General features: G+C 43.6%; 6 protein-coding genes, 5 long non-coding RNA genes and 2 other non-coding genes across 31 annotated transcripts; 4 read left to right on the top strand and 9 right to left on the bottom strand.

Moving 5' to 3' along the window:
- Positions 1–81,480: 81,480 nt before the first annotated feature.
- LOC147580292 (uncharacterized) lies at positions 81,481–97,117 on the bottom strand. The gene is made up of 3 exons (XR_015252739.1): positions 96,550–97,117; positions 90,765–90,844; positions 81,481–86,048 (listed from the first exon to the last, which is right to left on the bottom strand). It is a non-coding gene; the product is annotated as an uncharacterized LOC147580292 (long non-coding RNA).
- Positions 97,118–99,093: 1,976 nt separating this feature from the next.
- On the bottom strand, positions 99,094–157,176 carry LOC147580291 (uncharacterized). Its single transcript, XR_015252738.1, has 3 exons — positions 155,935–157,176; positions 101,904–102,023; positions 99,094–99,184 (listed from the first exon to the last, which is right to left on the bottom strand). It is a non-coding gene; the product is annotated as an uncharacterized LOC147580291 (long non-coding RNA).
- A 113-nt stretch (positions 157,177–157,289) lies between these two features.
- Positions 157,290–157,396, top strand: LOC112856524 (U6 spliceosomal RNA). Its single transcript, XR_003223099.1, has one exon. It is a non-coding gene; the product is annotated as a U6 spliceosomal RNA (small nuclear RNA).
- Positions 157,397–162,431: 5,035 nt separating this feature from the next.
- Positions 162,432–173,287, bottom strand: SKOR1 (SKI family transcriptional corepressor 1). Of its 3 annotated transcripts, none has more exons than XM_086711033.1 (9): positions 173,202–173,287; positions 168,685–170,887; positions 167,477–167,567; positions 166,435–166,542; positions 165,842–165,913; positions 164,406–164,480; positions 164,092–164,166; positions 163,513–163,578; positions 162,432–162,991 (listed from the first exon to the last, which is right to left on the bottom strand). In XM_086711033.1, the coding sequence occupies exons 2-9, from the start codon at positions 170,875–170,877 to the stop codon at positions 162,897–162,899; spliced, it is 2,775 nt and encodes a 924-aa protein (XP_086567159.1). In that variant the 5' UTR covers positions 170,878–170,887; positions 173,202–173,287; the 3' UTR covers positions 162,432–162,896. The 3 variants fall into 3 exon arrangements, with proteins under 3 accessions (XP_086567159.1, XP_086567161.1, XP_086567160.1); XM_086711035.1 differs by lacking the exon at positions 173,202–173,287 and adding an exon at positions 171,109–171,268; XM_086711034.1 differs by lacking the exon at positions 163,513–163,578.
- Positions 173,288–189,633: 16,346 nt separating this feature from the next.
- Positions 189,634–468,458, bottom strand: MAP2K5 (mitogen-activated protein kinase kinase 5). Of its 6 annotated transcripts, XM_025918659.2 has the most exons (22): positions 467,765–468,449; positions 460,569–460,617; positions 445,340–445,407; positions 428,633–428,702; positions 423,851–423,891; positions 422,808–422,875; positions 416,063–416,111; positions 408,492–408,556; positions 371,427–371,466; positions 360,498–360,566; positions 360,297–360,378; positions 340,477–340,538; positions 333,470–333,518; positions 308,764–308,837; positions 307,749–307,799; positions 297,443–297,514; positions 275,185–275,214; positions 253,847–253,873; positions 253,502–253,534; positions 230,260–230,321; positions 227,299–227,344; positions 189,634–190,074 (listed from the first exon to the last, which is right to left on the bottom strand). In XM_025918659.2, exons 1-22 carry the CDS (start codon positions 467,897–467,899, stop codon positions 189,970–189,972), a joined length of 1,347 nt encoding a protein of 448 aa, XP_025774444.1. In that variant the 5' UTR covers positions 467,900–468,449; the 3' UTR covers positions 189,634–189,969. The 6 variants fall into 6 exon arrangements, with proteins under 6 accessions (XP_025774444.1, XP_086567157.1, XP_025774445.1 ...); XM_086711031.1 differs by lacking the exon at positions 230,260–230,321 and having other exon boundaries at positions 467,765–468,456; XM_025918660.2 differs by lacking the exon at positions 275,185–275,214 and having other exon boundaries at positions 467,765–468,451.
- LOC147580289 (uncharacterized) lies at positions 194,892–200,778 on the bottom strand. The gene is made up of 2 exons (XR_015252737.1): positions 197,328–200,778; positions 194,892–197,088 (listed from the first exon to the last, which is right to left on the bottom strand). It is a non-coding gene; the product is annotated as an uncharacterized LOC147580289 (long non-coding RNA).
- A 3,713-nt stretch (positions 468,459–472,171) lies between the features above and the next one.
- LOC147580288 (uncharacterized) lies at positions 472,172–484,473 on the top strand. Its single transcript, XR_015252736.1, has 2 exons — positions 472,172–472,434; positions 482,476–484,473. It is a non-coding gene; the product is annotated as an uncharacterized LOC147580288 (long non-coding RNA).
- On the bottom strand, positions 481,210–486,182 carry CB3H15orf61 (chromosome B3 C15orf61 homolog). Its single transcript, XM_086711028.1, has 2 exons — positions 485,784–486,182; positions 481,210–481,434 (listed from the first exon to the last, which is right to left on the bottom strand). Exons 1-2 carry the CDS (start codon positions 486,127–486,129, stop codon positions 481,307–481,309), a joined length of 474 nt encoding a protein of 157 aa, XP_086567154.1. The 5' UTR covers positions 486,130–486,182; the 3' UTR covers positions 481,210–481,306.
- On the top strand, positions 486,137–621,446 carry LOC147580286 (uncharacterized). The gene is made up of 6 exons (XR_015252735.1): positions 486,137–486,407; positions 489,620–489,776; positions 589,347–589,677; positions 594,349–595,078; positions 613,482–613,726; positions 616,884–621,446. It is a non-coding gene; the product is annotated as an uncharacterized LOC147580286 (long non-coding RNA).
- Positions 506,041–724,626, bottom strand: IQCH (IQ motif containing H). Of its 4 annotated transcripts, XM_025918865.2 has the most exons (22): positions 724,439–724,622; positions 715,028–715,150; positions 713,481–713,575; positions 702,315–702,432; positions 686,571–686,687; positions 658,272–658,392; positions 651,121–651,249; positions 629,450–629,529; positions 627,607–627,645; positions 613,431–613,982; positions 612,659–612,725; positions 600,473–600,556; positions 596,204–596,379; positions 589,432–589,704; positions 585,044–585,235; positions 568,462–568,582; positions 563,899–564,185; positions 538,474–538,644; positions 528,886–529,008; positions 515,663–515,724; positions 510,761–510,869; positions 506,041–506,375 (listed from the first exon to the last, which is right to left on the bottom strand). In XM_025918865.2, exons 1-22 carry the CDS (start codon positions 724,487–724,489, stop codon positions 506,259–506,261), a joined length of 3,207 nt encoding a protein of 1,068 aa, XP_025774650.2. In that variant the 5' UTR covers positions 724,490–724,622; the 3' UTR covers positions 506,041–506,258. The 4 variants fall into 4 exon arrangements, with proteins under 4 accessions (XP_025774650.2, XP_025774651.2, XP_086567144.1 ...); XM_025918866.2 differs by lacking the exon at positions 686,571–686,687 and having other exon boundaries at positions 724,439–724,626; XM_086711018.1 differs by lacking the exon at positions 585,044–585,235 and having other exon boundaries at positions 724,439–724,624.
- LOC112856526 (U6 spliceosomal RNA) lies at positions 566,143–566,249 on the bottom strand. The gene has a single exon (XR_003223101.1). It is a non-coding gene; the product is annotated as a U6 spliceosomal RNA (small nuclear RNA).
- On the top strand, positions 628,641–780,991 carry AAGAB (alpha and gamma adaptin binding protein). Of its 6 annotated transcripts, none has more exons than XM_086711026.1 (12): positions 628,641–628,717; positions 656,580–656,706; positions 715,874–715,995; positions 745,676–745,866; positions 746,003–746,099; positions 746,652–746,741; positions 749,897–749,980; positions 772,233–772,315; positions 773,174–773,270; positions 777,948–778,052; positions 778,519–778,568; positions 779,235–780,991. In XM_086711026.1, the coding sequence occupies exons 5-12, from the start codon at positions 746,066–746,068 to the stop codon at positions 779,310–779,312; spliced, it is 621 nt and encodes a 206-aa protein (XP_086567152.1). In that variant the 5' UTR covers positions 628,641–628,717; positions 656,580–656,706; positions 715,874–715,995; positions 745,676–745,866; positions 746,003–746,065; the 3' UTR covers positions 779,313–780,991. The 6 variants fall into 6 exon arrangements, with proteins under 6 accessions (XP_086567152.1, XP_086567151.1, XP_025775530.1 ...); XM_086711025.1 differs by lacking the exons at positions 628,641–628,717; positions 656,580–656,706 and adding exons at positions 664,787–665,028; positions 665,510–665,683; XM_025919745.2 differs by lacking the exons at positions 628,641–628,717; positions 656,580–656,706; positions 715,874–715,995 and adding an exon at positions 724,682–724,830.
- A 5,387-nt stretch (positions 780,992–786,378) lies between these two features.
- On the bottom strand, positions 786,379–905,677 carry SMAD3 (SMAD family member 3). 4 transcript variants are annotated; one of them, XM_025918920.2, is made up of 9 exons: positions 905,472–905,677; positions 813,059–813,252; positions 812,751–812,882; positions 811,327–811,401; positions 808,520–808,570; positions 798,830–799,042; positions 796,447–796,584; positions 793,388–793,532; positions 786,379–790,753 (listed from the first exon to the last, which is right to left on the bottom strand). In XM_025918920.2, the coding sequence occupies exons 1-9, from the start codon at positions 905,675–905,677 to the stop codon at positions 790,630–790,632; spliced, it is 1,278 nt and encodes a 425-aa protein (XP_025774705.1). In that variant the 3' UTR covers positions 786,379–790,629. The 4 variants fall into 4 exon arrangements, with proteins under 4 accessions (XP_025774705.1, XP_086567147.1, XP_086567145.1 ...); XM_086711021.1 differs by lacking the exon at positions 905,472–905,677 and adding an exon at positions 874,671–874,691; XM_086711019.1 differs by lacking the exon at positions 905,472–905,677 and adding an exon at positions 820,569–821,496.
- Between the last annotated feature and the right edge of the window lie 70,930 nt (positions 905,678–976,607).

Genomic DNA, 976,607 nt, shown 5'->3' with positions numbered 1-976,607 from the left:
TCATGGAAAAACTTAAAAGATAACAGACATGAACTCCCTTCTCCCCATCCAAACTATTCTTACAGGCAGTTACATTTGGGTTACTATGAATGAAGTGTCCCTGTGCCTATGAAGGCCAGTCCCTCTACCAGTGACCTGGATTCCTTTCCCTCCCACATTCCTAAGAATTTTACTCCTACAATCACCTCGCCCTTCCAACATCATTACTTTTTCCCCTATTAGATTACTCCTATCAGCATATAAACATACTGAAATTCCTCCCATCTAAAACAAACCTCCATTGGCTCCAAAATCTCCCAACTGCCCTATTTCTCTCTCTTCACTGCATAAATTCTCCGAGAGGTTTTTCAAGATCTCTCTACAGCGCTTGTTCCCACTTCCTCATGTCACATTCCCTTCTCAGCCCCTCTGATCCAGCTTTGACTTCTCTCAAGATCCCTTATCAAGATTATTAACAACCTCTGTGTTTCCAAAACCAATTGTCAATTCTCTATTCTTATCTAAAATGACCCTCTCAGCAGAATTACAAACAGTTGACAAGACTCCTTTCTCCTGAAACACTTTTCCCCCTGAACTTCCTTCGACATCTCACTGTCCTGATTTTCCTGTTCCTTCACTGAGCCTCCTTTTCAAACTCTTCTGCTGATTTCTCTTCTTTGGCTCAATCTTTAACTGTTGTAGTGCTCCAGGGCTCAGTCCTTACGTGTCACCTCCATTTAACTCTCCCCAGGTGAACTCATCCAACTCTTTGACATTCAAATTTTTGTCCAGCCCAGACCACCCCACCCAAATCCAGGTTCATAAATCCAACTGGCTACTTAATATCTCTACTTCATGACTCCTAGTCATCTTGAGCTTACCATGTCAAATAGAGCTTGGATTTTATCCCCCGATCCTGTTCCTTTCCCAGTACTCTCAGTGGATGGCACCATCATCCACCCAGATGTCCAAACCAAAAATCTGGAAATCATCCTTGCTTCCTCTCTTTCAGTCACCTCTCACATCCAATCCATCAGCCGGTCCAGCTGACTCTGCCTCTAAACCATATCCCAAGCCTATACATTTCACTGGCTGCACACTACTATCACCCTATTCCAAGATGGCATAATTTTACAACTGGATTGCTAAGAAGGCTATTCAACTGACAGAACTACATGATGACTTTCGTGCCCCTACGCACTTTTGCCTTCTGGGGGCTGTGGTATAATAAAAATACCACTTGACTTTGTCCCTGGTTCCTGTCACAGAGCTCCTAAAACCTCAGAAATTTCCTGAGAGATAGGATTGTGTTTTGTTATTCAAAATGAGCCCCTTTCCACCGCACCCGCACCCAAGTTTATACTAATGAGATGAGAGGGCGTGGCTCCCGGGGAGCTTCAGGTTGGGAGCTGGTCACTACAAAGACTCAACACATGATTAGAGGGATGTTAGTAAATACAAGGAAGTACTAGGAAGTGGGTGGCCAGAGAGGGCAGGGAATCTCTGCATCCCCTCCCTTCATGCATTGCCCTATGCATTTCTTTCATTTGGCTGTTCCTGAGTTCTTTCCTTTATAATAAACTGGTAAATGTAAGTAAAGTGTTTCCTTGAGTTTTATGAGTCCACTCTAATGAATTATCAAACCTGAGGAGGAATTCTAGGAATCCTCAAATTTGTTCAGACAGAACTACAAGTGGCCCATAGGACTGGCAACTAGCATCTGAAGTAGGGACAGGCTTGTGGGACTCAGCCCTAAAGGTGTGGGCTCAGAGCTTACCCCTGGAGTTGATGTCAAAACTGAATTGTTGGGGGCACCTGGGTGGCTCAGTCCGTGAGCCTCCAACTTCGGCTCAGGTCATGATCTCACAGTTCATGAGGCTTAGGTCATGATCTCACAGTTTGTGAGTTCGAGCCCCGTGTCAGGCGACAGCTCGGAGCCTGGAGCCTGCTTCACATTCTGTGTCTCCCTCTCTCTCTGCTCCTCCCTGTTCACATGCTATCTCCATCTCAAAAATAAATAAAGATTAAAAAAAAATTTTTTTCAAACTGAATTGTTGGATGCTTAGTTGGTGTTGGAGAATTAGTGTGGAAAGATATCACATATTTGGTGTCAGAAAGAACCTCAGAGGCCCTTTCTTCCATTATATATATATATATATACACACATACACACACACACACACACACATACCCCTGGAGTTATATGAAAAAAATTACATTTAAAATTACATCTTAAAAATTACATTTTAGGGGTGCCTGGGTGGTGCAGTCGGTTAAGTGACCAACTTCAGCCAGGTCACGATCTCGCGGTCCGTGAGTTCGAGCCCCACGTCGGGCTCTGTGCTGACAGCTCGGAGCCTGGAGCCTGCTTCGGATTCTGTGTCTCCCTCTCTCTCTGCCCCTCCCCCGTTCATGCTCTGTCTCTCTCTGTCCCAAAAAAAAATAAATAAACGTTGAAAAAAAAATTTTTAAAAAAAATTACATTTTAAAAAATGTATATTATAAAATTACATTTAAAAATTACATTTAAAAAAACTACATCTTACATTTGTATTCGTATAAAGACTAATGCAATCCAAGCAGAGTATACTTATTTTTTCTTCCAATAATAAAGATTTAAAACATTTTGTGGGCCCTAAAATTATCGTGGTCCCACAGAACACATAAAAATTAACTCAAAATTATTCGTAGACCTAAATATGACTTAAAACTATAAAACTCTTAAGAGTAAATCTCTATAACCTTGAGTGAGATAAAGCTTTCTTAGATGTGGACCACACATACATTTTTGGTAGGAATAGTACAGCCATTTTGGAAAATAGTTTGGCAGTTCTTTGAAAACTGGAAATGTACTCACCATACAACTCAACAATTCTTGGACATTTATCCCAGAGAAACAAAGACTTCTTTTCATGTAGAAAGTTGTACAAGAATGTTCATAGCAGATTGATTGATTGATTGATTGATTGATTGATTTAAAGTTACCTATTTATTTTGAGAGAGAGAGAGAATGTGTGCATAAGTGGGAAAGGAGCAGAGGGCGAGAGATTGAGAATCCCAGTCTCCACTGACAGCATGGGGTCCAACCTCACCAACTGTGAGATCATAACCTGAGCTGAAATCAAGAGTCAGACACTTAACTGTCCACTAAACTACCCAGGCCCCAATAGAAGCTTTATTTTTAAGAGCCCCAAACTAGAAACTATCCAAATCTCCTTTAATGGATAAACGACTAAACCAACTGTGATACCATGGAATACTGTACTCAGCAGTCTAAAAACAAAACCAAAAAAACTATTGATACACACAACAAGTTGGATAAACCTCATGAAAATTATACTGACTGAAAAAAAAAAAAAAACTAATCCCAAAAGGATTCTTATTGTCTGATTCTATTTCTGTAACATGAATGAAATAACATAATTACAGAGGTAGAGAATAGACTAGTGGTTGTCAGGGAGTTAGGGATGGGGCAGGGGCAGGGGAAGGGTGGTTCTTACCAATGTCAATTTCTTGATTTTGATATTATACTATAGTTCCATAGAATAGTAACTTTGTGGAGACGGGGGGGGGGGGGGGGGGGGGGGGCGGAGGATGCATGAGACTTCCCTGTACATTTCTTTGCAATCTCCTACGAATCTACAATTACTTCAAAATAAGAGTACACATTTTTTCCAGATGTATATGAACATGTATATCTGAAAAGTATACATATGTGTATATAAATATTGAAGATATACTGTATCTTCAATGAAGATTGTTGTATCTTCAATGAGGATACAGTGTATCCTCAATGTGGGGAGAAGGACATGATCAAAGTGGCAGAGTAGGCAGTTACAAACTCCCATACCTCCATATAAACTTAAAAAAAAAAAAAAAACAAATAAACAGCAACTTGGGGCACCTGGGTGGCTCAGTCAGTTAAGCAACTGACTTTGGCTCAGATCATGATCTCACCCTCAGTGAGTTGGAGCCCCGTGTCAGACTTTGTGCTGACAGCTCAGAGCCTGGAACCTGCTTCAGATTCTGTGTCTCCCTCTCTCTCTGTCCCCTCCCTACTTGTGCTCTGTCTCTTACAAAAATAAACATTTTTTAAAATTTATTTTTAAAAAAACCCAGCAACTGTCAGACTAACTTGGTCAGACCTCTGGAAAACAGTCAAAGGTTTACAGCATTCAAGCAAATGCTTAGTCCAAAAAGGAAGCTTTAAATTTTATGATACTTTCACTTACATCTGCCCTACTCCCTCCCTGACTTGGTAGCAGTCTTCCACAACACCCCACCTTCCCGGGATGGAGCCCTGGTCCCTGGAAATCATTCGTCTGTTCTAATCTTCCTGGGGGCTAGCTAAAGGACTAATGCAAGGCCTGTTCTCTGTTGTGTTTAACGTGGAATCCGCCACAGAAAAGCAGCAGGTGTTGCTTGAAAACACTGTAATGCAAACAAACAACCTGAAACTGCCCCGGGCCAAAGATTACAGTTGGTACCTAAATAGACCACCTAAAGCCTGGGAGTAGAAACTGGGGAGAGAAATTTACTGGGAAATTAGGTCATTCAAATTAGAAAGTGCTCAAGAACACAGGGGCATTCAGAAAGCCACACGAATGTGCCTGAGACAAGATGCATCTCAGGAGAGACCTAAGAAAGCCCTCAGATTCCACCATTGGCTGACATACATGCTCAGTGTAACCAGAAAGGGAGATTGAGGAAGGATTTCAAATGGTCTAGGTACGTGTTAAAGAAATAAGACCCAATCCACAAAGACGGGGAAAGGTGTTACGTTTGTTTGTTTGCTTGTTTGTTTAAGTTCCCAGTATTGAAGGGAATCTCAGTAAAAACACTGGCTGAACACAAGCTGAGGCTCCAACAATCAAGAACAGCAAATCCTGGGGAAGGGAGAGCATTTGATTCCCAGAGATAACACAATATAATATACAAATGCTTAGTTTTTTATGACGACAACAAAGAAACACAAAACATAATAAGTAACAGGAAAATATTGCCCAGTCTAGTGAAAAAAAAAATTTGACAAAAACTGTTCTTGAGGAAGCTCAGACATTAGACTTACACAAAGACTTGAAAGCCACTGTCTTAAGGGGTGCCTGGGTGGCTCAGTCGGTTAAGTGTCATGATCTCATGGGTTCTTGTGAGTTCGAGCCCCGCCTGGGGTTCTGTGCTGACAGCTCAGAGCCTGGAGCCTACTTCAGATTCTGGGTCTCTCTCTCTCTCTCTCTCTCTCTCTGCCCCTCCCCGACTCACACTCTGTCTCTTTCTCTCACATTTTTTTTTTTAATTTAAAGCCACTGTCTTAAATATTCTCAAATTGCTAAAGGAAACTAGGTAAATAATGTATGAACAAAAAAGAGATAAAGAGATAGAAATTACTAAAAGGAATAAAGTAGAACTTCTGAAGCTGAAAAGTACAATAAAATGAAAAATTCGCTAGAGGTGTTTAAGAACATATTTAAGCAGTCAGAGGAAAGCAGGGGACATCTTGAAAGCAGGAAGAATAAAATAATTTATCACATACAAGTATTCTCAATCAGACTAAAAGCCAATTTCTCATCAGAAACAAAAGACTCTAGAGAGCAATGGGATGCCATATTTAAAGTGCTGAAAGGAAGAAACCCCGTAAATAGGAACTGTACCCAGCAAATCTATCCTTCAAGAATGAAGGGGAATATAAGACATTCCAAGATAAATGAAAGCTAAGAGAGTTTATTACTAATAAACCTGCCATAGAAATAATGCTAAGGGTATCTTTTAGGTTAAAAGGAAAGAACAGTGAACAGTAACTCAAAGCCATGTGAGGAAATAAAGAACACTGGTAAAGGTAACTACATAGGTAAATGAAAGTCAGTAGCATTGTACTTTTTATTTATTTACATATTTTTATCAAGTAAGCTCTATGCCCAACGTGGGCTTGAACTCACAACCCCGAAATCAACAGCCATATGCCCCATGGACCAAACCAGCCAGTTGCTCAAGATTATTGTACTTTTGGTCTGTAATGCTTTCTTTTCTTTCTTTCTTTCTTTCTTTCTTTCTTTCTTTCTTTCTTTCTTTCTTTCTTTTTTTTGTTCTATATGACTTAAAATATAAGTGCACAAAATAATAACTATAAGTCTATGTTAATGAGCACATAATGTAAAAGGTTCAATCTGTGACCATAAAAGGGGAGGAACAGAAATGTATGAGAGTAGAGTGCTTGGATATTTTCGAAATTTAGTTGGTACTATTCAAAATCACTAAGACATGTACGGAAAAGTTAAAAACAGAATCAGAACACTACAAAAAAAAAATCAACCAGATTAAAAAAAAAAAAAAGACAGTAAAGGAGGATTGAGGAATAAAAAGTATATAAATCTTAGGGTCCCTGGGTGGCTCAGTTGGTTAAACATCCGACTTGATTTCGGCTCAGGTCTTGATCTCAGTGTCATGAATTTGAGCCCCACACTGGGCTCCATGCTGGGTGTGGAGCCTACTTAAAAAAAAAAAAAAGAAGAAGAAGAAAAGAAAAAGAAATAGTTAAATGGCAGAAAGAAGTCCTTTCTTATAAGTAATCACTTTAAGTGAAAACAGATTAAACCCTCAAATTAAGAGAGATATTGTCAGAACAGGTTAAAAATATGATCCATTTGTATGCTACAAGAGACACCTTTTAGATACAAAAGCACAAATAGACTGAGAGTAAAAAGATGAGGAAAATATATTCCATGCAAATAGTAACTAAAAGAAAGTGGTTATCTTATTAGCAGACAAAATAGATTTTATTGTTTTTAGACAAAATAGATTTTAAATTACAAATGGATATAAGAGACATAGAAGGACAAAAACAAAACAAAAAACAAAAAGACATAGGACATTATATATCGATAAAAGTTTTTTAAATTCATACTGACAATCTGTCTTTTAATTGGAGAGTCTAATCCATTTACATTTATATTAACAAAGATTTAGTACATAAAGAAGATATAACACATTAAACATATATGTACATATTCACAGAGCCCCAAAATATATGAAGCAAGTGCACATGAAACATTCTCCAGGATAGACTATATGTTAGGCCACAAAACAAGTCTTAATAAATTAAAAAACATTGAAATCATACAAAATATCTTTTCCAACCACAATGGAATGAAACTAGAAATTAATAACTGAAGGAAACTGGAAAAGACACAAATATATAGATATAGTAAACAATATAATCGTAAATAGCCACTGGATCAAGATAAATGAAAAAATACATTGTGACAAATGTAAACAAAGCACAATTTCTAGGGTGCAATGAGAGTAATGCTCAGAGGGAAATTTATAGCTGTAAAGGCCTACATTAAAAAAAGGTGAGGGGCGCTGGAGTGGCTCAGTCAGTTAAGCGTGCGACTTTGGCTCAAGTCATGATCTCACGGTTCATGAGTTTGAGCCCCACGTCGGGCTCTGTGCTGACAGCTCAGAGCCTGGAGCCTGCTTCAGATTCTTTGTCTCCCTCTCTCTCTCTGCCCCTCCTCTGCTCATACTCTGTCTCTCTCTCTCAAAAATAAATACACATTTAAAAACATTTTTAAAAAGATCTCAAATCAATAATATAATTGTATACCTTAAGGAACTAGAAAAAGAATACCAAATGAAACACAAAGATAGATGAAAGAAGGAAATAAAAGATTAGAGTGAAGGTAAATTAAATAGAGTAGAAAAAGAATAGAGAAAATCAACAAAACCCAAACTTGGCTCTTTGAGAAGATCAACATGATTGACCAATCTTTAGCTAAATTCACTAAGGGAAAAAGGAGAAAAGATTCAAATCAGAAATGAAAGAGTAGGCATTACTATCAACTAAAAGAACTGCAAGAGAATACTGTAAAAAATGTACTCCAACAAATTGGATAACCTAGATAAAATGGACAAATTCCTAGAAATACACAATCTATCAAAATGACTCATGGAGAAATAGAAAATCTGAATAGACTTATAACAAGTAAGGAGATTGAATATATAATTTAAAAAAATCCTCCCGGGGCGCCTGGGTGGCGCAGTCGGTTAAGCGTCTGACTTCAGCCAGGTCACGATCTCGCGGTCCGTGAGTTCGAGCCCCGCGTCGGGCTCTGGGCTGATGGCTCAGAGCCTGGAGCCTGTTTCCGATTCTGTGTCTCCCTCTCTCTCTGCCCCTCCCCCGTTCATGCTCTGTCTCTCTCTGTCCCAAAAATAAATAAAAAACGTTGAAAAAAAAAATACTTTAAAAAAATCCTCCCAACAAAGAAATCCCAGGACCAGATGGCTTCACTGGTGATTTCTACCAAACATTTACAGATGAATTAACTATTCCCCCAAAACAAAGAGAACATACTACTTACTAATTTATTCTGTAAAACCTGCATTAGCCTGATACTCAAATCAGACAAAGATATTACAAGGAAAGAAAACTATAGACTAATATCCCTTTCAAATCCTTTGGTTAAACTTACTCCTTAGAATTTTATTCTTTTTGATACTATTATAAATGAAGTTATTTTCTTAATTTCCTTTTCAAAATGTTCATTGCTAGTATATAGAAATACAACTGATTTTTGTGTGTTGGCTTTATATTTGACACCTTTGCTGAATTTGTTTAATTTGCCACTTGCAAGTGGCAAATTTTGTTTTGTATCATTTACTATAATTTTTTTTTTAATTTTTCAAGTTTATTTATTTATTTTGAGAGAGAGTGCACAAATGGGGGAGGGCCAGAGAGAGACATAGAGGATTAGAAGCGGGATCTGCACTGACAACAGAGAGCCCAATGCAGGGCTTGAACTCACTAACTGTGAGATCATGACCTGAGCGGAGGTCAGACGCTTAACCAACTAAGCCACCCAGGTGCCCTTACCACAAGTTTTAAAATAGTGTAACAAACAAACTTAGAGAGAAATTTGTAGTCAAATACGCCTATATTAGAAAATGTTTTCGGTTGAAAATCAGTTATGTAAGTTTCCATCTCAGAAAGATATTAGGAGAACAGCAAATCAAATTCAGACTAGCAGTGAGGAAATAATAAAAATGGCAGCAGAAATAAAATTTATAACAAATACGAAATACAAAAGGTCAACAAAGCTGAAAGTTGGCAATTTAACATTTTTTAAAAATGCTTTTAATGTTTATTTATTTTTGAGAGAGAGAGATAGAGCATCAGTGAGGGAGGGGTAGAGAGAGAGGGACACACAGAATTCAAAGCAGGCTCCAGGCTCTGAGCGGTCAGCACATAGTCCCACATGGGTCTTGAACCCATGAACTGCGAGATCATGACCTGAACTGAAGTTGGACACTTAACCCACTGAACCACACAGGCACCCCAGCTATTTAACGTTTTTAATAAAATTGGTTACCCTTAATAAGACTGATCAGGAAGCAAAAAAGCGAGGGACATCTGGGTGGCTCAGTCGGTTAAGTGTCCAACTCTTGATTTCGGCTAAGGTCATGATCTCATGGTTTGTAGGTTTGAGCCCCACATCAGGCTCTGTGCTGACAGCTCAGAGCCTGCTTGGGATTCTCTGTCTTCCTCTCTCTCTGCCCCTCCCCCACTCATGTTGCTCTCTCTCTCTCTCTCTCTCTCTCTCTCTCAACAATAAATAAACTTAAAAAAAAAGAAGAAAAAGAGAAATTATCACTACCACGTATGAACAAATGATCACTAAAGATACTGTAGACACTAAAAAAGATTATAAGAGAATACTATGAACAGCCTGCTGCAATACAGCTGATGATTTAAATAAAATAAACAAATTCTATAAAACATATAACTCAGAAAACTGACTCAAGAAGAAATAGAAAATAAGAATAGTCCTACATCTATCAAAGATATTGAATCCATTATTTAAAACCTTCTTACAAAGAAAACTCCAGACACAGATGATTTCACCAGTGAATTTTCCAGACAATTAAGGAAGAAACAATAATCAATCTTACACAAAATCTACCCAAGGATAGGAAAAGATAGACTCAACTCTTTGGGTCCAGGACCTTGAAAACAAAACCTGACAGGGATACTGTGAGAAAGAAAAAATATAGACAATTCTCTCTCATTCCCATAGGAGCAAGACTCTTAAGCAAAATATTAGCCAATTGAATCCAGCAATATATAAAAGCAAAATAGAATATAACCAAGGAGCACTTGTTCTAGGAACACAAAAAGTTGTTTACCATTTAAAAACCAGCCATTTTAATTGCCTTCTTAGCGCAGTGGGCAATGTGTCAGTCTCATAAAAACCAGCCATTTTAATCGACCACATTAATAGACACAAAAAGTGAAAGTGCATACGATCATGTCGATAGACGCAGAAAAAGCATTAAAAAAAAAATTTAACACCCATTCATCATATCAGCTGTAATGAACTAGTCATAGAAGAGAGCTCCATTATATGATTACAAGTATCTACCAAAAATGTACAGAAAACATAGTTAATGGTAAAATATTGAAAATAGCCCTTTTGATAATGGGAATGATAAAGGTGATAAGGTAAGTGGATGAAAATATCAGGATTAGAAAGAAGTAATTAAATTGTCATGTACAGGGAAAATGACTGTGCCTGAAGAACATCTAAAAGATTCTAAGAAAAACTATTAGATATTAGAATTAGTAAGTGAATTTGTCAACTCACTTGATACAAGGTGAATTAAAAAAAAATCAATTCTATTTCTAAATATCAGCAGTAAACAATATATAATACAATTCTTGAAAAGATACCAATTGTAATAACACTCTTATTTTTATTTTTTTTTCAAGTAAGCTACATACTTAATGTGGGGCTTAAAATCATGCCCCAAGATCAAGAGTTGCATGCTTTACCGACTGAGCCAGCCAGGCATCCCTATAATAATATTTTTAGAATAACAAAAGATATCTTGGAATACGCCTTCAAAAAAAGGCCTCTACAGGGTGCCTAGCTTGCTCAGTCAGTGGAGCACGTGACTCTTGATCTCAGACTTGCAAATTCAAGCCTCACAATGGGTGTGGAGCCCACTTAAAATAAAATTAAAAAAATAAATAAAAATAAAAAGGCCTCTATACTGAAAACTATTAAAATGCCACTGAAATCAAAGACCCAAATAACTAGAAGGATTATATTCTTTTCATAGATTTGACTACTCAACATTGTAAAGATGTCAGTTTGCTCCCAGTTGATACATATTTCATTGGAATATATTCAGCGCAATTGCAATCAGAACCCTAGCATATTTGTTGTAAATACTAATAAACTGATTTCAATACAACAGGAATGCAATGATTCAGAAATAGCAAACACAATCTCAAAGGAAACAACCTAAATGGATGTCTCATAGTACCAGAAATTAAAACATGCTATCAACCTAAAGTGACTGAATCATGAGTATTAGCACGAGGATAGATAAGTAGAGCAAAGAACAGATGCTATAGTTCACAGACACTTGGGGAAAGCATGATCTTTTCAATAAAAGATGCAGGTCAATTGGACATCACTTAGCAAAAAATGAATCTTGACCCCTATCTCCAATCACACATAGAAAGCAATTCCAGATAGATTATAAATCTAAATATGAAATGTAAAAACATAAATAAATCTTTTATAAGTTAACACATATATCTTTATGACCATAAGGTAGGCAGAAATCTCTTAAATAGGATACAAAAAGTGCTAACCACAAAGGAAAACATTAATAAATTAGAGCATGTTCATATTTAAAACTTTCTCTTCATCATAAGACACTATTAAGAGAGAGAAAAAGTGAGCCAGTAGTGGGAGAATATATTTGAAATACATGTATCCAACAAAAGAGATCACCAGGGGTATTATACTAGAAGTTTATAAAACTTCACAGCAATTTAACAAAATACAAAGCATGCAGTCCAATAAAGCAAATAGACAAGAGACTTGAATTGGCACTTCACTCAAGAGCATATTCCAAATGGCCAATAGATACGTGAAAAGATGTTCAACTTCATCAGTCACCAGGGAAACACTCATTAAAACCATGGTGTGACAAATTTGGGAAGAAGAAAGGAACAGGCTTGGCTCAGCTTAAATGTTACTTTCTCTGGGATGCCTTCTTATCTAAAGAAGGTAGGTGGTAGATTTTATTTCAACCAGAGTCGCCATTTGCCCTATTTCTGGCTGACCTACATCTAAGTCACCTCCACTAGAATAGACCTCACAGAGGAAATTCCCCACTGTGGGAGTTTGGTGGGAGGAGAATGCGGAGAGCCAGCCACCCAGCCTGGAGGCCAGAAGCTGAGAGAGAACAGCTTCATGGTTCAGCTAAGGGACAGGTGTGTGAGCCAAGCCTCAATGCAGGTGCCCCGATTCTCTGTGGAGACACAGGGACACCAGGGCAGAGATGCAGCAAACAGCTTATAACATGACCTTCTCAGGGTTCCTGCTGCCTGGCCCCCAATCTCTCAGGGTTCTAGTTTACTTTCCAAGTCTACCCGTTTAGGATCCCTTTGATCCTAAAAGTTCCCGATTTTCTTCCTTTTTTTTCCTTTGCTTTTTTTTTTTTTTTTTAATTTAGTAATCTCTATGCCCCACATGGGGCTCAAACTCACCACTTGAGGGTCAAGAGTCACATGTTCTACCAACTGAGCCAGCCAGGCCCCCTCTTTTTTCTTTTCTTTTTTTTTCTTTTTTCTTTTCTTTTCTTTTCTTCTTTTTTTTTTTTTTTTTTTTTTTACCTTCAATGGATTTCCCTGTTTGTAATCAAGAATCCTGACTGATGCATCATTTTCTTGTTCACTTTTTCATTGCATTTATCACAGTGTATAATTATTTAATTCATTTGTTTGTCTCCTTGGTGCTGACCCATACCTAAGAGTAAGTTCCAGAAGGTCAGAATTCCTACCTGTGTTGTTTTCCACGGTACCTCCTGCACTCAGAATAAGGCCTGACCCAAGGACTCAATGAATGCTGGTTGAAAGGATGTCTCTTTTTTTTTTTTTTTTTTTTTTTTTTTACTACCTTGCATCCTTGTGTGCTTATTCACAGAAAAGGGTTTTCAGCAGCCATCTTTACCAAAATGTTTAACTTGACATATTTTCTGTCAGGGCATTTTCAGCCAATGGTTTGAGAGCCACTATTCAGTAAGACTAGCTTCAAGACAGGCCTGGGATCTAATTTCAGGATGAAAGATTAGAAAGCTGCCTCATGTTGCTACTGAAGTTCTCAAATATGCCTAGATATTTATATTAGTTGCTAAACAACGGCTCTATTTTCTTTCTCACTAACATTCTTCCATTCAGCAAAGTAGATAATCATAACCTTAAGAATATCCATCATCTTAGAACCAAGGCATTTTAAAAATTTTGACTAAAAACAAAAACAAAACCTTCATTTTGAATAAAAACAAGCATTTGTAATTTTTCTGCATTGACCCTCTTGCAAAAAAAATTATTATTTTTTGGTTTTCAGTCTCTGACAGAATTGCAGAGTGGAATTATCAGGTAAGGAAGGGAGGACAGAATAAGGAAATATCTGAATTATAACTTATGTTGAGTGAGTGTGACTTAAGTGGCTGTGGAAGGAATTCAGATTTTTTTTTTTTTTTTTAGAGAGAGAGTGAGCTGGGGAGAGGGGCCGAGAGAGGGGGGGAGGGGAGAGAGATAGAGAATCCCAAGCAGCTGCATGCTTAGCACAGAACCCAATGAGTGGCTTGATCCCACAACCATGAGATCATGACCTGAGCTGAAATCAAGACTTGGATGCTCAACCAACTGAGCCACCCTGGTGCCCCATGAAAGAACTGTCTTAAGGATCAGGTATTTTTATTCAGGTTTAAAGCAAAATTAAATTGTACTTGAAGGTAGACTAGGAATATGATGGCCTACCATCACAACCACAAAAATAGAGTAGCAGAGTTACAAAACTAGACCCAGGTATATGGAAAATGAAAGGCTGTTATTGTTACCTACAGTTTATTTCACTGCAATAAACTCTCAACACAAAATCCCTGTGATAGCCATTAAGATTGTTCACAAACCCACAGGTTCTGTTTTCCGTGAACCTGAGAAGATGGACACTTTTCTGAACCTTTTGAAGATAGGCATACTTGGGTGATTTGCTTTGAATGAGGCAGTATTAGGAGAAGGAAGATGTGTCAATTCTAGGCAGCACCGTGGATCTGTGACATGTCCCCCTTTCTCCCTTTTGAGATGATTGTGGAAGCATACGATGAAGTGGGGCTCCCATCAGCTAAGGCTTCTGAGTGGCCACCATGAGCAGATGTCCCTGCTGATCCATGCTGGATATGTACCTAGGCAAGAAATAAACTTGTACCATTTTCAGTGATTGAGATTTTGGAGTTTGTTACTACACCACAGCCTATCTTATCATGATTGATCCCTAATACGAGATGCAGTCAGAACAAAAACCTGAAAAAGTGTTACTGGCAGCGATAAGGATGGTGAGCCATATTACACAATAGTGAAACATTTGATAAAGGTATTGCCCAAAGTTACTTGGAAGGTAGGTTATGTACCTAATGAACCTGTAGCTCTAGAAGAAACAATTAGAAAACATAGTATACTAATACTGAGCCAGTACCGGCTGGGGCTCAGTCGGTAGAGCATGGGACTCTCAATATCAGAGTTGTGAGTTCGAGCCCCACGTTGTGTGTAGAGATTACTTAAAAATAAAAAAAGAAAACATGGTATTAATGGTGTGCCTTGGCTGTATTTGACAAGATATCAGAGAGAGATAGAAATATAAAGATAGAGGGAAAGAGAAAGAGATGGGGGGAGGGGAGGAAGAGGAACTGGCTTGTTTGCAAGCAGAAATGAAAAGCAAAAGAAAGAGTCCACAAATTCAGAGATTTGCAGAGTTGGAAGACAGACTGCTTCTCATTACAAATTAGCTACAAGATAAAACAGTGAGGGGTGCCTGGGGGGCTTAGTCAGTTAAGGGTCTGATTTAGGTTCAGGTCATGATCTCATGGCTCGTGGGTTTGAGCCCTGTGTTGGGCTCTGTGCTGACAGCTCAGAGCCTGGAGCCTGCTTCAGATTCTCTGTCTCTCTCTCTCTCTTTCCCTCCCCTTTCTTGCCCGCCCCCCCTCTCTCTCAAGAATACATTAATAAAAAAATGTTTAAAAAAAACAGAAAACAGTGAAAACTCAGCATTGCAACAAGGATTTAATAAAAAGTATTGCCCTTACATCCATGTTTGAAATTTGAGAGGGGCACCTGCCTGGCTCAGTTGGTAGAGCGTGTGACCCTTGATCTCAGGGTTGTGAGTTCAAGCCCCACATTGGGCATGGAGCCTATTTTTAAAATAAATAAATGAATGAATGAATAATTAAACTTCTGACTGGATTAAGTGTCAGACTAAAGGTTCAACTAGAATGAGACTTTGAGGTTAACTGCCTCAGAAAGGGTGAGTGAGAGTATTTGGTTTGTGGGGAAAGCGTTTGGTGGTCAGAAATGTGGATTATAGATGGTTTCTGACTTAATGGTTGGACTTAATGATTTTCTGACTTTATTATGGTGCAAAAGCATTCAATAGAAACTGTACTTCCAGTTATGAATTTCATTTTTTTTAAAAGTTTACTTATTTATTTTGAGAGAGAGTATGTGTATGAGCAGGGGAGGGGCAGAAAGAGAGGGAGAGAGAGAATCCTAAACTGGGGAGCCCTACCTGGGGCTCAAACTCATGAACTCTGAAATTGTGACCTGAGCAGAATTCAAGAGTCAGACGCTTAACCACCTGAGCCCAGCTGCCCCTCAATTATGAATTTGGATCTTTTCCCGGGCTAGCGATGTGTGGTGCGATCCTTTCTGGTGACACCGGGCAGGGGCAGGGGCCCGCAGCTCCCAGGTAGCCACGCCATCATGAGGGTAAACGACCAGTGCATTTACAACCATCCCATACTCGGACATCCATTCTAGACCTTTCACTTTCAGGACAGGATTCAACAAGTTACATGAGGTACTCAGCACTATCTTGTAAAATAGGCTTTGTGTTAGAGGATGCCACTTAGATAGGCTAATCTAAGTGTTCTGAGCAAGTGAAAGGTAGGCTAGGCTGAGCTATGATGTCTAGTATGTTAGGGTTGGTATATGCATTTTTGATTTATGATGTTTTAAAATTTTTTTTTCAACATTTATTTATTTTTGGGACAGAGAGAGACAGAGCATGAACGGGGGAGGGGCAGAGAGAGAGGGAGACACAGAATCGGAAACAGGCTCCAGGCTCTGAGCCATCAGCCCAGAGCCTGACGCGGATTTATGATGTTTTAAACTTAGGATGGGTTTATCAGGAGGTAACCTCATCACAAGGTGAGGAAAATCTGTATACTAGTCCTTAATGTCACCTGAAACTGGGTTTGCCTCTTGGTAGGTGTCGAACAAAAGACCCAATCAAGCCAAAGAATAGGAAAAGGAAGGAGAACAACAAGTAAAGGAGAACACCGGGGAAATTTCCCGAACAGCAAAATTGGGGGGAGTTTCAAGCTGAGAGTGCATACATATTCATGAAGGGGCTTGCACAATGAGGAATACAGCACAGAATTGAAGCACAAGTCACCTTTAGGTGACTAAGTCCAGGTTAAAGTCACAAGGCTGGCAGGGGTCAGCATCAACAGTTCTTGGGCTCCAGCTGGTCGGGTATCTGAATGCTCAAGGGGGTTTAGATCCTGCAAAGATAAGTCAAGAATGTGTGTCAGGTCAATCTTTACTTTTGAATCAGCACTGGGAATTTTACCACTGATTTATTGTCCCTGATATGATTAGGCTACCGCCTGGCCTGATAGTGGCTGTTTGTTCGTACATTCTTTCAGAAGATAGCCAGGGTCCTAAAATGATTTTTCTTATGTCGAGAAAGCTGTGCCTGTCTTTCTTTTTCCAGGGAACCCTAACTCTTTCTGTTTACATGGTGGCTGTTCACAGATATTTTGATTCTCTTCTCCTACCCAATGGTAGGACTGTACTTCCCCAATCCTTTTGAAGTTAATTCTGACCATGTGACTAAATTTTTTCAATAAAATGTGAAAGGAAATCATGTATATCATTTTTGGGGTAGAAACTTTTTTATTTAATTTTGTTTTTAATGTTTATTTATTTTTGAGAGAGAGACAATGACAGAGAATGAGAGGGGAAGGGGCAGGCAGAGAGAGGAAGACAGAATCCAAAGCAGGCCCCAGGCTCTGAGCCATCCGCACAGAGCCTGACGTGGGGCTCGAACTCATGAACCGCGAGATCATGACCTGAGCCAAAGTCAGATGCTTAACCGACTGAGCGACCCAGGTGCCCCTGGGGCAGAAACTTTAAGAGCTAGTGCTTACCAATCATTTCTTGGGCTGGAGCCTCCCCTTTATCAGCCTGGGTCCCTGAGTGACTGTAACCAGTAGAGAGCTTTCTTCTAACCTACCATGCAGTGTGAGCAAGAAATACTTGATTTGAGTTGCTCCACTGAAATTTTAGAGTGTTTTTCTTTCTTCCCACAGCATCCTTAACCTATCCTGACCAATCTAGTGACCAAATGTGCTTATCTTTGTAGGAGGAAACCATTATGAAGCAAGAAAGGAAATCCACAAGCCAGAAAGAGAAAGAAAGTTACATCAGACAATATTCTAATTTTAACTTTCACATGGTCAAAGACACTATAAAGAAAGTATATGCTGGGAAAAACATTTGCCATACATACACAAAGGGTTAACATGAGCTACATTCAAAGGCCATCCATAAACTGATAACAAAACAAGCCAATGGAAACAATAGGGCAAAGGATATGAGGAAGTTGTGGACATTTGCTGTTTCCTTCTCCAGCTGTGTCTTTCTCCTGCCAAAAGCACCTAGATTTTCTTTGGGGGAACTGCCCCTCTCCCGTTCTCAGGCATGTGATTTGAGGAGCTTGATCACACCCACAGTTGCAGGGGTCCAGAGTGCCAAGACTGGCAAACCTGAGTCACATGCCAAACCCTGAGCCAATCATTGAGCTTCGGAATGATTGGGTCGATTTTGGCATTTCCATGAGATATTGCTGAGCAGTATGTATGTATGTATCTATGTATGTATGCATTCATTCATTCATTTTACTGAGCCGTTTTTAAAAATGAGATACTCTACTATGCTTGCATGAAAAGACGTGCATCATATATATTGCTGAATGAAACAGGCAAGTTTCTGGGTAATGTGTATAACAGGACCACATTTTTTTTTCTAAATAGGAAAGAGGGGAAGAGCCTCTAATTAAATGTGACTGTATCTTTGCATGAGCATAGAGAAAAGTGCATAATGCTACGCACCGAATTGTTAACACCGTGTGTTTGTGATTGGGCTCTTGTCTCAGGTCCAAACCAATGCTTTAATTCTCTTTCGTGAGGCTAGGGCTGAGACTCCACAAACTACACTTCAGCGTTGGGTGCTCTGCTTCACTCTGGTGACAGAACAGTAATAAGGGGCTCCAAAAGGCTGGAGGAGGAACTTCCTGTTTGCTTCCTATTCCTCTTTTTTTTCCCTAAAGTTTATTCATTTATTTTGAGAGAGAGGGGAGTGGAGAGCAAGCGTGAGTGGGGGAGGGGCAGAGAGAGAGGGAGAGAGAGAATTCCAAGCAGGCTCCGTGTTTGTAAGATCATGACCTGAGCTGAAATCAAGAGTTGGATGCTTAACTGACTGAGCCACCCAGGCGCCCCCTTCCAGTTCTTATCAGAGTATCCCCACTAATTTTTCACCCTGGCAGCAACACCTGGTTCCAGTTTCCAGTATTTTCCACATGCCCAGAATGAGCTTAGGAGTGCCCACTCCTCAGAGGTCTTGGGTACCAGCTCCACAAGCCCCTTCTCCAAGTTTCTGGGTTCAAATAACTCAGCCAGTTCCCTTTGTTCCCCAGACGTAGAGGTGGGAACCACCTCCTGTAGCTACTCTCTTACCTCAGTGGCCCCTTTATCCCTCAGTCCTCCACTACCTGTTCAGTCAATTATCAAGTTTGTTATTGCTGCTGTAACAGATCATTACAAACATAGGGGTTTAAAACAACATAAATGTATTATCTTACACACTTCTGGACATCAGAATCCAAAGTGGGTCTCATCGGGTTAAAATCAAAGGGTCAACAAAGCTTTATTCCTTCTGGAAGCCCTGGAGAAATCTACTTCTTTGTCTTTTCCACTCAAGAAACTGCCTGCATTCTTTGGTTCATGGCCCCTTCCTCCACCTTCGAAGCCAGCCATGTAGCACCTTCAAATCTTTCTCTGACTTTCTTGCCTCCTCTATCCCTTATAAGGACCCTGTGATTATATTGGACTCACACAGATGATCTACGATAATCTCCCATTCTCAAGACCATTAATGTAATCACATCGGCAAAGTCCCTTTCACCATGTCAAGTAACATGGTGACCAAGTTCTGGAGACTAGGAGATGGACATCTTTAGGGACTATTATTCTGTCTACTCTCCCAAACCCCTAGATCAGAATTTCGTAAACTTTTACTGTAAAAGACTAGACAGTAAATATTCTAAGCTATGCAGACCATATGGTGTCTGTCACAGCTATTCACCTCTGCTATCATAGAATGAAAGCAGCCATAGATGGGGCAGCAAGGGATGAACTTGGCTGTGTTCCAGTAAGACTTTATTTACAAATATGAGCTGGGAAGGATTTGGCCTGTGGGCCTCAATGTGCCCAGTCCATCCTAGATAAAACTTTTGTCTGTTAAAATACTGATGTATTTTCTGTTTTTCTGACTGATTCACTTTCATTACCTCAAGAGGGTGAAATTGAAGAGGGTAGTGAGGAGACTATTACATTTTCTGTATATATCTCTATACTGTTTGGCTCGTCACGATTACAATATATTACTTTTATGACTAAAATACCAAGTATCTGGGGCGCCTGGGTGGCTCAGTTGGTTAAGCGTCTGACTTCAGCTCAGGTCATGATCTCACAGTTCGAGTTCAAGCCCCGCGTCAGTCTCTGTGCTGGCAGCTGGAGGCCTGGAGCCCGCTTTGGATTCTGTGTCTCCCTCTCTCTCTGCCCCACCCCCGCTCACACTTTGCCTCTGTCCCTCTCAAAAATAAATAAACATTAAAAATAATAATAATAATTAAATAAAATACCAAATATCCAATAAACAAAAATGTATGGACTGTATGATCTTATCTATATATAAAAATGTTCTTTACAATACCAAAATATTGGAAATCAACTAAATGTCTAACCAACGCCTGCAGTGGTTGGATGAATGACATATTTACACATTGGCCAGTGCAGTGGTTCCCCATTTCACTCACACTAAAAATAAAAATCCTTACAATAGCCTATAAGGCCCTACGTTTATCTATTACCTCTTTTTTTAAATGTCTATCTCCTCCTGCTAAAATGTAAGTCACACGAGGATGAGGATTTTTCTCATTTTTGTGAACTGATGTATCCTAAGAGCTCAGGACAATACCTCTCACGTAGTAGTGCTCAATCATTATTTACTGAGTAAGTGAATAATGGAATACTTTGCAACGATTAAAAATGATTTTATAGAATTAACTTTCCACGTTTAATCATGTGGAAAAATGTTCAAGATATATTAAGTGAAAAGAATCCCACGATAAGGTAATATATACCCTATAATTTAATTTTCAAAAGTTGTGTTTATACATGGAAAAAATAGGGACAGATATACTCTGATATACATATATATTTTTGGGGGGTATACTTTGGTATATTAAACAGTGGTTATCTCAGAGTATGAGATTTTTGAGTAAGTTTTTATTTTAAAATTTAATTTTCTTTTATTTTTAAAGATTAAAAATTAGAATATCTATCTTTGTGGGGCGCCTGGGTGGCTCAGTCAGTTAAGTGTCCGACTTCGGCTCAGGTCACGATCTTGCGGTTCACGAGTTTGAGCCCCGCATCGAGGTCTGTTCTGACAGCTCAGAGCCTGGAGCCTGCTTCCGATTCTGTGTCTCCCTCTCTCTCTGACCCTCCCCCATTCATGCTCTGTCTCTCTCTGTCTCAAAGATAAATAAACGTTAAAAAAAAAATTTAGAATATCTATCTTTGAGATATTCTTGAGGGGTTCCACTGCTTTTTCTCATGTGACTCTTCAGCTACAGAAAAATGATACAATTCCTAAGTTACTACATTCCTTCATTCCAACAAACAAAATAGTTCTCAGAAGAACCAACCAGCAGTCCTGATCTTAGTAAGAATTTCCCAAGAGCAAGCTAGCTATTCTTTAAGGTCTAAATGGCAGACAGCAGGGGTGCCTGGGTGGCCAGTCAGTTACACATCCGACTCTTGATTTCGGCTCCGGTGACATTGAGCCCTGGGATCCAGCCAGCAATCCAGCCCCGCACAGGGCTCAGCACGGAACACGGAGCGTGTTTGGGATTCTCTCTCTGTCTCACTCAAAATAAATAAATAAACTAAAGAAAAAAAAAAAAGGAAAATAGCAAACCTTCTGTCAGTCTTCTGTCACTTCAAGCGAATGGCCTGTTGCCTCCTCTGAAAGCACTAGGCACTTTAGAGGCACTCATTATGAAAGAATTGTGCCCACCTACAACAGAAGCACCTCCTGGACAGGAGTCCCATTTTAGGTTGAGAATTAGTCTAGGTTAGTAATAAGAATAGTAGTTAGGAGTCATTAAGACCTACATGATCTTGGGCAAGTTTCTTGCCCCCTCGGACTCTCAGTATTCTCATCTGCAATTTGGGATAATAAGGTCCATGTGACATGACTGTAGAGGTGTGGTCATGAAGAATAAGGGCCTTGGGGGATGCGCCTGGGTGGCTCAGTTGGTTAAGCTTCCGATTTTGGCTCAGGTCCTGATCTCACAGTTCTCGAGTTCAAGCCCCACGTGGGGCTCACTACATGGATCTCTCTCCTCCTTCCTTTCCCTTTATATCTCTTACAGCACTTAGGACAGGTGCCTCACATGTACAAGCACTCTCCTCTCTCACCTCCACGCCCTTCCCTGTCATAAGGAGCACTGTTCACAGTGGCAAGCCAAATACTGGGTCTCTGATGCTTACCCCTCTCCACCCCCGACAACATTCAGCTCTGTGACTCTGGGTCTCTGTGACTAGGGGGAGAGTATGCACGTGATTAAGGTGATGCTAATGGCCTCACCTTACCAGATCTGGCTGAACTGCTATGGGCTGTTCTGTGAAGGACTCCAGCTCTGCTGTCAACCTTTGAAAGGCTATTCAAATGCAAAAGACTCAGAAGGTAAGGATGCTTGGCCCTAAAATAAAATTGTTATAAAGCCTCCAAGGGTTGGAAAAAACCTGGCTGTGTAATCACCATAGCTGGGCTTTGTTTAAATAAGAGTGTTTGAGGAATGTGTTCAGGATTATTTAAACTCAGACCATGTAAACTCTAAAGAATTCAAAAAGTAAGGGTAAACACTTAAATGACTTTAAAGATTTGCAAGATAAGAGGTTATATAAGTTGTATAGTCATATATAATTTATGTAACCTCCTTCCTTCATCCTGAGGATCAAGTCATTCTATACAGCATGTCTGGCGGGAACAAATGTGGGGAGGGGAGATGGAATCCATGTGTAGGTATAAAATGAGATCATACATCCTGGGTTTTCTAGGGTCAGGTTCAATATAAAATACTGTTTTGGGGGCACCTGGGTGGCTCAGTAGGTTAAGTGACTGACTCTTGATCTCGGCTCAGGTCATAATTTCGGTTTGTAGGATTGAGCCCCGCATTGGGCTCTGTGCTGACCGTATGGAGACTCCTTGGGATTTTTCTCTCTCCCTTTCCCCTGCTCACACACACACACTCTCTCTCTCACACACACAAAATAAATAAACATTTTTTATTATTAAAAAATCCTTTAAAAAATAGTCTGGCTTGGCAGACAGTGTGTTTTGGGGTTTTGTTTCTGAAAATATGGCCACCATTTTACTTCACTGGGATCATCTATTCCCATACCCTTATTTTGCAAAGAAGAAGATGAGACCCAGAGAGGGACTTACCAGTGCTAAGTACAATTCCTGGCATATAGGTGCTAGCTAAATATTTGCCAACTGATGCAATTTGGGCCGATGGCTTGCTTAAAATTAGCGAGTTGTGGGGTTGGAACTCTTCCTCTGGCCTTCTCAGCTAGAGACCATCCAGCCTCCTGTGTGCGGGAACCAGGCCAATACTGACCATGGAAGAGAGAGTGTTAGCAGCCACAGATCCTTCAAGCAAGTGGGTTTGGGATTAAGTGAGCCCCTTCAACTTTGTTGGGACCTCTGGGCACCAGTTACACACTTCCCCAACACCTGTCTTACTGGCCGTACATGACGCCATTTTTATAGGCCCTTCTGGGAAAGTTGTCTTGGTCTAAGTCAGGTCTCCAACCTACCCCCCAACTGATTATATGGAGGATCAGGTCCAACTCAATTGTGGCCATCTTTATAAACTGGAAAGAACACTGACAGACAGGCAGTGGACCCACCAGAACTACCCTTAGGGGACAGATAGAAGATGTAGGGGATGCTGTGATGGGCCACCACACTCCCCTTCGGTACTGAGGCACTCATGTCTTCTGCTGCTGGCTTTATTGGCTGTTGGCAACCCACTGCTGAGTCCCTCTTCTAGAACTGCCTTCAGCCAAGTGGTACTCCTTTCCCAAGAGCGGCCAGCATCCAATACGTAGTGAGAATACAAAGGCCTGACCCCACCATCTCAATTTGGAGAAACTCTGAAAGGCCACCCCAGCTCCAGAATTCCCCAAGGGGTTGGCTGAGGCCTTTGTATTGACTACATCAAAGTCCAACTTCTCCCTCAGCCCTCACTCCTCACAGATGTTGATCCTGAGAGTTCTCCCCAATTAACTTCCTTCCTACCAATATCCACCTCAAGAGCCTTTTTGCTACAGAATCCATCCTAAGACAGAACGAGAAGTGTGCCTACAGACCATGAGAGAAGACTGTGAACAAAAGCCATGAGGTAGCAGACACCACAGCCTTACAGAAACTTTTCGTAAGTCAGGTGCCATAATTAAAAAGAGAGAAGAAAAGTAGAGAGAGATCAAATCACTTTCTCAATGCATCCTTAAAATCAGCTGAAGTAACTTAAGTTGTCTCCCTTCCAACCAAAAAAGAATCTCTCAGGACCGTACTCAGCTGAGCATCTGCCTTGCGTCCTTCTCGTCTTTCCACTTCCTGCCGTGATCCTGGGACCACATGACTGGAACACGCTGCCCACATTTGTCAGCCTCTCCCTTTGAGGAACTGGCCAGTGTTCTCTAACCCCCAACTTGTGGCTGCAGTCTCGTTCCGAATCAACTGATGACCCAGAACAAAGGTGCTACCGCCCGTCTGATTCTGAGTACGGCATGTCCCTCTGGATGCTGCCTTGGACCGCTGCCGGCTCCCCTGGGGGCTAGTCTGACGGCAGGATCATTTTCTCTAGCTCTATCCCCTCTGGCTCTGGCTCTTCTTCTCCCTCCATTAACCCATGATGTTGAGGGTACAGCCAAGTACATTCATGTTCTAATGATCTCCATTACTTTTTGGCTTTAGTTTCCCCTCTAAGAAAGTGCAGACAGGGCTCCTTGCAATTTTAGGCTTTTTCCCCTCGTTTCTTGTTCTCTTGGTTTGCACGTTTCACTCTTCAGCAAGAGACGTCTTTAAGCTTTAAGAATTCATTAGGTCAGGGGCCCCTGGGTGGCTCAGTCGGTTAACTGTCTGACTTCGGCTCAGGTCATAGTCTCTTGGTTCGTGGGTTTGGGCCCCGAGTCGGGTTCTGTGCTTACAGCTCAGAGCCTGAAGCCCGCTTCGGATTCTGTGTCTCCCTTTCTCTCTGCCCTCCCCTGCTCATGATCTGTCTTTCTCTCTTTCTCTCTCAAAACTAAATAAGCATTAAAAAAATTTTTTTAAAGAATTCATTAGGTCAGAAAGAAGACATCCGGATGGCCAACAGGCACATGAAAAGATGTTCAGCGTCGCTCCTTATCAGGGAAATACAAATCAAAACCACACTCAGGTATCACCTCACGCCAGTCAGAGTGGCCAAAATGAACAAATCAGGAGACTATAGATGCTGGAAAGGATGTGGAGAAACGGGAACCCTCTTGCACTGTTGGTGGGAATGCAAATTGGTGCAGCCGCTCTGGAAAGCAGTGTGGAGGTTCCTCAGAAAATTAAAAATAGACCTACCCTATGACCCAGCAGTAGCACTGGTAGGAATTTATCCAAGGGACACAGGAGTACTGATGCATAGGGGCACTTGTACCCCAATGTTCATAGCAGCACTCTCAACAATAGCCAAATTATGGAAAGAGCCTAAATGTCCATCAACTGATGAATGGATAAAGAAATTGTGGTTTATATACACAATGGAATACTACGTGGCAATGAGAAAAAATGAAATATGGCCTTTTGTAGCAACGTGGATGGAACTGGAGAGTGTGATGCTAAGTGAAATAAGCCATACAGAGAAAGACAGATACCATATGGTTTCACTCTTATGTGGATCCTGAGAAACTTAACAGGAACCCATGGGGGAGGGGAAGGAAAAAAAAAAAAAAAGGTTAGAGTGGGAGAGAGCCAAAGCATAAGAGACTGTTGAGAACTGAGAACAAACTAAGGGTTGATGGGGGGTGGGAGGGAGGAGAGGGTGGGTGATGGGTATTGAGGAGGGCACCTTTTGGGATGAGCACTGGGTGTTGTACGGAAACCAATTTGACAATAAATTTCATATATAAATAAAAAAAATAATAAAGAATTCATTAGGTCAGAACTAAGGTTTGTGGAGAACATCTAACTAGTAGAATGAAGTTTTCACATTGAGGCTGAAATATGAGTTCAACTATTTCTTGTAATAATATACAAGGTGATGGATCATAAAAAGTTACTTTTCAAATGGGTTCATGTACTTATTTTCAGAAAAATGTTAGTATGTAAACTTTTAAACATACACAAAGAAATCATATGATGAACCCTCACATACCCATTATCCAGTCTAATCTATATAATTTTTTTTAACGTTTATTCATTTTTGAGAGACAGAGACAGAGCGTGAGCAGGGGAGGGGCAGAGAGAGAGGAAGACACAGAATCTGAAGCAGGCCCCAGGCTCTGAGCCGTCAGCACAGAGCCTGACGAGGGGCTTGAACCCAACTGTGAGATCATGACCTGAGCTGAAGTCGGACGCTTAACCGACCGAGCCACACAGGCGCCCCCAGCCTAAGTGATCTAAAATGTACATGTTTATTTCTACTGTGCTCAGCTGAAATGAGTGCAATCCATAGATAATGAATCAACAAATTTACCTGCAGGTAACTGAAGGTCACCTTAAAATGACAACTACTGATCACATTGTTTGATTGACCTGAGTCATTGTGCTCCTTCAGACATGCATTCCCATGACTCCTACAGTGAATTGGCAGGCAAAAATGAATGGTTTTTTCTATAGATCTGTTTTTTAAAAATTTTTAAATGTTTGTTTATTTTTGAGAGAGAGAGTGAAACAGAGAGTGAGTGGGGGAAGGAGGGAGGGGCAGAGAGAGAGGGAGACACAGACTCCGAAGCAGGTTCTAGGCTCTGAGCTGTCAGCACAGGGCCTAATGCGGGACTTGAATTCACAAACTGTGAGATCATGACCTGAGCCGAAGTCAGCTGCTTAACCGACTAAACCACCCAGGCAGCCCTATAAACCTCTGGAATTGTTCCTTTCTACCTCCATCCTACTTTTTAAAAAATATTTCTTTTTTTAATGTTTATTTATCTTTGAGAGAGAGAGAGAGAGAGAGCAGGGGAGGGGCAGAGAGAGAGGGAGAGACAGAGAATCCCAAGCACGCTCCTCACTGTCAGTAAAGAGCCCGATGGGGGCTCGAGCTCAGGAACCTTGAGATCATGGCCTGAGCTGAAACCAAGAGTTGGACGCTCAACCGACTGACCCACCCAGGCGCCCCTATCCTACTTTTATGGTTTTGGATCCTCACTAGTCTCTTGTCTGTGTAACTAGATTTTACATTTTCAGATTTTAATCTGTCGTCTGCCCCACACCCCACCCCGTATTTGCTTCTCTCCATCCCTCCCATTCAAGCAGATGGTGAACTCTGAACGATGAGACCTTGAGAAGGTCTGAAGCAAAACAGGAGGCAGAAGCAGGCAAAACTCTCTGGCTTTTGTTTTCCCCAAACCCAAGGAGCTTGAGGGAAAATTAGAGGGTTTGCAAAGGAGAGAAGGGAAGAAGGCTATTTGCAGGTGTAGATAGTGTTTAGAGGCAAAAATAGAATTTCTTGGTGGGGGGAGTCCCTGTCAAGGGGGAGCCTGGTTCTGCTTCCTGCAAGGCAGCAAGTTCCCACAGAGGCATGGCTGCTGGCTACATCTAGGTTGGGTGACCATAAACAGACTCGCAAGAGATGCCCCGATCCCCAATGTGGCACAAAGGTTACGGAGAGCGGCTGGGCCCGGAGGGAAGAGAGCCAGTGGTTTTCTCAGTGGTACCAAACGTCTGATGAAGAGCACACTGCTGTCCACCCCCATCTTGACACTGGGTGAGACTCTGGGCCTGTGTGGCACCACCCTTGCCGGTGAGGTGGGGAAGATCTCAGGTCAAGTCTCCGGGGGATTGTCTTGGAGTCACTTTCGTAACTTGTCTAAGTTCACACACCTGCTAACCCGTGGCACAACTGGTTTGGACAGCTCGGAGCCTGGAGCCCGCTTCGGGTTCTGTGTCTCCTCTCTCTGCCCCTCCCCTGCTCGCACTCTGTCTCTCTGTCTCTCTCAAAAATAAAAAACAAAGAAAGAAAGAAAAGGAAAAAGAAAGAAAGAAATTGGAGATGAAATAAACTGTACTATACGAGGGGCACCCGGGTGGCTGAGTCAGTTAAGCATCCGACTTCGGCTTGGGTCATGATCTCAGGGTTGGTGAGTTCAAGCCCCACATCGGGCTCAGCACTGTCAGCGCAGAGCCCGCTTGAGATGCTCTGTCTCCCCCTTTCTCTGCCCCTCCCTGGCTCCCTTCCAGCTCCCCCTCTCTCTCCCTCTCTCTGCCTCTTTCTCTCTCTCTCAAAAATAAATAAATAAACATTAAAAAAAAAACTGTACTATGCAAACGTCTGGTTTAGGGATAATATTGGGAAGAACACTAACAAAGGGCACTTTCATATGTAATAATCCAGCCCTGAGGCCCTACTGGGACTTCAAGGACAGTTCTGCTCCTGAAGGCTGAGCTCGCTGGTGTCTCAGCCTGGGCACAGCCTGTTCCCCTCTCCTGAAACACATTGCCCAACTCTTCCCCCCACCTCCCCACCTTCCATTTGCAAACTCCTATCGATCTTCTGGTCTCAAAGGAAGATGCCACCTCCTCTGGAGACTCTTTCTGGAACACACCTCACCCAAACATTTGGGTGACACATTCCTTCTCTGGGCAATCTCAATAAGCATGCTCTGGCCCTTTAGTGCTAAAATGCAACTCCCCCCCCCCCCCCCCATTCACCAACCCATCAGCCTACTCCTCCTTCCCTACAGCCCCTACCTCTAACTAAGCTAGCAAGCTCCTGGAGAGTAGGGGCTGTGTCTTGCTTATCATTGTATTTCTAAGGTCTAGAACAGGGCCTCACACACAATAGATACTCAGTATTTGAATATCTGTTAAATAAAGCGAGGTACAAATATGCCCTCTGAGTCATCAAAGACAGATTCATTTACGGCCCCGAGAATTTCAGTGCCAAGCATGTCTTATTATAATTGAATTTCTTGAAAATTGGCAATCCAAATACAGCTCGAATATAACATAGCTGGTCACCACCCACCCACAAGCAGATCGTCATTCCTCCTTGAAGGGCTCGATAATTCTTTGGCTTGTCTCATTGCCCCTAAGTAAATTCTTGAAAAACATTAGCTGAGTAATTGGTAAACATAATACATCTCTCCCTGACTACTGTGGGGACAGAATTAACTGCATAAATTCCTATTGTTTACCATGACTCAGAGCTGAGGGGTGTTCTATGTTTCATAAATTATAGGAGCTGGAACAGGTCTTTTCCTCCTAAAAACATACCAGAACCCAGTATATACGTGAGGCCGGATGCAGCAACTGCAAGACAGCTGTGAGCATCTAGAGCCTGGATTCTAGACAGCCCTGCCTTCAGTTGTTTACAGTCTAATACTAGAAGATGATGAGCAGCACACCATTCCCAAACTTAACCGGGGCTTCTGCTCAAGTTCACAGATTTGTATTCTGCTCTCCCTGTACCTCAAGCTGGTTAATGAGAAGTTAATGAACTCAGGCGTCAGCCAAGCCCTAAACGAACAACTGTCCTAAACATTGACTAGACTGATCAGCCACAGACGTTTCACAATGAATGATGGGGGGAAAATCAGTCTTACTTACAGCAAACCGTGCTAGATTAAAATGTCTCCCACAATACCATGACAAGCAGTTGGGCCATTAAAATTACAAATGGCCACTTAAGCTAATGTATTTTGTTTGCCTGATGCCCTCTGGAGCTGTACATCTCTCTGCCAGAGATGACACAGATATGTGATTATCTCGGTGTTTATCTTAGACTGGATTAAGAACAATGAGGTCTCCTATAAAGTTTTGGATGGCTGGTCTTAGGACACAGCTGTCATTTTTCACAGCACCCAGTGGACTCTGGGTACAAATGATGTATTTCCTCATAAGGAGGTGTAGACTTTTTTTTTCCTGTCTGGCTTTCATATCTCCCTCAGCCTTATTTTATAGAAGATGAGACTTTGACTGATGGGTCCAGACCTGGAGATTGGAGCACGCTGAGCCAATAAGTTTCTTCCCTGGGAATCTACAATCCAGGCTAAGAGATTCCATTTTCAGTGTGACTGGTTTACAGACAGCACGTATAAATGCAGAACTGGGAGGGGTGATTTCTGCCACATTTATTTGGTCTGTGGAACAAATAAAGCCAGAATGCAGTTAGAAAAAATTACCAGTTTGAAAGAGGACTTCAGCTGCCTCCATTTAGACCGCGAACATCCTACTTGGGTTCTTCTTTCCAGCTTGTCTCTGGGCTCAGGTGAAAGACCCTGAGAGTGTAAAGATCCCCTGATGGGAACAGAAACTACCCCCTCCACCGACAAGGGCTGCGCTGAGCCAACAAAACCCCACCCACGACTGACTCCAAGACAATGATGGATTTGACCACGTTTTCCTTACATCAACCTGGAAATATTTTTGGTGCTTTGGGGATAGTCTTTGAGACGCTAGTCCACTAGTCCGCCGTCTTCTCAGTGTTGGCCTCACTGAAATAAATATATTTCTTGTTTCCAACATCTCCACTCATTTCTCTGCCTTTGGATTTTGTCAGCGGCCAGGGGCCGGACCCGGTCTGTTTGGGACCCCTGGAGCGAGGTGCTCCTGCACCCCTGTGTGCTAGCTACCAATTTTTTCTACTACCAATCTGCTTTAATCTAGTAGTCAAAAGATGCATAACTAATACAGTGGCCGCGTTGTGGCAAATATAAACTGCAATAGGAATTTGGAAAGAGGAGGCATTATTAACACCACTGGTCAGCACTAGAACCCAGGTACAGCGGGGCCTACAGGTGTGTCGTTCAACGATTCTCCCACCTCACTGCTACATTTAACCCTACACTTCTTTGATTTTGTCCAGAGGATACCACGGTCTAGGATGTTGTCAAGAAATACTTGTGGGATGAATTAAGATAGGTGATATGCTGGTACATGTTTAACTCTTGGCCTTGTTGGGGGGGTCGAGGCACAGGGAGGTGAGCCCTGATTTGCAGCCTTTGCCAATTTCCAAGGTGTAGATACTCTATCCATGGCCAATTTCAAGCTATCACTGTGAAGTCGACAAATGCATAGTTAGAAAAAGGCACACAGTTTGGGGCGCCTGGGTGGCTCAGTCGGTTGAGTGTCGGACTTCGGCTCAGGTCACAATCTCGCGGTCCGTGAGTTCGAGCCCCGCGTCGGGCTCTGTGCTGGCAGCTCAGAGCCTGGAGCCTACTTCCGATTCTGTGTCTCCCTCTCTCTCTGCCCCTCCCCCGTTCATGCTCTGTCTCTCTCTGTCTCAAAAATAAATAAACATTAAAAAAAAAAATTTTTTTTTTTAAAAAAAGAAAAAGACTCACAGTAACACAACATCCTACAGTATTTCTACCATATACACACGACAGGTGTAAGTCACCTCCAGAGCATGGATAATAGTAGCATGCAGTCAAAGTATTAGGAAATGGTGAGTACTGAATGAATATTTATTAGTCTTGTTTTCATGTAATTTATTTAAGATATTCAAATGCTAATGTTAATAATGGCCGTGTTTAATAACTGGCAAAGCTCCTGTAAATGTGGTTATCTACTTTTGCAAACTGGCACCAGTTGGTTTCAGCGCACTACTAATTGGGATGAATGTTTGTTGGTCAAATTCAAAAACAGGTTTATTATCTGATTAATACGATAGCTAATACAGAGTAACCTCACCTAAACCCCCAATGCTAGGGCCTGGCACGTGCATTCTTGTGTTGTTGTTCTTCCTAACTCAGAACCTTCTCATTTCCCGTGGAAGCTGTTCTAAATCTTTACCCACCCTTCTTCCGGAGGAAGTAATGTCCCACCCTCTCCAAGGCTCCCCACCCCCACCCCACGCTCCTGCTCTCCCACACCTCCTCTGGGACATCAGGCCATTAATTGCAGTCAGCACATCCCAAACCAAACTCATTAGTTTCTGCCTGAACTTGCTGTTCCTCCCCCTTCTCCACCTATTTTACACCCTAACCACAAAGAACTATTTGTCCCTATCTCATTTAACGCCACCCCAATTCATTCTGCCTACCGAGCTGCAAATCAGTATGGTGGTTCTCCACCTTGGCCGTATTCTAAGATACCTGTGCCCAGGCACTAGAGCCACAGTTCTAGACTTCGTTAGTCTGAGGTGTGGCCTGAGCACCGGGGGAGGAGGGGGGCTTACAAGATCCCCACATGATTCTGATGTGCAGCCAAGTGCAAACCACGGCACTGTAGTCCCATCCTTACCCGATCTCTCAGCATGTATTTATTTATTTATTTTGACTGGCTGCCAAAGACCAGTCAATTCTGCCTCCAAAATGTTTCCTAAACCTATTGCGCATCTCCACTTCTACTGTCCTTGCTCCATCACCACCTCACATGGATTACCACCGTGGCATCTTGACCTCTCCTCCCACAATCTCTGTTTTAGTACATCCTCTTGCAATCACCCGAGTGATTTTTCCAAACTGCAGGTCTGGTCGTGTCTCAACACCCACTGAAAAGCCATTAGAGTGACAAGCATTTGCACCACAATATCTGGATGCCAGAAATGTAGCATCTCATTCTCTTTCTGAATCAAATTAAAGTCACTCTGAGCATCCATTTTCCAGGGGAGCGGCTTATTAGTGAGAGTTTTCTTTCCTAGAATTGGACAAGACTCCCAGGAGTCTTAAAGGGCCAGGGAGTGTGGGGAAAACCCTTCTAGCTCCATTTTTGTCACTGCTGGGACGTCCTTTGTCCATCTTGTGAGGTACAGTTCCATTCCTTTCCATTCAAGCAGGTCACAAAGGTCTTTCCTCTAGACTTCCACGCCATAGGGTCTGGGTCTGGCTTCCCTGGACATAGCAAACAGCCATTTGCAATCTGGGGCGCTGAGTGCCCCTGGGTGCCTAGGGGTTGAACCACCCATGGGCCTCCTACCTCTGAACACTTAGTCCCTTCCCTGTCTTGGGGAAACAGACTACCTCCTCAACCCTGGAAGTCTTCCTTCTCCCAAAGGAACCTGTTTCAGAGTTCAACACAAAATCCTGCCTGCTGCAGGGCACCTGGCTCGACAGCCTGGAGCATTTCATCTGGCATAGAGGAGAATCCTGGCCCTGGCCTGGTCTGAGCAGGTCACCTCCCTGGGCTGGGTCTCCCTTTTCCTCAGTGCCTGCAGGTAGCTATGACTCTCCCTGTTCTAGCCTTTTGTTATAGACTTGGTCCTGTCTACACGTTCCTCCTTTCCTTAACCCCGTGGAGTCACACAACATAGAAGGATGGAGTGGTGTGGTCAGTGATTAAACAACCTTATTGTTAGGTGGCCAGGTGCTTGCAGAATGCAGCATCAAGGCAAAAAGAACTCCTAGGAGCTGAGTTTGGGACTGGTCCCTCAGCATCCTTCTTGGCCTCTTCTAGCTGTGTCTCCGGGTATGCAGGGAACATAATGAGCTGCCTGTAGTTCCCCAGCCATAACCCTTCTGTGGCCTCCATAACCTTGCTCATGCTGATCTCTCTGGCTTTAACACCTCCCCCCCGTTAACGTTCACTTACATGTCACCTCTCTAAAAACAACTTCCCAAATCATCTCTCAAACATTTGATCCACGCCTTCATTTTAGACCTTATCATGTTACTATTTTTAATATTCTACATGGTATTAAAATTTTTTTTTGATGTTTATTTATTTTTGGGAGAGAGAGAGAGAGAGAGAGCCAGAGAGTGAGCAGGGAGGGGCAGAGAGAGAGAGAGAGAGAGAGAGAGACAGAATCCGAAGCAGGCTCCAGGCTCAGCTGGCAGCACAGAGCCTGGTTCAGGGCTTGAACTCACGAACTGGGAGATCATGACCTGAGCTGAGATTGGATGCTTAATCCACTGAGCCACGCAGGCCCCCCTATGTGGTATTTTTTAAAAAATGTTTATTTATTTTTGAGAGAGAGAGAGAGCATGAGAGGGAGAAGGGCAGAAAGAAAGAGGGACAGAGGCTTCAAACAGGCTCTGCACTGACAGCAGTGAGCCCAATGAGGAGCTCAAACACACGAACCGTGAGTCCGATGGTCAACTGACTGAGCCACCCAGGCACCCCTGTACGTGGCATTTTACACACACCCTCAGCTGCATACTCACATGCACACGTTATACTGGTGAATTTCTTACAGATAGGAATTGGACAGTTTTGAGGGGCTGGTTTCGGGCTTTGTTTTTGTTTTTAAGTAGGCTCTATGCTCAACCTGGAGCTTAAACTCACGACCCTGAGATCAAGTCACATGCTCTCGTCACTGAGCCAGCCAGCGCCTCTAGGGTTTTTCTTTTTAATCTTTGTGTCTTCATCACCTTTCACCAGTCAGGCACATGTTGGCTGGATTTCTAGAAAGTTAGAGCCAAAAGGGACAATTGAGATCATCTCATCCAGCGGTTTTCCAACTCTGCTTTAGTCATACGATCCCTTTATTTCAAACAAAATCTTACACAGAAGACCCAATATTTAAATAGGTGAGAGCAGAGAGGCTGTAGTTAAAGCAGAGGAGACGCGGGTGCTGAGAGAGGTCCATAGACCCGCCTGCACAAGTCAAAATCAAAAACCACAGATTTTGCCCAATGCCTTCATTTTGCCGATGAGGCAACCATGGCCAGATTTCTATTTTGCATAAATCTACTCCATCCCACATCTTTGGAACATTGTTGCTTTATTCTAGTCTAGAATCATCACCATCATCTTCTAGAATCATCACAGGCTCACAAGAGGCATCAATGACCAATTTTTAAAGCCTTTCTGGAATAAACGATTTCCTTTGCCATGTATTATATATCCTATTAACCAATTCTTCAAGGAAGGTGTTTACAGGCAAGTTATTACTGTGTCAGGATTGCAGAAACATGTATTCCAATTATACTGTGGTTCATTTTATTGCTTAAAAATTTTTTTGCCCTATAATATTGTGTGGGTGTTTGTGAAATTAAACTGCTTGTGTCGGTGCCGCAGAGCTCTGCCAACGGTCCTCAAGACTCTTCCATGCTGAAGATCCTCAGGAAGTATCTGTAGTCTCTTGTTATAAGGTCCAATTTGGCTTTTGTTGTTTTTAAACAATCCAGGAAGCTGACCAAAGCACTCCCTTCCTTTAAAAGCCACAGTGCACTGAGATGCAACTCTCTTTGAGGTTGGAGGTATTTGCTTATACTTACCAGGCCTTGGGTTTTTTTGTTTTGTTTTTTTTTTTTTACATATTTTTAAAGTTTTATTTATTTAAGTAATCTTTACACCCAATGTGGGACTTGAACTCACGACCTTGAGATCAAGGGTCAGAGGCCCTTCTGACGAGCCAGCCAGGTGCCCCAGGCCTTGGGTACTTTTAAATGAGAAGGCAAGCCATTGGAAATTCTCAAGGTCAGCTCGCTCCATGCATATTGTGAATTCCCGCAGAGAGGGCGTTGTCAATTCTATCACACTCACTGCCCTTCTAGTCTGACCCCTCCTCTCCTTTTCCACCATCACCATTGTGAGTCAGGCCTCACCATTTCTAGAGATTGCTTCCTGACAAATTTCACTGCCTTCAGTTTCAATTCCCCTGACCCACCTTTCCAGCTGCAGTTAGAGAGGGCCTTTGCAAATGCATCTGTGTTCCATGGAAGGGGTGGTGACCAAAAGGGACTTCTGGGATGCCAATCTTGTTCTGTTTCTTGATTTAGGTTCTTGGTTACATGGATGTGCTCACTTTGTGAAAATTCATCAAGATAGGTATTTATGATTTGTGTGTCTTTGTGCATCACTCTACCATAGCTGCTTTAATTGTCCTGTTAGAAAATAATAATAATAATTGTCCTGTTAGATTGTAACCTAGGGACAGGACTCCTTCATTATCTTTGTATTCCAGTATCTATTTTTTTTAATGTTTATTTATTTTGAGAGAGAGAGAGAGAGAGAGAGAGAGAGAGAGAGCGCATGTATGAGCAGGGGTAGGGCAGTGAGAAAGACAGGGAGAGATAGAATCCCAAGCAGGCTCCACACTACCAGCACAGAGCAGGACTCGGAGCTTGAGCCTATGAACCATGAGATCATGACCTGAGCCAAAATCAAGAGTCTGATGCTTAACCGACTGAGCCACCTAGGTGCCCCTGTATTCCCGAATCTAGAACACAGTGGCCATTCTAAAAATTCTGGTTGAAATGTTTATAGGAATAAATGATTAAATAAATGAATGAACAGAATTGAAGTCTCAGGTTACAGGGACTGAGGGATCTTTGGGCTGAATGATTAGATATAGACGAATGGAATTATTAAATTTTGCCGGGGCATGGGGCTGGAGAGTGGAGTAGGGAGCACACCCTTGTTCTGGAGGGAGGAAGGTTGTTTAGAAGCACTGGATTCCAGGGGCACCTGGAAGGCTCAGTCAGTTAAGTGTCTGACTTCAGCTCAGGTCATAATCTCACGGTACATGGGTTTGAGCCCTGCGATGGGCTCTGTGCCGACAGCTGGGATCCTGGAGCCTGCTTCGGATTCTGGGTCTCCCTCTCTCTCTGCCCCTCCCCCACTCACCCTCTGTCTGTCTGTCTGTCTCTCTCTCTCTCTCTCAAAAATAAACATTAAAAGAAAGAAGAAGAAGAAGAAGCATTGAGTTCTGACGGGAGGAAGGCCTGAAAGAAGCCAGGGGCTCTGGGAGCACCTGCCAGCACAAGGCACACTGGAGTCACCATACCTGCCCCACGTCCAGTCCGGCCCCTCTTCTTGACTTTCTCTTTTGCCTCCTGGGACTCACATCCTCCCACTCACAAAAGCACCCACACTCCTCCTTTTCTCTCTCTCTCTCTCTCTCTCTTTTTTTTTTTTTTTTTTGCCCCCTCCACATTCCATTGGCCACCAAAGTAAATGCTTCTCAAATCAATTCTTCTTCCATTCCCCTTACTGGTCCCTTTCTTAAGACTCCCGTGGTTTCTTAGTCTGATAGCTCCCAACTGCTCTCCCAATTAAGACTCTTTGTGAAATGGAGCCAATAATGGATATGGACTGATTTTTTTCATTTTAATTTTTTAATTTTTTTTTTAATGTTTACTTTTGAGAGAGAGAGCGTGCGCACACGAGCATGCACACACAAGCAGGGGAGGGGCAGAGAGAAGGGGACAGAGAATCTGAAGCAGGCTCTGTGCTTACAGCAGTGAGCCCTGATGTGGGGCTTGAACTCATGAACCGTGAGATCATGATCCGAGCTGAACTCGGACACTCAACCGACTGAGCCACCCAGGCGCCCCTGTTTAATTTTTATTTTTAAGTAATCTGTACACCCAACACGGGGCTCAAACTCACAACCCCAAGATCAAGAGTGGCACCATCTACCGACTGAGACCTCCAGGCGCCCCTAGGACTCTCTTGGTCCTCAGACGTGGCCTGCCAGCATCACTAGCTACTTCTGTATTCAGTATGTTATGATATGTTGTTTTGGTCAAAGTACATGTAGAAAACCCAGCCTCACACAGATATATGGTTGGACAAAAGAGTTTTTTTTTTTTTTTTTTTTTTTTTTTCAGTACGTAAACTCTGTGTCCAACGTGGGGCTTGACATCGTGACTCCGAGATCAAGAATCGATGGCCACCAATGGGGCCACGGCCAGGTGTCCCAGGAGGAGTATTTTAATAGCCTTTTCAGATAATTGTGAATGTTCCTCTTGCTACCGCTGTAAAACTCATTAGTGATAGTTTCTTAAAGGTTAGTTGCAAATTTGACTATGGAACCACATTGGTGAACTTTTCCCACTCTGTTATGTTAAAATCCATGTGCTTTGAACAGATTGTTTTACTCATGTATGGTTATTGTAACATTATGCTTTGGTCCTTCGGAAAATAGTGGCTCACGGAGTTATACACACCTTCCAGATGTGGACATCGTTCGTTACAGAATATCAAAAAGTCACATTTATTAATATCGCTGTAGTCTGGGCGCAGGGGTCCCAAACAGACCAGGTCTGTCTGCTAGACAAAATCCAGAGGCCAAGAGATGTGTGGTGGCCGAACAGGAAAGGAATTTACTTCAGCGAGGCCAACACCCAGAAGACGGGGGCTAGCCCCTCAAGACTGTTTCCAAAGTTCTGAAAACACTTCCAGGTTTATAGGAGGAAAATGTGGGGCTAAGGTGGGTGTGTACTCGCAGGAGAGCAGTGAAGGTCAAATCCATAGTCGTCTTGGAGTCCATTGTGGGCGGGCTCTTGCTGGCTCAGGGTGGTCTTTGTTTTTCGAGGTGGGAGTTTCTGTTTCCATCAGGGGATGCTTTGCCTGTGAGGGCTTCAGCCTGAGCCCAGAGACAATCCGTAAAGAAGAACCCAACCCAAAAGTCTGAGGTCAAAATGGAGGCAGCAAAGTCCTTTTTCTTCACCACCAAACTCATCAGAAAGTCTTTAAGTATGGGAAAGCTGCCAAGTTCCCAATGGCAAATAGAAGTTTTCCAAAGTCCTGGTTTTCAATTAAACATTTGAATTTTATCATTGGCAAAAATTACTATCAGTTGTGTTCCTTAAAGCGAACGGCTCACTTTGTTTATATTTAAGAGAATATCTGCCAAATATTCAAGTCTGAATCACCACGCTTTGTGAGTCTTCAGTTCTTTCAAGTAAAAACGGCATTTCAGGAAACGGGGATTTCACTTTGCAACGCAAAACAATTTCAGAAAAGCTTCCCAAGATAACCATCGCTATTCCTCAGCATTCAGTAGAAGTGCATTACTTAGAGTTTCCATTTCATCCTACAGGATAGTTTAAAAAGACGTGTACTGAAGAGTCAAAATCTAATAAATGGATACTTTTATGGCTTCATTAGGGACATTCTTTTTTTTTTTTTTTAACTTTATTTATTTATTTATTTTTTATTTTTTTTTCAACGTTTATTTATTTTTGGGACAGAGAGAGACAGAGCATGAACAGGGGAGGGGCAGAGAGAGAGAGGGAGACACAGAATCGGAAACAGGCTCCAGGCTCTGAGCCATCAGCCCAGAGCCCGACTCGGGGCTCAAACTCACGGACCGCGAGATCGTGACCTGGCTGAAGTCGGACGCTTAACCGACTGCGCCACCCAGGTGCCCCATAACTTTTATTTATTTTTGAGAGAGAGAGAGAGAGTGCAAGCAGGGGAGAGACAGAGAGAGAGGGAGACATAGAATCTGAAGCAGGCTCCAGGCTCGGAGCTGTCAGCACAGAGCCCAGCTCGGGCCTTGAACCCACAAACCTGAGCTGAAGTCGGAGACTTAACCGGCTGAGCCACCCAGGCGCCCCTCATTAGAGACATTCTTATGGGAATCTGGCTTTTTTTCTGCGAGTACATAATGGTACCACACTTTGGAACAGCTGGACCAGAGGAAAGAGATTGAGAAAAAAATAAGAGACGTCATAACTCAAAGGGTTATGGCCTAGAGGGAGAATTTAGGGAGCCACAAAGGAGGCATGAGGACAGAGGAGGAAGAGACTACAGAAGACCCCCTAGGGTTGGCTGATTTCAAAACTAAGGATGTGATACATCTTTGATGTACCCGGCGTATTTGACTCTGGAGGTGATCCTTTAGTTTTTTTAGCAAGCTTTTAATTTCTTTCTTTTTTTTTTTTTTTTTGGAAAGGTTTACGTGTCTTTTTTTTAATGTTTATTTATTTTTGAGACAGAGACAGAGAGAGAGAGCAGGGGAGGGGCAGAGAGAGAGGAAGACACAGAATCGGAGGCACAGAAGTCGGACGCTTCACAGATTGAGCCACTCAGGTGCCCCGGTAAGCTTTTAAATTCAAAACTGTTTTAGGTGCACAGAAATTGAGAGTTCCCATATGCTCCAAATCCAGTTTAACATTTGACATTACTATAGTATACTTGTTACAAATAATGAACCTATATTGATACATTATTATTAAAGTCTCTTCTTTACTGGGATTTCCTTAGTTCTTACCTACCATCTTGTTGCTGTTCTTGTTCCAAGATCCCATCCAGGGGACCACTTTAGATTTAGTTGTCACCTCTCCTTAGGCTCCTCTGGGCTGTGACCCTTCTGATCATTTTTTAAAGATTTTTTTTAAGTATATTTATTTATTTTGAGAGAGACAGGGATCAAGCAGGGTAGGAGCAGAGAGAGAGGGAGACAGAGAATCTGAAGCTGTCAGCACAGAGCCTGACGGGAGGCTCACACTCACCAACCATGAGATCACGACCTGAGCCAAAGTCAAGACACTTAACTGACTGAGCCACCCAGGCACCCTTGATCATTTTAACACTCTCCTCCTCTATATGACAAAAATCTTTTCAGTAATAGTAATCAAGTAAAGCAAACAATATTAGTGGCCAGAAAAAAAAGCAGTCAGTAAAAGCTTTCCTTTATTGAATTTCATACGGACACTCATATCAGGGAAAAATAAATAAATATCACGATACAAAAAAGGAAAAAAACTAACAAGCAATGCTTCTTTTTTAAAAAATACTTTATTTTTTATTTTTTAGAGAGACAGAATGCGAGTGGGGGAGGGGCAGACAGAGAGGGAGACAACAGAATCCAAAGCAGGCTCCAGGCTCTGAGCTGTCAGCACAGAGCCTGATGCGGGGCTCGAACTCTTGAACCGTGAAATCATGACCTGAGCCAAAGTGGGACGCTTAACCGACTGAGCCACCCAGGTACCCCAAGCAATGCTTCTTAATTACATTAATGTGTCATTTAAAAAAATTTGTTTAAAACGTTTATTTATTTTTGAGAGAAAGAGACAGACAGACAGACAGACAGACAGAGTGTGAGCAGGTAAGGGGTAGAGAGAGAGGGAGATCCAGAATCCAAAGCAGGCTCCAGGCTCTGAGCTGTCAGCACAGAGCCCAATGCCGGGCTTGACCCCACGAATCATGAGATCGTGACCTGAGCCGAAGTCGCACGTTTAACTGACTGAGCCACCCGGGTGCCCCAAGAATCTATGATTTTCAAGAGAATCCCTAAATTCTGGGTTTTATGGATATTTTATGATATTTAAACATTGGCAATTTCAACATCACATAGGACAAATTGGAAGGGTCTAAGGTTGGCTTTGGCCCAGCAGGCAGCCAGTGTGCAGCCTCTGCTTTCATGTGACCATGGAAGTAATGGCCCTTGGCCTTGAGAAAAAGGCCCTCACACTGGGCTTCTAGGACTACCCTTTCTGCTGGAGCTTCTTCAGGCTACAGACTCAAGGAAGGGGAAGAAAGGCAACATTTAGAGATGCATCCTGCATCACACACCCACTATCTCCTTCAAGTCCTACAGCAGCGTTGTGAGGTAGATGCTATCATCGTCCCCATCTTGACAGAAACAGAAGCTCCGAGGGTATTACACAACTCGCTAAAATTCCTCTTTGCTACTAAGTTACAGAACTAGGACTTGAACTGAGGGCTACCTGATTAGCCTGTTAATTCATAAAGAGAAGGAAGAAACAGTGCCTTATTCCTCTCTGGATCCTTCCAAACACAGGCCTGGGCATGCAGTCGGGGCTCAGTAAATACTGTCGATTGATGATACATTGACTGACTTGAGTAAAGACATGCTTATGGCTGTATCTTTTCAACACTTAAACATGAATTTGAAATTCAGTTGGTCTATGCCAGAGAGACAAAGTCTTCCACCAAATAAGAAAAACACACACATGTTCAAATAAATTGACGATCGGCATTGAGTCATTATCTGAATGGGCATCTAAGAGAGAGTAAATATACAAATGAAGAGAGTTGTGATTACCTACCAGCTTTTCATAAGCTCTTTCCATTGTCTCTGCTTCAAATCCCCCCAGAAAAGAACATTTTCATGGTTTAAAAAAAAAAGTCTCCAATTGTTCTTCCACGAGCACATCCTGAACAGGTTTCCATACACTATAAACCTTCCGTTAACGTGAGTGGCTGGTGCTGATGACAATTATATCTCAACTATGCACAATGATTCATATCTCTGTGTCAGTATTTCACAATCTGGAGCTCAAGTTACACGCTTAATCCAATGAAAAACCATGAGAGGCATTTATAGCCAAAGTATTCGTTGAAAGATTCCCCACCTATAGAAACATACAGAATAGCTCCAGGGAAGAGTATCATCATTTTCCTAGAATTTTGGCAAGAAACTGTTAAGGAGTCCCAATAAAGCAAGAACATTTCCTCCTCTTGATGGCACCCAGCCAGCTTCTGACAGCCTGGTGCCAGCTTCCCAGAGCTACAAATGGCTTGGGGTGATTTTATCTGGACTCGATTATCCTAACTCACAACCTATAGAAGTAGGAAAAGAAGAAACACAACGGTGAGATGTGAAGCAATAGCAATGAGCCATGACCAATTTAGAGATGAAGTTCAAAGTAGAAAACTGAGCCACAGGCTTCATCTAAATTCAAACTGTAGGGATGCGGGTGGGGACATGGAGAAGCGGGAACCCTCTTGTGCTGCTGGTGGGAATACAAACTGGTACAGCCTCTCTGGAAAACAGGGTGGAGTTTCCTCAAAAAATTAAAAATAGATCTACCCTATGACCCAGCAATAGCACTGCTAGGAATTTACCCAAGGGACACAGGAGTGCTGATGCATGGGGGCACTTGTACCCCAATGTTCATAGCAGCACTCTCAACAATAGCCAAATTATGGAAAGAGCCTACATGTCCATCAACTGATGAATGGATAAAGAAGTTGTGGTTTATATACACAATGGAATACTACTTGGCAATGAGAAAGAATGAAATCATGCCATTTGCCTCAACGTGGATGGAACTGGAAGGTATTATGTTGAGTGAAATAAGTCAGTCAGAGGACAGATATCATATGTTTTCACTCATATACGGATCTTGAGAAACTTAACAAGATCATGGGGGAAGGGAAGGGGAAAAAGTAGTTACAATCAGAGAGGGAGGGAGGCAAACCATAAGAGACTCTTAAATACAGAGAACAAACTGAGGGGGGATTGGAGGTGGGGGAGAGGGGAGAATGGGTGATAGGCACTGAGGAGGACACTTGTTGGGATGAGCACTGGGTGCTGTATGTAAGTCAATTTGACAATGAATCATATTCATAAAAAAAAAAAAAGAAGTTTTGCTTTCAAAGAGTGAGAAGAAAGGGAAGAAACAATTCCCATTTTTTCCTGGCTCACAGTATCTAGTGTTAAAGTCAAATTTTAATCTTGTAGATAATGAAAAAAATTACAGTATCAGTTTTTCCCTCATATCTTAAGAAAATATGTTGTAAAAACTAAAAAAAAAATGTCAAACTGTAGGTACGAAGGTAGACAAGCCTCAAAGAAAGTAGTGGTTTTAGAGAAATACAAGGAAAAAAACCTAAAATATTTCTTTGACTCCAAGTGGGGCCAGAGAGGCAGAGATTATTTTTCCTCCCTCTTGAGAGGGCTTGAAATGGAAGTCATGGACAATAAAAATGATTTCTATAGAATTTGTTGTACTAAAATATCATTTGTAGTAATATCACACAAATATTAAAATACAAGAGAGTGACCATAACTTATTCATGCATTCATTTACAAAGTATGTTTAGACACCCACGGTCCCATATTTCTGCCCTCAAATCACTCACAGACCAGGGAGGGGCTCAGTCACAAAGACAAATAGTTACAAGACAAACTGATAAGTTACAGAACAAGAGGATGGGGAGCACTGGCGAAGGAGCAGCCTGACTCCTCCTTTAGGGTTGGAAAGCTGGGTGAGGACCTGAGAATCCGGGGCTGGGGCAGGGAGTTTCCTGTCATAGGTATAGTTGGGCCACCAGACCGACCATCATACACAGTTTGAGCCAAGGCCAGGATCCACGCACAAAGCCAAAGCCCAGAGCCAGAAAGTCATAGGGTGGACAAGACAAAAATAGGCTGGACAGGACAAAGGGCTCAGAGGCAACTCTCACTGTTGGAGCACAGAGCCCCAGGTCTGGGAAGCCAGAGATGGCCCACCAGGAGCCCCCAGAATGGAGCTGCACACTCAGTCTGCTTCTGTTTTTTTTTTTAAGTTTACTTATTTATTTTGAGAGGGGAGGTGGGAAAGGAGCAGAGAGAGAGGGAGAATCCCAAGCAGGTGCCACACTGTCAGTGTGGAGCCCGTTGCGGGACTTGAACTCGTGAACTGTGAAATCATGACCTGAGGTGAGGTTGGACACTTAACCAATTGAGCCACCCAGGCGCTCCAGCCTCCTTCTGTTTTGATTTTTATGTACTTGTTGGGGGCATTGATATGTGGATGGATCAGTCAAGTTTGAAGGTTAAGGGTGTGATAAAAGGAGTACATTACTCTTTTGGGGGGCATGGGGGAGGGAAGTTTTCTTAGAGACATGGATAAATAGAAAGGTGTTGAGCTGGTGGAGACAGGGAGTGAGGGAGACATGTGGGCAAAGGCAGGAAGCGTGTTTTGGGCTGGGCAATGGGATAGAGGGTCATGGCTGCCGTGACCATGAGCCTGGGCCATTAGGGGAAGCCTTGGGTGCAGGCTCCAGGGCTTTAACTTTATCCCATAAGCAAAGAGGAGACCTTCTCTTCAAATGAGGAGGGGTGGTGCCAAACCCTCAGGTTCCCAGGTAGGCCTGAATGGTGACGGTCACTAGGCTCTTGTCTACATCCCAGAGATTAAGCTACTGGAGAACAGACGTCACCACCTTGGGCCAAGTAGGGCTGCAGGTGTTCCAGTCACAGGAAAGCTTTGCGTGCCAAAGGGGTGCAGACGTCAGCAGCATCCGGGGACCACATCAAGGGTGCCTGGGGAGGGTAAGCCGTCCCATTGCCCCAATCCTGGGATGCAGCCATTTATCTGGGCCTTGACCTTTGACCTCTCAGGCACTCGAGGGCAGCAGAGCCTATAACTGCCCTCGTGGGTATTCTCCCAGGGCCCTGTGCCACAGGCAAACACTACATCCTCATAGTGAAAGAATGTTATCTTATTAGGGACACAGCTCATTTGTCCCTGGTCTGTCCCTGGGGGAAAGAGCTGGATTATATCCAAAGTGTAAACATCAACTGAGAATCTAACAGATCTTCTTTTCTTCCCATCCATGTATAAATTCACCTGTTACACCATTTTATGTTGCTCAAAGTTTCAAGGACTCAAAGACGATTCCCCCCAAGGGCACCTGGGTGGCTGAGTCAGTTGAGCGTCTGACTTCGGCTCAGGTCATGATCTCATAATTCGTGGGTTCAAGCTCCGTGTCAGGCTCTGTGCTGACAGCTCAGAGCCTGGAGCCTGTTTCACGTTCTGTGTCTCCTTCTCCCTCTGCCCCTGCCCTGTTTGCTCTCTTTCTCCCTTTCTCTCAAAACAAACATTAAAAAAAAAAAGATGATCCCCACCCTCCCAGCCTCACAGCATTCCAGTGTCAGTCATCATCACCTCCTCCCACAGGTGAGGAAACTGAGGCTCAAGGAGGGTAAGTCCTACCAGTCATGAAGCTGAGATTCAAGCCCAGACTTGCCAGAAGCCCCATGCCATGCACTTCTCACTGGCCCACATTCTCTCTCTCCAAGGGAAGAGAGGCAAGACCAGTGCAAGGGCTGCTATCTCCAGGGACCTGGAGTTTCTGCAGATGCTCGCTTGTGAGGCCAGGGGCATTTAATAATCTTATTTTTTTTAACTTTATTTATTTTGAGAGAAAGCGTGTGCAAGCAGGGGGAGGGCAGAGAGAATGGGAGAGGATCCCAAGCAGTTTCTGCTTTGTCACGTGGAGCCTGACATGGGGCTCGAACCCACAAACGGTGAGGTCATGACCTGAGCTGAAATTAAGAGTCTGATGCTCAATTGACTGAGACACCCAGGCGTCCCCAGTTTAATAATCTTATAATTCAACTCATTCTTACTGGGCCTTAAAAACATCTCGTGAAGCTGAAAAGTGTGTGGGGAGGAAGGGTGCATGATAATATTTTGCATTTATAGGACTCTCTGTTTTCCCAAGCCTTTTACAGTTTCCGCCACACTGAGTCACACGGGCCTCCAGTGAGGGAGGAAAATGCCTAAACATTCATTACCACCTGCTCCTTCCAAGGTTTGGGCAGAGACCAGGCAGGTGCTTGAACTTCAGCAGCTTCTCTCTTTGGGGGGTTACAGTCTTTCACTGTGTACTAGAGAGGAGAGGGTTTCTGTGGCAGAGCCTTCCAGCACCACCCATTCCTTCCCGACAGCTCACTGGGGCTTCCTGGAAGCTTCCTCGTGGCCCCCTTGACAGCAAGACGCTTCCTCCAAACAGGAGGAGCAGGCCTTCTCTCTTTCTCCCACCATCGTCCTATGAGGCTAAACCAGGGAGGCGGGTAGGCTGAGTGGGGGGAATCTCCATGAAGCAATGGAAACATTTTTAAGCATGCATACTAAATATGGGTTTTTTCCCCCATAGACTGAGAGACAGCGCCGAGAAGTTAAGCCCTTCATCCCAGGCATGTCTGTGGGAACCACAAGCCCTCAAGATTGCTGCATTGAGCAGCTCAGCCCTACCTGGGCCCTGACCAGTTCCTAACCCCGCACCCCCCCCCCCAACCCCTGCTTTTCCGAGAAAGTTTCCTTCTTTTTACTTCTATTTTGCAGATCTGACTTGCAAATCTTTCCACCCTGCCTTACAAATCTGCTCCCACTTTTTAGGAAATCCCAACCCCAACCCTCAGGGTTCAACCTCACCCCCATGGCATTCCCTCCCCCAGCAGTGCAATTCCTTAAGTCCCAGTTCTTTAGTTTGATCTGGAATGATACCTACATGGTCCTTAGGACAGACCACAGAGGGTCGTGGCGCACAGTTCCACAAAATAGAGAGATTGGGGGCACTTCACCGGTCATCTCTAGAACACCACCCCGCCCCCCCCCCCCCCAACCCTGCTTCTCTATTTTTCCGATTGACCAGTGGTTAACTGTTAGGTCAGATGCACACACATCTCCAGAGAACAGTTTTCAATCTAAAGCCCTAAAGCTAAGTGAAACCCACAAACATCTTCTAATGTGGTCAGTGCTGTGTTTTCAAAAATGTTTGCGAATTTGAACTCCTTTGGCTAGGGTATGTGTGGCTTCTCAATTAGTTACAGTCCCCACTGTTCCCCACTGTCCTACACACCAGGCTGATTCGCTCACTCATGTTGTGTGTGGCCCCACGGGCCTGTGTGCCCACAACTGTTCTCCCAAGCCCACAAGGAAGAAGAGGAACATTTTCCTGATTGTCCCCTAATTTGCAAACCCGCGTCTCTCTCAGTGGAGTCGGCGCTGCACATCATCACTGGCATCATCCTTGACCTTTTCCTGAAGCCCCCCCTTCCTCCTTCCTAACAGGCTTCCTCGGCTCTGTTGGAATGCAAAAATCCCATTACTGAGTGGCTTGTCTCTTAAGCGTTGCTCTTCTGATTACACAAACACAGTCAAAGCTTTGGAGCTGTCTCTGGGGTTGGGACAAGATGGTGGGGAAGGGCGGGCAATACCACCATATCTCAGCTGTGAAGCTGAGCAGGAGAGAAGTCCTCACTTGGTCCTGGGACTGGCCTTCGGACTGCACCGCTCTTTTCAGTGTGAGCAGACTGGAGTTGCCCTGAGTCAACTCATCACTTCGCTAAGCCTTGGAGACACCCCGGCTGCAGTGGACGCCCCTGGTCAGGTTCAGTGCAGTCCCCTGATGCTGCAAGGTGAGCCCTTGACTGTCCCACACGCTCCTCCTTCTCCCCCTCTCCTGCCGGGCAGACATGACTAAACAATCACAGCACTCTTCCTCACCAAGCCAGGCTACTCCCACACAGGCCTGCTCAGTCCACCTCTCTGGGCAGCCGCCACAGCTCGAGCAGAACAATTGTGATGAAACCTATTTCCTATCCTTGGTGTGATGGCAAGTGTGTTGGACAGCTAGTCCAAGGACCTGGGTTCTGGTTTCAACCCTGCTCTTGATTCACCGGAAGATCGGGGGCTTGGGCAAGGCCGTTCACCCCCATAGACCTGTTTCTTCATCTGTTAAATGAAGTGGTTGGACAGGTGATTAATTGGTTTCCAACTTCCGGTCAAGGCTGAATGGAGGGATGGTTTGGGTGGGGAGGGCTGGAACAGTAGGAAAAAGGAAGGGGACCCCTGAGAGGGTCCCGAAGTTAGCAGGATTCATGCCAAAGCTGATGGCCAGGCTGAGATATGCAGGAGGGTGTTCCAAGCAGGCCTAATCAGTAAAGGCAAGGAGGGGAGAATGGACTGAACGGGGCGGGGGTGGGGGTGTAGGACCCATGAATGAATAATAGTCTCATCGCTTCTGTGCTGGATGCACGCGTTCACTCTCTCAATAAACACTCCCTGCATCTGCCCATGTGTCGGGCATCGTTGTAGGTGCTGAGATCCTGCTGTGAATAGAAGACGCAGGCAGAGCTGTAGGGCTGTAAGCTGGCCGTCTCCCCAAACCGAAGCAGAGAGAGGACTGGAGGCGGCTTGCCCCGTGGCCCCTCGGAGGGCTGAGGACACGCATTTTGATGAGTGAGTGAGTGCAGCCAAGTCACCTGACCGCTCGCAGCATTTGTGGAGAAGGTAAGCGAGGCACTTCACGCAAAAGGCATTTTGTAAGCTGTAAAATCCTCCGTAGATGTTGTCTATCGATCACGATTGTAACGACAAGAGCAACAGGATGGGTGGAATTGCAGGCGACAGTCCGCAAGTGGCAGAAAGTACTGAAAGCCTCTGGAAACCGGCTCATGAGAGGAAAGCCAACACTGACCCTTGCTCCCTGACCTTCCCACCTTCAATGTTTCGACCCAGTTTAGGCTTCTCTTTTAAAAGCTCATAGATACATTTCCTCACTGTAATTATAGGCGAGGCGCAGGCTCTGTGTCGTAAGAAGAGCTGGTAGAAAAGGGACAATTAACCAAGGCACATAATTGAAGGGTAGATAAATATATCCGGTGGCAGATGAAACCCCTTCCTATTGGATACTATTCCCAGTACCCAAGAGCAAAGATAGGAACGTGCTTCATTTAGACCAGAGATGTCGAGCACTTTGTTATTAAAGGCTCCTGTCAAGAAGAGAGGTGCATATGAACGTGGGCAATGAGGACTTCCGGTGCCTCCTGCATGGACCGAGTCACCATGCTCCCGTCCCTACCCGGAGGCTTTCCGTGTTGCCAGCGGTGGCTCCATTTAAACAGTCTGCTAATCATGAGATTGGAGGGAACATTTGGAGCAGAGACAGTGTGACTCCTGTCACTGAGCGGGACAATGAAAAGTTCAAAAATAGTAGTATCCACTGGTGGAAAAACCAATAAACATATAATTTCCAGGTAATTACTATCATATAATTAGCTTTCTGCTTTTATATGCCCCAGCGGAAACTGGGTCGCGGAGCAACTGAAATGCAGTTTAATAATCACAGTACGTTCCACAGCAAAAAAGACTTTGTTCCCAAGAAAAATTGAGGGCCAGAGAGCACCGAGACTGGCTGTGTCTAGGGCCAATTCATACCGACTGGTGAGCCAGGTTCTTGGGCGATGTAACATAGACCCCGGACTATGCATCAGAAGAACTGGTTTTCATTCCAGTTGGGCCTGATCCCATCATGTGACCTCCTCTAGATGTCCTTCCAATCTGTACAATGATGGCGTCAGTCTAACTCATGCATTCTCATGACATCTAGAAGGGTGGAGACTGGTTTGAGGAGAGGTAAAGAAATCTAGATACGACAAGGGTTTGGGCACCCACCCCCCCAAAAGCGCAGTCCTATCAGGCAAAATTTCATCCCTTAGCGTTCAATTGATTTATCTCATCGGATTTTCTTTGGTATCAAATGAGCGGCACTGACATTAAGTTCAGGGAAGATGCACAAAATGCATGCAAGATCGGTGCGGCAAAAGTACGGCGAACAGATGGCTGTGATTGGGGGGCTTTCTGTCTGTCACCTGCCCCATCAGAAAGTGCTGTCATAAGAGATGGTCTGTGTGTGCTTACCGGCTGCCATTAGCTGCCTTGTGGGTATTGATTGTGCTCATTTCAGAGCTTTTGTGTATGACTTAGGCTTTGAGATTTAAATAAAAATAGTTTATTTTTTACTGTTTCATTCTACCAAATTATTCAGTCCATCAATAATTATGTCAGGTGCTGAAAAGAAAAAAATGTCAACAATATCAGAAAGAATCTTTAGCCCGGTGCGCGCGCGCACACACACACACACACACACACACACACACACACTGCATAAATGGATATACAATATATCTGTGGTATTAAAATTCCATGGGGGCAGTCATTAGCAAAAAAAAAAGTCCGAAAAGACTTTTGGAAGAGTAATAACACGTTGGAAATACTGCACTAGATGATCCTAAGAGTCTTTGCAGCTATGAGATTGTGCGAGGCCATGATGGAGAATTGTCCTGTGAGTTGGTATTCACCAAGCATAGTGATGGCATTTATGTCTTGTGAATTTAGGAAGCCTCCTTAACCACTCTGAGCCCTAAGTTTCTCATCTGGAGGGAAGGAATGCACACATGTGTGAATAAATAGAGACATCTTCCTTCCAGGGGAGAAGAAGTGAGCCAGTTTAACCAGTGTCTTAATTTGTATTCTCCCAAAAGCAGAGCCTGAGATAAGGAGCTGAGTGGAGGTAGTTTTGGGGGGAGATGATTCCAGGAAGCAGGAGTAAGGGAATGAGCAGAGCGAGACAGGGAAGGGGGGAAAGCCATTAAAGGGTGGTAGTCGGTTACTGCGGTGAGCTTCGATCCTGCTAGCAAATGTCTGAGAAATCATATAGGATGCAGTTCAGAATTGCTCCTTTGAAGGATGGGAGGCTGGGGGCATTTAAGCCCCGATTTTCATCCTTTGTGGCAAAGGATTACCCCTCACGATGTTGACTCCTATGCACTTTGAGACTGCCCTGCAATTAGGTTGAATGAGTTTCTGCAGCTTTGGAGGAAGAGTTTTGGCAGAAAGAGCGGTGAGATGTCTGAGCATTGTAGATGTGCATGGAAATATTCATTGTGGCTGCAGTGGTGGCACAGGATACCCAGAGCTGCGGCCACAAGCACGACAGAGTATGTATGAAAGAGTAGTCTTTCCCGTAACACCCACCTGTGCATCTGTGCATGCATCCATGCACCCATTTATTTCTCCATCCACCCATTCATGTGATCCTATTATAAAAAAGGATTCGAGGTGAGTCACCAACACGTGCTAAGACCCTGGGCAAGTCATTCCCTCTTGCTAGCAAATGCCTTCTTCTCTGGAAAAAAAAAGGCAGGGGAGAAAGAATGGGGAATGGCTGGCCTTATAGACCCCTGCCAGCCTTGGGTTCCGAACTCTAATAAGAGCAAGGGTTGAAAGGGCAGGTGGAGTTTTCACTGTCAGCAGCCCACCATGGCTGCAGGACTGAACTAAAGATGAGCTCTCGTGAGGCTGGCTGGTTGTCCAGAGATGCAAGGCCCGAGGGCAGGTCCAGAATCTGGACCTCGGCACCAGAGCTTTGGACACCTGGCTATTGAATCTGGGTGTGACTGGGCCCTGGAAATAGAGAGGAAGGTGTGTGGGGAGACGTGGAAGGGGCCCTGAAGCAGAATCCCCAAGTGCATCAGATACACCAGAGGCTAATTTGTTCATTTACAACGAGCTGTCATTGTCCTCTTCATGGGCTGATCAGCACATTCTCTCTGTACAGGTAGGCTCTATGGGAAGTCAAATGCTAAACACAGGGCTGTTTGGGGAGTCTGGATACAGAGCCCTGGGAGGGAGCCGGTGGCCTTCTTGGCAGGGGTCACGGAGCCATGAGAGTCGGATGTATCCATTCCCTTTGGGGGGCAGGCTCACAGGGAGATTTAGGGTGAGCCTACTTTCTCTCCTGACCAGTATTGAGACACATGGCCAAATTCTGTTCTCTGAGTTTTCTCACCCCTGGCTGTCCGTACCCCAAGAGGGAGTTCTTACAACTCCAAGATTGAGTAGGATGCAATCAATTTTCAATTAAGTCCCTTAACTGAAATCGCATTCCAGCTCTGCTCCCTGGGAATGACATAAAGGCACTGTGGCTGGAGTCCTGGGGACACTCAACCCTTTCCATCACCTACCAAGGCTTTCCTGAGAGTGGCCGATGGCATCCATCATGTGTAGGGTTTTCTAGTTTGGCTCTGAGGGAGTGTGTTGGCTTGCTACCCCCTGATCCCTGACAACTGCACATACCCCACCCACATCTATTCTCTGCCCTGCTCCATGCCCTAAAGCCTTCCTCTGTGGATGTACCTCCCAGCCTCTTTTGCCAGTTCGCTTCTGGTTGGCAGGACACTGGGGACAGGAAGAGATATGGGTCAGATCTTTTTCTTTCCCTGGATTTCCCTGAAGTGATGGCCTGTCTTTGGCAGTGGCTGTTTCCCTCCATGGCTCCTTTTGGGCAGTCCCTTCTTTCAGGTTGAGCCAATGCTGGGCTTCAGTGACACCACTTACTTCTCTTGTCCCTCCAGGCCTAAAGGTCGTAACAGCTTCCCTCCCTCCTCGGATGATAGCCTCTGAGTGCCTCAGTATCCCTTGTTGTTCCCTAAACTCTGCTGGTCTCTCTGTAAGTATCTCCTTCTGTCTAGTGTTTTCATTGGAATTCTCTGGGGGTGAATTCTACTTCCTGCTATGACCCTGGCCATTCCACAGGCTACCTTATTCTCAAAGTCTTGGCAGGCACCCCTAATCACTTCCGTCACCTTCACGAGAAGGGCTACATGTTTTCATGTGACAACATGTGTTAGTGTAAAAGCAAAAGCAACTGACATTGACAGGCCTAGAAACCCCAGACAAGTACAGTGTTTCAGGAAGTGTCTCAGTTGGACAATAGCACGTTAAAGAGGAGAGAATTACGACCATGGTGACTTTCTCAATGACAAGCCGAGGGTGTGCCTGTCCTGCAAGTAATCCCATCACATTTCACTTCATGAGAAAATAAAGGTATCAGGTTTAGAAATTAAATAGCTTATCAAATTTTAACTCTCAATCATAGCTATTAAAGTTATTAATTATTAAAATTCTAATCATGCATTAAGGTACTTTAAACATTTAAAAATACACTGAGCTTCTAACAAATTAAATTTTACATAAAGGACATTGGTCGAAATGAACGGAAGCTAATTTTCTCTGGGCCTCCCTTCCCCCTCTGGTTCAGGAGAACAATTTTTCTTATCCTTCTTACCAGTCAGAAAAAGTCTAAGATGCCAGGATCCCATGAAGATTCATTCTACCCATCAAAGTATCAAAGACTCAGCCTCTCTTCAACTTGTTTGACAAGCAACACTGTTGCATAAAACATATTGTGGAACCCACCATTCGGGTCCCTAAAGCCTCCTCTGGCATCCCCTGACCACAAGGATCTCACCCCTCTTTTCCTTGTCAACGCTCAGAATTTAAACCACACAGTTTGGCATCTGACTGCATATATTTTGTTCTCTAAATTGAACGTTGCTGGTAAGGCTGAAGTCCTTTCGGAGCTCCTGAACTCAGTACCCTCTTCACCTCCCGAGGGGAAATCATTATTATCGCTTTGGTGTGTCAGTCTCTCTGATCATACATGTGTGTACGCATGTGTGTATGAGTATGTGAAGTAATTTATGAAACCTAAGAGAGAAAAGGTATCACATGGGAAATATACTTAAAATGCACAGCCTTGGGGCGCCTGGGTGGTTCAATCGGTTAAGCATCTGACTCTTGATTTCAACTTAGGTCATGATCTCATGGTTTGTGGGATAAAGCCCTGCGTCAGACTCCACACTGACACACTGTGGAGCCTGCCTGGGATTCTCTCTCTCTCTGCCCCTCCCCCATGCTCTCTCTCTCTCTCAAGATAAATAAATAAACTTTATAAAAACTGCACAGCCTTTAAGCAAATAGAGAGCTCATAGTTCCCAAATAGCTTCCAGCTACTTTCTCTTTTCTAGTTAAGTCTCTGAGTACCAAGGGCTTTCAGGATCTGCCAGGGCAGTCGACGCGCTTTGTGCCAGAAGGGTGAATGTGCAAAAAGGAAAAATCCTTGGAGATCACTCCCAACTGCCATTTTACTGATGGGTATATCAAGGCCCAGAGAGGAAGAAATTAAATTCTCTTTTTTTTTAATTTTTTGATGTTTATTTATTTATTTTGAGAGAGAGAGAGAGAGAGAGCACAAGTGGGGAAGGGGCAGAGAGAGAGAGAGGGAGAGAGAGAATCCCAAGCAGTGTAGAGCCCAATTTGGGGCTTAAACTCACGACCATGAGATCATGACCTAAGCCAAAACCAAGAGTTGAATGCTTAACCAACTGAGCCACCCAGCCCCAGAAATGAACTTCTAATATCACACAACTCAGTAGTGGTAGAGACCCAGGCTTCCGGATTGCCAGTCCAGTGCCCTAGCCACACTCATGCCCAGTTCCTGCTTTCCCTTTAGGAACTTGCCCACAGACGGACCTATGTGCAATCTCTCAGAAGTGATAACTTGAAAGTCCACTCCTGTACACACACTGCCCATTGCAGCTGACATGGGAAACTGTGAAATTGAAGGATTTTCTGTGGATGTGTTCATTCATTCACTTATCCCAATGTTCACAGAGCACCTTCCCTATGCCAAGAGCTGTGATAGGTGACATTGGGGTACAGAGATGTGCCAGAGCTGGTCCTGTCCTTCAGGAGCTCACAGCCTGATCGAGGACATATGACAAGTACAATAATAGCTGAAGTGTCACATCTTAAGTGCCAAGTGCCAAGTGCCACGGGAGAGGTGGAGAATGCAGAGAGAGCTCAGATGCCATTGCATCTGAGAGTGGGGAATCCAAGAAGGCCTCTTGGAGGAGGTGGCATCTGAGTGGGCCTTGAAGGCTGGTTATGTTCAATGAGGGCAATAAGTGAAAGAAACTGTAGGCGTAGCAAAATACTGAGAAAGAAGGACATGGAGGTTTTCTTTTCTCCTTTTTTTTTTAGAAAAAAATTTTAAGTTTATTTATTTATTTTGAGAGAGAGAGAGAAAGAGAGAGCATGAACAGGGGAGGAGAGAGGATCCCAAGCAGGCTCCGTACTGTCAGTGTGGAGCCCGACATGGGACTTAAAGCCCACGAACCGTGAGATCATGACCTGGGCAGAAACCAAGAGTCAGACGCTTAACTGACTGAGCCACCCAGGCATCCCAGCACGGAGGTTTTCAAGGAAAAGGCAGAGCTCAGGGTGCTGGGCAGTGTGAGGATTCTTCTAAAGGGTGCTGGGGCTTAAGTTGATCTCCCCTCCCTTGGAATCATGAGGCACATATCTTGTTGCCTTCATGCGAGTAGGTGCCCCCAGAGGAAAGACAGCTGGTCTCCTATCTCTGAATCCTTTTGATGCCCGGCAAAGTCATGCATACATTATATTATGATGGATTATATTATATTACATTAATAATGAGAATATACCCCGTTACATTAAATGTATACATTATATGTATATATATACACACGCCATGTATTATATATGCATACATATATAATATATATACATACATATATATAATATATATATACATATATATTATACACACACACACACACACACTTAGAAGGGAGAGAGGAGGGAGACGTGAGGAGGGAAAGCAGGGAGTAAGCAAACAAACAGGCCAGGAAATTCCCTCCTCCTGTCATCCACTCTTTACCCTTCCCTGGGGACATTGCGTTTCTTCCTTCTAGGAGTCTAAATAAATTGTCGATTCAATCTTGTATGGTAATGTGCTTGTGTCACAAGTGATTTGACTGCGTGCTCTAGTATGGTAATCACTATTTATTACTTCTTAGAAGTTACAAACAGCTTTGCTATTCTCACCCCCAAGAGGAATGTGTGACTGTCACAAATCCCCTCAGGCACCAGGAACAAACACAAAAATCACTATTCATAATGGGGAGAAAACATCCTGTCTAATGCTTAATGACAATTAGAACAATATGAAATATCCCTCTTCTCTCTCAAATTAGCACAACTTTTAAATGAATGAGAATATGCATGAACATGATTGAGTTGTTCCAATTCCTATGAAACAAACGTGCTTTAAGAATCGTGGGGCACCTGGGTGGCTCAGTTGGCTAAGTGTCCGACTTCAGCTTAGGTCATGATCTTGCGGTCTGTGAATTCGAGCCCTGCTTAGGGCTCTGTGCTGACAGCTCAGAGCCTGGAGCCTGCTTCAGATTCTGTGTCTCCCTCTCTCTCTGTCCCTCCCCCGCTCACACCTCTGTCTCTCTCTTTCTCTCAAAAGTAAATAAACATTAAAAAAGATTTTTTTTAAAAGGATCTTAAAATGCTCAGACCCCTGGACAGTGATCAACACTTCTATGGACTTATCCAAAGGAAGAAATCTGTAAAGTAGACAGAGGACTAAATAGAAGGGTGTTTAGTTCAGTATTATTTATCACTGGGGAAAATTAGAACTAATAGAAATGTCTGACTTGAAGTCTATGATAAAGTAAAATACAATGTACCCGGCTGGCAGAGTATCATACAGGCCTTACATCGGATGTCTTCGCGGAAGAGTGGCATAAAAATACAAGTATGTGCATAATGAAATACCTGTGTTTTTTTCCCTAAAAACAAAGACTTTTTTCCATAACGATAATCAAAATCAGGAAATTAATAATGATATGATGCCATTACTTAATCCACAGACATAAATATTTCTCTCTTGTCCCAGTAAAATCCCTTAGAGCAAAAGGGAAGAATGTTTCTTCTGGTCTAGGACGTCGTCCAGGATCACACATGGCATTTGATTGTCCCATCTCTTTAGTCAGCTTCAGCCTGGAACTGTTACCTCACTCTTTTCTTGTCTTTTATGATTCTGGTAACTTCGAACAGTACAGCTCAGTAGAATGTCCCTCAGTGTGGGTTTGTCTGATGTTTCCTCATGATTAGATTCTGGTTATGCATTTTGTCGGCAACATGACAGGGATAATGGTGTGTCCTTATCAAATCAAGAGGTACGTGGTGTCTCTTTTTCCCTTTATAATTAATCAGCATCTTGTGGGGAGGTGCTTTGGGACAATGTAAGTACCCTGTTTCTTGTTAAATTTTTACCCACTGGTTTAGCCTCTGTTGGTGACTCTTGTTTGACAACTATTACTATGGTGGTTGCTGAATGGTGGTTTACTAATTTTTTTAATTTTACTAGTTGTTTATTTATTTATTTATTTATTTATTTTTCAGAAAGAGAAAGCATGAAGGGGAAGGGCAGAGGGAGAAGAAGGGGGAGTATCTCAAGCAGGCTCCACACTCATTGCAGAGCCGATGAGGGGCTCAGTCTCAACGAATATGAAATCTCGACCTGAGCTGAAATCAAGAGTCAGATGCTTAACCGACTGGGCCACCAAGGTGCCCCAGTGAACAGTGGTTTTCTGATCCCATCAATCCTTCCTTCCCTTCTCCACCTCTTATTTATTTGTTCATTTTTCATATCAGCATCAATTCTTATTTTATTTTTATGAGTTATTATTTGTTATATAATTATTTATTTGCATGCTCAAATTGTCCCAGATTAGGCCAGTGGAAGCCCCTTCAACTGACTCCTATGTCCTTTTGATATAACCCCATTGGGTTTTTTTATTTTTTGTTGTTTTGTTTTGTTTTGTTTTTGGCACTTCCATACTGTTTTGTGCAATAGTATGTTCCAGGCTTATCTTGTACTGTCCATGCTTCAGTCCTGGAGTCAGTCATTTCTCCAAAGCAGTTTTGGTTCCTTTTAGTGGATAATAGTATTCAGAAACCAAGATTTGGGCCATAAGTGTATTCTCTGCTGATAAAGCATCATTGCCTTTAGGCCCTGTTACAGCCAGGAAACACACACACACACACATGCACACACTTATACTCAAAAATATGAAAAAATATTTTTAATACAATATCAAGTGGAAAAACACAGAATTATATGTCTGTGGCAGACTGAGTCCACACCCAATCTTAGAAAAGTCAGTGGGACAAGACATGTATGTTCAACAATGAGTAGGGGCTTTCTTCATGGTCCAAAAGTGTGAGGAATCTGTGCAAGACTGAAAGCGGACAGGATTGGACTTGAAGGGGGTACAGCAAGAGCCACAGTGGAAGTGAACCTCCCAGAAGAAGGGAGAAATATCAAGACATCCCACGTCCAGAGGTGATGGGAGAGAGCTGTAAACAAGAGGGTGTCTAGGGAAAGTTGATAGGGGTATTATTTGCAGAACTGCAGCAGGAGCAGCCAGGCCCTACCAACTCACATTTCTCCACGTAGCCTGTGTGTATGAACTTGGGGGTAAGTATTTGGATTAAGGAGAAAAGACCATGCACTGAGTGGCTGTCAAAGTCTGGAAGGAATGAGAAACATCCAAGCCTAGAAGACCAGCTGCCGAGGTTCCCACCCAGCAGCAGGCCCTGCCCGTCAAAATAGTATACAGGACAAGTTCCAGCAGCTGTTTTGTCACTCCCTATAAGCAAACTGTTCAACCAGAGGCAGCCATCGGCCTTCTGAGGTGCCACAACTGCAAGAATGCACACGTAGTCAAGAATCACTAAATGCTTGAGGTGTGCGATATTACAAACAACAGATCGTAGAGGTAATAAGCAGATAAATACACATCTGAAGAAAGAGAGTTAATATGGTAACCAGAATGAGACTGAAAAATAAATGTAATTTGGGGCGTGTGGATGGCTCAGTTGGCAGAGCACATGACTCTTGATCTTGGCATTGTAAGTTCAAGCCCCACATTGAGTGTAGAGATTACATAAATATAAAATCTTAAAAAAAATAGAAAAATGTAATTCTAAATGCTCAGAGGGATAAGGAAGAGTATTTCATTCATGCAACAGGCATGGCTGGTTGTAAAAAAAGAAACAATTAGAGTTCTTGTAATAAAAGAAAGACTTATTGAAACCAAAAGATAGAGGGGCTGATAGCATGATAAACACAGTTAAAGAATGAATCAGGGAACCTGAAGATGAGGTCTAGGAATTCTTTTATAGAATACAGCCCGAAGTAATAGAGGTGGATGGTAAAAAGAAAAGTTAAAAATAACGGGAATAGACTTAGAAGCACCAATATTGCCTAATAAGAGTTCCAGAAGTCGGTGGCAGAGATAATAGGATATAGTATTTAAAGAAATAATAAACAGTGATTTCCCAGAATTAAAAAAAAAAAAAGTATATCTTCATAACAAAAGGGTCCACCAGGTACAATAAGATAATTTTTTAATCCACATCTACTCATTATAGTGAAATTTCAGAATATCAAGGATAAAGAAAAAATTAAATGCTCATAAAAAAAATTACCTACTACAAAAAAATAAAAATGGCTATTGAGATCCGGCTGACAGTCATAGTAAGAGACAGAACGGAGAATCACATGTGAGCCGGTTCTGGAAGTGACTGACACTTATGATTTCTGCTCACATTCGACCGGCCAAAGCTCTGTCATAGGGCCATGTCTAATGGCTACAAAGACCAAGAAATGTAGCCTTGTTATGTACCCAGGAGTAAGGCAGAAACTGGTCTGTTTATCAGTCTTTCACACAGAAATTAACAAACTGTGAATTTAATGGATACATGTAGAACTTTGAACCCGGCAGAGAATGTACATTTTTTTCAGACACGATAGAACATTTACAAAAATTGTCTTAAGTATTAGGCTTCACAGCGAGTCTCCAAAATTTTTAAAAGTTAGTGTAATACAAAACATTTATTGATGACCCAGAAATGAAATTAGATGTATAAAGATGGTAGAAACTTACATACATCTGGAAATTCAAAACAGAGGTCTAAATAAGAATGGATGGAAGAAAAATCACAACAAAGTGAGAATTATTTTTTTAATTTTTTTTTCAACGTTTATTTTATTTTTGGGACAGAGAGAGACAGAGCATGAACAGGGGAGGGGCAGAGAGAGAGGGAGACACAGAATCAGAAACAGGCTCCAGGCTCTGAGCCATCAGCCCAGAGCCTGACGCGGGGCTCGAACTCCCGGACCGCGAGATCGTGACCTGGCTGAAGTCAGACACTTAACCGACTGCGCCACCCAGGCGCCCCAACAAAGTGAGAATTAAATGAAGTACTACTTTGGGAAGCAAAGTGGTTTTCAGGGAAATATATAGACTTACATGTAGTTATTGTTATTATTATTTTTTAAGATTTTAGTTTTATTTATTTATTTATTTATTTATTTATTTATTTTTTAACGTTCATTTATTTTTGAGACAGAGAGAGACAGCATGAACGGGGGAGGGTCAGGGAGAGAGGGAGACACAGAATCCGAAACAGGCTCCAGGCTCTGAGCCATCAGCACAGAGCCCGACGCGGGGCTTGAAGCCACGAACTGTGAGATCATGACCTGAGCCCAAGTCAGACGCTTAACCTACTGAGCCACCCAGGCGCCCCTAAGATTTTAGTTTTAAATAATCTCTACAATCAACGTGAAGATGGAACTCAAAGTCCCGAGATCCTGAGTTTTATGTTCCACTGACTGAGCCAGCCAGGTGCTGCTCATGTAGTTATTATAAAATAAGAAAGACTAATGATGACTGAACCCAGCTTTTGTAGTAGGGCAGCCATAACAAATTACCTCAAACAGACTGGCTTAAACAGTAATTTATTGTCTCATAGTTCCAGAGGATAGAAGATGGAAATAAAGGTGTTGGCAGGGCTATGGTCTCTCTGAAGGCCCCAGCAGAGAATCCTCCCTTGCCTCTTGCTAACCTTTAGTAATTGCAGGCAATCGTTAACACTCCTTGGCTTGTAGTCACATCACTCCACTCTATGCCTCCATTATCACATGGACTTCTCCCTGTGTGTCTGCCTCTGGGTCCAAGTTTCTTTTTTCTTGTAGGACACCAGTCATATTAGATTTAGGGCCCATCCTAATCCAGTATGACTCATCTTAACTTGATTACAACTGCTAAGATACTTTTTTCTTTTTTGAGAGAGAGAGAGAGAGAGAGAGAGAGAAAGCACAAGCACTCATGAGCATAACCAGGGGAGGGGCCAAGGAAGAGAAAGAATCTTAAGCAGTTTCCATGCCTAGCGCTTGGGGCTCAATCCCACGACTGTGAGATCGCTACCTGAGCTGAAATCAAGGGTCGGGTGCTTAACTGACTGAGCCACCCAGGTGCCCCAGAAATTATTTCTAAATAAGGTCACATTTATAGGCTGGACATCAGTTTTGCAGGGACACTATTGAACCCTGTCCAGCTTCCAAAAAAATAAATAAACTGAGGGGCTCCTGGCTGGCTCAGTGGGAACAGCATGGGTCTCTTGATCGTGGAGTTGTGAGCGCAAGCCCCATATTGGGTGTAGAGATTACTTAGATAAATAAACTTCTGGGGCTCCTGGGTGGCTCAGTTGGTTGGGCTTTGGACTCTTGATCTCAGCTCAGGTCATGATCTCCCGTGTTTATAGGATCAAGCCCCACCTCGGGCTCTGCACTGATAATGGGGAGCCTGTTTGGGATTCTCTGTCTCCCATTCTCTCTCTGCCCCTCCCTTGCTTGTGCTCAACCATGCACAGGCATGTATGGGTGTGTGCGCTCTTTCTCTCAAATAAATAAACTTTTAAATAAACAAACAAACTTTAAAAAACAAATAAATAGAAAAAAACCCTACAAAATATAAAGAAAGTAGACTAAAGAAGAATGGTAAAGACTGAAGTAAAAAGCAATAAAATAGAAAAAATGTTAATTAATAAATTAAAAAATGATTCCATGAAAACACTTAAAGAAATAGGTAAGCTTTTCCAAAGTATATCAAGTGAAGCACAGGGAGGGAAAATTAACATTATACAGATTGACAAAATGGAAAAACTACAGACTTCTAACTCATAAGAGATTTTACATTTATAAAAAACAACATGATTCAAAAAAAATAATAAAACCCAGATGAAAGAGAAACAGGAAAACATAAATTCTCAACCCTAAAAGAAATGGAAACAATTAGTCAAAAATCTATCTGCTAAGAAGATACGTGGTCCAGGTAGTTCTACGGGAGAGTTTTTTTTTTTTTTTTTTTTTTTTTTAAATTTTTTTTTTTCAACGTTTATTTATTTTTGGGACAGAGAGAGACAGAGCATGAACGGGGGAAGGGCAGAGAGAGAGGGAGACACAGAATCGGAAACAGGCTCCAGGCTCTGAGCCATCAGCCCAGAGCCCGATGCGGGGCTCGAACTCACGGACCGCGAGATCGTGACCTGGCTGAAGTCGGACGCTTAACCGACTGCGCCACCCAGGCGCCCCGGGGAGAGTTTCACCATAAGTGAACTTTTCTAAATAACAGAGGGAATTCCTATCTTCTATAAACTCTTTCAGAGACAAGAAAAATAAGGAAAGCTACTCCTCTTATCTTCTTGGTGAATGTTCTGTGTGGACTTGAGAAAAATGTTATTCTGCTGTTTGTTGGATGAAGTCGTTTACAGATGTCAATTGTACCCAATTGATGGATGGTGTTGTTGAGTTCCGGTGTGTCCTTATTGATTTTCTGCCTGCTGAATCTGTCCATTTCTGACAGAGGAGTGTTGAAATACCTATGACAATGGATTCATCTATTTCTCCTTGCAGTTCTCTCAGTTTCTGCGTCCTGTAACTTGATGCTGTATTGTTAGACACATACATGTCAGGAACTGTTATGTCTTCTTGGAGAATTGACCATTTCATCATTACATAACGCCCCTCTTTATCTCTGATAACCTTCTTACTTTGAAGTCAGCTCTGTCTGAAATTTATGTAGATACTCTTGCTTTCTTTTGATAAGTGTTAGCATGGTATATTTTCCCTCTATCCATTGACTTTTTTTTTAATTATTTTTTTAATGTTTATTTATTTTTGAGACAGAGAGAGACAGAGCATGAACAGGGGAGGGGCAGAGAGAGAGGGAGACACAGAATCTGAAACAGGCTCCAGGCTCTGAGCTGTCAGCACAGAGCCCGATGCGGGGCTCGAACTCACGGACCGTGAGATCATGACCTGAGCCGAGGTCGGACACTTAACCGACCAAGCCACCCAGGCACCCCTCTATCCATTGACTTTTAAACTGTATGTGTCTTTATGTTTAAAGTGGGTTCCTTGTGACAACATGTAATTGGATTATGTTTTTTTGATCTACTCTGACACTATCTGGCTTCTAATTGGTATATTTCAACCATTGACATTCAAAGTGATTATTGACATAGTTGGGTTAATTACTACCACATTTGTCACTGTTTTCTATTTGTTGTCGTTGTTCTTTATACCTATTTTCATCTTCCACTGTCTCTGCCTTTTGTGGTTTCAGTTGAACACTTTATATGCTTCCATTTTCTCTCCTTTCTTAACATATCAGTTATACTTCTTCTTAGTGGCTTGCCCTAGAGGTTGCAATATAAATTTATAACTAATCCAAATTCACTTTTGAATAACACTCTATTACTTTCTAGGTCGTGTGTGTGCCTTGTAATAACAAAAGAATTCTAATTCCTTCATCTTGTCCCTTGTATCATTTCCGTCATTCATTTCACTTACATGTAAGCATACATAAGAAAATATGCATATGTGGTATATACATACACATACATAATTAAATACATTGTTGCTGTTATTATTTTGAGTAAACTATTATCTGTTTCATTAATTAAGAATAAGGAAGGTAAGTTTTATTTTACCTTCATTTACTCCTTCTTCAACACTCTTATTTTCCTTATGCAGATCTGAGTTTTTGGCCCATATGATTTTCCTTCTCTCTAGAGAACTTCTAAAAACATATTTTGGAAGGCAGGGGCACCCGGCAGTCTCATGAGGTAGAGCACGTGACTCTTGATCTCGGGGTCGAGAGTTCAAGCCCAATGTTGGGGGTAGAGATTACTTAAAAATAAATAAACAAACAAGTAAACTTAAAAAAATTTTTTTTCTTTCTGCAAGGCTGTTCTACTGGCAACAAATTCCCTCAATTTTTGTTATCTGAGAAAGTCTTTATTTCTCCTTCACTTTTGAAGGATAAGCTTGCAGGGTACAGAATTGTAGGTGGCTAGGGTTTTTCATGTTTTTTTTTTTTTTTCTCTCTCAACACTTTAAATATTTTACTCCACTCTCTTCTTGATTTCATGGTTTCTGAGAAGTCAGATGTAATTTTTATCTCTGTTCATCTATTGGCGAGGTGTTTTGTCCTTTGGCTTCTTCTGGGATTTCTTAATCTTTGATTTTTTTTTTTTATTTTTTAAAAGTTTATTTTTGAGAGAGAGAGACTTTATTTTTGCACAAATTGGGGAGGGATGGAGAGAGCAGGACAGAGGATCCAAAGAGGGCTCTGTGCTGACAGGAGAGAGCCCAAGGAGGGGCTCATACTCACAAACCATGAGATCATGACCTGTGACAAAGTTGGGAGCTTAACCCACTGGGCCACCCAGGTGTCCCATGCAGTTTTGGTTTTTTTCCTTTATAATTGAAAGTGATATGCTGAGGTAGTTTTTTGGCATGGTGTTCTTTGAGCTTCCTGAGTCTATGGCCTGGTGCCTGACATTAGTTTAGGGAAATCCTCAGTCACTATCATTTCAAATATCTCCTCTGTTTCTCTCTTTCTTCTCCTTCTGATATTCCCATTATAAGTATGTTATACTTTATGTAATTGGCCCACAGTCCTTAGATACTCTGGTTTTTTTTTTCCTTTTTTCTCCTCGCTTTTTAGGTTTCAAGGATTCTCCTGATATATCCTCTACCTCAGAGATTCTTTCTTCGGCCATGCCTGGTCTCCTAATGATCCCATTAAAGATATTTTTTATGTCTGTTACAGTGGTTTGTTTGTTTGTTTTTGTTATTATTATTTTTTTTATCTCTAGCATTTCTGTTTGGTTCTTTCTTAGGATTTCCATTTCTCTGCTTACACTGCCCATCTGTTCTTGCAGGCTGTCTCCTTTATCTATTAGAGCCCTTAGCATATTAATCATAGTTGTTTTAAATTCCCAGTCTGATAATTCCAACACCCCTGCCATGTCTGATTCTGAAGCTTGCTTTGTCTCTTCAGAGTGTGTTTTTTGCCTTTTGGTGTGCTTCGTAATGTTTTCTTAATAGCTGGACATGATATACCGGGTGAAAGGCAGGGTTTTATTAATCCTTAAACAAAATTAGTTTTTAAATTTTAATGTGATATACTCTGTACAAGGAAAAAAAGGTATAGAAAAAAGACTGAAAGGAAATATGTACAATGCTATTGAACAATGGTTGCTCTGAGTGATGTGTTTATGGGTGATTTTATTTTCAGCTTTTTTTTCATTTTCTGTACTTTACACATTTTCTGGAAATGCCATGTGTTACTTTATAATTAGCCATGAAAAATGGAAAAGAGATATAAAGGTCCTTTTAAAAACCCACTGTCAGATTCAATCTTTAAAGAACAATGTGCCTACTCCTCTCTTGCCTGACGTTTAGAAACAATATAAAACACTCTGAAGCACCATTTAATCCTATTACTTTCCTGGACCTCTCACAAACCAGGGGATGATCCTTTTGGCTCTTTAAAATAAATCTCCCAAGGTCATGGGGCTTGTCTGTAACAGAGGGGGATGAAACTCCCAGGCCAGTGCTCCTCCCCCTACACCATCTGGCACCTCGGAATTTCATTAAAGACTGCACGAGCTAGCCAAAAAGCCAAATGTTCAAATTCATCTTCTTTCTAAGGGAATATTACTCCCTTTTAGAATCACTCCACTAACAAGGTACTGCCCCCTCTCCGGGCCTCAGTTTCCTCCTCTGTGAAAGGAGGGCACTGGGTTGTCCCAGCAGATTCTGGGTTCTTAAGACACCTGTGGTCCCTGTTCTTCTCCCTACCACCTCAAGGGTCTGCTTCTTTCTGTTATGGCCCTAGGGAGGCCAGTGCCCATCCCGGTTCTGCCGTGAACTCATCTGTTGGGTGTCCTTAAGCAAGTCAGTGCTGTCTGGGGATCTGTTTTCCCATGTGTACAATGAGGGTTTGGGCCCAGACCACAGATTTTCACATTCTGGGTGATGCGGCCCTAGAGTCCTGGGGAGGGGAGGGTGAGCAGCTCTCCACGTGTCTGTTTTGCATATTGGGGTTCTGGGTAAGACTTCTTCTGAAACAAGGATGTGTTGCTACAAGCCTATTTGAAAACCACTGGACCAGGAGACTCTGCAATTCCTTTTCCAGGACTGATTCTATTTCTCCAAGAAATAGAGCAGCAGAACCCTGGGTACCAGGGTAAAAGAGTGGGGAAGAGTCCCCTGGGCTCTGGCAGCCCTGCTTCCCCAGCAGGGGCTGAGCTACTGGGAGCAGGAGAAGCAAAGATGGATACTTCTAGATGGTGTTAAGATCGAGATGCTCAAATAACTCAGCCTACCCGGCCACTTCTCCACACACACCCCCCCCCCCCACCAACTTCTCTTTCCGTCACCTAGGCAACCAGGCGGGGCACTGGGCCTGCAGTTCCTCCTTCCCCCTCCCTCTCACCCACTCAATCTGCAGGCCGCATTCCCACCCCACTGTCTCTGCCCACAGATTCTCTGGGTCTGGAGAGGAAAGTTCCACCTCTAGGGCTGCCTTTTGTGAGCATGGAAACCAGATTCCAAGCAGGAGGCCCCTAACTCCTAAAATAATCCTGGTTTGCATGCTGAATTTGACTGCTTTCCTGGCAGGCATCTTGCAGGCAAAGGGTCTGACCTTGCCAAGGCAGCCTGCGCAGAGCTCTGGGAGGTCTGAGACAAGGGCTCATTGGGACAGGGTGAGGGGTGGGGTGGGGTGGGGTGGGGGGAGACCAGGCCCAGGGAGTGGGGGCGGAACAGAGGGGTTGCCCCTGGTGCTTCTCTGCTCCAGGTGGGAGGTCAGGGACAAAGGGTCCTGGGGTTTAACTTACCCCAAGTTATCTTTGCCTCCAACCTGCCAGAACTGGGGCTGGGTCGGGGTGGGAGTCCAGCCCAGCTCAAGATAATAGTTAAATGGGAGCAAATGGGGTGGGGGGGAAGATTGGGGAGTTGGAAGGGAGAGACAGAGACAGGAGGCTTTGTAGAGGCGTCTTGATGAGATTTGTGCCTGTAAATTACCCAGAAAAGTCCGGGGTTCAATTCTGGGAGTGAGCTGGTGTTCTGAATACTAAAGGGAAAGCACTAAGCTGGGCCAAAGCTCAGGTATAAAGGGCAGCAGGACCCTAGCAAATCCCAGCTACTGAGTGTCATCAACAGTTAAATGTGGAGAAAGTGTGTGGACTAGGGCAAAGGTCAAGTATCACTAGGAATTGGAGCTAAAAAATTCAGCAAGTTGCAGGGTACAAGATCAATGCCCCAAAATCAGTTTTATTTCTTTTTTTTTTTTAATGTTTTTCAATGTTTATTTGTTTTTGAGAGACAGAGACAGAGCATGAGTGGGGGAGGGGCAGAGAGAGAGACACACACAGAATCCGAAGCAGGCTCCAGGCTCTGAGCTGTTGGCACAGAGCCCGACGTGGGGCTCGAACCCACGAACCATGAGATCATGACCTGAGCCAAAGTCGGACACTTAACCAACTGAGCCACTCAGGCGCCCCTAAAAATCAGTTTTGTTTCTATACACTAGCAATTAACAACACCAAAAGGAAATTTTAAAAAAAAACCCCAATTCCATTTATAATAGCATCAAAGAAAAAAAATTAGAGAGTATGTTGGAACTCTCTGTACCTTCTGCTCAATTTTTCCATAAAACTAAAACTGCCCCACAAAACAGTTCATTAATTTAAAACTTTTCAGGAATAAATTATAACCAAGGAGATGCAAGGCACACACTGTAAACATTGCTGAAAGAAAATAAAGATCTAAATAAACGGAAAAACATTTCAGCTTCATGAATCTGAAGACTTAATATTGTTAAGATAGCAATACTATGCAAAGCAATCTATGGATCCCACGTCATCCCTATAAAAATCCGAAAGGCTGTTTTGCAGAAATGGACCAGGCTATCCAAAAATTCACATGGAATTGTAAAGGACTGAAAGTAGCCAAAACAATCTTGAAAAAGAACCAGGGGCACCTGGGTGGCTCAGTCAGTTAAGCATTTGACTTTTGATTTTGGCTCAGGTCATGATCTCACGGTTGGTGAGTTTGAGCCCCACATCGAGCTCTGCACTAACAGTGCAGGGCCTGCTTGGGATTCTCTGTCCCTCTGTCTCTCAAAATAAATAAACATTTAAAAACAAAAAGAAAAAGAACTGAATCGGAGGACTCACCCTTCGTGATTTCAAAACTTACATAAAGCTACAGTAATCAAAATAGTGGGACTGGGACACCTGGCTAGCTCAGTTGGTAGAGCATACAATGCTTGATCTCGGGGTCATGAGTTCAAGCCTCACGTTGGGCATAGAGCTTACTTAAGGAAAAAAAAAGAAAAGAAAGAAAACTGTGGAACTGACATAAGGGTAGACATATAAATTAGTGGAATAGATTTGTGAGTCCAGGACAAAATGCATACATCTAGGGTCAATTGATTTTTAAAAGATGTGAATTGCATTCAATGGGAAAATTGTGGTGGGAAAACCAAATATCCACATGCAAAAGAATGAAGTTTGAATCCTACCTCACACCATATTAAAGAATTAGCTCAAAATGAATCAAAGACCTAAATGTGAGAGCTAAAACATAAAACTCTTAGGAGAACATATGGGTAAATATCCATGACCTCAGATTCAGGAGTGTTGTTTTTTTTTTTTTTTAATGACACCAAAGACACAAGGAATAAAAGAAGAAAGTGATAAATTGGATTTTGTGAACATTAAAAACTTACGTGCATCAAAAGATACTATAAAGAGAATGCAACGACAACGCATAGAAGGAGACAAAATATTTGCAAATCATATATCTGAGAAGGGACTCATATCCAGAATATATTAAAAACTCCTACAACTCATCAGCAAAAAGCCAAGCAACCCAATTGAAAAATGGACAAAGGATTTGAATAGACATTTCTCTAAAGAAAATATACAGTGGCCAATAAACACATGAAAAGATACTCAAGATGGTTAGTCATTTGGGAATGCAAATCAAAACCACAGTAAGATACCACTTTATACCCTATAGGGTAGCTCTAATTTTTTAAAAATAAAAAATAAGTATTGACAAGGATGTGGAAAAATCGGAACCCTCTTGTCCATTGCTGGTGGGCAGGAAAATGGAGCAGCCACTATAGAAAAAACACTTTGGCAGTTTCTCAATAACTTGTGACTCAACCATTCCTCTGTTGGGTGTTTACTCAAAAGAATTGAAAAGAGGTGTTCAAACAGAAACTTTGTACACAATTGCCCACAGCGGTATTATTCACAATAGCAGAAAGGTTCAAATAGCTCAAATAGCCATCCACTGATAAATGGATAAACAAATTGTGGCATATCCACACATGAAATATTATTCATCCGTAAAAAGGAATGAAGCACTGATATTATGCTACCTCAAGACTGAACCTTGAAAACATTATGCTAAGTGAAAGAAGCCAGCCACAAAAGACAATGCATTGTATGATTTCATTTTTAGGAAATATCCAGAATATGCAAATCCACTGACACAGAAAGTAGATTGGTGGTTGCCAAGGGCTTGGGAAATAGGGTAATAAGTGATTGTTTAGTGGACATGAAGTCTCCTGTTGGGGTGATGAGAACATTCTGGCACTATATAGTGGTGAGTATTGCACAACATTGTGAATGTACTCAACGTCACTAATGGTAAATTTTACGCTGTATGTATTTTACCATAATAATAAACCGTTCAATGAATTAGTTTCCAAAAGAAAACCAACTCCCTAAAATTTTTGCTCACCTCTCCGAAAACCAACAATTTGTTTTAATAGCAAGCTATTTTGTTCAAGTATGAGCTTATGCAGAAACTCCACATCTAAAACAGACAAAAGTGGAGGCCTGGGGCGGAGGGAAGCCTGTGCCCCTTTTATCTCATATGAAAGTCCCTCAGCAAAAGGACAGTTTCGGAGATGCCTTCCAGCCTCGATCTTCTCAGCTGGAGGGACTTGGTAAATGTGTATTGAAAGAACACTCTGCTGAAGCCACCAGGATTAAAGGCTCCTGGATTGGTGACCATTCCGGGGTCTCAGCTCTGGTCTAAGTCCACTGTGGGGTTCTGGCCAGAGCCTGCTGAACTCAGCACTGGATGGCATGCTTTGAAAAGATGGCAAAATGAACTGGTAGTGAAATCCCAGAGAAGGTCTGGGTAGGGAGTAGGTAGGTGTGATGCTTTAAGAGTCAGGGGCTCTGGAACCAATGGGCTTTGATTCCTCCATCAACACTTATCAGCCATTTCCAGGAGGTTAAGTTCCCAAACTGTCCATCAGAAATAAATAATACTACGAACGGCATGATGGTGGTATGAAAATTAAGTACGTTAATTGGAGTAAAGTGCTTAGAACAATGTCCAGCACATAGAAAGCTCTCAGTAATTAATCTTGTTTTCATTCTAGAACTGTAGTGGTCCGTTTCACCATCTGACTCAACACAGTCAAGCCAATGGTGACTGAGAATGTCTCACCCAGAAGGGCCTGAGAGATGGCCTTGGACCACAACTCGCCCTCCGTCCGGGTTTCTCCTATAGTACACGTGGCTGAGGCAAACTGACGGATTCTCTCCAAAGTGTCTGCATAATTCCATTGTTTTGATTGTGTTTCAAACTGCTGGTCTTAACTCACTGGTCTTGAAATTAACGGAGAGTGTTGTGAGCAGTTACAAACATTTCAAAAACCGAAGAAAGGAAAGAATAGAACGGAAAACAATCTAAGTGCACCATGGATAATTAGGGTTAAGTATTAAGTATTGTTTGTTGAAGTTTGCCGCTGTGTGCGTGTGTGCACGTGCTAGTGAGCACTTGTGTACTAGGTTGCAATGTGTATTTCTTACTAAGGGTTGCAGTTTAAAAAGTTTGAAGGCTGTGGTCTAATAACCCCCAAGGACTTTCTGAAAGCCCCTGAGCTGAGCCAAGGGCTTCCTATTCTTCTTGGGGCAGTAGATCTGATTCGGTGGACAGAACCAGGCAATCTGCCCATCCCCCAGGAAGCTGGAACTGTGACCTGCGCTGCCGACTGCAGTCAGGAAAGAGGGAAGATTCTTTAACTGAAAGGTGGGGAGATTCCAAGGGCAGGAAAGGTGGCCTGATACTTGAATTAAGTCATCAGAACTTGGGAAGACTCCCACATCGCTCACTCCCACCCCCCAAACACACACTGGGATCATTTAAGCACAGACCAAGGTGTTCACCTGTCTCTTTTCTTTTTCTTTTTTTTTTCTTTTATTTTGAGCGAGAGAGACAGAGAGCATGAGCAGGGGAGGGGCAGGGAGAGGGAGAGAGAATCCCAAGCAAGCTCCGCCCTGTCAGCACTGAGCCTGATGTGGGGCTCAGATTCATGAACCATGAGATCATGACCTGATCTGAAATCAAAAGTCAGACACTTAACCCACGGAGCCACCCAGGTGCCCCTAGCTGTCTCTTTCATAACATTTTGTATTTTCCAGGCTACCGTATTCCCCAGAACTGTTTTGTGGCCACAGAAGTACCCCCCACCTCCCACTTTTTAAATGACCCATGCAGACTCACTCCAGAACCACTGGCTTTCCTGCTCTCCTTACTCCCTCCCCTCCCAGGTATGAACTGCTCCACTGGCTCCAGTTCCTCCTGGCAGCTTTGACCCCTCTGCAGCCTCCCCTCCCCCACACCTCCTACCCCCCACTCCAGCATGGACGACTAGCACCGCCTCTCTACATACTAATTTAGGAGAGGGGGTTTAGACTCTTCAGAGGCCTGGAATCATCGCCATAGTCCTGGCCAAGAGCTGCCAGCTTTGTGGAAGGGGGCTTCTGGAGACTTCACAGCTGGGGATGTATCCTGAGAAAGGGGTGGAGGAAGAGTTGGAAGTGTTGTTGAAAATGTGGGCACATGATACACCTAGACTCCCATTTAGCATCGGTTAATCCAGGATTAAATGAGCGGGGGTGAAGCTGCCTTCTAGCGCTTGGGGCTGCAAACCTCTGCCCTCACTCCACCCTCACTCGGGTCCCTGGCTGGAGCCCCGCAATTCTACGAAGCCAGGACATCAAAAGTCAAAAGGAAGGAGACTTGACCTCAGCTGGGGAAGGGTATTATTTGAGACTCAGTTTTTAAAGATCATCCATGTGCCTCATAGAGGGTTCATCAAATCGGAGGCTTTAAATTCTGTCTTTATAACGACATGAGTGTCACCCACGTTGACTGCAACTTTGCTTTCAACTGCCTGTAAGGCATGACTGCGGCCAAAGTCTGTGGACCAGGCACTTTGGCTACTCAAGTTCCATCTTCTTCACCTGCAAAATGGTTCTAATCGTGTCTTTCGCTGGGGATTGCAAGGATAAAATAAACTAACATGTAGAAACACCCTAGTACAGTGACTGAAGCAAAATCAGCATGCCGCATGACCAGCTACCACAAACATCCTTACGATATCACAGTTTATAATTGGGTTGAAATATCGGTGAAAACACGCAAAGTGAAACCACCCATAAACCAACTATGCTTAAAAAGGAAACTACACTAAGACTTACAAGACCCCACTTTCCACTTCCCAGATTAACAGTTTGCTGTGTATTTATTTTTTTCCTTCAAGTTTAAAGGGACCCACCCACTGATCATTCTCTCTCTCCATGCTTTTTAAGAACATTTTGTAAATGCTTATTTATTTTTGAGAGAGAGAAAGAGAGGGAGAAAGACAGAATGAGCAGGGGAGGGTCAGAGAGAGAGGGAGACACAGAATCCGAAGCAGACTCCAGGCTCTGAGCTGTCAGCCCAGAGCCCGACGCAGGGCTTGAACTCATGGACGGCAACATCATAAGCTGACTGAAGTTGGACACTTAACCAACTGAGCCACCTAGGCGCCGCTTAATTATCTCCTACTTATTTAAAAAATTTTTTTAATGTTTTTTTATTATTTTTTGAGAGAGACAGAGCATGAGCAGGGAAGGGGTAGAGAGAGAGGAAGACACAGAATCCGAAGCAGGCTCCAGGCTCTGAGTTGTCAGCACAGAGCCCGACGCGGGGCTCAAACCCACAAACCATGAGATCATGACCTGAGTCGAAGTCAGACACTAAACGAACTGAGCCACCCAGGCACCCTGTCTCCATGGTTTTCTTAGAATACAGAAACTGATTCATGCTATCTATTTGTCTAAATTTTCAACTTGCTTTTTTCACTTAATATGTCATGAACAGTGTTTGGGTGCAGCATTTCCTTACTCTGCACATCTTTTTTGTTTTTTCCCAATCTGATGGGCAAAAGATAGCATGTCATTATTATATGTTGCATTTCTCTGACTAAAAGAAAGGTCAAGCATCATCTTATGTCTTTTGGAGGTTTGTGTTTTCTCCTTTGTGAATTGCCTATTCACACCTTAACCTATTTTTTCTATTGGGCTTTTCATATTTTTCCTTATTCAGTTGTAGAGTGTTCTTTGTATAGGAAGGACATTTACCTTTTGTCTGTCACATGTATTATTTTCCCTACTCTATCATGTGCTCGCTGACTTTACTGATGGTGTCTTTTACCACTGCATAATTTTAGATATATATTTTTTAATGTTTATTTATTCTCGAGAGGAAGAAAGGCAGAGTGTGACCGGGGGTGGAGAGTGGGGGAGCAGAGAGAGAGAGACACACACAGAATCCAAAGCAGGCTCCAGGCTCTGAGCTGTCAGCACAGAGCCTGATGTGGGGCTCAAACTCATGGACGGCAAGATCATGACCTGAGCCAAAGTTGGATGCCCAACCGACTGAGCCACCCAGGCGCCCCTCACAATTTAAAATATTTTGTGTAAAGCATAAGAGACTGTTAAAAACTGAGAACAGACTGAGGGTTGATGGGGGGTGGGAGGGAGGGGAGGGTGGGTGACGGGTATTGAGGAGGGCACCTTTTGGGATGAGCACTGGGTGTTGTATGGAAACCAATTTGACAATAAATTTCATATATTAAAAAAAATATTTTGTGTAGTTGGATAGATTCATTTTTCCTTTATGGTTTCTGGATTTCTTTGGGGGCTGTTTAGAAAGCCCTCCTTTTTTGGCTTTCCTGGGCCCACAGCTATGTTCTCCATCCATTCCCCAGCGACAGCTGGCAATGACTGCCCTCACTGAGCCCTGTTCCTCCCTCATGCCAGCCCTTTGGGCTCCTTATCTATCAACACGGTGTCATAATGTCTGGTGCCGGGAAGTATTACATCGTGCCAGAAGAACAGGGAGAAAGGAAAGAGTGGAGGAGCCAAGACAGGCTGAGAAGGCAGTGAGAGAAGTAGGAAGGGAGATGGTGGAACTGAATGTTTGAGGAGCAGAAATGAGCAGGAATCCCATAACCGTGGCCCGAGCACCTGAGTCATGCTAGCTGATACCCTGAGAAGGAATTTTAGAGCCAACAGCATCCTGGAAAGGAATTTCGTTTAACTTTTTTTTTTTTTTTTTTTTTCCCAAAAGCTATTCCATTCTTTACAAGCACCACGGAGTGGCTGGTCCCCACACCTGAGAGGCAATATAAAAACCTCCTGCCAGACCCGAAGTGAAAGGAAAAGAAATTGGAAAACAGGACCTCAGTTCAAAAATATGTCTCCTCTTCCATGAATTTTAATGTATATTCCAGGCTCCGTAGATCAAATGCTTACATTTTAAAAAGATCAAGGTCAAAAAAGTCAGGATACTTTGGTGAAGGCGAGCCTGAGTTCCTTACCTCCCCACAGTTCACCTTGCTAAATAAGCAAACAGAAACAGGCTAGGCAGCCACTTACACGAGAGCACTATTGTCTCCCCTTTTTGAAAAAAAAAATTTTTTTTTAACGTTTATTTATTTTTGAGAGAGACAGAGCATGGATGGGGGAGGGGCAGACAGAGAGGGAGACACAGAATCTGAAACAGGCTCCAGGCTCTGAGCTGTCGGCACAGAGCCCAATGTGGGGCTCAAACCCACGAACCACGAGATCATGACCTGAGCTGCAGTTGGACGCATAACCGACTGATCCACCCAGGCGCCCCCTACTCTCTCTCCTTAAAAAGCCCTGGAGGTAAACGGGGCTTGGTTTAGGGGATCATGCAGCTCTGATGCCTGGAGCCCTGCCAAATGGCCCCTGGCATCTGTTGCTCAGACTCGCGACAAAGCTAATCTCTGCTTCTGCCATTACCATTCCTACAGCCTTGCTCTGTAGCAACTGGGCTTCTGCCCCCCACCCTCTCTCAGCACCTCTGTAGGCTTCTGCCTCCTCCCCTGCTTCATCCGCAGAAGGAGCCCTCTTGAGACTCACATTCGAATACTCCGAGAGAGAGAGAGAGAGAGAGAGAGAGAGAGAGAGAGAGAGAGAGGCTGAAGGGTTCAGTTAGTTACAGGTGTCCTTCTGGGGCTGCTGGTCAACCCACAGCTGGCTGTCCTTGGGTTTGCTACCCGCTTTTCCTCCATAGTGGCGGGCTCAAGTAGCCAGCTTTCCCCAAAAGGAGCCCCACATGGGCATTAAAGCCTCAAGAATAAAAGTAAGCTGCTTCCCCAGACTGACTCCTAGCAGCACGCCCCGCTGCAAGCCTTGACCTCTGGCCGCCCAGTGTACAGCAGACGAGCAGCAGTTAATAGTGAAGGGAAATGGAAGACGAGAAATCACTCACGATCACTAGCCAAACATAATTTATATTTATTATTGTGTTGGCAGCTCGATTTTATTGCAGGGAAGCTAGGGAGGAACAGAGCCAGTGAGGGTTTCCACACGAACTCCCACCGCTGAGCAGGGCTACTGGGCTTCCCGTTGCTCCGGAAGCCAGGAGAGGACCAGCATCCTGGCCCCTTCGGTCCATCCTGCGGGCTGGGACCCAGGCCTCCACTAAGGTCAAGGTAGGAATGGCCTTTCCTGTTTTCCCCAGTGGCTCCAGCAGCGGCTCCCCTGTGCTCAGAGTCAATTCAGACCTTCTTGTTGGGCAGGTCAGTGTCAAACTGAGCCCCTCCCAGCTTGCTGAGGAAGTGAGTGACCAAATTAGACCAGTCTTCACAGCCACGTCCACTGGAGAACTGGTTCTTCTCGAAAATCCTGATTCTTGAGCTACAGGGTTGTCCCAGGACCACCAATAATTCTGATGGGGGTGGGGCCCACTGGAGTCAACGTTACTAATCAACCAATATTTATTAACATTTTGACACATTTCGGCAACATCGATCACTTGCCACCACTACTCATCAGAAACAAGTCACAAGGCAGAAGGTGGGGGGGGGGGGGGCGATGCAAATCCATCTCTTAAAGAGAACATTACTCAAACATTGGGGGACGTATTTTACACCCGCTGTTCATCACAATAACAACATCCAAGATACTGTGGTTATATAATGGAAGAACCTGAGGAGGACTCGACCACCAAACATGGTGAAATCTCCCAAGCATGCTGTGCTCTGTCTGAAGACAGCGTGTTAACAGAAGGGAGCTTGTTTCCAAGGCATCTATGAAAAGATAGCTCAGAGGGGTGAATACTGTGCAGAGAATGGTAAAGCCAGTGGACGCAAGTTATCTGATAAAAGGAGAGACATACTTGGTTGGGGGAAAGGGAACGATCAGGTCTGGATGAAACACCTGTCAGCATTATCTCTTTCCCCTGGGTACGAAATGCCTTCTGGGAAAGCAGTATCCCAGCTAGTTGTATTTCAGTATATGTAAAGAATCACTTCCTTTTTTTTTTTCCCTTCACATTTTTATTTAAATTCTAGTTAGTTAACATACATTATGTTGTAATACTGTTTTCAGGAGAAGAATTTAGTGATTCATTACTTACATATAACACCCAGTGCTCAACATAAGTGCCCTCCTTAATACCCATCACCCATTTGCCTACCCCCCATCCACCTCCCTCCACCAACCCTCAATCTGTTTTTGTTTTTAAATATTTTTTTAAATTTTTTTTTTAACGTTTATTTATTTTTGAGACAGAGAGAGACAGAGCATGAACAGGAGAGGGGCAGAAGAGAGAGGGAGACACAGAGTCTGAAACGGGCTCCAGGCTCTGAGCCATCAGCCCAGAGCCTGACGCGGGGCTCGAACTCACGGATCATGAGATAGTGAGCTGAGCCGAAGTCGGCCGCTTAACCGACTGCGCCACCCAGGCGCCCCTGTTTTTAAATATTTTTAATGTTTATTCATTTTTGAGAGACAGAGACAGAGTGTGAGCAGGGATGGGGCAGAGAAGGGGAGACACAGAATGTGAAGCAGGCTCCAGGCTCTGAGCGGGCAGCACAGAGCCCAATGTGGGGCTCGAACCCACGAACCACGAGATCATGACCTGAGCTGAAGTCAGACAGTCAACTAACTGAGTCACCCAGGTGCCCCAACCCTCAACTTGTTCTCTATCGTAAAGAGCCTCTTATGGTTTGTTTCCCTCTCTTTCTCTTCTATTGCCCCCTCCCATAGGTTTATCTGTTTTGTTTCTTAAATTCCACATATGAGTGAAATCATATTAGTATTTGTCTTTCTCTAACTGACCTATTTCACTTAGCATAATACACTCTAGCTCCATCCACATCATTGCAAATGGCAAGATTTCATTCCTTTTGATGGCTGAGTAATATTCCATTATATATATACCACATCTTCTTTATCAGTTGATGGACATTTGGGCTCTTTCCAAGGTTTGGCAATTGTTGGTAATGCTGCTATAAATATCAGGGTATATGTACCCCTTTGAATCTGCATTTCTGTATCCTTTGGGTAAATACCTAGTAGTGCAATTGCTGGATCATAGGGTAGTTCTATTTTAACTTTTTGAGGAACTTCTGTACTGTTCTCCAGGCAGCTGCACCAGTTTGCATTCCCCAAAAGTACAAGAGGGTTCCCCTTTCTCCGCATCCTCACCAACAGTTGTTTCTTGTGTTGTTAATTTAGCCAGGTGTGAGTGGTATCTCATCATGGTTTTGATTTGTATTTCCCTGATGATGAGTGACGTTAAGCATCGTTTCATGTCTGCTAGCCATCGGGATGTCTTCTTTGGAAAAACGTCTATTCATGTTTTCTGCCTATTTCTTAACTGGATTACTTGTTTTTGGGGTGTTGAGTTTGATAAGTTCTTTACAGGTTTTGGATACTAACCCTTTATTAGATATGTCTTTTGCAAACATCTTCTCCCATTCCACAGGCTGCCTTTTAGTTTTGTTGATTGTCTCCTTCACTGTGCAGAAGTTTTTATCTTGATGAGGTTCCAAGAATTCATTTTTGGTTTTGTTTCCCTTGCCTCTGGTGATGTGTCTAGTAAGATGTTGCTGTGGCCAAGGTCAAAGAGGTTACTGTGTGTGTTCTCCTCTAGGATTTTGGCAGCTTCCTGTCTCACAGTTAGGTCTTTCATCTGTTTTGAATTTATTTTTGTGTGTGGTGTAAGAAAGTGGGCCCGTGTCATTCTTCTGCATGTTGCTGTCCAGTCTCCCCAACACCATTTGTCCAAGAGACTTTCTTCCATAGGATGTTTTTTCCTGCTTTGTCGAAGATTAGTCGACCATATAATTGTGGGTCCAAGAATCGCTTTCATTTAATGTCAATTAATTGCTAATTTTGGATGCCCATCAGTGTCCTCTGAGAGTGGCTAACGTGAGATGGGCCTGGGCATTTCCAGACCTGCAAAACTGAGGACTAAATAGACCCATGAAAGGAGAGATCCATGCTGCAGGGTAATCACTGCCTTGCATGACACCCATATCTCGCCTTGCTTTTGTTCTTGCAGGGACCCTTCTATAAAAATTCATGTCCCTTTTGCTTCCTTGCACCCCTGAAAGCAAGATGATCACCAGTAGCGTTACTGGAGCCACGTGTGAAAATTCAGCCGGAGTTCTTGCTCGTGTGGCATCTGCTCAAACCAGCACGGTCTGATCTGGAAATACAACCTCAATAGGCACCGCGAGTGTTTCTGTCAGTACACGGAGGGTATAGACTGTCAATTTGGACTAAATGATCTTCCTTAGGGAGAAAACAAGATGCAGGACATGTAGACGGGTGTATCAAGTATGTTATTTCTTGTGATTGAAAGAGAATGAAAAAACGTGCATGAATTTACAGAAAACTAGTGAAACGATAAATAAACACGGGTACTTCTTGGTTAAGGGGGAAAGGGTGGATGGGGATGGAATGAAAGTAACACTTTGCAGTGTGTACTTTTTTATATCATTTAGATTTTCGAGCCATACAAATGTACTGTCTACCCAATAAAATAGAATAAACCAAAGCAAAACAAAACTTTAAGGATGAAAAAGGGAAAACAACATCCCTATGAAGAAATATTCAGCATTGAGCACTGAGAATAGATATGTCTCTTTGGGTACTCATTGACTTCCTGCTATTGGATAAGGCAAGATGTATAAATTACTATGTTTCTTTTTTGTCCCAGTTGCCTGATAGAGCAGGGCAAAACTTAGTGCTTTGCTACAGTGTCTTTCTCTTATATAGATTTCTAGTATAAATCCACCCCTGTCTTCTACTCAGTCCAGGGCCACTGCTTGCCTAGCTTTTGTTTAATTTATTCTTCTTTCTGGCTTTCAGTGTAGGCCCACTCTAATCCCTTCTGAGGCAGAAATAGTAAAAAAAGAAGGGAATGTGGGGCCCCTGGCTGGCTCAGTTGGTAGAGCATGTGACTCTTGATCTCTGGGTCACGAGTTCAAGTCCCACGTTGGGTGTAAAGATTACTTAAATAAATAACACTTAAAAAAAAAAAGAAGAGAAGGAATAAACATAAGAAGAGAAGGAATAAACATAAAAGAAGAGAAGGAATAAAATACTTGAGATTTAAGACAAGAAAGGGGACTTGCATGTTTTTGATAAAAGTTTAAAATTCTTTTCAGAATATAATTTGTTCAGTGTCTACTAATCTTGTACATGTCTTGGATTCAACACATTCTAGGAACTTGACTTATAAAAATACCTTCAAACATGTGTAAGATATAAGTACAAAAGGAATTCATTGTTCACTACAAATACTGGTGAAAATTTGTAATCAATATAAATGTCCATCAACAGTGCAGTGGGTTAAGTGAATTACAAGAAAACATGCAATTGCTTTTCTTTTTAATGTGTATTTATTTCTGAGACAGAGAGAGAGTATGAGTTGGTGGGGGGTGGGGGGGGGGATGCAGAGAGAGAGGGAGCCACAGAATCCGAAGCAGGCTCCAGGCTCCAAGCTGTCAGCACAGAGCCCAGCGCAGGGCTCAAACTCACGGACCATGACATCGTGACCTGAGCTGAAGTTGGTTGCTCAACCGACTGAGCCACCCAGGCGCCCCAAACATGCAATTGTTAAAAGGAGTGAGGCAGACCTGTGCTTACTGATGTGCAAGAAAGATCAAGTATGGAGCAATCTGTACAGCGACAGTTCTCAAACTTTTTGGCCTCCGGGCTTTTTTATATTCTTATAAATTAACGAGGATATCCCAAAGAATTTTCGTTATGTAGCTCTGTCTATTGGTATTTACCATACTAGAAAATTAAAACTGAGACATTAAAAAAATGTGCTTAATAATTTAAAGTAATAACAATGAGGGGAGCCTGGCTGGCTCAGTGGGGAGAGCATATGACTCTTGATTTCGGGGTCATGAGTTCCAGTCCCACATTGGGTGTAGAGATTCCTTAAATAAATAAAAACTTAAAAAGAAATAAAGTAACAATAATGAACTCATTACATGTTTACAAGAGTCATATCCTCTTTATGAAAATGAACTATATCGAAACATAATTTAGTGAGAAGGCTGGCATTGTCTCACACTTCTGCACGTGTGTTTAATCTGTGCCTTACAGAAAGAAGACGGCTGTATTCTCAGATCTGCTTCTTCTGCATTTAATCTGTGTGATGTGTTGTCTTGGTTGAAGTACAAGAAGAAAATCCAGCCTCATATACATGTGTAATTGGAAAAGGGAAGATTATTTTAATAGCCTTTTCAGATCATCGTGGATATTTTCCTTGGATAATTCACCAAAATATAACAAGGGGTGATTTCTCAATGGTTAGTTGTAATGTGGATTCTGAAACACCATCAGTGAGATTCTCCTATTCTGTTGCATTAAAATCCATTGGTTTGAGGGTGCCTGGATGGCTCAGGGGGTTAAGCACAGGACTCTTGATTTTGGCTCAGGTCATGATCTCATGGTTGTGAGATCAAGTCCAATGTAGGGCTCTGTGCTGGGTGTGGAACCTGCTTAAGATTCTCCTTGCTCTCTCCCTCTGCCCCTTCCCCTCTGTCACATGCACTCTCTCTCTCTCAAAAAATAAAATAAAATAAAATCCATTGGTCTGTCTTCCACTTTTTTTTTTAATGTTTATTTATTCTTGAGACAGACAGACAGACAGAGAGAGAGAGATCAGGGGAGGGGCAGAGAAAGAGGGAGACACAGAATCTGAAGCAGCTCCAGGCTCTGAGCTGTCAGCACAGAGCCCGACATGGGGCTCGAACTCATGAGCTGTGAGACCAGAGCCAAAATCAAATGCCCAACCAACTGAGCCACCCAGGCGCCCCTATCTTCTACTCTGAATGACTATTTTACCCACACATGATTTTGTAACATTGGTCATTTGGAAAATGTCAGCTCATGGAGTTATGCAGATCTCTCTAATATTGACCATGTTATTAACAATACCAAAAATCACACTTGTTAATATCACCACCCATCTCACCACTCAAGTCTTTAAGTGTTGGCAAGTTGTCCAGGTCATGACATAAGCCATAGTGCACCCTTTGAGAACTGCTGATGTCATGAACAATCCCTTTTATGTGTAATAACAAAAGGCTGCTGCTCAAATTTGCACCGAGCTTTTATTTTTTATTTTAAAAATGTTAATTTATTTATTTTGAAAGAGAGGGAGAGTGAGAGAGTGTGAGCAGGGAGGGGCAGAGAGAGAGAGGGAGGGAGAGAACCCCAGCAGGCTCCACACTGTTGGCTCAGGGCCCTATACAGGGCTTCAACTCAAGAACTGAGAGATCACGATCTGTGCTGAAATCAGGAGTTGGACACTTAGCCGACTGAGCCACCCAGTGCCCCTTGTGTAAAAAATTCTCATTTTTGCCTGAAAGCTTGAATGTCATCATTAGTTATAAACACTGCCGGTTTTCAGGATCTTTTCATTCCGTTTTGAGAAAATGTCTGAAAAATTCCCAAATCTGAATCACCAAAGATCACCATTTAGTCATCACCTCGAGTAAGAATGGTGTTCCGTGAAAAAACCAGTGGAATTCAGTTTTCAAGTCCAACAATTCATTGCAAACGCCCTTCTCCCCAGACGGCCTGCGGAATGCAGTGAAAGGGCTCCATGGGTGCTTCTCATGGCATTCTACAGGACCTTAAAAAGACAGGTACTCCAAGGCTGAAATTTAACAAAATGAATCATCTCTACGGCTTTCAAAGACATTCTTAAAGAAACTGGTGTTTCCGTTATTTCGAGTGTGTGGGGGTGACGGGTTACAATGACCGTTAGGAGAGTGTGGGGCTGTCACCTCTTGATCTAACACACGAGCAGTTCTACTCAACTTTTGCTTTTTGTAACATCAATGCCAATGTCAACACTGTGGGGGGAGAAACACACACACACACACAAAGCTGGGGCGCCTGGGTGGCTCAGTCGCTTAAGCCTCAGACTTTGCCGAACAGGTCATGATCTCGAGGTTCGTGAGTGTGAGCCCCGCGTCGGGCTCTGGGCTGACAGCTCAGAGTCGGGAGCCTGCTTCGGATTCTGTGTCTCCCTCTCTCTCTGCCCCTCCCCTACTCGTGTTCTGTCTCTCTCTGTCTCAAAAATCAATAAACACTAAAAAAAAAAAAAAAGAAAAAATTGTAAAAAAGCAAATAATGCCTTAGTATTATCATTAAACATTGTTTTGGCATTGTGGATCCTCTGTAATGGTCTCAGGGACCTTCAGGAATTCATAAGACCACCCTTTGAGAACGACTGATGGAGTATATAATCCCTCTTCTGTTAAACGAGAAAAAGAAACCAACGAGATACACACAGAAGTGCTGTGTCTACCTCTAGCAATTGGAAGTGATAAAGTGATGTTTACTTTTTACTTTATATACTTTTCTATTTTTTGAAGCCTTTACGATGAGTATGTATTTCTTAAGTAATGAAAAACACTAAAGAAAAAGAATAAATGAAATTGAAATTATAAACAACCATTACCACACACTCCGAGAACGTAAAATGCCGGTAGAACTATTCTCATATTGAAAATATGAAGAGATTAGATACATAAAGCAGGGGGCTTAAATTATTAAAAAAAAAAAACAAAAAACAAAACAAGACAAAACGGGAAAGCTCGCCCTGAGAAATACCTCATTTCCCACAGGGCTGGAGGAAGGAAGTGCTGCTGTGTATGAATGCTCGAGGCACCCACCAAACCCAGGTAGCCGAAATGAATAACCCTGCTGATGCCTTTAGATGCAGTTTGAAAATAAATCTAAAACACATTCTCTCCAGAAGACAACAGGGTTAGCCTCGAAGAGTGATTTGACACTTTGGAAAGCTCGCGGCTTCCTTCCCAGAGGAAGGAGAAAATCAGACACCCGACCCAGGGCTTACATACAAAGCAGCTGCCATGGTTTTCTTCAGGGCCTTCCGCCTCCCAGCCCTGTGCCCTCCTCCTTCCAGACGGAGCCCCAGTCACCTTGACTGGAAGGATCCAGTGCCCTTCTGATCTCCCCTCCTCTGCCCCCACTACCTAAGCCTCTTTCTTGGTGTCAGAACACCATGATATCAGTCATCCACGCCCTAGCATAAATGAATCTCCATTACCACCCTCGCTCCCTCGGCGCATTTGCTGGTTAAGCTGATCTGCAAAGCTGCTCCTTTCTGCTGTGTGACATCAAAGAAGCTACTGCCCCTTTCTGGGGTCTGTAACCTGAGTGGGTTGGACTAGCGACCTCCAAGGTGGCCAGTGCTCTGGAGCTCTGTGACTGAGCTCCTTTAACGCAGGGTGGTGTTAACTCAGGAGGCTTTGGGAACCGGCATCTTGTTTTCAGTTCCCGAATTAAAAGAAGATTCAGAGGAAGCTCCACACACACTCCCTGCAGCGTGCCCCCTCCCCCTTCTCTTCCTCATGACCTGTGTCTCCAGGGGGAAGATCAAACAAAGAGGTTGCAGAGGGTGGTGGAATGCTGTGTTTGGTTAAATCCCAGGCTGGTTATGATTACAAAGTTCCTGCGACTGGGGAGACGCAATGGGGAATGTGGTGGGAGGGATTCAGACCTTCGAGAACGCGCTCTGGCACACCCCCCACACCCGTGCACACTCTGCGTGCACTCGAGACCCTCAACACAACCGTGAGTTGCTAAAGCCTGTGTTCCAACGCCCACCGCATGTGTGCCCCCCCCACCCCCTTGTTTTTTCCACAAGGGCTGTTGCAACAGTAAGAAACTTCCACAAATTAAAGGGGCAGCTGAGGGACTTTCTGCTCTGGTTGTGTCTCAGTGTCTGTCTTCCTACACCTGTGAATTTGTCGAGGGCAAGCGTCATGGGTGGTTCCTCTCTTTACCCCCAACCCATCTCATCGCACCGGGCACATACCTGATGCCTCACAAAATGTTCTTCCATGAATAAATGAATGAATGGAGAAATGAATGCTACCACTAAGGTTGAAAGACATGTTTTTAAAGGTAATGGATTATTCCCCATCAGGTGTCATTACGTCATTCAACACGTGATGCTGTCTCTATTTTCTTCACCATAATTTGCAAAGGACGGACCCTGGGGGACTGTTCATGTTAGCTACGGAAGAGCAAAATAAAGAGCTTGTGCTGGCACGTTTAGCTGTGCTATCCTAAGATCACACTAGCCCTCTCTAGACCTCAAATTCAACTCAAAAAGAAGGTTAAAAATACCAGCCTTGGGGCCAGGTGGCTCAGTCGGTTAAGCACCCAACTCTTGATTTCAGCTCAGGTCATGATCTCACGGCCATGAGATCGAGCCCCGCGTTGGGGTCCTTGCTGGGTGTGGAGACTGCTTAGGATTCTCTCTCTCTCTCTCTCTCTCTCTCTCTCTCTGCACCCCCCCCCCCACCTGCATGCACTTTCTCTCTCAAAATAAATAAATAAACATTAAAAAAGATTACCAACCTTGAGTCTATAGGGAAGCTATGAGACTCCCAAAGAATAAATACCATTTATAAACTGAGAAGCTCATTGAAGCCATAATGACTTTCAATTATTATTATTAGATAAGCCACCTAAGGCCCAGAGAGGCCAAGTGATTTGTTCAGGGTCACCCAGTGAGTTAGTGACAGACATCAACACCCAGTTGGTGCCTGACTTCCCCACCCCCTCGAGGACACATAAAAGGAGGAAGTCCTTTCTCATAATCATCCACCAGCCCCTTAGAGCACTTGGGACCATCAACTCAACAGGGCCTTCCGGAAACATTTGTAGGAAGATACCTGGCTAGGGTGAGGCCAGGGTCACAGGCTCAGGCTGTGCCCATCAGATAGCTTTGCTGCCTTCTGGGTACACTGCACCTGCAGACAGCCTGCATTGGCGGTGATGGGGTGGGCATGACCGTCCAGACACTCCTCCAGCAGGCACTGTCACTGTCCTGCCCAGATTCCCATGGCCCACCCTGGAGGTCACCGACAGCTGTGCTAGACCATTTTCTGCACTCCCAGCCTGCCTCTCTCTACCTGAGGGCTTTCCCTAATAGCAGGAGCATGGGGCAGGCTGAGAGTGTAGAAAATCAATAGCCCCAGGTTTAAACGTCAGTCACTAAGGAACAATTACTGATGGATAACAGATTCTTGGCCCCTCAGAAGGTCCCCAGTGGGACTGAGCCTCAGTTGCCCAGAAGGATAACCTGCTCAGCAAAATATCCCTTAAGAGAATATTCACCTTAAGAGGTGACTTACCTGCCTTCCCTGTCTTGCATACCCTCTCTCTCACCTTGAATTCCGTGGCTCATCTCCTAAACGAATAATTACCACCAAATCCTGCTTTAGGGAGATCCAGGTGAAGACAACTTCCCTTCATGCTCTCCAAGTGGAGAGATAGCCAGAAGGACAGAATATCTTATTCACACACCCACTCAACAAATCCATTCACTGGGCAACTTCCTCTGTGCATCTTCTCCGCAAAGGCAGACAATGTGAGATGATGAGGATGCCGAGGCGAAGCTGGTGAGGGGCTTAGCTGCCTGCTTGGCCCTTGGTTTGGCCTCAATCCCCAGTCAGAGCAGCTCTTTGAGAGGCAAGGCAAGGTCAAGGCCTTGCCTGAGAGGCAGGAGAACTGTCCCCAGGGTTTGGCTGGTCTGTTCATGCCTTCACCCATGCATTCATCACAAATTTTTGAGAGCCAACCATGTGCAAGGCCTTGTGCTGGGTGCAGATATGCAGCAGTGTGAAGCGGGGTCCCATCAGCTCAGGGCCTGCCGACCATGGGGTCTTGCACAAGCTCCTTTCCCTATCTGGGCTGAACTTGACGGTCGCTAAGGGCCTCTCTGGGCTCGAACATCCACACCTGTAAGGCAGAGCCCCTGCCCTCCAGTAGCAGAAACTCTAGTGGTCCCTCCAGGGCCTGAATATTCTTCAATGGGACTCTCTGCACAGCATAGAGTGGTCGATGTCACAGTGCACAATGGGATTTCTTCCCTTAAAAGAAACATATAATGAAAAGGAAGTTTCATAAAAATATTCAACTTGGCAATAAAGTAACCCACTCCAGAATCTTCATGTAGAAGCTTCCATGATCCCGGATCCCATGTTTAGGGTCAGAGTACTCAGGGCCTAGCTGCAAGGGACATCTGCCCCAGTGGCCTGAGCACAGTGTTATTAACCCCTGCAGCACAGGACATCCTGGGAAAGCGGAGAGCAAGAGACCACACTCCCACTGCCAAAGGGACCTGGGCAAGGAGCTGTCACTACCGTGGACTCCAACCCAGGAGTCAAGTAAGGGTGTCCTACAGTCCTGGCCCCACGCTGGGTTCCCAGGCCAAAGGTGACAGGGGAGAGAGAGGCAGGGGCACCTGCAGGGTAGACACTGTGGATCAGGATGGAATCATGAGAGTGAGGGGCCAGGCAGTAGGTTTGGCCAAGGCCAGGCTGCCAGGCCCGCCCGCAGCCCCTTGCCATCAGCTTCTCTGTAATTGGCAATGTTCGGCAGAATGCTTGGTCAGATGTCGTGGGAGGTAGCTGTTACCATTCCTCTTCGTAAAGACACTAGGAACAGAGTCGGTTTTGAGCCCAACTGTGGCTTGATGGTGGTGTGGTGGGCTTCCCTCCCTCTGTACTCCCCGTCCCATTCCTCTTATCTATACAATGAGTAGAACAATAGAATCTCAAATCCATCCCTACTTGTCCTCAAAGCCCATGATCTTAACCACTACCATACAGAGTCATTGGGAGAAATTATCTTCAGGGAGCCTTCTCTCTGTGCCTTTCTCCGGCTCCCCCAGCCCCAGCTGGCCAAGATCCTCTTGGTAGGCAGAGGCCTCCCGTTAGGAAGAAGGCAGCAGAAAATGAACCCATTCATACTGAAGTTTTGTGGATTTAACGTGTTCCCCATTCAGGCCATGAGCTCACTCTAGAAAGGGGAGACTGAACAGGAATGATATTTAAGAAAAATGGCCTAATTAGCTGTGTGACCTTGGGTTACTTACTCAGCCTCAGTAAGCCCCAGTATCTTCATCTACACCACGGGAATAATACTATCTTTGCCTTGTGGCTGTAATGATTAAATGTGGAAAATGCCCAGAATATAATAGGCATCTACATATTTAAAATTAGAATTATAAGCTTCCTGAATTTACTCATGAAAGGAGGGGCTATCTTTCTTTAATGAATGACTTAAAAAAATTTTTTTTTAATGTTTATTTTATTTTGAGAGACAAACAGAGTGCGAGCTGGGGAGGGGCAGAGAGAGAGGGATACACAGAATCCGAAGCAGACTCTAGGCTCCGAGATAGTCGGCACAGAGCCCAACGCAGGGTTTGAACTCCGGAACTGTGAGATCATGACCTGAGCTGAAGTCGGACACTTAACCAACCGAGCTGCCCAGGCACCCCACTTTAGTGAGTGATTTTTAACAGGGTTGTTAAAAATCCTACCCCCATTTGTAGCCCAAGCCTGAAAGGAATCTGAGGGTCGACAGAGATGGGGACCTGGACCAGAACAGCCTGTGTGGTTTAATCAAGGCTCCCAATACCATTAGCCTGTGTTTCTCTAAATTTCTACCAAGGAACTCTATAGTTGCAGAGAGGAATGTGTACTGCCAGGAGGTTTAGATAGGCATATGGAATTGGCTTTCTGCCAGTAGGAAATTTCTTAGAACACATTTGTGTTCTCATAAAAATTCCTGCAGATTCTTGTATTCTATGCCAAAATATATATATATTTAATTTAAATTTTTTTTTTTTTTAAAAACCATGTCTCCCCACTCCCATAAAATCTTCAAACTGGTACTTCCAGAAGATACAGCATGATCAGCCTGCGACTTCACGCTCTGCCTGTATCTGCCACAGGCCCTCCTTCCGTGGCTGTGCACACCCAGCTTGACAGCATGGCTCAGAAACTGGAGATGACTCTGGCTGACCCCACCGTCTCTCTTGGCGCCTCAGGCCCAATCTGGCCTGCTCAGCTGCTGCCCACACCACATCCACAGCATAAATAAAACACGGGCAGAGTTACCACGACCACACATACACAGAAACCAAGAGGCCCGAACCACTGTTTGGGGAGGAAATGGGGCTTGAGAGACCTGGGAGGCACGGGGGCCATATTAGCCAGGGGTCTTAGGTGGTAAGCAACAGAAATGGACTCTGGGTAATTTACTCAGCAACAGTGATTTACTTCACCAGAAGATGCGAGACAACAGAGATCCGAAGGAAAAGTTGCAGCCCCAGGCTCCCAGAGGAATCGACAGGAGGGCGGTTCTAGGAACCTGGGAAGCAGACCCCAGAGGGAAGTCACCAGGACTAGGATGAATTAGCCCCAAACACTTTCTGTATCTGTATCATTTGCTCAAGATCCAACTTCCTAGGAGGAGGATCTGGTGGCATAACGGAGTGACATGACTCATCTTCCAGCCAGGGGATGGTCAGTCCCACCCAAACTATATGAAATGCAAAAGGGGTCAATTGCTAAAGCAAAATTATGCTATCATCAGAAAAGTGGGCACTGAATGCTGGGCAGCAGCAATTCAAATTTTTTTTTTTTAATGTTTACTTTTGATCAGATGAGAGAGAGAGAGAGCAGATGAGGAGCAGAGAGGGAAACAGAATCTGAAGCAGGCTCCAGGCTCTGAGCTGTCAGCACAAAGCCCAACACAGGGCTCAAACCCATGAACCACGAGACCATAACCTGAGCCAAAGTTGGACGCTTAACCAACTGAACCACCCAGGTGCCCCTGAGCGGGACCAATTCATAGGTATTCACTGCAGATCCTCGTCCAACTTGACTCCAAAGCCAGCCTGGCTGTCCCGCGCCCCCCCCCCCCCCCCCAGGACTCATAGGTCATCTCTAGGGAGAGTGTGCCACCACCAGGTCACCACTGTCACCTGCTGAAGCTGACTCTTCCTTCCTCAGGACACAGAGCCTATCACCTTGGGCAAGAAGTTCCAGCATAAGGCACAAAGGCCATGGGGGATAGAAAGCCCATCTGGAAAGATCTTTGTCCTCAGCAGGATGACCCACAATCAGAAGCAGAAACATTCAAAGGAACAGGTTGCAGTGTGAGAGGGGAGGGGGACATGGCCACAAAAGGAGAACCCAGGAAGAGAGGCCTCTGTTCCTGTAGGCAGACTCACCACCCTCATGGTTTGGCCAAAAGCAGGTGTTGCCCTAGAAGTCTTTACTAGAGAATTCTTTTTTTTTTTTTTTTTTTTTTTTTAGAAAAGTATTTTGTTTTATTTTTATTATTTTTTTTAATGTTTGTTTTTGAGAGAGAGTGTGAGTGAGGAAGGGGCAGAGGATCCGAAGCAGGCTCTGTGCTGACAGCAGAGAGCCCCATGTGGGGCTCACAAACCCAAGAGATCACGACCTGAATGGAACACATTCAACCGACTGAGCCACCCAGTTGCCCCTAGAGAAGTCTTGAGCCAGGCCTGGTTTTTCAGGCAGAATCTTCTTCCTGCAATGTCAAGAAAGAAAAGAAAAGAAAAGAAAAGAAAAGAAAAGAAAAGAAAAGAAAAGAAAAGAAAAGAAAAGAAAAGAAAAGAAAAGAAAAGAAAAGAAAAGAAAAGAAAAGAAAAGAAAAGAAAAGAAAAGAAAAGAGAAGAAGGAAAAGAGGAAGGAAGGGAAGAAAGAAAGAGAGGAAGGGAAGAAAAAAGGAACAGCAACAGCTAGCATACCAATATTCAAATCACACGTGTTACAAAACATTCAAGGGGCGCCTGGGTGGCTCAGTCGGTTGAGCGTCCGACTTCAGCTCAGGTCACGATCTCACGGTTCGTGAGTTCGAGCCCCGAGTCGGGCTCTGGGCTGATGGCTCAGGGCCTGGAGCCTGTTTCCGATTCTGTGTCTCCCTCTCTCTCTGCCCCTCCCCCATTCATGCTCTGTCTCTGTCTCAAAAATAAATAAACATTAAAAAAAATTTTTTTAAACATTCAAGTAGTGCACAACTACGCAGTGTAAAAAATTAAAGTCTGTAGAAGGACTCTTTTTTACTCCCCCCCCAGACTCTGCAACTTGTGCCCACTGCATGGGATCTCCAAGTACCTGCTTCCCCCCTTCTCGTGGACAGCAAGAGGGGTCCCTGGAGTGGACGGAACAGAGGAGACAGGGCAGGGAAATTCCCACTGCTGTTCCAGACCTGAAGCCAGGGCTGAGCCGAGAGCTGGGGCTGTCTCAGACGCAGTCCTGCACACAGTAGCTGTCCCCTGGGCACACCCGGCAAAAAAGGAAGTGGTGGAAAGAGAGGGTGGGGGCAGGGCGCAGGAAGCAGGAAGGAAACGCAAGGAAATTAAAGTCCCCCTTCCTTCCCCATTCCACTTGTCTTACTCCCCCCAGAGGTAACAACTGTTACCAGCCCTTCCTTACTCAGTTACTTATATAAGGCAGGTAATCAGGTGAGAAATTAACTGAGTGTTATTTTCCCGTAGGCTCTTTATGAAATGATGAGAGAGTATTTTGCTTCTCCTCCTCTCAAGAAGGCCAGTCTGCTCGGTGCCCTGGAGAGACCAGGGCTCCCCCGTTGTCCTCTTCCATAGAAAGGAAGCCCTCCAGGGCAGGGGTTTTGTCCTGTTTCTCCAGCACTTAGAGCAGAGCTTGGGGAATGGTAATCACACAGTACATATTTTTGAATGAATGACGTCTTCTCTCTTATTTAACAACACCCCCTCCTTCAGCTCAGATCAAGTTTGAGTAGGTTACCTTTCTTTCCAATCAACAACCTCCAGCTGGAGCCCTTGGTCTTGCTCGTGCACTCTGAGATAAGGGAGAATGTTATAGACCTGGAAAAAAACAAGGCTAACCTTAGGTTTGGAGTCAGTGGACCCACCTTTGTGTTCCCGCCCAGCCACTAGCGGTGGGGGACCCAGAGAAGTGTAGCAGACGCCTTGATGTGGCACACAGAGCCCCCTTCAGGGCTGAAGAGGTGTTCCCCCTCCCAGCCCCCAGCAGCTGGAAGTGTTAAAGCCTGATGCCTCTCAGCTGAGTCCCCTGAAGTCCAAAAAGGACCACTTCTCAGAAGGTGACCTCCTTTTCCTGGGGCAGCCCAAAGCCTGCTCCACGCTGGAGTATAAAAGCTCGGTCCCCTCTCATCAGCAAGGACAACTCTGAAGAGCCACCCCAGCTCCAGAACAACCTGTGGGATTGTCTGACACCTTTGTAGTCCAAACTCCTTCTGTGTCCAGTCCTGCCTTCTTCGCTGCCCTGGGGTGCTGCTCCTGAGACCACTTCCCAGGGAACTTCCTGCATGCCAACTTGTCTCAGAGCCTGCTTCCCTGGGAACCCAAAACGCAGCAAGAGGCCACCTGATCTCTCTGTTCCCAGGCTCCTTAGCTATACAATGCATTAAAGAATGTGGGCTTTGAAGTCAGAGTTAGATTTTAATCCCAGATCCACCACTTGCCAGCTGTGTGTTGGGGGGAAATTTATTTTACCTGAGACTTATCTGCCTCATCTGTAAAATGGGAGACAGCAGACATCTTGGGTGCCCTGTGTCTCATCCCTTCAACTTGCCTGTGACATCAGCTGCAGCTGTGGGGGACAGTTTCATGCAAGCTCAGACTCACTTGTGCTGGCAAGGTGCCCACCAGTTGTCCTTTACATTCCTTGCTTTGGACAGGCTGTCCCTAGGCCACTGAACCTCTATATGCTTCACTGACATTTCTTTCTTTCTTTTTTTTTTAAATTTTTTTTTTAACGTTTATTTATTTTTTGGGGACAGAGAGAGACAGAGCATGAATGGGGGAGGGGCAGAGAGAGAGGGAGACACAGAATCGGAAACAGGCTCCAGGCTCTGAGCCATCAGCCCAGAGCCCGACGCGGGGCTCGAACTCACGGACCGTGAGATCGTGACCTGGCTGAAGTCGGACGCTTAACCGACTGCGCCACCCAGGCGCCCCTCTTTCTTTCTTTTTTTAATGTTTATTTATTTTTGAGAGAGAGAGACAGTGCAAATGGGGGAGGGACAGAGAGAGAGAGGGAGACAGGATCCGAAGTGGGCTCCAGGCTCTGAGCTGCCAGCAGAGAGCCTGACGTAGGGCTTAAACTCACAAACTGCAAGATCATGACCGGAGCTGAAGTCGGACGCTTAACCGACTGAGCCACCCAGGAGCCCCTTCACTGACGTTTCTTGGCCCCACATCTGGGTAGGATTTATTTCCCACCCTCAAAAGTGAATGCATCATACGTATTGCTTCTTGCCCATTCGGTCTCATTAACATGGCGTCATTGATATGGTACACTAATGTGATATTCTGCAGAATTGTCCAGATGGTCTAAGTCCCTTCAGACTACATTATGATAGAAGGCAGAGAATTAACATAGCCCTGATGCAAGACGCAAGCGGATCCTGTTCTCTGCTCCATGTGAATGTGAACTGCTTTTGATTCTTCTTTCTTCTAGAGATAGAAAGAAGGCAATAAACAGATCACAATCATGCACCATGTTCTGGAGGTTGTGTTGATCAGCTCCAGCAAAGATACCATACTTAGCACAATAGCAACAATTGGGGCTAGTACTTGGTTAAGTTTGTGGTAGTTTACCCTCCTCAGCCATTTTATACAGTTTTTGCAGGGGCTAGGCTGGTAAATTAAAAGGGAATATGACAGAGACCACCATCTCTGCTTCCTTTCTTCTTTGAGCGTGGCACCGATTCCTCCCATCTGCCCTGGGACATAGTCATGTATTTGATTTAGTATCCGGGCTGGGGGGGTGGGGGGTGCAGTTTTACAGACTTCCAACTGGACTTCCTTACTATATACTAGCTCTTATTCCATAGGTCAAAAAACCAATATCGGGGATCTACTAACTACCAAGTATGTCCATTCCAGTTATACACTCGGGCACAGGGAAATAAGCACAGGGCACCCAGGGACCCCACTGAATTCACTGAGACCTAGACCTAAGCCAGGGCTCCGTTACTACCTGGCTCCCATTCCGCTTGCTCTAATGGAGCAGGAGGTGGTGCATAACGGCACTTGGGTCACCACATATCAGTGCAGTGATAGTGCAGACCCTGTGGCCAACAATTCTTCAAATTCCTTGCCAGTTCCCCTTTCTCATGCTCAGTTACACAAGTAATAGCCATGGATTCTTTCTGAAAAGGACTGGGCATGGGGAAATACTACCAAATACATTCACCATAATGTTGCAGACCTTCGGTCCATGGCTCAGGTCTAGAAACAGGGTAGAGAATCGTGACCTTTTACTGGGGGCAGCTGCCTTGGCTCCCTGATCATTCATCCTTGATTTCTTTTGATTGTCTAAAGTAGACAACACACTGTGGGCCACCCATCTATCTTGCCTCTGGGAACACTGTATTCTATTATGGTCTCCATAGCCTCTGTGGGTCAGGCCCTTCTGACTGCTACTCTGATTTTGCTGCTCATTGCAATAATCGTGCCCACCCGGGTTCTAAAGTTTCGGCACCACCACCCGACCTCTATTATTTTGGGATCCCATAATCCCTGTGGGTATCGGGGAGCCCAGTTCTGCAACAGCGTCTCCTACTGTCCCCGAAAGGTGGTGCTCCCCTCACCAGCCCATTCCTTATTGCTTCGATAAGTAGACTGTTCTCCAGAACAACTGGCCGGTGGACTTTCTGAACTTGTGTGCTACAAACACTCAAGCTTGCCCACTTCTCTGAGCCTTTTGACTTCTCCCTCCACTGTCTGCCATGCCCATTCTTTTTTTTTGTTTATGTTCAGTTATTTATTTTGAGAGAGAGAGCATGTGTGAGTTGGGGAGGGGCAGAGAAAGAGGGAGAGAGAGAGAGAGTCCCAAGCAGGCTCCTTGCTGTCAGGACAGAGACCAATGCAGAGCTGGATCCCATGGACCGTGAGATCATGACGTGAGCCAAAACCAAGAGTCAGACGCTCAACCAACTGAGCCACCCAGGCACCCCTGCCATGGCTATTCTAACATTTCTACTTCACATGAAACCCTGCTTTTCCTAAGCTTCTAAAATCCATCTAAAAAGTATATTAGCACTGTCTCCTGGGTTTCTTGCCAGGAGTTAACTCCTGCATCATAGGAGGGTACTTTCATATCAACACCTGCTCTTGTCCAGCTTTATTTTCTTCTTCTATTTTTTTACTTAAAAAAATTTTTTAATTCATTTTTGAGAAAGAGAGAGACAGAATGTGAGTGGATGAGGGGCAGACAGAGAGGAAGGCACAGAGTCTGAAGCAGACTCCAGGCTCTGAGCCATCAGCACAGAGACTGATGCGGGGCTCAAACTCACGGATGTGAGATCGTGACCTGAGCTGAAGTTGGAGGCTTAACCTATTGAGCCGCCCAGGCATCCCTATTTTCTTCTTCTCTGGATCTGGTCCTTCAGGATTCAGTTCTGTGTATACATACCGCCCAGAAGTATCAGCCAGATCTGGTGGCTCCTTCAGTGAAGTGCCCCTCTCCTCCCTTAGCAGGCCCAACACAGTTGGGATCTGACTCTTGGTGTCCATCGGATAGTCAGAAAGGAGGTGAAGGCAGGTTCTGAGGGAGGTGAGCATTATCCTGTAGGGTACTGCCTCATTTTAAACTGCATTTAAATCTCCCATAAAGAGGGACCACTCGTTGTCAACAGGAAGTGGGCCCCTTCTGCGGGCCCAGTGGATTCAGAAAATCTGAGTTCAAGATTCTCAACTGCATCTACTCCTATATCCCCAACCCGAGTATTAGGATCCCACCTCTTTCCTAACAGGCTCTGATCTTGGCATACGAGACCTATCAGAACTGAGAAGTCCATCTTCCCTGGAGCTCTGCTACTTTTAGCACAAAGTCCTAAGCCTGGTCCTCCTTCTGCAGGAGGGATTTCCTTCCATGCTACCCCAGGGGCTGCCCTCTGGCTTTTGCTTTTGGCCTTGGTGATTTTTCCCTTTGACGCTGTCATTATCCCTCTCTAGCAAACCAGCGGGCTCTGCCACACTCATTCATTTCCGTGGTCCTTATACTCACGACTTCCCTCAATGTCCAGAGACGTTGCACCAGCCACCATGACTCCTTCCACTCGCATCTCATCCCAGGTCACGGGCAGGGAGGCCTGATAATCACGAAGTTACAGTGTGCAGGGGACCAGCCTTCCTTTCTAAACCGGCGATGCGGTCTTCACTGATGGCCAGATGGCAAATGACCCCTCTCCCAATTCCCACATCCGCTTCCTCGGACCACTTCTGGCACCAGCTGTCTTGGGTTAGGTTCCCTGAAAGCAGGCTCTGAGGTGGAGAACTGTCTGAAGAAGGTTAAGCAGGCAGTGCTCTTGGGAGACACACCGTAAGCGAGAGGACCGGCCTGGGAAGAAGAAAGCTGACCCTCAGTGGGGGTGCAGCTGGGTCCTCAGCTGATCCTACAGGGGGCTCTGAGCTGGGATGGCCCTTCAGCGGGTCCCAAAGTGAGGCGAGGAGGCCCAGCCTTTACACGCCCGCGTCAGCCAGTCATGGGCTGCCCTCTGAGGCCGGGCCACACCTTGGTGCAGGCAGCAGCTTGTGGCCGAGGACAATTCCCAGTGAGGGAAGGAGCTGTGGCCAGTATTTCCAGCAGCTGGGAATGGACGTGGGGCCCTGATGGGGGCCCTGGGAGGAACGCAGCTATAATCACCACAGTACCCATTTCACAGAGTTCTTGTGAGAACGAAATCAGATAAAACATGCTAAGAGTTTAGCAATATTCCAGGCACTTAAGAAAAAGCACCTATTATTGTAGTTACTTATTAATAATTTAAATTATGATGCATATAATACTGTTAGGCTGAACCATATACATTGTCAACATCTAACCTCCATTTGACCTGTAAATATGGAATTTCATATGGTTCATCCTCAGAATGAATAAGACCAGCTAATCTCATGCTTGTTCTACATACCTTACAGGATTATTTGAGGATCAACTAGAGATGGCACATGTAAAAATGCTTTGTAAAGTGAAAAGTTCCATTAAAATGTTGACGCACTGGATTATTCGTATTATCTGTTTTCCTACTACAACATCTAATAGAATGGCTGTGTTCAAGCTTCCCCAGCCAAGGATAATAAACTGTCTTACTCCATGAAATACTCAAATTACAATTCCTTTGAACCCTGCTGGCCCACATGGGAGCTCAGCCCCTGCAGAGTGTCCTGAGCTATTTTGGAGAGCTCCTCAGTGGTGGGCGACACCAGCCCCGGAGCTTGCCCTCCAGCCTCCTCAGCGGATCCCACACCCTCTATGACTCCCACCCTGGGGGACATGGCCGCCCTCTATGGGTAGCCACCAGCCCTGAGCCCACACTCTGGCCTCGTCTTAGCCACTCAACTCCAAGCATGGTTAGGCCCCTTTTCTCCATGTATCATACTTAACCAGAAACCAGGTCCAGCTTCTAGCAGGAGCTGACAAGACTTGGGGACCACAGAAGATGTGTAAAACAGAGCAATGCTCACAACCTTGATTCGTGTGGTTTTTCTCAGAGCTCACAGATCCCATGCTCGTGTCCAGGTAATCTCATAGGGTCACCTACCTCTCCAGGCCCAGCTTGCTTCACATGGCAGGGCCCAGCTCAGCTCCACTTCTAGAGCTGCATGGAGCATGTCTTCACTCGTAGGGCAGACTAAAATCAGGAGAGAGAGAGAGGGAGAGAACTTCTCTGTCATCCCAAAGGCCCACATCCTGAGTCCTCAGTTTCTGCCCCAGGATAATCTTTCTTCCAAGATGACTGGCAATGGGAACTTGCCTTTGGTGGAATTTACCAAGGCCATGGTCTTGCAGTGTGTGGACGGCAGGACAACTACAGAAATACAGAATGGCCCAAGATCAGTCCAGTTCAGGATATTGCGTATACACGATGCGTGTCCAGCCCAGTCTGGTCCAGGCCCTTTTCATGGTTTCTCTTCTGGGAGACAATCACGTCTGAATGTGCTTTCTGCAGTCCTCTAGATGGAGTCCTCCAAATCTTCCAAAACCTCCGTTCAAATCACTCACGGTTCCCTAAAGAACAAGCAACAGTTTATTACCCAGTGCGCTCTTGACTAAGACAGAACTGAGAAGCCTTTCTCTACCCTCCACACAGGCAAAGGAGCACAGTGTTAGCTGAGTGCCAGCCACATGCACCATGTACACAAGACCCCTGCTGCCGTGAGCTTCCCGACCAGTGGGAGTGAAAGACTACCTCGTCAACCCATCAGCAGAGTCCCGGTTAAAGGGACAAGGGCCCATCCATATGATGGGAGGTTGGGACATACAGAACATGCTTTTTATTAGAGACCGCTGGAGAATTGTGGCGGGCAGCTTTTGTAATAGATCCCAGTGATCCCCGCCTCCTGGCATTTACACCCTTGTGCAATCCCTCCTCGTGTGTGTGAATGTGTGCGCGTGTGCGTGGTGGCTAGGCTGAGGGTGAGGGGCAGCGAGACTTAATGCCTTCTCCTAACAACTAAATTATGCAAGATTCGGCTCTGAAAGCCCGGGACTTCTCACTTGCACACTGCCATGCTGGAGGGCCCACGTGGCCAGGACCTCAGAGGAAGGAAGCCACTGGGTCCAACAGCTCCCAAGGAACTGAATCTTGCCAACAATCTCACAAGTGAGCTTGGCGTCTGATGCCAGTGGAGCCTTGAGATGACTGTGAACCACACCGACCCCTTGATGACAACCTGTGAGGGGCCCTGAGCAGATGATCCAGGTTAACAGCACCCAGGTTCCTGACCCACTGAAACAGAGATAGGAGTGTGGCTGTGGGAAGCCACTAAGTTTGGGGGTAATTTGTTATATAATTAAGTCAGAGACAATTTTCAAGATACATATTTTTTTTCAGAGACAGAGAGAGCAAACAGGGCAGTGGCAGAGAGAGAAGGAGACATAGAATCTGAAGCAGGCTCAGGCTCCAAGCTGTCAGCACACAGCCTGACATGGGGCTCAAACTCACAAGTGGCAAGATCATGACCTGAGCCCAAGTTGGATGTTCAACCAACTGAGCTACCCAGGTGCCCCTATTTTTATTTTTATTTTTATTTTTATTTTTATTTTTATTTTTGAGAGAGTGAGTGGGGGAGGGGCCGAGAGAGAGGGAGAGAGAGAATGCCAAGCAGGCTCCTGGCTGTCAGCACAGAGCCCAATGCGGGGCTCCATCCCACAACCCTGGGATCATGAGCCAAAACCAAGAGTCATATGCTTAACCTACTGAGCCACCCAGGAGCCCCAAGATATATCCTTAAGTAGAAAAATCAGGGTGCAGAAAAATGTGTATAATACATCATTATTTGTGTAAAAAGGCAGAAATATATCTACATTTCTGTGTGTGTATGTCATCCATATATATGTGTATCCCTATATATTTATTTCCTTCTACATGCATAAAATACCCCTGGAATGATAATGTTACATTCAAAATTTGGGTTTCTTCCAGAGAGGGGACCTGGTGGTTGGCAGAGGGAGGATGCCCACTGTATATCTTTTATATCTTCACTTTAGATCATGTGAAAGGGTTGACTATTAAAAAATAAGCACAATATATTAAAAGAAGAAAAAAAGGGGCGACTGGGTGGCTCAGTCGGTTGAGTGTCTGACTTTGACTCAGGTCCTGGTCTCATGGTTCGTGGGTTCGAGCCCCTCATCCGTCTCTGTGCTGACAGCTCAGAGCCTGCTTTGAATTCTGTGTCTCCCTCTCTCTTTGTCCCTCCCCTGCTCTCTGTCTCTCAAAAATAAACTTTAAAAAAATTTTTTTAAAAAGCAGCCAAAAAATCTTGGGAAAAAGAAGCTGAAAATAATACATTTTTTAAATAATTAGGGAAGCCCCAAACTGAGGCACCTTATGGATTTGTGGGTGCCTTTTATTCCCCACAGCCAAATGCTGTCAGCTCTCCTTTCAGAGCGTCTCCAGTCTGACCCGCCTCTCCCCATCTCCACGGCTACTCCCCTGCACCAAGCCAGGAGCACCACGCACCTGGGCTATTGTAATGGCTCCGTAACCCTTCTCCCTGCTCCCACCCCTGCCTCCTTTCCTGACCCTGTGCCACCCAGCCTCCAGAGGGATCTTGAAACATTAAAAATTAGATCATGTCACTCGCCTTCTTCAAACTGGAGTTTTCAGGCCAAATTTTCACTTCCTCTATTAGCATGTTTGGTATAGGGGAGAGCTTCCAATTTCAGAAATGCTCCTGAAAAAAAAAAAAAAATGAAGGGAGACAGGAACTAATATGTATTAGGTGCTTACATAAAGCAGACTTTGCATATATTACGCTGTTTACTCTTCATGACAGCCCTGTAGGCTGGGCACAATTACTGTCCCCATTTTACAGATGAGGAGAGTCAAGGTTAAGGAGGCTGCAGTACATGTCCATGAGAATCGTCTGCTCGGCATCCCTGCTTCTGGAACTACCTCCCCTTGGCTCCATCTACTTGCATTATTGAAAGAGCTGCCATCACCTGCAATTGTCCTGCCTCCTGGCACAGCCGACTGCTTCAAGGGCAGGCGTCTGGCCCAATATGGACAGCTGAGCACTCCCTGTCCTGAGGGGTCCTGAGCACTCCCTGTCCCTTGGCTGCTAACGGCTGCAGGGAGACCCACTGAGTCAAAGCAGGAGAGGGGCCTTTGACGATCATCGCTCTCAGCTGGGAGATGCTGACCTATGGGGATCAAAACTGCCTGGGTTTGGACCAGGGAACCTGGCCACGCCTCTCCCTCCAGCCATGAAATCCAGTTTGTCACTCTCCCTGTGCCTCAGTATCCATGTCTGTCAAATAACAGGGTAGGGACCGGTGGTTTGGATTGAAGGAGATGATCTCGAAGGACCCTAACTGGCTGTGTGACCGTGGGGCCTCAGTTTCCACAAACTGTAAAGTGAGAGCTGGAGATGGTAGGGGGGAGGTAGGGCATGGGCGAGGCGCTCTCGCCTCCCCCCAAAACGATTTTCCAGTTCAAAAAAATCACAAGGTAAAAAAGTAATAATAACAACGTTTAAAAATCATAGGGTTAGCACGTCAGGGGTAAGAGGCTGCCTCCCTTCTTGGTAGGAGCTACATCTTCCCCCCCAAATCTTTTGGCTGAGCCCCTCTTTAATGAGGGGGTGGTAGACCTTCTAATCTGGGACTCCTGACTCGGAGCGGGCCCATCTCACCCAGGACGAATGAACCACAGAGACGAAAACCATCTGTGGTGTGGCGGAGACCCTGCCAGGGGCCCCGTAGCAGCCTGCCTCTTGCCAAGACCCAAGACCCCACCCCCAGCCCTCTCGGCACCCCTGCTCCCCCCACCCCCAGACTTTATTAAATGTTATGTTTCCCATCTTGCACTGGAGCCTACTGCTCGGAGGTTACTAGCTGCTCTTAAGGGTTCTTTATACAACTCCACTTGGGCTCCCAGCCACCAAATTCTTCCTGCTCATGCATTACTTAGATTAGCTAAGGATGTTGGCATTTAGAGCCAAACTCCAGCATGCATCTCAGAAGGCGGCCTCCTGACTGCCACAGCTGTTATTTCAATGCAGCACCCCTCTGTGGGGACTGTTCTCCATAACGTGAGGTGTCATACAGGCTCTCACTGTATCTATAATGCCGCCTATTTTTACAGTTAGTTGACTCAGAGCGCAGTCCGCTGATGACCTCTCGCATGCAATCGGTCTAGGCGGCCAGGCAGCATGTTCCAACCACTTCTGTTGCCTGGTTCCTCTTCAGATGACCCCACCTTGCCTCTCAGTGGAGACGGAGCCCCTGCTCCGGATGCCAAGAGACCCTCCCACTTGTATGACACATGGCAGTTTATGGAACTGTCACCAGAGCTCCTCGTTCCTCTGTGGCTTGCCATCGTAGGGATGAGGAAACCAGGTCTCACAGAGGAAACCTTTGTCAGATATAATGCAAAGCACATAATGTTAATTATTTTCACGACGCAAACTTCTTCACTTTGAGTCTAGGGCTTTTCCCACCCTGCCACGACTGCCTATTGTTTTTAAAAAGGAAACGAACTTTGAGAAATGGATGCCCTAGCCATGATGGCCCATGCCAGATGTCAGGGCAAGGCTCTGAGCTGCTGTAATGAAGAGGTCCGATAGAAGGATGGCCTAGGGAGCAAAAGGATGAACTTTCTCTCACACAGACTGTCAAGTCCCGGGTTCCTTCCAGGTTGTTGCTCTGCCATCTCCAGAGCCCGCTTATGGTCTCCCTGACTGTACCTGGGTGCCAGCTGGTGGGAAAGGAAAAGAGGAGGAGACAGACATTCCATGATCTTAAGGCCCGAGTCCCCGCACATCACGCATCATCACCACTCACACTCTTCTGTACAGAATCTGGTCACATGGCCACCCTTCACTGCAGGGGGGCAGTGGAAGGGGCTGGGAAATAGAATCTAGCCATGTGCCTGGGAAGGAAGGGAGCTGGACTTGGGTGGGTAACTGGCAGAACCTCCCACACAAAGCTTTGAAAACCTCCAACCTTCATACTCTCCTTGACCCCCCGCCCTAGAAAGTAGCTCTCTCTCTCTCTCTCTCTCTCTCTCTCTCTCACTAGCCTCTATTGTAGCCAAAAAACAACCATTTAAGGGTCACCTTTGGGTTTGGAAGGCACTTTGGTCTCCTACCAATCATTATTTGAATATTTTTTCATTCTTTCAATTGCCATTTCAATGCAGGGAGTCATCATAACTCTGGGCTAACATCCTTCCAGTTTTACAGTCTCAGTGCAATGGTGCCTGTGTTTCCCAACGGTTGCAACAAAAATCCCAGGCCTGGGTTGCTTGCATTTCCTTGAAACCGAGGATAAGATGAAGGGAAGGAAGATTCCTCAAGGGAAAATTCCATTCCTATCATCAGAAAAACAGGAGCAAATGTTGGGCAGAAACAAACAAACCATGAAAGCATATATCCACTCTATCTCTCTTACCTTCTCAGCTACATTGGCTTCATTGTCTTCTCTTTCTTTTATTCTCTGCCACTCCATCAGCACGGTGGAGGCCAAAAAGTGCTTGCTGAATGGGCAAGTCTTGCTCAGAGAAGGCCAGCTCTATGCAAAAAAAGATTGCCCCAATGGGAGTCAAGTTACTGAACAAATATTTATTAAATGCATCCTCATGCCCAGGCACTGCGGTAAGTGAGTGAGCGAACCAGGCAAAGCTCTTGCACCCGAGGACCATACCTCCTGCTGGAGAGTAGGAGGCGGACAACAACAACAGTAAGCAAATGAATAGACAAATACACAAAACAGCAGGAGCTGCAAATTTCTCACACAGGCTGCAACGTGGATGAACCTTAAAGATATGATGCTAAGTGAAATAAGCCAGACACAGAAGGACAAATATTGTATGATTCCACCTATGTGAGGTCTCTAAACTAGTCAAATTCATAGAGACAGAAAGCAGAATGGTGGTTGCCAGGGGCCAGGGGAAGGAGGAAGGGGGAACTAGTGTTTGATGTGCACAGAGTCTCAGCTGGAGGAGATGAAAACGTCCTGGAGATGGATGGTGGTGATGGTGCAGAGAGATGTGAATGCACTTAATGTCACCAAATTCTACACTTTAAAATTGTCAAAATGGCAAATTTCACATATGTACATTTTATCAGAATTTTCTTTTTAAGGCAGGTGATAGGGGTGCCTGGCTGGCTCAGTCAGTGGAGCACGTGACTCTTGATCTTGGGGTCATGAGTTTGAGCCCCATGTGGGGCATAGAGGTTACCTAAAAATAAAATGTTTTTTTTAAAAAAGGCAGGTGATAATAAATGCTATAAAGAAACAAAAGCAGGGAAAGGGGAATGGGAAATGGTGTGGAGAAGTGGGGGGGGGAGTGTCGTTTTTAGGTAAAGTGTCAGAAAAGGTCTTTCTGATCAGCTGATGTCAAAGCAGAATGCAGAACGAGGCAGGGGTTCCCCACTGACTATGGGGATACAGGGAGAACATGCCAGGCAGAGGCGAGAATCACAGTAATGACCCCAAGAGAGCAGTAATGGGCTTGGTAAGGACAAGGAGGAAGCTAGTGTGGTTGGGATCCTGGGAACAGGGCAAAGCAGCAGAGGTTGAGGTCCAGGGGCAGGTGGGGCCCAGACCTTGCAGGGCCTTGAAGGCCGCCTTAAGAGCTTTGGGTTCTACTTTAAGGAATTGAGAAGCCACAGAAAAGCTTAAGCAGCATATTACTCCCCCCTCACCTCTCTCCTTTAAAAACAAATTTCAAACATATGTAAAAGTAGGGAAAGTAGATAATGTATACCTATCACCCAGATTTAAACATTAACACTTAAACATTTACATTTAAACATTTTACCACGTTCGCTTTTTTTTTTGCTGAGTTTTTAAAAGCAAATTTTCAGACATCATGGTGCTTCATCATAATTAAATATGCATCTCTAGAAAATAAAGACATTTCCTGCACAACCATGATACCAGGCTTGTTCCTAACAAAATTAATGATTCTTTCATATCTATATTCAAATTTCACCAAGTGCTCCAAATGCCTTTTTTCTTTTTAAGTTTTTTATTTATTTTTGAGAGAGAGAGAAAGAATGTGAGCAGGGGAGGGGCAGAGAGGGAAACACAGAATCCGAAGCAGGCTCCAGGCTCGGAGCTGTCAGCACAGAGTTGGATGCAGGGTTCGAACCCATGAACCGTGAGATCATGACCTGAGCCGAAGTCGGACCCTCAACCGACTGAGTGACCCAGGCGCCCCCAAAATGCCTTTTTACAGCTGGTTTGTGTAACTCAGGAACACACATTGCATTTTGTTAGTATGTCTCGTAAATATTTTAAATCTAGGACCATCTCTCACCCTATCCCTGCTCACTTCTTCATCACACTTTGACTATTAAAGAGGTTAGAGTAGCATCCTATGGAATATCGACATGTTGGTATTGTGACTCACATTTTATTTAAAAAAATGTTTTTAATGTTTATTGATTTTTGAGAGAGAGAGGGAGAGAGAGAGAGACAGAGAGAGAGAGAGAGAGAGACAGAAAGAAAGAGAGAGAAAGCATTCGTGGGGGAGGGGCAGAGAGAGGGGGAGAGAGAGAATACCAAGCAGGCTCTGCGCTGACTCCCCATGCGAGGCTTGAACTCACAAACAGTGAGATCACAACCTGTGCTGAAATCAAGAGTCAGACCCTTAACCGACTGAGCCACCCACGCGCCCTTTGTGACTTACATTTTAAAGGACCACTCTTGCTTGTGTGCGGATAATAGACTTCCTTGGATGGGAGCCAAAAGGCCATTTTGGGGGGGGGGGTGGTATTGTACTAAGAACAAACTCTAAGCCCACAAAGACAAGAGCACAAGAATGGAAACAATAGGGGGAAAGGGTTGGTCAACATGCTGGGAGGATGAAAAGCTGATAGACAGCCCAGTCAGTCATATCAGAGTAGAAGCAGCTGACTCCAAAGAGATTATATACATCGGTGATACCACGAGAAGCAAGCCAGAGAGGCTCAGTGACTGGGGGACCTGGTAATGCAGAAGGCAAAGAGAAGGCTGAAAACAACAAGTTTGGTTGATAATGACACTTAGGCATCTCCTCCAGAAAATGCTCTGCCTGCTCCGTCTCCTTCAGTGAGGATCACCAGTTGGCAGCCCTCTCTATGACAACAGAACTTCCATAAAGCTTTTTGGTGACTCACTCTTTAATAAGAAGAGACAAAGATTCAATAAGTTGAAGAAAGCCTCCAACACTAAAGACAGAATAAAGCAAAAGGAAAACAAGAACTTGGGGGAGACAAGGACAATGCAGGGAGCAGAATAACACAAATAAAAATGTCCCATCCATACTTGATATTCTCAGAAGAGTAAGAGAGGAGAGTGTGAATGCATAAAAAGAAAACAATACTATAAAAAGCAACAGAGTGGGGCGCCTGGGTGGCTCAGTCGGTTAAGCGTCTGTCTTTAGCTCAGGTCATGATCTCCTGGTTCGTTAGTTCAAGCCCCACATCAGGTTTTCTGCTGTCAGCAGAGCCCGCTTCAGATCCTCTGTCTGCTTCTCTCTCTGCCCCTCCCCTGCCGGCTCTCTGTCTCCCTCAGAAGTAAATAAACATTAAAAAAAAAAAAAGGCAACAGAGAACAAGATGGAGCTTTGAGAAATCTAAAGTATGGTAGCTAGAATAAAAATAATTTAAATGGAAATACTGGAAGGAATAGTCTAGGAAATTCTCCCAAAAATAAAAAGATAAAGGCAGAAAACAGAACACTTTTTAAAAAATTTATTTATTTGTTTTGAGAGAGAGCATGTGCAGAAGGAGCCGAAAGAGAGGGAGAGAGAGAGAGAGAGAGAGAGAGAGAGAGAGAGAGAGAGAGAATCCCAAGCAGACTCCACACTGTCATCCCAAAGCCCGATGCAGGGATCAAACTTACAAACCATGAGATTGTCACCTGAGCTGAAATCAAGAGTCAGACACTTAACTGGCTGAGCCACCCAGACGCCCCACAAAGAACATTTTCAAATTAAGGGACAATCCAAGAGGTCTAAAAGCCAATGAATTGGAGTATCAGAAAGAAAGAAAAAATAAAATGGAGGGAAGGAAATTATGAAAGAAATATTACAAAGAAATTTCTCAGACCTGAAGGACATGAATGTCCAAATTGAAAGGGTCTATTGAGTGCCTGGCACAATGACTAGAAATTTTAGAACATTAGTAATAAAAAGAAGAACATAAAAACTTCTTGAGGGGAAAAAAGATTGCATGCAAAGAGTTAAGGATCAAAAATGTAGCAGACTTCTAACAACCTGTATCTCTCAAAATATTGAGACAAAGGTAATTTCTAGTCTAGAACTCTCCATTCTGCAAAATTATCATTCAACAGTGATGTTAAATTAAAGGCATTTTCAGATATACCAAACTTCACCATTTTATCTCCCATGTTCCCTTTCTCAGACAGCTACTAGAGGATGTGCTCCAGCAAAATGAGGAAGTAAGTCAAAGAAGAAGACATCACATCTGGGGAAAAGAGATCCAACACAGAAAAGAGATTAAGTGGAGAAAGGAAGCCCTGGGATAGGATCTGAGCCCAAGCTCAAGGGAGCAGTCCACAGTGGAGCAGGAGGCTAGAATGCTCTAGGAGACACTCTGGTAAAACAATGGCACTGAAAAAAAGAGACATTTGACACATTATCTGCTTACCCACGTAGAAAATTGTCCAACAGGGGCTGTTGAAGGTCAAAGAAACCATGCAAATAAAAAAAAAAGAATGAGAGCCTTATCAACTCCAGGTAAAAATAAAGCCTACATGAGAAAGGAAATGTCACATGGTACATTACTTGACTCAGTAAAGAACAGTATTTACTCAGTCATAATAAGCAAACATTGAATACTGATTTCACTGATAATTACAATATAATTCTATTAGCATGGCTTAGGAGCATAAACAACTACAGAAAGGGGAGCTGTTTAAGAAAGGTCAATTGTTATCTACCACAATAGAAAATGAACAGGTAATCCCTACACTTACACATCAAGAATATTGAGGAAGAGAAGTTTAAGCAATTGGAACAGGTGTCAGCAAATGATGTCCCACTGGCCAATTCTGGTTTTGTAAATAAGGTTGTACTGGGATATGTCTACACCCACTCATTTACCTACAGCTGCTTTGTAGCTACAAGAAGAGCTGAGCGGTTGCAACATACTGGCCCACAAAGCTGAAGATATTTCCTATGTGGCCCTTTATGGGAAAAGTTTGCATTCTTACAGAAAAAGTAAACCCCGGATTTATAATAATGGAGATAAATACATAAAAAAGTAGCCAGAAGGGTTAAAAGCGGTTGTTCTCTGATGCTTTTTGCTATAAGCCTTCAAATATTAGTTGGCTTTTTAAATATGTGCATTACTACTTTTGATAAAAAATTTAAAATGATTGTTTTTAAGGAGTTGTCCTGATGCCCAGGAGGGAGGCAGGGGGCTGACATCAGGGTTCGTGCCTGAGCCTTGCCCTGCTATCTCCTGCTCTTCGCCAGCTGTCCACCATCCCATCTAAATGGGGCTGAGTGAGTCAGAGCTGCCTGGCCAGAGCTTCACAGGAACTGGAACCAGTTCCTGATAGCAGACTTGGAAGGAACAGCTCTGGGACAGCCTCCTGCCTCAAGCCATCATTTGGTATTGTCAATATCATCAATGAGTGGCAGTGGAATATCACAGTGGTTCGAGTGGCTAAGAGCTCTACTGTTAGATTACCTAGCTTCATAAAATTCAGGTTCCTCCTCTAATTAGCTATGACCGGGACATGTTATTTAATTTCACTAGGTCTTGGTTTTGTCACTGATAAATGGGGCTGATGATGCCTCCTTACGCAGTTGTGGTGATCTTAATTCAACTAATACATATGGGAGCACTTGGCACGGTGGCAGGTACATATAAGCCAACCGAATGTTAGCTATTTGTATTCCCAGTTTCACAGATGACACAGATGAGGTCCAGAGAGGGAAAGTGGCATACACAATGTCACACAGCACATTGGAGACAGAAGCAGGACTAGGGCCTGGGACTCCTTTGTCTCAGTGCGATACTCTCCCCTGGCGCCACTCTAAGTTGCTTATATGCATAAAGCACCTCTGGAAAGATACACAAGAGATGAACAACACTGGCTACCTATGGGCAGGTGGAGACAGAGTGCAAGGGAGGGCTTTATTTTCACTTTAAAATTTGCAAACCACGTGACTGTATTAGTAACACAAAAAGAAGGAGACACATAGATTAACTTTATTTAGTCAATCTCATTTATTTATGAGATTAACAGTGCCTTTCTCATGGTGGAGATCAAATAAGATAACAAACATTTATCTATATTAAAGAGGTATCCAGAAGTAAGAGGTTATTACTAGCAATCATGGTGCTTTTTATTAAAAGGAAACTTTTCTCTAGATTTGTGGAACAAACTGTGGGAAGGGGCACAAATTTCACTAGCCAGGGTCTCCTCTTTGAAGGCAGAACGGGTTTCCTTAGCCACAGGTGGAGCCATCTTGGAATGCAATGGAAATTTCCACCTTGGCACCTTGCAAATGAAAGGTCCCCTTCCCCCCAAACTGGCTCTCCCAAACTCAACTCTTTGCACCCAGGCCTCAATTTGGACAACTCTTCTGGAAAACATGATTAAGCCTGAAAAACCTGGGGGTTTTATTGAGGATGACAGTGAGGGCCACAGTTTGTTTTTCAAGGGAGGGAACTAAGTCCCAGAAATAGCTGAGCCCGAGCTGGCAGGCGGCTGGCAAAGAGCAGGAGGCTCCAGGGCAACGCTTCCAGGCCATGTTGACTTTGGACGGGCTGCTTGAGCATTGTAAACAATTGCAGAAATGATTTCCTACCCTGGCAAAAGTCTTGTTTGGACAAGGGGTTCCCCCCCCCCTTCTTTAAAAGGCAGTTTTATCATTTGTTTGCAAAAATGCTCAATCCCCTCTTTCTTTTCTTGTTCCCTCTGTGGCTCTGGTCTCCCCCAGAGCCAGATGAAAAATCTTTGTGTTTCTTTAATGTTAACCAAACCCCCATTCCTCCTTTTTAAACTGTTCCAGGTCTGTTGGACAAATACTCCCCGGCAACAGGACTTACAAGGGTCTGTTAAGGATTTTGTTAGGCTGGAGTCTTTAGCCAGAGTGACTTAAAATATTTTTTTTCTCCTTGTTTATTACATTTTAAACTCCTAGCACAATAAAAGCTGCACACAAGGATTGGGAAAGCAATAAAAATGCAACTTATAATGTCTTGGCCTGAGCTAGCTAACGCTCCATCTAGACACTGATGTAACAGATTTGGTCTCACACACCCTCCCAAGATGTCAGACGAGGAAATAAAATGGGCTGTCTATAAGAAAGAAAGCATAGGGCAGGACTGGGAGCCTGTCTGACTGCTGGCCAGGGTGGGGCTTCTGAGAGGCTGGGAAATGGACTGCACGTTCTGAAAAAATCCACCAGAATCCTGAGCTGTTTCAAAAGAAGGAATACTGTGCTCTTGACCACCCAGGGACAAGGGCAACCACAGAGTGCATGAAGAGTGTGATATGCTAACCTACATACCGCCTGTCACCTAGCTTCAAATGGGAGAGGACAAAAAGAGGAAGAAAGAATGGGGAGGGGGAGGGGGTTGAAAGAGAGAAAAGGGACAGGAGGTACGGGGTGCTTGGGGGAGAGGTTGCATCACCCAGCCAGAACAGAAGCTGGCTCAAACTGGGTAATTGAGGGAAATTTCATGAAGAGACAATTGACAAGGTTTAGGCAAGAAGTGAGGGAAACCAAAAGGGACAGAGCTGCACCGGAACTAACAATAGCAGGGAGCTGTCCCATCCCCAGGCTGGAAGCCCCCCCCCCCAAAGGTGTCACACAGGAAGTGAAATCCTTCTCATTCATTCCATCAACAGGAAATCTACCACTCTATTTGAAGACATGAGAAAAACAGCCAAAAGATGAATCCAAATTAAGAATTTACATAGGAGGAAACTGAGGTATAAAAAGACTCGTGGTAAGCATTACATCTATTTAAACATACAGGTAAACACTCTTTTTATTTATTTTTGAGAGAGAGACAAGAGTTCTAGCAGGGGAGGGACACAGAATCTGAAGCAGGCTCCAGGCTCTGAGCTGTCAGCACAAGAGCCCAAAGCGGGGCTCCAACTCATGAACCTCGAGATCATAACCTGAGCTAAAGTTGGTGCTTAACCAACAGAGCCACCCACGCACCCCTGAACATTCTTAACTGTAATAATTATGTTGACCAGGAAAATAATACAAGTGTTAGAATTATCATTTAAAAAAAAAAGGGGGCACCCGGGTGGCTCAGTCGGTTGGGCATCCGACTTCGGCTCAGGTCATGATCTCACGGTCCGTGAGTTCGAGACCCGCATCGGGCTCTGTGCTGACAGCTCAGAGCCTGGAGCCTGTTTCAGGTTCTGTGTCTCCCTCTCTCTCTGACCTTCCCCCGTTCATGTTCTGTCTCTCTCTGTCTCAAAAATGAATAAATGTTAAAAAAAAAAATAAAAAAAAAAACCTTGAAAATGCTTTTTGTTATTGTGTTTATTGTTGTTGATTAAAAAAATCCCAAAATTGTCACAAAAAAGGAGGTGGGGGGGAATAGAAGAAAAAGAAACAGATATTTGCTTGTTTGTTTGCTTGTTTGTTTTTATTGTGGTAAAATATCCATAACATAAAATCTACCATTGTAATGATTTTTAAGTGTATGGTTCCTTGATATTAAGCACATTGACACTGCTGTGCACCCATCACCACCATCCATCTCCAGGACCTTCCCATCTACCCCAGCTGAAACTTTCTATCTGTTAAACACTAGCTCCCCATGCCCCCTCCTCCCAGCCCTGCAACCACCATTCTGTCTCTATGTATTTGACTACTTTAGCAACCTCATGTAAGAGGAATCCTACAGTATATTTTTCTTTCTTTTTCTTTTTCTTTCTTTCTTTCTTTCTTTCTTTCTTTCTTTCTTTCTTTCTTTTCTTTCTGAGAGAGAGAGGGTGTGGCAGAGAGAGAGAGAGAATCCCAGGAGGGGCAGAGAGAGAGAGAGAGAGAGAGAGAGGCAGAGAGAGGGAGAGAGAGGAAGAGAGAGAGAGGAGAGAGAGGGAAGCAGGGCTCACCCGAAGCAGGGCTCCTGTTCACCCTAAGCAGGGCTTAAGCTCACCCAGAGCGGGCCATGAGTTCACCCAGAGTGGGGCTTGAGCTCACCCGATGCAGGACTTGAACTCACAAACCATGAGATCATGACCTGAGCTTGTCAGATCCTTAACGACTGAGCCCCCCAGGTGCCCACATTTCTCCTTTTCTGACTGGCTTCTTTCACTTGGCATAATGTCTTTGGGTTTATCCCTGTTGTGGCGTGTCTCAGAACTTCCTTAGTTTTAGGGCTAAGTAATATCCGTTACATGCATGGCCCGCATTTTGCTTATTTCTTCATCTGTTGATGGACACTTGGGTTGCTTCTGTCATTTGGCTACTGTGTACGACGACACTGCCATGAAAATGGGTGTACAAATATCTGTTCAAGTCCCTGCTTTCACTCACTTCTTTTGGATACACAACCGGAATTGGGATTACTGGATCATATGGCAATGCTTTATTCAATTTTTTGAAGAAATGGCCATCCCATTTCCATAGCAGCTGCGAGAGAGATTGTTTAAGTCACTAATAACTCCATTTTTCTTAGGAGAGAGAAAATGACATCGTTTCCTTTCTGAAAATGACGAATTGAGAAATGTTAGTTAAACATGATTTAAAATGACAAGGATGACCACCAGGAGAACTAAAAATAGTCTGACTACTTTCCAAATCGCCCGAAAGCGACACACAAAAACAGACCACACAGAGGATAAAACAGAGAACACAAAATGTTACAGAAGTGGACTAAACCTACGTGTTATAGGGATGAATAAAACTAATATAAAACTAACAAAACTTGGAAGAAAACTTAGAAAGTCATCTCTTAACTGACTTCTGAATTAAAGAAGAAATCAAAACAGTAACTGAAGAATATTTAGAAAACACTGTATATAAAGGTCTATGACCTTGAAAACGTGCCCAGTGATAGATGCCAGACACAAAAGGCCACATATTATACAATTCCATTTACATAAAATATCCAGAACAGGCAAATCCCTAGGGACAGAAAATAGATGAGTGGTTGCCAGGGACTGGGGGAGACAGAATGGGGAGTGGCTTTTTAATGGACATGGGGCTTCCTTTTGGGGGTGATGAAAATGTTCTGGAACTAGTGCTGATGATTGCACAACATTGAAAATGTACTCAATGCCACTGAATTGTACACTCTAAAATGGCTTAAGTGGTAAATTTCCTGTCGATGTATATTTACCCACAATGGAAAAAAAAAAATCTATGGAAAGAGGGACTTATGTTTCCATGGATGGTAGACTGGATAACGCCTACCAGACTGAGGACAATTAGAGACTTTGGACAGAATATGAAACGCATCTGATTGGAGGACCGAAGATCCAACAGGCAATGAAAAATTATAGGGTCAACATTCAGAAAAAGGAAATGTGGAGTTCGTCTTTCCACAGTGGGCATCAGACAAGTCCACAAGAGGCAGCTGAGAGGTGGAGAAGCCGAATGGAATATCTAACAGCCTTCTGGGGCTGGGGATAAAAACTGGAGTCTGTTCTGACATCAGTTGGCGTACTGCAATCAGTTGACCACCTGGAATTTGCATCAAAGTTCCCAAATCCACTGAAAAAGCAGAGGAGTCTACCTAGTAGGGACCCTGCCTTGGCACCCCTGCGTTGAGTATGAGCACACACTCATGAGGGCCTTCCGCCAGCGCTTCATGCTGGTGTCTGCTCCCATTTTAGACAACCACCATTTTAAGCACCCATTCCAGTTCTCTATCAAACTGTAACTCCGAGGACTCTTCACATAGAAAACAAACTAAGAGTTGATGGAGGAAGGTGGAGGCGGGGAGGGGGGGAGGGTCAGATGGGTGATGGGTACTAAGGAAGGCACTTGCTGTGACAAGCACTGGAGGTCGTAGATAAGTGATGAATCATTGAATTCTACTCCTGAAACCAATATTGCACTGTATGTGCACTGTATAGAATTTAAATAAAAATTTTTAAAAAACGAAAACAACTATGACCCTGAGGAGGAGATCTCTCTGCCCATTGTTGGACATCATGGGCTATAGAGCACGTTCCTTGGTCTGAAGACATGTGACTTGGAGGCCCAGACTGGTGGAGTGTCTTCAGTTCCAGTTTTTCTATTTTTTTTTTTTTAACGTTTTATTTATTTTTGAGACAGAGAGAGACAGAGCATGAACGGGGGAGGGGCAGAGAGAGAGGGAGACACAGAATCAGAAGCAGGCTCCAGGCTCTGAGCCATCAGCCCAGAGCCCGACGCGGGGCTCGAACTCACGGACCGCGAGATCGTGACCTGAGCTGAAGTTGGACGCTCAACCGACTGAGCCACCCAGGCACCCCTAGTTCCGGTTTTTCTACAGCACTCTGAGCGTTTCTCTCTATTGCTTGGTAGGCAAAGCCCGGGCGGAGTGAGTATTTGCTCTTGCCAGGACCCATTTGCAGCTGCCCAGGGCCACCAGTACCAGGCCCACTTAGCAGCTACATTCAGGGCCTTCTCCCCAGGAAATCTTCCCCAGCGCCATCTGCAATCTCTGCCTCTCTTGTTGGCAGATGGAACTGTTCTTATTGGCACTCCATGCCTCAGAGGGTACGAAAGGAATATGGCTAAATTCAGCCCGCATCTGCATTGTTGCAGCCCCGGATGTCTATTTATTTCACGGACCTACGTGGCTGCCTCAGATGAGCACACCAGGATATCTATTCACTGGCTCCAGTGACCTGCTGATCCTGAAAGGGAGTTCTTCTAATGCTGTTCTAACTGTATTTTCTTACACTCCGTATTTGTCTGTCTGGCACCCATTCATCTCAGGGCCAAACTAACAGCCCCAGTTGTTTACAGCTCGCCTGCCACCTGTAGCCCATACTCTGAACACCTCTTTTTCTTACTCTCACACACCACACAACATCCCCTGCCCTGAACCACCCAGGGCCAGGGACCAGACAACTGGGAACAGCCCCTGTGCCCTGGAGCCCGCCTGAACTGTTCAAACTAGCCAACCCTAAGCTAGTCACCCTGTCCTGCCTTGCCTTGCCTTCCCCATGGAAACCCTAATAAAGGCGGTGGCCTGTGTCTTCCCTTCACTCCTTTCTGCTCCCCCCCCCCAACACTGGTGCTTCTCCATGTGTTACACCCTGTGAGGCGTAACACACCCCCTCTTGGGAAATGTAAGTAATAAAAATATTCCATTGGCATTAGCCTCTAAGTGTCATCACTCAGTCACCTTTACAAATCACAACTGAGCACAAGTAAGATGGACATCAACATGTTCCACTTTAATGCACCCCTCAAATTCCCATGGTGGTTTTCACAGGGCTGTGCCCCCTATGGGCATCCCTTTATTTTATTTTTTTTTAAGACTTTATTTTTTTATTTGTTTTCCAAATGTTTACGTATTTTTTTTTTAATTTTTTTTTCAACGTTTTTTATTTATTTTTGGGACAGAGAGAGACAGAGCATGAACGGGGGAGGGGCAGAGAGAGAGGGAGACACAGAATCGGAAACAGGCTACAGGCTCTGAGCCATCAGCCCAGAGCCTGACGCGGGGCTCGAACTCACGGACTGCGAGATCGTGACCTAGCTGAAGTCGGACGCCCAACCGACTGCGCCACCCAGGCGCCCCTGTTTACACGTATTTTTGAAAGAGAGAGAGAGGGAGGCAGAGAGAGACAGAGACAAAGGATCCGAAGCAGTCTCTGTGCTGATGGCAGAGAGCCGGATTCAGGGCTTGAACCCATGAACTATGAGATCGTGACCTGAGCCAAAGTCAGACACTTAACCGACTGAGCCTCCCAAGTGCCCCAAATATTTAATTTTTTTTAAGTAATCTCTACACCCAACATGGGGCTCAAACTTACAGCCCCGAGGTCAAGAGTTGCATGCTCTACTGACTGAGCCAACCAGATCCTCTATGCATCCCTTTAATAGGCCAGTTTTCCATTGCCCTTCTGCTTGACCATATGGCCAAGCCATTGACCACTGCCCCAATGAGTCAGTAAAAATTCAAAAAGGGGCAAATAGCATGTAACTCAGTCCACTGAGCTGATTTGTTTTTAACCATTTTTCAATCAGAATGGCAGCCTTCCAAGCAGGATGCTGTTCCATGCACCTTAGAACTTCCATCCATAAACCAAGAAGCTCTTTGTTGGTTAGCAGAGAGCTGTTCACCACCTGGGCACAGTCCATGTAGCAATAGGTTCCGGCAGCTTCTCAGATGATTCCAAAGTCAGTCTTAGGGCAAGAGTCTACCTGCTTGTGAATATGCCAAGTAACTCTTTTATTCCCTCAGAACTTCATCAAAGAACTAGAAACCATAAAAAAGGACCAAATGGAAGTTCTAGATATTAAGAATACCATAACCAACAAATAAGAACTGAGTATGTGGAATTAATGGCAGAGGAGACAAAGCTGAGGAGAGAATTAATGTACTAAAAAATAGAACTGAAGAAATATCCAGATTGTATGGAGAGTCAAATTCGATGCAATATAGAAGTAAAACAAGCAATATACTAAAAAGCCTTAACATACATGTAATTAGAGTCCTATACATGAAGAAGAAGAAAGTCACACAGAAACATATGTGAAGAGACAATTGCTCAGGAGGTTCCAGACCTGATGAAAGATATCAAGTCACAGATGTAAGAATTACTACAAACTAGCAAAGAAGATATGAAACAGAAAGCCACACCTAGACAAATCACAAACTCGGGCACAAAGAAAATCTTTTATTTTTCAATTTTTTTAAACATTTATTTATTTTTTGAGAGAGAGAGAGACAGAGTGTGAGAGGGAGAGGGGCAGAGAAAAGGGAGTCAGATTCTGAAGCAGGCTCCAGGCTCTGAGCTGTCAGTACAGAGCCTGACGCGGGGCTCAAACTCATGAACCATGAGATCATGACCTGAGCCAAAGTCGGATGCTTAACCAACTGAGCCGCCCAGGCACCCCCAAAGAAAATCTTAGAACAGAAAAGAGACAGCTTTCCTTTGAAGGAGCAATAATTAGAATGACATAAAAAATCTCAACAAACCAATGAAATCCAAGATACAATTATGATGCGATCATCAGAGAGCTGAAATACTACACCCAACAGAAACACTCATCAAGATTGAATGAAGGCAAAGTAAACATTTTCAGACAAATACAAATTCAAAGACTTCATCACCAACAGATTCGATTCAAAGGGAACCCGAAAGGGTGTTCCTTAGGCAAATGGAAAAAAGATATCAGATGGATATACTGAGATGCAGGAAGAAATGAAGAGCAACAAAATAAGCAGGAAAATAGATAAATCTAACTGACTACTGATTGGCAAGAAAAAGGAGGAGGAGGAGAAAGACAAGGAGAGAAGCAGAAGGAGATCTTGTGAAGTCTGAAATATATTTGGAGTGGTCTAAATAAAGCGGTAAAACTACCAAATAACACTAGACTTTGGTAAGTCACTGATTCATTTGTAATCATTGGGGTGACTGCTAACAGAAAAATTAAAAAGTATATAATTTTCAAGCTAATAGAAGGTATACGTAGAATGATAAAATATATCATTCTAACATAGACAAATAAGCCAATAAATAGAATCAGAATCACATTTATTTGGTCACCTATCTAACGGCAAAGGTACCATGGCAGTACACTAGGGAAAGAAAATATTTTAATATACAGCGTCAGGCTAATTGAACGTTTATATGGAAAAAAGAATTTTGTTCTCTATCTCAGGTCACACATGAAAAATAATTCCAACTGACTGCAGATCTAAATATAAATGGGGGCGGGGGGAAGCTCCTTTTAGAAAGAAACATAAGAGAACATCTTCACAATCTTGTAGTATGTAAAGATTTTTTAAAACGGGACCAAAATAATGAGCTGACTATCTAGGGAGAAAGGATAGACTGGTCTATATTAAGCATGAAAGTGGCTTCTAGATGAAAGTTAGTCAAATGGCAAACCATGGTATGTAAGAAGATATTTTCAATAAGAGAGGATGTTTTTATCTGGCCAGAATACATTTAAAAGCCCTACAAAGCAATAACAAAATAACAGAAAATGAATAGCCACTTCACAATAAATTATATTCCAGTGGCCAACAGACACAGAAGAGGTACTTAACTCCACTAGTCATGAAGGAAATACAGATTAACATCATTAGATATTTCACACTATCTCCAGAATTGACTAAAAAAAAAAAAAAAAAAAAAGGAAAAAAATCAGATAATACCAAGTGTTGCCAAAAATGTGGAACAAACAGAACTCTCAGAAATTGCTGGTAAGAGTGTAAACTATCTATGGGAAAAATGTTCATCAGTATCTTGTAAGGCTGAAAATAAGGACCCAGTAATTCTTAGGTATATATATATATATATATATATATATATATATATATATATATATACATCCAACAGAAATGTTTAATGTTTACCTAAAAGGTACAGAATGTTCACAGAAGCACTATTCATATATCCTCAAACTGGAAACTAACCAAATGCCCGTTACCTGTAGCACAGATAAATCAAACATGGCATATTCACACAGAATTTCTCTACAGCGATGAGAACTGACAGACGTGCGACAAGATCGCTATGAACAGAATTGTGCCCCCCGCAAATTCATATGTTGAGGTCCTAACCCCCAATGTTACTATATACAAAGTTAGTAACATCTTTTAAGAGCTCCGTGAGGTCATAAAGGTATGGGGTCCTCATCTAACAGAACTGGTGTCCTTCTAAGAAGAGGAAGAGTTGCCAAGGATGCACATGAACAGAGAAAAAGCCATGTGAGGACACAGTGAGACAATGTCATCTGCAAGTCAAGGACAGGTACCTCAGGAGAAATCAAACCTGAAAATCTCAATCTTGACCTTCTAGCCTCCAGAACCATGAGAGGATAAATTTCCATTGTCTAAGTCCCCCAGAATGTAGTATTTTGTCATGGCGGCCCTAGCAAACTAATATGGTATGGATACAACACATTTTGTTTTCCATTACCAGTTGGTGGCATTTGGGTTGTTTCCACTTTGGGGCTATGGGAACAATGTCGCTATGAACATTCAGGTACAAGTTCTTGTGTGAACATGTTTCCATCTCTCTCTTTTTTTTTATATATATATGAAATTTATTGTCAAATTGGTTTCCATACAACACCCAGTGCTCATCCCAAAAGGTGCCCTCCTCAATACCCATCACCCACCCTCTCCTTCCTCCCACCCCCCATCAACCCTCAGTTTGTTCTCAGTTTTTAACAGTCTCTTATGCTTTGGCTGTCTCCCACTCTAGCCTCTTTTTTTTTTTTTTTTCCTTCCCCTCCCCCATGGGTTCCTGTTAAGTTTCTCAGGATCCACATAAGAGTGAAACCATATGGTATCTGTCTTTCTCTGTATGGCTTATTTCACTTAGCATCACACTCTCCAGTTTCATCCACGTTGCTACAAAAGGCCATATTTCATTTTTTTCTCATTGCCACGTAGTATTCCATTGTGTATATAAACCACAATTTCTTTATCCATTCATCAGTTGATGGACATTTAGGCTCTTTCCATAATTTGGCTATTGTTGAGAGTGCTGCTATGAACATTGGGGTACAAGTGCCCCTATGCATCAGTACTCCTGTATCCCTTGGATAAATTCCTAGCAGTGCTATTGCTGGGTCATAGGGTAGGTCTATTTTTAATTTTCTGAGGAACCTCCACCCTGTTTTCCAGAGCGGCTGCACCAATTTGCATTCCCACCAACAGTGCAAGAGGGTTCCCGTTTCTCCACATCCTCTCCAGCATCCATCTCTCTTGAATATATTTTGAAGTGTAATCTTCGGTCATATGGTAGCTCTGTGTTTCAACAAGTCAAATGTTTAAAAATCCATAAAGATAAGAGCAGGAACTCTTGCAGCAAAAATAATAATAATAAACTTAAGATACATAGGATGATCAAAATCTAGAAGACTGTTCTGTGAAAACATTGATAACATGTAAAAGCCCCTGGGAAAACTGATAAAAGAGAGAAGGCATTAATTACGAATATTAAGAATGAGAAAAAGACATAGCTATAGATCCTATAGACATTATAAAGATAAGACGATGAACAACTTGTGTCTTCAAATACATTAAAAATTTGAGTTTGAGACAGCAGCTACAAAACTACCACTTACAAAAACCAACAAAAGGAATAGAACATCTAAATATACTATATCTATTAAACAAGTGGAATTCATAATTTGAATCTTCCAACAAAGAAAACTCCAGTCCCAGATGGCTTCACTGGCAAATTCTAATAAATATTTAAGAAGGAAAATTGTCGTGATTGATTACACATACTGTTTCAGAAAATAGAAGAGAGGAAACATACCCCAAACTCAAAGTATGAGGCCAGCATCACCTTGTTACTGAAACCTACCAAGGATACTAGAAGAAAGGAAAAGTATAAATCAATCTTGTTAATAAACACAGATGCAAAAAAGTCCTAAACAAAATAACAGCAAAGTGAAGAATTCAACAATATATTAAAAAGATAATATATCCTGTGAGCTTGTGTTATCCTAAGGATGAAGGGTTGGTATAAATTTGAAATTAATCAGGGGCACCTGGGTGGCGCAGTCGGTTAAGCGTCCGGCTTCAGCCAGGTCACGATCTCGCACTCCGTGAGTTCGAGCCCCGCATCAGGCTCTGGGCTGATGGCTCAGAGCCTGGAGCCTGTTTCCGATTCTGTGTCTCCCTCTCTCTCTGCCCCTCCCCCATTCATGCTCTGTCTCTCTCTGTCCCAAAAAAAAATAAATAAACGTTGAAAAAAAAAATTAAAAAAACAATTTGAAATTAATCATTAAAACTTGGGGGCCTGGATGGCTCAGTTGGGTAAGCATCCGACTCTTGATTCCCGCTCGGGTCACGATCTCACGGTTCATGAGTTCGAGCCCCTCCTCCGGCTCTGCACTGATGGTATGGAGCTTGCTTGGGATTCTGTCTCCCTCTCTCTGCCCCTCCCCTACTTGATCTCTTATCTCTTTCTCAAAATAACCATTTTTTTTTAAATCATTAAAATTTATGGTATGAATGGAATATAAGAGAAGAGTCCTATAATAATGTGATAGATTTTTTAATCTAAAAAATAAATTCAAAATTAAAAAGTTTTAAAAAATAGTAAAACTCAACATCCATTGATGGTCATCCACCCTCATACAGACTCTTATGCTTATTAATTTCATGCCCGCTCTTCCTAAGTTCCCCATTCTTCCACTGCGACCTCAACCTCCGGTCCACCCTCAGCAATATCCCCTAAATCCTCAGTCTCCTCTCCAAACATTCATTTCCTCTTCTTGCCTTCATTGAAATCTGGTTCTCCCTGAGAACATTGCTTTTCTTACAGCCCTCTCATGTAGCCGCTGGGTGTTCTCCTTTACCCCACAGATCACAGGCCCAGGGGTGGGGGAGGGGTCCTCCTTGCTTTCCTTTGGCTTTTCTAGACTACTGATCCTTCTTTTTTCTCTACGAAATCACTATTCCCTTGAAGTTCGTGTCCTTAGACTAAACCAGCCCCTATCCTTCTTGTTGAAGCCTTCTCGGCCTGCCGGCTACTGCCCCTCACTCGCTGAAGTACCTTCACCATGAGTATCTCACCATTCTTTGTGATTTCACCCAACGTCTATCAAAGACTATACAACACCCTGGCTTTTTAGGTTCTGTATTACTTGTCTGTTATAAGAGCTACGTTTTATTATGGGTTAACACGTGCCAGGTTCTAAACTGTGCTAAATACTCTACGTGTATAAGCTCCGTTAATCTTCACAATAAGCACAATTATTATTTCCATTTCACAGATGAGGAACCAAATCATAGGGAATTAAGAACTTCATCCCGGGGTCACCCAGTAAGTAAGTGGGGTGTCTGGGATTCGAACACAAGACTCAGGCAGCCAAGCCTGAACTACAAGATACTGTCAAGTGTAGACCAACCAGTTGGGGTAGGCTTAGGAGGTCAGAATCCAGGACAACAATCTATTTGCTTAACAATAGAGGCTGGTTAAATAAACTGTGATAGAATCTTAGGTAGCCATTAAAATGATGATCTGTATCTGTGTTTACAATACCGAAACCCATTCATAATGTGATTGAAAAAAAGCAAGCTGGAAAATAGTGCAATAAACCTGCACATGAACGTTGATAGCAGCCTGTTCACAACTGCCCAAAACTGGAAGCGACCAAGATGTCCTTCCAAAGGTGAATGGATAAACAAACAGTGGTACATTCATACAATGCAATATTATTCAACATTAAAAAGAAATGAGCTATTAATCCATGAAAAGACATGGAGGAAACTTAGAAGCATACTGTTTCGCCAAAGAAGCCAGCCTGCCACAGGGAAGGACAGCTAAGTACTTACTGTATGACTAACTATGTGACATTCTGGAAAGGCAAAACTAGAGACTGTAAAAAGATCAGTGGTTGCACCAGGTCCCAAAGGGAGGGATGACTAGGTAGAGCCCAGGGGATTTTTTAGGGTGGGGGAAACTATTCTGTATGACACTGTAATGGGGGACACAGACATTATGCATTTATCTGAACTTTGAACTTCACAGCACCAAAAGGAAAGCTTAATTAAGCTATGGGCTTAATGAATAATAGTGTACCAACACTGGTCCATCAGTTGTGATGAATGTGCCACCCGAATGCAAGATGCTAATAAGAGGACAAACTGAGAAGATGGGGACAGCAGGTACATGGGGACAAGAGGTGCATGGGAACTCTGCACGATCTCAATTTTCTGTAAACCTAAAACTGCTCTGAAAACTAAAGTCCGTTCATTTAAAAACAACGGTATAATTGCATGCTCCCTTTCCACCTTAATATACGTCTGTGTGTTTTGTGCACAGGGAAGTCTGGAAGGACGTAATCAAAATTAATAGCAGTTGTCTCCGAGGGGTAGGATGCACGGAGATCTTTCTCCTAGTTCTACTTGTCCTATTTTCTTAACAAAAGCATGCATTAATTTCTTATGAAGGAGTAAAGTGAGGCCGTGGGGCCAGCCGGGCCAGGGCCCAGCGCGCCCGGGAGCCGGCGCTGCCAAGGCAGGGCGCCGCGGGGAATGCAGCTTAGCTCCGAGCCCGCCGGGGCCGACGCCAGCCTCTGCATCTGCTCCGCCCCCCGCGTCCCTCGGCCTTTTGAGAGTCGGGTCGGGGAGGTTAAGAAAGGGAAGAGCGAATTCCTCCGGTGCAATCGCGTCTGCACGCGCGCTGGGCAGGAAGGCCGGAGGGGCGGGGGGGGGGGGGGGGGGGGGGGGCGGAGGGGCCGGAGGGGCTCCGCGGGGCTCGGCCGGGGGCCCGCAGACGCGCTGCGCAGCTCCGGGGGCGCGGCCGGCCTTCAGTGGGCTGGAATGTTCCCGCCGCGCAGTGTACTTTGTTCTGAGGCTGGGGGAGGGTGCAGCGGGGGCAGGGCTCCAGGGCCCCTGGGACTTGGAGGGAGGCCAGCTTTCCGTTCCCAGGGCGCCTTCCCGGGGGGGTGGGGAGTGGAGGGAGAGGAGCTGTCTAGTTCCCAGGCTGGGCAGCTGCGGGGCACTGACGGAACCCCTGGATTCCAGTGCCGGCCCTACCACCCACTAATGGCATGCTTCTGGGGTCGGGGTTCAACGCCTCTGGGCCTCAATTTCCTCATCTACAAAATGGAGATAATAATAATAGTACATAGTTATTGTCTGGCATTGTTGTAAAGCGCTGTGCATGTGCTCATGCCTCATAACTACCCTTTGAGATAGGTAGTACTGTTACTAGAATAACATCATTATCCTATTAGAATAATACTCCCTCGGGGCGCCTGGGTGGCGCAGTCGGTTAAGCGTCCGGCTTCAGCCAGGTCACGATCTCGCGGTCCGTGAGTTCGAGCCCCGCGTCAGGCTCTGGGCTGATGGCTCAGAGCCTGGAGCCTGTTTCCGATTCTGTGTCTCCCTCTCTCTGCCCCTCCCCTGTTCATGCTCTGTCTCTCTCTGTCCCAAAAATAAATAAACGTTGAAAAAAAAAATTAAAAAAAAAAAGAATAATACTCCCTCATTTTCCAGGCCCTTTGGACAGCTCAGATGCTCTGGCTGTAGAAAGCCTAGCTCAGCCTCTTCCTACCAGGTAGTGAAATGCGCGTTGTTACTACTTTCGCTTTAAAAATGAGAAAAGAGCGGTGCCTGAGTGGATCAGTCGGTTGAGCATCCGACTTCGGTTCAGGTCATGATGTTACAGTTCCTGAGTTGGCTCCCTACGTGGGGCTCTGTGCTGACAGCTCAGAGCCTGGAGCCTGCTTAGGATTCTGTGTCTCCCTCTCTCTCTGCCGCTCTCCTGCTCCCACTCTGTCTCTGTCTGTTTCTCTCTCTCTCTCTCTCAAAAATAAACATTAAAAAAAATAATAATAATAAGGAAAGAAATGCTCGGGGAGGTTAAGCAACTTGCCCAAGGCACACAGCTCCTCAGTGGCCATCCTGGATACAAACGCTGCTGGTAGTCTGGCAGAAAGCCTCCACTCTTAAATGCTGCCTCCCTACTGCCAGTCTCAGGAAGCCCTTAAAATCTGTTTATTTGCACATACTGCAATCCATGCAACAATCTGGAGGAAGTATTACTAATAATAATTACTACTAAGTAATGATAATGATCATCAACTGAGGGCTGTAATTCTCACAACACCCCATGAGGTAAGCACCACTATTACTATTCTTATTTTAGAGATGAAGAAATTGAGGCAGAGCTCACCAAAGCTTAGCTGTTGGCTACTTTCAAAATATTTTAGAGGGAGGCAGACCCTTCCAGACTCTGAGCACAGAGGCTAGCTTGGAATGACAGTGCTTCCTTCTGCAAATGTGAGAGGCAACCTTGCCTGGTAATCCGAGGAGCTCTGGAGAGTGTGATGAGTCTCAGATGATACCTAATGCCAGCTAAGCTCCTCTCTCCTGGGTGGGCTACTTCCGGGAGCCCAGCTGCCTAGTGCCTGAAACCACCGCCCCCCCCCCACCCCCAATCTCCGCAGAAGGCAGGTCAGGTCTGTGACTTAACCACGAAGTTCAATTTGTTTGAAGTTTGCTACGTAATGTTTTAAACCAAATAATTTTCAGCATTTTTGATAAGTGACATTTCATATTTGCTAATGGGGGTCAGCATGTGAACTGTTTTATTTTTTAATGATGACTATGTTTTCTCATTAAATGAAACAGAAAATTCCAGGGGCGCCTGGGTGGCGCAGTCGGTTAAGCGTCCGACTTCAGCCAGGTCACGATCTCGAGGTCGGTGAGTTCGAGCCCCGCGTCAGGCTCTGGGCTGATGGCTCGGAGCCTGGAGCCTGCTTCCGATTCTGTGTCTCCCTCTCTCTCTGCCCCTCCCCCGTTCATGCTCTGTCTCTCTCTGTCCCAAAAATAAATAAACGTTGAAAAAAAATTTTTTTTAATGAAACAGAAAATTCCATACCCTATGTTTCTGCCATAATCTGCATCCGTGGTTTTCTGTTTATTAAGAGGGATTTTCAAAAGTTTGTTTAAGTGGCCTTACTGAGAGAGAGAGAGGAAGTGTTTGAGTCTCACTCCTGGGAGGTGAATAAAATCTGCTGGAATTTTTTTTGGTAGTCGCCCCACCTCACCCTAAGCCCTAGAGAATAAGGGGAATACACAGCTACGGATGACCCTTACTTTTAGAGCATCACAAATGACTACTGAAAACACCAAACTTGCCCTTCCTGTCTCCCAGGCTCGGCTGTGCTCTGGACTGTCACACCCTGACTCAGAAGAGGGAGGGATTGCTTGAAAAAGAAAAAAAAGTAGTCAATGTATCATTTTTATTATGTAGGAAAATCTAAAAATCTGCCCAAAGAAGCATGTATTATGTGATTTGGATCTGAAATCTCATTATATTGCATGTGTGTGATGATCTTGGCATCCGTTAAAATTGTGGCTAAAAAGTGCACTCTGATCAGCTTGATTCTGAGAAAAATACATCAGCATGGGTTCTATATAACTCTCTGCCAAAAATCACTGCAGGGTCCTCGTGAGCTGTGTAGGAGAGAGGGATGGCTGAGGGCAAGAATGAGTGGGTGGATGATAGATAAATCCATCTATGGATGGGTGTGAACGGCTGAGGGCTGGGGAGATGGCAGGCCATTGCATTTGCTGGGCTCCAAAGGTCCTTGACCCACCACAGCACTGGCCATATGACTTCAGAGTGATTTGTCTACCTGTTGGTCTTCTCCATGAGATTTGGAGCTCCTTGAAGGCAAGGAGACAATTCTATCCGTTTTTGCTTCCTGGCTCCCTATCAGCACATCCATGGAGGTATTAGTTAGGATGTAGACGTGGCTGCTGTTGCATGTAACACCCCCCACCCACCCCTGCATGAGGGGCACCATGAAGTCCGCAGTGCAGCCCACAGAAGGGAAAGAGAGGAAGGGGCAGGCACACATGTCCTCTTCAAAGGCAGGACCTGGTAGTTTTACATACCACCCTCACTCTCATCACAGAGGCCAGAACTTAATCATATGGCCACACCTTGCTGAAAGGATGCCTAGAAATTTTGTCTTATCCTGGTGGCCTTGTGTCCACTTAAACTTTTTTTTTTTTTTTAGTATTTTTATTTATTTTTGAGAGAGAGAGAGAGAGCGCACACAAGTTGGGGAGGGGCAGAGAGAGAGGGAGACACAGAATCTGAGCTATCAGCACAGAGCCGATGCGGGGCTCGAACTCACCAACCGCAAGATCACGACCTGAGCCGAAGTCAGACGCTTAACTGACTGAGCCACCCAGGTGCCCCAGCCTGGTGTCCATTTAAAAATCAGAGGTTTTCAAAATAGCAGAAACGGATAGTGGAAGGCAATTAATCTCCCTCTGCTACCTAAGTGAGCAACACATTCTTATTTGTTAAATGAATAAAAAGACGGAAATGAATCTGACACTGCAAGTCTATTCTGAGAAGAAAGAGCATGTGGAATCACATAGTTAAGTGGAAAAAAAAGCAAGCGGGGTTGGCAGATACAGTTATTGCTGTCCTTCTTTACCAAGAGACATTTTGAGGAGAGCGACAGTAGGCCCAGATTAGCTATTCCGCTTCCCAGATTCCCTCCAAGTGGCCACGTGACACCATGTGGCCACTGAGATATCAATGGAAGACAGCTGGAGATTTCTGAGAACGTTTTGCTTTAACACAAGCATACTTTTCCCTCGTTCTCCCTACTTCTTGGTTTCTGAAGTGCAGTCAACTCGTGACTGTGACTCAATGAACTGCACATTAAGTGTGAGGCAGCAGAAAGCAGGGACATGGCCGGACATTGACACTATTGTGACAATGCTGCCCGACCCTGCCTGCTTGCCTCCAGACTTCCCGCTCACGAGAAGTGGAAACTCCTATTTGGTTAAGTCAAGACAGTGGCCTTTCTGTTGTATGCAACCTAACCAATCCATAGATCCTATCTTGAAAATTCACTGACCGCGTAGAATATCCCTGGAAGGACACACAAGAACCCATAGCCATAGATGCACCTTTGGAAGAAATCATGAGCTGAAGGACAGGGGACAAGAAACCTACTTTTCCTCCCTCCCTCCCTCCCTCCCTCCCTCCCTTCCTTCCTTCCTTGATTTTATTTTTAAGTAATCTACACCCAGCATGGGGCTTGAACTCACAACCCCAAATCAAGAGTTGCGCTCTACACCAACTGAGCCAGCCAGGTACCCCAAGAAACTTACTTTTCCTTTACAGGCTTATAATTTTGAATGTTGAATTGTTGGCATTTATATATTCAACCAGAAAGAGTTGAAATAACAACTTATGATGAGGAAAGTTGAAGGACACTGTTCATTCATGAATTTGATCTGCAGTCATATTACTGCATCACCTCATGACATTGTCACTGGTGGCACAGTTGTCCCAAGAAATTCATCTCATGGGGTGAATTTTGAAAATTATTTTTTAAAAATAAATTAGATGTATGCTATACTTCAGTTAAAGTGGGGTTTTGTGGGGGGACTTCTTTTGGCTTGTTTTATTTAAATCAGAGAGACCTAATGGTCTTTAAACTCAATCGTATCTCTATTGTTGTATCTCTTTTTTTTTTTTAATTTTTTTAATGTTTATTTATTTTTGAGAGAGAGAGAAAGAGGCTAGCCATGGTGGGGCAGAGAGGGAGGGAGACACAGAATCTGAAGCAGGCTCCAGGTTGTCAACACAGAGCCCAATGCAGGGCTCAAACCCACAAACCATAAGATCATGACCTGAGCCGAAGTCATACGCTCAACCCACTGAGCCACCCAGGTGGCATCTCTTAAACTAGGTGGAGAGTATACTATTGTCTTATTATTCACTATATTTCTTTGATTGGAATATTTCCTATTTTGAAATTAATTAATTGTGAAAACTCAGAATGCATTCAAATATAATCAAGCTCTCTCAGTCGCTTGAATTACAATGCACTTTCTTGAGAAGCAGAAACAGGGCTGATACAGAGAACTACCAAAACTGCACATGACCCACAATTTATCTTATCCTGGCCTCAGCTAGTGGCGATTACCCTTGCCAGGGGCACCACAAATAGCGGTGAGGATTATGAATGATCTTGGTGCCTGGTAGTCATGATTCACAGACTTACTTTCATTTTCTTCTTAATTTTACCTATAGATAAATTCTTAATAGGGAAGGAGGCAGGGACGATGAATCAAACCCGAAGATTACATCCACATCTAGAAGGCACAGGAAAGAGCATGACCTGACGATCATTTCTATTAGGAGCCAGGTGGCAGTGACGATTACCAAATCAAAACCAAACAGATGGTACAAGGGCAACTTGTCGTATTCATAGTCACATAGATAGAGATGATGGACTTCTGTGATCATTTTTTAAAAAATGTTTAATGTTTATGTATTCTTGAGAGAGAGACAGAGAAAGACAGAGAGAGAATAAGCAAGGGAGGGGCAGAGAGAGAGAGACACAGAATCTGAAGCAGGCTCCAGGCTCTGAGCTGTCAGCACAGAGCCTGAGGCAGGGCTCGAACTCAGGAACCTCGAGATCATGACCTGAGCCAAGTCCGACGCTTAACCAACTGAGCCACCCAGGCACCCCTTCTGTGATCATTTTAAACAGTAGGAGATTAACTCAGGTTTATTCTGCAACAGTACATATGTGTTCCTTTCCTAATATTATCTATGCTGTGAAGACGGGAAAAATAAAATTTATTGAAAGATATATTTTAATTTAAATAAAGCTTCATATTTTAGAAATTGATTTGCTTATAGTTATGTACTTTCTCATATAGAATGTTGTTTACATGTCCTTAAGGGCTGATTTTACCACTCATATGTTTATAAAACACTTTTATAGGGGCATCGTAAGCATCTGACTGGCTCAGGTCATGATTTTGTGATTCGTGAGTTCAAACCCTGCATGGGGCTTTCTACTCTCAGTGCAGAGCCTGCTTTAGATCCTCTGTCCCCTTCTCCCTTTGCCCCTTCCCCACTCACACTCTCTCTCCCTCTCTCTCTCCCAAAAATAAATAAACATTTTAAAAAATGCTGTTATAAATATCATGCCAAAGAAAGTATGAGAGGCTATTTATTTAACTTCTCTACTAAATGTTTAGTATTTCTCAGAGAGGTTATGTCCATGAGACTGTACCTTGTATGTGAATGTCATTCATTATGTATGTCATTGGAATAAAATAGGTTGAAAACAAAAAGAAAGTCCCACATTATCAATAAATTGTGTTTTTTTTAATGTTTATTTATTTTTGAGAAAGAGACAGAGACAGAGAGGTGAGCAGGGTAGGGGCAGAGAGAGAGGGAATCTGAAGCAGGCTCCAGGCTCTGAGCTGTCAGCACAGAGTCCAACATGGGGCTTGAACTCGTGAACCACGAGATCATGACCTGAGCTGAAGCCAAACACTTAACCGACTGAGCCACCCAGGTGTCCCAATAAATTCTAATAAAACTAATAATAGGATCAGCTGTAATTCAAAAGGGTCACTGAAGAAGATCAAAGCTGGCCTTCTGAGTATCAGTATGTGTGATAAATTATATATTTATTTTGTGCCAAGTCCAAGATCTTTACCATGCTACCCCTAAACCTAAATAAATAAACAAACAAACAAACAAACAAACAAATAATAAGGTAAAATTTCTGTTCTCATCTCATTGGGAGGTGACTTACTAAGGGACAGATACAAAGAAATAAATTTTTTAGAAGAACGCTGATATTTTGTTAGGCTATATTTGGACTTGATAATTAAGATGTGGGGGTCTTTTTGAAATAATTTTTTTTTATTTACAATAAACTGTAGAATTAAAAAACAGGATATCTATCTTCCAAATCACAGCAAGATAAAAGCAAGCAAAACACAGTCTGCATAATAGAAGACATGAAAAAGGTAATTAGAATGATAAACAAGTATGACTCATAAGCAAGATTACCAAAAACAAAATACATAATCTAAACAATACATGTAAATGAGTTAAATCTTCTATTAGAAGACAAAGACCCAAGTGCCTGGGTGGCTCAGTCGGGTAAGCATCCAACTCTTGATTTCAGCTGAGGTCATGATCTCATGGTTTGTTGGATTGAGCCCCACATTGGACTCTGTGCTGATGGTGCAGAGCCTGCTTGGCATTCTCTCTCTCTCCCTCTCTCTCTGCCCCTCCCCTGCTCATGCTCTCCCTGTCAAAACAAGTAAATAAACATTTAAAAAAAAGAATATGAAATTAGAATTGTAGTCACATCCTCTCGCATCCCATTCAGATGAAAACTTGCCCACAAGGTCATAAGTAAGTGAGGTATATAGGGGGCTGGGAAATGTAGTTTCTACATGAGTTGCCCAAGGTCCCGGAAGAGTCAATATTATTGAAGTAAAATTTACATTCAATAATAGTCAACTGATCTTTGACAAAGGAGAAACAACAACTCAATGGATAAAGGATAACCTTTTCAACAAATGGTGCTGGAACCACTGGATGTCCATATGTTAAGAAAAAAAAAAAAGGAATCTAAACACAGACTTTCTATCTTTCACAAAAATTAACTCAAAATTGGTCATAGACCTAAATGTAAACTGCAAAACTATAAAACTTCTAGAAGGAGACAGGAGAAAATCCAGATAACTTTGGGTTTAGCAATGAATTTTTAGATATAACACCAAAAACATGATTAAAGAAAAAAATGTAAACTGCAAAACTATAAAACTTCTAGAAGGAGACAGGAAAAATCCAGATAACTTTGGGTTTAGCAATGAATTTTTAGATACAACACCAAAAACATGATTTATTAAAGCAAAAAAATGGTTGGACTTTATTAAAATTAAAAACTTTTGCTCCGCACAAGACACTGTTAAAATAATGAAAAAAAATCACAGACTGAGAGAATATATTTTAAAAACATATATCTGACAAAGGACTTGTATCCAAAATACACAAAGAACTCTTAAAACTGAACAGTAAAAAAACAACCCCATTTAAAAATGGGCAAAATATCTGAACAGACACCTCACTAAGAAGATAAACAGATGGCAAACAAGCATACAAAAAAATGCTCAACATCATTTGTCATTAAGGAGTTGCAGATTAAAACAATGAGATATATTCATCAGTATATAAGAAACTGTCAAACTGTATTCCAAAGTGATGAACGATTTTCCTTTCTCACCAGCAAGGTATAAAACTTCCAGTTGCTTTGCATTGTCAACAGTTGTTGGTATTGTCAGATTTTTTGATTTGAATCATTTTGTGATGTAGCAGAATGTCATTGTGGTTTTCATTTGCAATTCTTTTTTTTCTGCTTATTTGCATGTATAATTATTTCTTTTTTTAATTTTATTTTTTATTTTTTAAGACTTACATCCAAATTAGTTTTGATTTGTATTTCCCCGATGATGAGTGATGTTGAGCATTTTTTCATGTGTCAGTTGGCCATCTGGATGTCTTTTTTGGAGAAGTGTCTATTCATGTCTTTTGCCCATTTCTTCACTGGATTATTTGTTTTTTGGGTGTTGAGTTTGATAAGTTCTTTATAGATTTTGGATACTAACCCTTCATCTGATACGTCACTTGCAAATATCTTCTCCCATTCTGTTGGTTGCCTTTTAAGTTTGCTGATTGTTTCCTTCACTGTACAGAAGCTTTTTATTTTGATGAGGTCCCAGTAGTTCATTTTTGCTTCTGTTTCCCTTGCCTCCAGAGATGTGTTGAGTAAGAAGTTGGTGTGGCCAAGATCAAAGAGGTTTTTGCCTACTTTCTCCTTGAGGATTTTGATGGCTCCCTGTCTTACATTTAGGTCTTTCATCCATTTTGAGCTTAGTTTTGTGTATGGTGTAAGAAAGTGGTCCAGATTCATTCTTCTGCATGTCGCTGTCCAGTTTTCCCAGCACCACTTGAAGAGATTCATTTGCAATTCTTAATGACTAACCATACTGAGACTCTTGTTATGTGCTTATTTGGTGAAGTATCTGTTTAAATCTTTTGTTCATTTTTTAAGTGTGTTGTTCATTTTATTTATTATGGAGTTGTGAGGTTTCTTTAGACATTCTGGATAGAAGTATCAGGGTCCAATCAAGAAAACTATTAATAGGAGATTGATGTAATGGGGAATTGACTTGTAAGGGTCAAAGAGAACTCTGGTGAATACAGGAATAGCAAATACAGGGTCAGCCACTAGCAGGGCTGAGATCTAGTTCTCTGAGAAGGGCCTCCAGACCTGTTGGAAAGAGCATAGCATGGATCACTGGATGGTGAAGGAGACACTGAGGTGGGTCATTGATGGAAACTGGAAATCTGCCCTTTGGGGGTTGGGGATGTTGTCCACAGGGAGGTGTTATACAATGGAACTTGATACAAAGTCCCCCAAAGAGTACTGGGGGAAGTGGCTCAGAGTCAGGTTCCCTTGCCAGTGGCATACCACTTTGAGAAGGTGTTGAGAGAAGCTTCTAGCAGGTGGGCACTGCTGGTTGCCCTATGCTATCAGAACTGGGAGCTAGGGAAGCTGCCCTCTGCAGGAGCCCAGTGCAAGAAAGCCTGCACTTTGCAGGACACTGGAAAGAGGAAGAGAAAATTCCCTCCTCGTCAGTGTCCCTCCAGCACCCCATACTGGCACAACATCACTCCAAATGTCATAGATGAAATCTCTACACAGCCCACCTCCAGGACCACAGAGCAGGCAAAGAAGGGTGGATTTGGAAATGAGAGGCAATAAACTGTTGCCTGGCACAAAAGCCTTTATCATATGTGTGTTTCTCCAGGCCGTGGCTTGCCTTTTCATTTTTTAACAGTGTCTTTTGAAAAGCAAAGGTTTTTAATTTTCATGATGCTCAATGTGTCCATTTTTTTTCCTGCCATTCATGCTTTCTTCAGCCAAAAAAATTTTTGCCTAACCCCAAATCAAAGATTTTCTCCTATGTTTTCTTCCAAAAACTGAACAGTTTGAGCTCCTAGATTTAGGTTTATGATTCATTTCAAGTACTGTGTATGTGTGTTTAAAATTTACTTTAAAAAATATTTTTTAAGATTTTATTTTTTTCTTTGAGCAGTTTGAGGCTCACAACAAAATGAAGTGGAAGGTACAGAGAGGTCCTGTCCTCCCCCATCCCCCTCACATACGTAGCCTTCCCCATTTAAAACACCCCCCACCAGAGGGTATCTTTGTTACGAATGCTGAACCAACACTGGCACATCATAATCACCTAAAGTCTGTATTTACATTACGGTTCACTGTTGGTGGTGTACATTCTATGGGTTTGGACAGACACATTATGACATGTATCCAACCATTATGGGCTCACAGAGAGTATTTTCACCGCCGTAAACATCCTCTGTGCTCTGCTTACTCATCCCTCCCCTGCTCCGTATGCATTTTAAAAATTGACAAAAAGCATATATACAGTAACTTACAAAAATATGTACATGTACTGTCATTTATATGAATGGTTTGGAGTCATTTATCTCATTTTTCTTCTTTTGTCAACTTAGCACTGTTTTTAAGGTCTATTCATGTTCCTACGTATGCATCCAATCCCTTGTGTCTCTAACGGCTGTGTAGTAAGTACTGTTACCATGTGCACCTTCCACACTTCCCGCATCTACTCCTCTGCAGATGGATGACTGTGATTGCCCACAATCAGAACGGATGCAGCAGTGGACATTCTAATGCAAATCCCCTGCTGGACCTGTGCGATCATTTGTTTGGTATACCCACCCAGGACTTACTTTGCTGGGTCCTAGGCTCTGCATGTGCCTAATTTGTCTATGTTGTGCCAGACTGCTCTCCAGAAGGGACAACTGTTCCGCATCCCCACCAGCAGCAGGTATAGGAGACTGTATCTCCATATACCTGCCAACGCTTGGCATTTTCCAGCTTTCCAAGTTTTGCTTGTGTAGTAGATGGAAGGTGATATTTCCCTGTTGTCTTAAGTTGAACCTCTCTGATTACTGATGATTTTCTTTTTTTTTAATTTTTTAATTGTTTTTTATTTAGTTTTTGAGAGAGATACAGAGAGAGAGAGTGAGCTGGGGAGGGGCAGAGAGAGAGAGGGAGACACAGAATCTGAAGCAGGCTCCAGGCTCTGAGCTGTCAGCACAGAGCCTGACATGGGGCTTGAACTCAAGAACCGCAAGATCATGACCTTAGCCAAAGTCGGATGCTTAACCGACTGAGCCACCCAGGCGCCCCTGATGATTTTAATTCTTAATAATCCTCTTCATATGCCTGTTTGGGTTACCATTTTTCTAAATTGCCCATTGATAAACTTTGTGCATTTTCCCATAGGGCCTGTTACCTTTTGCTTACGTTGGATTTAACCTCCTCTTCTTTTTTTCGTTTCCTAAGATGGAAGCTTAGATCATTGATTTTAGATCTTTTCTACTACACGCATCGACGCTGTAAATTTCTAAGCACTGCTTTCACTGCACCGTATAATTTTTGATGAGTTGTATTTTCATTTCTAACTAGTTTAAATACTTCAAAATTTCTCTCAAGACTTCTTCTTTGATCCAGGTGTCATTTATAAGTATGTTGTTTAATGTCCAAGTATCTTGGGATTTTCTAGCCATCTCTGTTATGGATTTCTCCTATCATTCCATTGTGGTCTGAGGGCAAACATTGTATGATTTCTATTTTTCAGTTTGTTAAAGGTGTGTTTTATGGCCCAGAGTGTGGTCTGTCTTGGTGAATGTTCCACGTGGGCTTGAGAAGAATGTGTATTCTGCAGTTGGATGAAGTAATCCATAGACATCAATTATATCCACTTGATTGATGATATGGCATTCCACCGTATCCTTACTGATTTTTGGCCTGGTAGATCTGTCCATTTCTGATAGAGGAATGTTGAAGTCTCTAACTCGGTGAGTGAATTCATCTGTTTCTTCTTGCAGTTCTATCCATTTTGCCCCATATATATTGACTCTCTATTGTGAGGCACATACATACTAAGAATTAATCTGCCTTCCTGGAGAATTGATCCTTTTATCATTATATAATGCCTCTATTTATCCCTGAAAACTTTTCTTGCTCTTTGGTCTTATCGGCTTGAAACTAATATAGCCACTCCAGCTTTTTCTTGGTTAGTGTTATCGTGATGTATCTTTCTCCGTTCCCTTACTTTTAATGTACATATGTCTTTTTATTGAAAGTGGGTTTTTTCATAGAGCACATAATTTGTCATGTTTTTTCATCTACTCTGGTAATCTCTGTCTTCTAGTTGGTATATTTAGACCATTGACATTTAAAATGACTATGACATACTATAGTTGGATTCATATCTACCCTATGTGTTACTGTTTTCTATAGGCTACCCCCATCCTTTGTTCCTTTTTTTGTCCTGTACTCTTCTCCTGCCTTTTGTGGTTTCACTGAGCATTCTCTATGATGATTCTCCTTTCTCTCCTTTTTAGTGTATCAGTTACACTTTTTTTTTTTTTTTACCTTTTTTAGTTGTTTCCCTAGAGTTTGCAATGGATGTTTATAACTAATCCAAGTTCACTTTCAAAAAAAACTATGGTTTCACAGGAACTACAAGTACTTTACAGTAACCAAGTATTCCTAATTCCTTCCTCCCATGCCTTGTGTTACTGCTGCCATTTCATTTTACTTACACATAAACTATAATTATAAAACACACTATTATTATTTTGAACAAACTGTTACATAGTAGGCTAATTAAGAATAAGAAAAATCAAAGTGTTTATTTTACCTTCACTTATTCCTTCACTAACACTCTTCCTTTCTTTATGTGGATCCACCTTTCTGACTGAGATCATTTTCCTTCCTCTCTCTGTAAGGCAGGTTTACTGGCAACAAATTCCCTTATTTTTTGTCTGAGAAAGTATTTGTCCTTCACTTTTTTACCCTTTATTTTTTTTTAATTTTAGAGTGAGAGAGAGTGTGTGTGAGTGGGGGCGAGGGGCAGAGGGGGAAAGAAAGAGAGGGAGAGAGAGAGTGTGTGAGAGAAAGAGAGAGAGAGAGACAGAATCCCAAGAGAGACAGAGTGTGGAGCCCAACTCAGGACTGGATCCCACGACCTGGGATCATGACCTGAGCCGAAATCAAGAGTTGGATGCTCAACTGACTGAGCCACCCAGGTGCCCCATTTCTCCTTCACTTTTGAAGGATAATTTCCCAGGATACAGAATTCTAAGTTGGTGCGATCTTTTTTTTCTCTCAACACTTGAAATATTTCACTGCACGCTCTTCTTACTTGCACAGTTTCTGAGAAGTCAGATGTAATTCTTATTTTTGCTCCATTATAGATAAGGTGTTTCCCCTCACCCCCAGCTTCTTTTAAGACTTTGTCATTGATTTTATGCAGTTTAAATATGATATGCCTAGGTATAGGTTTTGAGGGAGGGGGGTGGTGCATTTAACCTGCTTGGTTCTCTCTGAGCTTCCTGGATCTGTGTTTTGATGTCTGACATTAATTTTGGGAACTTTTCAGTCATTATTACTTCAAGTATTTCTTTTGCTCCTTTCTGTCATTCTTTTTTTTTTTTAATTTTTAAAAAATGTTTACTTATTTTCAGCCCTTGGATATCCCATTCTGTTTTTGCTGTCATTTTTCTCTTAGTTTTTCAGTTTTGGAAGTTTCTATTGGCATATCCTCCAGCTCGGAGATTCCTTCCTCAGACCTGCCCAGTCTATGAATGGGCATACCAAAGGCATTCTTCATTTCTGCTGCGATGTTTTTTATCTCATTTCTTTTTGATTCTTAGAATTTCCATCTCTCTGCTTGTATTATCTTTCTGTTCTTGCATGTTGTCTACTTTATCCATCCGTGCTCTTAGCATGTTCCTCATAGTTATTTCAAAATCCTAGTCTGACCCTTCAAGCATCTCTGCCAGATCTGAATCTCGTTCTGGTGCTTGTTCTGTCTCTTCTGACTGTGTTTTTGCCTTTGAGTATGCATTGTAATTTCCTATTGAAAGCCAGACATGATGTGGATAAAAACAACTGTAGTAATGGGCCTTTAGTGATGTGGTGTAAGGTCCATGGCGGGAGGGGGAGCCAAGAGACCTACGATGAGCTGTCAGTCTTTCAGTGAGCCTAGACCTTTGGACTGTGAACTTCACAAGTGCTTCCCAGTTTTCCCCCCTTAAGTGGGACAGGATGGCTAGAGCTGGCTGGAGCTGGGTAGTTTCCTTCCTCCAGGTTGGTTAGGTTCTGATACAAGCAAGACTCAGATAAAATAGTTTCTCCTGAGGGCAGGTGTTACGAAGAACAAAGTCCACCAGCACATTTCAAAATGGTTACTTTTCCCTCCCCCTCCTAGAAGTGTGAACAGATTGTTCTCTGCTGTTTGCTGTGAGAACCTGGTAGAGCTTCTGGAGGTAAATCTCACCCTCTACAACGGGCACCCTTAGGGCTCCTAAATCTCAGAATTGTCCACATGGAGCCTCTAGAAATCCAACAATTGCAGTTCCGGTTTTCCTGTCTAGCACGGTTCCCAGGATTTCTGCTCTGCTAAGTTGTGAGCATTCATGCGTTTGTATCTTCAACTTTTGGAGAAGTGGTTTGCCCTGTGTGCTCAGTTCTCTGGCAGATGTAAAAAGAGCTGTTTATTTTCAGTTTGTTCCATGTTTTACTTGTTAGGAGAGAATGTAGACTTCCAAGGTCCTTACTTGCTGGACCGGAAACTAGAAGTCTCTCTTTTGCTTATTGGTTTGCATGAGCTACTTGTATATTCTATTTTTTTTTTTTTTATATTCTATGTATTGACTCCGTATCAGTTTTAGATTTACAAATATTTTCTCCCATTCTATCATATATTGCCCATGGTATCCTCGCTTGAACAGAAATCCTTCATTTTGATATCATCAAATGAATCGTTTTCCTTCTGGTTTGAGAAGGCTTTTGAAGTTTTACATAGAGTCCTTCTTAGGACCCAAGTGCCAAAGATACTTTCTTATATTTTCTTCTACAAATTTAGAGTTTTAGTTTTACACTGAGGTCTTTTGTAATTTACAGTGTACCTTTAAAAAATATTTTTAGTTTATTTATTTATTTTGAGAGGGAGAGAGAGAGAGAGAGAGAGAAGGAGTGGGGGTGGGGGGGAGGGCAGAGAGAGAGGGAGAGGGAGAGGTAGAGGGGGAGAGAGAGGGAGAGAGAGAGAGAGAGAGAGAATCCCAAGCAGGCTCTGCACTGTCAGCACAGAGCCCAATGCTGGGCTCGAACCCACAAACCGTGAGATCATGACCCGAGCTGCAACCAAGAGTCGGATGCTCAACAAACTAAGCCACCCAGGCACTTCTAGAGTATACCTTTTTATTTGATGTCAGGCAGGAATCCTGTTTATTTTGTCCACACAGTAAGCTGATTTAATCTGTCCCTTCTTTATTGATTTGTGATGCCTCCCACACATACACTCCTGGTCTGATTTTGAGTTTTTCATTCTGTTCCATGACCTATTGGTCTGTTTTTGTGCCAAAACAATGTTGTTTTGCTTTGTAATGTGTTGCTCTTTGCTCTCCTTTTGCAAGATTGACTTAGTTCTGTTTGTCCATATACATTAAAAAAATTTTTTTACTGTTTATTTATTTTTGAGAGAGAGAGGGAGAGATTATGAGTATGGGAGAGGCAGGGAGAGACAGAGACAGAGAATCTGAAGCAGGCTCCAGCCTCTGGGCTGTCAGCACAGAGCCCGACGCGGGGCTTGAACTCACGAACTGAGAGATCATGACCTGAGCCCACGTCAGATGTTGGACACTTAACCGACTGAGCCACCCAGTTGCCCCTGTCTGTACACATTTTAGAATGAGTTTGTCAAGTTCCAGAAAACACACCTGAAATCTTTATTAGGATTTCATTGCACGTGTAGATTAACTCAGAAGTAAGTGACAGCTGTGTAGCATTAGGCCATTTTATCCAAGAGCATATTTCCCTCCATTTACTCAGGTTAGTTTCTCCATCCTTTATTAAAGTTTAAAGTTCTCTCTGTAGATTTCTTGCATATTCTTAGTCAAGTTCATTCCTAGATACTGTACATGCTGTTTTGATTTTGTGAACAGAAATTGGTTACTGCTGGTGAAGAGAAATGCCATGGATTTCTTTTTTTAGGTTAATCTTGCATCTAGTGATTTGACTGGATTCTTTAAACAGTTTTAACAATCTATCTGTTGATTCTCTTTGTTTTCCAAGGAAAATGAAAATATTACCTTTACATAGTAATCGTTTTTATCTCAGTATAGTTGGATTCCATATTTCATTCCAGATCTTAAAGAGAATGCACTTAAAGTCTCTTCATTAAGTGAAAGCTTGCCTTAAGTTTTTGCTCTATAGCCTTTACCAAGTTAAAGATGTCTCTCCATACCCATAAACAAGTGAGAAACATTATTAAGTGTTTTTTTCTTCATCAATTGAGATAACCATATGGTCTTTGTCCTTTATTAATGGGGTGATTTCTGATGTGGAACTTGAAATTCCTGGAATAAATCCTACTTGATCAAAATGTATTCAAAAAAATTTTTTTTTCTTTCATTTTTTTTTTTTTTTTGAGAGAGAGACAGTGTGAACAGGGGAAGGGCAGAGAGAGAGAGAGAGAGAGAGAGAGAGAGAGAGAGAGAGACACACACACAGAATCCGAAGCAGGCTCCAGGCTCTGAGCTGACAGCACAGAGCCCGACGCGGGGCTCAAATCCACGAACCGTGAGATCATGACCTGAGCGGAACTTGGACGCTTAACCAACTGAGCCACCCAGGCATCCCGATATCATTGGATTAGCACACTGATATTTTATTTGGGACTTTATTTATATTTACATCGTAGGGGAAAGGGGCCTATGCTTTTCACCTATTGCTTTGTCTTTTACATGGAGATTATACTGGTTTCATAAAAAGATCTGGGCAGCATTTGTTCTTTTCTAACTCTCTGGAGAAACTTACATAAGATAGGAATTAACTGTTCCTTGAGAGTTTGGTACAACTCCAGAAATTCATAAACTTTTATTACCATGACTCCCCCAGCCCCGTTGTTTTCTAGTGTTTACCACATATTTTGAAGGACTTGGTTTAAATTATCGAACCCAAGTCTTACTTTCCCCAGGTGGCTGCACACTGTAGAGCAAGTACACACAGCACTTAAGAATAGTGGCACCACAGGGGCGCCTGGGTGGTTCAGTCGGTTCAGCGTCCGACTCTTGATTTCGGCTCAGGTCATGGTCTCAAGGTGAGCCGAGCATTGCACTCTGCACTGAACGTGGAGCCTGCTTCAGATTCTCTGTTCCTCTCTCTCTCTTCTGTCCCCCCCTCCACTTGCGTGTGCACGTGCTCTCTCTCACTCTCTCTCTAAACAACAACAACAACAAAAGAGTAGTGGCACCACAGGCCAGGTCGCACACCTCAACCCAACTGTCAACTCTCTTAGTCTCTGTAGGTAAAAGGGCTACATCTTCTCCTCCAGTCCCTCCTTCCTCAGCCCTCATCATGTACCTTTGAACTCAGCCTCCTACTTTATTGAGAAAAGGAGACCCCTCAGGTCCCTTGACTCTCATCTACCTACTTACGGCGACTGCCTATCCACACCCAGTCACACTGTCCCCCTCTCCACCCCCCGAGTCTCAGAACATGAGGTGAGTCCGAGGCAATCCCTACGGAACGTGCCCCCAAGCCCCCTCCCTTTCCCCCAGAGACCTCACTCCTCTAGCCTCCCCTCTGTCTCCTGAAATTCAAACTCTCCCTCTCTACAGGGCTTCTTCTCCTCAATCGAATCTCACCCATCCCCAAAAAAATCCCTCCTTTGTGTGCTGTGGGACGGGCATTCTCACACGCTGCAGGTGGGATTGTAAATTGGCAAGATCTTTCTGGGAAGCAATTTGGTAACCCGAATCAAAAGCCTGAAAAATATTTGCACCCTTTGTCCCAGTAATCCTGCCTCTAGAAATCCATCTAAGGAAGTAATCAGAAATGCTGACAAGGGGAGATGTTTAAAGATGTTAATCTCAGTGTTATTTTAACAGCAAAAACTGGAAACAATCTAAAGATTCAACAACAGGGGACAGGTCCAACACACTGTACGTAAATATAATGCAATTTTGTACAGTCACTAAAAATATAATTTTTAAAGACTGGTTGACATGAGAAACTGTCCATGAAAAATAAGTGAAAACAGCAGCATATGAACAACATATAGAGGACGGTGCCGAGTTTGTTATATATAGAAATAGCTAACACTTCTGGAATGTTCGCTATTATATACATTCTCTCAATCTTCACAGTGTTCCTGTAAGGTTAAGACTGTTATCCATGTTTTGTAGAGAAAGAAACCAACCAGAAAGAAAAATATCAATATCTTGGGGACAGGGGGAACGGGGGCCAAAATTACTGATGAATTTTTTTTTCATCCCCTCCCGTATTTTCCAATTCTTTAACAAGGAGGTATGACTTTTTGTCAGAGATACTGAGTCATTATTCTTCTTTCTGTGTTCTATATGCTTTATACATATAGTGAATCATTTGAATGATACAAACAAAACAAAAATCCACCTCCCCCTCCTGCTATTCCAACCACCAGAGATGGCCACTGTGGACTGTCATGCTTTCTTTCTTTCTTTCTTTTTTTGAGAGAGAGCGTGCGATCACGCACACATAAGTGGGGGAGAGGGGCAAAGGGAGAGAGAGAATCTCAAGCAGATTCCATGCTCAACATTGAGCTGGATACGGGGCTCAACCCCACCACCTTGGGTTCATGACCTGAGCTGAAATCAAGAGTCAGTGGCTCAACCAACTGAGCCACCCAGGCGCCCCATATGTGCTTTTAAAACGTGTATGTAGCCACATGTACTAAAAAAAAGCAAACGTGATCATCTTACCATGTCAATTCAGAAAATTGCACAAATGGAGTCCTTTCAGTGGCTGCATTTTGGTCTCTGGCCCCATACATGTTGAGGGCCCCTTCCTGCAGGAGGCTCACGTATAATTTTGCCAAGTGGCAATCTATCTCTTGACTGTTTGGCACCCTCGCTAAGGGCTCCAGGTTTGGGGCCTGGAGAACGGAGTTCCTGTCCTAATCCTGCCATATGCTAGCTATGCGAGCAGAGGCGAATCACCCTTTCTCTCTGTGAGCCTGTTTCCCCATCTCTCCGAGGGATTAGCAGTTCTTGCTTTGCCCACTGGAAGGGGACGTTGTGAGGTTCCAAAGTGCTGATGGTTAAGTCCTCTTAGGGCTGCCCCTGCTGCCTCTCCTATCTCCCAGCTGTAGAGATTCTTCAACTTGTCTCCAGTGGAGACAAGGGCCAGAGGGCCAGGAGAGGGAAAGAGAGAGACCTTGTTACCAGACAAGCACTGGAGGCCTAGAGGCTGGCTTTTGAAAACTCACTCCAGCTCACACGAGTCTTGTGAGGGGCATCAGCGGAGAAGGAGGACTCTCTGGGTGCTGGAACACAAAGGGGGCGCCTGGAGTGCCACAAGGGGTTGAGGGGAGGAGGAAGCAGTAGAAGAAACTAGGGAAAGCGCTGGAAGGCTGAAAACGCTGCGTGGCGTCCACTTCAAAGCACATTTTAAAGGCTCTGCAGGAGCCAGCGGGTGCAGAAGCCAAGGCCCTCCTCCGCGGAGCAGCCGCCCTCTGGTGGCAGCGTGCAAAAGTTACAGCTGCTCCCTCTGCCCCGCCTCCCAGTGCCAGACTTGAGAGCTGAGTTGCCACTCATGCATCCTGCAAGCATGGGTCCCTTAGCGAGCTTCCAACAGAGACCTGAAACCTGCCAAAGGGGAAGTCAGACTTGGGCGATCCCGGACTGGAACCTGGGACTCTGGATAGGCGGCCCAACTGATGCTGCCAGCAACCTCTAGTAATTGTAAAAGCAAAAGGCACCAGATAATGAAGATTTTATTCGGGCTATTGCACTAGACAGAATATTCCTTAACAAGGACCATCTCAAAGAAAAGGGAGGTGCCTGGGGTCTTAGAGAGGCAGGTAAACAAGGGAGTCATCAGTGCGTCTTCTGGGAGTAGTAAGAAAGAATGGAGATGGGTTTTTCCTGGAATGGGCAGAGCAGGGGGGGTCCTGTGTGGTTCGCTTTCTCCCTGGAACTTAAACGGGTAGGGCAATTTCTTAATCATTGCAGCCCGGATTAGATAAACTTCCACATTGCCATAATGCTGCAGGATGGCCATTTAAGAGCTGAGGGAAGTGAGGCCCCGGTCATCCATCAGTGAGTTTTAGTGGCTGAGGTAAGATTCCAACGTGCAGAGAGGGACCAAGACAGCAAGGTGACCCCAGCCTGAAGTTTGACGTTCCCTCAAAGAGTAAAACCAGAAAATCATAGAGGGAGGGATGAGCCCAGCCAGCAGCAGAAGTGACCAGCTCCAGCCATGGCTTTCCGTTCGGTGGGCTGTAGCAGAGAAGTGTAGGACCACCCAGGCTGCCCCAGGAAAGAGGGGGGAATGGCATGAAGGCACAGTAAAGACCCTCGTCAAGCCCCAGGAAGGGCCAGAAACCGGGCAGTTCTGCGATGTGACTACTGTGTCTGCTTCTCAGCTAGCCTGTGTGTGTGTGTCTGACTACAGGGCACCCGTGCAGTTACTTTTCCCACCCAGCTTCCTTTCTCTACTCCCCTGCAACTTCAACTGGCACCTGGCGCCTTGCAGCCACCCCAGCCTCCGAGCCTAATCCGCCTCCAGCCATAGAGCCCACCATTGGCTGCAGCTTCCTCTGAATCTTTTAAGACACTCTCAGAAGACAGCCCATGCTTTCAAGCCAGACCGTGAGTCATCAACTGCAGCCGGCCTGTGCCCTGCCTGGCCCCTGGCAGGGAGCCCACCCTGGCCCATCAGTTATAGCCGGGAGGCTTAAACGATCTGCCTGTCACAGGGGCTGGGGCAGGACAGCTGCCTTGGAGTGTCAAGAGCACTGCATCGAGCTAAAGGAAACGAGAAAGGAGTTAAAAAGACTCAGCACGTGTCATGGAACCCCATGCCGGGCATACCGCTGGACCTCAAGGACGTGTAGACCCATTGCTCAGACCTCCCACAGCCTGCTCTTCTCACTCTCCCAGAACCTTCTGCACACCACTGCCATGACTGGCTCCAGGCTGGATCTTAGGCCACTAGGCTTTGGGGAGGGACAACGTGACCCAAGTCCAAATATCCTGGAGAAGCAGGCTCTGATCGGCACGTTCAGGTACCCACCCAACAGTAACTGTGCCCACCTTCCCACTGAGCAAAGTGGCTTTCTGGTAACCGGGGATGGAGACAGGTGGGGCACTGGACACAGGGGGAGGGCGATGCTAGAATGAATGGCCTTAGTCTGGTGTTTCATTTTCACCCCGCAGCTCAGGCCATTCTTCTGTCCTGACTGCCCCTACCACACCCACAACCCCTTTGGCAGGCCAGCTCCTCCCCTCCTTTTGAGATTCCAGGTGGCCGGCACCTCCACCTGGGAGCACCTCCCGGCCCTCCCTTCCCCCACAGCACCCCTCCTTTCTTGCTTCCATCCCTGCCGGCTCATCGCAGCTCCTGAGTTACTTGAAAGACTCAGACTGTCTTTTTCTCAGGGCTGGGACATGGAGGGCTCGGTAACTGTTTCCCGGATGCACTGATTTTGAGGGCTTGGATTCAGCACTGGGGTTGATTTTTCAGAAGGGGATCCCAGGACTTCCAGTGTTTCTCACGCGATGCAGGGTAGCAAGGGAGTTGGCCTGAGTGTCAGTTCGCACTTCACCACGTGCTTGTTGGACAAGACCCCTAACCTCCTGGTTTCCTAACCTCTTCAATTTCCTCATCTGTAAAATGGGAATACTGGTGGTACCTACTTCAAAGAGCTGTTGTGAGGGTCCAGTTAGACACCGCTTACCACAATTCCTGGGACATCGTATGTGTTCATTATCTTATTATTGTTACTATTACTATCATCATATGCCCCTTCCCCCTCCCTCCCCCTTGCACAGAACTTGACGCTGACCACAGTGGCTGTGCAGAGGACAGGATGCCCCTCTCGAGCCCTTCGAGATCCCATAAGACAATCATCACTCCATCAAAAAAACAAAGGCTTAGACTTTAACATCACTGGGCTTCTGTAACAAAAGTACATATTTTAAATATATCAAGCAGTCTAACACACTTTGATATACCTTTTCCACTCTTTTCTTTCTTTTTTTAATTAAAAAAATGTTTAATGTTTATTTTTGAGACAGAGAGAGAGAGAGAGACAGAGCACGAGCAGCTCAGGGGCATAGAGACAGGGAGACACAGAATCCAAAGCAGGCTTCAGGCTCTGAGCTGTCAGCACAGAGCCCAACGTGGGGCCCGAGCCCACGAGCTGCAAGATCATGACCTGACCCAAAGTCAGACACTCAACTGAATGAACCACCCAGGCTCCCCCAGTCTTTTTTCTTTACAACGTTAATGCAGTTCTAATCATACTATACCTACATAGTTGAAGTCTATTGTCCATAAGTATCATTATATCATGCCTGCTATGTTGTTATAGGTAATGTTCAAATATTTTTCAATGTTTAAGAGAAGGACAGTTAAAGGATATTTTTTTTAAAAGGTAAAACCATTACACTTGTACAGATACAAAATGAATATGTTAAAGATTTTATTTAACTCATTATAAACCAGGGACCCAGGAAGATGACAACCAGTTTAAAGGAGAATGCAAGGGCACCTGGCTGGTTCAGTCAGTAGAGCATGTGACTCTTGATCTCAGGGTCATGAGGTCAAGCCCCACGTTGGGAGTGCAGCCTACTTAATTGGGAAAAAAATAAATGAATCTGACTTCAGTTCAGGTCATAATCTCGTGATTCGTGATTCTGAGCTCCGTGTTGGGCTCTGTGCTGACAGCTCAGAGCCTGGAGCCTGCTTCGGATTCGGTGTCTCTGTCTCTCTTTGCCCCTTCCCTGCTCATGCTCTCTCTCTCTCTCTCAAAAATAAATAAAATAAAACATGAAAAAAACAAAGATGACCACACCAACATAAAAATGCACGTATGAGGGGCGCCTGGGTGGATCAGTCGGTTAAACATCCAACTTTGGCTCAGGCCATGATCTCACGGTTCATGGGTTTGAGCCCTGCATCAGGCTCTGTGCTGATAGCTCAGAGCCTGGAACCTGTTTCAGATTCTGTGTCTCCCTCTCTCTCTGCCCTTCCCACCCGCTCTCTGTCTCCATCTCAAAAATAAACATTCAAAAATAATTTTAAAAATGCACATATGTACATGTACACGTGTGTATATGTGTGAGCATCCCACATACTCATCTTACAGAGCGATACTGACACGCTTCTGTTGAATTTAGGTGGATGTTAGTAATGGCCCCAACCAACAGGATGCAGCAGAAGTGACTGGATGATTTCTGAAGTTTGGTCATGAAGGGCAAATGGCTTCCCCTTGGTGTTCTCTCTCTCTGTCTCTGTCTCTGTCTCTCTCTCTCGGGACACTGGCCCTTGGAACTCAGCCCCTATATCGTGAGGAAGGTCAGACTACACGAGAGGCCATGTGTAGGAGTTGTGACAAATAGCCCCAGCCAGGACCCCAGCTGGGTGACAGCCAGCACCAACCACAGGTGAATTAGCCCTCCGATGATTAAGCCAAGCTAGTGACTCGAGCTTTTGAGTCTTCCTGCTGAGGCCTCAGACATTGCAGAGGAGAAACAAGCCTCCCTTGCTGTGCTCTGTCTAAATTCCTGATGCACAGAAACTGCAAGAGATTAATAATAGGGATTTCTGTTTGAAGCCATTAAGTTTTGGGGTAATCTGTGTTGCCATAGTACCTGGAACATGCAGTATAGGTGAAGACCACTTCAATATACACAATTCAATGTAAACGTTATAAGCACCGCTAAAATTTGAACATCAGCTTCAAAACCAATGTTTGAAAAAAGAAGACCTGGGTAGTTTTTGAAATGGGAGATAGAACGGAGAGGCATGCAAGTGGGGAGCCGGAAAAGTCTTCAGCTCACCACGAAAGGGAGGCAAAAATGATGGATTTATCTGGAATCTGACAGTCAGAGAAATGTACATGGAAGGAAGTTCACAGTCTTAACGGCGTCAAAGAATTAAAACAACAGGCTGGGGGGCGCCTGGGGGGCTCAGTCCCTTAAGTGTCTGACTTCAGCTCAGGTCATGATTTCATAGCTGGTGGGTTCGAGCCCCACATCAGGCTCTGTGCAGACAGCTCAGAGCCCGGATGGAGACTGCTTCAGATTCTGTGTCTCCCTCTTTCTCTGCCCCTCCCCTGCTCTCGCTCTCTATCAAAAATGAATAAACATTAAAACGATTTTTTTAAATAAATAAAAAATAAAACAACAGGCTGTATGCTTCGTACAAATTTCCAAATTACAGAAGACGAAAACAAATAAATCATTGTGCATTTCACAGAAGGCCAAAAAACAAAAGAAACATAAAAAAGAGAAGGCCAAAATCCGCAAACAAAGCCCCAACATGAAAATAAGACCCAACATGCCAGAATGCATACAAATGTCTTACACTCTCCTACTGGAAGCTGCAGACCCTCTAACTGGATTAATACAATTTAATGACCACAACACATCTGTACAGCTCACGACACACGCACGTACTCAGCGTCTGTAGCAATGGTGATGCCCCCTCACCGGTTACACCCTGCTCCCTGCCTTTTGGTGGTATCGGTCTCCAGATGGACGTGGGCAGACACATCTAACGGAAAGGCCCAGGGAGGACAGTGATGGCCTCAGAAACACTGGACGGCCTCAGGACACTGACGGCCTGCACCCGTGGGACAGGAGGCGCTGCCGGGCCATCTGGCAGAAGCAACCCCACCCAGTGAGTGAGGGTCAAACCTTCCCCCTACGTGCTTTCCTTCCGGAGGTTCTGGGGCACTGTAGAAGGCAAGACATGCCAATCAACCTTGCCGCTTTGCCCGGCCCCACCGGCACGTCATCAGGGAAAATCCATCCCAGACGCCTGCCAAGAATTTGGCACTTTTTCTGAAAGATTCTAACTTTTTTTTTTTCTTTTTCTGTGTCTTAATTAGCTTTTAAATTGGGCAGATTGGAGATGGTATATCAAGGAAGATTGGTCTAATGCCATCTACATCAACTCTAAAATCCTATTATCTGTCATTTGTAACAGCAGAAGCTTTTCTTTTTTTTCTCTTCGATAAACGTGGCTGTTAACATCAGGTGCTCTGCTACATGCCAGGAGTACAATAACCAGGGAGGTCTGGCCCCTTGTCGTGGGCAGGCCCTCCTGGACTGGGGAGGAGGGGCAGTAGGCAAGCAAGCAAACAGCCACCTCTAATACAAGGCAGGAGAGAATAAGCGCTAAATATAGGAACCGAGCAGCAAGAACAGGGGGAGAGAGCAATTAATGCTGATGGAGGAATGGGGAGGAGGCTTTCTGCCGTGTTTGCAGGGCCCCACACTGCACTGCAACAGTAAACTCTAAAGGGAAGAAACTACCCACACACTCAAAGTGCTGTCAGCCTGCAGAGCCTGGTTCATCGGGGGCAGCTGAGCCATGCTGAGGGGAAGCTGTGTCCCTCGGCAAGGGTATGGGGAGAGGCCAAATGAAGTGGGTCACATTTTTTTTAAAGTTTATTTATTTTGAGAGACAGAGAGACAGAGAGAGAGCGCACGCAGGAGCAGGGGAGGGGCAGAGACAGAGGGTGAGAGGGAATCCCAAGCCAGCTCCATGCTGTCAGCGCAGAGCCAGAGGTGGGGCAAAATGGGTCACATTGGGTCCAAGGGAAAGCAGTGGCCCAGGATGAGGTGTCATCACACAGGAGACCCTAGCCCTGGGGACCGCCTCTGATGTTAGCTACGGTAAAATGTTGCTAATGACCAGAGGGGTGAGTTGTGGGCATTTTCTCAGTCCCAAGTTGCCGGGGAGGGTGGCGGGGGCGGGGTTCAGTTAAGCATCTGACTTCGGCTGGGGTCCTGATCTTGCCATTTGTGAGTTCGAGCCCTGCATCGGGCTCTGCCAACAGCTCGGATCCTGGAGCCTGTTTTGGATTGTGTGTGTGTGTGTGTGTGTGTGTGTGTGTGTGTGTGTGTGTGTGTCTGCCCCTCCCCCCTATTTGTGTGGGTGTGTATGCGAGCGCACAACCCCCTCTCTCACTCTTTCAAAAATAAACTTAAAAATAAAACGAAAATCCTGCTCTGCTTGCGCAAATAAACAAATATTTGACATGATTTCAGTGATAAATACCTATCACCAATATTAAGTACTTAAAAAAAAAAAGGAAACAGAAAGAAAGGAGGTGCTATCATCAAGAAGTGGTCAGGGAAGACTTCCTGGAGGAGATGACATTGAGCAGAAACCTAGTTAATGACAGAAAGAGCCTTAGGACGTGTAGTGATGTCCCCAGTCTAGCCTTCCCCAGTCTAAAGATGGAGAAACCAACCTCAGAGAGGGGCGGTGGCTTTCCCTAGATTACAAAGGTCTGAAGGCTTCTCTAGGGGAGGGAGTTCTTCCTGAGATTCTGGGCTCAGGTGATGTGCTCAGAGGCAACACCACCTTCAGACCCTCCAGTTACATATAGCTGTGGTTGCTGTGGGCTCACAGATCCTTAGACCAATCCACTTGGTACCGGGTTAGCCCATGAGTTCCTTCCCTACCCTCTTCTCTTTCTTCTCCTCTCCAAGCCCCCTCTTCTCTGTCTCTCCCACCTCCTTCTCCTTCTTGTTTTTACATTTGACTGCAAATAAACAATGAAAAGTCCCTAAACATAAAGGTTCAGATTAATGAATAACTAGAGGCAGAATGCCTAAGTGACCAGGACCCAAATGAAGAAATGAGAGTGTTGGGGCACCTGGGTGGCTTAGTGGGTTAAATGTCTGACTCCTGATTTTGGCTCAGGTCATGATCTCGTGGTTGGCAAGTTCGAGCCCCATGTTGGGCCCTGCGCTGGGCTCTGCGCTGATGGCACAGAGCCTGCTTGGGATTCTCTCCCTCTCTCCCTGCCCCTCCCCCCCCAAATAAATAGTATGTTGCTACCACCCCAGAAGCCTTCATGTGTTCCTTCCCATTTCCCTGTCATTTATGCCAATCCCTGCCTTGTTTTTGTTACCATTTTACCATCTCTATATGTGTCCCTAAACAATATAGGTTTGCCTCCATAACTCTGAACTTTATATAAATGGTATAATTCTGTAATGCCTATTGTGCCTTACTTCTTTCACTCAGCGTCAAGTATACAAGATTCATCCCTGTTGTTGGCTGTACTGGTTTGCTAGGGCTAAGTATAACAGACTGGCGGCTTAACGGGAACATCGTTTCTCACAGACCTGGAGGTTAGAAGTCCAAGGTCAAGACACCAGGAGGGATGCCTCCATCTGTTCCAGGGCTCTTTCCTTTGTTTGTGAATGGCTGTTCTCACATTGGCTACCCACCCCTCTCCACCGCCCCCGCACGTGTCTATGTCTGAATTTCCTCTTTGTATAAGGACTTCATGTTGGCTTAGGAACCACCCATATGACTTCATTTTAACGTAATTACCTGTGTGAAGACCACAGAGTGTGGTCACACTCTGAAGTATGGGGGTTAGGACTTTCACATATGAATGGAGGAGGGATACATTTCAGCCCGTGACACTGAATGTAACTATAGTTCACTCATTTTCACGAGCATCTCGTTTTCAGTACTGTCTAGCGTCCTATTGCCTGAGTGCACGACCATATATTTATCCATTCTCCTGTGGATCGTCCCTTGAGTTGTTTCCAGTTTGTGGCCATTACAAATAATGCCGCTTTGAACCTTCTTTTTTTTTTTTTTTTTTTTTTGCGTGTAATCTGCTGCACATGCACATGAGTTTCTGTAGGGTTTATAACTAGAAATGGAACAACTGAGTCATAGGGGTCAGTTTATCCCCGATGTTAGAAGGCCTGCAAACAGTTTTCTAAAGTGGCTGCACTGATTTCTCCTCACTCCAGCCACATATTCTCTTATCTTCACGGCTCTGCTTCTTCAGCAATATTTGGCATTCTCAGACTTGTCAGTGGTAACCGGGAGGTAGTCGATTTTGCATTTCCCTGAGGGCTGATGGGGTTGAGTGCACTTTCACAGGGGATGTCTGATGCTCCCATTCTGTGAAATGCCCGCTCAAGTCTTTTGCCGGTTTTAAGTTATTTTTTTAATTTTGTAATCTCTTCACTTTCTCTGCTCATGGCAACTTTATTTTAAGGGCATAGTTAACACTTTCCTGCCGCTGGGTTTCGGTCCTCACCATCTGATTCACCCCGCAAACTTATAATAACTTGACTGTAGGAGAGCAAGGACAGAAGCATCACCTTTCCTTCTCAGGAATCCCTGGGCTTCTCATGCAAACATTCCAACTTTCCCCTCCAAATTCTCACCTCTACCTGTGGACAGAGCTTCACCCCAGATGGCAGCCTCTTCTCTTACCTGGCCTGTTGCTCTGCTGCCCACACAGGGTTATGATAACTGAATGAGATCACGTGCAGATGTCCAGCATGGTCCCTGGACTCCTACATGCTCTTAGCAAATATTACTTCCCTTCCCCTTTCTTGATGCTCTGCAGAAAAGAAGTAGAGTAACATTCATCGACTGCTACCTGAGTGCCAGGAGGTATGCCAAGGGCCACCCATTATCATTCGAGCTGCCTATCCATTACCGTTCTCTCTCTCTCTCTCTTTTAATGTTTATTTATTTTTGACAGAGCGTGAGCAGGGGAGGGGCAGAGAGAGAGAGAGAAGGAGACACAGAACTTGAAGCTGGCTCCAGGCTCTGAGCATCAGCACCAGAGCTCGACGCGGGGCTCGAACTCCCAAACAGCGAGATCGTGACCTGAGCCGAAGTCGGAAGCTTAACTGACTGAGCCATCCAGGCTCCCCTGGTTGTTATCTTCTTTCTTAGTTACAGATTTTATTCAGAGCATTAATATGCATCCTCTGCTTTTCTTGCCTTCCTTATTCCTGGTGCCTGGAGCTTGGAGCTCCAGCAGCCATTTGGGGCCACAAGTTGTTATCCTAAAGAGCCAGCTCTGTGACACAGTGGAGCCATCAGACCAGACCTTGAAAGACAACTTGTCTCATGCAAGAGAGAAATTAACCTCTGTCATCTTAAAGCAATAGTTATTTGGTTTTCTATTATTTGAGGCAGAACCTTATCCTGATACTCATGAAAAGTACGTTTTTGGTCAATTATAAACATGTGTTTCCTTGAGCTAAGTTTTCCTGCCTCCATTAAAATTAGTTTTGCTGGTGAGTAAATGATAATATATTTAAGTCTCTACAGTCAAATTTATATTTTTCAAACAACCCATTGGATCAGTATTTTCACACGGATATGAGTAAATTGAGACAGGGCATCTTAAGTAGCCAAGAAATTAGTATTCCCTATGATAAAAAAGTGTTGCTTACTCTTTATAAGAAGTTGTCTTGTTTATGACAGCTACCCATAGGTATTATGTCAGGATACTCAGAGGGTAATGAATCCATTCTTTTTTAATTGAATTAGCAGCAAATACAGAGAGCTGTGTAAGTTAGGTAGGCTACAATCTATTCAAAGTGAGACTCTCAAGTCATGGTCCCCACCCTGCTTGTGAAAAATCCATTGGTTGTAAGTCACTGCCAGAGAGCAGGTTAATGTGTTTGGTTACCGAACCACTATTAAAATAGGAAGCAGCGTAAGGTGTGCCATGCACACGCACATGCACACGCTAATGAGGAAGCTACGTGTGATGTAGGGGTGAACACTATGGATTCTGATTGCAGGGCCTTGGACTTGGATGATTCACTTAATCTTTCCGAGCCTCAGTTTCCTCATCTGAAAACAGTGGTTTACAACATGCACATATTGTGAGGATTACGTGAGAAAAAATCCATTAAAAAACACCCGGAAGGAAGGGAGGAAGGAAGGAAGGATGGAAGGAAGGAAGGAAGGAAGGAAGGAAGGAAGGAAGGAAGGACGGACTCACAAAATGTTAAATAAGGTGGGTTTGTTTCTATTTTGTGACAAGAGGCTAATTTGGGGCAAAGAAGAGTGATTTGCCCCTTCAGCAGGAGGCCTTACTCCAGATTCAAGCCACTTGAGTCACCAACCCCCAGACAGGCCCCAGGGGAAGAGGCCCCTGAAGACCGGATCCTGACGCCCTGCCCTGGGGTGGGTGCGAGGCCCCTCACTCTGCATCAGCCAAGCCCAGAGGAGCTGGGTGTAAGCACAGATTAGGTTGCAGTTTTTATTTAAAGATCTTAATTTCTGGCACTTATTTTGGGGATTACAGTGGTGGCTTAAGATCCTTTAAAGACATTCTAAGTTGAAGTCTTTCCTTCACTTGGCTGCTAAAGTTTAATTCAGTCTAATTATTTCATATGGCACCGACTATAATAGTTTCATAATTTCTAGTATATTAAGCACTTAATATGTTGTGTCATTTGGAATCACATATTAAATTCAGCAAAGTACATTTTAATGAGAGTTAAGTGGTGTGAAAATATTAACACAATGTGATGGTTCATCTTGTTGTTCATATTTTGTAGGTCTGTTCCTGATGCACAAATGCCTCGCTCACCAGGTATGGGAAGGATTTAACTGCCTGAGGCTAGAAAGGGGGTCTGGGGAGACCATATGCCTACCTTTTCCCCCACAGCACTTTACAGTCGGATTTCCCATGGGGCCTCGCGACCCTATAAAAGTAGGGAAATTGTTATTTCCATCTTAGAGATGAGGAAACTGAGGTTCACTGCTGACTCTAATAAACGTGGTCTTTCTTGGTTCAAAGCCATTGTAGTTTTTCCCTGTACCACAGCTGTCGTCGGTGTGACCCTGGTGGGGGTGAGTGCTGTCTGGACTCAGGAGAGGGCCGGGAGTATCTGGAGGGGGTGTCACCTCACCTCTCACCTTGCAACCCCACAGAGAAAAACTAACAGAACCACCGAGAAGTTGGCAGACTTTCTACTTGGACTTGGGATTCTTTTTGCACCCTCACAGAGTGTCCCTTCCATGCCCTAAACTGAAGTGCCTGTGCTCTTAGGCTAGCCTGGGATTGCCAGAGAAAATGGTCTTGGACTAAATCACAGTGAACCCATCAGATAAAAATAGCTCGGGCTAAGGAGGCTTCAAAGGCAGGAGTTAAGGCAACAGAGCGAGAGATTTTAGAGAGATCCTCCCAGAACCCTCAAATGGGACTCCTTTATTCCAACTAGGTGCAAAAGTTAGCTCTTGGAGCCAGAAAGATTTGGCAGCAAATTCCAGTGTCCCTGATTAGCTCTGTCACTTTCCTCTCCAGGCCTAGCTTTTCCCCATCAGTAAAAGTGCTTATCTCTCAGACATGAAAATGAAACAGAACATCAGAAGAAAGGGAAGGATTCAGACTAAGCTCAGTGAACAGGAGTGAGTGGGTCTATGAGCCTGTGTGCTCAGACCCAAAGCCTTGAAGCCCTCTGGGTGAAAACAGTCCTCATCACAGCTAAGAAAAGGAGGGGCAGGGGAGAAGGAGATAACTCAGAAAAAGGAGCTACTACGACAAAAAGTTTATAGTAGCTAAGAAACAGTCCCGGTAGTCACTTTAAAAAGAGGAGCTATTTTCACTTTTTAAAAAGTGTGTTTCATCCAGGTAGCTGCAAGATTAAGGAAAGAAGACCAAAGAAGAATAAGGAGTGGTTATGCATCGAGTATATTTATACCTTCCATGTACCTCCCCCATGCCCAGGGCCTAAACACTTTACAGAAGCAGCTCATCTAAAGTGCTCGGGCTGTTCACATCAAAACTGAAGTCAGTGTTCAAACTGCTGTGCTGGGCACTCAGCAGAGTCACCGTCCTACAGGTGGGGAAATAGCCAGATATTCACAAAGTTCCAGGCACAAAAAAGAGATCACAGGGAGGGTCAAAAAGTACCGCCTGGGCTGAGGTCCCAACCCCCCCCCCCCCCCCCCCCGCTCCAAATGCAAGCTGGGGAAGGGGCAGGATTATAGGGTACCACTGAGGTCAGGCATCTGGGATGGATTAGAACTGCTCTAACCACAGCAGGGGCCAAACCAGAAAAGCAAGGGCTGTGAGCACAGGGGGATTAAGGAAGCTTGGGAGGAGCAACTCCCTCTGGCCACAGCTGACCCTGCCTCAGGCCTCCCTCTGAGCTGTCGGCACACAGATCTTCTTCTACTTGCCCCTCCCCCCACCCCTGGTTTTCTTCACTGGGAGGCAAAGAAGGAAACTTGGAAAAACTCATATACACTGGGGTGATTAGGTGGGAGAGTATACTTCAAAAGAGAGCTTACAAAAACAAGGTTTAAGTCAGAGCACGTGCTGCTCAAAGGGATTTCTAGGACCTGAGTGGTGGGTCCTCTTCCATGCCCAGGCTCCCCGCAGCCCTGCTCTGTGTCTGGGGCCTTAGGACCTTCCGGGCCAGGCCTGTGAACTCGGCACATCCCCGCCCTACGACTGGGTAAAGCCTCCTGATGCCCCCAACGCCATTCATCCCCAGGGTTCCCAGCACAGAGGAGGCCACGGCTACATCTCCACATCCCTGCTTCTTCTTCCCTCTGGTGCGGTTGATGGGAATCCCTGGCCCTTCTTCCTTCAAATGAATGACATATGGAAACACTCAGTGCTCCCAGGCTGCAGGGGAAACACTACAATGTTAGAGGATGCTGAGATCTCATGTCTTCACTGACGTGTTTTCAATATGAAACAGGCCGTTTCTCCATTGATCAAAATGTAATTAAAGTTGCTCTGATCTCTCGCACTCAGAGTGGCGGGAAGCTCCAGCTCAGACCGGACGGGGCGATGGGGGGCGGGGGGAACCACTCTGCCTTTCTTGAAGTTCTGCAGCCCATGGCACTCAGGGAAGGCTGTCGGGACTCAGGCCACCTCAGGTCTCAGAGTGGAGGGGGGGACACCAGCTCCGAGGGCCAGCAGGAGCCGGGAGCTCCCACTGCAGCTCTGAGACCGTGCAGTTCTCTCTGGCACCCACGTTCTCCTCCCTGCTTTCAGTGTCCGTCTCCTTGGGTCTCTCCTTACCGACTCCCTCCATACATCTGTCCTCCGGCTTCATGCCACATCCAATCTGCCTCCTCTCCTCTCATCCCGGCCCTCCCCCTCCCTCCACGCTGGGCCTTTGGGGCTCAGGGGCGAGTGTCACAAGGTTCAGCAGGTCCCAGACCCTAGCCTGCCCTGTGAACTGTTCCCGGGATATTCTATGCCCCAAGGATGACTGGCATGCTCCACCCTTCTAAAATAGAAAACAAAAAGTGTTCAATTTTTACACGTTGCTAATTGGAGTCTCAAAAAAAGTCCTTCAGTTACCCAATTACAAAAAAAAAAAAGTCACAGCATGTCAAAGCTGAAAGAGAGGTTATCTTCTCTAGGGCGGTTTCCTCACTTGGCAGAGAAGTCCAGGGAGTTGGGCAAGGTCACAAAGGCAGATGCAGGAAGGAATGGAAACTAGAACTCAAACGTCCCTCTGTAACACAACTGCTCAAAACAGACAAAAACAAAAAACAAAATAAAACAGAACAAAAAAACACCCAAGCTCCACCTCTGGCTCAAAATAACACCTACTTGTGTAGCCAGAAATGGTGAACAACCTGGTCCATCTCCTGCTGGTTTTCGCAATAAGGCAGTTATGAACCCACGAGATGTACCTGTCACCATGACACGTGTGCGCATTGACTGTGACGAAAAGGCTCTTCTTGTAAATAAATGAATAAAAACATGGTTGCTAATTGAAGATTAGCATCATCTCCCATCAATGCTAATACGCTTTTTGGTTATTTGCAATTCCCTTTTGCAAATCTGAGGGAAACATCATTGCCCAAATTAGCTCTTTTCCCTCAGTGAAGGCCGTATTAGCATTGAGGTTTGTGTTTGCTTACTGCTTATTTAGACAGAGGTCAGGTGAGAAGCTGGGCAGCCTGCACCTGATTTCCATTTCACTGAAGACAGGTGGGGGGAGGGACTCCAAAGTACCCAGAGGCCAGGCCAGGTGCTCCCTGGCTGTGGTCTGAGTCAGGCTCACAACGCCGAGCCACAGCATGACCGGGAGCACCACCTACCTCCACAGTGGCTTCTCCTGCCTGAAGGACTTGCCCAGATGGGTGACATTGACTCAGGTAGCTCCCAGGTCATCTTCTGCCTGGCACTGTCTGTCAGGTCCTCTCAGGGTTGCATCTGTATGGAGCGACAGTTCAAATGTCCCCTTCCCTCCTGCCCACCTTCATTCCCCAGTCACTGTCTAAACCCCATGTTCTTCCCTTCTAGTCCATCTCAGCACTGAGAATGCTCTTCCACGTTTGCTTGGCTCCCTCGCTGGAACCGAACGGCCACAGCAACACAAACCACTTCTTGTTGGCCCTGCAGCCCCGGCGCTGACGTCACAGATGCTTGCTGTGTGGTGAGGGAACTAGGGCAGGAAGGAAAGTCTGAGCCGATAAGGCCTTGGGAGCATTGTCCAAAAGGGGAGGCCGCACTCCTGGTCCCAAATCTTTCCTCGCTCGAGTTCCACTGTGAAGAGGAAAAGATCGGTTTTTGAAACCAGACTTGCCTGCAAATCCCAACTTCTTTCACGACTGGCAGGCTAATTTTGGCCTTGATTAACCAACTAGAGCTTGTTTTCTAACGTGGAAATTGAGGGGAAGGACACGGGTCAGCTAAGGGGCCCGGCCCAGTGCTGGACCAAAGCCTGGCGACCTTTCCCGGTCTGCCACACCTCGAGTCACACTACGGAAAGCGTTGGCCCCAAGCGGACGCTCACCCCCTTGCCCTTGGCTTCAAGCACGGGGCGCAGGGCCCGACCACCCCAGGGGAAGCAGCGGCGCACCGTGAACCACTCCTCCGCGCTGCGGCCCCGGGCCACCCTGCCCGGCCCCTTCCGGTGCACGACCGGCGTTTCCAGCTCTCGCCAGGGTCACGGGTCCTGCCGCGGGGACGGCCCGGCCTGATTTCTGTGGGGCCCCCGTGCGCATCACCGCCTCTTGTCCCCCAAAATGTGCTGGCGCCGCGCACGCGCCGCCCCGCGTAGTTTCGAGGACACCGTGCCGCCCGGTTTTCGGTGGAACCCCGCGTGCGACCCCTGGGGGCCCAGCTGGGACGGCTGGGGAGAGGAGCGCGGCCGCGCGCGCCACGTGACCGAGTGTGAGGCTCGCGCCCTCCGGGGGCGCGCAGAGGTCGCGCTGGCCGAGGGCCAATTTCCCATGGTCCCTTAATTTGCATATACAACGTTGGAGGGTTAGAGAAATAATTAGAGTTCATTTCGCTGTAATCACAAAGATACAATTACCGTGTGTACGAGATACACAAAGTCATACGTCTTCAAAATTTAGTTTTTTCTAAGTAGTGCAGTATGGTCACCATAACTGTAAAAGTCTTCTCATTCTCTGCTTTATATACCCTCAGAGCGCACCCGCGTACCGTGCTCGCTTCGGCAGCACATATACTAAAATTGGAACGATACAGAGAAGATTAGCATGGCCCCTGCGCAAGGATGACACGCAAATTCGTGAAGCGTTCCATATTTTGTACCTGAGTTTATCCCTCCCTTGCAAACACTTTTCACTTACAGGTTGTTTTGTTTCACACAAAGGAAACTGTAGTCCCAGGAGATGGAATAAGAGAAAGTGGGGCACAGTCAGAATCTCTCTTTGTCATGCTTTTTATGTCTGGCCCCAGTCTTCGATCTTTTCCATCTTGCCTCTGCTTCCCCTTGCACTATCCTGAGTCCCACGGTACCTTAACACTTAAAGAAAAGGTCTTGCCAGAGTGGACCCACTTCAGGTCCAAAACAGAACAGGAACTCAGGGCTGTGATAGACAAGGTGACTCTAACAGGAACGCGCAACAAGACTCACCATGCTGCCTCTGAATCAAAAAAATAATGCCCGCTCCTTAAGGTCTACCGTGTGCCAGGGGCCTCACCAATATCCGGGTTTCGTATTCCTGACAGCCCTGCCTTGTGAGTATTATTGTCACCATTTTACAGGAGTCACTGAGAGGCAAAGCAACCTGGGCATGATCATGTAACCAGTAAGTGGCTGCGGCAAGGCCTGCTAAGACCTTTGGAGGCACAGGCCCTGAAAAGATCGGGACCCTGCCCCCGCGCAATGAATGCAAGAACCACAGTCCTAATTAGTAAGATTAGTAAGAAAAGTCCAATAAATTTCAGATTTCCTGCGATGACTTTATCAGTGGTTTTGAAATATCTCCCCCCCCCCCCAGGAGAAAAATGTTGGTGCACATGTTTTGCTGATGCCTGAGCACACACGTAGTCGGCCCAGCGGTCTCTGCAGCCGCTGGGAAAGCAGCGCACAGATCCCAGGCTCTGTGCTCCCCACAGATAGGGCAGGCTGCAGACTCCAAGCCCCTGAGCCGCCCCAGGGCAGAGGCGGGTCCTCTCCCGGTGGGCGCTCAGAGCTGCGAAGCAGCGTTCCATCAGGGATCCATTTCTGTTCCCTTCAGTGGAGGTGAAATGATCCTTTCCAGGTAACAGCCGAGAATAGCGGTCTGTGGGACCTCTCACTGCACCTTCTCCTCGGCTCACAGCCTCCAGTGCATGGAGTTGGAGGGCAAGCTTTGGTTTTCCTTTCTTTCCTCAAACATGCCTGGTTCTTAGGAAGAACTTGGGCAATTGGGTGAGTAGTTTTCAATGTCTCCTTCTGGGATGCCAAACAAGGAAAGGACCAATGTTGGTGTGACTCTTCTTCTAAAGAAACTATTCCTCTTGGTCTGACCCGTTGTGTTGGAGCAGAAAAGAGGCTTTCCTCTTTTCCAGGAAAAGGAGGAACACCTTTAGTCCTGGAAAAGTCAGACACCTGGCTGACTTTCCTGGCTCCGCACCGTTCTATGAAGTAAAACTTTTACTCCTGTTACACATGAGGAAGTTGAGGCACAGAGACATTCAACAACTTGCCCAATGTCACACGACTAGTAAATGGCAGAGAAGGGCTTGAAGCCCAGGAAATCTGGCTATAGAGCTTGTGCTCTTAACCAAACACTATGTCACCTTTGAAGATAGAGAGGGAGAGATAAAGCTGTTTAGAATCAATGGAAAGAGAACACGGGTCCAGTTCTGCTTTTGTCGGTGTTCTGAATTCAAGGACAGGAGTTGTATTTTTGCAAAGGATCAAGGCTCTACCTTAGATCCAAGGAGGTGGAGTAGTGGACAGTGGGGGAACTGCACCCTCTTTGGGACACAGCTGAAAAAGGAAGAAAGTTTTCCTAGGCCGACAATCTCTTACCAGACACCTGCCCCCCTCCCCAAATAATCCTCCTGAGGAAGGATCATCTGACCACTAAACGTGTGCTTAATTAATATTAGGCAAGTGAACTTAATCGTCTCCCAAGAGCTGTAGTCCAGAAGCACCTAGGGACTCCTCCCCTCAGACATATCCAGCATCCTGATAAACCGCAAAGTTGGAACCGCTTCATTTAGACATCTGTTGAGCTACTTTGGGGCACTGGGTGCCGTGTTGGAGATCACAAGGAAAAGCAAGATGTGGCCCCTGTTGCCAGGGTACTTACAGTCCTATGGGGAGCACACACACACAACCAAGGATAACTCAGAGAGGGGAGCACACGCTTAGCTTCAGGAACCAAGTGTCACAGGAATGCAGAAGTCAGTCTAAGGAATCCGGGGGTCTGCCAGCTGTTTTTTTGCAGACAGGTTACCAGATTTGCAGGATGCATGGAGGCAGGATTTCTCCGGGGGGGAGGGGGGGGACTCTCCACCAGGGCCTACAGCTTAATCCTGGATTTTCTGGGAAAGGTGAGGATAGAGACTGTAAACAGCATCTCCTTATGAGTATTGGAAGTTCCTTCGCCGAAAAAAGGTGGTCTGAGGTCGAGGGGGCATCTTTACCTGGTACTTTATCCACAGACCCAGGACTCCGGAGCCAGACCCCCTGTGGGCACCTCCCGGAGTCACGGGTGTGAAACCAGACACCTCGGAAGAACACCCAGGTGGAAGTTCTGTGCTCCATAGCCCGCTGGCAATTCCCAAAACCCCACTTTTTCTCCCTAAGACAACGCTCCCTAGTCTAGGCCCTTCGGAGGTTGGCTGCAATGCCTAAAATGTGTCGCAAGGTGGCAACGTTGTGGCGAGAAATAGACTTTTTAAAAATCCTGGGTTTTTGTTTTTTTTTTCAAAGCATATTTTCCCTATTAATGTTTCATTTAACTTAATTAGAATCTGGTAAACTAATTAAAGCAGCTACGAGCCCCGCAATCAGCAATAATTCGTATAATTATTGATAATTACATCCATACCAATCGTTTGGTTATTAACATTTGGGGGAGAACAAACCACTTCCGAAGGGACGAGGAACCCAAGAGGGTTTTTTGCGACAAAGCTTTCTGGGTCGGATCCGCCTACACCTCCAGTCTGCAGAGATTCCGGCCCAGATGGGGCGCCCTTTGGCGAACCCCTGCTGCCTACGGCTTTTTTCTCTACTTTGGGGAATTCGTTAAGGGAAGGTGAAAAGGAGTATTTGCTAGGCTTCTCTGCGTGGGCCGCGGCCACGGAACTTCCTGCCTGGGTAGCAACTGTAATTCCCACTTTATAGAGCAGGCCGTGCCGCTTCCAAAGGCGTGGTCACGCCAAGGGGGTGCAGTCTCGTGCTCTCCCCAACACCTGCACTGTTCTGCGCGTCCCAGCACCGCTCGGCCCTGGACTCAGTCACTTGCTCACTTCCTCTCGCGACCTGTTTCGCCGTTGGTGCAGCGGAGAACTGATCGTGTTGGTTCCACCCAAAGGAAACCTTCCCGATCCCCGGAGGGTCCCTGCTAGGAGATCTCACGTCCCGAGGTGACTTCTTCCCTCGACGACACCTCACAGTTTAGCCGCTGCCCTCACCGCTGTTATCTCTCTCATGTCCTGTGTCTAACCCTCCGAATGTCTCGGGACTGGGGTCCTGAGAGCCCTAGCGCAGGGGGCTCCGGGGACCGGCTTCCTGCCTCCGCAGCGCGCCGGGGGGTGGGGGGGCCTCCTCTCCTACGCCCCTTCCAGGCGGCGGGCAGCGCGCTCCCTGCTCACCGGCCCGCCACGGGCCCTCCAGACGACCCGCTACCAAACTTCCCGACCCGCGCATCGCAGGGCTCCCAGGCCCGAGGGGCTAGCCCGGCGGCGGGGGACCGGAGGAGTGCACTGAGACTCCAGGGATGTCGGAGGGCGGAGTCCGCGGGGCGCTGGACCCGGCTGGGGACCCGCGGCCCTGCGCCCCGCTTCCCTCCCAGAGCTCTTCCGCGCGCGCCGGGGTGAGAGGCCTGAATATTATTTTACGCGGGCCAAAACGGAGGCCTAGAAGGATGAAGGGAGCGACACAGAGCCCTTAGTCCTCAGCCGAGGTGGTGAAACTGGAAGCCAGGGCTGAATGAGCCCCAGGACGGTGCGCTTTCCCTCTCCAGGCACACTCTTCTCCCCCTCAAAAAAAGTGCGGGGCAGTTTCCATCCTTTATCTGTAGCCTAACCAGCAGGTGCGCTGTGGAAACTGAGGCCCACGGGAGGCGTGCGGCAAGTGAGGCCTCATCAACAGCGGCCAGGAAGCAACCCACCGCCGTCACACGCACCCTGACACCGCCCCATCCCCCAGTCGAGATCACCTGACTCCAGCGCAGGCGGGCGTCGCCTGGCTCCTTGGGCTCCTCCACGTCCGCGCACCCTCTCGGGCCCAAATGGACAGAACATTAAAAACCGCCAGGGCTCCCTCCGTTAGGGTAGCGGAGGGGCAGTCAGGAGGATATCTGTGTGCTTCCAGGCTTGCCCAGACGAAGTCTATCCTAGGTACCTCGCTCCCCGCCCCGCCCCGCCTAGCCCCAGCGCTCCAGGGCCAGGCCTGCGGTGTCCGCGCCTCCTGGCAGTTCTGAAGGAACCTGGGCTTCCGGGCAGGGTGCCGGGCAAACTCCCAGGAAGTGTCCGGTCTCTTACCGCGCTGGAAAGGACTTCCTCGTTGGGGCAGGTGTGGAAGTGGGCGCGAGTAAACCCTCGGCCCTTGAGGGAGCTCCAGGGAAGAGTCTGAGACCCCGGCACCCAGGAGCCTCCTGTAGTCCTCTCACCCCTGCTCGAAAGGCTCCAGGGAGGGTCCCAAACCTGGGGAGAGGGTGGCCTGTGGGGCAACCTGGGTGTATCTGAAGGACTGGTAAAGAGATCGGGGAGCTCGCTGCTGCCTACCTGAGCCGTGCGATTCTCAGCCCCCGCGCTCCACGACTCGCGCCGCCGGCGGTCTTCAAGCCCCACCTGTTGCCCACCACTCAGCCCGCCTCCGCCCACCCTCCCCACCCGGTACTCCCACCTCCACAACCCCAGGAAGTGACAGATTTCTTTTTTTTTTTTTATTAAAAACAAAACAAAAGTCACGGATACAGGGTGGTCTCCCCACACAGGCTCAAGGTGGTCTCCATCTCGTGAGTCAGTTGTCGCCCTTTTTAAAGTGCTGTTACATCAAGAGGTTACAAGAAAAAATAGACAAAACAAAACCCAAAGGGGAATGCAAAACGGGACTGGAAGCAGGTCCAGGAGAAGGAAGCAAAGTAACTTACAGCATAAATAAAACCGAACCCAATACTGAACCAAGAGAGACTCACAGTACATTTATATCCATTGCACATAGCCACTTTGTCATTAGGAACAAGTTTCAGAAGTGGACGGGACGGGGGGCGGGGGGGGGGGGGGGATGGGGGGAGCGCGGGGCCAGCGCCAGCGAAGTTGCTACATTGTGTACACAACTGGGGGTCCGAGGCTGTATGAGGTGGGGGGAGGCCCCCTTACCCCTTTCTTACCCCCTTCGGTCCATTTAACCCCATGAGGTCCGATGCCCTGGAGTTCAACCGTGGGGCGAGGTGGTATTTACACTTGGAAACGGAGAAGGGGCCCTGGGCCGAGGCGCCCGGGAGGAGGGCGGGCGGGCGGGAGGCTGTATTTACATCGGTCGTGTCCAAATGGCTTGTTCCTCGCTCTCGGCCGCCGCGGCCGCGGGTATTTACAAGAGAGCAGCATGGCTTGAGGGCGCGTGGGCGCGGCCGGGCCGGCCCTAGGGCAACAGCGGGGGCTTGAAGGAGCAGTTGCCAGTGCAATGGCGGGGCGTCAGCATCTTGCAGGAGAAGTGGTGCAGGGCGTCGTGGGCTTCTGGAGAGACAGTCAGGCGGGCAAAGCTGGGCACCTCTCCTGCCTAGCCTCGCCGGGGAGGCCTACCTTCTTAGTCCACTCGCCTCCTCCCCTGCCCGCCCAGGTCTCACCCACCCCCTCCCGGCTCAGGGGTTATCAAGTGAGCGGATCAGAAAAAGGTAGGAGGCTAGGAGTGAGAACCTGCGGTGGTTTAGAACCACTGCTCGGGTTCAACAGCCCCATTATACAGAAGAGGAAACTGAGGCACAGAAAGAGGGAAGTCAATCTGCCCACGGCCAGATTTGGATCCCTCGGCAGATTTCCCAATGCCCAGGGCTCAAGGGGCTCTTTCTCCCTATTCTATCGTTCTAGAATTATTTCCGCATTAAAAAAAAAAAAATCCCATTTCCCTCCTTTCAGGTAGACCTGGCCTTCCCCTCTCACTAGCCCCGCCATTTACTTTTTCATTCATTCACTCACTCATTCATTCACTGGCACAGCCAGAGCCTGGCAACCCTATCTTTGTTCCCCGGCTTCCGCACCTTTTAATTTCTGCTGGATAGCATAGCGCGCCTTCCGCTCTTGATCGAGTTCGTTACACAGAGTGTCTGGAAGACATGGGGAGGGGCCAGTGAAGAAATGAGACCACCCTCCAGCCGGCCGGGGTCACAGCCTGGGCCTCACCCTCTCCCCAGCGCTCAGCCCCCTCGAAAAAACAAATCCGGGGGACCGAGGGAGGGAGCATCAGTGCTCCAAACTGCAGCCTGGCGGAGGGAGGAAATGGCCTGGGATGGCGCTTAAAGGCAGACGGATCTAACCAAAATTAAAGCAAACTTAGGCATTACTTCCCAGGTAATTTTACGCCTCGATTTTTAATTTAGAAACCATGGAAATTGCCGCGATAAGAAGTTCAATCACTCCATGTAATGATGCCTGCAAGCCGTTTGCTGGGCTCGCTTGCCATTCTGAGGCTAATCAGAGTATACAAAGGATATTAAATAAAAAAAATAATTGTTAAATTACCTTCAATTTAAATCCAAATGACTGAGCCAACATTGCGGCTCCTGCCAGACGAGAGGCAGTTACGGCCCGTGCGCGCGCTCACCTGACTCCCGTCTTACCTCTGACAATTTGCAGCTGTTGTACCATTTCTTCTCGATAAGCCAATTCCCTCTTCATTTGATCCTGAAAATTATCTGTGCAAATTGATTAAGTGAGAGCTGTTAGGCACAGCCCCCTCCCTCGGCCCCATTTCCCCACTCCCCTCCCCCACCCCCACCCCTTCGGTCTGCGGCCTAGCGGGAAACCCTGGAAAAGGAGGGTTCCGCGGCTCAGGCAGGGCGCGCAGCCGCAGCTGCCAGTCCTGGGGTCCGGGGGCGTGCGGGAAGAAAGCTCTCGCGCTGAGGTGGGGTGAGGTGGGCCAGGAAGGGGGTACCTTTGAGACTCTGAAATTCTCGCTCCAGCTTCTTGCGGAGCTCCATTTGCTCCAGGAGCAGTTTTTGCAATTCGTCTGCGAAGGGCCGAGAGTGTGAGGTAAAGGAGGGTGTGCGGGACTCAGGCCCCCCTCCCCAAGGCGCTGCAGGTCCCGCCCTGGCCAAGAGCCCTGAGATGGGAGTGGCGGAGTGGTGGGGCCTGGAGGCACAGGCCCTCCGCACTGTTTTCCCATTTGCTTCCAGAGAATCTGGACGAGGAAAAAGGGCCAGGAGCTAGGTTGCCCAGGAGAATTAAATTCAGGTTTTGGGCTTCTAGGCTCATGCTAACCAGCATGGCATCTGCTTTAAGTTGTTCCAAACTCCCAAACCTTAGAAGCTGGCCCAGGACTTGATTTACCCCTCCAAATGACACACCCCATTCCTCCCTTCAACAATACAGAGCTGGGTGAATCTTGTCAAGGACTTGGTCCCCTGCCCTGGAAAAATACATATTTTCACAACAGTTTGTTCACAATTTCAGGGGGTCTCAGGACCCCAAATCCATACTAAGGGCCCTCATATAAAGCACCAATGATTTGAAAGTAATTGCATAGCCTGTTAAATGTGTAACCAGGAAGAGTGGAAGACCACCACTGCTTCCCCCCCCTTCCTACATCAGTTTCCAAGGCCATCCCTGGACCGTTTGAGGGCAGGGTGGTGGATAGCGGGTGGATGTGGAAGGCACCGTTAGTGCCCTCAGAACTAGCTACAGAGGAATGGCAGGGGCTGCCCTGACCAAGGAGCTATTGGTATCCAAGTCCTCCCTGTGGGGGAGGCTCTCTGAGAAATCCCACCCCTAGCAGGTGCTGAGGAAACACAAAAGTGGGAGGTAGCGGAGCAAAGTGGGGTTAGAGGCTCCCATCCTCTGTGCCTCAAGCCACATGCTCCCCCATTGCAGATGAAGCAGCTACCCCAGGATCCCATTCCAAAAACATGCTCCATCGCCACCCCATTTAGGGTGTATTGAGGTGGGGCCAGAACGCCTTAATTCCAGGAAAAAATTAACCTCTCAGACTCCTAAAATAAATGCCTCTTTGCAATCTTGCTTTTCAGAAAAAGTCCTGTGTTCCAGTGAGGTTGGGAGACCCACATTGCCCTATCTGATTGTCATATGCATCAAGTTCTGAGAATTATTACTCATTTCTCTTTTTTGCTGGGTTCTTCAGACAGGCTAGCCTCAGGAACCCAAACTTCTGATGAAACTCTAGGGGTTTGGTTCACTCTCCCCACCCCACCCCCTCCCCATACCTCTGTGCCAGGATAATGTGTCCAGAGGATTATCCTTTGCACTCAATGAAAACGGATTTCCCAAGAGCCCTGCCTTCCCATGCACTCCCTTACAAGAAGGGTTCATCTCCCCGAAGCACAGCGTACCCCCATTTCACAGATTTAACCTCACCTCTGGCCAGGTTCTCGATATCTTTCTCCACTAGCTGAGTTCCTGTGACATCCAAGGTGAGCCCATCTTCACCTGGGATACAAGGGCAGGTAAGAGGGGTTCTCTCCTGGGAGAGGCCTTGGGAGGGGAAGGATGAGCTTTCCCGGAACCGAGCTAAGTCAGGGAGCTACTACAGACCTTCTACCTTTAGAAGAGTCAGTTACAGGCATCCAGTATTACCTACCTTCCAAGCTATCATTTTAGAGGGTGACCCACTGAAGGAGAGTGCACCCAGGGAAGGTAGGCTATCTTAGGGCAGGAAGTATATACCCTTTGACCTGCTTCATGTGGGTGACGGTGTCTCTCATTTCCTTTTAGGACACCCCCTTCGCTTCCCCCAGAAGAGCCCCAAACCCACTAAGGAGGAAAGCCCTGGCCTGCACCTCGCGGGCGCGCTGTTTAAATATGTATCTGCCAGTCGCACAAGGGGACCAGCAGCCGCTTGCGTTTGATCGAAAGCCTTCCTCAAAAGCCAAGCCCAAACCTGTGTAAACCTGGGAGACGTGGGCCCCGGCTTCCGGGTGGGGTTGGTGCGTGAGGGTCCTAGGGCTCACCTCGGTCTGTATTTGCGGGACTTGGCTGGGAGATACTCCTTTGGTCTGGATAGGATTTCCTCGTTTCCAAATCGTCGGCGGTCGAGTGATTGTCTTCCTTATCTGGTTCTTAAAGGCAATAAACCGAGTTTCAAGGAGAAGCAAAGAAACCGTGACCCCGATACGGCCAGAGCTGCTACGGTCGGGGCGCCCGAGCCCTAATTAAAAGCGTCGTGGCCGCCGCTGCTTCCCGGCTGTGCGCCTGGGCTTGCACCCTCAGGCTTTGGGCCGGGCACCCCCTCCCCCGCGCGCGGTCTGCTCATCCCGCGCTCCACGCCCCCTCCCCAGCCCCTCGGAAAAGAACAAGACGAGCAGCCGAGCCCACCAGGGACGAGCGACCTACATCGCGCGCAGATACTGGGGCACCGCGAGCGCGCGTGGCCGCCGGGTCTGCCCGCGCCGCCCCCGCCGAGAACGCGGCCCAGGCTGCGAGCCGCGCGGGGTGGCGGCGGGGGAGACATCCTTTCGGTTCGGCCTGCCGGGATTTCCGAGGCCCTCAGCCCCTCCTCTTCGAGCCACGGGGGCCCGGCGCACTTGCAGGTCTCCCCCCGGGTTGGGTCGCAGCCACCGCGGGCTCTTCTCAGGTATCCAAGCGCGCAGCCAAGCTCCCGCACCCTCCGCCCTAACCTGGCTTGACCACAGAGGACCTCGAGGCCCCAAAAACTTGGCGAATAAATGAGAGGACTGGAAAGAGGTGCCAGGCGTGGTTTTAAGAAGGATTTTATGAGGTGTATGTGAGCGTGTGTTGTGTGGTGGACAGGGAGGTTTGTTGTTAAGTGACCAAACGATGGAAGTTGTTAGTTCTCTCGCTTAGCTTCCTTTCCCTTTCTTTTTCTTTCCCTCTCCCTGTTTTTCTCGCTTCCTCTGCCTCTCTTTTTCTCCTCTCATCTTCCCTCGCAGCAGCACCCCCCCCCCACACACACACACACAGCCCTGTCCCTCCGCCCGCGGTCCCCGCGTCACATTGGCCAGCGACCTCGGCAGGGGGGCTGAGGGGCGTTACCGTGGGCCTCGGGGGTGCAGAGGTAGGAGGCCGCGGGCCCCAGCGCCGCTGCCGCGCTCTTCACGTGCTCGTCCCGCTCTGGCGCGTACACCTGCGGCGGCCGAAAATGACAGGCGGTTAGGGGTGTGCTTGTAGCGGCTCAGGGTCCCCCAGCCCTGGCCGCGGCCGAGGGGGAGCCCTGAGAGGGAGGCGGAGGTCAGCTAGCCCGTGGGCCCCGAGGGCCCTGGGCGGCTGTGACGCACGCGGCGCAGCCTGGCTCCCTCGGAGGCCACAGCAACGTTGTAGTTTCAGGGTAATTATTAGCGCCCTCGAGAAAATTATCAGAAAGACAAAGCGGCTCTCAAGACAAGAGCTGTCCAAAGCCGCCGCCCCCCCTTTGCCCACCTCCTTTTCGGCATCTTCCCACCAGCCCACGCCCAGTCCCCGCATAAATGACGCTTTTTGCATCCAGCTAATGATTTGTGTTTTAATAGACCCAATGGAAATAAATGTACAGGTGTGTGCACCCACTTTCAAAAGGCCAACGACTTCGGCTTAGTTGCACAGCTTCGACCCGAACCCGTGGTTCAGACAACTTGAGAGCCCCTCTCCCGCCCTGCACGCCATCTCGACAGCTGCTACCAAATGAACCCTGTGGTTCCCCAGGCCGGAGTTCAAAGGGACTCAGAAAACTACAAGTTGAGGTAGAGGAAGATTCCGGAACCCCGCACTGCTGGGGCCCGGCTTGAGGGAGAGGCGGTTCTCTCCTCTCCTCACCAGCCCCTTCGTCCCCGGGACTCTGATCTCCATCTGGGCGAGTGTGCCACGGGCCCGGCCTCGCAAGCGCTTTTCTCTGGCTTTGGGTCCCTTTTTCTGCTCCCCGTTCTTTCCCCAGATCCCTTTTATTTCTGTGTTACTGAGGTCCCGGCCTGTCTCTGCGCCCGCCCCCCCCCCCCGCCCCCGCTCCCAATCAACAAAAACACTGCACACTCGTTTCTCAGGCCTGTCTCCCCCACCTCCGGATTTTCTGAAACCCTCACTCACCGGGGCGAGGGGGTCCCAACAAGTTCCACAGCGCTGGGCCTACTCAGAGCGGCTGGGGCCTACCGCTTGCACGCCTGCTCAGAACATAATCCCCGTCCCTAACTTGTCCAGTGCCTGCCCCACATCCCGAAGGTGCCGAGGGGTAAGCGGGGAGGCGCCACCAGCAAGGCGGGCGCGGGGCTCACCTTGGCCGGCGCGGGGCCCCCCAGCGGCCCGCAAGGCTCTCGCAGCTCATAGCCGCCGCTCGGCGGGCTCCTCTCAGGTCTCCGCACCACGTCGTCGGCAGCCAGGTCCCCAAATGTTGACCTGCTGGCTGCGGGCAGCCCCGGGCGGCGCCGGGAGCGGGGGCTGCCGCCATCTGGGGAGTCTGTGGGACCGTCGGCGCCCGAGGAGGTGGTAGACGGGGGCCCTACAGGCTGGTCCGCGTCCTGGCCGCCTGCCGTGCTGGGCGCACTGGGTGCTCCGGGATCCGCCTCGTCCAGAGCGCCCTCATCCTCGGGGAAGCGGTTGGACTCCACGTCCACCTCGGGCTCGTCAGCAGTGTCCACGTCGGGCGAGGCGGAGTGGTAGCTGGAGCTGCCCTCGCTCAGAAAGTCTGGGCTCACGTAACCGCCGCCGGACCCTGCGCCCGGCCCTGGCCCACGAGCCGGCCCGGCTCCATACGCGTCGCGGGCGCTACCGTAGAGCTTGGCGATGCTCTCGGCGTCTTTGACCACCGGTCGGAAGGCCGACACGTAGGAGCCTTTGCGTGCAGGCGGAGGAGGCGGGGGCAGTGGGGCCAGGGGCGGCGGCAGCGCCTCGTCCGCGCCGTCCTCGTCCAGCGGCCCGCGGGACAGCGCGCTCGGGCAGCGCTCCTCTGAGCCCAGGCCGCCCTCCTTGGCCGGCTCGGCACCGTCCAGGGACTCGGGGCCGCCGCCGCCGGCAGCCGCCGCCGCCGCCGCGGCCGCCGCCGCTACAGCGGCCGCCACCGCCTTGGCTTGGCTCTGCGCGGCTGGATAGGGCGGTACCGGGAGGCTGCCTGCCGCCGGCCAGAACATGGGAAACGTCGGGTACACGGTGGCTGCGGCGGCCGCTGCAGCCACGGCCGCTGCGTCCTTGGCTGCCCCAGAGGGCTGGTGACCCCAGAACATGGCGCCGCCACCAGGGCCAGGGCCTGCCCCCGGGGGCAAATGGCCGGATCCTGGCCCGCCCGCGCCTCCGCCAGTGCCCGCGCCTGCGCCGCTCCCGGTGCCTGGGCCGCCCTTGGGCTCGCCTGCACCTAGCACCGGGTCGTCTTTTTTGGGGCAGAGGCCGAAGGCCGTGGGGAAGCCATAGGGGTGAGGGAAAAGCGGCGGGGGCAGTTTCTGCAAGAGGCCAAAGCCCTTGCTGGGCACTGGGATCACTGGGTAGCTGCGAACGCCGGCGCCGCCACCAGGCCCTCCAGGGCCCGCCGGGCCGCCGGCTCCCGCCGCTAGACCAAGTCCCCGCTGCGGATGGGGAGGAGGCGGCCCAGGAGGTCCGGTAGCCTCGTCTTCGCCGCAGCGCAGGCTTTTGTGGGGCGGCGGGCCTGGGGCCATCTCTGCGCCACACCCGGGGCCGCCCCCGCCGCCAGCACCGCCCTTCCCCTGCCCACCCGACCCGCCATTAGCACCGCCGCTGCCGCCTCCTTGCAGCGAGAAAGTCCGCTTGCGCGTGCCGCCATTGAACATGGCCTTGACGTCCTCCCAAGCGTGGCTCAGTTCATCTGTGGCCGACTTGTCACTGAGTTTGAGGTGACGGCGCCACGAGTTGAAGTTAGCGGCGTCGGGCTGCGTATACTTGGCGTCGGGTGTGCGGTGCGAGTGGAAGATGAACTTGTTAGGCGAGAAATACATGCTGCAGTAGCCGCACTTGATGCACTTGGCACGCGAGCTGTTGTAACGCGCAGGGATGAAGCTGCCACGCGAGCCCCACGCGCACTCGTGCACCACATCGAAGGCGAAGTTCTCGGGCAGCTTGGGTGGCTTGTGCTCGCCCAGGAACGACTTGCACAGACGTTCGGCCTCGCGCTTCGTGATCATACCGCAGCGGCGCGAGGAGATCGGCATGGCCCCAGCCCGACGCAGAATCTCCAGTTGCACGGGCGTGCACTGCACGCACGTGATGCCCAGGGCCACACGGCGGTTGTGGATCTCATTGTAGCTGTAGTTCTTGAGGAGAGTGTTGGAGATCTGTGCCAGGCACAGGCGTTCCTGGCCGTCGATGACCAGAGACACGATAGGCACCCCGTACAGCGACGTCTCGCCCACCTGGTTGGGTTTGAGAGCGCTGGAGCCTGAGTAGGGTTGCAGCTCCTGCTTCGAGTTGGGTGAGGAGTTGCCCTCGCGCCCCGGCCCCAGCTGAGTGGTGAGAGCCTCCATGCCGCCGCTCCTATGAAACAGAGAAAGTAGAGAGCAGTTGAGCCATTTTCAGCACCACCATGGCTCGGGCCCGCCCAGCTGGGCGCACCGAGTTGGGCGCGCCGACAAACTTAGCCACGGGGAGTCCAAGCTCATTCTCCCCTGGACGGGAGCCTTTTGTTATTCAGACACGCGCTGGCGCCACAACAAAAGCCCCTGGGGTTTGGGGGGAGAAGAAGGGGTAATTGAGACCTCAGGATTGCCCCGGCAGCTCGGAAACCAATTTTGTTTTCGGATTGTGCAGGAAGTGGGGCCCAGAGACGGAGAGTGACTTGCCCAAGGCCACACAGCAAAGCCATTGCCTAACCCAGGGTTCGTAACGTCCAGATCCTTGAGCCTTTGGCTACCCTTGATGCCTGCCCTACCCGCCCGGGTCCTGAAGCCTGGACTTCGGGGACAGGCTGCCCCTCTGCTCAGTCGCGCATGCACGCGGGCGGGCGGGGAAGACGCAGGGAGGGGTACGGACCGGGGGAGGGGCGGTCACTGCCCATCTCCAGACAGCAGGGGGCGGGGGGGGGGTGGGCAAGGAGAAGGAGGAGGGTCTCGAGGCCGTGGCGGGGGCGGGGGGTGGGGAGGGAGAAGAGGCTGAGGCGACCGCTGTTCGCGGTGCTGAACCCGACTCTCAAAAGCATGCTGTGCGCGCCCAGCCCCAGGGCTGCCCCCACCGCACCCAGTTCCGTGCGGAGCAGGCTCCCTGGGATAACAGCACTGGTTTCCACAAACCCGAGCTTCTTCTCTCACGCCCGGAGCCTCGCCTTCGTTGAGCAGAAAGGTTCCGGTTGGATATACACACCGTTTTCTTTCCAGCCATCAGTGGGACCAGGGTCACGCAGTTCCTATCCATATTTTCTGCATTTTTAGCTGCGTTCCAGACCAAAGCTGGTTTCCATCCGGGTCAGCGCGTGGGGACAGAGAGGTTCTCAGGGAACTTTCTCAGGAGCCACTTCGCTTCTAACCGCCCACTCCCTAAGTTTTCCTCCTTCAGATTTGCCTTTTCTGCTCAGGCCAAATGCAGTCTCTTCTGGCTCTGGGCTTCCTCTGGGGGGGGGGGGGTGTCGTCTCCTCTCTGAGTATACTTCAAGCCGGGCTGTCCGGGTTCATATGGGTTGAATGGGAATCCTTGCTGGTGTCCGAAGCCACAAAGCTTCAGGTCAAAAGTTGCTGCCGGTCCTGCGCTTTGATCTCTGGCCCAGGAAGGGAGGCAGAGCCTCCCCCGTGGACCTCAGAAGCGAGAGGACCCACGGATTGATGCTTGGGGCCCTCTATGTCGCCTGGCCCAGCCACGTGTGCTCAGACACCGAAGTCTCCCATCCGGCCCATGGCTGCAGGCACTCCTGAGGCCCAGGCAGCCCACCCCCGAGGGCTCCTCCCCTAAACTCGTCAGGAAAGGCAAATCCATTTTCAGAGGGGCAGCTCCAGGCAGACTGGGGATCCGAGTTCAAAAGCCTTCATCGAAGACACTGGGATCTTCTGTCTGTGTCTCTCCCTCTGTTTGTTTAGGTGTCCCTCATCTGTCGATCTTATCTGTCCCTGAGCTGTCTGTCTCTCCCAGCTCGCTCCTCTTTCTCCCATCTGTCTTCATACCTTCTTCAAGTATCAAGCTATTTATCTGCTATCTGTCTGTTTCATCCTTATCTCCGCGTATCGAATTGAAACAAGTTGACCCTCCTTTCGCCTTGAAGTGCCTTGTAACATCTTAGGAGGTAAAAAGACTGTCCTAACTCCCCGACTGAGGGGTCTGCAAGGCAAGCCCAATAACCCCCTGAGCAGCTCTCAGGCGGGCTGGGGAGGTGACTAGGGCTCCGCGACTCTGGGAAATGACGATGTCTTCTCGGTTTCCCGAAATCGGCAAGTGTGTCCTGCCCGCATGCAGTGAACGGAGCGCCTCAGAGCAGAGCGCGTCCTCCCCAAGCTGAGGGTCTGGGGGCCCCGCGAGGTTTTCCGAGTGGAGGGGGCTCTGGGCCCCAGAACCAGAGGAAGGGGGAGTCTTAGGAAAGGAACCGAATTTCGAGGGCCAGAGCGGAAAGCCCGGGCAATGAGCTGTACGCAGCGACAAGGAGCAGCCGCCAGGGCTGCTTGCGGAGCCCTCTACGGCTCCTGGGGCTTGAAGGGGTGAGCTTGGAGAGGGCGACGAGGCGGGAGGCGGACAGCAGTGGGAGTGAGGCGATGGAGTCTTTAGGTATAATAATAAAAACAACATCCACAAGAACCCAAATACGAACTAAACGAAAAAAGCTGTAGGGGTAGGGCGCGGGGGCGGCGGGCGACCGGACGCTGGTACTCACCGTGCGGCGGCGGCTGGAGCCGGGCGAGCGGTGAGAGGAGGTGCGCGGCGGGCGGAGCGGCGGGCGGGAGTCCGGGATCCGCCGGGCTCTCCGGGTGACGGCGCGGCCCCTCCCCGCGCGCGCGCACAGCCGCGCTCCCGGGCTCCTCGCGCTCACACCCGCGGCCCCGCTGGCCCCTCCCGCGCGGCGCCCGCTCTCAGCAGGCGCGGGACGCCAGGGCCCCGGGCGCGAAGATGTGTGCCCTGCGCCGCTGCCCCCGAGGCCCCGGACGGGCCCGGAGCGGAGGCCGAAGCCTGGAGCGCATGGCGCGGCGACGGGCACGGCGCGGTCACAGCCTGAGGAGCGAGGCCGGCGCGGGGCGGGCGCGCCTGACAGCTGCGAGCCGAGGCGCCACACCCACCGCCCGCGCAGTCTCTCGCGCCCTCCCGGGGTCCTCTAGCCCGCGGGCCACGCGCCGCGCCCGCCGCCTCCTGCAGCTCCCGGGCCTGCGCGCCCCAGGTAAGCGGCCGCACACCTGCGCCCTGCGCCCGGCACCTGCGGCCCACGCTCGCCAAAGGGGACAGGATGGAGGAAGGGCCCGCAAAGTTTGCCTCCAAGGATGAAGTGGGAAGGGCCCAGCACTCCTCGCCTAGGGACCAGGAGCTCTCTGGGCCAAGGCCGGATGATGGGGCTAAGGAAGGCTCTGAAGGAAGGGGCGCGGGGAAGGGCATCACTTTTGGGCCAAAGCAGTGGAGCCCGAGATTGGCCCTGGGGAGCCAGTTGGGTAACCAGCGGCCAGTTGGGGAAGAGGTAAGGGTGTAGGCTATGGAGGGGGCAGAGGGGGAAACCAACTTCCCCACCGCCTCTGACTTGGTTGGAAGGCGTCAGGACAGCTCCAGCCTGGGAAGGAACGACTCCTTCAATGAGCAGTGGACTAGGGAATTGGATTTGCCCCCTCCCCGCCCCTGCCTTGATTGCCTCCACCAAAAGCGACCTGCCCAGGGCAGGAACTAAGTCATAGCTTGGAGTTACCTGGGGTAAACTATTTTCTAGGTGGCTGCTAGAATACTCTCTAGCTCTCCTGCTAACTCAGTTTCCCGGTGGTAGGGGTTTAGCTCCCCGACGCTACAGATGCCCCTTGGCATCTTCTTTCTTTCTAAAGCTCCATTTATCTCCACCCCTCTCTCCCTCTGCCTGTCGGTTTCTGTCTTCACTATTCTTTCCCCCCACTACCCGTTTGGGTCACCGTATTCTCCCTTTCAATCTCTGTCTCTACTTCATTTGAGTTACCAGTCTCACTCCTTCCCTGTTTGTTCATACCCGGGCGCCCCCTCACCGCCCCCCCATGGCATTAACTGTCTTTAATGGACACGTTAATTAAACTGTAATTAATCATACTGTCCAGCCTAAGTTTGAACAATTACCCTAATCAAACAGAAGTTAATAATGGCAGCGATGGCCCGGGGCGGGGCGGGCCGCCCGGGCAGGGGGCGCAGCGGCCACTGCGGCTACCGACGTTGGCAGCAGCGGCTAACGCAGCCCGTCCTTGGAATCCAAACGGCGCCATAAATCTTCCGCGGCCAGCGGCGCGGGGTCGCCCTCTCCCCCGCCCACTCGTTTTCCTTTTCGCTCAGGGTTATGGGCCCTCTCCCCTCCTGCAGTCCGCCTCCTCCGGGGTTCGTCACTCCTTCTCCACTTCTCGAGCTTTTTTCTTCTCCCCTGTCTCGCAGGGACCCTAGGAGAGTCCTCTGGGGGTGCGAGCGGATTGTCCAGGCCTCGCCCTTGGAGAGAGGGGTCGGCTAGGCCCAGCCTGATTCGTCTGTCACCTCCTCCACTTGGCTAACATGTTCTCTGAAGCCTCAAAAACTGCCCCCAAGTTTGAGGGTTCTGTCTCCTTCGCGGGGTCCCTTGCTCTTTCACCTCCCTCAGTTGCCATCTTTCTCTCTCTTGGATCTCCTTGCCTTTCTCTCTTTTCTCTCAGAGCCGGCTCAGCCCTTTTCTCTGCCTCTGGCCCCTCTGTTAGTGCGTCTTTCTCAGGCTTCGCCTCTGTCCTGCTCTAACCCTCCTCCCCCCACCCCGCCCCCCATGACACTTCCCTCCGAGGAAAAAAGGAACCTATTTTCCGTCCCAGTCTGAGAGCCACCCCCAGCCTCCACCTGCTCATCCCCCCTCCCTCCGCCCGGCCTCCCCCACCCCATAATTACAATCCCGTTCGGTAATTATTCTTAGGCTCCTAATGATTTTTTAAAAGGCATCTTAGAATTCGGTGTGTAGTGACAACGATCGCTGAGCCAGGACGCCCCGGGGTGGTGGTGGGGGGTGGAAGTGGAAAGAGGAGGGGCAAGGCCTTCCTGTCCGGCCTCTATTGTATTGGGAGGACCAACAATGCCTCTAGGGCTGGTCTCTAGGGCGTTTCCAGCAGCCGGCCCCAGGGCCCGCCGGGGACTTCTCAGACAAAAGTTGTTTCCCCAGGTTATGGCACTAAGGGCGTGCAGGGTCGCCCTTGCATCTCTGTTCAGCACCAAACCGCGGACAGCTCCCTGCACCTGAGACCAGCTCCGTGGACCCACGCAACGCTCCCTCCAGGGTCTGAGCTGGAGAAAGACTGGAGGCGCGTGGAGACAGGCTGGGGAGGCGACATCGCTCGCTTGAGGGGTAGTGGTCTCCGGGGAGCGGGTCTCGGGGATCGGGCCTGGCTCTGCTCAGGACCAGCGTCTAGTTGGTTAGTATGACCGCGAACCGCATTTTACAGTTTGCAGAGCCAGTTCTCACAGAGCCAGTTCTACAAGGGAGTAGGTAGGGATTACTTATTCCCATTTTACAGGCAGAAACTGAGGGCCAGGCAGTGAAACCCAACCCACCCAGGTTCCTCGGTCAACGAGGGACGCAGGCTGATCTCCCAGACGCCAAAAGGTGCCTTGCACGCTGCTGGGAGAACCTCGCTTAGTGAGGGGAAAATAAGTGCAGGGCGGCGCAGGTCACCGGGAGCTTTTATTATCATGCAACACTTCGTGCGGAGGAAACAGGCCTACCAATGCCAGGTCACTTGCTCAGGGTCAGGCAGCCAGTGCAGGGCAGCGCTGGGACTTGAACTCAGGCTCAGACGCGAGAGCAGGGGACCCGTCTTCCTCCGAGTGGGCTCTGGATCCCGCCGCCCAGTGCAGAGCCTGGGGATCCCGCGGCACTCCGTGCCCTTGGTCTTTCTGACCCCCGTTAGCGCGGATTCTCTCTTTTCTCCACTGCCGGGTGGCACGAAGGTCAGAGAGCCGGAGTCAGGATCACGTGCTCCCCCCACCCCCTGCCCGGTCCGCTCTGCCTCCGCGTCCCAGGCGTCGCGTCCACCCCGCCCGGCGCCCGGCGCCCATTCCGGCTCCGGCATGGGCTGGGGCTAGGCGGCCGCGCCTTCTCCGCAAGCACATATCTTTTACCAGTTGAATTAACGGCAGTTTTCGTCAGTTAATTAGGTTTAATTTACATAATTAGTACAGTATAAAGAGGATTGGGGATAATCATGGGGTACGTAGCGCTTACTGTGTAAACACGTATTCTGAATTAAAAATCAGATGTAATTAAGGCGCGCAGGCCCTGTTTAGGCAGGGTTTTAATTGTAATGAATTTCTAATTAACACTCAATGATTGCCAAATGCAAAGGGCTGTAAAATTTTCTTGTAGTTTTGCTAATTTATTGTTTACTTAATATCTGGATATTAATCCGACGGCCAGATAGACCCGAACCCCGTGCGGCGGCCTCGGCCAGAGCGAGTGAAGGTGGCTGGGCGGGGCCTGCTGGGCCGCAGCCTGAGAGCAGAGGTGTGGTCGAGGGGGAGGCAGGGGCCACCGAGCAGGCGCGAAGGTGCTCAGAGCTCCCGGCCCAGTTCCCTCTGGGTGCAGCCAGGAAGCCTGAGGCTCTGGCAGCGCCAGGACTTGCCTGAGGCTGCGCACTCTCCCCCTCGCTCAGACAGAGGCCAGACCGGCACTCCCTACCGGGCGGAAGACTCCTAGCTCAGAAGGCGCAAGGAAGTTGAGGCCCAGATCCAGTTCTACTCACAGCTTGAGTGAGGTGGACCTTGACTTGGGCTCAATATCTGCCTACATCTGTAGGAAGGGCACACTGACCAGCATCTTTTGAGAGTGAAGGATTGGCCGATTTAGGAGGCTCAAGAGCCCTTCAGGTGAACATCTTTTTTTCTGGAGCCCTAGGGAATTAGTTGGGAGTGGGGGCTGAGGGCCACTGCTTGAATGTAGTATCCCAGAGCCAGGCAGACTTGGGAAAGGTTTAAAGGTCATGGGGCCTGGTTCTGCTCATCCTGGGGGTTGCTCTGCACTTGGGGAAGCAAGTTAGGCTGGGAGGGCCTAAATGGGGAGCCCAGGACCAGATTTATTTGTCCCAACCAGACATAGAAGCCCTCAAGACCTGAGCAGAGGTATATGGAAAGAGGGTGGGTGAGTAGCTCAGCTGACCCCAGGACTCCCTCTCTCCCAAGATCTCTAGTTTGGGTCCCTGCTCATATCCCAGATGTCCTCCCCTGCAAGGGCTTCCCTCTGATCAGCCCTAACTTAGCTACAAGTCTCTTTCCAAGGTCCTTAGCACAGGGGAGACTCTGTGGGCATGTAGACATTTCCCACCAACCCAAGGAAACACACCAAGAACATTCAACGGCACCTAGGGACTTCTGACCCACAAAGTAGGCTGCGTTCACTTGTTTCCAGTGTCTGCCCTTCAGAAGCCTCTGAGCCGTCTCCTGAACACTACATAGGGTCTCCTCTAAACCTGCCTGCTTGCCTGGGCCTCATCCCTCTGTCTCGTAGTGTTCTATTTTCACCCTTAGATTGCTCACTTGTTAATATATCCTGATTAGTTCTTTGTGAGTGTTTTCTGAATCTCGTATGGGAACGTTTTGTTTTGGTATTGTATTCCCAGGGCCTAAAACGGGGTCTAGCACATAGTAGGTGCTCAACATGTTTGTTGAATGATTGAACAGCGTTTGAGCGTAAAGGCTGAGAGCCCCAGCCCAGGTCCCAGTTGAGTTGCTGGCCAAAGTGATTGAATGGTATCCTTGGTGTCTAGAGGCCAAATGATTCTTCAAGAGTAAAAGGTTCTGTGCTCCCTGGTGATTAGATCTAGGAGGTCCTGGGGTTCCTCAAGGTTCAGGCACAGCTACTCAGGTAGAGTCCCCCAAGGCTTGTTCTCTTAGAAGGTGGGGTTAGGCCCTGGCAGGTGGGAGGTGGGACAGCTGGCTGAACTCTCCCTGGTTGTAAGGGGCTTCCTTCCCAGGGCCTCTTTCACTCTGCATGGTGGGGGAGGGCTGGAAAGAGGACAGACTCTGGAGCCAGCAAGACCTGGGTTCAAATCCCAGTTCTGCTCTGAGTCTTTCAACCTTCATCTGTAGAGTAGTCATCTGGGTGTTACAGAGATGTCATAACGATTAAACAAGTGGCTGGGTGTGTGGCACATAGCCAGGTCTGGGACTAGAGTGAAGTACCTAGGGTGCAAGATTTAAGAAGACATTCTCTTTCTGGGTCCTGGAAATCCTTTCCCTACTCCCAGCCCTGCACAAAGCACAGGGTGCAGAGAGGGTGCCCAGCACACACGAGTCTTCCTCTCCCAGATAGCCTCAGATCACTTCCAGACAGCTGCCTGAATATTGGTGGAGTCCAGTCTGCTTCCTGGGACAGGTCAAGCTTTGTTGAGGTATAATTCACATACTATATAGTTCACCTATTTAAAGCCTACGATTCCATGGTTTTTGTATACTCAAAGAATTGTGCAAACATCACTTTTAGAACAGTTTTACCACCTCAAAGAAAAACCTTGTACCCATTAGTTATCACCCTACAGCTCCCCACCTTCCCCAGCCCTAAGCTACTGCTACTTTCTGCCTCTATATATTTGCAATTCTGGACATTTCATTTAAATGGAAACACATAATATGTGGTCTTTCGTGACCGACTTCTTTTGCTTAGCATGTTTTTAAGGTGCATCCATGTTGAGGCACAAATCAGTGCTTTATCCTTTATCATTGCCAAATAATATTCCATTGTATGGGAATCCCATATTTTGCTTATCTGTTCATCTATTGATGAACATTTGGGTTGTTTCCGCTTCTTGGCTGTATTGAATGAGGTTGGTATGAACATTCATGTGCAGGTTCTTGTGTGGTTGTATGTTTTAATTCTCTTGGATATCATCTAGGTGTGGAATTCCTGGGTCACGTGATAACTCTAGGTTTAACTGTTTAAGAAACCATCAGACTTTTTCCAATGTACTGTACCATTTTACATTCCTACCCACAATATATGAGGGTTCTGGTTTCTCTGCATCCTTGACAACACTTATTATTGTCTTTTTTATTACAGCTATCTTAGTGGGTGTGCTATAGTGTCTCAATGTGGTTTTGACTTGTATTTCTCTCGTGACTAATGATACTGAGCATCTTTTCATGTGCTTATTAGACATTTACACATCTTTTTTGGAGAAATGTTTGTTCAGGTCCTTTCCCCACTTTTCCAATTGGGTTATTTCTACTTTCATTATTGAATTGAAAGAGTTCTGTGTATATTCTAGGCACAAGGCTCTTGTCAGATACAAGTTTGGCAAATATCTTCTCTTCTATAATTTGTCTTTTAAGGGTGTCCTTTAAAAGCAGAAAAGTTTTTACTTTTGATGACATGATTTATTGGTTTTATTTTTTTGCCATTTTGGGCTTTTGGTGTCATATCTAAGAACTCTGCTAAGCCCAAAGTCATAAGATTTACACCCACATTTTCTTCTAAGCTTTATAGTTTTAGCTCTTACGTTGAGGGCTATGATCGATTTAGAGGTAATTTTGGGGCACGATGTAAGGTAGGGATCTAAATTCATCCTTTTGCATGTGGAGATCCAGTTGCCCCAGCACCATTTGTCGAAAAGACGAGTCTCTCCCCATTAAATTCTCTCAGCAACCTACTGGCTTTTCGGGTCTGGCGAAATGGTTATCCTTCTTTCCCCAGGAGAGATGGGGTCTTCCCAGAGAAGAGCTGCTCCCCCTCCCCCGGCCTCCTCCTTCTGCAGCTGTAAATGGGAGTTCTCCACAACCTCACAGGAATCAGGAACCAGTCTCCAGCTAATAGTGTTGAGGCTTTTCCCCTTTCCCCATTGATGATTAACTTCTTCCATCTGGCTCCTGATGTGTGTGGCCTGTGCCTCTTTTACTACGTCGGCCTGGGCTGGAGTGACTATGGGGTGTTCTGTCTCTCTTACCGAGGAGTCCTCAGAGAACATAGCCTGCATCTGACAGGGAGGAAGCAGCCTTCACCTCAGGGCAGGTATGGATTTAAATCTTAGGGTTACTGCTTCCTGGTTGTGCGGCTTTGGGCAAATCACTTCACCTCTCTGTGCCCCCGCTTTCTCCATTGTGAAATGGCATGCTGGCATCATAGGGTTGTTGGGAGAACTAACTGAGATATGCCAAGGGCCCAGCACAGTGCCAGGCACACGGAGGGGGGACTCGTTTCCTTAGTGGTATCACTGGAAACGGTAAGGGGATCTTACTCCCAACACCACCGCTGCCACCCCAGCCCTCGTCCTCTCTGTCCCTTTACCCTGCTTGATTTCTTCACAGCAGCCGTCCTCACCTGAAGTTATGGCATTCTTTTTTGTCTGTCTCCCCTGCTGGAACATGAGCTCCTCGCTCCCAGCCGTGTCTCCAGCCCGTGGCACACAGGAGGTGCTGAGGAAGTATTTGATGAATAAACAGTGTCTCCAGTGCCTGCAGTGGGTCCTGCTGGGGGATCAGAGAGGCCCCGGTGCCCAGATGGGTGAAGCCCCGTAAGGGCCCAGCCTCCAGGGCTCAAGGAGGGGAGTGGAGCTAGAGGTCTGAGGGAACCTGCCTCTTGAAGAATAAGAGGTGGCGGTGCCGGCTGCCTGGCACCGGGAGAGAGTGTGGGGGTGTGGGCTGGTCAGTGGGGAGGGCTGCTAAGGGTGGCAGCCTAGAACGTGTGCGTTGGAAACTGTGAAGGGATGTACCCACGGGAGGGTTCGTCCCAAAGGCATTTGGGCAGCCTGGGCTGGAAGACGAAGAGGAGACATCGTTTCAGTTTCCTAATGCTGCTCTAACAAATGACCACAGCGTTTTAAAAACAGCACGGATTTATTATTTTACAATCCTGGAGGGCAGAAGTTGGAAGCGGGTTTCACTGGGCTACAAGCAAGGCATTAGCAGAGCTGCGTTCCTACTGGAGGCTCTAGGGAGAATCCGTTTCCTTGCCTTTTCCAGCTTCTAGAGGCCACTTCTATCCCTCGGCTCCCGGTTCCTTCCTCCATCTTCAAAGCCAGTAGTAGCCTGGCATCTTCAAATCTGACTCTGCTGCTCCACTCCTGCCAGTCTCTTCTACTTTGAGCAACCCTTGTGATCACACTGGACTGACCTGGATAATCCAGGATAATCTGGGGCGCCTGGGTGGCTCGGTCAGTTAAGCGTCCGACTCTTGGTTTTGGCTCAGGTCATGATCTCACAGTTTCATGGGTTGGGGCCCCGCATCAGGCTCTGCGCTGGTAGTGTGGAGCCTGCTTGGGATTCTCTCTCCCTCTCTGTTCCTCCCCCACTTGCACTGTCTCTCTCTCAAATAAATAAACTTAAAAATAATCCAGGATAATCTTAAGATTATTTAAAGGTTAGTTGGTTGGCAACCTTAATTCCCCTTAGCCATGTTAACATAATCTATTCATAGTTTCTGGGTATTGGGAAGTGAATTTCCTTGGAGGGGGGCTCTCATATTTTGCCTACTACTGAGGGAGGGAGGCAGGCAAAAAAGTGGGAGGCCACAGGGACTGGGGAGTGGGTGTGTGGGGCTGTATGTGTAAGTGGGGCAGGGGTGCCTGGGAGGAGGAAGCCAGCCCTTTTGTGCATGTCCTGGTCAGCATCAAAGATGACTTAATAATGACACCAACAACCCATGAGGTGAGTGTCATTATCCCATTTGACCAATGAGGGAACTGAGGCTCAGAGAGGTTAGGTATCCTGCCCAGGGTCACACAGACAGCTAGGATATGGGCCCAGGTCTGTGTGACTTCAAGCCCATGCCTTTCATTGCCACATTCCACCACCTCCCCCCTAGGACTGCCAAAAAAGGGCCCTGGAGGCCATGGGGTGGAGGAGAAGGGCGCCATTTGCATGTCAGAAGACTCACATTGAAGGCTGCCTCTCTCACTGCCTTCCTGACCAAGGTATTTAAAATATTTTTAGGGGCGCCTGGGGTGGCTCAGTCCGTTAAGCGTCTGACTTTGGCTCAGGTCACCATCTTGCAGTTCGTGGGTTCAAGCCCCGCATCCGGCTCTATGCTGACAGCTCAGAATCTGGAGCCTGCTTCGGATTCTGTGTCTCCCTCTCTCTCTGCCCCTCCCCCACTTGCGCTCTGTCTTTCTCTCTCAAAAATAAATATTAAAAAATACAACTAAATATCTTTAAAACAAATTATGATTACAAAAATAAGGAATCTGAGGAGTACCTATACCCCGTCACAGTGCAGCATCTATTGGGATCTTGTTCCCAGGAGGCAGGAGGGCAAGGCCACCTCACTGAGTTGGCTGTAGCCCTGCCCTTCCCCCTCCATTTATTTAACTGCTATTTCCCCTGAATCACCTGAATGCCCGGTGCTTTTACCACCCCCCACCCCCCGCCCCCCTCCCTGCTCCTGCCTTCCTGGGCTCTCACTGGAAGGAGGCTGATGGGTGGGGTAAGAAAACAGATAAGGATAGCACAGCGAGGCCAGGCACTGATGGGGGCTCTGGGGCCACAGGGGAACAAGTCTGTCCACCCCCTTACCCCTCCCTCCTTGGAACTGCATTTCAGCCCAGCCTTGGAGGATGAGTAGGAGTTAGTTCAGAGACAAAGGGGTCATTGGGAAAGGTGTCGGGGCTAAGGGAAGAGCCTGTACAATGGCTGGGAGGCAGAGAAGACTGGGTTCATTCGGGAAGCAGAGCATCACCTCCTGTGATGGAAACATGGAGCGGGAGACAGAGGCGGGGTGATCATGCTCCACCCTTGCAGGGGTGCTGAGAGGACCAGATGAGGCAAGGAGAGGCTGAAAGCAGTATGCCGTGCTCAGCTATGCTGTAACAAAGTGTTATTTCTTTTTTCTCAGAACTGAAGTGATCTGGACCAGGGGACTCTGGGTACCCCCGTACCCTCTTTTTCCATCCTGCTGCCCTCACTGCTTTTCCCAGCGTGCACCCCCACTGCTTTCCCTACTATGGTCCCTCACCCCCGCCAAAGTTGGGGGAGGATAAAGAGCACATCCTTGGGAAGAACCTTCGGCGCAGCCAGACTTCCCCCGACTGGATGCCTTTAACTAAGTCTGTGGGCAGGAGAGACTTTTTATCCCTTGCAAGTTAATGCAAACTGTTAGGGAGATAAATAAATGACAGGGCTGCCGATGGACTGTTGGGCTCAAAGGAGGGAAATTTGTCTCACTTTAGAAGAAGGACCTGGAGGGCTCAGCCCCATCGACTCGTTCATTGTGCTGTTATCTGCCAGAGAGGTGGTGACACCACAGCAATTAAGACAAACTTTAGTCTATAAGTTCGCGCCTGCAATCTCTGGCTTCAAAACAAGACAAATGATACCGCCAAGGGAGGAAACAAAGTCTTTTTCAGACTCTGTCCAAAGTCACAGCAAATATTTGTAGCTGTTCAGCAGAAAATTTGTCATTACGAGGCCTGGGCTCTGCCACCCCTACCCCTGCCCCACGTTAAAAGGCATCTCGGTGGCTTGCTTCAACCCAGGCTGCCTCCAGGACTCCGTCTGGCCTCCCCCTGAGGGGCCTCGCCCAGCCAGCCCTGCCCCACCACACCCACCTGCTCCCCAGTTCATGAGCACCCCTGGTGGATCAGGGACACAATGTCTGCCGGCCCAGCCTCACCACTGAAGGCTGGCTGACTTCCTCCCGCTTCCCGTCTGCTCCTCCCGCTCCATGCTGGCAGCTCACGCCCACGGAGGACCCGGCTCGGGGACCAGGCCCTGCTTCTGAGCACCTGGGCTCCCCTGCCAGCCCCTCCCCACATCCCCACACCTGCTGGCCTTGGCCACACGCACCTCAGCGCCGAGGCCGGCTGCTTCCCACCTGCTCGTAGTGGAAACACCCTGACCCTCAGTACAGAAGTTAGGACATGGTCCAGGTACAGTCCTGGGAGTCCACCCGCCCCAGTGCAGTGTCAGGAACCGCTGGCCGCCTGGGCTGTGGAGAGCTGTCAGCGCTGGCTCCCGCCTTGTCCTCCAGTTCCCACTGCTGCACAGCCTCTTCCCAGCTTGCCCGGCACTGCCCTCCCCCTCCTCCCTCCTCCACCCCACGCCCACAGGACTCCTGTCCCCTGTTCTCTCTCCCATCCTCCCTCTGCACCGAGAACAGAGGCTCCCAACTTGATAGGGCCCAGACTTAGCTAAAGGATGAAGCTCTAATGGGGAATCTGAGCAGTCAGTGGGACAGACCTCTTTGAGGTGGCATCATGGCTCTCTCTGGGCTCCCCCAGCCAATGTGGAGGCAGCTGTCCATCCCCTTCTTTTATTATTTTATTCTATTAATTTTATTTTATTAAAAAATTTTTCATGTTTATTTTGAGAGAGAGAGAGAGAGAGAGAGAGGGAGAGAGAGAGAATGGAAAGAGAGAGAATCCCAAGCAGGTTCCATGCAATCAGCACAGACCCGATGTAGGGCTTGATCTAATGAACCGTGAGATCATGACCTGAGCCAAGATCAAGAGTCGAATGCTTAACCCGCTGAGCCACCACCCAGGTGTGTCTGCTCATCCCCTTCTGACCAACCTGTGTGATGGACAGGGTCCGGGAGAGCTGCCAGCCTGCCTACCCATCACTCCTGGGATGTCGCTTTGAGGTCATTCTCCAGCCTTCAGTCGAGGGTACACAGACCTGGAAGCATATGCCTTCCTGAAAAGGTGCGGGCATGGTCAGCTGGAACACAAGGTCCTAGGTCCTTGGCCTCCAGACAGGGCCCCTGCAGCCATCCTTAGCCAGGTTATTCAGCCCACCTTGCACTTGCCTGCCCATCCCCGACTGAGGTGGGTTCCTGGCTGGAGGCTCTGGGTCATACTGCTCTGGGCCACAAGGCATTGTCTAAGCACATCTGGGAAGCAAGGATCCCACGTTCCTCCCTCTGTCCCCTTTGCTTTTTTGGAGGATCTCTAAAGTTCTGGGATTTTGTAACCTTTATTTCACAGTTGGGAAAACTGAAGGACAGAACCAGGAAGGGACAGTGGGCTGAGTGCCAAAGGGCCTCCTTACCTCCAAGCCAGGGCGGCAGCACCTGCTTCCCAGGGTGACCTGGGGACCCTGCAAAGATGCTTCTGTCCTAGAAACACTCCCCTTCAGGCTCCCCTGAGGGTCTGAGAGGACGGAGGCTGCATCTAATGGGGTTCTGGTCTCCAGGAGGCTCTGGTTAGAAGGCAGATGGACTTTACTGAGGGTTGGAGCAAGAGGCCAGAACAGGACAGTGACAAGTCCTGGGGAGAGGGGGCTGCCCCAAGGGCCTGGGACCTGAATACCCCCTCCTTCCATTCTTCCAGCCTTCCCTCCCACACCTTGGAGCACCTTCCCCCTGCCAGCCCTGGCCAAGCCCCGGGGAGAGAGGAGTCAGACTCATCCCTGCCCTGGAGGGGCTCACAGTCTGTACCCAGAGAAGGCTTTAAATAAAGAAGCTTCCAAGAAAAGGTGCCATTTGAGAGGCCTGATGGGAGGCATGGGAGTTGGCCACATGGAGGAGGGAGGGGGAGATGGTTGGGGTGACATTCTGGGCAGAGGGAAGAGGGGATCTGCAAAGATCCCCCTCCAGCCAGGGGGAACGTTGCAGGAAAACCCCCCAGTAACTGCCCAGTTCCCCATCTTCCCAAGGCTTTGAACAGAAGGAAACTGAGACCTTGGGGGCTGCCCCAAGGCAAGGGCTTTCATCATGGGGTCCAGGAGTGAGAAGGCTCCAGGGGGTCCAAACCTTGGTTGTGAACAAAACCTGTGTGTGTGCATGTGAGTGCACATAATTCTGGGACAGAGTGTGTTACTTGCTTGGGATGCTTGTGGGGGTAACCCAGGCTCCAGAATATCAGGGCTGGGAGAAGCTCCAGGATTCAGTGAAATCAACACCTGCATCTACTGAGGAGGAAACGGACACTCAGATGGAGACGTACTCTGTCCGAGTAGCCAGAGCTTCAGTATGCCCTCCAGAGCAGTGTCTCCCAGCGCCATTGGGGGGTGCTCTGCCTGTGCGACCTGCGGGCTGGTCACAGAGCAGATCCCTGGGCCCCATTCCCCCAGGTACTCTGTGCACCAGTGTGTGTGTGTGTGTGTGTGTGTGTGTGTGTGTGTGCAGTCTCTGTGCTAGATGGAGGATGGAGCACATGTGTGTGTGGGAAGCTGACTTCCGGAGCTGTGGCTAAGGGTGGGGTTGTGAGTTCCAAACCATGCTTTGCTACTGACTTGCTAGGAGACCTCAGGCCATGTCTCTTGGCCCCTCTGTACTTGTTTCCCCATCTGTAAAATGGGCAGATTAATGTTACCACCTACCTCACAGGACTGTCGTGAAGATGACCGTCGCAGTAAGCCCTCAGCATGGGGCTGGCATGGAAGGCCTGCTCGTTTTCTCTACCTCCCCTGGCTTCCGATTTAGGCAGGACAGGCTTGCTCGGTGCATCTTCTCAAAGCAAGGATGAGCGTTAAGCCTGGGTGGTGGCTGGTTCACGTTCTGGGGTGGTTAGACCCCTCTGGGGAACCCCCGAGCTTTCCCCACTCCCTGAGCACCTCTTCCTTGGAAAGGACCTGGGGCCTGAATGCCCCTCCTTCCATTCCATGCAGCCCTCCCTGCCCTGAGCACTGACTCAGGGAGCAGCAGCCTTGATGGCCTGGGCCTCATCCAATTCTGTGACCTTCCTAGCCCCAGGCAACAGCAGGTGCTCAGTAAGAAGATGGGCGCTCAGTTTGAGGCTGAGGGGCAGCTGGAGGCCGTCACCACCTTGAAAAGCGTTACTAAAAGTACGACTCTGATCCTGCAGGAGAAAACAAAATGATGCCTCATGTAGGGTGGCTCCTTCACGGGCGACAGACTGAGCATGGGCTGGAAATCACAGGCCAGCCACTTCAGCCATTCGGCCAACAAACATTCACTGGGCACCTGCCAGGCTGGGCTCTGTTCTTGGCACTGGGAATACCGTGTGAAGGGAACAGATCTGAATCTCCGCCCTTGTGGAGTGTACATAGGGGGCAGGAAGCGAGGAGATGGCAGATAAATTGTAAAAGCAGTGGTTTATCACACAGTCACAAATGCAGTGGAGGAAGATGTGTAGGGAAAGGGAACAGGAGTCCCAAAGAGGTTCGGAGGGCTGCAATGATATATTTAAGTTTATTTTGAGAGAGAGCGCGCAGTGGGGAAGGGCAGAGAGAGACGAAGACAGAGAATCCTAAGCAGGCTCTGCACTGTCAGCGTGAAGCCTGATGCGGGGCTCAATCTCGTGAACCGTAAGATGATGACCTGGGCCAAAACCAAGAGTTGGACGCTTAACGGACTGAGCCTCCCAAGCACCCTGGAGGGCAGCAATTTTCAATAGGGTGGTCAGGCAACTCAATGAGATGCCATCTGAACATAGCCCTGATGGGTGTAGAGGTGAGCCACGTGGTTATGTGGGTGAGAGTTGTTCTCACGCCAAGTACAAAGGCCTGTGTTCCCTGGCATACCAGTTTCCTGTACCTTATCAACAAAATAATTGTGTTCTGGCTCAATGCAGCATGAGCTGCGCTCCCGCACGTGGTGATACAAGGATTCTGGCTCCTTCCACGTGTGGCTCAGCCCCTCCCACCACAGCCATTTCCGACTGAGCAGGAGAGAGAAAGTGTAGTGGAGAAGGCACCTTGGCACCTACCTTAAACTTCTTGGCCCTGAGGCAACATACACTCTGTTCTCTCATTCTACTGACAAGCACTGGTCACGTGGCTCTCTTAAACGCAAGGGGTACTGGGTGACGTCCTCCTGGGCTGGGCAGGGACTTCCCAGCAACAGCCCTTCACTGTGGAGGGAGCGTGAACCTCCCAGGGTCTGCTAGATGTCTCTGCCACAGCCCTGAGTGGGGAGTGTGCCTGGATGTCCAAGGATCAGGGAGGACACCAGGTGGCTAGAGTACGCTGGGGGTGACCGGAGTTGAGGTCAGAAATAACGGGGGCAGGGGCCCCTGGGTGGCTCAGTCGGTTAAGCATCCGAGTGGGCTCGTGTCATTATCTCATGGTTTGTGAGTTCGAGCCCAGTGTCGGGCTCTGTGCTGACACCTCAGAGCCCGGAGCTTGTCTTTGGATTCTGTCTCCCTCTCTCTCTGCCCCTCCCCTGCTTGTGTGTGCGCTCTCTCTCAAAAATAAATAAAACATTAAAAAAAAAAAAAGGAAATTAATAGGGGCAGACTGTAGGGTCACACAGGCCATTGCTGGGTCTTTGGCTTGTCCTGTGGGCAAGCTGAGCTCTGCTGGAGGTTTGGAGCAGGAGAGGGCAGCGGTCCCCCTTGTTTTCACTGACTCCCTCCAGTGGCCGTGTGGCGAACAGACTGCAGGGGCAGGTGGGAGTGGGGAGCATGGTAGGAGGCTGTTGCAGGGGTCCAGGTGTGGGGCCTGGGGTAAGGACAGGAGTGGTGGAATTGATACATTTTGAAGGTAAAGACAACAGTCTTCCAGGTGGGCTGGATGTGGGGTGTGAAGGAGAAAGGAGTCAAGGCCAAGTGCCAGCATGTTAGCTTGGGTGCTGGGAGTACAGAGATGCCATTTACTGGGATGGGAAAGTGGTGGAGGTGGGTCTGAATGTGTGTGTGGCGTCAGGAATCTGCTTTTGCGTGTGGGAGATGCCACTTTGACCTGCAAGTGGAAACCCAAGCCTCTCTGAGCCTCAGTTCCTTGCCTGTAAAATGGGGGTAACCACACTTACCTGGGCAGGAAGATTCCCGGAGAGGATGGCTGTGAATGGCCCGAGATGAGTGAGGTTCGCAGGGTGTGGGGTCAGAGGCAGTGATGGGCAGCTTGCTGGGGGAGCCAGAGGTGGGGCGTGGGAGAGGGAGATGGGAGAAGGGCCTCTCGGAGCCACTCAGGGCCTTTTTCTGACTCCTGGTCTCCTGCTCCCTCCTCACCCACTGCCCCAGGACAGATCACGGTGTTGAAGCCGGTGGGATAGAGAGTAGGACAAAAGCCAGTCTAGCAAGGAGCCCACCACGGGGGTCCTGGGGGTCTGGATCTATTGCTGGCTCAGCTGCTCCTTCCACGGGACTTGGTCTGGGGACCCCCATGCCTCAGTCTTTTGTCTGTCAAATGGGCTGGGCTGTGGGCCTCCTCACAGAACATCTGGAAGCACTTGGGGTGCCTGCAGGTGCCTGGGGAAGGGCAGCTGAGTGGAGGACCCTCCCCCACCCCCCACAGTACCACCCGCATGTGGGGAGGCAACCACAAAGCAGTAATATCTTTATTCCCATCAGTGACGCTGACAGGGCCTGACCCTTTACAAAGAAAAAGGTTAGGAAAAAGAGGGGCAGGGGCACAGGAGCCTCCATTCTTGATGCCCCCACCCCTCTGCCCACCCCCAGTCAGTGCCTCCAGACCAGGAAGGGCAAGGGCTGGCCACTCTTGAGGGCTCCCTATGCTAGCCCATCTGCCGGCGGAGTTGAAGGTGAGAGCAGGGAGGCCGGGCCCAGCAAAGCTCTTCCGGTGCAGACAGCAAACGGGGCGCAACAGGTAGGCTGTCCCCTTGGTGACCAGTCCTGGGCTTTCAGCGCCCCTCTGTGGCGTCATGGGGGCCCCTGTTGATTCCGCCTCTCTTCCAGTGCCCTGCACACCCACATGGACACCACGGTGGCATTTCCGTCATTGAACTGCATGATGAACGGGTGGCCCTGTGGAGGGGAGGAGAGGCTGTGACACGCATTCCCCAGACTGTGCTTCATTACACTCAGCAAGGCCTGTTCTCAGCCTAGACCGTTTTCTTCTCCGCACTAGCCCTGTGAGATAAGGAGGACAGCTACGAACCCATTTCTCAGCTCGCTGACTGAGGCCGGTGGTGGGGAGGTGACATGTCTGTCTGCAGCACTCGCTCACTGCGCGGCTCAGATTCTGCCTGGTGCTCGCCTACTTTCTCCTGAAAGCTGCCCTCGGGTGAGGGCCTGTCCCATGTCCACACTGCCTGGCCCCACATCACCCACACCACTCCAACAGCTGGCCGGCCAACGCCTGGCTCCCGGGTTTCCAGTGTCCCAGTCCAGCTGCTGCCCACAGATCAGAGGATCCTCTCGTCTGAAGCTACGCCAATCCCTTCTAGTGTTCTTTGTCTAAGGCTCTCTGAACAAGTCCCAGTGCGCGAGTGGAGGGAAGGCCAATGTACCAGGGCAAGGAGCAATATGCTGGTGGGTGCAGATCACTCTGCTTCCTGGTGACAAGTTGGGGGCTTGACTTTGGAGGGGCCGGTACTGTCTCTGCATGGCCTGTCTGGGGCTCTAACCTACTTAGCCCACAGGCAGGCCAGGTTATATTTAGCCAGTCCCTTCCCGTGCGGTCCTGAGGAATCAAGATTCACACTCACAATCTTATGGCCTCCTAGGAGTTCCCAGGGAAGGTCAGAAAAAAGTAGTGGCAGTCAAAGAGTCACCTTGATCACAGGCCAAAGGTGAAAGGAAAACTGAAAGGCATGCTCCTCCTTACCAACTGGCTTCTTTGCTAAAGAACACACATAGGCAGCTTCCTCCTCTACCAAAAACGTAGCCAGAGACCCAGGGAGCCACAGTGGGTGGGCAGAGGTAGGGGGAGGCTCCTTGCTTCCTTCCCTGCCCCCCACCTCCTCCTCTCCCTCCCCTGCAGTCTTCCAGATCCAGCTCCCCTGCACCCTCTAGCTTTCTGAGTCCTTCTTGGGTTCCCCTCACCTCCCCACTGGTGTGAGCTGGGCTCCCAGCACTGCTTTCCCAATATACCCCAGTCCTGACCTGCAGCCCTGGGGGTAGCCAGCCGCTGGCCACACGTTTGAAGCTCCAAGCTGCCTTCAAATGAGCTCATCATGTGGCCAGGACGGATGTGGGCCCAGGGCGCGATGCCCTGGGTGTCCAGACCCCAGTGTCTGCAGGAGTGACCCAAGACCAGGCCAGGGGAGGGAATGGGGCTGCCTGGTCAGACCTGAGATGTCTCTGGGGACAGGAAGGAAGATCATCGAGGCTTCCTTACCCTGGACTGATGTCACATCCCCTTTGCTGGCTTTCCCAATTCAGGCAAGGAAAACCGTCCCCAGGAGCATCCTTCATGGCCTGGCTCAGAGACATACAGAACACCGGTGGGGGTGCAGGGAGGGAAGACACTCAGCTTAGAGGGTGCCAAGGACCCCCACCCCAGGGCAGGGACTCACCCAGGCCATCACGGAGTGCGGCCTGGAGCCCAGTCAGGCGCCTCCTGTGATCTGCTTGAGACATTCCATGGGGCTCCCAACACACCTGTGGGGCGGCCGAGGGAGCAGGTGCCCCTTGTGGGCTGCTGCTGGGTAAAAAGAGTGGGAGGCCAGCTTGGCTTGGTGTCCCGCAGGCAGCGCAGACCTGGGTTGGGGGCTGAGGCAGGAGAGGCCCAGGAGGGCCTCTATCTTGGCCCCCATTCGGAGTTCTCCCCCCTGCATATACGCCTACCCCACACCCGCCTTCCTAAATCGCTGACAAAATAGACGGAATTCTTCCTGAAGTCCGAGTGTCCACATTTCCTTTTCTGGAGGCTCAGGAGCGACGACCTTGCGCCCTTGTGAAGAACAAAGGGAGAAGCTGTGCTCAGGAGCCGATGGGCCCCCTCCCCCCAAGCCCGGGGTAGCACAGTGTCACTTTCCCAGAATGCCCGGTGACTTTGGGGCCCATATGCTCCATCTCTGTTATCATCTGTTCGGGAACAAGCAGAGCGGAACTGCAGGAGGGGAGAGTGGAGGCATTCCTTCAGTTGCGGGCAGGCTGATGGCCGCACTGCAGGGAAGCATTTGACCAAGTGCCCTGGGAGGCGCAAGGGGGAGGCGGTGGCTCTGGCAGAGACTTTGCCCCTTTCCCGCCCTCCTCGGCTGGGAGGTGACTCTTGCGTCCTGCGGATCCCTGATGCTTTACCCCAGCCTGAAGGGAGTGACCTGGACAAGTGGTCTTGTCCCCAGCTGCTGCTGACTGGCTGTGGGGGAGATGAGTGGAGGAATCACAGAGGGAGGCAGAGAGGACAGAGACAGATGGACACGGAAGGGGAGACCCCGGCCTGTCCAGGCATCCGGGCCTGCGATGTGTGAACTCGGGAGCTGTTGGCAGTGTGGGCCACCGTAGGAGTGAACGTACCAAGAGAGCCGGGGTGCGGGGAATGAGAGCACAGAGAGCAGCAGTGGACCGGGGGGCCACGTTCCTGGGGGCCTGGAGGCAGCTCTGCTCGCAGGGCCCGTGAGCACCTCACGGTTCACGCGAGAGGCACTGAGTCATAGGTGGGCGCTATGATCTCCACTGTACAGATGAGGCAATGGAGGCCGCTGGCTCGTGGCCGACATGCCTGGGCTCCCGGAGCTGGGGCTGGACCACAAGTCTCTGTAACCCAGGCCCATCATCTGGGGTTCTCCTAGGCTGACCTGGGGTGTACAGAAGTGGGAGAATCAACACCCAGATCGCGATCCCCCTCACCTCATCTCTGTCATGATTCAGCCCCTCCTAGACAAAGGTGGGCCTCAGGCTGCGAGCCTGAACTGCCCCAGGTCCTGACCTCCGTCAGCACTGCCCCTTGGACGCCCTGGGAGAGTGCTTGCTCTGCCATAGTGGCAGGTCACTCTCACTCGACTCCCCCTATCCCCATCAGCCTGTGTGGGGAAGCAGGGAATACCATCATCCCATTTTACAGAAGAGGAAACTGAGGCCCAGGGAGGGAAGTGGCTGGTTAAGTGCTGGCACTGAACTCCAGTCTTCTGGTTTCTGTGCTGGTGTGTCTCAGGGCTGGACTATGTCCCCTGTGACCCGGGTACTTCCTCTTTATAATACAGCGACCCTCCTCCAGCCCCATGACATGTGTGATGCAGGAACTCCTCATGAGTTTAACGAGCAAACAAAATTCGATGGACAGTTCTGGGAAAAGCATGAGAATCACTCAGCCACTGAAGTGCCTGGTTCCCAGGTGGCTCTGGACAGGCCTGGGCAGATGCTGGCATAGCCAGATGCTCTAGGAGTCCAGGCAAGGCCAGACGCTGGAGCTGGATGGAAGCTACACCCTAAATAACACTGAGTCCAGCACCGTGGATAAGTGCTCTGTGCCGGGCACTCACCAAGGGCTTTGGTCCTGATTTTCCTACAAAAATCATGCTCACTCTGGAGGTGCACACAGCTATGTGCACCCACCTTCCAGATGAAGCAACAGACACTCGGGGACCTGTCCGAGGTCAGCAAAGCGACCTGCACGCAGCTTGTCGGGGGCATCCTGCCCCGTCCCCACCAAGGTGGCCGGCCCAGGCACCCGGACCTCTGTCCTCCAGCCAGAAAGTATGTTAGCAGCCACTCTGCAGGGGCTGGCAGGGCGCGTGCCAGGCGGGGACTGCGGCTGGTCTTGCTGGCCTTGTCACCAGCGGTGGGAGCCACTCTCATTTCCTGGATTCTCTCAGGGCCAATTGCAACAATTACACTGGTGAGCGTTGAAGTATTATGGTCCACAAACTTCGCCACAGAAAATGGAGGCACAATGAAGGCAAAAGGATGGGACTGCAAGAGGTAGGATGACCCCAAAAGTGGGACGTGGCGGGGGGAGTGAGAGGGACGAGCCAATGGCAGCCAAAGACGGCTGGTGTTGCCTGGTGCAGACACGGCCGCGTGGGGCTGAGAAGGGATCGTGCTGGTGCAGCTCGGGGAGCAGGTGGAAACTAACAGCTCAGGAAGAGGAACTGTAGTTGTTCCTGCTCCTTCAACTCGGCAGAGTGACCGGTGTTTCACCAGAGTGTAACTCTCTGCCTCTGTAACGATGTCCCTGCTTTTTTCCCATCGGTTTCATTGTGATGAGATGCCTTCCTGACAGCGGGGCGCTTCAGAGACCCTCCCACGTGGGCAGCACTCTGCCCTCTGCCAAGGGGGAAGGGAGACGGTGGGTGGCAGGGAGCCAGGAGGTGGTTAGTGTGCCCACTGTGTGGGCGGGAAATGGAGGCCCTGAGCCTGCAGTGGGGGTAAATCCTGCCTGAGGCTCAGGCATCTGGACTTCTCACGCTCTGCCCTTAGCTGGGTTTTGACTTTCTGCCCAAATGGGAATTTACCCATTTGAATCTTCACACTTTGTTCTCTTGTGTAATTTCCTAAAGAGCATCGTGCATTTGAATCCTTTAATAATATGCAGGTGTGGCTGCAATGCCGGCATATAGTAGGCCCTCAATTAGTAGCAGGCCTGTGGCACGACAAAGTCACTGCGTATTGTGTATGTGTGCATCTACTCGTCAAGCACTTGCTATGCGCCTTCTGGCTGCCTTACATCTGCACATGGCCTTGAACCCTCCCAACACCCTCATTTACAGACAAAAGAAACTGAGGTGCCAAGAAATGTGACATGGGTCAAGGTCATAGAACTAGAAAGTAGCAGACTTGGGATCTGCATCTAAGACTCTCTTCTGTCATAGAGGACACCAACTTCTGTGCTCGTAGAGGTCAGGCACAGTGAGTTCTAAATTTCTACTTTTTAAAAAGGGTATCTTGTACTTCATAGGTGCTCGACAGGTGATTTATTTTTTATTTATTTTTATTTTACAGAGAGAGAAAGGGGGAGAGGGGCAGAGGGAGAGAGAATCTTAAGCAGGAGCCCGATGGGGGTCGATCCCATGACCCTGAGATCATGACCTGAACTGAAATCAAGGGTGCCTGGGTGGCTTAGTCAGCTAAATGTCGGACTTTAGCTCAGGTCATGATCTCGCAGTTTGTGAGTTCGAGCCCTGCATTGGGCTCTGTGCTGACAGCTTGAAGCCCGGAGCCTGCTTCAGATTCTGTGTCTCCCTCTCTGTCTGCCCCTCCCCTGCTCATGCTCTCTCTCTCAAAAATAAATAAACATTAAAAAAAAAAAAAATCAGACACTCAGCTGACTGAACCACCCAGGCGCCCCTCAATAAGTGGTTTTTAACTGGTAACTGCAGTTAGGGTGCCAAAAAGGCATATGTGTCCCTCCCCTGTTCAAAGTCCAATGTGTTAGGCACTTCTATTCAAATAGTTTACTTAATAATCAGCAACTCTAAGCATTAATAGTATCTCCACTTTATAGATGAGGAAACTAAAGCACAGAGAGATTGAGGAACCTGCCCAAGGCCATACAGCTTCAATACAGTGTTGTCTCCAGAGCCCATGCCCTCAGCCATTGTGTTGTCCTTTGTTATCAGTGCCAGAGCTGGAAGATGGTGGCATCCACCCTATAGGCCAGCCTGCCCTCAGAGCAGAAGCTGGATGGTCTATTTGATAACCCCAGCTTCCCTGCTTCTCCATTCCTTCTCCTTGGGTCTAGGCTCCAGAGAAGCAGGAAAACTAAGGTCCAGTGTCTGGAAACTTTCCAGGGCTACAGAGACCAGACCCTAGAGGTAAACAGAAAGAACAATCAAAAACAGGATGTCCAACAGCAGGCTGGACTCCAAACTGGAGATCTCACTCTATGGGGCCTTTGTGTCTCCTCTCAAAAAATGCCACCTCTCCCAGACAGAACTGTGCAAACACCTTCGTCCTGACCTCTCTAGAGAACACACTTGCTCTGCTATGTGTTACCATCATTTGAACCCACTTTATCCTAACACTAGACTGTTAGGATAGTCTAGGATAGACTGTTAGGATAGAAACCACTCAAAAGCAAGGCAATACTAATCGCACAGCAGCCGCCAAGAAAAGGGAGTTGGATTGACTGGTAAGTTATGGCATCTCCCCAGGAACCTGATGCCAGGCTGAGACGCATCACAGGCTGGGGTGGGAAGGCCTAGCGAGAAGGCTCCACAAGCCGAGGCTGCTCTAGACTCTAGGGGGGGCCTCTCTGGACCACAGGACTCCCCTCCCACAGGGTGAGCCCCCGACCACCAGGCACTCCTCTCCCAAGGAAGCTGCATGGAAGAGAATTCCAGGGACCCATGAGCCTGCTGAAACAAGCAGGCCCAGCCCAGTTACACTTGAGCCAAGTCTAAACCAAGTAAAGGCTGCTTGGGTGGGCTGGCAGGGGCAGTCTTGGGATTAGGTGGGGCCTGTAAGGGGTGACCTGAGAGGCTTCAGGGGCCCCAACGTCAACACACTGCCCAGCACTCCACCTTTCTTTGCTGGGCCCGCAAGCCTTGCCTGAAGGCTCTCTGCACGTGCCTTCACGGTTCCAGCCCTAACGGCAGGGCTAACGCTTTAGTCTCTTCTCAGCAATAGTGGAGGAGTGGTAGACGGGACCTCAGAGACCAGTGGGGCCGCAGGATGTGAGGTGTGTTGGGGCTTCTACATGTTTCATTCAAGTTGTTAAGAAATATTTTCACTATATTCGTAATTAAAAAATAACATACGCAGTCAGATGCTTAAGTCAACGTGTCACACTGAATACTGGCAATCCATCACCACGGACTGTGCTGTTAGCTTTTTTTTTTTTGCAGCTCTTGGAGGAAAGTCAGTCTGCTTGTTAGATCGGTGCATATTACTTAACTTCTTATCTGTGGGTTGACAACTAGGAGGGGCTGTTCTGGTGCACTGGCCTTGGAACACACTCAGGGCTGTGATGTCCACTCACACTGTAATGATCCATTGGGCTGTGTGAGTGGCACACGGGAGCCAGGTGCACTGAGCCCATGAAGTATGTCTGCCCAGAGACTGCCACGCAAGGCCCAGCAAGGGGGAGAGGGTCAAGGCTGCTCTGAGTTTCTGATGGTGTCGGTTCCAGTAAGTTCTGAGTACCTCTTGTCTGACCTACAGATTTTTTTTTTTTAATTTTTTTTTTTCAACGTTTATTTATTTTTGGGACAGAGAGAGACAGAGCATGAACGGGGGAGGGTCAGAGAGAGAGGGAGACACAGAATCGGAAACAGGCTCCAGGCTCTGAGCCATCAGCCCAGAGCCTGACGCGGGGCTCGAACTCACGGACCGCGAGATCGTGACCTGGCTGAAGTCGGACGCTTAACCGACTGCGCCACCCAGGCGCCCCTGACCTACAGATTTTGAAAAGCAACTCATATGAACAGTTGCTGGTTACTCGCAATGACTAAGGTTCGAAATAAAAGTTTTCTGCTACTCCTTTTTTAAAGCTTCTCTATGGGTTTAACTGATGCCTAAGTTGAGCAGGCAGCCGGGGAAATCAGGGTTTCCGTGATTCCGTGCTACTGAGACAAGAGCAGAGAGAAACTGAAAGCTGATGGCAATAAAATCGTAACTGTCACCTACGAGCCCAGCTCTCAGATTTTTGTGTTCTTCAAGAGAGGTCTCATAAATGACTTTATAAAGAAGTGTCAACAATGAATACTAATACATTCATGCTGGAAAAACCACCCTCTTTTCTATATTGAGATCCTCCATTAATTTTACATCATAAAAAGCATTCCACTGCTAAAGGTTCAAAACTACATATCGAATCCCTACTTACTGAGGAGAGAAGTTCAGCTTAGAGAGGGGAATGACTTATAAAAGGATGCACAGATGTCTGATGTCTGTGCACCTGCTGACAAGTGGCAGGGCAGCGGGCAGACTTTATACTATTAATTACATGACATAATAAGTCATAATCACCCCTGGGGTCAACTCCGCCTTTCAGGCCGGGCATGCCAGGCTGGTCACCGGGGGGAGCTGGGGAGAGAGGTGGCTGGAGGGGAGACCCATGAGGGACTCAGCAGGGAAGAGCTGAGGTACCTCAATAGAAATCCTCTCTGTCCCTGTGTGGGGTAGCGCAAGGAGCCCTGTACAAAGAGTCAGCAAACCTTCTCTTGTTGTCCCAGAGTGATGGCTTGGGAAGGGCCACGATCGCCTGACTGTAGAGGAGAGACTAATATGGGGGGGGGGGGGGGGACTCCATTCCTCAGGCTTCATCATTCCACCAGAAGGACTTCTGTTGTTACTACTTTCCTGAGCCTTGCCCCCACGGAGAAGGAATGGCGACACTGGGAGGAAGGACTGAGCGTGATGAGCTCAGGGGTCTCCTGCCCACCGGAAGGGTGTGTTCTGGTCTGACCTCTTATTGGAGAGGCCTGAGGTTGCTCACCCCTGGGACTCAGTAAATTCCCAGCACGGCCACTGGGGCCACAAGGTAATAAGCACATCCTTTAATCCAGGTCTTCATAGAAGTAAAGCTGATACTTGCTTTCCACCATTTCCTGAGTCCTGTTTCCCAGCTGGTTTTGAAGATAAGGACCATGTTTGCTGACCTCCTCACTCCCGCCCAATACCACTGCACTCTCTTCTTCTTGGGGTGGGTTAAAATAAGAACCAAACAAGATCGCCAGCCCACAGACACAGGCAGGCAGTGTGAGGGGTGGTTATTACTCCTCTGCATAGAACACTTTGGGGGTACAGCTGCAAGATGAGGGTGTGAGCCTGGTTTCTGTACAGCTAGTGTGGAATCCACCTGTTTACCTAGCCTGACTTTCTAGAATGTGCTTTCTCAGCCTCTAATTTCTAAAGCTTCTCCCTGGGTGGGGGTGAGAGGGGACCCTTCCAGCCCTTCATTTTCGTTTAAGACCTAAGAAACAGTTTGCAGCTGTGACATGCCATTTCAATCAACCTTCCTGAGTTTATTCTTCACAATTGCTACAGAAATAGATGTTCCTCCCCAAATATTCAATTATTAGCAGCAAATTGCTTACCTCTAGCCATCCTACACTATACACAAACAGCTAAGGGGGTCAAGGAGCTCTCCACCTTTCATCTGAGCAGATCTATGTGCTCCTACACAGAGTAATTGGTCAGAAAATGGCCCATCGAGAGAACAAGATGTTTCCAGAGGTCTCCATGAGTCATTCTAGGGCCTGTACGGTGTGGTACAGGGACAGGGCACAGGGTGACTTCAGAGGGCCATGGTGAGGGGGGTAAACATGCAGGATGCCAGCACTCCTGAGTCTGTGTCAGAGGAAGCTGGCCCATGTGAGTGGCAGAATGGTGCCTCTGGCCCATTTGAGGGGGGCTGTGGTGGCTGTCTGGTAGGGAACTCAGATAGGGCTGGGGATAGGATGCTGGCTCCCCAGGCAGTTTCAGGGTGGGCAGATGCCCAGAGGAGTCGGGATCAGAGGGTACCAGAGGGAGATTGGGGGTCTTGCTCCAATAATGCTGAGGACTCTTGCCTGAGAGGCTGAATGCGTAACAGGTCCAAGCAGTGAATATGGGACCATTTACTGATTTCTTGATGTTTAAGGTTTGTCTTTTGGGATGACAGCTGTGTGGTGGTGGAGGTTGAAAGCCTCAATGCTCAGAAGGTTGGATTTTCTCCCACCCCTTTTTTTTCTTACCTCTTGAGATTCAATGTTTGTTTGGGGACCTTTGATGGGTGTGTGCATGTGCTCATGTGTGTATGTGTGATGTAGCTTGTGAGTGTACAAAAGGCAGGAGGTAGGCAATGAGAACCAGCACAATTTCTGGTACACAGGGGGAGCTCAGTATGTTTGGAGTGATTCTAACAGTCAATGAAGAGACGATGAGAGACAAAGACAGCCTTAAAGCCTTCCTTTTACGTGGCCCTCACCCTGGCAGATAAAATGGAACAGTTTTAAAAGGCACAGCTTAACTCATAAGAAAAAAAGGGAATCCACAAATGCTAACAATGAAGAGGGAACTGAAAACCAGAATTTTAAGTGAGTGGAAGTCTCGTGGCTTTACGGGGGCTACTGGTTCCAGGAATGTTGTCCTGGCAAGTGTGAAAAACTAAGCAGAAACAGGAGACAAGGTCCCCCAGAGGGCTGGCCCAGAGACCCTGAACAAAGCTGAGACTACAGAAGGGGTGAGCTATAAAAAGTCTACACATCAGCATAGGGGACCATAAGGTGGCTCTGAGTAGAGTCACCCAAGAAATATAAAAATGGGGTGGAGCCTTGTGTAGTTGGGGCCCAATATACTACCTCTGTAGTCTGAGAACCCCAGGTTGATAAACTAACAGAATGTTGATCTTGATCTAGTGATACTCTGGAATGTCTGTCAGAAGCATATGAAAAAACCATTCTTGGGCAATCATTCTGAAATTCAAGAATATCCACAGTAACAAACTCCACTCACTATGAGCTTACAGTAAAAATTCCAAAGCATGTGAGGCATTAATTCACCGTGGACCAAAATGAGAAGACAAAACACACACGGGAAGATGAGAGTTCTCAGAACTGAGGTAATAGAAAAATAATTGGGAAATGTAATGAAAAGCATACATTTGGAAAGACTAAAGACATACAAAAAGAAATTGAAGTACTAAGAAAAGAACAAGATATTATGAGAAAGAGAACAGAGATTTAAAAAAGAATTAAATGTAACTTATAGAAATAAAACATATAGTCACTGGAAAAAAAAAAGAAACTGTGTATAGATGAGCCAGACAGCAGACTGGATACAGCTGAAGAGAGACTTAGTAAGCTAGAAGGATGGTCTGAGAAAATTACAGACAGCACAGTGTGTGTGTGTGTGTGTGTGTGTGTGTGTGTGTGTGTATGCCTATATATGTATGTGTATATATATATATATATATATATATATATATAGGCTATTTATATATATATATATATTTATAGGCTACACACACACACACACACACACACACAGATGTATATATATATATATATATATATATATATATATATATATATATAGGCTACTTTTTAACGTGAAAGAGAAAGGCCCAGAAAACAGACCAAGACAAGACGAGACTGGACATGTGGGGTTGGAGCAATATCCAGAGACAGCTGAAAAATTTGGGGAACCAATGAAAGACAGGAATTCTCAGATTAAAAAAAAAAAAATCACAATGATCTCCAAGTAGGATAAATATAAGGAAATCTACACCTAGACAAATTGTAGGGAAACTGCAGAATACCAAGAACAGAGATGTTAAAAGCAACCAGGGATAGAGACGTATTGCCTACAAAAGGTGGCAATTAGGCAGTCAGCAGATTCTGCCAGCAAGACTAGAAGCCAGGGGACAACAGAGGATCTTTAAGGTCATGGGAAAAATGGTCAAATCCGATTAAACTAACAATCAAAAATTAGGCAAAGTGAAGGCAATCCTAAACAAAAACTCAATAGTTTTAACACTCCCAGACACTCTTGGACAGAGCTCCTAATGGAGGGAGCACAATGCAATAGGAACAAGGAACAAAGAACTGGTGAACACAGGGATAAATCTAAATAAGCACTGATTATATATAAAATGACAATGATAGTGATGGCTGGTCTTAAGGATCTGAAAACAAGATGACAATGAAATCCTGGACTGTGGTGACATGTAAGAAGGAACTGATGAGACACCTGTAAGGTCCTTATATCTGGGGGGAGAAGGGCTATGGCAGAGAGTGCTGGCTGTCTCTCAATAGCCCTTCTCTCTTCCTCCTTCACGATACAAACCCTGATTTTAATGAGGAACACTGATACCCGGCAAAGCAACTGCACGCCCTGCCTCCTTCGCAGCTACTTTTGGCCAATGCCCTGTGAGCACGTGTGCTGTGTGCCAATTCCTAGGACTGTCCTGAAAAGAAGGGGCAAGCTTTTCTACCACCCCTCTCACTCCTGCTGGCTGGAGCTCAAATTCCCCTTGGCTAGTAAAAGAGAGACAGAGCAATGAATGGGGGAGGGTCAGAGAGAGAGGGAGACACAGAATCCAAAACAGGCTCCAGGCTCTGAGCAGTCAGCACAGAGCCCAACGTGGGGCTCGAACTCACATACTGCGAGATCGTGACCTGAGCCGAAGTCGGACACCCAACCGACTGAGCCACCCAGGCGCCCCCTTCCTGCCTTCTTTTACGTGAGGGAGAATACCCTGTGGTCTTCTTTAAGCTGCTGTTTTTTTGTTTTTTTTGTTTTTTTTTTTTTAATCATATGCAACTGAAACTAATTCTACCTATTATAAAGGCATTGAGCCTAAAGCTGAATACCCTTGTTTGGGAGTGTATATTTAGTAACTAACCTTAGGCTTTGCTAAATTAGATAAAAAATTTAGGGATAATCAATGAGAGGCTAGAAATGGAATGTAATTTCTAAACAAATGGAAAGAGTAAGAGGAAAAGAAACAAAACCCCCAACAGAATGGGGAAAAATAAGTCAAAAAAAGTACTGTAGAAAGTACAAAATAGGATATTGGAAAAAAATTCAAGCATACCAATAAGCAATACATATAAACGATTAATTAAGAAAGTAGGATGATATTAAACACACCAACAACAAAACGCAGAGATTCATTTACAACACCAGAGCACAGAAATGAGAACAAAGGCAGAGAAAAACACACAGCAGACAAACACAAACCAAAAGAAGAAAGCATAGGTTTATAAATAGCAGACAAAAAGAAAACTTAAAGCAAAATATATTTGAGACCTTTCACATAAAGGTAAAAGAAACACTCTGAAATGATGATATGGTATTTTGGCATAGGTACCCTACCGTCACTGCCTTAAAGCAAACACTGATAGAACTGCAGGGAGAAACTGACAAAGCCCAAGAACAGAGGAAGATTTTAGCAAAGCTCTCCTAGTAACTGAGAGAGAAAACAGGTAGAAAATTAGGCCACGAGGTATTTGAGTCACACAATTCACACATTTGATCTACAGGATGTAAAGAGGACATTGCATTCAAGAATGAGAGGATACACATTGCTTTCAAGCAAAGAGGGAACATAGGGAGAAAAATCGACCATGTAATAAGGGAGTCTCAACAAATATAGGTCTGATATTACACCAACTATGTACGCTGACTGGTGGTGCATGAAAAGTAGGTAACAATCAAAAGAGAGCAAAACACCTGAGTATTTGCAAATAAAAAAAAATACTTCTAAATAATTCATGGGTCAAAATTTTCCTAATTGAAATTAGAAATTACTTAGAACTGAGTGACAGTAGAAACACTACACATAAATTTTTGTGGGATACACCTAAAATAATTATTAGAAGGCAATTGACAGCATTATATGGGTGGATTGGGGGGAAAAGATTGGAAATTTATGAACTAGGTGTCAAAAGAATATAAAATTATAAACAGAACAAAAAGTAAATCCAAAGAAAACATAAGACAGCAAATAATAAGAACACAAAGGGACTAAATAGAAAGCTATCAAAGAGATGATTAATTCAGTAAAGTACTGGTCCTTTAAAAAACTAGTAAAACAGGGGGCCTGGGTGGCTCAGTTAAGCATCCAACTCTTGATTTCAGCTCAGGTCATGATCTCATGGTTTGTGAGTTCAAGCCCCACGTTGGGCTCTGTGCTGACCGTGTGGAACCTGCTTAGGATTCCATCTCTCCCTCCCTCTCTCCCACCCTCAAAATTAAATAAATAAACATTAAAAAATAACATATTAAGAAATTAGTACAGCAGACTAACCTCTGATGAAATTGATAAAGGCACAAACAAACATCATCAGGAATGAAAAGAGGATACATAACCACAAATCCAGAAAAAAAAATAAGGACATTATATATGAAGGATATGAGGCCAACATATTTGAAAATGCAGAGTGAAGATGACCCAGTAGCAGACAGAGGGGGCGGGGATATGGGTGGATATATGGGGGGGAGAAGGTGGGAAGAGTGATAATGGTGGTGACTGGGAGGTGCCAAAGAACCCTGGCAAAGCATCACCCTCGCAGGTGGGTCATGGGTTCTGAGACCTGGTATCACACTTTTAACTTTTAAAAGAAATTCCTGGGGTGCCTGGGCGGCTCAGTCAGTTAAGCGTCCAACTCTTAGTTTCGGCTCAGGTCATGATTTCACGGTTTGTGAGACTGATCCCCGAGTTGGGCTCCATGCTGACAGTGTGGAGCCTGATTAGGAGTCTCTCTCTCTCTCTCTCTCTCTCTCTCTCTGTCCCTCCCCCATCAAAATAAATAAACTTAAAAAAAAAAAGAACTTCCTATCCATTGTCTCATCTTATTTCAAGTAGCATCCAATGAAGTCAGGGCTGCTATTTCCTGAAATCCATCTTACTTGCAGCTTTTCTAACTTCTTAATCAGGATAAACAACCATTTACGTGAAGCCTGGGCCTAAAGTGGAACATTTCTGATGCTACCAAATCAACAAAAAACATAGCGGCAGGAAAAGTGCTGAAGACACTGGTTGTCAAAAATGTGGGTATAGAACTTTAACGGAAGCGCCATCATTTTTAGTGTTTTCAGCTGCGATGCCCTCGCGTTAACTGAGCCTCGCTCAATTCAATGGAACGGGTTACTACTGGGGTGAGTGTGGGGGAGCCCAGGGGACTGGCTGGGGCAACCCTTTTGGAAAATTTGAAGTAAGAGCACGACAAAGGCCAAAGCTATCAGGCCTAGCCTATAAAATACAGGATTGAAAATGACCAGTTACTCTATAGTTTCTGCTATCAGCAACCGATGTTTTTCCATTTGAAACTGCACCTCTTTTTTTTCCCGCCTCTTTTTCGTTTTTAAAGGAAAGCCACAAAAAAAAGGAGCAAGCCATTTGAAAATTCTGATCATTCTGTGTCCCAGCAGCAAATAAAAATCATCAATAGAACCCACTTTTAGCCTTGGGCAATATTTTCTAGAACAAAACACAAAGAACCTGTGGTACTTAACTATTCTGTTATTGATTTACTGTGGTTTGCAAGGTAATGTTGAAGAAAATTAAATGTACGGAAGCCTGAAATGCGTTTTCTGTGGCGGTGAACGGTGTGGCCTGTGTTTTCTGAGGCAGTGTCGTTGGTCATGCTCACAATGAATGACTAAGGGAGCGCACTTCATCTGTTTACAAATAAGCTGGCGGCCTTCACTGCAGAGTCTTATGAAACCAGGTCTATTTTCACTGTTAAGAAGGACAAAGTTGTTTAGTGACCAGCTTGCTTCTCCTGGCACTTACGCTCCAGTTCCAGTTTACGAGGAGACTTTCATTCAATCAAATTCCATATAGATGTACTGAAAGGCTTCTAGGCACCTGACATTAAATACGGTTTTAAGAACACAGCCCTTCCTTGGGCAACACCATGGCTTATTTGGTCCCTTCAGAAAATAACAAAACTTCAACAGTTTGAAGTCTACCCTAATTATTGATTCAAGAGTGAGGTGGTCATATTGTTTCAATCATGGACATTTATATGCAACATTGTCGAGCGGTAGACTTCCTACTTACTGAAACAGCCTGTTTTCAAACCTAAAAGCACTTTACATATCGACAGGTCGTGGCTATTGGACACCCTTATCTAAAACAAAGAATTGGGAAGTTCAACTACAACTTGATCACATTTAGCTGGTCACTCAAACCTCTGGTCAAGCCAATTTTTTTATACTTTGGACTTAATGCTAACAAGCTTAGTATCTGGTTTTCCAATCTGAAGCACAAAAGAAATAGCCAAATGGCAGAGAAAGAGGGGAGGGCTGCTGGAGGGAAGAACAAGGACAGGAGTAAGAAGTGACATCAATTAGCAACACTACACAACAAAAACAGAAAACCAGCTTGAGGTCGCTCAGGGCACGGACAAATGGCCCTACACGTGTTAGGAGACACTGACACAGCAGCACACAGTGAATAGACGATGGTCACAACAACGACCTACAGAAATTCTTTTAAAAAGAGAAATCCTGATGTGCATAATCTGCTTAAGAGGATAAGGAAGTGCAGAATACATTTAGGAAGACCTCTTATGCATAATCTTTTTTTAAAGCTTTGATTTTATAAAGAAAAAGCTTTGGTTGTCTGGATAGTTTCCTTATACTGAGCAGCTCATTCACCAATTGATGTGGTGCTGACCTCTGAGCTTTAGAACGTCAGTATTGAACACGGGGAAAGCACTCCCTCTGCCCAGCACCTTTCTGCAGCAACCTGTGATGTCATGGGGGCAGGTAAGCTGTCAGATCATCTGAATTCAGTAAAGGCATATGGGGCCACTCAGGGCCCAAGTTTATCTCAGCTTCCTTCGCAGAGAGTTTGATTACTTCTAAGATTTATGGTCATAGCGGAGGGGAAAAAGGAAATACTTCACGAGAGCAGATTTATAACCTCATCCTGTTTTTTTAATAACATTAGGGATGACATCCTATGACAGAATCTTGGAATGACTGCAGGACAACTTGGAAACTCAGTGGGAAGTTTTATATTTGGGGGGTGTGGAGCATTTTGTACTTGGAAAGGTCAGGTAGGAAAGGACCAGGGAAATGAGCCAGGGAGATGGTCAGAGAGTGAGTGTCAGCTGGTTTAATTTTCTGTGTCAACTCTGAAAATTAGATAAACAATGACAAACCAGGCTTTTTAAATGAACTTGTCACTTCTGGTTTTCATGATACACAGTAACATTTTTCAAGTCTTGGTAGCCCTAAAGACAGATTTAACCCCTGAGAGGTTGATGTAAGTGTTCCAAAGTCCCCACATCTGAAAACAAAGGTTCAGTCCAACTCTACAGCCCTTAAAAAGAAAAACTAATTATCTTTGAAACTTAAATACTCTTCTCCTAACAATTAAGGGGACTTTGCCTACAGCCAAAAGGTTCAGCCTTTTGCAGAATGGTCTCAGCAACGTCAGATTTTTTTCTCTCCATCATCTTCTTGACTTTCCGGACCAACTCAACCCATTCAACATGGTCCCTTGATCTTCCAACCACTGTTCCTAAGCAGTATTGTCTACCTTGAGCCCATGCTGGTTTCTCCTCTCACTAACTCAGGGGAGCACAGACACTGCCCGTCCCGCTGCTCCATTGTCATGAAGACGTGGGACAGAATAATTGCCCTTTCTTGTGCTTTGTGCTCTTGTAAGTCTACGTTTCTGTGGTGACATGCTCCCTCGTGCTGAGGGGGAGAGAGCAGTGAGGCCTTTTAATAGCTGCCCTTACTAGTTCTGCTATAAGGATATTTATTCAAAGATAACCCAGTCTGAATATGTTGATTTAGACAGAGAAATACATATATTTACAGATACCAGCATTTGAGTAGGGTTTTTTCATTCCACAAAGTGCTTTCAAACTCATTATCTGAATTCCAGTGTCACAACCACCCCCAGGAGGGAGCTGGATGGCATTACTGTTTTTACCTCCAATTTGTGGATTCAAAAGTTTCAGAGTTAAGTGATTTGACTGACTTAGTGGAGATATAAACTGGACGTCAGCTCCAAAGCCTGTCCCTTTTGTTAGAATATGGGAATAGAAGCAATGTAATCGGGACCATTGTGAGTGCTTACCCTGTACCAGGCCCTAATTAGGTGCTTTCCTGCACATTATTTCATACCATCTCTCGCTGGAGAAGTAGATGTCAGCCTGTTTATAAGTAAGGACAACGGAGCTCTGAGGCAGTAAGGACTTCTGGCGGCTGAAGTCTCAGGGATGGCTGGAACCCAGGTGCTCAGACCTCCCATGTCACCCCACACCTGACCGCTGGTAGAACCCACAGCCCGCAACAAAAGCGCGCACCCTATGGTCTGCCCTGGATAAAAGTATGCAATAGGTGATTTCGAGCCCTCTGATCCCAGTCTTGGCCTCATCCCTAAATTCTGATGTCCTTTCCCTTTCCGATGTGGAAGAGTCTCCTTTTCCAGGGTCCCAAGTTCAAAATTGCCTCTGCTGCCAGCTAACTGCTGAGAAGAAAACCACCTGATTAAACCAACTCACAGGAAGGTATGGATGCCTAGAGCTCTGGGATTATGTGTGTTTGAAAAGACGGTGCTTGCCCGGCCCAAATGCAAACTCTGAGGTCTCAGGTGGTGACAGTGCTGGTGTCTGTGCCCACAGGTCATTTACCTGTGGCTCTTAGGAGACTGCAAGTCTCATGCTCCACAGTGCAGCTCCCCCCACTCCCCCCAGTTGTGTGAGCCTTGTCTTCTATAAAATAAGGAGAAGAGCAGCGACCTCAGAGGAAGGCTGTGTGTGACCTTCCTAGCACAGAGGCCATCATGGAAAAGGGTGTGTGGTCACAGTGATCTACGACCTCAACTTGTCAGTACTTATCACACTTCTTTTCTAAGGAAAGTTTTATAACACCTAACGTATGCTCAGTGCTAAGTGTGGAAGACACTAGACCAGCTCTCCTGACAGCTGCACACCTTGTGGATGGACGGGCAAGGGAGAATTGTGGACCTTGCTAATTCTCCAGTAAGGAAGAATGTATTAAGGACCCTCACCACTCACTGAGCAGCCCCTCCCATGAGCCTCAGGCCTAAAGTCCTGACTCACTTCCTCGTTTAAACCAAGAATGAGCAGACTTCCCTGGGTTCAGAATTCCGTGTAACTAAAATACAAAATAGAAAAAAGGCATCCCAACTGTTGCACTCGTGCACAGCCTATAGACAAGACGGCAGTGCCCTCAGACAGCATTTCAAATACAGTTTATTAGTGTGTGATATGAAAAGGGTATTTTTATTGCATGATATAATGCAATGGGACCTTGGGCGCTCTGTGGAAAGACCTCACACTCAGAAGTGTAATGAACCCGTAGTCCCAAAAACATTATACTGTACATTAACCTATCATTAATGGCACATTAGGGCTAGGGGCATTGCACGCTTGCTGGTCAGGGCTCCATCAGGACAGTGTTGAGAAAACCACACAGTCTTCCCAGGCTTAAAACAAATAGAGAAAATAAATATTCCTGATGTCTACAGGCAGCTTTAAAGGAAGTTCAATCCTAGCTCTGCCTTGTAATTTCCAAGTCTGCTTTTTTAAGAGAGGAAGACACACAACTAAACAAAAGAAGGAAACGACCCTCTTGAAGTTCACCCCTCAGCGCTGGCTCGGCAAGGTCATGATCAGATGGGCACCTTTGTTAGCATAAAAGCTGCCCAAAGGACAGCCTGGATCCTGGATCCCACACTAGGGAGGCAGAAAGGGGCCCAGAGACAGTATGTCTATCTTCCTTGCTTTTCAGATGGGGCGATCAAGGCTCAAAAACATGATGAAGAGACAACCTATCCAACAGGAAAATGGGGTGAAGTATGTGAAAAATATCACAGATGGCCAATAAATGCAAGGGAAAAAAGTGTTCAATTTCATACTTAATAAAAGAATGCAAAGTAAAACAACTGTTTACCACTGATCAGATTGGCAATGATTAAAGTCTGATAATTTCAGCATCAGCACAGGTGAGGGGAACTGGCATTCCCATACCCCCTATACAAAGATGTGTATGGAGACAGTCACCATCCTAACAGCAAAGATCCGGAAATGGTCAAAATGTTCTATGACAGGGTCCTGGTTAAAGAAATATGGTACATCCGTATTATGGAATACCACGCAGCCATTAAAAAGAACGAGGTAAGGGGCCTCTGGTTGGCTCAATCGGTTGAGCTTCCGACTTCAGCTCAGGTCATGATCTCGCGGTTTGTGAGTTCAAGCCCCGCATCGGGCTCTGTGCTGACAGCTCAGAGTCTGGAGCCTGCTTCGGATTCTGTGTCTCCCTTTCTCTGACCATCCCCCGCTTGAGCTCTGTCTCCCAAAAGTAAATAAATAAACATTAAAAAAAAACAGAACGAGGTAGACTTTTATATGATATGGAAAGATTCTAAAGATAGATATATTAAGTGAAAATGCAAGGTGTGGAACAGTAACAAGAGAAACTACTATTAACACTGTTTAACCCTGGAGAGTGAGGCTGGGGACCCTGCTAGGGGCTGGAAGAGGACAGACTTCTTACTATATATTCTCCTGTGCTACTGGAAATTTTAAGCGTCATTTAAACTTTTAAGCATTAACTAGTTTTAGAAAATAAATGATGAGGGTAGGACCAAACACATTGGGGAGCCTCTTTACTATGTTATCTGCTCTATGTGCTTCATTTTGTCCGGATTTTCACAAAAACCGAAACGGTAAGTTAGTCACTATTACCCCCTTTCCGCGAAGCGGGGACTGGCATTTTGAGGGTGTGTGATGATTTGTTCAAGGTGGCCCTCTTCCTGTTTATTTTTAGTAGAGACAGAGAATATTTGTAAAATAGAGACTGATGCAGCCCACAGCCACCTTCCTGAGGGGGGACAGTTTGCCTAACCCAGCAGGGATCGAGGATGTTGGTGGGGGTGGGGGGGGAAGGGGAGAGAAGGCAAGGCAAAGAGGCTACTGACTCTGGCCAAGGCCCAATCAAATGTCAGGAAGTATCTTCTCTCCATACCATAAAAGGGGGTGTGCATAGGGACCCTAGGGCTACACAGGGTTCAAGTAAATAATGCTTGGCAACTGGGGCTCAAACACACGGAGGGAAGTATTTCCCTAATTAAACGTGAATCAACTTCAAAGGAAACCCAGCTGCAGATCCGTGGAGAGGCAGCCTCCTCAGACCAGCAGAGCCGCGAGGTGAGAGTTGGGGCCCGGAAAGTAGCCGGGCAGCCCCACGCCCTAGGACTGTCTGTGGCAAGTCTCCCCATTGCCCCAGAAAGTTTGCTCTCTGGTTTCTCACTCCTCCATTCTTCCCAGTAACAGTCTTGTGATTTTTGGATAACAGACTTTGTGGCAAGATTTTAAAATGCGAGATTTTATTTGTCCTAGGGTCTGCCAGCTCACACTATAATTAAAATGTTGATTAGTAAACAGTTTAAATATATGACAGACAATGCAGTTAAAGCCTACAGTTAGGTCAATATGTGATTTAGATTTGCCATTTAAAAAATCTCATTTAAATTTTGCATACATTAATCACTACCATACTTCAAGGTTCTGATATCCACCTGACTACAATATTAAAATAAAACTTGCTGCCCCAGGGAAATCCTACTTATTCTTAATTGTTTCGAGGCTTTGATGGGCTTTTAATCTAAGATTAATTTATGCAATTTTAAATAACTCTTCTTATGATTAATAAGCTTGAAAATTAAAAGGAGTCTAAAGCAATTATAATGAGCATTTGGTCATAACCTCATTAGAAGAAGGAGTGAAGGATACAGCTCTGGAATTCTTACAAGACTACGATTTAAGGTTACTTTTAGAGAAGTCAAACATAGTTCCCGAAATTGCAAAGGCAGGTTAGCAAAGGTCAGTGTTAAAATGACGGCTAGCCAGATTAGCATACTAATGATTTTCCCTGATGGTGACAGAAAGGACACTGAAAAGAAGATGCAGAAAGAGAGACAAATGCCACACTGCCAAGAAGCTACAGGCTCTGAAGTCAGTTTTCTGTTCTTCTGGCTGGAGACCTTCTTGGAATCTGAGAGAGAACCAGAGAGTTAGGAATCCCTATTCACAAGTCAGGTCCAGCCGGAGTCTGGTCCATGTGGAGCGGCAGAGATCAGCACTGGGTGGCCCATCTGCCTGCTCAGGTGTGTAGAGCCTCAGCTAGCCTCTGCCCTGCTAGGGAACCAACAAAAGCTTCCTGCAGCTACTCGGTGTGCAAAGCCCTTCTAGATCAGACCCTCCCGACCCTGCCCAGCTAACTCCACTCCCTCCTGTCCCAGAGGTCTTCTTTGCCTTGGCCAGAAAGCAAAGGGTTCCTCACTGTCCCATGCTTCCTCTGGTCTCAGCTTGTGCTATTCCTTCTTCCTGAAACACTTTCCCTCTTGTTATTAGCAGCAGTGATGAAAATAATGGCTACCATTCATTGAGCACTAATTTTATGCCAGACACTGTGCTGAGCATGTAACTTACTTTTTTGGTTTTTAGAAAGATGGTTTTATTACTTTTTAAATGTTTATTTATTTTTGAGAGAGAGAGAGAGAGAGAGAGAGAGAGAGAGAGAGAGAGCAAGCGGAAGCAGGGGAGGGGCAGGGAGAGGGGAACAGAGGATCCGAAGAGGGCTCTGTGCCGAAAGCAGCGAGGCCGATGTGGGGCTCGAACTCACAAACTGCAAGACCATGACCTGAGCCGAAGTCAGACGCTCAACCGAGCCACCCAGGTGTCCCGTGTATAACTTACTTTTCCCTCACTTAAATCTCCTGCTTTGTGGGACTCCACTTCTGTGGATAAGGAATGTGAGGCTCAGAGAGGGCCATGTATGAAGTCTGGCAGCCAGCGAAGGAGGGGTGGAGGATTGGGAGGAGCTGGCTCTTGGCTGGACCACCACTTTCTAATTCTCATACTGAGACAAATTCCAACAATCCTACAGGTCCAGCTGGAGTCGAGCTGCCTCCCTGATCACGAAGCCCCTCAGCCATCCTCCCTGAGCTCTCACACCACGTAAGTCAGTGGCACACAGACCATCCTGCCTTCTTTGAATGTCTCCTGTGGGCATGTCTAGTCTGCTGCTCGAGGACACAAATGCTTCTTATATATATATATATATATTTTTAATGTTTATTTATTTTGAGAGAGAGGGAGCGAGAGCGAGCATGAGCCAGGGAGGGGCACTGAGAGGGAGACATAGAATTTGAAGCAGGCCCTAGGCTCTGAGCTGTCAGCACAGAGCCTGACGCAGGGCTCGAACCCATTGACCATGAGATCATGACCTGAGCCAAAGTCGGATGCTTAACTGACTGAGCCACCCAGGCACCCCTCGTATATTCTTTTTGAACCCATCACAGCACCTCAGAGACACAGACAACACATACTTGATTGTTTCACAGTAATTCCCTCCAACAAGATGCTCATTACATTTTACCAATGATAGAGGACAAAAAGTTAAGCTTTCCAAGGGCTGGGAAGGAAAATGCACAGGGGTCCATCCACCCCTGCAAAAAAAATGACCAATTCACGGGACACTTGCTGCGAACATCCAAAATACATTTACTTTGTTCTAAATCACATTCAGCTCCACTGAAAACACTTGACTTCCAAGAAGCTTAGTAGCTTAGGCCTAGGGACATCAGACACACGAGAAAATCATGAACCAAAGAGGCTGAATGATTTAGTGTTCCACGTGTGTCTAGCACTTTACAGTTTACACGCACACTTTTACAAATTCTTATTTAAATAAAAACAACACTTTGAGATTGGTATCACCACCCTCATTTTACAGATGAAGAAGCTGAGGCTCAGATAAGCTACATTACTGTTGACTCCCTAGTTACGTAGTGGCAGAACCTGAACTTGAAGTTGTATCTTCTGATACCCTTCTGATTTTTTTTTTTAACGTTTATTTATTTTTGAGACACAAAGCATGAGCGGGGCAGGGGCAGAGAGAGAGAGAGGGAAGGAGAAGACACAGAATCTGAAGCAGGCTCCACGCTCTGAGCTGTTAGCACAGAGCCCGACATGGGGCTCGAACCCGTGAACCACGAGATCATGGCCTGAGCCGAAGTCCAACGCTTAATGGACTGAGCCACCCAGGTGGCCAAGGATCTGAAGTAGACTCCAGTCCCTGAGCTGCCAGCACAAAGCCCAATGTGGGGCTTGAACTCACGAGCTGTGAGATCATGACCTGAGCTAAGTCGGACGCTTAATAACTGACTGAGCCATCCAGGTGCCCCCTGATCTGATCAATGCTCTTTCCAGTTTACCATGCTGTTTCTTGTCTCATGTTCATGACAGACTCATTTCAAGATCTAGGGCCCATCTTCGGCCTCTTCAGACTTCACATACAGAGGACAGAGTATGTCCTGCCAGTTGTCTGGCCACAAATCTTTCCAGCTTTCCAATTCTACCATAATGCTTATAGAAACAAGCAAGGTCAGGGGCGCCTGGGTGGCCCAGTAGATTAAGCGTCCAACTTCGGTTCAGGTCATGATCTCATGGTTCATGAGTTTGAGCCCTGTGTCAGGCTCTGTGCTGACAGCTCAGAGCCTGGAGCCTGCTTCAGATTCTGTGTGTGTGTGTCTCCCTCTGCCCCTCCCCTGGATGTGCTCTTTCTCTCGAAAATAAATATTAAAAAAAAACAAAAACAAGCAAGGTCATGGCTCCATGCCTTTGCTCCTGCTGCTTCCTTGAATGCCTGTGTTGGACAGACACTCATGGGCCATCTTCCCAGCCTCACTCTCCCTTCTGCCTTCCTGATGGACCCTGATCTCTGGCTCCCTGTTCTGTGTGACCTAACTACTTTGTTCACGTGTCTCTCAAGGCACTCACCAGTTTGGCTTCTATTTCATTTAGTCCTACCCACTCCCCAACCAGTTTTATTGAGATATAACAGACACACAGCAGTTATAAGTTTCAGGTATACTGCATACTGATTTGACATATATATTCTGAAATGATTACCACAGTAAGTTCACATCCATCATCTTATATAAATGAAAAGAAGAAAACGGTTTTTCCCTTGTGATGAGAACTCTTAGAATTTACCCCCCTTAGCAACTTTCAAATATACCATACAGTAGCATGAAGAATCTGCAGACTGTTTTCCATAGTGGCTACACCCGTTTACATTCCCACCAACAGCACGAGGGCTCCCTTTTCTCCACATCCTTGCCAATACTTGTTATCTCTTATCATTTTGGTGAAAGCCATTCTGACAGGCGTGATGTGGTATCTCATTGTGGTTTTGATTTGCATTTCCCTGATGATGAGTGATGCTGAGCATCTTTTCACATACCTGTTGGCCATTAGTATATCTCCTCTGGAAAAAAAATGTCTATTCAGGTCCTTTGTCCATTTTAATTGGACTATTTGTTTTGTTTTTGCTACTGAATTGAAGGAGTTCTTTATATATGTTGGATATTAACCCCTTATCAGATAGATGGTTTACCAATATTTTCCCCATTCTGTATGTTGTCTTTCATTTAGTTCTTTTTTATTTTCATTTCATTTAGTTATTTTTGACCACCTGTAAACAGAGATTACTAAACAGCTACTTGGTGTCCTGTAAACAGAGATTACTAAACAGCTACTTTTGCCACACTCCTGCAATGGTTAGATCAGTGCCTCACTTTCACACAGCACTGTAAGCTCCTCTGTATTCCCTGCAGCTCTGCAATTCAAGTGGTTGGTCTGGGAATTGCTTGCTACTGGTCTATGACAAGGTAAGAACTATGCCATGTCAATCAGCCCGCAGCTTCCTTCACTGACAAAGTTTTGCTGCAAACAAATGACGGCTAAATTAAACAGAGGCTTTGAGTCATGCTTGATTTATGTTCTGGCACAAGCTCCTTATCTTGTGGTCAAGAAACAGTTCCGATGCTGCTACCAGTCCACGGTCCATGTGTGAATAGCACTAGAAATGGCACCTGGCAACTCACTCTGCACGTAGAATGTGCTCAGTGAATTTGCTGAGTTAAAAGAAATTTCCCACAAACTCAAGGAACAGTATCTCTTGGAAGTTGCGTACTTCTACAACCATGACGGTAGAACTGAAAAGGAGAAAAGGTTTGAGGCCCTGAGTTTCTGCTGCAGGTTGACAAAACCAAAAACCAATAATAACTCACAAAATCTTACAGCTTCCCTTCAGCCAACTAACAGACCAAGTGCAAACTGCTGGTGATCATCTTCTCTCCTCCCGTTTGGCCTCTTCGCGCTGAGGTTCAATCTTTGGCCAGGCGCCTGCTGCTGTGTGCGGCCACCAGTTCCCCGCCTCAACCATGGCCCTGCAGCTGCGGGATGAGGTCAAGGTGGAGGGGACCATATGGAGTGAGGTGAGCAGAGGAATAGTTTTGGCTTCACAAGCAAACTGCTGAAATCCTACATGTTTCTTTGCAGGCTATTTGTGTTTAGTTTTATTTTTGATTGCGAGGAATCGTTGGACTTAGCTGAAATTCTCACAACCATAATCCCCGCCCACTCTAGAACCAGTAGATATAGCTTTGTTTAAGGCCAAATGGTCCAATGTCCATCCTGACTGCATGGTTCCAGGCAAGCCAGTTAACCTTTCTAAAGCCCCAGTTTAACACATCAGTAAAATGGGAATAAGAATGACCCTTGTAGTGTTTGTGTGAAGGTCAAATGAGTAATTTATATGAAAGAACTCTGTAAACTCAGGTGTTCAAAAAATGTTATGTTTAGATGAATTTCGCTCTCTACAAGAAATCTTTTTTATTTTAATGTTAAAGGGTGGAAGCCTTTCTGCATTATCTGCAGCTCCGAGACGCACGCAATCCTCACTCCCACTGCTTTCAAGTAAGTTCAGAGAAAATAAGTTGTAGTATGGGTTTTGGCTACTTTCCCTTATGACCCAAGCTGTGTCCCATGCAGGAGGTAATACACTCACATAAATAAATGTTCTGCAAGGCCTGGCTTACTTGTCACCCATTCACAAAGCCATCCTGGAAAACCCTGGCTGGAAGAAATCACGCCTTCTGCAGAAGACGTTTTTTACCTGTTAAATTCATATCATTCCAGTTCGATAACTATTTAGCGCGCATTCTACTTGGGGCTAGGGACCGGGCAGGAGGCTAAGGATACACAGGTAGGTAAGACATGGTGTCCTCCAGAGACTTGTGGTCTTGTTTATGGATGGTTACGAGTTATGTGAACAAGTTACCGCCACAAAGTGTGAGAAGTGTGCCAGCAGAGGCACTTGCCGGGAGGGAGGGTGTCGTAAAACAGGAAGTCATGCCCTCCCGAAGCAGGCCTGGGAGGCTTCTCAGAGGCTGTGCGAGTGAATACTCATTTTCTATCTAAGTCTACTTCTAATCCTCGACAAGCGCTGGGGGCTCTTAAAGTTACTGAAACGGCAGGATTTCACCACGTGGACGTGAGGAAATAGTACAAAGCAAAGACACAACCATGTGAGAATGCCTCATGTGTGCAGGCACCGTGAGGGCGTCGGGGCACCACGCGGGCACAGCGTGCATGTGGGGGAGCACCGGAGGGGTGAAGGGGCACTGAAGGTGGGCAGGGGTAGGTGAGGCAGGGCCTCTGGCGGGTCTCCCGTTCTGTCCAGTGCTTGGTTGTTTCTATCCTCCTGTTCCTTGCTAGACCGTAAGCTGGCTGAGGTCAGGATTCAGGGCTGACATACAGCTTTCCTGGCATTTCCAGGCTGCTCTGCAGAGCGGACACTCGACAAATAAAAATGGTGAGAGAACACTTGTGATGCCCAAAGTGTGTCCCCTCCTATCTCACGAGAGTAGAATATCTGTACCAGACGTGCGGCGGGTTATAATTCAGCCAGCCCTCTAAATCTACCCTTACGCCTTTCTTTGGTGCTTAACCCACTTTCCAGATGACGCGGCATTGCTGCCTGCACAGGAGAGCTGGGCTATTTCCGAAGGTGGGAAGGATGGCGTGCCCAGCCCCGGCTCAGCTGACCTCCCTGACAAGCGGAGGAAATGCCTGCCTCGGGGAAAGAACTTTCCAGCCCGGGAGCTGGTGCCTCAGGCCCTGCACACACCAGCATTCCAGGGTTGCCGACGTGCCTTCCGAGAGTTAGAGCCGGAGTATTCCAGAGGCAAGGCTGTGGCTTAAAAAAAAAAAATCATGTTTAATTTAAAAATTAGAAACTGGAGCAGGCTGTGAGCACAGGGGTTGATTGAAACAAAATTTAAATTCCTGTCAAGCCCATTTAAACACGGGGGCCCTTCATAGACAATTAGCTGCTCCCTGTGAATGCTGAATAAACTCAGGCCTGGTCACTGCGAGAAGACAGGCGCCTACTGTGAGGCACTGAAAAAAAAATTAACTAAAATCAGGCTGTATGAAATATTTCGCCTTTCAGTATATCACAGGGGTTTGAAAGTGTAAACAAGACAAAAATCGATTCCTTGGTGCCCTCAAATCAATCCCCCAAAATGGTTAGGGCATCTGTTTCTGCTAAATTTTGTTTACATCGGCAGATTTGCCTTAATTGCGGCTGTTTGTCTCCTAGTGTCCCTGGGGCCCTAATCTCCCGATTACTAATACTTAACACTCATTTCACATCTAAAGCTACTTCTAATCCTCAACAGGTTTTGGGGGCTCTTAAAATTATTGAAGCCACAGAGGCGGGAGACACAGCCTCTTTGTGAAAGGGACATTTTCTTATCTACTACCAGCTGGGCCCAATCATCACCAGGGATGGTGACAACAAAGGTGCTAAAAGGCTCTTCCACAATGACTGCTGCTCCACTGGGGATTCAGAGGATAAAAAAGAGCTTTGATGGAAAAATCTGAACAAGAGGCTAGAGCAGTCCAGCCAAATAAAGTTACTGTCATAATCAAATGCTGTCAATCACCATGAAAATCCAATTAAAAATGTTTCAGCACAGCCCTCTTAAGTGGAAAAATGTACCCTATTTATACAAATTTTTGTCAACGCCACACCAATCCCACAATTAGAAAGTCCTGCTATTAATTGAACGCACCTCCCCCCCCCCCAAGTTTAAAAACAGACGCAGGCCATTCTGAAGCTTTCCGAGGGAGGTGAGACACACGTAAGCTATTGGCATACAATTAAGAGTTAATCGGGTTACATCTGAAAATTCCATTTTTATTTGTGTCAAGGGAACCTTTGCACAAATAAACGAATGCTACCTAGCCTCCTACTTCAGAATCAGTGACCATTTATATTAAGAGAACAGAGAAACGGTAAACCAGGATACTGGAAAGAAACTAGTCCATGCTCCGGCAAATGTCTCTCGGTAGACCAAGACCTAATGTTTAATTCTAATCTTGAAAATTAAATAGAGGACAGAAGGCCCAAATGTCTCCACTGCCTTTAGGCAGTCTCTAAATGGCCAAGCGAACCTCAAATTATCTGCAGGCAGATTTGGCCCCCCAAATAACCGTGTATCTACAAAGGCCCCACTGAAACCACAAGACTCCGGATCCCCAAAGGTCTCTCTCAAAACTGCTACAAATTAAAAAGCAAACAACCCATTAAACAAATCCAGCTGGTTTCAACTGTAAATACGAGGATTCTAATATTTTTCCAGCCCTTGAAATTCCTGGTTAGACTCATTAATTATTGATAAGAATCGCATCTATTTATTGGAGTGTACTCACAGGAAAACAAGTTTGCTGCCTTCAACAGCAATTCCCAAATCACAGAGCTAGGCTTCAGATCCTTTTATATTCCCCCCTTCCCCCTCCAAATGGCTAAATGTCTCCGGTCTTTTTCAACTTGGTCCATTATTCCCGAGAGCTAGGGGCTGGGGTGGCATGCATCTGCTATGCTGATAGATAAAGACCTTGAAGTCCCCCTGCCATCAATCTAACCAAGCAAAGATGGTGCTGGCCAGGTGGTCTCCTCTAGGGTCTTGGCTCTCTGACGACCTCTTGATTTGGAATTAACTGTCGGGAGCGAATTCTCAAGCAGTCGGAATGCACGCCCACGATCACAGGTGCTGAGCAACAACTACCTAACACTGTGGTATTCCTCCCATACTTCAAGGTGGGCTGGCCGGACCCTGGTGCCTGTCCTGATTGGTCACACCCATGCTGAACTGGTTGGTAAATGCTTCGAATAGCATCCCTGCAAACACTGTGACATCTTAAAAACTCCTTTATTTTGACACCACGTTATTTTACCCAGATGACCTCTGAGCAAGTCAAACAAAGACCTCTGATCAGACCATGCATCCTAGTGTGGTCACCCTAACTCATACTGTACGTTACAATGTCCAGAGATTGCTTGTTCTTGGGTCAGTCTCCTCAGCTTTATTGTGTGAGCTCTTGGAGATCAACGGACCTATCTTGTGTGTCTATCTATCCGATGTCTAGTACAGTGTTTTACTACACTGGACGAGAGAGGCTGGCATGTGCAAAGAGTAAGTGATGGTGATTTCTCTTCCTGCGAGTAGATTAAAGACCTCGCCCAAATGGCAGTAGCATAGATCCGTGCTAGGCACTGAATTATGAGAGCAGGACCCTCCTTCAAGGCACTTACAATCTAGTTGGAGAAAAAAGACATCTAACTAGTGAGTTTCACCTCTGGCTGCTCCTTGTAATCACTTGGAGAGCTTTAAAAAATAAAACAGTACCTGCTCCGTGGCCCAAATGCCAGAGATTCTTTGATCTGGGCTGGGATCCAGGCATTGTTTTTTTCCCTCTGATTTTTAACCCACTTGGATGATTCTGAAGAGTTGCCAGCTTTAGGAACCACTGTACTACATGGACCAACTTGTGAATGTAAGATGAATATGTAATTTGTGTAATTAAGTGCTGTTCCAAGCGAGAGACAATAAATTCTGGAGTGCTTCAGAGCAGGGAGTGCTCCACTCACCGGGACGGGGAGGAGGATGGAGACCTTCAGGCACAGGGGAGAGGAGGGCATTCCAAACTGAGGCCGCCACCCTAATCAAAGAAGCTGCCAACAGGCTGAGTGGTGTCACATGAGGACCTAGTGACAACATACTCCCAAGACCCGGCTTAGCTCGCTGTGAATGTGGCAGAGCGCTGAAGGGCAGCCCAGGCGATCGACTTTCCGGCATCCAGGATAACCAAACTCTTTTTGCGGTCAAGGCCCCACAGCCTCATTGTGCCATGGAACGTGATGCCGGGAAGATGACAGTTGGCCCAGTAGAACAAGAAAGAAGCCTTGCAGGCAGGAGTTCAAAAAACTGCAATCTTAAACAGGCAAATCATCACCATATTAAGAGATCTGACCTGACTGATGGAGGAAAAAAGTTATCCTTAACTGGGAAATTAAAATTGTTAGATCCCCCATGATCAAGGAGTGACAGATTTTATCTATCTGTATCTCTCTTGCTACATGCATGTATATAAATACACACACACACACACACACACACACATTTATCTGCTAAAGTCTCGTGAAAAGATTAAGCAGTCACGTCTGTGGAAAAACAAAGCTTGTTTTCTGGGGTTATAATCTCTCTGTTCTTGCTGAAGTGCTAACGTGTCATCAAAAATTCAAATTAAAGCTGTCTGATTTAGTGCGATCTCAAGCATCCAGACAGTGATTCTGCCGTTGTAATTATGTGCAATTAAAAAGCTAAAATCAACTTCTTACCAGTGGATTCCTATTTATAAGCAGACACAAACAGATGATTTTAATGGCCTTCAGAACTTGAAAAAAAAAGTCGTTACCTGGTGGTCAACTGGACCTTGTGTGGAGCCCCCCAGGCTTCTGTGATGCTATTTGCGCTTGAAGGAAATACTTAGCTGAAGTTACAATCCCAGCCAGGGTTTCTCCCTACAAATTCTGGGGGCCTTAGCTAATGAGCTGATTTGCACCTCCAGATGAATAACTGAAAATGATGTCTGCAAGAATGGGCGGCCAGACACACACAAGTCTGGCCCTAAGGGTCTGTTTTAAAATATGAACTTTAAGACACAGGTGATGTGGTAGATGTAGTAAGATACTAGATGTAGTAAATGTTACCCAAGTTTAGAATTGCTTGTGAAATCATCATTAGCATCTTGCAAAATTTAGATTGCAAGCAGAGTGGTCCATAATCACTATGCAAGGAGGCTGATGAAATGTGCTTTTCCTCCTATCTGTACTTAGGAGACATGTAAACTCTAGATCAAGATAAACCAAAGCTCATCTTGGAGCTCAGTGGAATGTGGTGGTAATGTTGAACTTTATCTGAGCCCTGTGCTCCCAGAAAGAAATACAGATGAGAAGTCTCCCCCACTCTTTTGTTAGCTACAAAGGACCAACCTGCTTTCACAGACCCTTTTCCACCCTTCCTCCTGACTTCCATAAGACTGGCTGATGACTTCCTGTTTACCTGCGTCCGTAACCTTGGCCCCCTCCCTTTCCTCTGAGACGGTCCCCATTAGTAAACATTCTCCATATTGCAACAGCCTGAACAAAATCATCTTCTTGACTGTCCAGTGCATTCTGACTATTGCGGTGGCCAAAAGGTTTGGGGCTAACAATGGTGAACAAAGCCATCTGGTGTAAATCCAAAAGTTACACTGGAATTGAAGTGCTGGACAGATGAAAATCTGACATGGTGCTTTCTCCAGTTTCTGAAAGGGACTGTGCAGATGTCCAGTTTATCACACCCATTGATTAACTGAGAGACCAAGCAACAAACTATCTGAAAATGTAATTACAATCAGGTTTGGATAAGCAGAGAAGCTACCGGTGACAATTTAATTTAGAGGAGTTAAGCAAGTTAACATGTCTTTGCAAGTAATTAAATGTTTAAACAGATTTTTCTGGAGCAGTTTGGTGTTTATTAGCCCCCAAACAATACCACCTCTTATACATAAAGCCTTTTCTGAGAAATGAGATGCCTTCAAGTTTGCAGCTGCTGGGATTTAGATGAAGCAGGGAAAAAAAAAATCTAAAAGCACTATTTTGATTGTAACTGACATCCCTCCCTCAAGATCCCACACCTGCTTTTTATATTTCCAGTCCCACGATTTACTTGCTTTCTAAGCAAAATGCCAAATTTCAATTGCAAACTGTATTCTGTGTTTCTGAATCGAAAACCAAAAAAACCCAAACCTGAGGAAATGCTAAAGGAGGAAGCCCTGCTCTGGAATGTACCAGGAAATGCACAAAATAACAGACATTATTGGAGCCTAAGGAGAAAACCCGTGTTTTTAAACAATTACTAGAGCAGTATAGTAATAGCATAAAGACAATTTCTGCGCCAGCTTGTTTCTCTGAAATTCTCTCTGCCACTGAACAGCTAGAACAGATAATAACTATTAGTAAATCAAACTCCTCTGCAATATCCAGCTGTGCCTCACGCATTTACATACAGATAGAATGGGTATATGTTTTTAATATGTATGTGATCCGTACTTTTACCACAGCCGAAGTGCATGCTACAAAGAAGGAGGAGAATGGGAATCGGATCAGCATGAGATAATAAAGTGGCCTAGATAAAGTATTAGCCAGCGATTGATCTCAAACCGGGATGCTGCTTCTTCTGACCTGATTACTTACTATGCATAGATTCCATTAAATAGAGCTTAGACATGGAAAGCTTCTGGAAATACTCTAAATGCATAGAAGGCTCTACAGCACTCCGAACCCAAATTGTAACTGCAGACCCTCCCTCCCTGAGTCAAGGCCCACATTCAGGATAGGCTGGGGAGGTTAAAGGGCCACCTGACAGCTGGTGGGAAGCCCTGCTGAGTCCCACAGGGAGGGCTTTTCCCTTCTCTCCCCTATGCCAGGCCAGCACCCTCCGAGTCGATGCCTCCCTCCTGAGCTGCTTCTCTGGTCCTGGCGGCACAGCGCTAACTAACAGAACGAAAGGCAGCGAGGGAGCTTAACAATCATTCAGGGTCACGGTCCCGTTTGAAAAACTGATGACAGCCATGAATTTTGCTTTTCAGGAAAGAATGCAAATCCCCACATGCATACACGATGTTGGATGCAATTTCAGGGGCTCTAACAGACTTCCTGAAGTCACAGACCCTAGGTCAAGGACTGGTGATCTTGTCCATCCCCTCTGTTTTGCAGATGAAGACACGAAAGCAGGGAGGGAATGGGGAGCTGCTGACAAGGGAAGGGAAGGGAAGGGAAGGGAAGGGAAGGGAAGGGAAGGGAAGGGAAGGGAAGGGAAGTGTGGAGGCTTTCCTGCTAAATCACAGCCTGACCTTACCTACCAAAGAACCCCAAAGGAAGACTAACTCAGCAGAAGGAATTCTCGTGGCTTACCTGAGCAAGGCTCTATTCAATAATGCCTCTCACCAGATCCCTTTTAGTCACAAATACTTAAACCCACAATCTGAAGAGCAAACCAGACCTGAACCTCTCCATCTCAACATGCTCCCACCTCAAGCTGTCTCTCTGTTTCTGAACCTAGAGGTCTGGTTTTTATTTTGTGTTCTTCAACCTGATCATTGACATTTGGGGAAAACGTCTCCATCACCCTTGCGTTATGGTCTTCTCCCTTCTTGCTGCGTTCTTGCCAACCTGTCCCAGTGGGCAACAGCTGTCCCTCACTCCACATGAGCTGCAACATCCCTGCCTGGTTGTCTGAAGCCTGGCGAACATTCTGTCTGCCATCTCCATAGTTTCTACAGCTTGGAAACTTATCTTCTAAGTTTGCAGGTCCTACGTCACAGAACTGGCATAGCGCTGACACAGGTCTTTCCTGCAATTTATACCCAGGTGATTTAAAAGTGGGTTCTTTAATAAGGGCATCATTTTCTCAGGAGCAGAAAGAGTGTGTTGGGGGGTGGGGGTCAGCATGTTGAACTTTCTTGGCTGCCTCCATGGCTGGTTTTCCTTTTTTGGGTATAACCCTGACTCCTGATTTATGCAATAGGTCTTAAAAGACTAAAGGATGAAGGAGTTCCCTATTCTTGAATAGAAGTCCACTCACAAAGAAAGGTATGGGTTGGTGGGTGGGTGGGTGTGTGGCTTTTATGTGAAGTCAAAGTTTTCAGACTTGGACTAGGGTATCTTCTACAAGAGGGGGAATTTCTTAACAGATCACCCAGTGGGTGAACGTGTTGCCTATGTGAATTCCACCTTTGTGGCTTTGGGACTCCCCGAGGCCAATGTCAAAATGATTTCTGTTCCAAAAGGCACCAGAGGTTTCACAATGCTCTGAAAAAGTCTGGCCGTCTACACACTCATGCTTTGCGGAGCCTGTTTCCTTTGCCTGGAATGTCCCCTTAAAAACGCTCTACTAAAGTTCAGTTCATCCTCCAAAGGCCCTTTTCTTTAACAAAAAAAAATTTTTTTTTTAACCTTTATTTATTATTATTGAGAGACACAGAGACACAGAGCGTGAGCAGCGGAGGGGTAGAGAGAGGGGGAGAACAGAATCTGAAGTAGGTTCCAGGCTCTGAGCTGTCAGCACAGAGCCCGACGCGGGGCTCGAACTCACAAACTGCGAGATCATGACCCGAGCCGAAGTCAGTCGCCCAACCAAACGAGCCACCCAGGTGCCCCTAACAGCCCTTTTCAAAGGCTGCCTTCTCCATGTAGCTTTTCCCCACTTCCCCAAATGGATCCTCACAGGACTCTGCTGTTCTTTTATGGCAGTTACTTTATTCTAGTGATTCCTCAAGCCAGGTAACAAGCCACTTTCTCTCCCATTCCCTATTTGGCTCAATATTCCAGTCAGAGGCAAGCAGGGCCCAGCCCTCTTGACCACAGGAGCCACACACACATTGCAAGTTTCCTGCCTCCTCACTGAACCCTTTCTAAGCCAGGGGGCCTCACCGGTGTGGCACCTAAGGGAATACGTCCACTTAATTCAAACTGAGGACAGTCCTAAAAATGTTACATTAAGTATAGGATGATGCTTCCTCTGACTACATTTTTCATTGTATTTTATGGATTTTATTTATTTAATGTATATTTTAAACTAATCTAAGTCTATTTTTTTTTTTTCAACGTTTATTTATTTTTGGGACAGAGAGAGACAGAGCATGAACGGGGGAGGAGCAGAGAGAGAGGGAGACACAGAATCGGAAACAGGCTCCAGGCTCTGAGCCATCAGCCCAGAGCCTGATGCGGGGCTCGAACTCACGGACCGCGAGATCGTGACCCGGCTGAAGTCGGATGCTTAACGGACTGCGCCACCCAGGCGCCCGTAAGTCTATTTTTTTTAATGCTTATTTATTTTTGAGAGAGAGAGAACGAGCACGAGCGGGGTAGGGGCAGAGAGAGAGGGAGACAGAGCACGAGCAGGGGAGGGGCAGAGAGAGGGAGACACAGAATCTGAAGCAGGCTCCAGGCTCCGAGCTGTCAGCACAGAGCCCATTGTGGGGCTTGAACCCACAGAACGCAAGATCATGAACCGAGCTGAAGTCAGATGTTTAACCGATGGAGCCACCCAGGCACCCCGTATTTTATGGATTTACTGTTATTTACTAATTAAAACCATGGGACAGCACACACCAGCGTGCACAGTTGTAGAGAGAGCTACCGGAATATGTATTCCTTGTCTCTCTCTCTACACACACACACACACACACACACACACACACACACACACACGCACACACATCTTTACATACACTTGCTTCTAAGGCACTGAAAGTACTCAGCCTTTAGCCTTGTCTTTATGACTTGTCGCCCTGGAGTTGTATTCCTTACCAAGACATACATCCATATGCATTTATGGGCGTACGTACAATCTGCAGTGTTTTATTTATAAGTGGCCAGCTCATTGCAGCACTGAAACATGCATTTACAAACAGATATCTGTTTTATGAAACCCTATTCCTTTGTTTTAATAGCTGAGCTATCCAGCCATAGCATAATAATGTACAAGGTAAATGGGTCTCCATCTCTAGAACCTGTTCCAAGTTTTCTCAAATGTGACTAACTGCAAGAATTTCCCGACCATCAAAGAGACGCCACCACCAAAAGACCAGTTTATTCTAGACATGAAACCTGCACAGTTATAAATTGCAGAGGTTTTAGGGGTGAACTTTAACTTGAAACTACCCTGAAATAGAAGATTTGCTTCAGGGGTAACACGAAGGAGAAAACTACCTTCCTCGAAAGCACTCATGATGCAAAAGGGAAACATGCTGTTATTGTATATTCCAGGATGAAATATGTATTATATAGAAGAAGTCTGGGCACTTGGGGTGTTTATTAGGATGGCATACAATGGATGAAAACCTCTGAACTGGTATCTGTAAAATGCTTATTGTTAAAGTGGTGACAGAACATTGGCCGGAATTTGCTGAGTGCAATAATGTAAAGATAGGGAATGGTTTAAGCAAAACGTAAGAAAGAGCAGACTATAATTATTACTTACTAATGCTCGATGCTAGCGTTATTCTAACAGCTTGTGCACTGTCAAATCAACAATCTGCACTAAATAAATGACCATTTGGGAATTGCTAGGGAGCGTCTCTGTTCCTCTCCCTGCTCGACTAAAAACTGTCATTTGCAATCAAAGAAAGCGGCCTTGGAGCTGAGAACACAGCACCCGCAGCCTTAGAGTTGTCTCTTTCTGAGTAAAGACCAAAGATTCACATTAACTTGATCTTTTGCAGCCAATCTAATTTCATCCTACATGAATCCAAGAGGACTCCACGCCACGATGAGAATTTCCTGTAGGACTGCGCTAAAAACTTAATATGCTGACTCTCTTTTCTGTTACCAATCCTCTAGATTCTGAGAGGCTGTAACAGCAAATGAGGACAAGGAAGTAACCCAGATTAACTTGTGATCCTTGAGTGTGAGGCGAAGGAAGACAGTTGAGCCTTGTGTCGAAAAAGTGGTAGGTTTTTAAAAAGTAGAAAATGACTATCTGAGGCTATGAGCTTCACAAACACCTACCCAAATGGAGTAAGTAATGTGGCCTCTCCAGAGCCTGTGGATGTTTTAAATTCCATTCTGGTTCTTTTAGCAGAATATTAAGCACAGCCATATAAGTAGAGAATTCTAATGTAACTAAAAATATGTACTTACCATCAGGTCCTCAGGTGCTGGTCTTTCTTTTGGTTGTTTTCGCATGCTGTAAAAGGGGGGGAAAACCTCATTGTTATCTGTATCGCTTACAAATTTGTGCTGTATTTCCCACCGTTGACTCTATCTCCTGGAATCTGAATGTTTTCAAATTTACGAGTTCAATTCCTGGCCAAAGTATTAGCATAGATTCCTATCTTTTATTTTGGCCTTTAATTATCAGATTTTGGGAGACTCTCATGAATCAGAAACACCAAGATTTCTGAGAGAGAGTTATGCTTGCAATACAGATGAAGAATGAATTTAAAAATGTGAAAAAAACCCTGGCAATATTTCTTCCTGGCTCAGTTTTCGATGTATTTCCAACTTAAATCTAGGGAACAATGTAATTCCTTTTTGGTAACTGGGATAAAGTAATAAGAAAAGAAACATGACTACCAGGTCAAATGAAAAAACATCTTATTCCTTTCATTATTTCTCTGAATGACAAATAATATATAAAGACGTCAGGAATCTAGATGATGCTATAAAATTACAAATGGGCTGTTACATTATCTCCACTTTCTTTTATTCTGGCTACATAATGCAAGTTGATATCCATTAAATAGCTGTGGGAGAAGTTAAGTTTGTTTAAGCTGCTTAAAGAATCCCATTCCTCATACAAAATATTTCTTGTCTCACATGTAGTACGTATAATCAGTAGCTGTATCATGTACGCAGCTACATGATGAAGCACTCATACGTGGCACTGGCGTGACTGTGGGTAACTACCTATTTGGTGGCCGTATCTGTACTAAATTCAGAGTGTCTGTGGCAGGAAGTCATGAAAAGATGACTGCTTCTTCTATTACTTCAAAATCACACAGATGCTTCTCTTTACATAAGGCGACCTCTAACAAGCTAGAAGAAAACCCATCATATAATCCCTGCATTTGCTGACTATTTTTTTTTTTTAAGTAGAAAGACTTAATGATCATTTGGTAAATAAGAACCATAGTTATGAACCATTAATGACATCGAGGACATTTGCCTTCCCTATAAATAACCATATGCACCTCTCAAATACTGCATCCATTAGCAAGTAATTCAAGCTGTCTCGCCGGTGGAGTTGGTAACAGTCCTAATCTGACATTCCAAAGTAGCTGTATCTCTTGGGAAAACAAGGCTATTACCCACTATCATTTCTGTTTCGGCTTGACATCTGTGGAAATTTCAACACAGGTTATCCCTCCCCCTGTCTCCATAAAACTTCTACACAGCAGCTGATTAATTTTTTGGGCAGAAGGAAGGTAAAGTCTTATCTGCTTTTCCCCATCTGCCCAGAACCAGCTACACCCCCAAGTAGGTCTCAGGCCACACAGTGAGATGCACAGCCGTCTGATCACAAACCCCACATCTCCGGGGCAGGTGATGCCCAAACCAGCACCCCGGGCAGTTTAGGAATGGCACGGTTTATGTTTCAATTTCTGCATTTCAAAATGGGGCCTTCCCATGATGTGCTTCTGAGTGTTTCTAAGAATTCCATGTAAAGGAAATTAAGAGAGATTAATCCACATTTCTGGATAATGGCTCTATATTATCAATGAGCCCAGGAGTCCAGTGTTCAGCCAATATATGTGCTTTTTCCGACATGGCATGCTTTGGAAATAAAATGACTGCAGGGTAAAAACAGTTTTTAAAAGCTACAGAATATTATATTAGTATTTTAAATAAATAGAAACAGTGTTAATAAAATTTTTAAAGTCGGGGGGGGAATCTCTTCCTCACATATTTGTCTATGGAATATAAACTGTATGAGACATTTTTATTAAGAGGTAACATATTACACTTAGTCAAAAAGGTGATAAAGCTTGACATTTATATTAAGGAATATTTCTTGGTTTCACTTTAGTGTAATCATCAGATGGATCATGGGGGTGGGGAGGGGAAGGGGACAGTGTACAACCATTTCAGTTTAGCAAGGACTCCTGACTGCACCATTTCGTGGCACTGCAGGAATGAAAGGTTCATTTTCCACCACTGAACAGGACTCTGAAGGGGTGATGGAATGGAATTCAGTGAATGAGAGGAAGAAATGTAGAGGCAGTTATGAGAAAGTTCCAGAATGTCCAGAACAGTTTCTAGTTCGTTCTGTCTCCTGCTTTGGGGTGGTCACTGCTATGCTCCCAGTTTCCTTCTCTCTCTGTCTCTGTCTCTCTCCATGCAGAGGTGAGGGAGAAGACAGAAGGAGGGCAGTGGAGCGACGGGGCCTGGGCCACTGACTGGGGAAGAGGCAGGTGGAGGAGACCTCGTTCTACTGAGGGGAAAAAGGCAGAGGGTGCAAAAGGAACCCTTCCTCAAGTGTCAAATGTCGAGGGGCTGCCCAGAGGCTCTGAGGGCCCCTTTGACCAAAATCCTGCGGTTCCTCCCAGGTCTCCAACTGTTCAAGTGGGCCTAATGGAACCATGTTTTCATAGTCTTTCAAACATCAAAATTCACTGAAATGGGACACCAGTACTCTGTCTAAAATATATCCAAGGATAAAAGTTATTTACTGACAATCCGATGAATTAATAAACTATGCTGTTTCCACTAAGTGACAGACAGTTTTATGGGTAACTTGAGGTTACATTAATAAAAATAAGCTTCATATGTCTGTTCAATAGGGGCTATAAAATTGTGTGTTTCTTAAAAAAAAAAAAAAATTGGGTAGCAACAGTATCTGTGCTCCAAGAAGTAGCCTGATTCTCAGCAGTTTATTAAGACAGGAAAAAGCCTCTAAAGTACATTTACGACCCTTTGTGTAAATAACGTTTACATAATTTAAACAATTTCTTCAGCTTTGCTGCCCCATCTGCCCAAGGCCCCAAAGTCCCTCCCGTCTCCAAAAGGAAGCAGGGAGAGCCATAAGGTCTCACGGAGCCGCAGAGTTAATGGCATGTATCATTTACATTGAGGGCATGGCATGTTTGCAAACGGGCTCACCACTGAGTGATGAAATGTACAAATGGCTCGGAGAACTCTCCAACCGGAAGGACGGGCGAATCCTGGGATGGAGGAGAAACAAGTCACCAAAAGTCACAACAATTCCTCTTCTTCCTTTATATCCACCCCCACCTCCCCCCAAGGAACAGCAGAATATATAACAGGGATTCACCAACATGTGGAAAGGAAAATAAGGCCTCGTCCAATTAAAAAGACTGTCGACACCCTCTCCCACATGTTTATGTAAAAACGCCAAATTTAAAGCCACACACATTTTACAATAGTGAGAAACATGAGAGCAAAGAGGGAGGGGAGGTGAAAAAAGGACAATGATAGCCACAGGGTAGGAAAGAAGGTACGAAAGTGTAAATGAGAAATTAATGATTATTTAAGTAACACACAAATGGTCTTGTAATTAACAAAGAGCTGTGAAATTATTCTTGTGCTGACCTCTGTTTCTTTTACTGGATTTGCTATTTATTTACACTTTCCCTTTTATTTACATTTATTTGTATATTCAACCGATCTTAACTGCCTGCCGAATCATGTGGGTCAGTTTGCTTTTGTTTTTGTTTCTGTTTTTTACTTGAATAGAAAGGCTTTTATGGGAGAAGCTGTTTCTTGAAAAGGAATTTCAGCCTATTTGCCAGTCCAGGCAAACTCGTCATAGGAGAAAACCAGTGAATTAAGGACACAATGAAAACCTCCCACCTTGACCACCAAACAGAACCGGGGTGGAGGTGGGAGTCACTCAAATGAGCAGGAAACAACACAGCAACAAACGACAACCACCGGGTAACACAGGGAGCAGACCCCATTACCATTTGCAAAGGAAGGCTTTAAGAATTTAGGAGTTTTTCCAAGAATGACAGAGAGCGCCACTGTGTTTATAGTGTAACGGCTCAGGATGTAATGAAATTACACTGCAGAGTACTTTAACAGTCATCTCATTAGACCTACAGTTGGAACAAGAGAGCCACATAAAGTAGGCAGCTGCAAATGACTCCATTCCCATCTATTCTCATTTGCTATTAAAAATACCTTTCGGCGGCTTTTTTCCTCTCTGACATCCCTACACAAAGTGCCCTGCAAAGTATGATACATGCACCTATTTAAATTAACAAAGGAATGACTTATTTTAATCTCACTGTGCTTTGGAGTGCTTTGGCCATTTGGATGAGCAATATATCATTACATACAACCTTCCAGCGCTGCAGGCAAGAAACTCAGAGCATGCAGCATTTGGTGGGAGCCAAACAATTTCTCTAGCACACAACTGTGTCAAATGCATGCATGTATTCATTATTGAGAACGAGAGGAAATAGCTTTGATGTAGTGGAAAAAAGAAGATGATAAAAGCACCTCTGCAATATGCGTGTCATTATCAATGGTGGCAGATAGATACAATTGCACAGCCTCCTATGTGATTAGTAAATATACATATAATTGCTGTGGCCAATTATCAGAAAAATGAGATCGGTAATTACAAGACAGAAAATTAACTAGAACTCTTATTAAGGCTTTGTTTCCAATTCAAACAATTGGAAACTGCTGGAAAATACAATTAAATCAAAAGGAACTGAGGGGGTCAGAGCAGCCAAAAAAACAAAAACAAAAACAAAAACCAAAAACAAAAAAACCAAAAACCAAAAAACAACAAACCCCAAAAACCCAAAGAGGTTAAAAGAAAAGGAATGTGAACAAAATGATTCTTCGATTTTGCATATCTGTTCTCTTTGAATTTACTCTGTTCATCCAGAGCAGGGGAAGGTTAGTGATCATAAACTTAAAATTCTCATCAGTAGAGAAAGGTTTCCAAGAAGAAAGGAAAACAAAGGAAAACGGGAGTGAAATAAAATCTTGCCAAGTTCAAAGGATTACATGCAGGCATTACACAGAGACGACATGAAAAACGGGGGGCTGATGAAACAGTCCGCTCAAAAGAAACAAGGCACGCAATAACATGACAAGTCTTCGATAAAGGTACTATAAAATGGTCACAGAAGTCCCATCGGTTTGAAGAGCAAAAATAAAACATGATATCAATTTCAGCCTGGCCTGTTTTAGGAAAGCCATATATATCACCATGCCTGCAAGACCCTACGAGGCCCAGTTCAAGAAATGACATTTCACTGTCTCAAAAACTATTAGTAAAAAAATGGTTCAAAGTCTGAGGTACAAAAACTATGGGCTCTGATCAGGCAGTTAGTCCCCTCAGTCATCATTTCGGAGATTCTTTTGAAGGCTGTGGTACTGGAAGTGTCTGAGTAGTAGCTGATTTAAAATGCAATGTTTAGGAAGAGAAAAGCCTACTGCCTTAATGTGGCTGAATATTTACCAAGATGGTTAAAATTCTGGTCCGGTTTTCTACGAAGATCCTGGTATAAAATGATGTCATTGTGGACCTCATTTCAAAGTATGATACCAAGAGTAAATTAATGAATTATAGACTAGGCAACTTGATGAAGATGTCATTTTAACAGGGATGAGAAACAAGACGAGGAAATGTGACATCTTTGCATGGGTAGTTAATTTTATTTAAGACCTGATATTGTAGACTGTTAAGTTCCTCATAACATAAAACTAAGGAACACTGGGTGGTACCCATGAATAATTTATTTCACTTGTGAAAATGCCAGCCCAAGTCGACTTTACAGAACCAGAGAGAGTGGATTCTCCTCTCAGGGGTGCCTGGAAAGAATCAGTCATCAGAGATGCAGGGGGGCGGTTGGGGGGGGGGAGGAATTCTAATCTCACATGCATAATGCCAGGTATTTCTTTTCCTTTTAAAAATCCATGTCTCTTGCATATATCAAAGGAGAATTTTCTGAGATACAGAAGACTGAATGGCAGGCAGGGGGCGGGGCAGTCAGAATGCCATGACCAACATGGGGGTGGAGGGGGAGCAAAGGAGTCCTCTGAGAGCCCCACCACTCCACAAAAGCACACAGGCTGTTAACACTCTGAAGGAAAGCAAATGATAGTGTTTACCACACTGGAGGATTTTCAAGTATACTTTTCTCATATTTAAGCAAGTAAAATCAGAAGTTTCTTTAGATCAGCATGTAAAACACCTCTAAGAACCTGCCTATTTCATTATCTAATTCAAATGTGTGCGAAGGAGGGAGGGAGGCTCAGCTCAGAGTGGAGCTGTCCCAGTTTCCCTGCAGCTCCCAGGGAGGGAGAGCATCCAGTCACCGCCAGGTTAGAGGGAGACTGAGAACCATGCCAGGGGGTTCAGGGATCTAGTGAAGTACTTGCTGCTACTTATCAAAAATGTCCTCTGCCAAATATGGGTTTAGGGAAGATGAACAAATACATTTCGAAAATATAAGCGCGAATTGGAGAAGCAGTTACACTAATAACTCTCAGGACTGGCTGAAACTGACTCTAAATTGTTAATAAAAGTCACTCTTTTTTAAGACCCTGGGTGCCATACTTCACCTTAAGGGCTTTTTTGGGGGGTTAGCTCTTCTGTTGAACTTCTAAGTGTAGAGGTATGGAATGAAGCAGTGGACACAACCTTAACCAGAAGCCTTAACCTGAGATTCTAGTCCCAAATCAACTTTAGAGTCCTGCTAAAGGGACACAGGCTGAATCTTGTTATCGAGCCGGCAACTGTTATATAAAAACAGCTGCCATAAACCATTTCAGTAAGCAATTCTGGTCATCAAGGAGGACAGTCTCCAAGTCTCAGAGGTTTCTGTAACTACCTGGTCAGCCCCCTTTGCTAAACAACTGGAACACAAGCACGTGGCAGGCTAGAGAGCAGCGAAGGACAACGGGAAAAAAGTTTGAGTGATGCCTTTGCCTTGTGAATAATGAACAGTTCAGGAAGGTCAACCCATTACAACTGAAACTGTTTAATTATTAATTATGCACAATCTATGAGCAAAAGGACAAGTTCAGAATGTTTAATGTATGCTAACTTCAACTGGACTCTCTCTGGGTATTTTGTTATTAGCACTTGTCAGCAAGGTACTCAGGCATAAAAAAAGGCAAGCAGCAGAAAATCTGAGTTGGTGTGTGTGTGTGTGTGTGTGTGTACCTGCACAGTCAAAGAGTGGGGGAGGGGGGAGGGAGAAGGAGGTCTCATTCCAGTCACTGCTGCTGCTAGTTCACTTGCAGGCTAAGTATGTCAATAAGCACACTTTATGACTTGAAAGCAGGCAGATAGGTTGGGTACTCGACACACAGAAAACACAGATGAGGCTTTTGGAATCACTTACTTAAAAGAGAGATCATCATTTTAAATGTAGAGTTTTTATTTTTTTTTTAACTATGATGTTTCTTGGCTTTGAAAAGATCCATGACGACATTTGTGCACACATGTGTGCACACACATACGCTTGAGTACATAGAAAACTGGTAGAATCTGAATAAACTGAGTGAATTCTATCCATGTCAATATCCCGGTTGTGGCATTGTACTGTGTTTATGAGCTGCTACCACTGGGGGAAACCGGGTGAAGGGTGAACAGGCCCTCTCCATGTTATTTCTTACAGCTGCGTATGAATCTAAAATGATGTTGAAACAGAAAGTTTAGAAAGAAAAAGGTAGGGACCTATTTTTTTTTTTTTTAATTTTTTTTTTTTTCAACGTTTATTTATTTTTGGGACAGAGAGAGAGACAGAGCATGAACGGGAGAGAGGCAGAGAGAGAGAGGGAGACACAGAATCGGAAACAGGCTCCAGGCTCTGAGCCATCAGCCCAGAGCCCGACGCGGGGCTCGACCCCACGGACCGCGAGATCGTGACCTGGCTGAAGTCGGACGCTTAACCGACTGCGCCACCCAGGCGCCCCAGGGACCTATTTTTAAAAACTCTGATGAGGTCCGGATTCTTGGGAGAGCTTAGCTTTATGTAAGGGGAAAGGCTGGCCTAACTACTCAAATGGAAAGCAGTTAAGGGAACTTGGCTTAAAAAAATAACCTGAGGATTTAATTTTTCCCTTTAACTCATAATTAATATGACAATGAAACCTGACAAGGATATGGTAGTTAATTCAGACACTGATAAGGCACAGACATGAAATACTGTATAAAAATGATAGTCTGAGGCGTCTGGGTGGCTTAGTTGGTTAAGTGTCTGACTCTTGATTTCGGCTCAGGTCATGATCTCATGGTCCTGCGATCGAGCCCCATGTTGGGCTCTGCGCTGAATGTGGAGTGTGCTTAAGATTCACCCAGTCTCTCTCTCTCTCTTTCTCCCTCTGCCCCTCCCCCACTTGACATGCACGCACTCTCTCTCTGAAAAAAAAAATGATAGTCATTCATTACTTATTTATTGGTTCATTCAGTCAATAGTTTTCTTGACCACCTACCATGTGAAAGGCTCTGAGCCTGGCATTGTGGGATGTCTGATATTTAATCCATAACCTTAAAGAACTGGTATATTATTCAGGGGGATAAGGTGTGCACCCCTAATATATAGCCCTGCAGGATGGAGGAAATGGCCAAGTAAGGGCTTGGCATTCATTTTAATCTGTGTCCTGTTCCCTTCTCTTTGTGCAAAACAGACATTCCTTCAAACCAAGATTTTATACTTACTGGCAGTAAGAGAAGGAAGACAGAAGGGCAACTTCTCAAAATATCAAGGTGTTGGCCAACTGGTGAATTCTATGATCAGTTGGGATGTGGTTAGATTAAACCAGCCTGGCAAGTTAAACAGAATATGGCAAGCCTTCCAACATTTTTAAGAGCCCATTTCTAGACCTCAAGTCATCAAGCCAGTAGGTAGTTAACAGCATGTGGAGTCTGATCAGTAGTGAGTTATGCACTAATACTTAAAAAATAAATTTTCTTATTGAAGCCTGATGTTCCTTTGGCTTGGCCCAAAGATTTCTGTTCCTACACACTGGGACTCACACTAATTGCCACGGCTCTCTTAGACTGCTCCACTTTTGTCCACAGTGTTGGGGTCAAAGGCTGTTTGTAATTCCAGTGGCTTCACGTCAGGCAGAACAGAATTTTGCCTTGTTAGACCCCAAATTGGTTTTTGAGTCTCCGCTGTTTACTGCCTTAAAACAGCATTTTCACAAGACACCTGCAGGATCCATAGGATAAATCTCCTCTGGACTGAAGAGGAAACCTGGTTTGTTTGAAAACAAGAGAAAAAAAAAGACACAAAAAAAGCACCCTCACCTTTAAAGATCTCCACAGAAGCTTATCTACAAACCAAAAAATCTATGTGCCCAAAGTATAACCCAATGGTAGATTTTGGGAAATTAGCTCAGTTTTAGTATTTTGAAGGTCCTCAGTGTTTGCATCTGTAAGTTGCTGCTACAACAGACTGTGGCAGGGGTGGGGATAGGCGGGGAGAAGACAGTCACATCTTGTCAGAGAAAGAAAGGTGGGACATAGATGGATAGGTGCTCCTGGTCAGTCAGAGAATGAGGCAGCCCAGTTTAAGATATGAGTGAACCATTAATTACACATTGGAGTTTACAAAGTCAGTCAATGCTTACAAACAGCACTCAGTTTACTTAAAAACATGGCCACTCTGTGAGGAAACAATCGATATTTTGCCATTATGTGTATTTTTGATTTCACAATGCAGGCACAACCAACCTAATCTTTGGGGTGTTATGAGGGACAGCGGCTGGGAATGGGGCTTTGAATTTAGGAAGGCTTGCAGATGGACATCATCAGAAAAGAGTGTCTGTGACCCTCCTCAGCTGGAGACCAGAAAGCCCTTTTACTCCCCACTCCACATCAAGCCTTGAGCAGAGAAAGTGAAAGATGACTCAATTTCCACACCGGGTCACCCCATGCTCCGGGTTGCCAGATGTGACAAATTACACATGTGGGCATCTTGGTGTGAAGTTCTGTCCACTGGGTCTGGGCTGACAGTAGCAGCTCATTTAACTTGTCTCAGAAGGACCTGGCACCAGGGGCAAAAGGCCTGAATTTCTGCTATTGAAACGTCCACCTGACCTATAAGCCCTTAAAGCAAGGGACACCCAGCTGTTAGCCAAGGAAACATCACAACCTGATGGCTTATAAAAACCACAAAATAGAAATGAATAGGTCTAAAGGAATCTGTCTGTAGGTAACTGAACTTTGAGATCATAAAGATTTTCCCTATTTTTTTTCTTGTAAACATGTTCCAGAAGTTATCAAGGTAAAAAGAGAAGAGGAAAACACGTCGTCATTAATATCAAAAGTAACCCATCATTTACTCTACAATTTTTGTCACGTAAAAGATTTGTATTTACCTAGAGATTTTCTAAACCTATGGCAGAGATCTTGATGTTTTATAAAATTCCTTGAAAATAGTAGAGAACTGGAAAATGGATTAATCTTTTAAACCATATTTACAGTTGCTTTCTCTCCAAAGCTAATAAACACTGTTTTTTCTCTTTTTATTTTAGGTCACTTGTTGGTCATAGGCTATAGTGCACAGTAATATTTACAGGTGTCTGTATGAATAGCACACCCACGCACTTACACACATACTTGCACACTAACATCCACATATACCTCCCTTTTCCATGGCGTAGGCAGAACAGCAAAAAACATGCTTGTCTCATACCAAAGGGGTTTCATTTACAAAAGTAAAACCCGTTATTGTCCTCTCTGTCTGTAGCCTCCCAATGCATTTCTATTGCTTTTCCATAAAACACTACTGCAAATAATCAAGCATGACCATTGACATCCACAAGATTGAGTTTTAGGAACCATTAAATGAGCTCACCCTCGTGGGAAGCTTCCTGCTCAGGCTGGTCTAAAGGTAATTATTCAGCAATTCCTACCTGTGGTTTTACCTTGTCCCTATATAGTGTTTGAATTTCATATGCTGGTAAGGTCAATTTTTTTTCCTCAGGAAAAGTCCAGCTACACATGTTTGATCCCGGACTTAAATTATAATGTTAATATACACACTTCACCAGGTTCTATGTACAGAAGTGCTGATTAAAAGAAATCTTAGATTACAGGTAGATCATCAACTATATTAAACAAAAGCAAAAGAGGAAAATCTATGGGAGAATAATAACGCTTAACAGATTCCGAAATGAAAGGAATTATTCCTCTTTTCATAGGTAAGGGGTTGGCACGGAGACACCTGAACTACATCCACACACCGTTCAAGGGCAAGAACCTGGCAGGTCCGTGTCCTGAAAAATCAACAAGCCATAACACCATCAAGTCAGACTCCGAGAACTCACTGAAATCCAAAGACCACATCGTCACACTGTATGTCCTCCTGATGTTCACTCGACTGTTAGTTAGAATAATCACCGCCATTTGCCACCTGTGCTGCAAGCTACGGATAAGGGGAAAGCCGAACTTCCAGGGGCTCCGTGGAGGAGGAGTGCTGGTGGTAGCTGCTCACACATTTTGATAAACAAATTCAAAGGCTGTGTGAGCTGTGACTCAAAGGCTGAAAACTACATGCGAAATTGTGCTGTACCTGGTTCCAAACAATAAACTCGGGGAGAAGGGAATTTAAAGCTGGGTAAAGAAGATAGCACGTCGGTTTAAAATTAGTCAATATGAGAGGAACAAAGACAGGGAGAGAGGGAGACAGGGAGGGAAGAAGGGGGTGGAAGTGAAAAAAAAATAGAACTACATACTGTGAAATGAACAAGTTCAGTTAGAATGTTCATCAGGATTTGGAAAATCATAATGCCATCTGCTACTCTGGACCTCAGAACATCAGGGATCTTGGGGGCCCAGACGCTTCCATTTCCAGGAGGAAGGAAGGAACTTATACTCCCTGGAACGCTGCCTCCATTCTGGAATGGAGGCAACACCCCAGCCGATCGGTTTGGAATCTCTTTTGAGAACATTTGCACTGTTCACATACGCGTTTTCCCTGGTTTAGGGAAAATGAACGGCAGGCAAAATGATTACATCAACTCGGCAGTGAGGCGGAGCAGTGCCCCAGCCTGAGCTGCTGGGTAACTGACCCTGGCATCCAACTTGGGCTCAGGGTGTGTAGGTCCCATCATGGTGGATTAAATGAGCATTGTCCTACGGCTGGATAAGACTTCACAATAGAGCAACACATGTTAAATGACAGCAGCCAAAACTGGCCCCACCAGGCAACTGCCCATTCACAGAACGCTATTCATACGCCTCCACCACCAAGAAATTAATTCATTAATAATACATCAGGCTTCATGGACAATTCAAAGAAAACAACACAAGGCTACTTGTTCAATGACTGCCTAAAGATGCAGAATTTTTCCTGGTTAAAAACAAACAAACAAAACCCAAATCTAATTGACTTACTGAAATCTAAATCATAGGGACGTTTATGCTAATATTTCAGTTAGTGAAAAAGAAGAAATGGTGAAAGTCTATCCACTGAATTCGCTCAGTGCCACTAGGAAATACTAAAAATACAGATTTTTTTTCAGCAGTAGCTAATAAAATCTGAATTTATATAACTGTGTCTTTGGAAATTATTTTTTTCCATTTAGGTGACTTTGTACATCCTTCAGACTATCAGGAAAAATTTTGCTTTTAACTTGTTTCTTCTGTTACATTTTTTAAACTCACTTCTTTCTTTCTCCTCCCTCCCGACAACTCATAAATATGAATTAAATATAATTATAAATGAACAGAACATTAACTTTTGGATTACTGCTGTGTTTTGGTAGAATGTTAATGTCATTTCTAAAGAAACAGTTATTACCAATAGAAAAAGTAATTACTAAAGGAATCATGGCCTTAATGCTAACCTATTTTCAATCTTCAAACCAGCCAAACTGCATTAATTTAAGCATACTGGACTTTTCAAAGGAGGTATTAGATTTCTAAAGGCTGCCTTACATAAAAGAGGAGTATCAGTTTTCAGGGTCCCAATTATATATTCCCAACTCTATGGGATACAGGTCTAGTTAGCAATATCGCTGGAGGACAAGACTATTGTGTATCCCCTTGTATTAACTTACCAAGTTTCTAATGCCTCAGTCACTAATTCATACAAGTTATAAACATCATGGAATTGCATATCAACACCCATTTACTGGAGTGGTCAGAGTGTTAGCTATGTGGGAAGAAGCTCAGGGCCTGCATAGGACGTCAGAAAGCTCAGGCCAGCAATTCTTGTCTCACTGTAAACCACATGCAGTTACATATTGTAAAAGGAACAGGCCAGCCTTTGGAGGCTGGGAGCTGAGGGGATGAGGATTCCTTTTACTTTTTACTAACTTCAGAAGCCAGAATGATGGCAAAGTCCCCTAGGCAAAAAAGTGAATGCATATTATTTCCTCTGGGATTGGTTAATACCACTTTTTGAATTCCAGGGAGATTTTCTCAGGCAACCATTTTCACCCCAACCCTCTGCCCCCAGAGAGCACCTGCTGTGTTCATAGCCCAGCAGCTCCTCAGTTAACCAGCCCTCAGTAACCTGTCTGGGAATGAGTGATTCTCCATGAATGAATCTTTTTAAGACAACCGGAGGGTTTAGGAGTTAAACCTTTGGTATATATAAATCTTTCTAAAAGGAGTCAAGCTCCTTCCTGCCGATTTAAACAGATATGCAGAATAGAATTCAATTCTTTCTTAAAGACCTGGAGTCATTCTTATAGACAGCGAAACCGAACTGTGTTGTAATAGATCTATGCCCTTGGGGCATGTCTGCAATGTTTCTAAGTTGTTTTTTTCTATAGCTTTTAAAATAATCTCTCTTTGTGATGTCAGAATGTTCAGCTGCCACTTTTTCCTTCTGGCAAGGTCAGTTATAGTGTAGTAAAGTGGAAAGAGCCATATCCTTTGACTGTCACTCAGTTTCCTCATCTGTAAAATGGAGTGTTATGGGAAAGCAACATGTTTCCCTGGGGAAACATTCTGCAAACCATAGAGGTTAAGGCTAGACTTTAGAATTTTGATAAAGGACCACATATATTAGTTAAATGCCTTTTCATCATATACTCTCTTACTTTTTGGACTGGTTCTTCTGAAGTCTTGAAAAGACAGGTAGTAAGTTCTTATAATTACGTATACATTTCATTCAACAAATATTCATAAGTGACCCCTGTACTTTAGTTGCAGCAGTATAAAGCTAGAAATGAAAAGCCTAGGTACTTAGAGTCTAGTTGATAAAACTACTTATAATTGGGTCTAGAACAGGAATTAATAGCATCTTGAATGAGGCACGTGGTGCCATCTTATGAACAGAATGCTAATCGTCTTCTTCCCGTGAACATGTCTTTCTCTCTGTGGGACTCATGCCCGTGAGGGCCTAGCTGCCCAAGCTGCATGCTTCATCCCTGACCCCACCTCTCCACTCTCCCCTACATCCAATTACTTGCCAAAGTCTGTTTATTCTATCTCCTAAATACTCTTCAAACATGCTAAGGCTAATGAAAGCCCTCATAATCTCTGATCAGAACTACAGCTTCCTAAGGGCCTTTCCCAAACCACCTTCCACAACCCTGTCAGTGATTTTTCTGAAACACAAATTTGGTTCCACCGATCCAGTTTGAAGCTTTCGGTATGCCCCGCCCCCCGAAAATGCCTTTAGGCACAGTGTAAAGATCCTTTGAAATGTGGCCCTTGTTTCATCTGTTAAAACTCTGCCAAGCACTGTAGCCATGATGAACTCCTGGTGGGGGCTTCAGGTATCTCTGAGCCTAACTCCCCCTTGCTCTTTGGGGTCCCATTCTCTGTAGAGACCTCTGGTACGTTATCATCCTCTCTATCATCAGCCCTCTTGTCTGTGTTTCCCAGCACCTTGTCCACACTTTTTAGTATAGAAGTTCTATAGCTGCAAACATCATTAAAAACCTTGTCGTAAATACCCATTTATGTGTGGTTAAAAAAAGAGCCAGTGTGCTCCTGAGAACCCAGGCCATCAAGTCTCCCATGACTTACACTACCGGCAGTTTAAAGTGATCTATTTAGATATGACTGTTACTGGTCTGCTTCCCTGACTAGAGTAGAAAAATTTTAATGGTAGCAACTGCATCCCTAACCCCAATACCTAGCTCTGGGATTAATACAGGTTTACGGAATGACTGTTCAGGATACAATCAATGGTTTTCATACTATAATTAATGGAACTCCAAGAACTTTTATGTGGGTGCCAAGGGTGGGTACAGATAGGGTGGAGATTTAAGCCTGCCCACCCTCTGATCAAACCAGAATGGTTTCAAGTTCCAAAAAAATAAAATTAAAACTTCCGTGTGTCACAGAACACCAAGAAAGTGAAAAGAAAATCCACAAAATGGGGGAAAACATTTAGACTCTCATATCTAGAATATATAAAGAACGGTTACAACTCAATAATAAGACAAATAACCCAATTTAAAAACGGACAATGGAATTGAACAGACTTTTCTCCAAAGAAGTTATTCAAATGGCCAATAAACATATGAAAATATTCCCAGCATCATCAATTACAAGGGGAACACAAATCAGAACCATAAGAGAGGCTACTTCACATCTACCAGGAAGACTATAATTAAAAACAAAAACAAAAGCAAAAACAAAAAACAGAAAATAGCAAGTGCTGGCAAGAATGTAGAGAAATTTGAGCCCTCATAAATTGCTGGTGGGAATATAACATAGGGCAGCTGTTGTGAAATATAGTTTGGAAGTTCATCAGAAAGTTAAATAGAATTTTCATATGATCCAGCAATTCCACTTCTAGGTATATATCTAAGAGAGTTGAAAACATATGTCCACATAAAAACTTGCACACAGATGTTCATAACATCGTTACTCATAATAGCCAAACAGCAGAAACAGCCCAAATGTTCAATTGATAAATAAACGGTATGTGGTATACCCATACAACGGGATATTATTCAGTCATAAATAGGAATGAATTACTGATAAATGCCACAGCATGGAAGTACCTTGAAAACATCATGTTAAATGAAAGAAACCAAACATACAAAAACCAGATATTATACGGCCCAATTTACATGAAATGTCCACAATAGGGAAATCCACAGGGACAGAAAATAGATTAATTAGTGGTTGCCACAGATTGGAGGGGACGGAGGAATTATGAGTGACTGCTAACAGGTACTAGGTTTCTTTGTGGAGTGACGGAAATGTTCTGGGACTGAGTTGTATACTTTAAAAGGGTGAATTTTGTTAAGTAATTTATTATTTCAATAAAAAGATTTTCAAAGAAAAAAAATAAGAAATGAGTTTCTCTATGATGGCCTCTGTACTTAGCTGCTGTGTTATAGATCAGAGGCCCTTCTCTGCTGGATAGGATGGACCTCAGTAGTTTTCTGTAGGAAAACTCTGCCGGGGGAAAAAAAAAAAAAAAAATATATATATATATATATATATATATATTTTTTTTTTTTTTTTTTAATTTACTCCAAGGAGCATTTACTGAGCTCCTGCTTGGGCCATTCTCTCTACCAGGTGTTGGGATAAATTCCTGGGCTGGATGACTTCATGATCTAGTAGAAGACAAACTCATGAACTAAATTTGATTCCGTATGATAAAAACTGTAACAAAGCTTTTGTAACCAATGCTATGCTGAATTGCACCTAGCATTGGGCAGGAGTGTGGCAGGATGAAGAGGTAGGAAGGTAACAGGGACAGCTTCAAAGAGGAGGAGACATGTGAGCTGGGCTTTGGAGGATGCTTAGGCATGAGCAAGGTGAAGAGGCTGAAGAGGTCATTCCAAGCAGGGGGAGGGGCACCAGCACAGGTGTGAAAGCGTGCAGCAAGTCTGAAGACCACTGACTGACCCAAAGTGAGGCTGAAATAAATACGGGTGAGAGACTCAAATGCCTTGCTAAGAAGTTGAGATACTATCTAATGGATAGGGTGATCCCCGGAAGGTTTGAGAGGTTGAGACCTGTATTTTTAAAAATACAGACACACTGTGGAGGTCGAGCAGTAGGAGAAACAAGGCAGAGAGAAAAACTTAGAAGCTTTTTAATAATGTGCTTTCAACGTAGACTCTTCCCTCTTTTCCTCCCCCTTTCCCGGTCCTCAATCTTCTCGTCCCCGTCTTCACACGTCACCCTCTGCTAGAACAGAGATGTTAGCTGCCTCTTGGTTCTCCTGGTTCATGTCAAAGCGTCTAGCCGCGTGATTAACCTCCACCCTCTTCTGCCAGGTGGGCACCGCCATCAAACACTGCTTTCTTCCAGCATGGGACATATTTGCTGGCATTTCTAGAAAATGTCAGAGGAGCTGCGTCCATGTGAAGAGTTCTTGTGAGTTCAGGTGTTTGGTGAGGTGGACGACTGTCCCCATTCATAAGGGCTGTTTTTAATGCCACTGTAATGATGTGCATATGCCCATCAGGCAGCTAATAGTGGAGGCTTTCGTATGTCTTCATTAAAATTTATGGTTAGAGTCATAAGGACTCAATGAAGGTACAGACTTCTTATAAAGGGAGGCTTGTAATGATGGGTTATTAGCTATGATGATGATGATGGTGGTGGTGGTGGTGATGCCAAGAGGGTCTGTTCCCATCCTAAGCTTTACTTTATTCATCGTCAAGGACCCCAGGCCAGGCCCTACAGCAACACCCCCCACCCCACCCACTTCCTTCAGTTTTTGTCTATCACTCAGCTGGCCACTTTCATTCCATCTTCCTTCCCTTGTCCCCACTGTGGCCTTCCTGTCAAGCCCCCTTTCCCGGCCACAAGACTTTATAGGGAAAGCCATCACTTCCCCCACTTCTGGCCCTGAGGCACAAAAGACCCGTGGTTGGCCTGGAACCCTGGTGTGATCGCAGTGACTCCACTTTCGATGCCACCTTTTGACACACAAACATTCTACATTTTGATGAAGAACCATGTTTTTTCCCTCACTTATGCTCTTGGGTGTCACATCCATGTTGCCTTTTAGGAGTTTCATGGTTTTAGTGCTTACATTTGGGTCTTTCACCTCTTTTGAATTAATTTTTGTATATATATCACTAGGGGTCCAAATTCATGCTTTTGCATGTGAACATCCAACTGTCCCAGCATCGTTCGTCAAAAAAATGATTCTTTCACCACTGAATGGTCTTGGCGTCTTCGCTGGAAAACAACTGAGCATGGATATGTGGGTTTATCTCTGGATTCTCCATTCTATTCCATATGCCTGCCCTTATGCCAACACCATACCATCTTGAGTACAGTAATTTTGGAGTTATGAAATCAGGAAGTATGAATCCTCCAACTTTCTCTTTTTTTTTTTCAAGATTGTTTTGGCTATTCCGAGTTCCTTGCATTTCCTTATGCATTTTGGGGATCAGCTCATCCATTTCTGCAAGAGCCCACTGGGATTGTGACAGACACTGCACTATATCTGTAGATCAATTTGGGGAGTACTGCCATGTTAACAATATTAAGTCTTCCATTCCCTGCACATGGGTGTCTTCCCATGTATTTAGGTCTTAAATTTCTTTCAATAATGTTTTGTGGTTTTCCAAGTCTTTTATTATTTTTGATTCTTTTGATGATAATGTTTACCTATTTTTGAGAGCATGAGCAGAGAAGGGGCAGAGAGAGAGGGAGACCCAGAATCCGAAGCAGGCTCCGGACTCTGAGCTGTCAGCACAGAGCCTGACATGGGGCTCAAACCCACAAACCGCGAGATCATGACCCAAGCCCAAGTTGGATGTCCAACCAACTGAGCCACCTAGGCGCCCCCTTTTTTAAATTTATTGTTTTTTTAATGTTTATCTATTTTTGAGAGAGTAACTTGAATTGTTTTCATTTCATTTTTGGATAGTTCATTTTGGATTACATGTGTATAGAAATACAATTGATTTTTGTGTGTTCTTGTATCCTACAACCCTGCTGAACTCATTTATCAACTGTCTTTTTGTGTGTATTTTCTAGTGTTTTCTATACAAAATATCATGTCATCTATTAAATATAGTTTTACATCTTCCTCTTCAACCTGGATGCCTTTTCTTTTTCTTCAAAAAAAATTTTTTTAATGTTTATTTATTTTTGAGACAGAGAGAGACAGAGCATGAATGGGGGAGGGGCAGAGAGAGAGGGAGACACAGAATCGGAAACAGGCTCCAGGCTCCGAGCCATCAGCCCAGAGCCCGACGCGGGGCTCGAACTCACGGACCGCGAGATCATGACCTGAGCTGAAGTCGGACGCTTAACCGACTGAGCCACCCAGGTGCCCCACCTTTTCTTTTTCTTGACTAATTTTCCTGGGTAGAATCTCTAGAACAAAGTTGAACAGAAGTGGTGAGAGTGAACATCCTGGTCTTTTCCTGATCTTAGGGTGGGAAGCTTTCAGTCTTTTACCATGAAATAAGATGTTAGCTGTGGGGCATTAGATGTTCTTTATCAGGCTGTTGAAGTCCCCTTCTCCTTCAACTTCGTTTTGTGTGTGTGTGTGTGTGTGTGTGTGTGTGTGTGTGTGTGTGTGTGTGTTTTATCAAGAAAGGGTGGTGGATTTTTGTTAAATGCTTTTTCTGTATCTGCTGAGATGATCATGGGATTTTCGTTCTTTATTCTACTTATCTAGTATATTATATTGACTGATTTTCATTGGGCCAACCTTGTATTTTGAGGATAAATCCCACTTGGTCATGATGTATAATTTCTTTTATATGCTGCTGGATTCAGTTTACTGGTATTTTCTTGAGCATTTTTGCATTTATATTCATAAGTTTTCTTGTGAAGTCTGGCTTTGGTATCAGGATACTACTGGTATCATAGAAGAAGATAGGGAGTGTTCTCTTCTATTTTTTGGAGAGTTTGAGAAGGATTGGTGTTAAATCTTCTTTAAACATTTGTTACAATTCATGACAAACTCATGAAACCATATGGTCCTGGGCCTTCCTTTGTGGGAAGTTTTAAAAAAATCTTATTTACTGCTATAATTCTATTCAGATTCTGTATTTCTTGAGTCAGTATTGGCAGTTTGTGTTTTTCTAGGAATTTGTCCATTTCATTTAGGTTATCCAATTTGCTGGCATATGATTGTTCATGTCATTTTATTTTTTTATTTGAGATAGAGAAAGACAGAAAGAGAGAGAGAGAAGAGAGAGGAAGGGAAGGGGGGGAGAACACGAACAAATGGGGAGAAGGGGCAGAGAGACAAAGAATCTTAAGCAGGCTCCACACTCAGCGTAGAGTTCAATGCAGGGCTTGATCTCATGGCCCTGGGATTATGACCTGAGCTGAAATTAAGAGTCAGACATTCAACTGACTGAGCCACCCAGGTGCCCCTTTTCATTTTCTTACAGACCTTTTTAATTCTGTAAGGTTGGTAGTAAGGAGCCTCCTTACATTCTCGATTTGGACACTTGAGTCTTTCTTTCTCTCTCTCTCTGTCTCTCTCTTTGGTCAGTCTAGCTAAAAGTTTGTCAATTTATCTTTGCAAAGAAGCAACTTCTGGTTTCATTGATTTTCTCTATTTTTTATTATCTATTTTGTTTATTTTCACTCTAATTTTATTTCCTTCCTCTTGCTTGCTTTGTGTGTAGTTTGCTCTTCTTTTTCTACTTTCTTACAGTACAAGGTTAAGTTATTGATTTGAGATCTTTCTTCCTTTCTAGTACAGGCATTGATAGCTAAAAATTTCCCTCCAAACACTGCAGACCCACCCAGATGTTCTACGTAGAGTGCTATGCCATGTCATTCCTAAGACCAAATCCTTTTTCCTTTCTATTCACATTAGGGAAGAACAATTGGTTTATCTCAGAATTACTCAGCTAGCACCTTCAACAATCAAGCCTATTGTTTGTCTTCATACCTGGTCCAATTATAGCCCAGTAATGAACACTGAAAGTCTGTACTTCTATTTCAGAATACAAATTGTGGAATTTCACAAATCTTGTAGTTCTTAATTTTTTTTTTATTTGAATATAGTTGACACACACAATGTTATGTTAGTTTCAGGTGTACAACACGGTGATCTGACAACTCTCTCTGTTATGCTGTGTTCACCACAAGCGTGGCTACCATCTGTCACCATACAATGCGATCACCGTCACAGAGATATATATTCATAGGGAATATATTCCCTATGCCATAGCTTCCATTTCTGACACTTATTCATTCCATATCTGGAGGCCTGTACCTCCCACTGTTCTTCACCCATTTTGCCTGCTCCCCCCTCAACCTCTGGCAACCAGTTTGTTCTCTGTATTGATGAGTCTGTCTCTGCTTTTCTTTGTTTTTGTTTTTTTTAGATTCCATATATAAGTGAAACCATATAGTATTTGTCTTTCTTTGCCTGACTTATTTCACTTAGCATGACACCCTCTAGGTCCATCCATGATGTCACAAATGGCAAGATCTCATTCTTTTTTATGGCTGAGTAATATTCCATTGTGTGTGTGTGTGTGTGTGTGTGTGTGTGTACACACATCTTTACCTATTTATCTATCAGTGGACACTTGGGTTCTTCCATATCTTTGCTATAATAAATAATGCTGCAATGAACATAGAGGCGCACATATCTTTTCAAATTAGTGTTTCTGTTTTCTTTGGGTAAATACCCAGTAGTGGAACTAGTGGATCGTATTGTATTTCTATTTTTAAATTTCTGACGAACCTCCATACAGTTTTCGACAGTGGCTGCACCAAGTTACATTCCCACCAACAGTGCACGAGGGTTCCTTTTTCTCCACATCCTCGCCAACACTTGTTATTTCTAGTCTTTTTGATTCCAGCCATTCTGACAGGTGTGAGGTGAAAACTCATTGTGGTTTTGGTTTGTATTTCCCTGACGATTAGTGATGTTGAGCATCTTTTCGTGTGTCTGTTGGCCTTGCAGTTCTAAAAAAAATCAACATTTTAAGGTAGAAGATATTTCTGACTGGGTATAAAGATGACTTAAAAGAATTCACTTTTTCCTAGTAAAGTAAATAAACAGAAGTCTAAATTAGGGATTTGCTAATTGTCTTCCTGAGTACCTACAGATGTTAGGTAGAAATTTATTTTTAGTTGTAATATGTTTGAAACATATATATACTGAAAGTAATAATCCATTTTTCTGGTTGTCATATTTTAGACAGCCTGAACATTCTGAAACACATATGTGAACTTAAAAATGATTCACGAAAAGGATTTCTGCCTAACATTTACTTTTCTCTTTTCTTGACCTGGGAAGCTCCTACTCATTCTTTTTAAGACCTAGCTTAAATGCCACCTACCCTGGGGAGGGCCTCTCCTTATCACCCCCAGGACAAACTCTCCTGTCTCTGGGTTCTACAGACGCACCCTACACTGAGCCATACTATTCATTTCTGTGTCCACAGACATCTTTTTCATGTCTGTGAATTACTTAGGGGCAGGCTCAAGAGTGACGTCCTTGCCTCCATCTTTGCAGTTCCCAGCACCTCAATCCACTGATGGCCTCCACTAGTGGGCTCCAGCTAGCGTGGGATTTGGTGACCCAGAAATCATTGCTGTATTCATACCTGCCGCATCACCATTGTGGCCAGTCCTTTGTTGCCAGCCAAGCTAGAACCCTAGGCACCAGGGAGAGTGTTGGATGGATAAGTAGCTTCCTGAGTCCCAGCACATCGTATTGGCTCTGGACGCGGGACTGTGCTTCTGCCTTTCTACCGTGACTTACACAGCTAGTCTACAGCTGGCCTGGAAGCCCTGTGCTCTCTAGGCTTGGAGGCTGTCCCCACCATGGTCTGCTCAACTTGGGCTATCAAACAGCAGGAACTTTTGATAACTATTTGCTGAATGAATGCATGCGAGCCCACCCATTTTACTTCATTAAAGAGAGGCACAAGCCTCTATCTTCCTTCTCAGATGAGCTCTGACCTTACACATACCACTTGGGTTTCTGACTTCATTTGGCACCTGCTAGTTTTACTAGGGTCACTATCAGGAGTGCAAAGACTGAAGACAGATGGTCAGATCACGGGGGCAGCAGGTGGTCACTGTCGAGAATGAAGAGTGACCAAAGAAAGCAGGGATGATCACAAGACAGAGCACAGGAGAGTACCAAGCAGAGCAGCACAGCCATGTAGGGCTATTTAGCCTGGGAATAAACGGCTCTACACACCTCAAGAGGCCCAGACATATTATTGAGTGCCAAGGCCAAACACAGGCAAAAGGGTTGGTAAAATTCAGTGGAAGAATAAGGTAAGCCCCACACAATTTTATAACCCCAGAGGGCATCAATACATCAAAGTTTAGCTCAGTATCATGTTCAAAACAAGGACCTGAGTCATCAAGAAAAGGTTAAATGATATTCATTACACACTGTCAACAGGCTGCCAAGAGCAAATACATTTTAGAAACACTTCTTTCTAAAAATGAAAATTTCTCATTGATGTCAGAGCTTCAAGTGGTAAATCTCAGTTATCTGGACAATAGGGGCCATCTTATTCCCCAAAGATATCGGATGGCTAAGGCACCGTGGCATACCCAGAGACACTTATCACTTAACAATTAATCAAGCACTTCACACCACAGGTATTCAGGAACTGGAGAGGGCCCAATTACATAAGAATTTTAAAGGAAGAAGTTCTTTTGAGAGAAGCAAGTCTGAGGCATCAACACTATCATTAGGATATCAGGCATATCCTGAGTTAGCCAGTTCCAAGCCACGTAAACTCTACCCACCAAAATTAAACTGGATTGCCCTGATTTCTGACTGGAGCTGGATTCTCTCGTTGCCTTGATTATCTATCCTTCCAGGTCCTGATCCACAGTCCAGATTTCACATTCAGGATTCTTACTCCTGTTTAACTTTTGGTGTCTTCCATTTGGACATCTGGTAGCTAGCTGTGGCTTTGTTCCACGATTCTACTTCCTGACTCCCGGACTGGCTCTGACATTCATTGCTGGCCGTTCTAGGGCTGGCTTCTGCCCACCTGGTCTTGTCTTATTACTTCTTCACTGTTTACCAGGTTATGCTGGGAGGGCAAGCTATATCTACACAATAATGAAGTATGGTACACTGGGCTTTACTCAGCTCTTTTGTATACGACTCTGAATACATCCATCCATCTTGTCCTAACTAGGCTCCTTTAGGGGTGGTGCCCCTAACTCTGACCCGACTTTTCTCTAACAGCAACAGTACACACTTCATTGGACACACACCTCACAACGGGGCATATCCCACACGCAAGGAGTAAAACGGCTCAAATCCTAGCTGGTTATTTTCACGCAGGAATAGAAGGCCTAAAAGTCAGGTACAAATGAAGATAGATAGTTAATAGCCCTCTGGGATCTAAAAGGGCAGATTTAGTCCTGAAAGACATTATGGAAGAGGTTTTCAAACCTTAATGTGCAGAGTGACCTGGGAAGCTGGTCAAATGTAGATTCCTGGGCTCCACCCCTAGAAAGTCTAATCCAGTGACCTGAGTCCAAGAATCTGCATTTTTAACCAAAGCCTCAGGTAATTCTGATGCAGTTAGTCCTGAGACTACCCTTTGAGAAACACTGTATCACTGCAATGGGAAATGTGACAAACATGGGACAAGCACAGTAATTAACACCTCCTCCCCAGTCCCACCATCCTTTCTTTCTTAGAAGCCAGGATGCACTTTGCATAAGGCAGGTCAATTGGCCAATTGTTTCCTAATACTCATCATGGAACATCAGCTCAGTTCCAAGATCAATTTATGTTTGTTCTAGTAAATTCAATGTAAATTTAGCAAGTTTCCTTGAAGAAGATATTTTTAATATGTCTTTTGCATAAACGGGAACAGGTGTCTACATTATATTTTTCTCTAAACTGAGGAAGAACTGCTATAAAGAAAAACATACCATTTAAGTCACATGCTACTATCCTTCCCACATACCATCCTGCCTTAGAACATCTCTTTAGGATAATTTCAAAAGTCTCAGGATTTGCCCAAATCAAGCAAGTGGAAATATTTTACATTTAACAGCGATCATTACTACTTTAAATAAGGAATGAAAGTATCTGTTTGATTCAGAAAAACTTCAAATTAGCTCACCAGCAATGCATGTATTGCTGGTGAGGGGTATCTGTACCTGAATGTTCTAATGCTCAGGAGCCCGGCCAGGCAAGATCAGTGGAGTCCAGGGAGCCCAGCAGTCTGTGCATCTGACTGGGTAGCCAAGTTTCCCTGGGAATGTCCCTGAGCAACCCTGGAGGGGGAACCTCAGGAAAACCAGTTTAATTGGGAGGATTCTGATGGGGATAGGACGCTTTTGGAATCTAAGATGACAGAAGATATTGATGAGCTATTAGATCCAGGGGGCCTGTCTGATATTTGAGATAATGGGACCTCCATTTGTTTCAGGACAATGCCTTCATTTTTGCACTAACATGGTTTATGGCTTGCAGGGGATATATGGACTGACGGATGCAACCATTAAGGATGTTAGAGCCCCATTCTTACTATTATTGTGATATGTGTGCGCGTTTGTTTTTTTCCTAGGAGGATCTTTATTTTTTCCCCTAAATCTCATAACTGGTTATACAGATGTTTAATTGAGAGGAATAATTATGAATTACGATTTGTTTTTTTTCTTTCAAACTTTCCTATCTGAATCATTTATCGCCTTCATTACAAGTGTTTTAAATATTGTAAAATTAAAGTTTAAAAAATAAACATTGCCTGTAGGCAAGCCCAAGCCCAGAAAGTCAGTTTTTAAAAAACATTAGTGTTTTCTTAATTGGGAGCATTGTGTACTATAAGCCTTGTGTTCTGCTAATTTACAGAAAAAAAGACTTTAAATTCAGAAGAAGGAGTAAAAAAGTAGACTGAGAAAGAAATGCCAGTAGATTAACTCCATGAAGGCAAAGGGACAATGGAACTCGATGGATAAGGATTATCAGAGGTAGAAGGACTTAAAATGTGCGGGTTCTAGTTAAAAGCAGAAGAAGTTAGGAATGTATTCTGGGGAAAATGCCTATTTAGGAAGTTAAGGCTGAACTGTTGACCCAGAGCTTTGGAACATTTTCATCACCCGCTATGCTTTGGGTAAATAAAGCAAGGGAGACAAATTTTATCCAGCTTATGTTTGCTGTTCGACTCTGACCCTTGCCTACTGGAATGACTTTAAATATCTGCTATGGAAAAAAAAATGATACCACTTTAATTTCCGGCTCTATCCCCATCTGGCCAGGGAGAAGAGGATGAATTGATATCATCCTGTTTTGTCTTTAGGGCTTCTGATACCCCTGAGGACCAGCCCGTGGGACAATCTGTTTGGGCAGGGATTCTGGGCCAGAATCAGGAGAGTGGGACTCCGGACAAGGCCGGTCCACGTAACACAGCTCAGAGCCATACAACACAACTTGCTCCGAGGATGTTGGGCACTGTGCTTCATTAGGAAACAAAATATAAGCTTTCCACACCATTAGGAATGACTTTAGGAGTGAAAGCACATAAGACGATGCCTCACCTCATCAACAATGCACTGCAGAAGCTGGAGAGGCTGCAACGGGAAAGAAGAGAGGAAAAAGTATTAGCCTCTGTGCAATGTCTTTACAGTGGAGTGGAAAGAAAAAAATCATTAATGCAATAAAATATAGCAAGATTAATCAACAACAGCAAACTCTTATAAAAACATTGATGCTCAGGATGTTCTATTATTTCTAATGGTACCTAATCTAATACAGGCAGTTAAAGGTTTGCATTTTCTTCAAAATGCAATTTGCTAAGTTTAAAACAAGGCATTCAAGCATGCAAAGGAAGCAGCCATCAGGAAAAAGAAAAGTGAATTTTTTTCTGAACTCATAAAGCTTACCATTAAAGATCCCTGGTTTTTCTGAATCTGAAAAAAGGCAATATGTAATTAGCATGTCATAATCAAAATGACTCACTTGGACACATTATGATCACTGAGAGAAAATTATTGCATTGCTGGTGGCAATTTGTGGGCATGTGTTAACACAATTTACATAATGAAAATACACAAATGTTAATAGCTCGCTTCTCATTTATAGGCGAAAGTCAGCAGAATGTTAATTTCACACAACACTTTTTAGTACCCTCCAGGTTGTATTAGAATAGGGAGAAAAACCATAATCCATTTCAAAAGGCTGTTTACGATTCAGATATAAATAATGTTTTATATTGCTAGATTGTGAACACTGGGCTTAATGTTGCAATCATTGCTAATGTTATGAAGCTCACTCTTTTTAAATTAAAAACCGATTTATTTAAAATTGAAATTAAATCATAGTCAGAAATTAGAATTTTGGATTCCTGCCAGTGTCTGTTCACAATCCCCTATTTTTTGAAGAAAACTTTAATTATGTGGTTGAAGTATTTGTCTTTAACTCAGGAGTGGGGTGAAGACACCACCTTTTCCAAAGTTCCTTCAGCCTGTTTCCTGGGAAGCAGTGCTCTCTGGGAAAATCAAATTCATGCAAGTTTTACACTGTTTTCCAGGGAACAAAAAGCAGAGGCAAGTAAATGTCTGCTCCTAACCAACATTCTGAAGGCAGGCTGTTCACACATCTAACACCGATAAGCCGCGTCTCTTAGAAAATGACTAAAATGTGACACCAAATTAATAACACATCCAGTTACTAACTGAAATACTAAACACTTCAATCCCCCACCCCCACACAAATGACTGCAGTTATTACTAACTCAATGCAAATAAAGTCCCAGGCACTAAGTTTCCTAAGAAGGAAAATTTCAGGAATCAAGTATGATATTGATGGGTCAGTTGTTTGCTGAGATAACTGAGCTCCAACCAGCTAGTAAGATACAGGGATAATTGTAAAAGGACATTTAATCACTGAACAACACAGGGGTTAGGGATGCTGACCCCTGTGCAGTTGAAAATCCATATATAACTTTTGACTCCCCAGATACAATCAGCCTACTGTTGACCAAAAGTGTTACCAATAACAAGTAATAATAAAGAGTCGATTAACACATATTTTGCATGGTAGATGTATTATATGCTATATTCTTATAAGAACGTAACCTAGAGAAAAGAGAGTTAAGGAAATTATTAAGAAAATCGTAAGGAAGGGGTGCCTGGGTGGCTCAGTCAGCTGGGTGTCCGACTCAGCTTCAGCTCCAATCTTGATCTCAGGTTTGTGAGTTCAAGTCCTGCACTTGGCTCCATGCTGGGAGTGGAGCCTAGTTTAAGAAATAAATCATAAGGAAGAGAAAATACATTTACAGTTCTGCTCTGTATTTATAAAAAAAAAAAACCTGCATATAAGTGGACTCATGCAGCTCAAACCCATGGTTGTTTAAGAGCCAGGTGTATTTTTTAAGTAAAAAAACCTGTTAATGGTGTTTTAAGAAGTTCTTCCCTGTATATTTGATCTGCATAAGTACCCTGAGGTCGGCAAGGATGGTCATTTCTATCCTCTGGGAAAACTGGGCCTCCCAGTGGACAGGGCAGGGGCAGGGACAGGGTGAAGGCCACGGGGACAGGCTGTGGTACTGTGGCTTCTCCTGTGCTCTTTTCTTCCCCCATATCTACCTATGGTCACAGCACGATTTCAAAACAACTGGATTTGTGTAGATATACTTGTAGATATATTTGTAGAAATATTCTTGGCATGGTAAAGTGGGTAAATAATCAATTTGGGCAGGTGGGTTCCTTTCAACTAGAATGCATGCTTCTTAAGGGCAGAAACTATGTTTTTGCATTTCTTTTGCATCTATGAGGCTTCTCAGCAGACCCTTCTTTCACCAGTGCTTGAGTGTTTTAGAAAGCACTTTCCTGTGTATTATCCCAACTAAACATGGCACCCACTCATCCCTGCTCTACTCAGTCACCACTCCCTGAAACCTCTGTCCCAGGCTGACTGGCTCGTAGTCTCCTCGGGTAGTTCCCACTTAACGTTATGCCGAATTACTGCTCCTTCCTCTAGTCACTGAGTATTTCTGCATAATGCTCTGATGGGAAAGATTTACTTTAAAAAGGGAGAGAGAGACACCTGGGTGGCTCAGTCGGTTAAGACTCTGACTTCTGCTCAGATAATGATCTCATGGTTCATGAGTTCGAGCCTCACATCGGGCTCTGCGCTGACAGCTCAGAGCCTGGAGCCTGCTTCAGATTTTGTGTTGTGCTCTCTCTCTGCTCCTCTCTCACACTCTCTCTCTGTCTCTCTGTCTCTCTCTGCCTCTCTCAAAAATAAATAAACATAAAATTTTTTTTAAAAACGGGGTGCCTGGGTGGCTCAGTCAGTTGAGCGTCCGACTTCGGCTCAGGTCATGATCTCGCAGTTTGTGAGTTCGAGCCCCATGTCGGGCTCTGCGTTGACATCTCAGAGCCTGGAGCCTGCTTCGGATCTGTGTCTCCCTCTCTCTCTGCCCCTCTCCCATTCACTCTTTCTCTATCAAAAATGGATAAATGTTAAAAAAGTTAAAAAAAAAAAAAAAAAAAAAGGAAGAGAGAGGGTTAACTACCACCCTGGAGAGGCTAAGGATTTTAGTAAGAAGCCATACTCCTTTTCAAAACTCATGAAAGGCCCAGGTAACTTCCCAACAGGAGATTGGCTTTTATTTATTTATTTTTCAAGTACACATGGATCTTCTCCCCCCTACCCTCCATTCTTAGTAAGATATATCTACTTCAACAGGAGGGCTACTTGTAATGAACAAATTAGAAATCCATTTTTGGCAAAGAGAGTGTTTTTCACAAATTTCCAACAGTCAGGGGGGATCACAACATTCTCTGAGGAAAACATGTGGCAAACATTCTAAGTGAGATGTTTCAAAATAAATTCAGGAATAAACTGTGCGTCACTGTTCCCAGCAATACATAAGTTGTATGAGATGAGTTCAGGGGAGATACATTTTTCCTCATGAACTAAACTCTTAAGAGGTCTCCACCTTGCCCTATTCTGTGGGTTAAAGAAACCATGGTTAAAGACAAAATTTTACTATTTTAATGCTTTCTCCTTACAACGAGGAAGAGGGAAACAGCAGTATCAGAGTCTTTTTTATGATCTTCTAACTATACCATTTTGCCCAGGTTTTTAAAGAGAGATGTTGTTACCAGGTTTTATTACACAGCTTTGATAGCTACATATTATATGAAATCATCTTCATAAATTTTGTATTAAGGTAGCAGTGCCAGTACCTGAAATTGATTCAAAATGCTTAAGATACTCAATTACTTTTTAACACTGTTACACAATGCGGTGACTTATATCTTCTATTTCGCGAGAACTTGAGGACACAACATCATTGTAATTGATTCATTTTCTCAATTAAATAAAGCTACTGTGCTTTTCTTTATATGAATGCCACACAGACCATAGAGTTAGATATATTCTTTCCTTTCTTGGTCTCAGATATATTGCCTTAAAGGTTATATTCTGTTCCTCTGTTTAATTCCACCAGAAAATTTAATGCCACGGTCATATTTTTCAAATTCTGAATTGCCATGTACCCGACTGTATTTATATTAGGCTTATTTTTCACTGCTAAACTCTTTGTTGTTTACCTTTTTCAAGATCACATTACCGTAAGGGCACAGCAACCATAAAACAGACTGAAACAAAGTCAACCTCCAGTCACTGCCTCTGCTTTTACACACAGTTCATGAAAAAGTGAAGCCCCTAGTTTTATAGCACATTAAAAGTGGTACTAAGGGTGCTTGATATAAAATGTTAGCTTTGTGAATGCCTCTCTTTATTCTAGGTCTGCCTTCCAAATGCTGAGCTGTGAGAGCAGAGTTCAGAGGAACACAATAATATTGTTAGGGCTGATGAACTGCCTGTACCTCACAACACAGGAAATGCTGTTTGTAACTAACTCGTCCAAGTCCAGATTCCTGTTTGCACATTTTGCTGGTGTTGAGTAGTCTACATCTAACTAGTACTTTGGGACAATGAACAGAACAATAATTGCTCCAGCCGTTACACTTTGCTAATCAGTCTCCAGAACTAGCAGCATTTTGATAGAGGCTAATTAGTTGAACCTCTTTTCTCTTCTGGGCATAGCCGTTTTTCCCCCCTTTTGCCAGCCCTTAGCTATAAGGCTTTAAGGCACACTAACAGGGGACACCTCAGTCTGATGTAAGACAGATCCTTGTGTGTTTAAATGGGGAGGAAAGACTTCATAACGGGCGGGCCTAAGTATCAGTTGTGGGGTGTTACTGCAGTAACATTTGTCACATATTTCCTTGCAAGGACTGTATAGCTGGCAATTAGAAGAGCTCCCATAGCATGACTAATGGCTTTGGAAAATGATCCCGGAAAGGAAGCTCCTGATGCAAAAGTTTACTTGTGGGGCCTCAACTATCTAGTCAACGGCTCTGGTGATAAACAGCAACTCTGGGGACCCCGCATTACACGCCCACCTCTGCAGAGGTACAGCGGGAAAGCAGGCTTGGCCACCAGCCCTTTTACATTATGTGCAGAAGCACAGTCAGGAAACTAAAATGATCCACCTATGTAACTTCGAGAAGACACCAGCAATAGCTTTCATTTTCTCTTTTACTCTCTGGAATGATGGCTTGCCCTGCAGCCCTTGTCGCAGAGATTTATGTGTGACCAAGGTCAGATCTTCCAATATCAGTTGACAAATTTTCTCTTTACATATTTACTGCTTTCCTAGCTTGTGTTATTTTCTCTTAAGTAGAAGAAGGAAATATGAAATTAAATGATACGGTGAGCATTTTTAAAGAATACCAGGAGTGTGTGTGTGTGTGTGTGTGTGTGTGTGTGTGTGGTGTTCCTGGCACTACACTTGAGCCTGCAATGTTCAACTCTATTCTTTTTTTTTTTTTTAATTTTTTTAAATGTTTATTTATTTTTGAGACAGAGAGAGACAGAGCATGAACGGTGGGGGGGTGGGGGCAGAGAGAGAGGAAGACACAGAATTGGAAGCAGGCTCCAGGCTCCGAGCCATCAGCCCAGAGCCTGACACGGGGCTTGAACTCACGGACTGCGAGATCATGACCTGAGTTGAAGTCGGACGCTTAACCGACTGAGCCACCCAAGTGCCCCTGTTCAACTCTATTCTTATTTCACACACATTTTAGGAACGGTAGCTATTTTGCAGACTCTCTTTTCAAATCAGATGCATTAAGCTTAACCCTGACTAACATAAGCCAGGATTATGGTAAATTGGGACTTTTATATTGTAAATGAAGAATAATGACCTAAAACTTTTTTTCTTTAATGAAAGTAGCTGCAGAGATGATCTACTTCAATCTACTCATTTTGCTGTTAGGGAAACTGAGGCTTTGAGGGGCATAGTGCCCAAGATACAGCCCGGGCTAGACCATAGTGCTGACTCAGGCAGCTGCTTGGTGTGGAGAAAATGCATATGCACTGGAGTCAAAAAGCCCCCCCTGGCAGTCAGACCCCCATGGTCTCAGAAGCTCCCTCCCTTCACTGGGTTCAGGGCTCTTGATTACAAAGTGAGGGGATGAGCCAGAGGATAATCCAAAGAGTCCTCCCAGGCAGAGCTTCCCATTCAGGTGCCGTATTTTTTCCTACCCACGGGAGAGCTGGTACTGGCAGTCAATCTTATTTTATCTGGCACCGTGTGGAGTGCTAAAACTTAGGTACACACCACCTCCAATCTGCTACAACTTTGCAAAAACAAAGTGCCCAAATCTCAAAAAGGCTTCAACAAGAGAACAGAAAAATCATTTCCACATGACCACAAGCTAAACACATATTGCTTAGTACCACTAACTTAAAATAAGACTTCCTAGGGGTGCCTGGGTGGTTCAGTCGGTTCAGTGTCTGACTTCGGCTCAGGTCATGATCTCACAGTTCGTGAGTTCGAGCCCCATATCCAGCTCTGTGCTGACAGCTCAGAGCCTAGAGCCTGCTTCAGATTCTGTGTCTCCCTCTCTCTCTCTGCCCTTCCTCCACTCATGTTCTGTCTCTGTCTCTCTCAAAAATAAACATTAAACAAATGTTTCATAGAAAAAAGGTACGATTTCCTAAACAAAGGACTGGGTTTTGTTTTTTGTTTTGTTTTTGAAAAAAAAAAGAGAGGGAGAGAACAGGGGCATCTGGGTGGCTCAGTCGGTTAAGCATCCAACTTTGGCTCAGGTCATGATCTCACGGTTCGTGAGTTCAAGCCCCACATGGGGCGCTCTGTTGTCAGCACAGAGCCTGCCTTGGATCCTCTGTCCCACCCTCTCTCTTTCTCTGCCCTTCCTCTTCTGGTTGTCTCTCTCATTCTTTCTCAAAATAAATAAATAAACTTTAAAAAGTATTAAAAAAGAAGAATAAAATGTACTCTAGTGAACCATAAATGGGAATTCTGACAAACTGATATTTTTAGATATTGAATGAATGCACGAGACAAAATAAATGAGTAATATATGTTATTACTAATAATACAAAATTAACAAGTATAATTCACTTGTGCCATATCTCTCTTGTTTATCAGCCTCTGTCCTTGTTCAAGTTCTTATCATGCCTGGAAATCTATTAGCATATCTTACATAGAACAAAACAAAAACAAAAAATAAGTCATGGGTCTTATTTAAACGACAATTAATGACTTAAAACAAAAATAAGTTGTCAGATGATTTAACAAGGAGCTACTCGGTGGGATACGAGAAAGTCAGTAGGATTCCCAGCTTCTAAAATCCACTCCCTGGCACTTTCTCTCTGCTGCCTTCAGGAGGGACCAGTTTTGAAAAGCTCAGACTAGATACCCCTGAATTTCACAAATAGCTGGGTGGGACAGAAAGGCTGTAAGATGCCTAGAGGAGGGCTCAGCTCAGATGGGACCAGACAGAAAATCATCACGGCCATAAATTAGATCACTTGGCTCTCACTGCTTCCCGAGTATCAAGGACGATGCATTTTCACACAAAACACAGCAGCTGGAGCGTCAAGGTAGAGTGTAACATTATTCATTTGCTGGGTCTGCCAGTCAGTGAGCAGGAAAGAAAGGACCTGACTGCCAGTCTACACTCTTTTATCCCTTGTGTATTTAAAACTGACATAGCTCATGTCCTACTTCACATAGGGGTATAGGAACCCTAGTAAATCATCCTCTGGGCACATGTAAATTTTAATATTCAGGCCTGAATTTTGTAAGAAAAGCAGGGGCTCACAAACACATTTTAATATGAAACACGGGAGTTATAAAATGAATCTTCTCCCTTAGCCTTGCCAAGATGTCCATTGAGCACTTTCCTCACAGAGAAGATTTTTCCTTTCAAAGAAAATACACTGGCTGTACCAAACTTTTCTTTCTTCCCCCCAAAAGGGTGGTCTTATTCTAGAATCTAGTTTAGAGTATCAGTTATGTATGTGGGGGGCAGGGAGTGGGAGGGGATGTGGCCTTTTTGAGAAAGGCCTATTGACCATTCCATTGTTTATGGTCAAATAAATGTGCTGTAACAAAAGATTTTTAAAGTGTCAAAAAGTCTCAAAGGGTTTTTCTGGAGCTATCATTTAGTCTGCATCTCTATTTAAACTTCAATCCTCCACAAGCGAAAGAATCCAGAACGATGTTAGAGGTCACCTGGTCTGACTCCTTGCTTCTGACTCTGGAAGAAGATTTCCAGGAATGGGATTCCAATGATCCATCCTGGGTGGCTTAAATTGTCAGAAAGTTCTTTCTTATTACGAGTTCAAATATGTCTCCCTAGGAGATATACCCATGGTCTGGAGCTGTAGTGATTTAGTGGCAGCAACTCACATATTTGAAGATGGCTGTTTCTTCACGAAGTTTTCTTTCCCGAGTGAGCATCCTGTTTTCTCCTTGAGATCATCTGCTATGATTGATTGCCCTCTGTTCTTCCCCCTTCTATTAGTAATGACACTCTGATAACATTCCCCTAGCCTTAAATAGCCCATGTACTTCACATCCTCACCTACTTCATCACCAGCTTTATGGGCAGGACATGTGGTTCAGGCTTAAACTAGTCCGCAACAGTTAAGTCCCCTGGGCTTGGGGAAGTTAACTGATCCAATCAAACTGAAGCCTATGGCCTCTTGCTGCCTGTGGGGAAGGAAGGCTTGTTACTCCTTTCTAACTGGGAAGCAGGTGGCCCGGGAACCCCAAAAGCCATTCTTGGTCTGTGAAGGAAGAAGCCTACCAGAAACAGAGCCAAAAGTGACCTGTTGAATCTAGTTCTACCAAAAAACCCAGGAATACTTGGCTTTTTGGCCGTGGATTTCAATTAAGTCCCCTTGTGGTTGAGGCAACCTGAGTTGGGTGTTCTGTTACCTGCACCATAAAGCTGCCTGGCGGAGGTGAACATGGTTTCACATTCTCCACCACTGTGACCACGTTTCTCGGAATGTGGTGCCATGTGTGTGTGTTCCTCATAAAGTGTGACACCCACACCTGAACACATGCCTCGGAAAGACTGGCTCAGTTGCCTTGTCCTGGACATTATACGCTATTCAGGAGGAGAAACTCCTGGCAGCTACACGTGCCTTCAGCTTTTGATAGATAGCCATATCACACAGTTGGCTCAGTGGAGAGGAACAGACGTGTATAAATCTTGGGCTGAAAAAGAATTACTTCTTTCCTGTACTCTTCCATTTGGGTTTCATACTGACAAGGTATTCGAGAGTCAAAATGAGTACACGATTAAAGCAATTACAGAATCTAGACAAGTCTGATGGAAGTTTCTACCTGTTGCCTCTCCCCTGCACCAGACAGGAAATACATTAGCCTTGTATTTGTTTGGTTGAGGAGAGGCCTGTCCAACACTCAAGTAGAATCACAGACTCTCGGGTCTGAAAGAATCTTAAAGGTTTTTTAATCTGACCCACCTCTGTGTGATCCCTGAATCCCTCCTTCATTACACTCCTGGCTCACAGGGCTTCTGTCTGGATGCATACAGTGATGGGGACTTTATGTCTTCTGACTGTCTATTCTCTCTCTTGTTCCAGCTCTACTTTCCTGACAGTGCAAATCCACGTCTTTTCTTACATGAGAACCCTCAAGTATCTTAAGACAACTATCACATCTCTTTGGAAGCTTTGATCCTTCAGGTATTAATGCTGGCAGGACAGAGGGGAAATATGGACACAGAAGAAAAGGGGACAAAATTACAAACTGAAAGCTTAAAAATGTGTATTGATTCTTAGTTCTTTCTGATTCTAAAATCTGTTAGGTCAACATGTAAAAAAAGTGAAGTCAGGCTAAATCACTAATTCATTGATTCACATCCTTTTTTTTTTTTAAGTTTACTTATTTTTAGAAAGACAGAGAGAGGGAGCATGAGTGGGACAGTGGCAGAGAGAGAGAGGGAGAGAGAGGATCCCAAGTAGGCTCTCTACTGACAGCAAACCGTAAGATCATGACCTGAGTTGAAATCAAGAGCTGAACACTTCACCGACTGAGATACCCAGGCACCCCAGTTCATGTATCTTTATCAAGAACTTACTCTACGCCAGGCACTGTACTGGAGTCTAGGATCCAGTGGATGGATAAGCTGCAAATGCTGGTCCACAAAAATGAGTGACTTCTTTAAGGTCCCTGAAAGTTAGTGACAGAGCTAAGACTTAAATCACAGGGTTTGCATTCTCCTTAAAATGCCACTTAATTTTTGGATAAAATACAATTTGCTAGATTCAAGGTGCTGTAGATTTCTAAGACAGTGTCCCCCAAAAAGGGATGTTTTCAGGCATTTCACAGAATGCTTTCTTTGTGGGCTAAGACTCTATATATTGCTGCCTTTTTTTTTTTTTTTTTACCATGATGCCATTTGACAACATTGTTTGGCCTGCTGATATTTTGAGATAAGCTGCAACTGTAGCAAATACATGCTTTATTTCGCATTAGATCATGACCTGAGCCAAAGTCGGACACTCAACCGACTGAGCCACTCAGGCGCCCCCTGCATTATTTGGCATTAGAAGGGAAAGAATCTTGAAATAGAGTCACACATAACCATGCTAATTAACATGTGTCTTACTGGTTTGGCTGTAAACGAGATTCAAAACAGGATTTAAAGAAAAGAAGTCATGGATTTAGAATGAACCAAACGGGGCACCTGGGTGGCTCAGTCGGTGAAGTGTCTGACTTTTGATTTCGGCTCAGGTCATGATCTCACAGTTTCGTGAGTTTGAGCCCCATGTCTGCCTCTGTGCTGATGGTGCGGAGCCTGCTTGGAATTCTCTGTCTACCTCTCTCTCTGCCCCTCCTCCACTTGGGCTGTTTCTGTCTCAAAATAAATCAATACACTTAAACAAAAAAAAATTTAATTTTCTTTTTTCAACGTTTATTTATTTTTGGGACAGAGAGAGACAGAGCATGAACAGGGGAGGGGCAGAGAGAGAGGGAGACACAGAATCGGAAACAGGCTCCAGGCTCTGAGCCATCAGCCCAGAGCCTGACGCGGGGCTCGAACTCACGGACCGCGAAATCGTGACCTGGCTGAAGTCGGACGCCTAACTGACTGCGCCACCCAGGCGCCCCTAAACAAAAAAAAATTTAGAATGAACTAAACAAAAAGTTTGATTCCTGTTTCAGAGATGTGGTTCATACCTCTCATAGTTTGATTTGGGTGAAATCCAGTTCAATAAAGTCCAAGAGTGTACTTGGGAGATGGTGATGAGAAAGGTAGCTGAAGGTGTGGACAAGAGGGGAAAATTGCTCATACAAGATGAAAGGAGACCACAGAAGTATCTAGCTCAGCATTTTTCAGACCCTGGTTACCAAATAACTCAAGGTTTATGTAAGGTATTACTTAGACACATTAACAAAAATTAACAGACAAAAACAGAACTGCGTGGTATTTGTGTGTGCATGCATGTATGTAGGTGTCTGGGAGTGAATTCCCATCTATTTGCTGCCCTGTCTTCCCATGTAATTCTGCAAATCACTGACCTAGGACACCTCTATCATTTTCCAGATGAGGTAACTGAGGTCTGAAAAGAACTAAGGTGAAACAACTAGCAAGAAAAGCCAGGAACAGAACTCAGGTTAGCTCTGTGTGTGTAGAATGGGGGGAAGGGGGACAGAAACCATATTCTTTTTTGAGAGGTAGAGAGAGAGAGAGAGTAAGCAGGGGAGGGGCAGAGAGAGACAGAGAAAGAGAATCCCAAGCAGGCTCTGCGTTGTCAGTGCAGAGTCCGATGTGGTGCTCGATCCCACAGACCGTGAGATCATGACCTGAGCCAAAATCAAGCATCAGATGCTTAACCAACTGACTCACCCAGATGCCCCCCAGAAACCTCATTCTGACAATGATTTAACTTGTCACTTGATGGGTGTCTCACTTGCTGCCTCCTGGTCCTCTCTGCCCCGAGTCATCGAGCGTTTGCAGGTGCCTGGCTATGGAGGCAAAGGGGTGGAGGAAGGCCTTTCACTGGAAAAGTTTCTTTTGTTTACTGTATTTTGCCCAACTAGAACTAGGACTATAGTCAAGGTCTCCCCATGCCCTGAATAGTGCTCTTTGCAATCTGTTTCTGAACAGAAAACAAGACAAGCTTCATTAGCCATTTTGGTCTTTCTTTCCTCCTCTGACCTCCTTTCCTCCTAAGACTAGCGTATTCTCCAGCTTTTCTTTCCCTCTCTGCATGGCGGTCATTATCTGTAGACTTTGACAGGGTATGGCATAACAGAGTCCACGCTTGGTTCTAATTGGTTGCCTCAGTTTCCCACAATTCCTTGGAGCTGACACCCTGGCTGTAGACATAAACAGACAACTGCCTCCTTTCCTAGCTCCTAGCAGCCCTTGGGACCCTCTTCCCACCTGGGGTGTCCTGGGCAATCTCCAATCCTAAATCGAATCAGCTCTTTGCTCCTTTTAGGCAACGCATTGATTTTTCAATGAACTTAGCTTGTCCACTTTATTGCCACTAAAGAGGGTCGGGTTCTTAGCATCATTAACATTTTAGTTGAGGAAGAATTCCCAAGCCCCCCAGGCATTAATCCAGAACTGTTAAAACATCTGAAAAGTAATCTGTGCTCAAACAAAACCTGGCCACGTCCGCCTCCTTTTTAAGTTGGATGCCAATGAATCCTGAGCCTCTGGATTTTCTATACTGAATAGTTTTCTATACTGAATAGTATAAGTAAAACACTGAATAGTATAAGTAAAACACTGGTATATGATAAAAGTTGATGTCTTTGTTGCTGTTGGTATTACTGCTGTTGAGGACCACCTTCCCCTGAGGGATCTGTACCCATCAGCAATTACCTGGTAGACATGTAGCATCCTGGGACAGTAATTTCTATCTCTGCAGACACACCAGTTAAATGCAGCACTTCAGTGGATGGTCGTGTACCATAAAAATGGCCATTTGGGGGGCGCCTGGGTGGCGCAGTCGGTTAAGCGTCCGACTTCAGCCAGGTCACGATCTCGCAGTCCGTGAGTTCGAGCCCCGCGTCAGGCTCTGGGCTGATGGCTCGGAGCCTGGAGCCTGTTTCCGATTCTGTGTCTCCCTCTCTCTCTGCCCCTCCCCCGTTCATGCTCTGTCTCTCTCTGTCCCAAAAATAAATAAAAACGTTGAAAAGAAAAAAAAAATTAAAAAAAAAAAATGGCCATTTGGGCTCAAAGCCTCTGGGTGTCTTTCTCCCTGCACCATCCCTCTAGAGTGGGAACCAGTCTGACCCGGTAAGTTGTCAAACACCTGCTCATCCTGAGTGAGTCGCTGAATGGCTATCGGAATCTCATCTCCTCCTTTATAAAGTGAAAGAGTTGGAACAGGTCACTGTAAGATCTCGTCACCTTCTGAAATTCTATGATCCCACGAAGTAGCAGACAGCACTCAGAAAAACCAAAGGGGGAAAAGTGGAAGGGCTCTCAGACCACAGAGCCCAAGAGGGAGGGGAGACGGCAAAGTTGCCACCTGAAAGCCAGACTGGGCGCTCGGTTCCTTACTTCAAACTTCAATTCTGTTTCTGGGCTAAGCTGATTATTTAAAAATCATAGAAGAATCAGGGTCCCTAGTTACTGACATAACAATCACTGGGTTCTGTATATAGTTCTATATATTATGATTGTGATCGTGAATGATAAATTATAACTCAAAAAAGAAAGACTGTAAAGGAAGGCTCTTGTGGGATCAGAAAAGTAATTCATTTTAGCCCTACCTGGTGTGAGACGTGAGACACGGTCATATATTTTCAGAGTTACATAGGTAAATCCCTAAAGTACTTCCCAGAAATATAAATAATACTAATATTACCTAGCTCTTGTTGATCTTCTTATATTTTTCAAAGTGTCCTCTTAGGCATTAGCTCATCTGATCATGACAACCCCCCCTCCCTAGAAAATGTCCTATGATGTGCCAAGGCCCTCAGAGGCATGTGCCAGCTGACCTCAGGGGCAGAGATCTTAAAACGTAAGGATTTCCAACCTCAGGCTGGCTCCCAGTCATCTCAGAGGGATTCACGAAATTCTCAATCCCAGTTTCATTACCTGGTTTTTGCTGCACGTGCCATCTCTGTCCTGACACACCCCTCTCTCCTCCACCACTCTGCCCTCCCGTCTCTTACTGCCCTCCCAGTGCTGCTGTGAAAATTACCCAGGGAAATTCCTAAGCAGGTAGGGAAATGAGAGTAACAGTAGTAGTAGTACCCTAGTGAATTAAAGTACTAGAAGGATACCTCATACAACATGCTGCTTTAGACCTTTATCTTTTACCGGATGAATCTCCTGCTGACGAGAATGCCTGGAAAGTTCTTTCCCTTCTTTTTAGCCTCACAGCCTCAGCTCAGGCATCACCTTCTCCGTGAAGCCTTCACAGCTTTCTGAACTGAGCTGACCTCTTCTTCTGGAGGGCAGAGCACACCACCTCCTGTCTGGTTCCTTTTGCATCAACTGTCATTTGTTTGTTTTATATTTTTCTCTCCACTAGACTAGACTCTTTGAGAGCAGGGACCACATCTGTTTCCTTGCTGGACTTGCGGCGCGTAGCACAGTGCCAGGGCAGAGTAGGTGCTTGGTGACAAATACATGTTGAATTGAATTGAGATCTATGTCATAGAGTAGTTTAGAAGGTGCTATAAAAATCAAACCAACATGGGGTTAGTGTTTCAAAAAGGCCAGGGTTCACCAGCCTAGCTGGCTAACTGCATATACTTCAATCGAGGTATTAACAAGTAATGTATCTTTAGGGAAAAATGTCATGTTTCTAGGCTACCCACTCTTTCGGGATTTTCTTTATTCCATTTCTGCTCTATTTTAAAGACACACTAGGAACCTACTTCCTATCTTTGCAATAGGCTAAGCCAAGAACATTGGGAGATCTCTTGATAAGCATGAGATAGATAATGGGAGAAGAATCCGGCACGGCCACTTTCAAAATTCCTGGGAAGCAGCATATGTATGTAAGGGAGCATCTTCCTATCACTTAGATTTCACCTCTGCCTTTTGTGGAACACGAAATCAGACTTTGTATGGCTTTAAGTAACGCTCTATTTTAAATGTCTATATCCTAAATAACAAGAATGAAAATAATGAATTAAAACATGTAGGCTAGAAACCTGTTTAGCAAAAAATTGCACGCACATTGCTTTTGGACTCTTGCCAACTAAAGGTGAGTACTTGAAGTCTGGGGTAATTACCCATTGTTTGTTTTTTTGTTCTTTGACTACAGACCTCACACAAAAAAATGGATATTTATGATTTTATAGAATCCTTGATGTTCTAAACTTCAAAAAGTTCATGTAACAAGGGATAAACTCCAAATCCCTTTTTTTCAAAGAAGGTCAACTTTCTAGGTATTATTTTGCAATTCTACATTGTTCTAGTCATGATCAGTACATTAGTACATAAATAATAAAATCGATGGTCTGAATTTAACATTGAATATAAAACAACATTCAATTATCAAAATTAGGATTAGTAATAGCACAGTAAAAGGCTTTTAAAACATGAATAAAATTAGGTATAAAACTCAGAATTCCAGCATTATCTTTTGAAAAGTGTTTAATATTTTAAAATAGTTTTAAGAACATACGCTTTCTACTCCATTATGAGACAAATGCTCTATCCAGAGCACAATTTATTACTACAGAATAAATGAATGTTTAAAAGACAGTCTGTCAATTGAAAAAAAAAAAACACATTAAAATAGCAGGTTTCCAAGCCAAGTTAAACAAAATATTTTCTCCTTGACAAGCTGCTTACATTTAAATGAAAACAGGGCAAATTTGGTCAATAGTATGGATTGCATATAATAAAAAGGACCTTAGATCATGTTAATACAAGGATCAGAAAGCAGTAACTTCAATTAAAACCACCCAATTATTTAGCAAACTTTCAGATACAGCAAATAAATTAATCTGTTTTAAATGAAAGTGCTCAGATAAGTAGCTTTCTGACCTATGAGCAAGTTTCACTAGCAGCAATCACAGCAAAGCAAGAATCTGCTGAAGCAAGGCAAAGCCCCCAAATCAAACAAATGGTATTAGTAATCAAAAAGCATTTGCACAACATATTTCCTTGGTTAGTAGCAGGGGGTTCTGAGCAAACGCCACCTACAGCTCCCCTCATACTTTGATATGTAGTGTGTACGGGATAAAAACACACACATTCCTTTCACCCACACAAACAACCAGGGTATATACTGCTTTTAAAAACAGGGCATTTCATTTCTGTACTATCCTATGAAAAAAGCCAGTCGTTATACTATTAAGAATGCATGTCTTTCACTTAAAATCCTCTATCATCCACTTATGTTTAACTTGTACTGGGATTTAAGAATGTCTCTTTATTGAGACAAGTAATATGTCATCATTTTGTTCAGCTAACAGGCCTGACAGACCCTGTCTCCTTGAGTTAAGAACAGTAGATCTCTATTTCGTACATTGGTGGTAAAAGCTGGCAGAATAAATGAGAATTAGCCAATTGGTAGTAAAGGTTTTTAATCCCAAAGATCTAGATTTTCCTTCTACCTTTGCCTTAATTATTCTATCTGGCCAGATGATGGTATATATTTTTTTTTTCAAGAAAAATGATCTCTATATATTGCAATAATTTATCTGAATGCCATTCTTATGTATTTTTAACAAATAACATCGCTATTCACTTTATCTCTTATGTTTTTGATCCTTTTTACTACTTATCATCTTCTTTATTTGAAACAGATTTTTAACAGATAATCTTGATCGTTACAACAATATCTTGCTTGCATTTTATTCAAATAATTCTTAAAAACAGCTTAAAAAGCCGTTTGGAATAACATCAAGCTTGCCATCAATCAAACGAAAAAATTCCGCTGGCGGTTGTATAAACATCAGATCAAGTCTGATGTCTTCAAGGATTTCAGAGTGAACCATAAAAAACTCCATTAACTTCTGACAAAGAATGCAAATTAATCACAACATGGGGTGAAATGAAATTAAAGGCTCTTTTCTAATCAATGACAAGGCAGGATGAAATATTTGTTACTCTCTCTGCACTCAGACTGCCTGGGATGTTTGCACTTCCCTTGCAAAGCCCCAAATGTAAGGTGTGAGTACAGATTCACCCACAGTCGCTGTTTAGCCCTCCCACCCCCCCCAGAGCTATCTGCTTACAAGTCGTGGAGATTCACAAAACACACTAATCATCTGAATCTCAGGTGCATCCAATTTGTTATTCACACTCTCCCATGCCAGTGAAAAGCCTGGCGCAGACAGATGCACCAGGAACCCTAAATGACAGTTTTGGCCTCCGGAAGTACGATCACTACAACAAAATCTAGTACAGCCTCCAGGTGAAATGTCTGGAGCTCCATATGGAGCAGGGAAAATTAACAACAAGATGAAAATCACTGCAGCAGCGGGGAGTCGGAATTTTTGAAAAAAAAAATGAAATTTAAAGATGAAGAAAGAGAAGTAATAAATTAATGGGGTGTGAAAACATTCAAAGCTTTACAATACCAGGGGCACTATTTGCTCAGATTTTTTTCCTTTTTTTAACTTCAGGTCATTTTGATGTAATTTATTAACCAAGATCAGGAATTGTAGCCAAAAGAACAACAACATTTTTATACATATAAAAGTACTTTAAATACATTTGTATCTATCTGTATTTTCTTCAATTTCCTGTGGCATCCTGCTTACCAAATCTCCAAAATGTCAGAGCTAGAACACCCTCCTGAGAAGTCTCCTTAATGGATTTACTATCGTCTCAATGCAGGGCACTACTGTAAAGTTTGAATGAAGGGTGACAATTTTTAGCAGGCAATCTTTTTCAGTTCTCCTCAATTATGGTGTCATTAAACAAACCATTGCCCACCATGATGTTTTTTAAGTCAACTGAATTTGGATCTACACGATTAGCTCTACACAGCTCCAGTCCTTGTCCAGACCTGCACATCTTTCCAGACTACTATTAATGCTAAAGCGTTCAAGAAATGGATATGCTACGTTTGTGAGATGTTTAAAAACACAATTTTTCATGATCCCGTTGCTTCACAGGCACCCAGAATTTAATGGCACTGGGGTCAGGGAGAGCTCTGGAGCCCTCTGGATCCTGCTGTGACTCTGCTAATCACATGGTAAGAAAAGCAAAAGGCCTCTAGGGAATGGTCTTGTCATCATCTACCACGGCATGGCCCCCGACGTGCAGCATTTCTCACCTACACACGAGGCCTCCTAAGGTGGAGAAGGCAAATCAGGAAAAGGACTTGGAGGGGCTCAGCGGGAAGAAGAGTAGTATAAACAGCCAACCAAATTCGGAGTACACAGAGCCCACTCATTTGGTTTAGTTGTCTGTAAGTCCTACATCTATCTGACTATACCCATTCATCCCTGAGGCAAGGTGCCTCACCTCGCCAAGCCTCAGTCTGCTCCCCTGGAGGTTGGGAAGAATAGCCCCTGTAGGTGGGATGGGCAGCCCGAGTCAGATAACAGGACGTGACCTGGAGCTCGATGGCAGAAAAGAGTTACGCGAATCCACGACATCGTTGTTCTTCCTATTATAAGGTGTAGTAACATTAACACGCCTGAGCATTCAGAGTGGCTCCTAAACTTTTTTTCTGTAGAGTCCTAAACTGCATGCCAATGAGGCTCTCCACCTTAAAGGCCTAAAGGAAACGAAACTAGAGAGTGCTTCCAAATAACAGATAAAAACTCAAGCACAAAACAATGAAGTCTATATAGAATAATTATCTCAACAAAAATCCAGTCCTTTAATTTTTATGTTGGTCCCAGGCCAGAGAGTCTCCCTAACGTCTTCCTGACACCCTTCCCTCATCTGCATCCCCACTGGAAACACACACGGTGTCACCGGCAGGAAGAGGCAATGCTAACGACACTGTCAGCAAGCAGCACTGAGGCCGGGTTGGTAGAAGTCTCAAAGCTAGACTCTCCTCTCCGCTTTCCTCTCTACTCATTTTATGCTCTGCTCCAGTTGTGGCTGGCAGTTGCCGAGCACATCCTTTCGCGACCTTTGATCGACTATTAGAAATTCCATTGTGTGCTACAGCCCAACATTAGGGCCAGTGGGATGGCCCTCTGTACTTCTGCAAGTGGTTTCCTTATCCATAAGCCCATTACATCTGCATACTTGCTCTCATCAGATAGAAAAGACAAGTATCAGGATCCTCATCCTAGAGTTAGGAAAATGAAGCCCCAAGGAGTCACAAAGCAAGAATTAAGGCCTGTGGTGACTACAGTTTGTGGTGGAGCTGGGTTCTAATTCTCATCCTTTGGTCCAGAGGTCTCTCCAACAGGCCCATCTTCTCAACTTGCCACTAGTGATGAGCTCGGATTTGATGCCCTGATCTGACTTTGAGTTCAGAGTAGTGATGTCCTGGTCCCGTCTCTGGCCCTGACAGAAGGGATGCCAAACTATGTGATCATGAGAATATATGAAAGGTTTTCATGTGTTCAAGGACCAGATCAGTGGGCAACTATTAGGATGAAGCAGTTAGTCCTCGGCTTGGTAAACAGAACACTGCTTTGACTGGATGGCTGTTTATAAAGTAAGGAGTTTCCTATCCCCCGAGGTGTTCAAGCAGAGTGTGGATGTCTGCTTTCCAGAGATACGGTACAGAGGTTTGATTCGATGATGTCTGAGATCCCTCCCAATCCCGATGTCTGTGATTCACTCCTGCCTACTGCAACCCTGCTGCAATTCAACAGTGCACATATCAACCATTCTGTTTGCCCAATGTAAGGGGACACCATCTCACGGAGTGGCTGGGGGTTCAAATGAGATACTATGGGCCAAAGAGAAGGTGTTATTCATAATCCAGTGTCAGAATACTATGAAAATAAACATTGTTATCCACGTGCTTTGAGGGCAAAGGGAAGGGCAGGTATCGTGTGGCTACAGCACCCTTTCCCAGTCTGAAGTCTCCAGGGCCAAGCCTGTGAAATAGATGCCAACTCCACCTGACGTCATTGCTGATTTTAGCAATGAAGCACACCAACTTCTGATGAAAGACGTGGGAAACAGGCCTGATGGCATCAAAGCTGCTTCTATTATTTCAAATGAAAGTCCCAATTCGGTGACAATATCCGATCACGATTCAAGGAATACGGTTTTCCCTCTGACTCTGGCATAAAGGTTATTGCTAACAAGGGAGCCCAGCACATTAGAATTTTCCAGCTTCCACTTGACTGATCAAGTACACACACATATACTTAAACAGTTCAAAAAAACAGAATTGCAAAGGTGTACAGCCTCTTCCCAAATCTGACCAGAGCATTCAAATGCTTCATTCGTTAAACGCAATAGCAATCTGTTTCTTACACTCATCACTTACCAAATCTCACTGGTTAATTACTCGACACATTAGGAATCTCAAGAACATAGCTACGTTCTCAATCTCTGGCACTTTTACGAGATGGCTCACAGGTTTTTCTACTAAGACTTCTCTGAGAGATATACTGTAACAGGGTCTCTTCATTTACAGAATTTTAGGGGATTGTATAAATTGGCCAAACAGTGAATTGTTTAAAAATTACCGACAGGATAAGAGACTTACCAAGATAAATATTCTAATGAGCTATAAATCCTGAAAATGTGATTTTAATTTGATGGGCTACCTAGAGCTAAGCAGCAAGCCTGTATCCACTAAAATCTGACTAAATGCTAGCATGCATGCCAAGCGATTACATTTTAGATTTCCTCTTTAAGGAAAAGATTATGTTTAAACAAAGAAGCCTGCAGATTTGAAAAGTGAGTCTAACACTCTTGAACCTAATAACTTAGGCGATGTCTCCCCCACTTATCTGACGGCTTTAACAGTAAAAGAAAGAGGATACAAAAGAGACATTTCAGCAAGTGAAGGGTCTTTAAATGTCCACATGGGTACCAGGAGAATTCGCTTAAAACAGCTTATAAAGATGGCAGAGTGAATGAGCCCCATCCTATTATTCAATAACCATGTTTGTGATGCATCTGCATAATCTAACCATGCATAAATTAGTATGTGTAATACAACACTTATTTGCATAATAATAGCAAGTTAATAGATGCTTAAAGAGCAGAGACCAACACCACCTTTAAATCAGACATGCCTCCAGGCGCTTTGGCCTGTACAGACCAAGATGCCAGAAAAACAGTGAGCACCAACCAGAGGAAAACAGTCAAACCATTCATTTTTCATCCCTCTAGACATTTCACTTATTTCCCCCCACATACACGGGGGAATCATTTTCAAACCACAAAACACCTTTATAGTTTAAGTGCCAGCACCCTTCCAAATAAGAATCTTAAAGAAATTATAAAGATGATCATCAGTAACGGTAACATAACGGACAGTTTGCTTTCTTACAAGTGTGGACAGCAAGAGGCAAATTTTTTAAAAAACAGTATGTTCAGAATCACACCCACATAAAGCTGGGGGCCTATCTGCTTAGCAAAAATAATGATCCAGATCACATATTTCACCCTTCATCTCAACCTTTTAATTGAAATAATTTTAATTGGATCTAAAGGCTCAAACAGTATATCAAGAAAAGGCTGTGCCTCTCCTCTAACCTCAGTATGAGCACATGGCACTGGGCTAGGATAAGGAAAAACACCACCAATGTCACACAAAGGAAGAGCGCGATGATGCCTTTCAACCTTTAACAAAGAGGAGAAAAAAATCTGGTGTTTAAAAAAAATCAAAAATCAATAGAGACTTCTAAATGACTCCTTTAAGATATCACTTTTCAATTTAACAGGACAGATTTATTTGTATGTGGCTCAAATGTTCACAATTGCTCCCTGCACCTTCATACATAGGAATGAATGTCACAGTGGCAAACGGCAGTAATGAACAATCTTACCTGGGGATATGGAAACCTCCCAAGAGCAAGCTGGGAAAGGAAATAATATTTGTCTAGTTATAGATTTGCATGCAGGGCAGATCTCCTTAAGACAGACAAGCACTAAATTTCAGAACTGTACCCAGCAAATATAAAAAGCTCACAACCTTGGATGCAGGAACTAAACTATTGCTGTAATTACCTTAAGAGTTGTATTTAGAATGGACGTTTTCAATGGGCAATGTTGCATCCCTGATAAAATATTCCAATTTTAACAACTAAACATTACCATTATGTGGTTTCTCTTAGGAATGTTCTCAGCTCTATGGGCATGATTCACATTCACATGTGTGCGACAATATTCATTGAGACAGAGATGTAAAACTAGAGGAGACTGTTGGTTTCTCCTCCTGTAAGATGGAGACACCTTCTTGTTTCCCAGCCCTTAGTTGTGTAGAGTTTTTAGTCACAAGTACACACGCAGTGTTATAGGATATGGGGAATGGGCCACATGAAATAGAAATTTTTGCCATTATTTTCATCAATTTATTAGTTTTTTCATTCACTTTCTATCTACTGTTAGGAATAAAGAGCTACCATTAGTAGGAAAGGGCCGATTCAAGGCTGGGAATTCAACACTATAGGTCAAAGTCTGAAATTGGGGACACGAATCTTTAGAGACCTTCCAATTTTGCTTGATTTGTAAATTGCCATGTGTTTCTAGGCCAGTCACTTAATTTTGGTCTTGGAATTCTCACCTGTAAAAACCAAATGATTCCACCAGCAACAGGGTTGATATAAAGTAATAAGATCAAATTTACCAAATACGCCATAACATATTTAAAGAAAATAGTAGCAAAACTTTGCAACTTCATAATGTGGCCCATTCTCAGGCCTGAAATCTTCTCTGTATATTTGTAACTACTTTCGAAGTGGAATCGCTGTATCAGGGAACTGTGAAGCTGGAATGAACCCATGACAGTATCAATCCATTTCACAGATTAGAACCCAAGAGCCCCACTGAAAAAGTTTCTACACAGTTAATGAGAAGCTAGAGCCTGACCCTAGGCTTGCAACTTAATCCAGGTTCTTTCTGGCATTTTATATTGCTCTTCTACATCTTGAGAAGTTGTGTATTTATTTAAAAAACACAGACACCACGGAAACATTTTTGAACTCTTTTGGAATTGTGTTTAGAATCATTTCAAGTAACAAGAGAACATCTACTTCATTTTGCTAGAATTGCATTTTATCTTGGACTTAAAATTCTGCTCCCTGCGCTTTTTGAAAATGTAAATTATTTGTTGACTAAAGTCTGAATATTACCAAACCCCAAAGCCACTTCTGAAAAATAAATAAAAATAAATAAACAAGATACCCTTACTAAGGATAGACATGAAAATGCTGAAGTTAATTTTCAAAGATCTAAAACCAGTCTGAGCAAGAGCAATGTAACAGGAATAAACCATATGACTTAAAAGGTGACTACTTTGAAAAGGCCAACACTCATTTGGATGTATATTTTTATATGTGTATGTGCGTGTGTTTTGCAATGCCTAGGAAGTTTCATGACCTTATACTCATTTCTTAGAGCTCACGGATTTTCAAGATATAAAGTTATACTACCATTATTCACTTAGTAATATCATTAATCAAGAGATTAGTATAAAGTATGGACAGCAAAAACAACACAAGAAGGTATGATGGAAAGAGAGTGTGGATGTGAAACTCCCTTTCACAGTTTTGTGTGATTATGTTTGTTGTCTATACACTGGCGTTTTCGGGGAGGCATCTGGATGGCTCAGTTGGTTAAGCGTCTGACTCGGCTCAGGTCCTGATCTCGCAGTTTGTGAGTCTGAGCCCCATGCTGGTCTCTGTGACAGCTCAGAACCTGGAACCTGCTTGGGATTCTTGTCTCCCTCTCTCTCTGCCCCTTCCCCCACTTGTGATCTGTCTTTCTCTCAAAAATATAAATAAACATAAAAAAATAAACTTTTTTTAAAGTTTATTTTTTTAATTTATTTTGAGAGAGAGAGAGAGAAGCAGGGGAGGTGCAGAGAGAGGGGGGGAGGCGGAATCCCAAGCAGGCTCCATGCTGCCAGCACAGAGCCCAATGCGGGGCTTAAATTCACAAACCGTGAGATTGTGACCTGAGCTGAAGTCAAGGGTCAGACGCTTAATCAACCGAGGCACCCACGGGCCCCACTATATACTGTTTTTAACTGGGAAGGGAAGAGACTCCGTTTTCCACTCCCCCCTACACCAATCTTACCCAATACAGGCCATGCATGTGCCTGGCCAAGGAGAGTGTGCACAATGATCTTGGAGGAGTCACTATGGTCTACTGCAGCAGAGATGGTAGGCCAGGCGTTTGTACCATTCTGTATTGACCTGACAGGCAGTGACCGCTCAAAAAAAGCTGTCATCTATCATCGCACTCATCTGTCGATTACAAGGTTTGCATGTCCTTCCATTTGGAATTAGAAAACTACTAAGAGGAGGAGCTCTCATCTAAAAAAGCTAACAATAAGTAGTAGACAACATTTAGAATATTTTATCTCAAGTCTTTCTACAGGCACCGTGCCACTCACTCGGGTAAACGTCCAACATGTCACTGAGGACTATGGAAGAACTCTGTCCTCTGTCCACATGGCTTACTGGCAGAAGAACTTGCCCACTAACATGTGGTTAAAATCTAAATTAGCTGACTGGTACCAACACTGGACAGTGCCTCTTGTGGTTGGAAGAACTAATAAGCAATGAGAAATGAAACACTTAAAAAAAGTGGCATAAAATGAAAAATATGAATTCTTTCCACTTCAACACAAAACTTCAAATTCTCAAATCATTATTGTTCTATGGAGAGGCCAGGTCACGGTCAACTTGGGACCGTGCACTCATCTACTTGGTGGCCTCTGTCATGACTGGTACAATATAATGAGGATGGCTGCTAGCATTCATTTACCCTATAAGATAGCACCATGCAAGAGAACAGAGAGAAAATTCAGTGCACGCTGGTCAGCTGGGAGCCCCTGGGTACCAGTCTGCTTGGAAACAGGTGGCAGTGCTTGAACTGGGGAACTCATCATTCTTGGGACTGGCTTTGCCTTGTGGGTACTTTCCTGACATCCTACAAAATCTCAGTCCTGTCAACTACATTCCTGGGAGAACTGCATCTAAGATATCTTGCAGCTCTGACCTCTTTGGAGCCAGAAGACTGAGAATGATTCCTTGCCCTTGACCAGAGCAGAACGATCGTGTCCTCTCTTGCCTACTGTCACTCCTGGGCTGCTCCAGCAGCGGGCCCAGGATTCCAATTCTGCACCAGTGAAAACTGGCAGTGGCACTATTAGGCTGGTGCCAAAAGCAGTCATTTTAAGGCCCCGGGAGAGGCAGCTGCCCTCCATGTATGTCCCTGTCCTTCTAGGTTTAATGCAACTGCAGTGCTTTTGCTCCACACTATTTGTCTTGTGGCAAAATAGAAGGAAATATATAGCCAGGTCCTAGAACCCTTTTATCAAGTTCAATTAGGAGAAGGTAAAAAAGGAAAAGGGCTGTTAGCAGATATGGCTGCATGAAGAACAGGTTCTTCATGAGGCTGTCAAAAGTCAAAATAAACACTGAAGCCTTATGGGGAAGAGGGAACACATATGCTATGAGTGAATGTTTCAGAGACAGACGGACCTGGGGCCATTCTCTATCTTTTACCCCTACCGGTCTATTAATCTACTTGCATTTCCCCAGTTTTTATTGTCAAGGTATTATAAATTAGGAAACTTACAAAAGAGAGTATGTAATCTTCTCTGAAATGGCCTGCAGATATGTCACTGTACTAAATGTGTTTCAGATTTAATGAAGCTTTAATGTCCTTTTTAATTTTGCCTGTTTCTGTATCACCAGGGGTCGGGCAAGGCAATCAGCACTCAAGAGGGTGGTTTGGTTTAAAACTAGGAAAAAACTCATTTGCTTATGAGTTGCACTGTATTTTCTTAATTAAATTTACTGAGTAAAATGGTTTAAGTTCAGCCAACCAATGACCTTTGTATGTAGATTTAGATTTATAAATAGGTTAACAGTTAAAGGAAAGGAAAAAAAAAAAAAAGAATCACAACAAAGCAAACAGATTAGGACTAAGCCAATAGAAATCTTTGCTCTCTTCATCATCTTTACAAAAGCAGCATTTAAATATAGGCAGCTTAAGTCCAGTTTAAAAAAAAAGCATATTGAAAAATGTGGATGCACTTAAGCGCCAGCAATTCATCAAATGACTCTCACATCCTTTTCATTCCCAGGAGGGGAGCGCCTTGTATTGTAAAAGATTTGGAAAAGCTTTATTTATTTTTGGAGGGTGGAGGTAGAGATGGGGGAGGGACAGGATTCTATTTAATGTTAAATTAAAAAAGTGCATTTTAATTCCAAATACTTAAGATTCAGCAAACTGCTAAATACTCTGTTCGTTGTGGGAAATGCACTATATAAAAGGTAGAAAAAGAATGCTCTGAAAACACCTACCACTGGGAATACATTTAAATATCAGCAAACCACTAACACTTCGCTGTAAAACTAAAACCTCCTTAGTGTCATCTTATTGATCTTTGATATGTCCAATCAAAATCTATGGAATACTCACTCGAGTTAGCAGCATTTTAATATGTTGGATTTTATAATTTAAACAACAAATATGTAGGTGTGATCATAACGACTGCCAAACTGCAGAGCAATTGCATGATAGAAACATCTGTATTTTAACAAAAAGGTAGAAGATACTTATTTACAAAGCAACAAAAATGGCTTCTGTTGATAACAAGAATAATTATGGCCACGGAGTCATAAACGATAGAGAGCAAAAACATATTGTGGCAAGAATGCAAAAGCAGGACACAAACTCAAAATGTTTTTGGTGAATCAAGTTTCTTACCTAGAATATCAACAACGTGGGATGGGTTTTAAATTTACACTTATACCGAAGAGCCCTGGAATTTTTTTTAATTCTTAATTTAGACGTCTCCTATGTTTCTTGGCATAACGGCAAATTGAAAATAAGCATTTTCAATATAGCCAGTGATCTAGCTGAAGGAGGACTTTATAGACTGAAATGTTCTAAAATTTGTTCTTAATTACCTTGTGCACATTTTACACAATTAAATTTCCATCTAAGGATCTTGCATTTAGATTGTGCACTGCAGTTAAACCTTCATTTTATAGAAATGCAGCAGCTACTGTGGAACATTCAGACACAGGAAAACTTTAAAAAAATCAGACTTAACTACTGGATTACATAAAATTCCCTAGGTGAGATTTCATCCCAAGACCAATTTACACAGTCCTAGAGAGAGAGTTTAAATCATCTGAAACTATGCTGGGAAAGAACCATAATAAATATTAAATACCTCAAAATCTACCCTAAGATTTTACTTTTCTTCCCATGTATCAATTTCACTATCCTCTTACTGAATGGTTTAGAAACAATCCAAAGGATATAACAGCAATTTACCAGTGTTAAAGTGCTTTGGAGGTTAAACTGACAACAAAGAACACAGAAACACAAAGCGTCTTGAAGTAGGGTTTCAATTAAATGTGGAGGATTTAGTAATGCAGGACCAAAAAAAAAAAAAAAAAAAAGAGTTACAAATTAATTTAATCTTCTGCCTATAGTTTGCAGCTGCACTCCAAAGTGTCTAGGGCTTAAGAACAAAGCCTTGAAAGGCCTCAGAGTGAGGAAAGCTTCAATTTTTAATGTATAACGCCATTAGCTGATAACTTGTGGAATCTGCGACCCCTGCGGAGGGGCATAAGTGCGAGTAACAGAGACTGATGAAGTGACATATTTGTTCATGTCTCCAACTATGAGGAAGAGGGTTATTACTAACACCATCAGGCCCAACAGAAATATGCCCTAATAACCTTAGGGACCTTCCACGTTATCAGTTCTCACTACATCAAATATATTAAAATCAAAACCTAATTCACTTTAATTAAAGACAATTAGTTTGTTTTTCTATTAGTGTTTTAACTTGTGTGATATTATAATACACTGCAAATTAAAGATGGGATAACAAATGTAACGAAAGCACCAAATGGTGTGTACCTTCCCACCCCTGCTTGGGGGAAATACACGCTTATCACGGGGGTCTATTTTAAGGAAATTGAAGGACACCATCATTAAAAGTGGTGTAGAAACATGGCACTTTGAAATGAATATAGTGGGACCGTGCATATCTTTTCCCTATTCAATTTATACTTTTCACATAACACTTTCCTATAAACTCTAAGGATTTCCTTAACACAAACAGAATTATGGCCCAATGGAGGCACCAGAAGCTTAATTAATTTGCCCAAGGTCATACTGCAGGTTGGTGGCAAAGCTTGTTAAATCACTAAGAACTGTGGGCTCTACAGATGTTTTTGGCAATGGCAAAGGACCCTGTCTGCAAAGGCCTCAGAGACTTCTAGTGCGGTGGGTGAAGCACGACAAATAACTCATTACGGCTGTACAGAAGTGCCAAGTGCTCCTGAGAGGTCGCAAATAACATGTTTTCTTTGTGTAGAGAGAACCTAAATGTGAGGTTCCCATCAGGAGTGCCTCTTAACATGTGCCAGTATTTAAAAAAGAACTACTCATCCTCACTAGAGTCCACGGATAAAAAGTAAATTTATTTTAACTTAAGGAGGCCAAACGTGGTAACACAAAGAAATAAATCAAGCACTTCTCCATCATTCAGAAGGTCCTGCCTTCTATCCCACAGATTACTAATAATAATGGAGAAAAGACAGCATTACAAATAAATGTTTCCAATACAGTGTGGGCTTTTTTTTTTTTTTTTAATTAGAAATGGGCTTATTACAGTGGACACTTAAATGGGGAGAGGGCAACAGTAATTCACAAGTACAATATCCTAATGCTGTTCCATTAATTGCTTTATTTGTTTCACGGTTAAAAATGATTGCTTGCTGTAGCCTAACCATGAATGCTGAAAAGCATGATACATTGAGGTCTCAACCTGGGCAAACTGTACCTAAACTTACACTTTATTGCAGCTTAGTTCACAATCTTCACCTAATATAGGGGTATATCCCAGTGCAGCAGGAGGATAAATCATCCTGGAATATTACTCCGGCAAAGTTTAGCTGTGACTGGAGCATATGTGCTTTCGAGCCACTGAAGCAAAGGCCCATAAAATACACTAATTACTGGAAGTTATGGTCACTGAGTGATTGATAGCGCTCTGCAAGGCAACTTCCTCATTTTCAGCTCTTCTGACGGGCTCATCCGCCACATAGCAATTATTAATTCATGACCCACCCCTCGGGCGCTAGTACCTTTACCTCTAATTCTCCTGCTACCAAACTACTGCTACAGCTGGACACTGTCTTTCTTCATTCTGATGGCCGGGTAAGGATGATAAAAAGTAGATTTCATGCTAAACGCTATTGTTTTGAATCTTTAAACGTTGTTCGGTCTTTCTCACCCTGCTGTCCCAACACATAAATTCTCCTTCCTCTCCCATAATGCTAGCTCACTTGCCTCATTTTCCTTTGGACTGTGCGTGTGTGTGTGTGTGTGTGTGTGTGTGTGTGTGTGTGTGTATCAATCTATCTGTCTATATTACTTTACACCAAAAACTCTGATGGAATTATTTTTTGTGTGAATACTATGGTTTAGATGCAATATATAATTTCACCAGGCCATAGTAAATATGAGGCGGCCGATTAAAAAAAAAGGAAAACAACCCCTCCTCTCTTTAAGGAGACCCACTTTTGTAGCTTTGAAAGACACTGTTGCAAGTTGATTTCCATCAGTACATTTACTCAGAGCGATGCTAATGAAAATATCTGGATACATAACTAAATCTCTAAAAGTCACTGAGAACTCGCAAAGGTCTCTTTTGTTGGTGTTCTGTGCACTGAAAGGAAATTCAGTGAGAAACTCTGAATTAAGAAGAGATAAAGCTCAGTCATGGTGGATGAAAGCAAACAATTTATTTTTCTAATAGAAAAAAAAATGAATGCTTTTCAAATGTTTGCACAACTCCAACTCAAAATGCAATACTGGGGGTAGTTGTCCTGCCTGGATTCTGAGATGGTGCAACAACAGATGAACAGATGGAATTCTAAGTTACTCATCCTTTCTGGGCTTGGTTCAAATTATTCCTCCGCTCCTGCAAGGAGTTACTCCCAGAAGACAACTTTGAAGACAAAATTCCCATCACTCCCTGTCCATACCATTTACTGGGCAGCCGAGCACATCCTCTACCTGGTGACATTTCCTACTGCTCTACATCTTCTTGTGTTTCTAATGCCTGGAAAGTTTTAAGTTTTGTTTAAGGGCAAACTTGAAGTCGTGTACGTTTATATGTTCTCCATGATGCCAGAAGTGGTATTTTGCAGTAGGTTGACAATAAGTGTTTGTTGATTATGATAAACCCCGATGGTGATGTCTTCTAGAGCCTAGCCGACCTGGAAGTGCTTGGATTAGTTGTTTCTACGCTGCAATTCTTTAATGAACATAGTATACAAGCTCTTTAGTATTATGGGCTGATAGTCTTAACTGACAAGGCCCTCTTACACATCACTGCTTAGAATAATCACTATCACGTATTTAAGCATTATGATTAATTTAAATGGCTTATTTCTTATTAAAGACTTAAGGGTTGAAAGAAGGGAAAAAGATTAGAGTTAACTGCCCCCTAATACATCTCATATACTTAATTCAATAACCATTTTAATCTTCACAGTGAGAATTAAGAAATGACACCCTTTCAACACGGTTGTAAAATGCTGACCTGTTGTCCTCTAATAGTACACAACTTCAATCATAATAGCCCCTAGAGAACTAGCTCTGGGTTTGGCGGGGGTGGGGGTAGGGTCCTTATTTCTAAACTGCTCACTGGAGTCTTGCAGCTGTGACTACCAGAGAGAACGTCAGTGCTGGGGTACAGTCTACAAAGTTCAACCAACTCTACACTTCTGTGTCTAGATGTTTCAAAGTCAAGGGAGTCATAATCACGTAGTATTTCCTAGTGTTTATATGCTGCTCCTGAGAGAGAGAGATGGAGTGGCCACTTCCACTGAGGTGCCACACAGGCAGGTGCAGTCATCTTGGATCTTCCATTCTTAATCACCATCTGGCTGCATCCTTACCAGAGGCCCCTGAGGGTACCACGTGGAATGGCAGAGCCCTAAGATTCCTGACCCACAGAATCCTGAGTAAATAAATGGTTGTTATGTTAGGCCACTAATTCGGGGTACTTTATGAAGAGTAAGAGATAAATGAGATGCTTTCCTTGACATTGATGGCAGCCTTCCCTCTTGTCTTCCCAGTCCCATGCACTTCCATCGCACTTCTATTTGTCTTTCTACCTACTGGTCAAGGAGCTCCTGAGGGCAAAGTTTGGGTCCTTTACTGCCAACACAGAACAGCGTGACATAAATATTTACTGATTAGATGGCATTCTCACCTGTCCGCTTCCCATTAGAGCAGACATATTGGAGATGAGGTTAATTTTTGTATTTCTTTAAAAATATAAACTAGGCTGTGGTTTCTGAAAAAGAATGGTAAATGTACACCTTAAAATATGGTAACACTCAACCAGCTACGGGGACAATGTAGGTAGTAGGCCTGTGTCAAGCAGTCTTGACTGACGAGCAGAATCCCAATAAACCAGCCTTTTCCTTTATCTAATTTCCTGCTCATTTACATGTACCATTTCTTTATCTCTTCTTTTCCCAGACTACTTCATCTACTTAATCTCTACAGTATAATGAAAGAAGCAGAGGCAGGACCCCTGACTGCTGCTCCTGGTCCAGTCACTTAACCTTTCTAAAAAAGTCTAATTTCTCTGGATCTCAGTTTCCTTACTTGCAAAACGGGAGCTTTGATGCTTATACAGTGGAACAATCTTGGGCGCCTCAAATTACTGATTTTTTTCAGTCATTTCCCATCACACTATGGAGGAGCTTAAATGCGGTGATGAATATCAAGTGGCTTTGTTAAGTGTTAGGTACATGTACAGGGTGGTTATGTCATCACCCTTCTTGCAAGAATGACACTGAGCAAGATGTCAACAGCAGAAAAAAAAGAGGACAGAGCGCTAGACTTGCCATCAGAAGTCCTCAATTCCAGTCCTCTTCTGCATAAGGCTGACTGTGTGCTGTCACTGAGGGCATGCTCCCTCCTTCCTCTGGGCCCCCGGGTTCCTCACTGGTCAGAGGAGGGATCTGATTTAACAAGTTCTATAGACACTCTTCTAGTTAAAAAAAATTCTCATCTCTAAGTGTAAGGTAAGGTATGTAAAAGAATTGTCTAAATAAATGCTATAAAAAATGTTAAAGTTACTATTAGCCAATTCAGAACCAAAGTATGTGATATGGTCTGCAGGATCTTCAGGAGGATTTTTTTTTTTGAAGTTTATTTATTTATATTGAGAGAGACAGAGAGCGTAAGCAGGGGCAGGGAGAGAGGGAGAATCCCAAGCAGACTCCATTCAATCAGTGCACAGAGCCCGACGTGGGGCCTTGAACTCACAAAACCATGAAATCATGACCTGAGCTAAAATCAAGAGTCATATGCTTAACCCACTGAGCCACCGAGGCGCCCCTTCAAGAGGATTTTTTTTTTTTAACTGAGTTGAATCCTCAGCAGCTTTTTTTTTTTTAAAAGTTTATTTATTTTTGAGACAGAGAGAGACAGAGCATGAACGGGGCATGGGCAGAGAGAGAGGGAGACACAGAATTGGAAGCAGGCTCCAGGCTCTGAGCCATCAGCCCTGAGCCCGACGCGGGGCTTGAACTCACGGACTGCGAGATCGTGACATGAGCTGAAGTCGGACGTTTAACCGACTGCGCCACCCAGGAGCCCCTCAAGAGGATTTTTAAAGCTAATTCCAGGTCACTGGATTTGAGTATTGACAGAATTCTAGGATCAGTGGTTCTGACCACTGGACATCTCAAGGGAGTGGCAGTGGTTCCCCCAAATCATCACTCAAAGAATTCAGAGTTGACAGATGTCACTAGAAGGTTGGCCCCTTATCTTTTAGCTCTCAAGTCAAAAGTAACCCCACACCACTCAGTTACTCGTACCATAGAATGCTGTTTGTTTCTGTCTAATGACTTGCTATTGTCACGCATCTTCTTTAAAACGTAGGTTCCGGGGCGCCTGGGTGGCGCAGTCGGTTAAGCGTCCGACTTCAGCCAGGTCACGATCTCGCGCTCCGTGAGTTCGAGCCCCGCATCGGGCTCTGGGCTGATGGCTCGGAGCCTGGAGCCTGTTTCCGATTCTGTGTCTCCCTCTCTCTCTGCTCCTCCCCCGTTCATGCTCTGTCTCTCTCTGTCCCAAAAATAAATAAACGTTGAAAAAAAAAAAAAAACAAAAACACAAAAAACAAAAAAAACGTAGGTTCCATGAAAGCAGGGATTTTGTCAGTTTCATTCGTAGCAATGTTCCCAATGACTACCACAGTGCCTGTCACACGTTAGACACTCACTAAAAAATTTCGGAGTGACTAATGAATGATTGCATTTTATCTAACCTTATCCCAGCTTCTTCCACAAAGCATTTCTTCTCAACAAACAAACAAACAAAAACAACCTGAGACATGTGGTCATTCAGTCACTATGGAAATGCCGGCATTTTTATCCCTAAAGGGGATTCCACTGTGGAGTAGGAAGGATGTAGGGATATCTATCCATTAGAACTTTGTTCTTTATATTGAATAGAAAACGATGGGATTTTTTTTTCCAGTTTTGTTTGTTTGCTTGTTATGTTAACTTCAGAAAGTTTGGCCTGCCAGTCATTGAGTGGCAGTATCTCTTCTCTATGACAATCCTTCAAACATCTGAATATGGGTTGTCAAATGCTTGCTTTGTCTTCCCTTTCTTTCTTTATTCTTCACATGAAGACTTTGTGGATTTAATGTTTTCTTAAAAGTCCAAATTGTGGGCGGTTTTGTGCATACAAACGCCCACAATTTGGACATGTGCTATTGGAAAAACTTTAAAATCAGTCTGAAATCCATCAAAATAATAAAATGCTTAGCTGCGACTGCCAGCACCTGTTCCATCTTGTTTTGTCAATCTCATGGTTGTTCAGATGGCTCTGAGCACAAAGCAAGCCCAACAATGCCTCTTTCAGTGGGAGACACTCACTTTGTCTGCCAGTTGCACATTCACTACGATCACTGACAACCTTGGAAAATGCACATTTAGGCATGGTAATCTGAGACAGCTGGATCCCTTCACAAACCTTGCAAAGGACTGAACTAGTCAATCCATCATCTCCCAAAGGTCATTTTAACAGCTCCTTTTTGCAATGGGTTACACAAAGTTTTAGATTAAAAAATGACAAGGGAAAAAAAATTAAAACAAAGTTAAAACAGAATTACAGAAAGTGGAGTAAGAGCAGGGGAATGAGTGAGAGAAACTGTTACATGCTCTTTTTCTCAACATTCTTGAATGGAAGGGAAGGAGGCCCATGACAAGGACTCCCCACCACACTCCTGCCCACTTTCCTATACAACCTTCCAATCATACACTGAAATTTCCTTGGTGTTTGGACCCTTCACTTTGATCCCTTTGGCTTCTGATGATTTTCAGCAAAAGCTTCTGATCAACAGGTAAGATGTTTCACTAGATGGAGCAGCAGACCAAACATACAATAAGATTCAACTTTCACTCATATTCTTGATGATAATTATAAAAACGGTGAGGAGAAAATATCCGTACTTAAGTGGAGCACACTGAATGCCAAGTTTTATGGTCTCAAGGAGCTGACAGCAGCTGCTCATAGGGTACCGAGCGCTATCAGTCACCTCTCAGACCAAGTTCATAATCACCAAGGGCTAGAAAAGCAAACAAAGCCGCAGCTGTAGACCACTAGAGACAGCTGTGTCTCTGGGTGTTTTTATGTAGGGGTGGGAGTTGGGGGTAGGGATAGGTTCTTCTGTATATTTAGGGGCAAGAACCAAGTCTAGATAATGCTCCATAATTCTTGTCACTTGGCAAAAACACCCAATATATAGATGAGATTGCTATTTCAAACAGAAGCCTACTCTCACAGTAACTTTATGGGGTTGTTATTATTAAATGAAAGTGTTTATAAGGGAGTCTAGAAAATTCAGAGCACCTGCTTTCAAAAAATGTGTTTACTATGATTGTTTATCGTCTGCCTCCCTCATTGTGTTGGAGGTTCAACAAGCAAAGGGAACATGCCTATTTAGTGTATCCTCAGCACTTAGTAAAGTGTTTGGAACATAAAAGATGCTCAGTAAATATTTGAGGAATGAATGAATTTTAAAGTTATCTTCACTTTACAGATAAGAGAGTGACACTTAGTGGCACACGACTTGGCCAAAATCACACTGATTGTAAGGGGTGGTGCCAACATATCTGGTTAATCCAAAGTCGGAACATTTTAAGACTTCAAGAATTAGGATGACAGCCCTTGAATCTGAAAATCTTATCACAGAAAGAAAATTGCCCACTTTTCATCAAATTTCTCCAGGGGCTCTGTCAAGGGTACTGGGCTGGGTGATCCATGCTTTTTTCAATACCTTTATTTTCATTTCACACACCTTTATGTGCTTGCTTGTAAATGCTGATTACACTTCGTTTTCTTGGTATCTTATGAGTCTTATCTAGCACCTATTAAAAATATATATATAAAGGCAAAAAATTTTTTAATGAGATGTGTTCACAGGTTTTAACATTTCCATAAGACAAGGTGGTTCCATCCAACTATATTTACTTTTTATGCTAAAATTTCCTTGGGAAAAATTCTATCGTAGATGTCTACAGAAAATTCAAAAATGTTACCATTCCTCAGTAAAAAGTCCCTTCCTCTAGGCAAAAGCATTGATAGATGTCCTTTAGAAAAAAAGTTAGGTTTTGTTTTTTGTTTTTGTTTTTTGCTATAGGTATAATAAAAAGGAAGGCAATCTCAAACAACATGTAAATATTTCTCTCATGCTATAAAATTAAAATGAAAACATGTGCTTTGGTGCTTTCTTCTCCTCTATTTCCTCTATTCTTTCTTCCTGAAACTTGTTTTTTACATTAGACTTCCTGACCTAGTTCTCTAATTTTCAACATCTGTTTGTTGTCATTGTTCTCAGAAAGTTCCTTTGTTACAGCAGCCTGTTCTTGTTTCCTGAATGTAACATTTTCTCTTTTCCCTCTGACAATACTAGAGGAGTTCATCTGAATTTTTCTTCACCTCACAGTTTCCAAGGCCCTCCAAGTTGTTTTCCAGTTATTTTAGGTCTCTGCCTTAAAGGCCTTCCTCACATGTCTTGCCAAGAGTAAGGCATTGAAAATCTGGCTGGAAACACTGTGCTCATTGGTGGAGCTTGCAGAATGATGTAAAGCGACATAACATGAACCCCCAATGTCTGGATCTTTAAGATTTCTTGGTCTGATTTCCTTTGAGAAAGTCTCTTCTGCCTGAAAGAGGAAGACACTTTGGCTGCTGGTGTCCTAGGAACAGGCTGGGAGGTCTCAACATTTACCATTCACTTAATGCCTCTGTACTTCAGTAGTGGGATGCACTCTTCTACAGTGCTAGGTGTCACTTATTTTACTCTTTCCAAAAAAGACTTCTACCCAGTCTTGTGTTGAGGGTGGGGAGTGGTGACTGTCCACACATGCTGAGTTAGGGGAAGAATCTGTGGGTCAAATGGCTTAAGTGCTTCTCAAACAGACTTTAAAATCATCCTCTTCTCTCTGGTCCCACTTTCATGCCTAGTTCCAGGTAACTGCTACCACCAATTCTTGGGCCTTTGGGGTGTTCCACAGGAATCAGAGTCTTTATCACTTTCTTTTTTAAAAAAATTTTTTTAATGTTATTTATTTTGGGGAGGGAGAGAGAGAGAGAGAGAGAGAGAGAGCGAGGGTGAGGGGCAGAGAGACAGAGAAGTAGACACAGGATCCAAAGCGGGCTTCAGGTTCCGAACTGTCAGCACAGAGGCCGATGCAGGGCTCAAACCCACAAACTGTGAGATCATGACCTGAGCCGAAGCTGGACGCTCAACTGACTGAGCCACCCAGGCGCTCCTGTCACTTCTTTACAGCTAGCTAAGGATTTCAGCATTCTCGGCTCTGCAGGTTGTTTGCCACTGTTCATCTGCTTTCCACATCCCGAAGTTGGTTGCTATAGTCTCCTTCCCTTTTTGTCTTCATGTAGTATGCCTTTTTAAAAAATTCCTTTATGGTTATTTTTAGTGGAGTTTGAGGTGCAAGGGGAAGCTACGGCAAGTGTTCCATGCTTTAATCAAATCAGTAGCTTTTTTGAACAGAAATATAAACATTTCAAGAAGTCATTCCTTTTAAAAAGAGGAGATAATGGCTTAATGTTCTCATTGTGACCTTTGTCCAGGAGCTCTGAAGAAAGCTTCCATCTAAAGATGAAGAAGCTGAGGCCCAGAGATTAAATGACTTATCCAAGGATCTACGGTTTAGACTGCTAGAGGTGAAATCTGATCTAGGTCTATACTCCAGCAAACAGAAAACCGTTCTCCACGTGCAAAACATTTGTGATCTCTTCAGCCAACATTTATGTGTGCTTATGTTAAAGGCTCCATCCAACTTCTGCTTCAGAGCTGTGACAAAAGTATGAAAAAACTGAGTCAAAAGATTTCCTGAGCACCCACTGAGGGGCAGTGGAATTGCACTAGGGAGTGTAGGTGGTGTTGAGAGTATCAGATTTGACTCCTATCATAAGGAAATCTGACATGCCTCTAAATTATTATGGTACAAAGTGGAAAAGGCAGATGACATGAGGGAGATGAAGATGAAGGTCAGAAGAAGATGCTATTTTTAGTCGGAGAGATCAGAGCAGGTGTCACAAAGGATGGGTATCTGGCCTGTATCTTGGGGAGATGAAGGAAAATGATACGCCACATAGAGTGAAGGGCAGAGTGTTCCACGGATTTGCTTTTAACCTGGAAAGGTGATTCTAAAACTCACCAGAAAAACTCTCTTGGCCAAAACAACAGAACTCATAAAAATCTTCAGAAGATGGCGTTACCGTGATGACAATGACCTTGTGTGGCTCCCTGAATATGTTCTTCGCCTTTCTAGAAACGTTTCTCTAAGCCATGGACCTTCCTTCCATCATTTAACACATCATTCAAACCACTTCAATAAAACAGGGATCACGCTGAAGAGGGGTCTCAGAGGACTAGATGACACTCCAATTAACCAAGCACATTGAGCCAGATTGTTCTATGACTCAGACTCAAGAGACTGGCGGAGAGAAGAGGCAAACAAAGGCAGAAAAAAGCGAGGACCCAAGTGAAAAGAGCAAAATGCATGTGTTAAAGATGGGCTTTCAGTCTGACTCCTGCAGAAAAGCCTGTCAGAAGATTATTCACCACCAACCTTAATAAGGTTTATAATAACCCGCCGGCTAGAATCACAAACCAGAACATGTACTTGTAGAGCATACTCAGTGAGAATAAGGGCAGTATAGGACTGGCCCGGTGCTTTTAAAATGTGTATGCGTTATTCTGGGTACTGCAAAATCAAGGCTGGAAGAAGGTGTGTGTTGACTTATATTTTGACCCAAGAAGGGCCAACTTAAAAATACAGCTTTTGCAAACATGTTGTGATTTAAATGACACAAGAATATGAGTGGAATGAGTAATTAGCAAAAAAAAAATAGAGGGGCTTCTCTTCTTGAGCCAGTCTGTGGGAAGAGAGATAGGTACTGAGCTGCTTGTGAAATTAAGACATTGTGCCCCAGGGCACCTGGGTGGCTGAGTCGGTTGAGCGACCAACTTCGGCTCAGGTCATGATCTCACGGTTCATGAGTTCGAGCCCCATGTTGGGCTCTGTGCTGACAGCTCAGAGCCTGGAGCCTGCTTCAGATTCTGTGTCCTCCTCTTCTCTGCCCCTCCCCCGCTCGTGCTCTGTCTCTCTCTCTCTCAAAAATAAATAAAAATATATATTAAAAAATTGGCTCTTATTATGTACCAATTGTCATTTTAAAGTTTAGCTCTAAAGTTTGAATGGCAACTACTAGGGTGAAGAGTCCTAAAAATCACCACCTAGTTGACTGGATCAGTGTGAGCTTTCTAGAAGAGTCAAACAAATATGCTGGGGAGCAGATTAATCCTCCTAGTTTATTCTAGGTCAGGAATTTTATGCCTTTGTTGGTGGCATACAATTCTTTTTTTTTGTTCTTTTTCTTTTTATTCATACTTCTTTTTTTATTCTTACTTCTTACTTTTATTCTTACTTCTTTTTTTTTTTTCTTTTGCATTTTCACACTGATTTCTGTCATGAAGGTACAAGGAAGAAGTGCAATTCTACATGGATTCTTTCTCCCACGACAAAGTCAGCCCATACAAACCCCTCATATGGCAGTGACCTTTATTTGGCTTCATAACTAATCCACATGAGGAGAACTACAACACATTCAGAGATCTGAGTTGAAAACCATAAGCAAAACATAGAGAAAGGGGCCAAATTCTTCTCATCTAGTGACAATGCCATGCTCTAGTGAAGCTGAATAATCTCCTTTTTTCCCCTCTTAAGGGTAATCTCCATGTTTATTTTGCTTCTGCCAACTCCAAATACTACATACAGCTGACAGAATCCTGGAAGAGACCCATTTTATCCCACAGGGATACTGAACTGAGAGGAGATGGGGCAGTTCTGTCCCTGGATAAAAGATAGTCTGATATTAAAGATTCTTTGCTTAAGGCACAAATGTACCTGTCTGTGACTTTTTTAATGGCACATTTTAGTGGCATGTAGCATCATCTTTTATGAACAAGTGTGCGAGAGGCCTTGTTATGACCCCCATGGGGAGTATGACAGCACATTAACAAGGGAAGGGCAGCATGGAGACGGCAAGCAAAGGTGAGCCTCGCTATTTTAGGAGTTTAAAACGATGAAGGGGCCTTCTGATTCCTGCCTCACCAAACCTCAGGGAGGGGTTGGGACTTTATGGAGTCTGGGGGAGGGGTGTACTAGTAGAGGTAGAAGGGATAGAAAACTCTAGTTTCCACGTAGTCTCTATTTGATTCTTGTGTGATCTCAGAACAATTCCCTTGCTCAGTTTCCTGTATTTTGATCCCATGTTTCTTTACCACCAGTACTCTAGGGGAATAAAATGACTCAAAACACTTTGAGGAAGGTGTCCACACAAATAGGTAGTAGAACAGCTTAGATGAGACCTTGCATGTTCTGACACTAGACCTCTCCTGAGGGGCTCACAGAGATCCACCTTAGGATGTGCGGGGCCATGGGGAGAGGCTCTTCCCTCTTTTCCTTCTTTCTCCCAGGGGCAAACTCTCTTCGAGACCAATTCCGTTGGTTAAGCATCTTATTAAGCATCTGACTTTGGCCCAGGTCATTATCTCATGGTTTGTGAGTTCGAGCCCTGCGTCAGGCTCTGTGCTGACAGCTAAGAGCCTGGAGCCTGCTTTGGATTCTGTGTCTCCCTCTCTCTCTGCCCCTTCCCCGTTCATTCATTTCTCTCTCTCTCTCTCTCTCTCTCAAAAATAAATAAACATTAAAGAAAAAAAAAAAGACCAATCCAGCTCAACTGTAACTCCTTTGGAGAAACCCCGTCTCTCCCCCAGGCTTGGGGCTCAGAGTATCTTGGAAGCACCTTTACTGAAGGTGCTAGCACACTGTTTTGTTTTGTTTCGGGCTTTAGTGGTTGGTCTTCTCTATCAGAAGTTTTGTGTGACCCAGTCTCTATGGCCTGGCACATGATAAGTGCTTAGATAGTCAGTATTGAATGAATGGAAGTTTTTACTCTTCACAGCATACCCCTAGAAAGGAAGTCTTGTTTTTAAAAGTGAGGATAAACAGAAGAGAAGCAATTCTTTGAAGATGGTGACTCTAATTTGTTATTCAGAATTTTAAAATGCATGGAGATTCACACTTCTCTCTATGACTTTAAACAGGATTTGCCACATTTATCCCAAGCAGACTGTGGGTGAAAATAAAGAATCTTTACTTCGTGCTTTACTTCAAGTGCTTCTTGTGGACTAACCTCCACATCTTTTCAGCTAATAGTCTCATCACATCTGCCCTTAAGGAAAAAAAGAAGCTTGGGGTTCTCTTCATCACTGAATAATTCACAATTTCTCATCTACGGGCTCAAAACCTCCGACTCCCCTTCCCTATCACTTACTTTGTGTTACCTTGTATCCCAGATGAATTTGGTATAAGACACACACCAGGGGCCTTACTCTACTCTCTAATGACTTACTGGTCTATCACTTGTGGTCAGTCACATGCTGTCACTTGCTTGTCTGGGAGGTTGTGGGCTCCTAGAAGGGCTACAATTACATAGTTCCCTCTGACAGCATTTGGTTAAGCATCAAACACAAAGAGGTGTTCAACAACCTCTCTCGATGATCATAATCCCACTGCACTTGACATCCTGTACCTACATTACCTCCTCCTTCTGATTTAACATCTGGCTCTTCACCAACCATTTGAAAACACTGGGAGCATTAGGACGCCTAACCCTTCCTGTCCTCCGCTCCTCCCCACTTTGAGCCAACATATTCCTTCTGGCATTCAGGTGTCCCACACTCAATGTGACAATTTGTTACACAATCCCTATACCTTAATCCTCCTCAATCTTATAAATTCAATGAGTCTGTTTCCTTCAGTCATCTGGAGACCATTCAACAGTCTACCTCCAGGATAAATGAACATGATTGACAAAACACCAAATACAACAATGGCAAATTCCCTCCTTATACTATAAAGACCCTCTTTTTAAATCTTTGCATCCCTAGCACCTAGCAGAATATTGGCAGAGATATGTTTCAATATGCAACATAAATATGTTCTACGTATTGGGCATCTATCTATCAATCTATCTGCCTAGCTACCTATCTTATCTCCGTGTTTCCATGCGTGTCCCTCTACAGTCTGTGCTCCACAGAACACCCAATAATCTTTTGCAAATATAATTCAGTCATTTACTCTCAGAGGAAAATCTAAAGTTCTTACCATGGCCTACAAGGCAATATATGATCTAACCCTTGGCTACCTCTCTGAATGTATTTTTTCCCATTTTTCCCTTGATAACTCCACTACAGTCACCTTGGTCCCTCTGCTTCCCTTGAACATGCCAAACACACTCCAGCTTAGTGCCCCTGTATTTGCTGTTGCCTGGTGGCTCCCTCCATTTACATCATCCAAGTCTCTGCTCAAAGGTACTTTATCAGAAAGGCTTGCTCCACTTTATTTTTCTCCATAGGACTTGCCACCACCTGACAATTTATATAGTTCATTACCCTGTTTTCTGTCCTCCTCATGCCGTACTCCATGAGAGTCAATACTAGAGTGTCCTTTCATTACCATGTCCCCATTGCCTATCTAACAGGCATAGCAAGAGCTCAATATATAAATGAAAAAATGAATGTGGAAGGAAAGAACAGCGAATATACGTGTTCTAAATCTTAAATCTATTAGCTATGTTCTCTCATGGTACTATGTGTCTCTGCACGTTATATCATGCTCGGGTGTATCACCATCCAAGTCACTCAGCTCTAGAGTTGATGCAGAAAGTTAAAGAAAGACAACAGACCACTTAGAGTCATAGAATGTTAGTCCGGAAAGGGGCTGCGAGAGCATTATTTTACAGATGAAGAGACAGAAGCCTGGGGAGGGATAGTGGCTTGCACAGGACACCTAGAAACCAGCAGCAAAGGTGAAACTGCTCTCTCTTTCATTCCCAATCTAGGTTCTTATCTGCACACCACGTACTTCTCCAGTGTTCTACACTCTATCTGGTTGTTTGTTAAACGCATTTGATGGCAATGGTTTAAACATGCAAAGGCATGGGGCGCCTGAGTAGCTCAGTTGGTTAAGTGTCCAACTTCAGCTCAGTCTCACGGTCCGTGAGTTCCAGCCCCTTGTCAGGCTCTGTGCTGACAGCTCAGAGCCTGGAGCCTGCTTCAGATTCTCTGTCTCTCCCTCTCTCTGCCCCTCCCCCCGACACATTCTATCTCTCTCAAAAATAAACTTAAAAAAAAAAATTTAAACATGCAAAGGGAATTTATATTAACAGTTAAGGCCTGAGCTCCACAAATCAAAAGTACAAGTTTCTCTCAAAACAGGTTAACTGAACAAGCCCTTCAGGCTTCTGCTGGGAAACTCGGTTCTGGGCTTCTGTCCGCCATTATTGCTAACTGCTCAGCTGATGCATACATACTGTATTTCCTCTTAGATTCTCTTTTGTGAAGAAGCAGAAGAATATAGTTTAACAAACACCGATTATTTTTCTTTTCTTTCTATAGTGCAGGTGAATTGAGTCTAAAGATACTTCCTTATAAATTCAATTGCATTCATGTATTACAAAAATCATAGAAAAAAGTATGTATTTGACCCCAAAAAAGGTGATAAAAATGTGACTGCAACTCTATCCATGATCTTATTTAAGGATAGTCCTTTCTACTTTTTAAAAAAAATCCTCCTTCCTCTGAATCAATGTAGGTGAGAAACAATTCTTGAAGTACTGGAGAGGATCCAGATTCTATCCTAGTGCAATTCAAATTGAGCCAGATGTCTTTCTAATAGAAATTGTACATACTTCCTTATAAATCAATTGTCATTATAAGAAACCTTAGCACAGAGTTCTTGTGGGGTTACATGTAGCACACTAAGATAAAGTCCATTCTAAATACAGCTATAAAGAGTAAAGACATTAAAATTGTGCTAAATACATACCCCTCTCCTCCCCCAGATCGTATCATGCCCCATCCCCCAACATGTGAAATGACTATATTGGAGCGATGTGACTTTTTTTCTTTCTAAACAAACATATAGAAGTTATACATCCAAATGAGTAGGACTGCACTCTTTAAAGTAATCACCGTTGGAAGTTACATATGCATTCCAACAAGGGTACCATTACCCAGAACTCTGGAATCTTTTATTATAATGCAGGCTCTAGTGTGCATAAGGATCACCAGGGAACATGTTAATAATACAGATTCTTAAAGATTTGGATTTAATTAGTCTTAGATGGGAGTCTGGGAACCTGTATTTTTAAGAAGCTGTCCAGGTAAGTTTTGTACAGGTGATGTGTGAGAAACAGCACCTCCGAATAATCCATTCACAAGCCACACAAGGATATCAAAATGAGGACTTTAGAGTTAAACTCTATGTGTACATACACATAACTAATAGAAATCGTACACATTTCTGTGTACACAGAAGTTTATTTTTAGTTTTTTCAAAATCTTCATTCTTCTTGATAGAAAATATTAGGACAGTTACACACAGAAGCATCTATTTGCAAACAACATACCTCCATGAAAGAGATTCCTAAACTCCAGACATCAGAATGGATTCCATACTGCTCCCCGGAAATTCTTTCAGGCTGTAAGATAACAGAAGGGAGCTTGTGAGTTGATGGAAGCTAGTCCAGGTTTGAAACACTAATATGGGTTTGGCTAAGGCAGGGTGCCATCAACATTTCATGACACTTTATGAAGAGCAAAACAATCTGATGTTGTATATGTGTGTATATATGTATATGCATACTAGATAGGTAACATATAGAAATTACATAGGTAATACAGAATTTCACTGAATCCTCACAAAGTCCCTGTGAAGAAAACTTTATTACCTCTATTTTAGAGATGAAGAAAATTAAGGCTCATATTGGTGAAATCATTTAGGCAAAGTCCTCAGCTAGTAAATGAGCTGAGATCTGAACCCAGGGTCCTCTCCCTCCAAATTCAGTGGTCTCAGCTGTGAAGTGAAAAACTACATAATATTATATAATGTTATCACTTATTTGCACTTTGAGAGATGGGTCTGTATCACTAGGGATATTTTTATTTTTATTTTTTTAACTTCTTACTTGGAAATAATTTCAAACTTACAAGAAAGTTGAAAAACTACGACTGGGGCGCCTGGGTGGCGCAGTCGGTTAAGCGTCCGACTTCAGCCAGGTCACGATCTCGTGGTCTGTGAGTTCGAGCCCCGCGTCGGGCTCTGGGCTGATGGCTCAGAGCCTGGAGCCTGTTTCCGATTCTGTGTCTCCCTCTCTCTCTGCCCCTTCCCCGTTCATGCTCTGTCTCTCTCTGTCCCAAAAATAAATAAACGTCGAAAAAAAAAATAAAAAAAAAAATAAAAAAAAAAAAAAGAAAAACTACGACTGATAAAAAAATCCATATTTCCTTTTACCCAGATTCACCTGCTGTTCAGCAATTTCATTCCAATTATCTGGGTTTCTTTTGATATGAACCAAGGAACAGTTTGAAAGGTCCATTTGGGACAACTCGTCCTCCATTTAAGACGTGTAGCAAATACCTGGTCCAGAAAGCCACTACATGTACTCTCTATACTTCAAAAGGAGTAGTTTCATAGTGAAGTGGGTGCTGCCTGGTCTTCTATCCTTCTAGGATCTAGCATTCAGTAAGGTACTTCACAGAAATCTTTTGAATGAACACAGGAACACACAAACAGAAGTCTCATGGAGGTAGAATGGTCAGTCAAGGTCACAGAGCTGGTCGTGGCAGGGCTAGGATCATAACCCACACCTCCCGGCCCTCAGGGCACCAGTCTGTTGTTTGTACCATCCCCGGGGGTCTTGATGGTCACCAATGGCATCAGCCTTCAGGAGCTTTCACGGGAGCCCTGAAGAGTACCTGGGGCCACACTCAGCCTGGTCCACTGCAGATGGAGGAGGTGAGCACCCACCAGCCATCAGCAGGGGATACACCAGGGGGGTAAAAGATGTGAGCAAGGTGCTTTCAGGTGAGTTGGCACAGTCCTACATCTCAAGGAGTTGGCTTAGCTGGGACCCAGAACTTCGCGACCTACTTTCTACTCATACCCATCAGGCTACCTCAATATACTTAACTGCCTTCTCCTGGGACCACTTGCCATAAAATTACATAAAGCCCTATCCTGAGGTAGCAGGTGGATTGTCTTATTTCCCTTCTTTTATTTATTTCTTTAATCTGTAAAACCCCTTTCCTACCAAGAACCATTCTTCCCAAGGGCCACGTGTCATGTGACCATTTCTCCCAGCTGATAATAGACGCATGCGGTCATCCCAATCCCCCAGTACTTTAACTTTCACATTCAAATCCCCCACACCATCATTTCTGAAGTTCCTTGTTCAGACATGAATGAACCCATTATCCAGTTCCAGCTAGTTCAATAGGGACTAGGATGAAAGCAGCCAGTTAGTTACAGGAATTACCATCACTATCATCATCATCATCAACACTACCGCATGCATTTATTGAAGAATTTCCATATGCCTGGCATTGTGTGCTAATGTATGTCTCATTTCGGATTCCTAAGGACCCATATTAGATTGGTACCGTTATCATCCTCTTTTAACAGATGAGGAGAAGGAGGTACAGAGACGTTTAGTTTGCACTCACTACATACGGACAGTAATAGCTATCATTTGATGACCAGCTAGTATATTGCAGACACTGGGCTACTTTGCATTCTCTACGTTTTTTAACAATCTTGCAAAGATTATTACTGCCCTCATTTCACAGATGTAAAAACTGAGGCTTAGTAAAATTAAGTGGCTTGCTGAAGTCTAGAGCTGTGGACCAACATCAGGCGTATTGTTTAGGAACACAGCCAGGATTCAAATCCTGGTATGCCTGACTGCAAAATCAGGGTTCTTTCTACTGTGTCACACTGCCCCCAGAACCAGGAGTCAGAAGAGCCACACACTAATCTTGATCTGATCAGTATTTCTCAAAATATGGTCTTCAGACGAGCCATCAGAGAAGTGACTGCCTGAGGTGCATATTGTAGATGAACCTCCTGAATCAGAATCTCTGGAAGTGGTTCAGGGGATCTACCTTCTAAAAAATAATTTATCTGGATGATTCCTTGGTGTATACTCAGCTTCAGTCACTAAACATTTCTATGTTCCCTGCAGAGGCAATGACCCATCTTCCTCTTCTCTGCTTCATGAACATTTTTTTTATAGACCCCTGTCATGGGCCACCTTTCTTTGGTGACACATTCCCGTACTTATCAGGAAGAATTACAAATTCTTGCCTCTGTCCTTCATGAAAATGTTGTTTGTATTTTTAATATTAATTGATTGCACGGTGTTATAATCATCCGATTACTAGCCTGTTTCTCCCAAGAGGCCAAGAGAGTGTCTTACTCATCTCATACCTAGTACCACGGCTGCCACGTAGCCAGTGCGTGGTCAAGGTATGCTGCCTTGAAGGAATGTAATACATGTTTAGTGCACATTTGGTTTTAAGCATGTGCCAATTATTAAGTCCCCTGAAGTGTTCTACTAATATAACTTCCCCAATATTACTGCTATTCATGCCCATGAAGAAACATCCAGCAAACATGAAAATCCTAAAATCCTCTAGAACTCTTTATTTTATAAAAACAAAACAAAACAAAACAAAACTTTTTAATGTTTATTTATTTTTGAGACAGAGAGAGAGAGAGAGAGAGTGTGAGTGGGGGAGGAGCAGAGAGAGACACACACAGAAGCTGAAGCAGGCTCCAGGCTCTGAGTTGTCAGCACAGAGTTTGACGTGGGGCTTGAACTCAGGAGCCGTGAGATCATGACCCGAGTCAAAGTTGGACGTTCAATCGACTGAGCCACTCAGCTGCCCCTAGAACTCTTAAAGAAATAACCAAATGTTGCCTTCCTGTCTGTGTCTTCTCTCCTTACTTTCTCCTTTTCTTCATCCCACTAGCTGACAGTTATCAAAATATAGCACTTCATTCAGCGTACAGAATAAGCAAACAAAAGTCGCGCCCACATACAAAATATTTTGACAGGACCAACGATAAGATTAAATACATTCGTAACATTTGCCCACTTAACTTTTTTTTTTAAGCTTATTTTCATTTATTTGAGAGAGAGACAGAGAGCATGTGGGGGAGGGCGGAGAGGAAGACAGAATCCCAAGCAGGCTCCATACTGCCAGCACAGAGCCAGACACAGAAACTCACAAACCGTGAGATCGTGACCTGAGCAGAAACCAAGAGCCAGATGCTTAACCGACTGAGCCACCCTGGTGCCCCTGCCCATTGCACCTTCAAAACAAATGCAAACAGGAAGCTGAAAATAAAGCATACAAAAAAATTAAATAAAAAAGAAAAAGAGAGGAAGTGATAATGGTCACAGATATCAGGTGGCCAATAGGAGAGCTCCTTAAGGAGTTCTCGCAATAAGCTAACAAAGCAAGATCACTGTTGTGGTGCTGTGCTCAAGCATGAATGCTTAGTGAGAGTCGGGAGCCAGCTCTACGGGTCTACCTGAAGAGCTGGTACAGTAGATACGGACTGGGAAATGCGCCCAGGCCCCTGAAACTGACACAGCAACAGCACAAGATAAGCCCCAATACATTTTGAATTTATGGAGCCAGGACTTGATGGCCTGAGGCTGCACGATTCAAATCTGTTCTTATACTTGAAGCCAAGGTGGTCTGCCCTGTTCTCTCCCCTCTAAAACAAAACAAAACCAACCACCAGGTACCACACTACTGACAGAAGATCTGTGATGGACATTTTGCAGTTAAAAATGGAAAGCTGGGTTACTTTCTGACACGGCAGCTGTCACCAGTGTGGAGAGCTAAATAATAGGAAAAACATGACTCCCTGTCTGAGGCACGTCTGTACTGAGGTTTAAGTGTAGGAGGAAAAGTCCTGGTCTATTCTTAACGAGAACAGTGGTGATGATATAAAAAGCAGATTTTATACAGGATCTGAAAGGGCAGTGGCTCCAAGCTGTACTCTCCACTCCTGCCAGCCACCCTCTGTGACTTGTTATTTACCCAGGACCCATATTTAGGTGACTCACTCTAGAACTATCTCTACACAATACCCCAGGACTTACTTGTCAAAATCAACAAGATATCAAGGTACATTCCTAATCTCTTCTGATAAAGAATTTCTGCTCAGGATTACACCACTCAGTAAATTAACAAAAGTATGCACAAATACTTTAGGTTAGTAAGCAATTGAAATACATATCACAAACAATAGGCATTTTTTAGATAATTTTTTTAATGTTTATTTAATTTTGAGAGAGAGAGAGACAGAGAGAGAGAGAGAGAGAGAGAGAGAGAGAGAGCGAGCATGAGCAGGGGAGGGACAGAGAGAGAGAGAGATACAGAATCTGAATCAGGCTCCAGACACTGAGCTGTCAGCACAGAGCCCGATGCGTGGCTCAAACTCGTAAACCGCAAGATCGTGACCTGAGCCAAAGTCAGATGCTTAACCGACTGAGACACCCAGGTGCCCCAGGGGGGATTGTTTTTTAAGCTGGCAAGATCCCTGTGAATAGTACAGCCTATTGGTTACCCAAGAGTCTGGAGTGGGACGGTTCTAACTCAGTCCTATCTTCCAGTTCATAAATTCTCTCTTCTGCTATATCCAATATACTAGCAAGTAGTGAGTTTTTAAATTTTAATCCAGAAGTTTTGAGATTTTATCCAATCTACCGTGTCACTTTTAAAACTTGTGATTTGAAGTCTGTATCTGTTGCTCCTGCTGGTTCTTTTTCATATTGCCTTGTTTCCTTGTGCACCTGGTTTTTTGTTCACTACTTGCTAGTTTTTGCTCTTGAAAAAATTTGAGAGATTCTCTGAGGCTTAAGGAAGATGTGCCCACCTGAAACCAAGTTCTTAGCATGAAGCTCCTTTTCCAACTCAAGTCATGAATACAAACAGTCAGACTGCAAATCTGTGTCAGTTAGTCTAAGGCCACAACTCTCCCCCTTCTCCTTTTCCCCCCGCTTTTCTGCTTGGCTCTGAGAAGCCTTGTCTTCTGGGGGAGGAGGAGCAGCTCTGGCTCTGGTTTGCTCTTACACTGAGAGTGAGCCCTTCAGGCTTCCAAGATGATATGGAGAAGATCTCCACGGAGACCTTCTGCGTTAGGAGGATGCCCACATCATTGATAGCGGTGGTATAGGCAGATGGCTATACCTACTTCGTCAGGAAGAATGAGCTTTGGTGTGCCAGATATTCCGCTTTCCTCTCTGTTGCAGGAGTCCACCTAAAAATTGTTCTAGGAGATTCCCATTGTCTTTTTAGCTCTTCAAAGCATTTGCGATGGTTTTTAAAGTATTTTACCTAGCATTTTTCAACAGAAGAGTTGGTGCGAATAACCTAACCTGCTGTCACTAGAAACTAGAAGCTGGTGTCCTAATTAAATCTTGACTCTCACTACTTGGCTAACTCTGAGATCCTGGGCTAAAGTTATTCCACCTTTGGTTACCTTATCTGTAAAACGAAGACAATGATAATATGTATGCTTCATGGGGTTGTGTGAAGATTAAATGAATCCATGCAATGTACTGGATTCGATACCTGTCACATGGTGAATGTGACTTCTACAAGTTCCACCTCTGAACATGCCTGTAAATTGTTAGCAGTATTATTTTTTAATGACTTAGGACCTTAAGAAAGCTGCCCTTTTTCCTAGTTATCATTTTCTTACACCATACACTTTAGATTATAGAAGAACGAACTGAGATTGCACATGCAGGGCTAGTTCTTTGAGTTATTTTCTTTTCAATATCTGAGCAGCCTCGCTGACTGTATTTGAGTAATCTGGGGGCCTTCTATGCCTTATAATGCACGTAGGACACTTAACCTAAGAAGTTAAACACTCTGTTTGTAATCAGCGAAAAGTCGTCTTTGGAAGGCAGCTTTCATGAATGAACTCATTCGTTTCGCAGGGTGTGAAGGCCTGGATACAGAGAATGAGCAGAATAAACACTGCCCCTCTGGAGATCGCAGTCTAGATCGGGAGAGACCGACATAATCTGGACAGAGTGAGGGGCACAGCAGTTAAAAGTACAGTCCCTGCAGACTTGAGTACTTAGGCTTGAACCCTGGTTCTGCCTCTCATTAAATGTATGAACTTGAGTAAGTTACTCAACTTCTCTATCCCTGTTTTTCACCTGTACAATGAGAATGATAATGATAATATTTACCTGATAGGGTTGTTGTAAGGATCTAAAGCATTAATAAAAGAGTGACTGGCACATGCAGCTAAATACTAGCTCTTACTATTTGTCATTACCACTGTATGAATATAAAGTAAGAAAAATGGATATAAGGGTATCATACTAGCTCATCTCTAACTGTATATTCTCACAACTTATTATTTGTCCTCTACCGCATTTCCTGTCCCCAACTATGTCCCCTTACCTTCTATTTCTAATGTCTCAGCTCAACCCTCCACCGTGATCTCTTCTGTAAGTACCCTTTCACATACTGCTTTACATCAAATTTGTACACTGTATGACTTCTTACTCTCTAAATGTATATTTGATACAACGTTAAGTCTTTATTACATCACACATCATGTGGCCACATATAATGCCACACTTCTATTCTTGCCCACATTGTAGGTGGATTTGAGTGGTTCCACCACAACCTGGCTGATGGCATGAAAGTGCTCAGTAAATACTGGTTGATTAACTCAAGGTACTCAGTTTCAGATACAGCTTTCGCTGGCATAGACCAGAGGCTGGCAAATTTTTCCTGTATGTGACCAGAGAGTAAATATCTCTCTCTCTGTGGGCCATATGGTCTCTGCTGCAACTGTCACAGGGACTCCACTCTGCCACTGCAGTGCTGAAGCAGCCACAGACAACCCCAAGCAAAAGGTCGTGGCCATGTCCCAATACAACTTTTGTTTCTTAGCCAATTTGTTTTAGTTTGAAATACTTATGGATTCACAAGTTGAAAAAATATATACAGGGAAGTTGTGCACACTCACCCAGGTTCCCCCAATAGTTTTATAGTACAGTATCATGGTGTATCAGGCAGGGATTAATACCCAGAACAGAATAACAAATGTTATTTCCATCTTTCCCCACTCCCAACCTCTAATCTCACACCAATTAGGTAAGTACGTGGTCAACGAGAGCCTCCTGAGTTATCAGGCTATCACTCTTTGCTTTCCAGGTATCTTATGCTTTTTACAGCTTGAACCATAAAGCTGATGACTAGAATTCACTCACCCAAGAAGCAAAGCAATTTTAGCTCTGCCAACCTTAGCTAACATTTCATAATTTTAATCCTCACATATTCAATTAATAGATGGATGCATCACACTCATCCATAAAGCAAGAGGAAAAAAGGTAATTTCTTTAATGTACACCTGGGAAAGACGACTGTAATCTAGATTTGTACATTCAAACATAACGCAATTTAATTATTAGAGCAATTTAAAGCTACTAAAAACATGACAGGTAGAAAACATGGTGCGTAGATGAGAAGTTGTTTCTTCTCTTTATTTTAGAAAGAGGGAGTGAGCGTGAGCAAGGGAGAAAAGCAGAGAGAGACAGAAGAGAGAATCATTAAAAAAATTTTTTTTATGTTTATTCATTTTTGAAAGACAGAGACAGAGCACAAGCAGGGGTGGGGTGGTGAGAAAGGGGGACACAGAATCTAAAGCGGGCTCCAGGCTCTGAGCTGTCAGCACCAGGGCCCGATGTGGGGCTTGAACTCATGAACCACGAGATCATGACCTGAGCCGAAGTCGGATGCTCAACCGACTGAGCCACCCAGGCGCCCCGAGAAAAGAGAATCTTAAGCAGGCTCCATGCTCAGTGTGGAGCCTGACAAAAGGCTCGATCCCACCACCGTGGGATCATGACCTGAGCTGAAACCAAGTCAGACACTCAACCGACTAAGCCACCCAGGTGCCCCAAAAAGTTGTTTCATTTATAATCTTATTCCTTAAAAAAAATTTTTTTTAACATTGATTCTTGAGAGACAGGGAGAGAACTGAGTAGGGGAAGAGCAAAGAGAAAGGGAGACAGAGACTCTGAAGTGGGCTCTGCAATGTCAGTGCAAAGCCTGACATGGGGCTTGAACCACAAACTGTGAGACCATGACCTGAGCCAAAGGTGGATGCTCAACCAACGGAGCCACCCAGGTGCCCCTATTCATTTTTTTTTTTTTTTTAACCACAGCATTCCATATTCTTTCAAAGACTGAAACTATGGGATCTGGTAGGGATTTATTAATGGTTTGGGTTTTTTTTTTTGAGTTTATTTATTTTGAGAGAGAGAGAGAGCGAGCACGAGCAGGGGAGGGGCAGAGAAAGAAGGGGTGGGGAGAGAAATCCCAAGCAGGCTCTGCACTGTCAACAGAGTCTGATGTGGGACTCGAATCCACGAACCGCATGATCAGGACCTGAGCTGAAATCAAGAGTCGGACACTTAACTGACTGAGCCACCCAGGTGCCCCAGGATTTATTAATTGTAAAGGTGGCTCACCAATCTCAGCTAACCTGGTAGAGCCAAGAGGGCGATTATGTTTTATGAAAACAGATACGATGACTTCAGGGGTTAATTTTTTTTTTTTTTCACATTACTTAGAAAAATGAGAAAGAATGAATTTTCTTTAAAAACCAGGCAGAACAAACATTAACTATTCTGGTATTTCAATATAAAAAAAATGGTTTGCACTGTTCTGAGAAGAAGATTCAGAGTGACATCTTTTTATTATCAAGATAATATATGAACTGAGAGTAAGATGCAGGTTTCCATCCAACTAATGTGTTTAACGTCATATAAAGACCATGGGGTTGGGGCACCTGGGTGGCTCAGTCGGTTAAGCGTCCGACTTCAGCTCAGGTCATCATCTCAAGGCTCGTGGATTCGAGCCCCGTCTCGGGCTCTGCACTGACAGCTTAGAGCCTGGAGCCTGCTTCAGATTCTGTGTCTTTCTCTCTCTCTCTGTTCCTCCCCCACTTGCATTCTGTCTCTCTCTCTCTCTCTCAAAAATAAACATTAAAAAAAAAAAAGACTATGGGAAGTAAAACAGACTAAATAAATCTAGAATCCTCATTAAAAAAATGACCTTAAGGTGTTAAAACAAAACTTGGCTCCAAAATGATATTAGATAACCTTCCTGCTTGTGTCTCCCAATCACCCACTCTTGAAATGATTGTGGAAATTAATTATAGCATTTGTGCCCCCCAAACTTCCCTTAGTTAAAAGGTAGGAAAAAGGAAAAGGTCTAAGTCAAGTCCAGCTTGGGTCTTTGAAACAGCTCTATGCTTCTAATTTTTATACTTGGTAAATTTATTTCAGAAGAGTTAATAAATTATCTTATGACAGGAATGAACCCAACAAGTAAACAGAATATAGGTGTATAAGTTCGAAAAAGAATTTCCTGCTAAACCTTTACATTCAGAGATCCATAAGTAAGAGCTGATCACATCAATAATTTAATTCTGATCCAGTGACAAAGCATGTTTGTATTTCTGGAAAAAACAGCCAATCTTATTGACTGACATTTTGGGATACTTGAGGGTTAATTAAATAAGCAATGTGGCAAAGCGGCCAATGTGCTGTAAGGTGCAATTTTTCTGTGGGATTAAACTTCAAAACTCAGCAATTTCACCCTCGAACCAACTAGTTAAGTCAACTAAGCAGATAAGTTGGTCGCTCCTGGATAAAATCTAATGCCTTTTAGAAAGACTTAAAAATCAGATCATGACTGGATTGACTTTGTAATTTATGATCTGTTAGGATAAAGCTGTGGAATTAATTCAAGAATTCTACATTACCAAGTACATAAAGATAAAGATGTTGGTTTTAAATGTTATTTTTGCATAAGTTTACTTACCGCCATATAAGCATTTGTTCCAACATACGTCTTGGCTATAGAATTCACCAGCTATGAGACAAAACAGTCTGTTAGAACAATATAAAGATAATGTGGAAATAAAATGGGCAATTATTCCTCATTTAACCTACAATCATCATTTCTATAAATCAACTAAAAATTATGTAAAAGGGAACAAATTTATCTACAAAGGCATTAAAAATGATTAAATCTCTCTTTTCTTTTGAATGTGATTTCCAATTTAAACAAGCACAGCATTACAGTTTATAGCAGATAACCTTAAACAATTCACTTAAGCAGGATGCTTATCGCTTTAGTACCCCAAACCCGCCTGATATAAAAAGTCAATTTGAAGTAGAATTTGAACACACTCATTTTTCAGTCAGATGGCTCAAGATGTGAATGGCGCCCATGCATTGCTAGAATGAAACGGGCACTAAATACGCTGGAGGGATAACAGACTTTGACAACTCATAATACAACGATGACCTTCGCTTTGGTCTTCGTGTTTGGCTGGGAGTAAAGGTGGCTGCAATTCAAATCAACATCACAGCACGCTCGTGGGTCACTATCACCGGGGTTCTCAGGGGAGGCCCAAAATGGAAATTAATTAAAATTTGTGCTGCACATTGTAATGGCCCTCCACCATTGTTCCTCCCAATATTAATTTTTATTGTGGGCCAGTTGGGCTCCCCAGGCACAGCTCCCACTCTGCCCTCCCTTTTGTCTGGTCAAAACGCTTTCATATCAAAGCTGCATCTCAATGAAGTTTGCTATTCGTAAGTAGTAATTACAATATCAGCAGTTTTTACTGTCATTAAACAATGAACAATCATATTCTGATGAAGGAAACTCGCTCGGAGATTAAAAATGAATAACACGCTCCCAGCCGAGGAGAAGATGCAGAGTTCTGTTTGTCTGGCAGCGAGGTGATTTTTCAATCCGAAGAGTGGACTGAAAATAAAAAGTGAATGTTGCAGACAGGAGAGCAGATTGGGAGGAAAAAGAGACCTACCTGAGTGCTAACTCCAAAATCACACAGCTTGACCTGTCCTCTTGTGTTTACTAGCATATTGGAGGGCTTCACATCTAGAAGGGGACCAAAAAAGTCCATATAACTAAGTCTGTATCTACAGTGCACGTTTAAAAAAAGCACACATGCACACCATACCATATTGCAGAAATGACATCATCTGTTCAACCTGGAATTCTAATCACAAATTTAATGCAAAGCATTTTATCTGGAGGCAAAATGTAAGGTCCTAACTTCTTCACTTCCAACCATTTCTGGTTTCTATGGAAGCAAGGGTTTATTTCAAGTGAAAGTCAAATAAAACCTTGGCTTCCAACAACAGTAAATACATCCATCATCCTATCCCCAGGCTTTCAGGAAAAGTAGGTAGATAAGAAAATGTAATCTTGCAAAGAATTTGCACAAAAAGGTTTGGCTTTGCTGTTGATGTGAAACTACTCCTCCCATCTAAGAAGCAGTAAGGCCAACGGGAAGCCAATGAGAAAAAAAATCATTCATATGTTGCTGGTAACAGGACATATCTATATGAAGCAATGACAAAATGAATGCACTATTGCTATCTCCTGGTTTTATGTGACAAATGCTACTTCAGATAACACTCAGAAATTGGTCTAAAGGCGAGGGTAGATGTGTGTGCATATATGCACTTACTGATCATGGTTTCATTTCTCCTTCTCTCCCCTTACATCACTTTTGACTGCTGTTATAGTTAACAAAAGAATTGACATAGCTTTTGCCAAGGCAGTCAGTTGCTAAATAATAACACAAAGGGTTTCTGTGAAGCATTGTCAGTGACAACAATGAGCCATTTCAGGAATTCCGGGAGCCCACAAAAACCATCCAAGCAGGATAAGAGCACACCACTGTTGACGGTACAGAAAAGCACCTGCTTCAACATTTCATCTTCAACTGCGAAAGTGGTCTGGAACAGACAACTTGTTATATTTAATACATTATACAACCTGCATTATTCCAAAACTGAACAAGAGACTCAACTTTTTATGTAACATTTTTATTTTTATTTATTTTTATTTTTTTTCAACGTTTATTTATTTTTGGGACAGAGAGAGACAGAGCATGAACGGGGGAGGGGCAGAGAGAGAGGGAGACACAGAATCAGAAACAGGCTCCAGGCTCTGAGCCATCAGCCCAGAGCCCGACGCAGGGCTCGAACTCACGGACCACGAGATCGTGACCTGGCTGAAGTCGGACGCTTAACCGACTGCGCCACCCAGGCGCCCCTATGTAACATTTTTAAAAGACATGTGAGTATTCTCACCCCAAGCCTTCACTTTCCAAAGAGTACCCTAACAAAGTATCCTGCCAACAGTAGGTACTTAATCCAAACTTCAAGTTCAAACTCAGTAAACAATTACTGAACTCTACTTCCTATGTGACAGGCAATGTGCCAGGCACTTTCTCATACATGTGCTCATTTGGTGTCACCTGGCTGACACTAGAATGTAAATGGCATGAAGGCAGGGACTTTGTTTCTTTTACTGACTACTGTATTCCCAGCCCCTAGAAGAGTTTCAGGCATATAGCAAGTGCTTAATAAATACTTGTTGAATGGATGAGAGAATAAACGAATGGAAACCATAAACACAAAGCATTATTTTATGCTGATGATTCTATTTCAGTGATCAGGGTTAGCTATAGAACATGTCTCTGTCGCATGACCTTCATACAAGACATACTATGTATTATCTTTAGGGGCACTCTCTCTATGAAAACAAGTTAGCATGCCTACGGCTGGTATAGGTTCTTTTCCCAACTAGTCTTTCTGCCTCCAACCTTCCTCAATTTGAACATAAATCTTATACACCATCGTATTAAATATCCACTTTTACTACCTCATTTCTCTTCTTGGTGAGGAAGTAAAATATTCCCTGGCCTCCCCCGCCAACCTGAATGTGAACTCCTAGTTAGCACAATACATACACATTACAGCACCATTAGACATTCAATAAATGTTTGGTGAACTGAAAGAAATGTTAGACTCCACATATGCGGGTCTTATTTTCCAAATCCAATTCTCATTACAGGCACTCAACTTAGAATATTTTTCTTTTGGACAACCTACTCTTTTATATATTGACATCTTTAAACCCCTCTTAAGCTGCCACATCAGATGGAGACAGTTAATGAACAAATATTTTGAGCTCCTGGAAGATGGAGCTGCCTGGAAATCATGAGGTATGCCAAAATTAACAAATCTTTAGCTTTAATCAGATACACTTTTGACTTAAGTGGATCAATAGAGAGAGAAACAATAAAACAAGAGAACTGCTAGATTATACTCTAAAAGGCAGGTGTAAATAAGAACTTCATTGCATTTTTCAGCTAAGGACATCATTTTAAACTTACATGCCAGCCTGCTCTATGACTTTTGCACATTCACCTCTCAGCCTAGTTCTCAGGAACACTTTATATGTGAAAGCAGTAAACACCAGTCATCCTCATGTCAAGCTTTGTACTCTACCTGACCAGTTTAATCATTATCTCGATAGAAACAAAACCCTCCATCACCAAGCCTTTGTTCATGCTGTGTGTTCCCCTCTCCCTTCTGCTCCGAAGTTGAGAAATGCTTCCTCGATATGTCCTGATTGAATCTTGCCCATATTTCAACTCAAGAACCCTCTCTCCCTGTTGCCTTAACTACTCAGGTCAACAAAGTCATGGCTTCCTCTGAACTGCTAACGCATTTACTGTCTGTGCCATTTGTTTGGAACTAAGCATGTGACACTGTTTGACTAGTAGTTATTTACCATATTTACTGGTGGAGGTGTCACCACCCCAAGTAATAAGTTCACAGGGTAGGAAAACGCTTCACACATCCTTGTGTGCATCCCTTCCGACAACAGTGTCTTGATCACTGGTTAATGGCTTGTTAAACAATATACTAAATTTGCTAAGTACTCCCCTCGCACTAATATCTGGAGACATCACTTGAACATAACAGGCTCCTTTAAACAAAACCAATGGATGTAGGCTAGGAGGCAGAGGATCTGTGTTTTGGTCTTTCTGGCCCTGCCACAAACTTGGCATGTGAATTTCACCAGGCAGGTGACGTTTTAATTTCTACCACTACAGGGAAATAGTAATAGCCATTCTGCCAATCTTAAAGAACTGTGGGGACTGGATGAGATAATAAATAAACTGCTCCCCCCACCCAAAGGAATGTAAAACTGCTTTTAAACTGTCAAATATTCCATAAATACAAGGTACTATTATCCATTGGTAATCAACCGAACTGTTATACAACAACGAGTGGGGTATTTTGACATATTTAGGAAATAGCTTGTTGTTACTGCAGCAAGTTTTACCTGTATTTGAGTAAATGCTAGCTGAAAGAAGGTAATTCCCAAAGTGTAGTAAGTAGAACTATAAAACCAATTTAATGTTTATGAGGATGCATTCTGGCCAGATCATGCGCACACATTCTTCAACAAGGCTACTGGTCTCTCTGTATTTGTGCTTGCCTATTACAGTCTGTGTTAAACACAGCAACTAAAGTGATACATTTATTATTTTTTTAATTAAAAAACAATTTTTAATGACACTTTTAAAACTAAATCACCCCATGTCACTTCTCTGCCTAAAACCTAAAAGGGCTTCCTACCTCAACACAAAACACGGCCCTACAATCCTCATGATAGTCTCTGAGGCTGTCTCTGAGCTGGTCCCCGCTAACCCTGTGCTCACACCCTTCCTATTCCTCTCTCTGCCCAAGCTGCTTCCTTTCACTGGCCTCCTTGCTAGACCTGTTCCTGCTTTGGGGCTCTATCTCCCTGGAATACTCTGATCCCATACATATATATGCGCAGAGCTTCCTCCTTCATTTCCTTTAGGTTTTTAACTCACATGTAAAGAAACCTTCCCCAGTCACCCGGTATGAACAGCAATCCCTTCCCACCCCAGACATATATGTAAATCTGTTTCTCAGTCCCTCCATCTCGAAGGGAACCTACACAAACACAGAGAGTAGATGTTTGATCACTACTATACCTAGGATGGTGTCTGGTACTGACAAGAAATGATCGTTGTTGAACAAATGGTGAATGAATGATATCGCTACTAAACAGATGGACAAACGTGCCCATCCAGAGAACTTGGCCTGAGAAGGAGCTAATCTTTTCCCACTTAATGGCATATACATTTCACTACTAATGAATACATTTTTAAATGACATTTTTCATTCTGGAAAGAATCCACAGTTGTTCAAAAACACTTATTCAACAAGTATTGACTGACACCTTAACAAGTGCCTGATATGGTAAATGATGTGGAGAGAAAATGAGTCAGACCCTATCTCTGCCCTTCAGGCCACTGCAGACTGAAGACCTGTTGGTATATTCTTTTACCAAAATAGAGCACATGAGATTTCAGGAAAACCACACTGCTTATGTATAATCTAAATGGGATTCTCCTCCTGAATAACTGGTGTGCTTCCTATAATAAAAACAATGAGAATTATATAACTAAAGAGCTCCCAAGCTTGGCTGTGCATAAAACCCCCCACAAAACTGAAAAAACAAACAAACCCACAAACAAACCACAAAATTCTAAAACCAACTTTTTTGAGTTTCACCTCAGATCTACTGAATCAGAAATCAATCTAACACAGCCTGGTCTTCAGACCAGCATTTAGAAAAGACTAACATAACCTGCTATATTGCTTCCAACTTATCTGCTATACAGTTAAGAATATCTGAAGAGAAATTTCTTCTCTACTTTTAAAAATCGATTTTATTCATTAAAAAAACAATTTTATTGCAATCATTTTGAACTCTGAGTGTGACAAATGTAAACATCCATGTATCCACACCACAATCAAGATATGAAACATTTATGTCACCCCAAAAAGTTCCCTGAGCCCCTTTAGAGTCAACTCCTCTCTGACCCCTGGCAACCATTGACTGGTTACTGTTGTTACAGTTTTGCCTTTTCTACATACATTATAAATCCCATAATATGTTGGTTACTGTTTAGATGGTATATCTGTCATTAGCATTCAAAGTTGATATGCTGCAGACAGTACACAGTTGGGTCTTGCTTTTTTTTTTTTATTTTTTATTTTATTTTATTTTTTTTTTAAATTTTTTTTCAACGTTTATTTATTTTTGGGACAGAGAGAGACAGAGCATGAACGGGGGAGGGGCAGAGAGAGAGGGAGACACAGAATCGGAAACAGGCTCCAGGCTCTGAGCCATCAGCCCAGAGCCTGACGTGGGGCTCGAACTCACGGACTGCGAGATCGTGACCTGGCTGAAGTCGGATGCCTAACCGACTGTGCCACCCAGGCGCCCCAGGTCTTGCTTTTTTAACTACGTGATAATTTGTGCTTTTAATTGGAAAATTTAGACCATTTACATTTAATGTAATTATTGATCTGGTTGAGTTCAACCTTACCATCTCACTATTTGTCCCATCTGTTCTTAGTTTCTTTTTTTCTTGTCTCCTTGCTTTTTTTTTGGATTGTGTGTGTGTGTGTGTGTGTAAAATGAATCCACTGATCTCTACCATGGGCTTATAAGCCAGAGGCTGGCAACCTTTTCTATAAAAAAACATATTTCAGGCTTTGAAGGCCATATGGTTTTTGTTATAACTACTCAATTTTGCTGTAGTGTAAAAGCAATCATAGGCAAAACATAAACTAATGGGCATGCCTGTGTTGCAATAAAATTTTGTTTATAAAAACAGGCAGTGAGCCAAATAGCCTGCAGGCTAAAGTTTGCCAGCCCCTGTTTGAAGCTTTTTTTTTTTTTTTACAGCTGCTCTAGAATTTGCAGAATGTTTAACTTCTCACAGTATACTTTCAAGTAATATTTGGATATTTCATTTATAATGTAAGAACTTACAACAATACACTTTCATTTTTTCCTTCCATCCTTTGTGTACTGTTACATATCTTTTTTCTACATATGTTATACGCTCCACAATATACTCTTTATTTTTGTTTTAATCTTTTAAAGACATTTAGAATTGATAAAAAAAAGTCTTTTATAATATCTACATGTTTACCATTTCTAATGCTATTTATTACTTTATGTAGGCCTAATCATGTATTTGATACCATTTTTGTTCTGCCTCAATAACTTCAACATTTTTTTATAATGTTGGTCTACTGGCAATAAATAAAAAATTTTCTCTTCTTTGTTTGCCTAGAGAAGTCTTATTTGTTAATTTTGAAATGTATATTTAGTAAACAGAACTCTGGATTGATAGGGTTCTCATCCCTAAACATTTTCAGGGTGTCCTTCCATTATCTTCTGGTTTGCATAGCTTCAGACAAGAAGTCTGCTGTCATTCTTATTTTATTTTATTTTTGTTCTACTTGTTTTCTCTGAATTATTTTAAAGATTTTTTAAATCACTGGTTTTTAAATTTTTTATTTTGTTGCATTTTGGTATGGTTTTGTGTTTATCCTGGTTAGGGTTTGTTGAACTTCTTAGATCTATGGGTTTATGGGTTTCATCAAATTTACAAAATCTGGAGTCTATTTTTTCAAATTATTTGTTGTTCCTTTTTCTCTCTCCTTTCCTTCTGAGACTTGAGACTCCGTTACACATATATCCTAGATTTCCTGATACTGTCACAAAGGTCACTGAGCCTATGCTAATTTTGTTTTGTTTTGTTTTGTTTTGTTTTTGGTCTCTTTTGCTCTTTTGTTTTTTTGTTTTTAGTAATTTTGGATAATTTCTGTATTTCTAACATCAAGATCACTGATTGCTTTTTTCTGTGTGTTTAATCCACTGTTAAGTCCATCAAGTGAAATTTCTATTTTAGATATTTATTTTTCATCTCTAGATGCTCCATTTGATTCTTTATGACTTCCATTTCTCTCCTCATAATGCTCATGTTTCCCTTGAGATCCTTGAAAATACTTATAACATTTATAGTAAATGTTCTAAAGTCCTTGTCTGCTCAGTCCATTATCTAAGTGTGTGGGGGTGAGGGGTGCTGTTTACATTAATTTTTTTCCCTCCTGGTTATGATCTTTCATCCATTATCAGAAAAATTCTTTGTTTACCTACTAATTCTTATTCAGATGCCAGATGTTGCGAATCTTATGTTATTAAGATCTGAATTTTGTTGTAGTCCTTTAAAGAGTGTTGGACTTGATAACAGCAGGTAGTTACCTTATTTGCAGATAGCCAGATCATGTTGAAGCTTATTTTAGACTCTTTATTCATGGAGGGTCTAGAGTAACCCCTACTGTAGGGTTAGTTTAGCCCCACTATGAAAGCATGACCCTTTTCAAAAGTCTCTCTTGAATGCTCCAATGTATTCAGCAATGTCTCCCCACTCTAGCTGATTCAGATTTAAAAAATTCTGAACCTTGTATAAGCTTTGGGAATTGTTTAGCTTATAGTTCCCCAGAAATACTCTTTCCAAGACAGTACTTTGTCTAGCTTTGTAACACTTCACCCTACAAATGCACAGAATATTTGGCTAACAACTTGAGGAGACCCTAATACAATTTCTTGAGTTCTTTTTCTGCATAATTCCTGCCTCTGTAGGGCTCTGCCCTGTAAATTCTAGCCATTTTGCTTTCTTGACCTCCAAACTTGGCCTCTTCAGCTCTTCAGACCTTTGGGCTCTGTCTAGGTGCCCTCTCCCTAAGCTCCACTCCAGAAACTGCCTCAAGCAGAAAGCTTGGGGGATTATAGAGCTCACTTCATCTGTTCACCTCTTCTCAGGGATCACAGTCCTGCAGTGCTTGTTATCTAATGTCTGAAAACAGATGTTTAATAAATTTTGTCCAGTTTCCTAGTTGTTTTTGGTGGACGGTTAAGTCCCATAGCAGTGATTCCTTCCTGGGCAGAAGTGGGAATATCTCTTTATTTAAAAATTCTTGTCTTTTCATCTTTTGTTCATTGTTTTGACCTGATGTTGTAAGTTGTCTCAATTTTTTTTTGTTTGTTTGTTTGAGACAGAGAGAGTGTGTGAGTGGGGGAGAGGGCAGTGGGAGAGAGAATCTTAAGCAAGCTCCACGCTCAGCACACAGCCCAACAGAGGGCTTGATCCCATAACCATGGGATCATGATCTGAGCCAAAAATCGAGTGTTGGACACTCAACTGACTGAGCCACCCAAGATCAAGAGTCACATGCTCTTCTGACTGACCCAGCCGGCTGTCCCTCAAAGCCGTTTTTGAAATAAGGAGGGTATAATATTAGGGCTTTATTCATTTAGGCTAAATCTTAATTCATGTGGCAGAATTTGAAACAAATGTAATCTCTTTTAAATGTTGGAATGAGGATCTCTCCTTCAATTTAAGTTTCACTTCAGCTGAATAAGATATTCCACCTTGTATCTGAGGTATCAACAATCCTAGTATACAGCCACTGAACATATTACTTCCACCCTAACACTTAAAACATATGAATTCAGCAACTCTCAAAAACAGCTCCTGGAATACTGAAGTGATGTTTTCAACCTTATTCCAAGCCATAAACATGACAGATTAGGTAGAGAGCTTCTTTTAAGTAGTTATATCTATGCTTATTAAACATTTTGTAATGTTTATTTTTGAGAGAGAGAAACAGAGCATGAGCAGGGGAGGGGCAGAGAGAGGGAGACACAGAATCCAAAGTAGTCTCCAGGTTCTAGCTACCCATCAGCACAGAGCCCAGCACAGGCTTGAACTCATGAACCATGAGATCATGACCTGAGCTGAAGTCAGACGCTTAACCGACTAAGTCATACAAGCACCCCTCTATGCATATTTTAATGTAGTCTCAAGTTATAAGAAACAAACAGCAATTGAAAGCATACAGTTTTTTATTCAGCTCACTTAAAAACACCACAGCCTTTCTTCTGTAAGCAAAGCACAGGAAAGACGAGTCATTAAAGTGAGTGATTATAAATGGCAATCATCAGGGCAGATGTAAGTCATTTTGGTTTAATCAGGCCATTAATTATTAGGGTTTATCAATTAGTTTTATTGAAGGCAAGGGAGCTTAAATGAATAGTAGAGCATTGATTTTAACTGAGACATTTTCTCAAAGAAAATACAAATGAAGTGTGTAAAATTACAGGTCCTTTTCATACCACTAAAAAGAAATAAGCTTCAGGGCACCTGCGTGGCTCAGTGGGTTAAGTGTCCAACTCTTAATTTCGTCTCAGGTCATGATCTCAGGGTTCATGGGTTTGAGCCCCACGTCAGGCTCTGTGCTGTCAGATTCTCCAATAGAGCATCTGGGATTCTTCTCTCCCTCTCTCTCTGCCCCTCCCCTGCTTCCACACTCACTCTCTCCCACAAATAAATAAATAAACATTAAAAAAAAGAGAGAGAAATAAGCTTCATCTATTGTAAAACAAAAGGCTTTGGTGAAAAACCAAATTAACTCTAATTCTCTTTGCTTTACATATAAAGTATGTTCCCTAACTTGCAGCAGTCTGATTTTATCTTGGCCAAGAGTTCAACAGTGTGTTGGGGAAATTGAGATAAAGGTACAATGCAGGGGCACCTGGGTAGCTCAGTCAGCTGAGTTTCCAACTCTTGGTTGCAGCTCAGGTCATGATCTCACAGTTTGTGGATTCAATCCCCATGTCGGGTTCCATGCTGTCAGCAAGGAGACTGCTTGGGATTCTCTCTCTCCTCTTTCTGCCCCTCCCCTACTCGCTTGCTCTCTCCCTCTCTAAAAATAAATCAGCTTAAAAAAAAAAGGTACAACGCAAAGTGACTCATTTTAAAAATCAGGTTATTTCTTATCTTCTTTCATTTTAGAAAAAAATTTAGTCATTTTATGCAGATAGACTTTTATGGGAATCAGAATAGATATCTGTTGGTCAGACCCTCTCAGAGAAGATGACATGGAAAGTGTGTGTGCGCACGTGCACATACATCCGCTCATGTGCGTATGATATACAAGATCATGGGTGATACATGATCTGCCTACACTGACAAGGTTGTTATGAAAACTGAGTGAGACCGTGGGCTTAGCAGTGCCCGTCGCAGAGCTGGAGCTCAACAAATTGCCAAATAAATGAAAAGAATGGGAGAAACATTTTGTAAACTTGAACGCACTTTGTATACCACTTTGTAGAGTTGGTAATGACAATGACTCTCACCCTAGAAAGTCAGGAAGTGGATTATCTAATACACTGAACCAGATGCAGTGCTAAATAAAGTTCACTCTCATTATACAAGCTCTACCTGAAGACAGGCTCCACCAGGATGGCCAGTGCTGTTCAGGGGAGATCACAGAAGAGTTAACAATCACAACACGTGTCTCCTGTCACAATATATGCCCACTCCTTCAGTGAGATTTCACAGTAAGCTGGGCTAGTTATTGATGATGTACTGAATATCTGAGCTGCAGCAGGGACATCCCACATAAATAATAGCCAGTTATGATGCAGTTCTTTTTTTTTTTTTTTTTTCTTCAACGTTTATTTATTTTTGGGACAGAGAGAGACAGAGCATGAACGGGGGAGGGGCAGAGAGAGAGGGAGACACAGAATCGGAAACAGGCTCCAGGCTCTGAGCCATCAGCCCAGAGCCTGACGCGGGGCTCGAACTCACGGACCGCGAGATCGTGACCTGGCTGAAGTCGGACGCTCAACCGACTGTGCCATCCAGGCGCCCCAACGTTTACTTATTTTTGAGACAGAGAGAGACAGAGCATGAACGGGGGAGGGGCAGAGAGAGAGGGAGACACAGAATCGGAAGCAGGCTCCAGGCTCTGAGCCATCAGCCCAGAGCCCGAAGCGGGGCTCAAACTCATGGACTGCGAGATTGTGACCTGAGCTGAAGTTGGACGCTTAACCGACTGAGCCACCCAGACGCCCCTCAAAAACATTATATTAACGGAAAGAAGTGAAATAGAAAAGATTCTTTTCTAATTGGGAGTTGTTTTTTTTTTTTTTTTAAGTTTATTTATTATTTATTTTGAGAGAGACAGAGAGTGTGAGTAGGGGAAGGGCAGAGAGAAAGGGAGACAGAGAATCCCAAGTAGGCTCCTCACTATCAGCCCAGAACCTGATGTGGGGCTCAAACTCACGAAACTGTGAGATCAGGACCTGAGCTGAAACCAAGAGTCAGACGCCTAACTGACTGAGCCACCCAGGCGCCCTGAGATAGAAAACATTTTTTATTGAGGTGTCTGGCTGGCTCATTCAATAGAGCATGCACTCTTGATCTCAGGGTTGTGACTTCAGGCCCCATGTTGGGGATAGAGTTTACTTAAAAAAAAAAAGAATGAGTGAATGAATGAATGAATGAATGAAAGGAAGGAAAGGAAGGAAAGAAAGAAAATATTTTATACTGTATGATTCTATTTATATAAAATGTCCAGAAAAGGCAAATCAATAAAGTGAGAAAATAGATTAGTAGCTCCCTGGGGATGGGAGCAGGGACTGCAAATGGGCATGAGGACTTTTTTGGGGGCGATGGAAATGTTCTAAAATGGATTATGGGAATAGCTGCACAATTCTGTAACTTCTTAAAAACCCCTGAATCATACACTTAAAATGGGTGCATTTTATGATATACAGGGTACCTACCAATAAAACTTAAAAAAATCAGCCTTAAAACACAATTTGACTTATTCTCCATAGTGTCTCAGGTGCTTTGTGGCCACCAGGGTCACTTTCCTACTCTACTTATAACTAGATATGAAACACATAGTTAGTTAAACCGACCATATGCTAAATACAAAATGGCAAAACTGATATGCACTAGAAGGCCTGACTGTGGCTATCAATATTTAAAGACACTCATTTTTAGGTGTCACTTCTGTGTGTTTAAGACTATTCCCCCCAAATGACTAAGGCTATGTATACAAAATGTGAAAACAACTGGTTCAAACATGAAAAATTTGGTCAACCAACCATAGTTGCCTCAATAACCTCCAGAAACTGCTTTGATTTTCAGGCTGGACTGGCTCATTTTTTTTTCCACTGAATTGACCAAACTGACTGTGGAAATTGGTATCATGTTGAGACAACCCATGTTGCCACCCATAACCGCCTCATGCAAGAAACTGTATCTTGACTCATGCTGCATCAATTAGCCATTAAACAATCCACACAAACAGCGTCAAGCTGAAGCCTGCTAATAAAGCTCGGAGCCCACAGGAGCATGGGCTTTCTGCGGCTCTTCACAAAAGCCCCCACCGCCCACAGCCCAGCCCCCGCTCGCAACACAATCAGGGGTCAGAGGGGGGAGGCTACCCTCCGTCAGGATATGGCTGGGTGACCAAGGGGCTGTTCAAAATAGATAAATAAGAGCGCTTTCACTAAACTACAGTTGGAGTTACCCAAGGAGCTTTGTACAGGGATCTACACGTCGATATCCTGGTAAGATTAGCTCCAAAGAAAATCTTGGCTTTGTCGATGCCACCACATGTTTTCTCTTGTCAGAAAAGGAAAGTCACGCAAATTGAGGATTCCCTTTTTGCTGTGATCTATTCATATCAAGGGCTGATGGTATTCTACTTCTGTTCCCTTTTGGACTCCATTTTGTTTGATGCTTAAAATATTTAACTTGCTCCGTGCTTTCCCGGGTAAGCCTCACTGGACGCTTCTAGAAATAGGCACGGGACAATTCTTAAAGGAACATGAGCTCAGTTTTAAAATGTGGCATGTGGCTCTGTGGTGGGATGACAATGAAAGCAGAAATAAACTTCCCTGCAACTTTTCCCTCTATAAAGCAATTACACGGTTTTGCCTGCATTCCAGGAAGCCGCTCTCAGTTTACCAGGAGCCAGAGGACACATTAGCAGGTCTCCCCTCCTGGTAAACTCTCCTAGCACTGTGGCAGGGTACTGCGGCAAAACCCTCTTACATTATGTTTCATTGTCTCATGAAAAGACAACAACTAATATATTTACCTCGTTATTTCTTGGGGACTACATTCTAATGAGAGAACAGCAGGTACAATTAGATATAGACTATGCTGACAGTCTGCATTACAAATTCATCTGTGCACAACGGGGACACACATAAGAGAAAACCACAATGCGATATAAAAGTTATTCTAATCACTCCATCATGTAATAAAGGGTAGGTCATCCAAATATTCTTGTAAAGCCTTAAATAAAATTAAGCAGCATAATTAGCTGCGCGAAACGACAGTTATCATCTAGAGTCTCGTGATTCAGTTCAGAAGGAGGCAACAAACCTGATTTTCTCCTTCACTTCCGAGAAAGGCAAAAGACAAACAGCTGATACAAGGCTGATACCAACGGCAAAATGGCTTCTGCCTTCCCTCAATCTTTTCACAGTAAGTAAAGGAGGCTCCCTTCCAGCAAAGTGGATTTTTTTTAATGTTTATTTATTTTTGAGAGACACAGAGAGAGAGGAAGAGAGAGAGGGGCTGAGCATGAGTGGGGGAGGGACAGAGAGAGAGAGAGAGAGGGAGACATAGCATGTGATGCAGGCGCCAGGCTCTGAGCTGTTAGCACAGAGCCTGAAGCAGGGCTTGAACCCATGAACCTTGAGATCATGACCTGAGCTGAAGTTGGACGCTTAACTGACTGAGCCACCCAGGTGCCCCCCAACATATATTTTAGATTCCTACCTGGCAATATGTACATATTCAGGTCAGTGTGTGGGAAACACCAGGTGTGGAGGAACAAGTTCCTGGGAGTCGGAAGGGACATATATTCTGCCCCAGCCCTGGAAGAACCTACTTGTCCAAGTCTAAGACACCACAAATTGTTAAGACTCCTACTAACTATGAAGACTTCTCAGTGAAAAAGGAAAATTACATTAAATGCATAAATAAAAGGTAAGATGCATTTTCATTGCAGATTTGGAGCAGCATGTCTATAAGATCAACTCTGGTAAACTGTTCAAAAGAAATAAAAATTCCAACAGCTAATACTTCTTTGGCACTTGCTGTATGCCCAGCACCGAGTTAAATGCATTATCATCATATGCATTATTAACTCATTTAGTTCTCATTATAACTGATGAGATAAATATCATTAGCCCCAATATATAGATGAGTAAATTGAGGCTCAAATTAATGAAATTACTTGCCCAAGGCCACACAATTAGAGTCTCCAATCCTAAGTCTTAAGCCTTAACAAACTGCACTATATTTACAAGATCAACCTCATTTGAATGTATAGGTTGGCCTATTATTCCAGCTTTGGCACTGAAGAGCTGACCAATCTTCAGAGGTTTTATTTCAGTCTTTTCCACTTCTTACAGAAAAGTAGATTAGGAGGAAAGTTTGGGGAAGTTTCTAACTATTCTCTCACATAACCTCTTGCTGTTTTCCTCGTGAAGCAGTTATTTGAACCATACAATAGCTGTTATGTCCCAGACATAAGGCTATGACCTCTTTGAGGAACTGACCCAAGGTCACGTAGCAAAGTTGAATGAAGAGGCAGAAGCAGAATTTAAACCCGGGTCTGACCCTAAAACTAGAGCTCTTCCATTAGACCACCAACTACTGATTGCCCTTTTTATGGCTAAATTATTTAGCCTTATGGAGCCTCAGTTTCCTCATCTAAAAATGGGGATACAATGATACTTTTCTTGCAAGGTTATCATGAAGCCTGAATGAAATAACATACACAAAAGATCTAACACAGTAGTGTATGGAAGGCATTCAATGAATGATAACAATTACTGTTGCATGCAGTCTAGAGGAAACTTAATACTCCAACAGCAAAATAATGGATTTGATTTCCATGGTGCTGATCACTTCAAACTATGTCTTGGAGCAAAGAACAGACGTGAAGAGGTCTTCTAACTGCTAAACATTCTGGCAGAATGTTCTATCTTAGGACAAATCTCTTACTTTAATAATAGAAAGGGCAACAAAGGATAACTTTCAATGAAATCCCATAAAACTGTAGTATAATTTTTTCTCTTAGAAAAAATTCTAGGAGAAAAACATTATTCCCAGAAAGATATGATTCAATTCATTCATCTAATAAACATGCACTGGCACACAATCAGTATCATAAATTAACTGTGGCCTCCAACCTCTAACCAAAGAAAGGACCATGACACAGGTGTTCTCCTTCTCCCTCTGATAAGCTCCTAAACTTCATGGTCTGCCTAGGAGACAAAGTGATGATCAGAGCTGAGGGGCTTGGTGAACCCAACATTCATCAACACCACATACAGAGTATCCTGCTGGGTGGTTGGACAGGGCTCACTGTAAAACCCAGGGGCTCACGTTAAGGTACTATAAAAACCTGTGAGTCAAAACACACAATGATCACATAATCTACTTTAAACCCCAACCCTCCAGCAGGGGAGAAGGATTTTAGGGGAGGTGACAGGGCATAACGACCCTCTCCCACTTGTATTCCTTCCCTGTGTGCCACATATCTCTTCTCTCTCCTCTAAGGCTTCCAAAGATACTCATTTCAGAACGGGAGGGCAAGGTGGCCTGCATGATTTCCCTGGGTTCTTCATCTTTTTTGATATGTCCTAAAAGGAATGACTATGCTATGATAAATCCTATCACAGATGTAGAGGAGAAAGAAAAACTAAGCCCTCTCAGATTAAGTAGACTACCCAAAAGACAGCTACAATTTTTTTTTCAAATTAAGCTTTTTATTTTGAGAAAATTATAAACTCACATGCAGTTCAAGACATAATAGAGACATCCTGTATTCCCTCTGTCCATGGTAACATCTTGTAAAACTACACTACAATATCATAAACAGGGTATTGACACTGATAGAGTCAAGAGAGACAACGTGCCCAACACCATACCCTTTTACAGCTACACCCACTTCCCTCTGGCTCCCGAACCCTCTCGTTAGCTCCTGGAAACCACTAATCTACTCTCCATTTCTATAATTTTGTCATTTAAAAAATATGAAAATAGAATCATATAGTATGCAATATTTTGTGCCTGGCTTTTTTTCACTCAGCATAATTCTATGGAAAGTCATCCAGGTTATATATACCAACAGCTCAGTCCTTCTCATTGCTGAGTAATATTATACTCAGTATAGTATAATGTAGTATAAATGTATAAATGTACCACAGGTTGTTTCATTATTCACTCACTAGAGGACACATGGGTTGTTTCCAGTTTGGGGCTACTATGAACAAAGCTGCTATCAACATTTGTGTACAGGTTTTTGTGTGAACCCAAGTCTTCATTTCTTTGGGACAAAGAGTCCCAAAAGGACTCAGGAGTGCAAATGCTGGGTTGTATGTAGTTGCATGCTTAAATTTTTAAGACATGCCAAACTGTTTTCCACTGGGCTATATCACTTTATATTCCTGTCAGCAATTTAAATTTTCTACATTTTGGTAGGTATGTAGTAATATTTCGTTGCGGTTTTAATTTGGCTAATGATGCTGAACATCCTTTCATGTGCTTATCTGCCATTTGTATATCCTCTGCAGTGGAATGTCTCTTCATGTCTTTTTACTGTTGAGTTTTCAGAGTTCTTTATATATTCTAGACACATACTCTTTTATAAGGACACTTTTAAGTAATGCCATGTGGGATTTCTTGTCTTTTGAAGATCGTTACCACAAATACAGAAATCCCCAGCGATTACTGGAGGCAAGGAGAATGAATGACCAACGTGGGGAAGGAGGCTGAATTTCTAGAAGCGTTCATTTGTGTGGATAGTAAGAGCTGGAGAAAAACCAACAACCCACAGTCATTAAACTAGTTTGTTTACCTCAGTTAATGGGCTAAGTCTATTTTTTTTTTTTCAAAAACAGAAATGTTTGTGAGTTATGATCTACTACAGCACTGGCATGTGATTAATGTTTACGTTTAAAGGACAGTATTCACAGGATTGAAAAACAGGAGCCACGGCAACTGTGCTTCTATCACTAGCACTTGCTTAACACAAATGCCCCTTCCAGACACATTTGACTGAAACAGTCACAGAGCTCAGGGCAAGAGCCGCCACACCTCAGTTCTCTCATTCTCTCATGTTGCAACATAAAACCAATGGAAGGACGATTCCTTTCTAAATGACTTGGGTTGCCCAAACACTAACCAACTCTTAAAACAAAAACAAAAACAAAAACAAAAACAAAAACAAAAACAAAAACTGTGGCTGCTCCTCCAGATGGCAAAAATATGGCTTAGATTAAAAACTCACTATAACCTATGGGTAAGTACACAATGAGTTACATCTCTACTAAAGAGGTTGTTATGAAAATTCTGTGCACATTTTTCATAAGTTACTTAAAATTAACCAGGTTCATTTTCTATTGAAGGCAATGCTTTCCAACAGTCCTTTCCCTAATCACTTTTTCCAGCAAATGATCGTTCCCTAATTAGTTTTTGCCAAAATCCCAACTTTTGATAGACACTAAGGTATTAACACTGCCACTTTGACAACAAAATTTATTTCCTGAGGGATTCAAGGGTCTTACTTCTATCATCCATTCCTCTTCTCTTGTTTAATAAACATAATAAAACAATTTTGGAACATAATACAAATACTACTGTAGCACTTTTTAAACCTTAAAATTTATACTGATCTCATTTAATAGGCATTCACAAATATATACAGCATTTACCTGCCTACACTCTTGGATTATCAGCCTGCAGTTCTCTTCCACGTTCCTTCCTTAAAAAAGAATGCCCTTGCACGAGACCTTCTTGTACCTTTTTTGGCAAGTTCCTATGGATCTACAATTATGTCAAAATAAAAAGATTTAAAAAAATGCCCTTGCTTTCCATCCAAGTTATGTATCAACATGTTCTTTTTATCATTCTTTGTTAATGAAAATACTTTATTTCGGTATACTTTATAGTTTAAAAACCCTTTCCCCTTAAAGATGTCTTTTGATTTTACCACACAAGTCTGTTTTAGAAAGCAACCATTGTCTTAGCTATGCCACATGTGTTAATTTTCAATTATTTGTTTGCATTTCAGTCTCTTATCTTCATTTCTAAAATACTTCATGTTTCCTAGAATTCCCCACTTTGAAGGAACACAAAACAGTTTATACATATCAAGCACTTCAGGCAGTATCTGGTACAGAGTAATGCTTAATAAATGTTCATTATTATATACTATCACTACTACTATTGTTATTTTCATAGCATAATCTACTCTTGGGGAATTACCAATCTTTTTCTTTCTTGTCCCATACACCTCTCTGATTTGCCTTGTTCCCTTACCTTGCTAGCATGTCATACTTCCGTCTTTCCTGGATTGCAGAATCCAAGATCCTAGTGCTTGAGGGAACTTGAGTGATCACCTAGCCATGCCCTCAACGTATATATGAGGAAACTGAGGCACAGAGAGACCTGCCTTTATAGGGTCACACAATGAGGCAGTCAATCAGTGTGACCGAATTGAAAATGCAAACAAAGCTTTTTACTCCTTCCTAGAAATTAAGCTTTTTACATTTTTTTTATGTTTATTTATTTTTGAGACAGAGAGAAACAGCACGGGTGGGGTAGGGGCAGAGAGAGAGGGAGACACAGAATCCGAAGCAGGCTCCAGGCTCTGAGCTGACAGCACAGAGCCCGACACGGGGCTCGAACCCACCAACTGCGAGATCATGACCTGTGCCAAAGTCGAACGCTCAACCGACTGAGCCACCCAGGCGCCCCTAGAAATTAAGCTTTTTAAATTGTCCAAGTCAGGCCAAGTCAGTTCTGCACCCTGTAGTTCTTTACTAATATCCAAGGGAATAAAATGGCTTAACTAACGAAAGGAAATTTTGTCCAATTTCCGGATGCTCTCAATTGCTGGCCAATGACAGCAAGAACTTTTACATTTCTCTCTCTCTTTCTGACATTGCAAATGTCCTTTAAATCATGAGGGATTTTTTTTTTGTCCAACTTACTGATTTCCTAGACCAAACCTAGGTAGGATTGTTCAAGAATGATGAGATATGGTAATAATGACAGAATCCCCAAGACCCTTTGAAAGAAAGGTTTGTCTTTTTGATAGGGGAAACTTCTTTCTCAAGTACAGCTTCTACCACACTGCTAAGAAGAGACTTCCTTCTTTCTCTCTTTTTTTTCTTTACAGCCTGAGATACTATGGTAAAATTCACTCTTTCTGGGCATATAGGTCTATGTGTTCTAACAAATGCTACAGTTGTGTAACCACCAGCGAAATCAAGATATAGAACATTTCTAACACTCCCCCAAATTCCCTCATAGCTTTATAGTCAACCCATGCGCTACCCCTCGGCAACCACCTATGTATTTTCTATCCATATAGTTTTGCCTTTTCCAAAATGTCATATAAGTGGACTACACAACAGGTAGCCGACTGAGTCTGGCTTCTTTCACTCAGCAGAAAGTATGGGATACCCATCCATGTTGCTGCATATATCAGTAGTTTGTTCCCTATAATTACTGGCTGGTATCCCACTGTCCGGATTAACTACAGCTTGTTTGTTCATTCACCGTCTAGAAGTCATCTGAGCTGTTTCCGTTTGGGGGGTCATGAATAAAAGCCACCAGGAGTGGGGCTGCTGGCTCATGTTGCAGGAGAGCGCCAAGCTGCTTCTCATTTCATAGTTCCACTGGCAACACAGGAGAGTTTCAGCTGCTTGCTGTATTCTTGTCAGCACTTATATTATCAGTTTTTTCTTTAATTTTAATGAAGGGCTCCTTTTTAGAAAAAAGTAGCAGGAAACATTTTTTAGCACTCTGAACAACCACTGAAACTTCAAGCAACCTTTCTTGACTCCTTTCTTTCTCTTAACACCGACAAGCAATCTGTTGGGAAATTCTGTTGATTCTACCCTTAGAATATATCCAGAATCTGACCACTTCTACCCATCTTCACAACTGTCTCCCTGGTCTAAGCCCCTGTGACTCACCTGGATTATGCAACTGTTCCTAACGGCTGCTTCTGCCCTCGGCCGCAGACACAATGGCTTCCTCGCTGTTCTGTGAACACTCCAGACACATCCCACCTGGTGTCTTATGCTCTAACTTCCTCCATCAACCTACTTGACTAGCTCCTCTCCTCCTTCAAGCCTCTGCTGCAGTCTCATCTTCTCTATGAGGCCTACCTGGTGAACACTGCAACCTACCCTTTGCCTGCCCCAAGCCTGATCTCCTTTTTCTTTTCTCCATGTTAGTAACCACCTTCTAACACTCTGTATTTTTTCTTACATTTATTTTTCATGGATTCTTTCCCAAGCCTGCCCCATCCCTGCTAGAATGCGTTCCACAAGTATAGAAATCTTTCATTTTTTTACATTGATGTATTCCAAGTACTTAGAGCAGTGCCTGGAGCATAGTAGGTATTAAATAAATAGTTGCTAGATGAACGAACTAACAACATGACATTGGCATCTGAGGTAGCACCAATTGGAAGATCTGTGTGAGGCCAGATTTATCAAAAGTAAAGACAGGGGTAGAAGAGAACATTTCTAACATGCACACTGGAAACACAAGACTTAGTTTCTCCAAATAAAAATCTATTCACATAGCATTTGCCTTCAGAATAACATTAAAAAATTAAAAAATATATAAGTAATATAAAAAATATTAAAAAGCTCTTCTACTAGAGAAAATAGTTCATATATACAAAAAATGTCTTGGGACATCAACAACCTAGGTTTTTTTTCTTTCTATAAACTTCCCCATCTGTATAAGATTGCCCCAGCCTGATTGCCAATTTTATTTTCTTAATCTAAGCTCTATTCTCATTACCCTTACGTTTCTATTTTTTATCCTCAGGGAAAGAGAGAGCAGTTACTGCCAGGGCATTCTCACATCTTCCAAAGAAATGGCATAGGTGTTAATCTTGTATTTATGTTTGATGTGGGTAATGATGGCTATGACTGGAGCTGCAGCTTTATTAATATGCAGGGCTCTCACCTCATTAGTGGCGATGTATGTTTTGAAGTTAAGCTGCAATGTTTGCTGTAATGTCAAATCTGGTCTACCAGACTTTCTCACTGTTCATTTTCTTTGTTTTTACCCAGTCAGTACACGTTATGCTTATGGGACTCACACATGTGCTATTTAATAAAGACAATTTTCCATAGTAGTTAATCTTGGTGGAACTTTCAAACATTTTTAATAATTATGTCCTCATGTGATATCACGTGTCTATCTTAGAGAAAAGATTTTCATAATGTTTGACCTGGTAATACAAAGAATAATAAACTCTATTCCTGGTTCGATCTGGAAGTGGTACATGCTTACTAACTTAAAGTGATTAATTCATAGTTATTATATAATAAAAACTTGCACTCATTATCAGGCTTTGATAGTTTATGAAGTACTTTCACATATATCTCAACCAAATCTTTAAAAGAACAAAATAAATAAAACTTTATTGAATATAATACTTGATAATCCATTATGAACAGTAACTGTTATACTTCAATTCCTAAAGAAAATTTCCAGTTGACATAATACACACAAAGAAACTAACCTGTACCAGACTAACAAGCCTCATGGGGTGGGTGGTCTGTCACTGTTGCTGCTCAGGTGTCCTTCCCTTCTACTGCTCAGGTGTCCTTCTCCTATGCACTGCAGAGAAGACTCTTAATGTTCACCAGCTTGTCTGGACGTCATTAACTGGGTTTTACTCATTCCAAAAGATACTATACATGTATGTGTGTGTGTGTGTGTGTGTGTGTGTGTGTGTGTGTGTATGTATACACATATATATGTATGTGTGTGTGTGTCTGTTTATGTATATGTATATGTATATGTATATGTATATGTATATGTATATGTATATGTATATGTATATGTATATGTATATGTATATCTATTTTTTTTTAAGCTAAAACTCCAGGACCACAGTATTCCAAGGAAGCTATTTAAATGTGAGATATCGTTTTTTGCCTCTTTTCTCATTAGGTAACTGAATAAACCTCTATTTCTTAATCTTTTAAAGTCTGTGTTCATGAGTACAAGACCCTGGCTCTAGGGGCAGCATTTGTGGGGAAGAAAATGACGATGGGAAGTGAACACAGGTATTTACATCAAGACAAAGAAGAAAGAAACTCAGACGGCTCATGAGTGTTTCTCGGTACCCTCTTGTTTTCATTCTGTTCTCAAAGTCCCTGTAACCACCCCTCACCCCCCGCAGAAGGACCACCGCCTTTGATTTGACAATGTGACACATATTCAGCTAGAATTCCCATCATCATTCATTTAGAGAAAGCAAAAATGAATATATGGGCTTTTAAGAAGGTACAGCAATGAGCTTATACAGCAAAAGTGTATAAACAAGTATATTACCTATTTAATTGCCTTAGTTGAACTTAGAAGCTCTGATCTTTAATTGCCTGATTGAACTGATCTAAAAGCTATAATTTTTTAATCAGGGAGAAAATTAAATAGCTTTCTGGTAAATAAAAAGGCATCTTTAATCTTATTTTTATGGAATCCAAGTTATTAAATATGGACAAAACCTCTAAAATATTAAGTTAACGACTCAATCTAGAGTAAATTTCTCATTACAATGCTTCACAAAAGTCTTCAGGGACACCTGGCTTCGTCCACTCTTCAATAAAAACACATGCTTTTAATCCAGAAGGTAAAAGTTCTCACGAATAACTAGGAAACTCAAAAGCAAAGTGTATAGAGATATTTAATGAGGTATATTACCACCGCATCTTATTTCTTTAGCTGAGTACCCATAATTACTGGGGAATAACTGTTCATCTGCACTGTAATTCATTAGTCCTTCCATCTACACAGATGCAGATGCACATTCACTCCCTGGTGTTTATTTATGACTGACATCCCTTGGGAGGGTTTCTTGGCCTATTACCAGTGCCCCCACTCAGCCCCTCACAGTATTGTCTTCCCTTAACTAGTAGCATTTTACAGTGGGTTACACCATAGGAACGGAGCTAGCCAGCAAAGACTGAAAAGAAAAGTTCAGGATTCTTTTTTGAAATCTTTATATCCTCCATCAGGAAAACCACCAAGATCACCTAGGTATGTGAAGCAATCTCTTAAGGAACAGGGTTTGATGATATCTGAAACATGAATAAGAGGAAGGGATGCAATTGTATAGAAAGTGAAGGTTTTGCATTAAGTGATCAAAGAACCTTTTCTTTGCTCAAGCTGCATCCGGAGCTGGGAAGAACCAACCGGCCTCTGAGAGGCTGTGGTCAACCACACTTGCCAAAGTGATTACAGATGGTTGTTCTGGGAATCTGACAGACACCTTAGACTTCACTTTTAGATCCCAGGCATAATCTTTCAAAGAAAAATTCAATTATTTTTCCAAAACAAAGGGTGAAATTAAAACCAATCATTGCAAAGAAGAAAAACCGATGACTGCAGAATAACCAAACAGTATTTCCCTATCCACTATATATAGTTCTTAGTGCCACTATGAACCCTTCTAGAGAAAGTTATGACTAGGGAGAATTCACTATAAGCCAGAAGTATGCTGTATGCCCACAGTGTAGGATGATCCTAAGGATCACTTTAATAGTAACATTTGCATTTCCATGGCAAGGTCCTTTTAATGAAGGTTTTGCTATGGAGAATTGATGACTTCCTTTACTTCCTTTGTCAAATGGATAGCAGATGTCCATAAAGATCAATACAATGACAAGAACTGACCACTGTGTTAACTTCTATTAAAATGGCCATAACCACTTTATGGGTTAATGAGTATAGGGAACAGAAGCAATACAGGTCATGTGATGTTAAATACCATTCTCTCTTAACCTTGGAGCTGAAAATGCTCCATTTCTTTTTTCTCACCCACCAGATGTGTTCACATGATGATTTCTTCCCAGGAAAAGTAACACTAACACAACTCAGCTCACTCTCCCTACATCTATCTACATTTTTTACCAACTACACCCTAGAGATAGACTGGACTGGCTTTAAGGGAAAATTTGGATCATGATTCCAGTTAATCTGCATAAACACCTTCAAGAACTGCAAGTTTTGCTTGTCAAAATTTACACACCCTCTTCATGAGGGGACGAGGGATTTAGGAAGAAATCTGAAATCACTAGGATAGTAAAACTGCCACAACAAAAAACAACCCTTAGTGACAGATGTGATAGCACAATTGAAGGCATCAGTTGTTTACTCACTCTCAAAGCTTATAACTTTTAAAAAAAAAAGTCCCTTTAATCACATGTAATGTGTATGCTGGTGCATTCCCCAAATGTGCATAAAGCAAGGCTGAGCAGATGTGTAAAACTAAACAGGACTGTTAGTAACATGAGGCCCGGAAGTGGCTTTACTATAGTCTGTTTCTCACTTAATAATTTGCTCCAAATGAATTCAGACATTTTGGAAATGTTGGAAAACACAACGGGAACTTGTTTTTGCAGCATTCATTTAATTGATCATTCTTCTCAAGTGTTCTGTCAATAGACCCAGAGACTAATTTCTGATGCATTCACCAACTCCTTGTTTAAGGTTTCCCTTTCAAGGTATGCGAAGCCATCTCTTAAGGAACTGTGTATGATGATATCTAAAATGTTAATAAGGGGAAGGGATGCAATTGTATAGAAAGTGAAGGTTTTGCATTAACTAGAGTTAAGATTAAAAATAAGATCCTGTCATTTTCAAATACTATGTTATGAAATACCTTTACGTGTTTGGTAAACATCTACAAAAATACCAAGTTTATAATCTAAATCAGAGTAGTTGAAGGAGAAGATAAGAAAAACATTTAGAAAGCAGCCATCTTTTGATTACCAAATATATCAGCTGGCTTAAATAGCAGATCATGTATTTTAAAATGAAGGTATCCTGGAGTGGTCCGCACTCAGTGTCAAATTAAGTTAGAGCTCGTAAGCTCAGTACATACCTCTATGTAAAATCTTTAAACTCCACAAATAGGTAAGGCCTTTAACAACCTAAATTTAAGAAAGAGAAACAGTACAATGATGATTTTTATCAGGAACTTTCCATATTTAAACATATAATCATATCAACCATAACTCTTTCTTTAAAACTCTAAAAACCAATAAACATTTATTGAACATCTCCCATTTCTGTGCCAGGTTCTTGGAGGATGCCAAATGTATAAGCTACAGGTTTCTTCTCTAATGGGCTTTCAATGTTCTGAAGATAAGGCATGATTAATGAAAAAAATAAGTGTATGTGCATGGAAAATGACCTAGAAGTACATCTACTAAGTTCTCAGTGGTGGAATGGATGGGGGAAAAAAAGGACAGGAAAAAGGGACAAAGATTTTCATTTTTTTTCCTATACTTTTATACACAGAATTTTTTAAAAAGTCATGACATTTAAGGGGTGCCTGGGTGGCTCAGTTGGTTAAGCGTCCAACTCTTGGTTTCAGCTCAGGTCACGATCTCATGGTTCATGGGTTCAAGCCCCACATCAGGCTTCGTGCTAACAGCATGGAGCCTGCTGGGATTGTCTCTCTCCCTCTCTCCCTCTCTCTCTCTCTGCTTCTCCTCTGCTCTGTCTCTCAAAATAAATAAACTAAAAAAAAAAAAAAAAAAGTCATGACATTTAAGACCAAGGAAAGATATTTTTAAAAAGTTGGCTAATGAAAGCAATCTCTGTCAGTAATCAGGATTGCTTTTCCTGTCAGTATTCAGGAAGGCTTTACTAAAGTTCTGGGCCCTAAGAAACAGATTCAACTGATGTGATGAAAAGAGAAGAAAGTGTTCAGGCCAGGATAAAAATATACAAAGTGTTGGGGCCATGTACTCTTCCAAAAAATCAAGGTCAGGAAAGACAAAGAAACACTGAGACTACTCCAAGTTAACAGAGACCAGAGACATGACAACTAAATGCAGTATATAATCCTAGACTGGATGCCGGACAAGAAATTTTTTTCTTTTGGTCTATAAAGGGTATTACTGGACAACTGTCAAAATCTAAGTCAGGACTGTTGATTATATAACAGTATTGTACCATTGCTAATTTCCTGATTTTGATCAGTATACAGCAAGAATGTGAGAGAATACCCTTATTCTCAAGAAATATACCCCTTAAGTATTTACGGGTAAAGGGTCATGACGTCTGCAACTTACTCTCAAATGTTACAGGGAAAAAAATACATACATACACACATATATATATGTATATGTATATATACACACATACACACACACATATACATATATATATATATATATATATATATATATATATATACATACAGTAAAACCTTAGATTGTGAGTAACTTGTCCTATGAATGTTCGACAAGACAAGCAAACATTTCTAATAAATTTTAACTCAATAAACGAGCAATGTCTTGCAATACGAGTAGTATCTGACACCGAACATCACATGATCACGACTGAGCCAAAGGCTCTCACTCTCTCCCACTGCAGGATCGTGGGTGATCGTCTCCCATGCTCAGATGCTTGGTCTCAGGCCACAGTGTTTGGCAGAAGTCAGTGATTTTTCAGAACATTGGAAGGTGCCCACAACTGGCACTTGTGTATTTTTGGTCATTTCAAAGCACCTATGGACAGTCCTTTGCTTTTCCGTACAAGAGTAAGTTTAGGGATGCTTTGCTTCATTCTAGGTCAGGCTGCCTGCAGATATAGACCCTTTCCTCTGCTGTTTTATTGCCAGTTACACTAAATACAGTGTCTGACAAGAGTTTTTTAACATTGTACTGTGGTCAACATCTGTGAGAGCATATACAATGGCCCCCATGCAGAAAAAGATTCCATTCAGCCAATAGATAGCACTGATTCCATTAGTGATAGTGAAAGTTGTCCTGCACAATAACCCTCCTCTCTCTTGTCTTCCTCATACCAGCCATGAAGGTTTTCAAAGGTACGTGCAGGTTAATTTATTTTTCTTTATATTTTGTATTTTCTTTAACATTTTGTATTACATTATAGTATTATAATCATTCTCTTTTTAATATAATTTTTTAATGCTTATTTAGTTTTGACAGAGAGAGAGAGACAGAGAGTGAGTGGGGGTGGGGCAGAGAGAGAGAGGGAGACACAGAATCTAAAGTGGGCTCCAGGCTCTGAGCTGGACACTTAACCAACTGTGAGGCACCCAGGTGCCCCTTGTAATCATTCTTATATGAATATTTTGGAGTTGTAGAACAAATCATCTGAGTTTACATTATTTCTTATGGGGAAATTCACTTTGATATACAAGTGCTTTGGATTACAAGCATGTTTCCAGAATGAATTACGCTCTCAAACCAAGGTGTGTGTGTGTGTGTGTGTGTGTGTGTGTGTGTGTGTGTGTGTGTGTGGTTGTGCGTATTTTTAAAACCAAACGTAGTTAACTGTTGACAACTGGGAAATCTGGAGGAAGCATCTTACAACTTTTCTGTAAGTTTAAAATAGTTTAAAAAAAGTTTCTAAAAAAATGTTTTAAATGATATTAGGGTAGGAAAGAACAAAGTATATCAAGATGATCAGCCTCACAAGCCAGTCTGGCAGGTGCAAGTGTAGACTCACCTAGAAAATACTGAAAGGGCAGGGCAAGAAAATAAAGTGAGAAAATAAAAACATTCACATTAGATTGGATTTTTGATTGAACAGCCTGTGTTAAGAATAGTCAAATAAGATTCTAAAAAAAAAAAATGTTTCTAAGACCCTAAGTATGTGGGTTACAAGTGCTACCTTCTATGTGGGAAGTTTAATCACTAATCTTTTGTAAAAATCTTTATATAGAAATTGTTATAAAAGGGGAAGCACATGTTTTTATTCACACCCACTGACCCTGTATGCAGATGAGCGTGAATTTAACAATTTCAAGGTTGACTATTCATAATTACATATCAGATACAATGCATGAACCACTATCACTCAAATTTTACTCAAGAATTTAAAAGTACTTATTGGGGCGCCTGGGTGGCGCAGTCGGTTGAGCGTCCGACTTCAGCCAGGTCACGATCTCGCGCTCCGTGAGTTCGAGCCCCGCGTCAGGCTCTGGGCTGATGGCTCGGAGCCTGGAGCCTGTTTCCGATTCTGTGTCTCCCTCTCTCTCTGCCCCTCCCCCGTTCATGCTCTGTCTCTCTCTGTCCCAAAAATAAATAAATGTTGAAAAAAAAAATTTAAAAGTACTTATCACAATAGAACATTTTAGGTGAGTCAGGAGTATAAGAACAAGGAAATCTACCATTATGAGGAGTAACTGAGTGATTTAAGTATTTTTGAAAATGATGAAAAGAAGCCTAGAGCTAAATACACAAGGATTTTAGTTGATCAAGAAAGACTATGAGCAATTCTAAAAACAGAAATGCACAGGAAGAAACCCAATTTCTAAATACTAAAGATCTAGAAGAAGGTAAAATCTACATCAATTAATGCTGAGCAGAAATTAACATATTTTCATTGTTTTCTTAGAGAGGGATGTACTCCTGAAAGATTTGCTAGCAAGGTATGATTATTTCCATGATAAGTTTGTCTGTTTTAAGAGAACAGAATATATATTTATAGCAAATCATTTCTTCCAGGATTTGGAAAAAGTGGCATTACAATAAAACACATATGTTCTGGACAGTAAGATAGTAAAAAAAAGAAAGAAAAAAAGAAAAAGAAACTACCAAAATAGTAAAATGGCAACCAATAGGAGGAGGAAATAAGACAAAAATATTTCCCTAAATGTTTATTAAAATAACATCAATAATGAAAACAATTTTCTCTTTGAGTAGTAGGATAAGGCTATCTTATTTGGCATGGAAATAATCACCTCTGAGTTGGGAAATAGGGTTAAGCTTTTCAACTTATAAGGTTAGTTGCATATTATAAAACCTTCCCATCAAAGATGGTTCACCACTAAAAATCAGTCCACAAAAAAAATGAATAACCAGAAAACACACAAGGGGAAGGCAAACCATTATATATTCAGATCAGGCAGGAAAAAAGTAAAACAAATACTGATTGTATGACACTTGCTAAAATTATAAATCTTGTTAGTGATTCAAAAGAATATGTCACTCTTCCAACTTTGTCAAAATACACGTTTTCCTTTAGAAGTATATGAAAAGCAGTATATGGAGAGCTAGAAATCTGTCCATTGAAAATGTAGAGGGTATTATTGGTATTCAGTAGGCTGGGTTTCACAACAATGACTTGACAAAGCCTTGACACTAAAAGTACTTATATCTGCTGTCAATCACTCACTCCTTGACATGTCAAGTGCACATCCTTTCAGGGACAACTTCCATCAACATTAGCACTCAAAATACAGTACACAGTGTCACTGCTTCAGAAATGAGAAGAAAAATAAAACGTGCAAGATGGCAGGGAATGGCAAGAAGGCATTCCTCTTTCTCGGAGACCACATTCAAATGGAAAACAGATAAAAATCACTGAGCAAGCTAGAAGCTGAAATCAGCCAGTTTATATTAATTTTTTTTTATATCCTCTTGCCATATATCCTACAAGAGAAAATTTGAACAACATATCATCAAGGCTGACAGGGGGCCATCCTATAATGAACCTTGGATCTTTGGACCTCCACAGCATGCCAGATTATTAGAACCTGGAAAATAAAGTTAATTGGGGGTGGGAGAGGTGCCTACATGTGGTTCTAAGACATGAAAAGAATCTGAAGCAATTGTATGTGTCACTCCATTACTGTCTTATGTACTTCTCCTTTTTTCCTTTTTCTTTTCTTTGTACCCTTGTTCTCCCTTTCAGTCCTTCCTCCCCTTTTTTCTCCTTCTCTTAGGAAAGCAGCGTGAAAAAGCATGGGGTCTGGAGTGAAACAGCCCTGGGTTCAAATTATTACTGATTAGTTGTAGGTAACTTTAACTTCTCTAAATCTCATCTTGCCATGTATAAAATCTGTTCAATAACCTACACGTTACAGAGTTTGCTATAAAGATTAAATGACATAAAATTTATACATAAAATATGTATCAACAATTGGCACAGGAGGTATTCAACATGCACCCATTTCCCTCTTCTCTCATCTGATTCTGTTGCTTCTGACTTGGCAAGAGCACACACGTGCTTCCTTGGCCTCACTGAGGGAACCCAAGGGAACAGAAGATGATGATCTGTCTTCACAATACTAGAGGAGAAACAACTAAGGATACCAGGAACCCAGTCAGGCTATGAGAGTATTTATTTACTTTTACAAACCATGACCTGGAAACCATCAATTTGCTAGTCTTATTTTAACTGGGAGAATGCTTCCACTTGTGTTTGTCAGCTGCAACACAGGATTAGTTGTTTGTAGCCTACTCAAATTACATGAAACAAAAAAAAAAATACACTTGGGAGGCATTATACAAGTTTAGGCCCCAGCAGAGTTTATAGAAAGTAGTAGATGAAGAGCAAAATTATCAAAAGCATTTCTTTTATTCTGGCCACAGGCAGTTTTCATTACTATGACCTGATGAGCCATAAAAGCTAAAGAAATTGGACACGTATTAGGGGAAAAAAACCCTAATTTTGAAAAATGTAAGGGCAAATGTAAACAATGCTTTGGGCTAGTGCTTATTTTGAGTGCCTTTCACTAAAATAATTTTTGCCGTATTTTCAATTACCCAATAGGTAAACCTGGTATTTGAAACCGAATTATTATTATTATTTTTGCTGACTCCATTCACTTCACAGGCTTCTCACGCCAGTAGAAATGAAAAGAACAACGGCCTTGTGTGGATGCCCTACACAAGAGGGAGGTAAGATTTATGAAGTCCAGGAAGAACATGCTTCTCTAACAGAAGAAAGCAGATTCCTATTTTAGCCAAGTTCAACACATAAGTGAGTATACAGAACTCATATACTTTTTTCCTTTTCATTTGGTATCTTTGCCTTTTTTTGCCCTTTATTATACGTGTTATTAAACTTTAGAGCCAAGAACTGCCAAAAGCCACAAAGCATTCATTCCCTTCTGAGATTAAAAGAGGAAATGAAACATTTTTATTTTCATCTGAAATAGTGATTTAAGTACTCAAATTTCATACTAAACTAATCTACCTAAACATGTAGATTAGAAGCTACTTAGCAATAGCATCAGAAAAGAAAGTTCTCATCACCCTGGGCAGTTCATACTAATAATTAGAAAGAAGAAAGGAAAGCTGTGAATTACAATGAACTAAGACTAAATAAGTGTCCGTGTTGGATTAAAGGATCTGAGTTGTCAGTCTGATGTATAATGAATGTGAAAATCAGCCATTTAATTAAATGGTACATGGTATAATTGCTTTGTTCTGCATTAAACTGCTTAAGTTATCAGAATGCCTTTAGATTAGCAACTGTTTACTATTCCACCACCTCGTGACTTCTCTTCGACACTGTGTAGTCTAGATTATTCCAAATTTGAAATCTGGAGTTTATATAGTAATGTTAGTTGAGTTGACACATTGTGTCAATTTATTTGTGTATTCAGAAAACAGAAATCTGCTTTTAATCACAAAGGGAATAAATTCCTAGATATACTTGGTAAAAAAAATTAAAAACCAAAAACAAAAAGTCTGCAAAAATCTTTAAGAATAAAGTCGTGTTTTTCTTATAAGTAGTTTTATTTTAATAATTTTGACTCTGAAAGTATTTTCTAATTATATGCCTGTAACTACGAAATGTCCCCTAAACAACTTTCTTGTTAAAGAACCTGGAAATTTTACTGGCTAACAAGTGTACTAAGGTCTCTGCAAACACAAGAAAGTACAATAGGTCACAACACCCATAAGCCTGAAGGATGTCCTGTGACTATGTTGTTATTGTGGTTTGGTCTATAAAAGAAGAAAACACAAAAATGACAAGAAAAGAAGAGTTAAGAAGGCCCTGCAAGTCAACAGGGATTGAAGAAAAAGAACACAATATTCTGAATATATAAGGAGAACAGGTTTGACATGAAAAATTAAATCATCCAAATTTCATAAGGCGGAAGCCATATATACTCACTGCTATTGCAATTCTTCCAAGGACATGCTCTGGAATTTTTCTATATACATCCAAAGATCCTCCTGTAGAGACAGATATGTTTCATTATTATAAATAAAACTACCAGAACATTGCATTGGGCCCCTCCTCTGTACATTCATTGGGAGAATATTTTTTTTCTTCTTATGTTAGGCATTGGATGTCTATGGTAGAATTGGTTTTTAGTCCAATTTTATTTATAACATAATAGCATACTTCCAGATGAAGCATAATTAGGTATCTCCATTTTATTTCTAAGTACAATCGCCTACATGTGAAAACTGAAAGAAACTAGTCAAGGGCAGCACAAGACTCTGCACTTTACATAAACTTAAATACATACTCAAAACTAAAGGTCAACAGCTCAACCACATTCAGGTATCTACCTTACTCTCAAATGTAAACCAGGATCATCTTAGAATTTTCACATTAACCAAACAAAAGGTGGTGAATATAAGGACCAAAATACACATAAAAACTAATAAAGTAGTAATACTGACATCTGTCTAATGAATACTGCCCTTCAAATTAAGTACCAAGACAAGCAATCAATCTATTCCAAAGATACTTGGTTCAAAATGGGTTTTGTTTGCTTTTTAAATTCTCTTTGATACCACTTTGAAAACCACTTTATGAAGTAAAAAAAAGAAAAACCAATCTCCTTGTATCCTATTTGTCACTGAAACGGTATTCACTACCATCCTTCATCTTTACCAAATCCAGCTTCTGGCAGTTCCAAAAACCAAAACCATTAGACTTTGCACATAGGAAATGAAGGGCCACATTATTTGCTGGTTTTAAATTTTCATCAACCTAGAAATTAGTACAACTAGAAGATAGCAGCTACTTGATAAATATCTATCAGATGAACATGCGGGTAAATTAAAATCACTGCGAACCTCACTAGATAGGTAGAACTGCTCTGAAAGCAGTTTCAAAAGAAGGGACCGCAGCCAACAATAACATCACTGAAATAACCGCACAACTTTCCTCGGCAAGTATTTTATTTATTTATTTATTTATTTATTTATTTATTTATTTATTATTTTTTAATATATGAAATTTATTGTCAAATTGTTTCCCATACAACACCCAGTGCTCATCCCAAAAGATGCCCTCTTCAATACCCATCACCCACCCTCCCATCAGCCCTCAGTTTGTTCTCAGTTTTTAAGAGTCTCTTATCCTCGGCAAGTATTTTAAAGGAAACAATATTCATTTGCAAGTATAAATTTGGGTACAATTGGGGCGCCTGGGTGGCGCAGTCGGTTAAGCGTCCGACTTCAGCCAGGTCACGATCTCGCGCTCCGTGAGTTCGAGCCCCGCGTCGGGCTCTGGGCTGACGGCTCAGAGCCTGGAGCCTGTTTCCGATTCTGTGTCTCCCTCTCTCTCTGCCCCTCCCCCGTTCATGCTGTGTCTCTCTCTGTCCCAAAAATAAATAAACGTTGAAAAAAAAAAAAAAATTAAAATTTGGGTACAATTGTTAAATTTCCAATCTCACAGATTTTCGGAAAGATATGCAAAGAACCACTACCTCGCTCATGTTAATAATATGATTGTATGAGACCTACTTAACAACAGGTAATAACCTTTCTTTGAGTCAAGTTGAGGTTTAGTCTTTCAGTTCTATAAAGGAATTATCCAGGATATTTGAAAAATAATTTCCATTTCAATCAAAGGCTAAAAATTCATATTTACCTACTTTACTACTGGATGATTTCTAAGTATGCCTCATATGATACTAAAATGGAGCATGTTACTGTTTTGAAATGCAGTTAAGTATATTTCACAGATATGAATATTTTTATATGTCAAATTTTCCTAAAGCTGAACATCAGAAAAAAATTTTTTTTCCTATGAAAACAAATTTTATATATATATATACATATATGTATATATACATATATATACATATATGTATATATACATATATACATATATGTGTATGTATACATATATGTATACACATATATACATATATATGTATATACATGTATATATATTTTTTGTATTTATATATATATATATATATATATAGATATACTTTGTATTTATTTGTATTTATTCTGTTTACAATAGAAAAACGATCACTTCCTTAGGTAACTGGCTTGTAGTTTCCAGATTCTTACAAGAAGCTGGAAAACCACAGTGTGACTAAACTTTATGCTTTGGCTATGAGTGTTCCCTGGAAGATAATGAAAAAAAAAAAAAAAGACACTTCTGCAATGAACTGAACCATCTTTATTTACTTAAATAGCATTTTTATGATAGATGCAATAGAAGTGAAAATATGTTAAGAAAACATTTCATGTTCTCATTGATCTTTCAGAAGAATTGGCAGTTGCAAGGAGCTTTACATGCTGGTATTTGGAAGACTGACAAATGCAGTTTACTAGACCAATCCCTTGTGAAGTGAACAGCTTGACTGGCTCAAAACTAGGAGGTGCAAATTCATTCACATAGACTAGTAAGAAGTCCTAACAGGAGATGCTTTTTTTAAAAATATATATATACATAAGATGCAAATCAGGATTTAATTGGCTAAACAGATAACAGACAACAGTCTAAACCAAAAAGCCAAAGATTACATTACTACTCTTATTGGCAGAACAAGCCAAAAAAGAATCTCATTTTGAAGTATTTCACTGGTTTTTGTAAATATCCATTTAATCTCAGTTATATCCCACTCTTCTTAGCCATCCACATGGGTAAATCTTTACATACTGGCTTTGTGTCATCACAGATTCATCCTGTCCTTGACATAATCATTAGAGATAACTGTCAGAGGCAAAAAAAAGGATCTGGCAGATCCACTCAGAATCAAGAGTTCCTATTAAGCTTTAGTAGTTCTCTTTGTGCAACTAAATAAGTCTTAGCCTAAAAATGACAGAGTTTACAGTTTAATTTTCACTGAGTTTTACTATCATCTCTATCCTTCAGGCCTATCCCAAAAAGGCAATTCTTAGACTCATCATATATCACCCAACATTAGTGCTAGAGGGACATTAAAGAACAGTCCAATGACTTTATTCGACAAATGGGAAAAAGTGACTCCCAGAAAGTAAGTTTTCTAGTCATGGCTGTGAGTCAGTTGATGGGAGAGCTCAGGAAAGGTCTTGGCCTTTGAACTCCCAGAACTGCAAACATTTAAAAGGTTTCCCTGTAACATCATTGAGCTTGAGAATCACATGTGAACTTTTTACAGTTTAATGTAATGTGATATTACCATGACACACTCAGACAGTTTAATCTTAGTTGAGACACTGGTATTCAAGGCATTTAGAAACTCATTTCTATGTTACACAGTTGGTTTAAACCTTTTATTCATGATTCCAAGGTGATGTCACTGGTTTGCTTTCTGTGACCTGTCACTTCTCTGTATTCTCTGGCCTCAGATCACCCCTAGCAAGTCATTTCATTTCATGCTACAATCCACCATAGGAACCAGGAGGAAGAGTGCTAACAAATTAGCAAAAGAACCCATCTCAACTACCAAACTATATGTTTCTCTTGATGAATTAGGGCCATCATTTTCATGCAACTAAGCAAAAAGGACTCATGGCTGTGAGGTCTGTGTTTAACCTAACACAGGACTAAACATAAAGTAGTGCCCTGAATGTAGGATAAAACGCAAATATGTAGTTAATGAATGAGAAGCAACAATACTGTCATATTAATCCCAAAATTTTCTTAAAATGACCATGATTATTATTAATACTAATAAAATTAAAATCTGGAGCCATAAGCAAAAATTTCAGAAGAAGCTCTCCTAGACTCTGCTACTTGTAAAAATAAAGAGCCCTTTGTTTCAAGGACTCAAAGGAGTACTTGATACTCCTTTTCTTTCTCTGCAACATGGGTTTTTGAGGAAAAAAATTTGTTCCAATGACAGTAATCCAAAAACATGGGCATATATTCTGAGAAGCTATATTTGAGCATTTCTGAGTAGATTTAGTTTTACTTAATGAGAAGGCATATCACATCAGTCCCCTACTTGAACACTTCCAGTGGCATCTTAATTCAGATGAAAACACAAATTCCTTACATGCTCTATAAGGCCTACACAATGTAGCTTCTACTTACTTCTTTGGCCCCCTCTCTGGTCCCAGGTCCTCCCATCAATACTCACTAGTCATTTTGGCCTTCCTGTGGGGCCATCATTATACCAAGCTTGCTCCTACCTTGGAGTATTTATAACAGATACTCTGTCTTCCTCAAAGATGTTCCCCATGACCTTCCGTGAATGGCTCATTGACATTAAAATCTGCTAAAATGTCACTCCCATAAAAAAGCCATCCCTGACCATCCTATCTAGCACCTCCTCTCCTATTAGTCATCATCTATACTGCTTTATGTTCCAATGAGACTTAACTCTCTCTGAGTATGTACTAGATGTCTCTTCTCAGGCTCCCCTTCTAGAATTTAAGTTCCATAATGACTGGAATTAAGTCCTATTTACTGTTTGTGTCCCCAGGTTGAGAACAGTGTCTGAAGGAAAGTGTTCAATAAATATCTGGATATAGATGACTAATATGAGATTAAAATAGAGAGTGAGAATCTACACTAAAGGAATAGTACTAGGGTTGGGAGAAAATTGTCAAGAAGCTTAATTGCAAGGGAAGGGAATAGAAGAAATGATAGAGTGTGGTACACAGCTTCTGGTCCAAATATTTTTTGGGTACATTTTGTTGTATTATAGAGAATGAAGATACAAAAGAAAGAGGTTGAGGGATGGAGAGAACTTCACTAAGTGTATGCACATGTGGAGGGACTGACCTTATGCAGCCCTTCATGTGCAGGGAGGATCATGTTGGCTTACTTGTGCTAAGCTACAGATGGATAATGGAAGAGCAAGGAATTGTGAGAGCTCATACCTGAAAGTCTTCATTATCTTTGAAGGAGAAAGGAGGTCAGATCTGGAAGAGGGTAATAAAATTTTAGGATAGTTGATGTGGGAAATAACAGAAAGATAAGAAATGGAGAGCTAAATGTAAAAAGTGGAAAATTTTAGTGTTCTGGGACTGATTAGCATGGAGTAAGGGAAGCCGTCAAGCAGCAGTAAGAGAGCGGCTTTAGGCAGCTCAAGTCTAGAAAGAAGTTGCCTCAAAACAGAGATTTAAATATAGGCAGCAAAGTGAATGTTTTAAGATAAGGACTTAATATATTAAAAATGTGTATCTTCAATTTTTTCATCAGTGTTTTACAGTTTTCACAATAGAGGTCTTTTACCTCTTTGGTTAGGTTTCTTCCTAGGTATCTTACTATTTTTGGTGCAATGTAAATGAGATTGTTTTCTTAATTTCTCTTTTGCTGCTCCATTAGTATATAGAAATGCACATTGATTTTGTATCCTGTGACTTTACTGAATTCATTTATCAGTTCTAGTAGTTTTTGGTGGTTTTCTATGTATAGTATCATGTCATCTGCAAATAGTGAAAGTTTTGCTTCTTCCTTGCTGATTTGGATGTCTTTTATTTCTTTTTCTTGTCTGATTGCTATGGCTATGACTTCCAGTGCTATGTTGAATAAAAGTGGTCAGAGTGGGCATCCCTGTCTTCCAGACTCTAGGGGAAAAGCATTCAGTTTTTCACCATTTAGTATAATGTTTGCTTTAGGTTTTTCATATATAGGCTTTATTATGTTGAGGTGTGTTCTCTCTAAACCTACTCTGTTGAGAGTTTTTACCATGAATGGATGTTGTACTTTGTCAAATGCTTTTTCTGTATCTACTGAAATCATCATATGGTTTTCATCCTTTCTCTTATTGATGTGATGTATCACTTTGATTTGCAAATACTGAATTCACCCTTACATACTGGGGATAAATCCCACTTGACTGTGGCAAACGATTTTTAAAATGTATTGTTGGATTCAGTTTGCCAGTATTTTCTCAAGGATTTTAGCATCTATGTTCATCAGAGATATTTGCCTGTAGTTCTGTTTTTTGTGTTGTCATTATCTGGTTTTGGTATCTGGGTAACACTGGCCTCATAGACTGAATTTTCCCATTCTCTTCTATATTTTTGGAATAGTTTGAGAAGGGTAGGTATTAACTCTTCTTTAAATGTTTGGTAGAATTCGCTTGAGAAACTGTCTGGTCCTGGACTTTTGTTCATTGGGAGTTTTTGATTACTGATTTAATCTCCCTGCTTGTAACTGGTCTACTCAATTTTTTTTTCTTCCTGCTGCAGCTTTGGTAGATTATATATTTCTAAAAATTTATCCATTTCCTCTAGGCTTTTCAGAGTATTCTCTTACAACTGTATTTCTGTAGTGTTGGTTGTTATTTCTCCTCTTTCATTTGTAATTTTATTTATTTGTGTCCTGTCTCTTTGTTTTTTTTTGATGAGACTGGCTAGAGGTTCATGAATTTTGTTTATATTTTCAAAGAACTAGCTCCTGGTTTCATTTATCTGTCCTATTGTTTTTGCTTTTTTAGTTTCTATATCATTTATTTCTGCTTTAATTTTATTATTTCTTTCCTTCTGCTAGTTTTGGGGTTTGTTTGTTGTTCTTTTTTCTAACTCCTTTAGGTGTAAGGTTAGGTTGTTTGAGATTTCTTTTTACTTCTTGAGGTGGGCCTGTACTGCTATAAACTTCCCTCTTAGAAACACTTTTGCTGCATCCCATTTGAACCACTGTGTTTTCATTTTCATTTGTTTCCATGTACTTTTAGATTTCTTCTTTGATTTCTCAGTTGATCAGTTCACTGTTTAGTAGCATGTTATTTAACCACCATGTATTTGCAGTCTTTCCAGATTTTTTCTTGTGGTTGATTTCTAGTTTCATAGCATTGTAGTCAGAAAACATGCAAGATCTTTTTTAATTTGTTAAGACTTGTTTTGTGGCCTAATACGTGATCTATTCTGGAGAATGTTCTGTGTGTAAGACATTCCATGCTCATGGACTGGAAGAACAAATATTATAAAAGTAATTAACAAAGCAATCTACAGATTTAATGCAATCCTTATCAAAATACCAACAAAGTTTTTCACAAAACTAGAGCAAAAAAAATCCTAAAATGTATATGCAACCACAAAAAACCCCAAATTGCCAAAGCAATTTTGACAAAAAAAAAAAAAAAAAAAAAAAGCTGGAGGTATCACAGTTCCAGACTTCCAGCTGTACTGCAAAGCTGTAGTAACCAAAGCAGTATGGTACTGGTATCAAAATAGAACAGAATAGAAAACCCAGAAATAAACCCACAATTATATGGTCACTTAATCTTTGACAAAGCAGGAAAGAATATCCAATGGGAAAAAGACAGTCTCTTCAACAAAACTGGACAGCAACATGCAAAAGAAACCGGACTACTTCCTTATACCATATACAAAAATAAATTCAAAATGAATTAAACACCTAAACGTGAGACCTGAAACCATAAAAGTTCCAGAACACAAGAAGTAGGGTCTCTGACACTGACCACGGCAACATTTTTCTACATATGTCCCCTGACGTAAGGGAAATAAAAGCAAAAATAAACTATTGGGACTCCATCAAAATAAAAAGTTTCTGCATAGCGAAGGAAATAATCAACAAAACTAGAAGGCAACCTACAGAAGATATTTGCAAATATTTGCAAATGACATACCCAAAAAAGGGTCAGTATCCAAAATATATAAAAAACTTATACAAATCAACACCTAAATAACAAATAAGCCAATTAAGAATGGGCAGAAGACATGAACAGACATTTCTGCAAAGAAGACATCCAGATGGCTAACAGACACATGAAAAGATGCTCAACATCACTCACAATCAGGGAAATGCAAACTAAAACTACAATGAGATAATACTTCACATCTGTCAGAACAGCTAAAATCAACAGCACAAGAAACACCAAGTGTTGGTGAGGATGTAGAGAAAAAGGAACCCTCTTGCACTGTTGGTGAGAATGCAAATAGGTAGAGCCACTGTAGAAAACAATGGAGTTTCCTCAAAAAAAAAAAAAAATTAAAAACAGAATTACCATATGAGCCAGTAATTCCACTACTGGGTATCTACCCAAACAATACAAAAATGCTAATTTGAAAAGATATAGGCACCCCTATGTTAATAGCAACATTATCAACAATAGCCAAATTATGGAAAGAGCCCAGATGTGTGTGTGTGTATATATATATATATGTGTGCGTGGACACACACACACACACACACACACACAGGAATATTATTCATCCATAAAAAAGAGTGAAATCTTGACATTCACAATGACATGGATGGAGCTAGAGAGTATAATGCTAAGTGAAATAAGTCAGAGAAAGACAAATACCAACTGATTTCACTCGTAGGTACAATTTAAGAAACAAAACAAATGAGCAAGGGGAAAAAGAGAGAGACAAATATGCCAAGAAACAATCTTAGCTGTAGAGAACAAACTGATGGTTACTAGAGGGGAGGTGGTTGGGGGATGGGTGAAGTAGGTGATGGGCATTAAGGAGTACTCTTGTTGTGAAGAGCACTAGGTAATGTATGGAATTGTTGAATCACTATATTGTACACCTGAAACCAATGTAACATGTATGTTAACTATACTGGAATTAAAATAAAATGAAACTTTTAAAAAAGCATTAAAAATGTAATTAAAAGGTGACATTAGCAAAAATGACAGAGTAAGGACCATTGAAAATTCTCTTCTCCACATAGGCAATAAAGAAATAGGCAAAAATTGTCAGACCAATCTTTGCAGAACTCTGGGAATGAGTAAAAGGACTACAGCAACCAAAAAATCATTTATCGAAGATTTGGGGCATTTTAACTTGCCCTGTTCCCAGTGCCTCCTCTCCAGCTTCACTGAAGCCTTGAAAAGCAGCAGCCTGCAATCCCAGGGAACACAGCAGCCAGGGGGGGCATTGTACAGGTAGAACTGAGTTGGTGCTCCCTCAAATACACTTTCTCAGAAAAGTTTTATTTTTGACCTGTCTGGTGGTTCCCTGGAAGACCTTCCTGGACATGTTGCCTTTATTCAACCTGACTTATAGGTTGCCTAGTACAAAAAGTCTTTTCCTTTGGGGCATTTGTTAAAAACAATTAGAAAGAACTGATTAACTTTGCAACTGACTGAGATGGTGGATAACAGCTGGGGTGAACTAGCTAAACAAAAATCTTAAAGAGGAAATCTAGGAAATGCAATGTCCATAGAAGCTTTGAAAAATTCTATCATATTCTTGGGAATCTAGGATGTGTGCATGCATATGGCAGTGTACATGCTTAGAAAGGCTCTGAGGAGGCTGTAAGCAGGTACTGGGGCTGACCAGGAACCTCTGCACAAGCAGGAAGCAAAACCTAAGACAAAGTTACCAACTGCCTGGGCGAGTGTTGAAGATGTGCCCCAAACACACATGGAACCCCCCTCAACAAAGACAAGGAGACTTAATAGCTCTAAGCATTTAAGGAAATCTCTGTCCAATCATTAGCTGACTTGGAAGCTCACTGAAAAGAGGCTTCAGTAGCCATACACCAAAGATGTAAACACGACAGAATACTTCAGAAAAGTCACTGAACAGCAGCAACAAACTCTGGGGATGAGAGAGAATCTGATTTCCAATGTTAACACAGTATTTACTTTAAAATGTCCAGTTTTCAGGACAGCTGGGTGGCTCAGTCATGACCTCGCAGTCTGCGAGTTTGAGCCCTGCATCAGGCTTTGTGCTAATAGCTTAGGGCCTGGGGCCTACCTTGGATTCTGTCTCCCTGTCTCTCTGTCCCTATCCCACTTGTGCTCAGTCTCTCTCTCTCTCTCTCTCAAAATTAAATAAAAATTAAAAAATAAATAAAAATAAAAAAGAATTATTTAAAAAATAAAATTGAATGTCCAGTTTTCAATAACAAAACCAAAAAAGTATGACCCATACAAAAGACTAAAAGCAATCAATAGAAACTATCCGTACAAAAGCTCAGATGTTGGACTTACTAGAAAAAAATCTTTAATGAGTTATTTAAGAAACACTCTGGGAAATCATGTAAGGAACTAAAGTATGAAGATAATGTCTCCCCTAATAAAGGATATTAATAAAGAGATAGAAAGTATACAACTACACACATATACATACATACACACATAGGTATGTGTGTGTGTGTATATATATATATATGTACACATATATATATACACATACATACATACGTAAAAATAATAAATTCTGGAGTTAAAAATAAATAAGACATTATTCACCAGAATATATCTACATAGGCTGAAAACAGAATCAGGGAATATAAAGATACGTCAATTGAGATTATCCAGTCTGAGGAACAGAAGGAAAAAAGAATAGAAAAATGAACACATTATCAGAGACCTGTAAGACATCATCAAGCATATCAACATATGCATTATAGGAGACCTAAAAGAGAAGGAAAGATGCAGAAAGAATATTTGAAGAAGTAACAGCCAAAAATTTCCCAAATTGGATGAAACCATTAATTTGCACATCGAAGACATGCAATAAACTCCAAGATAAATGAAGAGACTAACACCTAGATACATTATGAAACTGTCCAGAGACAAAGACAAAAGAAAATCTTGAAAGCCAAAAGAGAAGCAATACAAGAAATTCTCAAAAATATTAACAGAACCATGCAGATCAAAGGCAATGGATGGCATATTCAAATAGCTGAAAGAAAAAGACTGTTGACCAAAAACTTTATATCCAGCAAAACTATACTACAAAAGTGAAGGATAAGACACTCTGAAATCAACAAAAACTGAGGGAATTCATTACTAGCTGACCTATCCTACAAGAAATAAAAGGGAGTCCCTTCCAACTGAAGGAATTTCAGAGGAAAGTTACTAGATAGTAACTCAAATCCATACACAGAAATAAAGGGTACTGGTAATGGTTACTATATAGGTAAATATAAAAGGCAGGATAAATGTATTTTTGTTTGTAAGTCTTTTTCTCCTGTCTGACTGAAAGAGAACTGTAGGGGCGCCTGAGTGTCTCAGTTGGTTGAGTGTCCGACTCTTGATTTCAGCTCAGGACATGATTGCACAGTTTTTGGGGTCAAGTCCCGTGGCAGGCTCCATGCTGTCAGCACAGAGCCTGCTTGGGATTCATTCTCTCTATCCCCCTTTCTCTGCCCCTCTCTCTCTCTCAAAAAAACAAAAACAAAAACAAAACAAAACCAAACAAAAAAACAAAAGGAAATAAATTTAAAAAGAAACAGAACTTGGCACAAGAACAGATGCTCAGATCAATGGAACAGAACAGAGAACCCAGAAATGGACCCACAAACGTATGGCCAACTAATCTTTGACAAAGCAGGAAAGAATATCCAATGGAATAAAGACAGTCTCTTCAGCAAGTGGTGCTGGGAAAACTGGATGGCGACATGCAGAAGAATGAACCTGGACCACTTTCTTACACCAGACACAAAAATAAACTCAAAATGGATGAAAGACCTAAATGTAAGACAGGGAGCCATCAAAATCCTCGAGGAGAAAGCAGGCAAAAACCTCTTTGATCTTGCCCGCAGCAACTTCTTAGTCAACATGTCTCTGGAGGCAAGGGAAACAAAAGCAAAAATGAACTCATCAAAAATGACCTCATCAAAATAAAAAGCTTCTGCACAGCGAAGGAAACAATCAGCAAAACTAAAAGGCAACCGACAGAATGGGAAAAGATATTTGCAAAGGACATATCAGATAAAGGGTTAGTATCCAAAATCTGTAGAGAACTTATCAAACTCAACACCCAAAAAACAAATAACCCAGTGAAGAAGTGGGCAAAAGACATGAATAGACACTTCTCCAAAGAAGACATCCAGATGGCCAACTGACACATGAAAAAATACTCAACATCACTCATCATCAGGGAAATACAAATCAAAACCACAAGGAGGGGTGCCTGGGTGGCTCAGTCAGTTGAGTGTCTGACTTTGGCTCAGGTCATGATCTCACTGTCAGTGAGTTCAAGCCCCGCATCGGGCTCTGTGCTGACAGCTCAGAGCCTGGAGCCTGTTTCAGATTGTGTCTCCCTCTCTCTCTGCCCCTCCCCCACTCATGCTGAGTCTGTCTCTCTCTCTCTGTCAAAAGTAAATAAACATTAAAAAAAAATTAAAAAAAAAAAAACCACAAGGAGATACCACCTCACACCTGTCAGAATGGCTAACATGAACAACTCAGGCAACAACAGATGTTGGCGAGGACGCAGAGAAAGAGGATCTCTTTTGCATTGTTGGTGGGAATGCAAGCTGGTGCAGCCACTCTGGAAAACAGTATGGAGGTCCCTCAAAAAACTAAACATAGAACTACCCTATGACCCAGCAATTGCACTACTAGGCATTTATCCCCGGGATACAGGTGTGCTGTTTCAAAGGGACATATGCACCCCCATGTTTATAGCAGCACTATCAACAATAGCCAAAGTATGGAAAGAGCCCAAATGTCCATTGATGGATGAATGGATAAAGAAAATGTGGTATATATATATACAGTGGAGTATTACTCAGCAACCAAAAAGAATGAAATCTTGCCATTTGCAACTACGTGGATGGAACTGGAGGGTATTAAGTGAAATTAGTGAAATTAAGCTAAGTGAAATTAGTCAGAGAAAGACAAAAATCATATGACTTCACTCATATGAGGACTTTAAGAGATAAAACAGAGGAACATAAGGGAAGGGAAACAAAAATAATATAAAAACAGGGAGGGGGACAAAACAGAAGAGACTCATAAATATGGAGAACAAACTGAGGGTTACTGGAGGGGTTGTGGGAAGGGGGATGGCCTAAATGGGTAAGAGGCATTAAGGAATCTACTCCTGAAATCATTGTTTCACTATATGCTAACTAATTTGGATATAAATTTTAAAAAACAAAAAATAAAATAAAAAAAAACAGAACTGCACAAAGCAGTAAGTAAAAATCTGCATTAATAAGTACACAACTTATAAAGATGTAACTTCTATGACAGTAACAGCGCAAAGGAGGGGGATGGAATGGAGCTATTAGGAGCAACAATTTTATAGACTTGAAAAAAGTTGATATTAATATGAACTAAGTTGTCAGAAGTTAAGATGTTAATTGTAATCTCTAGGAAAATCAAAACTATAACTCAAAAAATATAGTAAAAGAAATCACGAGAATATAAACAATACATTAAAAATACCTATTTAACATAAAAGAAAGCAGTAATGAATAAATGCAACATAAAAGAATACAACTAAGGAAAACAAGTAGTAAAATGGCAGATATTGCTGGTAATTACATTAAATGTAAATGAATTAAACACTCACAGATTGGCAGAATGGATTTAAAAATGACCCAACTCTATGATGTCTATGAGAGATGCACTTTGGATTCAAAGACCCAAATAGGTTGAAGGCAAAACAGTGGCAAAAGATAGAACAAGCAAATAAGAATCAATGGGGGGGCTGGGATGACTACACTAAGATTAGACAAAATAGACTTTAGACAAATATAGTAACTAGAGACACATTTTATAATGACTGAAGAGTTGATCATAATAACTATAAACATATATGCACCTAACAACAATGCCAAAATATATGAAGCATAAATTAACAGAATTGAAGGAGAAATACACAAGCAAAAAATATTAGGTAGAGACTTCAATATCCCACTTTCTTTTTTTTTTTTTTTAATGTTTATTTACTTTTGAGAAAGAAAGAGAGAGCGCGAGCAGGGTGGGGGGCAGAGAGAGAGGGACACACAGAATCCGAAGCAGGCTCCAGGCTCTGAGCCGTCAGCACAGAGCCTGACATGGGGCTCGAATCCATGAACTACAAGATCATGACCTGAGCCAAAGTTGGCCGCTCAACTGACTGGGCCACCCAGGTGCCCCTTCAATATCCCCCTTTCAATAATAAATAGAACTAAACTGAAGATCAACAAGGAAATAAAATACTTAAACAACACTGTAAATCAACTAGACCTAACAGACATCTAAGGAAAATCTAACCTGTCAAGAGCAGAATACATTCTTCTCATGTATACATGAAACATTCTCCAGAACAGAATGTTAGGCATTAAAACAAACCTCAATAAATCTAAAAGAACTGAAGTCATACAAAGTATGTTCTCTGACCTCAAAAGAATATTAGAAATCAACAACAGAAGAACACTCAATGTGGAAAATGACACACTCCTAATGGAAAATGGGTCAAAAAAGAAATCGCAAGTGATTTCTCCTTTGGGGGGAATTAGAAAATACTTTAAACTAAATGAAAATGAAAACACAACATACCAAAACTTCTAGGATGCAGCTAAAGCAGTACTTAGAGGGAAATGTATAGCTGCAAATGGCTACATTAAGTAGGAAATATCTCAAATTAGTATCCTAACTTCGCACCTTAAAACACTAGAAAAAGAAGAGCAAACTAAACCCAAAGCTAGTAGAAGAAACAAATATTAAGGCAGAGAAAAACAGCAGAGAAAGTCAAAGAAACCAAAGTTGGTTCTTTGGAAAAGGCAAAGAAACTGACCAACTTTTAGCTACACTGATAAAAAAAAAAAAAAGAAAGAAAGAGAAAGAAAGAAAGAAAGAAAGGAAGGAAGGAAGGAAGGAAGGAAGAAAAAGAAAAAGACTCAAATTACTAAAATTTGCAATGAAAGAAGAAGGAAAATTAACACCAATTTTACAGAAATAAAAATGATTATGAAGGAATATTAGGAACAACTGTGTATCAACAAATTAGGTAATCTAAATGAAATGGATAAATTTCTAGAAAGCTACAAACTATCAAAATTGAAGAAGAAATACGTATCTGAATAAACCTATAAGCACATATAATTATTAAAGAGATTGGTAATCAAAAAACTCACAAATATTATTCAGTCTTAAAAAGGAAAAAAATTCTGACACACACCACAGCATGGATGAACCTTGAGGACATTATGCAAAGTAAAATAAGCCAGTCCCCAAAAAAGACAAATACTGTGTGACTGCACTGAAATGAGGTACCCAGAGTAGTCCAATTCATGCAGACAAAAACCCAGAATGTTAGTAGTCAGGGGCTGGGGTTAGGAGGCAATGGGTTACTGTTTAATGGGTACAGAGTCTCAGTTTTGCAAGATGCAAAGAGTTCTGGAGATTAATGGTGGCACTGGTTGCAGAGCAATGTGAATGTACTTACCAGTTATGAACTACACACTCAAAAATGGGTAGTACAGTAAATTATATGTTATCTGTGTAATATACTACAATTAAAAAACACTGTTGGGAAAGACGGTCTTATGTGCACTGTTCTTTGGACCTGATGTGGCCACATAAGAATGGGCCATGGGTCTGGAACACTTGTTTATCAGCAGATAAAGAGCCCAGGTAGCCTGTGCTGGGCTTACCTCTTTGTTTTGGACTGTTTTTCCCTGTTTCAAATTCAGTGTGTACTCCTTTGTCCTGCTTAAGCATGTGTGTCAATGACCTTCAGACATGTCCCCAGCCTTCGGTACTTCTGACACCACAGGAGTAGGGTGGGGTGGAGGATCCTTTTGCTGCAGCATGAGGGGTGTGTGTGGGCCAAGGGCCCTGTATGGGCTGCCAGGAAGGACTTACTGTTGGCCGCAGGGAACTGATACTCCCAAACTAATCTTGCTGTTTGTCTGTCTGTCTCTCTCTTTTTAATTTTATGTAAGGCACTGTTAAATCCAGCATTTCATTGCACTGTGTTTTCCTTGGCAACTCCATACTAAGATGCAGTGGGCAGAAGTGCTTGGATTTCTCCTGATAATAGGCAACAGATGCCACTTGACCATAAAAACTACTCACAAAGAAAACCCCAGGACCAGATGGCTTCACTGGTGAATTCTACCTAATGTTTAAAGAAAAATTAACATTAATCCATCATAAACTATTCCAAAAACTAGAGGAGGAAAAAATGCTTTCCAACTCCTTTGAGGCCACAATTATCCTGATACCACAACCAGACAATGACATTACAAGAAAAGAAAACTATAGGCCAATATTCTTTAAGAATATAAATCCAAAAATCCTCAACGAGATACTAGCAAACTGAATCCAGCAATTTATAAAAAGCATTATACATCATGACCAATTGGAATTATCTCAGGAATACAAAATTGGTTCAACATGCAAAAGTCAATTGATATAATACTATTATGGAATAATGGATTTAATTATGGAATTATAGAAAAATGGATTTAAAAATCATTATCATTTCAACAAACACAGAAAAACCAAAAATACTCAACAAACTTGGAAGACAAGGGGACTTTGACAACCTGATAAAGGACATCTACTAAAACCCAAAACTAATATCACACTTAATAGTGAAAGACTAAAAGCTTTCCATCTAAGATCAGGAGAAAAAGAAGATGCCTGTTCACACCACTTCTATTTGACATTCTACTGCAGGTTCTAGCCAGGGTAATTAAGCAAGGAAAAGAAATTAAAAGCACCCAGGTTGGTAAGAAAGAAGTAAAACTACGTCTATTTGCAGATGACATGTTTTATACAGACAATCTTAAGGAAGCTACAAAAATCTATTAGGATTGAGAAACAAATTTAATAAATTTATCCTACAAGGTAGCAGGATAGAGATCAATATACAAAAATCATTTATATTTATATACACTAGCAATGAATAATCCAAAATTGAAATAAAAGCCCAATTTATAATAGCATCAAAAAATATTTATGAATAAATTTAACAAAAGAACTGCAAAACTTGAATACCAAAAACTACAAAGTATCACTAAAAAAAATTAAAGAGGATCTAAATAAATGGAAAGATACTCTGTGTTCATGAAGTATAAGACTTCATATTGTTAAAGTGGCAGTACTCCCCAGACTGATGTACAGATTCACTGCAATCTGTATCAATAACTTAGTTGGACTTTTTGTGTGTGTGCAAATTTGGGAGGCTGACTGTAAAACTCATATGAAAATGCAAGGGACCCAGAATGGCTAAAACAATCTTGAAAAAGAATAAAGTTGGAGTACTCACACTTCTTAATTTCAAAACTTACTACAAAGCTAAAGTAACACAGAATAATAAAGTAAAAGTACAGGGTGCCTGGGTGGCTTAGTCGGTTAAGTGTCCAACTTTAGCTCATGTCATGATCTCATGGTTCGTTGAGTTCGAGCTCTGCTCTACGTCAGGCCCTGTGTTGACAGCTCAGAGCCTGGAGCCTGCTTTGGATTCTGTGTCTCCTCTCTCTCTCTATGCTCCTCCTCTGCTTGTGCTCTCTATCTCTCAAAAATAAATAAACATTTTTTTTAAAAAAGTAAGCAAGGACAGACAGTCTAGTACTGCCACAAGGATGGGCAAATAGATCAATGGAATAGAACTGAGAATCTAGAAATACATTTCATGGTCAATAAATTTTTGACAAGTGCCAAGAAAATTCAATGGGAAAGAATAATCTTTTCAACAAATGGTGCTAGGACAACTGGATATTCACATTAAAAAGAATGGATTTGGACTCTATATCACATACACAAATTAACTCAAAATAGATTTAAAAAACTTTAAGAATGAAAATTATAGAACTCTTAGAAGAAAACAGGTATAAACTTTCATGACTTTGGATTATACAATACTTTCTTACATATGACATCTAAAGTACAAGCCACCAAAGAAAAAAAATATGAACTGAACTTCATAAAATTTTAAAACTTTTATGCTTCACGGGACACTATCAAGAAAATGAAAAGACAACTCAGAATGGAAGAAAATATTTGCAAATCATACATCTGGTAAGATACTACTATCCAGAATACATACACAATTCTTACAACTCAACAATAAAAACACAAATAACCCATGTAAAAATAGACAAAAGATTTGAATACACATTTCTAAAGGAAGATATACAAATGGCCAACAAGTACATGGAAGTATTGTCAATGTCATTAGTCATTAGGAAATCTAAATCAAAACTAAAAAGATATCATTTCTCACAGGCTATACTAAAAAAGACACACAGTAACAAGTGTTGGCAAAGATGTGGAGAAATTGAAACCCACATCCATTGCAGCTGTGAATGCAAACGGGTGTGAAATAGATGGAATGGTTTGACAGTTCCTCAAAAAAATTACAAATACAGTTATCATACAACCAAGCAATTGAACTCCTAGATATATACTCAAGAGAACTGAAAACTTCTATCCACACGAAAAACCTGCATACAAACATACAGAGCAGCATTATTCGTAACAGCACAAAAGTGGAAACATCCCAAATGCTCACCAACTGCTAAATGAGTAGTTTATTATTCAGCCATAAAAAGGAATAAAGTACCGATACATGCTACAACATGGAAACCTTGATAACGTTATGCTAAGTAGAAGAAGCCACAGGGTGCCTGGGTGGCTCAGTTGGTTGAGTGTCCGACTTCAGCTCAGGTCATGATCTCACAGTTTATGGGTTTGAGCCCCATGTCAGGCTCTGTGCTGACAGTGCAGAGCCTGTTTCAGATTCTCTGTCTCCCTCTCTCTCTGCCCATTCCCTGCTTATGCTCTCTCTCTCAAAAATAATAAACAAAATTTAAAAAATTTTTTTCATAAAATAAAAAGCCAAACACAAAGGCCACATCCTGCATGATTCCATATACGTGAAGAGTACAAAATCTGGAGACAGAAAGTAGATTAGCAGTTGCCACGGACTAGAGGAATAGCGAGTGGCTGCTAATGGCTAAGGAGTTTGTTTCTGGGGTAATAAAAATGTTTTGGAATTAGTGATGATGAGCTTGCACAACCTTGTGAAAATACTCAAAACCAATGAATTGTATACATCAAAATGGTGAATTTTATTGTTATTAAATATGCTATCTCAATAAATGCATATTTTAATATGAAACAGAATTTAGAACACATTATCTACCTTATTATAGTATCAACCTACCAAAGATAACTTCTGAAAATGTCTTGCAAGGCATGAACTAGTTACTTTAGTTACACACTAAGAATCCACCAAATAAACTAAGTATAAGAAAAAATGCTGAAGGACACCTTGGTAGCTCAGTCAGTTAAGTATCTGACTCTTAATTTCGGCTTAGGTCACAATCTCAGAGTTGTGACTTCGAGCCCCACGGTGGGCTCCATGCTGACAGTGCAGAGCCAGCCTGGGATTCTCTCTCCTCCTCCCCTGTTCACATGTGCACACACACTCACTCTCTCAAAATAAATAAATAAACTTTAAAAAAATGTTGTGTTTTAATGGGCTAGAAACTGAAAAACTGAATATATAAAATCTAAAGACTGCTTTGATTTAAAATGGGTAAATAACAATGATGACATTATTTCAGGAACAGGGTACCAAGAAATCTACATTTTGCCATAATATTCAGACCAAGAAAGAGCTACCAAAATAGAAATGAATGAAAAATACAGATGAAAGGAAAGGGCTAGAGTCCAAAGAAAACTAAACACATCTTGGCTAAACAGCTGTGTTGAAAAACAATTTCTTATCTTGCAATTAAGAACCGATTTCTTTGTAAAAGACACAGGACATTGGGTTAATAGATTTCTTTAAAAGAAAATCTGTTTTGGCTATTGAAACATTAAAAGACAGAACATCTGTTTTGCAAGTAAAGACAGATTGTATGGAAGAATCAAATATCAAACCACCGATTAGGCCAGCATTTAATCTGTTCTATTTAAATTTTCAATAAAAGTAAATGAAATTACATTCTTGAAACTATAGCTCAGCTGTAAATATTTAACACCAGGAACCTCTAAAACTAGATGTTTTAGAGTATAAAGGAGGTCATTACTGGTATATTGTAATTATTTTTAATTCTACTTGACATCTATATCAGAACCAGGTTTTAAAGCACTCTGCCTCCCAAGTCATTTTAAAAGTAGTATAATAGGGAAAACTCACCATCCATGAATTCTGTACATATTGAAATCCTGTTTTCTACGAAAAATGCACCATAAAACCCTATGATATATGATGAATCACACTGTAATAAAAATAAGACAAAAATAGTTAAAAAAAAAAAAAAAACAAAAAAACAACCAAACCCTGCAAGTCAATACCATAAGCTGCTTTGTAAGAAAAAAATGACCAAGGAAAAATTACCTTATAAAGAATTTCCAATTCAGACATAATTTGCTTCTGAAGTTCCAGTGTAATATCTAACAGTATGACCTAAATACAGAAAGGAATCAACATTCACACATATATTCATCTTTAAATTAAATATAGCTATACTCACTATGAAATATAAAAAGAAAAAATATGGTGTTTCCTCTATTCATTGCCCCTTTCTCCTCTCCACCACTATAACCCTCAGGAATATAAACTGTATCCACATCTGCCTAACCTTTTGTATTGGGGGAGGTGGTATAGAAGTGATTGATGGGACCAAGGAGAAAGCCAGGTCTCAAAGGTCAGTATTAATGGCTTTAAAAGTCAGTTAAGTTATAACACCCTTAATTTATACACCCTATTTTGGCCACATTGGTTATTTCCAGAAGAGGAAGAAAGGAATGACCCTGAAACCATTTTAAAAAATTGTCTTGTAATTCAGACACAAGGCGATGAGCAGAGAGGATGATGAGTAAAAATGACATTTAAAGTAGGCTTTTTAGAGAGAAATAAGGAGTTTTTAAAATACATCATCTTTTTATATTCTTCAGTCACGTTTCTTTGCTAATACTGAAAAAAATGCTGGAGCTTGAAGGAACCACAGAAATGATTTCATCTAATTCTCTTCTTTTAAAGGAGGAAACCAAGGTTCTGAGAAGCCACAAAGCCTGGCAATGTCAAGGTCCCTCCCCGACTCTGAGGACTGTGTACTTTTTAGAACGTCCTGTGGTGGTTTATGGTTTTCCTTAACACATCAACCACTGAGTCAGATTCATGACACAGGAATGAAAAACAATTTACAAACTTACCTAGAATAAATTCTAGTTTATTTCAAACACTTATTTCCTAAGAAAGGAGACCATCAACTGTTCAAATTTTACTCAACAGTTCAGTGAAGCCAATTCAAGGGAAATTGTTTTTACTTAAAAAAGACAGTGCTGAGAATCAAATAGGTGAAAGGCAATTTTTAAGATTTGTGGCAGAGTTTCTGACTCTAGACATTTCTAGACAAAAACTTAACATTCACAATTACCATGATAGTGCAGTTATATACCATCCAATACTGAACTACATTTTGTGTTACAACTGCAGAATATATACACTCATACTGGGGAAAAAAACCATAAATTATGAATTGCAAACTGCTGACAGAGCAGGGAAAGAAAAGGATAATTCTAAAACACACATTTTATAGTACTGACATCCATTTGAGGAAGGGGAAAGGGAAGGGGAAAAAAAGGCATGGCCAGTTTCTATCAAGAGTTTGCTTTAGGGTTATTTATAAAAGCTCTCACTAAACCTGATTGTAAGTGTAATACAAAACTGCCAAGAAACATTTAAACGTTTCTCTCGATCAATAGTCATTTGCCAACAATATTCACTTACATTTTTGTTCCTATATAAAACTTAGTGACAAAATTAATTCATCGAGTGTTGTTTCAATTCCATGCCATAAAATATCAGAACTTTTCACACCACCATGTCAAGTACAGGGCATCTTTCACCCTCAAAAACTGCTAAAAGGAATGAACGTATTATTTACCTTAGAGCAGTGGTTCTCAACCCTGGCCTCAGGTTATCATTACTTTTATATAAAGGTATTTATATAAATACATGACGGCACTCTAAACAAGTCCTCACGCACAGAACTTACCCTAGAATAACGGAATCAATCTTGGGTTGGGCCCACATCTTAATATTTTTTAAAAACTCTCCAGCCGATTTCTACTACACAGTAAGGTTGAGAACCACTTATCTAAGGTTTCAAAAATGCCATTTATTCAGTATTCAGTATGACCACTAAGATATACCACATCTCCAGGCCCCCAACCCAGAAATGATTCACCACAACCAGCCAACACCTTACCGTTAACCCCAAACTACTGGCTATAAACATATCATTCCCTTGATCAAGAACCTTAATTAGGTTCCCATGTCCTAGCATAATGTTAGCATAACTCTAGCATGACATTCAAAGAATTCTTCCACAATCTGGTGATTCTAACTCCTTTTCCCACTACTCCCCACCACAAACCCAATCCTCATGTGAAACCAGATGATTTGGAAGGCAGCTATGCCCACCACCACACCACAAATGTAGAAACTAGGTGCTTTGTACTGGGGTCCACACACATGTCCTGTGCCTTCCTCACTTCCAGTCTTAATGATGCCTCCACTTGAGTTGTGCTTCCTCGCTCTACTCCACAGTTAGTAACTGTCTTTCTTTCTTTCTTTCTTTCTTTCTTTCTTTCTTTCTTTCTTTCTTTCTTTCTAGAGAGTGCATATGCACGTGAGCAAAGATGGGCAGAGGGAGAAGGAGAGAGAGAATCTTAAGCAGGCTCCACACTCAGTGCAGAGCCCTATGTGGGACTCGATCACATGAACCATGAGATCATGATCTGAGCCAAACTCGAGAGTTGGATGCTTAACCAACTGAGCCACCCAGGCGCCCCACTGTAAAACCTTTTCTATCTTTTAGATGAGCCTGAATGCTGCCACCACCTCTATGAAGCCATCCCCAAAGCCCTCTATCAGAATTTATTTCTAGCTCTGGCCCTTGATGTTTCTCCTTATCACATTCTGCCTTGGCACTCATGCCTCACCCCCTAAAACCATAAGCCTAGAGAGAAGAGTGGTTGTAAGCCCTGCAAGGGCAAGGACTGAATCATGGGCATCTTTCTCTGGTCCACCCCCACTCCCCACCCCCAGCACCCACCACAGGTCTTACTCACAGCAGTGCCCATTAAGTGATGTGGGATTTAATTAAAGTGCTCCTTATGACCATAATCCTCTAAATAAGAAGCTGTTTCTAGACAGGAAAGAAGTGGATTGCTTGGTTTCTACAAATGAATTTAAAACCAAAGACACAAACAGCAAAATAAATAAAAGTGCCACACTGACCTAAAATGTAGCAAGTAACACTGTATTTGTAGGGCCAATCCATTGCATTCTAATGGGTCTTGATCATTCACGGTATTTGTTATGGTCTGGAAGAGTGGCGATTCCGTAACGGTGCAAAAGTGAATAAAGTAATTTCTGGAACTTAAGAGGGAAAGCAAAATTCACCTCAAAATAACTCTACTGCAATGCTCTTCTATTTTCTGGGAGACTTGGCACTCTAGGTATAAGGTTAATTCTCCTTCCCCTGGGCATTCCTGTGAGTGAGCTTTTAAACTGCTAAAAATAAGTCCAATTCCTTATTTGAAAGCCATGGAAAAAAGCATGGCAAATACTAATTTTCTTTTTGAAGTGCAAGGGAAGTGTGGGCTCCCCGAGTCTTCATTATTTTTATTTTTTCTCCTTAGGAAGAGCTAAATTTCTTCAACTGTAGAGGATATGCACATGAAGCACTTCATGGAGAAAGGGTTAATGAGAGACTGAAATACCTGCGCACATTTCCGCTGCTCTCCACTACACCTCCAGGACAAATAAGGATGAGTTGTCAAGTTAAATCTAAGCAGTCAAGTGACTGAATTATAATTTACTCTGTGCTCAATTTAAATTAGTGTGAGGCTATTAAAATATACAGTATAAATACGGCAATTCATCACAAGCTGTCATGGATGACTTCATTTATTTGCTGGAGTGGCACACGCTCCACTAAAGGGAAGGAGAGCAAAATCACAGGTCAAATTAAGCCTCTATTCTGTTTTAATTCGCTTATTTAATCTGTGGCGACATAATTGTCTTTTACAGTATGTACAACTCAGAAAGGAAATTTGGGAGGATTACAGTCAGTATACAAATGATTAATCAAATGGTCCATTTAAATGCTAGTTTAAAAGCAGCAGAAACCCAAAGCAGTCAAAGAATGATAATCAGCACATGCTATATACAAGCTAAGAAATTTCCTGTTAGATGACTTTTTCCCAATCGGAATATAAAAAATATTAGGAAATACATTAAGCTGTACTCTTTGAAGGATTGTACCGAAACATTAATGATATAAAAAGGTTCCGTATGCAAGATAGCTAACTGTTTTTGTTTTCTGCTCTACTTGTTTGCGACTGTCTTGCGTATCTACACCCCTCCCCCTAAAATAAAGCTAGTTAGAAACACATTTCATGAGTTATAGTCATTATCAAACAGTTATCTTTAAAATACAATTAGCATTTTTCAAAATGGTCTCTTTAAGGTAGAAACTGTCTGAATTCAGTGGTGTAAAATAAAAATCCAAGGTATTTCTATTCCTCCGAAAGTTCAACTTGCTTTTTAAAATATCTGAATTAATGGCAGCTCTTCCTGCCCATGGGTACTTGTCCTCGTGCTTCAATAAAACCACCTTTTTGCACCACACGCACACACACAAAAATAATAAAATAAAATAAAATATCTGAAGTAATGATTTCCCACCTTTAAAGTCTGAAAGGGGAAACACTATGATATTCTTTTGTTGGTCTAAAACATAAGAAGATTTAAAAGTATAAAAAATACAAATATTTTGAGTAGGAAGAGAAAAGTAACAGATTTTCAAGGACTTTCCTCTGACTGTACCCACAGACATTCAAAGTGCTGGTCCAACTGACCACTTGGCTTGGGATATTAAATTTCCCACATCATTCTATGCAGGCATCAGAACCCTGCAGGTGATTCTGTTTAGACAAGGACTGTGATTTGCTGCTCTTCGCAATCCCTCTGTGACACAAGGCAGCCCCATCTTGCAGCTGAGGTCACAGAGAGGTTTAAGTGACATGCTTGAAGTCACACAAAAGTCAGCAGAGGGTCAGGAAAAGATCAAATGCACTTCTAACTCTTAACCTTTCATTTCACCCTTTAATATATATATATATATATATATATATATATATATATATATATATATATATATATATATATATATATAAATAAGCTAAGAACTACTCTGGGTGAGAGCAATGGTCCATACAAAGAACACTATGGGATATTTTGTATGTGAGCTGAACCTGCTTTCAAGATGCTACTTCAAAAGATGAATGAGTGAACTAAAGAACGAATGAAAGAACCAAATTTATCTATTCAGTCATTTAACAAATTATGTGTTGAATACCTCGTCATTACATGGAGTGCTCTATCTAGGCCCAAATGCAAAGTTCAGCATGATTCAATGAGTAAGACAAGAAGATAAATAAGTCTTTTCTTTACTTACAAAGAGATTTCTTTCAATGTAAGAGAGGGAAGGCACATGTATATTAACAGCCAAATACAAGGCAGTATGTGATAACATCCACAAGAGACACATACAGAGAATTCTAGAGAGTTTCAAAGGACAAAGTGAGTGAGTGAGAGATAGACCATACGTGACAGGATTTATCTAAGTAAGTTCAATAGAGGACCGGGCTTTGGAGCTGACCCTTGAAGGGTGTTAAGAATTTTGATAGGTAGAGACATGGGTGAAGGCATTCTAATTAGAGAAAAATACGTGAATCAAAGTGCTGAAGTGTGAAAGTACCTGGGTTCAGATAAAGCAAGGAGTTCAACTTAAAAGAAGCACAGCATTCAGACACATAAGATATGCTATAAAAGTAGGCTGATGACATATTGTGCAAGATCTTGAGTTTCACCCCATAGAGTTCTTAGTTTATTTGGGAGTTATATAGAGCCTTTCAAGCCTTCTGAGAGGGAAGACATGAGACCACAACTATGCTTTAGGAAGTCAAATCTGAGGGTAGCGAACAGCAATACAGTACACAGGTTGGAAGGAAGCATGAACCTGGGGAAGACTTGCCTGACTTCAAATCCTGGTTCTATTACTTATTAGTTACGGGACCTTAGGCAAGCTACTTATTTTTAAAGTTTATTATTTTGAGACAGACAGAGGGAGAGAGAGAGAACAAACATGTGCTCATGAATGGGGGAGGGGCAGAGAGAGAATCCCGACACGGGGCTTGAACCCATGAACCATGAGATCATGAGCTGGACGCTCAACCAACTGAGTCACCCCGGTGCCCATGGACAAGCTATTAATTAATTAATTAATTATTATATGAGAAAAACATGTAGAGTGCTCAGCACAGTATAAATGATCAATAAATGGTAGCCTCTATTTCTGTGAGAACAGTTTAAACATTGGTCAGTGTCTGACAAGAGACAAAACAAGCATCTGTACTGGAGAGGTGATGAGGAAGGAAGAGATCCAAAACCAAACCAAACCCAGAACAATTAACAGGCTTCCAAACATTGACAACAGCTACAACAGGACAGTGATCTTTGAGAGACAGAAAGCAAATGAGAGGAGCCCTATGATTGTCCAGCTTACTGACTAGAGAGTGTCCAGGCCCCTGTGCTGGGAGGGAAATCCAGGCAAAGCTCAGCCATCTCCCTAAGTTGAGGACATGGAAGTGGGGTGTGAGGAAGCCACAGCAGCTAGAGTTCCCTGACAGAACACCAAAGGGAGAGGGCTCCAGGGATGTGCTAAGGGACCCCCTGGAGTCTTCAGTGGATTAATGATCAATCAGCATCTGAAAGTCAGGGAACTAACACTGAGGCCAGGGAAAGAACTGCCAGAAAGACCAGAGAAACAATCCCCAGACCTCACACTAGGCAGAAAGAGTTTGCACTCCCACCAAGCAGTGTGGAAAATCCCGTAATGGTCGGGGCATTAGTGGAGTATTCAGAAGACTGTCACCTTAATTGTGTGGGGTTAAATAAGTTCCCAACTAACCACTGGGCTGGTCCCATCTAATAAAGCTTAAGAGTAAGTGTTGAAAGGATCAAACTTTCACAGTCACTAAATAGCATCTCAGAATAAGCTGAAAAGTATTTATAGCAATGCAAAAATATCTAGTATCTAGTATGAGACACAACTGGCATCCAATCAAAAATGATAAGATGTTTTAGGGGGCCTGGGTGGCTCAGTTGTTAAGCATCTGACTTCGGCTCAGGTGATGATCTCACAGTTGGTGAGTTTGAATTGCACATCCTGTGAGATTGTGCCCTGCTTTGGGTGAGCACAAGCCCCATATCAGGTGAGCACAAGCCCTGCATCAGGTGAGCACGAGTCCCACTTCGAGTGAGACTGAGACCCACTTTGGGTGAACATGAGCCCCGCATTGGGAGAGCTCAGGTCGGGTGAGCATGAGCCCCACTTCTCTGTCACTTGTGGGATTCTCTTCTCTCTCTCACTTGCACCCTCCTTCTCTCTTTCTCAAAAAGAAAAAAAAAAAAGAGGTTTTAAAAATAAGAAAATACAACCCAAAATGAGGAGAAAAAGTAATCAGTCAAAACTGACCCCAAATGACACATACCCTGGAATTAATAGACAAAACCATTAATAAAATTATATTCCACATATTCCATAACTACATTACATACATACAAGAAGGTAGAAGGAATACTGAGCATGTTAAGACACAGAAGATGTAAAAAAGACCCACATAAACTTCTAGGGATCAAAAGTACAATGCCTGAGATGAACAGTACACTGGACAAGAGTAATAGTAGATTAGACAGTGTAGATAAAAACTTGAGTACCTGAAACAGAAACTATCCAAAAATGAAACATTAGAGAGAAAAAAAAGACTAAAACAAATAACAGAGGATCATTTTAGTATGGGACAACATCAAGTAACCTAACACAGATGGAATTTAAGTTCCCAAAGTTGGGGGAGGAGGTGTAATTGCTAAAAATTTCCCAAATTTGATGAAGGCTAAAAATCCACAGAGCCAAGAATCTCAACAAATCCTAAACACAATAAAACCTTGGTTTGTAAGTAACTTGTTCTGTGAATGTTCTGCAACACGAGCAAACACTTCTAATAAATTTTAACTTGATAAATGAGTGATGGCTTGCAATATGAGTAGTACGTGATGCCGAATGTCACATGATCACAACTGAGCCAAAGGTTTTCTCTCCCTCTCTCTCTCTCTCATTGTAGGATTGCGGGTGATCATCTCCCATGCTTGGATGGTTGGTTTCAGGCCACACAGTTTGGCAGAAGTCAGTGATTTTTCAGAACATTGGAAGGTGCCCACAACTGGCACTTGTGTATTTTTTTGTCACTTCAGATCACTTATAGACAATCCTTTGCTTTTCCATACAAGAGTAAGCTTAGGAATGCTTTGCTTCATTCTAGGTCAGGCTGACTGCAGATATAGACCCCTTCCTCCGCTGCCTTATTGCCAGTTACATTAAATACAGTATATGACAAGAGTTTATTAACACTGTACCATAGTCAACATCCGTGTGAGTGTTTATATACAATGGCTCCCGTGCAGAAAAAGATTCCATTGAGCCAATAGATAGCAGTGATTCCATTAGTAATAGTGAAAGTCGTCCTACACAATAATCCTCCTCTCTCTTGTCTCCCTCATACCAGCCACAAAGGTTTTTTTGTTTATTTTTCTTTATATTTTATATTTTCTTTATTATTTTGTATTACATTACAGTATTATAATCATTCTTTTTTTATATAATTTTTTTTTACTTTTTTTTAGTTTTGAGACAGAGTGTGAGTGGGGGTGGAGCAGAGAGAGAGGGAGACACAGAATTCAAAGTGGGCTCCAGGCTCTGAGCTGTCAGCACAGAGCCTGACATGGGCTCGAACTCACAAACTGTAAGATCACGACCTGAGCCAAAGTCGGGTGCTTCAACTGTGAGGCACCCAGGCGCCACTTGTAATCATTCTTATGTGAATATTTTTGGGTTGTGGAACAAATCATCTGAGTTTACATTATTTCTTATGGGGAAATTCACTTTGATATACAAGTGCTTTAGATTACAAGCATGTTTCCAGAATGAATTACGCTCTCAAACCAAGGTGTGTGTGTGTATATATATTTTTTAAACCAAACGTAGTTAACTGTTGACAACTGAGGAATCTGGAGGAAGCATCTTATAACTTTTCTGTAAGTTTAAGTAATTTTTAAAAAAAGTTTCCAAAAAAAATGTTTTAAATGATATTAGGGTAGGAAAGAACAAAGTATATCAAGATGACCAGCCTCACAAGAAGCCATTCTGGCAGGTGCAATTAAAAAGCAGAAATTGTGAGAATGGACTAAAATACAAGACCCTTATACGCTGGCTATAAGAAATTTATCTCAAATAGAATGACATAACAGGTTAAAAATAAAAGGCTATAGCATGCTAACACTAGTCAAAATAAAGCTGCAGTAGCTATCTATGTTAATATCAGACAATGTAGATTTCAGAGCAAAGAATATTATCATGGCCAAAGAAGGGTCACTTTGTAATGAAATAATAAAGGGGCCAATTCATCAACAAGACATAACACTCCTAAATATGCCTAACAGATTTGCAAAAAACATTAAGTAAAAGATGAAAGAACTGCAAGGAAAAAAACAGACAAATCCACAATTATTGCTGGGAATTTCCACACCCATCTTTCAACAGTTGACAGAACAAATAGATAAAAAGCAGTAAAGCATACAGAAATTTTGAACACTGTCAGCCAATTTGATCTAATTGACATTTACACAACACCCTATAAAACAGACTATACATTTTTTTCAAGTGCACAGGAAACACTTAACCAAGATAATTCATATCCTGGGCCATAATACAAATCTCAGTAAACTTAAAATAATTCCAATTATAGACAGTATGTTCTCTGACCACAACAGACTTAAATTAGAAACCAATAATGGAAAGATATCTAGAAAATCTCTAAATATGTAGAAACTGGGGCGCCTGGGTGGCTCAGTCGGTTAAGCGGCCGACTTCGGCTCAGGTCATGATCTCACTGTCCGTGAGTTCGAGCCCCGCGTCGGGCTCTGTGCTGACAGCTCAGAGCCTGGAGCCTATTTCAGATTCTGTGTCTCCCTCTCTCTGACCCTCCCCCGTTCATGCTCTGTCTCTCTCTGTCTCAAAAATAAATAAACGTTAAAAAAAAAAATTAAAAAAAAAAAAAGAAACTAAATAACATACTGCTAAGATTTAATAAAAGAAACTCTGCCTGTTTTGAAGAAATAGCACATTTCTTTCTTTCAGAGTATGACTATTAAATAAGTTACTTGGATTTTGCATTGGCAGCCAAGAAGCTCAGGGCTAAACTAAAAGTTTAAATAGAGTAACTATATCTACTCTTAAATCATTCATTCATTCAACTCAGATGAAGTTTCAACACAACAATAATGTCTACTTTTTTTTTTTTTACTAGGCTTCACGCCCAGTGTGGAGTCCAACATGGGGCTTGAACTCACAACCCTGAGATCAAGACCTGAGCTGAGATCAAGAGTCTAATGCTTAACTAGCTGAGCCACCCAGAACCTCAATCATACCTACTCTTAAATGATTCATTCAATCAACTCAGCTTCAACATCTAGTATGTTTTATAAATTTTATAGAATCTAGGAATATACAGTGACAACAATATAGTCCTTGCTCTAAAGCTCAGTTTTATGGTCAGGTCTGGTAGACAGCATATTTGTAAACACCTGCTGTTTGCATTTATTCAAAGTCTCTAACAGCTCTGTTTTAAATGTGTCCTTTCTTTAAAATTGCTCTTAATCCTTTTCAGTAATAGCTATTAGCCCCTTGCCATACCTAACTAAATAATCATGCATGAGAATTTTAATATTAGCCAAGGTTAAGTGTAATTCAAAACGTATGAAATTATGAGAAATTATAATGCCCTTGCAAGGCCAAACAGTTGAGTTTTTTAGATGATTTATAGGGGTGCTCCCTTCTCTTGGACTGAATAACCTAAAGTTGACTGTCTTTAAATATATTATTGACAGCCATCTAAGGGTTCTGACATCTAAAGGAACAAATAACTCAACAGATAGGAAAACAGTGCTTGAGCTGGTGAAGGTATCCTGAGAGAAGGAGCTGATTATCACAGCAGGACCAAAGCTTCCATAACCTACCATCCAAATCTTTCATCTCCTCTTTCACAATAACTGTGACTCAAAGCTAACCGGAGAAGGACAAAGTAGTGAGCATTAAGAACTTCATGAATTTCATAAAACACATCCAGCACTTACCTTTACAGCTAATATTTTCCCACTTGGGACATGATATGCTCTATGGGAAGAAAAAAACATGACAAAATCACTTGGGATTCTAAACAACCTACAGAATGGTTAAGGATGTAAATATAAATTAGAACATATCTGCCAGCAATGGGATATGTGATACTTTCAAAGAACACTCATAACATGAGCAATAGATGTTTCTATCAAGCTTAATGGTTTATACAACGATTTACTATACATTACCTGAAAATAACCCTCTGAGGTAATGTGGATATTATTATCTTCCTTTTAGAGACTGAGATCTCCGAAGGGCAGAGAAGCTAAGCAGTTTTCCCAAGGGCACAGAGTCGGTAAGTGGCAGAACGACACCTCAAACCCAAGTCTTCTGCCTCCAGATCCTCACAACTGACCATGACTGTGTGCGTGGGAATCTTCTAAGTCTTCGGCTAAACACTGTGCGGAGCCATTTGTAAAGTGGGAGGTTTTCCTTTTGTGTACTTCAACTATATATACAGGTAAACTAAATCTCTACATTTCATCAAAATCCTCTCAAAACACATGGGATTAGCTATGGCTTAAGATATAAATTCATATAAGAAATCACAGACTTATCAGGCTCAAGTATGTGGTTCATCTTTTCCTAATTTTAGCATCTCTCAATATTAAAAAAGCTTTAAAAAAGAGACAAGCTCAAATGATCAGATACAGTGAAATGACAATTTAAATCAAGGAAAAGAAACACACTCATTTATGAAAAGGAATAAAAGAATCGGGTTTGCAGAAACAAAAACCCATTACTTCTCATCAAGACCTTTTGTGTTTAAGTGACATGTGGCCTTTCACACACGTTCTGCAAGGAAGGTACATTCTGACCATTATCCAGGGACAATCCGTCTTATATAAAAGTGTCTAAACAAACCACACAGTATAAACAAGCACTGTTCTTGCAAGTCCATAAAAGTATAAATAAACAATCGGTTTGCAAGAGTTAAAATCTTGCACTGTAGAGGATTTTGCAAATTGGCCAAAATCAGATTGTTCTTCTTCTCACCCAGCTGTGTTAAGGTGTTTGGGCAGGGAAGATGTGGGACAGTGGAAGTTAGCTTCCTAGGAATTCCCTGACTTTACCTGCCAAGTTGCAAAATATATTTACCAGGCTCCCAATAGTTTACTTGGCAATGACTCAGTAGAAAAAATTGCTCATTTCTTAAACAAAACATATATTCTGCTATTATCAAAATGAAAATATCAGTTTCTGTTGTTTCAGCAGAAATATCTGTGTGGCTGCTCTGACAAATTTTTTAACAGCTTTATTGAGGTGCAATTATATATGTAAAATTCACTTATTTGAAGTATGTAATTCAAATTTCAGAATTTTAGTAAGTTTACTGGCCTTTTGCAATCACTGACAAGTGTTTTTTAAGTGACTGACTCATAAAAATGGTTTCATTATTAAGAACCATCAAGTGTTTGTAAATTTTCACACATAAAATGTTACAAATTCAGGTAATACTAGAAAAAACATACATATATAGATATGTGTATATCTATATATGTATATATATGTGTGTGTGTATATGTAGATATACACATATCTATATATGTATATACCTATATATTAGTGTTACAAGAAATTTGTTCTGCTTTTCCTATTTGAGTGGACTACGGAAAGTAAACTTAGCCTTTAACAATTAATTGTAAAGAAACCCAAGTGTATCTCACTTAAAGAAAGGCAAGATTATAAAAATTAAGTGGCAACTATTTACCTTTCTTAAGAATTCTTTAACCTGTAACGTGTCTAAAGACTTTCTCTAAATATCAACCTCTCTAGTATACATAAATACTCTTGCATTTATAAAACTGAAATTTAAAAAATTTTACACTTTGCATCAAGTGGTATACATTTTATAAGAGGAACCCCTATAATATACTGGTTTTAGACAAATTACCATTTAATTTATTATCTATGTTAACATAAGACTTTCAGAATGTGAAGCTACATTTCAGGTCATGATTCGACTCATGATAGATCTGAACTCATACGATAGACTGGTATATAAAAACTAACATTGTGGTATTGTCACTGCCTGACAGAGAAGTTGTTAGATTATGCTAATCTGAAAGGTGATTTGAAGGAAGTTAATAACCTTATTCTGTGCGAATGTAGGTAATATAATATGTAAGATAACAATATATTATTTTCCCCTTGTATACTAGAAATTCTTCCAATTTCCACTTTAAGAAAAAAAAAGAGGTTAGAGAGGGAGAGAGCCAAAGCATAAGAGACTCTGAAAAACTGAAAACAAACTGAGGGTTGATGGGGGGTGGGAGGGAGGAGAGGGTGGGTGATGGGTACTGAGGAGGGCAGCTTTTGGGATGAGCACTGGGTATTGTATGGAAACCAATTTGACAATTTCATATTAAAATTTCATGTTAAAAAATAAATAAATAAACTTAAAAAAATGCTGCATATTAGAATTCCTAACGAAGGACTAAAATATGAAGATAGAACAGTTGAATGCAGGAGAGAGAAGGAAGATGGCGGCGTAGGAGGACGCTGGGCTCACCGCGCGTCCTGCTGATCACTTAGATTCCACCTACACCTGCCTAAAAAACCCAGAAAACCGCCAGAGGATTAGCAGAACGGAGTCGCCGGATCCAAGCGCAGACGAGAGGCCCACGGAAGAGGGTAGGAAGGGCGGCGAGGCGGTGCGCGCTCCACGGACCGGCGGGAGGGAGCCGGGGCGGAGGGGCGGCTCGCCGGCCAAGCAGAGCCCCCGAGTCTGGCTTGCAAAAAGCGGAGGGGCCTGACGGACTGTGTTCCTACAGCAAGCGCGACTTAGCGTCTGGGAGGTCATAAGTTAACAGCTCTGCTCAGAGAGCGGGAAGGCTTGAGGACAAAGGGAAGGAGAGCTGCTGAGCCCCCGGACGACAGAGCTCAGTTTGGTGGGGAACAAAGGCGCTCGCCAGCGCCATCTCCCCCGCCCATCCCCCAGCCAAAATCCCAAAGAGAACCAGTTCCTGCCAGGGAACTTGCTCGCTCCGCGCAAACACCCAACTCTGCGCTTCTGCGGAGCCAAACCTCCGGCAGCGGATCTGACTCCCTCCTGCTGCCACAGGGCCCCTCCTGAAGTGGATCACCTAAGGAGAAGCAAGCTAAGCCTGCCCCTCCTGCCCCTGTGCACCTTGCCTACCCACCCCAGCTAAGACGCCAGATCCCCAGCATCACAAGCCTGGGAGTGTGCAAGTAGCCCAGACAGGCCACCCCACCCCACAGTGAATCCCGCCCCTAGGAGAGGGGAAGAGAAGGCACGCACCAGTCTGACTGTGGCCCCAGCGGTGGGCTGGGGGCAGACATCAGGTCTGACTGCAGCTCCGCCCACCAACTCCAGTTATACACCACAGCACAGGGGAAGTGCCCTGCAGGTCCTCACCACGCCAGGGACTATCCAAAATGACCAAGCGGAAGAATTCCCCTCAGAAAAATCTCCAGGAAATAACAACAGCTAATGAGCTGATCAAAAAGGATTTAAATAATATAACAGAAAGTGAATTTAGAATAATAATCATAACATTAATCGCTGGGCTTGAAAACAGTATAGCTGACAGCAGAGAATCTCTTGCTACAGAGATCAAGGGACTAAGGAACAGTCACGAGGAGCTGAAAAACGCTTTAAACGAAATGCATAACAAAATGGAAACCACCACGGCTCGGATTGAAGAGGCAGAGGAGAGAATAGGTGAACTAGAAGATAAAGTTATGGAAAAAGAGGAAGCTGAGAAAAAGAGAGATAAAAAAATCCAGGAGTATGAGCGGAAAATTAGAGAACTAAGTGATACACTAAAAAGAAATAATCTACGCATAATTGGTATCCCAGAGGAGGAAGAGAGAGGGAAAGGCGCTGAAGGGGTACTTGAAGAAATAATAGCTGAGAACTTCCCTGAACTGGGGAAGGAAAAAGGCATTGAAATCCAAGAGGCACAGAGAACTCCCTTCAGACGTAACTTGAATCGATCTTCTGCACGACATATCATAGTGAAACTGGCAAAATACAAGGATAAAGAGAAAATTCTGAAAGCAGCAAGGGGTAAACGTGCCCTCACATATAAAGGGAGACCTATAAGACTCGTGACTGATCTCTCTTTTGAAACTTGGCAGGCCAGAAAGAATTGGCACGAGATTTTCAGTGTGCTAGACAGAAAAAATATGCAGCCGAGAATCCTTTATCCAGCAAGTCTGTCATTTAGAATAGAAGGAGAGATAAAGGTCTTCCCAAACAAAAACTGAAGGAATTTGTCACCACTAAACCAGCCCTACAAGAGATCCTAAGGGGGACCCTGTGAGACAAAGTACCAGAGACATCACTACAAGCATAAAACATACAGACATCACAATGACTCTAAACCCGTATCTTTCTATAATAACACTGAATGTAAATGGACTAAATGCGCCAACCAAAAGACATAGGGTATCAGAATGGATAAAAAAACAAGACCCATCTATTTGCTGTCTACAAGAGACTCATTTTAGACCTGAGGACACCTTTAGATTGAGAGTGAGGGGATGGAGAACTATTTATCATGCTACTGGAAACCAAAAGAAAGCTGGAGTAGCCATACTTATATCGGACAAACTAGACTTTAAATTAAAGGCTGTAACAAGAGATGAAGAAGGACATTATATAATAGTGACAGGGTCTATCCATCAGGAAGAGCTAACAATTATAAATGTCTATGCGCCGAATACCGGAGCGCCCAAATATATAAAACAATTACTCATAAACATAAGCAACCTTATTGAGAAGAATGTGGTAATTGCAGGGGACTTTAACACCCCACTTACAGAAATGGATAGATCATCTAGACACACGGTCAATAAAGAAACAAGGGCCCTGAATGAGACATTGGATCAGATGGACTTGATAGATATATTTAGAACTCTGCATCCCAAAGCAACAGAATATACTTTCTTCTCGAGTGCACATGGAACATTCTCCAAGATAGATCATATACTGGGTCACAAAACAGCCCTTCATAAGTTTACAAGAATTGAAATCATACCATGCATACTTTCAGACCACAATGCTATGAAGCTTGAAATCAACCACAGAAAAACGTCTGGAAAACCTCCAAAAGCATGGAGGTTAAAGAACACCCTACTAACAAATGAGTGGGTCAACCAGGCAATTAGAGAAGAAATTAAAAAAATATATGGAAACAAACGAAAATGAAAATACAACAATCCAAATGCTTTGGGACGCAGCGAAGGCAGTCCTGAGAGGAAAATACATTGCAATCCAGGCCTATCTCAAGAAACAAGAAAAATCCCAAATACAAAATCTAACAGCACACCTAAAGGAACTAGAAGCAGAACAGCAAAGGCAGCCTAAACCCAGCAGAAGAAGAGAAATAATAAAGATCAGAGCAGAAATAAACAATATAGAATCTAAAAAAACTGTAGAGCAGATCAACGAAACCAAGAGTTGGTTTTTTGAAAAAATAAACAAAATTGACAAACCTCTAGCCAGGCTTCTCAAAAAGAAAAGGGAGATGACCCAAATAGATAAAATCATGAATGAAAATGGAATGATTACAACCAATCCCTCAGAGATACAAACAATTATCAGGGAATACTATGAAAAATTATATGCCAACAAATTGGACAACCTGGAAGAAATGGACAAATTCCTGAACACCCACACTCTTCCAAAACTCAATCAGGAGGAAATAGAAAGCTTGAACAGACCCATAACCAGCGAAGAAATTGAATCGGTTATCAAAAATCTCCCAACAAATAAGAGTCCAGGACCAGATGGCTTCCCAGGGGAGTTCTACCAGACGTTTAAAGCAGAGATAATACCTATCCTTCTCAAGCTATTCCAAGAAATAGAAAGGGAAGGAAAACTTCCAGACTCATTCTATGAAGCCAGTATTACTTTGATTCCTAAACCAGACAGAGACCCAGTAAAAAAAGAGAACTACAGGCCAATATCCCTGATGAATATGGATGCAAAAATTCTCAATAAGATACTAGCAAATCGAATTCAACGGCATATAAAAGGAATTATTCACCATGATCAAGTGGGATTCATTCCTGGGATGCAGGGCTGGTTCAACATTCGCAAATCAATCAACGTGATACATCACATTAACAAAAAAAAAGAGAAGAACCATATGATCCTGTCAATCGATGCAGAAAAGGCCTTTGACAAAATCCAGCACCCTTTCTTAATAAAAACCCTTGAGAAAGTCGGGATAGAAGGAACATACTTAAAGATCATAAAAGCCATTTATGAAAAGCCCACAGCTAACATCATCCTCAACGGGGAAAAACTGAGAGCTTTTTCCCTGAGATCAGGAACACGACAGGGATGCCCACTCTCACCGCTGTTGTTTAACATAGTGCTGGAAGTTCTAGCATCAGCAATCAGACAACAAAAGGAAATCAAAGGCATCCAAATTGGCAAAGATGAAGTCAAGCTTTTGCTTTTTGCAGATGACATGATATTATACATGGAAAATCCGATAGACTCCACCAAAAATCTACTAGAACTGATACATGAATTCAGCAAAGTTGCAGGATACAAAATCAATGTACAGAAATCAGTTGCATTCTTATACACTAACAATGAAGCAACAGAAAGACAAGTAAAGAAACTGATCCCATTCACAATTGCACCAAGAAGCATAAAATACCTAGGAATAAATCTAACCAAAGATGTAAAGGATCTGTATGCTGAAAACTATAGAAAGCTTATGAAGGTAATTGAAGAAGATTTAAAGAAATGGAAAGACATTCCCTGCTCATGGATTGGAAGAATAAATATTGTCAAAATGTCAATACTACCCAAAGCTATCTACACATTCAATGCCATCCCAATCAAAATTGCACCAGCATTCTTCTCGAAACTAGAACAAGCAATCCTAAAATTCATATGGAACCACAAAAGGCCCCGAATAGCCAAAGTAATTTTGAAGAAGAAGACCAAAGCAGGAGGCATCACAACCCCAGACTTTAGCCTCTACTACAAAGCTGTCATCATCAAGACAGCATGGTATTGGCACAAAAACAGACACATAGACCAATGGAATAGAATAGAAACCCCAGAACTAGACCCACAAACGTATGGCCAACTCATCTTTGACAAAGCAGGAAAGAACATCCAATGGAAAAAAGACAGTCTCTTGAACAAATGGTGCTGGGAGAACTGGACAGCAACATGCAGAAGGTTGAAACTAGACCACTTTCTCACACCACTCACAAAAATAAACTCAAAATGGATAAAGGACCTGAATGTGAGACAGGAAACCATCAAAACCTTAGAGGAGAAAGCAGGAAAAGACCTCTCTGACCTCAGCCGTAGCAATCTCTTACTCGACACATCCCCAAAGGCAAGGGAATTCAAAGCAAAGTGAATTACTGGGACCTTATGAAGATAAAAAGCTTCTGCACAGCAAAGGAAACAACCAACAAAACTAAAAGGCAACCAACGGAATGGGAAAAGATATTTGCAAATGACATATCGGACAAAGGGCTAGTATCCAAAATCTATAAAGAGCTCACCAAACTCCACACCCGAAAAGCAAATAACCCAGTGAAGAAATGGGCAGAAAACATGAATAGACACTTCTCTAAAGAAGACATCCGGATGGCCAACAGGCACATGAAAAGATGTTCAGCGTCGCTCCTTATCAGGGAAATACAAATCAAAACCACACTCAGGTATCACCTCACGCCAGTCAGAGTGGCCAAAATGAACAAATCAGGAGACTATAGATGCTGGAGAGGATGTGGAGAAACGGGAACCCTCTTGCACTGTTGGTGGGAATGCAAATTGGTGCAGCCGCTCTGGAAAGCAGTGTGGAGGTTCCTCAGAAAATTAAAAATAGACCTACCCTATGACCCAGCAATAGCACTGTTAGGAATTTATCCAAGGGACACAGGAGTACTGATGCATAGGGGCACTTGTACCCCAATGTTCATAGCAGCACTCTCAACAATAGCCAAATTATGGAAAGAGCCTAAATGTCCATCAACTGATGAATGGATAAAGAAATTGTGGTTTATATACACTATGGAATACTACGTGGCAATGAGAAAAAATGAAATATGGCCTTTTGTAGCAACGTGGACGGAACTGGAGAGTGTGATGCTAAGTGAAATAAGCCATACAGAGAAAGACAGATACCATATGGTTTCACTCTTATGTGGATCCTGAGAAACTTGACAGGAACCCATGGGGGAGGGGAAGGAAAAAAAAAGAGGTTAGAGTGGGAGAGAGCCAAAGCATAAGAGACTGTTGAGAACTGAGAGCAAACTGAGGGTTGATGGGGGGTGGGAGGGAGGAGAGGGTGGGTGATGGGTATTGAGGAGGGCACCTTTTGGGATGAGCACTGGGTGTTGTATGGAAACCAATTTGACAATAAATTTCATATATAAAAAAAAAAAAAAGAAAATGCTAAATATCATGAAACTACATAGACCCATTTAAATAAAATATTATATAATTGCCTAAAAAAAAAAAAAAAAAAAAAAAAGAACAGTTGAATGCATACACAAGGATTCAAAAGTTGCAAAAAGAACCGCGGTGCTACTTTGGACAACAAGCAACACTTGGACGTTTGAGACCAACAGCAGTGATAAGGAGATGACTAGAAGATAGTCTAATGTATACACCGTACTGGACAGTTTGGCAACTTAATTAGCTTGTCAAGAAGGCCGATGTCTTTTCCAAAAGAAAGGTCTCCTATTTCCAAGTGAATTAAAAGGGGGAGGCTTGATGATTTAATTATGACGCACGCTAATTCATCCGTGGAAGTTTGGGTTCAATTTCGAGCAATAAAGATGCTGGGAGGTTTGGTTTACAGTGCAATGACAGTACCAGTTTAACATTTAATCATCAGGGAGAAGTGGATGACAAAGGCAAGGCCAGTCATGAGTTGAACGTGTCCCTTAACTTTGCAAATGGCATTCTACCTGGAGAAAAGGAAATTTGTTTACTTTCAACAGATACTGCATCTCAATTGTCTTGACCTTCCCCAACACATTAACTATAAAGTGATTAATGAAGTTTGAATGGAGGCTCTGGTTACACCAAAAGACAACTATACACCTCTGCATTGTTTTAATTAACAGCTAACACTTCAAATTAGTTTATTGTTGCTACAGTAATTACCTGTTCCAATGAGTGCATGAAGGAAGCATTTTTATGTTATATTTTGAGTGCTGAGTCCTTGAGTGTTCCAGTTTGTTTGTGACCAGCACAGACCTTCTGGGAATACTCCCAGCCCTTAAAATTGAGCACACAACAACATATACACTTTTGGAAGGCACAAACTAGTAGCCTGGCATAAATTTTTTGAGTATTTAAAATAACAAGGAGATGGGTAACAGAGGGCAACACTTACTATCTGTATTTTCTTACTTTCTTTTTTCATTTGGAACAATAGGTTTTAGATGACTAGACAAAAAGTTGGCATCAACTTTTAATTTTGGTACAGAATCAGATAATTTATTGAGATAGTAGGTAATATAAAGAATTGTCTAATCTAATCCTTTCCTTTTACATTGGCTACACCCAAAAGCCAGGGTGAAAAAACTTGTCCCAACTTAACAATCAACGTCAAGGCCAAGATTGGAACTGTGGCAGAATACACACATTTTAGGACCTAAAAGAAATATGTGGTGATGTGTAAGTTTTCTTAACGGCATTCTAGGGCAGGGAAGCTCATAATTCAAAACTTAAAAGGTGCGACCTATTTCAGTCAGGCTGAGGACCACCACATCTGAATGTCTCCAGACAAAGAAGCATTCTGCAAGCACTGTCAACCTACCATGAGAGGGAGAAGAGCGAAGGGTGTAGGCTCTTAGTCACTGTCCAGGTTTTGATCCCAGCTCTGCCATTTCTTTTGTTTTTGTTTTTGTTTTAGTTTTTATTTAAATTCTAGTTAGTTAAGATACAGTGTAATATTAGTTTCAGGTGTACAATATAGTGATTCCATACTTCCATACAACACCTGGTGCTCGTCACGGGTGCACTCCTTAATCCCCGTACCCACTTCCCCTCTGGTAACCTTCAGTTTGTTCTCTATAGTTAAGAGTCTGTTTCTTTGCCTCTATCTTTCTTCCCTTTGCTTCTTTGTTTTAAATCCCGCATATGAGTGAAATCATAAGGTATTTATCTTTCTCTGACTTATTTCACTTAGCATTATACTCTCTAGCTCCATCCATGTTGTTGCAAATGGCAAGATTTCATTCTTTATGGCTGAATAATAGTCTACAGTGTGTGTGTGTCTGTGTGTGTGTATATATACAGAGACATACTATATCTTCTTTATGCATTCAGTAGTCGATGACACTTGGTCTGTTTCCATAATTTGGCTACTGTAAATAAGACTGCTATAAACACCAGGGTGTATGTATCCCTTTGGATTAGTATTTTTGCATTCTTTGGGTAGATACCTAACAGTGCAACTGCTGGATTGTAGGGTAGTTCTATTTTTAATTTTTCAAGGAACCTCTGTACTGTCTCCCACTGTGGCTGCACCAGTTTGTGTTCCTACTGACAGTATAAGAGGGTTTCTTTCGCTCCAAATTCTTGCCAAAATGTGTTGTTTCTGGTGTTGTTAATTTTGGCCATTGTGACAGGCATGAAGTGATAGCTCACTGTGATTCTGATTTGCATTTCCCTGATGGAGAGTGATGTTGAGTTTTGTTTTGTTTTGTTGAGCATCTTTTCATGTGTCTGCTGGCTATCTGGATGTCTTCTTTGGAGAAATGTCTGTTCATGTCTTCTGCCCATCTTTAAATTGGATTATTTGTTTTGGGGGGTGTTGATTTGTATAAGTTCTTTATATATTTTGGATACTAACCCTTTGTCAGATGTCATTTACAAATATCTTCTCTCATTCTGTAGGTTGCTTTTTAGTTTTGTTGATTGTTTCCTTTGCTGTGCAGAAACTTTTTATTTTGATGTAGTCCCAATAGTTTATTTTTGCTTTTGTTTCCCTTGCTTCAGGAGACATATCTAGAAACGTGTTGCTATGGCCGATGTCAGAGAAATTACTGCCTGTGCTCTTCAAGGATTTTAGGTTTTTAATCCATTTTGCGGGGTTTTTTGTACATGGTGAAAGAGTAGGGTCTAGTTTCATTCTTTTGCATGTTCCAGCTCGGCCACTTCTTAATGTGAACTGAAATTGTTAGAAAACCTCACTGTGTCTCAAGTCTGGAAAGCGGAAATTGGTCCCCACCTACAGGGCTGTGAGGATTCAAGAAGATAAGTGCAGGTAAAGCACTGAGGACAAGGCCTGGCACATAGTAAGCATGCATTAAATGTCAGGATCCTGGGAAGTTTTCAGAGCAGCTAGGTGTTTTAAGAATAAAACCTGCTAAAACCGAAAGAGTAAGAGTTCTCTCTGTGCTTTAAGAGTCAGGCTGTGTGCTCTACAAAAGAAGGCTAATAAAGCTTTAGGAAAGAAGACTGGAAAAAGGCTGCAGTGTATCATTTTTAGTTAAGAAAAGCAAGTTGTATTATTTCATGTAGAACCAACTTGCTGAAGACAAAAGAATCAATCATCTAAAATGCTAGGACTATACCATGATTCAAGGTCTAGATTTCTTACCATGTTTATCTCTTGCCCGTTACCAAAGCCTATTTTCACTACAGATAGTACCACATTCGGTGTTCATCTCAGCAGAAACACCACCTGCCAATCATTGTTGCTAAATGAGAAGCCTAATTTTCATTCTTCTGTTAACAGGAAAGCTTTTGTTAATTACTGTTAATATAAGCTACCTTAAAAATTCACATACCTTCTTTTAATATACACCCTCATAGAAGATAAAATAAAAATTTGAGGCCTCTCCTAGTCTTCAGTCTTTAGTATCTGTTATAACACCTAGTACACTGCAGAAAATTGTTTCTATCTATCTCCCATACTGGGCAGGGAACACTACCATGTCCTAATCATCTTTGCTTTCTTTATACTTTGCATGAGTCCTGGCCCATGGGAGGTGCTCCGTACCTAATAAATGTTTGAAAAAATGAATACTACTTATGGGTGAAAAGAAAATCTGTCACTTGGATAGAATTCTACATGCATTTAATTAATTGATTCCATAGTCTTAGGAGTAGGAATTATTTTCCCCCAGCTTTACTGAGATATAGTTCGACATATAACAGGAGGAGAAGTTATTATCATCATCCCCACTTTAAGGGTAGATTTCCAACTGTTGAATCAAAAGTCTTAGAAGGACTCCTTGGTTACTCATTGAGCTCTGCTGCTGCCAATCTCCCTTATCTACACTACTCACTCTGCTCCTCCAAACATCCTCCTGCTTCAGGCCATTCGTACCTACTCCTTAGGCCTGGGACACTCTTCCTCCAATTTCCACCTGGCTTGCTCCATCACTTACTTCAGGTCCAAAGTTACTTTTTTGACTATCTGAGATTAAAAAGCTCATCTCCTTCTTTATTCTTCATAGAAATTTATCAACACCTAACATCGTTTATTAATTTATTATCTGTCTGCCACCGCTAGAAAGCAAGCTCCATGAAAACAGGTACTTCTGTTTTTTTGTTCCCTGCTGTATCTCCAGTGCCTAAAACTGTGCTGGGCGCATTTTATGAATATTTGTTGAATGAATAAATGAATACATTTCCTTAATTGCTACAGATCTATTTTTGTTTTTTATTTTTCTTAAGGCAGTTTAAAGTTTTTCTAGGAAACTGCTCAATTTCTGTTTTTAATTTTATCATAAAATTTTCATTGTATCCTCTTAAAAATCTCTGCTCTGTCTAGAATCATGTCTCCTTTTTTCACCCAAATTTTGTTATTTGTGCCTTCTTTCTGTAACACGTGCTCAATCTTTCCAAGGAACCAGCTGTTGGTTTTGAGTTGTTTCTTGAATTTTGATTTTTTTTCCTAAGTTTCTTTCCTTCCACTTTCTTTGGAATTAACCCCTGCCATCAAAAATTTTTTTCTTGAGGGGGCGCCTGGGTGGCTCAGTCGGTTGGGCGTCCGACTTAGGCTCAGGTCATGATCTCGCGGTCCGTGAGTTCGAGCCCCGCATCAGGCTCTGTGCTGACCGCTCAGAGCCTGGAGCCTGTTTCAGATTCTGTGTCTCCCTCTCTCTCTGACCTTCCCCCATTCATGCTCTGTCTCTCTCTGTCTCAAAAATGAATAAATGTTAAAAAAAAAATTTTTTTTTTAATTTTTTTCTTGAGTTAGATGTTAAGCCTATTAATATCTAGTTATTCTTCTCTAATGTTTATACAAAAAACTACCCTTTAGGTATGACTGTATCACATGAGCATTCATATATGGTTTTGATCAGTTGTGTTTTTATTCCATTATAATATATGACTTATAAGTTATTCAGATGTGTGCATTTTAATTTCCAAATGTAGGAGAAGGTTAACTTACTAATAATTTTTTTTTCAACTTTTTAAAATTTAAAGTGAGCTGTACACCCAATGTGGGGCTTGAACTCACGACCCCAAGATCAAGAGTCACGTGTTCTACTGACTAAGCCAGCCAGGCACCCCTTATTAATGATTTCTAAATTAACTACCATAGTCAGAAAAAGTGATCTATATGTTACAAACTTCAGTGAGACTTGCCTTGTGCCCTAGTATGGTTTTTAAAAATTAAATTTTCTGTACCTGAAAATAATTTATATTCTCATTTGATTGATGAAGGGTTTTTTTTTTAATGTTTATTTGTTTATGTTGAGAGAAGGCATGCATGCAAGAGCAGGGGAGGGGTAGTGAGAGAAGGAGAGAGAGAAATAAGTAGGGTCCACGCTGTCAGTGCAGAGCTCAACGTGGGGCTCAAAGTCACAAACTGCGAGATCATGACCTGAGCTGAATCAAGAGTCAGACGTTTAACCAAATGAGCCACCCAGGCACCCCAAATGATGAAGAGTTCTATATATGACTATGTAACTAACCTGTTAAATGTGATGTTAAAATCTTTTATATCCTTACTAATTTTGGTCTGATTAATCTACTGAATACTGAGAGGCATTATCCCACTATGACTGAATTTACCAAATTTTCCTTGTACTTCTGAATATTTCTGCTTTACATGTCTTAAGATTGTTATTAGTTACATGTAAGTTCTGGGCTGTTATGTAATCACAGTCCTCTTCTTCTATCATTATATAGTAGTTTTTCCTATCTCTAATAATACTTTTTGCCTTAAGGACTTTTTTTCTATTATATTAACGTAACCACAGCTTTCTTTTGATTAGTTTTTCCTGGTACCTTCTCCCCATCTTTCCCTTTCAACCTTTCTCTGCTTTTAAATTTATTTATTCGTTTGTTTGTTTTTAGAGAGAGAACCCAGATGAGAATGGAAGAGGGGCTGAGATAGAATCTTAAGGAGGTTCCATGCTCAGTGTGGAGCGTGACGTGGAGCTCCATCCCATGACTCTGGGATCATGACCTCAGCCAAAATCAAGAGTCGGATGCTCAACTGACTGAGCCACCCAGGAGCCCCCCAACCTTTCTCTGTCTTTGTTTTAGGAATGTATCCTAAAATAGTCTAAAATAGCACATGGCTTTATTTCTAAAAGTTCAACCTAACCAATCTATTAATTGGCAATATATTTATTGTAATTGCTGATATTTATTGTCTGTTTATATTTGCTGTAATTACTAATACATTTGGATCTATTCCTACCACAATTCATTTACTTTACACTTCTCTCTCTCTTCTTTACTGGATTATTACCCTTTTCTTCCTTCTATTTGTTTTGGAATTCTATATCCATTCTTTGCCTTTTAGTTATTACTTATACAATTTTTAATAATCACCCCTGATTTAACAAAATAGTAAGTTAATTGCTATCTTTATCCTTCTCTCAAACAATATAAAAATCTTAGAATATTTTAATTCCAACTAGCCCTTCTCACTTTATATTATTTTGTCCAGTCTTTTTGTTTGACTTCATTTTGACGTCCCTGAACTAATCACTACTATTGTTGTTTTGTATAGTCAGGTTTATCTGGGGCGCCTGAGTGGCTGTTGGTTAAGCATCCAAGTTTGGCTCAGGTCATGATCTGGCTGTTCATGGGTTCGAATCCAGTGTCGGGCTCCGTGCTGACAGCTCAGAGCCTGGAGCCTGCTTCGGATTCTGTGTTTCCCTCTCTCTCTCTCTCTCTCTCTCTGCCCCTCCTCTGCTTGTGCTCTGTCTCTCTCTCTCTCTCTCTCTGAAAAATAAACATTGAAAAAAAATTTATATAGTTAGGTTTATCTAAATAGTCACCATTCCTTCTTTCATTTTACTCCTTTTTGGATTCAGTTTCGTTCTAGCTAAAGTACTTCCCAGTAATAAACTAACACGTCCTCCTCCCCCTATTTATCTTTCTCTCTCTGCCTACACACGTGCGCGCGCGCACACACACACACATTCTTTTTATTAATTTCTGAAGGTGTATTTATTTTACCCTCACTCTTAAATGACACTATATATAACTGAGACAAATATTTTCTCATAGTCTTTTAAGGATACCATTGTCTTTCAGCTTTTGGTACTGTTGTTTAACTTTTGCTGTACCCAATTTGCTGACCAATACAAAGCCACTGAAGGTTTTCTTCTTCTTTTTTTTTTTTTTTTTAAATTTTTTTTTCAACGTTTATTTATTTTTGGGACAGAGAGAGACAGAGCATGAACGGGGGAGGGGCAGAGAGAGAGGGAGACACAGAATCGGAAACAGGCTCCAGGCTCTGAGCCATCAGCCCAGAGCCCGACGCGGGGCTCGAACTCACGGACCTCGAGATTGTGACCTGGCTGAAGTCGGACGCTTAACCGACTGCGCCACCCAGGCGCCCCTGAAGGTTTTTGGATAGATGAGTGATATGATCAGACTTTAACTTAAAAAAATTTTTTTTAATGTTTATTTATTATTGAGAGACAGAGAGAGACAGAGCATGAGCAGGGGAGGGGCAGAGAGAGGGGGAGACACAGAATCCTAAGCAGGCTCCAGGCTCTGAGCTGTCAGCACAGAGCCTGATGCAGGGCTCGAACCCACAAATGGCGAGATCATGACCTGAGCTGAAATTGGACGCTTAACTGACCGAGCCACCCAGGAGCACCATAAAATCCCTACTCTAGGGGGGCGCGTGGGTGGCTCAGCTGGTTAAGTGTCCGACTCTTGGTTTTGGCTCAAGTCACCTCATGGTTTCGTGGGTTTGAGCCCCATGTCAGGCTGATGCGGAGCCTGCTCGGAATTCTCTCTCTCCCTCTCTATCTGCTTCTCCTCCACTAACACTGTCTCTGTCATTCTCAAAAATAAATAAACTTAAAAAAATTTTTTAAACTTTACTGTGGCTGCAGATTACCACAATACTGTTAAAAAGGAGGAGAAACCAGAAAGGGCAAGGAGCATTTAGAAAGCTGCTACAGTAGTCTATGCAAGTAGTGGTATGAACTCGGGTAGTAACTGTGGATGTGGAAAGGGAGAAAAAAGATACAAAAGACTTCGGTCAGAGAGTATTTATAAAATGTGGGAAGGAGCAAAATAAACCTAAAATTTTAAGTTAAGATGACAGAGTTATGGTGTATTTATTAACAAAAACAGAGGAACTTTACCTAGTCAGCTTTAGACTATATAATCCTGTACTTTTTAGCTTCATGAAGGCAGAAACCACATTTACTTCATTCAATAATCCCTAGCATAACATGTAGCATACAGTAGCTACTCAAATATTTAGGAGTTAATAAATAAAGGGGTAGTCAGGAGAAGGCAGAAGGGGGGAAAACAGGGGGTATTGACAATTCCTAAGAGTCTACAGACATCTTCAAACTCCCCTATGATGTATCTAAGCCACTAAAGATAATAATAAAACCAGACTCTGGAATATTAAGGTATTAAGAAACTCATCCAGGGGTGCCTGGGTGGCTCAGTCGGTTAAGCGTCCGACTTCAGCTCAGGTCATGATCTCGCGGTCCGTGAGTTCAAGCCCCGCATCGGGCTCTGGGCTGATGGCTCAGAGCCTGGAGCCTGCTTCTGATTGTGTGTCTCCCTCTCTCTCTGCCCCTCCCCCATTCATGCTCTGTCTCTCTCTGTCTCAAAAATAAATAAAGGTTAAAAAATTAAAAAAAAAAAAAAAAAAAGAAACTCATCCAAGTTAATAAGAGTTCATGAGTGGCAAATACAGGATTCAAATTTGGGTCTACCTCAAGTCAGCCCTTGGGCTATTTCCAGTACAGACAGCATACACATAGAGAATAGTTTACAATAAGGTTAGTTCAGGATATGTGTGAATGTAGAAGGTGGGATTCAAGAAAAGAATACATTAAAATTCCACCTACCAGATTCTCTACCTTGTGGTTTGTGTGGTTGGATTTTTTGTATTTATTTATTTTGAGAGCGAGTGAGAGGAGCATGCACACACACAAGTGCGCAGGGGAGGGGAAAAGAGAATGCGGGGGGAGTGGGGGGAGAGAATCCCAAGCAAGATCCACACTCAGCACAAAGCCTGACGTGGAGCTGAATCCCATGACAGCAGGATCACAACCTGAGCCGATAGCAAGAGTTGGACACTTAACCAACTGGGCCACCCATGCACCTCTACATGGTTGAATTTATCCATTGGCATCAACTACTCTAATGCCTTACAATACTTCACATGTTGCTTTTTATTGTTTCTCTTCAAAGTCATTGTTTCACTTCACCAGTGTATGCTTTATTTAACTATGTTGTAAACTCGAATTACTAATTAAATACGATAGTAAATTCTTGGGGCGCCTGGGTGGCGCAATCGGTTAAGCGTCCGACTTCAGCCAGGTCACGATCTTGCGGTCCGTGAGTTCGAGCCCCGCATCAGGCTCTGGGCTGATGGCTCAGAGCCTGGAGCCTGTTTCCGATTCTGTGTCTCCCTCTCTCTCTGCCCCTCCCCCGTTCATGCTCTGTCTCTCTCTGTCCCAAAAATAAATAAACGTTGAAAAAAAAAAATTTAAAAAAAAAAAAAAAAAAAGAAAAACTTTCTTTAAAAAAATAAATAAATAAATAAATAAATACGATAGTAAATTCTTAATATAGGGTCTATGTCTTCTCCTACTTTAAGTTTCATGGGCAGTGTCAAGGTCTATTTTATTCATTTCTGTATCTCCAAATGCTACCACAGTATATGACACCCTTTCCTCCTAGAAACTTAGTTTATATGTTAACAAATACTTAAATGTATGTCTCCCAATTGCCAAGCACAATGAATGGGCATTGTGGATGGGACAGAGGACAAACCACAGTCCCTGCTCTAAGAGTTTACGTTCTAGAGGAAAGACTGACCATAGTCAAATAACTACACAATTATGTCAGGTAGGGGAAGTACAATTAAAAAGAATAAAAGTAAGGACCAGTGGCCAAGATTAGGAGCATTTTTTTTTTTTAGGGGTAGGAAGGACATCAGGGAATGTCTCTCATCAGGTTACATTTGAGCAGTAAGGGACCACACCAAAGTTAGACATCTGAAAGAAGAGGACTCAAGGCAGAGGAGATGCAAGTTCAAAGGCCATGAGGTAGAGGTGGAATAAACAACAGAGCTAGCTGTGCAAGACAAGGTCAGAAGGGTAATGGGAAGACAGACTGTGTAGTACCATTTAGGCCATGGTGAGAACTCCAACTATTATTCTGAGAGGCCATGGCAGGAGGGGAGAGAGCTTATATTTTAGATCGTTTTGGTTGCTGGATGGAGAGAACACATTGCAGGGAAACCAAGGATAGGGACTGGGAGACTTGATGGGAGGTTGCTGAAATAATCCTAGCAAGAGATAATAGTGGCTTAGACTTCGCTGGTAGAAAAGAGGGGTGAGAGGTGGCTGGTATCTTAAAGGAGTTTTGAGGAAGAGCCAACAGGATTTGTGAGTAAATTTGGTAGACGGTCTGAGAGAAAAATAAGGATCAAGAGTGCCTGCAAAGTTTCTATCATGAGCAACTTGTAGAATAGAGTTTCCATTTACTGAGACTGGAACAACTGCAGAAGGATCAGCTTTCAGGGGAAATCAAGAGTTCAATTTTGGGTAATTCTGACATGCGTAAAAGACGTCCAACTGGTAATGAGATAGGAGTTTGAAGTTTAGGGCAAAGGACTATGTAGGAGATGTGCTTTTGGGTTTCATCAACGAATGAATGATACGCAAAGCCATGGAACCACAAGAGCTCTCTTAGGAAATAAATTAATTAGAGACAAGGTCTGAGGACTGAACCCGAGGCACTCCAAATTCAGAAGTCGGAGAGATGAGAAGAAACCAGTAAAGAGATGAAACAGTGCACACAGTTAGCCAGCAACAGAACCCGGGAATGGTGTCCCTGAGGCCCTGAAGGTTGGGGTTACTCACCACACTGCCAAGTGCAGGAACTTGCCCAGAGTAGGGACTCAAAAAAAAATCACGTGACTGATTTCAAAGCCATACTTGGGGACAAATGCAATTAATTCTGTTATTGGTTTTTGAAATTTTAAAGAAGACATTTTAAAGAATTTATATAATACAATATATACAAGGCTAAAAAAGGTGGGCTCACTTTCATATAAATCCTAATGAGAATTTGTTAAAAGACACATCAGTCTGGTGAATAAACTGAATTTCTCTAAGAATCTTTAAAAGTGTGTAAGGAAAAGAAAATTTCAAAACAAACTGTTAAGAAGTCCTACATTCACACAGGACATAAGGGAGAAACAACCTGTGTTCATTTTCCAACATCTGGACTCCCACACAAATTTATGTCATGCCTAAGATCAACTGCATCTGTATTTTACAATGTTTACTGAAATTATTTACGCTTAGAATTTCAAGTTCTAGGAGAACCAAAAAAATATCAATCGTCCCAGCTGACTCCTGTTCATAAAATAAATAACCTAGAGCTGATCATATATTTTCTCATAAAGCTTGTACAATCTCATACAATTAAAGTAGGCAACTAATTTCTACAGCACTATTCTGCACATTAACTTCTATACACGCTCTAATCAAATTATTTTCAACTGTGAGCAGAAAAAAATTTATAACAGGGAGTATCTGTGCTTCTCTACCGATCGTGAGGTAGGATATAATTTCAGAACGGAGGGGCTGGCCTACAATATGACTGTAAATATTTCAAGGTTCAGTAAAACTGATATGTTAGAAATGCCAGTTTGTTAGCAAAATGGTCATTAAAATGAATAAGGAAACAAACACCTTTCCCTGTTTTTGCCCCTTGGAACAAGGATCTCAAGAGTAACTGCATGTGTGATAACTTTTAATCACAGTGGCAAAACCAGGGCTCCACGGTCCCTGTCCTGTGCAGGAGAGAGACCGTCTTTCATACACCATGTGGAGTAAACACCACTGACGTAAGTTCTACTTCTCACATAACATACTGCAGAGGTTAGTGAAAAGAGGAACACAATTACTCTGTGAATTATTTATAGAGGGCTATCATTGTTGGAAAATTCTCCAAATGAATGGGAAACCTAAGAAAGGAATCCAGTCACTAAAATGATGAAAACCATAGTTAGGATTTGGCTTCAGAAGTAACCAGTAATCAGAAAGGGATGGTCTTATTTTAGGTAAGCAAGAAAGAACATGATGTTTATCTATGCTGCTCCCTGGATCTCTCACAGGATACGTACAAGGCAAAAAAGAAACGGAGCACAGACTATTTTAAATAAATAAAAGTTACAAATGCATTTGCTGTTACTCGCTCGCTTCGGCCATAGTAATGGCTTTTCTATATGACAAAATCACGTTGTTTTTCAGGCAACGATTTCAAAGCTTCTGGGATATGCTGGATTCCTTGCTCCTCTGTTCTTTAAATGCCACAGAGATATGTCCAACATGTGAGTCAGAGGTAGGGCAGAATAAAGGAGACAAGGTGAAAGAGAAACCTCTCTGAGATCTAATTCATTAGGACAAAAAGTACGACTGGGAGGAGACAAATCACTATCTAAAATGAGATTTTTTTTTATTAGTTATCCATTTTAATTATCTATACAGCTCTTAATTCTCATTAGCATAGAAAGTTAGAGTTGACCATACTCAGATTTAATTATTTTTTTATTTATTTTGAGAGAAAGAGAGAGAGAGAGAGAGAGAGAGAGAGAGAGAGAGAGAGAGAGAGAGAAGGGGACAGAGACAGAATCCCAAGCAGGTTTCGCACTGTCAGTGTGGAGCCCAATGCGGGCCTCGAACTCACAAACCGGGAAATCATGACCTGAGCAGGAATCAAGAGTCAGATGCTTAACTGACAGCCACCCAGGTGCCCCTCAGATTTAATTATTAAATCTATTTCTTTATTTAAAAAATTAGTATCCATTAAGGCCAATACCATACATCATATACCTTATCCAATATAAGATCATCAGTTTCCATAATTATAGATGCTGTTTCCTATTTTATTTATTCACCAAAAAAAAAAAAAGTAACTCTGATTTTATGTAGATTTAGAATAACAAATAGAAGTCTTTTTCCAACTCAGAAGTTTTTCCACCTAAAGATTTTATAGCTTTGGCACAAAAGAAAAGACAGAACATGATGGAAATTAAAGGGTTAACAATACCACAAGGAGACCCTTGGCCTGAGGAGATGTCCTTTGAGTCTCCTCTTTAAAAATAAGAAGCCTGGGATGCCTGCGTGGCGCAGTTGGTTAAGCATCCGGCTCTTGACGTCAGCTCAGGTCATGATCCCACGGTTGTGGGAACAAGCCAAGCACCATGTCGGGCTTGTGCTAAGCATGGAGCCTGCTTGGGATTCTCTCTCTCTTTCTGCCTCTCTCCCCACTGGCACTCTGTCTCTCTCTCTCACTCTCAATAAAAAAAAAATTTTTTAATTAAATAAAATAAGGACCTGAGCCTTGATTCTATTAAATTATGCCAAAAGACTGTAAGGCTGAATGATTCTGAAGCCAACAGCAAACAAGTGAAAAGCAGTTCTTTGCCTTTATAAAGGTCAAGTGCATAAATGTGTGTGAATATATACATAAATACACAAACAAAAATCTTCTGTTATCTTGTGAGATTAACTTTTAATACCCCTGGATATCATCTTTTAATTCAGTGACACATTTTCAGTAACCACATGTAAATTAGCTGTGATTCAGTTCATGAAAATTTTATTTTATTCCTTGATCTTTTGAGAAATTTGTTCTCGTGGTACACTTCTTTGGGTGTGGATTTTACCAATATGTCACATACTAAAATAGCCATCCACAGGAAAAAAAATCAAATAGTTTCAGGGAAATCAACACTGACAGTTGTTGCCTTCCATAATAGATAAACACATTAGCCAGGCTTTAGCTGTTAAAATAGGAAATCCAAAGTAAATAGCAGTTGTAAAAAGAAGCTTTTTTATGTAAACTGTCCGAGTTCAAATAGCAGTCTATGCCAACCTTCATTCTGCCTAAAAACCTATTACAAATGCTTGACTACTGATTGTAAAATAATTTATGGTTAAGCAATAGAGCCTCCCCCCCTCACCCCCGCTGGCGATTGTTTAAGAATCGAATCAAACATGTTATTAGGTTACAGATATTAACAACTCTTTCAAGATGCTGATCATCCATAGGGTACTGGTTGCTAACCTATGATACATGGAATCTGGCAGGGTTAGAAAGAGTTCCAGTCAGAGAAAAGCTACTGTGGCCCTACATTCTGTCATTTCTGATTCTAATTACTCTGGTTACACACCCCTTTTTGCTCCCACACCTGCCTCAGTTAGTGTTGTCACCACTGCCTCCATATTTCTTCCGTAAGTTGATGTGGCCTGGTTCAAGCCTTTAACACTCCCCACATCAACTAGAGTAATGTCTTTTAATATATGGCCTAAATACCTTGGAGACCAAGGAAGCTACAATTACAGTGATCTCTTGATCAAAGGTTTGGAAAGAATGTGATGGACAAAACAGAGAGGCATGACATATAAAGCTGAATGGTGAGAATGAGAGAAATACATGATTTAGGCAATTCGTGTGGGGAAAAACAGGAACACACTGAGGATTAACGACCTGGGAAATTTCTCTCCTGAAATGATTTGATTACAATGAGGTATCTGCTTACAGTTTCTTTGTGGAAAGCTAACAATAAAACACTTTCTAAAATCAGACACAAAAATGGCTATTTCAGAAAACCTCCATAAACTAGTAACTAATATTCTATTATGCTTTTATAGCTTATATTTTTTATAGAGAGAAGCTATTTGATTTGCACAAACATTTCTTCTTATTATTCTTACTTTATAGGTAAGAAAACCAAAGTTTGATGAGATCAAGAACTGCTTCAAGATTCTGATCTGATAAGCACTGTTGCGGGATGTGGATTCCAGTCCTTTGAAGCCAAATCTAGTGTGTGCCTCAATGAGCCTGTGTGAACGTAAACTGGTTGCTTCTAGATCCTCTAACTCAAGTTGTCTTCAAGGTTCTCTGGATATGGTCCGTGTCGATGTTTAAAAAGCAATAGGGAAAATCGATTGAATGACTCACTTTTCAGAGTTGCATTAACTTTTTCAGGCCACTGGGGTACTATTTACTAAATTACCTCTCCTAGAACACTAAATAGCACCCTAGTGGGTCAAAGAGTAAATGCACCTCTGAAAAGTGAGCCATTTATTCCTTTCTTCCTTGTAGTACCAGATGTAATATGTCCCCTATGACAGAAATATGAACCCATTTCCATTAAAAACTCAAGAAATTGTCCCACACTAGAGAAAATGAGAATGGGTAATCTTTCCGAAGCAAAAATTTCTCTTCTATAACCCTGTCCACAATGTTGTTGAAAAGTCAACATGTACTTATATAACAACGTTTCGTTTTTATTCACTGGAGATTGATTTTTAATCAAGACCTCGAAACAAAATAAAAATATAAATTCAAAGCTGATGGTTTTCAGCACAGAGATGCATAGTGTATCATGATTGCTGGCTTTCTCCTGCATGGCAGAATTTAAAAACTCAGCTCAGGTGTCCATCTTGCTTATGAAATAAGATCTACATCACCAATAGCTGTTCTTTCACATACCTCATTACGTTACAGGTTATCCCTTTGCCTGAAAAACAAAATTCCTTGACTAACAAGTACGTACATTATTACTTGTAATCTCTATAACGGCCAAAGCCTCTGAATACATTTTTGAGTTGCCTTAGGAATAGCTACCATGTGACTGAACATTTGTGAGATACCTCAACAAAGCGAGACTTGAAGTTTTCAGCACTGTTAGTCTCTTACTCTTCTGGAAGATGGCTATGCAATGAAAACAAGACAACTTTAATTTAAGAATCATCCAGCTTCTAATTAAACTGCCATAGGCAGCTGGTTGGATAAGTTTTAATCAGTTTCAATCACCTATTGATTGGTATACTGAAGCCTAAAAAATTAAAAGTAAAAGATGATTGGGGAATTGTCCCATCTCAGAACAACAGTAGAGGCCTCTGTAAATAACTCCTCTTTTAACCATCAGCTAAATGAACACTTCAATACCGCAGTACAAAGTCTTCTGCAAAATTACTTTAACTAACAAGCAGAAATTTATCAGCTTCAGCCAAAATCAATGCTGAAATCAATTTGAACACTGGTTGTGTCTAAAGGGGCTCATTGGCAATTTAGGGAAATTACACCATGTAAATGCCTGTGCTTTAATTGAACAGTTTCATCAACTAGGCTGTGATTGCTGTCCATTCATTTATTTACTTTCACTGCAGCTACCATTCTGCAAAGGAATGGCTTTTGTCAGGCTGGAGAGAGGCACTTTATCTTCATTTTGTGCACTTTTGTGCATAGCAGACTTCCTGAAATGGGTGTATCATGACTAGGTCAAAACAAGCCAGAAAGGACTTTTCCTTTCACATAAAAATTGAGCAACACTCAAACCACCATCATACCTTCCACCATCTGGGGACAGTCATCTTTAAATCTATAACAAGAAGGAATCTGAGTGATTTGCCTGCACATAGCACTGGGCCTGTGTTGAGGAGCTACATTTTGGACAAAAGAAGAAAAAGCATTTGGACTCCAAATTCAATCCGACCACACTCTTTCTGAACTAGTGGCTTCCAAAACTATATAAAATGTATTAGATCGTGCTCTTCAAATACGAAGCGACATTGTGTTTATAAAGTCCCTTGAGATTAGTCAAGAGAAAGTGCTATTCTCAAATCCATTCAGAAGACTAAGGTTTAAAGATGTCACAAATACTTTTAAAGATTAAGGGGAGGAGAAAGGGATGGGGAGCTCAGTTCCTTGAGCGTCTGACTTTGTGTCCAACTTCGGCTCAGGTCACAATCTCACCGTTCGTGGGTTCGAGCCCCACATCGGGCTCTGTGCTGACGGCTCAGAGACTGGAGCCTGCTTCAGATTCTGTGTCTCCCTCTCTGCCCCTCCACCACTTGCACTCTGTCTCTCAAAAATAAATAAATGTTAAAAAAAAATTTTTTTTTAAAGCGGGGGGGGGAGGGAGAGAGAAAGGAGTCCATGTGGGAGGAGAAAAACAAACTTCTTTAAAAAGACCAGCAGCCAAAAACAGCAACAAGATCCCCCAAAATGATTTATTTAAACATTTTTTAACGTGTATTTATTTATTTTGAGCGAGCGAGAGAGGGTGTGTGTGTGTGTGTGTGTGTGTGAAGGGGAGGGGCAGAGAGAGAGGGAGAGAGAAAACCCCAAGTGGGTTCCACGTTGTCAACGCAAAGCCCACGGTGGGGTTTGATCTCACAACCATGAGATCACAACCTGAGGTGAAATTAGGAGTTGGACATTTAACTCAGGCACCCCACTTCTTTTTTTTTTTTTAACGTTCATTTATTTATTGTTGAGAGAGAGTGAGACAGAGAGAGCGTGCACGCTCAAGTGGGGGAGGGCAGAGAGAGAGGGAGGGAGAGAATCCAATGTAGGCTCTGTGCTGATAGGGTAGGCTTGAACTCATGAACAGGGAGATATTGACCGGAGTCAAGATCAAGAGTCAGATGCTTCACTGACTGAACACCCAAGCACTCCTCAAAAATGATTTTAATACACACATAAATGCACTCATAAAGTCATGGACAAGGGAAAAACCCAAAGATCTAATTTAAGAGAATCATATGCTGGAAAGCATTAACATTTTTAGCATTTGGTTAATCACCGTTACTTCCAAGATAACAAGTTCTAGGGAAGGAGGGAAGAAAGAAGACAGGGTTTGTTCATATGGGTCATCTGAACAGGTACATGTGCCTGATACAAAAAAATAAAAATAAAATTAAAAAGTACAACTGTAGGATATTTGGTTGAACAGGCCAGCAGAAATTCTTACAGTTGCACATACTTAGTTCCTCACAGAACCAAAAGTAACTATTCACCAGGAAGGGCACTACAAAGGGATAAATAAGAAAGTATGAGTTTCAGTGGTGGTTCGATCCTTGTCTTGCTTTGAATCCTCAGGGAAATCCATTAACTTTGGTGTTTCAGTCTCTTCACAGGGTCAAACAAGGACAGTGATACCCACCGTACCCAGCTATATTTCATTGCTGCTGGGGACAAACAGAAATGCGACCACCAGGATTTGAGCACCGCCTGTGCTTTGGGTAGAATGGAGGGAGGCAGGGCCCTGAAACTGTCCACCTGGGCTCCCAGGGATGCAGGGAAACTTCTCATTTGCCCTGACAGTCAGTTACTACAGCTCTTGTACCCTGCCACGCTCACTAGGAATTACCTTCAAAAAAAGTTAAAAGTGAAAAGAAATAAATGGCGCACCAAAACTTAGTACACGTGTTTGTGGTAAAAATCCATTCTGTAATTTAATTCCATATACGCTTTTCTCTGCCACTCTAAAGTTTCACTGGCCATACATTTTGTTGCTGAGCCAACGTAAAAATATATTTTATTCATAGTTTTTAGATAACTTTTCTAAAAATTTAATTATGGTTTAATCAGAGTTTTATGTTTATTGACTAAGTATATTGTTACATTTGCTGCTATAGTTAGCAGTCGTAATAGAATCAGAATGTTTGAGAATCTTATACAATATGTATTTTCTAAACACACTAAGCTTGTTAAAATGCTATATTGATTGTGCCCTAAAGCAAGTTCTAATTTTGTCTGAACATTTTTCACTTCATTATTTGAACTCACCAAACAAAAACCATGAACTCTACTTTTAGCAGTAGTATTGAACATTCTTTTTCTTTCTTTTGTTTGTAATACTGACAAGGAAAAGTATGAAAATTTTAGGGCCAAGGGGATAACACTTAAAACGCAAATCAATGCTTTAAGAAATTTTAGGCTTAATTCCCACAACCTAACTATCTATTGCTAGTTCCCATCTAATTCCATCATCTGCTCCTCTGATTTAGTGGTAGCGCACATATCAGAACCGAAACATATTTCACTCCAGTAAGGTGGCAATTTAACAGAAACAGAGGCTCTTATATCTAAGTAACCAATGATAGAGCAACGGAAAAAAAAAAAAAAAAACTGGCAGAAAGTTATACACACTAAATGCCTTTTGGACTTCCCAGTGAATTATTTTCAAAAAAGCAATTTAAGTAAATACCCTAGATGCTACGGTACACAAATATTTGCTTGTGCTATATGCCAACCAAGAGACTACATTTTTCTAACACACTGGAGACTATAAAATACCTAAAAAAAAAAAAAAAGAAGAAAGAAAGAAAAAAATTTAATGTGTCTTATAAATCAAGAAATGCACCACCTCCACTAGCATAACCATACAATTAATCTAGGGATTTGATTATTAAATTCTAAGTTTTTGATAAGGAAAGAGACCCAAAAGATACAGTAACAAGATATATTGCAATAACTCTGCCAAAAAATGGTTGTTTTCATGTCTATTAAAAAGCCTCTAAAACTAACTAGAGATGGTACATCACTGACTTGCAGAATTATATATTTATATCTTATATCCAGAATTAATTTGGGTTAAAGAGGAGGAAACTCAAGAGAGGGAATGTCAAATAGAAAACCCCTAGCTTGAGTAGTGGTCCCAAGTACTAATCTAAGTGTCAGAACACTTCTGTACAATTCTAAATTTCTGTACAATTCTGTACAATTTCTAAAAATTGTACATATTAAACGTGTATGACTCAATGCTTTGATACTGAGTTCTAATCTTGATTTGAACCTTGGGCATGCCCCTTAATTCTTCCAAGCTGTATCTTTCTCACTGGTGAAAAGGGGGTAACCTTCTGAGAAAGGATTCAGCACGGCCTGACAGATCCAGCATGATGAGGCCTCTGCCTGTCTCTCTGTTCTCCCCTGGGCTCACTCTGCTATAGCCACACTGGCCTGGACACAATATATTCATGCCTATCTTCAGGCTTTTGCCAGAGTGGCTCCTTCTACCTGGGAGGTTCTTCTCCCAGGTTTTCCCATGACTGGCTCCTTGCTATCCTTTAGGTCTGAGCTCAAACATCACCTCTTCAGAGAAGCCTTGCTGAGCAACTATTTTACATTCTTTACAGCACTTGCAAGGTCTGATATCATCTTACTTCAGTATTCATTTCCTTGATTATTGTCTGTTCGCCCCACTAGTGTGAACTCCGGAGCACAGGGGACCTGTCTTCTTCACTACTGGACCACAAATACACAGAACACTCCTTGGCATAGAATGACAGTAAGGACAGTAGACCCCAGAACAAGATGGGGGTTGGGGGCACTGACCCCTGTGCCCCCTGTGTAGTTGAAAATCGGCATGTAACTTTTGACTCCCTAAAAACTTAACTACTGATAGCCTACTGCTCACTGGAAGCCTCACAGATAACATAAAGTCGATTAACACATACTTTGTATGTCGCATGTTATATACCGTAAAAGAAATGTTATTAAGAAAATCATAAGAGAAAACACATTTACAGTGCTGTACTGTTTATTGAAAAAAATCCACATATAGGTGGATCCGTGCAAGTGAAACCTGTGTTGTTCAAGGGTCAACTGTATTTAGTCAATGAATAAGTGAGTAAACAATAAGATAAAATTTTAAAGAACAAAACCAAGCAAGACATGACATAATATTTTTATAGTAGCTGAATGCTGAATTAATTCTGCAACATCAGCCTCAGGAGTGACCTCTGTAGTCAACTCATGTCCAGGTCTAAGTGGGAATTCTTTTCTCAGTGGTTCTGAACACCAGCCATGCTGTTGTGCTTAAGGTAAGAGGGTTCACAGTCCCAGAGCCACCCAGCCACAGACCACACTGTGTGTTCCTCCTCAGACTGTGAAGAATCTGCCTCTGCAGGTTAATTCCTGAATCACTGCCCCAGTTCCTACGGTAGGTGAGGTGCAGTGCCTGGCCCTGAGGACGCCCACCCAGATTCACTGACACAGCTCTCCTCCGGGGAGGACCGTCTAGTGGGAAGAACGGTAGGAAGAGTGCATCACTCACTCTAACCGAAAGCAGGCTGGTCAAGAGACACTCCAGAGGAGCAATCTGAGGCTAGCCTTCAGAAACACACAGAACAAACCTGTTCTTCTGTCGACAGAGATGACTTTTTAAGTCAGAGGTCATGGAGACCCTTAGTCTTCAGACAAACGCTGGCCAATTCCTTCAACCACTTCTCAACTCAAATACCAGTTCTTCCATGAGACCTTTACTGATTCTTCCCGAGGAAAGAGCCAAAACTCATCATCCCTTCCTCAGCCCCAACCCGGGGCCTGGGTATTACACATACAGACATGCGCCCTAGACTGGGAAGTCTTCTCTTACTTCATCTATCTGGACAAGGTCAAATGAGAGCCAGGCCATCCCCAACAACCAGCAGGGTGCCATCCACACAGCAGGGACTTACAATGAGACTGTTCAGCAAGTGTGTAAAGGAGGATTGGAGAGGCCCAATTCCTGGGCCCCCTTATTATTCTCCCCATGCTTCTCTGGGTGGTCTCTGGACTGTCCATATCTCTGTAAAAACTCAGTACCCAGAACTAGACACGCAAGTCCCAAAGTGGCATGCTACAAGATGAAGCCAAACCCAGATGTTGTCCCCTCCTAATGCAGCCAGAGGATAGATTCCAAAGGAAAACTAGATCTCCCGCACCCTATAAAAACCCATGTGAGCTAATGTATATCTCTTCACAATCACTTCTGCTTGGGGACTTTAAATTTCTTTATAAAGTAAGCATTTTTACTAAAATAAAATAGTAGAAAGAAGTCCTGCCACTTTAAAACTATTTTTTCCCTGAAAGGAGATGGTGTTGAAATACTTAGATTCAGCAAATTCTCACTTGAAATATTACCATAATGTATTGATTTTTACCAGACTCAATTGACTGAAAAGTTGTTTGTATAGCAATATTGGCCAAACCAATACACTAGAACAATTTTGTTACCCATAGTAATCAAGTGCATTTCTGAAGTATAATTATACTGTCATAAAAATAAAGCCAAGATACCCTCTTCCAAGCAATAAAACAATAGGGGCTATAAAACAGGAAGAAGAAAAGGCTAAATAGATGAGATTTTTTAAAATTAAATTTAGTGTCTTTTAAGAACACCTCTGCCTCCTTTTCCTTCCCTTAAGCCAAGGTTAGCAGAAATGATCAATACTTCAATCTCAATAAACTATTTCAATAATAGTTAATTCGGGTGGAAACAGAGTCTGAAAATCTCTGCTCAGCGACCTGTAACATCCTGTCATGTTGGTTAGATGCCAATAATCCATCATTGCCATAATGGATATGAGCACGTGTGAACATGGAGTGGGGGAGGCAAAGGTGGGAAAGGTGTAGAGAATCACAAGCTCAGGTTCATTCTTTAGAGTCCAATCAATACAATACACATTATTGTATGAAACAAACCTATAACAGTGAATGCTGAGAGAGGGAGAGAGGGAAGCATACATAATTAATTTTACTTGACAAACAGTCATTGATTTTCTGGAAATATTAATATCCTTGTTTGTCACATGATACTTTAACACAACCCAGCCATATACAAGTATTTAATTTTGTATTAAGATGATACTTGTTTGCTTGTTTAAAATATGATCTTGGCTGCAAGGAAAAGGTTCTTCATTTGATTAGAAATTTAAAGTTAAAATAAATCAAACAATCACCCTAGCTCTTGGGTCAATATCAAAACCACTTAAAAATTACTCTTAATTTACAAGATGCACCTCAGGGAAAAAAATATAAAGGAGTGGGGTCACTGGTGCAGCCGGTAGAGAAGCTGGGGTCAGAACTACTGCTGATGTGGTTTGGCACGTTCAGGGTGGCCAGTGAAAGAGAAGTGAGAGCTTTCTGAGTACTATGTGGTTCCCAACATTTTCTTCAATGACTCCTTTTTATTATACTTTCCCCTCAGGAATCCCATATTTTGACAAGTTTGGTTTACTAAACAGCATTTAATTAGACAGCAATTCATGTGTTTTCTCATTTTATATAACTGACCACCAGAGCTTCTAATTTTCATTAAATACATCATGTTACTGTAATGAGTTGATCTAATTCCAGCTCCAAAAACATAAATGTAATGTTTTACATGGCCTCTACAGCCACGTAAAGGGCAGAATACAACTTAATAGTTAGTTCATATGATCTCAGTTACTATCTCCAAGGTCCATCCTTACCCTATTGCCTAACAAATATCTCATAAATGGATAAGACAAAAGAGAGAAGGACGGACCAACACCTTTGAGAATTATTATCCCTTCCCTCTTCATGTTGTCTCTAGATATAGTCAAATCAATTCTTAAATAATGGTATATATCCAATCTTAAAATACCATGTAGGCAGTACATATGCTACCCATTATATCACTGAGAAAATCCTACCCAAAATTCAGGTTAGACCCTTAATGTTAACTATAGGAAGCAAAGGGAGGCGGACATTTCATTACTCTTTTCAAACACCTACATATGTGACCAAAAAGCTGATAATCTTTTTGGAAAGGAAAAAATAAAATAAAAGATGATTCTTAAGTGCTTGTTAGCTAACTGACTTATTAGCATGACTTAAGTCCTAAGAGTTAAGTATTACTTTATTTCTGGACCCAAAGCTTAAGTGACTCCATCAAACAATGCCCTGGGGGAGCAAAGAACCTGAGTGACTGGCCTTCATTATCATAGAATGTTTCCAAAGTAAGTGGGCCTGTTAATTACTTTCATTGCAATGTGACATACTATGCAAAAAAACAGGGCAGTAACTAGTATGTTGGGTTAATTTATCATTCAAATATATGCCCTTAGTTTAGAAATTCCTATTCTTCTAGGTGAGTGTTGTAAAACAAGTATGCAGGCTCTAAAACTAGCTAGCCATGGGGAGAATCCAATTAAAGGGCCTTACTAAAACCTGCTTGGGAAAAAAACCCCACTTGCCTCATTCTCATTTCAGCCAACGTGTATAAAGCATCTATCCTATCCCTAGGACTGTGCGCAGTACACTAGGAAATACAAGGAAACACAATGGACTCTGCTTGACCTTGAGAAACAACACTGCCTGGGGGAAAAACACAGAGCAAAGAGGAGAGAGAGACAAAATTCTGGCTTTGCCACTGAATGGCCACAGGCCTGGGGGTCCTAGCTTTTTCCCGTGGTCAAATGGGCTTATTAACATTTACCGGCTGTCCTAGAGCAGGCTGAAAACAAAAAACTATGATAAAAGAGAAAATACTTTGAAACTTCTAAAAAATCATTGTAATGTAAGGTATAATAAATCATATTCATGAGACAACTAGAGAATAGCAGGAAACTCAGAAGCATACCATGTATCATAATATAATGCAGAATTTCTCAAAATTAATTAAACGCAACTCTAACACAATTCAACATCTGGGAGATGTCTGTAGATGTTCCTCAAAATAAGAGCCCTGCAGTCAAGTAAGCATAGGAAGCACAGGGGTCAACAATTTTTCCATTATTTGGTACTACCATTGCCAGTTAGCTAACATTTACTCCGTCGTAGTGGTAAGTTCCTTTTCTATGGAACATCTCATTTAACCTCACAACAACCTTATTAGAGGTCATTACCCCCTTTGACACATGGGGAAAATGAGGCAGAAGACATTATGTAACTCTCCGCCAGTCACACAGCTACTTAGGGGCAGATTCAAGGTACACTTACCCACAACACATCCTGTTCTCTACTTTCTCAAAGTTTTTAAAATTCACTGTGAATCTCATAGAGGGGAAGAGGATATGTGTCTTTCTTGAATGGGGGGGGGGGGTTGGAGAAACATGTAACATTTTGGGAAATAGAGCAATAATGAGAGTACATTCATTTTCTTTTCCTAAATTATTCTTCTTCCCAGGCATAAATAAAACTTTAGCCTAAGATATTTCCTTTATAGTCCATTTCACCCAAATTAGTAATCCAAGAAATACCAACTTAAAATTACCTAAGTCATTATCATAACACAGAGAATAACTCAGCAGAGGACTATGCACAGCACCCACAATACCACTTGGTTTCAATGTCTGGGCCCAGAATTTCACACTGTAGAACTGGGGGGAACATCCAAACTTAAAAGGCAAAAATGTGATCAACTATTAAACAATATATGTTGCAGTTACACACGATATCCTATCCTTTGAAATTCACAACATCCCATCAGTGGAGCAAATAAGAAAGAAATATTAAACTTTTGCTTTGCATTTATTAGCTTTATTGTACTTTATGAGAAAAAAAATTAAATAGGCCCATTAGCCAGTTTTGTTACCAATGAGTGGATTTTCCAATATTTTCTTCATCTAGTTTATGTAGCATAGCCTGTAATATAATCATTTTGTTTGAAAAATCACAATTTTTATAGTCAACACCATTAAGGTAAACTTAGTGTAGGAGAAAGTCAATCATAACACATCAAACAGTTTTATGGAGACTTTAGTAAAGTGAATTCTCATTTCTTGACAATTATACCATTTCTTTGTGCCGAACTAAAAGCCAGGGATATAAGAACAATACAACGGAAGCCCAGGCAGAAATGAAGACCAATGATCAATAACAAGTGGTTAAGCAATTTGGTATCTTTACCTTCTCTCCTCTTAAGGATCACCTAAGCAATAAGATAAATGGGATGTCTTCTTTGTATAGAAATATAGTGTGTAAAATAAAGCACTAAAATCATCATGTTACTGCCACTCACCCTCCATAAACAACCACTGTCAAAAATATATTAAATCCAGGGGTTGTTCAGTTCGTTAAGCGTCCGACTTTGGCTCAAGTCATGATCTTGTGGTTCATGGGTTTGAGCCCCGCGTTAGGCTCTGTGCTGACAACTTGGAGCCTGCTTCTGATTCTGTGTCTCCCTCTTTCTCTGCCTCTCTCCCACTCATGCTCTATCTCTCTCTCTCTCAAAAATAAAATAAAACAAAACAAAAAAAAACCATCTTAAATCTGGGGCCCCTGGGTGGCTCAGTCAGTTAAATGTCGACTTCTGCTCAGGTCATGATCTCACAGCTCATGAGTTTGAGCCCCACCTCAGGCTCTCTGCTGTCAGCGCAGTGCCTGCTTCAGATCCTCTGTCTCCCCTCTCTTTCTGCTCCTCCCCAACTCTCTCTCTCAAAAATAAACATTTAAAAAAATATATTACAACACACACATATTAAGCACTAGCCACAGTAGATAAGTAAACTCAGGGTACATTGCTAATATTAACATAGCATTCCAGCAGGTATAGAACTTGTGCTAAGGAGATGTAAGATAACGTGTTGTTGGGGCGCCTGGGTGGCTCAGTCAGTTAAGCGTCCGACTTCAGCTCAGGTCATGATCTCATGATTCATGGGTTTGGGCCCCGCATCAAGCTCTGTGTGGTCAGCCCAGAGCCTGGAACCTGCTCTTGATTCTGTTTCCCTCTCTCTCTGCCCCTCCCCTACTCATGCTCTGTCTCTGTCTCAGTTTCTCTCTCTCTCAAAAATAAACATTAAAAAATTAAAAAAAAAAAAAAAACATAATGTGTTCTTTTATCAGTTCTCCTAATAAAAGGAGATCTTGTGGCCATGCTTCTTGGCTACAAACATTAACAAAGCAAACAAGGAGTTACTGTGTAAGGGGTACAGGTTTCAGGTTTACAAGATGAAAACAGTTCTGGGATGGATGGTGTTGACGGTTGCACAACAGTATGAATGTGCCTAATGCCACTGAACTACTGTAGACTTAAAAATGGTTAAGACACTAAATTTTATGCTTCTCACCATAATTTAAAAAATAATAAAACATTAACATGATTCTATATTGTCATTTTTCCTTGGTAGATAGGCAGGTTATTTCCATTCCCCTGCCTCCCTCTCCCCTTTCTGTTGGTAACCTGTGTTGTAAAATAAAAGATTAAAATGTTAACATCTGGGATATTATTTCTAATAAAAATCATCTGCTGGAGTTTGGTAGTCTTACGTTTCCCCCCTTCTAGAATAAACCAGAACACTAAATTCACAATAGGGCTTCAATTTAAAACCACAACCATGCCTGAGCATTCAACATGTGGTTAAACAGAGCAAATAAATAGGTTAGGAGTCTAAAGAAATGTTTTGGGATTCCATTTGAAGCCATTAAAAGGAACCCAAAGAGTTGAAGAGTTGCTAGAAATCTTTCCTGTTTCTTTCCTGTTTTATTTTATCTGGCTATCAGCATAAAAGCATTAATAAAAAGAAAAGTTGAGGCTTTGAAAAGTGCTCTCTACAGTGAACTTAAGAGAAGCAAATCAGGGCATGCAGGTTCCTCCTTCTGTCCTTTCTAATGGTACCTGAACCCAAGAACGTTCAGAACAGGGTAAAAACTCCAGTCAGATTACGAGTAAGATGAAGAGATGCTGTTTATGCAGCACTGGGGGCTACTTGGAAAGGGATGTCAGTACGATCCAGGGAAGGACAAGAGTACCTCAAACTCTTCAGACACAGTAGGTAGCCATCAAACATTTGAAGGGCATGGCCTCAGGATCATGTTAGGGCTGCACTATTATTTAATTCTCTGAATTATTACAGTGGAAGCACTTAACTTGCAGACCAACTATCCACAGTACCCAGTCATCTGTAGGAAAAAAGAATCCAAATACATGAACATAAGTTCTTAAAGGACTAGATTCAAGAGAATGGACTCCAAGACTGAAGCCCTGAGTGAGTGAATAGGTCAGACGACTTTGAAGAAGCTTCTAACCCTGAGACACCTAATTCTATGCCAAGGCTGCATCTCTGTGTGGAGGATGTTCTGGGATTTTAAGATGTGACCCTTCACGGTCATAAGGCAATAGGGAAATTTTTATCTATAGTCACGTGGTTAGCAAACACTTAAAATTCCAAGAACATTAATAACCAATTATAAATTATTTCACAACTTTGAAAATATATATTAATATCAACATTAAAACATCTAAGGTAAAAACACAATCATAATGTGATACAGAGTTAGTGTATATATGGAAAACAGCTCTCTGGAGGAAAGCTTTATTACTCCCTCAGGGCTTTCATACAGAGTATGGATTTTTTAATTCCTAGTGGAATATTTTTCATACACCATTGCAGACTATTAAGTACTAGATATTACATTATGTAGTTTAAACTTTGCACTACTGCATGAGAAAGACTTCCCTGTCGAGAGAACTATTTTTTATGGTTAGCATTTTTTAATATGAAAATGAACACTCCTTTAGGGTAAGATCACTGCTACTGGAATTTGGGAGAATTTTATAACTTAACATATTCATCAATGTGTAGAAATTCTCTCGGGGGACTAGGGAGAGAAAGAAATACAACAGGAAGGCTTTTTAATAACTTACAGTGTCGACACAGGGCAAAGCAATGGTATTTATAAGGTTTGTCTTCCACTGGGCACAGCTGTAAAAAGGCAGGGGACTAGTACAGGGTGCTAGCAAGTTTAGAAAAAAATGGTGTTAAAGAGCAAAGGAAAAAAATGCATTAAACTTCAGGCCAGTTAAAGGTACACCTGTTAATGGTGGACTATTAACGTTCACCCAGGAGAGATGCAGACTCAGAAATATTAAAAAGGCAATATAAATGCACTTTTGCAAGCAATTCCTCAGAAAATAGATGCCTTGCAGAATTTTGGAGTCAAAAGTAGAAATAAAATCTAAGTGCCAGTGGTCATTTAAAAATCTTTGCCACGGAGAACTTGGATACTCACATTTGGCAAAAGTGGATAGAAAGTTTAAACAAAATCGACTACTCACTTGTAGACTGTGCCTCCGTTGCCATGACCAAGAGTGTCTCGATACCGTATGTCTTGTTCATTCATCTCCATGAGAAAGAAAGAAAAACAAAAAGGGTGTCATGCTGTGGATGGAAATGTCAAGGAAAAGCAACTCTGGGCCATAAACAACAAGCAGTCTGGGTCATTTCAAGTTCAGCTGCAAGAACGAGAAGATCAATACAACATTTGCTGTCCAATTTATAAAAGACGATACCAAGGGACAAAGTGATGGAAAGTTTAATGACAATTTGTTTGCCTGGGTCATTTCATTAAAGTTTGATAAAAGGTGTCAAAATGGAATGATATAACATAGCTCAAAAGGGTCAGGTCAGAGATACGGATAAGAACACAGTCTCTAGCACTACACATAACCAATGCCAAACAGCAGTGCACATAACCAAAATCAAACTTGGGAAGACAGCACACACACACAGACACATACCCAGTAATCTAATGCACAATCTGTAAATAAATCAGCCCCTGAAAACTCCTCAGGTGACCCCACAGTTAACATTAAACAAACTAACTGAATAATGTTAATGATTTTCCTGGAGTAGATACAGCTTTCCTTTGGAAACAATAAATTAGTATACAGCGGTAACTGGGTAGAAATCGTATTATGCCTATGGAAAAGTGCCAAATCGGTGCACTTAAAAATGCATACATAGACAAATACTGAAATCCATAAAGGGAAAACATATAATAATGTGATTCTTATAAACTCAAGTCATTTTCATCATTTAATATGCTAAATAGCATGCACATTTTCTCAGGTTCCATAAAACTACTACACCACAAAGACTACTCTCGTTTGTATCATGAATAGTAGTCAATTATTCTAGCGCCCACAAAATAATGTTTTGGAGTTGTAAAGAACTCCTTAAATTATTTATCAAATGACTTTGAGACTAGTCAGGTTATATTTGATGCATTCGGTAATTTTCTACACAGTGGTCCAGTTGCTTAAAAATTAACTGCCAACTTTATTCACTAAATGGATTCAATAAAAGTGTTATTTTCCATATAGCGAAAGCTTGGGAAAAGCCATAGTAAGCCCTGAAAAAAAAAAATCAATTTCCTGGGAATTGCACTGCCTTGCATGGGCAGATGGAGTTTTTAATTCAATATCACCTGGAAAAAAAAATAGTTTGCTTTCAGACCATTATAGTAAACCTTTAAATATTTTGCTCTAAACTTCTGCCAATTGAATAAAGCAAGGCTCCATTTATCAAGGGAAATATTTTTCTTCTATACATTTCTGAAGTTGAAGCTTCAGAGAGCTGTGATAATTAGCAGTATAGTGCAGGTAACAGAAACAGCTTCCTTTCCAAGCCGTTCTGCCAATCCCTAAAAGAATATTGACAGAGTAATGTGTAAAGGCCAATTCAACACCCAATTTAATTGTAGTACAACCTGATTGGTGCAATTTGCAATCAGCTAATTACTATATTTATGGTCAGAGACAAAATGATAGACAAGTCAGAAAAATTGGCAGCTATTTTCCTATTTGAGGGAAATTTTGCTCTTCATTACCTTTCTTGTATTACTAATACAGAAAAAAAGAAACCGTGTTTTAACCTGCATAAAAGATGGAACATGAAGAGAAGAGAAGAAAATTTCCTTCTTCCAGACCAAAAGAGAAATTGTAAAACAGCATGAAGGAGAGCGGCACATAAAGGAATTTGAGATGTTCAGTAGCACAGCTAGGACCAGGTGGGCTTTGATCAATGGCGACGAAGGATATACATGGAAACTGCGGGACCTACTGGCGAGTACAAACAGGCTAATTCCTTCCAAAACACTTCTCAAGGTAGTCTAAACAGCACTCTTAATCACCTCATTTGTACCATTAACTTGCCTAACAAGCTGCACCCTCATCAGGGCTCAAAGTAAATTTCCAAGAGAGCAAATTTCATGGACTACATAGGATCCAGGCTCCGCAGGGGCCACACTCTTAAGACTACATCCCCTCCACCACTCCGTCAGGACCTTCCAGATAAAAGGACCAGTAGTTTCCTCTCAGAAAAATATACAAGCCGAGACATATTGTCATTCCACATTCCAATGACACTCTGGGATGGACCTAGGACTTTGCAGGGGGCTGAATTTTGTGGCATTCTATTGAAGAGAAGGCAAATGGGAAGGTATGGCAAGTCTCTGAGCTGCTTGAATCATTATAGTCCTGACATCGTAGGGTTATTTTACCTCTCAAACTCAGGACCCTGAAAAGAGAAGTGGAGCAGCCGCCTGCCCCCCATACCCAGCTTTCTGACCTGACCAGGAGTGGTAGGCATCCACCAGGGGTTAGGCCGAGAGACGCTGTGTACTGTGGGTGTGGGTGTGTGTGCAGGTGTGTGTGCGTGTGCTAAGCAGCGTGTGAGCAAATTCAAGGATAGAAATTTGGAATCCCTCAGACAATAAGATGGTAAGAGCCTCATAAAGATAAAAGTGGTTTTGAAGCAAAAGTTCTAAAACCATCTCACTTAAAAAGACAGTATCCATAAAAAGGTAAAGTGTTTCTACAATGTTTTAAAGTTTTATAGACCTTTGCCTGGCCTATGAGCTGACTGATAGGTTTTTATATTTAAAAAATATCAGATTCTTTTTCTTTTGGCTTATTTGGATTTTCTAACTTTTATATAGTATGCAAATATTATTCATGTAAAAAATGTTTTAAAAGAAAACTGTTAGAGACAAGCTCATTAACTGATTACAAACAACCTTTTGAGAATCTCAAATCTCTGATTAAAATGGATTACTTCGGGGCACTTGGGTGGCTCAGTCGGTTAAGCATCCAACTCTTGATTTGGGCTCAGGTCATGATCTTATGGTTTGTGAGTTCGAGCCCTGCATTGAGCCTGATTGGAATTTTCTCTCTCTCTCTCTCTCTGTCTCTCAAAATAAAATAAACTTTAAAAAAACAGGTTACTTTAATTGATCTTGACTATGAAAAACATCATGAACAGGATCAACTAACAGCTAATAACATTTTTGCCTTTTTCCTTAGATAAGAATATTAATTGAACTTTTCAAATTGAAGCACAGGAACAGTGTTCATTTTGACACAAAGGTGGGATTTATATGCTTACAATGTACAGTATTTAAATATTACAGTTGGGATCAAGTATCAAAAAAAATCACAGAATTTTGCAGCATTTCAAGCACATAGCCCAATTCACTTAGGTCATAAAACTAGTCAATAGCAACTAGTCAAGGCTAGAACTTGGTCCTTCAGTATTTTCTGCTCAATGCCATATGTCAGCAGCTGATGTCCTGGCTAAGTATGGAGGGACGTCCTCTCCCATCAGTGGTCACTGGTCCACAGGAAGGAAAACAATCAACAGAAGGGCACCCACAAGTTAAAAGCAATTTCATCAGCTATGGTATTTGTTTTTAAGAAAAGAAATGTTTTAAAGATCACAGAGCTATATAGAAAAGAAGTGAAATAAAGTTTTTATTCAATAGAGATACTAAATTGTTTTAAAATATAACTCTGTTTTCTTGCTTTGACTAAAAAAAAGCAAATAAAAGGCAGAAACTATATGTGAGACTAGAGGAAGAAAAAGCCATTGGAGTTAAAATTACATGTCAACTGAAAGAGGGCAAATGACCTGGGAACAATGACAGGCATCGGGTTCTGCTCCTGCTGAAGGAGAGTCAGGGGCTGGAACGAAACGTGAACCAGACAGGACAACCTGCAGGGCGGCAAGGTTTTTCCTGTGTGGGCAGAGGATGGTGTCATGAAGTATGCACTTTTGTGTCTGTGCAGATAGAGGAGTGGTCATGCTGTGTGGACTTCCATACAGTCTCATTTATGTTTTGGTCTTGTCATAGGATCTAAGATGAACCATAAGAATCTAAAGAGTTTTATATAGTGGTGATTATACAGCTTTTAAAGCTTATTTTATAGTCGAATTCCTATTTTTCTTCCTTTTTAAAAAAAATTTTTTTTAATGTTTATTTTTGAGAGGGAGACAGAGCATGAGCGGGGGAGGAGCAGAGAGAGGGGGAGACACAGAATCCAAAGCAGGCTCCAGGCTCCAAGCTGTCAGCACAAAGCCCAACACAGGGCTTGAACTCACGAACCACAAGATCATGACCTGAGCTGAAGTCAGTTGCTTAACCTACTGAGCCACCCAGGCACCCCTGAGTATTTTTTTAATGTTTATTCATTTTTTAGAGAGAGAGACAGAGACAGAGCATGAGTGGGGGAGGGGCAGAGAGAGAGGGAGATACAGAATCTGAGGCAGGCTCCAGGCTCTGACCTGTCAGCACAGAGCCCAACACGGGACTCAAACCCACAAACCGTGAGATCATGACCTGAGCCGAAGTCAGACACTTAACTGACTGAGCCACCTAGTGCTCCCCTCCTTTTTATTTTCTAAACACAATAAGTATGCTTAAAGGCATCTGAAGTTCTCAAAATAGCCAAACATGCAGCAGGATCAGAATTAGTTCTAAGATCTGTGGCTTCTCAGTACAACTATACTTAATTTATCAGGAATAGGAAAATATTGTCACTTTCTCCTATAAAAGCTAAAACACAAAAAGAAGAGAAACAACTTTAGAGATGCAAAGGTCAAAGTTGTTCATCCTTGGAGTAACTAGACACTTTTTTAATCCTTTAAATTGACCCACTGGGCCATTTCTAATCAGTTTCACACCAAGGGCCAATGTTAAAGAGATGATACCGCACTGAAAAGCAAGTGGGAAAAACACATCATGAAATCACAGCAATGATACTGATCTATAGCTCTCAATGAAACGTGCCAAAAAAAAATCTTACAATCTGGCTTTTTTTAAGCTGGCAAAAAAAGGAATCCTCGGTCATTAAACGATAAAAGAAAAACGATGTCTCCATTCCAAAGACTAAATGTTAAACTCTTAAAAAGTGCTTGATTTAATACAATATTAATGAAATTAATGGGGAAAATGAAATGGAATTCAATTATGGATCAGCAAAGAAAATATTCTTTGTTTATTGTCTGCCTGTGTTAAGAAGAATCAGCACCTATCGCTTATAAATCATTAAAATAAAAATGCTCAATTAATCCTTATTTTATATGTAAAGGTCTGACAGAAACTAGACCCATCACTAGACCTTTGCTTCACAAATCGAAGCAATAATGGTTTCAGAAAGCAGTCACACTGTATGAGCAGACAATTGGAGAGATTTAGTAAATCCCACTTTATAGAGCAGAGACTAATCGGAAAACACAAGCCAGTCAAATGTTTCTTATGAACTGTTGACACTATATCAATGCTGAATCAATTGGTGGCATTTACTCTGAGTGACAGAAAAGAAATAAATATTTATATCACATAACCTATATCAATGAACCCAGGCAGAAAGCTATTTCTAACCTGTCAATATTTGATTATCTTGAAGAATCATGTCCCTTTCTTTTAATGATTAATATGAATTCCTTATTAAACCTAAGTGGAGGCTAGTGGAAAGGCAAATCATTATTAATGCTTGAGAGCATAAACCACTAAAATAAAAAACTATGCTCAAGTGTTAAAGTATCGTTAAATGTGACTTACATCTTCCATATCAAGTGGTGTCAGTGCTCAGCCCAGAAATTTATTGATGCCACAACTGGGCACATTACCTCACTGCGATGCAATCTAGCTCAGTCTTTAGTTACCCTATAGTACCAAGGAACTGAGAAATTAGCACAAGGAGGAGGTATTATGAGGACTTCCAAACGTGGGTTTTTCTGTTTTGTTCGTTGTGACTGAAAGCAAATAAAGGCTGTTCCTTAAAAGAAAGAAAACGCCAAACTGTTTAACGCGGGGTTAACACATTCTCAAGGGAAGGCAATAAACAATGTTTAAGTGTCAAAAATCATTCTTATGACAGTCTTCCACCACAGAGAACGTCATAACTGAAACCACTAAGATATTTATGGTACTAGGTTTGTTGTCAAAACATTAGGAACATTTCAGAATGCTTATTTTTTGCAGTGGAAATAAACTGTTTTTCATCTTTGAAAGAGGAATCTATGACAGGTTATTTTCCATTGCCTGAATTGAACAAATGTAGTTAAAGCTTCTTAATTTATGTCAATTTTGAAGTATATTTTCCAGCTGAAGAACGCATGTGACTCACACTTAAGTTACAATTAGTAACTAGACTTGCAAGCGTGTTAAGAGACACGGAAAAATCCCAAGCTCGCTATTTCTGCTTTTAGCCAGGTTTTGTTTCATACTGGGTCCGAACACATCCAGGGCACTAGGGGGACACATTTGCAGATATCAATCCAAACAAACCTCTGGCTGCTTAAAGTACTTTTAGGTACTAGATAAACACTATATAAAATTTTGAAACCATCACGATTACAGAGACAACACCAGATTCTCCTTGGCTGTACACAGAATATCTGAGGACTAGAATTCCCACACTCTGGATGACAACCAGATGTCAGAACCAGATCAACTTATTTTTTCTAACTGTATTCAAGGGACTGTGTGCTAAATAAGTAGGGCTTCCAGAAGCACTATCATACCGTCACTGTTTTAAGGCATGAGCATCCATCTATTAGGCCACAAAGTTACAGGTGATATTAAAGGACAAGCACAAGGACCCAGCTTTGTCTTCTTGACGTGCTCCACTACAAGTACTTGATTCATGAAATGCCAATGAGGCTTGGAGAGGTCAGCGTGTGAAGGCACTGAATAAGCATCTGAGATAATTAAGATTTCAGCCTTCGAAACATGGACGGGAAGTGAACAGCAGTTAAGAAAATCAATAAGAGTCTTTTATTTGCAGTGACACAGATGTCTCAGTCAATAGAGCCTAATAGGCAGGCTTGATCGCAATGGACAGGCGCCTGCCTCCAAGGCGATCAAAGGGCTTCTTCTATAACAAACATTAAAACGCATTTATGTTGCTATTGAAGAATCGAGGACCCTGTAGGTAGCTTAATTTGCCAGTGTATGTTTAAAAGCACTATACTATTTCAGATGTGTCCATTTACTGGAATCAAAATTAGTGAGAAATGACTGGCCCGCAGGCCTGTTTGTCCCTCACTGGCTGGGTTAGGTCACGCAGCTTTAGATGGCCAGTCCGCTAGGCCAACCAAACCAAGGGCTTCTCAGGCCCAGGATTTTAAACGCCAAAGGTCTGCTGTTACGGTGTTCCCCAAAAAGCCAGCGTTCCTTTCAGGACAAAAGAAGGAGCCAAGGTAAGAAAGTAACAGTTTTTCCTCTTCTCCTCAAAGATAATGAAAGTGGCAGCCACCTCCGGACGCTGGGCCATTTCAACAACCCATGGGTTGACACACTTGTTCAGAACTGATTAACTTTTTTTAGACTGAGATGGCAGCAGGGTGGGTGCCTGGTACTTCAATCTGCTGGGAGTGAAACCCATTAGTACAGTTTGAAAAACGTGCTGCAAATTGCTCTGCCAATCAAATTAAGCCACTGTAATTCATTTATGACAAGAAGACATTCACAGGCTCTTTATCTGTTTATTAAGTGTATGGATACAAAAACTGGACAGTAATAAGTTACTGCTACGTGAAAATCTTAATATGTAATGACACCTACCTGGCCATTGGCTAATATTTTTTTCAGTTCAGCAGAAGACTTCTTTAAGCTGAAAAGGGAAGACATAATTTTTAATGGCAAGATCACTGACCCCTCTGAACACTGTTCAGAATTCCAGACTACAATACGTCTTTGTTTTAGGTGAACACAGGGACTCCACACTTTGCATCCTTCTTCCTACATCAAACATTTACAAAAGTAACTGGCCATATGGCAAAGGTATTAATAAAAATCCTGAACCCCTAAAGCAAGATGGAAGCCTCCAATCCCAATGAAGCTAGATTACCTTACAGATTACTTCAGTGACCTTTCCTGGCTATTTAGTCCTGCTGCCTTTGGGTAGCCTTTCAGTGGCTATTTTATGTGGGCTCTGGCATCTGCTAAATACAAAGAACTTAACGATACACAAGAAAACAGAACTTCAAAAGATAAAATAGATAGCTTAGGTACGGATCTTTTACTACCATTAAGAGGTACAATTCAGCTTGCTGGGAAGCAAATGTGCAACAAACAAATTCTGGGGCTCACTGGTTGTGTCATCTGGCACAAGTCAGTTACTTATCCTCTCTGAACCTCAATTTCCTCTTTCTGTCAAATGGGGGAAATATCAACTTTATAGAGTAATCAAGAAAATTAAATATTACAAAAAGCCCACACACATTGTAGATATTAAGTAAATTTCAACTGCTTTCTCTTTGCTTTTCTGTTCTATAAGTGGGAGATTCTGCTTTCAGAGTTATTTAAGAAACATGAAAATATTCTTCTCTGGACACATATGACTTGTAAACACTTATAGGAATGAGTTTAGGGAAAGTGGCTAGGGAACACTCTGAAGTCCTTCTAGCTTTATTATGAGTTATGCCCACAGATCCCCACCCGGTAAGAGTGGTGTACAAAATAGCATCTCATCTCATCAATGTTCTAATTGGAAATGTAAAGCTTGTTAACTCTATTCTTTTTTTTTTATTTTTTTTAGCGTTTATTTATTTATTTTTTTTTTAATTTTTTTTTCAACGTTTTTATTTATTTTTTTGGGATAGAGAGAGACAGAGCATGAACGGGGAAGGGGCAGAGAGAGAGGGAGACACAGAATCGGAAACAGGCTCCAGGCTCTGAGCCATCAGCCCAGAGCCTGACGCGGGGCTCGAACTCACGGACCACGAGATCGTGACCTGGCTGAAGTCGGACGCTTAACCAACTGCGCCACCCAGGCGCCCCAACGTTTATTTATTTTTGAGAGAGAGAGAGACAGAGACAGAGACAGAGCATGAGCGGGGGAGGGGCAGAGAGAGGAGACACAGAATCCAAAGCAGGCTCCAGGCTCCGAGCTGTCAGCACAGAGCCCGACGCAGGGCTCAAAAGAACCCACAAGCTGTGAGATCATGACTTGAGCCGAAGTCAGACGCCCAACTGACCGAGCCACCCAGGGGCCCCTTGTAACTCTATTCTTTATCTATTCTAACCCTCTATCCATCTACCAAATTAACTCTCTTCCCTCGTGCTAGTTACCTATAGATGCCTTTCTTTCCACCACACACTCCCCAAGACTGGGAGATCCCTGAGAACATGGACCACATCTAGATCACCTCTTTTCCACTCCCTTCCCATCCTTGAACCCAGCCAGGGATGTGGCACGTGCTAAGAATTTGATAAATGGTGGCCTTGCTTCTGGTTGTGATTTATTATATGGCAGTCACAGACACACATACACACACATGCATTTGGTACCTTGAGTAAGTTATACTTGACAAAGATCTCAGGCTTCATGTCTGACCACACTTGCTCTTTCAAGTTATGACTACTCTTCTTTCTAAATACTTCTTAAACTTCTGCTATGGTCAAATGCAGACTATGGAGCAACAGTCCCTACTTTCTCCAGATTTTACAAAACATGTCCTCAACCAAGGATTCTAAACTTTAATAATGTCCTCCCAAGTCTAAGAATTCATATACTGAAGTGGCAGTTAAGAATTTTGTAGAATGATAGGGCGCCTGAGTGGCTCAGTCGGTTGGGCGTCCGACTCTTGGTTGCGGTTCAGGTCATAATCTCACACTTCGTGAGACTGAGCCCCATGCCAGGCTCTGCGCTGACAGCCTGGAGTCTGCTTGGGATTCCCTCTCTCTCCCTCACTCTCTGCCCCTCTCTTGCTCGTGTTCTCTCTCTCTCAGAAATAAAATAAATGTTAAAAATTTTTTAATAAAATAAAAAAAAAAGAACTTTGTAAAATGAGACTAAGGCAGAAATATGTATCAAACAATAAACTACCAAAATCAATCCAGTTAAGAAAATAATAATAGCAGCTCTCATTTACTGCATGATTACCATGTGCCAGGCATGGTGCTAAATGCCATTACTCATTATCCTGATTTAATCCTCACAATAACTATAGCCCTGTGGGAATAATTTATAAAGGAAACAAAGGTTCAGGCCTTGCTCATTCTGTCTCTCTCTCTCTCTCTCTCTCTCTCTCTCTCTCACACACACACACACACACACACACACACACACACACACACATATATATTTTTTTCCCCTGGGGAACACTTTAGACCCCTTGTATTCCCACAGATGACTCCCAATTTAACAGTTACAATTATTGTAAAAACAGAAATAACAAAACAATGTCTAGGCAATGTTTCTCCACAGATACTCCATTATGTCACACAACTTGAAATAATAACATTTTGATTCAATGCATTTACAAAGCACCTTTCATCCAAGAAACAAAATGGGATTCCTTAATACAGCTTCATCAGTCTTCCTAACGCTGGAGGTAGATAGATGAAAGTTTAAGCATCCCAATTTTATAGAAGGAGGGAGCCAAGATATTTAGGAAAGGCCTTGACTTGGCAGTGGAACCTGCATTCAGTAATTATGGCCAAGGAACACCATGTGGATTAGTAAGGTCATTTTAACGGTCACCCACCTAAGGCAAAGACCACTTCAAGCTTTGAAAGTAACTGAGGAGAATGCTGATTTCATCCATTATGCCAATGTCTGACTACCAACTTGGTCTCAATTAAAAAAAAAAAAATTTTTTTCTGGAAATTTCTTTGTGCCTCAGTTTACTCAGTATTTTGTTTATCTGTATAGTCACGGTGACTTAGATTATCCAAAAATCACTTTTCAAAACATCTTAAAATTTAAATGTGATGTTATTGCAACTTTAGTATGACACTTTAAGAGGGACACTGAGATATCTAAAGAAGAAGAAATGGGTGAGGAGACTAGAAATAAGGTATCAGAGAGGCTGAATGAGTTGGGAGAATTCAATTCAGAGACAAGACTTAGAGGGAATGTAAATCTGTTCATCCACTCATTCATTCAAGCATTGTTGACCGTCTCCTATGTGCCAAGCATCACACTGGGAATTGGGAATTCAATAATGAATATGCTGTAGTCACTGCCCTCCAAGAGTACAGAATTTACTGGGGGACAGAAGCGACCGTAAGACAATGTGCTAACTGCCACAGTAAAAGCAAGCACCAGGGGATTGGGGAAATTATAGAGTGGGTACCTGGTGTTGACTACGAGGTGGGCAATCACCAGGGATGGTTTCCAGAAGAAGGTAAAACTCTGTTCTTCAAATCGACCAAGGTTGGCCAGACTGAAGGTGAAGAAGGGGAGGAAAAGAGGAGGAAAGCAGGAAGGGCCAGGAGTGAGAGAAAACACGATCCATTGAGGGCTCCATGCATTCCTCAGCAAAGCTGGAATGTCAAGCAGGAAGGGGTCAAGTGGGCAGGGGACTTAAATGTGAGAGCTCATTGCTCACCTGTAGCCAAGGTTACACACTGTCCTGAAGGTTTTAAGGAGCAGCAGTCAGCTCTAAAGGGGGAATGATGGGCTCAGAATACATGTTGGCAAGATCACTGTGGCGGCAGTGTGGAGGAGGGACTGCACATGGCAAGACTGTGGCTGTGGCCGTGATCTACAGAGCCCAAACTGCCTTGGCAGCAATGGGGGTATTGGCCAGTGGACAGACTCCAGCATGACAGAAGGCAGGCCTACAGGTGTAGGGACTGACTACATGTGGCTCTGAAGGAGGCCCAGGAGGCAGTGAAAGATGACTGGCAAGTTAGCCACTGGGTGGGTGTGGGAGAATTTGCTGAGACAGGAAACCTACAAGTAGTATGTTTGGAGGGAAGACAATGGGAAGAGCTACCTAGAAGAGGGAACAGCCCTGCTCTGAGGGCCAAACGAAATCTTTACCAGTGGGTGCTAAAGGGAGACGGCTCATGACAAAGAATGTTCTAAGACAGAGCTATGTGAAAATGGAAGGGGCTGCCATGGCCAATAAAATGCATTCACGCTGCGAGGGTTATTCAGGAAGTGCCTGGATGACCATTTGGCAAGGGCTGGGGAATCAAGCATCGAAACAGAGCTGGATTAGATTGGTGCTCCTCTGACTCACACAGCACAGGCAGAGGGTCTTTTATAAACAGAGCCGGACATCTGATGCTTACCAATGACAATACAAAAACGAAAACTAAAACAGAGGGCCCTGCCGACGTGGCCCATCCTGTCCCCTTCTCTCTGATCACTCCAATGTTCTTCTCCCCTCTCTCCACACTCGCCCAATCAGTACCCCTCCCTGGGCTCCAGCCAGACTGGCCTACTTATGAACACACTGAACAGGCCTTCCACAGATGCTCTCCCCTCCCTGTGAAATGCCCTTTGCTGGCTCTTGATGTGGCTAGGCCCTTCCCATCCTCCAGGCCTCTCAGAATGTCACCCTCCTCCGGAGAGTCTTCCCTGAACATGCTGTCTAAATCTAAACATATTCCTGCCCAGTGCTCTCTCTCTCCAAAACCTGCCTGCTTCCTTCATAACACTAATTATAAAGTGTGATTGTCTGTATTTGTTTGGGTTTTTTTTCCCCCTGTATGTCCATTAGATAGCAAGCTCTAGAGGATAAGGACTACATTGTATTTCTCGTGCATAGGACAATACCTACTCAACAGGTGACACTCAATAAATACTTTTGATTAGTTGTCAACGTGGGACACAGAACATGGCCAATGCAGGGTGGCATATTAAAATCTATAGCAGGTCTCTTTCAAACTGCATTCCTCCCATGACAGAAGTCACTGCCGGAGGAGACCACCATCACTAGGTAGGAGGCTGTCACATCCCTAAGGAAAGATACTACAACAAAAGGCTGAGAACTACTAAATCAGATAGTCTCCAAAATTCTGTCCAATGTGAAAATTTTATGATACTCTGTGAATATACACTGTAGTTCTTTAAAAACCAAGCTAATTTACTCCTCTTGTTAGAGCCAAATCTCAGAGAACTTGAAAAGTTATCCTGCCCCTTCTCTGCCTTCCCATTTTTTTTTCAACTCTGTCTTGCTTTTTATACCATGATGAAATGGAACCCAAAACACCAGAGAAAGTCCTTGTTTTTCCTCAAGGCTCATGGTGGGTCTGTCTGAACAACAACTTTTCTGGAAATAGTGGTAAAATTAAATGCCCAGCCTTCTTTGACCTGAGCATAACAAGTGACCCTCAGCCCCAGGCCTCCACTAAGCTGCAGGTATCGCCTGGCAGGGCCAAGCGCTAGAATGAGAACTAAAGACCTACCCCTTGTGACCACAAGACAGAGGATCCACTAGTGGATAACGTGGTTGAGTGCATTTTAAGACAGAATGAATTGTTTAAGAAGAAAACACACTTTAAAAGTAGTGTGCTCACAGCAGGAAAGCTGGTAAGTAGATACACTGACACCATAATAAAGCAATCAAGGAAGCGACTTCTGAGGAGGAGACAGGAGGGTAAAAAGAGAGTCAGAAGGAGAGACTTTAAATTACCTACAGTTAAAGCCCTCTGGCAAAAGAACCAGGACTCCGGGTTAAGGAGACGGACAGAAGGAAGAGGAGAAACCTAAACCATACCTCAGCCAATAAACAGCTGTGCGATACTGGTGACAGCTCTACACTTAGAAAAGCCTGGGACAGAGTGGAAGGGTCTTCTGGCTCAATGCCGGCTTTCCAGTCACCAGCGTGAACAGGTACACCCAGAGAAATCGCCTCCACAGCATCATCCTCAAGTACAGTAATGTGAGGTGCTCTAGCTGAATAACTGAGTATATAACCAAAACGACCTAAAACTCTATCAGCATGAGCAGGTTGCTCCTTCCACTTGAGGACCGTGATGATCGGAAGCAACACTTTGAAAAGGCACTCAAGTCTTTGGTATCCCCACAGCAGTGTAGGGTGCTGTTAGCATGAATGAGTGAAAATTATCTTCCTTCTGCAATAGCTTCAATATTCTGTATGACCAAAGATACAAGAAGAGCAACATGGCTGGTCAGTTTAAGTTCCACCACTTCACTCTCTCCCTGCCTCTTTCTGGTGAAGAGGTCAGTGGACAACAATGCTGCCAAAAGACAGACAATCAAGAAAAAAATGGTAAGCGTTACACAATTTACCCAACCAGATCGTCAAGGCACGGAAGGCACTGAAGTCAAAGGCACTGAATTCTCTGTGAAATTTGAAGACTGAAGGCACACCATTCCACAGACCAAAATTATGAGTTTAAAATGCCTCATTCCATCTTCCTCAGTGAGGTCCTTTCTCTGTAGTCAACACGTAGCTACAGTTACCCAACCGGTCAAATTTCTTCTTAGCCACGTACACATTCGTATGGTCTTATAGAAGAGAGGTGTCATCCCATAAGCCTCATCCCCACCCCCAGCTCTGTAGATAAGCATGCTCATGGGCACACTTCACTTGCTTGCTCTCACCTATTGCTTGGAAGTGAATCCGGGACAGCTGGGCTGCCGTGTTGAGAGGGTCCAGCCCGGGTATTCACCTACAAGGAAAGAAAGAATCTCGATCAGTCTTGTGTTCCGAGGACACAGTTCCAATTAACCTATAATTTGCCACAAATTTCTCATTTCACTATGAAGGTTAATTAGCTTGTTGCTAGACAGACCCACGGTTGGAGTCTACTCGGTATATAGGTTACAGAACGGTACAACCCGTATGTTACATAATATACTTTTCCTGTTGTTATTCAAATACCTAAATGGTGTTGAAAAAAAGGAGAGATAAATGGGAAAATTGCAATTCACTCTCCAGAACTGAATTCAATTCACTGTTTTGTTTTGTTTCATATACAAAACAATATGTTCAAAAAAGAACATGAAGAATACATCCCGAGGTTAGTAGTGAACCTCACGTTTTCATACCCTTCCAGCTCTAAAACCAAACAGAACACTGCAGAATGTTTCCTATTCACTGAAAAACGAGGTCCAAATAATTAATTATAAAATGCTTGAATCTAATACAATAGCCAGCTTTTCTTTCAAATGTGAAGCTGTAAGCAGAAATCCAGAATTCAAAAGACAAAGAACAATGAAAAGACATCAAATAAATATATGTTTCTAGCATAAATATGTCAAAAGAAGAGGAGGGTATTCTGTGTGCAATATGCTTAGGTGCTTAATTAATCACTGAAATGAAGTCTGTATTTTCACGCAAATAAATCTTTGTGGACACCAGTGCTCAGAATCATCCTGAAGAAATGGATCCACAAAATGATTCGAAATAATAAAAAAAAAATGTGGCCCCCAAAAAGCCTTCTATCCAAATATGTACACATATTGAGCAAATACTACAGATGAATCCCCCTCCACATCCCCTTTGGAAAAAAAAAAAAAAAAAAAAAAAAAAAGGATCGCTTGTCAGAGCTTGAGAAAGTGCAGTTTTATTTGACATTTCAATAAGTGGAACACAGCATTACAAATCCATCTAACTTTACTGAAACAATTATTGAAATTCGTACCTTCAGGCCATGTATGTTCCGTTCCCCAGGAGGCTTGCAGGCTGAAACAGTAATTGACTAAATTGTAGAACACATCAGGGCCATTTACAAATTTGCTCAAAATGAATCGTTTAAAAAGAAATGAGGGTGACACCAAAATTAGCAGAGAGAAATGATTGAAAAGTGGCTCCCAAGACCCAAAGTGGGAATTATGAACCAAGGTTTTTAACTTGCAGGAGTGAGCATTTATAAATGCAAAGAGCTTTCTGACACCACCTCATATAAATTCCAATTTCTGCTTAAAACATATAAAAATCAAGTTAACTGAGCTAAAATGATTAGATTCCTTTCATAATTCAAATTTCTGCAATCTTTCCTCAACTCCATTACATTGTATATCTGCTATCACTTAAACTACTTTGAAAATAGCTAGGGTTTTTTCTTTGAGGGGGGATGGTGGGAGGTTGGAGAAGGGTCTTTTAATGCCAGGAAGATGTTCAGAGACTCTAAAATGGAATATTCAAGTTTGAATACCAGTTTGCACAGCAATAATTAGTCAAATTTGTTAAAATACAAGGATATCACTAATTTTACTGCATTTTTTTGCAAATCTTGACATCTTCTAATATTTAAGTCTAACGACAGAGCAGTGCCAGGAAAAATATTAATTTCCCGACACCACCAGGATGTACAGGTTAGTACTCTTCCAATTCAGCAAATGCTTCTTCATCAAATGTTAGAAATACAAAAGCGTCCTGCCCATTTTATAGGCTGCTTCCATCTGAAAGCTACGGGTGCCCTACATGTTGTATGTTGAGGGACTGTCAATTTTGATTGATTGTTTGGGAAGGATGAATTTGATTTTTTTTCCTCCTCCCTCAGATGTACATGTATTTCTCCTCTGTTTCTGACAACAAGAAATAAAACTGTTTAATAAGAAGATGTGGGTAATAATTACAAAGCATATCAATTGTTTTAATTGTGTATATTTTTAGTACATTCAAATTTATTATGTTACTCTCCTAGAAAATATATCTAAACCTTAATAAAGAATTTTTATTTTTCTAAAATACATTAAAATTAGGACTCCAAATCTTTTCTCCATAAAATGGAAATTAACTTTTTGAACAAAACAAAAGTCACATACATTTGATGCCTGATCCTCGAGGGAACATTAATACTTCCTAAGACAACACTTCAGAGTATTTCCACTTAAGAACCCAGTACATTCATAAATTTCATTTAATAAGAAAGTGGCTAAGGAATCAGATTGACAGGTGTCAATCTTACCTATTACCTAAACATGTGCCTCATTACTCAACTGGCTTCTCAAATCTTCATAACTGGAAATCTAAACAATATTCAAAAAAACCCAGTAACCTCGTATTTCCTAAAGTTATGGAGTCAGAAGTTGCATAAAGCTAGAAAGTTTTCATAGTTATCAATATTTAACATATTTTTTAACTACAGGGAGTATAGCAATGAGCTGGGAGTTACCATCCAAGGCAAATGTCTTACTTGGAATGAGAATACCTGAGGTTAGAACAAAATCGTTTTCTCCTATCTTTCTCACTTGTTCAGTCTAGAGATTCTTTGTAGCATGGGGCTTGACTGAAGAAACTAAGGTCTGGGAGGCCTCTAACCAACTAAGTATTAACCCAGTCAATCTGCCCAGTATGTCTATATCTTAATTGTCTAAATTTGTGTAATCACATTTACCTATATAAAATATAGGTAAGTCAGAGTAGAGTGCCTGGGTGGCTCGGTCAGTTAAGCATCTGACTCTTGGTTCAGGTCAGGTCATGATCCTGTGGTTTTGTGAGTTCAAGCCCCACACTGGACTCTGTGCTGGCAGCATGGAGCTTGCTCAGGATTCTCTCTCTCCTCTCTGCCCCACCCCCACTCACACTGTCTCTGTCTCTCTCAAAATAAATACATAAGCTTAAAAAAAATAAAAATAAAATATAGGTAAGCAAAAAGCAAGAATACAATAAACAGAGTCGTACAATAACATCCAAGAAACCATAGAGATAAGGAGACTGAATCTCATATTTAAAAAAATTTAAATATGGGGGCACCTGGGTGTAAGTTAAGTGTCTGACTCCCGGTTTCGGCTCAGGTCACGATCTCATGGTTTGTGAGTTCAAGCCCCACATCGGGCTCCATGCTGACACTGCGGAGCCTGCTTGATATTCTCTCTCTCCCGCTCTCTCTGCCCCTCCTCTGCTCACTCTCAGTTGCTCTCTCAAAAATAAATAAATAAACTAAAAAAAAAATTGTAATATGGCCTGGAAGAACTTTATTTAATAATTTATTAGAGCCTAATAGGTCTGTTCTAGGACTACATGCGACAATCATATCTCATATACTGTCTTCTTTTAAGTATCTTCTCCCTACAATGTACTATTCTCTACACTCTTACCAACCCCCTGCAGACTGCCTCCAAACACACTCCATGATTATTTTCATTTATATGCCCTTCCACTTTAAGCAAATTATAATTTAAACAAAATTCTTATTCAAAAGGTATACTAACCACTTAAAGCTGTTGTGGACTCTGAAATTATTTAATCTCTCTGAACCTACATATTCTCATCCATACAATGGAATCAGTAATACCTAATAGACAGAAATGTCAGAAAAATGAGAAATGATAACACTTAAAGGAATATTACTGCCTGAACAGAGCAGATGTCTAAAAAAAGGCTGTCACTGCCATGAGAGATGGCACAATGGTACAGACAAGAAGACTGAAAAGGACTGCTCATGAAAGAAAAGAAAAAAAAAAACTTTGAAAGATTTTGGATGAAGAAGAGTAAATCTTTTATTGGAGGGGGGAAAAAACAACAAAGACCCAGAGCATTGGTATGATTTTCCACATTACTGTACTAGAGTTTGCTATAACAAAAGAGTTATTATGTCAAGTAGGGAAACAATTAATGGAAATTTTCAGCTGGTAAAGTATTCTTGTGGAGAAACAATTGTGAAACTTGCCCAATTCTCCCATCGTTGAAAATAACAAGAAGCAATCTGCATCCTTGTCACTGGCCTAATGCACAGAAATGGCAACATTCCTTTTTCTTTTCTTTTTTTAATTCATTTTTAGTCTTCAGGCACAACAGAATTGGATTAATCTTAATTTTTGTTTCACAGACACTATCAATGGCCCCATTTTGTTTACTTACTTAGCTCTTTAATGCATTATCATTAATAATGTACTAAGTACTCCCAATCCCACTGCCCACCTTAACACTAGAAAAGCATTACCCTTGAACCCAGACCTTCTTGTGGGCTGGCCACATCAGCTGCCTTTGGAGACTTGATCAGTGTAAATTAGAGGCTACTGGTTAACTGAACCATTCAACTTCAGAGAGTTACAGGTAATGAAAGTCTAGAATGGTTAATTGAAAAACCCATACCATGATTATCTGTACAGTATCAGTTGACAAAGATATTATTTCTTTTTTTTTTAATTTTTAATTAAAAAAAAAAATTTTTAATATATGAAATTCATTGTCAAATTGGTTTCCATACAACACCCAGTGCTCATCCCAAAAGATGCCCTCTTCAATACCCATCACCTACCCTCCCCTCCCTCCCACCCCCCATCAACCCTCAGTTTGTTCTCAGTTTTTAAGAGTCTCTTATGCTTTGGCTCTCTCCCTCTCTAACCTCTTTTTTTTTTTTCCTTCCCTTCCCCCATGGCTTTCTGTTAAGTTTCTCAGGATCCACATAAGAGTGAAAACATATGGTATCTGTCTTTCTCTGTAAGGATTATTTCACTTAGCATTAAGTTATTTCTAAAAAAGTTGGAGCATTTCCTTATCTGCTCCATCAGTTAAAAAAATATGAATTCCAAGTGGGGCAAGGTATCATGCGTGAAAGACTTAATGGTTTACATAATTAAACTGTTCTTTTTTACTATTATTCAAAAACTTTTAAGTTTATTTATTTTGAGAGAGTGCATGCACATGAGCGTGCATGTGTGCAAGTGGGGGAGGGGCAGAGAGGGAAAGAAAGAGAATCCCAAGCAGGCTCCCCACCGTCAGCCCTGAGCCCCATCAATGTGGGGCTCAAACTCATGAACCGTGAGACCCGAGCCAAAGTTGGATGCTCAACCGGCTGAGCCACTGAGGCGCCCCTACTATTTTTCGAATTTTGAGGAAACATTAATATACAGTTGATCAATCATATCAGATAGGCGGCTAATACTGCCAATCTAAAAGAAAAAAAAGGAATATTAATTGACTTGGTGATTCACCAAAACTTACTCTCATCAGCTAATATTTTTTGGAGACTTGACAATTAAATTCCTATTTATGAAGATTTTCCATTATTTGGAAAATGTCACCCCAAAAAACCAAGGACTAAACATTATCAAAATTTCTCTCCTAAAACCCCACAGTACATCTTCGCTTCTGCACTAGATGAAAGCTTTCTCCTCAACAGCAGCTTTGGCTACCATCATGAGCCACAATTTATAAATATCCGAAATTAAAGTCATTCATTTGCCTTGGTTTAGAAACCATGTGGACCCCCAAAGAGTTCTTTAAGCGAATGTAAGTATGTACTTCAAAAACAGAAAACAATCTAGTTAGTTTAATTTACTCTAGTAAATTAGATATTTTATCTGCCATAACTATAATATAGCCTGCAATCCCCACGACAATGAATACTTCTTTTGTTTTTTCAAATTAAGAGCTAAACATCATGTTATGTGCATTTAAACCTTTGGAAAACATAACTGTTGATGAAACAGTTTACTGAAATAATCATTGTTGATTAGAATTTGTTCAACATTACCTCTTGGAAATATCTGCAGAGGCTCTATTAACTGTCCATTTACTTGCTGTTCCATTACTGTGGAATAATACTGCAAAGAGATTATAGAAAGAGATTACTCAGTAATGTATGAATACTGGAACAGACACTTATGGGTTGTTTAATTCATAGTACTTTTGTAAATTGCTGGTACATACATATCAGCCTTGAGAATACTTTGTCCTATTTGCACATAACAATGACTATATTCAGCATTGAAAGTCCAGTATAATGCTATCCTCCACTCTGTCGTTTGTTTTTAAAAGTAAAAATGTTGATTAAGAATTTACTATTTGATTTCAAGAAATATTTTGAAAATGACATGTATTAAAAATGACACAAAAAGCTTTTCAGTGGAAACTTCTCAAATTGCTTCTTGTTCTTTTCTCTGGGTTTTTGCAAAGCAAAATGAAGACACTCCCCACCTAGCCTGGACCTGTGTGCCCGGCAGATCAAACATTATACATATTTGTGTTAAAAATGTACACACGACGGGAATCTAAATCATAGACTGTGGAAAAAGCAAACAAGGTATGACCTACCCAAAGATGACAGGATTAATATGACAGAAAGGTAGCTCAGTTTTAAGCAAACATACCTTACATGCTTCAGTCTTTTAAACACTTTAGCACAGATCAAATTTCACTTTAAAATTCTGGGCACAAAACATAAAGTTCCAAGTGAAAAAGCTTTCACACTCCTTCATAAACACAAATTCATTCACCAGGTTATATTATGGTCTGATTCCCATTTTCCTTAATTTGCTAATTGGTGAGCGTATGTCCACCGAACTTGGAGACGGCTTCTGTGCCCTCACTTTTACCACGTGACAAATAACAAAGTGGAAAATGTCAGCGATGAAAACAACTGATTTTGTGTTTTGTGGGTTGTCACACACAGAGCAGAACTCTCCTTTCATTCTTGCCGTTTCTATATTAAAACCACATACACGTTATGTAACTGCCACATTTGGGAGAAATTCTTCCTTGATAATCATTACTTGCTGACATTCCAAAAAAGTCTTCTTTAGAAGACACAGACACACATCTTCTTAGTGCTTTTACGTACGTTAAAATCATTACAAAATCAAGGGTTTTGTTTCTGGTTTTGTTTTTTTACAAAATAAAGGGAATTATGTGATTCTACATCATCTTGGGAATCACAAGTTAACAATCTAAGGCTCTTTGTCCTGAAAACAAACAAAGTGAAGTGAATTTTTGATAGCTGTGGGCTGATACAAGTGTATCCTCCTCTCCAAGGGCTTTCAAACTGTAAAGGAAACTGATCCTCTCCTTCTGTGGACGTAGAAGCCTAGATACACACGGCATAAACATGTGTGACACACGCTCTGGAATACATACCAAGGCGAATGTCATTCAGGAGACTATATTCCTTAAAACCACAGAAATAAACCGCTCGCCATTACTCAAACAGTGATGACAAGTAAATGAAATATCAATCATGTAGGCTGTCAACCTTTTGGGACAGCAATAACTGTTAACAAGTAGTCTGGAAAAATTGTCCAAAAATGACTTGTCCTCGGCACACAAGTATTTGAGGTTTCCATGGAAAATTAAGATGCCAGTGGCTATTTGGAACATTGCTCAGGTATTCTTTTTAATGGGAAATTTGCCGGTTATTGATCCACAGCATGTACCCCCTTGGTTCTGGAAGGCTGCAAGCAACTTTCCAATCAGTGGCTGTCAAAAAAATTACTGCCTTTTTATACTGATACAAGACAACAGCAGTGGCAGTGTTCTCCTATAGTTAATGCTTTTCTTTAATTAACTGCTATGTACAATAGGTTAGTAATTTCAGTTACTACTTCACTACAGTCCTAGAGATCAAAACGAATAAAATACCTTTATGCTTTGTCTAACAAATTAATTATAGAGTTGTCTGAAACTGGTGCTTGGGGTCAAGTTTGAAAACAAATAACCTCAAATGTAAAGGGTCAGAACAGGTGCAATGCATTTTTTCCTACTATAAAACCTTGCATGCATGAAATTGACCTGTTTTCCAACTTTATTTATTTGTCTCCTAAAATAAATAAATAAATTTGGTTTCCCTTTCATTTCAGACCTGTGCCAAATCAACTGGCAAACTATACATACGTTTATAACCATTGCACAAATTTTTCGGCCACGTATAATAACCATCCCTTTATGCTACCTTTAACACAGTCACAGTAATGATATTAAGTGTGCCACTTGCCAGTATCTGTAAAGCAAGTAGTTAGCATTTGCTTTTTGTTTTCCACAGTTCTTCCAAATCCAAGGGACATTTTTTTTCCTGCTGAAATACTGGGTTTGATCTCTGTTTGTATTAACAGAGAATCTTGTGATCCATACAGCAAAGTAATTCAGCATCAGAAGCACACCGTAAAGGGTGGTAATTAAACCCATGGCTTGGGCCCACTCCAGACAAGCAACTCTGAGGAGCAGGCCCTGTGAGGGCCACGGTGGGGCTGGCAAAGAGGCACCAGGCCTAAGAGCTCAGGCTGCCGCATACCGAGCGTTCTCGAAGGGACGAAGATATGGCACGGGGCCACGCGTACCTCCCGGCCCAGAGCAGTCCTGACAGGCCGTGTGTGCGCCTGTGCTGCCCAGTGAGACGAGCAAGGCACTTGGGGGACTCACAGGGCCCCGATGTGGGGAGTGGCCATTCCCCAGCACATAAGCTGGGCAAGGAAATAGTTCCCGCCCCTCGGATTACGAAGATGCTACACAGCCAGAGGAATGCCAGGAGACTCACTTGAGGGGCAGACGGGCTAGCACTGAAGCTGGGGAGCAAGGGGTTTCCAGATCCAGGCAATCTCTCAGTGTTTTTAAATATTCTCCTTTTAAAGAGAGCCTTTCCAATTTTGTTCTCAATAGTGATAAAATAAGCAATGACTTCTAATAGTCCAAACCAAACTGAAGAAAAAAACCCAAACAAATAAAAAGCTAAATCTTACATGCCAAGATACTTAAAAAAAATTTTTTTTTAATGTTTATTTATTTTTGAGAGAGAGACAGTGCAAGCGGAGGAGGGGCAGTGAGAGAGAGGGAGACACAGAATCCGAAGCAGGCTCCTGGCTCTGAGCGGTCAGCACAGAGCCCGACGCAGGGGCTCCAACTCACAAGCTGTGAGATCATGACCTGAACTGAAGTCAGAAGCTTAACCAACTGAGCCACCCAAGTGCCCCTATGCCAAGATACTTAACATGGCTTGGACAGCAAAGTAACAGTGACCATTTTAACATTAATGGGGGCATAATCTGAAGCTATCCAAATAACTTCTTAAACATAATCTTTATAATCCTATCCTGGCTCTTATTATCCCTAACACAGAGCTGCATATAGCAGGTGTTCAATAAATATTTACTGACTGAAATAGGATCTAATTCTGATTCTGCTACCTAACCCTTGTTTCCTCCAAATGAGAGTAAAGATAGCTGGTCCATCATACAGGGTGGCCGCGAAGTTCCAAATGAAACAGCAGCAAGAGAAATTTCTGAAGGCACTTTGCCAACTGTAATGTATTCTTGGTGTTTGAGAAATTAAAAAGTGAACCTCTTACCATTGAAACAACAGCACTTTCTGAATAGAAGTGTTCCCAGTTAAAAATACAAAAACAGTTTTGTGTAAAAAGTACAAAATACCGTGCTCAGACTGAGTACCTCAGCAGCAGGCATAAAACGTGTTTTCTGCTGGTGTTCCTGGCAGAATCCGTTACGCGCAGTAATTGCAGCAATAATCAATAAGCTAACGGAGTAAAAGATTAATCAGTTTTGTGATTGCTAATGGAATCTCTAGTACCAGACTCAGATTAGTTTGCGTCCCTCTGAGATGCTCCTCAAAATCCTTAAACAATTTTAATAAGGATGTGACAAAGTTTAGCACAGTTATCCAAAAATCTAATTAATTTGAAACAGAGGGCCAGATTCAACGAGGGGATAGCAAGTACAATTCTTGGCTTGTTTTGTTTGCAAGTTTATCAAACAGTGTTCCTATTTGTTATGAACCTAATTCTAATTCCAACAGCACAATTCAGTCAATAATTACAACATTTTTTGTCTTCATGGAAATCTGTCATATAAAAAACTTGAGTTCCCAAACAGCACCGTTTCATTTTACAAGGCACAAGTTCTCTATTAAAAGAGAGACAGAGACATAGGGAGATACGCACACATACACAACCACTTATAGACCACCTACTATGTACTAGGCTCAACACTAGCTATTTCTGTTTATTCATTTAATTTCTCACAACTCTATCCTATTCTGCGAGTATCGTTCATAGATGAAACAAAAGGTTTATCAGTGAACAACAGCAACAAAAATACTTCTTTCGTGTACTCAGAACATAAAATGTACGTTTACTATTTAAGAGTCCAAAGGTAAGTTACCTCTTATTTCTCATACCTGAAAACATTTAAAGAAATTGGGTTATTGGGCAGACTGCTGAGCTGGTGGGGAGAGTGGCTTCTTTAGTTACACCCTGTTTGGGTTCAGCCATGTCACCGATCTTTTCACACACTGGGGACACATGGTACCGTGCTGACGGGTGACCTCTCCCTCCCTCCTCAGCACCCCCTCTGGTTTTCCTCCTCCCTCTCTGCCCACTCAACTCAGTCTCCGGTAAGTGGTTCTTTCTCCTCCCCTCCTTTAAATGCTGGAGCTCCCCATGGTTTTTCATCAACCTTCTCTTCTTATTTTATACTCTCCTTGAGTTAGCTTCAGCCACTTCAAAGGTTTCAATTACCAGAGGACTCATTGAGACTAATTAGGAGCTGATGAATCACAAATCTTTATTTCCAGCCCAAATCTCTCTCCTAAGATTCGGAACATACCAAACTGGTTATCCAGAGGCCTCTCAAATTCAACAGGTCTCTACCTTTCACACCCTCCCTCGTGCCCTCGACCCATCTTCCACCACCTGGGCTCCCTGTCTCGGTCAATGACATCACAATGACCTAGTTTCCCAAGCCAGATAGCTGCAGGTAAACCAGACCACCTCTCTTTCCTTCTTCCCCATACTTAATCAACACCAGTTTTATTAACTCTACATCTTCCTAGCTTCTCAATTCCCCAAGGTTGGGCCCTCCATAGTCTAGCCCACCTTCTTTCCCAATCTCATGTCATACCCTTCCTGCCTCCCTGTCTGTTCTACACTGAATCCCAGGTAGCTCCTCCTGAATGCACCAGCTGCTCTTACACCTGAGCCTTTGACACACTGTTCTCTCTTTCCTGTCCCTTTGTCCCAGCTTACTCCATCCAGACACCACCTTCTTCAGGAAGCCTCCTCTGTCCCCAAAGCTACACCAGGTGCTCCTTCTTGTGCTCACAGAGCGCCTAACACTTAAGCATATTAGAGCACTTATCACTCTCCCTGGCAATTATGAGTTTTTCATATCCTCCCACATTGAACACTGTTGGCTTTTTTGTTAATCTCCCTGAATGGACCATGGGCTCCTTGAAGGAATGAACTATATGTTCACTGTACCTGCACCACCTAGCATAGCACTTGGCCACATAGCTGCTATCCCATAAGTATTTATAGTATAAAACTGGCTGTACAGGGGCGCCTGGGTGGCTCAGTCGGTTGAGCAGCCGACTTCGGCTCAGGTCATGATCTCGCGGCACGTGAGTTTGAGCCCCGCGTCAGGCTCTGTGCTGACCGCTCAGAGCCTGGAGCCTGTTTCGGATTCTGTGTCTCCCTCTCTCTCTGATCCTCCCCCATTCATGCTCTGTCTCTTTCTGTCTCAAAAATAAATAAACGTTAAAAAATTTTTTTTTTTTAAAAACTGGCTGTACAAATAAGTGAGCAAATCAGTGAGTGATCTCAGGTCCTAGCTCTACGTTTACTGGTTGTGTGACCTTAAGAAAGGCACCCACTATGTGCGTCAGTAGCCTCAGCTATAAAAATAGGGACAATACCTGCCTTGCTCACCTCGTAAAGGTATTAAGAAGATCAAATCAAAGGAAGCAGTATATGAGAAACCTTCTATAAAGTACTTGAAAAGAATCTTGAAATAGGGCACAGGGCTATGAATCTCCCACTTCCAGGCAACAGTACATAGAAGAGAAGTGTCCATAACAATAGGGTAACATAGAAACCCCTAAACAAGATCACTGTTAGACCAAGTACAGAGGTAGATTTAACTAACTGCTTATCAAGGCTGAGTCAGTGCCCCTCCCTTTCCCTCCATTACTACAGTACTATAAATAATAAAATAATTAAAAGGGTATTATAAAGAATCATGTCTATTTTTCTTCTGGAAGTTAATCACGGGCAGGGGCCCTGTCTTGTGTATTTTAGTGTCTTGTAATACCTCTTGTATGTTGCAGAGGTATTAAACTGGAGTCTATATGGGCCTTAGGAGAGCCTTCAAATTCCTGAAATTATATGTGAAACACTGCATTGTGTCAATTTTCTGGGAAGAGAATAAACAACTTCTCTCACATTTTCAAATAGGCCTGTGTCCCTAAAAACCTAAGAAGTGACGCTGTACAGTGCCCAGCACTGTGCCTCACACATAAGAGTGCTCCACAAACGTTTACGGGAAGGAGGCAGACGGGAGCTGATAGAGACGTGGCAGCTAGTTTCATTGCTCATACCTCCTAACTTACTCGGTGGCAAGTCTTAGATATCAAATCGCATCAAATCAGGTTTATACATTATTCTTCTATACACGTGACAGAAGAGTTTCCTAAACCTCTCCTTAACATACCTTCTAACAGTACAGTGTTTCAACCTATGAGGAATAAGTATGCTGGTTTTTTCCTACTAATGATAAAATTTTCACATTCCTGTTCAGTCAATACTGCAAGCATACCCCATTATAGGTAGCTCAGTCAGTAATTACAGCAATAATCAATAAACTAACCAACTATTTGCAGTCCATAGTTAATTTATTAGTTTTCCCAGTGAAGAGCCCAACAACCTGAACTCTGTTAAATGGATACAAATTCAATTAGAACACTACTTAGTGCGTCCTCAGTTACACTTTCTTTTGGTTATTTCTTATACTTTACATTGAGAGGCTTTCCTTCTATGGACGCTGACCTCTTAAGAAGCACACAATTGCTCCAGCAGTCAAAAATAACATATAAAGGGGCGCCTGGGTGGCGCAGTCGGATAAGCGTCCGACTTCAGCCAGGTCACGATCTCGCGGTCTGTGAGTTCGAGCCCCGCGTCAGGCTCTGGGCTGATGGCTCGGAGCCTGGAGCCTGTTTCCGATTCTGTGTCTCCCTCTCTCTCTGCCCCTCCCCCGTTCATGCTCTGTCTCTCTCTGTCCCAAAAATAAATAAACAAACAAACAAACAAAAAATAACATATAAAACTAATCTATGTTGAATACCAAATCAATAACTGCATTTACGGATCTGGCTTCAGATCCCCCCACTTCTCAATAGCTCACTGCCCCTGCCTTGAGGTACTACAACGTACACACGCTCTTCCTCGGACTCTAGACCAAGGGTCCCCACATGGTCGCGGACAGATTAGATGATGAGAAAGAAAATCACAATGAAAAGTCTTACAGTGAAAAGGTCAACAGGGAACAACTCTGGGTCCTACTTATAGGCTAATGTTATTGGACGGATGCATTTATTAATGATTTGGAAGTGAAAAAGACAGTAAGTTGGCCACACTTAATGATAACACTGTTTGTTTTGAATAGTAAAACCGTAAAGGACATTAGGGAGCCCCAGATGGTCTTAACAGAGGTTTGGATAGACGATGGCAGATGAACTTCAACTTGGCTAAGTTTAAGGTAATGTGTGTTGGCAGAAGGAGTTTAAATTTGTATTCAGCAATGGGTCCAAAACTTGTAGGAACCTCCTGGATGGAGCTTTCAGAGTCATCCACAAGGTTAGCATGGGGCAGTGTCTACACTAACCTTTCATCTGATTTCTAGGCTGCAGCAATTCTGCTGCACTTCTAAAGAAGAAGTTTAAGTACCGTAGTCCCCCCTTATCTGTGGTTTCACTTTCCGTGGTTTCAGTTACCTGTGGTCAAAGTCCGGAAACAGTCCGGAAACAAATGATCCTCTTTCTGACATACTGTCAGAAGGTTAATAGTAACCCAACACTAGGTCACAACGCCTACGTCATTCACCTCACTTCATCCCATCATGTAGGCATTTTATCAACTCTTGGCATCACAAGAAGTGTGAGTATAGTACAATCAGGTATTTTGAGAGAGAGAGACCACGTTCACATAACTTTCACTGTAGTATATTGTTGTAACTGTTCTATTTTATTATTAGTTATTGTTGTGAATCACCTGCTGTGCCTAATTTTAAATGAAACTTTACCACAGATATGTATGTATAGAAAAGACATGGTATATATAGGGCTTGGTACTATCCACAGTCACAGGCCTGCATGGGTTGGGGGGGAGGGGATCCTGGATCTTATCCCCCACAGATAAGGGAATCTGCGACTTAAAACAGGATCATCAGGGGCGCCTGGGTGGCTCAGTCGGTTGAGCATCCAACTTCAGCTCAGGTCATGATCTCACGGTTTGTGAGTTCAAGCCCCGTGTCGGGCTCTGTGCTGACAGCTCAGAGCCTGGAGCCTGCTTCAGATTCTGTGTCCCCCTTTCTCTCCGCCCCACTCCTGCTCGTGCTCTGTCTTTCGAAAATGAATAAACATAAAAAAAAAAAAAAATTAAAACAGAATCATCAGGCCATGCAGGGAGCAGGCCAAATGTGACATTCTCTCACACTTTATTTAGCCATCCATTTCCAAGAATGCTTGATAAAGATCCAGCCTACTGCTCAACTTCTATTACTTTTTTAAAGTTCATTTATTTTAAAAGAGAGAGAGAGACAGACAGACAGCACACGAGGTGAGGAGGGGCAGAGAGAGGGGAGAGAGAGAATCCCAACCAGGCTCCGCACTGTCAGCACAGAGCCCGGCATGGGACCCAACCTCACGAACCATGAGATCATGACCTGAGCCAAAACTAAGAGTTGGACACTTAACCTACTGAGCCACCCAGGTGCCCCTCAACTTCCATTAAAAAATGAATCAATAGGGGCGCCTGACTGTCTAAGTCTGTTAAGCACCCGACTCTTGATTTCAGCTCAGGTCATGATCTCACAGTCATGAGATTGAGCTCCGCATCGGGGGGTCCTCCCTCTCCTTCTACACTTCCCCCACTTGTGCACTCGTGTGTGTGCTCGCTCTCCCTCTTTCAAAAAAAAAAAAAAAAAAAGAATAAATAAAAAGGCAGGTGGGAATGAGTAAAGAACATATAATAAGTAACAGTAACAGAGAAACATAGAAAGAAGCAACTTGTTTTGAAATTTTCTATTACTTAAATTTATACCTTTTTGGACATATTGCCTAGATTGATAATTTATTGAATCTCTCTAACCCTACTGTGTTGTAGCATATTTACATTGATGTTTCAGATATATGTAGAAAATATCCCTCGTTTCCCGTAAGAATGGCCCTAAGAGAACAGAGGTTCCTTAAGAGCTGCCAACAAGGGCCTAGTCAACTGGGTATGCCCCAAGGCAGTCCGACTGCTAGAGGTCCATCATTCCCCTGCAGCCCACATCTCCTTTGAAGACAAGCTCCAAGCCAGAGCCCCACCAAGGGACTAATTGAGGTATCGCACGGCTCTACTGCCTCGCGCCAACTGCCTGGACACGGGACCCCAGAGGAACCAGACAGCCCATAGCCTACGCTGAGCCCTCCACGGAGATGAACTAAAGCCATGCTAATGACAAAACACTGGTGGTCCAAAGCACCCCAGAGTGCCCTGGTGGCACGCCCGCTGAGGCCTGCTTGTGCTGGCTGGAGATTTCCTTTGCTTCCAGAGCCACATAAGCCCCTTGTTCTGATAAAAACTCCAGTATGCTTCTGTTCCTCACAAGCAAAGGTGCCCCAAGATATTTCACAACAGGGGCTAACGGAGCTAAATAAGCAGCTACCACATATTTGTCACTATTTCACAGGCATCCACATGTCCCAAGCAACACAGAGAAGGGAGTTAAAATAATCTGCCTCTGAACAAAAGTTTTATTCTTTGACTAGGATGAGAAAACAAGATATTATACAGCTTAGAGAATGTCATTTTTTTAAAAAAAATTTTTTTTAACGTTTATTTATTTTTGAGACAGAGCATGAACGGGGGAGGGTCAGAGAGAGAGGGAGACACAGAATCTGAAACAGGCTCCAGGCTCTGAGCAGTCAGCACAGAGCCCGACGCGGGGCTCGCACTCACATACCGCGAGATCGTGACCTGAGCCGAAGTCGGACGCTCAACCGACTGAGCCACCCAGGCACCCCGAGAATGTCATTTTTTAAGTTAAGAAAAAAAGAGTAATTTCCAAAACTATGTATTTATTTCCTTTGGTTCAGCTCGCTCACTGTTTGTACCACTTCCCCACCCTCCCAGGAGAACACGCTGCACGACCGTTGTGTGGGTGAGCCACACTTGTAGGGAGCCAGCCACTCACTGAAGACTGAGCTGATTTTGCTGGTACAAAGTTCAAAGCAGAGCTTACTTAACATGGAGCATATTGAAATGCACCAGGTGGAAAATGAGCTTCCAACCTCTTGGGTCTTTGAAGAAAACTTCCCAACAGCAAAGGCCCTGATGCTGTTAAATGTTCAACTCCTAAGTGGGCAACAAATTTTGTGGTAAAACTCAGCCTATGGATAAGGACGAAATCTTTAAAATTTCAAAAGCCCACAAAGTATTTTCTACATTCCTATTCAAACTCAGGCACACTAACATTCCAGTAAACAGCATTCTTTTTTGATATCAGGAAAAAAGAAGTATTTTAAAGCTTCCTCAGCAGGACCTCAATAGACGCCAAAACAAAAACATCATTTCAAACCACCAGGAGTAAAGACACTGAGAGTCTTCCCATTCACTGGCACCTTGACCTCCAACTGAATCTGACCTCTGTGGGCCTCATTTTCCTTATCTACAAAATGAAGCAGTTGGACAAGACTTCTAAGGCTCCCTTCCTTCCAACTCTACTTGGGTAACTGCAGGATTTTAGAGGCAATCTCCAAATTATATATACTTGGATAAAGCTAATCATATCCCAATTTACAAGGTGCTACAGAGGTCAAGGAGTATTTTCCCTCACGGTACCCAACATCTAAAAAGGTACACTATGGTCAAGTATACCAAAGGGAATACTTACACTCCACTAAAACACAAGGTCTCTGCATAATGGGAGGCATTACAGTTAAACTTGTCCCATACTCTTCTGGCAACGCGGAAAAATGGTATAAAGAGAGAGAATGGGCAAAATGAAGAAAATTACTCTTGTTAATACTGTGCTCCACTCATACAAGCCTCTCGGTATCGAGAGAACCGGGTGTAATAAATCCTGTACCAGACACAGGATTTAGCAGAAACAAGTATGAATCCATTTACAAACGCAAGATGTACTGCTGGGTTTCTTAATGAAAGGTCACCCAAAAGCAGAGGTTAACTTTAAAATAACCCCCTCCTATAACCAGGTCTCAGTGATAGATAAAGCTTCACATGAATCAATAAACAAGCCCCAGCACTGTTGTTTGATGCTGAAAGGAAATGAAGCCAGCTCTGCCAGACAACGGATACAAAAAGACGGAAGGAGAGAAGCAACATTCCGTCTTTAATCTTCCCAGAAAATGAGAGGGGGGAACAAGAACATCAACAACAACAACAACAACAACAACAACAACAACAACAACAGTAAACCATAGTAAGGGAATATTTAACAAGGTCCTTTAAATAATTGGCAATGATCAGGTATTTAGTTTTCAGAATATGTAGGTTGGGTGTACTTTTTTCCTAATAAAGCATTTCAGATTCTAATTAAAAAAATACTTTATGGAGGAATTAAAAAGATACAATAGTGTCAGAGGAAAAGCCATGATCCCAGAAGTGGAATATTCTAACAACATAACTTACAAGAAACTACGCTATAAAAACAGATTGTTGATTAACACAAACTCATAACAAAACGCAGAGAGCGATCACAATGGTGCTGTAATAACACTTGGCTGCTGGATTCTCTCAATACATTAAATATCTCCTTGGAGACCAAATTACTTTACATTTTCTTAAAAGACAATTTATTATAGCTTTGTTTTCTTCTCATTATCTCTTAAAAATATATCTAATGAAGAAAAGAATACAACTTCTAAATAACTTACATAAAACGGTACTAATGTGTGACAACAGACTTGGGTTTAATATGTTGGTTATTATTTAACAGCACACGACAACTTATTGTCATGACAAATCCTTACCACGATGCGATACTCTGTGTCACATGTATCAAAAACCACTGTATGCCATTATTATGGCACACATAAAATTAACAGCCTAAGGCTGCTAGCAATTTAAATAATTGATAAGTTTTCAATTAAAAAGGCAACATTTTCAGGTCTAATACGAAAATCTATTTAAATTACTGATAAAAACTTATGCTTCTGTTGGCCCAAAGCCAGAAAATGCCTGCATTCAAGGGAGAAGAAAGTAATTTTGCAAGTTCCAACCCAGACATTGCAAATTTTCTTTTTAATTCTATTCAGAGATCCAAGCTATTTATTCATTTACCCTTTGTAATCAGTGAAAAAGAATGATTAAGGGATTTCTGGTAAACGTGTCTCTACTTTTGTTTTCCCTCTATGGATTTTAAAGAAATACTAAGGGGACTGAAAATTTATTAAATCTGACAAGAAAAACTAAGCTGCGCTTTACAGTAAATATGTGCTCATCTCTCAGTATCTCCCCTATGCCACCACCCAGATCCTGGATTCAAAAATTTTTTCAGGGTCAAAATGGACCGAAAGAGTAGAGACCATGCAAGTTTTTCCTCACAGATCAGAGACTGAGGACTATCAACCAAAATCTTTTTTTCTTTTTTAATTTTTTAAATGTTTATATAGCTTTGAGAGAGAGAGAGAGAGAGAGAGAGAGAGAGAGCCAGAGCATGAGCGGGGGAGGGGCAGAGAGAGAGAGGGAGACACAGAACACGAAGCAGGCTCCACTCTCTACGCAGAGCCGCAGAGCCGGATGCGAGGCTTAAACCTACACTGTGAGATCGCGACCTGAGCCGCAGCCCGACGCTCAACCGACTGAGCCATCCAGGCGCCCCTCAACCAAAATCTATTGTGACATTAGGCCCAAATGGTTCTCCTTAGGACAAACTGGAACCCAAAGGAATTTCAATCATAAGAACCAAGACAGATCAAAATGGCAGCCAACCAATGTTTTGTGTGCTTTTTGAGGAAGAGGCTCCCCTACTCTCTACTTTTTAAATGTTTATTCAGGGCCCGACTCTACATAAACAGAACACATAAAGCGTACAGGATGGTAGGGCTATCTCAATAGATAAGAGGAAAAGGAAATCCATTTAGGCTTTAAATGACTTAAAGCTTATTATCTCTCTCAGGGATATTTTCATTTTCATTTAAAAAGATTTTGCTCAAACATTCAGAATCAGAAGACAAGAACATAAGTTAAAATTCTTTGAGGACTTCAGATTCCCGGCTATAAATATTTAAGTGAATTAATGAGAAAACCTGGACCTGATCAGCCAGACCACAATGCACGGGCCACTGCCAATTCATAAAAACGTCTTTGCCATCCACTAAAAGTAAAGACTATTGGGGCACCTGAGTGGCTCAGTCAGTTGAGCATCCGACTTCAGCTCAGGTCATGATCACACAGTTCATGAGTTCGAGGCCCGCGAGGGGCGTGCTGCTGTCAGTGCGGATCCCACTTTGGGTCCTCTGTCCCCCTCTTCCTTTGCCCCTCCCCCACTCTCTGTCTCTCTCAAAACTGAATAAGCATTTATTTAAAAAAAGAAGAATATTGAGGCTCCTGGGTGGCTCAGTCAGTTAAGCGTCTCAGGTCAGGATCTCATGGCTAGAAAGTTTGAGCCCCGCGTCGGGCTCTGTGCTGAGACCTCAGAGCCTGGACCCTGCTTCAGATTCTGTGGCTCCCCCTCTCTCTAACCTTCCCTGCTCATGTTCTATCCCTGAAATATAAATAAGCATTAAAAAATTAAGAAAAATAATAAAGAAGAATATCAATTCACTATGTTGTACACCTGAAACTAATATAACATTGTGTGCGGACTATACTTCAATTTAAAAAAATAAAAAGAAAAAAAATGTAATGCGTTTTACCTAAAACTAAATTTACTCACTTTATTTTTTATTTTATTTTATTTTATTTTAATTTAATTTTATTTTATTTTATCTTATTTTATTTTTAAGTAATCTCTACACCCAACGTAGGGCTTGAACCCACAAGCACACTCCCCCAACTGAGCCAGCCAGGTGCCCCTAAATTGACTCACTTTAATGGTCACCTTTACTTTTGAGGTTATGCATTGCCCACCATCTCTAACCTTTAAATGACTCTATTTGTTAGTAAAATGATGGTTAACAGTAGGCAATTTTTATTAGTTTATTTTGTTAATGTGTTTATTTGGCAAAATAAAAGGTTACAATGCCAGTGTCCGCCCTCCAATGCGAAAATAAAAACGGATTCATTCACAAAATCCACAGATTTGGAGGTCAATGAGCTGGATGATTTCTTTCAAACTAAAAAGTGGCTCTAAAGAAATCTCAGAAACTTTTAAGTTTAAGGACAGTTACATAACTCTAATATTTTCCTACAACACAAAAATAAATACTGCATTTGAAAAAATAAGCATAAATCATAAGGAATATATACTACAGATAGCTCAACTAAGGTACGCCCTACACACAAATCATTCAGAATTTAGTAACGAGGATGACAGAAAGATGCCCACACTAATGTGCAAAGAGGTGGATGGGACAGAAACAGCATGAAACACCTTCCATAGCATGAGCTTTCGCATAAGGACAGGCTGGACTTAAATTCCACATTCACATTCACGCTAGCTCTGAGACCTTGGGCATACTTCTTAACCATGGCTTCCTCAGCTAAAACGTAGGGATTATAGTATCTACCTCACAGAGTCATTATTAAAACCAAAGAAAATAAAATACGTTAGGCATCTAGTATATATAGAGTAGGCAATTAGAAACAGAAATGATTATCATCACTGTGGTCACATGCAGTAACATTTCTCACAAAGCACAATTTGTCAGATCTTCCCAAAAGAACGCTTTTGAAAGCACACCTTTGCGTGTGGTTATGTCAGAGACATAATAAAAGTACACTGATGTCAGTAATGTACTCTCTGCAATGGATGTATGTGAAAAAACTAGAACCCATCTGTACGTGTGTGTTTTCTAAATATAAGCATGTCACATTCTCAGGAGAGTTAGCCAATCTATCAATACCAGTGCTAGACATTTCAGCAGACAACCCTACTCTGCCCTTCAAGGTACTGATGAGCCCTGCTCTAAATTCTCAGTGCACAAAGACTCTCAAATAAGTTAATGGGAAGTCAATGGGAAATTGACTTTTCCTACTCCGTGCTGGTCTGAATGCAACGCTCTGTTAATCATGCCATCCTTCTTGTTCTCTTTCCTCCTACCCTAAATTAAAACTATTGGCGGAAACCCATACAGATATTTTACAGTTTTCATCACAATGAAACAATATCCTGGTTGAAGTTGAGGTCCATCAAAAACCTACAGCCTCACTGCTGGCTAAGATTAGAGTCTCACTGACCAGCAAGGGCCCTGACTCCATCATTTCCACCAGAATACTACTTTGCATTTGTATAGAACTTTTAACTTTCCAAAGGGCTTTCACATCTATTATCCCACTTGATCATTACAATGACCCTGTGCAGTAGAAAGGACAAGTATTATTATCCACAATTGACAGATGAGGCAACTATAGCACAGAAAGGTTAAGTGATTTGCCTAAGGCCAGCAAGCCAGAGAAGAGCAGTGGTCTCCTGACTTCGGGTCCAGTGCTCTTTCCACCAGGCCACTAGAGAAGGTTTTGTAAACAGATTACAAATTCAGATAAAATAGAAAAAAATGAGTAAGAGGAAATAAAACAAAATAAGAAGACAGCATAAATCAGGGCTCAGAAAAGCAATGCCCCTTCATCATAGCTGGGTTTGTCAAGCTGAGTATTAAAGTTTTAGAAATATACCCTTTTCTCTTGTTTATCTACTTCAGTCCTGAGACAAACACTAACGCAAACGTTCACTGAAATTTGAAACATAAAAGTCATTCAGTATATATTCAAATCACTTTGAGTCAGTAAGTAACCCCATTCATTCTGGGGTGGAAGAAAGAGGGAGGGAGGAAGAGTTATTTTAGTGCATAAAATAACTGAGAATACATTTTTAAACCGTGTATCCACACCAAGCCTGCAGCTACATTATAACCATACTCTGTTGGGAAGGGTGAAAGAGATCTCCAGTTGAAAGTAGATTTTGAAAAATTTTTTAGAGCCCAGGGGTTCATTTTTAATGAGCCGTTACTTTAAGTACTGCATAAAAAATACAGGAAATTGATAGTCCATTTAGTCTGCACCATACCTAATGCAAAAGTCATTAAGATGCATTATTCTTAATGTTCATGATATGATCAGTAAGTGTCTTTTGAAAAGAACGTCCTTAACTTTCATGTAAGGAAATCCTTGAAAACCCTGTATATCATACATAAAAATGTTATGGTAACTGTGATTTACTTTCAGATCTTCCCCATGCCAAGAAGCAGCATCCTCAACTACATTAACGTTTTAAAAAACAGTCCTCATTTGTAGTATACTTACATATGACAGCATTGCCTCCATTTCTTCATCACTTCTCACTGTAATTCGATCACCATCCTCGTCCTCATCTGTTGAAGAGGAAACATGGGGTAAGATAAGACCTGCAGTTTTTAATTTTTTTTTTTTTAACGTTTATTTATTTTTGGGACAGAGAGAGACAGAGCATGAACGGGGGAGGGGCAGAGAGAGAGGGAGACACAGAATCGGAAACAGGCTCCAGGCTCTGAGCCATCAGCCCAGAGCCCGACGTGGGGCTCGAACTCATGGACCGCGAGATCGTGACCTGAGCTGAAGTTGGACGCTTAACCGACTGAGCCACCCAGGCGCCCCAAGACCTGCAGTTTTTAAATGTACAAAAACCATGTTGGCCGGGAACATAATACAACTGCTTTTCACAACGTGACAGCCAAAGCTTCAACACTGTATTTTTGAGGACGTTGAGGTTATTGGTTTCTTTTTCAGTTGGGGTTTGTGTGTGTGTGTGTGTGTGTGTGTGTGTGTGTGTGTGTGTGTACAGAATATGAACAGGGCCCCGATAAAGAACTAAAACTTTCAGGGACAGCTGAAAATCAGAAAAATTCTGCTTGTCAATCATGACATGTATCCAGGGTGAAGTGTCACTGGAGTATGACGAAACAGGTTTGGTGTGGAGAACTTTAAAAACTGAAGGGAGGCTATAGGTCTTTTCTACTCTCAGTACTTTTCTTTTCCCACACATCACCCTATCCCTTACTTGTCCAGTCCTCCTCTCTCCCAGGCAAGCAATCACTGTCACAGCAGCACGATGCAAATGGCTCACAGGTACTGAACACTACTACACACAATGCACCATGATTTGTGCCTTCCATGCCATACCTCCATCCCACGATGTGGACACTATGACTTGATTATTGCTATTCCCTTTTCACAGAAGAACTTCGAGTGGGAAGTTCAGCAGAAGGTTATACCTTGCAAGGCAACTCTCACGCAGTTATCCCCACATCCCATTCTATCTGGTGGCTCACTTGCTCTTTCTGAACAGTTTCATTTCTACTGGGTACCCTGACCACAGCAAGTAAGCTTCAAGTGGCCATTCATGCTATTTTTGAAAAAATTTGATAGTCTTAAAACTAGAGGATACTTAGACTTTACAAAATACATAATCAGAATGTATACATTTGAATAAACGTATCATCAAAGCAGCCATACCCAGAAACATTTCAATGATGCTTCTCCTGTTCAAAATAGTTTTGAAATACCTCTTCAAAAACTGCTTTAAGAACCCAAAGTTAGACCACGTGGAAACATCAGATCTCATTTTTAACCCAAACTGGAACTGCCTACCTGATCACTTGCCTACACTATCTGCCAGGCAGGACTCAGAACAACTTTTGCATATTTTAGAATATTTAGTTAGCCACTTCATCCTTCTGAAGATAAAGATCTGTCGATAGAACAGCCTATGCGATCGATTCTAAATGTATGGTTGAAAGAAAAATGCCAAAAACATCTTGAGCAATAGTGACATTGCTGGAAGATGTGCACAGCCTCCCTAGGGACAACTGAGAAGGGCAGGCTCTCTCTCAATTTGGATGCTTGAGCTCCGGTGTGCTTGTTAAACAATCAGTGTTGTTAATTTTTTTTGGTCACTCTTGAGTATCTAATTGCTGATTTGATCAGACGCAGAGAACCTGATCCCAGGCCTGCAGAAACTGACAAATCTCAGGTCATGAAGAGAATAAGCTTACGTGACATGCTCTGGGGACTCTTACTGAAAATACAGGGCGGTTCAGTCCAGAATGTGGAACTTCGCCCACCACACCTCAGTGGGCCCTCCCTCCCATCCAGCTGCAGTTCTGAAGATACTCCCCTGCTCAGTGGCCGGGTCATGGAAACCCTAGGAGGGAGCTTGTATTCTCTCCTAATTAGCCTGTTTCAGAGCAAAATGCTACTTCCTTTTTCTCCTCAGCAGCCAATAGCAATCTGTCTGACAGCGCGACAGAAACCAGCGGTTCAGCCAGCGCTGCTCGGTGACCAAGCCAACTGCTCTCACTGGGGTTTCTCTCCAAAGCATTTGTTCCTGGATCCCGGATTGCAGTTCATTCCCAAAGAGTTCCCCAATTCAATGTAAACCAGTATCATCAAGTCACACTGTTTAAATATCTACATAAATAGGAGCTGTCCAGAGTCACTACTGTACTTTGTTAAAGGCTGCCTGTTTTAGTATAAAAGACACACGGCGGTCACTTTCAGTAACAAAGAAGGCACAGGCCTAACAATGTTACAGGTGCAAGGGACCATAGAGGAACCTAACTCCTCCTTTCTTTTCCCCCTCCTTCCACTCTGCCTCTTTCCCTCCCTCCTTTCCTTCCTTCCTTCCTTTTGCAGACACTAAAAGCCAAACTGGGAAAGAAATGCCATTCTAGTTTTGGAAACAGGAGGAGTGTCTACATAAATTCTAGAAACTAGTATTTTCAAGGTTAAGTAAAAGATTCTTCTTACAAATACAGGAAACAAAGGAGGGAAAACCAGATACAGTATAAAGGGACATAATGTTATATACTACCACACATGAAAACACGTTACATTTCTGTTTTAAAACCAAGTCAAATTCTCTGTTTAGATGTGGGCTACAATGATTTGTTCTTGATAAAGTCCTGAACTTGGTAAAAATTTCCAGCCTGAACAAAGTCACTTTTTGTAACTCTCACATCTACACCACAGCTAGCTACAGAGACGTGGTTACAAAGGAACTGTTTACATTCAAATTTCAATACACATAGACCTCTATAAGGTATTGTTCACACAGGATGAGGAAGTGTTTGGCGTTTAATAAAACAGGTGAAAACCCTTTTTATAATTTGTGAAGCAAGGGCACAGATTCCAGAAAAATCATTTAAATCACAGTCTCTCTCAATCAGGAACAACCCAACAATAAAAGAGTTCTCTATGTTCTCAAAGCCAGAACTTGAACCCTTGAGGCTACTTAAAACAGAAGATTTTGGAATTCCATGAAATCTCTAAGGGATTATTTCAGGGGGAAAAAAGACAAATCTGTGAGGGAAGTCAGCTACCAGAATAATTTCTTGGTTAGCAGTTCCATGAAATACTGTAAGGACACCTGGCTTTAAGTGGACAGAAAGCAGAGGCCAAAAGGTCAGAATAGCCAGCCTAGTGCTAAGTGTTGGAGATGTCCCACAAGGGGTCTGACTCCAAGGAAAAGATTTTGGCTACGTTGAAAGAAGCATTCTAATAAAGCCTGGGGATAAAATGAGACTTCACTTGATCTCAGCCAAAAGGCCGAGAAGTGATAAGCCTGGGGATAAAATGAGACTTAGATGACATAGTAATTAATGGTTCTTACGGATTAATAAGAACCTCTGTTTTACGAAGTATCGGTTTTCTTTATAAACTGCTCTTCGGGGGACTGACACACTCTGTACTATTTGTGATCAGTTTTCATGAAGACCCCGTTCTTGTCAGAGAGGAGACTGAGTTGGAAAGTCCTCACACCTATGAGAAGACTGAGGATTCTGGCCAAAAGGCAAAACCCAAGCTACCTACCCCCATGATGGCAGTCATACCATTTGCCCTGACGGTTAAAGTGAGAATACACTTCTCTGTAAAGACAATACATTCCAAAGACACACAAATGGCCAACAGACACATGAAAAGATATTCTATCACTCATCATCAGGGAAGTACACATCAGAACCACAATGTGCTATCACCTCACATCCGTCACAATGGTTGCATCAAAAAAGACAAGAGACAACAAGGAGCACCCGAATGGCTCAGTCGGTTAAGTGTCCAACTCTTGATCTCAGCGTAGGTCTTTTTTTGGGGGAGAGGGGGGGTGGGGAGGGAGGGAGAGAGAGAGAGAGAGAGAGAGAGAGAAAGAATCCCAAACAGGCTCCACACTGACAGCACAGAGACCGATGTGGGGCTCAAACCCACAAACTGCAAGACCATCACCTGAGGTTTTGATCTCAGGGTAGTGAGTTCAAGCCCCACGTCGGGCTCCATGCTGGGTGTGGAGCCTACTTAAAAAAAAAAAAAAAAGACAAGAGACAACAAGGATGTGTAGAAAAAGGGAACCTTCGGAGTGCCTGGATGGCTCAGTTGGTTGAGTGGCCGACTTCAGCTCAGGTCATGATCTCGTGGTTTGTGGGTTTGAGCCCTGCGTCAGGCTCTATGCTGACAGCTCAGAGCCTGGAGTCTGCTTCGGATTCTGTGTCTCACTCTCTCTCTGCCTCTTCCCCACTCATGCTGTCACTCTCACTCTCAAAAATAAATAAACATAAAAAAAAATTTTTTTAAAAGAAAAAAGAAAAAGGGAACCCTTGTGCTCTGTTGGTGGGAATATAAACTGGTGCAGCCACCACAGACAACAGTATGGAGTTTCCTCAAAAAGTTAAAAACAGAACTACCATGTGATCTAGCAATTCTACTTCTGGACATCTATCCAAAGGAAACTAAATCACTCTCTCAAAGAGATATATGAACCTCCATGTTCACTGCAGCATTATTCACAATAGTGAAGATATGGAAACTACTTAAATGTCCACCAACAGACGAACAGATAAAGATATGGTGTATATATACATTGGAATATTATTCATCCACAAAAAAGCCGTTTGCAACAACTTGGATGAATCCCAAGGAGGGCATTATGCTAAGTCAGAAAAAGACAAATACTATATATCACTTATATGTGAAAATTTGAAAAGCCAAACCTAAAAAAACAGAGTGTGTGATTACCGATTACCAAGGGCTGGGGTTGGGGGCAAATGGGGAGCTTCTGCCAGAGTATAAACTTACAGTTATGCGTATAACAAGGTCTGGGGATCTAAGGTAGGGCATGGGGATTACAGCTAATGACCCCGTATCATATACTTACATGTTGCTGACAGTAAATCTTAAATGTTCTCACCACAAAAAAGAAACGGTCATTATAGGACAGGCTAGAGGTGTTAGCTATTGCTACGGTGCTGGTAATCAGTTTGTAACATATAACTGCATCAAATCAGCAGGGTGTACATCTTAAACTTACACAATGCTATACATCAATTATATCTCAATAAAGCTGGAAAAAAATTTAAATAAAAGACAGTACATTGACAGGTATTAGAAGTCATTGGAGGGTAAGAAAGTAGAAAGGCATACCAAGCAATGTGGTATAACAGTAACTTAAAACACTTCCCTGTTAAAAGTTGGACACACACAGCCATTCCAGCAGACACTCTGGCTATTTGCCTATCAAACTGGATTAGCTATAGAAAGAACACTAAACAGAAGTGTCAATCATAACAATTTACTAACGTGGCACAAAGAGTTTCAAGGTTATAAATAACGTTGTTGAAGAACACGAGGAAGTAGTAGTACTAAGTGATGAGAAGTAGAAAAAATAATCTGAACTTTTTGTCTTATCCACAGAGGTTCTTTACCATCTGACCAAAAAAGCATTACTAGATATGACCAAGGGGGGGGGGGGGGGGGCGTTGGCATGCGATAGATCTGATACACTGGTTCACAATGAGAATTCCAGACTTCTCTACTTGCCTGGAGCATAGTAATATGATTTTCCAGCACATTAGGGAAGCAAAAGTAGAACCAGAAAGTCTATGTACTGGCTGGATTTTGTTAATGTCACTTAAAATGGAGGAAAAAATCCTAGCAAGATACCAAATAGAGTGCAGCAGATGGAAAACAAATATTATGAAGCAATCTTCACAAAATCTGCAGTGTGTCACAAATACACAAAATGGCAGAGTTTGGGAAAAGAGAATCATAACAGGCCATATGTTGTTAGCAATTTTATTTGAAGCAACATGCAATCCGAAAGAGAAACCAAGAGGAGGAACATAAAGGCCCAATGGAGGAGAGGCAGCCGCAGGTAAGGGGCGGTCAGGATGGCAAGCACAGCGCCTATCAAGGTAAACAGCAGTCACCTAACAGACGCCAGGGAGCTGTCAGCGAAACAGCACCCACTGCAGGGACGGGGCTCGAACGGGCTTTTGAGAGAAACAATCTAGCTTCTACAAAGAGCACAGAAAGTTAAGGCAATATATAAGATGTCATTTGTCACATTCCTTCGGTGCCAGGTGAGAGTCAATTAGAACTACAGCAAAGGCATTTTTTCAAGGCAAGAGGAAAGACATGCAGACATAACTGTAGAAGTTAGAAACACGTATCGACGAGAAATTATCAGAAAGGTTGTCAAGTTTAGAGCCCTTCTCGGGTGTAGCATCTAAGATCTGGACAGGACTAGCAGTCTGGCTTTTATGGCCAAATCTTTACAGCCATGATTTTTTTTTTTTTTCACACACACACACACACACACACGCACGAGAAAGAGAGAGACCATCTTTTTTTTTTTTTAATTTTTTTTATGTTTATTTATTTCTGAGAGAGAGAGAGACAAAGTGCAAGTGGGAGAGGGGCAGAGAGGGAGGGAGACACAGAGTCTGAAGCAGGCTCCAGGCTCTGAGCTATCAGCACAGAATCTGATGTGGGCCTCGAACCCACGAACCACAAGATCATGACCTGAGCTGAAGTCAGATGCTTAACCAACTGAGTCCTTCAGGCGCCCAGAGAGAAACAATCTTATGTAGACTCTGCACTGGGTGTGGAGCTCGATCTCACAACCCTGAGATCATGACCTGAGCTGAAATCAAGAGCCAGACACTTAACCCACTGACCCACCCAGGCACCGCTCACAGCCATGAGTTTTACTTCAGCTCCATGCCACCGCCCTCCTGATTCCTTCTTCGCTCCTTTGCACCCTTCCTCTCTCCAACAAATATGTAAGTGTCCCTATGTAGCAGGCAATGTTCTGGGCACTGGGGATGGTAACAGTAGAAACAGAAAAAAGCCTTGCCCTCTAGTAGCTCACACTCTTATTGAGATAGACTGAACGGGATGAGGGCATGGGTTGCACAGATATCTGGGGAAAGGGTGTTCCAGGCAGAGGGAACAATTAATGCAAAGGCCTTGAGGTAGAAGAATACCTGGCATATTCAGGAGACTGAAACAAAGGCAGAGTGGCTAGCACAGCAGGCGGGCGCTAGAGAAACAGATGAGTTCAGGGAATCAATGCTGTTGCAGGGTTGGGGGCAGATGACAAAATGCAGGGCCTTGTAGGGGATTTTAAGGACTTGGCTTTTACTCCTGAGTAAGATGGAAATCACTGGACGGTGCTGAGTATTGTGATCCCACTTCTAAAGGATCACTTTGGCTGCTATGTGAAGAAGAGGCTGTGTGGAGGCAAAAGCAGATACAGGAAGACCAGGTAGGATACCATCATCCCAGTCCTGTCATCGTAGGTGAGGGAAGATGGTGGCCCGAACCAGGCTGAGATTCTGAGCAGTCATCATGCGCTGGATATATTTTAAAGCCAGAGCTAACATGATTTTGTGACAGATGAGATACAAAAGGCTTGTCCTTATTACTTCATTCCTTCAACCATCCGTGCATTCCAGAAACACGTATGAGTGTCTACCGTGTGCTGGGTACTAGGACGGGGTTCTAGAGACTCAAGAATGAGCAGCATTGTCTGCTGCCCTCCAGGAATAACTAGCCTGGCAGTTGGGTAAAGGAATTAAACTTCTTAATTTTCATGCAACATAGCAACATTACAAATAAGCAATTACTCTCATAAGACTAAAAAGGATCTGGACTTTGCACATGGATGACATTGCAAACCAAAATTTCAATACATAAAAGCTTTCTTCAAATAGTCTCAAATTCTAGGATGTAAAATAAACTCTCACCTGTTAAATAATCTTTAGACTGTATAATTGTGAATTACAATTTTTCATTAACCTACCTGGTTCTGCCTATAAGCAACCATTTATCTCCTACACATACTACAGTTTAAGAAAATGAAATTTCATGGGTGCCTGGGTGGCTCAGTCAGTTAAGCATCCAACTTCAGCTCAGGTCATGATCTCGCAGTTCGTGAGTTCGAGCCCCGTGTCGGGCTCTGTGCTGACAGCTCAGAGCCTGGAGCCTGCTTCAAATTCCGTGTCCCCCTCTAGCTCTGCCCCTTCCCTGCTCACACTCTGTCTCTCTCCTCTCAAAAAATAAAATTTTGGGGGCGCCTGGGTGGCTCAGTCGGTTGGGCGGCCGACTTCGGCTCGGGTCACGATCTCGCGGTCCGTGAGTTCGAGCCCCGCGTCGGGCTCTGGGCTGATGGCTCAGAGCCTGGAGCCTGCTTCCAATTCTGTGTCTCCCTCTCTCTCTCTGCCCCTCCCCCGTTCATGCTCTGTCTCTCTCTGTCTCAAAAATAAATAAAACGTTAAAAAAAAATTAAAAAAAAATAAATAAAATTTTGAAAAATAAAAAAAAATGAAACTTCATTTTTTCTAAATAATTTATTATTTCCAAACATTTTATAATTTAGACTTTTCTCATCCAATCATTCTTAATGAGGCAGTCTTTGCTATTTGGACATGAAGGGTATCTCCTACAGGTGTGTTTCTCCAGTCATCAGCTATGGTTGTCTATCACAACTTATATCATTGCAATTTTCCTTTAAGTGGTCATATTATGCCAAATTTAAAATGATGAACCGGCTTTAAAATTTCCACCCAAAATAATCTTCCAGAAATTCATGAAACAACTGAAACAAGAAGTGAGCATAACATGATCACGGTCGGAGAAAGACATAAGTAAGATAAAGCTTTATCCTACAACCATATTTTACGAACCAAAACTCAGAGGCACAGTTTGACAAGCGCGAAGATACTTATGAAGGCTACAGACCAAATGTGTGAAGTCAGGGTGCCACGGAAAAGCGGGCCACATGGTGTTCACAAGGAGAAGTCAGCATTTGTCTACACAGACTTCAGACGATTCTTTCAAGTCACCAGTAAGAATTCACCAGTCACTCTGAAGCAGCCACTTGTCTAGAGAAGAGCCAGGGGGAGGAACACGAAACAGATATGCACAGGAAACTCATCAGTGGGCACAGCTGATTTTTATCACCTCGTGTGCTGGTGTACTCATTAATCTGTTAATGAAACTGTGAAAATCAGCAGGGGTCTCCGGGCCTGTATGAATGTCAGGCTCCTACAGCATATGTAGGGCCCACACATGCGAACAGCCAAGATTTTTTATGGTAATGGAATTCAGCTTTATCTCAGAAGTGTTCTCACATCTGGGAAAAGACAAATTATTCAATAACTTGTATGGGGTCAACTGTCTATGTGCTTGAAAAATAAAGTTGGATTCCCCACCTGATTCCTCCTCTCACCAAAATAGACTGGAGATGGTACAACATTTTCAAATCTTCTGATATTTGTAATAAAAGTGCACACTCTTTTCCAAAAAAAAAAAAATGCTAATACACATACGAACATATGTATGTATGCACATACCTAATGTGTGTGTGTGCTTAACCCTGTTAAAGTAGAACAAAAGAATACGGATGAATGTTTTTTCAATACCTGAATGTGGAAGACCTTTCTAAGAATGGCATAAATCCAGAAGTCACAAAGGACAATATGATAAATCTCACCATGTAAAAATTTCAACCCTCTCTATGGGAAAAAAAAAAGCAGAGGGAAAAAAAAAGACCAAAGCAAGCTGAAAGGAAAGCAGTAAACTAAACAAAAATAACTAAACAGATGAGACAAAGCCCCAATTTTCTTAATATTGGAAAATCCTTATGTCAATTAGAAACGTACAACCTAAAAGGAAAATGGGAAAAGGTGACAAACAGCTCACAGAAATTAAACAAAATGATCAAAATACAAATGAAGACACTCAAGCTCACTTATAATTGAAGAAACAAAAATAAAACAATAGCATAATAATCTCTTCCACCTTTCAAATTGACACTGACTAGGAAGTTTGCTAATAAAAAATTACTCAGAGTTGGTGAGGGTAGAGAGAAATGGGCATTCTCAAACATTGTTGGTGGGAGTGTAAATTGGTTCTACCCTTTAGAGAGCAACATGGTAATAGCTATTAAAATGTAAAATAGGAGTACTCTTTGTCTCAGTAGTTCCAACTCCTGGGAATTTATCCTACAAATATATTTCCACCATGTGGAAAGATATAAGACAATGCTGTTGACTGCAGCATTTTTTCCAATACTAAAAAACCACTAACAACTTAAGACTGGCCCGTCAATAGGTTAAATAAATTAAGCCATGGCCATAAAATGAAGTATAATGTACTCATCCAAAGGAATGAAGTCGATTTGTGCACAGTGATGTTGGAAGAGGTTATATATACCATGCATAAAAACATATATATATATATACATATATATATGCGTGCATATATATATATATATGTATATGCACGCATATATAACATATATATATGCGTGCATATATATATATGTATATGCACGCATATATATAAGGTAAGTGGGGGTGGGGGAACTAGTCGCAGTACAGTATGCATTATGTACAGAGAAAACTTCTATAAAGATACAGAACACACTGTTAAATAGTAAACTAGGGAAATGGAGACTTTTAGTTTTCGTTTCATTTGTATGCTGCTTGAATTCTTTTTTTAAGATCATCTATACCTTCTTAATTAAAAAAGAAATCAAGGGGGGCGCCTGGGTGGCTCAGTCGGTTAAGCGTCCGGCTTCGGCTCAGGTCATGATCTCACAGTCCGTGAGTTCAAGCCCCACGTCGGGCTCTGCGCTGACAGCGCGGAGCCTGGAGCCTGCTTCAGATTCTGTGTCTCCCTCTCTCTCTGCCCCTCCCCCGCTCATGCTCTGCCTCTCTCTGTCTCAAAAATAAATAAAAACATTTTAAAAAATTAAAAAAAAAAAAAGAAATCAAGGGGCACCTGGGTGGCTAATCAGTTAAGCATCCGACTTCGGCTCAGGTCATGATCTCGCAGTTTGCGAGTTCGAGTCCCGCGTCAGGCTCTGTGCTGACAGCTCGGAGCCTGGAGCCTGGAGCCTGCTTTGGATTCTGTGTCTCCTTCTCTCTCTGCCCCTCCCCTGCTCATGCTCTGTCTCTCTCTGTCTCTCAAAAATAAATAAGTGTTAAAAAAAAAAAAGAAACCAAGCACTATATATTGGAAAGTATTTTGCTTTGTGCTCTAGTTATAAGGGGAAAAGGACCTAAAAGGGGTAAAATGAAAAAGACTTAGGGCCATCGGTCCAAGAGGTGATCAGCACAAATGGGCCTCCCTCCCCTTATCCAGCCTAACTCCCCTCAGAAACACTACTCCCAGGAACACAAACCAGAAAGAATATCGTCATTGTAGACCCTCTGCCCCCTCAGGACAGAAGGCCCAGTCAAGTGTGGAGTCTGACTGGTCCACCACCAACCAGTTTATATCCCGTGCCTGGGTAATAACACAAATAATGCAAATAGCAAATTACTTACTTGGCTTTAGGTCCCAGTAATTGTAAGATTCCCATCTGAATATGGGCACACAACATTTCTTTTTATTCAGCAAGGGTCTAAGCTAAGTACTGAGAATAAGAGTGAAATAAAACGCAGGACCTGTCATCAAGTCCTTCAAGATCTAGTGAGAAGGGAAACATGCACACAACTCATCAGAAGGCAGGCCCCATGGGTTACCTGCTCTAGCAAAGGTGTGGAGGGAGATTAGCTCCATCTGGTGGGATCAGAGGTCTTACCCAACGGATGGCACTTCTCAGACTGAAGAATCTAAGATTACCTGACCTTTCCCCTCTTTTCCACTTATCAACTCTTTTCCTCTATATTTGTGTGGAACAAGTAAACGTGACAGTGTCCTTCCCTTTGTTGCTTAATTCACATTGCTAAAGACAATACCATCTCTTTTTTTATAAAAAAAAATTAACATTTATTCATTTTTTAAAAATGTTTATTATTTATTTTTGAGAGAGAGAGAGATAGACAGACACAGCATGATCAAGGGAGGGGCAGAGAGAGAAACACACACACAGAATAGAAGCAGGCTCCAGACCCCAAGCTGTCAGCACAGAGCCCGACATGGGGCTCAAACTCACAAACTGCGAGATCATGACCTGAGTCGAAGTCGGACACTTAATCGACTGAGCCAACCAGGCAGCACCCCTACCATCTCTTTTGCATAAGAAATCAATTAGTGCTAGGTATCCTTTTCAATATTAAATACAGTACTATAAATATATCTTTGATCAAAGTTTTCTTTATTTGGAAGTTGTTCCATCATAGCTCCAGACCACAGAAATGCTCAAAAATGTCAGCAAATTAGCTTACAAGCTACATCTTTCCAAATGCTTCTTCTACATAGATTCCATTTATTAGTTCAGATCTTTGGTTCAGAAAATAAGGTCATCCTAGAGCAATCATAAAAAAAGCCAGGCTGGGATTCTGTCTATAAGGGAAAGTATGCGGTACTCTAAGCTCAAGAAACAAAGGACTGTTACTATTTTGTCTGTGTGTGTTTTGGGGTTTTGTTTTTTGTTTTTGCCTAAAACTTGTCCAGACACAGATGGGTATAGAGTTGCCACTCTTATTTCAGTAAAGGAGTGAGATCTCCTAGAACTTAAACCTAGAAATTCACACTTTTTTTTCTGTTGTGTTAGGTGTATTTTTCAGTATTAAATATATTGCCCTAAGTATTTCTTTGGCTAAAGTTTTACTTATCCAAGAGTTGTTCCATCATACCCATAAACCATAAACCCATCAGCCACGTCAACCATACTTAACACACTTCATAGGCTTCTGACACACTTGGTTATACCAAGTGCATGTTTCACAGTCAAAAACAACTGTGTTTAAACTTGGCTCCACTTCCTAGCTGATGACCCTTGGCAACCATTTCATGTCTCTGGGCCTCAGGTTCCCAAAGGTAGAGTTTTCCTACCTCACAGAGTTTTTGTCAGGATTAGCAACAATTTAGGTAAATCATCTAGTCCATTGCTAGAAAGAGAGCAAGCCATCAACAAATGACAACTAAAATGATCGATGTTATTACTATGAACCCTCACTCTGGAAGCCAGTGGGGTCAAGACACTCTGTGGGACCCAGAAAGCAAGAAGTAGGAAGGACAGGGGCTCCTGGGTGCCTCAGTCAGTTAAGCAACAGACTCTTGATTTTGGCTCAGTTAATGATCTCATGGTTATGAGATTAAGCCCCACATCATGGAGCCTACTACAGATACTCTCTCTGTCTCCCTCTCCCTCTGCCCCTCCCCTGCATGCTCTCTCAAAAAAAAAAAAAAAAAAAAAAAGATAGGAAGTACAAAATAAACTTATTTTCTGTTACACTTAAACAATCAGAATAAGTAATTTCAAGAATTTTGACAACTCCCAAAACGTGTCAACAGTGGTTGAGAATATATACATGTTCTGGAGTCTACACGAGAAAGTCCACTTTACCACTCACTAGCTATGAGACCTTGAGCAAGCTGCTCAGAGCAGATATCCTTTCCTCAACTAAAATGGAGCTAGTAACAGTCCTTCCAAGTACTTCATGGAGATTTGTGAAGGTTAAATTAAATGAGATAACCATGGAATGTTCTTAGCACAGCATCTGGCAACAGTAACAGATGTTAACTATCAGCCTGTCCATGAAATCCGGGGTACCACCAAGGACTTACCAAAAAAGCTCTGAAGAGCTTGCAACACTAGTATTTCAGATACGTGTACCATTTTTCAATAGGATATACAGTCCAGTGTGGTTAATAAAGTACTAATCATTTTAAGAATTTTACGCAAGTGACTTTTAAATACACGTAATGAATGCTGAAAAATATTCAAACAATAGAGAAGTATAGAAAAGTAAAAAGTGTGCTCATCTAGCCAACCGTTCCCCACTCTAACCCTCAAGTCCACTTCCCAAAGGGGACACCACTGGAAACACTATGGTGGGCATTCTGCAGATCCTTGTCTCTCAAGATATACACAAAGCTGGGAGGTACAGAGATTAGCTATTTTATAAAATGGGATCACACCATACATATTATTTACTTATTCAACAATGTATCATGGAAATCTTTCCATGTCGATGCATAAAATCATTCTTTTTAGCTGCTGCTCAATTGGCTGCTGCTTCAGATAATGGATACTTTATTAATCCATTATTCTAGGAATTTAGCTTTCCTCTAATTTTTTGCTATTAAAAATAATTCCATGGGATGCCTGGGTGGCTCAGTTGGTTAAGCATCTGACTTTGGTTCAGGTCATGATCTCAAAGTTCAGAGTTTGAGCCCCACGTCGGGCTCTCTGCTGACAGCTCAGAGCCTGGAGCCTGCTTTGGATTCTGCGTTTCCCTCTCTCTCTCTTTCTCTGCCCCTCCCCTGCTCGTGCTGTCTCTCTCTCTCTCTCTCAAAAATAATAAATAAACATTAAAAAATTTTTTTTAAATTCCACAATGAATATTTTGTTTGAAGGGCATTCAACACATGTGCAGGTATTTCTGTTGAAAAGCCTCCTAAAAGAAAACCTGCTCAAAGGTTTTGCACATTTTATATTTTGTTAAGTACCACCAAATTGTCCTCCAAAGAGAGCATAAATAAAAGACATTGTATTCACTGTCATTAACCATCTGCGTAAAAACCAAGAACAACAAGTAAACTATCGTGTGAAGAAACCGTACATCTTCTAATGGAAAAGTGGCCTTCACCTTCTAAAAACAGATGGGAAAAAATCCTTACTTCATCCTTCTCAACATCAGAGCCCTTGTTCTATGGACTAAACTCTCACCTTAACATTACTGGACCCTGACGTCCTTTGCAATGACTTGGCTCAAGTGGAAACTCGTTTTCTAGTCCATCCTGCCCCCTCCCAATCCCCAGGCCAATTGGTTTTGGTGGGGGAGGGGACAGTGAGGAAGAAGGACTCAAGACTGAAGTGTTACTGTCATCATGTAGCAGCCACACCAAGCCCCACGAAAACAGAATTATTCCAGGCAACGCTCACTTAAAAGCTCTACTCTGTTGCTGTGTTAAAGCAGTAATGGATTACAATCTCTTAATCAGTAATCACTGGCCTACAGGTAGTTTACACGTTTCATTTCGTCCCACAATATTATTACAGTGAGGAGCAAGAGCAGATAAAGGTCATGTTGGTAATTAAAGCTATATTATAGAAATATGCACACCCAAGATATGATTAAATAAGAAAATATTACTCAGTTCAGTATCATCATTAAACTTGCATTAATTTATAAATATTTAAATGTACCATATGATGATCATAAATAATCTGTTTTTGTCAGTTTCTAAAGTAATACAACCCATAAACCCTTTGAAAAATTACTGCAGAAAGAAATAGTCAAGAAAGTATACAAGCCAGACTTACATTCAAATGCTGTGGTTGTTGCTTCAGGCAGAACCTGGCCTATCACATCCTAAACAAAGAAAGAATAAAGAAACACAATTAGCCATCTTCTTTATTGCTAACATGTGGCAAATCCTAGAGGAAATATGAGAACCTGAAGAAGATTTTTGAAATGTTGGCATAAACTATAAAAACATTAGCTCATAATCACACTTAGCCCAGCAATGTGAGGCCAGAGCTTAAATCTCTATTTTGGGGCAGGGGGTGGGGGGGTGGGGGGAGATTCTTTACAAAATTTCCTCTACTATGTATTCGTAACAATCTTTCCCTCTTGATTCAACAGTATATACAAATACACTCTTGTGGGGGCACCTGGGTAGCTCAGTTGGTTAAGTGTTTGACTTTAGCTCAGGTCATGATCTCACGGTTCATGGGTTCATGGGTTCGAGCTGAGCGTTGGACTCTGTGCTGATGGCTCAGAGCCTGGAGCCTGCTTTGGATTTTGTGCCTGCCTCTCTCTCTCTCTCTCTCTCTCTCTGCCCCTCCCCCGCTGATGCTCTGTTTCTCACTCTCTCTCAAAAATAAACATTAAAAAATTTTTAATAAAAAAATACACCCTTGTGTATTAAACAAATAAACAGTTTCTTCTACGGGAGGCTGTGGAGTGCACTGCCAGTAGAAAGAGTAAGGGGTTTAGGAGTCAGACTAGCCTGGGTTTGAATCCCAGGTCTGCACCTACTAGCTCTGTGACTGGAAATAAATTACTTAACCTCTCTGAGCCTCAATCTGATTATCCTCCAATAGGAGTCTAGTAATACTTAGATAATGTAAAAATTAAGTTAAATAATATACATAAATTAACCTAGCACATTGCGGACACTCAAATGCAGCTTCTAATATGTAACTAGCAACATCGTGCCTTGTATTCATAGTGCAAAGAGTTCAAAAAACAAGTTTCTGTGACATATTATTCCAATAATGCCATAACCTATAATGCTACATTTGATACAAACAATTTTTATCAACCTTCACTCCTAAGCAACTGGAAAACGTATATTGAATGACACTGGAACAGAGTTAATCTAGGTTACAAAAAAAATTTTTTTTAAGTTTACATATTCTGATACCAATATTAAAATGAACCTGTAAAGTTGAAATCTTAAAAATCAGTCTATGGAGACAGCTTAGCTCAAGAGGCATGGGACATCCTCAAGAAATAGCCAGCACTGGGAAAGATGACCCTCCACGATGTCCAGCCCCACCTAAACGGTCTGCAAACCTCACTGCTCTCCTGGACTCTGCCACAACGTCCCTCCTGGGCTCTGCCAGAACTGGCACCAGGCAGCCGGGTGACAAAGCGGCTTACGGTAGTTCTCAGCAGGGAGCCCACAGCCCTTCCAAGCGGGGCACTTAGCAGAGTGGCGGCTGCAACTTCCTTCTGAAGGCAGTTCTTTAGAAGCTTTCGCTGCAGTGGAAATTTGCATAATAGCCTCGCCTCCAGAGTGCCTTTTTTTCCCCTCAAAAATAAATCTGTGCATATAAAATTGATCAAAGAGAACTATCTTAGGCAACCCTCGCTCATTAGACCCAAAGGAGGTTATTTTTTTCCTTCTGACTGTAGTCTTAGCACGTGCAACATCAACTCTGAGGAAGTATTTGTAAAAAAAAAAAAAAAAAAAATCCAGTGTTAAAAAAATTCTACACACTTGTAGGTAAAAGTATTTATTGACAGGTAAATGGAAACTGTAGAGTGAGTATGGAATAAATTCTACAGACAGCTAGTGTAAAGCCTGACTGTGTGGGCTGCAGCCAGACTGCTAGGGCTGGACCTTGACTCTGCTGTTCAGCAGCTCGGTGACTGGGTCTATCTGGGCCATGAGATCATAACTGTACCTACCTCGTAGGACAAAATGAGTTCACATTTATAAAGGGATTTTAAGAGTGTCTAGCACACGGTAGGTGCCACAATAGTGTCTGTTAAATTAATAACACAAGTCACTGATGACTGGAAAGTTATAGAGCTTACCTAACAATGAAACCCAAAATTTCAGCACCTGAGGACTGGTGGATAGTCATTTGTTCACTCCCATCATCCTTCCAGAGCATCTATTGAGGACCTTTTCTAACTAGTGGTGTGGTTAAAAACAAGCTGGGGGACGCCACCCCCACCCCTCCACGTCGACGTTACTTTCAGGGAACTCTGATCACCTAGATCTTGTGCCATGAACTCTACAGCATCAGCAAACTAATTTAGGATCCTTCCTACTTATGAGTAGCAGATCCCATCAAACAGCAAATTTCTAATAAGTAGCTGAAAACCTTGGGGGGCAGCAGTGGCCCCTTTTGCCCACCACCATAAGCAAGGAGTCACATAGGCTTTACACCTCATGTGGGGAAAAAGAGTAAAAAAAAAAAAAAAAAAAAAAAAGCAAACTTGCTTGAGGGATCATGTGAACACAACCAGCCATATCATTCTGTTAAAGCAAATAAGGTGGGGCTTATCATAATGCTGAAGAGTTGAAAAGTTTCAAAATTAGTTAATACCTACTGGTCATTTCTAACCGGGACATATTTAATAATTTTATGTATATTTTACAGTTATATTTTAAGTGACTTATTTCCAGGAAAAAAGAAAAAGCCCTGTCTTATTCACAACATAACATTTACCTAAAGAAGCTTTCAAAAGAAAACTTTAAATATTTTAATGGCGATCATTTCTTGGTCATTTTCTTCTCCATGCTTTTAATATATCAATCAAATATATGATGGACCAAAAGTATAATTAAGCATCTACACATGCCAGGAGCATAAAGATCACAAAGCTGTAGGCTACAGAAGAGTAAGATTTAGGAAGATTATAGTCTGGTCACTCAGATAAAGACAAACCTAAAAGAAGAACGATACAGTGCACTTATAGGCTGATAAGAGCCAGACAAAAGACATAAATACAGTATTTGCTAACTCAGGAGGCAGAAAAAAAATCACAGGCTCAGTCTAGGTAAAAACTTCACAGATGAGAGGAAATCTGAGCTGGGACTTGGGAGACAGGATTCAAATGCCAAGAGGAATAGGGGGAACATTCTCTTGCACCACTAATTGCGATCTCCTGCACAATTTTCCCCAAACTGGAGATTGTGTCTACAAGGAAAAGAACACAGAAAGCTGAAAAACAGATAATCAAATGTCTCTGCCCTTGAAGACCAGCTAGGCCTACTTTACCCTGCAGCCAGTCCCGAATTATTCAGACCCAGACACAGGCCCAGAGAGGCTAAGTGCCTTGTCCAAGGTCTCCCAGCTATTTGACAGAGCAGTGATGAGAGACCTCGACTACAACCTCAGGTATAAAACACTCTCAGATACAGATGACTCAGTGACCACAAACTGCTTCTGGCTTCTGTGTCTGGTCCTACCAAAAACGAGCTGTGTGGCTTTAGCATTTTCCCCCTCTGGGGTTCACGCTTCCGAATTTGAAAACTGGGGAGAAGAGAGTTACATGAGATGAGGGGGATGCTTCCAGATTTCATTTGGCTTTAAATTTTAAGGTTCCAAGCCAAAGACGCTGATATAACTGTCGGTTTTTGACAATTTCTTTTTTTTTTAATGTTTATTTGGAGGGAGGGTGCAGAGAAAGGGAGACAGAGGGTCCAAAGTGGGCTCTGCGCTAATCGCAGAGAGCCCGATATGGAGCTCGAACTCACAAACTGTAAGATCATGACCTGAGCCGAAGTCGGACGCTTAACCAACCGAGTCACCCAGGTGTCCAGTTTTTTGACAATTTTTTGATGAAAAGATGATGTGACCCTGGTGAAGAAATCACAGGTGCCCACCAGGATCTGTACGTGCAGTTCGTAGAGCCTGCTATAGGAACACAGGAGATAGCACAGCACCCATTGTCAAGAGCCCTTCATCAGGGCTCTAAATATGCTCCACCTGGGCTTACCTGCACATAGGCACATGTGAGGACACAAGGCACTCTAGATGGTAGGACCGATTGTGCAAAGTTTACTTTAAAGCCAATCAGCCTGGGTGGCTCAGTCAGTTAAGCATCTGACTTCAGCTCAGGTCATGATCTCACAGTTTGTGGGTTTGAGCCCCATGTTGGGCTCTGTGCTGACAGTTCACAGCCTGGAGCCTGCTTCGGATTCTGTGTCTCCCTCTCTCTCTGCCCCTTTCCGGCTCATGCTCTGTCTCTTTCTCTCAAAAATAAATAAACGTTAAAAAAAAAAGAAAGTAAAGCCAATCAGCCTGGAGCCAAGGTACAACAGAGAGATGCTTAAGAAGCAAAAGACCCAGGGCCTGTCCCTTATGTTGTAACAACAATACTTACAGAGCATTTACCTCATTCCAGATTGTTCTAAGTGCTTTATATGTATCAGCTCCAGTAGTCCTCATACTCTATGAAGTGGGCATTATTTTCATCCTCTACCCCTCTGTTTTGTTTTGTTTTGTTTTTTTTTACAGGTAAAGAACTGAGACACAAAAGACACTTGCCCAAGTGAGTCTGGTAAGGCTTGCAATTTAAACCCAGGCAATCTGGCCCAGAGTTTGTGTTTGTAAACACTGTATCACTGTGTTCTAAATATCTTCTGTTATTTCAAATGAGCAAAGTGAAAGAAAGCTCACACCTTTTTCATCACAGACACGATCTCACTTAATCTTCACAAGACTTGGGGCGCCTGGGTGGCTCAGTCGGTTAGGCGTCCAACTTCAGCTCAGGTCATGATCTCACGGTCCGTGAGTTCGAGCCCCGCATCGGGCTCTGCGCTGACCGCTCAGAGCCTGGAGCCTGTTTCGGATTCTGTGTCTCCCTCTCTCTCTGACCCTCCCCCGTTCATCCTCTGTCTCTCTCTGTCTCAAAAATAAATAAACATTAAAAAAAAAAATTTAATCTTCACAAGCCTTGAAGGCAGGTATTGTCCCCATTTTACAAGTAAGGAAACTGAGGCTAAAAGAGGTAGAGTGTCTTGTCTAGTTAGTGAGACTGCTTGCAATTAAACTCACTTTTTTTTGAGAGAGAGAGAGAGAGCACGCACAGGGCAGAGGGGGAGAGAGAGAATCTGCAGCAGGTTTCATGCTCAGCACAGAGCCTAATGCAGGGCTTGATCTCACGACCCTGGGATTATGACCTGAGCTGAAATGAAGAGTTGGACACTCAACTAACTGAGCCACCCAGTCGCCCCATTAAACCCACGTTTTGATTCAAAACCTAGCAGGCTGTCCACAAAACCATAACCGCATGCATCTTTTTTAACGCTCCCTTTGAAATATCTGAACAAATATTTCAGGGTCCTACGGAGCACGAGAAAGAGGGAAAATGAATGTCCATCTCCTCCGGAAATGCACCATTTACTGGAAGAGAGAGATAAAACTGTGACAAAACCTGTGAGCTTTGCCCGAACGATGCTGTGGGAACACAGAGGAGGGGCACATAACCAAGACTACGGTAGAGGAAAAGGGAAGCTGGGCTCTGAAAGGACACGTAGGAGTTGGCTAACTGAAGAAAAGCACCGAGTGGAGACAGCCTAGGAGAACCAAAGTTAATTCTATGTAACCTGGAGCACAGGATGCTCGTGAGGTGTGGTGAGAGGGGAGGTGTGGTGTGGTGTGGTGTGGTGTGGTGTGGTGCCAGGCAGGCAGAAGCCAATCCAGACGGGCCTAGAGGACCATGCTAAGAAGTCTGGGCTTTGTCATGAGAAGAAAACTATATGCACACGAGTGCGCGAACTCCAGACACAAAGAGAAGGGTAACATTTGGTGGACAAGACTGGAAGCTGCTGGCTCACTCCAGCCTCTGGACTCGTAGCCCAGACACCTGAAAATCTGTAATGGTCTGGATGGTCAGCAACATCCAGAATTCAAAATATAGGTACAGGAATCAAATTTTGATGGTGGCACCTATGACAACCAAAAAAAAAAAAAAAAAAAAAAAAAATCACATCACAGATCTCCCTCCTCCCAAGAACCTTTACCCAGCCCCATCTTATTCTGCAGGTAACTTCCGCTATAGATTTAGTACCTGCAACATGCTTCTGGGTATGTCAGTTCTGCCTCTGATACCTCAGTTATTCAATATATAAAATGGGCACAATACACTCTATCTCAAATGTCTGCTAAAAGATGAGAAATGGCAGTGCAGCACATGGAAAAAAATTACTAAGTAAGGAAATCTGAGTTCTGATACTGACTCCCCCGCTCGTGAGCAACACTACTTTGGAAAAACAGTTTCACCTCACTACTCCTCAGTAACTATCTCAAAAAAGATAAGAGGTCTCAACAGACCACTGCTGAGGTTACACTCTGCTCTCACGTTCCATGACTTTATTTGAAATATATCCTGAGAGTAATAACACAGCATTGATTCTCAGATGCACCTTTGCCTCCACTTTTAACATCTCTGAAATTGGGCTGCTTTTGTATAATGCACAGCATGTCACAGTTTAACAGGCAGTGTTTTTGTTTTGTTTTTTTTTCTTTCTGAGTGGTACACAAAATAGTATCTTAAAACCAATGGCACCTTGGGTTTGTTGAACATGGTAAGTTCCAGTTGCCTAGTTTCTCTTTTTTTTTTTTTTTTTTTTTAAATTTTTTTTTCAACGTTTTTATTTATTTTTGGGACAGAGAGAGACAGAGCATGAACGGGCGAGGGGCAGAGAGAGAGGGAGACACAGAATCGGAAACAGGCTCCAGGCTCCGAGCCATCAGCCCAGAGCCTGACGCGGGGCTCGAACTCACGGACCGCGAGATCGTGACCTGGCTGAAGTCGGACGCTTAACCGACTGCGCCACCCAGGCGCCCCTAGTTTCTCTTTCCCTATTGGTCACCAAGTTCAGGGAACTCTGTAGAAAGACATGGCTGGAATCTGGCCAGGGACATTCCGAGAAACACTTGGGGGAAAAAAAAACTTCTAGACTCAGCTTTTTGCATCCAGTTGATGCTTCTGTGTGTATGTCCCAGTCCAGCTGCGAGCTCCTTGAGGGCAGGGGTTCAATCTGATTCATCTCTAGTTCCCCAGGGTCCTGCACATTTGCCAGATTTCAGTCCATGCAATTAATCAATGTCTGTCGTGGAAGCAATAAAACTGCCCCCACAGGAGGCCAGCAATGGCCACGGCCACTAGCTTGGGCAACCAGGCTGAGATTCAGCGGTCAAGGTGCTGACTACGCCACAAATCCCTGCGCCCTCCTCAATGGGTTTTGGACACTGAGATTACCACTCACCAGCACATCCCTGAAGAGTAACTGAGGCCCGGAGTGCACTGTCCAGTCCACCGCGCCACTATTTGGAATCTTGATACGAATCACCAGCACCTGGTTCTCCATGGCATGGAAGGGGCCAAAGGCCAGCCACAGCATTACAGGTTACAGGGGCTCACATCCTGGGGCAGGAGGTACCCACTGGATCCTGGTTAGGCGAGGGCTCCAAAGGGTGACAAGGGGACGGAGGGGAACAGGACAGGGGGTCGGGGGAGTGAAGAAGAGGGATGGTCTGGAAGGGACCCGCAGGCAGCAAGCCAGGCCCAGCCTGTATGGGGTTGGGGCTGCCTCTCTGTGAGCGTGGACGGGGCACGAGGCAGGGGCCAATATAAACTAACGGGGGTCAGAGGGTTCTGGAGTTGGGAAAGAGGGCGAACCGGATCGTGAAGCCCCCTGCCGTCTGTGTGGGTGTGAGGAGATGACCCCGTTTTAGGGAGACAGAGCGGCAGGTGTCCACTCTTCCTTAGTGGAGAGGGGAGGGTCCCCGACTGGAGGGGACTCAGTCGGGGGCTGTTTGGAAGGAGACCCGGGGCCGCCAAACCAAGCGAGAGTCGAGGAGGGCCCTCCGTCGGGAAGCGAATCCTGTTCCCCACCCCGAGTCAGAGGGCGCGGTGCGCGCGGGCCCGGCCCCAGCCGCCCCGGGCCGAACGTTCCGGCTGCGGCGGCAGCGGCAGGGCAAAAGGAGAAGGAAGGCGCGGCGAGGGCACTGTTACTCCGGAACCAAAACGCACGGCACCGGAACCCCGGGAGCCGGAGAGAGGGACCCGCCTCCCGCGGCGCCATGTTGGATGAGGGCAGCTCCCGGCCAGCCCCGCCACCGCGCCCCGGCGGGCGGGACCCGAGGAGCGAGCGCGAGGGGCGGGGACGAGCACGAGGGCCGGGCTAGGCTGGCTTGTCGGGAGGTCTCCGTCGGCCAGTGGTCGCCCGCGGCGACCGAGTGACGCTCCTTTCTTTTCCACTCGCGACCCTCGTTAAAGGCAGCCGGGTGAAACCATCTAGCAAACGAAGGAGGAAACTAAACTGGGCTTTTGGCGGACTCCAGCCCAACTGTCGTCTTAAAATTGCGTACTGTTTGCGGAAGCCCCAGAAAGACGAAAACTCCGCCTCGCCTTTATACCTACTTTGTCAAGCCCTTTACCTTGACGGCGTTTGTGCACCAAATCAAGAGTAAGGCAAGAACTCAACACTGTTTTCCCCTTCTTCCACTCCACAGATACAGAATTATCATAGTCTTCCTCCCACTTGAGCAAACAGTGTATGATTTTTTTGTTGTTCTTTAACCCCACGATTGCCCTGAAATAGCAAACAGCCCCCTCATTTAAAAGCAACAGTAAAAGAAAAAAAAAAAAAAAAAAAAAACTCAGGGAAGAGTTTAACTGCCAGGGGACAGCTGGAGTACTGGCATCCTGTTCTCTTATTAAATCATTGCAGAAAATATCTGGTCTAGTCCGTAAAATTTCAACCAGATAGCAATGTTTACACAATCGGTGATATCACAGGCAGTAGCAATAACCCTCGGTTGTTTTAAATGCCTTGTTAACCTCAGATTTTAAAATGCATAATTGTGTTGATCTATGGTTTCTATATAAAAGTTTGTTTACAAATCGCATTGTGTAGGTTGGGCCATAATCTCCTGCTAATGAACGTGCTCATGTCGCTTTACTTTTGAGTGCTGAATTTTATATAAATTCGGTGGGAGAGGAGTGATCATTTCCCCCCCCCCAACACTCAGAATTTATTCATGCAAGAGAAAAAATAATTTAAATGTTGGTTAGTTTAAGTAGAACACCAAAAATTTTTGTGCATATATTTCTCTGCCTGAGTTTCTTTTATATTTAATTCAAAAGTCCACATAGGAGATAAATTGTCTCTTTTTTAGTTACTGTAAATTAATAGCTTAGATAGAAATTCATTTAATCAGATGCTCCAGATATTCTGAAATTGCTCTTTTCCACCCGTACCTCAGTCCTGTGAGAAATAAACAGTTTGCCCAAGGTACCCATGTACTTTTTTATTGAAAGTTCATTTCCTATTATTTGAGAATATAGACCACAAAACTGGAGATTTTCTATGAACCTATTATTTGTTAAAACAGCTTTTTAATTCATAGTACTATGGGGAAAACCAACCCAATTTGTACTTTCAATTCTTCTGGATGGAGATATACCCCAAAGTGGAATTGCTGGGTCATACAGTAATCCTAGTTTTAGAATTCTATTGCTGGACCATTCTTTTTTTTTTTTTTTCTTTTAAGTTTATTTATTTTGAGAGAGACAGCGAAAGAGCACAAGCAAGGGAAAGGCAGAGAGAGAGCAAGGCAGAGGATCTGAAGTGGGCTCTGTGCTGACAGCAGAGAGCCTGATGCGAAGCTTGAGCTCATGAACCCAACAGTGAGATCATAAGATCACGACCTGAGCGGAAACCAAGAGTCGGATGCTTAACCAACTGAGCCACACAGGCGCCCCTAATGCTGGACCGCGGTAAGTGCTTGTGGACACCATGCCTGGAAAAGCACATTCTGCTGGTCTTGACTTAAACGTTACCTTCTAATTGTAGCCTTCCTTTAGCACACACTATGGCAATTACAAACCAGCCCCCAAAACACTCCATTCATAGATACAAGCCAGTTTATTTTTCTCCTAGCACGTATCTAACATGTCACAGGTTTTACTCATTTGCCTGTCTCCCCAATAAACTATAACTTAATGAGGGGAGGGAACTATATGTGTTTTTTTTATTCACTGCCATGCCCCTAGTACCTAAAATAGTACCTGGCACATAGCAGGCACTTGAATAATAGCTGTTGAGTGAATGAATGGATTCTGAAGGCAGAGTGGACTGAAGAAATAAGAATGCAACTGCCCTGTGCACCTCCTGCCTGTCTTGAGCCTCACTTGCTCCTTTGCTTTTCCACCATCAAGACTGCGACAACAATCATTATAGACTCCCAAAGAACTACAGATTTTATAGCAAATATTGATTGCCTCCTGTGTTCAAGAATTCCACTTACCTCCTTCAGGGCCTACTGTGGGCCCTTATGTATAAAGCTCAAATATTTGTTGATTAATTTTGATTTAAAAGAACACGATGAAAATAGAGGATGAAAACAGTAACTTTACGGTGGAGAAACCTAGCAGACACCATCCTAACCAAGCGGTCAAGGTTAACATCCCCAGTAATAAGTCATGTTGGGATCATGTGCTGTCTAATATGATGCAGTAAGAAAGGCGCTCTTCTCCCTCAAACTCATGACCCCAATCTAATCATAAGAAAAACATCGGACAAACCGAAATTGAGGGACAGTCTACATAATACCTGACAAGTACTCCTTAAAACTGTCAAGGTCATAAAAAACAAACTGTTCACAGACCTGAGAAGACTAAGAAGACATGATGACCGAATGCAGTCTGAGACCCTCAATGGAATCCTGCAACAAGAAAAGAACAGTAATGAAAAGCTGGTGAAATCTGCACAGAATCTGCAGTTCAGTTGGCAATAATGAACCAGTGTTGATATCTTTTGGCAACTAAGTTACATGAGGTGCTAATATCAGAGAAATCGGGATGAGGGTTTATAAGGAACTCTGTACTACCTTTGCAATTTTTCTGTAAATCTAAACACACCAGCAATCGTGTCTTGGGAATATTACTTGCAAGAGGATATAATTATATAATTTACAGTAGCAACAACAACTAAACCATGAACATTTTCTTCATGTTGCCTAATATCCTTTAGTTTGTAAAAAAAAAAAAGAACATGAAGAGGCATGAACAAAAACGAGCACAGATAAAACCCTAAAAGCGTGACAGGGAAGTTTATTCTCTCCTGTTTTGGCAGGAAGGAAAAAAAGAACAGTGAGACAAGTCCAGCACTCGCCCAGAAGCAGAAACAACAGTTAACAGTCACAGAGCACCTAGTATGTGCCAGATGCTACGGATTTTAGATGCTCTAAAATGAATTAATTCATTAATTTAATGATCTCACAGTTTGTGAGGCTCTGAGCTGACGGTGTGGAGCCTGCTTGGGATTCTGTCCCTCCTTCCCTCTGCCCCTCCCCCACTTGTGTGCGTGCCTGTGCGCACGCTCTCTCTCTCTCAAAATAAATAAATATTTAAAAAATTTTCAAATGTTGGGGTGCCTGAATGGCTCAGTCAGTTAAGCATCTAACTTTGTCTCAGGTCATGATCTCGCAGTTTGTGAGTCCGAACCCCGCATGGGGAGCTGTGCTGACAGCTCAGACCCTGGAGCTTGCTTCAGATTCTGTCTCCTTCTTTGCCCTCCCCCTGCTTGTGTGCTCTCAATCTCTCTCTCAAAAACAAATAAACATTAAAAAAAATTTTTTTAATGTCATTAGATTGAATTTCTGCGCAATATATTTTCTTTTAGATAAAGTAGGCTGCTGTCCCTACAAATCACTTAAGCTTTATTACTTCCTTCTTTTCATTGTTTAAACATATCTGTATTATTTTGTTTGTATTAACAAAATATATCTCACATTTTTGTGGCACTTTATAGCTTGCAAATACTTCCACATCCATAATGTGACAAAATTGTCTATGCATTGTAGGTTATGACCACGGACTCCATAGACAGATTGCAAGGACTGGAGGAACACTCACTATGTGTGACCTTGGGTAAGACTTTGTGATTTCTACAGCTAAAAAATAGGCATAAGAACAGTGCCAAACTCACTGGGCTGTTAAGAGAGGATTAAGTGAGTTAGTATGTATAGAGTGCTTAGTCTAGGACTTGGCACAAATAAATACTATGTAAGTATTAGTTAAACTCCTCCTTCTGTACATGAAGACACTAAGATTTAGAAAGCTGTAATTTTTCTCAGTCATTTAACTGGTATTGGTACAAGAACTTAAACCATATATTTTATCTTTAAAACAAGGTTCTTTGTATTACACATATAGTAGAACAGCAATAAAAAACAAACTAAATAGCATGATTTGGAATCAGAAATAGGCATGCATGCAAGAATGATAATAAAATTTCAGGGTTAAAGGAAACTGACAAAATCACCAATGTAGTCTTCTGCACAATTCAAGAATTCTCTCCATGTCTACCTAAGGAATGGTCATGCAGCCTCTCCGAACATATCCAACAACAGACTCACTGCCTCAAGAGGGAACCTATTCCATGTTTGGCCAACTCAATTAAAACATTCTTGTCTTCTAGTTACTAACATATTATTTCTAGTTCTGTTTAAAGTGAGTAAGTCTAACTGATCCTAGTACTCTCTGTTTAATGTTTTACTTCATTTACTTCTACATGTCATTCCGTTTGACTTTAAAATAGCAACATTTCTTGAGGCGACTGGATGGCTTTTTTACGTAATAAAAAAGGCTACTGTAATAAAAAAATGGCTCAGGGGCGCCTGGGTGGCGCAGTCGGTTAAGCGTCCGACTTCAACCAGGTCACGATCTCACGGTCCGTGAGTTCGAGCCCCGCGTCAGGCTCTGGGCTGATGGCTAGGAGCCTGGAGCCTGTTTCCGATTCTGTGTCTCCCTCTCTCTCTGCCCCTCGCCCGTTCATGCTCTGTCTCTCTATGTCCCAAAAATAAATAAACGTTGAAAAAAAAAAAATGGCTCAGTTCATGATCCCACATTTTGTGGGTTTGAACCCTGCATCGGGCTCTGTGCTGACAGCTCAGAGACTGGAGCCTGCTTTGGATTGGATTCTGTGTCTCCCTATCTTCTCTCTGACCCTCCCCTGTTTGTGCTCTCTCTCTCTCAAAGTATAAAAGAGGAGCACCTGAGTGGCTCAGCCGGTTAAGCGTCTGACTTTGGCTCAGGTCATGATCTCACAGTTTGGTTCGTGAGTTTGAGCCCCGCATGGGGCTCTGGGCTAATGGCTCAGAGCCTGGAGCCCACTTCAGATTCTGTGCCTCCCTCTGTCTGTCCCTCTGCTGCTTGCACTCTGTCTCTCGCATTGTCTCAAGAGTAAATAAACATTTAAAAAAAAGAATAAAAGAAACATTTAAGAAAACTAAATAATAAAATAAAATAGCAACATTTCTGTATGAGAAAACAGTATGAAATGCCTCAAAAGGATAATGCAACAAGATTCCAGTCTTTTATTTTTTCAGAATCCATAAGAGTGTAAGTTAATTCATGACATGTGAAGTATTTCAAAACTTGTTGCTGTTCTTGTAAATAATCCATAGGATCTCTAGTTAAAGTATCCTTTTCTGAAAACTCTTAAAGATGAAGACACGTTTTCTTTTTAATTTTGAATCATCACACATTCATTCCACAAAGAGCCTTATTTATTTTTTTAATGTTTATTCATTTTTGAGAGAGAGAGACATAGAGCATGAGTGGGGGAGGAACAGAGAGAGGGAGACACAGAACTCGAAGCAGGTTCCAGGCTCCAAGCAGTCAGCACAGAGCCCAACGCAGGGCTCAAACCCACGAACCATGAGATCATGACCTGAGCCGAAGTCGGCCACTCAACTGACTGAGTCACCCAGGAGCCCCGAATTTTGATTTTTAAATGTAATGTAAAATTAGGTGACACTGTTTAGATTTTTATCCAAACTTTAAAATTCTTGGTTTCTTCATCTTTTAATGTTGGAAATTTGAAAGCATAAAAAACTAAAATTTTGGTTTCATCTCACAGCAGGGGCGTTAATATCATATGTAATAAAAAAAGGCTATAAGAGGGGTGGGTGCTGGCTGGTCCAGTCGGTAGAGCCTGTGACTCTTGATCTCAGAGATGTGAGTTCAAGCCCCACATTGGGTGTGGAGCCTACTTAATATGGATGAATTTTAAAAGAGAGAAAGAAAAAAAGGTTACAGGATAATCTCATATCTTCGTGGACTTTCATTCAATTCTTAAACATATACATTTTTTGAAATGAAAATATCCACTTTTATTAAATGGAGTTAAAAATTTTAACCTATGAGAGTATTAATTTTCATTTTGTATGTTTTTATATTCTTCCTTTAGAGTTTGGGTAGACCACTTTTTAGATCTGATTTTAAATTATGCACTTATATGAAAATAGAGTAAAATGAATCACCTTGTGGTTAATAAATTAAATGTTCTGTTTACAGACAGATTGTTATAGAATTACTGATCTATTCCAGCAGCCGCAGTAAAGGTTATGTCAAGCAACTACTAAAAAAATCATACTACATAGTGTTAATGATGTTACCTTAACATACCAGCTTCAGGGGCTGCATAATTGTTTCTGCCAACCCATAAATTTTTGAGTAACAACAAAATTATTGTGATTTTTCTTACTAAATAATTCATACATTACAAAGCATGTATGTAACAAGGTCCATGAATCACTAAAGCATATAATGATCATATATCTAATGACATATCTCTTTTCATAAGATGAATTCAAATAGATTTATGTATTTAGGTTAACTAAAAAATACTGAGTTTATAAGGTTCATAATTCTATCATCAACAACAATACAAAAACTTTACATCTTCTTTAAGAAGTACAGCTTCCATGATTTGCTTTTAAAAACTGGAAGCTTTTGTTTATCAAAATCCTTGTGTTTAAGCTACTTTTCATGAAGTTTTACTGCTTTTAAATTGATACTATAAATATCACTGAAGATAAATTAATAATATAATGGAGTAGTACAATGTTCATAAACTGTATTTAAAATGATATAAGTGCAACCAAAATAGCTATAAGCAATACTATATAACACCTCATACTAGTAGTAGCTAATATTCTTTACCCAGCAACTAGGATCTAAAAGAGGATATTTCCATTTACTAACATTTTACGTGCTTTTCTTTGGTCTTATCTTCAGTCTTATCTTTTTAAAACAACACATTTCTTTATGCATGTGTGTATAAATACACTGTATATACTATATATACTGTATATACTGAAGAATAACATACAACATTGTGTTAGTTTCAGGATAAAAGTATATAATAAGGATATAAAAGTATATCCTTAATGCTACCAAAAAATGATCCCAAATGAGATTTCATCTACTTAATTAAAAGTAGGTTTCATAATTAAAAATTTTTAAATGCCAAGACTGCAAAGTATAAAATGATGTTAGCATGTTTTACCTCTTTTAATCTCTAACATGTTTCTAAACTCTGTTATTTTCTACAGAAATCATGCAGTTACATTCCATTATAGTAATATTAAGTCCTTTACTAAATTTTAAAAATTACTTTTATTTGTGGTAAAATCCACAGAACACCAAGTTTACCATGTTAACCATGTTGAAGTATACAGTTCAGCAGTATCTAGTCACATGACCATTCACATTATCGTGCAAACATCAGTACTATCTCTAGACCTCTTTTCATCTTGCAAAATGGAAACCATATTGCCATTAAATACTAACTGCCCATTTCCCCTCCCCGCTTTACTAAATTTTTAACAGTTTTATTGAGAGATCATTCACATGCCACACTGTCTTCCATTTAAAGTGTACATTTCCATGGTTTGAGTATAGTCATGGGCTCATGCAACCATTACCACAATCAGTTTTAGAACAGTTTCATTACCCCAAAAAGAAACCCCATACCCATTAACAGTCGCTGCCCATTTCCTCCCAACCTCCCCATCCCTAGGTAATCACTAATCCTCTTTGTCTCGGTAGATTTGCTTGTTGTGGACATTTCATATTAATGGCATCATGTAATAGGTGGTCTTTATGACTGGCTTCTTTCACTTAGCACAATGTTTTCAAGCTCCATCAATGCTGTGGTGTTTATCAGTGTATCATTCTCTTTTTTGACTGAGTAATATTCCAGTTATTCCCATAATAATGTGAATATGACACATTTTATGTATTCATTCTTCAGTTGGTGGCTATTTGTGTAGTTTCCACTTTTTGGCTAGAATGAACAATGCTGCTACGAACATTTGTGTACAGGTTTTTGTGTGAACATTTGTTTTCAGTTCTCTAGAGTATATACCTCACAATAGAATTGCTGGGTCATATGGTAACTTCATGCTTAATATTTTGAGGAACTGCCAAACTTTTCCAAAGTGGCTGTATCATTTTACATTCCCACTAGTAATGCATGAAGGTTCCAGTTTCTCCACATCCTTGCCAACACTTGTTATCATCTGTCTTTGGGGGCAGAGAGAGAGAAAGAGAGAATCCCAAGCAGGCTTCACGCTGATAGGGCAGAGCCCAACATGGGGATCAAAGCCACAAACTGTGAGATCATGACCTGAGCTGAAATCAAGAGCCAGGTGTTCAACTGAATGAGCCACCCAGGTGCCCCTCTCATTATGGTTTTGATTTGCATTGCCCTAACAGTTAATGTTGAATATCTTGTCATGTGCTTAGTAGCCAAAAGTTGTAGAACTTATTTGCAGAAATGTCTCTTCAAATCCATTTTTCAAATGGGTTGCTGAGTTATAAGAGTTCTTTATATATTCTAGCTACAGGTCCCCTATCAGATATGTGATTTGCAAATATTTTCTCCCATACCATCAGCTGTGTTTTCATTTTGATAGTATCCTTTGAAGCACAAGAATTTTTCATCTTGATGAAATCCAATTTATCTTTTTTTTTTTCATTTCTCATTTCCCTTTACTAACTTATCCTTTCCCCAAATAGGAGAATTTTACAGCAGGCTCTACATGAAATCAATTTCTTTACTAGAAAACTAACTGAACTTTTAGAAATACACTAAAAACAATCTACATTTATGTTATCCCAGCTGAATTAAATGTATTCTCAATTAGCAGAGCAGAGTTCTCAAAAGTAGCTGAAGGGCCAAACTTGGGTCAGCGGAAACTATTTTAGCCACATTTTCGTTTAAAGAAAAAAATTTTCTCAGCATCTCTTCTCCAATTTATATTGAAAAAAATACTCTGTGGACCATGGTCACTACTAATAATACTTCTTATTGTTGGGAAAGCTCTTGTGAAACATTTGTCAAGTACATAGAATAGTACAAAAGTGAAATATAGTAATTAAGATTTGTGTTCTATTGATTGTGTAGCGAAAGTAATTTTTCATTACTAACATAAGATTTAATAAGTATAAGTAGTTAAAGATTCTGACTTGGCACTAGTCATTAGCATGTAATTGAACTAGTAAAAAAAATCAGTTAAAGCTGTGTTGATTACCACCTTATCTTTGAAAGGCAATTAAAGACCTCAATCATTGCAACAAGATTTGATTGTGCAGCCTTTATTGGACATTGATCTTTCGGCAAAGTGCAGTTACATTTTCCATTAATTTACAGTAACACAGTTTAACTTTGATACCCTAGACTGTTGACCCAGGTGAGATGTAATGCTAAGTACTTGTTTAGGTTAAGATGCCCTCAAACATCATTACTGTCTGAATGTAAGTGCTGAAAAAAAGGAGATACCCGATCTACCCGCTTTAGATAAGGTTTCTGTTATCTGCATTAGCTTTTAAATGAAATGAAACCAAGATCTTTGTCTGTAGGTCACCCCACTCATTTAAACATCATTCCTCATTTAACAAAATTAAGAGATATTTTCATGAAGCATTATACATGTTCTTGATTATAGTTTTGAGTGACTATAAATATAAGAAACAAAATGTACATTTTAAAAGAAATATATATGGCCTTTAATAATTAAAATTGTTTTGATTTTTTACTGAAGTCAACAATTAGCAAAATATTAGTGACCAAATTTGTGTGATAAAAGAAATAACTGTACAATTGGCTATGTTAAGACATTAGTGCTGAAAAACTAGGGATTTTTATATTAGCAACCTCTTTCATGCCCCCAATTCTTACTGCATCTTTACAGTAGTTCACAGCTTATGCAGGAACTAAACATTCTGACTGGAAATTTCTTCCAATACTTGCTAATTGATTTGCATAGAAGTAACAATAGAAGATTTACGAAATTTTATACCAAAAACACATCTTCGTTAAAAAATAGTTTTGCTTGATTTTTGAGACAGAATCCCATCAAGGAAGTTAAGTATTGGCAGAAAAGCTGTTTTTGGTTGTTTCATCAACTAAGAATATTCCTAATATCCCGAAGGGCAGCAGGGTCAGCTCAGAACCCTGCTTGCAACCTCAGGTGTAATCAGCATGTGCACACCCATAAAATGCCTTCAATGTGTCCCCTTTCTTCCTCTCACCTTATTTTTAAATCCTTTGATTAACGAAGTCTTTTACATACATACAAATAGATATGGAACAGAAGAATGAGGATTACAAAAACAGCCTTTACTGAAATAAAACCGGCATTTGCTTACGAGCATATTTATGATACATTTTAAAGTAGAAAGCCTTCTTGTTTTGGTCTTCTCAGATTACAGGTGGAAAAAACTTAAGACAAAGGAGTAGAGTTATTAGCTTGAGGTCAAAAAGTAATACAGCACTGATACTAAAAATAGAATCAATTTCCTGACTTCCAGCATTTATACTTTATCCCTTTTCGGCCACAGTGCTTCCATGTATTTTCCACTTTAAAGGAAAAACCATTACTGTTCAATGGGGAGCATTTTTAGACTAAAAGGTTCACTATAAGACTTAATAAATCCAGTGAATGATATTTTAATATTTGAACCATGCCCTTAGCCATCGTTGAGTTCATCCTTCACTATGATCAACTCCATGAGAGCAAGAGGTCTATTGATTTTCATGTAATACAAGAAAATATTACATTTGCTTAATTGTTACACAGTGAGCACATGAGACAAGAAATCAAGGCTCTATTTAATGCTGCAAGCAGCAGAGAATTACAGAGATCAATAGGGTAGTTTGTCAAAGATCTTCTCCAAGGAGACTTACCTATCACCATATGGACAAGAAGTCACACTGACTGTAGCTATTGAAAAACAGGTAAGCAGAGTCAGCAGTACAAATTATCAGAAATCAAACAGGCCAGTGTGAAAAGAAGTGCAACTCTACTGAAAAGCTGTATTTATAGTCTGGTAATTAAAAACCATTTTATCAGCCTTGTGCTGGGACCAAACCTTTACAGCAAGTATTGACAAGACCAGCAGCAGTGAATGAGCAGTATTTGACTTAAAACTTATGAGCTATAGTTATTTAACTTTGCCCATTACAGGGGAAATCAGTTCTAGCCTTCCTTGCAAAATGCTAATAGTCAGTTTTATTATTAATGAAGTCTAATGTAACACTATCTTCTTCGTGTAAGCCATTCATTTAACTAGTGTCAAGTATATTCTTCTAGACTAAATATATGGGCATAAGTACTTCTTTGATTAAAGTGTTATTTAGAATTGCTTTTAGACAAGTGAATGCTACATATATTTGAAGAACAGCTCGCTCTCGGTAGCTCATTTAAAATGACCACCTTGAACGAAGTCAGTTTGTATTACTTCATTCTGGTATTTTCACCTCAAGTCACTTCCAGTCACTTTCTCTACTGATTTGCCAGAAGTAAGCACCCAGTTGTTGGTTAGATTGTATTGTATAGAATATTTTGCTACAAAAATGTGTAAACTTGCAGAGTATCAGCAACACATTAACATAAAATGATATATAATGTATGTTTGTAATTATGGGAGAGATCATAAATCTTAAACACCCATTGGTTTAGAAATTAAATAGTTCTACTTAGTTCTCCCTAAATTACTCCAAATTTCTGAAATTTACCATTCGTCTGGGTATTTTGTAACTATCCCCAAGGATAAATTTTTTTAAATGACTTTGCTTTCAAAAACGCAATTAACTTAATAAAATCTTAACACAAAACTGCCATCAGGTCTTTAAAATTTCAGCCCATTTCCCATCACCAATAAGTGTATGGATATGTACCATTTCAGCTAATTGCTTTTGTAAACAGTCACCAAATTCATTCTTCTGGGTCTGTGTAGATCTTAATTGTTCTTACAGCTTTATCAGCGTGCTATTTTAACTTTTAATAAGTCTTAATTTCATTCATCTTGCTACATTTACATTAACCAGAGTCATTATTTTTTTTTTCAAAGTAGTATGGTATTGGAGGTTTAGATGATAAGAAATTTCAACATTACACCTGAACCTCTCATCCAGGTAAATGGCACAAGGGCTTTAAAACATTCCCATTTAAAATCCTGCCAGCCGAAGAGTTTAGATTTCAGATTGCAATTAGAATTCATCAGTTTTGGATTTGCCAATGATATTATCTCCACCTTTATCCTAAAATCCCCTACTTCTTTTTCCAGGGTCATATAAAAGGTTTTCCGGTCCTTCTTTGTATGGGTGTTTCTATTTTCTCTTCAGAGTTGATTTAAATTGTTAATACCTAACTATAGAATATATATAGGTTGTAATCATGTTTTATCTGTAATTTAACCTAATTCTAGGGGAAAAAAAATGGTGTATGCCTCATGCATTTGTAGTTCCCATTGGCTAAACTGAGTATGTAATATATAACCATGTATGAAAAGCTTTGCCTCTTAAGGGCAATGATTCATCTTAAAGAATCAGACACCACAGAAAGAAAAAGGTGTTTGCAAAAGTTTTATTTTAAAGGATCAAAAATAAATATTGTACATACACACAAGAGAAAATCCACCGATATTTATGTTCTCCAAGGCTCACCCTTCAGTACATGGCACCTTCATCTTCTTTATTCAGAAAATAAACTGTTATTGGTCCATAACTGGTGTGCACAGTCTCTGTGACTCTAGCAAATAACCAGGAGCCAAGTCCATACAATAAAGTTGGAATACCTAGAAAACAAATGATATGTTTTTATGAACATCAATACTTATTAATCACGCATCAATATATTTGTCATGGTGCAAATCACAAAGCACTCTTCAGCAATGTCAACAAATTATAAAGTTATAAAAATATAGACATGAGTGAAGATGTACTCATTATCTAAGAGCTCAGTTTCATCTGTTTGTGGAACTATGTGAGCCTAGAGATCTTTAAAACTATAGATAAGGCTGGTTTAAACTTTAATTCAAAGCACTTTATAAGCACTAATTCATTACTTCCAAGTAATTATGAAGTAATTTTATATTCTTTTTGCAAATAAACAATATTCATTCATTTCGTTGTAGATGCTCCTGATTATTGGCCTTGAGCTTAAATTACTAGGTCAACTTTACTGTGAGTTAAGTTAAACAGCAACACTGATGGTTAAAGTAATTTTTTGTACAACTTAAAAGAAACTGGGTCAAAGAGCTGTCTTCAAAACCTAAGGCAAAACGTAACTCTAAGGAAGATTTTAGTATAACAGCCATGAGAAATACTCCCATTAGTATTTTTACAGCTGATTTGAAAACAACCTTGTTTCAACCTATTTGGAATAGGTATTCAGTAGATTCCAACAACATGTTTCTTCTTTGGAGTATTTCCATTTGATAAGATCTTGCTGTTTTATTTGAGACTAGCTGCCATTTGTGATTCATGGAACTAAGCCTACTACTAACCAGAGATAATGGATTAAGCACTCATGCAAATGAAACTACAGTGGACACAAAACAAACTTTCACAGTTCCTATCTTTTTTAAGGCACTTATTTAAATTCAATGACTACTGACATATTAAAAACATGTATAAAACCAACAGGCATATGAATCAATAGCAAATATTGTATGCTCGACACAGTGTTAATTTTATTGTTACCGTGTAGGAGTTGGACATAAAAAGACAATTTAAAAGACAAGCTGTCCATTTGGAAAATCCCTCTTTCCAGCTAATAGGGAAACCACATGCTCAGGACTAATCATATTGCTAAATTTTTTCTTATTTTTCTGCAGGAATATATCTGCCGTTATGCTCTTTTTGAGTAAGTGCACTGGACTACTTTGTGCTTATTCCCTGAAGCTGCATTCCAACCACTGTGATGCCAGAGACTAATCAGGAGAAGCGTCACTATCTGGCAATGAGAACAGGAAAAAAAATGCCCATTCAGTCTGGCACCTCTCTATTTTTAGGAATATACTGGGTCATAGTTTGTCACTATCACAGGGTTCCCTGGAATGCCCATGAAATCTTTGACTGCTTTCTTTGCCTTGGTAATACCCAAAAGAATCTCTAAATGCTTCAAGGGAATGTCACAAAAAAGCCACAAAAACTAGCATCATAAAGCTATTTATAAATAATTTTATCAGAAAAAAAAAAGGCAAGTGGAGTGTGGTTAGGGAAGCATACAGGCAGAAATGAGTGAAGAATAGAAAGATAAGTTGAAATAAAAAATTAAATATGGCATCACAACTTTAAAGCTGAAAATCAATGGGGTAAGAAAGAAAAAAAACAGGTTCTAGGAACAAGTATTAATTTTTAAAATATACTGACAGTAAATTATATGTAAGATATGCCTTTTAAACCAACGCTAAGGACATAAATTTAAGGGGTGGCTGGTGAAACTGAAATCTTGTTTGATCGTACTTATCAGTTTCCAGTTAAAATATTGGCACGTTTTAAAAACCACACAAATCAATGGTCCATATTTTTTCAGCTAAAATGGAGAACTGATCAAAGATTACCAGTTTAATAATAACTACATTACCTCTCACTAAGAAACAGCTAGGAAACACTATCAATAATTTTGTTTGATAGGGGATAGAGTTGTGATACAGGAGTCAAAAATTCTCTATTTCTTTTTTCCTGCAGTCTATTTAATGCAGTCAGGCTAATACACCAAATGAGAAGATTTGCCACTGACATAATTAAAACATAAAAAAAATAATTTTATGGCACATATGCTATAAAGTCTATAAAATTCTGTGAGAAATTAAATTTTTCCCAGACTGAAACATAACATCAAAATGAACATGAAAGTCAGTTCTTTGCATAATAATTCATTTTGAGTCAGCTGAACAGTAGGTAAACCACTGTCAAATTAAGCACTTAAAAAAAATTAGAACTTCTTAGCAAGTCTCCGATTACCCATTCATTCCAATGGTAAGTTGCTTTTCTTAAATCTCAATCTACTTCCCAGCAGGATACCCAGACTGATAAACCATCAGTAAAATGTCAGCTTCCACTGAAGGGAAGACAGAGGAGAAAGAGAACAAATGGTAAAAGAGAAATCTTTATTATTTACAAAATGGAAAAATGAATTACTCTGATAATTATTAATTTAGAAGGGAATAAGAGGAATAAAATCCTAAGTATTTTTATTAATAGAATATGTACTTGATGATCCACAGGGGCAATTTGTACATCACAGAACAGGGAAGAATCTATTATCTAATTCTCTACCGTAAGACAAAAATACAAAATAAACATTGCCAAATTGGTGAATACACTATTCTTTGAAAAGTGCAGGAAAAAATTCCCTGTATCAGTAAAAGCCAATTCGAATTAAAGCATGCATGAGCAGAAAGTTTTCCTTTTTGTTTAACTTAAAACTCTTATTCCCACGTAGGCAGGATTTTTAGAATTTCCAGAAGACCATTACATCACTCTTCAGCCTTCTCTTCCACATAAAAAAAAGAAAAAGAAAAACTACAACTGTTGTTTCTTTCCTCAAAAGGTTTCACTTCTCTGTGTGAGAATGTTCTGTGTATCCTAATTTTCTTTGGATTTCTTTGTATCTATATGCAAAAGAAAGCTCCAAACCGTTAAGGTGTTCTTAAGGTGTTAAATTTTAAATGAAAACTTTCTTTCAAAGGCATTTGGCTCATGGTTTACCTATAATCCTCCAATTATACTTTTCCTAACCTGTAACTCTTACCAGCTGGGAAGAATGATGGCTTCTGATTCTGAAAATGCTAAAATAAACCTCATCTTGAATCTAGTCATCACTCCAACTTTTCCAAATAATTTTGAATTGAATCTTCTAAGTGTGCTCACCCTTCAACTTTGAATCAACCTCAAAATTAGTGGGCATGCTCTATATAGTCCATCAGCCAACAAACAAACTTTTAAAGGTATACACATTGCTAAATAATCTTCTTGGTGGAGTGAACCCAGGACAGTCCCAGTAGACCAATGGCTCAAAAATCCCACGAGAGACATATGTGTTATTATAAGCAAAAGTACATAAATACCATGTTTAAATTTAATGAGCTATTAGATTATATAATACCAGTTTAGATACACAGGGGTTTAGCTTTAATTCCGGCTTAAAAAAACTGGTTGGGTAACATGGTTCAGCTACCAGGTCCAGATTTTGAATTACTAAAATCTGGATTAATATGATATTACCTATTAATAGGTACAAAACATCTTGAGGCCTCTCTATTTTTCACTGACCTAGAAAAGATATACCCATGTCAATGTTCATGCCTCTTCTGTCAGTAGCCAAAAGAAAATAAACATCCAGCGAGAGTAAATACTTTCAGAATTAGAATATTCCCATGAAAATACAGAAATATTAAAGACGTACAGTCTTTTAAATATCTTTTAGGCCTAGCACCTGAGGAAGCTGATATGACTGGTGAAAACCGTTAGTGCTTTCAGTAGAACGCACTTGGTAGGATTTCACATAGAGAAAATCAAACTTAGAAAGTAGTTGCAGTTTTTATAATAATGAATGCACTCAAGAGAATGATGGTCATGAACGAATCCTGCCATGCAATAAGGCATTTCTCAATTTCAGAGCCACTGTCCAATGTGGATGTTTCCTTACACCCTCTTTCTGACTGCCCAATTAAGTATCCTCCCAGTCAAGAGCTGCAGCAGGTGTGGACAGAATGAACGCCTCCTCCCCATCAGTGACGCAGTGTGATCCCTAGACACAGGCCTAGGCTAAAGCCCCGCTTTCCGGGGAAAGGTTCAATAGCAACTACTGAGCCCCGACAAGCACCTACTGGGGAGTGGGGGAGGGGGGCGGGGAGGTAGGAATACAAAAGACCAGGGCCAAGGCCAGTCCTGGAAGGCTGCTGAGTGGGTGAGACGCGGAGGCAGGGTCCGGGAAAACCAACAGCGCGGGGCGAACCCAACGTGCCGAGAGCGTGCTCCCGGGAGAGCCTGCACTGGGCCGAGGCAGGGTTCCCCGGCGCTGACGTGGCCTGACCTTGGGCCGGGGTCTCGACCTCTGAGCGACGTTTGTCAGCGTGCTTTGCAAACAGTGATCCCATTGTCAGCGGGGCGTGTTTCACCGACCCAGGCCACTCACCCAGGTTGACGACCTTGAGCGCCGTGAAGAACCGGTCCTGCCCGGCCAGGTCCTGCCAGGGGGCCTTGGAGCAGTGGTACTTGATGAAAGGGAAGCAGCCGGTACGCAGGACGTGGTAGTTGGCGCCCTGCACCGGCCAGTTGAAGTGCGAGAGGCCGAACTGGTCGTTGAGGACAGCGCTGTAGGGCACGCAGAAGGAGGTCCAGTGCGGCAGGCGCCGCTGTAGCAGGTGCCGCGTCAGCACCTCGGAGGCGCGGGGCTTCGGGCGGGAGGCGGCGCCCGAGGCCCAGGGCCGGCACAGCAGCAGCCGGAGCGCAGCCTCGTGGGCCCTCCGCAGGGGTTCCATGGCCGGACTCGCCCGCGTCCCCGCCCCCGCCCCTCTGCCGCCGTGGGGCGCGCGCCGCTGGGGGCGGAGCCGTCAGAGCGGGCGCGGGCGCGCGCCCGCGCCCCGGGGCGAGCGGCGGGGACGCCCAGTGGGCGCCGCGCGAGTGCACAAGAGCCCCCCCGGGGCGCGGTGGCGCGTGCGCACGAAGGTCTTGCGGCCTCCCGCGGAAGGAGCGGAGGGTGCTTGAGGGGCGGGCCCAGTGACCGGCGCTGGGAGTAAGGGTCAGCGGCGCAGAGGAGGTAATTAAATCGTCACGTGTGACCTCATGTAGTTAACAACCCTGGGGCCCCGGGGGGGGGGGGGGGGGGGAAGGGACTTGGGGGGCTTATCGGTAGGGGTGTGAGGAAATTTAAGGCTTAAAACAAATAACCACCCTAGTGAGTGGCAGAACTGACACCCAGATCTCTCTTCCAAGCTTTGGGCTCAAGTGAGATTCTTAGATGGCATTGTCGAGGAGATGTTTGAGAAGGTGACCGCGAGTTAAAGGCCAAAAGCCCCCAGATTTGCACTGGCTGGTGAAGTCGGGAAGCACTTTTACATTTAGGTCTTCGCTGTCATGTTCAGTGTTATTTCGCGTATTTCAAAATAAAAAGTTTATTTTTAAAAACGTCCCACATCTCTCCGTGCATTGTCCAGATGCCCCCCCCCCCCCCCACTCCTTCCCAACTAAAGCTTGGTGACTGCCAAACCAGCCTTTTAGTTATAAACCTTTATAATCCTCAGCCACCCATTATCAATCTATTACTTTAGGAAAACCTTTTCTCAAACTCCCCAGCTACTTGAGGTATTATAAACACCTGCTTAAAAAAAAATTTTTTTTTAAGTTCATTTATTTTGGCAGAGACAGAGACAGCGTGGGTGAGGGAGAGGCAGAGAGAGGGAGAGAGAGAATCCCGAGCAGGCTCCATGCTGCCAGTGGGAGCCCAAAGGGAGGGCCTGAACCCCAGAGACCAGGAGATCCTGACCTGAGCTGAAACCAAGAGTGGTATGCTTAACCGGCTGAGCCACCCAGGTGCTCCATGAACACGTGCTTCTAAAGAAATATTTCTTCCAGTTTGTCCTAAACTCATCTTTTTTGGAGAAACCATACGTAAAGAAGATGATGTGTCTGGAAAGCATTGTATGTAAAAAAGAATCATGTATAAGCACTATGTGACAACTATTGGGATGTACGATAGTGTGGCTAGTTTTTACATTTTCCAGTTTTTTAATAGTTTTTTTTAACGTTTTATTTATTTTCGACAGAGACAGAGACAGAGTGGGAGCAGGGGGAGGGGCAGACAGAGAGGGAGACACAGAATCCAAAACAAGCTCCAGACTCCGATCCAGCAGCACAGAGCCTGATGCCGCGCTCCAACTCACAAACTGTGAGATCATGACCTGAGCAGAAGTTGGACGCTCAACCAACTGAGCTACCCAGGCACCCCAACATTTTCCAGTTTTTACTGATTTGTTCAGCAAACATTGAGCACCTGCTACCATGTGCCAAATTTTGAGGGGCCTTGTAGTCCTGCAAATAATTTGAACTTTACCTTATAGGATTCCCTATTAGATAAAAGTTTTTTAAAAAGATATTAGGTGGATGCTTTGGATTACGTGTCTCCCTTTCTCTCTGCCCCTCCACCACTCATGCTTTCTCTCTCTCTCTCTCTTTAAAAAATAAATAATGGGGCACCTGCGTGGCTCAGTGGGTTGAGGGACCGACTTCAGCTCAGGTCATGATCTCACGGTTTGTGAGTTCGAGCCCCGCATCGGGCTCTGTGCTGACAGCTCAGAGCCTGGAGCCTGCTTCTGATTCTGTGTCCCCCTCTCTCACTGCCCCTCCCCCACTCACGCTCTGTCTCTCTCTGTCTCAGAAATAAATAAACATTAAAAAATAAACATTAAAAATTTTTAAAAAAAAGATTTTAGGTGGAGGCATGATGTGGTTAGATTTGCAACAGAAATGGCTAAGGGAGGCTAAGACAAGTCAGGGAGATGATATTCAGTATTGTGATTTTCAAATTAGATTTTAAAAAGCATTGGAGTCTTTTTCAAACAAAATCTGTCACAGAACCCCAACATAGAAAGTAGATGAAAACTTGTGTTTTATTATTACACATTTAGAAGTTCAAATTTTTAACATTAACTTTATAGGTAAATTTATAAAATTTTAATTTTATAGGTAAATTTGCAACCGAAATGGCTAAGGGAGGCTAAGACAAGTCAGGGAGATGATATTCAGTATTGTGATTTTCAAATTAGATTTTAAAAAGCATTGGAGTCTTTTTCAAACAAAATCTGTCACAGAACCCCAACATAGAAAGTAGATGAAAACTTGTGTTTTATTATTAAACATTTAGAAGTTCAAATTTTTAACATTAACTTTATAGGTAAATTTTTAAAAATGAGACTGGTTTGTTGTCTTGGGGTTTTTTGTTTGTTTGTTTGTTTGTTTTGTTTTGTTTTTAGCAGACAAGGAATTTATAGGAAGGAAATTGGGTAGCTAAAGTAATAAATAGGAAGTGTGAAGAACCAAGCTCAGAAAATGGGAAGGAACCAAGGGAGTCTGTGGATGGCAAAAACCAAGGGAAACTAGTCCCTAGTTTTTCAGTCTGCCACTAAAGCCATGACTCTGCTGTTTTATGCTCAAAAATTTTTGAAGTTGGGGGTTGTGGACAACAGTAGCAGTTAGGACAATGACAGGCAGCTTCAGGACAGTTTATTTCTTATTCTTTTGTTTTGGTTGTACACTATTAAGAGTATTCTGATCCCTCCAGAAAAGTAAATAGAAATTAGAGTGGTTTTAAAATGACTTACCTTGAAATCTTGGACATGTGCTTCAGTTACAAAGATGGCAGGAGGAAATTAATTTTGAGATCTACACTAAGATGACTTAACCTCAAATTAATTAATGTGTGGGTGGTTTGCAATATGTTAGATTTGGGCATTGTATCTCTTGGCAGTATAAAAATCTATTTAAAAAATGAAATTTGAATCAAACATTTGTGGAACCTGAAATATGTCTGAGAAATTCTAGGTTTCGTGGCATATATAAAGTAAAAACCACTGATAAAGAGAACCACATATTTAGATTAGGTTCACTGTATCCTCCCATTAGGGCTTGAGAAAAGAGCTAGGGAACTGAAATATTTCTACTGGAAGGCGCCCTCTTGGAAAAACCTCATCAGTGATGAGGGTTTCCTTAATTCATGGTTCCGTGACTATCTCTCTCTCTTCTACTCTACGGTAGGAAATTACTCCAAAGAAACCAGATAGATGGTGTATCACACTAAGGTATTCAAGGGTGTTTGAATGGAATATTATCTTAACCTAAAGATACAGAGCTGGGAGACATGACTTCTAGCTATCTCTTCTGACTTTTAAGATTACACGGTACTGGTTCCATAATTGAAATAGATAATTTCTCAAGAAATCCACAACTCAGACCAGTTCCAAATTTTTTTTAAAGGTTTTATTATTTTAAGTAATCTTCGTAGCCAACGTGGGGCTCAAGCTCACGATCCTGAGATCAAGAGTCACTCCACCAACTGAGCCAGCCAGGTGCCCTTAGTTCCAGTTCTTAATGACCATGAAACAAAGGGGCTTGGAAGTTGGCACTCAAAAACGTAAGTCAATGCTTAAAAAACATTGTGTCCAATAATTAAGAATTAATGCAGTAAACACATAAATATTTTGTTTTACACAAAACATGGAGAAATTGCAAACCCCTGAGAAGGAACCCCTTAAAAATACCCATGAAGATTGATGCTGTGCACAGAATTTAGCATGTGCATGGATATGATGTTACTTCTAGAAAGAAGGGATTTAGCCTTCTTGTTTTTGCTTTAAAGGCACCTAGGATGCTACCGTTGTTCAGAACATGTTAAAAATTGGTTCTTCAAAATTGATAAATTGTAATATATTAAAATTAAGAATTCTGTTCATTGAAAGGCACAATATTACTAAGAGAGTCAAAAAGTAATCCATAGAGTGGGAGAAGTATTTGCAATACATCTATCAGACAAAGCATTTGGTATCTAGAACAAATCTCTAGAAAAAGACAGTCCAATAGAAAAGTGAACAAAATATTTGAATGTATTCTTCACAAAGGAGAATATCCAGATGGGAAAAAGTACTTAATTTCAGTAATCATCCAAAAAATGAAAATTAAAACCACACTGCAATACCATTACCCACCTACCAAAGTAGCTGAAGTAGGTAAGTAGAAAAGTACTAAATGTTGATGAGGCTATGCAGCAATTAGAGCGTTTATACACGGTTGGCAACCAATCTGACAAATTTTTTGGCAGTATGTATTACAGCTGCATATGTAATATTGTATGCAATGTTATGACCCAGCCAGGCCATCTTGGATATATTTTGTGTATATATTTGTCATATACATGACAAAATACCACAGACTGGGTGCGTAAACAACAGAAATTTGTTTTTCACAGTTCCAGAGACTGGGAAATCCATGATCAGGGTGCTGGCTGATTGGGTTCTTCTTGGAGAGGGTTCCCTTCCTGGCTTATAGCTCCTTCTTACTATATCCTCCCATGGCATAGAGAACTAGTTCTGCTGTCTGCCTCTTTCTCTTCTGATAAGAGCACCAGCCCTATCAGACGAGGGTCCTACACTTAAGACCTCATTTAACTTTCATCACTTCCTGAGGGACCCTATCTCCAGATAGTGTCACATTAGGTATTAGGGCTTCAACATATGAATTTCAAGGAGATGCAAACATTCAGTCCATAACAAATTACGTGCACATGTTCTCCAAAAGACAGGTAGTAGAATATTCATAGCAGTACTGTTCATGTGTGCAATATTCAACCTGAAAATTACTCAAATGACTGTAAATAGTAGAGTAGATAAACGAATTGTGGCGTATTCACTTGATGGAATACTATATAGCGATGACAATCCGTTCACACATAGCGTGTGTGAATCTCATGAACATAAGGAAGAGTGAAAGAAGCCAGACACTAAAGTACTTATAATATGCTTTCATTCATATGAGGTGTAAAAACTGGGCAGAATTCATCTTTGCTGTTAGAAGGCAGAAGAGTGTTTACCCTTAGCAGGGGTGAAGGTCTAGGAGGGTGGGCAGTGAGTAGAAGGATTATGAGGGGACTTCTTGGGTGTTGGGGTTACTCTGTTCTTTTATTTATCTCTGTATTCTTTTAAGACATGTTTTAGAGTAATTTTAGGTGCACAGAACACTTAAGAGGGAAGTACAGACATTTCTCCTGTATCCTCTGCCCCCCAAATGCATGGCCTCCCCCTATTATCAATATCCCCACTAGGGTGCTACATTTGTTATGATTGATGAACATGTGATTGATCTGGATTCTAGTTAAATGAGTGTAGTCAGTTTGTGAAAATTATTCTAACTGAACATGTATAGTATGTGCGTTTTTCTGTATGTGTATTATACCTCGATAAAAAGCTTGAAAAAGATCATGAATTCTACAGGTGGTATTACATATTAACACATTCTATTGTTAGTGCTTATTAAGAAATACATATAGAGAGCATACATAGTGGACATGACCCAAACATATATAGACCTCATATATATATATGTGACCTCATACATATATAGAATATTTATTCTTATGTTGTTTTTACAACCTTGCTGTGAGATTATGATTTACTTATATTTTTCTAATGTTGTGATTTAAAAGGAAGTAGGGTAGGCATGCAGATTTTAATTCACTGCATTCTTAGGGCAGAGAGAATTATAGGCAAGACACTGGGGATGTATGTCAGCCAGTTGGTAAAAGATAAAGGAATTATGAAAAAGAGATATAAATGTTCACATTTAGGAGTTCATTTATAAACTCCAGGTTGAGGCTTGAGGACTTTTGGTTCAAGGAAAGAAGGACTATGGAGATGATGCTGCCCTGATTCATATTCTAGCATGCTTTGGAACTTAGACACAGATACCCCCAAAGAGCCACTGACCCTGCTCTCCTAGGAACCCAAAATCTGCTTAATGGCTCAGTGCCCTCTAAGCCAAGCTCAGCAACAGAGGAGGTGGCTTGAGTTACCCCTACAGCTGGATGAATACTCATTAATTCTCCCCACTCCCATTAGTGGGAAACTTTGCTTGCTGCTCCATTCCTGTATTGTTTTTTTTTCATTCTTGTATCCTTGTGTCTGCCCTGGCAAGGACAGTATACATTGGCTTTATGCAAAATTATCCTCGTGGAAGTACTGAGTTATAGCAGAAGTCATTCGGAAAGGAAAAAACTGTGTATTCTTACCTAGATCGAGTCCTGTGGAACTAACTGATTGATGTTCTGAAAGCCTCCAAGGAGTTGGCTGGCAGCTAGGACTGCTGTTACAAAGAGTGGCAGGAAGCATTACTCTGGTAGAACATGTTACTGTGAACACAGAGGGTACAAAGATGTCATCTAAACTGCACGTTTTGTCTGAAGTACTCTCAAGCTCTACCCCCACTGGAAACTTCCTAAAACCAGGGACTTAATGCCTATTTTGTTAACCTTTTGATTCTAGCACCTAGGACAGTAACTTGGCATATGGTTGGTACTCTACTTCTTGAGAAAATGACCAAAAAAAAAAAAAAGTGAGTAAAGTGAATATAATTAGTGTATGGAGAAAATAATTATAATATGTAGGGTCAGTGGTTTGAATTTAATTAAAGTTTTAATTTTGGTAGAGAAATTAAACTATAGAGTAGGTAAGAAACTTACCCAAGATCATACATCAGAATCAAGTATCAAAATTCTGACCTTCCAACACTCTGTGAACTTTTCATTAGAAAAACATTTCTATTTCCTTCTCCTGCTGTGGATGCTAGAATCCGGTGGCAAGGAGACATATTGGTGACTTTTCGAAACCAGATAGCGATTTATGCTAATAGATAACACAATCCATTTTATGGGCATGTTTCCAATATTACAAATCCTATGTAGTCAGTGTTTGGGGAAGCATTTGAAAACATGGCCAAATAAATTTACCTTGTCATATGGGTCATAGTTATGTTCCCAGCTTTGTAAAGTGAGCTTTGTTTTACTAACAGATACAGGCATGAAAGCATATGACATTTTTGTAGCACAAATTGCATTTTCATACTGAATTCCAAAGATGTTGTGGCTTTATTGCTGATCTTCAATCCACAGTGGCTTTTAGCACTTTAGCTGTAAGTCTTTACGCCCCCTCCCCAGTCTCACTGTCAAGTAGTTAATGATCTATAAACAAATACTGAGATGCCCTAAGGGGGCTTTCCATTTAAAGGGGCCTTGAATCATTTGATAATAGAAATACAGTAGTCCACCCACTGATTTATGATTTGTCAGTTTAGATTTTGAAGTGATGTTCTGCTGGTATTTCAGATGGGATAAGTTTTTAATTTTCCGTACAATTACATTAAATGTTAGTCCAATAAAACTTTCTCTTTTTTTATAATTAAAATTTTAAGTTTATTTATTTTGAGAGAGAGAAAGAGTACGAGCAAGGGAGGGGCAGAGAGAGAGGGAGAGAGAGAATTCAAAGCAGGGTCCGCACTGTCTGCACAGGGTCTGATGCGGGGCTCAAACCCACGAACTGTGAGATTATGACCTGAGCCGAAATCAAGTCTGAAGCTTAACCGACTGAGCTACCCAGGTGCCCCAATCCAAGAAAACTCTGAAAAAGTGGCCACAGAGGGTAATAATAGGAGCATAATAGTATCTACCAGTTCATGAGTGTTTCTTCCTGCTATGTAGTTTGCACCTATTGTCTCATTCTGAATGTCAGAAGTTAGAGAAGTTGAAATAGTTAATTACACTCACGGAGCTGATAGGTAATAGAACTGGGTTTTGAAACTTCATTGGCAATACTCAAAACCTCATGTCTTGAACATAGTTAAAAAGAGTTACATGTTGCCAGACTCAGCTATAAATGTTGCTGACACAAGTGAACATCCCTTAAATGTTGCATAATTAAGAAATAGCATTGTAGTTCTAAAATATGGCCCTGCTAGCCTAGAAGTCTATCTGTTTCAAAGGAAATTTGGGAGCCTACATGATTAAAAAAAAATGACTTTTAAAACTAGATCATTTGCAAAATTTATGTAAAACAACTATTACTGTGTGTATTCAAAATACAGTTTAAAAAATCTTTAAAATTGAGATATTTTAAAATATCTTGAGAATTTTAAATTTGCTAAGAAGTTTGGGCACCATACACAAAGATCCCAACTCTAAGCTAGTTATCAAGCTCTAAAAAGTGGGTTTTCCTCAGGGGCCCTGAGTAAAGCATATATGGAATTTTTGGGGACTGTTTTTATAACTTCTTGGTAAGTCTTAATGTTTTATTCAAATTAAAAAGTTTAGCTTTAAAAACTTTGCATCTGGCCATAATTTGGATGGGTCTGAATAATAACACTGCTATGGATAATAGGCACATTTAGTCCAAGCCACCATTTCAGTGAACCACAACGTGTGGTTCAGGTTTTTTGTTTTTTTGTCTTGTTTTTTTGTTTTAATTCCTTGTTGCTATTTCTAATAAAGCAAGATGTTAAAGCTAACTACATGCTCTATTAATTATATGAAGGTGAACTTGAGTCATATTTGTTACTGAAGATGATTAATAATTACCAGTTCTGCACACGTTTCTGGTGCATTTCAGTAAATAAACAGGGTACATTGTTGGGTAGTAATTGATTAATTAGCACATTCATCCTACACAGCTCAATGGTCTAAGGATGCTGAGTTTGAGATATTGCTCATAATTATTACAAGAAACAAATCTGTTCCATTTTTCAGTTTATTCTTCTGTATGCTAAGATTTTTTTTTCTAAATCGAATGCCTAATGGTTCAAAACCTTATAGGTTTTATTCAGATAAATCAACTCATGAAGAATTGCTAGTCATAATCTCAGAATCTTGTTTTTGTGTGAACTAGGGTGAAAACTTTTACAAGGCTAATGTTAACATTAGATCTTGCTGTTAAACTGGATCAAATACTGTAAATATAGGGCACTTCCCCACCATGCAGGAAATGCTCATTGAGCACCTATGCGCAACAGGGGCACTGGAATCTCATTTGCTTCCCAACCACATCAAATAAGCTCAGGATTGCAAGTGTCATCAGGTTGGCACTTCTCAGCACCAAGCAAATATACTGTGTAATCTTCAGAGAAGTATAACAGCATGTATTGTTCGCTGATTTAACTATGGAGCAATTTAGGATTTTTTTTTTTCTAATTTATTGAGCCAGCATGTAGTTGAGAGATAGTGTAGTTGAGAGAGCTTTGGATGGGGAGTCAGGAGTCCTGGATTCTACTCTATCTGTATTCTTTCTTGAAGAAGCTATGTGATTCTGGGCATATCACTACTCCCGTCTCTAAGCATGGATTGCTCATCTGTAAAATGACAGGGTCAACCACGGATGATGAGATCCAGTGAGGAGCCTAGACTGCAGAGACAGATAGACCTAGGCTTGAGTCTGCACTCCCTATTACTGGTTTTATTATTTTAGGGAAATTATTTAACCTCTTTTGAGTTTTTGCTCTGTTTACTTTGCGTTTATTGTAAGGCTCAAATGAGATATGAAAATAGTTTGTACACTATAAAGTACCTGTGAATATAAGGCATTGTTAATATTATTAATAATGATCTTACCTCGTTGACCTTAACATGTATTTTGAAGAATGCATTAGAGTGCCCATGCACACTCTAACAATAGGGGATTATTAACATCCTCTGTGCCATTATTAACATTGCATTGGATAAGAATTTCTGATGTGTCTGCATAATTTATCGCGAAGTGAAAAGCACAGTCTTCAAAACAGTATATCTGATATGATCCCATTAAAAAATTATACATACAAAATTAAAAGACTCTATATAATAGGAACTCAATATATATATATATGATAAGAAAACAAATGTGATATATGTATTAATCAAGCAACTCTTACTTGTGATAGGTATACTGTTCTAGGAGTTACACTCTTAGACATATAGTAAAAAATAAAATAAGTCTATTTTGTAATACCACATATTGTTAAATGCTTTGAAGAAAAAGCAAAGTAGGGGGATAGAGAGTAAGGATGGGTGCTACAGGAGGGAGGACCCCTCTGGTCTAGTGACAGTTGAGCAGAGACTGAATGTAGTGAGTAAGTGAGCCCGGCAGACTTCTGGGAGAAGAGTGTGCCAGGAAGAAGGAATGGCAAATCCAGAGACCCTAGGTAGGAATAATAGCAGATAAACCCCCCAGCTTTGACAGTAATTCTCTCTGGGTGGTGAAATAATTGTTGATTCTTTTTAAAGATTTTATTTTTTATTTTATTTTATTTTTTAAGTTTATTTTTATTTATTTTGAAAGAGAGCAAGCAGGGGAGACACAGAGAGAGAAAGGGAAACAGAATCCCAGGCAGGCTCTGCACTGCCAGTGGGGCTAGAACTCACTAACTGCGAGATGATGTCCCAAGCGGAAGTCAAGAGTCGAATGCCTAACCAACTGAGTCACCCAGGCGCCCTTAAGATTTTATTTTTAAGTAATCTTTACACCCAACATGGGGCTCAAACTCACAACCCCGAGATGGAGAGTTGCATGCTCCAACAACTGAGCCAGATAGCTGCCCCCACCTTCTTCTAAATAATTATTGATTTTTAAATTTCTTCCCTGAATGTTCCTGTTTTTCAAAAGTTTTTGGTTTTTTTATTATTTATTTTTTAAGAAGCTATGTTATCATGTTTGTTTTTTTAATCATGGGCATGTTTCTGTAATTAGAACAAATTTAAAACTCTACAGGTGTACTGAAAGACAACGTAATCTTTTAAAAAAATTTTTTTTTCCAACGTTTATTTATTTTTGGGACAGAGAAAGACAGAGCATGAACAGGGGAGGGGCAGAGAGAGAGGGAGACACAGAATCCGAAACAGGCTCCAGGCTCTGAGCCATCAGCCCAGAGCCCGACGCGGGGCTCGAACTCACGGACCGCGAGATCGTGACCTGGCTGAAGTCGGACGCTTAACCTACTGCGCCACCCAGGCGCCCCAGACAACGTAATCTTTAAAAATATTTTTTTATTTATTTGTTTATTTAGAGACAGAGAGAGAGAGAGCACAGGGGAGGGACAGATTGAGAGAGAGAGAGAGAGAGAGAGAGAGAGAGAGAGAGAGAATCCCAAGCAGACACAGAGCCGGATGCAGGGCTCAAACTCAAGAACCATGAGATTGTTACCTGACCCAAAGTCAAGAGTCAGATAGATGTTTAACTGAGCCACCCAGGTGCCCCAAAAGACAAAGTAAACTTAAAAATGTTTGTAAGTAGTTTTAAAACTTTATGTCATCTATAAGTTTTTGTATTCATGGTTTTAGTACCAAGAATCTAAGTTAGTAGAGAGAATAAAGGAAGCCGAGAGATTTCTGCTCTGGCAATAAACTTTAAAGAGGTGTTTTAGCCGTAACAATCAATGCGGGCTCCATAAAGGGATGGGGAATCACCGTAATTCCCGATCCTTTTTCTAGCCCTCCTACATGGATGGCAGAACACTTCCTGGAAAGGCTGGCCGGACCACTTACAGACATGGCCTAGGAAACAGTGTATTTTTAGGTCAGTAAAATATGGGATTAAAGGTGCCAGGTAAAATTAGTTTCAGGGGTTTATGTCTCATTTATGCAGCTCACCAGGGACTGCACCTGCTATACAGAAAAATGGAGTGTTGCAAAATGTATCATCCACCTCTTTCTGAGCTCAGATACAAATTAAAGAAAATCTCAGAGACTACTGCAGGCTGCTCTCCAGATGTAGAAAGGAGAGCTTTGGGTTTACAGAAACAAAAATGCACATTTAAAACTTAGATTCTCATTTCTATCCCATCTATTTTCACCACAATCTTCTAGTACCAAAGGTACACATTTCAGCAGTTCAGGTATGATGCTTTCAAAATAAAATGTTTCCATTACTTTAGGTGATTACCAAAACCCAAGAGAGTACGAGAAAAGTAAAAGCCCAAAGAATGAAAGACATGATCCCAGTCTAAAGGTTATATTTGGCTTGCTACTATCTTTAGTCAAAACAAGTTCTTCTGAGAGAAAACTGCATCTCAAAGAATTATCTTTTTTAATTTTTTTGGTAATGTTTATTTTTGACAGAGACAGAGCATGAGCAGGGCAGGGACAGAGAGAGAGACAGGGACACACAGAATCTTAAGCACGCTCCATCCATGCTCTGAGCTGTCAGCATAGAGCCCAATGCAGGGCTTGAACTCATGAACCGCAAGATCATGACCTGAGCCAAAGATGGACACTTAACCAACTGAGCCACCCAGGTGCCCCATGCATCTCAAGGAATTATCTTAAAATTATAAAACATTTTGTAACTTTTTAAAATCACAGCCATTTTGGATAGTAGATAAGGGAACTTAAGAGGCTATACAAAGTTACAAAATATTATCATGCATGATTTACAATGAGTGGAAGAATAAAGCTAAAAGAAGTCACTTCCTTGTGTGGCATATATGGTTTTAACCTTTTTGGTACTTTGATGATGGTTGGGTAGAATCATAAATCATTAGAGCTGGCAGGAAGCTTAAATATCAGTTCCATTTTCTTATTTTATGTACCAGAAAACTGAGGACTGGAGAGAAGTTACTTGTCCATAAAGGAAAGAGCTGGAACTAAAACCCATCAAGACCTTTAAATCTAAAGCAAATGTTGTGTGCACACACGTGTGTGTGCTTGTGTATATTCTATGCCCATTTAGAAAAAACTAAAAATGTCACCTAATCATTATGTGTCCCTCTACATATTTGCCAGTGAACAGAAGCATTTGCCCTACGTGCATCTCTGTTTGCACGAGCAGATACAGCACTGAAGTCATGGTCTGGTGTGAATTCTAGAATATTCAGACTAAGAGTATTAAGCTTAGAATAAAACTTTCAATCTTTGATGCTAGGGAACCTGATGACAGCTTTGGGAGCTTGGAACAGCAGGGTGGTTGTGACATTTCCACTCCGTGTCCCTAAGTTCATTATCACTTTTTTTTTTCTTTTAATTTAAGGGAGTGCAGGCGAGCAGGGAAGAGGGAGGGAGAGACAATCCTAAGCAGGCTCCATGCTCAGCTCAGAGCCCAATGTGAGGCTCTACCTCTTAACACTGGGATCATAACCTGAGCTAAAATCAAGAGTCAGAGGCTCAGCAGACTGAACCACCTAGGCACCCCTCCCTCATTATCACTTTTGATAGTAGAACTTCTAGTGAAGACTTCCATGTATTTTTCTTTACCAGACTCCCCAAAATTAGATTTCTGTTTCATTTGCTGCATTAATTGAAAACAGGTTCATTGTAAACTAGAAAGAAGAAAACTCTACCATTAAGAAGTAACTGCTGTTCACGACGAGAAACCACCCCACACCTGTCAGAATGGCTAAAATTAACAATACAGGAAACAACAGATGTTGGCAATGGTGCGGAGAAAGGGGAACCTTCTCACACTGTTGGTGGGAATTCAAACTGGTGCAGCCACTCTGGAGAACAGTATGGAGGTTCCTCAAAAAGTTAAAAATAGAACTACCCTTTGATCCAGGAATTGCATTACTAGGTATTTACCCAAAGGATACAAAAATACAGATTTGGGGGTGCCTGGGTAGCTCAGTTGGTTGAGCGTCCGGCTTTGGCTCAAGTCATGATATTGCCGTTCCCAAGTTTGAGCCCCATATCAGGGTCTGTGCTGATAGCTCAGAGCCTGGAGTCTGATTTGGATTCTGTGTCTCCCTCTCTCTGTGCCTCCCCCACTCATATTCTGTCTCTCTCTCTCTCAAAAATAAAACATTTGAAAAAAATTTAATAAAAAAATACAGATTTGAAGGGGTACATGCACCTTGATGTTTATAACAGCATTATCAACAATAGCCAAACTATGGAAAGAGCCCAAATGTCCATTGATTGGTGAATGGATAAAGAAGAAACAGTGTATGTATACAATGGAATATTACTCAGCCATCAAAAGAATGAAATCTTGCCATTTGCGACAACATGAATGTAGCTAGAGTGTATTATGCTAAGTGAACTAAATCAGAGAAAGACAAATACCATGTGATTTCACTCATATGTGTAATTCAAGAAACAAAACGGGTGAACATATGGGAATAAAAAACAGGAGACAGGGAGGCAAACCATAAGAGTCTCTTAACTATAGAGAGCAAACTGAGGGTTGATGGAGGGAGGTGGGTGGGGGATGGGCTAAGTGGGTGATGGGTACTAAGGAGGACACTTGTGATGAGCACTGGGTGCTGTATATAAGTGATGAATCAGTAAATTCTACTTCTGAAGCCAATATTACACTATATGTTAACAAACCACAATTTGAAAATAAAAGAAGTAACCACTGTTAACATTGGGCGGGGGGTGGGGGACTTCCTTAGAGTCATGAGTGTGCATGTGTATGCACATGTACACATTTTTAAAAAGTTATAACTGGAGTCCTAGCCTTGATGCTGTTTAAAAATATGCTTCTTAATAATTAAATGTCATTTGGCTCATTTGGCGGGGCATCTGACTCTTCATTTTGGCTTGGGTCGTGATCTCATGGTGGTGAAATCGGGCCCTGTGTTGGGCTCTGTGCTGGGTTGTGGAGCCTGCTTGAGGTTCTCTTTCTCCCTCTCCTTCTGCCCCTCCCTCGCTCGCTCGCACATGCTCTCTCTTGCTCTCTCTCTCAAAAAAAGAATAATTAAAGATTATTGCATTTTCTTATGTTCTCCTAATCCATGATTTTTTTAAAAAACTGCTTTTTGAGGTATAATTGACATTCAAGCAGTGCACATATATTTAAGGTGTACAGTTTAATAAGCTTGACATATGTATACATCCAGGAGACAGTTTTCACAATCAACATAGTGAAACTATGTTTCTGTTAGTGAAACTACTAACAGAATTCCTTCTGTTCCTTTGCAGTCTTTCTGTTCCTCCCCACCACCTGCCCCCCAGCTTCCCACTTCCAGGCAACAATTGATTTGTTTTTTATCACTATAGTTTGTATTATTTAGAATATTATGTAAATGGTATGTACTCTTTTTTGTCTGGATTTTTTCCATTCAGCACAATTATATTAAGATTCGTTCATGTCTTTGATTTTATCAATAACTTGTTCCTTTTCATTGCTGAGTATTCTGCTGTAAGGATGTTCCATAATTTATGCATCTACATGTTGATGGACATTTAGGTTGTTTCCAGTTTTTTGGGCTATTAGAAATAAAATTGCTATGAAGATTCATGTACAAGTCTTTGTATGAACATACACTTTTCCTCTTGAATAAATAAGTGCCTAGGAGTGGAATGGCTAGGTCATACAGTACTTAGAGTAACCTATGATTTTTTAAATGGCTGTATAGAGGTCCCTTATATAGCTATTACATAATTTTAAGATAATACCTTATTGTTGAATGTTTAGACCTTTCTAATTTTTCACTATTGCAAATGAATTTAATTTTTTGGCTTAGAAACATGGCTATAGATACTCAACATAAAAATTGGGGCACCTGGATGGCTCAGTTGGTTATGTGTCTGACTCCAGCTCAGGTCATGATCTCGCGGTTCATGAGTTTGAGCCCCACATCAGGCTCTGTGCTGACAGCTCAGAGCCCAGAAGCTGCTTTGGATTCTGTGTCTCCCTCTCTCTCTCTGCCCCTACCCCACTCACGCTCTGTTTTTCTCTCTCAAAAATAAACATTAAAAAAATTAAAAATAAAAGATAAAAAAGAAGATGCGTAGAAAGGCATTGTGAAGGGAACCTGGAAGATGTGTGTTGTTAGATCATTTAAAATGTTTCAGTGACTGCAAAATAAGTTATTTTGTATTCTCTGCTGGGAAGCCAAGCAGAATGAATCTTTAAATGAAGGAGAACTTGAGTTTGAAGTCATTTTCCAACCAATGGAAGTTCTACGGTTTTGTTGTCAAATTTATGGGACCATGATTTCATCATAACATTCCTGGATATGAGGTGACTGCAATAAATTTGAGTGTGGCCTTTATTTCTGGTAGCTATAATTAGCTATTTGGTCTACTTTATAACATTTTGTTAAATAAAAAGATTCTTAAAATGTAGTTTTACTCATTGTTCTCTCTTTCCCGCACACATGCACATGACATATGTGATAGCAACTATAGAGGTAAAACGAAATGTTTACAGAGTGGCAAAGAAATGTTTGCGGAGAAAACCAGTGTCAAAAAAATACCTAAACCCAAAATGCTATTTTATGCATAGATGCTGAAGCTATATGTTTTCTGTGCTATGTTTAGGGTCTTCTTATAACCAAAGTTGTTTCTACCAACAGATTTTTAAACAGCAGGGACATGCTTATTATTTACTGTCTTGGTATCTTTCCCTCATTTACATAAATACCCCAGCAACCAGCAGTATAAAACTAATAAAAGCCAGGGTCCTCCATCAAGTGCAATAAAGTTTCACAACCATGAGTTAGACTGTTAGAGTGAAAAATAAACCTATATATGAAGGGTTTTTTTGGGAAAGTGTATAATCACATTTCAAAGTTAGAACTTCCATTGGAAGTAGCAGTGCAATAATAATACTTAAACATTTATGTAGAATGCTTCATCTTGGAAACACTCTCCCGGCATTGGCCAATTAATCTCTACTGCTTCCCTGAGGAGCAGGTATTACTATCTGCCATTTTTCTGGTTAGAAAATTGAGGAAGGTGTGATCAGCCCAGAGAAAGTGAGGGCTGGAGAGACAAGTTTCTGACCCTCACTCTTCTGTGACTCTTTGGGATGTAACTCCTGACAGAATGTATCCAGTTTCTGTTCCACTTGGATACAATCATCAGTAAAACAAAATCTACCTAGCAGCTCAGTCTAGCTCAGGCTTATAGATAGTCCTTACCCTGCTGAGGCACACCTTTTGGGAAGAATGGGATACAAAAAAGATTTGGGAGATCCACGGCACATTTCATCTGCATTTGCAATGAAGTGGACCAAACTTTTTCCAGTGAGAAAAGCAGCATGTACTTCGCTCTCCAACCCCCAAGTTCCACTGGCGACTTATAGTTTTCCGGATGAGATTTACTACTATTAGTACATTTAAAGAGTTGAACAAATTTGTTATGCACCTTGAAGCCAGAGGAACAGTAAAATAAAACTAATGAACATTTACATTTTTGGAAATACCATTAATGTATGCCTGACAAATTCTGAAAGATAAACATTTAAATGTTAAAATACTTATTACCTTCCCCAAAGGGACAGTGTTGGGAACTAATGAGATAACAAATGTAAAGTGCTTTGAGCTCTTAGAAGAAAGGTGCCAGATGCGTACAAATGATTATTAATTGTTAAAGCTATCAGATGTTACTAATATATTACTTATGATAAAATCATATTTTTATACCCAAACAATAGGATCCTTGCAATTCTTAGGATGATATAGCTGAAATAATGCTCCTAACCTCCTCCCAGGTTACTGTCTCGTTGGAAGTCCTTTCTTAACCCTTCCCTGGTTTCTTGACCTCATACACATTTTCAAACAAACACGACTTCACAGCTTCCAAACCCTTCTGCACCTTTCCATCATCAGTCCTCCACCAGTCTCACAGATCCATTGACACCACATTCTCTTCTCTTGACTTCTTTGATTACGTAATTCTGATGCCTCATGATGCTGTGAATTGTGCAAGTTGTTTTTTTAGCTGGAAGTGTAAGTTGAACTGTCCTTTAAGCAACACTAGGATTTGTTATAAAAAAGTGTAAGTCCCTTGTGTGATCTGGGACAAGTGAATCTGAACTTTCTACTTTACGCAACACGCCAGAATTTGTGGTAAAAGAGCAAATCCTCAATTTCATTTAGTCTTGAGAAATGCACTGAGATACGCTCACTAAATCTGTTTCCTCATTTGTCAAGTGAGGGCAGTAGTAGCCTGTACCCACTTGGGGTTGTGGGAAGGATGCAATAAAATAATGTATGTGGAGTTTCTAGTACATTACACACTTAGCCCATAAGTGTTCATTAAAAGTAAATGTAAGTAGGTTATGGAAGGTAGGTAAGTAGACAGCAGTTTATCATTAAATATTATCTATTTGGTTTCTTTAAAATCAATAGAAAATGGGTAATAAGTAAAGGGACATCCTCTTATTGACAAATATTTAGTTTCCTTAGGTAGAATAGTAAAAGCTCAGTAACTCATCTCAATTTATGTTCAGGATGCTTGAAACAATGTACACGTACATGTGATTTTTTTTCCAAGCTTACCTTAGTTTACTAGTAGCACGGTATCTTTGCTACATATATGTGCTCAAAGATAATGGACTATGCTTCTTTTCAAATGTTCTGTAATTAAAACATTTCACTAATTTCATCTGGTCCTCTGGTTTCTTGACTTAATTACCTGAAGTGATTGTTTCATCATACCAAATTTTCTCCTTTCGTTTTGAAGCTGTAGGTTTTTAGGTAGAGAACCTTACTCCCAGTAATTTTCTAGTAAGACCTGAATCTGAATATGAGGCCTGAATTTGGAAATAGGCATTCTGTGGTGTATGCTAATGAGAGATGCAAGGAGGGAAAGTGCATTGTTTGAGAAAACCAATCACGGTGGGTACAAAAAAAAAAAAAAAAAAAAAAGGTACAGGAGAGTGAACTCATTTACTCATTTTACTATTGCCAGCAGCTTGAGGCTTGAGAGTGCTAATCAAAATTCACATACAAAACTTCCCTGATAGATTAAACAGTTTTGTACTGTTAAGAGGGGTTCTCACCATGTGAAAGATCCACTGCTGTGCTGAACAAAACAGAGACAGTTTTCTTTTAAAGTCCAGAGCAGATGAGAGCCATAAGGAGACAGAGGGTTTCATTTACTCTCAGGACACGATTGTGCCAGTGAACTAATGAGTCTCTTGGACCTTATGTTGCTCTGGCTTCAATGGAGGCGAGACACTAATGGGCATGTAGTACTTCCTATCCGTCAAGTGTCTGGACAATGGGCCCCTCATATGGATTAGAATGATCTGGCAAGAAAAAGAGGTCATCGTTGTACCTAGCACAGGCAGGAAGCCTGGCTAATTCATGTATTTCCAACTATAGCAAAAACAAAAGCTGACACACACAAAAATGTTGACTTTACCGCAGGAGCTCTTAGCTTGTGGCTAAGGCACAGTTAAACATTACTGAAACTCCATACATAAAAAAAAAACCTCCTTGTTTCCCCAATACATTAGAATATTTTTAAAGATGTAAAGGTTATTCTTTAAAACAAGTCTGATTTTGTGTTGTGACTTGCATATTTCACCCTTCGGTAAACCTGGATGATAACTGAAATATTTGAATGATTGTGAAGCAAATGCAGAGAGTGTCAGCGCTGCATATTTTAAAAATTTGCACTTCAAAAGGTTCTGTCGGATTACTATTGTAAAAATCCTACTGCTGTATTAAATGGAGAATTAGAGATTACAAATGTTCATTCAAGCTAGAGGGCTCGAATTACAGTATATATTAAACTAAGAGCAGATACTGCCACCTAGATAAATTCTGATGCTTTGGTTAACTAGATGTTGGCTTGCCTTACTTTTTGAAAAATGGCATCAACAAACAATAGTGGCTAGGGACAAAAAAAAATACGGTGAATGATAAAGGGTCGCTTAAAAAATCCATGTAAATGTAATTTTCTTGGGAAAGAAAAAGACCTTTGTGTTTTGCCAAATAGCAATGATTAAGCCTTTATTTAATTTTTTAAATGTAGAAGACAAAATGCTGTTAGAAATAGGAGGGCAAAACTCTGTAATAAAGGATAAACAAAAGCTCCATAATCCTGAAGTTTATAAAGAGGTAGATCCCGAAGTGTTGTCAGGAAGACTTGTAACTTTCTTGTTAGAATATTCCTTACTGAATTCAGACAGAAGAAGAGATTGTTCAACACTCTCAAGTAAAAGCACAAATAGGTTTTAGTTTAGTAAGTAAACTAAGATCACTTAGTAAATAATTTTTTTAAAGGAGCGTTACATTATAATCTGTTCTACTACACCTCCTAGCAAACAAAGCAAACTAACTCCGCTCCCCACTTTTATTCGTCACAGCAAAAAGAATGTTGCCTTTTTTCAATTCTGGATTAAAATCTAAAATCAGCAGTATATTCCAGGATCATTCATTTATCAGGTTTAGAGGGGTTTTTAGCATCTATGGACTGTTTGAGTTCTTCTTCAAATCTCATTTTGTTTTCCTCTGTTACTCCTAGGATGGCTTCAATGTCATCAATGGCGGTCTGTAAATGAGCAATAAAAATAATATTCATTACTTAATTTTTTTTTAACATTTATTTATTTTTGAGACAGAGACAGAGCATGAACAGGGAAGGGGCAGAGAGAGAGGGAGACACAGAATCTGAAACAGGCTCCAGGCTCCAAGCTGTCAGCACAGAGCCTGACACAGGGCTCGAACTCACGGACCGTGAGATCATGACCTGAGCCGAAGTCGGACGTTTAACCGACCGAGCCACCCAGGCGCCCCAAATATTCATTACTTAAAGACCCCTTACAACTCTTTCTCCCATCCAATTATTTGTTCCTTTTTGGACTTGAGTATAATTTAGACTGGTTAAACTCAAAACGTTCCTGTCAATGAGCACCTATCTACAAATTGTGTCATCAGTCTTGAAATAAGTAAAAAATATGAAAGTAAGAACTTGGAAACCATCATAGAAATTTTTATGGCTGCTAAATCTAATGGGGAAAAAAGGGACTTCTATTTTATACATCTTTAATTTTTTTTATTTCATTTTTCTAGTAATTCATTTTTGTTGTATTTTACAGAAGTACTGATCCATGGTAAGTTGGAAAAAACAAAACTTCAGTACAGATAATTTGAGAAGCACTGGTCTAGTCATCCTAAAATGAGGGCTAGTAGGCTGATAGTGTTTATTTCCATTGTTTTGTTTGTTTTTTTCCATTGGGCAGAAAAATGCCCCCCACCTGTTTTCCCCATTTTTTCATTGAGGTAGTATTCACATACCATAAAATTCACCCTTATAAAGAGCTCAACTCAGTGATTTTTAGTATACTCAGAAGAAACCATCATTACTATGTAATTCCAAAACATTTTCATCACCCTGAATAGAAACTCTGTGCCCATTAGCTGCCATTCCTCATTTTCCCCCATCCCTAGCTCCTGACAACCACGAATCTACTTTCTGTCTCTATGGATTGGCCCACTCTGGACATTTCATATAAATGGAATCCTATAATGTGTGGCCTTTGTGTCTGGCTTTCTTCACTTAACATAATCTTTTCAAGGTTCATTCGTGTTGTAGCATGGATTGGAACTGCATTTCCTTGTTATGGCTGAATAATACTCCATTTTATCTAATACCTATTTTTACTTGGTTGCTTGCACTTTAGGTATCATATCTAAGAAGGCATTGCTAGCCAAAAGGTCATGAAGATTTATACCTGTGTTTTATTTTAAGAGGTTTATCGTTGTAGCTTTTACATTTAGGTCTTTGATCCATTTTTAGTTAGTTTTTATGTATGCTTTGTAATAGAGGTACAACTTCATTTGTATGTGGGTATCTGTATTCTCCAGTACCATTTGTTAAAAAGAATTATTTTGTCATTCTTGTTAAAAATCGATCGACTATAGATGTACAGGTTTAGTTTGGACTCTCAAGTTTATTCCATTGATCTATGTCCATTCTTATGCCAGTACCACACTGTCTTGAATACTGTAGCTTTGTAGTTAAGTTTTAAAGTTGAGAAGCAACTTTCTTCTTTGTTCTTCCCTTTCAAGATTGTTTTGACTATTCTGTATCCTTTGCATTTTCACAGGAAATTTAGGATTATCTTATAAGTTTCTGCAATAAAGCCAGCTAGGAAGTTGGTAGGACTTCCACTGAATCTGTAGATCAATCTGGGGAGTACTGTCATCTTAACAGTATTAAGTTTTCTACTCCATGAACACATGGAGTATCTTTCCATTTATTTAGGTCTTCTTTCTTTTATGATGGACAGATCTTGTACTTCTTCTGTTAAATTTATTCATAAGTATTTTATTCTTTTTGATGCTATTGTAAATGGAATTAAAAAAATAATTTTGGGGGCACTTGGGTGGTTCGGTTGGTTAAGTGTCTGACTCTTGGTTTCAGCTCGGGTCATGATCTCATGGTTCATGAGTTCAAGCCCCACATTGGGCTCTGTGCTGACAGCACGGAGCCTGCTTGGGATTCTCTCTCTCCCTCTCTCTCTGCCCCTCCCCTGCTCGCTCTCTTTCTCTCTGTCTCTGAAGATAAATAAATAAACTTAAAAAAATTAAAAGATATTTTTGTATTTTTGATTTCTAGTATATAGAAATGTAATTGATGTCTGTATACTACTGATCTTGGGTCCTTCTTGAATTTAAGTGTATTAGCTCTAACAGGTTGTTTCTGGGTTCTTCAGGATTTCCTACATACAAGATCATGTTATTGAAGACTAGAGATAATTTTACTTCTTTCTTTAAAATCTGGATGCCTTTTATTTCTTTTTCTTGCTGAATTGCCCTTTCTAGAATAGGGTAATATGGTGATGAATAGAAGTGGTGAGAGCAGACATCTTTATCTTGCTCCTGATCTTAGGGGGAAAACTTTCAGTCTTATACCATTAACTATAATGTTAGCTGTGGGTTTTTGCTAATACCCTTAACAGGTTGAGGAAGTTTCCTTTTACTCCTAGGTTGAGTGTTTTTATGAGGAAATGGTATTATATTTTGTTAAATGCTTTATCTGCACCACCTTCCATTTTTATTCAGTCTTTGTAAATCCTTGTTTATGAACTGAAAATACTTATTAGAATGTCGCTAGGGTGGTAGAAAATATTACCAAAAATGAATCTATTCCACTTTCAGGTTTTTGTTATTATTTCTATTTTATTCAGGTTTATTGCCTTTGGACCTTTTGGTGAGAGTAAAAAAAAAAATCAAGATAACACTGACTCACCTGAGAAGGCTAGAAACCATGAGATATTTAAAAGCTACTTGAGAATATCTGACTTTTGATGATTTTGAAAGTCAGGTAAACAACAGAGAAGTAGCCTTCATTTTGTCAAGCTCAGGGTTTACCAAGTCTGTGTGGTCTTAGTCTGCCCAGGCTGCTATAACAAAATAACCAGAGACTTGGTGGCTTAAACCACAAAAACTTGTTTCTTATGGTTCTGGAGTCTGGGAAGTACAAGGTCAAGATGCCAGCGAATTTAATTCCTGGTAAGAACTCTCTTCCTGGCTTGCAGGCAACCATCCCTTCTTGCTGTATTCTCTTAGGGTGGTTGGGGAGCAGAGACAAAGCAAGAGAGCAAACAGACTCTCTTGTCTCTCATAAGGGCACTACTCACATCCAGAGAACCCTAACCTCTTGACCCCATTTAAACATAATACCCCTCAAAGGCCCCTTCTCCATATACCATCGCATTGGGGGTTAAGGTTTCAACATCTGAATTTTGGGAGGACATAATTCAGTCTGTAGCACTGATTATTATTTTTGGACAGACTAAACTGACCATGCTCACGCAGATTAAATTGCTCAGGATTTTGCACATGGCAGTAACTGATGAAATGATACTAGTTGACAGTAACTTAGAATATAAATGAAGAGCTAGGTCCTTTTGGACCAGTGAAAGTTGATGCAACCCTGGGCCTAATTTTCACTGAGTCTTCTCAGTCATGTTGTGGGAAAAGCAATGGTCATTCTTCCAACTCATAAAATCATATTGAGGAGGAATTATCATCATTATTACTGTTATTAGAACAGGCTCTAATGCAAGGAAAAAAACATTCAAAATTTACATTTTTACAACAAGCTTTTGTTGGGCTTTCCATTTAAGAGAAGGATCACATGTGGTTTCCGATTGAGTCCTCTGAGTTACTTGACCTTTTTGTTCAATCATGATGAAGGCCCACGCGGGGAATCAGATGCAGGTCTTGGTGATCAATACGAAGTGTTTATCTCTGCTCTGCCAGCGTTTCAGAAACTCTTGTGTGGATCTTGCTCCGTTTCCTTGCTCTTGTACCTGTTTCTCCAGTTTGGAGACTTCTAAGTACAAGTAGCTTTCTGGACCAACATCTTTAAAGGCCATTTGGAACCTTCAAAAAGGTTAGTGATGAAATATCTGCTCCACTTTGGAGAAACAGTGGAGTAAATGACCCATGTGTATGCCAAGGGCTTTTTTTTGTTTCTCTCTACGACACTTTATCCTTCCTGAGGTCTCAGAACTTCTCTGGTCTACATGTGTGGATTCCCCAGGAATCCTTGGCCAGACATTGCATTTTCTGAAATGTAAGTGGATTCCATTCAGGATTTTTGGTTGTGACAGTCTCCGTTTTGGTTCCATTGTGACACTTCAGTTTCACCTCCCATATCAGAAAGCCCTGTTGTCATGTAAACTGGGTTTGGTAATGGCAGCAACTTAGAACAAGTCTACTATATTTCAAAGAAAAAATTTCAAACTATTAAATTTAACTAACAGGTTCAGTGGGAACCTTATAATATTGACCCTGTACATTATAAGATATGTACTGCTTCACAATAAAAAAAAAATGGTTTAGCACTTGTTTACAATACAGCATGAGGTATTTTCAGTCCTTGTATAGAAATTAACCAGAATCGTTAGTTAATTAACACCTCACCTTAAAATTGGTCTCGCCTTGCATATTAGGTGCTGATATTTCTTGATGGATGATGAAGAGATTTCGAGCAAAGGTCATGAGGACCCCCTGGAGATCCTCACCGATTGTTCTGTTAATGATATCCAAACAAATGAGTTTACCAACGATTCCCCTCACAAGCTTAAAAACAATCACCCTCTCATTTGTGCCTGTCTGGTGATGGAATTTAATGAGTATTTTCAATCTCACAAGGTGGCAATCTTCAGGGAGATATGAAAGATGAGGCTCCATTTTAACTTGTCAACAAAGAGGATTTGTGCAATAAATATTTTTTTATTAATCAACTTAGCAGAATATAAGAATAGCTTCAGTCATTTCTAGCGAAAGGCTACCACTGAGCTAGGAAAGTAGTATTAGCTCATTTAAAAAATTGTTGAAATCAGTTTAAAAGAATTGTTGCTAAGTATAATTCATACCTAACAATGTCTTTGTCTACAGAGCTGTTTGCACCTCAGTATTCTAGAGACTTTTGTCTGGGAGTTATTTTCTATTTTATGTATGCAAGCAATTAGTGCTATGTATGAGTGTGCTCCATCCATGTTCCTAGGAGAATGTGCCCCATTCCTGAACAGGCATCTTTATAAAACCGAACACACACTTGAAGAAGATTTCAGAGACAAGTTGCATACCATCCTATGGTCAGTGAACATTCTCAAACAACTAGACTGTTGTAAGTTTTAACTTAGAAACGAAACTTCAGGTTATTTCTTCTAGTTACTTTGTGAACTTTCTGTATCAAAGGAGAAAAACAGATTAAATGAATGGATTGATTTTTAAGAATTGTTCGGTCCTGAGGGTAGGATACCAAAGATACTTCAGGCAACTGCAAAGAACTTTAGGTTACTTCCTTCCCAATTGTTACCTGTAAAATAAGTCATCCTAGAGTGCAAGGCTTAAACACTTTTGGAATGGCTGCCTTCCAGCCTGATTGGGCTTTCCCATGGGTCAGGCTGGGAGCAGAAAGCTTCCCAGGCCCCAGGACAGTAGACCATTTGTCCTGCCACTGGCTATGTGACTTTGGGAGGAAGTTACTTCTTTTTTTCTGAAATGAAGGACTTTGACTGGATTAATGCTTCCAAACTTTTGGAGTTACAGTCCCCAAAGCCAAGGACCCTTACCCCTCATAGTTACTGAACTTCAGTATCTATCTCTTCTTTTATAATAGTCAAAGGCAATGTCAGAGTCAGTAGTTTTTATTTTTGCTTATTAAAGCAATTTTTTAAAAATTTTATTTTAAGTAGGCTTCATACCCAATGTGGGGCTCGAACTCATGACCCTGCCTGAGATCAAGAGTCACTGCTCTACTGACTGAGCCAGCCAGGGGCCCCAGAGTCAATAATTTTTAAAAGTGATTTGTACTTGGGGCACCTGGGTGGCTCAGTCAGTCAAGCTTCCAACTTCAGCTCAGGTCATGATCTCATGGTTTGTGAGTTCAAGCCCCATTCGGGCTCTGTGCTGAAGTGCAGAGCCTGCTTCAGATTCCCTGTCTCTCTCTCTCCTCCTTCCCCTCCCTGCTTGCTCTCTCTCTCTCTCAAAAATAAATAAATAAACATTTAAAAATAAATAAATAAAAGTGATTTGTATTTCATTGCCACAGAGTCAGTAGGTATTAGACCCTGGCTGCTTCTTAAAACAGATTCCTGGGCCCACTTCAGATCAACAAAATCAGAAATTTTGGGTTTGGAACCCAGGAATGTATAGTTTCACTGAGAACCCCAGATGATTCTTATATATACTAAAGATTGAGACCCATACTTTAAAATATTATAGTGTGTGTGTGTGTGTGTGTGTGTGTGTGAAGCTGGGTCCACATATATGGATTCATGCCCCTCTCATCATCCCTTCTTAGGCTTCTGGGGTCCATGGTCCCTAGGAATTAACCTCTGTTAATTCATCTCTAGAATTTCCTTCATTTTCCTTCCTTGAAAGTTCTTCTTGAATTCTGCTATTCCCAGAAATATACTAGTATGAATGGAGTCAACGTGAAGTTATCCTGGCAAAGCCAAACCACCAAATTCTGGCCTGTAAGGTCATCCCCCTGGGAGCCCTCCTCTTTCCTAAACAGGTGGCTGACTAATGTTCTTCTCCTGATGTGAACTGATGGCAACAAAGCCAGACAAAGCCCAGGCATCTCATGAAAAGCCTCTCCTTAAAGCTTCAGAGAAAATCAACAAAAACAACACAAAGATGTGTTTGCTCATCTTTCCTTTTTCCATATGAATTCTCAAAAACAATGTCTCCTGGCCATTGTTTATTAAATCATCTTTCTCAACCTCCATGACTACATGTCAGTGCAATTTCTGCTGTACTGACTATAATTCCGTCCTTTTATGGCACATTCAAGAAAGCGCAGCTGCATGCAAGTGAGAATTTCAGGGATAATCTTGAATCCTACCTAATATGCAAAAAGTAAATTAACAAACTGGGTGCAAAATTGCACAGGTAGTGATGCAGTTCACAGTAGGCTGAGAATCTCTTTTCCATAATAGGGTTCTCTATACAAGGCAGCCATACTATAAGGGAAAAGCACACTAGATTCAGAGTCATGAGACACAACTACTGTGTGATGCTGGCAAATCACATCCCTACTCAACGCCCCCATTTCCTTTGTACACTATGAGAGTCAGTTAATTCCCAGGGTCCTTCTTTGCTCCAACATTCTCTGGTTCTATGGCTACAGGAAGGGATGAGAAAGATAAGATAGGAAGCAGTGGACAAGGCTCTAGAGTCTTCAGGAGGCCCATGTCAATCATCAGTGCCCTTTCTGTAGGATATGTGAGTAGTAATACCATCTACACCAGTAGGACTATTTCCACCACCAAAGCTAGTCCGCCCATCAAGGCATCCCTGCCTGAAATCTCAGGAGCAGGTATAGGCATAGCTGGGTGAGCTCCTCTTGGTCACCAGTCTACATTACTCATTCTGTGGGCTTCAGCATCAAACCAGCCCTGCTACTTGATCAGTTTGATGATTGGGGGTTTCCTTTTTCACATTAGTCTTTTCTGTCTCCTCGATTCCCTGATGCTGTCCTCTTGCTTGGTTCCTCTGTGCCGGAGTACCCATGTGGATAAGTCTTCCTGTGGTCCATTCTGCAGAAACTCTGCCTCTGCCCTATTAACACTATCCCTGTTTCATCATGTCAATTGTAGGACGCAAGTCCTGCTCCTGCCTGTCAGCCTCTGCTGGGCTCTACCACCTGCCAACAGGCCTTCTTTATGCCGTCCCCTTGCTGGCCTGGGTCTGTAAGAAGAGCAGCGTCCTCTTTGAGCTCCTATGGTTGTGCTCCTCGCCAGCCAGCCCTCTGGATGCCCTTTCACTCTGTAGGTGACCTTTCCTAATGCTGTGAGCTGGTTGCTCCTTGGTATGATCTCTAGGCACCTGGAAAGCAGAGGGCAGCTCCTTCCCTGCACATGTACAGAGGTGTCCCTGGCTCTATTCTCCTCCTGGACACGAACATCCAGGCAGATAAGGTGAATGAATACTTGTTGGGGTGTTATGTCTCATTCCTGTTGCTCTCCTGAAAGTATAACAAAAGAGTGGGGAAGAGAGGCTAAAACAAATGGTGAAGGGACTCTTCTAACATGACCCAGTGAATTTTACATGTTTATGGGACCTTGGGGAAAGGTGGGTACTGGAGGGGATGACTAAGCCGGCAAGCTCTCCACCCAAGTGAAGAGAGGCGTTTAAGACTGTAAACACTAGATTAAATTGTTAGCCACATTCTGGCTCCAAAGGGGAGGAAATCAAAACATTTGCATGAGTTCAAAGGGATCAGTGACATTGAGTGTCATTGCACTGATGATGGCCTGTTGTAACTGACGTTGCTGTGGTGAAACAAAGGATCATACTTCAGAAAGGGGAGTTGAGAGCTGTCCTGTGCACATCTTTGCCTGTTTCAGTGTGCAGCTCTTGGGACCAGTTTCCAGGGGACTAAGCACCTAGGGGGAACTGAGGCTGCTCAGGACATTGATGCTTAGTAGAAGAATTGTCTATTATTTGGTTTTTCATGAGACCAGATCTTAGTGTGTACATGTGTTTCAATTTGAGGCCACAGTGTCTACACCAAGGTAGAAGTCACAAGGAAGAGAAATACAGGGAAGAAACAGTTTCCCAATTAAGTTAGGATAACTTACAGGTATCAAATGGCCATATTCCAAGATATGAAAAGATTGTGTGTGTGTATATATATATGTATATATATACACACACACACAAGATATGGTATATCTTGTATATATGATAAGATATATATATATATATATACACACACACACAAGATATGATAAGATTGCGTCTCTAAAGCATGAATCCTAGATCAGAAGACAAATTTGTTAGCTCTCCAAAGTATGCTGGAGAGAAATTTGCAGGAAATAGGAAACAGAGCAGCCTCCTGAGTGGTGCTATCAAGATTCTTCATAACATGCATCTTGAGAAGATTGTGGCAGAGCTGAAACGGGAGCTGAGGAGGGGCTATGGATCCTGCCTTTCTGGGGAGCATCTTGCCAAGTCACCAGAACACTTCTCTAAGCAAGCCAGAATGACAACTGCCCTCCTACAATATGGATGTCTGAGCTGGTTCCTCATCAGATTCACTGTGCCTTAGATGTGTATGTGTTTGAACGTAATATGTTGTTGGAACCAGCCTCTTTCCCATCAATTTTGGATAATTAATCAGTTATTGTTATGAACCCCCACTGACATATCTAGAGTCATTATATGAAATAGTTGAAGATCTAAATAAAACAAGATAGACTTCCAGTAAATCAGCATGCTGATTAAAATGCATGAGAAGTATCATTCTTATTGGTTGTCACAGTCTATTTTCTTAGCTTATTACATCTCGTAGACACACTTTGTACTCACAACATTCCCAACTTGTCTCTCTTCAGGTGTTCATATAATATAAAAACAGTTCCTTGTCTGTCCTATAAAATTTGAATTGGGAAAAAAGAAATAGCATTTTATTTTAGCAACAAAGAAACCTACTACACCAAGACCGCTAAGACTGATTGGAATTGAAATCCAGAGCTACCATCAAACATTGTGAGAAGCACATTTGGAAAAGCTGTCTCCTGAATATGGATTATATATGGTCTAGGGCAGGGTTATTGTTGTTAATTTAGATATAATTTACATAGAACACCGTTTAAGGTATACCATGCCTTGATATGATACATTTATATATTGTGATATGATTACCACTTTAGCCTTAGCTAACACTTCTGTCACATCCTATAATTATCATTTGTTTTTGTGGTGAGGACATTTAAGACCTAGTCTCTTAGCAGTTTTGAACTATATAAAACGGTATCATTCATTATAATCACTATGCTGTGCATTAGATTACCAGAACCTATTTATCTACTTGTTGTAAGTTTGTACCCTTTAACAATATCTGTGCAATGCTCCTACTTCCCAGCCCGATAACCACTATTCTACTCTGTTTCTGACCTCAGCTTTTTTAGATTCCATATATAAGTGATATCATACAGTATTTGTCTTTGTCTGGCTTATCTCACTTAACATAATGCCCTGAAGGTCCATCCATGTTGTAGCAAATTTGCTACAACATGGATGGACCTTGAGGGCATCCTCATAGATAGATATAGATATAGATATAGACATAGATATAGATATAGATATTTATCTATATCCTCATGGATATATATAGAGACAGATGTGTATATATATATATATATATATATATATATATACAGATATATATGTATATATGTATATATATAAAGAAAATATGTGAGATATATATATGTATATATGTATATATATATCCATATGTATATGTACATATGTATATGTGTATATATATATATATATATATATATATATATATATATCTATCTCATTTTCTTTATCCATTCATCCATCAGTAGACAGGTTTTTTTTTATGCCTTGGCTATGGGAATAATGTGAACATGGAGGTACAGATATCTCTTTGAGATAGTGATTTGGTTTCCTTCAGATACATGCCCAGAAGTGGAATTGCTGGATCATATGGTAGTTGTATTTTCAATTTTTTTTGAGGAATCTTTATACCGTTTTCCACAGGGACTGAGCCAATTTATATTCCCACCAACATGCATAAGGGTTCCCTTTTTTCCACAACCGTGCCAACACTTATTATCTCTTGTCTAGGCTAGGCTAGTGTTTTTTGAAATATGATCCTCAGAACACCTTTATCAGACTCATCTAGTGTGCTTGTTAAAAAGGCATCATCCAAATTCAAGATCTTTCGGAGGGAATTTGCTTTTTAGCTCACTTCCTGGGTGATTCTCCTGCAAATCAGGATTTGAAAACCACCCGTCTGAGAGCAATGGGTAAAAATATATAGGGAAGCAATTTGTTGTGTGGAAAATAATTTGTATGTCAATAGAAACTATGTGTTGTCTATGGCACACCCTATTGCCTTGATTCAGTGGGAGATACTTACAACTCTGTAAGTTGTAGGTGACTGAGACAGATTCTCTCCAGTCTGGTAGAAGCTGGGTCAATTTTCCTCACCTGCTCCCCTTGTGGAAAAGCTAGTTTTCTCTCCATTTGCATGTCCATTTCAATATTCCTGACCTATAAAGATGTCTGGGTTTTTTGGATTCTTTTTTCTACTGATTATAGCATCTAATTTTTCTTTGTTAAGTAAAATATTTATCATGTTTTTATTTTTGCATCTGTATGAGAGGCATGATTTTATCCTTTTTTGAAAACTATCTTTAAACAGCTTTTTCCAAATAAATAAAAAGCTAACATTGGAGTTATCCAATAGTGGAAATGGCCACCCCGTGGAATCGTGAACTCCTCATCACTGGGAGTCCAAACACAAAAATTGTTCATGAGATTTGGTTAAAAAAAAAATCACATGCCAGAATTAAGTCTGCCTCTTGACTCCTCATTTTATTAGGAAATATGGGCATCAGGACACACATTGGATTGTAACGGTGACTCTCAATGCTGGCTGCACATTAGAATCATCTGGGCCCTACCTCCAGAAATACTGATTTAATGGGTCTGGAGTGGGCCTACATACAGTGTCATGCTGAGCCATATTGGAGCCTGAGGCAAAGGAAAAACTCGGTATGTTTTAATTTAAGATTATGAAATTTTATTGACCATGGATTTTTTGCATTAATTTTGATCTTTAAGATAATGCATTAAAATAGTTTTATCTTTCTTAATGAGTATTTTTTGTACTCCCTTAAATTTTGTGCTCTGGGTATAGGTGTCACTTGCCTCATCCTAATCCCAGCCCTGCTTGGCCATCTGTACTTTTTGAAGCTCCTCACTCAAGTCATTCTCATGGGCAGTCTGGGTTGAGAACCACTGACTGGTTGATCTGTCAGGTGTCCTGCTTCCCTTTCTGTGCTGTCCAATATGGTAGCCACTAGCCACATGGGGCTACTACTGAGAACTTGAAATATGAGTAGTCCAAATTGAGATGTGCTATAGCTTTCAAAGACTGAGTAAAGAAAAATGTAAAATATGTCATTAATAACTTTTATACTGATTACATATTGAAATGATACTAGTTTTTAGTTTGGGGAGCATCCTTTTCTTTAAAGAATTTTTTAACAAGATGTTTATTTATTTTTGAAGGAGAGAGGGACAGAGCATGAGCGGGGGAGGGGCAGAGAGAGCAAGAGGGAGACACAGAATCTGGGGCAGGCTCCAGTCTCTGAGCTGTCAGCACAGAGCCCGACATGGGGCTCAAACTTACGAGCTGTGAGGTCATGACCTGAGCCGAAATCAAGAGTCCGAAACTTAACCGAGTGAGCCACCCAGGTGCCCCTGGAGAGCATCCTTTTCTTGATACTGATTTCTGAATCAATCAGGTAGCCTAGGTTATGCTGCAATAATTTTTAATAAAACAACCAAATTCTTAGTTGTTTATAACAACAAATGTGTGGTTCTGGCTTATACTCCATTTCCCACATGGGCTGGCATGGGTCTCTGGTCACTGTTGGGACACTCAGGGACCCAGGCAACGGAGGCTCTGTCTCAGTGTGCTTCCATGATTTCCAAAGCAGGAAAAAGGACATGGAGACTCATGAAGTGGCTCTTGAAGGCTTCTGCATGAAATACCCTTCTGCTCATATTTCACAGACCCAAATAAGTTACATGGCCATACTTGACTTCAGGGAAAAGGCTGAGGAAGAATAATTCTGTTATGTGCCTGCAAGGAGGAGAATCAGAACATTTGTGAACAGCCCTAATGATTGCCACCATGGCAATACCCTGGCCTGAGAAAATGATTGCTGGTGGTTATGGAGCCATTTAGGCCCGTGGCACACTGCCTATGTATGTGTGAGACCAGCCCTGCCCCACACTGTCGCAGGCAGTAAACATGACGCTTTTCTCCATGTGGCTTTCATTACAACTTCATTTCATTAGGAAATCAGTGGGGGTATTCTGTAGCATTACAGAAATACCAAGAACGAGACCCACCAAGTTGCTTACAAACTCGGTAATGCTTCCTTCCAATATTCAGCAAGGAAAAATAAATTCGTGAGGTGATCTCATTTCCCTTTTATCCTCTTAAGAGCTTGGATGAAAAACATTGGAAATCCTGTGATCATAATGGGAAGAAAGACATAAATGTTGAGAATAAGGACTTTTGAGGATTCTTTTGGTAACATTGACAATGATGTATTATTAATGTTGCTTCTGTTTTTGGAAAGAGCACCCACGTTACATTTGATCAAGAGTGGGAGGGGGTTGCAGAGGCTACACTCATCTTTTTAGACTCAGCATAACCTAAGGAGGCAATAACAGTTTAGAGAAGTTAAGTATTAAACATAACTTTTTTTCTCTTTTGTAAGGTAGAGAGAGAGTCATGGGGGCTATAGAGAAGTTTGTGCTCCTTCAGCTGAAGAATACATAAGGGGTATCTAGATGGACTATTTTATTTGAAATAGTTCCCAGCATTCTTGAACTGGGTCGGTAACAATATTTTAGAAATATAAATAGTCCTAAGGGGGAAAAGGTACATACGGGACACGTTTGGTGTAAGAGAAAGAATCATAGTTGCCTTTATGGACAATTATGGATTCAAATGTTAGTTCCACAAAGTGCATAGCTGTGTAATGTTGGGAAATGCTGAAACGAAATCCCCCGGTGTAATATAGGAGAAAGAATAGCTTCATACAGAAGAGATGTGAAGGTCAAAGGGACAATGAAGAGCTAAGCTAATGCTTAGCTCAGTAGCCAGCACATAGTAGGGGCTCTGCAAATGCTGGTTCATCACCCGTCTTTTCAGGAAAATGCAGTTAAGAGAACAAGAAGGCAGTTCAGACAAGGGATGGACCCTAGGGTGTGAAAAGATGAGACCCCATCTCAGAAAAACTGGAGCAAGGATATTGTTGGAGAATTTCCAATGACTCCTTTTTCTCACCTCAGAGTTTTAAGACTTCATTTTTTTTTTAATAAAAAATTTTTTTAATGTTTATTTATTTTGGGAGACAGACAGAGTTGGGGGGCAGAGAGAGAGGGAGACACAGAATCTGAAGCAGGCTCCAGGATCCGAGCTGTCAGCACAGAGCCTGATGCGGGGCTTGAACCCACAAAGCGAGGGATCATGACCTGGGCAGAAGTGGGACGCCCAACTGACTGAGCCACCCAGGCACCCCTGGTTTTTGGGTTTTTTTAACCTCTCTCTCTCTTCTTGTACTTTCTTGTTACGATTTGTTCTTTTTTTCCTCTTTATCCCCACTTCCCCTTTTTGGTGTATTCTTTCTGTCTTGGGATTCTATCCTCTCTTTTCTTCTTCACATTGTTCTGTCACTCCATTGCCCCAATCCATATTTCTCTCTCTCCCCCATTTCATCTCTCGTCCTTTATAGGGTGTGTAGCTCAGGTGACCTGGAGACAGAGCCAGTTATGTCTTGGGTGCTCCTCTGCCCCTTTCTGTTATTCTTCTCACCTTCAGTGGAACTTCTCTCTCTACATCATCCTCTGTTCCCCTGGGGCCATAGCAATTTGTTTTTCATAAAATTTGTTCTTAGAAATGAATCTGATCGACTCAGAGTCACAAAGGTGTAAATAACGTAAAAAATTTGGTGCTTTACTTTTCCCAGAAGTACTGGAACTCCAATCAAGTAGAAAGCCTTTAGCCAAAGAAATAAATCTCTAATAGTAATTTCAGGGAAATGAAAGTTATGGAGCATATTATCTTTTGGGCAGGCGACTTTCCCTGCCAAATATGTCTATTCACAGAGCTCGTTCTGCTTTGATATTTTAGAATAAAATAAAATTAAAATAAAATAAAATAAAATAAAATAAAATAAAATAAAATAAAATAAAATAAAATATTCAGAAAAAGCTAAAGTTAGATTTAGCCACCTTCTGGTACATGGAAATGTTTCGGTCTTATCAGTTTGGGGCTAAAAACTGTTTAATTCCAAAAAGATTGTATAGAGCAAATGCAACAGTTAATTTCAGATAAATCAGTTCAATCTGGCTTTTTCATTCTTTCTTATATATGACCAGTTTTAATGTAATTTTTAAAGGAATATGAGCTCCATTATATGTGTTTACAAACAGCATAAATCAATCTAACTGAAGAGCCTTACACTCTCTGATGGTGTCCTGCAGTGTGGTGGGGATTGCCAAGTGGCAGTTGGGTCATTCTATTCACTGTTGACCTCATGTCTAAGGTCTATATGCTTTTCGAGAGTCTGCAAAAAGAATTGGCCCCTAAAAAATTCTATTTGTTCTCAAGTATGAGAAATGAAAATTAATAAATGTAGAACTGAATGTCTGCAAATCAAAACATTTGGTCACTTGGTTGTCACTCAGTTGTGTCATTATCTATAGGTTACTTTTAATATAGGAGGTGACTGTATTTTAATATGTGTGATGTCATGTGGGATGGGTCTTCCACAGGTAAGAGTGCATGGGTCACTCAGGTCTTAGAATAAGCCATCAGTGTCAGATATTTGAAAATCTGAAGTGCAACATCATGAAACTATTTCTCAGAGCAACATGTGTCTCTAGGCACAAAATGGAGGTTCTAGTTTGGGTAGGTGATATTACATCACATTTGCTCTCATCTGGCGACATTAAGGATGGAGCAGCTGGGCATGAGCCATCAGTATCACTGGCAACGGACAAAAACTGGGAAAAGCTTTTTTTTTAATCAGAACTCCTTCTAAAAAAAAACTACTGGGGGCGCCTGGGTGGCGCAGTTGGTTAAGCGTCCGACTTCAGCCAGGTCACGATCTCACGGTCCTTGAGTTCAAGCCCCGCGTCGGGCTCTGGGCTGATGGCTCAGAGCCTGGAGCCTGTTTCCGATTCTGTGTCTCCCTCTCTCTCTGCCCCTCCCCCGTCCATGCTCTGTCTCTCTCTGTCCCAAAAATAAATAAACGTTGAAAAAACAAACAAACAGGAGAGAAGGAAGATGGCGGCGTAGGAGGACGCTGGGCTCACCGCGCGTCCTGCTGATCACTTAGATTCCACCTACACCTGCCTAAATAACCCAGAAAACCGCCAGAGGATTAGCAGAACGGAGTCGCCGGAGCCAAGCGCAGACGAGAGGCCCACGGAAGAGGGTAGGAAGGGCGGCGAGGCGGTGCGCGCTCCACGGACCGGCGGGAGGGAGCCGGGGCGGAGGGGCGGCTCGCCGGCCAAGCAGAGCCCCTGAGTCTGGCTTGCAAAAAGCGGAGGGGCCTGACGGACTGTGTTCCGACGGCAAGCGCGACTTAGCGTCTGGGAGGTCGTAAGTTAACAGCTCTGCTCAGAAAGCGGGAAGGCTGGAGGACAAAGGGAAGGAGAGCTGCTGAGCCCCCTGACGACAGAGCTCAGTTTGGTGGGGAACAAAGGCGCTCGCCAGCGCCATCTCCCCCGCCCATCCCCCAGCCAAAATCCCAAAGAGAACCAGTTCCTGCCAGGGAACTTGCTCGCTCCGCGCAAACACCCAACTCTGCGCTTCTGCGGAGCCAAACCCCCGGCAGCGGATCTGACTCCCTCCTGCTGCCACAGGGCCCCTCCTGAAGTGGATCACCTAAGGAGAAGCAAGCTAAGCCTGCCCCTCCTGCCCCTGTGCACCTTGCCTACCCACCCCAGCTAAGACGCCAGATCCCCAGCATCACAAGCCTGGCAGTGTGCAAGTAGCCCAGACAGGCCACCCCACCCCACAGTGAATCCCGCCCCTAGGAGAGGGGAAGAGAAGGCACGCACCAGTCTGACTGTGGCCCCAGTGGTGGGCTGGGGGCAGACATCAGGTCTGACTGCGGCTCCGCCCACCAACTCCAGTTATACACCACAGCACAGGGGAAGTGCCCTGCAGGTCCTCACCACGCCAGGGACTATCCAAAATGACCAAGCGGAAGAATTCCCCTCAGAAGAATCTCCAGGAAATAACAACAGCTAATGAGCTGATCAAAAAGGATTTAAATAATATAACAGAAAGTGAATTTAGAATAATAGTCATAAAATTAATCGCTGGGCTTGAAAACAGTATAGCTGACAGCAGAGAATCTTTTGCTACAGAGATCAAGGGACTAAGGAACAGTCACGAGGAGCTGAAAAACGCTTTAAACGAAATGCATAACAAAATGGAAACCACCACGGCTCGGATTGAAGAGGCAGAGGAGAGAATAGGTGAACTAGAAGATAAAGTTATGGAAAAAGAGGAAGCTGAGAAAAAGAGAGATAAAAAAATCCAGGTGTATGAGCGGAAAATTAGAGAACTAAGTGATACACTAAAAAGAAATAATCTACGCATAATTGGTATCCCAGAGGAGGAAGAGAGAGGGAAAGGTGCTGAAGGGGTACTTGAAGAAATAATAGCTGAGAACTTCCCTGAACTGGGGAAGGAAAAAGGCATTGAAATCCAAGAGGCACAGAGAACTCCCTTCAGACGTAACTTGAATCGATCTTCTGCACGACATATCATAGTGAAACTGGCAAAATACAAGGATAAAGAGAAAATTCTGAAAGCAGCAAGGGGTAAATGTGCCCTCACATATAAAGGGAGACCTATAAGACTCGTGACTGATCTCTCTTTTGAAACTTGGCAGGCCAGAAAGAATTGGCACGAGATTTTCAGTGTGCTAGACAGAAAAAATATGCAGCCGAGAATCCTTTATCCAGCAAGTCTGTCATTTAGAATAGAAGGAGAGATAAAGGTCTTCCCAAACAAACAAAAACTGAAGGAATTTGTCACCACTAAACCAGCCCTACAAGAGATCCTAAGGGGGACCCTGTGAGACAAAGTACCAGAGACATCACTACAAGCATAAAACATACAGACATCACAATGACTCTAAACCCATATCTTTCTATAATAACACTGAATGTAAATGGATTAAATGCGCCAACCAAAAGACATAGGGTATCAGAATGGATAAAAAAACAAGACCCATCTATTTGCTGTCTACAAGAGACTCATTTTAGACCTGAGGACACCTTTAGATTGAGAGTGAGGGGATGGAGATCTATTTATCATGCTACTGGAAGCCAAAAGAAAGCTGGAGTAGCCATCCTTATATCAGACAAACTAGACTTTAAATTAAAGGCTGTAACAAGAGATGAAGAAGGACATTATATAATAGTGACAGGGTCTATCCATCAGGAAGAGCTAACAATTATAAATGTCTATGCGCCGAATACCGGAGCGCCCAAATATATAAAACAATTACTCATAAACATAAGCAACCTTATTGAGAAGAATGTGGTAATTGCAGGGGACTTTAACACCCCACTTACAGAAATGGATAGATCATCTAGACACACGGTCAATAAAGAAACAAGGGCCCTGAATGAGACATTGGATCAGATGGACTTGACAGATATATTTAGAACTCTGCATCCCAAAGCAACAGAATATACTTTCTTCTCGAGTGCACATGGAACATTCTCCAAGATAGATCATATACTGGGTCACAAAACAGCCCTTCATAAGTTTACAAGAATTGAAATCATACCATGCATACTTTCAGACCACAATGCTATGAAGCTTGAAATCAACCACAGAAAAAAGTCTGGAAAACCTCCAAAAGCATGGAGGTTAAAGAACACCCTACTAACGAATGAGTGGGTCAACCAGGCAATTAGAGAAGAAATTAAAAAATATATGGAAACAAACGAAAATGAAAATACAACAATCCAAACGCTTTGGGACGCAGCGAAGGCAGTCCTGAGAGGAAAATACATTGCAATCCAGGCCTATCTCAAGAAACAAGAAAAATCCCAAATACAAAATCTAACAGCACACCTAAAGGAACTAGAAGCAGAACAGCAAAGGCAGCCTAAACCCAGCAGAAGAAGAGAAATAATAAAGATCAGAGCAGAAATAAACAATATAGAATCTAAAAAAACTGTAGAGCAGATCAACGAAACCAAGAGTTGGTTTTTTGAAAAAATAAACAAAATTGACAAACCTCTAGCCAGGCTTCTCAAAAAGAAAAGGGAGATGACCCCAATAGATAAAATCATGAATGAAAATGGAATGATTACAACCAATCCCTCAGAGATACAAACAATTATCAGGGAATACTATGAAAAATTATATGCCAACAAATTGGACAACCTGGAAGAAATGGACAAATTCCTGAACACCCACACTCTTCCAAAACTCAATCAGGAGGAAATAGAAAGCTTGAACAGACCCATAACCAGCGAAGAAATTGAATCGGTTATCAAAAATCTCCCAACAAATAAGAGTCCAGGACCAGATGGCTTCCCAGGGGAGTTCTACCAGACGTTTAAAGCAGAGATAATACCTATCCTTCTCAAGCTATTCCAAGAAATAGAAAGGGAAGGAAAACTTCCAGACTCATTCTATGAAGCCAGTATTACTTTGATTCCTAAACCAGACAGAGACCCAGTAAAAAAAGAGAACTACAGGCCAATAACCCTGATGAATATGGATGCAAAAATTCTCAATAAGATACTAGCAAATCGAATTCAACGGCATATAAAAGGAATTATTCACCATGATCAAGTGGGATTCATTCCTGGGATGCAGGGCTGGTTCAACATTCGCAAATCAATCAACGTGATACATCACATTAACAAAAAAAAAGAGAAGAACCATATGATCCTGTCAATCGATGCAGAAAAGGCCTTTGACAAAATCCAGCACCCTTTCTTAATAAAAACCCTTGAGAAAGTCGGGATAGAAGGAACATACTTAAAGATCATAAAAGCCATTTATGAAAAGCCCACAGCTAACATCATCCTCAACGGGGAAAAACTGAGAGCTTTTTCCCTGAGATCAGGAACACGACAGGGATGCCCACTCTCACCGCTGTTGTTTAACATAGTGCTGGAAGTTCTAGCATCAGCAACCAGACAACAAAAGGAAATCAAAGGCATCCAAATTGGCAAAGATGAAGTCAAGCTTTCGCTTTTTGCAGATGACATGATATTATACATGGAAAATCCGATAGACTCCACCAAAAGTCTACTAGAACTGATACATGAATTCAGCAAAGTTGCAGGATACAAAATCAATGTACAGAAATCAGTTGCATTCTTATACACTAACAATGAAGCAACAGAAAGATAAGTAAAGAAACTGATCCCATTCACAATTGCACCAAGAAGCATAAAATACCTAGGAATAAATCTAACCAAAGATGTAAAGGATCTGTATGCTGAAAACTATAGAAAGCTTATGAAGGTAATTGAAGAAGATTTAAAGAAATGGAAAGACATTCCCTGCTCATGGATTGGAAGAATAAATATTGTCAAAATGTCAATACTACCCAAAGCTATCTACACATTCAATGCCATCCCAATCAAAATTGCACCAGCATTCTTCTCGAAACTAGAACAAGCAATCCTAAAATTCATATGGAACCACAAAAGTCCCCGAATAGCCAAAGTAATTTTGAAGAAGAAGACCAAAGCAGGAGGCATCACAACCCCAGACTTTAGCCTCTACTACAAAGCTGTCATCATCAAGACAGCATGGTATTGGCACAAAAACAGACACATAGACCAATGGAATAGAATAGAAACCCCAGAACTAGACCCACAAACGTATGGCCAACTCATCTTTGACAAAGCAGGAAAGAACATCCAATGGAAAAAAGACAGTCTCTTTAACAAATGGTGCTGGGAGAACTGGACAGCAACATGCAGAAGGTTGAAACTAGACCACTTTCTCACACCATTCACAAAAATAAACTCCAAATGGATAAAGGACCTGAATGTGAGACAGGAAACCATCAAAACCTTAGAGGAGAAAGCAGGAAAAGACCTCTCTGACCTCAGCAGTAGCAATCTCTTACTCGACACATCCCCAAAGGCAAGGGAATTAAAAGCAAAAGTGAATTCCTGGGACCTTATGAAGATAAAAAGCTTCTGCACAGCAAAGGAAACAACCAACAAAACTAAAAGGCAACCAACGGAATGGGAAAAGATATTTGCAAATGACATATCGGACAAAGGGCTAGTATCCAAAATCTATAAAGAGCTCACCAAACTCCACACCCGAAAAGCAAATAACCCAGTGAAGAAATGGGCAGAAAACATGAATAGACACTTCTCTAAAGAAGACATCCGGATGGCCAACAGGCACATGAAAAGATGTTCAGCGTCGCTCCTTATCAGGGAAATACAAATCAAAACCACACTCAGGTATCACCTCACGCCAGTCAGAGTGGCCAAAATGAACAAATCAGGAGACTATAGATGCTGGAGAGGATGTGGAGAAACGGGAACCCTCTTGCACTGTTGGTGGGAATGCAAATTGGTGCAGCCGCTCTGGAAAGCAGTGTGGAGGTTCCTCAGAAAATTAAAAATAGACCTACCCTATGACCCAGCAATAGCACTGTTAGGAATTTATCCAAGGGACACAAGAGTACTGATGCATAGGGGCACTTGTACCCCAATGTTCATAGCAGCACTCTCAACAATAGCCAAATTATGGAAAGAGCCTAAATGTCCATCAACTGATGAATGGATAAAGAAATTGTGGTTTATATACACTATGGAATACTACGTGGCAATGAGAAAAAATGAAATATGGCCTTTTGTAGCAACGTGGATGGAACTGGAGAGTGTGATGCTAAGTGAAATAAGCCATACAGAGAAAGACAGATACCATATGGTTTCACTCTTATGTGGATCCTGAGAAACTTGACAGGAACCCATGGGGGAGGGGAAGGAAAAAAAAGAGGTTAGAGTGGGAGAGAGCCAAAGCATAAGAGACTGTTGAGAACTGAGAGCAAACTGAGGGTTGATGGGGGTGGGAGGGAGGAGAGGGTGGGTGATGGGTATTGAGGAGGGCACCTTTTGGGATGAGCACTGGGTGTTGTATGGAAACCAATTTGACAATAAATTTCATATATAAATAAAACAAACAAACAAACAAACAAAACAAAAAACTACTGTATGGAAGTAGAAGGATGGCAGGGACTGAACTGCGTGTCCCCTCAAAGTCATATGTTGAAGCAAGCCCTGAAGCTGTATTGGAAATAGGGTCTTTAAGGAGGTGATTAAGTTTAAATGAGGTCATATGGTTGGGGCCCTGATCTGATAGAACTAGTGTCCTTGTAAGAGAGGTTACAGAGACACCAGAGATCTCTCTCTCCCCCTCTACCATGTTGGAGCACAGCGAGAAAATGGCTGTCTGCAAACCAGAAGGACTGCTCTCACCAGGAACTGAATCAGCTGGCACCTTCTCCTTGGACTTCCCAGCCTCCAGAATGGTGAGCAATAAATTTCTGTTGGTTAAGCCACCCCGTCGGTGGTGTTCTGTTATGGCAGCTCAAGCAGGCTAAGACAGAGGATATTCATTGATAAGCAGCTTCGAGTGGGGTCAGGGAGCTCAGGACATGCTTCAGGATCACGAGATGGTCCCCAAGTCTGGTGAGCTACAAGGCTTTTGCTTTACCAAGGTGGGTGTGCAGGCTTGGGACAGAGCTAAATTTCTGAGAACCAAGTGCCCCCCATGCCAGTGGAGCTGCTCGTTCACCCTTCCCCAAGCAGCCCTCAGCCTTCCTAGAGATACACGTCAAACTCATGTTTAGAGAATATCTGTGTGTGTGCAGGGACACTGAATCATTAGCTGCCTAGATCACCCATAGGCTTATGTTTGGTCCACCTTGGCCAACTTTTGGCCTTCGTACCTCAATGTCATAGCCGATGCCGTGGGCCTTACACATTTGGAGAAAAACATATGGGAAAACCAGCGAGAGATTGTTGTGCTTCAGCTGGGTCGTCATCACTGCATAGCGACTGGCTGCTGGTGACTGGAAAAGACCACAGTTGCATGTAAGACCCTTCACAAAATACTTGTTTAAAGAAGTTTCTTTAATGTTTATTTATTTTTGAGAGAAAGAGAGAGCTAGCAGGCGAGGGGCAGAGAGAGAAGGAGACACAGAATCCGAAGCAGGCTCCAGGCCCCGAGCTGTCAGCACAGAGCCCTACACGGGGCTTGAACTCACAAACAGCGAGATCATGACCTGAGTAGAAGTCAGACACTTACCTGACTGAACCTCCCAGGTGCCCCTCTTCACAAAATATTTAAATAAACTTTAACTTTAGAATACTTGTAGATTAACAGAAAAGTTGTGAAGATAATACAGAGAGTTCCTATCTCATATCCTGTAACCTTGTGGTATGTTTGTCACATAAGAACACAAATTGCCTCCTTGCTGTTAAGCCTGTACTTTATTTGGATTTCATTAGTTTTTGCTAAATCCCTTTTTATGTTACACAGTCCCATCCAGGATAACACATTGTTATTTAGTTGTCTCCTTAGGTTCTTTTGGGCTGTGATGGTTTCTCAGACTTTCCTTGTTTTTGATGGTCTGGACAGTTTTGAGGAGTACGGATCTGGTATTTGGTAGAATGTCCTCTGTTGGGATTGTCCCATGTTTTCCTCCTGACTACACTGGGAAAATGTGTTTTTGAGAAGAGGACCATCCAGGTACTTTCGTCACCTCGTACCTCAAGTTGTATCAACACAACTTGTGATGGATGATGCCAATTTTGATCTTGCTGAGGTAGTTTTTGCCAGGTTTCTTACTATAAAGTTACTTTTACCTGTTTCTGTACTACACTCTTTGGAAACAAGTCACTAAGGGTAGTCCACCTTCTTGAGAGGACCAATGGTAGAATTTTGATTCTAACTGCTTTCTTTGTTTGAGAAACTGCTATTCCTTATTTTGCTTTCCTGTCAGTGGGAACTATCCCAAAGAGACTGGTTATGCTAGGCCTGAAGTATTTAAATTATAATATTTCCTAAAAACTTTTAAAATTTAGTATGTATACGAGAAAGTATTTTATCTTGGCAATTTTGTAGCATGTCCTTTGTGAGATGTGATATTCGCCTTTGAAAATCAGTTATGTTTGTCCTGGGATAACTGGAAATTTGGAGAGCAGCGTGTAGGGCCACGGCCAACCTTTGAGGGCCACGGCCAACCTTTGGGCATAGTAAATGAAGGTGCCTGGCACAGATTTTTAACTTTGGGGACCTTTGGGTTCTGGGCAACCAGGTGCTTGCCCTTGTGCAGTGACTTGGAATAAGAGAAGGAAAAAGAGGTACTGTTGGTCCCCAGCTGGCTGCAAGGATCATAGTGGCCTGACACTGTTGTGAAACATTAAGACTTGCTCTCTCTGTCTCTGAGAGAATGCAGGGGAGCCGGGAGCCGGGGGCTGACTGTGTGCCCAGAGGAGGACGAATGGGTTTTCCCTGCCTGTATAACACATGCATTCCCTCTCTCTCTCTCTCAGATTTCATATTCATCCTTTGTGACATATTTCCCCACATGTATTGTCATTTCTTTCAACATTTACAGAAAGTACCATACCTGATGGTCACATTTTCAGTACTATGAAGCTTGGTCTTCCCACATGTAGGCAGAGTCCACATCTGTAAAAATGTTAGTCTCTCACAGGCTGATGCATCTTGAGTTGTACATCTCCCTTAGTATTGCCCCATATGCAGCCACCGAGAATGTTAATTTTGCAGAAGAAAATCTGTTGGACCCTCACATGCCTCACAGCTGTGCTTTGTTATCACTCTGACCTATCATGAATTGTTCCCCTGGCTGCCTCCCTGTCATGACTGGGAGTTCTCTGAAGGCAGAGCACTGCTTGGTGTCTGAATCTCCAGGCTGGATGTGATGCCAGCACAGAATAGGCATTTCAGCGTTTCTTGAAAGGAAGAAAGAATGGATGCATGGAATAGAGTAAGTCTATAGCACTTCCTCTGACTTAAGAGACTCTTCCAATGTAATTCAGGGGGCATCCAGTCAGTGAGTGCTTTGGGGCAGAAGCAGACCCTAGAGAATGGCAGAAGATCCCCAGAGAATAACTCAGGGCAGTCACTCCAGGCCTTGCCCCCAGTAGACATCTTTTGGAGGACAGTGTAGCCCCAGTGGGCTATCCCAGTGGTGGGATTATTGGTGGGGTAATAAGAACTGGCTGAGAGAAGTTCTGGCTCAGCCATTCAGTCTGGAGGAGCATGACCACCAGGCCTGCTCACCCTATCATGGCAGGTTGTGCCATGTTCCTGCCTTCACAACAAAGGCCGAGAAGCCTGAGTTTTTGTATATGGAAGTGAACTGTAAATACTCTGGAATTCCATTGTGGTTACTGAGCATGTAATTGCATGGTAATTACCATGAATTCACAAGATAATTCCAAGGTTATTTTTGTCTTCTAAATTTGTCTTATGCCGCCATAACATATAGACTAGCAAACCCAAGACTAGGCCCCAGTCGGTGAGGGAGAGAGGTAGTGGGCTCGAGCTCAACATGATGTATCTTGGCTCCAAAGCAAGGTGAAGGAGCTCACTGTCCAGTGTTACTGGGCGACAAGTAAGGACAGGCTATCCTGAGGTTTCTTTGTCTCTACAGAGACAGACTGCAAGTCCCCTCCTCCCAGACCTGGGGTTCTGATTCATTAAGAATCTGAAAGAAAAGCCAGGACATTTGGTATGTGTCTCCAGGCTGTGTCTTTTCTGTCTCCATCACCAGACTATGCCAGAGCTTCATGGCCTGGACAGCTGCTTCTCCTTCCTACTCGGGAGGTGGGGATGCACACAGAATTCTGTGGTGGAAAAGTTATATGGAGTCAGAAAGACTGAGGTCAAAAACCTGGCCGACCTTGAATGTGTCATTCAACTTGTCTGACTTCTAGTGATTAAATAAGCATCTAGCCCAGCACCTGGCACCTGATAAACAGTAGCTACTATTGTTATTGCTCTTTCTCTGAAAGTGTCTATAGGCCCCAGAGTATTATGGACCTACACTAAATGTAATTTCCCAGGCTGTTCCTACCCCCACCAGTGCCTGGGGTTCCGAGCATTACCACAAGATTATTGTTTCTCAGACCGAGGTTGGTCAGTGCTCAGAACTCTTCAGTGTCTCCTCCATGCCTATAAGACGAAATCTAGATGCCTGGGCTGGTGTTCTCCCACACTGGCTCAGGGGGTTGCTCCAACCACTTCTCCCACTTTCTCCTTCCCGAATTCTCTGCCCCAGCCCACCTGGTTCATTGCTATCTCCAATAGACCATGGGCTCTCTTCAGCCTTGGTCCCTTCTGCTGGGCAGGTCTCCTTCCCCTTGCCATGTAGAGACTGCCCTAGTCTGTAAGGCTAGGCCAAGTTCCTTCTTTGTAGTGGAAGAACTAGGCCTGTCCCTGCCAGTCCACAGTCTTTTCTCCTAAGAACTGCAGCAACAGGGGCGCCTGGGTGGTGCAGTCGGTTAAGCGTCCGACTTCAGCCAGGTCACGATCTCGCGGTCCGTGAGTTCGAGCCCCACGTCGGGCTCTGGGCTGATGGCTCAGAGCCTGGAGCCTGTTTCCGATTCTGTGTCTCCCTCTCTCTCTGCCCCTCCCCCGTTCATGCTCTGTCTCTCTCTGTCCCAAAAATAAATAAACGTTGAAGAACTGCAGCAACAGGTTGAGGGGCCATCACTCAAATGGCACCTACACGAGGCCTTGTTTTTTTTCCTTGTGTATGTGCTATGTACTTTCTATTTCTTTTTTTAATGTTTGTTTATTTATTTTTTTGAGAGAGAGCACAAGCAGGGGGAGGGACAGAGAAAGAGACAGACAGACAGACAGAGACAGAGAGATTGAGAGAGAGACAGAATCTGAAGCAGGGGCTCGAACCCACGAACTATGAGATCATGACCTGAGCTGGCCAGATGCTTAACTGAGCCACCCAGGTGCTCCAATCTACTTTCTATTTCTTTTCAACTTCTCAAGGACAGGGACGCTGGCAAATGTCTTTGTATCCCTGATGCTGGCTGAAATTCCTGGCTTATATTAAGTGCTTAAAAATGTGTTATAATAATGCCAATACTCTTTTCAGACTTAATGAACTCCATAGTTTCCAGAGGAAAATACTGTCGATAATCTAGGGTTGTCTTTTATTCAGCCAGATAGCACAGCTGACAGTGTTATTATGAGGATTAGATGAGTATCTAAAGACCTTGGAAGAGTGTCTGCCACGGAGTAAGTGGTCAAAAAATGTTAGGTTAGCTCTTATTATCATTTGTTAAACTAAATAATTTCATAAATAAGGTAAGTTATTGAAATTAAAAACCAACCAACCAAGAAACCTTTTCATCAGAAAGGGTCTTGAATCAGAAAACCCGAGCTCTGCTACTTAATTAACTTTATGACTTTGGGCAGCTCACTTAACTTTGCATAGCCTTGGTTTCCTAATCTGTAAAATGGTATGATAATCCTCGTCTTATCTATTCTTTGGGGTCTTCATGGGAATCAAATAAGCTCATGCCTATTTAAAGTACAAAGCATTATGCAAACAGAAAACATTTTTTTAAAAGGTTGACTTGTGTAATCAACTCTTCTGATGCTATAAAATCTCTTTAGGTTTGCCAAGGAAATTACAACCTAAATGGATTTTACAGCATGAGAAGACTCCTCTATGACCATCTGGCCATAGTGCTGAGTCTTGGCCTAGCTCAGAGCAGATTAGAAGCCAGTGGATAATGGCAGTATGCCTGGAAACAACCTCATCACAGAGGGAGATGAGGCCTCCTTTGGAAGAAGAGCTTTCTCTATGGCCTCAACCAGAAACTTCTTTAGACATGAGCTTAAGCTGTACTTGGGGGCCAGATCACTGACTCTCAGCCAGTGCAAGTCAGGTTGGACAGAACGGTGGGCAGACACACAGGCTTTCATGTCTGACAGGCCTGGGCTTAAATTCTGGCTTCCACACTTGCTTGCTGAGTGACCTTCCACAAGTTGCTTAACATTTCTTAACCCCAGTCTTCTTATCTAAAAATGAGCATAATCATAGCATCTGCCTAATATATTGGGTTGTATAAAGATTCATGTAAAGCACTTAAAGTACCTGGTGCGGAGTAAAGGCTAATACATTTTGGATGTTATTATCATGCTATTCCATGCGTTATCGTTATTTGTTGGCCTGTGTCTTTGAATAAACTCGGAGCTCTTTGCTACTTCCCTTTATATCCTCTGTGCTTAGGAGAGTGCCCAACACAATGTTGGTGTTGAGTATATATCTGCTGGATTTACTTCTAGTTGATTCCTGCTGAAAGTATTAACTGGTAGCTAAGGTGATGGCTGATGAGGACTTAGGATGTGACCTGTCACAATAATATTACTTCTTTCTAAACAGTTTTGCAGGGTAAAGATCTTTAAATGGAAGGCAGCAGTATGGAGGGATAGGTCCTTCTTGTGTCCCCCTCCGCACCCCATTGTACATGAGGCTTCCTGGGCCCAGTTTGGTACAGAAGCCCATCTTACAGGCCCCATAAAATCAAATCCCTCAAGAGACCTTGGGGGTCACTTAGCCCTCCTTTATTTTATAAATGAGGAAACCGAAGCAGAGAGAGAGAGAGATCAGAATTCATGATCCATAACTTCAGACAAGTGCCCTTTACTCCAAATTCCCATTGGCTACATTTGGAATGTGTGGAAATTTCTAGCATTTTCTAGGAAAACGGGGAAAAAAATAGAAGACAAAATATTATCGGTAGAAGTCTAGTCTTATTAAACTACCTTTCTAAATCACAATCTAACAAGAATGCTTCAAGCCAAATAAAGGAAGCCTGAAATACTCCTTTTCACTGGAGAATATAATTTTGCTTCAGCCACAATTTAAATTGATTGAGTTCTGAGCACCAGCACTTGAAGTGTGGAGCATATTCTATTTTCTCCATGATACTTGTTTTGACAGTGATGCATTTCAGTTGACATAGTTGAAATCCTTATGTAATAAATCTCTGCCTGAAAATTAATCATGTTTATAATATTCTGAGAATTAATAACACCCATTGCTCAAATCATTAACTTAAAAAAGGAGCTTCCAAAATCTGTTCTCGGCAGTAAGGGACCACAAATAAATGAATGTTTGATAAAATAATCCAAGTAGCAGTTTAACAAGCGTAAACTTGAATGTGGTTGCAATAACACAGAACTATTGTTTAAGGGTTGGCAGAGGCTGATGAGGTTCTTATTTCAGTTACGAAGCAGGCATCCACATGCATAATGAACTGCTCTCTGAATTATTAATGTGTTGCTTATTTAGCCTCATCTGTCTAGAAGATAATGTATCCTAACTCTAATGAGTGATTGGTTTTGTACATAATTACAGTAGCAGCAGTAGTGGGGAAATGTGTGCCTTCAAAGAAGGAGTTCTAAAAATAAAGTCATCACATAAACTCCGTTGTTGTGGCATTCTATCAAAATCAAACCCGAAGCATTTGAGAATTCATAATAAATTACAGGAGACAGAATCATTATTAACATCATAATTTAACACAAAAGGTTTTACTTAATCATTCATTACCGATCATGTGCTGTTAAAATGCTTATAAATGACTTGGGTTGTTTTAAGATGTTTGTGAACATGGTCCCTTTTGGCCACTCACCACCTGTGGTGCAGAGGGTCCACGAGAGAGGAGGAGTAAGAATGATTGCAAAGGGTAGTAATGCTTTATGCTCATTCTGACAGAATGTTAATTAAAAGTTCAAATGTCGTTGGGTGACTCCTTTTCTTTTCTAAAACATGCATGTCTGGGACTCATTCGACCTGGTTTCTGCCTTCAAGCAGTTAATTGTGGAGGACCCTGGATCAGAAGCCCATACACCTGGCCTGTCTGGGTCTGGATGACAGTTCTTTACCACCTGTTCCTGTTCTTTGCTTCCTTCTCCCCTCCCCACCTGCATAGCATATTATTTAAAGGAATAGGTCCAAACCAGCAGCATTTTGTAGGCATCAGTCCTAAATGTGCCTTCTTTATCATTGTGGCTATATCAGTTTCTTTCCTTTTATTTCAGTCTTCAAAAGGGGCTGTCAGCTGACTGATCATAAATCTGATGGCATCACAGCCTGTTCACACTTGTTCAAGGAAGCTTCAGTTTGATTGTAAATTGCATTGTGTGTGCAAGTTTGGACGATGCTTTTAAAAATGGCCTATCACATGTGTGTACATGCACAGTAGCACATGCGTGCACACATGCATGGTGGCACCAGGGCGAGAACATCCATTTATCTTTCTAAAACCAAAAGCACTTTCAATTTATCCCTACATCAGAAAACCTGCATAGCTTTTATTTAGTGATCGTAGAGACATTTGAATTATTGAAGATCATAAGCTTCCCTCTCAAGTGCAGGCAATTCCTAGAAGTGTTTAAGACTCTTGATCACAGGAGAATTCTTGTATGTTGCCTGTAGCTAGGATTGAAACCTATAGGCAAGATGGGGAAAATGGGAGAGTGCTTCTAATTCAAAGTACAACTTCTGCTTACAGCCTTCTGAAGCAACATACTTAAATGCAGCAAATTGTCTTTCAAAGTCTTGTGTTGAATACTAACTCAGCTTCCAGCTTCCTTTTAGAAATGGCATGGAGTTAGGTTTGCTAGGTCAGAAGACTCAAATTTTACTGCTGTCCCTCTGTCCAGGATTGCACTTAGGGTCCTGTGGGTCCTTTAGGCGAGGATAGGGGCCACAGGTGGAGTTGGGCCTAGTAGATTCTCATCAAGGTTCTGGGACCTATTTAAAAGGGACCCATTTCTCCTGCCCAGCCCAACTTTGCTTCTTCTTCTTCTTTTTAATGTTTGTTTATTTTTGAGACAGAGAGAGACAGGGCGTGAATGGGGGAGGGGCAGAGAGAGAGAAGGAGAGCAGAATCCAAAGCAGATTCTAGGCTCTGAGATGTCAGCACAGAGCCTGACGCAAGGCTCGAACCCATGAACCATGAGATCATGACCTGAGCTGAAGTCGGACGCTCAACCTACTGAGCCACCCAGGCGCCCCTCTGCTTCTTTTTTAATAAGCAAGGAGATCAAAGGGTTTCCTGTGATCGAGCGTACCTCACTGGACAAGTGGATTGGGAAGGAGGCTGCTGCCTGAGCCCCCAAGATATCTGATACCCTTTCCAGGCTACCCTTTGAAATGTATGCTGAGTTTCTGCCAAGGAAGGTGACTCTAGTGGCCCTGGGGAGAGTCAAACAAGTGTTCTTTAAATCCAGAGGTATCTCCTGGATCTGAAGAGGCTCAGCAGAGAATCAGGAGATACTGCTCTGAAAAAAGCATCTCTAGGGCACAAGTATGGGTTCTACTAACCACTGGAATTCCTTTTTTATGTTTGATATATTAGCATCTCAAGTAGATTTTCATTTGCAGAAAGGGTATGAAGCCCACGGTTGTGGGAGAGGCAGCAGAAACCCTCTGGTAGCAGTCAGAGCAGCTGTAGCCAGAGCCCCTGTTTGCTCTCATATTCCATGTACACTAAGCACCAGCTGGTCCACTTGACCTCTGTTCTCCTTCCCCCAAACCAACCTAGCCCATTGCCTCCATGGAGATTTGTGCTTTGTTTCCCTGGGTTCTAAGGTTGGTAAACCTCAACCAGCCCTAAGGCTGCTGGCCCCAGCCACACTAGCATTGGGATTAGTGATGAGATGGGAGTTTGGGGCCATGGAAAAGAAGCGGGTCATGAAGGTTCTTGTTAATCCTGCCGGGAAGTTGGAATTTTCCTGAAGATGACAGGAGTCCTTTCAAAATCATAAGTCGGGGAGCAACACGCTCAGATTTGCTTTTCACCTTGACCACCTTGACTGTATGTATGGTTAGGCTGAGGGGAGAGGCAGGAGGCAGAGAATCTTAGTGTGGAGCAAAACTAGGGTGTATCTCTGTGGAGGGAGAGGAGGGGTCAGAGTTGACGCTCATCAACATGAGCTGGTGTTGACTGGATATGGAGGTGGAGGTGTCCCGTCAGCCTCTGGCAGGACCCTCCACGAGGAAATATAGGGGGAGGAGAGACAATGAATGCAGTTTGAGACAGCTTGACTCTGAGGATTCTAGAGAAGTTTCGTAGAATGGTGGATCTAGGAGTCTGGAGCTCAGAAATGAGATTGGAGCTAGAAAAATAAATGGGTTTTGTCAGAAGTTGCTGGTAATTGAAGAACTTGTCCAGGGAAGCAAGATGAGAAGAGATGGAGGGGAAATGCCCCATCAGACCTACCCTTGGAAAACCCCATGCTCATTCACCCCTCCAATATGGTGCTTTCCCTTTCTGGAACACCCTCTCCCCTTTCCTCTGGCCAATACATTAGTATCCTAGAAACCCATTTTGGAGAGGCTAAGTGACTTGCCTGAGGTTCTTTCTTCTCTCTATACTCAAAGAGCTGGGCACATAGCCAGAGCTCAGGAAGCCGCGGTTGAGTGTTGTTGAACACCATGGGGAATCAGGAAGCATCTGTTGCTTACCGACACTGAGAGGGCATTAAGGCAGCTCATTTTCTTCTCTTTCTTGGGAACAAAGTTGGGCACTTTAAGGGTGCCCAAACTGCAATCCAGATGGCCGTTGGTCAGGTACAAGGTAAGCTGAGTCAGGGCCAGCTGGTCACTGTATGAGAGGCTGAGGCCTGTTGCCCACACCTGATTAAAACAGGAGCCACAGAAGTGAAGGTGAGATCAGCGACCGGGAGAGAAAGCCCCAACCAACCCTAACCAGCCCAAACCATGTGGGACCCACCCAAACCAGCATACATGTGACTGAATGGAGTAGATGCTTTTGCTTCTGTTTCTACTTCATTCAGCTGAAGGATGGGAGCCTTTGATCTGATTCTAACCAGAAGATTGAAGGTTCTTGTGAAAAGTTACAAAAACGGAAACACCTGGCCCAGATAATCTGCTGGAGATGCTGGGTTCCAAAAGGCTCATGGGGACTTTGACTCTCCTGCCTGTGGTTTGCCATATCCAGGAGGAGGAAGATGACACTGGTCTTGGCCCAGCCAGTCCACACCCTGTACGAGTTCCCCAGTCGTGCAATGTATTCTGCTGAGAAAAATGAGACTGGACGGAAGCTTCAGAGGTTGGGGCCTGAAGAGGAGCAGATAGAGGGGGAACAAGGGAGTGAATAGGAGAAAAGGGCAAATTGCCCTGATTCCAGAAAAAGCAGTGCCAGGAAATCTCACTATGAAACTTGAGGGAAACTCATGGTTGGCCTGTATGTCTCAGCGTGACCGCCATTTACCAGGAGTGTGGGAAAATCATTTCACCACCCACAAAGCCCACAGTATCCTCAATCGGGAAATGAGAACTATAAGAACGCCCACCCTAGCTGAACAGCAGGGCTATTAGAAGAATATGATGATGCAATAAAAATTAAAATGCTTTGAAAAATAGACATATGTGAGCAATAAGTTATTGTAAGCCACTCGATAGCTAAGTCAGTCCATTAATGCCTTTGATGGATATTTACTGGGCATTTACTATAAACCAGCAATGGCAGAAGTGAATCATGTGCTACCTCTCCCCTCTCCTGGGGTGAACCATCATCCTTAATTGCTTTTGTCATGCCCACACTCACACTGAATCCGGGAACTGTTCAATGCTCAAGGCTAGTGAAGGCAAGTTCAAGGCTATTGTGCTAGTTACTGAAGAGGCAAAGCTAAGACACAAAGGTCCTTCCATCAAGGAGGAGAAAGATACATATGTATTCAGTCATTTACAACACAATGTAATACGTGATATAATAAAGGGATGGAACAAAGTACTACTGGGTTTGTCTAGTGAAGTCAGGGCTGCATCCTGGAGAAGGTGACATTTGAGCTTGGACAAACAACCCAAATATGACTGGCTCCCAGGTCTCAAGTACCTACAAAGTGCCAGGTGCTTCACAAACATCTCAGATCTTTATAAGAACCTAAAATATAACAGTCCCATGTCATAGATGAAGAAACAGAGGTTCAGAGAGAGTCCACATAGCCAGGAAATGGCCGAGCTGGGATTTGAATCCAGTTCTTCCTGGCTCCAAGTCTACCCTTTTCCCATTCCCTGCTGGCAGAAACGGCACTACTCTTGGCCCAGCCATTCCTTAACCTGTACCAGTTCCCAGTCACATTAAAAGCTAAAGTTGCAGAGGATGAAAACATGCCCTTGTTTACTATAATCCATGCCATGAAAATGTCTTGTGGAGAAAACATGAAGTATTGTATTTCTGTAGTACACTGTAATTAGCATTAACGCATTTTCACTGTAGGAAGTTGGAAACGAACACATTTTCATGAAGACTTGATTAAACAGTTTTTCCTCTTAGAAGGCCTCCATGTGCCCCACATACTAACTCTACGTGTTAAAATACATAATACATCTGCCCTAGAGTGGACTCTTCTCAAACAAATGTAGCAGCGAGTGACTTGAGTAAGCATTGAATGTAAATGGCATCATTATAAGGATATTAAGAGGTCAAGCTGTCAAGGCCCCTTGCTAAACTGAAGCTAATTTCAGGAGTCATATTTGCACAGTAATGCCCTTTTATAATAGCAGATAAATCACATTTGCAACAATTGTTAAAAACTAACTGCCAAGTATCTGTTGCAGTTGTAAATATCCTATTTGTCAACTTAAATATTTCCTGCTGTATGGCATAAAATGCAAATCAGATGGGGACAGCTACTTTTTCTTAATACAAGAAAGTGGATTTGCTCTTCCTGGATGTCAGGCACTTTTTCCCCAGAGTTTCTCTTTTGATGTTTTCGTGTCCTTGATTAAAGGGAAATGTATATAACAAACATTATTAATATTTATGTTAATAATATTAATGTTTTGATGATTTTTTAAGTTTTAATTCCAGTCGTATTAGTCGTATTAGTTTCAAGTGTGCAATATAGTGATTCAGCAATTCCATACATCACCCAGTGCTCATCATGACAAGCGCACTCCTAGTGATAAGGATTTTAATGGGAAGGCAGCACAGTATAGAACCAAGGAGTTAGCCTAAATCTGGCCCTTGCAAATAGTGTAAATTTGACCAAGTCATTTAAACTCCCTCAATCTCGGTATTCTTGAGTGTGAAAGGAGCACATGATAACACCTATCACACAAGGCTTTGAAAACAAAATAAATGCACCTAAAATTGCCTTACAAATGATGAAAGTTCAATACAAATGTTATTTTTGATCACTAAGCAATTCCTTGAGGAGTAGGATCTTAGGAGACACATTTTCAGTCGCCTGTGTAGCTGTTAGATTGCCCCTTTTAACAACTGTTTTTCCCACTCATAATCCTTGTGGTCAACCTCACAACAACTCAGTCCAGTAGGTGGTTAGATTTGGGCAAGATTGGTATTACTCTCTCTCCATTTGACCAGTGAGGATACTGAGATCAAAACAGTGGCTTCGTGGTTTGCTTAAGATCATAGAGCACAGGCTAGGATTGTGTTCTTTCTAGAGTTGAAGTAGTTTTGCTTCCCCAGACTGCCCTAAACCCTTGGTTCACAAAAGAAATAGTAGAACAAATTTCGTTAAGCTTTTTCCTCAACAGCAGGCTTGCCGGAATTGCTCAGATAATTGTTCTGTTCTCCATCTGGTTTTTCCATTGAAGACACTGCCTGAGGCATGCTTGTTTTGCGTATAGGGGTCTCGTCTCCCCCTCTAGACTGTCAGCCCTTTAGGGGAGGCTGCTGAGCCTTTGTCTTCCCACCTCGTCCTGTCCTGTGGATGGGGCGGGGTGGGGTTTGCAGCAGACACCTCAGCACCTCTGATGCCTTACTGTGAACTCCACTCCAGCTTTTAGGGATCAGGATCTAGGTGGGCCTCTTGAAGCTGGTGTCAGATTCCAACATAGGAAACATTCATTGCGCATCTCCTCTATGTCACCCTCTTGCGTTCACACATACCTCCTTTAATCCCATTCTTGATTTTGGATTTCATTGTTAACTTTAGAACCTAATCTCTCTCTGCCCTGGATACTCCCATCACAATTTAGAGGAGCAATGGTGACGGCCTGTACAAAGGCACTGTGAGTGGGGATGGAGAGAAGTGGATGGATTTTTAAATGTTAGGGAGTGGCTTTGACATGACATATGGGACTTGTAATGACTAGCTTGACAGGTTAATTGATTAGATATGAGGGTAAGGGAAAAATATCACTGAAGGCTAGTGTTGGAAAGACTCTTAAAAATCATCTAATACAGTCAGTTTACTTTATACATTGGAGTGAAGTCGTTTGCCCTAGGTTACAGAGCCAGGTATCAAAGGTGTGGATGAGAGAACAAGGTGTCTTGACTCCCAGTCATAAATCACTAGTTGACAATTGTTTGCCTTACTGCTGATGTAAAAATCATTTTGTTAAAAATGACTAGAATCCTAGAGACATTTGCATCAAGACCTTACAAAGAATCCTTAACATGAAAATACTCATGTCAGCATTACTTGTAAGATTGAAAGATTGCAGCTGTCCAACATTTGGATATTGGTTAAAAAGATTATAACATATCCAAATGATGGGATACTCTATGATATTATCACTAAAGATGATGATTGTGAACAACTTTTGATGGTGTAGGAAGGTATATGCTTGGGATTCTCTGTCATATATGCAAGAGGAGGAAGAGAAGGATATATGACTTCAGCTTTGCAAAAATAATATTATACATAGAAAAAACTAGATGAGGGTATAACAAAATGTTGACAGTGAGTGGTTAATATTAGCAGCATATTAGCAGTAAGCGACATTATATATAGACTTTCATGTATATTCTAGATTGTACTACTTGTGGTTATTGAGCACTTAAAATGTGGCTGCTTCAAATTGAGATGTGTTATAAATGTAAAATACATACCAGACTTTGAAGACTGACAAGGAGGTAAAAAAATACTGTGAAATATCTCCTTGCTAATATTTTATACTGATTATACATTGAAATTATAATATTTTGGTTATGGTGGGTGAAGTAAAACACGTTATTAAGACCACGTTCAAAAAAAAAAGGGGCGCCTGGGTGGCTCAGTTGGTTAAGTGTCTGACTTCGTCTCAGATCATGATCTCATGGTTCGTGAGTTTGAGCCTTGCATCAGGCTCTGTGCTGACAGTTCAAAGCCTGGAGCCTGCATTTGATTCTGTGTCTCCCTCTTTCTCAGCCCCTCGCCCCCACTTATGCTCTGTCTTTCTCTCTCTCTCAAAAATAAATAAACATTAAAATAAACATTAAAAGACCACATTCATCTATTTTTTGTTACATTTTTATAAATTTTTTTAAATGTTTATTTTTGAGAGAGACAAAGAGATAGAGCACAAGCAGGGGAGGGGCAGAAACTGAGGGAAACACAGAATCTGAAGTAGGCTCCAGGCTCTGAGCTGTCAGTACAGAGCCCAACGCAGGGCTTGAACCCATGAACTGTGAGATCATGACCTGAGCCGAAGTCGGATGCTTAACGAACTGAGCCACCCAGATGCTCCCTATTTTTGTTTGTTACATTTTTAAACAAGGCTACTAGAAAATGAAAAATTACACATGTGGGTATATTCTCTATCATATTGATTGCAAAAAAGCCCATTGCAACTTCAGCAAGAGACAGGGCCAGCAGGGGTATGGTGGGGGAGTACTGCAGAGGCCCCAGCTCTCTGCTGCTCCGACCAGCACTGCACTGGATGCAATCCTTGCTGTAGCTCCATCAGGAGACCTGGGGAAAAGTGGGGAGAACACGGGGCAGGAGGCAATCCAGAAACTGTAAGAACCTCATCGACCTTTAAACAAGCATGTGACAAGCAGAAGGCAGGGTCAGGTAGAGGCAACCTTGCCCAGAATTATCCTATTCCCAGGTTCTGCATCCTATTTGGGCCACAAGCCTTGGGATGAAAAGGTCATAACATGCTCCAATGTGGAAGGTGTGGGAGAGGGGCCCAGTATTGAACCCTTTTTTTCTTAGGTGTTCCAGGCAGGTGAAGGCTGCGCTCACCCCCACCATGTTGGCTCTTTCCCATGACAGGCATAGTGGATGGGAGGCAGAGCCTACAGATACGGGCACATGTACCCAGGCCCACATTATGTGACTGTCTCCACTTGTAAATAAAGTTTTATAGCAAAGAGGTTGGTCTTGCCAACCTTCTCTTATGGGCGTCCAGTCTTATGGGACCAACAGACTGATTTATAGATCAAACAACATTTGTGGAAGAATCATAGAATTTCAGAGCTTGAGGGGATTCACAGATGTTTTGCACATTCCTGTGTAGGTTTTCTGTTCCTTTTCTTTATCATCTTCTTCTTTTATTGTAAGGAGAAGAACCTGATATCCAGACAGGCTACGTGACTTGCTTTGGTACCAGCATCTGACAGATATCCCTGATCTTTGGCAAGTGGCCTCTCTGGGCCACACTTTCCCCAACTAATCACTGGGGAGGATAGTCCTGAAGGACCTTCCCTCACAGATGCATCTATGAGGCTGACAGAATTGTGACGATTGCTCACTCTGCAGGCAGATTCTCCAGCTAATGCAAGTGGGAGATGACGCACTGAGAATTCACCTACCACAGAGATGGTAACAGGCCTTTGAAGCAGAGTGTGACCCCAGCTTACCCTCCTCAGCAGCCTGCTTTGGTTGAGGGATGCATTCACCACGTCCCTGTCCATTTTCATGTCTTTCTTCATAGTCTCATTGTGACAGGAAATCCACCACTGAGTGAGAACAAACCCTCTGCCAAACCCATAGGTCCCCACAGCTATAGCTAAGCTGTAGAGGCCAGGCCACCAGCCCAGCCCCTCTGCTTGCTGGGCAACACAGGCATGGGTAGGCCAAGGTTCCCTCTGTCCTTACTGTACAAAGTAATATGCCAAGGCCTTATTTCCTACTTACAACTTTGGAGACCAAACTCAACTGGAGTGACATGATCTAACTTATAACTTTAAAGGGTTACTCTGGTTGTAGTGGGGAGAAGGGACCATGAGGGGTCAAGGATGGAAACGGAGGCTGGTTAGGAGGCTATTGCAATAAAATGGGTGAGAGATGGTGGTAGCTGGGTCGGCATGGTAACAACAGAGGGTGGGAGAAGTGGTCATATTATAGATGCCTTTTAAAACTGCATCCTAAAGGACTTTATTGATGGGCTGGATGCAGGGTGTGCAAGAAAGAGGAATCAAGGATATCTTCAAGACTTTTGCCCTGAAAAAATGGAAGGATGGAATTACCATGTGCTGAGGGGGGCAGACTGCTAGAGGAATAGTTTAAAGGGTAAAATCACAATTTTAGATTTGGCTGTGATGAGTTTGAGATGTTTTTGTTGAATGATGTTCTGGAGGATGGAGTGAGATCTCAGATACCTTTTCTCCCTTCTCAGCAGGAGGATACGTTTGGCCGGGTATAGGGATAGAGCAGAATTGGTCCCTGCTAGGGAGGCACCTTTTTCTCTGTTGTCACTTTTGGGCCTTGGGCTCAAGGCCCCCCTTGTCTGGGGAGATGCAAGACGTACAAACCTTGGTCTATATGACCAACAGGACATGAAGCCTTCCCTAGGGGCCATGATTTTCACCATATTTAGGCCAAGATGAAATAAGGTTGAGACTGATAGAGGCAGCTTGGTAGGGAAAGAAGTGAGTGCAGCTTCAGGGTAGTGGAGACTGGAGGGGCCTATGCATGGAGGGAGGCACGTAGCTTCGCTGGAATGGCAGGAGCACGGGACCAGAGTTACAGGAACTCACTGGGAGTCTCTTCTTGCCCTTTGCTATCTGTGTGATCTTAACTTTCTTCTTTCTGGGCCTCAGCTTCCTTGTATGTTAACACAGACCTGTCTGTAATGGCCTCTATCTCTGAGGGGTATTGTGAGGATTCAGTGACTATAAGGAAACTGTATGAGACTATTTTTGTGGAGTTTGGCAGACACAAATCTGTTTGGACCCTGACTTCTTCCCTGTAGCCCTGGCAGGAGCAGAGTCAGGGGTAGGCATAAGAACTCACTTGCTTGGCTCTTGACTGAAGTATTTTTCCCTGCTTCTCAGAGATGAGGACCACTTTTACCTCTTCTCAGATGCTGTTAAAGCAGGCTCCGGGGGTGCCTGGGTGCTCAATCGGTTGGGAATCCGACTCTTAGTTTTGGCTCGAGTCACGATCTCATGGTGTGGGGGCTCCATGCTGGCAGTGTGGAACCTGCTTGGGATTCTCTTTCTGTCTCTTTCTCTCTGCTCTTCTCCCACTCTCTGTATCTCTCAAATAAATAACTAAACTAAAAAACAAAACAAGACCCAGGCTCTAGAATCCTGGGTATCAAACAGAGTACTGTCTTAGGTGGCTACTATGTGATATCTTTTCCCATGTTGATTATCAGCAGAAGTGCTGAGCTCCCCATGGTGGTAAACAACATACATGATACTTAATTTTAAAGAAGCTGGTACAAGGCACTGTAAGAATTTTCAGTTAGCAAAATATTAATATGATTATGATATTTGGTAAGAATTGTTTGTATTACATTTTAAAAAATCAATAGAAAGGCAGAGGGGACTGCAGCGTCTTGGCATGTTGCCACCTAGTGGCAGCTTCTGGGATGGCCCAGTCTCTTGGAGAGGCTAAGAAGAACTACTGTTGCCCCTCTATGGGGCAGTTGCCCTGGGCCCTGATCAACAAATGAGACTCTTAGTATTTCTCGGAAGCCTCCCGCTCTGTCCCTATTAATTCTATTTATCCTTCGATTTACATTACAGCTTCACAAGGCTGTCTCTGAGCAACTACAGCATCCATTTTCAGTACTGCCCACTCTGGACACTGCCTCATGTTGGGCCTGTGGAGTCTGTGGGGTCAGAGACAGCAGAAAATCTGGGCCCTGCCACTTAGCACCCAGGGCCCAGTAGTCCGCCATGCCTAGGGCCTCCATGATTTTCAAAGGCCTTCAAAATATTTGGATTCTGGGGGGGAAAATGTTACTGGATTCCAAATATAAAACAAAAAGTACAAAGTAAGCAATGTTTTTAAAATACTGACCAAATTTGATGTGCTAGTTAAATGCAACACAACTCATACAGTTATATCTAAATCGTATTCTATGAAAGTACATTTAAATACATTTAATATGATGTAGGGTGATGGGCTCTCTGAAACCAAAATACTCAGGGCCCAGAGAGGTTTTAAACAATTCTGTCTTGCAGACCTAATATGTCTTCCATCATTCCCCTGTCCCCATTTTATGGATGAGACTCTGGGAGGTGAACAGACTCACTCAGGTCCCTTGGTTAGGGGAAGAGCTGGGATCAAAGCTCACATTTCCTGAGTCCTGGTCCAGCTCTTTCTGTGACACCTAGTCACCAGCATTAATAGACCAGTTGCTTTGTAGTGCTAGAAGCTTCTCTGTGACTTCGGAAGTTCTTTCAGGGTGTGCAGGAACTATATTCATAATTAATTTGGGGATCCAAAATGGAAAATATTGAAATTTAAACCTAACATCGTCAGCAGCTCTATTGATGTTTTTCACTTTTTTAAAAAAAATTACAAAAATTTTAATATACTCTTGCCTTTTCTACCTCCTTTTCCAAGTTACTTCCATTACTTGTATACATTTATGATCCTCCCTCTATTACTTTCAAGACTGATGGCCTAACTGATATTATTTGTATTAAGGTACAGAATTACGTACTCATTTCTTTTTTCTTTTTAAGTATTTCCTTTTTGTATCATGAATTTTTAGAAGGCCATTTTCTTATTTTGACATTAGGCACTAGACTAAAATAAACACAAAAACCCAATTTTTATAACCTATTACGGGTTTCTAGGACTAGTAATTGTATATGCTTCTTCCATGGCCATTCAATATAATAATCTCATACTGTAGATAGTTATTCTCCTTCTGTAATTTTCACACTATAAATGTCAGGGCTGGTGAATGATTTGCTTAGTTGAGAAGTATTCCTTTAAAGTTACTACAAATAATCTCCAAAAGGCTTTTGTGTGAATTTTAAAAGCAGAAAGCTCCTGTTCTGTGGCTGTCACTGGGGAGGATCCCTGTGCCCATTCGTTGTGGACACTGAAGACTTGTGTACAGTGAGATCTGGATGAGTACATGGCACTGGTCCCATCAGTGCAGTGAGTTAGCAGCAGAGATTTGCCTTTCCTTCCCACTTTCCTTGACATCTGCAGTAAATCAGATTTTTTTTTTTTTAAATAAAGAACAACCTCAGTTGCAAAATATGTAGGCAAGAAACACAGGCAGTCCAAACTATGGAGTTGGTCTAGTCCAGTCCCCCTCCAACTCTAGGCTTTAGGCTGCAAGAGGGAACGAGGCCTGGTCAGGAGCAGAGTTCAGATCAGAGCTCAGAGCTCTTGATTTCCAGTCCAAGGCAAGTTTGTTTACATTTGGGAAATTCCTAGAGAGGAGACTGAGACCAAGAGCAGGGACTTGTCTTATCCATATCTGCGTCCTGCGTAATACTAGCACAGCACTCTTGATGTAAGTATGCACAATAAATCTTTGTTGGATTACTCAAGAATCAATAACACAAGGAAAAATAACACAAGGGAAAAAAATCTTCCCTATAAAACACAGACAGTAGAGAAAACACTTCAAACCTACAAGGATGGCTGAAACAAAAGAGACAGTAACAAGTGTTGGCAAAGATATGGAGAAATTGGAAGCCCTTGCTAGCCCTTGCTAGAAATTCATTGCTAGCAAGATTGTAAAATGGTGCAGCCATGTTAAAAAACAGTTTGTCAGTTTCTCAAAAAGGTAAACTTACAGTTACAAGTGATGCATCCATTCTACTCCTGGGTATATAACCAGGAAAAATGAAAACAGTATTCACACAAAAACTTGCACATGAATGTTCACAGCAACATTATTCATACTAGTCAAAAAGTGGAAGCAACCCAAATGTCCATCAGCTGAACAGATAAACAAAATGTGGTATGTCCATACAGTGGGATATTATTTAGCCATTAAAAGGAATGAAGCCCTGATATCTGCTATGACATGGATGAACCTTGAAAACATTATGTCAAGTGAAAGAAGTCCTTTATGACAAAGGACTACCTATTGTATGATCCAATTATATGAAATGTCCAGAACAGGGAAATCCATAGAGGCAGAACATGGTTTCCAGTGGCTGGGGAAAAGAGGGCATGGGAAATTTTTTTTTTTTTTTTAATGTTTATTTATTTTTGAGACAGAGAGAGACACAGCATGAACAGGGAAGGGGCAGGGAGAGAGGGAGACACAGAATGTGAAGCAGGCTCCAGGCTCTGAGCTGTCAGTACAGAGCCCGATGCGGGGCTCGAACTCACGAACTGTAAGATCATGACCTGAGCCGAAGTCGGACGCTCAACCGACTGAGCCACCTAGGCGCCCCGGGAAATGGTTTTTAATGGGTTCAGGATATCTTCTTAGGGTAAGGGAAATGGTCTAAAATTAGATTATGGTGATGGTTGTATAACTCTGTGGATATACTTAAAAACCATTGCACTGTACACTTTAAAAAGGGTGAATTTTATGGGAAGTGATATCTCAATGAAGCTAATGCACACACAGAACCTGTTCTCCGGGAGACCGATTTTTGGAAGGACGCCTACACAATTCGCATGGCTACTTGTTTGAGTCTAGTTGAGCGTGTAAGTAATGACTGAATGAGGAAGCCTGTGATAAACCACCTTCCAAACTGCCCTCTGAATTTACCCTACGTATTCCTCAAGTCTGTACCTTAACAAGTTTTCCATATGTGAGTGAAAAATATCTGCCACATACACTAAAGCAAAAGAGTACCCAGCAAGAGTTGATACCTTGGCTTAATACGCAGTCATGGACTAGAAGGGATGATATATTAGCATATGTCAAAAAGATTCAATTAGCTCTGGGGTCACAATGTCACTTTTTAAAAATGCAGTGCACCTCTGTCTACATCCCACCATAGGCCTTCATTTTGTATCAGCTTGTGGACGAAGTGGGGCTGGTCATGGTTAAATCTAGAAGAGAGGCAGGTCTAATTTAAGCAAGTGGGCACATAACACAGGAAAGCTGTGTCCTACATGTGTCCGCTTCCCTTCTTCCCTTCTGTTGCTCATTTCAGGGCCCTCCCAGCACCTCAGCCTGCCTTTGGAGGCTTGGGGCTCCACAGGGGTACTTCCTCAGCCCCATCAAGTTAATCTAATAATCCAAAACATTCTGACTCATTTGGTGACAGTAGAGGGCTGAGTGCCAGGTACCATGTTTGTCATAATGTAACCTTTTGGATTTGACCATCTTGTGAGCTGATTCTGAATTCCGTGATTTTGCCTTTGTTGTCTATAGACTCTGGTGTGAACGGTTCAGCAGTGCATCAAGCTAATATGCCACCTTTTTTTGATGGCAGCAATGTTTAGAAAGCTGCCATTTGACCGAGTGGAGGACAGACTTTAGGAGGCAGACTTGGGGAAGTGAAAAAGAAGGGAAATTAATGTATGTTTAAGGTCTGTCATGCAAAATGCACTTTGGTATTTTCTGTGTCATCCTCACAACAACTTTGTGAGGCAAATGCTAACATTCCCAATTTATAAAAATGGAAGTCAGGGGCACCTGGGTGGCTCAGTCGGTTAAGCACCCAATTCTTGGTGTTGGCTCAGGCTGTGATCTCACGGTTCCTGAGTTGGATCCCCGTGTTGGGCTATGTGCTAAGATTCTCTGTCTCCCTCTCTCTCTGCCCCTCCCCTGCTCATGCTTTTCCTCTGTTTCACTTTTTTTTTTTTTTTTTTAATAAGTGGAAGTGAAGGCTCACAGGACCCAGAAACGTACCAAGTTCCACAGCTAAGCTGCGGAGGTGGGATTACAGTCTAGCTTTGCTATACTTTGAAGTCCAGGCTTTCTCTCCTGTCCTTGATCTTGGAAATTCTCTCCGCCTAGGAGGGAAACAAATGTTTGGATGTGAGAGGGCACCGTGATGCCAGCAGTCACACCCACTTACTAGGTGGTTCTGAGTCCGGAGGAAGGCCTGTGATGTACTGTGGGACTTTGGGCAAGCCACTTAACACCTTTCTACCTCATGGCCCCCGTTATTTGTCTGTAAAGCACTTTGAGAGCCTATAATAAAGGAGCCTTATAAAGACAAAGAGATATTGTCTTCCCATGTAGGCCGAACACCAAGATTCCTGCTCGTGATCAATGAAAGTCCTGTGGCACTTTCCAGAAATGTATGGGTGGAGCTTTAGGGCCTTGGGAAAAATTCCAGTTGAGTAGCTGCTGACTGAAAATCACCCTGTGGTTTCACCTAAGTGTTCCTCAGTCCTAGCTTACCGGTCAGGGCTCTGCTGCTACATTAGGCCTCTGTTCCACTGAGCTTCACCCCAGAGGCTGCTTTAACTGACCCCCTCTGACACCATTCATCCCTAGGTTCAGTTTCTAGCAAATGAAAGAAACAGCATTAAGAGAGGTATTTCCCTCCTTTCCTCCCTCCTTCTCACCATCTTTTCTTCTAAAATTCAATCCATGGTTTCCTAATATACAGCTTATGCTTAGCAGCCTGCACCAGAAGGCTCATAAGTCATGGCAGATGAGTGTGAATTCTTAGTTTTGCCCCTACTAATAGAAGCATTTTATACAGTCTTCAAGCAATTTGTAGAAAATAATTGTGGAATTAGTTCTCTTCATATTTCCTTTGTCAACAAGTGAGTAAAAAAATACAAAATATATACCTGGGTGTTTTCCCCCTCAAATCTGAGATTGCATATACTTTGGTATCTCATAAGTCTTTACCATGAATAGAAGTTTTAAAGGTATTTGTTTGAAAAGTGCCTTCTTTGTATTGATGTCCTGTCATCCTGCACCCCTCTGTTTTCATGTAGGACACTCAGTTGCTGCCCAGTGGGGCTCAAAAGCCTGCTCTTCTAGGTCAGGGAGTTGCTGTAGGAGAACACAGTTGTCCTCCTTGGTGGTAACTGCCATTTCCATATTCTTCTTGTAGCCATATGTGGCGCTTCTCTAGAATTCCTTTGTATTCCCTGCCTATGCTCTCCCTATGGGGGCTGAATCTTGGTATTTTATTTGGACTTCCATTTTGTATGGGTTCCTAACTTAGGCTGATCGAGTTTCAGTGGGTTGGTTTGGTATCATTTACATATTAAGACATTTGTGGAGAGACATCAAAAAAAGGTTAAAAAACCAGACACAAATAAGTAGGTACTCTCGTGTGGGCTAGTAATGTGACCTGATAGGGGGAGACGCTCTTCACCAAGAAGCGAAGCCATTTCATTTATTGATTCATAAGAGCTTGGAACGATAGGCAACACAATGAATCTTATGTTTAAGAAAGCAAAATATATGTTTAAAGGAATATACATATTGTTAAAACAGTTCTATTTATGCAAAAGATTCATGTAACTTTATAAAGGTTTTCAGGGATTTTAAAGGATTTTAAGTGCTGTGTTAGACTGTACTGGTAACAGATGTTCAACGGCGTGTTTAAGTTTTTGTTTTACTGAAAAAGCAATGGATTACTTGATATTTTCCTTTTAAAAAAATCACACCAAAGCCACCACATTGTAAGTATAGCTCAAATTCATTATTTCTAAGAAACATAAATGATTTAAAATAACATAAGGGCTTCTAAAAATAAATATCACTATAGTGGGGCTAGAAGATTTTGTTTGCTAAATATTCCCTTCAAAATCCCAGTCTTTTGTGTCACTTCTTGTTCTTTTTCTATGAAGACAGATGGTGTCAGTAATTGCCTATATATTTAATTAAGTTAAAAAGCTACATAGTAAGGTTTTGGCAAAAAGTAGGAAATTTTGTGCTATGAGCAAAGAAAGCCAAAGGAAGCAGAAATTGGTAGCATGAGACACTACTCCTCACCAAATACACATTTTGATATCCATATGTGTTGGAATGTGAGATTGCATTTCATCAATCTGATGGAAAGAACAAAGGCATTTACCCTGAAAGTTGAAGCTCATAATAGATGGCAGTTCTTTTACGTTTGACCAGCTGGATTGGAATGACTCTACCTGTTGTCCATATCACCTTCAACTTTGGCCCAATACTTAGTGGTCATTCTAAACTCTTCTGACATTCAGGTTTTTGCCTGGGACTTCTCACCTAGCAGGCTAATCATTGTGAAATTATTATGGGGGGAAAAGCAGTAGCTACTTGTAGAAAGTGGTTTGGGAAACTGACTTAACCATTCTCGTGGTGTCTGTTTTCAAATGTTCCCATCCCGTTAATCCACCTTCTGGCTTAATGGCAATATGGCGCTCCCAGCTGTGGTGCTGTGTATGGGCTTGCTCATTTAAACTCTTAAAGCTTAAAAATGGCTACCACAACACTGATTTTATTCCATTTCGCTTAGTCATTAGCATTTAATGATTACCTTATGTGCAGAGCACAAGGATGGAATATATTTAAAAAAATAGGAGATGTGTTTTCTGGCTTTAAGCTGTTCAACTCAATTCAACAAGCATATTGAGGATATACAAGAGAAACATACATTTTCTTTGGTGATGGTGGTTGAGGAGGGGGAGAGGCTTACATAGAAAGTCACCATCAATTCAGTGCAGTACCACAGTGAGCATCTGCTGAGAGAGAGAGAGCACAGGCTTGTCAGCCAGCTAAGTCATGGTTTGAATCTTGGATTTGTCACTTTGTAGCCATGTGACCTTGAACATGTCACTCTAGCCTCAGTTTCTTCATTTGTAAATTAGGGGTGATAATAGCACCCACCTCTCAGGGTGTGAGGATTAGGAATACTACATGTAAAAATACATAACAAGTGTGTGGCATGTGACAAAAATTCAATAAATAGTTAATATTATTGTTAATAATTACTCTGGCCATCAGTACTATACTTGTGCTCCAAAAGACTAGAGAATGAAGTGACAGTTGAAGGGGGATTAGTTAAGGTGGCTTTCCTTGAGAAGTTGGATTTTGAAACATTTTGAAAGAAGGACAGTTGTATACTGGCATAAAAGAAAGGAAAGGCAGGTGGTAGGATTGAGAGGGGCATGTGGGAGGCAGGAGGAGAATGCATTTATTGAACATGGGTGCCACCATGCAGGTCAGCTTTCTTCTCTTGGAGAGTACTTTGGACATGATCAGTGAGAAAAGTAATTTGTGCCACAGGGTGGGAGGGGATGATTCAGGGGTGTTTTAAGAAATAGGTAAGGCCTAGAGCAAATTACCTTGTACTTTGTCAAGCCAACATTATTGTACGGATGGTATGTAGTTTGTACGACCCCTCATTAGGTTAAAATGAGTGTTAAGGACAACTTCAAAAGCGAAAATTTTATCAAATAAAAATACTTGACCACAGGTGGCAACTGGAAGTAGGAAAGGGCCACTCAGCTTTGGTTTTGTGATGCTGGTGGACAAGCTGTTAAACACATGTATGTAGAAAAGTTTTCTAGTCTTTCTTAGCATTGGTAGGGAGCCTTTTCCTTTGCCCCTACCTGCTGCCATCCTGAGTCCTGCAGATATGTGTTACCTCCTCAGAAATTCAGGATGCAGTGTGAGTGCCCAGATTTGCCCTGCCCTGGCAATGTTTCTGGTGGTTAAAGTTAAAGACCTCAAAGTCCAGAGAGAAGTTTCTGGGTTTCATTTGAAAAGGAAGCAAGGATCTTCCATGATGAGAGTGGACGTCCAAAGTCCTGGGTGGGACAACTGGATATAAACAGAGGAACTGGGTCTATTATATGTAGACCAACCAAAGTTCTACCCAAGAGCTGATGTTTAGACTTGGGTTCATCCTCTCTGAAGGTTAAAGTTTACAACATAAGGGGGTTAACCCAACGTTTAAGGACAATCACATATGGTAATGTTATGTATAGCAAAATTGGCCACCGGTCTACCTGCACTATCAGTGTTAAGAAACAGAATTGTAATTTTCACTGTAAAACTTATTGTCATCATTGCCCTTGTGCGTATTGTACAAGTCATCATCATCACCATCATCATTATTATTACTTGCATATTACAGGTCTCTTTCATTGACATGAAGATGCAGACCTTTTAAAGGGACAGGTCTTTTACTTTAATGATTCAAAATCCTTTGGGATCTATTTTCCCTTCACTAGGTATTAACTTGTGATCAACAATGTGCCCATTATAGCATTTAAAAACACTGAATAATAGGCACTGCTGTTTGTACCAAAGGCCTATTAAATTTTAATTTAGAAATAAACTGTTAACCTTCTTATATATAAATAAAATACCTTCACTAAAGAGAAAAAGTAAATCTTTTTGAGGTTCCTTGGTGAATACCTTGTATATCTTGAAAACAGAGATAGGGAGAACTTGCAAATGAGAGTACTAGAGGGGGACTCAGAGAGAAGTAACCATTCATTCATTTAATAAATATTTATTGTGGATCTGTTATATGCTAGACGTGGTGCTAGGTGCTGGGTATACAGCAGTAAATAAGAAGGAATTATGATATTTCTGTAGACCTTGGTTTTTCTACTCTCTGAAATAAGTGTATTCATTTTTGATGCTTCTATATCACTTTGAGATGATATAATGCTCACTGACTTTTAAAAATAATGCTAATTCAATTCAGATTCCACTCACAGTTTGAGAACCTGCTGAGGGCTCGGGTGACAGTTTTACATGTGATTATGCCATTTGATTTAATAAGAACAGCACCTTTTGTAGGCTCAGCCTCTCAGAACCTCCTGTGGGAAGGAGGGCAGGAAGTCACCATTTGTCAAGGAAAAAATGAGGCTCAGAGAGGTCCTGTGAGTTGTCTAAAGTATCACAACTGGTTAATGGACAGATTGCGGCCAGAACTTATTACCCATCATGATGAAAATATTCCCAGCTATCTTTTTTCTATCCTAGGCTGATATATTTGTATTAGACACTCTTTGGGACAGTTTTCAGAATGTGTGGTATAGTCTCTGATGTACGTCGGGGTCTCTGTTTTTGTCTTTCCTCACAATTTGTCCTACTTCCTTCTGTAGCTACTTTTTGTATTTAAGAAGGGCCTTGGCTAGTTGCTTGAGGCCGTTTTCATCTAAACTCTTTTCTTAGACATTGCATATCCTCCCCCCCCCTTTTTTTTTAAGTAATAACATTCAATGATCATAATAGAAATGATTACTTCAAACATTCACAATTACCTGAAAACAAACAAGTTTTTAATCTGGAAATTTCAACAGAAAGCATCTTTGCCAATCTGTTTAGCGACTTTATATAAAGAAAAGGAACTGGAGAGGGATATATAAGTGCGTATTTATAGGAGGTAAGTCAGATACAATGTTTGTAAAACTTAGGTCCTCATTTCATATGTGTTTTGTGTTTTCTACCACCAACCTTCACGCACCTTTCCCACTTGGAATACACTCTTTCTTATCTTCCTTCCAATCCTAATTGTCTTTCAGCTCAAATCCCACCTACTCGGTACAAACCTTTCTTGATTGCTCCAAACAGAAGGCAGTTAGACTGACATTACCTTTTTGATGTCTCTTTTATTGTTCTATGTGGTTGTCACTTATGTTTTTACTTGTGACTCATTTTTCTAGCCTGTCTCCCCAACTAGATTGTGAACTCCCTAAGGGCAAGCCTCCACTTCCTTTGTGTTTTTGTGGCCTCTCTGGCACCGACCAAAATGGCTTATACATAATAGATGCTCAACAAATACTAGTTCTTTATTTTAGAATTTCCCAGAAGTGAGTAAGTAAGCTCAGCAGATCTGGATATTCTAGAAGTTCAAAGAGTCCATCAACCAACTGGCTATCATGTGACTATCATTGTGTTAGACATCACAAAGAGGTAAAAAATACAATGTCCAGTGCATTTTCTTTTTTTTTTAATCACTATAAATTTATTTATTTGTTTTTCAATATATGAAATTTATTGTCAAATTGGTTTCCATACAACACCCAGTGCTCATCCCAAAAGGTGCCCTCCTCAATACCCATCACCCACCCTCCCCTCCCTCCCACCCCCCATCAACCTTCAGTTTGTTCTCAGTTTTTAAGAGTCTCTTATGCTTTGGCTCTCTCCCACTCTAACCTCTTTTTTTTTTCCTTCCCCTCCCCCACGGGTTTCTGTTAAGTTTCTCAGGATCCACATAAGAGTGAAAACACATGGTATCTGTCTTTCTCTGTATGGCTTATTTCACTTAGCATCACACTCTCCAGTTCCATCCACGTTGCTACAAAGGGCCATATTTCATTCTTTCTCATTGCCATGTAGTACTCCATTGTGTACATAAACCACAATTTCTTTATCCATTCATCAGTTGCTGGACATTTAGGCTCTTTCCATAATTTGGCTATTGTTGAGAGTGCTGCTATAAACATTGGGGTACAAGTGCCCCTATGCATCAGTACTCCTGTATCCCTTGGGTAAATTCCTAGCAGTGCTATTGCTGGGTCATAGGGTAGGTCTATTTTTAATTTTTTGAGGAAACTCCACACTGTTTTCCAGAGCGGCTGGTCCAGTGCATTTTCTAGAGGATTTACAAATCTCATGAGGGCAATATTTATGCCTAGGAATGAGTAAGAATAAAAAACGATTGTGGTGCATGTGTATCAGATGAAATCGGGTGATGGATGTGAAATGAGCTTCCTCATGACAGAGAACAGGTCTTGTTTATATCTCATCTCTGTTCTCTCAGCTGCTAGCATGGGGCCAGAGTAAGCTGTTGGAAAGTACTTATTTAATGAACACATCAGTCTGTCTTTAATCTGAGGCCTTTGGTAGGTGTTTCATGCCCCTCCTGGAACCCAGTGGATACCACCCATCAAAGGAGGCTTGGCTCCAGGACCCGTCGGGGGAATAGTTGCTGCTCTTTGTTTAAGGCTTGGATCCCTCCATGGTGATATGGGACAGGGCCTTTCCTCTCAGTGGGAAGGCCAGACCTCCATCGTGGCTACCTTGTAGCTCTGTGTATTCTGCGTGGAGTCTCTGAAAGCCTGGAATTGGCTCATTCCTAGGGTGCTGGAATCTTGGACATGAATCTACCGGCGGGAGTGGTTTTATACTACGCTCCTACCACCTCCATTTCCCAGGGACTGGCCTTTTTTACTATTTTTTTAAAAACTGAAGTGTAGTTGGTATACAATACTATATTAGTTTCAGGTGTACAAGATAGTGATTTGACTTTTATACACATGACTCAGTGCTCACTGTGATAAGCCTAGTTACCATCTGTCACCAGACAAAGTTACTATAACATTACTGACGCGTTCCCTAATCTGTACTTTACATCCCTGTGATTCATTTACTGACCCTTTTCCTTTTATTTCCAGTGACCCTGTGTTCTGGCTGATGTTCCCAATATTTAAACCCTGTATTCCAAAACTTTTCTTCCATACAGCTAGCTTAGAACCTCACCCTCATCTCCTTAAGGCTAAACAGGATTTTCCACACTCTTATTTGGAGTTGATTTACAGTTGTGGGGCCATCCTTGGTGCACCATTGTCATCTTATCTCTCTTTTTTTGGCTTCCAGTCCCCTTTGCTTTTACCATGGTGAGTTATGGGGGCCCAGATGGAACCAGAGAGCAAGAATCTGAGATAGATGCTGCCATCCCAGTTTTCTGCCTGCCTCGTCTATTGCAGGACATGTGTATATATAAGGTCATGTATGTGAAAGTGTAAGCTATTACATCCTGTACAGATTTGTAGTTATCATTATTCATATATTTTTTCTGATTACACATATAATAATTTTTACTTTTTAAAAGAGAGAGAAAATCCCAAGCAGGCTCCACATTGCCAGCACAGAGCCTGACATGGGGCCTGATCTCAAGAACTGTGAGACCATGACCTGAGCTGAAATTAAGAGTTGGACTCTTAATAGACTGGGCCACCCAGGCACCCCAATAATGCCTACTTTTGAAAATGCAAATGCAGAAAGCACAAAGAACAAAACAGAAATCACTCTGTATTAGTTTTCTATGGCTGCTGTAACGAGTTGCTATAAACTTAGTCACTTAATGGGTCGGAAGTCACAAGTCTCACTGGGCTAAAATCAGTGTCAGCAGCACTTTATTCCTCCCGGGGGTACTGGGGGGGCATCTGTTTCCTTGCTTTTTCTGTCTTCTAGAGGCTGTCTGCATTCCCTGGCTCACTGTCGCGTCCCGTTTTCAAAGCCAGCAGAACCCTTGTGATTATATGGGCTACCTGCATAATCCAGGCTTATCTTGCCTTCTGAAGATCCTTAAATTAATCGAATAGCTGTGTTGCTGCATATGGGAACACTCATAGACTTCAAGGCTTAGGACACATTTGGGGGCCGTTACTCTGCCTGCCACACCCTCAATCCTCCAATCCAGAAATGATGACTTGAAACTTCTTAGTGTATTTTTTTAGGTTCTTTTTGCTCTGCATATATATGGTTTTTTTTCTTTTTATAAAATGGTTAGCATGTTACATATGTTGTTTTGTAATCTGCATGTTACCCTTCCAACTATTCTATGAAGTTTCATTTTACTATTTTCATACCATTCAATTCTATTGCTCTGTCATAATTTGCCTAACAAATTCTCCATTATTGGAATTTAGGTTATTTGAAAATTTTTACTATCCTTAATAATGTTCTGATTGGCATATGCATACATAAACCTTTATGATTATCTCCTTGTGATATTTCTAAAAAGTAGATTACTCTTCTTAATATTAATTTTGAATATAAAAATAAGTACTATGAAAATATTGAAATACATAATTTTTGCATGGGAAGGTTTCTCAGAAGTCAGATAAGCTAACTTACTTCATAGCTGAGAAAACCGAGGATAAGAGAAAGAAAGCTATAAGCTCAAAGTAAAATACTAATTAAAAAAAAAAGAGCTATATTCAACTATTTGAAACTTGAGGATGACAAAGAACATTACAAATAAAACACAAATGACAACATTCGGTGTCCAAGTACAGGAGAGGCAGGAATGGGCACAGATGTGGTAGGTGAAGAAGACAGCAGGGTTGGTTGGGAGGCTGGTACACTGAACAAATAAATTGATTGAGCAAATAAGTACATATATTGAGGATAAAGAGACTCTGGTTTCTCACTGTTGGAGAAGGTATTTATATTTAAGTATGGAAAAGGGGAAGTCTAGAAAGAATCCTGAAGTGTTAGATTAGCAGGAACACATGGTTTTAAAATATATACACTGATGGGGCGCCTGGGTGGCTCAGTTGGTTAAGTGTCCGACTTTGGCTCAGATCATGATCTCACAGTTTGTGGGTTTGAGCCCCATATCAGGCTCTGTGCTGACAGCTCAGAGCCTGGAGCCTGCTTCGGACTCTGTGTCTCCCTCTCTCTTTGCCCCTCCCCTGCTCAAACTCTGTCTCTCTCTCTCTCAAAAATAAGTGAACATTAAAATAAATGAACATTAATATTTTTTAAATAAAATATATACAATGATAGATATAGGAATAGTTATAGATGCATTCATGTGTGTGTGTGTGTTACATATATAATACATATACTTCCAAGCTCTGTCCACTGAGAGAGACCAGAAGCATGGGACACTGCAGTAGCAATGAAAGCATGAAGAGCCCAGATCTTAATACTGTCTTCCACTAAAAGGACCCAAGGCTCTTGGGTTGATCCTAGGTCTGGAACAGGGAAATGTAAGAGGAACCTAGAGTATCCCTTTGTGCTAGAAAGTTAGACAGTGCTCAAAGAATGATGGGCACATGTCAAAAGGACACAAGAGGCACTCTGAAGTTCTGCCAGGAGTAAAATCTGGGACAATTTGAGCATCAAAATGAGGAAAACATCAAAATGCAATTGACTGAAGAAAACAGAAACTCACAAATTCCAACTAGTATATATATATATATATATATATATATATATATATATATATATATATACATATATATATATATATATATATATATATGAATGAAAGATGCAGAAGGAAAAACTACTGTAGTAGATTGCCAACTAATAAATATAGAAAGCATGACAGAAATAGAAAATTACCACTATCGCCATGATTGTGGGCTCAGGAGAAAGTTTGCAATGGTTTTTGAGTTTCGTGGGTGGAAATTTGATGATGTATAAAATATTGCTGAACTCTTGGAACACGTTTCTATAAAATATCACTAATCAATGACAAAGGAAAAAATAATGATTTTATGGTGGAAAACAAGGCTGGAAAAAAAGAAGGGAAAGCCACAAATGACAATAAATATGAGAACATATTTATAACCTATAACAACCAAGAGGTAAGAATTGCTTATGTACAAAGAGCTTCTACAAATCAATGATCATATTATAGTCCAATTTAAGTGGGTAAAAGATACGATAAGGCAAGTAAGACAAAATATATAAAGAGCCAACAAACATGAAAAAATGTGCATCATCACTAAAAATCCAAGAAATGCTGAGGGATGAGGTAACATTTTTTCCCCCTGTTAGACTGGCAAAAATGAGGCATTGATAATATGTCAGTCTCTTCATTGGTACCACACAGCATGCCCACAGGAGAGAAATTAAGATGCTTTCTGGAGTGATGTTACTTGCAAAACGACTAGAGAGTATGTCAGTGATTTTGCCCCAAAATATTTTTATTTATATATATTATGTATAAAAGTTTTATAAATTTATTTATAAAATTATATTTATTTCTGTGTTTATATTATGTATACTTTTATCATATATGTGTACTTATATTTCATTATATATTGGTGTATATTATATTATTCTATTATATTACATACTGACCCACATACACACGCGCGCGCAGAGCTAATATACTTCCCTTGCCAATGTAGAAACAGCCTTTGGTGTACTCACTGAGCACTTCCTCCAATGCTGTTCTGTTGAAAATCATAACACAAATGACCATATACTCAAGTATTAACAGGAAGAGACAATGAGGGGTCATAATGTGATCAAATCACAGAATCATCGGTTAATATTTACTTGTCCATCAACTGATGCCTGAATTCATTCTCTAAAAACCTTGGCCGCACATCTAGTGTCCTGCTGGAATTCCTCTGTTGTTCGTTCATTCTTTCAACACATACTGACTCAACACTTCCTTTGGGCCAGGGCAGAAACAGTGCTGAGAATTGAGTGGGGAGCAAAAACAGACATCATATATCTCTCCTCAAGGAGCTTACAGTCTACAGAGGGAGACAGCTGTAATCAGATAATCATATAAATAAGTTTAAAACTGTCACTAAGGCAAAGTGATGGGGAGGAGAGGTACTTGGTGATGTGAGAACTCAAAACAGGGGAATTTGACTTTGTCAGGGAGGTCAGGGAAGGCTTCCCTAAGAAAGTGTGGCTTCAGCTGAAATATTACGGATGGGAGGGGGGATTAACAAGGTGAAAAAGAAGAGGTAAGAGCATTTCAGGCAGAGGGGCAGCACATGTAAAGGCCCTGTGGCAGGAGGTAGTATGATGAATAAGGGGGACTGAGAGAGGCCAGTGTGGTTAGAAGAGAGAAAAAAGAGGGAGTTAGGCGAGAAAAGGCTGGCAGGACACATGGGACCAGCCAAGTGAAGGGTGGGACCATAATCCCCAAAGCCTAGAAGGATAGTAGGCCCAGGGACAGGACCAGCTCTGTGTTTGAAGATCCCTTTCACTGTCATGCAATTTTCCCCATACCAAACTTGAATGAGTAGAAATCACAAGTCAACAGTTCCCATAGTTCCATCCATCCTCCTACCGCCCCGAGGGATCACAGATTTAGTCCTTCTTTCTCATGACAAATATTTGGGGAGGGAAGTGTCCCCTGCTTCCCTGCCACCCTGCTCTTTCACCAGAGGGCATTGCTTCTGTCCTCCATCCGCCCCAGGTAGGTTCATAGATGCCCTTCAGTTTGTCCTTTTCTCTCTCAATGTGCGAGCCTGAGAAAGGAAAGCGAAACCGATGGAGGGCCCAGGAAGGCAAATGGAAAATGATTATTGAGCAAGCTGAAAGCTGCCCAAAACATAAACTTTCACTTTGAAACCATCATCTGACTGAAACGGAGAATCATAAAACCGAGAATAATGCCTATAAAATAACTAAAGTACGTTTACAATGTTGAATGGCCAGAGGATATCAAGAGAGGGAGGGCAGAGGCCATGTCACCCTGCAGACAGAGGTCTGGTCACCCAGCACTCACAGAGGAGGAACTAAACATTTTTCAAAATGAGTCTTGTGAAGTAGTAGTGGAAATAAACATTGTAATTGGGGGAGGGTGAGAAGAAAGCAAAAAAGGCTAAAGTTATTAGACTGTTCTACATCAGAGCCACACCCGTGCATATGAAGAATGTTACAGATGAAACATTGAATGTATAAAACCATGTCATAGAATAATAATAACACTATACAGTGTGTCATAGTCTATAGAAAGCTTAAAAACATGCAAAATGAAACAGTAATTTATGGGTTCCTCCATGTGCTGTCAGAGCGTTAAGATACAGAAAGGCCTCAGAGCCCCAAATGTAAGCCTCTGGGAAGACAAGGGGCCATGTCAGGAGGGTTGGCAAGGAATGCCAGGACTGGAGATGGGACTGGTACCACTTTATTTCTTAAGCTGAGTGGGGGCATGTGATGTTCATCATGTTATCATTAAGACCTTTGTATATTGATGACATATGGCCCAGTACATTTTTTTAGAAGAAAAAATTGACAACCTGAGTTGCTGGTGAACTACTGATAAGGAGAGGAATGGAAACAAGGACTCTGAACTCCTTTCTAGGTATTGACGTTCTATTTAAGCACAAGTCTTAGACAAGTTCAGTCCCTGGATGGCATAAGATAGACTCATGATAAGACACTATTGGGCAGAATTGAGGCCCCATCAACAGAGCTAGGGGGGATGAGATGCAGTCATTGAAACTCCAGCTGTACCTGAACAAGAAGACCTTAGGCACAGGCCCCATAAATGCTGAATTTACAGGGTCAGCTCACGCAAGGGGCACTGAATATGAGAAACTCCCCAATATTCCCTGTTGCTGTTGCTTAGGCACAGATGGTATGGAGTGTTTACGTATTTTAGTATTTCACGTGGCATCAACTTACCTGCTGTTCCATGGTGCTTGCATCGATAAATGTCACCAGGTCTATAGAAAAGTAACCAACCACATCTCTCATTTTACAAGCATTTCCGATTTTGAGGCACAAAGAACTGAGAACTTGGGGATCCACCGAGGTCTGAGGCATGGTGGTACCAGAATTGATGAAGGGGCCTTCTGCATGAATCTGGTCCCCCGTTGACAACACTCTGATTTCTCCATTGGGCTCTATCAGCATATCGACTGTCAGGTTGGTGACACTTTCTGCAGGTGGATACGCTTCCACCACGCCTCCTAGTGGGAAAAACATGGAGTAGTTGAAAAGACGTTCTCATGTGGATTGTGTCCACTTAGCACAGGAGGAAAAAGCCCAGGCTTTGGCAGATGGACTGGGGCTCAGATCCTGCATCTGCCATGTCTTGTGAACTTTGGGCAAGAAGTTTCAATTCTCTGAACTTCCTTTTCCTCATCTACAAAATGGGCTTAATATAACCTACCTCACCAGATTGTTGTGAATCTTAGAGATACTGTATCTATAGTATTTAGCCCAGTCCTTGGCATATACTAGGACTCAATGAATGTTAGTTTTCATTCACCGTAAAGACACCATAAGATCATCAAGGCTTTGCCTATTGGTAACCTAACAACTATAGGCAAATACCTCAGGGGGAATTAACTGCCCATAGTCTGCAGTTTATACCTTGATGACAAGTGCTTTCTCTGTTTCAACGTCGCTGCTTTTTGAAGTTTTGATGCATTAGGATTTTTATCAGGAATGAGAGAACACTGACTATTATGTCAAAGGATTCCTATGCAAAGCCAATTATAAAGCATTTTTTAAAAACAACATTATTTTTGAGAGAATGAGAAAGAGACAGAGCATGAGCAGGCGACAGGCAGAGAGAGATGGAGACACAGAATCCGAAGCAAGCTGTCAGCACAGAGCCCGATGCAGGGCTTGAACTCATGAACCATGAGATCATGACCTGAGCCGAAGTTGGACGCTTAATTGACTGAGCCACCCAGGTGCCCCAAGTATTTTTTTTTTTAAAGATAGAGTCAGGAGATGCTGCCTTTCTTGAGGAAGGATCCTTACTAATAATGACAGCTTTATAATTTATCATGCTTTACCTTTTGCTCTGAATAATAGAAACCACAGAGAGAAACCTGATGCTCAGCCACAGCAACAATATGAGCCCTGGCTAAGTTTGTGAGTTAGTTTAGCGGCATCCACAAAACTTACATGGCCCTGATATTTTGTCTTTAGGCCTAACATAAGTCTTACATACATACATACATACATACATATATCTTTCACAGAAAAAAATTAGTGTTATTTATAAAGAATAAGATAGCATAATTTAAAATTTTTTAAATGTTTATTTTTGAGAGAGAGAAAGAGAGTGAGAGAGTGTGAGTGGGGAAAGGACATAGAGAGAGGGAGACACAGAATCTGAAGCAGGCTCCAGGTTCTGAGCTGTCAGCACAGAGCCCAATGCGGGGCTCAAACCCACTAGCTGTGAGATCATGACCTGAGCTGAAGGAAGTCAGACGCTTAACCAACTGAGCCACCCAGGCACCCCCTCCCCCCTTTTTTAAGATAGCATAATTTAAAAGTAAAAACAACTAAGCGTTCTCTAGACAGGGCAGCCTCTGGATCCCAACAGTATTAAGATAAACTTGGTGCGTATTTCACAAGTTTGCTAGGAGGTGACCTCTGCTCGCAGGCTTTGAACAGCATATGTGGTTAAATCCCAAGATTTTAGCATTTCTCAAATGCAGACGTCTGTTACTTTATATAAAAGGCACTTTCCTTAAATGTCTGTAAGTTTGTTTGGAGCTGGCCCTAAAGAAAGCTGAGTTTTGGAAGGAAAACATTTATCTATTTAGTTAGTATGAGATGTGCTTTTCTCTAAATGGGACCTACTAGTGTGTGCTGTACCTAAATACTAGTTGTTGGGGGAATTAGCAAGATAAGTGCAACAAAAGAACAACAAAATCCACAAAAACAAACAAAAACACTGACTGAGTCTCTCTGATTGAGTTAACTTTGTGGCTTTATCTGTCACCTATATTTTGAAAGCAAGTGCTTCAGTGGAAACACATTATCCTTTATACTTACAAGATTACTTTAGTTTTTTTACTCCAAAGAAGCTCATTTGTACCTTCTTCTCAGCATTATGACCAGAGTCTTTTCACTGTTAACTGTTTTCCTTTCAAAGCAATTAATTCCTCTTTTTTTTTTTTTTTTTATAATATGGAACGCTTCACGAATTTGCGTGTCATCCTTGTGCAGGGGCCATGCTAATCTTCTCTGTATCGTTCCAATTTTAGTATATGTGCTGCCGAAGCGAGCACTTAATTCCTCTTTTTAAAAAATATATTGCCTTTGATGATAATCCTGTGACAATGTAGACGTTGAATCTGTGGCACATTTTGTGACCAGAAGCACACTTGAGAGAGCAGAAATGAAATGAAACAGGCAATAATGGAAGGTGGTAAGAGATGTGGCCTTAGAATCAAGAAGCCTGGGGGGTGCGGGGGACGGCCCACTTTGGTCAGTAAACATTTATGCAGGCCTGCTGTATGCACTGGGTTCAGAGCCAGTTAGAGATTTGGAAACACATGGCATACTAGAACTGGATTTTTGAGACGTGCTAAAATTGTAGGCTCTACCTGTGTTTCCCACTCACCACATATTTGCTGTGTGCCTTCCTAGCTTTGAGGCTGTTTCTCATCTATAAAATTAGCTTAATAAAGTTTGTTCTGCTTCCCATAAATGGGCACTGTGTTTACAACATTGCTGGAAGAAAGGATGGAGATGAATAGGAAGTTGAGGACAGCCTGAGCTTGTGGTTATACAGCTCAGGTGAGGCAGTGGCTGGGAAAACCCTTTCTAAGCTACAACGCTCCCATGAAAAGAGATAGATCAGAGGAGGGTTTGCAGGCTGACCTTGGAAGATTTGGAAACTTCCTAAGTCCTATCCTGGATGGACCTGGAGATCCTCATGGTCCTCCCCTCCTAACTTAAAAAGAACCCCTTATTCTTGTCTATTTTTGCTGTAGGGACCTTGTTCTTTCCCATTTATGCATATGGGGTTAACTCTTTCCTTTTTACTCTTCTTTCGGTGGGTGCATGTGGAAATTGGTAGAATCACAGAAGTTTAGATCTGAGAGGACACTGGAGAGCGTGTGTCATCTCCCCTCTCCCCGCACCCGTGAAGAACCCCCTTTTCAGCATGCTTGTCAGACGGCTGACCATCCGACCCCTTGCTTAAATAATTCATGAACAGAGTGCTCACTACTCCCTCCCAGTCCACACTGCCTGCCCAATGTATTCCAACAGGCCACACGTCTATCTTTTCTGGTGCTCTCTCATTCACTGAGCTAGAATGTGTTCCTTGATAAATGTACCCGCTGGATCCCGCCAAGACACCTGGAAGAACACAGTGGTAGCCGCTTACTGGCTCTGCCATGTATTCACAGAGTGATTTAGAGCAAGTTACTTATTAATCTTTTGTACCTCAGTTTCCCCTTCTAGAAAACAAGGGTGATAATGTACCCACCTCGTAGGATTGTTAGGGGGATTTAATATGCATATGACTAGAATAGCATCTGGCACATAATAAGCACTCTCTGGCCCTCGTGATCTCATTTCTGCTGTGCAATATCACCGTTGTGCTGGTGCTGCTGCTATCCGACCTCACATTATTATATTATTATATATTAATGTTAATATAAAAAGTTTTGTTATCACCTGACAGTAGAGATTAGAGTGTTAAATATATCTTCTGTGGCCTGTTATCCTAGCCTTCTTGCATCATTCATGTGGGTAAGCAGGTAAGAATGTCTGCCTTACACTGTAATCTGTTAAGAGTGGGGGGCATTACATGGGCGTGTGGCCACTCCCATAGGGACCTCTGCAACTGAGGACAAGCATCATTCAGTCCATTCATCCCCCTATCCACAGACTTCCTGGTGTCCTTAGAGAATAAGGATGAATTAGGAGGAGGAGGAAAGGACACTGGAAGATACTTATTTAGAAATAGTGCCTTCAGAACTGCAGGGGGGGACCATTTCTTCCCTCCCACAAAAAGGAAGGGGAAACTAACACTTAAAGTCCCATCTTGAGACAGGCTGCACGGTAAAGATGTTCACATCTGTATTCCATTGAACCCTCCAAGCAACCCCATGAGGTAGGTAGGGGAGAAAACTGAGCCTCCGGGGGTTTTAGAACCTTGCTCAAGGTCATGGATGAGATCCATAAGCAGGTCATCCAACTCCAAAGCCCACCTGTCAGGGGAAGTCTGAGGTGCAAAAACAGGGCCGAATCTTGAGCTACGCCTGCCACACTTGGTGTGCTCAGCTCCTATTTATGTAAGAGGCTGAGTACACAATAAATATTTAGGCAAAGTTTATAAGGAAAAAAAAAAAAGTCTGCTTGTAGGAGCACTTAACCTAAACCGGTACAAGAGATGCGAGGTATTTAAATTGGTGTGAGGTTGACCCAAAACTAGAATTCAAGGTTGTGTAGACCAGTCCTCAATAGAAACTTTACAGTCTTATTTACCTTGACTGAGAAATGTTTGGAGGAATTTCCTCCACGTCGGGAACCGTTTCTCATTGACTGGCTGTGCGTGCTGTGCTAAAATGCCCGCCAGCTCCTCAGAGATCTTCACCAAAGCTGGCTCCTGCAGAAACAAATTAAATAGAACCACAAGCAATTTTACTACAGAAATGAAAACTGCTTGTGGAGTGATTAAAAACCAGGCCTCCAACAGGCAAAAAAATGTGGTTACTGTTTACCCAGAGTCAGAAAGCCATTTTGAAATTTTTCTCTATTTTTCCAGCCATTTCCGTTTTCGCATTTCAAAGTGATTTGGCCCCTAAATATTGCTGCTAATTCTGCCTGTTGTCTCCAAAGGGCGGCCTTGTGTCCAGACATCAGGAAATCCGGCCGCAGACGCACTGTAGGCTGCCCAGCTAGCTGAGTGTCCTTGGCCAATGTGCCACTTCACTATGGGCCTCAGTTTCCCTTTATGTAAATGGGGGGGTTAATGACCTAGTCCCTAGGATCCTTCAGACCCGAATGTTTGTTTTTCTGTTACCCTAATAGGACCGGCCCTGGGAGAAATTATGGAGTTGGCAGGGTCTTTCTTTGGCACCTCTATCTCTTTAAGCTGTGCTCTTTCCCCCTTGTTGGGAGGCCTCCACATCCCACAGCCGTGGGAGCAAAGCCTTAAACTTAGGGCTGATACTGTAGAGGTGGGATTTTAGATGGGAGCAGGTTGTAAGAGTGAGGTGGGGAGGGGTGCTGGGATTCCCCACAAGGTCAAAGCCTCATCTGACTAGACACGAGATGGGCCCCCTACCATCATCAAACAGCCCGAACCACAGAGCCTCCTGTCAAAATGAAAACAGGTGGAAATTCCTTAAAGAATAAGATGCCTGCCTTTTTGATATAAAGAGCCTCAGGTTGCCAGGACCATTTTTTTTTTCTGGATAGTCTGGGACTATCTAACAATTTTCAAATAGAGCCCCACCTCTTCAGACTTTATTTCTGGCAGAAGTTGAGCAGGGCACTAGATATAAAGCCATTTGATGGGCATTATTCATATTCAAAATATGGGACACTGACAAGAAAAACTTGGGCTTGCTTTGGGTTGCTGGGGACCTTCTAGATATATGTATGGGTGCTCAGTAGTTTGAAAGAATAAGAAAAGAATCTGCTGTTTTGGTGAGCGGCATCGAGAGGCATCTTAGAAATAACCTGTATACTCGTTTATTTCCAATTTCCCTGACATTAAAAAGTGATTGTCCTGCCCACCACCCCCTTTCACCCCCACCAGCTCCTTGGGATATCTGTTTCATTCTGGGTCCAGTGCCCTCTAAAAATCTATAATAGAAGATAAATATCTAAGAATATACTCTAGACGGGTACAAATAATCTGAATAATTTCTGAAATATCCAGGAAATCCTGGTGGGAGAGTTCCATTAGTTAGTTTAGTAAGTGCTGGACACACAAAACAAAAATGCCTTGAGAAAGGGAGAGGGCCTGGCCTGTGCTCGTTCAGGATGAATCACTGTGCAGCAGCTGGAGGTCTGTTCAGAAGGGTCAGGGAAGCTGGCTGAGACCCGGAGCTTTTGCCTGGGAGGTGGAAGCAGGGAAATCGTTGTCAAATTGTTGCCTCCCACATCCTGCACAGTGTACACATTTCTTCTGCTCTTTCCTGGACATCGCCTCGGGTCTCCAAAGCCCTGCATCTAAATCATAAACAAGCATACACAACGTGCAGTTCCAATAACTTGGCCTTCTGCCTTGCTCCTTGGAACACCATCCTCCAAAACCACCTTTATTTTTTGTTTTATACGTGTTTCATTTAAAAGCATTCTACTGTATCGAAGAAGACCAATTGTCTGTGATTCATGGGGTGCCCCAAAGCTGGGACACTGAAGCAGGGCTGTCGATTCCCACCCTGCTCGGGGTCAAGAAGGGAAGTTTTGCAGGCCAGGCTGTCCCCCGGGACAGTAGAGACTTCTTTCTATGCTGCCATGATTAAAGGGCTTTTCCTGCCCTGCTTCTGAAAAGCATTAAACCATCTACCCAGTGATCTGCTGTGTGGCCATTCACATCAAGTCAGTCTAAAGAGAAATAATTCATCTATTCATTCACTCATGCATATATCAATAAACTACAGGTATGAGGAGTATCAAAATGATGGGGACAGACCGTATAATGGTGCCCATCCGGGACTAGGGGTCGGGGGAATGGGGAGCTGGTGTTGTGTGGCTACAGAGATCCGGTTTTACGTGATGAAAGGAGTTAGGGAGATGGATGGTGGTGATGGCTGCTCAGTGTTGTGGACATGTTTACCACCACTAGACTGTTCACTTAAAAATGGTTAAGACAGGGGCTCCTGGGTGGCTCAGTCAGTTAAGCATCCAACTTTGGCTCAGGTCATCATGATCTCACGGTTCATGAGTCTGAGCTCTGTGTTGGGCTCTGTGCTGACAGCTCCAAGCCTGGAGCCTGCTTTGGATTCTGTGTCTCCCTCTCTCTGCCCCTCCTCCACTTGCACTCTGTTTGTCTCTCTCTCAAAATATAAAATAAACATTAAAAAATTTTGTTTTAATTAAAAGAACGGTTTAGACAGTAAATTTTATGTTATATGCATTTACCACAAAAAGTAATTGGGGGAAAAATGACAAAGTGTCAGGCCTTCCTGGTAGGTAGCTGAACTGGGGGAAAAGAGTTTGTGTGTTTTAGGGGAGAGGTGGAGATGGAGAGGAGGCGGTGAAGGAACAGGTGGAAGCCTTGCTACCTAAATCTTGAAACTAGATCTCCATCAACTTGAGGATCAAGTTGAAACTCCCCAGACAATGCATGAAGAGGGGCCTCTGTGACTGAGCCTGTGATTCCTCATGTAGCCTCAGGTCTCCCTTCTCCAGCTCCCAGCCTCGCCCCACACTCCCCTGGCTCAGCCTCTTTCCTCAGCCTGCCTTCCCTCACTTCTTCCCCTGGCCGACTCCTCGTCCTGAGTTAGTTCTGGTCACACCTCTTCCCGGAAGCCTTCTCTATCACTAGTTGGGTATCCTTTCTCTGTGCTCTCCAGCTCCATGGGGGCTCCCTCACAGTGTGGCCAGTGGCTTCGAGCTCATTTGCCCCAGTGCTCTGCACAGGGAACCCTAAATGTGGAATGAATCATGGCAGTGGTAAACACGGACCCAGCCCCGAACAGCTGAAGTTACAGAATAGGGGAAAATGTGGAACCTCTCCACAGGCTCCCTCCTTGCTGCCCAGGAACCACCTGGGGGGATGACCACTTAAGAACCACCAATTCTTCCTGGATGGATTTTATGGGATTCCCTGCCTCTGAGGGGCATCGGGAAGACAAATGAGGTGACATTTACGAAGCGCCACCTCAGATGCAACATGCTATGTGAGGGCCAGTAATTAACTTGTAAGGCTGTGGCCTGTGTGAGGCATCTGGACACCGTGCCAAGCTGCCGCCACTGCCTCTGCTCACACAGCCAGCCATTCTGCCCGCGCGGCAGCATTTCTGCCATGCACAAAGCCACAGCAAGGGGGTAAATTTCCTAGAGGAAAGTCTGCTGCAGGAATCTGGAGGATGAATCGTGTCCCGTCAAGAGAAGTACACAGCTGAAGGCACTGGTGGGGTGATGTTCACTAGGGGACAGTGAGGCACATGGAGGCAGCCGGGGGCCATGATTAGCTCTCTAAGAAAACGGTATGGGTTGGAATAATGGGGTGAGGGTATTAACTATTCCATTCATTTATCTTGAAAGCCTCTGATGGGAAATATGAGGATTATACTAAGAATGGCCTTAGTACTAACAAAAAGAGAAGTGTCCCCCTCACCCCTACCAACCTGAACCAAATCATACAAAACCACCAAGACTTGTAGCTCCTAGATTCGAGAAAAGCCAGCAAACTGACGTTCCATATAAAAGCACCCCTGTTACTGGGTGATTTTTAACATGTGACTACAGACAGAAAACAATGGAGGTTGTGGAAATGAATGCTAGTTTGCTTTCTTTACCCCCTTCTCATCCTCCCAAAGTGTGTGTGTGTGTGTGTGTGTGTGTGTGTGTGTGTGTGTGTGTACATATGCAAAATATCTGTTATAGGCCAGCAACTGGGGGTGGGCGTCTTCTCTATCCTACAAACTCCTACAAGCTTCTGAAATGAGTACTTAGAAGGCTTCACCTCAGTAAGTCATATCAAGGTAGTGGACTACCCCAGTCCATTTGAGAGATCCCATGACCCACATGGAGTAGATCATTTAGAGCTAATGACTCTGGGGGTGTGGAAAGGAAAGTACATATCTTGTGGGTGATAAGCAGATGTTAGAAAAATTCACTTTACTCTTTGGAAAAAAAAGTCAGAATTCCAGATTTTCCTTCCATCGTGAGTGCACTGGGTCTGCCAACACACATTAGCTGTTGGCCTTTGTGGAGCTGATATAGCTCTAGAGCAATTCCCATCCAGGAGAAACTTCAGCCCCATCTTTGCCATTGCACAGGCTTGTCACCCTTTCTCCAGCACCCACATTTACCCTCAGTGTGCATTGATAATCGTCAGGACCTTGGAAGGTTCCAGGATACCTGAGTAGCCTAGGGCACAGGGCCTCAATCTGCCAGACCAGTGCATCCTAGAGAATCTTGTCTATCAAGCATAGGCATTGCCTCTCCGCTCACTCTCTATTTCTATCAAGACAGTGTACATTTGAAGGAAGAGATATTTGACTGAAGGAAATTCATGATCTCTCCAGGGAAGCTGCTGGCATATCCAATTTAATACTGCCCTCAATGACTAAAGCTACTTCAAACTCTAGAGAGTTAACTTTCCCAGGTAAATTGTGTGTGTGTGTGTGTGTGTGTGTGTGTGTGTGTGTGTGTGTGTGTGTGTTTATTGGTGAGGGTGGGAAAGGAGAAAGAAGGAATACAAATTAGAATGTACTAAATATCAATCCCACCAAAACTCATTTTATTTTAGAAGCTTCTTTGCTAGACCTGCAGTGGTAAATTAGGTAAAATAACTTCTTGGCTAATCACCTCCAATCTCTCACGTCTCACATTGTTTGTGGTGTTCAAAGGAGAAACCAAGGGACCTAGCTAGATTGTTCTTCCTTATAAAGATTTCTGATGTGGAATGGAGGGTGGTATAAGGTCAAAAGGGCAGAGCAATGACCTAAAAAACTAAGCAGGATTGTCAGTGTTGAGAGGGACCATATGGACCATCCTCGTGGTTAAATGCCTCATTCGCAGAAGAGGGGATGGGACTCCTGTGCTCATGTAGGCACTCTCTGGCTGCCTCTGACTCTTGGGTGAGTCCCCTTCACCAGCCCTCCTGCCTCTTTCAGGGGTAAAGTGTGGGGCACTGTGAAAGATGCTCAGGATTTGAATTGGCTAGTGGCACAGAGATGGAGAGAAGGGTGGGATTCCAAATTTGAGGGTGAATTTAGAAAGGTTGCTTTGCTGGGCTCAGGATGCATTTTATCACTGTAGTCACCGTTTAGGTAAAATAATTGCTCTCACTTATTGAACGCTTACCATGTGGCAAGCCTGTGCCAGAGATGTTTTTTATATTTATTATCTCAAAGCCACTCTCTGAGTAGATATTATCATTCCCAGTTCCTGTCACACAGCCATGAAGTGGCACACTGGGATTCAAATCCAGTTGCTACCAGTACGCCGTAGTTCGATGGGATCTGTTTCTGAAACTGCCATCAGTGGGTATAAATGGTCAATCTGGGTCAGATGCGATCATCCACATGTGATGCTGAGTCTGTGCTGTCAGATTTGTGAAAGAGTGGTCGAGTGGACATCTGTTGTTGGCTGCCCAGCATCTTTGTCCCCCTGTTCAGGGTCATGATGTCCCAAACTTCCTCTTAGGAACTGCCGCGATTGACAGTGACTCACCCTCAACTCCAGTTTTCTTTCCTCCTATTGTCTTGACCAAGGAGAAGCTCCAGGAGCCCCTGGCAGCCATCTTGGAGCGCTGTGGACAGCCAGCCTTAGGGTGGAGCAGACATTATGTGCCAGGAGGAGGGGTGGGGGGTAATGGCGTCCTTAGCGGTGTTGCGCTGCTGGATTAAGCCTTGTCCAAAGTCAGACTAATCCTTGGATTTTCAGTTGGCTGAGATAATCAAGCCATTTTGAGTCAGATTTTCTGTTAATTGAAGTTTAAACATTTTAAGCAGACACACGTGGGCGGGCCAAACCACGTACCCACAATCCGTGCTGGAAGCTTTAAGCCAGCAAACGTTCTGATCATCTGTGCGTTGGTTACTCTCATTCTGCAGTCGGTAGTGAAGTTTTCACTCATTTCTCTCCATTAAGATCATTAGGAGCAGTCCCTCTTTAGCGTGCAAAAATATGCTGAGAAGATGAAGAAAAAATGAAAACGTCTCCGGCAAGTCATAAACTACTTCCCACACCTACTTAAAGTTTAAGGACTGCTTTAATACTCCATGTTTAATTGTTAATTGAGAATTTAAAAATCAAAAATGCCAACTTTGCCTTCGATGAGATGGAAAATTATGCTGCTGTAGAAGGTAACATAATGTAAAACAGCCAACATTACCAAGGCACACAAATGTTTTTGGTATGTAAAATTGCTTTGTAAAATATTTGCTCCATCTGCTGAAAGCGGCAAAGACAATTTTCCCTTGATAGCTAATGGCCCATTTCGGCTGTGTGGCAAGTGATTCGCTGCGGTGGCGGCTCTCATTAAACAGAATGGTGAAAATACGGTATATAATTCCATACTTATGTAGCATTATCCACTCGCTGCTTCTCGAGGAGTCTGTCCCTCATTATCTAGGCCTCCACCTTGTACCAACATGCAGGCCTAGCAGTTGATTTGACTTGAGAAGCGTTTTGTCCAACTGAGGCACATATGCTGTGCCTCCATTCCAAACCTCAGCACAACTGCTTCGCCCCCGACCAGAGACACTAGAGAGGTTCGTTCCCTTTCAACTTTGCAGCACTGAAACTGCTGTTTCTTTTCCCCCTCCTCACAGGGGGCCGTGGTTTTCTTTCTGGGCACACCCTGTCGCGTTGCATGCTGGGGGTTTCAATACATAAAGATTAAGCGTTTCTTGAAATTCTTAATTGAACTCCCGCACATACACAAAAGCAGGAAACGTGTCCCCCCAGGGCCAAAACTGCTGTCACGAAAGCCCCACAAACGCTGCCCTTGGTTGGTTCCTGGTGCACGTGGCAGTCTGTGATCTCTGTCTTCAAAGGAGTTGTTTACACTACACCCCGAATTCCTTCAACATCTGCTAGAGGAACAATTAAAAATAAATAATCCAGGGTGGTTTAAAAAAAGAAGGATATGTTCATGGTTTAGGAATAATATTGAAAAGTAGTTACAGCTGCAAGTGGCAGATTTTTTTAAAATATTTTTAATGTTGGAAAATGGGTTTGAAGGGAATTGTATGAACTATGAATGACATCAAATAAACACAGATGACAGTTTTAAAGATTATGCAGTCTTTTAAGGCAGAAACCAGGCCGTTTAAAAATCAACTGTAAGGTGGAAGTAGCCATAATTATTATTACTGGTAATATATTGGTAATAGGTCTCTTTCTTACCAGTTGGAGAAATATCGTCGGTTGAGAGAAAAGCTCTTTAACTGGCAACTGAAAACAGAAGAAAGCACGTGTGCCTTTTGCACTTTGATTTTTTTCATTCAAGTATAGAGGAGAGGAGTGAATTTGTGGAATGAAATGAGAGACCATCAAGAGAGTTTTTATTTTAATTTTATGCAAAAGGAGTGGGCAAGCATTTACTTCTTTTAATCAGAGAGCCCTACCTTCTTTGGTATTTCCACAAGTACAGATGTATATACTTGAGGCCGATAGGAAAGCTTTGTGCAATTTAGTATTGTTTTCTTTCTGCAGACCATGCTGGTGAAAATACCAGGGTAATAAATCAGTGAATTCCAAAAGTGAGGATTTTTGTTGGATTTGGTACAGTGACAGGAGAGTCCGAGTCTTCTCAAGGGCATCCCTCTCTCACCCAGGGGCACTGAGGACAGACGACCAGAAGCAAATGGCGCAGTCGTAGACAGAGAGTAAAACTCATTCTGAATCTGTTCCAAATACCCGTGCCTGCTCTGTGGCTTTCAGCAAAGCAGATATTTCCAAAAGAACTCCAAGGGGGACTTCCTGGATGTGAAAACACTAACCAATTCTCGTTTCTCTCATCTTTTGCTTTATTCCTTCCTTCCACGCTGTTATTGCGAAAAACTGGCAGTTAAATTCAATTGATTCAAAATATTCCGGATCCATATGGCCGCCAACCCTGGAGCTGAGGCGGCGATAGCGCCTCACTGCTGTTCTCAAGCATTTGCCTCTCCCCTAGTCCCCAGATGGTGGGAGTAACATTTAAACCTCCTTTTCTCTGCCTTGTACAATAGACCTTGGCACCATTTCAACTGTTTACTCCGGTAATTAACAGCTCTGATACCACAACAATTACAACTCCTACGCTCTCACCACAATAATGCTATGAATTAGTGAGAGCTAATGGCTGGAAGGTAGAGTGTTTCCAGACTGTGAGATCTGTGCATTTTTAGAATAAAATAAAAGGTACAAACAGCACGCTTGCAGTAGACAATGATTACCTAGTAATTAGTTTACACAAAGCTTCCTATTTAATGGCAAAACGCTGTAATTAACGTGTGACAGAAAATCAAAGGGTACTTTGTAAGCATATGAAAAATTAACACTGCAGGCCCATAGCTTTATGTACTGATTAGAAGCATATTAAATCAATAGGACACACAAACCAACAGCTTGTGTAGCTGGTTATTATAGGTCCTCGGAAGGGGGACCCGGCTTTCATTTACTTGGGGAGGCAATTTTCCTTCTCCTGTCATCTTCCTCAGGCACAGGCAAGCACCTCAAACTCAACCCTGGCAGCTTTGTGAAAATAACCATTGAACTGGAAGAAAACATTCTAAGTCATTCTCAGAGATAAGGAAAAATATGTAAATGATTAAAGCTTTCCAACAATTGTGGTGACGTGCTGCTACACTAATTAGAAAAGACACCAACTGGAACCAGAAAATGAAGCAACTGGGTCTCAATCTCGTGGTCAGAATAAGCTCCACTTTATCAGGTCACTGCCTCTCTCTTCGACATGTGGAAGATTAAAATAACTGGAATTATCTTTTATTTTGAAGTGATGGGAAACCAGGCTGCTGTCAAGGTTTATTCTTTTAAAGGCATTATTCGGTAAATCACTGGGTGGGCGCAATTGGGTCAATATCGTGTATCTTCGACAGCCACAATCCTATATAACGATAACTGATGCATAGAACAATGTTCTGGAAGGCTACAAGATGCAAAAAGAACTTCTGAATCACCAGAGGAAGATTTAATTGTGCATTCTTGTTCAACGTTACCTGCAATTTAATTGTAATACAGTTTTATGGTAATATTAATAATAACAGGTAGCATTTCTTGAAGGCTTATTGTGTGCTGAGTACATTGCTAGCCAATTCACAGGGGTATCTTATTTAATTGTCACCCCCTCCCTCCCCCACAAGGCAGGTACTAATATTATCCCTCTTTACAGATGAAGAGGTAGAGACTTGGAGAGCAGAGTGATTTCCCATGGTTCCCCCCTAGTGACCTTGATGTGCCTGGGCTACAGAACCCCCGTGGAGCTAGACCACCTCCTGCTTATCCTGAATGTTCAATTATTCAGACTAGCCTATTCCAACACTCATTCAGCTTAAGAGGGAATTTACCAGGTCAAGCTGGAACAGGAGACTAAAAAACAAAACAAAAAACAAAAACTAAAAAACACAAAATATGTGGTTGCTTATCCAAAAAACAAGGTTTTAAATGCCCACTATGTTTTTAATGCTACATTTGATCTTGAAGTTTGGCTGCCCTAAGCTTTGTGAGAATTTATACGCTTACTAAAATGATCATGTTCATGTATTAAGTTGAGGAAGGCATTGAAAGCCACCCCCAGGAACAATCAAAGGGCATATCTCAAACTCACTCTCATCACCCAAGAACATCTGCAGGTGTGTGAGGCAGTTGAGTTACAAAAGCTTTAAACGCCGGGGACTGCCCAGGAGGGCTTGGGCTCTTCTGCAGCTCTCAGGTATGTGCCCTCTGAACTCCCTGCCTGCTGCCTTTCAGGGAAAATGACAGCAGCTTCCTTGTCAGCCAGGAAAGGAAAGAAATTCCAGCACAATGGCTACTGTGTTCCAGGGATGTTGGTGTTTCCCATGCCTCTGTAGAAAGCAGAAAAACTGCCCATCGGGCAGTGGGTCACAACGGCAGGGATTGGTGGGGGGGGAGGTAAACACTGCTCCAAGATTTTCAAACAAGGAGTCTTTTCTAAAAGGTCTCAGCTTGGTGTGGCAAGAACACTGCGCCAGAGGAGTGGATGTGGGTTCCAAGCTAGGCACCATCATTTATTAGCTACGTGAGCTTGGGCAAGTTACTTAACTACCTAAGCATCAGTTTCTCCATCTGTAAACAGAATATAAATAATTATCAAAGTGGTGTGGAAGTAAATGAGTAGAAATCTCAGGGTTTTTATGAGATTGAATGAAGCAATTCACGTAAAGTGCTGAGACGCCTGGCACCCCCAGCTATTCTACAATGCTAATAATAATTATTATTGTTATTGTTATTATTGAGAAATACAGGGAAACATCAAGACCTTAACAGTGTAAATTTATAGAATCTAAGAAAATGCCTAATCTCATGTGTAGACCAATATTCTGGCAGATACTAAATACATAATCTAGGAGGTCAAGGTTTTAATATATAAAAATTAACAATAAAAAAATAAACAAATAAAAAATAAATAATCATATGTAGTTTAATGATTAGGGAAAATGATTACCCTAGATTTTTTCTTTACCTAGAAAACCTGGATTTTTCTCTTAATATCAAGATGTTGTGTTTTTGATATAAAAGACAAATAATAGGGGCTCCAGGGTGGCTTAGTCATTTAAGGGCCCGACTCCTGATTTCGGCTCAGGTCATGATCTCACGGTTTGTGAGTTCAAGCCCTGCATTGGGCTCTGCGCTGACAGTGTGGAGCCTGCTTGGGATTCTCTGTCTACTTCTCTCTTTGCCCCTCCCCTGCTCTCAATCTCTGTCCCTGTCTCTGTCTCTCTTTCTCTGTCTCTCTGTCTCTGTCTCTCTCTCAAAACAAGTAAACTTTAAAAAACATATATGAAAAAAAGGCAAATAATAAATAAGGATGTGAAAAAAGTATCCCTTGCTAGTAACCAAGTAAGAGCAATTAGAAGATGCATTTGACATCTAAGAAATGCAAACAGTTCATAATAATCCAGTGCTGGTAAGGTTGTGGCACAACTAGTATACTTATTCTCTGCTAGTAGCCTTGGAAATTGGCACGACCTTCTTAGAGAGTAATGTGGCAGTGTGTAACAAGAGCCATGAAGTATTCTACTCCCGAGTCTTTCTCTGAAGGAACTGGAAGTAATTCAGCAGAAGTAAAAAGAAATGTATATAAAAACCAAAAATAAAAACAAATCTTTACTTCCTCCTCATTCTTCCTCCCCTCCTCCCACTACTATCAAAAAAAAGTTGGAAATAGCCTAAATTTCCAACTTAGTTGAATGGTTTAATACATTAGAGTAAATTAATATGAGGGAATATTATACAGCCATCAATTGTGACTGCTACCTGTAAACGTGGAGGATGTTTAGGATCTGTTGTTTCAATAGCATATATGCTCTTATTGTAGCTATAAGAAATAAATGTAGCACACTTGAAAATTAATACGCAAAAATGAAAACAACTGGGAAAAGTGATTATGTACTTATTTGGTTAAATATTTCTTTAATCTTTTAGCTTTTCTAAAAAAATTGTGTGGGTTGCAGGGTAATGGTTCTTTGGGATCACCTAGTATACCTACTAAATTCCACATAAGCACTAAGCTCAGCCATCCTACAGCGGCTCCTAAGACCCGGCCACAACAGGGTCTTAGTGGATGGATGTCTTCACCATAGAGACACAGAGTTCTTTTTTTTTTTTTAACGTGTTTTAAATTTATTTTTGAGAGACAGAGACAGAGCACAAGTGGGGGAGAGGTAGAGAGAGAGGGAGACACAGAATCCGAAGCAAGCCACAAGCTCTGAGATGTCAGCACAGAGCCAGACATGGGGCTCAAACCCACGAATCGGGAGGTCGTAACCTGAGCCCAAGTCGAACACTTAACCAACTGAGCCACCCAGGCGCCCTGAGACACAGAGTTCGAAGGCACTGACTAGGTAGGTGATGGTTCTCCTCTGTCATTTTGTTTGCTTAGTTCTACAAGGATGCAAAATAACTACTGTGGTTTATTCTACTTTTTCTAGATGTGGATGCCTTGAATTCATAGTTTTAATATTTTAAAATATAGATTGTTTTCCTTGGTGATCCCCAAATTAATTTCAGATATCTAACAAAGTCCACAAAAGTACAAGTGAACATAAAACTGCTCTGGCATAGGGCTAAACGGGCAATATTATGCAGTAGCATTCAAAAACCAGTTCAATTTCCTTTCCCCCCTTCCTCTTATAAGTGGTAAAAGTCCTCAGCACCCTGTACTGTCCTTCCAGGGAAACAGAGGTCCAAAGAAGGGCTGCACAGAGAAATCCAAAAGTAAACTGGCTTATTTCTTTCCACGGAGAAACTGTCCTATAAAGATCTTTTCTTGCAAAGCAGCCTCCCCAGTAGTATCACTTGCCACCAAGCCCAGGAAGGAGGGAGGGAAGATTTACCCCTGAAAAAGAAAAGAAAGACAAAGCCACGAGAAGGACCAGTACCACAGCAGATGTCTACCTGGGTCTCCCTACACTGTCTTAGGTGAGAGTGGCCAGGAAGGTTTTTTTCCCCTACAAGTATGCCTTTCTTTGTGTACGCCTTTATTCCCACTAAGTGAAAAGAGATGCCCCCAACTGGGGAGTGGGGTGTTTGGAGTGTGTGCAAGTATGTGGATTCATTAAACCTTGACAAACATTGAGTGAGCAAGTTTACCGGGACCTGTTGGGGGAAGGAGGTTTTGTTAACCGATAGGATGAAGAAAGCGATGTTGATACCAAACCACCATGAAAAAAAATGAGACTTGTGTTCTGTTTCCACTGTGGCCACCATGTAACGTTATGCTTTCCCTCAAATCACCTACGTGTCTACACTTATTTTTTGGTAATGTGACTACAGTTTTTTCCAGCATTTGTTGACTCCACGTCTTTATTTCAAGCCTCAACTGCAACCAAATAACTCTGGTTCTAAATTAGATAAGTAGAAAAAAAAAAGACGAATTTTGTATTAGCTCCTTGAGTCCACACTGAATCATGCCTACATCTAAAACCAATATCTGTATAAGATGCAAGAGAATCTCAAATCAGTTCAAACTCCCATAAACAGCACTGTTTTTAATCTGTTGCCTACAACATACCAATGAGAAAAATCACAGTATCGTGTCATAAGCTGCTATGCAAATGATGGTATTTGTAAGTATTAACATAATTTAGTGCTTACAGTCATATTCTCATTTCTAATAATTCTCCCAGAATGGAGTCTTTCTCTGGACTCTTAGCCTGCAGGATAGTCTTTCATCAAGAAGCTGAAATTTTTAATAACCTGCCAGCATATGTTTTGTATGTGCCAGGCTAGGCTTGATGACACAACATCTTCATTATCAAAAGAAACAGGTCTACAAACTGTAATAGGACATTAAAACATGTCTGTGCTCATAAAGTAATGCTTTGATGTCTAAGTGTGCACCATTACCATGGTCTTCTGGAACAAAGGATAATTCTAATCCTAAATTCTCAATAGCGCCCTCAGTGAAGATTGCAATTCACTTCCACTCTGAATACAATTTCACTTTGAAGGCAAAAGGAGGTCCATACTCTCCTACACACACACACACACACACACACACACACACACACACACACACACACACAAGTTTTCCCGAACTGCTTTATTTTTTATTTTTAGTTTTGGCTTCTAACTACATCCTGGCTAAGCACAGTTCCTCACCATACAAAAAGATTTCTGCTGAATACTTATTTTTTCCTTGTTAAGTTAAAAAAATGATTTAGATAATTAATTATTCAGGAGTTTCACATTTAATAATATTAACACTAACGCTGAATGTATTTGGTGACAATTTTAAATGGTGTAGTTTAAAATCATTGAAATTAAATAATGTGTAGTCGGACTTTTAAGTGCAATTTGGCCACATGTCATTATTCTAACTATTTTTTCAAAATTAAAGTCAAACATTTTAAATTTATCATAGTCGAGTTTCAGGGAATTCTTTAAAAATTATTAGTTTGAAATATCGAGACCAGCAAATACTTTGCACACTAACATTTTTGATTTTTTTAATAAAAAAGTCATATTTTCATGGTTTAATCTCAGCAGCTTTGCCTTTAAAAAGAATATTCTAGGGGCGCCTGGGTGGCACAGTCGGTTAAGCGTCCGACTTCAGCCAGGTCACGATCTCGCGGTCCGTGAGTTCGAGCCCCGCGTCAGGCCCTGGGCTGATGGCTCAGAGCCTGGAGCCTGTTTCCGATTCTGTGTCTCCCTCTCTCTCTGCCCCTCCCCCGTTCATGCTCTGTCTCTCTCTGTCCTAAAAATAAATAAACGTTGGAAAAAAAAATTAAAAAAAAAAAAAAGAATATTCTATACAATATGAAATAAAATCCAGTTTAAAGAGAACACAAGAGAAATCTCTGTGGGCCTCAAAATTAAATACATTTTCCTTGTTTTATTTTTTTTTCTAGAAGAGTAATTCACTTTAGTATCCTTTAAATAATATGTAAAAAGCTGGCCCTGACAGGTACTGCATTTAGTCCATTCACTGATGGAGGGAGAAGAAAAGCCCAGAATAGATCATGGGGAGAACAGGAACATTTGTCAAAGGGAACTCTCTCTTCTGACTGTTCTCTGGATTTATTCGTCATTTCACTTCTGCAAGAATAATGTGGTTCTCTCTTGTGTGCCCCTCCCTTTTCGTCACTTGTGTGTCTTGATTCATAAACTGCTGGAGTGGGATGCTCAAAGCAGATGCAACTCACTGCCCAGCCCACTGCTATGTACTTCAGCAGGGAAGGAATCGGTTAAGGGAATTTGTACCTGAATTTTCCTCATTCATTATGCTTTTGTCAGTAGGTCAGTGAAAACAGAGATTTGAAATTAAGAGAAGCCAGGCAAAGGGCACCTGGGTGGCTCAGTCAGATGAGCACCCGACTTTGGTTCAGGTCATGATCTCAAGGGTTATGAGTTTGGGCCCTGCATCAGGCTTGCTGCTGTCAGCACAGAGCCCGCTTCGGATTTTCAGTCCCCTCCCCGCCTCTCTGCCCGTTTCCCACTTGCACTCTCTCTCAAAAATAAATAAATCTTAAAAAAATATATATATAGAGAGAAACCAGGCAAGACTAGGCCCCTGGATGCAAGGTGAGGCAGCTTTTAGAATGGTGGATTGAAGGGGTGCCTGGGTGGCTCACTCAGTTGAGTGTCGAACTTCGGCGCAGGTCATGATCTCTTGGTTAGTGAGTCTGAGGCCCACATTGGCCTCTGTGCTGATAGCTCGGAGCCTGGAGCCCTGCTTTGGATTCCTACCCTCTCCCCCACTTGTGCTCTGTCTCTCTCAAAAATAAATAAACATTAAAAAAAAAAAAAGAATAGTGGGTTGAATTTGTATATTGAGCCATTAAAATGACTTTAATTATTAAGTAAATTTGGAACAGACTAAGAAGTTGTACAATTCATCCTTCCACCAGTATACATGGAAAAATCTCTACACGTCCACTCATACGCTAAGGCTTCTTACCTAGTATTTAGTTTTGGCTGGGAGGTTTTCTGGCTGGGATGTAGTATTTTCTCGACATCTCATAGGGACCAGCAGTTACATAAATTTCCTTGAATTGGCTTCTAAACCATATAACTGCTGACAGAATGCTTTTCTATGTTAGCTTCCAGGTGACAACCCCTCACTAATAGAATTTCTCTCTCATAATAAAATATAGCCAGCTTAACAACAACAGTAAATGATGGGATTTGTCATGTTATTTGAATACGGTAAAAAAAAAAATTACTCCCTGATTATCATAATCAACTTGAAGACATGACTGAAGACTCTTAGGGCCCAAAGAAGACATGTTTAAAATAACCTAATCATATAGCCTTCCAGTTATATGGAATGAATAAGTCATTGGGATGAAAGTGACAGCATAGGGAATACGGCCAATGGTATTGTCATAGCATTGTGTGGTGACAGATGGCAGCTCCACCTGTGGTGAGCACCACGTGACATATAGAGTTGTTGAGTCACCGTGTTGCACAACTGAAGCTAATGTGACATTGTGTGTTAACTCTACTTAAATTTTTAAAGATTTTTTTAAAAGTCAGAAAAAATTTTAAAATAACTTGATCCATCCCAGTCACTGTGTGCATAAGGACGAAGGCCCAAGAAAGTCAGAAGGATTCGCCTGAGGTCTTACTGCTGATTGGTGACCCAGCTGAGTCTAGAAGAAAGTGCTTTAATCTCCCAGCTGAGCCTTTGCTTCATCTCCTAACGGTTCACAGACACTGTGGGTTTATGTCACCATTGAACACTCACTTGTGCCCATTTCTTGCTCCAGTCTTCATGGCCATATCTGCTGCTCTCCTTTAGGAACCACTTGTAGTGCTTTAGGTGGGAAGGAATGTCACAAAACGCAGTCCCATTTCCTCCAAACTCATAGTCCATTTTAAAGAGCCAGCGTTGGATTTCCAGGTGATCTATGACCAGCTGACTCAGCTGTTCTATCATCTGTGGGGCCCAAGACACAGCAACATTTAATATCGCTAGCTTCCTAGATGCCTTCGTATTGCATTAACTTAGTTGTATCTTCAAATGACCTGTTCGTTTGGTTATCTTCTAATTATTAAGACAGATTAGAAGTTTTAAGTGATGTATCTATGAGGTGAAGAAACCACTAGCCAGGAGGGACGAAAGGCATGTTTAAAAGTATAGTCTTAGTTACGAGAAATTCTGAAATTATCATTTTTCTGTCTTTTGAAGGCAAAAGAAAGAATCTCTGAATATCTGTAATTGAATCTTGGTATTGTTTTGTTTCTTTTTTAGAGCATGATGTGTTTACTTACTGATTCTTCAAATGATTTTTTTTATAGTTTCAAGACCATAAAGAGTTATAGTCTTGAAAACTTTAACTGTTTGGAGCTTTGCTGAGTTTTTAAATGTTGTAACCTATAAACATTTAATTTTTCCCTCATTAACATACACGAAATACATTTGTTTGGATAGTCAACTGGCCAAGTATGTCATATGTATTATATGAACAAGACAGGTCAAGGAGATAAAACATTCATAAAACAACTACGTTCTATTCGAGACAGTATTCTCTTGAGAACAGGGCTCAGTCCCATGGAAAGGGAAGGGATAGGAATTCAAGCTTTAATATCACAATGACAGTAATATTTAGCATTACTGAACTCTTTGTAGGAGCCAGGCCTTTGGCTAGGTTCTTTACATGATTTTTCTCATGTAATACTCAAAAATGAAGCAGGCACCATTATTAGTTCCATTTTATATATGAATAACTGAGATTCAGTTAATTTAAATAACTTGCCCATGATCACATGGTGTTAAGTGGCAGAGTAGGGACTCCACCTGGGATGCTCTGACCCCAGCACCTAAGCTCGTTCTCTCTCCGCCATGCTGCCTTCTTCAGCCTGCAGAGAGGTGGAGGAGGGGGGTGAGGCGGAGAAAGAAGTCAGAAGAGGAGCAAGAGAAGCAATTTTCCTTGCAGTCAATAAGCCATTTGGAATAAATTTGAATCAGACAAAAGTCTATAGCCCAGATTGCCTGATTATAAGTAATACTGTAGAAGTAGAGCCTTGGAGAAAAATAACCCATTAGATCACAAAATGACTTTTTGTCTGGTCTTCCCATCAGATGTTCTGGTCTGTATTTCTCAAAGAAACAAAAACAGTTCTAAGCATTCTCTCTCTTGAGCTCTCTTGACTATGGTCTTCTGTCCATAGAGAGGTCTCTGTGACACTCTTATTGTCTTCTCTTTGGATGAGATTGGCTTACCAAATGGATTTTTGAATTTTGTTTTTTTTAACCAAAGGGTGTGAAAGGGCTCAAGATCATATTCTGCTAAAGTCTGGAGCAAGAAGATTAAAATTATTTTGATTAAAGACACAATCTGTTCTCTGTGTTGTGTCTTTTCAGCAAGTCTTCCTGGGGATGTTATACTACACAGCAGTATGGAAGTGATCTCAAAATGGGCATACTTGGGATCCCCGGAAGCCCCATGCAACCATGGGGTATTCGATTAGGGTGGAAATGGAATTGTCTTAGCTCCCTAATTATCAAGTAGTGTCTGTAGATAATTTGGTGTTTAAATGACAAGTACTCTTGTCTGCATACCATATGGCTACGAGCATAGCCTAGAAGATTTTGTAATGTGCCTTCCAGAGTGACATCCTTTCTTTCTCTAATGTTGTGTTGAGAAGATAGATTCTATATTTAATCATACTTTGCTGCATCATGATCACACTTGACAGAAGTATAAATGGTCTTTGGTTGTTAATATCTGATGAAATTCTTTTGCTAGTAAGGAAAGGTGTTCACGGTTTTTTAGTGTGCTAGCCTGTATAGCCTTTTCCATTGTATGCTTGGATATATTGTATATTTGGAGGTTTCAACTACTAACAGAATTATTATCTGTTTCTTCCAAATCCTATTATTTGTTGCTTCTGAGAATCCTATAAATGGGTGTCTGTTGATGGATCCCCTACAGTAATGAAAAGGATCAATAGTATTGTAAAGACTGCACCACTCGAAAGAATTATGTGCTATCTTTAAGTGAAAATTGAACAGTGCTTTAAAATAGCATTGCCATTTTTGATTATTTAACCAAAGCTGTCAATATTTTATATGGAGCACGTGTCAGAAAGAGAACTTGCATGGTTACTTTATGGATCAAAACAGGAAATGCTCACTGCGCTCGTGCTAGATTTAGAAAATAAACAGATAAATTACTTCATCATAAACCAGATGACTTTATGCTATTTCCAAACATTTATCAATTTTCTATTTGATCCTATCTCTTCAAAAGAGGTAATATATTTCTTAATTGCCATTCATTTTATACTGGTGTAGAGCAGAAGTGGAAAAATGTGTATTGCTAAAATCCAGCTGATAGTCGGGAATATTTATTCACCTAAATTAAAATAATCACAGCTTTCTTTCACTGGCTTTAAGTTTATGGTGTACATTGGTAAAAAGTCAGTGTTACTGATTCATCACCATCTGCAAATTCAAATCGCTGACACAGATAGATTAGGTAGGGCAGCCACTATCTGGAAAAATCTCAGTGGAGCACTTTAATTCCTGATGACCTCAGACATATGTTTTCAAACAAGTGGAGTAGAAGTCAGTGATAACTTGGTTTATTGTGAAACAATTTGCACATGCCGTAGGTTACGTGACGCATCCCTGAAATCCAGTTTGTCTACGACGAGGTGTTTAATCCTGCTTCTGATTAACGGCATGAGAGGGAAGTTTTACTGCATTCCACAATTAACATATAGAGTTCTAAAATATTTCCTAGCCAAAATTGCCTGAGTTCTCGTCAGTGGAGATGAATGCAAGACTTAATACAAGTACTGCACATACATTTTAAAGCTTTGAAGACTGTTTAATGTAATGTACACGTGTAAAATTATATAGTCTTCAGGTGCATTTCACTTGTATCCAGTCTCTGAGCAGAGTATTCTACTGGGAAGCAGAGTCAAGCAATCCACTTTGTTACCTTCAATTTCCAGTGGAGACTAATGACAGTGAAGGGGACGCATCAATTCAGGGGCGTCTCTCTCTCACTCTTATTAAAACTGCCTGTACTTTTTCCAGATTTGGCTGTGTTTAAGAGCAACTTCCTTCCTGAGCCCATGTATTGCCCAAGAACACTCTAGCAAGACTGAAACCTTTTAGGGCAATTTAATAAGCTAACAATACCTTCAAACTAATCTCTGAGAAGTATAATTTGTTGAAAGGCTTGACTTTGGGGCTTAGCAGCGATGACGTACAGAACGTGATGATCAAGTGAATGAGGGAAGGAGGATCCCTAAATACTGTTCCTCACAAACTGTTTCATTGTGCATAGTTATTTAGTTTCCCAAGAAGTGGGTGCCTGGGATAGTTGTGACCGGCTGGGAGTAATGGTCAAAAGATGTACTGAAACAGAGGTTGGGAAATGTTAACAGCCATTTGTCTTTTTATTTTCCTTATTGTGAAAAAAAATAGCAGTTAAATGGGAGAGAACACCTGCCAGAGCTAACTTAAAGATCATTTCTGGTGACTAATATTAGAGTTCTCCAAATAGTTAGGAGGTCTGCTGGAGGAGTGCCTAGCCAGAGGCCTGGCCCAAAGCAAAAATGCAGAAGCAGATAGTTTTTTCTCGGACCCATTTCCTGTCCTTTTTCTGGGATTTTTCTCCTACTCCCTTGATGGCCCCTTCCTGTGGAGCTGTAGGATTGTTTTACAGAGCCAAGGATGTCTGTAGCCCTCTGTTGTAGGCTCTCTACAGCCTGACTCAGCAGAAGGGCTCACTCGCTGGGGTTTTCCAAACCTGCCCTTTTTCACCAAAACTGACTCTCACATTTCTTAAGGGTCCTGCTCAATGACTGCCTAGCTAACGCGATGATGAGCTAACTAATCCATGTTAGGGCGATAAATACTGGTAGCAGATTCGTACATCAACAGGGCCTTCGATGGCTCCATCCAAATGAGTAAATATCTTGACAATCCCAGAAATTTCTGCAAGGCCAATAGGAAGATATTTTGAAACAGGAAGGCCTAAAGCAGATCCCATCAAATAACTTAAGCATTCCACATATTCTTCATCGTCTAGGGCTGGCTCCAGAAGACCTGAAGCTCCCACAAAGTCAGGAAGGTATGGAATATTTGAACAGAGCCTCACTCGTCCACCCACATACCTGCTGGTGACGATAGATGCCATACACTGCAGGAGGGACTGGCACATTGACGCTGTCAAAGACCAGTTTACTTCCAGACTTGCTGCTGTAGAGATGAGCCAGTTCAGGCTCTGGACCCAGGATGGGGATGCCTAACATATCCGCCACGGCCAAATCATCTCTGTGGAGGAACCCGCCGACAATGTAGGCCTCTTTTCCTTGGATGAGATTTTTTATTCTTTTGATCGCCTTGGGACTGTACATCAGGTAAGTGGCCAGGCACATATGATGCTTCTGGGGAGGGGAAGGGGAGACCATATCATTCTTGTTGAAAGGTGTTCTTTTTCTAGTCCATATGCTTCATTTATAATGTTGCACACAATAAATGCATTATTAATAGCAGGCTGGGTTATGACCTATCCTGTTGTTTAGCAGTTTAAATTGATAAAAGCTGTTGGGGTGAGGCTCCATAATCGCTCACATCTTTAGTGTGTTGGAAATAGGCTCACTGGGAATAGAACTAATTACTACACATCTGTATTTATTTGATCCACGTGGAATTATCCTTCTGTCAGAAGGAAAAGAGGCTGGCGGCCTTTGGATAATAGTGATTCATCTCTGCAACACTTCTGGCATGGTTTAACACTAAAGCGTCTGGAAAATCAATACAAAAAGTGAAGAGAAAAGCTTTACAGTATGTATGCTTCACTATACAGGACTTCTAATCTGGCAACTCTTTAAAGGACTCGGAAGGAAAAGGGCACTTGATAGTCTCTTTCCAAAGTTCCGCCACCAAGTCCGTTTTAGGAAATAGGTACTTTTATAATGTTTATCGTGTTTCTTAGCCAACACTCTGGAGAGGATTCATGGACGGAAGATATGTGAAAATTTCAGCAAGACTTAAATTTTATCTTCCAATGGAAAACTCTTTTTATTTTAATTTTGACTATTTAGACCCAGCTCAGCAATACCTGTGACTGCTCATTTAATTAAGTAAATAATTTTGGCATGTCTAAAAGGGGTCGAGGACAGAGCCAGATGGTCAGCACGTACCAAAGCATTCAAGGATTGGGGACCGAAATGAGCACAGCCAATGGATAGCTAATACGAGGCAGAGGAGGACCATAAAGGGTTACAGAGGGCTGTGAGGCATGGAGGAGGGAGCAGAGGCCATGTGCTGATGGGGACAGCTGAGAAGGCAGATTACTCATTCTCCTTGGACCTCAGTTTCCTCATCTGCAAAATGAGTATAATAATAGTACCCATCTCCTAGGGATGCTGTGAGGATTCAATGAGATCATGCATGTAAAGCACTTATAATAGTGCCTTGGACATAATAAGCACTTAGTGAATGTTAGCTAGTATTATTATTATGTAAGAGGTTAGGATTGAGGTGAATTTTCAGGGATGAGTAGGATTTTATCAGGTGAGGATGGGCACGGGAAAGACATTAGCCAAGGATGGAATATGAGAATCCCAGATTGTGTTCACTTCCTCTACAGAGGAGGGCATCATGGCACGTGAGAAAGTGCTGGGGGCTTAGGAGTTCCGGCTGTGAATCTAGCTCTATCACTTGCAAGCTACCTGAACTCAGGCATGTGACTAATACTCCCACTGCCTAAGTTTCTCCATCTGTTCAGTGGAAATAAAAATACCCATTTGCTGGCTTTTTCTAAGGTTAAAATGAGATCATGAATGTAAAGCACTTGTTATAATACCTGGCATTGAGTTGATATTCAGTAAATGGTAGTAATTGTTATTATTAAATGGTAGTAATTAAAATAAAGCCATTAAAATGCCATGCAAATTATATAATACAAGGTGCCAGTGTCTTAAGGGAGTTAAGGGATTTTGTAGACTCGCACCTACTTCTCTAGTTGTCATCCACATTATCTACTCAACACGTGGAGAAATGCTAAGCAAATGCAAATGTCTCTGGGAATGTTAGCGGCACTGGTTCGCAAACTATTTAGAAAGTGTAACTGATAACTATGGGAGAGAGAGTGGGGAGAGCCCCTAGGTTTCAGTCCTGCCTGAATTTATAACTTGCAAGGTGATTTAGAAAACTCAACCTTTCTGAACCTCAGTCCCCGTATTCAAATGATGCATTGACTAGAAGTCTCTAGAGTCTTTCCAGCTCTCAAATAACTTTTCCTTTATTATTTTTCTTAATGTTTATTTAAAAAAAATTTTTTAATGTTTATTTATTTTTGAGAGAGAGAGAGAGACAGAGATAGAGTGAACAGGGGAGGGCAGAAAGAGAGGGAGACAGAATCTGAAGCAGGCTCCAGGTTCTGCACCCTGTGCACAGAGCCCGATGTGGGGCCTGAACCTACCAACCACGAGATCATAACCTGAGCTGAAGTCAGACGCCCAACCAACTGAGCCACCCAGGTGCACCTATTTATTTATTTTGAGAGAGAGAGAGAGAGAGAGGGAGAGGAAGAGAGAGAGGAAGAGAGAATCCTAAGCTGACTCCATGTTCAGTGCAGAGTCCGATGTGCAGCTTGATCCCATGACTGTGAGATCATGACCTGAGCCGAAATCAAGAGTCAGATGTTTAACCGACAGAGCCACCCAGGTGCCCCTAACTTTCCCTTTAAAACCGGAGCTCTTCTGGGCTTACTATTTAGTGGGTACAGAATTTCTGCTTGAGAAGTTGATAAAGTTTTGCAAATGGATAATGCAATTGTTGCACAACAATGGGAATGTACTTGAAGCCACTGAACTGCACATCTAACATGATTAAAATGGTAAATTTTAGGGGCGCCTGGGTGGCTCAGTCGGTTTAAGTGTCCAGCTTTGGTTCAGGTCATGATCTCATGGTTTGCAAGTTCAAGCCCTGCATTGGACTCTCTGCTATGAGCACGGAGCCCACTTCAGATCCTCTGTTCCCCTCTCTCTTTCTGCCCCTCCCCAACTTGTGCTCTCACTCTCAAAAATAAATAAACATTTTACCATTAAAAATGGTAAAATTTATGTTATGTATATTTTGCCCCCAATTAGGAAAAAAAAAAAACAACAGAGCTCCTCTGAGAAGAGGGCTTATATGATTTATACTATTAGGCCCTTCTTCCAGAGCAAGAGTTCTATTTTCTTAGATCTGTGCAATATGCTTTTTCTGCCATCATTTAAATCCATTTTCTTTTTTTTTAAGTTTATTTATTTTGAGAGAGAGAGAGTGTGCATGTGTGTAAGTGAGTGGGGGAAGGGAAGGTGGGGGGTGGGGGTGAGAGAGAATCCCAAGCAGGCTCTGAGCTGTCAGAACAGAGCCCTACTCAGGGCTCCAACTCACAAACTGCTAGATTGTGACCTGAGCTGAAATCAAGAGTCTGACTCTTAAACGACTGAGCCACCCAGGCGCCCCTAAATCTATTGTCAACACCTATTTCAAAGAATGCAATTCTAGGAAACCTAGTGTTCCACTGGGCAATGGCTGGTACCACCTCTTGAGTTTGTGTTTCCCATCTGGTTGATCACCCTCTTTCCTCGTTTATCTCACCCCTCTCCTTTCCCTACAAATGATTCAGATGAGGAAATGTAAAAAAAATTAAACATCTGGGGGAACCAGGGACACGAATCGTAATGTACATGGTGGGCTTTATAGGGCACCTAGAAGAGTGTTTCAAGGTGGCAGTGCTCACGATGTAAAGGTCACATGGTCAAAGCCTTTCGAGATTATTCTCTTGTTTGATCCATAGAACACTGTACCAATTAACAGCCCCTTTTTTGGAGATGAGGAAACCGAAGCTCGGGTAATCTGCCCAAAGCCACACAGCTAGTAAAGGGCAGAGGCAAGATTGAAACCTGGGTATTAGCACAATTTTGTGCTATCAGCTGCCATAGCTTCTCCCATTCTATAGACTGAGTAGTGAAGGTCTGGTGAACTTATGAGGTGTGATGAGGGGTGGAGATGGAGCCGTAGAATCTAACGTTAGAGCACCAGGTCACTTCCAGACAAGCTGGATCTCTGTCTCCTCTAGGTTTGCTGATCTCTCTTGGCAAGTACTCGGCCTGACTCTGTTATAGTCAGTCATCTGTGGGCCTGCCTTATTCTTCAGGCAAGATGGTACCATAGTATTGTGTTTGATATGTGTTTAATAAAGATTTAAATATGAGCAAGTGATGGCACAGGACACATTACTGACCGCGGGTCTTGGACGACCATTCAGAATAAATCAGTATCATCAGATCCAGGCAGGAGGTGAACACAGATGACAAAGATCTAAAATGTTCCTAATTCCAGGGGTGCCTGGGTGGCTTGGTCGGTTAAGCATCCGACTTCGGCTCGGGTCATGATCTCATAGTTCATGGGTTTGAGCCCCGCGTCGGGCTCTGTGCTGACAGCTCAGAGCCTGGAGCCTGTTTCAGATTCTGTGTCTCCCTCTCTCTCTGCCCCTCCCCCGTTCATTCTCTGTCTCTCTCTGTCTCAAAAATAAATAAACATTACAAAAAAAATTTTTTTTGTAAAAAATAAAATGTTCCTAATTCCATAGTGTTATAGCCACATTTAACTGATCACCACTAATTTTTTTTTTTTTGACCTGAGACAAAAAGTAGTTGTTTGGGATGTCTTCATAAATATTAAAATGTTCAAAAATAGACATGATGACTTTACAACAGCACTTTTTTTGCCATTACAGCTTAAAGCATCGTATAGTAACTTGGAGAGATGTACAAACAGATTTTTGGCACGCTTTTAAAAAATCTCCTCAAAGCCATCCATTTGGATGAAAATCAGCACTGATCCAATCTCTCAAACCCATTAAAAGGAAATAAAGCCATAACTAAACATGAGCAAGAACTGATTTGAAAGTGAGAGCTTAATTTTTTGTATTTTAAAAAGTTGATTGCCTACCAGTGATTAATTACTCAAATAATTTAAATGTAAACTATGAGAAGTATTAAGTACTTAAAATATTCCCTACTTCTTTCTAGATGCAAACCCACAAACATGCAAACCCACACTACGAATGTGACTCAACGCATCGGTTAGTGCCAACTGCCTATCTCTTGCTTAGAAGCTGAAGAGTGGTCTGCAGTGCATATGTCTCAGGTAACAACAGGATTGCAGAGCTGGGAAGGGCTTTGAAATGCCCTAGCCATCACCTGATTGTATGGACGAAGCTCAGAGGACCAGAAAGGTAAAGGGAGCTGCCCAAGCCACAGGGTCATCCAGGAGCAAAGCAATCATTCCAGTTCCTGATACTGTTCTGGGCTCAGACACATTTTGGCTCACACTTTGAGCCCACCAGTAACTTTGGACCAGAACAGGAGACTTGGTTTCCTCAGCCATAGAAAGAGATTGGTCATTTCTGTCATGTTGCATTGTTCTGAGGACCAAATGAGAAAATGTGTGCTAAGCATTTGATAAATATTAGTTGTGCACTCACTTTCCTTCTCCCAAACTAGTGCTCCTTTCCTAGTCCATGCCCCTTCGATGTACGTGGACATTTCAGATGTACAGAAACCCCTTATCAGCAGCTACCAGGCATTAGCTCCAGTTTCTGGCTGGATAAAATCAGGAAATGAACTACACACTAACGATGGTTTTGTCTTCCCTGCTTTCTAATGTCCACAGTGACCCTGCCATTGAGGCCAGGGGTTAGCTAGCAAGCACCAAACAATCCTTGCACTGATGGAGGATATTGGGTTCCTAATAGCATAGGTAAGTGGCAGTGATTCGTCCCCTGTCTTTTCTCTTCACCCTGCCCCTGCCTTGCTGTCCTCTTCCACAGCCAAGCGGTGCCAATGAATCAGAGCTAGGCAAAGAGCTTTTGGGGGAACACTGAGGTATCCAGTTATGAAAAAATTAAATGTTTGTCTTGGTAGAAGAGAGTAAATCCTGATGAAATATTATGGCAACCCTCGTCAGCCATAGCAGGCCTTTTTTGGGCAGGGAGGGGGTCAAATCATGGTGCATCTGAAGGGTTAATGGGTAGTAACAACACATAAATAGTAAAGCATGCCATCAGTTTCTTTGCCGATAAATAGAGCATTGACTTTGGCGCATCCCACTTGTGAGTGGAGACAGCTATATCTTTACCTGCAAATTCAGACCCTTAATTATACAAAAAAAAAAGTCCTCCTCAGGATTGTGTAGTCCATTAGGTGTTTAAAACATTGGTTGTTTAACATAGTTTAAATTCTTGTTAAAACATGGAGAAATTCATCTCAAGCCATCTCTTGGACTGCCTTATTCTAGAACACTGCCCTGTGGCTCCATGAATTTCCCAAAAACTCTTGGGTAGGGATGCAGTTCCATCTAGAATTCATTCCATTCATTAAAAATCAGTACAAGTTACAAAATCTGAACCTTGTTCATTCTGAGCCCTGTGATATGGTAAATCAGGCCAAATTCCCTCCAGGAGACAGGCCCAGGGAGTAACAAGGAATAACAGTGTGGAAATCAGAGAACAGGGGCCCTGGTCGAGCTTCTGTCCCTAACTAGCTTGGTGACCTTGGGTGGGCCCAGCCTGTCTCTGCCTTGGTGTCCTGCACACAAAATTAAGACAAAGGAACTGTAGGTGTTATAAATTCACCCACTTGATGGTATCACCTATAACTGCAATTAGGTTTCAGCTGTAGAGAAACTGGGCAGGGGTAGCTCAACTAAGTCTGAAAGTTAAACTGGCATATTTATTTCCTACAGTCCAACTAGTAGTCTAATCAGTAAAGCTGTTAAACTTGCAATAATATTTCACTGATGTGTACCAGAGCGTTGCAAGTTATAAAATTTCCAATTTAATTTTACTGCATCCCTGAAGCCGTAGTAATTAGAAGACAAACTCACAGGGAAGATGTTTATAGCTTCAGGGGTGATAATTTTGAACCTGTCCTGCAGGTCACTTCTGTCCTCAAGGTTCCCCGATTTGACAGCTGCCTGTAGACTCAGGATTTTATTGTAATATAGCAGTAACTCGTCATTCATCTGATGGGAGCAGATGTAGATGACGCTCACATTGGCATCTAGAAACAACAGGCACAATGTTAATTACTGGTGTAAAGGTAAATGACATTCTGAACTCCGGCATCGGATTGATGTTGCACAGTTTAAAATAAAGAGCATATCCAAAAGCCACATTGAAGTTAATTTAGATTGGCTTTGTACGGATATTCGCAATTTAACTAGCTTTGTTTTTTTGGTTTTTTTGTTTTTTTTTTTGCCTTTTAGCATTTCTCTAAAGAACAGATAAATAACACCGCCACCAAAAAAAAAAACAGACACGATTCCTTCAGAAGGAGGGCTGTGAGATACCATGGAAGTGCACTTTCAAATAATACATAGGGATTTAGCCCCAGAACTACCATTAACATCAATGGGAATTGCATACCGCTTTAAAAATTTATCCCATTAACTTCAGTAAATTATAAAACAGAGCTATTAACTTTAGAAAGCTGATGAAGTTGCAATTTCTTATTCTGCCTGGACTTGGCAGGGCCAATTCAGGGAACGTCCTGTCCAAATAAATGGTTTGATTATGACCATGGCAATGATTATTTCAGGAAACCAACCTTTTCCCTGCTCCATTCCCAAAGAGGAGTATATTACTTAAATAGGACATCTAGTGATTCTTGGTTTAAAGAAAACACTGTCTTAATTTAACTGTTTTTCTTCTTAAGATGTGCTTATTATGTACATAGAAAGAAATCCTAATTAAATATCCCACCCAAATGGCATAGTTAGATGAGATTACCCACTCCAGGCTGCAGGGGTTTAAGATTTTAAGGAGCAGGGACAGGAAATCAGCAGCCAATGGAGTCCTTCATTCATTCATAAAATAACTGGCTGATCAGTAGGGGCAGAGCACTTGGCTGGACATGGAGGGAAATAAGCCACTGAGAGGCTGCCGTGAGGAGCAACCATTTCATGTGCACAAACAGTCATCAAACATGGGGTGGAGAGCAGTGGGCACAGGGAAACTCCCAGACCAGGTGCTAAGGGAAGTTCAAGGGAGGGACTGCTGTAAAATGTTTCTTTGGTCAGGTAGGGCTCTGAGGGGATTTTAAGACTCCTCTGTTAAGTCTGGCAGAGTATATAGAACACAGAGTGATTAAATTCTAGCTCAGATGCCTAGGAATGCCGGGCACACCATTTATCCTTCCTAAGCATTGGTTTCTTCATCTCTAAAATGGAGAATAGAATCACCTGGGCATAGAGTTTTGAAGAGTATTAAATGAAAGAATATATATAAAGCACCTGGTGCCATATTCGGCACATGGTAGGTACTCAACAAACAGTAGCCATGTGCGAATCTGCCGCTCGGACCACTCTGACTAGGGCAAGCCAGCAGTGATTCTGCACGCCGCCCTCCACACTTGTGCTCCTTTAATCCATGCTTCGAGATTTAACATGATGTAGTATCCTCTGTGGTTTCATCCTATTGTTTCAAATCTATTGATCTTGTCTCTCCAAACTCTTTAAAGGCAAGGTGTATGCTCTTTCCTATATTCCCCCAAGCCTCGGTACCGAGTGGAGTACACAGAAGCCACTCAAGACATACTTGTGGCTTGACCAAAGGGATTTGGAAGACTGGAGAGATTTGGGAAGTAGAAAATCTTACACAACGGCCTGTGGGAGAAATCTTCCCTGTGGAGGAGTGTCCCCTGACCTGGCCCGGTGCTGAGCCCAGAGCAGGCACGCCATAAATGTAAATATTTAAGTGGGGTCCCTATTTCATTTTGAAACCCAACTGCCACATAAACTCCAAAATAAATCAATTGAGGGAATAGTAAATAACTTGTATTCAGTTGCTGAATGATCAAATCATATATCCCAATCTTGTGTTTTTAAGAAGGGACTGGTGTCTTATTAAACTAATGGTATGACACAGCTCTTCTTCTGAAGGAATCATTGTATCTGTTTTTTTGGTGGTGGTTTTATCTTTTCTTTAGAGAAATGCTAAAATGCAAAAAAAAAAAAAAAAAAGCCAATTGCACTGTGAAGATCTGTACAAAACCAATCTAAATTAACCTCATTGTGGCTTTTGGGTGTGTTCTTTATTTGGTTTTAAAAACCAAACTAGTATTTTTTTAAAGTATTTTTTAAGAAAGACAAAAAAAAACAATGAAAATAAAGATTCCGTAGCTGAAAAAACTAAATGTTTCTTGGGAAGAAATTTCTAAATTACAAATGACAACCAATCGTATTGCTAATCTCACCTTTCCTATGTATTTCTGGCAAAAGAATACGTATCACTAACGCTAATATATGATATTAGTATGGTTTGTGAATCTGCAAATGCTCAAAATTAATTGACAGGTAATTTTGGAAAGCAATTAATATGAAGACAAAGATTGCTTTGGTTGCTAGTCAATAGTCAATAAAAGCCACTCTCTTGCTTAACTCCTCTAGGAATTGAAAATACTAGCCATTGGGGTCTCCACCTGATACCCTGACTTCACAACCAATATCTGAATGACAGGTCTTACCAACCTGATCAGATCTCTTTGTTTCCCCTGAAGAAGCAAAAACGCGACACACTTTGCTAGGAATTAATGGAATAATAATTTAAAAAATGATAATCATTTATTCTTACATAAAATTACTAATCTTCCTAGTTTCTTCATTTTTTCTTTAAATTTCACAAGCAAGTGCTTTTTCTGCCCTCTAACAACTGTTTCTAAACTTCCATTACTCCTCTTGAAGAGGGTTTAGGATCGAATCGCTATATCATGATGAGAGTGTACCAAAAAAGGCATTTGGTTCATAGTATCTCAGAAATGATCATATTAGCAAAATTTTCCATCACAGGTAGGCATAGACTGAATTATTGAGTTATTTAAAATAGAAACCTAATACTTTCAAGTCTTTCAAATAATGAGACTCTTTTGTAAAGAAATTCTTTGGTGATGGTTTGTGCTATATATAGAAGGGTATATAAAAAGCTAGAGAAAAAATTAATGCAAATAAATTAGAGCAAAGTCTGCCCTCTGCTGCAGTTCAGTGGTTTCCACCCAGTCAGGTTTTTAGTTGAAATAGCTCAGCACTAACAAATCAATCTCAAGTCATTAAAAAAAATTTTTTTTGTAATACTGAAAAACAATATTAGTGCCTACATAATAGATTAAAGCAATTACACTATTATTATTTTAGGACACTGTAAATTTCTAGTACTGATGTATTTTTGTTACCAAATGGCATTTATAAAATAATAATGATGCTGAAATATATATGAATCGTGTAAAGTATGTCATTCCAGGGAGCCAGCTAAGTTGGTCATTGATAATTTAAAATTCTTCCTTGTTCTGCTTAAATAAGGGCCGAAGCAGTTATATTTTCACAAAAACACAGAAGTTCTTATTTAGTAACTAATAAAAACCTAGTTTTTGTTTACCCTGAATTTTTGGCCAGTACCTCCTAAACCCATTCAGTATTAGTGCTTAGCCTTGGCAACCTTTATTTTTTAAGCCTCACTTAAACCCTCGCCTTGAATAGCACTGACCAAAGCCATGGCATTCTTGTATTCTTCTTTCCTGGCCCAGGTTGGTGTCTGATTTAGAACTGATCAAGCCAGTATCAGAACTTGACTTTTACAAAAATGTATCTACAACTCAAGGTTTATATTTCTAAAAATTCCCTCCACGAGCATCTCCTTTCTTCTAATAACAAGATGATATATATTTAAATAAAAGCTTCTTTTAAAAGTCTATCTTCTCGTCCCTCTTAGTCTTATAATGAAAACAATGCTTTTCATTTCTGATACCACTTTCCACTTATTCCCCAGATAATAGAATAGACAGTCTTGACACAAATGTAAAATGTTGGCTTCATTCACTGCCAGATTCAGTAAATGAAGATTTGAGGCTATAGGGGAGAAATCCTTAGAATTTAGAAAAGCTACCCAACTAAATTAATTAAAAATGTCATTTTTTAACTCAAGTTGACTCCACTATAAATCTGTTCTTTAAAACAAAACATGTAATTGCCCCCTGCAAAGTAGATTAGAAATCCACACTTTTTCCTTGTAGGGGGGAAAAAAAAGCAAAAAAATAAACACTTTTATCAACATCCTCTGATAAACATTCCAAAGAGTCATTTGCGTGAAAGTATTTACTGTACCTAAGATGTCACACAGCCTCCCCAGCTGCATGTTCTGCTTTGTGTTGAAGTCGGCAATATTTTGTCGCACAGGCTGGGAATATCCTAAAAGACAAACAGGGTGTCGAAACGCAGAAAGAGCAAGTCAGTATGGCAAAATGGCACACTAGGATTTCCAAGTGTCACAGTCCACATTTCCAGGAAAGAATTTTCTCTGCAGCATCCTGCAGACACAATCTAACTCCTGACACTGAGATCCTTGCTTCTCAGGGGATTAAGCATTATTCTGGAAGATGTGCTAAGCAGCATATTCTGCAAGAGAAGAGTTCATATTTTTCAACACCAGCAAAATCACCGGGAATCAAGATCAGAAAAACATGAGGAAAATTTCTGACATTTAACGTGAAGGTTCAAAACAACATTGAAGAAAATTATTGCTCAGGGTTTAAAACAAAAACAAAAACAAAACTATGTTGGCTCTTTTAACTTGTGCTTTCTGTGGAGCATTTTGAAGATGTGTCCCCAGAATCATTCTAAACTGACACACAGATTTCAGAGACACCCCTTGCTGTCAGGAATATGTGTTTAAGTAATTCTGAATACTTAAGAAATATGCTTCTGCTCACCGGGTCAAAAGAAATTTGAACCTTTTAAAGGGCAATAAAGGTTAATGCAGTTACTTTGTCAGCACTAATAAAAGTTCTGTGGCTGGCCTTCATGTTCCCTGGAAACAGAGCAGGAGAAAATTGCGTATGGATTACTGTTGTCCAAAAATCTTTCACAAAAGATGCAATGGTGGCAACACTTTGTGCTGGCATTTCAGGGGTTAAGAAAATAAGTGGCTCAAAACATGAACTTAAAAGGCGTGCGTACTCACAGGCAGGTATAATTGCTTATATGAAATTCAGCAACTGTAGGTGCAACTTTTTTTTTTTTTAAGTAAAATTGCTTTTCACATTTTGAAGAGATGCTTCAATGCCTCCTTGTGGTTAGTGAGCCCAAACACATGTTTCAAGTGAAGCTGCTATAGATAAAGTGATTTTAAATATTCTCTCTTTGAGTTGTGACACAGATTTCCTTTTCGGCATAAGGAAAACTATAGCAATTCAGGCAACAGGGCTTCAGATCAAATGCACTCTGATAATTGGCTCTTTGCTTTGATGTCAGTGTTTAAACACTAGACAATGTCTGGAAATTAAATGAGTGTACAATTCATCTTAAAGTCTCCCATTTGCTTTATGCAGATGAACTTAAGAACTAAAGAGGCAGAAGGACAAACTAGGTGACTTATTTTTGAAAAATTATTTATTTCTGAAGTAGTTTCGGGAACTTCATTCCACATATGAAAGTTAATACAGACTGCTGCAAACAATGCTGTCTTGATGTGTGATCGTTTTAACTTATTGTAGGATTTTGCATATTGTATAATTCTGTTGATATTCAGATAACTGTTTAGGAAGATGTATTGTGAGTAACTCCTATATCAAAACTATAAGAAGGCAGGAAAAATGCCTAAAGGATAAAGTATGAATAAGAAAAGTGCCTGAGAGCATTCCATGAATGCATTTCCTTTCAGAAGTAAAGATAAAAGGCAGTGTGAGATGTCTCATTAAGATGATGTCCAATTTAAAATATAAAGGATGTCTGATCACTTTGTTGCCGCGTGTGCAGCATGTGAGTGAGTAAGTCTGTGTTGCAACCAAGAGCTGGAGGTCAGTTTTCCAACAAATGACTTGGTACCTCTGTTACCATTGATCAGAATGTGTAATAAAATGTCTATGAAAAATTATGATAGAACCGGTTACCAATTCACCTGTTTCAAAGAACTGAAAGCAATCTCAGAACGTTGTTATAGAGGATCATATGAAGTAACAGATATGAAGACATTTTGTAAATGCTGTGTAAACATAAGGTATTTTGATGTTATGGGGGATAGACATACTTCTAAAGCCTATAACAACGGCAACAACAAATCCTGTGACAAGCAAGAGACCATTCTACATGGACAAGATACAATGTAATGACTGTTGCCATCCCCAGAGCAGAAGTTGGGAGTCAATTTTTTTTAAGTCAGATTTATAATTACGTCTTTAAAAAAACTAAAAAAAAAATTTTTTTTAATGTTTATTTATTTTTGAAGGAGAGAGAGAGACAGAGTGTGAGTGGGGGAGGGGCAGAGAGAGACACACAGAATCTGAAGCAGGCCCCAGGCTCTGAGCTGTCAGCACAGAGCCCGACGTGGGGCTCGAACTCACAAACTGCGAGATCATGACCTGAGCTGAAGTCGGACGCTCAACCAACTGAGCCACCCAGGCACCCCGTTTTTAAAAAAAATTTTATGTTTATTTATTTTTGAGAGAGAGAGAGAGAGAGAGAGAGCGAGCGGGAGAGGAGCAGAGAGAGAGCACAGCACAGAATCTGAAGCAGGCTCCAGGCTCTGAGATGTCAGCACAGAGCCCAATGTGGGGCTCAAACTTATGAACTGCCAAATCATGGCCTGAGCCAAAGTCAGATGCTCAACTGATTGAGCCACCCAGGCACCCCTATCCTTATGTCTTGTACACCCACAGAGTACATGTGTTGACACCTGGGTGAAAAACCCTCATTGATGCTGATAGTGCATATATTAAATACAATAGTGACTTAACCAGTGGCTATCAGCAAGGATGCTGTGGCATTGGGGCGCTCAGCAGACCTGCTTGGAGGTGATGAAACATGACACTTGAGAATATAATCTACGGAGACATGGTACTTCAAAGGTCACTGGGGGAGCCTTGAGACACCATCTACTTCAACCCTGTCATGTTACAGATAAGGAAATTCAGTTTAAGTGTCTTGCCTCTTGTCCAAGATCATATATACCTGCACATTACTATACAGTTTGGACAGGACATATTTAGGTCTTGCAGAAATGTGGTTGCATAAAAGAAGAAAGAAGGCAACACTCATCAGGTGGGAGCAGAGATCTCCAGAAGGGATAAAGTCTTTGCCTCTTCTCTCACTTTTATTTCTAATTGTTGCTCCAGGCAGAAAATGGCCCTCCAGAGATGTCCATGTCCTCATCCCTGGAACTTGTGAATACGTTAGGTTACATGGCAAAGGGGAAATCAAGCTGCAAATGGAATTAAGCTTGCTAATCAGCTGACCTTGAAATAAGGGGATTGTCCTGGATTATTTGGTTAGATCCAATGTAATCACAAAAATTCTTAAAAGTAGAAGAGGGAAACAGGAGAGGAGAGAGTCAGAGAAGGTGTGACCATAGAAGAAAGGCACAGAGAGATGTTTGTTGCTGGTGTTAAAGACGGAAGAAGGAGGCCAACAGCTCTCTTCATTCACTCCTTTGTGGGTAGCTTCTAGAAGCTGGAAAGGGGAAGGAAACAGATTCTCCCACAGAGCCTCTAGAATGGAACACATCCTACCAACACCTTGATTTAGCCCCTCTCGGACTTCTGAACAAAGAACTATTACTTTAAGGGAATACTTTTTTATTGTTTAAGCCGCTTAGCTTGTGGGAACTTGTTAGACAGTGACAGGAAATGAATACGTTGCCTCCCTTTCAACTTTTATAAAATGGGTTCTCTGATCTGGAGAATTTGGGGGAGATCAGAGAATGGTGAGTGGGACCTCTAGCCTTTTCTGGGTCCTCATCATCGCAGGAGGCAACAGCACTGGCATAACGGGGAACTCTCTCTTCCTTATCACTTTAGAGAGGGACCCAGCCTCCTTCCGTATGGCCATCCTCTTTGACAGAGTGTTCCGTCATTTCTCAAAATGTTATGCCTCTGCTTCACTCCAGAGGAGGATACCTGAGAGACACCTCTTTGAAGTTACCCGACTACTTTTGGTCTATTGAGCCAAGGACGCTCATCAGTGGTTCCTGGCCATCAGCCCTCCACCTTCACCCCTTCGTTCGTCTCCTCTCCCTTCCCTATCCCCACTCCTGCACAAACTCCTATCAGATGATGCTAATGGCCTCTTTGCACCCAGGGAACTGGCTCTGCTGGTGTTGGCCTTTCTTCCACAGAAACCACAGAAACCCATGAGTGAGGCCGTGCTCAGTGACTGTGCCTCCTTGGGACCGGTGTGTGCCTCTGTGACAGGCCTCTACCGTTGCACTAGAGCACATACTCTTGAACAGCCTGCTTATCACCCTGTGGTTGACTCCTAGTTCCTTTTGTCTCCAAGTCATATTCCTTCCAGGGTCCCCGAGGCAGAGAAGGGGTTAGCAATGGACTTCTAGTTACCAAGTGGTCATTTATCTAATCACCCTGGCCTGAGATGGTAGTCAGCCGTACCTCAATTTGATGGACTGGAGCAGAAGTTCTCAACCTTTTCCCCATTTTGAAACACGTGCTCTGTGATGTTCACATGCATCACACACTCCTACAGGCATACATCAGGTGACAACAGCAGTAGTGATAACTCCATCCCTTTCTCTTCCATTCAAGAAAGCATATTTAGGGGTGCCTGGGTGGCACAGTCGGTTAAGCGTCCGACTTCAGCCAGGTCACGATCTCGCGGTCCGTGGGTTCGAGCCCCGCGTCGGGCGCTGGGCTGATGGCTCGGAGCCTGGAGCCTGTTTCCGATTCTGTGTCTCCCTCTCTCTCTGCCCCTCCCCCGTTCATGCTCTGTCTCTCTCTGTCCCAAAAATAAATAAACATTGAAAAAAAAATTAAAAAAAAAAAAAAGAAAGCATACTTGGATGCGAGCTGAGCAAAAGTGACATTGTTATAGAGATAATCCTGAATTACTCCAGTTCATAAAGAAAAGTTAACATCCAGCTTTGGTAGTGTAACTGTAAAAATTTCAGGGAACATGTGACATATGTCACAATCAATTATCCATTAGCATACTGCAGTCATCCAGAGAAATGTGATCTAGACATTATGGTTATACCCAGGTTTTAATTACTTGTGCAAGTGTGAGAGCGCAAGCTACTGAGATAAGAGATTAACGTACAGTGAGAGCCTAGCTGGTTATTTATATGTATGTAGTATATCCAGTGCCAGATTGATGAAAATAAAACTGAGCATTGTCTTGGGGGGACCGCTAAGGGGGATTAGGTAATTTTGTGATGGTGACATAGAAAACATAGGAGGTGCTTAAATATTTGTTGAGTGTCGAAAACATTCTCAAACTAACCTGGCCAGATGGATTCTGTGTGGTTCTGAAAGTCTCCTGTTTAAAAGAGTGAAGACTTTCTCTTGTTCGAACTTTTTATCAACGGCTTTATCAGTGGAGGGCCAGCATTGCATGCAGCTAAAGCCAGTGATGTCCAAAGCCTGGTCTAGAGACCATGGAAGGTCTTGAGACCCTTTCAGTGGTTCTGGAAGGTCAAAACTATTTTCCAAATAATACTGAGATGATGGTTACCTTGTTCAGTCTTGTCCTCTCACAAAATACAAAAAAAGTATTGATACAATTTCAAATTCCACATTGTAACTCACATAAAAATTACCATTCACTGTTGAGTTTTGGTATAAAATCAAAGCAGAATATACACAATTATCTGAAAAGGCTATAAAACATATAAAATAGTCTTCCCTTTTCCAAATACTTATCAGCGTAGGGCCAGATTTTCTTCATATGCTTCAGTCAAAACAACATATTGCAACAGATGAATACAGAAATAGATATGAGAATCCAACTATGTTCTATTAAGAGATTTGCAAACTTGTTAACTAGTGCAACTCTTCTCATTGAGTTTTTTTGTTTGGGAAAATAAAGGCTTTGTTTAACAAAATTATGTTATTTAGGTTACATTGGTGATGGATTTCTTATTGTTACTCGAAAGTAAATTAAATATTTTTAAATATTCTCAGTCTTGGTTTCTAGTGTGGTATTGATGCATATAACTTATGTAACCAGTGCTTTTTAGGGTTCTCAATAGTTGTTACGAGTGTAAGTTTGAGGGCTGCTGAGCAAACATTTTAATATTTTTTTCATGAGAATGAAGGCAATGGCAAAGAGTATAGTTTTATCTTAGTATATACAAGACCCTTTTCAGAGCATATCCTAATAGTACTCCATTTCACGAAAAGCTCATGAGCCAGTGTTACTGACTGACACTCAGTTCAATGCTGTTTCTGTACTTCACGGTACAACATCAGATAGCTCAAGGCCAACTGTGTGATTTAATATTACAGGGTCATGGGGCCAACTCTGGTCCAACCAATGAATGAGTGTTGATTTGGATTAGTTGGATGAATACAATGTGTTTTCATTTTAATTCAGGCTGTAAAGGAATTTTGAAAGTCGAAGTGTACTTTGTTCCTGATCTCAAATGCTGTGTGTATTTTGGGGAACTGTTTTCTGGGAGACCTCGGCGGTACATCTGTGTCAAGCACCAACTGTAGCAATACCATAGCTGAACTGTGGTTCCCATAACTACCTGCCAAAATATACATTGAAGACCATGAAGATTTGATTGAAAGTCCTAATTTCCTAGCCCTGAGGTGAAAGGAGCAGAACCCATCATGTCTTTGAGGTGTCCACTCAAAAAAACAAAACCTTAAGAAACTAGAAGGACGCCAGCGTGCTTGGAGGCATAGTAAAAATGTGATTTCAGCTATAATGCTCTTAGCTGTGGTCCTCTACCCTGCCCCTGTTCACAAAAGGAAGCGACCCCTAGTTCTTATCTTTCGATAGAAGGGAGTGGAGTTAGGGATCTACTGTCTCATGACAATTTGGGGTAGGGTCAGTTGTACACAAAAGTAAGTTCTATCTTTTAGGCTTCCATGACAGTGCAGATCAGCAGAAAGATGTTGTTTTTTCACGAGACTCACAAAAACAGAATCCACAACTTTATGGAAGGGGAGTATCTCGGAGACCACGAATTGTGTTTGCTCCAAGGATACATTGCTGAAGTGATTCACAGAGAGGAAAAAATGAAGCCGAACTATATAGATTCCTTTTAGCCATTAAATCACTTGGCGATGAAATAAAAGATTACATAGAGAAAAGAGAAAAATCCCACCTCAATAATTCCCTGTTTTTCTTTTAAAGGAGGGAGAGAAGTGAGAGAGGAAAATCATCACGGGGGGGTTTACTTGGCTGGAGGTGCCTCATACCTGCTCACGGCATCAGAGCTGCATACGTGGCACATCTCATTTAATGTCAATAGATTTTAAAATGCCACTGAGTTTAAGTGTAGCACCAAATGATACACTGTAATAAAGGAGCACAGGGGTTAAATTAAAAGTGGAGGAAGTAACTCAGCCAAAGAAACTGGAAGCAGAATGAGTTTGTAGGTTTTATTTAGACCTCTGATTTTTCTAGAGGAATTAGGATTCTTTGTTGCAGTTCTTTCTCATTTGACAGATAGATTTTGCTTAAAATAGACCCTAGTATTCTATTCCTGCTATAAATCATAGTAGATTATTTTGTTATATTATTGTATTTCATTGTATTTCATTAATAAAAATGATAAAAATATCTAATATCCAATTAAGAGATTAGCCTATATACTATGGAAAGACTGAGGTGTTGTGTTTTTTTTTTATCATCTTAGGAAATTACAAGGCTGATCAGTTTCTTCGGACAGTTAACCAAAGCATCCCACCTCTCCTGTCTGTTAAAAATAGCTAAAACTTTTTGTTACATATAGGAATACTAGTCAAAGTATAGAACAGTCAATTAAGTTTTATTATTTATGTATTTAAGATTATTTATTTATTTGAGAGAGAGAAAGAGTGAATGCAAGAGGGAGAGGGACAGAGTGGCAGGGAGAGACAGAATCTTGAGCAGGCTCCATGCCCAACTCAGGGCTTCATGTCACCACCACGAGATCATGATCTGAGCCGAAATCAAGAGTCGGATGCTTAACCGACTGAGCCACCCAGGTGCCCCTATTTATTTACTTATTTTTAAAGATTTTATTTTTAAGTAATCTCTACACCCAATGTGGGCCTCGAACTCACGAGTCCGAGATCAAGAGTTGCATATTCTTCCAACTGAGACTGCTAAGCACCCCTCAATCAAATTTCTTAGCTCCTCCTTTCAAAGGGGTTAGTCTGGGGGCGCCTGGGTGGCTCAGTTGGTTAAGCGTCTGACTTCAGCTCAGGTCACGATCTCACGGTCCGCGAGTTCGAGCCCCGCGTCGGGCTCTGGGCTGATGGCTCAGAGCCTGGAGCCTGCTTCCGATTCTGTGTTTCCCTCTCTCTCTGCCCCTCCCCCGTTCATGCTGTGTCTCTCTCTGTCTCAAAAATAAATAAACGTTAAAAAAAAAAATTAAAAAAAAAAAAGAAACAATTTAAAAAAAAGGGGTTAGTCTGCAATATGTAATTATCTTAATGTTCATATTATCAAGCCACAGACTTGAAAATACTTGATAAATATTTTGTGGTCAAAAACATTACCGAAAGGCCAGCCTTCATGTGATCATTGGTTTGGAGAATGCAATTATTCTTGTGGGTGCAAAACTGCCTAAACAACCAAATACTTATAACTGCAATGTACTGTACAGTTATCAGCTACTAATATTTAATTTTGAGGGTTCAAACAAGTTAGTGCAACCCCAAGTGGCTAGCAACACGGTGTAATTATTTCTAGGGCTAACACTACACCAGAATTGATTGCAAATTTCCTATGGAAAGAGCAAAAGGGGACAAGGCTGTAACTTGTATTAAATGCCTACCTGAATCTTATATGCCTACCAACTGATTTTGACTAGTGATTCCCTCCCACCTCTGAAAACAAAATTACTACATTGAATAGATTTGGTAGAGGGGCATGTGTTTAGAGAAAAATGGTCTTCACTTTTATTTACTTTTGTTTTCATGAACTGTATAGGTAAGTCCTTGGAGCAGGAGACAAAGTGGCCATGTTGCAACTAGCTAAAATCTTCAAGTATTCACAGGGAAAGTGGGGTTCACAAAAAGGTACACCATAATCATTCTAAACCTTCTAAAGAAAGGTTTGAGAATTACATCTGTGGAATAAATTCAAAGTGACAGGTTAACGTTATTTAAACTTAATTTAATAGCCACAGGTCATTTTATAAAACCTAAAGCATTAAATGTAGAAACAAATACTATTTGATCAGAGCCCAAGTATTCTTCTCATGTGAAAGTGTGTGATTGGGCTTTTTAAATGCTTAGTTGAAAAAAATATACGTGATTGTTCTTATCTCTCAGAAGATGCATGATTAGCATTTTTTTAAAAAATGGGCTATTGGGGCACCTGGATGGCTCAGCCGGTTAAGCATCGGACTCTTGATTTCGGCTCAGGTCATGGTCTCATGGTTCGTGGACTCGGGCCCCACACTGGGCTCTATGCTGACAGCATGGAGCCTGCTTGGGTTTCTCTCTCCCTCTCTCTCTGCCCCTCCCCTGCTTGCACTCTGTCTTTCAAAAATAAATAAATAAACATTATTCTATTTTTTGACATTTTATTTATTTTTGAGAGACAGAGAGAGAGAAAGCACGTATGGGGAGGGGCAGAGAGAGAGGGAGACACAGAATCTGAAGCAGGCTCCAGGCTCTGAGCTGCCAGCACAGAGTCTGATGCAGGGCTTGAACTCACCAACTGCAAGATCATGCCCTGAGCTGAAAGCTGGATGCTTAATCAACTCAGCCACCAAGGAGCCCCAATAAATAAACTTTAAAATGGGTTATTCTGTTTGGTGCTTCAGCTCAGGTCATGATCTCGCGGCTCATGAGTTCAAGCCCCATATTGGGCTCTGTGCTGACAGCTCATGGAGTCTGCTTCAGATTCTGTGTCTCCCTCTCTCTCTGTCCCCTCCCACCCCTTCCATGCTCTGTCTCCGTCTCTCTCTCTCTCAAAAATAAATAAAAACATTCAAAAAAAAGTTTTAAAAAATGGGTTATGTTGTTAACAAACAAAAATTACTATAATAGGAAAGACTTTCAGATTTATTATGTGTTTATTTAAACTGAGAATATGTCTTCTAGAAGAAAACTAGTTTTTATTTTATTTTTTTTTACATTTATTTATTTTTGAGAGAGAAAGAGACAGAGCGTGAGCAGGGGAGGGGCAGAGAGAGAGGGAGACACAGAATCTGAAGCAGCTCCAGGCTCTGAGCTGTCAGCACAGAGCCTGACACGGGGCTCGAACCCACAAATTGGGAGATCATGACCTGAGCTGAAGTCGCTGTAGTTTCAGGCACCCTGAAAGCTAGTTTTAATATCATATCTAAAATAATGCAATTCAAGTTTTTGACTAGGTTATTTTCTACCTAATCTATATGCAGCAAACCCTTTTGGAGTTTTAAAATGTTTTCATTTAAAATTATTTTTTATTACCCAGTTTAGATTATTGCTCATTATTTTCAAAATTTTACCACTTTGGATGAGGCTCTTTTCTATCAGACTTCTCTGCAGGGCTGATTGCATCGGGGGTTTGAAGGGTCAGAGGTGGAGGGAAGGAGTTTGTGGAAATCGTGACTGTAATACCTTCATGCTGTCAACATTGCAAAGTAGGGGGCTTGTTCTATTTCTCGGGGTTTTTTAAAGTGTATTTATTAATTTTGAGAGAGAGAGAGAGGGAGAGCACATGTGTGCGAGCTGGGGAGGGCACAGAAAGAAGGAGACAGAGAATCCTAAGCAGGCTGTGTGCCGTCAGCACAGAGCCCCATGTGGGGCTTGGTCCCACAAACCATGAGATCATGACCTGAACAGAAAGCAGGAATCAGATGCTCAACCAACTGAGCCATCCATGTGCCCTTATTTCTGGTTTTGAATAAAACAGAAAACACAACAAAATTTCCCACGTAATATCAGGTCAGGTCCACAGTTGCAGAAGCGAAAGGCTCTTGCACCTTATTCCAAGGACTCAAGTCTGTTAATTGTGTCTGCAATTAGCCTCTCTGGTTGTAATCAGTTACAAGTGCAATTTCTGAGTGTGAACTAATTTTGTGTGCAAAACTAGTCCCACCAAAACAAAAGCCCAAGTTGGAATGAAATTCAGATCTGTTTTACCTCACTTACATCCTGAGAAGGAACTAATTTCTTCTGCGAGCCATAAAAAGACCCAAACTAAAAGACTGCAACTGAAGTACCTTCTTAACTTTTCTGGGAGTACTTAGATGTAAGTACTCTAGATTCTAGGAAAGTTTGCATTACTTTATTACTACTAATATCTCCCTAAGTTAAAAGATAATTATATTTATATAATAATTAAAAAAATTTTTTTTGCTTTTTGTATTACTGTTAAAATGCGTTAAATGCTCTATACTGTACATAGGTACACAAACACATATACTCACACAGGAGCACAAATAAATTACAACCTAGAATTCTACTACAATAGATTACTTAATGCATCGCTCTACTTAAAAGGCCTTAACAAAGAGCCAGTAGTATATACGATGCAGATGTGATGAGTTTTGCTGTTTGTCAAAACTCCCAAGTCCGCTTAGGACATTTGGCCTCACCCAGGAAATTTTTAACACACCAGGTAGGTTAAAAAGCAAGACAAAACAAAAATAAGGAGGCAGACCACCCCACACCTTTTGACAGCAGCTCATGTTTTAAAGGAACTTCCCGTGCAGATTTCTGAGATTCCCAATGTCGTTTTGGCATACCTATCTTACCACTGTGTTGCAGACAACAGCTTTTAAGTTCCCCAATTCATAAATGTAATTAAATAATTACATTAGTGCTAATTAACATGAAACTGCAGATTATTTAAGCGCAAAAAACACTATTCAACTTCTTAATTATTCTTGTTCACACAGCATTTCCTTTTGCTCAGGCGCCCTAGGTGCAAATAAAGCATCCCATCTGCTCGTAATTAGAACTAAATAATTTCAGAGAATGTAGCTTATCATTTTGACTGCACATTTGATTAAAAACAGTGTACAAGCAATATCCTGGCTTATTGGCGTAACAGCAACAACACACGCAAGCCTGTGTTCTTCTATCATTAAAGAAGATCGAAAACATTATCTGTTATTTCAGGGGGAAAAAATACAACTTTTTAGTTCATTTCATACAGATGAAAGCGAATTACAGCAAATCACCTCTCCACTGAATAGCAGCCCCCACATAATGACTTTATTTGCTTAATCCCCAAATTAAACGCCGTTTCGAGCGAGGGCCCTGTGTTATTACTCTCATCATGTCGAGAACATTTTCCTGCCGAGACCAATTTGAATAAAACAAGGGGCCTTCCTTGAACTCAATCAAGGAGCCATAATGTGGTGGGTAATAGAGGTTGCTGATAGATTTGCAGGCAAAAGTGTTATACCTAATGATGGGATATGGATAATAGTCCTCCTGGAGGTCCTGATGCGATTCCAGTTGGCTGCCAGATGCTAAAAATCAAGAAGAGCATTGATCAGTGACAGGAAGCTGTAGTGGATTCATCTAGTCAAACTTCAGCTGTTTTTCCACTGTACAGTTAAGCCAGGCATAAATTATATTAATTGATTTAATTACATACTTAAAACATCTTCCCCAATTAATTTAATTAGGTGGCTACATGATGCTACTGGCAGGGGAAGATTAGAGGCAGCTCACTTAATTAACAGAATATGAATGAAAAAAAGAGAAAGCAAACATAAATGAAATTGTGAGCACTAATTAAAAGGCTGTCTGCAAACTTAAATACTTTCTGACAAAGTGGTGACAGCAATGTAGACAAGAGAGGATTTTTTTTTTCCTAGCAAATTGAAGTGCCAGAAGGTATATATAGGGAGAAAAGGTAGTGCAGTTAAAACATTGATTTTCTGACAGAGCTACCATAGTCAAAGTGAAGGGACTTTTTTTCTATAGAAAAAATTGCAATAGATTTTACAGGTGCAAAAGCCAGCTTCCTGGTTAGGGCTAAAATATGATGTACAAACACACATAGGGTTTGTGCATCATACACGGGGAGGAGCGGAAGGCGAGAGAGAGAGGCTGAGGGGGAGGGTAGTTGGAGAGAGAAAGGGAAGATGAAGAGACAACTTACTGCAATCGCTCAAGCAAGAAATGTTTAGAAAAAGAGGTCTGCCTTAACAGCTGGCAGCCTTGTGTACCTTGGCTCGAATACGGAAATTCTCCAGGTGTCTTTCACGTGATTCCTGCAGGATCTTCTTCACTCGGGTCTTATGGCAATGTAAGAGCCACGCGATGGCAATCACACCTGAAGCCCACTTCTGCTGGCGATAAATGAAGAAAATTTGTCTCGCTTTGAAGCATTTCCATGTGGCTTGGATCTTGATGGCAGCCTCTGACTTTCCATCTTGGCCCTTGTACCTTTGGCCCGGAAGATTTAACATCATTTGGATGTGAACTGGGTTCTCTACCAGTGAGAGAAAGTCATATCTGGTAAGTTTATTCTTCAGCTCAAACTCTGGAAGGAAGGCTACCAAATTGTTTCCTTTTATTTTAACTTCTGGTATTGCATAGTCCCTGAGAAACTTCTTGATGTGTTCCAAGAGAGAAAAAATACTTCCCCAGGATAAATTAAAATGTTCCTTGAATGCTGAGAAGTCCGGGGCTGTCGTGTCTATGACACCATTAGAAATAGAGAAGTCATACTCCCATGGTGATTGCACAGCTCTAGAAGATATTGTGACTTTCATGGCCTGTAGAAAGAAAGTGTCACCAGAGATGAAATATAATTGTGACCTTTTCAAATGAGTTGTCAAGACACACACTGTCACATCATCATTCATTACTCAATGCTAGGAAGAGATGGATCCTAGTTTTGACTTACAAACATGTCATAATAGGAAAGTCTGGCCAGGATTTTTCATGAAACGCATCAACAGAAGAATATCTTAGAGGTTACTTAAAGCTATTAAATTTTTGGGGACACCTGGGTGGCTCAGTCGGTTAAGCATCTGACTTTGGCTCAGGTCATGATCTCGCTGTTTGTGAGTTTGAGCCCCGCGTTGGGCTCTGTGCTGACAGCTCAGAGCCTGGAGCCTGCTTCAGATTCTGTGTCTTCCTTTCTCTCTGCCCCTCCCCTACTCATTCTCTCTCTCTCTCTCTGTCTCTCAAAGAAATAAACATTAACTTTTTTTTAAAGCTATTAAGTTGTTTTTTTTTTTTAATTTTTTTTTTCAACGTTTTTATTTATTTTTGGGACAGAGAGAGACAGAGCATGAACGGGGGAGGGGCAGAGAGAGAGGGAGACACAGAATCGGAAACAGGCTCCAGGCTCCGAGCCATCAGCCCAGAGCCTGACGCGGGGCTCGAACTCACGGACCGCGAGATCGTGACCTGGCTGAAGCCGGACGCTTAACCGACTGCGCCACCCAGGCGCCCCTAAAGCTATTAAGTTTTTTATACAAGTGTTACAAAATTGTTTAAAGAAACCGATCATATAAAAGTTATGCATTTAGTTTAATTTGATATGGTCAGCCAACCCATAGTCTCTGCGATTTACATTTTGTACACATTCATGAGTGGAATCATATTCCTGCTTTCTTGTTCGTCTGTTATCCACCAGTCCTGAAAAGCAGGGTGGAATCTTTCTTTGCAGTCTTGACTATAACTTCAAATGTGTGCATCAAGCTGTCCTGCCTCTTCTGACTTTCTAACGGGTCGTCACTTTCCAACATTTACAGTTCTTTTGCCACCTTCTGTTAGGATCCAGGAGGGTTTTTTTTTGTTTGTTTGTTTTGTTTTTTTTTGTTTTTTTTTTTTTTTACAAGGAGTGTTATGCTGTGTGTGTTCACCCTTGCCACTCTCTAGGTTTCTCTTGACATTTGTTATTTTCAACTTAAATCTCGTATCTTCTTAGGGACATACCTGGAGTTGTCCCCAGGTAGAGAGAATCTGAAATCTCATAACAAAACTAAGGAAGACTTTGGTTTTTTATTTTGCTCCCATCTGTACTGATTGAAATTTTAAGTCATGTAAACATACTACATTTACTTCTGAATGTCAAGAGGGTTCTCTAAGAATGGGGTCATGGACAGTTTTTTTCCTTATACTTTTCTGCATGAAAAAACTGAATAGATGTGATTAAAAATAAAATCCAAAGAGGTTTGGGTGACAACAGTGATATATGTCACACATATCCCTCAAAAAAATAAAGAAAAGGAAATTTTGGTTGTGTCTGTGTCCAGTGTGAAATCAGTATATTTCATCATTGAAACCTGTTGCATTAGAAAAACGACACTCTGCCCTATGGTCTAAATGTTCCTAATGGTCTGGGAGGGGAAAGGGTGGGCATGGATATTTCAGGCTCTGCCTTCTCTGTAAGCCAGGTATCAACTAACTGTGCTGATTGCTTCTTGCTTAGGGATTTAAGGAACAGATTGTCTTCAATATGTCACCATTTACCAATCTTTACCAAATTGTAGGATTATATTGTTCTCTGCATTTTGAAGAGTTTTTAGAGAACTCAAAGAAAAAAAAAAAAAGACCCGAGTAATTAATCAATAACCATTATGTCACAGCACTGGATTGAGTATAACTGTTAGATTGTTCATGCTTTGTCTCTACTAAACAAATGTTAATTGGTATCAATTAACAAAGTCAAGGCAGAAAGCTATCTAAAAGAAGCCAAGAGATCATTTATAGTAATAGCACAATAAACAAGCACAATTTTTTTTTTTAAATAAAGAAAAGAAACACTTCAAATTCTTTTTCTTTTCTCAAGCAGTGGAATAATTAGACTGTCACCTCAGGTAAAAATGCTGAAAAGCAAGTGTTAAGTCCAAGAGGAGGGATTTCCTTGAACTTTAGAGGCAGACTTTAAATTTTTTTTTAAGTTTATTTATTTATTTTGAGACAGACAGAGACAGCACTAGTGGGGGAGGGGTAGAGAAAGTGGAGGACAGAATCCCAAGCAGGCTCTGCGAGGTCAGCCGAGAGCCCTACACGGGGCTCGAACTCACGAAACCACGAGATCACGACCTGAGCTGAGACCTGAGCCAAAAGCAAGAGTCGGACGCTTAACCGACTGAGCCACCCAGGCGCCCCTAGAGGCAGACTTTAAATGGCAGTGAACTTTTTGCACACTTTTAACTTAAGAGTTGTGACAGGCATAGGAATGATGGAAAAAGTCTTCTAGCCAAGACCCTAGCCCTTTCTGACCTTCTCAAGGCATCAAGAGAGAATGTAAACTGTTTGGTGGATAGAAACGAATTCTTGGATGGGCAAGAGAGAGTTGGAGAAGTAATGCCTTGTGTAGCAGACATCAGCGCTGGCAGGAGAAGTCATGGCAAGTGGCACAGGTTCCAACAGAAATGGCCTGTGGGTACGTTTCTGCCTTCCTTCACGAATGGCTTCTAATGGTGGGAAGGTTAGAGCAAGAGAAGAATGGCCATGCTTCAGCAGTGACAAACAGACACGGACAGTCATCACAGATGGACGTGTCTGCAGCTGGCTGGTCCTGCCAGTCACACTTTTGATCCTGTTAACGAGACCCTGAGGCTTCTAGAGGAAATGCAGCTAGGGATGGGACAATTGCTCAAGAACCTGGTTTCCTGGGAAATATTAAACCCTTTTTGAAATTCCTTGTCTTTACAGAGACTCGTGGAATTGGGACCATCGATGAAAATGGAGCAACCTTGGGAGAAGATTCTGAAAGAAGAGGGCTCCAGTCTCTCTCAGGCAGTGCCTGCAAATGGTGTAGGTGTGGGGCGTGTATGTATGTCAGCAAATGAGTTTCAGACCTTTTGAAAGAATAGCCCTGGTTTGGGAATGGGGTTACAGAATTGAACAGTGGCTGTTTGAGAACAAAGGGATTATACCTCCCTACCTTCTTGGATGATATTCCAGTAAAGACCTGTTCTCCAAGGAAACACACTCTTGGACATCAAATAGACCACTCAGGCACGGGGAAGCTATGGGTTTGGAGTCAGCTAAAGCATAACTGTAGTACATCTGTCACAGAGAATGCCACACTTGGGAGCACTTCACACTTAGAGCTGGAAAAGACATGTCTCTCAAGAGGAAGGCTTCCCAAATTAAAGCAGTGCATCAGCATTGTGGGATCCATTGAGCAGGTAAAGACAAAGCTGCTTCACAGCCTGCTAGGAATAAGAGCCCTGATTAAAGGTCATGCCAGCCTTCAGATTCCGGTTTCTTCTGCTATTTTTCCTTTACTATTTATCTCCATGAACTTGTCTGCAATTATCTGTCGCCGACCTTCTTTCTCTCCGACTACCTTCCTTCTTTCTATTCCTTCCTTCTTTTCTTTCCTTCCTCCCACTCTCCCTCCCTTTCTCCCTTTTTTTTTTTTGTTTTTTTGTTTTTAAGATATGCTGTACTCCCAACATGATGTTGCTGAATAGCAATATTGTTTTCCTTCTAGTGGAGATGGCTCTCTGTCATGCCATCCGCATGCTCTCCTGGTCCTTCCTGAGCTCCTGGCCACACCTTCACCAGGGCCCAAACCTGTGGCATTGTTTAGCATCCTGCTCTAACTAACTGAATCGACTAGCTGGGAAATGCTCTTCATCATCTGCAAAGTGTTACTACTAATTAGGTAATTTTGAGAGTTTCTGGAGCAGTAATTTAGGAAGAACTCTGAATTTAAAACAAACGAACAAACAAAACCCAGGAAGGCAAGATGATGATTACATATGCAGGTAAGCTATAAGTGGGAAGCAAAAAAGATAGGCCCAGTGTTACCTCCTAAATTTTAGAAATAACTGCCACAATGAAAAACTCTAGGAAAAAAAGGCATGTACTTCTAAGATGAATGTCTTTATGAAAAATGTTCTTTTCACACATGTGGATAGCATGTGGATGCAGGATTAAACCATATCTGAGGATCCCTAAATTAGATATAACCAAGATCTCCTGGTGGTAAATGGTCAAGTATATGGGATAATCCAACATGGATATCATCTTTAGGGAAGGATTTGCCTAGAAGGACAGACTAAAATTGCTTTTGAATCCATAAACTGATGTTCAGTTTCTCCAAAACTCAAACATATCCATGATTAATTAGCTTTGGCAGCGCTGTTGTGTGAAAAAGAATAAATTCTTCCTGCCATTAGGGCTCTATGTGAGTGCTTACATTCAGAGTATGAGTGAAGTGACTCTCAGAGATGGAACTTTCATTCTTTCCTGAAAACCAGGGAGGCCATTGGTCTGGCCTGTTCTTTAATAATTGTTAAGAGTCTGAAATGTGTTAAGCTTTGTACAAAACAGATATCAGTACCTCAGATTGTCAGCACTATTTGAAAGATATAAATAATATTCAGAGAGAGTAGCTGATCTAATCAGGATTTAGGGATTCAGCATAATTACAGTCCTGAATTTTAGAGCATGAAGGCCTTGCCTTTTTTGTTTGTTTGTTTGTTTGTTTGTTTGTTTGTTTGTTTTACTCAATAGGCTATTATGGGCTCGGAGAAATGAGCCTTGGCCCTACAGTCTGACTCACCTAGGTTCGAGTCCAAGCTCTGCCGCTGTCTGCTACACATTCCTGGGCAAGTTACCATCTGCTATGGGTTGAATGTTTGTGTCTCCATAACATTTGTATGTTGAAGCCCAGTTCTTGGTGTGATGGTGTTTGGAGGCAGGGCCTCTAAGAAATAATTAGGTCATGAAGGTGGAGGCTTCATGATGAGATTAATGCCCTTATAAGAAGAGAGACAAGAGAGATGATTTCTCTGCCATGTGAAAATATAGGAAGAAGGTGGCTGTTTGCAGAGCAGGAAGAGGGCCCTCAACACAACCTAACCACACTGGGACCCTAATCTTGCACTTCCAGCCTCCAGAACTTAGAGAAATAAATGTTTGTTGTGTAAGCCCCCCAGCTTATGTCATTTTGTTACGGTGGTCCAAGCTAAGACAACATCCTCTCTGAATTTAAATGTTTCTCATCTCTAAAAATGAGAGATTCCTGCAGAGTTGCTGTGAAGATCATAATATGTGTAAAGAGCCTTTCACAGTGTCTTACCTCCAGTCATGTTTAGGTTATTAGTGTGGATGAGGAAACAGGCTCAGAGAGGTTAGGTGATTTGCCCAAGACCACATAACTAGTCACCTTTCCCTTCCCCCATACCATCCATGCCCAAAGCCCTAACTGTCCAGAACGTCCTGTAGGACCCCTTACCAAGCTGTGCTCTCCTTGTTCAACCTTCCTTTTACTACCTGCTTCATCAGAGCTGACCTGGTCTGGACCTGCTATTTCTTTCTTATTTGGAAAGTGGCCTGTTCAACTAACCCCTATGAACATGCTAATGAACCATGGCATGGAAGAAAAGTGAGGGATTTGAAGTGAGAAGACATAGGATCTAGGGTGTTACCACGTTACTACACGGCCTTGGGAAGTCACCTCTCCTGTGGGCTGTTTCCATTAGGGGATCATTCAAGGTGCTTCTGATTTTGATACCCTAAGTGTCTCTGACTTAAAGTGATTTTGATACCCTAGGTCTCTCTGACCTATTAATTGGTATGTGTTGTTTAATAAACTCCTGGAGTTAGCAGAGCCAGCAAATTGAAGATATATCTTCAATTGAGTCATTTCATGTACTATAAGAAAGACCTAGGGATTTTTTCCCCTCTATTTTTTAAATAGGAAGCTCTTTCTAGAAATTTACAAACCAGTAGAGGAAGAGCTGTTTACACCAACTATACGTACAGGTGGTCATGGGGAGAGAACCCCAAAGAGTGATATTCCAGTATTTCAGGGTCTGCAAATCCCCCAAAACAGTTCTCAGTTCGTAAGGCCTAGAAATTGCATTTAAGCTATAACTGTCAATTAAAAATGAGAGTCAGAGTCCCTAAGCTTTATAAAGAGGATAAAAGGCAAAAACAGAGAATTCACTGAGCAGAGACATACAAAGGGAGAGAATTGTGTGTAAAGGCCGCTCGGATGAGTGGCAATTTTCTAGGGCTAATTTCTGCAATCGCTTTGAAAGATATGTTTATTCAAATGAATCTTCCTGAACTCTGAAACACTTTCTGAGGAGAAAAAAAGGTTCCTGTGGAACAAAAACACTCAATGGATCAAATTCTGGTTGAAGATCAAACAGAACAAAATCAGGAAGACTTTTTTTAAATGGTGTATATGTCAAATGTGAACTTTCCTTTTCTAGAGACCCATCTCATTTTACTGCTGCATTGATTTCATTTTTTCTGCTACCTTTCTAATATTTTCTGAGAGCATGTGACATAGATAAGGACCACTGAGGACAATTATGACTGATGGTTGGAACCTGACAGGGATATGTACAGGGAACCTGGCAGAAGGGGAATGGAAAGAAGCCTGGGTTCCTATATTCCTGAGAAAAGAACCATCATCATCTTCTCTATGGGTAAAGGAATGAGTGAGCCTCCCAAAGGACCTGTGTTGTCACCAAAGTAAAGCTTGACATTACAGTTTTCTTCAGAAAAATGTGTACATAGCAAGTCTGGTGATCCCAGATGGCTAGAAGATACTTGCAAAATTCTTGTAACCCCCCACCTTTTCACATTTGCTAAACCTACATATGTATTCCACTTTATTTTCATTCATAGCACTCATCACTGCCTGACATTATATTAAATATCTGCCTTCCTCACCAGAATATAAGTCCCAAGAGGGCAAAGACTTGGTTTGTTTTGTTCACTGCTGTATCCCCAGTGCCTAGTACACTTCCTGGCACATGGTAAAAGGTGAACAAAGATTAGTGGAAGGAAGGAAGGAAGGAAGGAAGGAAGGAAGGAAGGAAGGAGTGAATAGTACAATTTAAATTCATAGCCACTTGGGCTGGATTTACAGCACAAAACTGTTCTGTGATCATACAAGTTATTTGCAAACTCACAGCTTGAGTTTTGAAACACCAGCAGACCACTTGGATCTGAAAATGTCCATACCCTTGACCAAGAAACGGTCAAGTAGCTTATGGGTGGCCTGGGTGGCTTAGCTGGTTAAGTGTTCAACTCTTGATTTTGGCTCAGGTCATGATGTCAGGGCCATGAGACTGAGCCCCATGTTGGGCTCTATGCTATGCGTGGAGACTGCTTAAGATTCTGTCTCTCCCTCTCCCTCTACCCTTCCCACTCACGTGCTCTCGCTTGCTCTTTCTCTAAAAAAAAGTAGCTTAAATAGTACAAAGATTTATATAGAAATATGAAAAATGTTCATGGCAGTTTGATTTATAACAGGAAATTATTTAATTGCTTATTGCTTATTAATAACAAATAATTATTATAATTAAAATAATTATAATATAATTAATTATTATATTAATGATTATTATAATATAAAATACATATATAAAATAATATATATTTTATATAATAATATATAAATAAAATATAAAATAATTATGATTATAATATAATTATAATCATTATAATAATAATATAAAGAATGACATTTATAATTTAATATCTAACAATAGGATAATAGCTAAGAAAATTATGGTATATCTTTAAGACAGAATATTATGTAGCCATTAACAATATTTTATAAAGACTTTTAAGTCATATGTATAAAAGCTTATGATAAATTGTTGGGAGAAAAGAGATAGATCACAGTTGAATATACTGTATGATACCAATAGTGGGCCAAGCCCAAAATTTAAATAATGCCAAAGGGTTATGGTATTACAGGAAATTTTTTTTTTTGGATACTTTGGCATTATTTCCCTCCTTTCTGAACTTCCCAAATTTTCTGTGAATGATCAGATCACACTCTCATGAATGAAAAAGATAAAGTAAAAAAAATTAAGATTATTTTGTGGCTTACTGATAACCTAACATTTTTTTCTGGTTTATATAAGTAAAATTGCTAGTCACATGCAATAGCAATGTATATTTAGGTGATGTCATGAAGAGAGGTAAAGACAATTTGTCATTTACTTCTTGCAAGAAAAAAATTGTTTTGCACATAAAGCTGTATAATTTTAATTCACTTTGAAAGTTTCATGCCAAAAATGCATTAAGTGAGGGTGGCAGTTTCTAATGAATCAGACAAAATGGAAATTGTTTTAAAAGATGCCACAGTTTTTGTTTCTGTTTTTGTAATCTTCTTCCTTTCCTTCCTTTAAGAATGTAAATTAAATGAGGTTTCAGGAGGGAAAGTGAATCTAAAAGAGGAAAGAACAGTTCTAGACTTCCTTCTGAGTCTCATCTTGTATCTCCAGGCTACAGGGCTCTCTAATTCTTGCCAAAGTATGACCTGCCCTCTCTTTAACCCTTTAGGGCAAGACAAGAAAGGAGACAGGTTTGTGCTGGGCACAAAACCCACCAGGGAGGCACGCTGCACTCTTCAAGAAGTAGGCTTATTTGGGGGAGCCTGGGTGGCTCAGTCACTTAAGCATCCAACTTCCGCTTAGGACATGATCTCACAGTCGGTAAGTTCAGTTCCTGTGTCGGCTTCTGTGCTGACAGCTCAGAGCCTGGGTCCTGCTTCAGATTCTGTGTGTGTGTGTCTCTCTCTCTCCTGCCCCTCCCCTGCTCATGCTCTGTCTCTCTCTCTCTCTCAAAAACTAAATTAAAAAACATTAAAAATTTTAAATAAAAAAAAGAAGTAGGCGTATTTGGAAAAATGTCTATTCATGTCCTCTGCCAGTTTTTAATTGGATTATTTGTGTTTTTGGGGGTGTTGAGTTGTGTAAGTTCTTTATATATTTTGCATATTAACCCCTTATTGGATATGTCATTTGCAAATATTTTATCCCATTCAATAGGTTGCCTTTTTTGTTTTGTTGATGGTTTCCTTTGCCGTGCAGAGCTTTTTATTTTCTTGTAGTCACAATAGTTTAATTTTGTTTTTGTTCCCCTTGCCAGAGGAGACCTATATCTAGAAAAATGTTTCCACAGCCAGTATCAAATAAATTACTACCTATGTTTTCTTCTAGAAGACATCCAGATAGCCAGCAGACATATGAAAAGATGCTCAGCATCACTAATTATCAGGGAAATGCAAATCAAAACCACAATGAGGTATCACCTCACACCTGTCAGAATGACTAAGATTAAAAAAAAAAAAAACATAAGAAATAACAGTGTTGGCAAGGATGTGGAGAAAAAGGAACCCTCTTGCACTGTTGGTGGGAATGCAAATTGGTAGAGCCACTGTGGAAAACGGTATGGAATTTCCTCAAAAATATTAAAAATAGAATTACCATATGATACTGTGTATTCACCCAAAGAAATGAATGGAATATTCATACACACAATGGAATATTCATATTCACACACAATGGAATATTACTTAACCATAAGAAAGAATCTTGCCATTTGCAATGATGTGTACAGATCTAGAGGGTGTAATGTCAAACAGAGAAAGACAAATACCATATAATTTCACTCATATATGCAATTTAAGAAACAAATGAACAAACGAAGAAAAGAGACAAAAAACCCCACCAGACTCTTAAATATAGAGAACTGATGGTTATTAGAGGGGAGGTTTGTAGGGGGATGGGTGAAATAGATGAAGGGGATTAAAAGTACCCATGTGATGAGCACTGGGTAATGGATACAATGGTTGAATCACTATATTGTATGCCTGAAACTAACTTAACACTGTATGTTAATTACACTTCAATAAAAATAAAAAAAGAAGTAGGCTTATTTCTTTTAGTAGATAGGGCACATTAAACCTAAAGCTGCTCCTAGATACCCCCCCCCCCCCCCCCCCCCGGTTTTCAGAGTATATATTTTTAAACTTGAAACACTTTGTTCAGAAACCATATAATCTGATGCTAAACAGGTACACACTTAACACAGCTGCTGTGGTGTGCGAGGCCTGGAGCCCCACCTATTGGGCACTTCGGCCTCTCTCCTTTTCCTGGGGGTCTTGGATTGAGTGTTATGGGGATATGGAAGTTCTGTAGAAAATGGATCTGGTCTAATCCCTTCCTTATACAGATGGGGGAAGTGAGACTAGATGGGGTGGTGTCACTGTAACACATGTTGCCTGATTAAAATAGTTCAGCTGACTCACCTGTAAAATAATCACAATTTTTTAACATAAGGATCAAGGGCATATGTTGGAGAGATACTAAAGAGAGTAATAATACAACAACAGGACCCCAAAATTGACATTAAAAGGTTATCCCCCAAACCTATTCTTTCTATATCAAAGGTGATTTTACAGCAGAGGTATGACTTATGAAATAGGATTTTCTTTTCTTTTTTCTTCTTTAATTTGGAAAAAGTTTTGAAAATACAGAAAAGTACAGAGAATAAAATAAAAAACTACCATGGGCAGTTGTTAATCTTTTGTCTTCTTTGCTTTGTGTATAACATATACTGTTATCTATCTATCCATGGCTCATAAACAAGAAAGCAAGCTACAAAAGTCCAGTAGTTTAAACTGGGGGAAACTCCATGAGGATGATTTAGATAACATTAGATAATACAGAATACATATAATATATATGATATATATATGTATGTATATATATATGAAACAAAGAAGACAAGAATATATATAAACATTGTATATTTTAAAAGAGTATATTTTATTTTATTTATTTTTTTTTCAATTTTTTAACATTTATTTATTTTTGAGACAGAGAGAGACACAGCATGAACGGAGGAGGGGCAGAGAGAGAGGGAAACACAGAATCGGAAGCAGGCTCCAGGCTCTGAGCCGTCAGCCCAGAGCCCGACGCGGGGCTCGAACCCGCTGACTGCGAGATCGTGACCTGAGCCGAAGTTGGACGCTCAACCGACTGAGCCACCCAGGCGCCCCAAAAGAGTATATTTTAAATATTTATAATTATTATTATAAAATTCAGATATGCTTAAATTGTTTATATATTTATATACATGTGGAAATTTAAAAAATCAACACATAAAGTACAGTTGAAATCCTCTCTGTATTCCTTTTTAGCTCATTCCTCTCCTTTCCCCATTTCCGGAAGCAAACACACTCATGAATTTAATCTGGATCCTTGTGTCCAATAAATACATTTGTTTGCTTCTTTTACCCACAAAGTAGATTTTTTATTATCAAAATATTAGTTGAAATTAATTGGATCTTAACATAGCTGTTAGCATGCCTGCCTTGAGATAATAAATTGATGTTTTGCTGAGAGAGGCAATTTTAGCAACTTTAAGCGTTTAACTAGATCCCTGAAAATAAAGACCTCAGATTTCTTGAAATAACTACAAACTCTTCCACTGTTTATTATCTTCTTCCTTGGATCCTTGTGCAGAGCCTGACTGACTCAAATTTACCCTTCTACTTCTTGAGTGTTGGTTATTTGGTTAATGTTCTAGAAGACAGAAAAGGCTCTTAAGGTCACAGCCAATGAAAGCAGACATGACAGGCACCATCCTGAGGGTGAAGGAAACAAACAAAAAAACACACCAGAAATGGGTTCTCTGCATACAAGACACCGGGTAGAGAAAAATGTTAGATTACATTAAGAAGGCGGAGATATAGTATCGCTTAGAGAGATTTCCATAAAAAATGATTGAAAGTTTTAAAAATGTCTAATGCTTTGAGGCTCTGGAAGTCACAGAGTCCAGTTCTGCGTCCTGGCTCTGTCACTTACTAGTTGGATGACCTTAACTTCTCTGTGTTCGGGTCCTTCCAGTAAAATGAGAATAATAGTACGTGCTGCATAGAGTTGTTGTGAAATGAAGTGAGCTAATCCACGTCAAGCATAGGAACAGTGCCCCCCACAGAGGCGGCACATGACACATGTATGCTGCTAGTCATACTAGTAGTGGTGGTGGTAGCGGTTGCAGTAGTGGTCGTTAGTAGCCGTAGTAGTTATAGTCATGGTAGTAGTAACATTTGGAAAACTAGCCATGTGGAAGATCATAACCTTGTGTGTGGGAGGGTACAGACTCCGGAACCTCACTGTGTCCTCTGGATCCTCCACACAGTTGGTAAAAACCAATTGGGTGGGCCTGGGGACAACGACACTACAGCATATTGGGTGGGTGTAGACGGTGCACAATCAACTTTAGCTGTTATGCATATTCCAGATACAGAATGCCTTAGTGTTCTTAAGGCACATCCTATTTTTAAGGTGTAGAGTCAAGCTCGCAATTTCCTCATAGCAAGAAGTCAAGGGAAGCTGGAGGAAGGCTCTGATTGCATTGATTAGTTTATCCTAGAGCAATTTGTCTAGGTTTCGGAAGGACTGTCTGCAATCACTGCTGGAAATACAGCTCTGACTAGTCACAGCTCTGCGGAAGTACAAGGAGATCCAAAAGGTGGGCTCTTTTTCCTTGAAAAGTGGCGGCTAAGCTCCCTCTGAAATTCTTTTTTGATAAGATCCCCAGAGGAAGGGAGGCCTAGAAGAGGTCCTTAAAAATAGACCAGTGGGGGTGCTTGGGTGGCTTAGTCAGTTAATTGTCCAACTCTTGATTTTGGCTTAGGTCATGATCTCATGGTTTGTGAAATCCAGCCCCACATCTGGCTCTATGCCAACAGGGCAGGGCCTGCTTGGGATTCTCTCTCTCCCTCTCTTTCTGCCCATTCTCCGCTCGTGCTCAATTTCTCGAAATAAATAAATAAACTTAAAAAAAAATAGACCAGTGAATTCTGATAACAAGTGCTTTACAGTTCTAAAGCATTTCTGCACATATTAACAGTACCAACCTTCATAAGAAACCTATGAGAAAGGAGCTATTATCCCCCCCTTGTCAGAGGAAGAGGTGAGGCACTGAAAATTTCAGTGACTTGCTCAAAATTCCTATATTAGGAGGAGAATCCAGCTCTTTCCTGCTTCTAGTTCAGAACTTTTATTACTCATACAGGCTCTGGTGGAATGTTCCTTGCTGGCACGTACTTGTCTTTGTGGGAACAATTTCATTCCTCCAACTTCTTTGTTACCTTATTAGTTTTAGGCAGCTTAATTCTAAATCCCATACCCTTAGCAGTTGTGTTCATAGACAGTCTGTGTGTGCATGTGTACGTGTGTATGAATGCACACCTACTCACCCATGCACACACACAAGTGCATGCTGGGGGGGGGCAAGTGAATTTTTTTCATTTTGTATTTCTTTTTAGTGTACTTTTAAAAGATGAGAATCTCAGATTGAAGTTGAAGACCATTGTGATTCAGCCAGATTGTGAGTATGCTAAATCACTTTTCTGGATTGAAACCTGAGAAGTAATTCAGTCCAAACTGAAAGGGAGTGATTTTTCACATTAAATGAACCTTTTTTTTTTTCCTTTTCTGAAAACATGATCTAATGTCTTTTATAAAAGAAGAGCCAAAGAACTTCTGTTGCAGTCTCCAGCTGTCAAACCTGCCTCCCATACTTTTGCCCTGCAGCAAAAGGCAGGGACATCAGGTGACAAACCCCAAATTTCAACTAGTCACACAAATTACAGACCTTCCTATCATGATGTCCTCTTGACCTTTTGCCTTTCCCCTACAATGAAGAATGAGACACAGTTTAAATCAAAATGACTCTCATGGGCAATTTTACAAAACAAATAGAAGCACAGAGCCTCCCCCCCACCCCCTCCCCCCCCCGTTCCCCCCGCTGGGCCAGCCTGTTCCCTCTCTCCATGCAGGCAGGAGCTAATAATTAGAAAGACCTTTCCCACCCCAGACAATGCTGCTCTGCTTGCCAAGAGCCCTGTTTGACTTGAAGAAAGAGTTTGACAAAGTAAATATTTACAAAAACAGCTAGAGTCAGATGCCAAGTCCCGCTTCTGGGGAACACTTAAAGAAGTATTTACAAGAAAAGGCTTCTCCGTGGGGCACCGCACTGCCCGGTGGGGATGCTGATTCAAGGTCCATTCTGGCTCTATCAGTGTTTCTGTTAGCCTTTTCCATGCCAGGATGCTTTTCACAGAGTATATGAATAATTACATTTACCATTGAAGACTCAACTCAGAAATGTACCAATTCGGGACCACAGGAAAGAGTCTTTAAATGTTACTGCTCCAGCACTAGGGAGAAAGCTTTGTGAAGTCAACAGAGAGGAAATTAAAAGGCAGGGCTAATTAGCACTGGGAAAACGTCATTATTAAAAAAAAAAATTTTTTTTTTTTGGAGATAGATCGATTACCGCACGAGACCTGGTCATGTTTGTATTACCTGTAGATCTGTTGTCTATAACACTGTGGGACTTGAGAGCTCAAACATGGTGAGAATCAAAACAGGTGCCCCCGCCTGTTCCCATTATGCACATTAGCCCGTGGCCTGTGCACAGCCTGTTAAACAGCTGAATTTGAAACAATCATGGTGCAGGCCAAACATTAGCCCGAAGGCCTGTCTGTCTAGGGATTTGGCCATTTACATTGATTTTTTTTTTTTTTACCCACATTTTTCATGAAACACAAATATTTGCCATGGCAACTGGGGTGTCACATGACATGCTGGTACATAAACAGCTTGGAAATCTCTTAAGGGGGCACAGCCCACCAGTGCTGCAAATCCAGGGAAAACATCTTGAGGAAGATTTGGGCGTTAAGATGAAGGTCTGGGAAGAGCAGGTAACAGTCTATGTAGACACAGTAGGATTCATTTCTTCTCTGCCACTCTTCCTTCTCTCTTTCTTCCTTCTTTTTTTTTTTTTTTTTTCTAATGGGAGCAGCTGTAAATATGACCACATAGGGTAAGCCCAGAAAAAGACACTGCCAGCTGTCTCCTTTTTCTGGTGAAAAGTTTCAATTGTCACAACTCTGTGGCTCATAAACATAAGAAAGCAAGCTTCAAAAGTCCAGCACCTTTAAACCCAGAGAAACTCCATGAGGATTAATTATGTTGTACTGTGAGCTCCTAATGTCAGAGAATACAGAATTTCTTCTCTTTCCTCATTAGGATATCTGGACAAAACTGGAGAGCTTGCTTTTTATCCTGTGCTTAAAGACAAATGAAGTCGGGTAAAACCTCATAATAACATACCCTATGCAATGTGAATTTGGATACAAAGCAATAGCTATTGTATTCCAGACTCCTGGACCAGCTAGCGATAGAGGTTGGCCCAGTCATTTAGTTAATGTGACAATAATGTGACATGCTTGAATTTTTTAAGACCCCACTGATAATGTAATGCTAGAGTTTACTTATACAGCAATCACCCTCTAAAAATCAAATGCATCTCAACAGCTGAAGTATTTATTTCTATGTCAGTGGTACAATTCTATCAGATGTGTGCACTACCAAAAACCTCACTGAGAACATTGTAAATAACAACAGTTTTCTTTTGTTAGAAGGATGAATACCTTTGATGTTTGTTTCTTGGCAGAGACCTTCTTCACTTCCACTGGAATCAGCTGTGGTTTCTGAGGTGTACCGAAAGGGGCTGTGGACAGAGGCGATGCAATGTTACCTCTTCCAGAAAAAGGCTGAGTCATTGGGTGGATGTTATTGGGTTTGCCACTTGAAAGTCAAATGGCTCTGACACCCTTTGACTGTTCACTCTCAGCCCTGCCTGTATCAATTCAATCAAACATTTGTGATCACGGACTTCAAAAGGAAAGCAAAAAGCATGGGAGGGCAACTGTTCCATCAGAATATAAGATCAGCTCGTTTTATGCAAACTGCCCAGATGAAAAGGCAAATTTTAAAATAGCAGGCAAATTAGAGAGTAATATTTGTCATATAAAAATGTTTCACTATAAGATCTTTTTAAATAGCCATATTCCCAAGTTCATTTTGGTAACAATATAACTACCTATGCTGGACTATTCTGTGTAGTCAGTAAAAAAGACAATTCTGAAGAATTTAAATGGCTTGGGGGAAATAATACAAGTGAAAGAACACAGTAAATATTACTTTTGAAATAATATTTATAATAACAATATTAATGAAATCTATAAGCAACAACTTTTAGAGCACACATCCGGTCCATAGGTGGGTAGGTCTACCTGCTAGACAGACAGTGCTCGGGAGAGAAACCACATCTCTCCTGTTGCCTGGCAGCAAATCCAACTGCCCTTTACAAATAGCTCACGTCTGACTTGAGGGGATTCAAGTCAGGGGAGAAATTCTCAGGGGAGAAAAATCCTTACCCTACTGTCTCCCAAGAAAGAAAACAAAAATAATTAAACAGTTAATTGAGTCAAAAGAGTGAGGTTTTTTTCCCAACTGTCTTAGCGCACCCCTTCTCTGTCTATTTTGTAATAACCATATAGAAAGGACAGATACTGATCAAAAACAGCACCTCAGTATACAATTTGGAATCCCACCATGGGCTCCCAACTCTCTCACGTTGTCTCAAGTTGTTTCTTCAGCCATCTCTTAAAAAGTAGCACGAATTCCAGAGTCTTGTCACTAAAATTCACCTCCACCAAAGGCAACTTGGTTTGACCTGCTTTTCAGACTTCCTGGCTGCCAGCAAGACTCCCTGACTGTAAAACTGACCAGCACCCTCCCTAAGCTTGGGCAGTGAAGACTCCATTCTAAGTCTGTAAGTTTTGCCTTGACCTCTGTACTCTCCTGCCCTCCCACTTCTGAAGACCAGTGCACACCCTGTACTTAGGCTGCTTTAAATCCACAGATTCACCCGTAAAGGCTACTATTCCTATTGTCTGCAGGCTCAGTATACTTTTTGTTAAACTATCAGGCTCCTGCAGACAAGTGGGATCTTTGGTTAAATTCCCATGTTCAGACAAAACAGCAGCTTGACAAGTTTTTAAGTAGGCATAATTTTTAGAGCATTTTAGTAAAATTTTAATGAAATTTGGTAGAATAAAGATATAAAAGATTTGTAATTTCATATGGATAATCCACAGTTAATGGTATATCTAAAAAGTTTTTAAACATTTTTCTTAGTTACCTGCAGAAATTCTGTCACTAAATTATAACTCTATGTGGCCTTAGATTTTATGGGACACATATATTTGAAGAATGTGTCTGCATTTTCAATGGAATTGTATCATAAGGTACTGCCTATATTTTGTTACCTGATTTCTCTTCTGGAAAATGTTTATCTGTATGATAAACTTTGCTGGAGTTAATGTCAGGGGGGAAAAATCTTGTCTTTCTGGACAAACCTGTATGCTTTTGTGGTAGTTACTGATATGTACCTGCCCAATAGCCATCCCCCTTTCTTTCTTGCTAATTTTAGAACTTCATTTTTTTTTTCAATCTGTCCAGCTCCTAGGGTTGCCAGATTTAGCAAAAAAAAATTTTAGAGGACATACAGTTAAATTTTAATTTTAGGTAAACAACAAATAATGTTTTAGTATAAATATGCCCCAAATAGTAAATATATTTAATATCCAACAAAGAACAGAATTTTCATGGATGGATTGGACTAAGCATAACTTACTATATGAAGAATTTAGTGTAAATATGCCCCAAATCCTAGCCCTAAGCCTAAATCTAACCCTATCTCTGGACCCTCACTTTCCCAGCCTTTCTTATAGCTAACAGTAGCCACGTGACCAGTGAGATGTAAGGGGAAAATCTATCAGGGCTTCTGGGAAGAGACTGATTGTTTTCCCCTCTTCCTGCCTTGAATGTGTACATCAAGGCCCAGATCTGCAAGAGCCGTGGAAGAGCCATGAGGTGGCAAGCATGAGGATGAAATCAAACATGCTAAAGAAGGTAAAGCAGAAAGAGAGCTGTTGCAATTCTTTTGATGAGTACCACCAGCCCTATGCTGCCTGCTTCCTGATTTCTTATGTGTGAGACCGAGGAACTCCTCATTGTTTAAGCCACTGTTAAGTGAGGATTTCTGATATTGCAGTCCCATACATTCCTGGCTAGTACTCCTCCCTTTCTTTGTCTTATGGCCTGTGGTAGGGCCTCAAGGACAATGTTCAATGATGGTGGCAGTAGTGGTCATTCTTGAACTGTCTCTGTTTTTTAATTTTTTTTTTTTCAACGTTTATTTATTTTTGGGACAGAGAGAGACAGAGCATGAACGGGCGAGGGGCAGAGAGAGAGGGAGACACAGAATCAGAAACAGGCTCCAGGCTCTGAGACATCAGCCCAGAGCCCGATGCGGGGCTCGAACTCACGGACCGCGAGATCGCGACCTGGCTGAAGTCGGACGCTTAACCGACTGCGCCACCCAGGCGCCCCGAACTGTCTCTGTTTTTAATGGAAAGATAGAATCCTCCTAAAGCTGGACTGCTGAGAATATTGTTGGCCCTGGGCTTTTGGTTGAACAAGGCAATAATCAGGGTCAGAAAGTCCTCTTCTACTCTGCTCCAAGATTTTCAACTATTTATTAATGTTGAATTGCATTACATGATTTTTTAATTTTCCCATATATGGAGATGATCATAGGATTTTTCTTTTCTAATCTGTTAATGTGGTGAATTGTGTTGTTTGGTTTTTCTAATGTTGAGTCTTCCTCACATCCTTCCTTATCATGATGAAGGTAAAAAAGCATACTGCTAACTTTTATTTGAAATGTTTGCCTCTGTGTTCCCGAGATCGACCTATGTATTCTTTTTAATTTTTTTTTAATGTTTATTTTTGAGAGAGAGAGAGAGAAAGAGAGAGACAGAGCACAAGTAGGGGGAGGGGCAGAGAGAGAAGGACACAGAATCCGAAACAGGCTCCAGGCTCTGAGCTGTCAGTGCAGAGCCTGATGCAGGGCTTGAACTCACTAACTGTGAGATCATGACCTGAGCCAAAGTCGAACACTCAACTGACTGAGACACCCAGGTGCCCCAACCCATGTATTTTTTTATTGCACTGTCCTCATCCAGTTTTGGTAGCATAGCTATAGTAGCTTCATAAAATCAGTTGGCAAGCTTTTCTTCTTTTCTTTTTCTATGAAATGGTCTAAGATGATGATTAGTGATCCTTTAAAGTTAGTAGAACTTGCCTATAAGGCCTGAGGACTTTTTCCTTCTGGTATATTTCTGTGTGCATACATGTGTGCACACACCCACATGTGTTGTTTAACACAGAAATCTATTTTTGATTACCAGTTCAAATGATCTAATGGCATCATTTTCTTTGAGTTTCCTGCTTTTTTTTGAGTTAATTTTGACAATTTTTATTTCTCAAGGAAAATTCTCATTTCATTAAAAAATACATGGCATAAAGTTATCATACGACAATTTTAAAAAAAATTCTATGTATCTTTTTTATCTTAATATTATTTCTTTGTGCCTTCTCTTTTTTAATTTCAGATTTATTGAGGTATAATTGACATACAAAATTGTAAGATATTTAAAGTGTACATTGTGGGAGTTTGAGAACACACACACACACACACACACACACACATTGTGGAAGAATTCCTTCCCATCTAGTTAACACGTACATCATCTCACTTATTTATTTATTTATTTATTATTTATTTATTTAAAAAAATTTTTTTAAACATTTATTTATTTTTGAGAAGAGAGAGACAGAGCATGAGTGGGGGAGGAGAAAGGAAGAGGGAGACACAGAATCTGAAACAGGCTCCAGGCTCTGAGCTGTCAGCACAGAGCCTGACACGGGGCTTGAACTCACGGACCGCGAGATCATGACCTGAGCCAAAGTCGGACGCTAAACTGACTGAGCCACCCAGGCACCCCTCACATATTTATTTATTTTTTAAAAATTAATGGGAACATTTAACTTCTCTCTTAGCAAATGTCAATTATACACTATATCATTATCAACTGTAGTCACAATGTTTTACATCAGATCTTCAGACATTATTCATTTTATAGTGGAAAGTTTGTACCCTTTACCAACCTGTACCTACTTCTCAATCCCTGGCACTCACTTTTATATTCTCTGTTTCTATATATTTGACATTTAAAAAAATTGCACATATAAGTGATACCATGCAACATTTGTCTTTCTGTGCCTGGCTTATTTCACTCAGCATAATACCCTCCAGATTCATGTTGTCCCCTCCATGTTGTCACAAATGGCAGGATTTCCTTCTTTTTTAAGGCTGAATAACATTATATTATGTTATATTATTTATATAATATTATTTATATTATATTATATTATTTATATTATATTATTTATATTATATTATATTATATTATATTATATTATATTATATTATATTATATTATATTATATTATATTATATTATATTATATTATATTCACACTCATAAACACACACAAATATATGTCACATTTCCTTTTGCCATTCATCCATCCACAAACACTTAAATAGTGTCCATATCTTGGCTATTATGAATACTGCAGTGAAAACGGGAATACATACCTCTTGAGATAATGATTTTTGTTTCCTTTGGCTGTATACCCAGAAGTGGGATTGCTGATCAGATGGTAGTTCTACTTTTAATTTCTAGCAAAACTTGTATATTATTTCCCCTAGTGGCTTTACTAGTTTACATTTTCCCCAGCAGTATGCAATGATTCCCTTTTCTCCACCACCTGCAAACATTTGTTCTCTTGTCTTTTTGATGCCAACCATTGTGACAGGTGTGAGGGATATCTCATTGTGGTTGTGATTTGCATTTCCCTAAGGATTAGTGATGTTGAGCACCTTTTCACATCCCTGTTGGCCCTTTGTCTTCTTTGGAAAAATGTCTGTTCGGGTCCTTTCCCTATTTTTTAATTGGGTTATTTGGTTTTTTTGCTATTGAATTGTATGTGCTTCTTAATATATTTTGTATATTAACCTTTTATTGGATTTGTGGGCTGCAAGTATTTTATCCCATTTCAAAAGTTGCCTTTCCATTTTGTTGGTGGTTTCTTTTTCTGTGCAGAAGCTTTTTACTTTGATGTTGACTCATTTATTTATTTTGGCTTTTGTTATCCTTGCTTTTGGTTTTAAATCCAAAATATCATTGAGCTTACCCCTGTGCTTTCTTAGGAGTTTTATGGCTTCAGGTCTTATGTTGAAGTCTTTAATCCATTTTGAGTTAATTTTTGTGTATAAGATTGTGGTCTGGTTTCATTCTTTTCAATGTGGAGGTACAGTTTTCCCAACACCATTTGTTGATGAGGTTATCCTTTTTGCCATTGTATGTTCTTGGATCCTTTGTCAAAACTTAATTGACCATAAAAACATGGTTTTATTCCTGGGCTCTTTGTTCTATTGATTGATGTGTCTGTTTTAAATGTCAATACCATACTGTTTTGATAACTAAAGATTTGTAATATAGTTTGGAGTCGGGAAATATGATACCTTCAGCTTTTTTCTTTTTCAAGATTGCTTTCTCTATTCAGAGTTTCTGAGTATTAGGAATTATTTCTTCTATCCCTGTAAAAAAAAAATGCCATTGGAATGGCAAGTCTTATAGATTGCTTTGGGTGGTATGGCCATTTTAACAAGATGGTTTTTCCAATTCATGAATTTGGAATATATTTCCATTTACTTGTGTCTTCTTCAATGTCCTTCATCAATGTTTTATAGTTTTCAGATCTTTCACATGCTTGGTTAAATTTATTCCTTCCTAAGTATTTTATTCTTTTTTGATGCTATTGTAAATGGGATTATTTTCTTATTTTCTCTTTCTGATAGTTTATTGTTAGTGTATAGAAATGCAACTGATTTTTGTGTATTGATTTTGTATCCTACAGCTTTACTGAATTCATTTATTACTTCTAACCATTTTTTGGTGGTGTATTTAGAATTTTATATATAGAATATGTCATTTTCAGAGACAATTTTACTTCTTCCTTTATGATTTAAATATCTTTCATTTCTTTTTCTTGCCTAGTTGCCTTGGCTAGGACTTCCAGAACTATGTTGAATAAAAGTTGCAAGAGTGGGCATCCTAATCATGTTCCTGATCTTAGGGAAAAAAAACTTTTAGCTTTTGTTCATTGAGTACAATGTTAGCTGTGGGGTGTCATATATGGCTTTTATGATGTTGAAATTTCTTTTATATCCAATTTGTTGAGAGTTTTTATTATGCAAGGATGTTGAATATTGTCAAATGCTTTTTCTGTATCCATTGAGATGATCATATGATTTTCATCCTTCATTTTGTTAATGTAGTATATTGCATGTGTTGATTTGTATATGTGGAACCATCCTTTATCCAGGAATAAATCATACTTGATCATGGTGTATGGGCCTATATATGCATTGTTAAATTCAATTGGCTAATATTTTACTGAGAATTTTTTGTATCTATGTTTATCAGGAATATTGGCCTGTAATTTTCTTTTCTTGTCTGCTTTGGTATGAAGGTAATGCTGGCTTCATAAAATGAGTTTGGAAGTTCTCCTCCTCTATTTTTTGGAAGAATTTGAGAAGGGTTGGTATAAATTTTCTTTAAATGCTTGGCAGAATTCACCAGTGAAGTCACCTGATCCTGGACTTTGCTTCACTGGGAAGTTTTGATTACTGATTCATTCTCCTTACTAGTAATTGTTCTCTTCAGATTTTCTATTTCTTCATGATTCAAACTTGGTAAGTTTATGTTTCTAGGAATTCATTTCATCTAGGTTATCTAATTTTTCATGTATAACTGTTCATATAATTTCTTATGATCCTTAGTATTTCTGTGTCATCATTTGTAATGTCTCCCCTTTCATTTTGATTTTATTTGAGTCTTCTTTCTTTTTCTTAGTTTGTCTAGCTAGAGGTTTGTCAATTTGGTTTATCTTTTCAAAACACTAGCTCTTGGTTTCATTGATATTTTTTCTTGTCGTTCTTGTCTCTATTTTATTTATTTCCACTCTGATCTTTGTTATTTCCTTCCTTATAACTTTGGACTTAGTTTGTTCTTCTTTTTCTAGTTCTTTGAGGTATAAAGTTAGGTTGTTTATTTGAGATCTTTCTGTTTTCTTGGTATATATGTTTATTGCTATGAACTTAGAACTGCTTTTGTTGCATCCTGTATGTTTTGGCATGTTATGTTTCAATTTTTGTCTCAAGGTATTTTTTTAATTTCCCTTTTGATTTCTCCTTCGACCCATTGGTTGTTTAAATTGCACATATTTGTGAATTTTCCAGTTTTTCTCTTATAATTGATTTCTAGTTTCATACCATTGTGGTTAGAAAAGAAGCTTGGTATGATTTTAATTATCTTAAATATATTAAGACTTGTTTTAATTTGTATTTCCCTAGTATCTAATGCTGTTAAGCATGCTTTCATTTACCAATCTACCATCTGTATATCTTCTTTGGTAAAATTTCTGTTCTAGTCTTTTGTCCAATAGGTGATTGGGTTATTTATTTTCTTATTGAGTTTCAATAAGAGTTCTTTGTATATTCTGGACAAAAATTCTTTGTCAAATATGCGTTTTGAAATATTAACTCCTCATCTGTAGCTTTTCCTTTCATTTTCTTAATATTGCCTTTCAAAGAGAGGAAATTTTAAATTTTAGTGAAGTCCAATTTGTTAATTTTTTACTTTTATGGATTTGTGGTATTTAAGAAATCTTTGCCTAATCTGAGGAAACAAAAAGTTTCCCCCTTTGTTTTCTTCTAAAAGCTTTTTTTAGTTTTAGGCTTTACATTTAGTTCTATGATCTATTCCAAGTAAATTTTTATACATGGTGCAAGGTATGGGTCAAGGTTCTCTAAATAACTATCTTCAACTGTTTCAGCACCATTGGCTGAAAAGATTATCCTTTCTCCATTGAATTGCCTTCATGTCCTTGTTTAGAATAAATTGACCATGTTTGTGTAGGTTTACTCCTGAACTCTCTGTTTTGTTCTATTGATCTCAATATTCATCCTTTTGCTAATACCACACTGTCTTGATAACTAGAACTTTATACTAACTCAAATAACCTAAGTTCTCCAACGTTACTTTTCTTTTTCAAAATTATTTTGCATCTTTGCTTTTCCATATAAATTTTAGAATTGGCTTGTCAGTTTCTACCCATATATTCGATTGATCTTTTTTTTAAATATATTTTTTTAAGTTTTTATTTATTTTTGAGACAGAGAGAGACAGAGCATGAGCAGGGCAGGGGCAGAGAGAGAGGGAGACACAGAATCCGAAGCGGGCTCCAGGCTCTGAGCTGTCAGCACAGAGCCTGACGCGGGCTTGAACTCACAGACTGCAAGATCATGACCTGAGCTGAAGTCAGACGCTCAACTGACTGAGCCACCCAGGCGCCCCCGATTGATCTTAGTATGGATTGCATTGAATTAATAGACAACTTTGGATGATTAACATAACAATAGAGTCTTCTAATCCATGAACATGGCTTACCTTTGACCCCAAGATCAAAAGTCACGTGCTCTATTGACTGAACATGCCAGGGATCCTGGCATTGTTTTTTAAAATTCAATTTCCAATTGTTGATTTCTAGTATATAGAAATTCAATTAATTTTTATATATTAATCTGGTATCCTGAAACCATGCTAAACTCTCTTATTCATTCTCTCAGTGCTTTTTTGTAGATTCTTTCAAATGTTCTTTGTAGTTATCATGCTGTTTACAAATAGAGACAGTTTAAATTTTATTTTCTATCTGCATACCTTTATTCTTTTTCTTACCTCATTGTATTGGCAAGGACCTTCCATACAATGTTAAATAGATGTGGTGAAAGTAGACATCTTTGCCTTGTTTCTGATCTTACATAGAAAGCAGTTGATCTTTCACTATTAAGTATGATTTTAGCTGTAGATGTCCTATATTAGGCTGAGAAAGTTCCTTTATATTATATTTCCCTTAGGTTTTTTAAAATTATTATTATTTAATGCATGTTGAATTTTATTTTATTTTTATTTGTTGAGATGGAGATGGTCATATGGTTTTTCTTCTTCAGTTTGTTGATACGATGATTTACATTGATTGATTTTTAAATGTTGCAACAGTCTTGCATTCTTAGGATAAACCCTACATGGTCATGTTGTATTATTTCTTTAATATTGTGGGATTCCAATTTGCTCATATTTGTGGGACATTTTTATGTCTATTTTCATGAAGAAGAATAGGCTGTGGTTTTCTTGTCCTCTAATGTCTGTCTAGTTGTGATATCAGGGTGATGTTGGCTTCATAAAATGGTCTGAGGAGTGTTGTATTCTATTTTCTAGAAGAATTTGTAGTAGAATTGGTAATATTTCTTTCTTGATTGTTTGGTAGAATTCACCAGGGATGCCATCTGGAACTTGTGTTTTCTTTCTAAGAAAGTTTTCAAGTGCAAATTAAATTTCCTTAATAGATATAGGACTAATCAGGTTATCTATTTCTTCTTGATGAGCTTCAGTAGCATGTGTCTTTGAAAGAATTTGTCCATTAGTCTAAGGTGTCCAATTTATGAGCATAAAGGTATTTATAATGTTCCCATATCAACCTTTAAATATCTATAGGATTTGTAATGATGACTCCTCTTTCATTCATGATAGTGGTGATTTGTTCCTTCTCTCTTTTTATCTTTGGTAGTCCTTTGTTAGGCTAGAGGTTTACCAAGTTTGTTGATATTTTCCAAGAAACAGATTTGGTTTCAGTAATTTTCTCTATTTTTATCTATTCTCAATTTCATTGCTTTTTACCCTCATTTCTTTTTTATTTTTTAAATTTGAAAAACAAATTTAATGTTTTTATTTATTTTGAGAGAGAGAGACAGACAGAGGACAAGCAGGGGAGGGGCAGAGAGAGTGGGAGACACAGAATCTGAAGCAGGGTCCAGGCTCTGAGCTGTCAGCACAGAGCCCAAGGCAGGGCTCGAGCTCATGAACTGCAAGAGCAGGACCTGAGCCAAAGTCAGACACTTAACTGACTGAGCCACCTAGCTGCTCCTTTACTTTCATTTCTGTTATTTACTTCCTTCTGCTTGCTTTAGGTATGATTTGCTTTTCTTTTCCTAGATTCTTGAAGTAGGAACTTAGATAATTAGTTTGAGATCTATCTTCCTTTCTAGTATAAGCATCTAATGCTATAATTTTCTCTATAAATAGTATTTTAGTTGCATTCTATAAATTTTGATATGTTTTATTATTTTCATTCAATTAAACATATTTTAATACTTTATTATTATTATTATTATTATTATTAATGATTTCAGGAATAAAATTTAGTGATTCATCACTTACATATAACACCCAGTGCTCATCCCAGCAAGTGTCCTGCTTAATGTCCCTTACCCATTTAGCCCATCCCCCCACTCACCACCCTGCCAACAACCCTCAGTTTATTCTCTGTATTTAAGAGTCTCTTATGGTTTGTCTCCCTCTCTGTTTTTATATTATTTTTGCTTCACTTCCCTTATGTTAATCTGTTTTGTTTCTTAAATTCCATATGAGTGAAGTCATATGATATTTGTCTTTCTCTGACTGACTTATTTCTCTTAACATAATACACTCTAGTTCCATCCACATTGTTGCAAATGGCAAGATTTCATTCTTTCTGATCGCCAAGTAATATTCCATTGTGTGTGTGTGTGTGTGTGTGTGTGTGTGTGTGTGTGTGTATAGACCACATCTTTATCCATTCAGCAGTTGATGGACATTTGGGCTCTTTCCATAATTTGGCTATTGTTGATAGTGCAGCTATAAACATTGGGGTGCATGTGCCCCTTCAGACTAGCACTCCTGTATCCTTTGGATAAATACCTAGTAGTGCAATTGCTGGGTCTTAGGGTAGTTCTATTTTTAATTTTTTGAGGAACCTCCCTTCAGTTTTCCAGAGTGGCTTCACCAGTTTGGATTCCCACCAGCAGTGCAAAAGGGTTCCTCTTTCTCTGCATCTTCACCAACATCTGTTGTTGCCTGACTTGTTAATTTTAGCCACATCTTGCCAGATGTGAGGTGATATCTCTCTGTGGTTTTGATTTGTACTTGCCTGATGATGAGTGATGTTGAGCATCTTTTCATGTGTCTGTTAGCCATCTGGATGTCTTCTTTGGAAAAGTGTCTATTCATGTCTTTTGTTGTATTATTTGTTTTTTGGGTATTGAGTTTGATAAGTTCTTTATAGATTTTGGATACTAACCCTTTATCTGATATGTCATTTGCAAATATCTTCTCCCATTCTGTTGGTTGCCTTTTAATTTTGCTGATTGTTTCCTTTGCTGTGCAGAAGCTTTTTATCTTGATGAGGTCCCAGTAGTTCATTTTTGCTTTTGTTTCCCTCGCCTATGGAGACGTGCCAAGTAACAAGTTGCTGCAGCCACGGTCAAAGAGGTTGTTGCCTGTTTTCTCCTCTAGGATTTTGATGGTTTGCTGTCTTACATTTAGGTTTTATCCATTCTGAGTTTGTTTTTGTATATGGTGTAAGAAAGTGGTCCAGGCTGATTCTTCTGCATGTTGCTGTCCAATTTCTCAACACCATTTGTTGAAGGGACTGTCTTTTTTCCATTGGATATTCTTTCCTGCTTTGTCAAAGATTAGTTGGGCATGCATTTGTGGGTCCATTTCTGGGTTCTCTATTCTGTTCCATTGACCTATGTGTCTGTTTTTGTGCCAGTTCCATACTGTCTTGATGATAACAGCTTTGTAATATAGCTTGAAGTCTGGAACTGTGATGCCTCCAGACTTGGTTTTCTTTTTCAGAATTGCTTTGGCTATTCGGGGTCTTTTCTGGTTCCATACAAATTTTAGGATTGTTTGTTCTAGCTCTGTGAAGAATGCTCATGTTATTTTAATAGGGATTGCATTGAATATGTAGGTTGCTTTGGGTAGTGTTGACATTTAACAATATTCTTCCAATCCATGAGCATGGAATGTTTTTCCATTTTTTTGTGTCTTCTTCAATTTGTTTCATAAGCTTTCTATGGTTTTTAGTGTATAGATTTTTCACTTCTTTGTTGAGGTTTATTCCTAGGTATTTTATGGGTTTTGGTGCAATTGTAAATGGAATCAATTCCTTGATTTCTCTTTCTGCTGCTTCATTATTGGTATATAGAAATGCAACTGATTTCTGTACATTCATTTTATATCCTGCGACTCTGCCGAATTCATGTATCAGTTCTGGCAGTTTTTTGGTGGAGTCTTTTGGGTTTTCCACATAGAGTATCATGTTGTCTGTGAATACTGAAAGTTTGATTTCCTCCTTGCTGATTTGGATGCCTTTTGTTTCTTTGTGTTGTCTGATTGCTGAGGCTAGGACTTCCAACACCAAGTTGAATAACAGTGGTGAGAGTGGACATCCTTGTTGTGTTCTTGGCCTTAGCGGGAAGCTCTCAGTTTTTCCCCACTGAGGATAATAGTAGTGGTGAGTCTTTCATATATGGCCTTTATGATCTTCAAGTATGATCCTTCTATTCCTACTTTCTTAAGGGTTTTTATCAAGAAAAGATGCTGTATTTTGTCAAATGCTTTTTCTGCATCAATTCAAAATATTTTTAAATGTCCTCGTGATTTACTCTTTGGCTAATGAGTTACTTAAAAGTATGTTCTTTAATTTGTAAATATTTGGGAAATTTTCTAGATATTTTTCTCTAATTCATGTCTGGTTTAAATATGCTCTAGTCAGAGATATATTTTGTAAAATTTCAGTTCCTTTAAGTTTCGTAAGATTTTTTTTATGGTACAGAATAATCTATTTTGTTGAATGTGCATTTGAAATGAGTGAGCATTCAACTGTTTGTTTTAATTCCTTAAATGTGTTAAAATAGGTTGTTAATGTTGTTCAAGTTATCTATATTGTTATTGATTTTTGCCTCAAGTATTTTGAATCTCTGTTATTAGGTACATACACAGGATTCTTTTGTCTTTTTGCTGAATTGGACTTTTTATCATTGATATCCCTCTTTATTCTTGCTACTGTGTCATTTGTCTGATATTAATAGAGGCAATTTAGATTTTTTGGATTATTTTTTGCATGGTATAGCTTTCCCATCAATCTCCTTTTTATTAATTTTAAATTTACATTTAATTGATGCCTTTTCCCATCATTTATTTTTGACTTTTTTAAAAAAACTAACTTTAAATTTGGAATAATTTTAGATTTACAGAAAAGTTGCTGTATACCCTCATTCAATTTCGCGTAATGTTAACGTCTTTTATTACCATGGCACAGTTGTCAAAACTAAGAAACCATCATTGGTACATTACTATTAACTAAATGCCAGTCTTCATTCAGATTCACTAGTTTTTACAGTGTCCTTTTAGTGTTCCAAGATCTGATCAGGGTATCATGGTGTATTTAGTCAACAAATCTCCTTAGTCTCCTCTAGTCTGGGATAGTTTTTCATTTTTTCTTTATTTTTCATGACAATAATAATTTTGAGGAGTACTAGTCAGGTTATTTTGTAGAATTTCCTCAGTTTGGCTTTATATGATTTTTTTTTTCATGATTAGACCGGGGTTATGGGTTTTTAGGTAGAACACTACAGATATGACGTTCTCTCCTCATCACATCATATCAGAGGACATAAATTATCAACATAACTTATTATTGGTGATATTAACCTTGGGCATTTGGTTAAGGTAGGGCTTTCCAGGTTTCTCAACTGTAAATTTTCTATTTTTCCCCTTTCTATACTCTGTTATTTGGGTATGAGTCAGTAAATCCAGTCCACATTCAAGGGAGGGAGAATTAAGCTACACCACCTCTATGGAGGAACAACTACTTATATGTTATTAGGGATTCTTTTATAAGGAAGATTTTTCACTTCTCTTCCTCCTTCTATTTTATCCTTTTTATGTCATTAAATTTAAGATGAGTTTTTTGTATACCACATATAGTTGGATCTTGCTTATTTATCCAATCTGACAACCTGTGTCTTTTAATTGGTGTATTTAGACCATTCACATTTAATATACAGGCAGTACTTACTTTGCACTGTTTCAGTATGCCCAAATTTATTACCACAGTTTAATTAAATACCAGTCTCCTGAAAACATGGTCCAAATCCAGTTACTACGGTATATTAACTGTGAGTAATTACATAAAGCACAAACTTTACTCTAGATCTTTGTTCCAAAAATCACTATATAAATGACAGATGCATATCATGATTAGAAACCAATACTGTCACATCTATCAATGTCTGTCAGTGATTGGTCACTGTATATCTATTTTTGAATTCACATACAGACTGCAAAGAATATGGTAGTATTGCCTTCTTGTCTCAGTGATAAAGCCACATGGGTTTTTACAAAAATGGATAATTAAAAGACAGAATTGGTGGGGCGCCTGGATGGCTCAGTCAGTTAAGTGTCTGACTCTGGATTTTGGCTTAGGTCATGATCTCATAGTTTGTGAGATCAAGCCCTGCATCAGGCTCCAAGCTGACAGTGTGAATCCTACTTGGGATTCTCTCTCTCCCTCTCTCTTTGCCCCTCCCCCATTCTCTCTCTCTCTCAAAATAAACAAATAAAACACTTTTTAAAAAAAGAACTGGCTAACGGTTGAAAGTGTAGCAAAGGGACAAAAGTGGATAGTGCTGAAAATGAAATGGAAATCAATTGTAAGTAGAATGGTAGAAGAAATAAGTGATTGTGAGAATGTTGACACTGCCACCATTCAAAAGACTCTAGTAATGCAGCCAGAAGCACTTAGTTAAGGTTAATTTTTGACAAAGATGAGGAAAGTGGTTGTGATGATAGAATGAATATGTTCCAGAGGATGTGATTCCAGAAAAATTGTTTTACATTAAAAGATCTCAGAGTGGGAAAAAAGAACTCAGAGATATTTCTTAATATTAAAAAGGCAAAGAATAAAATTTTGGAATCTGGGCATATAGTAGGCATACAAATATATGCATTGATTTTTGTTTCATTTGGCTCTTGGTATAATTACTGGAACACACTGAACTTTAATACTTAAAGTCAGGGGTTTTCAAACTATGGTCCAGAGGTATAATCTATCCTGTGGTCTGATTTTGTACGGTCCTTAAGCTAAGAATGGTTTTTATGTTTTTTAAGGGTTGCAAACAAAACAGAACAAAACAAAACAAAAAAAGAATACATTACAGAAACTGTATGTGATATGCAATGCTTATAATATATTTCCTATCTGGTCCTTTCTAGAGAAACTGTGCACTCCTGCTTAAATTCATTGTGCACTTAATTCTTTCGGTGAGAAAATACATTCCCTCTGTAAAGGAGTAAATTATAAGTATGTGTAATAGGAACAAAAAAACTGATGGAACTAAAAAAAGGGAAAAGAAATTAACAATTATACAACCATAGTTTGAGACTTTAGCAAAACTCTCTTAGCAACTGATAGAATAAATGGGCAAAAAATTAACAGAGACATAAATTTGAGTAACATAATTAAATGGACCTAATTGAATATACTCAGAATACCCTACCTAACAAATAAAAAAATGCACGTTCACCTAAGTTGATCACATGGTAGGGTCATAAAATAACTCAGATTTCAAATAATTGAAAGCATGCAGTGTGTGTTCTCTAAACAGTGGGATTAGGTTGGAAATCAGTAATAAAAAATATAACTAGAAAGTACCGAAATCTATACACTTCTAAATATTCCATGGGTCAAAGAAGAAATTAGAAATATTTTAAATTAAATGATAATGAAAATATGATATAACAAACAAGGCTTTTTCTGGCTACGATAGTGCTTTGTGTGAAATTCATAACCTTCAATTTTTATATCAGAAACAAATAACAGTTGAAAATTAGTGACCTAAGTATATTACCAATAAGTTTTTTTAAAAGGGAAAATTAAACCCCAAAAAAGTAAATAGAAGGAAGAAATAATAAAAATAAGAGCAGATGACAATTAAATAGAAAATATAGCAGAAAGGATCAATAGCGTCATAATTTGATTCTTTAAAAATTACTATAAAATTGATAAACTGGAGAGGTTGAGCAACAAAAAAGAGAAAGGCAGAAGTAACCATCAGGAATGAAAACACATCATCACAGATCCTACAGATACTACAAAAATAATTAGAGGATATTGTAAATAATTTCATTCCAGTAAAATTTGAGATTTTAGATGAAATGGACAAATTTCTTGGACAAAGTTAATTTACTAAACCAACCCAGACAAAAGAGATAATCAAAATAGTCCTGTTAAAGAAATTAAACCTAAAAATATAAATACACCCCCAAAGAAAACCACAGATTCAAATAGTTGCACTGACAAATTCTTCCAAACATTTAGGAAAGAAATAATACCAATTTTATCCAAACTCTTCCAGAGAATATAAAAAGATAGCAGTCACTTATTGAGGCAAGACTAACTTTGATACTAAAGCAAAAGGAAAACATTAAAGGAAAGGAAAATTTAGGCCAGCCTCACAGAGGAACAAATGGTAAAAATATTAGCAAATGAAATCAAATAATACATAATGAAGGTGTTCTCACCGCCAATTTGGCTTGCTCCTCAAATACATAGGGAATAAATAGGTGTCAGAGGAACCAGCTAAAACATTTAAATAAGAACCAGAGTCTCATGGCATAATACCCAAAATGTCAAAGTTCCTATTGAAAGTCATTCACCATACCAAGAACCAGGAAGACCTCAAACTAAATTAAAAAGACAATGAACAGATTCCAACACCAAGATGACAGAGATCTTAGAATTATTGGACAGAATCTTTAAAGAAGACATCATAAAAATGCTTCCACAAACAATTAAAAAATCATCTGAAACAAATTAAAAAATATAAAATCTCAGCCAAGAAACAGAAAGTTTCCACACATACAAAGATAGAACATATAATGAGAAACCAAATTAAAATTTTGGAACTGAAAAATACAAGTACAAAATCATCTAAGTACAAAATTCAGTGGATGGCTCAACAACAGAATGAAGGGGGAGACAGGAATCAATGATGTACTAGGTAGAAAATAGAAATTACCCAGTTTGGGGACACCTGGGTGGCCCAGTCGGTTAGGCTTCCGACTTCAGCTCAGGTCATGTTCTCAAGGTTTGTGAGTTCCATCCCCTCATTGGGCTCTGTGATGACAGCTCAGAGCCTGGAGCCTGCTTTGGATTCTGTGTCTCCCTCTCTCTCTGCCCCCACTCTGCTCACGCTCTCTCTCTGTCTCTCAAACATGAATAAATGTTAAAAAAAAATTTTTTTTTTGGGGCGCCTGGGTGGCGCAGTCGGTTAAGCGTCCGACTTCAGCCAGGTCACGATCTCGCGGTCCGTGAGTTCGAGCCCCGCGTCAGGCTCTGGGCTGATGGCTCAGAGCCTGGAGCCTGTTTCCGATTCTGTGTCTCCCTCTCTCTCTGCCCCTCCCCCGTTCATGCTCTGTCTCTCTCTGTCCCAAAAATAAATAAACGTTGAAAAAAAAAAAAAATTTTTTTTTAAACCTGGAACCAGAAAAAGTTCTTGAAGTCAGCAAGAGAAAAACAAGATCTTTCCAGGGGGAAAACAATTCAAATGACAGTGGATTTCTCATCAGAAACCATGGAGCCCCAAAAGAAGTGGCACGACTTGTGTTTTAAGTACTGAAAGAAAATCACACTGTCAACCCAGAATCCTATATTTAGTGAAAGAATCCTTTAAAAATAAAGGGGGAAATCAAGACATTCTAAGATGAAGAAAAATGAAGATAATTTTTCACTAGTATACCAACTCTAAAAGAATAGCTAAAGAAAATTATCTAAATAGAAAGGAATTGATAAAAGAAAGAATCTTGACATCAGGAAGGAAGAAAGAATATGATAAGCAAAAATATAGGTAAAACAGTAGATTTTCCTTTCCCTCTTGAATTTTCTAAATTATATTTGATGGTTGAAACAAAAATTCTAACACTATTTGATGTCGTTCTAAATGTATGTAGAGGAAATAAACAAACAATCACCATAAGATCCAGCAGTTATACTCCTGGGCCTTTATCCCAAGGAAATGAAAACATATATTCATAAAAAAAACTTGTACACAAATATTTCTAGCAGCTGTTCATAGTAGCCCCAAATGTTCATAGTAGCCCCAAACTGGAAACAACCCACATATCCTTCAATAGGTGAGTGGTTTAACAGCTGTGGTACATTCATGTTATGGAGTACTAGTCAGCAATAACACGGAACAAACTATTGATATAAGCAACACTCTGGATGGATCTCCCAAGAACTATGCTGAGTGACAAAAGCCAATCCCAAAAGGGTACACAAGGCATGATTCCATTTATCTAACATACTTGAAATGATCAAATTATAGAAATTGAGAACAGACTGTTGTCAGCAGGGATTATTGAAGGGATGTGGGCAGGAGGGGAGTAGGTGTGACCATAAAAGGACACCATGAAGTATCTTTTGGTTGAAGGAAATATCCTGTATCTTGGTAGTATCGATATCCAGGTGTGATATTGCACTATAGTTTTGCCATAGGTTATTATTGAGGAAAACTGAGTTAAGAGTGCAAGGGATCTCTCTGTGTTACTTCTTACATCCCAATGACAATTATTTCAAAATCAAAAGTTCAATTAAAAAAGACACCAGTAGGAGAATGAAATGCCAAACCACAGAGTAGGAAAAATTATTTGTAATACATGTAACTGATGAGAGATTAGAATCCAGAATGCATAGATAATTTCCATAAATAACTGAGAAAAAGAAAGACAACCCATTAAAATTTTTTTTTTAAATGTTTATCTTCAAGACAGAGAGAAAGACAGAGTGTGAGCAGGGGAGGGGCAGAGAGAGAGGGAGACATAGAATTCAAAGCAGGCTCCAGGCTCTGAGGTATCAGCACACAGCCTGCTGCAGGGGTTGAACCCATGAACAATGAGATCATGACCTGAGCCAAAGTTGATGCTCAACCGACTGAGCCACCCAGGCTCCCCAAGACAACCCATTTTTTAAAAAATATAGGTTAAAATCTTGAATCACTTTTTAAAAGAAGATACTCAAATGACCAATACGTATACCAGAAAAACCCTGCTCAACTTTATTGGTCATCAGGGAAATGAAGATTAAACCCACAAAGAGATGCCACAACAAACTCATCAACATGGCTAAAATTCTAAAAAGAAACAAAACTGAAATCAAATGTTGATAAAGATATATATTATCTGGAATTCTCATGTACTGCTAGTAGGAAAATAAATCAGCATAATCATGTTGGAAAATCATTTGGCGATATCTACTACAGCTGAGCATATGTATACCCTATGAAGCAATTCTACTTTTTGATATGTATCCAACAGAAATGCATATATATGTACATTAAAAGACATGTACAAGAATGTTCCTAGTAGTATGATTCCTAATGGCCCTATACTATAAACCACTGAAATTCCCATCAACAGTAGAATGAATACAAAATTGGGCACACTCATACATAATTCATTCATACATTTATACATATTTATCCTCAATGCCTCTCTTTCCTTCCTATCCGTCATCCAGCCCTCATGGCTCACCTCCAAATTTCTACCTGGATTTGTTCACTTCTCTTCAAATCCTCTGATACTTCCTCAAATCCACCATCATTTCTCACCTCGTTTACCAAAATAGCCTTTAACTAGTCTTCTTGCTCCCCTATGATTCATCATCTGTAAAGCAGTCAGAATGGTCTTATTAAAGTATAAATCAGATCACTTCATCCTCTTGTTTAAACCTTTCATTGGGTTCTCATTGGAGTTATGATTAAATCCAACTCTTCATCATGGTTTGAAAGGCAGCTGTGCTGGTTCTGCTATAGTCAAAGATGTTTACAAAGAAAGATCTTAAAATACATTACATGGTTTAAACAAATAAAGAGTTTGAAAGGAAGACACAAAAGTTGAAAGGAAGACAGTCTCAGGTTGGCAGGGCAGCTCTGCCAAACTCAGAGGTGCCACACAGAGTTCTATCTCTGACTCTTATGTGCTTGCCCATCACATCCGCCTCCCACCTAGCCAGAGAAGGGAAAGGAAAGGCAGAAGCCCAGAAGTTTCCCTTCCCAGAAGGGACTCAGCAATTCTACTTTTTGATATGTATCCAACAGAAATGCATATATATGTACATTAAAAGACATGTACGAGAATGTTATAGTAGTAGTATTCCTAATGGCCAGAAATTTCCCTTCCCACTTCTGCTTCCATCTTCTTTGTCCAGAACCTGGTCACATGGCACACCTAGCCGAAAGGGAGCCTGGGAAATGTAGTCTTTAGCTAACCTGACATGTGCCCACCATGACTCCATTATTGTGGAAGTAGAGAAGAATGAATATTGAGGACAACTCGTAGTCTCTGTTTCAGCCTGCAGCATGTCATCCCTCTCTACTTCTCCAGTCTCACCTCCTCCCTCTCTCTCTCTCTCTGGCTTTTGGCTCTCTAGCCACACTAGCCTTGCTCATTCCCTCCTTAGTCCTTAGGCCCTTGTATCTGTGCTGGCCTATATCTGAAATACTTTCCCCTAGATCTTTACATTAGTGGCTTCTTCTGATCATTTGTACCTCAACTCAAGCCTTGTACATCTTCTGAGAGGCATTTCCTGACCCTCCCCTCACAAGCAAAATAACCACCTCCTTTCCACTCTCATTCATGTTGTTTTATTTCTTACTTATCACTAGCTTAAATTCTCATATACTCACCTGCTTATTATCTGTATCTCTCATTGGAATGTAAGCACCATGGGGACAGAAAGGTTGTCTGACTTATTCTCTGTTGGGTCGCCAGCACTTAAATGCTACTTTTGATAAAGCAAGCACTCGACAAACATTTGTTGAACAGATGAATTAGTTTAGCCCAAACCTCTTCATTTCCAAACTGGGAAAGCTGGGGCCTGGAGAAAGTAATTATCTTGTCTGAGGTTCTGCAACTAGTTAGTAGACTCCCAGATGGGCACTTTTCTCGAACACCCTATTTCATCCAGGCTCTTCTTTGAAGTCTGTTTTCTCACCCTGCCTCTATCATTCCTCTGCACACCTGTAGCACTAGACTTTAACATCCACTGGGTTTTTATGCTATGCTTCTTTGTATTTTTTTATCTTTGTTCTGTCTTGTTTTCCCAACCAAGCTGCAGGCCTCTGGAAAAAACCAACCTTCTAACACACAGACAATAGGCCCTGCGTAGGTATGTGACAAAGAGACTGAAGTTACTTTATTCAGCCAAGTGAGACTCACAACTGTTACAACTTTCATGTCTTATTATTGAAGATAAAAGTTGGATATTGGAAGACTAGATTTTGGCGGGGGGTAATTCCTGTGTATCCGCAACTAAGCATATAGGCAAGATTGTCTTACCAGCAGGTGGAATCTTATGTGCTTCATCAAAATTACGCAGAAGAGCTGCTCTAGGTGCAATGGGTGGATTCTGAAAGGTAATCCTTGCTGTTGGTGGAATCAGTCCTCGTTCTATCATACTTAAAATTCCTGGAAAGGAAGGTTAGAAGAATATGGTTTTAATGCCAAGTGTTTCCACAACGTCTGAGCTCCATCAATTTCACAAGTGTAACTTACTCTATTCATCTTCTTATTTGTGAGAGTACATCTAGTGCCTTCATCCTCTGCATGGAAAAACAGCTACGGTACACATTCATTTAAGCCATTAATTCTAACCCAAGGAAAAAAATGGCATTTCCAATAATGCCAATGTGAAATAAACTTGTATTATGATAATTTCATTTTAAGGTAGAAATATCATTTCAGGGCACACTAAAACTTCTTTATATGTAACATTTTTCAATTATTGATAATCTTGTTACTCTTTTTTTAAAATTCAGAAAAAACAAGTACACGGTCATCATAACCATAGAGATGTTTTTTACTGAAAGAAAAAAATCTATGTGCTTAAAACTATTTCGCTGTTGTGACAATGAGTCAGATTTTATAAAAGAAAAGTTATTTTCAGACATTACTCATGTCACCAGAAGATGTGATCACCCAAATAGATCAATTTAGTGTAACTGAGCAGCATGGTTAGTATTAATGCAACTAATTTACAATACTTAGAACTCCTACTATGTCGGCATGGCTGGTCCCAGGGCTTTTTAAGGACAGGAGACTGTTAACTAAATAAACAAATGAATGAATCAATGAATAATTGAGCAAAGCCTTCTAGCAGGGACAATACTTTCATTAAGATGGATCTGTTGTATTGAAGCCAGAAACCCAGAAACCCAGGGAGTATGTGAAATAAACTTGTGACAGGGCTTCAGCTTCTTGTTGCTTTCGTGTAACAGGAAGGAAAGTAAAGGAACCGTAGGTCTCAAGGAAATCCTCGTCCGCAAGCTGTGTACCAAGCTGGACTAAGTTGGGAAGTTGGCACAGACCCTAAGAAGAACAAGTATTGTTTCCATTTGCCTTAGTCCCTCAATGACCATGCTATGCTGTTATTAAGTCTAGTGTTACAGGAATCAGAGGAATGATCGCCGAGGGGTTGTGGAGCAGAAGACTTCCCTCATAAACCAATGAATCCAAAGAGAACTCTTTAGTTTGCTTACTACAGAGTCATTTTGGGGGAGAGTTGTGTATTAAAAATGAATATTCCTGGGCCCTCTCCTGGGTCTGCCCAAACCAGGGCCTGGGAATCTGTATTATTGAAGACTCTAGGACATACTTAATGTGTCCTGAAGTTTGAGATCCAGTAGAATTGGGGCCCAGTAATCCACATTTTCAGTAAGCATGCCAGGTCAATCTTTTGTACTTTAAAAATTTAAGAAGTGCTAATCCAGAGTACAACTCTTTAAGCCCTTTTTGAAATTAGGACTTCAGGTTTTAATTTTTATAGCACTGGATTTAACCACTTTAAAATGTTAAGACTAATTCTGTGTCCTCAACGAATATTTTCCACCTTTAAATATCAAATCCCGTTTCCAAGAACTATGCCTGACTTGTAGATGTGAAAAACAGAGCTCCTTCTAATTCAATATATTTTCATTACCAAACTCAGAGGGAAACCCAGCGAATGTGATTATAACCTTTGCTTTAGTACTGGTTGGAGCGATTCATTTAATCTTAGATAAACACATGTGTGTACATTTAGCATTGGAAGGAAGAAGTTAAGACTTTGGAATAAGCAAAAGAGACTGGGTATTTTTTTATCCTAATGCTGGAACCTCTGGAGATTATCTGGCCCTATAATCACATTTGTTTTCAATTGTCTATTTTCTAGAGATTAAGGGTAATTTATGGAAAACTGAAAGCAATGCATATATTTCTTGTTTATACACATGCAAATAACCCCACCCCAAAAGTCAGTTGTGTGTCTATTTGCAAATTTATTTCAGTATGCTTGATTTGTAAAGATATCTGTTGTTTGGATTCTCCTTTGAACCAGTTGTAACATCTTACTGATGTTCTCATTTAAGTGATGAGGTGAATAAAACCTTGGATGCTTTCATTTTATAGTTGTATAAGAGTCATGGTTTTACTTTAAAATATATATCCTTTGGGGTGCCTGGGTGGCTCAGTCAGTTAAGCATCTGACTTTGGCTCAGGTCATGATCTCATGGCTTGTGGGTTAGAGCCCCACATCGGGCTCTGTGCTGACAGCTCAGAGCCTGGAGCCTGCTTTGGATTCTGTGTCTCCCTCTCTCTCTCTGCCTCTCCCCTGCTCATACTCTGTCTCTGTCTCTCTCAAAAAATAAATAAACATTAAAAAAAATATATATATATATATATATATATATATATATCCCTAATAATTTTGGAGACTTCAGCAAGATGAGCAAAAGATTCACCTGAAATTGCCAGACATGGTGCACCTCACAGGAACCAACGCCAGGCATGTATTTTCTTAGCACCTGTGGGTGAATTCAAAGTGGCAATAGAACCTTACTGAGTGCTTTTCTAATTTTAGTATTACTCCCTACAAAAATTTTTTGTTTTGTTTATCTCTTAGGTTCATTTATGGCTAAGTAATTCCTTATTGGTAGCTCTAGAGACTGAGAATTTGGTGATCTCCATAAATGGATTAATGTCTTATGGAGATCTAATTCCCCACTGAGTGAGAGACAATAGAGAATACAGTTTGTTAGTCTTCTGTTTGTCCACTTGTGTGTTTTGAGCTCAGACCAACTAGGAATGTCATGCCTACAGAGAAGGAGAATAACTGTTTGGTATCTGGACCAGCAAGTGTGTTTCTGTGTTTATTTTTCATCTGTAGCTGAAATTATAGCATTGAAGCTATAAGTCCTGTCTGTATCTGTATGTCTGTGTTTACGTAATTCAGGAAAGTCTTTATCTCTCATTGTGAATGTAGACATTTTTCCTGTCTCCAGATGGTATTAATAAATTAGACTGTAATGTCTCAAATTAAAGGAGCTCTGTTCAGATCGACTTACAGAGAGAAGTAAGTGCATATGTAAACTGAATATTCTTAAAATTTCTAGAAAATAGGGAAATCAAACCTCTAATACTTTAAATGTGCTCCCCCTCATCTCTCAAATTCAGAAACTCTCATTGAGTCTCCTTACTTTTCATGGCAAGATAGTTATTTGCATAATTTCAGTAAAAATCTGTTCTCCTTTTACTAAGATATCATTGGAAAAATCACTTATGCAACCAAGACTTTGCCTGAAATTTCATATTTAAGAATGATACTTATTAATCATGAATGACAAGTAACTTTTAAAGAACTGAAGTTGACCGTATGGAGCCAGTGCTTCCAAAGCCTTCCAAAAAGACTGGCCTGGTACATGGCTTATAGGTTTTCCATCCTTACAGGTGGTAGAAGGTCATGTCCTGGCAGGCCCAAGAACTTTAGGATATTGGAGCACCTCTAGAAGAGAGGAATTTACCCACATTTACAAATCCTGTAGCTGAAATGTGGCAGGCAGAGTTTCTTGGGCTTGATTTCCTAGCCTTAAGATAGCACATAATAGAGTATTTAAAAAGATTAATCTGAGATTCCTTATGAAAACTTTCAGCAGAGCAAACCTAAGATGGCCTAGATGGAGAATTAATATTCTTGTTGCACATGTATAAATAATCAGGACAAACCTAATGAGACCAGACTTATTTTTTGAATGTTTTGTTGAGATCATTAAAAAAAAATTTTTTTTAACATTTATTATTGAGAGACAGAGAGAGCCAGAGCATGAGCAGGGGAGGGGCAGAGAGAGGAGGAGACACAGAATCCGAAGTAGGCTCCAGGCTCTGAGCTGTCTGCACAGAGCCCGATGTGGGGCTCAAACTCACAAACTGCGAGATCATGACTTGAGCTGAAGTTGGACGCTTAACTGACTGAGCCACCCAGGCTCCCCTTGTTGAGATCATTTTGATCAAGATGCTAGAAGACTGGGGCGCCTGGGTGGCCTAGTTGGTTAAGCATCAGACTCTTGACTTCAGTTCAGGTCGTGGTCTTATGGTTTGTGAGATTGAGCCCTGCTTCAGTCTCTACCCTGAAAGCGTGGAGCCTGCTTGGGATTCTCTCTCTCCCTTTCTCTTTGCCCTCTGCCACTCTTGTTCTCTCTCTCTCTCTCTCAAAATAAACTTTAAAAAAAAATGGTGGAAGACTATAGGAATATTTTTGTTTAAGTTTTGGAATAAGCAAAAGAGATTACTGGATATCTTTCGAATGGAATGCTGTAGCCTCTAGGGGTTATCTGGACCTAATCTTTGACTGAGCTATTTCATAACTCAGTAGAAATTAAGGTTAATTTGTAAAAACAAAACAAAACAAAGCTAGTACTAATGCAAATGCAAATAATTCTTATCTATAAACTTGAAAATAAATTGTCTCTGGTAAAGAGATGCTCTTCCTTCCCATAGAAAAGTCAATTTTGCATCTATTTGCAAATTTATTTTAATATTTCTGATCTACAAATGTGTGTTCTTTGGATTCTCTTTAAATCAGTGTGATATCCTACAGATCTCTCTTTTAATCAAAGAGTTAAATAAATAAAATCTTTGACATGTGTTCATTTTAAATTTGTATGAGATCCATGATTTTACCTATTTTGGGAAATTGTCCCTTAACACCATTGCCTCATTAAACTTTCATAACACTCTTACTTTCTTATTGAATGGATTAGAGATTAGAAGTTCATTCATTGAACCAATATTTGTTAAATGCCTATTAGGTGTTGGGGCTGCGGATGCAGTGGTGAGCCAGAGAGAACTTATGGAGCTTCTAGGAAGGATAAAGACATTAAATAAATTCACAAATAAATACATAATTACAAATCGTGGTCATCTATGAAGGAAAAGGCAGATGCTTAAGGAAGTGACTTTTCGAGGCAGAGATACAGGCACTTGAGAAGGCCCGTGTGAAAATGTGCTTGGCCTGATGAGGACCAGAAGGAAGGCCCATGTGATGGGAGCATAGAGAAAGTCCAGGTCAGGCCTGCCCTATTTGTAGAGTTTGGAGTCGATTCTCAGACCAGAGAGCAACTTGCTTGAGGTCACACACAGCCTGAAAGTTTGGTTTGTGTACTGTGAGTCTTATAGTCTTCTTTTTTAAAATTTTTTAATGTTTATTTATTTTTGAGAGAGAGAAAGAGACAGAGCAAGTGGGGGAGGGGCAGGGAGAGGGAGACACAGAATCCAAAGCAGGCTCCAGGCTCTGAGCTGTCAGCACAGAGCCCGACGCGGGGCTCGAACTCATAAACCAAGAGATCAAGTTGGACTCTTGATCTCTTGAGCTGAAATTGGACTCTTAACCAACTGAGCCACCCAGGCGCCCCAAGACTTAATTCTTAACCATAAAAAAAAAAACACACACACACAAACAAACTACTTTATTTCTTTTTTGGATATAGCAAGAGAGTTCAAGAAGAAGTTGGAAGTCCATCCTGCATTTTCCGAGACAACTCTCTCTTCTGGATGTTGTTAATCTTTCACCTCATGCTGGACATGTGCGGATCTGAGGTGAAGCTTAAATGGCAGGTAAGGACATTGGGAATATGTACAAAACTAGACACTGTGTCTACATTTTCATGGCTTGTGCTTTCCTGACACTTATGTTACCTTGCACAGTACCATACATATGGTAAGCACTCAATAAATATATGTTGATTAATTGGTTGATTAATTACAAATATTATGGAAAGCCAGATGTTCTCTGGTAGATAACTGAGGGATGAAAATGTGTTTTTTTTCCGGACCAAGTTGCCATGGTTCTAGATTCACTTTTCTCTTGCAGCAATTTTTCATTATGTCTATTGCTAAAGTGGACATTGATTCATTGGTTTATTGATTTATCGATTCACTCATTCACTATTTCAGTCATCCTAATTTGATCAAGGAAGAACACAATATGGTACTAAAGCAAGAACTCTGCTGGAGTTATTCTGTATTCATAGGTAGTAAATATGTAAACTAAGTAAAATCATGTATCATAAAGATTGCTGAACAATAATGGTTTATAACTAGAAAAGTAACAGTTACGGTTGTGAGCTTCACACATTAATGGACTTATAATGATGCTGGGTTCTCTTGAGTTCTGCTGTTCCTCCACCAACAGGTCAGTAGACGAGCAGACAAGACAGAGAACTTCAAAACTCCAAGGACCAAGAGAACTCTCGGGAACCAACTTTAGTCCAAAATATTCCAGACAACAGATAGAAAGCGATACAGGAATAATTAAAGACCATATCACTTGGTTTTATTTGAGATACAAAAGGGGATCCACTTAGGCATTTTTAATACTTCAGCTAATAAAATTAAGTAGCAGAGAGAAGTAGAGAGGATGATATTTACAACACTCAGTCCTTATTCATTCACTTACTCTTTCATTTACTTATTTGTTCAACCAACAGGTAGGGTCTCGAAAATGCTAGAAATGGTTCTAGACACTAGGGATACTGAGATGAAGATGATGTGACCTTTTGTTTAAAAACTAGAAATCTGTTCCATGTAGGGCTCTGTGCTGGGTGTGGAGCCTGATTAAGATTCTCTCTCTCCCTCTCCCTCTGCCCCTCTCCAACTCCATGTGCGTGCGTGTGCTATCCCTCAAAAAAAAAAAAAAAAATTCTAAAAACCAGAAATCCACTGGATTCACGAACACTAGAATTTAGACTAAGACATGCATGGCTGAAATGCCAATTACATTAATTCTGGCTTCATATTTTTGCATAATAGTATATTGAAATAAAAATTTTTAAATGCTACCAGAATAGCATCAGAAACTATCTGCTCAGAAGACTGAAAAATTCTAATAATACCATATAAACACAATAATAATTTTAACACACAGTAACACCAACATCTGAATCAATATGAAATTCATAGAATGATGGGTTTTTGAGGTGAAAGAGACTCTAGTTATTGTTTAGCCCAACCTTCTGATTTATGGAGGAGGAAACTCAGGCCAGAGTAAGGACCTGACTTGTCTAAGGACACCTAGAAGAAATAATGGCTGAGCCCAAATTCAAACTCAGGTCCCCCCATCCCACCTCAATGCTCTTTCCCGTACATTCCTAAGCACATAAAATGGTCATTGAATCACTAACCTTTCCTGGCTTCCGTTTGTAAGACTGGTATGGGGGTGAAATAGGGATTTCTGTGATGAGAAGCTGGGAGAACGGTGAGGTTGGATATGGTAGACCCTTTTATTAACTTCTGAACCTTCACCTAGATGATCAAAAAATTTGTTTTCAGCAGGCATTTTTGCTTTCAAAATGAACACAGTTTTCTTCTTGTAAACAATAAATAAGATTATGAATAGTTTCATTAAGTTTTAATAAAGTAGCAATAGCAGCTCCAATTTTATTGCCCATGAGTACCCTGTGCTACTGTCTACTGTCAGGAGTTTGTGTAATTTAAAATAGTTAATTAAATCCAATTAACATGTTGTGATTTCCACTATGCAAAGTCACTAGAGTAGTTAATAAAGGAACTATTAAGATTTTGTTCAGTTTTAATGACTACGATATAAAAGTACTAAATCTTGACAGAAGAGGTTTTGAATACAGCAAAGTTTTGTACAGGCAAAATCCTCAGGAAATACATATTAGAGTTTTGAGAGTAAAAAAACAAAACAAAAAAAAAACAACAAAAAAAATGAGCAAACTGGGAGAATTTAAAGATAAATGTATCAGTCAACATTAACAGGTTAAAAATGAACTTTGAGTGGATTCTTGAACATTTCAGAGAGAATTAAAGACGATGTCTAGATCAGTTACAGTAGATGATTACCTTTTCTAAAGTCATTAAATGCTTTTATTATAGTCATGAAATATGAATTCTTTCTGTTAAATGGTTTCTAGCTTTTAAAGACTATATGTATTCATATAAATCACATTTAATGGTATAGCTCAAGTATACTATTTTTACCTTTATTGTAAGACATTATGAATTACCTGGGTGCTCTCAGCAGGGAAGATGCAACTGTTTGGTATTTATAGACTGATTTAAATTTTCCAAACATTAATTAATTTGCATAGCTTCTGGAGGAACTAGGTAACAATTTGCTATTTGACTCATAAAGAACCAAGACAGAAAGGTTAGTAGATTTGTTTAAGGTTACACAGTATACTAGAAATACACAGATTATTCAAGTTTAAGATTCATCTGATTTTACATTAGTGAAATTTGCCATTGGACTCAGTTGTACCATACCTTGTTTTGCTCATCAAGGTCAAGGAAAACAAAAGGGAAATTTCATGAAGATTGGAGGTTGGGGGGAGAAAATCACTTTCCAAAATAAATATCTATTGGCTGAAAAATGTCTGTGTGAACAAAGGTGTTAGGCTCCCACTGCCAGGATGCGGAGCTTAAGGGAAACTGTGAGCAGCTACCAGACTGTGAACACCAAACGTTTGGTAAGCAGAGTTTAAAATGACTATGATTAGGGTTTAAAATTTTTTTTAGTGTTTATTTATTTGTTTGTTTGTTTGTTTAGAGAGGGAAAGTGGGGAAGGGGCAGAGAGAGAAGAAGAGAGGGCATTGCAAGTAGGCTTGAAAGCCTGATGTGGGGCTTGAACTCCCAAACTGTAATATCATGACCTGAGCCAAAATCAAGAGTCTGAGGCTTAACTGACTGAGCCACCCAGGCACCCCTATAAGTAGGGTTGTTTGGTTTTTTTTTTTTTTAACAGGAAAAGAATAGGCTGTCAGGGCAATCTTCCTTCCAGGTGAGTTGGAGGAGGAAAGGAGAGTGCCATGGGCGTTGCCTCAATGACAGTGAGGGCTCATGTGCACGTGGTATTCTTCTGGAGCTTCCATCTTGCCCATCCACCTTGTTCTCGTTCGCATCCTCAGCTCTCCTTGACCCACCACACCTCCAGACATGAGTAGCCTCCAGGATTTCCTAATCAGGGAGGCTGAGCTAATCACCCAAAGTACGGTACCCCAGACAAGGCCTGTGTATAGCTGATTTTCAGTAGCAGAGATGGAAGGGTCTCCACTTGTCTGATTGATATCAGGGTCATGGAGGCAAAGGTAAATTGGAGGAAGAAAGAAAGATTCCACTTAAATAAAATTGTCAAGCATTGTGAAGATGTAAAATACAGGTTTGGCAGTTTCAGAGCATAGAGCATCACTTATCTGGATTTTCTGAAAGCCTTTGACAAAGTACACCTGACAACCTGCTCTTGAAAGCCAAAGTCACAGGATCCGACATAAAAACACAAAGGGTGGAAGGCAGATGATATTCAGATTCTGCCAGGCAGTCAGCACATTCATAATGCTTTCTTTAATGGTTTCAATTGCATAGATCTCAACGATGTAAAAGCCAGACCCAAGGGTTGTGTGTGTGTGTGTGTGTGTGTGTGTGTGTGTAGGGGCATGGAGAAGAAGGTTACACTGGAGGTTGACATCCTTTCAAGATTACAGAAATAAATCCCAGGAACAGTGTCGCTGGGTGCGGAACATAAGCCCACTCTACGGCCACATTCCCATGGTAAGGATAACCACTTTGCATTAGCTTGCTTGGAGGCAGAAGGCATGTAATGACCTTCAGCATTTACTGAGCACTTACTACCTAACACTAATTTTAATACGATCAGCATTAAGTTTCACCAGGAATGGAAAAGCTAAGGGCATTGGGAGTGCAGAAGAGGGAGTAATTAACTCTGCCTGCTGGCATTGCAGAAGGTTTTGGAATACCAACCCGAGCTGTATATTAGAATCACTCAGGGAGCTTTTCAGAAATACTGCTTCCTAGGGGCTCCTGGATGGCTCAGCTGGTTAAGTGTCTGACTCTTGGTTTCGGTTCAGGTCATGATCTCTCATTTGTGGATTCGAGCCCCATATCAGGCTTTCTGCTGTCAGTGCGGAGCCTGCTTCAGATCCTCTATCCCCTTCGCTTTCTGCCCCTCCCTCCTCTCCCTCTCTCTCTCAAAAATAAATAAACATTAAAAATTTTTTTAATTAAAAGAAAGAAAGAAATCCTGCTGCCTGGGCCCCAACTCTGGGCAAATAAATCCAAGTAGCTGGACTGGAGCCTCGGCCTTGGTATTTTTTATCAAGCCCCCCAGGTGATTCTGATGTGCAGTCAAGGCTGTGATATTTAAATTGTGTCTTTTTAAAAAAAATTTTTTTTTCAACGTTTATTTATTTTTGGGACAGAGAGAGACAGAGCATGAACGGGGGAGGGGCAGAGAGAGAGGGAGACACAGAATCAGAAACAGGCTCCAGGCTCTGAGCCATCAGCCCAGAGCCCGACGCGGGGCTCGAACTCACGGACCGCGAGATCGTGACCTGGCTGAAGTCGGACGCTTAACCGACTGCGCCACCCAGGCGCCCCTAAATTGTGTCTTAAGAGAAGCATTGAATTATATCACGTGGAGAAGAGGCTGCAATTATAGGGGGAAAGAATGGTGGTGACAAAGTAGAATCGCATACAGACATATGAAGATTTCACGGAAGGCGAGGAGCTCAGTGTGGCTGGAGTATGGTGTGTGTGCCAGAAGGGTAGGGTGGGGGACGAGCATGCAATGGTGGGTTGAGATTAATGCAAATTAAAGAAACCAGCTTCGTGAATGTGCTGATTGCCTAACAGAAGTCAAATTTCCTCTGCTTCTGGCTTCTCCTTTATATCATGCTTTACATTTTAGGCTGGAAATGGTATGGACTATCCTATATATAGAACAATGTTCCCTATATCTGGTACTTCATTGCTATTTCCCAAACTCTGTCGTTTTATGCCTAAACCTGCTATAATAGCTTTTTCAAAATTTAAAAGATATGGAAAAGATTAAAAAAAGAAAATAGCAATCATATTCCTGCCAGCCAGAATTAATCATTGTTAATATCTTGGTATATTTGCTTCTAGTGTTTTCAAATAGAAAAACCATTCTATTTTATTATTCTGGTAAAAATGATATATGCTCATTATAAAGATTCCAATTAATGTAGAAAAACACAAAGATGAAAGTTTAAGAAACCATGCCAAATATCGTTAGGTGATCCATTATCCCTGACATCTTTAGAATGATTAATATATCATCTTATAAAAATAGGATTTATATTACATTATTAAACTTAATTTTTGACATGAATTTAATAGGAGGGGGAAGGCTGAATTAAACCCAACAAATTATTAAACCTCAAATCAATATTTCTTTACCACAAGATTCCTGTGAGTTGAAAAAGATTCCTCTGCACAGAGGTAGCATAGACAATATGTAAACAAATGGGTTGGGCTGTGTTCTTATGAAACTTTATGTACAAAAATAGGTGGTCAGCTCTCAGGCAGTAACTTGTAGATACCCACCCTGTAGTTAAATAAAGGTGATTATGAAAAACCTTTAGATTTTTAAAAATCATGTTTTTAAAAAATGTTTATTTATTTTGAGAGGGAGAAAAAGAGACGGAGGGGCAGAGAGAGAGGGAGAGAGACAATCCCAAGCAGTCTCTGTGCTGTCAGTGCAGAGCCTGACTCGGGGCTTGATCTCATGAACCATGAGATCACGACCTGAGCCGAAATCAAGAGTCGGATACCTAACCGACTGAGCCACCCCAGCGCCCCTGAAGTCGTGTTTGAAATTTGAATAACATATCCCATCTTCAAAAGATGAGAGCATTAGAACTATCTTGCTACTGGCATCCCCTCTCCCTCACCTTCCAATGTTTTATTATTATTTTTACATTGCCCAGATTTATAATACCCACATTCTGTTTTGAAACCACAATTGCTGGGATGGTTTAGCATCCACTCTACACATAAATGGATCCAGCGCCACCAACAGTCCTTTTGTTATGGCTTCTCTATGCTTGAGTTACTTACTTTGATTGGTTGTTTAATCGCCTGCCTTTGGTTATCAAGCAGTTCTTTCTAACAAGTGTTCATGGGTCGTTATACTTGAATTACATCTGGGGTCATTCTTTTTTTTTTTTTTTTTTTTTTTTTCTCAAAACTTTGCAGACACTGACACATTGTCTTCTACCATGAATATTGTGAAATCTGATGCCGGCTTGATTCATCCTTCACCCCTTGTCAGTGATTTTTCTTTCTGCCTGCGTGTCTGAAACATTCTGTGTTTTTGAAGTTCAGGCGCTTAACTAGAAAACCTTTATTCCGTAACACTCGAAATCAAATTTTCCTGGGATTGAGTGCTTTCTTTCCACCTGTAGATTTTGTTCTTTCTTCATCTCTGGAAAATTTCCTTCCATCATATCATTGGCTATGTCTTCTCTTTTGCTGGGTTCTCTCTCAGAGATACCAAGTGTCATTAAGCGTTGGCTCATCTTTACCTTTCATGTTGTGGTTCCTAATGATTCATTTCTCTCCTGGTTCATTTAAAAAAAATTTTTTTCAACGTTTATTTATTTTTGGGACAGAGAGAGACAGAGCATGAACGGGGGAGGGGCAGAGAGAGAGGGAGACACAGAATCGGAAACAGGCTCCAGGCTCTGAGCCATCAGCCCAGAGCCTGACGCGGGGCTCGAACTCCCGGACCGCGAGATCGTGACCTGGCTGAAGTCGGACGCTTAACCGACTGCGCCACCCAGGCACCCCTCTCCTGGTTCATTTTAGAATAGAACACCCTGATTTTAGCTGAGCATATGGCTATCCAGTCGCAGACTACATTTTCCAGTGTGGCTAAGTGTGGACATGTGACCAAAATCAGACCAGTAAGACGTAGGCAGCGGTGGTAAGTGTAACCTCTGGGCCATCTCCTTAGAATGCCTACCCTGGACTATCTTTATCATTCCTATGGGCTGAAAGTGTAGAGAGGAGCCAGCTTCAACCACTGGAACGAGAGTGTCTGTAACCACAGGAACGAGATGATACAGCCTCCAGAGAGAAGGAAACAGAGTCATACTGTGAGCCTTAGACTTTTCATGTGTGGACTGTTTTGTGAACAAGAAATAAATTGATCTATTTATGGCATTATATTTTCGGATTTCTTTGTTACAGCAGCTTAGCCTGTAACGAACTACCATGCGTATCTATTAGCTTCTAATTAATGTCCTTTGTCTTTTTCCGTTGCGTTTGCTGTGCTTACAGTCTTTTCTCCGCGCCCATATTTCAGTGTTCAGCAGTGTGTGTTCTGTTCTTCCTATTTATAGTTTATTTATTAGTTCCATAAAGTATTTTGGTATTCAATTTGTTTCCTTATGTCTGCAACCTCCCTTTTTATCTCATTCTGCTATTTTATCATCTCATGGTTGAGTTCTAGTTTTACTTAATTTATGTTCCTAGCAAGCTGTGCTATCATATGAAGAAATTGTGAGAAAATTCCTTCTGTTCCTTGAGTTATATTTTTTTCTAGGTTAGGCTTTGTCTTTTGCAGCCCATAGTTCTCCCTCCCCCCTTCCTCTTCCTCTCTTTTTGTTAGCTGTGGGTGAAATACTGGCATTTATGTAATAAATCAGCATAGTGGCTGTATCGTTTCTTTCCCCCTTGTATATTCTTGGGCAGCTCTGCCCAGACAATCTGCTTGCTCTGATGTAGCATCTCCTCCCCCGTAGTCTGCTACCAGTGTTTTCTTTCCCACGTGAGAAGCAGGTACTCTGGGTCTCCTGTACCTTTCTGTTAGCTGAGGGCCTGGGTCAGGGAAGCCTCCATTTTAGGATATATACAGTCTCTGTTAAAATATGTAGGCTCTCTCCCCTCTCCTGAGGTTTTGATGAACATCCTGTATCAGGGTTTGCTCTACTTAGTTGAGGATGAATCCCTCCCTCCCTCCCTCTAGCCCCAGGGGTTTTGGATCATTTCAGTAGAAGCCTGAAGACTTCACTTCTCTCTGGAAGAATCAGACATTGTTTGCTCTCCAATTTCACCTCTTTCTTCCACGTCCCCTTGTCAAAAGAGAAAAAAAGGTAAGGATGCTTGCTTGCTTGTCTTCTCTCCAGATTTTGTACTGTTTCTGAGAATCTCAATATTTTGATAATTTACCAGTGGTATTTCGTTTCTGAGGGGCAGGAAGGGGGTAGAATTGGAGCTGTGTTGTACCTCTCTACTCTGCTCCAGAATCTTCTGCTGGGTGAATTTAAACCTACACAGCCACATTATACAACCCTGCATGACCATATTCTGCAGTCCTGCCTCAGCCCTCCTCCCCATATTATGGACGGCACACTAAAGATCAGGAAGGGAAAGTGGCTAGGACACACATCTCATCTGCCCAATAGAGGCAGAGCGAAAAGGGCACATCACTGCTTCATGGCCCAGGGCTTTTTTACTCTATTTTCTTGCTTTCTGAGTTCTCGAACCTTTCAAGCCAAACACAGCTCAGGTCAGTAGCTCTACTCCTGTCCTCATGGTAAAGCCCTATCACTCTGTTTTTCATTCCTTTCTCAGCATCATTTAACATAGGGACAGTCCGGGCCTCACTTTCTGTCAGAAAAACTCTCCAGCATTCTTGGAGCTAGAAGAACTCCCTGGAAAGGTATCTATAGCAGAAAAGCAAAAACCATGGGCTTGGAGCACTGGATTTCAGTCCTACCTCTGTCATTTAATCAGCAGTGTGCTGGGGTAAGTCATTTAACTTCTTTGAGTCTCCTTTTTATCTTCTGGAAAAGAGGGATATTATTAGCTACAGGGCAGCTGAATTTTATGTAAGGGAATTTTTCCTGAAAGCATGTCAAATCTCAACTCACATAATTTGAGACAGTCAGACAGCGAATGGCCGGAATGGCAAAGACTGTTGTTTGGCCTTCAACGTGTGACACAGGCAGAAATTACATTTCTCAGCCTCCCTTGCAGCTTGATTTGTCTTTGGGACAAGATTCTGGCCAGTGCTATAGGAATTGCATTGATTCTTCTGGTTGGGATAGAGACATGATGGCAGGCCACCTTAGCCATCTTAGATCACAAGAAAGTGCAGAGCTGCCATATAGCCATTAATTGTGTGCGGTGAAAAAAAATTATTGCTGTGTTTAATCACTGTTATTTGTTACATTTGCTGAGTTTACATCGTAATGGTACAGGGTGTTTTTTATTTATTCAGATGGTGTCTCTCTGTGGAGACTTCAGCATAAATATATCTCAAATTCAATGAGCCTGCACCAGCTTTGGAAAAAATGAAAGTTTGTTTCTTTCTTTTTTTTTTTTTTTTTTTACATTTGGGGGGATTGAAATCATCTCAAACTTTGTGTATAAAGCAATAATGCAATATTATCATTTTATATCATGGAATTGCAAATTTATATAATCCAATTTTGCATAAAATTCAGCATCACTGATCTTCCATTAGGCCACTGTGAGGACTTATTATGTAGAGATGCACACCATAACTTTTTCTCATCTCAGGAATTGTTGAACATTCTATTGGAATGTAACATTCATTTTTTTTAGAGAGAGTGTGTGCACATGTATAAGCATGTGTGGCATACAAAAGTGGGAAGGGGCAGAGAGAATCTTAAGCAGACTGTATGCCCAGCGTGGAGGCCATGGAACCAGATGAGGGGCTTGATCTTACGACATGAGAACATAACCTGAGCCGAAATCAAGAGTGGGATGCTGAACTGACTAAGCCACACAGGCACCCCCTAACATTCATTTTTGAAAAGGCACAAATCATAAGGTCATCAGTTGATACATTTTAACAAAGCAGACACTGTGGGAAACCAGCATCCAGAATAAGAAGTAGAGCATTGCAAGCACCCCCAAGACCTCTCTCATGCTCCTTGTCAGTCACTACCACAACCCGAAGGTAACCACTATTCTGAATTCCACTCCCAGCTATTCTTATTCTGTTTTTGAATTTACATAAATGGATTATTACAGTATTAAATAAGCACCAACACATCAGAGAGCAAGGTACCAGAATTCAGAGTCTCCATAACACATCATTTATAATGTTCACAATAATAAAAGGTTACTATGTTTACAAAGAAATGGGAAAATGCTCATAGAGGAGAAACAGTTGTCAATACAAACAGATCTTGGAGGTGATGCTTTATGATATAGATTGTGGTGATGGTTTCACAGGTGTATGTGTAATCTCCAAACTCATCAAGTTGCATACATTAAATATGTACAGCTTTTGTATATTGGTCATACTTTAATAGTTCTAAAAAAAGAAACAGCTGTCAAGATAATTCAGAGGGTAGAATTAGCAAATAAAAACATTAAAGCTATTATTGTACATACTTTAAGGACCTTCAGGGAAATATGATCGTAATTAATTAACAGATGGAAAATCTTGGTAGAGAAATGAAAACTATAGAAAAAGAAACAAATGGAAATTCTAGGACTAAAGAGTGTAATACCTGAAATGAAAAGTTTATTGGATATGGTAGTCAACTTGAAGAAAAATCAATAGATACTATCTAACCTGAAGAACAGAAAGAAAAAATTATTTTAAAAAGAACAGATCTTCAGGAACCTATGGGCAATATCATGTTGTAAAATTTGTATTTGATCGAAGTCCTAGAAAGAGAGGAGAGAGAGAAATGTAGAGGAAAATACTTAAAGAAATAGTGGCCAAAATGTCTCCCAGTTTTCTGGACAACTTAAACTTACAGATCGTAGGAGCTCAAGCAGGATAAACACAATCAACCCCCCTGGAAGCTAAAGACAAAGAGAAAAACTTGAAAGCATCCAGGAAAAAAAAAAAAAGAAGACCCATTATATAGAGGGAATCAACGATCCAAATGATGGCTGACTTATTAGAAACGATGAAACTTTAAAGCATTGAAAAAAAAAACACAGAAAAACTCTGGCAACCCAAAATTTGACATAAAGGCAATATAAATACTTTTTTTGGCAAAAGAAAACAATGCGTCACCAGCAGGCATGTGTTACATTGCCTTCAGCAGGCAAGAAATGCTTACAGGAAGATTTTTTAGGCTGACAGAAAATGACACAAGATGGAAAGTTAGATGTCTATGGTAAATATAAAATACTATGTGTTTTTCTTCTCTTAGTTTCTCTGAAAGGCAATTGGCTATTTAAGGCAAAAAATTATAACATACTGTGCAGTTTAAAATATATGTAAATCACATGACAACAATAACACAAGGAGGTGGGTAAATGAAATTCTATGGTTGTAAGTTCCTTACATTGTATGTGAGCTGGTGCAATATTAACTCTGAGGAAACTATAATAAGTTAAGGATGCATATTGTAATTCCTAGAGCAACCACTAAAAATAACACAGAGGTATGGTTCAAAAGTCAATAAAACAGAATATTAAAAAAATTTAAATTATATAATCCTAAGTCAGGCAGACAACAAAGGAACAAAAAAGAGATGGTAAAAATAAAAGACAAGTAGAAAAATAGTTTTTCTACATCAAACCATGTCAATAATTGCATTAAATGAAAATGGACTAAACACTCTAATTAAAAAGCAGAGATTATCAGACTGAATTTTAACCCAACACAAAACGATATGCTATCAATAAGAAGTGAATTTTAAAGACACAGGTTGAAGTGACAACATCAACAAAAGGTTGATATGCCATATAAACAGTAAGCTAAAGAAAGAGGGAGTGGCTATATTAATATCAGATAAAGTAGACTTTTGGAAAAAAAATGTTTATTTTTGAGAAGGGGGGCCAGGGGCAGAGAGAGGGAGACACAGAATCCAAAGCAGGCTCCAGGCTCTGAGCTGTCAGCACAGTGCCTGATGTGGGGCTCAGACCTACGTACGAACCACGAGGTCATGACCTGAGCTGGTCAGACACTTAACTGATTGAGCCACCCAGGTGCCCCAGACAAAGTAGACTTTAAGACAAGGACTATTATCCAAGAGGAAGAGAAATAGGGTCAATTAGCCAAGAAAACATAAAAATCATAAACATGTATGTCTCTAATAACATTAACACAAAATACATAAAACAAAAATCATCAGAACTAAAGGAAGTAGTAGATAAACCTTCAATCAGAGTTGAAGATTTAAAAATTCCCCCTCAGTAATTTTTAGAACAAAGAGATTTTTAAAAATCAGTAAGGATATAGAAGATCTGAGTATTAGATCAAGATCAGCCCCCTTGAACTAATCGATATTTATAGAGCACTACAACCAACCACTGTAGGATACACATTCTTTTCAAATGTACATGGAACACTCACCAAAATGAATTATATCCTGGACCATAAAATAAGTCTCAAACAACTTCAAAAGATTTAAATCTTACAGAGTATGTTCTCTGACCCTGATGGAATTAAATCAGAATTCAATAAGAATGAGAGAACTAAGTCAACACCCTTCTACATAAGGGTGGCTCTACATGAGCCAAAGAAATAATCACTCGGGGAATTTTGAACTGAATGGTAATAAAAATGCAACATATTAAAATTTGTGGGATGCAGCTAGAACACTGTTGAGAGGAAAATTTATCATCCTAAATGCTTACATTAGAAAAGAAGAAAGGCCAAAAATCAATCATCTAAGATTCTACCTTAAAGAGTCTTAATATAAAAAAAAAAGAGTAAAACACTCAATATAAGTCAGAGTAAGAGAATAAAAAAGGTAAGAGGAGAAATCAATGAAATAGAAAACAAATAATAGAGAAAAATAGAGAAAGTGATTCTTAGAAAAGATTAATAAAATTGGGAAATCCCAGCAAGAGTGATAGAGAAAAAGAGAAAGCAGAAATTGCCAATATTGAAAGTAAAAGAGAAAGGGAAGGAGGTAGAGGAAGGGAGGGAAGAAGAGAGGAAGGAAGGGAGGAAGGAAGAAAAGAAGGAAGGGAAGGAGGAAGGAAAGGGCATATGGAGGGTTGCAGTTCTCAGAACTGGAAGGGGTCTTAGGACGGGGCAAGGGTAGTTAGTAGCAGCAGTGACCATGGGGTTGGGAACAGACTTGAAGGGTGAGGTGAGCGGAGAGGACCATGGAGGAGACTCCAGAGGAAATATCACGTTGAACACACTGAAGTCTGAGGTGTGAGCATCTGTACACCTCACAGGCCCCGTATAGCACATCACATAAAAAAAACAAAAATGACTGGAGTTTGTTATGATGTCCCAAAGCCTCCAAGAAAATACTAGATTCCAATAAAATGAGACTGAGAAAGGAAAATATGTAGTATCATCTAAAATGTCTTCCATCGAAAATACTTAAAATCCAGCACTTAAGCAAAACTTCCCGAGGTGCATTCCTCTGGATATAGTTCTAGGAGCTGTTCTGCCGAGAAGGGTCTGAGGAAGTTTGGGCAACACTAACTGCACCGGCTACCCTCCTCCTAGAGATTCATGATGGGCACCAGTGAGTCAGTGACTCCAGGTGGCCTAAGTGTGTGAAGGTCAGTCTGACTCTCTTCAACCTCACATTTCTCATTTTTATGGGACCACAAAACTCTTTCTTTCATGGAACACCTATTGTCATTCCAAGGAACCAGCATTCTGGACAAGGAATTAACGCATAGCTAACAACGGTCATTGCTGTGATTTGTTAGTATCAGGCCATACCTCAAAATTTAAAGATAAGGGAGAGCTTGGTTTTTTGTAAAACGTTTCTTCAAAGGAGCCTGAAACACACTGGGCTCAGGGATTTTCTGGTGGATTCAGACTAACAAATAGAAGTCTAATTACTTCCTGTGGTTCTTTTTTCTCTATAAATGTAACAGCATTTCTTTGTAGCATTCTGGTAGAAATTTAAAAATTCTGGAAAAGCAGGGCACCTAGGTGGCTCAGTCGGTTGAGCCTCTGACTCTTGATTTCAGCTCAGGTCATGATCCCAGGGTCGTGGGCTCAAGCCCCATGTCGGGCTCTGTGCTGAGCATGGAGGCTGCATGAGATTCTCTCTCTCCCTCAAAAAAAAAAAAAAATTCTGGAAAATGATTACAAGAGAACAATAAAGTACTGGGATTTCATCTGCATGTCTGTTACATCTCATACAAGAAGAAAGAATGACTTGAGTTGCTGACCTTTGTGATTTTGGCATATTGGTGAATACTATACCACACTACCGCTCCAACACTGTCACTAGATATGAAAAGAAAGCAGCTGGAGGACCTCTGTGTTCTATGCAATCTTTCTGTAACCTAGGGCTGCAGATCACAAATTGATACTTAGATAGAATAGATCGCCTCAACCTTTACTTGGGGCCCATGAGAGGAAGCGAGTTTAAATGGCGGTCCTTTGAGTTAAGACCTAAGAAAGACTTTGTGAATGGGTTTATTATTTATTATAATGATGTTTGCTATTGCGATGTATTCCCTTATTATAGAACAGTGTGCTGGTCTCTGGGCATTGGTGTTTAAATACCGGCAAGGGTCACAAGTGAGAGGAAGTTTGGTCCTCATTTACCTCATACCAGCAGTTGGTTTGGCACACAGCTGCAGAACTGCTGGGGCTCTTTTTATTTAATTTGGCATCCCTTCCTGAGCAGTATTGAGACTTTCAGTTCAATGACTCCACTGGGCTTTGCCATAATTTCTATGCTGTATCAGTAAAGTCTGCGGAAGAGATGCCTAAGCAAACCTGAAAGCAGGCTAGGAATGCTTCCAGTTCAGATATTTTTGCTTAAGTCAGTGACAGAATTAACCCTAGATATAAATTAAGCTTGTTTAAAAAATACAACTTTATTCATTAGTTAATTAGTAGAGAAACTGATTTGTAAGGAATATTATTAGTAATGTGTGTGTGTGTGTGTGTGTGTGTGTGTGTGTGAGACTTTGTCCCTTGCCTGCAATTTCTCTTGGGATAATTTTCCTAGACTCTGAGTCACAATGTCAGAAGAAAATACAAGCCCAAATTCTGAGTGAGCCACATATTAATTACATGGCTTGATCATATACCTTAACCTCTATGCCCTGAAGTTCTTATCTATGAAATGGGAATAGTGATCTCTCCAACATGCCCTGAGTATTATAGGTGGTGACACATAAAAGTTAGGTGGTGACAGCATCAGGCACATAACAGGTACTCCACAGATGCTTGGTGAAATGCATAATTGCAAAAAGAAAACATCAACACCTCCTGTGAACTTTGTTTCCACGGTCAGAAGAGAAACCACTTTCACCTGGTCTGCTTTTCTGTTTCATAGGTCGTGTTGGTCAGAAAAGGGAAAGGAAGGGAACCAAAGGGAATCGATTTTGCTCAGAATCAGAATCCTGGGCTGTCGGAACTAGAAGAAATCTTAGGGATGGTGTGATCAACGCCCTAAATTTACAACTGAACAAACTAAGGCCCAAGGAATGTAAGTCGTTTGCCCCCAAATCACATAGAAGTTAGGGACTGATTCAGGATTGGGGTCCAATATGAATGTGGACTTTTCGTATAAAGGAGATTGTTAATATTATGTGACGTTATGGTGTTTTAAAAAATCTTCCTTTGGCTAACCTGAAAAATAGTTCTCTTTTCATAGTTTTCTTATTTTTTTTTAAACATTTTACTTTAACCCATCAGGAGTTTTCTTTGATTTAGGATGTAAAGTTAGGAGTTAACTGAATGCTCTCTTTCCAGCACATGAGTCCAGTGACTTGGCCCCACACATCTAACTGTCCCTCCCTTCCCCACCAACTTACACCTTTCCTACATTCAAACTTATTTTTTTACAGTAAGGTCAATATCCATGCTCATTTTTTTATTCCATTTATCTGTTAATTTTTCTATCCGTAGGATGCTATTATAATTATGTTAATGTTATCATATGTTTTAACAAGTTGTATGAAAAATTTACCTTCATTAATCTTCTTTAGGAGAAAAAAAGTCCTGAAGCTTTTGCCCATTTATTTTTCAAGATGATGAACACTGGCAAGTTGAAAAGAATTAATATTCCACACAAACCAAATAAAACCCATAAGTTTTTGGATTGAAATTACATTAGATATAAATATTAATTTGGAAACAACTGGAAGTTTTTATTATAATCATTTTTCCTTTTCAGGAATATGATATATTTTTATGTATTCAGCTGCTCTTTGATGTGGCTCAGTAAATTTGAGACATAATGTGTAAAGCTTTAAAAGCACTCTATGATGATCTAGGGAAGGGAAAATAAAATTCTACCTGAAGAGATCTGGGGAGATATTTTTATGGCGGAAAAGAGGAGAGCGTTACAAATGTAGCCAAATGAGGTACGTGGTATTTCATTCTTTACATTAACTTGACACAGCCTAACTCAATTACAGAGGTCCTTACCAAGTTGTTATTCAAAGTCATTGACCACATACACACCAACCAACAGCAAATTCATACCGGATTCTTACCAGATCTGCCACCATGTTTGATGTTGGAGATAGGTTCCCCGTTCTCAAAGGAGTTTACAGTCTAACTGAAGTAAGTGTCCATCTTTAAAAGCATCGGCTCTAGAGGGTAGACCTTAACTGTTCTCACAACACATACACTCACACGAAAGGTAATTACGTGAGGTGATAGAGGTGGTAATTGTTTCACAGTATAGTATATATGTGTACAAAATCATGACATTGGACACCCTAGACTTACACAATATTATTTCTCAATTATATCTCAATAAACCTGGCTGGGGGGGGGGTAGGAAAGAACCAGCTCCCCTTTTCTGATCCTTGGGTTAATATAGCCTCTTAACTGAGTAATTTGATCTTTTACTTCTATTCCCATACCAAGGTGGAGAAACTTCTCCGGCAAATTCCTTGGTCATCAAGGGAGTCATTTTTGGCTCGGTGCAGGTCAAAGTCATCATCTTCAAAGCCACCTGCAGGGAGCATAGAATAAGAATTAAGAATGCCAACCTGGAAATCAGGCTGGCGAGTTCGAATTATGGCCCTTTGACTTGTAGCTGTGTGACTTTGGGCAAGTTATTTAGCCACTTTTGCCTCACTTTCCCCAAATATAAAATGCAAGTGGTAAAATAGTACTCAACTTGTAGGGTGACTGTGAAGATTACATGAGACTTGTGTCTGTTGTACTTACCACCATGCCCAGCATGGAGAAGCACTCAGAAATGCTGGCTCTTACTTAAAATGTAGTGTCCTGGGCAGGTAATACATTTCAGCTTCACATGCAGCCTATAGCAAAAGCACAACTAGGTGTCCTGCGAGTGTTCGAGATTAGAAAATGGAGTTGGTGGGAGAATTATCTTTCCTTCCATGGAAGTTTACGTTCCACACTTGAAACTATGGGCAAATGGAATGATAAACACGAGTGTGTGGGGGAAATGGTGATATCTTCCCCTGGGATTTCAATGTTTTAGATTAAATGATAACTCCATAACTAAGAGGGTTACAGTTTTGAAAATTCTTGGCTGAAGGAGTCAATCCTCTTTCCCCCTAAATTATGGTTGTATTAAATGAATCCAGTATTGGGTATCCAGTACATCTTTAAATGGGTTGAGAAGAAGATGTTGGGTGATGGGTAGTGAGGAGGGCACCTTTTGGGATGAGCACTGGGTGTTGTATGGAAACCAATTTGACAATAAATTTCATATATTGAAAAAAAAAAAAGAGAGAAGAAGATGTTGGGATGGTATTTTCTCTGTGGTCAGCTCCCTCTCTTGGGTCCCTGCCTGTTTTCACTTTACAACGCTTCCTGGTAACTTCCTACAAGGATCAACCCCTTTGCAGTTAGAAATAGAAAACGACATTTTGAGACTCAGAAGAGAATTTTCTTAGGAACATATTAAACAAAGTGGGGTGAGGTCCCCAGGCAAGCTCATGGGAGATATTAGTGCAAATGAACCTAACCACCAGCTATATCTGGGCCCCTCACCAGCCAGGCACGGGGAAAGGGGAATTCCCTTGCTCCAAGTGGCCCCAGTGGCTTGAGAACCATGGGGAGATAAGGAAGCAGGGTATCCCACGGGGAAATCCCTGAGGATACTTTGTATTACAGACCGGTTCCTTCCCACCTCTCTTCTCGGCTTTCTCTTTCTCCTCTTGATGCATACTGTTTCTTCCAGCCAGGGTTTCTCTCCTGCTGTGGGTACTACAGTTACTTACATAGAAGGAAAGAGCAGTGACAGGGAGATGTGTTCCCCCCACTTCTCTCCCCAGCTCTGAGTGTTAAGCTAAAAAATATGAGTACATGATCAATGCGGTCAGCTCCAGGCATAAACTGCTTTAAAAGACCCAAGCCCCCGACAGGAATGTAGCGTAACTAGTGTTATCAGAGAAGCGAGATATCACCTGAAGGCGAGTGGCCTGTTACAGTAGGAAATTAGTAAAAAGGAAGGCAGTGGTTAAGAACAGAGGCTCTGATATCAGACAGGCCTGGGTTTGAAGCCGGGCCATACCACTTACTAATTGCATGACTGGAGCAAGTAACTTAATTTCTCTAAGCCTCAGCTTCTTTATCAGTAAGATGGGAGAAATAGCACTCCCTCCACTGGGATCCATGTGGGCACGGATATCAGAAGCTGAGCACAATGCAGTGTAATTTGTCCAGTCCAAGCAGATAGTAGCTATTTATTATAAAAAGTTGAATCAGAGAGTCAGAATTTCTTAGCGTCCATAAAGCACTCTCCACAGGGATTGATTCATATTCCTTTGGCAGGAGCAGCTTCACAGATGGATGCATCAGACTATAAACGTGTGATGCTGCTCACCGGGAAGATCGTCCAACTAATTACCCTCAGTCAGTTCCCCTGTCCGCTAAGCAGCCTTCTCACTGCGCCTTCCGTATAGCTTTCTAAGAAGGATACAATGTGCTCACCAGATCGGGTTGACCTGAACACCCAGGCTCGTCCAACCATTATAGCTCTCCTTAGAATAAATCAGGTGGCACTCCAGTTTATACGTCGATCTCTTATGAGTTCAGCTGTACTCAAGAGACTGGTCCAACTCTGACCAAATGGAATCTCTAATCCTGTCAAGCTGAGGGTCAGGTCACACCCTGGGTTGCCCCGAATTAATAGTCTTCCAGGGCTCTTGAAGCTGCGAATTGCTGACCTGCCATACAGGTATAGCCAGCCTCGAGACTAGTTTCTTTGAACTACACAGGATTTTTTAAGTCATCTGGGCAAGAATTTACAAATCCAGAGATTTCGCCGAAAACGCAAACACGCGTTTCCAGCTTCTCTCGAAGACCCAGCCACAGGGCTAGGGCTGAGGTGGCTGCCTCCTCCAGGGAGGGCCGGTCTCTGCAGCTCAGCACTCCAATAATGAAGACAGCTCTACACCCAGTCTGTTTTCACCAGCCCTGTCCCAGCAGACTTACTTTTGTGACTCCTGTTGTAACTAAGAACACTTTAGACATTTTCTTAAGGTTTTTACTTCTTGGAAAAGAGAGAAAAAGGAAGAAGAAAGCCTACCCCATGAACACTCCTTTTGATAAGTTTGGAAACACACCTGTATTTTAGAAAACACTCAGATGAAGATAGTCCCCTGGGACATTTCGTTGCACGAGCAACTGGGACCACAGAGAGTTGGTAAGTGGGTGAGATTGGGGAGGCCTCACACTGTCCTGTGCTGAGGCTGGTAATTGGCAATGAGGAAGGGAGGGGGTGCAGCCAAAGGGGTACAGGGTGGAGTGGAGGGGCGGGCAGACAGGGTATATGAGAAGTCAGTGACCCCCTGTGCTCCAACTGGCTCTCTTGCCTCCAGAAATCTGGCCCCAGATCCTGCTTTGGACTAACACTGGGGAGGAAGATGGGAGACGTGGGAATTAGGGATGGGTTTCCAGTAGAGTCCTAGGAAGTAGTGGGGAAGTACTCAGCGTCTGGACAGAAAGCCCAGCCATCCAGCTAGATTGGCAGCTCTGAGTGGCCACTCGTATGACAGGGATAGAGTTGTATGTAAATGGTCAGGGGGAAGGCTGTCTGTGGAAATCTAAATAGGCCATTTCATGAACACTGAACAAGTTCAAGAGACAATGCTAGATAACGCTATTCAAGAAATCTTTATAGCCAAAAGGAGAGGAAGTTTAATAACCAATGAGGACATCAAGGGAGAGAGATTGTTCAGGAGAATTCTAAAGCCGCCATTCAGTTAGAGAATCTGGAGAAGTGATCTAATTTCAGAAACTGCCTTCAGCCCTTTTTTTTATGATCTAGGCTGAGATCACACAATTAGATTTCAGTAGCCCTTTCAAGGCCAACCATCAATTGGCCGTACCTGTCCAACCACATCTTTTGGTTTTCCCTTTATAAAAATTCAAGATGGTTAGGCGAAGCTCCAGGCTACCCTCTGTTACTCATTCTTCTCCACCTCTGCCTTTGCTTGTGTGGCTTCCAGCGCTGCAAATGCATGGCCCTCTTCTCTCAGCCATGCCCACCAGCTCCTCCAAGGCGTGTTTTGACGCAGGCCTCCACCCAGCCGTTACACCCATCACTACGTTGTCTCCCCTGAGAGACTGGCAGTTCTCCAAGGCACCCGTGTAGCATTCATTGATCTGGGAGACTGAGAATCAGCGCCGTGGTCCCAGCGACGACTCAGAACAGCCAATTTGTCTTCTCAGGATACAGATGGGGAATCTCAGTCCTTAGAGACTAAGTGTTGTTCCCTTGATAGCATGGAGCTTATAGCAGCGGCATGGGACCAGTTAGCACCCATGTCTTCTGAGTCTCCTCTTGGTCTCTGGTTCTTTCCACCGAAGAGCTCATGGCTGCTTCCAGACCTCACAGTTGCCAACCATAAACAGATTTATTCAGGCTTCATTGCAAATAGAGATGGAAATCAAAAGACTATACAAATTGGGTATTTTGGTGGCATACTGTCCCACCTTTACAGGCTAATGAGAAGGATTTCCTCCAAATAAATATCTTCTGGGCTTCCATTACACATTCTGCTTCAGAGGTGATGCTTCTAAAGAAAGTATAGGGTGAGTTACTCTCGTCTATGGGTACTTACTTCTGTTCTACCAATGAGGTTTTAAAAGGCTAAGAATGTATACTTGAATTCAAGTACAGTTTAAAGTACAATGGGTTAGAATATTGGAGAACACAGCAATTGTATTTATTCATTCCAGGTATCTCTCAGTGGATAATTAACCTGGGCCATGATAAAAACAATTCTATTAGGCCCATTTCTCTTGTGGCTAATGCTACTGTGCTACTTGCTATAGTATTTTTCTTCTGCTTCATCCTAAGCAGAATGCTCACTATAATAATGCAAGTATTACCTCTTGTGTAGCGGTTCCATTTTCCTGCTTGCGATGGAAAAGCCACAGTAGTTAGATGAGAGAAGAAGTTTTATATTTTCACTCATGAAGATGCAATTCTTATGAAAATCTGCAGATCTATCCACTTTTTGGTAGGTTTCCTATACCATTAACTAAAGAAGTAGGTCTTTTATCCATAAAGAACACAGAGTTTTTAGGATACTTCTTTGTTCTGATACATAATTTGCCCCATACTGGATGTTTGTATAAAAGAAAAGGAAATCTATCATAGGGAGTTCTAATTTGGGGGGAGCATGGACCCCTTTGGTCCTATAGACCCCTATGCAGAATAATGTTTAAAATTTTTTTAATATTTATTTTTGAGATACAGAGAGAAAGAGCACAAGCAGGGGAGGGGCAGAGAGAGAGGGAGACACAGAACTCAAGGCAGGCTCCAGGCTCTGAGCTTTCAGCACAGAGCGTGATGTGGGACCCAAACCCACGAACCACAAGATCATGACCTGAGCCGAAGTCAGACACTTAACCGACTGAGCCACCCAGGTGCAGAATAATGTTTTTCAAATGCATTAAAATGATATATACTGGAAACCAAATGTACTGAACTACAGTTCTATCCATGGACCCCTGGTACCTTAAACCTATCCTAGAGCTGACTCAGGGTCTACCATCTACATAATGTTTGGCTCTTCAAAGTGGAATTATGAGGTTAGAAACACAGCCTCCTAGTTACCAAAACTCAAGTTCAAAGCCCAAGTCACAAAGTGCAAAGGCAGTGGGTCACGTCAGGGAGCAAGGCTAGCTGGTTAGCAGGTGGCTGCTGACCTGGGATGATTCCAGGGCAGTGAGAAGCTCTCTTCCTGCATCCCCAAATCCCCCTTCTCCCTGTCCACTCATGCTTGAAATCCCTTAATAGAGTCTCACTCCTTTGGTTCAATTAAATAGAGGATTTACTCTTGTTAAAAAACAAAAACCCATGGGAGAGGTAATAGTCCATGCCAAAGATTTTCAAATTTATTTTCAGGAGTAGAACCTATTTTTCAAATGCAACTTTAAATAGAATTCTGATAGGTAAGTAAATGTGAGTTTTATAAGAGTTTAGTATAATTCTATATGTTGAATTATATATAAACATGTATATGTATATATCTATTTATATGTAAATCAACACTGGAAACAATGAGGTTGTCTCGATGAAGGCAAATTATGAAATCAAGAGTTACAGATAATAACTACCATCTTACATCCATCTCAGCATACAATTTATTTCCGTATTTTTTTTTCTTGCATGGACAAGACAGAGAAAATTCTGATGCAAATAGATAAGGAATTTCAAATAGCTAACAATTTGTTATGGTATTTATAACCTCAGGATCTCCCTCAACTAAAATGGTCCAGAAGCTTTAAAGAACAGTAGGAATTTTTGGTTTCAAAACAGAATCTCAACAGTATCTAACACATGTTCAAATTCCTTGGTAATTAAGGATCAGTTGGTGAGTACTTAATTTAGGGAGTATGTCCAGTAGATTTCATCAGTAAGTTGAATCCTAACTCCCCTACTGATTTCACAACCTTAGGTGAGTAGCTTAATCTTAGTCTCCATCTCATGTGTAAAAAGGTTATAAAAATGGCATCTATTTTATAGGTATAAGGGTTAAATATGATAGTGTTCATAAAGCACTTAGCATAGTGTCTGGCACAGTTCATAAGTGCTTTTATTATTGAATAATAATAATAATAATAATAATAATGGAAGTACTTTCCAAACATGTCATGTAACATTTTAAGATGTTCCATCACATCCCATTTAAATTTCTTTTTAGGGGCGCCTGGGTGGCTCAGTCAGTTAAGCCTCTATCTCTTGGTTTCAGCTCAGGTCAAGATCCTCACAGTTTTGTGAGTTTGAGCCCTGAAATGGGTTCTGTGCTGATAGTGTGGAGCCTGTTTGGGATTCTGTCTCTCCCTCTCTCTCTGCCCCTACTCCACTCTCTCTCTCTCTCTCTCAAAATAAATAAATAAGCTTACAAAAATTTTTTTTTAATTTCTTTTTGGATATCTCTGCACCCTCTTGTTTTGGATATTCACTCAGTTTCAAAACAATCTACTTTTGTTTTGTGGGTTGAGGCAAATTTTAAGATGATGCTTTACTGCTGACCTTTTATCTACAGCTGTAAGTGAAGCAACAGGCCGACCCTGCACTGCCAGATGGAACGTGTGCAGCACATTTCCAACCAGGTGAGAACCAACCCAAACTTAAAATGAGCAATGAGATGATCTATAATGCTATATAATCACATTGCAATGTGTATTATTGTAATTTTACCATGTACCATTGGCTCTTGTGCTGCCAAATGTGAGCTCCAGAGAACTTGCCTGGCTTTTAAGGCGTGATAGCTCACGTGTGTCGTGATACCAATACCAGTCGAACGCTAGTAGGGGCTAGGCACCGCTTTAAGACCTTGACCTGTATTTGGCCTTCACTTATTTATCTGTATGATTATTATAGGAGTGGATATGAGCAGACCTAAATTTCAAAACGTGACCAGTACAAAGATTCGCCCTAGCTAGTGAAAGACATCTTTATAAGAAATTCAAACGTGCATGTGCGTGCACGCATGTGCGCTCAGAGTTAACCCGCCAGTGCAAACTAACCCATTGCTGGTATCTTAGTATGTGCTAAAATTTGGTACCTAACTTAAGTATGTCTGTGTTGTTCTTTGCTGCACTTTAAAATCGTTCAAATATTTATCAAAAAAATTAAGTGTGAATTGAATGTTTGCAGCTTCCCCGAAACTCACTGGGGTTCTCTGTAACAGTTTGAAAACGAGAGCATTAAACCTTTTTACTCATTTATACTGAAGTGTGAGAGGAGCCAAATCAGATCCTTTTGTGGAAGCATAGGTATGAAGAAGGGGAAGAAAGTATGAGATTTCTAAGGTTAGTGCATTTTCTACATAGGCAAGACCCTTATTAGGCACCTCTTATGTGCCAGCAATGTTATATTATCTATAATTCCCAGAACACCCTTGCCTAATGGGCACCATTATCCTGACTCTGCGGAAGAAACTGACAACCCGAGATGTGCATTTGCTCACCTGGGTTGCATAAACTAGAAAATGGCAGATAGGACCCAAACCGATCCACTGGATTCCAAACCCTTCCCACCACACCAGACGGCCTCCAACCCAAGCTCCCCATTTTATAACCCAGGAAAATGAGAATGAGCAAGGTAGAGTAACTTGCTCCTGGAAACAGCTAGTTGGTGGCGAGGCTGTTGTAGGAATCCAGGAGCAAGGGTATTTCACTAGGAAAACTCTATCGGACAGCCCAGTGGGAAGATGCCCCGTGCAACCAGGGTAACCGGGGCCAGCAAAATCGCTTCTTCACTTCTAGACTTGGCATCAGTCACTTAGTTTCAAGCAGAGACTAGATGAAGGAGGAGACAGACCAGTTCTCTCCTGAGCACCTAATACGAGCAAAGCACGGGTCGGGGCAGTGGAAGATCTGAAAAACAGGCAAATGGATCAGACCACAAGGTCCCTGCCCTGGTATCAGTGTGGGGGAAAAGGCATCATCCTAGGAAATATTAAATAGAATCTTTGGAAGCTATCTCAGTAATATTTTGTTTCTCTCCCTCAACCCCTACGTGAATGTAAGTTTTAAACGTCAGTATAAAACATGGCATAATACAATATCACAATTGTCTCTAGTCCTAACATTTTCAGAGCACTTATTTGTACCAGGACCTTTGCTAAGTGCTTTGAATTCTCTCATTTAAATCTCAATGCAATCCTATGGGATACTCTTATTATGGACATTTTACTTATGAAACAACGCAGGCTGTTTCTGGGAGATTCCCCATCTAGCAAGATTCACACCAGGCAGTCGGACCCAGAATTGCTACGCTCAGAGCCAGCAGGTGCTTGGAGTTCAGCGTAGGGTTGGTCTGGAAATGCATGCAGGATCTCAGCACAGAAACTCAGGAAACACGCAAGAAACCCTCAAGAAGTTGGAGAACTCACTACCGCTGGATTTTTGATGAATGATATCCGATGCAAGCATAGCCTCTGATGTTTTCTTCCCACCCCAGAGCCGTCTTGGGCTTTTGTGAGAGCCAGAAAGCAGCCGATGATAACTCTGTCATCACTTCCTTCAGCTTTTCCAGTACTCCAAACCCAGGCAGAACTAAAATTCTAGACAGCAGCCACATACGAAGGCGATGCACGACCCTTCCACCCACCACCGCCACCGCCATATTGGTGGGATATATTTTAGGAAATCAGGAGGAAGGAACATGAGAAGTCATTGTTTTCTTGAGAACTCTAAGCAACCTGATGAGAAAGCGCTCTCTAACGATAGAGGTGGGGATGCTGTGCATGCCATCACAGTCCTTGGGTAATGACTGTGTGTCATAAATGGGATATGGCATTTCTGAATGTCTTTAAAGCTATTTCCTTTTGTTCCACTAATTTAATTTACCAAATGCTCCTGGGAAAAGGGAGGGGGACCAAGATGCTGACTCCACATTTCCTGAAAAATCAACATTTTCTTTTTAAGCCGCTCTCAAGGAAATTACGTCTGATTGTTGTCGGCTGGCTCCCTCAAACTCTACCTCTGTCAGAATTCTGACCCGGCAGGTGTGAGGAAGAAATAGATGCAGAACTTGAGTGAATACCCACATCTGTTTTTGGAAAAAAGGAACAGAAGCAGCACAGAAGGAAGTAAAAGAGATAATTGCTGGCTTGAACTACAATACATTTTACTTGTGGGCAGAGGGCCAGCTTACAGCAGGCTGAATATGCAGGCCCATCTTATTGGAATTCAGCGGTGGGCCTCCATTCTTGTCCGGAGACAGCTGTAAACCAGCAGCCCATAGCATCACAATCAGGCACCGAGTTTTGTCAAGGAATGCTGATATGTACGGAAGCAGCTTTGTCTGCTTCAACTGCACCCCTGCCTAGTGAAATGACAGTCAATCTCTGATTCCAGATGACAAGAACTGGATAAAAACTTAAAACAAATGGCGACCTTTCAAAAGATTAATTTGTTTACCAACAAAATGTCCCCTCTTTGTCATCTGAGATGGGGGTGACCTTCACTTTCCCGTATCTAGGCTGAAAGGATGCTGACTATAGTCATCTGTTAACTCCATCTCAGCAATTATTCCCTTTTTTATTTTTAGTGACAAGAAGGGTTTATTAATTCACTCTGCTTCTTGTTATGGTTTATAAATGCAACAAGCTCATTCTGAATTACTGCAGTGTAACATCAATTTGTTTAAATCTAATTCTGCTACCATTGCCAAATTACGTTGTGACTGTAATTGTGGCCATATGCATGGGCTTAAAACACAATCATGTTTTGAAATCGGCCTTCTTCCCCCCACCTCCCCGAGCACCCCTCCCCCCTACTTCTGGTGCTTCTAATCATTTGACATTAACACAATTGCCTCGTTTTCCATTACTTTATCATTTCCGAAATGAATGTACTTTCACGAGAGAGATTACTATGTACACCCCAAGTAAAACAGTAAAGAATGAAACTATGATTTGTGAAGTGTGGTTGCTACCCAACTAAGTTAGTGAACAACACTGCATAACGGATGACTCATAAAATCGGGAAATCATAATAGTATTAAATTCAACCTCATGAATAAATAAAAGATTCTAAGTTTACATTGCATTATATATTTATTTATTTGGAAAGTGGGACCAGAACTGGTATAATTCTACAGCAACTTATATGTTGCCACCAAGAAAAATGTTTTTATGCTTCTTTTCTAGGTCATAACAGTTATCATCAGAGTTATTTGTGCAGCAGTACAAAGCAATGTTTTGTTTGGCTATTTTGTTATGCATTCATAATCGTTCTTTTAAAATTCATGCTAACAGAGACATGTTTCAAGCCTTGTAAGAAACCCCTTTTATTTAAAGCAAATAAATCAAAGTCAAATTTTCTGTAGGCCTTTGAATGTGTTGCCTTAGAAAGTCTAAGTGGGACTAGATGTCAGTGAGGAATTATGAAGATCAGAGATTTCTTCTTGTCTCCCCATACCTGTGAGGCTTCACTCTAAAACGTGTTAGAGGGTTGTTGTCGTTGCTTAATTTGGCAGATTTAAGATACGGAAAAAATCATTAGTGAGTTTCACTTTCAGTACTTTTTTGTAAATTGATTTTACATAGAGTTACAGGATATAAAAATCTGAAGGAAGTGTGTGTGTGTGTGCGCGCGCGCGTGTGCCTGTCTGTCTGTCTGTCTGGGGTATATGTGTTTTCAATGCACTAAAATCTTTGCATCAGCCCCTTATGATCAGGAAGGATATACCTCTTCATAAAATGGAGAAAATATCAGCTTCTAGGAACTAATCATGTAAATCAGCTGCATATTCAAATTTGCTCTGTCCAAAATGTCTAAGATTATTTACAAGCTTTTGACAAGCTGTTCAAGTTTCATAGGAAGTAAGGGAACACATGGCCCTCGGCAGCCAAATCATAATCCCCTTTGTGTTTAGAGTAGTTCTAAAAAAGGATTAGCCTTGATGCTGCTTTTCTAATTAACTATACATCACAACACTAGACACATTGCTTCAGTTTGGGTAAGTGCTTTCAAACACATTTTTATAAGTGGTAAATCACAACTGTATTTGTTCCCAAATGCTCTACATGACTATTTAAAACCAATACCCGAATATTTCTTTAACAGGACTTTTGGCACAGTGTTTCTGTTTTATAAATCCAAACTGAAAGTACCATTTTTCAGTTGGTACCACTGTATATACATACATCAACGTAAACTGATAGGATTAACTCTTTTGATTGAAATGCCGATAGCGTGAGCAAGATGTATATAATGTACATACATTTAGAGCACGCTGGCATAGATTTTCTTGGAGTTAAGTTTAATGGGAAAAAAGGATCATCAGTATAATAAATGAGTGTATATTATCTATGTGTCGTGTGAGGCAAAGTACTTTCCCAAACCCTGTGTGTTCAAAGTACTTGGACACAATCCCCAAAGCACTCATCCTATTGGGAATTAGAAAAAAGAATATAACAAATGACTAAGGTTCTGCCCCCAATTTTGGGTAGAGTTCTGAATTCCTATTTATTTCTGAATCTTCACTCACATTCATGAAAGTAAAGCATAATCCTCTGTAAATCTAGAGGTATGCCTTTTTAAACTTCGATGTCAGAAAAAGTTTGCTTGAAATGCAGTGGTTGCCTTGGGCTACAAAGCCTCAGCACTCCACCAGCGAAGCCAATATTAATTCTAGATGGAAGGGGAAAACCAACAGCAACAAAAGAGAAATCTGCCTCTGTCTGTGCAGCCAGAGAAATAATATTTTTATTTCAAGGGCTTTGGGCTCATGGGAGGCAGATAAAAACCTTTTCACATTATTCACAGTGACATTTTAAATAAAGTTTCAGCAGGAATAAAAATATCAAACTTTCCGGTTATTTCTTAGGCTATAGAAGTATTTCTATGATAAAGTGCTCTCAAGCCAAAGCTGATAAAATAACATAAGGCACATATAAAGAAACTAAAAATACAGTTCAGGGTTACATGAATGAAGCAGGCAGATGAAAATGTCTGCGTAGGAAATTCAGAAGATTAATCTAAGAGACTCTTCTGGTTAGAAATGGTTTTGCAATTGAATTCTAAAATTAATCTTGGTTGTAGTCTTGATTTCACCAAAGCATGCATTTAAGAGCTTTCGAGGTTAAAAGTGTATTTAAAAATTTATAGATGTCATCTCAGTAACTGTTTTTCAGGTTTAGAAATAATCTCAAGTCAAATGATTTCACAATGAAAATGAAGCATTTCTTTGAAATCTCCTAAGAAAACCCCACAACACAGAAAGTACAGTCCTGGCTTTGGGACACCTAGCAGCCAAATAGAGGCACAGACTCTGGGATCATTTAATGCCAATCTGCATTTGATTATTCTTCCCTCTCTTCCTTTTGCTGACATAAAGAATTAATTCATGCTTGCTTCAGATTTAGAATAATATTCTTAAATTTTGTGTACTATATGATCATATGCCATGGAAGCCAATGATACGCTGCTGTTTCCTTTTGCTTTTTCTAGTGGTGAGCCTGCTATCAAAGAAATAAAATATTTAAAATTCCTCTATTCATTTTCGTTGTTGTTAAATTATCTCATCCTTGTTAAAATTACGATGCCAGATTATTTAGGAACGGCAGGTAAAACAGACAAAACTGAATGGGCTACAAAGAGAACCTCTAAAAGTAGGTTTACACATTTTTCATCATTTGTAATTATAAACCAAATGAAAGCCACTCCACCTCATCTCCCCCAAATTCTAAGAACAAAAGGATCAAAATCTTTCCTTAAAATCGACATTGTATCTTACAAAATATATGACTTTTGATTCTTGAAGAAATTAAGAGCTCATGAAAACAACTCGTTACTTACACATGCTTTTCTCTGATTAATGTATGGCAAACTGATTCCATAGGTCGAATTTACAGCACCTCTGTGGTGGATGTTTTCAGGATCGTGCATGATTTTTACATTCAACCCTATCTTTCGCTGGAACAAAGAAACAATGAAACTTTCATGCTGAATGAACAAAAATGCTTACTAACATTTTATATCCTCAAAGGAGTATGAAGTTCTTTGAAAATAATTATTTTAATGTAATTCTTATTGCAAAAATATATATATATATATATACATATACATATACATATATATTTGGGTTTCTTATTTAGGCTGCGAATTGGTCTCTTTTATTTACAGAAAAGGAACTTTCTGCAGATTTTCCTCCACGTATCCTATTGCTCATACAGACACAACCTTGGACGCCATTCATTTCCTCAAAAATAATGTTAGAAGCCAACCAAGGTGGGCAAAAGACCGGGATACCTGGTCTCGGTTTATTTTTAGCTTTCCAGGTCAAGGAATTTTGCCAATGAAATCTATACTACAAATACACAGGTAGAGGGCTCCCTTGGTCTGTTAATGTGGCCACTTTCCTCAAGGGACATTTACAGGTAAATCTCAGTGGGGACTTGGTGAATTTACCGCAACAAATTTAGTGATTCCACAGAGGTTTTGCTATCTATGGGATACACGTGTGCTTTCATTAGGAAAAAAAAAAGGCATCTTGTTTGAACCACGTGTTCCTCATTTTAAATAATTCAAATTAGCTACAGCTGCGATGTCTAACTATAAACCACCAGAGAAGACAGCACCGTGGTGGTGGAAAGGGGTATGGGGTAGGTGTGCAGAGACCTAAGTTCCAATCTTGCTCCCTCCCGCCTCCGACTGCCTGCATGTAACCTTGGGTAAGTTACTTTCCTTCTTTGAAAATCGGTTTCTTTATTTGCAAAACGCAGCAGTTAGACTTGAAGTTCTCTTGGAGAACTATTCACCTCACCCTCACCCTCCAACCTCCACCCCTACCCCTCCTGCCTCCACCCCCCCCATCCTCCCCAGCTTTGGCTTTCTATGATTTGATGCTAAAAGGTAAGATGACACTTAAGGAATATGACATTACTGACAGTTTCTGAAGTCTTGTGACATTTTATTGTGATATGTAATTCACATACTATAAAATTCACACCTTTAAAAGTATATATACTCTTCAGTGATTTTTCAGCATAGTCACAAAGCTGTGCAGCCATCACCCCTAATTTCAGAACATTTCCATCACCCCAAAAGAAACCTCCTACCCATTAACAGCCACTCCCCATTCCCTCCACCTCCTTCCAGCCCCTGGCAACTACTAGTCTACTTTCTGTCTCTTAGACATTCTGGGCATTTCATGTAAATGGAATCCTAAAAGATGGGTCCCTTGTGACTTTTTCAAAAGGAAGTGTTGTGAGCAATTAAAATTTTTTTTCCTTTCAATTGAGTGTCTTAGTTCTGGGGGTGATCTGATGCAATTGTTAAAATGGTTGTAGAAACCAGGAAGATTAGTTCATGACCCGGCTGTTTGGTCATCAACATTCCTAAGTGGGCTGTGCCTGAGGTCAAGGTGAAGGGGAACATTACAGAAATATCTATGGAATGCGTGCTGTCCTGATAAGTTATTTCTTAGCACAGGCTCCAAACCTTCCTTTTATTTGTTTAAATAGCAGTTTTTAAACCAAATCTTTAAATAACTGTGCTCAGCTGTCCACTTCATTTAACCCATGCAGGGATACAGGTGGCATGTAAGGCATTTCTGTTTCCTCCTCCTTGAAGTACATGTGGTTGTGAAAACAATGTTGTGCCTAATTATAAATGGCTTTCCTTCTGTGGGTAACCCACACTCCCAGCACTACTCCGGGGCTTTTGCGTGGAAGCTGAATGCCTCTTTTATTGAAATTAATACCTGAACATAATTTTTTCCTTCTTAATTAAACTTTCAGAATAATTTCCCATCCAGCAAGGATTGGGAAATTGCTAATATGTATTATATTGACTGGATGTAGTCTCTGTAATTAGGGTGTTTTTAAAATGTGAACCCTGGATACAATTGACGGTAATAGCTTCATCTATCATGTCTAAGCTTTGTTAGAACTTTTTAATTCTGGGATCATTGGCTCGGTGGACCGTAGCATTTTCTCAGTTTTCTTATGCTCCATCAACTTTGTGTGGCTGTCGTACTGGTGTAGGGAGGAAATGACCAAATACAGAGCCATTGTTAAAAGTGGCATTAAAATCTGGTGGTTTTCTGCCCATATGTATGTTTCTGTGGCATTAGACGTAGCTCCTTATGGAAAGAAATCCAAATGTAAATAGAAATCCAAAAGAAATGACAGGTTGTAATATCAATTATTTATCAGTCGTTTTCTAAAGCTATGGGAGAGGTCCTTTAAAATTATTAATATTCTAATATTTGTTGGCACCAAAGCATGGGTATGCCAAAATAATATAACACATGATTAAATTTCCCTTTTAAAAACATATTAAAAGAGCCCGCATTTAAATAACATTAACAGGGGCGCCTGGGTGGCGCAGTCGGTTAAGCGTCCGACTTCAGCCAGGTCACTATCTCGCGGTCCGTGAGTTCGAGCCCCGCGTCGGGCTCTGGGCTGGTGGCTCAGAGCCTGGAGCCTGTTTCCGATTCTGTGTCTCCCTCTCTCTCTGCCCCTCCCCCGTTCATGCTCTGTCTCTCTCTGTCCCAAAAATAAATAAAAACGTTGAAAAAAAAAATTAAATAACATTAACATACCAAATGGTTTCACTGTAAATCACTACAAATACATTCATCACCTAAATTTGTCTCACAAACCACCTATCGAGATATATAGGAAAATACTTATAAGCATTAGCTGCATTATCAGATCTACTAATAAGATTTTTTTTTTTTTAAGAAAAACAGTTGTCAATTTAAAAAAGAAAAAATTCATCCTTCCACTATGCTGAAGAGCAAACTCGGGAAGATCCTTTTTCCTGACAGTAAGATAAAATATCAAAAATAATTTCAGAAATTTGTCTTAAATTGATCAAGAAAAGGCAGCAATTTATTTAATCTATCTTGAGTCACTAAACAATCTCAACGTAGAATTCTCTCCTTTTGATAGTAATTACAAGCAGATATATCAAATGTGACTCTCATTTAGACTTTGGTTTGTAAGAACAAAAGTTATTATCAGAGCCAATTACTGTTTTACCTACATGGCTGCACAGAAGCAGGGAGCTCAATTTTCATCTCATCAGTGATTTTGTGGTATTTATTTTATTACTATGCCCACAAAGCTATATAAGAAGGAAATAGCTTATGCTATTAAAACTAGGGTTTAAACATAAGAGGCTAAGGTTTCTTTTCGAAGAAGTTCTGAATTAAAAACACTAGGCAGCGTGTAATACCAGCTCCCCAGACATGGGCAGACCATAAAATGACATACATCCGAGCGGTAGATCCCGCACAGAGTAATCAAAATTGAAATGCTTCACAAACAAAGTTGAGACAGGCTATTTACTAAGTTACAGTATTATCAGCATAACATTATTCTCAACAGTGTTTGCTGCAAGTAATGCCTTCTAAAGTGGATATCGCCTAATATTATATTCCCACTGGTTAAAGACTTCTGCTGTTTAATCTCAAAACCAGAAAAAAGAAAAAAGAATCCAGTCGCCTTTAATACTCTGATTCTTTCAACCATTATTATATTTAATGGAAAGAACAATAGACATCAAATCGTGGTTCAAGCCATGTGCTCAAGATTTCTCATTTGTAAACTGGGTAATAATACCTACCCTCACAGGGTTGTTTGTGAGGTTGAAATGATTAATGTACGTTAAGTATCTTGAAATGATAAAGCACTACTCGGGAGCCTACTGGCCAAAAAATGACTGCTATGGATCAAAACACTTCAAATATATAAAACCCATGAGTTCCTTATATACATACACATATATGTGTGTGTGTGTATAATTATATATTATAAATATATAAAAAGCCATGAGTTCTTTATGTACATATATATTATATATTACTTTATATAATTTTTTAAAAGTAGACTTCATGCTCAGCATGGAGCCCAACACAGGGCTTGTACTCATAACCCTGAGCTCAGGACCTGAGCTGAGGTAGGGGCACCTGGGTGGCTCAGTTGGGAAGTGGGAAGGCAAGTGACTCTTGGCTTTGGCTCAGGTCATGATCTCACAGTTTCGTGAGTTCAAGCCCCAAGTCAGGCTCTGTGCTGGCAGTACAGAGTTTGCTTGGGATTCTCTCTCTCTCCCTCTCTCTCTCTCTCTCTCTCTCTCTCTCTCTCTCTCTCTCTCTTTCTCCTTCCCCCTCTCCCTCCCCCACTCACACTGTCTCTGTCACTCTCAAATAAATAAATAAACTTAAAAAAAAAAAAAAAAGGAAGAAAAGAAAAGACCTGGGGCGCTGGTTGGCTCAGTCGGTTAAGTATCTGACTTCAGCTCAGGTCTGTGCTGACAGCTCAGAGCCTGGAGCCTGCTTCAGAGTCTGTATCTCTGCCCCTCCCCCGCTCATGCTCTGTCTCGTTGTATTGTGTCTCTATCAAAAATAAACATTAAAACAATTTTAAAAAATTTCAAGATAATTGGGGAAAACGGAACAATGACTGGAAATTATATGGTATTAACGCATTGTTAAATTTGTTAGATGTGATAATAGTTGTGGTTTTTCTGGGTTTTTTAAAATTTTTTAATGTTACTTATTTTTAAAGGAGAAAGAGAGACAGAGTGTGAGAGGGGAAGGGGCAGAAGAGAGGGAGACACAGAATCTGAAGCAGGCTCCAGGCTCTGAGCTGTCAGCACAGAGCCCGACACGGGGCTGGAACTCATGAGCTGTAAGATCATGACCTGAGCCGAAGTCAGATGCTTAACTGAGCCACCCAGGTGCCCCAGTTTGTTTTTTTTTTTAAGTCCTTATCTGACGTGCTTAAGGGTAAGATAATATGATGGCTGGGATTTGCTTTAAAAGACTTCACCGGGGGCCATGGGTGGCTCAGTCAGTTAAGTGTCCGACTCTAGATCTCGGCTCAGGTCATGATCTCACAGTTTGTGGGTTCAAGCCCCACGTCGGGTTCTGTGCAGACAATGTGGAGCCTGCTTGGGATTCTCTGTCTCCCTCTTTCTCTGCTGCTCCCCAGCTCTTGCGTGTGCTCTCTCTCTCTCTCCCCCCTCCCCCATCTCTCTCAATAAACAATATATTATAAGACTTCAAAAAATGTGGAGGGAACAGATGAAATAAGAATGGTAACGTTATGGCAAATGTTAAAGCTGCTTGTGGGTTACATGGATTTCATTCTGTATTTTTGTGTCTATTCAAAAAATAATTTCCTTAGTAAAAAGGCCTATTTAAAATTAAAGGGTAATTAAAATCAAACTATTCACGAATTTACTATTGTTTCAACTCTATCACTCTCTGATGTACGACAGCCCCTCTACCTCTCTGCCGGGGCTGGAGGGACCAACAATCACAGCATCACTTAACTCCAAGCTGCTTCTAAATTACCCAGCTGCTGCCTAACTGCCTCAGGTTCACAAAACCTTAAGACTTAACTACTCCTAGTCAGATGGGCCCCTCCTGTTTTCTGATTCCTGTAGGAGTTGAGTTGTAGACGATGAGAAAGGTTGGGGGAGAGAGCAAGCATTTACTCAGCTCCCATTTTGTGCCGGGCACCATAACAGGTGGGTATTGTCCTAATCCAACTGACTCACTTTAGCCTTTAAAAGGACAAGAGATGGATGGCCGGGTGGCTCAGTCGGTTAAGCGTCCGACTTCAGCGCGAGTCATGATTTCACGGTTTGTGAGTTTGAGTTCCGTGTCCGGCCCTGTGCTGACAGCTCAGAGCCTGGAGCCTGCTTTGAATTCTGTGTCTCCCTCTCTCTCTGTCCCTCTGCCTCTCACACTCTGTCTCTCTTTCTCTCAAAAATAAATAAGCCTTAAATTATTTTAAAAAAGGACAAGAGGGAGTATGTGATATTATCACTCCTTTACCAATGACAGTAATTGGTTAAGTGACTTCTCAAGGGCCCACTAGTGAGGAGGTAGGATTTGATTTACGTCTCTGACTTTAACACCTCTTTCCATCGTGACATGATGCCACATCGTGAAGAAATGTTAGTTGATACACTCCTGATGCAACTTCCTATCTACCAAATCCTTTACTCTCACTCTAATCCTCATGGGCCTTGCTTTGGTCCGGGCCCTCCTTGATTGTTAAATATACCTCTGCAATGGCCAGTGTGGTGGTCTCCTTACTGCCAGTCCATCCTCTGCATAAACTCTGGAAGGACGGAGTCTCTGATCACTAATTAAAATACGTCTCTTACCTCTTTAACATCCCCCAAAAGTTTCCCTTAGGGTGGCATAATCGGGCCCCTTCCTACGTCCAGCCCTCTCTGCTACATTCCATCATGACTGCTCATAGAGCAGCCAGCCTGTGGCCACATACAACATGTCCTCTCCATCTCTGTGAGTGAGCATGCTGTTCCCTCTTCGGCAAATGTCCTCTTCTCTCTCTGGTGTCTTCTGGACATACTCTTACTTCCAAACTTGAGCTCAGATCAGGCACAATGTCCTCTGGGAGACCTCCCCTAACCTCTATCTCTCTTTCTCTACTCACAACAAAATGTATTCATTCATTCATTCCAGCATTTATTAAGAGCCTGCTAGGTGGGGGTGCCTGGGTGGCTCAGTCGGTTACGCATCTGCCTCTTGGTTTCAGCTCAGGTCATGATCTCACGGCTCATGAGACTGAGCCCCACATTAGGCTCTGCGCTGACAGTGTGGAGCCTGCTTGGGATTCTCTCTTTCCCTCTGTCTCTGTCCCTCCCCCTGCCTCAAAATAAATAAACATTTAAAATAGATAAAAGGTAAAAAAAAAAAAAAAAAAAAAAAAGCCTGCTAGGTGTGGGTGAATAAGAAAAAGTCCCTGCCCACATGATCTGATATTCTTGAAGGGATGTAAGGAATTATAATAACCATGTAAACAGATGTATAATTAATTTCAGATGGCCATAAGTGGGATAGAGAATAATGGGAGAATAATGGGATAGAGAATCTAAGGGAGAATAATCCCTTAGATATGGTGGTCAAGGACAGCCTCTCTGATGAGATGACAGTTGTATTGAGACCTGAATGAAAAAACTGAGCTAGTCATACAAAGATCTGGGGGTGGTTGAGGAGTGAGAAATTGATGGCTAATGAGAAGGGATAAATGCAAAATCGAAGGCCTTAATAAGAGAGACACTTCCATGATGACAAAGGAGAAGACATAAAATATAAATCCACACATAGAAAAATTAATTAATTTGGTAATGGGAAGGCCAGGACTACATTTGTCTCTGACTGAAAACTGGAAGAGTATTGCTTAAATAAGACAGAATGGATTCCTCTCGTGTATACGAAGTCCGGGGCTGGGCTTTTCAGGCTTGGTTTGGAAGTTCATGAAGTTGCTCCCTGCCATCCCTAGTGTATAGGCTTCCTCCTGTGGGTCTACGTTTGCTACTGGAGTCCTAGCCATCATAGCTTCCTTCCAGGCAGCAAGATAAAAGAAGGCAGGAAAAGGGTCAAAGGATGCAAGCCAGCCATCTTTTAAGGAAGTTTCCAGACAACCGCCCACGATACCTCCCCTTACACTTCATTGGCCAGTACTTGGTCCTGTGTCCGGCTGCAAGGGAGGCTGGGAAATATAGTCTTTATTGAGCAGCCATATCTCTAGCTAAAAATCAGCCACTCAGTACTCACTGGACAGAACTGCGACACATGGTCGTGCTTAACGGCAAGGAGGCCTCAGAAATGAGGGATCATCCTCGCGCGTGATGTCGTCCTGAACCAAATCACGGCTGTCTGTAATGCAGAAAGGGGGTTGGGTATCGGCTAGGGAAGCAACAGTTTCTGCCACAAGCATGCAACCTAACTTAGCTAAGGAGGAAAAGGACCATAAGGCAAAAGTGATAAAGAGTGAACTACTGAGAGGTCGGTAAAGGTTCTTAGAGTGTTGAAGAATTGTCGGGAGAACATACTACGGGAGCTGGCAGACAAGGACATGGTGGTCAGAAGCTGTTGTGCTTGAAACAGATTTTAGAGCTGATGTACTTACTGGTCATAACAAAGCCCAGGGAATTGGCATACCCCGCTAGCCCTACAGGAGCATTTTTCCTAAACCTGTGTTATGGCATTGCCAACACCGTAGGATGCCCGTCTACAAACTTTGAACCCCTTACGGCACAGACACACACAGATCTTCTACCTCACACATAGTACCATTAAAAGTAAAGTAGTTGAGGAAATAGCACACCGGGGATGAAAGACATTTTTTTTTTTTTTTTTTTTTTTAGTTTCACTATGTTTATGCTATCATTACAATGTGCCACCATGCCACAATCATCAGTGGACGGCCGTGGTGTGGGCCAAAGGTGACATTCTGTCCAATTTTTATGGCACGTGGGCCAATCACTAATTCTATGACCGACCTCCCTCTGCTACTAACTACCCTCCTGAGTAGGGAAGCCAGAGAACACGGCTCTCCTGCGTGTCCAGAAGTTAGTATTTCCTGGGAAGGTACAGAGCAAGGCATGAGAAATTTGGGATGCCACCTTCAAAATGTTACTGAACCGTCGAATACCATCTAATGAAATTCGGGTAGTCCTTGCACTTGTAGGTAGTAAGTTACCTCTGTTTCTGGGAAAGGTGTCATGAGTCCTAAATATGTAGCTAAGTGAATCTTCTATAGAAACAATATTATTAGGAGGTATAGTCCTAATGGCCTATTTTTGATGCCTAGTTTTTATAGAAATAGCCCCAAAGCTCACACTTAGTCATCTGTTCCATAAGCTATAGCTTGTGAACCTCTTGAAAGTGTATAGGTAAGCCAAGTGAATAGTAACCAGTTATAGCCAAACGGTATCACACATGATAGAGTATCATAATGTATTATGAATAATTCTAGCACGGCTTCATAATTGCTACATTAGTTGTACTGCAACAAATCGGAAAGTAAAAAAGTTCACCTTGAGCAGGTGTGTTGATTGAGAAGTTTCTCTGGGAAAGTTTGCAGGGACATACCTGAGGATAATTCTGGCTATCGTTAAGGCCATTTGTGAACCGAATCAGGGCTTTATGTTGCTGTGGGTTTTTTTGTTTGTTTGTTTGTTTGTTTTTCTGTTGTAAATTTCCCTGTGGCAAACACAGGAAGGGAGCTCAAGTTTTTGTATTTTTTTTTTAATGTTTGTTTATTTTTGAGAGAGTGCAAGCGGGGGGGGGGGGGGCGCAGAGAGAGGGGGACAGAGAATCCAAAGCAGGCTCTGCGCTGACAGCAGCAAACCTGATGTGGGGCTCGAACTCACAAACCGTGAGCTATCCCTGAGCCAAAGTTGAATGCTCAACCGACTGAGCCACCCAGGTAGCCCAAGTTTTTGTATTTTCTCACAATGGTGAGAAATGGCCAGAACTTTGAGGTCAAACAGACCTGCATTTGAATCCCAGTTCTGCTGTTGCTTGGGTTTAGATTAGAATCATCTCCCATCTTCCAGTCCCATATCTGCAAAATGGGCATAATAATAATTCCTTCTCTCAGAATGTTGTGAGGATGAGCTACAAGTTCATCATCATGGCCCACACCGGCTCCTAAGTGGTCCGCCTGCTTCTGCCCTTGTTCTTTTACATCCTTGAAGGACAAGACCCCAGTGGCTTCCCATCACAGTGATATCCAAAGTCCTCACCACGGTCCTTGAGATCCGGCCCCCTACCACTTTTCTACTCCTCTCCCCCTGCACATTCCCCTGCAGCTTCCTTGCTGTTCACACTCCTAATTCAGGGTCTTTGCCTGCTCCAATTCCTTTGCCTGGAATGCTCTGCCTCCAAATAGCCAAAGACTCATTCCCTCTCATCCATCAGATTCCTGCTCAAGTGAGACCATCCAACACCCCTAGGCTCCTTCCCCAGCTTTTCTCTCACCAACTAACATACTATTTAATTACTTTGTGCATCATTTTTTGTTTTCCTAATGACTGCCCCACCCCAACTAGAATGTAAGCTCCATGAGAGCAGAGATGTTTGGCCGATGCCTAAATAGTATCTGGCACATATTAGGCACATAATTGAGATTGGCCAGTATTCATCAGCAAATAATAAGAATTAACACTTGTATAACAGTCACCCATGTATGGTGTGCTGTTATAAACATTTACAAATATTAGCTCCTTTATCCTTACAGCAGCTCTATGAGGTAGGGGCTATTCTTACGTCCATTTTGCAGATGAGGAAGTGAGGCACAGAGAGGTTAAGTGACTTGCCAAGGAACAGGTAGGAAGTGGTGGACCCAGGATGTGAACCCATACTTCTAACCACGGTGTTGTTGTCATCTAGTGAGAGCCTACTCCGGGCTTGGCACTGTCTGGGCACAGATTACAGCGATGAATGAAACAGAGTCTCTCTGCTTTGGATTAATAGAGCTTTGAGAAATGATCAAATGCAAAGGATGTATCTTGGCAGATCCAGGTTTGGACAGAGGATTGGTAAAAGCCATCTGAGGATTAATTGGGGAAATCTGAGTATGACCTGAGTATTTATTGTATTCACGAATTATTGTTCATTTTTTGGGTGTGGTAATGGTGCTGTGGGTATGTAGGAATATGCTCATTTTTAAAAAAAATTTTTAACATTTTTTATTTATTTTTGAGAGACAGAGACAGAGTGTGAGCAGGGGAGGGACAGAGGGAGAGGGAGACAAAGAATCTAAAGTAGGCTCTAGGCTCTGAGCTGTTGGCACAGAGCCCGATATGGGGCTCAAACCCATGAGCTGTGAGATCATGACCTGAGCGGGAGTTGGACGCTTAACTGACTCAGCCATAGGAATATGCTCATTTTTAAAGATGCATGTTAAAGCATTGAGGGATGAAATGTCCTTAGGTCTGTATTTTAAAACACTTCAATAAAAAGTGATGACACAAAAATGGCAAAGTTTAATGGTTATTAAATCTAGGCGAAGGAGAAATGGTCATTCCTGGACTGTTTTCTCTTTGGGTATTTCCATAATAAAAGGGTTTTTAAAAACCCAGGCAAAAGGAGCAGACATTTTTAAAAAGCCATTGCTTTCAGGGAGTCTAGCTTCTTGTAAGATGGAGGTCACAGTGGTTGGCTCATTGGGGGCCTTGTCTTCTGTGCGCTCTGGTCTGTGAAATGCAATTACCATCTCATCTGCAAAACTTTCCGCCCAACGCCAAGTGAGGCAGAACTCTCAGCGACAGTCTGGGAAGCCATGCTTACTTGCTCTTTTTCCTTCTTTCATCTCTCACCATATTATTCTTCATGATGTCCAAAATCTTCAAAACTTCAGTTTCAGAGCAAAGTTTGAAAGTCGCTTTCTCAACATTTATTTATTTTTGGGACAGAGAGAGACAGAGCATGAACGGGCGAGGGGCAGAGAGAGAGGGAGACACAGAATCGGAAACAGGCTCCAGGCTCTGAGCCATCAGCCCAGAGCCTGATGCGGGGCTCGAACTCCCGGACCGCGAGATCATGACCTGGCTGAAGTCGGACGCTTAACCGACTGCGCCACCCAGGCGCCCCTGAAAGTCGCTTTCTCAATTCGATCCACATCCACAAAGTTGGATCCTTCCCATCTTAGACCCTGATCCTGCACATTGCTGCATCATAGTGGATCACAGTGTATTTTTTATGTTTGTTCGACTGATAAAGCATCCATTGTATGGAATTAAGAGAGGGAATCATTTTCAAGCAATGGGATGCGTTTATTTTCCCTGCTCCACAGCCTGTATCGTGCTTGTAAGGAGGTCCTTTGATCTGAACAGTGTAGGAGTTTGCTCACCAGATACTACAAGAAAATCAAATGCTCTCTTGGCCCCTAAACTTTTTCTCCTTCTCTTCTTCCCTCCATCTTCTCCTTTGTTGTTTTTATTTCAAACCCTGTAGCCTGAGGTGCCCCAAAGAGGGGCTGAGCTGGTGTTGATGAGGAGCAAAGATACATTGTGAAGAAAAGTCATCACAATACGGCTTTTTTGAAAGTAAAAGATCAATAACCAATTGTTTTTTTCCCCTCACAATATTACTGACCATATTCCCTCTGCTTTTCATCTCTGTGACTTATTTACTTTATAACTGCAAGTTTGTACCTCTTAATCCCCTTTATCCATTTTGCCCATCCCCCATCCACCTCTCCTCTGGTAACCACCAGTTTGTTCCCTGTATTTAAGAGTCTGGTATTTGTTGCTTCATTTGTTTTTTTTTGTTTGTTTGGTTTTGTTTTTTTAAGATTCCATATGTAAGTGAAATCCTGTAGTATCTGCCTTTCTGTGTCTGACTTATTTCACTTAGCATGATACCCTCGAGGTCCATCCATGTTGTCACAAATGGCAAGATCTCGTTCGTTTTTATGGCTGAGTAATATTCCATTGTGTATATGTACCACATCTTCTTTATTCATCCATCTATCGATGGACACTTGTGTTGCTTCCATATCCTGGCTATTGTACATAATGCTGCAATAAACATAGGGGTGTCTGCATCTTTTTGAATGAATGTTTTCATTTTCTTAGGTAAATATCCAATAGTGGAGTTGCTGGATCATGTGGTAGTTCCATTTTTTAATTTTTTGAGGAAGCTCCGTACTGCTTTTCACAGTGGTTGCACCAGTTTACATTCCTACCGACCGTGCACGTGGGTTCCCTTTTCTCCACATGCTCTCCAACCCGTGCTGTTTCTTACCTTTTCGGGTCTAGCCATTTTGACAGGTGGAAAGTGATAGCTCATTGCGGTTTTGATTTGCATTTCCCTGGTGATCAGTGATGTTGATCATTTTTTCATGTGTTTATTGGTCATCTCTATGCCTTCTCTGCAAAAATGTCTATTCCGGATGCCCTGCCCATTTTTTAATCAGATTGGGGTTTTTTTAGTGTTTATATTTATAGTTCTTTATATATTTATTAGTTGTATAACCTCTTGTTGAAAATATCATTTGAGAACATCTGCTCCCATTCAGTAAGTTGCCTTGTTTCTTTTGTGTTTGGGTTTTTTTTTGTTTTTTGTTTTTCTTTTTTGCTGATGGTTTCCTTTGCTGTGTAAAAGCTTTTCATTTTGGTGTAGTCCACATAGCTTATCTTTGCTTTTGTTTCCCTTGCCTGAGGAGACCTTCTAGAAAAATGTTGCTAAGTCTGATGTATAAGAGATTACTGTCTGTTTTCTTTTAGGAATTTCATGGTTTCAGGTCTCGCATTAGGTCATTAATTCATTTTGAGTTTATTTTCACATATGGTGTGAGAAAATGGTCCAGTTTCATTCTTTGGCATGTAGCTGTCCTCGTAAACAATTCTTAATTATGAGTGTAATTATAATTGAGCAACTCCTAATTGTTTGTCATGCAAGTTTTTGGTGCTAAATGGAACTCCAAAGATCGTTATCTACTTTGGAGAAAGGAAGCTTAAAGAAGCAACCGGGGTTTACCTAGTCGAACAGGTTGGCAGTGGGCAATTAAAGGTGGTAATATCCCAGTTGGATTTCCCTGCTACTTAATAATATAAGCTTTTAAGTTGGTGTAGCAGGCTTGCGGGAACAGCTGGCAAAACAGCACTGTTTGTCATTGAGTTTACAATGCAAAATTAGGGCTATCTTGTATGTCAGCGGTTATGCATTTTTAAGCAGATGTCACTGATATTAGAAATAAAACAACAATAGGGATCTAGGCCCTGGAGGTAAAGTCAGGGTAGGAAACCGTCCATGCCCCTTGTAAATGAAGCTCACCCATGCTCACAGTCTTTAAAAGAACTCTGGGCTTACACACTGCACATAAGATTCCCTATATTTATGATCATTCTCCAGGATTCAAAACTCTTCTGGGAAAATACGTTCTGGCTGTGGTTTTATTTTTTTCCGGAATCATAATAGCAGCTATACATTCGAGAGAGTCCTAGTTTCAGATATTTTGTTTCCAAAGAGCCCCAATCTTCTACATGTGGGCCACCAGTGACCCTCTTGAGATTCTTGGGGGAGAGGGGGAAAATTGAGCTGAAGCAGAGACTTACTAGTAAGGGAGGTGAGAAGTTTAAGCTCCCTTTATCATAGCACTCTGTTTTCTTTTCAGAATAGCCTTTATTATGATGTGCTATTTTCTTATCGATGGTCTGTCTCCCCTGACTAGAATGTAAGCTCTGAGAGCAGGGACCTGGCATCATTGATCATAGTGTGCCTCTGCCAATTCTTGGCACACAGATAGTGGCCAAATGAACTCCGTGTAAGAAGTGCCACGACCGTGGTCAGAGTTGGCTGTTTTGCGAGTGTAGTGGAGCCTGGACTGGTTTTACATGGGGGTGGGCACCCCCTTAGGGGTCCCTATGATGTCCTTTCTTCATTCCACAAGCATTTATGGAGGATCCCCTGGCAATATGCAGCAATGAACAAACTGACATGGCTTCTGCCCTCATTAAACTTCCATTCTAGTGAGAGAAGCTGACACTTAAAAAAAAAAAATCTAGTTAGAAATTTTGCCAAGTGTGGTAAAGGAAAAATACGGATAATGCCATTATAAAAAGGGTACTGCATGATGGCTTCACAGCTTGGGGAAGATACTAAAAACCACTGACTGAACACTTAAAAAGGGTGAATTTTATGGTATATTAATTATACCTCAACAAAGTTATTGCCTACAAAGGGGTACCACAGTGGTTATGCCTACATTTCTGGGTTCATCATCCTGGCCCTGACACTTACTAGCTGTGTTCTCTTGGGCAATTTCTTTAACATTTCTGAATCTTGGTTTTTTCATCAATAAAATGAAGACCATAATAACATGTCTTTCTAGAATCATTCTGAAGCTTAAACAAGTTAGTGTTCCAAAAGCACTGACAGGAGGTGAGCTATTATCACTTGTGGGGGGTTGGGGAGGGAACAGGAATTAAAGAGCAAGAACACTCAACAGGCAAAATCAGTAACCTCTTGAACTCAATTCCTTGCCACTTGGAAACTTTCCTTCTAGGGCCCTGTTCCAAAATTCTGGCTTTGCACAGTGGCAGTATTGTAGCCATTGGCTTATCTGAGGTGTGATTATTGCCAATTAAAAAATTGGCAGGCATTTTTTGGAAGGCATTGGAAGGCATTCTGTTGTGATATATTTGCTTTCTGAAGAAAGCTGTCTTGTGGTAGGAACTGACCCTACCACGAACATAATTGAAACAATAGGCATGTTTTCTCATTTAGAACGCAAAGCAAATTTCCTACCTTTGCTCTTAAAAAGTTTTTTTTTCTAACAACTTTATTGAGCTATAATTCATATACCTTCAATTTATCCCTTTAAAGTGTACAATTCAAGGCACCTCGGTGGTTCAGTTGGTTAAGCGTCCAACTTTTGCTCAGGTCATGATCTCACGGTTTGTGAGTTCAAGCCCCGTGTCGGGCTCTATGCTGATCACTCAGAGCCTGGAGCCTGCTTCAGATTCTGTGTCTCCCTCTCTCCCTGCCCCTCTTCCCCTCTGCACTCTCTCTCTCTCAAAAATAAATAATAAAACATTAAACAAATTAAAAACTAAAATGCTAAAAAAAAGTGTAAAATTCAGCGGTGTTCAGTAGATTCACAGTGTTGTGCAACCATCTCCACTATTGAATTCCAGAACATTTTCATCATCCCCAAAAGATACTTGATATCCATTAGATGTCCCTCCCCATTCTTCCCTCCCCCTAGCTTCCACAACCACTAATCCCCTTTTTGTCTTTATGGGTATCTCTATGCCTACCTTTTTTCTTGGAAAGGCTTGTGGAAATGTACTGTGCTGTCTTTGGGGTTGCCAAAGTTTACCCTCAGATTCTAGAGGGAAAATAAATGATTTCTGATCAATTACAGCTGGAAGCAACCTAAGTTTAAAAAAGAAAAAGAAAATTTTAAATCAAATCTCAACAGCTTCACAAATTGTAATTTTGAAACAATGCTTCCTAGTTCAATTAGATTTTATAGGAAATATTCTATTGGTAATTAAAATAAACTAGACCAACTTTAGCATTTTTACTACTATGAAACTGTACTTGTTTTTTAAGCATATGAACTTCTGAGTCTGATAATGACCACTATAGCATGAATAAAAAGCTCTATTTCTGGTTGAGTTTATATGACCCACAACGGACAGAATTACTATACTATAAAATATTTCTTGGTAGAGAAAATATAGCATGTTATATTGTTTTGTAAAACCAAATCACAGAATAGCCAATGTTAAATACATTCAAAATGCTTGTCCCTAAGCAGTTGGCACTTACATTCTTTAAATGTCTGCTATTTTATATAACTGTAAAGACTTAAGGATCAAAGGTGGTTGAAGGTCTTTCTTATTAAGCAGTGGGCAGTTCCATGGCGGGGGGTGGGAGGGGTGGGCAATGTAAAAACAAAGTTATAAGAATGACTGTGTGTGTAATGTATGTCTTAAAACTTTTCATTTGAGGGGCACCTGGGTTATTCACTTGGCTGAGTGCCAGACCCTTGATTTCGGCTCATGATGATGTCACATTTCATGAGTTTGAACTCTGCTGGGCATGGAGCCTGCTTAACATTCTCCCTCTCTTGCTCTGTCATGCACTCTCTCTCCCCCGCACCCCCCTCTCATGAGCACACGCTCTATAACAAACTAAAACTTTTCATTTGAAAGTAGATTCCACTTTGTTAAATTGGTCAGCATAATTAGGATCAATTAAACTCAACCATAATGACCCAATCTCTTGACTCTACTGTGATGCCCACTTTTGTAAAATTTTCATTAGAAAGCAATTTATGGACGTTTGGTTTTGTTCCAACGTGTAAAGAGCTTAGAAGTCATTGTGAGGATGGGAGTGATAAGAAGAACCTCAACACACTGAAAAGCAATTCTTCTTTGATCTGTCAGAGAATCCAGATCACAGGGAAAACTACTGCCTTGAAAACTGGAGAGAGACTGAGACAGACAGACAGACCCTGCTAAAGCTCCAGAATGGAAGCCTGCTGCTGGAGCTGGTATTGGCAAGAAGAGTTAAATTCCACTTAACAAATGGCCAGAGGCTCAATGTGTATTAACTTGAGCTGTAAAAACTCAGTGGGGCCCGAGCGCCTGGGTGGCTCAGTCGGTTGGTCGTCCGTCTTCAGCTCGGGTCACGATCTCACGGGCCAGGCCCGTGAGTTCGAGCCCCGTGTCGGGCTCTGTGCTGACGGCTCAGAGCCTGGAGCCTGCTTCGGATTCTGTGTCTCCCTCTCTCTCTGCCCCTCCCCCTCTCACACTCTGTCTGTCACTCTCACAAATAAATAAACGTTAAAAAAAAATTAAAAAAAAAACAAAAACAAAAAGCCTCAGTGGGGCCAAAGCTTGGGGGCAGGGTAAAACTTTCATGACTTTACCTTCAGGGGCCTCTCCGTATTCCCACCATGAAGACACAGAAAAATCACCTCCTGCTTCTGGCAGGGGGAAGGGAAAAGAAACCACTTCGAACTACTCCCAGAGAGTTCTGTTATTTGTTCTGTTCCCTGTAATGAAGGCCAGGTCTCAAGGAAAATTATTATCTGACCCGAGGAAGGGCAAGTAGCTAACTCCAGGCCCTTCCAGTATTCCTGTCTCACCTAAGAGGGGGAAATTCCAAGAAAAACTAGTGAAGGTAACAGTTCAGAGGCACAGACCCACTGAAAGACGGAGGCCTGATCAAGGAGTATTGAATGCTTCCCCTCAACACACTTACATCTACAGAGGATTACAGATGAGAGGACTTCGGGCTCAGGCCTATTTAGGAGGAAGTTTCTAGGAAAAATCAAAGACCCCAGGGGAGACAAAAACAAAGACGGTTGAAGAAATGGAAGCCTCAGACACCTACCTACCTGTTTGTTACAGCAAACAGTATACAGCACAATTTGTAGCCAGATAAAGACTCATTTACCTCACTTCCTGTTACCCATACATCATGTCTAGCTTTCAAAAAAAAAAAAAAAAAAAAAAAAGAAAGAAAAAATGACAAGGCATGCTAAAAGGCAAGGGAAAAAAAAAAAAAAGGTTTGAAGAGACAAAGCCAACATCAGAATCAGATATAACAGATTTTGGAAGTATCAGACCAGGAATTTAAAATCACTGTGATTAATAAGCTAAGGGCTCTAACAGAAAAAAATAGACAGCATGCAAGAACAGATATTTAATGTAAGCAGAAACCTTGAAACTCAAAGAATATAAAGAAAATGCTAGAAATCAAAACACCATAAGAAATGGAGAATACTTTTGACGGGTTTATTAATAGGACACAACCAAAGAAAGAATCCATGAGCTTGAAAAAATGTCAATAGAAGTTACCCAGACTGAAATGCAAAGAGAAAAAAGGACTGAACAGAACAGAATGTCCAGGAACTGTGACACAATTATAAAAGGTGTAACATACATATATATAATGAGAATATCAGAAAAAGAAAGAAGAAAGGAGCAGAAGACATATTTGAGTAATGATGGCTGAGAATTTTCCAAAATTAATGACAGACACTAAACCACAGATCCAGAGAGTTCAGAGAATACCAAGCTAAGATAAATTCTGAAAAACTATACCTAGGCATATCCTATTCAAACTATGAAAAACTAAGAGCAAACAGAAAATCTCGAAAGAAGACAAAGAAAAAAATTCCCAACTTAACCTATAGAAGAGAGGTATAAATTGTATCAGACGTCCCTTCATAAGCCATGGAAGCAAGAAAGCAGGGTGAAGTATCTGAAGTGTGGAAAGAATAAAACACACCAACCTGGAATTCTGTATCTAAGTAAAATTATCCTTCAAAAACAAAGGGGAAATAAAGATCTCCTCAGATAGATGAACACTAAGGGAATTCGTCACCAGAGTCTTGCAAGAGATGTCACCAGAAGCTCTTCAGAGAGAAGGAAAATGATACAGGTTGGATAACAGGATACATAAAGCGGAAAGAAAATCCAGGGGCCTCACCATATGTCCTTCCTTGGGTCCCAGGGCCCCCTAACTGGTCTCACTTCTTTCTAAGTCCTCATAAACTTCTTTTATAATAACGTCCAGGGTTTTTAGCTGTATTTATCAGAAGGAATAGGGAGAAGTATGTCTACACCATCTTCTTAGAAGTGAAACTCTCTTCATGGATTTCCTTAAAAAAATATTTTTAAATGTTTATTTTGAGAGAGAGAGAACCAGTGAGTAGGGAAGGTGCAGAGAGAGGGAGTGAGAGAGAATCCCAAGCAGGCTCCACACTGTCAGCGCAGAGACCAATGTGGGGCTCAAATCCAAAAATCGTGAGATCAGGACCCGAATCAAAACCAAGAGTCTGACGCTTAACTGACTGAGCCACCCAGGTGCCCCTCTATTTGTGTATTTCTTATCAATCTTTTTACCTCTCTTTATTATGTACTTAGAAGTGAATTTGAATTGAGATATAATTTTGCATCCTGCTTTCTTCCCTCTCAACATATACTGTGAGAATTTTTCCATGTCATTAAATTTCTTGGATAATACCAGTTTTAATAGCTATGTAATACACACATAGATGTGTTATCGATTTTTTAAAAAAAACTTAACGTCCATTTATTTTTGAGAGACAGACACAGAGTGGGAGCAGGGGAGGGGCAGCGAGAGACAGGGAGACACAGAATCCAAAGCAGGCTCCAGGCTCTGAGCTGTCTCCAGCACAGAGGCTGATATGGGGCTCGAACCCACGAACTGTGAGATCATGACCTGAGCCAAAGTCGGTCACTTAACAGATTGAGCCACCCGGGAGCCCCAGATGTGTTATAGATTTAATCATGCTTTTACTATTAACATTTAAGGTTATTTCCACATTTGTTGGTATTAAATAGAACACTGAAATTAACAAACATACACAGATTCATGTCTCTCTCTTTTCATTTCCTAGGACAAATTCCTAGAAGTACAACCACTAAATTAAAAAAAATGAATTAAAAAGCTTCTCGCACATGTTGAGAAGCTGCCTTTTAGAACTTCGTGCCAACTTACACCTTTAGTGGTAAAACAAAAGTATGCCCGTCCTACTGCTACCTCATCAGCACTGATTATTAGAATGGTTTAAATGATTTGTTGTGCTAATTTGTAAGGAAAAAACAGTAATATATTGTTTAATTTGCATTTCTCTGGCTTACCAGTGAGATTGAACATTTTTCACGTTTACTGGTTATTTGCATTTCTCTCTCTGTGAGTAGTTTGTTGTCCTCTGTCAACTTTTTTTTTTTTTGTATTGGCATGAATACTTTTTTAAAATTTTTTAAAAGAATGTTAGCAATTTTTGTGTCATGGCTGTTGCAAACGTTTTTCTGGTTATTTTTTCATTTTCTGCTGCTTTTTAAAAAAATTTATTTTTTACTAAAAACTTTTTTTAAGTTTTTAAATTTATGTTTGAGAGACAGAGCGCACAAGCAGGAGAGGGGCAGAGAGAGACAGGGAGACACAGAATCCGAAGCAGGCTCCAGGCTCTGAGCTGTCTCCAGCACAGAGCCTGATAGGGGGCTCGAACCCACGAACCGTGAGATCATGACCTGAGCTGAAGGTGGATGCTCAACTGGCTGAGCCACCCAGCTGCCCCTGTTTAAAAAAAATGTTTGACCCACAGAGAAATGGAAAGAGCAGTTAGCATCCAAATACCTTTCATGTAGATTACCAAGTGTTACCATCTTGTTCCCTGTGCTTCACCTCTGTATGACCAGGATGTACTCATAGTCTATACAAGTGGGATTTGTGTACCGCTGTGTAACAACCCAGAATGGATGGGCTCCAGGATGCTTCATTTACCGAGGGAAATGTACCGTCTAATGTACGCTGGCCGTGCAATACAAACCTCTTCTTTCTCTCTCACTGCTTCTCACCATCATCTATTTGCTTTGTTCTTGTCTCCCCTTCTCAAACACTGGCACAACAGACTATAAAATGAAGATCTCTGTGTGGTTCTGAGAGTGTTGGTACAGATGGTAGTCACCCTCCCAGTGTCAATGAGCAAAGCGAGGTCGTTAAGAGCAGTGTGAGCAGATATTACGAGCAATAAAATCCATGAAAGCCAATCATGTGAGAGGAAGAACCACACTTTGACATAGAAGAATCACTGCCAAAGTGGGGATAGTGGTGAAACATATTTGGAAAACAATACAGAAGCTTTTTTTAGCTCTTTGGAGAAAAGATGCCACTTTGGATAATGTCCTCATCATTGTTTTGTGAACGACTGCTAAGAAAATCTTGCATTTGGGGGGCACCCATTGTTAGCACTCTGTGTCCCTACCGGTTTTTGTTTCTACCGGACACAATGACCAGATTTTCCCTTCTTGCGAAAATGTAAACCATCTTTTGTGAAAATTAGGCTTCTTGGTTTCCAGGAAGCCACGGCGTGGGAGAGTGCTCCATTGCACACATGTGACCAGACTCAAGTCTGGGCCTCACCATCAACGACCAGTGTGACCTGGGATGGCTGTGATCCTCAGCATGCACAGTTTTAAAAGGAAAGGATAAATATCTGCCTCATGGGGTAAAACAAAGTCCTTTGCAAACTGTCAAGTGTTAGGAAAATTGTGACCACAAGATGAAATTCACACTGATAATGAAAATGAAGATGATGGCTATTGTATCTGGTCTGTTCTAAGTCATTTTTAAGGTATATCCCGGGACAATAGTCATTTGGAATAAACTCTCCCAATTTCCTGGGTTTCCATAGTTAAAATGAAGCCCCAAATATCGGAACAATGTTGATTCTCAGTTACTCATAGCAACCGTGCTTGCCGTCCAAGGAGCAACAGAGATGCACAGTTCTGATTAAATGGCACCCCTTTCAGAAGGAGTTGTTGGTCTGGACTCCTGGCCTCTGACACTCCACCAGACTCACAGTTTAAGTGGACAGTGACAGTCCTACCAGCATGACTCCCAGGTGCCACGCTGGGCTCATTCCTAGTGCAAGAGGCTTACTCCAACCCTTCAGAGCAATGGGGTAGCTGAATTTCCAGGACTAGGCCCTTGACCAGACAGAGGCAGGCCCTCTCAGTGGCCAAGGAACACTGATTCCAGGGAGCTTGTCCTGGGATTCCAAGCACGAATTAATCTGCATTCGGGATGCCAAGGGTGTTTGTTAAAATGCAAATTCCAGGACCATCTGGGAGCCAGTGAAACCAAAGTTTAAGAACCATCATTCTAGCCCTGTGGCCTCTCAAGCAGGATGTCCACATCCCAGGCAATCCATAAAATAATGCCGTTGGTTGTGTGATGAGAACATAAGAACTTTTTTTTTTACACATCAAATAAGAAATATAGAAAATAAGAAATTACTGTGTGCTACTATTTAATATTCAGCTTGTCCCTGGATCCCTCATGTGGTCATGTCACCTGCAGTTCGGGAGGCCTTCTGGGAGCGGGGACTCCAAACCACAAAGGCACAAACGGCGGGGTCTGCACTGGTACACAATTTTTCACAGCATTAGAATACACTGTAGTTTACTCATGAAGTGGGTTTATGGGTTCTATTACGTAGTTTTCACTCAAGCCTGAAAAAATGGACCAGTGTCTTAAAAAAGATTCCTGCAAAAAAAACCACCCTGTATCTTGAAGATGATAAGGACCATCAGTGAAAAATAAGAAAATGCCAGAATCGACACGTACTCGTGGGGTGAGCTTTTCTTCAGCCACACTAGAGAGTGCAAATGATGGTAAACCAATCAAATTTGTGACAAGTCAGCCAAATCCATCCCCCCCGAAAACTTAAAAGTTATCCAGAAGACTAACTGAAATACAGACTTCCGTTCAACCAGCATCTCTGCCGAATCTCCACTAAGCGTAGAATATGTTTCGGGTTATTAGCTACAGCCAGTGTAAAGCCATCGTGATTAACAAGATAAAACAACCAGAATATTCTAATTAGTAGCCTTTTTTAGCAAAAGAAGTTTCGTACTGTTAATAAAGTAAAATACTTTAAACTGTTTAATCTTTGTCTCATTTAAATATTTGTCGGTGTATTTTATAGTGTATTCATGCCATATGATAAGTGTACAATTTATAAATAAATACATATTATGGATGCATGCCCGAATTTTTAAACTGATGGTCATGGGGGATAAAAGGCCAGGTTCAGCTTGTTCCAGCTCGAAACTGTAATAAACTGTCTTCTTCTCTGACCTCCTGATCAGTGTTGAGATAAGTAACCTGCCTCTCAGTGAGTCATGCCATCCATCATGAAAAAACACCTTCTTACTTGGGTGTTACAAGAACTTTGTCATGGAACCTCGGAAGAGAAATGGCGTGAATTGGCCAGTCCCACTCCCCCCCCCCCCCCCCCCCCCCCCCCCCCCCGGGCATGAGCACCTGAAGGAATCCTGGGCTCTACAAACTGCTGTGCATAGAAAACTCCTAGCAGGATATGAACTCTGAAGCCACATCTATTCACGATGGTCTCGGGGGACATGCCTGCGAGTGCAGAATCTGGTGCGACCATCCACCAGGGAACACTCCCGTCACAGGCAACAGTTCCTGACTGCCCGGCGTCTCCTGTTTTCCATTTCCGTCTACTGTTGCGACTTCTTTTCCTCCCTGAGCCACTCCCTGTGACTCACACTTGGACTCCCAGGACCTGCCCCAGGCCTGCTTACTTTATTTTTTTTCAACGTTTATTTATTTTTGGGACAGAGAGAGACAGAGCATGAACGGGGGAGGGGCAGAGAGAGAGAGAGGGAGACACAGAATCGGAAACAGGCTCCAGGCTCTGAGCCATCAGCCCAGAGCCTGACGCAGGGCTCGAACTCACGGACCGCGAGATCGTGACCTGGCTGAAGTCGGACGCTTAACCGACTGTGCCACCCAGGCGCCCCTGGGCCTGCTTACTTTAAAGACCCAATCTGGATTTTCCTCCAGTTTTTGACCTGGTTCCTCGCATTTCGTTTTCAAATTGCACGCTACCTTAGCGCCACAGCTACGATGGATATACTCCCCCAGGCTTGCGAGGCTCATGCAAACTTGCCAGGCTCCCATCGTCCTGCCAGGAGGGCCAGTGATTATATTATTGTACTGAATAGGAGAGAAAGGATCCAAGGACTACTTCTGGGAGCCAACTCCATGCCCCAGTTAAGGGTGAAGGCTTCCTTCCCTCTTCCAGACCCTAGTAAGGGGCAAGGACACTCCCTGGCAAGGGAGAAGAACTGTAGAAGAAAGGTCTCTGCCCAAATGTTTCTGCTTGATTCTCTGTGGATATAATTGCTACACAGTTTGCTCTTTTCAGCTATCTTAACTTGCATATAGCCCAGACTCTCTGTTCTTTGTCAGGACAGAAGAACAAAGAGAAAGCTGGATACAGGATGGGAGAAACTTCATTGGAGTTGGTGACAGACCCCTTTTCCTGTTTACTCCCCACCCCCTCCATTGTGAGGCTCTCTTACTTGATGTCTGTATGCATAATCTTTGGCCACAGCCTGCTGTCTGTTGGCTGCCATCTACAAAGGCCTCCCACTTGGCCTTGTAGGGCTCCTTTGATTTCCAACTAAGCATCAATATAAGTTGGGAAACTGACCTCCAATATTTTCTTCTCCAAGAACCCCTTTTATTATGTTCCTTTCTTACAGATTCCTTGTTTTAGAAGATTTATATTAACCTATTTTCAAGTCATTTTTTTATTCCCTAATTTAAAAATCAAAGCAATAAAATGACTAAAAGCTAGACAGATGAGGGACAGTTGCCTCTACAAGGAATGATGGATGCCTGTGGCATTCCATGTGCAGGAAAGGGAGACCGATACAGTGGTACCCCAAAGCTCTGCTCCCCACTACTGAATGCTGGAACTTGGTTATGTCTGTAGATTGCCGTGTTTCCTTGTGCGCTACAGTAAAACCTTGGTTTGTGAGCATAATGTGTTCCGGAAACATGCTTGTAATCCAAAGCACTTATATATCAAAGTGAATTTCCCCATAAAGAACCATGGAAACTTGGATGATTCGTTCCACAACCCAAAAATATTCATAAAGGGGCACCTGAATGGCTCAGTCAGTTAAGCATGTGACTTCGGTTCAGGTCATGATCTCTCAGTTTGAGCCCCGCATTGGACTCTGTGCTGGCGGCTTAGAGCCTGTAGCCTGCTTTGGATTCTGTCTCTCTCTCTTTCTCTCTCTGCCCCTCTCCTCATTCTCTCTTTCTAAAATAAATATTTTAAAACCCACAAAAGTATTCATATAAAAATGTTTACAATACCCTAATATAATACAAAATAATAAAGAAAACACAAAATATAAAGAAAAATAAACAAATTGACCCGTACTTACCTTTGGAAACCTTCGTGGCTGGTATGAGGGAGACGAGAGAGGAGGGTTATTGTGTAGGACAACTTTCACTATCACTAATGGAATCACTGCTATCTATTGACTCAATGGAATCTGTGTGTGTGTGTGTGTGTGTGTGTGTGTGTGTGTGTGTGTGTGCAACATTAACAAGGAACCTATCCAATGACCCTTGCTTTTGTCTCTTTTTGAGGATTTTGTGGAAATGTGACATTGCATTGTCATTAAACAGATTCATTGCTCGCATTAATAGCCTTATTCAGGTGGTGCTTTTCACAAAACTGCACTGTTACCCACATTTTATACATCTCCCTAATCTCATTTGAAGTGAGGGGTTCCTCGGCCTTTTTCTCCTCTTCCTTTGCAGACAGGATGAAGACGTAGACTTCTCATAAAATCTTGCAGTTTCGGCCACTCACATATCTTATTCGTATTTCTCAATGATTTCCTTCTTAACTTCCACTGTAATCATCTCCTTCTTACCGCCTTTCTTTCCAACCTTTTTCTGCAAGGGGCCATTGTATATGCTCACATGGATGTTGACTACAGTATAGTATTAATAAACTCCTGTCAGATACTGTATTTAATGTAACTGGCAATAAGGCAGCAGAGGAAAGGGTCTATAGCTGCAGGCAGCCTGCCCTAGAATGAAGCAAAGCATTTCTAAGCTTACTCTTGTATGGAAAAGCAAAGGCCTGTCCGTAGGTGCTTTGAAGTGACAAAAAAATACACTAGTGCGTGTTGTGGGCGCCTTCAAGTGTTCTGAAAAATCACTGATTTCTGCCAAACACTGCAGTGTGAGACCAAGCATCCGAGCATGGGAGACGATCACCCACAGTCCCACAGGGAGAGAGAGAGAGAGAAGAACCATAAGGTCAGTTGTGATCGTGTGACATTCGGCGTCACATACTACCCGTATTGCAAGCCACCGCTCATTTATCAAGTTAAAATTTATTATTAGAAATGTTTGCTTGTCTTGTGGAACACTCATAGAACAAGTTACTTGTGCTCCAATGTTTTACCGTATTTCTGAAACTGGACCCTACGATGCTTGGTACATGTGTACGATGCAAATAGGGCCACAAGGTTTTTAAGCTTAGCACAAAGCCTTACTCTATATACACTCAAATTCAGGAGGCCTACCTGTAAGAGGGTCCAAAGTGAGGCAAGGCAATTGAACTCAAGTCTAATTTTAATAAATCATCTCTTAGGATGTATTACATTATGAATATTTCAAGCAAGTTTCATTATTTTTGTTTTATTTACCCTGGATACCGAAATCACCTTTACAATAAAGTACCTAAAACTGTGAAGAAAGTGCAATGTGATCTTAATAGTGTAAAAACAGACTTGCATTAAAATACCTCCTTTAGGAGTTGAATTTTGGATACCTTTTACTAAAGCAAACAGCCAAAACTAGGACCCTGATACAACTGTCATGGCGTTAAGCATTAGAAGGTAATAAAAGTCACGCAGAATAAACCAAGCCCAAATTCTGCCATTAACTTCTTTTGCGAAACTACTACAGTAGAATGGATATGAACAAAGCCAAGAAGATTTTGTCTTTATGGTCACCTGACCTGAGTGGGAAAGATTTTTTTTAAATTGTACTTATTTTGTCCCCGCCCCCCCCATGGGTATTTTACTTACCATTTGGAAGCATGAGGAGAATATAAATTATCATCATTAATAGGAGCCGTTAACACATGATGGTTTACAACATTTAAATACTTCTCGATGTGAATCTGTTACAGAAAAGTGAAAGTTTAGGCTATTAGACTGGACTGAAGATACTCAGCTAATTTACTTTACTTCATTAGGGTAACACTCTGAATTGTGTGATTAAGCCAAAAGACACAACACGCTATGTGTTTATTACATGCCTAAGGTATCATTGGGCATCTCAGGGCTAAATGACTTTAACTGTCCCAAAAAGCGTAATAAACAATTGAGACTCAAAGCTTGACTGACCTGTAGTGCTCTTCACAAATTAAACCATGCACGATAGTCAGTACATCGCTAAGCCAGGTAAGCTTACGAGGCAAGACAGACACGGAGTAATCTTTCCCTTACAGGGACTTCAAGCCAGCAGCCGAAGAAAGAATTTGGCCCTTAGGTTACAGATCATTTAAAATGGCCAACCTGAAAACTCCAGCTGGGTACAGCCCTGTCATCATCAGGTCATATAGGACAATGGCGTGCCAGTTTGATGAGGCAACAAAAACACACCACATCTCCCACGGCCTCTGGAGCTGAGCTGTGAAGCTGACAGCTCGTTAGAGTGAAAGGCTGAGACCAGAACAGGGACAATGACAGTTAGAGGTCTCAAAGATGGAGATGGTCCTTATTTGGGCGCATGTGCTAAGAGATTTTTGTTTTATAAATGATTATTATCCTGGTCTGAAACTTGGGTTCTCCTCTGCCCTTCAACCCATGTATAATGATGAAGTCCCTATGTACTGTATTTCTGTTCCAACAGTGGTACATCTCTTTAGTTTTACTGACTGGCTTACAATATCATAAAAATGACTAATCTCAAAATACTTAAGCTAGCAGGGAAAGATACACTCTTGTTCTTTAGAATCTCAGTGAATCTGATAGAAACTCGCTGCAGGCATTGGTATGAATTCTTTTTTGTCTGGCATGTTGTTGGCCGACTAATAGTTATTTTTAAAATTCTTAATTCTTGGGGCGCCTGGGTGGCGCAGTCGGTTAAGCGTCCGACTTCAGCCAGGTCACGATCTCGCGGTCCGTGAGTTCGAGCCCCGCGTCAGGCTCTGGGCTGATGGCTCAGAGCTTGGAGCCTGTTTCCGATTCTGTGTCTCCCTCTCTCTCTGCCCCTCCCCCGTTCATGCTCTGTCTCTCTCTGTCCCAAAAATAAATAAACGTTGAAAAAAAAATTAAAAAAAAAATAAAAATAAAATAAAATTCTTAATTCTTTTCATCAAATCACGTGTTAGGGATTGTCACTGCATGATCTTACATTCCCAACACCTTAACTACTTTGATTTGCATCCTGGCACATTTCACAATCAGTTAATCATCATTTTAATGACAGGAACAGAATAAGAAAGCTGATGACCAGTCTAAATCCACCTCTGTTACAGAATTACAAAGGGTCCTGGGAGAACCACAGTTCTTTTCTCCTGGAGGAATCTCCTTCCAGCGCTTTATTTAACATCTAAAGCTCTACTTACTTTTAACCCCATTTCAGTCCTTTTGATTGCAGTTTCAAGATTCCGAATGTCTAGAGTCTCTCCCTTTTCCTCAAGCGGGAAATTTGTTAATTTCTCCTTTAACTGATAAAGGTCTTCATGGACCTATAGGTTTAAATAAAATAAAATATTGAAAGAATACATACAGAGTTCACCTAAAACATTCATTTTTTTTAATGTTTATTTTTGAGAGAGCGCGAGCACACATGTGCGCGAGCAGGGGAGGGGCAGAGACAGACGGAGACCGCGGATCTGGAGCAGGCTCCATGCTGACAGCAGAGAGCTCGATGTGGGGCTTGAACTCACAAACCATGGAATCATGACCTGAGCCAAAGTTGGACACTTAACCAACTGAGCCACCCAGGTACCCCCAATTATTTATTTTATTATTAAAAAAATTTTTAATGTTTATTTTTGAGAAAGAGAGAGACACAGCGTGAGCAGGGGAGGGTCAGAGAGAGGGAGACACCGAATCCGAAGCAGGCTCCAGGTTCTGAGTTGTCAGCATAGAGCCCGACGCGGGGCTCGAACTCATGAACCGCGAGACCATGACCTGAGCTGAAGTCGGAAGCTTAACGGACTGAGCCACCCACACGCCCCTGCAGTTATTTATTTTAAAGATTTATTTTAAATAAAATTATTTATTTTTAAAGATTTTCAATTTTCTTGAATTGCTGGGGATAATCAGGTAGATTTTATGATGTTCCTTGGAAAGAGCTGTCTTCATGGTTCTAAGATATCCTTTATTAGAATGTTTCACTGTTGTCTTTCAGATTGAAAAAAAAACTAAGCTTCCATACAATGTTCTATGTTTCCTTCCCCCATTAGAAACAAATCCAAGGGTAAAACTACCACTCGAATGGCTTCTGCTTCTCACCTGGCAAAACAGTTGAGTTCACGACTCGTATGAAATTTGCACCAAACTCGGATTCCTACTAATTGGCCAAGAGGTAAGAAAACAGAAGAGTTCTGGCAAAGAGAGTTTCTAGTGAAAGCAGAGCTTTTCAAAAGGGAATTGTAAATAGGTCAACAGGGCCCATTGGTTTTCCGTTCTGGCTGGATCTTCCCCGTTTACTGCTCTGCAGAAGCGGCTCTTTCGGCGTGTGGCCTTGACTCTGTCTTACGTCGTCAGAATTGAAAATGATCCGTGAAGAAAAAGTGGCATACGTTACCACTTCAACATTCTCCTTCAATCTGTATTTTCCATGGAAACGATGAACACCTCTCTGAGGTCCGCCACCCTCGCGATAAAATGGGTGCTGTGAGATTAGGCATCCCCAGGTTCTCCGAATTCGTATTAGAAACCAAACTTCAATACATAAATACAGATGGCACCAATTATTGCGTGGGCTGCTGCCACAAGAAAAGCATTTTGTTATGCAAATTTATGAACCCAACACCTGTTTCAGCAATAGTGACACCAATAACAATCTGCAGACTGGGTTGCTGAAGGCATTTTGCAGACGTTACCTTTTCTGTGGTAGTCTAACTGGACCTACAGGGTGCTCCCAGCCTGTGGTATCGATTACTTTGAAATATTCCCGTGGAGCCAAGGATTCAAAAGATCAGAATTTGCATCTTTTCACTGATGGGCCTCACAGTCTGGTAGACACATCTGGTCATTTGTACTCTGCACAAATTGTCATGGAAAGCCTTGAGGGCTCACAGATTGAAATCAGAACACACCTACCGTAGGCACTAAGGATAAAGGCGAACTTCTTTCAATTGTTTGGTCCACATTAACGGCTGCAAGCTGGTTTACCTTCGATTGTCTAAGGGCATTTGGAAAGTACAAAGAAGCAGCCCAAGGGCGAGCCTCGCGTCCAGGCCCGCATTTCTTGGTCCATCCTTTGAATGCACTGAATTTCCTTCTTGTAGCTCTAGTGTTTGTAGTATTATTTGTAGCTTCACATAGCATTCTGTAATGTCTTTTGACAGCTGGTGGGGAATGAAACTGCCCTGGGTTATTTATCATGGAACCAAAGGGCTCTTTTGTTTGTTTGTTTGTTTAAGTCTCCCCTGTGTGGACAGTTCCACTTCTTTCCACGTGACGGCTCTAGTACACAGTAAGGGCAAGTGAACATAATTCCTTGCTCCATCACCAGTCACGTGATGTCCGTGCACACCATCACATTTCCCCTGGTTTCTTTACCAAGGGGGGAAAAAAAAAAAGAATTACTCTACTTCATAGAATGGTTGAATAAAACTAAGGCAATGTGTGTGAAATTGAATGAATGTAGGTTTTGGAAGCAGGCAGATATAAACCAGAATCCTATTTCCTCCTTTCCTGAGCTGGACAAAGTTACATAGTTTTTGAGAGCCTTGATGCTTTCATCTATAAAATGGGGATCATTGGCTACCTGTTGGAAGAGTGGCAAGAATAAAATGAGTTAAAGTATGTAGAGTGCTTTGTGCACAGCCAGCCACATAGGACGGCCCTGAACAAATGTTAATCCTCCGCTCCTGCATGGTAAAACCTAGTGAAGTTCCTTGACGTAACTGGCATTTAGTAAATGTTCCTTGATTTGAATTGCTCTCTTCATCTTCCTCAAGAATTTTTTTTTTTTTTTAATTTTCTTGCTAGATATTTTTTTTCTCCCCTTTCAATAACCACATATCTGTTTGTATGGTAGTTGCAATAGAGACAAACATTGTAGGAAATGTGTCAACCAGACTTGGGTAGGAAGAAAAAAATTATGTTCTAAATCTCTGTTCTTTCTTCAAATGGATCCAATCTACCATATTGAAATTTTACGTGTCCCCCATCATTTCTGTGGTCATCAAATGCATTGCTTTCCGTATATTTCCTACTAGGAGGAAGTTTTTTCTCTTCTAAAAAATTTTTTTAACGTTTTATTTGTCACTTAGAGACAGAGTGTGAGCAGGGGAAGGACAGAAAGAGGGAGACCCAGAATCTGAAGCAGGCTCCAGGCTCTGAGCTGTCAGCACAGAGCCTGACGCAGGGCTCGAACTCACAGAAGGAGGAAGATTATTATTTTGACAGTTTGGGGACAGAGCTGCTTAATAAGAAGCCCTTGAGAGATGTAATGCAGTGAAGATTCGCTCTAGCATTTAGAAATCTGGCCACACAACTAGATTCCATGTTGTCAAAAGCAGTTCCATAACTGCATTTTATGTATCTCTGCTAAACATAGGGTTTGGCTGAGTCATTCTCATCATGCTTGCCCACTTGTCCCTTCATTTTATGTTGTTTGTTCCTGGCAAACCAGACGGAGGAGGTGATAAGAAAGACAGTGATGATATCAATTAGTTCCAGTATTTCCAAGGTTGGTGTTTTTGTTTGTTTGTTTGTTTGTTTGTTGAAAGAGGGAGCGTGAGCAGGGGAGGGACAGAAGGGAGAGAGAGAAAACCTCAAGCAGGGTCCATGTTCCGCATGGAGTCCAATGTGGGGCTCGATCCCATGACCCTGAGATCATGACCCGAGCCAAAATCAAGAGTCGGATGCTCAGCTGACTGAGCAACCCAGGTGCCCCGAGTCAAGAAAACATTTATAAAGATGTTTTAAAAAGATATCAGATGATCATTAGTAAAGTACAAAAACAAAGCTTGTAAGAGTTCTTAATAAAAGAAAGCATGCAGGAGGCCTCCCGGACTCAGCACCCCACTTCTCCAAGACTGTTTCACGAACCTGCCGTAACCTGTTTCAGGATCAACGCGCGTGGGATCTATCCCCTTGGGCAAGTTACTTTAGCTCTTCGTACTTTAGTTTCTTCTTCTGTCAACTGGTGCTAAACGTGATACCTGCCTAATAGAGGTGTCACTAGGGCTTGAGATAATCTAAAGCTCTCAGTACAGTGTCAAGCTGTCAGTAAAGTTGGCAACTCTCTTAGTTATAATGATGATGATTATTACTACAGTTACAGCCTCACTGTTCTGATCCGTTGAGGAAAGATGCAGCTGACACTGTAAAAAGCCTGAATTAGAGACTTAAAAGTGCAAGAAGGAGTTAACAACAGGCTGCCTCGTAGAGCTCTGTGTGGAGATGGTAACCCTATGTCCTGAACCAAAAGTAAGAATGTGGGTTGTGGTTTTGGTACATGATCTGACAACGGGACAGAATATTCACAATCAGAACTGTCCTGAGAAATCCAAACATATAAGGCTTGTGTTTTCATAATAAGTCACACAAAAAGAGCTTATAACTAGAACATTGATTATGCGTATTTAAAGATTTTTTTCTCAAGTATTTTAGATATTTTATCAAAATATTTTATTATTAATTAGCATCATCTATTGTATTTTCCAGATAATGGTACATGTTAGTCCAGCTCGCTTCATTTTTGAAAAGAACATACATTATTGGAGACTGAATTAATGACTAGATCATTATCCAGTCATCCAGGATCAATGGACCCAATCCTGTGCTGGGTAAAATGGGATATCCCAAAAATCCATCTGTAACAGGGAAACAAGACATAACTTATTTGCCCTATAGCATCACCCATAAAGTTTTAGTTAAGAATGGAGAAGTCCCAGGGGAGCCTGGGTGGCTCAGTTGGTTAAGCATCCAACTTTGGCTCAGGTCAGGATCTTGCAGTTGGTGCATTCGAGCCCCGCATCAGGCTCTGTGCTGACAGCTCAGAGCCTGGAGCCTGCTTCAGATCCTGTCTCTCTCTCTCTCTCTCTCTCTCAAAAATAAATAAACATTAAAAAAAAAAGTTTAAGAATGGAGTAGTCCTGGCTAAAAAGACAGGCTGAAATTAATTTTTCCTTTTCTTCCAGTAAAAATCAGGCTAATCTTAAAAAGACACAGGAATGAACAGAAAACTAAGTGATATTAAAAAGCAAGAGACCCGGGGCGCCTGGGTGGCGCAGTCGGTTAAGCGTCCGACTTCAGCCAGGTCACGATCTCGCGGGGTCCGTGAGTTCGAGCCCCGCGTCGGGCTCTGGGCTGATGGCTCGGAGCCCGGAGCCTGTTTCTGATTCTGTGTCTCCCTCTCTCTCTGCCCCTCCCCCGTTCATGCTCTGTCTCTCTCTGTACCAAAAATAAATAAAAAAACGTTGAAAAAAAAATTTAAAAAAAAAAAAATAAAAAGCAAGAGACCCTATCTAATATAAACCCACATCTATTGAGTGTTATACATTATATGTTATCTTATATTTTAATTCTTACAAGACTCCTAAGACAGAGTTCATATTATTATCTTTATTTTATACTTGAGGGAAACTGACGTGTAAAGTGCTTAAGTAGCTTGTGCATGGTAACACAGCTGGTTATTTGATGGAACTACTCAAATCCAGGCAGTGTGAATCCAGAACCTTCATGCCTAACCATTAACCAGTACATGCACTATATCTACAAATATACAAATGTGTATTTATAAATATACAAAGTTAAAGACTGGTGAAAATTCAGTGGAAAAGGCAGGATTTAAGTATCTAGAGGAGTAAAAAGGGGCAAGGGAAGACTTTATTAAAAAATTTTTTTTAATGTTTATTTTTGAGAGAGGGAGAGAGAGAGAGTGAGTGAGCATGAGTGGGGGAGAAACAGAGAGAGAGAGGAAGACTCAGAATCCAGAGCTGTGAGCTCTGATCTGTCAGCACAGAGCCTGAAGCGGGGCTCGAACTCACGAACCTTGAGATTATGACCTGAGCCGAAATCAAGAGTTGGACACTTAACCAGCTGAGCCACCCAGGTGCCCCAGGAAGACTTTATTTTATACCAGGATTGACAGATTGAAAGGGTTTGAGAAGATTGCTTGCATTTTCTATGTATATGGGTCTACCCACAATACACATCTTTGGTCAGTTTCTTTTCCATAATGTGAAATAGTAACAGTCCTTAATGGATAGCTTTAAGTCTTAAAGGAGTTAAAACACATATAGCATTTAGAACCATGCACAATACCCGACAAATACTGTGTAGCTTTGATTACTGTGATTTTTCTTTGAAATCATATTACAGTTTACATTTTAGAAAACTATCAAAAGTAGAAGTTCTCAGAACTGAGTGTGCCGTAGTTATGTTAATCTTTTTTTTTTTTTTTGCATTTATTTATTTTTGAAAGGCAGGGGGCGGGGGGAGGGCCAGAGAGAGAAAGAGACAGAATCCTAAGCAGGCTCCAGGCTCTGAGCTGTCAGCACAGAGCCCGACGTGGGGCTCAAACCCAGGAACCGTGAGATCATGACCTGAGTTGAAGTCAGACACTTAACCAACTGAACCACCCAGGTGCCCCTAGAGTTATCTGTTATAAGAACAGATCGCTGGGTTGCTCTACGCCCAAAACTCCTGATTTAGTGGGTCTGGAATGGGGACTGAGAATTTGTGTTTCCCCTAAGTTCTCAGCTAGTGCTGAAGATGCTGGTCCTGGGATCGCTCTTTGAGAATCACTGGCCTAAGGAGGTGCTTAATGTTTCTGATTAAGACACAAACCTGTTTAGGGTGAAACAAGTGGAGATTTGAAGTACCTCTGCTTTTCTGGCAACTGTGTATGTATATATATCATATAAAGTACCTTAAAATTTATAATATGTTAATATATAATTATATAATAATTTTTATATAACTATAGAAAGAATTTGAATACCTAGGCTGATAATAAAGGAAGTCCACTTTATGATTAAAAGAGATTATGTAGCTTTTTTTTTTTTTTTTTTTTTTTTTAGAAATTATGTAGCTTTGGACAAACTGGGTCAGTTTAGAGTCAGAAGTGGATCTTATTCAAGCTATGTCTCCTACAGAAGAGAAAACTGAGGCCCAAAGAGGTGAAATGATTAGCCTAAAGTTACCCACCTGGAAGAATGTCATTGCCAGGGTCAGACCTCAGTGTTCTGACTCCCAACATAGTGCTTTCCACTAGAGGTACTGTTGAATAGTAACCTGTTTAAAGGATGTAAGTCACAGCCCCAGGCAGAAGTGGAATCCACGCTGAGTGTCTGAGAGTAGGGGCTGTATGCTCATAAATACTTCAGACGTGGTGAGAAAGTAGGGGAGGTCTTCCTCATTTCTTTGTTATATACATTTTCTACACATCACCAGGGAGAATTTTATCTGTGTCTAGAGAGCAGCCTGGATATGACTGTTCTGAGCTCTCCTGCTCCATTTTACAATCCAATGATAAAAGATATCAATATTATGATGTTATAGCCTACGTTGATGAAATAGCTACCTCTGGGTCCCCCTCTGAAGTGAAAAGGCTTCTAGCTTTTCAGGCAATACCCTATTCTACACTGTTCTAAACCACAAGGGGGGCAGCCCTGGGAAAGAGAATTATCTCAAGGGAAAGTATGAAATTAGGTGTGAGAATTCTCCCCAGATTCTGGTTTCTTTTTTAGAGATGTTCCAGGTCTGGAGAAATACAGAAAACTAAAGAGTAACAGAACTGTCCCTGTCGTCAACATGAAGTATATTGTAGGCGAAACTGGCTGTTGCCGGGTAGGAATCTCCACGAGCGTTCCTGTTGGAGTCTGTAAAATGGGCCCTGGATTTAGAAGGGGTATGTGTAGTAAACAATCAGATTTACCCAACAAGAGGTCTGGCCTTTGCCCTTGGATACTGAGAGGTCATCTCTAGGCCCCTGCTTGATAAGTGTCTTTGCTTCGCGTCTTTGGTTACCAGACAGCCTAACAACGTATTTTTGATGGGGGCCTTGGGTCACACAGTATCCGTTCCAAACTGTAGAGGAACCGGAGACTAAAGGCATTAGTGTGACCTCTGGGACGGGCTGAAGATAAAAGGTCAGAACACGGGCAGTGTGTAATTGAGTCCCAGGAAAAACTCTGGACATCAGAGTCCTAGGTGAGCTTCCCTAGTTGTCAGTACTCCCATATACTGTCACACATCACAGCTTGTAGGAGGTAAAGCTGTGCATGACTCCAAGGGGGTAGGATGACTCTGCCCTACGTATGTCTTTCCTTGGCTGACTTTAATTTGTATCCTTTTGGTGTTACAATACTGTAATGGTAAGGATAGCACTTTTCTGAATTCTGTTGCTTTAGCAAATTAGCCAGTATGAAGGTGGTCAGGGCCCCCAAATTTGTCGATAGCCGGCCTTCCGTGATGTTGATTCTGGGGACTTCTGAACTTAGGCCCATGTAGAAGAGGGAGCACTTTTGTGGGGACTGGTCCCTCAGACTTTGTAGTTTGGCTAAAGTCACCTAGGATGCTGGTGACAGAGGATGATAAAAGGTGAGGTAAAAAGATTTGGGTATTATTCGTAACGGGTATCTCTATGAAGGTGGCGAGTTTAGGGGTTTGTGTTTTGGAAAAGGTGAATTTAAAGAACTCTCTCCTAGGTGGGAGGTAAGAGACCAATATCCTGGCAGGAAAATCCATTGCAGATCTGAGTATGAGTCAGAATGGAATGAAGTTAGGCAAATGACTTCAAGCCTTAGACAAATGGAGCTAAATATAAGTTCAAAGTGATGATTTATGTAGAGATGTTTTTAAAGCTACCATATGTAAATGTGAAAAAACAAAATGCTTTTACCATTTGGGAAAAATCTGAGTGTAATTGTTACAAACTGAGTTATCCTGGAGAAGTTAAGATTTTCTTGATATTTCCCCCCACTCAGGTTAGAAAAAGTTATTTCCTGGAGTTTTTAAAATTTGTCACATTTCTATTCAAGACTTAAACTTGATGGGCAATCCAAGTTATCTTTACTGTATTTTCCTGTGTGTGTTCCCAAGCTTTTATTTAATTCATTTATTTATTTGAGATATAATTGAAATATAACGTTTTATTTCAGACATACGACATACTGATTCGATATTTATATTTACTGCAAAATGTCAGAGTAAGTTAACATCCATAACCACACATAGTTACAATTTTTTCTTATAATGAGAACTTTTAACATGTATTCTCTTAGCAACTTTCAAATATAACAGTACAGTATTAACTATAGTCACCTTGCTATACATTACATCCCCAGGACCTAACTTATTTTCAAGATCCTTTTAGATACACAAAATTTAGGTGCGTAAGAAAAGTAGTTAACATATTTCAACTTCTCCCCAAATTTCTTACCATCTCCCCAAAGTGCCTGATTTGTATTCTCCCTCCCCCATATCATGGATTCAGATTTTTCAGAATATAACATTTTAAAATGGTGCCTCGGTGTAAGATTGACTTTTCGGAAGTAAAGGTTCTGGGGGTGAGGTGTACGGTCTCGAGAGTTTTACCAGAGGCAGAACGGACGGTCGAGCTTCTGAAGCGCAACCTGCAGGGTACGGCACGGGAGGCGTGTTAGGCTCTCGGCAGAGGTCCGGGTTGGCATATTTGGGAGTTCTCGGAAGGGGCAGTGCCTCTCGCATGCCGGAGGCAGTCTAGGGGCGGCGCTCCAAAAGGCTGGGCGCGAGTGGATCTGCGCTGCTGCGCCTCGCTCGTACGTATCTTAGCTGGGCAGGGTCAGGAAAGGCCCGTTTCCCACCTGGATTAGGATCGATCCGATGGGGTCGTAGTTTTCAGTCTCTTGTGCCATGGCTAGGGCCGGGGAGCGGTACCTCCCGGAGAAGGCACGGTCTCCAGGCGCCCAAGCCAGGTGCTGCTAGTGCTCGTCCCCATGGCAACCCCAAGCGCAGCCCGGCCTGTTCTACGCCGGGAGCGGAAGAGGGGTGTGGGAGGAGTCAGGGTAGCGGGTTCCTGCCGAGAACGCGCCCTTCCTTGCGTGTCTCCCCCGCGCACCGGTAGCCGTGGTGCAGCCCAAGGCGGAAGCGGCTCCGGGACGGAACTGACTTGCTAGTGCAGCTATGGCTGCGGGCGTCCCCTGTGCGCTTGTCACTAGCTGCTCTTCCACCTTCACCGGAGACCGGCTGGTCCAACGTGAGTAGCGAGGCTCCCGGGCCGACCTTCAAGTTCTCCGAGCCTCGGCGGGCGGCAGCCTCGGAATCGCGGTCTTCCTCTGTGCCTTTGTCGCCGCCGCGGGCCCCGAGCTCTTCCTCCACTCGGCGGTGGCCAGAGGCTCCACGGGTGCAGCTCAGACCCGGTCCGGGTGCCCAGGCCCCGCAGGTGTCTTCCCTTGGCTCTCACACTCATTGCTTTTCTGCCCGCCCGGCGCGCTATTGCATTTCTTCCAGCTTTTTCAGCAAAGTGGGACTCATCCCTGCCCCGCCCAGTCCACGGATTGTTGCGGGGACCTTTGAGATGAACCGCAAGGCGCTCTGGAAATTGTACCCACTCACGCGGGTGTAAGGTGCAGGAATTGGGATGTCTGTTGCTATCCCTGCTCCTGAGGTAGAGAGTAGGTTTCCTTTTGGCTCCTCCTTGTTGTATGTGAGTTCGCCTTGTCTCCTCCACTCTAGTTATTTACTGTAGGTTGTTATCCAACATTGGCTTTGGGGTGTTACTGGCCTAGTTTCTTTGCCTCTGGAGCTTCACAGTGGCTGTCAAACTGAACGACTTAAACCTTAGGCGAGACCAGTGTAGTAGAAAGAGCATGGGACTGGGTCATAGGCTCAGCATTTTGAGTAAATGATTCTGTGAAGTTGATTGTAACCAAGACTCCTATTTTAAATGAGTGGATCTCAGCTGTGTGATAGCTTAACCTTAACACTTAACCTTCACCCTTCAGTTTTCGAATCTGTAAAATGGTGATGATTTTCGCAGAATTGTGCTTACCCCAGAGGTTGGCATTTGGTAAGCGTTAGATAATGGCAGTCATTATTATCAAAGCACATTATCTTGGGAACCCTCAGTTTCCTGGGCCTACAAATGGTGCATATGAGCCTATCTCACAGGATTATTTGAAGGACAGGTGCCATTTTGAAAGCACTGTGTCAATTGTGAAGCATCACACAATTGTATATATATTTTTTCTGTACCTGTCAAATGACAGAATTAGGCAGGATGCCCCTCCAACAACAAATATTCTATAACTTAGTTGCCGTTTGTGACCACTTAAAAAGTTCTTTGCCAGGGTAAAAGTTTAATTATAACACTTATTGTTATACTCTATGCCGTTTCCTTACCCCTTAACAGTGCTCCTTCCATTTATTCCCTTTCTTTTCTTTTTTAAAAATTGTTTCATTGTAAAAAAAATAGTGCATACTTCTTTTTCTTTAGTGCATACTCATTAAGTAAGATTTAACATATGGAGAAAAGAGAATGTCATCCATGGTCTCATCAGCCAGACACAAGTACTGTTAACATTTCTGTGCATTTCCTTCCAGTCTTTTTTCCAATACTTACGTTTAAAAAGAAAAATGGTAATTATATTTCACATATAATTTTATTCCTGATATTTATAATTCCTGATACAATTCCTGACATTTTATATATAATTTTTATGTTTTATACATAATTTACATTTTCATATTTTGTATATAAAAATTTAAATATATGTAAATTAAATGTTCAAAATATTTAAATAAAATTAAATTTATGCACATATAATTAACATGTGCAATATATAAAATGTATATAATTTATGTTTATATTTTACATATAATATTTTTAATATAAATTTTATCCTGATATTTTTCTTTTTTAATTTTTAAAAATTTATATCCAAATTAGCATATAGTGCAACAATGATTTCAGGAGTAGATTCCTTAGTGCCCCTTACCCATTTAGCCCATCCCCCCTCCCACAACCCCTCCAGCAACCCTCAGTTTGTTCTCCATATTTATGAATCTCTTCTGTTTCTTCCCCCTCCCTGTTTTTATGTTTTTTGTTTCCCTTCCCTTATGTTCATCTGTTTTGTCTCTTGAAGTCCTCATATGAGTGAAGTCCTATGATTTTTGTCTTTCTCTGACTAATTTCACTTAGCATAATACCCTCCAGTTCCATTCACGTAGTTGCAAATGGCAAGATTTCATTCTTTTTGATTGCCGAGTAATACTCCATTGTATGTAAATACCACATCTTCTGGATAAAAGAACCTTTATCCATTCATCCATCGATGGACATTTGGGCTCTTTCCATACTATGGCTATTGTTGATAGTGCTGCTAACATGGGGGTGCATGTGTCCCTTTGAAACAGCACACCTGTATCCCATGGATAAATGCCTAGTAGTGCAATTGCTGGGTCTTAGGGTAGTTCTATTTTTAGTTTTTTGAGGAACCTCCATCCTGTCTTCCAGAGTGGCTGCACCAGCTTGCATTCCCACCAACAGTGCAAAAGAGATCCTCTTTCTCTGCATCCTCGCCAACATCTGTTGTTGCCTGAGTTGTTCATGTTAGCCATTCTGACAGGTGTGAGGTGGTATCTCCTTGTGGTTTTGATTTGTATTTCCCTGATGATGAGTGATGTGGAGCATTTTTTCATGTGTCGGTTGGCCATCTGGATGTCTTCTTTGGAGAAGTGTCTCTTCATGTCTTTTGCCCATTTCTTCACTGGATTGTTTGTTTTTTGGGTGTTGAGTTTGATAACTTCTTTACAGATTTTGGATACTAACCCTTTATCTGGTATGTTGTTTGCAAATATCTTCTCCCCTTCCTTTGGCTGCCTTTTAGTTTTGCTGATTGCTTCCTTTGCTGTGCAGAAGCTTTTTATTTTGATGGGGTCCCAGTAGTTCATTTTTGCTTTTGTTTCCCTTGCCTCCGGAGACGTGTTGAGTAAGAAGTTGCTGCGGCCAAGATCAAAGAGGTTTTTGCTTGCTTTCGCCTCGAGGATTTTGATGGCTTCCTGTTTTACATTGAGGTCTTTCATCCATTTTGAGTTTATTTTTGTGTATGGTGTAAGAAAGTGGTCCAGGTTCATTCTTCTGCATGTCGCCGTCCAGTTTTCCCAGCACCACTTGCTGAAGAGACTGTCTTTATTCCATTGGATATTCTTTCCTGCTTTGTCAAAGATTAGTTGGCCATACGTTTGGGGGTCCATTTCTGGGTTGTGTATTCTGTTCCATTGATCTGAGTGTCTGTTCTTGTGCCAGTACCATACTGTCTTGATGATTACAGCTTTGTAGTATAGCTTGAAGTCTGGGATTGTATATGCACATAAAATTAATACATTCAATATATAAAATGTATATTATTTATATTTATATTTTACATATAATATTTTAATATAAATGTTATCCTGATATTTTCATTTAACATCACATCATAAATTACTTTCTATCATATATTGCCTCTAGTGAACATAGAATTTGCTCCGGGTTCTTAAAATTCTTGATGTATTTAACTTTACAAAATAATCACGTGCGTTTGGATTTCCATTACTGATATATATAAAAGTCATTTCCAAGCCAGTGTCTGAAATATTTGGTGAATATTCTGATGACTGTGGTACTCTGTGTGCTTTAAGGATCAGAATTGGCAGACACAGTCACTTGTTGAAGGAGTTGATTACCTATAATTGGCAAATAGTAACTCTATAGTACTTTAAAGTATGGTAGCATTCTTGGGGGTAAAATGAATTCTGTAAAATAATCCACTTTGTTTCTATATGTAAAATTCCTCTTAGGTAACTCAAAGCCAACTTTTGTGTTGACTAAAATTAGATAGCCTTGGGGCGCCTAGGTGGCTCAGTCGGTTAAGCTTCCGACTTCAGCTCAGGTCACGATCTCGCGATCCGGGAGTTCGAGCCCCGCGTCGGGCTCTGGGCTGATGGCTCAGAGCCTGGAGCCTGTTTCCGATTCTGTGTCTCCCTCTCTCTCTGCCCCTCCCCCGTTCATGCTCTGTCTCTCTCTGTCTCAAAAATAAATAAACGTTAAAAAAAAAATTAGATAGCCTTTGTGATTCCGTTAATATTCTGTAGAGAAAAAAATAAGACTGCCAGTGAAGACATTACTTGTAAGGAAAAGTGAACTATAAAAGGACTTTATCATTTCTTGTCAGGTTATTGATAGGGAAATGGTGGGTACCACTAGCCTGCAGTATTTGCCGAGCATTCCTTCTGTTTTATTATAAGATTGAATTAAATTAATCATGAATTGAGGCTAATTTTGGTATAAGAGAGACGACCACAATGAATGATGTTTGTCAAGTGTTCAGTGATATTAGGCCATAGAATGATTTTGGATTGAATCTGATCTTTTTGGGGAAGGTTTGGTTTCGTTTCATCCATCAGGAAGAAGAACCTTTAGGGTTTCTCCAGTTTCTCTTTCTTTCAACATCTGATCTCTTTTACTGCTTTTAACCAACAATGGGAAATATTTCATAACCAGATAACCAAGTTTGTTATAAATACACATGAAATAAAAATCAGTAGGCCTCTGCTATGGATAAAGTGCATGCATGGATTTTGTGGAAAACTTTTTTTCATTTTGTCACTCAAAGGCCTTATTTTCAGTATTTCTGGGTGGGTGTCTGATATCAGATAAAAGGGCATTACAGACTTACATTGTAGACTTTTAAAAAAATTCTTTTTTAATGTTTGTTTATTTTTGAGAGAGAGAGAGAGAGAGAGAGAGAGAGAGACTGAGCACCACCAGGGGAGGAGCGGAGAGGGAGGGAGACACAGAACCCAAAGCAGGCTCCAGGCTCTGAGCCGTCAGCACAGAGCCCCACATGGGGGCTCGAACCCCCAAACCCCCAAGCAGCGGGATCATGACCTGAGCTGAGGTTGGACATTCAACCAACTGAGCCACCCAGGCACCCCACATTGTAGACCTTTAAAGGGAAATGAAGTCTTAGGATGCATGAAGGCAAGGCTGTATGTGTTGTGAGAGCCCGTGTCTGTACTCCAGGGCCAGACCTCTTTCCACCTCATATATATTTATATGAAGGTTTTACTTTCATTCTGGAAAAGTATAGCCTGATACGAAGCACAGCTCGTCTCTTTTGTACCGGTTACTGTAGCTAAAATGACAATTAACGTACTATTCCTGCTCTCAAGAGGGATGCAGTGAAAGTGTGTGTTCCACTTGTGAAAATATTAAAATGTAGAGACCGAAGTTTTAACATTTTACTCTACTTTCTTAGAAGGAACTTTAGTTTTTATTTTAACTCCAGGACAGTTAACATACAGTGTTATATTAGTTCCAGGTGTACAATATAGTGATTCAGCACTTCTGTTCGTTACACTGTGCTCATCATGGTAAGTGTGCTCTAATCCCCTTCACCTGTTTCACCCATCCCCCCCCCCCCCCCCCCCCCGCCCCCATCTGCCTCCCCTCTGGAAGCATCTGTTCTTGATATAGGAGTCTGTTTTTTGGTTTGCCTTTTTTTTTCTTAGTTCTTGTTTTCTTAAATTCCACCTGTGAGTGAAATCATATGGACTTTCTTTGACTTATTTTCCTTAGCATTATACCCTCTAGATTCATCCATATTGTTGCAAATGGCAAGATTTCATTCTTTTTTTTAATGTCTGAGTAACATTCCATTGTATATATATTCACACATCTTCTTTACCCATTCATCAGTTGAAGGGCACTTAGGCGGCTTCCGGCTTCCGTGGTTTGGCTATTGTTAATGCTACAATAAACATAGGGGTACATATGTCCTTTTGGATTAGTGTTTTTGTTTTCTTTCGGTAAATATCCAGTAGTGGAATTACTGGATTTTATGGTAATTCTATTTTTAATTTTTTGACGAACCTTAATACTTTTTTCCACTCCTAGAAGACGCTTTAGGTAGAAAAGTCTCCGGAGACTTGTTTGATTTTTTTTTTTTTTTTTTTTTTTTTGAAGTGTGTAATGCCAACTCAGCAACTGTAAGCCATTCAGGTTCTACATCTGAACACTCGGAACAGAATTCTTACTTTTAGTGAAATGTGGGAATTTGGAGATCTTACAATCATAATAAGCATTTGAACTTTTCTCTTTAAAAAAAATTTTTTTTTAATGTTTATTTATTTTTGAAGGAGAGAGAGAGAGACAGAGCATGAGCAGGGGAGGGGCAGAGAGAGAGGGAGACACAAAATCCGAAGCAGGCTCCAGGCTCTGAGCTGCCAGCACAGAGCCTGACGCAGGGCTTGAACTCACGAACTGTGGGATCATGACCTGAGCCGAAGTCGGACCCCCAACCGACTGAGCCACCCAGGTGCCCCTCAGAACTCTTCTCAAATGTGTTTTCACACCTTTTAATTTGGTTCTTGTATCTGTGAAGTCATGAATTCAGGTTATCCCCATTTTATAAATGCAGAAATTGTGGCTTAGAAAAAATACTAGCTGGCTTGCCCAAAGCGCTCAAGTACTAAGTGTGGGTGCATACGATCACATTCCGGACTTTTATGCATGGAACATGTGAATGAAATGTGTTGGAATTCCTTAGCAATCAGAACTATTTAAGGTGGTGGCATTGGTATAAGAAATGATTGAGAAGATTAACTCCTAAAAGAAAGTTTTAAAATATCTTTGGATTTCCATTTAGGAGGGTTGAAGTCTTAATTCTGAGTGAGGAGGAAAATATCTTTGTCTGGAGGACCTATATTTAAAAAGAGCATTATGGGGGCACCAGAGTGGCTCAGTCAGTTGAGTGTCAGGTCATATGAGCCCCCACAAAGGGTTGGTTGCTGTCAGCCTGTCAGGGCAGAGCCCACGTTGGATCCTCTGTCCCCCTCTCTCTACCCCTCCCGCACTTGCACTCTCTCTCAAAAAAAAAAAAAAAAAATAACAGAACAAAACAAAAAAACCCAAACATTATGTGTGCCCGATAGTTTGAACAGTGTCTGAATTTTTATTTGCTCAGTTGAGTGAACTCAAAATAGAGGCATATTATTTATTAGTCACTCCTATGTAGGATTAACATTAAAAATAGGAAATTGTTTGAGATCATCTCTACCATTCCTCTAGATGTAAAATCCTGTGTTACCATGTTACTTATTTTTATGTTAGATTATATGGTGCTTCTTACTTCTGCATTCTTAATTTGTGTGTGTGCGTGTTTTGGAAAACTGCCCCGTGTATTTTGTGCTATAATATCATATTCAGTTTATTGACATTAATATAATCCACCAATCTTACTCAGATTTCCCCAGTTTGACTTTTTTGCGTTTGTGCTTGTGTATGTATTCTGTACAACTTTATCACCTGTGGTTTGTGTATCTACTGCAATCAAGATACTGAATAGTTTCAACACCGCAGGGATCCAGTGTGTTGCCCTTTTATAACCGCACCCACCTCTCTCCCAGGTTATGCCCCCAGTCTTCATCCCTAACCCCTGAAAATCACTAACCCGTCTTCCATTTCTAAAATGTTGTCATTTCAAAAATACAATTGGAGCTCTATAGTAGATTACTTTTGGAGATATTTTTTTCTGCTCAACAGAATTCCCTAGAGAGTCATCTAGAGTGTATGTGTCAATAATCCATACCTTTTTATTGCTGAACAGCATTCCATGGTAAGGATGTGCCACAGTTTAACTGTTTAGCTGTGGAAGCACATCTGGGCTGGTTCCAGTCTTTGGTCCCTGGTCCTGTTTTTGTATAAAGTTTTATTGGCACACAGCCGTGACCGTTTGTTTACATTTTGTCTATAAATACTTTCCAGAGTTGAACAGTTGCACCACAGACAGTATGGCCCCCAGCCTAAAATATTTGCTATCCAATCCTTTATTGAAAAAGTTTGACAACCTGTATTCTGAGCACTCACCGCGTACTAATCTGCTTAACTATTACAACATTTTTGTGCTATTGTTCCCATCATTATTCTCATTTTGCAAAGAAATTGCAACACGGAGAAATTAAGTAATTTGCTCCAGGCCAAATAGCTGAGCCAGGTTTTGAACAGAGGCAGTCTGGCTCTAGGAGCAGCCTCTTAAGCAGGCCTGCTCGCAATTAACTCAAGATAGGGGAACTCAAAACAGCAAAGGCACCAGAGAGGCAGCTGCTGAGCTATGGGGGTTCTCTTTGAAAGGCTGAAGGGATAATAGGATTTAGCCCGTGGTCATTTGCTTTTGTAGGAGAACAATGCTTGAAACAGAGCTAAAACTTCTCACTAATTTGAATTTAGCAATTCCACACCGGACCTTTGTACATTCTTCCAGGATTTAACTAAGGCTCGGGCCCCAGGTCCTGGTCACCTGGTTTCCACAGCTCCCCGGGGAAATGGAAAATGAGCACAGCCATTGTTTTTTTTTTTTTTTTTTAATTTTTTTTTTTCAACGTTTATTTATTTTTGGGACAGAGAGAGACAGAGCATGAACGGGGGAGGGGCAGAGAGAGAGGGAGACACAGAATCGGAAACAGGCTCCAGGCTCTGAGCCATCAGCCCAGAGCCTGACGCGGGGCTCGAACTCCCGGACCGCGAGATCGTGACCTGGCTGAAGTCGGACGCTTAACCGACTGCGCCACCCAGGCGCCCCGAGCACAGCCATTGTTATGTTTTGCTGTCTTCCAGGGATTTGCAGATAAGGAGGGCGCTCCTTCCTAGAGAAACCTCCCTGGGCCAGGGGGAGGTGAAATGGTAGCTTTTAAACAAAATATATTTTTTTCCTCATAGATGGGAAGACTTATGCCCAGCTGAGAAGATTTGGGTCTCCCTTTAGGGCAGTCAGCTATCCTAATTTCCCCAGGATTGAGGTTTTTTTGTTTTTTTTTTTTAAGATTGAAGTATAGTTGACATGTATTAGTTTCAGGTGTATGACATAGTGATTTGGCAGTTATAAACATTACGAAATTCTCACCACGATAGTGTAGTTACCATCTGTCACCATAAAAAATGATTACCGTATCACTGACTATGTTCCCTCTGCTGTACTTTCTATCCCTGTGATTTACTTTTATAGCCAGAAGTGTGTACTTCTTCATCTCCTTCCCCTATTTCGCCTATGCCCTCAACACCCTCCCCTCTGGCAACCACCAAATTGTTCTCATATATATGAGTTTTTGTTGTCTGTTTTATTTTTTAGATTCCTCGTAGAAGTGAAATCGTAAGGTATTTGTCTTTCTCGGACTTATTTCTCTTAGCATAATGCCTTCCTTCTAGGTCCATCCATGTTGCATTTTTAAGGTTGCAGTAGACACTCCACTTTTGAACTTTTTGTGTTTGGAATTCAGATTCCAAACTTACCCATGGAAACAATGCTCCAGCCCCTAGGTTTCTAAAGGTTTCTAAAGCTCAAGAACCAGTTAGCTCAACTATATGATGGGTAAACTAGGCTTTGGGGAATTACACAGGCAAAGCCAGCCATCATTTATGACATTGCTTCTTTGGGAAACATACATTCTCCTTCAAGACTGGGAGTTTGTGTCTAGGTCTCTTAGACCCCAATAGTTACAAAAGGATCCTAAAGTAGTTTACTAAGGAGACGTTATTTCAAAGGTAGGGGCTTATTATACAGCTTAACTAATATTGTCCAGCAACAGAAAAGGATAAGAGCTTGGGTCTTTTAATTTGCATTTTTTTTTCTATAGCTGCTTTGTTATTCTGAGTGGAACCTTTTTTGTGTTTTTTTTTTTTCACTCTGGGAATAAATAATAATTTTTGCTTAAGCAATGTCGCTTGTTTTTTTGTGGGAGGACAGCTCTGCCTTTGTGTATTTCCAAGGCTTTATTTTCTTCAAAGGAAGAAAGACAGGACTAACAAGATCTTCCACCAACGGGCTAAGGTTGTCATCAGAGTGATTCAGTAGGTGGTCAGCCTAAGCAGCGATTTCAACTGGTAATGGGGGTAGAGGAGTGTTTTTAGCTACGATTCTTAATATATTTTTAAATTTTCAATTAACATTAATAGAGGGTTTAGGATTTTTATTATTATTAAAAGAGGGATGTTAAGTCATCAACCTAAGGAGGAAGAAAGATTAAATACAAGTTCATATTTTCTCCAGACCCAAAGGAACTTACAAAACATGCCCATGTTATCTTCTAGTATGAGCGCGTGCGCGCGCGTGTGTGTGTGAGTGAGAGAGAGAGAGAGAGAGGGAAATGCAAGCTCAAAGAAGTTGTGATCTTCTAAGGTTGTTCAGCCTTGCATGTTGGAGAGCCAAGATTCAGTTCTAATTCTTCTATATACATGAAACGTGATGAATTTCTTGGCAGCCAGAACTGTGTGTATTCAAGGTGGAGGTAGGGATAGGAAAAATTACAGTGAAAGATTTTTCTACAAAGATGAGAACTTTTATGGCTCAAATTAAATGTACACTTTTCTTTCGTGGTAGTTTAGAGCGTTAGTAGATGAACTGTGACAGGTTAAATGATTAAATGAAGACATTTTTATTGGTGTTCAGTTCGTTTCCTAGTGGAGTCGGGAATTTGACTTTTTGTATAAGGTTATTGTTGATGATGAAATGATTGTAAGGTGTTTGCCTTCCCAATAAATGGCATTCCTGGAAAGAGGGTGGAGAGTATGAGGAGAAGCACCAGTGGAAAAATATTGTGCATTAACCCATGTTGCACAGAACCATTTATGACGCAGAGAGCATTGTATCATCCTGGACGATTCTAAGAGTATCTAGACTCAGACCCTTATTTCTGGGCCATCCAACTGCTTGTTTTTGTGCACAAAAGTAAAAACATCTAGAAACTACGTAGTGGTCATTTGGTTTAAGCTTGCCCTGTATAATTCCTCAACAAATAGTGACACTTCATAATAATGAAATCTGATATAGACCCATTTTTCAAAAGGTTAAGGTATAAAAATTGTTTTGAGTGTGTCTGGCGAGAATGATAATCTGGACGTGACATTGTATTTGTGTTGGAGCCAACGCACACAGATACCACAGACACATCTCTAATAATTACTTATCCAAAAAACAGGATTGACGTAGGTTAAGACAAAGAGGACAGTTGTCAAACTCTTAATGAGCCTGTGTGATGTTGTAGGCTCAGTAGCAAATACCCTCTTCAGGGTTTCATTTTCCACACTGACCTGAAGGCTGGTTCTACACAGAGATGGGGAAACATGTTACTGTCCTTGGATCAAAATCTGTATGCTCACAGCAGAAACATGTGATCAACCGGTAATAAACCAAGAAAATTACCATTCTGTCTGCATTCTCCTGGGGTCATTCATGGGTTTCGTGGGGGAAAACTTTTTGCGAATTGAGCACTGAGGTCTACCTTTTCCTGGCTGTTTTGACTTGAAGCAAGTTAACTTTTCTCCTACAAATATTCAGTCTCTCTACCTGTGCCATCATCGTTCTAAGTCTCTAAAACATCATGTGCCTCAGTCACTTACCTCATCTGTAAAATGAGGACATTATCTTCCAGCTTCCATGATTTTTTTGGTTTTTTAGCAGCTTCATTTGGATATAGTTTAAATATAAGATCCACTTACTTTTGGTGGAAAACATTTCTATCCCCTAGAAGGAAAGCTTGTGACTATTTGCAGTCACTCCCCATTCTCGCCCCCAGCTCTAGGCAACCACTAATGTACTTTGTCTTTATAGATTTGCCTTATGCGGACATTTTATTTCAAAGGAATCCTATAGTATATACTCTCTTGTATTGACCTTCTTTTACTCAGCTTACTGTTTTCGAGATGCATCTATACTATAGCATGTACTTCATATTCCATTGTATGGGCATACCACACTTTAACCATTCATCAGTTGATGGACATTTGGGTTGTTTCCACTTTGGGGCTACTATGAGTAATGCACTTATGCACATTCAAAGAAGCTACTGTGCTATTTGAAGAAACTGCCAAACTGTTTTCCAGAGTGATGGCACCATTTTGTGTTCCCATCAGCAATGTATGTGGATTCCAGTTTCTCCTCCTCTTCAGCAACGCTTGTTATTGCCTGTATTTTCCATTATAGCCATCCTAGTGGGTGTGAGGTGGTATTTCACTGTGGTTTTGATTTGCCTTTCCCTAATGGCTAATGATGCTGAGATTCTTTCCAGGTGCATATAGGCCATTCCTATGTCTTCTTTGGTGAAAGGTCCATTCAGTTCTTCTTCGAATTTTTTTTCTTTTATATTTATTTATTTTTGAGAGACAAAGATAGAGCACAAGCAGGGGAAGGGCAGAGAGAGAGGGAGACAGAGAATCTGAAGCAGGCTCCAGACTCTGAGCTGTCAGCCCAGAGCCTGACGCGGGACTCGAAACCACAAACCGTGAGATCATGACCTGAGCCAAAGTTGGACGCTTAACCGACTGAGCCACCCAGGTGCCTCTCTTCTTCCCATTTTTAAGTTGGTTTTTTTTTCATCTTATTATTGAGTTGTAAGAGTCCTTTAAATATTCTGGAAATGGTCACACATATCATTCACATGTATTTTCTCCTGTTTTGTGGCTTGTCTTTGGGTTTTCTTGATGGTTTCTTTTGAAATGCAACAATTTTTAATTTTGATGAAGTCCACAGTGCTATAGTGTTCTTTTTCTGTGGTCCTTTGACCAGGTGTTGCCCAATCATGGTCTTACCCTTCCTGAAGGACCTTTTAAGTGCTGGGACGTTGGATGTGTTAGCTTTATCATGCTCTCCAATGGACCAAGCTTATTTTCATATTTGAATGCAGGGGATACAGAGTAGATGTTCTTCATTAAACTTACTGTGTTTGGGAAAATTCATCTCAGACATGTTTACCTTCTTTCAGATAAGTCAGCATCTGCTGCAGATACTGTCGTCATCCTGAGCAGACATTGACATCTTTTTGTGACACTGACTTGATGCTAATTTGTTAATGAAAAATTATTACTTGAATGTGACAAGTACTCTCCTAATTGGCCTGTCTAGGCTTATGTCTTCTTTTTTTCCCAGAAAACCACCATTCATAAATAATTTTCAAAACATCTAAGGTTAATGACCAAAAAATTCTTATGATTGAAATAACTAAGATGTTTGAGATCGATTTTATCAGAGATAGATTTCATGTGATGCCTGGCTGTAATGGCAAGTTTCCGTTCTGGGAGAAAGAATAAAACCAACTTTGCATTCCAGAACTTGCATATTGTTTCATAAACACAGCCAGGTCCATTCCACAAGTTCCTTTTAGATCAGGGTTTCCGAGCCTTCACACTGTTGACATTTTCAGCCGGGTAATCCTTTGTTGTACACGTGCTCTCGTATGCACTGTAGGATGTTTCACAATATTCCTGGCCAATGCCCACTAGATGCCAGTAGCAGCTCCCAACCTGGTACAACCAAAAATGTCTCCAGGTGTTGGCGTGTCCCCAGGAGGGCCAAAATCACCTCCCTATAGAGAACCCTGGCTTAAATGTAGATCTAGAACTGTGGGTTTGAATAAATAAGTAATAGTAATGGAATTCAAAGAAGTCCCTCTCCCCCCATATGGGTGGGAATGGTTCATGGGCTGTGCCGCTGGGATTGATAAAGTGGTCTTTGCGTTCAGCCCGTAGAACATACAAGCTGGGGGTTCCTCCTTGGCCTTCATAAAACACTTTTCCATGTTCTGTCTCCCCTTGCTGCCAGCTTCTTCCTGTTCTTTTGTGCAGATGTGTCTTACTGCATCATGGGGTCTTCTGGGGGCAGGCACAGACCATGTTTTTTCCCTGCACATTCCTCCCCCCATTCCCTCTCCCCCCCCCCCCCCCCAGTTATTTTAAGATGAAGCTGTGGTGACCAATTCCAGATGGCTACTGGGAGAAAGTAAACTAGGGGAGGAGGAAGAGGAGGAGGAGGACTGAGTTGGATTTTCTCTGCTTCAACTTTCAAACTTTTCCACGGTGATATAAAAAGTCGCCCCAGAGCATGTGGAAATGTGAATTTCGAGGGTGACCAGAGAGGAGTGTGTGAGGAAAAGGTAATGAAGTGTTGTAAGCAAACCAGAATTGCTGTCCTCTTGTTCAAGCAGCGGTACGTTGCCCTAACCCAGTTATTCTTCCCTGGGCAACCTAGTACGGCCCCAACCGGCCGTCTGTCCCTTAGACTGAACCAAGCACTGCCTGCGCTCGCACGGGGAGGCGGCAGGGTGATGGCTCAGAGAATCACAGATGAGGATTTCCCCACACTGGTCCTTACAAAGGCCTGGCCCTAGGCCTGCACAGTTCTAAGCGTTAAGTATCACACCGGTGGAGATGGCCCCTTGTACTTGGGGACTAATCTGTTCATAACTGCTACAAAGTGTGTGACAGCAGGCCCCTTTCTAGGACCTTTCAGGAAATCGCACTATGAGATTGTAACTAGTTGCAACAATATGGAGCCTTGATGATTTTTAAAGGTCTCTCTTTGCCTTTCCTTGCTGGCTAATGAGAAGTCTGGCCTTCATAGTTTTTCCTAAAGCACATTTTACCCGATTCTTTTCTTTCATAATGGCTACTTTCCCCTTCAACTGACGTCAGACTCTGCTGCCTCCTATAATTTTCCTAATTGCTTTCTCTTCTGTCTCAGTCTGTGCCTTAACAATGGAAAAGAAACATTTGAGAAGGCATATTTTGGGAAGGGAGGGGCCAGAGCAGCTCAAGGACGCGGTCGTTTCCCCGTTGCACTTTTTCTTACCGCCTCTGCCCGTGCATCTCTGGCCCAGCCTCTTGTCCAGAGTGCAGCACGTGGGCAGACACCTGAGCCCGGGAGGAGGGAAATGAACACTTACTGGGGGCAACTCAGTGCCCAGTGCCTGCCTGCACCTTCTCACGCATCGTTGCATTTAATCTGCAAGAAGCCATTTGAGAAGTGTGTTTGTCCCTTTGCCGGTGAGGAAATGAGACACAGAGAGGTCAATTTTTTGTTCTCACAGAGGATCAGCATTCAAATGTGGGTCTGTCTGACCCCAGGTCTGTGCTGTCTCTATTTTATGGCCTTTTCTTTTTTTTTTTTCAATATATGAAATTTATTGTCAAATTGGTTTCCATACAACACCCAGTGCTCATCCCAAAAGGTGCCCTCCTCACTACCCATCACCCACCCTCCCACCCCCCATCAGCCCTCAGTTTGTTCTCAGTTTTTAAGAGTCTCTTATGCTTTGGCTCTCTCCCACTCTAACCTCATTTTTTTTTCCCCCTTCCCCTCCCCCATGGGTTTCTCTGTTAAGTTTCTCAGGATCCACATAAGAGTGAAAACATGTGGTATCTGTCTTTCTCTGTATGGCTTATTTCACTTAGCATCACACTCTCCAGTTCCATCCATGTTGCTACAAAAGGCCATATTTCATTCTTTCTCATTGCCACGTAGTATTCCATTGTGTATATAAACCACAATTTCTTTATCCATTCATCAGTTGATGGACATTTAGGCTTTTCTCACAATTTGGCTATTGTTGAGAGTGCTGCTGTAAACATTGGGGTACAAGTGCCCCTATGCATCAGCACTCCTGTATCCCTTGGGTAAATTCCTAGCAGTGCTATTGCTGGGTCATAGGGTAGGTCTATTTTTAATTTTTTGAGGAAGCTCCACCCTGTTTTCCAGAGTGGCTGCACCAATTTGCATTCCCACCAACAGTGCAAGAGGGTTCCTGTTTCTCCACATCCTCTCCAGCATCTATAGTCTCCTGATTTGTTCATTTTGGCCTCTCTGACTAGCGTGAGGTGATATCTGAGTGTGGTTTTGATTTGTATTTCCCTGATGAGGAGCGACGTTGAGCATCTTTTCATGTGCCTGTTGGCCATCTGGATGTCTTCTTTAGAGAAGTGTCTATTCATATTTTCTGTTTTATGGCCTTTTCTATTCTGGTTAGTACTGTCAGTGCAGAGAGGAGGGAGAGGAACCGTGGGTCCCCGGAGGAGTGGATACCAGGGGTGGGAGGTTATGATACCTTGCGGAAAAGGCAGCTTCAGTTCTCGGAGAAAGTAGAAAACCAGCTGCATTCTCAGAAGAGGGCTGATTTCTGGAAGGATCATCTTGATTTGGAGTGGCAGCTATCATTTCCCTCTGGGCATAGAAAATATGACTTAACCACTGGACAGCTTCTCTTCACAAAGAATGTCGCGATTCATTAAGGGGACATTAATTCTACTGGTGTCAAAAGTGTCCTGAATTCTAGTGAAGAAGATGGGGTTAATCTAAAGCAGTATCAATGCATTTAAGTTAGAATGGACTTGTTTTGTCTTTTTTGGCTGGAGTGGATAGATGAGGGGGTAAGGTAAGGGTTAGTATGTGTGGGGGTGAGAGAGAGAGGGAGGGAGGGATTGCAAATGTGTACTTTTGGTGTTGGTAGAATTCACCTTGGAACTCCAGTGTACTTCCTAATTCATGCTAGAGTATCACCTCTTACCGATTCTGAACTAAGGATAGCTGTGTGCAGGCCTCCTCTGATTTGACTGCTTACCAAATTTACACTCTCTGAGGGAAGCGACATTAGGACAGACAGAAGTACAGAGCGGGTGTGAGGACAAAGCAGTCATTGGGTTGCGGAGCTGACGTGCTTCCTTGGCGTACGCCTTTCTTCCGTTCTCTTGAATCTTGTCCCTGACTTGCCATGTGGGACTGTAGGGGAAAGAAGTTCACGAAAGAAGCAAGAAGGGAATCGGAGTGGCAAGAGAACTGGTGGCTATGTGTACCCGTTTCTCAAACAGGGCAAGAGATTTATACTTGCACTTAAAGCTGGGGGAAAGGTTCATACTTGCTCCTGGAGCTGGGTTGACGTTTAACTTCTCATCCGAAAACACTACAGATTACTATTTTAAGCTGTGAGACCAAGTTTGTGGCAACAGACTGGCAATTCATCATCTCGTATTTGTCTCTTAAACAATGATGTACTGCAGCTCCACCAGGTGGCTGCCAACAGCGGGAAGGAGACAGGCCAGCATCCACCGGGCGGAGGGAGAACTGCTCTTGACTTCATTTGTGCATTGTTTTGACTGCATCAAAATTCATTTTAGTGAAGGGCAAAGAAGGGGAAAAAAAAAAAAAAACACATTGCGGGTTTCTCTAGGAAGTCTGGCAAAAAACCAAACAGCAACAAAAACCAAAACACAATCACTGTAACTCACTTATAACATATAAATACCCAAAACCCATAGACAGTTTTCAGATGGGTTAATTGTGCTTCAGGCTCGTATATTCTGATGCCTTTGTTCTGGCTATTATTTTTGGTTTTCATAAAAAAGTGGGAGATACTGTAAGCCCATAGGTTAGTTTGGGCTTGTGACCATTAGACACGTGAGTGTGATCTAGCTCGGATCCTGAGTATCACCAGTACTGCATCACAGTGTAGTAGGGAAAAGTGCTGGTGACCTGAGTTTCGTTTTAGGCTCTTCTCCCTTAGGCAAGTGGCTTCTCCTCCTCCTCCCTCTCCTCCCTCTCCTCCCTCTCCTCCCTCTCCTCCCTCTCCTCCCTCTCCTCCCTCTCCTCCCTCTCCTCCCTCTCCTCCCTCTCCTCCCTCTCCTGCCTCTCCTCCCTCTCCTGCCTCTCCTCCCTCTCCTCCCTCTCCTCCCTCTCCTCCCTCTCCTGCCTCTCCTCCCTCTCCTCCCTCTCCTCCCTCTCCTCCCTCTCCTCCCTCTCCTCCCTCTCCTCCCTCTCCTCCCTCTCCTGCCTCTCCTCCCTCTCCTCCCTCTCCTCCCTCTCCTCCCTCTCCTCCCTCTCCTGCCTCTCCTGCCTCTCCTCCCTCTCCTGCCTCTCCTCCCTCTCCTCCCTCTCCTCCCTCTCCTCCCTCTCCTCCCTCTCCTGCCTCTCCTCCCTCTCCTCCCTCTCCTGCCTCTCCTCCCTCTCCTCCCTCTCCTCCCTCTCCTCCCTCTCCTCCCCTCCCCCTCCCCCTCCCTTTTTTTTGGTCCTCAGTTTTCCCATCTATGAAATGAGTAAATGGTACTGGCTCATCTCCAGAAACTCTTAGTCATGTGCATAAGCGTTTGAGCAATTCTTGTTTTAACGTGGAAAAGAATAAACTTGTTAGACGTTTGAAACCAAATAGAAAAGACAAGTAAGTGAGAAAAGCCATATTTAGTGTAGACATGTACATTTTTAAAATTAAAGTGTACATTATGAAATTGATGACAAAAAGAATGAGACCGTTCACTTTTGTCTAGTTGTGAGATGGCACAGGTGTGATGATAAAGTCCATATTCAGCCTCTCCGAAAGTATCTGATTGGACATAAAATGTTACAAATGAAAGAATCTGATAAGTGGATTGAGCCATCAAGTTATTCCAGGGAGCACAATAAGGAAACACACACACCCAGCTAGGAGAACACTGACAGGTGAAATTCATTTTCCCAGGCTATTGGTTCTGTTCTCATCCAGGTGTAGAGAAAAGAGAAATTGCTTCTTTCCGTGTGTTCGGTAAATATCTTAATCACTTGGAAATCAGAGAGGAGACAAAACTAAAATTTTAAGAGCTCTGAGAAGCACATGGATCTGTTGTCTTGTGCTCTATGCATTGATTAATAAAACGAACCACGCTTAATGGATCCCAATGTCCTAAATTGCAGTCAGTAAGGAGGTGACCCCTTAATTGGTTTTATTTTTCCAGGTTAGTTGAAGACTGTGATTTCAAAAACGCATAGCTGAAATTTTATTCCAGTTTTTAACAAGACAAGCGGTGTAGGAAATCTCAAGAACCGCCTGTGGTGACAGCAGGAGTTCTGGTCCCACTCTTTGTCCTTTGCCCCATAACACGTGGAAACAGTATTTTACTCTCTGTATTCCCCACTTAAAAAAAAAAAAAAAAAAGTTAATTTGTTCGTTATTTAAAAAAAAAAAATGCCCATGAATGAAGAAAACAGATTCCATATGGTAGCTCCTCCTATCCTTAAAAAATCAGTTTATACAATTTTTGCTACTCCCCTTGGTTTGGTTTGCCTTCTTCCATATGTGCTTTTATCGGCATATTGCTGGACCACCTGCTTGGAGTTAGGAAGATTAGCTTTGAATGCAACATAGACTTTGATCTAGGAGGTTTGGTGGGCTTTTTTTTCTTTTTCTGTGAGACACTTACATGAAAACAGAATCTTTGATTTTTACACTTTATCTGTTCTTCCTGCTCATTTCCTACCTGAACTTGTCATAATGCTCCATGGAGGACATCGCAGCTGGCTGCTAAGGAATTGCTTGATAATTAATGAAAGATTACTTTATGTAGAAATTAAGCAGCAAGAACTGTCGATTTCTTGAACAGACAAGACAAATTCAGATTTTCAAATATTGGCATAGACCTATGGTAATTTACAAGTAACAATTCTGGTTGCAGTGAAAAATTTTAGAAAGTTTCACAGTGTGTGCCATATGTCAAATGTAGTCTTAAATTTATTTTAAATTTAGTTATTTTAATTTTTTTTTAAAAAAGGAGGGGTTTTATTTTCAGACCGTTTCCTCCTAATAACCACATAAAGATAGTTTACCAGTGAAAAGCATGCATATATACACGTGCACGCTTTGTAAGTTACTATACATTAATCCTAGCAGTCTTTTGGACTACATAATTTCCTCAGATCTTTTTGTTTGAGCAAAAACTATGGCAGTGTTTCAAATACATAATCTTAGCTCTGGAACTGAAAATTTAGCTTCTAGTTTTCTATGTCCTGCTAACTGTGAGTTTGAGGAATATTTTATAAAATAATATTCATCTTACTTTGCATTGAAAAGGAGTTTGTGGCCATTTTGCCATATATTCTCTTTTTTTTTTTTTTAAATAAAGTCACTTTTTTAAAATGTTTATTTTTGAAAGAGAGACAGAGCATGAGTGGAGGAGGGGCAGAGAGAGAGGGAGACACAGAATCTGAAGCAGGCTCCAGGCTCTGAGCTGTCAGCACAGAGCCCGACGTGGGGCTCGAACTCACGAACCATGAGATCATGACCTGAGTCGAAGTTGGATGCCCAACCGACTGAGCCACCCAGGCACCCCTAAAGTCACTCTTTTTTAAAGTTTATTTTGAGAGAGAGTGAGAGAGAGAGAGAGAGAGAGAGGGAGGGCAAGAGGGAGAGTGGGGGGAGGGGCAGAGAAAGAAAGAGAATCCCAAGCAGGCTCTGTGCTGTCAGTGTGGAGCCCTGCTGGGACTTGATCTCATGAACTGTGAGATCATGACCCGAGCTCAAATCAAGAGTCAGGCTGACTGAGCCGACTGAGCCACCCAGACACCCGCCATACCTTCTTATAAGAACCCAATTTTAGTGGCATGTTATTTTACCTCTTTAAACTTACTTTCCACATAAAACATGGGTTGTGGGTATGGATGTGAGAGATGGGAGGTTAGGGTAGGACAGTTTCTAATGTTTTCCACTTCTGAATATGTTACGGCATTACGGAAGCAAACTGCTCAGTGGTTCCATGTCCTCATCTATATTTGTTCATCGTTGATTTGGCTTTTACTGTAAGAATTTCATTAGTTATAGCCGCACTGCACATGGGTTTCTGAAAGATTTAGTTACATCCTAAATAAATTTGCTTGGCTGTTATGTCTTTAAATGATGCCAAAAGTGTCTTTATCGGACAAAAATTTGAGTTGGCTTTCGAAGAATCTGAACAAGGCTGAATATAAATGGAATTGGGGTCATTTATCAGAATCCATTCTTTTCTATCTTTAGTTGAATTAATGTGTAAGCATTTGGCCCAAGGAATATGTGTAGCTTTTATTTTATTAATGGTTTAGCCTTACTGCTGCCTTCCTTTCAGCTTGCGGTAAGTACACAATAGTTCCAGATTCCTGAAGATTCTTGTAATCTTGCCTCTCACATGAAGTATGTAGGCAATAAAATAAACGTAAGCTGTTCTTTCTTTTCTGCTTGCTTTTTTCTGGGTGTTTGGCTAAATAGCTCTTTTGTTGCCTGCTGTCTGACCTGATCACAATCGTTCTTGTGTTCTTAAAAGAGCCCATGAGTTCGATTATGCCACCATTACTTTCACAATCAAATGATAGAGAAGGAAATACCCTGATAAGTGGGGGGCTTTTTGAAATCTTTACTGAAAGAGAAGCTGCCAGAGTACCCCGTTAGTCTGATACTTGACCGTGAAACTTGACCAGTGTGTATCAGTTTGTGCACTTTCCATGCTAACGTTGTGTCCTTTTGTTCAGATATCCTTGGAGCAGAAGATCTTCTCGTGGAAGTGACTGCTGATGATACCGTGAGGTTTTACCCCTGGACCATTGATAACAAATACTATTCGGCAGACATCAATCTGTGCGTGGTGCCAAACAAATGTCTCGTCACTGCCGAGGTGGCGGAGTCCGTCCAAGCGTTGGTGGTTTACTTTGACAGCACGCAAGTAAGCTTTGGTTTTCCAGGGACCTTGAGGAGGAAATTATTTTGTGCTTCCCCCCCCCCCCCCACACCTTTTCCATGAGGTCTCTTAATGTCTCTTTTTCTGGGTTGGTTGGTTTGTTTGTTTTTTCTCCCTCCAGAAATCTGGTCTTGATAGTGTTTCCTCCTGGCTTCCACTGGCAGAAGCATGGCTACCTGAGGTCATGATCTTGGTCTGTGACAGAGTATGTGAAAATGGTAAGGCGTGCCAACGGGGCTACGGTTGGTACATACAGTTGCTGTGCCTTGGGAAGCAGAGTACTTTTGTTCTCTTAACTTAGTATATTTCCTGTGATTTTATTACTGTATAGAACTATTTTCAGCTATTTCTCTTTGGAATCTTGTAATACTTACATTTTATTTTTTATGAACGGACACTTGGGGTTTGAGATACCATCTTTTTTGTTTTAAATGTTTATTTTTGAAAGAGAGAGAGAGACACACACACAGAGTGCGAGTGGGAGAAGGGCAGAGAGAGAGGGAGACACAGAATCTGAAGCAGGCCCCAGGCTCCAAGCTGTCAAGCTTTGAACCCACGAACCGTGAGATCATGACCTTAGCCGAAGTCAGATACTTAACCGACTAAATTACCCAGGCACCCCGAGAAATCATCTTCTTTATATTACTTTATTTTGGGTGCCTTTAGAATAACCTTGACATTAAGGGCAGCACTGAGATTTGTGGAGAGTATTGCAGCAATATTCTGTTTGAAAAATTTTTTTTACTTATGAAGATTCTTTTGCATGTTAGGTGTAAACCGACAAAAAGCTCAAGAATGGTGTATCAAACATGGCTTTGAATTGGTAGAGCTTAGTCCGGAAGAGCTGCCGGAGGAGGATGGTAAGTATTTATGTGTCGGGAGAAACATGGCGTTTGGATTCGGAGATGAGGGAGCATTTTAATTTGGGGAAGAAGAATCGAAGTGAAGTTAAAAAAATATTTTTTCCTCAGCTGTTTGAAAAGATTTGTACAAAACCCATTGATGTGGTCTTACTGGTAATCAAATAATCCATTTATTTGTCTTCACCATGCACGTTAGGACTTTTGAAATACTGTTTGTGTTTTTCTTACGGATGAAGATAGAGGATTTCTACCTTAAATCTCAGTCATTTCCCCAATCTCTTATACTTTCTCCACTGCCAAAAAAAAAAAAAAAAAAAAAAAAAAAAGAGGGTTTGACTTATATTCATAAATAGTTAATGTTCCTTATTTTGAATTCTTAATATCCTAAGGCTGAATTTCCAGGGACCTTAGGAAGGGCATGCCAGCCCTATTTTTATGTCTTTTGGACATTTGAAACTACGAATAGACCCAGAATCCCCACTCCTTTCCCCCGGGGCAGCTTTTCACTTAACTGCCTTCCACTATACTCTGGACCTTTTGTTTCTTCCCACATCTCTCTTCACCCCCCCTTCATTCCTCTTCTTACCTTCTCTGCTTCCAAATATTCTTGTGCTCCCTGCTGTGGGACCTACCAAGATAAGACAGGTTTTGGACCACCAAAACCTCATAATCTAGTACAAGAGATAAACGTATACGAACAATTGAATTACCAAGTGGAATATCATAAATATTTAAAAAAATATATATATATTGGTGCTGTGGTATTTCAGAGATGGGAGAGATCATTTCTGTTTAGAAATGTGAAGACTGTGTTGGCATCATGAACTCTGACCTCTCACTTGTTCCATGGGGAAGAAATGGAAAAGGTGCTGGGCTTGTAGTTAGGGGACCAGTTGGGGTGTAGCATCGAGAAGATGCCAGTTGTTACAAAAGATATTTTAAGGCACAACCAATATGGATTAAAGCACATAGATAGGATAGAAGTAATCATTACATGAAACCTACCTAATTTTCTTGAAAGGAATTAAGAAATATCTTTTTATATTCTGGCTTATTTAGAATTTTTCCAAAATGTTACCTTTGGAAATAAAACCGTGCCAGAGAAGAAGAGGACAAAAATGAAATAAAAAGGCTGATTTTTCTCCCTGTACATTTTTAATAATAACTAAAAATGAACAAGTACAGTTTCTCTTCTCACATCTTTCCAAGTCCCCTAAAACTTGTGCCTTGTTTTGTGTATATGAACATGTACATAATTGCTTATTTCTGGCACTAGAATTTTCTCATCTTAGTGTTGCCCCTGAGAGTCAACCTTTGAGTCATTTATTTAAATCTGTTTTTATTTTGTAATTTCTCCTCCCTTATACCACCACACATCTCCTTGCTCCTTGTCTGAACAATGCTCTTGCATTAATTTAGCTTAATATTAAAATAAACTTTTAACATATCATCTTTAGGCGAAGTGATTAAGTCCTCCCTAGAAGTTTTAAAAACAAACTGTATGCTTTGTATGCGTGTGTTCTAACCCCAGATATGAGAATTCATGCTTGTTTGGATTAGCTTTCATCTTCCTGGTTCTAGCTCTTTATTTCAGACCCTTTTTATGGCTTCTGGTTCTGACATCTGAGGTATTCTTCTTTTAAGAACAGAATTATTCATAGTGAAGATAAACCTGCCTTTTTATTTCCTCATTTAGACACGATGGCAATAAAATTCATCTTTGTGTTTTCAGTTTAAGCCTCACCGTATTTGTTGGGTTGGTAGGTTGGTATCTTTCAAATGTTTCATCCATCCATCAGTAGTTACTGAGTGCCTGGTGTCCTTCAGGCGCCACATTAGCTGGTGGTTCCCGCCAGCCTTTGTCGGGGGGGCGGGGGGGTGGCTATGCAGAGTGGTGTCAGCCCCATTTTTCTTTGAGAATGGCATATGTGATTTGCCCTTGATCAAATAGCTAACAAGTTACAGAGCCTGAGTTCAAATTCAGATCTTCTGACTTCTAATTCTGTGCCAGGTCAGGCCACTGGACACAGGTTCTACATGGATGGTGCCCTGTAAGCTCTTAGGAGACTTTGTCTTCCAACCACATGAAAACTTTTTCTGCCATTATTTTCCATACAGTCTTTCATGTTCAATTTCCATTGTACACATATCTGCAAGCCAAGAATGTCATCTTCTTAGTATGCTAACCGGGATTATTGCCCTATTATTTTGAGTAGTATCAGTTAAATTCCAGAAGCAAGATAGTACGAATACTAAACCGGCAAAACTGAGTTGCTGGTTTTTATTTTTTATTTTTTTTAATTTTTTTTTTCAACATTTATTTATTTTTGGGACAGAGAGAGACAGAGCATGAACGGGGGAGGGGCAGAGAGAGAGGGAGACACAGAATCAGAAACAGGCTCCAGGCTCTGAGCCATCAGCCCAGAGCCCGACGCGGGGCTCGAACTCACGGACCGCGAGATCGTGACCTGGCTGAAGTCGGACGCTTAACCGACTGCGCCACCCAGGCGCCCCGCTGGTTTTTATTTTTAATGACCCTTGCCTGTCTCCTACACTTAGAGTAATTTTACTTCTCACCCTTAAACTGTGTCTCTCTGATAAGGAAATTGTTCTCCAAAGCCTGTTATAAACAGTGATTGTATTCTGTGGTTCCCAGAAGAAGATAGGGCATTTACAGGATTTTATGGCATTACCAAGAGGACCTTTCCTGCCTTCAGGAAACTCATTCTCTATAAATAACCAAAATTGGTATTTCTAGTGGTATGCCAGGATTGTGTAATTAACAGGAACTAACATTTTTAGGAGGATATGAGTGGGTTCCATTGTGAGGTGATAGAGATGACTTTATCATATAAACCTTTTCTATTGTGCATTTATTTCATTGATTTAGTTTCACGGATATTCCTATTAGGAGCTCTGAGCTCTGCATTTATTTTTTCTTTATTACGTAACTTACAGTGTGAAATACCAACTAAATAAGCAAGATAATATAATTAATCCACAGCTACACTTCCTTGGGGGATACACCCACACACACCCACACACACATATATACGTACACACACACACATATATATACATACATACACACGTATTTATGTATGTGTGTATAAATGTTTGTATAAATGTATCTATTTCCCCTTCCTGATTAGATGACTTCCCAGAATCTACAGGAGTAAAGCGAATCATTCAAGCCTTGAATGCAAACGTCTGGTCCAATGTAGTGATGAAGAATGGTAAGTAACTTGGTACTAAAAGTCCTAAGGAGTTTTTTTCCTCTTGTTCCTTGTAGGTTTTAAATTACTTGGATATATGTGGGACCATGAGGATTACATGAAATTTGTACATTTGTTCAATTTTAAGTCCCCAGTTGAAGGAAGAGCCAAAAGTAACATTACTAAGAATTTATAATGTTTATTTTTAATTTTTTTTGAACGTTTGTTTATTATTGAGAAACAGAGCATGAGCAGGGGAGGGGCAGAGAGAAGGGGAGACACAGAATCCGAAGCAGGCTCGAGGCTCTGTGCCGACAGCACAGAGCCTGACGCGGGGCTCGAACTCACAAACTGGGAGATCATGACCTGAGCTGAAGTCGGACGCTCAGCCGACTGAGCCACCCAGGCGCCCCGCCTTTTTTTTATGATCTGTGTTTAATAGTTAATTCAGTGAGGATTTAAGAACCTAGAGCCTATGCTCTAGCATTGTCTTTGGCTTTAAGAAATACCCGCCAAATTGGAAAACATGAACCCTATCCCTGAGGAGCTCATAGTCCGGCTGTGGGATCAAAGTGTGCACTTTTAACATGCTGGGTAATCAGGCGAGGCAGTCTTTGATGAGTGCAGAACGACTCATACAAGCAGTAAACACATGGAGGTCACAGATGTGGTCTTTGCGGTGGGCATGAGTATATAGATCTTCACGGTGAACGAGGTCTTGGCAGTGGTGTTCTTGGGATGGTCCAGATTTGGGTTATTGAAGGGGAGAGTGACAAAAAGGGAGGAAACAAGGCATCAAGAGTAATGGTTGTATGTTCCAGGGTCACTTAGCAGTTGGAGCTAGCTTAGGAGAGAGAGACCTGACTGCTAGTCAGGAGAATCTGGAGAATCTGACTTTTTCCTATAGGAATTGGTGAGTCACTAGAGGTATTGTGACCAGAGTGACACAGAGAAGTTGGCATCTTTCAAAGGGTAATGCGATGGCGGTGTGCAGGGGAGTGTGGCGGTTGAAGCCGGTGGAGGCAGAGCCAGAGTGAGGAGGTGGGGCCTGGACCGATGTGGCGCAGGTGGCCGTGGGGCGGGAAGCTGGACCCGAAATGCAGTGTGAAGGGGGTAGGCTGCTTGGTGCGTGTTACCCTCTTATTGTCTGTATTAGTTTGCTCAGGCTGTGGTAACAAAGTACGGCAAGCCGGAAGCTTAGGACGACAGGTGTTTATGGTCTCACAGCTTTAGATGCCAGGTGTGTGAAACCAAGGAGTCAGCGGGGCCATGCTAGGGAAGGATCTTTTTGCTTCTCCCGTCTCGCGGTTTTTGGGCTTGTGACCGTCTCCCTGTGTGCCTGTCTGTGTGCAGATTTTTTTGTGTGTGTAAGGACGTTAGTCATATTTTGTTAACGGCACACCCTACTTCAGTGTGACTTCATCTTAACTAATTAATACTGCAAATAGGGTCACATGCGGAGGTGTTAGGAGTTAGAACTTCAGCATGTGAATTTGGTGAGGAATACAGTTCAACCCATAACTTAGTCCTTTAGGAATTGCTGATTGTGTGTTTCTGTCTTGTAGCACCTGGCTGTCTCAGCAAGTATGCTGTGGGAGGTGAAACACTACAGAAAGCAATGAGAAAAACCCCATTGACACTGAGTTCACCCCATCTACCCTGAGATACAAGAGTCAAGTGGAAGATCAGTTTTAAAAAGTTTTTTTTAATGTTTATTTATTTTTGAAGGAGAGAGAGAGAGAGAGAGAGTGAGCATGAGTGGGGGAGGGGCAGAGAGAGAGGGAGACAGAATCGGAAGCAGGCTCCAGGCTCTTTGCTGACAGCACAGAACCCGACGCGGGGCTCAAACTCACGAGCTGTGAGATCATGACCCAAGCCAAAGTCTGACACCCAACCGACTGAGCCACACAGGTGCCCCAAGATCAGTTTTATAGAAGTAAAATATTTCATCTCAAGTTTTGGTTGACACTTGAGTGTTTGTTTTTAGAAAAAAAAATTTTTTAACATTTATTTATTATTGAGAGAGACAGAGCATGAACATGGGAGGGGCAGAGAGAGAGGGAGACACAGAATCGGAAGCAGGCTCCAGGCTCCGAGCTGGCAGCACGGAGCCCGACGCGGGGCTCGAACACACAAACTGCGAGATCATGACCTGAGCCGAAGTCAGACGCTCAACCGACTGAGCCACCCAGGCGCCCCAGCACTTGAGTGTTAAGTGAGATCGGGGCCCTTTAGCTTGCCTGAGATACGACCTGACCCACGTCATCATCAGCGAAACTCCTTGTGGTATAGTAAGCTACTCTTTCCCCTTTTCTTCCCATCTGTCCTTCCTCTTCCTCACTTTATTCTTCCTAGGGGGGATCCTAAAGTGTCTCTTGCATTGAGTTGCAACGTAGATTTTATTCTTTTTCAGTAGCAGTCAAAATAAGGCCCGGGGTGCCTGGGTGGCTCAGTTGGTTAAGCGTCCAACTTCGGCTCAGGTTGTTTTGAACACTAAACGATATTCTTTGGAGAACCGCAGAGCAAAGAGGCATGCCACTGGTATTTCATGGCTCTTTGCTCTGAGTGTGTCTGCATTCTTCTTGTCTCCTCAGTGTTGGTACGCTGATTTGCCATTAACAAAAAACCAAACTATTGCCATCAGCTTAATTCCAAGATTGAGAGGATCCTGAACTATGTGGTATGAAGGAAACTTAACTGTCTTCTCTCTAGGAGGAGCCCTAGATATGGAAATGCAGTGACATTTGGCTGCAACCCAGGTCTTAGGAAGCGTGAAGGTCACCCTTTGCGTAGCGTCACATCTTAGATTAGAGACTGAGCTCTGTGTGGTTGTGGGGTGGGACCTCTGACTCTTCCAGAGTGACCTATTTCCTGTGCTCTTTGCAGAGCCTCGCTTTGCTGGAGGTCTCCCTGCCCAGGGAGCTGCTCCTCCCTCCCAGCAGGCTTTTCTTGAATGTCTGCTAGCAGGTGCTCAGACTGGTTAATTTGTCTTTTGGGGACCTCCTCCTCCAGATTTCTTTCACTCCCCTCCGTTCTCTTTTTCTTCTTCTGTTTCTCTCTTAAAAAAAATTACGGTTAATAAACGAAGCATAAAATTTACCACGTTAACTTTTTATGTATACAGTTCAGAGGCATTACTTATATTCTCGTTGTTATGCAGTCATTCCCACTCAAAGTTTTTGTTTGTTTGTTTGTTTGTTTTTGAGAGAGAGAGCAGGGGAGGGGCAGAGAGAGAGAGAGGGAGACAGGATCTGAAGCAGGCTCTGTGCTGACAGCAGAGCGCCCGAAGGGGGCTTGAACTCCCGAACCACGAGATCATGACCTGAGCCAAAGTCGGATGCTTAACTGAGCCACCAAGGCACTCCTCAAAGTTTTTTAAACCAAAAAAATTTTAAGTTGCAAAGTTGGTTGACAGAGAAAGACATTAGAGGTCTTTGTCGTGGTCATCATCTTCTTTTTTTTTTTCCTGGGAGTTCATCCAGCTATTTTAATGATGGAAGAAATGTTTACACAAGATTTTAGAGTATAGTAAGAGAGGTAGTGTGCCGAATTCATTCCAAGGCTAGCTAAACACACCCTGATCCAAACCTCTAAAGATCGTTGCCGGTAAAGAAACTTTCTCATTTGTGAACATAGATGCCATGATTTTAACGAAAATATTAGCACTCAACTACTGTAATACATAGCCTCATGCATTATTATATTGTAATGATATCTCTCCTTTACTGCTGTTTCTCTAAAGAATCAAGTAGCAGTTTCCAGTCCTAACACTGCCACTCAGTTATGTGACCTTAGATCTCATTTTTTTTCTGGGCTTTATTTTTAATCTGGAAAATGAGGTTGATCCCCATGCATGGCTCCCAGCTCTGGCTGCACATTTGAATCACCTGAGACCCTTTTACAAGCTGTGGCTCAGGCAAACCATTTATCTCAGAAGGGAGGGGCAGCGACAGTATATATTTTAAGTGCCTCAGGAATTAAAATATGCGGCCCTGGCTGACAACCACTGACATCCAGGATAGTCATCTAGTGTGCTCCATCCACAGGAGTAAATTAGGCATTCTGACAGCAGCATTAGCCCGGACTGACTTGCTTTCTCCCATTCCTAAATCGTGGCGTATTTGCAAGTCAGTCCTCTGACATACAAAGCCAGAGGGAAGAGACAGGCTTGCCCAGCGTAGAGTCACCTAGAGGCAAAGGCAAAGATAGTGGGCACTGCCTTCCATACTTCCTTGGTACCTGTTTCTAGGAGGGGCTAGTGTTAGGACAAAGTCACCGGTGTTCGTATTACATAAGCCTCCTTGAGATCCGAAAGAAAGAATAGCCTTTGTAAGTAGCTAAATTGTCTAGGAGCATAAGTGAGATCCAAGGTGTACCTGAGCCATTTGAGTTTTTCTTCTGTCAACCTCAAATCTCTCTCTGGTCCATAATTTAAATCCAATTTCAAGTTCATTCATGCATCAAAAAAAAATATTTATTGGTGCACCTGGGTGGCTCAGTCGGTTAAGTGTCCGGCTTCAGCTCGGGTCATGATCTCGCGGTCTGTGGGTTTGAGCCCTGCCATCGGGCCCTGTGCTGACAGCTCGGAGCCTGGAGCCTGCTTCGGATTCTGTGTCTCCCTCTCTCTCTCTCTGCCCTTCCCCTGCTCACACTCTGTCTCTTAAAAATGAATAAATGCTAAAAAAAAAAAAATTTTTTTTTAGGTATTTATTGAGTGTGTCTTGTGTGCCACTTATTGTTTTGTGCGCTTGGAATACATCAGTGAACAAAACACAAATTTGTGTCCTTGTGGAGTTTTCATTCAGGTGGGGGGCAGTAACCAACAGACAACACAATTAGTAAATTGCACGGCAGGTTAAGGAGGTGATAAGCCATATGGAAAAAATAATGAAGCAGGGCTGGGGATTGAGGTTGCCAGATCGACTGCAGTATTAAATTGGGTGGTCAAGGTTGGTCTCCTTGAGCACTTGAGATTTGAGGAAGGAGATGAGATGCTGCACCAGGTGGCTATCTGGGAGCAGAACGTAGCAGGCATGGGGAGTAGGTACAGCAAGAGGCCCTATGATGAAAGCACGCCTGATGTGTTTGAAGAATATCAAGGAACACACAGTGGCTGAGGGGAGAAGGTCAGAGGGGGCGGAGGATCAGGTTATTCGAGGCCTTGTAGGCCATCAGGGAAACTTTCACACCTACTTAAAGTCAGCTGGGAGCTGCTGCAGGTGATTGAGTAGAAGGGTGAAGTGATCCAGCTTTAGGTCTAAAAGGACCACCATAGCTGCTGTGCAGAGAAAAGGTGATGGAGGTGAGGAGGAAGCAATAAGGTCTCTTAGGGGGCCATTGCAGTCCTGCAGGTAAGAGACGGTGGTGGCCCGGATCAGAGCTGTAGCAATGGAAGATGTAAGAACAGGTCAAATTCTGGATGTATCTTCAGGTAGAGCTAGCCTGATTTCCTGATGGTTTGAGGTGCGATATGAGAGAAAGAGAGCAGTCAAGGACTGCAGGATCTGGGCCCGAGCAATTTGAAGGATAGATTGCCGTCAACTACAATGAGGAAACTACAGATGGGGCCGACTGTGAGGGCCAGGGTGACATATGAGTAATACAGCTTTTGACATGTTATCTTTGACATGGCTACTAGACTTCCCAGTGGAGATGTCAAGTAGCCAGTTGGATAGATGTGTGGAGTTTCAGAAGAGAGGCAGATGCATGGCCTGGAAGAGCTCACCAAGGGAGTAATCGTAAATAAAGTGGACCAAGGACTTAGCCCAGGGACATTGCAACATCAGGAGAAGAGAAGGAACCAGCAAAGGAGACTGGAAAGAATGACCTATGAGGTAGGAAAATCAAGACAGTAGAGTCCTAGAAGCAAAAGTGGAGTGCGCTTAAGGTGGAGGGAATGGTCAGCTGTGCCAAATGCTGCTCACAGGTCAGGTAAGGTGAGAACTGAGCATTGACCTCTGGATTTAGCAATATGGGGACCACTAGTGACCTTGAATAGAATAGTTTTGGGAAAGTAGGTGTAAGAGATACTGGAAGGAGAGAAATTGGAGACAGTGACTATAAACCTCTCTTGAAAATTTTGCAGAGAAAAGGAGCAAAGAAATAGGTGGGAGCTACTGAGAAGAGTGTGGCTAAGTTTTATAATTTTTTTAAATTTTTTAAAATAATTTTTTAATGTTTATTTTTGAGAGAGACAGAGCACTATTGGGGGGGGTGGTGAGGGCAGAGAGCGAGGGAGACACAGAATCCGAAGCAGGCTCCAGGCTCTGAGCTGTCAGCACAGAGCCCGATGTGAGGCTGGAGCCCACGACTGTGTGATCATGACCCGAGCAGAAATCGGACGCTTAACTGACTGAGCCACCCAGGTGTCCCAGGTTTTATTATGTTTTTAAGATCAGAACAAGAGCAGCATGTTTCTGGGCTGAAGGGAAAGAGCCAGTAAAGAATGGAAAACTGATGATGTAGGAGGGAGAAAGGAGGGTTGTCGGAGTGATGTCCTAGAGTAGGTGAGGGGCCAGCTCCAGTGGATAAGCCGAGGGATCGGCTTTGGACAGGAGGAGGAGAATGGATCTGTGGAAAGAGGCAGGAAGGGAATATATTGCTGGGTGGGGAGATACGGTGTGGAAATCTATGGAAGTTTCTTCTGATTGCTTCAATTCTCTCAGTGAAGTAGCAAGGCAGGTTCTCAGCTGAGAGGCCAGAAGGAGGTAGCATTAGGGTTTGAGGAGGGAGAAGGATATACGGAAGTCCTCTAGAAAAGAGGATGTGAACCTAGTGATGTAAATAAAGTAAGATTGCCAGCCGGCATGAAGAGGCTCACTAGAAATGTGGTATGATAAATTTAAAGTGAAGTCAGGCAACGTGTGTGTGTGTGTGTGTGTGTTCCCCAGCTACCTTAAGCTATATGGGTGCATGAACAGAGTAATCAGTTGTGCTTTTACCAAGCAAGGGTATCACCACAAGAGAGATGGAAGGAATTAGTGTATATAAGAGAGTAACTATGATGGTTGTGGGATTTAAAAGAAAGGGAGAAAGAATTGGTGGGGATAGGGTCAGTGAAAAGGTGATAGTTTGGAGGTGCCAGTGGAGTTGAGGAATAGTGGGATTGAAGCCTTGTTGGGATGGAGTGGGTGGAAAGGTGGGTGGTGGTCAGAGAGTGGGAGGCATGAAATTGAAATTATGGCGGGTTTGTTGCTATTGGTAGTGATAAGGTCTTAGGCATGACTGGGAGCACATGGCTGAAGTTGGATAGAGGACAGCATCGGTAGAGGACAGAGATTGTTGGAAGGATATATATGTCTACTGAACTTGCTAGGAATTCAGGCAGTAGTATTGGAGACAATGACATTGGGCCACTAATTAAAATTGTGAAGAAATGAGGGGAGGGTGGTGGGGAGGGGGCTGTTGGATGATGGTAGTGAAGTCCTTAGACACTTTCCTTCGAATAAAGATTGTCTTTGTGGAAATATCATTAGGCTTTTATATTTGGGGGAGATTTTAGGAGTAATTTAATCCACTGATTCTCCACTGAGACCCACTGGAGTTATGGGAGTGCATATCACATGCTACACACACGCCGTCTGGAGTTCCTTGCCTGGTTCCCAGTAACAATTACTTTAACGTAAGTCAGCATTACCAGTTGGTTAATAGGATGATGAGTCTCTCAGCTACATTGGATTAGAAAACTGTTAGGAGGGGCACCTGAGTGGCTCAGTCGGTTAAGCGTCTGCCTTTGGCTCAGGTCATGATCTCACGGTTCATGAGTTCAAGCCCCACTATGTGCTTACAGCACAGGGCCCACTTTGGATCCTCTGTTTCCCCCTCTCTCTGCCCCTCCCCTGCTCGTGCACACATGCCCCCTCCGAAGCTGTTAGGAACTTTTGAGCTAGTCTCTTCTATCCAGTACAGGAATGGCTTCTATGGCCAGATGACCATCCATCCTTTTTGGCTGAGTGCTTCAAATAACAGATCCTTCAGTACTTTGTGAAATAGTTCTAGAAGCAATTAATTTCATAGAGAAATCAAAGAACTGTGTTATTACTTAGCAGATAGAATATTTTTTTATGCTGGTAGTTTGGGGAAAGGACATTTGCTTTACTTTGTCATGGAGTGGTGAAAATGTTCTCTCTGAATGATGTATTGTCTCTGCTTCTCCCTGTTACTGGCTTTCATTTTGATCACTCTTCTTCCTAGTCTTTCTAGGAGGTGAAGAATGGTCCAACGGCACTGGAAAAAATGTAGCTCAGGGCTACTGAAGTAATCAAGGGGAGGGGAAGAATGGGGATTGTCTCAAGTAGTAAGTTTGGAAAAACCAAAGCTGAGAAGGGATTTAATTGGAATCTGTAGTATATATAGGGTAGATACGGACTTGATTTCCCAAATCCCAGACTACTATAACTTAGGGACATTTCCTAAAGCTTAAAATGGTTTACCAATTACAAATAAAATGAAAGCATTATTGAACATAGCAGGAGGTAGTTTATGGAGCACATTACACTAAGAGATGATCCAAGCAGAAAATAGATATGGTTCCAAAAGGGGCTGCAATGAATTCTCATGAATGATAGTTGTTCCTAATTCAAGTGGAGAAAAGTACTTTACCTGAAATTTTAAGACTGTTATCTTGGAGAGCAATCACGTTTTTCTTCCCAGCATTTTTGATGCAGTATTTTTTCTATCAAGTCTTGTACTGGGTGGGTTGACTCATGTTCTTGAATTTTGTAGTGTTTAGTAAAGGGCATTGTTTTCTTTGTTATGAGAGTGTGTGTGGATTGGCCAGGTGAGGGCCTGTAAAACGGAGACTTTCCATGCGTGCGTCTTCCTTTTACAGATGGGGGGTGGGGGCGGGTGAGTGAGGCATCAGGGAGGAGAGGTGACTTACCCATTCTCACAGAGTGACTCAGTAGCTAAGGTAAGACCAGATGGCAGGTTTCCGACCAGGATTGTTGTTTGTTTTTCCATTACAGCATGTTGACTTACGTTATTGGCTGGTTAGAGAAATGAACGCAGAGCGGTTAAATAATTTACCCAGGCTGCATGGGATATTACTGGCAGAGCCAGATGAGTTCATTCCCTCAGCCTAGGTATTCTGGCATGAGTGAGATTTTAATGAGACAGACTGGAAAGTAGTGATCCTAGCTGAGATTTGGACGTTTTTGCTTATTGCATTTAAAATAAATCCTTTTAGAGGCGCCTGGGTGGCTCAGTGGGTTAAGCGTCCAGCTTCAGCTCAGGTCATGATCTTGCTGTTCCTGAGGTCGAGCCCCACATCCGGCTCTGGGCTGACAGCGTAGAGCCTGGAGCCTGCTTCAGATTCTGTGTCTCTGTCTCTCTCTGCCCCTCCCCTGCTCACACTCCCCTGTCTCTCTCAAAAGTAAACAAACATTAAAAAGTAAATAAAAATAAAACCTTTTAATTTTAGAGTTTTATTTTATATATTGTTTAATTGAAGTACAGCTGACATACACTGTTATTAGTTTTAGGTATACAACATGGTGATTCAATGAGTCTGTACTTTATGCCCTGCTCGCCACAGAGGAGCTACCATGTGTCACCTTGCAACGCCATTTCAGGATCACTGACTGTATTCTCTATATGCTGTACCTAATATCCCCATGATTATTCATTCCAGAACTGGAAACCTGTCCCGCCTACTACTTTTCGCCCATTTTGCCCATCCTCCACACCCTCACAACCATCAGTTTGTTCTCTGTGCTTAGGAGTCTATTTCTGCTTCTCGTTTGTTTTGTTTTTCAGATTTCACATCTAAGTGAAATCATACGATACGTGTCTCTCCTCCTGACTCATTTCACTTAGCGTAATACCCTCTAGCTTCATTCGTGTTGTCACAAATGGCAAGATTTCATTCTTTTTTATGGCTGAGCAATATTCCATTGTGGACATATATCACATCTTTATTCAGTCATCTGTCCATGGACACATGGGTTACTTCCATATCTCGGCTGCTGTAAATACTGCAGGACGCCCAGGGGTGGGTGTACCTTTTTGAATTCGTGCTTCTGTTTCCTTTGGGTAAACACCCAGTAACGGAATTACTGGATCATATGTTATTTCTATTTTTAATTTTTTGAGGAACCTGCTACTGTTTTCCACCTGACTATGCCAATTTACACTCCCACCAGCTGTGTGCAAGGGTTCCCTTTTCTCCACTTCCTCGCCAATACTTGTTGTTTCTTATCTTTTTGATTCTAGCTGTTCTGACAGGTATAAAGTGATATCTCATTGTGGTTTTGATTTGCATTTCTCTGATGGTTCACAGTGATATTGAGCATCTTTTCATGTGTCTGTTGGCTTAGAAAAATGTGTGCCCATTTTTAATCCGATTATTTGTTTTTTGGTGTTGAGTTGTATACATTTTTTATATATTTTGGATATTAAGTCCTTACCAGATACATCATTTGCAAGTATCGTTTGCCAGTTGGTAGATTGCCATTTTGGTTTTTTGTTCGTTTCCTTCACTGTGCCAAAGCTTTTTATCTTGGTGTAGTCCCAATAGTTTATTTTTGTTTTTGTTTCCCTTGCCTGAGGAGACCTATCTAGAAAAAGGCTAACGTCAAAGAGATAACTGCCTATGTTTTCTTCTAGGAGTCTTATGGTTTCAGGTCTCACGTGTAGATCATTAATCCGTTTTGAGCTTATTTTTGTGTATGGTTAAAAAAAAATGGTCCAGTTTCATTCCTTTTTATGTAGCTGTCCAGTTTTCTCAACACCGTTTATTGAAGAGATTGTCTGTTCCCCATTGTATATTCTTGCCTCCTTTGTTGCAGATTAATTGGCCTGGATTTCTTTCTGGGCTCTCTGTTCTGTTGGTCTATGTGTCTGTTTTTGTGCCAGTACCATATTGTTGTGATTGCTGCAGCTTCGTAGTATATCTTGAAATCTGGGATCGTGATACCTACAGCTTTGTTCTTCCTCAAGATTGCTTTGGCTGTTTGGGATCTTTTGCGGTTCCATAAAAATTTTAGGATTAATTTGGTTTTAGTTCTGGGAAAAGTGTTGATGGTAGTTTGATAGGGATTACATTGAATCTGTAGGTTGTTTTGGCTTGTGTGGACAGTTTAACAATACTAACTCTTCCAGTCCATGGGCGTGGAGTAGCTTTCCATTTCTTTGTGTTGTCGTCAATTTCTTTGATCAGTGTTTTACAGTTTTCAGAGTACAAGCCTCTCGCTTCCTTGGTTAAGTTTATTCCTAAGTATTTGATATTTTTGGTGCAATTGTAAATAGAATTGTTTTCTTAATTTCTGTTTCCGCTACTTTATTATTAGTGTCTAGTCATGCGACCAACTTCCGTGTATTAATTTTGTATCCTGCAACTTTACTGGATTCGTCTGTTATTTCTGATAGTTCTTTAGTGGAGTCTTTAGGGATTTTTATGCCTATTTTATATGATGTATAGCATCATATCATCCTCAAATAATGATGGTTTAACCTCTTTCTTGCCGATTGGATGCCCTTTATTTCTTTTTTTGTCTGTTTGCTGTGGTTAGGACTTCTAGTACTGTGTTGAATAAAAGTGGTGTATTTGGACATCCTTGTCTTTTTCCTGATCTTAGAGGAAAAGCTCTATTTTTCACCACTGAGTGTGATGTTAAGCTGTGGGTTTTTCACACACAGCCTTTATTATGTCAAGGTATGTAGCCTCTAAATCCGCTTTGTTGAGGTTTTTTATCATGAATGGTTGTTGATTTTGTCACGTGCTCTTTCTGCGTATATTGAGATCACACGATTTTTATTTTTCATTTTGTTAACGTGGTATATATCAATCACATTGATTTGCAAATATTGAACTATCCTTGTATCCCTGGGATAAATCTCACTTGATCGTGATAAATGATTCTTTTAATGTATTATTGAATCCAGTTTGCTAATATTTTGTTGAGGATTTTTTGCATATATGTTCGTCAGGGATAGTGGCCTGTAGTTTTCTTGTTTTGTAGTGTCTTTGTCTGGTTTTGGTATCAGGGTAATGCTAGCCTCGTGGAATGCATTTGGAAGCTTTCCTTCCCCTTCTGTTTTTTGGAATAGTTTGAGGAAAATAGGTATTAACTCTTCTTTAAATGTTTAGTAGAATTCACCTGTTAGTCCATCTGGTCGTAAACTTTTGTTTGTTGGGAGTTTTTTTGATTACTGATTCAATTTCATTACCAGTAATTGGTTTGTTCAAATTTTCTATTTCTGATTAAGTTTTAGAGGATTGTATGATTCTAGGAATTTATCCATTTTTTCTAGGTTGTCTAATTTGTCATATAATTTTTTGTAGAGTCTTAATAATCATTTGTATTTCTGTGGTGTTATTATTTCCCCTTTCATTTCTGATTTATTTTTATTTATTTATTTTTTTTTTACATAGGTCTTCTCTCTTTTTTTCTTGGTAGGTCTGGCTTATCAATATTTTTTATCTTTTCAAAGAACTAGCTCTCAGTTTCATGGATTCTTTTTTCCTGTTGATTTTATGGTCTGGTAATTCATTTATTTCTGCACTGATCTTTATTATTTTCTTCCTTCTCCTAATTTTGGGCTTGGTTTGTTCTTTTTTTTTTCCTGGTTCCTTTAGGTGTAAGGTTAAATTGTTTGAGATTTTTCTTTGTTTCCTGTATCGCTATAAATTTCTGTAAGGGAAATTTTGTTTAGAGGGATGCTTTTGCTGTATCTCAAAGTTTTGGACCATGATGTTTTCATTTTCATTTGTCTCCAGGTACTTTTTAATTTCCTCTTTGATTTCTTCCCTGACCCTTTGGCTGTTTAGTAGCATGTTTTTGGTTTTTTTTAGCCGCCACATGTTTGTGTTTTTTTCCCAGTTTTTTTTTCTTGTAATTGATTTCTAGTTTCATATTGTTGTGCTCAGAAAATATACATCATACGATTTCAATCTTAAGTTTATTGAGACTTGTTTTGTGACCTAACATATGATGTATCCTAGAGGATGTTCCATGTGTACTTGAAAAGAATGTGTATTCTGTCATTTTTGGATGGAGTGTTCTCTATATAGCTGTCAAGTCCATTTGGTCTAATGTGCCATTCAAAGACACCGTTTCATTATTGATTTTCTGCCTGGATGTAACCGGGGTGCTGAAGTCCCCCATTATTATTATATTATTGTCAGTTTCTCCCTTTATGTCTGCTGATATTCGCCTTATGTATTTAGATGCTCCAGTGTTGGGTGCATAGATATTTACAATCGTGATATTCTCTTGTTGGGTTTAAAATAAATCCTTTTTAAAAGGCTGTCTGAAATGGTGGGTCTATTCTATTGTTCTACACTTAATCCTGAGTACCGATAAAGCTCTAGATAGTTAATGTAATAAATACTTACACATTACTTGTGAGCGTAAGATAGTTTATTTTAAATCATTTAGAGTCACAAGGAATTATTGTCTTTAGTTTGAGGTAAAACTCTTATGTACACAGGTGCTCAGTTAAAGTGTTTTTGTCACTTAATTTCATATTGTAAAAGCAAACAGGTAAAATTATAGTACTAAAGTTGTAGGCATATTATTAGTCTAGAAAGAGATTTAAAAATCTTCCTAATATAAGACGTAACTTTTGGGTTAACTTATAATAACCTGGTTTTATATTCTTGGTGCTACCAGTGTCTTGTTTCATAAACATTCTTAATGGGGCATCATTGCCCCCAAAGGGGTGAAAATTGATTCTGGGGGGTAAAAAAAATTATTCATTTTATATATGAAGCACAGATCTACATATACTGTGTAAACATACATACAGTATGTTTGTGATCATATTTCCGTGGGGAGGGTGTATCATGCATGATTAGGAATAAAAGTCTAAAAAGGCCAAGTGGAGTTGTATTTAACCCTAGTACCTGGCACAGAGCTTCTAAGGTAATATTATAAATTAGTAATTGGTTTGTGTCCTGATCCTGAAACAGCTCCAGATCTATAAAGGTGAAGGGAGCATCTTTTATTATTCAATAACAAGCCCCTTTTCAACCACACCTGAGTTATGTTAACTTTGGAAAGCCCCTAAACGTGGGGGGCTGGTTGTCAGGGGAACCAGCCACGTGAGTAGAGGGTTGCAACCTTTAGCCCCACCCCCTGACTTCCAGGGCTGATGGTTGAGTTAGGCACCTAGGGTCCAAGATTTAGTCAATCGTGCCTGTGTAAGGGAACCTCCCTAGAAACCCTAAGCAACCTTCCAGGTTGGTGGACACACTGAGGCACTGGGAAGGTAGCACACTCTGATACGTTGCCCTGTGCGTCTCTTCCATTTGGCTGTTCCCGAGTTACATTCTTTCATTTTAAATTGGTAAGTTTAGTAAGTTAACTGACTTGAGTTCTGTGAGCCATCCTAGCAAAGTATGGAACCAAGGGAGGGGTCGTGGGAACTCTCAATTTATGGCCAGTTGGAAGTTCAGGTGACCACTGAGACTTGTATTTGGTGTCTGAAGTTGGCGGGGAAACGAGGGCAGCCTTGTGGGATTGCGCCCTTAGCATGGGGGGTCTGGGCTAACTGTAGGCAGTTAGTATCAGAATCGTAAATTGTAGGACATCCAATTGACATTATACGAGAATTGGAGAATTGTACGGTGTGGAAAAACCCACACATCTGGTGTCAGAAGTGTTGGTTATGAGTAGAGAAGGAAACAGCAGTTTTTCCTTTAGGGGCCATGATGAAAATGGTTGAGAAACAGTGAGCTGAAGGATATATTCTAAACTCTTCCTCAGGGGCGCCTGGGTGGCGCAGTCGGTTAAGCGTCCGACTTCAGCCAGGTCACGATCTCGCGGTCCGTGAGTTCGAGCCCCGCGTCAGGCTCTGGGCTGATGGCTCAGAGCCTGGAGCCTGTTTCCGATTCTGTGTATCCCTCTCTCTCTGCCCCTCCCCCGTTCATGCTCTGTCTCTCTCTGTCCCAAAAATAAATAAAAGCGTTGAAAAAAAAAATTTTAAACTCTTCCTCAGAGGAAATGCCCAGATTCCACTGTCTTCATTGTAATCTAGTTTCTAGTGATGCAGGTGGGTAAGGATTAAGCAGAATTTTAATAGTGGAAACAGCAATTCTTTCATTTGATGGTTTTCTGTGTTCCCATTATAAATGGAAAGAATTAGGGGTACCTGGGTGGCTCAGTTGGTTGAGCATCCGACTTTGGCTCAGGTTATGATCTCGCGGTTCATGAGTTTGAGCCCCGCATCTGGCTCTGTGCTGACAGCTCAGAGCCTGGAGCCTGCTTCCGATTCCGTGTCTCCATTCTCTCTCTGCCCCTCCCCTGCTCGCTCTCTCTCTGTCAAAAATAAATATTAAAAAAAATTTTGTTTAAATAAAAAGAAATAATCATTTATTAATGTATGCTTCCCCCGAATTTACTTGGTAACAAGACACTGAAGTAGAAATCCCAGATTCCAGTTTAAGGAACCATTTACAACTGGGGTACAGAACAGTGGCAAGAAATAAGTACCAAAAACACAAGGTCTGTCTGGTTATCTGATACCTAGCCTACTCTCTTGAGAAAGTAGATGGCTAATGCCCTTAGTATGTATATATATATTTTTTTTAAAAGAGAGGGTAAAAAATGATTGAATAAAAATTTAATCATTAAATTTAATGTTATCGGAAAATAAAACAACATCAAATTAATGAGAGGGAGCGTGGTAAACAAAGAGGGTTCTAGAGGGTCTGTCTCTGCCTTGGTCATCTTGGGAAAATGGCATCATGTCTCTGGACCCCAGTTTCCTCATCTCTAGGATAGGGTAGAATTATACCAACATTACATTCTGTGGACTCACATTCCTTGAATCAGACTGAGTCACTCCTCTTTGTATCCCATGCCTAATATTGTGGAACTTTTGAAGGAATGATTTGAATGATCTCTTAACACTTGGCTAACTGTGAATGTTGTGGTCAAAAATAAAATAAATAGATCCATGTGTGTATGTGTGTGTGTGCGCGTGTACTGAAGGCATAACTTGGTGGAAGAGGTTTGTTGTAAGAGAACAAGGGGAAGAGGGCATTGTGAATAATTAGAGAAGATGGAGTAAATGAGTCAAATGATGAGACTATGGTTTAAAAAAAAATCGCCCCCCAAATTGTCCATAAGCAAAATGAATGGTGGGAGATCCCTTCAGGCTAGTCACCCTGGAGGGTAAGGCAGGCCCCCGCCTGTGGCCACCATGCAAAACATTTTTGGTAGTTTTCCTTTGGTATTCTTTCTAGAACTGGTTATGAACTACATAAGAAAAGTCCTCTTTTTCTTTATGGTAACATCTTATGGTTCCCCACACTTGGTTCTGAATGACTTTTCACTTGATTCTAAACATTCCTTTGAGGATTTTCAAGAGTGTGCTTCAGGCTCTAGAGATAGGACTCTATGGTGGAGTCGTGATTGAAATTAGTGTAGGGGCGCTTGGGTGGCTCAGTCGGTTGGGCATCTGACTTCAGCTCAGGTCACGATCTCGCAGTTTGTGGGTTTGAGCCCCGCGTCAGGCTCTTTGCTGATGGCTCAGAGCCTGGAGCCTGCTTCGGGTTCTGTGTCTCCTCCTCTCTCTGTTCCTCCCCTGCTCACACTCTGTCTCTCTCTCTCTCTCTCAAAAATAAATAAAGATTTAAAAAATTAAAAAGAAATTAGTGTAAAGCTTTCCTTTACAACTTTGGTACTCATTCTGATGTTTAGTGCAGTTTGTTAAGAAATTGTGTGTATGCGTGCATAGAGAAAAGGAGCAGGAGGACATATACCAAAGCATTGATTGGCATCTCTTATGGTTTCATTTTCTTCTTTATACTGTTCTCTACTTCCCGAATTTTCTATGGTGAACATTTCGTTTATAGTCAGGATAAAGGGAAAAAGCATAGTCTGGTTACTTTCTGGTTATGTTCATTGTATCTTCAGGTATTGGCAGAAACAGTTCTAGACTTGGGAGCAGGTGCCCAGGTGTGGGAGAGCATGGATTCACGTACTGCCAGCTACGGTGCATCCGAGTTTTGTCTTTTCAAGCAATAAATAGTTGATTGAAAGAGAATAAATCAGTTTTTCTAATTCTTCTGTGATTTCAGAATCATTCATTTCATTATGTCAAGCAGAAGGTGGAATGTGATAGGGGCGCCTGGGTGGCTCAGTCGGTTAAGTGTCTGACTTCTGCTCAGGTCATGATCTCACGGTTTGTGAGTTCCAGCCCTGCATCAGGCTGTGTGCTGAGACGGCTCAGAGCCCGGAGCCTGCTTTGGATTCTGTCTCCTTCTCTCTCTGCTCCTCTCCCACTCACACTCTGTCTCTCTCCTCTCTCAAAATTAAACATTAAAAAAAAAAAAAACAAAAAAAAAACTTTTTTTTTTAAAGAAGTGGAATGTGAAAAAGATGTGTAGGCTTATTTCCCAAATACTAGTGAAATCATTTTTGAGGGAGTACTTGCTTAAAATAAGTTTTCATGGTGTGATTTAAAAATAAGAAAAAATAGGCCCAGCTTCTCTATGGAAGTCGAAAATCTTAGCTGTGGTGTAAGTGGGGTCACGTGTATCACTGGGTAGAAAACAAAATATTTTGTGGGGAGAGAAAGGGGATGTAAAGAAAAGTTGAACGTCTACAGATGGTGCCAACTAATTGCCGCTTTAAAGAAATAAAAGCTGAATATGGACACAGAAGATACATAACAGGTCATCTAAGACGTTTTGGGTGTGTGGTCGTGGAAATGCTTAATATTGTAGCTGTGTTGTGTAGAAATTTGAAGTAAAAACCTCTCTGGCTGACACAGTGCAGCCTGAGTCCTATCAGGCCGTCAGCGGATATCCCAGCCTCCTTCGTATGTTTAACCTTCTGCTAAAATTTCCCTTTGGGCCCAAGTTTTCAGTTCTGTAAGTGTCTCAGGGAATGGAAGTCACAGTTGCTGTGTGAAGTACATGTTACGTTTCTATAAAAATCCCGGGCTTTTATTTTATTTTTTTAATGTTTCTATTTTATTTTTGAGAGAGAGAGAGACAGAGCATGAGTGGGGGAGGGGCAGAGAGAGAGAGGGAGACACAGAATCCAAAGGAGGCTCCAGGCTCCTAAGCTGTCGGCACAGAGCCCGATGCGGGTCTCAAACCCACAAACTGTGAGATCATGACCTGAGCTGAAGTTGGTCGCTCAACCGACTGAGCGCCCCAAGCGTCCCCAAAATCCTGTGCTTTTAGATTTATGAAGAGATACCCAAACACTGTCATCTATATGAAATTTTCTGGAAACTTATTAAAAAAATAAATATATAAATAGAAGCTCCTCCCCAAGGCACATGAAATCTTTATTCTAGAGGCCATAGCTCTGTTTCGGACACTTGTGTAAGAATTCTCTGCTAATGACCAGCACCACTAGAGTTTTTCATGACTATCCTTTTTAAAATCTAGTATTCCACAGGTGCCAATTGAGTAGTCTGAAATGGAATTAGATGTTTTTAGGACCAGAGTTTAATATACTTACTGTGCCTTCCAGAAGAATTTATTTTCCACCATTAACAACTTCCCTTTTCTCTAGCTCTGAAGCTCCAGAAGAATCCGTTCAGTAAGTGGATTAATTTATTCCTTCCTGGTGTGGTGTTTTGTGGCATCGATAAAACGAGAGGGGCAAAAGCCAATTTCAACAACTACCTGCTAAAGAAATAAATTCTTCTTAATAGGGATGATATTTCCATGCCCTGAGTCCTGGGGAGAAAAATCTGGCAAACAAGAAAAGATTTATGTAATCCTTTCCTATGAGAATGGTTTTACAGTGGGTGCACACGGGCAGAATTTTGCTAAACACGTTTTGAACTAGGCAGGACTGAGTTTCTTTAAAGCCGTAGGTGGATAAAATATCATCCAAGTTTTTTTGAGCAACATTAATGTGTGAGCGATCCGCTTTGTATAAACAAGAATGAATTGCTTTTCTAATCATGACAATTGCTATGTTTCTGATCTCCTTAAAATATAAGCAGGGGAACATCGTGAACTCTCTTGTCAGTTGACTACATTTCTCCGTTGTTTATAAGAAAATCCTGAGCGAAAGTCCTTCCAGCTTATTATAATTAGTCCAAAACCTGATTATAAACTCGTAGTCATCTGTGAACCTTAAAAGGATTAGGAAACTTAAGGTTCTTGTTTTTCTATTTAGTAATTTTTTTTTTCAACCTTTATTTATTTTTGGGACAGAGAGAGACAGAGCATGAACGGGGGAGGGTCAGAGAGGGAGGGAGACACAGAATCGGAAACAGGCTCCAGGCTCTGAGCCATCAGCCCAGAGCCTGACGCGGGGCTCGAACTCACAGACCGCGAGATCGTGACCTGGCTGAAGTCGGATGCTTAACCGACTGCGCCACCCAGGCGCCCCTCTATTTAGTAATTTTTTTAAAAAGCCCAGCTAATTCAGAGCTACTGTAAGAGAGGCGAAAGAGTACCTCTTCATAAAATCACAGACACCTAGGGCAGAAAGGACCTTCACAACCATGAATATAGCACTCCTCTTATTTGGCGGATCGAAAAATTGAGACACAGAAAGATTCATTAATTTGCCCGCGATCACATGGGGAGGCAGAGCCAGGAATGAAATCCAAGCTTTCTGACCTGGAGCCCAGTTCTCTTCCCACTATTCAGACTTTTTCGTGATCTACAGTGATGAGTCTGGCTCTTCTAACTCCTGTCCCTCCCAGACCCCCTCCTTGGAGGCAGCCACTATAAAGAATGAGGGACTTTGGGGTGCCTGGGTGGCTCAGTCAGTTAAGTGTCCGACTCCGGCTTAGGTCATGATTTCGCGGTTCGTGAGTTCGAGCCCCGAGTCCAGCCCTGTGCTGACAGCTCGGAGCCTGCAGCCTGCTTCAGATTCATATTCTCTCTCTCTCTCTCTCTCTCTCTCTTTCTCTCTCAAAAATAAGTAAAAACATTAACAACATAAAAAAAAAAAAAAGAACGAGGGACTTTAAACAGACTGTTTTGATCAAACAATATGCCTAAGTTGACACAACATTGCCTTAGTCTTCATGGATTGCAGCCTGGCCTGCCAAGTTTAGGTGATGCCCAACAGAGGAAAAACATAAGCCGTGGAATTAGAATAGGCAGGGATTTGTGAATTGGATTTGAAGATTACCCCAAGCCCACTGTATTTCCAGTAACAGAGGTGAGGACTCTCTTACAGCAGTACCCTATTACTCAGGTACTGCCTTGTGTACAAAGAGCCTCAAGTCTACTCTAAGAGCTCCATGACATGGAGAATCCCTGTGAGAGCACTGAACTGTGTACAACTGCTTTAAAATCTATAGCACATTGGACCAAATATCCCAGGCTCTCTGAAGCCATCGGCGTGAGACACCACATGGATCTACTTCTCTCAGCCTCTGGGTCTCCGCTGCCTTCCTTGGTGACACCTTAGCGCTTGGTCCTTGCGTGAGACGCACCCGAGCACTTGGCCTGGCGTGTTCCTGGCAGAGTGACCGAGTTGGATGAGGAGGTAAAAGGGGCTCCAGGGGTACGTGGACGCTGGGGTACGGTGTGAGAAAATCAACAGGCCCCTGGTGCTGCCCAGCGCCCACACAGGTCCTACAGCGGGCAGGGTACCCGCGGGGTGAGAGGCCGAGCTGGAAAAAGCTGTGCGGCCTAGCATGTGCGGTTGTTGTGGTGTCGAAGGACGGAGACGGCAGGTGTCTCTCTGTTGTCAGCACCTCTGTGTGACTGTCTGGCAACAGATTTCACACGACGGGGGTAGGACCTAGGAACCTCTAGGTGGTTTAAAGAGCTGAGGATGGGTCCGGGGAAGGGACAGATAGAGGAAAGGCAAGGGGAAGGAAGATAGCTTTTTGACAACTGTACCTTTAGACTCCTGGATTGTGGGTGTCGCCTTCTACTCTAAAGTAGTGATTTTCTTTTCTTTTTGTCCTTCCGACTTCCCTGATCCCTGTCCTTCAAAGATTCTCCTGGAGTATGTGTGAGAAGTTCAGCTTTTGGGGCACCTGGCTGGCTCATTTGGAAGAGCGTGCGACTCTTGATCTTGGGCTCATGAGTTTGAGCCTCACGGTGGGCGTAGCGATCACTAAAAATAAATAAATAAGTAAACTTCGAGAAATGGAAGTTCAGCTTCCTTGGTGTCTGCCCCAGAGATTCTGCTTCAGTGAGTCTGAGATAGGGTCCTTGAATACCTGGCTAGTTTTCATAGGTGTTCCAGGTGATTCTGAGGAAGCTGTGATTGGCGCCAGGGCTGTCGTCATTTCTAGATGTTCTGCTCCAGATTTGTCCTCCATTGTAAATACAAACATTAAGAGTATAGGGAGTCCTTATCCCTTACAAAATGAAAGCTTTATTTTAAAAAGCATGCATGCTCCTTTTCACCTGATGATAACGCACCTGTGTTGCTTTTTTGTAAACATTTCTGAACATTTGAAACACCGTTTGAAACACTGCCATATTGGTTCATAGTGACTATTAAAACATGAGTGCTGTTAACCTTTACAAAAGAACCACTGAGTGGTTTTGTTTTTTGTGGTGGACCTGCCATTATATTTGGCCTGGACCTGTGTCTATGAGTTTTAAAAATTAGTCAGAATTGAGAGAGTATGGTGATTGTTGGTGACTGTTTTCTTAAGAAGTTTTTATTCCAGGGGCGCCTGGGTGGCGCAGTCGGTTAAGCGTCCAACTTCAGCCAGGTCACGATCTCGCGGTCCGTGAGTTCGAGCCCCGCGTCGGGCTCTGGGCTGATGGCTCAGAGCCTGGAGCCTGTTTCCGATTCTGTGTCTCCCTCTCTCTCTGCCCCTCCCCCGTTCATGCTCTGTCTCTCTCTCTCCCAAAAATAAATAAAAACGTTGAAAAAAAAAATTTTTTTTTAAAAAATAATAAAAAAAAAAAAGAAGTTTTTATTCCAAAAAAATTCATATTTTCAAATAACAAGTATGATGAAAATGCAAGCACGAGTCCATGCATTAAGATCTATAAATTCCTGGGGCGCCTGGGTGGCTCAGTCGGTTAAGTGGCCGACTTTGGCTCAGGTCATGATCTCACGGTTTGTGGGTTCGAGCCCCACATCGGGCTCTGTGCTGACAGCTCAGAGCCTGGAGCCTGTTTCGGATTCTGTGTCTCCCTCTCTCTGACCCTCCCCCGTTCATGCTCTGTCTCTCTCTGTCTCAAAAATAAATAAATGTTAAAAAAAATTTTTTTTTTAAAAAGATCTATAAATTCCTAATGTCCCAGAGTAACAGTTTTTATAGTTAGAACTTTTATAATGAGGAAATAGCCACTGTGTTTTATCACGGTCATTTTAACACTTTACAACGTAAATAACAAATGTCCGTGACTGGATTGTTTTCTTTTCAGATAGGAACCAAGGCTTTAGCCTTCTCAGCTCATTGGCTGGAGCAAACCATAGCATTGGGTCAGCAGAGATGCGTCACTCAGAGGTAAAGATTTTTCCTGGATCCTTTGGTTTTAATTTCTCCTTGTCATTATGACTCTTTATACCATTTGTCATTTTTTCCTTTCCATTTAAGAGGCAGCAGAAAATAGTTAAGGATAAAAAGAGAATCTAAAACAGTCCTCTTGTGCCTGGTGCCTGTTGAGAGGAGGCTGGTCCAGCATTAAAGCAGTAAGCCCTTTCAAGATGATCACAATTTAGGCTCCCGCATGGGGTTTTTTGGGCGAGCGTACTTTAAAAAGCGTGCTAGGATTTCCTTGAGACATAAAGTTGCCTGCAGATCTTTATGAAATAAAATTGATGGTTCTTTCTCAATACTTCCCATGTACGAGGCCCTGTACAAACCAGAGGCAGCGTCCCTGTCCTCAGTGAAGTTCCTAGTCTGACTTCAACCCTGTGTCCTCAAGGTCTTTGGTCCAAGTGTGCCTTGGTCAGCTTGCTGGAACCAAGAGCAAATGACACAGTGCCATGTGGTCTTTCCAGGCAACTTTTTCATCAGTCTTGAGCTCTTTGAGAAATACTTATGTTGATTTTTGCATTTTGAATAAAACATGGCTCTTAAAGCAAACAAAAAACCACGTTTTAATAGCCAGTAGCAGAATCATAACACTTTCTAGTTTTTCCTTGAGGGAAAATACTCCTGAGTTGGTGACTTTTTAGCCTCTGATTTTTTTTTTTTTTTTTTTTTTTATGTGACATCAACTCTTCTTCCATCTCTCTTTGTCTCTAGCTCCCATTATTGCTTCTCTAGAGCCAACTGGGGAGTGGAAGTGTGAGCCTTTTTGGCTTTAGTTCTGAAATAGCCTGCAATTAAATTACTGCTTGTGTGTATTTCCCTCAACAGCAGCCCCGTTTGCCAGCAGCAGCTAGGACTGAATCTCTCTTGGATCATCGGGGCGGTGCATCTAACACAACAGATGCCCAGGCAGATAGCATCGTGGGTAAGTTCCTCCTTTGGCTGCCAGGAGACAGCTCTGTGGAACTTGGAATAGGTGTGGGACATACATCATCGAGGGGGAAATTGACTTTGAAGATGAACAAGGGAAGAAAATGGATTGTGTACCCCAATGAACGTGAGCCTGGTGGATGGCTATCAGCAAGGGAGGGAGAATTGCTATATAAGCAATCTGTGGGTACCATTTTCTCTCTGATTCTCTCAGCAGGATCCTGATCCAGATCATCTTAGCTGAGACAGACAGAACCAGGTGGTGAAACAGCTTTATATCTCCATATTCCAGTTTTTTTCATAGTATTTAACAGTTGGCAGAATTGATGATAACAAGAATAATACAACTTTATAAGCCCTTTCACATCCTTTTAAAGTTCCTTTATATCTACTTTCCTGTGTTGGGTAAAGAAGTTCAGCAGAAAAGTTATTTTATGGAGATGACACTGAGGCCCAGAGCAGTTTAATAGCTTGTCCAAGGGCATCTAACAAGAGGGTCCTGGAACTGAAACTCGAATCCACTCAGATGTCCAAAAGCCACGGGATGTGGTTGATAATAACTGTAAACGTTCTCTTGTTGTGGAACTGCGGACAGTTCTGCGTTCTCGCGATGCCACCACGGAGGGCCCATGTGCAGCTTTTAAAACACTTTCTGATTAGAAGATAGTCCAGTAGAAAACTTAAGTGTTTGGTAATAGAAACATATAAAGAAGGAAAAATTACATATAATCTCTTTACTCTTTCATATATTCAACCTTGTCTTCTAGTTGGGTCCCTCCTATTGGTTTAAAAAAAAATTTTTTTAATGTGTTTATTTTTGAGAGAGAGACAGAGCATGAGTGGGGGAGGGGCAGAGAGAGAGAGAGGGAGACACAGAATCTGAAGCAGGCTCCAGGCTCTGAGCTGTCAGCACAGAGCCCGACACGGGGCTCCATCTCAGGAACAGCGAGATCATGACCTCGGCTGAAGTCAGACGCTTAACCAACTGAGCCACCCAGGTGCCCTTCTCCTATTGGTTTTAGATGTGCTAAAGTCTCTGTCATGGGAAAAAACAAAAACAAAAACAAACAACAGTAACCACACTGAAGAGGTAGGGAAGACAAGAACTGGCCTGAATAACATGGGGAAACAGCATCTGACTAAATACCATGAGGCTAAAAACAGAACTGAACAGAAATAGTGAACTCTGCTTAATACATTTGATTCTCACAGGAGTATGGTTTAGAAATCCTGACACAATATATATTTTAGATGTATCAGGGTTGAAAACATTTAAAAAATATAGATAATGAGCGCTAGGTTTCTCACTGTCCGAGAAAGAAGTCACATAAGGAAAGAAGAAGGCGGGATGCACCGTTTGGTACTGGGCTGGAACTGAAGGTGTTAGCGTGACGGCATACTTCTGCGCTAGAGCAATAGAGAGAGACGTGTGTACGCGTCCTACCGCTTTCCACTGAGAGGGCCTGGAAGCACCATACTCCAATAGCAGTTGGCACCTTTAGCATTTAAATTCTTTTTTTTTTTTTTTTAATATTTATTTATTTTTGAGAGACAGAGATAGAGAGCGAGTGGGGGAGGGGCAGAGGGAAAGGGAGACACAGAATCCGAAGCAGGCTTCAGGCTCCCAGCTGTCAGCACGGAGCCCGACGCGGGGCTTGAACTTATAAAACGCAAGGTCGTGACCTGAGCCAAAGTCGGACGTTTAGCTGACGGAGCCACCCAGGCGCCCCACCACCCTTAGCATTTAGATCTTGGTTTTTAAATACCATCCTCCAACAAAAGGATCCAGGGTCACTTGGAGAAGTGATTGATTCCAAGGCTAGAGACCAGAAAAATGCAGGATGAGCCTAGAGTTATCCTGTGGGGCCAGAACGTGAGGAGGTACTGGAAGAAAAAAAAAAAAAAAAAAGGGAGCATGTTAAAAGGGCACCAGAACCAACTTGAAAGAGCTTCCTGTGGCTCATGCTGGAACAATTTGACCAGCAAAAATGAATTTAGTAGGGGCTCTGGGTGGCTTAGTCGGTTAAGCGTCCGACTTCAGCTCAGGTCATGATCTCATGAATCGTGGGTTCGGGTCCCGCGTTGGGCTCTGTGTTGACAGCTCAGAGCCTGGAGCCTGCTTCTGATTCTGTGTCTGCCCCCCTCTCTCTCTCTCTCTCAATAAATAAACATTAAAAAAATGAATTTAGTATTGGGCTGTAATCCACAGAATAAACTAAAATATCTATGAATTCATACTAGCATAAGAAATAACTGAGTAAAAAAACAACCAGGGAAAAAAGGGAAGTTCTTCTTTATGGAAGAATTCTGGTAAGGGTAGAAGGAATGAGGGAAAGAAAAATCATCATTAGCCACACACCACAGTAATAATTGTCATTGTGGCCAAGATCCACTGATCCACATGAAACTTAGGAGATGAAATTTTGAGAAGAGACACAATGCTTGCATGTTCCACAGTATCTTCCCCAAGATATTTATTTAGTACAGAGAGGATAATAGTAACTTTACACTGGAGACACCCGGCGGACACCAGTTTTAACATCAGTGGTAATAAGACACACTGACATCACCTGTCCCCTGACAGGAGGCACTGAAAGGGCACATCACTTTTGTGGTCTTCATGCCAAAGGTGCATAGCCTCAGCCTAATAAGAAACCATCAGACAAACCCAGTTGGAGGGACATGATACAAAATAACTGACGAGTACTCTTCAAAAGTGTCAAAGTCATGAAGGATGACAGAAGTCTAAGGAACTATCACACTTTGAAGAAGACTAAAGAGATCTGACGGCTGAATTCTGTGTAAGATCCTGGAACAGGATATTAGTGGGAAAACTGGTGAGGTCTGAATGAAGTCTGTAGTTTAGTTAATAGCACTTTACCATTTTGAACTTCTTGACATCCATAATTGTCCTTTAGTTACATAAGATGTTAATGCCAGGGGAGGAAGGCGGAACTTACTATTTTCGTAACTTTTTGGTAGTACCGAAATTATGTCAAAATTAAAGAAAAAAAGGCAAAACCAAACCAACAAAGGTAAAACATCTGTCAACCCCGCAGCTCCCTCCTCTCTACTGAACTTCTTTCCTTCCCTCACCCACTATTACTGTTCAGCTTTTGTCCCATTTGCCACTGAAACAGCTCACCAGTGACCTCCATGCCACTAAATTTCGTAGACATTTTCCAGTCCTTGTCTTAACCTCTTGACAGCATTCAACATTGTGGATCGGTTCCTTTTTGAAACATTTTCTTTGGCTCACCTAGCACATGTCCTGGTTTTCTTCTTACCTCTCTGGTTATTCCTTCTCTTTCTTTGATAGATGACCCTCCTTTACCCAGCCTTCACATATTGCCATCCCTCATCACTCCATCTACCCTCCTCTGCCAAATCTATATTTAAGCATGAAGTGCTTCTATGTTCAGTTACCATTTATACACAGATAAATCACAAATTTTTATCTCCAGCCCCGTATGTCAACTGCCTACATGAAATGTCCATTGAAATTTGTCCAAAGCGAATTTATTAACCAAAATGCATTTTTAACACCAAATTCTCTGTATGGCATTGTAGTAGATGCAAAGAATTAGAAGTTGTCCTTGTCTTCAAGCAGCTTACAGCCTAAAAATGTAGAGACAGGCCTTGTGATATAATGCTTAAAGTCGTGGGCCTGGGGTCCTGGACAACTGGGTTCCAATCATGGCTCTACCACTAGCGGTGAGATGACCGCGAGTAAGTTGTTTAGCCTCCATGGGCCTTAGTTTCCCCTTACGTAAAAGAAAATTCTTCCTAACAATGCTGTTGCAAAAATGAAAAGGAATTACATAAATCACTCGGTGATGTAGACACAAAGGTGAGCTCTCTCGTACTGTAGTGGTATTTCAGTAATGTGGGGAGGTGTCAGAATGCAAAGTAGCATGTGCCAGTGCCAAGACAGTTCTGGAAACACGAAGTATGGAATGAAATCTAGGGAAGGAGGCTTGTGATCTGGGATGCCTAGGGAAGACATCATAGAGGTGGTCGGTATGGAGTGGAGAATGGGGAAGAATTCTGATTAAAAACAAATTTTGATGAAGAGGTAATAGGTTGTGGTAGAAATAATAAAGGCTTTGTAGTAATAGGATTTGGCTCTACTTCTGAATAACTGTAATTTTAGATGAATTCGTTTTTAAACGCAGCTTTCTCCACGTATAAATTGCAGACATTGAGGTCTGTCCTAACCACCTTATATGGTGGTTGTCAGTAATAGATGCGAAAATATTTGTTGTACAGGAAGATACGGCATAAATTCCAGACGCTTACTGTTGATCAGTGCACCTCAGTGGAGAGTGTGGCCTTTCGAGTTGGAAACACCTAAGTCAGAATCCGAGCTCACACTAGCTGTGACCTGGAGCCAGCCAGTCACTTCCACTCAGAGCTCTAGTTTTCTCATCCCTGAAACGAAGCCATATTCTTTGCCTCAGTGTAATGCTGTAAGGCTAGAATATGCTCCTTTTCATTCACGAAGGCCCGCCAGCAGCCAGGCAGGCAGAAGCACTGTGAGCAGTGAAGACGGTGCACATGGAGTACTCGTCCAGTGATGACGCCGTCAAAGCTAGGATTGATTGCCTTGTATGCGTATTTAGCCCATATGTAAGTGATATGTGGCAACTAATGTGACAAATCCTTTTTTCAGATCCCATGTTAGATCTGGATATTCAAGAATTAGCCAGTCTTACCACTGGTGGAGGAGATTTGGAGAATTTTGAAAGACTGTTTTCCAAGTTAAAGGAAATGAAAGGTAATTGGATCCATTGCGTCTGACACATTCCCGTCCTGGTGCTCCTCTGTTTTACATGGTAGGATTTGGTTTGGTCACCGCCGATTGGATTCCATGCTCTGGTGTCAGCTGTCTGGAGAACCTTGGCTCCGGGGGGACCATGCCATCTTCTGTTGGTAGAAGTTCCCCGGGGAAGATTTTCCTCTTTCTCCACTCTCTTTCCTCTTACTTGCCCTTCTTCTCTTGCCTCTCTCAGTTTCTTTCAGTGTGTCTCATTAACCTGGAATCAGTAAGACCCCTGCCAGTTGACTCTCCTCATCCCCATCTGGAAAATCGGGAAGACTTAAACTCCCGAACAGCTCTAATGACTACACCATACGCATTTGTCTTTGAAACCCATCTCCCATCTTCTAGCATTACAACATCCATACACTCCAGACTCTCCTGTGCTATTAGATGAATTTCTTAAGATATATTTTCCCCCTAGACAAGGCTGCGACGCTTCCTCACGAGCAGAGAAAGTTGCATGCAGAAAAGGTGAGACAATCAGTCAGGTATTTATTGAGTGTCTACAGAAGGTCTGTTAATGTTATTATATGTCACACTTGTTGATTTCTGTAAGTGCCTTAGTGTGAACTTTTCTTTGGATATTAACTTGGAACGAATTGAATGTTTACACTGTAGTAATATAATTGCTGTAGTCAAACCAAGATTTTTCAAATGTATGTTGAGTGACATGGAACTTTAATTGAGACTCAGGATGTTTGCCTTCTTAACTGTTGGGCTGGAAAACTCCCAGTTGTTTTGTTTTGTTTTGTTTTGTTTTATTACCAATGCAACACATGCTCTTGGCAGGAAATGTATGTGGTTTATGGTATTTCATTGTATGAATGTGTCCTAATTTATCCATTTCCCTTTTGGACGTGTAGGCCATGTGCATTTTTTGCTTCTATAAATAGTGAAGCTGTGCATAACCTTACACATCCATCACCTTTGTACGTAACTCTGATTTTAGACTCAGTATGCATTTCTAGAAGTCGAAGTCCTGGGTCAGGGTATTCAAGGGTTTTGATATATGTTGCTGGAAGGCTGGAGGGCAAGGATAGCATTTTAGGTCTTGATCAGTTGAGCATATTGACTGACACATGAAACAAGCTGAAATGTAGCTGTTGCCTAAAATGTGTTGCACGCTTCTCTCCACAGGTGGCCAAGGCCTTCTGGATGGCAATTGGGGGAGACAGAGATGAAATTGAAGGCCTTTCATCGGATGAAGAACACTAAATTATTTGTGCTAGGGTTTGACTGCCTGAGATCTTCCCTGCTCCACCCAGTTCTCTTCTGCCGAACTTCCCATCATCGTGATGGCCACCTGACTTAGTTCTAGGGTCCCCTTAATTTTAGTTCTTACTAGGGGATAGTAGGGGTTTCCTCTCTCAGTATATCTTAAGGGAGTGAGGAGTATCATGACAGCAAGGAGGGAGTTTTTTTCAAATATACTTTTTCTAGGAACGGGAGCGAAACGAGGCTCAGGGGCCTGTGTGATTTGCCCCGGTTGAAGAAGGAGGCCACCACGCCATTCCCAGTCCACCTTTTATGTGGTGTCCTCTGTGGCCACACTCAATTACTACAGGTCAGGAGCTGGTGCCACTTTTCCTCAAGCTTCTGGATTTTCTGCTTTCGGGGAGCTTCCTGCTCCAAGCTTTGTTGCTTTTGGTGGGAGGCGAGGAAGCTGCCACAGACTTGATTTGTGCCATAGTGTAGGTGGAGCCAGAGTCCGTGGCCCTCAGGTTAGTCTCTAGCTGAAAAATGCTTCTGGGCACTTCATTGGAAATACAGTGTCTCAGCTCATGCTAGAAACAATGGAAAAAACCAGGGTGAATTCTTAGATTATACTAGATGAGGCAAAACAAACTCATCTACCAAGTTGTTGTGGGGGGGGGGAGGCGGGCGGGGTGGGGGGTGGTGAGACTGAGAAAGAAAGTTAAGGAATTCCCTATCTGGGCCATCGAAACAGTATGTGAATGCATATGGAGGCCTTCACATTAGTATAACCATGAAGAAACTCTTCTTCCTTAGAGCGCTTGAGATGTCAGAGCTGTGCCGTCACACTTTATACCCTCAAAACGAGGTGGTTCCCCCTCTTCTTCTCTGCGAGCCAAACAGGTCGCTGCCCAAAGAGTAACAGTGAGGATGGGCAAGACGGGAAGGGATTGTGAAAGGTCAGGCAACGAATACCCGAGTACCTTGTGTTACTTCCTGGGCTGAGGGGGTCAACCCTAGGGCAGTTGCTCACCAAAGGGAACCTCTCCAAGGAAGAGCGGGAAGTACAGCAAATATTCCTATTTCTGTTTTTGTAGACACTTTGTAAATGCATGCCACTAACCTTCACCGCGGCGGTGACCGCCACGGTTCTAGACTGGCGCGTGGCTGGCCGCTGCCGACACGGAGGCCGAGAGCTGCTTCTGGCCTAGTGTGGACTGTGAACTCCTTAGGTCACCAGCAGAAACAAGTTTCAGACCCCTCTGTGCACCGCCTTGTAAGCACTGCAGGAGGAATGGCGGAAGGAGTGAAATGCTCCAGGTTCTGGGCCAGGGCAGCCGCAGAGGGGAAGGTTTCAGTGACGGGAGTGGTCAAGGAAGAGCCATCACGGGCAACACCGGCAGTTTTCTTGCTTGGTGACTTTTTTTTTTTTTTAAACTATTCTGAAGGTCTCTGAGACTCTAATTGATCACCATTCCATCAATGTTTCTTTGATGTGACTGCATTAGCTACTAAGAATGTAAGGGAAGTTGGCTCTGGGGTTGCAAAATGAAAGGCAGAATGGTTTTCTTAAAACATGAAAGGTTCCAGAAAATACATCAGGTCATGTGGTTAGGGAAGACAGACTAGAAAAAGCCGTGAATGTGATTTTGTGGATTAAACAAAGCCAGGTGATTAAAATATCATTTATTTATAAAGTCTGCCAATGTGTATTAAGATTTTGTTGTTTTTTAGTAGGCCATATGTTGGGGGAAGCCTTACTTCAGATTGGGCATAAATAGTGAATAATTGGAGAGTCTGCCAAACTCATAATACGTGGAATCTACCTCGTGTATGTATAATATCAACTCACCTTTTCAAGACCTCAGCTTTCTGGGGCTGTTGGCCCCTTCCAGGGCACACGGGGATAAAACCACCTTCCAGTGGTTTCTAAAGGCTCACATTAAGAGTGATCACGAACTGGGGCACCTGGGTGGCTTAGTTGGTTAAACGTCCGACTTTGGCTCAGGTCATGATCTTGCAGTTTGTGGATTCGAGCCCCGCATTGGGCTCTGTGCTGATAGTTCAGAGCCTGGAGCCTGCTTTGGATTCTGTGTCTTCCTCTCTCTGCCCCTCCCCTGCTTACATTCTCTCTCCCTCAAAAGTAAGCATTTAAAAAAAAAAAAAAAGTGATCATAAGCTAATAGTGCAGTAAAAGTTGCAGTCAACCTGACATGAGCTGTGAATGTGCCAACGCCAGTTACTATGGACTGTCTGTCTGGGAATTAAAGTGAGAGACTCGGCTTTTTTTTACCTCCAACATTTCTCTATTTGTGTAACACAGAGTTGGGCCCATAGTAGGCCTTTAATTTTGGTTTGGATTCACGTTTGCTAGTTTGCTGAATATGATCACAACATTTGAAGGTCCATGAGGGTTGGAAGGTAGGGAGAGACAGAAGTAAACTTTTTTTTTTTCCCCTCAAAAATCATGTGTTATGTAATAATTTTAGAGTGATGAAGACATAGATATTTTTATAATTTTAAAATATGTTATCTTGCCAGAGTATGAGAAGATTGACAGAACCAGTTTGCTTTCTCTCTATTTATAGAACTTGGCCACATCTAATTCAGAGAAGCTAGAGATTCAGGGACGCTAGACTTGGACGGCTGAGTAATATGGGATGTGGTTCAAGGACCATCGAGCATGTCAGGCCGTTAACTGCAAACTACTTGTAACGCGTGAAAGGTGATATATGGCTAACTTCCTGCTCCCGCGGCGGAGAGGTGGGAGTGAACATCTTCGCTGTGGCTGACCGGATTCCCTTACCTTAGGCCAGTTTCTTAACAATGGCCATCGAGAGAGCACGTGGAGTGCCCCTTGCTCTGCGCCGGCCTGCCATGGAGAAGCAGCCTTAAAAGAATCACTGTCTAAGGGTAACATGAGAGCTCGAGGAGCTATTCTGAGCGCCTGCTGAGGCAAAGCTAAATTTAGCAAACATGTGTCTAGCGTGGTCAGAGGTTCTGCTTCATTGAACGTCCTGATTGACGGAGACAGAGTTGCAGAGAATTCTGTAACGAGTGCAAGTCGTCCTTCACCCCCACCCCAGATTTTAAAGCAGTCAGGCAATTTAGGTATGGCATTCTGTCATTAAAGACCACATCTTACTGGAGGACTCTAGGCAGAGAAAGTGAAAAGTCTGGTCAAGCGTACCACCTTCCTGCAGGACCGGTTACAAAACACCCAGACGGTCAACTCTCCCAGAATCGGTAGGCCTCGTAAAAGCAGCAGGCTGAGCGTGCAGAGCAAAGTTCACGTTTTGATTTAGATTCCACTCAGGGTTTAGGGTAGCGGTCCATCTTTGCGTCTCTGGCATTGAAGCTGTTGCCGAAAAGGTCGTGGAAATGCTCAGTTTCTTATCTTTGGCACCACCTACGTCATAAACATCACGAGTCTTGCTCTTAGTGTAGATGTCTTTATTCTGAGTTTGTGTGTTTGTAGCACTAAAGCCAAGTTCTTCTAGAATAGGAAGAGTCTTGCTCTGTTCTGAGGTGTTTCTCTGATGTGCATGCAGAGCGAGGGATTGACAAAAGGGAACGGCAACAAACGTGGGCCTTTTGTTGGAACACTCCTGAGCCCTGTTCCAGCTTTTAATGATTTGTGGTTCTACCTTGTTTCCTGTTGGAAAAGTATGGATTCAGAACCTGGACCCAGTGACCATTACTGCATCTTTGGAACACAGGTCTGGGAGGAAAAAGATATTTTGTGTCTATCTGTTGATGGGTTCAAACCCTCTCTCCCCACAAGCACAAATCTGGGAAGCAGTGACAGGTCACATAAAGCTTTTCGTCTTTGCCTCTCCCTTTTCTCTGGTCAACCAGGTGGCTTTAGTGCTACAAAAATGTGGACTAAGGGAGGCCTGGGGTAGGAACTTTATAGAAACAGTTCAGTTTGAGAGAGAGAACCTTCTCTTCATCCGAAGCCCAAGGACACGGTCTGTGCCAATCCAGCCGCTCTGGGGAACTCTCAGGATGTCGCCAGTGGTGAAGTTAGAAGGCTTCAGAGTCAGAGTTGAGGAAGAGCAGCTGTCCCGTTCCTTTACCCAGGTAAGCGCTGAAACAGGATTCAGGGTCCGGCCCTGATGGTGCACCTTCTCGGTACCAGGCTCTGCAGGGGTGGCAGAGGCAGACTTGGGTAAGGGTGTGGGTTCTCTCTGGGAGCTCATCACCCAGCCCAGGTGATGGGGGCGGGGTGGGGGCGGGGGGGCAAGCGCATCGAGGCCAGGAAAGCTAGAGTGCCGGGCAGCATGTGAAGTGTTGGGACCAGCCTCCCCTGCTGTGGGAAGGCGAGCGCAGAGTGGGCTGGGGAGAGCATATGGTACGTCTCAGAGCAGTCTTTCTCAGACGTGAGCCCACAGCGAGTCCCCCGCAGGGCGCCGGCCCAGAGTTTCGGTTCAGCAGGTCCCCAGCGGGGTCTGGGGGAATGCGTTTCGACTGTCCCGTGCGGTACTGATGCTGCTGGCCAGGCCCACACTTGGGAGACCCACAGACTGGAGGAAGTGGTGCTCAGACGGAGCTAGGGGCTAGGGTGGAACTGGAGCCAAAGCGTGAGGGGAGGCGGCAGATTCTTAGCGGGAGTTGCAGCATGAACCAGAGGTACGGGGAGAGAAAGCAAGGGGTTACGTCGGGAAAACCCACCCGGTCCAGTGAGAGGAACGGGGCGCACAAGGATGGAGTGAATTTAGAGAAAACCTTGAAATACTACTTGGTGGGACCAGTGCCTACTTGGGAGGCAATCAAGGAGCCCAAGGGGTTTAGCACGGAAGAGACAGGTAACCACAACTGCATTCCTGGGAAATGGCAGCAGTCTTAGCCAAAACGAATCGAGTCGCACTACCTGCCTGGAGGGCTGTGTTGCGAAGGATTCCGAGGCCGAGAGTGGACCCAGCATGGTGTTTAGTGGTTTTTGCTGTGGATGGAGAAATAGAAGGGTGGTAATTCTGCCGTCTACCCTCCATCTCTGGACGAGGGGGGCACAGGTCAGGAGGATGTTAGAAGAGCTATGAGAAAAGGCAATTAGGAACTGCATTTTGGTGGCATCCCTTCAACCATATGTAAGGACTTAGGGCACGGTGGAAGTAGATGGAAAGGATTGCCGAGGTAGAATCTGCTAGCTGTGGGCACTAACTGATTTATTCAGCAAAAATCGGTGGCCCAAAGAAGCCAGGGATACAAGAATAAGATGTAAATGCTGCCCTCAAGGAACTCAGAGCCTCGAGGGGAGGACAACCACAGTTAGCACTCAGTTGGGAAGCCTGGCGATAGATTTGCGAATGGCTTCCTGGAGGAGGTGTCTGACCTGAGTCTCAGCATTTGTGAAAGTTCTCCAGGTGACCTGCTGGTGTGTTAGGCACAGGGGCAGGGAGCGCAGACTTGGGAAGAGGGCTTGTCATCATGGAGAGGAGTGTGCTGTGTAAGGAACACCACCTGTTTGTCCCTGGGCTGCCGGCTGTACCAGCGAGCTGTGACAGCTAGATAGGGGTCGAGTGACAAGAGTCCGGTGGCCCGTGATAAAGGCTTTGGAGTTTACGCAGTGGACTGGAGGGCTCAAGTCACGTGGGTCACAGGGCCGCGCGTGGAAGATGAGTTTCCGGGAAAGCAGGCAAGAGGCCAGGAGCCGTTGGGAAGCTAGTGCCGTTGTCCGGGTGCTAAGGACCTCACGTACTGGGCACAGCCAAACAGGGCTGCTAGGGCGTGCGGGGTGTTGGTGACTTCTGGGGCTGGAGGCCAGAGAGGAGGGAGGCCGTGTAATGAGGGCGGCGATAATTCCATGTTTCCAGTTCTGAGTGTGAGGTACTTGCGGCACCCCCGAGCACCGGTAGCCAGCAGGCCGTTGGACGCAAGTCCGAAGCCTGGGATTGACGTCTGGGCTAGAAATACTGATTTGGGAGTCATTAGCGTTAATGTGGCTTGCAATCATGTGGGGAGATGAGGTCACTCAGGAAGGAATGTCGAGAGTGCATCCAGTGGTCTGGGAACACCAACCCGGAAGAAGTAGGCGCAGGCCCAAGAAAAAGAGGACACGGTGTGAGGGCCGAGGAGAGCCAGGACGTCCGGGCAGTAGGGCCTTTACAAAAGGGAGGCTTGGTCAGCAGGGGGTGGAGAGCATAGGGGAGAGCTGCATCAAGCCGTTCAGGACTCGGGAGGATGGGGGAGAGGGACCCGGGAGAGGCTGCTGCTAAAAACTGGGGGTGTGCGGAGGGCGCCGGAAGAGGATTTGGGTTGGGGCCGTTGTGCGGAGCCCACTTGCTAGGCAGCTGGAATTTAAAGTTGTGCGTCTGAAGGAACAGTTTGGGCTAGAGGTGGGATTGGAGTCATCTGCTGAGAGAGAGAGGCTAAAACCACGGGGAAGACAGGGGCACGAGGGCAGAACTAGGAATTTTGAAGGTAGGAATTGATGCGGTTCGTTGGGGGGGGCCAAATCCGTAGGCCCGGAGGGGCCGCACCTGTGAAACTGGCCTGTCTCCTGGTAGGGGAGGTGTCTGGGGAGTTCCTTAGAAGATGCTGTAGAAGCGGCCCGGCTAAAGGATTACTCGAGCCCCGTGCCATTGCCTCCCCGCCCAAACTGTTCATTTTAATCCTATTTCTTAATCCACGTCATTCGGGGCCCGTGTTAAGAGTCAACCGAATCTTTCCGTCCTTGGGAGTTTTTAATTTAAAATGTATTTGCGCAGGCGCTGACCGAGTCCTCAGAGCTGGAAGGGGTGAAAACCTTTATGAACCTAAAACTACTTCCATGCCTGGGGGAGGATTCATCTGGTGGCATCTAGGCCTTCTGAGTACAGAGGAAATGAATGCCAGGTACCAACGCAGCGATCGGACTGTGTGTTGCTTAGGTGTGGGAAGCAAGGGAGAGGCCCCCACTGGGCCAACCCAGGGGCTCCTGCTGGCCCTGCACGTACGTCACCCTCGGTGAGTGGAGGAGGGCCACCAGGGAGCACGAGAGGCTTTGGCAGAAAGAAGGGGGGCTCGAGCCATTGTTGACGTTGGAGGGCTCGCTTTCCAATCTTTTCCCCACCCTGCAAGAATGAGACAGAGCTCCAGGCATGGGAGCTTTTCGATGAAAAGTTTATTAGAAGGGTACTTACAGGGGAAAGAGAGGACACAGATCTTTAACAAGAGGGGTACAATGCTTAAACAGGTGCTCTGCTCTTAAGATACAAAAGTTAGAAAAATCTAAAACACTATAAATACATACATGCTTTTTACAAAGGTATTAAAAGGTCAGGCTGGCTGAGAAGTGAAGGTAATCACAGCCTCCCCGCTCTGTCCCCCCCCCCCCCATACACCCCAGCAGAGTCCGGGACCGCCTCGACACAGCAGCAGGGAGGGGGCTCTGGCTCTAACCCTCTGCGTCAAGTTCTCACCACCCCAAAGGGCCTGGAGGGGACCCAGGGATCGGGATCGCTGCCTCGCCGGTGGCCTGCCCGGGGGTGGGGGGGGGGGGGGGGCGGTCGGTTCTGGAGGCTGAGCCGCTGGGCCCCCGACTCTTCCCAGCCACAGTCAGTCCTTGGGAGGAGAGACCTTTCCAACTTGCTTCAAAAAATTAAATAGTTCTCGGTCTTGAATGGTTTTAAGAGTTATTACATAAATATAAAAACACCAGAATGCCAGAGTGTACATTATACTTCAGCATAACAAAAAGTTACAGAATCACTGAGAGCATTGCTCAATCCAGTTCACACAATAGGCGAGTTTACGTGAGAGCTGTGTTTCTGAAAAGTCCTTTCCCCACTGACTGCCACCCCTCCACCAGGGATGCCTCCTTGTCATGTGGGAACCATATCCTCTTGTGTCTTTTTTTTTTTTTTTTTTTTTTGCTTTCCCACCCTCTTGAGAAGTAGCCGATATTCCTCAAAAGGATGATCTAGAAGGGAACATTCATGACACAAAAAGAAAAATGGTACGCCGCAGCTGTGTTGAGGCTTTCTTCTAGTAAAGCGAGGACAGACACAGATTTGGGGGAAAACTCCCCACTCTGCCACTTAAAATCCCACAGAGTCCAGAACTCAACTCATGCCTGCTCTTGGTACCAGTAACCCCCTTGGAAACAGGCCCCTGATTCCTTTTCCTCCCTCTCCTTTTAAGGACTTCAGAGAGCGGCCTGAGGCGAGACCTGGCCCTCCGGAGACCTTCCCGGAGCTTCAGAAAGGGCAGCTTGGGGCTAAGGATGAAACCCTATCTGCCTTCTGCCCAGACTACATACATGCATGCACATACTACCTAAAGAAAGCCTTTTCCTGCGCTCTGAGTAAAAGCACTTAGCCCTGGAATATGTCCAAGCACTGGGAAGCCAAAGGAAGATGGAGAAAAAAAACTAAGCACAAGGTAACGTGCTACAGCTCATTCCAATACGTTAATGATTTAAAAAAAAAATTACCACGGTCAAAAAAAAAACCAAAAAAGACAACATCAGGATGACGGGAAAGTCTGCCAGCAGCCTTGCCCTCGTGTGTGCTTCCTAAGAGTCAAAGTCCCCGCTCCTGACTCTAGGCTCGTCTCAAAATGTCAGATCGTCTACAGCCTGCCAGGAAACTGGCCAACTGAGATGATGTTCCAGCACAGGCCTGTAACCCGAACCTGCTGGGGCAGCTACCTACGTTTGCTTGTGCTGGAAGGACCAAAGTTACTAAATAAAGTTAGGAAGGGGGGTGGGGGAGGAAAGGGAAGAGAACAGACGTTGGCCCGGGGGGTCTGGGGTGCAGCCGAGGATCTCCACCCTGGTGCTGGTGGCTCGGGTCAGCGGCAGCACGAGCCACAAGGTGAAGACAACTTGGAGGGGAGCCCGACACCTACGCTTAAACCTGCCCTCCACCCCCAGTAGACTGCCGTGTTTTCTCTTGCCCCCCTTCAACTGTCCTTTAAAAAGACTTTAACATGTAAATGCCATTCAGACAACGGGTTCTTCAAATTCAGAAAACAAGCTTTGTGACTTAAAGGAAGGACGCTAATATTACACAAGCCCAAAGCACCTAGGCAGCCTCTGGGACGGGAAGGGTCTTCACCTCTGGGTAGGACTGAATTTCGTCCAGAGGGGGACTTACCTACATTTTCCTTTCACATCCTCCTCCAAGGAGCAGTCTATAAAGAAGAGGGGCCGAGTGAGCTTTTGGAGAAACACAAAACTAAAACTTCATGCCTCCTAAAAGTAGCCTTCAGCTCCGAACATCACGGGTTCTAAGACCCCATCCATGCATAGCCACTGGGTCGCCGAGGTTGTGCTGTACCTGAAGCTAGTTCCCAAGTAACTGGAGGACAGCTGTGTGCCATAGGAAGTCCTCAGAGGATCATGGAACAGGTAAAGAACTCAGGCCCTCGGGAACCGCCGCCCTGGCTCTTAGGAAGGGCACGAGTGCACCAGCAGAGGCCAAAATGGGATATTCCACACCACGAGTGTCAGACCTGACCCGGAGCGTGAATGCACATCCAGGAGGTTCAGAGCTTCCTGGAAGAAGCAGTCCACAGATCATTGCACAGCAGGCAAACTTCCGACCTGCAGTATTTGACCCTCTCAGGTCGACAGGGGTTTTGTGTGGTCTCTGGGTTCTGTGTCAACAAGCCCTGGGAAAAGCCAAGCGTAGGTCTGGCAAGGTGCTCCTCCCATCTCTTCCTGTGTCCTCAGGGAGCTTGGACAGCAGCTCTCCTACCTGGAAACCATAAGGCTAGAGCTGCAGAGGCATTAGGATCCTGCTGGGGAGGCACCAGGAAGCCCCCAACATCTCCGTAAGGCATCAGAAATGTCATCACAGTTGAGGTTTTTACCTGCCAGAAGTGTACACTTTCTCCCCTTCACCTGGAAGAAGACAGGACTTCCATAGGAAATCCCTTCACTTTTCCTGGTAGAAATCCATGCAAAAATACGGGATAAGTCATTTCATTACAAAAACAGCAACAAGGAATAAAGTACCAATTGCAAGTGGCAATTCTGTCTGCTGGATTCTGCAAAAGGCCAGTAAAAAGGAGAGCTTTTTTTTTTTTTTTCCAGTTGCAATAATTTATAACCATTTTCTCACTAATTGCCACTGGGAACAGTACTTATTATACAATATAGCTGCTATAGTCGTCACTGATGATCCTCTACTGTGAGCTAGATAATCTTACATCCCAGGGGGAGGATGGCAGACCTCTGTGCACCAAGCCTGCAGTTTTCAAAGGTGTAAAAAAAAAAAAAAAAATTTTTAATAGCCCTTTTCATTTGCCTGTGTTGGCCTGAGATTTTTCACTTCTGGTGAATTTGCTTCTGTTAATTTCAGTTTCCAAAAGTGCTGCTGGCAGGTGTCTTCTCAACAGAACCTGGAACAGCTTCACCTTGAGAGAGAGGTTGCTGGGCCCCACGCTGGTTTCCCAGTGTGCCAACCAGGATTTTTTTTTTTTTAATATAAAATAAACATTTAAACGAGCATACGATAAAGCTCATTTAATTAGCGCAACTGACCACGTAAACCGAGATAGCCGGATGCAGAAGGATAGCAAGCGAGCTCTTACAGATGACTGGAGACCCATGCTCAAAACACTGCGATGGGACGGCTGCCTCCTGCTTTGTGTGAGCACTTTGTGTAATTCACATCTCTGAGATCAACGCGAGAAGATGTTCTATACATTGCAGAAGCCCCGGCAGATCTCCCACCCGTTCAAAATGAGAAAGGACAAACTTGAGAGAGGAGGTGTCTCACCACCTTTCCCCACTGTGCCTGTGTGCATGCTCTGAACACACCGGCTCACACGTATCCGTCCGCTCGGAGAGGGGAGGAGACATACGAGCCCCCTCCGCGCCACAAGTCAGTCCAGCTCCCGGGGTGCGGGGTCTGCCGGAGTGCTAGAGCTCAGGAAGGCTCAGTTGAAGCCTTTGTTAAAAGTGCCAGAGGGCCAGGCATGAGGTTTGCTCATGGCCCTGCAGGCTCTACTCTACCTAGAACACCCAAGGTGAGTTTCACACTCCAGTCCGGAAACGAGGGCCATTTCCCGTTGGACAGTGACATCCTAGATTGCGGTCATTGAAACAGAAGGAGGCTGGGAGGAGGGGGCAGGTGGTGAAATACTACCTGTTTGCTCAAGCCACCAGAGCAGAAGCCATTTCTTGCCCTCCAAACTGGGGCCAAAGGGCAAATGTGTTCAGCAGACACGGCTGTGCTAAGATCCATCTCTGGGTCTGCTTTTGTGTTTTGGAAAACAGGCTGGTGCCGCCTTGATCGAGGGAGAAAAACTTCTTCATTGACAATAGTGAGTTGAGTTCCAATTTTCTCCACGGCCTTCTTCCCCCAAGCCCGTCCCTTCCCACCCTCCCCCTTCACACCCAATGTCTCTAAGACACACTGGAACAGCGGATGCTTGGGGAGCCCATCTGGGTGAGGACCTTGTCAAGCCACTGCAACGGCCCATTGAGGTGCAGCTCAATCCAGCAGGGGGTGCTGGTCACTGTCTGTCTCCTGCAAGACACAGAGAAAGGGGTGGGGTGGGAGATGTCAAAATTGTCCGGAAAGACACACATACAAATCAAAACACCTCTGCCTGCTTTCATGAGAGTCTTCCTCCCAAAGCCAGAGACATATCCAAGGCACCTTGCTAGACCCTGCCCTAGAGGAGATCCCACTCACTGTTATTGGAAACGGCCAAGCCATACTCCTCCAGCCAGGAAGAGCCTTGAGTAAATCAGGTTCTCTTGCTGGGAAAGGAGGTAGCCCTTCAAGGGTTAAACGTGTAAGGCAAATTTTAGGGTATCGCACTTGCCCACCTCTGCCTGTGTCAGCCCCCCGGCCGCCCGGTGAAGAACTTCCAGCCTGAGCAAAGGTCTCCCTCGGTCCCATCTGTCCTGAACGGGCACCCCGGGCCCCAGCAGGCCATGATGACGCGTGTCTGTCTGATCGAGGGGTGTTTTTCGCAAGGCACCGACAGAGTCCACAGGCCATCAGTTCCCAATGTGCTGATATAATTCCCATCTATGGACTTATTTTGGAAAATCTTACGAGCAGAGCGAGCCATGGAACAATTACTGGAAAAAACCAAGGCACACCACACGTTTCGTTTCCCCAAAGCACTTTGTCTAAATTCAGGCTCGTTGATGACGCAGCCCTCAGGCGAGCTCCCAACGGCCTCCAGTGAGCAAAGGCTATCTTGCTGAGGCCGGAGGTGCGGGTGCCAGCTGGAGGTGAGAGGCCTGGGCCCTGGGCCCTCCCTGCTTTTGGTCATCTTACAGGATGGATGAAACCTTAGTCTTTGGCCCGAGAGGCAGGAGGAGGGCAAGACCGTTCTGGGAAGGGGCCGCACCCGCCTGTTAGGCTGCTCCTCAGGGCTGCCAGGTGGCAGTGACTCGGAGCGCCGTACAGGACCGGGTGTGCTGGCAGTACGTCTCGCCTGGTGACACAGTGTCCCCCGGGAATGGCTTCCTCCGCCACCAAGGGGCCTCTTCCCCGCACCGGGGGCGGGGGAGCCATAGTGCCGCGCTAGGCAGACGGCTGCTAGCCTAAGGCCACCACCCTCCTTGCCTGGCCGACGCTTCACCCGTGTAGAGGTGGAGAGATGGGCCTGTGGATGCTGAGGTGCCTCTCTGACCTACGGTGCCTGAGCGTGGTCCTCTGGACCCACGTGTGGGTGTAGGAGGGAGTGAAAGCACCTCCCGTGGGCTCTCTCCCACTGGCAGCCATCTAAGTATCTCCCTCCCCCACTAAAAAAAATACTCCTTTTATAACCCTTCATCCTTGTTCCGTAAATGGTTTCAGCCAGGGCTAAAAGGTGGGCTAAATCTCTCTTCGGGCTGGGTCTTCGGGCCTTGGCTAGTTCCCTTAGGCTGTCATAACTGGGCCATAAGTTCTGCTGAGAGGCCCGACCACTTGGGTTGCTCAATTGGTCACTCATCCTGGGTTTCACAGAGACCCCACGGGCCAAGGTGCTGTGCTCCCTGGCACTATGGGGCAGACACAGGCAACGGCAGCTAAAATACGGTAAATGGGGGGGCGCCTGGGTGGCTCAGTTGGTTAAGCGGCCAACTTCGGCTCAGGTCATGATCTCGCGGTCTGTGAGATTCTGTGTCTCCCTCTCTCTGACCCTCCCCCATTCATGCTCTGTCTCTCTCTGTCTCAAAAATAAACGTTAAAAAAAAAGTTAAAAAAAATAAATAAAATACGGTAAATGGAAGAAGATTTTACGGACCGCCATCCTCTAACGAGGATCTGACTTTCCATAAGTCATGCTCATCTGGATTTCATTATAAACAGTGGCACAGAGCCAATATTGAAATGGGTTTGGCGGGGGTGCACAATGACTACAAAACAAAATGGATTCCAAACATCTGGAAAAATGAAGAGAAGGGGGGAGTCACTTGCAAGGCACTGGCCCCAGCTGACGTGTGGGCACCTCTGCGTCTGCCGGGGAAGCCGGGGGCTGGGCAGGGGCGGCGCAGGGCAGGAGGGGCACACAGCCCTGACACACACCTCCCGTCTAGGTGGAGCAAGAAAAGGGACAGGATTCTCTAAACCCAAGCCAGGATGGTGTGACAGAGTCAATAAGAGCAGATCAGGTAGAACTGACCGATGCCATGTTTAAAGCAATATCTGAAATTCTGAAAGAAAAAAAAAATCAGTTCTTTTCTGAACAAGTAAACTATGTTCCTTTCTGACTTCCCACATCTCTTCTAGATGCTTCTCAAATTTCAATACCCTAGATCCTCAGGGTCCCTCGAGTCAAAGACAGAGCCCCAGAGGAGGGAAGGAGGGGAGGACAACTTAACTCCCTGGAAAGGGTGGTCCTAAAACCGTCTGCCCCTAACACACAATGAGGAAGAAGCCACGAGGCCCTGCTCTGGGCTCCGCCTTTCCACTAACAACGTGACCTCAGGCAAGTCACTTTCCCTGCCTAGGCCTTCGTTCCCTCATCCGTGCGCCGGGGGTGATGCCAGCGTCCCTGCCCAGGGTTGTGGTGAGGAGAAAATGGAACGTGTGGTCGCAGCACCGGGCGAACAGTGCCTAGCTCCTCCTCATTCTTGGTCTCTGGGGCGAGGGCTGGCCTAGCTCTGCCGTCTGAGTCTCCCGCAGTCAGGCTCCCGTGACGCGTGCCCCCGACCTGACCTGTACTCTGCTCCCCAGCCTTTGACGAAGCTCATGCGGATGGTGCACATCCGGGTCAGCTGGTAGACCGCCTCGAAGCCCTGGTTGACAGACTGAGCCAGGAGGGCGGCAAACTCCTGGTTGTTGAAGATCTTCAGGTTGCATCCTGCCAAGAGAGGAAAAACAGTGCTCGTGGGGACGGAGCACATCCGTGTCCCGTGCCCCCACGCCTGGCTAAAGCCACCCCCCGGGTCATCCAGACAGTGGAACTCACACGGCCGAAGTGTGACAGGGCGACCATTCCATGTGCCAGCCACACACTACACACCGTGCTAGGGATAGGCCGACTTGGTCCTTGGCCTTGAAGCCATCCCCACCTCAGTGGGGAGGTGCAGCTGAGCCGTGGAGGTGGGTGAAACCCTGGCCTGTAGGCTCCAGCTCCGAGAGCCACGGAACAATGAGGAAGACCGTAAAGCGGGCCACCAAGAACAAGAGAGATGGCCTAGAGAGGTGGGCCTTGCCCTGGGCAAAAGGGCCAAGGCAGGAAGCCAGGGACGAGAGACACAAGGGACCCAAGCCAGAATATCCATGGCTGCATGGGGCACGGCTGAGCACCCGGGGAAGGGGAGGCCGTGACAGGAGTGTAGGCCAGATGAAAGGCTGCCAACAGAGGGGCCCAGGTTCCACCCAGGCTGCCCTAGTGAGTCCACCTGGGGCCAGGAAGGAACAAGAGATCTGGGCCACATTTTGGCCTTTAGGCACATGGCTGGGTCAGAGTGACATCTGCAGCAAAGTGAGGATGTGTGTCTAACCCTCCAGGCAGTAAAACCAGAGACTGGCACAAATGAAGTTTATAATAAATCTCCGGAGGTCCTACCACCTGAGTGCCTGGAATGTGTCAGAAAAATAAAGACAACAGCAACATGCTAGAAAAGCCCAAAAGGTGAGCTAAGGTGACATTTGTTAGCAGGGCAACACTGGGCACCTAATTTTGCTGTATGACTCTGGGCTGGTCACTTTCTTGTCGTAAGCCCGTGTCTCTGAGAGGCTGGCCACGGAGGTCCTCCAGGCTCTGATCTTCCATGAGCCAACAAACCCCACCACAGCCAACTCAGCCCTCACCAAAAAGATGGGAGGAGGGTTGGGGAAAGGAATGACCACAATGCCAAGAACATGACGGACCTTTCTGTTCTCGTTTTTTCTCCAAGGAGATGTGTGGGGACACAGGGCAGAAAGTGGGTTTTGGCTCCCAGCTGAGCCAAGAAGCAGAGGAGCACGAGGCTCGGGAGTCACACAGTTTCTAGCCTCATCCTGGCTCAGCCACTTACTAGCTGTGCCTTTGGTCAGGTGGCTTGACCTCTCTGAACTTGTCTCCTAAGGAGCCAGAATGATTGGAAAGGACTAAGAGCAAAGATATAAATGTATTCTGGGAACACAACCACACAATGCCCTGGAAATGTAGAGTACTGTTATTTCAGACCTTCTGCGTTCTTTTTTTTTTTTTTTTTTTTTTTTAGGTTTGTTTTGAGCAAAGTGGGGGAGGGGCAAAGAAAGAGGGAGACAGAGGATCTGAAGCAGGCTCTGCCCTGTCAGCACAGAGCCTGGCATGGGGCTCAAACCCATGAAACTGTGAGATCATGGCCTGAGCCAAAATCAAGAGTCAGACACTTAACCGACTGAGCCACCCAGTCCTCTGGTGCCCCAGACCTCCTGGCATTCTTAAGCTGACACTGCCCAAAACCCATCGCTCCGCTATCATCTGCTGCCTTGCCGATAGGAAGACAAATGCCACACATGTGCCATACACAGGACTAGCCAGTCACAGTCTGCCTTCTGCCAGCAGCAAGCCCAGGGACTGCGTGCCTGTGAGCAGGGCCCTCTGGCCAGGATGCTCAGCCTTGGTTTCCTAACTCAAGAAGCCCTGATGGGTCGGTCTTCCTCGGGTGTTGCTGCACAGCCACGGCCCCTCGCAAGCCATCCCCTGGGGTGCCGCCTTTCTTGGAGCATAGGTGGGAGTCGTCAACAACCCCCCCGCCGCCCCGTCAGCGGGGTTTTCAGCCCCACTCAGAAAACCCTCAAGAGTTCCAGAGAATAAAAGTAGAACTTTGTCATGACCGCCTTCTGTGGTCTGGTCCCATCATACTTTCTAAACATTTCCTGTCTCTTATGTGGCCTCTCCTCCAGCCAGGGTACCATCCATATGTGCCTTACTCTCCGTTGCCTCTGGGCTTTTGTTCCCTCTGCCTGAATGCCCTCACGGTCCCCATCACCCCTTTGTCTACTCAGCCTTCAACGCCTGAATGCCTTCTCCACGAAGCTCTCCCCAGTCCATCTCAGCAGTTAAATGAGTTTCCGCCATGGGGCGCCTGGGTGGGTCAGGCGGTTGAGCGTCTGACTTAGGCTCAGGTCATGATCTCACAGTCCGTGGGTCCGTGCCTGGCACTGTGCTGACGGAGCCTGGAGCCTGCTTCAGATTCTGTGTCTCCCTCTCTCTCTGTCCTTCCCCTGCTCCCATTCTGTCTCTGTCTCTGTCTCTCTCTCTCTCAAAAATAAACATTAAAAAAAAATTTAAATGAGTTCCCCCCCCCCCACCCCCACCGACCCCCCGGATCCAGGAGCACCTTATCTGAGCTGCTCCTTTGGTGCTTAGCACCCTTCCTTGTATTAAACTCATTTGTGTCTTTGTCTTACATACTCAGCTGGTCTTTTAAGGTCTGTGGGGACAGCAGCAGGGCCTCCTGCACCCCTCCATCTCCCCCAAGCACCTGGCACCATGCCCACATGCTGTGTGAGTTTGTGCAATGAAAGAAGAAAGCATAATGCCCGAGCATCTGTGCGCACGAGGCAACAAGCAGGTACCCACAGATCAGAGGCAGATCCGTCAGATGCTGCGTCTGCTCCTTGGAGGGTCAAGGAGAGCACAGCAAGATCGGAAGCCACAGAGAACACCCCAGCAAGGCACCTCCGGGCTGGCAACGCAAAAAGCGAGGAGGAGACAAGGTAAGAAAGCAGAAACCTCTCCCAGGCATGCACCGGGGCTAGAGAGGCCATCGGGGCAGGGTAGGGGTGAGAGCCCTTACCTGGCGGGATCTTGCAGACGGTGGCTGGGTGCCAGCCGTAGCGCTGGTTACAGTTGGGAGACTGGACAAAGATGGCGCTGTCACTGAGGCACTCGGCGAAGACCTCCCCTCCGATGTAGTACAGCCGCACGCCTCGCCCTACAGAGATGTGGGTCAGGCCGGCCCAGCGTCTGGCCCCAGGGCCAGCTGAGGCCAGCCGAGGAGGCAGAGCTGAGCCGATGCTCGGAGGGGCTGCCTCTCCGCCAGCCTCACCAGACAAACAGGACCCAGAGCCCAAGCCTAAACCCACACACGGGAAAACAAGGGTTCCTCAAGCTGGAGGAGGGAGATGACCAGGGGCCAGGGCAGGGTAAGTCTCAACGGCGGCCTCTGCCACGGCCTCTGCCACGGACTAGCCATGGGCCTCCATCCAGTTACTCACGCTCTGAGCCTCCGTTTCTTCGTCTGAAAGATGGGGTAACAGTAATACCTACCTCCCAGGGCTGTTGTGCCACCCACACTAAGCGCCCGCTAAGTACGAGCTGTTACTACGGCTGCTGCTACACGAATTCACTCAGCAGACCTGCAGGGCTCCTCCTGAGGCAGCAGACCTCGCAGGCGCCCTGCTTTACAGGGATGGCTTCGTGCCCCCTCCTGTACCTTTCCCTCCCCAGTGCATTTTTCTGAAACATTCCATAGGTTTATATCATTCACTTTTCCTTCATCTCTTAAATCCATTCCAGATGGACAGGAATTATTTTTAAATTGCCTCTGCAATTCGAGCAAGCAGTTACGTAAATGCTCTGACAATGAGCTCTCCTCTCAGCCAGGGATGTTCTCCTCTGCTGCACGGGAAGGCCTCTGTTGCTGCTTCTGGGGAAGAGGCCCAGAGGGCTGGAAAACGGAGCCAGGGTTTACGGGCACAACGTCAAGTGGGATAGAAACCAGGGGGCCACTGGGTGTTCTCCCCGCCTCCTCCTCCCACTACTGCCGCACCCCCATTTCTTCTTGGTTTGGTGCTGCAAGACTTTGGTGTCACAAATATGTGGGGTGCTGGCCGAGTCAGAGTCCATAAGGAGGGGCCACAGTGTTAGGTCAGTCAAGGTCACAGGCAGAGATGGGGAGACCCAGACCAAAACAACGAAAATGTGTTTTGTTTTGGTAAATTTTTGAAATACTAGTTTTAAAAATACAGAAAAGTAGGGGCGCCCGGGTGGCTCAGTCAGTTAAGCATCCGACTTCAGCTCAGGTCACGATCTCATGGTTTGTGGGTTCAAGCCCCGCATCGGGCTCTGGGCTGACAGCTCAGAGCCTGGAACCTGCTTCGGATTCTGTGTCTCCCTCTCTCTCTGCCTCTTCCCCACTCACACACACTCTCTCTCTCAAAAATAAGATGTTATTTTTTTTTAAATAGAGAGAAGTATAAAGAGAATAAGTAAACAATGATGTATGCCTCCCAGGATCAGTATCCTTTTTGAAGTAAAACACATGGGGAGGCTGTCTGGGAAGGATGTGGGCTCAGTGGCAGGGGACTGTTTGTCACTGGCTGTGTCACACTCACTGTGTAGCCTCTGCGAGGCTCTGCTCTTCCTTGGGCATCAGGTTTTTGCCTGGAAAATGAGCACATGGCCCACACCTATGGCCTCCAAACTCTTCTTAACCATAAAGAAACCCTCTCTTCAAATGAGAACTTCTGTGAAAGCCCAAGATATAATACAGACAAGATCAAGGGTGCTCCGGTTCACTTAGGACCAGACCCCCTGCCACCCTACCCTAGCCCTGGAGCCCGTCTGCCAACCCCAGGGGCTCTGGACTGAGAATACCCTACTATATCATCTCCATGGACTTCTGAGTGACTCGGGATCACAGAATTACAAACATCCTTAGCATGATAATTTTATGAGCAAACCAAGGGGCATACACATGACTTCTTCCTCTAGAAACCGTCTTTTATTGTGTTCTGGGTGTTCGAAGGCAGAGTATCAGCACCAGTGTTGTTCTGGTAGCCTAGAATAATCATATGGGAAATGAACAAAGAAAAGCTCACTCCCATCAAGACTGACCCCATCTACCTATCCAACGATCACGAGGTACGTTTATGAAGAGGGTTGCAGATGCGCCCTTCTCATAGATTCCCCATTCTTGCCCCCTCCCTTAAGTGAATGCTTTCCTCTGTGGCTTTCACATTTTCAAACATAATCTATGTCTCTGAATGGGAATGACCAAACACTGGGAACTCTTCCCGTCTGGCCCCTAAACAAAGCCATACAGAGTTTGGGGGCGGGCTGGGGGAGCGCATCCTCTCCGGGCTCCCCGGAGGTGTGGCACAGTGCCGGTTGGTGGGTTCTGCACTGTGGCTGCTGGGGCCACGGCGGGGGTCCGCGGGGAAACGTGGCATCCTTACCGATATGCCTCCGTGTGAGCTCCACAGCCGCGTTCCTGTTGACATTGGAGAGCAGCCCCAGGCAGAAGCGCTCCGAGTTGGAGGGGTCGGTGAAGCCATCCACGGTCATGGAGGGCTGGGAGGCGTGGAAGGTCTCCCCGACGCGCTGGTTCAGCTCGTAGTAGGAAATGGAGCACCAGAAGGCTGGCTCGCAGTAGGTGACAGGCTGCAGGTCTGGGAAGACACATCAGGCGACTGGGTCAGGGGCCCCCGGGTCGCACACTCCTCAACGAGGTCCCCTGGGTGCTCCGTAAGACGGTTTCTCTGCCCCTCAGAGCGTGTTACAATCCTCTGCCCTTGTGCCTTGTAGGATATTAAACTTGCAGAATCCAGTGGGATAAAAAAAAAAAATCCTCCAGTGTTTGGAAAAACATGCCACTTTCATTTAGTTTTGAGCTCATAAAGGTCCTGTCCTGCCTGGCTGGCCTTGGGTGGAACAGTCTCCAAGGAGGTGCTGGACAAACCCCAAGAGGGCCAGGCATCAACCCACACCTGGGAAAGCCCACTGGGCAGGCCCGGCGTGCCACATCACCCTACCCGGCCACCTCCCAGCCTTTCTTCTGAAGCAAATCTCTGCCTCCAGAAGGGCTCTCGGCTCTGCCCAGTCTTGGACACTCCTAGCCTGTGGGGCAGCAAGTCAGGATCCAAGCCCATGAAAGGAAAAGGCTGGGGCAGCCAAGGGGGTTCCACGGGTGCCAGGTGTGACCACACAGACACCAGGTCTGCGTCTCTTATTACAGAAACGATCTTCCGCACGTACCCAGATGCTGTCTGGAGGGGTGGCTAAGACCCAGGCTCGCCTAAGAGAAATTCTCAATTTGTCCTAGCTGTCAGTCTGTGGTCTCAACCAAGGGCTCCTCAGAGCAAAACTGCCATCTTGAGAGGAGTTGGTTCTCTTTAGAGGTTCCCCCTCACATGATCCCGCATCACCTTTCCTGTGACTCCCTAGCCCTCCTGTCACCTGTGGCCACTCTGGTCCACACCTGCCAAGGCACCCTGTCCTCCCCCTGCATCCCTCAGCAAGTCCGTGCTTAGCCCTGGGCCAGGCCCCCTCCTTCCTCCCTGGCGTCAGTGCCACGGCATCCTAACAGGACTCCACGGCACTCCTGTCCAGCCTCTTCCGGCCACCCCCCTGCACCGCACTGCTCCCACGTGGGCTGGAGCATTGCACCACAGCTCCCTCGCTGCCTACTTGAATCCACCCCCTTGTCGGAGAACTGCTGAGTCTCCTGTCCCTTCTCGCTCCTCCCTTTGGACCTCTAGCCAGATCACTCGCTCTGGCTCTCATATTCGGGGGCACGTGGTTACTCAGGGTGCGTCTGTGGGAACTGGTGTGAGGGACAGACAGGAAGGGCTCACTGTGCCAGGTCTCAGCACTGGCCAGGGACCCCAGCTAACTGCCTGCCGAGCCGCTTCCTGGAGTGAGAACCCACTGGGATCTCTGCTCACCAGACCTTTAGAAGTGTGGGAAGAACAAGAGACAAAACTCAGAAGCTGTTCTGGGAGGGGCCTGGGAGCCCCCTGCAGGGCAAAGGGCCCAGATCTACTTGTGGGGTCAATGCCTGTGACCCCTTTTCGAAGGTAAAGAGAACACCTACCACACGTGGGAGGAGGTGTAGACCTGTAACATCCCTGCATTCAACACACACCCAGAAAGTGTGAGCCAAATAATAATTCTTCGCCTGGGATGAGGGAGGGGGGCGTTGTAGGTCACAAGATGTTCAGTAGCCTCCCTGGTTGGTGTCTACCCACTTAATGCCGGTAGCACACACACATCTCCCCCTCCCAAGCTGTGACAGTAACAAATGGCCCCAGGCGCTGCCGGCGGTCTTTGAAGGGGCAAAGGAGCCCCTGGTTGAAAACCACTGCCTTGGGTGTTTAACCAGGTCACGGAGCTCCAGCTTTGAAGCCAGGCAGACCAGAACGCACTCTCTGCTCTGGCGTGGACCAGCCGTGTGACTATCAGCGAACCAGTCCAGCTCTAGGTTTCAGCCTCCACATCTCCCCCTGCAGCCACCAGGTGGAGAAACCTCTTTACCACTGGGTGCTGTCTGCAAACAGATTGGGAGAAATCACATGAGGTGCCGGGCCCACGTCAAGCGCTTGATAAATGGTGCTGCCAATATCGAACTGATTGTGTACATGAACCTGAGAACATCCTGCTCCTGTCCCGACCTCCACTGCAGGGAAGGCAAAGTGTCCTCGCCCCTTTCCTCTCTTCCCAGGATAGAGGGAAGGAAGCAAGGAAGGCAGGGGATCTAAGCTGCTTTTAACGGGGAATGGAGGAGTGACTGGATCAAGAGCGACCATGGCTTGTGGCCTGTGCCCCCGAGGATGGGTTGAGCCACAGCGGTCACATCCGGCTCTGGCTGCGCTCGATGCTTCAACATTCCAGTGAGATAAGCTATATTCTAAACAATGTGGTCACTAAAATGTGAGCTATGTTGCTTTGGAAACCTAAAAAAAAAAAAAAAATGCCTAGGAAATCCAAGTGCAATCCAAGTGCAATCCAAGCACTCCAAGGGGTTGGGTCCTGTGACAAGGCCAAGAGGTACTGAGGAAGGGCTGCTGACCACCACTGCCCGGGGGCAGGTTCGGCTGACCTCGCTGTGCCAACCTCCCCGGTCTGGACAGTGCCTTCAGCTTTACTGGAAGACGTCTGGTGCAGACACTCTAGGTCACTGTGCGTCTGGCATGGGTCAGCCTAAAGAGGCAGCTGTGGCTGGTCTGGGCTGGCCCTGGCTTCCCCAGCGAAGTACAGAAGAGACCTCACCCCAAATTATAAAGCCTTGTCTAGCACCCTCTGGCTTAGTCCAGACGGAAGAGAGCGAGCTTGGCTCCCAGGAACACTGGCACAGCCTACCCATCAAAAGAAGAAAAGCCACAGGCCACCCACTGGGTAACATGGTGCCAGGACCACTGTGGAGAAATGTGGGCTTTGAGGCATCTCGGAATCAGAGAGGGGGTTGGGGGTCCTCACCCAAGAGGGCCCCCCAAGCAGATCTGAGCCCTTATCCAAACATCCCTGTAGCTTGCAGAAACACACTGGACAGTGTGGTGGAAAACACTGGACTCAGAAGCCTGACACATAATTAAGAAGATGCTAGTTTAGTGGGGGAGCAGTGCAGTCAGGCCAAGGCAAAGTCTGAAGGGTGCCATTTTACAGAGTGCTGTTCGGCCGAGCTGGCCTATGTTCAGGAGCAGGACTGACCTGGAGCAGCACCCTGGCTAGGCATTTACTCTTCTCTGCAGCAACAAAAATCTAGCTCTGCCTTTCACCTCTGTCCCTTCTGTCACCTCTCAGCTGCTTCCTCAGGGCACTCCTGCAAGAAGAGCTACAGACCAAAATGTATGGTCACCACTTCTAGGTTCTGCCTTGAGTGGCAAACTCTTTTTAAATGTATGCCCTCTTCCCCCCCTCCCTCCCCCCCCCCCCCCCACCAAATGACTTAGCCACACCATGATTAAGTACAAGAGAAATAAAAAGGACCCTGGAAAAGATAACATTATAAACGGGACCCAGAGAGCACTCAACTTGGCTCTGAGCTTCCTAGCAGACAAGGCAAAAAGGGAGACTATGCTGTATGGCTCTGGTTATGCACAGACAATGCTTACCAGTTCTGCAAGGGAATCAAAGCTTCTCCTGGCACTAAATCTTGAACAAAAATCTGCCAGGTGGCAACCTCTCCTCCCACATCCATCAAGCCAGCCAGCCTTAATTTGAAGAGTTTTCCAACAGATGCAGAAGCAATTTTGCATAAGGCTGCTTCTTGAAAAGGACTCGACGATATTGCCACTCAAAGACTCCTCTGGGAGGATGACTCCAAGGGATAAAGGGATTTGCCTCCACGACAGTGGTTTCGTTTCTCCAGGCCCAAGACTCAGCACACCCGGAGTGGCAGACAACAATGTCCAAGGCCTTCCTTCAAATAGCCCTGCTCCCAGCCAGACTGAGTCTATGCTGATCACTCTTCCCGCAGCAGAGGTGTTGGAAACCTCCTGCTCCTGGCATTCTCGGCCCCCTGCCCCCACCTGTGTGGGATCAGCCAGACTTCTCGAGTGGCATGGGGTACTTAATTCATGACTGGCCCCCTGCCAGACTAACGGCACTGACTGGCTTCGGTTTTAAGCCCTATTCCAAGCTGGCATGGGCTTTCTGTTTTGTTTAAGGAAAAGAAAACAGAATAAAACCCAGAAGGCAACACTTGGATTAAAGGATGCCTATTAAAAACATGTGCGAGAGATCCAAATCCGGTAAAGGAAAAGGGGGGGGGGGACAGATGAGGGGAGCAGGAATTAGCTTTCTACTATGAAAAGCAGGGAGCAGGCAAAGGCTGGGGCGCCGAAGCCACAAGGCTAAAGGTCAAAACGTGAATGCACTGCCTTCGTCTGGGCCCTCACCTGTGGAAGGAGCCTGAGCTCCTGTCCCAGAGATGCCACACTCCCATCCCCAGTCCTCACTGTTCCCTCTGCCTGGGCTGCCTGATCCTCACCAGCCCAGGCTCAACCTTTCAGCCCCAGCTTATGTGGCCGTGAAGACTTCACTTGCCCCTCTGTACACAGTCGGCCCTTATTAGTTGGGGTTTCTGAGGGTTAGTTCCTGTGGGCCCAAGATGGCTGGGTCCTGGCACCCGGGACCCCAATTTCAACCTAGCTCGTTAAGGAGGAGAACGACAAAACGAGGTATGCACAGCACAGAAAGCAGCCACCGCTCTTTCAGCCTTGGATCAGTTCACTGCAGCCAAGAGCAGTGGCGAAGTCTAAGGGTCACATCTTCTGGCTGGAAGCTGACTTCCTGCCATTAGGATGCTGTGATTTCTTCAATAAAATTTTTTAGGGACACCTGGGTGGCTCAGTTGGTTCAGCATCCAACTTCGGTTCAAGTCATGACCTTGAGGTTTGTGGGTTCAAGCCCCACGTCAGGCTCTGTGCTGACAGCTCAGAGCCTGAAGCCTGCTTCAGATTCTGTCTCTCTCTGTACCCCCACTCATGCTCTAGCTCTCTCTCTAAAACAACCATTAAAAATTTTGTTTTAAAAAATCTTTTTCAATGTTTATTTTCCCCAGGTGCCCCAGGAGGCTGAGGCGTCTCCCCACTGCCCCCACCACCCTGCCCCTCGCTCCTAGCAGGAGAGGAAGATACCTTCTACAAGAGGCACTCTGGAAACCATCACCTCCTCAATCTCCAGTCCAGCCACTGCCCCAGGGCACTGCCTGGTACCTCTTTCCCCTTGGTCAAGGCCCCTCCCCAAATGTTCACTTTAAAGCAAGAACGACTTACTCACCCTCAGGGTCCAGCTCATTATCTTTTTCCTCTTTATGCTTCCCTCCTCCTTCCCCTCCATTTGGCCCAATCCTGGACTTAAATGCTTAGGAAATCCCAGGTGACTCATCTAGCATGATGTGTAGTGACAGGAACATCACCTGCTCACGTCCCTTCCCTGCAAGCCAGAGCCGCTGGGTCTCCCCAGAGCCTGCCTCTGACGAGAAGCTGAGCTGGCTCGCAGTCAGTCACTCCTCTGGGCCCCTCCCTGTAAGGCCTGCAGCGGTCTCACAGCGGAGGGAGGCACAATCTCTTGCCTGGATGTGGGGAGGGAGTAAGAACGAGCCAGATGTCCTCTGCTCTCTTCCTGCGTAATTTCTTTGCAGGAAATAATCAGATGTCCTGAGATGTCCCCCATCCTTCTCTGTGGTCATCTCGCCTTTTATTTTCCCCGCACCCACCTCTGACCAACTTCGGCACCCCCCCCCCCCCCGCCGCCCCCCCCCCCCCCACACACACACACATACTCCTCTTAACTCTGTGTGTCACTTCAAGGCCTCTCCTTACGGCCCGCCCGTTGGCCTCCTGGCTGGGCCCAGCCCTCCAACGTGAACCTCAGCCTCTTCCCCTCCCTCCTCCCTCCTGGGGGCTCCCCCTCAACCCCTCCCTGGCCTTCTTTCCTTCTTGAGTTGGCTTTCCCTCTCCTGGTGCATCCACTGCCAGGACTTCAGCCGAACCTTTGCCAGTGTTTCCAGGGGGCCATCCTACAGAGATGGCCGACAGGTCAGAAGAGCAGAGTTCTGACAGCGGTTGGATCCGTGGGCAAAATGTTCAACCCGACAGGCCTCCTTTCTGCAGGACTGCTCAGAGGCCTTACCATGTGGGCGCCCCGGAGGCCCGAGGGGTCTACAGCGCAGGCTTTCCAAACTCCTGTGATGACAAACCCTGCCTCTCCAACTCTGCTTTGCAAAGGGCTCTCACACAGGCTAATGGCTTCCAAATCTGCACGTCCGGCCCCGACCTCTCTCCTGACTGCCCAGCTGCCTCCTGGACACAGTTAAGCATAGGCAAACTCACTGTCCTCTTCCAGCCCAAGCCCATCCCATCTCCTAGGTATCCGGTCTCTTGCCAGTTAAAGCTAGTTGATAAGCACCTGCTCATTCAGGCCCATGGCTCCCTCTCAACGCCCCTCCTAGCCCCACCACCATTTCTCCCAAGGGTTCATGGCAGCCTCCTTTGGTTTAACAGCTTCCTAAGGGGTGGTTTTTCATTTTGTTTTGTTTTTAGTTTTGGGTTTTTTTTCCCCCCCCTTTGGACACCAGCCATTTCCCTTAGACTTTAAATTCCATACAGTGGCCAGATTAATCTTTTTGAAACAGCCATCAGGTAACCAACCACTCTTCCCCCAAAGCCTTCATTCTGCAGGCAAGAAGGGAGTCAATAAGTGTGGCATTCAGGGCTCTTTTCTCAGTGCCCCCAGGAGTCTTCTCAGCCTCATCTGCCCCCCTCATCCCAACCAACCACAACACCAGCCATCCTCTGAGCTCTCCCTGCCCTTTCATGCCCTTCCCTCTATCTGCAATGTTCTTCCCTCCTTCTCATCCTCACAGTATCCCACCTGTCCTTCCAGGTCCCACTCACACACAACCGCAACTCTAAAGTCCTACCCCATCCAGCACTTTCCTCGTTGGCCTACACGCAGTTCCTCTCCTGTGCCTGCTCTCTTGGCACCGGGCACACTGCATCTCAGGTGGACGTAGACCCTTCCAGCCACTCCATCAGACCGTGTGTGCCCACGTGTCCTCCCCAGCTCCAGACCCCCAGCATCTGGACTTGCTAGGAACTCAGAAAAGCTGCTTGCAGGAATTAATTACACAGCGGATGCTGGCAAGCCTGGAGGCATGTCCCCACTGGAATGCCATCAATGCCTCCTTTGAACCCTCAGTCTGCACCTACTTGTTTTAGAATTACACTGATGCCTGCCTTATTTATCCCCACAAGGCCATAAGCATCTTGATGGCAGGACCTATGATTCCTCTTCAAATCCCCCCACGTGGACTGGTACTCAGATGACCGGTAGGAAGTGCCTGGGGAATCAACGAGGAAGAAAGAGACAGGCAGGCAGGCAGGGCTCCTACTTGGAGGTCCTCAACCTGACAAGTGCCCTCAACTACAAGTTAACAAGTACCCTTCCGAAGCTTCATTCTTCTGAGCAGGACATGGTGATAGGGGAGCGGGTCCTGCCACAGATGAGCGCACATGCTCTGGGGCCCGAAGGTCTGAGTTCAAAGCCTCTCCGTCTACTAACTGTGGGACTCGGCATGAGTTAGGTAACCAGTCTGTTTCTTGGCTTCCTAGTCGGGAAAGCGAAAAATTCCAACGCTGCTACCTTACACACTTGTTATGAAGACTGAGTTCACAGGCAGGAAACACTCTACACAATAGTCAGTAAATAGTAAGTTCTCAAGAAATGTTTGCCATCATCATCACCATCATCTGTCTCCTTCCAGCTAGGATGCCAGGAGCCTCTAAGATTTTGGGGGCCGGGATGAAGCCAGCAGTTTTGAATGGGTGAAGGTGGGGGTGAGAGGCAGGTACCAGGGGCCTGGGCAAGCAGAGGAGAAACACTGGTGTCTCAGCGTGAGTCCTAATCCTGACTTGTCAGCTGACTTGTTGCCCCACTCAGGTGCTCCCAGCAGACCGGCACCCACTCTCTGCCCGCCAGGCTTGAGGGCTGTTCCTTCCTTTGGAAGAAATGACCTAAGAATCCTCAACCCTCAGACAAGGGGCCTGAGGAAGGGGACACAGCAGGGAGGAAGAATTGGGTCAACGGGACACCTTTGCCTCAAGTCCAAGATCAAAAACCATCCTGTCATCCTGGTTCACACAATCTAGAAAGGAATTCACAGCAAGCTACCACTTGGGCCAACTTTCATTCTGAACCATGGAGTCAGGCAGTGTGGCTTCAAAGGCAAAGGCCTGCCCCAGAGTCTGTCGACCGATGGTGCTGCCTTGGCCACGGTTGGGAAAACAGCTCAGAAATTAAATCTAAACCAGCCAGCCTCAAAAGCTGGAAACCCAGAGTCAAGTTCACAGTCCTGGCCTTTAATTTTTCAAGTGTTAACACAGCTTCTAGCCTTCAGAGTTTGTTTTTAATAACTCAATTGGTCCTCTCACATCAGGAATTTGACCTTCCCTCTGCACAGCCCAAGACTCACAGTGATATTATCTTACAAAGATGTTAAAACAGATTCCCCCGAAGTCACATCTCACACTGCCCACTTGTCAGCCTGTATTAAAGGGTTTTCAGGCATCTCCCAACATTCCAAATGATTTTCTTCATCTGATGCTATTTGTCAGGGACTGGAAGCAACTGGGAACAAAAGCCAGGCCAACCCCCTCTGATTCGCCAAGCTTGGATATTAACGCTTTCTCTTCCTGAGCCACAAATTGAACCCCAGCAGTAAAGGCCAAAACAAAATCAAACTCACATTTTTCTAAGACAACCAGACCAGCACATAAAAAATTCCCCTCAATAAAAACGAAATGGATATTTCAATTGTTCGCAGCACTTCAGCGGGCCCCACGCTGGAGCCCAAGCGCGTTCCTGGAGTAGAGAAGCGAATCTCAGAACAACCCGCCCAGAGATCCAACAACTGAGGGATGGTCATGGAAATGATGGGCCAGCTGCTCTAAAACATCATGACACAATGCGAGATGATAAAGGAGGCATCTAAATATGGAAATGCACTTACAAAACAACAAGGAGAAGAATGAGAAACACGGATGGACACTGTAGTCTCCATTGGCAAGGCACAAATATATATGCCTGATCCACAAACATCAGGAGGACCGTGACAAAAGAACACCCGTGTGCGTGGGTGGGGAATTATGGGCAATTTTGCTTCCCTCCCCCCCCCCCCCAATTCCCTTGTATCTTGCTGTTTTAAATTAAAAGTACATGATGATTAGATGAAATACTCAGATAAAATCCAAAGAAGTGTATCGTGCAACAAACCGGCAGAAGTCAGGGCCGGAGTCTGCACTGCTCGCCCGTGGCTTTGTGTCAAACCACACACATATGCTTGGCTGACCACAGAGTCTCATCTCCTGAGCACAAGGTTTGGGGGATTTTCATTCACTCACGTCTGACTGCCACCCAGGGGACATACAAACCCGGTACATTGCTTTTCCTGCCACCGCTCTTCTCGGGTTTCCCCATTCTGTGGGTGACCCCAGAATCACTGTAACCAGAAACCTGATGGGCTGGGCTGAGCTGATGGTGAGGGGCGGGGAGAGCCTCACCTTCAGGGCCTCATCCCCCCACCGGCCACCAGCCAGGGTTGCAGCTAGAGGGGGTTACAGTCCTACGGATGAAGAGATACTTACCCAAATTGTTGTGCGCTGGGGACATCGGATTCGGGGATAGGTTTGGAGAACCTGTGAGGTGAGACAGAGTCGTGAGAACGAACAGAACATTCTTGGCTTAGAGCACCAAATTACTGAACACGTGCATCAAGATGGGGCAGCTCAACACAGCAGGCAGAAAACCCTGGGCTGAGCCTCCAAAGCCCAGGAGGAGGTCTGATACCGTGTCCCTGCCCTGCTTTCTCTCCCTGGGCCCCAGTCTTCACCTGTGGAACAAACAGATGAGCGGCTAACCTCAGAGGTCTCTCCCACAACTTGATGGTGTGAGGATCCGGACCAAACCCACAGCACAGGGCACAGAGCTCCCTGGAAGCTATGGCCCCAGGAAAACAAGGTGGACAGGGAAGGCCCAGGCAATGAAGGCCTCCCCTCCCACACAGGTAGGGCCACAGCTCCCCAGAAGGCCCCTTCAAATACCAATCTAGCCCTTTCCCCAGGTCTCAGGAAACTCACCCAGCTGCCTCATAAACCCTACAACTCTGCAACCAGACTGATGTTTGAGGCAATACATGAGGCTGCTCATGGGGATGTGTCCAAACCTACCCAATTCTTCCTGCCCGGCTACCTTCTCTCCAGCCCTCCCTCTCAGGAGAAAAAGAAAACCACATGGCATCTGCTTTCAAAAAAAGAAAAAAAACCAAACAGTGCCGTTCCACAGAGCAAGTTGGCTCATCCCTTTGTCCCTGGACCCAAGAGGGCTGCAGCTATTTCTGTAGTAACAGCCCTGAAGGATGGGCGCATATGCCTTGTTTATGAGGGTCTGTTCCTGCTCCCCAACTCAGCTGTAACCTCCTTGAGGGTGAGGGATGAGCCATAGGCTTCTCTTCCTCCCCCAGAACCCAGCACATCAGGGGATGTGGAAGAGTCGTGGAAGACAGCTTCCAACCTGGCCACAGAGTCCAGGCGTGTCACCAGCGTATCAGCGATGGGATTTCAGCAAAGTGGTCTAACCTCCTCGAGCCTTGATTTTTATTTCCCTTCAGGTGTAAAATGGGGATAATGCCACCTATTGTGTGATTTGTAGAAATGAAGCGTGATCATGCATAGACAAATGGCTGCACCATGACTGGTACACAGCAGGCACTCAATAAATGCTGGTTTCCTGTTTTGTGGCAGCCCAAATCAAGAAGGCCCAGGAAGGCTGTGGGACCATCTCACTGGTCTGGAAGGGCACGCATGTGTGTTAGGGGAGACCCAGGGCCGGACAAGGGGATCCTCGGACCCCAACTGAGACACTATCACATCTCAGCTGGCAGAGAAGCAGCTGGACTTGTTTCCAAATGGACAACTTTGAGTGAAAAGCCGAGGAGCAGAAGAAGACACCCCCCCCCCAAGAGACTGGGGGTCCACAGAGCCCAACGTCTACTTTTGACACATCACGGACGTCCACAGCAGGGCCCTGCAGGTACACTGACAGGAGGAGAGGAAGAAAGAAGAGATGACAGAGAGGGTGGGACAGAAAGGAAGGCAGGGAGGGGGGAAGAAGCGCGTGCTGAGGGTGGTGGAAGGGTGGCTGGCTGCTCGTTCTGCGCTCGGACCCTCTCCTTTGGCCCTGCTTTGACAGTGCTAATCATTCTACACACAGAAAGAAGAGCAGGGAGGGAAGAGAAAAGGAGTTAGAAGCAACGTAGCATCTGGAAAGATGCTGCTTAGCTGGCCTGCTTCCCGTGCCACATCCCAGGGCTGCAGGCTTGCAGCCGTCACTTGGCATGGAGTGCGGGAAGGCCTGTGACACACCGCAGCCCGGGGCGCGCCGTCAGCCACTCCCGGGGGTGTGTGCCACACCCCAAAGCGCCGCGACGCCCACGCCGGGTATCAAGCAGCCACGCTTACAACGAACATGCAAGTCTCCCTCGTGTGCCTCTTTCAGGACCCGCACACTCTCTTTTGGGCCGTGTGCAAGGGCGGGCGGGCTCCGTGTGGACGAGGCATGCCTGCGATCTTCGGGACGGAGCATCTGCTCGGCCCCCTCCTCCTCCTCACCCAACCACGCACAGCGCCGCACACATTCTTATGTGGCAGCTGGGGTTCCATTCAAGGAGCCACCGGTTTGGAGCCAATTTGGTCCCGTAACAAATGATGCGGGAACGGCTGGAGACAACTGGGCTGGGTCCCTCGCGGCGGGAATACATAGATGACGTTTGGTCACTACACAAAAATAGACGTTTCGGGGGCCTCCACTGGCAGAGACCCTGACCGCCTCCATTCAGCCTTTCCTCCTGAGCTGTGTCAGGTGATCAAGCCCACCCATCACCCCGCTGCCAAGCTCTCACCAAGGCAGAGATTCTGCTTAAAGCCTGCAGTGGCTCTTGGCCACAGTGAAACCTTGAGGGACACTCCTCCTGTCTCTCCCCACTCCCCAGCCACACAGAGCTCTCACTGTCACCAGAACGCACCAGGCTATCCTGCCCATGCCCATGCCCCTACCTAGCATATCCTCTCTGCCTGACGGCCTGGTCAACACCTACCCATCCCCAAGACTTGACTGAAGAAAAACCTACCCTGTGAGGTACTGTTCTGCTCCCAACACCTCCTCCCCAGGCTGGGGTAGGTGGCCCTCCCCTGTGCCCACTGCCACATGGCGTCCTCCATCAGGGCATATATGAGACGGCACAGTGACTGCTGGTCGTCGTCCTCACAAACTGAGCAGCCCAGGCTCCTCTCTCCCCAGTGCCTGGGACGGCATCTGGCACCTAGTTGTTGCTTCATAAATGCCGGGTAGAGGGACAGGGGGAGGGCAGGCACTCAGCGAGGATCAAGACTCTGACCTGCATCCATGCTGTGGTTCATCTGGTGGTCACTGGTCTCTCCATCTTCACTCAGGTAGCCAGGGGGTGGGGTTTCTGGGAATCAGAAGGAAGGTGGTTCATTAAGGGGCCTGCACGGTTCAGCTCGGAGACACCTGCTGCAAACCCGTCACACGTCCACACCACTCTGCCAGGAGCAGGTGCTGGAGGCGCTGCGGGCCTCTGAGCAAGGGCACCAGCTCCTCAATCCAGCTGGCCTCATGCCCTTCGACCCCCGTCTCCTCGGCTGGATTGTGACCACCTTTGTTCATGCCATCCTGACGCCTAAGACCGAAACAGCTGTTCCTAGAGCCGCTGCCAGGCTAACTTCTTCCCACCCTAGAAGGTCAAGTGTAAGCCCACCCCTCCAGGGAGGCTGGGGACTTGCCTGAGCCTCACCCACCTCTGTCCTCTGAAGGGCAATTGCCTCATGCTGCCCTTTGGCTCCGCTAGTCTACTCCTGTACAGGTACCCTGTTCATTGTCACTCCTCTGTTGGACATCTTGGCTGCCCCAGTGGGCTTCAAGTTCAATGGCAGCAGCGACCATGATCTGTTTCTCTGAATGACCCCAGACGGTGACTTAGCTCTCTAATGTTTGCGCAGTGAACACGGTGACCTACCCCTAGGGGCCAGCACCCCCTGTGAAGGACCTGGAAGAGGCTGGGCCTGTAAAGGGGTCTCTCCGTAGGCTCTGCCCCATGCACAGGCCTACAGTCAACCTCAGCACAGTGAACTCACTCAGGGTAAGAGGCTTGTCCAAGTCAGAGCGCTCTGAAAGGCAGGCAGGATTCCTGCCGCTGTGACCAGCCCAAGCTCAGCCAAGCAGTTTTCCTGGACGCCCTGCGTGCTGGTGATTCACACATTATTTGCATGTAAATGAAGGGCTTCTAAAAACATCTGCACTCTGACAGCTGAGCCGGCTTCTCCCCCGTGCAGTCAGTCAAAACTCCCGCTTGGGCCTCAGCCCCCACCCAGGCTGAAACCCCCACCAGGCTTACTTACTGAAGGGCCATTCTCCGCACCGGCTGCCTGGCCCTCGGCTCCCCCACTGCTCTGCAGGCCCCCAGCCCGTCGGGGATCCTGCCCAAACTCCAGCCCCGGTCGCGAGGGCGGTGAGAGAAACACAGCATTGCTATTTCCGCTTCCAAAATAAATGACGGCACCGAGGCCGGGCGGAAGGGTCACGCCGCCGCTCCTCCGTGCCAAGAAAAGCATCATTACTGAGCGGGGAGCCAAGGCCACGGGTCCTCTCCCAACGGGTGTGCGGTTCTGAGTCAGGGGCCCTCGGGCCAGCGCCGTGTGCGGAGGGGGGACAGGGCGGCCCAGGACAGCCAAGAGAGCTGCAGGGGGACTGGCGTGAGGACTGCTGGCACCCCTGTGTGCCCCTGCGCACCCCTGTGCCTACCTGGAATATTGCTCTGGGGCTCGATGCCCGCGGGGAAGTTAGTGTTCTCGGGGATGGAATGGCTGTAGTCGTCCAGCGGGGGGAACTCGGCCGGGATCTCTGTGTGGCGTGGCACCAGCACAGGAGGTAGAACTGTCCAGAAGAGCAGAGGCAGATTGGCGTCAAGGCCAGGGTGGCACCAAAGCCCTCCAAGTGCCACACCCTCCTCACCCCCCACCTGGACAGGGAAAGGGGAGACGAGGCAGGGAGGGGATGGAGAGGACACGCAGGTCGCTGCAGACCCAGGGAGAGGGTGAGGCGGTGCCTACCTGGGGTCTCTACCCTCTGATAGTGGTAGGGATTCACGCAGACCTCGTCCTTCTTCATGTTGAAGGCGAACTCGCATAGCTCCATGGCCCGCAGCTCGTGGTGGCTGTGGAGGTCAGGCCATCGCCACAGGCGGCAGTAGATGACATGGGGGAGCCCCTTCCGATGGGACACCTGCAGTCGGCCATCCAGGGACCTGCCGGGATGGGGAAAGGTGAAGAGCAACAGTGAAGTGGATTGGGCGTGCCTTCTCCCAGAGTTCGAGATTGGTCTGCAGAGCCTCAGGGCTCTCTCCTCTGCCCTCATCTCTCTGAGCCTCATGGGCCAGAGATCAGAGAGTCTCTGTCAGGGCTGGCAGCAATCCCAGGAGGGAAACACAGACATCCACCAAGGAAGGCCAGAGGCCTCCCTGGCTTGGCAGGGGGCACCTTGACTACACCAGGCCCCGGGATGAGTCCTCCAGCCCTCAACCCCCCATGTGAAGGGAATGGCACTTGCAAAGGCCCACGGGCCAGACCGAGGAGTGCAGACGGGGCCAGGGCTGAGCAAGATCACTGGGGCTCTTTAGGTCCATGCGTGCATGAGCCACAGGGATGCTGTTAAGTGACCAAGTTAGGCCACGGCTAACCCCTCCCAACACTCACACAGCAAATCCCCCACATGTCAGAAAGCAAGAAGAGTCCCTCTCCCTTTTAGTTGGCATTTGTGATGGGGCAGGGAGGGAGAGAGAGAAATTAAAGGGAATTTTAAGTTGCAAGACTCTAAACTGCCAACTTCTCGGGAATCGCTTTCAGTTTGAGGGCCGTTGGGAGGTGTCACCTGGGTGTCACCGTCCATAGTGCTCTCCTAGTTCAGAGCCCAGGCCTGAGGGGTGGTGCATACGCTCAGCAGGAACGGAGCCTGCAGCCCCACACCGGGCCCAGTCCTGCAACTGTCCCCAGCCTGGCCGGGCCAAACACCACTAACAACAGCACCCTGTCCCAGCTCAAACAAGGTTTTCTGTGGTGACCTGGCCTCGGAGCAGCTGTGACCTGGTGACCCCACCTCTCAGGCCAGGCCAAAGTGTGGCCCCTGGACAAGTAGCACGGGTCCACAGAAGTTTGTTAAAAAGGAAGAATCTCAGAGGCTTCCCCAACCTGCTAAATCCAAATCTTCCTCTTTATAAAACCTCCAGGTGATCTGTATGCCGAGAAAGGTGGAGCAAGGCGACCGGACAGCACAGCTGGGAGCCCAGGAATGCACTGTCAGACAAGGGTGAGGTGGGGAGGTAGAAGGCTCCTGAAGGTGACCTCTGGTAGCAGGCAGGCGAGGCGATCCCATTCACACCATCCTTCATCTAACAAATATTTTTATGAGCTCCTACTATTGTGTGGCGCTAGAGACACGGCGGTGAGGGAGAAGAGGTCACCGTGAAACAGACCACAGAGTGCTCCCTGCTCCTGTGGAGCTTCCAGTCCAATGGACAAGACCAGTATTAATCAAATAATCATACACAGCTACGATGACAAACTATGTGAGTGTTCTGAAGGAAAAGCACAGGGAACTATAAGAGTATGTGACCCTGGGGACCTTGCTTTGCTGAAGGGCTGGAGGGGGCATTTCTGAGGAGGTGATGGTTGGCCTGAAAGTCTAAAGGACAAGGAAGAACTAACTGGGCAAAGGGACATGGGAGGAGGGCATTCCAAGTAGGGGGATGAACGTGTGCGAAGGCCCTGAAAAGGGTGGAAAATATGGTAAAGGGAGGGAACAGGAGAAGGGCCAGAGCGACTGGGGAGGACAGAGGGAGAGGACTGGGCATAAGATGAGGCAGGGGAGCAGGCAGGCTAACTCTGCAGGGCCTTGGGAGCAATGACAAAAGGTTCTGCCTTTTTCCTAAAAGCCGTAGCAAGTCCCTGAGATGTTTAAGCTGAGTGTGTGTGCATGAAATCCTGGCAGCGTGGACAAGATTAGGGGCCATGGGGGTGGAGAGTGAGTGGGGGGAGACGGGTGCATGTGAATAAAGAGGTACACAACAGAGGACTACTCTCCCTACAAGAAGGCCCATGCTAGGACCTCACTGGTCAGTGGGTATGACTTTTCTTAATAGCTGGGGGTGGGGGGCAGTAGAGAATCATTTGCAAGCTCTCCCTCCCCCCGCTCCAGGGCCGAGGGCACCCATCTGCCTGAATAAACAATTTACGGGCACTCCGTGAGGGAAGGCCTAGCCAGATGCAACCAGAAGCACCAACCGAAGAGAAAGAAATAGGAATCCAATCAAACTCTAAGCCACTGGCCTGGGAACGGGGAAGGGACAAAGGTCAGCACAAGCCTTGGTCACAGGGACTGACGGGGAGCTGCTGACGAAGGGCATCTCAAAGGATGTAATTACCTCCCTCCCATGGGGCCCTGGACCAAGGAACCCCTCCAGCCAAAAACCGGTAATTACCAGGCAGAACAAGAGAGAACAGCCTGGACTCGCCCCCGGGGGTAGAGAAGGAACACTACCGGATATGGAGTCATGTGGCCTGGGGTCAAGATGGGGTTCCCCTCTCCCAGCTGGGAGACAACACTGGGCAAGTCATGAGGTCTCTGGGACCCTCAGCTACTTCATCTGTAAAATGCAAACATTCCCCCCACCCACTACCCACTCTTCGGTGTCACTCTTCGGTGTTTGACAAAAGCCCCAGCTAAGAGCCAGCTGGACACGGTAGCAGCCTCTTCAGGGGGAGGCCCTGGAGAAAGGCTCAGGTGGGCAGTGAGGGAGGACTGGGGCTATGGAGGGAGCCCCTCCCCTTCCCACCTGGTTGATCCAAGGGGGTGACCCTCTGGTTTTAAAAATAATAATACAGGGTAAGAGCAGGGGCAGCGGAGGACAACACAAGAGAAAGGTCTCAGCTTCCATGCAGCCGACAGCCCGGGACAGTGAGCATAAGGCCAAGTTCCTGACAACTCTGTACCCCAGTTTGAGCCTTTAGGAAGGGGAGGTAGAGGGGACAGGATGCTCTGAGCACTCCTGATGAGGCAAGACCCTCACACACAGCCCTAACATCTGAAACCCCCAGAACCAGGACACCTCACTCGACAGAAACTGGAGTAGACCCAGGAACTCACACCTGCTCAGGGGCCTGCAAGGGGTGAAAGGGCATGGAGTAGGTAGAAATGGGACCGCCTTGTAAACGTGCAACTCTGACACAATACGGGTCACTAGGGCCAAGGTCGGGGTGTGGGGCAGGTTGCGATACGGTCTCTATAGGTTTTTTGCAGTTGAGGGATGGGAAGGAGCATCGAGGAGGACGACAGGTTTATTGCATCTGTAGGTCGAAAACTTCAGTTTGCCAATTCCACATCCGATGCTGTCTGCACTTCATGGGCTGTTTTCTCTTGAGGATACAATGCTTGGCTGTCTCCCTGAAGAATTCTGGCATAGGAGGCTCCAGGCAAAGAAGAAGGAAGAGGGGGGGGAAAAGAAGAAAGAGGGCAAAGGGGAGGGGCTACGGGGGTAGGCAGAAGAGGCTGGTAGAGGGAAGGAAGAGAGGAGAAAGGGAGGGGTGAGGAATGGATGGTCAGGGGGAGGGAGGGGAGGAGGGAGGGAGAGGGTAAGAAATGTCCTTCCATTAAATACAACAACCTGAAAGGATGCGTCTATCTCTGTTGTGCCCAAGATAACAAGAAGAGTGTAGACATGGAAACGTGGCCATATGGGAACAGACGTCAGAGTGGAGTGAGCTGAAACCAAGCACCTGTCAGAGGAAGCCAACAAAAGTGATTCCATTCGTGCCTCAGAACCTGGGAAAGACGCAGGAATTGGAGGCACCATACACTTCTCAAGAGGAGGATCCAACAGGAGGATGGGTTTAAAGTCTATGGAAAAGGCAGCCAGATCAGCTCTCCACCCTGAGCCCCTGCAAACAGGACCCGACCCCCCCCCAATCCAGCGAGAAACAGGTTTACTCTGCAGAAAATGAACCAGAGAGCAGGGCTCTGGATGGGGCCACCAGGGCACAGCTAAGGGTGAAGGTCAGATGAGGGCTGGAAACAAGATGTCGTGACTGATGTTTTGCTCACTCGGCACCCAGGACTGTGACGGGCAGGCCTGTGCCCCCGACCCCCACCTGTGGAGAAATTAAACAGCTGAGCCCTTAAGACATGCAATACTGACATTTGGGGAACCCTCAACAAAACAGCCCGGTTCCTGCCAGCTCACCATATATATAGGGGAGCTTACCTGCCAACACATAACAGAGCATTCAATCTGCTTTCTACCGCTTCATTTTTTTTTTTTTTTTTTAATTTTTTTTTTTCAACGTTTATTTATTTTTGGGACAGAGAGAGACAGAGCATGAACGGGGGAGGGGCAGAGAGAGAGGGAGACACAGAATCGGAAACAGGCTCCAGGCTCTGAGCCATCAGCCCAGAGCCCGACGCGGGGCTCGAACTCACGGACCGCGAGATCATGACCTGGCTGAAGTCGGACGCTTAACCGACTGCGCCACCCAGGCGCCCCTACCGCTTCACTCTTAAACATGAATGCACAGCCAGAACCCTCAGCCATTTAGAGAACGCCTCTAACACAAGGCACAGAGACAGAAATGAGGGGGCGGGGGTGAGGAGGAAGTCTCAGACAATACAGGGAGCAGAAAAACCTTCAAACAAAATGAAACAAAAACTACTCTCAGGAAGAGAAAATATTACAATCCTAAAACAGGAACATTTACAAACTATGAAAAAAACTTTTGGAAATAAAAATTAATGGGAGTTAAAAATTGAGGAAAGAGTTCTTGAAGTTTTCAACTGTATACACGAACTATTTATCAATGAGTTTTTAAAAATCAAGGGAAGCCCAGTAACCAAGTCAGTGCGGTCATGGCAAACGACTGATAAACACGTCAATGGAGCCTAACAGAGTCCAGAAATGGTTACGTATATATGGGCAGCTGATTTTCAACAAAGGTCCAAAACCATTTAGTGGACAGAGGACCGTCTGTTCGACAAATGGTGCTGGAACAATGGGATGTCCATATGGGAGACAAATGAACTTCAACCTACAGCTTGCACCCTGTGCAAAAATTAATTGAAATGGGTCCTGAGATCAAGCCTGAAACCACAACTTTCAGGAGAATACACAAGGAATACATGAGGAATCTCTGTGACCTTGGGGTAGACACACATTGCTTAGATACCACATCAGAAGCACATCCCACTAAAAAAGAAAGTTGACAAGTTGGACTTCATCATAATGTAAGCTCCTGGTCTTTGAATGGCATTGTTTGGAGAATAAAAAACCCTAAGTTAGGGGAAAATGTTTGCAAAGCCTACATCTGATAAAGGGCCTGTTTCCAGAATAAAGAACTCTGAAAATTCAATATTGAGAAAACAAACAAGGGTGCCTGGGTGGCTCAATGGGTTGAGCATCTGACTTCAGCTTGGGTCATGATCTCACAGTTTGTGAGTTCCAGTCCCGCGTCGGGCTCTGTGCTGACAGCTCAGAGCCTGGATCCTGCTTCAGATTCTGTGTCTCCCTCTCTACCCCTCCCCTGCTCATGCTATGTCTCTCTCTCTCTCTCAAAAATGAATGTTAAAAAAAAAATTCAGAAAAAGAAAAACAACCCAACTGTAAAAAACAAAACAAAAACCAAAAACCAAAAAACAACAACAGGTAAATGATTTGAACAGACCCTCCACAAAAAGGTATAAAGATGGTCAATGAGCACATGAAATGATACCCGACATCACCCGTCATTAGAGAAGGGCAAATTTAAACCATGGTGAGACACCACTTCGTAATTGTTCGAATGGCTACAATTAAAGACCATGCCACATGCTGGTGAAAGCATGGAGAGACTAAAACTTCAGACGTTGTTGGGTGGGCATGTAAAATGGTGTAACTACTTTGGAAAACAGTTTGTAAGTGTCTTAAAAAGTCCAAAACATAAGCCTATCATATGATCCACCCATTCCACTAAGTGCTTCCCCAAAAGAAGTGAAAACATCTGTCCATTGGACGACCTGTGTACAAATGTCCACAGCAGCTTCGCCAGCAATAGCCCCAAACTGAAAACTACCCAACATTTATCATCAACAGGTGAATGGATAAACTGGGACGTATCCACACAAAGCAACACCACCCACCACTTCATGAAAACGAACGGACTGTTGATACATGCAACAACGCGGATGAATTTAAAAACGCTCATGCCCAGTGAAAGAAGCCAGATGTGATTCTGTTTATATCAAATTACAGAGTAACTTAAAGGAAAAATGCAAACTTCTCCAGAGTGACAGAAAGCAGACCAGTGGTTGCCTGGGGTTGGGGTGAAGGGACGGGAGTGGGGGCTTATTATGGGTTAAAGGCTATGTTGACTATCCCCATAGCAGTGCTGGTTTCACAGGTATACACAGATGTCAACATTTATCAAATTGTACACTTTAGGATATGTGCAGTTTGTTGTAGGTTACCCATTATTAAAAAAAATAATAAAAGGCAAGAGCTCTGGGGCTTTGGACTTGGATAAACCTGGATTCAAAGACTGGCCGTGCTCGATAACCGTATCAACCTAACCAAATTGCTTAAGGTCTTGGTCTTAATTTTTTTTATCATCTGAAATGTAAGCCCCTCCATTCAATTGCTGGAAAGACTAAGTGCTACTTGGTGCAGAAAGCCTTCAGCCTGGAGTCAGAACACAGTAACCAGCAGCCATCTACGGTCATTATTGTTTCTAGTAAGGCAAAAGTAAGGTACACGGTAGGGAACTCAAAAACACCAGCCCCCTCCCCTGCTCTGACAAGTGGGTGCACAGCCTGGCTGTCCCCGGACAGGCTTCAGTTGGCCTGGTGCTTCTCATTTCCTCAAGGCTTCTGTGCTCTGACTCTCCGCACAGCCTGTGCACAGTGCTGTGCGGGTTATAAGGCAAGGCTCGTAGTGACTGTATATCGGTGTGTCTGAGATGTAAGGTTCCTCTCCTGGGAGCACACAGCAGTCTGCATCGGGCTTCTGTGAAAGACCAGCAATCCTGGCTGCCAGGCTGGGCCCTGATGGCAGGGAGACCGTCCCTGTCTCCAGCTCACGAGCACGTGACCACCAGTCTGGCTTGGCAGTATTTTCCAGAAGTCATCTGGCCCATGCCCCTGTTTCTGGGCCATACGACTCCCAAACATACAACGGGGAGGGCATCTCGTTCACTTCTCCGTAGGCATCTGTAGCTACTCCTCTTGGTTCGGGGTCTGGGCCGCCCAGAGCCAGCCCTGGCAGGATTTCGCCTCTCTCCCTCTGTCCCACTCAAAATCCTCACCAATGTTTACCAGAGTCATAAGAGTGAACTGGGAGTTTCAGCTGCTGGATCTAATTTAGCTGATGTGTCCAGCACACACCCTCCCAAGCTTACAGGGCAGCGGGCCCATGTTAAGTAAATCCAATAAATAGGTCTTAATTCTGAGCTGATGTTACCACGAACATGCTCCGCTGCAGGAGAAGATCTATTTATGACCCGCTCTGTTCCCTGACCCAGCCCTTCCTTGTAGCCCCAAACCACTTACTTGCTGAGGCTAAGAGCACAGTCCCAGGAACTGGCCTTTGGGCCTCCTCCCCGTTTAGGATGGAGATCTCTTCCCACACCCAGTGGCTTCCTGATGAGAGACCTCCACGTCTTTCTCCAGCAACCCTTTCCAGCTCGTCTGACAGAGGTTTTAATCCTTAAATATATTCTTCACCAGCCGAACTATTTCCTGTGGCAGGAAATTAGGTTTCCTCCCATTGGCTCCAAGTGGGACCCGTGAAATATCCCAAAATGGTGGTGGGAGCCATAGCCAAGGATGTGGTCATGCCAGAGCCCAGAGCCGACGGTAAGGTAGAGACGGCCAGAGCATTCCCGGGGGACAGGGTGGGGCCGGGCCCACCTCCTGCCACATGCCGTTCACATCCCCTGTTGCCAGTGATCTGCTACCCATAGCCATCTGGGGACAGCATGAAACATCAGAGGATTTGGACACGGGGGTCCAGGAGAAGACTGGGAACAGAGCACACAGGTTCCAGAAGCACACCAAGATCTATTCAGCATCAACCATGTGCCAGGCACACTGCTATTACGTGAGAATGCAAAAATGGCAACGCGCCAGTATACCCCGCCTTCACCAAGCTCAGAGAACTTACGGGGCTTGCCTCAAGTCATATAACTGCCAGGATTCAAACCCAGGCCGGTGCTGAGAACCAGAGGAGAGGGAGGGTAAACAGTGCCTTTTCTGCTGTCCCACACCGCATGCCAATCAGGGAAACTGACCTCTTACCACTCAGCAGATACTGACTGAACATGACCACATGTGTCACATTTCCAGGCATGAGCCAAAGAAGTGAACAGAAAGCAAATTCACTGACATCATCCTATTCCAGTTGAAACCAATTTTATTTAACATGCACATTACTAACCTTTCTAGCTTCTTTCAGAGACAACTTTTCTTTTTGGACTTGCCCATTAAGTAGTAATAACAACAATAGTGACAGAAGTTATTACTACTACTATTTGCCAGGCACCGTGCTGGTCCCTCGATGACCACTGCAGATTGAACTAGTCACCTTGCCTGTATCCCTGCCCTTTGCTGGATGGCTCTGCCGCTCCTCCTAACCGTGGGTGTAGTGTATTTCCTCAGCCCTTGACCTCGGGCCAGGCTATGGACCAGCTTTGGCACACAGAACAGGAACAAAGGAGATCAAAGCCATCATGTGATTCTGCTGGTCTCTTCTCACACCTCACCTCAAGCAGAGCTCCCCCTCCACCTGGGCCCAGGACCTAACACAGGGGGAACAGACAGAACCAGACCTGCACAAGGCACCAAGCCCATGCGAGGAACAGAAGCATGAGTCCGCACAAACAATGGTTGGTTTAAGCTCCTGAACTTTTGGAGCATTTGTTACTCAACGCTAGCTGACTGAGATAAACTTGCAGGTATCATTATCATCACATCCTGATGGAGAGAGAGAGTGCTTGCAAGCTTTCCCAACTTTGCCTAGGCCCAAGGTGTGACACTTCTTTTCTTGACTCTAAATGGGGCATAAGGACCATTTCCTGACCTTGAATACGACACCAAGAGAAGAGGTGACCATTTCAGAAGGATTGGTTTTGTTTATGGAGAACCACCTACCTATAGACTTTTAGAATCCATTTGCATTACATGTGGACTTACTCCAATTACTAAACCAAATGTTAACTTTTTGAAGTGACTCAACTAGCACAGTAACCCCCAAAACCAAACCTTTGGTATCCCTTTCAACTCAATTTATTCTGTACTTTTACATTGTTCCCCTAATATTTGCTATGTCTTAGTGTAAGAAAAAGGGCTTATTTCCCATCTTGGGGTTGCTAGTTATACCACAAACCTACACCCATGCCCATTACTCCCCTGAACATGGGTGCTGCAGCTGAACGTTTGAGGCATTCCCCTCCCACCCCAGTGGGATGAGGCCTCCCCTACCTCCTTCTGACAACAATCAAGCCATGTGTCTACTCACCTGCAATAAAATATTTTTTTTTTAAGTTTACTTACTTATTTTGAGACAGAGTGAGAGGGAAAGAAAGAGGGAGAGAAAGAGGGGGAGAGGCAGAGAGAGAGGGAGAGAGAGAATCCCAACTTGGGGCATCATCTCACAAACCGTGAGATGGTGACCTGAGCCAAAATCAAGAGTCGGATGCTCAAGTGACTGAGCCACCCAGGGGCCCCTATACTATACTCTCCTTGAGCTTTGCATTATATGTGGGTTTTCTTTTTTTGTTCTGTTTTTCTGGTGCAAAATAAAAGCAAGGTTTGAGTGACTTCAAGTTTGGGTTATATGCTCACTCAGCAGACCGCCTAAGAAACAGACCATTTACCTCAGAAGGCAGAAAAGAATTGTGGAGACTTTAAAAGTCCCCTTTCGTTGGTTCCACTTGGCCTGAGAGCTCTCCCTCTCTGCTGCTTCTTAGCACGCAACCATCAGAACATGCCCTTCCTTCTTCCGTGCCATGGACAACCCAGGACAACGATCTGACAGAGTAGCAAGTGAGAAAGCCCAGAAAACACTCCTGCTGAGAGGGTTATCTGATTTGGGGGTTCACCCAGGATCCATTCCCTTTGGTAAACATAGCTAACACCAAAGCATCCTTTGTTCTGGGCAGAACTTCTGCCGGGGGTTTTGTGCTGAGACTCCTGGCTGCGGGTGACAAACCACAGAGCCCTAACACTCAGGGAACAAAGCGTCCTGGTCAGCTGAAGTTCTGGCTAAGTCGATGTCTGCCTGAAAACCCACTGTGGAGAACTACACATAGCTGGGACCTGAGGAGCCTTGAGAGGGTCTTGTCTATTCCCTTCCTCTCATGGCTGAGGAAACACAATGATGGATTAAGCACCTCCAGGTCACCCAGCAAATGAACACAGAGTGAGCAGATGGCTTCCCAACCTTCATTTCACCAGAGCCAGCCTCCCCACTGATGAAGTCTGTAATGTGTATGAGTCCGCTTTCCCACCCTGGGAAGTCGAGTACAATCAAACGTCACTCTTTCCTTGTTGCAACTGCATCTTAAGCGGCCTGAAGGTCTCACTCTTCAGGACTGATGTCCAAAAGCAGGACAGCACAATTGAGGACTCTGGTGAAGGGAGAATACCGTACTTCCGGTCCTACCACGACAACTTTCTGAGGCTTGAAATTATATTAACACAAAAAGTGACAAACAAACCAAAAATTGAGCCATACATGGAATATACTATTCCCAGACACTTGCAGAGTTTTCTTTGGTGGTTGGAGTTTAAATAAAAAACATTCCCAACGCCAGCCTGTTGTCGTCACTTGGTGCCGTAAAGAAGGACCCCGGCTAGACGAAGGCTGTGGTAGGGTAGGTTCTGGATAACTGAGGTTTCGTTATGAGCTCTAACACAGGGACCACATGCTCTTGCCCAGTTTCAGAAGCGTTCTCGGTAGGTTCTGAAAGTAGAAGCATGTTTTTTAATGATCCAGGTTGGACTGGCGTACGAGGAGTTCAAACCAGGATTTCACAACCCTTGACACCAGTCACTGAACCACTTCCACCGAGAACAGCTCAATTTCCATCTGAACTTGCAAATGGATAATATCCGATGCCTCGGGCTGGCAAATTCAGTGAACACCCAATAAAATGCCAGGCCAAAGCCCCCAGTGCTTTGCCCCAGAGCAGAGGCTACCCTTGTCTCCACTTCTCTGCACTGTACCTAGGGCTCCCCTCTCCCTGCCAGTCTTCCAAGGCAGTCTGCTCAGGTCTGTGATGAGTACCCCTTGCAGATGAGTCCTCCGTGTGGGCCCCAGAGGTTCAAAGAGCACCCTCGGCAGACTCTCAAAGGAGGAACACCTCGCCTGCCCTCTGTGAGGGGCCAGACCCTATCGGAAACACATGGAGATCATCAGGACCTCAGGGCTTCCTTCCTCCCCAGGGGCCAAGGGTGGGCACAGAATGTGCGCTTCCTGGGAAAAACAGAAGGCTGATTTATGGAAAGAGCTCAGCTTAATTATGATCATCTGTAAAGCACACGTACACCAAGACCTTTTCAACATGCGGCTGGAAGGCGAGCCCTACTGTTTATCAACCTCAGCTCTCCCGACGTTTGGGGCCAGATGATTCGTTGGGGGTGGGGGTGGGGGTGGGAACTATTATGTGTACTGTAGCATGTTTAGCAGCATTCCTGGTCTCTACCCACTAGATGCCGCTCCCAGCCCCAGTTGTGATAACCAAAAGTGTCCCCACATATTGCTCAATGTCCCCCTGGGGGCGATTTCACTCTTCTGGGTCCCTTGAGAACTTGTGGGTTACAGAAATGCTCTGGCATTGGTTGGGGTCGGGGACAGAAACAATTCACAGCTCAGAGCAGGTGTCTACCTGGCACTTCTCCCTCCTGTGTGGTGGGTATCCTCTCACTTTACAGGTAAAAGGTTCATGTGATGTTGGGGGATATGCCTCAAGTTACCTAGAGAGGCAAGCAGCAATGCCTGGCATTGAATCTGGCTGTTACACCCCAAACCCAGCTCCTATGATCTCAAAACACAATGTGCACCCTGTTAGAATGATCAGATTCTCCGTGGGCTCTGATGAGACAGCTGTCCTTGTTCCCTCTCTTCCTCCACACAAAGAAAGTAGTTAAGTCTTAGGGGAGGAGGAGGTTTCTTTGGAAATCTATTTAACACCCTTGGTTTTCGAAAGCTTTTTTTTTTCTCCAAGCACCAGCTTGACGGGGTAGGGGTGCTTTTTCTTGGGGATCAGCAGGATCCCAGAGACTTTAGGTCACAATTGGAAGAGGCTAGAGATCTGGGTTGGTCTCTGGTTACTGGAAGAAGGGAAAAGAGTAGTTCCCAGGATTCACAGAACATTCTGGATCACCATTTCACCCTGCCAGTTAACATTCACTCCGAGTGGAATTAAGCCTGAAGATCATTTGTTTGTTTTTAAAGAGATCACTCACAGACCTTTCCGGACACTCACAGCCCTTGGAAATGTTCTGATGGGCTTAAGGCAAAAAGCCCATTTCAGCCCAACTTTTGTTACAACCCCCACCCCCAAAGCTCACCTCATAAAATACAGGGAACTTGAAACAGAATCATAAATCCAGGTGTGTTTACATACCTCTTCCTAATCTCTTGGGTGCTTCGGGCCTTGGGCCCTCCTACAGCCCTGTCCTACAGCAGGGCTGTTAACATGACCAACACTTGTAGGCTCTGTTCCCAAATTGCTTTTGGGAAACGGATGGATTTGTATTTCAATTCAGGAAAAGACAAAATAAAAATAAAATGCCAAGCTCTATCTACAGGACAGAAACAACCAGAACAGAAAGGATTCCTTGTCTCTAGGATAATGTGATGTTCCAGGTGGGGAAACAAAAATGACCAGTTAGGGAAAGAAAGATCTTTACTAGCCTCCAAAATCTAACTTTGGGGGAAAGGGCAACAAGAAAAGAAAAAGACTATTAGATAATTACCTTGGCTTAGACCCTTGTCTCTGCAAAGGGTACGATGTGGGGGAGGCGGGGTAAGAGGGAGTAGGATGGGGGCAGGAGGGGGGGGTGCTCAAGTACAGATCTTGACCTTCCACTAATAAATGCCTTAAGACTGAGAAATATCTTTGCTCCTTAAAAAATAAAAAGGGCAGGGCACCAGAAAGTCACCTCCCCTGACAACTGCTATTTCCCCTGTCTTATCTGCCAGTGAACTTCAATATTAGCTCACTTCACTAAACAAACAATTCTTATTACAGGACTCTTAGTCATTCTGTTTTTCACTTTCTTCCACAAAGCAGAAACCATTAAGGTCTGAGTATCCTCTCCGGGCCGTCTTTTCCCAGACCCAGTTCCCAGCCTCCCACCTCCTGCCCCATCAGGTTTGCATGAATAGAGCCCCGTGAATCACTTCCTGTGGGCAGACTGCACGTTTAGGGGTGGGATTGTCTTTCTTCTTTCATTTTTCTTCTTTTTTTTTTTGAGAAGATTCTCACAGACATTTGGGGTTAAACAAGTGGAACCAGGTGATGGTGATAATAACCGGCTGCCTCATTCTATCAAAACACATCAAAGTTTCCAAAGACTTCTAGAAAACATCGGGCTGGTGTTCGTGTCTAGGGCATTTGCGGGGGGGGGGGGGGGGGGGGGGGGGGCGGGCAGAGGTGAAGAGGGCAAGTAAGGAGGTTTTGTGTTAATTGCACGGTTTTGACTTCCTTAATTATGAGTCACTGGCCAGGGAGATAAAACAATGTCACTAATGTTGGAGAACATGTGAAGGGTAAACAGGGCAATGCGGGGGACATTCCATGGGAGAGGCAGTGCTGGCTCCAACTCCAATGTTACAATTCCTAGCAAGATACCATACAATACGGGCTCGAAAAGGAACTTCCCCGTGTTTCAGTCTTAACCACATTTATAACTCTTGCCCTGTTTGGAGCTGGAAGTGAGGGAGGGGTGGAAAATGATCACAGGTCTAGAAAAAGTCAGTTTAAGGACCATGAAGTTAAATGGCTACCTCTGTACATAGAAAATACAGCATTTGCAGGCCACCAATCTCTGACCTTCCACAAACTCTCTCCTCCTATCTGGACCAAAGCTTTACCAGCTCACAGAAGCACTTTGCATCTAACCTGTAACAAAGAATGGGTGTCTGTATGTTCTGGGCATCCCGATCTTGAGGACAGATAATCAACCAATTAGCATTCCTTTCTGTCTAAGGGGACAGACTTCCTATTGTACCTTAACAAAAGGTTCGGGTTCATTGGGGGCAATTTCACCTAAGGCAGCAAAGAACCCCTATGGGCAGGAAGATAAGAATTCCAAGCCAACAAGGAAGGACTTTAGAGAGCCAGGCAAGCACTTAAAATGCCAGAGTGGCAAAAGCCTGCCACTGAATGGCTCTTGGCTGAAAGCTGCATCTCAAGGCAGGAGCACAGAAAGACTTCCAGGTGACGAAGTCCTGGGCATTTACCGCTCTCTCCATGATCAGCCCACCCAGTCCCAGCCAAGATTCGCACTGGGACCCACCCACTCACCCCCTCGTCAGACCCCCAGTTCGCAGACAGCAGACAGATGTGTCAAGGCCTGATCTATAGGCCCAGAAATTCAGTGCTTAACCCGCCCAAGCAGCAGAGGTAACATGCTGCAGCCACAGCATCTGAACACGGGGCTTCTGTGTCCCGGAGCCAGAGATCTGCAGCCAGTGGCAGCATGCCAATAAGACACGTGGGTCCAGAGACTCTCTTCAGCCCTCTGACAGGCCTCACTATGCCTCTAGATCAAAACTCATCCCATTCTGTGGCTCCTCCTGCAGAATGCCCTCTATGGGTCCTCCTTCCTCAAAGTCTCAATCTCTATTGTCCCATACTCACCTACCTCAGCACTTAGCACCCAGGGCCTGGTGCGGTTAAGTAACTTCCATACGTTTCTGGCTTCTCTTCCCAATGAAGACAGGAGCCCCTCAAGGGCAAGGAGACCCAACTTAGCTTTCCCAGTACCCCGGATGGAGCACTGGCTTACATGTTACATTTGCTCACAAGCAGGTCATGATAATGGAATTATTCCTCTGGGCATCAACCATCAGAAGATGTAGGAAACAAAAACCTCGGCTGCACCCCAGCCTTATGAACCCAATCAAGACATCAAGCCCCATAGCAGAGGGATCCACAGCCTCACATTACTGCCAGACACCTAGTATCAGAAACATTCTGTAAACCAGCAGCTGTTTTTTTTTTTTTAAGGTTATTTTGAGAGAGTGTGCACACAAGGGTGGGGGGAGGGGCAGAGAGAATGGAAAAGAGAGAGAATCCTAGGCAGGCTCCCCATGGTCAGCACAGAGCCCGAGGCAGGGCTCGAACTCGCAAACCATGAGATCGTGGCCTGAGCAGAACTGACTGAGCCACACAGGCAGCCCCCTGCCAACAGCTGGTCTTGAGAGATGCGGGTCAAAAACAGCCCACCTGCGGCGCTGAAGCCCCCAGTGGGGAAGCACGGGAGTTAAAATGCTTTGGAGAAAGGAAGTTCCTCCCACTTCCCCTGCCACACCAGGGACAGAGAGAGACAGGCACACGAAGTCATCGGTGGCTAAGACTATGGGCAGTCATTAGTTAGGAGGCCTTGCAATAAATCTGCTAAACAAATGTCTGTTGAATGTAAATTGTATCAGCTGTAGAGTCAGCAGAGTTGAAGGCACACAGACCCCCGGGCCGAGTATAGTATGCTGCTATATAACGATGGGGTCAATCCACCTGCAGTGGCTCGCTGCCTTCTAAGCGCTGACATCCCACATACCTACGGGAGCACACTCGCAGCCGAAAGTAGCTTAAAGGTGGCCACGTTCCTTTACTGCCACTAGGCACGCAGGCCTCGGACGGACCAAAGCTGAATCGTCGATGGAAGCAGAGCAAATATGTGATCAAGATGGAGGACTGCCACCAAAATTCCCTTCTTCTCTACCAGAAACGGGACAACAGCGGAGAGGGTGAGAGAAAACATCAGGCTTTGACTTTCTGTGAGTGAGAAGGGAAAAAAACAACCCCCCCCTCCCCCCCCCCCCCCCCCCAATGCCAGCAAACCTGCGGCAGTCACAGCTAGGACGTGATCTGAAGGAATTATGTGGATATCAAACAACTTGCTGAGAGAGAAGGTGGCTTCAAATGAGAACGGTGGGGGAGGCTGTGGAACCGCTGACCTCTGAAGCCAGAGGTCGCACAGGGAGTGTGATGGCCCACAGACGTGCTCACACCTGGGGCGGCTTTGGCGGAAATCCGCCCGGACACCGGAGGGCACACAGATGACCTCTCGTACTATCATCCAGGCTCAGGAACCACACGACTGCGGTGTGGAGGGGTAGGAGGTGGGGAGGGCTCTAAAGGGCAGCCATTTCATAGCCGCCCCCCGGCTTTTCCCCTACACATGAAGAAACTGGGGCTCAGGAGGGCACAGTATCTACCCAAGGGTCCTTCTGAGCCGACGCTGGTGTGAATCTATGATCCCAAACTATCTGGGACCCAAAATGGAAATCACAGCTGTCGGCTAGCAAAGCAGCAAATACCACAACAAAGGGCAGGGGCGCCCAGCAAGAGAAGGAAGGCCAGAGCCAGCCGTTGCTGTGCAGGACTGGGTTCTTGCACCCAGTCCTCCTCCAGCTGTTGGGGCCCCAGTGCTATCAAGGCCTGTATTTCAAGTAAGCCAGGGGCCCATCTCCCTGGGCCGTTTAAACAGCTCTTTCTCCTCCTTCCTTGGCCAGAGCAGCAGAACACCACGCCAGGGGGCCTGGATTGTTTGGTAACAATGGAGGGAATATTAAACAAGGGCTGAAGACGGGAAGTGAATCACAGACTTCTCAAACAGGCTCCTTGGAAGGAACAGGGCAGCAGGAAGGGCTGCAGGAGGCTGGGCCACTCACAGAGACGAGTGGAGCGAGAGGGAAGGTTCCTGGGAGTTCTCTTGCCCCACAATAGGGTGCCTCAAACCTCGGCCTGCCTGTCACCAGGGAGCTGCTTCATGCGTCAGGCAAGATCAAAGTCCTGAATCACCCCTGCCACCCCTTGAGGTATCCAAGGTTCTCTGTCCCCTCCATCAGGCAGGAGGAGGGGGTCAAGCTGGTTCTCCAAATGCCGACCCAACTTTCAACTTTATCCCCACACCCTTTAAAAAAGTCCAAACCTGAGACTGGGTGGCTGCAGGCTCTCCCAGCAGGGGGAATGGGCTGGGCTCAGAGCATCCATTAGTTAAATGGGGATGTTCTACACACACACACACACACACACGCACACGCACGCACGTGCACGCAAATAGCTGAGCAGGACTTCAGACTGCATCTAACTGACCGAGAGAAATGTCTTCTCCTGCCTCCCACCCCCAGGTCGGCACTAATTCCCACTCAGCCCTGGTGCCATGGCACAACCAGCCCCAGCACCATCTCTCACGTCCAGGTCCCACCTCCACAGACTGACCACCTGCCCTGGGCCCAAACAGCACCTTGCAAGTCTACCTATGCCAGGATTCTGTCCTGTTTTAATAGCGTCTGCACAGAGCGTAGACGTACACACGGCTGCTCTGAGCAGCCACAGGGAGAGGGCTTGATCAGCAGGTCTATGTTAACTGAGAGCCTAGTATGGGCAAGGCCCTAGTATGTGCAAGAAAGCTTTCTTAACTGTGAAAAGGATCAAGGACTCATGGACCAAACTAGAAAACATTTAAGCATCTGGGTGCAAGAGCAGGGGCAAGGGCACCCCATGGTTTGTGCAAATCTGCCCTCATTTTTGCCTGATAGGCATGTTTTCTTCACTTCATCTTGCTTTTCCCACACCTGCCTCACCTTCATTAAAACAACACTGACCAGTTATCTTCTATAAGCAAGTTCTTTGCTAAGTACTTTATATGAATAGCCTTTAATCCTACTTCCCAAAAGACAATGAAGTTCAGAGAGGTTAAGATTCTACCACCAGGTCACACAGCAAGCAAGAGAACATAATCAACCTTCAACTCCAAACATGAAAAGCCCAGGGTCTTCCCACTGTGTCATGCTATTGCCCTACACAGCCACTTGCCTTGAAGGGGGTCAAGTAGAAACAAGAGGAGACTGGGAACCAGGACATGGATCCCAACTCTGGCTCCTCTCTGCCACCCGGGTGACCTCAGGTAAGACGCCCTATCTTCCAGGGCTGGTTCCCTCACTGGGACAATAGTGCTATCTAGGAAGGCTGTCAAGGGGCTCACACGAGAGGCTACAAATGCCAATCTTTCATACAATAATGCTATCACCTTTCATTCATGTGCCCAAAAATACTGCCCAACAAGACAGATCATTCACCCCTGAATTTTCAACTTACTCCTGGGATAAGTTGGTGACAAGCTCAGGAGACTGTGAGCCATGAGAATACTCTAGAAACATCTGGGGACAATTTATGTTTTTTGTTTGTTTGTTTTTTTAATAGTACAAGCAGCTTTCAGCCAAGGCTGAAAGATGAACAACTTCTTTCCCAAGCCTCCAAAATTTTTCCAGGTGCTCCTGAAGTTCCTACCCTCATAGATTAAGGTCTTAGGCAGTTGCCTGGGTCCCCCAAGTCCCAGTTCTGCTATTAGTGACTCTGTGTCAGTTATTCCCACTCTCTGAGCCTCAGCACTCATCTATAAAATGGACAGGTCGGATGAGGTATGTCTGAGGTCCCTTCTCTGACAATCTGTGACTGCTGGAGGCTCACTGGCTTTTTGCACAAATAAGAGACTGTTTAGTGACCTTCTCCTGAGAGAAATGAAAAAGAAAGCATACTTCAAATTCCCCAGAAACACGGTGTTGGGCACCTGTTAGGGGCTGCCCAAATGCTGGAAACAAAACCGCCATGGTGAACTCCCACCCTTACCTTGTGTGCGTGGCTTTGTGAGGCTGAGGGAATCCGTGAGGCTAACCTGCTGCCTGCACACCACCCCCATGACACAGTGCTCTGGGCAGGAATCACAGGACGGCAGAAACTACAAATGCCGGACCACAGAAGAACCAAGAGCATGGAAGGCAGGGAACTCATCCAGTTCTAAAGAGCTGGAAAACGAGGTCAGGCCCCGAGAAGACTGTGGGAGGCAAGACTTCAACAATTTTGCAAGGATGGCACAGTTTTTTGTCTCAACGCACACGACAGCCCTATCACATGTGGGACGTGGTGCCACTAACTGCTGATCGAACCTCGTGAGCAAATCAGCTCCTGGCTGTGACCTGAAGTCCTTTGTGCTCGGCAAGTACTACTTGCAAATACTTACAGATTTAATGAAGTGAAAATTCAGGGCCAAAGGAGTTCTATACAAATATTTGCTCTTCCAAAGCATACTCAATAAGATACTCCTCCATACGAAACTTTAAAAACAAAAATAAAACAAAACCCAAACATACAAGTTCCCCATTGACGCATTTTATGTAGATGGCTTACTTCTGATGTCCTTAGCTGAAATTCTTTGCTTATTTAAACATTAAGATCAAAACTCCTGTTTACATCTGTACAATGAAGGATCACCCAGCCGTGAAAAAGGAATTCATGATTGCAACAGGCAAGAACACAGAAGAATCTGAAAATAATTATGCTATGGGAAAGAAAGCTGACTCCTCCCCCAAGAAAAGATTATATCCTCTATGATTCCATTAGTGTAAGATTTTAGAAAATTAAAACTAATGTACAGTGACAGAAAGCAGATCAGTGATTGCCTGGGGCCTGGTGAAATTACAAAGGGGCAGGAGGAGACTTTGGGGGTGACAGACATGTTCATTATCTTGATTGTGGTGATAGTTCCATGGGTGCACACATATGTCAAACACATCAAATTGTACATTTTCAGTATGTACTTTCAATATGGATTTACGTCCCTTATACCTCAATAAAAATGTCTAAAAAAAAATTCCCGAAACCCTGATGGGAAAGTTATCAGAAAACGTGATTTTAAAATGCAGCAAAGAAGCAGGGCGCCCAGACATACATTGTTCCAACAGACTGTCAAAAATGTCTTGCTCTGCTAGGCGCATGACAAACCCTGCAAAGAGCCAATATTGAAACATGAATGGGCCGTGTTATGTTCCAAAAGAGGGTGACAGGCATACATGTTAAAGATTTCCCTGAAAAAGTAGTTATGGCCGGTCTGCTACCTTAATGCCTTACCTACTTAGTAATTCACATGAAAAAGTATGCAGATCCCATTACTTGATGTGGGGGGGTGGGGGGGTGGAGGGGGAAGGGAAGTACTACTCTGGGCTGACACTGATCATAACAACAGTTCACCAGGGAAAAGCACTGGAGGGCAAGGCAACCCAAAGTGGGTCAATAAACTTCAAGTTGGCAGTAGAGAAGAGATCGTACGCAGAGACCTCCCCCCACCCTTTCTGCAGGGGAGCGAGGACTGGAGCACAGAGATCTGGCTGTTCTGCCTGGAGTTTCGGTCTGACTGGGAATGATCCATTGAGTAAAGGGACGTGCCAGGGAAAATGAGTAGGTTGTTCAAACTCAGGAGGAAACTTCTGGGTTTGCTGGACGCTGAGCTCTTTCCTGCACATGTGTACATGTCCCCGTGTACCAGAGCAACATGGTGGGCCCACCTGATGAACCACATGGGCCCTTTCAAGAGCATCACAAGGCTATTTTGTGGGCTTTTGCAAAATCTCCTTGACAATTTGAGGTCGTGACAGCTTTGCTGTCATTTAGCACAGTGGTTTTCAAAAGGTCTTCAGAGGCCAGCAGCCTCTACATTAACTCAGGCCTCTGGACTCCCCTATCCCAGCCTCCTATTCCAAAACAAACCAGATGTCTAATTCTCTATCCATCAAGAAGCCTGAGATTTGGGGGTAGGTGGGGTGCATATCAGGAACATCACTTAGAAACCTCTTATCTAGGACACTGAGCAGAAAAAGCACTTAACACAGTTAAGACTGACACTGGGTGGGGGGAAGCAAAGGTGGGGGGCAGGCATTAACAAGGTGAAAAATAGAGTGTCACCATTCCTGAAGGAAATTCTTTCCAACCCGTTGGTGATCTGTCCTCAAAAGTTCTGCAGAAAGTCCTAGTTTATTGCCAACCCAGCCCCGGGGTCGAGTGTTTCTAGTGCAATTCCACACAAACCATGGAGGCTCAGTAAACGTTCACAGATGGTGATGAATTCCTACTTCTGGCCAAGTACACAGGGCAAACAAGCAAACAAACAAACAAACCCTAGCTATTAAACATTTGAATGCCGATGGTCCTGAAACGATGGCGAAAAAAGACACATGGAAGAATGAACACACAAAAGGAAATGAAACCGAACAGGTTAGCATAGTGGGCAAGAGAGCAGTGGAAGCCAACTAGGACCTGACCTCGCATAGCCCAGCTGTGTGGCCTGGTGCAGATTACTTAAGCTCTCTGCGTCTCGGTTGCCTCAAATTATCCTAGGAGTAGATGTTATCCCCAATTTGAAATTCATGGTGCAGGAGACCGGGAAATGTGAGTGACATTTTACAGCATCAAGGGCAGTCTCTCCAAGAGCTGCTATCCTCACCCCATCCCATCCCACCCCACCCCCCAGGTGAACAGAGTCTTTAGAGCTCAATCGCTTTTCTGGGGGCTTCTGGCTACAAATTCAGCTGCTAGAAGATACAAATAAGTGAGGACCTGCTAGGGGTCCATCAGACATAAGAGCCACAGACGAGAAAGAGGCTGCGGAGTCTAGTAGGTATACAGCAGATAGCCTCAAGACTTTCTGGTAATGAAAGACCAGCTGAGGGGTCATCTAACCCCCTAAGCACAGAATGCAAAGTTCGGCTATATACAAAGCTGAACGCAGTCTGCTCCTCAGTGACTTCTTCCTCCTGGTCCTCATAGGACCTTCAAAGACTACGCAGAACAAGTGTCCCTGGCTGGGATTTCTCTGCTCCAGCTTCTACATCCCCAGGTTTTTCTTTAGATGAGGATCCTCTCCTGGGGACTTCTGCTGTGTTAAGCTTGCATTCATCCTGGTCAGAATCTCAGAGGAGGGGCACGGAATCACAACAGCCTGTGATACAGAGTGTGAGTAAGACACAGCTCACCCCAAAACATTAAACAAAATACGGCATAACAGAGAGAGTGCTTTGAACATTAACAGGTGCTCAATAAATATTTATTGTGCAAATGAATGCTCAAGGGAAGCCAAGTTAAGCTCCCCTCTCCTCTTCCCCACCTCGCTTGTGGTCAATCTGGGCAACTTCCGTAAGAAACTTCCCGTTGCCGGAATTCAAACACACAGAAGACAGCCACCAATTAATTGGTCTGGGCCGGAGGTTGAAAACAGGCAGTAGCCTACAGATGTTGTACTTGGCCTGCACAGTGTTTTTAAGATTTTTTAATTAGTTGTCATCTTTTAAAAGCTGGGAGGTTTCATATGTAAATCTAGATCTGGGGCATCTCTGGAAAATAAAAAATCAGAAGATCTGGTAACACTTGACCACTGGCTGATGCCCCAAAGCCCCTTCTGCCTGGAAATGAATGCTCGGCCCTGCTGGGTCTTCACCCACCGAGCACCGCTTCCTGCACTCTGCCTGTCCCCATGAGCATCTGAAACATCACTCCTTGTCAAACAAAATGGAACCTGAAAGGACAGGGACTGGCCTTGGTAGGGCAACCACGTGCCCGTTTATTTGGGATAGCCCCACTCACACCTACTGTCCTGGTGTCATTGGTAAGGACACTCCCCTTTACTTCCAGAGACCAGGCTTGGGTAACAAGCTGTCTGGTCGCCCTGGGCCTCTACCAGCTCTAGACCAGTCTGCCTCACCTCGAGGATTCTGTACCCAGAGATCTCAGAAGGAGGGCCACTTGCTCTCTACACAGTTTCCTACCGTGAGGACTGCAAGCTTCTGGTGGAGTTTGCTCCACAAACAATGCCTTCAAACACGCGGCAGGGCTCATGGGACGCTTCCTGATGGCTATCTCCAGGCTGCGTCAGTGGCCAGCCCCTGACAGCCTGCAGCACTGAGTGCCAGGGGGAGGGTGTGGAGGGATGGCCAGGACTACACTGTGCACATGGTGTGGGCAGAGGTCAAGCAAGTGTTAGGGAGAAGAAAGGAGTGTGATTACCAATTCTACCTCTGGAAACCCTTTCTCTTGCCTGAAGTCAAAGGAGAACTAAGGCCACTGCCCCCTTCACCCTTGCTTTCAGTGGGGACTAGAAGAGAGGATGGTGGCTTTTATGATGAGATAAGTCATCTATTTGGATTTACTATCTCTTCCAGAACCTTGCACCATCCTGGATCAAACCTATTGACTTGTCAGGGCCGGGGTCACAGTCTACACCGATGTCTGCAGACAGACTTACCAAACCTTTAACTGAGTGAAGTTGGGTCGGAGTTAAAAAGAAAGAAAGAATCTAATTACCCAACATCTTGGGGGCCTTTTAGTGTAGCCAGGAAGTACCTTGCTTTAGGAGGGATGCTTGACAAAGTCACAAGGGCAGGAAAAGCAGGCAACGTGAGCTGTTTTTCATTGCAAACTGAAACACCCAGCCAACTCCAGAACCCACTGGGGCTGCTGCATTCTTAATGTTTATTTATTTTTGAGATAGGGCATGAGCAGGGGAGGGGCAGAGAACGAGGGAGACACAGAATCAGAAACAGGCTCCAGGCTCTGAGCTATCAGTGCAGAGCCTGACGCAGGGCTCAAACTCACGGACCAGGAGATCATGACTTGAGCTGAAGTTGGGTGCTTAACCAACTGAGCCACCCAGGCACCCCCGGGGCTGCTGCATTCTTAAAGGCTTCCTCACACACCTGAATTCCAGCCTAGGCCAATGAAGAGGCTTTATATTTTAACCCTAACATCAAAGCCTTCCGTTCCCAGTCTTTTAAGGGTTAAAGATCAGGGACAGAATGATTTCACTGAGGGAGGAGGAGAGCAGAAATGGCACCCTCCCCATCATAAAACTTCTGGCAAGAACAGACTGTGCAGAGGGGAAGGCAGGGCAGAAAACTGTGTGCTGCTGTCTTGACATTTTATAGAAAAACCCAATGTAACTAGGTATCATAGGGCATCTGAGGTTTATTTTTCTCCCACATGTGAGCAAACAGAAGAAAACCTGGATTTAAATTTAAAAAAAAAAAAAAGAACTAAGTTAGTTAACACATAGTGTAATAATGATTTCAGGAATAGAATTTAGTGATTCATCACTTACATATAACACCCAGTGCTCATCCCAAAAGTGCCCTTAATGCCCATCACCCATTTAGCCCATCCCCCTGCCCACCTCCCCTCCAGTAACCCTCAGTTTTATTCTCTGTGTTTAAGAGTCTCTTACGGTTTGTCTCCCTATCTTATTTTTTCCTTCCCTTCCCCTATTTTTATCTGTTTTGTTTCTTAATTTCCACACGAGTGAAATCATGTATTTGTCTTTCTCTGACTTATTTTGCAGAATACACTCTAGTTCCATCCACACAGAAAAGCTGGTTCTTAAAAATCCTTAAGATACACGTGAATTTAAATTCCTCACCTTTTCTTCCTAAGTGAGCATATCACAAGAATCTGTGTGTAAGCTTCCTTTGGTAGCTATCTCAGATAAGCCCAAGCCCACTTTATTGGGCAGCAGGAGAGCTAAGAGAAGACACAATCTGTGTCTAAATGGGTTCCCGACACTTTGATCTCTCAGTTAACTCCATAAACAGGCACAGGGAAAGGCTTTTGCTCTGAAGTGGGCAATCACAGCTACTGTTGTTGAAACATTGAATAAAACCCCACCAAAAGGCGAAAGAGAAGACACATCAAAAGAAATTATATTTCACATCTTTCCTGATCAAGTCAACCAACAGCGATGGTTTGGAGGGTTAACGGGATGGAGGCTTGCCATCTCTCAGGGAGGGGAGGAGTTGAAGGGTATTTATAAATTCTCAGCTGGCTTTGGCCAGGGCCGCTTTTATTGATCTAGACAAACACAAATTATGATGGCTGACATGACTTGTATACACAAATAGCCGTCTGAAAACAGTCACAGGCCTAATTGAAGGAGACAGAAAAAAAAAAAAAAAAAAATCAAAGGATGGACAAACGGGGGAACAACAGCAACAACAACAACAAAAAAACCGCCCTGACCCACAGAGCACCATTCTGGCTGCCTGGAGAAGCTGAGCAGGGGCCTTTCCTTTGAGGGGAGGTGGATGTTTACTTACACAGAGGAGTTCGCTTCCCTTGGGTGTAATTGTCCCAGGGAAGCCACCCAGCGCAGCCATGACTGGAAAGAAGGAACAGCAACCTTTGCCAGCAGGCCCTCCCTGCGCATTCAGCTCCAGAGGCAGGCCCGGCCCTGATGTCATGTGGGGGAGCAGAGTCCCGGACACCGGAACCCAGCAGAGGGCCATGAGTAACGCCTCTGCTTCACTCACGCAGGGGGTTTCCTATGGGAACAGTGGCTTCCTGACACCCCAAGCGTGCACATCCCCACCCGGAGCGGGATAAAGCCGGAAGGCCTTTAACAGCTCTCTGGCCAGCAAGTTTGTGGACCAACAGGGAGACCAGCCCGCAGAGGAGAGAGCACTTGTCCCCATCCACTGGGCTTACCGGCACACCGGCCTGGAGCTGCCCCTTCGGACGTCTGCCCAGGGTACGGGCACGGAGTGTGAATTTGGAAGGTCACAGGGCAGGAGGTGGGGAAGCTGAAGACAGACAACACAGCCCTTCCTAGGAGAGGCCTGACGTCTAAGAGCTCCCGTTTTCTCTGTCACTAAGAAGAAAGCACAAACACCCCCCAAAGGAGAAATCCAAGGGCAGGATACCTCACGAGCTTGTTCTCGACTCTTGAAAAAACAAGACATTTCGACCTGTCATTCCGGTCCCCCACAGGAAAGAAAAAGGGTACTGGAGAGACCGAACCCCAAACAAAACTGGTAATGGCTAACATCACACACCTGAAACATCTGTTGACGATAAACAGTGGATCCAAGAATCCTATCTTCTTGGCAACCATGAATAACTGCAAAATCCACCCAAGTAAAAATTAAATCTCAAAGATAAAAAAGCTCAACATAAAAGTGAAAGTAGCTAAAACAGCAGGCAATGAAAGTCCTGGACTAAAACCTGATGGGAAAAAAATCCAGTAACTCAAATAATGCAAAGTTTTACCCAGGAGAATTGGGCTCAGTGGCAAAAAAAAAAAAAAAAAAAAAAAAAAAAAAAAAAAAAAGTTAAAAAGCTCAAAATGGCAGAAGTTAAAATCAGTACCGACAACAAGAAAGCAAACAAAACAGAAGTTTTGTTGTAAATGTACATGAGAAAGAGCTGATGCTAACGAAAATAATTTCAGTTAAAAAAAACAAAGAACTCCAGAATAGTTTCACTGTGGATACGCAGCAAATGGCTGACGTATTACATTGACTTGTAGTCAGTTTAAAATGATAAAATGAAAAATGTCCTAGACATTTTCAGTAAAGCTAGGTCAAAGGTCAAGCCCAGGAGAACGCCTCCCAATTTCCCTTAAGAGGAAGCAGGACCCCTCCCCTCCGTTGGGCATCTATCACCGTGCCTAGACCAGGGCCGGGCACCATGAAGAGTAGACATGGTGGGAAAAACGCCTTCGGCCACCAGGAGATGGCCTTCTGGTTCTAGCAGTGTCACTGACCTGACCTTAGTCGGATGGCTACCCCTCTCTTCCGGGGACCACACACAGGTTTAGGCTTGCTTGCTAAGAAACCCTAAGAAGCCATGGGGCTGGCCCCACTTGGAAGGCCCAGTGACCTCCAGTTCTTCACACTGTGGGGAGGGTAGAGCGGGCGGGGGGTGGGGATACCTCTGTTGGGGTGGAGGTCAGGGTAGGAGGGCAGTGCACAATTTTAAGGGTTACTTCTTTGTATGTTCCAAGTTCTCTGTAACAGTAACATGTTACAGTTGTGATCAAGGCAGTGGGGAGGGGTGGGGAGGTATTACCAAAAAAAAGCCAAAACACCTGCTCTAACAATAACCAACTCCGGAATGTATTTACTCACATGAAAGGCCCAGATGACCCTGGGAGCTCAGGACCGCACAAGCTCAAATTTGCAATTACGCAGGGGGGTGGGGTCAAGTTTTAAGTCAAAGGCAAGGGATTTATAATTTTGGAATTTCCATTTGGGAACAAGTGGGTTTATTCTTTTTCTGAAGTCACACTCTCCTGGCCTTGAGTGTGCAGGCTGCTTCTTCCCGAATGCTGATCATTTGCTTTGGTGGTTCAGACACATTCCAATGGGGGCAATTTGACTTCATAAACAATAGGCTACAAAATCCCAGCTGGGAAAAACACACACCAATTCCAGGAGAGTAAACACCTGTGAGGAGGGAGGAAGATGAATAGGAAGAAGGCAGGAGTAACAGGAGGCCTTCAGCAGTCTTTTAATTTTTCTTAATAAAGAAGACATTACAGATATCTGAAATGAATACTTGAAAAACATTAACATTCGTTACATCTGATGAAAAGTGGGCAAGTTATAATTTACCTGTAACGTGCATTTTTCACATCTGTATGCTACAATGAAAGTACCTGCACAAAACCCCAACAATAGACCAAGGCCAGGCTCCTGATGTCGTGGAAAGGGTGTATGAACCAGCACAGACCCAGCAGAGAAAATCCAAGTTCACAGCCCTTTGGTATGTAAACACTTAGGAAATTCTTGGCCTGAGAGTATAGACAACAACATATTAACTTGTCTCTGTCTTCTATAATTTTTGTTATCATGGGGGGAAAAAGTTATTTAAAAAAAAAAAAAAAAGAGTGGAAGGGAAAAAAGAAAACTCTTCTTTAAACAGGGCCTACTTGGCACCAGATGCTTTGCAAGAAGTTCTGGGTATCAGCTCATCTAATCTTAACAGTCAAGAAGGGTGTTGTGACCCCTTATTTTCCCAAAGGAGGGAGCTGAGCTTCCAAAGGGTGAAGCCACTGGCCCAAGGTTATGAAGGCAGCAACAGCTGAGAGAGAAGCAAGCTGGCCCAGGGCTGCCTCCCTGAACTTCTGGCACAGGGAGGGGACCTCCAAGTAAGAGGGACTCACTGGGGCCACCCTCTCTCCTCCGCTAACCCACCTGCCACCCTTCACGGTATCCCATGGGTTGGCCAGAACCCAGATGGCAAACCACTGCAACAGACAAGGAGCCTTCCAAAACACAGGCCTTCCTCTCTGGTCTCTGCCATTCCAAAATCAGGCCAGCTCTGTCCCTTGCACCTCCTTAAGTTTCCTCATGCAGCTTTCCCTAGACAGGGCCACCTGGGATGCATTCCCCCCCCCCGCCCCCCCCTCAGGACACTGGGAGGGTCTGAAGGGCTGAGGGCATGGGTGCCAGTGTCCTCCTCTGCCTCACAACCACATTAAACTTCACCTCTACAGACCTCAGTTTCCTCATCTGTAGAAGAACGGAGGCACCACTGTGTCTCACACGGTCTCTGTATTAGGTGCTCTTAGAACAGAGCCTGGCACAGTCACATGCAAATATTTACCATTAATATAATGGTTCTTAGCAACCCCATGGGCATACGATTTTTCCCAATACCTAGACTTCAGACTTTTCAAGAAGGGGATCATGCCTTTAGTAAGTAAGACATCCTGTTAGTAAGAAAAGTGATGGAGGGCGGCCAGGGACTCCCAGAAGTGGGTTTTCACAGTGTTCTGCCAATCTGAAGTCTCTGTGTAGCACACGCACACGCGCATACACACTCAACTGGGGGAGATGACGTCACAGGGCTTCACCTCCAGTGGGTCAGTGAGAATAGCATTTGAAAAGGCCTCTGATGGCTCAATGGCATCTCAAAGACCCAGTTCATCCGGCTTAGGGAGCCCCAGGAAGAGCTCCTGCTGCAAACAGCTCAATACTGACACACATTCCCTGCTAACTAACCACAGGCCGATTTCACTCACACGACAGCACATTCTAAGTGTGCAGTGCTGAGGCTTGGCTTGGGGTGAGCCTGGGGATTCACCAGGCTCCTTAAAGTGAGACACACAGGATTTTACACCTGTACCCTGAGTGCATGGCAGAGGGGGGACTCTGACTGGATCACCTCTAGTCCAATAGGGAGCACCACTCTGGGCAGGAGTACATCTCAATGCGAAACATGAAAGGCTCAAGCTGATTAGCACCTGGGAAGCAGGGGCAGTGGTGCCCGGAGTGTCAGAGCATAGGTTCTGTGCTATGTGACTTTGGGCAAGTCACTGACGCTCCCTGAATCGCTCAGCTGCCCTACTCAGAAAATGAGAAGGTTACAACAGATCAGTATGAAGTCCCTGCCAGTTTTTAGATTGTTGGAAAAGTGCGTTTTTCTGGGAGAATATTTGAGTCTGTCTTACTTTCCCAAAATCACAGACTTGAGTGAAAACCAAAGCAACTCTTGGGTGCCCCCCCCAACACCCATCTGCTTCTGCTAGAGTTCCTGTCGGTCCCTGAAAAGTCCTCCCAACCCTGTTCTAATTTGTAGTTAATTACAAGGAACTGCACTTATATTCATTTTTGGGTTTACAAATGGAAAATACTAATGACTCTGTAAATTAATTTCAGATTTGGCTCCATATTTCTGGCAAGAAGATCATACTCTGTTTTCCTTCTCATTGTTTTTAGAGGCAAATGGCAACTCAGCCCACCCCCCAAAAATACATTAAAAATTCCAATTAAGCTTTTCTGAAAAAGCGGCAATATAATAGTGGCATTTGGGGCAAACTTATGTTACAGTGTGGAAGATTACAGCTGTAAGCCAGGAAGTACGCACATGGGTCGAAGGGAACATGGTTTTCCTTGGGCAAGAACACGGATTCCAGGTCCGGGAGGGCTCTTCCCGTTGCTGCCAGCATCTCGGCAAATGCCGTCAAATTCACCCTTCCAAACAGATGGTCACAGCAACCTGCCCAGAGAGGAGGCACAGACCCCACACCGGGCAAGACCTGGTCTCTGCCGCTTTGGCGAGACTACTGTATCGTGTCCTATATGCAACACAGATAGGCCATCACCAAATCGGACAAGCATTCTAAGGGAGTGACTGGGAGGGTGAAGAGGCACAGGACATGGGTCAGAGGAGATGAGGAAGCAGATGATGCTTTGTAGGGAGGAGAGAAATCTGAGCAGACAGGGTAGATTGTCCGAAAGGATAGAAGACTTAATGGTGGGCTGGCCTAAAGGGTGGGGAAGTTACAGGGAAGCAGATTTCTGCTCAACTTGAGTTTATTAGAAGGAGAGAAAGTACACAGCGCTGCCTTAGGATGACAAGTGGAGGGTGTCAGCAGTTTGCAGATGATAAGCCATCTTACATTCAAGTCATGCTTCCCCGGAATTCAGTACTGTGAAGCACGGCTCCTCATTCGACGCATGTACCACTTCTCCAAAGCCAACAACAAAAATCTACTCAAAAGTACATCTTCCTCAATATGGAAATGGGAACTCAGAGGGTTGGGGCCACGCTTCTAGTCAAGCAGCTAATAAGTGCAGGTGCAGGGAACCGAACCCAGACCTCCTATGCAATGCTCTTCCCTTCTAATTCCTCCTATTCCAGAGCCTCAGAACCCCTGATCCTTGGATCAGAAGGCTGGGCTTGGGGGTCCTGTCCCATCATCAATCCCCTACAGGAGGCACAAGGCATCCACCCTGGTCTAGCTCCATCTTGCCTAGGAAGGGATTCCTAAGGGGACCGAACACCATGCAGTGTGCATGCCCTTTGATTTTCTATCGCAGACAAGAGCAAACAGTGAGACTGTTCCTCTCAAAGCCACGCCACACCCCCGGCACAGGTGGCAGGGACAGAGTCATTCACCCAGCAAGTGCTAAATTCTGAATGTCCACATGCTATAAAGTATGGTGAGGGTCAGGCTGAGGTTCCCGGCATGGGAACCTGCCATTCTCACAGAGCGAGGAGATGCACTGTCATGTACCTACATGGCAGGGTCCATATGGCTGACCTCTTTAAGACTCAGTATCTCCCTCTAGGAAGTCAACGGTTTGCTAGTCATTCTCCATGAGACGGAGTCCCATGTCTCTAAAGCATAGGACCTCTCAGGTGGCCACCACTATGGGCTGGGTTCTCTGCAGGCTATTGGTTCCATGGAAGATGATGGCCCTAAGTGCTCCCAGTCTAGGGAAGATCATACCCTATGCATGCCTTGTATAATGAGAGAAAAGAAGCAGGTCAGAGGAACAGAGAGATTCCCTGATGGGGCACACACACTTTATCTCTCTCACACTAACACATCAGTCTTAGGTAGTATCCCAAAGAAGCATGATCTCCTGGGAAGGCTGGTTTCTGAGGAGGGTGGAATGGCTGACCCTGCCCCCACCTTATGGTTGGTAAAACTGAAGATCAGACTGGGCTTCACAAGAAGATACCGGTGAGGACCAGTACTGGACCCCGGTGATCGAGAAGCAGTGAGGTACAGGGACTACATCAGGGTACCACAGAGGCCAGGATTGACACCCCAGCTCTGCCAGAGTTGTGGGACCTCAGAGAGCAACAGGTCTCTGTGCCTTGGTTCCCCCCTCTTTATCACAGACTTGGGAGGAATCCCCAGTGCCCGGCACCCAACAGCCATCAGCACTATTCAACATCCAGTCGCTGTGACTGCACTTGAAAATAAAACAAGTACATTAAAAAACCAAAAATTGGAGACTGTAGCTCAATGCCTGGCAAATAGAAAGAGCTCAACGACGGACTGCTGGCTAGATAGACAGATGGACAAGTGAATCAAAACCCCTTAGTTCTGAGGGCTTAGATCTTCCATTCAGCAGCCATTCAACCTCTTGATAGAGACCTTCACTCCAAGCCTCAGCCTCCTACACTGGAGTGGGGGGTAGCGTGAGTACCTCCAAGGGCTGCGGCGAGGCCTCACCATTCTGACAGCCATCCTCAGAGGTACACAGAGTATCATGTGCAGGGTCAAGATAACACCCAATAATTCTTGCTTAAAGCACGTACTCAGTCAATATTTCCTAAATGAGCGAGTGTGTAACTGCAGGAGGTCATACATGCATTCAAGAACTTGCTCAACACCAGCTTCCCTGAATTCTTGGGAGCTCCCCAGGCAGAAACTCTCAGCTGCTTCAAGGCTCTTGAAATGCGTGGCATTCCCAGCTGGTAGGGGGAGCAGGGCCCCCGGCTCCCAGGCCTCTGCCATGGCTGCCCATCACCAGCTCCCCACACCCACCAGCTGTCACCAGCCCTGTCTCCCAACGTCTGCATAGGGTGACTTTCCGACGGAACCTGTATTAGACCGAATGCTGCTTTGACACACGCATATCACCTCAACCAAAGCAGGCCCAGGCCTTGTGAATGGACATCCCGAAGCCCCTGTTGGAACAGGCCAGCCACGGGGCCCCTCTTGTGCCCTGGCGCTCATGTGCTGGGGCCCCTCTTGCACCCTGGAGTACTCATCCCCAATACTACGCAGTGTGCAAGTTCTCCATTCACTGTGCAGGGAAAGGAGGCTAGATGAGTGGAAGGCTCTTAAGTCAGCAGGCCCAAATTCCAGCTCCGCCTCTGACTGTGACCTTGAGGAAGTTGCTTGGCCCATCTGCGCCTGTTTCCTTGTTTGTAAAACGTTTCTGATACCTACCTCACAAGGCTGCTGTGAGGTTTAAATGGCGTAACAAAGGTAGCGTGTCCAGCACAGGACCTGGGACACAGCAGACACTCAGCCAATGCAAGGCCCCCTGGTCCTCAGTGGAGAGAAGACCTGAGCTACAGCCCCACTCTGCTCCCTCACTGGCCGTGGAACCAATCAAGTCACAGCCGCTGTGAGTGCACCTTTTTCCTCCAAAGTGCAGGTGACATTAGCTGACCTAACAAACCCTAGAGCTGTGCCATCCATTAGGGCAGCTGTCAGCCACATGTGGCTACTGAACACTTGAAATATGGACAGTCCAAAATGACATGTGCTTCAAGTGTGGAGAACACATTAATGTCAAAGACTTAGTATGGCTTTAAATGAGGTAGGGGGCACCAGGGTGGCTCAGTCGGGTTAAGTGTCTGACTTTGGCTCAGGTCATGATCTCACAGCTTGTGGGTTCAAGCCCCACGTCGGGCTCTGTGTTGACAGCTCAGAGCCTGGAGCCTGTGTCTCCCTCTCTCTCTGCTCCTCTCCTGCTCATGCTCTGTATCTCTCAAAAATAAACAAACATTAAAAAAATTTTTTTTAATCTAAAAAAAAAATAAATAAATAAAGTAGTTCATTAACAAATTTTATATCAAGCACATGCCGAGTGAAGGATTTTTCATATACTGTGTTAAAATACAATTGAAAGTTAATTTAACCTTTTTCTTTTTACATTTTAACATAGCTATAAGAAGATTTCAAATTGCTTATGTAGCATGATTAATATTTCTATAACACAGCACTCATCTAGGACAATAATCAATAGTTATTGCTATAGATGTTCTTCTCTCCCCACAAAGACTGATTCCCTCTAGAGAAAGGACCCCTGGGTAGCTCCTTTTTTTCTCACAGTACCTAATATACAGTGCACACTGAAATACTCTCGGGGATCTGTAAGATTTTAGAAATGACCACGTGGGCACTATGCACCAGGAACCACGTCCACGTATGAAAAAACATATTGGCTCATTTAATTCTTCTGAGAACCCATGCAGTAAGCTTTACTCTCCATATTTTACAGGGAAGGAAACAGAGGCTCAGAAAGGTTGAGTGATTTGCCCCGGGCCACTGAAAGGTCAGGGTCAGTTGGGAGCTGTACCCTAAGTCCAGGCTCTTCCCTGTTGTCCATGAGACAAGCACATAATCCACACTCCTTGTCCGTGTGAGGCCTCAAAACCATACACATCCCAGAAGAACTCCAGTCCAGTGGCTCCCTGCTTCCCATCCCCACCCCACCGCTAAAGGATTTCCCAGCAAGTCAGAAATGACACACCACCAAATGGAGTCCGTGTATAACCATGTCCGTGTCTGGCCGAGGCTCGGTTAGATCAGAATTAGTCACATTTTTAAAAAGGCAGAGTGGTAGGGAAGGTGATTCTGTTTTGTTACCTGCCTGGGAACTTCCTAGCCAGGGTACAGGTGGGAACCTGCGGACATAATGAACCAGTGAACAGCAAAGGGCCTGATAAGGTTGTTTTGTTTGTTTGTTTGTTTGTTTTCAGAGGAACTCGTTAGTAACACTGAGTATTCCTGAGGTGCAGAAACTCAACTCCTCCCGACCCCATTAAAACCACCTCCCTGACACCTCCAGCCCACACGGTCCTCTGGGCTCTGGATGTCCACTCGGGACTATGCACAGGCTTCTCTAGCCTGTGGGGAAAGGCCCTGAGCCAGACACCAGACAGGCTGACCGTCAGGATGTATTGCCGGATGAGCGGGCGAGGAGATGGGCATATGCACTCGAACCCATAAAGGGAAAGAACACACAGACAGCGTGTGTCTTGAGGAACTCCCAAGAGGGTGTACAAAGGACAGGAAAAATAAGAGGGCTGTGCAAGATCTACACACAACTACCCACCAAACAAGTACGGACTTGAATAGTCCTTTCTTTTGGCTAACCTGTGCCATCAACAGTGAGAATGCTGTGTGCTGGTCGAGCTTGGCGAAGGGAAAGGCCAGCATGGGCCAGTGAATCTGGGAAGGCTTCAAGGAGGAGGACGCACCTGCATGAGGAGCAGGGTTCAGACAAGACATTCCGATGGATGGCTGTGTCAAGCCAGTCACTTAACCTCTCAACCTCTTGACTTCCTTTTTTTTAAAAAGGGGGCGGGGGATGGGGGGACAGCAGGCAGAGAGGGAGGAGAAAGAGAAAAACAAAACGCCTGGTAGACAGTTCACATTCGACCTCAGACAGGGTAAATATTTACTCATGCATTCATGAGCCTGGCTTTAAGTTGGAGCCACCTGGGTTTATGCTGGTGTCTGGTCTTGATTTGAAGGCCCGAGGTGGCCAGCGTTCAGCCCAGGGCACAGAGTCCAGCCCCACACCTTGTCTGTCTGCGAGCTAAATGGATCTTGTTTGATGGCAGTGGAAAAACTGACCACCGGGATGACCCTGCTGCTCCTGCCAAGACACCGGGGAGTTGCAGCCCTCGGTCTGCTCCTGCCCCCGCTACCCTGTGCGGGGACACCCTGAGCGTGTGCACCTGTGTGGGCAGTGTTCATCTCCCCCTCACCACGAAGCGGGAAAGGAGGCACACTACCCCCCATTCCTCAGATGAGCTAACGGACCCTCAGCAAAGCCGTACAAACGGCACAACCCTAGCCAGGAGGAGAGTTGACCCAGCCCCGCGAGATTCCATTGTCCACTCTCCCATACAAACCATGAAGCTGAGGAAAACACTCATTCGCCCACCAAGTATTTACTGAGGGCCTACTGTGTGCCAGGCTCTGTCCCAGGCACTGGGACAGAGGACATGGGGATACAGCCATAGACAGGACAGGGAAGGTCCCTGTCCTTGGGGAGTGGGCATTCCATACAAGGAGACTGTCCCTAAACACACAACATAAAATTTAAGAAAATTCTAGGAGGTCATACAGATTTAATGTCGGAGTTAGGAGGCTTAAGCAGTGCCAATCACTGGGCCACGTTAGCATGAAAGTCCTTAAGAATCACCTGAAGTACTTTTTTTTTTTTTTTTTTTTTTTGAGAGGCAGAGGCAGAGAGAGAGAGAGACAGAGACAGAGAATCCCAAGAAGGCTCCACAGTGTAGAGCCCAACATGGGGCTCAAACTCACAAACCAGGAGGTCAGGACCTGAGCTGAAACCAAGAGTCGGACGCCTAACTGACTGAGCCACCCAGGCGCCCCAAATCACGTTTAAAATACATATTCCCATAAGGTACCCCAGGGGTTCCATTAGCAGTGGAGGGAGAAGCCAGGAAACCCACATCTTTATTAGAGGGCTGGGAGAAGGGGTGGCCCTGGAGCCCCGACAGCCTTGGGTCTAGGCACAGGGCTCTGGCCTTGATCTGCCACATGGAGCCACAGAGGACGGGAACGGCAATGCGTGCCTTAATCTTAAAAGGGTATCATAACATTGGCGCGGACCACCTGGCAGGATGGCACTGAGAAACAAAGGCAGCTGGGAAGGCAAACTGTAAAGGGCTGCACACGCGGGAGTTACGTGTATTCTTAAATCACACTACTGGTAAGACAGGACGTAGGAGACCACCACCAAGCAACCCCCTAGGAGACCCAGGGGCTCCTGTCAAATGTACAGCTGCTCAGCGACAAACACCCCCACACATAACCCACTGAGCCAAATAAGATAACTCTTACTCAAGCGCGATTGCTCAACATGGGCCCGCGTGTGGGTTTCCAAGCAGCCGGCCCATCCTGTGGGAATCCAGCGTGTGGGGTTCCTGGTTAGGCGAGCGGCTGCGAGAAATTACCCCACGGCCCGCGGCTCTAGCCCACATGTTGCTCTTTTGGTCAGTGCACTTCATCCAGCAGTGACCTAACCCCAGCGCTAGTTAAGTCAGCAGCAGCCTCTCCTGTTATCCAGCAAGCACCAGCTCACATTTCAGGCTGTTTGCTCCCCTGGGCATGACTCAGAGAGTCAGTTGTCTTAAAAAAAAAAAAAAAAAAAATGCTTTTCATATTTCAAATCAAAAATAAATACCACGCACTCTGGACGCATGCCATCACAGATGTCTCTGTTGTGCAAAGGCCCCAGGAAGACGAAAAAGTGGTTAATTCAGATCATCCTGTCCCTGTGGCCTTAATCTATGCTGGGCTACAAGAGGCCAGGTCACAGGGCTGATTTCTGGCTTGGGCAGTCACAGTGAGGGCAGGGGTTCATGCATTCATTGGGACTGCGGAAAATGAAAAGCAAATGCCTTGTAGGGTAATCCCACTAGAAACCAGCATGGATCTAAGCAGAGATGAGCAACATCCCCCCAGAGAGGATCTCTGTACCTGACCTCAGCAGGTCTCAATCCCTAAAGAAGGCAGATGGTCAGAAAGCACAAGGCTGGGAGGTGCAGGGGCAGCCCCAAGCATGGCCAAACGAGCCTGTCCAGCAGGAACAGGCCCTGCCCTGCACGCAGGCATTGCCTGGCCAGTAGGGCCCCCGGCACTTGCTTCCCAGGGCTTTCCCCACCCCCAATCCCAATCCTGATCCACCCACGCCTCTGACCACTTGGCTTCCTGGGTGGGGTGCCCACAAGGAGAACACGCCCTGGTTATAACCCCACAGTGGTTATACTTTTCAACAAATAAACTAGTGGCTTGATTTGTGCTTCAGCTTCTTACAGGTTAGTGGGAGCCAGCAGGTCTGACTCCAGGCCTGACAAAGTAAGGTTTCTGAATCAGAAAGGGCAGGCCCAGCTCCCAGGTAAATTCAGCACAATCAGGGCCATCTTCCGGCTACCAGCCTCCCCCTGGCTGACCCCATGTCACATCTTTCCTTCCATCTGCACTTGGGCACCCCACTGGGAGGTTTTTCAAGGGGCTCTAAGGCCACAACCTAGAAAGATACCTTTGAAAGCTAAAAGTAAAAGCTGAAACTTCAGGGAGCCTGGATGGCTCAGTCGGTTGGGCATCCGACTTCGGCTAAGGTCATGATCTTGCGGTTCGCAAGATCGAACCCCACGTCATTGCTCTGCTGACAGCTTGGAGCCTGGAGCCTGCTTTGGATTCTGTGTCTCCCTCTCTCTGCCCCTCCCCCACTCATGCTCTCTCTCTCTCTCTCTCTCTCTCTCTCTCGCTCTCAAACCTGAATAAACATTAAAAAAAATTTTAATAAAAGCTGAAACTTCACCTACAGCCATGTTTAATTTCTATTCAAACACGGTCACAAGTAAAGCCCTGGTCAACTGTGATACCGACTAATGAGGCACTCTGATTTATGAATATTCCCATTACCCAAAGAGAACTAGAAACATGCTCTTCTTTTTCTAATTGCCTATGATAATATTTCCAGGGAGTATTTGTCTACTTTCCTCTTTCAAGTCCATTTCTCCAAACATAGTAGATTCTTCTTCTAAAGAAAAAAAAAGGATCCCACCAGGCCCTCGGGCCCAGATTATGAAGGGAATTCTCACGGTGGAGGTCAGCAAGCTGTGTGAGCCGCAGAGGTGGATGGTCAGCTGGGTTGCCGAGACACCCCAGGACAGCCACCAGCAATTTCTTCTTCCAAAGGAACAAAAGCCTTAAAATAAAATCAACCTATTTTCCAGGGATTTGTGTCAGTCTTAGTCTGCAGGGTCTCTAAAGAGTTGGTAAACAGAATACACCATTTTCCTTCTGTTTCTAGACTTTCTGGATACCCTGGGATGTATAGGTTATATGTACAGGTTATATTTTCCAGATTAGCAGTTGGAGCTATCACTTTAAATTTTGAGGTCCTCCACCTGAAAAGACATCTGAGGGCTGCAGAAAAACACTGAACGTATCATTGAGAAATACAATTAAAAGATAATTTCAAAATAAGTTTCTCCTGTTTCCCAACTTCTTGGTGTCCCATAGGTCAGAGTGCCTTATGTGTGGGACACCAAGCTAGAAGATTAGAATACTAGGAGGAGATGATACCATCATAACGCTAATCGCTACCATTTAAGTAGCATTTACAAGATGCTAGGAAGGGTAAACCTCTTACACATGTTGCAATTTAATCTTTAAAAAAAATCCAGTGAGATATTTCATCCCTATTTTACAGATGAGGAAATTGAGACTCAGGAAGTTTAAGTATTTGCTGGAGTACCATGATCTCCAAATGGTGGGGTCAGGATTTGAATGCTGGTCTATACAACCCCAAAGCCCTGTGCTTTTCCACCCTATGGAATGGTCTCAGGCCACATAAACATCACTGCAGTGTTTTTCTCTCCATGAAAAACTCTCCCTGCCCATGAAGTGATTACTTAAGATTATCAGCTAAATCCTGCTTGAAAACAAGTTCAAGAATCCTAGCTACCTGCATGACCCTCAAAAGTCCCCTCCCTTCTCTGGAACTCAGTATTTCTGGCTACAAAATTAGTATAGATTTCCTGAGACCCCTTTTGGCTTTAACAAAAGGCACCCCCTCACCCTAAGAGATCACCAACATCCATAAATCCTCCCAACAGGAAATTGGCCAAAGGATTACCGTGAGGCAAGCAGTGCTGGCTTACTCACTCTCAGTCCCTGGTGAGGACACCAACAGAAACCAACCACCCCCAACTTGATGAGGTCTGGGAAAAGGGCAGAAGAACAGACCCATAACAGCACCCTCCAGGCTACCTGAAGAGCCCCTAAGGCCTACAGACCAATTTCTCTTCTCTAAGAAAGAAAAAAGAAAAAAAAAAAAAAAAAAGAGCATAACCTTTAGTTTATTTGCAAAGTGAAAAAGCTCTCATTTGGTCATTAGACAAAAGACTGCTATATGAATCCAGTGAAATATTAATCACAAATGTGCTTTAATAGATGAATGAATGAATGAATGAATGGACGGACTCTGGAATAAGGCAGATCTGGGTTTCAACCCTAACTCCTCCATTTACTGGCTATAAGTGGACAAGTCAATTTAACCTCTGTGGGACTCTACGTCTTCATCTATAAAGTTCAGACCTTAGACGAGTGCTAGAATTTTCTGTCATGATGAAAATGACCTCTTCTACGTTGGCTAATGTGGTAGCCACTAACCCCACGTGGTTACTGAGGATCTGAAGTGTGGCTGCTGTGACTGAGGAACTGGATTGTCCATTTTAATTTTAACTGAAATTTAAACAGCCACGTGTGGGCAGGGGCCACAGTATTACCTAACATAGCCTTCTACTGTGGTGATAAGTACTAGGAGGATAACATTTATAAACTGCCTTGCACAGTAAGTCCCAGAGGAAAATGCATGAAGAGGTAAGGATTTTTTGGTTAAGCAGAATATCCTCACATCAAGACATGAGGGCACTAGAAACTGACAGACAGATACATAGATGTTTTAGAAAGACACGAAGAGATCAGATATTGTATTGGAATCATTCCTTTAAGTGCATAAACTAAATGGCTAAAAGTCTGCTATTTTACTTACAAATGTTGTCAGCAGATAAAAGAGAGAGCCGTTTTAGGCCCAGCTGGGTTTTTATAACCCTAAGCACCCAGGACAAACTGCCCCATAAGCAAGCTTTCACCCCTCAACAAAACCATCCATCCTAATGGGTGGCTACCCCTCCCCCCTCCCCCCAGCTCCAGCCTCCCCAGGGCCTCCAGGGAGCTGCCCACCGAGCAGAATGGAGACAGCAGGCACACCCTGGCAGGGACACATTCACAGTGGGAGACAGTTGCCCACGGAGCCTAACTAGGGTCATAAGGCAGCTGGCAGCAACCCAGGGCAGGAGTGCCCCCCAGCACTTGCTGGCAGCTAGCCTGCGTCACAGACCGACAGGAAACGAGGAGAAGACAACACGGGCCGCGTGGAAATCCCCACCGGGCTCCAGGCCAGAGAGTGACTCAGTGGGGCTGGCCGGCAAGCTGCCCTCCCACCCCTCGGCCAGGACCCCGGGGGGGCTGGGCTGCAGGAAACAGCACAGCCTCTCTGCACAGACTGAGGCACGAAAGCTCTTCAACAATATTGATTACAGTACAGATACCATCACGTCCTGCCTGAAAACATGCCAGGTGGAGGCCCAACATATCAGGTGGAGGTTCAAGGCCCTCTGACAAGAACAAAATGCACTTTTTCTAAAGGGAGGTCTGAGTTCAAATCCCAAAGCTGCTACAAAGCCTAACGGATCCACTTAAATTTTCCCAGCCTGACTCCTCCTGATAAGACCAAGTGGTACCCCTGGAATCCCATCTTCTCCATGCCGGATTCCCGGACAACTCCATTCTGCTTCCTTCCCAGCCCTCCTGCCCTCTCTACACCCCCCTGTGGCAGATACTAGTCTTATCCCTGTGATGTGAAAGCATCCTAAACATGAACATTTCTGCCAGGCCTCCCCTTAGCTACTAATGTCACCAGGACAGAGGCCACGCCTTACACCTTCAATGTGAGTTTGATACATAGAGGAGTTTCCATAATCATTCAGGTACTGATCCGGAGAGATGGAACCTGTGCAACTCCTCCATGGCTGGGCTGTCGAAGACCCTTGCTACCTCCATTCCTCACCACTACACGAAGGAGCTCATGGCAAAGTCTGCCCCACACTTTTTCTTTTCCCCATGAGGCACCCAGTGTATTCCAGGGGCTCTTGGACAATGCTAAGCAAAAAGTTTGCTTAGCAACAAAGTTAAAAAAAAAAAAAAATTCCTAGTGAGATGCAAGAGGCTTACTAAATCCAAAGTCTTGCCCTTTGAAATTACTAGAAAAATCTGACCTGTGCTATTTCATTTTAATAATACCACCTCGCCTTGACTTTTTACTTCTAGAACCTCTCTTGGGCAATTTTACCTTTGGACTATAAACTTCTTACAAAATAATCCATTTGCCCCATTCCCCCAAGTGCATGCTGGCTTGAATTTTATGGACGTCTTTGGCAAGTCTCAGATACAACTCGGCCAGGTTCTATGTGTCTACTGCATGCACAGTTCCATCTAGCTGACCCGCGAAGCATTGAAGGCTCCCCCCGTCACCAGGTCATCTCTTACTCAGGCCCCCCACCTCTGTGGCTCCCTTCCTCTGTGGATGAGCCACTCACATGGGTGACCCGGACCTTCTGCTTCTACCTGCTCATCTCCCATTCACTACAGGTCTCCACCTCAGGCTGCAGTTCCCAGCACACCACCCTCGGGGCTAAAAATCCAAAACATGAGCTTTTCACACCTTACCATCCTGGATTCTCAGCAACGTTCACTGTTCACGTCGGTGTCACCGTGTACTGTCTCGTGTGTTCTTCTCTCTCCCCATCCCCTCAATGTGGCTGTTTCTCATGCACATGCCCCAGCCTGGCCTCATCTGCATGATGGCTCACAAAGGTGTATCTCAGCTCAGACCTCTGCCTCGAAACCCCACACCCATCCACCCAGCTGCCTGCTTTATGTCATACATAACAGGTGCTCCATAAATTCCTGTTGCTGTACACAGCATCTGATACGGACCCCTTCGTGCAGGGCTCTGTTCTAGGCACAACAGGACACGCACGTCCCCGGGCTCAAAGGGAACACAGTGACGAAATGCTTTGGAATCTCAGAAAAAGGGCAGACTTCACCTGGCTGGGGCTCCCCAGGAAGGCACCGTTGACAAGCCAGCATTTGGGGTGGGTCTTGAAAGACGGCTTGGGAAACCAGCATTTTTATCCTCTGAGGTCTTCAGGACTCAGCACCCCCACATCATGTTGAGAGAGCACAAAGCCTTACCTGGTTTTGCATCCTATGTTGGAGGAAAACCTCCTAGACACCTGCATTTTCTAAGCAGAGCTCTTCTGGGCCATTTTTGTGACAAATGGATTTTTCCCCCCCAAATTCTACTCTGGTATAAAACTGACCTACCTATTGACCTGAGTTTGCCGGCCCCAGTCCCACCCTCACTCAGTGACGGGGTGTTACCTTCTTGGCAATATCAAAGACCACTGGAAATCAAGTGAAAAAAACCTGACACTTATTAGCGGAAAATACATTCGATTTGCTTTATTCTAATCCTGGCAGGGAATGCTCTAAAGTGGAAAGCTCCATGCATATCTCTGTCCCCTCTCAGCTGGGTTAGACCCCTTCCTCGCCGGGTTCCCCCACTGTAATTCCCACACGGGAAGACCGTACATGCTGGGCTCTCTCTATTGTGTAGAGGACACCCAGCCCTGTGCCAGGCCTGTGCTCAGCACCCACCACAAGCCTGCTCAAAGAATGAATTTCAGCCTCTCAATAAGAAGTTCTAACTATAAATTATTTACATGTTGTGCTTAGTATCATTTGCTTTCTATAGTATCACTAAAACATTACCATTTGATCCTATTCCCAGGCATTTCTAAGGTAACAAGAATTCTCTAAAAATCTGAAAATCAGCGCTTGAGAAACCACATCTCTTTCACATGAGCTTGTGGGGCAGGGCGTTCCCAGGAGGGAGGGCAACATCCTCACACCCACCAGAGTCTCATGCCTGGCACCACCTGCCCAAACCCCACTTGGGGACCTGGTGGCTTCCTAATGATCAAAAGAGGGCATCCACTCCAAGCAGGGACTTGGGGGGCCTGGATATGAAGACTGCGCCCCTTCATCATCACCATTTCTGCTTTGGGCATATGGCTTCCTCCTCTAAGAATGAAGGAACTGGACTTAGGAGGTCTGAGGCCTCTCCTGGTTCTGACGGCCACTCTCCCACCTTCCAGGTCTGACCGAACCAAGCTGTGCCACCCTGTCCCTAGGGGGCAGAACCCAGAGTCAGCAGTATGGTGGGAAAGCATCCGGATTTGAGGCCAAAAGTCTGAGCCCATATCCTTATCAGCAATGTTCAGCCTGTGAGACTGCCATGAACTGTATGCGCTCAAAACGGATTATTACTCTTCCTGGTTATTCTGCTAGACACGGCAGCCATGGCCCCAGACCTCAAGGCACCAACCCTCCTCCTAAAGGGGAGAAAGACATTCACACAGTACATGCTTAGGTGCTGTGGAGTGGGAGGGCCCAGGAGAACTGGGTGGGATGCCCTAGGAAGGCCTCCCGGAAGAAGCAAGCATGGGGATTTCCGAGCAACTTACAACATTTTTCAAGATAAACATCGTATTTATGTGCTTTCTCACCTCCTGACCTTTGCCTTCCAAATCGGACATGCCATTATTTCCAGTCACAAGATTTTTCTAAGACCATGAAGCAGAAAGCTGGCCGGGTCGTTTCCCCAGAGCTGTGAAGCCGTCTGCCCAGCTCACTGAACACGTGTCCATTTCCTCTATGCCCAATGGATACCCTTGTCATCAAAGGGCTTCCTCATTTGCTGCTGCTCAGGGATCTCCGGATTCTGCTCAGGAGCCGCTACCTAGAGCCCTCCTCCTCTCTGGCCATCCAGCTCCCAGCACCAGACACCTCTCTTCCACGGATTTCCCGTGGTACTTACTTTCAAGACTAATCGTGGGACTGTTAGGAAGAACAACAACAATCACAGCAGCTCCCCTTTACCACATGCTTCTCCAGCCAGGCACTTGCTGGCTATGTCACAGTCATGACTGCAGCAAAGCCCACATGCCCACAGGAGGTAGTATTACTGTTACCCACCCAGTATTCAAAAGCTTGGGTCCCTTGCCTGAGTCCACACAGTCTGCAGGGAAGATTTCTAAGCTGCCTTGCAAGGCTCACAGTACAGATCTATATCCTAGGGCAACATTTGCACCCACTCTATGCCAGGCACTGTGGATATGGAGGTACACAGAGCAGGGCTGTGCCTTCGAGACCCTCACATCCACCGTCATGCCCCGATTTACCTGGGAGCTGCCTGCAGGCACCTGGCGATGAACTTGGTACCTAGCAGTTACTCCAAAAAGACCTGCTGAAATAAACAATAGGAGATACTAGAGAGCAGTGTCCATAATCCTCCAGGTAGACTTCCCTCTGTTAACTGTTCCTCCCGCATCAGGGCTTCACCATTTGCTTTTCCCTCTCTCCGGGCTGTTCATCAGCCACCTCGTCTCCTGGGGATGCCTACTCACCCCTTGGGCTTCGGCTCAAATGTCATTTCCTCCGGGTTGCCTTCCCAATCCACCACTCCCTCCCCAAACAGAATCCGGTCTCTCTCAGGCTCCCTGTCCTCATTCAAAGCCTGCAATGTGACATTTGTGACCACTGGACTCCCCAGACCACAAGTGTCTTGTCTAGAGGCAGATGGTGCCTCTGTTTACCACTGGATCCAGAGTCTGGCAAAATGTGAGCTGCCAATAAAATATCCTGAATGAATGGATGAAGGAGTTCATGCCATTAAATCTTACTTCAGTCTATCACTCTAAGAGGGAGGCTAACCAGACATCATCACCACCCCCACGTCACTGAGGAGGCCGTAGTAGCTCAGAGGACATGTCTGTCAGCTGGGGTCAGGGACAAGGTCAAGACTGTGGCCAAAGTACCCCAAAGGGGACCATGGCTTTTTCTTGTTGGATTCTTTGACAACTAGCCCAGCTCTGAGCACGCAGATTTGGATGCCAAAGTAGTACATGGAAACAGCAAGGGAATGATCTCGAAAAAGGTGGTGGTGTTAAGCATCACATTTCCATCACAGCAGATCCTGGAGGAAGGCCACATCTGTTTGCATTTGGCTCTATTCTACCTGCTCTGTTCTGAGAACACAGCTGGGTGCTAGAGGGATACAAAGAAAGGTATGGGTGAGACTTCACCTCTGGGGAGAAAAGAAGACTTCCTTCTTGTCTCATCAGGCAGATAATGAAGAGCTAAGGTGTTCCTGGAGACACTTAGGGCAGCTAGAGTTCTAGGAATTCTAAGCTATTGGGGCAACTCGATACACATTTGCTCAAGGGCTGGGGCCGAGCAACGGAACAGGAGTCAGAGACCTGGCTTCTAAGCCCATCTCTGACCCTGGCCACCTGGGGACGCTGGGCAATTCAGTGCCCCTATGGGCAGAGCAGGGCTAACAGCACCCACCCTGCCTTCTTCACAAGGCTGTGGCCAGACTCAAATGAGACGGCAGGTGTGAAGTGTTCTTTGCAAGCTATAAGCAGTAATCCGACATCCATATTATTATATCATTACAAGGTTGCTCCTGGCCCAGGGCCGATGGTGCAGAAGGTGATCCTGGTGGGGGCGGGGGGACAAGGGTGCTGCTGGTTGACAGCCTCCCCCATGGAGGCAAATGCAACTTTAAAGGAAGCTGCATCTACCTGTCAGAAAGAATGCTGGCCTCTCCACCTCCTAAGTTAGATACAAGCTGGGGGCCAGCAGGTAGAAAAGGACAAAGAGAGAAAAAGGCAAAGTCAGGATTCCCTGGGCTGGAGCCACATCTTTGCATGCCATTGCAGGACTTAGGGCGAGTGCCTTATGCAGTCTGAGCCTCCATTTCCCCATCTGTAAATTGGGAACTAAGGATAACCTCCCTAGAGGCTGCATTCAGATTAAAAGCAAACAAACAAACAAACAAAAAAAACCCAGATTCTACGGAAAAATAGTAAAGCCCTTTGGTGGGAATGGGATGGAGAGGGCCACTGCGATACCGTGAATGTATTTCTCATCTGTATTTGGTCTTTGTCCAGGGTTCTGGCCTCACAGCTTCTGAAACCCTTGGATTTTTCTGTGATAGGAGCAATGAGGGAATCTTTCGTTAACAAAGGTGACTTGTGGGCCCCACCCAAGGGCACTTTGCCTGGGGGACCAAACTCATGATTAGAGGATTGGAACTTTCATTCCTTACCCCTGCCAGCTCCCTGAAGGGGAGAGGGGCTGGAGGTTGGATCAGCCAATGGCCAATGACTTAGTCAATCATGAGTATGCAAGGAAGCTTCCATAAAAACCAAAAAAAAAAAAAAAAACAAAAACCACCAACTAGGGAGAATGGCTTGCCTGAGGGGGTGGGGGAGCTTCCGTGTCCTTTCCCTATACCTCGCCCTACGTATCTCTTCATCTGGCTGTTGATTCATATCCTTTAATAAACTGGTAAATCTAAGTGTTTCCCTGAGTTCTGTGAACCGCTCTAGCAAATTAAAGAATCTAAGGAGGAGGTCCTTGGACCTCCAATCTATAGCCACTTGGTCAGAAGCACAGGTAACAACATCCTGGGGCCTGTGACTGGCATCTGAACTGGGGGGAGGGAGGCAACCTTGTAGGACTGAGCCCTTCACCTGTGGAATCTGATGCTGTCTCCGGGCATGTAGTATCAGAATTGAGTTGGATTCTCAGACACCGGTAAAGGTGTTTGTGGGGAGAAACTGCCCGTTAGGATTCCCGCCCCAGGAACCCTACAAGAGCCATCCAACAGAACATATGTAGTCAGTTAAAGGTGGCTTACTCCTCACCCCCAGGGAGGGAGCCTGTCTGGGTGGGCCATCCCTGTGCCAAGCATAACCAGAGCTGGCAGTTCCCTGGTTAGCAAATATTTTCTCCCATTCTGTGGGTTGTCTTCTCACTTTCATTCTCTGCAAAGTCACTGCCATCTCGCTTACCCAAAGTTTACCCACTGCTAGGAGCAGGATGCAAGAAATAACTTCTAAAATGCAGCCAGGAGCCAGCCAATGCCACTTCTCTACCTCCAGATGAGTCCCAACTAATCTCAACCTGGTGGGAGAAATGTCACCAAAGGATGTCATAAACGTTCTGAATTTCAGAAAGAATTCAGTCAAGACCTTTTTTTAAAGCACCTTCATGTCCTGTCCTAGGCACTATGAGGAGGTGGGAGGGAAAGAAGATGCAATTCTTACCTTCAAGGAGCCATCAGTCCAAAGGGGCAGAACGAACACAAATGAAATAATTATGTCCTTTAGAAGGTCTTGTTCCTAGGACATACAGGAGAAATTCTCTCGTGTGGCAGTTGCTGAAAATACTTGGTTTCACCCTGGAATTTTTTTTTTTTTTTTTAATTCTTAACGGACACTTATGTTACTCTTGGCAGAGGTCACATTTCTGTCTTACTTTTAGCTACTAGGAAGCTCAGAGCCAAATTTGCAGGCCACATCTAACATCTCACAGGACTATAGTATGCAATACTGGGTCCTAACATTACCTTTATCTCATCTTATCTTCCTATCCCTTTCTCCTTTCTCCCCCAATTTCCTGATCTATCTCCATCCCTCTAAATTCACTGTACTTAGAGTTACTTCCCACCCTTTTTTGGTACAAGGTAGATTGTGAAAAATACATTGAAACAGTTGACTAATAGTACAAAACTTCAGTAATCACGACTGGCCTAAAGACAGACACATGGGTCAACGATCAACAGACTAGCACTGAGAGTCCAGAAATAAACCCTCACTGATTCTCAACAAAGGTGCCAGACAATTCAGTGGGGAAAGACCAGTCTTTTCCAATAGTGCTTGAGCAACTGGATATCCATATGCAAAAGAATAAAGTTGGACCCCTACCTCATAGCACATGCAAAAAACTAAATCAAAATGCATTAAAGACCTAAATATAAGAGCTAAAATGATAAAAAAAAAAAAAAAATCTTAGAAGAAAGCAAGGGAGCTGATTTTTGTGACCTTGAGTTAGATAATGGCTTCTTAGAAAGGACACCAAACACAAAAACATAAACTGAGCTTCATCAGAATTAAAAACTTTTGTGCTTCAAAGGATGCCATCATGGAAGTGAGAAGACAACCCACATAATGGGAGAAAATATTTGCTAACCATCTATCTGATAAGGAAACTTGTGCCCAGAATATGGGTGGACACTAACAACAGAAAGACAACCCAATTAAAAAATGGGCAAAAGATCGGAAGAGGTATTTCTCTCAAAAAGATACAATGGCCAGTAAGAACATGAAGAGATACGCAGTATCATTAGCCATTAGGGAAATGCAAATCAGGACCACAGTGAGATACTACTTCACACCCCAAAGGGTAGCCAAAATAAAAGAGACAAACTAGAACAAGTTTTGGAGCAATCAGTCCCCTCATACATTGCTGGTGGGACTGTAATATGGTGCAGCCACTTTGTAAGAGAATTTGGCAGTTCCTCAACAAGTTAAACACAAGATTATCAATTCTTGCTATACAGCAATTCTATGCTTAGATATTTACTATCCATCTAATGAAAACAGGTGACCACGCAAAAACTTATACACAAATGTTCACAGTAGCGTTATTCAGAACAGCCAAAAAGTGGAAAGGACCCCACTGTCCATCAATTGAATAAGTGAATGGATAGGGGTGCCTGGGTGGCTCAGTCAGTTAAGCATTCGTCCAACTCTTGATTTCAGCTCGGGTCATGATCTTACAGGTTCATGAGTTCAAGCCCCGTGTTGAGTTCTGTACTGACAGCGCAGAGCCTGCTTGGGATTCTCCCTCCCTCTGTCCACCCCTCCCCTGCTCTCTCTCACTCTCAAAATAAGTAAATAAACAAAGAAAAAAAAGTGAATGGAGGGGCGCATGGGTGGCTCAGTACGTTGAGCATCAGACTTTCGCTCAGGTCATGATCTCATGGTTCATGGGTTCTAGCCCCACATCGGGCTCTGTGCTGACAGCTCAGAGCCCGGAGCCTGCTTCAGATTCTGTCTCCCCCTCTCTCTGCCCTCCCCAACTCGTGCTCTGTCTCTGTCAAAAATAAATAAAAACATTTTTAAAAAAGTGAATGGATAAACAAACGTACATCCAGACAATGAAAGGTTATTTGACCATGAAAATTAATGAAGTACTGATCCATGCTACAACACGAATGAACCCTGAAAACATTATTTAAGTGAAAAACTATAGTTACAAAAGAAAAGTCCACAGATCATAGGACTCCATTTATAAGAAGTGTCCAAAAGATACAAATCCACAGAGATAGAATGTAGGTCTCCAGGGCTGGGGGAGGTAGATGGGCAGTGGCTAACGATGGGTATGAAGTTTCTTTCTGGGTGATGAATACATTCTAAAATTAAATCATAGTGACGGTTGTACAACTCTTAACACACTAAAACCACTGAATTATACATCTTAAAAGTGAATTTTATGGAGTATGAACCATTTGCTAAAAAGGCTGTCATTTGCTTAAAGTTTGAAGTTTGATTAAACAAACTCTGGAGTTGTGTTCATAGTAATCTACTGATGTTGGTTTCTTAGTTTTGACAAAGGTACCATGGTAATGTGAGATCCTAACATTTAGGAAACCCGGGTGAGGGGTATGTGGGAACTTGGTGTTATTTGCAATTTTTCTACAACTGTTCCTAAATTAAACATTTTTTTTTTAAAACAGCTGATCATGTAGAGCTCACGATTACAAAATTACTTAATTAGGCTTCTATGACTGTAGTGTAGTTTCCCTCTGGACCATAGCAGTGCGAGGGCAAAGACAGTCCACCAGGCTGTGTACAACGCTGATGCTCAATGAACCACGGGCAGGAGGGCTGAACTAACAATAACAAACACGGCCCTCTTCCCTCCCAAGTCTCAGAACAGCACTGTGACCCAGGGAAAGAGACAGCCAGAGATAGCATCCTCCCTCTCCCCCTCCCACCACACCCCATCTCATTCTGTTTATATATATGCACTTTTGTTCTGCACAACTCACCAACCTGTAAGTCCAAATCTTCTGACATTTCCCGCTGTAGGCTGGGGTCATGGGAAACCTAGCCGGGCATTTCCTGACCTTGCCTCCCCCGGCAGAGGTGGTAACTAGAGTGCTCCATTTATCCTTGCATACCCCTTGATTTGAGCTCTTAGACCTCCACATGTTTATGAGTCTTATCCCCCAACAGAAGTCCAAGGGTAGTGACAGTATCTTCTTTATTCCTCTACTTCCAGGGTCTTACAGATACACACCCAAGCAATGAACGAGGTAACTAATCCATTCATTAACTGCTGACCTAGACGAGTTCCCAGGGCACACAGTAGCATCATCCCTAGAGGAAATCTGCTGATTTCAGGCAGAGAGCCCCTAAAACACCAAACCCCTCTTGGTCCTCTCTTTCTGGCATGGACATCACCGGTGGGGTGGGGTTTTGTTTGCTGAGAAGCACTGGGTTGGTTTTCCCACTCCGACTAGGCTGGGAGCTAGGCCTTCTTGTTATCCAGAGACACGGGTGGGTAGGGAACCGGGCCGTGGAGTGAGAGCAAGCTTGGCTTTGCATGCTCCACCAGGCAGATGGCAGCCCGGCTTCCTGTGGGGCCACGGCCCGCTGACATCACTGAGGGGCCAGCAGCACGCAGGGGGCATGCGGGTGTCGCAACTGCAGGCAGCACGCGGGGTCATGTGAAGTTCAGCACTGGGGCTTTCTCAGGCCATTGGGTTTTACTCATCCCCTGTCCATTAAGCGTGTTTCTCCCTCTCTCGCTTTTCTTTCTTTGTGTGCGTGTGTGTTTTAATTATTCGATGGCTCTTGGCTTGCTTTCCTAACCCCAAATTAACATTTCTCTCTGCTACTGAGAAACTAGGCATTCCACCCACTGGAAAGCAGTCAAAGAGGCCACAGAGAATTCCAGCTCTGTGCGCGAATGTTGGGGACAAGGCCCCTACAATCGTCAAGGAGGAGGATCTGAGAATGAGAAGCAGCAGGAGAACAGAAACTCTTAGAAGCCACGTGGTCCACACTCCAACCTTGCACCCATTTTACAGATGACAATCACGAGGCCCAGAGCACCGCAGTGACTTACACAAGGTCACCCAGCCCCAAAGAGAGCAAAATGACTCAGCTTTTCAAAAGCTCCACTACAAGCCGGTCTCAGTCCAGGCAAGCTTTCCCGCACACAGAGAATTTACAATGGAAATGGTGTCTTGCAAGTTAACAAGCCATGGGAACTTACTCGTTGCCAAGCACCAAAAGTTCCAAAGTGCATATTCACCCCCTGTGTTCATTTGAAAAGTATTTAAGTGACTGCTCTATCAGGCACCATGCTAGGCTCAGAGGACAAGAAGGTTGAATAAGGACCACTCCCTCTGCCTTCAAGGAGAATCCAGGGATGAGACACAGACCAGCCCATGGAAAATAAATCTATTTCAAATGTGCCTTGACTTATGGAACATTCATTACAATAATATCGCTTTGATCTTTGTAATTTTACCTTTATCTCCAATCAGTGAAATCTCTACATGTCCCCTAGTTTTAGTTCTTCTCAAAGGAAAATGAAACTCAAGGGTCTATTTTCAGTATATTAAGTCATAAACCACAGGGCATACATGAGGGCCCAGAGCTCAGTTTAGAACCCCTGCAGTCCAGAGAAGAGAGCTCACACAAGGCAGAGACCACCCTGTGGTCCAGATGAGCAACAATGCAGTGAGCGACCTGGGCGCCAGCACCCTGCCAGCCTTTGACCCAGAGATCGGCCCCACAGAGCTCCTGCTCTCAAGAGGCTTACTGTCTAGGACTGAAAAGACAGACCCAAAACACAGAATTTTTATACATCATGGTGCCCGCTGAGAACTCAGTGTGCTCGGGCGACTGTGGGAATCTTCCAGGCTCAGCATGAGGCAAAGCAAAGAGGGAAGAAGTGGCCTAGGGCAGGGAGAGGAAGATATAGACAGGACTCAAGTCAGAAGAGGGATTCTTGACTGTTTTGGGCAAAGAGTGATCATTTTTAATTCCAATGATTTTCAAAGAACACTCCCCCAATATTGTACTTGAAATTATTTACTCCACAGATGATATTAGTGTCCACATGGATCCTGATCGTTTGCATCAAACATGCAACCTAACAATCTTCAGCTGCCAGGCTGGGAAAACGCTTTACAAAGCCCCCGAGGGCAAGGCTGAGTGAGAGATGGGAGATGACCTCAGGGGACAGACCTCAGGGGACAGGCCGAGTTGTCCCCGAGGCACCCGCAGCTATGGATGGTTTCTAAGTAGGGAGGTGCCAGAACACGATGACCTTGGGCACATGGGGAGAGCAGATCCAAGGGGGTGGGAGGGGAGGCTCAGTTATCCAGGTGAGGAGGTGACTTTCCATACCGGACATCAGTGTCCTGGAAGCCTCCTGCCCCCCAATAATCCTCCCTTCCAAAAACTAAGCCAAGATCACCCACTCACTTTCAACAATTACCATCCTCTTTGTACCCAAGGCTCATCCTTTCTGCCTGCATTCTCAGGCCACATCCACATGGGGGAGGTGAGGGGGGTCTGGGTGGTACACGGCACAGGACACGTGAAGTGGGTTAGAGGTGGGAGCGTAGGTTCCAAGGAGACACCACTCCCCCCGCCCCCCCCCCCCCCCCCCCCCCGCAGTGCACTGAACACAGCTGCTCAGGCAATGATTGGGCTGCACAAACCACATGACCTTGACAGGGGTGGGAGGGGACCCGGGAAAGCGCTCTCCAAGAGGGATGATTTTCAGCCCTTTGCTGCTTCATTGGCCTCAACCCACAGGTGACCACAAACTGCATCAGTGACAAGACTCTCCTCTGCGGCACCTTGGAAAGCAAGAGCTGATAAATCTCAAGCCGGGCAGAGGGCAGGTTGCTGAAGCCGTGTGATGGGGTGGCCACGCCCCTCTCCCCAAATAAAGCTCCCTCTCCTGGCACTACCATGGCCACAGTGCCTGAGGTTCCCACCATTTGTCATTCCTCTGGCATCCAAGGCCCAAAGTCGGACTACATCAAATGCTTCCTTGACACATGAGTCACTAAAATCTATTTCTTTCAAATCCACGTAGTAAACATTAACAGAGGGCCTGCCCATACCAGGTCCTGTCCTGGGCCTCGGGTGGGGGAGGAAGATGACTAAGGCCTGGGCACTGGAGGCTGGAGGAGTAGGCACGGAAGCCAAATTGTACAGACAAAGCCTTACAAACCTGGCCAAGGAGACTAGCCTCTGCTTGGGCTCACCAGAATATTCCTGAAGAGTCTCAAACCACCAGGGAATAGGTTTCGATGCCATCATTTTGCATCCCCTGGGGTTATAAACACTATGTCATTAGCACCTTTAACACCTAAGTGTGAATTAGGTAATCAGAGGAAGTGTCACCTTGCAAAAGACCGAGATGTGGGACTGATGCATTTTGATGCCAGAGGAGTGATGCCAGGAAGAAAGGGTGCTCAGTGGCCACTCAGTGGGGCCTGGAGAGTATGGGACAGGCCCTGAGGGAACCAAGGTGCCTGAGCAATGGCAGCACAAGCTGACACATCCTCCATATACAATTCATGCCTACAAATATTTACTGTACTCCTCAGTCCTGGGCCCTGGGCATGGTAGAGAACAAAAGAGATGGTCCCTGCCCTCCAGGAGAAGACAGACAGTAGACAGATAACCACACAGATTTAGAACTATAAGCTGGGATAAGATCTACAAGGGAAAGGAATAGGGTGCTAAAAGAGAGTATATCAGGAGATAAAGTTTAAATGGGGACAGCGGGGGGACAGTGAGGGCTCTCTTAGGAGAGAATAGTTAAGCTGAGACCTGACTCACATCAGCTGAAAACTATGGAGAAGAGCATTCCAGGCAGAAGGAACAGCATGTGCAAAGGCCCTGAGGAAGGAAATGTAAAAAGGCCAGAGTGGGGCTGAACGCCCAGCTAGAGGTGGAAGCTGGACAGGCAGGTCAGGCCAGACCCACAGCCTCATTAGGGATTCAGATCCTTACCCTCAAGACAACAGCAAGTCCCTGAATGATTTTTAGCAGATGTACAAGATAATAGGATGTACATTTTATAGAGATCACTCTGGTTGCCAGTACAGGCAGAGAGACCAGCTAGGAGGAAATGAGGCCAGAGATCCCCTGGTTTGGATGAGGCAGCCACAGTCAAGATGGGGGAGCCAACGGAGATAGATATTCTGGAGGTAGAACCACCAGGGCTTGGTGATGGACAGGATGGCTGGCCAGAGAGGGAAGACAGTGACAGGGAGGACCTCCCCAAATCTGGCTCAGGCACCTCAGTGGATGGTGGGACTTTCACTGAGGAAGTGGAGGCTGGGCAGATGGCAGGGATGAGCAGGGCAGATCAACACTTAGATGTGGGACATGCCCAAGCAAGGCCTGGAGAGGTGGCCCAGCAGACATGTCGACAGGGGCACGAACAGGCCCCTGTATGCAGCTTCACGCAGAGATGGGTCACTGGTGGTTGAGAATCCCATGGGCTCTCCAGCCAGGCCATCAGGGTAAGAGAATTTCTTGGCACCTGAGCCCAGACGACACATTCCTGTGTTTCCCTCTTGTGTCCCATCAGAGAGAAAGGCTTTCCCTTTTCTGGAAGTGTCAAAAATGCAGCACAGGAACCTCCTTCAGCTGCCAGGGTGACTAATATTTATCACTGGTATATACAGTAGCCATTCTTCATGGCCATGAAATTCAGCCACAAGCCTCTCAAGAGCCCTGCCCAAGCTCAGCCATGCCTCAGCATTCCACAAGGCTGAATAATACCCCTTGCTTCCCGAAGGGGTTCTGCTTACCTTACATGCCAGAAGCTTCTCCGTGTCCTGCACTCACAGCTTACAGGTCAGAGTCCAGGGTCTCCCCTGTGGCACGGAGGGGCACTGTGACCTTGCCCGGCCTGCGCCTCCAGCCTGAGGTCCTACTGCAGGAAAGAGGTGGTACTTCCCTCCCTGTAGACAGCAGGGGAAGGACAGGGATGGCGGGAATTTCCAAAGGACCTCTGCCAACCCTTTGGTTTTCACAAGAGCAAACTGAGGAGCAAAGAAACCAAGTAGCTTCGCCCAAGGTCCAACAGCAGAGCTGAGACAAAAACTCCAGGCCAGGGCTTACTCTCTGGGGTCCTGAGCAAAGGGCTTGGGTGGGTGAGATGGTACTGTGGGCAGCTTGCCAGAGAGACCCCTGGGGGAGACCAGCAAGCAGATCAGGATAAACAGTCACTGGGACATCCCGCAAAAATCAAACTCTCAAAGAGACCGCACGTGGGATGCCATGCCATCTGTCCTTCCCCAGCAACTCTCAAATGAGAAGCAGGCAGCAGGGCTAAAAGAGAAGGAAGAATCAGGCCTCAGGAGACTGATAAAAGGCTCCCAGGCACACGGGGAGGGGGTCAGGCGCTCCTCAGAGGTGGCTTTCCACAAGATCCCAGCTCTTAACAGAAATGGTTTCATTCATGCAACACGGTTTATGAATTTATCTATGCCCAAAGGTCTCTGTGAAGGGAAGCCCACAGAGGAAGTACTTTCTCATGTGACAATGACCATTGAGGAAACAAGATAACAAGAAAGATAGCACAGGACACAGCGATCTGGTGTCAGCTTTGCCATTTGTGCCAAGCCTCCTGCCAACGTTATCTGCCTATGGCACCTGCCAGAACAGAAGGGGCTAATGGTAAATCAACTGGAAAAAGGGCAATGCCCACAGTTGTATTTTTTATCACTTAGTATGTGCAGAACAACACTGAGTCCCTACCGGGAACTGAGGGAAGAGAGGGCCTACACTCCTTTCCAGGCACAGATACTCTTAAATTCTGGAATATGGAAGGGTGACCACAAAATGCAGAAGGACAGGACAGAGAGGCAGCCTCAAAAGGGCAGTCCTTTCTTCCTAGAAGCTCCATCTTCTATAATCAGACACGTTGGTTAGTAGTTCTTAACCCATGACTTCATGTTTATGTGGACACCGTCCTGAGAACTGGGAGTCATTCATTCATTCATTCATCGAGCATGCTGCAATACCAACACTGTACCACACAACTTTCAGGGTTTATGAAAGTTAAGAAATACCCAGGCCCTGCCCTGCCTCCTCTGCAAAAGCTCTCAGCTGGCAAAAGCAGGGATGGGGTGGGGAGGGTGAAAATCCTGAAATCCGATCTGATCTATTTTCCTGCCTTTGAACACTACCACCACCACCAACAACCAGCAGAGGCAGGAACTTTTGAAAATAGGGGGCTGTTACCCGCTGCTCAGCTCCTGCCCCCTTTCCTTCTTCCAGATTTCCTGCCTCCCCTTCTGTACCATCACCTCAACCACCCTTAAATGTCAACACCTCTGGAAAGGGTGACAAAAATTCTGCCACCTTAAATGGTGCAAATAGCCTCTCCCGTTAGTTCAAGCGAGTGTTTATGGAGATCTAGCAATAAGCTAGGCACAAAAACGAGAGGTCCGGCACAATCACTCAAGGGGACATCAAAGCTGCAATAGCCAACCCAGAAGCGTGAACGGTTGCGGGGGGGACTCTCTTGATGGTTTTGGCTGAGTGCCAGCTACACACGAGAGGGGAGCCCATCCCACCGCCCCGTCTTCCCCACAGCTCCATGACCACCGGTGTCAGAGCAGGGAAGGGTAGTCAAGTGGAGGCAACTGAGGCCCAAGGACGGTGAGTGCATATCAGGGGTCCTGGACTCTGGGTCAGTGGCATACACCAGCTCCCCGCTACTCCTGAGGCCCCTTGCTGGACCCAGCATTGATGTCAAGGCCACAGTTCTTGACAACCTACCCATAAGACCATGAATAACTCGTATCTGCATATCTCTTTGTGGTTTTCCAAAACTCTCTCCTGATCATTGTGGTAGCCTTTGATACAGGCTGGATAGATCTTACTATCCTCATTTTGTAGGATAGAAAGTGAGTCCCAAGGTGCACCTTGTTTGAAGCCACGTGGACCGGGGACAAGTACCTAGGCCTTGGAGGATACTATCCACTACTCTTTTTTTTTTTTTTAATTTTTTTTTTCAACGTTTATTTATTTTTGGGACAGAGAGAGACAGAGCATGAACGGGCGAGGGGCAGAGAGAGAGGGAGACACAGAATCGGAAACAGGCTCCAGGCTCTGAGCCATCAGCCCAGAGCCCGACGCGGGGCTCGAACTCACGGACCGCGAGATCGTGACCTGGCTGAAGTCGGACACTTAACCGACTGCGCCACCCAGGCGCCCCTCCACTACTCTTCTATAAGAGGGAGGGGGGTTATAAAAAATGAGCCTAAGACACAGCTTCTGTAAAGTTGGCACTCCCATCTGGGTAGATGAATGACAGACACACAGTCAAGTTACTGATCATGGAGAGGGCCAGATTGACACATTCAAAAGTATTTATGAAGCATGTACTGTGTGCCAGACCCGGGAGGTGATTCAGTAGACCATTTAGAGAAAAGGGAGGTGGTCACAGTGAGCTGGGATAAATAGTCAAGGAAGATCCAACAGAAGAGGTGGGGCTCATTCTGGGCTTTAAAGAAAGAAAGGTACAGACAGGGGCACCAGGGTGGCTCAGTCAGTTAAGTGTCTGACTTCGGCTCAGGTCGTGATCCCATGGTATGTGGGTTCAAGCCCCACGTCCAGCTCTCTGCTGACAGCTCAGAGCCCAGAGCCTGCTTCAGATTCTGTATCTCCCTCTTTCTGTCCCTCCCCTGCTCATGCTCTCTCAAACATAAAAGTTAAAAAAAAAATTTTTTTTTTTAAATAAAGAAGGGTACAGAGAAGTCTAGGAATACATCCCAAGAAACATACAGGCGAGCCAAAGCAAGGTGGTGGGGTGTGGATACAGCAGGCTGGGGAGGTGCTGTGACGAGTCTCATCTGGAAGGAATAGAGGCCCACAGAGAAGGCAAACCCAGAGTGGTCGGCTCTGGAGGACTTTAAGTACCAGGCTAAGGGGACCTCATAACCTGCTTGCAGAAATGTGGTTGGTGGGTTCTTCCCAGCCCTATCCAAGACCGCTGCCTGCTACAGACCCACCAGGACCAAGGAGCTCAGAGTTCCACCTGTTTAACAGAATTCGCCGGAGCCCTGGTTCCATGGCCCACAGCCCACATGCCTGTATCCCACGCACAGGTCAGCCTGGGCTGGCCCTCAGCTAGCACCTTGGGCAAACACAAAATCTCTGCAGGTCAGGAAAACAGCTGAACATTCACAAATCCCTTTGTGCTCAAGACAATGTGGGTGTGAGGCATCCTTTTAAAAGGGCCACATTTCACACATTCTAAGTGGTTTTCACACGTTTCTGTGCAAGTGCATGACTGCTGTATGTGTGAGCATAATGCATTTCAAAAGGGAAAAAACAGTGGGTAAGTCTGACTCATCCTACTCCTCTGGCTTTCTCCTTTCTCTGAGTGGGTGCCCTCTCTCTCTCTCTCTCTTTCACTCTCACTGCATTGCCCCTGGACTCTAATCTGAACGGCACAGTGGGCCTGGGGGTCTGCAGGATTCATCAGGTCAATTGCGCTCCCTCTCAATGCGTGGCCTTCCAGGTGACCCGTGAAAAAACACAATTACACTGGGAACTTCTGGAGGACAGGGCCGGGCTTCCCCACACCACCTCAGGGCGGGCGCCTCCCAAGCCCATTTGATGGCACAAATAAATGCCCGTGCACTCGAGCCTGGCGGCCCATGACAGAGGCTCCCTGGAAAGGGGGACAAATGCCACCCCATGACTGCAGACGTAGACCGGTGGGCATCAGTCCTTCAAGGAGTTCTTTTGGCCCCTCCCGCCCTTTGGTTTCTTTAGTCACCTCAGGAAGAGCCTCCGCTAACAAAGCACATTAATGTCCATCACCTCGCTTGGGTGCTCACCCCGACTCCGTGATGTGGGAGAGGCCAGGATATTCTTTCTCTTTTCTTTTTTAAAAAAAAAAAATTTTTAACGTTTTAATTTATTTTCGAGACAGAGAGAGACAAAGCATGAGCAGGGGAGGGGCAGAGAGAGAGGGAGACACAGAATCCGAAGCAGGCTCCAGGCTCTGAGCTGTCAGCACAGGGCTCGACTTGGGGCTCGAACCCACCAACCGTGAGATCATGACCTGAGCCAATGTCAGATGCTTAACCAACTGAGCCACCCAGGCGCCCCCCAGGACATTCTGTAGGCCACTTTGCTAGGGTCACATCACCAACATTAAGATGCAGCTCTTGTCATTGCTTGTCCATGGATCCTACCACGAGGAAAACTAAATTTCCAAGATTCTGAAACCTTATTTGCTTCCTCCTCAGGATTAAATAGACATTTAATTCAGCTACTGTTCAGCCTCCTAAATGGCAGTGCCATCATCATCGACACTACGTGGCCACCACCCAGGACAATATGCCAGAGCCCGACCTAAGAGGTAAGGCAGGCCGATCCGCTACATAACCAGAAGGGGGGACACCCTTTGCTACATGTGAAACCTTTTCTGACATCCAAGCATTTCAACAGCTCACTGACTTCCATACATAAATATTACTATAAGCTACAGTTTCATTTACCCTGTGCTGGGGCCAAGAGGGTTTGAAAGCAGAGTGCGCACAAATTAGGTACTGGAAAGTTTCTTATTTCCTGTCGTGTCAGATGTTCACAGTCAAAAAGAAGAAGCGGTGTCACATGGTGAGTCTCCCATCGAACACCAAATGCATGTGTTTACACATAATTAGTTCCTTTTGCTAAATGTCAAAATTGAGCAGCACAACTGGAATTGTTCTAGACACACACATGGGGACACAGCCCAGGTCTTTGGCGGTTTCCACGAAACCGCACCTGGGCCTCCTGACAGCTGAACTAATCCAGGTGCTGTCCCCCCACCCCCAGCATAGGACAGGCTCCCCCAGTATCCAAGGAAAGCACTAATCACCAAATGGAACACAACTGAACCTCGGTGGCCCCGAACGTACCCCGTGATGTAAAGGGGCCACAAAAACCCACTTTTCCACTACAGTTTTCCTAATGGAAAGTGAGAAGGCTGGGAATCCCAATTCCTAAGCCCAGGACCTTGCTCTGTGTCCTGGGGCAAGCCATTAGGCCTTTCTGGGTCGCTGGTTCCTCATAAAGGTAGAGCCTGAATCAGAAAGCCCCAAGCGGGCTTCGGCTCCCGTGTCCACAAATGACCCCTTCCCTTTCACGCTCGTCCAACACAAGCACAGGAGAACCCAAGCTGGTGAGAGGGGACACCAGGAGAGGAACACACTTTTAAACACTTCATGTCGTGATTCAACGCACCTAACAAGGAGACACCATTTTAAGGCGTCCAATTCAGCGGCATTCAGTTCGTGCACAGTGTCTGCAACCATGACGTTTATCTAGTTCCGGAACATTTTCATCACCCCGAAAAGGAAACCCTGCACCCACGAAACAGTCACTCCCCATTTCCCCTCCTCGACCTCTGGCAGCCATTCATCAGCCTTCTAGCTCTACGGGGTGTGCCGACTCCGGATATTTCACCTAAATGGAACCCTACGGCAGGCAGCCTGCCTTGCGGGCCTGGCTTCTTCCACTCCGGGTCACGTTCTCGAGGTTTCATCACCTGCGTCGTGGCACGTGCTTCCTTTCTCAGCTGAAAAAAATATTTCATTGCATAGAGGAATAGGCCTCTTAACTACCCAAATCCTTCACCGACTTCGGTTCTAATTGGGAGTAATAATTAAATGAGATAATGTACGGGACGTCGTGGGAACACAGGGAGAGCTCAGCGAGCGGTAGCTTCGTCGTCATCCTCGTCTTCACCACCCCAACAAAAACTCCTCTAGCACGCCTCGCCGGTAGCGCGTCACCCCCTCTGGCTCGGGACTCACCAGCTTGGGTGCGCCGCCCCGCCCCGAGGCCACCCCCAGGTCCCAACTTCTCCCAGTAGGTGAATCCCAACATTCGGCACACGCGCCGGATCCTTCCCCGGTTCTCCCGCCTGCGGGAACCCCTTCTGAGCACGCGAGGAGGAAGCAGGGACAACCGGAAGCAAGCAACACCAGCGGGCCTCTTTGGAGCAGTCTTGCCACGGGAAGTCGACCAAGCTAGCAAAGTGTCGGGGAGGTAGCGTAATTCTTTCTTGCTCCAAACAACCACCCCCGCCCCCGCCACGGGATTCCTTCAAATGGGTTTCCCGTCACGCCCAAGACCTCATTCAGGGGACACACTCAGCGCTCGGCAACGGATGTTTGCTTCCCCCTCCACATGAGGGGCCCGTTCGGCCCCGGAGACAGAAAGGCCGGGGTCCGCAGTTCACGTCCCAGCCCCAAGCGCTGGAACACCAAGAGCCACCTGTGAGGGTCCGTCTGTTCTCCGGGAAAACACGGAAGGCGCGCCCGCTTTCCCGAAGGCCGGCGCGAGAATCCACGGTGCCGCGGAGATGTGCCGTATCATGACCCAGGACTACCGTGTCCGCATTTGCGAAGCGTTTCGACCCACCGACCCGTCTTTACGGGTAGCGCGAACCTCCCCACGGGTCCCCTCACACAGCAAGATGCTCTCCCGACCGGGTGAGCCTCCACGGCCCCGCCCCCCCCAGTCTCCATCCGGGTCTCCCCGCTGAGCCCCACGGTCCCCTCCCACACCGAGATCATCTCCCCTCCCGCTGAGAGCCTCCACGGCCCCGCCCCCTAGTCTCCATCCGGGTCTCCCCGCTGAGCACCATGGGTCCCCGGAGCCCCACTGGGGTGTGTGGGACCCGGATGCCCACTTTCACCTGCCTTCCGGGGACCGCGGAGGCCTCCGCGACCAAAGCAATCGCTCCCCAAGTGCTCTGTGGCCAGCTCTCTCCCAGCTCCCAAAGCTTGTTTTCTTTAATTAGCTCGCTGTGGCAGGAGAAAAACGCGGCCCCACCCTCGAAATGAGCAGATCTGGGCCTCAAATGTACTCTGTGGTTTGCCTCTGTGCTGCCAAGCTGTTAGCCAGGGAGTAACAAGCTACCGGGGCTCGGGAGGCAAGGGGTGGTAAGAAACCCCCGCTACAGTAAGACAGGCCTTTCTCTTCCCAACATCTGACATCTGTCAGCCACAAGGCTGGGTTGTGCCCCTTCCTGAGTCCCTGAAACCCACGATTGTGGTCTCAGTCAGGGGACAATTCCAAATTCCGCGGCTTTTCTTTCTCTCTTTCCCTCCTTGTCCCCTTTTCCTTCTTTTAGAACGGGCTCGTGGGGGCAGTTCATGCTACATCCAAGTCTGTTCCTCTCATCTTGCAGATGAAGAACTGAGGCCCAAGCAAAGCAACGGCTTCTCCGTTGCTCCTGGCCAGAGCGCGCACGATTTAAATCAACAGAGGATTCCCCATAGAGCTCTTCCTAACACAGCATCTTGAATTTAAGCTTATGAAAGCCCTCTACCTGTGTGCCCTCCACTGGGCCACGTGCTGTAGGGCAGGCAGCCCATTTTACAGATGAGTATAACAAGGCCTGGTGGAGAAGGGACTGTTGTCACTTGTCTCATGATTAAGGGGGAAAGGAGAGGACCCAGATCAAACTCCAAACACTCTAATTCTCCCCTCATGCCAGTAACTTCTAAAACACACAGTTGGAAGAGCTGCTTAGAAGTCTGAGGCAACGTTTCCATAAGCATCTGTACTCATGGAATCTTGAAGTTAGACCTCAAATGCTGGGGTCCCCAGAAACTACTACTTTGATCCTAGCACTTCTAGGGATGGTTTCTTCCTCCTTCACCATCATGACCATTGCAACCATTTATTCAACATTATGTGCCAGACACAATGTTAACTCCCTCCCTTGCACTCTTCTAATACCCTAGGAGGTGGTTACCATTATGCCCATTTTATAGATGGGGAAACCAAGACTTGAAGAGCCTGCCCAAGATCCAATAACTACTAAAGAAGTGAAGACAAGATTTGACCCAAGAATCCAGCCTCCAAGAGGCTCACACTCTCACAACTACAATACAACGAGAACCACCTGGTGAAGAAACAGATCCTGCCCAAGGAGACCAAGCCAGAGCTGGATTCTACCAGAAGCCTCTCTCAGCCCACTTCTTGTTCATGCCTCTAACACCTAGCAGCTCAAAATTTCCCAAGAGTGAATGCACAGTAGGCCCCAAAGTACCACCAACAGGACTGTGCATGTAGCCTCTGAAATTCCTCAACTGTGGTCCCTATCCACAGACCCAGCAAAACCTGAACAGCCTATAATCTTCAGAGCAAGTGTCAATGCTCACTTGTCTATATGTTGTTTCTTGGCTCTGTGACCCAGAAGATAGTATGAGAAGACCAAAGATCTAGCAAAGGGCCTGCGTGTGCAAGACGAGCTTGAGACCGCCAGCCCCAGGATGCCAGCCAGAATGGGTTACAGAATATGTGGGGCCCAGGGCAAAATAAAAATGTGGAGCCCCTTGGACAAAAAGCAAGAAAAAGATACCAATAATGGTATCAAAACGGAAAACTTTTTCTTTTCCTTCCAGAGCCTCTCTCTTGGCTTGTTAGGGCATTTTTCAAATTTGCTATTTAATATCCTTCTAAAAAAAGTTAAAGTTTAAATTATTAGCATGAGTTTTACCACTCATGTTTATGCTATGCAATGCAGTTTTAAATACAAACATAAGAGCATTTTAACTAAGATGTGAAATCACTGAACTTACACAATCTGTATTTCATGGCTTGGACACACAGACACACTGTGACTTTACCAGAACAATGGCGACACTGCATAAAACTAACTCAACTGTTTTTACTTCACTTCTTGATATGCACACATCCTACCAACACTCAACCTTCTGCTTACCGATGAGTAAGGAAGGGCTGAAAGGAATGGCCACTGTGGGCTGGTGGCCTTAGCTTTCTTTTTCTAGGTCATCATTTTCAGTGTGAGTGGTTGGCTGGTATGGGGAAGTAACACAAGTAAGAAGGTGGAAGACAGGATTTCTCGGTCGTTAATGTTTCTTAGGATGGCATGGCCTTCTCTCTGTATCTAAACAAGTTCTGGTTCAAAGGGAAAACATCGGGCCTGTCAGGGCAGAAAGCAACAATGGGGGCGACTGGGTGGCTCAGTTGGTTAAGCGTCCAACTCGGTTTTGGCTCAGGTCATCATCTCACAGTTCGTGGGTTCAAGCATCACATCAGGCTCTGTGCTGACAGTGTAGAGCCTGCTTGGGATTCTCTTTCTCTGTGCCCCTCCCCTGCTTGTGCTTGCTCTCAAAAAATAATCTTGAAAAGAAAAAAAGAAAAGAGAAAAGAAACAACGTGCATGCGTCTCTCTTCTACTCAAGCTCATGCTCCACCATCTGATTGGACTTCACTTACAAGACCCTAGCTCAGAGAAAAACAAGAATTTAAGATGCTGACAACAGATACTGAACCAAGCACAGGGCCCTCCTGAGCGTGGGACTGTGTGTGACTGCACACTCAGTGTGCCCATGAAGCTGGCCCTGATGCCAGCCACACCTGTGTCAAGGTCAGGCTCAAGACACTCCCACAGCTCTTGGCGGGCTGCTTGGTCTAAAGCCAAATTAGCTCAAGTCCCCACATCCAGAGGCCCTGTGTTGGTTCCGGGCTTCAATATTGAAAGATAAAAGTGGTCTGGGTTAAAATGTTCATCTACCTCAGTACCTGATGGGCTGAGAAACTTCACGGGCAGTTTTTCACCTTTCTGGGGCTGCCACACTGTGTGACAGTTCCTTTGTCAACATGGTATAGCACGTTGGGTGAGCAACCAGCCACGTTTTTATCCGGTCAACACCAAAGGAAGGAAAGAAGAGACCATTTCCCAGCTCTTCGCAAGGTGACAAATGCTGAGCTAAGCTTTGTACGTGCATTAACTCAAGCTCCTAACAACCCTGAGAGACAGGTATCATTATCACCCTTTTACTGCTGGAAAAACTGAGACTCAAAGAAGAGAGGGGACTTGCCTAAGACCTGTCCATCCACTCGGCTCAGGCTGACCTTTCTGGACCTGTCACCACCCCACTGAGGCTCCTTGTGATATTGTGATTTGTAATATATATTTGGTCTTTGTCCACCATTCCTGGCACAGAGCTCCTGAAATCCTTGTAATTTCATAGAGGAGAGCCATAAGGGCATCTTTTGTTATAATTTCTGAAACAGTTCCAGAGCAGTGAAGGTGACAAGAGTATCTTTTGTTACTCATAATGAGCCCCTTTCAACTACAACTGGGTTTCTGTAAGTGAGGGGACTTAAGTTCCTAAGGAGGGACACCTGGGTACCAGGGAAACCAACCATGTGATTAGAAGGTTGGAACTTTCAGCCACAGCTCCCCACCTCCACCCCCACCTCTGGGAACAGAAGGGCTAAAGATGGAGTTCAATCACTGATGGCCAATGACTTAATCAATCGTGCCTTAATAATGACGTCAACACAACATCCCGAACGGATGGGGTTCAGAGAGCACTGACAAAACACGCAGGCTCAGAGCCCCCTCCCACATATCTTGCCCTGGGCATCTCTTCCATCTGGCTCTTCCTGACTTGTATCCTTTTATAAACCAGTAAAATGTTTTCCTGAGTTTTCTGAGTCACTCTGGCAAATTAATTGAACCTCTGATCAAGAGCCCATAGATTATAACAGGACTCAGACGGGCATCTGAATGGCGGGGTGGGGGTGGGGGCACTCTTTTGGGACTGAGCTGTTAACCTGCAGCATCTGATGCTATCCCCCAGTAGACAGTGTCTGGATAGAATTAAACTGCAGGGAAGACATTCAGCCGGTTTCCAACGAATCTGAGAATTGCTCAGTGTGGGGAAATTGCGTGTGCGTGCACACACGGCAACTAGAAGCATCACGAGTGAAGTATGCTGGGAGTCGAAGAGACATATAGAAGAGTTTTTGAAACACCGTCCCCCAACCCCCCGCCCCCAACGCAGCCCTGTCAGCTACCCAGAGGTTCACGGAAGTGGCTTAAAACTCAAGTGCATTTAAGTCCAGTAAAGGAAAGAAAAAAAGAAAACAACTGATTCCAACAAGCTCTGGTATATCAAGTCAGCAGCCGCCTGCCAAAGGTTTAAATACAGAATTAACGCAAAGGCTTCTTCGAGACACCTGTTCGGCGTATGTGGCCACATCCTTACCTACATTAGCACAGGCCCCATGTGCCTTCCCTAAGTGCCTGCAAAGCAGATCTCAGGTAATTATGATTCCGAGAATGTCCCTGGCTACATTAGAAATAACGTATACTTATTGAGTTAAAAAGCTCAGGTCCGGCCTCCACCACAGTTATTTACAGTCATTAAGACCTGCCCCAGCAGGCCCAGAGTTCCATGTTATCACGCCCCACCCTGCCCTGCCACAGCCTTCTCCGCAGGGTAGCAATTTTGAGCAGGGCTTGAACAATAAGATTGTTTTGTGCTGAGTCTACCTTAGAGGGCAGCCAGGTAAATGCCCTCTGTCCTGCCCTGGGAGGGAGGAGGGGTAGCCGCCGGGTGGGATGATGGCACCTGCTCACCCCCCAAATGCAGGCTGAATGGGAGCAACCTAGGCTCTCCTCCCAGGGGCTTCACTTCCCATCTCGAGGTCACTTCCAGTTTTGCAGTCCACACTGTAGGTGAACATTTGTTGCCTGGAGGGTGGCGCATCTTCTGACCTGCCCAGGGCTCAGGCTGACTTTGCTGGGCCCTTCATGGCGAGGACCACCGCCCCCCCCCCCCCCCCCCCCCCGCCACACACTCAGTCCTCCTGCCCGCCTGGAGGCCCTCCCACAGAATGAGTAGGAAAGGGTTTGGAAACGTGCTGGCCACGCCCAGCTCTTGGAAGCACACTGGTGTCACGCAAAGAGCCCTGGACCGGAAACCACATGATCTGGGCTCAAATTTCTTGCCTTTTTAAACCTCAGGTAAATCATTTGAGGCCTCTGAGCCTTAGCTTCCTTCGCCATTAAATGAGGAAGGCACCAAAACCCGCCTGTGGGATCGTGGCTGGTCCCCCAGCTGGTCCAAGAGGCTTCTCTTGGGTGCTACCAGAGGCAGGAAGCTGGACAGGTCTGGCTGCCTTAGCTTCTTCCAGGTAACCAGCCTCCCAACCAGCTCCAACTGGCTTGTCTATTCCACCCACACACAGTACTTGTGGACCCAATGGATCACCATACATCAGCAGGAGCTCTCACTCTGTTCCTCTTTGCCTTCTTAGCAGTAGCAATTCCATGGATGGCTTTGAGGCAGAGTGGGCCTGTCTGACCCCTCACGGGTCCACTCACATCCTTCTGCTTAAGCTGTCTGAGTTTGGTCCTTCTCATGAGACTCCCTACTTGGTAGGGTTATGGGAGGAGTACAAGAGAAAGATATGAGGAAGACCCCGGGTCTCATGCCTGCCTACAGGTCACTACAGGGCGATGGGGTGCCCAGATGCCTGCTCTCACTGACAAACTCAGATTTAGCACTTCCAGCATCAGGACTAGAAGGGGAGGGGACCCTGGAGGCTCTCCATGCGTAGGGCCCGCTAAGGTTCAAGGCAGCCTTCATGTCCGTTGGCCCACCTGGTCTACACCATGGTCATCCAGAGAGGCAAGGTAGAGGTTTTACAGATAAGAAAGGTTAAGTGATCTGCCCAGGAACACACAGCCAGCACAAAAAGCCAGGGGTCCTGGTCTATGGTCTTCCCAATCCACCCAGTGGCTAGACAAGAGTGACAAGAAGTGGTAAGCACAGGGTCAGGTTAGAACACATAAAAATGGGGTGGGGGAGGGAAGCTTGACTCCAAACATGCAAGTCTCAGTCTAAGATGCCTACAGACTTAAAGCTTGCTCATCAGCTTCCTAAGGGCTTATCACGGACTTTCAGACCACACACCTCAAGTACTGGTACCAGGGCCAATTTTCTATGGTGCGGAAGCTGGAGGCTATCGCCACACTTCCTCCTGCAAAGCTCCAGAAGACCCAACCTATAGGGAACATCATGCCCGTTATTTCATTTAATTCTCATACCACTACTATGGTTTGATATTTTTAGCTGTTGAACAAAAGAGGAAAGAGCCACAAGGAGGTTAAGGGCAAGGGTGAGGCTTGACCCCAGAAGTACACAGCTCTGGAGTCTTGTGCCTTTTCTGCTACACCACATTGCTCTGGATAAAGAGATCCAACCACCAGCACCCTCAGCATCCTGTCCCCACTTTCAACGAGGTGTGGTACCACCTGTGACAGTGGTTCTCAAGCTAATAATCGGCATCAGCATCCCCCTGAGGGCTTTTAAAGCACAGATTTCTTGGCCCACCCACAGAGTTTCTGATTCAGGAGGTCTGGGGTGGAGCCCGAGATTGCATTTCCAGCAAGCTGCCTGGTGATGCAGATACTGGTCGGGGCCCACAGTTTGAGAACTGCTGATCTATCATGATTTTAAACACTCACTCAACAGCCGGGGAATGGGTAGGCTAACAATGGTACATCCACTTGAGTTAACATGCATAATCATGAAGACCATGTGAAAACATGGGAAAAGGCTTCTGACCGTATTAAATTAGAAGAGGCAGCTTGTACCCAGGGCTGGTCTGGATCCTGTCCGCCCTTTGATCCATTTCTCATCCTCTGGTATTCTTTTTTTAATTTTTTTTTTCAACGTTTATTTATTTTTGGGACAGAGAGAGACAGAGCATGAACGGGGGAGGGGCAGAGAGAGAGGGAGACACAGAATCGGAAACAGGCTCGAGGCTCCGAGCCATCAGCCCAGAGCCCGACGCGGGGCTCAAACTCCCGGACCGCGAGATCGTGACCTGGCTGAAGTCGGACGCTTAACCGACTGCGCCACCCAGGCGCCCCATCCTCTGGTATTCTGCTCCGTATCCTCCAGGGCTGACCCCTGAAGTTCCAGGCCCCACATCAGGGGCACTGGTTAGGGTCTGGACAACAGCAGGAACTCGGGAGACTGGAGGACGGGAGGAGGGGAGAGGCCAGGACATTTCTCCCCTCTCCCCTCATCTGGGGCAGGCAATTCTAGAGGCGGCTGCATCTGCTCTAGGCAAGCCACCAGTGACCCTGACCCTGGGCTTTAAGAACACTACCTTTTCCCTTTGTCCCTCCAGCCTACAGGTGGCAGTGGCTTCCTGCCACTAGGCTCTGGGTCATCTCCCCTTCCCATGTTTGGCTTCTCGGCTCCTCATCTCGCCTATGTAACCAAGGCCCCATATTAAATTCCCTGTGGTAAATACTGGATGGAATTCTGCTTTCCTGGTTTGACGGACTGATACATTCTGATGACAGCCACCTACAAACACTTCTACAAATGGACAATTCGAGAAAATATGAAAAAATGAAGAATATGAAAGGGTTTTTTCCCCCCCAAAAAATATTAGCAGAGTGTTGGTCATTTATTATTAATATATAAAGCTGGTACCAAGCATATAATTTAAGAGAAAACCAGGTGAGTCTTAAGGAGGAAAAAGTGGGGAGCTATGCATCCATGACAAACAAATCCAAGGAAACCAATCCCTGTACTTTCATGTATAAAAACACCTTAATTTGGAGAAACCACAGCCACAATGAAAGCAGCAGTTCCTCCCTGAAAGTGCTGGTGTTTATCTGGAGGTAAATAATTGACTCGCTGGTCGAAGAGGTCACATACCGTAGCACCACGACACTGATCACCAGCCTCTGTGGCAAGACAGGTCCCTGGGTAACACCTCAAAACACATTCAGTCCTTGTCACCGTGGGGGCAGCTCCCATCCCAGGTCAGGCTCTGGCCTGGAACCCACTGGGAAATCCCTTCAGAGGAGACGGGGGGCCCCTACTGAGACCAATAGGGGAACAGGACTAATAAAGGAGGAGGTTCAAAACAGTAAGGGGATTCTGCTCAGCCACATCCACCTAGAAGCATGGCAGCAATGTGTGTGCGCACCCGGGGTACTTGGGAGGTGATGGGGGATCTTATTTTTACACCACGTTGGGGTTTTTTTGCTCCCAAGAGGGAGAGGAAAATCAAAAGCAATAGACCCCATGAAACCAGATGGCAACAATACAAGAAACCATGCTGGATTCCTGCACCGGAACGAACAGTCTCCCTCACTGAGCCCAAGACTGAACACTGCAGCAGAAACTCAAACGCTCAAGTGGGGAAAGAGGGTCTTGGCCTTGGATGAAGCACAGTTTCTTGGTCTGTTTATAATATTTTAGCCTAACAACACTGCACAAAATGGACCGGAGGCTTACCAGTATAATGAGCTACTTCCAACCCCAAGCCAAAGAGGATTTAAAGCCCTAGAGAACTGGGGTGGGGAATGCCGTAGAGAGGAGCATCGAGGGCCTTAAAGAAACCTAAGTCGGCTGCAAAGCCCTGAGCGGAGCATCTCAGAGTCTCAACCGTGCTTCCCATCCTGCACACGTGGAAAACTGGGATTCAGTGGACAATGGTTCACATCAGACAAGTATAAGAAAGTGCCCCCATCTCTCACCCATGCTCCTCTCCCCCAAGAAGGTGACCTCAGAGGCCTCGCACCTTCTTTCACGGGTGTTAACAGACTGTACCTCAGAAGACAACTAACTTACTCAGGGAGATGGCTACTCGTCAGGGTGTAAACTATTAAGGAAAACTACCCCCCAGATTCATGCAAAACACAAGGGAGCAAATAAACAAAACACCCGGGTCTGGGATCACGAAATCTGGTCCTAGCTGTGGCTTTGTCACTAATGGACTCTGATCCTGGGCCAGTCATCACACCATTCAGGGCCTCAGTTTCCCCATCTGTCAATGAGGACCTGTCAAGTCACTTCTGACCAGGGGAATAACTGTCATATGACCCATAGTATGGCAGAGATGAAGTTTTTGGATTTTTTTTTTTAAATATTTGTTTATAGAAAGAGAGAGAGAGAGAGAATATCCCAAACAGGCCCTATGCTATCAGGCACAAAGCCCGATGCGGGGCTCCATCTCATGAACTGGAAGATCATGACCTGAAATCAAGAGTCAGACGCTTAACCGACTGAGCCACCCAGATGCCCCAGGTACGCAAGCTTCTGAAGGACATATAGAGTATCCCCAAGTTGAGGTTCGAAGTGTTGAAGTGACTGTCCTAAAAACCCACAGCTACGAAGTAGAAGAGTTGGGATTTTCAACCCATCTGTCAGACTCCAGAGCCCGTGATCTTCCTGCCACCCCAGGAGAGGCGCCATGATTCAAACTGCCATATTAATGGACATGCCTTGTCAAAGTTCACCTCCTGGAACAGGAATGCCCTGCCCTGGGCAGGGTGAACCCTGATTCCACCTGCGTCCACGCGGCCTGTCACCACTCCTTCAGGGGCCCTTCACTTGACCTGGGTGTGCCTCTTCCTCACACGCGGGTCTAGGCTCCCACGCAGGGCAGGGCATATGCGGGCAGGCCCTCTCAGAGAGGATAACTCTCAGGAACCAGAACGCTGCACGGCTTCTGAGGCATGAAAAGCAAAACCCAGTGCCTCCAATCTCTAGTTACATACCACCCACTCGACTCTCGCTTCCCCCTCCATGGCATTCAGTCGGTGCCAACCACTTACCACACCAGGGCCGCTTGCTGGCTGGTGCCCCGAGCCGAGTCACTTAGCACCTCCGGGTCTCCATTTGCTCATCTACACCAGCATTGACTTTCTAGGACTGTCACGGAGGTGAAATGAAATCATGTGCGTGAACATGCCTTGCACACTGTAACGTAGTGTACATAGGACAGGTCGTGGTGGTGGTTTCCCCTTCCTAGGGGCAGCAGCTGGAAAAGAATCCATTATCTTGTGCGGGATCTACTGAGAACACATAGATGTACCTTTATTGTTGAGGCAACAGAGTGCAAAGAGCTACTCTGCAAAGACTAGAGGAATAGCCTCAGTCCCCGCTTGTCCACTAACCAAGAAATTGTCCCTGGTCACCTACAAAATAGGGATAAGGCCACCTGCCCTGTCTCCACCCCAGGCTGCTTCCAGAAGGAACAATGGGAAGTTGCCCGGCAAGCTATAGAAGTATGCTATCATCCCACCATAAGGTTGACAATGAGGAATGTCATAGGCAGAAGAAAACTTGGCTAGTTTTCCTGCTATTCAAAGCCACCAAGAAGCTCCAAGGGAAAAGAAAATGGCAAAAGGATTATTTATTGGGGGCGGGGGGACAACCCAGCAAGCAATGATCATCCAGAAGAGAGGTGAGAGGAGGGGAGGGGGCAAGGTCAGATTGTTGAGGCAGCTCTCATCCCTCCGGGATCTTCTAGTGGCCTGGCTTCTTCACAACTACAACCCAGGGGGCTCCTGGGTGGCTTGGCCAGCTAAGCGTCTGACTTCAGCTCACTATCTCAAGGTTCACGAGTTGGAGCCCCACATCGGGGTCTGTGCTGGCAGCTCAGAGCCTGGAGCCTGCTTCAGATTCTGGGTCTCCCTCTCTCTTGGCCCCTCCCCCACTTGCACTCTGTCTCTCAAAAATAAAACATTTTAAAAAAAAAACCAAAAAACTACAAGCGAAAGCAGCCACCTCCCCCACAGCCAAGAAAAAAAAAAAAAGCCCACTTTGCACAAGAAAATTGTTGGGTGCACTCACACCCAGCACTGCTCGCTTTAGGTCAAATGCTTTATTTGGGGTCTCCTGGGAACTGTGCAGGTCAGGTGCTGAGGGTCCCCAGGGAAGGGCCCTCCCTTCTCGGTTCCCTGGGCTCTCTTCATCCAGAGCAAGGTGGCGCTGACAAAGGCCTGAGGTCAGCCCTGGCCACACCACCTGCTCGCAGGTGCAGACTGTCACAGAAGCTGCTCCCTCCGTTGGGGGGGGGGGGTGGGGGGGGGGGTGGGGAGAACTTCTGAAATGGTCTTCCCAGCAGCACGGAACAGAAAGTGGTATGAAAAGGCAGCAAAACACCACCATGTCTCCTCGGCCGCTTCTGCTACCACACAGCCGTGGACAGCTCTGCTGTTTTGGGGGAGGGGGGGTTCTCCTCTGCTTCTCCTGCCCCCCTTCCTCTCTTCCCCGTGCTTCCTCAGCCGACAACAACGCTGCGCCCCACCCAATCTCCCAGGAGAGGCGGTTTCCACTCCGCAGCCGCTGAACCTCGTGTGTGTCCAGCCAAGGGTTAGTTCCAGGCTTGGGGCTCTGCAAGCTTCTCATTTCCAGAGCAGAGGCATCCCCATGGGCAAATGGGGGAACACAGGGAAAAAAACAAAAAACAACCAACCCCAGCCCCGAAGTACACACAGATGATTCTTCCTGCAGTAAAGGTGGTAATGGGGGAATAAACGCATAAATGTATATCCCCACCCCCTCCCAGGCTCAAGGTTTCTATTTTTATTCCAGATGAGCTCGAGTAATCACATCTGAGCTGCCAGTCAGCTGGTAAGAGTGACTCTAAGAACTCTGACCTAAACCATGGCTTCCAAAGGGCCTGGCCCGTTCTGCCTGTTTCAGGCTGCCCTCACGGCCAAACAATTTCAAAGCACAGAGACCATAAACACAAAATTAAAAGGTGAAGTAACGAGGGAGGGAGATGTTTACTGGAAACTTAAATTTTGCTGCCCAGAAAATATAGGTCTTTTTTTAAACACACACACACACACACACACACACAAACACACACATATATAATGCCTCTGCCACCCACCTTAAGAAATATGTACTTTGCTCTATATATAACTTTCTTATCTGCCCCCGATTACACTCAGCTCATGACCGTGAAAGCCTGGAATAATTACCCACAGAGAAATAACAGCCTTGGCCACGGCCAGGGCTTAACAAAGCCAGTCCTGCATTTACTGACAATCACACAATTCGCTCACAGGACAAACTTGAGTTTCCTGATGCACAAATAATCATTCCCATCCACACCCGAAATGCAGCCACCACTGAGAGGGTGCCAGGGGGCTGCTGGAACCAAGAACAATCCTATTACACGGTTATTTCTGGGCCCAGCAGAAAAGACTTTCCAACTGAAACTATGCCAAAAATTCAGGTGGGTACGTGGAAACTAAGGGAAAACGTACTCCTGAAAGCAATGTCGATGAGGGCAAGAACATAGAGTCATTCCTGCTAGCAATGGGGTGCCCACCAAGGATGCCCCCCCCCCCGCAAACCATCGACACCATGTTGGAAGGAGGACATCGCCCAATAGTGGGGTATCTCCCTTTCACTAGCTCAGACCCACATTCTTTGATGCATCCGTCCCACCCCACCCTCCATTGCCCCTCCCTCAGCACCCCCAGGTAGTCACCACGTGCCCACAGCAGAGAAGGCCTTCACTACCACACCTCATACTTATGTATCAAGCTCCCAGTGAGAGTGTATGCTCTTTGGAGACAGGGGCTGTATTTCCCATTTCTCTGGATGTCTTGCTCAGCTCCCTAAGTATTTGCTGACTGATGCCTTCCTCACTCATCTCAAAAACACCAACCTACGTCTGGCATGTGTGTCTACACCTGCATCTCAAACCTTGTCATTGTAAAAGCTCCTGGAACAGCCCCCCCCCACCCCCCGCCCTTGGTCTGTGAAACTCTTTGGAGTTGATCAGAACTGACAAGTTCTCCTTTCTCCTGCAGCTTATTCTACAGCAACTGAAGCATTCGGCCTCGCCTTCCTTTAACCACCACCTCAAAGAGATTCCAATCAGCTGTCCTTCCCCATTTTGGCCTCTTCATTAAAAAACAACCTGGACAACTGTGCCCCATCAGATTTCAGGGCCGTAGGGATCGATTCCCTGCAGGAAACCACCACCAGCTGGGCACAAACGGGGGAGGTTTGAAACACTACAGCTGAGGAAGTAGCAGGCGCTTTCAACCACGGGCAGGGCCACGTTCACCAAAGCACAGGAAGAGCATAGATGCTTCCATAGCCCCTGCAGTCTGCCAAAGGCGTTGGAAGGACCTGACATAAAGGTACGCCAGCGTTGGCTGAGGCTTCTGACTCGGTTTCTCAAAAAAAAAAAAAACCAAAAAAAAAAAAAACCAAAAAAAAAAGGTGTGGGTGTGGGTAATGGCCTGTTTAATCTATTCCTGCTCCACACCTACCCTGGCTCCACCCCCCACTTAGTACTCGGAGTTTCCTGAGCAGAAATAACCAACTACAGATGGTTCCACTGCTTGAGAGATGGGGAGAAACCACTGACCCAGAGATAGGAGAGAGCTGGAGCTCTAAACCTCAGGGCAGGGGGCAGCTGTGATCGCCAAACCAACATGCTTTTAGAATCTAGAACTTTGCTGTCTGAGCGCCCGCACTTTTTATTTATTTTTAAGCAGCCACTGTCACTCCCCGCCCCCACCCCACCCCAGAACAGATGCCAGTGCCGCTGAACCATAGCTTTACATAAGATCCAGGGCTTCATTCTCCATCCTGGCTAAATAGCGCAATTGCCAGGAGAGCTTTAAAATACAGATTCCCAGGCCCCGCCTGCAGACATGCTGAATTCATCGGTCTGAGGTGTGGTCTGGACACCAGAATTTTTCTAAAGAGCCAAGATTGAGAACCTTCCATGGCGAGCCTGACAACCGAATGTGAATCGTTATGAAGCAGGAGTCCCAGCCACCACAGCTCACCTTGCACCTCAAAGCGCTTTCCGTTCTGTTTTCTGGGGGCCCCAACCCCTAGCCCCCACAGTGATTGTACAGTGATCCCGAAACTATCTGAATGAGTAACAGAGCCAGTCATTTCTTTGAATGCAAGCTCAAGAACTTGAATTTTTACAGTGGAAGAAACTTTAAAATCCTGGTAAGCCAACGCCTTTGGTCTGTAAAGGAGGAAACCAGGGGCCCGGGGTAGTAAAGTGACTCACCCAAAGTCACAAAGCTGGTTCACCAGGCTAGGACTCAGGCCTTCTGCCTCTTGTTCTCTCTCCTGACAGCACGTCAAAGGAATGGTCGTTGCCAATTTATCGTATGCTCTCAGACGCCATTCTCCAATTAACCTCTGGAAGGTTCCAAGCCTCAGTGGCCTTAAAACAGCTTAAAGACAAAATGATGCTTCTCTTTACAGCTTCCTGAGTGTGCCAGTCAAACTGTAATCCTCAAAGAATATACTTGCTGGCTGAGGTTCATGGAAAAAGCCATTAGCAAAGAGAATCTACCCCAGTTTTGAAAGGGCACTCTGTTGAGCTATAGGCCTGAGAGACCGAAAGCCAGGGGCAGATTCTGGTTTCTTGTGGACAAGAGAGAGTTGATTGTCGGTTTAAAATCTCTAACCAACCTGTGAACACGTTTCCCTTCCTTCCTGTATTTTTATGGCACCAGGACTGGAATGCAGCCGGTGCCTTAGAAGCGCAGGAAGCGTGTGCTTTGGGCTAAATAAGAATTCCTCTTTGCCTGCAGATTGATTTCCCCTGGCGGGGGAACAAGGGCTAGATTCTCATCAGGTGGGCCTCATTCCACCACAAGCCTGGAAGCTTCAGGAAGGCAGAAGGATGTATGGCTGTCCAAACCAACAATGCATTCACAACTCCTAGGCCATGATGTCTGGTCCACCACCAAGTAAAGATGCTCAGTAAATATCTGGGGGGGGGGGGGGCAGTGGTTAAACAACGCCTATGATTGAATTAAATAAGGTCATTAAGGAATGAGCCACCTCTGAAGGTAGAGCATCAGATGAAAACTTAGATGTGTCCCCTAGGAAAACATGTGCATCAAGAAAACCGCAAAAGGCAAGAAGCCAAGGGGGAGAGGACAGAGAGGTGTCATGAAATATTACAGCTGATTTTGAGCCCCAGGATTCTCTCAAAGCTTGTCACGTTGTAGCTGCAAAGGCCCCAGAGAAGCCAAGCTGACCTTCCTGAATTCATAAAGCCAACCTCTGCCAGGCAGTGGCCGGGGACCCACCGCCTCACCGAAGAAACGGGACACCGCGACTGCATTTCCTCCGCGTGCGCAATTGACTGTTTACTCGAGGATTGAACACTTCATTGAACCTGTGGCTTCAATAAGAAGGAAGATGTAAACCAACGTAGGTTGGTGGGAGGAGGACGGAAAGGAAAGGCACAAGGTCAATTCCAGGTGTTGCTGGGACGTACAGGTACTGATGTCCAGAGAGCAGCTGGAGGGGAGGGTCTCCGGCTGTGGCAGATACACAGAGCTGGGGGTCACCCCCACAGTGAAACCCAGGGAGAGGAGAAGTTTGCACTGCAGTTGTGATCCAGCCCCACTGGGGAGCATGAGGCCCACTTATGTGGTTGGATTTTCTCATTACTGACGTGAAGGCCGATAGGCAAAAAAAAATAAATAAATAAATAAATAAAAACACGGTGGCCAAAAGATGACATTCAAAAGGATTCTTGGATCAAAGTCCCTTTGTGAGTACTGTTATTTTACCCTCCTCCTAACGGTAACCACTTCCCACATGAGCCCCAGTAAGGCAACCGTGCAGCCCACAAAAGAGATAGAAATATGACCACACTTCCCTCTTATAAACAGGCGATGGTAAACATCTGAGACCACTGGTCCACAGCCGTGGTTAAACAAAGGGTTGGGGGCACCCCTGGGATGGCAGGCGGGCCCTCGGCCTCCCCACATGCTGACTCTCCCTCTGTGAGTGGGGAGCTCGGGCCATTAACTTCAGAACCAGAGCTGATCAAACAGAACCAGAAGCCTCACGCTGGGACAGCTTAGTTGGGTTTCACACCCAGGCTCACCTGGCCACTACTCCTGGAAACTCGGGAATTTTCAAGGTAAGTGGCTGCAGTAGCTGCTTTGGTTCTAGGCCTATGCTCAAAGGTGCCTCTGTGGGGGACCGAGTGAAGAGGGAAGGAGGACAATGTCACGTGTTTACCGAAGGGTGCAACACCCCCAGCCACCACCTCCTGGATCAGCAGTGGCGATGGCTTCTCTTTTTTTTTTTTTTTTAACAATAAAAGCAAAAACTGCAACTCTCTCAACCAAGCAAGAAAAACAGGCAAACCTCAAGCAAACATCTTTAATTAGCTTTTTAGATGCTCCCCCGGGGTCCCAAGTTCTCCCAGCGTCTAGATCAATAGGAAAATGAAACACGAGGCCTTGGGACAGGCTGTGTTTTTTGTTTTGTTTTGTTTTTTCTGAATTGGAATGAAAGCATATTTGCAGACCTGAAGTCAGTTATTAGCTCACTGTGGCAGGAAGACTCCAGGGTATTCTATCTCTGCAGAAAGTTCCATCAGAAAACGACAAAAAAATTACGTAAATCAGCCAGCACTTTGTTTTTAACCACTAAACATCTACAGAGTTCTCATTTCTTCATCTATATGCTTTCAGAGAAAGTTTCTAGGAGATTCAAAGCCAGTGAGACTCACAACGACACTAAGCGTGCCATTAAATTGCACATGGTTTTGTAGGTAGAATACCACAAGAACCCGTAGAAGATTTCCCCTGGGGGCATGAGGCTCTCAGCTCTCTGCCCTTCCCCCACTCCAGACTCAAGGGCAAGCTTCTACCTTTATTTTGTCAACAGGAAAACAAGACTGGAGGGGTGGAGACAGAAATCTGAACTGCTTAAAGAGACCTGGCTTGGGTCACAAGATGTCATCCTCAGGCATAGACTTCAAAAGCCTCGAGGGTCTCCCCTGTGAATCATCCATCCATTTATCTCCCTGAACCCCAATTTCACACCTCTTCCAAAGCTGCCATGTTGGCCAACTGCCAACAATCCACCCACTAGAGGCTCCAAACACAGTTCCATAATTGTTTCTGGGTCTTGTCTTGACTGTAAACTCCGTGGGGGCAGCTGGTCTCTGAATGGTTTACCACCACAACTCCCGAATTAGCAAGACATTAGGTAAGCACTCAGGAATCTACTCAGAGAAGAAGGTAAACAGTAATCAAGTATTGATTGAAATTTACCAAGTGCCTAGCAGGCACTAAGTATAGTAATGTGTCAAAGAAATAGCCTGGATCCTTGACCTCAAGAGGCTTATCGCAATCCATTATCGCTGCCCTGACTGCACGCGACACAACATTGGCCAATGAGATTCCAGGAGGCTCTTTCTGGATAAAGAGACCCCACCCCCACGCCCCCACCAAGGAGAAGCAGCCCTTTCTGTCCCCTGGATGTATAAAGAGGGTAATGCCTGCGGCAGCTCTGGCCATCACTGGACCAACGAGGAGTCAAGCTTGAAGGCAAAACCCCTCAGGCTGAAGCTGGCAGAGCAGAAAGATGGAAGGCTCCCAAGTCCTTGCTGATGCCCGAAACCTCCCTGCCTCCAAACACAGTAGAGGAGATAATAAACCTCCACACCGTTGAAGGTGTTAGTTGGGTTTTAGGTTACTTGCAGCCAAAAGTATCCTCACGCAGTGAGTCTGGCCCCAATACAGAATATAGGATGGACCACAGAGGGAAAGGCCAGCGGGCTCAGGGCACTACCAGGCAGGAGAGGGCTGCATGATCAGGACTGCTGGAACTCAGCAAGAGATTCCAGCCTTACCCGTGACATGGCCTGGTCATCTCCATGGAGCCCAGGGCCCAGTTCCCACGATGTCTCTCTGAAGAACTGGAACATAAATAATTAATACTCCCTGCCCATACTCACCCACACACATGCCTCCTTGTGTCTGTGGGGTAGAGAAAGGGGGCGGGGGGGGGAATGAGAATGCATCTTGTTCTATTTATAAGACACGGCGTAGCCACAAAAGATGACGACCAGAGCTCCATAGTATCAGCTCAAGTTCTCCAAAGCAAGTGCTGCCAAGTTTGGCTTGAATTTACACTTCCCTTTTCTCAGCCTGTGACCGGTCCACTTTTGTCACTCCAGCTGCTCTCCTTGGAGCTCATCAGACAGGGCCTCCCCTACGACAGCCGCTTGGTTGGAGAGCACAGAAGACTCAAGTCCCTCTCCAGACTTCCAACAAGTTATTCGGGGCAAGAGAAGATCGCAGGAACGAATCCTGAGAACATAAAGCGGCAGTGAGACGGCTCCTAGCCCTTCCGTGTTCTCTACAGAATTCCACTGGCAGAGGGGTTATTTGGGGCCACGTGCTCCACAGAGGCCCTGGCACATTCCATGCATTGACCACAATCAGAGAGAAAGAAAAGGCATGCTTGCTGTTATTTTTAATTCCTTCCTCAATGCCTTCCAAAATTCTTCAGCAGAGGGTTTATCCACTAAACTTGTACCAACAACCAGCCAGTGGTATCCTCCGGGACTCTAAAACGGAACAGGGGAGCAGGAAAGGTCAGCTCACAGGAGGAGTCTCTTGCTCCTGGCCATTAAATGTCGTCTGGGTTGCGCCGGGCCTGAGAGCATCTCCTGGGTTTTGCAGGGACACAGCCTGGAGAGGATGCAGACATTCTAGAGCCGGGTGAACGCCTCACCATCTCCTCGCAGCCACCCCCGCTCTGACCTCTAACCTCTATTCCTGTTGCTGGAGAGTAGCCGTCCGCACAGCCAAACATTCCCTAACTCCTGCTCCAGTTCAGAAAGCTCTAGCGCTAACTTCACTGTGTTAGATTATTTCTGAGGCCTCATCCGGCTTTCGGATATCATGTTGCCAACTTGCTGCCTGATCTCAGGCAAAGTCACTTCACCTGGACCAGGAGCAAATAGCTCAGTCCCTGACCCTTTAGCAGTAACATACGAACCGGCTGATCTAATCCTCCCGTTACCTAGTCAGGTATCATTAGCCACTGGCACGGAGGCAGGGTGACTTAGGGTTACTATTTGCCCAGGTTTGGCTGGACATCCCAGGCTTATGCTCACCTTCTGGCCATAATTAATAATAGCACTGCTCCTTTTCACTCTTAGAAGTGTCCTGGTCGGTTCAATGAATTCGAGCATCACCGTAGGTTCTAGAAGGGCTAGAGACTCCAAGGCAAGTCCAGAGATGAGTCCATCTCTCATCATGGAACCTGGAGCAAATTACTTACACAATTTCACTGACCTTCTTATGAGGCTGAAAACGGTAAGAATGGTATAGCCTCTTCCGGGGAGCCTTGGGGCAGGCAACCAGGGTCAGGAACCAGAGACTGGAGTTCAGATTCCTGTTCAGCCGCTGACCCCTCAAAGCCTCAGGCTCCTCCTCTGTGAACATGAGTAACTCATCCTTCTTAGAGTAGTACAGGTGGGTAACAAAAACCAACTAGTCAATCAGTGGCCCACGCTAGCGTCTGGTATACAGTCAGCACTCACTTCATGCTGTCTCACCCCCAGGTGAGAGGGCTCAGGTGACCGGCCACAGGTCAACAAAGCTGACAAGCTGGCACAGCGAGCCTAAGATTCTGGTACCAGGCCCCAGAGCATGCGCGCCCTGAGTTCATATTCCTATTGAATTTTGAGCATCGTGTATAATTTTTCTCTAATGCCTTTGTGAAAATCTGGGTGTAAACTCAGAAGCCTTAATCCATCTCTGTCAGAAAGGGTTTTTAGCAACACTACAGAGCTGTGCTTCATAAAGAAATAGCAGGTGACACTGTAATATTTTCCAGTCTGCAAAGTGCTTTGAATGCATAGCTCATCCAAATGTTTATTTATTTATTGAGAGAGAGAGAGAGAGACAGAGAGAGAGAGAGAGAGAGAGAGAAAGAGAGAACATGAGCAGGGGAAGGGGCAGAGAGAGAGAGGGAGAGAGAAAATCCCAAACAGGCTCCACACTCAGTGCGGAGCCCGATGCAGGGTTCCATCTCATGACTGTGAGATCATGACCTGAGCCAAAAATCAAGAGTCAGACGCTTAACCGACTGAGCCACCCAGGAGCCCTAAATGCATAGCTCATCTAACCAAATAAGTTCAATGATCCTACTAAGGGAGGTATTATTTTTCCCATTTTACAGATGAGGAAAGAAGGATCAAAGAAGCTAGGTGACCTGTCCACGTCACTGAAGCAGCAGGTGGGGAGCAGGGATTTGAACGTGGATCTCCTGAACATAAATCCAGAGCTCTCCGCTGCCGTGCGCTGTCCCTTCAGAAGCAGGTCTCTAGCAGTGTTCTCAAAAACGGCCCATGAACCACAGTTCAAAACTTTATCTTCTGAAAATCTGTAAGCTTAAACAGACAACAGCAGCAACAAAAAGCCAACTCTAACCAGATAAGGGAAGTTGTACCCAATCTCTAAATGGCCATGATATCTGCTTGCTCCGGGTGCTAAAAGAAATGAACAACACTGACTTAAATAAACTATGTTGCTCTCTTGTTAAGGAACAGAATCTGTTTTTAATACACTCAGGACATTCTGTAAGTCTGCAGGACAGAACTGAGGCATTCTTGCCGACTGCAGTGCGGTCGGGGAGTGGAAGGCTTGCTGGCCTAGATGATCATCAATGAAGAAATTAAAAACACTGTCCGGAGACATTCCACCTAAGGCCGTGCGCCAGGCACAGGGTAGGCCAAGGGGGAGGCCGAGATCTGGTCTCGAGGCCTTCGCTTGGAGAGACCAGGCATCACTCCACTCACTTTCCCAAGGAATCCATGGCAAGAGGCGGGCATGACTCACCAGCTAATTACCTGAACACTTGGGCTCCCAGAGCCCTCCTGGCTGTACAACTAGTCTTCTCTCCTGACGGTGAACAAAACACTATTCTCACCCTGGTCCAGACATAGCCTAAAGCTGTCCACATGGTGGTGTAAGGGATTATGACTCTGACCTGGATAACTCAGGCAGAAAACCTGCTGTTACTGGCCATGGGGGTGGGGGAGGAAATGGAGCCCGAACCCCACAGTGGCTTTGGCCACGCCATGCCCCTACTTGAAAATCCCTGAGGCGCTCAAAGAGCAATGTCCAAATGCCTCGCCTGGCCTACCAAAGCCTTCCCTGGTTCCTCTCCGGCCACTCCTTCCTCCATGCCCTGGCCACCCCGGAATGTCCTGCCGGCCCCAGACACCAGGTCCTTGCATGCTCCGTCTGGCCGGTGCTCCAGGCAGCCTTCGCCCCACGCCCCTGCTCTGTCCATCCATAAGGTCCCGCCGGAGCACCACCTCCTCTGTGAAGCCTGCTGCCTTCCCTAGGAAGAGAGCTGCTCCTCCTCAGGGCTCCCAAATCAACACTTGTTTGACCTTTACTAGAGTGTCCCCTGAGCCCGCCACAACTGTGGTCGCTGTGACCCTTTTTCGCCTCTGCGCGGTTCAGAGGCACCTGACCTCTACATCTCTATATCCCCTGAGGCCCCACACAAAGTCAGTGCCCAGTAAGCATACCCAACAACAAATGCATTAGCAGGTGTCAAACTCTCGCTCCACTTCTAAGACGGGCAGCTGCAACACGTTATCACCTTCTCCCTGATCTGTAATTTGTTCCGATCCAGGTTCAAGGTGAGGGAAATCAATCCCTGTGAAAGTCTCCACAGTCTTGTCCATACAGCGGTGCACCTAGGCGGGGCCTCCATCGTGGCTTGACAATAGAGAGGGGGTGGCTAGAAACAAGCTGGCTCCACCCCGGTAGGTCCCATGCAGAGGACATGTGAAGGCCCACATGCCGTATGTCACGTTCAAGAGATGGAAATCAGTGCAACTGATGAATGGAATATATTCTATCTTCCTTACCTTGACAAACACTTTAACACAAAGTGGAAGGCCAGGTGGGCATTTAGAGCTCTCTGGACCCTTGGTTTCACATTGGGATGCAGACATTCAGGGAGAACTGGGCCCAAGTGCCAGCCCCCGGCCCCCCACCTGGTGCCATCACACACTCAGAGGGGCTCGATGCACACCCATACAGACACCCACGAGCGTGAATTCCATCCAGCCTGTCTATCCCCCTGCCCTGCCTTGTCAGCCCTCAGGCCCATGGGGGCACACACGTCCATGGAAGATGCAGTATACCCTTTCCTGGGCAGATGGACCTGGAAGAGGCCCACACAGAACCTGAACGCAGTCTCGAGACCACTGGGGCAGGGAACTGAAGGTCGGGACTCATGGCTCAGCCTGGAAGGAGGAGGTACAAGCTCTAGATGGGCCATCCCTTGGCCCTGGAGCTCTGCCCCATGAGAAGAAGTACACCCAGAAGGAGGGTCAAAGCCCAGCCGTGCAGGCACGAGTCCTCCTGTGCCTATCCAAGGGCAGTCCAGGGTGCCACCACCCACACCCCCGTTGTTTCAGAGCCACGAGTTTCTGGTGCCGACCATCCTTACTTGACGGCCACGCTGACTGGTGAGGTGGTGCTTCCAACCGGAACTGCTTCCCAACCGGAGCTCAGAAAAACACCAGCAACAATAAACACCACGCACTTCCACGCACTTACGGGCAGGCTATCGGTGACAAGTGCATGAGTCACGGCACTTCTTCTTCAGGAGCTTACCCATCCCCCGCCCCAGGAGCACTGATTCATCAAAGTATGTTTTCAATACTATTATTTTTAGTCAGCCAAACAATTTTTTTAAATGACAATAAAGAAGGGGAGGGGGGAGGTCCCCTGCTGGAACTGATTGACGCCATCAGTCAAACAGCCCCCTCAAAAGGGAACAAGGAGTGTTTGCTGAGCACCTACTATGTGCTGGGAGCTGCAAATATTGGCCAAGGGCTTGGTCTCTCTTATCTCATTTGGGTTGATTTATGGCAGTCCCAACCCCATTTTACGGATAAGGAAACGGGTTCAATAGACTGAGGCAGATGTTCCCAAGGCTGCCGCAGAGTTACCAACTGGCATACTCCAATCCAAGTTTGTCAGACTCCAGTGCCCTTTGCTCTTTCTTCGTTACCATGCTTTTCCTGTCCACCCACACCCTCCCCCCTGCTCCTCAGGTAATATTTTAAGAAGCTGCTTGGTTAGAGATAAACGGTTACACACAAAACTTAAACGGATAGCAGGGCAGGCTAACTCACCCTGCCCTCCCAGGCACACAGAGAAATAAGGATCCCCTTGAGTCTGAATCCAGTAAGGGGAAGAGAGACTTTACAACGGGAAAGATTTGAAGTGAAAGGAAAAACCCAATTTCCATCATCCGTGCCTGCTTTCAGCCACTTGCAACTACTCAAAAAGTCCTTTCTGGATCCATTACTCCACATTTGGGCTTAGCCCAGAGGTGATTTTTTAAGGAAAAAATGCCTTTTGGCATTTTTGAGCTGTGACAGCGTAAAAACAGACCTTTAAAAAACACACACCCAAAAAGCATCACTATTTTCAAGAGTCCAGTCTAAAGGAAAAAGAAAAAAAAAAAAAATGGTGGCACCTTAGCGCTACAACTTGGCTTAGCAGTTGGTGATGCAATACTTACTTAGCAGCAGAAGCAACCAGATTTATAACTCTGTAGGTTTCAAAGGTAAACCCTTACACAGTGGTTCTTAAAGCGGTACTCCAGTCCCAAACTCCCAGCAAAGCATTAGAGGAGAAACTTGCCCCCTGTAAGCCCGGAGAGCCACGTGACACCGAAGAAGTACTGTTTCAGGAGAAACTCCCTTGTCATCTCTTAGCTGGGGGGTTAAACTCGTAACCTCCACGCTGCCAAACAAAAGGCACGAGCTTTCGAAATCCAGTATGGTCTTTCTTTATATAGACGCTTGAAAATAAATAAAGGAAGCTTCCTGGGTAAGCTCTGACATATGAGCAAACATTTTCCACAGGTATCCTTTATAATGCCTACCTCTTACATTTAACCATTTTTAGGCGTCTGTGGTCATTAGTTTAAGTAAACTTCCTGCTCCGAGAAGAGCCAAGAATAGCAACAAAAGAAGAAAAATTGCTCGTGGCATCTCAAGACACACAGCCTTCACATCTTTCTCGTAGAATTCAGCTATTTTTACATTCCTTTGTAGTTAAATTTCACTGATTTAGACGCACAGGGTAAGGGAGAGGCAGGGAGGAGAGAAGGGTAACATAACTAAAATTAAAGACTGGATTATAGTTTTATTACCTTCATTTATGTAAATTAATTGGCACTAGATTGATGGGGCCTTAGGACATTAATAATTAAGAAAGACCTATGATATATCGTTCAACTGAATGCATGCAAATGGGAGCTTCTAAAATGCTTGCATTTTAGAGTTAGAAAGGCCCTCCAGTAAGGTTTAGCTCCCCTATTTTCCAACAGAGAACATCTGAGGCCCAGAGATGTTAAGCGATTTGCCTCAGGTCACACAGCTAATCAGAAACAGAGCTAAGTCTAGAAACCTACCCAGGTCTGCTGACTCCTGCGTCCAAAATGACCCCAAAAACCTTGTTTATAATAAGTTTTTCTTTGACAGCATTCATGGGGAGAAAAAGCCTGCTCAACAAACTTTAGCCTAGTCCAGAATTAGCCGAACTTCTTAATTAATAGGCTTCTATGGTGTTTTCATTTTCAACTGAGTCTCTCTGTCAAAACATTCTGCAGTAGTATGCACTGTGGCAGGCTGCTGTTTACAGCAGAGGCCTCAGATAATCAACAGCAGAGAGTGTGACTTGTGCTACAGATTTGTTATTTCTAAAATAGTTAATTAAATCAAAACAAAGAACAATGTTACACGCGCATGCACGCACGCACACACACACACGTACACACACACACGCAAATTGCCCTTGTCGAGACTCAATAAACTGTAAAGTTTGAGGGATTTGGCTCTCTGGCATCAAGAAAACAGTATTTTACAAATTTAACTCCTGGGAACACTTAACAGCATTACTACAACTCCGGAGAACCCATGTTGGCAGCCAGTGGACTAGAAGACGTAAGAGGGCAGGTGTGGTGTCTGTCTCATTCACGATTTCCTCCCGGCCATCTAGCACAGGATTTGGCCCCAGGTAGGCACAAGGAAGGAGAGCATAAAAATGAACCGGACAAGTCCTCTGGGGATCTGTGCTCTAAAACTTGGCATGGAGTAAAATTAGAAACCAAATTTCTGTAGGGTGGCGTTAACACGGCAATTTCCAACTGTTTCCAGGAACCACGGTGCCTGAAAGTGGAGAGACTGAAGGCTCCAAGGCCAGGAACCTCTCAGCGGTTACTAGATGATTCCCCACCCTCCTTGGGGAGGAGCTAGGACCATCTAACACCTCAGCAACCATTCCTGTCTGCAGAAGGTGGTAAACCACCCCAGTCCCAGGCTGCCTTCGGGAGCAACCTTTCTGGGCACTCGTCTTCCCAGCCAACTAACACGAGCAGATGTGGATTTGGGGAAGGGGGCGGAGTTGATATATGGTTTTAACAGGTCAATTCACCAAAGGAGACAAGGACAAAAGTTAATTAGGACGAATCGTGAGCCTTGTTGATTGCGAAAGCTGCATCCACGTTACACAATTTAACAGCACATATAGGAAGCTGGGGGAGAAGTGGATAAAGAAGGTGGGAGAACAAGGTAGTGGAAATAAAGTCTGATTTCAACTTTTAAAACCAGCACTGCTTGGTCCTATTTATTTCATAGAGAAGCTCACACAAAACAATGGCTGTATTGTGCATTCAATGGCATTAAAATCCCCCTAATAAATTAACAAGTGAAAATTAATGGTCGCTCAGTCCATTAAATCATGTTAATTTTATTTCCATTAAAATAATACAGCAATTACAAGTTTACATTACGAAACCAATATTTATTTTTCAAAAACTCATTTTAATTGGGTTCCTGATGTGATAAGCTTGAGCCACATTCTGTCATTTTCACCGGCTTCTGGCATTTCTCATTAGAACGAAATGACTACTGTATTTGCGGACTTTTTTCCATCATTAAAATTGTCATTTGAAACTTGATGTCCTTGCAAAGACTTTTAAAAATATGTTATTCAAAGCTCTTAAGTCCACGCAGAAACTCGGGCGTATAGGATTTATTTCAGCAAGTGTTAACCAGAGACAGAGAACGCTAGGTCCCACCAAAATTCTGAAATTCCAAGTATCCACAATCACCTCCAAGGTATCCAATTTTTATTGACACTGTTATGTTCTAAGCTAGTATGTCTAAAGTCACTCACTGTTCGCACCGAGGAAACCTGAATTTCAGGTTTGCAATACTAAATGATGTTTTACTTCGAAGGGAGAAAGCTGAACACTGGAATAAATGCTGCACAAAGGTCCCTGGCCCTTCGGTGCATGCTACGAGGTACCATATTTACAACAGGACTCCGTTTAATAAAAGGCAGGAGATAAAGATGTCCTGATTCTTGCAGGCAGGTATCACCATGTACCTGATCACGCTGTCGTTCAGAAACTTCCTTTGGATAATAACTCCTGCCCTCGTTTTGCTTTTCCACCTTACAGGGAGCCCTCCCTCCTCTCCCCCACCTCCTCCCACAGAATTAACAGTCTGTCCCCATGTCTCTGGGCGCTTCGTACATCCCCAGGCTGCAGTCCATTTCCTGTATCTTTGGCCAAGTCTATCTTCCAGTCTAGACAGGGAGCTCCTTGAGAACCGGTGCCCTGCCTTGCTCAGTGTAGAAGGTATTTAATAAATGAGTGAATAATTTGGTAATGAACGAACGATAGACACAGGAGGCTAAAACATAATACTTGTATCTGTCAAACTCTCTGGTTTACAAAACATCCCTGCAGGCCTTATATCATCCTGATTTTACAGGTGTAGATGTGAAGGATCTGAGACATTAAAGTGAACTCCTAAATCCATCCAGATATTACAATCGCAAGGTCCAGGACTTGAATTTTGTGCTCTTTCTGGCGAAAACAGATGGCTGCCATTATTGTGTTTTCTGACAGTGACTTCTAACAATATTTAAAAGACATATTATAGTCCCCACCTCCTCCCTGAAATCACTCCATACTAGAACTCATTTTTTCTTCTGATCGGTGGGAATAAAAATGAGATAGTGGTTAGACGTGCAAATAATGCCTTATGAATGTCTCCCTTACTGAAGCAGAAGCTGCTTACAGGCAGGGGCCGTCTCAAATTTATCTCTGCATCCTCTCCCATTGCCTGCAATATTGACACAGACCTGGGAGGGGGCCAGTCATTATCAATGAATCCACAAAATCCAACCCTGTAACATTTGATTAGGAACTCGGAGCCAGGGGCTGTCAGTAACATGAATTGGCCCAAACATTTAACCCCTGGGTGCAAGCAGCAAGTTCCAAGATTCCAAACGTCAAGGCAACATCAAGTGGCTCCTGGGTTCAGCCGGAGCTCTGAGCCAACTCCCAGAGTCAGCTACGCACTGTCTGTGGGCCCCTCTTCTTCCCGGCCCCTGTATGTCATTCCCTTAATCAAGGTTAACGAGAGAAAGGAGAGTCGATGGACCACCTCCCTGGCAGCCAGAAGTGGGCTTGCTTCCAACAGGCGATACCAGAATGGTGCTCTGAGCAGCAGCGAGAGGGGTGGGTGGACAGGAGACCAAGAAGCCACTCCTGCAGCCTTGGTAAAGGTCTGTCCCCAGACGTCTGAGAAAGGAACCTTAAAGATGACTATCTTTTTCCTCTCTCCCTAGGGTGAGAGTAGCCTGGTAAAGTCCAGGTGGCTAACAGGAGGAGGCCATGTTAGAAGAACGAACGGATTCACAGAGAAAGGGGAGACGGGTATGTGTCAGACCTGGTGTTGGGTTCAATTCCCCCATTTTCCTCTGGACATTGACACAAGAAAGTGCTTTGACATAAGAAAGCCTAAATTCCTTTCCAAACGAACCAGACTTTAAGCTTGGTCCAGCTCCCAGCAACTGGACCAAGGCACAGATCCCATCGGCGAGAGCAGTCATTCTTAAGTGTGCCTGGCTCCTTCTTACTGACATAACAGGCACACACCTTCTCTACTTTTCGGTGGTAAATGCGAGGACTCCACTCTTATCATCTGCCAGGAAGACGCCTACTGCTCTACTCAGAGACTCAAGCAGGTGACAAGTAAGATGCTGTTATACAACTTGTCTAAGTTCTGCCCATCCTGCCAGACCTCAGAGTATCCTGATAGCCTCTCTGCTGACGTATCTAAATCAAGCTCTTACCACTTCCTTGGCACTGGTCTCTTTCACACGCCTGGTATCAGTAAGCCTGTATCGCTCCAGCTCTCCTGACCACTGAGACAGGTTAGAGCTGGCGTAATAACATAAGCAAGCATGCCGTCTGGAAGATCCTAGGATACAGCTGTAATTGCCAAAGGTTGCTGTTGCTGATTGTGATTATACATTAGCCAAAACACTCTCGTCAAATCTCCTTAGACTGAGGTCTTCTGAAACCCCAGGGTAGCTTTAGGCGCCCACTGCCCAACACCCCCCCCCCACACACACACACATACACATCATGGGATAACGAGGTTAAACATTTCCCTTGGCCAACTTTCCAAAGCCCTAGTTATGAAAGGTAGCACAGAGAGGGCGGACAATTCGACCAACACCACCACACTCTCTGGGGCTGAGCAGACGTGCTGATATCACTGACGTGAAGGCCAGCTAGCCACCTCCCCCAAGACGTGGCCTTTAGTTTTCTGCCCACGACCAAAACAGTGGCAGCTGTTGCCAAGGGAGACAAGGTGACCCAGAGGCGTGGGCACAGAATCCAGGGATGAAAATCCATTTTGTCTGGGTCCGCCCAACCAACTGGATTTCCCTGAGAAGAGACTAAAAACAAAATCTACCTTCGTATAGGCCCTTGCCAAGGCAGGTAGAAGATGCCCGGTTCCTAAGAGGGTCAGAAGGCCAGGGGCAAGTTAGCTTGAACTCTCAGAAACATCCAGAGCTTTCCTACGCCGCCTCAGGCGGTGGAGGACTTTGGAAGAGGAAAAGGCAGGCCATAGCTATGCCTCCCCAGAGGGTGAACCAGGGGAAGCAAGGGCTCTCCTCCAACCAGTCGCCAGTCATTAGCAACTTTACCAACAAAGATCCACAGCCGCCCCCACCCCAACCTAACAGTGTTCTGGCATTCAGCAAAGAATGTATTCAGAACCTTCAAAGCACAGAGCAGCTCCTGATGGGAAGAGGAGCACATTCGATCCGAGTCCCGAGTCCACTGGGCCAAATCTCTTCCCCTCCCTCTTCCAAAGTTTTCTCAACTTTAAAAAGGAGGTAAACCTGAAGTCTGACGGCCCTTGCTATTTTCCAGGAGTTTCTTTCTTTCTTGATCTCATGAAAACCACGTGAAAGTGCTTTGTAAACTGTAAAATACTTCACGCGGCTGCTCATTTTGTAACTGATGCCTTTTTTTTTTCCTTCTGCTTCAAGGCATAAAGCACTTGTCCTCAATGCACCCAGACAGGTATGGTGGCAGGTTTTGCATTCACCCCTCCCCGGGGGGGTGGGGAGGAGAAGTACACTCATTCACCCCCCCCCACACACACACACACCAGAAGGAATAAAGCAGAATTAGGAACCAGAGCTGGGACCAAAACCCAAGGCCCACGACCCCATCCCGTCACACCACCTCCTCTGAAGTGGATTCTGGCTCCCGATCACACACCCAGAACGCACTTCCCAGACAACACACCGCCTTCCCTCCCCCTGTATTGACTGGATCCACCCAGTTAAAAAAATATATATTACTTTTTAAGCCAGCACTCCCACCATATGTGGTATTTATTTCCAGAGGAGGCCCGTTCTGGGTTCCTGTGGACAGATGTGGCTTTGTGCCTGCCTCACACGGCTGGCAGGCCTTGTACAGCTGCCCCAAGCAGGTGGCCAAGGATGCAGTCCACTCGTGGCCCAGGAGGAAGGACAACGATCTCTGTGGGGCTCAAGCCCTGGGGACCCTCTACTCATTCCTCTGCAGCCTGGGACCCCCAAGGACATCCCGCCCCCACCAACGCACACTCCCTTGGTGCAGAATCAGACTTTAAAGGGAGCCTAGAGGGACAGACAGGAGGCTCAGGTGACCCCCGCTTCCCCCCCCCACACACACACACCCACACCCCCCGCCACACACCCGAATTCCCAGCCGGGGGCGACTAAGCTAAGAGAGGGCCCTGGGGAGTGGAGAGAAGTCACTGACCCCTTCTATCAGCCATCTGTGAGCTCTCGCCTGACCTAGCTAGCGCGCTGCGGAGGAGAAAGGAGGTCCGGCCAGATGGCAAAGCGCTTGGGGAAGGAGGGCTCTGCAGGAATGCGAGGGCCCATTTGAGGAGGCCCACTTTGGGGTGCGTTTCGTTATCTGATCAGCTCGAAGCTCCCTCTCTCCTACATCAACCCGCAATCTCAGGCTGAAAGCAGGGCAAATAATCCTTTGGAGGAGGGGGAGGAGAGACGACCCTAACCTCTGCCACTTGTCTCTCATTTGAAAGCCCTGCGCTGCAACCAAAGTGCGTGTGTGCAGAGGGGGGCGGGAGACTGGCACAACCGAGTCTAAAAATACTCGATAAAAATGCTAATCCCGAAGGCAAAGAGAGAACGAAGAAGGAATCTGTCAATCACGAGGCTCCCGCTCCTCACCCACAGCCCCAGCTGTACGGACTGCATTCCTGTTGCGGAGGAAAGAAGTGGGGGGACAGGACTGAAGAAAAGAAAGGGAGAGACACCACCACCTCCACGAGCGCGGGCCGCGGGGGCGGGAGGCGGCGGCGGAGGAGGGGCTCCGGCCCGCGGAGCTGAACAAAGCGGGCCTCAACTTCTAGCCCAAAGCTCCCGGGAGTGGGGGGCGGCCAATTCCAGCAGCAACCCCCTTTCCGGGAGGTGAAAAGCGACTGGAAGCGAGAGTGCCCCGCGGAAGCCCCACGCTCTGAATTTTTGCAAATCCAGAGAAGGTTTTGTTTGGGGTCCCCTCCAGCCTCTTCCGGACCGCGATCCCCACTGCCCCCCCCCCCTTACACACACCCACATACACGCACACACACACCCTCCCGCTCCAACCCCACCCGGCCCTGCCGCGTCAGGGGGCTGGGCGGGCGCGCCCCCCGGGTCGCTGGGGCCCCCCACCTGGGGATGGTGATGCACTTGGTGTTGACGTTCTGCGTGGTGATGGCCTTCTCCAGTTCGTCCAGCTGCCCGGTCTTCTTGAGCTTCTTGACCAAACTCTTGACCGCCTTCTCGCACCACTTCTCCTCCTGCCCGTTCTGCTCGCCCTTCTTCCAGCCCAGCAGGCGCTTCACGATCGGGGGGGTGAAGGGCAGGATGGACGACATGGCTGGGGAGGGCGCGCGGGCGGCGAGGGGCGCCCCCGGCGGGGCTGGGCGCGGCGGGACTCCGGAGGCGCAGAGGGGAGCTCGGCCGCCCAAACTTCGCCTCAACTCTCGGCGAACTTGCCCGCGCTCCGGGCCGGGCCGCGGCGCTGCAGCCAGCGGGGCTCGGCGCGCGGCCCTGCGCCCCGAGCGGCTCCCGCGGCGGGAAGAAGGGCGGCGGGGAGGGCGGGCGGACGACTGCGGCGCCGGGTCGGGAAGGCCCCGAACGCGGGGCGGAGGCGGCGGCCGCGAGACTCGGAGTGGCAGAAGAAAGTTTGGGTTTCCGCACGGGGTAGCTGCTTGGGTGCCGCCTCCAGGAAGGAAAGTCCAACCCCCAGCCAAACTTTGCTCGCCTCGCTCGCTTTGATGCGCAGATCCCTCCGCCTCGGCAGCCTCGCCTCCCCGCTCCCCTCCTCCTTCCCGGCTCGCTCGCTCGCTCGCTCGCTGGGCCGGCCCGGGGCGTGCGCCGCGCTCCCGCTCCCGCTCCCACTCCCGCCCGCTCCCAGTCTGTGTTTCATGCAAATCCGCGTGCAGCCTCCTTTCCAAGCGCTGTCACCGCCCCCTCGCCGCCGCCGGGGCTCCCCGCCTCCTCCCCCGCGCCCCGCCGCCTCCTCCCCCGGGCGCCTTGCCCACCCCCAGCCTCCGGGAGGGCGCCCGGCCTTCCCCCGCTCGGCGCAGAGCACGCCCACGTGGGCGACCGCGGCCAGCGGCTGCCCTGGCTGGTGCGCGCGGGACCCCGCGCGGCCCCGACCTCAAGTCCGATGGGCGCCGGGAGGAAGTCGTGGGAACGGAGCGGCGAGAGGGGAGGGCTGGGCTCCTGCCGTGGCGTCCACTCTCGGCACCCACACTCAGGAAGCGCGGCTGCAGTGGCGGGCCGGAGGGGGTTAGATTGGCAGCGAGTGAGCGCCGGCCGGAGGCTGGCGGGGCACCCCTGGGGGCACCCCGGTCGGAGGAAGGGCGCGCGGAAGGTTGAGGCCCAGGAAGTCGGGGCGCGCACTTGGACGCGTGCGCGCTGATCCCGGGAAGGGGCCTTGGCGGCGCCGGCGACCCGGGAGCTGTTTTTTTAAAATTCTCTCATCGGTGAGATCACACCGGCCGAGAGCCCCGAGCCTGTGTGCGTGCGAAGGAGGGATTTGGGATGGGGCGGAGGGGGGGAGGGGTGTGCTCTCAGAAGTGGAGATTTGGGGATCCCAAAGACTCCCTGGACAACAGCCAGAGCCAGGGGTCCCTTGGGCCTTGTGAATCAGGTCCCGGGCAGAAAATGGGCCTCAAAGACATCTGTTGAGTTCAGGAAGGAATGAATGGGGGCGCTTTAGAATTTATCCTGGGGGAGGGGAGATTACATTACTGCGTGGTTGCAATCCGATGATACAAAAAAAAAAAAAAAAAAAAAAAATCCGAAATTCGACGCCCCCAAAACTAACTGGGACAGAGCTTTGTTTCCAAAGCTGTGAACTCGCAAAAAGGGGGAGTACTCGGGAGGTTTATGTTAAGCAAAGAAACACCAGGATACTGGGGGGAGCCCGGGGCTTTTCTCGCCACCGGCCGAATTCGGGGGCTTCCAAGCGCCACACCCGCCCCCACCACCGGCAGCTGCTTTCTGGAGTCACCTCGACCCTCGGGGTGTTTATCCTGCTGCCCCTCCCCTGCCAGGCCCCTAGCCCGACGTCTAAGGTCTTTGTTTGTTTTTAACAGCAGGAAACCCCCCTGGTGGGAAAGACGTTATCCGCTAGCGGGTGGGGAGTTACAAAGCCCTGTGAGGTGTGGCCCAATCCACAAAATCGGCCCAGAAGCTGCAGGGGTCCCTGCCGTTGAAGAGAATGGCCCCCCACAGGCCTGTCAGCTGCTGCTGCAAAGGGCTGTGCTCTTCACACTCGCCTCCTAACTCCCCTGCCACTCGCCGCTGAGAACCCCTGAACCCCGGTTGGGGCTTTCCCCCTAGTCCTCCTCGAGTAACCCGCAGCCACTGTAGTATCCGGTTGCACTCCCTTTTCCCCAGCCCTCATCAAAAAAGCAAAGGAAAGAGCAATCAGCCTTTATCGATGGCTTTCTTCAGGCCAGGTAACGCAAATGGTGCCCTCTTATTTAATCCTCGTAATGGCCTTCCAGGTGGCTGTTCCGTGCCTCCCCCGTCCGGATGCGGCACCTGCGGCACAGAGACGTTTACAATACTGACTCAGGATTCCAGGCGGCCCCGCTGGAATTTGAACCCCAGGCTCTGTGAGGCCAAAGTCCACATTCTTGCCTTTGCGTTCAGCTAACTGCCTTGCAGGGTCCTGGAAGACAAAGATGACATCCCTGATAGAGCTCTTTGCAAAACAAAAGTTCTTTACCTAGGTGCACCGTTGTGGCAGGACAAGGAATGTTTGCTCGAGTATTCAACAGGGCTCCGACCAGCTTTCCTCTGGACCTCGTGCGGTAGCCACGGGAATCTAGTATGAAAAGCTTTGCAAGCAGTCAAGTGCTGTGAAGGGATGGAACCCACATCTTGGGGCCCTGCTGGTGCCATGAAGGGTGGTGTGCGGGTTAAGCGAGAACAGCTCCTCCGTGTTACAGCCCTCCTCTTCATTTCTGGGCAGACGGAAAAGGAAGCCACAGGCCCCTATCCTCAGCCTAGAGACGCAGCAAGGCAAGGAAGTGTGTGCCTGGGAGAAAGGGCCCCTGCAGTCACCGTCTCCTCGGAGAACATTAATCTTAACCTGAACATCAACTCATGCAGCTGGGACTGTGGAGGGGCAGATAGAGGACCTCCAGGTCCGTCCGTGACTTGATCTGACTTTTTACCCTGGCTCCCTCCCTCCCTTCACTTCGCTGAGCATCTCTCAGCTGTAAGAATGGAGCAAACAGCTGTTACTGTGCAAACACAGTGAGTCTAGAAAGAGCTCTCCTGCAACGCAAGCCTCTTGTTCTGCGCAAGCAGAAGCCACAGTCTGGTGGAGGGAGGCGACGGGCACCACGGAAGCAAGGAGCCAGAGATCTGAGAAGTAAATGAAGTGGAAGGGCCTGGGGGGTACCTAGCCCTGTAACATCACGGCATGGGAAAAACCCCTCTTTCAGCCCTCCCATTTTCCCGAAGGGGAGGAAATGACTAGTCAGCAGCTAGTGTGGCTGACCCATGCTTTCGTGCCCTTCCTTCGCATGCCATCATCCGTGTGACAGGGACAGCTGTGCGTGCAGAAAAACAGTGCTGGGACCCACATGTGAGTCCAGCAAGTGCCGTTTCTGGGGCTAGTCCTCTCTCCTCTGGGCTTAGTCTCTCCACAAGAAGAACTGAGGGGCCAAGCCCAGTTTCAACCGAGCAGTGAGGAGAGCTGAGTGATAGATGCTTCCCACCGCTTAAGAGGACCCTGCATGCTCCTTTGACTTTGGGCGGTGAATGGGTGGGCGGCTCCGGATGGATAGGAGCTCTGTTCTGGCGCCTGGTCTCCTGGGGCCCAGCCAGGCCAGCTTTTGCAGAGGTTGTCCTTGGAAGGGAAACATTAGCCCAGTTAATTTTTCATCACCGTAAGTGCAAAGTTCAAGAGAGGTGGGATGGGGCCGGAGGCAGCGACTCTGTTTCCCTGGGAATAGCCAGTCCTATCAGGAATGGCCTCACAATGGACTTGCCAAAGGGTTTTCATCTATTTGGAGAGGCTCCCAGGTGGAACCCTGGAAAGAGACAAACACATGACTTCAATTCTGATTGTTTTTCCATTAGCTAAAGGGTGTTTAATCCACAAGTGGTACATCTGGAAAGAGCTTTGACATTGTTCTGCCTTCACTTCACACAGACATCACGCGACATGTGGTGAAGGGAGGTGATTGGCAGTCTGGACAGAAGTCAGGATCTAGGCAGGCCTAGAACTCTCCTCCGAGTGCCCTCACCTGAGAGAGAGCGACTCTGTCTGTAGCGGTGGGCGGCACCTTATACCTGTGAGCTCTCCCATGGCTCCAGACAGAGCTGGGGTAAACTTCTAGCTCTCCCACTTCCAGCTCTGTGATTGTGGGCAAGTCCCTTAACTATCGGTATGTCAGTTTCCTCTTCCATATAATGGAAATAATAATCACATCCGCCGCTTAGGGCTGCTGGAAGGAATCAAATAACCCATGTGGAGAGCTTGCCACAAGCACATAGTATGTTCCCAATATACATGGATATGGTTGATGCTTACCACAGCCTACTATGCAGAAGTTAGAAGCAGTAAGTTCTGCATACACAAAGCAAACAGAGGAATCTTAAAAACAGTTCCAAGTGAAAATAGTAACACAGAGTAATGTGTTAGGTAAGTAAGTAATGCTACTTACGTAAAAGATTACACATGCACAAAACAACTGTGTGCATTGTCAAAGGTGTCTTAAACAAGTCGATATACATTGAAACGCTTCACACTGATTAGTATGGGTGTTATTTTAAAACACACACACACATACACAAAATAACAAGTGTCTGAGAAGATGAGACATTGTAGCCCTTGTGCATGGCTGATGGGAATGCAGAATGATGCAGCCACTGTGGTAAATGGTATGGTGGTTCCTTTAAAAAAAAAAAATTAAACAAAGAAATACCCCTTGATCAAGCACTTTCACTTCTGGGTTTATACTCAAAGGGAGCAAAATCAGGGACTCAGGTATTTGTACACCCACATTTATAGCAGCGCCATTCGTGATAGCCAAAAGGTGGAGGCAATTCTAGTATCTACTAATGGAAGAAGGGATAAACAAAACGTGGCATCTACATGCAATAGAATATCATTCAGCCTGAGCAAGGAAGGAAATCCTGTCCGATGCTACTGTGTGGATGAATCTTGAAAACATTGTGCTAAGTGAAATAAGCGAATCACCAAAGGACAAACTCTGTCTGATTCCATTTATACAAGGTACCTGAAATAGGCAAAGTCATAGAGATAGAAAGGATGGTGGTTGCCAGGGGCTAGGGAGAAGGAAGAATAGGGGACTCGTGTGTTATGGGTACAGAGTATCAGATGGGGAAGATGGAGAGAGGGTTCTGGAGACGGATGGTGGTGATGGTCATGCAATAATGTGAATCTGCTTCATGCCACAAAACTGTGCATTTGCAAATAGCTAAAATGGTCATTTTTAGTTAGGTACATTTTACCACAATAAAAGGCATATACAGGGAAACATTTTGAGGGTGGACATATGGGAACGGGGGATGAGGCTAAAGGGGAAAATCTATGAATTTGTGCATTTGTAGTGATGAAGTGTGGGGTAATGAGGAGTGTGATTAACCTCACCCTCTGTTCCAGAGCTGAAGTAGTACAGTGCTCAATCCATGGTAGTCAATATACTAATTCATTGTTCTCTAGTTTGCTCATAAGGTAGAGCCTTTGGTTTCTGGAACCTTCCAGCCTCTAGTGATCATATCTCACATTGGGAGAACCCAGCCAAAAATATTTAAGATGTCCCACCTTGCAGCACCTGGGTGGCTCAGTCGGTTAAGTGTCCGAATTCCGTTCAGGTCATGATCTCACAGTTTGTGGGTTTGAGCCCCGCATCGGGCTCTGTGCTTACAGCCCAGAGCCTAGAGCCTGCTTCGGATTCTGTGTCTCCTTCTCTCTGTGCACCACCCCCCCCCCCCCCGCTTGTGCTCTGTCTCTCTCTCTCTCTCTCTCAAAAATAAATAAACACACACAAAAATGAAAAACAAAATGTCCCACCTCATGGCAACCCCGTAGGAACACAAAGACTCCAGTTTTGCACCATCTGACAGCTTAGGGAACTGAGGGTCAGGGGACTAATACCACTTGTGGGTCTGCTCTTTGCCAGGCTCTGGGCCCCGGACCTCAAGGATAGGGTCTTGTTTGAAGTTCTCACAGTTGCCACAAGATGGTTGTCACTGTGGCCACTTCCTAGAGCAGGGACCACAGAAACCCAGGGAATTCAGCTGCAGTCGCCCAAAGTGGACAGCTAACCCTAGACTGCCAGCCCAGCATGGGTTCTTCTGTCCCCGGAGCCCCCTAGCAGGCTTCCTGGTGGTGTTGAGGACAGAGCATCCCTGGGAGAGGAGACTATCCCTAAAGGAACTCGAGCATAGGCGCTAAGGAAGGTACTGAGAGGGACCAGATCTGACCTGGGGAGCTATGGGGACAAGACATTGGACTTAGGGTGAGGTATGGCCACCTGCAGCTGTGTGCACACCGAGGTGTGGGTCCAGGACTGCAGGGGTGGGGGGAGAGGAAGGGTCTTCGGGCAGGTGGTAGGAGCCCACGGCAGGGTTCACAGAGCTATTCTGAGATCTGCATGAGCTCCTTGCCAGCATTCAGAACTTGTAGGAGTTGGGGGCTAGGAGAGAATCCCGATAGGCACATGGGTGTATGTGTGTGGGGCGGGGGTGGCTTGACTATTGTGTATATGCTGATATGTTGGTCAGTCTGTATATGCAGGTGTTGTTGAGATTCTCGTGTGTGTGTGTGTGTGTGTGTGTGTGTGTGTGATGTCTATGCCCATGCCTCTGAGATCTGTCTTGTTTGAATCACATTATTTCACAGAGTCCAGACTTACACGTGTAAGTGAAACAGGTATAAGTTTTGTGAGTTTTCTCCCAAGGCCCATGTGCTTTTGTGTTTGCATCTTACATGCCTGTATGTTTGTAGAGGTCGCTGTGTTTGCCCTTTCTTATTTTCTGGGATAATAAAGAGTCACAAACAGAGCCTTGGCTCAGGCCCAGGCTCTCCTCCAGTCCAGGGTTCAGTTTATAATGTGAACCTAAAAAATGCTAGTTAGAAAATTGTTGGCTCATTATAATTGCATTTATTTATTTTTTAAAATCTTTTTAATGTTTATTTTTGAGTGAGAGTGAGACAGAGCATGAGCAGGGGAGGGCCAGAGAGAGGGAGACAAAGAATCTGAAGCAGGCTCCAGGCTCTGAGCTGTCAGCACAGAGCCTGACAAGGGGCACGAACCCATGAACCATGAGAACATGACCTGAGCCAAAGTCAGACGCCTAACCGACTGAACCACCCAGGCGCCCCTAACTGCATTTACTTTTAAAAGCACACACACATACAGAGAGCCACCAAAGAGTGGTATGCCAAAATGAAAATGCAGTTCTACAAAGGCAATGAGATCATATCCCTTTAAATTATTCTTAATATATTGGCATGCTATTTTTAGTTTTGTTTTCTTAATGTGTATTTGTTTTTGAGAGAGAGAGAGGCAGAGAGAGAGGGAGACACAGAATAAGAAACAGGCTCCAGGCTCCAAGCTGTCAGCACAGAGCCTGACGTGGGGCTCGAACTCATGAACTGTGAGATCATGACCTGAGCCTAAGTCGGACACTTAATCAACTGAGCCACCCAGGCACCCCGGCATGCTATTTTTATATTAAAAATGAATAAAATATACCATATCACAGTTACACCTCAATTTGTAAAAAGATTTATAATTTTTTTTCATGTTTATTTATTTTGGAGAGAGAGAGAAAGAGAATGGGGGAGGCAGAGAGAGAGGGAGACACAGACTCTGAAGCAGGTTCCAGGCTCTCAGCTGTCAGCACAGACCCCGATGCGGGGCTTGAACTCACGAACTGGGAGATCACGACCTGAGCCGAAGTCAGACACTCAACAGACTGAGCCACCCAGGCGCCCCTTAAAAGGATTTAAAGGAGAGAAAGAAAACGATGTGTAGGATGAAAGTGGAGTCAGCTGTCTTCAGCGTGAGGACCGTAGGTTCTGGAAAGTGGAAAGGAACCCGAAGGTGGGGCTTCAGATTCCCGGTCAGGTCTGAGACAGCTGCTCATGCTCCAGGGGGCCCGTCACTCCTTGTGTGTAGTCAGGCCCTGGGTATGTGAGAGGAACAGACTCCTTACCACTCAAAACAACACACACACCTAGGGTACTCTGCATCTTGTATACAACTCAGCATCTGAAAACAAACATCCTGTGGTTGACTCAGACTTTGAAGGAATGAAATAGAACTGAAGGGAACAAGGAAAAGCTGTCCCTCTCCCAAGAGATTCACCCTCACTGAAAGGCGGGATAGATGAATTTGGTTGTGTGCTTTGTGACAGAAACAAAATGCTTTCATTGCAGGGAAATCTTTCAAAGTTTATAATGACATCAGTAATGAAGGCTGTCTGCAATAAAAAGAAAGCAGTGAGGGGCGCCTGGGTGGCTCAGTCGGTTGAGCGACTGCGGCTCAGGTCATGATCTCACGGTTCGTGGGTTCGAGCCCCGCGTCGGGCTCTGTGCTGACAGCTCAGAGCCTGGAGCCTGCTTCGGATTCTGTGTGTCCCTCTCTCTCTGCCCCTCCCCTCTTCTCTCTCTCTCTCTTTCAAAAATAAATAAACATAAAAAAATAAAAAAGAAATAGGGGCGCCTGGGTGGCGCAGTCGGTTAAGCGTCCGACTTCAGCCAGGTCACGATCTCGCGGTCCATGAGTTCGAGCCCCGCGTCAGGCTCTGGGCTGATGGCTCAGAGCCTGGAGCCTGTTTCCGATTCTGTGTCTCCCTCTCTCTCTGCCCCTCCCCCGTTCATGCTCTGTCTCTCTCTGTCCCAAAAATAAATAAACGTTGAAAAAAAAAATTAAAAAATAAATAAATAAATAAAAAAATAAAAAAGAAATAAAGCAGTGAGGTACTTACTGATCCACGCAGTGGCATGATGACTTTGAAAACATAATGCTAAGTGAAAGAACAAGTTGCAAAAGGCCACATGCGGCACGATGCCCTTTCTGTGAAATGCCCAGAATAGGCCAATATGCAGAGACACAAAGTGGATTACTGGCTGCCAGGGGGTGGCGGTGGGGGAGGGGCCCAGAGTTTCCTTCTAGGGTAGTGAAAGTGGTCTAAAATCGACCAAGGTGATGGTTGCACAACTCTTGGAATATACTGAACACCAGCGAATTGTTCATTTTGAAATGGGTGCATCGTACGATATGCGCGTTTTATCTCCACAAAGATGCTTTTAAAAATAGCACTAAGGGCTACTAAGGTCTTACAAGTGCTGGGCCCCGTTCTAAACATGTCACGTGGGTGACATGAACTCATTTTTACAACTGCCTGGAGTTGGCAGGATGTTACCATCCGCTTCCCAGATGAGGACACTGAGGCAGGATGAGGTGGCCTCACTTAGACAATCCAAGCACCCTGCTAGGTGGCCCTTGGCCTTAACCATGTGAAAACAAACCACAACCACTAACTAAAAATAACCACGCCACAGTCACCTGCTTTTTCATTGAATAGACTGTGGACATCCTTCTATGTCAACAAATATACTCCGACTACATTCCTTCCAGTGACTGGGGAGGATTCTGTCACACAGATCTGTCATAATTTGTTACCCCGGTCTCTCAAGATTGGCTATCTAGGTTGCCCCCAATTTTTTTTGGTATTAAGGACAGTGCGGCTTTAAACATTTTGGGGCGCTTGACTTGTGTACGTCTCTGTTTACTTAGAGTAAGTGCCTGGAAGGCGAACTAGAACTTTTGATGCCCTTAACAAAGGGCCCCCCCGACCACATCAGCTTTACGAAGTGAGGTCCCTCCTGAACACATTCTTTTCTTTCTGTGTCCCTCAGTGTCAATCATTCCACTCAAGGGGACAACGCTTCTTTTTAGCCCTGACTTTTGTTGTTGCTGTCAGTTTCTTCTGAAATCAACCAAGGAAAAAGGGTCTGCTGAAGGAAACGCCTCTCGGCACGGAGCCGGGGGCTTCCTGCAAAGGTAAAGAATCCCAGGTTGTCACTGTTGGCAGGCGGTATAAAGATACATTTTTCAGACCTCTTCCCCTGCTCTCCCATAGGTGTCTGTGTATCCCAGAGCCAGGTGCTTGCCTCCTTTCGTTTACATCCTTCCCCTGGGTGATCTGATTCACCCTGGAGTCCTACCTGACCTGAACGCACTAACTCCCAGCTCTAAGGAACTCAGTCTCAAACTGTCACCTGGACACGAAAGGCCCACAGTCATCTCGAGTCTCTGAACTCATCCGCGCCTCCGTAAACCTCCTTCTCAGTCCTCCGTCCTCCTGAGCGATCGCCAGTGTCCCCAGCCATCCCACCAGCAACCTAGAGACACCTCCCTCCTCTCACCCCCACGTCCAATCTGTCACCAAATGCTGTAGAATCCACCTCCCTGTCTTCTGGCCTCCATCGTAATTCAGGGGCCTGTCACTGCTCACCACCGATTATCACAGTGATTTTCTCATTGCCTCCATTCTCCTCTTGCTGCCAAAGTGAGCGTTCTAGGACACAAATCTAACCTCACACATCTATGTCTCACTGCTCCTAAAAGATGCTTTTTAGTGACTTCCTATTGTCTACAGCAGTGCTGTCTACTGAAATATAGGAGAGTGACAAGTCATTTTACACTTTCCCCAGGCCGTGTTAAAAAAAAAAAAAAAAAAGGAAAACGGAACAGGTCAAGTTTGATAATTTATTTAATCTAATATATCCAGTATATCATCATTTCAACGTGTAATCAATAGAAACAAATCTCTGTTTTATGTTCTTTTTTGCATAGCCTATGAAATCTGCTGTGTGTTTTACACTTAACCTCCCAATTTGGACTGGCCCCATTTCAAGTGCTCAATAGCCACATGTGGCCAGTGGCTGGCTACCCTGTTGGAGAACACTTGTCTAGAGAAGAGTCCCTAGTCCTTGACATGGAGTTCCAGGCACTGGGTGATGTGACCCAGCCCATCTCTGCTTTATCCCGGGTATTGTGCCCCACACCACATCTTCTCTCCAGGAATCACAGATATCCCCGATTCTTTCACGCCTCTGTGCCTTTGCTCATGCCTTCAGAGCCCTTTCCGTTCCTGCAGTCTCCACATCCCCCCTCTCTAGCTGCATGAACACTCCTCCTCATCTGAGATGAGGTTCAAGCCCTTCATGAAGCCTTCACTTCTAGAACTAAGCCCCCCCTCAACCCTGTTCAGACCTTCATGCTAATACCTGGAACCTGGGAGTCTGTTTATCTGTTTATTTAACCGATCCATTATACTAGATATTAAACCCCTTAAGGTCAAGGGATCCTGTCTTGCTTTTCCTTCCCCAGCACCTGTGCCTGGGGTGAAGGAATTAATTGATAATTAGAAAGCTGAGGCCCTGGGGCACGTGGGCGGCTCAGGCAGTTAAGCATCTGACTTCGGCTCAGGTCATGATCTCACAGTTTGTGAGATCGAGCCCCGCGTTAGGCTCTGTGCTGACAGCTCAGAGCCTGGAGCCTGCTTCAGAGTCTGTGTCTTCCTCTCTCTACCTCTCCCCTGCTCAAGCTCTGTCTCTCAAGCGTGCTCTCTGTCTCTCTCTCTCAAATATAAATAAAAACATTAAAAATTAAAAAAAAAAAAAAAGAAAAGAAAATCGAGGCCTAGAAACATCAAGTGATGTGCTTATGGTCTCATAACAAAAAAGTGGCCTCCTGAGTTACACTGCAGGCTCTCAGCCCAGCACTCATTCGGCCAGAGGGTCAGGGGACATCAGAAAGCCTCTTCTGCGGGACATGCCTGCAAGGAGTCCCGTGAAGGTTGGTTTGAGGTGTCGATTGCTAAAATCCAGGCAACGTGAACCACAGTCCTGCTGTTGCTGGTACAGATTCAGCTTTGGCCGCACTGTATTTTCCCATCCTCAGATAATTGCCAGGAAATGACAGAGGCCAAAAGAGACATAGGGGCAGGGTGCGGGATGATACAGAGCTGTGGATGGGGACTGACTTCACTCACAGAGGAAGGGGATGGCTGTGAGGGGGGGCAGCGTTTCCTCTGAAGCTCTGGGAGCTTGGCTGACTGGCAGAATGGCCAGCCCAGAGTGCCGGCTGGCCTGGGGTGTGGTTCTGGGGGTGGACCCGCTCCCTACCTGCAGGCCAGTCACACCCCCATCTTCAGTGTCCTCATCTGTGAAGGGAAGGGTTTGGACTGGCCGTAGGTACCATGCCCACCTACACTCCTTTGCATTCCCCACGGCAGACATTGCAAATGGATTTCCTGAGTTCTTTCCCACCCTGGGATCCTTCTTTGAGCCCTGCCTAGGAGCTGCTCGGAGCTGTCATTCTTCCAGCTGAAGAAGCCGGTTTGCCTTTGAGACTCTTCTAGCTCTGCCCTTCGAATTCCACAACAGGCACATTCCTCTGGTCTTCGGGAATCCCCTAACTGGATGCAAATGACTGCGGGAGAGTAACACCTCGCGTTCTTGTCAGCTCTAATCACAACCTATTCTCAGGGCCTGATCCTGCGAGGCCACCCAGGAGGCCCCGGGAAGAGAAGCTAGGAGAGGAGGTGGCAGAAGGAAAGGAGATCCAGCACCCACCGGAGGCGTCCAGACACACGATTCCACTTTTGTTCGTGAGCACACTGGGCCTGCTGCCCGAGCATCCATTGTGGGCACACTTGTTCGGGGCACTTTGCGGAAGAAATGGCACAAGACCAGAGCCTGGCTGCCTGCCCTTGGGTGGCATGCAGTTTAATTTGGGAGCCAGGAAGTAAGAGCTCTGTCGTCGCTGACTTGAATAGACAGAATGGGAACTCGTGTATTTAATCAATGGATTGTGTCACCGAGTATCCGGGACAGCACCTGGCACAAAGTAGTCTCTCAACAAATATTTGAATGAGTGAGTGACTGAATGAATGAATGAATGAATGAATGAAAAACGAACACACATACACACTACCAGAGATACACTCTCCACCCTTGAACCTTAGCTGGGTGGGGTTGAGCTCCCAGCCAGCACAGGCTCATATTTTCATTGTTTCCTCCCGCATTTCTTTCGATGTTTCCAAGTGAGGCCACGTTACCTTAGCTTGCTGTCTAAAACACACACAATCATACACTCCCCTTCAAATTCAAGTCCCGCTTTCTGTGGCCTTGTGTGTTACACCTTCATCAAGTGTATTTTTGCCATTGTTGTTATTTTGTGAGCAGAGCCAGGCCAGTGTTTTTGTAGGAATGAGTTGCCCAGACAATGCATCTAATGGGGCTGCATCGGGAGATCTTACAGTCTCTCTGTGGAATCCCATCTTCTGTAAAGTTGGGGGGGTCCAGGCCCAGCATTCCAGCCTTTTAGTCCAGGGGTAGGAGCTGATCCTTCTGTGGGAAACTTGTCCACCAGGGCCAGTCAGCATCAGGAATCAGTCCACACCTGGCCAGTTGAGGAAACTCCAAACACGGATACGAATTACGAAAGGGAACAATGCATTTTTCTCTTGCTGTCCCTTCAACCTGGAGCTCAGTGAGGTTGCCCGTGTCTGTATGTGTGCACCTGCACTGGGCACAGAGCCTGTCCACGCAGTACTGCTTGGATTTAGTCCTCTTCTGGGAAGCGGTCACACCTCGTCCGATCTAGAAGATGTGTGCTGAGGACCCACGATGCGTGAGGCCCCCTTGGCAGACTGGGTGACCCAGGAGGCAGAGCCAGTGCCGCTTCGGCCAATGGCCAAACCACCCACTCCCCTTTCCTGACCCACTCCTGGCCCAAGAGAAAATTTCAGCTTCCTTGTATTCATCCAGGATTTTGCAATCAGAATCTCTAGAAGGAATCTATTTTGAGTTCAGCACACATGGACGGGTGGCACTTTTTCTGTGTTAGAACTGAACAGTTAGAAGTGTTTTGGCTTGAATTTCATACAAGAAACCTGGATCTCTCCAGGGCATCCGGGGGGTCTTAGCCCAGCCCCGTCCTAGTGACAGCGTCTATGAGAATGCAGACATGACCAGACAAGTTCTCCAGTGCGAGGCCCACACAGTGCAATTACCACAGTCTCTCCAAGCCCCGTTCTGCTGCTCTCAAGCTAGTGGGAGGAGCGAGGGATCCCTGTGACCACACTGCCGGGTCACTACAGTTCCAAAGCCCTGGGCAGGAGCCATAGGGAGTGCCCATGTTCCCTGGGACCAACACCATCATGTCCAGGGACTAGAGGTGGCATCCTAGAAACGTTCTGCTAAAACCAGAATCTGCTGATCCGGGAGTCAAGGACTAAGGCTCCTTTCCCAGCTCTGCCAGGATTTCCACTGAGATCCTACATTCAAGGGTCCTTTCTTTTTTTTTTTTTTTTTTTTTAAATTTTTTTTTCCACGTTTTTATTTTATTTTTGGGACAGAGAGAGACAGAGCATGAACGGGGGAGGGGCAGAGAGAGAGGGAGACACAGAATCGGAAACAGGCTCCAGGCTCCGAGCCATCAGCCCAGAGCCCGACGCGGGGCTCGAACTCACGGACCGCGAGATCGTGACCTGGCTGAAGTCGGACGCTTAACCGACTGCGCCACCCAGGCGCCCCTCAAGGGTCCTTTCTAAATGCAAACCCTGCTTGCTGTGGTGTATGATTCACAAGAGCATCAAAGAGCTTCCCTGAGAGTCACACGCTCACCTATAAAACGAGGTAATAAACACACCCGAGGGAGTAGATGCGAATGCCTTTGCAAAGCTACAGGGTGGTGGGCCAAGATAACCTGCTCTGGCATCACGCTCTTCCCCCTGCCCCACCCTCCTGACTACGTGCCTCCTTGACAGTGACAGTGACCAGTGACGATGGCCACTTAGGTTCGTTTACATAACAGCTCCTTAAACCCCTCCCCTGACCCCAGGGCCTTCCTATGAAAGGTCCAACTCCAGAAGTTGAACAAATCCAGACAAATGTGGGGAAAAGAATCAGGGGTTGATTCCAGCACTGGTTTTACAAAAGGCTGGAGACTAAAGCAGGGCTCCCCTCCTCCGTGGGCGTATCTTCCTCTTTCCTCAGAAGGGCCAGCAGGGAAAGACGGGGGCCATGGATGAGGGAGTCCTGGTCCTTGCAGCTCACTCCCCCTCCTCCCCAGGCACAGGTGGGTTCTCCCTGTCCTCCAAAGTGCTCCCCCTCCCCAGGTCTGAGATGAAGAGTGGGGTGCCGCGAAAAACAGGTTTTGGATTTCTTTGACCTGGGTCTAAAACTGCACTTCCCTTGGGGCGCCTGGGTGGCGCAGTCGGTTGAGCGTCCGACTTCAGCCAGGTCACGATCTCGCGGTCCGTGAGTTCGAGCCCCGCGTCGGGCTCTGGGCTAATGGCTCAGAGCCTGGAGCCTGTTTCCGATTCTGTGTCTCCCTCTCTCTCTGCCCCTCCCCCGTTCATGCTCTGTCTCTCTCTGTCCCAAAAATAAATAAACGTTGAAAAAAAAATTTTTTTAAAAATAAAAAAAAAAATAAAACTGCACTTCCCCATCCACTTTACCAGGTTAAGACATGGCTCCAGTGTGAACTAATTTCCCCATCTCTGGGCTATGCTATGGCAAATAACTTACTCATGAGTAATGTGGCCATGTTTGTGCAGAGTTTATTTAGATAAGAAAAACAACCCCAGGCCTCATGGGAAGGGCTCTGGAGAGCCAACCCTGTTTCCTGGGCCTGCCTGGAAGGGCCAGGCCTTCGGGCTGCTGGAGTGGCCCTGGAAGGGCTCCTGAAGAGCCCATCTGCCCCCAGACATCTCTGGGTCCTGCCCCAGGGAGTAAAGGTGAGGGATGGAGCAGAGGGTGATGGACAGGAAAGCTGAGAGTGGGGTACGGGTCAGCTCTGACACTGCAATTGTGCAGCCCTGGGTAAGACACCCCCAGTCTCTGTGTCTGAGTTTCCCCCTTTTTGAAAACGGTGGGTTGGGGGCGGGTAATGATAAAGCATCTGCCCCACAGAACGGTCGAGGAGATGAAGAGACTCTGTAAGAGAAAGTACCTTGTAAACTGTGGAGGGCAACGCACAGGTTATTTAGTAATGAATTGTTTGGCTTAAGGCTGTGTTTTCCGGCCACACATACCTGTGGGCACCACGCTGGGTGGCGGAGGCACGTGTCCAGGTCCCGAATCTGCTACCTACCAGTCATGGGACCTCTCGAGCCTCCTTCAGCTTTCCGAGCCTCCGTATTCTCCTCTGAAAAGTGGGGATGGTCATTCCTCCCTGGGTAATCGCAAGGCTCTGCCATGCCAGGTTGGGAGAGAAAGACACACGTGAAAGTGGTTTGTGAACCGGAGACCGGTGCCAAGGTGGTCAATAGGTTGCCAGTCAATCGGTCAACCAGTGCTTAGGGAGCTGGACGCTGAGGGTCCCGGGAGTGAGGAGTCCAGCTGGAGAAACGAAAAAGGCACCTGCCCGTAGGGAGGGAAGGAAGCACGCACAGCGGGCCGAGGGGCAGACCGGCTTGGGCTGGAGGGGGCAGCCCTCACCTCCGCCCAGTTGACACAGCCTGAAGGTACCTGGAACCCTTTGCGGGCAATGCCCTGACTCCGTTACCTGTTCTTCAACTTCATGAAACAGCAGATTCCCGCTTTCCAGGGAAGAGTTCAACAGAACCGCACGTCATAACGCAGGAAAGCAGATTTGCTCGGGCGGAAACGGGTCAGGGCTCGGAGGCAGGGCTAGCCCGCACCCCCACCCCACCCCACCAGCTGTCTGTTTCCCCAGTCCTGCTCCTCAGCAGCCCGGAGGCTCCTACTCTGCGTGCCGAGCCTCAACGGCTCTCCCGCCACAGCCGCGTGGGTGAAGTGTGCACATACAGATGCTCTTGCACGAGGAGGCACCCGGATGCGTATTTATGAAGCGCTGTTACTGACGGCGAATGCTGGAAACGACCTCGATGTCCGTCCACAAGAGAAAGGGCAAACAGATGGCGTTATATGTATACTGTGTAATTAACTTTGCTCCACTGAAACTGGAGCTCCCCATATCAACCAAGACGCATCTTATGAAGGTACTGTTGGGCTCAACAAGCGGGGAGCAGAATACGCTATTATGTAACATTATTATTATTATATATTATTGGCGTAGCACCTAAAAATATACAAAACAACATTGTGTATGCTTAGAGATATATCACGTGTAGAGTATGAAGGTGTGCGTGGAAAATAATGAAGCTTCTAGAGAAAAACATAGCAGAATATCTTCATGACAAAGGCGAAGATTTCTTTTTTTAATTTTTTTTAAATTACATTTATTTATTTTTGAGAGACAGAGTGAGACAGCGTGCAAGTGGGGGAGGGGCAGAGAGAGAAGGAGACACAGAATCCGAAGCAGGATCCAGGCTCTGAGCTGTCAGCACAGAGCCCAACACGGGGCTCAAACCCACGAACTGTGAGATTATGACCTGAGCCGACATCAGATGCTTAACCAACTGAGCCACCCAGGTGCCCCAAAGGTGAAGATTTCTTAAACAAGATATGAAAAGAATTAACCATGTGGGCGCCTGGTGTGGCTCAGTCAGTTGAGCATCTGACTCTTGATTTCAGCTCAGGCCATGATCCCAGAGTCGTGGGATCGAGCCTCTCACGTAGGGCTCTGTGCTGAGCTTGGGGCCTGCCTGGGACTCTCTCTCCCTCCCTCCCTTTGCCCTTCTCCCCACTCACATGCTCTTGCTGTCTCTCTCAAATTAAAATAAAATAATGAATTAATTTTAAAAAAAGAACTAACCAGGGTCACCACTACCCTAGGCAGCTGGGATGCATTATTTCCCAGCAATTCCCATCTTACAAGAGGAGGAGTTGAGACTCGGAGGTGAAGTGACCATCCTCAAAGTCACAGAGCTTGTCTGTAGTGGAGCTGGGGTTAGACCCAAGTCCTACCTTTTTCCACCATGCAGGAGCCGTTCCGGTCCCCTCTGCCCTGCCCCACATCCTCTTCTGCAGCCACAGCCTCTTTGCCTCTGCTAAGTCTCTCTTGTGCTTACTCACTGTCCAGTCTGCACCCTTGAAATGACTCTGTCCCCATCTGTATTTTAAAGGTCCAGGGGCGCCTGGGTGGCGCAGTCGGTTAAGCGTCCGACTTCAGCCAGGTCACGATCTCGCGGTCCGTGAGTTCGAGCCCCGCGTCGGGCTCTGGGCTGACGGCTCGGAGCCTGGAGCCTGTTTCAGATTCTGTGTCTCCCTCTCTCTCTGCCCCTCCCCCGTTCATGCTCTGTCTCTCTCTGTCCCAAAAATAAATAAACGTCGAAAAAAAAAATTTTTTAAAAAAGGTCCAATTAAAAGCCTACTTTCTCCATGAAGATTTTGAGGTGATTTCTCCCTCCCCACATAAGAAAACACTTCTGAATGTAGTACTTGCCCTGAACCTAGTCATTTTCATTCCCATACACGTCTTTCTGTTTTGTCAATTGTTAGTGTGGCGTTTGCATGAAGGGCACAAATCTTTTTTTTTCATCATAGTAAGTGTGCCTTTTAATCTCCACCCCCCATTTCACCCATCCCTCACCCACCTCCTGGCTGGCAACCATCATTAAGTAAGAGTCTGTTTCTTGGTTTGCATCTCTGTTTTTCATTTGCTCGTTGGTTTTATTTCTTAAATTCCACCTATGAGTGAAATCATATGGTATTTGTCTTTCTCTGATGGACTTACTGCACTTTGCATTATACTCTCTAGCTCCATCCGCGTCATTGTAAATGGCAAGACTTTATTCTTTTTATGACTGATGTTCCATTGTGTGCGTGTGTGTGTGCGTGTGCGTGTGTGCGCGTGTGTGTGTGTGTGCCTACATCTTCTCTAGCCATTCGTCTATGGCTGGACGTTTGCGCTGCTGCCATAATTTGGCTATTGTAAATAATGCCACAATGAACATGGGAATGCATGTATCCCTTTGAATTTGTGTGTTTGTATTTTGGGGGTAAATGCCCAGGAGTGTGATTACTGGATCACAGGGTAGTTCTACCTGTAATTTTTTCAGGAACCTCCATACTGTTTTCCACTAAGTGCATAAATCTGAACCATCCATAGCTTGGTGAATTTCACAAATGAGTATGCCTGTGTAACCACCACTTAGATCAAGATACAGAACATTTCCAAGACTCCAGAAAGTTCCTTCATGCCTATTCACTGTCAATACCTCTCCAAAGTACCACTAGCCTGACCTCTAACACCTAGGTTGGTTTTTTTGGCTTTTGGCTTTTGTATGAATGGTCTGTAGTATATTCTGTTTTGTATCTGGCTTATTTCGCCCATGTGATTCGCCTATAAGATTATTGTGGATAGCATAGTTCATTCTTTGCTGTTCTCAAGACTCAGCAGTGCGCCCATCATGACTGCGACATTAGGGAACTCTCCCAACAAGATGCTACCATGGCGTGCTTACCCTCTTTATCTCAGCTGATGCCCCAGAGGCCTGAGATAATACAGTAGGTGCCAAGAAGGCCCACATCATAAAGCAAGAAGGGCCTGGGCCATCTGCGTGGGACAAGCTAAGAGAGCATGGAACATTCTGCCAGCACCTCCATGGTAAGAAGGAGTGGAATTGGAAGAGAACAGTTGCGAGAAATTCCTTGAAGAGAGTTGAGAGTATGAAGGGGCGCCTGGTTGGCTTGGTCGGTGGAACATGCGACTCTTGATCTTGGGGTCGTGAGTTCGAGCCCCATGTTAGGTGTAGATATTACTTAAAAAAAAATAAAATCTTTAAAATAAAGAAAGAAAATATGTCTTATGTTCCCAGGATATGCAGGAGAAGGGAAGAGTCTCTTCAAGAGGGGACATAGAGAGATGTTATGTGGCCCCAGAGTTCTGGAGACACAAGGACTGATGGCTGACACATGCCTGCATGATCTGAAGGTGGGAAGCTGGTCAGACATGCTGGAGCAGGGAGAGAGGGGCTGCTCTGGGAAGGAGCATTGCACTGTGGTTGGGTCAAGGGCAGCCCGACTGGGTCTCGTCTGATCAGATTTCACCGCAGATGACACCTCAAAGCGGACAGGGACTCATATCTTAAAGATCAGGGGTGCTTGGGTGTCTCAGTCAGTTAAGCGGCCAACTTTGGCTCAGGTCATGAACTCAGTGTTCATGAGTGCTAGTCCCGTGTCGGGCTCTGTGCTGACAGCTCGGAGCCTGGAGCCTGCTTCGGATTCTGTGTCTCCCTCTCTCTCTGCCCCTTCTCTGCTCACACACTCTCTGTCTCTGTCTCTCTCTCAAAAATACATAAACATTAAAAAATTAAAAAAATAAAAAGACTAAAAGGGCCCCCAAAAGGCTATAAGACCTATCTGAGATTTTATTTAGGGGTAGGAAGAAAGGAGTCTAAAAAGGACAAGGAAAAAAAAGGGGGGGGGGGAAGTAAAGTTGACTTTTGCGTGCACGTTGAATCCAGCTGGAGCCAGAAAATGATGGGTAAAAGTGCCTGGCCCGCCCTGCGTGCACCGACTGTCTCCCTGGACCACGGGAGGAGCTGCTTCCCGGGCCATCTTGGCCCTGCTCCAAGTCCACATGGTGCCTCCGGCTCCCGGGAAGCCCTCGCTCGAGGCTGGAGGTGGACGGGGGGTGGGGATGGGGAGACTCCCCTGCAAGATGTTGCCGCGGCCTCCGCAATTTGCACCTGCCCCGCTGCCCTCTGCTGAACATTCCCGCCTGCGATTCCAGCCGAGGCACGCGACAACTGTTCTGTGCAGGCCCCGGAGTGGCAGGGGCTGGCAGGCCTCTCCCGACGACTTCCGAGCCGCTGTCCGAGGCTGTGACCTCACTTCCTCGGCCGTGCCGGATGCTGGGCGGACAGGAGGGCAGACAGGAGGGAGGGCAGCGGCTCGGGCTCCGCGAGGGCCTGGCTCAGAGCGCTGTGCTACCGAGCAGGGCTTGATCAGGCCCCTGCCGTCGCTCACTCCCTGCTGTGGGGAGTCCAGCGCCCGGGCCCTTGTTCGAAGTTAAATGCACACAGGAAATTCCCCACTCTGGGAGAGGTGGGGGGAGTGGATGCTCTAGTGGCTCGGCTTTCTGGGTAAGCAAAAGGGGAGGAAAGAGCGCTTTACGTGGGCGCTTGCTGTATACCAGGCCCTGTAGTGAGAGCTTTACGTGGGCGACCTCACACTCCCGAGAACAGCCGTGGGAGATGGATGTTGTTATGCCCATTCTACAGATGAGAAGGAGGGACGCCCCGGAAGTTAGAAGACTAGCAAGGGGTGAGACCGTGTTTCCCACCCATGTGTTCTTTCCACGGCATCACACTGCTCTGGATACAGTCACATTCTCACATTGATATGCCTCACCGTCATGGTAAAACCAGCAGCTTCAAATACATATATATGTATATATTCAAATATATATATATATTTATAAAATATATAAAATTTATAAAAATATATATTTGAATATATATAAATATATATATTTGAATATATATATATTTTTTTCTGGCACAGAATATTGAAGGGAGTATTATTACAGTATTAAGAGGCAAGGGCTGGGGTCAGCCGCCCTGTATTCCACAGCTTTTGAGCTGTGCACCCACAGGAGCCTTGTCTGACTTCTCTGAACCTCAGTGTCTCTACCTGTAAGGACTAAGAATAATGCTAACACCTTCTCCGTCACCTTGTGAGGAGGTACGTGCTCGAGCGTGGGGACCACTTCATCTGGGACTCGGATGCCGCACATGCTCAGTTATTACCTGTGATTATGCTTGTTGTAAGCTCGTGAGCGGATGGCACAGACCATGGCTACCCCATATGGGCCGATGATTAGGACCCGGCTTCAAAGCTGAGCTGATGTCCAAAGTCACATACGGTCATTAACATGGCCCTACCCCATGGCCCGTGAGGTGCCAGCTCCCTCAAGGGTCCCGCCTCTCACCTCTGCAGACTTCCCGTGGATTTCTGAGCATTGATCAACACACAGGGAAAGGCACTGAGCCACGTACAGAGATGAAGAAGGATGTGTAGGTGGCCAATGCTGCAGGCTACCAGACGATGCGGGCTCTAGGTTCTCCATACTCTGTACTCTGGGGAGCAGTTTGCAGCAGTGGGAAGAGGTGGCTTCTTGGAATAGACAAAACTTACAGAAGGCCCCGGAGGCAAACAGTTCTCCCCCATTCCTTTGCTCTGAGCCACGGCAAGACTCCCTCTGCCCTCAAGATAAAGTCCTTAACATAGTTTCACGTCATGTTACATTTTTTTCCCCCAGCTCCTTCCCAATTTGATTCCTTGAAGCATTACATTGTAGCTCCCTACCCTTTTCTCCCCTGCCCACGCCCTGAACACACCCACACTTGCACACGCAGGCCCACTTCCCCCCCAGGTTAGGCTGGGGGGACTCCACCCCCCCCCCCCCCCCCCCGATTCTCAAGTAGAAACCAGCTCACATGCGAGCATCTGGACAATTGCCACCCTGGACTTTGGGAACAATAGCAAATCCACAAGCCAGCAGAGGAACCCAGCTCATTCTGAGTAAAAATAACCTGTCAAATCAATTACAGTGGCAGAACCAATTAGGGTGACCGCAGGGGAATAAATATGCAGTGTTTAACTTAATCATCTTTCTGTTCCAACGGCTCTCCGGCTGCATGACTAAGGCAAATGACTATTATGTAACTGATATTTTTATTCTTTGCCCCTTCTTTTCAGAATGAGAAGCCATTATTCAATCTCATTTTCCTTCCAAGTGGAAAAAAAGACGGGGGGGGGGGGGGGGAAGATTGTCTCTGAACTTGCATGAATGATAAGAAAGTCTAGGACCTTCTATCGTGAATAACTATATGTAAAACTACTCATTAGCCATGTGACCTCAGGCAAGTCACTTTTCTTCTGTGATCCCCCATCTGTGAAGGAAGGGATTTGGAATGGTGATCTCCAAGGGCCAGCCTTACAAATTTTACCCAGGACAGATTTGACTCTGACATCCTGCATAGCCACAATGGCATCTTACTTACCTGTGAGTCACCCTGTTCTTCTCGCACAGTGTCTGTATCCTCAGGTGCTCAATAGATACTTGCTAAGTGGAATTAATTGGCTCATTCTTTTTTTTTTTTTTTTTTTTTTTTTTAAATTTTTTTTTTCCAACGTTTATTTATTTTTGGGACAGAGAGAGACAGAGCATGAACGGGGGAGGGGCAGAGAGAGAGGGAGACACAGAATCGGAAACAGGCTCCAGGCTCTGAGCCATCAGCCCAGAGCCCGACGCGGGGCTCGAACTCACGGACCGCGAGATCGTGACCTGGCTGAAGCCGGACGCTTAACCGACTGCGCCACCCAGGCGCCCCAATTGGCTCATTCTTTATGTCAGCACTTCCTAGATTTAGGACACTTGCTAGGCTCTGGAAGATATGTAGCCAAGTGGTACAAACAAGAGCATCCTCCATTTGAGGGAGGCTGGGTATGTCTCTGAGAAATGCCAGTCTTGCATGATAGGGTCAGATGAATGTCACGGGCAGTCTATGCTCAGAGAAGAGGGATATTTCTAACCTTAGGTGGTCATGGGTTGGGCCCTGAGTTCTGACAGATCAGTTAGATGAAAGACACTCTAGGGTTATCGATAGGAATGGCCTTTGCAGAGGTGGGGAGGGAGAAAACCTGACCACAGCGAGGATTTCTGTCAGAAAACGAAAGACAATAAGGTATCTCGGAACTAGACTACGAAAAGCTTTGGAAGCTGGGATGGGGAGCGTGGGTCAGTACCCCGGTCGCAACGGGAAAGGAAGGTAGGATGGAATCTGCAAGAACGTCACCTTCTCCTCTGGCCAGTGGTTGAACCGGCCGTTCTGAGTAGTGAGAGATGGATTCTGGCATCAGCCTCTGGGAACAGTCTAGAGGTCTAGAATCTGGGGAAAGAGCCAGAGGCTTACCGTTGGTTATAGAAGATGGGGTCCTTTGCTCTGCATATCATACCGAGGCCCTAAATCCACCTCCCTTGCCCAAGTGTCTACTTGTAACATTTTGGGGTTGGTGGGGATGTAAAGACAGTTATTACAGCAGATTCTGTCAATGCCCTCCCCCTACCTCCTCAGCACCCACCCCCACAGAGAAGGCTGCTCACTCCCATCCCTACGGGCATGGTAGGTAAGTGCCCAAGAGCGAATGCTTCTGGAAACAGCCCTCTGTTAGTCAGGGATCAGGACTTGGCAGATAAATCGCCAGCTTCCTCACCACTGAGGCAGGAGAACTCTGAGGTCCCACAGTGCCCCAAAGGGATTGAGCCCCCAGTCATCCACAGTGATGGCCCGCTCCACAACATACCTTGTGCTGGCTTCCTTCGCTGTCTCACTTCCATACCCCTTGACCTGGGTTTCTAGGGATCACCTCCCAAATGAACTACTTACGTTTGAATATTTGACTAAAGGCCGGCTTCTGGGGAAACCAAATCACAACAATTAATGAACCTCCCTCATTTTATAGCTGGGGAAACTGAGGCCCGAGAGGAGATATTTTGACCATGAGTCAGGGTGCAAGCCTAGGCCTGCCCAGTCCAGTGCCCTACCCAGTAGACAAGGCATGTCTCTGATTAGTCCTCCCTCTGCTCTGCTTACCCACCGAGGCGCCCCAAAGTCAGAAGGTAGCAGCAGAAATTCATCTTCCCTTCTTGTTTGAACAGAAGGCAAAAGGCCTCAGCAAGGGGGAAGAGGTGAAGGTCTGAGGCTCCCAGATGTGACCCTCATTATCCCGGAAAGTGTGCTTTTGTCTCTGTGGTAACCAGGACAGCCACCCCATTTATCTGATTTCAGTAAAGTGGCCACATCCTTTGGTTCCCACTGCTGGGGCTTAAATGGCATGTTTGCAAAATGGAGTTATTAGCCCTTAAAAAAAGGAGGAGGTGGGATTCCCCCCCCCCCACCCCTTGAGGGAAAGGGACATAATGCTTGGGGTCTTTCCATAATCAACATCAAAGCATTGTGATACCACAGAAATGACTTTAAGGGGGCCAGAGCAATTACACGTAAAGATAGCAACCAGAAAATGGAATGTAGATGGATAGAGAGGTGCCTTTTAAAAGCAAGCAAATACATCTTATAATGGTGAAGCTGTTTATTGTCAGGGAAAGGAATCCAGGGGACCTATCACGGAAGAACAAAGACATTTTCTGTCTCTTTAAATAACTCAAGGCAGCTTGACATCTTAGTCAACAGAAGGAACAAAGATATTGTGTGTTCAGGGAAAGGAAACTCTTTTTCTCTTGAAAAGAAAGCAGATGTTATCACCTGGCTCTGGAGAAGTTTGAGGAATCTAAGCACAATGTGACATTTTTCCAGGTTCAATAAACACTGCTTTGATGTGCTAACAACCCTAATGAAGCTGGTCAGTTAAATGAGCCAACCTTTAGGCCACGAAGAGCATGTTATGCCAGTTTGCCTCTCTGAGTCTGGAACATTAAACTGCAGACCCCTCCAACAAATCACTTTATGTCTGCCTTGCCATGGAGCATTTGTGAAGGGCTAATTGTCAGGTCATTCATCGTTTCACTCAGAAAATTCATTATTTGTATTCTATGGTTGAAGAAAAAGGATAAACGCAAACGATGGATTAAATTGGTCACACTTGTAACACATAAGGGCAAAAAAAAGTGCCTCAGAGCATCAGTGTTCGCAGGCAGGGCAGGGAAGTATCACTGTGGCTGGGGGAGGGAAAGGGAAGATTTCACTGAGATTGAATATCTTTTCCTCTGGCCCTCATATGTTTTGAGAAGAATTTGAATAAATTGGTAGGAACATAGCAAACCCAAAGCCAAGGTAGCTTGGCTGGGGCAGATGGTGTGCGACGTGGCATTGTTGGAGACGAAGCTGGAAAGACAACCCCGGTCCCGATTTGGGAGACCTGAGATGTACGCAAAGAAGTCTAAGCTTTTTCCTCAAGGCAATAGGGAGCCAGCGAATGCTCAGGATCATGTTGGGGAAGAAAACTGAGCTCACGATGGTTGCCTACTTACTCCAAAGGGCAGCAGTTAATTTCTCTGGTAGGGATATTAACTGCTATGATGAGTCGGGTTATGAAGTCCATTCACACAAATGGCTAAGTTTTTCAGTGAGGGACAGGGCAGAGAGAAAAGAAGAGAGCGTGTTAAAGATTTCAAATTACAAAGCGGAAGGGGAATTTCTCAATTGGATCAGATGGCAAGGACACACTCTCCTTGCTAGGTAGGCACCAAGACCCAGCTTCTATGCAGGTGTGGGACACAGCATGGAATCACAGAAGCACCCATCTGAGCTGTCATTCAAGATTCTGCTGGGTCTTCCATGATAAGTCCTTAGACACTGAACCTTTATACAGCTCGTCCACAAAACTTTTGCTTCAAGTTGGACCTCGGCCTATCACTTGGTTAATTTTTTTTCCCCAGCATCCCTCCAAAATCCATCAGAGAGTAAAACTTCGGCAGGGTGTCCTGTATTTCTGACTTATTTGGGGTTCCCCACCCCCCCCTTCCATTCTTTAGAGACCAGGCTTTGGAAATGTGTGTTTCAGTCCATACTCTATTAAGCAGAAAGCTCGAGGCATGGTGTATGCAGGGTAATGACCATTTCTGGGCAATAGAGGAATCTGCTGATAAAACTCAATTTGTTTTAGTTTTCTTTGTGGCTTTGGTTATTAAAAAATGTCTGAATCTGCTCATGCTGTCCTCCCTTTGTGATTAAATGGAGACTTGCTGAAGAGGTTTCTTGGAGGCCACAGAGGAGGAGTGTGGCCATCAGTGACCACAGGCAGGGGCCAGAGAAGGAGATGGAAAGGAGAAGGACATGGGTCAACCACCCCCAACCACGTGGCCACAGGGCACCATGGGGACAAAGGCCCCTGCCGTCACGTCCCTCACTCCCTCTCCCGCTGCCTCCTCCCATCACGCACATCAGTGGAAAAAGTAGGGTCAGATCGTGGCACAATCTTTCTTTCCTTTCTTTCTGTTTATCTGAGTTTCACAGGGAAAGGAAAGATGTTGGGAGAAATATTGGTAAGGGGATTAGTTTTAAATGGCATCTTCCGGGATGACGGGGGTCCTAAGGGTCTCGACACCATGGGTCAAATCACGTATCAGCAAGAATGCCATCCGTAAGCCGAAAGAGTTCACTTCTTGTCCTGGCTCTGCTCTTCATTATCTGTGTGGCCTTGGGCAAGTGGCTTCCACTCTCTTGGCCTCATTATCTTCCTCTATAAAGTGAGGGGGCTGGGCTGTGGTCTGTGCAGGGTCCCATCCCTGCGGCTGTAAAAGCAGGATCATATTCCTTTCCTGTTGATCTCAAGGAGGCATGGGGAGATCAAAATTTTTAAAATGATCGAAAATACTTGGGAAGCTGTAAAGTCCTATGTGATTTGGAAAGGTAAGTCTCTGTAAGAGGCTCCCCACAGCAGTCAGGAACTTCTTGATGCAAACCAGCTGTTGATGTGAGCGGATTTGAGGGAAGGGGCCCCAGAAAGACCAGTGGCCTGGGGTGGGGAAAGGGAAGTGAGATGGGCAGCCTGGCCTCCCAGAGAGTTCCTGAAGGCAAAGTCCCCATTCCACCCACAGTCCCTGTACCCAATAGGACCCATCCCCTCCCCACACTTTGCCCTGCTCACGTCGTTATACTTGCTGTGATTCTTCTCTGCCTGGGTTCTTAGGACATCCCTGCCCCTGTCCAGATAAGAAACCGAGCCACCTCCAGGGAGGGGTCAGGTGATACACCCAAGTCCCCCGGCAAGTCAGAGCCCTCACAAGATGCTGGCCCATAGTATGGTAGGAAAGGCATAGAGGGTTCTCACTGCTGCTGAACCAACTCCTTGACCAGCTGTGTGACCATGGGCAAGCTATTTAACTTCTCTGAACCTCATTTTCAGACAAACCTGGGAGGCCTTCTGTATACTTCTTGGGAGGTTCCAGCTGAGCTGTGACCCCCTTTGCCCGCAGCAGCGAGCTTAACAACACCCCCTCACGCTGGACAATGTCTGACACGTAAAAATGCCAGATGCACCTGAAGCTGTGAGGTGCACTGTTTTTAGATGGCCTCCCTCAAAGGCTCTGAAAACCTGTCCCCTTCCACCCCACCCACCAGCAGCAGACCCTGTCTGTAGAACTGGGGCCTCACGGGAGTCCACCCTGACACCCACAGAGCTTCTCCTCACTCCCCTAGGCTTTGACATTGAGGCTCATCCGTTCTCAAGAGGGGCTCGGGGCAGTTCGCATTTCTGGGACCTCATCCTTCCTCAGAGATGCAGGGCAGTTTTCGGGAAGTACAACTTGGAGGGAGCTTTACTCTGGCCAAGAGGGTTGCGATTTGGTCCCTGGAGCTTGGGGTTTAACTGAACCTTAAGACACATTTGGCATCTGTGTGAAATCTCTGCTCTGTGTCCCCAGCTGCAGGACAATGGGGGCCATTTATAACTTTGCACATAGAATGAGAACATCTGGTTCAAATCACACACACACACACACACACACACACATACACACACACTCACCAACAGGAATACATTACAGTGGGGACAGTCACTCCTAACTGAATGTATGCTCCTGCCTCTCGCTTCAGGGACCATGGGAAACCATAAATAAAAGACAATCTCTGTCCAGGAGGAAGGGTAGAGATCCTCTTATCTACATCTCTCTCTTCCAAGTTAGGAAATCTGAGATGGCGAGTAACTGGCCTAAGGTCGCCCAGCCAGTGAGAGACAGCAGTGAGACCGGAATCTGGGTGTTCCAGCTTCTAAGCCGCAGCCTTTCCTCAGCTCTGCATGCATTTACTACTCCTCCCCAGGGGGACAGGACAGCAGGCACTCGGCCCTTTTGAGTCTTGAGGAGACAGAGACACCCTCTCCTGCCAAGAGGACAGAGAGCTCAAGGTCCCCAGCCAGCAGATGGCCTTTTATCACCTTCAGCAAGGCCATCTGTGCAGCCAGGCCTGACACTGCAGCCAAGAGGGGGGACCCCGAGTCATGGAATCTGCAGGGTGGCTCCATGACCAGCCAGGCGGGGTCGCAAAGCCCAGGGAGCTCAAGGCCTGGCGCAGGTGGGTGCTGGTGCAGGTGCGGGCAGCGCCGGGTGAGGGGTGCGCATGCCCGGCGGAGGGCCAATCATTGTGCGCCCTCGCCCAGTGCTGCCTGTCCCCGAGTGCGTGCTTCTGCGGAAAAGGATTCTACATTTCTCTGGTTCTCCCTCGTTCCAGGGTCCCCCCATTCAGGTTCTGCTGCCTGAGGTCCCTGCATGGATTTCCCCCGGAGAGAGGACTGGGCAGAGGAGAGGACACCCCTGCCCCACAATGCCCTTCTTCTTCGTTGGGGAGTCAGTGATTTCTGTGGCCCGAGAGGAAGAGAAGTAGCCCTTCACAGCCACCTCTTCCCTGTCTTCCTGGAAGACTGTCCCCACCTCATGACTTCAGCACATCCACAGCGAGTAGAGGAAGGTTGATTGGATATGGGGTATGAGGGCTACAGACGACCACGGGCAGTACCTGTACATTTTACCTGGTCAGCTACAAGGACGGAGTTGCCATTCGCTGAGATGGAGAAGAGGTGGGTGACACGGGTCGGGGCAGTGAAGATCGGGAGTTACCTACTGGGCATATTTTGTTGGACATCCAACAGGGGAGTTCTTAGAAGGCAGTTGGATATATGAACTTGGGGTTCAGAAGGGAGGGTTGATTGCCTGAGAAACTTGGGAGAAATAGATGATACATAAAGCCACGGGACCTAGGTGTGAATGTTGTCACTTCACCCCTGTTCTCTGAGGTGGGGTAACGAGAGAACCTTCCTCAAGGGGCTGCTGTGGGTATGAAATGGGATGGTGAGTGGTAGGTGCCTAGCCTGACAGTTGGTTATTACAGATGGGTACGGGGAGGTCAGGAAGGAAAGGTGATTGGACAGCAGCAGAGGCCTTGGGAGGGGGTGCAGATAGATTATTAATAGTAGAACCTAACCCCCCCCCCCCCCCGGAGAGTGGGGTCACCCTCTCTGCAGAGATCAGATCCCCAGGTGCCCTCTGGACCTTGGCTCTTTAATCCAGGCTGTCTTACCAATGAGTACTCCATGCAGCCAGCACCCAACTAGAGGGGGGGGTGTGGACATCTCAGCCCTGTCAAGACCAAACTCGGGACCTGCTTGCCTGTCCCACTTTGCTCCGGCTACATTCTGGTGGTTCCCTTGTTCCTGGCTCCTGGGAGCTTTCTGTTCCCCTGCCTGGCATGCTCCTATTGGACGTGGCCACAGATCTAGTGCCTTCCCCCCACCCCCTGCACCACGCCATTCTATCCCCACAGCCATCCTATAAGGAAGGTTCTCATTATCCCACTTCAGAAGGAGGGTGAAGTGGTAACACTCACTGCCTAAGTCATCTCATCCAGTCCCATGGCCTCAACTGTCATCTATACCAAGGGCTCCCAAGTTCTCTCCTCAACCTGACCTCTCTCCTGAACTCCAAACTCTTGTATCTAACTGCCATCTTGGTCTGTAGAGCATCTAGATGGACCAGTGAGCCAGAAAGAGATCTGGGAACCTCATTGTCTCCCCCAGAGGGGTCAATTTTTTCCTCTTAGAATGTGAAAGCTGGGAAGGAGCCCAGCAGCCATCTGATCAACCTCTTCCATTTTTATAGATGAGGAAACCTGAGTCCTGAGAGGGGACGTGACTTGCCTAAGGTCACATTCAGGATCAAGCATCAGGGCTCCATGGGCCACCCAGAATGTCAGGAGAACAGCGCTCAACTCAGACACTCAGTCTGACCTCATCATCCTCCTGTTTGAAATCCTTCAGTGGCTGCTTATTTTATTTTATTTTATTTTTTTTGCTTTGTCACAATAAAGTCAAAATTTCTTACAAGGACACCTAAGTCCCTGCTACGTCCGCCAGCTACATCTCCTACTATTCCCCGGGGTCCACCCAGAACAAATCACTAGCATGTCCCTGGAAAGGCCCTACCTCCAGACCATCTCCGCCTAAATGCCTCTCCATTTTCTTTACTTGGGCAGCCCTTACTCAATCTTTGTTTCAGCCTAGATGTTCCATCCTTCAAGAAACCTCTAAAAGCCTCCCCTCAACCTGGAGTCCCCAGAGCCTCTTCTCACCACACGGCATTGGGTTCCTCTGGTTTCTTTTTAGCTTCGCTGCATCTCTAGGTTTGGTAAAGTTTATGGCTTAAAGTGCAAAGGGAGTGAAGGGGTAAATCCCAAGTAGTGCTATTTTAGGATTAAATCAGTAAAGACGACACCCTATCCCCCATCCCACCCCCCAAACTCCAGAGAGGACTTTGGAGCAACAGATGTGGAATCAGCCAGCCCCAAGCTCAAACCCCAGCTCAGCCAGTGCTTAACTATGTGTCCTTATTTGTACTTCCTGTCCTATGTGTACCTTATTTCTAAATGAGGTATGATAATCATTCATTGAGGCCTGTCCTGGAACAGTGCTAGTGGCAGAATGAACATAATGTGGGACCCAGTAAGCGCTCACCAGAAAAGAAAGAGGCAAGTGGGAAGACCAGGCTTTGTCTGCAAAGGGTCTGGGTTATCAAGCCTTTCTTCAAAGTGCCTTTCCCCATCCGTGTTCTAGACTCTCTGCCTCTTTCATCACCTCCATCTCCATCTGTCAGTCTCTGTGCATTAGACTCTTGCTCACCTCTTAGCCTTTGGCTTCTGGAATACTCCCTTACCTCTCCTTGTTGGAGACCTAAGTCATCTGAGTCATAAAGACTAGCAGAGGGGCATCCTTCTGGGTGGCGGCTGTGGCTTTCAGGAGAGGAGCCTTGTTGACTCTGGGAGGGAGGCCCCACAGGAGACCCCTGGGGATCGTCCCACCCTCCGCCTGTTCAGCCTCCTCTCCTGGGCAGTAGACCCAGGCCCAGACTTCATTTTGGCCTTGCTGGTCTTAACTGGGAGATGGCTGGTTACGGGGCTCCCCCTCCCTCACCTCTGGCCCAAGACAGGAGAGCCTCTCCACCAACAGTCTTCAGGACTCAGCACAGCCTCACCTCTTCTGTGAAAGCTCCTCCATAGTCTTGAATCCTCACCTGAGCCCTTTCTTTGAACTCTCAGAGTGTTGCCCTTTGCTGTCCTAAGTAATCTGCACTTGCCATTTTAGTCCTTAGTTATATACTTTACAAATGGACCATTTTTTGAATAGTATGGTGAAAAAGAAGGCATTCTTCACAGTCAACAAATCCCAGATCTGCCGAGGGACTAAGGCAAGTGACTTCACCTCTCTGAGCCTCAGTTTCCGCATCTGTAAAATGGGATAACAGTGACCTTTCGCCTGGGGCTAGTTGTAAGGATGAGATGGGTTATCACATCAAGTGCCTAGGCAGAAATTCAGACAGCTTGCTTTAAGTGTGTTCCACCTCTTCCCGGCATTGGGATCGTGGGCAAACTTCGCAAACTCTGTACATTTTGATCTCCTCATTTGCGAAATTAGCCCCTCATCTGTGACGAATAGTGTCTATTTTTAAAGGTGAGGACACCAAGGCAGATGGGTTAAGAGACTTGCCCCAGATTTCAATACAGCATAGGGCCTGCTCACTTGACCAATACCACAGACCGGTACGAGTAACAGCCAGAGGCCCCGTAATGAGGAAGTGGAGAGGAAGGAGCTGTCATTTCTGCGAGGGGAGTGGGGGGGGGGGGGGATGGGGAAAGCTTTAAATGGAAAGTGAAAATCGCTCGGGTCATGGAAAGATAGTGTGTGTGGCTAAGCTGAGAATGAGGTTAGAAAGTCATCCCAGATGGTTGCACAACCATGTGAAGGCGCTTAATACCACAGAACCGTTCGCTGAAAAATGGCTGAAATGCTAATTAATTGAGGGATTAATGTCAAATTTGTAGTGAAAAAGAAAAAAATTAACTTACAGTCTATTAAAAACCACTCACTATAGGGATGTGTGTTTTCTGAGAACATTCAGGAACTAGAGATCTTCAAAAAAAAGAAAAGTCAAATATTCTGTGATTTCACCGTTCCGCCGTAAATAATGTTATTTTAAGGCACAACTCTCTGGGGTTGTTTTTATATACGTGTCTCAGTTGTTATTTACTAAAGATGGGAGCGTATTCTATTTCTATACACGTAGTTTTAGAACGTACTTTTTCTACTCACTACATTATAAAATTTACATGTCAGTAACTTAAAAGAGAGAAAGACAGAAGGAGAAAAAGGAAGTCATCCCAGGTGGGAGGACTGGCGTGAGCAAAGGCACGGAGGGATGACAATGCATAGCGAAAAAGTGGGGAATCCAGAGCAGTGGGAATGCATTTTACAAAGAGGGGTATAGTGGGCGGAAAGCCTGGATGGGTTGCTTGGCACATGAGCCTAGAGGGCCTTAAAGGAAAAAATTAATTATGCCAGAAAGTGTGGGCTAAAGGAAGATACAATACCTTATCAGAAAACTTAGCTGAGCTTCCCGGCAGCCAAGGCAAAAAGAGAAACACGGAAAAGAGCTTTACGTGTTACAAAGGATTAAAGAAGCATGTGCTCTGAAGCCTAACTTTAGGGTTTGAGTTCTGCCTCTGCCATGGATCAGTTATGTTGCTTTGGCAAATTAGTTACCCTCTTTGCGATTCAGCTCCTCTATTTACAAAATGGGACAAATAATGATGCCCTCTACCTACGGTTTTTGTGCGGATTAAATGAGCTAATACATGCAAAGCACTTCAAACAGAGCCTGACACACTGTTAACTCCCAATAAAGGTTAGAAATCACGATTATCAATGTTTCTTCCTGGCTGAATTACAAGATGCATTTATCTTGAGGTTTCCTTATGCAGAGAGCTCGGAGCAGCATAAGAGTATTCTCAATAAAAATGTGACAGTAACCGTGGCTGCCTTCTCAGTAAGCCTGTGTCTGACATCTCCTGGAAAGAAGCCAAGAGCAAGCACAGGGCTCTAAGAGAGAGCCAGTGCTCACGTCCCACCCTGGCCCAGGACCTCCCCACCACCTGACACGCTCCAGGAAAGCCCTTGGAAAATGCCGAGAAAGGATCTTTACCCCCTTTCCGCTTGCCCTCTCTCTCCCTGTTCAGCTCACCCTCTCAGCCTGGCTTTCTGCCTGAGTTGCTTCCTGTTTCCTGAACATTCATCTCCTGAGCATTCGGGCTTTTTTCTCATATCATCCCCCTGCCTGCAATACTTCTTCCTTCCAGAGTCCTGGCGAACTCCTACGTGTCCTTCAAAGCTCCCTTCCATTCCCTGGCATTCCCTGACTCTCCCAGCTCTCCTCCGCTCCGGGACAACTCTGCACCACCCTCTCTTGTGTGATGTGTGACGGTCAGGGCAATGATGAAGACGGTGGTGGTGATGAAGATCCTGGCAGCTTACCTTTTTTCAGCTCGCTTATTTATTTTGAGAGAGCAACAGACACAGACTATCAAGCAGGGTCCGCACCATTAGAGCAGAGCCCGATGAGGGGCTCGAACTCACAAACCGCGAGATCATGACCTGAGCCCAAACCAAGAGTGGGACGCGTAACCCAGGCGCCCCCCACCTTTTTCTTTAAATGCTGCAGTTAATGTTCACAACCACCCTGTAAGGAAGTTGCTATATGCACCCCTATTTTAGAGAGAAGGAAACTGAGTCACAGAGTGGCCAAAGAACTTGCTCGGGCCGCAACACCTGGCAGCCGAAGAGCTGGGATTCGCACACAGGGAATCTGTTTTCAGAACCGGCACCACGGCCATCATGCCAAACTGCTCCCCTGTATTGTTATTTCTATTTTTATTGCTATGACGGTTACTCATTGATGATGGGTCAGTTTTCCTTTGTGCTTGCGTTCTCGTGGCCGGGGACCACACACCTGACACCCGGTGAACGTTGAAGAAATACCTGCCACCGTTCAGGCTGGCAGTTCCCTTCCGCTGAAAGGAGTCAAGACTCATTGCAAAGTCCTCTTCCTCCTCACTGGACCTCGCGGCCACCCCGCCCAAGTCCCCTTAGGGCTTTACGCTTCTCCGGTGGCACTTTTGGTCCCGTGATGTACATGTGCACACACGCGTCCTGGGAATTCTCCCAGAGCGCACACGGGCAGCTGCCGTGTATGCTGAAGACCTACTGTGTGCTAAATCAGCCTGCTGGGGCCGGAAGCACCTTCTCCCATTCAACCCTCCCACGGTTTAAAAAGGTGGGCATGGCTCCGCCCAGCGTCACAGACAAGGAAGCCCAGGTCCAGAGCTGGTAAGGGACCGTGCTGGGGCTTGAGGCCATCACCTTCCGGCTCCACAACCGGAGCCATGTTCCTTCATTCTTCCCTCCACGTTGCCCTGTAGTGCCTCCTGCATCCCTGGATCTCCCACTCCCAAGTCCTTAGCGTGGACCTCGGCACACAGTAGGCCTGCCATAAATATTGGCTGAGTCGAAATGAACTGAATCGGGGGTGTGGGTGGTCCAAGACAAACGTGCCACGACTCAGGCATTTCGAGTGAAATGCATAGTTTCCAAACCCAAGCATGGAGAAGCCCGCTATTTTCGGATGGCCTTGCACAAATGTTGTGTGGGCTTCCTTTTTGCTACTAAATGTCACTGCATTAGTTTCCTAGTTTCATCCTCCTCCCTGGGCTGGGGAAGATTATGCAACCAGAGCCTAGGAATGAGTCATCCCTGGCTCAGCTGCCAAACTGTCCACAATTGCCATGATATGGTACAGTCTTTTTTTTTTTTTTTTTCCAGGCTATTTGTGGGTGGTTTTGTTTAACTTTTACAGTCTTTCTTTCTTCCCTTCTAATTTTGCTTCACCCTGTCTTTTTCTTTTTCTCTAAAGGGATGGGCTAGGGATACTCAAGGCCTTTAAAACTCTGGCCACTCTGTATCGGTAAGTCCAGCTACCCTCTATGAAATCCAGGGAGGAAAACCCTTCTGGTGATGATATTATCAGGAGCTGAGCTACAAAGGGAGGTGGACAATGTCTTCGGGACAGATGGGGGCTTCCCTCCACCGGACCAGTTGCCGAGCGTCCCCACCCCACCTCCGGCCTGCTGGGAAACTGGCAGAATTGGCCTTCAGCTCCCCAGACCGTGGCTGGGCACTGCACACTCCTTACCTGGGCCTGTTTCCTGGATTTGTCGCGGCTGGCTCTTTATGCACGGCAGGACCCAGTGGCCTCCAGCCGGGGCAGCCCTGGGGCCAGCACGCCCCAGCCCTCACAGAAGCAGAAGGTTGGCCCAGCAGCATGGGCCACACAGGAGGGCAAGGCCCAGCGTTCAAGGTGACTCAGGGGTGTATAGCACTTTCTGTGAGCTGATGTCCAGCTGCAAAAGTGCCTCCTTATACAGGCCAACCGGTGTGTGAACCAAGGCAAGGCTGGACATGTAGGTTAAGCAGCAGATCCCCAGGTGAGGGGTAGGAAAGGTGGAAACAGGAGCTGTGTGGCACGGGCTCCTTCCTACATGAATAACGGCTACCAGCGAGGCTCAACCTGGTGTTCAAATGGCGGGGGTGCCTGTCAGGCCCCGGGGACCTGGGTTCAGGAGGAATCATCAGGAGCTTCTTAATAAGCTGCTGTAACACCTGCCAGATGTGCAACACTTGCTCGTTTCCAGAGCACTTTCGGGACATGCTCTCAGATGATGCTCTAGAAGAGGTGCCCGGCGATCCGATGGAAGATGAGCCAGCCCTGTCTGCCCCTTCCCCAGCCCTCTCAGGCAGAGGCAGGGGTCAGCATGCTTGGAAACTACACGTGAGAGTGGAAAGAGCCCTGGATTGGAAGGGAGAGGAGTCGGGTTTAGAGGCCTGGCAGCTCGTGCTGCGTGCACGTGAGCGACTCTCTCGTGCACTGGCTGCCTCCTGGGCACTTTCCCCCGCATCTGCCTAGCACCCTCTCCGCTCCCAGGTTTTTGTTCAAACATTAGCATTTCAGTGAGGCCTTCCAAGAACTCCCTAAAATGGCATCACCTCTTCCCCACACACATGGCCTCCTGTCTCCACTAAAATATTAGCTCCACAAGGGCAGGACTTTTTCCGTTTCATTCTCTGCTGTAACCCCAGTGCCCAGAATCATGCCTGGGGGCATCTATTAGATGCTCAATAAATAGTCCCTGAATGAATGAAGCCAGAAGTGAACAAAGAGGTCCGGGGTACTGTTATCCCAGAGCCAAAGAGCCAGCCCCAGTTTTAACATCCTAGCCCCACGAAGGCCAAGGTCGGGGGCTCTTTGAAGCCAAGATCTCATGGGAAAAGCTGCACCCTCTCCTCTCTCCTGAATCCCGCTTTGATGACACAGAGCATCCATGCATCATGTAGCGGACGACTGCATCTTGAACGTCGTGCTAATGGCTTGCTCGTGAGAAAACGGGCACTTAGCCTGTCATCAGAATCAAATGGGGTGAGAGAAGCTTCCTCAAACGCCCAATTTCCTAAAGAGAGGAACAGTTTGCAAGAAACAGGCCAGTCTGTTATAACCAGCGGGATGGCAAGCCCCGTCACCGTCCTGCCTGTCTGTCCAATGAATGGAAGAACAGGTTTGGAGCGGAACTGGGTCTCGCTCCTCAAACTTTACTGCCAAGCGCTCTGGAGCTGCAGCCTATTGGGAGAATGCCCGGTTGACCCCTCCAACCGCAAATCCCAGGAGTGAGTTCCTCCGGGATCCTTTTTAAAGCCCATTGTTCCGTAAGTGATAGCACATTTTAATCTCTTCCTTTTGAAGACCAGACTCCTTTTTTTCCTTAAAAGGAAAGGCTAGCTAATTCCCCCACAAAAGCATTGTGTTTCCTTTTCTGCAAATGATCGTATGACATTATAGGTGATTATATTTTGGCAACCCATACACTTGATCGCAAGGTTTTTTTTCATACATGGAAAAGGTAAGCTGGATATATTTATAATTCATGAAATTTAAAATGCTTCTCCCAGCTGTCTTTTTATTCTCACAAACTTCTACCACCTGCTACGTTTGTTGGGTGCTTTGAAGAGTCCAGGTATAGGTCAGGTCTACCTGAAAACTAGGAAAATAGAAATGTCCCCCTCCCCAGTGCTTACTGTGCCCTTGCAGAACAGAAAGCCACCGGAGGCCCCTGAGGCAGCCAACATCAATACTGGGGTGAGCTGAGGCCAGAGTGCCAGCCGGGGAGCGGGCAGAGAGCCCAGACTTGGTCCTCCAGCAAAAGCGGAGTGGGGCCGGCCTGGGAATCTGCCAGGAAGGGGGCCACCAGCTTCAGGATCTGAGCCTGGAGAGGCTAGAGCAAGCCCAGGAAGGTGAGCCACCGAATCCACTCAGGTGGGCGGCCCTCGCTCCTTGCCCGTGTGAGTCTCAGAGCACAGCTCAGCAACCTTAGAATCAGCGAACAGAACACAGGATGGCACGTCCATCAGAGCCCAAGCCCCCGTGACGACGCGGGGCCTCCTGACCCCAGTGCCGCTTGTGAATACAAGATGTATATGCTATTACTATATCTCTGAAAGGACTGGTATCCATGCTGCTTGGAAAAGCAGCACGGTGAAGGCCCGTATCATCCCACCAACAATAACGGTAGTAAGAATACTCTCGGCCCGTATCATCCCACCAACGATAACGGTAGTAAGAATACTCTCTTGAGTGATTTACTGAGTAACACGCATGGTTCCAAGTGTTTCACGTAAATTAGACCATTTATTCTTTTAAAACACCACGCCCGGGCACCCGGCTGGCTCAGTCGGTCAAGCATCCGACTTCGGCCCAGGTTGCCATCTCGTGCTTGGTGAGTTCGAGCCCCGCGCCGGGCTCTGTGCTGACCGCTCAGAGCCTGGAGCCTGCTTCGGATACTGTGTCTCCCTCCCTCTCTCTCTGCCCCTCCCCTGCTCACGCTCTGTCTCTCCCTTCTCTCTCTCTCTCAAAAATAAATAAGGATTACAAAAAATTTTTTAATAAAAAAAAATTTTTTTTTAAATAAAAAACCATGCCCGCTTTCAAGCTGAGAAAACTGAGGCAGATGGGTTGTTCCGGGCGGAGCTGGGCTAGGAAGCCAAGCACTCTGACTTTATAGTTAAGGTTTCTCAACCTTGGTTCTTTTGACTCGTCAGGATAGACCATTCAGATCATTCTTTGCTGTGGGGGCTGTCCGGCACACTATCGAAAGCTTACCAGCATCCCTGGGCTCTACTCACTGGATGTCAGTGGCGCCCCCAGCCCCACCCCCGGTGCGACAATGGAGAGGGTCTCCAGACATTGCCATAGGTCTTCCTTCTCCATGGGAACTGCCGTGCTACAGCCAGAGCCATTCCCTGCTAAGTCCTGCCTGATGGGCACGAACCGGATGGTGCCAGATGTGGTACACAAGAAAGACGCATCTAGGAGGGAGACTCAAGGAGGCTGCTCCCATCACGTCTCCCAAAGGGGTCTTCACAAGGGTCCTCGGCTCTTAATTTTACAAATCCCGCTTATCCGGTCGTCTAGGATCAGTTGGACCCACGGAAACACACCCATCGCAATGCAGTTTGCCGGTCTGGCAAAGCGAGCTCTTGCTCACGTATTGCGGATGGGACAGAGGTGGTGACGGGTTATCGAGGGGGCTGACCACACAGGACCTTCACTCGGACAGGCGACCAAAGCGTAGAGCACCAGAGAGCGTGGACGGGGCAGGGCGGGAGGCTAGATTTCTTTAACGCATTCTGGCCTGAGTCCCAGAAGCAGTCCGGGCTGCTGCTTAGTATTTGTCTGTGAAATCTAAGATAAGGGCCTCGTCTTTTTCTGCCTTGTGAGGGTAGGTGAGTCTGGCGGTGACTTTGGCCCCAGACAGAGCAGGACTGTTTGCCCCTGCTCCTAGCATGTTCCTCCCGCCCCACGCTACCCTGTGAGGAACGTGTGCCCCCTGTGGGCCTCCCCTCCATGGGAAGGAATCTGCTCGCTCGACCTCCATTTACTGTTTGAAAACTGAGGCTGCATGGCAGGCTGTAGCCCTCCCAGAGGCGCACAGATCATCAGTAAGAAAACGAGGACAAAAATCCCAGGTCTCTGGATCCCCCCTCTCCTACCTCCTGTTGGTGGTTCTTCTCAGAGTATTGAAGAAAAGCCCAGAAGCTGACCTTTAAGGATCAAGGCACACGTATTTGTTGAGGTCCTACTGTGCGCTCAACTGTGCCAGGCTCCAGCGGGCACGCTGGGAGGTGCGGGGCACAAACCCTCACCTCAGGGAGAGTCCAGTCTGGTTAGGGAGGCGAGCTAGAAGCTAAGCAGTATTCTGCGGGTGAAACGAGAGGAGGAAGGAGGGCGGGAGGGCATTCTGGTTCAGGGTCTGCGGAGCTTTAATCTGAAGCTGGCTTGGGCGCTTTGCCACACAGGTGGAAGGACAGGGTCCAGGAAACGGCGATGACCCCACGGGAGCCCTGCTGACTTGAAAGGTCCACGGGATGCCCAGCTGGCTGGGCCGGAAGCTCCGGCTGAACTCCGAACTTGAGATGGAGACTGGCGGTTTTGCGGTCACGGTAAAGACAGGGCTTGAGCTGCGGGAGCTGGGGAGCTGGCGCGGGGAGGGTGTGCGGAGGGAGGAGCAGCTGGAGAGAAAGGAGGAAAGCCAGCGTGTCCTGCCAGGAGGGTGGGTGACACGAGGACAGAGGAGGGCCACCAGCCCTTAGGGACAAGGGTGTGCTCCGGGCCCTGCTGAGAAGTCTAGGTGGGCCCCCCCCCCACCCCCGGGGCAGAAACTGGAATACAGTTGGGCGAAGTGAGTGGGAGGTGAGGACGGACCCCACCTCTGAGAAGCTTCCCTGTGAAAAGGAGGAGAGAGGGCTGGAGGGAAGGCACACTCTCACTTTCAAATCCCTGGCATCTGGACCATCAGGGGAACTGGAAGACGGGGGAAGCCCCGAGATGTTTCCCCACAAAGCTGCCAGAGACTGCTTCCTCCAGTTGGTAGCTGCACACACACCCCGGTGGGGGTTTGTGACACAGCACAGCCCCGTCACCCAGCATGGCGCCGCACGCCCGCCAGGGAAAGATGCCCCGGGTTCGCAGGGCGCTGCAGGGAGTTCAGATTCAAAGCTCCGTGGACTCTGAACTGGAACTCTTTGCCAGCACCCAGTCCAAAGCGTCTCAAATTTTTCCAGTGAAGAATCCCTATTGGCACACATGGGTAAGAGCTCAGACCCCCGGGGTCAGGGGTCAAAGCGGAGTTCGGAGCAGCTACCAGAAGCCCAGTGTTTCTCTAAAGACTCATGTTTTAGCTTCAAGATTCATGCAATTTTTTTTTAATGTTTATTCATTTTTGAGAGACAGAGAGAGAGAGCACAAGCAGGGGAGGGGCAGAGAAGGAGACACAGAATCTGAAGCGGGCTCCAGGCTCTGAGCTGTCAGCACAGAGCCCGAGGCGGGGCTCGAACTAACAAACTGCAAGATCATGACCTGAGCCGAAGTCGGATGTTTAACCAACTGAGCCACCCAGGCACCCCAAGATTCATGCAATTTCGCCTGCTACCCTGTGAGGTGCTTGTGTATTCCAGACTATAAAAATTACATTCTAAATTGCTTACCTTCATGTAAAACTGACACTCAAGGAAGATGTACCTGCTTTGTCCCCTGGCGCTCCAGTCAAGCAGGGGTCTGACCCCTCGGCCTCTCCCTCCCCACATCTGCACACACATGCACACACATTTTACAGTTGAGGAGCCTGAGGCTCGGAGAGCGGAGGTCACATGCGCAAGGTCATGCAGCAAGGGCAAAAACGAGAATCTAGGTCCGTGGACCCTACCCAGTGCTCCTCCTACCCAACTCTGTTGCCCAGGGAATCAAGGATGACATAGCTTTATTGGAGGATCTTGGATTTCACGTTTGACTCTGGCAGATGAAATGAGAAGTGGGTTACAGGAGGTTTAGGGTAGAAAATAAGTGACTTAATTATCTGGGCCCCACAACTAGGTTCTGATGCTTTTAAGACTTGACACTATTATTAAAATTAACAGCCACGTTTCAGGGAGGATTTATCAGACTTTTTTTTGTTTGTTTGTTTTGTTTTTGAGAGAGAGAGAGAGGGAACGCACAAAGGGGAGGGGAAGAGGGAGAGGGAGATGGAGAGAAAGAATCTTCGGCAAGTTCTATGCCCAGCTCGGAGCCTGACACGTGGGGCTCCATCTCAGGACCATGAGACTGTGACCTGAGCTGAACTCAAGAGTCAGAAGCTCTGCCGACCAAGCCACCCAGGCACCCCTTAACAGACTTTAGGAAGGCCCTTTGGCTCCAAATTACCTTTTCTACTCTGGCGTTAAAAAATGTGAAATCCACCTTGAAGTTACGCATTGCCCTTTAGGCAACTGCCTTTTCCTCTAGGCCATTTATTATGGGCTGAATATGTAACCCCCAAATTCGTATGTTGAAGTCCTGACCCTCGGTCCCTCAGAATGTGACCTTATTTGGAGATGAGGGTCTTCACAGAGGTGATCAAGCTAAAATGAGGTCACGGGGAAGGCGGCTAATCCTATGTGACTGGTGTCCTGATCGGAAGAGATCTGGACACAGAGATGCACACACAGGGAAGACCAGGTCAAGAGATACAGGAAGGAGGCGGCCGTCTCTGAGCGGGGCCTGGCACGGTCCTTTCCCTCCCGGCCCTCCGAAGGACACCTTGACCTTGGATTTCCAGCCTCCGGAACTGCAGGACAATACATTTCTGCCGTTTAAACCACTAGGAAACCAATACAATCATCTTTGTGGAGTCTTGTGATCCTCTGGAGGAAAGCACAGCCAGATTCCTTCAGCAGAAGAGTATCCTCTCTTAGCAAAGGGAGCTTCTGTTTTTGAGCTCAACTTTTTGCGACATGCCTCGACACATGGCATCTCATTGCCTCTCCCCTGGAGAGATGCTAAGAATAAAAAGGATGGCTCATCTTTAGGGAGCATTTGCTACGTATCTGGCAGTTTTTAACGCCCTACATTTGATACCCCCCACCAGGAGGTCTGAGGCACTATTATGTCCATTTTATAGATGAGGACATTGAGTCCCAGTGAGGTCAAGCACCTAGCCCAGGGCATTCAGCCAATAGTAAGGGGGTAATCGGAATTAGAATCCACTTGCCACCCACCTTTCTCTATACTTTCAGGGTGAATGAACTTCTTCGGGGGATCTCCTCGCCAGTGGATGCAGGGGAACGCCCCTCCCCCCTCTTCAGGGGAGGACTGAGGAGAACCCCCCCCAGTCGCCCCTGAAACCCTGCACCTCTGACCTTCAGGCAGCCCTCCCTCAGCCCCTCCCCCTGCAGGTCTCTGGGCTTGGCCACAGTTGGGGCTGACGTCAGCCGGCTGGAAATTCCTCTGCCCAGCGATCAAGGCTTGCAGAACAAAAGCTCCCACCGCAGGAAAAAACTTCCTGCTCAGCCCCTAGCGAGAGGCTCGGGTTTCAACCACACAGCCGGTGAAGTCATCGGTCGCAGGCCAGCGGCAGAGGGGCTCCCGAGGGCACGGAGCAGCTGGGCGGAAGGTCTCCTCTCTCTTCCCCTGCAGGCCGCAGGGGCCAGCTCAGTGGGGCGAGATTCCCCTGCGGACGATGGGGAAGGGCTGTGGCCGGGCCTTGCCAAAACCCTTTTCCAGTCTCTGACCTCAGCCGCTCCTCTCCTCACGATTGTGCCCATATCCCTTTGTCATGGGGGCTGGGGTGGGTGGGTGGGTACTGAGAGCCAGAAAATGGATGACAGGGGCTCACTGAGATTCAGCAAATTAGAATCGGGTGGGAGGACTTGAACCCAGTGCTTGAATTCTGAGCTCCTTTCGGATACTAAGCAAAGGGGGGAAAGAACGGTCCTCCAACAAAGACCTGAGTGAAAAGGAAATAAACAAAAACCCCCAATGCTCAGTCACCTGCCCTGCCCCCAGTGGAGCGCTGAGGGCTGGGTGGGAGAACATTCCTGCCTTGGCACAGCGGCTCACTGGGCACTGAAGACAGCCACCGTGTGCAGGCCAGCCTGCGCTCCGCGCGTGCCCAGCTAACTTCCTGAAGTCAACTCAGCCAGGTGCGGCCCATGATCAAGGCAGCGGATGGAAGTACTGAAAAAATGGACAGTCCCCAGGAGTTCTTGCTCCCCACAACCTAAAATGCAAATACCCATGGAGAGGAAGAGATCTAAAGTCCTTATGGCCCCCATGGCATGGGGACGATATGGCAGCAGGCTGGCGAAGCCACCCAAAAAAGGCCACTCGCAACAGGGAGACCAAAACAAGAAAGCAAGGGCGAGAGAGAAAATACAGAAAGAAGCGATAACATTTGCAGCATACAAGTGAATTTTGTGGCAGAGCAAAACGCCAAGTTGGATTTTGTGGGTTGGTGATGTTATTTTGATTTACGTATCTCGGAGGGAGGTGGCATCCTGAGCGTCAGGGCTTGAGGCCATCTAAGGATCTTAATCTGGTCGAGCTGGCAGGCAGCTGAGAGCAAATGTCACGGTCTGGGATACAGACAGGATGAGCACTGGGTTGGGTTGAAGTTCTAGGCGCAGAGAGGAGGAATCTAAGGTGTATTTAGGATGCCCGCACGCCCCGTCCCAGGTACTTTGTGGTGCGGAATTTCATCACACCTCAAACCAGACTGAGCCATCGATTGTGCTATTGTTCCATTTCACAGATGGAGAACACTGAGATGCAGTATTGCTAAGCAATTTTCGCAAGATGACCTCCCTAATAATTAAGAGAACTGGGATTTGCACCTTGGATCTGGCCTGTGGTAAATACCTGTTGAATGAAGGATCTTTTGGCTCCAAAGTGCATGCCCTTTCTACTACAACTGAGAAAAAATGACGGGGCAGTCACTTCCCCGCCCCCGTAATGATAGCTAACACTCACACAGCATACACATACAGACACATATATGCCTTGGTTCCCTTGTCTGCTAAATCTCATTGGACAGACGAGGAAACTAAGGCACAGAGAGATGAAGTCACCTGCTGTAGGTCTCAGAAGGGGCACGTGTGAGAGCCAGCATTTAATCCGGCCGTCTGGCTCCCAGGTCCCTGCTCTGAACCTCCCTCTACTCTTCTGCCGCTTCCCTCAGCTCGACCAACACAATGTTTTGCTCTTTTATTTTGACTAGTTTGAGAAGCGTGTGCTGATACCTTAGAGCTGGTTTGCCTGCAGTTTTCTCATTTCTGATGGAGTTACGTACTGTTTCACATTTTGATCTACATCTGTACTTCCTGTATAAACTGTCTGTTCATCTCTTTTGCTGCTTTCTGAGCAGAATCTGGGCACTGACTTTAGCTTTTTTGTGAAGAGGCAAAAATTAATATATTTTTGATGTCTCAGTGGTTTCTTTTTACCAGGCTGTTCTTTTCCTCTTGTGATTCTCCTGTATTTTATTCAACAAAAGTCCTCTGTTCTTTAATTTGAAAATCTTCTTTTGTCTCTGGTGATGGCTCCTTTTCCAATGTGATGGACATGGGATTACAGATTTGGTTGCTTTTTTTTTTTTTTTTTAATGCTTTTTCAGACATGCACAAAATCTCATCTGTTAATTTGTGATAGAAAATAGTATAAGGTGTAATTCTGCTCTGTATTAATTATGGTTCTCTCCCAAACATTTATTATATAGTAATCCCTTTCCTCATTGTTGGATCATTTATAGTTTTACTATATATTGAATTGATTTTGGATCATTTAATTGCTTCCACTGGTTTTTTTTTCCCCCATCGTTACCATATGGTTTGGATGATTGTCACTTTGTAATATGTTATGCAATCTGGTAGGTTAAATTTACTATCATACACTTTAACAGGAAGCTGTAGTTTTTTTTAACTATTTAATGCGGTAACTGAACATCACTATTCATTTATCAAGTTCTTACAAAGTATCCCTTAGAAGCCTTAATCAGTAGTACATTATAGCTATCCAGAATTCAAGGAGCAGTGTTGCCTTTACTATCTCGAATCCTCTAGCCTGGAGTGGGTGGGCTGTCTGCTCATTTTCATCTTCCTTTATTTCTCTCAATAGGGTTCTAGAACCTTCTTTGAAGAAATCTTGTGACTTGAAGTAAACTAATGTTCAAGTATTTAATGTTTGATGTTCAATGAAGGTAACATCCTGTGCGTTCTCTATGCAGCACTATGCGCCAGAATGGGTGCTCTTGGCTCTGGGGAGGGTTTCATGACTTGGAAACTGGGCCTTCCGGTTGGAACGTGGCAGCTAGATAGCCTCAGGCAGTGGGAGAAAGGTTCTCTGGGGGATGCGGCAGGGGATGAGCACATCCTTGGGGCCTGTGAGAGTCCTGAAAGAGGGAGGCACCCACTGGGGAGTGAGACCACATGACTGTCACAGAGGGCCCGTGCAGGGGGTGGGGGTAGAGAGCAGGAGAACTGTTTGGTCCAGGCCTTGAAGTTACAGTCTTGACATTAGCTCCAGATAAGATTATTTGCACTGTCAGTGGGTCCTTCTGAGAAGCTGTGGGCTAAAGGGATGACACCCTCAGAATCTCTCTTAGGCTCTTCCCCAGAATGCTCTCCGGTATCTCCAAGTTTGTTTCAGGAGGAGTCAGGACTCTGAGTGCCTGCGAAACATACCAAATCCTCTGCTTGAAACGCTACTTTTGCTATCTTGGTTAGTATTCACTATAGCCTGATGAGATAAATGTCATTACAACCATTTTCGGACGCAGAAGCTAAGGCTGCAAGAGGTGAAGGGTGAAGCCCGAAAGCACACGTCTGCTAACTTGTAGACCCTGCAGTTGAACTCAGTGTTGCCTCCCAAATCCACGTTCCTTCCATCCGCCGTCCTGTTTTTTCATAGCACAGGGTCTTAACGTGTGGCTGAGTCACTTGGGAAGGAGTGAAACACCAGCAAATCCCAAGTCCTGGCCAGGTCATTCGGTCATTTGCCCATTCATTCACTCACCCACCCCATAAACATTTGTCAAGTGTTGATTATGCACTCTACTTCTCCCAAGTGAAATCATCTACTCCCTGGCTTCAACCACCAATGCCCCTCACATCTATCCTTCCAACCCGGACTTCCTTCCCGAACTTCACACCTGAACCACCAACTTGCTGTGGTCTCATTAACATGTCAGATGAACTGGCCATTTCTCCGTCATCTCCCAGGCCTGTTCTGTGTTCCTTCTTGGCGAACGATGCCGTTATCCTTCCTCCCTCTAGGTCATTCCTTATTTCCAGTATTTCACCAAGCCTCACTGGTTTTCTTCCAAATATGGCTAAATCTGTATCTTCCTCTCTGCCTCAGCAGCTACCCCGTTGGGCTGAATCCTGCCCAGTTGGTGTGAGTCCACCCCTTGGCTGCTTTCCCTGGAGCCTGACCTGCTCTGGCACCCCTTGTGTGTTTCAGGTGGGCCCCCCTAAGCCATGACCAGACACCTTCCTAAGCTGAGCAATCCAAATCCAAATTGGACTCTCATGCAGCCATGTCAGTCCCTTCTGAGGGGAACTGGCCCACTATTGCCACCTGCTCAAAGGGCAACTGTGTTTGGGGCCCCACCAGCTGATTGAACCAGGGGTGGCCATCTGGTTGACCGGCTGGCCAGCAGCATATGATACAGCCTGGTGTAAAAGAGGCATTGTTAGGTCAATCAGATTCTCTTGTGAGAACGTGAGCAAAGAAATATTGAGAGAATGAAAGAAGCCAGCAGTGGAAACTGAGACGGAAAAGTCATGAAACAGAGCTGGTACTGGAGAAGCCGCTATTAGGGTCTTGGGCAAATGCACAGCGTGCCTTCGCAGAGGAAGCGGGTCAGTACAGAGAGGAGCATGGAGTATGGAGTTACACAAGCGCTCAGGAGCCATGAAAAGGAAGCTGTGGATCCTAAACAGGGTTCTTTAAATGGAATACTTTTAGCTTTAGGGAAAACTCTCCACCTTGTCCTTATCTCCTTATTTTGCTACAGACCACCGAAGATCACAGTGGGATCTTGGGGGTCCCTCCGTCTGGCTCACATCAAACAAGCCCTCTTTCAGATGAGGGGCTTGAGAGAGGTCGCGGAAGTCTCTCAGAACTAGAGAAATAGTCTCAGATCTTCTCTCTGGGGAATCTAGACAATAGCAACGGCTGACTTCTTCCACTGAGATACCACTGCACGTGGCGAGGCACGGATGCTCCATTTCAATATTTAGACTTCGGGGCTGTGGAAGTCCACGGTGTTTATTATTCCGGTGGCTATTGTTTGGAGAAGTGCATTGTCTCCACGGCGATGCCTGGTGCTCACAGGTTGTCCCATTGTCTTGAAGCCCCGTCAGTATGAGGTCACAGGGCCGGTCTAGCATGCACTCTTTCTGATAAGACCCCAGGAGGTTGAGGCTGATCTAATTCCCTGAGGGAAGCCGGCTCCACCACTCTGGGGGTCAGGTGCCACAGCCAGCCCCCAAGACTGTCAGTGTCTAAAAAAAAAATTTTTTTTTAACGTTTATTCATTATTGAGAGGGAGAGAGAGACTGAGCACGAACAGGGGAGGGGCAGAGAGAGAGGGAGACACAGAATCCGAAGTGGGCTCCAGGATCCGAGCTGTCAGCACAGAGCCCAATGCGGGGCTCGAACTCACAAACTGTGAGATCATGACCTGAGCGGAAGTCAGACGCCCAACCGACTGAGCCACCCAGGAGCCCCAAGACTGTCAGTGTCTAGAGAAGTGGTTCACCCAAGCCTGGGCTCTGGAGTCAGACCCTGTGAATTTATAAACTGGCTCCATCATTTACCAGCTGTGTAAACTTGGGTAAGCCAATCTCTCTGTGCTGTGCCTCAGTCTCCTCATCTACAAAATGGGGATAATAATAACATATACTTCTTTGGGTTTTATCATGATTAAAGAAATATATTAGGTTGACCCATATGACATTGTCACTTTTATTGTCCTTAAACTGGTTTATCCTAATACAATTGTGACTAACACATAGTAAGTACCTAATACATGCTAGCTAAAAGTATTAAAGAAATGATATTAACATTTATGATTATTTCAGCCCTTCTCTGACAGTGAGCAAACAGCTGCTTTTGGCCAGGCTTTGCCCGGTCTGGTACAGAGAAGGTAGGTGGTGCTGAGGCCCACTTTTGGGCTGCAGGCACCAGGAAACTGTGGGTGCCTTAGTGCTGGGTCCGGCTCTGCCCTACTTAGCTGTGTTCCTTCCCCTCCGAGCTTCTTCCTCTGACAAAAGTCATGACATTTGGACGAGTTCTTAAAACTCCTTCTAGCTCTGATTGTCTGATTCTTTTTTTTTTTTTAAGTTTATTTATTTTTGAGACAGAGAGAGACAGAGCATGAATGGGGGAGAGTCAGAGAGAGAGAGAGAGAGAGAGAGAGAGAGAGGGAACCACAGAATCTGAAACAGGCTCCAGGCTCTGAGCTTTCAGCACAGAGCCCGACACAGGGCTCCAATTCAGGAACAGCAAGATCATGACCTGAGCCGAAGTCGGACGCTTAACCGACTGAGCCACCCAGGCGCCCCTCTGATTGTCTGATTCTGTGTTCTCAGAGCACAGCAACCTCTCTCTCCCCCTTTCAGTTCTGAGCTTTGTCTGCTTGCCACTTGCAAATGAACAGCTCGAGGTCCTAGCCTCATGTTTGCCCCTGGGTTACTGCCATGTCTAGATAGCCTGAGGTAGCCTCTCTGGCCTGTGACAACATGTTAAGGCTACAGTTCCTTTTGTTGCCCAAAGTATAGCTTAGGCCACATCCAGCTTTACTGTAAGAAATATAGGTGGGGCACCTGCCTGGCTCCGGCGGTTAAGCGTCCCGCTCTTGGTTTCGCAGTTGATGAGTTCAAGCCCTGCGTCGGGATCCTCTACTCTGCCCCTCGCCAGCTCCCTCTCTCTCTCTCTCAAAATAAATAAGTAAACTTAAAAAAAAAAAAAAAGGAAATATAGGCTTTTTTACTTCACCTTCCCAGATGAAAATGATGACTATCACTCCTTTACCACAGTCTGTGTAACAGGTGCTGTTCTAGGTCCTCCCAGGTACTAAGCCATTGAACCCTCACAACACCTCCATAAAGTAGGTACTATGATCCCAGTCTTACTGCTGAGGATTTCCAACTGTCTGGCTCCAGAATCTTGTCCCACTTGGTGACTCATTTCTAGCCAGTCACACCCTTAAAATCTTTGGAGGTACAGTGTGGCAGGATAGCACTCGCAGGCGCCACCCTTGATCTTTCTGGAGCGTTAGCAAAGGACGTCACCATCCTTCCCTCCTTCAGCTTCATCTTTAGACCGTGATGTCCTGAGAGATGCCTGTGTTTGCTCTTCACTCAGCAGCCATTTTTTAACTGTAGCATCGTTCGCTATCTGGAGACGTGGGAATTTTCACCAACATCAAGTCCTGTCTCCTTTTTTTTTTTTTTAAAACAATCTTTCCTTCAGCGTCTGTCTCTCCTCTGACATTTTACTAGCCAGGCAGTGCCTTCCACAGTGCGGCAGTGTGGGTGGAAATCTCCTCAGCCCAATTACCCACCTCATTTGCATATAACTGCAGGTGTAGTGTTGTTAAACTCTCTCCAACCACAAATCAAGAACCCCCTCTTTTTCTCTCCAGTTTCCAAGAACAAGTTCCTCACTTGCCCTTAAGCCCCCACCAATAGTCTTCTCAGAGTCCTTGCATCACCAGCTCATTGCTCAGTTCCACAAGCACTCACAAATTTTGGGGGCACCCGGGTGGCTCAGTTAAGCTTCTGACTTCCGCTCAGGTCAGGATCTCACATTTCGTGAGTTCAAGCCCCACCTCCGGCTCTGTGCTGACAGCTCAGAGCCCGGAGCCTGCTTTGGATTCTGGGTCTCCCTCTCTCTCTGCCCCTCCCCCGCTTGCACTCTGTCTCCCTCTCAAAAAGAAACAAACATTAAAAAAATTCAAAAACACAAATTTTAAGTTTTCGTCTTATGGCAATGCCCCACTTCCAGACACCAAAATGATTATTAGTCATCTACTGCTTTGTAACAAGTTACCCCAAAACTTATCTGCTTAAACAAAACCCGCTTCTTATCTCAGGTAGCTTCTGAGGATCTGGAGTTTGGAGTTGCTTATTTAGGTGGTTCTGGCTCAGGGTATTCAAAGAGACTGCAGTCTATTTGTTCTCTGGGGACGCATTCAAGAAAATTCGCAGTCATGAAGATGGGGGAGTCACTCCTGATACGGCATCTTTCATACGGCTGTTGACTCAAGTCTCAATCCCTCATCGCCTATGGTCAATAAGACACAGTTCCTTGGCACATGGACCTTTCCGTAGGGTTGCTTGGTATGGTAGCTGGTTTCCCCCAAAACAGGTGATTCTATGGGACTATCTTGGAAACTAGTTACCAATGGCTTTATAATGCTAAAACATTGAATGTATTTCCCTAAGACCTAGAATAAGACACGGACGTGTGTGCTCACTGCTTCTATTCAACGTTGTAGTAGAGGTTGTAGCCAATACGATAAGGCAAGAAAAAGAAATAAAATGCACACGGATTGGAAAGGAAGAAGTAAAACTCTTAACTTGCAGGTGACACAATCATCTGGGTAGAAAATTGTAATCTACAAAAAAGCTGCTAGAACGAATAAATGAATTTAGGAACCTCACAGGTCTCACAAGACTGATGTCTTTGATAATCAGTTGTATTTTTATAGACTAGCAATGAGTGATTGGGAATTAATTTTTTTTTTAATTTTTTTTTCAACATTTATTTATTTTTGCGACAGAGAGAGACAGAGCATGAACGGGGGAGGGGCAGAGAGAGAGGGAGACACAGAATCGGAAACAGGCTCCAGGCTCTGAGCCATCAGCCCAGAGCCCGACGCGGGGCTCGAACCCACGGACCGCAAGATCGTGACCTGGCTGAAGTCGGACGCTTAACCGACTGCGCCACCCAGGCGCCCCTAAATTTTTTTTTAAATACAGTTTAATGCAAAGATGCATGTATTTGCAGCCGAGTAGTTTTATCAGCCTGCCTCCTGCCAGGAGAATTGGAGGATTCCTCTTTTCACTTTGTAGTATCTCTGTCTCTTTCAGCCTAAACTTACAGTATTTCTGCTGATATAATTCTTTTAGAACGTTGTGTGTCATCAAAAATAAGAAATGCTTAGGGATCAATCTGACAAGGTGTATAAGACTTACATACTGAAAACTAGATGGTGTTGCTGAGAGAAATGCAAGGCGACCTAAATAAATGGAGATTATATATGCTTTCATATAGATTCTTGCGGATCAGAAGAGGCAATATTATCAAGGTGCTAGTTCTGCCAAAGTTGACCTACAGATTCAATGCTATTCCAATCAAACCATAGCTGGCTTTTTTTTCCCCCGTAGGAAATGGCAAGCTCACTCTTAAAAAGACCTACAATAACCCAAACAATTTGTAAATGAAGAAAAAAGATGTTGAAATTATACTAATCAATTTCCAAATCCATAAAACCATAGTCATCAAAACAGTTTGGTACTGGCGTCAAGAACAGAATAAAGACGGGGCGCCTGGGTGGCTCAGTCAGTTGAGCGAACGACTTCGGGTCAGGTCACGATCTCGCGGTCCGTGAGTTCGAGCCCCGCGTCGGGCTCTGGGCTGATGGCTCAGAGCCTGGAGCCTGTTTCCGATTCTGTGTCCCCCTCTCTCTCTGCCCCTCCCCCGTTCATGCTCTGTCTCTCTCTGTCTCAAAAATAAATAAACGTTAAAAAAAATTAAAAAAAAAAAAGAACAGAATAAAGAGTCCAGAAATAGACGCATATATATAGGTCTATCGAGTTTTTTACCCTCTTACTAAGACACAATTCATTTGTCGTATAATTCACCACTTAAAGTACACAACTCATTGGTTTTTAGAATAGTCACCGGTGTGCAAACATCACCACAATCTAGCTGTAGAATATTCTCATCGCCTCCCCCTCAAAGAAATCCCATACGTATTAGCTGTCATTCCCCATTCTCTTCCACCACCACTCAATGCCCAGCCCTAAGCAACCACTAATATGTTGTCTGTTTCCATAGATTTGTTTACTCTGGACACTAGATATAAATGGAGTCATACAATAGGTGGTCTTTTGTGACTGAATTCTCTCACTTAACGCTTTCAAGCTACGTCCATGTTGGAGCGTACTTCATTCCTTTTTCATTGCCCAGTCATCTTCTCTTGCATGGATATACTACATTTAGTTTATCTTTGTAATCACTGATGGACATTTGGGTGGTGGACGCGTTGGGGAATAATGCTGCTATGAACATTCAGTTACAAATTGTTGTGTGGACGTATGTCTTCATTTCTCTTGGGGGTATCCCTGGGAATGCAATTGCTGGGTCATATGGTAACGCTGTGTCTAACTTCCTGAGACACTGCCAGACCATTTTCCAGAGAAGCGGCACCACTGTAGACTCCCACCAGCGATGCAGGGGAGTTCTGCCTTCTCCGCTTTCTCACCAACACTTGTTGTTGCCCATCTTTTTTGCTGCAGGCATCCTAGGAGGTGTGTAGGTAGATTTGGCAAATACGTACTATTTTTTCTCTCACCACAAATAAATGTAACTATTTGAGGAGATCTATATGTGTGTATATGTATGTATATGTATATATGCATATACATGGATATGTATGAATATATAACATGTGCATACATATTATATATATATACACAATGGAAAATTATTCAGCCTTTTAAAAAAAGGTCATCTTGTTATTTGTGACAACGTGGATAAACCTGGAGGACATTATGCCGAATGAAATAAGCCAGGCACAGATAAACAAATACGGCACACTCCCATTTATATGTGAAATCTAAAAAGGTCAAATACGTAGAAGCGGAGGGTAGAAGGGTGGCTACCATGGGCAAATGGGGGAATGTTGGTCATAGGGTACAAGGTGGCAGTTACATAGGATGAATAAGTCTAGAGATCTAATGTGTAGCATGGTGACTATAGTTAATCGTACTGTGTTGAATACTGGAATGCTATATTGCTAAGACTAGATTTTAGGTCTCTCACCACATATAAAAATGGCACCTATGTAAGGAGATGATATATGAATTATCTTGACTGTAGTAATCAGTGCATGTATACATGTGTAAATATGTGTGTGTGTGTATATATATATATATATTCACATACACATACATATAAACATCATGGTGTATGCCTTAACTATACACAATCATTATTTTTTTTAATTTTTAATGTTTCTTTATTTTTGAAAAGGAGAGCGTGAGTGGGGGTGGGGCAGAGAGAGGGAGACAGAACCTGAAGAAGGCTCCACGCTGTCATCACAGAGCCCTATGTGGGGCTCGAACCCATGAACCATGAGATCATGACCTGAGCCAAAGTTGGATGCTCAGTCGACTGAGCCACCCAGATACCCCTACAATCATTATTTTACAATATATTTTGGGGTACCTGGGTGGCTCAGTTGGTTAAGCATCCAACCCTTGGTTTTGGCTCAGGTTGTGATCTCACAGTTGGTGAGTTCGAGCCCCACAAAGGCTCCGTGCTGACAGTGCACAGCCTGCTTGGGATTCTCTCTCTCCTTCTCTCTTCTCCTCCCCAGGTGTGCACTCATGCTCTCTCTCTCTCGGAATAAACAAATAAGTTCTACAAAAATTAAAAGAAAATCATTTTTAAAATATATAAAACTTGGGGCGCCTGGGTGGCTCAGTCGGTTAAGCGGCTGACTTCGGCTCAGGCCATGATCTTGCGGTCCGTGAGTTCGAGCCTCGCGTCGGGCTCTGTGCTGACAGCTCAGAGCCTGGAGCCTGTTTCCACTTCTGTGTCTCCCTCTCTCTGACCCTCCCCCGTTCATGCTCTGTCTCTCTCTGTCTCAAAAATAAATAAAAACATTAAAAAAAAAATTTAAAAATAAAATAAAATAAAATATATAAAACTCGTTCATAGTGAAGTGTGTGGGAAAAAATTAAACATACACCCACCATATAGCCCAGCTATTTCATTCCTAGGTATTTACCCAAAGGAAAAAAACATATCCACAAAAAGACATGTACATGAATGTTCATAAAATATACACATCGAGTATAATTATCATGAAATCTATTTCGAAAGTGGTTAATGAGATCGTTCTAAAATAACATTATTTATTAGGCATTTGTGCTGTGATGGATCCTTAGCTTAACATGGCTGTTTTCTTCAACCTATGATTGCTAGCTGAAACTCACAGAATACATTAAAGTATAATTTGAGCAAAACCAATATAACCACACTAAGAGAAATCAAAATGAAATGGAAAATTCAATCATGATCCACTTTTTTCTGACAAATCAACTCATTTACTTTTCCTTGTTCCCATCTGGTCCTTGTCTGCATGCATAAAACATTCCTACATAGTTGTAAAACTCCAGTTTTGCATTCAGCTTTTGAAAAACAATTGTAATATTGTAAACTATTTTCCATATTGTGTTAGTCTTCACAATGGTTTTTAAATGAGCGTGTTGTTTACTTTGCGCTTCCACCAGTCTTTAACATTTCCCCTATTGCTGGACATCTCCAGTTTTTTGTTTTTGTTTTTGTTTTTTAATGTTCAACTAGAAAAAAGTGTAGTTAATATCTTCATGTATAAAACATTTTCTTTTCTTTCTTTCTTTCTTTTTTTTTTTTTTTTTTTTTTTTTTTTTTTGGATTACTTCCTTGGGATAAATTCCTAGAAGTGGGATTATTGGTTCGAAACATATGAACATTTCCATAGCTCTCAAAATAAATTGCTAAATGGATTTCCATTCATTCATTCACCAAATATGTATTGAGCACTTTCTTCTTGCCAGACATTGACTAAGTATTAAGATTACAATGGTGAGGAAGAATATCCAGTCTGCATTCATAGGCCCTACCTTCTAGCTGGAGAGACAGACTCAATCAGGTCATCACACAGATGGATAAAATTATAACCATGCTCAGCATTACTAAGGAGAGAGGCATGGGGCTATAAAAGTATTTCATGGTGGAACCCTACTTTGGCTGGTGGTTAATGGAAGGATTTCCTAAGGAAAAAGTGATTGAGCTAAGGACTTAGGGATGACTAGGAGCTAATTAGACCAAAGGGAAGGAAAGAATAGCATTCTGGACAGAGGGAACAGCGTGTACAAATGTCTTTTGGCACAGTTAAGAAGACCACAATAGCTGGACCTCAAAAAGCGGGGGGAGCCAGGGGCAAAACCAGGCAGGGCCTGTGGGTCATGAGAAGGGTGTTGGTCTTTATTCTGAGAGCAGTGGGACCCTCTTGAGCTGGATATGTGCTTTGAAACACTCAGTACTGGCTGTAGTAAGTGAGGAGAGGGAGTTTGGAAAGGGACACGGGGTACCAACGGGCAGCTGTTGTAGTGGCCAAAATGAAACATGATAGGTGCTTAGATGAAGGGAGTAGGGATAGAAATGGAGAGAAGTGGACACAAGTAGAAAATACTGAGGAGGTAAGATTAACAAAACTTGGTAGTAGATCTGAGTTAAGGCATGTGGGAGAAGAGGAAGGAGATGGAAATCAAGGGACAGCTGCTAGATTTCTGGTGTAGGAAACAGGATGAATGTAGTGTCGTTCACAGATACAGGGAAAGCTGGAAGTGGACCAGAGCTGGGGTGGGGAGCTACATGTAAAGAGTTCAAGGTGTCTTTGAGATAGGCAAAAGGAGTTGTCAGTTGGTAGTTGGACTGTGGGTCTGGAAAATCAGACCAGAGTTGGGGTTAAAGCCATGAACTTATGAGGTGTCAATGTATGCATGGGGACCAAAGCCACAGGCGTGGATGAGCTTGTCTAAGGAGAAAGACTGAGGGTGGATGGGGTCTAGACCAGGTGAGTGAGGAATTCCCAGTTTTCATGGTCAGATGGAGGAAGACAGTGGGCCAAGAAGACTGAAAGGGATATGGGAGGAAAACCAGGAGGACACGATGTCACAGAAGCCAAGGAAGAGTGTTACAGGAAGGAGAGAGTGGTCACCAGTGTTGAGTGCTGCCAGGCAGTCCCAGAAAATGGATTTAGGCCAATGGTGACCATGGCGACAAGCAGGAAGGAAAAATGACAGGGAAATAAGGACAAGGGAATGGCATGTCCCTATGCCCCTCTCCAGAAGTGTGGCTGAGACAGGGGTGTGGGAGGACAGCTGGAGAAACTGGAGGAGAGCTCGAGGGAGGGTTTTTGCTTTTGTATCTTTTTTCCAGAGAGGAAGAACTGTGTGTAGGTTGACTACTGATGGGAAAACTTGGGCTGAGAGCAAGTGGGTAAATGTCAAGAGAGGAGTGACAATTGATAACACCATCCCTGAGTAGGTGGGGCGGTGGGGTGGGGGGAGAGATCAGGTCCGAAACACTGGTGAAGGGATTGGCTTTGGGTAGGAGAAGGAACACCTCCTTTCCTGTAACAGGGCTGCATCCATTTATACAACCTCCCAGGAGGACTTAGAAGAGCTCAAGGTTAGGGCTCCTGGGTGGTTCAGTCGGTTGAGCGTCTGAATTTGGCTCAGGTCATGATCTCACAGATTGTGGGTTCGAGCCCCACATCGGGCTTCGTGCTGACAATGCAGAACCTGTTTCGGATTCTCTGCCTCCCTCTCTCTCTGCCCCTCCCCCTCTTGTGCTCTCTTTCGAAAATAAATATTTAAATATTTTTTTTAAAAAGAAGAGCCCAGCATTTGATTTAATGCTCTGCTGCTGCTGTCTTGAAATTCTTAATAATTTTTGAACAAGAGACCCCACATTCTCAGTATGCAGCAGACCTGCAGATCATATAGCTGGTCGGGCTCCCACCAACATCAGAGCTATTATTCTCCCCCAGACCTCACTGAAATTGACTATAGTCACCTAAATCCTTTTTGTTATGGCTGTTAATGTAATAGGTGGAAATGTGCGCCTCAGTGGTGTTAATTTGCATTTCTTTGACTACTAGCCAGGTTGACCGTGTTCCCTCGTGTCTGTTCACTAACCAAATTCCTTTTTGAACTGCCTGCATCCTTTGCCCATATATGGTGTTTGCAAATGCCAAAAAACAGCTTCCTATGTGGGACTGAAGCACCAATTTGTTGAAATGTACGGAGAGAGAGTTGGCTGTAGAACCAGTATGGCATTCCAGGAAGGAAGGTCCCAGCCAGGGATGCCTTGGGAAGCAAATATCCCACTTGTCGATAAAATCCTACCGGCACATGTGTGTGGCAGTCTTTCAACCAAGCACCTTCACATCTAGGTGCTCCTTCAATCCTTTGTCTGAAGGTGGGAACTCACCACTCTGTGCTTCACTTAGGCTGTTCCCCCTGCCTGGAGTGCCCTTTTCCCCCTCCCCATCACTAGACTCACAGCATTCTATTCATGGTGATATTCAAATATATCTATATCACATTTTGCTATAATTATTTTGCATCTGTCTCCCCTTCTGGGCCATGAGCTACAGATTCTCTCTCCTCTCCACCCAATTCATCCTCAATGCCTCACATGTCATCTGCGCATGCCAGGTGCTCAACTTCTATTGAGAAGTGACTGAAATCAACATAACATATGAACATAAAGACTGGGATATTGTAAGGGGGATTCAGGCATGGCGTGGCAGGTTGGACTAAGTCATCGTTAGGTTCCACCCAACTTTGAGGAGCTTGGATTCTGTGACTGACACTGGAAAGTCCACTGTAGTAGAGAGACATCTACTGGGTGCCCTCCAGCATCTATTCTCCCTCTTCTCCTTTCTTTTTTTTTTTTTTTTTTTCACCGTTTATTTATTTTTGGGACAGAGAGAAACAGAGCATGAACGGGGGAGGGGCAGAGAAAGAGGGAGACACAGAATCGGAAACAGGCTCCAGGCTCTGAGCCATCAGCCCAGAGCCTGACGCGGGGCTCGAACTCCCGGACCGCGAGATCGTGACCTGGCTGAAGTCGGATGCTTAACCGACTGCGCCACCCAGGCGCCCCTCTCTTCTCCTTTCTTAAAAGGCCAGTAGCTTCCTTCCCAAGTCAATCAGTTCATCTTATTCCCCAGTCACAGAAACTCGTTCAGAAATAGGCATTTCAAGCCAAGAAGACAAAAAGAGGTGTTTTCTTGGGGCCCTGGAAAAGCACTGTACTCTCTTATCTAGGAGCTACCAAACAGAGAGAGAGAGAACACAAGCGCACGCGCGCGCGCGAGAGAGAATTAGCCTTAGGATGAGACATACTAAAAGAAAGTATTCATTGTTAATCTGAAACTCAACTAGACATCCTGTAATTTTTTCCTGCTAATTCTGACAACCCAATGATTCCATGGAGGGCAGAAGAGAGAGACCAGAAAGAAACTGGACTTTTGGTGATACAGTTGAGCCACTGAATCAAGCCTTGCCTGAAGCCCACACTTCTGAAATTTTCAGGTACACAAACCAATAAACCGTCTTTGTTTAATTAGATTTGAGACTAGTTTCAATCTTTAGGAACTTCCTTGTCTTAATTGGTTTATCAAAAGCTGACAGTTTTGATCTTTTAGGGATGCAGGTCTTGTTAGGAGAAGGCTTGCTTTGCATCCTTTTCTTAGTCTGGCTGCCCTACTCAGGAACTTCTACAGGGCTCCATCCCTTCTCATGACGTTAATTTTGTCAACTTGACAGGACCATGGGGTGCCCAGATATTTGGTTAAACATTATTCTGGGTGTATCTGTGTGGGTGTTTCCAGATGAGATGAACATTTGAGTCGGTAGACCAAATAGAGCATCTGGCAGCTCCCCAAAGTGATTGGATCTCATCCAATCCACTGAAGGCCTGAGTAGAACAAAAGGGCAGGGTACATGAGAATTTGCTCTGTGTGCTTGCCGCGAAACTGGTGATTGGTCTTCTGCCTTCAGACTTGGACACAGACTGGAGCTTACATCATTGGCTCTCCTGGTTCCTTGACTTTTGGACTCACACTGAAACTATACCATAGGCTCTCCTGGGTCTCCAGTTTGCTGCCTGCGTTCATGTGTATGTACACACACATATAGATCTCCTATTAATTCATACACACACACACACACACACACACACACACACACACACACACACACACCTCCTATGAATCCTGTTCCTTTAGAGAACCCAGACTAAGTAATACACTCCTCTACTCAGACAAGCATCCCTACAGACACTCACTAGGCTAACTCTGGCTTTATTTTTAGCATGAGACCTTTACGAGAAGCACAGTTTTGTCTTCAGCTTCCTTTCCCCCCACCCGAAGCGGTCTGAGCTGAGGCCAGCTCCCTCCGAGAAGTCATTACCACCCGGTGGGTGCTGCAGCCTCAGCCCTGAGCACAGACTGGCCAGTGTCTGCTTGGCTCCAGGGCAGTGAGGAGCTGCCTCGGGACCGACAAGAAACTGACCAGCTTGTTTTGCTTTGGGACCAGAAGAAACCAGCTCCTTTTAATTCTCAATGGCCAGGCTTGGAAATCCAGCTTGCCAGAAGAGGGGAAGGGGGCAGAGAAGCAGTCCTTTGGGGAAGGCTCTGGCCAGGACATTCAAAAGGCAGGATTTTGCTGGAAACTGTGCTCCGTAGCCAAGACCAGGTGGAAAGATCAATTTGGGCTTTATGAATTAGTCCCTTCATTTTTCTGGGTCTGCTTTTCCTCATCTGTAAAACAGGTTGGGCCATCAGGCTGCAGAGCAGATATTCAGGGCTCAGGGCCCAAGAAAATGATACGGAGTCCCAGTTACTTGGCTGTGGGCCTGAGGCAGGGGCTGGGGCGAGGGCAGAGGGCAAAAGCCCAGCGTGAGGCAGGTACAACTACGAGGGCAATGGCTGAAGCCTTCAGATCAGCTCAACTCATGGTAACAAGCTGGGAACCACTGCACTGCTTTGAACAGCCCCCCCAACACCCGCCTCCCTCCATTTCTGATCTTACTTTGCCCAGCTCCTCACTCTCAGTGCCACTGACACCCCCACAGACCTTGCAATGGTATCTGGGCACCTTGGTTGCAACATCTTGCATTCTCCAAGGGTGCTGATTTAGATCTGTTCTTTGGGCCCTCCTGCTTTGGACCTCCTCAGGTAAGATACCCCGACTCTGATGTATTAGTTAGGTATGGCTGCTGTGAAAAATAGACCCAAATATATCATGGATGAACACAATGGAAGTTTATGTCATGCCTCGACTGACAGTGTAGGGTGGTTCTAGCCTGGGGCTCAGGTGTGGTGAAGGTGGGGGCATCCTTCTCCCTGAAGTCAGAGACTTTGGCTGATGGCAACCATGCCACCTTTAAAATGGCTTCTGGAATCATGCTGGGGGACCGCTGTCATCTGACCAATAGAAAGAGCTTGGAAGGCTTTTACTGGTCGGGCCTGGAAGGAACCCACGTCTGTTACTTCTCACTGATCAGCACCATGTCACATGGCCTCCCCCAGCTACAAGGATGGAGACTAGCTGTGAGCCCAGGAAGGAGAAGCATGTCGGGTGAACAGTCATCCAGACTGCGAGATGCCCGACTTCGACCCACTGGCATCTCTGGCAGGCTGGGCTCATGGCCCACCTTGGCTCAGATGCTCGGCCCAGCCTAGGGTTCCTGAAATTCCTCTGACTGGAAATGGGAGTGGTTTGGGATTTTGGGAAGTGCCATTTCTATCTGAGATGGATTCAGCGGAAGGGTGTGGAGCAGTGAGCCCGGCAGGATGTGGCACCACTGCCTTCACCACTGCCACGAAGCACCGTCGTCAACCACATGCCCCCTGGACCTATGGAATCCGTCTTTCTCTGCGCAGGGAGGACAGTAGTGGGGACAAGCCTTCTGGTGACCTCCCCAGATGGAGGTGTTTCTCAGTGCCATGGCTCCAACATTTCCTGGGAAACATATGTGTGTGTGTGTGTGTGTGTGTGTGTGTGTGTGTGTGTGTGTGTGTGAAGATGACCACACAAAATAATCACAATAACGCAGAGCTTTATTATCCCCATTTTCCAGGTGAGACAACTGAGGCTCAGAGACACTGTGGTTTTTCTAGGTGCAAATCGTAAGCCAGGGTTTGGAAGCAGGTCATCTGGCTCCACATCCCGAACCTCTTTCCCTACATCATGTTCTCTCCCTTTTTCTCTCTCTGCTGTGTCCTTCTGTCCATCCAAATGCTACCTCGCCATGAAACCTACGGCTCTTGTCTTGGAATTCCCAGTGTCCCTCATCTGTGTCTCTTTGAAGTCTGCTTGGTGATAGGATTTTTGTGTGTTATTTTGTTCCCCTGTAAGCCTCTTGAGGGCAAAGACAATGCCACATTCACCTCCTGAAAGCAACCTACGTATACCGATCCATTCAGTGAATGGATACTTTGGTCAGAGAATTCTTGAATTCAATTACATGGAAAATCTAAGCCAGCCATGCAAGAAAGATCAAAGGACAATTTATGGTAAACGACACACACTCGCTCCTGTATTTTCCCTTCACACCCTGTTCCCTTCTCATCTCCTGGTTTTCCCGGGCAGGATTCCATCAGGCTTGGTTCATTCACTCTGGCTAGAGAATTTCCTAACATGTTGTTTATTATTACTAGTAGTAGCAGGATAGTACCACTACTATGAATAGCTACAATTTGTAGAGCCTCTGAGTGGTATCGTCCTTGAACATGGGGTCTGTGGAGCCCCGAGACCCGAGCACAGGTCAAGTTCTCTGTACACTTTCAATACGTGTTTTTTGGATACATGGATACTTCGGACACTCGTTTAGTGCCAGCCATTGGGTCAGATTCTTGAAATATATTATCTTTAATTTTCAAAACCACCTAGCAAGGAAAATTATTCTAATCCCTATTTAAAAAAATTTTTTTTACATGTATTTACTTTTGAGAGACAGAGTGAGACAGAGCGTGAGCAGGGGAGGGACAGAGAGAGAGGGAGACACGGAATCTGAAGCAGGCTCCAGGCTCCGAGCTGTTGGCACAGAGCCCAATGAGGGGCTCAAATCCACGAACCGTGAGATCATGACCTGAGCCCAAGTCGGACGCTCAACTGACTGAGCCACCCAGGCGCCCCTCTAATCATTATTTTATAGATAAGGAAACTAAGGCTCAGTGAGGTTAAGTAATTTCCCCCAAGGTCACACAGGTAACATTGAGCCCAGGTGCCAGTCAGGGACCATCCAACCCCAGAGTATACCTTTGGGTTATTAAATCACACTGCCGCCTGATGCCCTTTGAACATTGCATCCCAGTCTCTTTCTTTCTTTTACCTACTCACTCACTTAGGAAATATTTCTGAACTTCTCTTCTGTGGGGGATGCCACATAGGGATGAATGGGGCAGACATAGTTTTTGCCCTAATGGAGCTCATGGTCTGGTGGTCAAGACAGATAGCAAATAAGTGAATGCCCAGTGAGAAGCCCACTTTAAAGTATGGTAAGTGCCATGAGGGGAAAGAGGAGAATGCCATGATGGGCTTTCTTGGCTTGGATGGTCAGGAAAAGCTTCTCTGAAGCTTGGACTTGATGGATAAAGAATAAAAAAAAAGAATAACAAAGAGTCAGCTTCTTGGTGAAGTGAGGTGTTCCAGGCAGTGGGAACAGTAGTGGCGTAGGCTCTGAGGTGGGAAGGTGGTGGGCACAGAAAGAAGCTGAGAGAAAACCAGTGCGGCAAGCTGTGACACAGAGGATCGTGGATGCAGATAGGCTACAAGTGACGGAGGATGGCAGGGCCACTGGGTGAGGAACCTGGGTTGTGCTGAGGGCTGTGGCAAGCCCTGGAAGAGTTTTAAGCAGCAGAACCACTGCACGCTGAGTGCACTGGCTGGAGACCAGAGTGGAAAGGGGAAGGGGGCTATTGCAATAGTCCAACAAAGAGAGTGGAGGGGGGCTTGAACCAGAGACAGGAAGTGAAGGTGGCAAGCAGGGCTCACTTATGGAGACTTTGGAGAGGAGTCAGACTTCCATGCATTGCTGGGGCTTGGGCTTAGTCCAACCTGTATGAACCAGGAGACCCTGCCTAGGCTTTCCAAGAACTTCTGGTGAAGAGACTCAAGTTTATTCCCTCAAGTCAAAGCAGCTGAATTTTCATCTTGAGCGTCGGTGATAGAAAGATACTCAAGTGAGGGCTGGCTCTGATGGTGGAGGTATGATCATTACAGAGCAAAGGCCTGGCACTGGGCTGGGTACGGCCACCATGTCCCATCAGGGAGAAAGGCAGGTCAGTGGTCTGCCCCACAGGGTTGCCAGTTGGATCAAGATGTGCCAGACCAGGATGAAATATTGGAAGGAGGTAAAAAAAAAAAAATACCCTGGTCCTTGGGGGGTGAGGAGTGGGGTCCAGATATCCAAGCAGAGCATCCATGTGTCAGGTAGCAGGTGGTGCCCGCGATGTGGAGACAGACAGTGAGTTAGGGGAACAGAAAACCCAGCCTAGGGGTCACTGACGGGACAGGGTTAAGATGGCGCTCAATGGAATCCATGTAACTGGAAAGATTTTTGTGATTCATTTTCCAACTTGAGAAAGGTTTAGGACTATTTTCTTCTCTGCCTTCTTCCCCATAAATTCCCCCAATGGATCCCCCAAATGCCAGTTACATTTGGGGGAAGACCTGGTAGAGATGCCTTCACTTAATTTCCAGGGTTAGTCAAATCCACTGGATTTGCCCAGCTGTTGGGTGAGATTGACTTTCTGTGGCCTGATAGTCCTCGGGTTCCAGTTCAGTGAAAATAATGGGAGTTCTTCAATTAATGTCTGCCCTCAAACCCCCCTCCCTTCTCCTTGCCGCTACACGGCTCCCTGACTCTGGCTGCACCCACAACCCCAGTTCTGGGTGGGATACATTCTCCCTGCCAGGCTCCCCCCGCCCCGCCCACCACCCACCACCAAGACCAGTGAAGGCAGGTCCTACCAGCCCACACCCTCTCTCCTGAGGAAACCAGGCCCTTTGAGCAAACCTGTGATGGGCCACATATTTCCCTCTCTTTTTAAAAATAAGCACTCCCTGTGGCTCCAGTTGGCCCTCCCCCGGCGAGGTGAGTCCCTTCCAAAAACCCATGTCAGAGCATCCTTTGTAACACTCAGGGAAGAGAGCAGGCGGGAAAAAAGGCTTCTATTTACCCGGATGTTTGACATCCAGAGAAGGAATATTATTGTTTCTCCAGTCAAATACTGGGGCTTCACTGAAAAATATTTTCAATCTGCCAGACTGAGTCCAGTGTCTCTGTGAACCTTTGCCAGTACTTATAGGCCTGGGGGGGGGGGGGAGGTGGTGGGAGCCTCGTCCATTTCTCCCAGGCAGCCACGTTCCTGATGGATGCTGTCAAAATGGTGTATCTGGTACCGGTCGAGGAGGCAGCCCCTGTGACATTCTCCCATTCTACCAGTGGGTAGGGTTACGGGCTTCTCTCCCTGCCATTACAGGCTCAGCATCCTGGGGGCTTCTGGGGTAGAGGTGGAGTTATGCCAAGGAACGGCTGTGACCTGGAGGTCACAGAAATGGCGTGGCAGTATCCTCCCAGGTGCAGAAGACTCCCTGGGATAGAGCACACAGATAGACAGCACACAGACTGGATAGAGCCTACCCAGTCCCACCCCCTGCCTCGCTACATTAAAAACATCATTGGGGGCGTGGGGGAGAGCTTACTTTTTTTTGTACTACACACGTGATATGTAGCCATTAAAACACATTTGGAAAATATGCACAAGCGGAAGGAGAACGTGAAAATCGCCCAATTTCCCATTGAGTGGCTTTTAAAAACAATAAATGACTTGCTTTTTAATAAATAGCCTGCTTTCTTCACCTAGTGGTGTATCATGAATATCCCTCCATTTTATTAAATACTTCTCTAAAACAGTAACAAGTACGTCGTATTTTATTCGGCTGATGCATCACAATTTTTAAGGCAATCCTCAATTAATGGCTATTAGGTAGCGTCCAATTTTTTACTACTATAAACAACACTATGATGAACCCATGAGGCTAAGTCTCTGGGCACACCTATAATTATTTGTTACAAGTGATGGTAATAGCTGCCATGTTTTTAGTGTGCATTCCACCTTATCTGGAAACAGATCTAGCTTACCCAGTGTACGTAATTGTGCTTGCCAGTGGCAGAATTCATACTCAGGTTTGTCTGGCTCCAAATCCAGATCTCCAAATGGCCATTCTCCTTGTTCTATTAGGTTGATGCTTTAGAATGATGGGGAACATGGTAGGGCCGGCTACTTCTATGAACACAACCCACTGATGCACTCCATTAGCTGTGAAATGAGTTCCCTGGTCAGAAGCAATACTGTGTGAAATGCCATGACAGTAAATAAGATATTGTGTAAGTCCCTGGATGCTGATGTGGGCAGAAGCATTGTGGACAGCAAAGACTAACCCAGATCCAGAATACCCACCTATGACAATAGGCATCTAATGTAACCAACCTATTCATTAAGAGACCAATATATTTAGCTGGTCTTTCTGGAGAGTGGCATCATATTGGGAGCTCTGTGTTGGTTTCTGCTGTTGGTAAGTAGGTTGGGTATTCACCAGTGACTGTAGCCAGATCAGTCTTGGTGAGTGGAAGTCCATGTTGCTGGGCCCATGCAAAACCAACGTCCATGCTGTCATGGCTGCTTGGCTTATGATCCCACTAACATACACAGAATGGGCCATTTTGTTGACCATGTTATTCTTTGATGAGGATTCACCTAGGGCACAAATTGCCTTCACCTCTGAGACCATTTGGAGAGGTCCACCCAAATACCTCTTTCTCAGACCTCCTTGTTAGCGATTTCCAATTGTGTTCTTCCAAGTCTCTGACTAAGCCATTAGCCACGTCCATGAAGGAGTGTACTCAAAGCTTTTGCCCTGGGAGGACTTCTCTCCACCACTGTCCTTCAGGGGCATCCCTGAGTGAAGCCATGGTGCTATAAAGTTGCCACCAGTTGTCTCAGCACTGTTCGCTCATCTCTCACCCGTGGATCTCTCTTTCCACATGCCATGCCCTTAAGGCGTGATTCCTAATGAACTCTCTAACCACAATTATAATGCTGTAGAAATCTTTTCTAGAAAGTGCCCAAATCTCTCTGATTTGTATCTGAGAACAGCCACTCAAGGACCCAGGCACCGGGTTGCTTTCTCAGTCTTGTCCTGGTGGTGCGTAGGCACAGACCATGTCAACTGACCCCCTTACATAAGAGTGAGTTATTTTTCTATCCAGGCTGCTCCCCCAAAGGTGGCAGGAAGAAATCTATCTCCCTGTCCTGATCGTGTCCAATTCCCAATACCCAGAGCACTTAGCACAGAGCCGAGGTTCCTCCTCGTGTCTTTCTCCCTAGGGCACGGAGGCATGGATACAAATCTAGCACTGGAAGAGGGCAAGGCCACAACCCAAACTCCACTAACCTCAGGGTAGCGGGTTGTTTTAGTTGGTATCGCTGAGGAAGTTGTCAGAATATTTCAGATTTTCTCAGTTTTAAGCACAAATTCCACCCACCCCTGACTTTAACAATCGTGAAATGGGTATGTCTTATAGCAAAGTCCACCCCTGACTTTAACAATTCTGAAATGGGTAGGTCTTATGGCAAAGTCTACATTTACTGGCAACTGCCTCCCCCCACCCCCGCCACCCTACCTCCATACCAACCAAAACAAAGATATTCTATCAGTGGTGTATCTTTCAGTCAAGGTAGTTCTTGGCATTGAAGTATTAGGGGAAATGATAGCCAACCCCCAGGGATGGGTGAAATTACCCAAGAAGATGGGTGGGAAAGGTAGGAAGAGAACTCTGAAATGAAATAAAATAAAGTAACTCGTAGTATTACTATAATATCAGTTAAGAATTATTGAATGCTTGCTGTGTGCTAGGCAGTGTTCTAAGGGCTTTGCATATATTAACTACTTCATTTCTGATGATAACCTTACGAGCTAGGCATTGCTATCATTAGCAACATCCCCATTTGTTCAGGTGAGGAAGTTGAGGAAAGATGCCCAGAGCATACACTAGTTAGTGGTAGAAGTAGGATCTCAACTCAGGCAGCTCTGGCTCCAGAGACCTTCCATGCTATGCCCATGTCACGAGTGGGCACTTAATCAGACATTTGCTAGGTTGAGTTGAAAAAAACATAAGATTGGGGTGCCTGGATGGCTCAGTCAGTTAAGTGTCTGACTCTTAGTTTTGGCTCAGGTCATGATCTCATGGTTCGTGAATTCGAGCCCTGTGCTGGGCTCTGGGCTGACAGCACGGATCCTGCTTGGGATTCTCTCTCTCCTTTTCTCTTTGCCCCTTCCTCACTCTCTCTCTCTCAAAATGAATAAACTTAAGAAAAACCACACTAGAATGGACATCCGTTTATTCAGCAGAGTTTTTAGTTACAAGCAACAGAAATCAACTCCTCTCTTTAAGAAGGAAAGGGAGGGGCGCCTGGGTGGCGCAGTCGGTTAAGCGTCCGACTTCAGCCGGGTCACGATCTCGCGGTCCGTGAGTTCGAGCCCCGCGTCGGGCTCTGGGCTGACGGCTCAGAGCCTGGAGCCTGTTTCCGATTCTGTGTCTCCCTCTCTCTCTGCCCCTCCCCCGTTCATGCTCTGTCTCTCTCTGTCCCAAAAAGAAATAAACGTTGAAAAAAAAAATTAAAAAAAAAAAAAGAAGGAAAGGGATTTATTAAGAGGCTATCCGTCCAGGCATCAATGAGCAGCACTTGCTAAGCTCATGAGCAGAAATGTTGACAACATGTCAACCCTTGGTCAATTTCAGCACCATGAAAAGAGGGACATCTGGACATTCATATGTCCTGATATGATGCCAAAATAACGAACCTGAATCTGATTAAGCCTCTGATGTAACCACCAGTTTCCAAGAAATGCAGAGGCCAGAGGAGTTATTAAACAAAACTATGAGACAGCCATCAGCCAAGGCCAGAGGTAGAAAATTCTCTAAAAGAACTGACCCTAATTCCTCAGGAAATAAGAGGCACACAACCAAAAAAAGGAAGGAAAACTTTTATAAGTGCAAAGACATTTAAGAGCATGTTGGCCAAATCTAACAGGTGGATATTGTTTGGAATTCTGATTTGAATAAACCAGCCATAGAAATGCTTTTTTCCGGACAACCAGGGAAAATTGAGCATGGTCTGGATATTAAATGATATCATTGTTGGTGGTGTTGGGTGGCATAGTGGTAATGTAGCTGGGTGTGTGGTTTTTAAGTCCATATGTGAGAGATACATACTGACATGTTTAGGAGTAAAAAGATAGGATGTCTGGAAGTTGCTTCAAATTATGTAAGTTCTCCACTTTATTTTTTATTTTTTTTAATGTTTATTTTTCAGAGAGAGAGAGTGCGAGCAGGAGAGGGGCAGAGAGAGGGGGAGACACAGAATCCGAAGCAGGCTCCAGGCTCTGAGCTGTCAGCACAAGAGCCCGACGCAGGGCTTGAACTCACGGACCGCGAGGTCATGACCTGAGCTGAAGTCGGATGCTCAACCGACTAAGCCACCCAGGCGCCCCTAGGTGCCCACTTTAAAGGAGTGGGATCACAAGTCCTTAATTTTCTAATTGTGCGCTGCACATAGTGACTTCCTTCCAAAGAGTCCAGTACAGAAAGGGGGAATATGGGTAACCCAACAGTGGAGAAACCTCACGATCACCGCTTCAGCGGGCAATCGAGGCCAACATCAATAATAAATCACGTTGATGGCACATACACTTAATACACTGTAATGGGAGTGGCACTTTACCTCTGGGGTTTTTCCCCAAACCCATAACCCCCGTCTAATCATGAGATACGCAGTAGACAAATTCCAACGGGGTGGGGGGGTGCATCTTACAATACAGCTGGCCAGTACTTCTCAAAACTGTCAAGGTCATCAAAAACAACGGGGAGTCTGAAGAGCGAACTGTTGCTCTCCTCACAACACCTCTGACACCAAATATGTGGATTTTCCACACCAAGCAATTCGCCAATTTTCTACAGACACCGACTGAGTGTCCTTCGGCTTAATTCAATTGTGATACTGATGACCCAGAGTTGACACAGATGCCATAGGTGAAGGGCTCAGCGCCACAGAACTTCCCCCACCACAGACACCAAAAACAAGGAGCGGGTGTCCCGGTTACCCACACTTCGCCGTGACTGGGCTGCAAACTGAACTTTCCCACTCTCTTCTCCTCAGATTTGATACTTTGCTGGAACAACTCACAGCACTTGGGAAAACACATCTACTGGTGGCATCAGAAAGGACATTATAAAGGGTACAGAGGAACAGCCAGTTGAAGAGGACCAGAGGACGAAGTCCAGAAGAGTCCTGAAGCAAAGGTACATCGCTCCCTGCCATATGGACATCCCAGGACATGGATGTGTTTACTGACCTAGAAGCTCTCTGAACTCCATCGTTTAGGGATTTTTATGGAAGCTTTAGCAGGTAGGCACTATCAAGTATTTAAGTCAATCTCCAGCCCCTCTCCTTGCCCCAGAGGATGGGGGTAGGGTGGGACTGAGAGCTGCTACCTTCCCATCTTGCCTCGGTCTTTCTGGCAAGAAAGACCGTATTTGTCAACCACAGCCATCCGGTTAGCATACAAAGACACCCATCACTCAGGAGGTCCCAAGGGTCTTAAAGGTCTTGTGTCAGGAACCATGGACAAGGACTAAATATTTTAGCAGAAGGTGCTCCTATCACTCAGAAAAGTGGGGGGGTTTTAGGAGCTTGGTTTCAGGACCCAGGGACAAGATCAAAGACGTATATCTTATCATATCACATTATCACAGTACAATGCCCTTAATACGGCATGATGAAGATAGCCCTTTACTTCTGTGATCCTCCTTCCCCAAACCCATAACCCCAATCTAATCATGAGAAAAACGGTAGACAAATCCCCAGAGCAGGAAACCTACAATATACCCGATAAGCCCCTCCTCAAAACTCTTAAGATCATCAGAATCAAGGAAAGTCTGTGAAACTACCACAACCCAGAAGGGCTCCCCAAACCTGACAGCTAAGCATAATGTGGTCTCCTGCAAGGGATCCTGAACAGGCAAAGGTCACTGATGAAAAACTAAGGCAGTCTGATCACGTATGGACTCGATTTAATAACAACATATCAGCATTGGTTTGTTACTTGTAACAAACGTACCATACTAACGTAAGATGCTAATAGTAGGAGAAACTGGGTATGGGATGGAGTTTAGGGGAATCCGTGGTAGTGCCTGCTCAAATTTCCTGTAAACCTAAAACTCTGCTGAAAAGTGAACTCTTAATTAAAATGTTTTGAGGAAAGAAGTGTTTGGAAACTCTACAGGAGGGAAGACGAACAAGAATGGCAGGATGTTAGAGGCGCCTGGGTGGCTCGGTCAGTTAAGCGTCTGACATCAGCTCAGGTCATGAGCTCACAGTCTGTGAGTTCGAGCCCCGCGTCGGGCTCTGTGCTGACAGCTCGGAGCCTGGAGGCTGCTTCGGATTCTGCGTCTCCCTCTCTCTCTGCCCCGCCCCCATTCACACTCTGTCTCCCTCTCTCTCACAAAAGTAAATAAACATTTTAAAAAATTAAAAAAGAATGGTGAATGTTGGTGAATCTCATAGCTTGGCAATGGACACGTGGGGGTTCTTGGTGCTATTCTGCTTTCGTATAGATTTGAAAGTTTCCGAAATCAGAAGTTATCTCTGATGAATACGGAGAGCCTCCCC

This window comes from Puma concolor, chromosome B3, assembly GCF_028749965.1.
Source record: "Puma concolor isolate L17-30 chromosome B3, mPumCon1.1.hap2, whole genome shotgun sequence".
NCBI classification, from domain to species: Eukaryota; Metazoa; Chordata; class Mammalia; order Carnivora; family Felidae; genus Puma; species Puma concolor.
The sequence above is the reverse complement of the archived record's forward strand: the minus strand, read 5'-3'. Positions and strand labels throughout refer to the sequence as shown.

What these genes read in the sequence shown, in the direction of transcription:
- SKOR1 (XM_086711035.1), bottom strand. Translation starts at nt 171,215, where the DNA reads ATGGCTTTGCTGTGTGGCCTTGGGCAAGTCACTCTCCGTCTCTGGGCC. An exon ending in GCTGCCGGGGCAATCCTGAG is followed by an intron (nt 170,888 to 171,108) that starts GTCTCAATTACC and finishes TCTGTTTCATAG; the next exon opens with GAGCGGCGGCATGGAGGCTC. An exon ending in ACAGCTGCAAATTGTCAGAG is followed by an intron (nt 163,579 to 164,091) that starts GTAAGACGGGAG and finishes CATGTCTTCCAG; the next exon opens with ACACTCTGTGTAACGAACTC.
- MAP2K5 (XM_025918659.2), bottom strand. Translation starts at nt 467,899, where the DNA reads ATGCTGTGGCTGGCCTTTGGCCCCTTCCATGCCATGGAGAACCAGGTG. An exon ending in GGAACATACATGGCCTGAAG is followed by an intron (nt 422,876 to 423,850) that starts GTACGAATTTCA and finishes CTTTCCTTGTAG; the next exon opens with GTGAATACCCGGGCTGGACC. An exon ending in TAGGAATCTCTTTCATGGAG is followed by an intron (nt 275,215 to 297,442) that starts GTATGTTGTTTG and finishes TTCCTTTCCCAG; the next exon opens with CTTGCTCTTGGGAGGTTTCC.
- CB3H15orf61 (XM_086711028.1), bottom strand. Translation starts at nt 486,129, where the DNA reads ATGGAACCCCTGCGGAGGGCCCACGAGGCTGCGCTCCGGCTGCTGCTG. An exon ending in GCTCAAGGTCGTCAACCTGG is followed by an intron (nt 481,435 to 485,783) that starts GTGAGTGGCCTG and finishes TTTGTTTTCTAG; the next exon opens with GTATTCCAACTTTATTGTAT.
- IQCH (XM_025918865.2), bottom strand. Translation starts at nt 724,489, where the DNA reads ATGGCACAAGAGACTGAAAACTACGACCCCATCGGATCGATCCTAATC. An exon ending in ACAAACGGAAGCCAGGAAAG is followed by an intron (nt 651,250 to 658,271) that starts GTTAGTGATTCA and finishes CTTCCTTTCCAG; the next exon opens with GAATTTTAAGTATGATAGAA. An exon ending in CAAGCACCATGGAACAGCAG is followed by an intron (nt 538,645 to 563,898) that starts GTAAGTTGATGC and finishes TGTTTTAATCAG; the next exon opens with GTGTGGGCAACAGGCCTCAG.
- AAGAB (XM_086711027.1), top strand. Translation starts at nt 724,758, where the DNA reads ATGGCTGCGGGCGTCCCCTGTGCGCTTGTCACTAGCTGCTCTTCCACC. An exon ending in TGACAGAGTATGTGAAAATG is followed by an intron (nt 746,100 to 746,651) that starts GTAAGGCGTGCC and finishes TTTGCATGTTAG; the next exon opens with GTGTAAACCGACAAAAAGCT. An exon ending in CAGAGATGCGTCACTCAGAG is followed by an intron (nt 772,316 to 773,173) that starts GTAAAGATTTTT and finishes TTCCCTCAACAG; the next exon opens with CAGCCCCGTTTGCCAGCAGC.
- SMAD3 (XM_025918920.2), bottom strand. Translation starts at nt 905,677, where the DNA reads ATGTCGTCCATCCTGCCCTTCACCCCCCCGATCGTGAAGCGCCTGCTG. An exon ending in CCCAGCGCACAACAATTTGG is followed by an intron (nt 799,043 to 808,519) that starts GTAAGTATCTCT and finishes GTGTCTTCCCAG; the next exon opens with ACCTGCAGCCTGTCACCTAC. An exon ending in GGCTGGGGAGCAGAGTACAG is followed by an intron (nt 790,754 to 793,387) that starts GTCAGGTCGGGG and finishes TGTGTCTTGCAG; the next exon opens with GAGACAGACAGTGACCAGCA.